The sequence below is a fragment of the Homalodisca vitripennis genome, chromosome 1 (assembly GCF_021130785.1).
Source record: "Homalodisca vitripennis isolate AUS2020 chromosome 1, UT_GWSS_2.1, whole genome shotgun sequence".
NCBI classification, from domain to species: Eukaryota; Metazoa; Arthropoda; class Insecta; order Hemiptera; family Cicadellidae; genus Homalodisca; species Homalodisca vitripennis.
The window spans coordinates 113,797,501-114,677,500 of record NC_060207.1 but is presented as its reverse complement, the minus strand read 5'-3'; the positions used below and the strand labels follow the sequence as shown (position 1 = coordinate 114,677,500).

The following is an 880,000-nucleotide window of genomic DNA, read 5'->3' as shown; positions in this document are numbered from 1 at the left end:
AACATTTAGCAAACTTCTATGGTTGGACATGCGTCATTATATAACTCTTTTTTATACATGTAGAAATTAAGTTTCGTGTAAGACTTATAGACTGCATATGATCTTTATCGAGATATCTTGCCATATAATATATAAATTTATTTTTTTATTTTGTTTTTGTCAATATAGATTTCATAGCAGTTATAAGTCTTTGGGTCACTTCGTTTTCGAGATATCTTGCGGACCACGAATTTTTGGAATTGTGGAATTTTTATAGCGCCACGAGCGATAAACTTCGGTATATCTCAGCCAATTATTCATAGTGATAATTAAAATTTATAAAAAGAAAACTAAGGAACGAATGATGCTAGTTCATGAATAATAAAAACAGTTTACCTTGATGCAAAAGTCAATAAATTACAAATTAATAATTTAGAACATTTTAAAGTTTTGTTTGTATTGACGAACAACTACATTGCAAAAGTCTCTGCTATTATTGTAGGACAGCCATAGTGAATACAATATGAAACTATATAGATATTGAATGTTTCTATGTGAATGAGCTTATAAGTCCTATACGATTTCTTACACAATATGGGTTGGGAGATGCCCAATGGTCTTACAAAATCTCAGATATATCCTTTGAGGCTTGAGCTTCAAGTTCGAACCGATCAATATCCATACTGGCTATTTTGTGAAGCGCATACCACGTTCTTTAGTTGTTTTACACTACATTCTAATGATGAATACATCTGTTGCTTAGTCATAAATAAATAAAATAAAAGAATTATTCCAGTTAGTGAGTCGGCATCGAGAGAAATAGGCCTTTGTTGCTTGGAGACAATTATTCGTCCTGAAATCTATCCTTTTAAATCCAATCCACTCTACTATAATTAACATTTTTAGCTAAAGAGTAACAGGTGCTTCCAATACCTCAGTCATAAAGGAATTAAAAGAAACAAAGATATTATACAAATTTATTTTACCGGTTCTGGCAAGTTTACAAATAACGGCAGTCCTACCTCTGCTTTGGCTAAAAGCCTACTACATAAGATAAAGCGGGTGTTTTTACAGAAGATAACGAAGAGTGCTCATCATATTAACAGTTTCTCGTTTTTTCATACATGTTTTGCCATTATTTACCCATAATATAACAAAAAACATATTAATATAACTGTATTCACATTGCTATTATGTGATTTGCTACAAATTTTATTGTTGCAGAATAATATTATTAATACCTACTACACAAATGTTCAAAGTTTATTTGTGAGGGTTAAAAATATTAGAATTTTAATATCATGTTATTAATTATCATTTTTCATTTGTTAAAATGAATTTATTACAGGAATTTTTCATTAAAAACGTATTAATATTCAAATAACAATTGCATATAGTCTTTTTAAAGATTTTATTATTAAAATATAATCTATACTATTATATTATATTCTAGTGATGTTTATCTGCGTGTTCGTGTTTATGTGTGTGTTTGACTAAATCTCGTAAAACTACTCGACTGATTGTAATGTAATTTTACATGGGATTCTTAGGGTCCCTGGTTAACAACGTATTGGTCTTAAAAACTCAACCAAAGAACTGTATTGAAACCAAAGAATAGACATATATTAAATGCATTTTTTTAATCTTCTGTTACAATTTGAGAACGTAATGCAATGTTTTGATAATTTAAGTAACACTTTAAAGTTCGTTAATTATTTACCTTGAAAGCATAGAATAAGCTTAAAAGTAACAATATTTATTTACCCAACATATCTGAATAATTACGTTTTATAATCCAAATTTAACTAACATTAAACAATTGTTGACATTTCTGTTGAAGTTCGTGAAAGAAGATTTATTACTGCATTAGTAGTGATTCTAATTGCAAAACCATAGTTATGTATCTAACTTTTTTTCCAGACTGCGCAAATGACAAATTTTAAATATTTAATTCATTGTAAAGCTTCCTGTCTTAAGGGATATCGTACAGAGAGACCAAATTGAAACGTCTCCAGCGTTTCGAGGGATAAGATAACCACTTCACTAACACTTAGCCAATAAAAATGTGTAACAGAAAAGAATATATTTCATGATCCTCTCCTTTGCTTGTTTTTAACAGCTGTGAGAATAATCTCTAGTCGAATATCACTTAGTAATGTATTCTGGTTGGTGGTTCACATCACCTTAGGAACTCACTCCCCATTTTGTCTTAACTCAATAATTTGCCGGTTGAAGAAACAAATACACATTTAGTAGTTTTATTCATTCTCTGTGACTTACAAAACCACACAGACACAAAAACTACTACAGTGGAAAACTATAACTTACGGTATATATACTATGATACGCGAATCGAGAAGTAGTTTTACATATTCCGATGCGATATTCATGAAATGATGGAATTATTTGTATTGAAAATTCAGTAGATTCATTAATCAAAATATGTATAAAAATAGACCCAACGTATTTCTGTTTGTATACCGTATGCCATTGACGTAATACTGGGTAAGGTACAGATGGCGTTTGTCTTCAACTTGTTTACTCCTATAAGTCCTATAATTATTACTAAGCCCGAACGTGTAATGAGGTTTTTTTACGTAATCACACATAATTTGTGAAGGTTTGCAAACATCTAAGATCATACAACTGTTCCCTACTTGTAAAGTAGAAGCTAGTAAATATAAATGTTTCTTCCCGCGAAGGTTTAGAATGTAGGAATGTTTGCGGCGCTGAGTAAATAATGGCCAAGAACCCATTGTGGTTGCGTTCTCCACTCTGTTGACCTTTTCACCGTATTTTGTATTCAACATTTCGAGCTTAGCTCATCTTGATCTTTAACACTGCTTGCCACACAGCTGTATATGTGATATGCAACCCCTTCTCCTTTAACGAAATAAAAACAATTTGTTCAGGTGATTTTGATTCATTCGTTGTACAAAATAATGTAAACCAAAATATTCTTCAATTTTAGAATATCCGTCCGATGTTTGCTTCATTGAAATTATGTTTTTACAATGTTTGGAAAACTTAATGTCATAATATATGTAAGAAATAATTATATATTCATGAATAAAATAATAATTGTAGGAACCAATGGAATGTGTATTTATCAAGTCAGCCATAAAAATATACTCCATAAAGTAGATTACCTGGAATGTATAATATTTAGTTTAGTTTAAGAATGGCTATATATTGAAAACATAAAACTTTGTGATCGTTGTAGGATTTTATTGTTAATTTATAATTCTTATTTATTATTCAGTCAGTATCACTAAGTGTTGTAATCTGATGTCTTCCTCAAGTGGAATTTAATCCAACACATAGCCACAATTTAGTTTAAAATGAACAAATCATTTTAATTAAGTAGTAACTTAATTAGTTATGCACTTGAAAAGGGAATTGGTTCGCAGACATTGGAACATAGATTCATTTAATTGTTCTATTACTAAACCGGAATATAACCGAAAAATCCTACTTCTCTTCACAATTCTAATTGTCTTCAAATCAAGCTTTAAAGAAAAAATAATCACTTTATTCAGTTAACCAATAATAGTTATAGCGTTAATATACACTGATTGTAATACAAAATTTAATTATAGGTTTTTAATTATTAATACATTAATAATTTTAATAACTGTTTTTATTTACCATCCTCTAGAGGTGGCACAATCGACTTTTGGATGGTAAAATATTTTTATATTTAAAAATATTATATTTATAGCACTTGATGTTATATGTTAAAATGTTATATTTAAGATATCCAGAAAAAGCAGAAGTATCTTTATAAATCGTGAAGAATTACTGGAATTTATATTATAAAATTTAGACTATTTTATAATTAGGCCCAAATAAAATTGACTGTGGATAAAATTGTTTGTGGCCTAAGGAAATTATATTTTTAATTAAAGGTTATTTAAGTAAAAGAAACATTTACCAGTGTTTTAAAATAATTATACTCTTAAATAAAAAAAACACATCTGTCACTCTCTCCAGTGATATTCCATTTACAAACTGTCAATAGCACATAATCTTATGTTCAACCGTTTTTCTTTGAACTCGGTTATACAATTCCCCTAAATTATATTTTTATCAAATAATTAAAAAGTAATAAAATATATGTAGTAAATCATTCTACACGTATATATTCCCACTATTATGATACCAATAGTGTACATTATTTTTACCAACTTGTCTAAGCTGGTCTACTATTGTAGCTATTATCTATTTTAATGGATCTATGATATCTAATTGCGAGGACATAAAGTGTTTTACCATTTACAAAAATTACCATTCATTTATTCTCATACACCTGTTATATAAATAGAACAATTACAACTAAAGTAACTCTTCGTCTACATGTAATAAAATAAATAAAACAATACTATTTAAACAGTATAATATTTAGGAGATGTTTAAAAAATACTAGTCCTCCAAACATCTGAAAGAAAATTAGTGTTAAATGACAAGGTGCTTAAGCTTGAAATGTTGAATACAAAATACGGTGAAAAGATCACCTGGGAAGGGAGCACTACCACAAAAAGTTTTTGCCCATTATTTACCGAGTGCTGCAAACATTCGTGCGTTGTCTTTCCCAATGCACTCTTTTTTTATATTGCTAGGAACGAAAAATCTATTATAAAACATGTTATGTTTAACATGTTTTATAATAGACATCAGGTGCTTATATTTAATTGTTCCTTGCAAATATACTATATACTCACAAACTTTACATAATCATTACTATAATTAAAAAAAACTATTCCTATTTCTAAGAAATGCTGATAGCAGTTACTCATGGCTTTATACGCAATCTTTTAGACTTTGGACTAATATGAGAACTTCTTTTTCGAGTAAATTGTATTTACGATGCCAATGTTGAGTTTGTATTGTTCCCACGATGAAGAAAATCTATCCTTAGGGCTTACCTAGGACTCTAGACTGGTTTCGAAATAGAGACTGGTTATTTTATCTATTGCAGAATATTTAAATTTGTGGCATTACAATCACTTTTAGTAAACTGATACAACGGCGTATCGAAAACCCTAAATGAATGAAATGAATAAGCTATTGCACATATGGACAAGCAATTAGACAGACAGATTGACAACGACACGATTTCATAGAGCCAGTCGGGTCCTTATAATAATTGATATTTTTCGATTTAAAATGTTCACGTATTATTATTATTAAGATTATTCCAGCCTCAGCTTGACTAAGTATGCCCTATTTGTTCTCATACATGTGATTGTATTCTGATCTCCACGTGGGGCTGAAAGTACTAATAGAGTGTTCTTTAGCTAGCTAAATGTTGCTATTTGAGCTTCTCAACTAAAGGAAAGATTATTTAAATGTTTAAAATAGGTTTAACACTTGTAAAAATTTTTAACGATAGCAAGTATATATCATCTTTGAATCATTCCACTGTCAGTAAGCAAATTGAAAAAATAATTATTTTACTAATGATGGAAAACATAGTATAGATTAATAATTATTTCTATATATAGCTATATAATATTAGTATTGTATATATATAAAACGTATAAATTGTATAAGATAAGAGTGGTACAATGTAGTACATTGTAGTAATAATGGACCATTTTTGTGACTGGGAATAAGACACCTTTATATATATCCAAGAATCATAACTATACTTACATTAGCAGCATTTAAAATATATAAGACCAGCAGTTTTGTTAGTCAACTCAATTTTGAAATTGTGTCAAAGGTTCACAATATTTGTAATACAAATATAAGTGGAAAGGGAACCAAAGCTTATGAAAAACAGGGCTATGAAACTCGTATGTAAAATACTCTGACACTTTTATCGCCGCACTTCTTCTGACAGATGATTCTGCTGACCCTTCTCCTGTACTCTGTGGACGTATTGATCTTCTGTGTTCTTTATAAAAATCATTCTATCAAATACTCGTTATACAAAATCAATATATATATATATATATATATATATATATATATATATATATATATAAAATTGTATGTATTTGTATTGTATTGTTTTTATATATATATATATATAAAATATAAGGCAAATAAACGTACTCAGTGTCGTGATGCAAAAGTAAAATCAAATATAATATACACCAGTTATACTTCAAATATATATCTTTGTGTACGTGGTCTATCCCTAGTTCTGAATAATTCAACAACGTAAGGACCATTCGTTTTTAAGATAACAAATTAGTTATTAAACCTAGATGCACATTTAGTGCGTTTTCTGGTACGATCTCTAAGTACGGTGGAGCAACCGACTATTCTACACATAACGTAGGGATAAAGGAAATGGTTAATTCAATGTTGATGTTGAGACCTGACGAAGCAATGAGAATACTTCTGCATGTTAATTACACTATATATATATATTTTTTTATTTTGTAGTCTAGGTCTCTGATGTCGAAACTCTGATGTAAAGTGTTCGTTTTGAGCTTCTTCGTTGCCGACTTTTTTGGATCTCTTCAAACATAACGCCAGATTCCAGGATTCAAGTTTTTAACAGCGGCAAATTGCAGAGGCTGTACAAAGAGGTAGGTGAACTGCAACTAAAACTCAAAGTTCACAATGTTGAATGATTACAATATCTAAAAGCATATCCTTAGCGCATTTATTAGCTTTCACACTAATTTGGACTTAAATTACTAGGATTAGAGAATAAGTATTATGTATACATTTACTAAAAACTGTGGAATGTACTTCTCCTAGCTCTTTAAACTTTCATAGCACCACGCGAGACGGAAAGTTTAAAAAGTAAACTTTACACGCATAAATTATATTCTTGCAAAGCTACACCAACCAATATTAAATATACGCTTTAAGTTTACATTATTAATTTAAACGTTTTTAAATTTTTTGATTCATTTTTGCTATTTTTTACTCTTGAACGTTGGCTAAACGTTTCTGATCTCGACAGCAATTTTTAAACATGTGTTAGTCTAACTAATCCATTCTCTTCTTAATCTAGACTCTTTTTAAGAAGATAACTCTATCACATAACATATATTTTGTAACTGTTACTTCATATAAAATAACTACAATAATTTTAATATTTACTACTATAAACCGTCAGAAAAAAAATATACTTTGTCAGACGAACACTACAACAATTCAGGAATATACAATACTACATGCCGGGTAGCAGGCTTCCCTTAGGACAGAGTGAGTAATATTCCATGGGAGGAAATGCACCATCATTGAGCTCGATCTTGCCTCGAGAATATCACCAGTTTTAGATATAAATAAAGTTTTAGCATTAACAGGAATTTTAGTTTCTTGGAGTTGAATTGTCTTTTATAATAACATATAACAAATTATTTGACTCTGATAAATTTTTTGAACAGTGTATTCTACAACTTTTAATCATTTTTTCCAAGTGACTTGGACATACTCATCGTTTAATTCAATAAGCCTATACGCCTATACGTAAGTTCATCGCATTTTAAATTTCAAAATAGATAGGGAAATTTTATAGATAGGAAAGCTGCCTCTTAATAGATAGGGAATAGGCTAATAAAGAAAATGTATTGTTTTCATTATGACATAAAGCTCTATATCAGTTACGTCGCAGCCTCGTAAGGTGATGTATAATTTAACTCTTTCATTTGCATTTAGATATTACGTTGAAGCAAACCGAAGATTGTTGTGCTCCAATATATAGGTCCTCGCCTAGATACTAGGTGTTATATGCATTCTCTGTGCATTCTATGCTACTCAACTTTAGTATTTCGTGGTCACAATATAATAACTGCAATATAACTATCAATCTCAGTAGAAAAATTTTATTGAAAATGCATGCCACTTCTACGTATTTATAATATTATTGGGACTCGTTTAGCAGTTGCATATCTTTCTGAAGATGGAATCCTCGATTTTGTCTGAGAGGCCTCGAAAAATGAAATGAATATTGGAATTTTTGTTATAATTCACTAGTGGTATTACTTTTATGTATCATGTTGGTTTGATGTTTAAACATTACTGAAAGAAACAGGGAATATGAAAAATCTTTTGAATTCCACAATTTAGAGATTTTAAAGATCGTGTAGTGGATAAATATGCTCGCTTGACAAGTGAGATATTAATAATTTAAATTTGATGTGTTGGTGGATATTAGTGACCTTGTGGTTTTTATATCAGAGACAGACATTAAGGCAATTGCAATAATTCTCCAGAAAATTGGAATTGATTTTAAACAAAGAAAAAAAGTTGGCTAATCTGACTACAAAACAACTCACCAAATGAGACTAACTCAGTTTATGACTTAGCAAAGAACATGCGAACAAACAATCTACATAATTTTTATTAGCAGTTAAGTGTCACGTCAGACTGTATTGCTAGCGGGGAACTGCTAGCCAGCTTTCAGTTATAGCATTTCTTATCACACATCTACCTTAAGAGTAGACTAGGGATTACAATATGTAAGTGTACAAGGGACAATTATTGTAACAGATTTTTAATTTTCTTCGATGGTTTTATACTAACTTATGAACTTAAATTTGCGTTATTATTGAAAATTTTAACAAAAAGAAAGACATACAGCCAGAAATAAAATGGGACCATCCCTACAGACTAAGCATTTTGCGTTCAAGCTCAGCAAAGTCAGTAAACGGTATGCGGTGTAGTAAGAACTTTAGGGTAGTTTGAGACTCATGAATAGTAACACAGAAAGAATCAAGTTCTTGGGTACAAAGAGATCTGCTACAAATCAAGTAAATAAGTTCGTAGTCTAGTTTTTCTAAAAGAAAGATCAATAGCTTTTAATGTCCACATAAATAAAATTGGATATAAGTTCGAACACTGTGTTGACGGTTACCCGCCGTTTTGTACGCAATTTCCTGTTGAGAAACAGGACACTATAAACTGACTTATTATTTTTCTATGACGTCATTTATTAAAATATAAAACACAATTATTTTCGTAAAATAAATGTAGGACAATTTGTGTTTTACTGCGATTTGTACTGTTGTCATAGACATGCCATATAAATCACTGCAAGGGTCCGGAATGTTTCATGCAGCTCACTTTACATAATTATATTGTAATTTAAGCAAAGTGAGAAGGCTTTAAATATTAATGATCCATCATAAACTAACCACAATTTAGCGTTGGTGGATTACGGGTTGAGAATGTTCTGCATATAGTACCATGACCAGCTAGTCTCTACATTCAATAAACTTTATGCACTTAAGATTTAACAATGTTTCAAAACTGAAGTCATCATAAACCTTCATTTCTACCCACCACCACTATCCGCTGAATAATTGGGTATCTTTACGCAAAATTACTGTTTTTACATTCAACTATTTTGTATCAGGAATTTATTTAACATTGTATTTCCCATAATATATTGCAATGTAAATTGCTGTTAAAGTTTGTATTTACGAAATATTTTCTTTGCTATTTTCAAATTAAATAACTTTAAAATCATAAAATATAGTAAGAATCGCGAAATATATTATTTGTGATTAGTGATTAGCAAGTACTTTTCGTGATTCAATGTTTATTGAAATTAAATAAGGCTATTGCCATTTATACAATTTAATGCAAATATATTATTTGTTATAAACTAGAATCTATAGAGTAAATATATTTGACATTACTGTAGTTACTGCTTACTTTTTGTCTACTTCTCCAACTATTCGTCACGTAATATTCCATTTTAAGTTATGGTTACGTCAGTCAATCCTATCCATAAATAAAACAATTTCTCCTAAAGAAAATGTGATTGAGTACCACAAAAAACTACAGAGCCTAATTTTATATAGATTCCGAAAGTTTGTTACTTCTTGTTTTTTTTCTTTGATAAAATGGTTTCATGCCTAAGTTACATAATGTGCTGTTATTTATTCATAATGTGAGAATAATTCAGAAATATTGCAAAACCGCTATGGTTTTTCGAAACAAAACAAAATATTTCATCAAGAGTATTATAAGAGTTAACGAGTCAGCGTCCTGCCTGGATCATGCACTGGTAAGAAATACTAAGGGGTTTAAATTTATGTGTAGCGTTTTGGAATTAGATTTGACTGATCATTTTCCCTTGGATATTTCAAATTGACGACCTCAGGGAGAATAAAAATGAAATTAAGTTCTGTAAAATTCTGAATAATGGTCTTCTGAAGAGACAGTTATTTCGGGCCGACTGGAGTCTAGTTGTGGACAGTATTGATGTAGATGAGGCTGTAAACAGGTTCTATGATATTTATAATGCATGTCACCTTGCATCATGCACTTTGAAAAAAGTTAACAGTAGAAATAGGAAAAGAAGCGAATGGGTTTCAGATTATCTTGTTGAGTTAATAAGGTACAAGAATAACATACATAAGGCTTATGCCCGAGATAGGAATAACTTAGCTTTAAGAATTGAATATAGAAATATATCTAAGATTGTGTGCAGGCAAATCAAATATGCTAAAATAAATTATTATTCAAGTTTAATTCAAGAATGCAAGGGTGACTCGAAAAAGTACTGGAATGTTGTTAGGAAGTTAATTAAGAGTAAAAAGAAGGGTTTAGATAAAATTACAGTTAACAATGTTACAGTGAGTGTGAATAACAATGAATTAGTGGTTGCAAATGCTTTTAATGAATACTACAGTGGCATTGTATCCAATTTAAGGTATGAGGAGTTTGGAGAGGACTTGTTTTATGAGGACAACACTGAACATGAAGTTTTCTTACACGGTATCGATATTAACCTAGCTGATGTTGTAATAACAATTAAAAACATGCAAAATAAGCATAGTTCTGGGTTTGATGGTATCAGTGTTAATGTCATTAAAAAAAATGTAGATGTGCTTGCACCGGTGCTTTTTTCAATTTTTAAAAAATCACTAAAGGATGGGATAGTACCAAAAAGCTTCAAGTTAGCAACTGTCATCCCAGTTTACAAAACTGGGGATACCAAAGATTTATCCTCATACAGGCCGATCTCGTTGATCAGTACAGTGGCTAAGGTTTTTGAGCACATTGTAAAAAAAAGTTAATGCATTATTTTACTACTAGATCAATTTTTTCCACTAGCCAGTTTGGCTTTTTGCCCGGGAGAAGTACAGACATGGCGTTGAATGATCACATTAGCACGATTGTTGGCAGCTTGGATGATCATAAATACACATTGGCTATCTATCTTGATTTTCAAAAATCGTTTGATGTCCTTGATATAGACCTACTTGTTATTAAATTGTAAAAATACGGAATAGGTGGCAGGGCTCTATCTTGGTTGGAATCGTTTTGTAGAGGAAGAAATCAAATTGTTAAAATCAACAATGTACATAGTGAGATGGTTGAGCTGAAGTATGGCACAGCACAGGGTGGTGTCCTTGGGCCAATGCTATTTTTGATCTACATTAATGATCTATTAAGTTTACAGTTAAACGCTAACATATTCGCGTATGCCGACGATACTGCACTAGTCTGTTCTGCCTACAATAGAGAAGCTCTCAAGGTTAGAGTTCGTAGCGACCTGGAGAGGATTTCGATATGGCTTATTAATAATAAATTACTAATAAACGCAAAAAAATCAAAATGTTTAATGTTTTTTTACTGTAGTCAGCAGAAAGATAAATTGGAGCAGGATTTTGAATTTTACTGTCATAGACATAGATGCAATTATGAATGCACATGTTCTAGTATTGAAATTGTAGCTTCGGTTAAATATCTTGGTTTGTATATAGATCAGCACTTGAAATGGGACCAACATGTTGATTATGTTGTCAAAAAATTAAGAAGAATAAATTACTCACTATACCACATGAAAAACTGCTTTTATAGCCAACATTTGAGACAATTGTATATGTCATGGTTCGAGAGTACGTTGCGATATGCAATAATTCATTATGGCGGGGCTTACCCTACGGTATTGCGTCATGTAATAATGTGTCAAAGACAGGCCTTGAGGACAATTTTTGGAATCTTCCATCGGGAAAGAATGAGTTATATATTTAATGAATACAAATATTTTACATTTTTTCAGATCCACAAGTTTTGTTGTTTGCAATATGTGCACAAACATTTTAATAACTATCCCTTAAGACAATATCAAAGATCAACTAGAGCTGCACAGTATATTACGCTACAGGTTAAAAGATGGAACAAAGAAACTAGTAAACACCAGTTCTGTTACTTGGGTCCAAAACTGTATAATGCAGTTGTAGAACATTTTGGCAATGAAATAATATTTGTAGGTAAACCTAAATTCAAAATGAAAATAATCCAATATATAACAGACTGGCAGACTTAATTAACCACAATCTGTTGTACTGTAAGTTTTCTCTGTTAACTGTTTCATCAGTTATCATGTTATAGTATTGTATATGTTATATCGCTGTAGTCTATTTGTTGTTATAACTTTATAGTTTATGTCCTGTTATTCATTATATAGTCTATCTGTTGTTATAACTTTATAGTATATGTCCTGTTATTCATTATGTAGTCTATCTGTTGTTATCACTTTATAGTTTATGTCTTGTTATTCATTATATAGTCTATCTGTTGTTATCACTTTATAGTTTATGTCTTGTTATATTGTTATATTACATTTCCTTGTTATTTATTACATAGTCTAACTGATTTTATTACTTTAGCTTACGCCCCTGTTATCACATTATAGAATATATCCTTGTTAATTAATATAAAGTCTAAAAATTATTTTTAAGAGAGTGTGGAGCATACTCCTAGTGCATGGTCTAGAACAGGATGTTGGCGCGGTTATGGGGGCATAAATTATATAACCTACAAATAATTGTTTAATGTTATATTGTTGTATATTGTTAAATTTTATTTCCTTGTTATTTAGTAATATTTAACTTTATAGGCAAAAATGTTCTATAGCACGTTGTTGGTGTCAGTTTGAAGTTGTGTGTTTATTTATGATTGTTGTATAAGGTGATATTTGTATCTTGGTTGTGTTGTTGAGTTTTGGCATATTTGTAAAATTTTAAATTTCTAGTAGTAATCTAAATACGATACAAATATCTAGCTGCCACGAAGATTAAATAGATATAGTATTTGTATATTCATATTGCCCTAACCCTCGCGCGCCCTTTTGGGTGCTTGGGTGTAGGAAACATTGTCAGATTTGTAATTATTTGAATAAAAGATTTTTGACTTTGACTTTGACTTTGACACACACACACACACACACACACACACACACACACACACACACACACATGGTGTGTATATATGAGATATATAGCCTATATCACTCACCGATCAATATAATTAGGTGTTTTAAATTTATATATATATTTACGGATATTCACCAGCCACTTCCTGATGAAACGATTCTTGTAGCGATAGATGTAGAATTGCTTTGCACAAACATTGCACATTAAGGTGGTCTGGAAGCCACCACACATTTTCTTGAAACAAGGCCAAATAACACTAAACATTCAACAAACTTTCTAACCTCACTCATTCATTTAATTTTAACAATGATGACTTTCAAATTCATGTATCAGATTTATCTCCAAATTAAAGGAACGGCGAAGGGTACTTGCTTGCCCCCATCATAACCAACCTTTTTATGGGATTTGTAGGACTCAATTTTCTTAAAACTCTAAATTTCCTTTCTCTGTGTGCCTCAGATTTTTACAGACGACATTTTTTTAGTCTTGAATTATGGGTTATAGAAACTTCATCATTTTACTTGATAGTTTAAATAGCTTTTCATGTCTTAATTTTAATTGGAATATTAACCACAAAATCGTCACTTTTTTGGATGTTGAAAATTGTCTAGAAAATCGTATTTTAAAAACCAAAATACATTTTAAGGATAATAAAAACACTAATAAAAAATTACCGACATTTCAGTAGCTGCCATCAAAATCATGTCAAAAAGTCCATACCAAAAATTGTTTCCATTAGAGCCAAATCCTTATGTACAAACCCTTTAGATTTCAAAATTTACAAAAACAAACTTACGACAGCTATTTTTAACAAGGGATACTCTAAAAAACTTTTTACCGGCAGCTCAGACAACCTAACAATGTTACAAATATTCCAAATCACTTCCAAAATGATCCTAAATTTATAACAAAATTCTATCCTGGTTTGCACAAATTCAATAGAGTTATGAAAATTGGCTATGAATTTCTAATAAACCCGCCCTTTTTGGCCTATTATTGTACAGGCCACCTAGAGTAGTATTTAAGAGACCTCAAAATTTGAAGAATATGTTTGTAAGGCCCAAAATTCTTGTTGGAAAAATTCTCTAAATTTATCTTTTGGCTGTGAACCATGTAATACACCACGTTGTGGTATTTGCCAAATTATGGATAAGACCGATCAATTCCAAAGTAGCGTTACTAAGAAACCTTATGCAGTAGCTGGTAAATTGAATTGTTGGAGGTACAGTCCTGTAGTTTTCTTTTTTCCATGGTCTATATTGGGCAAACCTTAAACTTTTTTACATGTAGAAAGTTTGCTATCAGGTGTTTCTTCTTTTGTTTTTGTATTTTATTCAGTGTATACTACTTGAGAAACTTGATATAGCTTAATATAATCTTCAGCCAAATCTACAAATATTACGTTGCTTCTAATTGTGAACTCCACGAAAAAGCAATAATTTATACCTCTCAGACTCAAAATGTTTCTGGGGTAGTTAGGCTAATACATACATTCCACAGTGATAGTTATGTAAGACTCATTTAAGATAGTTCTTACAATAATTTCAAAAACCAAGATAAATAAGATGTATGTAACTAATGTATTTCTAGAATTGATTCTAGTTTTACATATCAAATAGCGGAGACAGACTAAACAGAAAGAGCAGCATTAAACCGTTTCCGCAGTCAGCAGCGAGATCATTAATACTTGACTCGTATTTATACGCGTTACGGAGAACAAAGGTTGACATTGAAGTCAATCCTCCCTGATTGATTAAGCAGCATATGGTAATTGCCTTATTCTCCTCCTTTTTTGAGCTATGTAGAAAAGAACTTTCTGATTCTTTATTCTGATATTTACGTGTAAATTATTTAATTATGAAAGATACAATTATAACTGCATTAACGTTTCATAAAGATTCTATATTTACATAAAATATTTTTATTTATTATATATTTATTAGTGTGGTATCATAATAATGTTTATCATAATATTAATGATAAATTAATATTATTGTTACTATTTATAAATTGTTAAAATTAGCTTTCTTGAAACTGTTCAACAATGTTAGTAAAGTTGTCTCGTAGTTATTTGCTGCCTCTTCACGTTAGAAGTGTATAATGTATCTTTATTGTTTATTTCCTGAATTTAATGAAAGTTACAGTTATTAAAGAATCTAAAACCGGTCACGTGCATAACATACACATGCACACTGAAACGCGGGCGCGCTCACCGTTGTCTTAAGATCATACAAGGTCTACAAGTGGACGCATTTCTATATGTTCATCAGTAAAAGTAAATGAAACCACTGTAACTGTTCAGCAAAGAAGTTACTTTTAGTGGACTTACGTCTACAATAATAATAAGTTTTTATTATTATATGTTGATTTATAATAAAAACTAAACGTATATCTACATTTCACATACATTTAAAATTCTATACAAACCTTTGATCCTGTTACTATAAAATTAAGTTACTGGAATCAACATTAGTCGATATAACAATATTTTTATAGTAATATTTTATAATTATAAGACTATACAATATTCCTATAAACATAAATAACAAATCTTTAGTAAGTTTATCCCAGCAATACTTTAGATACAGTGCCTCGGCCGCGTCGCCCGCCACCGCTACGTGCCAGGAGCCGAATACCCTCAGCTACGAGAAGAGTATTGTATCCACTCCCCAAGACAAGTGTGTCTTCCCACTCGCTCACCTCTTTCATCCCCTTGGTGTATTTCACCAGTCATACTATAACTAACGCACAAGTATATCTAGAACGTAAGAGATTTCGATTGATACCTAAATGTATATTTTAATGATCAATAAACTCGGGTCACTGATGTCCAATGAATGAATGTAATCGTTACGTAACAAATCAGACTGGCACGTACACTCGTATTCCAACTGTATTGTTTATTGGAATCAAACCAACCAAGTTTGATTTGTTGCCGTAATTTCATCCGCTGTCCATTACTTGTTTAATTGAACTCCGGGAATTCGTCGTTTGATTTATAGTCGAGCAATAATTCGCATCTTTTTATAGCGCAGTGATGAAATGTCAGATCGGCATTTGATTACAACTTTTAAATCAGTCTTTTCTAAATATGTGTTTCACCTTTTGGCGTGTTAAACACTAAAAGTTCTCAATTTTTTTATCATAAAACATAAATCTTGGTTTTAATCGATTTTGTAACAGAATCATGGACTCAATACAACTATCCCAGCCACAATCTACCTGTAATGAGGATTATGTTTTAGAGAGAGGGCATATATATTGTTTAATTTTTGGTGTCCATTTCAGTGTACTGTTGGGTTAACTTTAACTTAATTTATACTATTAAGTTAACTTTAACTTAGTTCTCATATATCCTTATTGTTTTTATCACTTTGTATATTTAATTTCCTTTTTGGTTCATCTTAAATTAGCTATTTGTATATTATTTACTATGAGATAATAATGTTGTTTAGCCATGAGTAGTTTAAGACTTAGCGATAGGTATGTTATTATATGTGATTCTTTGTCACTCTAGGAAAATTGTCTTTAATTAAATGCAAATTTACCATTCATTTCAAGTAAATACACTTTAAAAAATGTATACATTGCAAGGAATATGAATGTCAATCATGTCCAATAATATGAATAATGTTTGTAAGAAAACAAGTTGGTTGTTGAATTAGAAGGTACCTTCTGTTATCCATGTAAAGATGGGGTGAGACTCCTACGTCTAGAAGTTTGTTGGTGAACATTGCACTGTTACTCAATACCATAAGATTTATTAAAACGAAGGATCAATTAGAAGCGTTCCGTCGGGGTGTTTTATATTGGGGCAGAGTTTCACACAAATATGGGTTCGTATTATAAAAATGCCTATTCTGTTAAGACTATTAAGAAATGCCATGTTTGTGCGAAACTCTCTGCTTCAATATAGGTGTTTGGGTCAATAGATCCTGATGGAACGCTTCTTGTTACAACTATACAGTTTTATAAAAAATATTGAAAAATCTAAACTACATTGCTTTATATCCTAAAGAGTTATAAATAAAATAGCTTTAAGCTGTTGGACGTAACTAGGATTTTTCATGTCATGAGAGAGGACACAGATCTCATAGTCATACAGCTAACCCACAAACTTCAAAGCATCATACTGTTTGAACCAGGCCAAAGGGAGGTGCTACTCCGTATTCTACCACTGAGTGAGTTAGGTGAGCTTAGAATAGTCATTCTACTCGTCCACGCCTTCACAGGAGGGGTTTTCTCCTCAAGAGAAAACTTGAATTTAAAAAAACTGTGTAAGAAGGATGGTAATTTGGTATATGCTGCTTAAGGCTTCCACAGTTCTTCAGCCACTTACAAGCAGATTTCAGACCAGGGCATCAAATGTTTCCTTCAGTGGTACGGTGCCCCCAAGAAAAAAATATGTAAAAAAATACTGCTACACCATATTTGACCAGTTTTGGTGATATGATGGTGATTGGCGATATCGTATACCTTTCACCACCCGGCGGACGAGCGAAACTTTATAGTTACCGGTGCTACTTTCAGATAAGACAGTAAGAGCATACTAGTCTCCACCCAGAGGAATGGGGAGCACCGATTCTGTAGCTACGGAAAGGATATTTAATTTAATATTCTGCAAGTGTAATGACGACTACAGAACTGCATGCTGCAGTTTCATGAATGCTTGAACGGTTATTCTATGCACCAATGGCGGTTAAACCTGCAACAACTTGACTCCTGTTGTCTGGAGTCATGTTCGTCTGAACAGGTCCAAAGAAAAGTCGACGATGAAGAAGCTCAAAACGATACATTTACATCGTTTTGACATCACAGACACCTATAAATAGGTGAAGTGATAGTCTCTTTGTCTCATCAGGTACATAATTGAGTGCACTCAGACGAACATGATCCTAGATTCTTCAGATTAATAAGCAAGTATCGGTTGTAAAACTATTTAAGTACAATTAGTGTAATTCTTAATTATACAGTATTTCAAAAACTAAAATAATTTAAACTATAATTAAACGGCCCCAAGTACGTGTTGGGTTAGGATGTGTAAATTTTAAAGGAATAATATATTAAAAACCAACAATATATCCCAGCAATTCCTTAGTACGGAATTATCTAATATTATAACTCAAAAATGGTTTGTCGTTATATCGGGTAAAAAACGAAGCAACACTAGATATACAGCCTATAAAATAAGAAACTAGAAATTTTTCTCGCGAACTAACCCAATGTGAGCTTGATATGAAAATAAATGTTCATAATTCTTCAAGCACAAGTTTAGAGCTCGCTCCAGGGTTTAATATATAATGCATCTCTGACCGCAGGCAACACAATATTATAACCAAACTATTCATTTGTGAGATTGACATAACAATCAATAGTCTTAATTCTTTATGTGAAAGTTTAACACGAGGATTCATATATAACGCATCTCCTGCCGCAGGCAACACAATATTATAACCAAACTATTCATTTGTGAGATTGACATAACAATCAATAGTCTTAATTCTTTATGTGAAAGTTTAACACGAGGATTCATATATAACGCATCTCCTGCCGCAGGCAACACAGTATTAGAACCAAACTAATCTTTTGTGAGATTGACATGACAATCAATAGTCTTAATTCTTTATGTGAAAGTTTAATACGAGGTTTCATATATAACGCATCCACTGCCGCAGGCAACACAGTATTAGAACCAAACTAATCATTTGTGAGATTGACATGACAATCAATAGTCTTAATTCTATATGTGAAAGTTTAATACGAGGTTTCATATATAACGCATCCCCTGCCGCAGACAACACAGTTATTAAAACAAAGTAATCACATGTGAGCTCGACATGGTAATTAATCTTGTTAATTCGTGAAGCGTAGGTTTTAAGGTCACCTTGAGATTTAATATATAACGTTTCTCCTGCTGAAAGCAACACAGTTATTGAACCAAACTAACCATATGTGAGTTTTTTATGTCAATGAATCTTTTTAATTACTCAATCGTAAGTTTAAGACTCGCCCCGAGGTTTAATATCTAACGCATCCCCTTGTACAGGCAACATAGTATTGGACCAAACATCATTATACTAACACTATAATATCCCATATATTGATTTTCATTTTTATTCTACCAGTTTTCTATGTCTATTTTTAAAACCGTAATTGATAAAGTACGTATCTTTATTTCTCTATATCCATATTTAATCTTATGCATTTATTTTATGTGAAAAAAACTAGACAATAAACACTACAACAGATTGCCAACTCTGAAATAACAAGACATAATTTGTTTCTTTGCTCCCTCGTTTGTTTCATCCAGCGCACAGACTGAAACTGTTAGAACCAGTTAAAATAAAAAAAAGTATTTCTTTAATTAGACCTACATAATATTAGTTGATTTCGAACCCAGATGAGCCTAGCACTAGGAAAATACATTACAATGTTTAATTAGTTGATTACTGGTATCTGTAGTATAAGATTTATGTTATAATATTATTGGTAATTTACATAAATATACTGAAAGCTATGACAATGTAAACATAAAATTATTAAAAGAGTAATGTGTATTAATTAAATTTGGAGATTCTTTGCATATGAAATATCGCTTGAAGGTCCTCATGTTACTCTAATAAATATGAATCACTCTCTGGTTTTGTTGATGGATAAATAATTAAAGATTGACAACGGTCGAAACTGAATGGGTGACTGGGGTTGATGGAAATTTTCAAAAATTTATGTCTTGTCTTGTTTGTGCTATAAAAAAACTTGACTCAAACAATTCTTTTACAAGAAAATATTCAGTAAAACGCAATTTGTGTAATGTGGAGAAAGTAAAATCGATATTTCCAGAATCACGTCAAGTGGAGTGTCGTTTCACGATCTTAATGAGCCCTTTGATCTTAAATGATTAGTTTTTATAGCGCAAAATGTGCAGGACTGGTGAGGATAATTTCTTAACGCAATGTTCCTTAATATTCGAATAGGCAGGTAACCTATAAAACAAAGCTAATGTAAATCTAAATATCCAACAATTTGAAATTCTCCACGAGGTTATTTTATTTATTACTATCCTGATATCTTCAAAATAAAACCTCTTGTGGTTTATAAAATTTGAAGCCTAATAAAATGCTGTTATGTAACACAGAGCAATTTTAAAGCTCCAATTACATGTTGTTACTTAATGACACGTTAATATAGCAATGATTATTAACTCTTATCTGCCTGTAGAGTATTGCTACCATTTCATAATCTGATGACTGTTACACACCACACTGAGATGTCACTTATAGAATATTGCGTGTTAAACTGTTGTCATACTTTATTTTAAGTTAGTATCTATTAGCTAATAATAACATTCTTCCATAGAACATAACCTTGAGAGCTCCTTTAGTTTATCCCAGTGGTCACACTTGCAGCGTCCTATATAATGCATGTTGTAACATGTAGTACGTTGCACACTGTAGTGTGTAGTATGTTACACACTGTGTAGTATCTACAACATACACATGTACATGTAGTATGAGTCTAGATGTAAATTTTCCAAAAATAAGGAACAAATTAATTTTATATATTCTTAGTGAGTGTTCTAAAGGTAGAAATGTGATTTTATCGCTCCGTTCGTGTTTAAAAACATCGCGATCTCCAACGCCCAAGAATCTAGGAGGCTGATACTGCTGCGATTCGTAATGTGGCGTTATGACGATACAAAGTCATGTTTGAAACAAAGCAACTATAAAAAAAACAATATCCATCTAATAATTTCATTTGTGTAAAAAATGAACTGATCTAGTTGTTTCTTTTACTAATTAGGACAGTGCTTGTGATCTTGCGAAACAAATATTTTTTTACTAGTGGCACCTATCCTATAGAAGAGAATCAGTACAATATGTTAATGATATTAAATTATTGTACAACCAAGCTGCGGATTTAGCTAGTCAGAGGCAGATTATAATGAGGCAGTGCGTATATGCTTGCGGGTGTTGTACCATAATTGGATTGTACAATAACCTGTCATGTGTATCTTAGTGAAGGTATCTTATTACTAGCTTATTGTACAATACATATTTATATTCAGTGATGTGCATAGAACCTATAACCCTTGAACTCAATGGGTGAATAAGGTTCTCATGTAATACATTGTGTCTAAGAACTTAAACTAGTCCAGTTCCTTCCTTAATAGTTCTTCAAATTACTGCATTACGGTACTATGTAACATGTGATACAGTAAAATTATTGTGTATCTTAAATAGATGGTTTAACAATTGTAGGGAGCTTGTGTTCTACAGTTTTCCTAGCAAAAGTCATGGCAGTAGGTTCTTATGAGAATATTTCTTTGCGGCAAATGGGCAACAGTATTTTCACTGACCGCTATGGAGCCAAAATTAATTAATTAGTTACAGAAAAAATTAATGAGATTAATCAATATTTGCAATGAAGGTGTTGAACTGTGGGTTCAGCTCAAAATTTGCTTGGGATTGTTATTGGACACTTTTCTCTCGACAGAATCAACAACGTTACGTGTTGTTAGGTTCAAGGCCACGAAGGGATCGTGGGAAATTGGGAGGGTCAATACTTTGGAAAAATTACTATCGACATCAAAATCTGACAGGATCTCAAACTTTTTGTGAAATTTCTAGGTGTGGTTTTTAGACCTATCTCAAACCGGATACACACTAAAGGCTAGGATAGTTAGTGTTGCCAGGTTTACGATTGAGAGATCTTTATCTTCATTCTCTTACTCAGCTGATATATTTCTATATGAGCAAATGTTCAACTTAGCGACTAGTGAGCCTAGTCACAAACCAGGGATATTTGAGCGAGGATGTCCACAGAGTTGGTATATCTCGGGATAATCAATTCCGTAGACTGTGCAATGAAATATACAATACTTTTTTATTGGCCTGCACTAGCAAGGACTATGTTGCCATCGTAGTAACTTTGGTCAAGGATGATAAGGATCCTCAGAAAGATCTTTATAGCTGTTTTCAGGAGTTTGTAGGACTACTGAGTACGAAACTTACTACGGCCTAAATCATACGCTACCGACACGCAATACAGTGTGAGGCCAAAATGTCAGGGACTTTGAGAATAAAGAAGGCAATGTACAAGATACATCATATCTTGTACAAGAACATAGTTGTATTATACGCTTGGTAAATATAGTACATATATCTCTTTTTGGTACAGAATTGTTTTTACTTTTCACAGTTAATTATGATTTTGTTGTAACCATATTTAAGCTTTTTTTGTTAAAAGGGCGAAGGAGTGAATACAAATAACATTTAAAATAGTTTATTGATAAAGATAAAGAATAGAAGATTCATTTTACTCAGCTGGTGATTAATATCATGAAAATCCTATACGATTATCCGAAAAAACTAATTAAACAATATGTAGGACAAATGGAAGTTGAAACGTGTGGTGGAGTGCATTCGTTGTTTATAGAGTTCAATGGCATTTTCTACTCCAAATAGAATCTATAACTGAAGGTTAATGTTTTCCGCAACTTGTTACTGGTAGTGTAATTACAAAGTCTCCTCACAGACAAACTTACATCCAAGCTCACTTCAACTTAATCGTGTTTTAAATTAGACTATACTATATATGAAAATTAGCTTTAGAATAGATTTAAATTCAAGTTTGAACTTTTAACATTAATTTTAAGACAGTGGCATAAAACTTTAAAACTCTCCTCGAGCCATAACGTTTAATCCATTCTAACTTTAAATAAGGTCATAAATTACAGCTGTATTACGTTTTCGCTTCATTTATAAATAAACTATAGTTAAAAATCGATGGCGAAATTAAAGAAAAATATTCAAATCTTGTTTACAGAAAACTTAACTATTGGTGTTTAGTGACAAAATTAGGAAAGAAATGAGTAATTAATTTTAATTTCCTTGTTTCATATGTTCGTCACACATCAAAGCAAATAATTTGGCTATCACTCTTTGTGAACATGATTAATGTTCTGACATCATTATGAACGTCAAAAGTAATGAAATTAATAAACACATCAACCCTGTATATACCCGCAAATTGGCCTGTCATTTATTTGATTACAATGAATTAAACTAATATTTTTGAAAATATTCATAGTCTTTTTAAATATACAAGTTCATTGCAAATACTTTTTTAATCCAAAAAGGAAGCTTTGAACACATATTTTAATGTCTATACATGTTTTATAAGCAAACTTTCGTATATCTTCTAAAACCTTTTTAAAAGTCCTATATTGCATGACATTTTCATTAAGAAAAGGTTCAATTAATGACCTATTTTGTGAATGTACATTGAGAAAAATAGTTGGAAGAAATGGGATTTTGGAATGTTCACTATTACATTTTATTGTTTTATTGTTTTTATTTTATTTATTTATTTTTTTATTATTTATTTATTTATTTATTATATTTTATTTATTATTTATTATTTTATTTTATTGTTTCATTATTATTAAAAAGACTTATAATTATAACTAATATAACCCTGTTCAGAATGTTGACGTGCAGGCTGGCAGGTGTTAATTACACTCACTATTGTTCCCTACAGTTATTTTAGTACTGTAATTTAGACATCTTGTCAGGTCAGAAATTATGGGGCATCCAGTAAGGCGGTATCTGATAAATATTTTTGTTTGATTTGATTTCTCCGTGATACAAGACAACAATCATATCAATAACGGATTCTGGTCCATATTCACAGTTTACTCCATCTTGGTGGTGACATTTTAGACGCATCTCTAAAGTATAAAACATGCATAACACCGCAAACCATTCCACTTTACTGTATTGACCTAAAAGCTTATGAACTCAAAAACGGAAAATCAATTATGGGAAATTTCTATGAGAAATACTATACTTGATGTTAGTGATCATTCTCACTCACTGATAAAACGAGTGCTTGTAAATTCTAACAGGAAACGATTGGAAACCTTACATGGATGAAGATATTTCTTAAAGCAGTCTTATTAAAGTCAATGATGGCAATCGGGAGAATTTTGCATTTCACGAAAATATTAATATTATTGCGTTAGGTCTGGAACTGTGTGGAATTCACCAGTCAATTGTACTAGTAATGTACAGTGCAATTGTTCCCTTGCTGGATGTACCGTTAATAAGAACGTTCTTGAGAACACTGTCTTGCGTGAAAAAAGAACCACAAGTATCCTTATCATTTGTGACGTGTTTTCTGGTTATCTTTCTGTTTCATCTTACCATACCACTAAAAGTACTGGCCTCTAGTGATGATAGTGTCTTTAGGCACGCACATCCTACCAGTGATCCTATCTTCAGTTTTCAAACTGCGTACAGTTTCCTCATTTTCTTATATTTAACTGTCTTGCCAACTGCCCCCAAAAACAATTTAGAATACTAGTGTAAGAGGGCCTGTTTTATTACTTTTATCATTACTAATTTTATTCGTACATTTCAATTTCATTATTAAAAGCAACATTAACTAAGTAAAATTTAGTTCATAGAATAGTTTGTTGAATATTAAGACCTAAGTAAAGTTTAACATCTAGAAATATCGTGCTATTATTTTCTTTGTATCAAAGTTTAATATCCTGTTATTAAACTATGATTAATGCTAAAGAAACATTTTTATATGCACATTCAGTACTAATCATTCTCTTTTTACTTTTGTATTAATTAGTATTAATTGGTGTAAAACATCAATTATTACTAAAAAAAAATAATTAATATTCATATGGTTCTCTAAGAATGAGTCTTTACTGTTATTAAAATACATACAGAGGAATAAAAATCAATGACAATCAATTAATTATAATGCTTTGATCTTATACACGAATCTATAATACGATCAAATAAGTGCCATATTCATCGAAAACTACATCAACATACATTTCCGTAAAACTAATAAAACATTTCATAATAGTTCTTAAACTAAAAAAGTATTAAACAATATTATAGGGAATATTTTCCATTTCAGGCCAAATATTATACGTGTACTACAAAGTGCAGTTTCAAATGTTTTATAATCTCATCTCAAGAGTAGTTTTACTCTTGTACACATACAGATATTTCACAAGTAAACATTTGCGGCTTTTAATGATTATTCATCAACTCGGTTCAGTTGAACGTTTAATGATGTATACAATCTTCACGCCAACAAACTGTAACCGAAATAAAGCTCATATTGCCACTGTTCGCTGAGTCATTCCAGCCATGTTTGATTTGTTGCCGTAATTTCATTCGCTGCCCATTATTTGTTTAATTTAACTCCGTGCATTCGTTATTTGAATTTTGTTCGAACATTTTCATCTAGCGATCGCCTTTATATTGCAGTTGTGAAAGGCTAGTTTGGAGTTCGTTTACAATCGTGATGAGGTTTATGAGATAAATTCATGTTTTATCTCTTAAAATTTTGATCCGTTAGTTTGTATATTCCTCATAAATTCAACTGAGTGGTAATAAAACGTTTAAATATCAAATTAAAATATCATACAGTTCTCTTGCACATGAACCTACAGTAGGTTTATCACAACACCAAATGGCACTGCAGGCTACATCCACTGCACAGAAAAGTGCGATTTGACATGGATTATAAATGTGTACATTTCACACTTGAAATAATGTACTTCCTATTCCATACTTTGCAGAAAATGGTTAACTATTAAATAACATATCCATTTACACCGTCAAGCAAATTTCTGCATAAAAACAATCTTCATGACTATTTTTTGAGGAATTTTCTTTCAGTATTCCCTTTTGTTTTATATTTTACTTTAAAGTACAATTTCGAATTTAGTCCTTTATTTTACAACATAATACCACAGTAAGAAGGTATGAAATTATCTCGCCTGTAATTAGCATATAAAATATAGGCCTAATATTAAAACTTGTTTACTGTTACCCATGTATGAAACAATGAACGATACATACAAGTCATTTTCAACTACTGTTAGGTGAATATTACAATATAGCTGATTTACGCTTGGTGAATTATGATTCGATTAATAGTGGATGTTGTAATTACATTTTTAACTCCAACACTCTGTGGGTTTGTTTCGAAAAAACGATGTGCTGGATTTTACATAAACCACCAATATTAATAATACTTAGAGCATAAAGTTTTATTTTGGATTATGATATTTTCCACTTGTCCTCTCTTGAAAATATGTTGAAAATCTGTACTTCTTTTTCTTTAATAATGCTAAATATAACTTTTTTGAGATTAAATTTGAATTCTTCTTTAAGTAAAATATCATTACGTAGCCTGTAATGTACATGAAAAATCTGAATTTACAGTTTTGCATAAGAAGAATATGTAGTGTTCGTCATTGGGCTTATGCGACCGGTGCCGTAATTATCATTAAGTTATATGTCTCCTCTATTAGTTTTAATTCCTTTAAAGCATATAAAAATTATCAAGAAGAATTATGCATATAATTTAGTCTGGTATAAATACTATTTCATCTAACAGACCTTTACAATAATCTTACCGGTTCGAAATATTTATAGGTGTAAACACCTGATCATATTCAGAACATTTAAAAATAGAATTCTGTCCGGTCATAAACATCATCCAGAAGTGTCAAATAAAGTGTTTGATTTATAGAAGGATCAAAATAAAGTTTAAAATATGGTGGAATACACCAGTGCAAAAAACTGACACAATTAAAAATAACTTACACCAAGAAATAATTTAAATAATATACTCTCTATAAACCAATTTAAATGAAATTTAATAATATGTAATAGTTATTAAAACATATTCTTAAATTTTTCTAAATATTGCTTTCTCTAGATACAAAAATATTCCAGCTTAATATCCAATAATTTTCTAACTGATAAAAATTTGCTTAGGAAACAGTCAAACTTTTTTAATATGCTTTTTTGTTAGCATTGCATTGCTATGAACATTCTATTACGATCTCTTTTTATCGAAAAATTAAGGTTAAGATACACAGACACCAAAGATAGGTTTAGTATAGACTTTTGTTTTAGTGCTACTTTTGTAACAGATATTCTTAATTGTGAAGAATGTGGGCCAATTTAAGGAAAAGGCTATGTCATATTTATCTACCATGTCATAATTAGATAAATAACATAAAATTGTTCATCAGTATCACAAATATGTATTTAAAAAATTATGTCCATTTAAATATAACATATACGTTTGTTTATTTAGTTTACAGGATTCAAACACATATCCTTATTGAGCGGTCACCCAGTCGTATCCGATAAACTCGATGAAATACTTTGGGCGATAAAGCAACACGTTTCAAACGAGTTTTTAACGCCTTAGGCGTTGGGGCATCCTTTATTTAATTTGGTAACTTGATAAAACGAACCCCTGCCAGTGAGGGTAACACTTGTTCGTAATAAACTCCTGTCCTATGTCTTCCAGTTCAGTAGGCGTCTATGCCTCTGGTCTAGGAGCATTTCGACATAAAAAAAAGATTTTCTCTAAAATTTAAAGACTAGGCAGAACAGTTGTAACTTTTTGAAGGCTTACTTGTAAGATTCTTTGAACTTCAGTGGCGTAATTATCCGAATTGATTGCTTTTGCATTTAAAAAACTCTTAAGAACTGACAATTTGCGCTGCCCCCCCTACAACACCAAACTGTAGTTAAGGTGTGGGTAAATCAAACCATAATATGCCGTCCTGAGAACCTGAATTTGGCCAATGACCTCAAGACATAAATGTCCAAGGACAGACCGGTCAATCGCCGATCTAGGAATATTGCAAATAATTTGGAACAATTCACTTAATATATCATGAGATGAGTATAATCGAATAAGACGGCTGCGTCGTCATCAGAACCTCCTGATCGCAATGCGAAAATCAGGAAATTTTATTTTGAAGAAATTAGTGTAAGATTGAGGCTATTAAAATGTTGTACACAATATCTACATTATTGAAGCTAATTTACTATAAAAACGTCATTATAAAATGCCCAGTGAAACAAAAATTGCCGTAAAGATGTTAAAGGACTCACTAAAAATAAGGAATAAATAGAATAAATTGATTTTATAAAAATATCCGGATTATTATAATTATTTTTAGTGAATTTATAAATTGTTCTAACTATACAAAACGATTCTCCTTGAAAGTAGTATAACACCATTCGCACTCGCGGTAGATAACTTTAAGTTGCACCTACTCGTATAGCAACAGAACAGTTCAGTATTTAGTCCAAAAGATGTTCAGAATAGTTCAGTATCCTGTCATGTGAACGAGTTCAAAGTTTCTAACAAGATTCAAACCAACAACTTCCCTAACTGAATTCCAGGTGGAAATTCTTTAACAGCTTAGTTGTTACAAAAGTTATAATCAAACTCCACCGCACCGCGCCGAACTTGTAGCACGGAATTCGCTCAACTTGGAACAATCGTTAGTATGAATGACTTCGTCAAGTTCATAAGTTTTTCATTAATACGCAGCTTCAACGTAATCTGGATTATAAAATTGTAAACTTTAATCATGTTACAGTCTGATTGTTTAACATTTAGAATTTACTAGCATATTACATATTTATTACTTTCACAATATAAAACGTCGTACAGTATATGAAAATGGAATAATATATTCAATATGAGATTTGATGTATCCTGAAACTTAAGCTAAGCTAGCTATTAGTACCTTACTATCTGCAATTCTTCAGATAAGTAAAATTGTTTTTATGCACATTACAATCTTTAAATGTTTTTACTTGCGGTCTCAGTTTGCGGGAATATGTTTGGGAAATTTACTAAATAATTTAACTACTTTCGTCGGATTTTGAACCAAAGGAATTGAGCTTTGTCCAACTCTATTCTAGTTTAAAAGTAAAATTTATATTCTGTTCTGACCCATGAGTAGTTTTAAAGGGTAGGGAAGTAGTTCTACACTCAGAATTGTCAAGTGTTTCTCCTGCTACACAGGTTATGTCAATTTTGGTACCGGTACTCCATACGTCACCAAAGTGACTTTGTTTGTTAGCAGTGAATAAATATGAAAAATTAAATATTTTATGTATTTTACTAAATTATACACGCTCAAGATCTTAGGACATCTAAGGAAACATCTTAGAAAAACCATAACAAGAGGAATACTGAATTTTTTGTACTTCTCGGTTTAGAATAAAAGTTAAGATGGTGTTAATAACAAAACTTTTTCGTATAATTCTAATTCTAAAATTACACACTAACAACTTGTACCTATCTCGTACAAATTGTTTTTTTAATCATACCACAAGTTTCCGAGTTATGAATTTTCAAAGTTACAGTTTGATTAAGAAGTACAAAATAAAATTGAATAACAGATTTTTTCGTATAATTCGAATTCTATAATTGCACAATAACTAAGTTTACCTATCTCGTACAAATTTATTTCTTAATAATACCACAAGTTTTCGAGTACCGAATTTTCAAAGTTGCAGTTTGATTAAGAAGTACAAAATAAAATAAGTGTCCTTTTTGTTGTTATTCACATAAAACCTGGAGAAGTTATTTTTTGTAAATTATATGCCTTGTAATAAGCGCCTATTATAATATTTATAAAAAGTAGGCAAGCGAAATTTCAATGAAAATTCTTTATTGTAGCTCTGCTAGTTTTTTTTGTGGGTAACTTTATAACTCAGTTACCTATAATGTTTTATCCGAGCATATAAAAGAAATTTAATACTGATAAAGGTTATATACGTTGAAAACCCAGTTAGTTCATTGAATTATTTTATACTTGGGGCCTATTCAAGTATATATAGTTGAAATTATTAAAATCTAAAATTTTAACTCTTAATATCAGATGTTTATAATATTGGATAATAACCAAAACCGTATTTTTAATATTAACAGTGGGAAACAAAGATAGTGTGAGTTAACTAAAAGTGGCTATTTACTAAATACAGCAATGCACTATAACCGGCTCTGGATACTAAAACGTCAGGGTTGACGTCAGCTCAGTTTTAATTTGAATTCTCGATTTTAGAGCCGCCATTAAACTACCGCGAAATGGCGACTCCAGTTATATTTTACTGCTTCGTCAATACTCTCATTGGATACGTTAATTGTGAAGTGAATTTTATGTTAATTTGTCACTTGCTCTTCGACCTGCCTACATTCAAAAAATAAAATAACTTTATATTGTATTTATAGAATTCATTGTGCAATAAAAAGGTTAAATATTTTTATGAGAGTATAGTCTTTTTTATACTATTTGTTTCCTTGTGCAACTGGCCTGTATGATTATTTTCCCAAATGGACCATGAAGGAGAATCGGCGTAGTACAACAACAATTTTGCGTTTGCGTTAACAATGCTAATACAAATGTGCTACGTGCTAATAACTGTGGTGAAAGGAGGGATATGAATACCTATGAACTACCAATGTCACTAAATCAGAGCCTTATTCACATTCCAACACCTCATACTGTACTACCACTGTGTCTCCTGACAAAGGGATAAGAACCCTTTTAATCTTAAATTTAAATAAACAACAATGCAATAAACCTTTGGCCTCTTTTCTTGGTTTTGTATTAAGATCGAATAAAATTACAAATACTTCTTATTTTCAAATGCTAACTATTATTGAAATTCCTTCAGATAAGAGGATACATAGGTTATATAAAAAGATTTAAGTTTTTCAACTTGCTCTGCCGAGGCCCAAACCCTGATCTGTCACTTGCCGAGTGACGATTTAGGTATTTTGTATGTTTATTTTAGTAGTACCTGTGACAGATACAATATAATTCAATCGTTCAAAGTAAGGGCTCTGTGGTGTAGTGGTAACGCACTCACCCGAGAAGTGAGAGATCCGGGTTCGAGTCCCGCCGGAGCAAGTACTTTTTGTAATCTAATGTGTGTAGCAAAATTATATTTAATGAAAGTAAGCAACAATTAAAAAGAATAAGATAACATATCATATAACCGGGAACTTTCAGTTTAACAGAGATATACAACTACGCATTGTGCCGTAAACTAATGATAAGGTATCCTAGGATGTACAGGTGACAAGATATTGCACAATCTAATTATGGCACAGCGCCCGCATATACGTACTGCTTCATTATAATCTATTCTCATCCACACTAGCTAATCCGCAGCCTGATTACTTAATAATTTAAGATGATTAGTGTTTAAAATGTATTGTATTTTTACAGTTAGAAGTCATACTGTCAAACTAATATTATCATTTTCAATCTGAGAATAATATGTGATGGTTTGATGTAATAGTTAAACATAATCACATAATACTCGTAATCAATAAATGAATCATGACATCATTCAACGGTAACAATCACGTCATTTAAAAGTTATATGTTGTAATGTGCGTCAGATTAGAAAGTTATTAAATTCCAATTCATAGGTCCAGGTGTATTTTATTTTTTTTAATCAAGTATGTTTCAATCATGTTTTCAGCCAGAAGGACCAACTTACCTTATCTTGCACTCTCCAAGATATCTTACAAACATACATCTACATGTGAATTAAACAAGATAAGTAATATAGAAAGTCTTATTTAACTAGATAGAATTAATATTGATAAACACACGCTAAACACTTAACCTGGAATAAAAACAGGTTAAAGATTATTTCAGAATTGATACGACTTAGGTTGTCGACAACTTGTGTGGAAACTCGTAAGGCAAGCGCAGCCTTCATCCATATTCAACCTCATTTGATTCGATCATTTTACGATAACTGCTATACCACTAGAACACACCATTGACCAGTTAAAGTTTTGGTCTAGTCAATATTTGTTTGCAGTATGAAAGATGACTCTATGATGCAAACAATAAAAGGAGGCTACAATGTTGAAGGTACACAATAAACCTCATACTGTGATATAAATCTTCAAACAAAACCCTTTATTTAAGAGAGGCACAAACTTTGGAACTTTGAGATGACCAGTTTCCGCAGCTTGTAATTTAGCAAGGCAAGAAAGTTACCTTGAAGCCCCCATCATAAACTTTTTGAACCGCTTGTCAACTACCCCTGAGTAAATCCACATTTAGTTAGTTGTCCGAATTCGTATCGTTTCAGTTATTTATAATGATTATTATTATAACAGATGACCTACTTATTGTTTAAGAACACAATTAAAATAATACTACATTATTTATGATTTTATGTATTTATCTTGGATGCGAATTTCTTCAGCCTACATTATTGAAACTAAGTATAGTACTGAGTGTTATGGTTAGTTTATAAAGTTGGTGGGCGCTATCGACTGGTTACCTCTGTGGTGAACTATATTGTCGACCTTATTATTCTCTTACCCGCACCATCTCACCACATGTGATGAATAATGTACACTCTTGGCCATTCGATTGGGTAAGTAATATCCAGTTCTACTGAACTATAAGTCTGTCAGAACTGAACTCTTGTGACAATCACTGAAACCAATAATAGAGCAGACTTATAGTATTCATTACAGAGAAAATGTATTTTATTCATTTATTGGATTTTCTACTTATATTTACTTATATTCATCATGGGTAGAAGGTAGGGATACGCACCTAGGGATACGCCAAAACCATGTCTCGCATAACAGGCCTCGCTTAGGTTGCATGCAGACTTTAAGGTCTATAACTCATTTCATTCTTAAGATGTATTGTGGATAAAGTAATTGGGCCACCCAAATCTTTTACGAGATATCTCCCGGATAGTTCATGAGTTATGTCCCATAATGAAATACCATATTATTATACTCAATTCGTTTAGAATTGTATTTATTCTACTAGTTACATATTCTATTTCTTGCTGTTTCCCATAGCATTATTGTGAAATTTTCGCAAACATTCAGCCAAATTCCATGAACTATCAAGCACTACGATCGAATTCGAACTTACTTTTATAGAAATAAAGTTTTAAAGTTAGAAAAATGTATATTAAGTTTGTGTTAGATCGTTCTCGCGATGTTGTGTAGGCAGACAGGCAGACAGAAGTAAACTTTTACAATCCCTTCGCAAAATTATGTTCTGCCAATTATGTATTAATTTGTACTAAAACAGTTAAAAATGTTATGCTTACTAGCTTAAATAATACATTTGTGTTTTATCTTCTCCTTTCTACCAAATTCTGACTCCTTCATTTTTGTTCTCATGCAAAATATCATGCAGAACCGAATTTATAATCTAAAGTTAACATGGTGAAATTTCGTTGTATAAGGTACATGTACCATAATATATTACAGCCCTTACAGGAGAAAATTTGTCAGTATCATTACCAAAATGATGTTGGACAGATAAGTGTATTAATAGAAACATAGAATTCTTGGAATCCAATATTCAATATTTTGAGTTTTATGAAGTTATGAGTTATGTTGACAATAGCACTAATTATTAACTGTCTATATGTTCGAGCATGTATTCTATCACGAGAACCAGCAAATATTTTTATCAGTGCCGGCATTAGGTTTTGTGGGACCTGGTGCAAAATTATACTGGCGGACTCTTCAATTAAGCACCCCCTTAGACCTGTACAAACTATGTATGAAATGTAGGTAATAAAAGGAAACTTGTTCGATAGATAATTTCTTACAAGCTATAATATTAACCGTTAAAACTAGAAAATAAATAGATTATTCCCAAGCATATCCATGGCCTGCCTATGGCGAATATATAGTACAGTACTTGATTTTTCATCCAAGGGCCAATCACTGGTTACGTTAAATTAGATTACCCACCTTTTAATTATGTACGTGTATTTAAGTTAGTTAATTTACTATTGTTATGACGTGTACTATTACTTTCTTAAACTATAATCTTTCTTGGTTGCAATGTTTGTTGAATCTTTATAATCTTTATGTAATATCAAGGATACCTCTTGTTAATCGAGGAACTATAAAATATATCTTGTATATTTTACGTTAAAGGTTTATTTCAAAAATAAATAAGAATATTATCGATTAAATGTAGTAATCAGTACTAAATACCTTTGCAATAATTCGTAAGATAACGTGATATAATTGGACTGTGAGTTTCAACAGGTTGTGTAGTTATTTTTATATTATTACAAAATAGATGTATTCCACACCACTCTTCGTAAATGGCTTCACAGAGTCTGGTTGCAAAATTCCAAATCACAACTCATTTTTTTCTCGAGATGTCGTGCAGATAGAAATAAGATTATATAAAAAGAGGTTTACACGAAAATGCCTCATCATAGAACTCATTCTTGTTTATATTAAATTTCATGCTAAATTTAAAATCTACATATAAAATCTTCCTCACCATATCTTACCACATGATACATTTAGATTTCTGCTCATTAAATTGGGTTCAATATCAGTGTTAAAATTGTATACACTAAGTTACTATAAAACGGTGTTTCATGTGTTTGGAATAGCTAGGGTACATTTCTTAATATGTCACAAGTTCTTATGGGTGTATTGAGTTTGTTTATAAATTTGTTTACTCTGCTATTTTCTCGTTGCCATCAAGGTTACTTATAAGAACAATGTGAAAACATTCTCTAACGCTCAGCCAAATCCCACATGTATAATGAAACTTCATGCACAATTTACATTTGATAGGTTATTTCGTTTTAGAGATATCGCGTGGATAGACAGGCAGGTAGGCAGACAGATAAAAATTAATCTTGTAAGCCAACAAACTTCGTTAGGTTATAATATTTTTATTCGTTCTGTTTTCCATAATAAACTTCGGCCCAAACAAGATTTTTCGGATCACACTTAACTAACTAGTAGGTTATAAATTAACAAACCATATGCAATTTAAATACCATATGCAATGGTTAATACAAGTTATCACTCCACATTTGAAATTCTTTCGTTCTGAGCCAGTAGGCAGTAAACGCCCTCCCAGAAACAATCACTCTGGCGTGTAGACTGTGAACAACGCCGGCGGGAGATACTAAACATGTTCCAACTTGTCCTGTAGGACCTTTGAGACGTCCTTTTCAAGTACTAACGGATAAAATTGAGCAAAAAGAGTCCGTTTCTTCCTAAACGAATTCCTACAACCAAAATATTGCGTACTAAACAATATCTCTATATTTAAATGAATGTATGTAACAACTAAATTAGTCACAGTATAATTGTAGTAACAGTACAATTTCTATAACTGACAGAAATCTTTATTAATATTCACTCTCAGACACCGTTACTATTCATGTAAAGAATATTTTCATGAGTATATCCTGGATGACTCCAAGTAGTTACAAGAGTTCTTGACCAGATGAATACTTTTTCAAACAAATCCAATAATTGTTTTGTCTCTAAAATAGCCGTTCGGGTTTTGCAGCTGTTTGGGACAAACAGTCTTATGCAATTACTAAATGAAAATTGTAGACTATGAAGGTATTTGCATGAACTGATTCTAATCACTACATTTTATTTTGTGCTCTTAAACAACACTTATTATAGATAGAGACAAATCAATACAATAATAAGACATATATCATTTATAAAAGTTACTATAAATCACTAGACTAGGATGAAACTTTAAAATCCTTCTCGATAGACCAGAAAGTAATTTACGGATTTGTTTAAATTACCAAAGTTTAAAGTAGTAGCTACAGCTGTATGTTTATATTAGAAATGTAGCCTCGAAAAGTGTTTGATACAAGTAAACAAGAATACAGCTTTGTACTTGAAGTACTATTTTGACGAGTATATCTACAAGTACTTGAAGATTGTGAAGGAAACAGGATTTTTCCGGACATTTGCCATCGTTCAGTGAAACAAGAAATCAGTAACACTACGTTTCGAGATCTGCAATCTGATCTCTTCTTCAGGTAAAGAACTAACCTAATACATAATTACAAACTAGGTTAAAATATACAAATCTTACCAAAGCGTTGTGGCACGCCTAAGTCAGGAATGCCACCTACATAGGTGGCATTCATGATTTGTGGCACGCCTCTTCACAATCCTTCCATCGTCAAAAATAACCTTCAAACAAAGACTTGAAGATTAATTCTGCAAATCCGAAATGTAAATTCTACAAATAAAAACTACAAAAGGTTTATTCTTGTTTACTAAAGATTTATGTTAAATCTAAATTCAATGTATTATTTTATACCGTATATGGGTTACATATATGGGTTACACAAAGGATATGCTGTTATTTTCCTAGGGGTAATGATGCGTTCAGAGCACTTTAGTTTCCGTAATGTTACTCGCAAAGTCCGTTATCCAACTTCTGCGATATGTTCTCTCATTTCATGAGGTCCGGAAGTATCCTTACATGGAATGTTTTTGTAGTGCACCTTATTCTAACACACAAAACTCTTGTTTCTGCTGCAACTTTCCCATGTTTATGACATATACTAATATGTTACGGTAGTTAATTCCATTTTAAAATAGTTTATAGACCATAGTTTCAAATCAAGCTTCATATAATTCAATTCATGATTGTTATGTTCTATTATGCCATTCCATTCCTTAGGTATTTTCTGTAGAGACTGAACATAAAATTTCGATTATTTTTAACTAATACTAAATAATTTAAGAAGTATAAAAAGCACGCCAATAGTATAATTAAAAATAATGGAATAGACGTAATGACAGTATAAACGATTTTTCCTTTACACACAAGACTGTATAATATTAAAATAGATATGAGATTAACATTAATAACTATATTGTACTACTGGAGACTTTACTTATTTGAAAACAATACACAAAGTTTAAATCTTTGTTTAAGGATATATATATATATATATATATATATATATATATATATATATATATATATATATATATACATATATAATAAATAATATATAATTAAATAAAATTATATACAAATCTTTTTGACATGTTTTTTAAACAAACTGTAACTAAGGCTTTCAAAGCAGGGGGCTAAGCATTATACATTTCCGTTCCAAAGTATCTAAAAGCTATCTTGCCGATTTCTAGGTGGACCCTTGGTAAATTAAGTAGGCCGTCCTGTCGAGTACTGCGAGTGTTTATTTCATGGCTGAAAATAAGCTTTTGTCTCAGATGATTCATGTTCCTGGTGGAAAGGCCACAGATATATATATATATATATATATATATATATATATATATATATATATATATATATATATATACAAACACATTAACATAAGGTATGTATTTATGAAATTTGATGATTTAAAAAAAAATAAGCAGATACGAGTTTCCCAAATTAAAGCTATCCAGAAACGCTAGTTAGGTCTATAAAATACCAAATAAATGACTAGGCTGCCTTGTAGATGACCTAAAATTATGCGAGAAAAAGGCAAATGCCATATTATCATCGTACTTGGTAAAATTACACATTCTATACTTTCAATGTTGCATGTATATTTACGGGGTATATATATATATATATTACGTAGGCAAATCAAATATAAACGGTAATTTTCAAAATTATATTTATTGAATAATATTATACATAACTATACCTTCAACATTTTTCAATGTAGTCTCCTGCATTATCTACACACTTCTGCCACCGATTTGGAAGCTTTAATATTCCCTGTTCATAAAAAGATTGAGGGCGAGTTGTTAACCAATCGCGCACGTGCTTTTCGACGTCTTCATTGTTTTCAAATCGTTTTCCTCCAAGTGATTCTTTCAGGGGCGCAAACAAAAAATAGTCACAAGGAGACAGGTCTGAACTGTAAGGAGGGTGTTCGACAGTTTCCCAGCCAATTTCTTCCAATTTATCCCTTGTCAACAATGCGGTGTGAGGCCTTGCGTTGTCATGGTGAAGGATGACATCTCTAATGGGTACACCTCGTCTTTTGTTCCGGTAACTGGTTTTTGCTGACTGTAGCACCTGGCAGTAGTAAGCCGCATTCAATGTTCGTTGATCGTGAAGAAAATCAATGAGTAGAACTCCCCTTGAGTCAACAAAAATTGTTGCAAGAACTTTTCCGGCTGAGAGACGAGTTTTGGCTTTCTCTGGGCAGCCTTCATCCTTCCTTCGCCACTCCTTACTTGCCATTTTCGATTCGGGAGTGTAATGATAGACCCACGTCTCATCACATGTGACGATGCGTCTCAAAAAATCTTCACCTTCTTCTTGAAATCGTTGCAGAAGTCTCCCAGCAATCTCCGACCTGACCTGTTTTTGATTTCCGGTCAACAACCTCGGAACCCAGCGAGCACTAATTTTTCTGAAGCCAAGGTGGTCTGTGATTGCAGACTGAACACTCCCGTAGCTGATACCAATTTCCGACGAGATTTCTTGAACAGTTACCCGGCGATCACCTTCAATAAGCTGTCGAACCGCACTAATGTTTGTCATCTGTAAGACTTGACCTTGGGCGTCGACCGTGACTTTCGTTTTCAACACGTTCTCGGCCATCCCTAAATTCTCTGGCCCACGTATACACTCGATTTTGAGACAGAGTAGTGTCCCCAAACTGTGCCTCCAAACGAGTAAAAATTTCCGAAGGCTTAACACCTTCATTTGTTAAAAATTTTATGACGATGCGTTGCGCAACAGATGGATGTACCTCTCGCTCGGTCATGGCTGTACTGAAGGCAGAACACAACGCTAGTGTGAAGCAAGCAGTTCCCCCCACTCCTATTAAGTAAAACGACAATCGCCCACAGCCGCATCACGTCTGAACGTGTTTGGTACGGTCAAGAGCAAAATTACCGTTTATATTTGATTTGCCCTCGTATTTCATCGAGTTAGAGTTCACTTTCATAGCAGTGTTTAAATAATAAAAGTTCCGTTACTTTTAATAGGGAAGGTATTACAACGCATGAGTGCGCTGAAATCAAATTTTGTCACCAACGTTTAAAATTAATTTTCCACTCTACTATTTTTATGTTTACTTTATAAATAAATCACATGTGTTATGTGTAACATGTTAAAGCTCATATGATTTTACTCAGTTATTTTACAAATTTATTTATTTTCCAATGTAAGACCAATGTACTAATATTTGCTAATGTTCAGACACATCCTATGAAGTAACGTGTACCATTATCGAACTCAATGCTGTTAATATATAAATGAAGCTCCATACACACTTCTAGTATATACGTAAGTCAGTTCATTTACAAGATATTGTGCGGACAGACAGACATAAATTAAATATGTCCATCCTCAAGAGTGATAGCCTTCGCTATGCTCAGCCATGAATGCACTTCTAAAATCAATGACAATGATACTCTTTCTTAAAATGTAACGTTTGGATTTGTTAAATATCAGCTTCGCAAAGAAAGATTTCAGCAAAATATTTTAGAATCAATTCAAAATTTAAGTTTTATTATTTACAACTACAATAAATTTATAGTATGATATTAAGAGTTTTCATAATACGTAACAAACTTAACAAGCTAATGTTTTTAGGTAACAAGTAATCAATTAATCTTATAATGTCATTTTTATAAAGAATAAAAATATTTTTGTTTACCCATAGTTCTAAAGTTTAGAATACACGTGCTGAAAGTTATTGTTATATAATTATTCTCTTTTGTCACTAAATAAACAAAAACTAAATAAACTATATTGTATTTCATTCATGTATAGTGATTGTAATGCATTGTCTTTTTTAATTACTTAAGATTTTCTGCAACTCTTCCCAAAAAAACAGTAAATAAACTGCATTTTTAACACACAAAAGTTTTTTTTCCGTAATTTGTTTTCAAAATTCTTATCAAATTTCAACCTGTGGGTAAAAACGACGGATTATGACTTATCCATCCCTTGAAGATTACCTTTTAAACAGAATTAAAGGAATAACACATTTCAAGGTTATCCAATTTGCATTCAGATACTGAGTGAGGATTTGTTACGTGTATTACTGTATAATAATTACTGACAATCCTAACATTTGATAAAAGCATTTGAACTGGGTGTGCGAGGGTGGAAAAAAGTATGAAATAAGCCAAAAACATTTTTCTAATTAATCTAATATTTGTGGTTAAAAATTAACGGTAACAGTCTCATTTATTTTATCAACGTGTTTGGCGTAACATAAAACTGTGTTAAAAACAAATAACTTGAAATTTAAATTTAATTGTAATTAAAAAAAAACAAATGCTAAACATTACTCTATATATATATATATATATATATATATATATATATATATATATATATATATCGTATGGGGGACAAGGCAGCTATCCATAAATGAATAAATTAAAATTTACAATTATTAAAAAGTACGTAAGAACAAAGTTCTCGAGTCATAAATTAAAAATAATATTAAGATCTCCCATCACAAAGCTAAATCCAAATTACTGAGCCAGTTTAGAGACCCATCCTCTAAACCACTCAGACCAGCCAGACCACCAGAAAACAATCGCAAAGGGCAGTCGTTTACAATGTGCTCCATTGTCTGAGAGTTTGCGCCACAATCACACGTCTGGTCGTCAGTAATACCCCACTTGTGATCCCGTCACTCTTGTGATCTCCCAGTTATGGCAGCTATCGAAGACCAAACATTACTCTAATAGTAGCACTTAAACAACACCATATTGTCGTTTACATGTTTTTGGTAATATGTTTCCACTTTAGTAATATATAGGCCCTACGTGTTGAAACACAATAGTTGAATATCAATAGACTTTTGATTTATAAATTCGAAGTTAGTATTATTTTTTTTTTTTTAATGAGTAAAATCATAAAATAAGCATTTCCAACAGTTTTTAAATATACCATCCTATTTACTAAATGTCAAATATATAGTGTACTGAATGTAACATAAATTTAAATTAATAGCTGTACAGATAAATAGCTGAAATATCACCCTTAAGAAGTTGAATTTGTGTCATGAAAGTTGCTTACTTGCAAATTACATCCAAAATACAAGTTTTATTTACCCTTAGTGGGTCATATTCGACACGTCTTAAGGGAAATTACTGTTAATTATCACTGTTATATTGTGTGTGTTTTTGTAATAAGTATCAAAATACACTAAGTATCAAAGTATATTAGGAAATCTTTTAATATGATTAAGCTTTATATTATAATATAAGCAATATCATTATTTTACCATTATTCTACAACTTAGGGGTGTGTGACAAGTAGGCTTGTACACGAAAGCTGTACACCATCGTACACAATGAGTGGTTCACGTCAGCGCACTCTACTAGAGAACACAATACTGTCACTGCCATGCGATCATTAAAGTCATTGTAGTTCTATGTGTTTTCATTTACAATTATGTGAATTTGCATTCACTTCATTAAAGTTGCAAAACAGCGTGCCTTCATAAACATAGCGTATTTTTTATAACGAAGCGTAACTTTTTGCATTTATGTTTGGACTAAGAATTCTACGATGTACGTGTAAACAAATTACTGTACTATAGCTGAAGGAGATACTAGGATCGGGAATCCTTTCCACCAATATGGGGAAGTTAGGGATTCAGAAGAAGATGTCTATACGTACATTAAATGAGGAGGAACACAGAACAGATGGCTCTAAGAGTAGTTATATAATAAGACTACATATTTACAACACTACATTTCTAGGGTTAGAATCTATCCACTTCTATATTGTTAACCGCCGAACATGTAGAAGCAAACTTAAATCAATGTTCGGCATTGGCTTACCGAATTCAAAACTTTTTAACGAGAACCATTAGTGTATTAAAATTCAAGCATGTACCTGAGATTCATTGCTGTGTAAATATAGATCCCAATCTTATAAAAAGTATTGTTCTATCTTTGTGACATATAGCGAAGGCAAATATCCTAAATCCTGCTTTGTCAACTAATCAGCCTTTTTCAACAAATGTGTTTTTAACAAAGGGTCAATTTTTAATAATCATACTAAATGATACCATTTGTAACATAAATATAAATAATGGAACATACATATAATGTCTAAATTGCTGCATTGGTTTTCAGTATTAAATATAAGTATTTGATAATATATAGCTAAATTATTAAATATCAATTATAGCATTAAAAACAAAATACACTAAAAATGTTTGAAGGACTAATGTATTCATCTGCATCAGGAAGGGTAAGATGTAATCAACAATGTGAGTAAGAGGGTCGTTGGGGTGAGCCAGATATTAAACCTCGGGGCGAGTTTGAGACTTAAGTCTGGAGATTTAAGAATATTGTCTTTGACTGAATCTTGCGTTTGTTTAAAGTGGCATTTGTTTTAGAGCAAATTAGATATTTAAAAAATTAGCAGATACACATGTTACCGCTTTATAAATAATGCAAGTAGTATATAATACAGCTTCCAAGTAATAACAGGGACCGTGATTGTAAGTAACTAGAAATACATATTTTAAGCACTAATCAAAGGATTAAATATTCATAGCATGAAACTATTATGGAAAAACAATTAGATTTTATACTAAATAAAAATTAATTGATTTTTATAGGGCAGCTATCAATAACTATGCTTTAAAAAATATGGTCATTCCAAAAACGAAAAGAACAAATATAATGGTATCTTCATTTTAAAGTAAATGTTTATTTACACCATTGCAGAATTATTTGGATATTTGATATTCTGTAAAATAAGTTAAACATAACAAAGCTAGTAACATTCATAACATTTTAAAACTATCTACAAGGTACACCTCGCCACATGTCGCATAACAAGCTACACTGAGGTTGCTTGTAAATTTCAAATTTATAGCTATCTTCATTCTTGAGATTACCTGCCGATATATAAATATATATATATATATATATATATATATATATATATATATATATATATATATATATATGTGTGTGTGTGTATGTATTTCCGCCCCTAAAATTTATTTCAAATATTAATTCCTTTTTGAGCAAGATATATATATATATATATATATATATATATATATATATATATATATATATACGTAAAATCATGCAGAAAATAAATAAATGCAGAAAATAAGTTCATCCCTGCAGACAAATGATGAATTGTGTCGGCCTCTAGCTCGGCCAAATTCGACAAGCACCATCATCGAACTCAATGTTGCCAAGCCTATCGGTCAGTTCAAATCGTGAGATAGACAGACAGACAGAACAACAGACTGACCTAAAATTTCACAGCTTCCTGAGGCTAACAAACGCTCAGCCAATAATAATTGGAAGATTGTGATATCATTGTGTTGCTGAAAAAATATTATTACTTTTGCTACTGGTAGAATTCTGTTAAATCACAGATAGCCTATATAAGATAAAATTAGTTTTAATTGAACTGGGTTGATTACAGTCTTGATGATTGTACACGCATTACAGAGTATAGCATACAATTCTTGTGATTAACCGTCTATGTTATTACTTGTCATGCATGTGAAAAGCACAAACTTTAAACAAAGAAATGTCATGTAGCTGTATTTTGTGTACTCTAAAAATAAATTATTTATTACTCAGAGCCATTTCCAATGTGTTTTACTTTTGAAATGCAGGCCAGAATAAAATTGGGTGCAAAGCCGCTAGTACTATAAAACTTATTTTTGTTAATGGATCAAGAATATTATATTTGTCACTTTTGCTATGGAGTTTAGCTACGCAAATACATGTAAAGGCCAAATTGTTAAAACTTCAAGATTTTTTAAAAAATTTTCCTATGGTTTATTAATTCATGGTTTTATTAATTGTTTACCTTTTAAAAAACATTTAAAATTTATATTTGTGCAACATTTTCGTTAAGTTTTGATTTACTATGACTAACGAGCTTTTTCAAGCCAATTGTAAGTAATACTCCTACAAAATTTTAGACCCGAGTCGTCAAAAGTTACTATATACATGTCGTTTGTGGAATTTCAATGTATTCTTTTCCGTAGTTCAGCAATATTTAATGAGATTTAATATTTGGTTAATATATTTAAACATTCTTTCAATATCGCCAGTGCTGCTGAACTGAGCTATGAATAATTTGTCACGAGTCGTGGAAACGTGTATCTGTCAAATTGGAACGACGGTAAAAGATACATGGAAACAACGCAATAACACAGAAACCATCATTAAATGGAAGCCAACTATAACTCTAGAACAATGTAATGGACGCGAAACACCAATAATTGACTTTAGTGTCGCCAAACTTTACCACAATACTGTCGTTACAGAACTGGGTCAGTTACAGAGCAACGGTAGTGAAGGACTTGGCACTATTTTTCATTTATGCTATAAATCATTTGGTTGAGCCAAGCAGTTAGATGTCAGTCATAAATTATTTTCTTGTGATCTATTCAAGAGCGAGATTAATCACTGGTTTACTTATAGTGTTCAATACAGTTATCAATTTCAAATGGATTAAAGCCATGGATCAATATCAACACATGGGATAAAAGCCGAAACGATAATAAATAACTGTTACGCTTTCAAATGGGATATATTTGGAACCAATACAGAAATAAATAAAGCAATTGTTAATAACAAATTGTATTTTTGCGGAGGAAATAGTACATATTCTATTGCAAACATATACAATCATTATAAAATATGTCACAACATTTTTTATTTGGATTTATCAGTTTTTCATTAATTCATCCAAATAATCCAAGGTCCATGAACCTATGGATGAAACCTATGAATTAAAAAAGTTTAAAGCTTTGTTTCTAACTATTTTTATTTAAAGAAACAATTTAAATCGCTCTAAATTTCTTCTATATTTTAGGATTGCTAGATATGTTTTCTTATGTATAATGGGTACTAATACATGGTTAATCGAATTATCAAATATTGTTTAATATACTCACAACAAGGTTATAACAAATGGTCTAGTTAAATTGTGGTTTTTTCGTAATAACTATATGAGAATTTCTCAGCGGCTCTCTCTCTCTCTATCTCTCTGTCTCTGTTTTTAGGGCGTTGAATCCGAAATTTAAGTTTGCTGTCTTTCATATTCAGCGTCATAACGATAAACACAAAAAACTTCAAATATTTTGCGCTTTTTGTTTTTTACCTATATATCGATAAATATACTGTATAATGTTTAAATATATCAAATTAATAACAATTAAATAAATATTTTTATAATCTATAGCGCTGAAAAACAGCGACTTTTCGATCCTTTTGCAAAAATTTTAAAACTTTCACCACCAATCTCGAAAATTACACATAACTCTGTAATACAAAAAAGGCAAATATCTCATTCACTCGTCACTCATCAATAATTTTCCAGATTCAAAATCAAAACCATTTTCATGACGAGAAATCTTATACAGGTTTGATTGGGGTCTTTTTTCAACACTCAGCTGTCTTAGAAAGGCGAAATATATGGATGGATACACATTAGTATTATGCCCTCGAAAGACTACCAGTTCCCTAAGTACCTTAAACGGAAGATTATATTGGCCGTAAATAGTCGCTTTGTGACTGAGGTAGATTTTTAAAACCAAATTAATATATATTTTCTAAATCGGAGCAACAATGCAAATGTCAATCAATCAATAACATGAATACATACACATGGCTAGTATCGGATTCCGATAACAAGGGTATATAATCTGATGTATGCACCTGCAACGTCTATTGTTGTCTCAGTGCAACTTTTGATATCTGTTCTTTGAAAATTAATTTATAAACGGAAGGGTTTTAATATGGATTAGAGGACTGTTTGAAGTTTTCAGTTACTTATTGTTAGTTTGGAGAGCGTTAGAGAGGCCTGTCACTCAGTGCTGGAAAACTTTATCTTTTGTCTGTCTGTCTGTCCGCATAATATCAGAGAACAAATTTAGCTGTAGACTTAAAACATTGCATGAATCTTTGTTTCAACATGGGCAAGATAATGCACGTCACTCTATGGGACTTGGATGACATAAGCGAAGCATATCTCTTAGGAAGATTTCAAGAGAACGGATTTGGCAATAACCTTGATGTACCATATAACTAGATTACGTTATAAAAATACAAACAGTTAATGGTCATAACGCTTGTTTTTTACGTGGCTGAGTTAAACATATATAATGAAATAAATTTAAAACTAATGTTTATTAGACATTTAGACAATGGACATCACCGAATAATATCTCTTAGTGGGATATCATGAGAATGAATTTAGCTATACACTTGAATCTATGCAAACGAGAGAGATATATGTAAATGCATGTCACTCTATTATACTTCACTGACGTAAGCGAAGTATATCTCTCGTACTTAACCGCAGCAACTATTCGTCGTCAACATTCATGGTTAAGTATTTTTTAATAGCCAACATTGGGGTCATCATTTCGAGATTACCAGTTTTGTATGATCATCAGCATTCAGTGAAGTCAACTTAAAGGGGAGTATTTTAGTATTTAAGAAGGAAGTTCAGGGCTATGTTTTGTTTCCAGTTACCTATATACTTCAGTCAGTCAGCGATTTGTCCCCGATAAGTGTCAGATAATAACATTACAAAGTGTTACAATAAATTGACATCTCTGAAGGCTATGGTTTATTTACCAATGTACTTTGTTACATTGAAACTATGTATAAAACTTTCCACATAGGCAAGATCGATTGTACAATGACGCATATTCCTTCATGGAGTGACCGTAAATATATCATTAGCGAAGCCTGGTACGCAGAGAGTAGTCGAGTGCACTTTTACTAATTGTTACACTAATACTAATTTATGCTCTTAACTACTGAATAGGTTTTTTTGTTATTGAATTATTTTGAGTTAGAGAGATTTATAACATATAATCATTCCTTTATACATAACAAATAATGTACAAAAGGGTTTTTCATTCAGATAAGTAACTACATAAATTACACGTGTCAACCCGAATGTCCTGGGCGCTCATACCTTCCAATATTGGATACATTCCTCTCGATATCCTGTATGGGATTTATTGACACATTTCCACAATTCCTCGATTCAGTATTTGTAATGGTTTGAAGAATAACTTTAATACCAATAACGGTATTTTTTCACATCAGTGTTCGTTCTCGTTGCTTTAAACTATTGTAAGGTATATTCATTATTTATCAAGGTAAACCAAAGTATAAATATCAATTATTGTATTATATTTGTTTAGTGAATTACCCAAACATACAACTAGAAACATCATTTTTATAAATTTTGCATTTTAGTTGTATTTACCTAGATTAAAACTCAGGATAATGAGTACAGTATTTTAGCTATGAGGATAATAAACCAAGTCGTAGTTGCAACAATTGTTGTTGGACATTACTATTATTATTGAATACAGAATTTATTTATATTTTCAGGAAAAGCACAATTGCTACAACAAAATATCAAATTAAATTATAAGGCTGAGGACTAAACGGAAACGAAATACTCATGTACAAGAACGTCTCTAATTTACTACTTCCGCTACTGTAATTTGTTGCAATACACTAATTCTATGTACACTACGAAAATGGTACTTTATTTGAAAAATTATAATAATAACAAAGTTTTTGAATATTTTATGGAAACTGATAACTTATTATTAATCTGTTATTCTTCTTTGATCTAGTTTTATGTATTTTCATTTGTTCTGTGCTTGAAAAAAAATGTGTAAGATAATACACACTTTTTTTTTACATGAACTATCCATACACATGTAAAATAAATAAACAAAAAAATTGACTTTAAGGACTTTTTGACGTTTAAAGCTTGGTGACTTCATTACTTTTCAATAAAAAAAGGTTTTTACTAATGTTTATCATTTATTGCAATACAAATCCAAAAGTTATTATAGAATAAAATCATGTCAATATACTTTTGTAAACAAACCAGTAAAAATATTATAATGTTATGAAAAATGTACAACGCTTTTCGGCAGTGTTAATAAAACGAGGCGAATTAAAACTGAGCGCCAGTTTTGGACATTGGTTCAATTAAATCACCAATAAGGGAACGTAGTTTTGCTTCATATTCTGTAATGACACTTTCTTTCTTTGGTTTGTGTTCTTGGACATTTCATTTATCCGAGATAATAATAATAACAATCTGTATTGCAATAAACAATTGATTTTACGTTAATGCAAACGTGATTTCTACTATTTATGAAAGATAGAAAAATTAATTCCATATTAATTATTTATAGGCAATTCTATATGGAAACATAACGATTTATTTATAAGTTTGCATTTTTTCATGTTTTGGACATCAGAATAGAGAAAAAATTAAATACTGATACTATGTTAGTTTTTATCCAGCACCTAGTGTAAACTCTTCAACTTTGCAAAATGTTTTTGACAACATAAAATGTCAATCGAGATTTCAATTGTTTGATTCATTGGTTTATTGATGATCTTGAATTCAGACGTTAAGAGTTCGTAAATAGACTTTTTATGCAGTTCAGTTCTTCGTAAGGGATGTCAGTTTTGAAAGATGGCTCAGTACAGCCACATAAAATATATTGAATTCACGTACAACTTGAAAGGAGTGTATCTACCATAGATTTTGCGTTTACGATTAAATGTTTTGAGTAGATTTTTTTGTACTCTAGCAGGTGTTTATGGCTGTAGTTTTCACGTTCCCAACTAAAATTTTGTTGTTAGTTCACGTCATAAGCATTTAAGTGATCACAGGTTACAACTGAAAGTTTATAGATGAGGATAGGTTATCACTAAATAGAGACGCACTAATTAACGATTAAATATTTGATTAAGCAAAAATATCAGCATTGCCGGGACACGTTAACACTGTAATACACTAAACTAATACAATAAAATGTAATTCACTAAACTAAAAAAAGGAGAAATTTTGCACGAGTTACATGTTCAAGAACCGCAAAGAACACAAGAGGACTGAAAGAGAGAGAACAAGATCTCTTAAATTGTAGGAGAATTTCATGAACCAATGCCATTTAAGAGGTCCCAATATTTAAATAGTACGTGAAACATTATTAAAATATTGAAATTTATTTTCATTACAAAACAAATATTCATACAATGAATCTGATATTAATACAAGTTACGTTAGAATCACAATAGTACTTCTTGGTAATAAACTTGTTTGTGTTTATATTGATATAACTTTTCCTCTGTGTCCTTTGTTTTGTTTTTTATAATGCTATTTGCATCTTGAGGCGATGAAAAATGCCTAGTTGATCTACTAAAAGCTGCATAAGCTTCTCCAGGAAACGCCAAGAAAAAATCAGATCATTATCATTGCCAGAAGCCGTTACTAAACTTCTTATTCAGCATTGAATAACGTACTAATTTGTTTTCCTTTATTTTAACATTCAACACACAAATCGCACATTTTTAACATACAATTCAAGTATGTCAATCGACAAATTTACCTTTCACAAGTTTTAACCATTATGTTTTAATACACTTTTTTTAGTTTTAAATGTTCAGATCTAAATATTCAGCTATGTCTCCCTAAACCTTAATTATAAATTTAATGGCGCTGTAGGTTCACAGTAGAAAATATGTAAGCATAGTCTTTAAGTTAATGAGGTATTTTGAGTTACCATTTCTTCTAGAAAATTGACTGATTCATCATCGCCTTCTAGCAGTTCACGGCCAATTATCGTATCATATTCTATTGTAATATTAGACTCTAGATGAAAAATCATTTATAAAACATGAAATACTCTAATGTAAATTTGCTGTGCCTTATTTGATGTCGCAGCTTACATTCGCCTATAATGTTGTGTCGACCTATTTAACTTTTTTCCCTTTGTTAATTTTTAATATGCAATGATTACTAATTAATGAATACAGGTATTGATGAGCTTCATAATCTGGATTGTTCAACTCAAAGCATGCTGTCAAACTTGAGTGATTGTTGGGGCCACGACCTCTTCTCTAGGTATGAAATAAACGTCATGCGATTCCTCTTCATGTACAACCAAGCGAATAATACAGTAGTATGTGCATTTCATTTTTATGTAGTCTCCAAACACAATCATGAGCACTTACAAATCTCATATTTGCATAATTCGTTTTATCATAACTTGTTTAATTTGTTGTTACATATTTCACAAATGCCATGTTAGCCACATCATAATCTTTTTAACATATTCAAACAAATGTTTGGTACTCAAAATGCTGGAACTAAAGCTAACTCCAGTGTAAGTGCGATTCATATTGTAAAGGAAGCTATGTATTTTGTGCTACATCACGGTTATCCTCTTGATACAATCCCTTAGACGTCGATCCCTTATCTCATCTTCGGTATTTTAGGTAAACATCATTATTTAAGATAGCCTTATAAGAAAAGTTCATTAAATACATTTTTAAACATTTTCCATCTATGAACTATCGTACTGGGCTAACTTCAACGCTTTATTTTTGGACAATTTCACACAACTATAATAGTGTATGGTGCCCCTGGGCCGTCTGGGAAGTGTTGTGAAATAATCATTTCATGGACTTGCCACACAGCAGATTTACTGATAACGCCCATCAATCATCTAAAATATTTCTATAATGCCACAGACTATTTAGAGAATCTCGAAAATAAGCCAATATAACATTAATATTATCGGTCTTTTAATATTATCGGAAAAATTTTCAGAACCCGTTTTCATAAATTTGTTAAAAAAACGAAAATGAGTTTGAAAACCTTTCATAATAAAACTTACAAATGAATAATCATTCATCTACGAAACAACATTTGATAAATTACAACAAATCTGAATATAAAGCACCTCAACGTTTTACTTCAAAGGGAGCCCTCAACAGCTTAGCGGTTTGACTTTGCAATTCGGAGAGTTGATTTTTTCGATTGGAATTCAACAACGTTTCCCCGCTTCTGAACTACCTAATTGACTTAAGTTGGGACTACAAAGAATATGCTAATTTAGTTCATTCCTACAGTTATTTCGTCTCTTCGATTTGACTTCTTTGTCCCTTCAAAGTAATACATTTCTCAAATATCCTTCTGTAATATTTGTATTTGAGTTAAAGTTTATAGATATTACGGGTTTTCACGAGTGATAATGTTTATAGGTGTGTATTTTAAAATCTAATGATGAATATAGAATGTAAGTAACGTCCTAATGATTAATGGCAGTGTAAATCATTTAATTTTAGATTGTAATGCTCAAATAATATTAAAATACGAAGTTTCCGGATCGAGAAATACTTAATCAAGGTAAAACAGATTAAATCCTGATGAAAAATGGAAAAGTACCTAAATTGTTGCATAGTTAATTGCTTTAACTTTATTGAAAATGTAATTTTTTGAAATTGTTGCATACAAATCCACCTACGTTAGTACATTTTATAGTACCATGCTGTACAGGAAATTGCTGCATAGTTTTCATATATATTTACATATGAACCATTTACTAATGTGTACATGTTTAAATGTAACAAAAATCTTAGCTGTACTGTATTTTTTAAGAAATTGTAATTGTACAGTTTCCATATTACTCTAGCGAAGAAATGCAGTTTAATTTGTCTAGGTTTTGAATTTAAACAAATATGATATTTTAATTTTGAATATATTTCTACATATTTAATAGTTAAATATTATGGGTTAGGCCAGCTGAAATGAATTTTTCTAGTAATTTTTATCTTTTAATATTGAATTTAATGTAAGAAATGTGTCATATTATTGATTGTGTCTATGTAAGTTTTTATGTCTACCCATATGAAATCACTGCTAACACAAAGTAAAATCGATATTTTGGTCTCGTGGAAGCCGCTCATATATTAGCACATGAGTGGAGGGAGGAGGAGCTGTATCAGTATCGTGATTGGCTTAAGATCGATAAAACAGATCAGTATTATTTCTCAGTCTAGCTTATAATTATTTTCTTTATTTTAATTATTATCTTTCTAGATTATTTCTAGGGTTTGTGTTATTAATTTATATTTAGATTATAAAATAACATTGGTAGTTTTGTTTTGTTTAGCATGTATTGAATAAATTATTTAAGTGAAAACATTTACAAAATTGTTTAATAATTCCTGATTATTAAAAATTATTTTAATGAATAAAATTTCTAACAACCGACGACATTATTTTTTTAATGTCTTTGAATGGCTATTTAAACTGTACAGTACCTATGAAAGGGGGCATATGGTTTTAAGCTAAAATAAAAACCTCTTTCGGTCAGGTCTTTATACCGCTATCAAAAAACATGCAGAGGATGTTATTGGACTTTTTTGACATATTTAATCAAAATATTTAGAAAATGTATAATCTATTTGTAATATAAATAAAACAAGTCAAGAATACCTTACACCAGTGTTGCGCGTACCAGGCTTCGCTGACTTTTAATACAAAATTTAAAATCCATAGCTTATTTCATTATTGACAGATATAACGAGAGACAATCATACGGTACAGAAATTTTTATAAACCTAAGAAAAATATTGTTATCCAGCAAAACGTCACAAACTTATAAGTTTACAGATGAAATCTTTTCCGATATATCTTGTCACATAATACATTCGTACGTTTGATAGTCAAACTGGGTTTCAAATCACTGTTAGAATAATAACATTCTACACACCAAGGCCCTATAAAATTATGTTGTATGTGTTAGAATAATTAGGCTCTATGAGTTATTTCGCTACATGTTAAAATGTGTCATTTGTATACTGAGTAAGTTTATAAATTTATTTATTGTTATTTTATCGTTGCCATCATGATTACCCATAAAACCGATGTATACATATTCGCTAACGCTGAGCCAAATCCTATGGAGTGACGTACTCATCATCAACCTCGTATACAAATGAAGGAAGCTTCATGCACAATTTTAAGTATATATTAAGTTCCTATTCGAGATATCATGTAGACAGACATCAATTAAATTTGTCCAGCCCCACGAGTGTTATGTTACACTAAATCTAAGCCAATTATTTATTATCTGTAATACAGTGAATGTTCTATATGTTCAATATTTTTAACATATACAGCAGTTTTCAGAAGTTCGCATAGATGTTAACTATTATTGTGTTTATACAAGTGCATTATTTTATTTTATAAATTTAACTATTGCAATTTTCCAAATAGTAGCGAATAAGGTGTATGAGAATTGAGCTGATCATTGAACTACTCCACCTTTGTCCGAAAGTGTTCAACAGGCTTTCTCGATTAAAATGCTGTTTGAATTAACCATGCGATTTATGATTTATGAAACTCCATATATTTTGTATTAAATAAGCTCAAAATTGTTCTTGCTAAATATTTTTCCCACAGAAAGTTCATGCTTATTCCTAAAATACCTTTGATTCACAGTTGATTCAAGTCGTTTTCATTTTCTTTTACAATATCTCATATTACGTAGAACGTCCATACACATTGTGGTTAAAACCACAGTCATATCATTGTCAGTTTAAAGTAATTAATTGTGCGGGGTCTGTTCATTTGGCTCCAAGTGATATTCGACTATCCTGGGGCAGAGTTTATTTCACACAACTGATGTGCTTCACACAACTGTAATGAATATCAATGGGTCCGTATTATGTCCTGGATTCTTTTGTAGACATTTTTATCTCTTCAGCTCCTCATGTGTTCACAAACATTCGTCATCTGCCGTAATATCGATTATATCCCACACAACAAAGCATTATAGGCTGTAGGCTAATGATGGGTTGGGCTAAGCAACGAACTCGATCATTACATTTACTTATAGGATGTAATGATACATAGACGCATGCCATTTACAAAAACACAGTGTAATAAGAATTGAAATTCCATTTAAAATATAAACGATTAATAAATATTTGTAATGACCGATTTCATTAAACAGGATATCGTTAAATTTAATTTTAAAGTTCTTAAGATCTTGTGACTTAGTAAACGTATTAATATTCTAAAATAAGGTAATAAACTGTAACTAGCCTAGGTGAATCTGAAAACTTTCCTGGCATTTTTCACGCAATTGTATCTATAATTCTAAAAGTAGCCTAACTCTGTGAATTAAAACTGTAACTTAAACATTTCAGTTAGTTTGTAATTTTAAGAATAAACTTATATTACAAGATGTAATATAAAAAGATGTATAACCAATGCCACAAAATGAGCTTATACGTTAGTGTGTAACAAACAGTTTTAACAATCGTACCTATGATTTGTAACATGACTGAAAACTAATTTCATTGTTATATAAAGTAATACAAAGACTCGCACGCTGTACAGTACTCCGCTATAAGGATATTCGTTTAAACTCAGCAAAAGTTTTCCTTTGTTGTTCTTGCCTCTACTAAATGCTTATTATTTCGCTTTTCTTGTCAAGCTTTGTTTGGGCAAAGTCTCTGCGGCACGCCCTTGGTTATGAAAAGAAAAGGATTTTGATTCAATATGGAGAAGGATTTAAATTATTTACCATCTGAGTTTATTATTCTCCAAAAGAAGAACACAAGTCATTCTTTTTTACTTTATTTTCCTTTCACAATCTTACAAGACAATTCTATCAATTTCTTTTCAAACTTCGTTGATTTTACCAATTATACTAATAACAATATATATATATATATATATATATATATATATATATATATATATATATATATATATTGTAAGTTACTGTATATATATATATAGTAAATGTTTAATGTAAATAAAAAATTAGTATCATGAAAAGTCAACTAAAAACATTTTTAGTGTTTCTATTACCATACACGTGTTTCGGTACTCAACCCTCAGTGTAAATAAGAAAAATAAATAGCTTGGTACTTTTTAAACTTTACCGATTTTACAGCAACCAAAATTCATAATTTATTTATTTTTTAAACCAATTGTTATTTTTTAAATGTTAATAATAAAAAAAATATCAGTGGATATTTTGTTAAATATTTAGACTTATAAATTTCAATAGTAATCAAACATTCCATGCATAATTGTAACGCTACAAATTATATGTTCATGTGTTATTATCCCTAAATAAAACAAATTAAAACTCATAACATTTTAAAAGAAAATGTTTACATATAATATGTGTTAATCTTTAAATAATTAAAATCTTTAAAGTGGTTTTTTATTTCAAAGTTTTACAAAATATGGTTTTGTCAAAAAACCCAAATTTCCATGAAATAGGTCCGTTTTTCGTCTCAGTCATGCTACTGCACACAAATATACAAAACTTTTCTAGAAACAGATTCTTGAATCGATAACTTCCAAAAAGGAGCATGTAAACTAAAAATTCGGAGTTTCTGAGAATGAGTTCATACTTTTCTAACTGTTCATATTGTCGAATAATGCATGTGGATAATGACACATACTTAGTGGTCACCTGAATCCAGTTTATTATTTCCACATCGCTCAGCTGGATATTAACACAGATTCCAATACAATACTTCATCCTAACTTTCTTAAATAATTATAAAATCAGTATAATTTATCTAAGATATAAGAAAAGTATAGTAATTTGAGCTCCAATAAATTTTAACTTTAAGCGGCAAACAGAATTAAACAGAACTGGGCAGTTCAGTGGAAGATGAGTTCTGGACTCATGATGACAACTATGTATTCAATCCTAATGGCTTATACGCAATGGTCAATGCAGTCTTAAATTAAGTGACGAAATATGCAATAATAGTTCCTGGAAAACTTAATTAATGACCTGAAATGTCTATGTTAATTAACCAATAACTTTGAAAATCTTACAGATAATCTGAATTCGGTAAAAAAAGTTCCGTATTCTATAAGCCTTAACTTAATCATCCTAACCTCTAAACTGTTTTTTAAAAAATAGAATATTTCTTCTCAGTTACCAGTTACTACGTAGAGCATAACTGTTACTCTAAATTAATTCTTCCTTACTTCATATATTTCATAATAGACTATCTTGACAATGGGTTTAATCAAGATTTTAAATATTTTTTATCTCTTTTAACAGAACCAAAGGAAGGGTTTTAAAATTATTTTTAAACATTAAACGATTGTGCATGATATCAGGCAAAACGATTAATTTGTAGAAATAAGGAGCGTGCTGAGTAAAATAAACATTGTAGAGTTTGTGTCTCCAGGATCCTACAGGTAAACATACTTGGGTCTCCTCCAACATAGGATCTACATATAAATGAAAACTTTCCCCCGCCTCTACGGGCTGACTCAAAGAAAGGTCTTATCCAAAGTGCCAGTAACCATAAATATAGAATACGAGCCTTGAGGAAGTGTTTTTAAGATTATCAATGATTTCTATTTTTAATTAAATTTTGTTAGTAGAGTTCAAACTTTAACATTTAAGTTTTGAGTGAGTTAATCGCTTTCTACTTTCATTATACAGCCTGATACACTTCTAATACCATACAATAGTAAATCATCTAGATAAAATTAAATCTTTTAAGATTTATCTCTAACTATTGTTATTAGTATTTGTCCAATAATAATGCAGATTCTAAAGAGGCTTATATTTTAAGTAAAAAATGCATTTTCTGGTATTTAAAATATTTAAATGGTTTGAAGCATTTTCCATAGTTACAACACCATAACCGGATACCAAAGTGATGCTTCTGTCGTAAAATAGGATATAAATTACTCCTAACATTTTTTATCCTATTTCTTTGTGGATTTTTTGCGGTAATATTCAGACATTTTCCAGTTCACCAACTTCCACGTGAATATGGCAGAGATGGAGAGCTCGAACCCCTAATTACAGTGCCAATATTCTTTTATATTGCACTCCAGTCAATTAATGTTAATGAAGACAACATGTGGTATTCATATGTATGTCCAAATGTCCACTTTGCATGCTTAGAAGGAATTAAATAACATGTTAATCGGCAGAATTCACTCCTTTGTTGCTCGTCAAACTTATGATGATTGGCCTTTAGCATAAATGTCCTTTCTCCATATCAAGACGGTGAGCATTCAGGTTCAATGTAATTAGATAAATTTAGGGGTATAAACATTCTCCAGATTGATATTTTCCTAGTCTACACAGGACCAGCTAATAAAAGGGAGCTTTGTGTGGTGGCTTGGTTAGTCTTCTATGCTCAGTCTTCTGTTTATAACATATATATATATATATATATATATATATATATATATATATATATATATATTAATTTATTTAAAAAACGCATATGTGACAGATACGGCCAAATACAAAATAATTGAATCGGAAAAAGTAAGCGCTCTGTGGTGTAATGGTAGCACATTCACCCGGCAAGTGAGAGATCCGGGTTCGACTCCCGGCGGAGCAAGTACTTTTTGTGATTCAATGTTTATTGAAATTAAATAAGGCTATTGCCATTTATACAATTTAATGTAAATAAAAGTCGTTTGACAGGTGTTTGGTCTTCCGATCATATGTTAGTTTGCTTATTTAAAAAACGCATATGTGACAGATACGGCCAAATACAAAATAATTGAATCGGAAAAAGTAAGCGCTCTGTGGTGTAATGGTAGCACATTCACCCGGCAAGCGAGAGATCCGGGTTCGACTCCCGGCGGAGCAAGTACTTTTTGTGATTCAATATATATATATATATATATATATATATATATATATATATATATATTATATATAATATATATATATACATCTGATTTTTCAACGTTAGGAAAGGATATTTGGAACAGAAAACGTTTATAATATATTGATGGTTTTTATAAATTAAGGTGAAATCAAAGTAAAGAATGATTAAAACATTCACCTTTCTAATTATTATGTCATAAAGCTCTTTGATCACAATATAAATATTACATTATACAAGTTTTATAGGTCATTAAATTATGAAACATCAATCTGTTTATAATTTGTATGATAAATGTGAAAAGAAATAAATTAAAACTTAAACTTAGTTTGGAAACCTCCGCGGTGGACTAAAATTAAGAGAGTTGAAGTAATTTACATTTTACGGTATTTATTCACGTGCAGGTGGCATTTACCTTCTTACAGCCCCAAGACCCCTCCACCTCACATCCCCCTCCCAGTTCCACCCTCAAGTATAAATCAAGTGAACTTAATGAGACGTTACCCCAAGCTCAGCAAGTTTTTAAACTTTACTTTATATGATATTTTATGCTTTAATGACCCTAAACGAGACCTTACAACGTAATATTCTTTAACCAGTGGTACATTGCTGTAAGATTAGATTGCGCATGAATTAATAACGCAATTAAAATCTATTGGTAGATATTTTTATAAGCTATAAGAAGTGTAAGGCTATTTTTTTTCAGTTTGTAGGTTATGTTGTTAACAGTTAATATCGAAGACCATGCAGACCCAGACGTTTCACTGAGGTGAATAACTAAGAGACCAGACAACAGAGGTCTCTAGTGTCCCGCTAATGGTAATTTCTAGGTCTGTCCGTCGGATTGTGCTTAAAGTGTTCCATTTTGTTTTCTATATTTTTCTAACATCAATATCAATGAGATAGACAAATACAGTAGTTGAATCAGTATAAATATATCTATTTAGTTCGTCAAGAATATTAACCAATACAAGAAACCAACGTAATAAACGATACTTAGTCCTAAACAAAAGGTAAAGGACTGAAACAATGTAACTTTTACAAATCAGTAACTTGTGAAGGAATAACAACGTTTCCCATGGAGATTGCCAGTAATTTAATCATAGGTCATTAAAGGCGGTTTCAAATGACCTTTACTATAAAGTAGTACAGATAAGAAACATTAAACTTATTTATTACGAAGAAATAGTTCCCCAACCTTTTATGTACATGTTGAATTTACTGCAACTGACCCACTCGTCTAGTAATAATAGTACGTGTGCGTGCTTTGGTATAAACCCAAGCGGTAAATTAATTATTGTCCACATCAAGAGTTACGGACAGTTTTGATGAAAGAAGAGCTAAAGATGCATAATAGTAAGATCTATATCTAAAACATTTGCTTTAAAAATTAACAGAGCAGAGGCTGTAGCTGGTTTTAGGACATTTGTGTGTTTTAATATATTGTGTCTCTTGATACAAAACAGAAAATTATCATGTGGATTTTAACAGTTATCGCAAGAACAATGTGTTTTGTATCAATAACTATTTGAAAATAAACCTTTTCAATAATTGTTAACAAAATTGTTTCTATAAAACCTTATTAGAGAGTAGAATAATTGTCGTGTGTATTAGTGATAATATTTGGCCAATTATATCACATGATCTTTAATTACCTTGGTCGAATGTCACTGTGGTCTGTACACCAAGTATATTTGCGGTTTAAACAAACAAAGTTGTTACCCCAATGAGTAGCGCCGTCTCACACTACATATAACTATATAAACGTTTCTTGTAGTTTTCATGATATTTCAGCACTAAAAGAGTTACAACAGCTCCTCCTAGATAGTTTTTAAGTAGAAGTGGCTAACGTTATGTAGCCAAATATCTTGATAGTCACGCGGCATGAGTGCAAACCGAGGTAGTAACGGGATCCCGCAGTTAAATGTCATACCTATTTAAATTATTCGACTTTTCCCACGCAATATTTTTGCAAAGGTTTAAACAAGAAAATTGATAATTATATATATATATATATATATATATATATATATATATATATATATATATACACACAAACATATATAAGTGTATATATATATATATATATAACACTTTAATTACCTCAAAAAATGGTAAATGTCGTAGTTAACTCCAGACCCAAATATGTTTCAAAATGAAATGTTCTGACTTTGTGGAATTCAGTTCCATTTCCTTCAGTGGTAGCAATAGTACACCTTGAAGTATAAAGCTTTACAATAATCTACGGGAAAATGAATATTATGAACACTGTAACATGAGTAACCTTCCGCTGTGTGTTGCCAACTATAAACTCTTACAACTACAAATTTATATATCCAATGTTCCGTGAGTTTCCTTTGTAACGGGACCCAAGCACTTGAGAGCGTAATATTTCGTGCTCATCAAGTTTCGTAAGAAGTCAGCAAGGCCACTCTTAGCTAAGAAAGGGAAGGCATTTTAATTAAATTTCCAGATGTATAACTAAAGTATGTTGTTAAACTTCAAATATTAATCCTGTGTAACATATTTTAAAGGACTAATTTCCAGTTTATTAGTTGTTTAATTTATAGCATAGTCTTGTTTGACTTACATGTTTTCAAATATAAAATATAGGATATGTGTATGATGTGTATGAAGATAGATGTAACTAATAAGCAAAATGATATACATATTAAAATTGCCCAAAATTAAGGTTGAATTGAAAACTGTTCCTTCTTACAGATCATTTCGCTTAAAATCAATAATGTATTTTACGATAAAATAGAACCATCCTAAAATATTGGCCTAGTATTTAATCAAATGAAATCAAATAGTACTTATCTAATGAAAATATTTGAAAGCTCTCGAGTTTCTTTTAGGTCAAAGAGGCAGAATGACAGACGCAAATTTGCGCGCATTGAACTTTGATACCTTTTGACAATGTTGACAGCAGACAATGTTGAGAGTTGACAGCTGACAGCTGACAAGGGTGACGCTACGCTGGTTCATTCACGTATCCATCACTTAACTGAGATTCGGCATTTCGCCTCCCTTGGAGAGCTTTAACCTCCTAAATTACGTAAAGAATAGTGAAGAAAGATTCAACATTTAATTTTATTAATTTAATTATAGTAAATAACATTTAGTTATAAAGCATTTATAAAGTAAATTAAGAGAGAAAGAAATTTGTTCCAGCTCCTGGACTAACATTTTTGTAATTCATAACTCTAGAATATCTAGAAGCTAGTAATATTTTTGTTAAAGAATTTAAAATAAATAAAAGAAAATAACAATGACTGATTACAGTATTAGTAGTAAATTCAACATTAATTTGAAAATAATCAGCCTAATCGCTGAAAACTCTACTCATAAACAAATACGTGGTACATATTCATTTGTATAACCAGCAACATACAGGAAGAAATTAAAGGAAAGGAGAAGGAGAGTAAATGGGAATTAGGAGACACGCTTATATTCACGATATGAATCAATTAATAAATTTCAGACGATTATCTGAGAAGGTGATGTACAGTTGTACACGACAACTGCATGAGGTTTACACCAGATACGAAGGTTAGTCAAAAAAAAGTAAAGATGTCTTATTTTACCGAGCGAAGTTAGGGCTTAGAGGCTAGCGACTTTTCATGATTATAATTAATGTAATCTTCCAGTTCACACTGCAATATCCCCCACTAGCATACAGTACACAGTTCGGCCAGTAAGGGATGATTGTTGTACAGGAGCAGCTGTGGGAAGGGATACACAAGTAATAATCGTATTAACACATCACACTGTCCAGTACATTTGTAAACGTTATTGTATTTATTGTAATGTCTATAATATAAAAGTAAACCAGAACAAAAAGTACTTTAAAATTCTGATAAAATCAGCAAGTGGATAAATCGAATGGGTTTCTTATCAAAGAATTCACAAAGCCCGATGGTGTTTTTCTTGAAGCGAGAAAGAAAATGTAAATGTATTTTATGGACTGTTCCCTAAGTGCTGCAATAAACTTAACTTTGTACAAATGGCCGCTCTGAACAGAATATCAATGAGTTCCCTTATTAAACCTTTGAATTATTGGACCTTCCTGTTAATTTATTGCATTTCATTGAGTTATACACACTCTGAATATATTAAATAATACTAGTGACTAACTGGAGGAAAGACTTAAAATACTTACTGGAATGTTTTAATGTTTTATACATTAGGCTACGTATTCCGATTAAATATGGTACACTCTTATCTCTTTTTGTTTCCTTTAATTGTCTCAAAGAGGTCAATACTGTGTTATACCTGTCAGCTTTAAGTATCCAAGCTATCTACATTATAATAACTCTATTATTTACGCCTGGAGTCTAACAAATTGTTGTGGTTCAGTCTGAATCGTAAAATTAAAACATTGAGTATTTATAAGTTAGTAATATTAGACCCACAAAACGCTCTGGAATTGGAATATCATTCATAGCGGAACAGAGTTATGAACCAAATATACTGTTGTAACTGAATTTGATAACAATGACTTGCAAAATGTGTGTACTATTATCCAAACATATCAAGAGAAACAGAGTTATGGAACCTAATATTCTGTTGTAACTGAGTCAGAACATTTCATTTTGAAACGTATTTGGATCTAGAGTTTACTATGACATTTACCACTTTTTGAGTTAATGAATTCATAAGGAAACTAACCGGAAATGGCCGTTTTTACGCCTTCATGATAGTATTGTCTGCACTACCCTCGCAAATCTAACAGGTTTACAAACATAATTATTGGCTAATCGTCAGTGAAGCCTAACTTGAGAGACTGAAAATGTAATTTCTGGCCATCTGTCTATTGGCCCACACCATAACTCTAGAACAAACTTGACTTGAAATTTTACATTAAGGTTAATTTCTACATAATGAACATCGAGTTGCATGTCACTCCATTGAATTTGGCTGAACGTTAGTGAATACTTATTCTTCTGTTTTAAACGTGACCACGATTGCAATGAGAAAATCGCAGAATAAATCAATTTGTGAACGAACTGACTACAGTCGTATGACATTTTAATCTGTTAAATAGTGACACATGTAGCATAATAAAATTAGGTATAGTATTTACATGTGTAGTATGTCGTGCTCTTGCCTTGGTTATGTAATATCAGTGCAGTGAAGATCCGGTATATTGTTGAACAGCGTTTATATTCTTAATACAAAAGACATGAAACCATTAACACTTTCCTACGTTTTGTCGTCTGTGATTCAAATGGCTTAAACCAAGTTTATAATAATATGTTTAAGCATAAACTAAGGCTAGTAGATTTCAATGTTTTTTTCTGACTTAACATACAAACCCATAGATTTTTATAAATCTGTAATGTTAATGTTGTAGATCCTTAAGATTAGGTGCAGTAAATCTATTCGATTAAAATTCTCTGACTGCCTTATTTAGTTTTTAAATACGTATGATTTTCTACTTTGAAATTGATGATTTTCTACACCTCTTACAAACTCTGCAGCGAGCACACTATTCATATAAATTAATGTACTTATTAAATTTTCAATACGTCTTTCAAAACAATTCATAATACTTTGTAAAGTGGCATTATACACTTTATGAAAGTTTCAACCGTTGGCTAGAGTTCAGGTTATGATGAAAAACAAACATGAATTAAAATTATTTCTGAAATGTTTCGGATGTCGCAGTATTTATGGCTGACTGAATGTCCTACTTGAACACTTCCAGGTTTTGGTAACGTAAAACGTATGGATTTATTAAATATTTTATATTGAAATCGTTTGATTCTCTAATGATGTGTTACAATACTATATATGGCTTCAGTAAATATTAATTGTATATTCAAATTTGTTTATTTATTTAATGATTACTAATGATTTATTTCATTTATTAACTACACGTATGACACTTGCTCTCTATTCGAAAACATAAATTTTGTCATCTCACGTCGCTAGTGTCTATTTTAATAAACAAAGCTCAGTCTGGAGGACGGATTTCAGCGTGCGGTTCTTGAATCGGCTTATAAATACTTCTATTGTAGCATAGATAAATACAAAAAGAATAATGTATTGTATGTAAAGTAAGAACACTTTCCGGTATTTTCCATTACATCGCAGCCATACTCGGGTAGCATCGGATTCCGGTAACAAGGATATATATAGTCTGATATTTGCACCTGCAATGTCTACAAGTGTAACCTCAGTGTAGCTTTCGTGTGCTTTTTGCTCTGACATGACAATGTTTAGTAAATGACTAAGTTTCTATTTGTAGTTAGTTACACGTGAAAACATTTTCATTTTGAAATAGCTTCCCAGTAAAATATTTCAACTACTTTGTTTGGTTATGAATGTGATTGACATTTCTTGTCATCTGCTGTAATAAATTCAACATCGAAAGGTGATGTTTGAAGACAGTTTTTCCATGTCATAAGGGTACATGTGTGCAAAATAATCGGCACGTAAAGATGCATTTTGAATCTTGAATCCCAGGTCTAAAAAAATATTCTAAAAAGCAACTAGAGCTATTTTAATAGAAAAAACTCTTAGTGGCGTTTGTTTTTTAGCAAATATAAATTTAGCGGGAAAAGATTGACTATTTGTTGTTGGTGTGATCAAGTATTTATTATTTCCCATGCGTGTTGGGATGTAAACTAACGAGAAACGGACGAGAAGAGTATTTATTCTTGAACATTCGAAAAAGCAAACTGGTTTACTGAGGATAGCGACCTCTTGGAAATTAGACTCTGTTAGTTAGTATGTGGAGGTGTAATATCCAATAAATCTGAGTTGACTGAAGAGGCCGGGCATTCCGTATTTTTCGTGTTGATGAGAGGAAATCTCCTTTACTTTTCAGCTACTTATGCGATGGGTCTTGTTAAGGATTGCAACGCCAATTAGTCTGCCGCTTTCAATAAATAAAGTAACCCAGTGCATGTTAATTAACACGCAGAGTTTGAAAAATATAAGTTAATGATCAATTACTTATATATTGTTGTTATTTTGTGTATATTATAATAGTTTCTACCCAATTAAGAAATTCTCTAAAGCACTTCATAAATTTAATAGAGTAATAGAGTTATATTAAAATCTATCCCGTACAATCATTAACAGTTGAGGTGTAATGTTTCGTGACATAATTTATACTTGATTTATGTGTCGATGAGTTGGTTTTATGCAAATGACAATTTTCAATAAGAAAGACAAGAATAATCACTCTTTTATATGTAACTAACTTTTAAACAATAATTTGCATCTAATAAAGTAACTAAATTTGTATTTCCAATATATGAATGCGATATGAAACATACTCGGTTATAAAACAATGCCAGAATGTCCTGCGCGCTCATACCTTCCAATATTGGATACATATTTCTTTCGATATCCTGGAGAGGATATATTTGTGACAATACGTATTAGACATAATAAACTTCTACCACTTATGGTTTCGTATTTGTAAAGAGATGAACGTTGAAACAAATAAAATAATGTTTGTTCTCGTAGCGTAATACTCTTGTAAAATATGAACATTATTTACTGGATTATATTACGCATATTGATAGCTATACATGTGTATGTGTAGTTTAATTGTTAAACTCATTGCTTATTCTCAATTTAAGTTCTATAATGTGTAGTTATTAGCTATTTATACAACGTTTTATTTAGTTAGAGAACGATTGAAATAATAACAGTAAATAACTAGTTCGACATGTAATTAGTTATAATGTGAAATGTGTAAAGTTAACAGATTTATGAAAGAAGTATTATTTTTAAAAGTGTATTATTTTTGTATTAGCTGTGCATTCCGTAATTTTAAAATTGTCACCTATGCTCGAATAGACAGGAAAACCATCAGGACAGGATGTCTCAGCCGTTATTCACCAAAGAAGAACTAGCTACACTTACACGCAAATATCTATGGTGGGTCACATATATTCACTATGGTGCAGCGTCTGAAATGTAACGCTGCGGCTACACTTGGTGTTGTTTAACTCGATTATCTTGCCACCAATATTTCGGGAATTAAGCCATGATTGGGCATTAAAACAAGAATTAAATTAATGTAACATATTATGACCGAACCACTTTGTTTCCGGTTTGACCGTATGTGCACGTACATTTTATTCATAAACGGTTTGATACACAGTGTTCAAAATTCGTACTTATGTATAACATTAATTCCCTGTAACTGTGCAATAATGAATAATGTTCCTTTTTATATTATAATAATGGTTGGGGTTCTAATATCTTGGATGTAAAATTTCATCAAAATTAGAAGTTTTTACTAATAACATTTAGATTAGCTAAAGGTGCAAAAACTTATTACAAACACTATATAAATGTTATTTAAAACTGTATCAGATAAAGTTGTCTTTGCCTATCTCTCCCTCCCACCTAGACATATAGCTAGTAGTTCATGGCTCATCCTTCCTGCATGTCACCTGAGCACATAATTGTACTTTATCCTGCCCTTTTCTTCCCTTAGATAGAAGGCTGATAGTAATTCAAATTTCTTTATTGCTTTAAACATACAAAATGTATATCAATCGCTAGAATTATTTATTTAACATTTATTAAACGCACAGCATTGTAGCCCCAGTCATACATACGGTTTATGATCTCATAGCCCACTCATGCCTGCCAATATTCCCACTGGTTGTCAGTCTACACTCGCGGTAACCCAGTTGTACGCGATACTCATCAGCACTATAAAATGTTTGGGACGTTAAAAAGTGTCTCTTGGAAGTAGGGGTATTCTTTATTGAATTTGGCAACTTGTTCATAAAACGAACCCCTACTTATGAGAGTGTAAGTGTTCGTAAATCCCCGTTCTGTGTTTCCCATTAGGTGTTTGCCCTTGCCTCATATCCAAAATGTAGACTAGGCAGAGTAAACGGTTGTAACTTTTTGAAGGCTTCATTGCAAGATTCTCTAAACTTCAGTTGTGCAACTAGCCGACTCGCTTGCTTTTTCATTTTAAAAACTCTTAAGAACAGCAATTTCCCTGCCCCCCCCCCACAACATCAAACCATAGGTATGGTGTGGGTAAATTAACCCGTAATATGCCGTCCTCAAAACATGATTAAGACAGTATTTTCCAAAAGACCTCCTCCAGCCTTCCTCTCCATCAAGACATTGTACACTATGCACAGTTACTCTACGTCGAGATAAACGGCGAGAGCATTGATTGCACTGGGTCTTTTCGGGGAAAAATATAGCAACTAATCCGGATGATGTATTCTAACATAGTATTAGTAACTGTCCACGTGGCGTTCTCATTAGTTTGGACACTACTAGTAAGAGGGGTTAACTATAGCTATCTAGCAGTGGATGGCACTACCCAGTATCCAGTATAAGATTTCAGTGTATGCTGTACGTCTAATGTAGTCAGACCAAAACTTCAATAATTCGCATCGCTATTGAAATTGTAAAACTTTTTAAAGTTATTTTTAGTTGTTGATATTTTTTCTTTGTTTGAAAAAATAATTAAATTTAAAATCTTTTATAAAACAGTCCACAAATAAATGATTATCCAACTACGATACAACAGTCTGAGAAGTTAAAGCAAATCTGAATATAAAGCACCTCAACGTTCAACTTCAAAGGAACTCCTCGACAGCTCAGCGGTTTGACTTTGCAATTCGGAGAGTTGATTTTTCGATTGGAATTCTACAACGTTTATCCGCTTCTGAACTACCTAATTTACTTATGTTGGGACTACAAATAATATGCTAATTTATTCCATTCCTTCAGTTGCATTGCCTTCTATTTGAATTGTATTTTGCTGGAAAATAATACACTTCTAAAATAATATTAACTTATAGTTTTATATTTAACCATCCAACTATACGAATTATTTATTCATTTATTATAGGATATAGTTTATAGTCATTCATGTTTTATAAATCAAATCATGACCATGAATTCTAAGAGTTTCTTATAACTAATTAATAGTGGCGTAAATCATTTTATTTCAGTGAATTTAGATTTTTGAGATCTAAATAGGTGTGAAAGTATGCTGTATTATAATATAAAATATCGAAAATAAATTAGGATAGGTACAAAAGGGTTTACCAGATAATAAAGAAAATTAATATATTAAATTATTATTAACTGAGATTTAATTAAAAAATACATTCAACCCACCACACATCAGCGATTTACAAGGGCACTTGCTCTTGTAGTAAGTGATTATTACATCACTAATTAAGGATTTGAAAAACATTCCGCAATAATTTTCTTAAATCTTTTACAAAGGAAAAACTTGCTAGTTTTTTTAAGTATTACTCTGTGGTTGTGTATGTTTTGTCTTGTTTTTTTAATAAGATTCTTGTTGGCGTTTCGTGAATGAAGAAAGGTATTAAGTGAAGCTTATTTTTGTCTATCAGTTTTTCATTCAATAACATTTCTTAAAACTATAAAAAGATCACTCATAACTGTATAAGATTTTTTTATCTCTCCTAGAGCCTGTTTGAAAAGAGACATGTTCCAGTTACTTTAATCCGTAAAAGTGCGAAGGCTGTTCTTTGCGAGAACTCTCCTCACAGTGACCATTAAAAAACTTGATTGGATCTATTTCGTAATCCTGACTAAAATTGTATTTATTTTTATCGTGTAAGCTAAATGTGACTAAGAACTCACTTTTTTCAATGCATTTTTTATTAAATAACATTAAAGAGTTCTTAGTTCTTAATAATTAATGTTGCTGCATTCACGAGAAGTTAATTTCCTATATAATAATAACTAATTTTTTACGCACACAGCTAGTATGAACTGTGTTGGCAAGAAGTGATGTATGTCATAATGTGATTAGAGTGAATTTTACACTGGAATGGTAATAAGCGCATATGATCACGTGACCTCATAAAATCGAGTAAGTTCCGAAGTCACTTACATTGTGAACACATTTAGAATGTAGCAGTCTTGGAACTTATACCTTACCTAAAGTTTGTTACTCTCTATTAACTGGGTTGTTGGTGTTAATACAAGATGTGTATTTACATGTCTCGTCTAAAACTTCCGTAATGAGAACTCTATCGATAGACGAGTATCCATAACAATCTCTTTTAGTGGCAAGCGTTATTTATCGTAACAGGGTAAAAACAACGGCTTTGCCGCGAGGCAACAGTTATTCCCCAAAAGGGTTGCAGGAGACACCCTATTAATTTGGCAACAGGATGACAACGAACAATGAACTCATTCGTTTCGTTGCTGGAAACGGTAAGCTTGAGCTGGAAACAGTGAAAAAATAAAACTCGAAACTCTTCACTTGTCACTTATTATTTTATTTCCTGAAATCTACCTACAGCTTTACAACATCAGCTTGTTTATACGTTTTATAAAGCCCTAATGTAAACTATGTTTTAGACACAAAAGAAATTGCTCAATTTGACTATGTTCATGTATGTTATATAATTGTCTAAACTTATTATGTCTACAATGTTTACACTTACACGTAAATTACAAAACTTAACTTAATTTTGGTTATATTTGTTACTAATTAACCATTTAATTATTCTAATATGTACTGTTGAATAATATTTATAGCTCTTAATTGTAAATTAACTCTCGGCGATAAAATTATATGAACGATTGAACAGTCAATTCATAAAACGCATTTGAATTTTATTAACTTTTGTAATGTTTTATTGGTCCAACAAACATGTCTGTTATTAATTGTAACATATTATAAATTATCTTAATCATAAAGAGTTTCGATTAATAATATTAGATTAATTCTCGCATATATGCATTTAATTATAGACTACTAAATGAAACTTTTAACTATCTCAAAGTAACCTATAGTAACAAGTCCGATGACTAAATAATAGTAAGTAATTATATATTGTATTTCAATAATGAAATATAAGTCACTGGAAAATGTACTTAAAACAACGTTGCGCATTGGATAGACGGACGATCGCTCCGCAACGGTCAGTTCACAACAGTTCAACTTTTGAAAGCCAAACATTTCGCTCGCAAGTAAAGATAATTTTAACTCTCCCTGTTTCTTTAATATTAAAATGAATTTTGCAACCTTAATTACTGAATCTAAAATAATGCTAGGATTTTCGGTTACCAGGCTATCAGGCATTGAAATCATAACAATTACAAATACACAAAAAGAATGTTGACAAATTTGGTTTCACCCAGCTGGATAGCTCGAAAGGTCAGATAAGTATGAGCTACTTTATAATGACATGCTTTCTCCAAACAAAATACAAACAATAAGATACGATACATGTCTAATACAAATTCTAAATATTGGCATTCCGCAACAATCTGTAACGATTTTCCCAAACATAAATAAGAGATGAACATGATTGTGTAAAATAATATATGTTAATAGCCGATAAATCCGATTCATAAAGCAGCATGCATGCATAGGTTAAGGTCAGTAAGAGAAATATCATAATTAAAACATGCGAGTACACAAGAACACAAGAAGCTATTTATAAATGTAAATAGTTTAATAAAGCAGATAATATGGCAAACAATTTTTCTTTGGCAATTATGACTCACTAACAATTATAGGCTACAACTTAATTGTATAAAAACGTGGTGAAAAAATTGAATTATGTTACTAAGGCAGTATAAAATATAAGAGTACAACTATTAAAGATAACACGACGTGCATATACATGCTACTTAGGTTCAAAGCCAGAATAATAATTTATATGCAAGGGTACAGAGGAAAATGCCATAGAAAGTTTATTTCTATCATTACCAGAATTTCTCTTTGACTATGCTAACAGATACTAAGGGTAGGCCTAAGTATTAAACTTACAATAAAATCTCTACTAGGCCTATATGCAGTTATAAAACCAAAGTTAGCTCCAAATGTATTTTAAACTGATTGACATTTGATTTTAAAATATAGAAACTGAGAAATCTGTCATAAGAAATTACAAATTAAATAAAAGGACCTTCCACTGACTAAACCACAGCTAACCACTTTACTCCGTAAGGATCCCAGATATATCTTTATTTTCATAAATAAATATTGGAGTAAACTTCCACAGTCACACTTAAGCAGAAGACAGGAGCTAACAGTCCTGGCTCAGTAGGCCTAGTCAAAAACAGATGCTGATAATAATTTCACTGATGAGCCATTCAACGTCACAACCCAGCTGATCGTGTACAGTCCCAAAATGTCCCAGTTTCCCTGATAAATTACTCACGCTAACTGTCGACTAGAAGATTGGCGATATATGAAGCTCCAACTGGATAGGTCGATGAAACAATAACATCATCCAAACTTGTAACAGCTCGCAAAACTTGGCATAAAGTCTGGGATGAAGATTGGTGGACACGAGTATGTGAAAGTCCAGTCCCAAAAGTAATCTGGATAGAGCTGTGAGTGATATTATGGCACAGTCGGATAGTCAACAACGATGAACAGACTTAAAGACGATACAGTAAACAGAAAAAGCAATAGACCAGGAAACAACCAATAGACCAGGGGCTAATTGTTCAAATCAGTAGGTACAGGGCAGGAATGTAATTTCATGCGCTCACGTTAACAGCACCGATGGCTACGACAACTAAGGGGTGGCAAGTCGAAAGAACAGAATTAGACAATAAAATCATAACACACCGGCATTGGTACAAACTTAAACATTATTTCGTTACTGCGAATCTTATTAAAATGCATGTTACATAAATGTTACAAACCAATAATGCAAATTCTAGATGGTCTTATGTATGTTGTAATCTAAATATAGAACAAAGTTACATTAACCATTAAAGTTACATTGGTACGAAAGTGATATGTCTATTATACTTAGCAATAAAAATAATAATTACGTATAAGCTTATCAGGAACTGGTAAAAGAGCCTAAATTATATTACATTCGATTAAAGGTTACTTAACTTTGATTTTAAGTAAACAAATATTCTTATTTAACATTAACAATTAAACATTAATTATTAGTTTTCAAACAATTTTGGATAGGCTTGTAATGTAAACCCTGAGCTTGTCTAGAATTGGCTCTCTTTAAAATGTGTAGTTAAATATTTGTTATGCGTTAATCACTTTCGTTCAAGATTTTTTTATTGATCCGTTAAGAAACTGTAAGTTTGCCATGTACCATACCACCCAATTTTGCTTTTTCGCCATCTTCTCGTTGAATATCCATTCATTAACCCATTGTGAACTAGAAGTCTCCTCATTTGGAATGTTGTCCAAAAACTGGGTTTACGAAACTTCCAGTTAATTAGACACAAGAAGCGAAAGAATGTCAGGTCACGTGAATAATCTAGTACACTATAAAAATTTTATGAATTGAAGCATCAAAAAGTTTTCAAAATTTATTTTCTTGTTTGTAATATTATTTTGTAAACACATTTGTCGCCTAAATACGCAACTTAAATTAACCACTCTTCATTGACAAAATGCTCTGCAAGTTGGGATTAGCATCACGATGGAAGACCGATAAATAATTTTGTTCAACAGATTGGCATTTGTTTTAATGCCAGAGAGCGTGCCTATGTAAAAAACAGTGAATTTAGAATTAAAAATGATGGTTCAATCTTACTGTCATCCACTGTATTTACAGATGACAGCAGCACCATTATCGCTGCATACTGATACACATTTTGCCCAATCGATGTTAAAGGTCTTTTTCTCCTGTTGTGTGATAAGAGACTGGTTTGTAAAATAAAATGTTCTCTTCGATTGCTTCTCCTATTTCATATTGGACAAACACAACATTTGAGAAAAACTGCGAAGGTCAGTATATTCGTAAATTTCTATCAACAATCTCACTTTTATTTAGTATTTCTCTTATTGATAATTAACGTTTTCAGCCACATCGTTAATTCCTTATGTTACCGAGTAATTTGAAAGTGGGATGTTTTTTTAACTTCAAAGCATCTTAGCCACTTCTCACCCGTGAAACCAAATAAATAGAAGCAGGAAATAAAAATTCTTCTGCTATTGATGCTTTAAACAATGTTTAATACTACATCCATATATGAAGCATGAAAAGCATTTTTATAATTATTACTCATTTTAGTAATAATTTCCTATTTAATTCTTTGTGCCCGACATTTTTGTTCAAAAAATCTTGACCAATTTATTCTTGAGATCATGATGTTTGATTTCCAGATGATGTTACATTCTTGATTGTTTCATTGATTCATCGGGCAGTACTACATCACATACGACACACTGCTGCTTACTTTCAAGGGACGTGAATCCAAATTTCAAATAAGACTCGTATATCCTGCACTTTTTATTTTTAGTATGATCTGCCTAGTTATTCGTGGAAATTTAAAAAAATGTATCCATTACAACATTTAACAAACGTAAAGCAGCAAAATAAACAGTAGAAGGATATTAGAAACTTACAGTTTAGATCGAGAAGATAGTAGATCAAATCATCGGCATCCTGAGTTAGTTCATAAAACTCCCATGGGTAGCAGGCTTATCGCGCTCGTCCACAGACTATAACGCGACCAAAAGTATATTTTGATTTTGCTTTCAGATTACATTTTATCAGTTTTACTGTACTTTTATTGGTTAACGGAAAAATTTAAATTGATAAAGTATTTAATGAGGGAATGCCATACAATAAAGGTACAGCATAAAACATGATACGAGCCTTATTTATTTAGTAGTGTTAAACGCCCTGCCCCCATCCACGAATACAATTCACGGAAAAAAAGGTTGAACTGGACAACTATTTAACTTGCTATATGTGAGTTTATGTGTACAAATGTATTACAATCTCGGTAGTGAGTAAATCTGCTTATATACGATTCCTATATTGTATATTTATCACGTTCTTGTATTTAATATTTCTGTTACATCAGTTCCAATGGTTAACAAGGCAAGTTAACAAGGTATATATATATATATATATATATATATATATATATATATATATATATATATATATATATATATATATATATATTTGCGATTCAATATTTATTGAAATTAAATTAGGCTATTGCCACTTATACAAATTTAATGAATGTAAACAGAAGTCATTTGACAGGTATTTGGTCTTCCGATCATATGTTAGTTTGGTTATTTAAACACATATGTGAAAGAAACGGCCAAATACAAAATAATTGAATTGTAAAAAGTGAGGGCTCTGTGGTGTAATGGTAGCACATTCACCCGGCAAGTGAGAGATCCGGGTTCGAGTCCCGGTGGAGCAAGTACTTTTTGCGATTCAATATTTATTGAAATTATATATATATATATATGGTAAATATTAAGATCAGCGACTACCGCTCCGATCGCCGTAAGGTTTTTCGTACTAACACAGGTTAACGTAATTTCACCGAAAAAAAAATAGTCCCGATTATCGCTAACATATAAAAACCAGTTTTACGGCAGTACAATGTTGGCAATACAAAACACATAAATAACAAGATTTTCGACTATCAAACTAAAAACAATGGCCGACCATGGACGTTTTGATGAATTGACAGTAGCCACGTGACAAACAGGAAGGTTTCCGATTGGCCGGACGGGTCACGTGACCTATAGGACGGCTTCGATGGACCGCCAGACGTACACAAACAAACCCACATGGACAAGGAATAATTAGTGAAGTTATTGACATGGCTTGCGATGGTTCTTGTCACACGCTAAAAAGACGACCCTAGCTTGCCTATTCAAAATTCAGATCACGCGATGCTTGCCCGCTGCGCAGCGCTTCGCGCTGCTTGCTCTTTTAGAAAAAAAATTAACTCGAGCTTGCAAAGTCCAAGCCCAGATCACGCATGACTGCTTACACACACAACACTCAGACAGAACTAACGCAGGTTTCATTACAGGCAAAAGATAAGCGGCGCGCGTTTATTACTGATAAGATAAGACGAGTTTATGCTAGAATTAGTACATGGACTACTACCCTACGAACTAATAACACCAAAAAAAACGAATAAATGCACTGTCAGTCAGGTTTTTTTAATTTTATTTTTTCCAAACATTTTTTTTGAGGAGGGGGAAATAAACGGCTACGGCGATAATCGGGACTATTTTTTTCGGTGAAATTACGTTAACCTGTGTTAGAATGCAAAAAATTACGGCGATCGGAGCGGTAGTCGCTGAGCTTAAGATTTACCATATATATATATAATATAATTTTTATTTTTGTTAAATTTTTTCTTTTTATTATTCCTTACTTATATTGCAATATTACTTTGCTATTAGTTCTTTTAGTTATGTACTGTATTATTGTTATAGATTTGTGGTGCTTAAATGTGTTATACATTTAATTAAACGTTAAGCACTGTTTAACTATATTTCAATAAAACCGTCAAGTTAACGTAGTTTTTAATTCTAGCATGTAAGATGATTCACTATCACTCAATAATTCTCTATGCTTATCTCTTTTGACCTGTTTTTAGACTTTATTATTACAAAATATTGAAGTCAGCTGGCAGAAACAAATTCAGCGTGCTAATGTTTTGTTTGGCTTCTGGTTCAGTTCGAAGAATTAGGAGACGCGTTTTGTTCGTGTCGCGTTCGTTGTTCGTGTGTTTGAGTTATTTGTATATTTGTTTATTATTTGCAACAAATTATTGTTTGGTTGTAATCGCATGTGCTTCAAGGTATAATCTATGCAATAAACTTGCATTGTCATGAGATAGCATACATCCCTTTAGGTTTACCATTGGGTTATATGCTTGGGCAATTCTTAAGAAACTCTCAGAGAGAGAATACAATGTTTCCGGAGCCAGACTCTATTGGAAAATATTTTCACGAGCTTTTCAAAGGTGTACCCGATCAGCAGAAGTGAGTATAATCAGTAAAAAGCAAAGTGTTGCTCTATTTATTCGGTTTCAGGTTATTAGTACAATTTTAATTAATTTTGAGGTTATGTACGATATTTATTGATTTTTTCAAACATGTACATCAGAATTCTCATTAAGCCTCGAATTTGTCAAATACAATGAAATACTGAAATCTAATTGTTATATTTTTCTTGGTGATAAATCATAAATTTGTGTTTTTAGTTATTATGCCCTATTTATGCCCATTACATGGGTATCCATAATCACATGGGTTTTCATCACCACATGGGCTTACTATCACATTGGTGTTTACCATCATGAGTTTACACTACCACATGGATTTTCTCATAGTATTCATGTATCAATTTAAATCTGATGTCTGAAGCAAGTAAGTAAGAGCAAGTAAACATAGGCCCTCGGCCTACATCCTACACTGGAATAGTAAGCTCTTGTTTACTTACTTTTAAAACATCAATATATTTGAATCTAAGTTAACTATCTCAGCAAACACCTATCCTTAATTTTAAAATCAGGCTAATGTCTGAATTGTTTATATAACTTAGGCTCTAGTGTTATACCTGCTCTACAACTGATTCAGAATAGAGGCATTTGTACGTAAGTCTGAAAGTAGTCATATAATCATGTTTTATAAAACACTTCAACCATTAAACTCTAGTCTATTATTAGGCTAGCACTAGAATTATATCCAAATATTCAACGAGGTTTTTTATCTGGAATATGCTTAAATGTTATAAACTGGTTTTTGAATCAGGCTAACTTGTCAGATAAAACTTGCCTTGTAAGTATAAACAGTGTCAGGGATGAATGAACAGACATTCATTTGAATAACTTGCATAAAAAAGAAATCCATGGACCCTGCAGTTGTATACAATAGATTTACTGTGCTTAATTTATTCAGAGTGTTATAAAAGTATTTTTACTTTACATAAGAAACAGAATGTAGAAAGTAATAACTTCGTAATTCCATCAAGAGTTGAAAACTTTTGACTTAAATTCTATTACGGTAACAACTTTTATAGGCACACGTTTTTGTTCCCAGTGTCAAAAATATCACAGCCTATATCTAAAGGTTAAATACTTTGGTAGTCAGTGTAAAATTCAAGACAAATGATTTTACAAATTGGGGAAAAAATTAATCTTTTAATGTTTAGGCTACCTTAAATTAAAAATCTCAAACCTATTAGGCTATGAATTTAGGTGAGAGTTCAGACATACACATCCCAGTAAGTATGAATTAATTTCCACTTCTCTAATGCAAAACCTTAATGGTACATCGCATTGAACTGCCAATTGTTTATACTGAACGTAAGCCTACTCTTATGTAACTGTCCTATATTTAAGTTAGAACTGACAATTTAAGTTAGTAGCAATAATAGGCAAGCAAGATTTCACAGAAGTGGGGAATGACACCTATGTTAATTTCAATGTAGCACATGCGACCTGGGTGAAGTGATATAATATCTAGGCCAGACAACCTGGCAGTAAGTACTAGTACATTAGATTCTGACTGTCTCACTGCTGTCAAAGTTAGATGAGTCAACAGTACACTGACGTCACAAATTTCATTAGGATAATGTATTACTATCTCACATATGCTAAAATGTCATATAATTGTACTCGTTTTACTTACAAATTTATTTATTCTACAATTCTCTCATTGTTCTCATGGTTAAGAACAATGTAAAAATGTTCCTTCATGCTTAGCCAAATGCCGTGGAGTGACATTCACCATCATTGAACTCGATCTAGCTAATAATGCTTCTTGCAAACTTCCAAGTCTATAGGTAATTTCATATTCGAGATATTGTGAGAACCGACATACACGTAGAAACAAAGTTGTTCTATTCCCTCGAGTGATAGTCTTCACTAAAGCTCATCCAACTACCAATCCAATAATATATCAGTGAATTTCTACTTTGAGCAGACAATGTAAAATACAATAGTATTACTAATATTATTGTATATAGCTCAGTAAAATAATAGACTAAATCATTTTATTATCAGGAATTGAAAGAAGCTGAGTCATTCTCAAGATGAAAATACAATGGAATTTGTGGGATATTTGTAGAAGCTTTTGAGAATTTTATCTAAATTTGAACCATTGTAAAATACGCTAAGTTTATTGTTATAGATAATAATACAATCTAGCAGACATCAATATAACTGTGTTACATCTCTTGTTTCACTTTGTTAGGATCACTCTTCCCTTATTTGAATGCTTTTTTCCTGTACATATTTGACATTAAACCCAACATGTTTCAAAGTAAACCTCTAAAAACCTGAATATTTTGAGTCTGTTGCTTAACTATAAGAAATATTAAAATAATGTTGCAATCAAAACTGAGCAGATCACACAAACACCTCTGAATCAGGAGCAGAGAATTCACGGAAATCAAGCAATGGAATAGAATCCACTGTCTTCTTGATTCGTGGGTTTCCACTTGATTAGCTAGTATTGTGATTGCAAAGTTCTTAAATACTATATTTTTAGTTAAGTATGAAAATGTAATTACATCTTGTTTTTAGAAATATAATTTAAAACATTAAACTGATTTGTTAAATGCAGCTAGTATGAGATGTATTCCACAAATGTAGTAGTAACAAGATATTTTTCTTGTTTTGTGACCATAACTTAGGAGATCATTATGTTATACTGAAAGGCACAATTAGTGCAAGCAATTCTATCGCAATGTTTGATATTCAATGCAAACTCTGTTGAACCTTGTTTTGGGGACTTTGTGATCTGTTATTTTCTAATCATACAACATTCACTAAACATATGTTCAGTTAAACAACAAGTATACATACTCTCTGTTCAATGTTCATCTTTGGTGATATGATTTGGAGGCATAGCAGGATTATGGACATTTTTCATCTGGTTTAGGTGATACAGACACAGAAACATTGTTTGAGGGCTGGAATCTGCCATTTTCTTCATTTGTTAAATTCTGACACATTAGTTTAAGGATATAAAAAGTAAATAATTGAACACATTGGGGGGATAAACCCACCAAAGTCAGATGTACCACTAAAACATGTGATGCACAAAACACAGAAGGCAGGACGAGTTTAAAAAAATGACATCATACTCTTCACAAAATTGTCGTCATAAATATTGACTAAAAATCAATAAATTATTGTAACAATTATTGAATAAGGCAACCATTTCAAAACTAAATTATTTGTAAAGACATGATTGTATGCTATTACTTTTGTTTGGGTACCAATAATGAAGTAACATAAAGAATCAAACAAGAGTTTAAAAACACCCTATATATGTTTTATAATTGAATTTCATAGGATTTCGATGTACTCAGTATGTTTTGATGACACTCAATCGGAATTAAAAAATGTCAGTTGTAATGTTCAGTTAGATTAATTATTGTATTCACACAATACATTGTAGGACATAAAATTAGCTATTGAATAGTAGATACTACACAATCAATATTAATATCAATGACAAAAACATTGTATAGCCGATGACACAAGGCGGTGATAATTGTAGATAGGCCTATTAATATTTGCAAATCTCACACTGAGTACTCGTAACACTATGATTGAACATAAGGAACATCAATATTAAATCAGATTTTGTCAAAAACTTAACGATTTACAAGTTGAAACCATGTTTGAAAAATTCAGCAGGTCTTCGGAGGCTGTGTATGACACAGAAAAAGAAAAATTGCTCAACAATGTAAGGATGGCTGCACTTCAGTGGATAGTGAATGTCTATATGAAAGACAAGCTGTTGGTAAAAATGATAAAGTAATCAATCAAGTTTGTTTTTTGGTGATATGGTATCTATATATTACTCTCTTTAAGTTAGAAATATAGGTACCGTAAGCATCAGTAGTGACATACTGGTTGATTTTAACAGAAGATTTGTCCATGCACAGAGCAATTGCAAAAACAATTTCAAAGAACTTATCAGCAGAAAAAAAACAGTTGCAGCTTAAAATTGCTCAGAACATGTTAGAAAGCTCTGATCATTATCTAATTTTCTCAAATCAGTCATAACAGTTGATAAATTGTGGATTTATGGGTGTAACCCAACTGTGATCCTCCCATAGAATCACCGTCATCATCCGAAAAAAGCACCTTAAGTACGAAGAAAATCCAAGGTCATGCTGACTGTACAGTGATTACACACTACCATTAATGAGGAGCAGACTACTTAGAAAAAGGGTACTACTAAACTACTAAGAGGTTCTATGTTGCCAACATTGTGCAATGCAGCATAGATTTAGGCCTTATTCATTAGTTGACCATAAAATCTTGGTCGCTTCATCAGGAAAGTGCTTCAGCACAATCTTTCCACCTTGTTTAAAGGTACAGAAAATCTGTACCAATGATGTAGTTTAGCGGATACGATGATTATTGCAAGAAAACCAAGTCAAGCATGGCTGCTACTTGGATTGGTGACTGCTGAGCAATCCTGTCCTTGCAAGCAGTCCACCTACCCGGCCATTGGTGGTGGTTCGGAAGTCACCTTGAAGCTGTTGGTACTCAGGTTGTGTCATAGTGGAGCTTCTTCGCCCTAACTTTGCCTGGTGAAAATACATTCCTCATCTTTACCATTTTTTTTACTTTTGCCATATATCAGTTTACAGGCCTTATTCGTGATGATTTTAATTTCTCTTTTTTATTATTTACAGAGGTATGCCATGTCTCAAAATGGTTGGCTTAATAAACTAGATGTAGTTTGAAACTCATGATATTTTCATGATGCATTGGTTTAAGTAGTATACTATCAGTTTCTGGAAGGAAAAAGAACCTATAGTGATTATTTGTACTAATAGGGCAAACCTAACTGTCTCTCTGCTTGTAGTTCGGAAGTATTGTATGTAAGTATTTTACCTTAATATCTGTTTGTTATACTAGCTAGGGCTAACTTTATAACATATTTTGTATTTTATGTTTCTAAATTTCATTTATTTTTCTTAGGAAAAAATCAGAATGGAAGAAAACCAAAAAAGGAAAACCTCAAAAAGGGAAAGACAAGAAGAAAACCAAGGTAAACTGAACATATCTAGGACATAGCCTTGTGTGTTAATTGTACTAAATACAAGAACTACATCTATGTAAAAACAAATCTGCTTGTTCTGAAAATAACTTGTTTTAAAAGCTATTAAGTAGCCTACATTAATTTTATTTTCATACCAAGATAGTTTGAATTTATATTGAACACATTAGTAACATAGTTAAAAGTTTTATAGTGGAGTAAAAGTTTACATGTAATTGAAATAATGATTATAAAAGAGAAATTATGAGAATGTATATATTAAAGTTTGAAAAGCCTTATCATTTTGATTTAAGCAAAACACTGTTTGAAGTTCCTCATTTCCATTTTACTCGCTAATAAAAATAAAATAAAGTATTGTTAACTAAGTTAAAAGAAGAGGTGGTAGGAATAGGCTATTGTATGTAGTTTGTAGTTATAAGTGTATTGCACTGGTACTTAATTGTTGAACCTTATAAGATTATCCTGGTAACACAATGTTCAGGTGGAAGCTTTGGGAGATGTGTCGAGTCCTCCAGAGGTGGAACTGCCTGGCAACGCTTCAAGCTTTGCAGTGTTTGCAACGGTGCGCATGGCAGTGCTCGAGTGCTGGATGAAGGAGGCTTGTGAGATCTATCTGCAGTCCAGTGGAAGCTCTCCTGCTACTTATGTGGCTGCAGATTCCGACACTGATGACGACGAAGGAGACGTTGATAAGGAGCTGAATGCTCCTGCTCGCATACCTAAGGTTAATTTTCTGCTGATTATAATTTGTATAGCATTTAATATGATAAAAACATGAACTAATCTAACGTTAAAACGAGTACCTTAAATTATTTGCAAGGATAGTATCATTAGTATCAAATTGAAAGATTAGCTCAATGTGATTGTGTCATAGTGGTAATTTATCCTTTCTCTAAATGAGGTCTCTACCAATTGGAAACACCCTTAATTTTATTACTACAGAGTATGGTGTTAAGAGCTCCTTCATTTGTGAGGTGATTAGGAGGCATTCAGAAGCCAATCTGACTCAAGAACTCAAGAAGGAATTACAATTTTTAGTGCATACAGCTAAAGTTATTTTAAAATAAAAAAACTATGGTCTTTGTTTAGCACATTTAAACTTATAATTGTTTAATACTTTAGGACATGTGTTCATAACTTTATTGATGTATAATAAAAATTCAATTAATTTAGATAAGATAAAAATGCAAATTGATATGGCGTTAGTCACATTGCCAACTGAAAGGTATTATAAAATATTCCAATTGTTTTGTATAATAAAAGTAAAACAAGACTTTACTACTCACTTCTCATTCTACCATCAAATCCTGTTCCTCACTAAAGAATCTTTAAAATATTTGTTGTTATTGCACTGAAATAGATGTCATGTGATCAACTTGGTCCATAGTGGGAGATAAAAATATTACTGCTATCAAAGATTGGAATACAACTGTATCAAAAACTACTAGATAATATACACTATCAAATAGTGCTTAATATTTTCATATAAAACACTATCTACCTTTCTGGCAGGTTATGGTTTAAAGCTTTGACACATCAAATGTTGTATGAATATGTTCCTAAATACATTTCCAAAAATACAGGTACCAGAAATCTATAGTCCGAGTTGAGAACCGATTTGTATTGTATAAGCACACAACTTGAATTTTCTTGAACTTTTTAAAACGTTTTTCCGAAGAAAAAATCTATTGTCAGATGCTGATTTAGCTCTAGTAACTGGAGGTTATCCGAATGGTTAAAATTTATCAAACGATAATTTTTTCTTGGATCATATGCTTCCTAACTTGACACATACCTTTAAACCTATACATGAATAATAATAGTTTTATAACCATCAGAAAACATTCACACACAATTTTCAAAAACTAAGCCCTTATAGGCCAACTACTTAGTAAAAGCACTTATAATGTAATATGATGGAGCCCTATGAAAATGTTCAAACACAAATAGGCATGCATATGTTTTCAGTGTTCATAGTTAAGAAGATCAGAGTTTAACCTGACTCTTATATCACGTTTTGCACTTATAGGAACATTTCTGGTTGGAATTAATTATATATCCGATGCCACAGCTTAGCCTGCCTTGTTAACCTGTTGAAGTAAATACAAATACATGGGTCTCAGAAACATACTTTAGTCAAAAAGCGTTTACTTCCAAAACCCTTTCCCTTGTTTACCTCCGGTCTATTATATTTGCAGTACCATAGTAGGGTTTGCCTTGTTATCACCCTGAAAAAAGATATACATACGTAGGACTTGAAAAGCCTACCATGGTTAAAAGGTATACACTTTTCCGGCCGTTTAGTTTCACTTACGGTATCACAGTTGTTTGCTTTGTCCACATAAAACAATATACGCATGTAGCTCTCGGAAACCTAATTCGGTAAAAAGCATGTATTACCAGCTCTTGTAATCTACTATCGATCTACTATGCTTCCAGTGCCATAGTTGAGTTTATATTGTTTTGATGAAAAAAATAAACATAACATACGTAGAGCTGGGAAGCCTATTAGTTACAAATAGCATATGCTTTCATTATAAGAAACTAATCTTTATTTAGTTCATGCAAATTTAAAAATAATTGTTTATAATGTTTTGCGATATAGAAGTCTTCTTGTTTTTGGACTGTAGTCCAGAAAATAGTAAATAACACATGTTGGTGTTCTTTTCTGGGGTTAGCCCATCAACTTCAAATACCTTATGTAAAAACAGTCACAGCTTTGTTCATTACGGATGGTTTAGTAAAAGTGTTTAAATAGTATTTACAAGGCACGAGATGTTTTTAATTCGGTACTGGTGCAATCTGGATTAAAATAAATTTACTTTATCTTTGCTGCTTGCATCACTACTGATAAAGCACTGTTCTAAAATTTAAATGTAAACATATGTTTTAGCCTCTCAATAAAAACCGATTTGTGTGCTTAGATAATGCAATAATAATTGGTCCCAGAACTACGAGCTATTTCCCTCAAAAGTCACATGTTTCAAGCAGCAAAACCCTTTATTGGGTACCTAAGACAAGTGTCAGTGCAAAACATGCACTGGGTCTACAGCCTGCCATCTGTTTGTAAGCTAAATTATGTATTTTAAAGTAAATGTCTGCCTTTATGAAAATAAGTTTTTTTTTTAATCCTCAAGATGTAAAATATGAAGACGAGAGTTTCAAAATAAAATTATGGCACATATGCTTTGTAAATATTTTCAGTTAGGTTGCAAGTATATTTATAAACATGTTTGAGTGTATATCAGGGAGTTTAACAATCCTGTGACTATTTGTATTAGATTGTTGGCGTGGGGCTACGCAGTGTGTTTGAGCTGATCAGGGAGAGTCGTCATACGTACCCGGAGTTGTGCACAAGGGCTCTCAGTGCACTCCTGGATGTAATACAAGGACAGCAGCCAGAAGGGTTGAAAGCAGAACCTGCTGAGGTCATCGGTGAGTACTAATACTACCTCAGCTTTCTGTATGTCCCACTTATTAGTGGTTCAATGTCCCAAAAGGATATACACAAAAGTTAGATTAAGATCTTCTCAAATATCATTAAAATATAGAACGTAAGTTCCTTTTTCACTATGAAAAAAATTGTATAAATTCAAATCTGTCGATCATGCAAAGTAAATTAAACTATTAATTTGAAAATCAAATATTGAGAACAATATGTAAACAACTAACTGATCAGTAAAAATATTGAAGATTGTTGTTATCAAAGTACAAGATGTGTTCAAAAGTAAGGAACATTTTTAAGTTTAGTGTGTTTGGAGGGTCTGTTTGTCAAGATTTTTGTATCATGTTGACATAATTTGGATCAATTTTATGTGGCAAAAAAGGCCTATGGTGAGTCTCACTACAAGTAAAACAAGGGTTTATGAGTGGCATAAACGTTTCATAGGCTGTGAAGATATTGAAATTGGTGAACGCCTTGGACACTCCAGCACACCAACAATCAATGAAAACTTGAACAAATTGAAAAAAAAAAATTATGGTTGCCTGTAAAGTCGGTTTTACGGGCGAAGATTTTACGTGACAATGTCTTTTTCTCGGTAGAATATTTATTGATATGAATATTATTAAATTGCACAATAGGAACAAGGAATTGAATGAAAATAAGAATTGCACAAATTTTAACTATAGAAATATATTTTGTTTACTAAAACATTGTACATAATTTGAAATTAATTAAAATTTGTTATTGTAAATGGTAAAGTTGAATAAAACATTTACTAAAATTGGAATTTGAAATTCTTGCTAAACACAGTTAAATTCTAACTCCGCGCGTGGTGATTGGTCGGTTTAGTTCGTTTGTTTGGTCGCACTGTTATGACAGGTTAGAGGTTATAATTTGTTATTTTAAATGTTTGACTAGCAATATGCGCTGTTTCTTCTCAATCGACTGAATTACGATTGATTGCAGAGTGATTTAAACTAATAATTTACTTAACACTATCAACATTTGTCAATAGTATGACATAACCTATAAACTCAGTTTCTCAACTTTTGTGTCAATCTAACAATTAATCAATCAATCATAGTTTACGATAATGAAATATCAGTGTACAATTATTTACCTTTATTGTTGTAGTTGTTGTAAATGACGAATCTAAGCACTCCACATTTTCACGAATAAACATAGTTATCTGCTTTATCCTGTGCGGCGGACCCACAGTTATCTGCTTTATCCCGTGCGGATCCCGTGCGGCGGACCCACTGGACGGGCATCGTAACGTTACCGGGCGTTACACTTTTTCATGAGTGACTCCGAGCCGCAACCTAATTTAAGACGTTGTCACGTCAAAAAGTGAAACTGCACACCAATTGGTGCTTCAGACAAGACATCCAAGGGGTCTTAATTTATGCTATATTGTTATGAACGATCGCCATACTACGATCAGAGAAATTGCTGATTATGTTGGCATATCATGCCTAGAATACTTTGGTTATGAAATGTGTCATAACAAAATTTGTTCCAAAATTGTTTAATTTTGAACAAAGAAACTTAACTACGATGCAGAATTATTGAAACATGTTATAACAGGTGAAGTAGCAGAGAAGAAACATATGACGTTGAAACTAAGACTTAATCATTCCAGTGGAGGCATTCTAGATCGCCCAAACCGTAAAAGACTCGACAAATGCAGTCTAACTTAAAAGTAATGCTCACTGTGTTCTTTGATTTTAATGGTATAGTGCATTATGAATTCTTGCCACCTGCAAGTTCAACGCCGTTTGTGTGAAGCAATCCGAAAAACCACCCGTATTTTTGGCAAAACAAATTCATGGCTTTTGCACCATGACAATCTTGTTTGTGAATTCTTGGCCAAAAACAGTACTATAACGATGCCCCCAACCTCCATATTCTCCAGACATTGCTTCATGTGATTTTTTTATTTCCAAAAATAAAGAAAACCTTAAACGCTCATCTTTTTACAAGCATAAATGGCATGGCTGATAAAAATGCATGGCTGAAGAGCTAAAGGCTATTCCAAATATTGATTTTGAGAAGTGTTTCAAGGATCGGAAGAAGTGCTGGCACACATATATTATCTAATGGGGACTATTTTGAAGGTAATAGCATTAGCCTAATATAGACAAATACATTTTTTTTCTTAAAATGAAAACTTCTGTTACTTTTTGAGTAGACCTTGTATGCTCATTTGTGATCAATTTCTGTGAATGCCTTATGGGAGCTACTGATGGTTTAATGTTATTTCCAGACCAAAATATTCTGTGCTCTGCATTAGAAAAATATTTCTTCAAAACTTTTGGAAATTAATCAAGGTTTGAGGGATTTATGATTTATGAGGGATGCTGTAGTAGTAACTATATATTAGTTTGTAACATTTATTTGAGATGAAATAGTATAGAGTAATAAATTAATATTTGAATAAGGAATAATTTCTTCCTTATTAAAACTAATTAGTTGAAATGATCCATATCTCATGAAAACAAGCATTTTACAGTTGAGTAGTTGGCTGAGTAATACATTTCTTCATGAAGTTTTGTAAAACTTTGAAATAAATGTTTTGCACCTTTTTTATGTTTTGGAGATAAATCAAAAGTAGCTTAGAGATTATCTTAGTGTTTAAAGCCTCAGGTAATAACATGTACTTACAACATTGTTTATTCTATTTTAAAAGTATAAGAAATCAAATTAAAGTACATGTATTTTGGCTTCCATTATTAAAATACATAAAATACTATTCAAGTTTTGGAAAATATGGTTTACTGAGGGATTTGTTTATTGTATGTTCCAGAACCGCTTTTCAAGCTGCTACTTGAGCTAGCTACGTCATCCGGTGAGCCCCCAACATCACACAATGATGGCTCCAATCTCACAGCAGTTGCATGTGCTTGCCTGCTCAGTCTGGTGGTGGTGCGCGGAGAGACAGGGAAACTATTGGCAGCTACCGCTGCACTGCTCATGTCCCCTCGCATTCTTGCCACCCAGAACATAGTGGTAGGTCAAGTTGGAAAATGTACTGGTTCACTAAGGTTTAGACTGAATTTGAATATATTGTGGTTATTTATTTTGTTTCTTGTTTTCATTAATAGTAGAGACTGCTTTTGTTTTGCTCAAATTTGTAGAGAACTATTTTGAGGTTTTTAGATTTGAGGCATGCTCACAAAGGTTTCTTTGTTTTGATTATGTTTATGCAATATTCATTAAAATGTAATCTTTGTCATTTAATGAAATTAATCCATGGATACTGAATTTATTGCAAAAGGTAATTGTAAATTTATTCTCACACAATATAATTCTACCTAAAAATTTAATGCTACTATTTAATGCTATACTATAAGAAAAAAAAATGTTCTGTTAACAGTTTAATATGCAATAATAGTTCTAAATGTATCACATACTATATGCTTGTATTACAAAAGCATGAATGTTATAATTATGATGGAACATTTATGGAACAATTATGATCAAACAACAAGTCGGTGCAGGCACTGGAAATTGACACCTACACATCTATAACTAGAGCTAAGCACTACTGCCTGAACAACAACCTGATTTTCAATGCATCCAAAACCAAATGCATCATATGGGGAAAACATAAAGATTATGCATCTTTGCCACTGGACCTAGAACAAGTGCTCTCTGCAAAGCATTTGGGTGTCACAATTGACAATCGTCTCTCATGGAATCAACATGTAGACATAATGTGTTCAAAACTCAGCACAGTTCTTTTTGTTTTAAAGAGAGTTAAACACATTAGCACACCAGAAGCTACTAGAATCGCTTACTTTGCGCTTTTCGAGACACATGTTCGCTATGGAATAGTGCTTTGGGGGGGCTCTTCTATCACCAACCTTCAGCGAGTCCTAGTTATGCAGAAGCGTGCAGTGCGAATCATGGCTGATTTAAATCCTCAAGAAAGCTGTAGAGATGCTTTTAAGAAAACTTGTGCATACTCACAGTGGTGTCTATTTACATTACGGAGGTAATATTACTGGCTATCAGACAAAACTGCTTGAGGGACCGTGATATCCATGAACACCAAACAAGACATGGCAATGACTTCAATCTGCCAGCCCACAGATCAGCTCTATTCGCCAAGAAGCCAACCTATGCAGGTGCCAGGTTATACAACATGCTACCAGGAGAACTTAAGAACCTTGGCCCACAAGTTTTGAAGAGGAAAATGTTCAAGTGGCTAGGGGAAAAGACTGTATACAGCCTAGAAGAATTTATGACCATCAACACCTACTAATAAAAGTTAACAAAAAATGTTTTAACTTATACTTTTTAAGATTTGACGCTGTCTCTGTTCTTGATGAATATGAAAATAAAGTATATTGTCTATTGTCATTCCATCCAAAACTTAGGAGGAATTCGATCCTATGAACCATTTAAATTTAATCAACCACTTTCAGACACCAAATGTTTTACATTTTATATAGTGAAGTGGACACACCCACATATTATATATATATAGTGTGAGTGAATCCTGCCAGGTGGTTCAATTGTGTTATGTTTTGTAGTTGCCTGTTGCGGTGGCAGCACTGCAGCGCAGTGTTCATGGGGTGCTATTGGGTAAGGTGGTGCGACCAGACTGGATAACCCATGGTGTACCCAAAACTGCAAAACTGAGCTCATTCAAACTGAAACTGCCTGGAGGTGGGTGATTTAGTTTGTACCATGATTTATATATTTCCTTTCAAAGTGTGATGAGACTTGCTCTTAAATACTGACAATTTATGTTTCGTTTTACACAGTTTTAAATTGTACACAAAAGAAGTGGTGCCAAAAATGCAATCATTTTTCTATTCTTTTAGTTACAATAACTTTAATAATTTTTATTCTAGAAGTTTTAGATACTGTTTAATGACATTCTAGAAAAATTCAATACATAATGCCTATAGTCATATATTATAATATTAAACAATATTTTTCTAACATTTAGTCTGTATAAGGTTTTTGTTATCACATAGTGAGCCACAGATAGTGACAGTACTACAAACATTGTCAGAATTGTTAGAGGTGTTTTTGAAAGGATTCATACATTCGGACAAAACATCTGTATGTAAAGCATTTAGTAAAATTGTGATAATTTTCTTCAGGTTATCACTAGACAGAAGTATTATCTTACATCCCAGCTGTCAACTAACAGATCTGTTATTTTTTACCGAAAACTGGGCTGCTAAATAACAAAATATCACATTGATTGTTTTAAAATATTTATATAAATATCAAATAAATATTAAGATCATAGGCTCCTGATAAAATTGACAGATTTGTCAGCTTTAAGTTGAGCTCTTTATAAAAATCTGTCCTGAATGTTTTTTTAAATACTTGTATATGGATCACATGTTTATAAATTATATAATATATTCTACCATAACACTGATAAGAGTTGAAATCGTGAAGTATAGGCTGTTCATTGACTGCTATTTAAAAAAAAATAAAAGTTGTAGACATTTTATAATGTATTAACTTTTTTAATTTTTGACAATTAAAAATATGTAAACTTATTAACAGAATAATCATGTATTTCATTTGTGACTGTTGTTGTTGTAAAGTCAAACATTAAATAATACTACTTCAAGAAAATAATTATTAAATATTAATTGTTTAACCTTTTAAATTTTGTGCTAAGTTATAAATCCTGCTAGGATTATCTCATTTAAACAGTACCTAATAAAACATTCTACTTTAAAAACTTGAATAATTAAATGTCAGTGGTTAAATAATAGAATATATAATTATACTAATTAAGCAATGTATAAAGCTCAGTATTTATCTTGTGTCAAAGACGATAGATCAGATCGAATGTTTGTTGATCCACATCATTTACAGTTAACTACAGAGTTAACTTACTGGTTCTATGAATGGGACTGAGACTCAATATAACATTGTCAGAAACAACGTGTACTGTACTTGATAATAAGTAAAGGATTGACACTAGATACATTTACATACTAATTTTTAAACATGTTTTTGTATCAAGAACAAAATAAAGAGATTTTCCAAAAAACCAAAATATTTCTAGTAACCAAAAACATGTAACAAAAATGAGCTCACACCTCACTTGTGTTGTTCAGATGGCCAAGGTGGCAACAAGGCGATGGCCAGTGATGGACAGTACCTGTATGTTCACTCGTCTCGTGGACTGTTCAAGTTCGGATCAGGCTATTCCGGTACAATCCGAGGCCATGTGTACCAATATAAATCTGACTTCTACAATGACAAGCGTGGGTGGCTAGGGTTTGCCCAGGTTAGTAGATATTTGTGTGCTTATAGTCTGTCAGTTTCTAGAACAATATGAAGTGAACTGATATGGTTTAGAAAATTATATGTTGTTTAAATTAGTTTAAGATTTTAGTGTTATTGGTCATAAACATTTTCATGTAGGGTCTTAAATTTTAAATATAATACAGTGAAACTTGGATAACTCTAACCTGAAGGAACTAGTGACATAGTTTGATTGATCAAAAATTCTAATTACTTATGTCTCTTAAAATAGGCTGAATAGACCATGTTAAATCATTAATAAAAAATGTTGACAGTATCTAATTTCAGATACTAAATTAAATGAAACTTAAATGGAGCCAAACTCATTGTTTGAATTGGATTAACCTTTCCAACTTAGCTATGTAGTTATTTGTAGAAAACTCAGCGCTCCAGCATAGACAATGAAAACACCTCTCCATCTAATTACACTGTTGGGTAAGTCAGACAGAACTCTTTTGTACTCTAGATGGCTCTGGTGTCGAAACGATGTAATGAGTTTGTTTTGAACATCTTTTTCAGCAGCATTTTTGGGTCTCTTTAGACGGACGTAAACTCCAACTTCCATGAGTCAAGTCTGTGACAGTGTCAGATTTCAGATGCTGCACTGAGCAGAAGGTGACATGGAGCAGCTAATCTCAAGAATTAGATGTTCTCATAGTTTGTTCACTAATTTGGGATTTTATGTTGAAAGTCACCTGTACTACTGTAGCCTGGACAAGTGAGAGCTGGTGATCGTAAGACTACAGATACAACCTCCATGACAGTACAATAATAGACTAGATGTTCTCATAGTTTTTTTACTAGTCTGGGGTGTTTATGTTGCAGGGTCAGCTGTACTACCGTAGCCTGGACAAAGGAGAGCTGGTGACTATAGACACAACCTCACTGACTGTACAACAAGTAGTAAGGATTGAGGTGGATGGAATGATGTTCTCTGATGGTGACCAGCTTGGGATTGTTACTGCTACTAGAGATGTAAGTTTATAATCCCTAACATGTCATTGGACAAATTTTGACATTAACCTGTTGAGGACATTTAGTATGAGCTCTGTTGTACCTAATAGATTGTTGTGTTATTCTTTTTGAACCAAAATATGTAAATTGCTATATTAAAATAATTTCTATGAGTTGTCCACTTTCAATGTCTGAGGCTCAAGTATTTTTACTATTTTTAGAATTGGAGAAATGTTTTATACTTCCACAAAAGTATACCAAATGTCTTATATTTTGAATCCTTATTACTTCTATTAAGAATGCAAGGCAGAAAATAATTTTTCTGAATAAATTACAAAATGATCTACAGTTTGTCTCTGGAGCCTTAAAAGCACCAGAGGATTAGTGAAGCCTGGCCTACTTGTCCCTGTTGTTTCAATGACTCGCTTACTAGGCCTTAGTCTGCAAAACTGCTTTTTATAATTGTAGATTAATATATTTTGCAATTTTTTAATTCTGCACTGTTGAATAATCAACCTGACTTTGTAATATCCTGAGTTTTTGATAAAGGGAATTCCTGAAATAATAGTTGACTTGTTTTCTATCACTTAACTAATGCAGACTGATTGTTTCAGGATGGATTCGTGGTCCGCACCCTAAACCCTGGGGGCAGTCCAATCTACTCTGTTAGTGAGTTACCACTCAAGCTGGCCCGAAAATGTCTTGATGTGTTTGGTACTGCTTCATATGACGAAGAGAGCAACATACACAGCCTCAACACTGGCTATGACGATGAGGTTTCGTCTATCTATGGTGCAAGAGAATTCTGCCTCTTAAGAACCACCTCGGGCAAGGTATTTAGACTGATAGTTTCATAATACAACTATGTTCTATGTTGCCACGTTTGGTGTAAAGTTAATACTTAATATTGAAAACTGAATATCAGAATTCTATAAAATTAAGTAATAGCAAAATCCAATCATCTCCAAACTGAAGGATTCTGTTGTTAGTTAACATCCACAAGAGGACCTTAGAGGATTGGTGGATTATTAATAACCGTACAGGCCTACAAGGAGTGGGTGTAGTACTGGAAAATGTGCATTAGGGCGAGAGAAGAGTAATGTTAAAGGTTTTAAACTTTATGTTTAATGAATTGATTTAAAAATAAAATTATTGGAGCTTTTGAAACAAACCATGTATATAATTAATTGTATCTATAAGAAATTATTTTTAGTAGCTACCAAATTTAATTACACGTGATCAGAAACAACTGTATTTCCATTAAATTTATTGATCTTTAGCTAAGTTTTTACCTCACACTACTTAAACGCAACTCTAATTTATATATAACAAGTAAAACAACTCAATGAATAGTTTGTTAGACGAAATAAAAAATAGTGAACAGTTACAACAAAACACCATAGAGCCACTAGCTGATCGAGTGTAAACAAATAAACTGAAATGAATGACTTGCTTTTTTTCAAATACTTTAGATTAAAATAAACTAAATGTTATGGATTCAAACTCTTTTCTGCCTACCAATAATTTTTTACTGCCATCAAAATAATCTGTGTAGCTCATGAATCTTTAGAAAAAAAAAAAAAACAGTTGTCGCAACCTAAGTTTTAATTTGTAAATTTGTTCATGAACTAATTAGTTTGTTTTAAGAAATTAATATATTTCTTCTTGATTTTATGTTGTATTACACAAATACAATGTATAGTCAAATTGACTTTTAGATTGTTATGTATTGACACAAACATTTTCTGCAGATTCTATATTGCGGGAAGCCATCAGCTTTAGGACTGAAGCAAGGTGGCAATGCAGGCTCGCGCTGGCAGGAGCTGATAGTAGCCAAGGCTCCCAGGATAGCTCAAGTTGCAGCGGGTCATGAGGGGCTGCACGCTGTACTGGTGGGGGATGATGGGTCGGTCTACTTTACTGGGACTGCTAGGCGGGGCGAGGATGGAGACCTAAGTGAGTTGTGTAGTGGGAATACTCACATATTTTATATGATCACATAATTTAAAATTGACGTATTTCTAAGTACTGATGCGTCCAAAGAGTCCTAATAGTTCCTTTATTCAGAATTCTCAGTTCCGTTGCAATGGTTTACCTAATGTGAAGAGAAGTTCTGACATGGTTAAGTAGAATGAACTTCCAGCTAATAAATGTTCCAGTTCCGATCTAGGTGACAGTATTTTTATATCTCGTTGAACTAGACAGTTTAGACTTAGAACTTAGAGGGACTGTTAATTTCGGATTGACAGTGGTTATCATGTCTAATCTCTCATAAGTATACAAAATATTAATTTTATAGAAATCATTAGCATAAACATATTTGTATTTTACTATTTTATGTTTACTTCTCCATAGTGGTTTATTTTTAATATTGTATTCTATATAACAATAGAGTCATGTATTTCAAGTATTCCAGTAATATTATTACTTGTTGTGATTCAAAGAAACAATTTTTTATTTTAATTTTTTAGTTTGTTATTGTTATCTGGAAATTTAAATTTGAACTGTTGTTTGTAAATATAAGCATTCACCAAGTTGAACTTTTATGGTATTGTAATAAAGATAGATATTTATAATGGACGAAAACCACTTAAAAAGAGATGTTATGTTTATAATTAATTTTTAAATATTGTTATTGTTTAATATTTTGGAATATATAAAATCTCAGATGTATCAAACCGTTCCAGAACGTACAATGAAGTTTTTACTCTATTGTTCTGGTAGTATTTAACTGAAACCACATAGTGACACTAGTTCTAGCCAGTAATATTCCGTTCAGAATGACTCCAGTTCTGGAATGGCCTGACATATCTCTAGTTCTTAATCATATGAAAGTGTAAGGTGTAACTAACCAACATTTCAATAGAAAAATCTAAAACTCCACAACTAATTATATACAAATTGTGTTCGTAACTCTTTTTATAGAACTATCCCACCCCTGACTGATTGTGAAATAAATAGAAAAGCAAAATTAGGCATAACGTTTTTCAACTTTATCTGTTCAAGATAAGTATACCTTAATTTCTGAGTAAAGAGGTTTTGTTATTTAAACAAACTGTAAGCAGTGCGTTTCTATAAATCATTTTTAATTTAGGTCCTATGTAAACCCATTTACTTCTAGATAAACCCAGGCGCCAATTGAAAGCTGTGAAGCCCAAGAAGATAACCAAGATAGAGCCATCGTTTGTGGTGGCAGCAGCATGTAACATTGGAACTACAGGCCTTGTCACCAAGGAAGGGGAACTGTACATGTATGGAAAGGACAACACACACTGTGACATCAACACAGGTACAGTTGGTGGAATTGTTTTATTTATACCTTTTAATATTGAGGATTGTAATTGATAATCTGGCGGTGTTTTTGTGATGTACATCATGCATTTCAGCATTTTGTACTGTATGTTGTTTCTTTTCATGGTTCTCTGATTTATCGTGCATTGTTTAGTTCCAGATTTTGCTATATAGTGATTTCTTTTTGTTCCTAGTCTGCCTTCATCTGGTATATCTGCATTTTCAATATTATTTTTGTTTGTTATAATGTTTGTTGTGATATTTTAACCGAAGATTACCGATTATCATTTTTATGATGTTTGATTCATGGCAGTAAATGAGAAAAGATACCATAGTAGTGAATTACTAAAGTCCTGTCAGGGCCTTTTTGAAATTGTACTGTTGTCCTGTTTGATAACTCTTGACAGAAAGCTCTTAGAGACTTGAAACTTAGTACATGGGTCCTCTTGATCCTAGGAAGAATGCTATTGATTTTAGGGTCCAAAGTCAAAGGGCAGTCAGTCCTTTGATACTCTGTTGTATCAGTCTATTATATTGTGAGGTTACTGGTTTATTTTTATTGTTTACTAGCTGTTGCCTAATTTTTTAACTGAAAGTCCATAGTGTTCTTATTAAAAAAAACTTACTCTGTAATATGAGACCTTTGTTATTTTATAACCTTAATATGCATACATCAACATGTTCAGGTTAAGGGAAATTGTGACTGACTGTTGTATCAGGTTTTTGGCATGTAGGAGCATTTATAATTGGAATTAATTATATTTTTGATACCACAGGTGATTTTCCTTACTGTCCAGATCAATTGTATTTAACTAGGCCTAGGAATATATTTTGGTCAAAAAGTGTTTATATCCAACCCTAGTAATCTAGTTCCGGTGTAATATATGTCTAGTGCCATAGTAGAGTTTGTCTTTTCCGATGAAGACAGTGTATGAATATACCTGTATGTAGAACTGAGAAGCTTTCTTTGGTCAAAAAGCACCTACTTCCGGGTTGTTTAAATTCACTGTCTACTATATTTACGGTGTCACATTTGTTTTGCATTTGCGTTATTGCTCAGATCAAGAAAATATATATGTACGTAGGTCTTGGAAACCCATTTGGGTCAAAAGACATGTACTTCTGGTTTTGTAATTTACTTTAGGTCTAAGATATTTTCAGTGCCTTTATTGAGTTTGCCTTGTGCTGATAAAGAAAATATACATACATATTTTACTGTGAAATCTACTAATATCAAAAAGCATCTATTTACCCCGGTATAAGAGAGAAATCCCTACTAAGTTCATGCAACATTTCAAAATAATTGACTTTGTGTTATAGAAGTTTTGTTGTTTTTCGGACTGTGGCCTGGGAAACAATATTTTGTTGAAGCATTTTAGTGTCCATTCCTCTGTTTACAATGTGAAGGAAACCAACCCATTATAAATACCTTGCAAAGTTCGTTTAAATTCGTCACTGGCACAATCTGGAGTAATGGATAGTAACATTTTCTTTGTTATATGCATTAAACTACAGATCAAGCACAGTATACCTAATATTTCCTAAAACTTAGACGTAAACAAATATTTCAACCTCTTTGACGAACTTACTTCAGCCGATAGTGTCAACAGTTGTTCAGTGTCATGTAAATTTTAGTTGTAAAACTGAATATTTTACTTATTTTTTCAAATTCTAAAATTATCCGAAAAAATGTGTTGACCTATAAACCTTCCTTGGACTGAAACAAATATTTCAAAAACAGAGTTAGCCAAATTGGTCTAGCCGTTATCAATATTAGAGCTTAGCAACACATTTAACAATTCATTTTTATTTATAAGGTTAGTTTCGTACTTAATATGTAAGATTTTGGAGTGTATAACATGAAAAATGTGTATTTTGTAGGCCTGGTGAAAGATTTGAAGGAAGTACATGTGGCTCAAGTTGCTCTCGGCAAGGCACATGCTGTAGCGCTGACCAACAAGGGCTGTGTCTACACGTTCGGGATTAATAACAAGGGACAGTGTGGTCGTGAGTTTGTCTCCCAAGTGAAAGAGGGTTTGTACTAATACAATAATCTCTCTCTTGAATCTGCCATTTCATCACTTGTTTGTGTAGAGATTGTGTGTATGTAGGCTAAACATAAACATTTCAGATTAAGTATTGAGCACTAAAATCTAATTATACTTTTTTGGAGGGGGAGGATATAAACATATATTGAATGGCAAGTGAATATTTAAACATTATAGTTGTAGTAAAATTTATTAGAAATTTTACTAAAAAGTTGCCAAAAGTTACAATAGTATTCACTAATAAAAATAAATATATTGTCATTATTGAAAGGAACCATTAGTATAATTTGAAAGGAATTAATTTTTTTTCTGATAAAATAGGCCAATAGTTGTCATAGTGAAAACAATTATTTTTTAACCATTCCTCCAACTAACCCAAAAATGTAATTTTCTTTATAATAATTTTTTTTGTATTCTCTAGAATGTAAATATCTTAATCGATATTCATGGCTATTTACAAGCTGGATAAATTTATTTAAAGCATTACTACAGAATATTAGATTGACGTGCTTGAAGTTCAAGCTCAAAGAATCTGTATTCAAACAATGTTATCACACCCATTAATACATTTCATGTGCTTCACAAAGCACAAGTGAATTGAAAATCAAATAGAATATCTTATTTAAGTTTCTTCCTCTCTCTCTTTCTCACTCAGTGATGACTAATAATGTTACATCCCTATTGTCATTGAAGACATAAATATTATAATCGTGCTATAAATTTGTAGAATTTAAATTTTATGCATAATACATTTTTGTATTCATACCAGTTCAAATGTTCCTGAAATTTTCAGGGTTTTTTAGTGTTGATTTAGCTTGTTAAATTTTATTTACTGTTATTTGTATACCTTTCTGCTAGTTATACTGATTGTTGACGTTGTAATGCTACTTGTAGCTCAGCACAACAAATATTCTTGTTCTTGAACATATTTTTCCAATGTATATGGGTTTTTATAACAAATGTAAGTCATATCATGTTTTTCTAATAAAAAAATTTAGGCAGTTTCATTACTAAATATCTACCCTAAAACTGAACGGTTTAGATATTTAAACTCTAAAGGTGCACCAATCTACCAAATTTCAAGCATGTTGTGTTAAATATCCAATTTTGTATGTCGATGAATAGTTAGATTATTTGTTTAAGTAGATAATTTCGATATGATTATATTGTGTGTGGTGTGCAGCCACAGTGGTCGCCATGGAGACTACAGTAGAGGAGGAAGGAGGGGAGGAGGAAGAGGGAGAGTGGGAGGACACTCAAGAGGTGATGTGTGCACCAGGACAACACAAGTGGAAGCATGACCTGTGTATGGTGTGCACTGTGTGTCGAGAGTGCACAGGCTACAGTATCAGCTGTCTGAGCAGTATGAGACCTGACCGCAATCCTGGACAGTGAGTATCCTGAACCTTTCACAGGGAAGACACAAGGGACAAATACCTGATTGTTCCAAATGCACCAAACTTTTGTAGTAAAAATTATTGTCTTAATTTTATGGATGTTGTGGTCAGTATATTTTTATCTAGGACAAGAAGCTGAGAAAACTTCTCACTGCACTCAATCAAATAAGATATACAGACTTCTGTGTAGTTTCCAGAATGACAGGATTTTCAGAATGTGTACAGGGAGGTGATTGGGGCCGCTTCTAAGAGGACAGCCACCAAGAGGAAGTATAGTGGACACTATTTCAGTGATGATACCTTGGAAGTAGAGGAGGCTTTATTTGTTAGTATTTTCCATTCAAAGCATGCAAGAGATTGTCTGTTGAAGCTTGCTAATAACTTGAATACTAAGGGTACTGTATTCATTATAATATTACCATTTGCATAGTAAACTACCTATTGATCAATTTATCCCTTTTCCTATTATTTTGACAATAACAGTTAGTGACATGCCTCTCTTGGACATCCATAGAGTTGCCTAAATGTAAGTGATACGTTGGTGTTTGCTATACTTGGTGAAGGTTGTACTAGATGGTCATAAACCAGCCAAAAGTGAATTAAATCCTTGTGTAAAGATGGTTAGTATTACAGGGCTACTATATGATTGACCTTGGTCATACCTAAATTAATTTTTTAAACGTTGTCTTACTGGTAATTTTATTCATGTTTTTTAAGGTTATTCTCACTGACCAAACTTATTTATACAGTAACATACCAAAGTGTGCATTGTGCAACTATTCCCCACTGACATTAAAGCAAGTAATCGTGTGTAAAGATATTAGTGTTCACTTTGATGTAACCTGTGGTTCTGGTTGTGAAGAGAGTGTGGCTGCGGAGAAGGTGACTCTGGATGTGCAGAGTGTGGCTGTTGCCGGATTTGCGCCAAGGAGAATGTAGACAACTCCGAGCTGGCTATACTTGGCCCTAGTGGAGCCGGGGACATAGCCGGCATGATGAGACTGGATCTCATATTTGGCGGTGAGTCACTCACATTTCCACAACCTTCAAAAAGAACGATTTAGTCCATATTTTAAATTTATAATTCGTTGGTACCAAAATTGTCTCAGTGTGTTGGTTAACAAATTAAATATTAGTCTTTTGAGATTAAGATATTAATTTTTATGTATGTTGCTGATGTTTGAACAGTGTTACGGTGTGTCTTGGATGAGTCATATAACTGTGTTTATAGGTCGTCATGGAGCAAGACTGCAAGATCACTTGCAGCGCAGACTGGAGGAGCGCAAGCTGCGACAGAGAGGCAAGCTGGGCTCCAAGCACAACGGACTCAAGCTGAAGGGGGCCAACAACCGTCCTGGTCCCAGTATCCAACCTCCCCCAGCAGTCACCAAGCCCCCTATACCATTCCGTACCCCTGTACCTGCTACGGCTCCCGCACTTGTTGGTATGTACTGTCATCGTTTCTGCGATAGTCATCCCTTAAAATATCAAAGGAGGAAGTTTGTTGGTAATGAGGTTTACTTTCAACAACGTTCCTGCTTTTCTTATTGTTCTTTCTTTTTAAAAAAAATTCTACTTTATTATTTATTTGTATTTATTACAAGACCTTATAAAAGTCTGTGTGCTAAAAAAGTTGGTATATGATGTGAATAGTATTACAGTGAAACCTCGTTATAATGTTTTTACCCCCTATACAACCTACACCGGTGGTACAAGCATGAAACATTATAAGAAAACTGAGGGTTTTCATTTTTTCCCCCTATAATTACTGATTAAGATATTTTAAAGACTATGTAGTTCCTATGAGACACTGAAGGATAGTGATATGTCAAAACCAAATGTTAAATTCACTTTATTTTTAATAAAAATTTTGTTCTGAATTACCAAAATTTGTCGCTTTACAAATTAATTCCTGATTGGCATCATGCAAATTACTAATTATTAGAACATGTTTTTATTGCACTTTGTGTATGCAAAGCATAAATATATAATAAACTTAACAAGTAATTGTAGTACTTTTATAATAATTTGCTTGAAGTTTATATTTTCTATATTCATGTACATGTGTTGCCTCGAAACTTTTGCTTTCATTCCCGGACACAGCTGATCAGCAGTACTTAAATTACCGATTGCTAAAACATGTTTTGGCTGTACTATGTTATAACGACTTGGATTGTAGATATTAATATTCCAGATTATTAATATTTAAATTATCAATAAGGCATCCAAGTCGATATAAAATATTTTTTGATTAGTAAGCTCCTAGTGAATATTAAGTACAATTTATTACTAAATTTGTTAACTATTAAATATTATCTGGTTTGTCTAAAATAAAAATCACAGTTCTAAATAAAAAATTGGATTTATTTATAAAACTGGCAAATTAATAAGATTAACTTTTCAGAATGTTTATCACTCTATTTTCCACAAAGAATTGACAAACCTTTTAGTAAATTTAAAAATTCATTTGGCAAGAAATAAAAATATTAATCAAATAGATCAAACTAAAAATCAGAGCTCTCTTCTAAAATAAAATAATAAAGTTTTAAAATAAAAATCTAATGCCACTTGGAAATAACTAAAATAAAAATGTTCACTTCTAAGTTCACTCAAAATTCAAAAAATAAAAATTTAAACTTCTCTTTACACTAGTTGAACCTTAACTTTTAAGTCTCTGCAATTCAGATTACAACTCTCTCAAACAATTATTAATGTTCAATTAATTTCCAATTAATAATTCACAATAAAACAGTTCCAGTTAAATATTAATAAATTACTACCTTTCCAAATCTCAATTAAAGTTATTAACAAAGTTCAATTTTAATGCACTTTCTTGCAAGCATGAACCAAATGTAACTTGTATGATTCTATTATGCTCTATTGTTCCTCGAGAATAAGTTATTCAGACTGCTTTGTAGTTTCTATGAATTTAATTTTTTCCTATAAAAAAGACAACAAAATTAATTTAATATCAAATCAGGAAGACTATTTCAATAAAACGTACAATAAATTTGGTGCTTACCTCAAAATCCCTTGCGGAAAAAATTTTTAAGAAACACGGCGCACTGTAATTAACTTAATAAATGAAAATAACCAAAAGAAGGGCGAAAATTATGAGCGGGCGCTTAAATACTTCCCTTTCCAACCAACTTTTCAGGACATCCGCGGTGTTCTCTCATTGGTCCAGCTGTATCAAACAAGGAGAACAATACTCGCAACAAGACAAGTTCTAATCAATTCAAGGCAGTCAACCTGCCTTCCTAACAATTTAAAACTACCAGTACTAACTTGCCAAAGGATTACATGTTCGTTTTTACCCTGACATTTCACAATCTAATCTAAAATTAAATCCCAATATTTTAATCCCAAAATTTTCATTTAATTTAAGTTTTAATTAAAAAAATAAATCAATGTAGCTTTAAAAATGCTACATATGTGTAAGCATAGGTAGCTAACCAAATTAACAAGTTGTAGTTTTGAGAATAATATTTTGCTTACTATTAGTATTTTGCTCATTTATGTTTATACTTTGTGGTGAGTCTGCTGCATTTATGCATGGATGTCAGTTGTTAGGTGGCAAAAAAAATCATTGAATTGTTGTTTACCTCACAATATGTCTAGTTGAATAAAAATGTCCTCTATATTGTATATTTCTATCTCAATATTTTAATTTTTTATAACACAGACATGAAAACATGGTGCTTGCAGTGCCACAAAACCCAATGTTTTAAGAGATCAAAATATACTGAAATACTCACTGTACAAGGGTGAAAATTGTACCAGCAAGAAACGTTAAATGGAGGTTTGTATGTGGGAGACATTATACCAGGGTTTTACTGTAATATTTAGGTCTCTTACTGAATAATTCTGTGACATTACACTGTATAAATTAAAGACAACATACTATATTACAGTACTTTGTGTTGTTTTTCCTGTTTTAAACATAATTACATCTGTTTTATCAAGTGGTAAGTCAACTTAAAAGCAAGGGTATTATAATAATACATGAACCAGAGGTACTGTACATTATGGCTTGATGTAAAGGCGCAATTCACACTATTCACAGTCAGAAGACCAAATATATTATATTAATATTATTCTTTGTTAATTTTTTTTGTTATTTTCTAATGGGGCTACACGTTTTAGCCAGTGCTAAGAACAAAATGTTTAGTTCTCAAATGGCCATTTATGGAATGAAGTTGATGTGTTGAGATACGTAGTAGATATTCTTTAAACAAAAAAGTACACTGCTTTATCAAACGTTAAAACATAATAAATGCAACAACAAGTATTGGTCACAGTTAAGACAGTGTGCAAATTGTTTCTTTTTAAAATTTATTTAACTAATGTGGAATTTATTTGTTTGAGACTGAAGAAAGTCCTCCTTGAATTAATTTCATCTGAGCAATGATACAAGCTATAGCAGCAGTGTTGTTCACTATTAAATACAGGAATACTATAAATTTCACAGTTCTGGTGTTGTCAACTAAACACAGATACTTCTTGATTTCAGACTGATGTTAGTGTCGCAGTGGAAGAAGTGCCTGGAGGGAGTGATGTAGAGGGAAACTGCTCGAGTGACATTGTAACCTCCAGGCCAGATTCACCTGCTTAGTGACATTTCAAATTTCTCTCTCTGGCCCTGAGACTGCTGATACTAATTTTATATTATTTGGTGTACTTATGACTTGTAGCAATCTAATGAGTTATACTTTTGTGACATGTTTCACGGAATTAGTGCATTGTGAGAAGTGCACTTACATAAATAAAAGCAATATAGTTATTTATTGAAAGAATGTATATCGTCATGTTTTTAAATGTCTTGTTCATGTAGATCTACATTTTTTATATACATTTAAGTGTGTGTTTGACAATACTAAAACTGTGTGAAACATTTCATAATAAACTAGTTAGGCTGTTGCAAGCCATTAGTATTCCAAATAAAATATAAAATTAATGACTTGAAAATGGTGAAAATTGTTCTAAATCATACGTGTAAGACTGATGTTTGTGTTACAGTGGAAGAAGTGCCTGTAGGAAGTAAGGTGGAGAAGGAAGCTCCTAAACCGATTACGTTACCTCCAGGACAAATTCACCTGCCCAATGAAGTTCGCGTATTAGAAATAGCTTGTGGGCAGAACCATACATGTGAGTCTGATGTTTCTTTTATAGTTGAGGAAGTGCCCGGAGGGAGTGATGTGGAGAAGGAAACCACCAGGGTGACATCCTTACCTCCAGGCCAACTTCACCTGCCCAATGACATTCCAGTAGTTCAAATAGCATGTGGGCTACACCATACATGTGAGAAGTGTTATTAAATTTTAAGCATAACTTTTGATACAGTTGCTTATTATTTTTATTTGAATACCATCTGTCCAGAAAATAAGACGTATTAAATAATAAATTTAAAAACACTGGTTTACTCCGGTTTACCTGATTTACAGTTCGGTGTAAGACATTATTTCAATGAATTCCTTTTTGTTTCACAATCATTGACTTACTTCACTTAAGTAAGTCATTTCCCAAGTTATGAAATGATCGATAACTTGGTTATCACACACTTACCAATACTTAGTTTTTTGTCATAAATCTTAAAGTAAGGTGCTGTGCCAGTTTCTGTTTACGCTATCTTCCTTTTAAATTTTCAGATATTATTTAGCATAAATTTTGTGTTAATCAGGATTTTCCACTGTTATTTAATGCACCAAATTCTTTTGAATAGAGAAAATAGTTCCAAAAATTTAACTCGTGAAACAATTATTCTTACTAATTTTCTTTTTGGTCTTCATTATTAGTTGGTAATCACTGATTATTCTTTATCATTTACATCGCAAACTTCGTGATATATTTTAATTGCTTTGGAGTTTTTACTAATAAATACCTAATCACATCGCACTTAACAAGTGGCAGGACTTTCTACTGTAGGAGTACAGTTCATACACTCCACAGCTGAATGTGTACTGAGTATAAAACATAGACACCAAGATGGCGGCTCTACTTTCGTTCTACTGCCGCTACAGGCTGAAACATCTGTAATTTTCTAAACAGCTATAGTGAAATTGTTTGTATTTTAAAAATGAACAGAGATGGAATTCCTTTAAATCTTTAATTTGGGGACATTTCTACCAAAGCATTATAAAAACTTAAATTATATATAAACATTTATTCATCAAGCAACTGGATCTCAAGGTAGTGTTTAAAAAAAACATGAGATGGAGCGATAAAAATAAATTTGGTTCCAATTTTGATACTGATACCAAAATTGTGATCATCGAATCCTAAATTTGATGCTGATTTCTGTGGTATTTGTCACTAAAAATATAACACGTTAAGTAGTTCATTTTGTAAGTATAAAATTTTGTTATCATTACAGGAAATTCGGCCAGGAGAAATGGCTAACAAAACATTTCAAATCACCCATAGTCACAATTTAAAATATGGGCACATAAACAAAATTAACATTAATGCAAACTTAGTGCATTATTGTTAATCTACTGCCAAAGAAGTGGACTTCCGAGAACAGACATAGCAGATTTGCGGCGATAAACTAATAAAACTATAAAAAATATAAACATAAATTAAAATATTATTTACAAAATAACAATAATTGGTTAACTTGTCTATCTATATAATGCCTTTTTATACAAAAACGTACAACATAAACATACACAAACATTTTTTATATAATAAAAAATATATTTAATTTTTCATTACAATAGTTAGTTTTAATAAAACTAGAATTATGTCATTAAATGTTTTGACAGTTTCATTCAGTTCTAATGAAGTTATGAATATTTTTCTGTACATCAACCAAATTTCCATTTTTAACAAGGTCTTCTTGGGTTTTCCACCAATAGTGGTGAAAAAGTTTTGCTCAACCCAAAAATAATGTCTGGTCCTCAAAAATGTTTCAGCAATAGTTGAGAGTATTTGTATCAGAAATTCAATGTTTGACTTATATTGTAAACAAGGACATGAAGGCTTGGTGGGGTGTAAACAATTATTCATTGCACAGTATATTATGTTTAGTGATTATTCCTTAAGTATTATGAGGAACTGTTTTGTTATTGTGTTTGAAGTAGATTTACTAATTCATTACAGTTTTTATAACTTTGACGAGACTGGATGTAAATTACCCATAGACAAAAATGACAATCAGTTAGGTTTTTTACCTGTATAAAATCCATAAATTAATAATGGGAAGTTTCTCTGTCATATGCTTTATAGATAACACTCGAATCATCAGGCTATAGCATAAAAATGAATAAATAAAACACAACACAAAACAATATTACATAGTTCAATGTAGACCTACAAGTTATAATGCATTTTTGCTTTCTTTCTGTTTATATTATTTATATAATCCAAACTTTATAATATATTAATTCAAAGTAACTTCATTTATAATTAAGTACAGTGTAAAGAAGAGTAATATTGAAATGGAATTGATATACACATTTCATTTGTAAACACATTATTAACTGATTTGAATATGTGAATGATACAGTGCTGCTGACCCAGAATGGAGAAGTGTATTCGTTTGGCAGCAACAGCTATGGGCAGCTAGGTGTGGGCGATATCATGATCAGAGGAGGTCCGGTGCTAGTAAAGCTGCCAGGGATGGCCACTGGTATTGCAGCTGGTAGTAACCACTCTGTCGTCCTCATGGCCAACGGACAGGTCTATACCTTCGGAAACTACCAGGTTAGTCAGTACTTTGAATAGAAGAAAATATTATTGTGGTAAAGCAAATAAGCAAATTCTTATGAGAAACATCTATACTGACCATCCTCCAGCCAACAAGTTAAAACAGTTTTTTTCATTGATCTTGTCGAAAAGCAGATCAATTTTGCATTGAATGTAATTAGTAAATACTGGTATACAGTTTTTAGAGCATTGATTGTTTTTACATTTTTCAACAAAAACATTTTTGCTAAAAAATAGCAATTTGTGACAATTAATCTCTAATAATTTTAATTACGTTGTATTATTTACAATCCTCAGATGCTTTAGCACTTATCGCGGAATTGTTCCATTATGGCAATGCCTTAAACTTCACAAAATTGATTATAAGGCATTCAGTAGTTTATATAATTTTTCTGATCTCATCAAATTTTTTTAGTGTGGCAGTTATCATAGTTAACCCTTTTAGTGCCAACGTCTGAATTTTCGGACGTTGGATTATTGTGCGTAGTTTGCCAGCGTCCGTATTTTCGGATGTTGGCAGTTTAGGTGAAAATTGCCAGCTTCCGTATTTTCGGACGTTTTGTAAAAAAAATAAAAATTACTTTAATTAGTCAAAATAAACATACTTGTAATGTTTTAGAATCGCAATACAACAATCTTTCTGATAATTATATTACCCAGTTTATAAGTCATACTAGGTAGCCATATTTTGATTTTAAAGTTGGCTATTCTGTGCATTTCGTTTCTCAGCTGTCAACATTAGACAGCATATTCGTTGTTGTTTACAGTTGTACTTTAGTTGTTCGTAAGTGTTTTGAGTGAAGTGAAATGTGCTAATGACTTCTTTCTATCAAAATGAAACGTTCTCATTCACCTGTTAGTGATAATACCATCGCTAGATCAGTAGAAATTGAATATCTTTCAGACGGTTTCGTGAGTGAAATTTCAGAAAATGAAAAAGTGTCGAGTTCAAGTTCGGTTATTGACGATACAGATAATGGACCCGACCTACGATCCCGTTGGACCGACAACTTCCTCAGGCAATCGACTAAACTTGGTAATTGATACAAATACAGATGAATCTAACAGTGATTCATCTTAATAGTTACTTGTTATTTTAAGTGATCCCTAGAGAACAATTTTTATTTATTTCAAGAGAGTTACTAGCCTATTGATCTGTGAAATATTTTGACTCTTGTGTTAAGACCTTCAAGAAAACATGAAGACATGAAGACAACAGATTAGGCAAAACGGAGTGTTTTTTCCAGGTTAGCACACTTTTGGATATTCTTTTTGTACTTTCACAATTTTTAATTTATCAGTTTGAAAATTTGTAAATTTCAATAGAATAAAATTAGGAATTCAGTGATGTAATCAATGTTTTTCCAATGTTCTTTTTACTGTTGTGTATCACAAGTTAAACTCAAAAAAGTAAAAAATAAAAAATTTTAAATACTAATAATTTAATTTTTTTAAAGTAATAAACACAATTTTTTGTCAAATAAAGTGCAGGATACAAAATAAAACTATTTAAGTTTAAAACAAACAAAAAACCCATGAATTTATATAAAAAAATAGTGTAGTTACAATATTGTTTAAAGAATTACGGTACATTTTGGCTAAACGTGGCTGGCAATCTTGGTACAAACATGCATGTGTATGCCTGGCATTCCTGGTACAAATTTCAAAAATTTTGTTTAGCAGGATAACTATGGATAATTCCTTAATTTAGCTATACAGCTATGTGTTTTTTAATAGACAAAATGACAAAAACTTTAGTTATTTGTAATTTTTGTACTGCCGATCAGCTATTGCCCATAAATAGATAAAGCACAACACTCCTCGTGATGGGAAACACAAATTATTTTATATATGTATAATACAGAAAGTACAACAATAATATGTTTTAGTGATCAATAATTCGCATACTGCTGATCTGCTATCATCCACGAATAGACCTTTTTGAATATTCAGTAGATTTAAGCTTCGACACATCATTAGTATTGGTATTGGGAAATTGTAACTTTCCAAGCATATTTTAAGAACTTCTATTGCTTTTATTAATTATTTTGTAATGAAATACTTTGAAAATATTGGTATCGGAATCAAGTGAAAATAGGTGCAGTATTGAGTATTAGAATCAATCCAACTCCAAATATTAGCTGTAATCGGCTATACCTTTTATTGTTGGTGTTGGTAGTATAAAGAACTCACTAAACGAATAAGAAATAGTTGATACTGTAGTAATTTAATAAGTGGTAATTATTTATATTTTAATGTAGCATAGCAAAAACATCAAACAAGTTACTTCAACAAGTATTTGTTTATCTCTTTTTTGTATGAATGTTTAAAGTTGTAATTCAGATTATATAAAACACAATACGTGGCAGTAGATAAAAAAGAGTACTCCTATAGCCCTTATTGTTACATTGAAAATAAAATAAGATAACATATTTATTTTGTCATCTTTCTGCTTATTCTATCGTAAGTGCTGTTTTGTAAGCCTTTTTCTAGGCCTTTTTACCCTGGCCTTTTCCCTGTGGAAGTCAATTTTGTTTCCGTAAGTTAATATACAGAATTTCAACCAGAATTATTGTTAGAATTCTTGAGGAAATTATATAAACTACAATAGGTTGATAAGTAAGTGTCATCTGTTGAATAGAAGGGGCAGCTAGGCCGACCCGCACCAGATGGCAGTATGGTGGCACAGGGCAGGAAGGAGCGCCGGCCAGATGCCGCCGGATGGTATGCCACACCAGGATTGGTTGCCGGTGTGGGTCCTCGCCACGGCCGCCGAGCCACCTGGGTAGCAGCAGCTGGGGACCAGACATTCATGCGGATAGACGAAAGCCTCATCAACTCATTCACTCTCCAGCAGAGCTCTCTCATGGCCAACAAGAATTGCATAGGTCAGTGATGAAGAATTGAAGTAACGATTCGTTAAAAGCTTATTACTGGCAATGGATAATATGAATGGACAAGAGGATTTTTGTAATTTGCCATTGTTAAAAGTTGTACAACCTAAAACACAACATTTTGAGTAAAGGCAGATGTCTGCCCTCTTCTTCAGGTTTCAAGGCACAATTTTATGAATAAAAATTAACATATAGAAAAACATGTCATTGACAACAGATAGGTTATACATGAAAATTTTAACATTTACCTCAGGCTCAACGCTAATAATACAAGAAACACAAACATAATATTAAAAAAAGAGATACATGTATAACTCTGCAGAAAAGTATGACTGATGTGTTTATCACCACTTATTTATTTTTTTGTGTATGCACAACTTTTTACCACAGGTTTTGAAACCTGAAGATGAGGTTAGATATCAGTTCTTGAAAGGGCAAATATTTCTGAAATGCTGTTATTCATTATACTAACGGTGCTTTCGTTAATACATGTCGCTAATGTATGAGTATTTTGTTATGGCTTAATAGATGGATTTCTGGATTTTAGTAAAAGTACAGTATATGTTGGGGAAAATTACTGATTTCTCTCCTCTTTAGAAAACAAGTAAAAAACTCTATTTACATGAAAACTCTCTTCAAATTTGAACATAATTAATTGTAGCCAAACAAACAAGTGGTTTTGGAAAAAATTTGGTCCATTGGTTGATAACAAGATATATTTTGAGTTTCAAAATTGAATTTTGTCTTTTACCCAAAAGCACATCTTAATCAAAAACCCACGTGTTAAAGGATCTGAAATTTTAATGAAAATGTTACTATATACACCCAATTATAACAGTTGATTATTAAAATGACAGAAACTGTGTTCGTGTGAAGTTTTGTGTAAAACTGAACAAAACGTTTTCTGAAAACTTTTTGATGTTACAAGAGGCTTTTGGTGAAGAATGTCTAAGCCAATCATGCTGCCATCAGTGGTTCAAGAGGTTTAAAGATGGCCGAACATCCACAGACGATGATGCTCGTCTGGACGCCCTTCAACTTCAATCAATGATGACAATGTTGCTAAAGTGAACGCTCTCGTACGATCAGACTGTCGACTAACAATCCGTGAAATGGCAGAAGAGTGTAACATTTCATTTGGGTCATGTCAGGAAATTTTAACTGAAAAACTTCAAATGCGTCGTGTTGCAGCAAAGTTTGTGCCAAAACTGTTGACTGTTGACCAAAAGCAACACCGAATTCATGTTTCTGAGGAACTTCTTCAAAAGGCAAATGACGACGAAAGCTTCTTGGATCCTGTCATTACGGGAGACGAGACATGGGTTTTTGGTTACGATGTGGAAACAAAAGCCCAATCATCACAATGGACATCAAAAGGCTCTCCAAGACCCAAGAAAACACGTCAAGTCAAATCAAATATGAAGGTCATGCTTATGGTTTTCTTTGACTGTAAAGGTGTTGTCTACTATGAATTCCTTCCACAAGGTCAAACAATTAATCGTTTTGTTTATCTTGAAACCCTCAGAAAATTCCGTAATGCTGTGAGAAGAAAGAGACCTGAGCTGTGGCAAAGTGGTGATTGGGTCCTCCACCATGACAATGCTCCTGTTCACTCTGTATTAGTTATCCGTGACTTTTGTGTAAACAACGCAATGACTGTCATTCCTCAGCCCCCATACTCACCTGACCTGGCTCCAGCAGACTTTTTTCTCTTCCTGAAGCTCATGAGACCCCTGAAAGGACAAAGATTTCAAACAGTTGACGAAATTAAAGAAAAAACAACGGTGCTGCTAAACACCTTTACAAAAGAAGAGTTTTCTAGGGCCTTTGATCAATGGAAACACTGGTGGGAAAAGTGTGTAGCTTCCCAAGGGGAGTACTTTGAAGGAGACAAATTCGAATAACCTGTATGTTGTATGAATAAATGTATAAAAATTCAGTCCTGGAACTTTTTGATCACACCTCGTATGTGAGGTCTCTAACCAAATACTGCCAAAGTTAATTTCTGATAACGGCATATTGTGGCTTGATTTATCCCCACCTCATTTATATTTGTGGAGTGCCTGTGCCAATAATCAGTTTCCGAGAGTGGTCAATTTGTAGAAGCAAGGTTTCCACACTATTACAAAATTGAAGTTCAGAGTTATGCAGGCCAACTTTCAAAAGTTTGCAACTGTTGACTCTGCTTAACCTCTACATTTTGGAAACAATGTTGTATTGTATGTCAAAATATGCCTTAATCATGGGCCAAGACATTCATTTATACAAGACTAGAGGCAGAGATAACTACCGAACTGGAAGACACAGGATAAAGGTTTATGAACATTTGCCTTCACAGGCAGGGTTCGTTTTATTAAAAGATTGCCCAATGAATTAAGAAATGCTTCTTCGCTCAGGACATTCAAAACTCGTTTGAATTGCTATTTAGCGTTAAATGCATTTTGTAATGTAAATGATATTCTAGAGTATGACTGGGAGACCACCCAATAACAAGACTGGCTCTCGAACAAAGTGGGAAGCATTGGCAATGATTGAATACTGAATGACTGGTCAAATGCATATCTAAATGGTAGGATGGCGTTGTATGTATGTCAAAATTTTAGCATGTTTTGACGTTTACTTTACAAATGTATTTTGTCTCTACAATAAATAATTGACTATTGACTAAGCAAAATTTACCAAACCAATACAATGGAGTATCAAAGGATCTGCTAGAACATAATGAAAGAGTTATCGCACAGATGTAGAGACTGTCTATTGTATCTTTGATTCCAAAATCAATAGAGTTCTTTCTTAGACCAGAGAAATCTATTTCAAGTCTCTAGGACCTTTCTATTAAGAATTATGACACAACCAGTTGGATAATGACATGATTTTAAGAAGGCTCAGTGGGTCCTTAATAATTATTGTTCCATAACGTGTTTCAGTGTTGTTACCAACTCAGTGTGAGCTGTCTAAGACGTTTAAGTGTCTGGTGATAAACAAAAGAGATGGCAACTGCAACAGTTTCCAAGGCAGTGATCAGGTGGACTTCACCCAGACAGCAACCTGCCTTGACCCCCTCTACAATATTCTCTGGTGGTGAGTTGTAATAGAGTCCCACATGTGTGGTTTATGACCCAACAATGTGGAACCTTTTATATTTAAAAAACACAAATCATTGTTATTTATTAGTCAATAACAAGTTCACTATGAACACTAATAAGTTATAATAAAAATGGCACAAAAGTGGTAATCACTTAATTAAGACTGGATTCTTTTCTGGTATATGGTGCTGATGTCAATGGCATCTGTATGATCATTTAGTACATACGATTTGGTCATGTCAGAGTACTTAAGTTTTTAGTGAGTTTGTAGGAATCTTGATCAAGGTCTCCTATGGAAACCATACATTTATAGGTTCAGTACATGCAGAAAGTTTACTGCCTGATCTTCATGGGATGAAAGGTTGAGATAGTTCCACCCTAAATCTAAATGTACTCAAAATAGTACTCACGTATGTCTAATACTTGATCATCAATATAAGTCTTTCTATTATCATAAATCAAGTAATTTTTACTAAAATTGATATCACTTTTTTAGGATTAATTCTAAAATGCATTCAAATTGTATACCTATATTGACTGTAGAGCAACTCCATTGCCCATGGTGCATGTATTTTTATAAATATACATGCACCATGGGCAATGGAATTGCTCTACATTCAATATAGGTATACAATTAGAATATATTAATATATACATATATATATATATATATATATATATATACAAATATATATATATATATATATATATATATAATATATACAATATATATATATACAAATATATATATATACAAATATATATATATATATATATATATATATATTTATATATATACATTAAATTGTATAAATGGCAATAGCCTTATTTAATTTCAATAAACATTGAATCACAAAAAGTACTTGCTCCGCCGGGAGTCGAACCCGGAACTCTCACTTGCCGGGTGAATGTACTACCATTACACCACAGAGCGCTTACTTTTTCTGATTCAATTATTTAGTATTTGGCTGTATCTGTCACATATGCGTTTAAATAAGCAAACTAACATATGATCGGAAGACCAAATACCTGTCAAACGACTTTTATTTACATTAAATTGTATAAATGGCAATAGCATAACATAAATATATATATATATATATTTGTATGAATGTTGCACAAACATTTAATTGTACTTTGAAAGGTATATAGCATAGAAGGGGAGAACACGCTTCCTGCTGTCAAATATGTCATATTACGAAAAATTATATGTGGTATGCTATACGTATAAGGAAGCACTGATGGAAGGACTGGAAAATCGAATTACATTATAATTTTAATTAGTGTAAGTTTTCTATGAAACCACCAAAATCTCACTTTCACCTATTTATTACTTCCAAAATTTTCTAGGTAAATTTAACAAATGTTTTTATTACAGTCTTTATTAAAAGTTACACAAATTAATTCTGTTCTAAGCCTTAAGCTTAAGAGTTTCTATAGAGCTTAAGATACAGATAGCTAAAACAATAATCAATAATGATTTTTGGATAGTCAGCTGCAAGATCATGATAATGTTACAACTTTAAATTTAAATAGAATTATAGTGAAGGACGACATTGCCACGTTGAATATTGTTGTGAAACAGAAAATAAATAGTTTCTAATATTTTAACAATTTTTATTAATGCAGTGCCATTTCATAGACTCTTTTCCCAGCTATTTAAATAAAAATTAAATATATTAGTTTCAAATGTTATTTATATTGAGTTAAAAAAAATTAATATTCACAAGAAATAATTCATTATGTTTGGCCTGTTTCAGCTACTCAGATAGTGGAGACAGTCCGGAGATAAACAGTTACAATGTAGTGTGCTGTGAAAACAGATTAGAGGTGGAAGAATGTATCTTGAGACCCCAGTTGTCTCTGCCGTGGACACCTGGATGTCAGGTGACAAGGTATCAAGCGGCACTACACCTACTGGGTGTGCTGGACACTCTGACTCAGGCACAGGAGAAACGACTCACTGTACGAGCCCACACTGATCAAACAGAGACTCAGGACAAAGTCTTCATCTGGGATGATTTCTGCACTGTGAACCGCTTTGAGAGTAAGTAACTGAGTTTATTGTCACATATTGGATTGGGTACTCCGACTTCCTAATTTCCAATACAGCAAGTTAGTTGGAAAATTGGTTGATATGAAATTCACGCGGGAGTAAAGTTTGGTTATACACACTGGTACTAATGTGTTATATCAAACAATGTATCCAGGATATACAAAAACACACCAGTGTAAGTGTGACAAATCTTTCATCTCCTATATTATATACAAGAAGTTCCTTAAGGAATGCGCTTTAATAAAAATAAGTCGTACCTGTAATATTTCAGCAAAATATTTTATGTGGCCTCTGTAATGGTGTAAATTGTATTTCACCCAGAATTAATCTTTCATAACTTTTGAATCTATTTTTTTTAGAGATGCAGTCTATAATGTATAGTTAAATATCTAAATTGTTGCAAACTGTACAAATTCAAACAAAATTGTATAGCTAATTTTAGTTTTTAATGGCCGATATTTATTATTTATTAATATTTTAATACTATAAACCTCAGATATTTTAATTTTTAAAACTGCATATTTAGTTGCATTCTAATTACACCCTCACTCCAAATCTTGAGCTAATAATTTCTGTTGCTTAGTCAAGCTGTAGCATGTATATGCAGAAAGAGAAAGACCCAAAATTCACTTTTTTATCTTGAGAGTGGACAAAAATGGATATTACTACTGAAAACAAAATGATATATTCTTTAACATTACACTTTTTTCCTGTACTGTAGGTGATGATAAAATTAAAAATAAACGTCATACGGCTCATTATTATTGTACATGAAACTAAAATTTTTTAGGCCATGGAGGTGGCTGGGGTTACTCTGGTCATTCAGTTGAAGCCATCAGGTTCATGGCAGACACAGATATCCTGCTCGCAGGCTTTGGACTGTTTGGTGGCCGGGGGGAGTACACAGGCAAAATCAAGGTGAGTGTCATAATCTTTTTACATCAGCATTTACCATTCTTCACTGTAAATGAAGGTACCTTTTTTCAGCAATGTACTTTCTATTTACCTTGAAAGAATTCCTCTTAAGTCCATAGACATTGTTCTTCTGATGTACAAGTGTGATGATGAGCCAAAACAAATAAATGTATGATGTTGAATATCAGAAAGTCATACATTAGTCACCTCAGTAATGCTGTTCTGATGTGCAGTTATATGATATTGGAGTGGATGGAGGAGAGCAAGAGAGTGATGGGGAAGTCATTGCTGAGATAGAGGAGGTGCCCTATGAGTGCGGCCCCAGGCAGAAGTACCCCATGCTGTTTGACGATCCCATCCCACTACAGGTATACTCAGCTGACATTTTCCTTTTGATAAAAAAATTTAGACTAATTTTAATTTTTATATTGCTTTTTGTTGAGTTATTTGCCGTTATGTATTCAATGACTTGGATTTTAAATATTTTATGTAACAAGTACCATTCATTACATAAATTTATATCATGGTAACATTATGAAAAAAGGTAATGGCAATAGTAAATAGAAGAAAGGTCCTTGAGGATAGTCGGGGACTAAGTAATTATTTTCATTTTTTATCAGAAATCACTTATTATATAATATGAGGGAAGTTTATGATAACTTTGTTCAACTGAAGTAGGCATGTGTGGATTTGGGAATTTATTCAGTCACACACTTTATTGGAGCTCCTGTAAGCCACAGTTTCAGTGATTTATGAATAACATTTTGCTGAATTTTTGGTTCGGTGTGCTAACATACATAGTTTTTGTACTCTTGCAAGTAATTTTGTTTACAACGAAGAGTATTGTCTATTAAATGATTGTCAGAGCTATTATCGTAAGAGATCTATATACTTTGTTTGGTTATGAGCTTTGGTGAGTTTTAAGTTTTCAAAATGGTTTATACAAGATTTTTTATAGTTTTGAAAATATTTTAATGAATGCCAGAATAAAAATATTTTGAGTGAATATTTTGCATTGAATGAAGTAAATGCATTCTAAATGTACAGAAACAATTTTTCTAATTAATTAAATTTAGGTATTATTCATATACAATGTAAAGAAGGTATTAGACCATGAGTGTGTGAACATTTTATCACAATTAGGTTATAGTAAGTAGAAATCAGATCATATAAGTTTTATGAAATTTATACCAAAACCTCATTACTAAGAATAGTATTTCTTGGTGTACAGAAATGGATGTATTTTGATGTGTAATGGAAAGCTCCACTTGGAAAAACTTCTTATTGGTAGTTAAGTGTTAAAGTTGTGACTCTGTGGTGACTGTTTTAGGCAAACCGCTGGTACGTGGCATGGGCGAGAGTGAGTGGACCGTCCAGTGACTGTGGATCCAGCGGGCAGGGGATGGTCAGCACAGAAGATCAGTAAGTTATAAGACCTCAATAGCTAGAAGTTACCATTGTCAGTGCTGTATTTCACTTAAGGAAATATTAAGTATAGTACAACCTCGTTTGTCCAGATTAATTGGGACCAGAAGTGTTCAGGGTAAATTAAAATCTCAATAAACCTGGAATGCACCTTGTCATCGTTATAAGCCATGACATGTGATTTTTCATTATCATAATCTTTTTCACTGTCCTCTGTTCCTGTTAAGAAGAAACTGCCAATACAATTAATATATAGATTATAACACCAATGCTATTGACAGGCTGAAGCCAATTATTTACATCTTCGAAATATACAATTATGAACCTCTTGTAAACCTGTTACAACATGTTAGTTTGGTATTATGTTGTACACATTATTCTGAATGCCAAACATGTGTTAATAGAACAAAAAATAATGCTGGAAATTTTTGTAATTATTTTGTTTGGACTCTCTCCATTCTGTAAGACTGATGCGGATAACTTAGAGGTCCCAATAAATGAGGTCCATAAAAATGAGGCTGTACTGTAGTTCCAGTGTATGTCCTCAGCTCCTCTTGGTTATTATCACGATTATCATTCCAAATTAAAATCTCATTAATATCGTGCCTAACTGCAATTAAAAGCTTATAGAAATATTTGATTTTAAAATGAATTTTTGAATTGATTGTTGAGTGTTATTTCAGTTCTTGTCACTGACTCTGATTTATATCTTTTTACTGGTAACTAGATAGAGGCAAAATAATAATATGAACACATGTTGGTTTTGATTCTTACCACTGACTTTAATACTATAAATATTATCCAGAGAAATATTTTTTCCACACTGATGTAATTTTACTCAGGCAAAATAATTTGTTTTGTTTAAAAAATTAATAATAATTATTTTTTTTATTTCTTTTTCTTCACTAAAAACATTTATCTCTTTCACAGCCGCAGCCAAATAGGCAATATAATTATTAGGTGAAGGAATGTATCCAAGCGTCAGCAACAGGCCATCATTAGTTTTTAATTTGTAAAGCATTAAAGGTTAATAAGACATTTTAATTTTTGGACTGCTTTGACAGTGATATAACATCAAAACGCATCAGCGCAATATCGTTGTGTGGAATGCTGACTAAGGTATGTGTAAACCTATATTAAAATACAGATCAGGAACAGAATCGAACCGGCAGTCATCAGTTATCATTTCAACACATTACCAACTGAGCAATTTCATTGGGCAAATTGTATTTGTGCTAACCATTATCTCATAATTATATTGAGATGTTACTGTTAAGTTTTAGCTGTGTACTAAATTTCCAATCTAACTGAAATGCTATTTTAATAGAAGTTATCTTCTGATCTAAAGTGCAGTCATAACTCATAATAATGCTGGTTGATGCAATTACCTCCCACAGTTTAGCATATACAGTTTTGATTACAAAATGTATGCAACACATGGTAGAAACTGTCCTTTTTACACATCTACATAGACAAATGTACATGGGGATCTTATGCATGGACTGATATTTTTACAAACTTCCAAGTTTCAAAAATAAATATTTCCACTGGAAACTAAAGTTCTATTTTTTTGACTATCACAGTACTTTCTCCTAAACAATGTATGGAAAAGAAAATAAAAGGATTAAATGCTTTCCACAGAGTGGTATTCTACTTCAAATCATCCAAGAAGTCTAACAACGGTACAGATGTGAATGCCGGCCAGATTCCACAACTGCTATACCGAGTGGTAACGCCGGAGAACCAGACTGCAACTAGACAGACAGACACTTGTGAGCCCGTCTACATCCTCAGCAAGGAGTTCTCTCGGGCTGTGTCGACGGTGAGTGTTAGCATAGTGTTTCCAATCCTGTAATTTTGGCAGAAACAAAAAAAATTCCAATACTGATTCAAAACCTGTGGATTTGATTCTTAATTCAATACTGATTCCTCTGTTGTTTTAACTAAGAACATAAACCAATTCTAAAAATTGTATCACCATTTAAAATAATGGCAGTATGATTTGCCATCTTTGGTTCCAGTTAAACAGGTATTTTCACACACAAAAATGTAATTTTTAGTAACTCTATTTTCTTAAAAAATTATAATTTTATATGTTATATGTATTAATATTGTGAGCATTATAACTGTGGTAATTGGTTGTGAGTTATTGGAAACACTGTATAATATCATTTCAAGAAACAATATCTATAAATGTATTTGTTTAATCTTTAAAATTTCATTTATTTATAACTCTGTTGTTATTGTTTAATGTACAGTATATAATAACTCAATAACTAATGGAAATGTTGAAATTCCCTTTTAAAAGCTTCTATTGGAAATACATTAGTGATAATAAATAAATAAATAGTTCTTTTCTCGTGTAATAACAGTATTATTTATTATATCAATTATAGAACTGATAAAGAAAACAATTACGCCATAAGCAACCAGTAATATGGTAGCATTTATTTAGTTTTTTAAATAATTAATTACAGAATAAAGACATGTAAATCAAATATTATGATTTTCCAAACATATGTGAAGTACTTCTGTTTTTTCAGCCACCATTTTGTAATACAGTATTCTACAAATATTTGTATCGAATATGAGGAACAAAAAGCTGCTTTTTCGAGAATTGTGGTATCTTATGCCAACAAAGTATCGAGTTGTTCAGGTGTTGAGTATCACAATCTATATCACTACTATAATCAATTGTTTAAACTATTAATGTTATAAATTTCATCTTATGTGATATATTTAGTTTAAAATTTGTTATTACAGTTCACTACACAATTTATTACACAAATGATAAAAGGCTTGTAAAACAGTTCAAATTATCCATTATTTTGAATTTAAAATGTTCAAATTATCTATGTTTCTTTGTATTTGGTGGTGTTTCTTAAATAAAAATTTTGTAGTGACTCATAACTTAACAATTTAACAAAATATTGAATTCATGATAAATAACAGTATATATCTTTGTGATGAAATTTCTAGTTTATCTCATTACCTGTTATGATGTGTTGTAAATGGTTTTGGTTTTATTTTCTACTCTGCCTGATGGACTAGGAGTAATAACACTATCAACTATTGCAGGAATGTTTCCGTTCTCTACTGAGCCTGCTACAGTGGAGCTGGGCAGCATTCAAGGCTGGGTTGACACAGTCAGCTGTGGTCACAGTAGCCAGTAGCTCTACTGCCAGCCACCTCACCGCACTACTGGACTTGGAACGGCTAGTGTATGTCTGCCGAGCCTGCCTTCGACTACTGAAGACATACATCAACGAGATCTACCCCAACCAAGGTGGGTACACAGTTGGTCAGTTAAAGCAATCATAGTACATCATTCTTTGCAAACTTCTTTTGGTTAACTTATATTCCATCAGGATAGGATCCATTCTAATAGAGATTACAGAATACATTTTATGAAGGTTCTATTAATTAGACAATATAATTGGTATTAGTTGTAGTATACTTTGTTTTGAGAAACCAATTTGTTATTTTCTTTACGAAATATTGCAATAGAAACATAAAAATGTAAAAACTACCAACCTTATAGTTAATCTGCCTAAGTAGGATGGTTGGGAGATGGACACCTCATTAAGACACCCACAGTACCAGGATTTGTACAAAAGACTAATTATTGTGTAAAAGCAATGCTGACAAAAATAGTCTGTCCAGTACAATATTTGAACATTTAATATTTTATATAACCTAGTACATGGGTGGTATAGACCAGAGCGACCACTTCGTTGCTTCTTACCATTTTATTAGGTGAACAAAGAAGTTGTAATGAAAATATATCTTTTTTATTTATTGCTGTGATCAACTCTGACATCACCTGCAAGCAAATGCAAAGGGAACTAACCTGCAAGCCACTTTCTCGCATCAGGTTTAGATCAGTTCATGATTTTGTGCATAATAGGGTTCTAGATAATCCAAAAAGACTGACTGACCAGCTCAAGGTCCAGCTGAAGAGAGACTTCACGTGAAACAATTCCTTTGTAAAAAAAATAAATAAAGAGTGGGCCTGCCATATAGCTTGCACGAAGAGAGAACTGGACCATGATTTGACATTTGTTTGTAAGACCTGCACAGATGAGGCACTCCCCCCTGATACCTGACGAATGCATTAAGATCTATCAAATGAGGGAAAACTACTAAACGTATGAAGTTGTTCTTTTATTTACATTGAAAAAGAATTCAGTTATTGAATAAGAACCAAAAATTATTGTATAATAATACTTTTATAGTAAAAAGAATCTTCCCTTTCTTTTTATGTATCACAATAGTGATAAATTTAGGATTTGTTAATTTTCTATTATTTATTAAAAACAAAACTTTCAAATTTCTTATATTTTATATTTATCAAGCTCTATTCTAACTTTAGTAAATAAGAAAAATTAATGTATAAACAAACACTCCAATAATAATGACATTTTTTTTAGGCCTTTTGTGTTCAATGAGCACATCAACAGACCTACATAACTGAAATAAAAGTGGTTTATTTTCGCTTATGACCCACTTTTATTTCAGTTATGTGGGTCTGATGATGTGTTCATTGAATACGAAAGGCCTCACAAAAATAAAATTTCATTATTATTGGAGTGTTTGTTTATAAATTAAATATTTAATTCCAACAAGAAAAAGCTCGTAGAATGAATTTAAATGATGTTTGAAGAAATCAAATAGTAATAAAATATAGCCTTATTTATATAAAAGAAGTTGAAGTAAGAAGTAATGAATTAATATCGTAATCATATATTTAGGGTAAAAAATACATGAAATACATTAAAGCTTAATTGTAGAAGGTAATAATTAAATACAAATTTCGTTATTTGTAATTTTTGGTTTAGCTTTATTCAAATGATTGTTGTTTTGTCACACCACTTCAAAATTTATGATGAACAACATTACAATTGTGACATTTTTAATATTTACCTGTACCAAATTATACAAGTTATTATTGATTTTGTGTAATATTCAGATAAGCTAAAGGTCCTCTTGTCTTTTTGATTTCAATCATTTATTTATATTGCAATTCACAAAGAAGTACTGCTACAATCGTGTACAATCAATCAGCTTATTATTCGTGTTCACAGTATCACACAAGAAAGTTACCCAGGAGTCTATCCGATTGGCTGAGTGCGTAGGAGACGTCAGGGCTTTATTGCGCACGATCCTGTCAGACTCTCTGCCTTCACTGCGTAGGAAGAATCAAGGTGAGTTAAATTTATACCAATTAATTGAATTTTTTTAGTGCCAAACTGACAGAATATAAAATTATTGAAATAATAGCACTAATTATTTATTGATAGAAGAAGACAAGGTTAAATATTGGGTGTCAAAACTATCTTTATTTTGACTTTGTATGTGATTTACAAATCAAATACTGTGAGGTAATGTTTTAAATAAACAATGTTTCTGTAAACTAATTTAAATTATTTAGAAAGGTGTAGCATTAAGAAAAGCTTTCTTATTAATTTTTGAAAATAGTATAAATTTTAATGTAAGTTTTAATTGTTGAGACGTTTTGGAAATAATGTGAAGGACTCGTTATTTTAAAATTAATTATACTACTCAAGTCAACTTTCAGTAGTATTATGAAAGGAGTGGACACTCCATCACAGGAGAATAAATATGTTGCTTTTGAGAATTGTGAGAAGGAGAACTGGGATAAATAAAAAACGAGTACATACAAATAGGTTCTAAACTTTTATCAAAATTCCATTCAGTCTTTTACATATTAACTTACATGCAATGATTGAAAATGGGCAAGTTTTTTAAGTTAAAAGTATGTATATCAAAATTTGTTGGACATTTATAATTGTAAAAACAAAAAGGAAGACTGCGAGGATTCATACATCACAACCTAGTTTTTTAGAAGTATCTGGTAGAGTTGAGAATGGCAAAATTGTCTAGTTTCTAAAGGGTAAAATTCATGTCTTATTTTGCCAATTATTAATTTTATGTATTTTTCAAAGTAACTTAATGCAGATGAGGTAATCCGTGATGTATTATAAGTAGCCGGTTGTCTGACAGGAAGCCAATACAGCAAGATGTCCCTAGAGGTGCTAGAAGAGTGCCATCAGACGTTTGTGGCATGTTTCCACGCTTTCTACCCAACAGCCTTCCTCAAGTGGACAGCTTTATGTGACCTGCTAGCCTCAATGGACAAGGTAGGTGGTAACACTTATAATGGTTAGTTTGAAATGGTGAATGTTAGTACTTCTATATAAAACATTTTGTCAATAATGGAATTTGAAATCAATGTTAGAGCTTTGTTACCAGCGTGTCTTATCAGCTTGTGTTCAGCCCCATCCATCACATTGAGTCATATCATACTGTCTCTATAGAACTTTTTTGTTATAATAAAAAAAAATTTAATCATCATATCAGTGGATTTTTACAATATGTTATTTTGCTATTAATAATGGAAGAGAAATATGTAATGATAGGATTATTAAAAATATTATCTCAACATAGAGATTGGCACATTGCATCTTCCATTTGTAATTTAAGCAAATTTTAAGTTATGTGTTATGTTATTCATAAAATCTCTCCTTTTATTTTATGAGGCTGGATAGCGCTTGTAATTATAAACAATTTATTTGATTTGCATAACTGCATCTGGTAAGAATATTAATATTTGTCAAATACAAAGTGTATTAACATCACTTTGGAATATTACTTTGGATATACCATTATATCTTATTAAGTAAATTACTAAATACTGCAATCGCAGTTAAGTTTAAGTCGTAGAAAATGTTTTTTAAATTGTTATTTTCCTTCTGAATATGGGTAAGTTAACATCGAAGAATTCTAGCTGTGCTGCATTTCTAAGACGCAACAGACAATATATTGGGATGTGATATAAATTCAAAGTGAAGTAGTGCTACTTTGAAAAAGATTCTTTTGTAACTTATAGTCCTTGTATCTTATTTGAAAGTTCAACCTCTCAATGATCTCCGGGCGGTCAACCAGGTAGTTCACAACCATATAAACGAACTGTAAGTGTATTGATAGTTTTCTCTGGATGAGAGAGGGAGATGTTGCTGCTGTCTCTTAAACCTCATCATTGTTTATCTCAAAGTATCTCATGCCACTCCTAATTACTGCTAGGTGGAGAAAATCTTTCTCGACCATTTTAATTGTAGTGACATGACCAATTTGATAAGGACACCAAACAATGTTGCAATACTAAAAAATAAGTCTAACCAGGGAGACATACAATGTGTTTAAGGCGAAAGAAGATAAAGCTGGTTCTTTTGAAGTTTGAACAATTACTCCTTGAACAAAATTGGCATTATTGCATATGTTTTGTATTATTCACCAGGATCCAATGCATGTGTCAAAAACTCCAAGCTCCAAACCCTCAATGAAATAATAGGGTAGGTTGTTTTGAGACCTCCTGAAGGACATTACCAAGCATTAATGTTCTCTGCACCAGTTAACCCAATAACCTCAATAATTAGATTGAGTGTCTGATGATCTGATGAATGACGTATTTAAACAAAGTTTGATTCACTGTGTTTTTCAGAAGGGTGACTTAGACCGGCTAGTCAGTGCAGTGGTAGCAGCTCTGTGTAGCCCCACAGTGCGTCTCCGCTCCACCTTTCCCATCTCCACATCCCCTGATGGGGATGGCCATAACCTACTGCGCAAGCAGCTTTCTCCCTCTGACAATTCAGGACTACCCATGATGCCAGGAATGGACACCCATCACTATCCCATACTGGTGGAACAGATGAGTTATAGAAGTCAGGTAGGAAATGTTTCTATTGCCTCCTTAAAATACAGCATGTGAAAGATCTGGATTGGCTCTTTATTTTTGGGTTACACCAACTTTACATTTAAAATTACAGTACATTTGTTGTACATTCAGTTAATTTAGACAGTAGCTGTCATTGTATATTACTACTAATGCAATTGTGCTTCCTGAACAAATTATCATCATACTTTGTAAATTTGATGCTATGGAAACTTGTATGTTTGTAAAAATATTTGTTCCCAATTTTAAATTGCAGCTATTACAATTTTAACTACAGAAACAATATAGTTGATTGGTTATGAATAGAAAAAGGATTCAACATTTTAAAGCAAAAGCATTTCTACATTTATTTAAATCATTATTAAGGAAATTATAACCAGATTACACATTTTCACATTATAGCAAAATCTTGTGACAGCTTAACAATATTACATAACCACTTATCTTTAGTAAATTGCATGTATTTTCCTATGAAAAATTAATTTTCATTTTGGTATCAATAGTTTTATAGTAAAATGTTACATAATTTTGTGTTCCTGATCAGTTATAGTTAATTTTATGTTTTTGTGTTAGATAATAATGTTAGTTTAATTACTTTTGGATGGTGATTTTTTTCAATTTGTAAAAACTTTCCTGCAGATAGGAAAAGTAAAAAAGATATATTTGTGATCACTCCATGTGGAATTAAAGGCATTTAAAAATAAGAAATTCAGGCAATTTTGTAATCAAGCCCAAATAATATAATGGTGTGAACTGTTTACCTTATGTATATAAGTTATAAATTCATATTTGTATTCATTTATGACTCAAGCAAATTTTTGTAATGCAATATATTTTAAGGAAATAAATTTCCTATAAAAATAAATGTGTCATTTCAGCCGGGCACATAGCGCGGCTGACTAGCGTAAATCGCCGCGGCTTAAATCACCGTTTTGTTGTACTTTACATAAATCATTCTAAAAACGTTATTTTTAAAGATATTACAATATTTTTTACTTTGTTTTTTTTTCTCTTTAACTATACTATAAGATTAACACATTCAATCTAAGCTTCATTTCTTTTTTTATTTAAAAAAAATACTAAAATCTAAAATAAAAAAAGTTTTTTATGATGAAATTTATTTTTGTATTGAAGTAAATGTAATAATTAATTGAGACCTGTGACAATTTTTAAGGAAATTGAATAGTAAATAATACAGCAAGAAATTATTTTCTAAAAAATGGAAAATTTGATTTATAACATATTCTTATCTGTTCTTATTGAAAATATGTATGGACAGTTCAAATTTTTCTTGAAGATGTTTAGACATATACTTGTATGTGTACACGTTGTAACAATGTAATATGTATCTTACCAGAGTATAAATAAAACTAAAAATCAAAATTATTTACACAATTATGTACAAAACTTGTATTTATGATGCTCTCCTCTTCTTAGCACCTGTGCTTTGTCAAGCACAGGGGATGAACGCCTTTATTTCAATGTTTGCAGGCGAGTTTTTCTCCTTTTACCTCTGAGCACTGCATACTGAGCTATTTCGCTGTTTATTTCGCGGTAAATGGTAAAGACGTTATTACCAAAACCTGTATTTTGTACCGGAGTGGGGTCCCCGAGCCATTCCTCAGTGATTGCTTCTAATCGAAATTTTGAAAGCTAGTCTTGAAATGGGCTTGTCTGTATTCATTTTATAAAGGATGTAGTGGTTTACATCATTCTGGAAAAAAAATGTGGAACGCTGCTTTTTTCCAATAGCGCATAGTATGCCTTTCATCCAAATTTAACAATAGAGTATTTGGTCTGCCGAATCTACTCCACCCATGAAGGCGTTGTAGTGGCGGATTATTTTAAATCTACTGGTTATAAAGACTTCATTTTCCTTTTTTCGGATTTTAATTCATCAGTGGCCGTACTGTCTGTTGAAAGAAGTAATACTAGTTGTGGCGCTTTTTGCCGACTACCTAGCATAAGCAAAGCACCCTTACAACAGTACTTGAGTATTTGTGGCCCATGACTACTGTCAAACAGTGTTACTAACGTATAAACATAAAATATCTGTTAGTTTGATGTTTTGGGATGTAAAACTAATATCCCATTTGATCAAATGAGGACGTCAGCGGTTTCATGTTTGTTTGATATAAGGTGGCTGTTAAATTAGAATTTTAGCTTCATATTCAGTCTCATAATTTATTCTCATAGTTTTTTTTAGCATTGTCAAGCAGAATAATATTTGTGTATGTAACTGTAAATGTGTCTTGGGATTATATTTTTGTGGATGCACAATACTAATTTGGATAGCTGCAATCAAAATTACCTCCAGGAAAGAGGCGGGATCCAATGACGTCATTTTGTTTGCGGCCCACCAAAGCTGCTACATTTCTTGCCCTGAATTTTTATTTTCAATTGTCTAGTGTGTTTTCGTAATCCCAGAAATTAAATTATTAATATAATCGGTTTGATATAATCACAACTTTACAATCATTCGTAAAATTTGTGTAAGCACACCTTGGGACAATCCTGTCTTATTTTACAGTGTATTTTGTATTATTATTCTTTCGTCCCCAGAGGGGCTTGTGTGCAAATTCAGAATTATTACTTATCATGCTGTCCCCAAAAACCAGAAGAAAGGAACATGAAAAAGGACTGTCTGATGTACGTTTGACATAATCTAACTGGAAATAGGTAAGCCATTTTTATAAACCAGTTTCTGATTTTAATATCTTTGGAGGTTGCCAGAAACATATTTGAAAGAATACAATGTTTGAAGGAGAATCTCACCTTCACTAGGAGTGTCAGCTGCCCAGTTACCTTCCTCAAAACTGGAGAATTCCTGATTATCTGATAGTTGGCAGGAGACTACCAACCCCTCCAGTTTCTCCATCTCCTTACCAGAGTTGCTTGAGTTAGTTGCTAGAGTCCCACCTGTGATTCACCAGTGTTTGAAAAAGGTAGAAACTGGTCAAAAAGCAACTGACAAATTTTGAGTGCACCAAGAATTATTCTAGAAAGGTACAGAATCAGTCAGAGTCTCGTTGAGGCTTGAGTTTTTTAGTAATCTCGTTGGTTCACTTAGATTTACTGCAAACAATAATTTCCCCGACCCTAATTGTTACTAATTGTTGTTTGAATCGGCAAGGTTAATTTCATCGAAACTACAAAACAGAGAAATCTGAATGAACCGTCTGATGAGCTATTACGACTCCAGGTGGAAGTCGCATCAGTGTGGCAGTTCAAGGATGTCCTGGACCATTTGCTGGACATAGTGACTCTGTCTATAAAGCAAGCCCTGCGGCTGGAGAAGGTCACCCACTCCTCGCAGTTGGTTACCAACAGTTGTCACCTACTGGCCAAGGTCGTGGCAGAACTCGCTGCCCAGGCTAGGGGTATCGATGTAAGTATTCTAATTACGTAGAATAGAATACCACATATGTGATAAAGGTTTTCATTATGATTTTTCTTGCCCAGTTGTCCTAGTGTTAACATTGTTTTTGGGAGGTAATAATTACATTTGTTAGAACTAAAAAAGTAAATATGCTGTTAATGAAGTTATGTTGTTTTACTCGTACTATTACAACTATATAGTACCTATTTAGAATATGTATAGCATAAAATGTATTGTAAAGTTATAGATATAAAGTTGTAAGATTTTTTTTGATGCGGGGGTGGTGGTGATCATATGTTGTTATCTAGCACTCTAATGGGTTCTTATCGTTATATTTTGTGGTACTTATAATTTTAACTCTTTGTATAAACATGTTTAGTAAATATTAAATGAGTATATCTCAATATTGTTTATTTGTCCCAAGTTCTAGTCTCACATTGGCATTTACTAGTTGCTTTAAGGTGGCACCACTTATCATGAAGATCATAGAAATAAAATGTGTGATATGCAGTGCTTCCTTAAACTGCTATACACATTTTTGTAAAGATTGTTGTATTAAATTTTATATTTACGGTGAAAGCACAACAAGCTTTAATTGGATGTGTAAAACATAAGGTAAAATATTTTTAGATCATCATTAAAGACTCAAGACTTTAAAATGTCAAAAATATGTTTATGTGAGTTCATATTTTTTAGAAAACTATTATCTATTTTATTATTGATTATATTAATTTGTAGAAACTACAGAATTTTAACATCTAATGCAGTAGATGAATTTTTAAAACAATGAAAAATATTATAAATCAACAAATTATTTAGTAAAACATTAATATTAGCTATAAAAATGCTCTGATATTGGTAGGTAACATCTGTGGGAAAATGCCTCCCAATGTTTTTTTCCCAAACTACCTCTGACACTAAAATCAGCAATTAAAACTTCCAGTTTTGCAAATATTTTAAATTAATAATTTGGAGCTGGGATTGAGTTTAATAAAATGGTATACAGGAGGACTTGGAGGGTGCCTGTGGGCGGGTGATGCATGCCACTCCCTCCCGCTTCATGCGTACCAACCAAACTCGGACTTGGAACACTGGCAATGGATCACCAGACGCCATCTGCTTCACGGTGGACCGTGGTGGAGTAGTTGTGGCAGGAGTGGGCGTCTACGGTGGAGCAGGAACATACGACTATGAATTGGAGCTGTTGGATGATGTGAGTTTCTGAATTGGAATGGTGGTTAGTTTTATTATTTTTTGTATTTTGATCCATAGCATTATCTAATATTGATTTATTTAACTGTTAATGTTTTATGTAGGTAAGTAACACAAACAACGATGCATCACACGGTCAACGATGGAACAGTCTGCAACTCACTAGAGGCTCATTCGGCCCAGACGATTGTCAAGCTGATGATATTGTGGAGCTAATGTTTGACTATCCTGTCTACATCAAGGTTAGTTCAGTTGAGTTTGTCACTAAATTTGTCCTTTTCTTGTTTTCGTCCTCTTTATCAATGTCCTAAACAAATTATTTTATTAAATATGCATTATGTTACTATTTTTAGTTCATTGTTTTGCATAAAATCACTTTTTTCCTAAGGGATAAGGAAGGTTTGTCCCCGCGCCTAGTCCTAAAAGGACCTTTCCACCTCCCTTACTTAAATATGTGTCCTCAAAGTCCGAGACTTTTGCAGAAGCCGATTTTGCAGAGAACAGGAGCACTCAAATCTGTTTGATGCCGATAAAATCACTTACTTGAAAAAATGTTAAAAATCTAGTTTGTAAGCCAGAATTGCATTTTTTACTTTAAAAATGATACTAACTTTTACTTGCGATGTTACAAAGAAATTGTGAGTATGTACATTCTATTGTATAGTGAAGAAGAAGTAGTGAGTTTGAACTGTAATGTCATATTTGATCTATATTTTCTATCCTTTGTATTATTGTAGATCAAGAATCTAAAACATTTTTCTTAAGTTGATTTTACAATATTCTATGAAAGTATGTTATTTTTTTTGTTCATAATTTTGTGTATAATACTGAATAGTTTTATATGTATATTTTGTGTGTATAAACACAAACAACACACACACACACACACACACACACACACACACACAGGAATGATATATGTATTTATACCAGATAGATGGTCAGAGTTGTTTTTTATTCACTTCAATAATACTGGTTCTGTTATGTGCCTCAGGAGAATGTAAAGTATGCTATCAGGCTAAGGAATCACGGTGGCCGCACTAGTAACGGTGATGGAGGGGTGAGCTCTGTTAAGGGTCCAGATGGCGTCACTTTTACTTTCTCCACCTGCTCACTTAACTTCAATGGGACTACACCCACCAGGGGCCAGATACCTTACATCCTCTACTTCAGGTACAAGCCTCATCTAGTCTGTAGTACAGTTTTATACATTGAAATAAGAGTTGTAGTTACGACAAACAGGTCTGATTAATTAATTATTTTATTTTATTTGTGTTAAAGCATCATATCATTTATCTTGACTTGTTGATCATGGTCTTATAAAGTTGTCTCTAATGTAAAAATCTAAATTATTATTCTATAGCAAATTACAGCCACTCTATTATGTTACAGCCATTCATGTACCAAAATATTCTTTAATGGAATGAAATGCTTTCCTCTGAAGTTGTTATTGAATTTTACTCAATTTAAAAATATTGAAAGTTTATTTTATAAATTCTTACTGCTTGTGAAGGTCCCACCAAACACTTAGTGCAATGAAATATTTATTTATTTAAATTTTCTCACGTTGTACAGTGGCTATATACAGGTAGAATTGACTTAAATGATCAGTTCAAAAAGTTATATTTTTATTAAAGAACGATATTATACATGGTCATTAAAATATTCATACCTAAAATATACTTCTCTATTTTTACACACTGTCTTTAATTTTCCACTATACACTACAGTACAAGGAGTCATTATTAGTATTGATGTTTATAACTTGCTCCCAATTTTTCTATTAATCTTTCAACAGGCTCTTCTTCTTTTCAGAGTTACCTTAACTTTACTAAAGAAATGTTTCTCTTTAAAACAAAACAGTAACAGGGAAGTCAACCAGACTAGTGGAGCAGATAGTCCAATACAGAGATGTTAAACTTGGACAAACAAAACAGTCACAGGGAGGTCACCCAGATTAGTGGAGCAGGTGGTTCAATATAGAGATGTTGAGTTTGCATAAATAAAATAGTCACAGGGATGTCACCTTTACTAGTAGAACAAGTGATTCAATACAGATATATTGAACTTAGACATACAAAATAGTCACAGGGATGTTAACAAGACTAGTGGAGCTGGTGGTTCAATACAGAGATGTTGAGTTTTGACATACAAAATAGTCACAAGGATTTTAACCAGACTAGTGAAGTTGGTGGTTCAATACAGAGATGTTGAGTTTGCATAAATAAAATAGTCACAGGGATGTCACCTTTACTAGTAGAACAAGTGATTCAATACAGAGATGTTGATCTTAGACATACAAAATAGTCACAGGGATGTTAACAAGACTAGTAGAACAAGTGATTCAATACAGAGATGTTGAGTTTGGACAAACAAAACAGTCACAGGGATGTCAATCAGACTAGTGGAGCAGGTGGTTCAACACAGAGATGTTGAGCTTGCATAAACAAAATAGTCACAGGGATGTCACCTTTACTAGTAGAACAAGTGATTCAATACAGAGATGTTGAGCTTGCATAAACAAAATAGTCACAGGGATGTCACCTTTACTAGTAGAACAAGTGATTCAATACAGAGATGTTGAGTTTGGTCAAACAAAACAGTCACAGGGATGTCAATCAGACTAGTGGAGCAGGTGGTTCAATACAGAGATGTTGAGCTTTGACATACAAAGTCACTAGGATGTTAACCAGACTAGTAGAGCAGGTGATCCAATACAGACATGTTGGACAAACAAATCAGTCTTGACAGAAAATGCATAATGGAAGAGGCACAAGTGAAAGCTCAAAGAATGGATTTTCACAAACTGTACAGATTTTCCCTGCCCACTCATGCAGAGTTACCAAAACCCTATTAAAGTAATTTTGATAGTAGTTTGCTTTGTAAACTCGGTCACTGCTCTGATGGTGGAAAACTGTCTTTCTGAATAATTGTACAACTTTTGTGGATTATTATTGATGTCTTCATAGACTTCAACAACTTGTGTATCCTGTAAACAAGAATAACAAGCATTCATTAAATTAGTACACACTTAAAAAGTTTTGTAACACATATTTTCTAATATAAATTGTGCTGTAATACAGCGGTTCTCAAACTTTATACTTCAAGCCCCCCTGCATAATCCATCTGGTAGCCGGGCCCCCCTACATGTAAGCATATCATATAAGTGAGTCACTTTTAAAATTTTAAAGGTGCAACTTCTATTTGCTTAGTTTTTCACATTTTATGCATACTACATTAGAGCCTAATGGGGCAATAGGTTTAATCGTAATCAAATAACAAATTATATACAAACGATTACAATTTATTATTTATTTATTTCAGCTACTACAATACATAATTGTTATTTATAACTCAAAGTAATAATAATAATAATAATGCGAATAGTTTGTCCAAATGGTGTGTCAGTTCTGATAATGCTACTCTGAATTCCTTGGTCAAATCCAGTCTTGAACGATATTTACTCTTTATGGCAGCTAGAACAGAAAACCCAGTTCCACAAGAATAGGTGGTGGCGAGTGGAATGAGTATATTGAATGCCATTTCACTCAACGTTGTTCCTTTTGTACACCAATCCAGAAGGATTAGAGAGAAGATTAAATAAACACACTGTCAAGCTCAGAATCACCCTGGAGGTCAATGAGATTTTCTTTTTCTCATTTTGAGGGAGCACTCACCAAGGTTTGAACGGGTTTTGAATCCATGCCAAACCATCCAAGTCCTCATCAACATATTTTTTTAACTAGATTTAAGAATTTCTAAGTATTTAAGAAAGCATTTATTTGGATTTGTTTGAATAGTTTTGAGATCCATTTCTTCAATCATAATTTTAATATTAGCAAATAGCTCAATATTGTCACTTTCTAGACCGCCCTCATACAAACTTGGCTTCTTTATAAAGCTGTTCACCTTTTCAGTCCATTGCAGAAGGTTTGCATGTTTTTTTTTTAAACTTGTTTAGTACATTTATTTTCTCGAATTTGTCTGCCATGTATGCTAATCGCAGCAAAACATCTGAGTCAGTGAATAACGTTGAGTTTTGGTGGTTTTGTCAAGAAAAATGCAGGGACTTCATGTCTAAGTTCAAATATTCTGGTCAAAGCCTTTCCTCTCGATAACCAGTGAGCTTCAGTATGAAACAGTAAAGTTGTATGTTCTAACCCCATATCTTCACAGAGAACCTTAAAAGCTCGAGACTGCTCTTTAATGATATTGACTGTTTTAATGACCACACGTTAAATTTCATTAAGATCCGGGGTAAAAAAAAAACACTGCTAAAGCTTCTCTATTAATTATGCAGTGTGTCCATCTAGCTTCTGGAGTTACCTTTTCGATCAATCCTCAGAGTCCAGTGTACTTTCCTGACATAGCCTGAGCTCTATATGTGTAAATTCCTGTACATATGATCCAAGTTATGTCATTATCATTATTTGTCACTTTGTTTTAATATCAAAACTTATGTACATTTATTAATCCTATGTAAATAAATATTTTAGTAGTTATGCATAATTTTAATTATGCTATAAGTTTTTAAAGGATCCCTAAATCCAACAATAGGTAAGTATATTATGATAACAGTTCAACAATATATTGTTATAATAAGCTGATTAGAGCAGCTGTAATTCAAACAAGTGATTGTTGTAGCTCATAAGCAATTCTGTAACATAATTAAAGTTAATATTGTTTAGAAAATGACTTTTTTAAATCAAATTATCTCACTTATTTCTCAACAAATTTTCTTAAAATTTGTATTGTTGGTAGTAAAATAAAATCATAAAAGTACCTTTTTTAGAATATGTTGTTTTTAAGGTATTAACGTTTAAAGATTTTAAAAAGTGAGCATTTTGAAAATAGTATTGAAAAATTATAATTTTTTTGTAATTAGGCCTTTAGGTTATAAAGATACACGGCAACTTTCAACAAATGACAACAAGCCGTTCGGGTAATCATTGAGTTTAAGAAAGTTTCAGTATGATATTTTAATTTGTCTCTGGTCCAGGAGCAATACCTGAAAAGATTAGTAGAGAGTTCTGGGACACCCTGTATAGTCTACATGACAATTAATAAAATATTCAAAATGTTATTGTGGGTTGTTCTAGTTGAGATTTGAATGATTTGAATGTTATCTCTTTTGCAGTAACCCCCAAGACTCAGAGGGCCAGGCCAGCAGTAAGGCAATGGTTGAGGCTCAGGCACGTCGGTCCACACTGACACTGGCGGGGGCTATCGTGAGCCGGTCCGCCGAACTATTAGCACTAGCCAGAGAGCGGGCAGAAGAGGTGACAGCTTCTGATGTGCTCGGGTCTGCCTGCCTGGTCACCACCCTGCTGCCTCTCATGTTGGCTCACATAAGTCCCCTAGCCACCTCTGACCCCAGGGTGAGTTAATGTTTAGTAACAGAATATTTTCATTTTTCTCACGTTCCTCTGATGTGATATAGAAATTAATAAACGTTACAAATTAAGTTAAATTCAGTGTAAATGATATTTTAAATTATTTCACAAAACTTTACAATTTCACACAACACCAATACACTGAATTATGTCAAATTCTCTAAAACTAAGAACTCACCCTCTTATTGGAAATGTTATATTATTAAATATTTTGTTGATTTAGTACAGTGGTAAGTACAGTATAACAGAGTCGCGTAACAGTTTTATAAAATATCAGGCCTGATTAATTAGAATTCACCCTGTAAATTGTGTATAATTCTTAAAAACTGAATAATAATTACCTTAATAACTTGTTATTATTTCGTAGAATCAACAGAATAAAAGTTTAATAATGATTAGTGTTAGTTTTATTAAGTACATGTTTTAAGGATAGTGTGCATGGAGTTGACGGTTGACACAATAATTAATGTTGATATGATTGCTGGCATGTGTATAAAACACATTGCTGGAAATTGAATTAAATGGAGTGCATACAATTTATATTTTTTTCTTTAGTTCTGTGAGTTCTTTCTTAAAAAATGCTGTTAGTTGCAATGAAACCTCAATAATTTTAAGTGTTCCGTTTAAGAGTTGCTCAACTTTAAAACAACTCATTTGTAAATAAGCTAAAATAAAGTGAAAAGTAATTATTTAAACCTTAGAGTTTTCAAAACATAGTAGTACAAGTATATGTTAGGCTTAATTTTAATTGTTTTAACCACCTTAAAGTTGGGCTTTAAAGAATTAACTTTTCAATGTGGATACTCCAGAGTTGCTTACTTACTATTTTATTCCAGTCTAAACCTTGGTAGATCTGGTAGGCTAACAAAAGTAATGAACAAATAATGTTTCCCAAGTTGTAAATAACGACTGTTAGTTCACAAAGCTGTAAAATGCAACACAGTTTATGATGTTGACATTGTTTGATGGGATAACTAATTAAACTAAATAAAGCATCAGAATAAAGTATAAATACAAATTAACTAAATCTAGTTCTCTCCAAAGCCCTGCATTTTACATGTGTCTAGAAACATAAAAGGAAACACATTGTTATAATCACCCTATCTGTAAGTTTGTTTGTAATTGGGTTTTGATGATACAATAGCACATAGGCAGATTTGAAAGAGCCAACATTGCTTTGACCCAAGGTTAATGTACATATAATTTTCAGTAGAGCTCAAGCAAGACAAAATGTCTAAAAGCTCAAAGATTTATTTCTGTAACATAATCTGAAAACTATGCATTGTCACTTATTGGCTGCATAAAAGACTCTAAGATATGTTTCATTTTAAGACTGACAGTTGTGACTTGGTTGCAGAGTGGAGTACAAGTACTCAGCCTAATACAAGAGTTACTGCCTCATGTGTCTGCTCTGAACCTCCTGAGCTGTGGGATGGGACAGTCTGTTTGTTCCGTAGAGAGCATCTCCTGTCCAGACAACAATCACACCACCACCAGTCACCACTATGTCTGGGTGGAGAGTGACCACCCTTACAAGCCTGCCACTATCTCCAATTACAGGTGAGTGAAGAGGGGTTGATTCTCAGTTTTAGAATCATTTAACCTTAGTCATTTAATCTACCTAAATAACAAGCAGTTAGAATTTTACCAAATTTGGTGAAAACCCAACTAATAAAAAATAGGGAGATTCTTAGTACCCACCCTTAACAGAAACCTGTTGAGTATAGTCAACACAGACTTCAATGTAACATCTTCCACATATACATATTTGTACGTTTTCATTTTATTCATTATAGTGGAACTATGCAAGAACTTGTACCCCCCACACACACCTTGTCGTGTTATATGGCAGGTTTTCTGAACACCCCCCCCCCCCCATAGTAAATTTGTTTAGATTTTTCTCAACAGCAATATTAACTTTTTATAACAAAATTCACACCAAAATAAATTTATTTTACTTATAAAAAATCAGATATTTTACTGCAAGTCTTCACTATTTTACCAAATAGTAGTGGAGCTATTCTTATACACCATAACTGTGGTATCACTTGACCAATGTGCATAAGTCATTAACCCCCTCTACAAGTTATCCCCATCCCTCATTGCCTTTGGACTCTGCTAGAGGACATAGATTCTTTTATCAGTTGCTAGGAGGCTCTGTATACTTCTCAATTTTTCCCTCAACCAAATTTTGTTTTATATCATCACTTGTTATAAATTTAATTATTTTTTGCTTCTAGAGGAGGATCAGCTGTCCTTCCCTACCCAACACTGGGTATTTCCATGGAAAATGCTCAAATACATCTCAAATGAACAGCAAAAAAAAAAAAAAACTATTCAACAATCAATTAGTGAATAATGAATAAAGAAATAACAGTCTTTTGAATCAGGTATCCATTGTATTTCTTATGAAGAAATCCTTGGCACAAAAATCAGTTCATCAATCCACAATTTGAGTGTTTATATGCATATAGCTAAGGCATAACTGAAATTGTAGTCACAGAAAGCCTTCTTGGCTAAATTACAAGTTCCAAATAAATCTGTTTTATACAATTATTTAACATTTCTTAAACTCGTTAAAAATGTTTACAATCAAAATCACTATCCTGTTTTATGATCCTCTCTGTACAAATTTGTACATAGTCAACCATTATGAATCTCTCTGTAGTATTAGCAATTTGTACTAAGACAACATTAATTATGAAACTTTTTATATATAACTATTAGCAATTGTTGTGAGAAGCGAAAAATGTGATGGTATGTACAGTAAGTGTATTTTGTGTGTACAGGGTGGTATTTCCCGAGTGTGTCAAGTGGGTGTGTGTGGAGTTCTCACCAGAATGTGGCACAGCTCAAGCTGAAGATTCTCTGCAACTATACATCCCAGCGACTAACACTGCATCAGCAACCGCTGCTAGCACCATAGCCCCCACAGTCCCCGCCGAGGACTCTGTGCCATATTACCCGGTGCTACATAGATTCAGCAATATTCCCTCACAATGGCCGCAGTCTGCAGTCGTTCTTCCAGGTAGATGGGTGCATTATGGATCGTAGAAAAAGTCAATTGTTTAAGTAGTATTGAAAATAGAAGTGATAAATTGTTACGCTGTGAAATATAATAATTATTTTTCAACAATTCAGTGGTAGATTCTCATCCATTATTATTGCATGTGTCTGCTTTTAATTCAGTATTTAGCCCTTGTGTTATTACTTTTTGGTGTTAAAAAATGTTAACAACGTTATAATAAAGTCGGTAGATTCCTTTAAAAAAAATACAGTAGAATTACACTAACAATAACTTTTGTTTATTCAATAATCTTGTTTGAATACCTTCAGTAAAAAAATGCATTATAAGTTAAAATAATAATAGATTTTTAAAACTAAAGTTAGTGGTATTTATATTTGTATATTAGAGGTAAATTTATAAAAAAGCCATCTACTGTAGTGAAATTTTTTTTAATTTTCAGTAACAATATTTGGCGATGTCATTGTGGACAAAGTGATTAAATAATAGCTATCAAATAAACTTCAATAACAAAATTAGAAACACAAATTACTTTGTTACATAAAATTGTGGTTGTTACTGTAGGTTTAGTTCAACGAAAAGTTTATTTTACTACAACATGTGGGGGAGGGGAATTTCATTGTTTATAATTCTGAGAACTAGATTCACTTATACGTGTTTAAACCGAAATAGTCATATAGATTTGAGACTAGAGAACCATTAAGAAAATTGTTGTAGCAGGACGACATAAACTACTACTTTAACTCTTGGCTCTTGCTTCATATTTCCTTAGTAACTTAGTGTGAATTTATAAATAACTCCAGAAACATCAAAACTTGTATTGTTTTGAACTAACGTTTTACTGGCATTGAGTATAAAATTGATGAACTGATATTAATTTTGTGTTTTTGGCAAACAAAACTATTATTGTAAATGTATGTGGGCTAAGAAGTTATTGGCTCAACTTTATCGATTTATCATTGTGTATATCTGATTGTGCAGGTAATGAAGTGATATTCTCACTGGAGACTGCATCGGACTACATGAAGGATGAAAAGGCCTCGTTCTATGGCTTCAAGTGTCTCGTTGTAGGCTACGAAGGAAACCAGGTCAGCAGTGATGGCCTGAGACACCTAGAGACAGAGCTGTCCTTCTTGGGCGGGATGTGTGCGGCCTCCCTCATGAGAAGGGACCTAGTGCTGCCAGTCTCCTCTGGTGAGTATAGTTGTAATATTTCAGACATTTAGAGACAGAGCTGGCCTTCCTGAGTGCGATGTCTGCAGCCTCCCTCATGAGACGGGACCTGGTGCTGCTAATCTCCTCTGTTCAGTATAGTTGTAATATGTCAGACATTTAGAGACCAAGCTGGCCTTCCTGGGTACGATGTGTGTGGCCTCCCTCATGAGACGGGACCTGGTGCTGCCAGTCTCCTCTGGCGAGTATGGTTGTAACATGTAAGACATTTAGATACCAAGCTGGCCTTCCTGGGTGCAATGTGTGCAGCCTCCCTCATGGGACGCGACCTGGTGCTGCTAGTCTCCTCTGGTGAGTGTAGTTGTAATATGTGAGACGTTTAGAGACCAAGCTGGCCTTCCTGGGTGCAATGTGTGCAGCCTCCCTCATGGGACGCGACCTGGTGCTGCCAGTCTCCTCTGGTGAGTGTAGTTGTAATATGTGAGACGTTTAGAGACCAAGCTGGCCTTCCTGGGTACGATGTGTACAGCCTTCCTCATGGGATGGGACCTGGTGCTGCCAGTCTCCTCTGGTGATTATAGTTGTAATATGTGAAACATTTAGAGACCAAGCTGGCCTTCCTGGGTGCGATGTGTGCAGCCTTCCTCATGGGACGGGACCTGGTGCTGCCAGTCTCCTCTGGTGAGTATAGTTGTAATATGTGAGACATTTAGAGACCAAGCTGGCCTTCCTGGGTGCGATGTGTGCAGCCTCCCTCATGGGACGCGACCTGGTGCTGCCAGTCTCCTCTGGTGAGTATAGTTGTAATATGTGAGACATTTAGAGTCCAAGCTGGCCTTTCTGGGTGCGATGTGTACAGCCTTCCTCATGGGACGGGACCTGGTGCTGCCAGTCTCCTCTGGTGATTATAGTTGTAATATGTGAGACATTTAGAGACCAAGCTGGCCTTCCTGGGTGCGATGTGTACAGCCTTCCTCATGGGACGGGACCTGGTGCTGCCAGTCTCCTCTGGTGATTATAGTTGTAATATGTGAGACATTTAGAGACCAAGCTGGCCTTCCTGGGTGCGATGTGTGCAGCCTCCCTCATGGGACGCGACCTGGTGCTGCCAGTCTCCTCTGGTGATTATAGTTGTAATATGTGAGACATTTAGAGACCAAGCTGGCCTTCCTGGGTGCGATGTGTACAGCCTTCCTCATGAGACGGGACCTGGTGCTGCCAGTCTCCTCTGGTGAGTATAGTTGTAATATGTGAGACATTTAGAGACCAAGCTGGCCTTCCTGGGTGCGATGTGTGCGGCCTCCCTCATGAGACGCGACCTGGTGCTGCCAGTCTCCTCTGGTGAGTATAGTTGTAATATGTGAGACATTTAGAGTCCAAGCTGGCCTTTCTGGGTGCGATATGTGCGGCCTCCCTCATGAGACGGGACCTGGTGCTGCCAGTCTCCTCTGGTGATTATAGTTATAATATGTGAGACGTTTAGAGACCAAGCTGGCCTTCCTGGGTGCAATGTGTGCAGCCTCCCTCATGGTGAAGGAAACAGGATTTTTCCAGTTATATATAGTTGTAATATGTGAGACATTTAGAGACCAAGCTGGCCTTCCTGGGTGCGATGTGTGCAGCCTCCCTCATGGGACGCGACCTGGTGCTGCCAGTCTCCTCTGGTGATTATAGTTGTAATATGTGAGACATTTAGAGACCAAGCTGGCCTTCCTGGGTGCGATGTGTGCAGCCTCCCTCATGGGACGCGACCTGGTGCTGCCAGTCTCCTCTGGTGAGTATAGTTGTAATATGTGAGACATTTAGAGTCCAAGCTGGCCTTTCTGGGTGCGATATGTGCGGCCTCCCTCATGAGACGGGACCTGGTGCTGCCAGTCTCCTCTGGTGATTATAGTTGTAATATGTGAGACATTTAGAGACCAAGCTGGCCTTCCTGGGTGCGATGTGTACAGCCTTCCTCATGGGACGGGACCTGGTGCTGCCAGTCTCCTCTGGTGAGTATAGTTGTAATATGTGAGACATTTAGAGACCAAGCTGGCCTTCCTGGGTGCGATGTGTGCGGCCTCCCTCATGAGACGCGACCTGGTGCTGCCAGTCTCCTCTGGTGAGTATAGTTGTAATATGTGAGACATTTAGAGTCCAAGCTGGCCTTTCTGGGTGCGATATGTGCGGCCTCCCTCATGAGACGGGACCTGGTGCTGCCAGTCTCCTCTGGTGATTATAGTTATAATATGTGAGACGTTTAGAGACCAAGCTGGCCTTCCTGGGTGCAATGTGTGCAGCCTCCCTCATGGTGAAGGAAACAGGATTTTTCCAGTTATATATAGTTGTAATATGTGAGACATTTAGAGACCAAGCTGGCCTTCCTGGGTGCGATGTGTGCAGCCTCCCTCATGGGACGCGACCTGGTGATGCCAGTCTCCTCTGGTGATTATAGTTATAATATGTGAGATATTTAGAGACCAAGCTGGCTTTCCTGGGTGCGATGTGTGCAGCCTCTCTCATGGGACGCGACCTGGTGCTGCCAGTCTCCTCTGGTGAGTATAGTTGTAATATGTGAGACATTTAGAGACCAAGCTGGCCTTCCTGGGTGCGATGTGTGCGGCCTCCCTCATGAGACGGGACCTGGTGCTGCCAGTCTCCTCTGGTGAGTATAGTTGTAATATGTGAGACATTTAGAGTCCAAGCTGGCCTTTCTGGGTGCGATATGTGCGGCCTCCCTCATGAGACGGGACCTGGTGCTGCCAGTCTCCTCTGGTGATTATAGTTATAATATGTGAGACGTTTAGAGACCAAGCTGGCCTTCCTGGGTGCAATGTGTGCAGCCTCCCTCATGGTGAAGCGAACAGGTGCTGCCAGTCTCCTCTGGTGAGTTATAGTTGTAATATGTGAGACATTTAGAGACCAAGCTGGCCTTCCTGGGTGCGATGTGTGCGGCCTCCCTCATGAGACGCGACCTGGTGCTGCCAGTCTCCTCTGGTGAGTATAGTTGTAATATGTGAGACATTTAGAGTCCAAGCTGGCCTTTCTGGGTGCGATATGTGCGGCCTCCCTCATGAGACGGGACCTGGTGCTGCCAGTCTCCTCTGGTGATTATAGTTATAATATGTGAGACGTTTAGAGACCAAGCTGGCCTTCCTGGGTGCAATGTGTGCAGCCTCCCTCATGAGACGGGACCTGGTGCTGCCAGTCTCCTCTGGTGAGTATAGTTGTAATATGTGAGACATTTAGAGACCAAGCTGGCCTTCCTGGGTGCGATGTGTGCGGCCTCCCTCATGAGACGGGACCTGGTGATGCCAGTCTCCTCTGGTGATTATAGTTATAATATGTGAGATGTTTAGAGACCATGCTGGCTTTCTTCTTGCAGATCTAATATTTGGTCACTAATAATAATAATAATATTTCATAATTTATCTTGAAGCTAACTTCAGAAAAAGTTTCAGTCACCAACTTTTTATCCCTGAAATATGAAGCTTGTTTAAAAGAATATCATTAAAAATACTATCAGAGGTGATTTTATATTTAGCTTGTTAATTATGTTTAGTATTTAATAGTTTCATTTTTCGATGAGCTTTAAATATTGTAATGTTTTCTTAGGTTAATTAATAAATTAATTGGGATTAATAATATATAGTCCCAAGAAATTCACTCTTTTATTTTTTCAACATTTGAAAGAGTGTAATTAACTGCCATAATTGTTGACAGATGGTGTATAAAATTAAATACATTTTTACAAAGGGCAATAATTCTTTTGATATGAATAAGAAGTTCAATTTTTGCACATAAATCTGTTACTTTTGTCTTGTGAATTTGTATCACTAAGACACACAAGGAAACATGAATGCAAGTAAGACAAGATAAAACAAGTATAAAAAAAAACCATCAAAGGATTAAACACCAGAACCACTGGGAATGATTAAGACCATCCTCCCACGTACTTGGCTGTTAGATGAGTTAAACCTATCAGTATTGTGGATATAAGCACCCATTTTGTCATTTCTTTCCTTCAAAAATTTAAAAACATAATGTAATGTTGTAGTGGACGAGATTGATGAAGAAGTCGAAGCTGTAGAAGAGATCGCCCAACAAGTCTATACCAAACACGCAAGTTTGCTGGGGAAGGGGTTTGCTCTGGCCAGTGCTCCCACCATCAACCAGGCACTTGAAGGAGTTCTTCCATTCAGGTAACTATTGTTCAGTCACTATTGTAAATTATGTATCTTTTACAGCGCATTAAACAATAATGGAAATGGGTTAGTTACTTGTATATTGTTTAAAAGATAACCTTATATCATTATATTGTTCCTTATATTCAGTGTCACTTGTCAGAGGTTTAATTGTGTAACTAATGAAAAGAATGATACCTAACCTATTTTCATCACCCTCTCTTAGTAACTTTAAATCGCTGCCATTTTGCATAGACTAAACCCTTTGAGATCAGATTTGAGCATTGTATTCTCCTGATAGAGACTTCTAATTAGATATACTACTCAACCTATACTCTTATTTAAGATACTCTTTTGTTTCTTGTCAGCCAACCCCTGATATGATGAAAAAATATTTATGTAAAGAATTTATGTGTAAAGTTACAATACTTTATCTTTAATGGTAAAAAAGTATAACACTGTCCCCATTCCAATTGACTTTGGTGTTCGCTGTGACGGTCATTATTTTCATATTATTCAATTTGTATATTCATGTTGGCAATTTATTAATTATTCTATGGCTTTATGGATGCAAAACTGGATGCAATACTAAACTTCCAGTAAACAATAGTAAATTCACTGGTTTTTGTAATATCAATGGTGGACCTATTAATATAGATGCTCTGTATAAGCTGTCTCAATATGTTCATACAATTATATTTCTAGCTTCAAAATTAAATTTTCCAATGTAAAAGTGGTTACTGAATAATAATTATGTTTAGTTAATAAATAGTTAGTCAAAACTGACATTAAATATTATGACTTTCGAGTTGTTTTGTGATCTCAATACTGAGATCAAATTTGTTTTTATTAATTAATTATTAATTCTTGTCTGTAAACTTGCTATTATTAAAGTAATAGTTAGATATTGTAGTAGATTGTATCACAATTCAATTTCTATTCTTTTATTGGTTAAAATAAGAACGAATTGAAGTTGCATTATTGTAACTGGTTTGATCTATAACATATTGATGATGTTATAGAATATTTGCTACAGAATATTTGGTCATAGGAAAAATATATTCTACTCTATAAAATGATGAATAAGTCTTAATATTTAACTAAACCTCTTTGAAGCTCTGTGAACTGTTGCTTGGAAACTTGCACGAAAAACATGTTTTGGTGCAATCAGCATTGATATATTAATAACTAAGTAGTTTTTTATTATTATAAAAAATATATATTTATATAATATAAAACAAAATTAACTATGAGAAATAATATTTAAAACGCAATGAAAATAAAAGCAATTGTAGTAGAAACAGTTTGGCTCTGCTGCCATAAAACACCTCCTTGGGGTAAATACAAGAATTTATGTGGTGTCTTGCAGAGAATTATGAAAAATATGATGTTATATTGGGGTATATTTTATAATTTTATCCCTCCAAGTTATTAAAACAGTAGTAGTTATGCCTGTAATATTCCAGTATGGTTATATTTAACATTAAACATCACAGATAAAAACAAAATGGAGTTTGCATAAACATTAGGTAAAATACTGGAAAACTATGACATTTTAGTGTTCCATTTCCTCGTATTAGTATTAAAAGCTAGCTTCTTCTAATACAAAAAATCAAAAGGGAGTTTGAACAATAAATTTTGAGGTTTTTATAACTATTATTCCTATCTTAATGTATTCCACTTTGTTATAGTGATCTGAAAATAACTTATCTGCTTCTTTAAATCAGCTTTATTGTTGAGACATTAGGGATGGACTGTATTAACAACATAACTATACAGAGTTTCTTGGGATTAGTTGTAAATATTTAAAATCTAGCCTGGTGTGAGTACACAATTCATATAATCATATGACAATAAAGGTGTCTAAATTATTGGAATGTTTCTCATGTGCTTTCCAGTAAGCATTCAAAATATCTATCCATCGCTAATGTTATATATTAATCATAGTTCGCCCAAATAATAGAATATATGTAGATACAGTTATTATTGCCTCTAAGTGTCTGGAGTCCAGTACCTTACTTTCTAGATGGCCTTGAACTTAAACAATTTTTCTTTCTTTTTTTAGGTAATTTGATTAAGTAAAAAATCAAAAGCAGTAATGAATTAATACGATAGCAATAATAAATAAACTTTTAAATAATTGTTGTTTCGATTATTAACAGAACATGCACAGTTTCAAATAACACAAAAATTACATGAAAATGTGGCGAGAAACATGTTTTAACATTTATAATACTTGAGAATACAGTTGATGTAAATGTATTAATAAATATATAAAGCAAGAATTTGAAATGATTTATACACTTCAGTCAGAAAAATATTAAATGCATATGTACATACAAGGGAGGAAAATTTAATAATTATATATACTGTATTTATAAAATGGTAAGAGATAACCACATTTTCTCCGAATTTTTAACATTTTAATGAATATCAGCCACTTATTTTGTTTTAATACCTGATTAATAACAAATAGATGTGCATTCCAGTTCAGATGTTTGCTATAAAATATGCTGATTAAATCAATAATACAATAGTTCCAGTGGGATATTTCACCTTACTGAATATTAATCAAATACTCCACAACATTGCTGAAATTCCATATAAATGATTTCATATGAAACATGAGGTGAATGAAACCACTGTAGGAATTTATATTGGGTATTTGTATCCGATGATCATACTCGTAATAGAGAGTTGAACAATGAGCTGGATACTGGGTGTCCATTAATAAACTACTAACGTTGAAAGTATCTGATCAATATCTGATGGCCAGTAAACAGATGCTAATGGTGTAGAAGAGCAGATAATGGCACTGCAATCAATTAATTACCACTCGATTTTGTCCACAATCATGGCAGCAATGCGTTGTTAATTTAAGTTAATCACTGCCTGTTGAAACAAATTAGTAAACTGAGCATTGGTTCATTAAAGAAATGGCTTGCTTCAAAACAAGTGAAATTTTATAGCAAATTTCAGAAAAAGGTTTTGGTGAAGTTATTTATAACATTGTTTTAAAGTGCTGCTAACACTTATATTGTCTGACATCAGTGTGAAATATTAGAATGTTGTTTTTCTCATCAGTATTCAATCATTGATTTTTCATCTATGAAGTAATGTAATTTGTGAACCATTTTTTCCCATTTTATTTTATATTTTATAATTGTACATACATTTAATAGGGAGGAAAAATTGTTGGAGAATTATTCTTCACAGTATTATTACACTAGACAGTATTATTATGTCATTTTAAGAATGGACTAACCAAATTATTTTGGTGGATTAGTTTTAAAACTCCAAAATTTTATTTCATTCAATTAAATTTCTTACAGAAAATATATTTAAATTAAGATAAATAAAAACTGTTTACAAACCTACATGTATTATTTAGGCTTTAAAAACTGCTTACATGTTCAACAACTAAAAATTAAAACATGTTAACAAATTTTAAATGTTCTATTTAAATCTTAATAAATTAGACTTACATGGCAAATTTAATGAGAATCTATATGATGTGTGTCCCTGTGGTGATTCCAATTCCATTTTTCTAAAATTAATAGTTAATTCTTTCTAATTTTCAAATGAGAATTTTTATAGTTTTAGTAATTTGTTTATTAAGAAAGGGTGTTGTGGTAAATAACTTAAAATTGAAATTTAAAAGATTATCCACAAAATTATAAATATCCACAGATATTTATCAATAGGTAACAAATTTGATCAGAAAAAGTGATTTCACTTTTGTCACAGTTCTTTACATAAATGCATTTTGGAATATTATTTTATAAACCTACAAAATCATTTTCTTGTACTACTAGGCTTATGGGTAAGAAAAAAAGGAAAATATAAACAAGTCTAAATATTTGTTTTAGTGAAGGCTTTATGCTGACATACACCTCTTATATAGAAATATTGTACTCAAATAATTATAAAATTGAAAATTATTTCAATGAAGTTAACTTTATTATGTGATTAGTTATAACTAAGTGGTGCTTAAAAGTTAAATGGATGAGAATTAAACATGATGCTCAAGTCAGAACAACGCTTGTAGGAAACCTTTCAAACTGTTAACTTTATTCTAGACTTTGAAGGAAAGGTGCTGCATATTTTGTCTGAATAACTTGTGCAAGTGGGTGAGTTATGTTCTGGATCTTGCAATTTAATGTAGTACTGAGCCTATCAGGATACATAATAAATTATCTCTATTATTTCTGAATAACCTGCCACATTGATATGTTGTGACCAGGTAGTGTTATTTAATTCATGTTTATAAATTTGTAAATAAAATATATTCCTAGCTATTGCCATGCTCATCAAAACCTACTTTAAACCGTGAGACATCCACATGTTATATCAGGTCCAAGTGATATTCCCTGATTAGGGGAATGTATCTGCGGGTACATCTAGACCCAGTGGGTATTTCATGCTAATTTTGAATACTAGCATGTCACAGAAGCCGTTTTGTTCTGGGAGTTGTTCCAGATAATTTGCCTTTAATACTGCTTTTTGGAGCTTATAATCTAATACTTACTTATTCTGGAAAGTGTATTTAAGCCATTACTTGCGTGCATGGTGTGGGATCTGAATTTGTTAGTAGTGAGTGAGTCTGACTTGTACAATAATTGTACTACAGATGAAGATTGAGCAAAATGGCAGCTAGATCACATCCTAAACAGATACACAGGGCAAAGTCATTAATCCAACCATGCTTATGAAAATACTTTTACATTACTCTGAAATTAACTTTTTTTAAATTAATTGATGATTACCCACCTAGAGATAGAGAGCAAGTGCTGACTTTAATTTCTTAAAGTGTGAAATATGAATATATGGACTTTATTGGAACACCACTTGAAACATCAGAAGATATCCTAATGCTGGCCATTTCTTTTTTTTTTTTTTTTTTTTTGTTGGTTGCACTCTGTGACGTCATTACCTTGTTGAAATATGACTTTGCAATACGGCTAGCAAACATAAATTGCATTGTTTTTAACACCACTTGAAACATCAGAAGATATCCTAATGCTGGCCATTTCTTTTTTTTTTTTTGTTGGTTGCACACTGTGACGTCATTACCTTGTTGAAATATGACTTTGCAATACGGCTAGCAAACATAAATTGCATTGTTTTTATTTGTTCATTTATGGTGTAATATCTTAATTTAGTGTTATTGTTTTAGTATTAAATTATAGTGTTAGTGAATAAATTCTAGTGCATAAAATAATTATCTAAGCAGTATTTTTCATTTAGAATAGTCTATTGACTAGGATTTATTACTATATAATTCTGACATTATGTCAGTGTTTGTTATTTTTGGCAATTCATTTGAAAACAAATTATATGCAACATGATATGTTTTTACTTATGTTTATAATTTTATAAATATAAATCTCTGAAACATGGCAACCCGCTTATGAAACTCTTGATACAGTTTAGGGACCACCCTTTATACCAATGTATTTCAAAAAGTCTGACTATTTTTCCATTTGGAATTTTCATGAGCTTTCTTGGGAATGAGATGAGATTTTATCCCATAAGACAATTGTAGGTAAACAAGACACATGCATGTTAATTTACTTCCAACAGTATAATTAGTTGGACAGAGAATTCATATGTTGCAAGTTAATTGATATGGCGGACATAAATTACTGATGCAGTAAACCCATTATTAATCCATTAGGTCCATTACTAATATGTTAAGCCTGTTACCAGATATAATAAGTATAATACTTAATTGCATGTTTTGTTAACTTAAGTTATTTCGAGTAATCAGAATGGGAATCAACAAATAGTCAGTTAAAAGCCTGTAATGTGATGAAACATTCGTATGTTGCTTTTACGTCACGTTTATGTGACTGTTAAATGGGTTGTGTCTAGTTTAGGGCACACATTGAATGTAAATAGCCTGGTTATGATAATGTCATGTATAAACTACTTTTATGGGAATATTTATGGTTAGATATCCTTAGTATGAAGTTATGCAAAGCATTTTGTATTTAAAAGTATAATACAAAAATACTAGTTAAATATTGTATATTTATTATATAAAATATAATTAAACTGATATTTCTGGTGGACAGTGGTATATTTTTTTAAGCTGGGACATAATCAGATGAATTCATTTTTGAAGTCCATTATTGGTAGTCACAAATTTTTTATACTTATAATATAGATATTTTATTTAATTATTAATAATTTCCCACAAATAAATATTAAAATACAAAGTACACATATTAGCTAAAAAAGTAATAGAAAAAGTACCAATATTACAAATAATAACATGTGTAACTTACGAGTATATCATATTCTATGTTGGTTCATTCATGAACTGCATAAGGACTGGTGCCTTATTTCCAATAATATACGTCCAGTGATTTGTTGATTTTTTATTCTTAGTTTTAACATAATTCTAATCGCTCTATTATTTTTTATATTTATTAATTTTGTAGAATAACACACATGTTTAGATAACAAAATCTGAGAGTACACATAGGTGAAATATAATATTTTTAGGATTGTAAATTTCAGTAAAAGGAATTCTTTCCACATGATGTTATAATAATAATAATGTTTGTAGTTTATTTTCCTTAGAATTTTAATGCATGTTTGTAACAAATATTCAGATATTTATGAAAAAGTTATTGTCCACCAATAAGCCTACGTTTTAAAACATATAAAACTCGTTTTATGAGGATTTAGAGTGACATTATTGCCTTTAAGTATGGCATTTTTGTGAAATTGTATATATTAATAGGTTATTCAATTTTAAATGAGAAAGTTTAGTAAAATACTTTTACAATTTTCAATAATGGTTTAAATTTTTAAGGTTTTAACAAAATGGGACGATTTTGATCTCAATTTTTTGGTTTGGGAAGATGACCTTTCTTACTTATATTTGCCTATTTCAATACTTTTCAGTGTATTAATTTTCAAAATTTGATGACAGATTGCCTGAATGTTTTTGACTCATTTAGTTCAGACTTAAAATACATTTGTCACGCCTATGAGTAAGTGTGTATTATTTTCTGAAATGTGTTTTCAGGTTTGCATAGTTCCTTCTACCTTCGTGAAATGTCCAGCTTTGCTCTTGCCATGTTGTTTCAACTTTTATAATTGGTGAAAATTGTTCTATGCTATCAAAGTGTGGAACATTGTGCATTTTCATAGCATTTAAAATTTGTCTGTGTTAATTGCTGATGGTAACACGTCCAGTGCAAAAAATAAATGTAATATATACTATGTTAGGAACTCATTATTACACAATACTACTCTGATACATACAAAAATGACCAAATAGAGTGCAGTCATGGGAGGGATCCCTCCACGTGTCACTGGCATCGCACAGCTTTGAGAGGATTCCATGTGTTCTTAACCTGTTGAAGACACTGATGCATCAAAGTGATATGTAAATGTGAAATGAGAATGGTAATTATAATAGGCAAATGAGAGGAAGCCTTGTTACTGGCTAAGGTAGACTGTTAGCTGGTGTTATTAATAACAGCTCATTAACAGATAACAACCAAAGGAAACCAATAGTTTTATAAAGAGTCTGAACCATGAAGGTTCCAGTGTAGGCCATATTGGTTGTCCGCTGAAACTGGTTGTCCGGATGAACGGTAAAACCATAACAAGCCTCTGCATGAGTAAAGGGGTTATTAATTTGTATGCAAGGTCACACAAAAATTTGTTACAAAGATTCACTAGATTCAATGCACTCTCAAAAGTATTACTAGTTATTGTATTTATGTATATTATAATCATTTATGTTCAATATTTATGAAGCATGGGAGAATATGCTTGAATACAGTAAGGTTATCAAACCTTAGTTTACAACTAGCTACAAATTTGTTCAGTTGCCAACAATGGTGACTTCTTTTGATATCTTTTGTTTTTCATTAAGCTTACATATTCTATAAAACATTCCTAAACTGACCAATTTAATTTTTCAGGTAAGACGACAACCTCTTTCACTCATGTTAGTCAAAGGTAAGATAAATATTCTGTTTGTTTAGTTTTTACAATTGTATAACTCTTAAGGTTAATGACTGTACAATTGGACTGTTAGTTTTATAGTACTGCTAACAATATTAACCACGTGGGATGAGGACTGAATTAAGGAAGAATTTCAGATCGAAAGGTTTTCTCCACAATGCATCGGTTTAAGACTTATTTAAAATAATCACAGTCTATTTGGTTGTCTACTGTTTATTTTAATCTTTCATTTATTAATTTATAGTTTATAACACATGGTGGTGTTGAGTTAACCTAGAAATGACAGAAAACGTGTAGTTTAAAATAAATTCATAACTATAACATCTGTTACTTTGCCTTTAGTAACCACAGAAAAAATTAAAATATCAAAAATGGGTGCTCAATTTATTCTTGTCAGTTTTGAGACTACTGCAACATTCAAAACTGATCAAACAAGACTGATGAAAATACAGAATGTATATGAGGCACACAGTACAGTTTGGTTGATACTGATTTTCAATCACACTGTCGTTCTCAATAGTGACAGTCAGAGTAATTGTTTGAAATCTGGGTTAGGTAAGTTGAAATAATTAAACTAGTTCAACAGTTAAACTAATATTATGTATAATGTTGGTTTTTTCATTTTGTCAGATTTGTATTTTTAAATGTATGTTGCTTTCGGGACAGTCCTCTTATAACATGTACAGTATTAAATCACTGGCAAAGAGAATTATAAAGCTAATCTACAGAATTATGCTCTGATCCAGAATAATTGTGAGGATTTGTGTTAAAACGAGAGTAATGCCTCACAGGGGAATGGCTGATTGTTTACAGGTAGACATATATACTTGGTGCTTGATTAGCTTTTACTTCTCCACAGAGTGTAGTAAAACAGCCTTTTATCAGTTCATTGCAGAACTGGTGAACTTCTTCTTGTGACACATCAAATGAAAGAACACAAAACAATAAATCCACCGTTGTTTACAAATATCTTTTGTCCTGACCCTGTATAAAACGCAAGTGTTAAAAAGTTTGTAATTCCAGTTGAATAGCTTAAATAGTTGGTAGCCACCTTTCACATTTTAATAACTATTATAAATTGAATTAAATTCTCTGGAAATTAATGATTAAGTGCTTAACTTTAAAGCAACTTAATTCATGCTCCCTGTCTAGAAATAAACACTGCTAATTTATAAAACCAAAAATAAATAGAATAGTGTTTTTCTGAAACCACCATTTCTTTGTTTAAAATAAATTACTGGCAATAGATAATTTAAAGGGTAACGGGGTTTGAAACATTTACCACTATTATAAGTTATACAAAAATAGAAACGTATGCTTTGAAAATTAAACTATATGGTTCTTCTTAAGTAAAGTGTAGGCTAAGTAAGCATGGATGAAAATAAAAATAACACAATGGCAATGAATCCACCAAAAGACAAGATGAAACATTTTTACTGACTTTGGAATAAGTTTATAATTTCGTTTCATACTACGGGACTCAAGGTTACTATTTCAAAATATGTAAATGTACTTTAATAGAAACTGTCTTAAGTATAATGAAGACTCTCTATAAATATATATCTGTTGTTAATGAATTATATATGTAGAAGTTCTTCCTATTTTTTAGTAAATTATTTATAGTAATGACCATTGCCTGCATAAACCACTTTTGTCATTCCTGATGTCCTGATGAAGCTTAGATGTTTGTAAAGTAAGTAAAAATAAGTACGGTATTGTTAATGTCCTTGAACGATCTTGACCTTAAAAGAATGTCCACAACTAACAAAATTTTATAAATTTTTTTAGGTGAAAAAAACTAACCCTTTAGCCTGCCCTTCAGTGAAAGCAAAATTATAATTTTTCAATTAATTGACTTATTTAATTGAAAACAAAGAAAAAATAGTTCATTTGTTTCCCAAATAAAAACCATAAAATTTTTATTTGTTTTAATATTGTTATGTTTCTTTAGTAAGTAGTATTTGAAAGTTATTTTTTTGTGTGTCTTTGGAAAGAATCATAAATTATTTTATACTTGCGTAACTATATAACTATTTATAGTTCATTTTGGGTTGTCTTAAGAAGGCTACAAGTTTTTTATAACATAAGCATTAATGCTTGGGTTTTACCATCAATAACAACCATTGGGTTTTACCATTATAATATGTAGTAGAATTTAAAAATAAAAGATTATGGCAACTCTTTCCATGTCACAAAATGTATGCCTTCTTGTGACAGAGTTATTCTGGATTGTTGTGCAACTCTGTTAATAAGATAATAACAATCTGCTAGAAGAACCTAAATTAAGAATCTTGAAGATATTTTTAATTGAAATAAGTGTCTCTAGTAATAACAAGAGCAATCCTATTTAAAGTACCTTGTGTTATACTTGTTTTAAGTTTTAAATATTTATTGTGACAACAAATCATGTCAAAACAACTGCATTGTCTCTTGTATCTGCACTGCAAGCAGTTACCTGCTGCTTTGCATGTAATTTAGTAATTGTTGCACGTGTATGACTGCTGCTGGTTCAAGTGAATTATATATCCGACGCCAATGTTGAGTTGAGTTTGCCTTGTTACCATGATCAAGAAAATACATAAAAATGTGTATGTATTGTAATTTTCTTTGTTCTTTATATGTTTTGTTCCATACATTATTTTGCCTTCTTTCCTGAAAAAAAATCACAGATCAGAGAGGCCTACTTATGTTAAAAGTGAACTAAGATGTGTTTTATATCAGTCTTTAAATGTATAGCAAAAGTTAGATAGTAATTAACATTGTCTTTTAGATCTAGTACTTATTATTTGATAAAAATGTACAGTTAAAAGTACATTAACAATGACACTAGTCTTTGTTTCTTTATATTTCTTTATAAGCTAAAAAAATATTGTTAATATTTTAGAATATTTAGAGCCGGAATTGGTACATTAGGTCAAAAGCACAGTCCAAGGAACTTTCCTCTAGTATAGTGCTTACCTTCTATTTCAAAGAGAGTCTTCGGAGTCAAATTCTGACCATCTTGTTTTAAAACATTTTCTGAAGTAGATGAGTACTTCTAATCGCTGAAATCTGAAATGGCGTAAAAATTAAGGTTATTCCTATGACGATGTACTCACTGTAAATGTAAACAAATTGAAAATAATAAACAATGTTTACACAGAACAGTTGATTACATTAGACATACTCTTTTAATTAATATTTCACAACTTTAGAGTCAAAGATGGGATTTTTCACTACTTTAAAGACCAGTGGGGCGTAGCCTGGAGGGATTTTTGAAGTAAGAAAAGACCTATATTCATTCCAGGGACTGTGAGAATGTCCATTTAATATGTCAGTTGTCAGGTTGATTAATTTACGTTTCAAAGCAAAACAAACAAACAAAGGCACTTTCGAATTTATAATATTATTAAGATAAATAAACCTTATTAAACTCATTACAGAATTTGCAGCATTAGCATTTAGTCACTCCGCATATTTTGGCAATAAGTTAGAAGTGCATGACTTATTTTAAAAATAACATTTTAAAAATTTAATTTAAATTTTCTTTATCGAAGATGTTCAACTAAATATTGAATGCAGAAGGAAGTTATGTTACATCAGCGATATCAACTATGAAGCACATTTATTATGTTATCATTTAGTCCACCACTGTTTGCTGAATGTCTAGTGTCTGAGAGCAAAGTAATGTTTAAAGAGCTTCGTTGCTCTCCATTTTCCTGAGATAAATCTACCAGAACATTAAGAATTCAAACATTTCAAGAGACCCTTTATAAAATAAATGGCGGTCAGAAGTGAATAAAGTAGCAGTTTATCATTGCTTGAGCTTTCTAGACTCCCTCACTTTTGTTAGTGTGTAATTGCACTTATAATATTAGGGTTTTATTGTATTATTATAAACAACAGCCACATTTCACATTCTGTAAAAATAAAAATATTAGAAGTCAATAAGCTAAACTAGTATAATTTTTTATAAAACTGTCCATTATTTAAAAACAAAAAAGTAAAGTTTTTAGTTAGAGCTATTTTCAGTTAATTCTGTTCAATGTTTCTGAGCGGATGTGGTAAAAAAGAATAAAATCTCTAATAGTAAAATGGACTTAGGTGGGTCCTATGAAATTTTTTTAATCAGCCCATCCATGTATATGCTTAGAAACATACACTTTCAATAGTGTTTTTGAAGCTTTCATCCTGTTATCCTGTATTAAGAATTAACAACAAAACATTTTAATAACGTTTGTGGAGCTATTTAAACCACCCTTAAATTTGAAAAGGTTAATATAAATGCTCCCATTTTGAAGTGTTAGTTAGGTAGATAAGAAAGATTATCTTTTTAAAACTTAGTTACATGAATTTATTAATGGAGCAGTATTTATTATACTTAAGTAGAAGTTGAGAAAATAATTACATTTTACCTTGTCCAGTATTTAGTTGAGTTATGGCCCAATAAACAATAATATTTCATTTCTTAGTATAACTAATTTAAAGAATCAACCCAAAACTACTTAGTCAGCGTCACTTATATTCCATCTGAGATAAAACTATCCTGTGCTGGAGTTAAGCTCTGTAATCATCTTTTTAAAACATAGATGATTTATTAATTTAGTTAAAAATTTAAATTGCTTTGAGCTTTTTATAACCTTCAAGTACTTAAAATTGAATTTAAAGTTTGAAAATTTGCTGATCTTATATACTAAATCCACCTAAACTTAAGAATATGATTTCATGGATTTTATACTTAAATGTTACAGGTATGTTTCGTAAGTACATGCTTTTTATCTATCCATCTAAAAGATGGGTCAAGTAATATTTTTTTGGAAAATGTACACAAGACTAATTATTATTTTAATAATTGAGTGGTAAATACAGATGTAAGTACTTTACAAATACATGTTACATTTTGTGTTTAAATGTTTTTCTTTGTCTGAAAAAGTAATGGTATTGTTTGGTGAGGAACTGTCTTAATGTAAAAAAATTAAAATCATGAATATATATGTTTTTTATAGTTCATTGTAGATTTGGTACCATGTCTGCCCTTTGTGTAAGACATGAGTGTCCTGAGTGTTTGCACATGAGTAGTTATTTGAGCATAAAATGTAAAGTTAGTTTCCATTCTGTACAACTGGCATATTCTGCTAAGTTTTTTTTTTATTTTTGTTTAAACTCCACTAAATAAGTCAGATTAGTTGTGTAAGTTTCTTGTGTAAAAGTGTGCATAAATTAACATCCTTAAGCTTTTCTAGAACAAAAGAAGTTTTATATTATAAATAATTCTATTTTGAAGGTTACACAATAACATTTTAAGGACTAATTATTTTAATGAATGTTGAGTATACTATAATTAATGAATAATTTTTTTTTAATTCTAGTAAGATGAACAACCTGTACCGAACACCCTTATACTAACACCTTGTACTCACCCATGAGGGTGAGTTGCAGACGGATCCTAAAATCTAAAAAACATTTTGAGTGGTTATCAAATTCTTTGATATAGATTTTTCTGTACAGGCTGTAAAAAAATACTTCAACAATATATTAGAAAGCTATATATACAATATAAAGCTTAATTTAATATAGGAAAGCTGCTATAAATTACAAGAATTATTAGTGTTGAGATTAACAACAAACCTAATGTGACTAGGTTAAGGGGTTTGATAATGAATTAACAAATATTTAAGTTATTTAAACTTTTGCTGTGTTCTGAAATTTTTGTCCACTGTTAAAAGGAGAAAATTAACAATTTTTGTATTTTTTTTTTTAATTAAATTGAATCTTACATACTTGTGAAAAGGAGGTCCCATGTTTGGTCAAGAAAGGATGAAACACAAAAGCGTGATCTGCTAGCTAACCTTAATAATATAAATGATGGGACCTATTGTCACAATAGCGAATTCTGTGGCCTGCTCTGAATAACTTCAGTGTGACATTTGGGTTGTCTCTAGTGCTGAGGAATTTGACCTCCTTACCTTCAAAAAGAACACAGGCATTGTAGTGGTAAAAAATTATTTGCAACTGGACTGTATTAAACCAGTGAAGTTTCACACTGGCGAGAAACTTAGTGATTCTATACATCTTTATAGCTTTTTTGTTTGATGATTTGCTTCTGAGCATAAATATAAGTTATTTTGTTTAGCTACAGGAAGAGAAATCAGAGCCTTCTGATGACTATAAACTAATGGTATTACCAGGTGTCAGCTGTGGGGGTAGACATAACCTTGTTTATTAGCGTTGACATCGGCTGTCAGTTGAATTACTGTGGAATGGGCTGAGTCGCTTCAACCAACTGGTTTACTAATTCTGTTTGGGTGGGGCTGAATTATTAAAACCATTTGGTTATTAAAATCACTGGAATATTTTACTGGATTTGTTGTTTCATATATCTGCCTTTATGATATTTTATTTCCCTCACTGATACAACCAACTACAACAGAAACATGAAATTTGTTACTACATTACCTTAGTTATTGTGTAGCATTAAGTGTAAATTTTATTTGGAATTCAAGTTTGATAATACTTATCATAAGAAAAAATATAATAATTCAGCAATTAAAATCATTCAGATTTAGATATTTTATTACTCATGCCAAAAAAAATATTACTTGACCCATCTTGATGGATAGATAAAAAGCATGTACTTACTAAACATACCTGTAACATTTAAGTATAAAATCCATGAAATCATATTCTTAAGTTTAGGTGGATTTAGTATATAAGATCAGCAAATTTTCAAACTTTAAATTCAATTTTAAGTACTTGAAGGTTATAAAAAGCTCAAAGCAATTTCATTTTCTAACTAAATTAATAAATCATCTATGTTTTAAAAAGATGATTACAGAGCTTAACTCCAGCACAGGATAGGTCCAGGATTACACAGAACAATGAAATAGTTATCACATAAATGGATGGACTGCTATTTTATCTTTTCACCTCAAAACCAATAGAGTTCTTCCTTGGACCAAAAGGAATGTTCCAAGTTTCAAGTGTCTATCTAGTCTTTCTATCAAGCATTATCGCACAAACAGACCAATATCACAAATTTTTTTAAGGTCTTATTGAATTCTTAATAATAATAGTTCACTGGCCCATTCCACTTGGATGGACTCCCTTGTTTCTATGTTTCCAGTATTACAAAGTTTCAGACATAAAAGTAGTTTCAGTTTTTAGTTATATTCCAACAACAATATAATTAATTAATGTCTGAAACAAAGAGATTTAAATCCTAAATAATAGTTTTATTTTTAGACTTAAAATTGAACTAAAAGAATTTACGATTACTTTATATAACACTTATTTAAATAAATATCCCTAAAATATGGAAGGGTTATAACTAGTTAAATGTTACATGTTAAAGTACATTTTATAGTTGTTAACAACTCAGTCTATGAATCGATTACAAGAATTTATTATTTAACTATAAAGCCTGAAGTATTAAGCTCTTCAATATATATATATATATATATATATATATATATATATATATATATATAGAATTGAAATGTTGAATGTTGTGTATATATATATATATATATATATATATATATATATATATAAAACAATTATTATACTTCTCAGTATAAAATTTCCTTTAATATTTCAGCATAGTAATCTTTTATAAAATAACTATCTTTGCCCTTATTTAAATATTATATTCTATTATATATATAAAATCATTTTTAAATAAGGCCAAAGATAGTTATTTTAAAGAAAGATTATTAAATCAATTATTCTTAAAATATCTTCATGTAATATGGTAATAATGAATTGGCTTCTGTATAGACGAAAACGTAAAACATGAAATAATAAAATCTTACTTACTGTATTTATGATTTATATTTCAACAAGCAGTGGTTTTTATGGCTGTATGAACAAGAAAAACACGTCCCTCAAACTTAAGTTTCTTACGTTTTTCTTATCAATAATACATCAGAACAGAGTGAAACTTGAGATTTTGTATTTCTTACAATTCATATATAATTCAACACGTCACTAAAGTTAAACTTCAGCGGCCTCTCAGGGTTGCTGTTTGAAATATTTTTTCTGGTAAGTTATATACAGTTAGTTATAAAATGTAGCACAAATGAGTCTTAGGATATCCTAATGTTGTATATTTTTCAAAAAAGTTAAATTCTAAATAATTTGCATTCTGATTACAGTATCTCTTGAAAGTCACAAGACTGTTTATTTTTCGTACATCCAATATGTTTCAATTTATAGAATATTAATATTGGAAGCCTCGAACAGTTCAGAAAACACTTAAAAATCTCAGAAAACTGTAATTAGAACAAATTATTAATTAGAACTGTAAATATTCAAACAAACAACAATTTTAACTTTGCCTTGACTTTATCTATTAAATTTTGATAGCAGTATACAGAAATCCCTTTTCATTTAAACATTTTAAGAAAAAACATAGGTACAAAACTGGACATAAAACCATTATTAATTATATAATACATAATTTAACTCTTTTTGAAAGACTTTTACTATATTATGAGAAAACGTAACTGATCATTTTTTTTGTCATAACCAAGCTAGTTATTCTAATTTTAGCTGATATTAGTTTTAATTATAGTATTATTATTTTATACTTTGAGAGTGGCTATTATATTTTACACTGTTTGTAAACCTGTAAAAATTTTGTGCAATAAATATCTTTTATCTTTTCAAAGATTCAGATGTTTAGATGTGGTTTCTCAACAACCTGTGCAAATACTGTATATAGCTTCATCATTACTCAACGTTTACTATACATAGTTGAAATTATATACAAAAAGTAAATATTTTGTTATAAGTAATTAAAGTTGTGTTAACGTCAACCGAAATCCAACACACAAAGACTCAATAAAACTGTAATTTGTGTTAAACCGATGTATTTGTGTAACCAATTAACAAGGGGAGTAAAATGCCAGATGGTCATAGAATAACATATGATATTGACATGTAAACATTGCTCTGTATGTACTTGTTTGTTCTGCCCATGTTTGTTTTATCAATTACATACAATCACTTTGGCGTGATTTTGTTATTGCCGCCATGATTTAGGGGAAACAAATATGTTTCAAAGAGATAGAAGCTGTGTAATATATGGAAAATAGTGAATCGTCATTGTGTATGTTTTTTTTTATTGTTATGTGTGTAACATGAATCATTGGAATTATTCTTCTGTAACGCCTATTTTATAATTTGATTACTTGTGTTTTAACTCTTATATGAAATGTAAAAAATTATTTATTTATTAATAAATCTTCATTTCAAAGATCTTTAACAAGACACTCAAAATTCATATGTAAATAACTTGGTTTTGTATTTCCTTGTGAAAAAGATGGTGTAATTAACAAGTAAACAAATTGCATATATTTATTGAATAAGAATGTGTTATAAAAGAGAAGTCCTATTCTATTTATCTTGGTTACATTTTCCAGAGAGCAGCTGAAGTGATAATCCATAGCTATCACTATCATATTTTGATTTGCTGGAAATATCTGAAGCAATGATATCTCACCCACTATGTGGTGTTAAAATAACAGACTTGATGGTAGCTGCTGAAGCTAAGATAGCTTGTCACTGCTCTTATTATAGCTTTGATTTGCTGAAGCGATGATATATGGGAATTCCATTGCTTAGACTTCCTGAAGCTATGATAGCTCACTCACTGGTAATATAGGGTTACTATATCTTAAACTCACTGAGAGCACCTGAAGCTTTGATAACTCGTCCACTGGTCGTATAGGGTTATCGTATCTTAAACTCGCTGATAGCAGCTGAAGCTTTGATAGCTTGCCCACTGGTCACATAAGGTTATCATATCTTAAACTCGTTGATAGCAGCTGAAGCTTTGATAGCTTGCCCACTGGTCACATAAGGTTATCATATCTTAAACTCGCTGATAGCAGCTGAAGCTTTGATAGCTTGCCCACTGGTCACACAGGGTTATCATATCTTAAACTCGCTGATAGCAGCTGAAGCTTTGATAGCTTGCCCATTGGTCACATAGGGTTATCATATCTTAAACTCGCTGATAGCAGTGGAAGTTTTAATAGCTCGCCCATTGGTTGTATAGGGTTACCATAGCTTACCCAAACGGGCTGGCGGACGGATGAATGAACTAACAGACAGACAGATATACTATTTGATTTTTATATAATAGTATAGATTTTTAAGAGATTTAATGTAAGGTATAATGTTTATATTCACTGTATGCTTATTTTTTGTATTTTTGTTCTGTTAAATTTTAATATAATGTCAGCCTTTTTAGTATGAGAATAGATTTATATCAAAATCGTAAAACATTTTTAAATGCCTGCTTTTGTCAACAAAATCTTTAAAGCGTAGCCAATTTCCCGACACAGGCACTAAACTGTCTCTTACTCGTTTCTAAAGTTGTCTAATGGCACAAATCAAGTTGGCATTTTATTCCAGCCAATCAGACTCCGAACGTGAACAGGCCATAAACTTGATGGCTCAGTCACAAACTCGGTTTATTGCCAGAGCTTTTAGCTTAACTTAAGGCAACTTTTTATGGCAGATGATCTTTTGCCAGAACTACAAAATACTACACATGTTGAATGTTTTGTAGCAATCGAGAGGACTTATGTGCTGTTTGTGTAAAATCATACAACATGGAAATAATTCAGAAATATATTGGCAAAAGTATTACTGCAATTTATTGTTCTGGTCTATTGGCTATGTTTATCTGCCATGTTGGGCTTATGTTTCAAGTCTTATGTACATACATAATAATTCTACTTGCATCCATTTGATAGAGGATGAAAATAGTTATGTAATTGTTGCTCGAATTAACAGCACATACTGTCAATGCAGTGTATTATATTAACTGTTCACATCACATATCTCCAACAAACAACTATAGGGTTTGTATTGTTAGGTAGGTTAAGAGGATTATTCCATTATGTTAAAATATTGCAACTGGTTATTTTATTCTGTTATTATTTGTAATATCTTTTAATGATATGCCTTTTCTGAGGACTAGAAAAATGGAACAAACTTTTATGGTTTCTCCTATGATAAGCTCGTGACGTGTTTTGGTTTATGTTCATAGCAAAGGTTAAAATATTAACATTTACATTGAATTAATCCTTCCCACCACAATCTTTTACAGTAATTTAATATCAAGAGTTATAGGCATTTAAAGTAATACTCAGTAGCACCTTAAAATAAGGTTTATATATAACTGGCTAATGATAAGGATATATATGTTTTACAGTATGTATCTTAAATATTTTATAGTATGTATGGAGGAAGATTTCTTATATAATAGCAATTAAATTTCTTTAGTTTTATTACATTATTTTAAGAAGTAATATATTATATTCATGCTATATAATAAGAATATTCATTCTTATTGTCAGCCATTTTCTTTAGGTGTGGTTAAAAATTACCCACAATTATTCTTACTGTCATCAGGGAACTTATCTAAGGTTTGAAAGGTTTAAAATATTAATAAACACAAAAAATTACAATCTTTCTTAATTAATGTGCTTTCCCTGGACTGGTAAAAAAGTCTTAAATTATCATTTTCAAGTATTTTTTATATAATAAAGAATTATTTTACTTTTTTACCTGAAAATTCCAATTTTTAAAATTATAAGTTTGTTCTTTATTTATATAGTAAAATTGAATACTGTCACACTAATAGTAAGACTTATGGTAATCTGTGTTGTATTATATTATTAAAATTGTTTAAGTTATTTCACAAATTTAACCTTTAAATCCCTCTAGTTAAAATAAACAAAGATCTACCCAAAATGCTTTCAGATTTATTTAAATGTGTTACTGTTCTGTTGTTTTTTATAAATTCGGGTATTTCCACAAACAAAATATTCTGTGTTTGTAGTACTTTTTCTGTCAAACTGTAAATCAATGTGAGTGAAAAACACAAATATTTTATGGCTGCTTGACAATAATTCATAATGTAATATTTATTTTGTAAAAAACTTACATAGAACCGATTTGATATTATTTATTCAATGATACATTGTACCTTACCATCAAACTTGCAAAGTTAATTTGTTCAGATCAGTGTTCTTTTATGGCATGAGCCATTTGACCCAAGAACAATATTGTACTACAAGATAGCTGTCTTAACACTCCTTCTCCTCATTCTTGTCTTCTCTCCCCATCTCTTGGGTACCAGTTACTCTTTTTACTAGTAAAGAATTGTTGGGAAATCGAGGGTCCCGATGGTCTCCCATGAATTTAATATTGGTATTTACTCTTGTTTGTTTCCTATTATGAACCTCTTAACTTGCATAGCTCCTAGCAATGTAAATAATTCAAAACAGTCAATCACAGAAAGTTGTAAATATTCAGTTACATTTTTTGGTTGAATAATATTAAATCAGATCATTGAAAGCTCAAAATAACATTTTAGAACATGTCCAATGTAATTTATTATCTTACATATGTTTAATTTATAATTATGATGCCTATGTATGTAGATTTGATTTAAGTTTAGCAAAAAATTGCGTTAAAGAATTCATTTTTATTTGTTACATTTTTCATACAGAATCTGATGTGCTGTATAGACTGTGATGTACTAAACTCTATGCTATAAAAACCCTGCTCTTACAGCGAAATGACAAAGGAACAGAAAACCTTTCCTTGGCGTAGAGTCCATTAATAAAGATAATGAAGATTTATTCAAGATACAGTCTTGTTTTACCAAATTGTTCACATAAACCAAAGTCGTACAACTGAAATTGCTCAGTAAAGTTAAGAGGGAACCCTTGTTAATGGTCCATCTGCAGTTTAATATCAGCAGGGATCAGCATGCCCTGAACAGAGTCACTTAATGTCTGTCGGGGGATGCTGAATGGCTTTAGAATATGAAAAACTACCGCTATAATGAAGTAGGAACTTTGCGCCTGACTTGCCGTAACTGTTTTAAATGAACTGAACCCTCTGAGTATTTTATTAAGTCTCAATTTCCTTCAGTAGTAAAATCTATGGTCAAACTGAACCATGATGAATTGATTATATATAGCTTTGATGTTGTAATATCTTGTTGTAAATAATATCTAACTTAACATGTATTAAAACATACAATAAAATAACTAACCTAATGTAAAACAGGTATTAACATTACCTGTTTAATCAAAAAAAATCAAAAATGTTTAATCAATCCACTGTGGCGACTGTTACCAAATTATTTTTGTTATGTTTTGAGACTGTTTATTTTCATGCACAAACAAATGTAACTTAAATGCCCGAGTTTTTGTTGTTTTTGTTTATCAGTCTGTTTGTTTTTTTATGTTTATAAAATGTTATTACAAAACGTACTGACATTTGGTACACACATTGTATTTTAAGACTTATTTTTTTACTATTGTAATTAATAAAGTAAAAAAAGTATTATACTATCAAAATGGCGACAGTATTGAATGTTGAAAGCCAAATTGTATGAAATCAAAAGGACTTCACGTACACAATAAATTAATTAAATATTTAAAATATAACGATAAACCAATCATATAATACTTTTCAAAATATGCCAGTTTCTTTTATATAACTTTATATACTTTTTTCTAAATAATGTTATTTCTGCACTGAAATTCATGTAGGTTTTTGTGTAAATATTTCACATGTCAGCAACAATGTGTACAAAAACGTTTCTTTTTAAATATATGAAATGGATGTAATTTACTGGAGAATTGTGAAAGGCAGCAATAGAGATATTTACAAATCAAAGAATGCAAACATAGTTTCTATGTATGGAAAGAACAGTACAGTGATAACACTTATACAGCTGCTTCTATATACAGACTGAGGTATCCAAACCTTCATACGGGCGGCAAACTTGATTTTAGCCCCATCGATTTTAAACATCAATCTATTTAAAAAAAAGCCTATAAAGCATTTGTATACATATTTGATGTATCTTTAAAGTCTCCCACAATTCTACGACCAAAGAAACAGCTTAAAATTGTTTGATGTTTAATTTTGTTCTTATGGGAGAAAACTCAAGGGTTGAAATTGTAAAAACTCCCATGATAAAAGAGAGGGTCGTCCCACTTTACTTTAAAATTTAAAGAGAGCATAAACCATAATCCATGAATAAAAAGTATGTCTGCATGTTCTTGTGAAGTAAAATAAGTTACTTATGTAATGCAAAAATATGAGAGTAATACCAAATTTTGAAATGAGCATTTTTGGAAAATCATTTGTTGAAACCAAAGGTTATCGTACTTATTGATCCTACAACAGAATCGCTTTAATTTACTTTCACTATACTGTTTTACTTCAAAATCTATTCTGTAATTGTTTTATATTTACATTGCCGTCGACATATATGGAAATTGACGTGGAAAATGATATAAATATGAGCTTGTAGCCAACAATCCTAAACTCGCCAACATGTCTACAGCGATCATTCGAGTACCTGCCGTCTCGTGTTAGCTTGCAGGCACTCACAATTTCAACAATTCATTAATTGTTCAGGTTTATTCCCCACCGTAAGGCATTTGTTTGCCAATGACGCAGTCTATGAGTACGGCGGATATCGCGACATAACTGAATCAATAAATATCGAGCGTGGCTGGTGCTTGGATGGGTGACTGAACAATTATTCTGTCCTTGCAAGCGTCCCGCCTTCCCCGCAGTTGGTGGTAGTTCAGAAGTCAGAAGATTTAAATAGTGTGCACGTATTTAAATCTTTCTGTGTGTCTAGAATCGAATAATTCGTTTTTGGACATTTTAGACTAAAACAAGAATATTAATACAAAGTATAAATTGATCGGAAGACTAATCATCCTTAGATATTTAGTAATCCTCTCAATGAAAATACCTGATTTAGTTACAAATAGTTGAATCTTACAGAAGAATATAATCACTAATGGACAATTATTAACATGGCGCCCACAGCAGTGTATCTGAGCGGGCACCGATTGTTGAATCCTAGAGCATATCGAAGAATATAACAACGGTGGTATACGTCATTCCCCTTGCTACAATCAGAGCAGAGAGTTGTGTGTTGGCGCCAATTGTTTAGCCTTAGAGCATATAGAAGAATATAACAGCGGTGGTATACATAATTCCCCTTGTTACAACCAGAGCAGAAAGAGTTGTGTTGGCGTCGAGTTTTGAGCTCTAGAATAGAGGGAAGAGTGTGACCACTATTAAATCATTCCTCTTACAACATCTGGAGCAGAATAGTTATGTTGACACCTATTTTTGGGGTTCTAGGACACAATGAAGAGTATGATAACTATCATATAATTCATTCCCCTTGCAACATCCGGAGCAGAAGAGTTGTGTTGGCACCTATTTTTGGGGTTCTAGGACACAATGAAGAGTATGATAACTATCATATAATTCATTCCCCTTGCAACATCCGGAGCAGAAGAGTTGTGTTGGCACCTATTTTTGGGGTTCTAGGACACAATGAGGAGTATGATCACTATCATATAAATCATTTCCCTTGCAACATCCAGAGCAGAAGAGATGTGTTGGCGCCGGACTTTGAGTCCTAGAACACATTGGAGACTATGATCACGATCCCCAGGCTTTGTCAACGGCAGATTAATTTGGTGAATTCTAGAACATAGTGTTACTGATAATCTAACGTACACAGTGAGTACTTTGTGTACTTTGCATGCATATTATTCTGTGTCAGCTATCGCAATCATGAAATGGATCGGATTTTAGCCCCATTTACATGTCTATGGGTTTGGTGTGCTTACCAGTATAGAGTGGTGATATCTAATTATGTCAATACGGCCGCACACATCAGGCTAATTTTGTAACATTGTTGGTATTTTTGTTATTTTCGATAATTTCTTCTCTGTGTTTCTAAATATATTTATTATTTATTGTCTCAACTAATTATTATTATCTTTTAGAATATCATGCCTATATTATTATACATGTCTGAATAGCCTATTGAGATACTGTACTGAAATAAAGATTAAAACTGAGAAGTTTCATTTAAACGTCTGTTTTTACCACTCATAATGTGATACACGTTTAAATAAGTTGTAGTATAATTTTGTACGAATTGTCAATAAACAGCAGATAAGTAAGAACTGAAAAAGTGTAAGTTTAAGTTAAGTTTTGCTTTAAAATTTTACATGTTTTGAAAATAATTTACTTTAGTGTGTTGTTTAATTAAATTAATAATAAAACCTATAGCAATTTTCAAGATAATTTTAAAAATACTGTATACTATTGTTGAGTTTTATCATGTATCAAGTACACAGATTTCAGGCAATTCTATGCGATGTGAGCACTATGTGATTGAATGCCATTAATTAAAGTTTTTAGTTAAAGTTGTAGAAGATTACCAGACACATACACATTTATCAGGAGAATTATGTATTCGTAGAGGTTATAAGTTACATATTCAGGAGTAGAATGTTAAAAAAATCCGTTGGTGATGTTATTTACTAGTTCATCATAACACTAATAGGTCTCAACACCAACGCTTGCCAATTAATTGTTAATTTCACTCGATTCCATATAAAAAGTTTATATCAAACTTTGACTTTTGAGCCGTTTTAGTTAAAAGATCAATTCATTACATGCAAATTCTCCTGGTCCACAATTAGTAATCATTAGTTTCCATGCTTGTGTGTGAAATGATTAAGTTTCCATGCATGTGTGCAAAAAGATTAATTACATTAAACAAATATAAAATAATAGTAATAATAAAACCGACAACGGTTGACACGTATATTAATGACAGTGAAGTTATTTGAGACACATCTGGTTGTGAATTCGGTTTCCTATCGAATTTGGGGGGATTATTTGTTACTTCCACAATGAGAAATGCGCCTCCAGAGAAAACATTTGTAAACTTTTCTGATTTGCAGGTACATTTGCTCCTGAATTAGTTTCCGGGCGGGCCCGCAGAGTGAGATAAATCAGTCACATTCTGTCAACTGTTTTGCACCTGTGTTGGAATTATCAGTTTATGTCAACCGTAGTGATTTTTAAAATTACGTGAACATTGTTAAATTTATTATAAAATTTGCTACAAAAAATGCAGAAATTAAAACTTTTACATACTCTTTTTCTCTTATTATTCGTTTACAAATAATTGAAGCGTGCTCGTCATAAACTTTTGTATGTTTGAAGAAACTGGGTGTTGTCGGAATACTGCGCTTAACTTCATAACGTGACTTTATATACCGTAACAAGTAGAAATTATTCCTATAAAGCTGTTCTCGATGCTAGGTGTTTTGTCTCTGTATCTGTGTCGCACCCACATTTTTATAAATAATCGAACGGGAAACAGAAACTAACAATTTTGTTCAATTCTAATATACAAATACAGAACAAACCTCATTTAGAAATATGGTATAAAACAAAAAGAGGCATCAATACTTGTATATTTGTTGAGTGGGGGAGAGGGATTTAAATATTGTGTGATTTTTGCTTTTGCAAATAAAGATACTTGCAATGCTGAACAGTTCTCATTTATTATAAGTTTGATCTTGAATATTTATAAAACAGAAGAACATAAGCCCATCCGTTTGCGCCCATATCCTTCATGTGTTAAAATGAATAATGATAATGAATATCACAAAGGAGTGGAATACCTGTTAAAACTTCGTGTCGGATTCTGCTTCAGAGAACATTGCTGTAAATAGAATACGCAAATTAGGTTCTCATTATCATTATGTTGTAAGTTTTGTACAAGTCTGTCTCGTTTAAATGGTTACAGGAAGACAGTTGAATGTGTTATCGTCGCAAAATAATGTTGGGTGATCGATCGTCAAAACAAGATCATCACCTATTTGTTATAAGAACGCCTCATATTCCTACGCCTGGTGGGCCTTCGACCGTGTACACAAACTCTCTGTCCGCTAGAACACAGAAGAGTCAGTCTTTCCTGGATTATGCCCGATGGAATATACACATATATGTATGCTGCCTGAGTTTCCAGTACCATAGTTTGTTTTTCTAAAGAAAATCCCTGACGAAGCCGGGTCCCGGAGACCTCTCTCACAATAACAATACACATAAACACAAAAAAATATTTCTTTTACTCGAATATGTTGGCGAATAGTTCACAAGTAGCAAACATTTGTTTCTGAGGTAATGTAGGTGTATATTTTAATGTTGTAGATGTTTTAAGTGAAATGTTTTGCGTGTGAGAGAGGTCTCCGGAACCCGGCTCCGTCAGGGATCTTATTTAGAAAAACAATCTATAGATGCACTGCCAAGTGCGAGGAGGTTGCCAATGAATTTCCCGCAGTAATACCGTGCAATCACGGTGGATACAACATAATGCATGATCTGACCGATTCGTGGAAAGGACTGGGATAGTTATGAAACAGAAAGTCGTTTAGCAAACGAGACCAATCATAATTTTGACTACAGTTTGTGAGATGAAACCCGTGCCCCCACGGATTACGTATTTGTCTAGCAGCTTCTTTTAAGTATTTATTATTGTTCTGCATCAACAAGCAAATCGATAAATGTTATGTCTGGATGTGACAGGTGAACTGGTTGTGACAAGATGGACTGTGTGATACTGTAACCAGATTAGCTTATCAGTACAGGATAATTCCATTCGGCATGTCACGTGCCAGTCCCATTGGTGCATCTGATGCTCTGCCTGTAATATTCCTCTATCGCTTGTCACTGACTGTTACACCATTAATTACGTACCGGAAATCTCTGTTACATAAGCCGTACTTTTTTATTTTGCCCTGGTGTTCCAATATTGCCTTCTAACTTTTTTTGCCTAATTTAATAATGTCCCAATTTTCAACGTGTTCTCTTGTGTTGTTCTGTACAAACAAAAGTAGGCTAAAATATCATACAAATTACATAAACATATAAACGATTACATATTGATCCTGAACTTACCTTATTTCTTTCGAGCTCATTTCTGAATTATTTTTGTTATTTTTTTAAAACAAGTTTCGAAATATGTCTAAAGTTACACACTTTCCTTCTCGTTTCTCTTTTTCACAATCCCAGAAGCACGGGTGCACCACCTTGTGATCCTAGATACCAGGAGCATCAATGATGCGGGTCCTCTTTGGCTTCGCTAATGTGTCCACTATAATGTGATCTACTAAGGTAGCTTAATATGCAGTGACTGGATGGTCCATTAAATTTTGCACTGTTTGTATCCTTCGGCGTAGGTATTGAGATTCACTCCACCTTTTTGATTAGCACTTGATAGACAATATATTACAAAGCTATATTTCAAGATTACATTAACTGGCACGTAAATGTTTTTAGTGCTTCGATTTCAACGTTGTATTTTAACTGATATGAGATCATGCTAGTAGTGACACAATTTAGCAATGATTTAAATTTTTGTGGGTCTGACAACAACCAGTCAAGTAAATATGTAAGCACGGAACCAAAAAGTAAATATATGTTCATAAATCAAATGATTCGTATAATTAATGCGTCAAATTTTGTTTTGGTGATATGTCACAAAAATTAATACAGTGATAATAATTTTGATTCAGTTCCACAATGTTTTCAGAATCTTGCTGGTGAGGAATACTGGACAGAGTTATGTACAGATAACTTACAGATTTCCTTTTTGTAATTAAAGAAATTTCATATCGTGTATAGTTAGTTGTATTTGTTACTATCATAACAATTGTAAATTTTTGTTTTGGAATTTAGTTTATATACTTTTTGTGTAAAAAGTAAAATTCAAGTTTATATTAAAAACTTCGTTTTTATTATTACGTTCTATTTAATTGCTATGTGCAGTTGTTAATTTTTAAAAGAATTTATTTAAGAGCCCTGGGTAATGAAAAAACCCCGAGTTTTCTCCATAAGAACAATTTTAAACTTCAAACAATTGTACTCCCTTTTATCTTTGAATGTGTAGTAGTCATGGGAGGGGTCTCATTTTAAATATATAATTAATACGCAATTTACTTTTGTGTTCATATTACTTAAACCTTTAAAATTACACATCCCCGTTAACTCTATAAACAAATGAGGACACAAAAAGTGAATGATGTTTAACAAACACTGTTCTTATGAGGCTGTAACTACGATGGCTGCCTCTTAAATTGTAAGAACCGTCCATAGTGTCTTAAATTTGCAGAATTAAATAATTGTCTATTAAGGATAACTTTATAACATAAAATCGTTTAATATAGTACTATTGATAATAACATGTTCCTGTAGTTTCAAACTATCCTCTATAAGTTTGTACTATTCGTCACAGTAGAGTAGAGACAAGCATTTCTCTTTGTGCAGTTGGCAATATGTGGTACAGCTTTACTCAGCTGGCGACACAGCAGTTAGCAGTATTTGGTACACAAAGCGTCTTGATTGATGTTTAATTACAATTATGTCAGGTGTGAAATCAGTCCTTGCCTGCATAAATTTACCTTTTCACCATTAGCCTGTTTGAATTTTTTTAGTTATACGAGTAGTACAATATTAATAATTTGTATTAAATCTCTTCTAGTATGTTCATTATGTTTTAGGAAAGAAAGCTTAATTTATTTTATACAAAAAGAAACTTTTAAAGTAAAAATGGAATATTAATAATTATACAAGTTATTGAATGGCTTTCCAATTCTGTTTGAGTTTTCACTATAAAAAAGAAACTATGCTTATTTATAGATCAGTTAGGATTACGTTTTTACGCGAGTTAAAAAGGTTCAGGAGGCGTTCTTCGAAATGTAGTTCAAAACAAAAGATCTTTAAATTTAGTTCCCTCTTTATAGTCCTCAGTCTTTAGTGATCCATTATTAGCAAGGTTGGAGAAAATCAAGAATTTTGGGACAAAGCTTTTATAACTATTAGTTTAAAAAAATATTCAAGGCCAAATCGTACACATTATTAAATATAGTCATATTTGTGATAATTGATGTATTGACGAACAATGTTATCGATACAAGCACTTTAAAATTTAAAATGCATAGTCTTTAAACCTCAATATAAGTATCAACACTTCTTTTCAATATAATTTTTGTATATATTATAAAAATTCTTAACAGTGTTATCGGTATTAATATCCTGGTGGTCGCGCAGTTACCATTCATACGTAGTTTGCCTTTTTCTACATATATAATGTCTCCCACATCAGTTTCTCTATTGAATATATAGAAAATTAACAGGAAATTTGACAAAAGTTATATTGTGCGTTTGATTATGATATATGACTATATAAAAGTGAGTACTGTCACCTGGAAACGTAAAATCAGGGATATCCCACTTTGGTGTACATTGATTAAAAATTTTTGAATTACTAAAGGTAATTACCACTAATATTTTCTAGTTCACTAAGTCTTCTTTTTTAACTGTATATACTTTCATCGCCCGACAATTCGGTTGAAATATTTGGGTACCTGTGTAGCGAGTGAGGAACGTATTTACCTCTTAAGATAGAGCAACAAAATATGCATAGAGAATAATATAAAACAAAGGATCAAAAAGGTTAAAATTACATTTATTTCAATGTACACCAATAATTTGGATTAATTGCCATGCCCGTTAAAAATAAGGCCCCCTGTTCAGTTGCAGGACCGGTGGCATGTAAAAATTAAAATAATGCAAACTAATTTTAACGCGCTAATCACCAAACTATCAAGGATAACGTTTCCATGTTTTACAGTAGGGGCTCTCCTCGCTTTAATGTATTTTCTCATCAATAAAACATCAGCGTGGAGTGAAACTTGTGATTTTGTGTTTCTTGTTTCCTCATGTTTAATTCATCAGATACTTGCTGGATCAGCAAAGCGCTGTTACCTAATGCTGATTTACATGTTACAATTTGTTCTAACAAGTTTTGAGTGTCGAAAGTTCTGTATTTGGATTGATTTTCCAGTCTAGTTGCTCAGCGTCAAATTCTCTGGGATCAAATGCTTGTTTCAATTTTATGAGTATTTTTAGAGTGAGCAAGAGTACTTCAAGTTACTAAAGATGTTTTGTATATAGTTGCAGTAAAAATAGTTTTTATTCGTAGAAAGTTACGTTCCAAATGTAATATATTCCTTAATGTATACGCGTGTATAAGGTCTACAGTTAACAACTAAATCTTGCCATGCTATTTAATGGAGTTTTATTTATTGTTGGTTGTTTTTTTAACCCATAGTTATATAAGTGGCTTTAAAGGGTTTCAGTACATTAAAACTATTATTCTAAAGTGAAATGCTTTGAGATCGATACAGATTTTTTTAAATAAATCGACTTCTATTTATCTACCAACCTAGCTTCCGTTAGTCGAGCGCCATAAATTGCCAATGAGTTAGTTCTCTTGGTCTCGGGAACCACCCATTCACTCTCCCCTCAAGGTTGTTGAGCTAAAGGTTCTGTGGCGTCTGTTTGTTGCGTCTCCTTAAATCATGGTTCATATTTTATCTGGATCCACACAATTGTGATATGGTCTTTGCGTTCTAGCAGTTGGAATACCGTGTAACTAATCCCATCATAACGTTTCCAACCACTAGTTTTAGCTTTCAGTAGTATGTATATCTTAGAATTATTAAGAATAATTCCTAAATTATTCTTCATAAATTCTAAAACATCGGACTGCTCCCAGCCATAAGGAGTCAGGTTTTATTTTGCCCTGTGGTAGACTCAAGCTTGTGTGGATCTTGGTTCTGTTATAAACCTACTTTGATTTTTTTCCGTACCTTTGAGCTCCAAATCGTTCCAAACCATCGGAACTGTAGTACAGACACATCATGCCTCTGTCCCTACACCATAAATTTTTTCAACATCTGGGATCAGTTTCCGTTGATTGAGATTCTAATTGAGTACGGATCTCAGAGTTCCAGGGTAAGACCCAACATCAGTTATGGCCAACACGTAGCCAAAGTGGCCTGTGACAACTTTCGATTTGTATGCTGTTTAGTAATATATAAAAACGTGTTTCAAGTAATTTTATAAGCAAGTCCTTTCCTCATTTTTGATTTTTAAGAAATTTTTGTTGTAGTTGTTTAACTTTAAAAATAAACATTTTAAGTGAAAATGCCAGAAACGAATTTTTAAAACTTTATAGGCATATGCAGGAATTGAACGCTTGACTTCTACGTTAGAACAGCAACATTACACGTAATAATGGTCTTTTATCTTTATATTATAATTTATATACATTTCATATTACAATATGTTTAATTTATGTTCATAAAAATTTGCGCTAAGTGTAATTGACGTGTAACTGTCAAAGAAGTCTAGATACTTACAGGTGGGAGGCATGCTTGATTGATGAAATGATGGTTTTATTGCTTCCGTTTAACAAAGGAATTAGCATTTCCATTTAGTACCAAAGCACAGGTCAACGTTTACCAAGCTTTTAAATGTGCAAATGACGCTAAAAGCTCGACACAAACAATCAAGAATGAATTAAGAGGAGCGTGCGCAGGTGTTATTTAATAAACGTAATAGAATTGACTGTGGCCATCTACGTCTGTATTTTTCATCACGTTTTTCGTCAATTGTAATACTGATTTTAGTAAGATATTGGATTTGTACACCATTGTCACACAAAACTACAGGTTATATGTAAACAAATAATATATGGGCAAAATTACGATGTTGAATCTCAAGCAGTTTTTGACGTACTATGTTTACATTAAAACGTAAACTTATGTACTGACTTCATACGAATGTGCCAGTCTTCTGCAAATATATCGCATTATATATATATATATATATATATATATATATATATGTGTGTGTGTGTGTGTGTGTGTGTGTGTGTGTGTGTGTGTGTGTGTGTGTCGCGTGCGTGCGTGTGTGTGCGTGCATGTTAATTCTTTTTTTTTTTTTTAGAAATGTTGCTTTCTTAGGATGATCGTACCCGTCGTTATGGCCCATACGATAGAGTCATTATAGTATCAAGTGGAAATTATATATAAATATTGTGCGTCACAGTCAGGATTTAGGGTCTTGTCTAAAGTCTTAATGCTGTGGAATATGCGGCAACCTGGTTTCTCAATGTTGTTATGACCGACAAATGCAAAAATGGTGACGTGTGTACTATGGACGTTGCTTGCACCATCAGCCAGTTCCCCGAGGTCTGGCCGATACGCAGCTCCACCCGAACAAGTCCCGGCTGGCCCTTAGCATACTTATCTCCGCTCAAACAGGCCGTAAGAGTTTCTCCATATTTACAAGACTCTGTTTATTAATTATTTACTGCTGATTAAAAGTTTACACCACTCATCATTTATTTTCTTCTAAATATACTTACTTATGATTAAAAGGCTCTGATCAAAAGGCTTAGATACGTGAGTTTGGAAGTTCACCATAATCCGTGTAAAGTGACAATAACGGAAGTTAAATTAAAATTTAGCTTGTTTCTTTCTTAGTTTAGATATATAAAGTTAATCATTTACAAACAATTACTTTCAGTTAATATCGAAAGGTTTTTGGCACTTTTCAACCAAACTGCAACTTTGAAAAGTCATAACTCCATATGAAACCTTTGACCCAACTACCACCAGGAACCAGATGGTTAAACCTACCAATGAACGTGACAAGAACGCGTTTCACGTTCAACGGAGGTTTACGCGTTTCAACGAGGAGGCACCGGATGTGATTAATTAACAAAACCAGTTCAATTAAATCGGTTTTTATAATTAAACGTGTTAAATCGTGGTGTACACATTCATACAACCAAGATAATGGTTTTAAGAGCTTCATAGCGTGACCAATGACGAATCTTTTCAACCGCCCGGTCAAGAATAGAAGTTAAGATTGTATAATGTCATAGCAATTTTCTCATTAAATTCTAAAATTCTAAAACTAAGTGCTCTAAACAGACACTTGTACATATCTTGTATAAAAAATCAATTTTAATCGAATCACAAGTTTCCGAATTATGAATGTTTGGAGTTGCAGATTGCTTGATACCGGTTTGTAGATTATTTGTTTTATAACTAAACGATGAAAAAAAACTTATTCTATTTTATTATTTATTTAATTATTCTTTATTTAGCATCATAAGTTGTATGACTGTTATTTTTAATTTAACTAACTAAAGGATATAAATAAAGCTACAGTATACATGTGCAGTTGACTCACCTCTGCTGACGTCGAATTGTGTTAATTTATTACTTGTAACTAATTGTATGCACGTCTTGTTAAGATGCTGTTCAATGTTACAACTAGCCGATCCTCTCATATGCAAACGACACTATATCTATGTATTCATCACTTAAGAGGAACTTACAGTAAACGGATTGCTGAAATAAATCAGACGGTCGTAATTCTCGCACTCCCTAACAATTTGTTAGTCGTAATTTGTAAAAACTGGTACATCTAGTTTCGTAATTAGATCTCGCATACTCTAAAGTAGGGTTAAAGTCTGAATCTTTAATACGAAAGATAAGTCATGTAACTCATAAGTCCACATTTTCTTACAGTACAACTTCTACAACACTACTATGAACAAAAAGAGCAGGAAATTGATGTAAACGTAACTCATTTAGTCTGAGTGGCTCTGGAAATGTCCAGTTCATCCACGAAAGGAATTTACCCTGCACAGCCTGTACTGCTACCTTATTGTAACCTCGGTGTCTACCAGGCAAATTTCGCATTTTAAAATGTCATTTCATTGCCAAAAATGTAATGATCTAAGTCCGAGTTTTCGAAACCGCAGTTCAAAGATTTGTACGAATTATATGAGAACACCTTAAATTATGTACTGTGTACTTTCTCTTAACCTTGTTGGCATCATTTATCTACACTACGTCATATTCAATTATTCAGTAAAAGTTTCCTTTTTTCTGGCGCTTACCTAGAAACAAATTGCATACCACACATTATTACGAGAATGTTTTCAGCAATGAAATTTTCCACTCAAAGTAATAATTTACAGTTAGAAGAGTTTAAGGCGAAGTTCTAACTGTCCAAATCCAAGAGAAACACTTGTGAACTGAGGGAAGGCTCTCCAAACTGCTAACTTAGTTGAACATGGTCGAATCCTTGAGTGGCAGTCAGTCGTTTTCTTGAAAAGCTGTTTATATCTTGATTGCGTTTAAGTTAGTGCGTATTGTTTTTTTTTTTTTTTTTTTTTTTTTTTTTTTTTTTTTTTTTTTTTTTTTTTTTTTTTTTTTTTTTTTCATGAGAATGTCACGGTGAAAGTCTGACAAACATATTGATATAAATAATGCTTTATGTGCCAAATTCACACGTGGTGCATGTATCTACTAGGACATTTTTAGGTGTGGTCGCGTTTCTAGTTTGTGCCAATGATGAAGTGATACGACCAAATTATGATGTTATATTTTCAAAGCACATGTCGGATACATTTATTCAAATAAATATTAAATATTCCGTAAAATTATGATGTAATTGCTGCAAACTAGAGCGTGAATTAAAAATTCATATTTTCTACACAGTTCAAGGTATTTATTATTAAATATTATTAACGTTTTTGACTGGTGGCTTTTGAAGTTTTTAACATTACTAAAACGTGTTAACGTCCATCAGTTTTCACGAAGGGGCCATGAAAGTTATAATTCTCCATGTATTACAAAAAACTTACAAAATAAAAGTTTAACGTTTTTTGACTAGTTTTGAGTTGAGATCACGAAACTGGTCGTTAAATATGTATCTTTGGTACATCCATGTTAACTAGCAGACATTAATCTAACATTCAATATAATTACATTAATCTGGTTCGAAACTTGTATTTTTTTTATACATTGCTACCAATATAAATATAAACATTAGTGGATACAAATAACAATAAGAAATGAAAACAATGAATGCAACTGATATCTACAACACTGACCCATTTTTTATTCACCCTATTCCCTACCTCTCATTAGAGAGGTAAATGGATTATCAGACTTCAATAGGCTCCTTGTGACTCCTGCAGCTCTTGTGATTTCATGTGCCTACTGAAGTTCATATGGACCCTGATTTTTCTGGTCACTGGATTATTAATAAATAGTGCAGTCATTGAAGCATTGTTGGTCCGAATTTTTTTACTGTGAACCGAATTGCATAAAATTTTGGGAATTAGGTTCATCTTACCCTTAACTTCAAAAGTGAAAATGATTCGAACTCCGCAACCACCCTGGGGGTGGTTGCCACCCCTTCTCGGGAGTGAATTTATTTTTTTTCAAAATACCTCGGATATCGATAGAAGGCCTAATTTTAAGCAAAAAATCATCTATAACGTTTTTTCGAAAAAATCCAATACTTTTCAAGTTATTGGCAATTGAAAATTCGCAATTTTTTCACGTTTTTCATCGGTTTCTTGCAAATATCTCCATAAATTTACGTTTTATCGAAAATTTTATAAAGAACACAATTGTAGCAGGTAAAAACAATGAACCATTTTGTTTTTTTATAAAGTATTCTAAAGTAAAATATTAAGCTAGATATTAAAAAATCAAAGCCGTTTTTTATTTTGTCTGATAATTTAATCGATGTGGTCAATGCCATCTAGCGGCGAGCAGATGCATTTTAGACATTCTAATAAAATAGAGATTTATAGTGCTTGAAAAATAAGCTTTAAAAATGAGCACTATTAAAAGTCTTTTGCACGTAAAATGAGTGAGCTGTATTGCAAATAAGAGGAGCATCTAATGTTTTTTCTTTTAAATCAATGGGTTTCATAAGTGCCATTTCCACCAAAATTAAAATTAATCGTATTCCGCCTAGAATCAACTTTATTATGAAGAGTTTAATAGATTGTATCAGTTTGGCTGCTTCAGGACACATATTTTTCAAAAAAGTCCCACGATTTAAAAAAATTTCAAATTTTTAAAAAACCCCTTTTTTTCATAATATCTCAAAAATGACGACATATACGAATAAAAGTGTAGGTATGAAAAATGTAGGTATATTTCTGACAAACAATTTGGATTTTTTGATTTTTTCTGTAAAACAAAAATTTACGGAAATATGATTGTTTAAAGAGCGCGCAGCCGCGCAATCACAGCCTCTCTTAAGCCCTTTAACCCTTCACCGTTTGAGAAAAAGGTTTTTACTATATATTGCAATGAAGGATGTTGTAGCTCTCTTAATTACCTTTACAATGGTTTTTTATAAATTGTGATAGCATGAAAATTGAAGGAGTTATGGTCAAAAAAACTTATTATATATTTTTCTACTTAGTAACTGAAAATTTCGGACTGTGAATATTTGGAGCAATGTGAAAGTACGCAGTATAATAGAGACCCAAAAACTATTGTAATGTGTATATATATACATAATATGGGCTCATATATTTTCGAAACGTAGGCATGAATACATACCAACTTTCTTATATGTAGGCTATATATAACACATTTGAGTGAATTTTGTATAATTTGTAAATATTTTATCCAATAAATGGCAATTTTTTACTCTAAATTAAATTATTTTTAAATAATATGTAATCATATATATGTACTGTTTTAATTTAGGGGTAGTTTTAAGGGTAGAAAAGCTTAAGAATATGATAATCATTTTCGAGAGTGTGGAATAATATTTAAATCCTTTTCATTTTATCAAAAAATTTTTTACAATTTTTTTTATCAAGGGGTAGTTTTCAAGGGTTGAAAGGGAGTTAAAAATTTTCATAATTATTATAGAAAATATTAAAATATTACTAACTCTATACTTACATTTTTTTATATCATACCAAAGTATTTTTTTTTTAATTTTTTCAATTTAGGGGTTGTTTGTAAGGGTTGTAAGATTTTCAAGGGGTTTAAAATGATTTTAATATGAGGTAATTGTGTTAGAAAACACTTTAAAATTTCACCCACTTACTATTAAACATGTTTACTAGCGATAAAATGGCTCAATGTCGATTTTTCCATTAAGGGGTTGTTTACACCCCTTAAAAATAATAGGTGGAGTTCAGATCATTTTCACTTTTGAAGTTAAGGGTAAAGATGAGCCTAATTCCAAAATTTCATGCAAATTCGGTTTCACAGTAAAAAAATTCGGAGGTAAGACCGTATTTTTCGCTTCAATGACTGCACTAAAATTACTATTTCTAAGAATTAGTCAACCTTAGGTAGGAATAAAATTACACTGGATATACTCACTCATTTGACATATCATCCATATCTTATTTTCTACTGACTTGACGTCTTAAAAGTAGTAAGTAATAACCCCTTGCTCTTTTATTCGTTGAAAATCATTAATAAATTAAATTAACTGAGGCTTCATTAAACATATCTTTATGACTCGTACATTTGTAGTTAACCCATCAAAATATAAAGACAGATTTTCCTCATAATCGCATTAAACTGTTATGTGAGACTGTCGCAATTACGTGACACGTGCCATTTTGCGTCTTGTAAACACAGTTTTGGGAGTGGTGTGTGGACTTGGAGAGTCACTGAGCAAACACTTATTAGGTTTGTTTAGTGTTGGAGTTAACCAACAACACACCTCGGCGCGGTCTAGTGTAGAGTGGGAGATTGTCTACTCGAATAACGCAATCGACTGGATATCTCGGGGTTGTGGCCGGAACTTAGCCGAGTGGATATCTCCTACCATCTCTTGGAATTTATTTATATATCTTGAAATCTTCTGTTATCTCTTAGTTTCTCATGACGTGTCGTAGTGGTATTTCTATTTTTCTACCACTTTGTTTTTCATGATTTGGTATTTCTTTGAATCTTTTAGGAACTTTCGGTTTCTTAAGGGTTCAACCTCAATCAAACTTTTAAGTTATATTTTATAAATAATAGTAGGGCATACTTGTTCATTGTGTGATTATTATACAAAGAATGTCTACAGATTTTACCTATGTTAGGTACGTGTCTATGGTATCCTAATGTTATACATAATGTTTGATTTTTTGAGTATTTAGTTTTGCTTATGTGTAATCTCTTCTACTTATAATCACTTTCTGCTTATTTCAACAGGAAAGGTTGCTTTGTCTAAGGACGTTTTTAATTTTTTTGAGATTTATGTGAATCAGGATTAGAAATTTCTCTTAGACCATCATCGGTATCAACGTCACTTCTATGGGATAGAATGAGTTTTCCAGCCTGGAGAAGGAATACGGAATGAGGACTTCAGCAATTCTGAAAAGACCATCGCTGATATAAGGGTTGTTCTGGATGAGGACTAAAGAATTAATTATTCATATGAAATTTTAAATATGCCTCCTACTATGGCTGTTAATAGTCATAGATAGATATATGGCTAAAAGCCTAGATATATTGTTTAACCTTTGCATCAGTATAGAAGTTATTTTTTTATGATAAAATTAGTATTAAAATTATCACTAGTATCTTTTTTCACAAATAATAAATAATAAATCCAATAGGGCAGGCTTGCTACGGTATGTCTCGTACTATAGTGTATCATAGCTATATTCATATTGTGATATACGACCATTTGAAATTTGCAGCATTCAATATTGGATAAATGTGTGTATTGATGAAGTGACCCTGGTTGGCGTGATTGTACTAAGGTTGATATCATGTATTGAGTCCAACAGTATCGAGTACCCCAAGACTATTATACTAGAAGTGAAGTTCAGCCACCTGGTCAGAACCCATGTTGCGAACCGACTCTATATCCGCAGAACGCCCTAGGCCTTCGAGACACATTTGTATTTCAAATTTGTCTTGTCGTGTGCAGTCTACAAGGAATAAAGCCATTAGTTCCGGCTCTGATCTCTGATGCCGTGATTTATTAATGTGCCCTTTTATATTGCATCCAACTATGAATAATAAATGAGGCGCTAAATATTTCGTAGAATAAGTCCGCCTTGAAACGCATTAAACATACATCGTTACTGAGGCAGCATTATACCTCTCGCTAACCACGATACATAAATTAAATACATGGTGATATATTTGGAATTTTCGTTTCACATGATAAACTCTCTTTGTGACAGTGGGAGTATATTTAAACATGGGAATATTGCATTGCATAAGAATGAAAAAAGTTAATTAATAAACTGATTTCCATCATTGACATTTTTCCCCAAAATTTAATTTTTTTGAGTGGTTTAGTTTGGAATAAAAGTATTCTTTAGATATGTATACTTTTTATTATTTAAATTACTGGTACGTTCAACTAAGATTTTCTATTTTAGACCACCACACATTAATAATTTATGATGGCAACACGTTAGATAGGATAACCAAACGCGGTAAAATCAAATACTTTCCATATTTTAAAAATATGACAAACTTAAATCAACTTTATTAAAAGGGTTCAGTGTACAGTATTTTTGATCAGGATTGCCTTCACTTTGACTGAACAGGTATATTTATGTTAGTTCAACTAGTGCTAACGTTCCCTATTGATCCATCTTGTTGCCAGTATGCTGACGACAGATTCATTATCATCTTCACGAGGAGCATCTTGTTGATAACGGCTGTCTCTGACTCTTGATGATCTCATCAGCCCACTCCCCTTCATCATCCTCTGTTTGTCAGCGCAGGAGTTATAAATCAGTTTAGTTATCAGACAATATTGCGATCTTGTTTGAATTTAAGTACAAGAGTTTTATCAAGTAAAAATATGTAATTGCCTTTCTTAAAAAAAAAGGATATCTTTTGAGATGAAGTGTATCCTCATGTATTTTTCATAGAGAAACTATCAGATATTTGATTTTTCGTAAATAAAAATTAATTCCCCTATACAGGCTCTTAAGGCTAAAGGCCCTGTAAGGGGTGTGTGCTTTAGACTGCCACGTGTTTCGTTTTGATTTAATAATCTAAAAATGTGGTCATCAGGTATTACAAACCCATAAACAATTAAACTAGTCAGACTTGGTTGCAATCCTTTGAAGATATCTCCAAATATTATAGTATATGAGAAAACGTTTATAAAAACATGAAAGGAATTGATAGTCTATCTTCCGAAAAGGATTTATGATCATAATACCGCCGTCGGTATCATGATTATTGTCTAGGTTTTCCGGTTCGTGTTAAGATGTGTTGAAGACCAGTAAAGGCCACGATTTCGCTGCACACGCCGATTGCTCAGTAATCGTGGTTCATTTCACATCGAGAACAAACTTACGATCCACACAAATATGTTAACATAATGAAATATACTAACCGTGTTGTTTACAATGAAAGAAATGAATCAAAGTTTGTGTATGAATTAATGAAAATCATCAAGAACTGTTTAGTTTATTTTTTTATAATCGGATGAACATATTGAAGTCGTCTGTCAATTTCACAGTTTGTTTGTTTGTAAACACTGCCATAGATCATATTATATAGTCGTGACACTCGGAGGCCATATGTTTACCCCAATTTCCGTCAAATTAAGCGTAAAGTGCTTCCTTGTGAAATCGAAAGTTTGCTATTCAGCACAATTAGATCCAAGAGGGCAGATTCCCAAGATGCTTAATTTCAGAAATTATTATGTAATTGAAATTTATATTGAAACGATCGTAATGGGTAAAGTACGAGCGTACTGAATGTAGCAAAGATTGACCTTCATTGCGTGAGTAATGAATGTCTGTTTAAATATCGGTAAAAACACGGCTGTAGTATCACCATCGGGTTTTGTTGGGTGGAGGGGGGGGATAGATCAGGAGAACTTGTCTAACTCCTACAAAACTCAAACGGTCAAATCAAGCGTTCCATGTAAATGGAGTGATTTATTTTCCATGTTGGAGGACAAACTTAGATTGCACCGTCTGCACATTTCTCTATTCGAGTTGCCAGATATTGGCGCAGAAAGTTTTCTCAGATTATTTAAGTTATCCGACTCGACGCCTCGCCTTCTCATATTTGAATAAAGTTTCACTAAATGTCTGCGGTACATTTCTGTAAAACTATACGAAAGGGAATGGATAAATGCTAGTCTTAACTAGTATTAGTTTTTACACTCGTCGCTTCTTTACTGTGTGATTATTGTATCTTAAGCTGTTTTAGAAAATTATTGGAAAAATATCAATGTATGTCTTAAAAGTTATGTTTTAAAGTTTAGTTTACGATAATTAATAAATAGCAATATCTGAAAAGGAACTGACCTATAGACTTCATGATGGTTAATGTCACTGGAATTTAGCTGAGCGTTAGTGGACATTTCATTATCTTATGGGTAACCTTATGTCAACGAGGATATCTCAAAACAAATCATTTGTAAACAAACTGAGGACAGTAAAATTAAATTTAACGTGTTATGTCGTTACTCATGTAGCTACTATAGACTTGAAAGTTTGCTTATAGTTCAAAATCGTTTAAGAGTAAGACAGTAAGTAGGTTAACTAAAAAGAACTGTAATATATTTTCCCTTATTATGTTATATATTTAATATGTGAACTAATGCATATTGAAAGGGGAATTTAATTAAAAGTACATTGAGCCCTAAGCGAATTCTCAGTGCTTGGAATGTAATGATTGAGAAAGTTAATTGGCAATAAAACAGTCGCAGTGCTGTAATAAGACAGAAAGTGACGATTTGGAAGTAATGATGAGTCTGTTTACGTCTTGGGGGACAATATCGCATTGTCAATCCTTGACTGCGTAATCAACAGTGTCACAGCAGCGTCTGTTTGGCTATCACTGTCATTGTGTTGAATATTTAATCGACAGTGTCACACTGTCGATTCATTGGCTAGCACTGTGTAGATATGTTTTTTTAGCAACAATGTCACGGCAGCGTCTGTTTGGCTCTCACTGTCATTGTGTTGAATATTTAATCGACAGTGTGACACTGTCGATTATTTGGCTATCACTGTGTAGACTTGTATGCTTAGCAACAGTGACAAGGCTTTAACTGTTTGCCTTTAACTGCCATAACGTTGAATATTTTATCAGCAGTGTCACACTGTTGATCGATTCTTTGGACATCAATGTATAGACTTGTATGCTTAGCAACAGTGACAAGGCTGTAACTGTTTGGCTTTAACTGTCATAACGTTGAATATTGAATCGGCGATGTCACACTGTTGGCTCTCACCGTGGAGACTCGTTGGCAACACTCACGTGATGGTAAATACCATGTATATAGTAATTTATCGTAGTGTCATGTTGTCTTCCTGATTATTGATGTTATAAGAGGTTTAGCTACCATAGAACATTGTACAATTTAGGGAATTAAAGGGGTGTTATAAATTAATTTTCAGTAATTGCAATGCTTGACGTTTCACATAATTGACTCAGTTAATTACAGTACCGGTCGGTACCTGAATAAGCAACACCTCTCGGCAGTCCATTACCATCAGTTTGTTCAGACAGAACACCGTTTATTTTGTTAATTTATTCAAGGAAAACGTCGGCTCGCGTGCCGGAGGTATATATCATTATATTATAAAGCTTTAAAAAGTGTTTAGCTAAATACTAAAATAACGGTATAATTTAACTTTTGAATTTCATTTCACAAGTTACTTTCTCTTACTTGTGACTGTTGTGTTATGTTTCATCGTTACTCCACAAGGTTAGGTTATTTAGTTACTATAGGTATCTCAATAGATATTTCATATAAGAGAACTTCTTAATTATGTCTCTTAAATTTGCTCAACGGAGCATTCTTTAGGAAACTTGTTTTAACTGATTGTTGGTGACAAATAAATGTAACTCGTTGATACGAATTGAATCATGTTATCGCCATGGCACTTTGTCTCTTTCTCTTTCTGGCCGTAGAGATAAATTACTCCGTAAATGATAAACGGTGTCCCAGAACAGACCACAGTCATTCTTCTTCATTTAGATGAAGAAGCACTTGATCTTCAAGAGAACACAGTGCAAGTATGGAATTACGTCTCAGCAATTTAAAGTTTCAATATAAGTTCTTTTTCTTAAGTATTGCTACTCTAGAGATCAGTTGAAACATTATTGTTCTCCCATCAGATCATTGGGAACGTGCTATCTGAAGTCTAATGGACTACCTGGTGACTGCTTGTGGCCATGTGTCCATCAGGACTGGCCAGGGTGCAAATTAGACATAACCCTGTTCTTGGGATCTTAGCATAAACAGCAAAACACTCAAGGTATATTATCAGTGGGTATGTATCCACAAAGGCGGGGCTCAGAATCCGTGTTCGGCGGATTACAGCCTAATATGTAGACGTATTGCCTCCATGTCTTGTCGGTACCTTAGTTCCTCGTAAATAAATCCTGATCGATGCAAAAGTGGGTTTTAGTCAATTATTTTAGGGTAGTGAATTTATACGTTTTGGGTGTAGTGTAATCTCACTAATCTGACTAGGTCTAACAGTAAATAAATATTGTTTCAATTGAAAGTCTCAAAGGAATTATTCATTACGTAATCTCCTCTCGTTGGTTTACTTAATAAATACATCACTAATTCCAGGTAATTAATTACTCATAATTGCATTCAGGAACACTCGATTCTGTGCATTGGAAGATCTATGAGAAATATTCCATTGATCCTAACTACTGGTAAATAGTTTTAGTATAACAAGCTAAAAGTTGGCTTTTGAGAAATTAATTCTGGAATTTATTTCCAACTATCCTATGATTTAACACATAATTAGTATTATTGAATACCGTTAAAAGAATTTGAAATCACCAGTGTACAACTCGTTTAGAAACTTCCACGATATTTGAATAGTTCTGGAGATGAAAATAAAAGAGTTGAACAAAGTTTGCCTTATAAATGCGTCAACTCTCTTCTGATATTGCATGATGTGAATAAAATGAAGTTACGTATATATAAAGCACTAGACCGCTTTAGAGGTATTTCCTTCTGATGGGTGGTGCAAATAAAATGAAATTACTTCTGTGGAAATTTAGACCGCCTTAGAGGTATTAAACCTTTCCCACTTATTTAGCAGATTCTTTTTAGAAAATCATTTGGTCATTTTACTTTCCACCCACAATGTTTAACACATTTGAATGTTTTAAGATACACTGGAACTAATTCGTCTATTAGATTATACCATGTTAAGGATTGTTAACATCCGCCTACGTTACACGTATTAATCATGCGAATGAAGCGAAAAAGACATAAATGTTTTATATGTTCATTTAAACCGTTTTGTATGCTTACCTTGAAGCAATGTTATGACATTTCTGTAACGCGTATGTTAATAATACTCTGTGTGTAAATCTATCATATTTATAATCCCTTACCATCGTACTAAGAAAAATAACCGTAACAATGTGGACGGTGGTTTGTACAAAAATAATATTCTCCACACTTTATTGTGTGGAGCTGCCAAAACAAGCCCTAACTCTTCGAACAGTATCCCAACTTGGTGTCCAAGTCTTGGCGTTTCAGAGGGCCGAGGCTTTACCAACTTTTTACATTACTCTGGGCTCTTTCAAACACTAACATGCGATACTTCGAACTGCGGTTAAGTATTTGGAAATCTACTTCTACACAACTTTTACCTCTTTACCGCTTCTTTCACAATACGCACTATGTATTTCTGATCAAACTATATAGATTTTTGAGATTCTGTAATTACTATAACTGCAGGGACGATTTCTAAATATGAAAAATCGTGTTCACAGAATCAATCGAATATCATTTAACGTAGAATGATCACTTAACGGCTAGCAATATAAATAAACGTTGCTACTGGAGACCATTTCCAAACTATTAACAGTAGGCCTCGCTATCGAATTTTGTAATTTAATGGTGGCAATTAACCATAACCATGTCGTCAGAAAGACACATTAAAACTATAAAAATGGATTAGTCAGCAGCGCCAATTCATAAACAACATCAATTTAAAAAGGCTAGTAAATTTGTTATAGATGGAAACTTATAATAATACATATCCGCCTATACAGGAGAGCGGAGCTGTATCGCAAATGCCTGAAGCCGAATCAATCAACAACCGGTATGGCCAAGAGCGATCAAATCTTTGTCACAAATGTGCCAGCTTTTTAATAAATAACTGCAAAGATTATTTTCTTTATTGATTATTTCTAACTCTATACCTGCCCTTTGCTTGCAAGTACTAGCAGATGTTTATTATTGGCAATTCAGTGTAACATATTTTGACTAAAGATGGCTTTCCCAACCGATATGTTTCTAGAATTTAAATGTTAGCAAAGTTTCGACGCTGTGTGAACAGGAAAGTTTAGATATTAGTTACTTAGTAACGCTAGTAAGGTTGTCTAAAGTGCAAGGATATTTAAAAGTTTAACACGTGTTTAAAACTGAGATTATAAAGATCCTACAGACCAAAAAAAAGTATTTGGGCGTTTAAAAAAAAACACACAAGCAATAATACTGTACTAAGACAGTCTATTTCGTTAAATGCCGCCCTTCTGTACGAACAATAGGCTTCTAGTAAACTACGGATCACGCATTTTTCTGCAACATGTTTTGCCTTTTTTTAATGTCGCCTATTAAATTGAAATGGTATGATACAAATTATTGCAAATTTTATTAATTTTGGGTTTTTATGAATATAATCGTGTTATAAGTCCGATATATGAGCACACACCTCGGGCAACAACGATCTGTTTTGTATCAATGCTGACAACTAAGTCAGAGAGCGAAATTTTGAGGAGAATCCACAATAGCTTGATCAACGATAATGGCACGGTACAAACCTAAGCGTGATTGTTCTTTGTCGTTATTTTCTTTTGTCTTGTTAAATGTTTTAACTATACAATACTTTACTAATGGCTTGCTTGATGATTGTTGCAATACTTTGTTCAACTGTGACATCTTTTAAATCATTAACTTCGTGACTTTGCATGTTTACCAAACAAATGAGTAATTACGTTAATTCGCAGTTGGACTGCTGTTTCCGTTTGTAATTGCGTCAACCACATGGTTGTGTGCTCTGTTAAAAAGACATGCATTATGTTTGATTGAACGTTTGTAGCATCTCACTAAAAATAGCCGTCCGCACAATAATCTGTTAGATTAAATTCTTTAGAAATGCATCTTTAAAACAACTTCAGTAGTCTTTTAGTTGACTGTCTGCTCAGGGTAATATCCATAAAGTATCGATCGGTGGAAGTATCGATATGAGAAAATAGTATGAGGAAGTTTCAACTACGCTAACAAAAAGTGTGGTGTTTAAATTTTATATTTATTGGTATTCAATATTCAGGAGTTATTTCAAAAACATATTTTTCAAAAACCGTATGGTAGAAATATTGGCGAACAATTTGTTCAAGGAAAGTAAATGGCAAAAATTCTATCCATCACAATTCATAAGCTTCTGATGGATTCTTGATTGACATTCCGTCGTCTTGGAACAAAGTTCGCGTTAAGTGAAAGACAACTTTGCAACGTCTCAGTGTATTGCCGAGCGATGCGACGCGACGTGCCCTGCACATGCTTTATTGTTTTATAAATATAGTCCTTCACTAGCGGCACCTAAAATATCACTCTCTACTTCTTAGTTCCTCCAGATACAGTTATGAAGATGTGGTACAAGGATATCAGCGAGGTACTACCATTCACTCGCCAGCCTGAAGTATAACTTTAGCGAAAGTTTCATCGTTCTTCATTAGAAATATTTGTGTATAAATGAATCCGGAAGTTAAGATTGGTTGTTTCTGCTTTAATATATTTCGATATAGAGTTGCAGCATATTCGTACGGGTTAGTTCATTATAAGTTTGCAATGCTGATGACATTATTACTATTGAACTACTATATACATTGATTTCGTTCGAAAATACTTGTATCGCATCGCCCCACCTGGTTATTATCATCTTGTTTCTTGATGTAATGTGGGAGAACACCCTCAGGGAGGTAGACTTTACCGACCTTGCCCAGGCTCTACATATTTGGTGATCCTTTCCTTGAAATTATAAGTGACACTTATTAATCCATACTCAAAACTATTGCAGGGACAGTTTCACAATACAACAACTGCATTTTTTCGATTGTCCTCACGAATTGGTGTCGCACTATAATAGAATCCTTTTGAGTCTAAAATATTGGAATGATTTCAAGTAGGCCTAGTTATAAATTTGTCCTCCACGCCTATTCTATAAGGCGTAAGTTAGAATAACAAGTTCATGACCTTCGTTGGAACAGTTTAAATTTGGTTGGGGAACTACTAATTAGCATGAATAAACCTTTCGGATGTCTTACAATAGTTGATCAAAGGAATCATATTAAAAATAATAAATAATTATTTTCTATTGATGAGGATCTATTACTATAATAAAGGCGAGTTAGTATTTAATAACAAATTTTACAATAAGCAAACATATATACGGTGTTTAGATCTACAAATTCACAACCAAAGGGAGAAATACGACTTAGCACATGTATACGATAACACAGTAGACACAATCTGAACCTGAGCCTCCCACACAGTTGTTATCGGCTATTGCGCAGTTATTACACAACGCATCATCCGCTGAACAACGTAAACCTACACAATCATACTCCACTACTGAAGGTTGTTTATTACTTTCTGAGCCTAATTCTCTTATAGAAAAATTATCGGATAGAGCCCAGTTATTACACAACGCACCATCCGCTCAACCACTTAATCCTACACAATCATCTTCCCACACTGGAGAATATTATGTTCTGAACCTGAGCCTGCCATAGAGTTGTTTTCGGCTATCGCGAAGTCATTACACAACGCACCATCCGCTCAACCACATAATCCTACTCAATTATCTTCCCATACTGGAGAATATTATGTTCTGAACCTGAGCCTGCCATAGAGTTGTTTTCGGCTATCGCGAAGTCATTACACAACGCACCATCCGCTCAACCACATAATCCTACTCAATTATCTTCCCATACTGGAGAATATTATGTTCTGAACCTGAGCCTGCCATAGAGTTGTTTTCGGCTATCGCGAAGTCATTACACAACGCACCATCCGCTCAACCACATAATCCTACTCAATTATCTTCCCATACTGGAGAATATTATGTTCTGAACCTGAGCCTGCCATAGAGTTGTTTTCGGCTATCGCGAAGTCATTACACAACGCACCATCCGCTCAACCACATAACCCTACTCAATTATCTTCCCATACTGGAGAATATTATGTTCTGAACCTGAGCCTGCCATAGAGTTGTTTTCGGCTATCGCGAAGTCATTACACAACGCACCATCCGCTCAACCACATAATCCTACTCAATTATCTTCCCATACTGGAGAATATTATGTTCTGAACCTGAGCCTGCCATAGAGTTGTTTTCGGCTATCGCGAAGTCATTACACAACGCACCATTCGCTCAACCATATAATCCTACACAATCATCTTCCCATACAGAAAATATTACCTTCTGAGCCTGAACCTCTCACAGATTTCTGTTGGCTACAGTTTAGTTATTATACAACCCTCTGCCTGACAACAACACATGATGACAATCATCTCAGAATGTTAGACTATTACCTGCTGAGCACAAGTCTCTCATAGAGTTGCTATCGACTGTAACCCGTCTATTACACAACGCACACTATCCGTAGACATCAATATAATCCTATACAATCCTCTTCCAGTAATAGGATGGGCAGTAATCCTGCCCATAGTAGGAGATATCATGGTGCCGTGGTACCTCTTGGTGCCATATAGCCGTGGTGCAATTTGTTATTCTGGCGTTAAGAAAATACAAAAATAATCATGATTTCGTTTTATAAAATCATGTGAGCACCTTAAGGTGACATCGTTATTTAGTTTTGATACTTGCACAATTCTTTCACTTTACTAACACAAATTTGTCTTGCTCCTTGTATCACAAGTATGATTCTCTGTATAGGAAGAGAGTATTGATGGATTGTTCTCATAAACATACGGCGTTCATTCGATATTATCCTAGAAAACTTGAAACTATAAAGTGGTTAGAAAAATATTTAAAGAATCCAAGACTGCAGACCCACTTCCTCAACTCTCACCCACTACTGAAGACAATATATCGTAGCATATTTTTACTAACTGTAGAGAAATGTTTAGCGTGCATAGACAGCTTTGTTGTACAGTCGCACTACGACTGTGTGGGGCCTGATCTCTTTTAGTGCGTCCTAGCACTAGATGTTTAAAATAGTCCTTATTTATAGACTAAAGGTTAACACTGAAGCTCCTTAACCGAGACTCATTTACAAATCCTCGGTTCCATTAATCAAACTGAGTAATGTAACTTGAGACTTTAATGTGATTTTGAAAACGATGTAATTTTTGTCATTTGTGTAATTTGTAACGGAAACTATACATTACGTTTATTTTACTGTACATATTTTAAGAACTAACGTTTTTGAAATAAACAGCATGGGTTCTTCTATCCTATGTGGTGAAGAGAAATGTTCGTCACATTCACTAACAAGTATTCTTAATTTTTATGAAATAAACCTTTAATAGGCTATTATGACACCTCATCATGAATATTTTTGAATACATTGTAAGATTAAACTATTGCAATAATTCACTTTTCTACTGTAAAAATGTGACGTCATAAACCTAATTTAAAATACGAGTAGTAATGAGTAGTCAATGCCACACGAGTTGCTCACAATTGCTCACTGTGGCTAATGTCAATGTAGAGTTTTCATGTCATAAAGTGTGTATATATATATATATATACACACTTTATGACATGAAAACTCTACATATATATATATATATATATATATATATATATATATATATATATATATATATATATATATATATATATATATATATGGCTATTTATTTACCCCTGTCGAAACCAGTGAGGCATAGTCCATATTTCAGATTTTATAAATAAGAGTAGGCATATATGTTAGCCCCTTAGGATGTCAATTTAACATTTCAGTAAAATTGGCCTAGTAGTTTTTATGTGATTAAATAACACACGAACACAAAGACAGGCTTAATTAGATTTTTAAATCATAGTATAGATAATGTAGGAAGTTTATTGTTTTGATTTTGTGAATGGATGACATAAAACTTAGCCTGAAACCCATTATGATGCTACTTTAGCTAGGCTCAGATTTCTGTTTGTCCTTTGGGTCCTTGGGTAGATAAAAACTGAAGCGCTAAACACAGCTGTCAGGAACTTCGGATTGACTTTTGATAATAATGACCACCTGTTCGATATGACGACTATGTGCTAATCTCCTATTGGCCAATGAGCAAAGTTGAACGGACTCCTCTCGCGGCGCTCAATATAGAGCTTGTAGAATATAGCAGGCTATTGTCTGCTCAGCTTAAGCCGTCTGTAGGCTTCCTATTATCGGTACTTGCACAGTTATTACACTACACGACTCACGACTATTACACGTAATCCACTGAAATCCTCTTCCAATAAACCTTCAACGAAGAGGAACCGCAAAGCTTCTATTGATTCATAATATCTAGAAATATAGCCTAGTTTAATGTCGAAAGATGGTCACTGTTGTACAGTACATAATACTTAAATTCATAAAAATTGCCTAATCTACATGAAAAGGGTTGCTACATGTGCTAAATTATATTAACGAGCTTGTGATTCAAACCTAATATTTTTAATATACAGTATAATTATACACATCGATTTATTTTCTTTGTTTATTTTAAAGTTACACTTTTACTGTTGTGCTCACACACTATTGTTTCTTATACCATTTTGTTATATCCGATCTTAGTTCATATTTTTTGTGCTCTATCACAAATATTGCAGTAGTAATGTTTATACTCTTTGTAAAGTGCGATAATATTGCTTATAAAAAAATCACTTATTGCTGTTGTTATTTTCTTTCCATGGTTATCTCTATTTTGTTGGGTTCTTATAAAGTTGTCAACTCTAATCATATAACATTTCCTTAATAATTGTTCTCACATGTTTTAATTACCGTAAGCACATGTTTCGCCTTTTCCCACATAGTCCAATATAAGTATTATAGTTGTTACATGTGTATTTACTTGAACCAATCTTATTTTTTTACGCTTCCTACTATATCATAATATTGATTAATAGTTCTGAATCCTTTTTGAGTAACTGGTGCAGAATAACCGATTGGTATTTAGCATGTATTCTATGAGCTTATTATTTACGTTTTATATCACATGACTACAGTTTTTCCTGTAGTATATTATATTATCTTTACTCAATAATGGGATACCTCACTTACAGAATTCTTATAAAATTTAATTGCTACTTGTCAAATAATTAAAATCAATTATAATAGTGGCGGATTAACGGAAGTTTACTGTATAATAAGCATACTGTTTATTGTTACTAAATTGATTCTACAATACACCGACACTTGCTCACTTTTATCTCCAAACATATCATTCCAGTACTTTGATTTTTCTCATTTAGTTTACTTAATGATTACAAAATATAAATTATTGTTTTTACAAAATAAAATGAGGGAAGCAATCTTTGTGTTACAAAAATATATACTCGCTATAAATTAAGTACCTATTAGTTTCAAAATAAGGATTAACAATCCTCTTCATTGGACATACTCACTGTTGACCAATAAAAGTGTGATAAAATCGTAACTAAACCTAAGATTGAATTTACAGCATTTCAGTACAATGGTCCCTTCTTTAATACTTTAAAAATTTGGGAACGAGGCTAAAAGTTTAATGGTAAAGATTACTTTTATCATAACAAATTACAGGCGTAATGAGACAAAGTCCCCTACCACTAGGTAACATACTTCAGATAATAATATCCCAACTGCACTTGCTAAAAAGTTAAACATTTTCTGACTAATTCCCTTGATACCTACACTTTCTTCGCTATATTGATTTTTCAAATTAGTTTTTTTAATTTCATGTTTTTTACTTACTTGAAACTAATACTATTTTTTATAGTTACATCTAAAATTTATAAAAATTAAACTATCGAGTACAGAATTGTCAAAAAAGTGGGTATGTGGTGTCGATGGTCTTATCTTCAATACCGGTACTCTACAGTTTGATGTGTAAGACAACACCTGACAATTTCCATTTTTACTGTGGAGGACGGAAGGAATATTTTTGACGCTGGTCAAAGCAAATGGTAAGGTTTGAGTCCATTCACGATTGTTGAGAGTGACGTCCCGCCCACGTGGGGAGGCTCTGGAGTTTCGGCGAGAATATCGGTTCGCCAAGTTCACGTTGTTTGTCCGTTGATAACCGATCCCGTGAGTTGACGCTGCTATACGCTACACGTGATTACAGTAGTGGAGGGCGGCGCTTTACTCTCAAAACTGTGAATGAACTATTGTTCAATATAAAGTTCCGTATCACACGCAAGAAGAGAGTGTTTGATGTCCTCGGCGGCGTGTATAAAATATGTCTTTAAGCAAGTATGTGAGATTTGACAACAAGGCACGTTGAGTTATGAATGATATATTTCGCACCTACGCTTATGATCCCGAGAGCACGCATTCCGAGTTATTTAGATACCGATGTTATTTACGACTACATTTCTGCTTTGGCGCTTCTCTCTGACACGCACTCGACATTTGATGCTGTACACAACTCCCTAATGGTATACATTTGTAATCCGCACGTGTAAGACATGAATTATACTTACAATTCCCCATTTTCTCGTTAACCAGGCTACCTTTACACGTTGTAATTCATCACGAAAATGACTGCTCTGTTTATACATTGTCTCTCGTATTTAAAATTCACTTTGCGAACCAGTGAAATAACTTAGTGCTTCCTCTTCTCAGTCGCAAAGAATTGTTGTTGTATGATCGTTTTTATTATTGTTTTTGGAACCATATTTTTTACTAAAGAGAAATAGTTATCCTCTTATTATTATAATGAACATGGAAATCAAAACTTATAAAGACAAATACGAGCATCTTTTTATATTTTCAGCTGCAGTGTAAAATGGTTTTTCTTATTATTACCATAAGACACTGAAGTTAAAATGCAAGGGTCTATTATCTCGAAAGGACAAAATGGAACCCTAGCAACTACTGTTGTATCAGTTCTATAAATCGCTGTAAGCAACCGAGCCTTCCTAAGAAACGTATCATCTTTATACTAAGTGCAAACCTGACAACACGATGTGACTAACACAAGTCTGTAAAAAAACACCTGTTTCGTAGTTACGTCTTGTTCTTAAACTTTCCACTATCGCACATTACACAAACCACAAATTTTTTCAATGAGTGCTATTTATTTTGTTTGCAGTTAATTGAAAAGTTCAGTCCCTAGTAAAATATGTAATAACCCCTGAACACTTTCGTGCAATTTATATTTCATAACTTTCATCGTGGTTGATAAGAGTGCATCAGTGATCGTAATACATTATAAATAGCGATGAAGCCCCATCCTACAGCACTGTAAAAACTGGTATAATGTGTTCAAACGTATTTACTCCAGGACTAAATCCGTGGAAGCTGTCCAAAATCTGCCGTTGTGCCTGAAAACATCGATGCTGTGCTCGAACTGATTGCAAGATCGTCATGTGACATACTGCGAGATTGAGACATACGGGGAACAGTATGACAAGCATCAACAAGAGACTACATGGACGTTGTTTGGTCTTATTATTTTTCTCCGTTGGATCCAACATAAGCTTTCTAATGTTCAAAAGAAGGCTCGCGAACTGGTGCATTGAAATGTTGAAGAAATTTACTAAACGTGTATCCGAAGGCTTGTAATATCTGCACAGGTGACGAATCATAGGTCTACGTATATGACCGCGAAACAAAACCGCAAACAAGTATGTGCTCTTTCAAGACGATCCAAATCCATAAAAAGTTGTTCGCGGATAAAGCATCGTAAGATAGTCAACTCTAATGGTACACAACTATTTATTTTCCAGAGGTCATTAGAGAAATTCGGAAACGTCAAAGATGAGGCGTATCCATCATGACAAATTCAAGCTCTCACACCGCTCTCGAACAACTACATTTTTAACCAGCCAAGTTAAATTGCAAGAATTGTTTTGTATTGATCGATTTTATTTACCATCCACCAGAAATCCTTGATTTGGCTCGCAATGACTTCTTTTGTTCTCGCACATAAAAGAAAATGCATACAGTAGTTAACTATTTTTAACTCAAGAAGAAGCCGTGTTTGCGTTCAAAACGCATATTTTGGAGATACCTCAGTCGGAGTGAAATAAGTGCTTACATAATTGGTTCAAACTCATTGAAAAGTGTATTAATCTTAATAGAAAACCTTGTTTTAAACAATAAAACTAGCTTCTATATTATAAAAACCTGTTTGCACTGTTAGGCCACAAATATAAATAGCAACCCTCGTATGTTTCGTCAATTCGTGCCTTATGGGGGCCCACTATCCTAGACGAAAATGTGCTCATGGAAAGGTCGGGATGCAATCCTTTGGGAAGGTGAATAAACAACAAGAATATTCGTCCAAAGCACAGGAGCAATATTCTCCATTTACCTGTGGGTTCAGGATGCATTCCGTTCGAAATAGTTGTAAAAGTCCACACTCCAGAGGTTTCCACAGTAGGGTCAAAGTTCGATGCTGAGCCCAAGGTTACGAAAATGATCCTACGATGCTCTTTCATTGATGCCCTCATTACCTGAATTCCTTAATCCTGCGGTGAGAGGAAATGACAATCATTGTCTGGCAATGGTATGAAGTTGTTTAGAGCTTGTATGCAGTTAGTTTAGAGCTGAACATATCGAAGTCCGTTTTTGAAGCTGTCTTCAATATAAAATGTGCAATCAACTCAATGTCATTTTTATTTTGATATACCTATTGACGTTTTGATACTTGTAATTGGTTCTATATTGTGTGTTCACATATTTTAGAATAAGTTATAGTTTAGTATTTCCAGGCATATTTCTATGATATGTATGAAGTTTATGGAAGGAAAATTTATATATGAGACCATATAAGAATCGTGGTGTTTATTGCGTTTATAGTATGATTATTTACTGAAGAGTTTATTACCAGGTAATATTTCTCCATGTTATCGGTTTAAAAATGATAAAAGATTATTCTGCATGAAATATGGTTCTTTGATTTGATATAAAACTATTTCAGCTATTTTAATTACATAGGAAGTGAAGAAGTTTATAAGCTACTTAGTTGATAAAACGTTCACCTAAGTAGTCTGGAGACGTAAAGTTTTAAGTTCGACAAAGTTTGTGTTTATTCAGAAATTTGTCACTTCATCCGATTTCCGAAGTTGGTTGGTTTTACAGTTCAATGAATTAATTAAAGTTTTATTTTTATACTTACAAACTTTTATTCCTGTTACACTGATTTGAGATAAACTTAAATAACAGTTTTCCTTTTTTATTACAAATTCATTTTATTTTGAGTGAGAAATAATAATAATTCATAGATTTAATTTAATTTACGTTTACTTTTCGTTAAGTGAAAAATAAAAAGTAGATGAATAGTAGAAAAATTTTCTAAACAATCGTTTATTTTTTTGTATAGTTAAAATCAAATGGTATATTGATTTCGCCTGTTGATATGAACATATTTGAATAGCGTTTTAATAAAAATGCTTGAGAGTCAGCGAAAATACCACTCGAGATGTTGTGTACCGTAAATTAGTTAATTAAATTTCATACAATGTAAATTTCGCGACCTAATCAGCCAGTACAATATAATATTATTTTACATCCAATGTTCCGGAACTAAATTATTGGGCGGAGTAACTACCTAATTGGCACGCGTATGAATTTTTTCTTCTAACCCTTTGTAGCAGCCCAACTACGTAACCGATCAGACCTCGCGCGCTTTGTCCGTAAGTAAAATTTATCTTTTCGTATTATTAAATTAGCCCTTTGATGCCAAACGTATAAAATGAATGTAACGTAAAGTAAAGATGTGGATAGTAAAGTAACTTACCCTTGAAGATCTTTTATTTGCTTGATTGAGATAGATAAAGGTTGTGGCGTCGTCCTTATGGCGACGAGCACGTTGTTATAAATAGTAATTTGTATCATTAAATGGCTAATACCGTCGCGAATTTGTTTTAGGCGAGTTTACGTAGCTGATGTATCTCACGTGTTGTTTGAATAGATGGCTACCATTTCCCAACAACTTCTACTCCTCTTCTAGAAATAACCGTTCTTAGACTACAGCTTCAATGTCTCGTGCCAAGACGCCGACACCCGGGTTGTGAGTCTACCTATTGCGAAGGGAAGTGAAATATTATTGTTTTGTAAAGTAAAACGTCGTACGCATAATTCAATAGAACATTGGATATTTTAGGCCCACCTAGAAGATATACTTTTTAGTTATTATATTCTAATTGGCAGCAACGTGGCATTACATAACTTTTCCTTTACCATCTAAAAGTGGTGCTTTTAAGTTTTCGTAATTAAACTGAACTTATAAGTAAACTTTGTATTTCTAGTATTTATTACTATGACCTCAGAAGTCACCACCCCCATGTGTTATCGTCATACGGTACAGTTGCTAACATTTCTTTCTGTCTGTCTGCGAAACTAACTTACCTGTCGACTTATTATGTGTGAGGCATCATTTCTGTATGAGAAATTCTAGGTTCAATTATAGTGGTTTTCACTCCATGGGATCTGACTGAACGTTAGCGAACATTTTTACATCGGTCTTTTAGGTTACTATGATGGTAATGAGAAAATAGCAGAATAATTAATTTTTAAACAAAACCAAGTACGCCCACATAAGATTTAAAAGTGTGACATACTCACACATGTAGCCTGACTATTCCAACACATTTAACATCATTAAATTGTAACTTAATATGTACACTTATTATTTAAAAACTTATGTGAAACCCAATTTCATTAACAATAATGTTAGTGTGTCATGTGGCATGATATCTCGAGAAAGATTTCATCTCTTTAGGCTCGAAATTGTCAATGAAATTTCATTTCTACATAGACAACAATAAGTTCATGTGCTGATGGTGCAACCATTGAATTTGGCTGAGTGTCGTTGAAGCTTATTACTCAGCGAGCTGATACAATTTCTCTTTTGTTTGCCGGGGGGTGTACATAGTTATTTTCCTTATGATCGTCTGTCGCTTTATGTGTCTATAATAAAATGAGCAACAGCCTTGAAATGTTGCTTTGAACCTGAGCGAAGTCTGTTACGCGACACGTGGTGAGGTGTACTCCTACCTTGTTTATATGAAAGTTGTATTTCGCAGCGTAACATCGGCGTGCTCTTATTGTGCTGTGGTGCACATATGTCTGAAAACATTTCAGATTATAATTTGTTCTGTGATTATTTATTATAAGTTTTCATATACACGTAATTTCTGTAGACAAAACAATATTCCGAGATCTGACTGTAACTCTTGAAAACACTTTTCAAGGCCGTATAAAAATCCAAACAAGTGTGTGAGAATGAACTATTGAAAAATAATGCTGCTCAACTATATCTTAGCTCTTTGGTTTAATGTTTAACGACAAGATGTGATAAAAATTATATTGTTGAAGAGCTTGAAACTAAGCACTATTTTGCATCAGCTAAATGTTAATGAACCAGAAGTAACAGGGGGCTTAAAAAAGCTTTAAAACGTGTTTTTAATCATCAAAGTCTTTACCCTATGATAATATTTACATATTTCAGATATGTTTAAGTCTATTCTTAATCTTGATTTCATTTATTAGTACTCTTAGGTGGTCGGTCAAGGCATAAGTAGCACTAGTAGTAGTCTCACAACATCACATGATTGTAGCGTCTGTATTTGTAGCATCACGACACTGCAGCATCACGTATGATTTTTTTTAAGTTGTATGTCTGGGAATATTAAATTCGTTTCTATTTCGAATTTTGTACTTATAATTAATTAAAATACTTTGGAAAAGATTAATATTTTCCTTAAGATATATGAGGGCATGACAAATGCACATGGAAAAGTAGGCAATTCTGTTTATACAAAAAATATTTAATACTTTCGATAAGTAAATTTTTAATTTTTTCCGGCAAAGTAAAAATCTGTTGTATTTATGTATTCTTAGATTCCTATATAATCCTCCAATTTCTGAGATAACGCTATACCCTATAACAGATTGTCTTGTCGCTGTTCTATTAGACATGAAATGACTATAGATTCAGCCAAATACTTTTCACTCATACCGCAAAAACTCCTTTTAAATCACCTTGTAATGATCATTATGTAAAATGTATCCCAAGGTCATTTCACATGGCGATTATCAGGGCATTTTCAATTTAACCTGAGTCTAACTTAAAACCACGAACTATGAAAAAAAACTAATAATTTGATATACTTAATTTTCGATCCCCATGACATGTAGCGCGATTGACGATCACTCTTTCTTTATAGAACATTCCTTTATATCTTTTTTTGTAATGAAGTTTTGTTTAAAAACTACATTGTTCTCATATACAAATCAAATTGGCTCTTACATCTTGGACTGTAAATACATTTATAAACGTGCAATGGAAAATCATAATAACAACTAAACATAGACTAGGTGATACTGTATTGGTATATAAACTATAGTTCAACAAATAAATTTTACACTGAATCAAAAATATTTTCAGAGAAGAGTTTGTTGTTATGAAGCATAACAGTTTCATGTTACACAAAACACTGCATCTTCAATGTAAATGGATTCTAAAATAAACGATTCGAGCAATAATCTGTTCCGTACTTAATGATGATACAGTTTAGACTACTTGAAGTCATGTTTTACGAGAGCCGGCTCCACATTTCCAAGTTAACTGATAAACAGACAATAACGTCCCGGAAGACGTGGCTCTCGACTTTGCACATCTGGTTTGTTTCAAGGCCAGTGTCAGATGGACATGTGTGATGTGGTACTTTTCATCTTAATTATTTGCTTATATAAGTTAGGAATCTGTGTGTCCGCTCATGATTTACAGTAATGTTCACCAATTACAAAGATTTGAGAGATGCGGATTTTTGTCATCAAACATATTTTTGTTAAGAAGAACGACAGAAAAGGCATATTAAAGGCAGATAAATGCACCTTGTTTTTTGCTCAAGAAGGTAGAAGCATGATGAGCTCGTTCGTCCATGACCACCCATTGCAAATTTCAAGCCAATGATAAATTCTGTTATAAAGCATCCGACGGGGTTTTCTTAAAACCGTGTCCTTGTCTGACAGATGTCCGTAAGTCTGTGGGAGAACTCTTGGTAGAAAGATCATAAAAACTTGAAAATTGGTGCGTTTCTCTTAGTCCAGAAAAGAAATACATTGATTATGGGGTCCAAAAGTCAAAATTGAAAATAAAAATAAAATTTATGTTTCCCATTCATGTTATGGAGTAAACCTGAAGGCAACAAGACAATCTCTGAATAAATATTTTTTTTAAACAACCCGAATAAAGCCATATGACGTTTTATCATTTCACATAGTGATAGTAAGTGTGATCAAGTTACTTTGCTGGATTGGTCGGTAATACTTTCGTTGCGTTCGATCAAGTCCTTAATCCGTTGTATCAGTTTATTATTCACATCCTATCGTTCTTTTGGTTTTCGCCACCACATGAACCAGATTTGTTCTTCGCAAATGTTACCATCTCTGAACTGAGAAATGAATAGGTTACTTCTTTGCACTTGGATGGGTACAGAAAATATTAGTGTACAATAATACACGAATATTGTTAAGAAAACCAACCTGTTCATTTCCAGGCTATTGTGGAGTAATATTTTAAATTATTCTATGACAAAGTGAATACTTTTCCAAATAAGATCTCTAAGATAAAGTGATCAAAGAACAAGTTTGTCTGGTCTCTCCTGAATGCTAACTCTCGGAGGTGGGAAATATAGGCTTCATCACTCCAAAGTGGCTAAATGTGCGCGGCGAGTCTCCATGTACTCGCTTAAAGTCAGCCCTCAAACGTGTAGCGTCGCGTTAGATATACTGTATTAACAGAGTTATGCATCAATTGTCTTTCCTTTGATTATGTAGATGTAGATGTTGACTGATACGGGATTTCTTTTCCTTTTTCAAGATTTATCAGTTCTTTGTAATTGAATGCTGTGGTTACAGAGGATATACGGAAATAACGTAATAATAGTTAATTCCTATCCATATTCATTGAGGTCAATACGTACCAAGTAAGTTCAACAAATTACGTGTAGGCGCATTCAGTTAGCCTTTATTCAATAGAAAGTTGGCACATGTCCTTTGCGTTTAATTTGAAGAGTCGGTAGACACCTTGACCGCAACCCTGCCCAAATATAGTTTGATTATTACTTTCGTACTTTATCGTATTACATATTCTTCAACTGTATATTTTATACTTCTTATTTATATAAATAGTTATGTCTTTTATTTTGTTTTCCGACGGACATAACTAATTTGACAATGAATATCATGATGCTTATAGGCATTAATTAATAATCTAATAATATAATAGATAACAATTACAATATTATAATTGGACTAATAAAAGGTATTTAGAAATAAGGAAAAATTGTTATTGACCATGAACAAGGTGGTATTGGTTGACCGAGTAAAATATTCTTGTGATCTACTCAATTTGAACGTCAATCTCTATGTTTCAGATTTATCACTTCAAAAGAACGTTTCGTATGTGTAACGAACTTTGAAGTGATAAAAACGGGAAGACAATGTAACAGGGGTCGGTGACCAACGCGGTTACGGGGTTTCTTGTTTCAGCTATTAAACTATTTTTAAAATACACAGTTAAACTATAATTTCTGCACTAAAAGATAATATACGTACATGAACGGTTTGTTTTCTCGGTAATTAAGAGATAAAACTAAACTGGTATTGATTGAGAACGGTCAGTGCTATGATTGATGTTTCTCAGTCATTCTGTCAGTGTCAGTCCTGACAGTCTAACTGATTGCTTATGGTTCCATCTAGATACGTCTCTGAAGGTATATCTTGAAGTAACTTACTACTAATAATTTGTTTTGACGTTTTGTATATCTTCTTATTGTTATATTAATTTTCCACAAACTAATGTGACAGTTATTGAGTAAAATGTTATACTAAAAAATGCCTAGTATTCAATTTAATGTTTTTTTTTTAAATTTAATTTCAGGTGTAACAATAAAAATAAATTAAGTTACTTAGTTTTGATTGTCGTATAATTGTATTACGTTTGTTTCAGGTATGTGGAGATTTCTTTTACTTTTCATTGCCTAAACCAAAACCATGGTAAGTTTACACTTTGGAACCTGTCTACAAAATATTTTAGTTCTTTAAAAGGGCAATAAGAATTCAACTCCTTTTTACCCTGTGTGTTTATATAAATGATGATGAAATATGATACTGATTATAAATTTGTATTTATGTACAGATGATGTAATTAACTTAATTATTAGGTAGTTAATAGTGCAACAAGTTGCCTATCACTGTAATATGTTTAATATTTAATTAGAAGCATCTTTACAGCTAATGCTGTAAACCTGTTGAATTCAGTTCACAGAATGGTAACTGGTTGTACGAATAATATTACGTAACTCCGGGTTAATATGATCTTAGCCAAGCTAAAAATTACACCAAATATACTTTTGCTATTTCGAATTAGCTCGAACTAACATTAATGCTGTAAGATTATTAGAAGTTTAACTTTTCCCGATTATGAGTAAGGGACATATATATATGTTTAGCAGAATTTTATCAGGCTTACAAGAAGCGATCAGCCCAGGATATATTCAATATTTTGATCTCTCTAGTAAACAAACGCATTCATACAAATTGTAATATTAATAACCCTTTGTGTGTGTGTTTGTGTGTGTGCGTGCGTGTGTGTGTGTGTTTGTGTGGCTGCGTATCCGTATTGTTCATCCACGGGTCTTATTGTAGCCTGCATATTGATTCTTGGATATTTAACTCTTTCATGCCGCAATAAAACTAGATATGACTTAATAATGCTTTGGTCTGGTCTTAATATCACATATATTGCAGAATTTGAACGGAATTTCGCTCTAAAATCATTAACAGTAAGTAATTCCAACAAGAAAAATAATTTAAGGTAACAGAAGAATTACAACGTTAGTAAACCAAAACTTAACAAAGGCGCTAACTAACACCATATGTTACATTGGCGCGTTGTTATAAGTAAAGTATATTCTCAGTAAAGGTTGTCATCTAGTACGTGCAGCGTTCGTTTCACTAAGAATCGCTCACGGTCAGGGGAGATTAGGCACGTATAGACGCGCCAGTACGTGCCTGTGGACGCGTACTCTCTGTAAACAGTACATCTCAGAGTAATGACTATATCCACACACTATTACTGACACCTGACTCAGCTAAACTACGACGGCAGAATTGAAATTGTTTACAATGACGAAAGAAAAATCCTTATACATTTATAAAATGTAGAATGTTTTTATTAAAACTATACACGGCAGGTAATAAAGTACGGAGTGGTCAGAGGAAACTACACTTCAGTTTGTGGGAGCATATGTGTGATACTGTTGACGATCTAAATATGTCCTATCTAAACACTTTGGCTATAAAAAGACATCTTCAATGAGATTTTGCAGAGAGTCCAATGAATTTTTGTGGGTGTGGTGGTTAGAGGAGAGTGTACTGTAATACACTTAATATTAGAGTACGGAGAGGTTTGCCACTTTCGAGTATGAGTAGACTTGTTCTTTATTCACCTTCTCATAGGTTGTCACCTTATATTCTCTCCTTGATCAGGTGTCTGCTCGGGTAGCAAGCCTAATCATATGTAGAGCACGAATATATGAGAATACATCCTCACAGAGATACGCACATCTCTAGGAATAAGAATAATCCACTCTGTGTAGTCAGTGCATAAAGCAAGCCAAGTTATGGAATATTTTATTTTCGAAACTGTCTTATGGACTCATTTGGACTCGTACTTTCAGAACGCGTAATACATTCTCAGGCTGCAGTCTTTGGCAATAAATCATCTCTTATAAAAATAAAACCGAACAGATCCACCCATAACAGATCGGAGATAAGAAAAATGTGTAATCTAATTCTAATTGATTTCAATATAAGTACGTACAATTTCGTAACAGCAGCGCCAAGAGGTCTACGATTATTACAAACAAAGCCTCAACGATCAATAAAGGAGTAATTATATTTGTCTTTTAAAAATTGATTTTATGGTGCCAAAAGTAAAAAAATTGTTTGTAGTTGCGTAGTAATTTAATTCTCTCAGCATTGCTGTCACATATGTTATGTCTAATGGTATACGAGTATGGCCGGAGTTTACAGTGAAACATAACCCCATGGGACTGCAGCGCTAATCACGTTCTCGCCAGCACGTCGGTGCACTTCGGTTGTGGCACGTCTAATGGACAGACGTGCTCCTATGGATCAAGTTTGGACAATACCAGTTCACCGGATCTGTTCGTAATGACAAGAGTAAAATACTACACAAGTTCTGGTTATGAATCACTATCCCTCATGCAGAAAAAACTTTAAATTTAGGAATTGAAGAAGGAATGATGTTACTATCCTGATATAGATTTTGAATAGAAATTGCAATATCATCGGCCATTCTTGTTTGTTGGACTGACTGATCGTTATTCGCTGAAGCGATTATTTGGTTGGCTGCTATAAATTTGAGGTCGAACCACACTGTGTGCATGTATTTAGTTGATGGTGCCGCATAAATAGCCGTCAGGCGACCGCGCCGTTGTGTGTCATGTTTATTTGATGGCAGAACATAAACACACGGGTCGTAAGCTTTGTAATGATATCATCAGATATAAATCCGGCTTCGTGTATTTATTATATGAAACACAATATAGAGACGGTTCACTGGTTATTTGTTATCTGGACCGGTAATAACGGAGATTATATGATAGAGTTGATGGCGTATACAACTCGCTGTCTTATACGGTAACCTGATGAGTTGATTGTTATCTATATTTAGTAGTTTGTTCTCTTAGAATATTGATCTGTTAAACTATGCAATTGTGGGGGGATCGCTTTGTATTAAATTCAACAAATTAGTACTACCCATTATGACTTCTAATAATTATAAAATTACCGGGTCATGGTTTAAACGCTATGTTTTTATTGTCTTTTTGTCTTGATTTTAGGGTGCAATGTAAATTATTTTAAAAAGGAATGGTTTTTGTCTTAACAGTTGTACAAAAATAATGTTGTAAAAATTGCGTTTGTAAATTGTGATTGGTGTCAGGTTTTAATAATCATAGGTTTAGGGTTTACATTTAGTGCAATGGGAATTATGATTGGTAACAGAGCAATGATTGTTTTAATAATGCCGTAGACATTGTGTTTGTAAACCCTAAGATTTAAATTTAATCGGAATATTTTCGAAACATATTCTATTATTAGCTTATTACTAAATATATAGTACAGAATACAATTTTCCAAACACCCTTCCTTAGTTTGACTAACGAAATCATTTACAACAATTAAAACAAAAAGGTTTTTTAAATTTTTATTTTTCAAAAATCTAGTCAAGAGGCTTCGTTGCGCACACGTTTTAGACTTCTTCACTTGGGCTTTACCAGGAAACGCAATGTGCCGCGAGGTATCGGGCTCATCCAATTGGTAAAATATAAAATATTAAAAACCTGTATTATAAGTATGTAAACTAACTAAAACTATATACATTTGAAATCCTAGTCCTTTTTCTATTTTATTTCTAATTTATTTTTCTACTTCTTATTCCTCGCGTAAAATAGAGCCTCCGTTTATCTTGTAAGTTATTTGCTTCAGTCCGGTAGAGAAGCATATTCATATGCTACATATTCTACATATTCGTAATTTATGGCAGGTGTAATTGGCGGAATAATAATTTATCTCAGCTATATTGGCGCTTAAACATAACATGAGAATCATTAATTTTAAAATGGCTGCTGTTTTAAATATATGGAATCAGTATCATTAGATTTTTCAGTCAGATATTCGTACATTGTGGGATATTGAAGGAGAGCTTGTACTGTTAAATGTTGCGTACATACCTTGACATCGTGTTATTCCATCGCAGTATGTTAATGGTTTATGTGGCACAGTACATTAATTTGATGCGCGACCTCGCGGTGTTCAAGTTTCCAATGTCAGACTGTAGCGGCATGGATCTGCGACATCTCGATGTGAGTAAATACGAAACCTCCAGTAGTATATTGTTTGCTTATTAGCTTTCTTCCAAGGATTTAGACCACGAGTTCCTGAGTTTCTGAAATGTCGGCAGATGTTTGTCATATTCGATGGCTTCACTTTCATTGATTGTTTCATAAATAATACATTTTGCCATACAAAGTTCAAAGCTAATAAAGGTCTGTAACATAATCTCTTAAAAATTTGTGACATTTTTGTAAAATAACCATGAATAGTACTGTGCCTCACTCCAGATATTAGGTATGTAATGTCTAAATTACAATGGATGGGATTCTGTTGTGTTAAATGTATCGTCCATGTGACTGTCTTAACCATGAAGACACTTTCAAGTACAGGTTGTTATAGAAAATAAGCGTTATGTAAAATTGTGTTATTTAATATAATAGTGTTTTGCACAAACAGGTATTTTCAAAATGACCGAAAACTGTCTAGAAAACTTTCCTTTTATATTGAACAAAGATCTGCTGTCATTGCTTTAAATCAACGCATCCTGGCCTTACTTTCAGTCAGTTAGTTTAGAAATAATATAAATTAAATTATAGCCAGCATAAGTTTAAAATTTTAAATTACTAAAACACTCTGTACCTAAAGAAGAAAATCTCTTCTTACATTCAAACCATTTTTCTATTTCCACCGATTAGATACAGCAGCCTAAAGGTTTTATTTTTAGCTTTTGTTTCCGGTTATATCATTAACATCTAACTTATGCAGATGGAATCAGAGTTTTAATACTTCACATTATCTGCATTGAACTTGGAAAATTATATAAATGTGTGGTTACATTATGGTGGCTGAAAGATTCGAGTTACAAGCATTAGGTTGTGCACGAATCTTCTTTCGTACAAAGCACACAGCAATCGATTTTGGTCGATGGAAGCTATGGAAGTGTATTTTTAACACAAAATGAGTAACATGAGAAGGTAACCCTTACACATTAACACTTATTTATACATTTTAGAAGGTTCTTTCTGATTGGACTTTTAGTAAGTGTTTATTTCTAAATTAATTATACATGTTTATACTGTTTCAAAATCGGGCGTCAAGATGAAAATCTCGTATAACTTAAACAGTATTACTTAAGCTTAGAAGTACTTCAAATTGAAAATCTCGTATTACTTAAACAGTTCAAATACGAGTTTCATGTGAATAAAGAGATGGGAAGAGCTTGGCTCAGTTGCTATTGTGATGGTATGACACAGTAACTATGCGAGAGGTGTGGTTAACGTTAAATGCTACTACCAGCTCAGATCTCTATACTGCGTAGATAATAATATGCCTCCTTCCTCCATCCTTCATCAGTATTCAGTCCACGAATACGTCTTCGTCACTTGCATTTACGACTCAATGTTGAGGCTTTTTGCTGTTTAAATGCATTTTGTATTATTTTGAATGTGCCTTCATTTTGTGTTTGTATTTTATAGCGCATCACTCACTAATTTATTCGTAGAAAACAAGTTGCTTTAATTTTCTTCACAATTGAAATATGGTATGACTGCGATATTTTCTAAAAAGCCATCCACCAAATGCAATCTTGTGCGGGTGGAGATTATGTTTTCGTGATTTGCACAGTTTATTAATCCCTTTATTTGCGGGTACTCCTTAACAGCTGTTCAAAAACTTACGGTGAATGTTTCCAAGGACTACTATTAGTATCAGGCACTTACCCTTACGGATGAGGAGGATAGGCGAACAATTTACGGAAAGGAAGCAACTTCTTCACTTTAAAGGCTCGAAACTCCCGTATATCACTGTTCGATGCAAACCTTCCCTTTCTTAAAATTACCATAATTGTCTGGCAGTGTTCATACAGGCGAAAAAATCCGACCAGTGTATTTAAGGGGCTGCGAATGGAAACTGGTCCGCTTTCTTTTTCAATTGCGAAGCTTCTGTCACAAGTAGAGAACTGTGTGGAGTGTAGTGGAAATCTTAAAGGCTATGCCAATATGCATATAATCTTAACGGTTGTTTTCATTACAACAATATGACATAAACTACATTTTATTAGCCTCATTCATTACTACATGGTGGCGTTTAAAAAATATTGAATCTTTAAACGGCCATCATTTTGTGTTGGATAAACGTTTTAGGATTTTGTGTACGTACTGAGAGTGCTCTACTTGGTATCTTGGTTAAGCTCCTTGGTCAGCTAGGCCATTGTTTCCAATATATCGGCCATACAGGCTTCATAATTTTGTTATTTAAGAATCTATAGAACAAAATTATAAATGTCTCACCGATGTTCATTTGCCAGCTTCGTACGTCATTTCATTCTAATATAATGGCCGTTTAAATGTTAAGAAATTCACAAATCTGTTATTTATGGACTTTTCTATTTTTATAATGGACTATTTTTGCATCTCAAATGGGTTTTGAGATATTGATTACATGTAAATCCCATAAGAAATTCTTAATACTTCTGTTGCCACAAAATCTGCCTACTTGTTCTAACTGGGCCGGCAGGACTATTCGTAATAATGAACATAGTTCAACAAAACCAACAGCCACTATCACGTTGAACCCAAAGGATATATCGGCAGGTTACAAAGTTGTGTTGGGCACTAGAACCCGGCTCGCTTGCCAACTGCTCCACTCAGCGCTGCAGTTGGCAGTTGGCGATAATTGGAACAACATGTCAAGGTGCCAAGTTAGTGTCAAAACTTAGCTAACGCAGGAAAAACCTGGGGAACCGCACACATTTTCTGTGGCCTTTACTTTCGTACCAATCATCGTTCGATGCTTTAAACCATTGTAACCAATGTGTTAACTATTACCACTAATAGGCATCGTTGATGTATGCTTATTTTAAAATTGATATTCAGCATTAGTTCAAAGTAAATTGTAGGTAATAGAACAAGATTTCCCATTTGCCTCATTTACCTGATCTACTAACAATGAATAAAACGTTGAATAAGTTTAAGCTGAAAATATGATACTGCAGGTTTTATTCATCGCTTGGCTCGTACTTCATTATATGTTACTCTGCACTGGGTAATATCTTCAGTAATGTCGCTTCATTAAGATAGGACGTTATGACTATCCCGTTATTTTAGTCTAAATTCATGTTACTGTTTTCACCTCAGGAATGCGGGTACAACGATTCTAGAATGGGGCTCTGGCATTTCATAGCAATTATTTTACATTAGCGTGAAGTAATGTAAACTGTTGTAGTTCTTTATTCCGATTAGCAAATAACAGTGCTGTGTATGCGACAATAGAAGGCCTACAAAAATTCTGATCTGGAATTAAGTGTTGATACTTTTAAATGTTTAGTTACATTTTCTCTAGAAAGAAATGTTTGTCTATTATGCATACTTGCAATATTTTATTCTCAAATACATTTCCAATAACTGTTTGTATGAACGATTTATATTCGGTTTTCTTTAATTTAATTCATACCATTTATCTATTAATGTCTTTCGTGATCTTAATCAAAAAGAAGATAAAATCTTAGACAAATGTTCGTAATAGAGCAACACCCAGAATATAAAGGCAATCCGCTTAAAGAATTTAAGATACGAGAAAACGACGCGATACAGCCCTGCGTTTTACAATCTTTTGTACATTAATGTATGTGGCAACATTGATGTAACATGCTTAAAGCAATTGTAAATTGAAATTATCTACCAAGTTTGCTTTGGTCTTGGTTCTCAATACTTGCGCTTCAGTGTTTTATGTAAGGTGCACTTGTGTAAGTATTTACAGCATGTGGAGCCACGTTGAATAAAGCTTATGTAGAGCACTTTTTTAAGCATTTACAGCTTTTGTGCCTACTTTGAATGAAGCGCTTTAGTGCCTTTTACAGGGTGCACTTGTGTAGGCATTTACAAATGCTGACGTGAGGGCCATCTTGAATTCGTTCTACATTACTATAAAACTGCAGTACAGACCCCAGTCAACCACGTTTTTAATGAAAATATATATTGTAACCAATATAATAGAGCACTTAAAATTAAATGTAATGTAATAAACTGTAAAATAGTAATAAAATGTAATAAAGCTGTAAAGTGTAAAATTAGCAAGTCTGTTTATTATTAGAGTAGCGTCCATCCTGAAAATACTACGTATAATATGAAACGTGTGTCATTAATGTTTACTCGATTAAGGTTATTAAAATATCGTAACACGTGTCCTTGAATAAACTGTCTAGATTGAGATTATTGTATTATATAATTCAGTGAGGAAGTATCCTTATAAATGTGAGTAACTTTTGATATTGTCAAATACAATATTTCCCTTGCATAGAGCTTTCAGATGTGTGGTCTTAATTGAGAAAATACCTGTATTGCCATGTGTGTTCGCACCGGGTTGTTTATCAAGCGAAGAGGAGCCGAGAGGATCTGTTGTCAAAGAGGTGGATGTCAGCGTCGTATGTCGAGAGTGAGCAATTATAGCGACAAGGGTGTTTTAATTACCCGGACATTGTTACTCCAGGCTGTCGAGGAACATTTATACATACATTGTGCCAACATTAAAGTAAACTAACAACCCCTTTTTAGGGCTTTGTTACTCAATTGTTATGAGAAGGTAAGATGGGAGGAGCACATCACATGTTGTGACATAGAGTATCGGTAGAGTGTAGACTTTGATTTTATGTTTATTGGCTGCCAGCTGAAATGTAATTTTCGCTTCTTTATTCTTATTCAGAAATAACTCGTGAGGTTACCCCCTTTCCAAAACCGTTTGAAAGAAAATGTTTTGAAACAATACATTGTTACTAATAAGAGTTTATTCTATTTTAGTTTAGTGAGGAGGAACTGATTTTACTCGTAAATCGTATTATGTTCGTTAGTTGTATGAAACTTAAGACCGGAACTGGGACACAATCCCCGAGACGTTTGCTATCGGTTTAACGACGGGTGTGGCTCGAGGGCAGGGCAGTGCGTCTAACCGTAACACCTTAGAGGTCGTGGGGCTCGTATATTTAGTTATATTCCATCTGAACAATCCTTCTTAAACCATAAACTTGTTAGTACTAAAATTATCAAATTTGTAAAATGGCGTGATATAAATTACGCGTTATTATAAATCTGCCGTTATCTATTGTCTGTTTAGGTGAATGTAATACGATCACCCACTTATATACGTTTAAGGAACAGTGGACTAGTTATTATGCATCGCTACATAAAACATTTGCCATACTTTTGTTTGCCTTACTGAGTAGGAGACGAGAATAAAATACCATTGTAGGATATACTTTCTGTTAATACATTTCATTTCGCCATTTCCATGTTTTCCAAACACCTTGTGCTGAAACTAAATATACCTTGTAATACCTTTATTATCCATGCTATCAGATAGGACAGTTTACGTGTCACTAATACTCCTATATGTTCGTAATAAACAAGTCGTTAGATTATATGTCTTCCATCAATCAGCATTTTTGTTTGGTTACAATATTGTTCAAGTGGACTGAAAATAGCAGTCAATATCCCGCTAAAAGCATCCCTATATTAAGAAATATTTTATCGCTTAAATAACTATTTCGTATATTTTAATGCTGTAAATATGAAAAACCAACTTTTCAAGAACTGGAGTGCTTTATATTAAACATATATAAAAGAACTAGACCAACAGCGATTGCAATTGAGATTAAATTGTACATTTATTTTTCTTTTCCAGCGTGAAAAAAATCAAACAAAGGGTTTGTCGAACTGAATACTCCCTTAACACTGTATAAAGTAAACTCTCAGTATTCAACACACATACACGATGCGATAAATCGTCAAAACAGACATAAATATAAATGCTCTAACATATTATCAAATTCTGTCATTCTGCGAACTGAATGTGGCCAAACGCGTCAGTGGATTTGAAATAATCTGTTTACCTTAAACAAATTTATAAAGTAGTGTAATAGCATTAGCCCACCGAACCAGTGTAATCGTACCCGTATTGTTGCTCACGCGATCCTCTCGTAACTAGGGGTTCAGCTATCGTCAGAACGCGCGTAATCCTATAAATGTGTCCTAATTGTGTCAACTAGCTGATACATCGAGTCTCCTGACCACAGTGGCAGAACCACGTTAGTGAGTGGTATACTTGCCGGGTTGTTATAGTCCTTGACGGAATGAAGAGTCTTGTCTTTACTTGCTACAATAGACCGCAGTCTTATTACATTACAACCTTCTCTTAAAATTGTAAATATATACTCATAGTCTGACATATTTGTAAGGTAATAACCATAGTGCGCTGTCATGTAAAACAACATAACTTGTCATTATTTTCGCATATTATTTAAATTTATTCTCCTTATTAGTAAACAACCTTTTAGAAATTATAATTTTTTAGAAGCTGAGAGGTCCCAATGTCCGTGGACATCTGGAGGCCATGATATAAAACCTGAAATCTTGCTGAGGTTTATAGGATCTCTGAAACTTGCCAGGATCTCTTAGAGCCCAAGAAATTCGGTGTGTTTGAAAGATAATAAATGTAGAAGCTTCTAGGGGTGAGGCGCTTCTAAAGATTGAGATTTTCAGTGGCAGAATGTTCTCATAGGCCAAACGTTAATAGACGACTGATGATATGTAGGGGTCAAGGATTCCAGGTGAACTGAAAATGTTGAAGGTTGAGAGTGTTAAAAAAAGTTTGAAGTTAACTTAGACCGATAAGGAATAATGGCTCCTAGAATTCTGATAGAACCAGAAACATATTGACAATTGCCACTTATATAGGGAACACAATATTTCACTGGCAGTGATTTCGAACACAAGCGGTTATAGAGGTGAAAGCTGATCGAGCATATTCTAGGTGAAGCAGAAGATGATCCAAATAACCATCGCGTATTGTGACTCTTAGGTTGCACCTTGGATAGTAGCCTATAAGCTTATCACAAGATTTCATTGATCCGCTTCTTCAATGCACAGAAGTTCCAAAACACCGGATCTCTTGTAAACAACGAAGAACATTATCTTAGTCTTGTTTCTAAGCTCTAAGCTAAGAGATTTTGTTTATTTTATTTTATATGACAATGCAAAAATATGCATGAAATATGGTTGTATACTTTCTACTTTTTTCGTTTAAATATAATTTTAATTTAGCTTTAGAGGTGTAAAATATGTTTTATATTCTGACACATTTTTGGTTCAGCGGAGGAATACTTCCATTTTAATTATTACTGGTTAAATGACCAAACGTAAATTACAACCAATTACAAATATCATTGTTTTCTGCCGTATATGTTACAAATACCACTGATTCGAAATTTCCTAATGCTCTTGGGTAGTTTATTAAATGATCTTTCCCTGTATACAAGAGCGATATGCTACGGGCAATACTATCCCGTCATGACGACATTGCCTATGGGCCATCTCAAGTTCATGTTATGCGACGTGTTAATTTAGCATGCGGCTTTGAGGCGACCTGTCATCAATATTCATGGACTGTAGCGGCGTGATCGTATTTGTACGCTAATCTTGTCTTTAAATAAGCGCTTAGAGCTTCAGGTTAGATATAATTCTGCCTCTACGATCCGTTACGATTACGTAAAATTTCTATAAAATTTATAAAGCACGCTTCATGCTTAACAACTAACCAGTTGTTATTGAATGCTTGACACAAAATTTTCATTATTCTTCAATTACTTTAACTTCAAATAATAAGATTCAATCTTCTTTTTACTCATCGTCAAAGTAATAATATTCAATGCCGTAATAGGCTATAAAAATTGTATATTAAAATCATATAAACGTTATTAATTTATGAAACTTCTGAACTATTAAGATAATATTTGTACCAGTGCATTAGTAGATTAGACTTATAAATTAAATTCGTATGTCACGTCCAAAATATTAAAAACATTGCCAATATACGATTTGTATCATATATGGCCTGCGATAGAATGTCTAGAAACTAGTACCTATTTGAAGGAACCACCCTTTTGTTGTTTCCGAGAAACCCCCACACATAAAAGTTCGTATGTAGTAGTTGTTCAGGTTAGGTCATTGCTACAATGTTGATAGAGATTTTAATCAACAAATTACCATAACATGGCACGTTAAACATAATTTATTAAATGTACCCATTGTCCATTTATTTACCCTTTTATGACAATTAAAAAGATACAGAATCAGCTTACTGCCTAACAACACAATTGAGGATGGTTTTGGGCTCAACTTGCCCCACCCTCACTAGTAGAATCCTGGATACACCACTGGAGCAAACATATTTTAACACTAGGTTCTCACATATGCTCGTGTGACAACATTCCGTTTCTAATAACTTCGTATACTTGGAGAACAGCTGTTTACTAAGTACCTGAAGCAGATGTTACTACGCGCTGTAGAGCACAGTATAGTTTTACAGATCGACGGTCGCCTTTGAACTTTCGAAGAGTTTAAACGTCTCTGCCTCAGATGCTTGTTAGGGAGCTCTCGTTTTGTGCTATGACCATTTTGTCCACGTCCAAAATAACTGTCTTCTCACTGGAATTCTAATGACAATAGGTAGGCGGCTGTGTTTTCGATGCTCATTACGTAGTCTTTCCGCCTTGCGAGATCGCGAGGAGGTGTTTGATTGGTAGCCGAGTCACGATTAGGTTATCCCGGGGAAGTCGTATGAACACTAGTAGGTGAAAGTACTGTTATTTGATCACCGGACCCTAATAGGATCTAGTAGTTTGTTTTATTTCCTAATTTTGGGCATTTATTTTTTGTAAATTCCTTTATCTCCAATTTTGATTTACTTTCAAATCTCCTAACGTATAGAATTCACATTGAACGCTAAGACGATGCGTGTTGGAAGACGGTTATCGTTTTACTTGTTGCATGAAAGAGTTTAGGAGAAACTGTTCTATTCTGATGTGAGTAATTTGAAGATTTCACGCCACCAAGAAAAAGAAATTACCTGATTTACCTGATTTACACAGCACTTACGAAGCTCTGTGAGATGGTATCAACATGTATTTATTAGTGTCTTTATTTGGAACTAAACTTTAGATGAAGAACAAGTCTTCAAACATGTAACCTGATTTTACGGTTGGTATCTTGGGTGAGAAAATGTTAGAGGGCGGGGGTAACTGAGCTCTTAACTGGTTTTCTTATATATACTACCTGTCTAAAAATCTCAAAGTTTCAATGAAATATGAAATAATAAATGTACATACTTCTGTATACGAGTATTTTCGGCCTATGTGCTCTGTTTAGTTCAATATAGTATCTCATTTATGGTGTTCATCTATATTATAAAGGGTCCTTAATAAAAGACTACGTGAATTATGATTTCATTATTGATTTCATAAGCATGATCTTGATTTTTATATGACCCCAAATTAGATCGTAATTAACTGGCATTTTAATATTCTTCTACGATATGGTCGCTATAGTTTACAATCCACTTTTTGTAGTATATTTTTTTTTTTATATTTCAACATTAAATTAATTTTTATTTGGACTTAAAAATCAAATGTAATAAAGCAAGGTTATTGGACATAGTTAATAACATGACTTTGCATTGTTACGTTTAAAATATGTTTAGGTCAGACCCAACACCTGCGTATCTATCAAATCAAATGAAGTCGTATATAAGGACTCTTAGACTCAGCGATTTGAGCTTAGCATGTACATGCATAATTTACCAATTACACGCCAAACCACAGCGTTAGGAGTTTAGTGTCATTTAGGGTGAATGAGCTCAATGGGTGTATTAGGAACCTTCCAATTTGACTGTTCCTGACCACTTCCCATTCTTGCATAACCTAATGTCGATAGGGATAAAATCAGTAGTCAGAGCCGCGAATGTCGGGGTGTCAAAGACAGGTTTGAAGGCGACACACGTCCCACTATCATACTATAGCCGGTGTTAACTATTAGTAGTTTGTAATCCTCACCTCGTCTAAATTGTCATTAAATAAACACCTTAGTTGGAACCCCAGTCACGATCGACATTAGTTTCAGTGAGGTCGCCATAATGTTGTGTCCTCACATTTTGTTGGCATTATTATCGTGCTCCTTTTTATATTCAAACTGTCCAAAATCGGATTGTATTTTTATTGCTTAGTAATGGCGACGTTTAAGTTTATTGTTTTAGTCCGGAAGTAAACATTTGCTGCAACCCCCTAATGCGTATTATATGGAGTTGCGCAACTTTACATGGCTTATTGTAGGAGTCGAGACGTCTTCTAGCATTGGGAATTGATCCGCTAATAAATGCGTCTTTTTAGAGCTTCAGATCTGAAATTAAGCTCAAAATTTATATATAATAAATTGAAAATAATTAGGTGCGAAATTAAAATTCATAATTATATAATAATTTTTAATGCAGACGTGGTTTACGCTATGTGTAACCATATTACTCTGTTAAAATGTGCAAATTAAATCAATTACTACATATCAGTAAAGATAATAAATTTTATTGGAAGAAAACAATGCTTTATATAAAACCCACTGATTTATTTTGAGTATAATCGACTATTATTTTAGATCATCTATATATGTTATTTCAGTCTGATGAGACTAAAATATTGATAAGTATAAACGTTTAAGAGATACTCTACGGACGGAAATATTTATAATAATATATACTATATAACGCTAAATACACTAAGTTTTGTCTAAACCATGGTTTCAATTTTCCTTCATTAAATAAATATTCTGTTCATTTGTATTTAAATGCATTTTGTACAATTTTCCATGATTTGATTAAAAACTTAAATTTTCAAGATCGTTTGTGGAGGATTTTGTTCCATAAAAACAAAAGTTAAAAATCCATACTTTCGTTAGGTCGTCCCGGGAACAAATCAACAATATGCGCTCATTGACGGTTTCAGGTAAAGGCTGCTGGGCACGGACGGGATAATATATCGGTGCATTTCGGGGGTTAAACAGTCGTTGGTGAACTCTCACTAAAGGTTCTTCCGGTCGTTATATAGAATAGATAAATTTATTTCCAGCATTTCTTCATAATTAATAGATAAAATAGAGCTGCATGGAGAAACACCAAGTTGACCAATCCAGTTTCGTTACCATACGTTGTCGTAATTCATAAAACTATTTTGTATGAGTAAGTACAGCTGAGTTACTCGTGTAAGTCCTCATAGACGAGTAGGTTCCAATAGGCGATAGCTTTAACCAATTCCACTACATGTAATGCGGGGAAGGCGTTCGGTGCCCCAAAAAGTTGGAAGCATAAAACACTCTTGTCTTTATAAAAACTCTAAACGTGTTCTATGTGTTGGAATCGATTGATATTTCAGCGTTTGGTAGGTATTACCAATTTTGTAGATGCTCATTTTTGACTACTAGTAATGCGATAATTCAGAATAAATTTCAATGAGACGGCAGTAATGGAAAGCATGACACATCATAAATTCTTAACTGTACCTATCACTTTGCAGGGACCACGAATTATGGGAATTGAGGCCAATATAGTGGTAAAGCGCCCAAGCAACTTGTACGGTCCGCTCAAGTAGTTTTCAATGAGTGGTTTCAAGCATCATTACCTCAGCTCAATGCATCAACTCGCCGCAATTTGTAACGATCCTTCAGCACACAACACACGTGCTGACACAACACACGTATCAATACAAGCTCGTCGCTGTTGAGATTTCCAGCTTTTCAATGGATACAAAATCCATTACCCCAGCCTCAGTTTTTAACGTTGCCAGCAAAGTAAAGAAAATATGGATTAAAAAGAGAGTATTGTGTGTTAGCTCACAATAAACGACTCACTCTTTTATGTACGTTGTTTTACACTTTAATATTTGATAGTGCACTCTAGGGCATTATTGATTAGACCAACTAGTATATAACTGTATATTGTTACGTGTCTGGCACGAGAGGGATCTATAGACGGCTCTAAAGTGCTGCCGTATCCCGCACTGTTGGTCAAAGGTAGCAGTAGATGAGATAAGAATATGTCGACAGAATATAAAACACAATTCATAATGTTCGCGGTGTGATGGTTCCGTATATTCTACATTGAAAGGTTTGGTGTGAACTAACAAAATAATCCCAAATAAAGAAAATAATGGTAAAACAAAACTAGAAATTATTACACCAATTTGGCATTTAAAGACAAATTATAGAATAATGCGAAGTTGTTTATGTAATGCAATTAAATTCTAAATAAAAAATTATTATATTTGAACAAAGCTAGTAGACTATAATTAATTGGAAATGTGTAAAAGTATTAAGTGCAGAAAATGTATGCGAAGGGTGGAACTGCCTGTCCTGTCGTCCTTAGAGAAATCGCTGCGGTCTCGCGACATTTCCTTGTTGGCAGACAGGAAGAAACTGTTTACACCCCTTTGAGCAACTAAACTTAAGTGATTTCATTTTCTTGTTTAACTGTGCTAGATGAAACAAAAAACATCAAATTATCGTTGGATCAGTTATTTTTCGTCTCTCCATGTCAAATGTAAAGGGACAATTTTCTTTTCGGTTTAATGTAAATATTATTCCAATAAAGTTTTGTAAATATTGCTAATATTATGTTTTGATTTACTATTGTTTTACAATACGCTATCCCTGTATTGATTCATCTGTTTAGTACAATAATATTGAAGAGAACAATATAGTACTTTGACTAGTGTTTTTGTAGTGTTTTTGACTAAACATTGCATATTGCATGACCGTATAGATTCCACGGTATAGATACGGGTAGTGCCGTTATTATCCAAGATGGTCTCCACCCCCGCACACATGACACGTAACAGTAGTATATAGCATGACCGTATAGATTCCACGGTATAGATACGGGTAGTGCCGTTATTATCCAAGATGGTCTCCACCCCCGCACACATGACACGTAACAGTAGTATATAGCATGACCGTATAGATTCCACGGTATAGATACGGGTAGTGCCGTTATCCAAGATGGTCTCCACCCCCGCACACATGACACGTAACAGTAGTAATATAGCATGACCGTATAGATTCCACGGTATAGATACGGGTAGTGCCGTTATTATCCAAGATGGTCTCCACCCCCGCACACATGACACGTAACAGTAGTATATAGCATGACCGTATAGATTCCACGGTAAAGATACGGGTAGTGCCGTTATTATCCAAGATGGTCCCCACCCCCGCACACATGACACGTAACAGTAGTATATAGCATGACCGTATAGATTCCACGGTATAGATACGGGTAGTGCCGTTATTATCCAAGATGGTCTCCACCCCCCGCACACATGACACGTAACAGTAGTATATAGCATGACCGTATAGATTCCACGGTATAGATACCGGGTAGTGCCGTTATTATCCAAGATGGTCTCCACCCCCGCACACATGACACGTAACAGTAGTATATAGCATGACCGTATAGATTCCACGGTAATAGATACGGGTAGTGCCGTTATTATCCAAGATGGTCTCCACCCCCGCACACAATGACACGTAACAGTAGTATATAGCATGACCGTATAGATTCCACGGTATAGATACGGGTAGTGCCGTTATTATCCAAGATGGTCTCCACCCCCCCGCACACATGACACGTAACAGTAGTATATAGCATGACCGTATAGATTCCACGGTATAGATACGGGTAGTGCCGTTATTATCCAAGATGGTCTCCACCCCCGCACACATGACACGTAGCAGTAGTATATAGCATGACCGTATAGATTCCACGGTATAGATACGGGTAGTGCCGTTATTATCCAAGATGGTCTCCACCCCCCGCACACATGACACGTAACAGTAGTATATAGCATGACCGTATAGATTCCACGGTATAGATACGGGTAGTGCCGTTATTATCCAAGATGGTCTCCACCCCCGCACACATGACACGTAACAGTAGTATATAGCATGACCGTATAGATTCCACGGTATAGATACGGGTAGTGCCGTTATTATCCAAGATGGTCTCCACCCCCGCACACATGACACGTAACAGTAGTATATAGCATGACCGTATAGATTCCACGGTATAGATACGGGTAGTGCCGTTATTATCCAAGATGGTCTCCACCCCCGCACACATGACACGTAACAGTAGTATATAGCATGACCGTATAGATTCCACGGTATAGATACGGGTAGTGCCGTTATTATCCAAGATGGTCCCCACCCCCGCACACATGACGCGCAACAGTATTATATAGCACGACCGTATAGATTCCACGGTATAGATACGGGTAGTGCCGTTATTATCCAAGATGGTCCCCACCCCCCGCACACATGACACGTAACAGTAGTATATAGCATGACCGTATAGATTCCACGGTATAGATACGGGTAGTGCCGTTATTATCCAAGATGGTCCCCACCCCCGCACACATGACAGACACGTAACAGTAGTATATAGCATGACCGTATAGATTCCACGGTATAGATACGGGTAGTGCCGTTATTATCCAAGATGGTCTCCACCCCCGCACACAATGACACGTAACAGTAGTATATAGCATGACCGTATAGATTCCACGGTATAAATACGGGTAGTGCCGTTATTATCCAAGATGGTCTCCACCCCCGCACACATGACACGTAACAGTAGTATATAGCATGACCGTAATAGATTCCGCGGTATAGATACGGGTAGTGCCGTTATTATCCCAAGATGGTCTCCACCCCCGCACACATGACACGTAAACAGTAGTATATAGCATGACCGTATAGATTCCACGGTATAGATACGGGTAGTGCCGTTATTATCCAAGATGGTCTCCACCCCCGCACACATGACACGTAACAGTAGTATATAGCATGACCGTATAGATTCCACGGTATAGATACGGGTAGTGCCGTTATTATCCAAGATGGTCCCCCCACCCCCGCACACATGACACGTAACAGTAGTATATAGAATGACCGTATAGATTCCCACGGTATAGATACGGGTAGTGCCGTTATTATCCAAGATGGTCTCCACCCCCCGCACACATGACACGTAACAGTAGTATATAGCATGACCGTATAGATTCCACGGTATAGATACGGGTAGTGCCGTTATTATCCAAGATGGTCTCCACCCCCGCACACATGACACGTAACAGTAGTATATAGCATGACCGTATAGATTCCACGGTATAGATACGGGTAGTGCCGTTATTATCCAAGATGGTCTCCACCCCCCGCACACATGACACGTAACAGTAGTATATAGCATGACCGTATAGATTTCCACGGTATAGATACGGGTAGTGCCGTTATTATCCAAGATGGTCTCCACCCCCGCACACATTGACACGTAACAGTAGTATATAGCATGACCGTATAGATTCCACGGTATAGATACGGGTAGTGCCGTTATTATCCAAGATGGTCCCCACCCCCGCACACATGACACGTAACAGTAGTATATAGCATGACCGTATAGATTCCACGGTATAGATACGGGTAGTGCCGTTATTATCCAAGATGGTCTCCACCCCCGCACACATGACACGTAACAGTAGTATATACTATCAATCGAGAAACTTAGATTTCTTAAACCTCACGATCCATATTGGTTAAAAATTTGCCTACGTCTAGTAAAAGATACAATTAGATACCTCTCTGTTGTATGTTCTTTACAATTAGATATCTCTCTGTTGTATGTTCTTTACTGATGGCCACACTCCATGCTTGTAACTCCGGTATTTATTAAAGGATTTTCAAGTCTCATAAACAGGTTCTAAAAGTAGTCGTTGTGAATCTAGAAGAATGTATAATGGTAACTTATGGTACATGAATGGATTTCGAGGGCTCTTAAAAAAATACTACGAAAACAGGGGTACTAGATAATTTTGTGTAATTTAACAGACTACGTTTGATCAAATGCGCAGTTAGGTTAAAATAAATATATGTATTGCTCGTGAGGGTCTCTGGAAATATTTGTTTGTGGAATTATGAATAAAAGCTATATTGAAAAGACATAAATTCGGGCACCTCATTATCATAACTAAATTGTTATAATGAGGTATGAATAAATACTTATAAATTTTATATGGAACGTTATGGCACATTTAATATTTCATGTTCACTAGTCTACATGTAATATAGTCGCTGCTGTTTGTACGTTTTTTCAAGTTTTATGTCTTACATTTTGTATGCCTCTGATTAATGTACAGTTACAATTTATATATATATATATATATATATATATATATATATATATATATAACCTGGCTTATATGGTTATACTATTGGGTCAATTCATAAGGAGCTGAAAAATCTCAGATATTCTCGTTTCAGCGTTTAATACTGGGAATTGGATGTTAGACCAAGTTCATGTGTACCAAGTTTTCCTTTTGGAAAGTTGAATATTTACACTTTTCCTGTACTTGCTGAGTTATCGCGCGGTGTAGTGATGCTACTCGCTACTCGTATAACGCCGGCTCGGAACCTATTGAGCCGCTCGGCCAATCCCTCTCTAATCCCTTTCCAATAATCCTCCCCGCCGCTTTTAATATTTCATTCAGCCCTCGACTCCATTGTTTACGCGAGCTTTTACAAACTGGACATATTTACGTTACAAATACGGAACTGTTCGATTGCACTTGCCCCATTCAGTATATAACTAAAACTTGTGTCGAAGTTGTCTTACGCTATCCCGTGATTATTTCGTAAATTAATATTTTTGGATTTACTTTTGCTGTTTAGAAGCAAAGTGACTTAAATGCGGAGAAACTGTTACATTAAAACAAGAAAGCGGTTGAAGAAAATTATATTTTTGTTCTCCTATTAACACTCCTAATACTTAAAAGCGATGAAAATGATACTAAAACCTCTTGTGCTGTAGACATACCAGAATTGTCGATTTTACGTGTAAGTTAGTTAAATAAAAAATTATATTTCATATATTTTCAATTGTTGGTATTGAATTTTACAATTATTGGTTAGATAACTTTTAGAAGTATTATATTGTAAAATGTAATATGATAGATATCCTTCCTTAAAATTGCCATATAAAATTATTAGATACAATTATATCATGAAGGGTAAAACTTTATAAAATATCATAAACGTTCTAACTTATATAGGATGGGAACGATGGCTGTTTTAGAATATTCTTTTTAGAAACACTGCAAATTTGGATTAGACCAATACTGTAATGGAATACATCACTTATATTAAGAATTGTGTCAAAAAGATTATATGATTGTGTATCCAAAAGGATCACAAAAGATCTATAGAGTACTCCCTAAAGAATTTCCTTCTCGTGGATTTAAGATTACAGACATTAATTAAGATTGCCTGAATGTTTTTAATTTTAAATGTTTAGTACTCTTAATAATATAACAACTAGTGATACGTAAGTTGTTTGTCATGTACAAAAGCTTCGTGATAGTTAACGACAATTTAAATCGGATTTGTTACTACTTTTATGATAACAGAAATTGTTATGCATGTTGTTATGCATGGAAACGATTTGCTTTGAAATTTAAAGAAAATTCGGCAAAATAAACAATAAGAAAGAATTTCTTATAATGAAGATCGGTGTTGTCTTTTTCTTCAGTTACTTTATAGGCAATAAAAGTAGTTGTTCCTTTTTATATTCCAATGTTTTTACCAATTTTAAAATCTTAATTAATTGCCATGATAACGTGTAATCACTCACCAATTTATCTTTAAGTGCAGAATGACCGCGGGGCGGATGATCGTGTTCCTATTTAGCCCACACTGTAAAGTGTAATTACCTTAAAACTTGTAAACGTTGCTGACACACAGTCCCAAGAGGAAGCTGGTGTTTACGTCACGCGTTACAGAGATGTAAGACGGTTTCCACTTTATACAAATCGGATTGCGGTAATGCGGTTTTCAGGCTGCATGCGAGTAACACGTCTTTGCTGAAAAACTTATCGTATCTTTGAGAAGCTCTACAAATGTAATATCAAACTACTTACATAGCTGTGTATATGTATAATAATTCTCAAGACCTTAAAATAGCTAATATTGCACTTATTAATCAATATGGTACTTATAGGTAATATGGTACTATTGAGTGGTTGCGAAATATTTCTGATTTCCGATTCACATGTCTTTATGTTTTCGTCTTTGAACAATTTATGTAATCCATTTATTTTTTTCATTTTATGAGGAGTTGTAGATATGTTGTAACAAGGTTTAATGAGAAAGGCTGAATGAAGATAACCGATTAATGTTTCGTGGTACGTATATAAATTATGACAATTGAAAAACCTGTTTTTAATAGGTAAAATTATATTTTTTTATATATTTACGAAAAGAGTTGTGACTGTGATATAATAATAGACATATTTACCCAACCAGGAAACTTTTTCCATCACGTTATACTGAACCTGAAGAAATCTTAAGTGTACTAACGACGATATCAGGAATACAGGAGGTCCCTCAAGTTGATTATTGTATTTCTGCAGTAATTTAATAAATGATGTTCCATTGTAGAATTCGCCCTCTGTTGTTGGTTGATGCAAAAATACTACAAAGTTTTTGCTACTATTAGAATTCGTACTCAATAAAAACTCCTATATAGTTAACCGAGATATAAATTTCCATTATGGGTATTTGAACCGACGCCAAGTCGATCCAACGTTTGCCAAAACCATTTTGCAAGATGATTTGTAAGTTTGAGTGTTTGTGATCGGTTTCGGGTTCACTAGAGCTGACCTCTGTGTACCCCCTCCCCTCCCGCCACACCGATACTATACAGTCTCATAAGGTACTTGTCGAGTCTGCGAGGAAAGACCGCTCTCAATATCGCAGAATTATGCGGAACGGAGGAAAGTGGAAAGTAAATCCCTGGCACTTGCTCACTACCCGCTGAATATTCTATAAATCCTATGTTCGTGCCGCGGAATAACGCCTCCTTATTGTGTCTTTATAACGACCAGGATATTGATTGATCTTCTTTAAGTGCTTTTGTCATTTAAAAAAGATTTATTGTCGAAACGTCTCTCATAACTTAAGATCCGTTCACTATATTGGTGTATGAAATACGTAGTGCGGCCAGTCTTCCCACACTAATGTTTTCCTAAGTTGAAAATGTTTCCACTAAATACCTGAAGTTTTTGAAAGAATATCCGCGAAATTAAGCGGAGTTTAAAATTGCAATTATTAAAAAATCACACTACTTCACTGATCTTACTCTCAGTCACTAATTATCTTATTTAAAAAAATAATGTTTCGTTAATGTTACAATTTCCTCTACTGCACATTAAAAAATATATCTATAAATCCAAAACGAACTACTTATACTTGTAGTTTTTGTTTTTTTTTTTTTTTTTTTTTTTTAAATATGGAGTGGATTCTTTTACACTCAAATATCATGCACACTTAAAACTATTATAACTCTTTCCATTGGTTTTTGTAATGTAGGGAGAAAATTAAAGTAACTTTGTTGTCTATACATCCAGATATGACATACGAGGATATCGCTCGTGCATCACTTGTTAACGATTTGCAGCAGTGCTGCATTAAACTTGGGGGTTTGTCTATGATGCATCAGTGCTACAATTCTTGTAACGGTATTAATTAATTATGGTAAGTTTAAGTTGAGTCAAATCAAATGTAAGGCGACATACCCGTGCACCGTCTCATTCTTGCCATTCTATTTAATCATTTATAAATTACATTATTTAGTTAACTATGTTTATAATACAAGACAGCTTTACTATTACATTATACTTCAATTTAGGTGTGCAAATTTTAAATCAAAACTATTAAAGTTAGAAGTACTTAAAAAGACCATTCCATATCTCACATAAGAATATAACAAATAGACGTCTTTACGTCCTGGTTGGTGGTAATGAAGCGTACTCCGAGATTACAGCTCAAATTTGTCTGGGTTTAGTTTGTATTTCCATATGAACGAAATATCTATTAAATATTGGTGGGACTGGTAGGATACTAGAAAATGAACCTTGAAAGTTTATAATTTGTTTTCATGAAAGATTGAGTTTTAGGTATAAAATATAAAACTATAAAGGGAACTAAGCTTATCTCAAACGTATATTCTCTAAACGTCTTGTATATTTAACATCAAAAAAAGTAATTAAAACAACTCCATGTTCCACAACGATGAAATATGAGATGGCAGGTTTAGGATCTCACCATATTCTTCGTATATGAAATCAATTCCGCAATAAAAAGTCTTAGCATCGTAAAAAATCGTATTGGGTGTGCTATGAATTTCTATTCGTACTATATAATATAATGTAAATAAATTGGACCAATATTGAAATCTCACAAATCATCGGATGCCCGAGATGAAATGATGATTATCACCTATTAATGTTTAATTGCCATGAAATGAAGGGATTACATGAAGAGGATTGTGCGGGATTACGGGCAGAGAGGGATACTGCCATCGATAGATCAGTTTCTGGGCTTCAACTCAGTGGACATCGACAGGTCGATTGTCACTATGTAACCAAATAATATATGAATTCAAGTTTATATATCTATAACTATGATAAGTTAAACCGTGAAACACTTATTGATAAAATCACAAAGTGGAAATTATACAACCTCGTGCACAAGAATGAATAAATGCTAAAATATGGCAGTTTTTTTATAGTTACAAGCTTTGTGGAAATTTTAGTGGGGGACCATTGGCTTCAATAGCATTGCTATCTAAAATTTGAACTAAAGCCTTGTTTAAAAGAATGTTTTACCTACATGGTTAACGTCATTTATTGATCTGTGAATTAAAAAAACTTATATAGGTACTTTTTCGGTACAAAACGTTTGAGATAAACCTCTTATCAAGTTATAAGATTAACTATAGTTAGCCTATGTATAATTCAGTATTTAAAGTTATCAAAATCATATCAAAATTTTTAAAGAGAATTGTAAACTTTCCCAAATGTTAAAGGATTATATACTTACTAAATATGTGTCTCTGAATTCATCTTAAACTCACTTGCGCCTAAGTACAGTTTGTGAAATCCATTTTTGAATACTTTCTGATCAAAATCTTTAGATATTTGAATTTGTAAGTTAACCACAGACGAACTATCAGAGAGCTCCAATAACGGTAATGTTTTGTAAAGGTAGAATTATAAAGAAAATAATATGCAAACAGTAACTTTTAAATGTACCGTGTAACATGTTCAGTAATATAAAAAACTGTACCGGATTTGGTGCGTTTTAACAGGCCGCATCTGTTGGCTGGACAACATACTGCTCGTTACGCCAACAGGCCGCATCTTTTGGCTGGACAACATACTGCTCGTTACGCTAACAGGCCGCATCTGTTGCCGGTCAACTTACGGCTCGTTACGCCAACAGGCCGCATCTGTTGCTGGTCAACTTACTGGTCGTTACACCAACAGGCCGCATCTTTTGGCTGGACAACATACTGCTCGTTACGCTAACAGGCCGCATCTGTTGCCGGTCAACTTACGGATCGTTACGCCAACAGACCGCATCTTTTGGCTGGACAACATACTGCTCGTTACGCCAACAGGCCGCATCTGTTGCCGGTCAACTTACGGCTCGTTACGCCAACAGGCCGCATCTGTTGCTGGTCAACTTACTGGTCGTTACACCAACAGGCCGTATCTTTTGGCTGGACAACATACTGCTCGTTACGCTAACAGGCCGCATCTGTTGCCGGTCAACTTACGGATCGTTACGCCAACAGGCCGCATCTGTTGCTGGTCAGCTTACTGGTCGTTGCACCAACAGGCCGCATCTTTTGGCTGGACAACATACTGCTCGTTACGCCAACAGGCCGCATCTGTTGCTGGTCAACTTACTGGTCGTTACACCAACAGGCCGCATCTTTTGGCTGGACAACATACTGCTCGTTACGCCAGCAGGCCGCATCTGTTGCCGGTCAACTTACTGGTCGTTACACCAACAGGCCGCATCTTTTGGCTGGACAACATACTGCTCGTTACGCCAACAGGCCGCATCTGTTGCTGGTCAACTTACTGGTGGTTGCACCAACAGGCCGCATCTTTTGGCTGGACAACATACTGCTCGTTATGCCAACAGGCCGCATCTGTTGCCGGTCAACTTACTGGTCGTTACACCAACAGGCCGCATCTGTTGCTGGTCAGCTTACTGGTCGTTACACCAACAGGCCGCATCTTTTGGCTGGACAACATACTGCTCGTTACGCCAACAGGCCGTATCTGTTGCTGGTCAACTTACTGGTCGCTACACCAACAGGCCGCATCTTTTGGCTGGACAAAATACTGTTCGTTACGCCAACAGGCCGCATCTGTTGCTGGTCAACTTACTGGTCGTTACACCAACAGGCCGCATCTTTTGGCTGGACAACATACTGCTCGTTACGCTAACAGGCCGCATTTGTTGCCGGTCAACTTACGGATCGTTACGCCAACAGGCCGCATCTGTTGCTGGTCAGCTTACTGGTCGTTGTACCAACAGGCCGCATCTTTTGGCTGGACAACATACTGCTCGTTACGCCAACAGGCCGCATCTGTTGCTGGTCAACTTACTGGTCGTTACACCAACAGGCCGCATCTTTTGGCTGGACAACATACTGCTCGTTACGCCAGCAGGCCGCATCTGTTGCCGGTCAACTTACTGGTCGTTACACCAACAGGCCGCATCTTTTGGCTGGACAACATACTGCTCGTTACGCCAACAGGCCGCATCTGTTGCTGGTCAACTCACTGGTGGTTGCACCAACAGGCCGCATCTTTTGGCTGGACAACATACTGCTCGTTATGCCAACAGGCCGCATCTGTTGCCGGTCAACTTACTGGTCGTTACACCAACAGGCCGCATCTGTTGCTGGTCAGCTTACTGGTCGTTACACCAACAGGCCGCATCTTTTGGCTGGACAACATACTGCTCGTTACGCCAACAGGCCGTATCTGTTGCTGGTCAACTTACTGGTCGCTACACCAACAGGCCGCATCTTTTGGCTGGACAACATACTGCTCGTTACGCCAGCAGGCCGCATCTGTTGCCGGTCAACTTACTGGTCGTTACACCAACAGGCCGCATCTTTTGCCTGGACAACATACTGCTCGTTACGCCAACAGGCCGCATCTGTTGCTGGTCAACTTACTGGTCGTTACACCAACAGGCCGCATCTTTTGGCTGGACAACATACTGCTCGTTATGCCAACAGGCCGCATCTGTTGCCGGTCAACTTACTGGTCGTTACACCAACAGGCCGCATCTGTTGCTGGTCAACTTACTGGTCGTTACACCAACAGGCCGCATCTTTTGGCTGGACAACATACTGCTCGTTACGCCAACAGGCCGCATCTGTTGCTGGTCAACTTACTGGTCGTTACACCAACAGGCCGCATCTTTTGGCTGGACAACATACTGCTCGTTACGCCAACAGGCCGCATCTGTTGCTGGTCAACTTACTGGTCGTTGCACCAACAGGCCGCATCTTTTGGCTGGACAACATACTGCTCGTTATGCCAACAGCAGGCCGCATCTGTTGCCGGTCAACTTACTGGTCGTTACACCAACAGGCCGCATCTGTTGCTGGTCAGCTTACTGGTCGTTACACCAACAGGCCGCATCTTTTGGCTGGACAACATACTGCTCGTTACGCCAACAGGCCGTATCTGTTGCTGGTCAACTTACTGGTCGCTACACCAACAGGCCGCATCTTTTGGCTGGACAACATACTGCTCGTTACGCCAGCAGGCCGCATCTGTTGCCGGTCAACTTACTGGTCGTTACACCAACAGGCCGCATCTTTTGCCTGGACAACATACTGCTCGTTACGCCAACAGGCCGCATCTGTTGCTGGTCAACTTACTGGTCGTTACACCAACAGGCCGCATCTTTTGGCTGGACAACATACTGCTCGTTATGCCAACAGGCCGCATCTGTTGCCGGTCAACTTACTGGTCGTTACACCAACAGGCCGCATCTGTTGCTGGTCAACTTACTGGTCGTTACACCAACAGGCCGCATCTTTTGGCTGGACAACATACTGCTCGTTACGCCAACAGGCCGCATCTGTTGCCGGTCAACTTACTGGTCGTTACACCAACAGGCCGCATCTTTTGGCTGGACAACATACTGCTCGTTACGCCAACAGGCCGCATCTGTTGCCGGTCAACTTACTGGTCGTTACGCCATAAGATCGCATCTTTTGGCCGCATCTGTTAACGTACAACGTACTAGAAAGCCAAAGTTCAATAGTCAGATATGTCAGACGTTGATACGTTCTTAATCTGAATGCAATTAACTTAGTAATACTGAAACTCAATATAATCGTGGCATTCCATAATCTATATTATTCGCTGTCTCTCTAGTTAGCACGTAATTAACTTATCACTAGTCCACAGCCTTGTTATTGTCAGGTATCAATAACTTTAGTCGTTGTCAATAACGCTTGTTGTTATGCAGCTCATTTAAGACATGTAATTACCTTGTCTGAACTTTAATAGTTTACTCGGCATTACACAACTTTTTCAATGTTCTGTTTGTATATTTTTGATGAACTTTAAATATCCTATATAAACGAAGTATACAGGGTGTCTTTCCTCTCTTTCTAGATGTCAGTAATTGGGGCAAGGGACGAGAACTCTTCTCCCTCATAGAACTCTCTACATGGGCAGAACACATTTAGTGGCATATTATATATTATATTCACGAGTTTTACAACATGTAGATATATTTTGTATAAAATGATTACACAATTATAATCATTATATAATTAAATATATATTCTAATTTAAAAATTCACTGTTTTATCGAGAGACGATGGGACATTTAATTTTTAAATATTTTATTTGCTATCAGAATTACATCAGGTAAAGATATTTTTAATTTTAGAAAGATTTTGTATGACCAAAATAGGTGGTAGCTTTTACAGCGTAACTTGAACAAATGTATTTTTAGCTTGTACATTTGTTGTATCTATTTAAATATACATTGTTGAGGATAAATTCAAACAAATCTTAGAGAAAATAAAAATGCTTATTCAATAACATTGGCGGACGCGTATTGAGTTGGCGGCCCTTCACCTGGGTTACTGTGAAAATTGCCTTCGTTCCAACAAGAGACTCTACACGTCGTTATAAACCACCTGGTCGTGTTTCAAGCATCAACAACAATGAAATAACACCTCTCATGTACAGAAAAACGATTTTTTCCTGAAGGCAACTAAATTGCGTTTAATTTTCTTCCATAAAACATCTTTGAGAGAAAAATCTTACACGAGGATCGTTCAATAAATCCTTAAAAAACTAGTTTTCTCGGAAATTTTTTAAAAATTTTTCAAAATAATCTCTTTTCAATTCTATACATTTTTCCAATATTCTTTCCATGTTTCTTAAGCCGTCCAACAAATACAATTTTCGAAGTTCGAAGTTTCAAAACAAGCATTCGCCGATAACCTCCTCGTTTAAAGGAAGTGTCGTCCGCCAAGCCATTTTTCGAATTCTGAAACAGGTAAAAGTCACTGGAGGCCAACTCTTCCGAATACGGTGGATGTTAAAACGTTTCGAACGTCCAATTTATTCATTTTGGCTGCCAAAACCTTAGTGTTCTAGTGTTATTCCAGTACCCCGACTATTTCGCTCACTTTACTTCGTCGATCATTCAATATCATATACCGTATTTTCATTTTGGGGGTATACACTTCCACTGGTAATCCTGACCGATGTCCATCATTTTTAGATAATCTGCCGCGTTTAAACTCGTTTACCCAATTTTAAACTGTTGCAAACACAGGAGATGTGCCATAAACTAGTTGCTGAATTCAATCGTCAATAGCAACGAAACTACGCGATGGATCGAGCTGAAACTTTGACAGCTGTCTAGTCAATAATGCTGCTTACGAACAACAATTTCAATCCCACGAGCGTCATCTCTAGAATCTTCTAAGGACTTATTGAACGACCCTCGTATCCTGAATGGGTACCAGTCAGAAAGTGAATTTTGCATCGAAGTGCGATAATACGTGTCCAATCGATCCAACATCTCCTTCATTCGATACACATTTAAATAAATATCAAGGTGGGTTTAAAGATATCTATAAGGATACTTATTTTTCCTATAAATAAAGTTTTCTAAACTAATCTCGATATAGTTGGATTAACAAAATTTCGCAAATTATATCGGTCTTAACTTTTTCCAATAATTTTCATTTTGGATCAAATTTAACGTTATTAAACATTCATAACTTATAGCCTAACCTAGTTTAATTTTTGTGTGCCATAAACTATATTTGCGTTTAACTTATATCAAACAGAGTAAATTATAGTTGGTTTTGCATTTCGCTGGCCTGTAGAAGCAATCATAATATGCAGGACCTAATAAATCCTCGAACTGCTTGAAAACCTGTTATAACTTGCGGTGTATTCGCTACATTTGTGCTGGCTTATATTTTGCACAAGTTTTGGGAATTAATACATTCGTAAAAGCACGGCAACAGTATTGGCAGAATTGTTTTATTTTTAAATAAAAAACAAAAGATAATAAGCTTCTATATTTCGTGGGATTTTATGCCCACATATTCAGGAAGCAAAATAAGAATATGAAAAGAACAATAAAACAACGTTCGTGTTCTAATTTTCGGGTTCCCAGAATACTTCATCAGAAACACACTGATAATGAAAGAAAAACGATAACTAACACCAACAATTAGTAACATATGTTATTAAGTTAGGCAGTTATAATTAATTGATTCTGTCATCATTATAAAATAATGAATCAAAGAAAAGGGATATATGAAACTGTAATCCCGACAAGTGTGCCGCCATGTGCCGCGAGATGTAAGCCGGTAACACACTCGTGTGCTAAAGACAATGATTTTCGTCACAAACGTTATTTTCTGGTGGTGTTGGCGGGATGATGCTGTCTCGGCGCAAATAGGATTGTGGGACTCGCCGCATCCGTCTGTACCCTATACCGCACCACGTACTGTAACTGGTTTACCTTGTGGTGTTCATCTTATTCTCTTTAATGTGTAGGAGCATGCAGTCTCATCTGTCACGCACCGAGTAACCGAGTAACAATTACTAATATTGTATTATTTTACAACGATTTAAATATTTTACACTATGAAACAGTAGGAAATTAGTAATGTTCCTGCTCATTTCAAAATTCCGTCTCCTTCAAAACTGTCAAAACTAAATTTTACAAATACGGCTCAAGTGTCATTTATATGAAACATGTTTCTTTTCACATTCAATTTCACGATACACTGAGGGCGGCGGTTTTGGTATACATGTTCAATTACTAATATATGAAATGATATTCACATAATTTTGTATTTCTATTGAAACTTATAAGTAAAACTCTTTTCGGGAGCTAGATTAAATTAAAAAAGATCAAAAATCTCACAAATGAATTATAAATTAATGATTAATAACATTTCATATGTTAATCACATATGGTAGACTGGACGTCCAGGTTTTTGCAAGTCTTGCACTTAAAAATTAATACAATTATTTTGTTTAGTTGTTTTCAAGTATTGATTTTGTGGGGAAATAGTTTAGTTCACTAATAATCTGTTCTCTCACAATCGTTTTCATACACGGTGTTTGGAACGCCATGTAGGAGTATAATAGTATGTTGGTAAATATGCCTACATATTTCAATGAATTAATGGTTGTAGAAACTATTAAATATTGACCTGCACTCGGCCAGTGAAAACATTTACACATGTACATGTTTTTGTCACATCTCTGTAAAATGGAGTAAACATGCGAATGAAATTTGCGGGAATCGTATATTGATGTTCATTAAATAGCTTCATTTAATTACCTGCACAATTATCAAGCGGTAGGATCTGCTAATCAATTTAGGCAGTTTTAAGGCCTGCGGTATATTTAATCGAAGTATTCAATAAAGTTAACTGTAACATCCGTCTAGTTCCGATTGTGTAAACCGTATATGTCATTATTAATAAGAACTAACACTTGTTTGTTCATCGGATTTCGCTATAACGTATTATACAATCAGAAATTAAACATTATACGTATTTGCCTTGTAAAATCTTTTTATCAATCTGTAGTACAATTAATAGAAGTATACATTATTGTTTTCTAGTTGACTAAGTATTTCATGTTTTATTTGCTCATTAAAGCTTTCCCTAAAAAATATCCCATACTGATACATGCTGATGTAATCTTAATCCGCTGTTATAATGTTTACATACCTTATAAAGGATACAATAATACTAGTAATCCAATAATTCATGTCATTAAAACTTTCTAATGGCATTAATTTTGTAATTAGTATACAATTCTCTATAAATAAGTTATAAATTATAAGAAATGAATATTGTATTTTCAACTGCTTATGAACTGTTTTAATATTTTGTTTGCATAAATACGAGTTCGTCATAGTAATGCGTGATAAGATATTTTTTCAAAATCCTATTTTGAAGGGGGAAATTTGTTTGCAAGTAAAATTAGCTGCATTTGTATCCAAGGAAGATTATCGTTCAGAAATTGAATTTGAATATGTTAAAATAGAATTTAGATTATAGGAACGTTGAAAAATTACAATTTTTGTTTTTACTGTGCCACCATTAGAATCTTGTATTTTATGATAAAAAACGTTATTTTAGTAATAAGCATTTTCTTGTGTTTTTTTATAATCAACCCGTATACGAGATACAGAGGTTTAAAATTATTTTGTTAACAATTTAATAAATGGCAGTAACTATCCAACATTTGGAAACAAAAGGCTGGTGTCTCCCGAAGGAGGCGGGGTTCTAGCCAAGCGTAATCATCAATGGTCACCCATCTAAGGAACAATCACACTCAATGTTGCTTGAATCGATTATCTTGCGATAACCACCAAACCCACTGGACTGGCAATGTCATCACATTACCTCAAACACGATCGAAAGATATGCGTTCTGACTGAAATATTATTGTTTCTCAACAAAAAGAGGTCATTTATAATTACTCACGTCAACTGAATGTATAAATCTATAATAAAACTGAGTTCTTTTGTGCCAATATTTTTATTATATGTTCGTAACAAAATTAAAGTCAAAATTCGACCATTTTATAGCAATAAAGTGTCCGTCACTGAACTAGTTTTGTTATAACAGATATTTGAATTATTATAGAGTTTAAATGATAACAGTACAATAAATGTACACACTTCAGTCTTGGGCAGCATAGTGATTATTGATTGTGCTTTTTTACATTTGGGGAAGCCAATAACCGTATTACAAATTTTTTATCAAAAATATAAACTTTGATTAACAAATTTAATGTTCTATTTTTGTTGTTTCAGGTAATTTTTGAAGAAATTAATAGAAGGTTTTGTGAGTATATTATTACTTTTTTTATAATAAGATGTATTATTTTTAATGTTTAAATCCCACTAGATGCGTTAAAAGTCCCTTAAGAACTTTGTTGGGCGGCATTGAAGTAAATTCAGTTCATTTTTTGTAAAATTAACATTAAAACCACATTTTTACTTGCATTTTACAACAAAGTTTTGCAAAACTAGCTTTAAAGATGTATATTGAAATGTTATTTTCAGAACATAACCGTTAACAAAATACGAAACAAATATCCCTAGATATATCGTTAATGGCAATGGGATCCCTATTTGTAAACATGCAAATGTCAGATTTAGGTTTCACTTTAATGGCTTGATATAAGTTAAGTATAATTATACCCTAATCAAAATTACATCCATGTCATACTGTTGTAATATTGGGTATTATTCTTTATATTTCAAAAAATTACTTCCTTCAAACAAACAATTATTAACAAATAAACATTAATTCCTCATTGATAATGTCTGTAGTTAATAAGAATATTTTAAAGAAAGTACGTAAAGCCATTAAAATATTGTCCAATTCACTCTCTATTAGACGCGGTTGAGCAAATTATACATTTTTATGTCGTATCAAAATTCAAATAAACCCTTGTTGGCGCCCTAGTCAATCGATATTATCCAGTAACTTTGCGTGTAGGAATTAGGACGTTTCCAGTCAATCGAATATTTCCAGTAATGTCTTGTAGTGTCGAACGGTCCACAGGCAATGGAGCCTCCAGTGGACGTTACCAGATGGTAACGTCGAAGGATAGACGTTCCCAATCAACCGAAACCTTCCTACATCTTTGTTTGTATCGGAACTGTGAAATACGATGTATGTATGTATATATATTTATACTTATATATAATTTCAATAAACATTGAATCACAAAAAGTACTTGCTCCGCCGGGACTCGAACCCGGATCTCTCACTTGCCGGGTGAATGTGCTACCATTACACCACAGAGCCCTCACTTTTTACGATTCAATTATTTTGTATTTGGCCGTTTTCTTTCACATATGTGTTTAAATAACCAAACTAACATATGATCGGAAGACCAAATACCTGTCAAATGACTTCTATTTACATTCATTAAATTTGTATAAGTGGCAATAGCCTAATTTAATTTCAATAAACATTGAATCACAAAAAGTACTTGCTCCGCCGGGACTCGAACCCGGATCTCTCACTTGCCGGGTGAATGTGCTACCATTACACCACAGAGCCCTCACTTTTTACGATTCAATTATTTTGTATTTGGCCGTTTCTTTCACATATGTGTTTAAATAACCAAACTAACATATGATCGGAAGACCAAATACCTGTCAAATGACTTCTATTTACATTCAATTAAATTTGTATAAGTGGCAATAGCCTAATTTAATTTCAATAAACATTGAATCACAAAAAGTACTTGCTCCGCCGGGACTCGAACCCGGATCTCTCACTTGCCGGGTGAATGTGCTACCATTACACCACAGAGCCCTCACTTTTTACGATTCAATTATTTTGTATTTGGCCGTTTCTTTCACATATGTGTTTAAATAACCAAACTAACATATGATCGGAAGACCAAATACCTGTCAAATGACTTCTATTTACATTCATTAAATTTGTATAAGTGGCAATAGCCTAATTTAATTTCAATAAACATTGAATCACACAAAATGTGATTCAATGTTTATTGAAATTAAATTAGGCTATTGCCACTTATACAAATTTAATGAATGTAAATAGAAGTCATTTGACAGGTATTTGGTCTTCCGATCATATGTTAGTTTGGTTATTTAAACACATATGTGAAAGAAACGGCCAAATACAAAATAATTGAATCGTAAAAAGTGAGGGCTCTGTGGTGTAATGGTAGCACATTCCACCCGGCAAGTGAGAGATCCGGGTTCGAGTCCCGGCGGAGCAAGTACTTTTTGTGATTCAATGTTTATTGAAATTAAATTAGGCTATTGCCACTTATACAAATTTAATGAATGTAAATAGAAAAGTCATTTGACAGGTATTTGGTCTTCCGATCATATGTTAGTTTGGTTATTTAAACACATATTTGAAAGAAACGGCCAAATACAAAATAATTGAATCGTAAAAAGTGAGGGCTCTGTGGTGTAATGGTAGCACATTCACCCGGCAAGTGAGAGATCCGGGTTCGAGTCCCGGCGGAGCAAGTACTTTTTGTGATTCAATGTTTATTGAAATTAAATTAGGCTATTGCCACTTATACAAATTTAATGAATGTAAATAGAAGTCATTTGACAGGTATTTGGTCTTCCGATTCATATGTTAGTTTGGTTATTTAAACACATATGTGAAAGAAACGGCCAAATACAAAATAATTGAATCGTAAAAAAGTGAGGGCTCTGTGGTGTAATGGTAGCACATTCACCCGGCAAGTGAGAGATCCGGGTTCGAGTCCCGGCGGAGCAAGTACTTTTTGTGATTCAATGTTTATTGAAATTAAATTAGGCTATTGCCACTTATACAAATTTAATGAATGTAAATAGAAGTCATTTGACAGGTATTTGGTCTTCCGATCATATGGTTAGTTTGGTTATTTAAAACACATATGTGAGAAAGAAACGGCCAAATACAAAATAATTGAATCGTAAAAAGTGAGGGCTCTGTGGTGTAATGGTAGCACATTCACCCGGCAAGTGAGAGATCCGGGTTTCGAGTCCCGCGGAGCAAGTACTTTTTGTGATTCAATGTTTATTGAAATTAAATTAGGCTATTGCCACTTATACAAATTTAATGAATGTAAATAGAAGTCCATTTTGACAGGTATTTGGTCTTCCGATCATATGTTAGTTTGGTTATTTTAAACACATATGTGAAAGAAACGGCCCAAATACAAAATAATTGAATCGTAAAAAAGTGAGAGCTCTGTGGTGTAATGGTAGCACATTCACCCGCAAGTGAGAGATCCGGGTTCGAGTCCCGGCGGAGCAAGTACTTTTTTGTGATTCAATGTTTATTGAAATTAAAAATTAGGCTATTGCCACTTATACAAATTTAATGAATGTAAATAGAAGTCATTTGACAGGTATTTGGTCTTCCGATCATATGTTAGTTTGGTTATTTAAACACATATGTGAAAAGAAACGGCCAAATACAAAATAATTGAATCGTAAAAAGTGAGGGCTCTGTGGTGTAATGGTAGCACATTCACCCGGCCAAGTGAGAGATCCGGGTTCGAGTCCCGGCGGAGCAAGTACTTTTTGTGATTCAATGTTTATTGAAATTAAATTTAGGCTATTGCCCACTTATACAAATTTAAATGAATATACTTATATATATATATATATATATATATATATATATAATATATAAATAATAAAAGATATATATATATATATATATATATATATATATATATATATATATATATATATATATATATAAAGAGATCAATAGTTAGTTATTTTTCAAAACTGTTTGTTCTATTTCCTATTTCACACATTAATATAGTTTCAATCGGTGTAAAATTGGCCATCCCTTATATGATATTTATATGGGATATAAACATATTTATTATGTTTTTCTTGTGATATAAGAAAAACATGATCCCTTATGTCTTATTTGTCTAGTTAAAGTTTGAATATTAAATAATTTTATATATAAAGTAAAAATATAATATTTGTTTAATTTGTGCTGATACGAAGTCAGCGCCGCCCTGTGCTGTGTAATTATTGTAATTAATACTCGAGCTCACGGCCCGGCGCGCGACGTGGGAATCCCAGGCTTACCCGCACCTGTGACGTGCCCCGCCTTGGTGGAGGGTGGGCAGGCAGGTAAACACATGCTCTCTCGTGTGCAAATCTGTATCAAATTAATTACGGTTGACTGATAATTATTACTGATATTTATTTATATCTTCAAACATTCATTTTCCTGAGTTTGTATTTGTAATTTATTCTGCGCGCACTTTCGAGCATAAAGGAATTGTAAACATTTGTGACATTAAATGAGCGTAAAATAAAGCTTTCCCGCAGCTTTATTGTATAACTCTGAGTTATTCTGTATTTCTTAAATAAAATGTTTCAATGATGTAGTATAAAACGAATCTACATAATTATAAATAACGTTTTTTTATTATTGTTTTTAAGGAATACATGAATTGATTTTTATATTTCCTCAAAGGAACCGTACATTTTATTGGTAACATTTCTTAATGAAAAATGAATGAGGTTTTTTAAGTGTTTACTCGGTGAAGAAATAAGTTCCCACTGTAAACACGTAGGCGGCGGCTTGTTTGGTTCTGTAACCGCTCGATGACAATCAAACAAAGCGAGCCACATTTTTTCATAGGCGTCTCTCGGAATACATGGAATTATGACGATAAACTTAAAGATTGGGTTTAACTTTGTAGAAATTTACAGTGCTTAGAGATATCTAACAATGCGTATTTAAAAAGTCTTATCATACGTGCGAGGGTCTTATCATACAGACTAAGAAGCAGTGTCAATACAGTAGAGAGGTCGATGGTACTGATTCAAAACGTGCTACGTCACAGGCAGAGTTTGAGCCTGCGCTATCTCTAACTCACATCCAAATTCAGAAGTCTTAGATCGCCAGGCCATCGGCATTTCCAGCAATACCATTGTTTTAACATTCCTCGGTGATCTTTACACATTAAAAAAGATTAAAGGTCATCAAAATAGTTAGCGCTGACATGAATAATTCCTTGTTTATTTGTAAAATATTAGGCGGCAAAACTTGTAGAATGGGAATGTTAGGTTTAATCTAAACTCGAAACGTCTTGACGGAGTTTATCTCAGCAGGCACGTAATATTGGGTTGCTTGCATCGTGATAACGTCTGACTGGGCGACGGTTGTTGTCTTTGACGCGCTGTGTTTTGAGCGATAGCTATACACTGGTAAGCTATACACTGGACCGTTGTATTTATGTAATCCCGTACACACTGAATTATTTTGACAATTATCGACCCGTTTGTACGCTTGTAGAACCGTCTGGCTTTCCAAAAGTCTTATTACAAACAAATCATTGAAGAGCGCCAACATAAACGTGTTATTTTACATTAGAGGATGAACATATGTAGGACGCATCTTGGTTTTGATGGAATTCAATTTTTGCGCGGAAATAAACATGAACGTGTGGTCGTAGGAAAATTTGCATACCATCCTGATTTACCACTTCCCAGGAACGTTTCTGTTTGTATATGAGTGCTTGTGTGATTCTCTTCTTTACACAATTTAAATCCAACGTTGTTTCATCGGCGTCAATAAAAGTCTGCCAACTGGCGGTTTCATCGGAACCAACTGGGTCAGAGTACCCGTAGAACAAACGTGATACTCCATCTGCAGCGCTAATGCGTATCGGCCTCGCCGTAAATATCAGTCTGCATCATTATCAACTGAACCTTCAAAATTCGAATACGGCTTAAAAATGTGTTAAAAAAATTTTTAAGAAACCCGACAACACTGTGTTTTAGTTTAACGGGCTCGACTGAAGAGTGCAGATGGCAGCCGAAACGTGTTTCGTTGATGAGTTTCCCCTGTGTACGTTAATAAATGCGCACTTACTACAGAATCACCTTGCTTGCCATTTACTTAAAGATATTACATATTTAATTAATACAATATATTTTAATAATTAGACTATGTAGTGATCGCTAGTGAGGAACACTATAAAAACGGGCGTTAAATGTTTTACTTCAACTAACTTAGTAATAACTTGAATATCATTTATTTACTACTTAGATAACAAATATATTTCCAAACAATATGTATCTGTCCTCTATCTTTGTTAATTGTTTGTTAAAATGCACAGAATAAACTGCGGATACTAATTAAACAATATATTTGTTTGTGGACCTTGTTAGTCAAAATTCAGTAAAGATGTAATTATAAAAATGTTTTCAATTTTTTTAGAGCAAAAGTATTCTTGTAAGTTTCCTAATACTATCTACACTCCCTCTCGAACCTCTCATCCCATCCTCATCATTACAAACGAGTTGTATATCATGTGCTCACCAGTGATTTAAGTGTGACAAAGGACCATGGGGAACAGTCGTAACTTCACCCGATAAAATAAATAATTCGTTTATCTATTCATCTTTATTTAAGGAGTAGAATCATCAGTATTGTTTAAGTAATTCTTACTTCACGTTGAATATCTATTGTGTTGTCTGCAACTATCATTAGGGAATTGGTTTAGCAATAATCAGAACAGAATTATATTTCATTGTTCAGAACCAACCATTACAATTTCTTAGTTTCTCTAATCACGGAGTTATTAAAAGGTATATAAATGTATTTAATTAATTTATATTGTTGCTAGATGACATAAAGGCACGGCAATGTTGTTCAAATATCACATCATAATTAAGAATAAATTAAATTAAGTGTATGACGTAGAACCGCTAATTAAATGAGTTTTCCTAATCCAACAGTTGAATAGTCTCAAATTCAACCCTGACCTACTTCGTAGTTTTGAGTGTTGATGAGGTCTCTAACTCAAGTTTCATCTGATTGTTCTAAGTTGATCACACCCAGCAAAGTTTAGCGGGATCCCGCAACCTTCAGAGTGACTGTGGCTTGGAGCAACTAAACTGTGTAGAGTAGTATTGTTCTATAACCAATTTCCATCAGGTTGTTCAAAAGTTGATCACACCCAGCAAAGTTTAGCGGGATCCCGCAACCTTCATAAAGACTGTGCAACAGTGGCTTCGAGCAACTAAACTGTTAAGAGTAGTATTGTTCTATAACCAATTTCTATGAGGTTGTTGTAAAGTTGATCACACCCAGCAAAGTTTAACGGGATCCCGCAACCATCATAGTGACTGTGGCTTGGAGCAACTAAACTGTGTAGAGTAGTATTGTTCTATAACCAATTTCTATCAGGTTGTTGTAAAGTTGATCACACCCAGCAAAGTTTAACAGGCTCCCGCAACCTTCATAGTGACTGTGAACAGTTGAATTGTTTAGAATAGTATTGTTGAAAAACCAGGTTCCATCAGGTTGTTCTAAAGTTGGTCACACCTAGCAAAGTTTAACAGGCTCCCGCAACCTTCATAGTGACTCTGAACAGTTGAATTGTTTAGAATAGTATTGTTGAAAAACCAAGTTCCATCAGGTTGTTCTAAAGTTGGTCACACCTAGCAAAGTTTAGCGGGATCCCGCAACCTTCATAGTGACTCTGAACAGTTGAATTGTTTAGAATAGTATTGTTGAAAAACCAAGTTCCATCAGGTTGTTCTAAAGTTGGTCACACCTAGCAAAGTTTAGCGGGATCCCGCAACCTTCATAAAGACTGTGCAACAGTGGCTTCGAGCAACTAAACTGTTAAGAGTAGTATTGTTCTATAACCAATTTCTATGAGGTTGTTGTAAAGTTGATCACACCCAGCAAAGTTTAACGGGATCCCGCAACCATCATAGTGACTGTGGCTTGGAGCAACTAAACTGTGTAGAGTAGTATTGTTCTATAACCAATTTCTATCAGGTTGTTGTAAAGTTGATCACACCCAGCAAAGTTTAACAGGCTCCCGCAACCTTCATAGTGACTGTGAACAGTTGAATTGTTTAGAATAGTATTGTTGAAAAACCAGGTTCCATCAGGTTGTTCTAAAGTTGGTCACACCTAGCAAAGTTTAACAGGCTCCCGCAACCTTCATAGTGACTCTGAACAGTTGAATTGTTTAGAATAGTATTGTTGAAAAACCAAGTTCCATTAGGTTGTTCTAAAGTTGGTCACACCTAGCAAAGTTTAGCGGGATCCCGCAACCTTCATAAAGACTGTGCAACAGTGGCTTCGAGCAACTAAACTGTTAAGAGTAGTATTGTTCTATAACCAATTTCTATCAGGTTGTTGTAAAGTTGATCACACCCAGCAAAGTTTAACGGGATCCCGCAACCATCATAGTGACTGTGGCTTGGAGCAACTAAACTGTGTAGAGTAGTATTGTTCTATTACCAATTTCCATCAAGTTGTTCTAAAGTTGATCACACCCAGCAAAGTTTAGCGGGATCCCGCAACCTTCATAAAGACTGTGCAACAGTGGCTTCGAGCAACTAAACTGTTAAGAGTAGTATTGTTCTATCACCTACTTCCATGTGTTTGTTCTAAAGTTGGTCAGTTAGCAAAGTTTATCGAAATACCTCAACCTCCATAGTGACCCGCAAGAGTGGTTTGGAGCAACGTAACTGTTTAGTGCGGTACTGTTTACAATCAAGTTCCTTCTGGTTGTTATTAAGTGTTCTGGTCAATTACAATATTTACCGGGATATCTCAACTCTTTAAGTAAACTGTGATGCATTACTTATACTTCCCTACGGTCACATTCTAGTGTGTTGCTCCAGAGTTGCTGTTATCTGGTTCGTTACTTTCCTAGGATCATCAATAAATAATTCGTCATACTAAAATACAATAGTGAAACTACCTTTACATATTGATAAATTGGGCAAGTTATGAACCTGTAATTGGCGTTTGTGTTGACGAAGAAAGTTTTGGATGACTAGTATTGAATGTTATAAAAGCGAATGTTTAAATGAGATTATGGCGGTTCAGTGTTGAAATGACGAGTTGTTCCAATAGACAATCTGCATTTTTTAGTAAAATTTTCCATGAAAGAGAGGAGAGAAGGAACATTATGAATACATTTTGGAACCATTCTCTTTAACTCCCGTACATAGAGGCTGTAGTTTCGCCAGGACCATTCCGTTTGTAATTGCAATAAAACCAGGTTACAAAGAATGATTTTGGAAATTCACTGTGATTGGCTGTTAAATTTGTTGAAGTATTAAATTACGTTGGATTTAAATAATTAACCATGTCAATGAACTAATATTCAATTTGTTACAAATGTTTCGATGTATATTAGTTTTTACGTAAAGGTAGTAATTCATAATTGATTAGCTCAAAACAAAAGTCAGATGGGTAAAATAGAAAAGAGTTATATTAGTGGAACATCTTGGAGCTACGAATTACTAATGTTCTGTGTATCCATTGGAGCGGAAACCCCCGATAAACCAGGCCACCATGTGTTAGTGTATTAATTAGAGATGGATACGGAGTAGTCAGGCGTTCATAAGTTTTGTCTTAATGTATTTAGAGCAGTATATTGTTTATAGTTTAAAATACCAAACCAAAAAAATATAAGATTTGTTTCACAAAAATGAAAGTTGGGATTTTGTTTTTAATACAATGCATGTCAGACGCCGGAGTATGAAATTTGTTTATTATAATTATAACGAAAGGCATAGTATTACGAGTGTTATGTAAGATTGTTTAAGGGTTATTTAAACCTACTTCCTGTCTCCTAGTAATCTTTCTGTAAAAACCTATAATTCTATTTCATATTGATCACCTGTAAAAATATATATAATAATACCAAACAAATATACTATATAATTTATACTTCTACTAACAGTTATAGCCATAATTTACAACCGACGCAAGCACAATTACCTGGATTAGCTTGCAAAAAGCTTATGCATAGAGCTACAACGTATTTCTATACTCGGTCAAATAATACATATCAGTCGTTAGTAATAAAGTAACGCAAAATAACATTGCAATTCACGTGTGAATATTGGTGGTACAGTAACTAGTTTACAATGGTACAGTTACCTTGTAAAATACAAAAAATGACGATGCCGGTAAAAACACAAATGTCCCATTACTCTGAACGTGTGAATATTGGTGCCACAGTAACTAGTTTACAATGGTACAGTTACCTTGTACAATATAAACAATGACGATGCCGGTACAAACACAAATGTCCCATCACTCTGAACGTGTGAATATTGCTGCACAGCAACTAGTTTACAATGGTACAGTTACCTTGTACAATATAAACAATGACGATGCCGGTACAAACACAAATGTCCCATCACTCTGAACGTGTGAATATTCGTGGCACAGTAACTAGTTTACAATGGTACAGTTACCTTGTAAAATACAAACAATGACGATACCGGTACAAACACAAATGTCCCATCACTCTGAACGTTTTGAATATTGATGGCACAGTAACTAGTTTACAATGGTACAGTTGCCTTGTAAAATACAGACAATGACGATGCCGGTACAAACACAAATGTCCCATCACTCTGAACGTGTGAATATTGGTGGCACAGTAACTAGTTTACAATGGTACAGTTATCTTGTACAATATAAACAATGGCGATGCCGGTACAAACACAAATGTCCCATCACTCTGAACGTGTGAATATTGGTGGCACAGTAACTAGTTTACAATGGTACAGTTACCTTGTAAAATACAAACAATGACGATGCCGGTACAAACACAAATGTCCCATCACTCTGAACGTGTGAATATTGGTGGCACAGTAACTAGTTTACAATGGTACAGTTACCTTGTACAATATAAATAATGACGATGCCGGTACAAACACAAATGTCCCATCACTCTGAACGTGTGAATATTGGTGGCACAGTAACTAGTTTACAATGGTACAGTTACCTTGTAAAATACAAACAATGACGATGCCGGTACAAACACAAATGTCCCATCACTCTGAACGTTTGAATATTGGTGGCACAGTAACTAGTTTACAATGGTACAGTTGCCTTGTAAAATACAGACAATGACGATGCCGGTACAAACACAAATGTCCCATCACTCTGAACGTGTGAATATTGGTGGCACAGTAACTAGTTTACAATGGTACAGTTACCTTGTAAAATACAAACAATGACGATGCCGGTACAAACACAAATGTCCCATCACTCTGAACGTTTGAATATTGGTGGCACAGTAACTAGTTTACAATGGTACAGTTACCTTGTAAAATACAAACAATGACGATGCCGGTACAAACACAAATGTCCCATCACTCTGAACGTGTGAATATTGGTGGCACAGTAACTAGTTTACAATGGTACAGTTACCTTGTACAATATAAACAATGGCGATGCCGGTACAAACACAAATGTCCCATCACTCTGAACGTGTGAATATTGGTGGCACAGTAACTAGTTTACAATGGTACAGTTACCTTGTAAAATACAAAACAATGACGATGCCGGTACAAACACAAATGTCCCATCACTCTGAACGTGTGAATATTGGTGGCACAGTAACTAGTTTACAATGGTACAGTTACCTTGTACAATATAAATAATGACGATGCCGGTACAAACACAAATGTCCCATCACTCTGAACGTGTGAATATTCGTAGCACAGTAACTAGTTTACAATGGTACAGTTACCTTGTAAAATACAAACAATGACGATGCCGGTACAAACACAAATGTCCCATCACTCTGAACGTTTGAATATTGGTGGCACAGTAACTACTTTACAATGGTACAGTTGCCTTGTACAATATAAACAATGACGATGCCGGTACAAACACAAATGTCCCATCACTCTGAACGTTTGAATATTGGTGGCACAGTAACTACTTTACAATGGTACAGTTACCTTGTACAATATAAATAATGACGATGCCGGTACAAACACAAATGTCCCATCACTCTGAACGTGTGAATATTCGTAGCACAGTAACTAGTTTACAATGGTACAGTTACCTTGTAAAATACAAACAATAACGATGCCGGTACAAACACAAATGTCCCATCACTCTGAACGTTTGAATATTGGTGGCACAGTAACTACTTTACAATGGTACAGTTGCCTTGTACAATATAAACAATGGCGATGCCGGTACAAACACAAATGTCCCATCACTCTGAACGTGTGAATATTCGTGGCACAGTAACTAGTTTACAATGGTACAGTTGCCTTGTAAAATACAGACAATGACGATGCCGGTACAAACACAAATGTCCCATCACTCTGAACGTTTGAATATTGGTGGCACAGTAACTAGTTTACAATGGTACAGTTGCCTTGTAAAATACAGACAATGACGATGCCGGTACAAACACAAATGTCCCATCACTCTGAACGTGTGAATATTGGTGGCACAGTAACTAGTTTACAATGGTACAGTTGCCTTGTAAAATACAAACAATGACGATGCCGGTACAAACACAAATGTCCCATCACTCTGAACGTTTGAATATTGGTGGCACAGTAACTAGTTTACAATGGTACAGTTGCCTTGTAAAATACAGACAATGACGATGCCGGTACAAACACAAATGTCCCATCACTCTGAACGTGTGAAATATTCGTAGCACAGTAACTAGTTTACAATGGTACAGTTGCCTTGTAAAATACAGACAATGACGATGCCGGTACAAACACAAATGTCCCATCACTCTGAACGTTTGAATATTGGTGGCACAGTAACTAGTTTACAATGGTACAGTTGCCTTGTAAAATACAGACAATGACGATGCCGGTACAAACACAAATGTCCCATCACTCTGAACGTGTGTGAATATTGGTGGCACAGTAACTAGTTTACAATGGTACAGTTGCCTTGTAAAATACAAACAATGACGATGCCGGTACAAACACAAATGTCCCATCACTCTGAACGTTTGAATATTGGTGGCACAGTAACTAGTTTACAATGGTACAGTTGCCTTGTACAATATACAGACAATGACGATGCCGGTACAAACACAAATGTCCCATCACTCTGAACGTGTGAATATTCGTAGCACAGTAACTAGTTTACAATGGTACAGTTACCTTGTAAAATACAAACAATGACGATGCCGGTACAAACACAAATGTCCCATCACTCTGAACGTTTGAATATTGGTGGCACAGTAACTAGTTTACAATGGTACAGTTGCCTTGTACAATATAAACAATGGCGATGCCGGTACAAACACAAATGTCCCATCACTCTGAACGTGTGAATATTCGTGGCACAGTAACTAGTTTACAATGGTACAGTTGCCTTGTAAAATACAGACAATGACGATGCCGGTACAAACACAAATGTCCCATCACTCTGAACGTTTGAATATTGGTGGCACAGTAACTAGTTTACAATGGTACAGTTGCCTTGTAAAATACAGACAATGACGATGCCGGTACAAACACAAATGTCCCATCACTCTGAACGTTTGAATATTGGTGGCACAGTAACTAGTTTACAATGGTACAGTTGCCTTGTAAAATACAGACAATGACGATGCCGGTACAAACACAAATGTCCCATCACTCTGAACGTTTGAATATTGGTGGCACAGTAACTAGTTTACAATGGTACAGTTGCCTTGTAAAATACAGACAATGACGATGCCGGTACAAACACAAATGTCCCATCACTCTGAACGTGTGAATATTGGTGGCACAGTAACTAGTTTACAATGGTACAGTTATCTTGTACAATATAAACAATGGCGATGCCGGTACAAACACAAATGTCCCATCACTCTGAACGTGTGAATATTCGTGGCACAGTAACTAGTTTACAATGGTACAGTTACGTTGTAAAATACAAACAATGACGATGCCGGTACAAACACAAATGTCCCATCACTCTGAACGTGTGAATATTGGTGGCACAGTAACTAGTTTACAATGGTACAGTTACCTTGTAAAATACAAACAATGACGATGCCGGTACAAACACAAATGTCCCATTACTCTACCTCCACGGTCCAGGTGGACAATGCGGGCCGACCACAGAGGACACTACCACCGACAATACTATTAATTCTGCCATTGCGATGTCCCCATCTTTGATATTTACGGCCGGCTTTTCCGCAACTAGAATAAAACACTTGTTAGCGGAGATTCCTCTCACCTCGCTATAATCTCTGTTATTAAATCTCTTTAGAATTACCACACAGAGTTGTGATAATAATGTAATTTACGTCACGGAAGAGTAGGTGAGGGCTATTTAAATACTGCCTTCTTCTCTAAAAAGCAGATATATATATATATATATATATATATATATATTATATATATATATATATTGTTTTTAGTAATTTAAATATGACACAAAAATTAAAGCTACTATTAATATTTGCGTTCGGAACAAAGCATAGTAATAATAATTCAGTCTATTCTCATTTTGGTTGTAGGCCATTTTTTGGGTCTTGTTAAGGAAACTTTATTTCACACAGAACATAACTTTATACAAAAGTGAAAAAAAACTAAATGTTTACTACATGTGTTTGACACCTCATAGGTATGTATCCGAATTAGTTGGAACCCTAAAATGTACGGAATACCATAACTTAAATACAATTCGGATTGGTCGTATGATACATTTTATGTTTGTTCTCAAATATATCCAGTTCTTTTATTTGGATAACCACACTGATTTTACTAACCAAAATTAATAAAGATACAAACACGTCATTGGGTAACCAGTAGTAGTTGGGTATTTGTTGTTGTTTAACGGAGAAAACTTGTTACCTGGTACACATTGTTTTATTCTTAGGTAAATCTAAATGAAAGCTGTAAATAAGTATCATTTCTATTATAATAAACTTAACAACAAAACGACATAAAGATAATGCAGCCGTGAATTGGAAAATTGAAACTTATAGGAAACATCTTTGTTACCCCCAAGACACACTTACGTTTATGTTCTTACTGAAGCTAAAGAACAATGAATGATTCGGTATTATTTGAAAGGGTATATAAGTAATGAAGTAAAATATGAAATCACACATAACCCTGGAAAAGATATTTTATTTGTTTTTAGATCACTGACGTTAGAAATAATTCTGGTAATTATTATTTAAATAAAATCTGGTAATTATAATTGAAATAAACTATCATGTAATAAGGTTGTTCGTGCATGGATTGGAATAAGGTTTTAGGGATTTGCCTTTAGGGATATTTCAAAAGAGATTTTATTTCTTAAAAAATATCGTTCTGAAATGACTGGGAGCTGCAACCAGGTGATTGTTTTAGAGGCCTTTTTAGAATGGATGGTTATTACCTTCACTCTTGATTTATCATATTGTATCTTGTATTCATAAAACCCAATTTATCTTAATACGTTGTTCCATAACTTTTGTACCAGACGTAAACATTATTTGGTCCTTTTTTTTCAAACTCTCTCAGTCTTTATGAACTCACTTTTATCAAGGACATAGGTACAACAATATTCCACTTGAAATAAAACTCTGCTAATACTGGCATATTTAAAAAGAAATTGAAAAGTTGTCTTTAAGAGTTTGTAGGAGGCTATATAAGTTAACTCGGCATCTTTAGATCAGTAATGAATGTAGCTTTGCGAAGGTTATGATTTCTTTGTTCATATCATATAAGCATTCATATGCGAATTTTCGTAATAGTTTTAATATTGTCTTATTTGACTGACGCCAAAAACGATATATATCCACTGTGTAATAAATATTTTGACGTTAGCTTTGACTTCATTAGTCACCAAGTGGTTGCTAAAAACTAGAAAATTGACGATATGTCTCTTACAATTCTAACTATTGTTTTATAAATCGTAACTATTTTTAATTAAAGTACAATTAGGGCCACGTTACTCTTTTACATGTAATCTCAAAACCGATACCTCATATCTTATCTCCTGATTATAATATGAAAACTCGGGTTGTCCCCACCGAAATCAACCATACTTAAATCCCGGCTACTATCTTTAGTAAATCTTGTCTATTTAATGGCATTTATTTCTAGTTAATGTTAATCTACCCATAAATTTCGTTCAAATTTTTAAATAAACGCTCTTTTGAAAAACTACTGCATAAATGGAAAACTTAATTAATTATATTTATTTATAATAATTTAAATTATATTTTTCTTGCGTACACCACTACTATGTGTTATTTCTAGTTTGAAGTCATTATAAATAAATGCTTGATTAATTGGGAGAATAGTTTTAGTTAAAAACTATATGCCTCGTAATATTGTGTATTGGTTAAGATATGTATTATATTTAAATCGTATTGTCATAAATGAGCGTACAGAAATGAATTATTTTTATTATTAAAGTATATATTCTGGAAAAGCATAGTTATGAGATTAAAAGAGACACATTACAGAATAAACTTACGTACAGGAAAAGAATGGTACTAAAGGAAGCTGTTCATTAGTATAGAAAAGTTTCCTTTTAAAGAACGATCCTATTTCCAAGTATCTATTATACAAATTAGCCATATGCAGTACGTAAGTCGCAAATAAGTAAGAGAATTGTGTTTTTTATTTAAAAGAACTTTAAAGCATTATTAGAAATTCCAGAGGTTGATTTCATTATTTCTTCCTTTGCTTAAAAATAATAATAATACCATAAGTGTATAAAATATTGCCGTAGATCTTTCTACTTGCAATACAAAATTGCGTAATAAGAAATTAGAAACGTTAAATTAGTTTCTAGCAGTGAAATTAAACATGGCTTACCCCTACTAGAGTAGTATGTACTCGTATACCTTGTGTTACTCAATCGAGTTGGAGAAACCGCATTCAGGCGCCTGTTTTGATGTTCAACAATATTCATTGTCTACATTCTCAAAACAATTGGAAGCTTTGTGTCTCTTCAACAATAACATCTAGTGATCGTCTCTTAACAGTGATCAGTGTTAGCTCATACCTGGTGATATTCAGTGGAGCACATGGTACTCCAACTCCAGGTCTGCTGTTCAACAATATTTATTATCTCTTAAGTGTAAATACAAGCTGAAGCTTTGTGCCTCTTCAACAATAACATCTGGTGATAGATGGTGATCGTCTCTTAACAGTGATCAGTGTTAGCTCATACCTGGTGATACTCAGTGGAGCACATCGTACTCCAACTCCAGGTCTGCTGTTCAACAATATTTATTATCTCTTAAGTGTAAATACAAGCGGAAGCTTTGTGTCTCTTCAACAATAACATCTGGTGATCGTCTCTTAACAGTGATCAGTGTTAGCTCATACCTGGTGATATTCAGTGGAGCACATCGTACTCCAACTCCAGGTCTGCTGTTCAACAATATTTATTATCTCTTAAGTGTAAATACAAGCGGAAGCTGTGTGTCTCTGTAACTGTAATCCTGGATGATTGATGATGCCATCCTCTTAACAGGGGAGCAGCATTATTTCATACTTGCATGTGTTCGGTAGTGCACATAACACTTCTGCGCCTGAACCATTGTTAAAAAATACATTGACTTTACCTGTAAAGACTAGTGGAAGTTCTGTGTCTGTAACTATAACCCTGGACGATTGATGACGCCATCCTCTTAACAGGGGAGCGGCATTAATTCATACATGCACGTGTTCGGTAGTGCACATAACACTTCTGCGTCTGAACCATTGTTAAAAGATACATTGACTTTACCTGTTAAGACTAGTGGAAGTTCTGTGTCTCTGTAACTGTAATCCTGGACGATCGATGATGCCATCCTCTTAACAGGGGAGCGGCATTAATTCATACATGCACGTGTTCGGTAGTGCACATAACACTTCTGCGTCTGAACCATTGTTAAAAGATACAATGACTTTACCTGTAAAGACTAGTGGAAGTTCTGTGTCTATAACTATAACCCTGGATGATTGATGACGCCATCCTCTTAACAGGGGAGCGGCATTAATTCATACATGCACGTGTTCGGTAGTGCACATAACACTTCTGCGTCTGAACCATTGTTAAAAGATACATTGACTTTACTTGTTAAGACTAGTGGAAGTTCTGTATCTCTGTAACTATAACCCTGGACGATTGATGACGCCATCCTCTTAACAGGGGAGCGGCATTTAATTCATACATGCACGTGTTCGGTAGTGCACATAACACTTCTGCGTCTGAACCATTGCTAAAAGATACATTGACTTTACCTGTTAAGACTAGTGGAAGTTCTGTGTCTCTGTAACTATAACCCTGGACGATCGATGACGCCATCCTCTTAACAGGGGAGCGGCATTAATTCATACATGCACGTGTTCGGTAGTGCACATAACACTTCTGCGTCTGAACCATTGTTAAAAGATACATTGACTTTACCTGTTAAGACTAGTGGAAGTTCTGTGTCTCTGTAACTATAACCCTGGATGATTGATGATGCCATCCTCTTAACAGGGGAGCGGCATTAATTCATACATGCACGTGTTCGGTAGTGCACATAACACTTCTGCGTCTGAACCATTGTTAAAAGATACAATGACTTTACCTGTAAAGACTAGTGGAAGTTCTGTGTCTATAACTATAACCCTGGATGATTGATGACGCCATCCTCTTAACAGGGGAGCGGCATTAATTCATACATGCACGTGTTCGGTAGTGCACATAACACTTCTGCGTCTGAACCATTGTTAAAAGATACATTGACTTTACTTGTTAAGACTAGTGGAAGTTCTGTATCTCTGTAACTATAACCCTGGACGATTGATGACGCCATCCTCTTAACAGGGGAGCGGCATTTAATTCATACATGCACGTGTTCGGTAGTGCACATAACACTTCTGCGTCTGAACCATTGCTAAAAGATACATTGACTTTACCTGTTAAGACTAGTGGAAGTTCTGTGTCTCTGTAACTATAACCCTGGACGATCGATGACGCCATCCTCTTAACAGGGGAGCGGCATTAATTCATACATGCACGTGTTCGGTAGTGCACATAACACTTCTGCGTCTGAACCATTGTTAAAAGATACAATGACTTTACCTGTAAAGACTAGTGGAAGTTCTGTGTCTGTAACTATAACCCTGGATGATTGATGATGCCATCCTCTTAACAGGGGAGCGGCATTAATTCATACATGCACGTGTTCGGTAGTGCACATAACACTTCTGCGTCTGAACCATTGTTAAAAGATACATTGACTTTACCTGTTAAGACTAGCGGAAGTTCTGTGTCTGTAACTATAACCCTGGATGATTGATGATGCCATCCTCTAAACAGGAGAGCGGCATTAATTCATACATGCACGTGTTCGGTAGTGCACATAACACTTCTGCGTCTGAACCGTAGTTAAAAAATGCATTACACTTTACACCTTTGGGTATGTCATGTCTTACAGAATATTCATCCAATATTCATCCAATATTTTCCAAATTTCATCCTACAGAATCAGTACTATTTTACAGACATACAATTGAAAAGTTTAACAAATTAAAAAAAGGCCTTTCTCAACCGTAGTTTTGTATTTTCTAAATGTAGCCTATTTTTGCCATTATCATTTACAGCTTTAGAGTAAGTCAACCATAGATGGGTTGATCTACATGATCACACTTATGTTTATTTTATGATTCTACATCTCTAAAGTTTTGTGTAATTTGATCCTGTTAATACAAAGTCTTCGGAAAGAATACAAATCTACATTGTATTTGGGACAAGTCATAAGTGGCGTTATAATCTTTAAACGAGGCTAGCTATGACGTTATTTGTCGAAGCCATCTTAAACATTTACGTTTTGGAATTTAAACCTGTAACATTTAATTTTGTATTGTCATGGATTTATTATATTTGTAATTGTGTGGATATGTTATTTAAAACAATGTTTTTGTATGAATAGTTTCCATTATGATTATTATATAGATACGTGACTGACTATTAACATACTCTTTATGAACACTATAAATAAAGTGAGGTCATCAGACCACAGGACAAATATAAAAAAAACATAAAATCCCGTTTTATTAAAATTTCTTTTACCCATTTTCGAACTTTCTATATGCTAAACCTCGGGTATGTATGGTTTTAATTAAGTAGCGTAAACATTAGTCGTAACGTAACAATTCCACAGAGTTTTGACAAACACGGTCTAAACGACAATGTTCACATGATAATTACAAAACTCTACACGACTGTTGTTAGTGCAAGTAAATTAAACCGTTTTAGTTTCCATATATCAAGCGTCATATACTGTTTACAGGATACAAAACTAAAATTTCCTCGTAACAAATAGTTTTTCCAGTAAATTCACGCCACACCTAATCGTGACATCTGAGACCCTTCTAAATTGATGAATTAAGACGTAAAGTAGAATTTCTGCTAATGGACCTTATACAACTTAAATCGTATTCAAAGTGTAATTTATATGATTTAGCGACACATTTTTCAACGAAATATAAACTTAGACAGAGAAATATTTAGACAGCAGTTACTTATAACTGTGTGCTGCGTCAGTAAAATTATTATGAATAAGTTATAATAAAAAAAATAAAACTAACACTACTTTCTGGCTGGTTTATTCCAAGGAGTAGGAACAGGTGGAGGAAAGGCCGACGGTGCCACTTACTCCTAAACAACAGAAGAGCGGCACATCACTAACCTCAAGTGTCTGGTAATAATGTAGGAAGATTACTTGACACTCCGTTAGTGTTGGTTTATAGTATTCCCAAACATATGGTATACAATCTCTTGTCCGCTTTGCCGGAACTTAGAAAACCTGCACATTTTTCAATATGATAACATTGAGATAGTATCCACTATTACTCCTTATGGTGACTACATTACGTGTTATTGCAGGAGGGCTGCTCCTTATCCTTACCCTTCCTCCTGATCCTTAAAGGCTAGATGATTCTCTCATAGAACATTAAAACCCCAGCGTAATTTGTAAGTAAATCGACTATTAATCACTCCTTTAGTGTTATCAATGCAATGCATCAATCAATGACAGTCTGCCAAACTCCATTAAAAGTGAAAATATGGCCAAGGCATTTAATGCTCGTCTGAAATCAGACTTAATCCAAGCAGTATTTTATAAATACAGACAAGTTATTGACACACGATTGGGAGACCGCTGAACTGGCTTACTGACGACACTGCGGCTAGAGTGGACAAATTCAAATGAACGAGATTACGAATGAAAAATATTGTATGTATGAATGAGTCCTATTGTCGTGAATGAATGGTAAATTTTAGTTGACATATAAAACTTAAAACTGCAATGCAGTTTTGTACATTTTTTACGCAATAAAAGATTTATTATTTTATTATTTATTTATTATAATGCAGCCGCGAGACGTTTTAATAAACCTTTAGCCTGTCTTCAATCGAGTAATTCTATATATAACAATCCGAGGATTTTTAATAAATCAATCCCACCTCACTCAGCTTAGGAAGTTTTTTCTAGTGCAATCGGTTTCGTGTTCATGATAGCTTCAATGAATATAGAAAAACCTTGTTTATCGTTTAATGAAAAATTATACAATTTAAAGTGGGTTTTGCTATTGAGGATGTTTCAGTAAAATGTTAGAAATTATATAATTATGTCGTAGAAAATACGGCTTAACACAACAAAATAAGTGTTCTACATTATGTGTACAACTTATGAATTTACATTTTTACGTGTATTCAATGTAATATACTACCTCAGCCGTAAACGTGCAAACCACGTTACGATCTTGTGCATCCGGCGAGATTACATGGTGTGTGGTGACGGACGAACTGAACCGCATTGACCATTCGATTGCAATATAGACTATCCTTAAACTGTTACATTATTAAATCTAATAATGGCTGTTCGATTGAAACGCTGTATAGCTATCACAGGTGTGACTGAAGTTTTACAATTCCAGTGGTTTCAGAAGTGAAGCATCTGGGTTGGGATGACTTAAGTCTTGCAATGAGATAACGATTACTGCCTGTGAAGTACCTACGTGTGAAATGATTGGCCGGATCACTTCACATTTCGACGTCCAGTTTGGAGCTCATGGAGAGTCCAAATACTGTCGCCTTTTAATAGTCAGATGGACCTGCTTTCCTCTGAATAATCTTGTTGGGATTATGTTCACTTGGCTAACGGTCGAACACGAAGAAGAACGCGATCTTGCCGGTTTCCTTGTAAGCGATGTTTTCTGGACAACTTGCCGCAGACCGAGTTGTGACTCACAACTAACGTACAAGCATACTCCGTTCGCCGGTTGTGTCCTATATGGGCTGCACTGTGGTACATAAGCGTTTCCCGGGATTTGAGAGAGACGTCGTCAACCCGATAGTTTGTAAAGAGGCGATGACTTTTGTGTTATTGATGTATGCTGTACATGTTAAGTCGTCGTGCACGCTCATTTACCCAGAGTTGTATATAATGTTACGTCTCACTTCTTTGATCATTAGAAAATCAGCATTAGAATTCATAAGAGGACCGTGTAAATTAGATGAGACGAAGTTACCGTCACCAGGGCTGGAAATATACCATGTGAGGGTACTACAGCTTATGGTCTTCAGAATGAAAAATATAATATAAATTTTTAGCTAATTTTTTCTTTAGCTAACCATTCAATACTAATGATCAGGTAAATAAATATCCTACAATTTGCACGCCGTTAATTCATCTGTATAAAGTGTAAGTCGCAAACTACTTTTAGAACTGGCAAATAGACTCTGGCATTGTACAAGGTTCTAAACATGTCAGTCCGCAGATTTATCTGGCCCGTTACAAGTAAGTATAGTTGCAACACTGTGTGCTATTCTAAAAGGTTAGGTAAAAGACGAACAGTTATAATTTATAAAACTCTAACGTTTTTAGGAAATATAATTACATCTGTATGTGCAGTCTGTAGGGTGGACGGTGGCGGTCACTTCTAAATTTGCCATCTTGAATTTTGGTGGAGTTTTACAAACGGGAAGGTGAACATGAGGGACATCTTTTTCAATTGCCTCTTTCTCAGGAATACAAATGTGAATTTTATTTTAAGACTCTTTAGTGGTTTATGTATAAGTTATGACCTAGTAAAGTTTCGGACACTTGTCAAAGTCAGTATTACAGCATGTGCTCAATCCCGTCTGGTACTTCTCTAATATATCAGTTGTTTTACACGTAACAGCCTAGTATACCCATATGGACACAGGGATGACTCGCACAGGGTGTTATTTTTCATTTTATTATCTGGGATGATACGGGTTAACAGAATTACAATGTTCCTACTGTATCATATTTAGGTCATTGTGGATCACCAGCAACAGTAAACTGAAATAGTCTTCTTGCAATTTCAGATTCTAAACATGTCTTAATAGAACAGGTCTGATTAAAATCTTTTTAAGGAACTATGTATTCTCATCGACTTGCAATTGGTTGATTTAACAATGTAATGTTTATACAATATCAGAGATGTATAGTATAACATATAGGCTAACAATTAAAATTTTATTAACAATAAAATAACAATGTTGCAGCTATAAAACTTAGTTTAACAAGACTAAAATAGTTCAAGTTGAGTATGATCGCCAAGTTTCTTTAATTTATTAATTTTAATTTGTTACAGTTTCCACTAATTAATCAATATTCAAAGAGAGAATAGGGTAGATGTTAAACCGCAACAAAGACAACAGTGTTTGGAAGCCTAAGCAACCATCAATGTGGTATTAGTTTTAGATTTATATAAAGGAAGTAGCAAATGCCAGCTTGAAGCCCAGTATAACCTGATCTGTTTTGCTCACTTAGTTCGCCTCACCGGATTAATTCCCCGGAGGCGGGTTTTTATCGGTCAGAGCGGGAGAGAGGAAGTTGGCGCTGTTGAGTTTTTGTGTCCTGGCCAGATGAGTGTAAATAATCGCCAGCGCGATGACGATCCGCCATATGGGGTACAGCATTGTGCTGGGAACACTGAGACTGTCTGGTGGCTCCTTCAATAAAAAAATATTATAATGTACAACATCGTTATCCATTATATGAGATTCGCTTTCTCAGACCCTCTCCCTCCTCCTCCAGTTGACAAAGTCTGGAGTGGTCCAGGAAAGTCGGGTCGGTAGTTTGAGGTTTGGTCCCCTTGTATGACCCTACGGTTCCTCTAAATCTTTTGATGACGTACCGCCTTTGAAAGATTTGATGATCAATGAAGGAGTGTAATTCAGCATTGGACATTTTATTGCAGTAGGCGACCAGCAAGATCAGAATCCTGGGGTTCGGACCAGGACTAGAGACCTGGGTCAGATCATTAGATTAATTTTTAAAGTTTTTTCAAATCACATGTGCGCCATAAGCATTGAAAAGAATTGGTAAATGACATGGACCACTACTCGCTAACAATCCCTTTCTTTGAATCTCAAAATCGTTGAATGTATGTACAAGGTAGAAATACGCTACACCAAGTGTAGTAACAGGCTACGCTGAGGTTGCATGCATAATTTTGAAATTCACATCTCATTTCATACTCGAGATGCAAAGTGGAAAGATAAACAGATAACAACGATACAAAAAATATAAATTACTTATCATATCAAATTTAAGTCTACATATGAAATCTTTCCCGGCATCTCTTGTTACATAATGTATTTACACTTTTGTTCATTAAATTGTTTTTCATAAGAGTTTTTAAATCATAAAAGTATACAAACCAAGTCATCATAATGATGCTGTATGTGTTTGGATAGTTAGGCTGTGTAAATATGTCACTTGTTTCAATCTCTTATGGGTATATTGAGTTTGTTTACAAATATATTTATTATGCTATATTCTCGTTGCTATCATGGTTAACTAAACGATCAATGTTAAAGTATTCGCTACAGCTTAGTCAAATTCCCTGGAATAACATGAACCATCATCCAACCCAGTGTTCTTCATATATAAATGAAGATTCATGCACAATATGGTGTAAAGGTCAGTTTGTTTTCAATATATCGTGCGCACAGACAGCCAAATATAAATTACATTTCTCAAACCCTACGAGTGATAGGGTTCGCTAAAGCTTTAGCCAATTAAGGACGCCTCATAGCCTTCTTAATATTATGTCTTTATCCAATAAATCCTCGATAGTAAAGTCGCAAAGATTTGAAACTCTGAATACAATCGTTTTACATATGTAACAGAGTAACGCATGTAATTAAGTTACTTTGTTGGATTGATTAGTGAGACTTTCATTTCCTTTGATACTCCGTTGCACAGATGTATTTTTCAGTTAGCTTTTAACGGCAATAAAGGTATTGTTATAGCAGTAGAACGTTTTCAAAACCATAAGAATGACGCACACTGCGACCCTAGACAGCTAGAGTCATATCGCCACCGTAAAGTTCGTAACGACCCATAAACCATTGTCTGTAAGTCGTAAAATAGTTAGTGGCTAATGAAGTGTCGATGGTAGGAAAGTTGGCACAGCGCTCTGGGTGAGACCGGAGTTCCTTACAGTGGTTCATGTAGACTTCGGTTCAGTTATGTTACTCGCTGTGCTATCTGGGGTTTTATGTTCGCTATAAAGTGTAATATTCTGTCTAATCCGTACCAGTAGTTCTATATTGTGTGTAATAAACCTTTTAGAACTTTCTGTGGGGGTTTTATTTAGTAACGTAAGAATTCGACGTTTTACAATTCGTAACTTAATATAGTGAATACTGTCTCGCACGTTCAATTCTGAAAAGTCCAATTTCAGTTTGATTTTTCAAATAAATTTCTGCACATATGTAGATAAAACAATTAAAACTCTTCTAGACTGAATACTCGTAGTTTTCTTCCTCTCTTCATCACTACGATGGCAACAGATGTCGTTATTATTCATGAAGTATATAATACAGAGTCGTAACAAAATGAGTAAAGCATTGGTACCGAATACCTCATTTAAAAATCAACAGTTCTTATTTAAATCATTAAATCATGACGAGGAAAAACAATAGACTAGAGAGACTCGCCGTGAGATGTCTTATCGTGAAAACTTTAGTGTAAGCTTTGCTTAGCGTAAAAGTCGTTCGCTCTTACTGTCATCAATTCGCAATTTCTAATGCATCTTAGTGGTGTTTGTTACAAACAAGAATGTTGTATAATCGTAACGTCATCAAACCTATATTTTTCTCTAATAGGCTTTATAAAATGGGTAGCCACAAGTACCCCTTTACTTGGATTTCTCGATGTCGTTTATTAACGCCCAGTAAATATTAGTTGGTTTAAACCAGTCTGGCTGAACTTAATCTCCCAGAAGAATGTTGCAACTAGCCTGAACTGAACACAGGGATTGTGTGGAAAATGTTTCATTGTGACGTCAGGGGCGGTAAAACGTTAGCTGTAAAACTGGGTTCGTTTTATGACACTGGCCGATAAAAATTGCAGTTTCCATTTAGAAAATGTTGATTGACCAACGTCAGCGAAAAATAAACTCGATTACTTTGTGTGCCTTGTATACTATGCGGATTAGTAAAACACAAATTGTTAAAAATGTATGTGACGTGCTTATGCTGTGTACGAGGATAATGCACAATACGTATTGATAAGTGACAGGTAATTCAAATTTAAACTTTACCTGTAGGTGTGGAGAGTCATGATCCCAACAGCCGTATTCCCTAAAGCGCTAATAATCAAAACTATTATAAACTTGGAAGCTTATGATTTTTTTGGTCGTATTAAAAGTTAAATACTTTTACGACAGGATCATAGTGAATCCTTTCTTTTATTTCATTCAACAAGGAATTTTAACAGTAATTTGGGCCCTCTTAAAATTAGGACATGACAATACTGTTGAAAATTTGAATATGAATATATTGATATGTATATGGAATATAACTAATTGGATTGTGTAATAAAGAAAAAATACTTTATATAAACATTTAAAACTGTTAACCGTAAAAATACATAAACTTATCTTCAGCAGTTCTTTCTTGGGCCTGATTAGAAAATTGGCCTGGACTAATAACTATACTGTAAAACCAAATAACAAAAAAATTAAATATATCGATCGTACCGTCTTAATTTTTTATTTACACCTTATCTTAGTGATTTTTTAACATATTCTTCCGATGAAGATTTCATTCTGAATCGTATTGAGGTGTCGTTGTAGAGACATGTAATGTTTTGTGTCTTTTATGTGTGAACCCCAATGTTGTATAAAAATACTTTTTGTTAGCCACATTTTTATGAGATGTCAAAGCTGTCTGTAAGTGAACCAATACATTTATAACTTACAGTACTTTGATAGTATACGTAATTAAATCCCAGCATTAGTATAAATGCTGTAGCCATATAAGTTAAGAACTTTAATCAGATTTTTATTAGGCATATGATAACTTTGTGATTTACTTTTTAAGTAATAGGAATTGGACGAATACGATTTTTTGATGAACCAGATACTATTTATTATTGATTGCCATGTAAAGAATATTTTGTAATAAAATGCAGTCTTTGTTCTAGATAGATCCAGATGTTATTCTTCAACTATGAAGAATCCTTTGTTATTATTTATTTTTTAGTTTCTAACAAGCAATACATATTCAATCCGCTTATGTGTTAAGAACATTATGTACTTGTTCTGTAAAGATTTTTGTTTAATATAATCTTTCCAAGCGCTACAGAAGAACGGAACCCTTTCATAAAAACAAAGTAGCCATTGAACCTAAGTCAAAGTCACCGTTTTGTAAAGAGACAAAACCAAGAGAGCGGATAAAACAGTTTCTTTATCATCTCTTCTCTTGCAGCAGTATCAATCTCTAGATTGGATTGCTGCAGACTTCATTTTTATTTGTCAAACTCCCGAGTCGTTGTGACGGGTGTTATGCTTTCACTTTCAGTTTGTTTCACCATTTACAAGAAATGTTTGCCAAGTTCTTGATTGCTTTTGATTTTTAAATTACCAACGTCTTTATTATAGTTGCTGTTTTAGAGAAAGTCGCTTTTCAAATTTGTATAACATCGATTTTACTACAATCTTTACATTTATGAAATATTGGTATAGTCTAATAGAAAGCATTTATATTGGAATATGTATTATATATAAATTAAATGTTGCATACATGTATATTTATAGTCTTGGGGTTAAGTTAAGGTTATCTTATGACTCTTTCAAAACATGTTTTTTGAGTCGGAATTGATGAATCTACGTGTTAATTCATGTATATCTATATTTCGTGTCCGATTAAAAAAATACTTAAACTGTCAGTTGGTATAGACTAGCGAAAATATTTAAAATCATTATTCATTAGTAACCGAGCAACCGGTGGCTATCCTGAAGTATTAAACAATGGTTGTTCGATTAATCGGAATTTTGAAGTTCTAACTGAAAGAAAATTTTAGTTTGTATTATAACAATACGTTAACAGCAATGTAAAATTTGATCTCTGTAAGTTTTTTTACAGATTTCGTAATACTTACCACCGTCAATTGATCAGTTAAAATTACAACAAAATCTGGCGTAAGGTATGGTGGCTAACTATATGAGTTTTTATTTGGTTTTTGCAACTTCTACGACACCAGCGCACTAAACTTCTTTGTTCACAGTAGAGATTAAACAATGTAACAGGCAATCTCTGTGTCTAGCTAGTGATCAGACTTGCAGTGAATGGTTATGCCGGGAAGTTTCATCGTTGCTGCCAAGTTGGTTCGTCTCCATGAACCGAGATAGCTAGTGCTAATTATCACCAGTGGAATCAATAATATATTATATTAGTAATTAGTTAACCAGTAACTGTGTCACGCTGGTGCTATATAATCTGTATGTCAATGCGCTTTATATTAAATAGAAATGCACACCTTCAACACTATTCAAAAATTACGTAGTTTAATCAAAATAAAATAGTAACATTCTGATGTTAAGTTTTAAAGTTATTTTGGGAAAGAGAAATTAATTTATAGAAACATTGACATACTCATTAATATATATACCCACGAATCACTTTTCATTTTCAGAGAATAATTATTTATACCTTCAATTTTCAAATGTGCAAATTAAACTCCGAGATACTGTGTATTTGGAGACTTAATATTAATTGCAGCTGAATGATTATAATTCTGTAATTTGAATAGTCCGTTATACAGCATACGAGAAATTAAATCAAGCAAAAGGAATTTACGTTACGTTTGTAATTTCTCTAAAAAATGTCAATATGTTTTAAAGATCAAAATCGAATAAAGATAGTGGAAACACTTTATCGAGTTTAAAATTTTCATAATTCTTACTCTTATTGGGAGATTCAGACGTAAAATGGTATAATTAATCCAAACCGCCACAAGTGTTCAGGGATCTCTAGGCTGACGTCTCGGTTTCACCTCCCTTTATAACTGCTTGGGGCGAGAACGTGACCCCTTCCACGTGCTCCCGATAAGCAGCGTTTATGCTGCAGCTTAGGAATTAGATGAGACCCAGAATTGTAAAATTACAAGCATAGTCGGAAAAACACAAACTACAATACCGCCAATCACAGGAATCCAACATTATTTTACAGACGAGAAGTTACAATCTAGTGTGGGCCTTATCAATCTATCAACGTAATTGTATACGCTCAAAATAACAGTTTATTCATAATAATACAAATCTATAAACTATAGGTACATATTATTGAAGGGTTAAATAGTTCTCTCGCATCTTATATGAACTGTCATGATTGAATCAAATCTTCGGGCATGCTAAATAATTGTCCCACAAACTGGAAATTCTGATGTGATTGTACCAATTGTTCAAATATCCCAAAATTAATTGTCTCGCAGCTCAGAAATATACCAAATATATAAGATACTAGCCGTACTTGTAGGTTTACACGCATCTACTTCCAGTCTAGGTGCTTTATGAATGGATTCCTGATGTGTGCTTGTCATGAGAAGAAACTGTTGTCTCAGGAAGTTTGGAATCATCGAATTGATAATAAAATTGGCGGTCGGTCTAGAAGGAAGGCAGTAAGTGTTTCTTAGTATTTTATTTTCTGTTTGATAGCATAATGTCTATGAAAATTTACATGGGATATTATTGTTTTTATTTATTATTTTTATAACAATAATTATTATTTGTTATATCCATTACCATTGTGAGATTATTGTCAAGTATTGTGAAATACTATATTTTTTAAAACAGCATGTAAAATAAATAAGCAAAAAAATCATCATACATTGTGTTTTATTGTGAAGCGTATACGTGTATTCTCTCCGATGTCCAGGTGCTCTGTTTCTCACATAGTAAGCAAAATATGGAGGTTTAACTCATTATGATTATGAAAAATCAACATTGGTTCTATATGTGTACGTAGTTCAGTTTCCTCTTTGCTTATTTTTATTCAGTACTAATATTATAACTTGCATTAATTCATTAACACGTAAATGCATATTTACTATGGTAAATAGTGTTAAAATTTACACAAATATATACCTCGACACAGTAAATATATGTCGTTTTTACACTTCAATAGTCCTGTGAAATCTTTAAATTAATTAAATTCACCTGTGAATTAATTTTGGACCTTATGGTTTCAATAGCATTTCTGCATGCAACATTAAAATTAAATATTGATTAAGATATTCAGATAGTTGTGCCTCGGTCTCTTTAAATTTGTTATAATTATGAAACTTTAATCAAAATTCACATGGCTTCAGATCAAAACGTAATCTGTTGGAGAAGTATGCGTTCTTATGTATGTACTTTAAAAACTAGAAAAGCCGAAGTTAGTCATAAATTTTATTTTAGATGCATTCATTCATACCACAAGTTATAAAAAATCGCACAACCCGTAAGGATCTTTATTATTGCGGTCTCAATTGTTCTTGGTCAAAAATAAAATCCATTCCGCTGTTCCAATAGGACCGATATTATACAATATTTAAATGTGTATTTCTAATGAGGTGCCACTATGTGAAGCATATACTGAACTATAGATAATATCAAAACAATCAATAGTTTTAATTTTTTTAATCATACAAAAAAGTTGTTTTTTGTATTTAAAAATAATGAATAAACATTTTCATATAGTGCAAAACAGTCTGGGTTATGTAACACATACTAACCATGCCTACTTGATAAAATTTTGTTGATTTCTTATAAACCAGAATTCTTTGTTACTGGTACTGTACATAACAGTAAAAATACACATTGTTATATGTACTGAATGAAAGGAGAAATGCAAACACTACATTTTTCGATCAGTTGCCAAGTGTTGATACTAGCTTTTGGTTAATGGGGTTGAGAAGACAAAGTGTCCAATCTTGATATCCACCAGGCTATGGGAGTCGGCGGTAGGACAATGTTGCACAGATAATACTCTCACACGGACAATGGACTGCTACAAAGGGAAGCCTGGTATCGTTCAGCGGTGAGGGAACAATAGAACCGCTGAAACTGTGACAATGAGTAAGATAAGCGGAAAATCATCACCAGTAGGTATTAGTTCGCTCGCCAAGGTATTGGTAAAAATATGTTAGAATCTAATACACACTCATATGACGATAAACATTATTTAATAAGATATTTTAATCAATGTCAAAGCATGCAATGTAATAATACTGTGGTCACGTGGAAATCTTCTAAGCCTCGAAAAAGTGACAGACCGTGCATACTGGTTAGGTATATAACATTTAATATACTCCAAACTCCAACTGAATAGAATAATACAGTGAAAACAAATCAGGAAGTATGGCCGTACACAGTATTATATACATTTACAGAGTGAAGTATACATAATTTAAGGAACAAATAATAACGAGGAAAGCGTGTTGTTTTAGATAAATAACATAATCGTAAATATTATAGTGATATGCTACCACTATGTTAAGATTTTGTATGAACACTGAAATCATATGTACCCCAAATATGTCTGCTTCCTTTAAAAATTATCATAGGCCCCTACCATAATACATGCACTCACTAATAAAGCTATGGGCTGTCTAATATTGGTATTCCTCCTCATTTTTTATAATTGTTCCAGTGCTACTAAAGTCTGTAGAGCGATTCACTAGAAATCAATAGAATTTAGCGTAGAAATTCCATATATTTCATTGGTGGTCATAAAAAAGTTTCATATTCTCAAGGCTTCAATTTTCAAGAAAAACACATTGCAGGTAGGATAGATGTCGAATTCGGCTGTGGCCAGAGCGCTTTGTTAAGTGTGTATCGACTCGCCCCATTATTAGCTGATTCGTTTACGGAAGAGAGAAGACAAGCCAGGAGGGTATGACGTAGGTGGATGCTAACCTCTAGAATGCATCTAGTTTCCTTTCGTGTTCTTTGTGTTTTCTTTCTGGCACGAATGCGCAGTGTGTCAATTTTTATGCTACTATAAACGTAATATTTTCAAGTTTTTTCTCGAACACCCGATATATCTACTTTTCTGAATTACTTGGATGAGGAGGTACTTATTGAAATCAACGTAGCTAAAATGATTTTGGAGAACTATCTAGCTTGTTCTCCTCTTATTAGATATGCACTTTCCATTTTATTAAAATAAATTGATAAATTTATCAAACTTTTAGCTATGAACAATAAATTATTCTTTTTTTTATATTGACTTGATTATGATTGTAATATTATAATATTTGTTGAGTACTGGGGATACTGGATATGTTTCTTTGTGCAAACATATTAGCCACAAAACACTTTCTTTCCAGATTGCTTTACAGTGGTACAATAAAAAAGAAAAAAATGTTTACTAAAAAAGACAAATTACAAGTTTTAGTTTCTATAATGAGAGTTTCTCCCACGTGAAATTGTTACCGAGGATGTCAAGTTTTGAATGGTCTCTCTCGGCGGAGTGGTGCACAGGTAGCAGGCATCCATATTAAGACACGGATCTCAAAAAAGGTGCGTCGTTAGTAATTTAAAATACTAGTTTGTTTCTTTTAACATATTCAGTCCCAGGTGGTACATATATGTAATAACATCTATAAATAAATACCTTACCAATATACTCCTCTTACTACATATGGCTCGCGACTATGCACGCTAGTTTCGTCAAAATCGAAGGGCTTGACGTTTTTAGTGAAAGCTTTTATGATGTAATTACTTTTATTAGTTTCCATGTTAATAGTTTCAAAAGTTAAATAAACAATGTTACTGGTTTATATTTCAGGCTTGAAACATTTGGAAGTTTACATTTATTCTTTGAATCAATTACATTTCTGACGACACAGTTGGGTTTGCCTGCCCTAATGCCTCGATAAAGAAAATACATAAATATCTCGGAAACCTATTTCGGTCAAAAACCGTCTTTCGGCACTTCTAATTTACTTTCGGTCTAGGATATTTCTAATGTCATACGTTGACTTTGCATTGTCAGATGAAGACAATATATCTCTACCTTCGAATGGCTGAGAAAACCTATGCATATGATTTTTTTATCATCGAATATCTGTTCTGATTGTTGAAGGTTACATCAGGTGTAATGTATCAACGGTGCCGTAGTTGAGTTTGCCTTGTTGGCCTTATATATATATATATATATATAAAATACATATAATGTTGTTTTCAAAATATTCTTTGTTCAAAAAAGCGTCTAATTCTAGCCCTTGTAATCTACTTGCGGTCTAAGACATCGCTAGTGCCATAAGTTGAGTTTGCCTTGTTATCTTGACAAAGAAAATATAAATACACTCCTAGAACTGAGAAGTACTACGTCTACGGAATTTTTATCAATGAATGGTCTAAATGTGTCTATTTCTACGGTTTAAATTCCGTCTAAGATGTTTCAAGTACCATAGTTAAATTTTTTTTTATAACTATGGAAAAATGTGCATACTTACGTCTGACTGAAAAGTTGATGCGGTCATAAAGTGTCTATTCCGACCGTTTAATTCGCTTCCTGTCTAATTTATTTACGGTTCCACAGTTGAGTTTGCATTGTTGCCCAGATCAAAAAAATATATTTTGCATCATAAGCTTAAAAAAACTACTTCTGTCAAAAATCATCTATTTGCGTAGCTTGTGCCCTGCTTCAAGTATAAGAGTCCTCGAAACTAAGTTCATTTTATGTTTCAAAATAATTAATTATTATTAGATTTTCGTTGTAGAAGTCGATGTTATTTTTCGAACTGTATGAGACATGATTGTATCCACCCTCTTGTTTTTTACCAACAGTACAATTGCCATACCAAGCAGTTTCGAGTACCTGATTTGCAAACATACACAACTTTGTTTCTTTAAGTGGGGTATATAATAACATTTAAATGGTATTTCGAATATTATAATGCATTACATGGTTTAACTTCTTTACTGGCGCAGTCTTTAGAAAAATTATATAGTAATTTCGTCTTTGAAATCTGTATTTTACTACTGATCAATCACCGTACGTTTGATACTTTCTAAAATTTAAGTGTTTCTACCTCTTTGGTGGACTTCGTCTGAGGGCTTCAACAGCTGTTTACTGTCAGTTAATTTTAAATTGTGTTTCGTAAATATATTTTTTCCAAATTTTCTGAAATTTAAAGTATTCCGGATAATTTTTCAGATTTGTCTCTTCATATAAACCTTTCTCGAATAATGCTTAGTTTAATAATAATTTATATGAATGCATTAGGTGTAAGAACTACTTTTAGTTTTTTAGTGGTGACTCAGATATGTACCACTTTGTCTAAAACAGTTAAAAACTTTTTATTACCACAGACCAGCTGACGCTTGTAATAACCTATGTGGTATATATTAAGGAAATCATTTTTCATAAATGTAGGTTTGATTTACATTTATGTAAAATCAATTGGCAATAAGTCAGTTATAATTAAAGTACATATTTGTTCCACTGGGGGGTCTGTGGGAAAAAACAAGTGGCACAAGCATGTGTTAGCTGGTCTAATATTTTGTAGTGTGGGACCGAAAGTGCTAAATTACATTTTCACTAGCTGAACATAAGTTTGTACGCCTAACAGTAATACACGACACCCGTAAACAACAGTGTGTAATAATAACTCACCTAAAACCACCTTAGTGAAGGAAACCACGTGTATTATATTTCCAAAATTTTGCTTTGACTAAAATTTCATTATATTAATATTATTCATAACTTTAATAATAAAATAAAAACAACATTTTTTAGGTAAAGCTGGTTATATACGGGTCTGAATAATCCTGTGTAAAACATATCTCATAAAGTCTCGGTCCTGTTACCAACGACTAGTTGTCGTTTTGTGGATTACATTGTCCAGATAGAACCCGGGTGACGCGAAGCAGCTAAGCCTAAGTTGATCATGGCACTAGGATTTCGTTAAGCCTTAAATACATTTGGGCTTTATTAACTGCATCGTCAAAGCGCGCTGGGACATAGGTGGATTTGAGTTATAATTATCAAGCGCATTATCTGGTGCCTGGCGCTCAGAAGCGGTAGTAGTGCATATATTTATTAATGGATTGTATATATAGATACATATCTCACTATTAAACTGTATCATTCCACTACTACTACTGATCATTTTTCTTTGCTTTCCACTTTCACGAATATTCTACCATGGAGAGTCTCTGTAAGTTAAATCCCGTAATATCATCGTCCGTAATGTCTTGTTAAGGACTTAAACGGCAGTCGCCAATAAATTAAATCATATGGTTTTTATGACTGAATATTATAGAGAGCTTGTACGTAGCATAAATCTTGTAACATGAATGAATTTAACAGAAAAACAGCCCTAGAAAGACCAAACTTAGGGATCTAATGAAGGGCAATAAGGGTAAAGGGCGGAGCCAATATCCTTTTCTCGTCAATAGCCTGGCATTAGCTGCTTCCCTAACATCAATGTGTGAGCGTCCACCATCTCTGAAATGTGAGGTTTTTATCACATGAAGTGTTATTCGTTGAACGGGATTTACTAGCATAAGTTACTCTTTAGTAAGCAACACAGACAAATGTTTGTTCGCGCTATAAAGTCTCTACATCGTGGTTTTTCAGTTTCGCAAAGGTATTTAGTGTAACGTTTCTTCAGTGTAAAAAACAGTTATAACGATGTTAGTAAATTATAAACGTAACACACCTGTTTATGTATCGTTCAATTCGTCTTCTATCGACGGTAATAGTCCATAAACGTTCTCACTAGTGTCTAGAAACATCCTGTAGACGTGTTCAGCTGTTACAATCGGGTTGTGTTCAAAATCTTTTCATTTATCGCAAGTTTAATTTAAGATCATATTCTTTATTTGTTTGTACAATTCCGTGAGGATTTATAGGTGAATAAACTAGAAATTTTGGTCAGTTTTCTGATCAACCGTAGGCAAAACTGCTAGAGATAAGAATGTTATTTTGTACATTATGTATATGAAGTGTAACTTCAGGGAATAACTTGTTTTTAATTACAATGTATATAAGTCATTTTAATTATATATACTGATAGAACTGTATTTCAAACAAAATTAAACACGCATATATTTATATATACATATATATATTAAGGAAATTATATGTTTTCAATAAAATATTACTTTTATTAATTTTTTTAATACAGTTCTATCAGTCAGCCTATATAATGGCAATATATCCCAAATTATTTATTTTAAAAATGCTCACAATTTCTTGATGATTGATATTTTTAATTCTTCGGAAAAGTTATATTAAAAGGTTATATGACCAACACATTTAAAAAAATTCAAAATCATACTGTAAAGAGTTCGTATATCCGTTCGGCCGGTTCACTGTGGTCATGAGTACAATATATCCCAAACAATTTTTTTAAATGCTGACTGTACCTGGTTAAAACACAAAACGTTTTTATATATCTTGTCGTCAGGAATGGTATATTAAACGCCTGTGAGAGTCTTGTTTGAATCCGAATAATTATCTCAACCAAACACAGACAGCAGCACCTTACGGATGTTCATCACCACTACACATCGCACTACAACCTCTGACCATTACAAACAATGTAACTAACACCGTGCAAGAGATAATAAATCCCATCAACGCAATTTGATTGCGCTTCAATAATGCGTTTCCAATCTACAAGTCCGCGCCTAACATAACTCGACTTTAGCGATTACGTTTGATATTTCGTACGTTACATTGTACATATCCCATTCATATTGTGCATATTTTTATTGTGTCAGATTTAGAATAAGTACCTTCTTGAATTAAATATGTTTATGAAGATTATAGTAAATATGTTTTTGAAAAAAAAAACATCACGCATTACTTGAGAGATGATTTATTAAATCTTGACTCAAATAGATTATTTATTAATATTTTTTATTTTGTATTAGTAGTAAAGATTTCTTTACAAACTTGAATATAGAAATTAATTTTTATAGCTTGAAATTTTAGGAGAACTCATTACTCTTGTAGAATAAAATATTAAATTAACTTTAACAAACTAATTGATTACATTAGTAGAATATTATGAAGTTTTACTTAAAGGCGTGCAGGATGATTCTGTAAGTATTTTCTGCTGTAAACGTGTCTCCTTAACAGTTACATTGATTGTTCTTTATACTCGTGTATGTTAAAATTTATACACAAATTTTAATCACATCCCGGATCGGCCCAAAAAATGTTATGAAGTCGAAGTAAAACTGTGTAGATTGGCGTTCCTTTTTATGTGATTAGTTTTCTCATGAATATTTTCATATCCCTTTGCGTCTTAATCGGGTCCCCTAAGGGATGAGTGGACAATTTTAAGGAGAATAGTAGTATTAGTAGCTAAAATAGTTAAACTATACAGTCGTTTATATCGGATTTATGAAGATATAATGTACTAAAAAATGTATAAAAAAGTAGGATCGTCCTAATTACATTTTATAATGAGTCCTTGTGTGTATACATAACAAATGTATAAGTTATTTAACAAAGAATTGTGTAATTTTTAAATACTTTGCAAATTTTACTTTACCTCCATGTTTCTACTTAGAACCTTACACTGTATTTTCATAAGACGTCTTCTTAGGAACGTGAATGTTACTGATGGTAACAGAGTTGTAACATACTGATACATCCTGTGTTATTGTCCAACGTTTCATTTATGAAGTTAGTACCAATTATTAGGACATTCTAGGACGTTTTAACACCATTTAAAAATATTGTTATTGCACTAGCACATGCTCTAAGCTTTGTAAAAGAAATGTCATTACGTAGTTAGTAATTGTATATTTAATATGGTTAATTTTAATCAGTTATTTACAAGAGTTCAAGTTTGTATTTTAATTTCCAGGTATGTATGCCCGTCATCCAATTAGTCCACTATCATACATTACTGACTCCTAAAGGTAAGTAAAAAGTCACATAGTAACTCGCGTTCGCTAAATGAGTGATTTAAACACAATGTTTTTAGGGGTTTCGAGATTTTCCAAATATGAAAGCGTTCATAGTTTTCCCAAATATACTTTTAATTTTCTCAGAAGCTCTTGTTTTTAAGTTTAGATCCTCCTTTTTATGTTAGAGACTTTTCCAGTATTTGATTTCTCCCAAAGAATCACTCGTAAAACCACGAAACGGATAAAACAGTTTCTTGATCATAACTTTCCAGCTTCAGGAGGCCATCAATCTCTTGGATTTGATTGTTGCTGACTCCATTCTTATCTTTTATACCACTCGCTTTTGATATTTTTCACTTTCATATACTTGTAGTTCACAAAATATTCACGGGAATAATTTTAGTTGTAATACAAATGATGACAAGTGTTTGGTAAAACCATAATGGCTTTAGGGACTTATTTCACTTCTATAATATTTTGGATCAACTTAAACAAGATTTTGAGTTAACTTATTTGGGAAAGATCATTGAAACATAGAGTGGTTAAGTCGTGTGTTTGTTATAAGTTCGAAAACGTTAATGTTGTATTTAGTGTTTTAGGTATTTTATTTGGACCTCACACGTATCGTAATTTCTAATAATACAGAACAATTAGTTGTAACTTTCGATGGCTTCAACACCGATCGCTTTAACTGGCTCACAATAAATTCAACATTTCTGTCAGCGATTAGCTTTGCAACAAATCTTAACTATACCATACCGCATCACTTTACTAAGAATTTATCCTTGAGGGTTTCGTCTTTCTAAATAAGAAAATGTTAAATATTTTTTATGTTATGGGTTCTGGACATTACTTGTGGTGATTTTGTACACACGTTTATATGAGTCTCATTTCAAGGAAATGACCAATAATATACGTGCAGTGGATATGTGCATTATAAATTTGGCAATTGTCAAAAAATTCCCATTTTATATTACAATATGATTTACAGTATTAAAACTAATTTATCTTAATAAGAAAACAAAACCTATTTTTTTAATAACTTTAAAGTTAAAAAAACACTGATATTCTTGAGATATACACAGATTTAGTGCTATCCAAAGCTATAAACGCGTTTATTTTTAAAAAGTTCGTTAGTGCTACTGGATAAAGAGTTTTTAGCATAAAATGGGACATCTTTTTTATAATTAATATTTTTAATTCTGTTCCATTGCTCTTACTTTAATAAGTTTTTTATTTCTTTTATTTTACTCAGTATAACTGAATTCACTTTTGATGTAGATATGAACCAAACCCAATAAACACTATATTCGTTCAGAACTCGTATTTTATTATTTTTAATTCGACTTTCATTACCGATGGATATATTGTATTTTTAGAAATTACTAGCTGTTTCCCGCGGCTTCGCACGCGTCTCTTAAGCTTTGCCCGTATATTTCTTTGCCTTCAAATAGTGTTTGGCTATTTAATAAACGTAACTGTGTCGTAATTGCAGTTCATAATGTGCAGGCGCTTTGATAACTGTTATATCTTGCAGTACAGCCTGGTGGTGAGTTACATCAATGGGCATTGCATATAAACCTTCTACATAGAAAAATACAAATTTTCATAGTGATCGGTCCAATAGTTTCTGAGTATATAAAGGACAAACACACAAACATTCATTTTTATATATTACTATAAGTGTAAAGAAATTTAAAATAGTAATTAAATTATATATAAATATATTTTTTGTCGCATTATATATGTTTACAAAGAACAGCTGATTTAAAATTTGAAAAGACTCTTTCACTTAATAACATATGTTTGCTGCAATGCATTTCTTACGGGTATTTCTGTAACCAGTGGGGCGGAATCCTGAATCGGGAAAGGGATAAAAAGTATCCTATAACCTTCTACAGATCAAGACGAACAAATTAAAAAAAAAATTAGGCGAATCCGTCCAGCCGTTTGTGAGTGATGCTGTTACACACGAACAGTTTCATTTTTATATTATAGATGACTCGGATAAAAACATTATTTATTGAAAAATAATTTAAGACCGTAATACGGGTTCACTCAAAAAATTTACTTCATAAAAATTAAAGTTAAAATCAGATTTAGCCAACCCTATATAGTGTTTGTCTCGTTGTCTGTCGCTGATGTAACTATTATTCGTATGGCTCACGATCGTTTACTTTCTTAAGATAATTCCTATACAATGAAATACTAGGTTGTGTACTCATTACGATATGCAAATTGCCTCTTTACTCTTAGACTAATACACTTTGCCCACACTTAGATACACGAATATTAAAAATACCATACATTTTATTTCTTCATCAAAAGTAAATATTTACAATGGGATTTTAACGTTGCCTGCAATATTGGAACATTGCACTGCCGGTAATGAAAGCAATTTATAAGGATCGGAAAGAATAAAAGATATTTTCTTGAAATATGTTCTTACAATACCAGTATTAATTTAAGAAATTGTAATAGAAACCACAATCAAAAGTCGTTGTGCGTAATACTAAATTCTTTATAACGTACTGTAAACTCGCAATAAAGTACGTATACAAAAATACATTACGCCAGTGTGCCGTATTCGGCAGAAATTAGCGGCGTGTACAGATTCATATCGCCCCCATTAACCCCAGGGCTGCGAGCGGGAATTAATTGTTATGAATGTTGCCGCCAAACGTGTTTACTCTCGCGGGACTCTGTGGGCTTTACAGATTTTTATTTCTACTCTACTTGAGTTTCCGAGCATATGCTTTCATAATTGCAAGCATACGAGTTACATATCGCTCCTGATTTGTATGTGTTGTATTACATTTTGAGTTCTAATAATCACATTATTGTTTGCTCAAGAGGTCGTTTGTAAATTTTTGTAGATTATGAATTATTAATTTTAGTTGACTAGTGCGTCTAGTGGTTTTAGCATCATAATCGAGGCAACAAACGGATTCTGTACACGCAAACTGTCCGCCTACCCGAGCATTAAACCTCAGCTAGAGTACGAATTATGAATATTAGTTGACGTCTGGATCACACGTTGAGTGTGTTCCTAGACTTATCGAAAGCATTTGACTGTGTTGACCATGTTACAATGCTTGACAAACTTAAATCTCATGGTATCCGACGCGTGCCTCTCCAGTGGCTCAGATTATTTCTAGGCCACAGAACTTAAATTGTCCAGATCTCAAACAAATTATCTGAACCAATTGACCTGAGTTATACTGTCCGACAGGGCTCAATTCTCAGTCCAATTCTCTTCCTGATCTATGTCAATGATATAGGTTCATCACTTCTGCACGGAAGACTAGTGCAGTATGCTGATGACACGACTCACTCTCTGATTTCACTAGGAAATCAAAATTGATTCTGGAACAGCAGAATTTTGTTGAAATCAACAACTGCATCCAAAATTTGAATATCTCAATCTTAAAACAAATTCTGCAAAATCCAATTTTATAAATTTTGCTTTACGATCAGTAGATAGTCATGACGAGCCAGCTGTTATGTTGGCTGACACCATGCTGGAGAAGTGTATTGTTTGAAATTCCTGGGAAAATACCTAGATCGAGGGTTAACTGCGAATGATCACATCGACCACATTTGCTCCAAATTGGCCTCAGGCATTTATGTTTTGAGATCTCTAGCCAAATACTGCCCGATTCAGGTTCTGACGATGGCGTATTATGGCTTGATTTACCCCCATCTCACTTACGAGCTGCTGTTGTGGGGAGCTTGTGCAAACAATCAATTTCTGAGAGTGTTCAAGCTGCAAAAACAAGCGACCCGCATTATCGCTAAGTTGAAATTTAGACAGTCGTGCAAGGAAGCCTTCAAAAATTGTTGACGCTGCACAGTCTCTACATCTTGGAAACAACTCTGTTTTTTATGTCTAAATGTGCCATGAGGAATGGCCGAGACATACATTTGTATGAGACTAGAGGCAGAGATAACTACGAACTGGTAGACACAGAACGGTGGTATACGAACGCTTGCTTGCACAGGCATCATTTCACAAACATTTCTTTAGTGTCACAAACATTTTATAATGTTGACGAGTTTTTTTGCATATGACTGGGAGACCACCAATTAAAAAGACTGACTGAATTCCTCGCTGGAAGTGGGAATAATTGGTGAATGAATGGATGTAGGTAAGTTTGCAAAATTGTATGTTTGAATGAGATTTCTTGTGGTGTGTATGACAAAAAATTTAGCAAGTAAAAAATAAACTTTGACTTTTGCCATGCGTTGTATAATGTTCCAGCAATAAAAATCTGATTTGATTTGATTTGACTAGTGCGTCTAGTGGTTATTGCTAAGTAAACAAGGCAACCGCGACGTGCGTGAGGTGACCGCTAAACGATTCTGTACACGCAAACTGTCCACCTACACGAGCATTAAACCTCAGCTAGAGTACGAATTATAAATATTAGTTGACTAGTGTGTCTTGTGGTTATTGCTAAGTAATAAGGCAACCAAACGACGAACGTGAGGTGACCGCGGAACGATTCTGTATACGCAAACTTGTTCGCCTACCCGAGCATTAAACCTCAGCTGGAGTACGAATTATGAATATTAGTTGACTAATGTATCTTGTGGTTATTGCTAAGTAATCAAGGCAACAAACGACGAACGTGAGGTGACCGCTGAACGATTCTGTATAAGCAAACTTGTCCGCCTACCCGAGCATTAAACCTCAGCTAGAGTACGAATTATAAATATTAGTTGACTAGTGTGTCTTGTGGTTATTGCTAAGTAATAAGGCAACAAACGACGAACGTGAGGTGACCGCTGAACGATTCTGTATACGCAAACTTGTCCGCCTACCCGAGCATTAAACCTCAGCTAGGACGAATTATAAATATTAGTTGACTAATGTATCTTGTGGTTATTGCTAAGTAATCAAGGCACCCAACGACGAAGCGTGAGGTGACCGCTGAACGATTCTGTATACGCAAACTTGTCCGCCTACCCGAGCATTAAACCTCAGCTAGAGTACGAATTATAAATATTAGTTGACTAGTGTCTCTTGTGGTTATTGCTAAGTAATCAAGGCACCCAACGACGAGCGTGAGGTGACCGCTGAACGATTCTGTATACGCAAACTTGTTCGCCTACCCGAGCATTAAACCTCAGCTAGAGTACGAATTATAAATATTAGTTGACTAATGTATCTTGTGGTTATTGCTAAGTAATCAAGGCACCCAACGACAAGCGTGAGGTGACCGCTGAACGATTCTGTATACGCAAACTTGTCCGCCTACCCGAGCATTAAACCTCAGCTAGAGTACGAATTATAAATATTAGTTGACTAGTGTGTCTTGTGGTTATTGCTAAGTAATCAAGGCAACCAACGACGAACGTGAGGTGACCGCTGAACGATTCTGTATACGCAAACTTGTCCGCCTACCCGAGCATTAAACCTCAGCTAGAGTACGAATTATAAATATTAGTTGACTAGTGTGTCTTGTGGTTATTGCTAAGTAATCAAGGCACCCAACGACGAACGTGAGGTGACCGCTGAACGATTCTGTATACGCAAACTTGTCCGCCTACCCGAGCATTAAACCTCAGCTAGAGTACGAATTATAAATATTAGTTGACTAGTGTGTCTTGTGATTATTGCTAAGTAATCAAGGCACCCAACGACGAACGTGAGGTGACCGCTGAACGATTCTGTATACGCAAACTTGTCCGCCTACCCGAGCATTAAACCTCAGCTAGAGTACGAATTATAAATATTAGTTGACTAATGTATCTTGTGGTTATTGCTAAGTAATCAAGGCACCCAACGACGAGCGTGAGGTGACCGCTGAACGATTCTGTATACGCAAACTTGTCCGCCTACCCGAGCATTAAACCTCAGCTAGAGTACGAATTATAAATATTAGTTGACTAGTGTCTCTTGTGGTTATTGCTAAGTAATCAAGGCACCCAACGACGAACGTGAGGTGACCGCTGAACGATTCTGTATACGCAAACTTGTCCGCCTACCCGAGCATTAAACCTCAGCTAGAGTACGAATTATAAATATTAGTTGACTAGTGTGTCTTGTGATTATTGCTAAGTAATCAAGGCACCCAACGACGAACGTGAGGTGACCGCTGAACGATTCTGTATACGCAAACTTGTCCGCCTACCCGAGCATTAAACCTCAGCTAGAGTACGAATTATAAATATTAGTTGACTAGTGTGTCTTGTGATTATTGCTAAGTAATCAAGGCACCCAACGACGAACGTGAGGTGACCGCTGAACGATTCTGTATACGCAAACTTGTCCGCCTACCCGAGCATTAAACCTCAGCTAGAGTACGAATTATAAATATTAGTTGACTAGTGTCTCTTGTGGTTATGTCGACGCACTCGAGGCAAGCCAAGGATAAAACCGGAAGTCCTCTTAGCTAAAGTGCTGATCAACCTTAGTCATGATATAATTTGGGCATATGTCTTAGAAGAGTTAAACTGCCACTTTAGCGGTGAAAAAGGATCTCGTTTTAAAAATGTGACTAACGTTTTTGTTCATATATTTTTAGAATATGTGTAATTTATGAGTTATATATTTTGTAAAAGTGTTTATAGGACCCATGCAATTATCATAGATCTGTTTGTATCGATACATAAATGATTGTATATTGAATAGAGCTGATCTCCTGTACCTTATCAGAAGGGATTTAAACGTCTACTGTCGTTCCTTCCACTACTCACGTGTTGTGTAACGATCTAGTCCCTGCTTCTAGTTAGTACAGGTGTCTGTAGAGTGCGTAATAATACAGTAATTTTACAAATTCATACCATGATGTTATAATATAGTCCTATTACATATATTTGAAATTTTTGTGTTTATTGATAACTTACTTTTAATAATATTTATAACGACAATGTCAACTGTAATTAGTAGTATAATGTTACGTTTAACAAACAAAAATACACTTAATATGTTGTAAAAAATGGATTTCCTTCTAACAATAATATAGTGATAATTAGTGAGAAGCAGTTTAACGTAATTTTTGTTACAACTTTAATTTTATTTACAGTGGTTTCAAAATCATAGTTGCACCAAACAGTGAATTACTACAATTATACTTTTCTGCACATTATCATCTGTCTGCCTTATCACGGAGCGAAGGAACAAAACATTTCACCCGACCCAGAGGAGTACCGCACCACTTAATATCACTTTGCAGAATATAGAGGGATTAAGTTGGGTGATAACGCACATAATAATTTCTTATTGGTTCTACTCATACAAGTGGTTTTATGTGTATGCGCCGTTGTAAAATGGGTCTATTGGCGATACCAGTATACGGACTAAAAATTGATCTGGAATTGTGCGGCTTTAAAAATGGATAATACAAATTATTATATTATCCTTTTTACTAATTTTACTTCTTGAGATCCATTTACTCTGCTTACAAACTTTCAATATTAATTACCATCAATTATCTTTACATTAGGGAAATTATAGGTGAAATTTGAATTAAGGTTATACACATTAGCTTGGTTTTTTTCTACATTGATATTCAATTTATAACTTTAATAGGTAATAAAATAACATATTCTGATGCTAATGTCACGTTTTAATTTAAAATCTTATTACTGTAAAAGTTTAACATACAATTAAAAAAATGCACTTTACGCTATTATCTTCCTTGATATAGAACTATAATATTTCCATCTGGTATCAGTTCAACTTTACAAACATGTAAACTTGAGTAGATGTGAAATAAATCACTACTGAATTTACGTTTGTTATGTTTCAGTAGAGTGTTAATATTGAGTTAGCTTCTTGGAACCGAGGTCGCACATTTCTACTATTTTCTGCACACATTAAATAGATTTCTACAAACAAGCAGGTTTCAAAAACTATAAATTTTGAACGAGCTTGTCTTAAACATAAAATTCACAAACAATGCTTTATTGTTTTTTATACCTGTAAAAGCTTTGGATAAGTTTATAACTTTACTATGATAAGTTGTACACATTTGAAATTTTAACAATATTGTTTACAGTAACACTGACACAACGTGTCATAATCCACTTCTGTGTCTGACATCCGATTTAACTAATAGCTAGGTGGCGGTGCTGGCCATATTCTAGAGTTGTGTATGAGTGATGTATATACTCATTGAAACGCGTTTTAATTGTGCTTTAAAGTTTATACTTCTTGATGAGTTTAACTATTAATTTCAAAAAGAATTTTTGTTCCAATAAAAATACTTAAAATCGTATGGATCTCCCATAATTATAAGATTAAAATAAGGTCACAGAGTGTTTTAAGATTAACATTGTTCTTATGGGACTAAAATCAAGATGGCCGCAGGATACAAAATACTTAATGGAAAAATGTCAACATCAATTTATTTAAGTATTGATGATTCTGTATTATTTTATTTCTGATTTTGTATTATTGTATAAACGTATTTATCTGTGTTGCTTATAAAAATTACATTGTAGATTGTATTTCAAGACCTCGTGGTATCTGAGGGTTTAGGTCATGGCGAACTTATTAAGTGTCAGATGGGGTAACAATTGGGACATAAACGAGTTATTATATAGGAAGCACGGGTACGTGTCACACGACCTGAAGGTGTTAGTCCATCGTGTTTAGTGGTGACGAATGATTATTTTTGTATAGTACTATATGTTTGGAGAGTTATACTGAGTAAATGTCGTTCGGAGTATTTATACAGCATGTGTCACTTGGCGTGGTATCTGAGTTGGCACGTGAGAGAAAAGCGTATTTTGGTATGACAGCATCGTGGTAAATGTTAAGACAACAGGACATTTCTTCCATCAGTACTTACAAAGGTGGAGTTAACATTTAGTACAGAATTTGTTGTTTTAAAGTCTTGCCGTTTTCAGCTTTTCTCTAGTATTGTTTTAGTAATAATTGAACTTATTTTTAATTAATACTTAGGAGAATTATGAAGAGATTTTCATCTTCTAATTAAATCCTCGTGCATTCTTTATCGTTAAAAACGTTGTGTTTAGTAATCTATTGAGCCAAAATTCATTTCATATGAAGAAAACAGCGGCCATACCTATTGCGATGGTTTCTGTGTCATTACGTTTGTACCTCTAGCACGGAAATATAACGCTGTAGTGTTTTTTAAGTATGTACAGTAATCAAATGATGTATCCCTCATTTAGAGAACATAAGCTGGAAAGTGTAAAAAATTGATATATTATTGTTTAGTTTAGTTAGTGATATTATTATTGAACCCTGTAAATATCAGGAACTTCCTCATGGAAACATTTAAGCCACTGTAATAACATAAGAAGTACATCGATGTATGGCATTGTAAGAATAACCAAGAAATTAAAACTTAGTGGACTTTTCAAACACATTTTTGTAAACAAAGTCAATGTACACTGTCAGAGAACTGTGACAGTATGACAATTTTGACCGAAAAGAGTTTCTTGAGCGCAGCGAGTAAGGAAGCAACCAATAATCAATTTCACCTTATTAATTTGTTGCTCTTGTTATTAAGCACTACTTTGTCAATTTAATCTTTGCTGTATCTCTTATAGTTTCCAAGATCCCTTCAGATGCTTAAAATTTGGAACAAATTATCTCATGCAAAATCAAATACCCGTCTATAGCATGTCTATCTATAAAAACTGCTATCATATGTGTTTTATGTATCTATGTGGTTTGATGAAAAATGCATTCGTGCGTACATGCGGTTTGTAAAGTTGCGGTAGAGAGCGCGATGTCTGTGTAAATGTAACGTAAATCGGTACTTTTAGCCTACGTGAGATAGCGGAGACTTCTGTGTATTACAGTAAGTTACAGAAGAATTGTTATATTATGTATTGTTATAAATTATTATTATGTGTTTTATTCATTTAAAAAATCCAGTGGTAATTTATCCACCGTATTTGAAGGCTGTTTATTTCTATAACAGTATTAATATTTAATAGTAGTATATTGCACTAAAATCATTAAGGTTTAATTATTGTTATGAAATGAATTAATACGACTTATTTAGCCGGAACTCAGTATTATGCTGTTGAGAAGATAATGCAAATCCGTCACTAATAGCGCGCTCTGCACATCATACGACTTAGAGTAAGCGGTTTAGTGAATATCTATCGACATGAGGTACGCTTTGTGTAATGATTAGTTACATAAGTCCACAATATAATACTACAGAACAAAAGGTACGTGTGTTGTGCGGAGGCCATATTTGTAGGTCAAGGCAAACATTTAAATTGTTCAGATGTACGATCAGTAATTAACTAATGTATGGCACGTAGCGTGTCTGCAAATCTAATATAACACGTTACATATATGGCTTGATTTGTTTTAAGTTTTTAGGTCAGATATTGAGTTTCAATATAAACAATTATATAGGTAAAAAATATAAGAAATTATTTTTATAGTACTGATCTATGTGTAACTAATCATTATAAATGTGATAATTAACTTTAATTCTTTTGGTGCCCTCGATATATGGTGTTGATGTAAATCACTGGCGGCCGTCTTTTGGTTAATTTCTGATATAATACCAAATTCGAACATTATATATCAGTGCTCTCGATATATCAAACAAGTACGCGATTACGATTTTTGTAACGCTTGGGTTGTAGGTCTGATAACTACGTCAACTATTGCGCGCCGTTTAGCAAACCTTAAGCAATTAACAGTTCTTAGTCTTACATGACCGTTATCTTACTATCATTAAATTCAATTCTTGAATCATTTCGGCTTCGCTCTGGTAAGCCATTTTCAAGCAATGGATATTATCACCTGGAGCTGCTTGTGATGAGCAATCTTTTGTTTAGGTGAGTTAGAAGATATATTTGTGTCAACAAAGAAAAAAAGGGAAAATTGTTGAAAATCTCGCACCACTTAATAAAGATCCATATTGAAAGCAGTAACTTTAATCGTTCGTTGGCTGAGTTTTAGTCAAATACTTTAAATCTCTGTATTTTTAATTAACCTGTACAACACACCATTGCTTACTATTGGCGGTTTTGGTTAAAATATAGTTTAGTGAAAATTGTTCTCCGCATTGAGGCCAAAATTTAAAGTTTTTAATTGCGTAAGCAACATTTGGACGCGTTTTAAACAGGAAACCTTAGGTTCTAGCTAAATTAGTTCAATAATATAGAATGTCCCAATTGCGTGACAAAATGTGTCTGGTTTGTGAATGGTCACTGCTATAAGACACTTTTGCCGAACGGATCTGCAAAATAACTGCTCCTCCAGGAACAGAAACTTCTCCCACACTACTGAACCCAGTCTACTCAAACAACATTACCCATTCCCTCATTGTATTAGATCAGCAGATTGTAACTTTATAAAATTGGCTTTACATTGTTAAGTCCAAGTTTTTCAAAGGTGAGCTGTTCCCAGTCGGTGATCAGTTTCGTATGTACACCTAAAACGTATTGAACGTAGTCATACCAGTGATCAGTGCACTCAAAATTGTACGCAATGTTTAAAATTGGCTCTTTCGAAAATTAAATGGTACATCACAACAACTAACCCACTACACAGCATATTTATCATAATAATGTTTTTATATAATCAGACTAAGGTGTGTAACCGTTTATCAAACTACGTCAGATAAAAGTAATATCATTGGTACGATTCATTCACGTAAAAACACTTAAATCTAGTTTCTTTTATTCGGTATTGCATGTAAATACCGGGGATTTGAACTTGTGTCCCAACGGTGACAGTATAACAAAACACAGAGCTACCTGGGACAGCAATCTTTGACTATATTTGACCAAATATATAAAGTCATTGTCGGGAGAGAAAAATTAAGAACTGCATCCACATTGTTGACAATAAATAACATTGATATTACAAGATAAAATATAATTGTATGTTATTTTGTTAGAAACCATTTTGAATACTTGAGTGTGATTTAAAATCATTACGTAGCCAAAGAAATATTCCACGTAAAGAAATATTTCTTCAAGAGAGTGTGGACGAGACGGACAAAATGTAATATTGTAATCGACAGTAGCTAACAACGAAGCACGGACTACTTTGACCCTGCATCATTGATGAGTCTGAGACAGAGTTATACCAGAGTAAGGAGTAATGTTGCAGCGATGGGGGGGGGGTCTGACACAGGGACTGTACACAACCCCCTCTCCCACACACTCGTAAATCCCGGTGTTATATACAGCGCCGTGTCGCGCCTCGCACCTGCTACTCCGTTCTTGTCTTTATCGCTCCCATTTATCACCAAACTTCACTAATTGACTTGGACTGAATAGTGTAACTATATATCACACATATTGAACTTTTTGTATCGATGTCAGGATGATTTAACGTGATGAAATTTGGCTACAGCGTGAAAAACATTGGATTTACAATTTTCAAGATCAGGATGATAATTATTAAAACACCCTTAAGTTATCAGTTAAAATCCAACTAAAAGTGAGTATGATTTTAGTTTTTCGTAGATTGTATCAGTTTACTGTTTACAGAATTATAGCTGCTATTTAAATGTCTGTTTCATTAGTGTCTCCTTTAATGGTTACAAAGCTAGTGTCATTACTACCTGGCAGTGAAGCCGATATATCTCAAAGTACTCGTAGTGTATAGAATCTGGAACGCTCCATCCTGTGACAGAATGAATAACATATAAGATAAGAATGGGGAACCGTTGACTAGGAGAGTGCTGAGACTCTGGCGTAGCTGCCAACTTCTATATACCGACATCAACACCACTATGTACGTATTAACGTTTGTTGCGGAACATAAGGCGTCACACAGTCTGCCGTTCTGTTTTGGATAAAATACCGTTACTTATTGTATCGTCTTTAATCAGTAATTATATTTATCCATTACCGAACTCCATTACCGGGTTGGTCATTTTATCACAATCAATCACAAATTGAATAGGGGTTGGGTAAATTAATAGGATCAGTTTTCCTCACTATTTTTAAAACATATTCGTTGATAAAACCCAAAAGCAAAACGTAATACTGCATATAATTAGAAGACGCTCTCAATATTAAATTAACCAGTTTTGAGCACTCAAATAGTATTGGAACATTTTTTAACGTATTGTTAGTGGGAGGAAACTGGCTTCCAAAGTGAAGTGAATTGTTTTATATCTACATTATATTCCGACACTGCTTGGATTGTACGCAGGCAAAATATGTTTTGGAATTAGCATTCTCTCTTGATACAATCCCAGAGGGGAGCGTATTAATATTTAAACATGTCAAGAAGTAATGTACTCAGGACGCGAAAATAAATATGAAACGTACATTCTTTGTTCCAGTTGTTTACAAATTCAGTGAATGTTGCAAGTTGCTTGTTACTCCCATCTCCATCACTCTCAATATTTGAGATGTCATCTATGTAATAAATACAAATTCAAATATATCCTCTATAAATACCTCATTTGGTTTGCTTCTATGTTTTGCCCAACAATTTGTTGGTCCTACGAAATTTCTACAAATACATATGCACAGAGAATGGAGGAAATGCAAGTTCATTAAATGTAGTTGTACAAGTATGACTGAACAACTGTAATATGACAAAGACTTCTGTGAGAGAGGTGATTAATTATACCACGAGCACCTTAAGCATGCTCTTTGTTCTCATTGTGGGCTTTGAGTACAACATTTTAGGTTGTTTATTTGTGTATAAAGTATTATTGTTATGGGGAGGAAAGGTTGGAAGTGCTAATTAGTTTTATTTTATACTCAGTAGTATTACAATGATTTAGATTTCCCACCCGGCGAGCAATATGTTACTTAATTTTGATGTTTGCAACTTGTGCGTAACAATTTTTACTTTTAAGTTCGATATAACAAGAATACTGAAATAGAATGTTCATATTCGGTGTTGCATCAGGTCTTAAAAAGAACACGGCCACTGGAGATTTACATCAACATCACATCTCATCGTAGCGATATTACATCAGGTCTTAACAGAAGGTCCGCCATAGAGTTTGTAAAAGATGTTCAATATAAAATTAAATTTTAGTTGCATTTCTCATTTATGATGTTTAGTTACTGCATGGATATATATTTTTTAAACAATTTCACTGTTTTAATGTTCTGATTGAGACTCAAAATCTGGCCTTGAAAATGAATTCATTATGACTTAAAACTATTAAAAAATATATGCAATATTAAAGCAGATATTTGCAGAGAAAGCGGCAACTATACATCGTATGTTAATTACTCACACTATTTTGTATACACCTGAATACTTTTAAATGTTTGGCTGGACCTACAAACATTGCCACCATACAAACCACTTACATTGTGTACTATATTCTTGCACTTTAAAAATTAAATAATGAACTACAATTACATAAAGGGTATTTAATGTCGATAGATATTTAGATAAATGTTATAAATTAATTTTATAACATTAAATAAACCTTAATAAGTTTAGTGTGCCTTAATCAGAGAAACAGTGTGTCCTGTAAATAAATCAAATAAATAGCCCTTTATCGAAAATAGCTATTAAAATAGGCACCGCAATTGTCCTTCCCATAAATAAAAATAATACAATAATTTATAACAATACACAATACAACAATGACTATAATTTATTTAAAAAAAGTATTAACACTAAAGACCCCGCGTACTCATATCGGATACAAATATTTACACTTGTATCGCCTCCTGTCACGACTTCACAAACCTCATGTACGCACGAACGCATTTCCATACCCACTTTACAACAGTAAGTGCTCTTTGTATTGAAGTTTCAATAATAACACAATGCATTATTCAGGTTTTAAATGCCAGATTTGTTACATATTTCTGTCCTTTAATAAAGTTGAATTTCCTAATGTATTAAATTGAATAATCTATGACGCAAATCGTGTGCTTGCCCGACCAAGCCGTTAACGTACCACCTCCTCTCATTCAATACACAACAACAAGTAATTAAACATTTAATTTAATGAAAAATAAAAACATTATTTAGCGATGTGTATTTTATACACTCGCTTTTGACAAAAACCCTTATGTGTATCCTTCCTAAACAAACAATTAGTTCTCTGAAATACAAGCTAATATTTGTTCCTTTTATATATACAGACATGTTGTACTCGTATAACGAAGTATGTGCTTTAGATATTGAAAGTCTCTTAATAAAGTCGTTAATAGTTTCAGTATGTTGCGAAGAGGTAAGCAAATTATCAGCTCAGCGTTAGCGAATACCATTATTCAAGGGATGGAAAAATGTCATTTCTGTATGTCGATCTGCCGATTGGACCTACAGACAACGTTTTGTGACAAGGTTCGTTTACGGTAATGGATGTCACTCCATGGGATTTGGCTCATCTTCATCGAACATATTTATATTGACTCATTATGGCAATAAGAAAGCTGCATAATACACTATTTCAAAATAAACTGAATAGTCATGTGACATAGTAACTATCCGTAAGATATCATATTATATAGACTTAAAGTTTTACATGAAACTTCATTAAAATAAAAATAATTAATTAAAATGCAACAATGAAACTTACTATTGTATGTTTGGTTATGTGTAAATTAACACGTTTGTATGATCAGTTTGCAATTTTGTTATGTTTGCATTTATTAGATGTTAAAGGTTCAATAGTCAGTTTCACTGTCGTACGAGTATTTTAATTACAGTAACATCAAAATTAAATAACAGCTGTTCGAATACTGTCAAATTATGGGTCATTTGCATATTGCATCTTTAATTCGAAACTATCCATAAAATAGTTATTTCTTAACAGATTTTTACAAAAAGGGTATTCGTGGAACAGTTATTTAATTAATGTTTTATGTCTTGTAAAATTTGGATAAAACAGTGATATATTAGATATTTTATAAAACAAAAATTATATGGCCGCCATTTTGAAAAGATTGAAACAGATTATAACGTTTTTTTGTGATAATAATAATATTCTTTATTGCAGGAAACAATTAACAATAACTGTATTGCAAGCGTCATATAGAAATAAAAGTCCTAATCTAATAACTAACACAGTTTTAATTATAAGTAAAAATAATAGATAAGTAAATATAAAATACAAATTACTTTTTTGTACGTGCGTGACACCTGTCGCCGTACCCTCGATTGTAGCCAAATCATCTTGGATATCAGAAGGGGAGTTGGAATATTGTTTTTCAATGTTAGTGAAGACTATCCCAGCGACCCATCGCAAACTCATCAACTGAGTAAAATGCCTTAGGCACTAAGAAGTGTTTTAATCGAGATTTAAATTGTTTGTGGTTATTGACGCGTTTGATCTCTTCAGGGAGCCTAATGATTAGCCTTACACCAACCTGAGATAGCAAGCATTCAATAACAGTAGTTCTGTGCTGTGCTATACGAAAGTTGTCCCGCCCTCTAGTTCCGTATTGGTGTACGTCGCTACCCCGAAGTGAGATGCATTTGAATCGGCAGTATAGCACGACGTCGAGAATGTAGAGGCTAGGCAAAGTCAGTAATCCAAGCTACCCGAAGACCACTTTACACGACTCTCCTTGATTTAATTTGTAAATGATTCTAACAGCTTTCTTTTTCATTCTAAACATTCTATTAAATTTGTATCTAGAACGGCCACCCCACAATCTTAGACCATAAGCTAAATGTGGCTGTATTAGGCCAAAGTAAGCTGTCTTCAGAATGTCCAATGTGATGTAATGCTTTCTGACATGGGCCCGTTTAACAAGTTCTTAACCTTTTTTTTTAAATAACAAATATAAATTTGTCTTAATATAAAAAAAGGAAATAGCGTGTAGCTGCTAACCAAAGCTAAGAACCCTTTGTTGTTCTGTTGCTTATGGTATTTAATTTTTAAATTCTGGCTTTATTTTTAATTCTTGGTTTGAGTTCTGTTTGTTAGTTTCATTAATCAGTGTGTTTTTGGTAAAGGGTTCAAAGAACTCGAAAATTAAAACATGAACACTAGTGTTTCTGCTTTTTATAAACTTTGACCTACTTGGAAGTGTATATATATATATATATATATATATATATATATATATATATATATATATATATAGAACTATATAACATAAATACTGTTTACATTTATTCAAAGGATCTGATGTCAAAAATTAATTGTAATGCCCTATTTAAGTTTTGATTTCTAACAAATATCAACGTGTGTTGTGAAATAAATCTAGACTCACATAGTAGTATATAGAAGCAGTATATCCAGCTGTGAGGTAAATACAGGTTGAGAACTGCCAACTGTTTGTCCATTGTTAATTGCAGCTTTGTGTGTATACGAGTATGTGATGTAAATAAGTGTTATTCCACATTTCAAGGAACTAGGTACAATAAACGTGCAAAATCTATAACTGCTACTTGGATATTAGTCTTGAAATAAATACGATACAGTTTACTTGAATTTTTGCACTCCTGTAAAAATTATATTTTATGGCAATTCATGAAATTCGATCGCTATTTGTTAATTCTGGAGTGACCTTTGTCCTAATTGAGGGAATCTTTATGAAATCATAATACAAGTAGTTTAAAAATTTTGAAGTAAAACCTGAAATATTTCACAATGCAGACTAATGCTTCTGATAACGTTCTATGAAGTCGGCTATGTCACTACCATGAGTTCAAATATGAATTGCGCGGAAACTGATTGAGGATTTGAATGATATTGAACATCCTAACGTTTTACGTTCGACAACAGTGGAAATTTTCTCCTGAAATTCTTACTTTCTTGGACGTAGATGTTTTTATAGAGTCTGGTTTGTTAAAACTAAAATACATGTAAAAGACACAAATACTATGCAGTATTTGAATTACAATAGTTGTCACCCCACTTACGTGAAAAAAGTATTCCAAAGAGTCTTTCAATTCGTGCGAAAAATTTTTGCAGTAATGAGGACGATTTTATTAATTATATCAGTAAATTAACTTGTGGTTTTAGAAAATTAGGATATCCCGATAAAGTTATCAAGAACAATTTGAATCAACCATCAAACAAAAATAATAATCCTTTTCACCAAAACGATCCGAAATTCATAACAAAATTTTATCCTGGCCTTCACAAAATCTACGCAATCATGAAGACAGCCTTTAACCTACTTCAAAATTCTCAAGAAACTAAAGACTTATTTTCAAAATCTCCAAGAGTTGTATTCAAAAAGCCCGCCAACACTAAACAGATGTTGGTCTGTACTGATCCTCTAAAAAAAGAAAATAAGGAATCACAGTCCTTTGGTTGTAACCTTGCCAAAAACCCCGTTGTGTAACCTGTAAGATCATGTCTACAAGTCAAAATTTCAAAAGTAATGTAACCAATCATGTATATCCTATCAAAGGAACTATCAACTGTGACACAAAAAACCTTATTTACCAATTTGACTGTAAATTTTGTGAAAAACAATACGTCGGCCAGACATCGAATCCTTTACGGATACGAGTAACTGGCCATCGATTTGACATTGTCCATAGCTATATAGAAAAACCTTTAGCCAGTCACGCTATCAATGTCCATAAACAAAATCAGATAGAAAATTGCTACACCATCAAAGGCATAAATAAGATCCCTGAAGATTCAAACGAAAGCCTTAATAGATTTAAATTGAAAAAAAGTGAAACTGCACACCAATTGGTGCTTCAGACAAGACATTCAAGGGGTCTTAATTTAAGATAAATTTAGTTTTCGTCAACTTATTCACACACGTCATGCCATGGCCCATCAGCTGCTGATCTACTGTATTTATTTATAATGTTTGTTTTTCTTGTTTGAGTTTTAACCTAATGTTTTTTCACAATTTATGTAAATATTTATACATGTATATTTATCTGAAGAAGTGTACCTAGATACACGAAAATTTATAAATGTTTCAAACCAATATACCGTGGTTTATTTGTTAAGAAGAGAATAACCTGTTTCTGTAAATATTTATATATATATATATATATATATATATATATATATATATGTATATATGCGTTATGTTCATGAGTAAGGCTAACTAGAAGGTAAATACTTTTTGTTGGTAACGCACAGCGGGGTCAGGCGAAATTTCCTACCTCGTCAACATAATATACAGTTCTCCAAAAAAGTATAATTGAGTTACGTTTTATGGTCCAACTCATAAAAACACAATCTTTGCGTATCAACAAAAAGGAAAAATAATTTCTCGCTTTCATAAGCGGCTCCGTATTATGGACGAGGACATTGCATCGTGCAATGTCGGTTAAGAAACACTAGCATAGATAGTTACTTACATACATCTTTAAAATCTTAAGAATATCAAAACAAACAAATTACATGTGAAATTAGACAAACCAGGCATTAACGAGGTAAAATATATTGATTTGTGTGATAAGTGGAGTGAAAACACATTATTTTAATTTTTAAGGGGAGGTAGGGCAGAACCTAAAGGTAAACATAGTTTGTTTAAAGTATAATACAAAGAACACTTAACTCATTAGTTTTATTCTAAATTAATGTTTGAAACAGTACAACTGTGTTTAAGGGTTTCTCAATTTCTTTTCAAAATATCAATTTTACATTGTAATAAACCGTAACCTGTGTTTTCATTATACTTTATTCGGACTCGTGCTCACTGGTCGTGGGTCGACCCGACAATTCGCTAGTAGCACCAGGAAGTTTATTCGTGGATAACGTTGTTGTGATATTTCCGACATTTTTCTATAGAATAAAGAGTGTTTGTTGAAGTACCTTTCACGTATTGACAAATATTGTGAATCCGCACGGAATATATCAGTCATTTGTCTAAAAATTAAGATGTGTCCAAAGCCATTTCTCTTACGACTAAACTTTTTCCACTTCCATTGCTTTATTTATTGGTAGCTCTGTAACAGAACGATGACTAATGCATGTCGTCCGCTGTCACGGTTTCTCTCTTGACGTTATTTATAAGCGTAACCCGTCAATCTTGTTGTTTGTGCATCTTGTGACAGATATTATACCGTACATATTGTAACTAAGTATCATTGCTGTTCTGGTTTATTAAACCAATGACATGATATAATCAGGATTGGTGGAGAACATTTCAGTATAATTTAATTGATAAGGAATTCACTTATCGAGTGGTACATTTTACGTAATAACCTACAGGTTAGTGATTACGAGCTTATCAACCGGGTATGGACTAAACATCCCACTGTCTTGTATAACTGCATTCATCATCCAAATTACCTATTACATTACCTAAAGGGCCTATTGCGCTTCTGGAATTATGAAATAAATCCTTGGCAGTTTACAGTTTCATAGACCTGTAAATATGGGAAAACAATGCACCATGATTACTATACTCGACCACAATGTCAAATCATAATACAACTTTTATTAGCTGCACCATATAGACTATAATTAAGAATTCGTGTCATATAAATATTGTCTGTCACACATCTGAAATGCAGACGAACCGATCTTAATCTTGGTGTGTCATCGTGAATGCTGAATGTGGCTATTTTTACTATTAATTTAACAGTTTTGTAGCTAAACAATATCGGAGTGGCGAGCTAAGATCTTGAGCTGCAGATTTCGCTAGTTATATAAATAAGTCAGATACACTTACATACGAGTATAAGCTGTTACATATAGATGTTTAAAACAGCCTTTTTATTATTTACTACATCCAAACATTTATTATTTTCATCATCAACAAACTACCAGCAAATGACAAACAACTGGGACTGCTGCGTTCAAAGGCCACAATGAGCACATAGAGCATACTTAAGGTGCTCCTGCTGTAATTAATTGGGTGCCTCACAGAAGCCTTTGTTGTATTAAAGTTGTTTAATCTTACTGGTAGGGTCCAATTTAATAAACAATCACACTTCAGATCTCTTGTTTTGGTAATATAACTTTGTGGGCATAACATAATAAATTATAGTGAACACACATTGGTTATAGTTAGAGACTTATGCAAGTAAGTTAGATTAATGTACCTGTTTTTTATATTACATTTTTGATGAGATAGTTTTGTTATAATAAGTATCCAATTATTGGGTTCTTGTGGAGTAGCGGTAGTTTTGTTTCATTAAAATCTTTTCGATTCCACTGCTAACTTGTTACAAATGTAGAAATCACAAACCAACTATTTTGTATGCGAGTACATCTCATTAAATTACATTTATATTCAAGAATTTATTCTTGAAAACTCGCCACTATAATTTTTAACATAAGTAATATATGTTTTGCTTCAGTGACGTGTCATATCTATCATAAAAGAATGGTATGTATACTTTGTTTTCTCCTGATTGTTTAATGGTTGTACATAATACAGTGGTCGTTTACTCTGTAACAGTTTTCTCAGTGTAGTTTTTTATAATATACGGCCTATATAATTATGTATAATGCAGCAGTCACAACTGCTGCAATAATTGTCACATACAGGTAGAAATAATACGAATTTAAATAGGGCTTCCTTTAAGACTACTCAAGTTACGGTCGATGTGGTTGATGTAAAGCAGAACCCACTAGCTACTTGTGGTTGTGTTCTCATTACAAGGTAACTTATCTTCCTGAACACCGCACACTCCATGGTTACTGTCGTATTTAGTTACCGCCTCTGTCGATGTGGTTGCTGTACAGCAGAACCCACTAGCTACTTGTGGTCGCGTTCTCATTACAAGGTAACTTATCTTCCTGAACACCGCACACTCCATGGTTACTGTCGTATTTAGTTACCGCCTCTGTCGATGTGGTTGCTGTACAGCAGAACCCACTAGCTACTTGTGGTCGTGTTCTCATTACAAGGTAACTTATCTTCCTGAACACCGCACACTACGTGGTTACCGTCGTATTTGGGTACCCCCGCTGTCGATGTGGTTCCTGTACATCAGAACCCACTAGCTACTTGTGGTCGCGTTCTCATTACAAGGTAACTTATCTTCCTGAACACCGCACACTCCATGGTTACTGTCTTATTTAGTTACTGCCTCTGTCGATGTGGTTGCTGTACAGCAGAACCCACTAGCTACTTGTGGTCGTGTTCTCATTACAAGGTAACTTATCTTCCTGAAACCCGCACACTCGGTGGTTACTGTCGCATTTAGTTACCGCCTCTGTCGATGTGGTTGCTGTACAGCAGAACCCACTAGCTACTTGTGGTCGTGTTCTCATTACAAGGTAACTTATCTTCATGAAGACCGCACACTCTGTGGTTACCGTCGTATTTGGTACCCCCGCTGTCAATGTGGTTCCTGTACATCAGAACCCACTAGCTACTTGTGGTCGCGTTCTCATTACAAGGTAACGTATCTTCCTGAACACCGCACACTCCATGGTTACTGTCCTATTTAGTTACTGCCTCTGTCGATGTGGTTGCTGTACAGCAGAACCCACTAGCTACTTGTGGTCGCGTTCTGATTACAATGTAACTCATAATCCTGCAGACCGCACAATCTGGCTACCATCGTGTGTAGCTACTGCCGCTGTGATTTCTCCTTGATTTTCCCGCTTTGTTTCAAAACTGGTGCCCTTCCGTGTGTATGAGAGGAATAATTGTAAATTTTTATTTTTAATACGGTTTTTTTTTACTAATTGGTATAAATTTTATTGTTTGATATAAGACTATTCTTGAATTCCATTGTGCTTGGACACAAGTTTCAACTAGGAATAATACAATCTAATTATGTTGAGTAATTCACACAGTAGATGCTGATTATTACAAGAGTTTATATGATGACGTAAAATGCATGAAATAATGTTTCCAGTATGATTTTTGAATGCCTACTTTGCCATTAGCAGTAAATCATGTATCAGCACGCTGAAATTAACTCCATAATCTCAACGCTATAGTAAAACCATGTTACCACAAATGTCCCGAGTACAGAGTAGTTCAGTACTTATACTATGATATTATTCAGCCCAAGACAACTAGTGAGTGAGGTTTGATAGTAAAGTCAATTAGTGAAGTAGCAGGTACGAAGTGCGACACGGTGTATGTAATTCCGGGATTTACGAGAATGTGGAGAGTGGGGAATAGGGTTGTGTACGGTCTCTGTGTCAGAACCTCGCTGTAACATTAGTCCAGACTCCGCTGTAATTGTGTTTCGGACTCATCTATTATGGAAGGTTAAAGTAACCGATGCTGCGTTGTGAGCTCCGGTGTACTTTAAATATTAAAATTCCCTGTTCTACCTGACACTTTGTCGACATTAGCGGCAACCTCTACAGATGTTCCGCCTTTAATGCGATTAACGCGAAATACTTCACCGGCCATTGATGGGTCTGCATTGTGCCTGAGGAAGGAAACTAACGATTTCGAGTATTTCAGCTGGTAATGTGGACAAATTTAGGTCGTATCGGATATTTTTATTATTTTGTTATTACGCCAATACTTTGTTATTGTTTAAAGTAACATTTTTATTAAAAAAATAATTTATTTCTAAATTAATCGCATCACTATCCAACCACGTGTATTCCTGCAAAAGGCCAAACATTGCCAATATCCTTATACTTAAAATAATTAATACTCGCGTTTACAAGGATATCCACTGATTTTAGAGTGATGTTTGATTTAAATTCTTATTTAACTTTAAACCGAAATAAACTTATGGTTTGCTTTGTAAAGGCTAACATTATACACTTTTCTTTTTTTTGTAACGTCTTCTTCTGAATAATTGCTTTCTTTTAACATGTTATTAGAGTTGATGTTTCTTTCTATTTTCCCCGAGGCCGGGATTGGGCATTGAACAAGCTCTATGTTCCCTAGGGATTGAAACTGGCTAAGCCCAGACCTGATAATATCGGCGTTTGCCTCCAAGCCTTCTTTTCAATATTCTTTTTAGACGCTTTTCCTGTGTTTTGCAACCGTATGAGAAAACTTTAGATCTTTCTCTTAATATCGTCTTGTTTTTTTTTTAATTTTTAAAGTTACACCGATCATATAGTCTCTGCTTACACCCAAACTACGTGTAATTTTCTAATATAATACGCCAAAGATACATTTCACGTGTGAGTCATTCTATGTCAAATTAATACACTTTATGTATAAAAATGTTTCCTCATTATTTTAGAGTTTGCTTAAATTTAGTATACTCATTAAGTGCTGAGATTAAGAAAAGCATCAAATTCTAAATTTGTATTACAAATTGTTTCCGAAATACTGCAAAATTGCTTATAGTTTATCCAGAGAGCTGGGAGATATGTAATTTTGCAGCGTTTTAAATTTCTTTCCAGTGATATATAAGGCAACATGAGATCTAATGAAAAATATGTCAATATACAATGGCTTTGATTGAATTCTATTCATTAATAAATACATCATTTACAATTTTCTAAACTGTTCTATGCATACGTAGTGCGGTTATAAATAACATAGTAATATATAAATATGGCACGGGGATGGGTTCATGGTTTAAAAGATATTTCTGACAAGTATCCCGTTTTGACTAAATAGTAATACATATCCTTTTAAAATTTGGTATTTACGATTTTAAGTTTTCCTAAAATTCCATAGTTTAAAGTAGGCTATTTTAAATGCTTCAATAAATGGTTGTTACTGTTGTAAATTGAGTGGAAAAATATAAATAAGGATAATGAGTTCATTAAGCAATTAAATAAACTTATATGATACTTTATTTAATACTAGTTATTCTGTAAATAGATAAAAGCTACAACACAATGGATATTAAAGATAAAATTTGCTGTTTTATATCAAATATATTTTAACAATATCCTAAAAAAGATGTAACCATGAAACTGAAAGTTTATTTTAAAAGTTTATACAGAAGGAATTTAAAACGTGGCTCTCGTGTTTAAATTTTTAAACATGAAACGTCTCACTTAGTTACATTAACTATGTGGATTGAGGGAAACTATGCTAGGACCCATTCACAGTGCAACGTTATCCTGTTGGTCAGACTCCACAGAATTTCGATCTGTTTTAACTATTTTCCTTGTCGATCACGTAACCAAGCGCGTGTGCCTGCCTCCATAATTACAATACACTATTATTGCTTATCAAAACCAATTATAAGATATTAAAATATTGCTGCTAGTTATATAAACAATTTTTTTTATCTGCTTTTTGCTTATTTTCGCGTAGGTAACATTCAAATGAATTAATTCACTATAGTATTTTTCTGTAAACTAGAGCAATAATTGTTGCACTGGTATGAATGAAAAAAACATTCACCCTTACCAATTATAAGGTAATATAAAAATGAATGCTAATTCTTTTTAATAATCCACTTATACATTTTAAATTCAATTAAAATACAAGTGTATTAATTAATATGCCTAGGCAGTGAGGATAAATCGGATATGCTTCGTCCGTTAGCAAGCCCAAGTTTATTAGAGCACACACTGTAAATACGTTTCATCTCAGAAGAAATCAAGTGGAGGAAGCAACGTTTAAAGTGGACAAAAACGTAATAAAATTAATTGAGACTCATGACTACTACTATGACAATTGTGTACAGACAATTCATACTTAGACTAAATAGGCCTATCCGTTGAAGTCTAATGCGGACTGGACAACGTTTCAGCACATTGCATACGTGCTTCCTCGCTGATACCCTATTGCTGACTGCAACGTGCTGATGCTGCCAACCACACTTGTCATGTGTACACAATTCTCTCTTGTGTAAACATACAGCCTGCAGAATATGACACATCGCGTAGCTGCTGTCTCACTAATTACCCTGTTGCTATCTGCACTGTGTTGATGCTGCCAACCACACTTGTCATGTCTACACAATTCTCTCTTGTGTAAACATACAGCCTGCAGAATATGACACATCGCATAGCTGCTGTCTCACTAATTACCCTGTTGCTATCTGCACTGTGTTGATGCTGCCAACCACACTTGTCATGTCTACACAATTATCTCTTTGTAAACATACAGCCTGCAGAATATGACACATCGCGTAGCTGCTGTCTCACTAATTACCCTGTTGCTATCTGCACTGTGTTGATGCTGCCAACCACACTTGTCATGTCTACACAATTATCTCTTGTGTAAACATACAGCCTGCAGAATATGACACATCGCGTAGCTGCTGTCTCACTAATTACCCTGTTGCTATCTGCACTGTGTTGATGCTGCCAACCACACTTGTCAGGTTTACACAATTCTCTCTTGTGTAAACATACAGCCTGCAGAATATGACACATCGCGTAGCTGCTGTCTCACTAATTACCCTGTTGCTATCTGCACTGTGTTGATGCTGCCAACCACACTTGTCATGTGTACACAATTCTCTCTTGTGTAAACATACAGCCTGCAGAATATGACACATCGCGTAGCTGCTGTCTCACTAATTACCCTGTTGCTATCTGCACTGTGTTGATGCTGCCAACCACACTTGTCAGGTTTACACAATTCTCTCTTGTGTAAACATACAGCCTGCAGAATATGACACATCGCGTAGCTGCTGTCTCACTAATTACCCTGTTGCTATCTGCACTGTGTTGATGCTGCCAACCACACTTGTCAGGTTTACACAATTCTCTCTTGTGTAAACATACAGCCTGCAGAATATGACACATCGCGTAGCTGCTGTCTCACTAATTACCCTGTTGCTATCTGCACTGTGTTGATGCTGCCAACCACACTTGTCAGGTTTACACAATTCTCTCTTGTGTAAACATACAGCCTGCAGAATATGACACATCGCGTAGCTGCTGTCTCACTAATTACCCTGTTGCTATCTGCACTGTGTTGATGCTGCCAACCACACACTTGTCGTGTGTACACAATTCTCTCTTGTGTGTAAACATACAGCCTGCAGAATATGACACATCGCGTAGCTGCTGCTGTCTCTCATTACCCTGTTGCTATCTGCACTGTGTTGATGCTGCCAACCACACTTGTCGTGTGTACACAATTCTCTCTTGTGTAAACATACAGCATGCAGAATATGACACATCGCGTAGCTGCTGTCTCACTAATTACCCTGTTTGCTATCTGCACTGTGTTGATGCTGCCAACCACACTTGTCAGGTTTACACAATTCTCTCTTGTGTAAACATACAGCCTGCAGAATATGACACATCGCGTAGCTGCTGTCTCACTAATTACCCTGTTGCTATCTGCACTGTGTTGATGCTGCCAACCACACTTGTCGTGTGTACAACTCTCTCCTTTGTCAACAGATGCTTTGCAGAGTTTAATATCCAGTCATACTCTTCTATGGCCTATGTATGTGTGTATGGCTAGTAAACACGATTACTGCCGTGATCTTTAGCAGATTGGGATACTGAACTGGGGGCATAGTGTTGCATACTGATTGGATGTGTTCCATTACCAGTTTCAACTATTATAAAGTTTCCAATAGGTAGCGATTCGAATTTGTGCAACTTTTTTTGTTTCTGAAAAATAATTAGTTATAAATCTCAGTTATCATTTTATCAGGAAAAAATAATTACCAGGTCCGTTTACAACATTTATTGTCCGTATATTTATATATATATATATATATATATATATATATTTATATATTTATTTATTTATTTATTTATTTATTTAACAAGTAACATGATTTAGAGCAGGATCCAATTAATCAGCAGTGTTTAAATCCATATTGAGAGAAGTTCAGAAACAATGAGCTCCAAATATATACTTGGTTTCAAGTTTACTTGACTTTCCAATAAAAGGTGCAAATAATATTTAATCTGGGTCTTCAGTAAACATTGAAGTTTGTTAGTGCTAACTGTTGAAGCAAGCGCCCGGAAACACGGTCTTCCAAACTTTTGCGTCTTTTAGTTCGTTTCTATTGGATTAATACTTACAAAACTTTACCTCTTACACTGAACCTGTTACTTAATTCTAAAATGCTATGTATTTTATCCGCACTGTAAAATCTGCTTCAAGTTTAATTTTCCTTCCTATTATATTTGCTGCAAATAAAATACATACTTGCGTATAATAAAGACAAGCCTACTTGTTTAATTTATTTTTCATTTTTTCACAATTCGATTACAAGAGCAGGCAATTTATAATTCTCCACAAACTGTCGTTGGCTATATAAAACAGCCAATACTGATGGCTGCGAAACGATATTTCGTTCAATATAAAATAATTGACCAGATACTTAGGACGCTAGCCGTGTATTTTAAGACTAGAAAGAATGAATTGTCACTTTTTGCATGTTCACTTGACATGGCTTAAGCAGTTGGATGATAATACAATGTTACCGGATTGTTGTAACATATCGGCCAAATTAACAAAATGTATTTCTCATTGCACCCCATTAATCCCCAGCAAGCGCAGTTGGCAGGGGAGATTTATAGTAATGAATGTTATAGGTCTACTTGACGTGTTCTACATTAAACTCTTATAATACAAAGCACTGATAGGTGTAATTGTTTTAGATAACTCTAAATAAGTTATTCCTAATTAAGTAAGGAGTCATATTGTAACTGGTGAAGTAGTTTCAATTTTAAGTAATGTGTTGTTTTGATCAAATGAAGTGTTTTATAGCATAATAGTGATACCTGATTTGATTTGTTATCGACTGTTCTTTTTTATTTTGTATCCATAACTGTTACTTATTGGTTAACTTATTTTATTGTAATTTCCGAACAGTTATTTCTTCTATTTTTATCTATTTTGGGTTCTTGCTACGTTAGACCAGAGTTTTCATTCAGAGGGTCATTGGATCACTATGAAGAAAGACCATCTATCTCTCACATAGGAGGATACACCGACAAACTACGCAGAATATGAAAAAGGCAACAACGTCACAACTTTATGTGAGCCAGCTCGAGCACATTTTAAGTCCAGTAATCGACACGATTCTACTATGGTCCCCTGAGGTCATGCAATAATTCAGGGATTGATTTCACTATTGTGAAATCGCCCAATTACCAATTGTGTGGGCAGGTCGAGGCAGTTGAGCGTCTTGGTCCTCCTGTAGCGTTCATACGGCTACATTGAATATCCCTACGTGACATTTCACTTGTTAGATGAGACGCGTGAAACTCCAATGCCATACTCTGAGACGTTTGGATTTTGATCATATAAATAGCAATGCTTAATTACTGATACTCCATCATAACTTACGTAATGCTAACACAACTTTTATACAAATGCTAATAGTTCAAGCGTTCCATATATTATCGTTGCCTGAAGCAAGTAGTGTCCATGTGTGTACTGTAGGTTAACTTTGTGACATAAGGAAATGTCGTAACAAATTTGTCCAACACCAATATATACACTTTGGGGAAATTTTTTAGTGTTTCTGTTACAATTCTTGTTAATGTTTCAAATCAACCGAAAGACACTAACTTCGATCTGGTCCAGTTTAGCTTTTTCTCTAATAATAACGTCTCAATAGACCCATTGTCTTTTTACCTTCAATAAAAATATAATTAAAACACCTTTTGCAGTAATGTATCCTCAAATTCAAAGTTCAGTATATTGATAATATGTGGTAAAATTCGACTTATGGAAATGCTCAGAGCTGCAGGTTTTAGACCATTACGAAAAGTATTGAATTTAAAGGAAGCTGACGTTTTCCTGTCATCGAAATGTCAAATTTCTACTTCAAAAGTAGATTCGATAATGATGATTGACACCTTCTGGAGTTACGAGTTGTCTAGCTCATATTTACACTAAAAAGCTGCTCGTAGCATTGGACAAACATGAGAGTTCTTGATCTGTATGTACCTTGCAGCTGAATACAATCCAGCGTTATTGTTTTACGTGTGCTCGCCTTACTGCACATATGTTTATACTGTTAGGAATCAATGAAACCTAACGCCGTCCCCATATATAAACCACATTACTTGAACAGACACAGTTTTCATTGTTGTACGTATTCAATCGATTATGTTTTTGCAACCAAAATATATAAAAAACATACATGTTTTTGCTTATCTGTCCCTGAACTGTCCTCGTAAAGCTGCTTTTCATGCGCTATAACATCACCGTATCCGCCTCGAATTTTAAGTTATGTAGAAAACGTGAAATTATGTCATATTCATGTACCCAAAATAAAGTTATTTTCCCTTTAATATTTTTTCTATTCTATAGTCTCTAAAAATACGTATACCAAGTTTTACTATTTTTTCGCTAAATACATAGACTTTTGAAACGACTTGAAAATATCCTACATTAATTTTACCCATTTATACAACAGATCTTTTGGGTAACTTTGTTGTGATTTATAATATTTCTTGTACTGCCACATCCCAGATTCTTAATTGGTGAAAATTATTCTATAATCAAATCATCACTTCCGGCACAAGCATAGATTATCCGCCACCTAGTTGGAGAGCTGTCACGTTGGCAGTTCCTGTTTACGAGGTCTCTTCTCTTAAACAATTATTTAAAAGCTAATAAATGTTTTGCAGCAAACGTATGAAGTACCACACTCTTTTCGTTCACTTTCTTTAGCAAAACTTCGTATATTTGTGTGACAGAAACAATGGTTTTTTTACTTATCTGGTGTTCGATTCTTTTTGTCGTAATTTTGTCACATACTCCCCTACTGTTCTGCGTGAGTAGCAGCTTGTCACCGTCTGTAATGTGTCCCATCATCTATTGATATCAAAAATTTAAAAGTATTGACACATTTATATTTTATAATATACTGGTTGTCTATCAGTGGAAACCGTTTATCTTTGTTAATTGGCAATTATTCCGTCTCTCACCACTGTTGAACCAACTTCAGCAGTGCCAATTAGTTTAGTCAGCTGTTGGTGTCCTATGCTGTCATGTTAACTCTTGCGCTGTGACCTCTTATTACAGTCACCTAACTTCTGACTGGCCATTTACGTTAACGATTGGGTTGAATTCGAGTATATGGATTTTAAATGTCATAAATGTTTGGTTTTATCAGGAAAATGTATTCTTAAAGAAATAGAGTAAACCTTTAAAGTATAACCTATTGAAGGAATGTCTCTCTAAAAGACATAAAAGACACAGGAAATCAACGGTCACTTTAATGTCACTAAAAAAAAATTTTCGTAGTACTTGTTTGCAACATTCCTTTTCAAAATATCTTTCGTGTAAACTAGGCTTATTTAGGCTCTATAAATACCCTTCCTCGTCAATTTCTAAAGTGTGTAATCCATTGTATGAATTAGGCCATTTGAGAACGTTTTGAAAGTGAGACGTGTTTTTCGACCAAAGAGGAACGTATCTGAAATGTAAAGGACGATGTTTGTAGTTTTATATATGGCTCAGTAGTTTGTACAACACTCGGAAACAGTCCAGCACTCGTCATTCTTTTGCTATCAGTTCCTGAACAAAGAAGAACCTATTTTTTTTTTCTTTAAAAAAATAGTGCAATTTTATTTCGGGATTACGGACATTTTCAATCGTTAAATTCTTTTCTTTACTGATGCTTTACTGATACTTAGCGATGGCAAACCCTGTTCATATATTCGATATAAATAATTTAGTACACTTGATATTGTAATTATAATAGACGATTCTTCTACATTAATAGTTGTGTTATATAAGAACCTATCAATCAGTGCCAGATACGAACTGACTTCCCTGTGGTTTTGCTTTATCTGCCACAACTGTTGGGATAAACATAAGGTGAAACCGTAACCAGACGTTAAAAGTGTATAAAGATGTGCCGGTGCTTTGTAAGGTCCCAGGACAGTTATCCAGAGGACAGCGCGGTGTGAGGGAAACCTGGCTGACGCTTTGTATGTTTACTGCCAACAATCATTGTTACAGACCATTGGCGCTGTTTTGTAGCTTCCCTTCTCTCTCTCTCTCAGGGCATCAAACTTAACACAATCATGAAACAAAACACGACAGCTTAGATTTTAAGACCAAAATTTTTATATTTGTGTAGTATGTAAATAAGCTCATTCACCTATACCACTCTGAATTTATGAACCAACGTTTACAATTATTCTCAAATCCCAAGTGTTATAACAGCTTTTTCCATTATTATTATTTTTATTATCATTATTATCTAAGCAGTTTTTATCAGTTAGTACAAACTGACGTAAAGTTTATATTTCAAATGACAAAAAGACAAACGCATGTGTTAACAAATATCATTCATGAGTTTCAGGCATGCTCCTGTCACAATACTGTATATTGTAGAGTGTCCTAGATGATTGATACAGTGCTTTACCTCAGATACACCAACCTTCGGATTATTAGCGTCAGAGATTGTATGCTTGACTCGGACATGCTAAACCGATAATTAGTTATTCGAGTTGGTTGACACTGTGCTCGTTACGGGTGTTCTAAACCTGGTATGCTCAACTAGGACAGTGCTCAACATTTGTGATAGAATAATGATACCGCAATTGGTATCTTTTATTCGTTAACATTACAATTTGACGAACTAATTTTGGAATGCGTATTTGTAATATTCCATCCAAATTTTTGCTTCTGTCGATCTCCCCGGGGATCTTATTTTAACAATAGTCCTAATTATAAGATAATGTAATAGATTTGTAATTTTAATAGATAGCACTACTTCACACCGGTTCGAAGTAGCGGTAACCTCAAGATGTGATTGAGGATGGGAATGACATCCATACATCATCTTGTCGCCCATGATATTTCTATTTGTTTTATAGACACGGTTTTCCATAATACCCCGATATGTCAAATGTGTACTGGTTACTACGATATTTCGATAGGTTCTATCGAAACGGTTTGCTTTTTTATTTCGGTATGTCTTATCGATAAATGTTCCCGTGTTATTCCAAAATATATTTTTAAATCAAGGTACACAATACGATTCCATTACTCTGTATGAACCAAAGTTACACATTACACTAGTATGTGGCTTTGTCGTTTCTTATACTGTCTGTATGAAGTGATGTGAGATGAATGACTGACTAATAACTAAGATTTATTATCCATTAAAATTAAATGCCCATAACATTTCGCTCGATACACATAATCTCGTGGGCTCCTACAACGTTTTACTGTCGCCTTTTCCCCTTAATCAGTAGTTTTTCAACATCCAACCAATCTTAGTTATCCGCATAATTCGCAGTTATATTGTTGTTGTTGACTGTCTGGATTTTCCAGTCTCGAATATCTATATTCAGTTAATGGTTAGCCATTGTAAGAACGCAAACTAAGAGTATTATGATTAATAGATACTGGCAATAACAGATTTAAGGAAAGGAGTTTACGACAAAACGAGTATTTTAGAATTCATTTATACTCATAAAATTTATTTCTACTTCGTATATAAACCCCCCCTAACTTTGCCTGTTTAAATAAACGAATTTTCATTTCATTTTTTTCATTTTATATCACCAATTTCAACAAAAGTGCCTCTAACTCCGTCCTAACTCCTCCTCTATCTCTCGCTAGCCGCACTCACAACATTGATGCTCAGACCCGTACTCTAATTATCGCTCGCTATGCGTGGGCCAGTGTTATAATTTTTTTATTTATTTAAGTTAATACAATTATCTGGAATACGATGTACTCTAAAATAATAAAGTTGGCAGTTATAGATATGAGGAAATTAAAAATCGTTCTTCTGCCACTTTAACGTATCACATTTATGCCGTATTTAACATTATATGTTTAATGGGTATAGAATATTTAAAAAACAAGTTCACTAAATTTGATAATAAAATCCTATATTTTGTACACCATGCTCCAACGCAGGACAAGCAGGTACAGTAGTAGGGTTGAAGCGGTTAGTGTTTCGTGTTAAATACCTGTAATCCTCCAGAGGCCACGGTTCTCCGTACAGAGTATCCTCAAGGTCATCGGCCGGAATTCTCGTCCATTAACTGCATCCACGACCCCTTGGGTGGGATCGACAATCAACCTCATCTTCCCTCTGTCGATGAAGCGCGCGCTCTTAATAGTCTACAAGGGTAGGCAAAAACACCAAAGGGCGTAACAAAACACCTAGTCGGTCGGTCGGGTCCAACAGATGGTTTTGTGAGGGGCCTAGAGGAAACCTTGAAGAGAAAATTGAACAGTATGGTGGAAGGGAAAGTGAATCGCCCTAGGGGTGGTGTGTAATAAAACCAGCCAGAAAAAAAGTTACTACAAAAAGACTCTTTATGAGCCATATATATGGAACTTTCCATTTCTACAATATCAGGTCATTTCACTTTAGTAGCACTAACGTTTATTGCATTGCTTCATAAAAATGTATTTTGGGTTTTGTAATGGTAGATAGCGCATTTTAATCATTAGATTAATACCCAAGAAAACCTATTAGAAAAGAAACTAATTAATTCATCGTTTAAATGTACAAAATAATCTACAATTTCACGGAAAAATATAAAACTTTTGAAACGTATTATTCAAATTTTAAAATGATTCATCCATAACTGTACAAACGGGCATAAAGGCATAACGAGTGCAGGATAGAACTGTTGTTGTTTTACTGCAGATAGCTTTTTTAGCAAAACAAACAAATATATATATATATATATATATATATATATATACATATATATATATATATATTAGTTTATTCACAAATCTAAATAAAAATTTGTAATTCTAAGTCTAATTTTAGAGGTTTATGACGCTGTAAATTTCTTAATTGCCTACTCGTGGTTACGTATTATAATATATATTGATCCTGAAGTTAGGTGGCTTATCAATATCGATGCTAATACCGGAAAATAACCACACACAGTAAATCGAAATTGATACACAAAGCGGACTAGGCATCACCTTTTATTTTTTTATTCTTTATTTTTTTCTCAAAATACATACACATTACATAATTTTTGAAAAGTATGAAATACACAGTATATAGTTTATACAACCCTTCAAAAATATAAATAATATTTAAAATGTAAGTGTCTAGTCAAAATGCTAGTGCTGACCATTACAATACGTAACATTTTTGAGAAAATAGTATTCCTGTCAGGGTCTTCCTGTTTAGCGAATATTTAAAAAACAAATATTTTTAGCAGTGTTACTACAAAAATAAAATACATATAATACAATTTTACCAAACTCTTATTTCGTAAAATGTAATAATTAATCTTTCAAATATACAAAAAAGTAACAAAAATAGGCTACAGAACATAAAAGAAATATGGATTAAAAATGAATTAATACAAACTCACAACTGTACAAAACTAACATTTACTTCGTACATTAAAGATGTTTTAAACTCTTTATACATACATGTATCTTACTGGAAGAACATTTAGTAAAAAAGATTTGAAAAGATATATCTGTTCTGATCTTTTTCCAATAATTTTAACAAACTGTCTCTGAACTGTTGTTAGAGGTTTTAAGTTTGTTTTATAAGTATACCATACCATCACCTACTATGGACCAAAGAAAAGTACTTTTTGAAATATTTTTGCACACATATTCCGCAGTTCATTATTAATAACTTCTTTTAATTAAAAAAAAATGAATTTTCCATGCCAATTCTTCATCTAGTATTCCAAATACTTAAATCACTTATTACCAGAAACCTCAACACACCTTTTATTAATCCACCATCACATATACAATCTATACACTTAAAAACTGCTTTATTTTTCAATTTTGACTCACCCCTTAGGTTAAAATTTAAATATTTGGTCTTATCAGAACGTAAAGTCTTTTTTTTTTCTTTTCATTTTGAAAGCCACCATTGAATATATTGAAGATCAAAATTATCTGAACCTCATCCCAAGTATCCTCAGTGTAACACAGCGCCGTGTTATCTGTAAATGAGGTAATATTACCATTAAATTTTGAATCGCATAAATTATTTATATCAATTAATGCTGACCCCTAGCACTGAACCCTGCGGCACCCTGTTTATAAAAAGTTATGTATTTCCAATTCCTCAGACGTGTATGATAGATTGACGCTTTACATATTTTAACTAAGAGGTGTACGGCGAACGCTCGTCCGTCTGACACAAACTAACTCCCTCGGGCGGTGGATGAATATTAAAGACAAAATATCGAAGCAGATTTCCCACGGGTATGTTATCAGCGGCTTTCCTCCCTTTGTTTGGCCTCTCCGGACTTTTCATGTTGCACAAGTCATTTGACAGTCGACGACCACTCAATACGGCTGATAGCTTACCGTTTGGAGATCGTGATCGATAAGTATATGTGTTAAAATGCTGTAAAAGCACTGGAATTAAGCTAAAAGTAATACAATTAAATTAAATAATCGTTTCGCGTTTAAACATGTGGATCTCACAGTGCTTACATCGCACTTTTGATTGGAAATAAAATAAAAATAGTATAAATACTTCATTATTTTTATCAACAGAATATTAATGTTTCGAGCACATCACCCATTTATTTATTACCACATTTATTTTGTTATTAAACAGCAGTTTATAGTAATAGGAGGAAAAGTTGGAATATTTATTTTTCAACGGATTTGTAATAGAAAATCATACACCTGTAAGTAGTAAAAAATTAAAAATTACAAAGCATGTTAGTAAATAATTGTGAATACAATATGCCAGTGAATTAGTTTTCTATTTGTTTATCCCGCGTAAACTTCAATATTTTTGACTGTACGTGGTCTTGACTTTATTTTGACGAAAGTATTCCAGTAAACGGTGCGTGTGCGGAGCTGGTGTGTCTTACTTATAAAAGAGAATAAACGTTTTTACAACCTTAAATACTGTCCCCAGGGTTAAATACTTAAGTACTGTCACAAGGTTTTCTTGATAATAGAGTAAACAACAATCAGCTTGTAAACCATAGAGCACACAGCAGACTTAAATACTGTCCCCAGACTTTTGGAAATATCTCACAAGGTTTTGTTGGCAAGAAAGTACACAGCAGACAACTTGTAAACCTTAGAAGGCACAGCGGAATTAAAAACTGTCCCCGGAGTTTTCAAGATTTGCCACAAGGTTTTTTTTGACTAGAGAATACATAGCAGACTTGTTAACCTTAGAGGACACAGCAAACTTAAAGCCTGTCCCCGGAGTTTTAAAGATGTTCCACAAGGTTTTGTGACTACAGAGTACACAGCATACAACTTGTAAACCTTAGAGGGCACGGCGAACGACAAGGATCGCTTTTTTAACCAAAGTTATAACATTAAATTCCGCAAAAAAAATTTTATATTGAGAAATGTGTTAATTTGAACTAATACATATTAAAATTTTCCTATTTATTCATGTAGACAAAATAGAAATTTCATTTAGTATACATAATGATAAAGGAATTGTTTTCTTGGGGGTTTCATCTACCTTAGTATCGTTTTATTATTCAAATATTATATTTTTAGGAAACTATCTATTATTTTTGTATTTTTTTAAGTTTATCTCAGCGTTTCTGTGGTTTGAACACACAAAACTTTTAGTTCCATCGAGCACCGACCTCATTTCCAGTGTTTACACCATTTGAGGTAATACAAAGCAATACATGAACCTGAAATACTACAAACGCAGTATTACTACTAAGATTATATCTTTAACTAGGAGTAAAATTGATAATTGAAGCAAAATAATATAAGTAAAGAGGTCACGAATTCATCAGTATAAATCAAGAATAAATGTAAATTCCTTATCAATTCCTCGAACTGAACGAAACCACTTATAAGCACCATAAGCAATAACATAGTAATAATTTAATAATAATAATAATGAGTGAACAAGGGAACTTATTCAAAAATAACAAGAACAAATAAACTATATAGCTAAAATTTGAAATCCATTATTATTTTCAAATTCTCCTACAAAAACTAAATTTTGATAAAGGAAGTGTAAAGGTTTTCAATAGAAAATTCATATTGGTTATATATTGAAACACTATACAAATGTTACACTTATCTTCAAGTTCTGTATAAAATAATATCAACCATCATAAATTCGTTGTTAATACTGTTATTTTTATATAATAATCGTCCTGTATACTAAATTGGAAGTACAAATTTCGATTTCTTAACAAAGCTGTTAAGTCCATATAAACCTTACGATGTACAACATATGATTTAAACTATTGATAAAATCGTGATGAAGAAAGTTATTTTTATGAAGACCTTTTAAAAGTAAGCGCGAAAGCGCGTGCGCCCGAAGGAAAACGTTGTCGTTTTCTCTCTCACTTCTTACCCAGCGTGCAGTATTAACGTCTTGATTTTACATTTCTGATCTGTGGATCTGTGGAGATACGTTGGATGTGGGTAACTTGACAAGTATAATTTGTAACAATACACGGCGCAGAAAACGTTTATAAAAAAGGAGGCTATTGGGGCTTATTGTGTGAGTAAACCGTTTTTTTTTTTTTTTTAAGCATGAAAGATTCTTAGCTGATGCTTTACAAGTCCTTGGTCCAAAGTCACCATGAAAATTCCATCTTAAGTAAATTCTGGCATATCAAATTATATTTATAATATTTTTTGAATGTTTTTCTTCGGTGGTCTATAAGATGCTTGTATGATTCTATTTTCCTGATGTTTTTTCTGAGTTATAAGAGTGATTAGAATTTGAAAACAGTTTAATATATAAATGACCTATCAATTAAGACGAAGGCTGAATTGTAATTGGAATGTTCAGCCCTTCACTGTAAACACACGAGGAATGTACGAGTATAGTCACTTTTCACTGTTTCACTGATAGGGCATAACCGTCAATCTATCGAACCGCGCCGTGGCCCGATGCGGACAGTATTGGAATTTGTAACATTCTATCAGACTGTTGTGGAATCCCAAACCACGTTCCGTGCTCTCATGTATACGTACATTGAAGGTAGTAAACAGGAAAATAAACAAGATTAGCTTAAATCTAAATTAGATACAAGTAAGAGACACCCTTATACACTAGCCAATCCTCCTTCCTTTGTTCAATTCCTTTCCTACCTTCTAAATAGCAATTTGTTTTATAAAACTGCTAAACCATTTTTACTTTGTAGTGTGAAACATTTGAAGAGAACCTATAATTTTTTAAGATATGGAACTAACTATAAGTATTTTGATTAGTAAATTATTTTTGTAAATACATAATATAATCAACCCTTAAACGGAAATCTTTAAATACATTTCGATACTTGGAGTTGATAAACGGTAATGTTCGTAGTGAATTTATATATTTCAGAGCCAACTGTTTTATTTGTTACGCTATAAATACCTAAAACGAAATGCAATTAAGCTTGCGCAATTTAGAGGAATTATATAGCCATTTCAGAATTTATCCTAGTGGTGTCCGTTTTATGCGTTCGTAAAACATTTGAATCATGGTTTAAAATTCTGTGACTCAAGCTATTTAAATATATAAAATTCCGAGCAATTATAGAAATACATTTAAATTATTGGTTTAGTTTATTGTTTATAATAAACTTAGTGTGAAGGTGACAAGATTATCAAGCGCATTTGTCAGCGTTGTCTGATACAAAATCTCGGACTGAAAACTGACACTGGTTCTCGAAAGGCCGCGAAATACTCAAATAATGACGTTCTATCAAGTCGCGTATTCTTTTTTCCACTTAAACCGGTCATTATTTTACCGCAGGCAGTTTTTATCTTAATCACATTAACAACGCTCAACAGTGTTCGACAAAACATCATCTCTGCACGTTATACTTGATATCAAGTTTAATCAATCCCGTCGTCTACACGACGATCTTCCATTATCGGTTTCCGTTATGTTGACAGGCCCTGAGGAAACTTGACCAACTTAGTTGTAAGACAGTTTCGCAAAGTAAACGTCGATCTTCCAACACAAGCAGGTCACTGGACACAAAGTCCTGGTCAGTTTGTAAACAGACGTGATATCAGTACTTTGCATACCGTTTTCATACCTCATTATGACATGAACATCGGGAGAGGGTATATTAATTCAATTGCTTATCTTGGGCCTTTCGCAGAAGAACAAGCAATTATTTAAAAAAATTTGATTGGGATTATGTTTGTTTCTATGTTTTTTTCTCACGTATCAAAAGCACCCTTATCATTAAATTTTAAGGTATTTCCAGTGACACCTTTGATTTGAGTATCTTTGAGTCGACACTTTTGAATCAGAGACGGTAAGAACGCGGAGATATTGTCTGGGCTTTTCTGCAAAAAAACAACTTATCTGCTTACGTATTAAGCTGACAATCAAAATGAAAATCTTACGTTTAGCATGGCTGTTTCTCGAACGGGAGACCGCTGAGTGTGCCTGTGCTTCCAAGCAACCCGCCTACTCGGCCATTGATCATGGGTCTGAAGTCACCTTTAAGCAGTTGGTCCTCAGATAGAGTCTTACAGAGGGCTTCTTAGCCCTAACTTCATTCACCTGGTCAAATAATAAATCTTTTACTTTTACCACGTAGTGTAATACATAAGACATAAGGTGTATATAATAGTATTGCAATTAGAAAATTATATCTTAATTGTAAGTAGAAATACGCTTGATACTTAACAATTTGACCTATTTACTACCTAATCTATCTAAGTGGTAAACATAATTAACATTTTCTATACAGTTAAAGTAAAATACAACATACATACATACATATTAAAGTTTATGTTAGGAACGAACTAAGAGAACTTATATTCAGTCAGATTCAAACTTAGTAAATAAGAACTTTTTGCAAACATCCATGACATCAAAATGCAGAGTTTTGTACTAATTCGTTTAACATGCATAACCATTCATTTTTATAACTAAATATCTTTTTCCAATTACATAGAGATAAATCATGCAGTATTCTATATTCTAGTTCATTGTACAATAGTGTACTCTAATCAATAGACCCAATAACTCATCAAGACTCACATTGCACCAAAACATGTAAATTTCAATTCAATAAACAATATTTTACTCTAACATCTACTTCTATGTCTGACCGTGTTCCACTCAGACAGTAGCGCAGCGCAGTACTAACACATTATCTGCAACACTCACATTCCATCCAGATAAGTATTGTGCAGTAACACAGTAAATCTATGTCAGATATATTCAAGGGTCTGACTGTTATATGGGACAAACTGGAACACTGGAACATATTTATCCCAGTGCAATAAAAAATATGCTATGTAACACTCACATTCCATCCGGATAAGTATTGTGCAGTAACACAGTAAATCTATGTCAGATATATTCAAGGCTCTGACTATTATATGGGACAAACTGGAACATATTTATCCCAGTGCAATAAAAAAATATGCTATGTAACACTCACATTCCATCCGGATAAGTATTGTGCAGTAACACAGTAAATCTATGTCAGATATATTCAAGGCTCTGACTGTTATATGGGACAAACTGGAACATATTTATCCCAGTGCAATAAAAAAATATGCTATGTAACACTCACATTCCATCCAGATAAGTATTGTGCAGTAACACAGTAAATCTATGTCAGATATATTCAAGGGTCTGACTGTTATATGGGACAAACTGGAACATATTTATCCCAGTGCAATAAAAAAATATGCTATGTAACACTCACATTCCATCCGGATAAGTATTGTGCAGTAACAGAGTAAATCTTTGTCAGATATTCAAGGCTCTGTTTGTTAGATCTGGGGTTGCCAATATGTAAATGACACATCAGTTTTTGCTGTAACCAGTCTAGGTTCAAGTAGAAGGTATATGCCAGATAGTAGTAAGTCCTCCCGGGGATGAGGAAATAATTGTGCGTGCGTGCGTGCGTGCGTGTGTGTGTGTGTGTGTGTGTGTGTGTGTGTGTGTGTGTGTGTGCGTGCGCGTGAATTTAATATAAAACCATATTTATTTGGAACAACCATGGTATATTCTGTATATCTTGGGAACTCTTACCAGCGTTATAAACAAAAATATGTTTTGACGATTCCAACAAAATGTCACAGAAAAACGCAATTTCCTCATCAATATTCGTTATTTACAAAGGGAAGTCAATTCGCTTGCATATCCGGGATAAAAAAAACGTACGCTCCAGCATTTCCGCTGAATGAATAATCAATTTGTAAGGGCGAACGATGAGGTATAACGGAAATAATTAAATTACGACAGGAATTTAACGGCTAAATTAGAATTTTGTTAATTTAAAGCACGAGGAACATAACCAAATTGTTCGTTATTTTATAAATAACGACCTAACGTCCTAATATTCATCCAGATTTTCTCGAAAGTGGAAACGTCTATATCGGTCTATATTCATAACAAATTTTAGTGATGTATTTTTATGCAGTATTACAGTACAGGGTGGCCCATAAGTCAGTTGTCAGAAATAAAATACATAGTTACCAGTACTTTATTTGTACAAAGTACTGCATTACTAATGTAATTATTATTATTTATTTTTAATTATTTATTTAAAGAGTATCTAACCTACAATAGGTGCTCAAAGTGGCTTCCACGTTGTTCTATACACACATCGTCTTATAAAATTGCAAGTGACAACTGACTTATGGGCCACCCTGTATATTGGCCAAGTTATCAATTCGTGTTCTCATTTTTAAGTGATAAGTAATTGTTTTATTTGCCTCCAAATTAAATAGTCTCATCCGTTTATTGCCGGACACTCATTATTGTAGCGTTCGAGAGGTATTTAATGGAAAACCATAAGTTTATAATTACAATTTTTCTATCTTCCTATGTTCAGGTTTAATATTTAAAATTGGGATTTTCAGGGAAAACAAATATTAGTTTTATAACAATATATAATTCAAATTTTACATACATATATCAGAAGATGAGTTTGAATTCGAAGATATATTATGTTTTAAATAATTATGTAATTTATGAAACATTTTTTTCTAGATGTTAAATATAATATTCTATTGTGATGTATGATTGTTGAACAAAACTGTATGTTTAGAAAAAATGTTAAAAAAAGTAGCGCTAGTACTTTAAAAAAATGTACATTAGCAAACTCCCTCCAACCTGATATTTCCCGTCTTCTACATAACACACGCCATTAGAAACATAGAGCTATAGTGGTTCTGACATATAACAAGTTCATTGCCTCTCTACTTACCACAATTATACATTACTCACTACGTTCTGACATTAAAACATGTACTATTTTGTAATAATAATATTGTTTTACGTTAAATTAATTTCATTGAAAATGTATGCAGTGTTTGGTGTGGCTACTAATCTTTCCTTGAGGGTTTATATGTTTTATCTGTTAATTGGCTAGAATAGCGATGGGGGTTATATGCGATGGTTGACAAACGGTAAAATACAGAAGTTCGATATGAACTCCAGGAACAGGGAGCCAATGTGCGTTGTATAAGCGCTCAACTTAGTTTTTCATCAAATCAATAAAGGAATTTCCTCTAAGAAAACATCGTCAGCCAGCCGCGCTATTTTTGGTTGTTGTTGAAATTGGATGGATATATGTATAAACCTGTTCATAGGTCATGTTTCTTTTTATTTAACACACTTAAACAAACGTATACACTTAAATAAAAATTAAACCAGCGCCAACCATCGACTTTTGGCCGAAAATGGCAACATCCATACACTTTACCCCTACAAAACTAGTTCCACTGACAAAACTTTTCTTTCTTTTATTAGAGGAATTTCATTTATTGATTTCACGAAGTCACAGATGATCAGGTAATCCGTTTTTCTACCCCCACGGTTGAGGGTACTAGTGCTAATAATAATGAGAAGTTGTGTGAAATATTACTCACCCTACAGTTATCGTTGCTGTACATGCACTACAGTGTTTCACCACAATGCTCTTACTCGCTGATCAGGTAATCCGTTTGTCTACCCCCACGGTTGAGGGTACTAGTGCTAATAATTTATTATAAGAAGTTGTGTGAAATATTACTCACCCTACAGTTATCGTTGCTGTACATGCACTACAGTGTTTCACCACAATGCTCTTACTCGCTGATCAGGTAATCCGTTTGTCTACCCCCACGGTTGAGGGTACTAGTGCTAATAATCTATAATGAGAAGTTGTGTGAAATATTACTCACCCTACAGTTATCGTTGCTGTACATGCACTACAGTGTTTCACCACAATGCTCTTACTCGCTGATCAGGTAATCCGTTTGTCTACCCCCACGGTTGAGGGTACTAGTGCTAATAATCTATAATGAGAAGTTGTGTGAAATATTACTCACCCTACAGTTATCGTTGCTGTACATGCACTATAGTGTTTCACCACAATACTCTTACTCGCTGATCAGGTAATCCGTTTGTCTACCCCCACGGTTGAGGGTACTAGTGCTAATAATCTATAATGAGAAGTTGTGTGAAATATTACTCACCCTACAGTTATCGTTGCTGTACATGCACTATAGTGTTTCACCACAATACTCTTACTCGCTGATCAGGTAATCCGTTTGTCTACCCCCACGGTTGAGGGTACTAGTGCTAATAATCTATAATGAGAAGTTGTGTGAAATATTACTCACCCTACAGTTATCGTTGCTGTACATGCACTATAGTGTTTCACCACAATACTCTTACTCGCTGATCAGGTAATCCATTTGTCTAACCCCCACGTCTGAGAGTACTAGTGATACTAATATACAATAAGAATTTGCTTGAAATACTACTCACCTTACATCTATTATTGTTTCAAAACAAACACTATTTAGAACTATTGCTCATAAAGGCCTATAGCGTGAGTTTGTAAAGTTACACATAGTCCTAGTTACTGCCAAACCAACCATTACTGCCGAAAGTTGGTTTTTTTAATTGTAATTAAAACTGAGTTGTAATTCATATTTTATGGTTTGAATTAATATTTTCTCATTCATAATTTTTTATATAGTTAATGCACACTAACAATGCAATGTACAAGTGATAAATGTATGAGTATCCTCATTGCCCTCGTACCAAACTGATAAGTGCATGTTACCCTGAACTTATTAATAAATCCTTAGAAAACATTTACATATTAACTATCGATTTAAGATATTCCTTTATCTTATTTTTATTTAATAGTGCTAATTGGCTTAGCGTTTGGCTAATTGCTAACGCTTGGAGCTGAAATTGCATTTCTGTCTCTCTGTCCATTGGCACGATAGTTTGAAAACGAAATGACCTATAGCATAAAGAAAGCTTCATGTCTATACGCGAAATTCTGAGTTCGATAACGATGTATGTCACTTCATGGAACTTAACTGAGTAATAGCAAATATTTTTACAATAGTCTAGGGGTAAGTATGATGGCAATGAAAAAATAGCAGTATAAATCAATTTATAAAGAAGCTGAGTACAATCACATAAGATTGTGAACACATGTTGCTTACTCATACAGTAAAATGATTTACTAATAGAGTGAAAATTCGATTCTAAAATATGACGGCAGAATTGTGCATGAAACTTAATTTCTACATAGACAAGAAGGGGACCTATGATTGTGCATGCCCAACCACGGAATTTGGCTGATTGTCACTGAAGCCTTTCACTCAGTAGGCTGACACAATTTCCCTATTGCCTGATTGGAAATGTAGAAATTTCCATTTGCATGCAACCTCAGCGAAGTCTGTGACGTACTCCTTCCTTGTAATCTGTGTATACCTGTATTTAGAATTATTATTGTTAGCATGAGTGTCTGCAATTGCGTGTCACACAAAATGGACGTTGATAAAAAATAAGTTTGAAACGTCGAATTTTAGGTGTAAACACCACAGCTAAAAGCCAATTATTTCATAAATAGAATTTCCCAACCATGAACGAAAGCGGATTGTGTACTGGATGTGATGAAGAAAACTTGGACGTAGGAAGAGCCTTTTAAAATTGACCCTTTACCGGATGTTCCAAATGTCATGCAGACTGAAAATATTGGATACTATAAAAGATACAGCCAAGATTATTCCAAACTTTGTCCGTTTAAGAGTTGCTTTTTTAGACTGTGCAGAAAATTTGAATCACCTGGTGTTATATTATATTGAATCACATTATTTTTGTGTTATATTATATTCAAAATATTAAGTAACCTCTTTGAGGTTAGGAGCCCAGTGTATAGAACATATATGTTACGAGTATATGCATTTTATACTGTTTCCTTTCGTAAAGATTAGTTTGAAAGGGAAGCTGGTTTTACAAGCACCACAGACGGGAGGTGAGTTTGCCCCACAGTAGACCACAACCACAACACCACATCTGCCAACCACAGTGTGTTCGTGTGGTGCCCATTACGATTGGACTGAGTTTAATAAACTTTATATCCTAGTTGAGCTGTTATTTATCTATAATTTACTTATTCGTATATTTTAACTGTGTGAGTCCTCTGTATAATCTATATAAAATTCATTATTTTTAAATGTGTCGTCGTAAAGTATTTCTTCATTGTTGATTATAAATTACTGTAAAGTGCCAACACTGAAATTCTAATATCTGAGAGATCTAAAACATTTATATAAGTTTAAAACGTACATTCAATTTACGTAACACATAAATGCAGTTAACTAAAAGACGGTTGTAACTAAAATTGCTATAGATGTTTACATAACTTTACTAAATAAAAGTAAGGATTTTAAAACTATTTTAAAACTAACTATTCATAAATTTTCTTAACGCTATATTCAAAGTTGAATGTAATTGGTATAATTACATTTGTTTGTGTGATTTTAAGGGAACTCATGAGTATGGCGGCAATAAGAGGTAGAGGTACGATCTCTGAGCAAGCTGTGAGTGAGCCATTGTAGTGATAATTATTAATGAGTTATAATAATTGGTTTTATAATTTTATTATATTTATATTTCCGATAAATTAATATTACCAATTAATTGAAAAACCGTTAACCAATTAATAAATGTTGACTGCTTTTCAGTAAATTATAGAGAAGACACTAAGTTTTACAGAGAGCATTGGAGGCAAAGAGAGGTGCCATTCATTCAACTCTTTCTACTGCCACCTTTGACTAAATTCCCAACTTTCATAAAGTTTACCTTTTAATGTGATGGCTTGTCGAGTCGGAAATTTTCCTTTCGTAATGATTACTTTGGGAAGAAGCCTTCTCTGTGACTCTGTAGTAAATAGTTTACTTTAATTAGTACTTCACTAAAATACGAGTTTACGAGAGTCAAAATTAAATTCGATAATTATGCATTTTTTCCGAAAATTTCATGAAAAAGGACGTTATATATAGTGGTAACATTTAGGCTCAGTATAAAATGATGGCCTACATTGTCATGGGCGAGGCGTCTTGACGCCCCTACACCTGAGACTATCGGTACCTCGAGCCGAAATCTGTCAGTGTTCTGTATTCGTCGTGATGGTATATCCACCTTCTTCTCGTGGTCCGCGTTCTTCTAGGGATGCAGTTAATCCAGACATGATCGAACCTGATCCTATCTCGGAATCTCTAGGAAACCAGGATTAATCCATGCAATTAGTGAATTGAAAACCACGTGACTCTCCATTAGTTCAAAATCATACATGTGCAGTGATCTAGCGCACCTATTCCTCCGAAAATAAACCTTTGTAAACCGCTATCACGATTAGGACTTTCTGAGGTCAAGCTATTCGCTGCTCGTCCCTTTCGGAAAGGGTCAACGCTGTAACACTGTGATATGACTAAAAAAGAAACTTTAAAATTGTATAAATATCAAGCCAGGAGGGTTGGTGAAAGCCAATAGGCGTACTGTTACACACAGCAGCATAGGAAAGCCCGTGGACAAACGTGAACCTATCTCAACTTTGACCCGTGACAAAACTATGATAAATAACGAGGAATGGGTGTAAGCTTGCCACGTACTTCTCCGTTGTCAAAGGAGCCTTTCGATACCTCATCCGTATACTTGTACAGTATTTTTGAAAAGACGGTTAAAACGAAAAAAGCAGATGTGACATAGTGCGGTATCTCTTTGATGGAATAATCTTAGTAGAAATACTGTAAGGACCCTCATGGACAAACGTCGAAAGCGATATCTGGGGCCGGACTTTTCACCCACATAATGGGTGAAAAATCGTTTCACTCCAGTGATCGTTAACGATACCTTAACATTTTTCTTATTTGTAGAAAATGAATAATACTACTCTTTGTTTGAAGTTTATTTTTGACGATGGAAGGATTGTGAAGGGAACAGGATCATTTCGAACATTTGACATCGTTCAGTGAAACAAAAAATCAGTAACATTTCGTTTCGAGATCTGCAGTCTGATCTCTTCTTCAGGTGAATAACAGGAGAGTCACTCTGAGAGTTTTTAGATATATGAGTTTTTGTGCCAAACTTAGGAAACATTAAGTGCGTTTAAAGTAATCCTCTCCAACGTCAATTGACTTTTGAAATCGGATTTTCACTCGTTGAAAGCATACAGCCACTCAATTTTTAAATAGAGTTAAAATATTTATGAATCTCGTCCTTCATTTTAGCTTGCGAACTAAAGCGATGACAGTGCAAATGTTTCTTCTCATTGAAGTTTAGCCAGAAGTTACAAAAAGCGAGGTCAGGTGAATACGGTTTCATGGATTTGCGGCCAAAAACTCAACTTATTTTGATACTCCTTTGTCCCTTTCGTCAGCTTCACCATTCCTGTATTCATGATGAAAACATCGTACATTAATTTCTTCACCAATTGTTGTTTCATCACAATTTTGGGAGATGACTCATCTCCAAACAACCATACGCAACTCTGCTCAAATCGGAACTTCATAAAATGGTATGTGCGCCTCATCACCAATGAAACCTCTCACTATAAAGCAGTTGAAGGATCAGGGGGCCAAATGTATTTCTGACTTTTAGAAACGTTCGATATTATTCACACTTTTGCGGGTATAATCCCTAGGGAAACTTCAATCATTAAATGAGTTCATTGTTTGTCCTTTGGTAATGGCGCGCACCTGATCAATGTTTACTTGAGTGTCAGTGGAATGCAGCCTTCCTGAAAGTTCGTCGTCTTAAAGTGAATTACGGCCCATATGAAATTCCGAATACTATCTAAAAACGTTAACACGGGGTGGTGCTTCAGAACCATTGCTAATTGTTAAATGTTCGAAGCTCTCCTCTTGAGACATGTCCGACTTTAAAATCATAGAAAATCTCAACCCACAAATGTGTATAAATTCATGACTTCGTAAATCATTCTGAACAGACCACACAACTGCACTGATGAATACAAGTTGCTGCCAGGTAGACTGGCGCGCGAACAATCAGATGAGAATGATAAGATTATTGCAGTATACACCGTCTGCCGGTATCGGAAAACTTTCAAAGTGACCTTCATACAATAAGAATGGATTCAATATAATTAGAGTTTAAACAATTGATAGGCTTTGTTGTTAACATACTGGGATTGAGGTTATTCAAGGTCCATTCACGTCTAATGTTTAACGATCTTTCATAAAGTTCTATTAATATTGTATTTATTAAAACTATTGTCTTTGTAAAAGTTTATTTTTGTTTTGTTTTTTTTTATTGGTAACTACTGTATATTATGTTTGTTTTTTTCCACTCTTACAAATGTAACTCCTTTAGTTTTTTGGCTAAACCCAACCATCATTTTGAAATATTAGTTCATGAAACCATTTAAAGTGAATATGGGGATGGAAACAAATGAGTTTTAAATTAATAACTTTTAATTATATTACCCAATTCATTAACGATTTATCCGTGTGATATTTCTGTTTAGTATTATAGCAATAATAACTGCAAATAAGATATTTTTTCAAATGGTTTATATTATAGTATTTACATAATTTACCGTAGAAATTACGTATTACAAGTGACAACCTAATTACATGTGTCTAAAAATTGTATTTTGTGTATTTTTCATTTTGAATTAAGTTTGTTAATGCTCAAAACTACCACATGTAAACAAGTATTATTGATATTACTATGATAAATTATTAACATGTGTACCGACAGTACTTGTAGAGTACATGTATAATCTATACATTGCGATTAGATCTAATTTATCTCTTGAAGATAAGGTCTGACACTATGGTTTCATTTTACTTCAGATTAAGCTCAGATGATTATTTGTTATTGCATGACCCAGGTTATGCTACAAAGACTTAATGTTACACCTTGTCAGTGTATGAGCTGCTGTTTAATTGTGCGTGGTTTAGCTTTATTCTAGACGTCACTTACTTTATCGAAACAAATCCTAAATATTTCATTTTTAATTAACTTTTTTCCCAAAACGACTTTATGAAGTGCTTGCCATAATACATTAAAGTATAGCATGAGATGTATAGTATTAATTTTTACAAAAACGTAAACATTATTTTTTACACACCCATTACATTATTTTCTTTTCAATGTCTCATTGTCAGAAGATCAGGTAAATTGTGCCTCGCCGCACCAACAATTTCCACCCATACAATGTCTTGATCTCCATATTTATCTGTTCCCTGGCCTTAAAATATGTCCCAAACGTTTGACTGTGTAACCTTTGTCGGTAATATGTGCCAAATTCCATTTGCGTACATATATTAGCTACTTGAACCTTTGCCGCCCCCAATGCATTAAAACCCAGTTAATAACATCAAAAGACTGTACTTCAGCATTGTAAATCACAAATTAAGTTACAAAAGTTGCAATAATAAGTAACGGTTTAAAATATTGTTTTAGTTATCAGTTGATGTACGTTTTCAAAATGCAAACATTTTCTAATCCTACGAAATTTTGTAAAGATGTAAATTATTTGTAAGAGAAAACTTTTTCTTTTGGATTATTGGACCTGGCAAAGACAAACCTTTTATAACGGCCATTCCACTTGTGCCTAATGGGCTTTCTAATAAAAAAAAAGAAAATAAATGTCACTTTCTTGTCTTGGGCTGCTTTTTTGTCGCCAGTAAGATGTGGAGTCAGGAAAGTAGTATCTTAGGTAGCTCGGCGGTGAACCCGACCCGGCTAGACAACTCCTCCCCAAATGCACGCACGCGCGCGCGCACATTAGCTTAAAATATATTACGTTACTGTTATTTATTATATAGGGCCCAGATGTGTTACTATTTTTGCTACCTATTTTAATAGTATATTACTACCTATTATACTAGTAGTACCTATACTAATGATTTCTTGAAGATGTTATCAATTTAATGAAATCAAACTTCTGTCAAAATATGAATTGGAAATGAATTTAGTTTCTTTCAAAATGTGCATTTAAGAATACTTCATCATTATTATACGAGTTGTTTTGCCAACGTTACTCTTCATGCTCTCGTAACGTGTTTTTGCACCTTTACTTATGTTTATAAATTTAATATGATTACATTCTGTGACATACACAGAATCTGACACCAAGTGATATCTTATTACGAATAGAACAGAGATTGATGGGTTCAAGAAGATAAACCACAAGAAAAGAACCAACAGAGAACCAATCTCAACTGTTTGCGAGTCATTGGCAAACATTGTTCCAATCGGGTTTCTTTTTCTTTCTCAACGTACTTCGAACTTTCCAATTTTCTCATACCACCTCTGCAGTAAAGTAGGTAATATCATACTTTACTTTCACGATGCCAACCAGAGGCGTATCTGCGATTTGACTTTAGGGGTGCCTAAATCCAGTAACACGTATATCTTGTTTATATGTTTAATATCAGTCGTGAAACATGCAGCATGTTTAGAACATGTAAACAAATACTTCGAGAATCGTAAAAATGGATTTTATTTTTTACAAAGTATATATTTTATTATGTAGTCGTCTTGTACCTCGTAACTTCCTTAATACTCCGTCCTTATTTACAATGTTACTGTGAATAACGTGGCGTTAATAGCATGTTTTCTTAAAAGTATCATATAAATAGCGTTTCTCTGTAAGAATCCCTCTGAATCGGATTACAGGATTATACTCGGTATAGCAACAGTGCAATCAAATACCATATATATATATATATATATATATATATATATATATATATATATATATATATATATAATTTTATTTCTAAAGAATTGTATGACATTCTAAGAAATTTTCGTTATATAAGAGTGTCGTAATTCATTTATTAAAGGCGTCAGACTTTGTTACGACCACACTTTTACTATTTTCCCCAAATGGTTCAGATTGGGTCCCGGGCTCTCTCTTAATATGCTCAAATTCCAAAGGTGGATGAGGATAATCTCCTAGCTAAGTCTTGTGTATTTTATGTGTAAATTCGCTTTACAGTCATCCTCCATGTCATGAAGAAAGAACATCTCGTGAAATGATATTCTCAATAATACATTGTTTTAATTACGCCCTTGCTCGAGAATTGAGGGCACATGGCTTCGGCTCTCCTGATATTTATTTCCTACAAAAATGTCATAGTTCATCCTGACCTTCTTTACTGTTGAAATGTTACCTTTAGGTCATAAGTTCATCTTATATTTTGAAAGCCATAGTACCTTTTTAATGTATAACTTTCACTGTTCTGTTTTTGTACCCAATGCCAAACCAAGTCAGACTTTTTTTGGGTTTTATCCATTCTAGTATTTGGCTGTTGTCTCAGGCAATTTTGATCAGATCATATAGAATTGTATACTGTTCCGTGATGGGACTGGCTATCACAAGTCTTGTTTTTGTTTTGTCGCCGAAAGTGCTGCTTGTTTGATTGCCTGAGGCATTAGTAGAGAAGATAAGAAAGATATGCTACTCGACTCCCATTCTCGTATAACAAGACAAATACAATTTTAATTCCGCAGAATATAAATCAACGATTACAATAAGATGGTATAGTATATAGAACTGCCTGGTTTGTTGTGTGCTAACAAAATAAACCCAAAAGCAACTGGTAAATTTTGTACGTTCTGTCAAGTTACTGTAGTTTCTATAATTATAGTATAATTAAAGCCTTAACAGGTAACCTTAAAATTCGGCAAACTTCCCGCGTTATAATGTGTAATAACAGATTAAATGTAAGTAAATAGTGATAATAGCGTGTTGTATATACGATTGTTCTATACAATAGGAAACCCCACAGATGTACGCCTGATTCTAGAGCGTGCGTTAAGTGCATCAATCTTGTCTTGGCACTACTTAGCATACAGTGTGAAATTGTTATAAATGTAAGACAAACCAATCATAGAGGACCCACAGATGTACGCCTGTTTCTAGAGTGCACGTTAAGTGGATCTGTCTTGTCTTGGCACTACTTAGCATACAGTGTGAAATTGTTATAAATGTAAGACAAACCAATCATAGAGGACCCACAGATGTACGCCTGTTTCTAGAGTGCACGTTAAGTGGATCTGTCTTGTCTTGGCACTACTTAGCATACAGTGTGAAATTGTTATAAATGTAAGACAAACCAATCATAGAGGACCCACAGATGTACGCCTGTTTCTAGAGTGCACGTTAAGTGGATCTGTCTTGTCTTGGCACTACTTAGCATACAGTGTGAAATTGTTATAAATGTAAGACAAACCAATCATAGAGGACCCACAGATGTACGCCTGTTTCTAGAGTGCACGTTAAGTGGATCTGTCTTGTCTTGGCACTACTTAGCATACAGTGTGAAATTGTTATAAATGTAAGACAAACCAATCATAGAGGACCCACAGATGTACGCCTGTTTCTAGAGTGCACGTTAAGTGCATCAATCTTGTCTTGGCACTACTTAGCATACAGTGTGAAATTGTTATAAATATAAGACAAACCAATCATAGAGGACCCACAGATGTACGCCTGTTTCTAGAGTGCACGTTAAGTGCATCTGTCTTGTCGTGGCACTACTTAGCATACAGTGTGAAATTGTTATAAATGTAAGACAAACCAATCATAGAGGACCCACAGATGTACGCCTGTTTCTAGAGTGTACGTTAAGTGCATCAATCTTGTCTTGGCACTACTTAGCATACAGTGTGAAATTGTTATAAATATAAGACAAACCAATCATAGAGGACCCACAGATGTACGCCTGTTTCTAGAGTGCACGTTAAGTGGATCTGTCTTGTCTTGGCACTACTTAGCATACAGTGTGAAATTGTTATAAATGTAAGACAAACCAATCATAGAGGACCCACAGATGTACGCCTGTTTCTAGAGTGCACGTTAAGTGCATCAATCTTGTCTTGGCACTACTTAGCATACAGTGTGAAATTGTTATAAATGTAAGACAAACCAATCATAGAGGACCCACAGATGTACGCCTGTTTCTAGAGTGCACGTTAAGTGCATCAATCTTGTCGTAGCACTACTTAGCATACAGTGTGAAATTGTTATAAATGTAAGACAAACCAATCATAGAGGACCCACAGATGTACGCCTGTTTCTAGAGTGCACGTTAAGTGGATCTGTCTTGTCTTGGCACTACTTAGCATACAGTGTGAAATTGTTATAAATGTAAGACAAACCAATCATAGAGGACCCACAGATGTACGCCTGTTTCTAGAATGCACGTTAAGTGGATCTGTCTTGTCTTGGCACTACTTAGCATACAGTGTGAAATTGTTATAAATGTACGACAAACCAATCATAGAGGACCCACAGATGTACGCCTGTTTCTAGATCGTGCACGTTAAGTGCATCAGTCTTGTCTTGGCACTACTTAGCATACAGTGTGAAATTGTTATAAATGTACGACAAACCAATCATAGAGGACCCACAGATGTACGCCTGTTTCTAGAGTGTACGTTAAGTGCATCAATCTTGTCTTGGCACTACTTAGCATACAGTGTGAAATTGTTATAAATGTAAGACAAACCAATCATAGAGGACCCACAGATGTACGCCTGTTTCTAGAGTGCACGTTAAGTGGATCTGTCTTGTCTTGGCACTACTTAGCATACAGTGTGAAATTGTTATAAATATAAGACAAACCAATCATAGAGGACCCACAGATGTACGCCTGTTTCTAGAGTGTACGTTAAGTGGATCTGTCTTGTCTTGGCACTACTTAGCATACAGTGTGAAATTGTTATAAATATAAGACAAACCAATCATAGAGGACCCACAGATGTACGCCTGTTTCTAGAGTGCACGTTAAGTGGATCTGTCTTGTCGTAGCACTACTTAGCATACAGTGTGAAATTGTTATAAATATAAGACAAACCAATCATAGAGGACCCACAGATGTACGCCTGTTTCTAGAGCGTACGTTAAGTGCATCAGTCTTGTCGTTGCACTACTTAGCATACAGTGTGAAATTGTTATAAATGTAAGACAAACCAATCATAGAGGACCCACAGATGTACGCCTGTTTCTAGAGCGTGTGTTAAGTGGATCAGTCTTGTCGTTGCACTACGTAGCGTACAGTGAGGAATTGTTATAAATGTAAGACAAACCAATCATAGAGGACCCACAGATGTACGCCTGTTTCTAGAGCGTGCGTTAAGTGGTTCAGTCTTGTCGTAGCACTACGTAGCGTACTATATGGAATTGTTATAAATGTACGACAAACCAATCATAGAGGACCCACAGATGTACGCCTGTTTCTAGAGCGTGCGTTAAGTGGATCAGTCTTGTCGTTGCACTACGTAGCATACAGTGTGAAATTGTTATAAATGTACGACAAACCAGTCATAGAGGACCCACAGATGTACGCCTGTTTCTAGAGCGTGCGTTAAGTGGATCAGTCTTGTCGTTGCACTACGTAGCGTACAATGAGGAATTGTTATAAATGTACGACAAACAGTTTTGGAGGACACACAGATGTACGCCTGTTTCTAGAGCGTGCGTTAAGTGGATCAGTCTTGTCGTTGCACTACGTAGCGTACAATGTGGAATTGTTATAAATGTACGACAAACCAGTTTTGGAGGACCCACAGATGTACGCCTGTTTCTAGAGCGTGCGTTAAGTGGATCAGTCTTGTCGTTGCACTACGTAGCGTACAATGAGGAATTGTTATAAATTTGTGACAAACAGTTTTGGAGGACACACAGATGTACGCCTGTTTCTAGAGCGTGCGTTAAGTGGATCAGTCTTGTCGTTGCACTAATTAGCATACAGTGTGAAATTGTTATGAATGTGTGACACAACAGTCTTAGAAGACTAAAAATTTAGAAACCAAACATAAAAATTCAAATTGGAGTGCACTTTTCTTAAAAATGCTTTCTTAAAATTAGAAAATTGCTAAAAATTAGTATTATATTAATACAAAAGTACATATTTCCTTCCGTGAAAGACATAGATACTGCTTCACGTAGAAGATAATGTTTAATGTTCTTTCATTGTATCAATCAAGCGAAGTAAAAATATTCGTAATAATTTATGAATATTTATGGAGCCGTTCTGTTGTTCCAGGTTGGAATAACATGCTGATAAATTGTTGGAACTATTCTTCCGTCTGAATATTTATATGCGTTTTAATAGCAGAATCATAATTATAAAATAACTGCAATTGCCGAGTTGCGTAATTTATCATACTCGTCATACTACAAATTATTTAGATACGTACATAAAGGGACTCGGGGTTAGTCACCTGTTGAAAATTGCAATTTAGTATACGAAGTATGCTTTGTATGTTATTGTGCGGTTATTTTAGTGATTTACTTTGTTCATCGTAATGTCAATCAATGTTTGTGTATAAAGTGAGACAGGATACACATAAATACTAAAGCATTTTATATGCGTATTTAAATTTGTACGTTATTTATGATTGGATTGATTAAAAGAAGTTACAAGCAGATAATCCCTGAAAAAGTTTATGAGAATTAATAAAAATCATGTATATAAAAGCAAGTTTACATTATACTCGTACGTACATAGATAGGCGAACTCATTCGTGGCTTTTACAGTAAAATAATTATACATTAATCTATTTTGGGAATTAACTGAGTTGAACAAAAGCAGGAAAACAGTTAAATTTTTTATGGTAAGAAAGCAATTAATGCGAGCTTCCAGCTCCAAGCCGTTCATCATATATATATTAATGGTAGCCGAACAACAAAAACACATTCAAGAACTAACTTACCTATTTAATCCTGCCGGATAGCTCGGTAGTTGTTCTGAATATGGGTTTATGATTAATTGTACCGCTGTTAGTCAGCAGGGAGAAGACATTTTTAGTTTAAATATTCCTATTAATCCACGTGTATAGTCTATATATTTAATCCTGCCGGATAGCTCGGTAGTTGTTCTGAATATGGGTTTATGATTAATTGTACCGCTGTTAGTCAGCAGGGAGAAGACATTTTTAGTTTAAATATTCCTATTAATCCACGTGTATAGTCTATATATTTAATCCTGCCGGATAGCTCGGTAGTTGTTCTGAATATGGGTTTATGATTAATTGTACCGCTGTTAGTCAGCAGGGAGAAGACATTTTTAGTTTAAATATTCCTATTAATCCACATGTATAGTCTATATATTTAATCCTGCCGGATAGCTCGGTAGTTGTTCTGAATATGGGTTTATGATTAATTGTACCGCTGTTAGTCAGCAGGGAGAAGACATTTTTAGTTTAAATATTCCTATTAATCCACGTGTATAGTCTATATTTTAATCCTGCCGGATAGCTCGGTAGTTGTTCTGAATATGGGTTTATGATTAATTGTACCGCTGTTAGTCAGCAGGGAGAAGATATTTGTAGTTTAAATATTCCTATTAATCCACGTGTATAGTCTATATATTTAATCCTGCCGGATAGCTCGGTAGTTGTTCTGAATATGAGTTTATGATTAATTGTACCGCTGTTAGTCAGCAGGGAGAAGATATTTTTAGTTTTAAATATTCCTATTAATCCACGTGTATAGTCTATATATTTCTATTCTTACACATTTAGTACAGATATTCGTTATACAGATTTATAGTGCAGATGTCCGTAGTTATATACATGTATAGTACATAGTAGTACATATATTCCTTTTTATACATATTTATTCTGTAGATATTCCTTATTATTATCATGTATTGGGTAGATATTGCTAGTTATACAAATATATATTTTAGATAAAAATCTCAGCATCTATGATTATATTAGTGGGATTGGAAGGTGTAGCTGAAACGTTAAACGCAGTTCTCTTATTCTCATGGGGTATTTACACAGCTGTTGTGTAGTAACTTGTGTATGCGCTCTTTAATCCTCCTCCGTTCCTGACAATGGAAAAATTCATAATTGTAAAGATGGAATTGGTGCAATATAGCCAGCCACTACATTAAGACTTCTGTACTAGAATTCTTAAAGGATGAGCAATCAATCATTTAAGAAATAAAAACGTTTATCTGGACTTGTCAATCAAAAGAAAGAATATTGATGATAAATATGCATGATGCCCATCAAATACCCACACCGTCACTTGCAAATTCTAACCGATTCAGTTTCGGGGTTATTAGTAACCAGTTTAGAATGTAACCTTCTGATAGGTTTGGGGATTTACCAAAGATGTCGGTGACTGTATGGCTACGATGCTATTCATCACTGGTTTAAGTCCATATTATTGTTGTGCCCTAGGTATATGTCAACTAGACAGCTCTCCATTGAATATTTAACATCAAGTGTTTACACTATATCTGCACCGCTTGTTACTCACCACAGACTGCAGGCTAATGTGTGGTCTGTAGAAGACGTTAAGTATTTATGAGAAATGTAAACATATATCGTTGTATTTTATTAAAGGTATGTTACTAAGAGGTGGCTGTAACATACATTTCTTGTTTTAATTTGTAAACGTGTGGCCAAAGGTCTTAAACTCAAAAGAATCGACTTTAAGATTCTTCTATACTGTTAGACACGAGGCCAATATTTAAGAGTTGCTAAGATATTAGATTTTATTTAAAAAATTATATTAGACTAGTTTCACATATATTTTCACATACATTAGTTACAGACATGAGGTGAGTTGGTTACACAGTTCAGTACCGCCACAAAAACCTCAACACCACAACTGCAAACCACAGCGTGTTCGTGTGGCCCATTACGTATGCGATTGGTCTAAATTCAGTCATATGCTTGATTTTATAGTTGTAATAGAGATAATTGTATAGCACGTTTTCTTATTCCTTACTGAAACTAACTGTACCTGTATGCGTACGTGTAGTTTATCTCAACAAAGAATAATTAATTTTAACATTTAGTGTGGGCTGTACCTATGAGATATTGGTATAAAATCGTGACTGAATTGATATTTCTGCTGACGGTGTTATAACATGCAACCTAATTAATTTAAAGAATATCTTCATAGTAAATTAACACCCGTTTTTATGTGACAGAGTAACGTACAAACATACCTGTGGCTATTGCTTTCGTGACATATATGGACAGACATGTGCACTGTTTTGTGTGTATAAGTCTTCATATGTCTCTTCTAAAATAAAATATTCCAATGAAAATTAAAATTGTTTGTAATTGACAGAAACGTTACTTACTACTTTGTTTAATAATATTTACAGTAACCTTTGTACAGTATGTAGAATACGTATGTATGACTGTTGTATTAATCGTGAATAGTAAAAAATCTAAATTTCTGTGTTTAAAAATAAACAACAATTATATAGTTTTGATGTAAAAAATTCGGGAAGTACTTAGTAAATATATTCGGTCAGGTATACTCAAAGTCGCCGCGTGTGGTGGCTAGGCAACCGCTCGACCCCTTCAGGTCTGGTGCCTGGGCCTAAACATATAAAAACATATTGCACTCTGAAAAGGAATTTTCTTCCACAGCCAAAAGAGAACCCATGTTGTTCAACGAAAATGTTTAAGAGCGTTTAGTCTTGATCATGATGCAAACAAACAGAGGAAATGACAATGGAATTATTAAGGAAGACGTTTGACATTCAAATTAATGCATCTTTATTTTATTTGCGGTTGTTATTTTGTGGTAAAGAAGCCACCACAACGTTACCTCTGTGCAGCAAGCTATACATAAACCTTCCAAGTTTTACAGCGCCACGCCGATGGAAGCGAGAAACGTGCCCTTCATTCAACTCTCTCTCTCTCCGCCAAGTTTACTGCCAAATTTGACTACATTCATAACATTATTAAAGTTTAACTTTTAATGTGATTGCTTGCAAAGTGTAAAGTTTCCTTTTATAAAGATTACGTTTAGGTGAAGTCTTCATGCCGTGGTTCTACAGCTAAAGGTTCATTTTCATTATCACCACTAAACACGAGTACTATAGTTTCGAAATCAAATCGTGTCCTTGTTGAACTAATACTTTTTTACAAGAATGAGAATATAAAGTTTTACAGCAAGCAGAGGAGGCAAGAAGAAGAGGCATTCATTTCCAAAGTTTACTGTCGGATTTGACTATATTTCCAACTTTTATGAAGTTTACCTTTCAATGTGAGGGCTTGCCAAGTGGGGAAGTTGCCTTTTATATTGATTACTTTGAGGTGAGGCTTCATCGTGATTTCTCAGTTAAAGGTCTGCACAAAAAAACCTAGAAATTTTCAAAATAAAGCTAAAATAGTTTTGTTTTTATTTGGTAATGAGCCTGGTAGAGTATACGTTGTCACAGGATACAGATGTAAATCTGTGACCTGTCCGAATCTTAGAGACGGTACACTTTATAATTTATTGTAATTTTCAAGATTAATAATTATTTTTTCTTCAACCAATGTAACTTTTAATTATCTAGTTAGGAAGTTCGTATTTACATCACAATACATACATACGTGTGTGTGTGTGTGTGTGTGTGTGTGTGTGTGCGTGCGTGCGTGCGTGCGTGCGTGCGTGTGTGTGTGTGTGTGTGTGTGTGTGTGTGTGTGTGTGTGTGTGTGTGTGTGTGTGTTGTGTGTGTGTGTGTGCGTTAAATAGTATAAATGGCAATAGCCTTATGTATATATATATATATATATATATATATATATATATATATATACATTTAACATTTTTTTATTACGGGATGATCGTAACATTATTTATAATACCGGATCCTTCAGAGAAATATATACATAAGTAAATACATCAGTTTATTTTTACATAATAATGATTTCCATAATGTAAGCTCAGATTTTGCTTCGAAGTAAAACAGCTAAGCCATTGATTGATCTTGCTGTGCTAATGTTTTTATAAATCGTTCACAATGACTAGTCCATTTTTACCTAATGGGCTATCTTTCCTTTTAAAACACATTAGCGTCAGATTTGTGCCCATGCGGTGTTTTTGTAGCCAACCCAGAGCCCCTCTGAGTGGTTGGTATGACCTCCGAGGGGAATGTTGTTCGTTCAAATCTGTTGTACATTGAAGCATTTCGGGGAGGAATACAAAGGATCTTAACCTACTTTAACGTCATGTTGCTTATTGTATGTACATTATCCGTATTTAAATAATACCTATTTACATTACGTTAGTGGAATATTTAAAAATAAAACCATGTTCAAAATCCGTTATGGAACCGTTAAACTAACGGCTTTCTACCTCCCTTTGCCACAAACTTATAAAACTATACTAAACTGTAACTATGAACCCAGTATATCAAATGAATAAACCCGTGTACAGCCTACGTAACCATTTATTACAGAAAGAATAAATAGTTTTCAGTTGCGCTTTTTTCTCATAATTATAATAAGCTCAGTTTATTTGCCACATCTATAAAAATACAACTATTGAACACATTTCGTACTTACTTACTATACCCTGGTATCTTAAATAATTTTAATAACACTGTGTAGTCAAAGTACAATATTAATTCAAACACAACTAAAGTTAAATTACTAAATTATTTAATTTTGTATTATAATGTATTATATGAGCCAGTGAGAGGAAAAGTGGTACAAGTCACTTTTTTATAGTTTTGAGATTCTGAAGGGTTTACTAAAAGGAGTACTATAAAATCTATTCATCATAATAGCTTTTTACTCTATGACAAAATTGGTTACTCATATCCTGATTTATCATTTCATATATCAAAATATGAACTTATGAATGCAATCGATTAGTAACAATTTGCAGTTTTTTTTCAAAATTGACTTGTACCACTTTTCCAAAAACATATTTCGGGTAAATAATTGTTTGACAATGTAAGAAACTGAAAAAAAAACTCATTTATTTTGCCATTAGTTAGCTACAAAAACATTGAACAATGATAAGTTAGCCTATCCTTTAGTCCTTTTCATCATCGGATTCTGATTCACTGCAACGATCGATGATGGGGGTGTCGTCAATTCCTTCAGGCTGATTTCCAACTGTCAGGTCTGTGTAGAAACTATGGTGGATGGGAGGAATGAAGGCTAGGAGATCCATCATGTCCTTCTTTCTTCGCTGCTGCTGTAACCGGACGAGGTGACGAGTACAGAGCTTCAGTTGTGATACTTGCGAGGGATACCATTCGCCTTCCTTTTTTTGCTGGGGTGATGTCAAGACAATCAAAGGGAATGTCATCATTCAGTGTCTCCTTGTAAAAGATCTTGAAGGGTTAGGTCCCTAACATACCTCAACCATTGGATACTAAACCAAGATACTTTGTGTTTATCTACATTGGTTTTTCTTCTAGTAATTGATCTTTCGAGCGCCTGAGTGGAATTAAAGTCTTCTCGGTTTCATGATTTTAACCACAAAGGGCTTCTTCTTCTTTGACTTTGTTATGGTATCGTACCAATCACGAGGAGAGTACATTGTTTTTCCTTTAGAATACTTTTCTATAATGCCAAAATCTGCGTCATTAGGCAGAAATGAGTGTCCGCTGACCATAAATTTATGATTACTGTCCTGAATTTACAATTCTCTTGTTGAATAAACTGCATCATGGTGAGAGCAAGCTTGATGTTGCGGTTTTGCCCGCCACAGCTATCGCTGAACATTATTACATGACTAACATCATTGGAAACATTGTGACTTAAGTGCTCTGTAATACAAGAAGCAACCTCTTGAGATCCTCCGGGAACCTTCGACTTCATTCCAAACATACATGAAAGCCTGAACTATCTGCTAGCTGATGACAGCCCAGATTGTACACATACATGTTTCTTTTGTAGTATGCAATTGAACATGTCAAATTTTGGAAAAGCTAACGCCTTCTGAAGATCAAACGTAAATGAATAAAAACGTTGGAATTGTTCTTGGATTCTTCTTTCGCTGCGTCTAGTTTCTCCCTTGCAAGGTCTGCTTTTCTCAAATGTATTTCCTTCATACGTTCAATATTTCTCTTTTCTTTTCATCTTCAGCTATGGCTGCTAGTTTCATTTTGAACGTGTCACATTTCACACACGTATCCTTGTGAGGCTGATGAAAGTGCAAATTGAATTCAAAATTGAACACTTTTTCTGTACATTGACTCTGATAGAGGTTGTGTGTTCAAAGTATAAGCAATGATTCTTGTACAGATTGTACATCTCTCTAATGTTAAGAGATTCTGGTAAATACTTGCGGTTCGGATTGTGACTTCTTGTATAATGTGATTCATACGAGGGAAATGAAGAAATATGATCTCTGAGTATTTTCAGTCTACCTTCATCGGTTTTGTTAACAGAAACCTGCTTCCCCCTTAAATCGCTACCCGGCTCTTTTCCATCTGTAAACCTTTTTGAGGGCTCTAGAAGCTCTTCCGTTTGAGATTTGAAATGTACCTAAAAAAATACTGCTTGCACACTTTAACGTTTTTGGTAGGTAATTGTATAAGTGGTACCTTACTGTTCGATTTTTTATTCCTCTAGAGCCATCTCTTATTCGATGAGTAATCGGTGTTGACTGCTGGCAAAGTCCACAAATATAAGCATTTTGTGCTTGAAAACTGGCCATATCGTAAAAAACTTCTGGAATAAAATCTTCCTTTCTTCTTCGGCTACCAATTTCACATTGCATTTATTTCTGCAAGAAGGCTGACATGGTTCATTTACGAATATTTTTTGCGCCACCTTTTTGCCTTTTGCTGTGAAATACTCCTTCCCATAAGCACGTTTCATTTTCCGCTCTGTTTTTTTGTTAATATTCCTTTTACGTTTTCTTGTTTTGGCATCAGCAAACAACTGCGATATTGTGTTCTGTAACAAAACAAATTCTTTGTAGGCCAACAATAGTATTTCAACTAAAAAGAACAAAAATATGTTAGTTTTCGAGCTATTATAGGTGGTTTGTCACGTACTTTATCTCATAGCTTTGGAATAGCTACACACTTTGGGATAACAGTTTTTCTAAAGATAAGATTTTAAATAGGCTACTCAAATAACCAATACAATGTTTTAAAATTTGTGAGGCCTTTCGCCAGGTAGGCTGACCATCTACGGACAACTCAAAATGTTAAAAACATTGTATGGCTATTTGAGTATTTTAAACCTTATCTTTTATTATTACCAATACTACAGCACAATCTGCAATATAACAGTTTTTTTATGTTGATTAATGTATAAGAAGAGATAATAAAAAAATAATTATGAAATATCCGCACCTGAATTTTCACTGACAGAAGAGATGTTCTGTGGTATCGCTGCGCCTGCGTTTTCATGATCTAAAAAAATAAACTCAAATTAGGATTTGGCAGTATAATTGGATGGTAATTATATCCTAATATTGTATGGCCTATAGGCATCTGCCCAAAATCATGGGCCTATCTCATATGCAGAGATAGGCATAGGCATGGCCTATCTCTGCTTGTGTAAACAACAGCCCACTAACTTAGTGATAGGCCCAAGCTAAGGTTAATTTTCTAACTTTGCTAGACAATTGGAATTCTCAATCCACTATAAATAATCTCTTTAAAGTACAATAATATTACAGGCCAAGTAATATTCAAAATACAATTAAGTAGGCCTATTGCCTATTGAGGTTATAAAAAGTGAGGTTAGAGATAGATTAGAAAGCAGTTACCTGTACTTTCAGCATCAGATGGTAATGTATTCTGATCCTGAATCCAATAGAATTGAAGGAGTTGAATCTTCAGATTCACTTTCCATACTGGTTTCGTTAAATAAACTATTTGAGCAAAAAATTCAAAACTATCACTGTGTTAAGTCTGCAGAGGAAGCAAAAGCACATAACAAGACACACCACATGGAAAAGTGAAGTAAGTCAAGCACCTACATGGAAAAGTGGTATAAGTCAGACTTGTACCACTTTTGCTTTCAGTAATTTCACCTATTCCGTTGGCCAATGATTATTCACTGCCATCTAAATCAGAAAAAAAACAGGATTTGACTTGGATCACTTTTGCATGTGATAGAATGACTTACAAAACAATATGTTACACAAATAATCTCAAATTTAAAAAAAAATTTACTTAGACCACTTTTCCTCTCACCGGCTCATATCTGTACTAGCTTGTTATATTTGTTTGTGTTTTAGATTAACTGCATTTTTATTACGGGATAGTCAGTGAAATATTTATAATACCGGTATCCTTCTGGTAATAATACATCAGACAAATGTCACTTCGGATTTCCAGAATATCGAGCAAACTGCACTTCAGATAAACGATACTATGGGGAAATAACAATTGTGATAAACGATATTTCGGATTCTAGCAAACAGTATGTCCTAAAAAGACACGTTACTTCAGACAAACGGTATTTTGTACGCATCGGTTAAACAAGACTGCGGTACCGATGTGGAAGGCTGAGACCACGGCTCGACTAAAAGAACAAGGGTTCGGAGTTGTGGTTTATTTTATAAATCAACTTAAATTTATAGGTTTCAATAATATTAACAACCATTTTATATATTTGGATATTATGCACTCACCAAACTCGTCTTTTATTATATAACGTATAAAAGTCTATCTCAATAAATCATCTATTAACAAAATTTGAACTTTATACCGCTAAAATATCTTACAGATTTCTCTTTACAATTAAATACTTTTCTTGATTTAAAAAAAACTAAATTAATGAATGAAGAAGCAATCTTGACTTTTTGTGAGTCATTGGCAAACATTATTCCAGGAGGAAAAATTGTGAAAAAGTCCAGAGTAATTATGTAGCTAAGAATAAATCAATTTTTTATGAGATATGAATATTCTAACACCCGTAATAACCGCCAGCACTTTTCCTCGTAGTATTAGAAGGTAAAATTTAAATAAATACAGTTTGGAAATAAGGCTAACAAATTTCTCATTTGTTATCAAGAATGAGGTAATTGTCATTGTTTCGTTTAACATCAAACTACCAAATCTATTGCTAGATATTTTCGCGAATAATATATTTTCCAATCATAGTAAAATGTAAGAAGTCTGCATGCACCTAAATGTTTTTCTGAATTGAATAAAATTTTTAACGATCACATTATTATGCCTCTCATTAGTTCATTATTAATTCGTTTTCCTGAAAAGTTATCATTCTGACTATAATCTGATCTTGGGACCGGAATTTAAAGTGTAAAAGAGTTTCTAACTTACAAAATACAACAATCGATGCTGGCTATTTTATTACGTTTTTACAAAAAGAAGACATTATAACACTTGGAACTAGGGACAATTTTAATTGAAAGGATTGTTACAGAAACAAATATTTTACAACTATTGCCAACATTATGTTCCAGAATACAGTTCGTTAAGCTCAGTTAAATAATAAATTATTACATTTCCAATATATTTACAATACTATTGTTGCTCATTGATTCATTTAGTAATATACAATGAAGAAATAGGCATGTCTCTATAAATAGACTGAATCGATAAGAGTTAACAGAACTCAGTTATAGGCCATGACGTTGTTTTGGCAAACAGTCTCGATTAAGTTTGCCTTTTCTTCTACCTTCAATTTCCGTCCGTTCGATTTCTTGGAGCATCTAAAAGGTGTACAGTCGTCGGTGTCTTTGTTAGTAAAAATCTTAAACGTAATATATTTGAATATAATAACTTCTTGTCTGTGCACAAACAAAGCCTACCTCTCAAATAATTTGTGAAACTCAATATATATTTGGGTGTTTTAACGTCTGATAACTGAAAATGGCTCTCCACAGCTAGGCCGTAGTTATAATCCTAAAAATGAATGTACGTAGAGCAAGCCTTTTTATACATTTTATTTCAACACAGCGCCTAAAAACAGGTATGTATTTTAATCTGCTTCTAAACATGCGAATGTCTTAGGAATTTCCCTTGTGCGTAGTAGAGTACAATAGGTCAACAAAGAAAGATTACAGCAAGGAATGACCTTTATTGCTGTAATAGAACAGATAGTCTGCGTTTATTGAAATGGATTTATCACCTCTGACACAAACAGCTGCAGTGTTATATGCAAACAATGGGTTCCAAGAATGAACGTGCTGTATTTTACCATGGCCGTGATTATTTCTAGCAATATCTCATCTATTGGGTTTTGCTCATATACCGAACGTGATAATAGTTATCAGTGTCTGATAAGTACGTGCACATATGTTGCAGAAGTCTGATAACCCTTTCTGTAAATATATTAGTTGCAAATCCATACTTTGGTTTATACCTGCCAACACGACTACATTTTTCTCATGTGTCCAATTTTTTCACATGTACGTTTTCTTTGAAGGATTTTGGATTATTCGAAGGCTTCGCAATTACACAACCATGGCAATATCAAAGAAATTCCGCATCTGAAAGGGTCTTTGTTTATGTTTATTTTATTTAGTTCATTGGCTGTCTACATCTAAACGTTTGGATTAAATATTTTTTTCGTTATATGTCAAAACCATAAAATCTTACGTGGAGACCAATAAATAAATAATCATATTTTTTTATGTTGCTGTTAATGACTACTATAAATTTCAAATGCATTTTAACTGTCTTAACGTTTAACAAAATTAATTAAAATAATTATTTATCTTCGGAGTGCCGGAACATGAAAATTTTTTAGAATTTCACATATTTATTTTAGAATATGTAGAAAAATTATTGCTGTAAGAGAAAATACACAGTTGTCCAATCGTTTTTAATTGGTTTCAAGGCCTTTCAACATCGTCAGGTGCCCTTGGCCTCTTTGATGTTGAAATACCTCCAAAAATAAATGATTAAGAACAATTTGCAACAATTTGTTTTCCATTAAGAAGAGCTTCTCTTTCAATGACATGTGGAAGAATTTTTACCTTCTATCTTTTAGAATTATTTAATAATATAAATTTCTACAGGCACTGTACACTTATTTTACTTTATTATTACTTATTCTTACAGTTTTATGTCATTTTACATTCTGACACGTTTTATAAAGATTTCTATGGTTAATTACTAAGTAGATAGAGTAAGTACAGTTTACACATGTTTATTGTACAAATAAAGGACGTGCCATTTCAAAAACATTGCTCTTAGTGCTTGACTAAAGATTTATATTATTTGATTTTGTTTAATATAAAATTTCTACAGGCACTGTACACTTATTTTACTTTATTATTACTTATTCTAACAGTTTTATGTCATTTTACATTCTGACACGTTTTATAAAGATTTCTATGGTTAATTACTAAGTAGATAGAGTAAGTACAGTTTACACATGTTTATTGTACAAATAAAGGACGTGCCATTTCAAAAACATTGCTCTTAGTGCTTGACTAAAGATTTATATTATTTGATTTTGTTTAATACAAATTTCTACAGGCACTGTACACTTATTTTACTTTATTATTACTTATTCTAACAGTTTTATGTCATTTTACATTCTGACACGTTTTATAAAGATTTCTATGGTTAATTACTAAGTAGATAGAGTAAGTACAGTTTACACATGTTTATTGTACAAATAAAGGACGTGCCATTTCAAAAACATTGCTCTTAGTGCTTGACTAAAGATTTATATTATTTGATTTTGTTTAATAGAAATTTCTACAGGCACTGTACACTTATTTTACTTTATTATTACTTATTCTAACAGTTTTATGTCATTTTACATTCTGACACGTTTTATAAAGATTTCTATGGTTAATTACTAAGTAGATAGAGTAAGTACAGTTTACACATGTTTATTGTACAAATAAAGGACGTGCCATTTCAAAAACATTGCTCTTAGTGCTTGACTAAAGATTTATATTATTTGATTTTGTTTAATAGAAATTTCCTTATTTCATTATAAGTTTACTATAACCCTGAATTCTTTTTCAAAACTCGATGGTAAATCAACTTTAATTCGATTAAAAAAACTTCTTATTCTTGTGTAAATTATTGTAAAACATTTTCATCTTAATTCATGAGAGGATATAAATCGTATGAAAAGCTTGTAAGTGATTTTACATATCGGTAAGCCGTGTATATGTTATACTTGTAACAATTTCAATGCAGACCGAGGGCGAGTAGGTAGAGGGAGGAGAGTGGCCGTGAGGTCCCGCAATTGCGCCAATTAAATCCGGCTGTAGCAAACCGACTTGCCCAGTCAGCTGTAAAACTGTTGGGTCCGACTCTCCTGCTCGCAACATCGGCAACCCTGGCCGGAGATATACGAGAATTTATTATTGGCCGTGTGAAGTGAGGTCTCCTGTTTACTCGTTGTTTAACTTTTTATTTTTGGATGGATTATGTTGTCGGAGGTAAGGTTATCCTTCCACATCTCTCCAAGTGTGTTGAGTTTGGTGAATTGAGTGTATAGCTTTTTTTTCTTTTTTTTAAAGCTCTCTTAACATAATTCTTACCTTCTACTATTTCTTTTCCGAATCCTTAATTGTTTTCTGTTATACAATAAGAACATTGCACATCCATTGAAACACAACTCTTTTCCTTTCTACATTTTCCTTTTCATCCAGTATGGTTTTCATTGCTCTGTGGACTATATTGAACTTATGATTCCACAGCATCTTAGGTCGTATCCATCATACTTCTATGTGTACTTTGTGGTGATGAATAGATAGCGAACCGTAAGGTTGTTAATTCTGCGTCGAGCTGTAAATCCACAAGTAATTTCGAAACTGTAATTGTGTTAACATTTTTATTAATTAATCTTGATTGGGTATAATTTAATTCCATATTGTATAGTGAAGATTTTACTACTCATCCAGACTAAAATTGAAAACTTTTAAGTTGTACAATGCGTACGTTCAGATGTTTCTCTATTTTATATATATATATATATATATATATATATATATATATATATATATATATATATATATATACACCTTTCCGACTAAACAGTTGTCTGTAGTGGTCTGTAGTTGGCGAACGTATAGGACTACTTGTGTTTGTTGGACTTCTTGATTTTTACTTTTACTTTTGTAAATTTTGTTTGCTGTGTTGTTATTTTTTTATTATGCCTTTTTGAAAACGGCAAAGCTGAAATATTAAAGGAAATTTATATCAAGAAGTGTAATAATTGTTATAATAGGGCAATTCTGCTTTTACACACCCGAAGTGAATATATATTCATACTATTGTTCTACGCAAGAATTTGTATGCCATTCCATTATGTTATATCAATACAAAGGGCTGTTTGTTTAAATTTGGAACTCAAAAAAAAAAATCTGGTTTGTGAGTTAATGCGTGTTGTTCATTTCTGTTTGTAGGGACATCAGTCGCTCTTGTTTTAACTGTAATGTCTTCCTTTGTACCGGAAGGAGTCAAGGTAAGCCGTACAACTTAATTCGGTGTGTAAGGGGTGGGGGGAGGCGATAAAATGAGTTATGAATCGTATCGAATAACTATCGAATAACCGTGGCGAGGGGTCTGGCACTCAGTCTAACGGGTGTGTGGAAAAACTGTTATGCTCTGCCTAGGAATGGGATTTTACATTTCCATAAATACATATACACCACTTTTATTTGTTGTTTGATTTTGTTAAACTTTGATTAGTTATGATTATTTATTACACGTTGTATTAGATATTAAAACATGAATGTTGTATTTTGTTCTAGAATATATGAATTTGAGGTGAAAAAACATTTTATAATTTTGTACTTAAACTGTTTTTACATTTGCTCATTTTTTGAAATACACAATTAAAGCAAACACTTTGTTGTAATTTTATTAATATATTGCAATAAACGTCACTTATATAGGTAATTGCATATGAACCATTACAGAACTAAACTAAATTTATGGAATCGAAATTGCCTGTGTACTATTAGTTAAATATTAACTTTATACTTATAATACAGAGCTAACGTTGCGACCAAGGATATATCCACACGCCTGCGTTGCAGCGAACGTATAGGACTACTTGTGTTTGTTGGTCCTTTGCCTCGGGAGATTGAAACCGAACAGTTCCCCTTCTCTAAAGGGTTGTAGGCCTAAGGGTTGCGCACAAATCAATGTAGTTGCTCAAACACAAACTCGCTGACCGATCATTATATCAACATCTCGTACTTTAATTTTTTAACAATCTGTTTTCAGACGTGTTATGCAATTACTATTTATGTGTTAATTCAAATTCCTTCACATTCCTTTTTATGTTTCAGGTTAGTACGAAAACTGTTTCAGGACTAAAAAAGAATCTGTGTAAGTACTTTAATATTATTTTTTACCAATAACGTAATATCTGGCTAGTGTGCCCCAATTATGATAATATATGTAGCTTTTGAATATAAGAAATTAGTACTAAATTATACTATACATGAATTATTTTGCGGATACATATTAGTTTTATTTTATTACTTCTTAATGTTATGTGCTTAAACACTTTTTAATTTAAATTCTTTTGTGTAAATATTACGTCATGAAATATACAAGAGATTTCCTAAATCAAAAATTAACTGTTACGCTGTTAAATGCGGTTCCTGGTTAATGTACCTTCTCAAATCTTCATTATAACCAATATTCAACACGTCAAAAAGGAAAATGTGTAATAGCCCTACGTTTATTATTAGCTCAGTCATGGGGTTTCACTATTATTTTACTAAACAGAGATTTTATGTGTCTGATTACTTAACTTCAGGACCAAACGTCTAACTCACAGTAACATGTCGTGCAGAGGTAAATAATTTGTACCCACTTCCAGCGAGTACTACCTTCTCTGAATACTTACTGATATCAATGAATAAACTCTTCATTTCTTCGTGTGAAGTTAGGATTAGCACTATTAGGTACCTTCCTTATACTATCAGATTTATCAAACGTGCATGACGAAATTCTCGCATGATCGCTGTCATATAGATGGTAAATAGTTTCCATTGTTGTCTATCTTGCATTTACAAGTTTTCCGGGATTTAAAAATCCACCGTCCTTAAGTTTGCAATTTTTATACCAAAAAGCATGGTAGTAATACTAACGATATACTAACGTGAAATTATGCTGTACTTGCTGGTGCTGTATTATACCCACAGAAATGTCATATATTTGCATTCCAAACCGAGTGAAAATCCATTCATTGAAGTATTAGTATTAATGTAATGTTCATAGTATTTTTTAAACACATTGTTTTATTTTTTTCTATTTGAATCGCTGTTAACCATTTGTTATAACAGTAACAATAGCATTACATATAGCTGTGTGTTTGAAATATAAACTTGTCGATAATAAAATAGGTTTTGTTTAGACAAATGGCATTTTGAACGTCCCTGAGTGTATACGATAAAGACGAAACAATTTATATATGGAAGTCAGTTAGAGCGTCTTTTCTACCTCCTGAACGACACTGGTTATTACATATTAAGTCGTGTGTGATATGGCGGAATAACTATGGTGTATTAGTTCGCAATGCATGAGAATAATGTTAATACGATTAGGGCATACCACCAGCGCTGCGATAGCGTAAGGGCTGATACGTCATGTTACTGCGGAAGGGGGTGGGGGTGAACTGTATCATCGACAATACACTATCATTGCAGATATGGAATAATAGTAATGCACATTTCTTTACTAATTCGATAAAAGGTTCAGATAATTTTTGTCGAGTTTTACTTTAGTCCGTCGAGAACGTAAATTAAATATTAACGGGCCAAGTTGGGTTGTCCCGCGTCTGTAACACAAACACAGGGTCGGCTTTGTATTCCACCACTTGGCTTTGTTTGTCTTCCGGCTTTGTAACTGGGCTGGCTTTTATATTGCCAGAGCTTCGAGGCCTCAACGAATAACTCACTTAAGAAGAATGTCATGCGTTTATATTATAATAGGAATTCTATTTATAAATTAGTGTTCTAAATTTATCGGTTTAAATTTAAGCACATTAAGTGTTTTTCATAATTATTATAGTTTGTATAACATTTTATTTTAAAAATCGTAAAATATTATTTAAAAGGTTAAACTGTAATAGTCATGCCCTCGGATGTTTTCCATTTGTAAATTTTTGTTCAAATAGTCTATATGCCCAATACATACATCATTTAGACCAAATATTAGAAACTTATTTTTACAAAAAGTTTATATTTCGTGTTGAAAAATATGTAAAATCAAATAATATTTTCCCATTCAAAACTAAAATAAATTTCAATATCAAATATTATGTTTGTCAATAAAAACAATTAAGATCATCTGGTTATGCTAACATGTTGAAGTCTGACAGCCCGTGCCTCTGGTGGCTTTTACCACCTCCAACTGGCCGCCATCTTTGATTCTGTAAGAAAACACAACCTCATTCTGCTACTAAAATAAACCTGTTGTTTGTTTAGTTTCTATATAGATTAAATAAAACCGATTCATTCTTCCCCCGAATATAAATACGAATCAATGTGTAAAATAGTAAAAATTAAACCATACTTACTTTTTCAGGTAAAAATTGTTAGTTTATCTCATGGACTGCTGTGGACGCACGTTACCACTACTACTCCTATTGTCCTAACTTCGGTACATGACTCGTGTCGAAGTGGAGGTGTTAACATATAATATGCATATAAGATGTATCATAGTTTAATATTGACACAAGTCTATCATAGACAGATTGGAAGAGGATAACACGATTACGGACACTGATCATCATTATGAGTGACAAAATTAAAACGCTACGGTACGTTGCGCTTAGCTCTTGGGTGTCAAAAGAAGGGCTTGTTACATTTGAAGAGGACGATAGATTCAAATCCCCGAAACGTTATGTTCTATGTTTGTAACACATAACAATTGCATATCTCCATAATATTTTTCTACTTTCAAACCATCCATCGCCGAAAATAAATGTTGCACGTTGACTGCGGGAGACACTTAAGTGCGTAACGGCTTTTGGGAGTACTCAAGATCACACAGTATAGGGTCGTAGTAAAGGTGTTAAACAAAGAACATCTGGAATTTGATGTTTTACAACTTTATTCGGACAGTGCTATAAAGTACAGCTAATATACATATAGGTTATCAAGCACAGAATCGGGCACTCAGAATTTTACATATAAAACACATACAAAAAGCAAAAGTAAAATAACTGACCACACTTATATTTTTCAACGAGTTTGATTATTTATTTATTTGTTTGAAGGTTTCTTATAGTGAATTAATACAGCCCGATAATTGTTAAATGTACTGACTACACTGGTCACGTACGCTTACTCTTAAAAAAGGTACAGACAGAGAGGGACAGGCAGGCATACTTACAAGTATTGTTGAGGTGGGGGGGGGTCCCACGTCTACTCTTGAGTATAGACAACTAGATCTTCCTCGGGCCGCCATTGCTTTCTTTGTCCTTCTCGCAGTTAGCATAGTTCTTTGCCTCTTGCGGTTCGCCAGACATGCATAGGTAGGCAGGCAGATGGACATACAGAGGAACAGACAGGTAAACACACGGCCACGCTCGTACCGGCCGAGGGTCTAAAGGTTATTTTACGCTGCGGGGGTATCCATGTACTCTATCGCAGATATTTGTCACTCTAAATATAAGCAATTGGGTAAAAATATGGACAGAAAGCGGACAGAGGTCCTCGTAATGATTTCTATGCAGGGAAGATCCTTAGCCTGCCAACCAATTATACAGCGTACTTGAGTATTTCTGTAAACTTGACTTCGCTCTGCATCATCTCTTAGTTATTACTGGGCAGGTTGCTAGACAACAGGTGATTAGTATTGTAAATAGTATTGCCTATTACTGTATTACATTGATTTCGGGGTTCTCGAATTATCTAGAAGGTGCGGTTTACCTGTCATAACTCAAAATGAAATTTATTGCGATGTCACTATGTAGCTGTGTAAGTTACAGACATATCTTTTTAATAATGTAATATAACTTTTTAGTCTAGTCTTCCTTTTTTTGTCGTAGTAATGGAACGAGTAGTGATTTAATTAGTTCTAAAGCAGTTGCAACGTGTTATTCATAAAGGAAAACTCTCTATTACTAAACGCTTTACTTGAGTAAGTTAATAAAAAAGGTTAATGCACCAGAATGGTTTCAATAGTATTTATTTCTCGCTGAATTGATGCATTTAAGAAAACGCATGAGAATTCATTTAGAGAGAAAATGGCTATGTAGAAATAAAGATTTATGTTAAATTTTAAGTTCATAGGTTCATTCTTCAAGTTCATTCTTAAGATATCTTGGGGGCAGGCGGAAGTTTTGTCAGACGGAAGGCCAATTTATCAATTCTCTGAGTTAAACGCTTCGTTGACACCCAACCCACACATGCTTATGTTATGTGTGAGATTGATTTATTTTGCGTTTTTAAGGCCAAATAAATATTTTTGCAACATTACTAACTGTAAACGGAAATAATTATAGAAAGTGTACGGCACTACTATAGTTCTTCGCTACATTTAATGATATACATGTATTGTTGAATTTCGTCCAGTCTTTATTTTAAGGAGGCTTGTGAAAAACGTTTTAGCAGGATACCTCTGGCAGAGCTCACGCGTGCAGGTGCAGGGTATTTGTGATGGCAGTCACTTCAGAAGATGATGTCACGCTGTTGGTAACTATAGCCAAGAACACCTCGAGGTCGCAAGTACACTGTCACATACAAACCGGCTTGTCTCGGTTTGCTAGCACCGAGATGGAGTTTGAAATAAGTCTTGTACATACAAAAAGTACTTTGTGATGTAACAGACAATGCGTACTAGTAGTTTTCAGATTAGGCACATGAAAAGTAACAGACGTGATTTTTCCACGAGGTATCGTAAGTGTTCTTATTTTTTTACTTTAAATAGCTTATTCAAAAACAAAATAACCTGCAGTATAATAATTTGGCATGATTATTGATAGTTCCAATAATAAATTGATATAATTTAGTAGACTCTATTAAATAATAACTTATAAGGTTTAAAATAGCCTTTTAAGTTTTTTTCCTCTAAACCATCTGTACTATGAAGCATTTGGCAAAAAAATTAAAATATAGTCCAAAGAAGATAGATAAATTAGCACTTTATTTTAGAGTCAGATAACAACAATTTGAAAATTATATTCGTAATATAAATAAGTATTATTACATTTTTCCTAAATTTGGTTATTTTGTTAAATAGAATCGAACATTTCTTTGTCTTAATAACTATTACGTATGTATTTTATCAAATTTATTGTTCTAACATTTTCACTGTAAAAGGGAATTTTTTTTCTTGAAAACTAATTTAAATATAATCTATTCATGCCGTTGTTGTTTATTTCAAAAAATATACAATTGTTATAACACAAAATACAAAATATTACGTCTGTGCATTTTATTGGTCGTATGGTTATTGTATTGCATATTATATAATAAGCAAACAAATATTACATGACATTAATTAAGTGACACTACTGACAACGAAAAAGAGTCTTCCAAAGCGTCATTTGTTAGGTAAAAGGCATTACATATATTACGTCACATTATAAACTTCGCCAACTAGATTTTGTATGGCAAAAAAAATGTCTTTAAAAACATATATTTTAAGGCTACACTATACTGCCTTGCCTTTTTTAGGAATTCAATTTGAAATAATGAACATTTTCTGAGTACTATAAGTGTTATATGTAACTATTGTTTTGTATTGCTCATAATGTAAAACCAATAGAGATGTGTAGGCTATTGTCGACAGTGTAGGCAGGAATGTTGGTATAAGATTGATATTAAACAAAGGAGATTAGGTACAAGAATCAGTGCTGAACGCTGTTCCACTCCCAAGAACCAATCTGCCCTGTGAGTCTCTCTAATCCTGGCTTTACTGTTACGTCTTTCATTTTTACACCAGTTAGTGTTTGTGCAACCTTCGGCGCATTTTTGCAGACTGATTACTAATTTATTTCGTATCTGCATCGCGAACCCGTATTGCATTGTTTTTATAGAACATCAGATGTAATATCTGATGTTTCCTCACAAAACTGTTTTATATTTCACTTGTGTTTATTTCTAGACGTCCTAAACAAAGTTACTCATCAACACAAAAAACATATTTCTTTATAAAGAGATAAAAAATAAACAAACGTGCGAAATGAATAAAATTGTATAACCGACGGGTGTCAAAACCACTAAAGAAGTGAAAGGGTTTCTTTGTGAAATGACTTCCATTTACTCAGGTTCCGCCCTTTTACCGTCCGATAATATTTCAAACCGGGTGTAAATGTTGAGAACACTGAGGAGTTTCGTCCCTTTGCCAGTTTTCCACGCAATAATTATTGATAAGAATTAAATGCTTAAAATTGTTAGAATAAACACTGTTTGTTTTACCGCACGTATTTTTCTAGTTAAGTATTTTAACTCCCTCTGTTTATACTATACTTTGATAGGTTTGGGGTCAGTGAAAAGTCCATTTACCACGTTTTAAAGTATGAAATAATGTACATTACACATGATTAAATTCTAAATTATTTTTAATGTAGTCTATAGTTTATGAAAAAAACACAAAATAATCCTGTTATTCAACCCGAATATCTATATTTTCCCATCCAGCGATTTAAAAATACAAGTGGTATTCTTGTCTTATTCTCTTATTAGTCTTTTATGTACTATAACTTTAATGCTGTTTGTAGCAGAATGCTGTTGGAAAAATTAAAACAACTAATTAAACTAACAGTAACTGTATCTAAACCTGCGTAAGATAAATTTTAAATGTTCCATTTTCGTTTATTAAAAATCTTCTAAAATGTGTGTTGTGTTACTCTATTTGTGTAAGTAGTTCGTAGGTATGTTGTTCAGGTATAATCAGAATCTTTTGAGTAGCTACATCTGTATATTACATTGTGAAGAAATTTGTTTCTATTAAACCAAATAAATACTTTTCCCCATTCACTAATTTTACATAAATACGTTTTTTTTACTCGATACGGTATACAGTAAATATAAGTGCCAATGACATATTATATGGAGGAATGCTATGGTACATTAAACTTATATAAGTTTTAAATAATAATTGTAATTGTGAGAGATTTGATTGACTGTGACTTTCATATTTTAATCTGAATAAAGATTACTTTTATACTCTAAAGTATACGGTGCAGTTGCGTATAGTAAGAAGGGTTAAGTGGAAACAATTAACTGGTCTGATTGGTTCAAAGGTTGTTTGATAAAAACCACTAACGAGGAAATCACGATATTCCGTACCTCATTTCATTACGTGAAATTTTTCAAGTTACTATCATAGGATTTCTTTGGAATAACCTATATCTAATCTAATTTAGTAACACAACAACATTAAAATATAAAATGTTTTGTTATGAATTTTTGCACTTCAGTAATGGGCAAAATATTGAATGGCCGTTACTTAAAAGTCTATTCAAGATAACTAAACTATTTAAACGTAAAATTAAAGTGTAAATACTTATGTTTTTTTTTTCGTGTATCATGAGAGAAAGTGTTGACCTCGGCATGCGCAGTAGAACTGCACGGTAGTAGTCCGCTACTATCACTAACATGCCTAACGTCAATCGCGAGTACGATGTTTACTAAGCAACAGAAGGCACGATATGTTCTGTGGTACGTCGGTTTCCAGCCACGTATCTAGGGAAAATTCGCCAGATGTTAAAGTAATTCATTGCTGGTTTAACAAGTTTCGTGACATAGGAAGCGTGTCGAAAAAACCTTTGACTGGCCACAAAAAACAAGTGATTACAAAATCGAAGGAATCCTACAATCTTGCATCAGAAGCCCGAGTAAATTGAATATCCGACGAAATCTTCAGTTAAACACACCCTAATCCACAGTAAACGATGTTATTCGTAAAACATTCAGACTTCATGCCTAAAAAGTTCAGTTAAGACATTAGATCGTCGAACGCCCGAAGCGTACAAACTTTGCAGGTTGTATGTTCAACGAAATAAAATGTTATTAAGAGTCTGTTCTCTGACTAAGCTTCATTTCAGTGGTGTTGTTAATCGTCAACATTGTTGGATATGGAGTTCAAAACCAGCCTTACATTGTGCAGGAACGTTTGCGCGATTAGCCAAAAATGAACGTCTGGTGTGGATTAACAAAACAAATTCCGTCTTCAATATGACGTTTAAATCGTTCAAGTGTGTTGGATAGTTTTTAAGTTACAGCCGTTCAAAATCCTGGCATTCTTTTGGAAGACCCTGTAGATGTAAAACTTATATACTTTTGATGCAGAGATTTTCTTAATCGAGACAATTCCAGATGTATGTTGACATCTTATTGTAAATAAAGCTTTGGTTTTATTTGTAAAATTAACCAGAAATAAAATTATATTTATGTATCGTGGTGCATGTAATTAATTGTTTGCAAGAAAATGTTTAATGAAATGTACTTTACGACTGTCGACTTCAGTACGTGAAAAACTTTACTAGTAACTGGTGTCCATGGAGAATTAAGTACGAGTATGAGAATTATTGCATAATTTTATTAGAAATCCTCGGGCTGGCAATAAATTTAATTCCGTCGTCTACACGAGATGTCAAGAAAGACAGAATTGACGAAATAAATACAATTATACGACTGAATATTTTAACAAGATGTAAAGGTTTTAACCAATGGAATTAATTTTGAAAAAATCAACATGCTGTCTCCTCTTTGAGTCAATTCTAGATTTGGAGCACATCGTGTTGGGTGGAAAAATAAACAAACAGCATCGCTCCACATTAAGGCTTGAAACTGCTTAAGCCCAGCTAAAGTCAAACAACATTTTATCTCGCCGTTTCGATTTCCAGTAATCCGTAAAGCGACAACACACTACTGTTTATAAGCGTTTGGTTGCATGCCTACGCAACTTTTAATCGTCTACTGTGTGTTTTAACCAAACGCATTCAATAATCCCACTTTGATTGATTCCACATTTTGGTGGTATTATTTATACGAATAGCTATCGGAATTCAGCCACGATGGAAGCAAAATAAAACAACAACATTTTCTAACATCGTTATAAGGTTATCAGGTCGATCTGGAAGTTGGCGGCGCGGCGGCTGCCAAGGACAAACCCCACATCGAATCCCGATCATCCCGGAGTAAATGTCAGTGCTCAACCCTTTAGTCTCCTAACAAAAGATACATTTCTTTGAAGGGAAGTTAATTGAAGTATATTTGAATTTCAGATAAATTTAATTATAAAACGAAGAAAATATCATGTTGACAATCCATCCCGTCCCGGAACGGAGGGTGAACATCTTTTAGGCTAGTAATACCCATTAGGAGAAATGCTCATCTCCAACATAGTTAGGAAAAGTTTCTAACTTTCAATTGACCACTTTCGGTAAAATGAACTAAAAATTAAAAGACTCGACAAAATAGTAATACCAAACTTATATGTATTTAGAAAAAAACTATCAAAGTTAATTTTCTTGCCACAGATCGAGTTTCTTTACACTATAGAGGAGTTCAGGTTAAGCGTCCCGATGTTATTGGTACTACGTGGATTCCACTTGAAAAAGCTTATAATTAAAATTTCCTATTTTAACTTTTTGGTAGTGCTAACAATATATTAAAATACTGCTAAATATCACGTTTCCATTGTCTTAAATCTCAATTGTGATGTATTTACTGACCCAAATTAATAAAAAGAAGCCTCTCGTACAGTTTACTGAGGCAGTCGCCGTTTGTTTCCTTATACGCATGTTCTCAATTTAAAACCGACATTTCACTTTTATTTTCTGTTAAAAAGTTACACGATTTTCTGGTTTATACGAGCGACTATCAACACTTCTCTTAAGATAGTTTGCCATTTTATAGCAGGAAAGTTTGAAAAGCACATATTTGCATACATTTTAGAAAACATCACCTCAATTTACGCTTGTAATTTTTGAAAGATTACTATTATGCTCAGCCTACACCTAAAATCATCGTGGAAATGGAACCAGCAAGTGTTTCCATTCTGTAAATGTTTCATATTAGAAGCATGGTCAAGTCGAAACACATGCATACGCTTGAACCTAACATGACTTGGGAAATCATGGTTACAATTCACCTGAACTCACATTATTTACCAGAATCCAACGTCACACAGATCAAATAAGCACACATATATGCGCCTGGATAATGCTGTATCTGGCAAATAGTATATAGGATGTGGACAGAACACTAATATTGCGTAAATTGAAAAGAAGTTTCGTGATCGCAATGATTCATGATTAGCGTACACCGGTATGAAATACCACCGGGATGACTGTTATCACAAACTGATAACACTATCACCGTGCGCAACTCGATTCAAGTGAAGTAGGCGGGTATCGGTTACACTCCAGAGCCGAGAATAATCGTGACGTCACCATTGAACTACTTAAACTTTGAGTATAAGTCATAGTTTACAAGTAATTATGAATCAGTTACAGCAATGAAGGTTATATTAGTGCGGTTTGTATAAATAACTAGCAGTTACCTGCGGCTTCGCACGCAATTTCGTAGGAATTGCACGTATATAAGCCCTTCTGTTTCGATTTGAATTATACTCCCGACGCCAATGGTGTGTTTGCCTTGTTGCCTCGATCAAGAAATATTTTCAAAACCTATATATTAATGGCCATTGTAGTTTAATCCAGTCTTGGTTTTTTTGACAGCATTGATGGTTTTGCTTTTTCTCCGATCATGGCCAAAAAAAAAAAAAAAAAAAAAAAAAAAAAAAAATATATATATATATATATATATATATATATATATAGTGCGTGTGTGTGTGTGTGCGCGCGCGCGCAAGCCTACTTGGTTCTGAAGTGAACTAGGATGGGTTTTCTAACCCTTCTTTAAATTTATAGTTCAAGTTTGTCGTTAGTATTTGCATTACAGTACTATATAACCAAGCACTGCATTATTATTTGTTAAAAAGTACAGTTACAAGTGTATTTATTTTTTCCTCAAGCTTCAATTTTCTTATCTCGATAAACTCTTTGCTCAACAGCGATTACAAATGAAATTTAAGTAAGGAGTTTAGTTACTATAGAGCTTATTTTTTTCAAATGTGAACTCATTTTTAATAATAATTCCGCTAACTAAAGATATAGTTGTATTCTGATAAAACAATGTTTTCATTGTAGTTTATTACATTTAAAAGGCTCTTTCAATAAATACCTATTAATTTCCTATAATGCAACCGTAGAGACCAAGATGAGATTTCTTTCTCTGTTTTAAAATAATTCATGATTATATTTCAAACGTCTCCCAATCGCTTAAGATATCAAATAAAACGTCATATCAATTAATTTTCATATAACAAATTTAGTTGCTTTTGAATTGATTCGTTAAATAATTTGGCTACTTTCAATACCATAAGCAAAATAATCTATTTCAATCTGAATACTGTATATAAATATAGCTTTAAAAAAGTTAAATTAGGAACTTTTACTTTTAATTTTAACATTGTTTTCGTCTTCCTTATGTTTCGTTAAAAGGTGCATGCTTTTACACAATAACTGCTTTTAATAAGTGAATTTAATAAACGTTATTTTCCCTTTGCAATAAAATTCGGTTTGTATATTCACTGGTATATACGGTAAGAAAACTACAGGCCACCTTAATGAACGGCCAAAATGTATTATCCACAGCCAGTGTCATTTAATGTAGCACATATTTTCAGTGAGAGAAGCACTGGCAGGCAAGCCTGGATTACAAAGGCTTACAAAGCCAGACTGGCTGTGAACTGGGAAAAGTGTAGCACTGATTTGGCAGTCTTATCACCCCTAGAGCCTTGTCTCGGCTTATTCATTTTCTCTTTGTTATTCTTAAATATGTATTTAAATAAGTCGTTTTATGTTGTGTTTTATTCTGTAGCGATAAAAAGTATATACTTTCAATGTAAAACAAAACTATGATTATTCCCACAGTGAAGATATACCTCAAAGTGGACATCGGGAAAACACATAAAAAATGTTATTGCCATGGTAATGTCTGAAACATTGAAGATGTGAAATTTCTCTTAAATAAAGTGGGCACCGTAGTAATTTTCTAGTAAATCTTGAAAGGTTACTGCATTTTTAGCTTTTTGTACACTTTTATAGTTTAGGAAAAAATACCGAATACTAAAATAGTTTTGAAGCAGTAATTATATATGTTATTATATTATAAATAATCCATACATCTTAATAATGCAATAATTTATCCCCGATAACATCAGAAATAAGAATCGAAATTAGGAGGATTGCGATAAATACCATGTAATAAATTGTTTTATATTGTTTATGCCAACACGCAACAAACGTTATGAACCAATTCATAATTGAAGTAGCATTGGAGATAAAGATATAACTTGTTGAAATAAGTATTATTTACGTCTACGACGATTGATTGTAAGTGTATCATAGTACAGTAATATATGAACATTACAAATGTATAATGTATTATAGTCAACCCGTTTGCATTCTTTCCATTTTCCCATCTCTCTTTACAAATTGCTTTCTTAGGGGAAATACCTGTATTGATTTCATAAAAACTACATTAGTTCGTACAAGGTGCGAATTGACCCTTGCCCGTAAGCTACCACTACAATCATAACTTGCTATAAGGATTGCTGGGCTGTACTGGAGAAGACGGTTTTCAAATCGTGGATGCAGAGTTATCATTAACTATTCGACAATTGACTCGAGTGTCATTTTAAAGGATATAAGTTTTATTCATTTTCATATTGTTGAAGTATGAGATAAGTGTTATTGACACATAATAAATAGCGTTGAGATCTTTTATTTTGGATTTGATCATCCCCAATCTTTAGACTCGATAACTAAACCAGTATCATATGTGACATTTTTGCCAAGCGGCAAATCGAAAAGTGGTCGGTATTCGCAGTTCGCAGGATACACATGTGCAAACACCGCGAGTGTGAGCGGCTCGGTGTTTGGCTTTTAACAAATATTAGGTCACTTTCGTACAATATTTTTTAAAGACCGAGCTTGGCCTGGAAAAGCGCATATTATTCGACACTACAGCAGCCTTATACCTAGCCAGACAGTCTAACTGTCAGAGTAGTCTTATAGTCTGACCACACCGCCTTATGGCGACGTCTTTCTAAGACGCCGCTGACGTATCTCGCAATAATATCAAATGGGGGAAATTCACACTGGTGTATTATTACGTGAGCGACGTATTATTACGTTTTGGCTTCTACTTCCGCTAGGTACCTGTCCACGTTGCCAGAATTGTTTATGTTTGTAATGTGTTCTTTTGCAGCTTGAGCAGTGCACTATGGCGTAGGTTTCCAACATGTATTGTAGGCGGTTCTTACTTACTCTTACTAGGCGAGTACAAACTGCAGCAACATCGACTTTACTGCTCAAATAGTTATGAAGTATCACAGCAGCTTCAATAATGTTGTTCATTGTTGACACTGTCCATACCGTATTGCAATGGTCGAAAGTACAGCCTCTACTGTTGAGCGAGTATTCCAAAAGCTTCTCCACAACTCGTCTGCACCTTCCTACTCTTCTGATCGTTGATTATTCTGTGGCTCAGGACGAATCAAGTAGAGTTTTAATGGAAATGTATCACCTCCCACTACATCGGTAGTGCTTTAGGTCCTCCTGCTACCATAGGTTCGTCTTCAGTCACCGAAAAGCTGTAGCTTGTTGTCCAAGAGTGTTTTCCTGGAAAATAGAGGAGTCACATTCCTTTCTGTATGATCCTACATTAATGGATATAAAGTTGTACTCAGCATCAACAAGTCTTAGCATCTCTGTGGTATAGTATTCTTTATCGTTGTAGTAAAATGATCGTGAAAATGGAGGACACTGAATTTTTACATTTCCACCTCCCCGATGCATACGTGCCTGACCAAATGTAAGTGAGCAATTGTTGGAAACGAGGTGAGGGGCGAGGATCTACGTCTGCTACGTAGCTTGCTTGCGGTGTGATGACGTAGAGTGGTCTCAATGCGATGTGTTTTTTACAAAAGGCTGGTGTAAAGCTTCAACTTAACAGTGTTTGTTTTATTACTATTATTCAAATTGATTAAAACATCGATACCGAATAAATCTGGATAAAGTTTTATTGTTTAATTAATACAATGCACATAGTCGAGTTAAAGTAGTAAATTGTTAGCATCTTCTTTTTAATGGATATTAGTTTTATATTTTGATATAAAGTAAATACTTACATTTTGGCTGATGTAGATATTTTTTTAATACATTGCATTAATTTTATTTGTATTTTAGTTTTAATTTATTGCTACATTGTTACTTGAACATGAATCTTCACACTAAATATACCATGCACTCAGATAAACACAAATGTATAATGAACTCAAATCATAAAATATTTCTACTTACTAAGCAACTGCATGACAGCCTTGTTCAAATTTTCCACTCCGCCGGTCATTGGAACCACTTATAACTTCTGTTGCCGTAGCGCAGATATAATTTTCATTTAGAGAATACCTGTGTGCTTCCGTTAATTGATTTTATGAGTTAATTAATGGAACCAAAAGCAACTTCTCTATTTAAATACTGTCCATTGAGTTTTAAGTATTAAGTGTAGTAAGTTTATACATAAATTCAAATGGTTCAATTTTAAGATTGATAATATTAAATTGCTGCGAGTTTTTGGGTGCAGATTCTAGGAGTCTTAAGAGCTCAAAAATTGGTGTTTAGATTAATTTTCAATAACGTCGACAAACTAGTGAATGAAAAATAATGATTTTTGTGAGTGGTTATCTTGTACTACGTGAAGAATACTATTATTGCTATAAATGTTTTAAAACTTATTTTAGAAAGAATTTTGTAGTTGTTGTTTATTTGATAAAGCAATTATTATACTGCAATGTATAAATTGTATATTTTTGTAACAAAATTAGCAAAGAACGTAGAAACACACCATTCTGTTTTATTTGTTCTACAATGAGTTTTGGGTTAGATGAGTAATAACCCAGTAAACTAGGGGCGATTTTCAAGAAAACGTTCAATGCTTTAAAACGTTCTGTTCCAATCATCTCAGCTTACGCTATTCCCGTTCAGTTAAGTTAGGTACTGTTGGTGTTTTAATCCGTGCTTTTAGTCGGAATTAGAGCCAGGAAATAGCAAGCATCCGGAAAACTTGGCGAATCGTGTAAAAATTGCTTTTAAGTTCAGTCTGGTCTGTAATAGAATTCCTTTATTTTATTTTTTGTGCAATTTTACTTTAAGGTAATTTCTTTCTTCTTTTTTAAAGCATGTATTCTAATTTAATTATCAAATTGTTTGTACTTGTTAAATGATTGAAACTGTATATTGAGTATTGTTTTAACCGCTTGAAGGATCACTTTTGTCGGTAACAGGCTTCGCTGAGGTTGAATGCTACATTTCCAAGCCTGGTTGGACAAGCACCATCATAGAACTGATTCTTGTACATATAGAAATGAAGTTGCATGGACGATTTCAACTCTTCAGATGCAAGTTTCTCGAGATATCTTGCCTATACATTCAAATTTATTTGTAAATTACGTTTTATACCAGTGTTTAAGTAATAAAGTCTACCCACGAAGTCTCCACAAAGTAATGATGTATGAGTTGGGATAGTTAGGCTACACGTGTTAATGTATAAAATGTTTTAATCTCTTATAGGTGTATTGAGTTTGTTACAAATTCTTTTATTCTATTTTCTCGTTGCAATCACGTTTACCCATAAGACCAATTTCAAAATATTCAGTAACGCTCAGCCAAATGCTATGGAGTAACATGCACTCAGTGTTCCTCGTATAGAAATGACGTTTCATGAACGATTTCAAGTCTATAGGGCAATTCTTTCTCGAGATATCGTGCGTACAGATAGACGGACAGAAATTAAATTGTCCAGCTCCACGAGTTATAGCCTTTAATAAAGTTCAGCCAATCATTAGTCCTTCCTCCAGTCCGTATATCGTGAGTTGCTTTGTTCCAGTGGGTCAAGAGCGATGTAAGACAGTAAATTATTTAATTGTCGAAGAATTCTGGCCCACCAAAGAGTGAATGAATGTCAGCAATCCACTATTCTGTTAATCATTTACCAAATGTAGCAAAAATCCTGACACGAGCAGATACAGTACTAAGTGTTGAAATCACTGAAAACTGTCGCTATAGATTCTGGAGTTTGGGTCCAGAACCCTCCCTATCGATAAAACCTCTATCGGTGACCCAATGAATGGCTTGTCTGACACTGTCGGCTCTGTCAACATTTCCCAATGCAACTCAATGTGCCATGTCAGAACGATTCAATTTTTGATCATCACTTTAAATAAGGCCGAGGAGAAGTTATCGCTAACATCTATCTAGATGTACATGAAACGCGTTCTATATTAAACTAACTTCTTGCTGTGTTAGTAAATAAGCCACAATAAATCCGATTTCACAAGGGGCTTTTGATCCAAAAATAGGTTATCTCGTGACGATTTCACTTGGCAGCAATACATGAGGTCAGAGTTGGCAGCTTATAGAATAACGACCCAGCAGATAACCCTATCTGGCAGTTCAAGTATGATGTCCTAGTGCCTACTGCACTGTCTCACATATATCTGATGTGTTTTTGCTTTAAAAAGGTTTCTCAGTCAGTATGATCTATACTGTCCTGTACATTGAAGAATACTCGTATGGTTCAATCTGATTAAGCGAAGTCTGTTACTCGTGTTGCTGGAAAATTACATTTCGGTCTATCTGTCCGCACTATATGTCAGAACCAAACTGGCCTATACACTTGAAAGTTTGCATGTACCTTCATTTTTATATAACCAAAACTGAGTTTAATGATGGCGCATGCACCCCATGGTGTTTGGCTGAGCGTCTGCGAGTTATGTTACATTGGTCTTATGGGTAACCATTATGACAGTGAGAAAATAGAATAAATAATTTTGTAAACAAACTGAATACAATGATATCATATTATATTCATTATTGATACAATTATATTTTATTCAAGTAAATTCAAAAATAATACACTGGTAAGTCAATGTTTAAAAGTGATGACAAGATTTGATTGTCGCACACACTTGCGTCGTAATACCCTTCGTAGCTAACCGAAACTTTTATTAATTGTACACTGCTATGAAACACCTGAACGAAAATAAGAATGTACCTTATAGCAAGACATCTAAAAAATATTTCATTTGAAAACTTATGATGTAATACAAGAATGAGTTATATGATGGTTAGTCTATCAATGGACATAATTAGGCGCTGACATAATTTCTCTTTTGTGTGCCGTCGGATGCATACATATCTGGATAATTATATATATATATATATGGCCACAAATAGATTTGTCCACAAGACATCTCGAGAGTGCAATAAGCTATAGATTTTAAACCTTACAAGCAACCTCAGCTTAGCCTGTTACGCGAGATGTTGTTTAGCGTACTCCTACATTGTTTATTTAACAACTGTATAGTTAAATATGGTACATTTAGATAATGTAACTAGTAAAATAGGCAAACTGACTATAGAATTTGTACAACAAAAATTATATATACAGTATATAGATTATATGGGATTTACAACCAACTCTGTCACTTCAAAAAATAACACTTCCAGTTACTAAACAAGTACGGTTGTTATGGCGTTGTGTTTCTGTATATTTGTATTGCTCAAATTCCAAAGGTAATTCGTATATCATGTATTTTCATTGGTCATAAAATTATATTACATGCTCTTACATTAGGTTACGTTATTGAAATCAGCAAATATGCAGTATGTAAGACGTATTTCATTAGGAAAAAATCTTTATGTTTTTTCGTCATATGTTATTTATGGGAGTATGCTGCTGTATACGTTGCAATTTATACTTTTCGCTGTTTACATTTAAAATATAAAGATATTTCCATGTGTTTGTGTCCATAAAGGAGAAAAATTAAATTTAAAAATCTCAATCTGTTCAGGCGTTATCCTTACATTTAATAAAACATTGAATTTTGCTGTTTCTAAAAATATCTTATTTATATTTATTTTATAAACAACAAAGTAGAATGAAAACATACACCCCAACTTAAATGTTATTTCAAAATCAGTGCGACTTTTCGTTAATTGACACCGGCCAAATCACGAATATAAGTATAGGTCCCCCAACACGTTGACACTTACTAAAGTAGTAAAGGGGTTGGGACCAGGCGTAATTCCAACTTAGGCTCCATTAGTCCATCTGGGGGTACGGGTCACAGACCTGGGGCCTGTGTTCGCAGGGGGAGTGAGTAGCTATTGCTCACTGCAAACAGTCCTGCTTTCGACATTTCATTAGGATGCCCGGTATTGGGATAATATAAGGAGTTTATCGCATAGGCTTGTTTCACACGAGCGAGAACTACATAGGCGTAATCTCGTTGGTTTGGACTTAAAGATTCCTAGCTCGTAGTTATATCGTAGTTTTCGGCTTCCAAAGGCTACCAACTTCCAGCAGGTCTTGATTCCCGTTTAGTTTCATTCTTAAAGTGAAATATTAAACACAATTTCATTTAATATTCATGTAATAGGTATTTAAATTGCGAATTGATATTAATATAAGTTACAATGAATACATTTTAATTCTGTGTGAATGATTTCGTTACGTAACATTCCTCATTTTCCATAAGCCATATGTGATAAAATCCCCAAGAAATATTCCAACACCCATGGCGTTTTTCTCAGTACTTACAAACGGTTGTGAAGGAATAGGTTCGATGAAAGGCAGGAGACGTGCTGTATGCATATTAGCAACCATTTCCTTTGTTATGGAGAACGGGCAATTACTATACAATTGTTAAAACTTTTGTGGGCGTCTGTTGTGTACTCTTTTGTTATTTAGAATACAATTTACTTCTTTGGCGAACGATTTGTTTTAATTGTTTTAAGAAATGATTTTCCAATACGTGTTGCCGCCAAATAAACATTATTTATCGTTCAAAAACTGTTTTTGTATATTTAAATATCTGCAATAAAATTTTTATGGCTTGGGCCCCTAGAGGAGGGTGTGTCAAGATTATTTGATATTAAAGAAACAAACTTGTATTGGTGAAACTTCTTGTGTTTTATTTAGTTTTTAATTTATTTCCTCAACAGTTCATTGCTTGAAGCACCGATCTATCAGTCTGTATTATCGAAGAGCCTGCTGTTCCTGTTTGATAGTAATGCCTTACCAATAATAAACGTACACAAAGCTATGTCAGTACAACCCAACACAGTATTAAACTAATAAATTATGCTGGCCAATAACGCTATTATTATTTTCTAGTTCTTTTATATAGTCACTAGAAGCTTCTTTCTTCTTTCTTCTATTCTTTTATATAGCTGTTTTCATACATATTATATTTTGGGATAAGTGAGTGTTTTGTTTACTAACCTCAAAAAATTATGCAGTGATTTTGCATTTTTCTTTTGTATTCATGCTTGGACATATGTGTAAACCTATACATTATTCACGTTTTATCAAGTTTTAGTCGATAATAATTAATTATTTGTCTATTTATTGTATTTTCTTTTATTATTGTATCTAGTATTATTATTTTCTTTTATCGACAGGAACTCTTTTCTGTGCTACCGGTGAAAGGCAAGTTTCCGTATAACGGGATATGTTTTGACGAAATAGTCGTTTCAATTCGAGATGAAAACACATACACCGGGCACATTTGTAACCAACGACGACAGCATATGTTATACATGGAGTTTCTCGTTCGGGGCAACAGTACCGTGTCGGTTGACTGATGCCGCCAGTCGTACATGTCGCTGCGATTTATGTTTATTACCGGTACTGTGTATTCATCAACTTTGAAGCGGGCTGCGATCTCCATGTAAATGGGTTCTGCTCCTGTCCGATGAGTCTTCGTGGGTACACGTGTTCTTTCGGTGGTTGTTATCCTAACATTAACTCCGAAGCATGAAAGGTTTAATCTTGCTGACTTCTCTCACAGTCTTTTAAGCTCTTGTGGTCGTCTATTCATCTGTACAACCAAGTGAAATTAATTTGATTTACTCATACAGCTCTTTCACTAATTTTTTTTAAGCAGATCAAACTTGATTTTACTAGCGAACGTCAGATATCCACAGAAAGTGCTCTTGCACGACCTGATAACGGCTTTGTATATTTACAGTAGCTAGTGTAAATTTGTAGCGTGCCACTGAAAGAAGTTATGTTTAACCTTAATTTGCTTCCGACTCGAGTTATACGAGTAAATAGTAATTTAAACATTGTGTAGTAAATTATCATCGATTGTTATGAAACATTGATGCATTTTCCATTATTGGAATTTCAATGTTTATATCGTGTGCGGCCAGAACTGGGGCATCTTCATTACGCGCTAACAAGGGAAGTATGTTGAGTTGAGCTCATTTGCTTATACAATGAGACATTAGAATACATTATCCTCCATTTAATAATTGAGTGCTTACAAATAAATTTTCCTTAAGTCAACACGCCGCCGTTAAAAATATTTTTGGCATTCAAAACGTTTAGTTCTTTCATCGACCTATGTTTGGGAAATGGATCTTAACTTTGATCACATTGAATTCAGATTCAGAATAAAAATGTTGAGATCTTTTAGAAAATTAAATAATGATTTATTTTGCCTTGTACGGTACTTGACAAAGTTTTAAATTAAAGATGTTCTGTTGAGTGTGTTTGAAATTCGGCTAGATAAAATCGTTGGTATCAAATTTTAGGAATCCTGTCCGTCGTAAATATGCATTTAGTATATATATATATATATATATATATATATATATATATATATATATATATATATATATATATATATATATATGCATAAATATATACACGCAATAAACATTCTCAAAGAGAAACTACTTTTCACTATTCGTTTGATATCACTGATCCTAAGTATAAAAAATAGATAATTAAAATATGATATATAATAGTGTTTTTTTTTTTTTTTTTTTTTTTTTTTTTTTTTTTTTTTTTGAGCCTATTCTATAGTTATATTTTTTTATTTGCGACAGTTCTCGTTAAATTTGTTTATCGAAATTGACGATAGCCTTTATTTATAAATATGATGAATGTATAAAATAATGAGAGAAATTGTATGGAATAAAGTACTTTAGCCATATCTTAAGTTTTTGGTTAATGTACTGAAGAGGCGTTTTGATGTAATTATTTTTGGAATAAAATTAAAGTATACTCGTATTGTGACAGTTACTACTAATATATGAAGAAAAAAGTTCCTGATCATGTTTTATGTTTAATTAATGGCAAATTGCATTAATGTTATTTTCTTATACAAATCTCTTTTATGATAAACCATGGTTGTTGTAAGTATATCAGTGTCGGTGAGGATGTAGAAGTTTTTGGCAGAAAAGGGAAACCAAGGGCGTGACAACTGACAATTCCGCCAATTTGTGTGGAATCCGGCAAGCCGCTAGCCGCTGCAGCTGCGTGCGGTCGAGTAAACATGGGGTGGGTTCCTAAAGTCAAACTGTAGCCTGCTCGGTATTAACTTATTTAATTTAATTATTGTGGAAACTAATATTAATTCGGTCTGGTTGATCGGGCCATGTTAAGCTGATATTCAGTGACACTCCTAGTTAAAGCTTCATAATCGAGGATTTGGAAACGTAACTTTGAAAAATGACGTCAAGTTTTATTCATAAATAGTACCAGTTTTAACCACAAACTAATACACAACTACCCGACAAGCTTATGGGATTTGAACCCGTAACTCCTTGCTCCGAAGACTAGGGTGTAATATTAATCGAAGAAGAATATGTAACATTAATAACAACCATGCTACAGACAGAATGACTATGTGTTTTCAAATTTGTAAATTTACCATGTACTATGAAAATTCAACAAAATCTGTTGCAAATTTTGACTAATGTTAAGACTAATACATTTGAATTATGAATTATCTTGTTGAAGAGGAAATGGGTGTATTAAAAGAAGTATAAAGCACTGGAGTCACACTGGAACACTAATCACTACGCAATTCGTCGGCCAGATCTAGGAACTATCATTAACAGAATATAGCGAAATAGTAGCGAATTCTTAAAACCCTGTCAGATTGGCTATAAGGTCAGAAACGTATGTTGCTGTGCTGGAATTTAATAATTATGTATCATTTGGCATTTGATTCTCAATGTAAAAACTATAAATTGAAAACTCTTTGTCACAATAAGTTTCATAGCATTACTTTTCGAGATAATATAACTAATCGTAATAAATCGCATATTAAAAAACATATTTAATGTTCAATATTTTATTTTCAATCTTGGGATCTTAAAATTAAGATCTCTCTGAAAATAAAGTTATTTTTCACTATAGTCTCAAACTTATTATTTCTTGATTCTGTATCGAAGATATGTATAAAACAGATTTAAACAGAAGGGTAATTATTTCGACAGTACATTTGTCCTCACCATTGTTTTTATTAGTTAAAAACAGATATTCAAATGTTAAAATACTAATCCATGTTTTCTGTATTCATATTTTGAGGATTATCACATGTAACTTGTGACATGCTGTGTTACAAGTCGTCGTCGCCCACGTATTTGGTTATTGCTCCACAAATATCCAAAGCTGTAAGGCCGCCAAAACACTAGATCTCCTGCAGTGTCCCCAGCATTTACAGCACACTGGTCTGAAATATCATCGGACAGAAAAAGGGCGGACCGGAGCAAATGGAAGTCATTTGACAAAGAACCCTTTTCACTTCTTTAGTAGTTTCGTTACACTCCATTCTTCTCTCCCTGTGCTGATCTATTTCGTATGGGCCAGTGCTTTACTTGCATATATATAACAAAACTCTAAAAATGGGCAATTTAAGTAAATAAAGTAAATGTAACAATTTAAAATTCACATTGTTAGCCAACTCAATGAAACAGTAAAAATGTGCTTGTCCTCACAGTAAGTAAAAAGTACATTTAAACGGGAAGTGAACTCTCGAAATTTTATTGGCGGCCATCACTTTAAATTGCTACTTTCATGTACATGTGATCAGTTGACACTTTTATCTGTACGCCGTTGATCTGTGGTCAATCTGTAGTGTTGTGGGAATTCTGTCACGCACCTTTACAATTGTGTAAACCTGCATGTTTGTCTATGCTGTGTCTCTCTCCTGTCCCTTCGGTAAAGGTATCAACATAGACATCTCTGTAACCTGTGTATTCTAACATTCTTGGTAGTTCTTGCAAGATAAAAACGTGTGGGTATCGATTCTCCGTTGTAAATCTCTAAACCTTGTACAATATTGTATCAACAAATAGCCGCAAATCTCATATATGAGAACTACAGAAACGAAAGTGTTATATTATAATATTTAAGATATAGTGTTACAAGGGATACAACAGTAATCTTAATTAATTACTTCAATTCTCAAATTAATATAATAAATATAATATTAGCAGAATTCCTTGTTTCTAGTTTAACGTGAGGTGTTCCACGCTTGTGTCATACCGTTTACCTTGATATTTCATATTTTGTTAAATATGATTTCTGTGGACTCAGGGTTTTCAACGAGAAGGCTCGAGAATTGGTGTCAACGCAAAGAAACCTGAGGGCATGGTACTTGTTATTCTCCCTTCCTGTCACCCGCAGATTTAACAATCGTCCCGCTCCCCAATAAGAATGTTACCTTCTACAGCGTGATAGTAGCTCGTTATTTTTCTATTGCGTATTGGATTTCTCGTTTAACAACAAGAACAAGACTGGAGAATGGATGTCAACGCAAAGAAACCTGAGGTCGTGACACTGTTTATCCTCCTTTCCTGTGACCCGCAAATTTAACAATCACCCCACTCCCTAACAAGAATGTAACCATCTCGATCTTCAACAGCTTGATAGTAGCTCGTTATCTTTCTATTGCGTAGTGGATTTCTCGTTTAACAACAAGAGCAAGACTGGAGATTGAATGTCAACGCAAAGAAACTTGAGGTCGTGACACTGTTTATCCTCCTTTCCTGTGACCCGCAAATTTAACAATCACCCCACTCCCTAACAAGAATGTAACCATCTCGATCTTCAACAGCTTGATAGTAGCTCGTTATCTTTCTATTGCGTAGTGGATTTCTCGTTTAACAACAAGAGCAAGACTGGAGATTGAATGTCAACGCAAAGAAACTTGAGGTCGTGACACTGTTTATCCTCCTTTCCTGTGACCCGCAAATTTAGCAATCACCCCACTCCCTAACAAGAATGTAACCATCTCGATCTTCAACAGCTTGATAGTAGCTCGTTATCTTTCTATTGCGTAGTGGATTTCTCGTTTAACAACAAGAGCAAGACTCGAGATTTAATGTCAACGCAAAGAAACTTGAGGTCGTGACACTGTTTATCCTCCTTTCCTGTGACCCGAAAATTTAACAATCACCCCACTCCCTAACAAGAATGTTACCATCTCGATCTTCTACAGCGTGATAGTAGCTCCTTATCTTTCTATTGCGTAGTAGATTTCTCGTTTAACAACAAGAGCAAGACTGGAGATTGGATGTCAACGCAAAGAAACTTGATGTCATGACACTTTTCATCTTACCTTCCCGTTGCCCGCAGATATAACAATTATTCCGCTCTTCAGCAAGATTGTTAATATTTTCATTTTCTACAGATAAGCAATAATGTTTAACTATATCATGACTGTTCAAGTAACATTTTCAAACCTTGATGTCTCATTGAGGACTCAACAGTCGTGCTGTAAACAGTAAAACACTTAAAACATTACTAGCCTATTGTGGCGATCAGTCAATTGTTATCACAACATTCGATTGCGCGATGACTGCTAACTCACATCAAATTCAATTATTTTATGATTTTATTCTGAATAAATTTTAATTAGAAACATAAATGTGATCATTTTCATTTTTTTTTTAATTCCTTATAGAACAAATTCATTAAAGTTATATTTGAATAAATATTACATGGCAGTTTTTAGAAAAATAATTGGTGTCGGGTTAGTATTAATGCAGCAAACAATTTCCAGTAATATTTAAAACTCATCAAGTATCTCTACCAAAACCTAGCTATAACTTTCAAAAGAAATAATACAACCATTACTGTAAAAGTACCACGTCCATTTTTAAAGACAAATAAGACGTAAGTGTAGTTTTAGCAAATTTGGTGTTAAAATATAACTGTGCTGTAATATGAGATGGTGCAGGCAGCATGTGGAATATAGGTAGCGCATGTACAACCGCGTGTTGCATGCAGTTTATATAGCAGGGTATTCATAACTACCAAGAGCTCGACACTACAGGTAGGTTACGGCACCACTCTGTCAAATATCAATAAAGAGCTGACATCACGCTACGAAACTTTGTATCTCTTTACGCGATTAATGTCGTATACTAACTTTTATTTTCAAATTATGTTTGTATATACATATATTTGGAAAACTGTGTAATCAGTGTATAACCTATGTTTGGTATATAGTAGTATTTAAATAAAGACATCTATTCATCTATCTTTTGATCTATTGTAACTCTTTTAGCATCTGTCTGTCTGAATTGCGACCAAACATTTTCCCTTTTTCTAATCTATTTTATTGGTGCCTTTATTGTAACATCAAATCTCTTTCTATTAGAGTTTGTAAAATTTGACATAAAACAATTAAAACTACCACAATTTAAATGTTGTGCAAATTTAATTAATTTGCACAACGACGGTACAATTTTCGTTAGTTGTGCCATGTAAATTTTAATGCTAAAAGTTAAATATTCCATTATTATGATCCTTAAACGGTAAAATACAAATACAAAAAGTTTCAGAATTCACAGGTTGGTTAGTTACAAACGTTATAGTGCCATTACTTCTAAATTTACTATTCGAATTTCTTAATTAGTTACTTTCCTCATGAAACTGCATTTACGCTCATCTTACTACTTTTCTTATTAGGCCTAACTGTGCAAGACTACATAATCTGTCAGCCGATTCCTTAAATATTTCTTGAGACAAACTCTCTACGAATTGAACTGTGTACATTCCGTTGGTGTACCGGGTACGGGTGTTCCACCAGCCGTTTAAAAAACTTAATATCGGAAGACAATCTGGATAAAACGAAATGTTCCGCCAACAGAACGAAAATGCACAACTCTAACTCGTTGTTAAAAATAAACCTGTACAATGCATTATACCCTTCGATAACGAGCATCTGAACTCTAAATTGCTGTTTTAGAAAACCTGCACAGTGTAGACTGTGTTCGCTGAACTAGCAGCCGAACCCCTAAATCATCGTTGAGAGAAAATCTTTAAAATAAGAACCGTTCCGCTCTCTGAACGAGCAGCCGAACCCCTAAATCATCGTTGAGAGAAAATCTTTAAAATAAGAACCGTTCCGCTCTCTGAACGAGCAGCCGAACCCCTAAATCATCGGTGAGAGAAAATCTTTAAAATAAGAACCGTTCCGCTCTCTGAACGAGCAGCCGAACCCCTAAATCATCGTTGAGAGAAAATCTTTAAAATAAGAACCGTTCCGCTCTCTGAACGAGCAGCCGAACCCCTTAATCATCGTTGAGAGAAAATCTTTAAAATAAGAACCGTTTCCGCTCTCTGAACGAGCAGCCGAACCCCTAAATCATCGTTGAGAGAAAATCTTTAAAATAAGAACCGTTCCGCTCTCTGAAAGAGCAGCCGAACCCCTAAATCATCGTTGAGAGAAAATCTTTAAAATAAGAACCGTTCCGCTCTCTGAACGAGCAGCCGAACCCCTTAATCATCGTTGAGAGAAAATCTTTAAACTAAGAACCGTTCCGCTCTCTGAACGAGTAGCCGAACTCCTAAATCGTTTTTGGCATTTTCCAAAACTAAAAGCCTATTACACCTTCTTTCTGAATCTGAATATTGTATTTAGTGTAAATAAATTGATATTTTCCAGGTCACAGGCCACAAATTCAGAAATACTCAAAATAATTTTGAACAAGGTTTTTTAAGTAAGATTGATTGGATTGTTAAGTTAAAAGTAAATTGTTTCTAAATGTGAAGATTTGGTTACCTGCACGCAAAGTAATTTAAAATAAATTCAGTTCACCAGCTAATTGTTTTTATGTATCATAATTTTGGCACAGAATAAAATATAAATGTTGTCATAGTCTCTTAAGATTGGAGGAGGATATACCCAATTTAAAAATTAATAAACACAATTTTTATAAGGCATGTTATTTAGAAAGTAATAAATACTTGGTTCAAGGGCATTTAAATCATAACCATTTAAATCAATGGAAAGTAATCTCGCCAGTTATGTTCCACAATCGTCTTGATACAACTAATAATTGTATAACTGTTGACACAACTATATACAATGCGTTAAAATAAAACATTAATAACGTTAATCAATACAAATGTATCAAACACAAAATGTTTTTATAGAACGACCACTCTTTACACAACGGTTGTCGTCAAGGTAGGTTTTATAGTAAACTGATTTAACTTTGTATCATATTATATATTACATTCGTGTTTTAAAAATTAAAATACCCATGCTATGTAAAATCTCTACATTTATTTCCATTTCATCCTGTTTCCAGTTACGATTGCGTATGTTTTGAAAGTAAATACTAATTTTACTGTAAACAAAATTAAATAAAAAAATTGCTCATTATCGTTGTAATTAAGAGTGTTGTTCTAAAATGTTAAACTCGCTTCTTATTGGATTAATTCGTTGTTTTTTTATTTTCATTCTTCCTCTTTGTGGAATATGTGAAGGTTTTTTGGTGAATGATTTTTTTAAAACATCTATTGCGTGAGTACCCAAACAATTTAAAAAGGGTCTTACGAATGTCTTTCTATACATGGTGTGCTTTTGTATTGACCATAACCAATTTACCACTTCTACCAAAACAGGTGTTGTTATAAATGGCCGGATACATAGTTTAAATATCTGTCTGTACACATTGCAACAAATTATCATTAGAAAGTTAAAAATTTAGTTGGGTGGTGATGTTGATAACGAATAAATTAACCTATTTTAAATATGCCATCCAACAATGTCAAATGGAAGTCAATTCTAGGTGCACACATTTCAAAATTTTTGTTGATTAAGTTGAAATTTAAACAATTTAGAATCAAACAATCAGAAGTAGTGCAGTCATTGAAGCATTTGTTGGTCCGAATTTTTTTACTGTGAACCGAATTGCATAACATTTTGGAATTAGGTTCATCTTACCCTTAACTTCAAAAGTGAAAATGATTTGAACTCCGCAACCACCCTGGGGGTGGTTGCCACCCACTTCTCGGGAGTGAATTTATTTTTTTCAAAATAACCTCGGATATCGATAGAAGGCCTAATTTTAAGAAAAAAAATCATTCTATAACGTTTTTCGAAAAAATCCATACTTTTCAAGTTATTGGCAATTGAAAATTCGCAATTGTTTCACGTTTTTCATCGGTTTTTTGCAAATATCTCCAAAAATATACGTTTTAACGAAAATTATACAAGGAACTCACAATTGTTAGCAGATAAAACAATGAACAATTTTGTTTTTTATAAAGTATTCTAAGTGCAATATTAAGCTAGATATTAAAAATTAAAGCCGTTTTTTAATTTGTCTGAAATTTAATCGATGTGGTCAATGCCATCTAGCGGCGAGCAGATGCATTTTAGGCATTCTAAAAAAAAAAAAAAAGATTTTTTTTGGTGCTTGAAATAAGCTTTAAAATGAGCACTATTAAAAGTCTTTTGCACGTAAAATAAGTGAGCTGTATTGCAAATAAGAGGAGAATCTAATGTTTTTTCTTTTAAATCAATGGGTTTCATAAGTGCCATTTCCACCAAAATTAAAATTAATCGTATTCCGCCTAGAATCAACTTTATTATGAAGATTTTAATAGATTTGTTATCAGTTTGGCTGCTTCAGGACACATATTTTTTCAAAAAAGTCACGATTAAAAAAAATTTCAAATTTAAAAAAAACCACCTTTTTCATAATATCTCAAAAATGACGACACATACGAATAAAAGTGTAGGTATGAAAAATGTAGGTATATTTCTGACAAACAATTTGGATTTTTTGATTTTTCTGTAAAACAAGAATTGACGGAAATATGATTGTTTAAAAGAGCGCGTGGCAGCGCAATCACAGCCTCTCTTAAGCCCTTTAACCCTTCATTGTTTGAGAAAAAGGTTTTTTACTATATATTGCAATGAAGGATGTTTGTAGGTCTCTTAATTAACTTTTACAATGGTTTTTTATAAAATTGTGATAGCATGAAAATTGAAGGAGTTATGGTCAAAAAACTTATCATATTTTTTTTCTACTTAGTAACTGAAAATTTCGGACTGTGAATATTTGGAGCAATGTGAAAGTACGCAGTATAATAGAGACCCAAAACTATTGTAATGTGTATATATATACATAAATATGGCTCATATATTTTGGAAACGTAGGCATGAATACATAACCAACTTTCTTATATGTATACAGTATATAACACATTTGAGTAAATTTTGTATAATTTTGTAAATATTTTATCCAATAAATGGCAATTTTTTACTCTAAATTAAATTATTTTTAAATAATATGTAATCATATATATTTACTGTTTTAATTTAGGGGTAGTTTTTTAAGGGTAGAAAAGCTTAAGAATATGATAATCATTTTCGAGAGTGTGAAATAATATTTAAATCCTTTTTCATTTTATACAAATAAAATTTTTAACAATTTTTTTATCAAGGGGTAGTTTTAAAGGGTGAAAGGGGGTTAAAAATTTGATAATTATTATAGAAAATATAAAATCTTACTAACTCCATACTTACATCCTTTTTACATCATACCCAAAGTATTTTTTGTGATTTTTTCAATTTAGGGGTTGTTTGCAAGGGTTGTAAGATGTTCAAGGGGTTGAAAATTTGATTTTAATATGAGGTAATTGTGTTATAAAATTTCACCACTTACTATTAAAGATGTTTTCTAGCGATAAATGGCTCAATGTCGATTTTTCCATTAAGGGGTTGTTTACACCCCTTAAAAATAATAGGCGGAGTTCAGATCATTTTCACTTTTGAAGTTAAGGGTAAGATGAGCCTAATTCCAAAATTTCATGCAAATCGGTTCACAGTAAAAAAAAATTCGGAGGTAAGACCGTATTTTTTCGCTTCAATGACTGCACTAAAGATCACTCTGACATTGTTGTCACCTGTTAATCACAGTTTTATGTTAGTTTATACAGTGTTTGTTCATGTAAATGATGTTTAAATATTCTTATAAAACATTTTGTTAGTAAAGTACAATATAATTTATTTAATGTTTATAACCAATCACTTAGTTGATTGGTAAATTGAGAATAACTTGTCTGAGCAACACATGCATTTTGTAAGAATCGGCTATTTTAAATTGAATAACAATGCATGAAATTAACATTAGAACTGTGGAATCGTGTTTTGAATATCTAGAGTGTTACAGTTTTCAACTGTTACTAAATATGTATCTATAAAATAATAGATTTAGATGTTTAAGATCGTTTTACAAAAATCAATTAATTTTTGTAATATAGCATATTTTAAAAATATTTTTCTATTTTCTCAGTTGTAGTTCATTACTCCAAATGGAATTTTATTTGTATTATTTTGCACCTGTTTTAATGTTAACAAGTATTATTAGAATGACACTTCAATTTTATGATTTTCAATTCTGCAAAAGATTAAACAATAGTGTTCGCCTGTTCTATTTAATTAACATATCGTTTAATACTTTAACATTTTAATTTAAGTTGTTTTTGTTACCTCTTCTTTATAAATCATAGATTTCCTCACAATTAAAGCGAATAATAAAAATAATTTGTCTTTGTGATCAGATGAAATAAAGCAAATAATTTACTCAATGTTTCTATAAATGGTTTTATTTCTTAACGGAATGTACAATATGTTACTTCAAAGTTAACTCTAAAGATACTTCTAGACACTAAATATAAGAATGATCACAGTTAGCCATCATATGGTGGTAGTTTCCGTTACAACAGCAGAATATTTGGTAACATTGACATAAGTAGGTACGAGATCAGAATACTGACGATAAGGGTCATTGGTCGCCCTTGTCGGGCCTCTCCTTGACGTACTCCGTGGGCACGATGGCTTCGGCGTGCTCCACGATGACGTGCAGTTCGGTCTCTCGGTACGTTTTGCCCTCAGGCACCACCAACATGTGAGGTTTGCTGTAGTCGGCGGGCCGCAAGGCGGAAGGCGAAGTGGGAACGTTGATGTAACGTTTGGCCCGCCTCTGGAAGCCGCAGTAGACCACCAGACCGATGACCACCACACAAGTCACAACACCGATGCCCACCAGAACCTTTACGAGGAGACTAGATTTCGTGACGTTGCAATATGACCTCAAAAAGTCTCTGATGCTCATGGGTTTCGGGTTTAAGCAGTAGATAACGGTGTCGATTTGAGGAACCTGGATTTTGTAGATCGGGTTCGAAGAGAAGTATACGAGATCGGTCGCCCAGGTTGAGACGCTGGGGCAAGAACATTGCTGGCTGATCATGATCCAATCCAGTCTGGGATTGAACCCCGAGGTATTGAACGTCAGAGACCCACTCTCAAAGTTCTTCAAAGTGTTGTTCTCGAAGATCAAATCTTGTTTGCCGGCCTCTTCGAAATATTTCCTCTCCACAGTGAATCCGACAAAGGCGTCTTCTTCCAGACGGCCGAATCTGTTGTCATGAATGGATACATCTCCTTTAGTGTGCACATGGAATGCTTTCTCTTGAACGAATTCTACATTGCTCTGGCTGATTCTAAAACTTCTCGGATCATATATTTTGAAAGCAGACTGTTCTATTTCTCCTACTGTCACGTTGCGCAAAAGTACCTCTTGATGGACGTCGATGTCTATCATAGTCCTTGTGGGGATTAAATTAACACTAGTGTCGGCGATAACTAAAAACTCGACACTGAACTTCTTGAACGCCTGTGGTTCCAAATCGGCGAAGTGGACTCTTGTGAAATCTATCCTCTCGGCATGGTCGATGGACGAGAAAGCGAACGGTCGTACATGCGAGACGCTGACGGATGTGAAGCAGATGTGCCGAAGAGAGCCTTGGAAGCTGTAGCTGGGAATATCCGGAATGACGGTGTTGGTGATGTTGACCAACAGACCGCTGTGTTTTTCGTTGTTGGTCCGCCAAAAGAATGCTTGTTCCTCCAAAGTGAGCTTGGCGATGTTGGTAGCACTGAACTGTTGCAAAGCTGGCAGATCCGACAAAGCCCGTGATGTCACATGCACGTGGACACAATTGACAACATTGATGGAGCTAAAGATGTACATATCGAACATCTCTTTCTTCAGAACAATTTCCTAAAACAAACCACATAAGTTAAATTGGACGTTTCAACTGTTTTGACATCTATTTTTTTATAACTACTCATGTTATTTTGGTTTTACACTTAGGTTTGTGGGTCATAAGATTTATGAATCGGACGAAAGAAGAAGGTACATTGATATTAACAAATCTTTGTTTCTGGACTTTATAAAACATCAGTAAATTAAAGCTATTGATTGAATAGTTGTACCTTATTTTATATCAGTTATATTCATATGGTAAATTCAGTTTCGTAACAAGCATATGTTAGCACGGAGTTTGAGTAATTGGTATTTATTACAATGAGTTACTATTAAAACAAGAGCTCATGCAGGACTAAGTATTTTCTGCACCATTAATTGAGTGAGCGTGAAACAAAGCACCAGTAACTCTTGATGAAAGGTAACAGTATTGTTCCCCAAGGTCCGATACTGTAGGGCATTAGCCGAGCTCGTGCAGTGTACCTTAACTGTTGGTGCAATTATGACTCTAAGAGTTACGCGCTAAGACGTGGACTCTATGTGGACTCCTTGTACCATTCAACGCTCCTTCTGGATATATGTGTGTCTTTGAACCGATTTAAATTCGCCTTTAATATGTATTGCGATTTTACACTTTTATTGTTTTTACAACTGTCAGGATGATTGGTTTTTAACAATTATAGACTACCTTAGCTGGAGATATCGAGCAATCGCACACCAGCAGTCCTCGGGCACATCTACATGGACCTAGGTCACAAACCGAGGCCGCGCTGGGGTGGATAATGGCCTCGGTGAACCAAGTAGTGAGCCAGACCACACAGAGCCATAGCCATAGTGTCCGAGTCACCATCTCATCTGGCTATCCTGTTGCCCATACTCTGCTAAAACAACATTAAAGAGTTTAACACCTATTATGCAGAACCGAAAAGATAATAACGAGAACTAACCCTAAAACAATGTGGAAATATGATTATATACTCGTAAGATTAGCCATCTGTTATTTTAAAATATAAAACCAATAAAATACTATTCTAAAGGACAAGACTAGTCATTCTTAATGATAAGTTTTTTCTCAATCACTAATCTGAAAGATAAGGCCAGTAAACTTCTACTCATGAAACATATCTCGTTTTGGCTAAAATTCTTAAAGATAACCAGGCCCATTACTCGTATCATTAAAGATAAGCCCATTCATAGCTACATTATGAAAGGTAAGATTCTTTGACTCTTTAGTAACTATACCGAAGGATAAGTCCATTTATAACTACTATTCTGAGAGATTTTTAGAATCTGTAAAGTCCGTTCTTAAACTGTTCTTTTTTATCGATGATAATCTCTTTATTAACCGAATAGCTCTTAAAAAATTAATCGTTTTACGGATTTGAACGTATATTAGCACACGTTAATCAGAACTGTTGTTCTGTGTACTCAAGTTGATAATGATGTCTTCTTCTCCACTGTGGTTTCATTAAGTGAAACTACATTTGAAATTTATATCTTGGAGTGTTCTTCACACCGTTTTCATACGTTTAACCATGTTGAGTTATAAAATCAGAAAACATGGACCAGCTATCTATTTCCTTTATACGATTTAATTTATCCTTCATAAGATTGTCCATAAGGAGAATTCAGTGTCCGACACATGTCTATCGCGTAAGATTTTTTATCTACATCTTAATTGCTGCTTCAACCATAATTATTGATATTTCCTAGAGGTATATTTTTCCTTTCAATTACACATAATTTTCTATCAGTATATTATTCTATAATCAGCTGTCCTTAATATAATATCCTGTTCAATGGTCGGTCCCTCTGCAGAATTGTAAAAGCACCGTTGAATGTGTTAAAATCCAATTGTAATTTGTAGAACTGACTGCAACAATTTAATTGTGTTTTCCAGCAGCCTATAGGAACATCACTGACTTGGCACCCCAAGATAATATGTTGACTGTGAACCGCTTGCCACTGGCAAGGTTAACGCACGTCTGGCACACTCATCTGTGATAAGTGGTGCTGACAATGTTATCACTTAGTAGATAAGAGAACCTTGGTTTATTGTTTCTCCCGTGTTGCCAACTCGGTCAGGGTGGAGCCAATTTAAATAAACTATGAATTACTCGAACCTCTTTATTCTCAATTAATGTTTAATATTTAGTATGAATACCATTTAATACTGAAGGGGCGAACGTCAAAATTAAAAGTACTACCGTCCTTATCCAATATTTTGTCTATTTAATTACAGTTTGGTTAAGTTACGAAATGCATTTTAACATACATTAATCAATCACTTACTTGGGTGAAAATCAGCTTTCCTTATGTGACAAACTAAATTATGCTAATTTTAACAAATAGTATTGTAAATTGTAATATAGTCTTTTTAAGAGCAATTTTAAAATCTTTAAAGAAACGTAAAACGTAACATTTACTTCGTAACACCATACCGCAATTAATTGTATAATTTCACATTTGTTTTTTTAATTTGACCAAGTATAATGTCGCAGATACACAGAAACGGCATTCAGGTCAGTCTGTATTGAGACGTATCTGGTTTTGGAAGCAACACTTGCCAGCGCAGCGCAGCGCAACGGTCAAGGCCAGCAAACATGCAGAGCTGTCACACGCGGTGTTTGCTCGCTATGTGGCTCACGTACTGTGTGCCACACGCGTACTGTATGAGTGACTGCGCTGCCAGCGTCACCCATACCTAGCTAGCTATCAGGTCAGCAATGATGAGGCCGTATGGGGAACGCAAGTTTTCAGGTCTGTAAAAATGAATCTGCTGTATGAAATCTCATTTAGTCCCTATTTTGGTATCGGGTATTATTTGTGGCGATATTTTTTTTTTAGGGAGGTGGGGGGTGGATGACCTCAACTTCTAGCACGGAACCATTTATTACATTACTGTTCATATATTTTCTTAGAACAATTAGAAGTATAAATATGAAGGTCTTAAGAATTTTTATTTTTCAGAGACGTGTTCCAGTGGTTGGAAATATATTGAGGAATTAACCTGTTTCCGTGGGTGAGATAAATTCCACCGAGCATATGCGTAATTAGGGAACGACCGAAAAGGTTAACTGTACCTAACGGATCATCACTTACAAAGAAGTGATAAATAATTTCAAGAACGTAGATGAAATGTAACCCGTTTAAATATCCAGTAAGCTTATGAGATGTCAAGATAATCTCTTCTTGCTCCACTTTTATAGAAGATGCTGATAACGGTAAGGTTGTTTCTATAGGGTGATATGATGCACTAAAGTGGACTAGAATTGTAATATAATTCAACTGTGACGTTCTACGCCTACAATTTAATTTTAACACTTAACTATAACGAACTGTGAATTGCAATTTTGTTTAGTTAAATAAATTTAGTAATATACTTAAAATTTACTAAAATATTAACACAATTACAACCTTACGAATTTAAAAATTTTTGGGATGATCTCTCGTTATTAATAACAGCACTTCTTTGGGATATTGTCGTTGTTAATTGTAAAAAATAATAGAACTGTAATTATCAGTCACTGAAGGGTTGTAATTGGCTTCTTGTTAATACAATGGTATCCTTTACATTATTCGGTTTAAAATCTTCCCATTTTTATAGTGAACTCTAAAATAAACTGCTGTTCCTTTATAACTCAATGGAGAAACATTTTTCAACTTAGAGGAAAGTTACAGGAATGTTACTTTCCTCTAAATAAAGGGAAGTAAAAATGTAGGAATGTTATTTCTGTCGGACATACAGTTAATTACTTACTGTTATAGTTTATTTTTCAAGTAAAATATTTTCAACCTTATACCTAATTTACTACAAACGTTGATTCTGAAATAAAGGAAATATTAATTTTAGCTATGGGAAAAAATTAAATTGATCAATTATATTTAATATTATACACAGTGTAATTATATTTTCTATCAGTATCCAGTGTTAACCCTTGCGAGTTGTAAATACCGTGTAACTTTGTGTGTAGTTAACTTTTGAACAGGTCGCGCTCAAAGAGGCATTCGCTTTATGCCGTTTTCTTGTCTCTGTTAATACAATATTTATCAGCTAAACTGATTCTGGCCTAATTTGCAATGTTTTCAAACCGTATAAAAACTTTTAAAGGGGTACTTTATTATGATCAAAATTTGTTTAACAACAAAATATAAGTTATGATTTTGTTATTAATGATATAAGTCTTGTTAAGGATCATTGGTACAGTAATTTAGTTTTCAAATAAATATGAATTGTTATACATGTGCAAAAGAGAAGTAAACGTCTTGTAGCAACATTGAATTTGAATGTCCGAGTAATAGCTCTAAAGTTACACAAAATAACAGTTGGTAATGGGCTATTTGAACTATAAAGGGCATATGTTAAACACACATATTATCTATAAATGTACAGTAATTACATTCTAGAAAGAAATTTAATCAAATTCTAAATATTTAGTTGGTTAACGCGTTAACATGTATTTGTGGCTGTTACTACATTTATTATTTAGCCAAATATACGTTTTATTATATCGGAAGTTTGGAAAATTGCGTCTAACTCTTGCAGATTAATACAATGTAAGTATTTTGAAGTGAATAAGTTTTACGGCACAATATTAGAAATAATGTTAGGGTTACAGTTTATTACAGCCACTATAATAATAGAAGGTATTGTATCGAGAAGAACTACGAAAGAGTCACCTCATACAGTAATCCACACACAGTCGGTCCACCTCCTCCTATCACTGTCTCACCTACTGCGGGCGTGAGGCTGGCGGCTGTATGAGCGGGAGGGGGGAGGTCCCTCCTTTAGCCCCCCACCTCACCCGTGTTATCAGTCCTGGATGTAGATCGTTCAGCTTTGGATATACAGGGATTGCATCGATCATATTGATAGTATTCGGCTGGACATGGAGATGTTGTAAGAATTGTTTGTTTGCTTGTTTGTGAACCGAGACCCCGATAACGTGGTCGATTCATATGTGAAACTGTGAATGTCTGTGGGTGTGAATTTGTTTACAGAGAACAATAAAATTGCAGCCTTCTAGTGTTTCTCAACCCGAGCTTAAACAATATCTTATTATTTATTTTTGATCATATGATTTTCTTGGATTATGATTATTTAGTTTAGTTTAGAAGCGACCTTAATTTTCAAACTTTAAAGATCCTTCATTTATTTTTTTCATAACAATTTAGTATTACTAAATAAGTATCCTAAAAATTACAATAATCTAAAATTAAGTGATTTTCAAATATTGTGTGTTTATAGTTTTTACGTCGCATTAAGCATTACTTCATATTCCTCAAACAAAATAACAGTCGGTAATCGTTTTCTTGTTGGTAATAAACTGAAAACTATTTTTTCATTACAAACCACTAAAAAAGAAAAGGTTTGGAATTAAATCAGGGGAATCTTACTCCTGTTAATCATTGAATTATTTACAACAAATAATAATTTGCATTTGTAGAAATTAAAAAAATATCTTTGTTTGTATTTTTCCCTCTGGAGACAATAATGATCTTTAGTTAGCATTTCAGTTTGTTTGTGTTAAATGTTGTAGTTGAAATGCCCGGAAACACGGCGTTTCGAACTTTCACGTCCCTCGGATCGTTTCTATTGAATTAATACTTGTAGAACTTTACCACTTACTGTGATGACTTAATCCTAAGAAACATTTTTCTATAGTGCCTTAAGTAAAATCTTCACTCAAGAGTTTACCATATCTCTCTTACGTAATCGAAGTACAAACTTGCTTATAAAGCATAAAAATGTACCTTACAAATTAGACTGTTATAAAATATGACTAATCCAACCTAGCAATATTTACATCTTATAGCACAAATAATTGCATTAGTTCCATGTCAGCAATATCAGTAAAATTTAAAAATAATCGATAATGTTTACTTGGATTTTATGATAATTCGTCTTTTAATTCATAATTTTACTTGTTAAATAATTCGAATTGTAATAGAAAGTTTTTCCTTGTTGCTAAGAACTATATTAATGTTTAATTCATTCGTACACAAGTGGGAAACCAAAATAACTTTAAAATTTTAGTGGTTACATTAGGCAATAAGAGTCAGTAAGATAATTATTATTTGTTGCTCGCAGGGGCTGGTTTGAACCCCTTCACAGAAACAAACTTATTAGACATTTTTATGTGTTATATATATAGCCCAGCTTTTTACTTTCACAGGAAGCATTTGATCAACTTAAAGGGACTATTTCTTGACGTTTGTCCCTAACCTTGGACATCTCTGCGTGCAGTACAGTCACATTTGAACTTGTAGTACTTGTAGACGTCCAGAAGGTGCTATCTCATTGACCATTGTTCAGTGATCGTGCATTCTCTCAAGTTTCACATTGAGTGTAAGCAACAAAAAGTAGATAACAGAACGTGCTAAAATAGTAAGTGGGATTAAACGCCTGCAAAATATTTATTAAGAGTAAATTATAAAAAAATAAGTAGGCCTACGAAACTTGAGAACGAACTCTCGCATTGGCGCAGCAAACATAACGGTGAGATAATCTGACTTGCAGCCCAGTCTGTCCCTGAGGGAGATTCCCCGTTATCAGTTAGTTGACTGTAGAACATTTCTCCCCGGGGTGGCACTCCCAGCACCTCAGGGTCTTAGCCATTACGGTCATTAGATTGTGTTAACTTGGTTCTACTACCGACAACAATCTTATCAGCGTAGTAGCTATATACGTATATGGAAAACATACGTTAGCGTTTTGAAACTCAAATTGAATTCAATACGTCTGAAATCTATTATACCCATTAATATTTTATTTTCGCTCCATCAATTAGCCATAGACGTGGTTGGTTATCGACAGTGTATTTATTGTTCGCTGATAACCCAACAGTCACAGTCACAATGCAAGGTCACGTGATGTACAGCGTTGGGCGGCACTTCATTGTGCAAGTGACGTTGGTCGTAAAGTAAAGGAGTTGCCCAAGCAAGAGCGGCCAATCAGTGTCTCGTCGGTTAGTATGTAGCTTTATACACAATGAGTGATGTTTACCTTTGGAAGGGCGTATAACTAAGTTATGCAAGGCAATTCAGAAATAACAATTGTGCTAAAATTTTAAACGTATCTGTTGCAAAGTGTGGCATTTGTAATATCAACTACATGCATTTAGATACTATATTCTTCTCAAGTTTTGCTCGAAACTTGTTCTTGGCATTAGGATCGGTGTTCATATCCTCTTGGGTTTTGATATTAGGTGGATGACTATGTCCCATATCAAAATTTCCTAATAATGAATCCTTATATTTAGAATTTTTGTTACTCTTGTTACAGTTGCTCATCTTAGATATCGTATGATTATTAATATGAACACATTTTTTAAGAAATCAATAAATCAAGGATTCTTTTTTTGTCTTTATTTCCTGGTTTTTTTCAAGAAATTGGTGTGTTTTCACAAGTTTTAGGTGAATGGTTAATCTTAAGAGTACCCTTTAGCTCAGACTGAAAGAAAGATTGAGTTTTAGTTCTTAGACTTACCCAACCTGTGTCCTGAATAACGTCTTAAGTTTTCCTGTTCATAACGTATCGTGACGTATCCGTTTTACATTTTCATTTTAACTTATTTTGGATGAAAGGACTGGACACAGCGAGGCCGGATAAACTCTTTTTATTAATTTAGCAAACTGTCGATGTGGTATGTAAGCAGCAAACTTATTATTAATATTAGAATTAGTAAACATTATGTAGTCACAGTATTATAAAGAGCAAATCTATGTTAGACATAATTGATACACCATTACGATTAATAGATTACCGTATATTTAGCAATTAATTAATGTTATCTTATATTATATATCAGATCCTACAGAAAAATGATAAGTAGATTTCTTGCATGAAGGTAAACTCACCAAAGGAAGTAAAGAAAAGAACATACATAAATCTGGGTTGTGTTGAGAATCCATGAGACAAGGTCCCTCACTCGGAACCAATTTATGGTGTTGGTCTCCTTCCTTGCATCTAACTTAACTCGACGTCTTTCTTTCATAATGCGCTTATTTAGAATACCGGACGTTATGTAAAGTGTTTCCTTTTTTTCACTTTATTTAGTATTTTGCACTTTATTTCTGATTTAACTTAACCTGTAGCAGAGATTAAATGTGTTATTGTCCAGTATTATATCATCTATAAGTTGATAGAATGGGCTTCATTATTTAAGTGCTTTAAGTTCGATTGTTTGAAGGAAATTATGATAGGTAAAACAAAAACTTATTTATAAATAAAGTTTCGAAATCTGGTATCTGCTATCTTTATCAGGTAGAAAACACACAAATTTTAATTTAAATAGTAGAGCCAGCTGTACTAACGACCATCTTTGTTTAAGCCCCATAAGGAAATGTTAATTTTCAAATAGTAGAGCCAGCTCTACTAACGACCATCTTTGTTTAAGCCCCATAAGGAAATGTTAATTTTCAAATACTTTTACTCTTTAGTCGTAGAATTATGGGTTTCACTTGTTTAACAGTTTATGATTCATGCGTCCAAACTCTTGATCTTTGTTTTATATTTTTATTGGTTATTTATAAATATTCGTATAACTCGTTGTACTTCATCCTTTAAGTACTCTACAACTAAAGATTTTGCAATTAAAAAGGAGACATCTACCATAGTTGTTCTACATCCAAAAATGAGGCGTAAAACTGTTGTTAAGGATAACATTGTTCTTATGAGGAAAAAGTCAAGGCCGTTTCACTGAAGCCGAATTTTCCCGATTGTTGGATGTAATAGCCGGAAATTATATGTATTAAAATAAAGAAATCTACCTTTAGACACGGCCAATGTAAATTTGTTTATCGAACTCACAATAAAACTCCAAACTCCAAAAAATTAAAAAGTATAAACCTCTTACCTTAAAACAAGACGCGACACACACACAATGCTCAGTGCTGCTTCAGTTGTCCCCTCATCCGAAGAAAAAAGCTAGATCTTAAAAAGTCTGTAATGTTTATATTTTAACACTATAATATAGTAAGCATCCATTATATCCTTATTCTTTCAACTCATTCATAGTAAATAGCACACATTAAACGTATAAACTATTTCTTTCCAGAGTGCCAGTTTGTGGTTTTATAAAAATCAAGATTTTACTAATTACTAGTTTTTGCAAGCATCTAATCTTTTTAATGATATGGCATTTTTTTAATGCGTACTGTTTTACTAGAACAACAATTTAATTGAAACAAATATAGAAACCAATCTATTACAAAATCTTTGAGGTCTGATATATATGTATAGATTAAAGGGATTGTTGATTCGTTCTTCGATCACTGAAGATTGGCATCGGAGAAAGAGCATCCACTGCATTACAAGTGTGACTTTAGCTTGTAATAATCATTGCTCTCCGATTGTAGTCCATAATATGTACCAATAATGTTTCTTCAGGCTCGTTATGTGAACAAACAAATAACACACAGAACCGTTTGTGTAACAAACAAAACAAATACTGTGGTGTGTTCAGCTTGATGGATGATCACTGGCCAGCGATGAAAACATAATGCTAATAGTCTGCAATGGACAGATACTAATGATCGAGGTGAATTTTACACCACTGGAGCTCGTTGCGGAATTTCTCCTACGTCCCCGTTATTTTCAGCATGAATTGAATCAAACTATTTAAGGAAAAGTGTGAAGAAGGGATTAAGATGACGTGTAGTGGTATCCTAGTATCCATATTATTGGCTCATTTGTCTTCCATCAACTCTCATGTGTCCGGAACATCGTACGCATGGTAATCTTCCACTAGAGAATTCCAATTGCTTCGAGAATCGCCTTTTGTGGTTACTTCTGCGCCCAACACGTGAGGTTTGCATACTTTATACAAGGGTCAAAACTTCAAAACCGGTACTTCGTAGTATTATATTTCTCCAGGACACTTTTTGGATAAGATCAGAATTAAATTAGAAGTCTACCTTGGACTGTAATTGGATGGACAGAAAAAAATATAAACCTTTTCTGTAACACCATGAAAAATTATGAACATATTTAGTTGAAGTTTGGGGAAATTTGTTATCAGGTATAAGGTACAAGCTAAAACAGCTGAAGATAAGACAGTGTCTTTTTACGATATCTATATGAAATACTACTGAAATTAGTTTTTCTATAAAAACATTAACGCACTCTCATTATATATATATACACACTGTGAAAACGTCTTGCTTAGCCTCAAAACTTAATCCTAGACGGTTTTTTGTGGTACTGATTAACAAAACCCTGATACTACTTTAAGTGTTTATAATTTCTCGTGAAACGATCAATATATTATTTTTACTTTTCTTATCTTCATGAAAGAGTTCTTTAAGGGATGTGACTAAAAACCTGTAAAAAAATTAATTACCTTGTTCGAACACGGATTACACCATTATAAAAAAGGCTTAACGCTTGTAGATTCTGAATATTTTACTCATTTGCCTGTATAAGTGCGGATTGACTAGAGCATTAACCAAAACCTATACCTTGATATTACTCTTTTGACAAAACATGATTATCACTTTGAAGGTTAACACAACCATCACTTGCTTATAGTAGTGCTACTGTCACCAATACTCCATAAATTATCGTTAATAGAGGTATAATCCCGTACACCCCGTTGCTATGTAGATTCGTTACACTACTGAAAATTATAAATTATAATCAGACATTGCAGAATGGGCCCAACCGACACGCTTCCCCGGTCAGGTTGTCAGGCCCGGAGCACGGAAGCGATTCCGCTGACTGATTAACAATGACGGGCCGAGCTTTTGTTACGATGTCGAGATCTCGGACCGTGAATGACGAATGTTTGTGTGTTCATTCACGAAAGGTGAGAATGTAACAGTAGAGTAACACATACTTGTGTCCGAATTATCCGATCGTTAATATAATAACAGTTTTAGATTTTGTCACGATGTCCAGATCTCGGACCGTGAATGACGAATGTTTGTGTGTTCATTCAGGAAAGGTGAGAATGTAACAGTGGAGTAACACATACTTGTGTCCGAATTATCCGATCGTTAGTATAATAACAGTTTTAGATTTTGTCAGTTCACGAATAGCATTGCCTGATAAGTTTAACTAAAGTACATATACTAGTAAATCCTTTTCACAAACAATTAGCACATGAACAGCAAAGCGTTCAATAGCTCTAAGAAACCTGTTCAATTTTGAATAAGTTTTAAGATGACGTTGGGTTTGCGCTATTGTGTTTTACAATATTTATATAGTGTGTGATAAACTGTTCTGTTATGGTAATACTAAATGAGTCAAAAGGTCTTATTTTTAACTTTCTCTTAGTTAAAAACAAACAATTTAAAAATTCGAAATATTGAAAAATATATAACAGGTGAGTTTGCCATGAATGAACCGGTACTTGGGAATAGTTCAAAGAAAGCATAATTTAATCCCCAGTTAACATAACTATACTACAGTATTTAACAATAAAATGCTTCATCATAGACCACTAAAACAATTAAAGTAAGCAATATGATGGATGGACTAGAAGGAAGAACATAAAAATTCCAATGCGTTATTTGTAGCACCCAAAATTTTAAAAATAAAAATAAACAATTAATTAAATTAGAAATAACTTAAAGCGATATGTATGTGGGGAAATGAATTGGAAGTGGTTTGCTTATTATAAATACGTTAATATGGTAACAATATTGTAAAATCTTAACGAGGCCAATATGAACCACATTCAAGGTTGTTTTTTTTTTAACTTATCAAACTAATTTGGCTTAAAACAAAACACCAAAAGTTTCTATCTTGTTTATTCTAACCTTTAATGACGTACTATCTTAAAAGTCCTTATGTTTACTTGTGTCTTGGTCTATTTTCAATTGAAATATTTTCACAGAATACCTGATTTAACAACATTAGGTTTAATTTAATTCTAAATTGGAGTTTTTGGAGATTTTAAATCTGGACAGCGTCAGTTTTTATCCCCACTTTCCTTTTCGCAAATCTACAATAGTATGGCTGTGATCTCTATATTTATGTGTGTGCTAAAACATACGGATTTAGTGTTTATGTAGTCAATTACCAGTAAGGCGTTATATGGCTAGAAAATAACTGATTATAAATAAATTATTTGTGTATTATTTGTTTTCCCTTGAACATTTAGAATGTGATTCATGGTGGTTAGGTGCGGGATATCTTATTTAAATTAAAGGGGATGCAATATACTAAGATAAATATGTTTAACATATTGATATGTGTAACACAATGACTGCGGTACAAAAATGTTATCGTACACCATCTCTAATCTGTACCAATTAGCCACTATTGTACAAGACATATCATTGCAAGGCTGGCTGTTAGATTTTATTATGTATTATTAATGTAAAGAAATTTTACGGCACACACTCATTGAAGTTTATACAATACACGAGCACATCAGGCCTAAGTGCATTAAACAACAGTTTATATGCTACTGCCCTGGCTTACAAAGATATGTCACGCACTATAGTGTGTCCACACCACTGGACTTATGTCACGTACTATAGTGTGTCCACACCACTGGACGTATGTCACGTACTATAGTGTGTCCACACCACTGGACGTATGTCACGTACTATAGTGTGTCCACACCACTGGACGTATGTCACGTACTATAGTGTGTCCACACCACTGGACGTAATAACGCAACATTTACCTTCTGTTTAGTCGGAGTACGTGTTGTTGAAGTATTAATTATCGAATGACACGATACATCCTCAGTGTTGTACACAATGTAAAAGCCCGTGGGCTGTTTGCCTGTGTGTGATGGACAGCACCATCACACATATTATCCTGTCATGAGTGTTATCGACGTGAACCCCCAGCAGTAATACCATTGTCTTTCCCGTGTGCACGCAAAGTGATATTTTATAATCAGTATTGTATTCTACTTATAGATCAATGTTTTTGTTTCATCGGAATCTTTCAATGAACCAACGAGCTTAGACACATATTCTCGTTCTCAGACCTCCCAACATATTTCCATGACATAACTAAAACCTACTAATAAATATTTCCAATTTAACTTCAGGCCTCGCTTGGGTCTCCAAATTTCATATTTTGCGTCCTCAGAGAGACAGTATATTAACTTAACGCTCACTTCAACAGGAGGTAGTAGGAATTCGACAGTGCTTTGTCATTTGAACAGATTTTTGTTTCCTGTCTCTAATTACAGGAGAATATCAAATAATTCTATATACAGCATACACACACGCGCGCGCGCGCACGCACGCACGCGCACACACACACACACACACACACACACACACACACACACACACACACACACACACACACACACACACACACAATGTTAATATACGAGGTATTGCTATTTGTACTTTGCATTTGTAAAATCAAATTTATGTCATTGGTGTTGGCCATAATAAAATCTTATGTTGGTTAACTTTGGTCTTTTAAAATCATTGAAATGATAAGATCACTCAAATTATGTGCGACTAAATATCAGTAATATAGGGAATGAGAGACGTGCATTCAAATAATTTATCTTGTGTTGACAACTTTATCTACCTTCATGTCCTGACGAGTTCTTCAGTTAGACAATCTCGTTTGTTTGATAAAGTGGAGAATAAAACGCATGCAGCCAAAGAATTGTACAAGGAGTAATGTGCAGTTAGTAAAAGGTCCAGTTAGATTTATTGCTTGGTTCAAAGAGTTGTAAACCTGTAAATTGTGAAGTCTAAGGCTGAAGGCGAACAGAACCACAAAAATAATAAAGTAGAGGTTTATAGTACATTTTCTACAAAAGGATATATATATATATATATATATATATATAAATTAAATTACATATGTACACTTATATTTATAAGTCGTTCGACATTATGCGACATTGATTCCTGAATCTGTGCGGCAATCGTTGCAATATAATACGTCTAAGTCGTATATTACAGAGATACGGATGAGTTGTTGCAAGTGTTCATGTTCATTAGTACGTAGCTGTGCACACAGTAATTGTTATCCTCTGTACGCACACTGCCATTGAGGTAGTCAAAATAGTAGTTACACCATTTCCATTGATTACCACTATTCGTACCGGCCGTGGATAGTTTAGCCGGATAACCGAGGCTCTCCAATAAGACAATTTTAGTTGTATTTAAACAGATTTTTTATTTTGCTGTTGTACACGAAATTGCTATGTTGTAATCACAATATTAATATACGCAATGACGGTAGTTGTGTTTTTAATTAATTTCAGGATGCATGCGATAATACCAAAATGTTGAAACTGTTGTCTACTTTAGGTAATACAATATTTAAATTCTATTAGATTTTTGTATGAAGAAGGTTAAGATATTCAGACTTTACGATTTCTAAAATGTGTGCGATATAACAGTGTGATGTCAAGTAAGTGAGAGACACAGACTTCATATATTTGTTCCGGGTGAGGACCTTCTCTCCTCCTGCTCACCACAAGCCACCTTCACACGAGAATTGTATCACATTTGGAATCGAGTAACGTGACTGTTAAAACTAAATACATTTTCGTTTGTCTTATATAGTAATTTATGTGTTAGGGAAGTTTAAATTATATTTACAGGAATGTTCTTATTTAAAAAAAAAAAACTTTTAACACGTACCTATTATGTTACATTTTTCCAGACAATTTTTATTTTTATTTAAATAACATATTAACATCATTGTACTAAATCAGTTTTAAACCTGAAGAGGTTTAAGCTATTTTAACATCTAAATTGTGCAAACATGTAAGTGCTTGCCAAAACTAATAAGGTAATACCCAGTTCTTGTATGGAACTTGTTTCCTGGTTTTGATTTTGTATTTAAACAAAATTAAGGATTCTTTATGTAATGTTTAAAAATGGTTTTATAAAAGTATATTCAATTTTGTATTTGCATAAAGCCTATTAGCGTGAGGCGAAACAGAAATCCAGCACAGGTTCCTGGGACTCAGACAACGCTAGTTATTGTTGTACTTAAATGGCCCGTGCGCATCGGGACAAGTTTATTGGACAGTTTGGTGTTCTGCCATGTAGTGGTTGAGCCCCGGACTCTGTATTGTTAAATATGTTTATGTGAGGGTCCCAGCATTATTGCGGCCATACCAAGTCGCTGTGCCAAGTCACCATTGTGATGATATGTCAACAACTGCAGCGCCTTCGGGTCAGTGTCATACACACGTCCATTGTGAAGTCATACGATTCTTTGTCTAAATATACGATTACGTGCACCTCTAGGTTGACCGGACTACTTTGTTTCATCTCCTGATGAGTATTACTTATCTTTGCTCAGCATCCGCCCATCAGTAATTGGCCGCGTTTTTTGATACAACCCTTCATTATGAAATCTTCAGAATGATTCATATCAAAGATAGAACGTACTTGTGACAATTAACAGATGTTTTCATCGCCAAAAATAATCACGTTAGCTGTGTTTTAATGTGTACCTACTTGCTGAAGAACCTGAAAGGAAGTTGTTAACACCTTCGACGTCAACACTAATCATGTACCGCCTGAAAGGACACCCGGAGTAGTCGAGAGGAGCGTCCACCGTAGTAGTGTAGTAATTGTTTTAAAGATTCATAAGTAAAATTTGTATATGAATAATTGTATTGCCTGAAGCAAATTGTAAACACATGAAGTTATAATGTGTTGAGAATACAATGAATTTAAAACCTGAATCCAAAAGTTATTAACCCAATTCCCTGTTTCTTTTGTACTATTGTAGAAGAATGTAACATTAAAATTCGTTATAGATACAAAGAAGAGAAGATTGTATTATATTGTATCCGTGGTGATACATGATAAATATCCGCAGAGAATAGAATATTACGGTACATTAGTTCTAGTAGTGACTGAGAGCCCGCAGTTCCCCGAGAGCCCGCTAGGGGCGCTCAGGTGGAGTTATTTATTATCCAATCATTCTTTGTGTAACCGCTGAATGGTTCTGGCTGTATCCAGTCAAAAGACCGACTTTTCTTTCACTGTTTATGCTTTTGACAGCGTGGCAACTTGTTATTTCAGATGAAATTGGAATTTCCCTCTTTGGCTTGTATTCTACGCTTTCTCGGCACATGGTTACATTCTCTGTTGTTTATAATCACATCTTAATGTGAACTTCTGCTGTGTTACACATGAAAACTAATAAACTTTCTGTTATACTCCAGAGATGTTAGTATAAGAAATATTACTGTAGATTTGATTTCTTAATAGAAACACAATAGAAGTATTTTTATAACTAGATTATATATTTTTTCTGTCAATCCATTGAGTTGATAAAATCATAATTTTCAATGTTTGTGGAAAATAAATGTTCCTCTATACGAATTTTGGTCCTCTTAGGAATGGCAGAAGTGGCAATATAAACACTACGTGTTTCTATATTTCCAGTTTGTTACTACGTACCACTAGAAGTATAGAGTAGAAACTATAAAGGAAAATTTCAATATTAATCATAATCTTAACTGTTTAGTTTGACATTTAAAGTAATACGCAGTAGGAGAAGAATATTGATGTGTTACGTAATGCAACCAATATGAAGTTATCGGTTGCGTCATTTAAAGCAGACAACAGACGTATATTGAGAGTGGAGGGTTAGAGGTGAGAAGTAATGAAATTTAACCTTTGACCATGGATAGTTGGTGGCCGAGGTAGTCTTTGTTCTCAGATTGGAGTTCAGTCATGCGTGCCGTAATGATTGAGTTCTGGACCTCTATATGACCTCAATCGACTACTGAGGGTGGAAATACATTATGAATGGATGGAATATCCTTATGTATTGTAAGTGTCAATTCGTCTACTTGTAATTTCAAATTATAAGAGCTTAGTGACATGTATGACGCATTTAATATTATAGGTACATTTTCGCTACCCTCCTATTTCGACCCTTAGCATAATTGGCGCTGCTGATCTATATTTTTCTTAAGGAAAAGTCCTCCACCACTATCAAGAAAAGCTAGACCGTGCCCTTTATAAATTACAAATTGGTCCTCGCCCCTTGTAAAGTAATATATCTAAACGTGTATTTGCTGCAAATGCATCCCGTGATAAACTTCATGTTTCAAGTATAGTTGGCGGGGACCACAAAACATAGTTTTCACCGTTAAAAACTAATTAAATAAATATAAATTTCCAAAATTTATTTGTAATATTTAAGTATTTATTTATTGGAACTATATATTCGTTTTTGATTATTTTTGTATTACTAAACATTTTAAGTGTCATATTTAGTATAATTATTATTATTTGAGGTTTTTATATTAATACGTATTATATGAATAATACTCATTCTTATTTATAAACATGTCTTTATGAGCAAATTGTATTTGTTATGAGATTTAAAATATTTTCCGTTCAAATATCACGTTGATTCTTAATTTACAGGAAACATAATTTCGTTAATAAAGTTAAACGTAAGTAGAAATACTTATTAAGAATCATGGGATGTGGCGTCATAATAGTAGCTTCCAACCTCGTCTCTCACCTCTTATCGTCGGGGTCGTTGGACTGATAACACTCTACAGAGAAGCCGAGTTCGAAATCCCGCGTTTAGGTGATAGGGAGGGAAGTCAACATACGTTTCCTGGGAATGCCTAGTCCTTTGTTTATGGAGATAGCACAGGGAATAACTGGAACGTTGACGGCCAATGAAGGAGTGGTCGACTGTACACTTCTTATCTATCTCTAGTCATAATCGGCTGATAACACCGTAGATACCTGTTGTGTTTCTTGGAAACCATGAGTCAATAAATGAAGAACTAGAACCCTGGCCGTCTAGCAAGAACAGGATAGTAAATTTTAGTTTTTCATCCAACAGTCAGTTTTCCAATCCAACCAGCAGGGGGGAATGACCGTTTTATCGCACGTTTGCATTAACAAGTCGTTTATTTACTATTACCTAATATTATTGATAGATGGTGGTTAATTGTACCCTTAATACAATAGTTCCTGTCTATTTTTATATATCTTATTATTATATACTCTCCCGTCTCTCATTCCACTAGCATCGTCAAATGATTGAGCTAGTGACGTTCATTATTAAACAGCTGTTTTTTTAAACACTACATTTCACAGTGAACGGAGTAGATAATCCTTGTGTGTAGCTAGAAAAGTTTCCTCCTGAGTTTATTTCCATCAAGAGTTTTGCAATATTCACAGAAAAATATGCACATATGAAAAGATACACGTTATACTTATTATTATTATACTAAAGGAACAAATAAAAGTAACGAAACACGTTTCTTATAATAAATTATTAACTTCTTCTCTGGATCTATCTGTATTAGTAGAGTGTTATTTATAAAGTTTAATTTCCAGTGCAAGACCCCGACATTAGCCGTATACATTAGACATCGATTTTATATAAATTACAGCAAATGTTAATAAAGGATCACTATAAGTTTACGAGTGATAGAGGTGTAAAACAGAAAATATAAAACATCGCAATCCGATGATCAATGTTACTACTGCCATTAGAACCTATTGCAACACTAGTGAATTCTATCTACTTAATTCAAGACCGATTGCATCCTAGCAAGTGTTTAACACTCGCACTACGACGAAAACGACTAATTCCAAGCCAAGCAGCTCTACAGATTATTGGGAAGTAGAACCAAGTAGTTCCAATGTATGATGTATTGATTAAGATGGTAACATTTTTAATGTTTTAAAGTAGTTTTAAATGCAAATTTGTATCCTGTCACGATTTGAAAGATCTTTCTTCCACGTCATTCAAATGCTTTTGTGCAGACACTAATAAAGATGGCGGCGCCAGTGTAACTGGTCCCAAACTTCGACCGTACTCAAAGGACTCGTCTCCGCATGACCGGAAAATGTTGTAATTAGATATTGCATGAATTTGAGAAAATAAAGAATCGAGAGAGGGACGAAAAGTGCACACTAATTTCGCCGCTTCAGCATATCGACACAAAACAAACTGACCGAGCAATCAATCACTGTCCGGGATAAGGGGCCCTACAGTCGGAGTGTGGCAATTGAAATCAATCCGGTTCATTAGCGATTTGACGAGTTGACAACTGGTGCAGACTGCAGAGTGATGGACGGAAATGTCGCTGGACATTCACTTACTCCCGCATCTCGGCAGCGACGATACGGGCTATAATGTAATTAGCGGAGGAGGGAAATAGATGGCTATACTGTCGTGCCAAAGGCAAGATATGATCCGGAACATGATTTTGTTTTCTTATATCTCTTTAATAATACGAGGATGGAGTCATTTGCAATCATTAATTTTAATTATAGTCCGGGAACTGAGAGCCAATATTTGCATTGTAAATTCTCACAACATAGTTTTTTGTTCAATTGATAGAGGAATTTCTCCTAACAAAAACATTAATGCCCAACCGCTCTAGTTTTGGTAAAGGTTAATTAAGGGTAAAAGTGTTAAGTGATAAACTTTATCATGGGTCATATTTTTGTACAAACTTATAATCAACGTCAGATCTAAGTCAGCTAGCGATATAAACTGAAAGTCGCCTTTATCATCCGTACAGTGGGTATTTATCTCGTTGGCTAATACTGATTTAACTTTTATATCCGAAGGTGGTTTATAAGCTAATTTAATTAAGAAATGTGCATGACCTAATAATTCCTTATAATCCGTTATATTTAACACTCGATACCCTTCTGTTTCTACTCGTACCAAAACTACCTTGTCTGAGGATCGATGATATCTTTCTTAGGAAAATCGTTGGCTGAAAATGTTGGTGGTACTAAACAATGAAAAAGGCCAATTTACTTGTCAGGTATTGTTACAAGCTTTACGCAAGAATCTCGTCGAACGCTCATTACTGTTGAAGTTACACTTCATTACTAAAGTAAGGGACTTACAATAACATTAACGTTTCAGAGCTCAAAGCATTTGAAAGCAGACACTTCTGGAGGCTCGAATGTTTAATAGGATTTGAACCTGCGTTGTTTGCTCTCAGCTGTGAAATACTTCACCTACAGAGAGTTGTCGAAATAAAACATTTACTTCTCCCGATATGAAAAATACAATTTTCATAAATATAATTCTTTAGTATTTCTCGATTTGTTTTTATCACAAGATTTGTATAGTTGTTTGTTTTTATATAAATTACGGTAGTTAGTTATTACCACTAGACATATCGCACTGTTTTATGAGTACATTTTATGAATAATAGAATGCTTTATGAATTCATTGATATCAACTTCAATAGATTTCAAGTTTGAACTCGTATCCGACACTGTTAGTAGCGACAATTTGAGTCCACTGGTAACCACTGTTAAATTACACACCTAATAACATTTACAAAGTAAATGTACAATTAAAATGCAAATTCTGTATTTGGATAAATTATATTAGTATAGTGGTCGATCAATCCATTTGTCCAAAATCAATGTGGTTCGTCAATATGTTTTGTTCGAAATCGTGGTGACCGATCAAACCCACTGGCCTAAATCGTTACAATAGTTTTTCCCTTTTTTGGACTGAGGCGGTCAGTCAATTTGTTTCGCAAACATTGTGGCAGCTGGTCAGTTCCTCGGACCTAAATCCATGGCAGTAGATATCTTCGTTTGTTAAAAGTGTGGAGGTTGATCAAACCCACTGGCCTAAATCGTGGCGGTCGGTTAATCTATTTGACCTAAATCATGGTGGTCAGTCAATCCTCGCAGCCTAAATATTGACAGTTCATTCATTGATCTGCTTAAATTCAATCGTAATTAACAGAGGGATAACAAGCTAAATGTAACAAATAAACATATAATTCCCTACCAAAAAATACAGTATTGCACAATGTTTCTTATATTGTAAGCGATGAAACTATACTACCATACAATTGTATAGAGAATGTATTATTATTATAATTGGCATTGGTGACACCATGTGATAGTTGAACTTTTTGTGTTTTAATTTGTACTTTAAAAAGTAATGCCTGTGAAATTTATATTGTTATCGTGGCTTTTTTCAACGTCATTAAAACATTGATTGGCCCACACTTTTGATACAATTTCTTTTCGTAATCATAACATTTAAATGTTTAATATAGTTAAAAATTAAATTAAATTTATACCATATATTCAATCTTGTATATCTTTTATTCTAATTTATTATTGCTTTAGTTAGTATAATACAACATTGTGTAATGTAGTTCGGAGGTCTCATTTTACTGAATATACTTAATAAATATTTTTCTAAATTTGTTTTTCTAATAAATTTTAAGTAGAAATCTCCCATAAGTATTATAGGGATAATGAATTGAATTAACAAACTCAGTGATTAGATTGGATTCTTGGATTTGGGTTTTAGGTCAAACTCTTCGTTGTCCTTCATTGTACTAAATATTATGAATAAATGATTTTCAAATCAGTTTGTTAGTAAAGTTTAAAGTAGAAAACCCTCTTAAGTATTATAGGGATAATGGATTGAATTAACAAACTCAGTGATTAGATTGGATTCTCGGATTTGGGTTTTAGGTCAAACTCTTTTCGTTGTCCTTAAAGCATTCTGTGTAGTTTTCATCCTAGACCTTGGTCTATATTTACTTGCACGAATCTTTCCATGACATTGTTCAGTTAAGTGGATTGTTTACTTTTTTGTTTTAAAATCTGTGTTATTGCTACAAGATAATTTGTTGAGCTTCAAATGGTTCTATCATCAATGTTTACCATTCACATCACGTTCAAAACTCAATTAAAAAGTTTGAAATTTTCAGCCTCGCTGTAGATTTACAAATTTCAAACAAAGTACAGATGATGATGATGATTGATTGATGTATTAGGTACTAAATATTAGTTTAACATTTCATTACTTAAGATGGCTTTGCACAACAAAGCCGGAATATCTCAAAATGTGAATTTTGCTTCCAATGTTTCGACCTATTGAGAACAGGAAACAAGATTAGTGTTAGTATACCAAATAATAGTCATGGGTTTTATAACCAGAAGTCGATTTTAGGTGTATTAATTGATTTTATTTAGTATATCACCTTATTCTTTTCAAACTTTCCTCTGATACTTAAAACGACACACTCCATCGCATATATAATAGCTTATAAATGAGAATTATAGATTAAAAAGGAAGATTCTTAAGTATGTAAATTACTCCTTGAAATATACGTCTTCCAGGAGTAAATGTAAAGATACATTTACAATTTGAAGTAATCGGAACCCTCCTCGGATAATGCTTCTCATGATTATAAACATTTGTTATCAAGTTAAAATTGTTCCAATAAACATGTATTACAAATATCTATTTATGAAAAAACCCGTCGTATAGGTGAATGGATCCCTCAGTGTGTTAATCCAGTAATAACATTTAAACTAATCATTACATACAATTTCATAACCAAAGTAGAGTAAAAAAGCTGAAGGCAACTATTTAATTTGTCACAACTTATATATACATATAATGAATAAATGAGATTATATGTTTTTAATGAATTCAGAAAGGTATATAATTTTGATTCCGAATCCAGTTAAAATATTCCGATTCCTCTTTGTCAAGTAATCAATGTATCCGAAGCAAGGCTCTTCTAACCGCAATAGTTCGCTCACATCCATTGTGGCTCATGAACTAGCTGTAAGCGTTAACAGATAATTATATTTCTAAAACGTTAAAATATTACAATTCCTCTTTGTCAAGTAATCAATGTATCCTATGCAAGGCTCTTCTAACCGCAATAGTTCGCTCACATCTATTGTGGCTCATGAGCTAGCTGTAAGCGTTAAAAGATAATTATATTTTTAAAACGTTAAAATATTCCGATTCCTGTTTGTCAAGTAATCAGTGTATCTGAGGCAAGGCTCTTCTAACCGCAATAGTTCGCTCACATCTATTGTGGCTCATGTGTTAGCTGTAAGCGTTAACAGATAATTATATTTCTAAAACGTCCAAATATTTCAATTCCTCTTTGTCAAGTAATCAATGTATCCGAAGCAAGGCTCTTCTAACCGCAATAGTTCGCTCACATCTATTGTGGCTCATGAGCTAGCTGTAAGCGTTAAAAGATAATTATATTTTTAAAACGTTAAAATATTCCGATTCCTGTTTGTCAAGTAATCAGTGTATCTGAGGCAAGGCTCTTCTAACGGCAACAGTTCGCTCACATCTATTTTGGCTCATGTGTTAGCTGTAAGCGTTAAAAGATAATTATATTTTTAAAACGTTAAAATATTCCGATTCCTGTTTGTCAAGTAATCAGTGCATCTGAGGCAAGGCTCTTCTAACGGCAATAATTCGCTCACATCTATTGTGGCTCATGTGTTAGCTGTAAGCGTTAACAGATAATTATATTTCTAAAACGTTCAAATATTTCAATTCCTCTTTGTCAAGTAATCAATGTATCCGAAGCAAGGCTCTTCTAACCGCAATAGTTCGCTCATATCTATTGTGGCTCATGAGTTAGCTGTAAGCGTTAAAAGATAATTATATTTTTAAAACGTTAAAATATTCCGATTCCTGTTTGTCAAGTAATCAGTGTATCTGAGGCAAGGCTCTTCTAACGGCAATAGTTCGCTCACATCTATTGTGGCTCATGAGCTAGCTGTAAGCGTTAAAAGATAATTATATTTTTAAAACATTAAAATATTCCGATTCCTGTTTGTCAAGTAATGAGTGTATCTGAGGCAAGGCTCTTCTAACGGCAATTGTTAGCTCACATCTATTGTGGCATATGAACTAGCTGTAAGCGTTAACAGATATTCATATTTCTAAAACGTTAAAATATTCCGATTCCTCTTTGTCAAGTAATCAATATATCTGAGGCAAGGGTCTTCTAACCGCAATAGTTGGCTCACATCTATTGTAACTCATGAGCTAGCTGTAAGCGTATAAACAGATAATTATATTTTTTAGATGTTAAACTATTCCAAATACTATTTGTCAAGTAATCAATGTATCCGTGGCAAGGCTTTGCTAACCACATTAGTTCGCTCACGCCTATAATGGCTCTCGAGCTAGCTGCAAACATTAACAGATAATTATATTTTTGAGATGTTAAACTATTCCAAATACTATTTGTCAAGTAATCAATGTATCCGTGGCAAGGCTTTGCTGACCACAGTAGTTCATTCATCCTATTGTGGCTCACGACCTAGCTTTTAATATTATTAGAAAATTATATTTCTGAGATGTTAAACTATTCCAAATACTATTTGTCAAGTAATCAATGTATCCGTGGCAAGGCTCGTTTAACCACAGTAGTTCGCTCAACTATTATGACTCACGAGCTGTAAAGAGTAACAGGTAATTAAAAGTTTAATTAGTGCTCCCTTCCCGCAGTGCTTGTTGTCACGGGTAATGCAAGTTTAACAGCATTGTTCTGGCCCTTTGTTTTTGGTGGGGATCCTCTACGGACTTTATTTAAACTCTTTACTGGGAATTTATGTTTTTCCCAGAATTTTGTCATCACCCTCCGTAATACGTTGACATTTGATTTCATTAATATTGTGGTAGTGTGGTGGAAGGACTCCTCATGTTCACATAACACTCTCATTGTTTCAGTGAAACTTTAATTTCTTAAGGAAATCGGTCTCCAGGAAATCGCTCGAGCTGAAAATAAGATAGCTTTACAAGATTCATTTTAAAACTTGATTGCCAAGGATAGTGTGACAAATACCAGATATGACAGAAGTAACTATGACTCCGCCCTTCTGGCCTCTAAATTAAAGAAATCTTCATAAGAGACTGTTGGTTAGTGAATCAGCAGTATGAATTTGTCACATGTTCAAATTAAGGTTTCCATCACTGCCATGGTTTTATTAATCATCTGTTTTAAATATCGCAGCTGGTGTGGACTAAATCAGAAGTACATTTTAAAATAAAAATGTATAGACGTTTTTAATTGAAATAAAATTAAAACTAAATTTTCAATTTGTATAAACTCTTATTCATATCATAAATGTTCGAGTTATTGAGCCAGAAAATGTGTTTAGCTAAACAAAAATCTATATTTTTCGTTCAAAAAGACACATTTAAACAAACAATGCACTTGCATAAATATATAGAATAATAAACAGAAACAATAGTACGTACATACTTGTTCAGTTGGCTCGGATTAGGACAGAATATTTAAACATTTTATAATACATGCATTAATGTACAATACATTAATAATGATTTGTAACATGTCGGTTTAAAACAGACAAAAATTTAAATTTGCACTATATTTGATAAATCATATCTTAGGTTTTAATAATCACGATACTTTATTTTATAGTATTTTTTGGTGATACTCAACCGTGTGATGAGTGTTTTAATGGTTTACTTTCTGTATGCTTACATAAACCCAAATTTAAGTATTTTACACCTGAAGAAGAGGGCAGAAATCCAGTTCTCAGAACGTCGTGTTGCTGTTGCTTCTAATATAACCGATATTATTTAACTACGTTAAAGCTCGACCACTTTTACGTACTTTTTAAATGTAAGGAAAGGCCTAATTTGTCATTTCAGTCGTAAAATTAATAACGGCACGATCTATCAGAGAACGGTTATTCCAAGGCAAATTACCTCACCCACTGACCCACAGAGAGAGGGAGAGATGTATTGCATTTGTCTTACTTACGCTATTTACAGTTTGATTATCATGCGTGTAAGTAGTTAAGTATATTTTTAATCCAAAGTAATGGCTGAATATAGAATAAAGTATAAACTGAGTAAAGAATAACACTTTTTTATTGTTGCAGGTTGGTGATTTGTTGTTATAGACAGTGAGAGGTAAGGATAGCTACTTTACATCAGTATGTAACTGTTCACATTACTATAATGATTTACGAGTAAGGAAGCGTAATTTCCCGCTATGAAGCTAATGTCGGTTCTCAGTAATGTTGTCTTCGGACTAAGGACACTGTTTCCCTCCATCTAGTGTGCAAAGTAGCTATTTACTCCCGTCTAAACAAGGAGGAAAGGAAAGGTATTCTTTACTTGCTAGAAAGTAACATGCTTTAACTATTGATGTAACGTTGGGAATCACTATTGGTGTCAACGGATATAAAAATCACAACATATTCTTCAATTGTAACTAAATCTTATGGTGACATAACATCGTCGAATGTTTCTTGTCTATTTATTACCAATTCACCGTAGTTCAACTTGATTAAATATGCACTTTTTATTACTTACTCGTTAAAGATCTTTCTTTCAAGGCACCAGAAACTAAATCTACATCATGAAAAGGAAATGCCTTACATATATTAATTAAATGAGACTCGCACGCTTTTGGTTATTCCTAGGACGAGAATGTGAAATAATGGAAATGTTATAAATACTGGTTTTATTTGAGTATTGTGCTATATTCGTTGATAGCTTTCATTAAAGAATCTTACAAAGAAGTAGAAATAGCTGAAAATAATGTTCTATTGTACAACATTTCACATATGATAAAACCCCTACTGTAAGTGTATGTATATAAAAAAAATTATTAGTACCGAAATTATATGAAATTGACGGTTTGTCTAAGGGGACTAGGTAATACTAACGTAGGTTCAATCGTACGTCAAGTGAAGTAGTTCATGTTACCAAAGTGAAGATTAAATACTCTGAGTTTCATATTATCAGCGAAGAAGAGATAACTGTCCAGGTACTTTTTGAATAAACCGCACACTGGTACTGTGGCCTTTACTCGAGTGACTTTTTAAGAACACGTTCAGTATCATCACTAGACTACGGCTACAAAAACAAACAACCATCAAGATAACGTCTGGATGTGTACTTTTGTGTCTGGAAGATATTAGTTGCGGTCTATGAGAGTGTGCAGATTCTGTGTAATCATGGGAGACTGTTATTGACATCAAAGTAGCTCGTGTTCTGTAATTTTTGTCAAAACTCACCCTTTTGGAATTAAAGTTTTCCAGCTTAGCAAAATGTACGTTGTTTCTTGGTTTGTCGTTCCATTTATTAGAAATCAATCACTGTTATCCGTGATCAACTACAAGAAAAACCACTACAGCTTAAGAATCCACACATGTGACATCTTTCCATCTGGGCAGTAACTTGCTGTTTCTGGCCTAAAAAGTGATAGACGATTTTCGGTCGGAGTAGTATAGTATGAGGTTTTCAATTATTAAACTCGATTTTCTAATATCACACTTTCTATATTTTGTAGCATCACAAAAACCTCAAAATACAACTATTCTGATGTAAAGGTAACTTTTTTTGTTTAGACATGTTTTTCCGAATAAGGCTACATCCAAACAAAACTACATGTTACCTCAACGAACTATTTAAATTTTATGTATAGTATTATTTAAATGTATGTAAAAAAAAAAGTATCTTCCCAAAAGTTTATCAATATAAGCCTAGACTATATAGACTCCTTAAATTACGATGAAAAATTAAGCAACGCTTTTAAATATTTAAATTAATCAGACACCATTTTTAAATCAAATAAACAAAGTGAATCTATCAAGAAGGTTCAATATATAGTGTAAATTATATACGCTTTTTGTGTTAGTCCGTTCATCGATATTTTCTAAACTACTAAACGGATTTTGATACGGTACTCTCTCGGCTTCGATGAGATCTAGGGCAGATTCAAAAATTTGTATAATGTGAAAACTGATTTTGTGAGCGCAAATTGTTTTAATTACAAAACAAAATGGCGTATAGCTGCTAAACGAAGTGGAAATTGGAAAAAAGTTATTATTCATTTTTAGCTTAGAATCACATATAGAGTCTGAACATTTTTGTTACACCCTGTGTTTATATATATAAAGGTGTCCCAAAAGTATCAGGCAAAAGATCTAAGATAGATAACATAAAACATGTTATCTTATTTTGTTAGTTTCGAGTTACTTACATACAGCGCTTTGATTATATAATTTCTCCAGTTAGCCATGCGCTATTAGTTGAACTTACCAAATTCGGAATTAGACCTAAATGTGTTTGGTAACATTAGAATCATGCTACAGGATTCAAACGCTGCTTTGTGTATTTCTGCCTCGGGATTGGGTATCAGATAGCCATTGTCAATTAGTTATAATTTTGAGTAGTGACAGGGTGATTAGTGTTTTATCTATCCTCAGTTTGAGATTGTGACTTCCTTGTTTCAACATATGTGCAATGGGTGTGGGTGGCACTAGTGACAATGTTCCATGACGCTGCAATTAAGAGTTGGATTATCTAGCAGCCATCTTGTTCGTAGCAGCTTAAGAGATATTTGAGTTTAAAGATACGATTGATGGATAAGCTAATTGGATATACTTGTAGAGTATTAGTATAAAATGTTAATTAAAACCTTACATTAATATTATTTATTAAAGGTAAATGACACGACTTTATGCATTAAACTATCTTCAGAATGTACAAAATATATCGTAAAAAATGTACTCATATGAATCGTTCAAAGGTATGTCAGATTTGTATTACATTGACATCTTTGCAATAAGATCAATTTCTTTGTATTCAACTTTTAAATTGTTGAGTTTCTCTTATTATTCAGCTATATGTATAGAATATTTCAGATCTTCACCATAATTTTAATGAGTAAGTAACCGATATTTTGTAGTTAATTTTCTCCCTTTTATCTTAACATCTAGAATTTGAACGTTCTTTTCGATATTTTCGTAATTGTTGTTAGTTTTTTTTTTTGTATATGTTCCGCAAAATAATTTTATTTAATTGTAGGCATGTTATTTGTTTTCAGTGCTTATTTATATATTCTTTGAATCTTGTATTAAAGTTTCCGCCGTTTTTCTACTAAAATATTTCTTGCCTTAATCGTTTTGGTGTAATAATTTTTATGTTACAGATTTTATATGGACAATTCGAAATAAGTAGAATGATTAACAGTTATATTGTACTTATAAACGTAGACATCTTCCATATCTAACACAAAAATAAGATCTAAAAAGTGTCTGATGCTCCCCAAGATCATTTCCCTACAGCGAGTTCTTCAGGAAAATTAGTGAAGACTGGACTAGTGATTATTTATTATTAGTTGTATGACAAGTAGTCTATGTATATTGTATTATAAATAAATAAGAATCTATTTGGGTATATCAGTGTATAGTACCAATGTATTGTGTATATACATATAGATGGTTGCTTGAGTGCAGCACTTTCATATGTGGAACTCTTTTCAAACGTTACAGTAGACAAACAATAAAACGAAACAAATAAATTATAGTCGTCGCTACTCATAGAAAGTAGGTATACTTTATATTTGTTATTGTGTTTCTTAGTAAAAATTGCGTATGCAATGTTAGTATAGCCTTATTTTTGCAATCTTATGCATAGTACACTATGACGTCATACACTGCACACTTGTTCTCATCGTGTACAAGTTCGCTTGTCTCACAGTGCGGCAGCCAGGGATAGTATTGCGTCACATCCTCCTACCACGGGCCGTGTACGCCACTAGCGACACCTGTGCAGGGAACATGGAACTACTCCCAGCTGTTACACACGACCACCCTATGCTAAGTTGATATCTGGCCATTCAAATCCGGTTTTGCATTTATTAACAAATTACTCACCTATTGTTCTACAGGCTATGTGCGAGTAAGATTTTAAAACTTTATTCTACACCTTATCTTATTTTTTAATAAAAAATATACGAGTTAGCACAACCTGCGGTGTAAAAATGCTTTGTAACAAATGAATTATTCCTTATAATATAAAAGGATATAGAATTAAAATATGTAAACAATAACTGTTATAAATGGGTCTAGGTTACTTAATTATATCTTAGACACAGGTCAGTGTTAGATTTCAATATTTTAATAAAATTCTGTATGTTTTTTGCAATGTAGTTCATTCGGCATTGTTGAGCCGTAAAAGCTTAAATTGAGTACTAAATCAAATCCATTATACACAGTGACACGTAACACTAAGTTGTAGTATTTAGTGGGCTATCACTTTTCTCTATTACTTGTTTTTGGAATATTTCAATGATAAATACAAGTTCAAATAGCTTTAATACTACACACACACAGGCACGCGCGCTTACAGGTATGCGCTCATTCATTTCTTTGATATGACGTTGTTTATATTGTATATAATGTCTAATTTCCAATAATATATTTCCAATAATGATTTTCTAATAATAATATTTCATGGTTGCTTATATTTAATCGCCGCATTTTATTTATCACCATACCCAATTTTAAGAATCCCCTGTTGTTATATGGGTTTCTGAATATTGATTACGTGGAGTGACTACCCACTATGCAATCTGCGGTTATCCCCGACTTGATGGCCTTTGAGTAGTCTTTCTTCAGTTTGACCAATACTATCATTATGTACTAACCAATTGTTAATCCTTCTGTTCTTTTCCTACACCGACATATGTGTCGCTTATTACTCAACCTTTGACTCCAGAATATGTACTGTATCCCCGAAAATATTGGTTAAATATTTATAAATATGTTTGTTATATTCGGGTCGATGAAATAGATCATTTTAGTATGATGCTTAGATATTAATTTTGAATCTCGACTATAATACAAATCATATGTTTAAATTTTAATATTTTGGCCAATAATGTCTTAAATAGTTAGGTAGCCCTAAACTAAGTACAAATTCTATTGGCTCATAAAGTGTTTGCAAATTTTGAGCTTTTTTAAACTATTGAATTTACTTTTGGAATAAAAACTTTTAAACTAATAAAATAGAAAGTGACATTTATATACTATAATAACATTTTCTACCCTCAAATTCATAATGGAGAGCCGGGTAATTTACGCTCTATTTCTTTATAATTTTGGTCTAAATTAGAGATCAGTTATTTGTTATCAATACTCTCCATCTTCTGCTACACTAATTCTCCACCCTTGCTGTGCCTATTAAGTTATTCGCTCAGATCTATAGTATCAGTATTACACGATGGCGGTTCACATTAAACAATTTTAACTTAACTTCCTGTTTAGGGTTGGAAGTTGAAGTTCTCATATAACCAAAAAACTACGATTTTTATTCTTATAACGACCTCCCATGGATATTGGTTATATTGGTTTATATAGTTCTGTTTAAAAGGTGATTGAGGAGGGGTTAATTCATTTGGGACACGCATTATATTTAATTGTCATTCCAAAGTGAAAAAATTAGTCAATTTACGATCTACATTTAAATGCATATGCAAATTTTAAAATCATTAGTCTTTAACAGCTGAAGACTCGATTTGACGTGATTTAATGGTCGTTGAATAATTACTCTAGAGAAACATTGTGGCTCAGTAGTATGTGACCTGGAGCAAAGCCAAATGCCATAACCACACAAGTACTCGGATGACATAACATTAACTACTTTCATATTCTTCCATGCACGAGTCATAAAGCCCAAGTATACGGTTATATCTGCTGCTAAGGTTGTGTATATTGCAACGGTAATGCGGAACTACTATGCGATATGCATAGGAATTGTTTCAGCAGTGGCGCAGCATTCTTAAATGGTGAACGGTGGTATGTACAATCGTCGTGTGCCTTTCAAGGCCATTCGCCGTAAAATGTTATGTCTTTTCAACTATTCGTTTTCTGATATTATAATAAGATGAACATCAGGGCATCGCAATGCTGTTGTCCTGGTTTAGTTCAGAAACTGGCTTTAAGTCAGTATTCATTAAACTGTGATTAATATATTTTCAAAATACTCTTATAAAATTCCAATCGTGTATACTATAACATTAGATATTTTCTTTAGGAACTGTTTGTTTCGGCCGTTTTATTAAACTAATATTAATGAAATATATAAGATAGTATGAAATATTTGCATTTACTTAGACCATTTAATTGCTTATATACTCATTTTCTTAAAAAAAAAAAATAAGCGTCTAAATAGGTATATAAACACGCACTATTTGAAAATTAAAACTTTGGCTTGAGTTTTGCAAGCAACGAACACAAGCACAGCCAGAAAGAGATTGATTTATTTCAAAGGCAACTACGAGGTCACAGTCACAAGACTAATTGGTTTTGAAGCAAGCAGTGGCGCACTAAGCAATCGTCTCTGGGTGTTGTCCGGAACACCGAGGAGTAAGGAGCATGAAAATTCCGGATATCAATAGGGGCCTGTCTCCATTTTACCAACTGTGAGCAAAATTTCCGAAAAAAACACTATTTTTTAGTGCTTTATTTTCTTAGCAAACACAATTCTATGAAGATCAATTTGGGTTCGTAACGGAAAATCAACGGTAGATGGAGTGGTGACACTGATAAAACTGGTTATGAAGGGGATAGAGTGTCAGAACCCCACAATAAGTGTGTTTCTTGACTTATCCTAAGCATTCGACTGTGTTGACCATAATACACTGCTTGACAAACTGGAATCCCATGGCATACGAGGTGTACCCCTGTCGTGGATTAGATTATTTCTAAGCTACAGAACACAGATTATCCACACACATCTTTGAAGCCCAATGGATTGAGCTATGGAGTTCCCCAAGGCTCCATTTTCATTCCAATTCTTTTTCTGGTGTACGTCAATGACAACGAGTCGTCACTTCTATATGAGAACCACGTACAGCATGACACGAATCTGTGTAAAAAAAATCAAAAGCAGTATTGGAACATCAAGCTTTTGTTGGCCTCAACAACTGTGTCCAACACTTCCACAGGATCAACCTCACAATAAATTCCGCAAAATCAAATTTTCTGAATTCCGCCCTGAGACCAATGGACTTTGAGTGTGGATCTGCCATTATGCTGGGATACTTCACACTATAATAATATAATATTACTTGGGAATATGCCTTAATCGAGCTTTGATGTGGAATGTTCACATTGTTTCAGTTTGTTCAAAATTAGCACGTGAAGTTTTTGTTTTAAGATCTTAAGCCAAATACTGCCCAAGTCAGGTATTGATGGCTGCGTATCATGACCTGATCTACCCACACATTTACTACGGAGTTGTGGGGAACCTGTTCAAACAATAACATTTTGAGAGTTTTCAAGGTTGAAAAGAAAGCGAGCAGAATAATCGCTAACATGAACTTCAAAGAGTCGTGCTGACCAGCTTTCTGAATTCTTGTCTGAATGTATGATTTTATACTTTACACGTTTACTGCCTATTCTGGTACAAATTAATCGGACTCGTTTAGCAATCACAGTAACTGGATTATGTAACTGTACCATCTTAGGAGAACTCTGTAACGTATGAATATAAATAAATGCGAGTACATTGCACGGTTGAAAGAATGTAAAATGTATAGATTTATCTTGTATGACTTTTGCCAAAGAATTGTTAAATTGTCCTCGGCAATAAAAGTTTTGATTTACTTTGGATTCGGTTGCACCCCTCGAGAAAATGTTAAAATATTAGGTTCTATAATCGTTATTTTAAAATACTTCTGAACTAATAAAAGGACGGCGAAAATTAGGTCAGAGTGTATTGTTTTCAGTAAAACCATTCTACCACCGATCATCAGGAAGTTTGTACAGGGATAATTAAAATATTCTGAAATAAATACAGTTTATATTAAGTATAGTTGACTTAAAGGAAATTTAATTAAAAATTAACAAAATATTGTTCAAAATAGGTAAGTTTAGATTACAAATCAAGACCAAAGCTAAATCTTGATGTCTACTCTCAGATCATGAAGTATAGATATCCTAGTTTGAAAGTTATAATAAAATTTAGTTCATTTATTTCTGTGTTTTTACATATAAAATTATCTCAAAACTTTTTATATCGATAACAACGAAAATGTATAGGTTTTGGCGCTTTTCAAGCAAACTTCAACTTTGAGAATTAAATATTTAGATACTTCTGATCCAATTAAAACCAAATGTGTATACGTGATAGGTAGAAGCGTACTGTAATTGAATATATGACTTTGCAATTTATAATATTACGAAAATAAAGTTGTTATTAAATTACCATCTTGTCTTTTATTCCTGACCGGGTGGTTCACAAAATTCGGCACTGGTCACGTTATGGATCTAAGAGTCATTATCTTGAGCGTGTAATTTTGTAAACCAGTATTTAAATTTATTTAATTTTTTAACACTCATTAAATTGAGCAGGTTTTGTTAATTTACCATAACCGGTAACTTCTCGTCGTAACGCGCAAATCGCCAGACTGCGCCCAGGGCGGTGTTCCCTCGTGATGACAACGAATGGCAACAAACAGTACAGAAATGCTCAGAGCTCGGGAAACTCTAGGGACTACTATAACAGATACTTTGTACTGGGTACTCGTCTTTCCCGAAACTAGCTACAAATTACCGTAAACCAAAAGTATAGGTTACTGTACATTGCGTTTCAGATACTTTGTTTACACGTTTATTGCCGCTCCTGGTACAAACTAATCGGACTTGTTCAGTAGTCACAGTAACTGAAACATGTTACTGTACTATTTTGGGACAACTCTGTAACGTATGATTCTAAATCAGTACGAGTACATTTTGTGCCACAAAAAATAATAAGAACTAACCTCACTTTCGTTGTTGCTGCGTGACAGCATAATTCAAATATTTAGTGTTTGAACAAATTGGAATTATTATCCGTGCAATGCCGCGTATTTCGCAAATTTCAATATATATATATATATATATATATATATATATATATATATATATATATATACTGTATATAAAGTTTGAATAGATAAATTTTGTTATAACATTCAGGCATAATTTTTCTTTTTAGCCGAAAAATAATATCAGGCAATCAATTACTGTATTTGAAATTATGCATTCAATTAATTAATCTAATCAATTATTATTCCAAATGCTCTTGGACCGGTCCCGTTTGTCACCCCCCCCCCCCCCCCGTCGGTTCGCACCTGGAAGCAAGTTCAGCAACTTGATTCAAAATAATTGCGTTAAAAACAACCTGAAGGCTCCCCGCCACAAGGTTGTTTAAATCGAAGACAAGTAGGACATCAAGATTGTATCGTCATGGAAAAGGTGCTATTTTATTTTCAAACCACATGTCACAAGATTGATTCATTTTGGTGACAGTAAAAACGGCTTCTGGTGTGTTTGACATCGGAGACAATTTCAATAAATCACCTTTTACAATGTTATGGTATCGATAGTTAATTATCGCGTTATATATTATGTGAAATGAAATAAGATAATATATTTCGATTAGATCAAATTATCATATTTGATCTAATTGTAATAAAATAATATATTACAATTAGATCAAATGTGTAAGTGATTGCCTAACAAACAGACAATGCGATGGTTTAGCAGGAAACTTGGAAAGGAAGTGCGGAATAGCAAACTCTGAGGAACAACCACCAAAGCTAAATGGCTGCTTCCGTTCTACAAAGCAGAGACTTGACCCGACTGGCTGCGTCTGCCAGGAGGAGTTATTGAAACTTTAGCTTCTATCAATGATGTAAAATGGAGTAGGCCTCGAGTAAACATTAATTCGTTGAATTATATATATATATATATACATCTATATATATATATACAAGTACTTTTTGCGATTCAATGTTTATTGAAATTAAATAAGGCTATTGCCATTTATACAATTTAACGTATATATATATATATATATATATATATATATATATATATATATATATATATATATACTACTTTTTTCCCAAAAATAAACATAATGTACATAAAATGTTAAATGTAACAAGACTCTGATATCCCAAATAGGATAAACAGAAACAATGACTTCGTTAACGAAACGTACCTTTTCCTTTTTAAACTATCCAACGATAAGTGACACAGACCACCTGTCACTCGTCGCAACCAATAGTTGAGTAGGCTGTCTTTGTTTCCAATGTGGTAGAATATATGTAATATACAAAGTTATTTAGACCCATGAGGTTACAGTTTAAGTACGTAAACGTATAGTTTTCACGCGTTCTTTAAAATGCGATGTTGTCACAAACACCATGTGACAGTGGCAATCTATCGTCACTGGTCAAAACTAAAAGAAGGCTGAGTGGGCTACCTTTGTTCCGAATATGGTAGACTACGTATGGAAATGTGCTGTCACAAACGCTAAGTGTATCTGTCAACGCGTCAGTCGTCAAAAATAAAAGGAGCTCGATAGGCTACCTTTAATTAGATTATTATAGAATACGTGTGAGAATACTGTCACGAACGCTAAGTGACATTGTCAACCCTTCACTCGTCATAAATAAAAGGAGTTTAGTAGACTAGTTTTGTTTCAGATGTGGTGAAATATTTTAATAATATACAAAATTATTTAGAACGATGAGGTTACAGCTTTAGTATGTGATACATTCTGTTTTGAAGCTTCCCTGGAAATGTGCTGTCACCAGCGCTAAGTGGCAGTGTCAACCTGTCGCTCGTCACAGGTAATGGACGCTCAATTGACTAGCATTGTGTCGTTATTAGTGTTTGTGTGTAAGAAAATATTTTAACCGTTAAATTTTGTCTAAAAAATAGGAAAGTGTTTTTGTATGTTTTAACGTAGTCTATACTCATCTAAAAAATAGAAGAATTCTTTAATTGGTATTTTCAATATAATTGTGACTTTTACTCTAAAAATATATTTTATCAGGGTCTGCCGAAGAAAACATGGTACATAAAAACAATGCTGTTCTAAAATAGATGCTGGATTTATAACTACATTCTCTGATATCCTGTCTGATTGTTCATTAACCTCCAGAGTCCATGTGTTCCTTAGTTCCCTCCAACAATTCGCTGTCATATGTAATAATGAACGTTTATGTCACGGTGGAGAATTTTTGGCGGAAAAAAGCCACTCTGCTGCTGTCCGTTTACCCGCCTGTACATTGCTGAACTCCGAGGATTGTATGACGTCACACACTCGTTTTACTGAATTATGTATTTGTGAAAAACCTGTTTCTGATTATTTTTGTCCAATATGTTCAATATAATAAGTGTAGGAGATATTTAGTGTTCAATATTTACCTGAAGAAGAGATCAGATTTCAGATCTCAAAACGTATTGCTGCTGATTGTATTGTATCACTGAACAATGGCAAATTCTATTTGCTTCACTATAAGTGTCTATTAAATTTTAATAAACTGTCCGTCTGGGAAAATACTGGCGGAAAGTTTAAAACCATTCATGTTGCCGGTAACTTTCAGCTTTTTCAGATTTTATGTAATCTCTTCACTAGGATGCCCTGTTTTAGATACCTAATAGTTTAGTTAAATAATGGTTTCTTTTGTAAAACTTCCACCTACCAAACGTTGACAGTTATTATCCCAGTAATTATTGATTTTTAAACTAACACTTGTTACTACTGCGACCTTGTGTGTTCTGTACGCATTTTAAGATTAGATGCAGCTCTATATCTGTTTAAATGTTGTAAGAAACTGGCTTGCTCTTCGAGTGAAATTTGGACAGAACATTACACACAACTAAGCTTCCAGTTTTATTTTTTTGCTTTTGAGCGCAAATGAATATGAACACAAACACTTCCGAACATATAAATTTTGAGTATTAAGACATACGTGGTATATTTTTATCGGAAATACACTTTTTACACAAATACGCCCGCGCGCGATAATATGTAAATGTTTTGATCCATTGCCTGTTGAATAACCTGTTTCTGTAAGTATATTTATATCAATTATGCATTAATCTTTTTTTTAAAACTATTATCAAAATGTAATATTATAGTAACTTTTCTAAGACTTTCTCTATGAAACCTAATATCTAATATCTAACAATATTTTATGCTGCCCGAACATACTACACTGGATAGACATATGTATATTATTTATTTACAAACAAGCATATATACCTCATATTAGTTTTAGTTCGTAAACCGTGTACTCTGCCTTGGATAAAAGCCACTTGCCGCAGTAAATAACGAAATAACGAAGTTCACACAGCGAAGGACCCGTACATGAAGTACCTGTAGACGTTGTTTGTTAGAGTGGCACACCTTTCAACTGAGCAGAAGTTGATGGATCGGTAAACGATACAACGCTTGGGTTGCCCGGACAACACTTTCACGTGGGAGCTATAAACTTCCAACTTGATAGGGCTTTAACTATGTTCCCTACCCGCCAATCTTCATTCACCAATTTTTATTCGAATATCCTAGAAGCTTTAGTAGACGATAAATTTACGAATTTATATTGTTAATTACTTCTAAATTTGAGAAATGGAAACTGAATGCAATGTGAACAATCTAAAATGTGTGCGCGGGAATGTTCGTGTGTGTGCAAGGGCGCTCGTACGCTTCTCCCTAAATGTTGTATGGAGAAATACTGTATTCACAGAAATAAAAACATGAAAATACCACAGTCATCGTTGTCTTGTTTTAGGACTCTGTCCATCTACAAGTAATTTTCTGAAAGCATAAATGGATGTGCATAAGGAAATTTACTAAACAAGTTATTTCTTTATTAATCACCTTTTTTTAATAGTTTTTTAGTAAATTTCTTCATGTTAGGCACTTCCAATTATGATTTCGGAAAATCTTTCACGACTTTTAAGAGATATCACAAACTGTAGTGTACAAGTAATTTCCTTGTCACAAAAGTGGGTCGCATTACGACAGACACCAATTCAAAACTTCCATATTTTATTGACTGCGTCCGATTTTTTAATTTTGTTATTTCATACAAAAAACGGAAATTTTGAAACCAGTAGCGCAGTATAGCACGATTATTTTAAACGCGAGGTTACCGTGAGTTTGTTTCACATAGCGACTAATGGAACAGCTCCAGAAAAACTCCTGAATGTAATTTTTTGATTGGTTTATTCCACTGGATTTCGGCAATCCTCCTTTCCATACTAAATATCCTTTTACTCCGGAACAGCACAATCCCTACAGGACATGAACATGGTTTGCCAGTGTCTCGTATTGTGCAGTATACTGTTTTATAGGTTAATAAAACGTTCAAAATTGGAACTAATTACTTATGACACATCACTCTGAATTTAATAGAAAATAAATAATAGTTGCCTGTCATTGTTGACTTTAAACCAAAATCATGTCATATTTAATTCTTTGATTAATTATAAAAGAGTAAAGAGTTATATAGGTAGACGAATTTTAACTATCTAAAAATTACTTCAGAGTTCAAAGGATCTAGTACCATTCATATCCACTATGCACACAGTAAAAACAGACTATATTACAAACATTCTACGTGTAAACATTCTCTGTCGTTATCTACAGTATCAGGTGCCTCGTGTTCGCTTGTTTGCTTTTCGTGAGACCAGTTTTATCAATTACTGTTAGTCTGTGACCTACATTATCCATTGTCCTAAGATTCTGTGAGAGACGTGTAACTCATATCGGCGATATTTAATTAGATAGAAGCATTGTTCCTGGACACTGGACTGCAGACAGAACTACATAACGTGTAAACATTCTCTGTCGTTATCTACAGTATCAGGTGCCTCGTGTTCGCTTGTTTGCTTTTCGTGAGACCAGTTTTATCAATTACAGTTAGTCTGTGACCTACATTATCCATTGTCCTAAGATTCTGTGAGAGACGTGTAACTCATATCGGCGAGATTTAATTAGATAGAAGCATTGTTCCTGGACACTGGACTGCAGACAGAACTACATAACGTGTAAACATTCTCTGTCGTCTACAGTATCAGGTGCCTCGTGTTCGCTTGTTTGCTTTTCGTGAGACCAGTTTTATCAATTACTGTTAGTCTGTGACCTACATTATCCATTGTCCTAGGATTCTGTGAGAGACGTGTAAACTCATATCGGCGAGATTTAATTAGATAGAAGCATTGTTCCTGGACACTGGACTGCAGACAGAACTACATAACGTGTAAACATTCTCTGTCGTTATCTACAGTATCAGGTGCCTCGTGTTCGCTTGTTTGCTTTTCGTGAGACCAGTTTTATCAATTACAGTTAGTCTGTGACCTACATTATCCATTGTCCTAGGATTCTGTGAGAGACGTGTAACTCATATCGGCGAGATTTAATTAGATAGAAGCATTGTTCCTGGACACTGGACTGCAGACAGAACTACATAACGTGTAAACATTCTCTGTCGTTATCTACAGTATCAGGTGCCTCGTGTTCGCTTGTTTGCTTTTCGTGAGACCAGTTTTATCAATTACAGTTAGTCTGTGACCTACATTATCCATTGTCCTAGGATTCTGTGAGAGACGTGTAACTCATATCGGCGAGATTTAATTATATAGAAGCATTGTTCCTGGACACTGGACTGCAGACAGAACTACATAACGTGTAAACATTCTCTGTCGTTCTCTACAGTATCAGGTGCCTCGTGTTCGCTTGTTTGCTTTTCGTGAGACCAGTTTTATCAATTACTGTTAGTCTGTGACCTACATTATCCATTGTCCTAAGATTCTGTGAGAGACGTGTAACTCATATCGGCGAGATTTAATTATATAGAAGCATTGTTCCTGGACACTGGACCTGCAGACAGAACTACATAACGTGTAAACATTCTCTGTCGTTATCTACAGTATCAGGTGCCTCGTGTTCGCTTGTTTGCTTTTCGTGAGACCAGTTTTATCAATTACAGTTAGTCTGTGACCTACATTATCCATTGTCCTAGGATTCTGTGAGAGACGTGTAACTCATATCGGCGAGATTTAATTAGATAGAAGCATTGTTCCTGGACACTGGACTGCAGACAGAACTACATAACGTGTAAATATTCTCTGTCGTTCTCTACAGTATCAGGTGCCTCGTGTTCGCTTGTTTGCTTTTTCGTGAGACCAGTTTTATCAATTACAGTTAGTCTGTGACCTACATTATCCATTGTCCTAAGGATTCTGTGAGAGACGTGTAACTCATATCGGCGAGATTTAATTAGATAGAAGCATTGTTCCTGGACACTGGACTGCAGACAGAACTACATAACGTGTAAACATTCTCTGTCGTTCTCTACAGTATCAGGTGCCTCGTGTTCGCTTGTTTGCTTTTCGTGAGACCAGTTTTATCAATTACAGTTAGTCTCTGACGTACATTATCTATTGTCCTAGATTCTGTGAGAGATTTGTAACTTCATATAAAAGACTAAATTTTAAATATAATTAGAGATCCATTAAAACTGCGTCACTTATGTATGGTCTGGATTTCATAAAAAATTATCACACATATGAAGTCTTAATTTGTAAATTTCAGATTTGTTATAAACTTTACATAAAACATTGGTTGATGTAGATTCCAACATTATTAACTTATCTTTGAGAAACGTTCTATCGCTTTAGCGTTTGTTAATTATACACTGTATATGTAGTGTATAATTATTAAAACCGCGTTTTAGATCAAACTTGCTCTTGAGGTTAAGTGGAAGATAGGACTTCATAGTACTAATATTGCCTCTAGTACATTTTTTTGTTAGAGGAAAATGTTTCATTTCATATCTGCTATTTTTTTAAATCTTAATATTCACTTTGCTCAGCCCATTAATTGGTTAGAATAATACAAAGTACGTTCGTGTACAAATTTTCGTAAACAAATATTATTATGTAATTTTTATAAAGCTTTTATAAATTTAATTGTAACCGAAATCAATATCATATACATTTTCCCATAAAATCTCTCGTAACGTGATACCGGTGAAGTAAATCTCTTTTCTAAAGAGAAATTTGTGGTATTTATTGAGGCTGACTGTTTAATAAAGCACCCATGCCTATGTACCGTAAAATCTGGCTCATGGGTGCTTGTTACAGAGTCTTATAGTTAGTAGAAAAAATTTTTCTCACCTGTTTAATATCATCCTTTAGAACTCTGATGCAATTTCCAGAATTCGTTTTGAGTAATTGTTACAGCCACATATTGTATGAAATAGTGAGTGCCTTAGAGATATCACGATTGTGTCTGCTTCTGCCGACAAAGGAAAGTTCTGGGACGGAGACCGTATATACACCCTCAGCCTCCCCACAGCAATGTGACACCTGCCTGTCTGCCGCTGCTCGTAACCGCATCCTGTTGACACAGCCAGAACCACGTGTACACATAACCTGGTCGTTCTCTACAAATATGTTTCGGCCCTAAAATCTGATATACCTTACTTTATCAGTATCGCCAATCAGTAATGTACTGAACTTATATCCAAATCTATTCTCTTTGAGCAGTTTTAAATGAAAACAAAAGGAAACTACAATTATTTACTGTAAATATTTCGTTGTAATTGCAATTTTCTCAAGTGCACCGAATAAACGTACACTGAATAAAATAAAACAAACAAAAGAAGAAGTATCTGATAACAAACTTTCTAAATGTAAATATTAATTTTCACATTGAAACAAGTTTTGATTAGTTGTCGATTAAAAAGAATTTTGTGTGTGTGTGTGTGTGTGTGTGTTTATTTATTTATAAAACATGGGCAACTGCAACATTTCTGTAAACAATGGTGATGTTTTTACATTCTTTTATCAAAAATATCGTCGAAAGTATAGTATGGGTGGTTTAATTTTAATTTTATTGTAATGCAGAATTAAAAATGTAGTTAGTTAGATTCTGTTATGAAAATATCGATAGGAAATATAAATGATTACTCATTCATAATAAATTATAATTGTATACTTACCAGATTATTAGCTTCGACTAACTAAAATCTGAAGTAATACATATTTGGTTTTAAAACGAGGTATTACAATTTAAAGCTTCGGCCCCAATGCTGATATATATGCATAGCCTTAGATGCGCTAATTTATAATAGAATAAATAGTGTGCAATATTTTATCAGACTACATACGTTCATTGATTAACGAATGAAACTAATAGGCGTCAATATGATTACCAGTTGATGTCATCTTGACCAGCGAACATTGTGCTTTCTCAGATTATTCTTACAGCCATGGTAAAAAGTGTGAAACTTTTACATTGGCAACAATTTTACACGTTCGGAGCTGGACGTAACAACTTGTTATCGGGTACGGTAGGGAATGTCATTACGAAACTGTTTTAGTAGTACAGTTTAACATGTTGGACGGGTAAACGCTTTTAAAACGTGTATTTAAGATGTCTTCCGGCCATAAAAACAATCGGGAGTTTCAATGTTTATTCAGGCGCATCCATTAGTGGAAGGTGTAGATTACCGAATAGAGAAGAGATATGTGTATAAAGTGTAATGTTGATAGAACTGCTCAGAGTATTATATTCGTCTCTTATTTATTTACTTACAACAGATATATCCAGGTCTATAAACTATATATTAAGTGTAGGTATTTATAAATTCACAAAATACGTAAACCCACTATATGCATATGTATTACAAATGGCGTTTGCTACAACGATGTGTAGCCTTAAAACATTTACAAGGTTTTGTGACTGAGCCCCGGACACATTATATTAATATTCTCCCTACATAAGGATATCATAATGCGTGTATTTTAAATGAATATGTAATATTGTGTGTAATATAAGTTTATTTTGAGCAGTTTGTTGATTGACGGTTTAGTTTTTCAGTAGCCTACCTATATCTGCATGCCGTTGAAACAATAATCTACTACATTTGTTTTGTTTATTGTTTATGTTTTCTGACGTAAAGCACAACAATTATTTCTAAATAACTTAATATCTCCCAAAATATCAACATTTTAAAAATAATTATTCGTAATTTTTAAAAATAAACGATTTAAACTATGTTTTTAAAAAAGCGAATTTTCTTTATCTCTCCTAAAATATTGCATTCAATTAAACGCAGTATTAGACAAGACGATTCGAAAGTTTTTGCCAGTTTCTATTTTTGGGAAAACTGCTTCGCTTCTCGAACAATGTCGCTAAAACATCAATCTTACATCTTGTAGAACGTGCAAACAGATCAAAGGTACAACATAACAGGGCAATAAGCGTGGAATTTCCTATTCTGAAATTATATAAACGAAACCTTTCCAGAGATGCCACATTTTTTTATCGCCGTATTGCATATTCGGACGTATTTCTTGTCAAATGGTCTGTACCTGATATGGTAATAAATAAATAACTTCGCTGGATGTTATTCGACTTGGTGAACTTATTAAAAGAATTTAAAAATTGGTTATAAACATGAAATAACATTTTTTTTAAACCTTTATTAAATAGGCGGAGTTCATGAATAAGCATATTTGTGACCCGATTAGAAACAAAAATTGTAAGGTCCAACAATAAAAAACATCTGTTTGAATCATTTCCCGAAATGAATGTCTCGGTAATAATAGAAATAATGTTGTAGTAATCTGGAGCAAGAAATGTTTCACTGAAGAAACATTAGGAGAGGAACAGTATCTCTGATGAGATATAAAACAACCCACCGTGTTGATATTAAGTAGCAGTTTATATGAATCATGGGAACTGCTTCGTAATATTTAATTAATAATGCTATGTCGTAGGGATTGTTATATATATAAAACATGATATTTAACATTTATTATATTGATATGATTATGCATAACAAGTAAGAAATAATTAATATCTTCCAAAATAAAATTATAGAGATACATATTATAAACTTAACAGCCCCATATAGATGAAACAACATAACTATTTGATACGTAACAAAATTATTTTATAGGTCTTCTTTTACTACTTATATTTTACTTTACATATATTTGTTGGTTTGTTGTGCAGTAAGCTAGTTTTACCGAGTTATATGTATATGTTTACTTTACTAGTTTGAATTAAAACTAAAGCTCCTCTAGCCCGCCTCCGGAAGCATTCGAACTACGGAACTTTCCGCCGCCGGAGAGCTCTTAGCCTCTAAAAGATTTACCAATGGTGTAAATAATAAAACTGTGTGTCCTTGTCACAAAGGACACTAAAAAATAATCGTTCCAATTCTGGTTTAAATCTATCTAACCAAATTGTTCATCCTAAGGCTCCGTCCCCTGTCTAAACGTTCCATATTAATCGTTAAGAATCGAGGTTTTAATTGTGTATGATATAATTTATATGTACGTACGTATGTACGTATTCTACTTAGATTGCACATTCTACATATATTCAACATTACAATAGTTAGAATAGAAATTTACCTATAAGCAATAAGTGTATTTGAACAACAGTGATAAGTGACATCAGTGAACTTTGTTCTATACCACAAAGGTCCCAGATTTGTTTTTTTCGGTATGGAGGGAGGATTTCCATATTCGTATTCTTAAATATTCAGAAGCTAATATTAATGTACGAAGACATCGCTGATTGTAACCTTAAGTTAATATAGTTTTATCAAGTGAAATCGATTAATAAGTTAAAATTATAGTGGGTTCATTGCCACTGATCTGAAGAATGAAATCAAATAAAACGTCCACACTGACTGGCCCAGATAAGAAAGTTTACAGACAGTTGTAAATTGATGGGAAAAGTTGAACATTTGATCCGAGACAGAACGGGAGGGAAAATATAGCGAGAAATACAGAAGAGAAATAAGTCCTATGTGCATTTATAGTTCCTTCAACCCTGTTGATTCTTCTATCCAACGCTACGCTGTATTACTTGAAACGTTTCCTCTATACTTTAATACTCTTAGTACAAAACTTAAGTTACTATGCTGATTATGACATGTAAACAATTCTAAGTATAATAAAATATAATTGTAGTTGTATTTATAGTAATTTAATGGAAATATAATCTAATTAAAAGTAGGATTAAATTTCACAAAAATCCGAAACAGACTAATTAAAATTCTTTTATCAAAACATATGTGGGAAAAAACATAGCCAACTGTTATCTTCGCCCACAAATGAAGAAAGATATGTTTCTTTGTTCTTTAAATTGAGAACCAATCAATAGATTTTAGACTTGGAGATACATTTGCCCACTCGATGCAATTCATTTCACAGACCCACTTGATTCTACTCATTCATTTTTTAAGAAACCCCAATCTTTTTGACGTCAGTTTCCTGCTCATAGAAAATCCTTAATGAAGGTGTTATTCTGTAGAGTTACCACAAACATGAACTAGCGTTACAGTTTTAATAGTATAAGAAGAACAAGCTACTAGAAACAAATAAAGCCCCGTTAATGGTAGTGAGGTATTGGTCCGTATTGCTCTCTTTCCTATCTCACTGAAGTACCGATTTTTTAACGAAATGTTTTAACTTACGAGTTTCTTTTCTGATGCCGTTATGAAGACAAAGAAGTCTCTGCCGTGTAGCAGTGCTCCCATGTTGTCAGCTCCACCGAGTCACAGTAAGTTGGTTGGTATGTTGTTGTGGTCCCTTGAGCACTGCAAAGTGCGTCGCAAAAATGACAATTATAATATATATATGTATATTATATATATATATATATATATATATGTAAAGATAAAATTTATAGCAACGTCACAAAACAATTATAAATAGGAAATCTAAATTTTTAGTCATAATTTAACAGCCCTATTAACGTTTAGGTAATGTTGAACAATATAGACCTTTACATACACCTACTGTTTTAAGATTGTTGTTGTACGTGTTCGGTTTGGTTTAGTCATACAACAATACAGGAGGCGGTAACTACGACACAAGTGTATTTTCGGCCACAAAGCTTGTAACAGGTAATGTACAACACTTACGTTTTGCATGACGTGGCAGTAAAAACAATAATTACATGTAGTAATAATGCTGTGATACGTGTACATGGCGTGCTTCAGTCGTACACTACTGGAGTCTGTGCGATCCTCGTATGGCACTGGGATAAATTAAAAATTATTATTGCGTGAACGTTGTGGCTAACCTTGTTATCGTTCCTTTTCATCTTACTATTATTCCATTTCTCGTTTGCTTCTTTCATGTTGCTGTTAGTGAAGATGCCACATTTGTTATGAACATTTATCAGCCAGTCCCATTACTACGATGTGCTCAAAGTAGGTTTTACCGCATCTGTTGCTCTGAATGAGAATCTGTATTATTACTCCTAAAACGTTACCATAACTTATTTTCCCAATACAGCTGTTTCACTTTCTCCGGGAATGCAAAACTCAGGTGGCTTTAGGCTCTGTCATTTCATTTAACGATGACAGACAAACAGTTAAAAGTTCGAAGCGACGAACTTTTAACGATTCGGGAGCCGCTTGACTTTGTTCTTCGGTGCGGCGCGGCGTACGCAAACGCACAAACTTCTGCTGTTTGTTGATGGTGAGTTATAATGGTATAATTAGTTTTAGGTTAGTTATGTTTTTATTTCAAAATCACAACCCTTTAAATTGCTCCCTTGTGACACGAGAAATAGAGCTCGTTTGGTGTCATACTCAGGCTCACCGAAATGAGCTGAATATGAGGATATCTTTTACAGTTTGTATGTGAAATATGACCGGTGAAATAACCGAAAAGAATACGCAATTTTCTTGAGCAATACGTATTAAAAATTTAATTCCATATATTTAGCCATTGTCCTTGAGTCTGGTCACAGGAATTCCAAAACGTCCCTGCTTTAAATGTACTAAATTCCGTATGGAATTATATTTTTTTCTCTTTTTGCTGTGTACAGAATAGTTTGTGTAGTAGAATGCTGTGACTGTTATAAAAAAACTTCGTTTTAAAGTTTTGTACTATGGAAACATGAGACAATCGGATATTTCAAATTTATTTTTATGTACACATAACAGTAAATCCATCAGCTAGAAACGGTGTCCATGAAATTATGTTAACATGAAAGACGATTAACTCGTACAGCTCACTTTTATAGTTTTTTCCTGTTTTTTTTTTTTTTTTTTTTTTTTTTTTTTTTTCGTGACCCCAGAATGTCTGGAATTTTACGCGTAGTAAAACTAATGTTTTTATTCCTCCTTAGTGCGCATACCTTGGCTCTTCTTCCTCAGCTCGTAGTGTTTAGTAATGCAGAATAATATCTGTGAGAAAAATAAGAAGTACTCGCATTAACTAAATTTATCACAATATTATGTTTTTTGGTTTTACAATTATTGTTTTGGCTACATCACCACATGGTAGCCTTTTAAAGTTTCGATCGTATTGAAATTCACAAATGTAATATCTAATTTTGTTTCTAGTCTAGTTGTCAAGTACTTTTTTCATTTGTTATACGATAGGAGAATCGATTTAATTTAATACTACACGGAGAGTTAAAAATGTGGAGTTGTAGGAAAGAAGACATTGTTAGCTTTCCCTAAAATTGAAGTTTCCAATCTGTTTGTGGAAAATATAATATGTGGCAGCAAACTTTTTATTGAATTGATTATTTTTAGGCAAACATTAATTTGCAAATGTATACGACACTTTGAATTTAATTCTATACAGTTAGCAATGAAAGTGCAATCGATTCATGAGAAATGCAATGTAATATCAGAGTCCGCGGTTCTGAGTGGTTTTAAGTTGAGAAATCCATACTTTTGATACTTAAAGTTATTGTAAAGAACGATACATTTTGAAAGGAAACCATATTAATATTGGAACTAGGTCACATTTAGTTGTCTGAGGCGCAGACCGTCCCGCATGGGGTTAAACTCTTTTCCAGTTAAGTAGCAATTTTTTGTGGTTGTAAGGCAGCTGCGTTCTCGTTGTCAATCGGCCGAAGTTCTCCCCAAATTTTCCCTGAAGTGGACGACGATGTTTCTCCATTAGAACCCAAAACTATTCTGAGGTAGTTGATTATTGAATAGAACTTATTTAATCTGGATTTCGTTAATTTCGTTAATCAACCAAATAAAAGGCATGAGAATAACAATATGTCGATTATTGAAAAGACATCGTTAAATTCTACAAAGAAAATTTCCAATAACTTAATTAATTAATTGTTCAAGATGTAATTGTGATTGTAAATATGAATGTGGTCTATGACGAGAAATGCTGATTGCATGCCGATAATTTAGCCAATGCGTGGTATTTGGACATGCAAGCCTGGGAATACCTCTTTGTGTTATATTGGATCGCTCAGCAATTCGACCGTCCCGCATCGATACTGAGTGCGTGAAGTGAAGTAATTATCCGTAAACCAAATATAACGCAGATAGGAGAATTAAGATATATCTTCCATTCTAAAAGTTGTGGGTTCAAATTTAGATTTGGAACAAATAGTAAGAAAGGGAAGTTCTTTGTCTTTTGTGTCCATGAGACGTTTGTTTTCTCGCTAACTATTTCAGCCATGACGGAATCCAAGGAATCCGCAAACACAGCGTTTGGTTCTGCCCGCGGCTGGCAGTACCAACTCTATATAGCCTCAGTCACTGTGTCATTGCTGTGCGTGTATTATCCAAGTATGGAATACGTTCTCTACAGTTAGTTTTTTTTATTTGCAACTATAATATTTTTCAATTAAACTACTGTAATAAAACACTGAAGTTAACATAAAAATTTGAAAGTTAAGTTTAACTTCTTTGCGTGTTCACAGACGCGTTTTAACAAAGATTTTTTTGTAAACTACGTTTCCAGATATAAAAAGTGAATGATCAGTTATCAGAATTCAATTTCTCATTTTCGTATTGCTCTGCCACTTACAGGAAACAACGCCTCTGTACAAGTAACTGACTACGCTAGAACCGTCATTATCATTTTCACCTTTGCGCAAGAAATGTATCCCATAATTAGCGAGCTACCTAAAATTTAAAATTCTTCTTTCCTCCAGAAATGTGTCTGTTTCCAACGGGAAATGCGTTCTAAACAAGGGAAATTATATACATTTTATTGGCACCCAACAATCAAAACCAGTATTTTATAGCATGAGATTTTTCTCTTAAAGATTTAAAGAGCTACACATTACTGGAACCAGAACGTAAATAATCCTCCCTTTCTCTTCGAGACTTTCTTTGTAAAATCCATTACAAATTAAAACAGGGTAATATAACTCTCGCGCTTTATCTACCTGTTCTGTCGCGCGAAGTATAATTAACCATTCATACTCCGACTTGTAAACTTAAGGTAAATAGAGTTTGTATGTTTGTTACTCCTGTAAAGAACGGCCTCAGCTCAGCCTTGGCGTGTAGCCAGCCGAGAGAATACTGAATATACCATGAGCTGCTGAATCATACCGACTCTGTTTACTGGTTAATGTAACTTTGAGACTTAGTGCAGTGCAAAGTTATCTTCTATATCAATGATTTTGTGACGAATTATATCTTTAGTGGAAGCAGAAAAAGTAGGTGGTTTTTAATGAACGGATCCGTCTGTAATAAAATGTTGTCGTTATTAATGTTGATCTCAATTTCAGAAATGAATAAAGTAAATAATCTCATAAAAGTCAAACTGAGGTGCTTAAAATGCACATAAAAGGAATAAAGAAACACTCTAACCAACGAAACTAAATTCACATATTTGTCAAACAGTTCTTTAATATTTCCCATCGTTTATTGTATCAATATTACATATTTATTTATATTATATTATTAATATCGTACCTGAAACCAATCAAAATATAAAGTTCAGTATTTCTAAATTATGCAATATCTTCTTAATTTTAATTTGTAACATACCAGAAACTTGAGTGCCAAACAAACATTTTTATAAGAGTTTAATATTTGATATATGCTGCGGGTGCGAATGTTAACCACAAAACACTTGACTTTGTTTTAAAATAGCTTAACATATTATAATGCCGTTGAAATTGGAATAAGGAGGGAGTAATTTACTTTTTACGATTATGATACGATGACATTGCTTTAATTTTATCAGATGTTGAAACATGTGAGATAAAAGATTAAATGTAAATAATGATATTACAAAATTTCTATTCACAATTGTTTATCAATTATTTCCTGTGGGAATGAAAAAACAGTATTATGAAAAAGTATTATGAAAACCGCAAACATTGTTTTTGATCAAGCCATTTTAGATGGACATTTCCTTTTATGAAAAGTAGATAATTTGACAAAAGTCTTATAATTTAAAGTTATTATAATTAAAATAAGAGTATGAGTTTATTATAAAGATATGGTCCTGTTTTCTTTTTCTTTTTTATAGCTCATGTTTTACAATAACGTAACTACGCTCTTCGTGGAAAATCGGTTAAAAAAAGGATTCCAATAGATCGTATTGTTGTTATAAAATGCAACGAGTCAGTTGTTGATTTAGAGGATTGCATAACGTACATACAGAGATAACGTTGATGAAAAGATCGTTGGAAAAGTTCAGATACTGATGAACAAACGTTCAAGCACGGAAGTGCTTAAATTGAGAACTACTGTACTGTCCGGAGGCGTGTACACAATCCTCAAATCTTGAAATTATGTTCAGAATGATGGGAGGACATACTGTCGAGGAATAAAGAAACACTCTAATCAACGAAACGTAAACAAACGCATTGGGAGGCTCCACGTTCAATAGACGTTGATAAGGTTGAGTGCTATCTGGCGTTATTTTCTTTGTATATAAATATGCCAGACGAAAAACACCTGTTGTGCACTTTTAGGACTTGTTTAAAATTAATTACGGAATTTTGGTGGGTGTATATGTGTAAAGTAACGCCATAGAACGATTATTTTTTTGGAGATTGAGTTAAAACATATAACAGTTTTAACTGTAACACTGTAGATTGTGTCCAAAGCTTTCTGAAATGAATGAATGAATTTCGTACGCCATTAGTTGCATGAAATAGATTGCTTTACCGATCTTACAATCTGATATTGTGTCTTTGTTTGCAAGAGCGCAATTGTTGTGATGAAAGTCCACGACGGATGGTATAATATTAATGTATGCATTAGTAGGACGCGGTGTCCGAAGGGACTATGTCCATATATCACCACAGTAACAGACAGTGTCCTGTGCGACAGGTGGAGATGGCTGTATTCAACTCTGCCAATCCATTACGGCGCTTTGCTAACATGAGATGTAACATGCAGGCAACATGTTATACAATGGCACTTAGTTAATCACTTTAGTTTAGAAAAGGAAACTACGGAAATTGTAGTTTCAAAGCAGAAATTCCATCTCATGTCGATCATTACACAGTTGACATTCTCATTAACGTCACTTTTAGTGTAAAACTCAAAGGGAACGTTCTTATCACAGTCATCTTTAAATAACCTTGAAAGTTATTAGTTAAATATACCAGGTAAAACGTCACAAAATCAATATAAATTTAGTTAGATTTTTCTGATTTCATAATGGATAGTTTAAGCTACTCCCAATCTTTACCCAGCCGTGAAAATGTTTGTTACGTACATAAGCGTTTTTGCGTTCTTGACACTCTAAATATCGAAAGTAGGTACAATGCCTTGGTTAATCGACTGTGTCGTTTATTTTCAGTACGAACTTCTGTAGAACGAAGGCCCCATCTTGTTTAGTCAGGAAGTATATGCCTTCCCTTATTATATTTAGCTTTTTCTGAGTAGAATTAATACACTCATTGTTATATAAACACACAATTTACAATGTTATTTATGTATATTGTGCCGATAGAAATTCGTTTTATATAAATAAAAAATACCATACTGTAGAACATAAATCTCTAGGATATCGTTCATTGTGATTTAGTTTAGAGAAACATTTCACACGTGTATCCACGTATGTCTTACGCTATTGAGTCGGCCTTTAATAACATACAAGAACATCGGTATCGAATAATCTGTATGTATATGTGTAATGATACTATACTATTACAGCTATACTGAGTCGCTTTTGTGCGAACGTATAATGATTAAAGTATAGTGTTAATTGATGCCCCGTGTCAACTGCATATATGTGTAACTATATAAGTACAGTAATCCATTTGTATATACACAAGTACAGTGATATTTGGTCTCTTGTGTAGGAACGTGTAATGACACAGATAAGGCGATTCTGATCCCTAGAGGAACGGGTTGTTATGTGTGGCGAGGGAGATCGTGGTCGAGATTATGGTCAGGATCTGGGGCAGCTGCTTAAATATTGACGGAGTATCAAGCAACTGCTCGCTAGACCAAGATCTCATGTGTGGGGTTAAGCTCACTTAGTGTATGGGCTTAACTGAAACACATCGCCTGTATTTAGAACTGGTATAGTCCTTTAAATGTAAATGACATTTGTGAATGTGAGCGAATCTAGGTGCGAGTAAACGTTTGTGAATGTGAGCGAATCTAGGTGCGAGTAAAAATTTGTGAATGTGAGCGAATCTAGGTGCGAGTAAACATTTGTGTGAATGTGAGCGAATCTAGGTGCGAGTAAACATTTGTGAATGTGAGCGAATCTAGGTGCGAGTAAACATTTGTGTTGAAAGGATTATTCCGGTCATTCGTAATGTATATACCGCACATTTGTTTTTGTAAAGTGCCAATTTAATTTAATTACTTGTGCTAGTATCGTTTATGTAAACTTTAATGTTAATTCAATTAAATATTATAATACAATAAACATTTTAAATTATTGTAAAGCGAGACTGTCTTTAAGGTCGTATTAAAGATGCGGCTTTTATGTCGAAACTAAGCAATTAAAGTACGTTGTATTTATGAGTCTTTTTGGTAATCTAACAATAAAGTGATCTTAAATTAAAATACTGATAGATGTGACATACCAGAGTTTGCGGTTGTAATGAACTATTGGAATATAAGGAAGAAAGTTAAACATGAAGAGTGAAACACAGTCTGATTTATAGTGAATATATATCAAATAAAGCTGATTGATAAACGAAAATTCAAGTAATTGTAATTCAAGATTGTTACATTCAAGTAATTTTATAACTATGATATATTTTGTTCCACCATCTTAGTTCTTACAAAATAATTAAGCACATTTTATATTTAAACATTATTAAAAGGCAATAGTCTAGTCGGTGATTAAAATAGGCTTACATATGCATGTTTGATACACTAACGAGTATTTCCATTGTGGGTGCGATTTTTTAAGTGCGCCTGTAGGACCTTAACTGGTGAAGTTTTCGTTCCGTTTCAAAAAACTGTAGTACTATTTCCTATTAAAGTCATAATAATAAGCTAGTTAAGTAGTATTGTTTAGGTTAACCTCGTCTGATACTGTGGCACAGCAGTTGTACAACCTGCACGTAACAAAGCTGATAATCTGTATTGTTACATGACAATATAAATAATCAACTGATCGAAGCAATACGGTACACATTACTAAGAGACTCATGTACATGAGTGTGGAAATAACGTTAATTCCGTATCTTGGTTAAAAATATTTAACCTAATATTCGTCTAGTAATTTTGTTCTGGTTTTTTAATCTTGAACGCTCTGCCCCCTGTTATTAGCTTCAGCTATGGCTGTAATGGTAAAAATAGAGTTATTGAACTTAATGTTAGTGGATGTACAATGTAAATTGAATTAAATATTTGTTTGGTAAATATTTTTAATATTACTTTGGTACGCAAAATAACTTATTTGACAGTGATAATTACCGCCCAGAAAGCAGTAATTTTGTAGGGGTGAGGAAGTTGTACGCCAACCGGTCAATCAGTAACATACAAGGCAGACGCGCTGTAAAAGTTAATGAAACATGTTGGGCACGTGAAATGTCACTGGTAATGTCAGCTGAGGCCGTGTCCCCGCGACATGTGCACGGTCTAGCTGTGTCCTCTGTATAAGGCTTCAATCCTTCATAGTGCCTGTCAGTGCACTGAATCCTATAAGGACTTCTGCTCAGGATGAGTATGGTGGAAGGGTTGAGAACGCCTCCTGCTAAGATAGTACAACCACCATGAGGAGGAATGGTGGAGGATTACCCTCTCTTATAAACGAAATCTAAGGACTAAATTATCATGTTCCACCATTGTCTCGAAATCTTCTACTGGTGTTGTCCTTCTCCTGTACTTCCATTAATCTAGCTGTGAGGAGTATAATAGTTGGGCCTGTACCAGCTATCCACTTTCCAACAGTTATCCTCTTCTATAAACTGGATAGATCGATCAGGTGATTCTGTTACACCATTATCTCGACATTTGCTGTTAGTGATGTCCTCCTGTACTTCCATTAATCTAGCTGTGAGGAGTAATAGTTGGGCCTGTACCAGCTATCCACTTTCCAACAGTTATCCTCTTCTATAAACTGGATAGATAGATCAGGTGATTCTGTTACACCATTTTCTCGACATTTGCTGTTAGTGATGTCCTTCTCCTGTACTTCCATTAATGTTGCAAAATTGGTTTCCTACATCCAACATAGATTGTCAGGTATAAAACAGCCGGAAAGAATCAGCCTGTGGGTAATATACAAGATTTGGTTGCTTTGAATATACCATTTCATAGATGTATATAACATAGAATGTCGAAAGAATCTTATAACATTATAGTATGAAATAACACCCACTGTTGATTCACATTTTGTAGCATTTGTGATTCATGTTTGCTTTCTATGTTTTAATATTATCATCGTCACGTATTTCTAGAGACGCCTTTTACATAGATACTGAAGGTCCTAGAAGGGCCTGCTGTGCTCCTCGGATTTGAAAAATGTTTCACCGATTCGTTTGTTGGAAGAAAGTAGAATCGACTCTGTTTACTATTAAAACAACCGCAGATTACGGCTATTGAGGTATTTCTCGGGAAATCCGTAACTCTTGTTTCCAATGACTTTACAGGAAATAAGATTTTAGAAATGTGATTTACAGAATTGGTTGCGTGGAAACTCGCATTTGTAACCGTCAACATCTTAGCAGCATCTGCTATTACTAGAGTGCACTTAATTTCCCAAGAGCATCTGTGTCGACCTTGTCAGCTCCTGTTCCTTCCTTTCTTAATTGCGTTAGTTATACTTGTGTTTTATGTGTTAGTAATTTATCCATGTGGAAGCGATCTTAGAATATTGGACTTACAACTTTACCATCCTCCCAAAAGAAAATTTGTTCGTAATGAAAGGTTTATATGACAGCATTTTTATTGGTAAACTTATTTATGCACATAAAATTTTAAGCATAAATATATTAATAATATTCTCAATTATTCTGAAATTGTCGAATTTATGATGTAACCCACACTTTACGTTAATAAACTACATATGAGCTAGCTTTAGTTAAAGAATGTGTGCGATGTCATAATTAGGTGTTTGACATTATTGGAGTTTTAAACACTTTTTTATTTTTATTTATTATTAAGAAATACAATTCCTTGTTACATCTTAGGTGAACAGCATGGGCGCCTTGATACTTTATTTATCTTTTCCTATGATAGATACTATACTATCAATAGCGTTAAAAAAACAGTTATGTCGTATAACGTTTTGTTGGGTGCAGTAAAGTTTAGTCGAAAACAGGCAAATTATTCATTACATTTCTCATTTTATTTTACCAACCACTAATAGTGATACTTTCTACTACGATTAAAGATATTAACCGATATAAAGTACGTTTGTAATTTTTTAAATTCAAAATTATGAAATAGAATATTTCTGTTAAAAATTAATACATAATGATTGGAAAAATAAATGCAAAAGGATACAAGTACATATCGTCTCTTCAAGGTGAAATGGTAACAAATGTTGACTGAGACTGATATTTGTAAGGGAGCAAGAAAGCTATACTCAAAGAAGCAACCTCTCTGGAGTTAACGTATACAGAAGTAATGTGGATTTACACAATAACTGGGTCAACTGACTTCCTCTCGATATTGACTAAATGTGATTTATCTCTCAAACGTCTTGTATAAAACAAGTTTTTTCTTACAAATGTTTCATAACAGTGCATTTTTTTGTATTGCCAGCAACATGGAAGCGAAAGTGATCATATATGTAACTACGAGTATATGATGATTGCTGATACCCTCACTAACGGTCCGACTCACGCTGGAAGGGGTGGGCGGGTTACCTGATCGTATGCAAGCCCTGCAGCTCGAGTGGTCATATTCCTTGCCAACGGAAGATCATATTGTGGCCTAGGATAACACAAGCCGTAACTGCAACTTCATGCAAGGCGTGCAGTTCACCAAAACTCACCGAGGACTTCGAGATCACTAAATACGACGCCGTATGACTGAGATTATGTAACTAGTGTCCACAACAGAAGAGACATGGCCAGTCTTAGGATAGTGCTATTGGTTTTTGGTTGGAATATTCTTATTTAAGTTTTAACTACGATTTTGGTCTCGGCCCTGTAAGATACCCGCACTGAAAATTATGAAAATATAAAAAATGTCATTATTATTCCACGAAGAGTGGGAGCCAATAATGTAGTATTAGTAGTAGTAGTATATATATTTTAAAATGTATCAGGGCTCAAAAAGGTTGGAGAACAAGGGTTTAAATATTTGATAGTATAAACTCATTTTATTCAACAAAATTATATTCAAACGTATCTGTATTTGTATCTTTCTTAAAATATATTTCATTTAAAATAAAATTACGCATTTCTTTAATTTTATGCAATAATGATATATGCTGATAATCTTCGTAATGTTGTAGCAAAGTTTACAACTGTTGATAATATGCAGAAGCCTCGTATTACTAAAAATGTTGATAAAAGGGATTGGTATAAATGTCAATATGTTAAATGTTATTTTTATCCTGATAATGGATATAAAAAATACTGGAATGCTACTGGGTAAGAAATGAAACAGTTACAAGCGGTCCCTCTGTTCCAGACCTTTGTGGTGGTGGGAATGATCGGTAATTATCATTTCAACGCAATTAATTGACCTTAACCACTTCCAAGAATTTTCAATTTAGTAAAAAGGTAATGAGAGTATACCATAACATTATAAAATTCAATCTTGTCTGTGTAGAAATAAAAGTACGTGCAAATGTTCATGACTAGAGGTTCAGTAGTCAGTTTGAGTGTTGCATTTTAATTACAGTAACAGCAGATTTAAATAACAGCTGTTGAAATACTGCCAAATTATGGGCCATTCAGTTCGCGTGTGTACCACGGAACCTTCCATAAAACAGTTATTTTCAACTGATTTTTACAAATGACTTTTTTGTGTCCTAAAATTTTGATCACAACAGTGGTTTTTGAAAGTATGTTGTTTAAAAAAAGAACCGAGTTTAGTAACAGTCATAAACTTAACAAAAAGGATCAAATTATTTTAATAAAAAAAAGGCGTAAGGCGTGAAGGCTACTAAGCCAAGTAAAAATTAAAAAAAAAATATTTTTAGCATAGAATTTGGAAATGCATAGCAGGCCCAACCCTCTATTTACAGTCTGTATATAATTTCATTAAATAATGAATAAAAAAGTAACTTTTCGGCGGGGCCTCCTTGTTATTCAATATTTACAGATATTAAATTAATATATTGCTGTTTAATGAGTGAAAAAACCTATGTATTCCTGAAAATCCAAAATTACCGCTGGGTAATTTTGGATAACTGCGTTAACGCTCAGCCTATTCTTATATATTTATCACAAAAGTTAATGAAACAGTAAAGACTCATGTTCGATATCAGAGGGCCAGTCTATTCCAAGAACCCTGACATAGAATTTACACTGAGACCATTGAATCTATGAGTCTATCAATGAGTGACACGTTTGACATTTCCGACCTGAACAAACACAGCTGTGGGACGTAGGTATGTAGTAATAACTCACCTTATCATTATCGGATTATCATATACTGTATATCTCGTACTTGTGATAACTTAAATTACGTCTTCATTACTCAAATCTGTTAAGGTAATTAATTATTCGTGATGTCGATACGGTACCCAAATTTGGTAAGTCTAAATTGTAGTTAGTTTGAAGTAAAATTCCCACCAGATATCCAGCTTTTGTTGTTTGGATACATTGGAACTCTCCTGCCAATACCTCTCAAATAACTACTGTATTTAGTTTACAATGAAAATCAATAAGATTGTAGTGAGATATTATAGACTAGTTCGATGTGCCTCAGACAATGTCATGTCACTGTAAGTATGCAATGTAACGTGTTGAGTTTATACCATTTAAATCAACTTTAATATTTTCTATATTTTATGGAAATTAAATTATTTGTCGAGCCCAATTAATATTATGTGATAAATTATATACAACCTTTATTATGGTCATTAGAAGTTGCTGCTTAATTCAATTCACTATGCTTTAAACCAGCCACTTGTCCTCACATCTGCAAGAAATTTCAATCTATAAACTAATGGTTTTTGTTTGTACTTATCTTTTACATCGGTGCATAAATTACGGATTTAAGTGTGCTTAAAATCACAGTTTCTACGATGAACTTTAACATCAATTATTATTACGTGTAACAGTTTTAAAGGAGGTATAATAATGGTTCAGCCATTTCTTTAAGTTTGTTAGTGTAGTAACATTTATTGATAAACTAATTATTACCACTCATGTAATAAAACGCATTTTACGTTCTGATTATAAATTGTTTCCAAGCTTCTCCTGCCTGCAGTGATGTTACTTGTATATTCTAATAACGCACTAATATTAATGTCAATCTTTTTCTGTTTACATAAAATACATCTCTGCTATTACGTTTAATAATTTCTTAAGGGAGGAAATGTAATAAATAAATACATTAGTGAAAAAAATCAATTTGGCTTAGATCGCACCATTTCCTCCAAGTCAGATATTGCTACATTCTGTCCGGAGGTGGACTCGCACGCGCACTCTCACCTCATTCAATCATCGATAGTGTTCTCAACGTGTATTGATTATTTTAATTAATTCTTATTACATATGTAATCATTATACGGAAATTCGAAAATATTTTGTACTTTTAGTAACATTTTTGTGTATAATTTTATGTTTAAATTATATTTTTCCTTTATTTTTTTATATAAATAACAAATTTTACACAATTATTGCTATATATTTAATAGTTACAAAGTAGTTTCTGTGTGCCTTGGTAGTACTAGCTGATGACTCTAGGCAGACGGTCGGCTCTGGGAGTGTGAGTGTTGTGGTAAGGTAAGGCTATGATTCTCCGAACAGAGGATTTCGTGTGTTGGCGTATAATGCGAGTCTAAGGATCTGATGATGTAACGGTCCCTGTGTTGTTAGTGGTTAAGAACTGAATCTCCTCAAGATTTATATATTAGAGAGCGAAAGAGCTTATACGAGTATATACAGTGAGAAACAACATTCTAATCCATGACACTTCTTTAATACTACAAAAGTAAATTGTGCGTGGGATTTGGAGATATTTGTATATAAATATTGCACATTCTGTGTAAACTCTGGAAGTAGATATGTTCTCGCACAGCTGACGGCGGGATGACAAACATACACTCGGCAGATTGTAACAAAACAGACCCAAGGCTTTAAGCAATAAGGATGCTGTTTTTATCGGGGCCGACAGACCGTTATGTGTTTGTCTTTTTAGGTTCAATTATTGATCTATATTATACTATGTATTACAGTGTATTTATTCAAGATGTTTCTGAATTCCTGGGTATTTTATCTAAATTAAGCAAAAAAATGTATTACTGACACGATTTTCGGTTTTTATACCATAGTCACCGTAGTTAACCTCAGGAATTAAATTATTAACAAATTAATGAAAATAAATAAAAATATAAGAGTGTATGTTGTTAATGTTATATAAATATAGTAAGTTATCTTTCTTGCGTGGTAATATAAAGTATTTAGACTTAATTTTTAATATTTGAAATTCGAAAAATCCTATATTTAACCAGAAAATCCATATTAAAAACTTAATTAAAAGATTCTAGAGACTTCCACAACAGCTGATAATGTAGCTTATTTCAAACAAAATTATAGCACATATATTCTGTTCTTTTTATATTAGGTATTTATTTGGTTATAGCTTAAATCTTGAGGTTAACTACCATAATCAATGCATCACTGACAAAACGTATGTCAGTACATAAAATATATGTTTATAAGGATACTACATTTCATTTTCTATTCAAAATTGTATAACTTATGATAACCACACATTACTATGAACAAATTATTTAACTAAACGTCTAAAACCTAAGATATTGTGTGGTGTAGTAAACCATTATTTCCTATTAAACAACCGAAGACAATATCAGAATAATTTTATCTAGAGTTTGTACTGAATTTGCAGGCTTTCATAATACCAAATCCCATTGGTATAGCTCAATGAGTATTGTATGTAGTCTGCTACTAATTATGAGTTGGAACCAATTTGTAAACGAAACACATTCCCGTGTTTAATTAGTTTCACGAACTTTTAATGAAATAGCGAGAGCGTTAGGTGTAATTACAACACGTCCAGTAGTTCACATTCCGACTAGTCCGATGTTGTACTATGTAATGTAATAGCAAGCATTATGTGTAAATATAGCACATACAGTAGGGCACATCCTGGCTAGTCTAAGCTGTACTACGTAGTGAAATAGCGAGAGCTGTGTAATCACAAAAGGTCCAGTAGCCCACATCCCAACTAGTCTCATATTATACTTTGTAATGTAATAGCGAGCATAAGATGTTATTACAATACGTTCAGTAGCTCTTATCCCGGCAAGACTATTGCCGTACTATGTAATAAAATAGCGAGTATTAGATGTAATTACAATATGTCCAGTAGCTCTTATCCCAGCTAGGCTTTGGCTGTACTATGTAATCTAAGAGCGAGCGTTAGGTGTAATTACAATACGCCCAGTAGCTCATATCCCAGCTAGTCTTTGGCTGTACTATGTAATCTAAGAGCGATCGTTATATTTAATTACAATACGCCCAGTAGCTCTGATCCCAGCTAGGCTTTGGCTGTACTATGTAATCTAAGAGCGATCGTTATATTTAATTACAATACGCCCAGTAGCTCTTATCCCAGCTAGGCTTTGGCTGTACTATGTAATCTAAGAGCGAGCGTTATATTTAATTACAATACGCCCAGTAGCTCTGATCCCAGCTAGTCTTTGGCTGTACTATGTAATCTAAGAGCGATCGTTATATTTAATTACAATACGCCCAGTAGCTCTGATCCCAGCTAGGCTTTGGCTGTACTATGTAATCTAAGAGCGATCGTTATATTTAATTACAATACGCCCAGTAGCTCTTATCCCAGCTAGTCTTTGGCTGTACTATGTAATCTAAGAGCGAGCGTTAGGTGTAATTACAATACGCCCAGTAGCTCTGATCCCAGCTAGTCTTTGGCTGTACTATGTAATCTAAGAGCGATCGTTATATTTAATTACAATACGCCCAGTAGCTCTTATCCCAGCTAGGCTTTGGCTGTACTATGTAATCTAAGAGCGATCGTTATATTTAATTACAATACGCCCAGTAGCTCTTATCCCAGCTAGGCTTTGGCTGTACTATGTAATCTAAGAGCGATCGTTATATTTAATTACAATACGCCCAGTAGCTCTTATCCCAGCTAGGCTTTGGCTGTACTATGTAATCTAAGAGCGATCGTTATATTTAATTACAATACGCCCAGTAGCTCTTATCCCAGCTAGTCTTTGGCTGTACTATGTAATCTAAGAGCGAGCGTTAGGTGTAATTACAATACGCCCAGTAGCTCTTATCCCAGCTAGTCTTTGGCTGTACTATGTAATCTAAGAGCGATCGTTATATTTAATTACAATACGCCCAGTAGCTCTTATCCCAGCTAGGCTTTGGCTGTACTATGTAATCTAAGAGCGATCGTTATATTTAATTACAATACGCCCAGTAGCTCTTATCCCAGCTAGGCTTTGGCTGTACTATGTAATCTAAGAGCGATCGTTATATTTAATTACAATACGCCCAGTAGCTCTTATCCCAGTTAGGCTTTGGCTGTACTATGTAATCTAAGAGCGATCGTTATATTTAATTACAATACGCCCAGTAGCTCTTATCCCAGCTAGGCTTTGGCTGTACTATGTAATCTAAGAGCGATCGTTATATTTAATTACAATACGCCCAGTAGCTCTTATCCCAGCTAGGCTTTGGCTGTACTATGTAATCTAAGAGCGATCGTTATATTTAATTACAATACGCCCAGTAGCTCTGATCCCAGCTAGGCTTTGGCTGTACTATGTAATCTAAGAGCGAGCGTTAGGTGTAATTACAATACGCCCAGTAGCTCTGATCCCAGCTAGTCTTTGGCTGTACTATGTAATCTAAGAGCGAGCGTTAGGTGTAATTACAATACGCCCAGTAGCTCATATCCCAGCTAGTCTTTGGCTGTACTATGTAATCTAAGAGCGATCGTTATATTTAATTACAATACGCCCAGTAGCTTTGATCCCAGCTAGGCTTTGGCTGTAATATGTAATCTAAGAGCGATCGTTATATTTAATTACAATACGCCCAGTAGCTCTTATCCCAGCTAGGCTTTGGCTGTACTATGTAATCTAAGAGCGATCGTTATATTTAATTACAATACGCCCAGTAGCTCTTATCAAAGCTAGTCTTTGGCTGTACTATGTAATCTAAGAGCGAGCGTTATATTTAATTACAATACGCCCAGTAGCTCTTATCCCAGCTAGTCTTTGGCTGTACTATGTAATCTAAGAGCGAGCGTTAGTTGTAATTACAATATGTCCAGTAGCTCTTATTCCAGCTCCAATTAACCGATTTTTGTTTACCTGGTTTGTACGGAGGAGACATTTGCGACAAAACTTGCACGCAGCAGCGGAGACCGTTAGCCTTTATCGTGTGAATGGCGAGACTTCCAATGCGCTTAGCTGATTAATCGTTGGGGTCTCATGAAAAATTTCTCGTATTCTAAATGTGCTTAAAATGGCAACAGAAGGTTCCCAATCATTCTCCATCGCTGGAGGCATCGCTCCCACTGTTGATTCCGTGGCAGAGACCCACACCGTCAATTCTCTTATTCTGTCCGTATAAATATACAATATAAAATAATCCATTAGTTGCTTAGTCACAAAATAAAAAACACACATTGTCATTATTAACTTTAACCCCTATCGGCATTCTAGACTTTCTTTCGTTAACATCCTTCCGACATCGCTAATGATTCCTGGCCGCCCTATTGTTCCAATCGTAATAATACGAGCATGTCTATAACATTTACAACGTGTGTTAATGTTTTTGTAGCTTTAAACGTTTATAAACCCAGTTTTGCCAGGTACGATTGTACCTTGACGACAAAAAAGTAGCCCTCGAGGGCGGTACATTCCGGACAGTGACGTGGGACATGTTTTGTCGCTGTCGGTTGATTGTTGTCGGTTTCTCTCATCTGTTCGAGCGACACTGCCGTGTTTTACATGCGCTGCACGTTGTGTTCGCCTCCCCAGCAAACACCTTGTGCCCAGGGCCTGTTACAGGGGGCTTGTAACAGCAGTAGTTTCTTTAATTTTCCTCTTGTGTTGTTATTGAAGAAAACCATTATATACATTATATTTTGTATTAAATGTGCCTTGTATTATTATTGAAATGCCGTTGTAAAGGCATCTTAAAACTGGGATTGTAATTGTATTTTCTGTTTCAGGTTTGTTTCTAATTTCTGAAAGTTTCCTTTGTTGTCGTATTTCCGCATTTGTAAGTGAGTACTCATCTATTTATATATTATATATAGCAATATAATACATTTTTATCAATATTATGGTAAATAGTTGTAGTTTGAAATTTCTTATAGATTTTTCTTAAATAAGTAAAGTATGTAAGTGCAAACCACTATTGTCAAAAATATCAGTTAACTATATATAAGCATCGAACACTCAGAGAAGAGAGTGGGTATAGTTTTGAACTACAATTAAGTTTAGGATTTATTACTGGATTTCTTTAGGTCAGTGGTCATAGTGATCCCAGACATCTGTTACACGCTCTGAAATATGAAATGCATAATAAATTTGAATAAAACCGTGTACTTACCACTTATTTCAGTTAACGGGATTCTGTTCAACATAACATAACGTCCTGGATGTTCATGCACTCCAAGTCACGTATCACCGATTGTTGTACTTGTCAGTTCTATCGCAGTGTGTCATTGTCTCTCCCTACATTAACTGTTTTATTGATGGCTGGAGACGGGGTTGAGCAGACTGACTGACAAGTTGACGTTGTCACTTTAGCGTACGCGACTGTAACATCCTGAGCCATCACTTGATACTGAGTGCACTTCACTATTCGGCTCTTTCGCTGATACATTTCTTTGTTTTTTTAGTTATTTGGCGTACCAACTGGGTTACAATCACGGCTGAGGTTCCTATAAGCATTCTCTATAGATTTAAGATCTAAACTTAATACAAACTTCGCGCTCAGGAATGATGTGATCGTCAATTGGTCGTACACGGAGAGAGGACGGTGTCGTGGTCCTTACACTTACGAACTATAGCCACTTGCAGTGTGAATCCTTGCAGCATTTAACCACTGGCCACAGGCTTTCCACTCGTAATTTGCACAAAGGTCATTGCCATAAAAACTGCTTCGGTCCCTGTTATAGTCGGATAAGTTATATCACTTATACGAGTTACTTCTATCCTATTTACTCCACTTATTTACTTTTCAGTGGATTCATGAACAGTTAAGAGTGATGCCCGTACATTAGTACGTGTGGACTCAGCTGATTTAAAAATTGTTTACTCTCGCCTAGCTGTTTTTCCGTAAAATAGAGTGCCCCCTGACATGGCGGAAGAGGTTGACATGCACCGGTCATATCAGTGATGAAACTTTACTAACAACTGTACACAACCTTCAGTAAGTTAGCTACCACTGCTGGTGAACGGATGTGAAGCGCGGTAGGCAGCACATTACTGTCAACACTCGGTGAATCCAGTATGTTATATAATGGGTATGATTTAACAGCTAACATGAATATATGCTTTTTCTAAATTTGAATTTCCAATAGGACGGGAGAGTCCTTCATTATATTAAGTTTTAACAAGAATCTGTTTGGATATATGATCAAAATTAGGAAGTGGCTCGACTAAAATAAACCACAGAGAAAATAGCAACACATTTCTAATACGTAATCACTCACAGAAAGTAAATATGTTTCTAATTAAATTTAATCAATAGCAGAGAAGTTGATCTGTTTATAAATCTAATAACATTGTTAAGCCAGCTTTCTAAAACTATATGTAGGCCTAGCGTAAGTATCATCTATGTTTTTCATATTATTTATTCTTTTTGCTACGAATTTCACAGAAGAATCGTCTACGATCACAAATTAATATTTTTTTTCTCTTGTGTATGTATATCGACATTACGAAAATCCCAATTAAGTTTCTAAAGTGGAAAAATTTTCCAAACAATGCAAGCTTTACTAATAATGTCGTAATTCTATTACTCGAATTTAGAAGGTAGAGGAATATTTATAAGTCCGCATATGTATATTTGTAAGTGAGAGATCTTGGTTCGGGTCCCGGCGGAGCAAGTACTTTTTGTGATTCAATGGTTATTAAAAATTAAATTCGGCTATTGCCATTTATAAACATATAATATATAAGTGTACGTTAAAAATAAACACGTCAAACATATGCTAAGATCTGTACATATTTCATCTTTTCTAGTTTTAGATTACTACAGTGGCGACAGAATATCTCACTTTCCCCAAGGGGATTCCCTAATTCATGAAGTTTGATTTTGGTGCAGAAGGAACGCGTTGACCAGTCCCTGCACTAAACACACAGGACGCGAGGCAGAGTCTGGTAGCCAATTGGCTTGATTGACACTGATTTATACAGACTGTTTGCTCTCTCTGCTAGCTCTGCTAGCTAAGTCTTCCTGTTGGTTTTACTATAGTCTACAGTGTTTGATATAAAATTTGGTTTATAATACACTGAATAAGTTCTCAAATATCTTTGGATTTGACTTAAAATGTTTGTAACATTTTGTGTTATTTACACTTATTTTAGAAGAACAGTTCATCCTGGTGTTATGTATGAAATAAATGCGTGCTACCACCTACCTTTAGACTCTTTTAGAATAACAAATTGGCATAACCAAAGTGGTAACCCTTAATAAAAAACCTTTACCATAGTTTATTCAACTCGTGTGATATGTCAGAAACGAGAATTTGCATAGAACGTGTAGATAACTAAAGGCCATACATATACACACATTCTATCATATGACCTAACGTCAGGTCTATTTTTGAGCGAATGTCAAAAATTACACAAGTAACGTAAAAACATAGCTGTGTGATTCATGTGTCCATTGTTCATTAATTGATGATCAATACTATTATTTCGTCTTGCTTAATACTTCTACTTAACTGAACATTCTACTGTTTTGATAAAAATAACCATCGTCGCTATATAAGTTTAATAATTATGAATGATTTCTCTTTTCTTTTTTTGTCGTATTTGTATAGTTTGTGAAACACCCGTATACGGCACAAAAGGATATATATAGCAAAGGACCCAATGTAGTGGCATTAATAGATTTAGTTTCTCAAGACTCCATCCGAGTGAAAAGTCAGCTTATTGGTCAACCCGAGTGAAATTCGCGCTACACAGCTGCCGACTTCCACAGAATTCTATTCAAGTAAATCTGTTTACCTTCGCGTCACAAAGCCTGATCCATCAGGCCGATTGGGACCGTTGAGATCTGGAGGTGGGGAGTGAGGGAGATTTGTTGAATAACTCCCTCCATCCCTCCCACAGGTAAGGGTCTGAAAGGTTGATAGATTTGTAAAACCGTTCTCTTAACTATCGCGTCTCCAGCTGAGAGGGCAAACGCCGACAAGCTGTAGACAACAACCGTGTCGCCCTCTGTCGTTGTCAGCCCTTTCTCTGCCTATAGTATCGTGGCTACTGGACTAGAGGCAATCGCTCTCTTAGTGCATGCTTATATTCTGCTAATTTTATTAAATATGAAATCTGTGAACCTAGATAAAGAAAATTAATTCAAAACCATAACGAAACACAGTAATGAAATATTATCATTGCATTGAAATTGATATAATTATATTGAAGTTATTATTCCGCCAATGTAGCATATTACATCTATACCCTTGTTAAACCATATAGTTGACATGTTTCCTTTAGTGGTTTCTCTTTGGTGTTATCACAAAATTGCCCAAAATTATTAGTGTATAACTGTTCCACTTCAACGTTACTGACAATGTTAACTTTTGTTCCGGATATTCACCCTCATACCGTACCTGCACTTCGAGACTAACATTAGCGTAATTTTAAATTCTCATGTTCTAAAGCACAAAGTATAAAAAATACAAGATGCTGTGTGTGATGTTTTTATGAGTGAACCTGCAAAGTCTCAAAAGCATTTCTGAGAAAGCCCCGTCTAAAAACTCGGTAATAAAGCAGATCGAGTTAGCCCGACCCGGTTGTCTGATCCGATTACGTTGATTTGCTTGTTCCATCTTTGTCCCTTTGACAGTTGAAGCCGTGCGGCCGCGGGCGTAACAATGGCGGCCTGGAGGCCTTTGTCCTAGTAACACGCGTGGCGAGCCCTTGTACATGAACAATTGGTAGTGAGTGTCCAGTGTAGTCGTCACAATGGTAGGGACCCACGGGTTAGTTCTTGCCGGCTGAGGGGCATTGAAGACCGAAACTGTATGCGTCCCTTTTTACAATTTTTACTGATATACTTAAATTAAGAGGGCATTTCTGGATTATAACATTTTCAAAATTTGAACTCCCAAACAACTGTTTTATAGTATCTGGTAATTAGTAGGCTACTTCAGTTTTAGACATAGAGAACTATAGTTATTTTTACCGATTTCTGGTTGCATCCCCTTATTTGACGGACTTCCCCAAATTATTGAACAGAGAGAATTGGATACACTGTATTATTAATCTTAAAATTCAAACGTGGCCAAACTCTTAAATTGTTTTTTGGCTTTTTATGTGAGTCATTTTAAAAGGGACGCTGAAATTAAAAAAAAAAATACCCACTCACAAATCTATTAAAAAAACTTACTTAATTGAATTTACATAATTTTCAATTTGACACAGAGTTTGAAAAAAATGTAATATTTGTGTCTCGAACGTATAGGTCTAATCCAACTGCAATAAATCCCATGAAACATTAAAATGCCTAACATTAATGCTATTAATGTATAATGTGGTTTGCGATTCTGTCCCTCCCTCTCCTCACCTTCGTCAAATAAATGAGATACGAGTTGTTTATCATAAAGGTTTAAATAAAAGTGTTCAAATTTATAGTGAGCGAAAAATTTACCATCACTCTCTAATCCGTTCTTTAAAACTTACAGGATAATTCTCATAGCTCAGACTAAAATAACAATGAAAAGTTTAGTCCAAGAGTTATGTAGAGTCTTCATAGCTGAACAACGAGATGATTTTGGCCCAGAACACTTTTCAAACGAGCTATGTTACATTAAGTTCAGTCTATTACAAAGAAGTAGAACCGTAGTGTGTGCACTGTTTAAAAGTTAATGAAATGTCGTAATTCTTGTCTCTAGGGTCATATTCGAATTTAATTTAGAAAGTAAAACTCTGTGAATTCCCAAGTAGATATGACACGCGGAGAAGCCAGGTAAAGCAAAGAAAGACTCAAAAACTCAGCAAGAAAGCGATTTAAGAGTTACCCGCTTACCGAGATAACGCCAATAAATGAATTGGTTTCGGAAATGGGACCTTACATGAAGCGAAATGAACACCGATATTTATGGGTTTGTTTTTCAAAGTTGAATTATTCATGAGCTGTTTTCCAGGCTGCACTACGGTGCGGCGCAGCTCGATAACACAACCAAACATCGACTTCTGTTTAATTAAGCGGCAAATTGTAGTTGTGATAAACCCTACAGAATTATCAGAAAGACTGGCCCAACTAAAAAACCGTTAATTATGTACAGCGATACAGACATGTGGTTATCTTTCAGAAATAATTACTTCAAGTTAAGGTACTATGATCTCATAAATTACATGACAACAACGATTCACTCAAAGAGGGCACTGAACCTTAAACTAATATGTAAGAGTTATAATTAATTATGAACTGCTTTTGTAAATACTGATATTTCGAGATACCATTGTCATTTTAATTCCAGCAAAGTTTTGATGCCTTTTTCCATTGATTCTTATACTCGTATTAGTAGTTTAGCATTCGTCATATTTTGTCAGAAACAGGGTAATAATTTGAGGTAAAGAATAATTCCAGAATAGCTATTGCTTTTTTGTATATCTTGAACTATTAATTATTTGTCACTTGAATGTATCTAATATCTGGTAGGACAAGTAGTTACTAGGAAGGTTTATCTAAGTGTATATCGGACCTTGAGATAGCCAGAAATCCTCAGATTGTTGTATGTAATGTGGTTGTTTCAAACTTTGCTAGTCTATATGACTTTAAATACAGGAGTATACTAAGATTGTGAAAACATAGTTGGAAATTGTCTATGGATGGGTCTAAGATCCAGATTTATTATTCTTTTGGCTGTCTGTGAAGTGTTAACCATCTTCCTCTAGATCTAGAGCATGTTCAGATGTTCATTAGTGACAGTGGTGTCATATAGTAAACATGTTGTGGTGCCTCTTGGAGTACAAACTTTAATACAACATTTTTGGTCCTAAGCTTTATCACTGTTGAACTCCGATAAGTATTTGTGTTTTTGTCAAGTTGGACCAAATTTAGTTTAATTTAGTTTCAATTAAAATTGCTATAACGTGATCGCAGACTTCTGACATTGCTTGTAATTTTGAAACAATGGACAGCAATAAATAGTTACATATCTCCAGCTTTTTCCCCTGTAAAAACATTACACTAGCTAACTTACAATCATCCGAGAAAACAACGCTTATGTTCAAAGTTTACATTACTTATACCATTGTATCTGTGTTTGTATTCTATATAAAAATAAGTTTTCTATATAAAAATTTGTATAATTTATAAAAGTATTGAAAAGGAACAATCTCACCTTGTACTTATTTGCTGGTAGTATATAAATAATATCACACTATTATTTCGATTACGATTTGGAAATTTGATTGTTTGACATAAAATATTGTATTGAATTATTTTTTATACTTTTTATCATAATTAGTTGTAATTAGGTTAATGTGAATTTTATCTATTTGTTCTTTAATAATATTAAACATAATATTAACGAGCCATAATCATTTGGAATTACATAATTTATTATTACGTTTTATTGAAGTCGTAAAGTTAAGATTAATTCCGATAAAAAATCATGTTCTATGAGTAGATTTTCTGAACTACGTTTTTTATAACATGTTCAAATTAAATAATCAGAAATCCTATCCTCTAAATAAATTCTAATTTGTCACTTATACAGCGTTAGTTATCCATGGATTTAATAGGTAGTAACAGTAGTGGTTCGGAACCGTTATGAGAATGTAAATAATCAAGTCTCGGAAAATATGTAAACTGTTTCAATAAGAATTATGATTATGTTCATTTTGTGGAAAATTCTAAAAGGACAGATATGGTTTTTTTTAACCAAAATGGTTTATTTAGTATTCTCGTTTGTTATTGTTAAAGTAGTAAAACTATGGTGTCCTTTAAATGGAAGGGATGATCGATCTTAGGAGTATATAATAACACAAAATAAATTAAACATTTAAATACTACATCTATAATTTGGCACATTATTTATGTCATACTTAACATAGAACTCTACAAATATAGTACATGTCTTTTTTATTCTTTGCGAGAAATCTGTTGATGATTTACAATTTCACACCATAAAGCTTTGGTTTTCGAAACTAATTTCGTAAAACTAAAATTAATATCACATTTCCAAACTAGTGAAAGATCGTTCCGGCGATAAGTATGGTTATATACATTTCTTACAACAAAGGTTGATTGCATACAAGGGGACACTTTATATAATACTGAAGTAAGGTAACCTAGGAGTCATGGGGAGTCTTGATGTACTCAGTAGGAGTGATGGGCTCCGCGTGTTCTACAATGACGTGAAGCTCAGTCTCCCGGTAGGTCTTGCCGTCGGGGATCACGAGTATGTGGCCGCCTTTGTCCTGCTTCACTGGCGACGGTGAGTTGGGCACGTTAACGTAGCGCTTGGCCTTCCGCCCGGTACCCAGGTAAACGACCACTCCCGTCGACGATAACAGGACTATCGCGCTGAGGGCCAAAAGCACCACGAAGAACAATTTCCTTGCGTCTTTTTCGCTGCAGTGGGTCCTCTGGAATTCCTTAACGTTGTCGACTTTGGGACTGCAGCAGTACAAGACCGTCTCGACTTGAGGAGCCGGCGTCAGGACTTGGGGGTTGGAGGAGAAGTACACGAGGTCCGAAGTCCAGTAGTCGGCGTTCGGGCAAGAGCAGTGCTGGTTGATCACTATCCGGTCGAGTCGAGGACTGAACCCGGTAGTGTTAATGAGCAATGCTGCACTCTCGAAGTTGACTAATGTGTTGTTTTCAAAAATCAACTCCTGTTTGCCGAACTCCAATAGAAACCTCCTTTCCACAGTGAATCCTGCGAATGCAGCTTTTTCTAGATGTGTGAACACGTTGTCGAGTAGAAATACCGGACCCCTGGTATGGACACGGAACGCGTGATGATCGGCGTGATCAACGCGAGATCTGATCATCCGGAAATGTCTGGGGCCGTGGATCCTCAACCCGGAGTATTTGGCAGTACCCACTTCCACACGATCGAATTTCACTTCCTGGTGTACCTCGACATCTACCATCGTCCTGGTCGGCAGCACGTCGAACTTGCTGTCGGTCACACTGAGGGCGTCGACACTGAACTTCTTGAATGCCTGAGGCTCCAAGTCGGCGAAGTGGACACCGGTAAAGTCCATCCTATCGGCGCGGTCGATGGAAGAAAATGCGAACGGCCTCACGTGCGATACATTGACGGACACGAAGTTGACATGGCGCAGAGATCCGCGAAAGCAGTAGCTGGGAATCTCCGGGATGGCGCTATTGGTGATGTTGATCAGCAAACCGCTGTGTCTCTCGTTGTCCGTCCTCCAACTGAACGCTTGTTCTTCCAGAGTAAGGCTGGGGATGTTAGCTGCACTGAACTGTTGCAGGGCTGGTAGACCTGACAGTGCTTGTGATACCACATGTACATGGCCACAGTTGGCAACACTGATGGAGCTGAAACTGCCAACCTCCAGACCCTTCAGCACGACTCTCTGGAACAACAACAAAACTGTTGTAGGTAGTTTATCTAAACAATGTTACTAAATTAAATAGGAACAAATTTTTATATCTGCAAACACATCTTCCTCATTCATGAAACCGTTAAAAGTTGTGATTACAGAAAATATTAAAGAAGACAAATGAAGTTCATTGTTCTGAAGCGTGCTTAGGTTACCAAGACGAAAGTGTATCCTCTAATACCATATCTGAAAAGTTGTGTATTAAGTGAGAGGTGAGTGAACTTCAGTGAGATAGTAATTAATTAGTCCTAGGGGGGTCTTCCCCTGTCATACACCTAGTAGTACTGCATTGTCTTCGAATTATAAACATAATGTCTTAAACTGACCTATTATCTCTGAAAAAACATTTCCAGTGCTGACGAGTTATTAGCAGCTTCTGAGGGCAGTAATTTCAATACTGTATATAGCCATGGACATACAGCATAGAAACATAGTCATTTAAAGAAAATGTTTTCGTAGTGGGTGATCCATTTTGATCTAACACATGAGAATGTCGGAATTGTATTTCTTGGTCATTCATGCGCATTAGCTGATTTGGATACCTGTACATCTCTACTACTTACCTTACGACCCAAATATACCTATTAACAATTACTACCTTACAAAAACGTCAATTACAATTCTGCAACTCCTATGTCCAATCTAGCAAGTTTGATTTTATATATGTTTTCTCTTCAGTTACCTCATATCTAGAAGAATTAGTTTTGGTTAAAATACAATTGAACCCGTGTATAACAAACTACAAGGTGCGATTTTGATATGAAATCAAATATAAGATGGTCTCTCTAATATAAGACTACCAGCTATTTTATAAATTTGTTTATCTTGCTTTTAGTTTTCTAACAGTTTAATCTTTTAATTTCAAGACGGAACAAATTCAAAGATGCAGGTCCTGTATCCTGTTGATTAAAATGTAGGTTAGATTATTCTCCATGCAAAGTTTAATATGTACAGGAAACTAATATGACGTATTAAATTCTTTTTAAAAGTTTATTTTTCCTATCAGGCTTCGTTCTGCTTATATGTAATCGTCAATAAGGCTCAGAGCTTTTGAACAACTTAACGCAACTTCTATTCCCAAATGGTTTAAATTGACGTAAACCACACGAGCATAACAACTATCAAATGGTTTGATTTATATTTCGGTTAAAAATAACTAAACCTCGTGGGACCCAAGTGATCTTGCAACTCATGCCTTCTATAGCTCCCTATTAACTAAATTATGAAATCTATATTTTTTGGTTGTTGCCTTGATTTGTTCAACATGGCGACCACTATCAACCTTATACTATAGATGTAACTTCTCGATCCTGCTGGGTAGAAATTAAACTGCCATGTCACAAACATAGCGGTGCAGTAAGGATTTTTAAAGAGGAGACCGGTGAAAGAATACCGTAGATTTTGGGGTTGAAATAAAATTCAGTAACTCCAGAGAGAGGTTTAGACATTGTCTTCATCAGGAAACATGACAATTTAATTAATTCAACAATTAAACATTTTATAATTATTGTATGACTATTTAATTCCATTGCCATCTATAACAAATTGTAGCCATAACACATAACATAATGTGACAGTGATACCTTCACTTTAGATGTGGAACAGTCGCAGAGAAGTTTGCCGCGGACACAACTGCAGGGACCGAGGTCACAAACCGAGGCCGCGCTGGGGTTGATGATGGCCTCGGTGAGCCAAGTAGTGAGCCATACCGCACAGAGCCATAGCCACAGTGTTCGGGCCACCATCTCATCTGGCTATCTTGTTTCCCATTTTCTGAAACACAATATTCACATTGTATCTAAAGCACAAAGTTAAATCAATATAAACGTTCTAGATTATAGCCATCTTTCACCGAAATAAAAAATTGTTGGGAATTACTCTATAACGTATATAGAGTTTTTATCAAAATTACTCGATGAAGCCCTAAAACTCCCAATGCTTCTTGTTGTGGTTAGGATAAAATACTCGCTTATTCATAAAAAAAAATAATGAAAAGCGGATTAAAACTTATTGTTTTTAAGTACCTCTCTTTGACTTTAAAGTAAAAGTAAAAGTAAAAACATGTTCATCCATCAAATACTTTGTCTTATACAAAAAAGACCATTAATGAGATATCTAAATCTCTAGGGCCCTTGTTCATACTTAAAATGTCCGAAGAGCTGCGCTATCCACCTTCAGATTGTTGTATTTATGTCTTACAGCTTACTTATTACCTATCAAATAGCAAATTAACTGCATTCACTGACAAATAAGTATATATTGATGTATTTCTGTTACTGACGGATGTATCTCTCTATATACAGGCCTAGTGCATGAAGGGGTTCAAACGGGACAGACTATTTTCGTACGCTTTGATCTTAAAGGGTACTCCGGACCAGACGGCGCGGCGTACAACGCCAACCACTGAGCTATATACCCCGTATATATACAGCCTAGCCAGCTGCGTCCGTCCGTCCGCCTCAGGCCAGCTGTAACGTCATAACCTTCAGTTATTATAGAGTGAATCGATACCAGTTATCCAGACAATCAATTGTCTGTCTGCTTTCGCTCAATCACACGATACCATAAATAACGTACATGTTTTGAAGATCCGGCTTATAAGTACAATATGTACTTACAAACACTCTTACGAACATTTTGATCTTCTGTATTGATATATTGTAATATCCTAATTTGCAAGTAGATTTTTGGTTACTTTTATGTAGACGTACCACAAGAGTTTCTATGTCGTATTAGCTATATGATTTTAGCCCTTTATATCCCAGTGGTAGACGTTACAGTTGTGGTGGGGAAAGCGTTCTAATATGTTTTGTTGAAGTTCCCCAGTATATTTGAGTTGTTTTTTATTTAATTTTAATCGCCACTAAATTCTCAACTACGCTTATTAAACCTTTATCCAGAAGACAACATATTGTGAGATAAACATTTTTTCCCTTTTTATAAGGTAGGGAAAAGGCAATTTTAAAATCTTGCGTTGCCCGCGCACTACTTTGCATTACTGAGAATTACTTTGAACGTTACTATTGAAATTGAGAATACGCCAGAAAGTATTTGATCTTGATCTTGAAATATTCCTTAAGTATCTCTTTGGTTTGTCTGTAGTCTTCAACAGTAGTAGATGAATTTTTATTTTTCTACATATATTTGTAAAAGGGAATTGTTGTATTAAAATGTTGGTTTTGATCAAGTATAAAACTTGATTTACACTAAGAAGAGTGACGTTAAGTAACATTAAGAAATGAAATAGTCTGTAATATATTGTTTCGTCTGTCGTGCACTACACTTGCCATCACTACATAGCAACGGACGTGGTCAAGTCGCACACAGGTGTGAGTGTGTTAACTATGCTCGTATGTTTACAGTCACTAGAACAGTTCACGCTCACCCTCTCAAGTTTGCTTAATGTAGTCTTACAGACAAAAATTTATGAAAATTATAATAATAAGAAATACATACATTTTGTCAATTAAATCTATTTAAAAATTATTAAGATTATTATCTATGGAAATAGTTATGCTCACACTTCAAATGTTTATAACACAGCATAACTGTAACCACCTTTATCCCACAGCAACTATTTTTCCTGGTCTTGTGATTACAACTGAACTATCGAAACTAAAAGAGCCAAACATGACTGAATTTATGTAGGTACTACTAAAATGAGGCGATATTCCCCTAATAATTGTTATATAAGACTGTAAAACGTTTGGTTCATTGGATTGTTTACTTCATCATGTATGTATTATATTAATTATAAGTAATACTAAAAATTTGAAGAACTAGTTAAGGAAACTGTAAGAGAAATTACTAGGAGAAATAAATCTGGAATGAAGATGAGGTATATGCAGAACTTATGAGTAAATGCATAATTACACTAGGCTTCTTTTACTATTGAATTCTAAATTGGTACATATTCAGAATAAATTACAAAAAAAAATATAGAAACGTGATAATACATTTTAGTATGATACTTCGTTCATAGTAAAACATTTATAGTCGGTGATAAACTTTGGTAAGGCAATAAAGTCGATAACATTGATACATCCACGTGTATATGAATAACAAACTATTAACTTTGTAACTGCCGCTGGTATGTGGTTACCGCTATAATTGTAGATTCGTGCAAACAACCAATTCATTTCATTTCAGTTTCAATGCATTTGTCAAATAAATCCTTTTTGTTTAATAAAATCTATGTTACGATTCCCGAGTATTTGTTTTGTATTTCTGAAACATCCAGTTATTTAAAACTTAATATTTAAAAATACGAACTGGATCTACTCCCCTATCCTCCGATACATGACATTTATGAGGTTAATTTCCGTCAAATTCCAATTCAGCGACCAACATACTTGCTAAATATCTTCTTGATAACATAATATTTAACTCTACTTTTATGAGGTAAAAAGATGTGTTTTAGTTTTTGAAATAGAGCAATGGAAAGCTGTATGTAAAATCTCTTTACATAACAGTGCAACACTCTCGTTTTATAAGAAAGAAAATGACATAAGTACGCAGAAGAACAAGAACGATGTATATACAAGGTAATTATAATCAAACATCCGGTCATTGGCAGACAAATAAATATACTGTTCTGTGTAGATAGTTTAAACTAGAGAGTAGCGTACACAGCGCTGCTCAGACACGGATGACTAAGTGATTGGGTCTGCCATAACTCAGATAGCGACCGGCTGGCAAAGGTTAATGCGTCTATAGATACAGATGTCCCTGCCCTGTACTGTGACTCTCTCTCACTTCGTCGACCTTCATCTCGGCGATACTATTGTTTAAAATACGACGCAAACTGTGACTGCCATAAACATTATTGTAGTCTGTTAGTTTGTATCGATATGTATTCAAGGATATTTCTAAGCTAACCGGCCTATAATTTTTTGGAGTATTTAAAAACCTCAGTGTATGTCCCTCGAAGAATCCCCTTTCACTATGATAAATCATTTTGACAAAAAACTAATCGTTATTTATTTTTTGAATTTTTAAGATACACATTTTAACATGAAACGATACAAAAATGTTTTGTTCCAAAAAAATGTAAACGTAAAATAAAAACAAGTAATGGTGTAAGCAATTAAAAAGTGAAAAATAAATTTACATGACAATGCTTCATAAAATCTCAAAAATAATAAAAAATGACCCATAAAAAACAAATTAATTAATTTTCATTGTGTCTACTTTGGTAAAATCTGAAATTTGTAAACATTTCTAGACAAACTTGGGAGCTTTGGAATTAGGCAGGCCTCTCGCCACCCCCGGAACAATTGTTCAAAACCATGAATATGAAAAATCATGTAAACAGTCCAAATGACGTTTAGCCCAAATGAAAAGTCTTTTCAGCAAGGGTAATGCTGAATTTAATAAAATAGCACATCGTAAATATGGTATTAAGAGCCGGCTCTACAGAAACGGCCTTGAATGATAATGTAATAGTGTAATAATGTTAAACCTCATCCACTTGTACGCATTTATGTTTGATCGTAGCCTGACTCTTTTCAGTTTTTCTTTTAAAGTTTATATTTTAATCATTTAAGTAATGAAGTATAGAAATATTGAAAAAACTAAAATAGTTCTTCGATGCGTATTAACTATATCTTTAAAGTAAGACATGCCCCATAATTTTACGATAAAAATAAGGTCGTAAAAGTGCACAAAATATAACATGGTGCAAAAACAAAATGGCCGCCACTAGAGCTGACTCTGACACGTTTGTTTATCAGTGTGCTTATTATAGCATAAATGGGCTTATCTTGACACGTGTTTTCCTCCCTTTGCAATAGCAGGAACTGCAACATGCATTTTTATCCAACTGCCCTCTGTGACACGTGTTAAACTGGGATGACACTGGTGATGGGAGGGGAGTGTTTGAGTGTGTGCGTGTGTGTATGTGTGTGTATGTGTGTCCCGGCAAACTGACACAGGAAGTTTAATTACCGGTTCGGAGTTGGTTAAACTCTACTGATGGAGTATAACAGGCCCCTGTACATAGTTCCATCCCATCTGCCATATAGGGTATGCGGGTTAATCAACCCCGACTTGGCTGTATATATATAACCAACAAATTCTTCTTATCCTGTTCTGTTTTGAACGATAGGTTCAATTTTTTGCTTATTCAAAATTTAAAGAAGAATCTCGTAAAGGTAACCACTGTCGATTTAAAAGTTCCAGTGGAAACCATTTCTTTCTGTAGTAAATCGTGTATTAAAAATTATTTAGACAGCAAATACTTAATCGTTTCTAGTGATTTATAGTAAAGGAAAAGTGTTTGTTTGAAAAACTAAATCAAAATACTATAGGCACCATGGAGAGTATTCACTAAGTTTTTCCCTTATGGAATTCTACAAACATTAGTAGGTTGAACCGTTTGATCCACCAATATGCAAACCTTAATGATATTTTAAACCTTATGTTTATTTTGAGTAGAGATCACTATTTTCAAATATAAATATATTTTCCTCGGCAGTTATTTGGTAGAAACGGTATCATCATGTATGAGCTTCATACAGCGTGTATGTTTCGGTTTTTTAGGAGTTTGATAAGTGAGATTTTTAAAAATCCTACAAACAGTTTTATAAATGCTAAAACTTTTAATCTATTATATTTAATAATCGGTAAGTAATATGTCATTGAGTTTACATTAAACGTATATTTCTTTAACATATATAACTTTATCGTTTAATAGCTACCATTGTTAGATGTCAATCGTAAAAACATGTAACCTCTTTTTACTTTATTTAAAAATAAAGACACTATTATTAATTTTTCACTTAAAACAGTGAAGAAATGTGATGGGTATCATACTTTGGTAAATTTTTGTAATAGTCATTTTGTAAAATATCACGTATATATTATGTTCTTAATGTATTGTCTTATATTAATCTTATTGTAAAATAATTCAAGAACAATACATTTATATAGATGTATGTAACTAAAAAAACAATAATTAAATGTAACAATAATATTATTTATATAATTTTAAATAAAATACTTATTAATCCGTATATTTCTCATAAATAATCTTTATATTCTCATAATAGTAAATGTTGGACCAACATAACCATATACCGATGTTCTTACAGCATTGTGATGCTTTTATTATATTTGATTAACGTTATCTCATAAATTACAGCATTATTCAATTTGTTTTATTTCACCTCTGTGCATGGTTTTAAAAAGGTAAATCTTTTGAATATAGTTCTGGCCTATTTGCGTTTGCATTTGCCGCGATTTATATTTTGGGAACAAGACAACATTTGAGGTACTTGTGTTTATTATTCGTGATAAATTATTTTCCAATGTACGTTTTTCTTGTTTATGTTTTTATATCATTAGTATGTAATGATCTGACATCGTAGATATACTATCGGTATAGTCGAATGATAATGTAAAACCATGTACGAAAGAGGTTTGCATTTGTAAAAACTGGGTTTGATAGTTTGAGTTACATATGCATGTGCATGTAGCGTAAAACATTTTAAGGGATTGTTATGTCTTCATCGCGGTTTCCATATATATTTCAAAAAATATACAGTAGTTTCGTAAACAATATATTTTAAATAGTGCAATTTATCGTGGTTAATTACGAAGCAAAATAATGTAAACACTGATAAAATGGTTATTATTGAGCCCCACTTAGTTGTTATTAAGGAATCAAACCTTTTTTCACCTTAAAACATTTGAGTACTAATACTAAATATTCTGAACAAAATAAATTTGCTGTACAAAGAATTACGTTAAACAAATGTTGACGAGTATATTGTATTGCATTCTGTGTTGAAACGTTATTACATTTGTACAGTACATAGTTTACTATTATTGTGTATGTGCTATATAATGACGCTATTACAATGTATACATACAGGATGAACAGACATAATATCGCAGATCTTGTAACGCACTAAACACTGTACTAACCAGTGAAACACAGGTAGGCCCCAATCAACAGGTTGGTTATTGGTCTGTAGTCTATGTTAATACAGTTCAGTCACTCCTGGTAGGTCTGTCACATTGCTGACAGGGCTACTGCTGCAGAACGAGGGATCCACTGCTGATAGTGAGATCACGAAGGCGAGCCATCAACCTGTCCACATCGCGACACGACGGCGACACATCCTCACTCGGTGAGAGCTGCCTCACGACTGACAACTGGAACAGAACAGAGACTGGATGCTGTGTGGCACTGTGGCGGTCCGCCGCTTCTGTTGTGCCGGCAGAGGTGGTGGGGGTTCTCCTTCCCCACTCCCACCACTCACCACCTCACACCCCCTTTATTGCCTCCACATTATTTTGTTTATCATAACAGGCTGCTATTATTTCTTCAATTAAAATGTTTACACTGACCTTCCTTTACAGAGTGATTTCTTGTTAACGAAATTAGTCTTTTAATGCGAATATCGATTGCCCTACCTGTGAATATTTTTAACAAATTATAAAACATAAAAATTAATAAAACTTTTTTTTAAATTTATATTCCATAAGATGTTAAGAAACTGTGTTTATTGGTGCTCTTGAACGTATAGTTTGAACATACGCTATTGATTCATAAATACGGATATTGAGATCTTGGCCATAGTTCGGGGGTTGAAATGGAGTTTCAGTATAAATAGAACATAAAATCGCAATGCTATTTTCCGTAATAAAACGTTAGATTAAAAGCTCTACGTTTTTTTAAATGAGTAGATGAGAATCTCATTTTATTATTCATTATTTTTCCAAGGAATTAATCAAATAACTGTGATTCGTGGATTTTTTAATATTACACGCGTTAACACGTGGCTACAAAGTTTCAAACATTTTTATGTTTAATAACACCTTTGAACAGAAATGAAATGATAATCATACTTTGGAATTGGCCGCCATAATTACTAGAAATGACTTTGCTTAGTCCGCTAGATTGCTATATACGAGGAAAAGGACATAATACGTCGTACCGTTTATCCTGGCTATTGTGTTATTACATGAAACCAATAATCTCTATGCTTCACTATTATAGAACTAAAGCCACTGACTAATATATAATGACAAAGAGTTTGGATGTATCATTGTTGTACAATAATAGTACCTGAGCCTCTGCATTAACGCAGCTATATGATGCTACAAATAGTCTACTTGAAACTGTGTAATGATTGACACGAACGTGGTAAACTTTACATGTATATTCTATTGTTCTAAAATTAGAACTTTGCGATGACAACACGTATGTCAGCAGGCAGGAAGATCTGCAGGACGAGAGTCAACAGAATGAGAACATGACCTCACGTGTGGTCAGAGTCTGAAACATTCAGGAGGGCCGTGGCCGGTGACGTATGAAAACCACATCCTACTTTGATCCATTTTCTGGATTTCTCTGACGTGATATTACTCATTCGCGCTGCTTTTCATTCCTATATTTAGAATCCACTAAATTAATACGCTTCTCGCATGATATAATTATTCCGATATTTTCTCAATCTTTTAATTTTCGTCATTGACTTAAGGTTAAAATGTGTGTGTAATGACGTCTGTTATATGAAATGTACCTCGTATATTTAATTATTTCTCAATATTATGTTAGGAGCTCTGATTTTAATATTTTTTATTCAACTATCGCTTCTATTGACTGATAAGTACGCCGTATAAATCTGCAACTATGCCTAACATATGATTCAAACCACTAACGAGCGAAGTCAATCAATAAAACTTATATTTGCCGAAGTTTCCATTTATGTAATCATTAATTCCTGTAAATTTATCACGTGATTATACAAAACAAATCCACCTTTACTTGTATATATTGCTGAACTTTGGCAATACTGCAGAGATATCAAATTATATCAATCACTTTTCACTTTCCAACATCAACTCGTGTTTCCATTCATGCATTCGTTCACTCCGTGCCTTTACCAAATACTCGGTGCTCCATTGTGTTGCGACGTTCCATTCTATCACAAATCGTGACCTTCATTCAGAATTGTCTGACAACCCTACATTTTTAAATTGTCTAATAAAACAGTTTCATTAATGATGTTGTACAAATCGTATTATAAATAATAAAGTTTCTGCTTTTTCAGAATATTTCCACCCAATATGTTTCAATTATATTACCATTGCACATCATACAGGTTTGGGTAAACATGCCTATCGTTTTATTTCTGATGACACGAAAGGACGGTTGTACAGCATCAGTATTTCTATATGTATGCAGTTCAGTACCGTGTTGTATTGACTGAACATCCAGAATCCCATTAGCCTCAAGCCACCACAAATATTTGAGGTGGATGCTGTACACACGGAAGGTAGGTGGAGCCGCTGTTGGGAGGACGTTGCCCTCTCACTGTAAACAACCTTAACCGGAGTCAACACACGGCGTCGATACAGGGCCAGGGCTGCACTTATTTCTGTCTCATTCACAACATGGAACTGGGGAATCTGTATACACACTCCGACCTGGTCAACATAACGTAGGTGGGTGTTAGTAATGAACAGTAGGCTCACTCTTGGGGAGATCCTTTTATTAATAACGTCATTAATTATCCACGTTTCAGGATGTCCATTTAATAATTTCACTTAGGATCAGATTGACGGATTTAGGAATGACATATTTGCGTGCGTATGTCCATCCAACTAAGACCGAGAGTTCATAGTAGCCAGCTCGGAACGGCTGGTTGTGATATTTGTCCAGAATAATCGTAATTCTGATATGTAGTTTTATTGTCAAGAACGTCTTTTCATATTATTATAAACTCGTTAATTGCCGTGCCATACAAAACTTTTTAGAGTGCTTGTTATATCTCGGATACGTTGGATTGTAGGAAATGTAGTTGGGCTCCAGGAACCTGATTGGTCATGTATTCCTTGTGTACTGTGTAGGTATGTATAGATGTTCAACAAAGTGACATGAGACATGCGAGCATTTCATACGATATGTACTTTTTCAAAGCTCTTTCTATAATTAACACGTAATATATTTTTTTAATATCACTTTCTTTCCGTCTCGCTGGCAATGAAGTGTGAGCGCAAACTAGTCTCCCTCCTTCCCCTCCAGGAAAATCACCCGATATACCACTAGGTACAAATGTTCATGTACTACGAAGTGCAATGTGTGATTCTGTCCAAGACTGCATATCGTTGTTCTAATAGTTTTTAACAATAATTCTAGTTGCCCAAACAAAAAAATTCAGATCAATTTGTATCTTTATTCTTGGAGCAAACTAGTCGTAATGGAAGTGCTCATACGTTAATCCATAAGTAATTACAACGTTGATCGTTTTACTTAGTGTATCTTACTTTATCCTTTTCCAATCCTCTCAATGATATATGAGAGACTTCTATGCGTCAAATTTAAATGTTTATCTTAAATGTTTATAAAATCTATTTATGGTTAACATCCTGTTTGGAGGAATTGTCACTTACAAATTTCATTTAAAGGTGTCGCTCCCCCTCCATCGAGGGTTACACATCTTCATAATCTTGAAAACAGCAAATGAAATGTTTCAATTACTTTTAAATATCCTACAATCCTTCTGTAACAGATAGATCAACTTTTTATTACTCGATCTAACAGTTAAATTGTGATTTCTGTTTGATCACCAAACCTTCTAAAGCCAAAGTATGTAAAATATATGAAAGGGTGGCCGGTTATATTCGATTCCCACTTGTTCGACTTCTGCAATCCAGTTTAGTCGGCAACTGTAAAGCAAATGCAGAAATGGGGAGATAAGCCGGCACATAAACGCATTCGCACGTCTGTTTGGTCGACAAAGTTCATAATGAGATTGTATTTGTTCAGCGCGCCACAGCGCACAGAGTGGTTCAGACTTTTGTTCAAATATTTGCTGCTACATTTCCCCTTGAATACCTTTGTTGACAGTCGAGTGCTCCGGGTGCTTTCATATCCGTTTCAACTTTAATATGATTCCAGTAATTAAACCCGTGCACTTTTAAATTTGCTCTTACGGCCTTGTCTGGTATCCTTTTACCCGTTAACATGTGTTACGGCAGTAAAACTGTGCGTACTTATTTTCACCTCATGGTGCTAAATCAGTATTTTTAATTGATTGTGCAGCAATGTCCTACTTGTGTTTGTAAAAATGCGAAACTATTGAACCGAATGGCAAGAAATATAATAATTCAAGGTACCTTATATTAATCACTTAAAAATGTTGTACTCTTCTATTTTATGGTTCCGCCCTTCAGGATATAAGAAACCAAAAGTTTTATAATTTTGTAGTACCATTCCTTGTAACATAGGTTTTCGCTAAGAAAAAGGTTCATACTTCATGTCTCGTGAAATGAAGGATAATAAGGTAAAAATGTGTTAAGGAAAATCGGTCGTAATACTGTAGCAGGACGCTCGAGATCGCGTTGACCGGAATATGAAGCAATCTGAAGTAAGAAAACAATTTCCCATTAGACAGTAATTGCAAGGAGCGGTCGCTCTTTGTCACTCGCGAAACAGTTTGACCTGGATAGACAAGCCATCTCTATCGTGATGAGAGACAAGGTCTCAAATGATCTAGTTCAGTAGACTGTACTTATAGATAGAAAGAACGTCAGTCGTAAACTGTGCTCTGTTCTAAATTTGACGATTTTATCATGTAATTTAATTTAGTATAATTTTTTTCTCACTTTCTCACAAGAGTGACATACATAGATCAGGAAGAATTTGTATTCGGGTGCTACATAATCATTCGTTTCCAAAAAAATTTCGGTTTGAGTAGGTTAAGGTAAGCTCGCTTCTGAAAAAATGAGAGAAACGTTTTTTTATAACACAATTTTGGGCAATGTAATATTCAAGGACGTTTTATTATTGAATAAAACTGGGTGAAGATTAAATTCAGTAAAGTTTCCTATATTTATGCGAATGACTCGACATATTATGTTTTGTTTAATATAACATCAATTTGCTCAGTATTTTTTTTATTAAAACGTTAAATTACAGTATATTTTTTATTGTATTTAATAAAAACTGATATTTTAAAATCATAACAGTGAACATAATTATATTATTGTGTCCTTGTGTCTTGTTGGCGTGACCTGATGTCACACTAGTTCTGGTTCAGTGTAAACTATCTGTGTCTGTGACGTCACGTCGAACAACCCCATTGTGAGCGCTAATCGTAAGGAAGCAGTCAATAGACGTCCTTTTGTCTTGTTGGCGTGACCTAATGTCACACTAGTTCTGGTTCAGTGTAAACTATCTGTGTCTGTGACGTCACGTCGAACAACCCCATTGTGAGCGCTAATCGTAAGGAAGCAGTCAATAGACGTCCTTTTGTCTTGTTGGCATGACCCGATGTCACACCAGTTCTGGTTCAGTGTAAACTATCTGTGCCTGTGACGTTACTTCGAACAACCTACAATATAGTACTATCCTATATTATGATTAGTATAACCTTTCCACAATCGTAGAAGTGCAATTCAAGCCTTCTTTCTGGCGGTTTCCAATGTGTTTCATTAACTAGTAGGACAAGATATCCCCTTAATCAGACATTCCCTTAAATAAAAATCATTCTTTTTTGGTGTGTCTGATGACAATATGCTATTTTTCCGGTAACAAAGTCGTTCGGTCGTCATAGGCAACAAATTATTAGCATGTACATACTATATCATACATGAGTTGAAATTCAACAAACTATTGTACGGTACATACAGAATCCACAATAATTCGTTGTTATAATAGATAATGTTGAATAAAGAAAGAGATAAATCTGGTGTAATCACGTCTGTACGCACGGTGGTATCGCCCTTTGCCCGAGGAAAGCAGCATGCAATCTGACATTATGATGGGAAACTCCAAGTCAAGTGACTTTGTTAATCTGTCAACCACGACCTCAGAGTAGAGCACTCCGCCTCCAATAAATAAGTGAACAGACCGTGGTCCTTGGGGTAGCGTTCCACTTGGCTGACTTATCAATGTTTTCCTCGTGTGATCTTTGATAGCTTTTCATTGTTCTCTGTTTCTAATCTGTTCTGTTTGTTCAGGTGTATTTTTGTGTCGTGATTATAGAATCACGTGGGAAACAATATTATTGTTCATATTCTAGTAGAATCTTCTTGTAATCTTCATTTACCTATTGTTCTAAGACAGTCTCTATCCGATGTAATTACTAAAACTCTTAAAATTTATTACTGATGCATATAAACCGAAAATAGTGCGTACGTTATAAAAAGAAACAAAGTAGAGGTACGGCACACTACTTGTCGCGTAACAGGTTTAGTTCAAGTCTTAAGCTAATTTCGTTCCAGAGATGTCTTGCGGCCAGACAGACAGTGCAGCCAAAATTACCTAAGTGAATTTGGAGCCTAAGAGATAGAGGCTGTTTTAAAGGAGATAGACCACCTGTTAGTCATTGGTGTACTATTTTCAACAGCGACATTAAAAAATCTCCTTTTAGTTAAAGATATTTGAAAACGTAATGTTGGCTGTCTTCGTGTACTTTTGCAATAATACCTAAGAAGTGTTTCAGTTCAATTTCCGTATAAAAATAAATAGTATCCACCTCAATAACCAAAAACTTCAAATTACTAGAAATTAAGCTAAACCGTTAATACTTTAGTTTTGCAATTTTTTTAATAAATGTGTGTACGTACAATTAGTAGCTCTATTTAAAACATCTGATTTTGCAAAAAATTACTTTTTTAAGAGGGATATTCTAACTAGTTCTAGTAACTTAATGGTCAATGCTGGTGAATATTACCGATATAAAAAGGTAATAATAATCATATCGATGATCAAATGACAGCTTTTGTTTTACTTTCCGAGCTTATAATAGAAATGCTGTGGTGAAAATATTTTATAAACAATTCCTATATAATACGGCAATCTTAAATATTTGAATATATATGTTTTATTTGTCTAATACAAAAGTAAGAAGTTAATTTTAGTTCTACAGTTATAGTTATATTAGTTTAGTTATAAGTAGATTATAATTATTACATCACATTCATTAATTAAAAATTCACAAATCATATTTAATGTCCTTATATAGATTATTAATATTTGATTTAAGTGTTTAAAAAATCTTTTTACGTTTAAAAACTGTCCACTTTTTATAATATTTTGCATATTTCTAAACTTTCTGATCTAAGTTATTTGTTAAACCGTCTTAATTCGAGTATGTTGCATAATCAGACCACATTATTCAAAAATACATGTTTTATTTGCTCAAAAACGACTAACACAAGAGTCATATGTCTTAAATATTTTTGCGTTCAGGACTTAAAAATGGTTAGAGTAGCATTCATGTAGGGAAATCCAGGAATCTGAAGCAATTTAAACTTGGACTAATCGCGATAGAGCGGTCGGGGGACCGGCTCCTAGACACCTAGCCGCCACACTGGCTGGGACGATCTCACCCCAACCACATGTTGGCCTACCATGTATTGCAATACTTAATGTCACTGCACTGTAATATTCTCAACATCTTGCTGATGCGTATAAGAGCCTTACTTTGAAATCATTTGAGTATAACACGATAGAGAACGGGGACCGGGATTGCACAGATGTAGACCAAGGGTTGTCGGAGGAGATGTGCGAAACGACCTTCGCCTTCTTGGTCTTTTATCTCGTCGTAATTTGGATTACTTGTTTTATTACAGGGTTCAGCATGATGACGATGTACCATGAGATAATGGAGCTTCCTTTTCGTACAGAGGCTCGTGAGTTAGTCCTCACTTTTGAGTTTTGTGGGATGTTAAATAGAAGTGCTGGTATTATTTATACTTGACATCATGTACAGTTGGAGAAATGTTTTGTAACATTTTAGTAAGTTTTTACGGATTGTTAAATTGGCTGCAGAACTGATTACACACATTTGTTTAAATAACTAATTTCTTCACTCATTTTATTTTTGGCAATTGTACACATAAATCTTAGAGAGTTCTAATGGTAAGTGTATGATGGAATAGTGGCAATATGATTATAGTACAAGTCTAGGACGTTACTGGCGTACGTGGGCTTCATTGTGTGGTGATAAGCGGGAGGGGTTTTAGCATTTTAGCTCGTGGAATCATGAGAAATGTATATAAATTTACTATCGTCTCACGTATCTACACAAACTTCGTCGGATGGCTCAAATAAAAGGTAACACGTGTCAATTTCCTATTGGTCGATCATGATAGTATTTATCAAGGGATTAAAGTCACTTCAGTACATAAATTGATTGGAAAAGAATTGTTCGAGGCAGCCACAAACACTTCAGCATGTTTGTACACGCATATACTTTTCTTTATCATTCTTCATAGTCCCTTAAGTATTGTTTATCGTTATTATTGCTGACATTGTTAACTGTAGATTGATAGTACATTGAATTCTTTCTCTCCTCCGCATCTCATTCTAATCAAATTCATTATATAATACTTTTGGTCCAATATTGTGTGATATAACGTTCTTAACAGTTTAGGATCCCTTCCTGATCTTCTTTTATCAATAATCAGGAAAGGATTTATAAGTAACAGGTAATAGAACTGCTAGCTTATCCCGTGCTACGGCAAAGTTTCTTTTTTGCATAGCCAGTAGTAAACTGATTTCTAATAAATATAAAACGTGATATTTGAAAGAAATGCCTACCTCAAGCTGTGTTTATAGAGCGTTTTAAAGCGCCCACCTCTCTCACCCTCTAGGTGTACGGGTCCGGACATCCCTTACTACTGTTCCTTTCAAAACGGGGAAAAACCCTAACAATAGTGTGGTGGCAGATGCTCTCTTCTGTAGCTCCAAGGGCAAAGCAACAAAGAAGTCCTGTTGATTCTGACTCGTATTTCTCAACGTTGGACTCTGAAGACAAACGTTTTTGGACAAGAATGTTATCATATTAAGTAAAAGATTTTATTCGGAGACCATTAGCTACAATTTTACTCGTAGTGCCAAAAATTGTCTGCCATATGGACAAATGTGTCCTTATACCCATCATGTCCGAAAATTATGAATATCATCGCCAATAATAACCCCCAAGACTAACTCGGATTAACAAATACAAAACTTTGAGCACAATAACAACCGTACCGTAATTTATAACTTATTCAAACTGAACTTGACAAGTTTAAAAGCCATCCTCTTTCTACAATACTTCACAGTATGACAAATTTTTTTTATACATTTGTGTTACTTTGTTGAAACTTATAAAAGCAATTTGACATTACTTTTATTCCTGGATATTTTAAATGTAGTATTATATCATTTTTTAAACGACGCAACAGATTGAAACCAAATCTGAAATTATTGCATTCATTTTCCTCTAAACAAATTCCTACCTCGTGTTTATTACTTAAAACACTTCAGTATGATTGCCCTTTATAGAATGTTGGAACCTTTTCTGTTACATATCAACGAAGATTATTCTATAAAACATATGAGATTTCAGAGCAACAGAACATTTCTATTTAGAGTTTGACCCTACATAGAAAAAAATACTTTCACTGATTCTAGTATTTTTGAAGTCGTTTCTGAGCGTTTAATTGTATACAAATTTTAGATTAAGGTTTTAAGTTTATGTGCTCCTTAATGTTTATAAATTACACGATTTAAATTCAGCCATTAATACCTTCAGTGCATATCTATAATGAATGCAGCAATTAAGGTATTTTCCTCCTTTATGAATCAAACTCAGAAGTATTCATGCTAAGTCAAATCAATTTACGAATAAATATTCAAAAACAATCTCATTAGCAACGATTTACTTGAAGTTTTAGTTCACAAAGTATCATGCCCTTTAATAATTTATTTACTACAATGAAGTTGCAATTGCCTCTCGCTCTCGCCAACGATTAAATGTTATATGACAGCTTTGGGCCCTTCCCCCCAAAGTTAGATCCTGGGTTCGCCTCTGTCATCAAATGAAAGGCCTCTCGTAGCACTCGGTCAGAGGTAAAAGTTACGGACACATCCAGTATTTACGGCAGAAGTTGAACAGTAACGCCACCAGAGAGCTCTCTGCCCGGTGGGAGAGGATAAATAATAGAACAGAACGGAAAGTTGCTGAAGTATCGCCGCTGTTTCTCGCGCTAAATCTTTGATTGTTCCACTCCCAACGTTATTAGTCTTCTTTATCACTCTTACCACTTTTAATGTGGAATACTTTTGGTTTTCACAAATAAGTTTGAGTTTTTGTTACCGCACCAAATTAACTATACTATAATGTTCTGAAAAGTTGTGTTATTATGTTTAAAATTTTGTATTCTTTTGTCGTCTTTAGAATATGTTCTAAATATATGTCTTTATGTTGGATCCTCAAAAGGAATTTCATGTCAACTAGGATGGTAGGTTATCGCTCGATTGCTCTTTTCCCCAAATGTTTGTATTAGTTATGTCAGAATTAATTCTGGTTCACAAAGGTCTTAGTGACGAACATCTGTCTACGCTAATTAACTAAGTTAACTTGACTGATAAAAAATATCGGTTGCTGTGCCATTTACCCATCTAATGTCTGTTTCTGAAAGAGAAAGGGCAATCACCAGAGCCAGTTGCAATAAAACCACCTTGAGTTTTACTGCATAAGAAGAATGTTTTAAAACCTCTACCACTTTTACGCACTTCATTTAGTCGTGAAATTATAGGAGACAATTATGTTTTTTTTTTATATAACCAATACGACCTAAAATAAGAGCGTAAAAGTGTTTGATGGTTGAGATTGTTCTTATAGAGCCAAAATCTAGACGGTATTTAACAGGGCCTAAATACTGGTTAAAGTTGTTTCCTGGGCTTTAGTTTGTATCTTCTTCGTCATACTGTCTCAGAGACGAGCACTATAAAGTTTTTCGCAAACAAACAAAAGCTTAGAAAGTTGAAAGTCAAGTAAACGTCAGGTATAGTACAGAATGGAGAGCCATCCAATCTCCTGATGGACTCGCACAAAGACTGATTGTATGGACTCAGGTGACTCGACTGTGAGACGGAAAGTGATTTTGGCTTAAAGTGAAACATCAATCTCTTTAAAGTGAAACAGCTACTTGTTGGTCTCTTCCGACCCTCACAACGATATTGTGGGGAGGTGAGAGTATTAAAACTCAATTTACTGTATATCTGGGGGGAACTTTGGCAGACCTTGGTTGTAGTTGAGAAAGTTCTCACATGTATTATCGAACCTTGAAACGAAACCCCAAATAAGGTCAAGTGCAAAACAAAAATATAGATACCATGGACCGATCCAAAAGTCATTTTCACCGTTGAGTCATCAGGTACGAAGCGAAATGGTGCCGTGCGATTGTTCGTAAAATATAGGAAGGTTTTATGTCATGTAAAGGGGAAGAATATATAGTATGTAAATGTATCGATATCTGACGGTTCTGTGAGCATTGTTGACGATACTAACGTTGTTGTACGAAGTTTGTATTATTGATAGTTACCCCTGAGTTGTAATATCAGTGAGTATGAATTGGACATTTTGTATTTCATATTAAACAAAAAAATTATATTATCCTAAAATATATCTTAAATCTTTAAAAGTTAATTACTTTTTACAATAATTTGAAATATAGATATGAATAATTATGAAACTATTGGTTTTAGTTTTATAACTGTACAAGATTTGTTTAGTGTTATGGTCCTTAAGACGCAAAATTTATTACAGGTATATAATACCGTAGCTTCATATAATAGTTCTAAGTAGGTCATAAAATTCTAATATTCTTTTCCATTAGAATTCCTTTTGCACATTAAAAAAGTAAGAACTGAATCAAAGTAACATTTGCTATTAAATTTCTTGATCTTAAAACATTTAAATCAATGTTTTCCAATGAAAATTCAATTTTTTAAATTTATTTTTTTTTTAAGGAGATGCCGATCCCCTTTTAGGCCCTATTCGTCCCCATGGGCCACTGGCCTGTGTGAGGATCTTATCAAACAGAATAAAGGAGAGAGTCGATACAGTACGAGGTTGATTGTACTGATAAAAAGTGCAACGGTCACAGACAGGATTTGAACCTGCGCTATCTCTAACTCAGACTGAAAGTCCAACTTAGACCGCTCGGCCATCGGCACTCCCAATTATATTCTTATTACAATTTATTAACTTTATATGTTTTATAATAAGTGTTGTTTTTTGTTGTTTTGCTGTTTTAAACTATTTTAATCATATTCAATGACTAGAGATTGAACGACCCATAAAGATACAACATAGTACGAAATTCTGTTGTACCAGTTAAAAAATCAATAGAACTTTGAAATTTAAAGGCTCTAACTCCCTTTCCCCTTTAGAAGAAAAAAGGAACAACTTTCTCGAGTGAACAAAGCTAACTCCAATAACTGTATTGAGAAATACTCCACAAAATCTCTTCCCTGACGGACCTAGGCCGCTTATAATATTCCAAAATTCATTAAGAGAGGTTTTTATTACATATGAATAAACTAAATATAGTATTTTTTAAAGAAATGCCGCTTTTAAGAACCCAAATGTAGTCTAGATGCTAGGAATAACCGCATTTGAGTCTCCTGGAACGGGATGTTACTACTACGGAAAATTGTGGTGAACCGATTTGCAGACCCTTTTTCAAAATGTCTATTATTACGAAAATTATTGTATTATTGGTATAAAAAAAACCATTTCCTTCAGAGGTACAGGTTCATATTTCTTCTATTAAATTCAATTATTATCAATGAAAATTATTTTCCAGAGGCACTACATTTACAAATTTTATAGTTCTAAAGAAGATTAAGCGGGATCGCTGCGAGCGTGGTTTACTTTATGGTAACAAAAGGATACAATTACCACACAAATAGCCCTCGAGACATCAATAAAACATGTTACATAATTATGTGCAAAGTGTATGTTAAAGTTTTTCTGGAAGCTTTCAAACATCATTTAAGAAGTTTTTAATGATTTAAATTAAATTATTGTACTGTTTATATTTAATCTTGTACGTTTTATAGGCCATCTAAAATAATATTATTAATTTATTTGCTTCTTTTACTTTTTACGATGAGGACATGGAATATATGTATACCGCTAGCTATTAAATACGGTTTGCCTCGTAGTTGTCTTTTTTATCATTATTTGACACAGGTTTTAGCAAGGTTGTACGTATTCCAATCAATTAATTGAAATAAAGTGGGGTCTCGCTGGTTAGAAAAACGGGTCGTTTAAGTTTTTCTTTCTATTAACTCTTCTTTTGAAATCTCTTTTGTCGCACAGTTTCATTGCAAATGGACAGGATTCGTCCCGTGTTAACCTTGGAACAGGATCCCTCCTGTTCTCCCCCATGATCAGAGGCCAATAATCCTTAGGGTGCTCTGATTACAGGGGGAGGGAGGCGACCCTTCTATCCTGGCCCATCCTTCTCCTCACTGAATCTCCTTTATGCTCAGTGGTTCCCTGTGATATATGAGAAACCTGTTGTGGTCATTCGAGAGTAACCGTGTGAGCTGCATACAACGTGTAGTTATAACTACGTAACGTTATCTTTCAGTTGCTTTAAGGTGGTGATTCTGAATGATAATATTCGTTAGTTTGCACCACAATATCTTTGTGGTGCACGAATTTATAATAAGCAAGAAAACTAGTGAAAGAAATATATTATAAACTTATAGTTTCATCCGATTATATGGTGGCTACAACAACCCATCCAATTGATTGAACGGAAGCCAGTCTATGCGGAAGCCATAAATGATTTTAGTGCGTGGATAACCCGCTATCCGGATCATCCGCATGGTAGTACTGTATATCATTTTAGCTATGCTAAGTAATCATAGTAATCTGTTATTGGAAATCGACTACTGAGAAAGTGTATTTATCACGTATTTATAACAATAAAAAATCCATTACTTTTCTTCATTTAATTTAGCGAATCGTAAATTTGAACTAACGTATCAATACTTAATAACGTATCTCTTTTTATTACCAGAAACTGAATATATTTCTTGCGACTTTTGTTTTTGTTTATAGTTTTAAACTGTATGTTTACATTTCCTTTGTACGTATTTTTAAAATGTTTAAAATTAAATACAACAAATCATTTATAATAAAATAGTGTATGTAAGTGATCTATATGAAATGTTGTGCCTCGATTTAAAAACTATTAATAGTTTATTATTGTCTACATTACATTTAACAAAGATATGGACAACTAAACTTGACATGCAATTTAAGAAAGTTTAATACAGTCCTACCTTTCAGGATTTTCAAACAAGTCGTATGCGTTATGATAATACTGCAAGAAGAGTTTAATCAACCTGGGATGATTGCGTTTAATCTAATCATTAGTGTGAGGATTGTTGAACAGACCATACGTTACATAATAATGCTGAATGAAAAGTTGAATCAGCCTGGGATGAATGCGTTTAATCTAATCATTGGTGTCAGGATTGTTGAACAGGCCACAGGTTACATAATCAAGCTGCATGAAGAGTTGAATCAACCTGGTACGAATGCTTTTAATCTATGAAATGATCTATCTCCAGCCTAATTCAATGTGCAACATCACTGTGGAATCAAGAATAACAAAATACGACCTGATCTAGTTCCAAGTTATCCCGTATCACGAGAAGAAATCAACAGTTTGATTATAACATACATTTAGACTTCTTCGTACCACGCAGATCATTCAACACAGATGTCTCTATACATAATATCGGACTCTCTCACTCAATTCATGCTGTTGAGACATGCTGTCGTTCAAGCCTGTCCGCCGAACTGCGAATTGGTGTTAGCTCACGACTTGTGTCGGTCGCATTTACTTGACTAGTAACTGGTCGCTAGTAAGGAAACACGATTCGACGCATTTGAAACCTGGGCAGTTTGCTTCTCGATGCACTAGGATCTATATTATTGTATTAAGACCGAGACTTGACTATTTGTAAAAGCCATGCCTCTTTCCAGAACTGATGTTTAATCCATCATCATCTATGATAGCGTGAAAAATTAGTCATATCCTTCGATAGCTACATCCATCGACAGACCGAACAATAGGGTGATGCCATCGTTCTCAACATTATTTTAACTATTACACACTATTTATTATACAGGCTTGGCAGTTGGAAAGAAACATAATATGTTCAAGGGTTGCTAGTGTTTCAGTGGAATCTTCTTTATACGGTCAGATACAGTTAAATGTACTGGCGTGTACTGTACAGGTATGCGTAGGATAAAATAGAATACTTTAATGTTCGTTGCCATTAGTGTTTTAACATAGTCGTAATATATAAACATAGTGTTTCTTAAAATATAATTAATTAACATATAAACTTACTATGAACAACAGTTTGTAAAATTCTGAAAGGTTCTAAAAGTTACTATTTGTAACAAAAATCTCATCATGGATTTAAAAGTACTATCATCTAGACAGTTCTATCTTGTCACAAATATAGCAATAAGGTAGGAGTACGTTACACCACGTGAGATTGTGACAGCCTTTTGAGTGATAGGTTTCAATTACGCTCAGCAAAATCCCATAAATTGGCATGCACCATTATAGAACTCATTCTTATGTATGTATAAATGGCGTTTCATTCCAAATTTAAAGTCTGCTCAGAGCTATATCACATCGTCGGCGGCCAGGTCCTCGGCCTCTTGTAACGACATCAGTAGAAACTGACTGTTGGCGCACATTGCTATATCGGTTGAGCCAGCTATAAAACTAACCTCATTATAAAACCCTGTTCATCGGTGCAAATGGTATATACCCGACGTGTGTCCACCTGTTCCCCGACATTAATATTTGTATGTTAAAGTTATATCATATTTTTGTACCATTTTTGTACCTTTTTGTAATACCAATTAATAATTTTGTATCACAATAGTTTATTAATAAAGTACTACGAGATAAACCGGGGAACAAGTGGACACTTGCACCCGACATCAACATTTTTATGTTTAAGTTATATCATATTTTTGTACCTTTTTGTAATAACAATAAATAATTTTGTACTACAATAGTTTATTAATAAAGTAATATGTATAAACCGGGGAATAGGTAGACACTTGCACCCGACATTAACCCGCGGGAACTCGCGCCATTAGGTTGAACCTAACATTTTTAGTTGTTGTTAAAGATATATTTTAATGTTTGTTGTACGGCCTCAGGTTATAAATATGCTATCTAGAGTATATTCGGCAGCTTTCCCTTTTTTTCGAGAATCTATAATGAGGGAGGCGGCGGCAGGTGTGGGGAAAGTCTGGGCCCACGCCTTTGTTAGTCTGGCCCTAACTATGCGAGCGACCGCGTCAGTGTCTGTGTTAAGTCGACCCTTACGGCGCGAGTGATCACGGAACATTCCACTCTAGTTTTATTATTGACTGTTGTTTTAGTGTTTGGTTGTGTTGGTGTTTTTGTTAGTGGATTTTCACTCGTAAGCTCCATTTCTCATATGTTTAGTGGTGTAGAGAACAAATTACAACGAAATTCGGTGCTGGCTTCAAGAACATGATGTAAGTGAGGGTGATATTTCTTTTCAAGGACATTTATCAGATACCGATAATGAGAGTGAACATGATGGCGTGCACACAGAACAGTCTGATGACGATAGCCCTTGTTATGACACCGTTGATGAACAAATAGATATTGTACAATCAATTTCTGTAGATGTAAACACTGTGCAACCAGGGCCTTCTACACAAAAAGGTTCTAAACAGCCCATTGAGCGGGTTTCTACACATTACACATCTAAAGACGGAGTTACTAACTGGGATGTTCACAAGCCATAAATAACGAAAAGGGCAAGACAAAATATTATAAAGAAACTCCCTTCTGTTAATCGGTCATTTAGAGAATTGAACGACCCAGTTGATTGTTGGAAGATATTTTTCCCTAACGACATGATATCAGACATTGTACGTTATATAAACCAGCAGTTACAAGAAATGCGTCCAAATTACACAGGAGTGCGAGACTGCAACGACACTGATTTAGTAGAATTTCAAGCATTTATTAGGCTCTTATATCTTATAGGAGTGAAAAAAGCTAACCAATTGAACACTTATGAACTTTGGACCAATGATGGAACGGCACCTGAGATCTATGCAGCAACTATGTCCAAGAGACGTTTTCATACCTCATTACAGGCTATTAGATTTGACGACAAACTTACACGATCTCAAAGAAAGAAAGTTGACATTGCAACTCCAATTCGTGAGGTATTTCAACGGTTTGTAAGTTTGTGTAAACTAAGTTATAATGTGGGAGAATTAGTAACTCTCGATGAAATGTTGGAAGGTTTTCGTGACCGGTGTAAATTTCGGCAGTATATACCGAATAAGCCGGCAAGATATAGCCTCAAAATCTACGCACTTGTAGATGAAAAAACATGTTTTACTTCTATCATGGAACTCTATGGTGGAAAGCAACCCCCAGGTCCCTTTGCTACATCTAATGATGCTACAAGCGTGGTTCTAAGGATGATAAAACCCATTGATAACAGTGGGATAAACGTAATTATGGACAACTATTTCACGAGTGTCCCATTATTGAATGACCTTTACTCTAATCACAGAATTACTGTCGTTGGTACTATTCGAAAGAATAAGCCGGAACTGCCTCAAGAACTCTTGGCCATAAAGGACAGGCAAAGGTGCAGCTCAATGTTTGCGTTTGGAAAACCACCAAACACGTGTACTATTGTATCTTACGTACCAAATAAGAAAACTAAGAAGAATGTTCTTCTTGCATCGACAATGCATAACGATGATGAGACACTGAAGATGCTGCAAAACCGACCATTATAACATGACTAAAGGTGGGGTGGATGTGGTTGACAGACTAAAAAGCGAGTATAGTGTAACGAGAACTAGCAATAGATGGCCGATAACTGTGCTTGGTGGACTACTCAATGTTGGGGCAATAAATGCACAAATAATGTATAAGACTAATACAGGTGAGCTCAAACTGCGAAGGGTATTTTTGTCTGAATTAGCAAAAGATCTAATAAAACCACATATGACAAGACGAGAATCCATTGAAACGTTGCCTACCCACCTTCGAGGAACGATAAGATGTATTATATATATATATATATATATATATATATATATATATATATATATATCCATATTTATATATTATTATAATATAATAATTTATAACAAATAATATATGTTTGAATAGTTATAAATCTATTTTGAAACTTATAGATTAATATCCTTAAATACAATTTGTAACATAGGTAAATATTACTAAATATGCTGTTTAAAGACACGTCTGTTAAATCTTTTTTGCCCCTCCTACTCCTTAGTTTCACTAACTATTAAGATGTTTTACTCACAGATTAATGTCTTTAAACATAAACTATTATTGATAATTATTTTTTGCGTATTGTCATTAATGGGTGCCTTTGTCCAGGGGCACGTCGCGTCGGACGTCTTGGGCCTTGGCTGGATTTGGCCTTGCAATATTCACATAGTTGTGTTAATGTGTGTGGATATCGATATATTACATATCTCCATTACCTCCTTTTTGTGAAGTATAGAGCAAGTTCTATGTTGCTTTTTAGATTTTACTAGGGATATATCTACTACTATATAAAAATGAATAGCTAAATGTGTAGGTAAGCGTTAATCACGAGATCGGCTGAACCCATTTGGCTAATTATGTTTTTATAATATTCGTTGCAGTCCGAGAGTGGTTTAGATCAAATGGGAAGCTAAAAACATTGCCCAAAATATTGAAGAATAGATGAAAATAGTTAAAATATTTACGAAACGTAATCTAAAGTGAATTAAAAATTGACAGCTATTATCATTGTCATATGAAGTTCTACAATTAGGCTGAAACGTCGGTTTACATTTAAATATAATAAAATATTAATTTTAGATATTTTCTAGACGGTGAAATAAAAGCTGTTTCACCCACCTCTTGGATCAAAATAGAATATTTTCCAGTAACCATCACAGGAGTGTTGAGTACGCGTTTAAATAGTATATGCTCATGGCATCACTGTTATTCAGCAGAAAATTGCGTGCGAAACCGCGGGTAATATGTTTAGTGAAATTGGTTACATCAATAGTGGAGTACACCAAGGGTCAGTTTTAGGAGCAATTCTTTTTTTTTTAATTTACATGAATGATCTTTGTAATTCAAATTTAAATGGAAAATTATCATCTTCTGCGGACGCGACAGCTTTTTGTTACGTAAAAAGAGGTGGATTGAAATAGAGCAAGTCATGAATTCAGACTTGAACGCCATTATATGCTGGTTTACAACAAAAAATATTTAATATTGGAGGAGGAACCTCTCAACGCAGGCGTTGACTTTGAGGCCCTATGTTTTTTTTTTGTTTTTTTTTTTAATTAAATCTATGTCGGATACGTATTCATATACGTATATGAATTTATACTAGAATTAGTGTATTGCATTTAAACTTGCTTATAGTTTTTTATGTTTTTATTTATGATAGTTTTTGATATTTTACTGTTTAATTGCAGTATTAAGTTTAACACTAATTTTAAATTATTGTTTTGACCTCTGTTTTTGTTAAGTTTGTATAAGGCTATTGTACTTGTGGTGGATTGCAAAAACTTTAGGAAAATAAATAAATAAATTCTATTCTATTATATTTAGTTGTCCTCACATAAATTTTCTTTGTCCTTGTACAATAGGCCTAGTATATAATTTACTAATTGTTTAGTTTACTAATTTTGTAAAACTTGACTATCTATCACATTGATGTACAAAGCTAAAACTGTGTAAGTCAATTGGCAAACTACTTACAAGTAATTGGCTTTCGAAGCTTATTTTTGCTTTTAAAGTTTTAACGCGCCCGGCGAGTGATCTTTTCATAGCTCAGTTCCTATTTGAATTGGATACCATGCTTTTACTAGGTCCTGTAGTTTTCCGCTGCCTTCAAAAGCCCCCGAGATAACAAAACAAACTTCAGCACCTGAAAAGGCGGCCCTTGCCCACCCTCACACGTGCAGCCCGGCCTACCTGTCATGGTGCGCCTAAATTAGCACCCCCTGGACATAGCACCCCCTCGCTACTGACGTCATTTTGACGTCACGAAAGGGGGTGCTAAATCAGCACAGTGGCCGTGTCCAGGCCCTGAATAAACACCCCCTTGGAATACGGGGGTCCTAATTCAGCGCCTCGACCGTGTTCATGTGCTGATTTAGCACCCCCTTCGAATAGGGGGGTCCTAATTCAGCGCCTTGACCGTGCTCATGTGCTGATTTAGCACCCCCTTGAATCTGGGGGCTGCTAAATCAGCGTATTGATGAGATGAATAATTACTCCAACGGAATATAGTAATAAACGTTTAACCATATTGCGATTTATTTTTCAATAAAATAAAATAATATATATATATATATATAATTATTTCTATTATACAGGGTGATTCAAAACTAAACGGCAATCTCTCGGGAGCTTATTCTATAGCTAAAAACAAGTAAAAAAGTTCATATAACCATATGCCCGGAAACGCTTCGTTAGCGAGTTACGCCTAGCGAAAGATTTCGCCCGGATTTCAGAACCCTTGGTGAAGTCAGGCCGTATAAAAATAGTAAAGGTAGTTACAAAGATACAAATACGATTGTTTTTTATGTTTTTATATCAGACAAATTTATTAAAATTCGTCTCAGAGCTGTAAATGCAATACTTTCAGAGATATCTTACGTAAAACACAAGAATTGGTGCAAAGAAATAACACATTTTTGTGTTTAACGTAAGATTACTTCCATAAATGTTAAATAAAGGTCATTTTTTTCTTAAACAGATTTGTAGAACATTTAATTCTGAAAAGATTCATGTGAATTACTTAGGAAAAAAATTAATAATAGGTATTGAAATTTAGCTTTATTTAAAAATAAAACAGACGCACAAAAATGCATATTCTTATCTGCATAAAATATTAAATAATGTTTAGGTTGTGAGTAACAGCTGATCATTTATTCAACACTTTTTATCGTCATATTTTCTTTGCAAAGGTTGGCAATATCAGCTGATCAACAATTAAGTTCATGAAGTAATATTTGAATAACCTTTATGGAGGTTTTTGTATTGTGGCGTGTGAAGATTGTATTTTGTGAGATCCTGTGATTATTTGGAAATATTTTATACAAGTGTATAAAATATTTTATTAAATATTTATTTTTAAAATATTCTATTAAATATTTTTATAAAAGTGTATGTAATTATCTTAGTAAATAATGGCAGATAAATGGTATGTATTCGTTTGAAGAGTATACGGACATGATACTGATTTACGGCAAAGTTAACAAGAATGGTTTAGCTGCAGTTTAGGAATATCGTGATACTTTTCCACATCGAAGAACACCTGATCGCAAAACATTTGAAGCTGTGGAGAGACGACTTAGAGAAACTGGTAGCTTTAAACCGAAGCGAATAGATACTGGTCGTCAACGTAGCGCAAGGAACTATAATAATGAACAAGCAATAATAAATGCTGTAGAATTATCACCAACCACAAGCACCAGACGATTATCACGTCAGTTAAATATTTTCCAGTCAAGCGTATGGCGGACACTTCATGAAGCACAGTTGTGCCCATTCCATATAACACGTGTTCAAGACTTATTACCGCAAGATCTTAATAAACGGAAGATGTTCTGCCGCTGGTTAAGAAGAAATTGTTTACGACATCAGTATTTTCTTCGGCGTATTCTCGTTACTGATGAATCCTGTTTTACTAGAAATGGAATTGTAAATTTTCGTAATACCCATACTTGGGCGTACGACAACCCACATGAAACTGCGACGAGGCATTTTCAACATACATTTTCAGTCAATGTATGGCTTGGTGTTCTGGGTGATAATTTGATTGGTCCATTTTTCCTCCCTAATCGACTTAATGGAGTAGCGTACTTAAATTTTTTAAGAACAAACCTGCCTACCCTCTTGGAAGATATTCCTGTTCAAAACAGAATAAATGCATGGTTTATGCACGACGGAGCACCTCCACATTTTTCTAATGATGTGAAAAACTATTTAAATGATACATACGGTAGACAATGGATTGGTCGAAATGGACCAGTAAAATGGCCACCATGTTCTCCTGACCTCACGCCAGCAGACTTTTTCTTATGGGATTGGATGAAGTCAATTGTTTATTCAAAATGGATTAACACCATAGAGGAGTTACGTAATCGCATTACAGAGGCGGCAGAAACTATCAAGAACGCTCCAAACGTTATGAAACGCGCTAGAAAAGACTGGATTCGTCGTGCGAAAACGTGCATTGCTAACAACGAAGGACACTTTGAGCAACTATTATAGGTGATTATTACAGTTTTATAAAGGTAAATACATTTTATTTTAATGTTCAGTCTAGAATAAATGATCAGCTGTTACTCACAACCTAAACATTAGTTAATATTTTATGCAGATAAGAATATGCATTTTTGTGCGTCTGTTTTATTTTTAAATAAAGCTAAATTTCAATACCTATTATTAATTTTTTCCTAAGTAATTCACATGAATCTTTTCAGAATTAAATGTTCTACAAATCTGTTTAAGAAAAAAATGACCTTTATTTAACATTTATGGAAGTAATCTTACGTTAAACACAAAAATGTGTTATTTCTTTGCACCAATTCTTGTGTTTTACGTAAGATATCTCTGAAAGTATTGCATTTACAGCTCTGAGACGAATTTTAATAAATTTGTCTGATATAAAAACATAAAAAACAATCGTATTTGTATCTTTGTAACTACCTTTACTATTTTTATACGGCCTGACTTCACCAAGGGTTCTGAAATCCGGGCGAAATCTTTCGCTAGGCGTAACTCGCTAACGAAGCGTTTCCGGGCATATGGTTATATGAACTTTTTTACTTGTTTTTAGCTATAGAATAAGCTCCCGAGAGATAGCCGTTTAGTTTTGAATCACCCTGTATATATATATATATATATATATATATATATATATTGCAATGAGGATATTTACTGCATTGCTGTGGTTTACTTAAAATTTCAAAAACAAACAGTTCATTACCAATTATAAAAATACTATGCATCAAATATACTTAAGTAAAAAACTAGGTTCTAGGCATTCAAATACAGGTTTATTTTAAAGTAAAATTAATTTGAAATCGTGGTACGAACAACGCAGAGGAACTGATATTGCGTAAATCCGGCATGTGTAATAAATATACATGGTCAGAGATTATATCAACCTATTAACCACTTTAAAAACAATTATTTATTTATTTTAATTTTTCGAATACCAATCAAAAGCGGGAAAATTAGAACCGTGAAATTGTAATTTTGCGACGGCTAAGAGCCAATTATTTTTAAGGACGCATCATAAACTGAATTATACTATTTAAACTGAATAGTATAATTCAAACACACTTGACAAACAATTTAAATATTATTTTATATCTATAAGAATAAATATCATTCAGTTATATATCTATATCAGTTAGTTCAACTATAATTTTAAAAAAAAGTTGAAAACAATGTTAAAACACGTAGCAATAAATATACTACCGTATTTTCAAAAGCATTATTGCTGTCAAAACATACATTTATATACTGAGTATTATGGATCTACATTGTTTAATTTCCCCTCTGTCGGTTAGTGTGCGTTTTTTTTGTTGTTAAAAATGGAATATCTTGGAAAATCTCAACGAGTAGGTCACAATACAAAAATCGAGTAAACGGCAGCTCCAGAATATCTTATGCCAATCGTGCTCACATCTTAGTCCCTTCATTTAAAGTACAGGAAATACATTAATATCTGTTGCCAAGCAACTTTTTTTCTAATAAATTAAAAACTACTAGAGATATTGCAAATGTATCAACAATGAACGCCTTTATGAACAATGAAGGACAAAAACAAATGTCTTAATTAACAATAATAAACTGTTGTATTTATCATAAAGCTTCAATTTATTCACAATATATGTGAAAAAACTAAATAAAGTGACTAGGTTATCTGTTATATATTAAGAATAATAAAGAACAAGAAAATTCGTACAGTAATATTCAGACAATAATGCTTTTATAGATGACAAAATCAAAGATAAGCGGTTTTATTGGAAATACATCTGATTGTCGCTTGACTAAATTTTCGTAAATAAATATGTCCTAAAACAACAGATATTAAAATAAATTCATTAATCATGAAATATATGATTGTATTCTATCCTTAGATAGGCCTGAAACATGTATTTCAAATGTTTTGCATAATATATCACAAAAATAAAAGAAATAGGGACAAGATACTCTAAAGTTGATATTAATTTATTTTCACGAACCATGTTTTTTTACAGTAAAGATGCTCTTAATAAGTTATTTATTATTAGTTTGAAATAGTATTTGAGTAATTAGATTTGTGATACAATCCACGATCAGATTTATTCTTGTATACCTGCTGGATTTTAAGACATTTAAAGTTAATCAGATTTAATGGCCGCCATTTCGAAAGTATTAATAAATATTGTTTATAACTGGCCTTATTACCACAAATATTTGATCCAAATTAGGTAGGATTTGTTTATTCGTTTTAAGATATTAAAGCGAATTTGTATATAAAAAACACATACAGACTGACGGATAGGAAACTAAGCACCAAAGATCTATTTCCATATTCTGAAATGCGTTTGCCCATGACCTGAGCAGTTGCGGTATATAGACTTGTCCTAAGAATTACAGGACACTCTGTACATAAAATTATTATAGAGAGTGTTCCACAATCTCTACCAATATTTTCAGACATTATTCATGGACCAAAGGCAAAAACAATCATATTCACCTTTCTAAAACTCAATAATTACTCTAATAGCCACAATTTTGTTTTGTTTTTGTCTTTTTTACTTTACTATTTATATTTGATGGATTGTTTAGGTTAAAATTTTGTATATACCTTTATAACCTTAAGGAAAATCAAAAATTTAAATTTCTTACAAGCTTTATTTTCAAAATAGTGATTTCTAAAAGATCTTTAAGCGTAAATATCTTAAAAGCGATATATGGTAAAAAAATATCTAAATTATTAGGTACACAATTTAATAAAAAATCTAACGATACCAAGTTTTAAAAATTGGTTGTGAAATAAGGGAGATAGTTTGTTTTTTAAAACCAATTATTGTTTTTTAAAACCAATTACTGTTTTTTAAAACCAATTACTGTTTTTTAAAACCAATTACCAAACAATATCCGCCTTTATTATATGACTGAATGTGGGCTGCAACAATCAGCTGTTTTGATTTTAGCTGCTCTAATCAAGTGATTTTAACATTACATTGCTGAACTGTGGTCATAATATTCTTAATTATTTCTAAACAAAGTTTCTTTTGATTGAGACGTCAGAAAAAAACACTCTAATACATGTTGATTACCTAGACCAAAAATTAAAAATGTCTTTGTAGTTATTATATGTCTGTTTAATATTTTGTTTTTAAATGGAAGACCTCAGACCTACTTTTGGCTTGTAAATTTATACGGAGTTTGTAGATATGCTATTGATTACGGTGTTAAACGTAGATGCTTAAATGTACCAGTAAAGATTGCTATTTGTTGCAGTTGTTAAGTTTGTTCTAACCGAGGTTTGAAGATTTTGTTCTACCCGGAAAATAAAACATTAAAAAATATAAAAGTTTACTGTATACAAAATGAAATATTATGTATATTTGTGTAGTATTTTTTTATTATTAATGAAGTAATATTTATGCTTCTATACATCTGTTTACTACCTAGTTTACAAATCAGTTATAAAAATTACAACGAATTGAAAATTAGAGTGTAACAAAATTCTCTACACTTTCCGATATAAATAGCCTTAAAATAAAAGTACAGCTAAGCTGAAGTGTAATTTTAAATTTTACCTTTTTATAGACGCTTTATTAAAGACTTCACTGAGATTTCACTCTTCTTTTTACAATATTGTAAGAATGTTCATTCTTAAGTTTGACACTTCCAGATACATGGGGTTAGAAGTGCACGTCTGACTAATGTAACACACAATAGTTAAATATTCTTTAACTGCATACAAAAGGGCGATGATTTTCAGTTTTTGTCCATACATCATTACTGTGTTCTAGTTTATCTTTTCTCTTTGCTTGTGTAAAAGTATCCGTTACCTAGAGAGTATAATATTCTAAACCTTGGGCATGTACACTCAAACATTGTTTGATTTCTTCTTATATTTTTTAGGAAATTTCATCAAACAAATTCACTATACATAATAAGTTATGTATTAATATAGGAATAACAACTGAGAATAACATAGATATTATTACTCAACCACTCGATACGGCCACATCAGTTTGAAAAGTAGGGTCGGTAGTGCACGCACGGGTTTCGTCAGCTTCGTCAAAATTATGTGTGGACCTACAGTCCTACAATCGATATTTGCAGGTTGATTTCACTCTGTATATTTCATATTTGGTAGACGGCCAATATATAACGAGCAACGATGTTAAGGCAAAAATAACGAGTTTCAAGTTTTTAAATGTTTACTAGCTGATACCCGCCCCTTCGTACGGAATTTTTCTAGAATAACTGGTACGTCATACACATCTCCTTCATGTCTTTAAAAAAATGGCATACTACTGATGAAATAAATTATGGTCATTGGAAAATATTCCAATTTTAATGTCAATGCGACATTCCATGATTTTTTGAACTGATGTTCTAAAGTAATTAAAAATCACGATCCCTCCTTTCCTAAAGTACTGTAGGTAATAAAAGATTTATGATCCACATTTGAAAATAGGGTTACTCATAAAAGGAGCAACAAAACATATATGTGGGAATACTTTACATGTAATAGTTGATATCACTTAATATGAAAGTCCCAATATGAATTCTATTATTCATTCTCGTAATATTACTCTAATTATCATCGATACCGTTAGAAAAAGTAATATAATCGAGGGTATAATCCTTTACCAGAGGGATATATCTGCTAGAAGTAAGATGGACAGAAGTCGACCAAACATTTTTTTACATTAACTAGTTAGGAAGAAACCTTTGCGGATTAATATACTTCATCCTTAGCTACCAATGCCTCATCCATAAGTTTTTTATCACAGTGTTAAGTTCATAAACTAATAATGTATCTTCAAGTTGTAGCCTCATGTGAAATGTATTTGATGTTTCTATAATATATTCCTTTAATCATGAAAAATAGTTAGGCATGATTCTATAGAGGATATTTTACACGTAAGCAATAGTAATACTTATGGGCGTAACCTTGAGATATTTTTGTGAGTACCATTCTACGGATTTTTGTGTAGTGTTAAGTCTATGTAGCTGTTCCATTGTGCAGATGATTCACTATACGCCTAATAGTGCATAAGATAAAAAATTATAATCTAGTTTCTTACTGCAGATGGTTACGAGTAATTATTTAAGGGCAGGTACTGAAAAATTATTTCTGTAATAAATGACAAGTCAAAAACTGTAATTTTCATACTTCATCTGTTTCATTCTATAAACCTAATTTTGAAATTTAATTAAAATTAAATATGAAACAAAAATGCCGCAGAGAAAAATTCTATACTGTGTGACAGTGAACTATTTTGCCTAAAATACGAGCCTATATTGTTTACAAAATTATTTGTTGTAATTGTTTTTTACATTTGAGTTAATTAAACTAAAAAAAGAAGATTCCATTTCCGTGAAGCTATTAAATGAAATAAATACTTTAATTATGGATTCATATACAAATAACATAGTTTTAATTATATGTAGAAACATGTTTCATTGAGTTTTCACGATTGGGTTAAGTTTGAACTGTTATGCTCAGTGAATACCCTTAACTAGACTATGAGTAGACTAGATCTTTCATTGGTATGGACGCCCAGTACTCAATACCTGTACAATAAAAATGACACAGCAAAGATACTAGACTAATTGTGTATAAAAACCATAATTACATTTTACCTTCCGTAATATTCCAAAAATCGACTCAGAATCGACGAGAATTTTATGTTTTTTTTAAATATATATTTAGCAGTGCGTTAATTAAATTTACAAACATATTAACTGAAAGAATAAACTGAAATAGAATAAATGAAGGATATGATTTAATTTATTATTTTAATAGGTGATATATAGAACAAATTAAGAAAGCAAAGTCATGAGTGAAAATTATTACACAAATATGACAATGCGTATGAGAGGGAGGAGTTCTAAGGTCTATTAGCCTTGTTAGTCAGAGCATTATTATGTAATATTAAGTCTATGGTAATTTTTAAGAGAAAGTAGCCATATTTGATTATTATATTATTTAATCGTTCATCGGAAATTGCAAAACAATCGTAGATAGTAGCTTATAAGAGGCAGCGTCACAAAAATCCAGATAACAACTATTATATTTATGATTGAATTGAATATGTAAAAGATAAATACCCTTTTTGCTGGTTGAATGCTAGGGGGTGCTAATTCAGTGACTGAGCCATGTCCATGCGCTGAATAAGCACCCCCTTGGAACAGGGGGGTGTTAATTCAGGGCCTCGACCATGTTCATGCGCTGATTTAGCACCCCCTTGTAGCCGGGGGGTGCTAATTCCGTGCCTGGTCCGTGTCCGTGCGCTGAATTAGCACCCCCCTGCCGTGACGTCAGAGCCCGAGGGGGTGCTTATTCCACGGGGTGCTAAAGCAGCGTCCCCCCTGTCATTACTGTGCTGATGACTCACATAGCGGGCCTGCAAAACTGATATTTTCCATCATTGATATTTAGGTTAATATTTTCATAACTTTTTAAATCTACATGCTATTTCATGAAAGAAGAGTCCCAACACTAAATTACTACGACATTCCTGACGTATCATAGAAATTATTAATGATCAATTCAACTGTGTAATATCAGTTACTTATACTTTATTAAAGTATAATGATAATAAAGTAAATAAATAATATATACTACCTTTTACACGCAGTTTCGCTTGTACTTTTTAAAATCGAAGAAAGATGCCTTCTTTGTGAAAACATCTATGATAGTAGGCCTATATGATGGTGCCCTAACAGTTTTCAAATAGAAGTTGGTAAACATCGGTCACTTTTTATTTGAGTGACCGTGGCTGAGTGATTCATAGGTTACGAGTGTGGTACATAATTATTAATTTGTATTACAAAACGGTAAAAAATGGTAGAATACCTAATATGATGTAACTTTAACCAAAAAATATTGATGTCGGGTGCACGTATCTACCCGTTACCCGGTTATATATTGCATTTTATTAATAAACGAGTGTGGTACATAATTATTAATTGATATTTAAAAACGGTAAAAAATGGTAGAAAAATATGATGTAACTTTAACAAAAAAATATTGATGTCGGGTGCACGTATCTGCCCGTTACCCGGTTATATATTGCATTTTATTAATAAACGAGTGTGGTACATAATTATTAATTGATATTTAAAAACGGTAAAAAATGGTAGAAAAATATGATGTAACTTTAACAAAAAAATATTGATGTCGGGTGCAAGTGTCTACCCGTTACCCGGTTATATATTGCGTTTTATTAATAAACGAGTGTGGTACATAATTATTACTTGGTATCACAAAATGGCACACAAATTGTAGAGACATATAATGTAACTTTAACATAAAAATTTGATGTCGGGTGCAAGTGTCCACCTGTTCCTCGGTTTATACATAGTACTTTATTTTTGTAATTGTGGTACAAAATTATTTATTGGTATTACAAAAAGGTACAAAAATGGTACAAAAATATGATATAATTTTAACATAAAAATATTGATGTCGGGTGCAAGTGTCCACCTGTTCCCCGGTTTATACATAGTACTTTATTAATAAAATATTATGGCACACAATTATTTATTGGTATTACAAAAAGGTACAAAAATTGTACAAAAATATGATATAAGTTTAACATAAAAATATCAATGTCGGGGAACAGGTGGACACAGCCATATACCCGATCTAGTTGTCAGAATACCGTGTCTCGTCTCGACGTTCAGCGAACCCCAACTAAAGTACTGAAAACGTACATCGAGACGAAGCAAAATCAAGAGCACCCTACCTACCATGCCAAATTTACGTGACAAGCCCCTAACTCCTTCTAGTACAGTTTAGTTTCACACAACTTGATAAGCAATGTCCATCAGCTTACATATGACTCTCAGGACAGTCGCATTGTCAGTACGGCCATCATTCAACTCAGCGCGTCGTATTGCATAGTATTGGTTCTTAGATGACTCCCTGTGTCCAGACGTGTAACATTTTAACATGGGTCCCGAACTATTTCCTTATTGATCACGGCGAACATGAATTCGCATCCTCGTCAAAACTCGACTTACGTTCTATATTAGTCTGGTGTATGCAACAGTCTTAATATACAAGGCATTCCCATATTTCCAGGGATTGCATATATATCCTAATGTGGTAAGTTTGGTCATACTTTATTGTTCTGAATCTACCAAACATACAGGGTTTGTCCGGAAAGTAATAGGACTGAGTCAATTAAAAAAAATGTATTGAGCAAATCGTTACAATTCTTTAAAAACTTTCAAGATAGGCTCCTTCTGCGTCGATGCAGCGCTGCCAGCGCGATTTCCAAGCATTGAAGGCGTCACAGAAGCCATTCTCCGGAATAGCCTTGAGAGCCGCGGTACAAGCTGGTTATATCTCCTCTGTCGTCTCAAAATGCTTGCCTTTTTAGGCGAGAAAACAAAAAAAGTCTGGGGGGGGCCACATCTGGGCTGTAGGGCGGCTGTGGAAGAGTTGGGATGCCGGCCTTGGTCAGGTAGCTATTCACAAGAAAGACAGTGTGAGCCGCAATTTCTGGTCGCCAGTGAGCACTTTTGGGACCATCTTCGCACACACTTTGCGCATGTTCAAATGCTCCGTCACAATTTCATGAACGACAGATTTCGGTAAATGTAACATCTGGGCAATTAAATGAATACTTAGTCGACAGTCTGAGTTCAAAACTTTGCGCACACGAGTCACATTGTCGGTGTTTGTCGAAGTCGAAGGTCTTCCAGCAAGGTCTTCATCAGCGACCTCTTCCCGGCCCTCCAAAAAGGCCTGGTGCCACCGAAACACACCACTTCTTGCTAAAGCAACATCTGGGTAAGCCTGCTTGATTATATCAAATGTCTCTGCCGCAGATTTACCGAGTTTCACACTGAATCTAATCGTGTACCTCTTCTCTAACGAACGCTGCATTTTCAGCTTGCACCACTCACAAAAACACGTCACTTGAAAATGCCTGTTCTGACTCTTCAGGTGCTCGGAGACAACTGACCAGCCGCTTGTTCGTTAGCTAGGAACACCCTCTACCGAATTCAGTCGTTGCGCGCACGCTCCGAAGTACAGTCTCGGCAAAAGAAAATCAGTCCTATTACTTTCCGGACAAACCCTGTATAGTTTAGTGGTTACTGGGTTATCAATTATGGATTATGCATAATTAATAGAGGTTAAAAAGTAATTATTTTATCAGCCAGGAAACGTAACTGTAGTCTTTCGAAAACGCTGCCTAAACATTTGTATTAAAAAATATTTTCCAGTTTTATGCGAAAATTCTTTTCACGTAACGTGATAATAAAACAAAAACATTATGAAACTCGACTGGAAATCGGATTGTTTTGCTAAATAATATATTTCAGAGATTGTTTATATTCAAAGATGGTTTTATAGCCGTTTCATCAAAAAGGCGGTTTTACGCAACAGCACATTAGAGCCATGCATATTCAATGGTCGGTGTACGCGACCAGTTACTCAACCGCTTTGTGGTGTACGGCAGCGTGTCTGCGTGTGAAAGCGTGGTGTTTGCACAGATGTTGTTATCTTCTATCGGCCATCCGTCGCCTCATCTGCGCACACAACATAGCCGACACATCTGCTGATAACAGCTCTTCACAGTACAGATTGTTGCTGAAGACATGTATAACCTCTCGTGAGCGTAGTTAAGAGAACATCTCTACACATGTTCTTCATATAAACTGGATCTATAAGTGCCTCTTTTCGTAATTAAGGTTTCCACAAAGTTAAACACAATAATTTCTTTGTTTTAACGGAGTAATTAACTGTTAACAAGCACATCTTTATATTTATGGGCATCCTTATGTAAAAACTTTAATTGTAGCCACTATAAATCTTGTAATATCTTTTTCGGGGTGAGTTTATGGGTAGCTGTTGATTTCATGAAAAGAAATTAATGTATACTAGATTTTAGAGAACTTATATGTTTTTATAAAGAAGTTTGTGTGGAAGGTATTTTAATTAATTTTGTCATTTTAATTTGTCATGTGATTAACTGTAACAAGAGAATTTATGCTTAAAGTTGTAAGTCCCTTTTCGGTAGTTGACAGTGCTTATGAGCCTAGCAATAGACCATTGTTTGTAATAGAGTGACTGTGGATAATTATACTTCCGAGAGAGTGCAATTTTTAAGAAGAAATATTTAAATTTTACTCTATTTTAACACTTCTTTATTTTAAGACCCAAGTATTTTTTGCTTCGTAAATGTTTCTTTTCCCATGGAAATATCAAGTATTTTGTATAAAGATGTTTTTGTAACAAATACTTTTCACACCCATTAACGGCTATATCAGAGTGTAGTGTCGCCCATCCATCCTAAGCTGTGATACTTTGAAGTAGTATTAATTCTAACACTATTATTGTACGAACTTAGACCTACAACATTTTTTGTATACATATAATCAGAATTTATTATTTTTTAACTTAAACAAATTCATTAAATTATAATAGCTACATAGACAATAGTTAGAAAGTAATAATTAAGAGTTAATACCACGAGTTTACGAGAGCTGACATATTTTGGAATATTCACCTAAAAACGTGGCAGTGTATCGTTGGCCTCTGTGAATCGGCACGTGGTTGCCATAGCATACACACAGACACGTGCATGTGGAGTGGCCTCCTGTATGTGTTAATGTATCTTGGATATGTTAGAGCATACACATGTTTATAGAACTATAAGAACAAAATGTGTGGATTTATTTTAGAGGGCCCCACACTTACATTAGGAATTATATGTAGTCAAGTCTGTATATAGAGACAGATGGGTGCGTATATTCCATGAAAACTTTAAAAAAAATATCAATTGTCCTTTTGTTCAGATTCTAATGAAATATCAACTAAAATGAATAATATATTATTATTATTATTGGTCTCACTTCAGTAATATTTAGGTTACCAATAGTCAAATATAACCTCAAAAAGTTGCCAACAAAGTTAGATATAAATTGTAGTAGAAAACTAATTATTTGTTATTTATCTCCTCCTTCTGGAGGTTCGGTGCCTCGCATCTTCAAACAACTTGCACTTTTAATAAATGACAATAAAATGAGAAGTGTACATACTTCCCTATTACCAAGAAATATGAGATATTTCTACCTTCCTCTCACCAAACTTAAATTGTTGCTATGCTACTGCAACCAGCTTTGCAACATGTTGCAACTTCCTGCCATTACTGATTCTCTGAATCGGCGTTTATTCCTGACTGTTACTACTATATTCATGCAAAGGGTATAAAGTAGTAGCTATTACTTACAAACCATATACTCGTAATCCATAACATTCAAATGCCATATACGATACAGTCAAGTTCTTCGATTCTACGTAACTTCGAATGTGAGGGCAATAGTTTCGGGTTATAGTATTTACTTCCAATGTGAGTAACAATATTCACATTAATGTTTCCGAGCAAACGTTAATTAATTTTCTGGTATTTTTACACATCCTGTAGAGTTGAATATTCCCGACAATAACAGATGTGCCGATTAATTTCGCTGATTCAGTGCCAGATGTATAGTTTGAGAGGTAAAATGAAGAATCCCGAGAAAATTGTCAAGAACCACAACTCAGCAAGTCGACGCGGTAGTCGATTAGAGTGTGATGGTTTGGAAAATTTGAAATTGGGCGATAAATTTATGCTACGACGCAATGCTGCTATGATTCATTATGTATGGATGCATCGAATTGCGATGATTTCCATCTGAGGTAATTGAAAAATAAAAATGTTATTTTACTGATTTTGGTCTAATTCACAATTAATTACACACTTAACTTTGAGATATCCTTCAATGCATTACACTTTTTAAATATATTTTTTTCAATATTGATATCATAGCAGCGTTTGTTGCATATACAAATTTTAATAATTAACAAACAAAAATAAAAGGTTATTCAAAGAACATCACCCAACCAAAAATTGACTAAAAATACTTAGTACGTAGTTTTAAAAATACTTAGTGTTTACTAATATTATGTACTTCATATATATGTAATACATATAATCGGTATGTAATACTGATATGACTAGAATGTGCGAAATTGAATTTCCTTCTGTTTGTCTAAAATTTTGTGATTTTTTTTAATATGGCATTTTTTTATTACTCGAATATTATTTAAGAAATACACAAATACTCACAAAGAAAACAAAATCAAACCCCATAGTAGATAACACAAGTAAATAAAGGATGATTTTACTACCATTTTTTGGTTAATTTAAGAGGAAAATAAATTAGAAACTGTATTTCTACATAATAAATTCAACATGTTTCAACTGATTTGTCATTTACACCCTAGTTTTAAATCAGTTAATTTATACATTTAATGTTTTGACCTAATAAAACAATTGGATCATAACAAAACAATAGCCAAGCAAAACGCAGTATCGTAGCTTAAAACTATTGTCACTTATAAATTGTTGTTAAGCGTTCAACACAAACAAACGGAAGCTAATCATTTGTCTCTATGTGTATCGCAATTGTAAAACTGTAAAATGTTATCATCCGTAAAAATATCCTTTGTAACATACAAATAAATGTTGTCAATTTGTTGTCCTACTTTTGGAAAAATTCCGTACTTTATGAATAATAAACGAAAGAGTTTGATTAAGTTACTTTTTATTAAATTGTTCAGTACCTTAACATATTATTTCAATTACCGCCCTGAATGTTGTTGCAACAAATCTACTTAAATTAAGTGGGACACGTTTTCACAATCCAGCGATATCGGAGCCCTCTCAATTTACAAACTCGGGTTGCGGAACATCCCGATCTCCTGAGACTTGGGTCTGATTGGACAGCTTCAACTTTTGTCCGATTGAATTCGTCCTATCGTGTATCTATTGAGGTTTTATACAACTACATGAATAGTGTATAAATAGCGACTTTATTTTAGGCATATTTTCCTGAGGATAAATTAAATTTAGATTTTAAAGAGAGTAAAAATTGAATAATTATTTGCTAAGTAAAACATCACAATGATGTTGTGATCGAGCACCCAGTTATACTGTACACCGTTCTGTAACATTGAACATTTTATATACTTATTTGTTTATTAATACTGTAACAAGTATTTGTGTATATTTTTGTAACAGTACGATTCTTTTGTAATGTTTCCTGTATACTTTTCGAATATGCTGTTGTTACAAATAAGGTGCAAATTTTCGGTTAACTGAGATAATGTTCCTTTTCGATTTAGGTTTTCTTTGTGTATTATTTTTGAATGATTTTTGCATACTCATAAAATAACTCGCTTTTTTACGTTAAGTTTTCATTTATTATGTATTATTAATTATAGAATTGATTAAAGTTAATAGTTCATTAATATATTTTTAGTTTATAAATGGTTTTCTTTTTACACCTTAAACTATGTTGTTTTGCTGATTTTTTTCGAGACAGGTTTGTTGAGTTTACACACTCTTCTATACAAAAAGTTATTTTTAATCTTTCTTTTTGTTTTTTTTGTGTATATTTTTTATATATTGTCCACTAAGTCATATTCACTATCCGTGTGCGTTTTAACATGTTTGCATGGCACAATAAACACTAGATATAAAACATAAAATACTCCAGTACGGTTTACATCCAACACGCGGAAGCTGTCAGCACTGTGTGACTAGGTACAAACATTCATGACAGAGGGCTAAGGGAGAGCTGAGATCTAGTAGATAACTACTTGCGTGACGCCTGACCGTCATTGAAATGCTTCTTGTGCAATATTGTGGCAGAAAACAGAATAAAACAGGAACAATGTATCGATGTGTAATATTACATCAGTAGCACACGAATGTCATATTACCACAAAAACCGAAACCTTTGTCAACCTTCAATAAATACGAATTAATTGAAGGGAAATGTGGGCTTGAGTTTAAATGAAAACATGAGTCTATTAGCTTATTGCTCATTAAGAATATTTACATTTTTGTATTTTGTAATCATACCAGTTAATTCTAATTTTTATCTGAACACCAGGTAAACTATTCAAATAGGTGTTTGAAAATTATGTACAGTACTTTATTATCACTGACACGTGACAACTTACCGTGCCAATAGACGTGCAAGAAAAGTGCTGGTGATAGAAAACTATCATAGGATAATAAACTTATAGAGGAACATATAATATAACGTATATACATATAAACATATAATATAACGTTGAAACGCTACACTGAACATGCAACAAACTAAACACGAGAACTTCAACTGATTTTAGTACTTTTTAATTGCCTTTTTATATGGGCTTGCAAACTTACTAGATTGTCATAGTCATGCGATTGTAAAAGCTATGATGTAACTCTAGTTATATCGCGATGTTTATTGGCGAGATGAGAAAAATATCGTTCTGCTGCACAATATATTCTTAGATATCGGCATAACACTATTCGATTTCAGGGATAAAATTCATTCACATTCTATACGGTTTAATAAAATATCGATCTTAATCTACAACGTAGATGTGTCATGCTACATCCGATGGCATATACCATCAGTCAGAGTTGTCACCAATGGTTCCATATCACGTTCGTGTAGAACACGTCGTATTGATCGTGTACGATAGGTATCTGGAATAAGAAAAACTCAACATTTAGCGTATTACAAAGAACGTCCATACAAAGCGAGCTCATGGCGCTGCAGCATATAGCACTGTAGGGGTATCAGGTAAATATTTTCCATTTAACCCTCCGGTATGTCGCGTTACTTTGACGTGTACTGTACAATACAATGGAATTTGTATAAAAATGTCTCATTTTTATATTTAATTACAAAAGGTTACCGTAGTGTGTAGTTGACCTTTATACAAAATGAGAATATGATACAAACAGAAAAGTATGTGGCACGTGTTACAATTCATATCCTTTTTTAATAATTTAATTGTTTAAAGTTTCTAAACGTTTATATTATAGGATTTTATTAATTAAATAATATTGAAAAAAACCTCCAGTAATAATTGTGTTCGCACAAATCAAATTGAATTAGTATTAGAATTTTATTTTTTTTTTATTATTTCAAAACATATTTTACACATACTGACATATGTAAATCGTATTTTTGTGGAATGAATGTATACGGTTATCTTACAGTTTAAATTCAATACACTGTATAGTACCCTAATACTTTGATATTACTGTTTTTGTTGTCTTTTTTACTTATAATTTTTTTTGAATAATTGAAGAATAATTTGGGGATTAAATGTAGTATCAGAGTCTTAAATAGCAAACGCTGTTTTGGAATGTATTGTTTTGTTAATTCTGATATTTTGTATGAAATTTTCACTAGCCTCTGTGACCTGGGAAAATGGGGTTATTTCATTGACAGGAGGGTTGTATTTTCACGTTTAACAGTTCATTTTAATTTATTAACTTATCTGTGTCAGATACATTTTAAAACCAGAATATGATATTGGTACAATCATACTATACTTTTAAGCGATGTATAACTATATCAGCGTAATAATAGTATTATCTATTATTCCGTACTTGTAGATCGGAATAAAAGATAAAGACGCGGAGTTCTAATTTTAACTTGTTAGTTTGCCGCTAAATATATTCATTGCGGATTCATTTTACTTGCTAATTCTGTTGACAGACTTAGTTCGGCTCATTTTTCAATTCACGGGACTTCAGTATTCAGTAAAACAAATGCTTCTATCCGCTTGTTCTGTAAAAATAATAATCGATTTGCATTTTATACGTTATATTTTAATGAAGTATTTTCTTTATTTAAATATTTAATTCCAGAGTTTTTCTTAGTTTTGTTCTGTATGTTTTTAGTAATTGTCCTATTCATAAAATAATATCGTGATTTCACTGTGGTCTATAGTGGATTTAATCTATTAATAATAAATATGTTGACATTTCTTTCGTTATTTCGATGTGTATGCCTACAACAATGTTGTTAATGGCGCAGGTTCAAACCTGTCTGTGATCATTGCTGTTATATCAACACGGTCTACTATGTACTGTACCGACTCGCTCCCTCATTCTGTTTGATAATATCCTAGCACGGGTGGTGGCCCATGAGGGCGGGAAGAATAAGTCTTAAAAGAGAACCGGTCTCTTTTTTCAATGAATAATATCAGTTCTATCATCATTTTTTCATGTCTCCCACGGTTTAGGTGAAAAATCATTCCATCTAGGGTAGACCCCAATACATCTCCACTTTAAATTAACAATTGTCAATTCTTCACCGTCTCCCTCTCAGAAAAGTGGATCTATCATGTGGAGGTGGCCATCGATTTATGGGAACCCGTACGTGTACATACTCCCAGCTCGACCCCTTTTCCCCTGCAGAACATACGACATAACACATGGAGTTGAGATTAACCCGTAAGGAGGCTTGTATTTGTTTTCTTATATTTTTTTATTGAAGTGTAACTGAATTTTTAGGTGAGTTTGGTTTGGTATTTTTAGATTCTCAAGGTTCAGCGGAATAGAGGACTCCATAGTCATAGTCTTCAATGAAGCCATACTTCATTTAACATTTCGTCATTCTCTATTTTTATTGGAAACCTAATAAACCCTAATTAGAATGTTCTTTTCTTAATTAGAACATATCTTATTATTTTTACATATGTAGTTAACCGAATGGACATACCTGTTTGACAGCAGGTCTCTCTGACCTTCAAAGCAGGTGCAAGGAGGTATCTGTTACAATATTACATTAAAGACTGGTTTTATTAAGGACTCATAGTTCCCAACGTGTCAGTCTAAGCTAATTATGCACACCAATTTTGACGTTGAATTCATCACCTGGCTTTGAGGTTCCAAACAGACGAATTCTCTTAACCTCGTCTCACAATTCAAAATAATGTATTTAGCAGTTTTCTCCGGCTCATCACATAGCCTACATCTAGGGTCTTCAGTAATGAGGGAAATGATCTATATGAGAAGGTCTTTGTTTAGCTTCATCAGCCATTTGTGAACTCTTAAGTTAGTGCCTGTAATAAGCTTCCAAATGATTGGTTACAGAAACTGCCACCACTGGCACTGCTTATCTCTGAACCACGTTCTAATAGCTAGGTAGGCAGTTGACTTGCTTATATCACAAGCCTGTTCAGGTCCGGAAAATTGCTTCTTTAAGCAATTTCTCTCTATTCGTTAGCGAGTTCATTGCCCTACAACCAGCAGGTCTAGGAACAAAGTTGATATGTACTGAATTACAATGAACTAGAACGGATAATATCTTGAAAATTCCCATACCAGCCTTGAAGTAAATTCTGTCTAGTTAAGAGGTTTTAAGTGTGGCCTGGTTATCAGATAGTATCACTACCGTTGATCGACATAATTCCTACTTAATCATATGTTTGCTCCAGCTACAATAGCGTATATTTCAGCTTGAAAGACTGTGTAATGCTCTCCCAGACCTTAACTGAGAGCTGTTCTGGGAGATGAACTATCCATAGCCAGATCTGCCCTCAATCAAGAAGCCATCTGTGTATCAAATTAGATCACCTTTATCTAACTCTGTTGCCTCCTTCCCTCTCAATTCCTCCTGGGATCGGATGGTTACGACGAAGGGTTGGGAAATACTGACTCTTGCCACAGTCTTTAATATAATATTGGATCGCATACCGCTTTAGCAATATTGCAGTAGCCGTACTAATCGAGCTTGCCCTCTAGTGGCAGTTTTCATTCGATACGCGGATTTATATGCTTCCTGCTTCCGCCATGACGTGTTGGTCTAGTTGTAGAATGCCTAGAAGACGTCAAGTGCAGCTGTAGGGTTGCTTCTAAAAGCTGTTGGTTTCGATAAAGGGTTGTGGCTAAAAAGACTCATTTTCTTAAATATCTCTCCAACAGTCTCAAAATAAACTATAATACAATAATGGGACGAAAAGGATAGTTATTCTTCCATCCATTTATCCTATCATAGTGTCATAATTAGTACTAAATATAAAACAAATTGTACTTGTGATCTGATAGAGTACAATTGACTAACGTGCCAATTCGCAACAATCTTGGAAGAATGTTCAGACCATATACTGATGTCAATAACCTGGGATAAAAGTTGTCTCCAGTGACCAAAGTGGGGGAGTTACCAACATTACATTTGTATAGAATTTTTAGATATAAGATACTGAAGAAGGGACTTAGCTCTAGGGTTTGTGTCAGTGCTTACACAGTCACTGCTATGTTTTGAGTTTAGAGTATTCCACCAGAAGCTCCATGCCTTGTGATGGGGGAAGATTCTTGGAATCATACGGTAGATAGACCGAGCCTACTATCATGCTCCGTCCTCCATCATTGTCATTGCAGGTTATGCCCCTAGAACAAAATGTTTATAAGGGCAAGCAATATATTCTTTCCTTACAACAATACAGGTTTTTATATTAGTTAAGTTCCATTATAACCATTAGTGTAAAATTATTTTATTGTAATTCCTTGTGTCATTAAACTTCTCTGTAAATATCCGAGAAATATACACTTCTCTCTTTCTATAGATACATTACTACAAGTTGGTACAATATATATATATATATATATATATATATATATTCATTAAATTTGTATAAATGGCAATAGCCGAATTTAATTTATTTCAATAAACATTGAATCACAAAAAGTACTTGCTCCGCCGGGACTCGAACCCGGATCTCTCACTTGCCGGGTGAATGTGCTACCATTACACCACAGAGCCCTCACTTTTTACGATTCAATTATTTTGTATTTGGCCGTTTCTTTCACATATGTGTTTAAATAACCAAACTAACATATGATCGGAAGACCAAATACCTGTCAAATGACTTTTATTTACATTCATTAAATTTGTATAAATGGCAATAGCCGAATTTAATTTATTTCAATAAACATTGAATCACAAAAAGTACTTGCTCCGCCGGGACTCGAACCCGGATCTCTCACTTGCCGGGTGAATGTGCTACCATTACACCACAGAGCCCTCACTTTTTACGATTCAATTATTTTGTATTTGGCCGTTTCTTTCACATATGTGTTTAAATAACCAAACTAACATATGATCGGAAGACAAAATACCTGTCAAATGACTTTTATTTACATTCATTAAATTTGTATAAATTTAATGGCAATAGCCGAATTTAATTTATTTCAATAAACATTGAATCACAAAAAGTACTTGCTCCGCCGGGACTCGAACCCGGATCTCTCACTTGCCGGGTGAATGTGCTACCATTACACCACAGAGCCCTCACTTTTTACGATTCAATTATTTTGTATTTGGCCGTTTCTTTCACATATGTGTTTAAATAACCAAACTAACATATGATCGGAAGACCAAATACTTGTCAAATGACTTTTATTTACATTCATTAAATTTGTATAAATGGCAATAGCCGAATTTAATTTATTTCAATAAACATTGAATCACAAAAAGTACTTGCTCCGCCGGGACTCGAACCCGGATCTCTCACTTGCCGGGTGAATGTGCTACCATTACACCACAGAGCCCTCACTTTTTACGATTCAATTATTTTGTATTTGGCCGTTTCTTTCACATATGTGTTTAAATAACCAAACTAACATATGATCGGAAGACCAAATACCTGTCAAATGACTTTTATTTACATTCATTAAATTTGTATAAATGGCAATAGCCGAATTTAATTTATTTCAATAAACATTGAATCACAAAAAGTACTTGCTCCGCCGGGACTCGAACCCGGATCTCTCACTTGCCGGGTGAATGTGCTACCATTACACCACAGAGCCCTCACTTTTTACGATTCAATTATTTTGTATTTGGCCGTTTCTTTCACATATGTGTTTAAATAACCAAACTAACATATGATCGGAAGACCAAATACCTGTCAAATGACTTTTATTTACATTCATTAAATTTGTATAAATGGCAATAGCCGAATTTAATTTATTTCAATAAACATTGAATCACAAAAAGTACTTGCTCCGCCGGGACTCGAACCCGGATCTCTCACTTGCCGGGTGAATGTGCTACCATTACACCACAGAGCCCTCACTTTTTACGATTCAATTATTTTGTATTTGGCCGTTTCTTTCACATATGTGTTTAAATAACCAAACTAACATATGATCGGAAGACCAAATACCTGTCAAATGACTTTTATTTACATTCATTAAATTTGTATAAATGGCAATAGCCGAATTTAATTTATTTCAATAAACATTGAATCACAAAAAGTACTTGCTCCGCCGGGACTCGAACCCGGATTTTTGTGATTCAATGTTTATTGAAATATATATATACTAATATATATATATAATTAGTATGGAAATGAAATAATATTCAAGTTAAACGAAGATATTGTGAAAGCAAGGATTAAAAAATGTTGAATGTCCATTCTATTATAATTCATTTTCACGTGACTGGCTTGACGTCTTCGGTTCATTAATACGTCACCATATGTTTAACTTGGTGTGTAAACAATGTGACAAAGTCGAGATACAAAAGTGACCTCGATCTGCGAGATCCCGCTCTCTATCTGGGCTAACAACTTCTCGTTAAGTTTTGGAACTGACTCTCTAACAATGGCAAATCATTGTTTTGTGTTTATTAGGTAGAGTTTCAAAACAGACTTATCTATCATGCTTGTATCATTATTCTTCATTACATGGAGGCACCACATGCTTCAACTCTGGGAGTAAACAATATGACAAAGCTCAAGTACAAAGGTGACCTCGATCTGGTGGAGCGAACCGTAAGCTTTTGTCGTGTATCCGCAAACTGTATGTTATTCTCGATCTATACATCTAGTCAGGGGTGTTAAAATACGTTTTATGTCAAATACGCTCTAACACCATGAAATACCAAATAGTTTTTGTTACAGAACCGTGTTAATTTGTGCTCCTAAAAATTATTACCTTGTTGAGATTGCTTTTGAAAACTGTATTACTTTTTTCACAAAAGATCAAATCAAAATAAAATATGCCTCTAATTGCTAACATTGCGTCTCATGCTTTATCTCCATTGTCATTTTTAAAATTAAGAAAATCTTAGAACTAGTCTAAAACATATGATAAGCCTGCCATACAAGAATATAATTACAATGACATTGACAATGTATATTTATTGTAATAACTGTACATATTGTTACTCTACCATACTTACATAGTATGTATTATCGTTACCATAGTAGTATTTTTCATTATAATCATGCCTATGATAATTATAAAGTTCAAAATTCTTAAAAAAAACTCTAATTACTTAGTGGAGAGCACTCCTTTTTTAATTATGTATTGAATTATGTTTTCCTGTGGGGTGCAACTTTATATTTTAATTTGAACGTATCGTCCATTTGGAATGTTTGGATACTTTTAATGGAGTGCGCCAATACAGAAGTCGGCGTGGGCTTTGTACAAAGTTAAATTGAGCTGCACAAGTTCACTGTAGTATCTTGAGTGATAACTGCACACCGCCAGAGTATTTAAGTCGAAACAGAGGTTTTATCATTAGTGATCAGACGACTTCCAACAATAGGTGACAGATCGTTTAGAACAGCAGAAAAAGAAGTAGACCCAGTATTGACCTTTGTGGAATACCTCGTTGGTGATTGATTTCCAAGCAAATTCCTATATGTCTCGAGTTGGTATCATGGGCGTTTCTACCTTTCCTTTTCATGGCTTACTCTGTTATATTTTAAATTCATTTTGTTAGTTATGTTCTAGTTTAATGTTTTTGCTAAATACCCTTACAAATTACTTAGTTCTAATTTTCCGTGTTACCTAGTATACGAAGATGCACACAAAGAAAACTAGTGTTAACACCTTGTTTTCTGCAGGAGAGAAAGCGGCAAGGAGGGAATATCTAATTAACGGGTACATTTGCATAGCTTAACCAGATCCGTTTAATCCTTAGATCCTGGCGGAAGGAATACAGAGTACATTGTTTAACGTAGCAATTTCTTTTACTTCGACTTTTACTCTACTTTCACCTAAAATTCATATACGAATAATGTAGTGTTTCATCTGCGAGTGCACTTGGTGCTCAATAGGTAGAGCGAAAGTTTTTTTTTAATATGTTGGAATAATGAAGAGTTATTCTACATATATAAATAGTATTAAAGGTATGATAATTAGGTATCAAATTTAATTTAATTTGCCTGGGTAGTCATCAATGAATTAATATATTTGATGGAACCATTTCCTTGTCATTAAGCTGACCAAAATCTGCACTTTAAAGATGAAGCTCTAATTTGGATGGTTTGGAGTTTCTTACACACTCAATTGATCCGTTACCTAAATTGTTTGTGTCTTTTAAAATTTAGTGTTTTGACATATCATCAATATGTCGTAAACCATTATTCACGGCAGTAGGCTAATTGGCAAAAATGATGTTTGATTTTAAATCTCAAACATTTTAAACTTACCCAATACATTTTATTAGTACGTTAGTTGTTTTCTTATTACTCAACTTTAATGCTAATCTTAACCTTATGTATATTCCCACACCGTCTCAAACGGCGGGAATATCGCTGGCACGGTTTAAATTCGTTTTAGAAATTGTATCTAAATTTATTTTATGTCTAGATCTAAATTGTTTAGATTTATTGCTCAGTGTTTCATTACATTTTATAAGCGGTTTAACATTCATAGCCTGAAAAAAGTTAGAATAATACCTGCCATATTAATGATATTAATGGGCGCCAATGTGGGATAATTTTTTATAGAAAACCTGGTTGAAGATAACTTCGCATCCGGCTACCTTCCTCGTGTATTTATCGAACTAATTGCATCTAATTATTTATGAGTAATTCAGTGTTCTATTTAACTAGTTAATTTTAGTAGCCATTGAATTATTCGATATATATTAAAATGTATTTTTGGGTTGAATTTGCTATCGGGTTTTTTTAAAATAATCATAACGAGAAATCAATCATGCAATGAGAAACCATAGAGTATCATTTACTGTAATATTTACCTCTGTTTATGAATTTTCAAGTAATACTCCTGTCGATATTGATCATCCTTTTCATGCAGATCTATGCACACTGCTAAATTCAACATCGTGGTGTCGACATTTGAATTCAAATTAAACTAAACCCTCTCAGTCATCTGACAGAATATATAAAAAAAGTACGTATTTGTTAATGTAACTTGTGACTGAAAAAATTAACTATTCTGATTCGTAATGCAGTTTTACCCAAGTAAAGGATAAGTGCTGCTATCTATCAGCAATAGTTGCAAGCTGGTGAAACTGTGTTCCGGCTGGTCTGAGGAAAGAATTGCAAGTGATTTGTATTATTAATGAATCGCTCCTTTGTACCCTTCGCCCATTAAAGTTTTAGCTGTGTTAGGTCTACACTATCGTTATTACATAGGTACTATTACCACAGACTGTAGATATTTCTAAATCTATAGTCTCAATATGTATTCTCTTCATGCAAAAATAAAAATAAAAAACCAAATATTAGTAAACTCTTTATAAATTTTCGTATGTCTTTAGCATACGTCTTCAGATAACAATAAATATTTATACACTATTTATTGTTATCGGAAGAAGTATGCTAAAGACATACGAAAATTTATAAAGTTTACCAATATTTGGTTTTTTATTTTTATTTTTGCATGAAGAGTATACATATTATTGATACATAAGCCATTTGGCATTTAACCTCAAGACTAAATCTATATCTGTGATATTACATTACGGCGCGAATAACCGTAAGCCGGTATAATTTAGCGAGTGTTGTTTAGAATGCGAAGTTACGTTATCAGCGAATTTCCGTGTAAAAGATGACTATTGCCGTCGTTTTGTAACTCTCAATCTCGGGAGAGCGACTTTGTTCTAACTTCAGCTGTAGAACATGTCTTCAGCGTCCTTTCAAAAATTTTTATTCATACCGTCCCAAACCCCTCTCCACAACAAACTCTCGGAAATTTTGTAAATTGACAAGGGGACGTTTCTGATGGATTTCAGTATTATCCCCCTCTGTCTCAAAAATCTTCAACGGGATAATTCATATAGTAAGTCTAAAAATCAAAGTTGTTTATTAGTTGTTACAACAACGACACTAAGAAAATAAATTTTTGAGCACATATAAAAAATGGATACAGATAGAACAAATGTAAAATACGTCTAATCGTGAACTTAGAAACCTCTAATTTACACTATCTTTCTTCTTTCACCAACACCTTTGAGGTAAATTAATTTGGGGATCTTTCATACGATAACGTCAGGTATTAAACAGTTGTTATTCCTCCCACAAAAATATGTGATTGTAGAAGAAAATAAAACGTCGAAATAAAAATGAAGATGATGAAAATTATATAAATGTAGTCTAGTTGTGATGTAAAGAAAGTCGAGTGTGTCTGATCATGCTCTTGGTTGCCGCCTACTGCACTCTTTCGTGGCCACTACTTTAGACTATTCTTAGACTATATATATCCAAATAAATTTAAACCGAGAATATAAGTTTAATAGGAAAATATATAAATGGCACGGATCACTTTAATTTTATCTTTTACATCTGAATGAGTTTGAAAGTCCCTGACCATGCCGTAGACGGCAACATTATTCCTGAAATATTTTACTTATTTACAGTGTTAAATACAAAATACTCTTTACAAGTAATTAATTATGATTCCTATTTATTTTCCTCCGAAAATGTAAGTAAAACTTCTTACTTATAGAAGAGATAACACATTTCAACCGTTACAGTTTGACATACGATGAGCTGCACCTAGCTCTGAGAAGCGCACAGAAAAGCTTGGCATATATAAGGGTATATTGACACGTATCATGTACGCTGACTGAAAGGGCTTTGAAAGAACGAACGGACGTGAACAAGGGATTACTCTGCCGCGATCCATTCAAAGGCTTTGGATACTTCGACAGCTTTTAATCTCTATATATCATACAGGATACTATCAAGAGACAGCCATTCGTCAAAGCCTGTTGTAGTACTCAAATGATTTTGTCGTGTTTTTTTTGTAAGTTGTTATGACAACAATAAATTTAGCATTCCCGTTAACCTCAGCAGACTTTGACCCACTTCATGTAACAAAATGTTGTCTCTGTCCTTCCCATCTCTAACAGATCCCTTTCTTTTTCATCATCTGATTTTACTTCCTCTTTATGACGTTCCTGCCGCCGCCAATCGTTCTATAAGTAATCACACCCATAAATAATCATTATAGTTGAAATTTGTTACTAATTTAATCTATATTTGGTATTTGGTACTTATATTTGTTGTTACGTTACCTATTTTCCTGCTTATTCAAATTTCACGTTTGGCCGGTACAATTATATATATATATATATATATATATATATATATATATATATATATATATATATATATATCTGTGTTACGTCGTGCTGTATTACACAGTACATAATTTATTATCACTGTAATTGCTAATATTACCGCAGGTTCATTGACTATTCATGTTAATGACCCATTGTTCCGCACAACTGCACTTACTGCACTGTATAATTGATATTTATATTGTTATAATTTGTATTTAGTCTTTTACTCCGACCTACATTGTCTATCACCGTATTCCACTTGCACCTTTAACTCTTAACTCATGTCATACAAAATAGTTAGGAACCTCATACATAATGAATTGTGGTTTCGCCATCATCACGTTAAATATATATTTTAAGTTCAATATTTTATTTCCATAGCTTTAGAAGGAATATAATTATGATACTGTCGCTTTTCTTGAAAACCACTCTTAAGTTTAGTTCATAAAAATATTTAGTGGTCCAGACCTTAAATAGTTAAAATAGATATTACGCAAATATTTGCGTTGGTTGCGTATTCGAAGAAGCCTGACTTCACTGTTGCACTTTGATAAGCTTCATGATAAACGTTAGTAAAACTTCAGAACCAGATATTAGTATTCTCTGCTTTCAGGATTCCACCCTTCTAGTGTTCTACGGAAATGTAATAACACAAGTAATTTTAAAGTTACACAACAATTCTTACTCTCCTAGAGATAAGGGTTCAGAAACTGGTATTATATCCTCCTTGCTTGTATTTCAGGCTAATGAGTAAAATATCAAACATTGATACATCAGGACCTTGAAAACTACACCTGCACAAAGTCAAATAGATGTAATATACTCCCCCATATGCTCCCTTTTTTAAGTTATTTTATACTATCCGTCTTCAGTCGGGGCTCAAACTCATTGACTATTCTTTAAATATGAAATGACTTAATAGAGATTTTATACAAGATATCTTTCTATGATTGTCGCTTTTCTTGAAAACCATACTAAATATTTTCCTCTAGCCATATAAAAAACCCCATGTATCAAGTTCAAAGTTGTGGAAATATCTATCTTATTTCTTTTCAGATTTTCAATAATTTTGAATAAAAATCAGGTTCACTATTAACACGTAGAAAAATTAAATATCATTATTACTGCGAATAATTTCACGTTTTATGCAAGATATAAATAGATCATTCGAACCAAAAAAACTCGTATATACAGCCGTATTTTAATATATGTTTTGCAATTCAACATTTCAAATGACTTTACTTTATCTAAGTAAATGGGGAATACATATAACTTGGCTTAACAGTTTTCCCACCCTATCGCATCCTACTTTCCTGTGATATCCTCTCCCTATTATTCTCCCAGCTCATTACAACGATTTTAATACAATCTGTCCCCAACTTCTCTTAGGTCGACATCTTTTTCTTCATTGTAATTGTATCCAATGTACATTTGCCATTGTAATTTTTATGTCATATGTAGTGATCCATATGAAATTTGCCACACTAAATCTGTATAAAATAGTAGTTATTATAACTGTTTGTCTGTAAATGCCGTTATTAACATGTTCAGGCTAGATGCTGACTCACAAACTTATCCAAGGTGTCTGTGCAAAATAAACGTACTGAAAAATCCACTTCGTTACGTTCTCTATTTGTACATGGTTCCGTCTCCATCCTTGTCATTGCGCCCCTCTGCGTGTTTAGTAATCGACAATTCATATTTCGAACCATATGAACGGATTTATAACGTTGTTTTCTATTATAATTAATAGTAATTGTAAAGATTTCTCAAGCTATCCATCTATACTTACTGTCGACCATGTACCTAAGTGGGAATCTTACAGCCAAGTTTCATTTGATTTGTTTTATAAATTACGAATGTATTGGAGTAACACTTCGTTGTAGTCGTTCGTTTTTAGTCAGGAGGCGGTGTGTAGTTTTCATTGAAAGCAGATATTAGATTTTGATCAAGAAAAGCATTATGATTTTACACCATTCTCCAAGAACGGCTTTTAAAATGTTTACTTTGATGAAACGTGACGCGTAGGTACGTACATCCTTTCAAGTTTTAGATGATTGACAAGTTTGGTTAATGTGAAATAGATTTTTTTACAATTTTTCTTGTTTATCAATATTAATCTTAATCTTCTTCAACTTTACAACTGCAAAATAATTTATATAACTAAAAGTGTTATGCTTTAATCGTACAATGTATGGCGTGAGAATACCACCGCCTTAAACTTTGTCAAGTTACTTTGGACCTTCCTTTGTGTTTTGAATTCTTTATTTTGAAGTTACATTTATTTTTGAAGTATTATTTATCACTATCTAAAGAAGATATCTTTCTTTATTGCGTGTTCAGAGTATAAAAGTATAAACTTTATTGACTTAATGATCACTCATGTGGCTGGAAAAAATAATTTTTGTCTGTCTCTCCGTACGATTCCTAAAAAAGCTGACTTATAGTCTTGAATGCTTTCATGAACCTTTATTTCTATATGATCAATAATAAGTTCGATGATGGTGCATGTCACTCTATGATATTTGGCTGTGCGTTAGTAATATTGTTTATTGGGCGTATAGATAACCCTGATGGCAACGAGAAAATATCAGAATAAATACATATTTTAACAGACAGTACAGTTATATGATATTTGCATTTGTGAAATTTATATTTGTAGAGGTCAATAAAAAATAATAGAGTGAAAAGCCAATGTTATATATTATTAGTGGCGAAGTTTGATTTCAGCGCACTCTTGCGTTGTAGTACTCTCCCTAACTCAACGATACCTTTATTATTAGGACAGCGCTGTGAAACCTAACTTAATGAGCAAACGTATTAATGTAACATGAGGCAAGATATCTCGTGAGCGATTTCATTCATAAACTTTCAATTTCGCATGAAACTTCAGTTCTATATAGACAGTTATTACGGTGTAGCCATAGAATTTGGCTGAGTGTTATTAAAGCCTGTGAGTTAGAAAACTGACACAATTTATCTTTTTGCCTACTGGCGTATGAAAATTCCGCAGGACATCTTAAGAATGACATGAGGTTGGATAGATTTTCCAACAATCTCTGCAAAACCTGTTACACGACACAAGTTGTGGTGTATTCACACCTTGTTTTAGAGAAGTGTGACGTTATAGAATCTTTTCCTTCTTTCTCTAATTATTTTGGTTGTTGAGTTATTCCATTATTAGGTAACTGCAATGATTTATGTTTTTCAAAAATCAGTCCATGTAATAATGAGGTGAACACATATTAGTACTTTGCTTTATATTTCAATACATCGTTAAATGTACAGTTAGTTGTTTAACTCAAAAGGTTTGTAGTAACCGTAAAATACAGACTCTACCACATCATAGGGCGGCAGCTCGCGCAACTTTGTTAATATCGGGGTGTTAGAGAATGTGACCGGAACTTTACATACCGATAAAAGCTTTGCGTGGACATCGCTTTTATTGTCAGAATGTGTGAACCTATTCAAACTGAGAAGAAACTGCGAAAACTGAAAGTCACATAGATTAGTTAAGTTTCGTACAGTAAATGCTTTAGGGTGTAAATACCAAAGTGGACCTTAACAACTCTCCCAAATACACCAAATCTCAAACAACAGTTATTTACCAACCCAAACCAACTCCAAAACATACCATATCCCAATCGCCAATCATTCATATTTTTACCAACTCCCAATACATCATAAATCCTGCCTAATATTACATCAACTCCTGATTACTACCTATACCGTAATAATCCCCCCAATACTATACAAACCCTACTCTCAAAATATCACAATACTGAACATGATTTGTATCTATTACTGAATCATAAGTTTTGCATTTATTTAAACCAATATTTATACGAGTATTTATATATTATTTAAATATTAATTTGAACTCAATGAATGCTGATCATGAATTAAGAAATTATTAAAGGTGCCAATTTCTAAGTTCTGTTAATGCTTAACCGCCAGAGTCTTATAATCCCGAGTGAGCTCTGAGTTGGGATTAAAGTTGGAAATCAACAGCAGATTCAGTGGGAAATACATGTAAATCCCTGCTTAATGAATGTAATTTGTATACATTGTATAGAATGCAAGGTATACAATACTTTATGTAAAACGCAATAATTATTCCAGTTATATAGGACAATTTCCAAATGGCATATGTTCTGAATATTAGCGATAGCTTTTAACTGTGTTACTCCCGTAGCCCTAGATGGTGGTACTGAGTAGTTGATAGATAATGATGGTAAGCAGCCAATGTTGGCCACTAGCTGTTCTAGCTCGTTTCCCTTTGAGGCCTTCTCCTCTCAGTACCGATCAATATCATTGAAAAATGTTCACAGCCTTGCCAACAGGTCAAGTCAGGACCGAACTGCAATATCTCAGTATCAATAACACTAAAGACTCCAAGACTCAATTCTCATTCAAATATTTTACTTTAACTTCGAGAATTAATAAATATTTGGTATCGCCTTCCACTTGGCGTTTGGGATATTTCGTATAATTTCACCTGAAACCAATGTAATTTTAGACAAGGTTTTTGAGTACATTTGATTAGTATTTTTTTCCAAAAATAACTTTAAAGCTCTTTGACATTGAATAGCGTAGAAATTTAACCACGAGGAGGTTATAGTACTTGGTCTGATAGTAGTGAAATGGTCTAGAGCGCTGACAGCCTTTGTGTCTTAGAAAGAGAGTTATTGATCTCTCTTTGTCAACATTGAATATACAGCTGAGTCTGTAAGCTTCCCGAGCGTTGCTACGTTTGCTTTCTGTATGGATGAAGAACGTGCTGAACTTACCCGGTATTGAACAACACACGGGCTTGGTACAGTAATTAAATCCAAATTGACAAGTGATAATCCTAAATGCAAGACAAAACTAACAAAAAAATATCAAGTATGTACTGTGCATACATGCCAAATTTGATTGGCATACGAGTATTTTCAGACGTGTAAGTCTTCTTAAAAACGTACATAAACAGAGGCATTGAAAAATCTTATTTTTGGCGTGAGGATACACTACAGCAAACTTTAACACTACTAGGAGGTTAGAACCTTGTTTTTGCAGAATGAAAAATCTTATTTTTGGCGTGAGGATACACTACAGCAAACTTTAACACTACTAGGTGGTTAGAACCTTGTTTTTGCAGAATGAAAAATCTTATTTTTGGCGTGACACTACAGCAAACTTTAACACTACTAGGTGGTTAGAACCTTGTTTTTGCAGAATGAAAAATCTTATTTTTGGCGTGAGGATACACTACAGCAAACTTTAAACACTACTAGGTGGTTAGAACCTTGTTTTTGCAGAATGAAAAATCTTATTTTTGGCGTGAGGATACACTACAGCAAACTTTAACACTACTAGGTGGTTAGAACCTTGTTTTTGCAGAATGAAAAATCTTATTTTTGGCGTGAGGATACACTACAGCAAACTTTAACACTACTAGGTGGTTAGGACCTTGTTTTTGCAGAATGAAAAATCTTATTTTTGGCGTGAGGATACACTACAGCAAACTTTAACACTACTAGGTGGTTAGAACCTTGTTTTTTGCAGAATGAAAAATCTTATTTTTGGCGTGAGGATACACTACAGCAAACTTTAACACTACTAGGTGGTTAGAACCTTGTTTTTGCAGAATGAAAAATCTTATTTTTGGCGTGAGGATACACTACAGCAAACTTTAACACTACTAGGTGGTTAGAACCTTGTTTTTGCAGAATGAAAAATCTTATTTTTGGCGTGAGGATACACTACAGCGAAACTTTAACACTACTAGGTGGTTAGAACCTTGTTTTTTGCAGAATGAAAAATCTTATTTTTTGGCGTGAGGATACACTACAGCGAACTTTAACACTACTAGGTGGTTAGAACCTTGTTTTTGCAGAATGAAAAATCTTATTTTTGGCGTGAGGATACACTACAGCAAACTTTAACACTACTAGGTGGTTAGAACCTTGTTTTTGCAGAATGAAAAATCTTATTTTTGGCGTGAGGATACACTACAGCAAACTTTAACACTACTAGGTGGTTAGAACCTTGTTTTTGCAGAATGAAAAATCTTATTTTTGGCGTGAGGATACACTACAGCAACAGCAAACTTTAACACTACTAGGTGGTTAGAACCTTGTTTTTGCAGAATGAAAAATATTATTATTTAAAATAATTACAATTGCAGGTAAATCCTTCATTAAACGCACTATAAAATTCACATAATGTTAATGTTAAGTTTAGCTTCAGATTAGCATCATATTCCTTCTATACTATCTTTTCGAATTAGACTTAATTATTATGCTTTTCACTTATGGAATCAAAATATAACATAAATTAATTCCGTCTCATCAAATTAAATAAACCCTGTAAGCTTTAAGTACTATAATCCGATTCAGCGCTCTCTTTTGTTGGGATTTGTCAGTTTTAATTGATAATCTTGTTTAATTTGTTTCCTTTTACTTTGACCGCTTTATTTTCTGACACACAGAAGACATTAGAACATTAGACAGAAGATATTCTTGTGTACAAACCATTAAAACCTGCGTTGTATGTGCATTAAACTAAAAAGTGAAAATCCCATCGCCTTTTTTCTTTAACAAAATCGAAAACACAAGTTAATTATTTTAACTGCGGTATTTGAATAACTAATATATAACATCGACCATGTGCGGAAATACTCTTAGTAATTTTTCCGTGTCCGGTTTTCCTAATTTTTTTAAAAAATAAAGAGTGTAGACTATTTTAACTTGTAACAAAGTGATTAAAGCCAAAAGTGCCTAATATCAAATTTACGACTTCCTTGTATGTAAAATATTTTGCGTTTGGGAGATTTCTCGTTTTAATGAATTATATTTCTGACGCTACGGTAGTCTTTTTTGTTCCCCTGATCAAATAAATGTATACATACGTCTTTGTAAAATAATGATCTACTTTCGGCCCTTGTAATCTAACTTCCTGTCTTAAGATGTATGTATATAAATAAATTTTTATACGCGGCAATGACCTAATGCAACTTATATACGTGGATTGAGAAGTCTACTATTGTCATACAGTTTCTATTCCGGCTGTGTTTAATTCACTTCAGTTCACGGTGAGTGTGCCTCGTTGCCCCTCTCCCCCCCCCCCTCATGATCAAGAAAATATAGACATATGTAGCTATTGGAAACCATCTTCGATGAATAAGCGTCTACTATCGACTTTCTAATCTAATTCCAGTTTAAGAAATGTCTGTTTTTATAATTGATTTAGTTTTGTAGCCCCGAGTGAGAAACTATCCACATCTGTAGACTTGATAAGGCCACTTCAGTTATCTATCTCCGAGGGGAAGAGTGGAATGTCCTTACTAACTTCATGCAACGTTTAAAAAAAATCTTCTTAATAGGTTTTGCTTTAAGAGCTGTGATTGTATCTTAAACCGATTGCATAATCTTAAACATGTTAAGTTTCAACTTAATCAGTAGCAAGCCGTTTTATGTAGGATTTATAACCACCTCAGTTACACTCACATATATTCACCTTTAAGAAGTTAAAACGTATTATTATATGTTTAAATTTCGTAAAGAGTAGTCTACTTCTGTTAAATACTGCACTGATAGTGGAAGGACAGGATCCAGTCCGCCCAGTAAGTGGATGGCCTGTTCACATTAACCCAGTTCCAACGGCAAGTTGGTAGAGCAGTTTAGTTCAGAACGATCGCTGTTTAGGTCTGTGTTTACTTATTGCACTTATGTTAATCGAATGTCGTGATATTATTTGTGTGTTTACGCTTTTGTTCCACTGCAGGTTTTATATATATATATATATATATATATATATATATATATATATATATATATATATATATATAAGAGGATTTTAGATAAAGAGCAATTGTTGAAAAATTTAAACAGCGAATGTGCAAAATGTATACTCTTTAGCGTCAGAAAAGAAACACGTTTTCCACCGCCAGGAGCTAAGGATTATACGGATCTAATTAAGCTATGTTAATGTTTCCGTTAATTGGACATTCTCTCCTTACCGTTATTCGTTATTTAGAAAACAAGTATTTTTTATATATTACTTGTACATTTTTACAATTTCCATGAACTTTTCTTAAACATTGTTCATGTTCACATAGTTCACGTTGGCTTTGCCCCATTTTTAACTGAGACTGTCATCATGGGATCCAAAAATCACTATCACAGACTGCTAGTGGTACGTTAGCAGAGTATGTAATATTAGTTTATTCACATGCAAGAACAGAAAAAACTATCAAGAACCTTCTTATTCACCTCCTAAAATATAAACACTAGTTAACCGTTTAAAGTGGCAAATTATGCAATATCATCTATTTGCAAAGTGCTAGGGGCAGGTTAATTGACGTTTTATAAAAGCCAGGATGAAAGATCCAGTTCAAAGAACTTCACTCAACGCCGAATACAATCTTCTCTTTTCTTTGGGATCTTGTTGCGAGTAATTTCTTTGTGCTATCAAGGATATTGCATTCGGCGAACAATGAATTGCCCAAAGACTGTTCTCAGAATAATACTGCCTCGTATTTATTAACATCAACATCTAGAAATTTTGTGTTTGATCTTTCTTCCACGTGTAATCTTAGCTATAGTGATAGTTTTTTTTGTTATATTTCATTGTGTCCTGTGAATAAATTAAAAATATCTAGATATGGCTAAATATGTTATGACTATAATTATTACAGTTTAATATACAGCATGAAGTAAATTTATCTTTCAACGCAATTACGAAAATATTGATTTTGTGGGTAACAACCATCGTAGAATTTCGTGGTTTGACCTACCATTATCCTGAAAATTATGAAGCTACCTAAGAAATTATATTGTATTACGTATGTTTGCACAATATAAAGTAGTTGTTATTTCTATATGGCGCAAAGATAAATCGTAAGATGTTTTTAAAGTGCAAACGGTGTTTTTGTCTTGTAACTGCATGACATCCCAAACATTTCTCACGAATATTGTATTTGTGCCTCTGAAATTAAACGTTTAATAAGAGTTCACACTAATATTTAACGCAAGTGTAGAATCACATAAAAGGTTACTCTAATTGGTCCTGCAAATCTCGTTCATGTTTATCGGATAGAGTTGTCCTTTACAAGTAGGACCTCTGCGTCAAGTTTTGAATCAATTAGGAGTTATGTTTGTTACCATAATCGCTACTCCCTTTTTAAGGTTGGGACACACATAACCGCACCGTGCCCGACACGTGAGTCGGCGATTGTCGGTGCGGGCTCGGCTCGGTTACCGTGAGGCCACACATGTCCGTATGCAGTCCGAGCGCAACAATCTCACTGTTTGTACTAGAAACATGTTTCTTTTGAATTCGAAGTGACAGATACTTAAAAAATATTCGGAAGATTAAGTATTGCTTGAGATAATTGTTAATTTCATTGTTGTTATTTTTTATTAATCGCTGTGGTTGAATGAAATATTGCAATGCTACAGTAAAGCTTTGGTACAATCAGCTAGTATATAAAATTTGTAAATATCATTATCTGGTTATATTTTTTATCCCTATAATTCTTGTTCATTGTGTTTCATTGCAATGAAATTTCGGTCAAATACACTATAAACGGTATATTTAGTGTTTTTTGTATTAAACCCAAGAGCTATAGTGTGTTGCCAGAGAGTTTGACATGTTGCAAAGCCCTTTTATAATAATTTGTAAAACATAGTAAATATTTGTAAAATGTATACTGGAGAACTTAAAAAAAACAGATTTTACAAAATGTTTTTCTTTTTATAGCTCCAAGGACAAATAATTTTATTGCCAGAATTAGTCAAAAATAGTAGAAACATAAATATATTTTCTACAAAAATTAGAGTATGGTTGATCGGTCAAAAATGATATTGAGTATTTGTTTAAGATAATACATTAGTGTATGGTTAGTCTTGTCTGCTAAGTTATAATAATATTTAAATAGACACTTTAGAGCATTATAAAATAATTATTTATAATATAATATTTTAATGTTACATGCGTAAAGCCTAATATTTGAATTGTAAATCATGCATAAATCCTTTTTGTTTAATACAGCACACTAGTTATACTAAATTTAAACTTTGAAACGTAAGAGTACATTATTTACTACATAAGCTACAATAACTCATTTTTATCATTTCATTGTTGCTCGATTCCGCTATTTTTATTTTTTTACCCTTTTTGTATATAGTATCCCCAACACAGGCACAGCCTCTTATGGGGTACCTAAATTTCCCTTATTTTGTAAATCTATTGGCCTAATTATTAGTTTAAAAAAAGAAAAAAAAAATCTAAAAGGATGTAACCTACTTTTTATATTTTATTACTCTAAGTACATAAAATTGAAATAAAGTAAGTAGAAAAACATTTTTTTATTTGTTATTTACTGCTATTGTAAATACGTTATGTCATAGTATTATTTATTATTAAGCACTGGCAGTAATATTTATTTGTAATATTCAGTTTGTTATTATGGGGAAATAAATGATTTAATATTATTATTATTTTTATTTTTAACATGGGGTTTCTTGCTTGAAAATCTTATTGTAAATAAAATATTTTTTATTTTTACTTTATTGAAGTGAAAAGAATAAAAAAATAAAAATGTCATAGAAACATTCTAAATATGACCCTTACAAAATACCGGAATAAATGTATCAAGTAACTTCAATACATAAAAGAAAAATAGATTTTGAAGTGAAAAGAATAAAAAAAATAAAAATGTCATAGAAACATTCTAAATATGACCCTTACAAAATACCGGAATAAATGTATCAAGTAACTTCAATACATAAAAGAAAAATAGATTTTCGCGCAAATAATTACATGCTTGTTATTTTTTAATTAATGAAAAAGGTTTATAAATTTTTCATAATTCGAATTTAGTTGTTTAAAATCACTTAATGGTACAACATGGTTTTCAAATTTGTTGTAATAAGAAAATATGCACAATAAGAAAATATGACTAGTTTACTCTAAGGTAAGAAAAATGTAATACTTTTTAATAATAAATATGATTTTGTACGCGAACACAGGATGTAGAGTTAGTAGGCTATACTAAATAATTCACTAAAATAGAACGTGTAGACTACCTACTTAAATAGTTTTAAAAAGAAGAAACGCAACAATAAACAACATATGAATGCCGCTCGTAGACCGCACCGTGCCCGTCAAAATTCAAACTAAACATATCGGTGACGGTGCGGGCACGGTGCGGCCACGACGGTCTGGTGTCGGTGCGGACATGTGTGGACTTGCAGGTTAAAAAAACTGCGCTGCAATTCTTTCACCGTATGAAGGCCAGCATACGGCCGACTGACGTGTCGGGCGCGGTGCGGTTATGTGTGTCCCAACCTTTAAACGTCCATTTTCAAGGTTTATCTACATATAATGTTTTATAGTAAATTCTATTTCTTAAATTCAATTAGTATTGGTCTTAAATAACACTTCCCTTGCTGAATATTTTCAAGCGTGCTTTTCATTTACATCACTCCAAGAATATGATGGAATAATATTTACAAGTAAAAGCTACTTTATAAAATTTCAACTCAGAATAATGTACTACTTTCCTTCCAGATGGATCAACTACGCTGCCGCAGCATGAAACCGACAATCGTTTTCTCAATAGTTACGCTCTCCATTCAAAACTTAATTTCCTTGTAAACTGTACACTATAAACCAGATAAAATTTAAACTGCTCAATTTCTTCATGTTTTGCGCAAAGTTTTATATAAAATAAAATGTTTAAAGTCAACATGAATTTTAGTAAGACTTATCAAGTAGTGTTTGTGTCAACGAAGGTTATCCTCGAAGCATATATTTAACCTCTCAAATGGTTTTATGATCAATACCTTGGGACAAAGTCTATGGTGTCATTTAGCCCAGTATTAGCTGTAGCTATAGATGTGATTTTCAAACTTTGAAGCGCTCCAGGTTAAAAGGAGTTTGTTTCATAGAAAACTTAGCAGTTGCTTGCAGCTTCGCACGCAATTTCATTTTAAAAACCATGGACATCATAAGAATGTTGGTTCTATGGCATTCCAAACAATCCTGAGATATTCGACAGTGACTGAAAAATAATCCAATCTCTTGTTCCGTATGAACTTAAGTTAAAGATGGTACCCTGAATTCGGAGAGTGAAACGGATTTTTACCTCTGAAATATTGCACGATATTTTATTGAATAGCTGCAACGATTTCAGTAACAAACCTAACTATTTTAGGCCATTGTGGCTAAATCCTAATTCTACCGAGAGATTGTAATTTAAGGCGTTAGTTTTCTCTTAACACACTTATTATGTATTAGATGAAGATATATTACCGTAGTTGATAAAGTCGCAATATAAACAAACTCAGGCAACGAAAAGCTTTTGCTCGTAATATTACATTTTTTAAATCTATCTTGCTTTGGTAGATCAATAGCAACAAAAGTTTACTATCAGCTGTTTACATTTGTATAAATTATTATACTTGTTATCCATGACATTGACAGGTGATTAATAACAATGTAATATCTGCTGATAAGTCAAAAGGAAGTTTTCAAGAGCAATGGGGCGAATTTTAGTAGCCTGGAGGAATTTTGTTAAATAAGAATAGCCCAATATGTTAACCATGTACTCTAAGAATGCCCATATATAATTTCAGTCCAATCGGTCCAGTAGTTTTACATGTTACAGTAATTCACTCACAAACGCAGAGAACACCATTAGAGTTTTTGTATAAATATTTAAAACATCAATCTTAACAAGTTTTTCTTGAACCTCTACGAATGAAGCATGATGATACATTATACTCGTGCAAGATCCGAGTAAATTATTGTGCCTGGTATCATTTCTCGAAGTTGTTCACACGAGAGAAGTATATGAAATGTGACACGTAAATATAATTTAATTTAACAAGTACGCGAACTTTCATAAGTTAAAACTCAGTGCTGAGCAAAATTAATCTTTCGTCTCGGGACTTTACAGCAGTGGATAAAAAAGAATTCATCAAGCTTTTAGTTGAAACTTTCTCTTTGATCAAGACGCACTAACGGGAGTTGTTAATTTATTTGTTGCATTATAAAAATTAAAAAAAAATTAAATTCAGAACAGATTGTAGGAAAGAAGAACATTTAAAATAAAATTGACATTGAAGTTTTACTTTTCAAACATAAATAATAAGCATCTAAAGTAATTAGTAACTGTAAACATTGCGCTAGTACAACGGTGGTATAATGTACTTTTCGTATATAGATCCGAAAAAGTTATTACTAGTGAATAATTTGCCCCATCATTGACTTGAAACTAATAAATAATAAGAACACTGCATCGTACCTTACACCTACTTTAACCATTCAGAAAACCGCGGTTTGTTGCTAACACGAAATATTCCTATAACAAAGCATTTAGTTTCGTATTCATAATAAATTCGAGCAGAACAAATTATTAATTAGAAATATTCTTAATTTAATTCTTATAGTTATACAAGACCGGAAATTATATTACAACTAGATTTTTTTTAATTTGATGAATAAAAACTCTAAAAAATTACCATCTAAAAAAATGATATTTTGAAAATCTCAAAGAGATACATAATCATGTTTATTTGACATACAAACATGGAACTTTGAAGTTATCTTGATTCTTTTTCTGATCAAAAATATAGCATTAATACCAACTGATTTTAATTTGTAATCTTTAGTTATTCTTATATTGTTAATCTTCTAAAATTTAAAGTAAATCGATTAAAATTTCTATAGCTGGAATCCATGTTTGTGACAAATGTATTAAACCAGCAACAGGTTGAATCATATTCGCTAATTTCAATCTGTCCGGTTAGACCCAGTTAGGACAAGCCCTAGCTCCACTCTGACACCAATTTGTGACAGAAGGTCCTAGAACACGTCGCGCTGTATTCCATAAGAAGTGGTAAATGTAGTAAACCAGCAACAGGTTGAATCATATTTGCTAATTTCAATCTGTCCGGTTAGACCCAGTTAGGACAAGCCCTAGCACCGCTCTGACACCAATTTGTGACAGAAGGTCCTAGAACACGTCGCGCTGTATTCCATAAGAAGTGGTAAATGTAGTAAACCAGCAACAGGTTGAATCATATTCTCTAATTTCAATCTGTCCAGTTAGACCCAGTTAGGACAAGCCCTAGCTCCACTCTGACACCAATTTGTGACAGAAGGTCCTAGAACACGTCGCGCTGTATTCCATAAGAAGTGGTAAATGTAGTAAACCAGCAACAGGTTGAATCATATTTGCTAATTTCAATCTGTCCAGTTAGACCCAGTTAGGACAAGCCCTAGCACCGCTCTGACACCAATTTGTGACAGAAGCTCCTAGAACACGTCGCGCTGTATTCCATAAGAAGTGGTAAATGTAGTAAACCAGCAACAGGTTGAATCATATTTGCTAATTTCAATCTGTCCAGTTAGACCCAGTTAGGACAAGCCCTAGCTCCACTCTGACACCAATTTGTGACAGAAGGTCCTAGAACACGTCGCGCTGTATTCCATAAGAAGTGGTAAATGTAGTAAACCAGCAACAGGTTGAATCATATTCTCTAATTTCAATCTGTCCAGTTAGACCCAGTTAGGACAAGCCCTAGCTCCACTCTGACACCAATTTGTGACAGAAGGTCCTAGAACACGTCGCGCTGTATTCCATAAGAAGTGGTAAATGTAGTAAACCAGCAACAGGTTGAATCATATTTGCTAATTTCAATCTGTCCAGTTAGACCCAGTTAGGACAAGCCCTAGCACCGCTCTGACACCAATTTGTGACAGAAGCTCCTAGAACACGTCGCGCTGTATTCCATAAGAAGTGGTAAATGTAGTAAACCAGCAACAGGTTGAATCATATTTGCTAATTTCAATCTGTCCAGTTAGACCCAGTTAGGACAAGCCCTAGCTCCACTCTGACACCAATTTGTGACAGAAGGTCCTAGAACACGTCGCGCTGTATTCCATAAGAAGTGGTAAATGTAGTAAACCAGCAACAGGTTGAATCATATTCTCTAATTTCAATCTGTCCAGTTAGACCCAGTTAGGACAAGCCCTAGCTCCACTCTGACACCAATTTGTGACAGAAGGTCCTAGAACACGTCGCGCTGTATTCCATAAGAAGTGGTAAATGTAGTAAACCAGCAACAGGTTGAATCATATTTGCTAATTTCAATCTGTCCAGTTAGACCCAGTTAGGACAAGCCCTAGCACCGCTCTGACACCAATTTGTGACAGAAGCTCCTAGAACACGTCGCGCTGTATTCCATAAGAAGTGGTAAATGTAGTAAACCAGCAACAGGTTGAATCATATTTGCTAATTTCAATCTGTCCAGTTAGACCCAGTTAGGACAATCCTAGCACCGCTCTGACACCAATTTGTGACAGAAGCTCCTAGAACACGTCGCGCTGTATTCCATAAGAAGTGGTAAATGTAGTAAACCAGCAACAGGTTGAATCATATTCTCTAATTTCAATCTGTCCAGTTAGACCCAGTTAGGACAATCCTAGCACCGCTCTGACACCAATTTGTGACAGAAGCTCCTAGAACACGTCGCGCTGTATTCCATAAGAAGTGGTAAATGTAGTAAACCAGCAACAGGTTGAATCATATTCTCTAATTTCAATCTGTCCAGTTAGACCCAGTTAGGACAATCCTAGCACCGCTCTGACACCAATTTGTGACAGAAGCTCCTAGAACACGTCGCGCTGTATTCCATAAGAAGTGGTAAATGTAGTAAACCAGCAACAGGTTGAATCATATTTGCTAATTTCAATCTGTCCAGTTAGACCCAGTTAGGACAATCCTAGCACCGCTCTGACACCAATTTGTGACAGAAGCTCCTAGAACACGTCGCGCTGTATGGTCCAGCTTCATCTAATTTACATGTTTAAAACTGTTTTGGGATTAATTCAATTAAGTTCTACGTGCATTTGTGTTTAACGGGAGCTGAATTTGCTACAAGGCTAAACTAGTTTTAAGCCAAGCTTATCACCCGATAATGGACCTCAGTTTAGTTGCAATATTCAGTTTAGTATTAATCTCACTTACATATATCTTCAATGCTACCAAACACATTAAGTTGTTAAGAAAAATTATTTATATGATTCTGGATTGAAAAATGGATTCGATTCTCTGTGTTAAGTTGTGTACAGAGTAAGTTTTAAATATACCTATTTCTCTACTTTGTTTTATAACCAGATATCGATGCAGAATCACCACCGATTTTTGTTCGTTGGTAAATATCTAAGTCTGACGTATATTATATTTTCGACCATCATATTATACCATCCATACAAAATCAATATTATACAAAATTATTTCAGGCTACTTTTCATGCTAACATGTGGGTGCAAATGTTTTTGTTTATAATTTTAAGGTAGCTATAGACTATATCAACAGTGTTGGAATTGAATGACAAGTTCACTTAAGATATAATCAATATATAAGGTAAAATTTTGTAGTAATCTTCAAGATTTAACATATCCAAATAATTAACAGTACACAACGTACAGTACTTTATCAGACAGTATTATAACAGTAACGGATATTAAAAACAACATATAAAAATAACACAATTACAACTTTAAAAGTAATTAATTATAATAAATCAAATTGGTTTGACAACAGTAATTGATTATTGTGAAAGAATCATGGAATCTAATAGGATGCGGATGAAATATGATGACTAACTTGCACTAAAAGGATGTTAAAAATCTTGATGAAATAGGAAAGTGAAAAAGTTACAATATTCGCTGGCAGATATGCCACCTTATCTCGACTGATAAACTGTTCAGGATATTGAGTTTAGAGTAGAAACTACCAATTTATTGGAAGGTAGATAAGGTAGTTACAACTAAAAGGAATTGCCTGACATACCCACTATCCGCGGTTTGCACCGTGCGGTCGGCTATTTACATGTTAATTATCTTATGTCACTCACTCCGTTCGGTGGCAGATCCAATTATCACTTCGGTACACGTCAACCACACGGTTCCGTTTAGACTCCTCATTGTAAAGCAACACATGCAATGATCATAGGCGCCGATTACTAGGGGCTATAAGGGCTTGAGCCCCCCTCCAATTCTGCCGTGGTGGGGCTCAGCCCCCCATAAACAGCTCAGCGGCATTTTGTATGAGGCGGATTGGCTGTGTCGTCATGACCTCAGATTCCATTTTCCTTGAACTTCTTTTTCCTCGGATCTTTAGTCTATTTTTCTTTTTTATTTGCTCTAAAATACTAGATTTCAATTAGGTTGTAAATATCCTTGTTAACATCATGTATAAATTTAATGGATGGAAATTCAGTAGAACATAGAATAATTAACTCAAAAACAAAGAAATGGTTTACGATGAAAAGGTTCACTAAAGATATTAATAAGCTAGGTTTACATATTGAGTTTCATCAGAAACAGTTGAATGAATCCATACCATCAATTAAATTAAAAAGATATTAATCCTTTATATTATACTTAATACAAAAAATATCCGGTTACTCTCTAACAATATCTGCATGCCAAATTTCGTAAAAATCAGTCCGTCTCGCTGTGGCTATGCTCTGACATATGTACAAACGGATAGTAAGCGGAATTAAACGGACCTTGAAATTATAATTTTGTATATTTGTTGATCTAGTAATAACTTTATACAAAAACGTCTGAATTCTGAGGCTTTGGAGCACAACTCAGCCCAGGCTCGAGTGCTTGACATTCACATCAAAGACAGATTGATGTCTACTGATTGAGAAGTTAATGAAGCTGTAAACTGTATGTTGGAGGAGGCGGGTTCCCTCAAGTGTGGTACTCTATACGAGAGCTATGACGAGATTTAGTTATGTGTATATAGTAGACACTCTGGTATATATGTGGTGAAATGATAAATCCGTCAATAATCAGGTTATTAATAACTAAAAACTTATTTCTGCATTTACGTTCGTGGCCGTTACAACGTTCAATATGTGCAAAAAATTATTTATTTATTTTATGAAATGTATTCAAAAATTTATACTCTAAATCAACACTGAATTCTCTGCATATATTTAATTGTAGGAGTTAAATTTAATAGCGAATACTTTAAATTATTCCTGGGATGTAATTGGTTTATACATCTACAGTACCAGTATATACGCTTCTATACGTCAGATGCCCGTATCTACGGAATTTTCAATTTATATAACTTTTCAAACAAATAAAAAGCAGTAGAAGGAATGTGCCAATATCATTGGATGAGGGTAGTACAGGAATGCATGTAAACATTGAATATTTGTTGGTTGTCCCGGTATTTTATTTAGCACATTTATTTAGAATCGTGATTTGTTTCTCGAACAGTTCCAATTTATTGATTTGGATGTGTTCAATTCCATATCGGACCTCACAGAATAGAGTAATTAATTTACAATGAAATATGCAGCGTGACCTGATTCACTTTAGCTAGTCAGAGCTGGAATCCTATTGTACACTAATTCTATCTGGGCTGTTTCTAACTTATTAGTTAGATTTTATGTACAAAATCAGCCTTCTGCAATTGTCCTCATGATAGCACTTACCGAAATTTTCACCGATCATGACACCCAGAAATCAAAACCACACCCCGTTCAAAAATGTTGTATACATATATCCGTCCCAGAAAAACCCAAATCAGTTTAATCGTTTGGCAAAAATTGATCTTAGAAATATCTCGTCTATGTTTGTTGCCGGCTTGGTACATTATTTCCTTCAATATGGTCACCTTTAAAACTTAAAATAAAACCCACACTCCTTTATTTATGAGCCTAGAAAAATAGTTGTCTAGAATGTGTACAAAATTACGTAAACTTTTTGTTATTAAAACATTTTATTGTATCTCAAGCCGTATTCGAGACAATGTGTACAGACAAATCCCGTTAAATAAATTCCTCGGAACTAATTTTAACGGACTGCGCCGTCAGGGCTATTATGTGATGACCATAATAAATAATCACTGGATGTATAACTAATACTTGAGACAATTTTATAGTCATATATGAATTACTTATAGTTCTGTTACAAAAAACTAGAAAAGCACTTTCTGAACTTTGGTATATATTTTGTATTGAGATTATCAACTTAAATCCTATTTAAATAACAGTTATAATGACGAATAATAAAGAATGATAATTCAGAACACCCGAAGTTGAACATCACTAAGATAAAAGTAACTCTTATAGCTAGAAAATGCGTCTGTTTGGTTTGCATTCATCGTGAATGTTATTGAATAGTATTTTTTTATCCTTTCTTGACATTTATGTTTGAAAAGTAGTAAAGTAATGTACTTTATAAATTTATCGCTGACATTTGAGCCCAGAATCTTCATATGTCAAGAAGAATTTCGTTGAACGTTTAGCCGTATTGCACGATGCCTCTTCTCCCACAAAACCGTTTATTTATGTTTTAATACTTACTGCGTGCCTCCAGATAACCGCTTATTTAGATATTCCGCGATAGATATCATTATTTACGACTGTAATGTTTATTGTCGTCTTACTAAAGTGCCAAAGACTAATTTAAACATTTCAGTATCTTGTTAACATTGTGCATACAATCGGTCGTCTGAAAAAGCGAACAGGGCGTTGAAACTTGCGTTTCAGTGTTTTAACACGTCTATAGTAAATGTTTCCAACAATCTGATTTCTTTACACGCAATTCTCCTTTTAGAATGAGATAATTGTTGTTATTTACAAAAACAACAATCAATTAGAAAAAATGTGTAAATAAATCCATGTTTCATCTATCTAAAGAAGATGAAAATCCATTTTTATTTATACTGCCATTTATTAAATAGATAACACGTACATACACTTCTTTTCTTCGTTTAATATTATTTATAACTAGTTCATATCAGTAAATATGACGTTTGAAACATAAATCAATAAAAAATATTAATAATAATCAGCATGGAAACTTTAATAAAATGACATTAAATGCCGTTCTCCGTGAACGAACATCAAAGCGTTTGCAATAAAAGAACGGTCGTCCAAAGACTAGTGATAACCTTGTCTATATTTTGCAGTAAACTCGTTAAAATTTAATTTCTGCGATTTTATTCAATTTTCCTCTGAAGGTATAAATTACGACTTTTTCACCGAGTATCATTCATTATACCACTCCGATCATTGTTAAATTTATTGGGAAATATTTTCGGCGTTATTAATCCTATTTTTAATTTATCTATATTTAAAAGCAGGTATCACTACTTAAGAAACTATCTTAATATTAGGGTACTTCTTAATGAAAAAAGGCAGTTTTATGAAGAAAAAATTCTGTTTCATTCCGGTTATTCTCACACTACTATTGTAAATATTTATATTGAATGTACATCGTATTATATATTTGTTTATTTTTAAGCGTACCTTCCTGTCTCAAAAGTAATTTACACAACTGATAAATCATGAATTCAGTTTCACTTTTGCAGTACGTATCATTTTATCAATTATTCCCCTCATCATCAACGAAGCTTCTTCGCAAACACGTCCCATCATATACAAATATCAAACTATGTTAGAGTTATTTAGCCGGTATAGGTTGATCTATAGGCTGATCGATAGGTTGAATCTTCCACCCATTCAGTGATTATTGCAAGTTATACAATAAAAAATCTTCTTTTAATCCCTGTAGCGACCCCATTTTATAAGAAAGAATGGAAAACTTTGCATCAATTATAAGAATAGACGAAAAAGGTTGTTGTTGGTTGTTTCGGACCATGTCCTAACTGGCGTCCAGAAAAAGTAATTTCCATCAGCCAATAATTAGCACTAGCAACGTCGGTTTTGAAGAGATGTATACAATTTCCCGATGACGCAATATTGGAGGTTACCAAATTCTGGATACCCTGCAACGTAAGGGGGAGTCGTGACTGGTTGTGCTCGGTGTTATATCGCAGTCAAATGTAAGGTTTTTCGGTGTACGCCCGTAATGGAGGCCAAGCATGTAACAAATAGCCAAGACGAAGTAAGGGATTCTCCCCGTCAACTAACCTTCTGGTAAATATTGTCAGGTAACCCTTAAAGGTTTGTGGACATGTTATGGTGTTCGATAACGCTTGCGTTAAATCTACACTGGGGGGATCTGCACGGAGCCGCTGATTTATGACAGATTACATCAACACGCGTGTGTGCATGTGGTTTCAGTGTAAACCTTTGATCTTCTTCGGCAGTCAAGTTATAACTGTGTGACATAGTCGTGAAGCAATGCAAAGTTTGACATTTTTCCTAGTGCTCCATTGTTTAATGATTTATAATAATATATTTTGTTGTTTGCAGGTACGCCACCTTTAGAAGTTCCTATCGTCTAAACCTGTAAGTTTATCTTTTACTATTTTTTGTATGCTTGCGTTGTGTTGTAAAAAGATTGCAAAATCATGCTTTGTAAATATATTGCAAGTGTAATGGGTACATTTCATTGATTGTATATTTAATAATAAACATTAGTACTACTTAAAGTAAAACTGTACAACTACTTACTGTACTACTTAAAGTAAAAAGTATTAAGATTTGTTGTACATTTTAAGATATTTAATAAAAATACTTTTTACGTCCACTTGCTTATGAAAAATTCAGAAAGGTTTGTTGTCGTAGATAATATAATAACACATAATCTAAACATAGCCGCATTGTATCTTTTGTTTGAGCTGTTTCTAGTATTCTGATACTTTAAGCATTTACCAATGTGATTTCTTGGTTACGTTTACAACATTTTAACAATTTGAATTCTATAATGATCAATAGTTTACGGTGTTAAAGATTGCATCATTCCTGATGATAACTCACAATTTTATTTATACTAATATTTTGCTCATTTTTAATGATAAAACCGATTATTCTTGTGGTGTCTAAGTTGATACAATCGTGTCCCTATCCTCGCAAGGTCAAGTGAACATTTATATTCGGCCAGAGTCCCAGCAACACTGTCCACTTGTTTAACCAATTCCAGGCACACATGGAAATGTGAACTCGCCGGACCCGGATTGTATAGAAATATCCTGTATGTAACTTATGGTGTCGTGCTGCACTCGTTGGCGTATTCAGGGGGAGGATCTGAGTGCCTGGACTTCCTAATCTGCCTTTTAAAAGTATGAACAACTCTTTGATATGTGTATATAAATTTACCAAATTCACTAATAGCTTGAGTGTTAATAACCAAATTGTGCAAATAACTAATAAAATTGTACAGTGCTGATTCAGAGCTGTGTACATTTAGAGTAGATTTGTCTCGTACATTGACTGTACTTTAATTTATTGTAATACAATGATAGTTTGCTACTATCATAGACAATGATGTAAATCCAGTGAAAACAAAGTGTCCAAGTGCACTTTATGATACAGTTAGGAACTATTCATTCTGATAGTGGTAACAATCCACGTTTAATTGGTTTAATTTACACCAGGGAAAGAGTGAATGCTCTTCATTATCGGAAACAATAGACTGACACCACAACGGTTGAAAAGAACTTCATTAGTAAAGCAAACCGTCAACAGGAAGCGCGCCGGTCGTTGATTAAAGTATTGTGGACAAAGGGTGGATTTAAATGTCACCAACTAAACAAGACAAGTTATGAATGGGAATGAGACGGTTAGCAGTTGTAATGGCTGCTGTACAGTCGCCGGGGAATGGAAACCAACTATTTCCTTTTGTAAAACGAACTTAACTGCTTTCCGTACTAGACTCTACTTGTTCTGCCTCTCTCGACATTTTGTGTTTCTTAATTCATCCATCCATCCTTCTCCCCGCTCTCCTTCGCTTTATTTACTTAATGTATAGTGTTTGCATTCGTGTACAAATTACTTTGAAGAAGGTCCACCCGAGTTTGTTTTCCCCTCAAATTAAATATATATATATATATATATATATATATATATATATATATATATATATATATATATATATATATATATATATAAGAATACCTTTTAAATAACTCTTTGAAAGATAAAATACATCGATATGTTCATATTAGACACATACGCGTGGATTTTCTTAATAATATAATTAATTTAAGTTAATATACAAATATTATATTTTATAACATTTATAAATATGTAGTTTATCTCTCACAGTAGTACTAAAGGATCTGTCAGACTATGTGTCCCTTAAATGTGTATTTATGGCTGTTAACAATATAAAATCTCTTTTGTTTTGTAATTTAATCTTGAAATCTAAAAAAGTGGAAAATAAAGACTTAAGATTGAAAAATGTATTAATCCAGGCGTATTCAAGAAAATTTGTTTTGGGCTTCATAATTTTTTATGGGATAGCCTTAATTTTGCTACCCCGTAAACACTGTACTCTCAAAATTTCGTACATCTGTATATGAAGTATAAATGACAAATGAAAATCGTGGACTTATTATTTCTACTTGAGTTACGCAGAGAGCAGTTCATTATGAGACAAACTTTTTGTATAACGTTTATAGTATTAGGTTTATATATCAAATTTTATCTCAATCGTTACATTGGTAAACAACCTCCTCTTCTATGCATTCATACATAGCGTTCAGTTCTCCAAAACATCCTGCATATGAAATTGGGTGCTCGCTATTATCGGTTTAAGCGCTCCACCTGTTATTCTTGCTATGTTAACAAGCGTTGTTGTTCCTAACGAATAGAAACAAGCTGGGGAAAAGCATAGAAATTATATAGATTATTTCTATGCTTTGCCTCATTTTTTTTACATTCGTATTGTTATTCCATCAGGGATGCTACAGGTCAGGGAAATCAGGGAAGTCAGGGAAAAGTCAGGGAAAAATAAACAGGACTGGAAATCAGGGAAAAGTCAGGGAATCCGGTCTCAAGTCAGGGAATTTCGACGTTGGTCAGGGAAAAATATAAAATCCCTTTACACAAATAAACTTACTGCCGCCGCGCCGAGTCCAAGCCTGCAGACGACCGCTTTTTAGCCTCAACACCGCTTTTTTTCCACCCATTAATTGCCAAAAACCCTGGGGATTGCGTCGAAAAAAGTCAGGGAAAAATGAAAAACTTGGTCTGGAAATCAGGGAAAAGTCAGGGAATTTCATTATTGGACTCCTGTAGCAACCCTGTCCATCCCATTGTATATTCATTTAAGATTGTTAAAATCATTTATGCTATAGGAGCCTCACCGGATGATAGTTATATAGCCGACATATTTTCTTTAATTAGATCTGACCAATTATTTATTCTTTTGAGTAGTTACAAACACACAAATATCAAAATAATCAATAATATATAGAGGCTATAGTATAATCAGTTTGTTGTTAGAAAAAGTTTTAGTTAAACTTATATTTTGTGTAGCAATATTTTCCGTTGTGTTAACACAGATGCAAGTGTGCCGTGTATAGCGAAAGGATGATAGCAACTGCGATTACAGAAGGCGGAGCTGAAGTGTAACCAATCAAAGGCCAATATTACTAAATAGCCATCATTATGGTTTCTTTATCGCAGCGTGATAAGTTTTGTGTATTTGAATTTATCTTCTTATTTTAAGTCATATTCTTTACTGACTATTTCTGAGGCTTATATTATTTTCCTTGAATGAATGCCATGTATGCAATTACGTTTTTGCTGTGAAATTGTAAATGCATTTGATATGTTATAACTGTGTTCCGCTATGGTTGATGTCCTGTTCTGTGGTTGTGTGGGTGTCTGTGTGCATAGATATTCAACTTTTGTTCTTCCAAAGTAGACTAAGTCACAACCACATAGAATTTCGCATACTTCTGACGTACATAGTGGAGTCATGCCCTTTATTGGTCTCAGTTTCTTAATGTTGCTGACGGTGATAAAGTTTTTTGACGGTGATATGGTGTCTTTTTTATAGACTGCCTATTTTATGGATCTTTTCGTGGATACAAGGCAGATTTTTGGACGTTAGGCCACTGGCTGCCTAACAATTCCTTGTGTATTATCACGATTTCCAACTGATTCCGATAATTTGTTTTTTAATTTAGTTTAGTAATAGATTTTAGTTTATCCCATGGCTGATTTCATCTTTATGTGATTGTAGCCTTTTCTAGTGACCTATCTGTTACTATTTCGTTAAAGCCGAGATATATTGGTCACAGCAGGGGTTGCCATTTATTCGCCGCACGAGCACCACAGCACCCATGATTGGATACAACCGTGTGTGATCTGTCACTAACACCCGGTAACAGCGCTGTAGAGCCCACCCGGGATACTGTCACCTGTTGTTTACCCGAACTCTACTGATTGTGACAGCGCCTGCCAATAATCGTATACTAAATCTGTACCAAATCCGATCTGTTGTTTCAGTCCTTTGAACAATTCAGATTACTATTTTACCGCTCTTCGTGAACGAAAAATTAAGAATGCTTTCATCCCTACAAGATATGTCAACATAACAATTGAACATATGTCAATTGAATCAATTGTCTACATGTTCTCATTCTTTCTTTGTTGAAAGTTCATTTTCGACGATGAATGATTGGGAAGGATAGCAGCAGGTTTTTGGACATTGGCATTATGTTTGTATTCATTTCTCCTTATTTCATTCAGGTTAGGTTTTAAAATTACTTTTTATTTGTGTTATGAAAACTGACAAAAATTAGATTTTTAACATGAGATTCGTAATTGACCATCTCGAACATATTAATATTATATATAACTTTGCAGAAGATAATTCTTATCACAATTAATGTTCAAGAATATGTAGCCGGAGGTAAAAAAGTGTGATAAAGATATCTTTTTTCAATTGTATTTAAATGTTTAATCTGTGATTAATAGATATTATTAATAGAGTTCATATAATTCTTGAAAAGAAACTAATCTCTAATGTGTCTCACATGGTGTAACTTCAACATCAGAAGACACAGCAATACCATTATTGTCTGTAATTCCAAGGATCATTAATGCACAGCTCTGTTGTTCTCGAACATTGATGATAAGTCGTCATTTTACCTTTTCGGAACACTTATTAAGAACATGCAAGATGTCCTTGGCGCTGCAAAGTTGTTTATAAATAAACAAACATATCATTTCTATTACTTCCAATTAATTGTATTTTACACAATATCCTGGTAATCTCTTGTACGTTGTAATAAGTTTTAAAAAATATGACGTATATGCAGTTGTTATTCATTTTATTTGTTGGTGGTAAATGGCACATGTAAACAAAACAGCTAAAGTTGGTTATAAGTTTTTTTTATTTATTGATAGTCATACAGTTTATTTATGTAAAACATTTTACTGGTTAAATATAAACTATAACCGTGTGCTGTTTTTTCGAAACTAAAAGCATTGGGTTCGGTTGTTCACGGGTTGCACACATATTTACTCGTACACACTCGAATGATTACTATTTTATCCGATTAGTATATTTTAACCGAATGCCTAGTTCATGTTTTAACCAATAAATTAATTTCTTCTTTAATATGTAAAGAGGGAAAACTATAAATTATTGTGTTTTGTTTACGACTTCATGACAGAATTCTTACTTCGTTTTCATCATTTTCGATTGGGTGTATAAACCATCAAACAATTTGTTGGTTTTCATTTTTTATCCAAAATTTGAGTATTTAACATAAGAACCTTTAGTGTTACTTATTTTTTTTAATTCTCTGGTTTTTAAGCGAATTAGAACTACGGTACTGAGTACATACCAACAGCGATGCATCCATATTCCATGTAAATATACTGTATATGTAAATATTTGGTTCATTACAATCTCACATTACTAAAAACTAAATACTTGCATGTCAATAATATAATACTGGTCGTTGTTTCACTGCAACACAATGAACACCTTCATTTACATGTGCACGTGTATTGCTTAAAGATGTCCTTGGCAAGTGTTTTACACCATGTTTACGGACATAACATGGCCTATAGAACAAGTTTTTTAGGAGAAACCACTAAATAGTCTTAATACGGATTTGTGTTTTGAGTATTTCATCTTCTGGAAGGAAAACAATTCCTTTCGGAGAATTGGAGTAGGTAATATTGTAGAAAAGTGTAGAGGACGGATATGACTTTCGCTTCCGCTACGTCTCAGCCTGGAGAGCTTCTGGTTGGATGACAACTGAAACTGAGGTTCTGTCAACGTTTTCACAATCAAACTGTCCATATACTTCAATATTCTCATGTGTATATTGTTTCCTTTATGTTGTTGAGAAATTATGTTGTTGAGAATCGTGTGCAACAAGAACGCGTAAGTGTGTTGGATGTGCTTACGTAATCATACTTTTAGAGTTTTAATACTTGAAACTGAATTTTTAAAAGATGTATGCGAGAAGATCATCCAAAGGGTGTTGTATCTGTTCTCGGCTAAGCCTGCAGTTAAGTCTATCCCACCAGTTTCTGATTTATGTCTGTCTGTATGCTCGATAAATATCGAATAAATTTTTCTAGAGGATTAAAATTTGGTTTGAAACTTAACCTCCTTTACTGCTACATTGCTTTTATTATTGCTACAAATTATTAAAATTGTTCTATTGAGAGTACTGATTATGAAGTTAGGACTTCGTTGGATTGATTGCTTTTAACAAGGCTTGAATATTTTAGCTTAACCTGCAATATCACCTATTAAACTGTACTAGGGTTTTTTAACTGTGTTATATTAACTGTTAATACTGCTTTACAATGGGACGTACGGATCATGGCTCTAATGTGTGGTATTTAAATTGCTATTAATCAATTTTCTTGTCCTTATTTTATAATACAAATATTTCGTACACATTAAACTTACTTTACAAACCCCTAGTATTTTGAAATTTTAAACATAGCTCAGAACTGGATGATAGTGCAATAATATGGAATTTACTGATCTACATAGTTAACACTTGCTTGTATTGATATGATAGTGTTCTTAAAATAGAGGGAATATCTTCTGCGACCAGAATATCAATGGCTTCTGTATGGATGATGTACAAGATAATGTAACAATCAATTTATTTAGTTAGAAATCTAAATTTGTGCTCTTAAAATGTATGCATAATTTATTTAAAGTAGCCTTTTGGATATTCAATATAGTTAAAACACATTAAAAATTATTTTATAATTCATTGTTTGAAATTAAAACCTTAATATAAAGTGTAATCGCCTTCATTGCTGCATTAATCAGTTTTTATACGTTGAAAAATGGCTAATAACGTAACAACTAGTTCTAATAAACCTTTGGGATGCTAGTACTTTCTATTTTGATCACACATCGTAAATACGATCTAGAATTTAGTTGTTCGAGAGTGCTTAGTACTGTTATGTCAAGTTAAGAGTTTATATTTGGACTACTCATAGCCACCACTACTAGTGATCTCCGTGGTGGTATGGCGTCTAGACCTGTGGTGTCAGAGATAGTTTGTCCACTCTTTGCAATTGTGGGATTTTATAAATTAAGAGGCTTATATTGCATTTACTAGCTCTTTTTTTATTGTCTCTTTTCTCTCCTGTTTCTGGATCCTTCCTTGTTTGTTTCTATTTATGTTACTGGCAACAGAAAAATGTTGTATTTTATGTCACACAGTACTTATGTGATTATTTAATCAAATAGCACAAAACTCTTCCTCTTATTTTTGATTCTTAAATTAGTCAGACATTAATTAAAATACACCGAATTATACCCTATAACATGACAATAGGACGCCAAGTTTCACAGTAACTCAGATTAGAGTTGTAATTTTGCCATTGCATATAGAAATATCGGAGTTGAAAGAATAGACTCGCTCAATCAATACGGCACCGAACTATAACTTACAGACAGAACATTTCTACACAATGCGGGTATTTCCATGTGCGCCTGGAATTGATTAAACAACTAGACAGTGTTGCTGGGACTCTGACCGAATATAAATGTTCTCTTATCCTTGTGAGCCTAGGGACACTGCGATTGTTTCAACCTTGACGTTATAATTGTATATTGTAATCTATCAGTTAGACTAGAGCCATTCAAACTTTACCTTTGAGGACTACTCTACTTAGAAACATAGCAGAGCCATTCTAACTTGTAGAAACATTGCAAGGCTTCTCTAACTCAGCCGTCGGTGAATACTCTACTTAGAATCATTGCAGAGCCATTCTAACTTGTAGAAAGATCGCAAGGCTTTTCCAACTCTACCGTCGGTGAATACTCTACTTAGAATCATTGCAGAGCCATTCTAACTTGTTGAAACATCGCAAGGCTTTTCCAACTCTACCGTCGGTGAATACTCTACTTAGAATCATTGCAGAGCCATTCTAACTTGTAGAAACATTGCAAGACTTTTCCAACTCTACCGTCGGTGAATACTCTACTTAGAATCATTGCAGAGCCATTCTAACTTGTTGAAACATCGCAAGGCTTTTCCAACTCTACCGTCGGTGAATACTCTACTTAGAATCATTGCAGAGCCATTCTAACTTGTAGAAAGATCGCAAGGCTTTTCCAACTCTACCGTCGGTGAATACTCTACTTAGAATCATTGCAGAGCCATTCTAACTTGTTGAAACATCGCAAGGCTTTTCCAACTCTACCGTCGGTGAATACTCTACTTAGAATCATTGCAGAGCCATTCTAACTTGTAGAAACATTGCAAGACTTTTCTAACTCTACCGTCGGTGAATACTCTACTTAAAATCATTGCAGAGCCATTCTAACTTGTAGAAACATTGCAAGACTTTTCTAACTCTACCGTCGGTGAATACTCTACTTAGAATCATTGCAGAGCCATTCTAACTTGTAGAAACATTGCAAGACTTTTCTAACTCTACCGTCGGTGAATACTCTACTTAGAATCATTGCAGAGCCATTCTAACTTGTTGAAACATTGCAAGGCTTCTCTAACTCAGCCGTCGGTGAATACTCTACTTAGAAACATAGCAGAGCCATTCTAACTTGTAAAAACATTGCAAGGCTTTTCCAACTCTACCGTCGGTGAATACTCTACTTAGAAACATTGCAGAGCCATTCTAACTTGTAGAAACATTGCAAGGCTTTTCCAACTCTACCGTCGGTGAATACTCTACTTAGAAACATAGCAGAGCCATTCTAACTTGTAGAAACATCGCAAGGCTTTTTCAACTCTACCGTCGGTGAATACTCTACTTAGAATCATTGCAGAGCCATTATAACTTACCTTTAATGGACACTTTATTTGGATACCTTGTAGAGCCATTCCAACTCCAGAGATACCCAAAATAAAAAGTAAAAATAATCAAATGAAAACATTTTAAACTCTCTTTTCTATTTTGAAACCACTTTTTGCACTTATAATTAGATACCATGCTTTTTACTACAGTATTATCATGTCGTTGCTTAGGTTGGGAAAATGTCGATGTAATCGGTCGGTCTGCGCGTTTATGTTCCTCTCAGTTGCATGTCTAGTGGCCACGAAACGTAGTTATGAAAAGGGACCGCACGTTATTTTGAACAAATAAGGATAACAAACTATTTTATAAAGTTATAATTTAATTTGATACTACCAGTGGTGGTTCAAAATATTTTTATTTTTTATGGATTTCGGAATACCAGTAATTTTTTAGTACCAGTCTACTAAATTAATTTCTATTAAGCTTTTCTTATTGTTACAGTGTTTTGATTAAAGTGAAGAATTTAAGATTTTCAGCTGTTAAAATTTTGTGAAGAATATTTGATTAGGGCTGTTACATTGAATAGATCATTTTGATTCATTCACGTTTAAATTCGTTTGAAATTAAATCGCAATACATTTTTCAGAACTCTTCTTTAAATGTTGATGTGATGTAATTCTTCAAATAATTTATGAACTTCGAAGTAGGCGCAAGTGTTACGCTGGTTGCAAGTTGTGTAGGCTTGAGTTGCATTAACAGTGATACCACCTTGCAGTAACTATAAAAGAGAAAAACACTACTAGTCAATCTCGAGGAAGGGATCAAAAAGATTTTGAACCATGTATGTAGTTCTAAACCTAAGAAAAATAGTTCCTTCAATTTTTTTTTTTTTTTTTTTTTTTTTTTTTTTTTTTTTTTTTTTTTCTGTTGGCATAAAACTGCCAGCAAAAATTCTTATTTAAATAAAATAACTTTACTTCAACATGTATAAATTCTGGTTGTTTAAGGGGGTTCGGTATGCCCTATCCTTCCCATGTTAATTTGGCCAATTTTATGTACCTTTTTCTGAGAAACCTTTAAAGCTATCATCATCAAACTTTAGGACACTACTATTTAGACCTTTGTTAACATTTAGAGCGGAACAAAGTTAAAACAAAAAAGTTTTTATTTAATTTGTTGTAAATAAAAAATTTATTAATTTTTTGTAAAATAATTTATAATTATAATTTTTTTAATAAAAATTTTAAAATAGATTTTTATAATGTCTTCCGCTCTAAATGTGTGTACTGGTCTTAAGTACATGTGTATTTTTTATGTTAATCTGATCAGTGGATCTTGAGAAAAAGGTACATACGTGATAAAAAAGTTAATTTTCGAGAAATCGCAGCTAAAGGCAACACACATCAAATAAGTGAATTCACTGACCTTTATTATAATATTAATGACATCCAGCTGCATAACTAGGGTTATCAGGATCCTCCAACTCTTCCCACTGATCTTCCAGCTTCCTCTTGGCACTTGAGCGAGCTTTGCCTTGATTTTTTTGCGACTTCGGTAGCCATGCGTTGAGCTTTTTGTAAGCGAGCTATGTCCAGCTTTTTCATTGCTTCACAAAAATTATGTCCAACAGTCATTCCAAGATGTTGTAAAACCATACATTTTGCCATATTTCCTTTATTGAAGGAACTTATGGCATCATACACTCCTAAGTGCAAGGTGTGTATGCCAACAAAGACAGTTTTTGGCAGGCGAGACCAGATTACTTGGTTTACGGACTCATTTGGGTTTTGTGACTTGCCGTGGAGACATTTACGAAGCAAATCAGGTGCACTTAGGTCTGTAAAAATAGGCTTTATCTTGTTCATGATGACAGCAGGAAGGTGAAAATGTTTGGAATGGTCATAAGTTTCATTACAAGCCATAGCCTTTTGGTACTTGCACAACTTTCACTCCCTATTGGGCAAAGTCCGTGTTGAGGATGTGTATTGCTGGATAGCAAATGGTAATACTCAGCCCAAACAGCTTTTCGCATGTCTTCTAAATTGCTTGCATTTCTTCGAATTGCTAGACCATAATATTTTTGTATGGCTAATATGGCAGCTTCAGTCAGTCTGTTCCGACCGCCTATTGTTTTTCCATCGGTTTGTTTGTTTTTTCCCTCTTTTAATTTTAAATTCTTTAGGCGAGTCCCCATGCGCTTCTGCACATGCCCAATGCATTCTAGTTTTTTCACAGGCACTCATCACCATAGGGCTTGCTTTCCACAACACTAAAAAACCCTTTCGAATCCCCATCACCTAAGTATTCAACGTAGCGAACATTGTAAGTGGGTAGGGACCGATGGAAAATCGCACGAGCTCCGACAACTTCCATGCCTCCGCTTACTCCCAGATAGTTTGCACTGCACTTATCACTATGTTGTCCAATTAATTTGTCTTTACAACGACAATACTTAGATAAAATCTCTGCATCAAATTACCTTACCGGTATCCACAGATGTTGCAGTGATTATACCATTTTGTGATGTATGGCCTCGCTTTTTTGCCATGTCCCGTCTATGGCTACTGTCAAATCCCTCCTACCTTCATTTATAATCACTGATTCTTCTACTGCTTCCTTCATAATCTTAAAACAAACATCTTCAGTCACAGACCCTAACAGTTGTGTGTAATTCATAAACCGTGATGGAGGAGAGGGCAGATTTTAGTTACGCCACATAGTGTAGCGGCAGCCGTCCTGGCCTCTGCCAATCGTACGCATGCCATAACACCAATCTTACATTTTATGTCATATAATTTTTGTATCATCATTAGGTCTATTTTGCAAGACTAAGGAGTTTTCATAAGAGGCCAGTGTCTTTTCATTGCAACCTTCACATGAAAAGTTCCCCGAGAAAAAAAAGGCCTAAACGATATTTGCTTTTAAAATCGATCGGTTGATGACACTGTTTTTGCATACTGCTATTTGAGAAAATTACATTTATAAGTTTTTTTAAAATCAACAATATCATTTTGGAAATAAGCTCCTTATCAGTTATGTTTTTATAATTTTGACTGATATTACCTAGTTTCACTTTTGAAGCACTAACAACATCATCTGTGTCTCATTATTCGGCGTAGGACTAGGCTCAGTTTCACTATCAACTAACCTATCTTCCACAGTTTCTTCCAAAACAACACCACTACCACTGCTTTCACACTCTACAACTACTTTCTTTTTGTAAAACTCACTTTTTTCTCTTCTTAAAAATTCTATTACTTCTAGGCATTTTAGAAATCAAATGCGTTCTACAAACAAAATAACAGTAACTACAATCCACCAAACAGAACTTGTTTTGTTTACAAACACAAAATTGGTTTATGTAACTGAAGACAGTTATAGACAGCTGTATTTTTTTGTTAGTAGACAAGGCAGGTGTACCAACCCATAAATCTAAATCATTAGTTTGGAATAATACAACTGTGTTACTATAACAAATACTTCAGTTGCAATGGAAACACTAAATTGTTGGCATGTAGTATATTTTTCAAAATAAAAATAAAAATAGTTTTCCCATCATCGGATTTTAATAGTTTTTGCATTAAAATGTCAGGAATTAAGTCATAGAATAATAAAATATTTAAAACACGAAAATTTATAAAAATTTCATTTTTTGGATACCGAACCCCCTTAAGTTTAGAAAAACTGATCTCAAAGAAGCACAACGAAATGACGATATAAAGATTAACGGTATTTAATTTCAAATAAATTTATAATTGAATTAGTTTCTAGGATAGTAAAATAATTTTTTTTAGCAAATACAGCAAACTGTCATAATTATATATATATATATATATATATATATATATATATATATATATATATATATATATAATTTCAATAAACATTGAATCACAAAATGTACTTGCTCCGCCGGGACTCAAACCCGGATCTCTCACTTACCGGGTGAATGTGCTACCATTACACCACAGAGCCCTACTTTTTACGATTCAATTATATTGTATTTGGCCGTATCTGTCACATAATGCGTTTGAATAACCAAACTAACATATGATCGGAAGACCAAATACCAGTCAAATGACTTTTGTTTACATTTTATTTAATTTGTATAAGTGGCAATCAACGAACTGGCAATAGCCTATTTTTATTTCAATATATATATATATATATATATATATATATATATATATATATATATATTATATATATAATACAGGGTGTAACTGAAAATACACCGACAAACTTCAGGAGGTTGTTCCTGAGGTCAAAACGAACCCCAAAAAGTTCCTATAAATGTATGTCCTAAAATGCATCGTTTTCCGTCTGTCCCCGTCTGTTTGTGTTTATTTACATTAAATTTTTTTCTAAACAACCATTAAAAGGTACAAAGTTAAACTTTTTCAACATATGCTAATCTAGTAAAGATTGTCAATATTTAAAAAAAATCACTCAACAAAATTCAAAATGGCGGCTAGTTAAAATCTTTGATGGTGAATTTCTCAAAAACTACTTCCTGTATAAAAGATTATTACTAGAATATAAAAAAAATATATAAACTTATTTATAAAACGAACGGTACCTCATTGTTTGAAATCGCTCAAGAAATAAAAAAGTTTATGGCATTTTTTCTTAACCTAGTAACATATAAGTTTTTTTTTCTTGTTTCAAAAGTTAAATGTAAGTATTTAGGCAGTATAAAAATAAAACGATATTTTGGGTTAAAAAACTTTAAACATGATAATTAGTATTAAATTTAAAAAACGACATTGTTAACAAGCAATCTACATGACTCAACTTTCATGGTTTAAACAGCTGAATATGTTTTCATGTCGAGACACAGCTGATTAGAACAACAATGAATTCAGATAAGTAAGTCATTTCCTTGTTTATTTTTGACAAGATATGATCTGTTACTTTCACTTGTAGAAACATTATTAGTCGATAGTGCTCTTATTCTATTGAAGATGGCAGGTTACCCATTTAGCCATCAAGCTGACATGATATTTATGTATGGAAAAGCTAACGGTAATAGTCGCCTAGCATCCCGCCTGTATTATACGAATCATTTCCAAATCGACAACAACCTACTCATTCAACATTTGCTGCTGTTTTCAACCGACTTCATGAGACTGGCACTTTGTTTACCTTCTACTGCAGACCGAGGTGTACAGAGACAGCGTAGAACTCCTGATTTGGAAGAAAACATCTTACAGCGAGTAGAGGAAGATCCAGGCGTAAGTACTAGGCAGTTAGGAGCAATACTCAACATAGACCACATGACAGTATGGCGAGTTCTACATGAGCAGATGTTATATCCGTACCATTATCAGCGTGTACAAGCCCTTGGTCCCCAGCTGACTTTTCCATTACGTTTACAGTTTTTGCCAATGGTTTTATCAGCAAGCCTAACAACCCTGGTTTTAACATCATTATTTGTGTATACAGATGAAGCTTGTTTTAATCGAGATGGAATAACCAACTACCACAATATGCATCAATGGGCTGATGAAAACCCACAAGCCATTCATGAAGGGAGACATCAACAGCAGTTTAAAATAAATGTTTGGGCAGGCATCATTGGAGACTGGTTTATTAGGTCCTTTTGTATTAACATGACATACTAAAAATGGTGAAAACTACAGACATTTCTTACCAACACGAATTGCCTGAAATTTAGATGATGTTTCCCTTGGGTGTGAGAGAGCACTGTTGGTTCATGTATGATGGAGCTCCCGCGCATTTCAGACTAGATGTCAGGCAATTTCCTGGACCAAACTTATGGGGAAAGATGGATAGGCAGAGGGGGACCTGTATCATGGCCGCCTCGGTCGCCAGATCTAAATCCAATCGATTTCTTCCTTTGGGGCCATTTGAAAACTCTAGTTTATGAAAGACCAGTTTAATACCAGGGATGACCTTTTACAGCGTATCACTGCAGCCTGTAACACTGTAAGGAATACACCAGGAATACTTGAAAGAACTCGGCAATCAATGACCAGAACGTGTTTAATGCATGCATCGCATCAAATGGAAGGCATATTGAACATTTGTTGTAAAGTGATCCCTAATATTTTTGAAATAAATGTTGCCTCTGTTAAGTTATTCCGTTAATTTCTTAATAATGAAAGCTTAAAACTCTTTTGTTTAATGTGAGATATTTTTGTTGAATGTTCTAAACAATTGTAGGCTAACTGTAGTTTTTTTGAAACAAGAAAACAACTTGTAAATGTGATATGTTACCAGGTTAAGAAAAATGCCATAACTTTTTTATTTCTTGAGCGATTTCAAAAAATGAGGTGCCGTTCGTTTTATAAATAAATTTATATTTTTTTATATATTCTAGTAAATTTTTGTTACAGGAAGTAGTTTTTTGAGAAATTCACCATCAAAGTATTTTGACTAGCCGCCCATTTTGAATTTTGTTGAGTAAAAATTTTCAATTTTTTTAAAAATTGACAATCTTTAGGCCTACTAGATTAGCATATGTTTGAAAAGTTTAACTTTGTTACCTTTAATGGTCGTTTAGAAAAAAAATTTAATGTAATAAACACAAACAGACGGACAGACGGAAAACTATGCATTTTAGGACATACATTTATAGGGTCTTTTTGGTTCGTTTTGACCTCAGAAACAACCTCCTGAAGTTTTGTCGGTGTATTTCAGTTACACCCTGTATATATTCAGGAAAAACGGAAAAATTATACATAAAAATTCTCTATATTTCTTCTAAAATATGACATCGTTAAGAGATATAAGATGTAAACATACTAACATAAGACAATAAACAAAAGAAACATCGTGTGTTAATAAAACTAATTTTAAATTAGGTTCAAAGAGTACATACTTTGCATAATACAAGGAATATTAATTTATAAAATCAATGTGTAGTTCATTGTGTAATTTAATAAAATAAAATAAATTAAATTGTGAGGGTTAATTTTATATCTACAACTACCCATACCTTAAATGTAGATCACCGTCATGTTTAGTTACAGTATTTAATGCCTAAAAAATATACTTATTACTTTTCATAAAAATTTGAATTACAGCGCACAAAATTTCACAGTTAATAAATTTTTTGTTTGGAATTTACTGCGTTTTCATTTTTTAAACCAATTGATTTCATCAGATTAGAACATTACTATGAGCGATGAAACATCGTATGTTAATAAAACTAATTTTAAATTAGGTACAAAGAGTACATACTTTGCATAATGCAAGGAATATTAATTTATAAAATCATTGTGTAAATTAATAAAATAAATTAAATTGTGAGGGTTAATTTTATATCTACAACTATCCATACCTTAAATAGATCACCGTCATGTTTAGTTACAGTATTTAATTCCTAAAAAATATACTTATTACTTTTCATAAAAATTTGAATTACAGCGCACAAAATTTCACAGTTAATAAATTTTTTGTTTGGAATTTACTGCGTTTTCATTTTTTAAACCAATTGATTTCATCAGATTAGAACATTACTATGAGCGATGAGCGTTTTAGTATTTAAGAATCTAAAAAGAATGCTGCTGTTAGTTTATCAACTTACTCAGGCCTTATCGAATGTTCTGACTTCATTGGTGGGAAATGCTACTCTGATATTATGAATTGGAACCAATTGAATTTTAGAAGAAAACGTTTAGACTTTCTAGTTAATAAAAAATTGATTATTGTATTGTTTTTATTGAATTTTAGATTTGTTATTATTAATTAAACTGTTCTTTATAACTACTTTTGGAGATTGTAATTGACAGTAATTTGGTCACAATGTTTTGTGTCACCAATACTGGTCCCGGAGCGCCATATTTTAGTCTACTTATATCGTATTAATATGGCTCCGGTTAATTTTTATTTAAGTCAGATTTATCCATGGAAATAACCCGAAACGAAAATATTACTTACAGTACAAAAGTAATAAACGTACTATTGACACTAGTCAATAGTTGGGATGACTATCGGAGATCAACAGTTGAGCCGAACCACAATAGTTGGTGAAGTGCAATAATGTGGCAACTGGATTTGAACTGGTGCCGCCCGAGGTGTTAAATGAAAATGTTTAAATGTGTTATCGAGTTGTTGTACAACCACGGTGAGTTTTTCTGCCATAAACAAACTAATTAAGTAAAATTGTGTACAGAGTACTCAAAAGTATTCTACTTTGAGACGAGATTAGATTTGCTCTGAGTGACAATAATAGATAATGCCCAATAGATGCGTCAATGATTTCTATTTTATTGCAGTTGCTGTTCTTGGAACGTATCTCACATACTGAATAAAAAACATACACATAATCTCTCCCTGTAACATTTTCAAATAGCAGTTCCTGTCACGTGTATTAATATCAAGCATAAAATAAAAGAACAGACGAAATGAAATATCAGATCGCTATCAATGTTTATTGTTTGCCTTTAAATTTGCAATGAAGTGTATTTTATAAGGGAATTAATAATATTATTTGTTCTATTTAACTATTATATTATTACAATTTAAAACTAACACATCTCTGTTAAAAAACTTTAAAATTTCATATTTAAGTTATATTTTACTTCTATTTTAAGATGAAGAATGAAGGCAACTCAATATTTTAAATAAGTAACTTATCTCTTGTCACTCATTAGGTAAGACAGCATTAAAACTCTACTCAAAGCTACTAACAATAGCCTATATTTTAAATGTCCCACTAAACGCTTGTAGGTGGTTAAAAATATAATAGATAACTGGCTTTCAGAAATTTGTCAGTGTTAAATGCTAAGACATAGAAAACCACATTTCTTGGATCTATCTCGTTGAATCTATTCTCGTCCAAAATATTAAGGCTTTTCAGTAAGCACTAACATTACAAACGATTCAATGTATGGCGATGAATTCACCAGACTATATCAAAGCCTGATGACAACAGAATAAAATGTATGTAAAGCCCTAGCAAGGATCAGATTGGTTACAGTAAGCACCAACTATGTCAGTGCACAAAACTGCTGTGTTGAACTAAACATGCCGTCCACCTCATACAGAGTGAGGACTGTGCAAATATCGATATGGGTACTCACTCGCAACGCGGCATGTCGTAGGAAACAAAAACATAATAGTGATGGTTGGGATCGGATTTACTAACCCCTTTCCTCGTGATTTTTTTATATTCATTTGTATGTCTTTATCATTTAGTGGTCCTTCTTTCTCGCCTACATATTCCATATCACATGAACGTATAACATATAACATAAAAGTTGTTGATGGGTTTAATGATACTTTGTCCAGAAGCTTTTGGGTTCTTGAAGTGGTTCAAATGTTTTGCCTACATTTGTAATGTACCTATAAGCGCGGTACAGTGAAAATGAAAATGTACATTCTTTCCTTCTATAATGGGCTGTGGTATTCATTTTGTAGGAGATGCGATCGACATTTTCTGGTTTCTTCTTTTAGTCCATATTTATATGATCAAGTTATTTGCTCTATCAAACAAAGAGTATGCAACTCCTGTAACGTTTTGTTCGTTCTATTAAAAATTTACACATCAGCGACTGGGTTTTCTTTATTTAATCTATAAGAATTGGAAATTTTAATATGATTACAGATTCAACTTTTGATTATAAACTGGGTTTGAAGTGTTGCGTACCAATTATTACAAAAACTAAAATCTTAATGACCGAATTTTAAGCAAAAGCGCACAACTCCCTTGGTTGCTATTTGTTGGTATGCTCAATTTTATACAACCCCATATTAGTTACACGGCATCATTCAATTATCACCCTTACCCATTCATATAGCCTTAACATAACTTTATCAAGTCTGAGTAACGAGATGATGATTGTCAATGTATGATTTACATTAAATTTCCTTTGATTTCTTTGATCATTTTTCTTCGGATCTTTAACTCTGAATATTGGTATTTATATCTTTAAAAAGGACAGCGAATACAGGTAGTTGCGTTGCTGTGAAGAAAATTAAATTAGCTCGAACGTACAAGCTTGCGCGTGAAGCTTCGTATTAGTGTGAGGAGTGAAATTTTGTTTACATCCTTATCAAATCAAATACTAATAACGAGGAGTGAGGTGCACTCGGTAAGTAGCAAATAATAAAAAATCAAAATCAACGCGTTGTCAGTTCAAAAAACGAAAATTGAGTATTTCGTTAAAGCTTTTGTAAGATACAATTTATTATTAAACGATAAGTATTATACTTAGTAACAAAACATTGACGCAGTGAATCAAATGATTACAGATGAAGTTAGTTCATATTATTCTCAGCGGTTCGCAGATTCAGTAGACGCCGTTATAACTTATTACAAATCGTTAAACTAACGTTAAACAAATCAGTTTCGGGAAAATCCTTGGTCTTTGGGTTGTACCGGTCACCCAATGGTTGTGTTGATGTTTTTTTTGAAAAACTTGAAATTCTTTTAAATTTCCTCAACACATCTCAAACAAAATTCTCTTTATTTTGGGGGACTTTAACATAAACGTGCTAGATCATACCCACCCCCTTACCCAGCGGTTCCGCGATTTATTGACTTCATTTGGCTTGATCTGGTCAGTAAACTCCCCAACTCGTGTATCTGGCACGACGAGTACAGCCATCGACAATGTTGTCACTAACATTTCACAAGTCAGAGTTTCCGTGCTTGATGCCGCCATCTCGGACCACCGCGCTCAGATGGTCGAGGTCATTGGGTGTTCCCCGGATGTCGAGGGCCAGGCTCCAAAAATATTAAGAGTAACTCGACAGCAGAACATTGAACAGCTCAGGAGTTTTTCTCGGGGGTGAATCCTGGACATTTCTGGATCATTTCCGTGATGCGAATGGGATGTTCAATGCGTTTAAAAAACGAACGTTTCTTATTTTATCTGAACAGTTCATGCCCTTTCAAAAAATCAAAAAGGTTTCAAAATTTCAAAAAAACATCATGGATTACTCCAGGTATTCAGATATCCAGAGAAAAAAATCAGGTTCTATCACTCTATCTATATATGCACTGAAAATGAAAATTTTAAGGTTTTTTTCCGAAATTACAGAAGAGTGTATAGAAGAGTAATTAAAGCCGCAAAGGCCTATGACATTGAAAAAACCTTAAAAACATGTGACAACTTTTCTAAAACGACCTGGTCAATTATTAATAATGCATCAAACCTTTCTAAAAAACCCCAACAAAATCAAAATTATCGACAACGGTACAAAAGTAGAGGATCCCTCGTGGTTGCTGGATTATTCAGTCGTTATATTACGATTCGATGACTGTGATGGGCGGAGGCACCGAGGGACCTCTCCCCCGCGTAAGAGTTTTCCCGGCGGCCGATGACGTCCATGGCTTTGGCCCCTGTGAGTGAGGGGAGGTGGCTCGCGTCTTGCGGAGTCTCAAGGCGAAAAAAGTCCTGTGACATCCAAGGGGTATCGTCATGGTTAGTTAAACAATGCTGCAAGCAATTGTTGGCACCCATTGACCAAACTGATCAATTTTTCATTTGAAACAGGCACCTTTCCAGACAAACTAAAAATTGCGAAAATCATTCCGATTTTCAAAAAGGACGATCCTTGTGTGACTAGCAATTATCGTCCCAATTTTCTGTATTTGCCTGCCATCAGTAAAGTCTTTGAAAAAATATTTTTGGCACGACTGGAAAACTTTCCTCTCAAGATTTGAAATTCTCGATCCAGAACAATATGGGATTCAGAAAAAACAGATCAACAGTCGATGCAGTCACAAACCTTGTTGAACTCGTTGTCGATGGGTTGGAGAGAAGAGAACATGTGCTCAGCATATTTCTTGACCTCTCCAAAGCCTTTGACTGTTGTGCACCATGCGACACTGCTGCACCAGTTTAGAGGAATGCGGCATTCGAGGTTTGCCGCACAAATGGGTCATGTCTTATCTCAGTGACAGGGTCCAGTGTGTACAGATCGAGAATGTCCTGTCAGACAAAACACAAGTAACCCAAGATGTTCCCCAGGGATCAATTCTTGGCCCAGTTCTTTTTAATCCTCTATGTCAACGGACTGAAATCATCTATCCACATGGTAAAGTGATTCAGTACGCTGATGACACGACTATTTGTGTAAAGGCAAAATCAGCTGCTGAATTAGAACTCAAATCATTTCTTGATCTAAATCTTTGCATTCAACATTTCAATGAAATGAACTTGCAAGCAAACAATTCAAAGTCAAATTTCATCAAATTTTGTTTTCAGGCAGCGCAATGAACAAAACAAAATCACTGTGATGGTGGATGATGAACTCATTGAAGAAACATCTTCCACAAAGTTCCTTGGAATACATCTTGACAAGGAGTTGACTTGGAACGGTCCACATTGACAGCGTTTGCTCTAGAGTTAATTCAGGCATTTATGCTTTTGCGTAACCTAGCACAATTCTGCTCCCTTGAACTCTTAAGAACAGCCTATTTTGGCTTGGTCCATACTCACTTGGAGTACGGAATCAGACTTTGGGGTAGCTGCTCTAAATACAAGCTGGAAAGGGTATTTAGACTTCAGAAAAGAGCTGTCAGAACCATCTTGAAATTGGAAAACAAGAGAGTCGTGTAGAGAAGCATTTAGGGAGCTTAGATTATTGACTTTTAACCCTCCCTCTATATCTTGGAGGTCGCTCTGTACTGCAGGTCAAGGTGCACTTTGACTCAAGGCAGAGATGTTCACTCATATGATACTAGAGGTAGGGACAACTACAGAATTCAACCACACAGAAGTACAGCCTTTGAACGGCTGCCATCTCAAGTTGGTGTCAAAGTAATCAATTGCCTTCCTGAATGCATTCAAAAATCAAAACCTGAATCTTTTCAAGACTCGTTTAAAGCATCTTTTGGTGTCTAGTGCCTTTTACACGATTGAGGAGTTTTTTCAATACCTCTGGGACAATTAGTAACCCCCCTACCCGATATTCTGGTGTTGAGAGTGTGATTGTTTTGCATGATTGTTGAGAGATATGTATGTATGTTTGGGTGAGTTTTTCAATGTGTATGATTGGCTAGGAAGAATATGACGCTTGCAACACAATTGTAAAATTGTAACAAATGCAATAAAGAATTTATTTATTTATTTATTTATTTACTTGAGCACTTGTGTGCCACGCGGAGTGCATTCATAGCTTGTCACATTGTTAATGAACGGAAGCTTTGTGTTGGTTGCGGCATTTTCATTAATAAATAATGAATTCCACACTTCACATGACTCCGCGTTCGCTGCTTATGACGGTTGTAACATTTACAAGTGTATTAGTTATTGTAACAGGAACCATAACATCCCATTTCGTTATTATTGTTTAAACATTATTTTAGTTTAGTTATATACATATTGCTCCCGTGGTATGTACCAGGTAGGAGTATGCCACACCAAATGTCGCGTAACAGTCCCCGCTGAGTTTATTTGCATAGCATCCCAGTTCGTTATTATTGTTTAAATATTATTTTAGTTTAGTTGTATACATATTGCTCCCGTGGTATGTACCAGGTAGGAGTATGCCACACCAAATGTTGCGTAACAGTCCTCGTTGAGGTTACTTGCATAACATCCCAGTTCGTTATTATTGTTTAAATATTATTTTAGTTTAGTTATATACATATTGCTCCCGTGGTATGTACCAGGTAGGAGTATGCCACACCAAATGTCGCGTAACATTCCCCGCTGAGTTTACTTGCATAACATCCCAGTTCGTTATTATTGTTTAAATATTATTTTAGTTTAGTTATATACATATTGCTCCCGTGGTATGTACCAGGTAGGAGTATGCCACACCAAATGTCGCGTAACAGTCCCCGCTGAGTTTACTTGCATAACATCCCAGTTCGTTATTATTGTTTAAATATTATTTTAGTTTAGTTATATACATATTGCTCCCGTGGTATGTACCAGGTAGGAGTATGCCACACCAAATGTTGCGTAACAGTCCCCGCTGAGTTTACTTGCATAACATCCCAGTTCGTTATTATTGTTTAAATATTATTTTAGTTTAGTTATATACATATTGCTCCCGTGGTATGTACCAGGTAGGAGTATGCCACACCAAATGTCGCGTAACAGTCCCCGCTGAGTTTACTTGCATAACATCCCAGTTCGTTATTATTGTTTAAATATTATTTTAGTTTAGTTATATACATATTGCTCCCGTGGTATGTACCAGATAGGAGTATGCCACACCAAATGTTGCGTAACAGTCCCCGCTGAGTTTACTTGCATAACATCCCAGTTCGTTATTATTGTTTAAATATTATTTTAGTTTAGTTATATACATATTGCTCCCGTGGTATGTACCAGGTAGGAGTATGCCACACCAAATGTCGCGTAACAGTCCCCGCTGAGTTTACTTGCATAACATCCCAGTTCGTTATTATTGTTTAAATATTATTTTAGTTTAGTTATATACATATTGCTCCCGTGGTATGTACCAGATAGGAGTATGCCACACCAAATGTTGCGTAACAGTCCCCGCTGAGTTTACTTGCATAACATCCCAGTTCGTTATTATTGTTTAAATATTATTTTAGTTTAGTTATATACATATTGCTCCCGTGGTATGTACCAGGTAGGAGTATGCCACACCAAATGTTGCGTAACAGTCCTCGTTGAGGTTACTTGCATAACATCCCAGTTCGTTATTATTGTTTAAATATTATTTTAGTTTAGTTATATACATACATATTGCTCCCGTGGTATGTACCAGGTAGGAGTATGCCACACCAAATGTCGCGTAACAGTCCCCGTTGAGGTTACTTGCATAACATCCCAGTTCGTTATTATTGTTTAAATATTATTTTAGTTTAGTTATATACATATTGCTCCCGTGGTATGTACCAGGTAGGAGTATGCCACACCAAATGTCGCGTAACAGTCCCCGCTGAGTTTACTTGCATAACATCCCAGTTCGTTATTATTGTTTAAATATTATTTTAGTTTAGTTATATACATATTGCTCCCGTGGTATGTACCAGGTAGGAGTATGCCACACCAAATGTTGCGTAACAGTCCCCGCTGAGTTTACTTGCATAACATCCCAGTTCGTTATTATTGTTTAAATATTATTTTAGTTTAGTTATATACATATTGCTCCCGTGGTATGTACCAGGTAGGAGTATGCCACACCAAATGTCGCGTAACAGTCCCCGCTGAGTTTACTTGCATAACATCCCAGTTCGTTATTATTGTTTAAATATTATTTTAGTTTAGTTATATACATATTGCTCCCGTGGTATGTACCAGATAGGAGTATGCCACACCAAATGTTGCGTAACAGTCCCCGCTGAGTTTACTTGCATAACATCCCAGTTCGTTATTATTGTTTAAATATTATTTTAGTTTAGTTATATACATATTGCTCCCGTGGTATGTACCAGGTAGGAGTATGCCACACCAAATGTCGCGTAACAGTCCCCGCTGAGTTTACTTGCATAACATCCCAGTTCGTTATTATTGTTTAAATATTATTTTAGTTTAGTTATATACATATTGCTCCCGTGGTATGTACCAGATAGGAGTATGCCACACCAAATGTTGCGTAACAGTCCCCGCTGAGTTTACTTGCATAACATCCCAGTTCGTTATTATTGTTTAAATATTATTTTAGTTTAGTTATATACATATTGCTCCCGTGGTATGTACCAGGTAGGAGTATGCCACACCAAATGTTGCGTAACAGTCCTCGTTGAGGTTACTTGCATAACATCCCAGTTCGTTATTATTGTTTAAATATTATTTTAGTTTAGTTATATACATATTGCTCCCGTGGTATGTACCAGGTAGGAGTATGCCACACCAAATGTTGCGTAACAGTCCTCGTTGAGGTTACTTGCATAACATCCCAGTTCGTTATTATTGTTTAAATATTATTTTAGTTTAGTTATATACATATTGCTCCCGTGGTATGTACCAGGTAGGAGTATGCCACACCAAATGTCGCGTAACAGTCCCCGCTTAGTTTACTTGCATAACATCCCAGTTCGTTATTATTGTTTAAATATTATTTTAGTTTAGTTATATACATATTGCTCCCGTGGTATGTACCAGATAGGAGTATGCCACACCAAATGTTGCGTAACAGTCCCCGCTGAGTTTACTTGCATAACATCCCAGTTCGTTATTATTGTTTAAATATTATTTTAGTTTAGTTATATACATATTGCTCCCGTGGTATGTACCAGATAGGAGTATGCCACACCAAATGTTGCGTAACAGTCCCCGCTGAGGTTACGTGCGTAATTTCAAATCTTGGGTTGGCCAGTTGTAGGTGGTTGGTCTGCGAATGCAGATTTATTGTGACCTGTATTCTGTAGTTCAGTTTTAATAATTAGCGTTGTGTTTAGTTTTTTATGCATGTACATATAAGTACAGCCTTTAGAGTTAGTGAAGTTGTCACAAAACATGATGGTTGTAATTCCTGAGTTACGAGCGTCACAACGCTCTGGTATGATTTATTTCTTTTAACCTAATTTGTATTTATGTTTGGGATAGTTATTTACCTGAAGAAGAGATCAGATTGCAGATTTCGAAACGTAGTGTTACTGATTTTTTGTATCACTGAACGATGGCGATTGTCTGGAAAATCCTGTTTCTTTCACAAACTTTCAAATCTATAAATCATTTCGTTTTCGAGATATCGTGAGGACAGTCAGGCAGACATGAAATTTTACAGCCCCTATGGTAATAGAATTATCCTTTGTGTATATAAATAAATTTACCCCCAACTATCTGATAAATTTTAATGTTTTTCATTGTGACACAGATTAGTTGATCTAAGGAGTCTATGTTGATCTATCTATGTCTGGCTAGCATAGAATAAAAAACACATGCTGAAGTAACTTTATTGGTAGTGTGCCAAGGGAATCATCTCTCACATCGAAAGTGTATTAAAGTTGCTTAGTGGGCTATACGAACACCTGCTCGAGACTCCCTCAGGATTGGAAAATATAAAAATTCTGTTTAGAAGGAGAGATTGTGGGAATGTCCTTAGGTGGTCATTAGGAGCGGCCACTACCTTGCAGACCGGCGGATATTAGTACATGTTTTCGTGTGTGCACATATTGTGTTTCTACTTAAACCTCAATAATTATCGGATACTAAAGGTGGAGCGCTTATTCCGATATTGACAGGAGGAATGACACGAGCTGTGGAAATCTGCAGAGAACGGAAACGATCCTTGGTTCCGCTCCGTCTGAAACTGGACAGGTTCTGCTCGACTTGTTTTTGAGCTGCCGATCGCAACTGGAGTGGAAAATGGACTCGGACAATATTTCTGCTGCGAATTGTTTTCCTATCATCCAAACACGCCTTTCTCTTACTTAATCGCTCTTTAATACATTTCCTTATATTTTCAATAAAACCAATTTTTGTCACTGTCTCACTGAACAGAATTAGATTCTAAATGTGATACTGACATAACATTTTGTCTAATTTTGCAGTTTGGAAAGTTCATAACAGAGAAAATCTAAAATCCCTAATTTTTGTATTTTTAGTAACTTTTTGGGGATCAAATTATTTAAAATATCCCGTGAAAAAACACTCAAATTGTTTAATTTCATAACAAACTGTTACACATTGGAAGTTATTTAAATGAGACACTACGACCTTATTGAAGGATTGGGTTGAAGGAGGTAAAAATACAAACCTCTTCGGTGACAATTCGAGTTTTCCAAATTAATTTAAAAATTTTGAGACAATCCGCCTAATTAAAATAGATTTAAAACTTTACAAAATTTTAACTATATCCTAATCGAGTATCAAATTATGAATATTCTCTGAAAGATTTAAAAAATAATTGTAGTTTCTGAAAAGGTGAATTCACTATCTAAAACCTTTAAACTGTGTCCTATTATTATGGAAAATTTAGTTTTGGTAATGAAAAAACACAGCCTAAATATATTTTATAATTATTTTAAGGGCCCCATCCTATAATTTAACACAGAGAACTGACCAGAATCAGAGATAATTCCAACCCAGCCTTCACGATATTCGTAGTATTAGGCCTCGTCGTCGGATCGCTCAGCAAACGGCTCTTCCAGTGATCCAATGAAATGCTTGTTAGTGAACCAATAGAAAACACAAAAAGTAATAGTACGCAATCTGACGGATAGGTCTAGTATTACCATTGACCTAGTGCAATACTAGCAAAATTATATGTCTGGAGGTAATTATTATTCTCAAAACAATGTCTGGATTTGAATTGTCTCTGCCTGTTAAAACGTCTCATCCAAAAGTTAAAACAAAAAGGTGTTGTTTTGTATAGACGAAGTAAAATGACGGCTACATAAATTATAAAACGATATGAGCTATTTGCACTGTATGATTATTCTAAAATGCTACTTGGTTAGGGGCTATCTATAGTCATCGGCAACTACGTAAACGTGTGTGTGTACAAATAAATAAGCTATAAGTAATAATATAAAAAGATTAAATTTTGATCAATTTATTACACTACAACTAAATAGAATTTTTTAATTTGAATTATTAGACTTAAACATAAATTTAAACATTTTTTTAAATTTAGGAATAAATTTGACTGCCAAAGTATATTAAGCCGTGAACTGTCACTCAGTTCAAACAATAATATTCTATTTTCTCGCTCTTATAATAATATCTCAGTATGTAATAAATACTATGTAACAAGAACAATCGTGATGTGACCTTATTCATTTATGAATTGATTTTAATAATTGCTATTTAACAATTATCAATTTGTACGAGTAAAGATGAAAGTTTTAAAATGGATTCATACAATAATCTCTTTAGGTTAAAAATATTTGAATTATATTTCTCAAGCAATTATATTAAAACCTTATAATTAAAATTACGTGGTGTATATTCATTAATTAATAAAAAAATAAGATTTACTAGAACTGTAGCTTATATAAAATTACCTTCGCAGAAGAACAAATGTAGACAAATGACAGGGAAAACTAAGACAAAACTGAGAGTTGGCGGGAAAAAACAATAAATGCTGTAATGCAGATTTACGGGAACAATGCTGCCAACTGCGCTAAACTAATATCCCTGTAGAAGAGATTTATTTCTGAGATATCCGTTACTCGAAAAAATGTTACGTCTAGTTATGAAGTTCTGTTGTTTTTGCATTAACAAAATTAATTAAGTAAGACTGAAAAGTCTCTTTTGTACGAAAAAAGACAAACCCAAGCATAAATAAATGATCAATCGTTCTACTCAACCAGTGCCTTAATTATCTCCATAATACGAATAGCGTTTTAGAATGGGTAGGTTATCTATGGTTACATAACGCTGCAAGCTGTTCACTCTGTATATCGTACGATACAGAGTGAAATAGTACAATTACGTGAGAAATTTATAATTGACTATCCATTGATAAAATACCAGCATTACACTAATAATTCGAATTTTTAGTGTAATTATATATTTGTGAAGACGATGGATTATTGGTCAACTTTTCCACTAAAATCTCAGTTATGTAGGTTGGTGTAAGTAACAATAAATTCAAATTTTGTAATGAGACATTAGTACTTATACACTAGGAAGAACACACTTGAAAGAACTATTAATGTTTATGTACTTTTAGTGCGTCAGGAATATTCCTAATTCCTTTCCTCTACCTAATCTCAGTGGAGCAATGGGTTCTTCAAACAAACCGAGGTTTTTGTCCCTTACCTTTGTTTAAATTAACAATATACGTTGGCCATTGAAGTTTGACTTCTAGATAAATTATACCTACCAAATCGATATTTAAAACTTAAGCATCAATTCTTTACTTTTAATAACGGTTCCATAAATTGTAGATCTCACTTGTCGGCTACAAAACAAGAAAAAAAATATTATAGTTAGTTTAATACTGATTTAGATACTTTAGTCTTTAGTTTGCTGATATAATCTTAATTGTATAGTATATATGTTTGTATACTCGGGTAATATTTTGTAAAATTGTTTTTCGTGCCAAGACATAAACATGAACATGATTTAGAAATGCTTATTTTACCGTCTGCCTATACGTGGTTTTTTTTTGTATCAGTTTAAACTTTTTTAAAGAACTCTAATTTTGCATAATTATTGTTTTTACAGTCTAAAATCAAGATAAAAAATTAATATTATCATATCAGGTCATGTTTTAAGATGGTGGACGGTTAAACATTTTAAAGCTTAATAACATTACAATTAACTAATAATATTACGAAAATTATATTAAAAATGTGTAAATTAAATTACATGCATGACATGTAAAAATTAAATCGGATAAGAACAGATGTAGATATAAGGTTTTAATTGTTTGAATGTATTGTGAATGACGCCGTAAACGTATAAAGAATGACAATTATAGCTAGCGTTACAACATGTAAAAGCTTACCTATATTATTTCGGACCGGTTTGTATGTTTTGGGTGTCAAAATGTTTGTAAATAAATGTACCAACTTGTATCATTCTTCTTATATCATCATAATTTTATTGGGTATGTTTACTAAGCTATAAAAACGTCAACCATCAGCCATCTTGAAACGTGATGTCATAATATTATATTACGACTTTCTCTTGATAAATGCAGCTAAAAGAATAATTATGCAAAATGTTTTATCTCTACTGCTTTCTTAAAGAAAAAATAAAATTTAAAAATACATAAAGCCAGACAGGCATTAAAATAAACATTTCTGACCCATATTTAAATTACAATTTTTATTTGACATAACAATTCCTCAAAGTTATACCAGATATGTAATAAACACCATATATATCCTTGCTGTCCACACGATAACAGCCGAGCAGATTAGTTACGACCTTGAGGTTGTGTACCTTCACACAACGAAGACACCATTAAATTTGTGTGAATTTCAAGAGAAGAGGATTTTTCGAACTCCTAATATTTCAACTAAATACCTGAAAGTGTCGAATTTCCAAATCGTTTGCATATTGATTATAGTATTTAAACTATTAACATTACTCATTTCTATCTGCTTATATGCACACACCGTAAATTTGTATAATATTGCAGATAAAATCTACAAACTTTACATACGACTGTAGTGTTATACGGTTATCTTCTTACTTTTTATGTAATTAGTATCACACGCATATGTAATTACTATCACGTATCAACTACCCGTGAGGAGTGTTACGGAAATATTAAATTCAAGCCTATGTCAATATGTATATCATTTTAAGATCTTTAGTATTAAAGTATAGTGCAGCAAATTGGACTTCATAAGGTTTATTTTATATTTTGTATATAAGATGTGTCATAAGGTTATTGTTGAATAAGATCAACAGTTATCCTTTGTGTAGATTTGACGTTCATGGAGTCATTCTATTATAGCACTCTGGGTATTTAAATTATTTATTACTTTCAATTATTAAAAAGAATATTTTTGGTTGTTTCTGGATATTTGACACAGCTTGTATAGTATTAAAGTAACATACAAAGCATTTTTGTTAAATACAGTACATTGAGGGTTGTATTAGGAACTTAGAACTACTCCATTCTGTATTCATTCGATAATTTTAAAGAACTGTACAACTGCTTCCAACTTTAGTCGCGTCTATTTGACATTACAAAAATATTTAATTGTTTGAGGTAAATACGTCTGTCATTGTACGGTAAAGTTGAGTGACTCATTGTCAGTCCGGGCAGCTTAGCTGGCGTCTTCTGGTTTACACGAACAGCCAACACGGTTTTACAGCAATAACATTAATAAGGTTTGAGATAAATACATCTGTCATTGTACGGTAAAGTTGAGTGAGTCATTGTCAGTCCGGGCAGCTTAGCCGGCGTCTTCTGGTTTACACGAACAGCCAACACGGTTTTACAGCAATAATATTAATAAGGTTTGAGATAAATACATCTGTCATTGTACGGTAAAGTTGAGTGAGTCATTGTCAGTCCGGGCAGCTTAGCCGGCGTCTTCTGGTTTACACGAACAGCCAACACGGTTTTACAGCAATAACATTAATAAGGTTTGAGATAAATACATCTGTCATTGTACGGTAAAGTTGAGTGAGTCATTGTCAGTCCGGGCAGCTTAGCCGGCGTCTTCTGGTTTACACGAACAGCCAACACGGTTTTACAGCAATAACATTAATAAGGTTTGAGATAAATACATCTGTCATTGTACGGTAAAGTTGAGTGAGTCATTGTCAGTCCGGGCAGCTTAGCCGGCGTCTTCTGGTTTACACGAACAGCCAACACGGTTTTACAGCAATAACATTAATAAGGTTTGAGATAAATACATCTGTCATTGTACGGTAAAGTTGAGTGAGTCATTGTCAGTCCGGGCAGCCTAGCGGCTGTCTCTGCTGGTTATACGAACAGCCAACTCGATTTTACAACTTTTCTTCCCCGGCATCTCCATCAGCCTGAGGGTGTTTTAAATGTTGTGACATTTCCCATTTCGAAAAGTTTAGATTGCATTCATGACTTATGGCAAAATTATATTACTTATGTTCACCATTATGGAACTTTGTCGTAAAATTGTAAACTACAAATTGCATATATTTTTTTTATTTTCATTTAAAGAGTTTATGCAAATATTCAGTATAACATATCCACTGGAATTGTAGCAAAAAGCTTATATACTTTAGGTACATCTAATACTATTTACTGATTTATATTGTACGTATTTATTGTAAAAGGTGTCTCCTCGTTAACGTGTTTATGTAGAAAGAAATACATTGAGATTAGCACATGAAAGGGTTCTAACTTGCTTCTCGTCTCTCGCATAAATGGAAGCATAAAATTGTATTAGAGTTGTAAATGCGTAGTAGTTCTGGATAAGTTAGAAAATACTCGTTGACAATATTACGTCCAATTTTAGTTGAGGTTTAGTGTCTCTATATTTTGCACTCTTACTCTTCTTATCAGTTTCATAATTTTAAAATTCGTACCTATCGAAGCATTAAATTATTTCATGATTCCGGAAACATGCAACTGTCAAATATTACAAACGTTTGAAAACCCGGTGTTCGTATATTCTTACGGCAATATTTTTCTAGCAATATTGTACAAGTGTCAAAAACAGAGGCATGGAATTGTTATATGAGGCCCGGTACCGGTCTATATTTACATATGTAAAATAAGGCTGCTGCAAACAAACAATAATATACTTATCAAGGGAAATAAGTGTAAAATTACGTCTTACGTTGTGATACATGAAGAAGATATCAAATACTAATTCGTGAAACGCTGCGTTTCAGTGTTGGAACATCTAACGATGGCATAAAAAGTTGCCAGTACGCTGATTCTATTTGACAGCCCTGTTCTTTTCGTAGTGTACACACCTTGCTGCTCGCTACCTGTGAAACTCATTTGCTTTTCGTTTAAGCAATGTTATTCGGACCATTTTGCCATAAGTCGTATTTGAAACGAACGTTTAACCTATATTATAACATTTAAATTATACCAGAACTGCTAGTTTTAGGGGTTTAAGACTTCTCTATAGTATATTTAACTCACATTCTGGAATATGTAATACTAATTTTAATATACTTTTTAACCAAAGAGATAGACATCTGGAACTCGTTTTTCAACACATACCTACTTACGGGGATAAAATATTAAATCCTAACTTTAACTACTATTAAATGCGTGCATTTAAAGTCTTATAGTACCATCATCTTCGTTTTCCAGAAATTAAGAAAATTCCAATCAAATCTTATTCAAAAGTGTTATTCTGTTTCGCTTCATCCTACATTCTTCTATTAACTCATAATAAAACTGCATATAATAAACATAATGAATAAATGAATAGATTCAAGTTGTTTCTGCAGGCACTTTAAATCATAATGAAAGTATGTGTGTATGTTTTCTCAAATTTTAATCAATACTAATCAGTTTTCATAGTAAAATGTTGACTTAGAGGGGGTATGTACCCCTCAGTTGGGAGTATATTTCGCTGGTCATATTTCCGTGATTTTTATGCTGGGCGGCTTTACTAAAACCGCCACCTGAATTGTCCTGTTCACATATTATGTAGAAAGATTGCTAACACAATAACATTCTTAAAATACTTGTGGGCCTCGCTGTAGAGAACTGCAGGCAATTTCCAATATTATTATTGCTTATACAGGTAGATTGCTTGTCCAAACATTGTTATACTTTATATCGGGGTAAAGTTGTAATTGATAGGTTAAGCTATCGCCAACCATGTTACAGGTTTGCTCATTGATCTCATTTGTATAAACAACCTTCTTTACACTTTCAGTTTTAGTTTTACTGTTGTTGAATTAAGACGACTTTCCAATACGAAGTAAACAATATATTTTAAGAGTTTAATTTTGTTAAAACATTTTTTATGTGGTGTAAACCGGAAATCTTATATGATAGAAGTTTATGTTTTCGAAGTAAATAAAAATAAAATAGTCCTTTTTGCAAAATTGTTGCTGATCAAACCAACCGCCTTTATCTTGAGAGCATAAGGGCAAACAAACTTACACGCATACAGAATCGTACTCTCAGGCAGACCTTTCAAACCGCCTCGGGAAGAGGCTTCTCTTACGCTCAAAAATAAGAAATATTGCTCGGCCGAGATTTACAAAGGAAAACAGCTCAGAAAGAAGGCTTACCAGTAGAATGTGTGGTGTGGTGGGGAAGGGGAGTGAGTGAGGCAGGTGTTTGTATTTGTCTTCTCTTGTAAATACTAAACTCCTGTCATTCCCTCTTCAAGTTTCAGCCCTTTCCATAATCCGTTTTTAAGTCATAGTGGTAAATTCTCATACGCTCACGTATAACCTGCATCTACATCACATGTGACAACGATAATTTAATCATTTTTTAAACTACTAGCCTCAATTATCAATTGTCTACTTAAAGATTATATTATTCACTTCTTGTTCATTTTCATAAAAGTATAAAATATTGATTCTGAATTGTCGATGTAGTTGGCAGCTATTTATTTTGATATCGAGATTAATTCATAACAGGTTTTGTTTGGTGTGTAAGATTGAGCTGAAGTGAATTTGTATTGCATTTTTGTAAAATTGTATTGTGGGCTCAAGTAGAAATATTACTTCAGCGCGCTGTCAATTTATACGCTCATTTACGTTTTCCCACTGGATTTCCACTCGTCTTCTTAGAAATACGTTAAAAACCGAAGTTGTATATTCTCACTATTATATTAAATATTTCCATTGTAGACATATGCTAATTGAATAATATCAATACTTATTTTCTTTTTATTTAGTCCTTATATATAATTTAAATTAAATAAACATTGAATCACAAAAAGTACTTGCTCCGCCGGGACTCGAACCCGGATCTCTCACATATATACGTGTGTGTGTGCGTGTGTGTGTGTGTGTGTGTGTGTGTGTGTGTGTGTGTGTGTGTGTGTGCGTGTGCGTGTGCGCGTGCGCGTGCGCGTGCGCGTGTGCGTGTGTGTGTTCTCCAGGGATTCTCTTATAATGTATTCGTATTTTAAGATTCGTTTTAAATCTTAGAGCTTAGCTATTACTATTTCTTTGGTATACATGCATATCAATTACACTAAGTAGAATGTATTAGATTATTGTACACTAACCCGAGATACCTTTCAAGAAGTGTTTACGACTATAGACAGGTAGACATCATTAATAAAAATGTATATTTATCTTAAGCAACTGCAAAGAGCCTGTGTATAAATGCTTTCTTATTATTCCAGGCAAATATTTTATTAGTAAAATAAGTAACGTAATATCTTTTAAATAACTGAATTAATTATGACAATTTGCCCACATAACTCTTATTATTTTATGGTTAACACATACTGACTGAGTTTAACGACAATGTTATTATTCATTCATGATTCATGTGTATGAAACTGTATATGTTGTTATTCTACATCAATGAAGAGGTAAAAATCTACATCTAGAACCTCAGTTTTGGAAAGATAGTAATATTAGACATTTTTAAATCCTTGTTAGAGTATAAGCCACAACTATACTGAAAACATTAAAATACATATATAAATCCAATGTGAGGTTCACTGGACGCCTGAAATACTCTGAATGCATAAACCGCAACCCGCAAGTGTAACAATATTGCATTTCAGCAGGGAAAGGCGCGCATTGCACGTTTCAAAATAACAACCACCGTACTATTTGTTCCTGTCTAAAATATTTGAGTGTAATATGTTTTGTAATGTACTATGAAATGATTTTAAATTTTGTTTTTGTAACGTAAAAACTTATTTGAAATTGACATTGCAAAGTTTATAAAATTAACTTTTTATTGTTAGTAGTGACATATATAAAAATAAAATTAAAATTTCGTTGAGGAAATACATAACTAGTTTAGCATTAAGTGGAATAGATTGATGGTTTACATCAACTAATTAAATTATCACTTTTTACTGAAGTCCTTGAACTATGCTGAGTCGTTTGCATAAACATAGATAAACAAATCAGTTTAAATTTGAATTTCAGTCAAAAAATTAAGTTAAATTAAATCATCTAACACAAACAGCAATATTTAATCAATTAAGTACGTATTTTATTTGAGACCTCTAACATCATATGTGAGATCAAACAACTTGATCAGTATGTATAATATTATACTTAACAATAATAATCCCTCGTTAAACAGTTCTATTGGATTGTAATAGTTGCGCATAAATTGTGTGTGCAGTTTAATAATTTGTACTTATTAAGAGGATTTTTAACGTACCAGAATATTCCTCAATAATGTAATTTGAGAATTTAAAAGAATTAGATCCACCCGCTTAAATAGAACATTACATTTTCGTTAAAACATATTTAGTTTTATCTTTACATTTTTATTTTTATTTTAAACTTAAGCATTTATGGTTCAGACTTGTTTTTTGTTTTAAAACTATTGTGAACTAAGTCAAATTTAACTTTAGTATGTTAAAATTGTTACATATTTTTTGACTCTTCTTTCTTTTCAGGACATTACGAAATCATTATTACCATTATGTCTAGTGGTATAATATACCACTTATGTCTAAATACACATATTTATGTAGTAATGTGGAGAGGTGAGGGGTGTTAGTTGAAGAGGAAGAAGGGAAGGGAAGTGAAGAAAACAGGTGTGTGAATTTGTTTTATCTCTCGTAAATGCAAAACAGCTGTCATTTCATTTTGACGACTCCAGGTTTCCTTGGCACTTTTCTATAATCCATTTACTCAACACTGGACGTTTGGGTATCTCTGACGTTGGCGATATAAAATCGTATTTATATTTATTGACTGGCATGATGATTATGTTTGGAAAGTTTTTTTTTATTTCAGCTGCAATCAGTTATTGAACAGTTTCTTTTATTTACAGCCGTTGGATTTACTTGACTGAGCTTTAAGGAAGGCTATCACTCATGGGGCTGGATAAATTTCATTTCTATCTGCATGTCTCGACGATACCTCGAAAATGTCCTGACCAATAGACTTTAATTTTACATCAAGCTTCATTTATATACGAGGAACGCCGATTTCAATGAGTGCATATCATACAAGGGGTTTGGAATACAAGGGGTGTTAGGGAATATTTTTACATTGGTCTTATTGGTGACCATAATGGTAAGGAAAAAATAGCAGAATAAATATTTTTTTACTGTGTACAATTATATGAAATTATAACAAGTAACACTTTCATTTTCATAGAGTAAAAAGAAAATATAATAGACTGGATTCAATGTTCAAAGTATTTGACAATATTTGTTTCCAGTGCACTCTTATTTTGTCCGGTAAGTGTACTCTCGCTAGATTACCGGAACCTTCACTTGACCACTGCTATACAACCCAGGTTACCGAACAAAATTGTGATTGTGTATGGCAAGATATCTAGAGAATAATTTCATCTGTATACTTTGAAATTTGCATGGTAATTTAATAATACATAGACATGAATGAATTCTATAATGGTACATTTTCAACCATGGAATTTAGGCTGAGAGTCATTGATGACAATATTATTACACAGTATGCTATACGCAACTGCTGTGTAAGCACACTAAACATTTAAGACTATTTATGTTCATCTAGTCTAAGCGACATTTTGGAGAAGTTTTGCTATAAAAGCTTCAAACATATACAAAAGTTTTCTTTTGTCTGCCGGGAGAATGTAATCATTTATTTTCTGTGTGATTTCATGCCGTTGCATCTGTCCGTAGGGCATTTAAATGGGCTGTATACATTTGGAATGTTGCTTGCAACGTTACTAAAGCCTGCTACTCGACACCTGTTAAGGCGTACTTTTATGTGACGCTGTTCCTGTGATTGGTTCACTAACACTAACTCTACATATATCTACTAAGTTGTATAAACATATATAGAGATACATACATTTCCGGGTATGTGTGTTCTCAGTTTGTATCACCAAAAATAAAAAAACCACGCATGACGTTTGTTTCCTTGACGGTTGAAAACTAAATCGAATAATGTCTGGCTGTAACTGAGGCGTTGTTTCCTCTATGGTTTACGTAAATGTATTCAAAGTATTTTTGCTCCTGGAATAGTTTTCCGTCCTGGATATACTGAACGTGACTAAATTACCCATTTCACCTTCTCAAATCCCGTTTCAACATAGTCATTTTGGAGTTTGGTCTTAAGTGTAAGATTAACTTTCTGGTCAGAGCGTTTCGCAAAAGTAAGATAATCCGTTTAATACTGTAAGATGGTTGTTCTTTGCAAGGAATAATACGTAGAGATACTCGTATTTAATTTCCTGTACTAAAATGATTTATTGGAGTCTAAGAGTTTACAACCTACGCTCTCCTGAGAGATCCTTCCTTACATACCGATTTAACATAGTAAACAAATAAATAATTCATGATAAAATACTAAATATTGATTACAGGAGGCTTTTAATCACTCCATTGCTTAATAAAAGTCAGATAAATCTAAGATTAACATATTAATATCTGACAGTCGATTTTAGAAAGAAATTTGGATGGATGCAATATGTATTGCAATTATATCGATAATGGGATTTCATACCACCTAATGTCAGCACTGAAAACTTGATTTTGTTTCATAGCACCGTCAATCCACCATTAGAAATACCACGGCACCTAATATCATGTACATAAAGTAAGGCAGTTTGAAAATGTATCTATTGCTACGTAATCTCTGCTCTGAACGATCGAAGGTACTAGGAACTGTGCTACTGATCTTAGAAGGTACGCTTGAGAAAACGTAAGTTATACGATATATCGTACAGCCTCTTCTATAAACATCCGTGTTTGTATCACTGAACGAACAACAGAAATAACCAAAATGTAGAAAGAGTTTGAATGAAGCACCTGACTTTTGGGCCGTCCAGTTGGCGTACCTGTACAGCAACAAACACGATGCGCTGGTCACTCTGTAATTTGTGAGTAACAAGAAGGTACAAGGGAGACAGGGGATATTAGTTCGGCTCAGTTGGCAGAATGTGGCCCTAACTTCACATTAACCCTCTAAATTCATGTTACTGCGTACTGTGTTACCTGTCCACATGTGTCTTTCTTTATTTGTTTTTGTGTATTAACGCACTCCTGGCCTTTGTCTCTACGTAAAAACGAGACAGCTTGCTGTGTGGGCATTAGATAGTCATATGTTCGACTGTTACCATAGGTTTGGACCGTGAAGCTGACATGATAACTTTGTACTTGTATTACTCAAGTGATCCATTGTACAAGGTCGCTCGCAAATGACACGAAAATGAAGCATATCACACGTTTATTACTTTCTCATTAATGTACTTGCAGTTAATTATTTATTTTTAAGCACTTTAAAAATGTTTAACCAGCAACATTCTCAGTTTGTCCCAAAGTTAAATTTTTGTATTTGTAGCGCTTTAAGGTTAAGGTAAATGTATTACAGTGTTTTACGAAAAATAGAACAAAAGTGATAAAAATCTGTAGTCATTTAATTTTTTTATTACAATATTTTAAAATGAGTCTATTAAAATAGATTAAATTATTACAATATTTTTAGAATGAGACTATTTTAAAAAAATATTAAATTATTACAATATTTTTATAATGAGACTATGTAAAAAATTATTATCTCAATTGTGGAAAATAAAGCGGAACTTTGTGGAAAACTGTGGAAACACTCACTGACTTAAAATTATAATTATTCTGACATTTTTCCTTTTTCTAAATAACATACTCATCGTTTTGGTAGATTTAATTCTTGCTTGAAAAAAGTCTCTTTCAGGCATATTATTTTCCAATTGGATAACATATAAAATACCTCCCAGTAAACCGAACGTACAGGTTAGAAGACGTTTTAATCCTGTTTTTGTTTTAAAGAGGATGCATGTAATGACTTCATGATCATTATACTCTTTCTCTCAAGTCGAATAATATCGAACAGAATTTCAGGAGTGTTTGCCTTTTCAGTTAAACACTCGCTTTCGCCAACCCATGTTTAGGAACATTCTTTTGGATTTAAGCGTCTAGTAATGAATCAGTGCTTCATTTACAGACGATGAATGTATAAACTTCCCTCTCCCAATACCCGAAATTACAAAATACTTACACGAAAAGTTTATTAGAAACAATAAAACTATCACAACACCAAAGAACGGTATAATACAATTTAATAAAGTTTGTTAGACTAAGTAGTGATGATAGAGTTTATAACAAGTAATTAATTGTTAGAAAATCATGATGGGTTGAATACGCAACAAACGCTAGAGTTTCATAATTGGTTGTAAAATTTCAATCAAGTCAGAGGGCGAGAGCGAAATTAACTGTCACGTCCAGTTTGTTAACCTTCTTTCCTCTGAAATATATTTATGTAAATTATTGTTTGTTGTGTAAAATAACTGAAGTACGTCGTAATAGTGTTATATTGTAAACACTTTATAATGATCAGTGAGTCTCTATTGTTTCGACATAAGTTGCTTTTCATATCTATATATAATTATCATACAATAATTTACAGCCCCTAAGATAGATTTAAACAATCTAATTTCTCAGACGTACCCTAAACCGTAAAACTTAAGTAGAGTCCCAAATAATTCAGTCACTTTTTGTACTAATAAATTCCATTTCCATTCATTATGTATTGCGTCTCCCCTGATAAAGTATAAGACTGAAAAGGTATATAGTATACTGTGTAAAATAGGAAAGCCTGTGCCATATTTATACATCAAATGTTTTTTTTTTTTATTTGTAAAATATAACATAATGGTAACACGGATGTAAAAAAATTTACATCCATTAACAATTCACAATTCCATCTCGATATTATTTGCTTTTTAGGTCGGATTTAATCTATTTTATTATCCTCCGTGCCCTAAACAATACTATCTATAATACAGTGTGCAATCACGAGTGGATAATTGCTTCGGGGAATTCCAGAATTAAATGCATTAGCGATATTAGTTCCATTGGTGGTCAAGACCTCACACAATTGTGTGCTCCCAAATCACACTTCAAAATTAAGGAAGGGTCAGGGACAAATTGTCCAAATAATATAACTTAAATCTGATTGAACTGCTAATTAAGATTAGTAATAAAAATGATTATGTTGTTGTCTAGGTATTTATTACCAGGTCATTGTTTTAAAAAGTTCAAGAGCTATTGTGATCTGACACTACTGATTATACGATGGCTCACTGACAGCGTGCTAGTTAATTATTTGTAACTGCACCACTCTAGCTGCATCACTGTGTGGGTGGTGGTCCATTGGCCTATGTATAAGATGATTTCACAGACCATATGGTGGATAACTGGCTGCATGTTGGCTCACTACCTCTGTAATAGCTATTAAACATAATTTATAAATTATTTACTTATACGCCTGTCTTGATGATTGAGTGTTCTTGTAATGCCACATACAATGACCCCTGAACTTTATTTTATCGTAATTTGCATACAAGTGTGTGTGTGTTTTGCTCAAATAACTTGTCTGATTAAATATCCTGTTTCAATCGATTGTGGGTTGTTTGAGTTTAGAATATATTCAATGTGGCAGGCCTACAAGTTGAGTATATAATGATATCAGTGTATGGTGCGTATGTCGATTGAATCTGACTGTAGCAGCGTTTTCTCAATGGTACCGTCATCAAATGTTTCGTTCGTGCAAACAAAGAAAATGTTTTCCATATGTTTAAAGCTTTTAATAGCAAAACGTTCCTAAAATCCTAGATGAACATTAAATTGCCTTAAATGTTTAGTCTGCTTACACAGTACGTAGTTGACAATATTTAGTACTGATTAGGCATACAAATATCAAGTGTCATATGTTTTAAATTTATAATCAAACTTATTATTTATTTATTTGCCGTTTACAGTTTATACTGTTTCATTTTCAACTTCTCAAACATAGAAATTAAGTAGTTTATTACAAATCGATCTTCTGATACAGCCAACACCACTTTCTTCAATCACTCAAATTGCATAAAAATACAAATTAAAATTGCGGTATCTGCAGTTTTGATGTTTGGCAATATGAACAAAAATACATTTGACATCTTTTTCTTCGTGTAAATGCTATTATTGCAATTTTAATCGTATTTAACCTATAATAATTAACAAAACCCCTACAGAGCGGTAAATCGGGGCAACTTGAATTTTGGCGAGGGGCATCTTGTAAAATACATCTATATTTTTATTTTTAATTACTAGCCTAAGATTCCAAACTGAATATTTTGTCTTTTTTATTACTGAAACCAACAATGAAACCAAGTTTTTATTTTAATTCCTGAAAAGTTGTTCAATATTATGATCAAATAACAGTAGTATTCAAATGTGTTAGTACCATTCTCGTTAACCCTTACAATCTGTCCGGTCTGTCTATCAGCCGGTGTTGGCACTTGTCTCCGTCCATGTGAGTAACAGTCATACTGTCACTGTACAGCGCTGCCATCCATTTGACATACATATCACCATTAATCAGTGTAATGATTGTACTATGTATAATGATGAGTTTAATGAAAGGGGTGGCGAGTACGGCTAGATTATAGAAGCGTACTTATTGAATTAAAATTTTTAATTTACTGATTCCGCTCGCAATGGAAAAACAATGAGTAAAGAAAATTCACCGGTACTCTGTGTTTTAGTGATCAAACTTACGACACGGCTTTCAGATTACGGAAAATCTTTGGACTTGCGTGAAGGCACAACAAATTGTTACAATGTTTATGTTCATTCATTTTTCCTTTTACAGTTATAATTTCTTATGAAAATGTTAATTATCTTATTTCTTTTTTTTGTGTTCAACGTTTTTGAGCCAAATTATTATCTTATAATGTATTCTGTAAAAGCTTCATAACAGAGCCATGTTTTTTTTTTACTTTATGTAACTTTTTGAACTTGAATTAAACTTTCAATCCAATTTGCTAGTTTTTAGGATTTAAGTGGCATTAAACTTTTGTTGCGCAATAATTCAACAAATAATATTTAGTGTTATGATCCTCTCAAATTTCCAAAAAATTAACCCCGCTCTTTTCGGCAAGACAGTGGCACTAAAGTCCTGGACTGGCAACTGACTCGGTCTCGCGTTACTTACAGCTTGTTGTATATTCAAAAATGTAGCAGTGAAGTTTCCAGTTATACTCGGGCAGCTGCTACAACGACAACTGCCTCTCTAAATGTAAAGTGCCGCATCTGCATAACTGCCGCGTGCTTTATAAAGCTGTCCGGCAATGCATCTGCATGCTGCTTACCAGATTTACTTGTAAGGCTATAATTACTATATTGTATATAGTTATGTTCTTCAGAGTGACTGCCAAGCACATGATTAATTCTTGATGTTCTTTTATTAATTTTTAAACTTTTACATACATACGCGCCAATTGTGATGTTCTTTGTACATTATGTAAATTGTAATAATCTTTAATTGCTACATATGAACAGGTGTGTGCCTCCTGCTTTCACCTTCCTCGGTGTGCGAGTAGTAATCCGTATTCCTCACAGCCGTTCTACATTTCTGAAGTGGATCGCTAGAGCTCGTACCACCGAAGAAAAACTATTTTGAAACACCTGTGTAAGGATTGGCAGAGCAAAGCTATTGAGTGCAATGAGTAACCAGATCGTTAGTGTTACTGCTAACATCAGCTAAAGAATGTACAGTTCGTCCACCTATTACAAGGGAAGGGGGCTTTTAGATGTTCAGTACCGTGTATCGAAGACTGTCCCTGAGTCATAGTGAATTAGAAATATCATATTTAAAACGTCTAAAACTGTTTTTCATCTAAACAGACATTACTTTTTTTCGATTCACTAAAATATTTTGTCTCGGAAAAATCTATATTAATTGGGTAATATTAGGTGTAACACGTAAAACATTACCTAATTCATAGAATTGCATAATTTCACCTAGTGTGTATTTTCTAAATTTTCTATTTATATTTATAAACTATAGTCATAAACTTTCTAAACCGTCTCTAATACATTACATAGTAACGTCTTCAGCTAAAATTAAAGACGAATGCAATAATATGAAGTTAAATGAAATCTAATGAGTAAGCAAAGTTAAAAGTATGATAGGTCATTAGCAACCAGGCGAGCACTAAATATAGTTCACCAATATGCACAAGTTTTTATACACCATATACTGTACTTGCAAACTGATTGTTTCAACTAGTGCAGTGGCTTCGGCCCGTCTGTAATCTAGACTGTGGCGTTATTGTCTCGACTAGGCAACCAAACTTGCATATACAATTTCACAGACCACAGAGGTCGTACTGGTATACTGTTCATTGGGCCATCCGATAACAAAGCCTAGGAACTACCATTGGTGGGATATAGTGCATTACTAGTGAAGACTGTAGACTGTTACTGACCTGGGTGAGACCTCTGGGGTTGGATTGCCTTTGATATAGACAAATTGAAAACTAATAGTGAAGCCGCATTATTTCAATAAAAAAGTGTCTATTTTCTTTCTCCTTCGCATTGTGTTGTTTTTTATATCGAATATAAAGTGTTTTTTATTCAATGGAAAAAGTCGTGTCTTTTTTCTTTACTCTTTGTATTTGAATTTCTACGACAAACTAAGAAAACTCTATAATCTGTTGAAAACATAAATTTTTATTGTGTAGACACTTGGTCTAATTAGTTTTTATATTGTGCAATACCTGTATGCTATGTAAATTAAATGTTTAAAACATAATTACTAATCCCTGCTTTTAAAACTCAAATTATTTACATTTTATCTTGAGAAATAGCAATATGATGTAAGAGGTCTAAAAAAACATTGGCTGGAAGTTAATACAGGTATATAATTAATTCTTCAAGAAGCACTTCAGATCTGGCATTTACTTAAAATGAAAGTATAAAAATATCAAACTTATTTTAGCTTCTGTAAAATGTTGATGCTACATATTAGAGTGCAATACGACAGCACTTTATAGTTTATTGGTGAATCTATTTTCTATTTTGATTTTAAATGTTCGTAGACTTTTTTCTGAATTAGTTCAAGAAGAGGCTGGTCAATCTTTTTTTAACAAAATAAGAAGAGACTGTAACATTAATTCACTAAAAACAGTACTGCTCAAAATACCAACATGGGCGCTTATACTGATTTCGTTACATGTCTTTATATTTCACCCACATCTCAGTCCAAAATGGATTATTTAAACAAAGAAAAATGTTTTAATTTAAATAATCTGATAGTTATTAAGTACTCATATCAAAATAAGTTTCAAAATCTCAACATACTCAAATGATATATTAGGTTTTATGTATTATGTTCCTTAAATTAAACAAAACATCGATGAAAGCACGCAAGAACTTTTAAGTTCAAATTTTTCACACATGTCCACAATTTTAAATACTTGGCGGATATTGTCCTTATTCTTCTTTGTTGTTTCTCATTCCTCGTTCTCCTTATTCCTGATTGAATAATGTTTATCTGTTCGAGACCAGTTTAGCTATAAAAATTTAAATTATGTAGAACATTATTCTGTAATTTTTAATACTTTTTCGTATTTAAATTCATGGTTAAACAAAATAGTACTGATCCAACATAAGGAAAAGTAAAATTGCAAGAGCGCCTTCATTGTGGAAACGCAATATGGATACAGCCGTGTACTGCGGCTACTGCATTATGACGCCTTGCCGCGCCAAACCATTGTTTTTTCGATTCATTTCTAAAATATATTACAGCATTTTTTTAAACTATTTTTTTCTTTTTGGCATTTCTATCTGAAAATTATATAAAATAATATATAGACAGCTTATGGGTTGATGTATTTAAAAATATCTATGAATCATTAATACCATAAATTCGGTTATTACGCTGGATCATGCTACCGATAGATTTGAATTTTAAAAATGTGTTTCTTAAAACTACCGATTGTCGATTAATTCTTTTATTAAAATGTTAACAATGAGCTATGCAATTATTGCTAATCCATCCCGATTATGTTTAAAAGCCTACTTTTAAAATTCACGCAATCAAATTTAAAATACTTGCAACCCTTGTTAAAGTATTTATTGTTGACGAATTCTTTTATAGCCTTTATTTATTTATAAAAAGTACAAAGTTGGAGATTTTCAATTAATTGTGAACTATAATGTTTGATTCATTAAGAATTCAGAACCTTAAAATACAATAAGAATGAAATTGAAATGGGAGTTGTAAGAGTTACAGACACTCGTGAATGACTGAGTGATCGTTAAGAGTCGAGGCCAAGGCCGGTGAAGGCCGTCTGTGGACCCCCCGCGGACAGAAATATACATGGGATCTGGCCAGCGGTGTCAAGCCGTCTTCCTGTAGGAATTCATTGTCTCTACACTCCATTATGTTCGTTTGGTGTAATTATTAACTATCATTCTTTTCATCTCGGTATGGTGGCTCTCTTCACTGCCATGGAGTGACAATATAAATAATCAACTTTTTAAATGATATTTTATAATGAGTAATAGTTTGTGGAGGGTTGGAAATGTGATGCCAAGTTAAAAAGAAATATTCGAGCCCTTATAAATGGAAACTTCGTTTATCCAATTATTCGACTGATGATAGTGTTAACGCTAGAAAATCTTCAAAATAATACTATTAACCGCCGTTAATCGTTTGTCGTAGACGCAGATAAATGTGTTTAAAATATATGAACTATGTTTTTGTGCCGGTATCCTTATACATTTTAAGTGTGGTGTATCCAATTAAGACTATGTTAGTAAAGTTAAAATAAACATTCAGTTCGGTAATTTATATTATTCATTTAACATTAATATTTTGTTTACATGTGTAGTTCACGTAAAATGTATAAGGCTGGACACTTAGAAGCATTAGAAAGCCCAACATAACCTGCAGGCCCGTTTTACCGAATAGGCACAGTAGGCACGTGCCTAGGGCGCTGGTCAATTGGCATTTTTGGGGGGCGCAAAAAAGGGGGTAAAAATTGCGTGACCGAACGTCACGGCGATGGAAAAAGTAAGTTGAAACGAAAGCTTTCGGTCAACTTATTTTTTGTCGCACTTCCGAACGGAGAAAAGATCAAAAGAGACAGGCTTATTTACTCGCAATTAACAGGGCAGGTATTTTGTAAATTCTGCCTTATGTTTCAACCAGAGAACAAATCCACATCTTTCAGCAAAGGATTTAGTGATTGGAAAAATTTCTTTGCATTAACTGAGAAACATGAAAAATCTGACGATCACAGGGCTAATGTTTTGAAATTTATTTTGAGGAAAAAGACCACATCTAATGTCACCAAACAAATTCAAAGCCAATATCAGGAGGAAGTGAAATATTGGAGGGAAATGTTGACAAGAGTTGTGTCTGTTGTAAAAGTTTGTCGAGTAGAGGTCTTCTATTTAGAGGTGATAACCAACCGTTTGGATTTACATCAAACGGAATTTCCTAGGCTATCTTGAGCTGATAAGTAAATTTGATCTATTTTTCACCCAACACATAGCAACACATGGTAACAAAAGCAAAGGTAGTGTACGAGCATCATACCTTTCGTCTGAAATTTGCAGTGAATTTATTGAGATTATGAGCAAAGAAGTACTAAAACAAATGTTAAATGAAATCAAGTAAGCTCATTATTTTTCTTAAATCATAGACTCCACACCTAATGTGTCGCACACAGACCAATTGGCTGTAGTACTTCGGTATATTTCATTGCCCAATGCTTGCGCCAACGAACGCCTGATACAACTCTTATCACTTGTATGCCACAAATCTGGAAGTTTGGAAGAAGCAACCCTCAGTTTACTTGAGAAACTTGAGGTAGATGTCGATAACTCTGTCCAGAAGCCACATTATTTTTTACATTCGTACAAGGGCTGTATGCTTTTTTATCGGCATCCACTTTCAGGTAGAACATCCTAAAAAGTCATCCTGAAAAGAGTAACGAAGGAAAATCGAAGAAAGATCAGAGAAAGCTAATGGTAAACCTCTGAATGACACAAGATGGTCTGCTAGGGCAGACGTCCTTCGAGCTTTAAAAATAAGTCGACATTAATTAAAATATGCTCTTGAAGAGCTAAATAAAGACGATACTTAGAAACCAAAGACAATGCACAGCCGCTGGGTATCTAGAAACACTTGGAAATTTCCAAACCACGTTATTTACTGTGATCTGGGACGAAGTTGAAAAAACAAATAAGACTCTTCAAACTCAAGATTTAGACCTATTTGGTGCTACAAAGGAACTTGGAACTCTATCCTCGTTTTTGAGTGAAAAAGAGATTTATTTGATGTTTTCGAGTCCAAAGCATTGAAAATTGCAGAAAAAAGAAGCTGTATACGACAAAGTAAGAAAAAGAAAGTTATAGCCCGATTAAAATAAGGGCAGAAGTATGGAAACATCTCCTCGCGAAAGATTTCGCACTGGGGTGTTTATTGCCATTGTTGACAACATAGCTTCGCAGCTCAGCAAAAGAAGGGAGGCCTATAAAAATCTCGACACATGATTTAAGATCTTAAAAAATCTAGAAGAGAAAAATTCCAAAGAGGTGGCTTCTGAAGCTAAACTGTTAGGAGACTTATACATGAATGATATTGATGGGCAAGACTTTGCACAGGAATGTAACCATTTCAAACTATACATGGTTTTGGAGAACCTTTCTAAGGTCAAAGAAATGTACGCATACATAAAATCAAATAGATTAGAGAACACTTTCCCTAATTTGGAGGTCGCTCTCAGGATATTTCTAACCTTACCTGTGACGAACGTAGCTTTTCAGCTTTGAAAATATTAGATTCAGAAATTAGATCATCGATGGTTGATGAACCTTACCTGTGACGAACGTAGCTTTTCAGCTTTGAAAATAGTAAATTTAGAAATTAGATCATCGATGGTTGATGTAAAGCTTAATGGCTTATTGTTGCTGTGCACCCAAACGACATTACTTTAAAATTAGACTACAAAAAACATTTTTGACGTCTTTGCAACACGGAAAAAGCTATTGTATGAATCTATAGTCAGTCTAGTGGTAAGCCAACAAACCAAAAATGACCTAAAGAAAATGTGATAAAACGAATACTGTAAATACTTCAAATGTAAAGAAGGGAGCGTGGATGGTCCGTGATGTATGTTACACGCATTCCCACCGGAGGCCAGTAGATACCTCACGGCTACCGGTTGCCAGTCCGGGACACGGCAGGTCCATAGGTGGTGGATAATGGGAAGGCTCTTGAAAAGAATCAGGATAATTTGTAAAGAGTTAAGGGATATTAAATCTAAAGTCCCTCCCGAACAAAAATTCGCATTTCAGACTAAATTTAAATTTACGGAGTATAGGCGTTATGGTAGGGCTGGTGGGGGGAAGGATGTAGTCAGCTGGCAGGGGTATAAAAAGGGGCGCTACTCTTCGTTGTGCCTAGGGCGCTGGCAAGGTGTAAAACGGGCCTGATAACCTGACGATCTTAGTTCTGAGGCTTGTGCTGCTGTGTCCTTTGTGACATTTCTATTTGTACATGAGTAAAATAGCATCGAAACACAGCTCACACAAATAAACTCTGGAAGTTTTCGGGTAACATAGTTGTCTAGTCGGTAAATAACCGAAACCTCAGGAGCGCAATCCCAATATTGGAGTGTATACAACCACCGATTATAATATTCGATCTCAAACTTGTAAGTAATTGTATTGTGGTGGATGTGAAATAGTATGATAGGTAAGGTGGGAGTTTTCTGGTGATCAGCTATGGAGACTTTCTCACCAACAATCCAGTCGGGCAGGTCTGAGCACCAGCATGATATCTCCCAAATCACAAGCAAGATTAACAGAAGCTGCCTTGATAGTTTTAGCGAACTATTCTCCCACTTTGTATCTCCACGCAAACAGATCCTTCAAAGTGTGGCACATTAGAGTTGGAGAATTAGAGGCGAACCAAGAGTGAGAAGTGCACAAGGTTAACTATGAACCACATTTTTCTTGTTGCAGTAAAAATAATAACTATAATTCTTGGGCTTAGAAAATTAAATTCTACACGAAAAAGTATTGCAGTATTAGAAAATCTTAACCATACAATTAAATCTTCGTCCAGTATATATTGCAATATCAAGTAATATCATGTCTTAGGTATAAATGGTATAATAATTTATATGTAAAATCTAACTAAAACATGTATTAATATCAATTAGTTGTGTAATGAGTGTGTTTGTCTTAGTGTAGCAAACTAAATTATATAGCAATACAAAATATCATCATACTTAGAGATATATATTTATATCACTTTAATCCGGGAAAAAAGAAATGACGAATTATAAATACTAAGATGTTGCCATGTTGTAATTTATTATAGAATCTGATTAAACAATCGAATGCTATTCCCTCGTGGTGCCGATCAAACCATCGAATAGTAAATTAAACTGCTCGGTCACTTGAAGGTCACAACACACACACACATAAACACCGGCTACAATTTACTCCGCAGTAATATGAGACTTTCCTCGGTTTAATATAGTTTACAGTTTATTAAAAATACCTCACAACAGAATACGTCTTCGTTTGCATACTCCTGTACAATAATGTGTACAATGTTACGGCTCCGAGTTGTTTCTCTCGACTTTGTTAGCGTTAAATCAAGCGAACCGCGTTTGCCACGTCTTCTTATATTGTTGTAGTAAGGCGCTTATTAAAATTTTCACCACATTTCACACAGTTTTGACATTTTTCACGTCATTGGAGTAACTTAATTGGGGGTGTAACTGAATTAGGGTGATATTAAAACTGTACAGTCTCATGACAATTATGTATTTGTCTTTATGACCGTGTGGTGTTATGATACCACAGCTTGTGATCCACTACCACGTCATAACGATCACTGATTGCTTGAGCTTCTACCATTAACGATACAACCCCACCCCTTGCTCTTCTTTATATACGGATTTGTTTTTTTTGTGTAACATCTGTTCACAGAGGATGGCTCTCCACAGCGAAGCCCGTACATCTCCAGGTGTTAATTGTGCAATGTTTCGACACGTCGTGGCGTCGCAAGCGGGAAAACTTATATGATAGTCTTATGACTCCAGCCGCGTAAACCTAAGACTACGATTCGTATTTTTATGCCTTCTCTTTTAATACATTACTAAATAAGTGATTCTATTTCAACACTTTTTTGGGATGTTTGAGGAATTTTAAACAATCTATCACTTGCCCCAGACATTTAAAAACAACTTCACTATGTGACGTTTAAAATTCTAATTTTTGTTATAAGTTCATATTTGTTTAAGAATTCTTTGAACAGGTTGTATAGTAAAAACCTCTTCTTTCTTTTAGAATGGATGAACTCCAGAGTTGGATCTAGCTATCAGGATATTACCGTTTTAAAAGATTACCCCAGAGTTTCTTGGCTAGACTCCATAGTGGAAAAATAACATTAAAATTGAATTTAGTTACAGGAATTAGTTAATGAATTCTCTAGTAGCCTGTATCTAGTCACGATTCCATAGTCCTAAGGTGCCAAATCAGTTTTCAGTAAGGCCGTTACTATTTTCCTCCGAAATTAACGTATAATTGTATACACTTTTAATTAACAAATTATCTTAATTCCCTAAGCCTTCACAACAAGAAGAGTGTATTCCTAACATCAGATCCAACGTGTTACGTGTTGACTAGAGTTCACGTTCAACACTAAATAGCTGTTGTGCAGCTCTCCTCAAAATTATATGTTATAAATAGAGCACTTTTACTTTAACAACAAAATTAAAATATGTAAAAATTGAATTAATATAGCTAATTAAATTGGAAATAAATCGTTAACTGTACCCTTTAAACATTTTGTACCCCTACGTTTCGGCAATTTTATGACATGATCGGTGGTAGAGTTTGATCAAGTTGGAAAGAAAAAGCCCTTTTGAGCATTATGTTGCATTTGTATAATATTTGCACTGTTGAGATCTGTTGAGAAGTACCACCAAAACCCATGACAAAGTTATACTCATATCGTCGTTAATCCACCCATCCAGATAAATCGACTCACCTAATCTGAAACTGAAACTTGGCGCATTTGAATTTGAAGCTTGCTTAAATATGTGCAAATTATTGCATCGCTAATGGTGGAACCTAGGAGAAATCAGGGAAACGAATAAGATAAATATATCTTGTATTAAAAATGGAAACAAATAATTTGTAACGATGAAGCTACTTGCAGGAATAAGTAAACTACATACCATAAGGAGTAACCTACAAGCAGTACTTGCAGTATACGATCAGTAGACTAGGTGTAACAAATATTATTAATTATAATTCTATATATAAACTACTATGAAAAATTACAAATTTCTTGAGTTTGGAACGTAATTGTTAAAAAAATGTATAAATTGGTAACTTTTTTTTTAATTGGTTTATTGCAAAATTTTACAAATTTGTTACCTTTTATCAGGTTTATTATAGTGGTAATCTCACCGGTAAACGTGGTGGGTGTTTGAATGCTGCCGCAGTGAACGTGTACAAAATTAAGATTAGTATTTTTATTACATAAGGATGTATCCGTTAACACTTAACCTAATAACTTTTAACAACAGGTATTAGCTCTCGACTAAGAAAGGGCTGGGCAAGCTGTGTTGAAGTGGTTGACACAGCTAAAACTGTTGCCAAACCTAAACTTGGCTAAAGTTTGCACCCAACCCCTTAACACTTACCGTTTCTTCCTCACTTTCTTTCAACAAACACTAGACATGTATTTAGCCTAAGTCTAAATTGGTGGGTATAAAATCAAATTAAAATACTTTGTTATATTCAATGTTTATATTTCTACCTAATAAACTGGTTCTAAAACACCTAATCACTGGAGCCAATGAGTTGAAGTGTATGATTATAGTTTCTAAGAGCCTGCCGATTAATTTTCTTCTTTAGTACGCTTAAAACAATCAATATATTCTGTATTTATTTTTACATTGTCTAGTATATATAGTTGAAATAATGTGTGTTGTATAAAACAGTTACTGTATTACGACGATTCAAGAACTGTTTGTTATCTTCTTTAGTACGCTTAAAACAATTAATATATTCTGTATTTATTTTTACATTGCATAGTATATATAGTTGAAATAATGTGTGTTGTATACAACAATTACTGTATTACGACGCTTCAAAAACTGTTTGTTATCTTCTTTAAGTTTAACACTAAAAGAGGAGTATAAAGTACGTTAAAGTTATGAATGTTTTTGGTGTGAATTAACTTGCTCGTTTACTTATGTTTTACAATTTGACATCTGAAGAAAAGGTTAGATATCAGCTGTAGAAATGTGTTTTATCTAGGTTGTGGACCATGAGGTCAGACGTGTTAGTATTTTCTATATAATTTAACTCACGGTACAGACCTCTACAGAAACCCTCTTGGAATGCACCTTTTAGATGTGTAAAGATCACAATATTCTGCAGTAGGAGGAATGAACCTGGCGTTATGTTTGAAACTACCAGACCGCCATGGAAATGTTCGGATCAAGACATGCTGATTGAAATCACCGGAAGCGTATATTTATTGGCTGTGATGAATGTTAAAGCCCGCAACATGGATGATAGGATGGGCAAATGGTGGAAGCATAGAACCTAGCCTTTGCACATTTATTTTAGAAAGTCTAATAGCCAAAATATAGACGTCGTCAGCAAGATACTCATATTAAATGCGAGTACAGTTAACTGAACACTATATCCGTGACACACACACTAACACTGTCAAATTAAACGTAAACACATTCTTAAATAATAAATACTGTTACATCAAACCTACCGTATGATTGTACATAAGTTGTATCAGTGACATTGTATCACTGGACACTATATCCGTGACACACACACTAACAATGTCAAATTAAACGTAAACACATTCTTGAATAGTAAATACTGTTACATCAATCCTACCGTATGATTGTACATAAGTTGTATCAGTGACATTGTATCACTGGACACTATATCCGCGACACACACACTAACAATGTCAAATTAAACGTAAACACATTCTTGAATAGTAAATACTGTTACATCAATCCTACCGTATGATTGTACATAAGTTGTATCAGTGACATTGTATTACTGGACACTATATCCGTGACACACACACTAACAATGTCAAATTAAACGTAAACACATTCTTGAATAGTAAATACTGTTACATCAATCCTACCGTATGATTGTACATAAGTTGTATCAGTGACATTGTATCACTGGACACTATATCCGTGACACACACACACTAACAATGTCAAATTAAACGTAAACACATTCTTGAATATTAAATACTGTTACACCAATCCTACCGTATGATTGTACATAAGTTGTATCAGTGACATTGTATCACTGGACACTATATCCGTGACACACACTCTAACAATGTCAAATTAAACGTAAACAATTTCTTGAATAGTAAATACTGTTACATTTATCCTACCGTATGATTGTACAAAGTTGTATCAGTGACAGTGTATCACTGGACACTATATCCTTGACACACACACTAACAATGTCAAATTAAACGTAAACACATTCTTGAATAGTAAATACTGTTACATCAATCCTACCGTATGATTGTACATAAGTTGTATCAGTGACATTGTATCACTGGACACTATATCCGCGACACACACACTAACAATGTCAAATTAAACGTAAACACATTCTTGAATAGTAAATACTGTTACATCAATCCTACCGTATGATTGTACATAAGTTGTATCAGTGACATTGTATCACTGGACACTATATCCGTGACACACACACTAACAATGTCAAATTAAACGTAAACACATTCTTGAATATTAAATACTGTTACACCAATCCTACCGTATGATTGTACATAAGTTGTATCAGTGACATTGTATCACTGGACACTATATCCGTGACACACACTCTAACAATGTCAAATTAAACGTAAACACTTTCTTGAATAGTAAATACTGTTACATTTATCCTACCGTATGATTGTACAAAGTTGTATCAGTGACAGTGTATCACTGGATACTATATCCGTGACACACACACTAACAATGTCAAATTAAACGTAAACACATTCTTGAATAGTAAATACTGTTACATCAATCCTACCGTATGATTGTACATAAGTTGTATCAGTGACAGTGTATCACTGGATACGTTCGCGGAGGCGGGAGTGACCCGTGTGGCGTAATTAGTTGTTTGTTTGTTTGCACGATCAATCTGGGCAGCAGGCTGATGCGTATAGTGATTGGGTATTTGCTTGAATTCGCAATACAATACGGCAATTGATTCACAACTTAAATCTCTTTTGTACCCACATGAATTTTTAATTTCATTGTTTAGCGTAAAATCTAAATATATATGTTAAATAAATTATTATTTTCATGTTATTAAGATTAGTTATTCATGTTTATGTTTCACAAAGTACTTCATCCATTTGTTGGTTCCAAAATTAAATCCCCTAATTGTGATTCACCTAATGGTGTAACGCACCAGACAAATATATATGTACGTTTCCTTGCTTATAAAACAACTGATAGAAAAAACTAATCTCACTTTTTAAAGAAATAGTATTTTTCTAAAACACAAGAAGTCGCTTTGGTGGAAAGAAACGGGATCTTAAGAAATCACACAATATTAATGTCGACAGCGACAAGTAGATGAATAAAAGACAAATGGTTGGTATAATTTATGAATGGCTTCAGAGATAGTGATTAATCTGCGACATTTCTCGGGGCGTAGTTTGTTTTCTGGCGGTGAGCGACTTGCTAGCCGTTTGTCACCTGATCAATATGTGTCAGCCACAATATATTTTTCACCTACAGTAATTGTAAACATTAATAATTTAGTAGTTATTAGAATTGTTTGGTCCTACACGTGCATTCGTTCTGTGTTAAAAACCATTTAGCTTAGACAAATCACAGCTTTAGAAAATCTACACTAACTTATTAATAGGTAAATAGATATCTATTCTACTGAAACTCGCCTGTTTTTCTATTAAACAACATATAAATGAATATCCATCATAATATTTCTGATGTCCAGTGAGGGTGAAAAAGGTGGAACGAACGACAGAATCAATATCGTCTGGTTATATATGTGTACATTTTGATCTTAAGAATAAAAAATAAGAAAACATTATTAAACGATTTCTATATTTCGGTTTAAACCGTCTTCAGTAAATTAAACAAAAGTAGTTAATAAACATAAACATCATACCGAAAATCAAAATAAAGAATTAATGACAACATTTGTAACATATGATTTACTTTAATAAATTAACTTTGTTGACTAAATCATCTTAACATTTAATCGACTTGCAAATTTTGATTTGGTGACGGGCTAGTTGGCTTATTCCATGGTTCTTAGGTTTTGTACATAAATGTTGTGATATTTTGTTTCTTATTGGTTTCACTGAATTGTTTATTCAAAATTTAAATTATGCATCAAGCCATGTACTACTACAGATTGTTCTGTCTTTTTATGTTTATATGTATACCTGTACCCCGTCATCCTTGTTCTCGAAGAATGTATTGTTAGCTGATGTAATCTTTAGGGAATAACTTGCATTGAATTTGGTAAATAATATTTTTTTACACTCAGGACAGGTCTTAAAATATTAATAAACTATATGCTATTTGAAGAATATTATTAATTTTATTAAGTCCTGCGTGGTATTTTGATAAAAATGTTTGTTCATCATTGTGTTTTTGGTGCATTTTTGGTGTTTTTGGTCGATTTTTTTTGTTTTTGGAGATTGATTTATTAGTAACTTATCGGAATTTACCTTTTTTTGTAAGATATTACTTTTGTTCGTACTTACATATTTTTGAACTAAATTCTTTATTAAGGTCTATTTAAAAGCTTAATGGTTGTGTCACGTATAAAATAAATAAATCAATATAAAAATGCATATAGCACCTTGTTTTTTTTTTCAATCATCAGTACATATTCATGAAAATATTCGTGGTGATCATTTGTATATTACATAATTGAGGATTTCAAAGGATAACGAGAAAGGAACGTTTTGCAAAATATGTTTTATTACAACAGAAATACAGCGTTTCTAGAATTGATATACATGTCACTTCTTCAGATGTTAAACTTAATTCATAAGCTTAGGCATGCTAGGAATCAAAAAGTACAAAAATACAAAAATAAGAAAACCAAAATTGTAAGGAGAAACGAAAATATCGTCTTACAGCGATGTTCCTCATCACACTATGACTTTCTTTATCCTTGACGTTGGTGTCTTCATTCCTATTTTTGTACTGCTCTCTTGCTTTGATAACCCTATGGTTTAAAATTTTGCACATGAAGTAAAGGACAAATACCAATTGTCATAATTATGTGTTACTGCTTTATCCTTTTTTTGTTTCAGAAGTGGTAGTGTTCTATTGCCAAATTTCCATAAGGAAAAATAGATTTTCTTGTCTCTCTCTTATTAATTAACTCCTAAGACCATTACGTAAAATGTGTATCTACTATATTTCATGTACCAAACACGCTTTTAACAATATTTTAATCTCATGTTTGTGGAGTCAGCAGATTCTTTAAATTTGGCACTAATCTTGCTTCCTATTGTGATTGAATTCGGTATCATGTCATTACTGATTTAAAATTAAACGCAAAATATTTTCAAAATCCAAAATCAATTGCACCACTTACAATTATATGTCAAAGTCTTGAAAACCAATATGGATTAATTCTCTGTTTGGAGATGCGCTGCTAGGCTTACGACAACAACGCGTCTAACCTATGAGATAATTATCGAAAACACTTTCTCTTCAAAACAAACTGTGCATATTATTGTGCTTTGTTAGCCGACTAGGTCTATTGTCAGATATGCTAATAACCTCATTTCTTTTCTCAATTAAAAACTGCGATCTTTAGGGATCCCACAATGCGTGCGAACCCACACATACACGTGTGTGTTGTATTTATGTTCAGTTAGACAGTACACATTCCATGTAGTTCGACTAAGAAAAGACCTTTGCAGCTCATGTGTTAAATGGGAATTCTCTAATAACGAGTAACTAAACGTTTCCTCTCCAGATTATTTTTTGGACTCCATATAAATCTGTGTTTGCTGTTGAGTAGTTTTTGTCGCTCATCTATAATACTCACATAGAGGGACTCCGAAATGAAGTAAACATTTTTGCAGAATGGCGCTGCGCCACATGCAAAAAAGTCTTAGGAATCCGTTTTGAGAAAATAAATGGGTTACAAGCGACAACCGAATCGTCGCCAACCAAAATAACCGCCGTACACAACAGCGGTTAATGCGTTTCTACTGTAACATTGTTACAGTAGTTTACGCAACTGTCCCATCGTAATAAAAGCATGACACATGAAGTGTATGTGAATTACTGCACTGATCTTGGTGACTTCTGTAATATTCATCGAGGCGTCCTGGCAATTGTTAACGTGGCAATCTACGTTAACACCATTTTCAAATAAATGAAAGCAAAATTATAGATAGATGGCCAATAAATCGTAACATACTAATAATGCAAGATACCTTCTATATGTATTAGAATGCCGATTAATTAACATCCAGCAGCAATAAATGCCAGTGCATTATTACAATAAAATAACAATAAAGAAACGGCAGTGTGTAACAGCAAATACTACCAGGCAACGAAGTTTGATACCACTAGAGACCATAGAGCGACAACACAAACTAGAATAACAAAACATGTTAAATAACAAAAACCGATAAAATAACAAACATAATAACAATTAATTGAATAAATAAGTTGGGAACGAAGGTAATAATATAGATTACTAAAAAAACATGTAGAATAAAATCAATGTTAATAAAGAAGTGCATTTGAAATTTATAAATAAATGAGTGCAGTAATTTACATTTGCGTAAATTACTGTATCGAATACTGTACTGGACAAGATGTTTCGAAACGTACATAAAGAATCAAAATATAATAAGAAGTTAATTAAAGTATGTGTTCATTACATTGCAAAGTTAGTAGACCTACAAAGTGTTTTCAGCGTAATAAACTACGTAATTAGTAAAACAGTTAGAAATCGTACATTCTGAGTTTTGTATTATTCGGGACTGTTTATATTTATACAACATATTAGTGCATATATTATATTGTAAAATATTCATTTATAGTATTTTATAGTAAACCATATGATATACACAATAAATGTCTACGTTTTAAAACTTAGAAGGCAGTATAATAATGAATTATTAGACGTCGCTTTAAAACACAATGGATATATTGTCCTGAGATATTTAGAAAAAAGAGTCTGTCAGTCTGTTCCTGGGTTAAACAAAATCTAGACGTAAACAACCAACGAACTATTTGTCTTAGGCTCGACCATTTCTGCTGACCATTACTCTTGTACGACCCCTGGGCTTTTGACGCTGACAGCTCGGCTATTGGCCAGGACAGGCGACTGTCCGTATGTCCAAACTTGATGTCCTAGTTGATTACATATATATATATATATATATATATATATATATATATATATATATCATATAACAGTATGCAGTGCTGCTCCTACCTTCACGGCAAGCCCGCACTATAATATCAGGCAGAATAATGTTTCTGTACTTCAAAGTTCCGTCAATTATGGGATATTGAAAGCTTCTCTCAGACGGCTGTGGTGAAACGACTTTGAGTAAGAACCATGTTAAACTGCTAACTCTTATTATTGGTCGCTGGATTATTAGAAATGTCTAATTTTAAAGAGTTCAATGCGCATCCAAACTATGTATAATTTTTCTTCTATAGTTCATTCTTAATGAATATTTATCAGTAAAGTAAAATATTTAGAGATTTTTTACTCAATAACAAGTAAAAATATTGAACACACGAGAGGCATTTGGACCAGTACAGTGGGTTAGGATAAATACCCCAATACTTTCTGTTATGGTTGAATAGTAGTGCAACAAAATCTTTAAGGACAAATTTATTTTTTTTAGCCACGTCGGTTCTTAAAAAGATTCGTCCCTTCTAACTATTCGTGTGGCCTATTACATTATGAATTCAAAGCCCTTGCCGAGATGGTTGAGCTCACTGTGGCAGCTGAAGCCGTCCGTCTCGGCCATCTGTAGCACGTTCCGGCAATAAAAGCCCAACTTGGAGATCGTGTTGTGTTTGGATTACTTATTAACGCGGACCTCCCTCTCTGTCACAGGCCAGGCTGTGTGTATCACGTAGCTGTTAATTGTTCAGTGTTCAGAACACAGTCACTGTGACTCGTACGAAACGGTTTTCTGCACCGACCGGTCCTCCCTCAAGTGTCGTTACTCCTAGTAACAATAGCACAGAAACTTTCGTAATACGGAGGTTACAAGAAATGTATAATGGAATGTACCGTAGTTTACATAAATGATCGACTTCATTTCAAAACAACCAGACTTTTTATTTTATATCTACTTTACATACAATGTATATATCTACCGTATAAGGTCTCATACTTTATTTGAATTCTTGTATAAAATAATCGCCGACAGAAGCCTCATAAGAGTTGTGGAATTATCGTTTTTTTTCCATCTTAAATCTTATAATCACAGATATGAAATATATATCCTATCTCAGTGATATAACGGACGTTTGGGGGTTGTGTAGTTGTGATAAAAATTAGTAACGATAAGGAATTTAATTCTTAAAAGTGGTTAAAAGTAAAGCACTTGAATATTTAAGTTATTTACCAAAATTTAACAATTAACAACCTTATACTTTAATCTTTTTTCTTTTCATAACTGCTTTACGAAATTAACGCAATGTCAATATCTTTTATTAATCGGTTTCAAATCTACCTTTTGTTGTGATGAACTAGATGTACCTTTGCTTTGGTTGCAACCTTCTCTTATTTTATAATTGATCACTACCTTTTTCAAGTAAAATGCCGATTTGAGTTGGTTAAGAAATGAATTGCTTAGTTCGGGAATGTTCCTCCTCGTGAATATGTATCATTTCACTTCACACTTCACAAAGAGAGAGTCCAAATGTGGCAAGGACACGCAAGATTAGAGGATGACATTTGGATTTCTAGTACCAAACCGAGGAGGTCGCATCAAGCTTCCTACTGTTGTATTTGGCACGGGAGCTGCAGCTAGAGAAAGAAGTTGCGACTTCTGTGTTTTTGACATTCTGATGAGAAGTAAGTTTTACGCTGCACATAAGTTTTTTGGCTGTTAAAAGGAATCACGATTAAGATTTTCCGAAGTAGCCATTCAGTATGTAAAATAAAATGACTAGAGCTACAGAAATTTGAGGGTTATCGTAATCAGTCCATCTCGCTCACTACTGAGTGTTGGCGAATGTCTCAGTGAATGAGGATATATGCGCACATCCTGTCATATCCTTCCTTTTATTTCATTTTTAGTATATTTGTCCCTGACCACCTTCGTCCCATTTACGTAGCGGGAAATGCATAAAATGCATATTGCAATGTGTGGTTAACCACGCTTAAAGAAGAAAAAATTACATCTGAACAATTATTTTTATAAATCATTCACGTAGAACTTTTTGCCGAACGAGAATGTTATAATTCAGAATATGTACATATTTTTTTCTTTTTACCTACGGACGCTTCTTTTGAGATTCGCAGTATATTTATATTTACCGGGACGGCCCAACATTATAGGTTTAACTATTGGACACGCATCAACTACACAACAGAACAATTAGCCTTACAGTGTTCCATTATATTAGCCGGTTGTTTCATAGAGATATTTCGGTCCCTTGGACGCGACGCGACGGTGCGGGCGGCGGAGCAGCGATAGTCAAAATACACTCGGACATTGGAGATTATTAGATCTGTCGCGTCTCTTGAGCGGCCTCTTGTATACAAATCCACCGCCATTACTCGAACGTTCCAACGACTTCCAAGAACTAATCGAGTTGTTTATGACAAGGAAAGGACATTTTCGAAATGGGACATGACGCTTGTAGAACGTCTTGGTGTTAGAGATCTATATGGAACTATTCATTTAGTTTTATATAATTCGTGACAACAGTGTGTACCATAGAACTTTTTGTCGAATATTTCTAAAGTAACTTTAAAACCCATTTAAAATTTATTTCCCATGTATACTCACTACAAAATATAGTTTATATTTACGTAGTATTATGACAAGATCATATTTCTTATGAGTGTAAGAGTCTTTGTGGTCAATATATCCACCAGTGCACCACACCTATAAATCAACACGCTAATTTTATCAAGATAATTATAAGAACAATGATTAGTAATGATAACAGCAACAACTATGGTAATGCAATAATACCAATGATAAGAAATATAAGTAGTTATATAAATAGCAAAATAGGCGAAACATGGTAATAACAGTTCATTAGATTGTGTGATTTTCCCAGATATACAAATTAGTAAATTCTCATGTACATCATGTGTCTATAAACAAACATCATCAGACCCACATAACTGAAATTTCAATAAGGAGAATCTGGTAGAATGGTCTCACGTAGATAGATTTGCAAACTATGATTATTTAAACTATTTAAGTCAAAATCATTCGGATCGTTTAAGGGTGAAGACCAGAGATTGATGTTAATTTCCGCATTGATGTATATTTTGAATCCATCCATTTTTTAGTTAAAGTATCTTCAGTCAAAAGGTGATAACCTGAGAAAGGGCGGAGCTTTATCGTAATTGACTGAAGCTCAAGCAATCAGTGATCTTTCCGATCGTTATCACAGGTTTTCCGGTTGTCTTATGAAAAGGCGAAGCAGTTTATGATAAAACAAGGCTTTATCACTGATAGGTTGAACTTCATTTGCCCAGTTAATAATCAGAAACAAATCCTAAACGTTCTCAATCTAAAATAAAACTAACAATATGACTGTAATTTGAAATGTTTAATTAATCATTTGCGTCGTCGAAAGACTGCTAATTTTACTAACTAATCGGGAATATATTTACTCTCTGAAGTAAATAACTTGTAGTACACACAGCACATGGTCGAGATTTTGCTAGAACTAATCATGATTTGTTTTTACAGTATTATGCTCCCAAGTATCCCGAGAATTGAGAATGGGTAAAATACTTGGCGAAGAGTAATAAATTGTTGAATCTTCTTAAACCGTCTACGAGGAAGCCAGTAAATGATACCAAAGGTAGTTAGTAATGATATTTAAGGTTTGCTGACTAGAGACGTACATGTCACTGAATTCATCTTGATATTTTTATCATAAGAACAATTCTAAACTTCAAACTATTTTACACGTGAACTATATGCTTCCAAATTCTGTTTAAATTTCTTATCAATACATAATTTATTTATAAAATCTCGATTTTTTTAATTTAATACACTAAGTTATAAAACATGTGATATATTTTACAAATACCTCAAATGAATTTAACTACCTATTTAAATATATCATATAAGCCGTATTTCTGAAACTAGAAACCTTGAATACTCTGTTAATAATAGACAAACTAATTACATAAGGTTAGGTTACATATTGGTATAAAAAAGTTTTTTTTTTACGAAAGTACTAGTCCACTCAGCCTTACACAATATATAATTATTTTTAATATAAAAAACAGCCAACGCTATTGAACTGTTAAACTTGCAAAGTTACGTTTTAGTATATAAGATTATTTACATAATTCCTAATTTGATTATAGTGAACAAATATTATGAGAATTGTGTATCATAAAAGAACTACGATTTTGGGTGAACATTTCTATTAAGAATGAGGTACCTTCTAACTACAGCTCAGCTTATAATTCAGCCCCAACTAAAAGGTGAGCCCCTTGACCAATTGTATTGATTAATCGGTACGTTTGAAAACGGAGATGAAGCCGAGGCTGACAGCTAGGTTTTTAAATTATCCACGTATTATTTATTGGTTATTAAAACGAACATCGCGTACAGTATATCTCAAGGCATCACCCGAAAGCCACTGATTCGATGGGCTTAAACACAAGTTCTCTTTTGTTACAGGTCTCGCAGCATTTTTCGCCTGCGCAGTATTATGTCACATTAATGAGTTAGTTATTTATAGACGATTGGGAAGTGTGGGAAGTGAGATATGCGATACCGAGCTATGTAATATGCAGCACCGCCAACCAGGTTGATGGATTTATCTCTGGCTGAGTCACGGTCCGGCATAGTTTTAAACTGGTGTTTGATACAACCCTTTTTCAGCAGGTGGATGGGAGCAAACAATTTCCATCCGTTATGTTTTTATATTTTTCATGCTCGCTCTTGTTACTAATAGATGTTAATTTCGTAATAAAATTTTATAAACTTTCTGCTCAAAATTTTCAAGATTAAAATGATTGTTTACTTAGTTCCATTGTTGTATTATTAATTTTTATTCCATTGTTTCAGGTAAGAAAGTGAATACGGTACATGTTTTATGAAACAGGTGAGGTAAGCATGATTTGTCACGTAACGTTTTTATTTTTAGAACTACTACTACTTTACAGGGTGAGGCAGACCACCCGTACAGTAGGTATAGCGGCCAAACCAAATTAGGTAGATTATTCGTAACAACTTAAACCCCCCTATTTCCACCCCAAAGAATTTGATAATGTCATATTGATAATTTACCATGATGCTGCTGTGACATGGTAGATTTGTTTTCAAAACTAGTTCGAAGTGTTTATCTTTTTTAATAATGACAGGATACTCCTTCCTTCATGGCACTCACATCAATGATTAAATAACAACAGGTTTTCTCCTATACATTTTGTGTAATTTAAGTGTAAAACTTTTTATAATTCAAAATGTACTAATTTAATTACTGGGTAATTTTCCTGTTTCATGAGAGAACTCAGCACTTATCGTAAGAAATTGTAGTTTACAGTGTTCCAATACCTTTTTAAATTTTAAAAGACTATTTTAAAAATTGGGTACAGTATTTTTTTTCCAATCATAAACATAAGAGACGAGTTTACTGTTGGAACATTTGTTTACTTGCACATTGCACTGACTTCTATATATATAAAAGAAAGTCGTGTTAGTTACACTATTTATAAGTCAAGAACGGCTGAACCGATTTGGCTGAAAATTGGTAGGGAGGTAGCTAAGAACTGGGAGAAACACATAGGATACTTTTTATCCCGTTCCCGATTCAGGATTCCGCCCCACTGGTCTCTAAAAGTTACAGAAATACCCGTAAGAAATGCATTGCAACAAACATATGTTATTAAGTGAAAGAGCCTTTTCAAATTTAATCAGCTGTTCTTTGTAAACATATATAATGCGACAAAACAAATATATGTTTATATATTTAATTTAATTACTATTTTAAATTTCTTTACACTTATAGTTTGAAAGCATAGAGTAAGCTTAAGAGAAACAGCAAATTTTGTTTCAACTGTTTATGCAATCACTGTTAAACATAGACTTTACCATCCAGAGATAATCTGAAGCTCATAATCGTTAGACTGTAATAATATGTACCTAAAATATGCCTATTTTCGTTTCAAAATTACATTGAGCGCCATAATTTATTACATCGTATGTGCGCTAATGAATTCCGACTTTTTGACTCCTGTCCACGATGGTCTAATATAGTTCAATTGTATACAAAAAAATAGAATATTGGAGAAAAATTCCAGTTATTTCACAGGTGCATATTGAGACTGTTTTAAAATTTAAATCTTAAATAGATCATGAGTATATTTCAGTGACTATCATTTATCTCAGAAGGGTAATAACGATGTTCAAAAGAAATATGCCTCCTATGTCCCAATTTTTCTGTAGGAAATCGTGTCCGAAGCCGTGGGTGAAAATCAAGAGTTTTCGTTATAAAATACTAGAAATTTATTGATGAACTAGCTGTTACCCGCAGCCAATCGCGCATTAATTGCTTTTACTAAGTGATATAAGGACTTAGGTTCTTAAGATTTGCGTGCGAAGCCGTGGGTAACAGCTAGTTTATAATAAATACATTGAGTAAAATTATTAAAAAATCTATTTTTGTACTACAGTTTTGAAACAATTGGAGATAGAGACAAACTTTAAATGTAGAAAATGTTTATGTAAATGTAAGACTTTTCTAATTATGTACAACACAACCTAGGTTGCTATTTGATTTTTTTAGATTGGGGCTGTTAAGTATTTCAAAATTCTATGTATTTTTAAAATATGTAAATTTTGGGGTAGGGTGGCATTTGATGATATTTTTCGATATGGCATCTCATCATTAGTTTTGAATAAAAATATCGTCTCTCTACATTTGAGCAGGTAGTTGCAATAAATTTACCCACAAACCCCTGATTTTTTAACGTTTTGGTGTACCCTGTACATAAGCGCCAAGATAGGTTCAAACTTTTTGCATCAAAATAATCAGTGAAGAAATACCTTTAAAATGAGGTATAACTCAATATACCTTTACATTTGAAAATTTTCCAAAAACCACCCCTACCCCCCAAAAACTACCCTTTTTCAAAATATTTTCTCCAAATTCTTTGGGGTGGAAATAGGGGGGTTTAAGTTAAAGAATAATCTACCTCATTTGGTTTGGCCGCTATACGTACTGTACGGGTGGTCTGCCTCACCCTGTATATAAACATGTTTCTTTGGACATAGTTTGGAAAACGTTGCTTTAAGAACAGTAAAGTGTACCCTTCCGTTCGTTATTTGTAACCACTATACATCATTTGTTACTTTTATGGTGTGTATTCCCAAACTAATGTCCGAGTCTTCATTAGATTTGGTCGTACTGCGCCAGGGGAAGCTCTTCCCTTCTTAAATCGCGTCACTCCGGTTTGTCCGAGTCCGGATGTATTTTTCTGGTTATAAAATAATGGACCTACTGTTCTTCAAAAAACATATGTTGCTTCTATTAAATATTTTCCGAAATTATAATTAGAGAGACATTAGTTAGTACTATTGCATGGATTACAATATTCTAAGTTTTTTCATTACATTTGTAACTGATATATTTTGTATTATTTAAAAAAATGAAATTTAACAGTTTTTTATGTTTTGTTGGTTTTACATAAAAACGGAAGCTGCATAATAGACTTCCTAGTTAAGAGTTTGGAAAGTACACTTACCTCTACTCCTGTTCCGAAAGAAAATTGAGAGATACACTGGAAGTATTTTTCTGAGGAGACCAAACGTTAAGAACGAAAATGGTTTTTATTTATTACATAAAAGTGTACAAAAATCTTGTCCACTTCTATTTATTGTCTACGTGAATGTATGTGATATTTGGGTTGATACGCCTTGAGCTCTTTTGCATCACTTGATTTTAGGTAGTAATCGTTTGTCTAGTCTAATTTTAATATAGCTCATAATTAATTTGTATTTTACAATCTTTATTCCCATAACATATTTCTAACCTTACAAAGTCTAGTTGGTTAGGTTTTATAATTATGGACTGCAAATACTTCAATACAAAAATGCAGTATTTGATAAATATGTTCAAAGAATTATTTGTTGATTATGGAACTTCGTCTCCCACACCATTACATCCTCTTTCAAAGGTCCTTTATTGTAGAAACTTAGATATGCTTACAGGATGTGGTCCGGTCTCGAGCTCTCAGTCAGAGGCCATTAATGAAAGATATAAAGATAACTTGTATGTATAGACTCTGTCTCAAAAAGTGGCACTGGCAGAGGGGTTAGTGAGTTAACGCATGTGATGTCTTTGTGTGTAAAACTAAGTTTAACAATTAGTTTTTGGGGAATATTAGTGTAAAAATATTGTTTTATTTTACAGAAATAAAAACATTGTAATAAACATTTTTTGTTTAGAACATAGCGTTTTAAACATAAAATCTAATGTCAGTTAAGATGGCGTAGGTATCAGTGCAAAATAGGACAATGTTTTAATAAATTTACTTTTATAGCTAAACAAATTGTAATTTCAGTATTGATTCAAATCTAATTTCAATTTTAGAATTTTGCATATTCATAATAAAAGTGGCCTAATGGTGAACACCATGGCGACATTGCAGCTAATTTAATACCTGTGTAAAATCCCTACTTTTCCTTATTATTTTGCGTTATAAATGATTTATATTGGCTTGCAGGCATAAGACTACAAAATATCGGTGAGATTGTAACGTGGTTTACCAATCAAGCTGAGATGTTGCGTTAATCGATATTCCAGTAAAGGTCCAGGACCCACAGAGAAATGTAGAGATGACACAACGTTATGTGGGTGAGAAAGATAAATGACACATGGCGGTGTGAGTGACGAATGGAACGACAGACAAGTTTGATGATAGGCTCCGAGCAGGGCGCCCCGTCTGATCGCCACAAACACGGTTTTGTGGTGGCTGTCTTTCAGTTCCACACTGAAAACTGTATTTCTTCGACAAAGTTTTGTTTCCAGTTGCCCATGTCATATTCCTCTTTAAATGTCTATTCAATATTTTAACAGATGACATTTTTGCGTAAATTCTGTAATAGAATTTCAATATTAGTTAGTTAATAAATGTTGGTTCTTTGGGTAGTTTTAATGCTTCACAACGATGTCACATTGTTTACTGTATTTATTTCACTCAAAGTTTGTTACGGTACATCGTGGAAGATAAGCACATTTCTCATAAAATTAAATTAAACGTATGGAGTAAAAGCTCTCACTGAATTTCTGTTTCAATATGCACACTTGTTCAAGGAAACATTATACTCATACTATCCCTGGAGTATTAAAACTTCATTGTTGAAGTATATCGGAACTGTTTGTAGCGGGGCTAAACATGTTTGGTACTATATGGTCTAAATTAAATTATTCAATTATGAATAACAAAAGTAGGTTCATTTCCTTGACTTGGCGAATAACTCTATGGTGTGTCCATTGCCCAAAAAAACATTTGTGGAAGACTACTAATGGCTTATTCATATTCGTTTGCAAAGGAAGTTGACTTTCCTTATCAATATCTAGTGTATTGTAACTTTCCACAACTATTAGAGTTACTAGGTGACGGTTCGTCTCCACAAACTCGTCCTTACTGACCTAGTTTAATCCTTGGAAGAGTAGGTCGCTGCAGAATCTTAAGTGTCGTACTGTGAGTCTGAATTACAGTTGCCACGGGTTTTGAATCCTGTCTGGAACTTGAAAACCTGTTATAAGTTCGCCTCGTTCGTATAGACACTTCTCGGACGGTACTTATTCTTCCAATTTCCCACGTACAATTATAGTGTGGAGAAATAGGAAAGTAGACAAGGAATTGTCTCAAGTAACAACAGGGACACTTACAATGGTGTGTTTATGATGCCAAAAGTTTGACAATTAGAACGAATTTACTTATATTGAAGCCGCACCGCACAACCGGCATCGATCTGAACGACTAGTCGAGCATAATGTTCTGGGAAATCTCAATAACCGAGGGGAACATGAAAGGAGAGCCGACAAAGGAGTCGTGCAGTCGGTCGATGTTTGTGCTGCTGAGGAGTAATAACTTTTCTGCGCGTTAAGGTGCTGGCCCGCAAACATCGTTTGGTATTGAATAATAAACGCGGCTTTGACGTTAGCTGTCTGTAGAGTCGTTAGGCTTTGCCACTGAAGACGGAATGAACGGAGTTCCCTTTATAATGCGAGTTGTGTCAGCCTTGGGAAACTTTTTTCTTATCGCTACGAATTGTTTTCAATCGCAAATTTAACTTACTTTAAATTCTTCTCCGTTCTTGTTCATTAGATTACCACATAAATAAATTAAAGATGTCTTAGAAAAACATATATTTTATGATATCTATAAAAAAATAAGTTAAAAACAAAGAACACTGCCGAACCGATATTATATGGAATTTCTATACTTAGTTTCCCTAAGAACGTGTACATTGAAATATCATGAAAATTCTAATACAAATCCTAGTGAATTCTAATTGGAAGTTATAGTGTTTATTTATGCACGTTTGTCAACATACGTAATACAGCAATGTCCAACCGTTACAAATCAATTAACTGAGAGGATGTAAAGTTTGAACATTGGTACCTGTTTTTAAATGACCGTGGGTGAAATTCTTGCGTAAACACTTGCGCCTGACATACACACTGTAAATGAATGCAAATTATAATACCCGTATTATCCATGGAAAATAAACAATTCCATGTAACATGTCGCATGTAAGTTACAGCTAATTCTTAAGAGGATTAAATCGGAGTGTGTTTGGAAGTTTTAAGAAATTAATGTATTTTGAAAAGAATAAACATGTTAAAAGTATATATTATTATAGTTTCCTGAATAAATTGTTCGAATTAGTTCAATAATTGCAATTTACTTTACTATCACATTTTTCAATAACATAATTTTATCATGAGATATAAAACTCGGTATCGTTCGTTAAGCTTATGTAAAATTATGAGCTCATTATTATGTCCAAACTCCGTGACGCCCATTTGGATTTAATACCAATTATGTATTTCTATATGATTGCGTGTTAATTAAAATATGAAATTTATTTAGTACGATGCAACATTAAAATAATGAAGGAAACAGGATTTTCCGGAAACTTGCCATCGTTCCGTTCAGTGAAACAAAAAATCAGTAACACTACGTTTCGAGATCTGCAATCTGATCTCTTCTTCAGGTAAATAACTAACCCAACACATAATTACAAACTAGGTTAAAATAAACAAATCATACCAAAGCGTTTATTTTTTGTTTTTTTTTTCATATTTTTGTTCCAAGTGCATGTTTTAGATTTAGTGAAGTTGACACACAACATGGTGGTTGTAATTCCTGACTTAGGCGTGTCTCAACGCTAGTCTAATAATGTTATGCGGCTAAACCCGCATAACATTATTGTATGTATGCCCCAAAAAATAATATGGGCATAGAGTCAGTATCATATAATGGATTAAAACGGACGTTACGTGATAGGAAGCTAGACGCAGCAAACCAACCTCGAAGGTCGTTAACGCATTAGTTAAACAAAATCGGTTAAAAATCAACATACGTTGTTGGTCCACAGTCAAAAGTCCCAACAGTCAAAAATATGCTATCCGTACATGAAATAGTGTGAAGAATGTTTAAAGCAGTGTCGGGCGAAAGCATACGCTGGAGGACAGCTCGATACAGTTTGGCGGACTGCCAGTCCGCTTTGTCTGCTTTCCTCTCACCTCCGGCATCTCGCCATCACGCTCGTCTGATCTACACTTGGGACTAAAGTTCAGGTTAGAGGACAGCTCAATACAGTTTGGCGGTCTGTGAGTGCGCTTTGTCTACTATCGTCTCACTTCCGGAATTTCGTTACCACTCCTGCTTCGTGTACTATAGGGACCAAAGTTCAGGTTAGAGGACAACTCAATACAGTTTGGCGGTCTGTGAGTGCGCTTTATCTACTAACCTCTCACTTCCGGCATCTCGTTACCGCTCCTGCTTGGTCTACAATAGGTACCAAAGTTCAAGTTAGAGGACAGCTCAATACAGTTTGGTGGTCTGTGAGTGCGCTTTATCTTCTTTCATCTCGTATCCGGCATCTTGCAATCACTACACTGTGGTCTACACTCGGTACCAAAGGAAAGGTTAGAGGACAGCTCGATAAAGTTTTGGCGTGTTGCCAGTTCGCTTTGTCTTCTTTATCACTTCCGGCATCTCGCTACCACTTTTGTCTGCTCTACACTCAGCACCAAAGTCACGTTAGAGGACAACTCAATACACTTTGGCGGTCTGCCACTTCGCAATATGTCTACACACGGGACCAAAGCACTGGATAAACGACAGACGATACAGTTGGCCGGTTCTGATAATACGCTTTGTCTGATTTCTCCTCACCTCTAGCACCCTGCCATCACTATCGACCGATCTACACCCGGGATCAAAGTTCAGGTTCGAGGACGCGGACAACTCCATACAGTCTGGCGGTCTGAACTTTACTTACCTTATGATGCCTTCCGCTTTGAACTATGTATGAATCTGTACGTAGTGTATAATCCATACATATGTATATGTTCTTCATGTAGGCCTTCAAACACCCTCTCCTGCACAATGAATGTTTACTTATAATACCAATATTCCTGATTGTTTGGTATGTTGAGAGATGTTTGCTTAAAATTATTTTATTTTATAAAAATTAATCTTAAATCAACTACGAGTTATGTATTCTGTAAATGCAGAGCTATGCAACAACGATGCGTATTTACTAATATATGACGTAATAGTATAGATATGATTCTTAGTTTTGGATTGCATATTCCAAAAGTCTTCGATAAAATGTAAAACTAATTAGAATATATGTTCCTTATGTTACTAATACATGCAGTAGATTGTAACATCAAACACACACACACACACACACACACACACACACACACACACACACACACACACACACACACACACATTAGTCTAGTTTGAGGTATAAGAATAGATCACTGAACTCTCTGATCCACCCCTACCTGAAGAGATCCAGTTTCGAACTTACCCGTTTTCTTCAGGTAAAAATTGATCACATATTTCAGTAGTCCTTATCCTTGAAGACACTGCTTTTAGATTGCAATAAACTAATGGATGGCATGAAAGCACAGGACATTGTAACCTTGAATAATTTCTGAATGTTGAGTTTAGCTCCAGGTCACCTTCCTCTTAGACCAGCGTCTAGAATCTGACGCTGTCACATACTGAAATCTGAAATCATGTACGTCTGGTGAGATCCAAAAAAGTCTACCACAGCATCAGATTCTAGACGCTGCATTGAGAGGAAGGTGGATTGAAGCTAAATTCACCATTCACGTTGAATCAACCCTTCTCACCATTGCTACGTTATGTCTTCAATAACTTATCCGCCACAAGAAACAACATCGCGATTCATGTCCTTCATTTGATGTGTACAACAATGTAAAATATTTCTTGACAAAATCCACATAGTAATTCAATATTTATATGAACAATTTTCTCTTTAACTTGTTATTTCACTCGTCTCATAAAATTCCTTTCTTTGAATGTGTCATTTCGTAAAAATAAACCTCTCCTCTGCCTTTACCTATCATCAATCTAATTTTGAAATGAGTAATAAAGTATAATCAACCTCTGACGTGAAATTTATTATATCGAATTTATAATAACAGTTATGATTGTGTAAACTAATTCTCGCACTCCGTTTGTAATTAGTAATTCTATGGATTGCAAGTAAATCCAATCACCTTGCATTCCGATACTTCTTTTGCATGCACAATGAACATCCACATAGTACGTTGACTGTATAATATGTGTATCCTACAAATCCAATAGCCTGGTATTGCTAAGTAAACAACTAAGTCTGTTTGCAGTAAAACGTCAGTTTCTGGGCAATTTTAGCCGATTTACGAGCCGCAGTAAATAAATACAACAGGAAGAACAAACAAAGTTTTATATGCCACGCATTGGTTAACACCCATAAAGGTTGGAACGCGTGGATGGAATGGTCTATTTGTGTTTGAAATATGCGCCTTCGATTGCTTTCCTTTTCTTCAACATCCGACCTCCAATGATACAAGACTACTGTAACAGTCGAGTAGTACTGGGATCCCTTAAGACCTCCAATGACAAAGCCCATGCTGGAACGGTCAAGTAGCCTAGTGACCCTCAATCCTTAATCCCTCTCACGAACATCCGACCTCCAATGACGGACTTAGTGGAATGTCGAGTAGCTTGGGTACACTCGATCCTCAATCCCTCTCAGGAACATCCGACCTCCAATGACGGACTTAGTGGAATAGTCGAGTAGCCTGGGTACACTCGATCCTCAATCCCTCTCATAAACATCCGACCTCCAATGACGGACTTACTGGAACAGTCGAGTAGCTTGGGTACACTCGATCCTCAATCACTCTCATAAACATCCGACCTCCAATGACGGACTTACTGGAATAGTCGAGTAGCCTGGGTACACTCGATCCTCAATCCCTCTCATAAACATCCGACCTCCAATGACGGACTTAGTGGAATAGTCGAGTAGCCTGGGTACACTCGATCCTCAATCCCTCTCATAAACATCCGACCTCCAATGACGGACTTAGTGGAATAGTCGAGTAGCTTGGGTACACTCGATCCTCAATCCCTCTCAGGAACATCCGACCTCCAATGACGGACTTAGTGGAATAGTCGATTAGCTTGGGTACACTCGATCCTCAATCCCTCTCAGGAACATCCGACCTCCAATGACGGACTTAGTGGAATAGTCGAGTAGCTTGGGTACACTCGATCCTCAATCCCTCTCATAAACATCCGACCTCCAATGACGGACTTACTGGAACAGTCGAGTAGCTTGGGTACACTCGATCCTCAATCACTCTCATAAACATCCGACCTCCAATGACGGACTTACTGGAACAGTCGAGTAGCTTGGGTACACTCGATCCTCAATCACTCTCATAAACATCCGACCTCCAATGACGGACTTACTGGAACAGTCGAGTAGCTTGGGTACAAAAACCCTAATCATGTTATATCTTTTGTTAATTGTCAAAGCGTACCTGTAATGTCTTCAAATTGTTATGCAAGCATTTATCGTTGAATGTTGTAAAGCACCACTAACTAGGTGTACGGTTATCCATATATGTATGAATTCTTGTTTTAAAATTATAAACGATTACTTAATCCTATATAAAATTTAGTTAAAAATTTGGATAAAATAATAAATGTAGCTTAATTTGTAACAAGGTAAGCATTTAGATTTAACGTATGAGCTGTGGTAAATTGGTGAGAATTTCACCTTTCTTAATTTATTACTTATTTTTTATCATTCATAAAAATATTTTAATAAATTAATAAATAAACCCCATCACTTAATAACTTATAAATTGTTGGGTGAAAATTTCTTGCTATTGCAGTAAATTGTGATTAATTTTATAAAATAATTTAGTTCGTCCATGTAATATTCACACAAATACATAGCTCAATATTTCATTCATTAAATAGTTTTTAAAAAGGTACGAATCTCCTTGATACAAATACAAATATGAAATTTTTATTTTGTTGATAGTCATAATTTTTAACATCGTAAACTATTACTGAAGCATTTCCTGTTTTGAAAACTTTTATGTAACGTCAGTGGAATTGACGAAGGAGGATTTACATGGGAATAGGTTACACGAATACTGCGAGAAGATTACCGTTAACAGTAGTCTAGTGATCTTGCAAAGATCAAGGTCACGTAAAGGCAACAGTCGTGTAGGAATAACTTGTGACTTCAAAGAAGCCAGCTGTTAGGTCAGTGGCCAGTGTTCGCTACGCACGTGTCTAACATTGGCACATGACGTCATCGCCAGGTGTCAGACATTCCTCGGGGGTATGTCTCTATGAGAGATCTCACAGTCAAATTAGAGTCTTTAGCTTTAAATTTTATAGGTCGTGGATTGGTAAGTTTTGCGAAATCCAAATTGAACAAAAATAAACCGATACAACGAAAGGGGAGACCGGTCTAAGATGTCGGACTTTGAACCTAAGGTAGATAGAGCGCAGGTTTAAGTTCTGTCAGTAACCATAGCAAATGTTGTCAGTAACATCGACCTTGTATTGTAACAACTCTCTTCCTTATAGTGTTTGATGTTCATTGCAAAGACCAGTGGCACATTAGGACCAACAGTATAAGGCTTAAAAGGAGCTCGCCTTTCCTTAAACAAAGTATCGCAGGACACGCTAGAATGTAATGAAAGAGTTCCAAACATACCCTCACCAAGAAGAACCTATATACTGAATTTCAAGTCTTTAGGATTTATCGCACGGACGAAAGGACGGATGGGAAAATGACACGATTTTGAGAAAGCCCTGTCCCGGTGCGTAATAACTTGGACAGGTGATGGCAGAACTGGTATGCCTTGTATCGCAGTATCTAATTAAAGGACGATATGGTACTACAAACAGAGGGCTGTTACTTTATCCGTTATCAGTAGGATAGTATCTTAGAAGGGATCATAGATTCTAATAGAGCCACACAATTTATGATCGTAAGACATATTACATTTTTATCACTAACGTCTGAATTTGTCAGTTATATACTGACCAGTAAACGACGAACAATAAACAATACGAAAGTAAAAAATGGTTAGATAATCAACCGTTAATACTTATACTAAATCGTATATGTTGATAGCAATCCACAATATTTCTCTATGTGCCTTAGTTCAATTTCAAACCGCTTCAGCATCAATTATCACTGGACCTCTAAAACTATGTCAAACTAGATTCACACTGAACGCACTACAAGATGGAGAATTTTTGCCGGAGTGAGCTTTATGCACGTTATATTATGGGGAAACGGGCATAACCCACTCCGTAGTGTGTGCAATGAGTAAAAAAATCTACATAATACGTGTTATTTATTGTCCTGTGTTGGCTATGGATTGCTTCGCTTTTTTGCCACTTTGGGTTAGGATGGAATGTTTCCTCGGGAAAAGCTGGTTATGTTCAGCGGCATGCAGGCCGAAAACGAAACTACAAACTGCTAGTTTTATGTTATACCTTTGAGGTCTTCAGTACATAGGCCTACTAGAGGATTTAGTGCTTGTCTGTAGGTCGCTCTTTACAAGAATAATAACAGTTCTTACCTCTACATTGCTTTAGGTAATTTGATAAATTCTAGGTTAAAAATTACCAACAAGGTTGGTTTTTTCTCCACCTATTCCATACGAGAAATTGGTTGAATGGAGGGAGGGATGAATTTTCACCAGTGACACCTTCTCCCTCAACCGCCTCTGCAACACCGTGTGTTAGGTTTCTTACCTGTCCGTTATTTTTCCTTATTCTAAATTAAGAATTATATCTATAAAATTGTTGGGATATGCCACGGGCTAGCTTTCCCTCTTCCTGATCCTGTCTTCTTTAAGGGGGTTCGGTATCCAAAAAATGAAATTTTTATAAATTTTCGTGTTTTAATATTTTATTATTCTATGACTAATTCCTGACATTTTAATGCAAAAACTATTAAAATCCGATGATGGTAACTATTTTTATTTTTATTTTGAAAAATATACTACATGCCAACAATTTAGTGTTTCCATTGCAACTGAAGTATTTGTTATAGTAACACAGTTGTATTCTTCCAAACTATGATTTAGATTTATGGGTTGGTACACCTGCCTTGTCTACTAACAAAAACAGACCTAAGTGCACCTGATTTGCTTCGTAAATGTCTCCACGGTAAGTCACAAAACCCAAATGAGTCCGTAAACCAAGTAATCTGGTCTCGCCTGCCAAAAACTGTCTTTGTTGGCATACACACCTTGCACTTAGGAGTGTATGATGCCATAAGTTCCTTCAATAAAGGAAATATGGCAAAATGTATGGTTTTACAACATCTTGGAATGACTGTTGGACATAATTTTTGTGAAGCAATGAAAAAGCTGGACATAGCTCGCTTACAAAAAGCTCAACGCATGGCTACCGAAGTCGCAAAAAAATCAAGGCAAGCTCGCTCAAGTGCCAAGAGGAAGCTGGAAGATCAGTGGGAAGAGTTGGAGGATCCTGATAACCCTAGTTATGCAGCTGGATGTCATTAATATTATAATAAAGGTCAGTGAATTCACTTATTTGATGTGTGTTGCCTTTAGCTGCGATTTCCCGAAAATTAACTTTTTTATCACTTATGTACCTTTTTCTCAAGATCCACTGATCAGATTAACATTAACAAAAATACACATGTACTTAAGACCAGTACACACATTTAGAGCGGAAGACATTATAAAAATCTATTTTAAATTTTTATTAAAAAAATTTTAGTTATAAATTATTTTACAAAAAATTTATAAATTTTTTATTTACAACAAATTAAATAAAAACTTCTTTTTTTTACTTTGTTCCGCTCTAAATGTTAACAAAGGTCTAAATAGTAGTGTCCTAAAGTTTGATGATGATAGCTTTAAAGGTTTCTGGGAAAAAGGTACATAAAATTGGCCAAATTAACATGGGAAGGATAGGGCATACCGAACCCCCTTAAGTTTTACTGATTGTTGTAACAATAGTAGTAATATTTCAGTGTACCACTTTGAACATCCAAGAACCGAGGGAATTTTTAATGTGATTTAATCCCAAGCTGTTCGTGCATTAGCTGTGTCTCCAAAGCAAGATATGCATTCCTTTTCTGTAATTTAATTAAGCAAAGTCACTGCAGAACGTCACTTATCTTTATGTATAATATTTTATGCTGTTTGATCGCGATAGCGAACTTTGTAATTAGATAGTTTCTTACAAATGAGATTTTAACTGCTGAAGGGTCCCAAGATCGTTTATAAAGAAGTTAAAAGCACAAAGTTAGCCAAGTGGGTTGAACTGCTAACAAAGTAGCTTGGAAGACTTTAACCACTGCAGGACGTGGAGTTCGTTAATTAATTGTTTAATTAGTACTTGAGAAGGAGCTTTTCTTATACGCTGCTGTCTTTGTTATCTCTCATGAATCGGTGAAGTTTGTTCAATAAAGTTATTAGTTCTTTGAAATTGCTGGTGGAAATTGTAGTGATAGTACAAAAATTCCGTTATTTACTACAGATTGTTGTAATTGATCTGTAAGTACTTCAGTTGTACCAAAATTATCGGAGAGATGTCAAGAGTTGTTATATTATGTGATAAGGATATTCTGTTGATATTTTTGTTAGTTGAAAGGTAGTTACAAAGTTCTTAGGTTGAAGAAGCAGCTACGAATAAATAAGAAAATCACATTGTCCTTTCTCTACACGACTTTCGGTACTTCTTATCAGAGTCTGATGTTTGGGTCTCAGCAACTGCAGACCAAGGGCTTTGGCTCCTAGTATTGCGGTTCTTTAATTGTTTGAGCCGCCCCCCTTTCAATTGACTCTTTAAAAATTGAAATTGCAGTTTGATATTGTGTCTCCCATGTGATTTTTATGGTGAAATCAAATATTAAAAGGATTATTTCAATACTTCAAACATTTATTTAATACGCCACGATGGTACCAATTAACGACTCACAGCAGAAATTTTGTTAGTAAAACGGCGGCCTAGCAGTGTGCGCGTGCGCGCGTGTGTGTAGTGGTAAAGGTAACGAACACAAGTTTCATTTAATTTAGTTTTTCCTAAGTAAAAATATTTAATGTCAAAGAAAAATAACAAAAATTAAAAATATTCTAAGTATTAAAATTAAAAATACTCCTCTTTAAAGATTAATTAGATCAGATTTTATATTCACTGTCCAAAATACACATAACTAGGGTTCCACACATTTTTATTTGATTGTTAGTTTAGAAAATGTATGTATTAAAAATCGATGATGTCTGTTTGCTCCAAAATCATTAGCCTATAGAAAAATGAAAAAGATGTATTCATTATTTATAAAGAGTTTCGATGAGAATTATGGTGATCTTGTTGTTGTTAGTGGGGTATGATTAATAGAGAAGTGATCGTGTTTTTCTTCTCTTTCTGGCTTACAGTTAAAAGGCGTGTCACTATGGCAGGTAACTTTGACGTGTTCATATTGATTTGTAGTGTATTCATTTTTAAACATGTTACATCTATATCACGGTCTGAAATCTAAACAAGACAAAGATAATGAGCCTAGTTAGTGTTAGCAATAAACTATGGTAATTGTCCGTATGCCTGTCGTCCATTCAAATTATCCGTCAAACAATAACAACAACATACCAATTATATCTTCAGTTGCCAGTGATAGTGGACGAGGAATTGCCATTTATCTTGGACGGTTGAATGCACCTCTCCCACAATATCGACCATGGGCTCTCACTTTACACAGCCACACCCTCCTCTGGCGCGGCGGCCGTTCACCCAGCGCTTCCAACACTCCTGTCATTAAATTTATCATTACTGACACAAAATATTATCCGTCAAATGTGATTTTTCTCTCCTTACCTCTCATTATTCTTGGTCTCGTTCAACAACGGGATCAACCCTTTCCGGAGACACCTACCATGTCCGGTAAGAGAAGAATGGCAAATTCACGAGACTCCAGTAAAGCCCACATTGGTACTGTAAGAGTTCAATTAAGGTCCCAAACCAGTTTCAATGCTTGGTTCATTAATAATAAATTGCAGGGAGAGTTGTAGTATCTTTATATTAGAGTTAATTACAGTATGTATACTTCTAATTCAGGTTATGTATTAGTGTAAAATAGCCACGCACGCTATGTACAATATTGTGATAGGTGTGAACATTGTTTTATCTGTGCCTGCTACATATAATCTAATAGGATAATTCCTACGCAAAATTGGTTCTATAGTTTACCTTTATGAATTAACATTATCCCCCCATAGCCTAGTCTCACCTCTACCTCATTGTATAGTGATACAATCTCTGCTATATAATTGTATATAGAGAAGCCAGTTATTATATTTGTGTATATAGAATACCTGCATAACTTACTCTCCCACACCATCGTAAAGTAATACAATGTCTCATATACTAGCATGTATAGAGAAGGCAGTTATTAGTGTTAAAGCCCAGCTATACCATGCACTAATGTGTACTCAGTATTATGTGGCCAGCTGTGGTCAGCTAATGTGTGTAATTAGGATCTCGTGTAATTCATTGCGCAACAACATCCCAAAGGTCCAGTATCAGGGTAGTCTACTCCCTCTCTAGCCTAGTCTCACCCCTTCCGCATCGCATAGTAATACAATCCCTGCTATATTAGCATATATAGAGAATCTAGTTATTAGTGTTACAGCCCAGCTATACCCTGCACTAATGTATACTCAGTATTATGTGGCCATGTGTGGTCAGCTAATGTGTGTAATTAGGATCTCGTGTAATTCATTGCGCAACAACAACCCAGTGGTCCAGTATCAGGGTAGCCTACTCCCTCTCTAACCTAGTCTCACCCTTCCCCATCGAATAGTAATACAATCCCTGCTATATTAGCGTATATAGAGAATCCAGTTATTAGTGTTACAGCCCAGCTATACAATGCACTAATATGTGCTCAGTATTATGTGGCCAGCTGTGGTCAGCTAATGTGTGTAATTAGGATCTCGTGTAATTCATTGCGCAACAACAACCCAGTGGTCCAGTATCAGGGTAGCCTACTCCCTCTCTAACCTAGTCTCACCCTTCCCCATCGAATAGTAATACAATCCCTGCTATATTAGCGTATATAGAGAATCCAGTTATTAGTGTTACAGCCCAGCTATACAATGCACTAATATGTGCTCAGTATTATGTGGCCATGTGTGGTCAGCTAATGTGTGTAATTAGGATCTCGTGTAATTCATTGCGCATCATCCCAGTGGTCTAGGTTTTAGGGTAGTCCCCTCTCTTCATGGTCTAATCTCTCTACCCATCACTAAGTGAGACATATTTAAATTTTGATTCTGATATAGTAATAACTAATGTTAATGTAAAACTAATAATACATTGTTTAATGTAGAAAATGTAGAAAATGTTTAACCTCCCTTTAGTGTATATGTCTATTAGCACAATACAACGAACCCCTGTGGACTGGAATAACCCTCTACCACTCAAGTCTAAGTTGGTAATCTGTTTTATGTGAGGAATGTTTTTCCCGATTATGTAAAAAAATTTACTAGAAAATGAGTCTTTCTTAAACGCGGAAAAGTAGATCTTTTTGATTAAGGTTTTTACTCAACTGGAGAGTTAAAATGTATTTATAATTGTATATTATAAATTAAAACACTAACGTTTTTGCTCTCATTTCCCACAATAATTATTGTTTTAAATATTACTTTGCAATGTTGTAAATTTTTTAATACGATGTATAATTTGATCCCGATCATATGGAGAGCGTGGTTTGCAATAGTAAAAATAATTCGATGTGACATTGTGTGTTGTTCCGATGGTATTATAAACATACTACGAAATATTGACTATCAAAAACGCTCCAGAATCAAAAGATCCAGAATATCTCAGCCGCCCACACACCTGCTCAGTCACTCACGCGGTTCTCGCGGCGCGACAGGCGTGTTATTATATTTATCGCGCCGATATGCGGCCGTGTATCCAGCGGTATATTAATGCACCGATATGCGCCTGTCCGGATGATTTACCCGCGGCTTTGAGCTTCCATTCACCCGGCCGGCCGTTCCCGTCGCGCGCTCGCCGAAATAGCGGCGTATTTTTAGTGTTTTTTGTACGCGGACAAAGATGTTTTTAATAGATTGGAGTCCGCGGCTAGACGGCGCTTCCGTCGGTGAGGGACGCAGGTTCCCGGCAAGGCGCGGCGCTTTCGGCTGCTTAGTGCGGCAGTCTGTGGAGGCGCCTGATTATCTCTCTTCGGACCCTAGTCGTCGACTGATCTCTTTATATCGGGAAAAATGGGGTCCTGTCTAGTTAAAAAAGTAATATTTTTGTATAGGATTACGCAATAGGAAAAACATGTCTCTTAACAAAAAAACTTTCATCAAAGTATTACGCGTATAGTTGAAAAAATGCAATATGATATATAAGCAATCAATTGTTTTGAACAATACATTTTTCCTCTTTTAACATAAATTCTTCGCATGAACTGAAATCGCATCAAAAATATTTGAACAGTATAACACGAGATACCTATATCGTGACCATATTATTAGCCTGCAGCGAACATATTTTAAAGATGATAGGTGCTGACTCCTTTTAAAAAGAAATAATTATATGGCGCCTTTTTCAATTCAAAAATTTATCAGAAAGTCCATCCTCTAAGTAAATTATTGTGCAATAACTCTACTTCAACTACGTCGCAATATTACTGAATCGAATAACTATTTGACAAAGAGATCTTGACGTAAACAATTTTACAATATAAACTGGCTCACTTTTTACTGTCCGCAACTTAACTTAAATAATTTACGTTACTTGTATGGGATTTTCAAAGTTTGAGGTTTTTTAATGTCGACGTGGTTATGTTCTATCTGTGCACTAAAACTTTCTCTTCAAGTTCAAAAATGATAAAATATAACCTGAACAAAAAAACTTATCTCGTTCTATAAAGAACAAGAAAGTTATGGGGGAAAATGAGGGAAAACAAAACAGCTTATTAATTGTGGCAAAAATTGGCACACAAAAATTGTGCATAATAATATCAATGTCTTATTTTACAAATCTTTGGGAAAAATTATATCGTAGTTGGACTAGATTTCATTTATTAGATAGGGATCTGGCATTCCCCAGACATGAACTTAATGGCACAATCGATGTTTGGTTGAATTGAATTTTAAAGTAAAAACCGCTTAGTCACAGCCCTTCATATATATATATATATATATATATATATATATATATATATATATATATATATATATATATATGACATTAAAAAACCTCAAACTTTGAAAATCCCATACAAGTAACGTAAATTATTTAAGTTAAGTTGCGGACAGTAAAAAGTGAGCCAGTTTATATATATATATATATATATATATATAATAATTGTAATAATATATGTAATAATTTATATGTTACAGCTAAATTAATTACTCCAGCTATACATAATATTTAGTCATTATCTTTAATATCTAGTGATTTTGGTCATTGTCTGACTGAAGCTAATCAATGTGATTAATCATGGTTTATTTATAATGCCCATTAATGCCAATGCTCATTGTTACTTGAGGCAAATCACGTTATTATTATGTATAATGACTATTTTAACTTTAACACAAAATCTTCAGCCCTTTTCTTTTAAGAACAGATTGTAGTACTTGGGAAGGAACCGGGTAGGAAATCTCTAACTATCCGCTGAGACAAATTGCAGCACCCGAGAGAAGATCAATCTTGCAGGTCAATCAGTGTTCAAGAAATCGATTCAAATTTACGTTTCACGTATTAACTAGTTCTTTACATCGGCCTATTGCGTTTTACTGTTAAAATAAAAAAATTTATAAATAAAATAAAAAAATAAAAAACCAGGGCGAATATAATGAAACTCAGTTGATGAAAATTGCGTTATTTGTCCCCTAGCTGTATAGCGCTGCCCCACGCTCAAAACCAAATTTCTTTTGATCAAGGAGGAGCTTGGATTGGGCCAAACTAATCCATGGTTCCCGCTTCCCCCAGCTTGTCAGGATTCCGTAACCATCTCCCCATATATCACAAATAGTAATAATGATCCACCTCCGAGTCCTACAAATTGACTTCATTTTTGAACATTAATTCTTAACATTTGGTGGTTAAAAAACAACATACAGTTGTAGCTGTATAGCAAACTGGCATGTACAATATTTTTATTGGTCTTTAACATACATTTGCTACAAATAGAATACAAATTATTAGGACTTTCTTGGACCAAAAGGAACCCATGTACCAAACTTCATGTCTTGATATCAAGTGTTATCGTACAGTCGGCGCGAGACCTAGTCGGTGGCCGTAATCACTTTCTTCCTGTCCAATATTTTAATGGTCTGCAAGATACAAAAATTTAATATTTTGTGTGTGTGTGTGTGTGTGTGTGTGTGTGTGTGTGTGTGTGTGTGTGTGTTTTATCATATGAATGTACAGTGCGAGACTGTTTTAAGATCAATATTAGTTAAACTTAAGCTGTGTAGATCAAGCTGTCCAATAAATAAATATTAGAATTGAATTGGCAGAATTCTCACAGTTTATCGATACTGTAATATAAGATTATTACACACTTGTAAGGTTATGTTGGCACAACTGTACTAACTGACCGCTGTCAAGTCCACACTGCTGCCAACTCTCCCAACTTCGAAAACTGCGCGCCCAACTTTGCCTCCGACAGTGTCTGTTTCTAACTTTATTTTATCGCAGAAGTTGGCGAAAGAAAGCTCTTACTGAGTTTTACTGGCTGTACGGATTTAAATGCCTTGACGCATTGAAGCAGCTTTAATATTGTTTTGCCAAGTTTTGAACTGTCGTGGGAGGAACCGAAACATAATACTTATATATAAACATACACACAGACTTTCAGTGTGGATTAAATTAATCTTAACTAAATTAGTTTACATGTTTAAATTTCCAGTTTATAAAAACTTACAGTCGAAATATCGTTGAATGAATACTAAATATAACTCAAAACTCTGCAAATTTGAGAACAAAAACTTAATTCACAGATAAATATTATAAACAACACATTTTCTATTACCCGCTTTGTAGAATTTTTGTAAATTTTTACAAATCAATCAAATTAATTACTCGTATTTTGTATATAGTTTTTATTTATATCCTGCTTGTTTCAAAATAAAAATTAGGATTCCATCATAGCAACCTCAAACATTTACTGCTGTTATTTCTTAATATGTTAATAATTGCATTTATGTTCTTGCTTTTAATAGGTGGTTTTATAGTACATAGTATACTTAAAGTTATATTGGTATGAGAGAAATGGAAATTTAAATGCCACGTAACATTTATATGTTTTATAATGTTAATTCCTAAAATTATTTGTTAAATGTGGTATAGTAATTATTTAATATGAAAATCTAGGCTATAAACTAAATTAAAATTTGTATTTGATTGACTTCAGTATTTTACTTAATAATCCGATGAAACTACTGCATTTCTAGCAGTAGACACTCTGATAATGGTATCAAACAGGCACGTGGAGTTGGGTCCCTTCGAGGGCGTGGCGGTGACTCGCCCAACCTGGAGGTGTTGCGTGCTGCGGTTCTCTCTTTGTAGGAGCACCCCTTCTCTTCATCAACCATTATTAATGTAACTCCACGAACCTGAAAACAACGCGTTTTCATCTTGTTTTGTAGTTTACCATGTCATATTTCCTGGTTTGTAAAACTTATTCCAATTTCCTTGTTCATAATAAGTACAAATTTATCGTTATATTTTGTAATATATAACGTAACCGTTCTACTTTGAATTTTAAGAAGTTACTTCGTTGATATTATTCATGCTTATTAATGTTTACCCTACATTTTAAATTTTTCATTCATGTTTTTCGGGCGTTTTAACTTGGAAACGTGTATTTATTTTGTTTTATTCTTAGTGCTATAATGTGATGTTAGTTTTACAATAATATTTCTTTTAAAAATGTATAAATATCTAAACACTCTTCTTACGTAATTGTGTAACATTTAAATTTATCACGAGATTTTAACCTATTTATAAAATTTTTTAGTTTAACAAATGTAAGCTATGTTTGGGAACAAAATATTACGTTTTTTTATATTGTTGCTTTACGTAAATAGTTTATGCAATAAATTTTATATTCTAAATACTAGTCATGCTCTATTTTCCTAAAACACCTTGGATCAGTCACCAAATTATTTCGTTTATCAATGAACTGTGGTAAACTGTATTAATTGTTACAGAAGCACTGCATGTATCTACGTCATAAAGAATAATGTTATAATGCATGACCTTGCAGACCTTAATGACTGTAGCTAGCTATAGTATAACATGTATAACTTCAGTTTAACGTCTTTAATAAGCTGACGTTTATAATGTGCTGTATAACATAATGGGTTATATAACTAAATCACAGGGACATGAGGTAGATAAATATCATATTGTGTTATAGCAGAAATGATCTGTTGTAGTAGTTTTAGGATACGTGTGCTTGTGTTTTATGGATTAGGATCTTCATATTTATGAACAAGAGATCAAATAGAACAGATTGTTGAATTTTTTAATAAATTTATTCTTTTAAATGTTGGTTTATGTTATACAGGTGGGTAACTTTTATCTTTAGAACGGCAAAACAGATTTACAAATTAGTATTAAAATATAAAATATGCTTGAATGGTCCTTTCAGTACAATATAATAATTATTATTACTCTAAATAAGTAACTCAAAATATCATATTTTTTATTTAAAAACAAGAAACTTTAATAGGAACGGGATAATAAGTTGTATTGGTCTAATAGTGTTTTGTTGGAGACTTTTAAAAATTATAATAGAATTTTTGCCACACATTTGCCATTATCGTTGAAATTTCTTCATCATGTTCACCTCCACTAACTTATTTATTACGTTTTAGCATTTTTAATTGGCTAAGTGTTAGCGAATCTCGAAAACGAACTGACTTACAGCCATGAAATTGTACACGAACCTTCATTTCTATATTAGGAACACTGAGTTCGATAATGGTGTTAGTCAACCCATGGGATTTGACTGAGCGTTAATGACAATTTTTAAGTTGGTCTTATGGGAACTAAGAAATTGCAGAATAAATAAATTTGTAATGAAACTCAGCTTGCTACATATCAACATGTATCTTACTTAATGCCTTGGTGTTACGACGAACGTAAATGTTATAAGGTACGATTCACAGTTATCCTGAAACTCAGCTTGCTACATATCAACATGTATCTTACTAATGCCTTGGTGTTACGACGAACGTAAATGTTATAAGGTACGATTCACAGTTATCCTGAAACTCAGCTTGCTACATATCAACATGTATCTTACTAATGCCTTGGTGTTACGACGAACGTAAATGTTATAAGGTACGATTCACAGTTATCCTGAAACTCAGCTTGCTACATATCAACATGTATCTTGCCTTGGTGTTACGACGAACGTAAATGTTATAAGGTACGATTCACAGTTATCCTGAAACTCAGCTTGCTACATATCAACATGTATCTTACTAATGCCTTGGTGTTACGACGAACGTAAATGTTATAAGGTACGATTCACAGTTATCCTGAAACTCAGCTTGCTACATATCAACATGTATCTTACTAATGCCTTGGTGTTACGACGAACGTAAATGTTATAAGGTACGATTCACAGTTATCCTGAAACTCAGCTTGCTACATATCAACATGTATCTTACTTAATGCCTTGGTGTTACGACGAACGTAAATGTTATAAGGTACGATTCACAGTTATCCTGAAACTCAGCTTGCTACATATCAACATGTATCTTACTTAATGCCTTGGTGTTACGACGAACGTAAATGTTATAAGGTACGATTCACAGTTATCCTGAAAATCAGTTTACTATTCGAAAACGTGAATTTCTGATTTAAGCATATGGCGATGAACAGAGTATGAGCTGACCACCGCAAACAGAAGAGGCGGTAAATATCGGTAATGGCGGCAGTCAGACGTTATGTAACTTCTCGACAACTGTCGCCGATTACTCCCCTACTTTATCTTATATTGGGTTCTTGTCGTTGTCCACAAACCGAGCGACGGGCAAAACCTATTTAATGAACTCGTTGTCGGACGACATTATCGTTTTTCCTTTCCACATCTTGTGCGGGACATCTTTCAAATTGTTATAACTTTAAATCTAATACTTTTTTTCATTCATCGTTATCGAAATCATGTTTTTTAAATTCTAAAATAAAAGTGTGTTACGCGTGTGAAATATAATTTTATGTTATCAATACTTTGCTTGCTACATACCAACATGTATCTTACTAATACACTTATAGGCTGAGCGTTATTGAAGCCTATCCCTCGAGGGGCTAGAAAACTCTTATGTCTGCCTCCCTTTCCGAGAACGAAATGACCTATAAACTGAAATTTTGCATGAAGCTTCATTTCTGTATACGCAACGTCAAGTTCAATTATGATGCATGTCACTCCATAGGATTTGACTGAACGTTGAAGAACATTTTTTACATTGGTATTATGGGTAACCATCGTGGCAAGAAAATCGCAGGATAAAAAAATTACTGACTGAGTACAATTATATATGATATGTTAATATGTTCCATAGTAACACATGTAGCCTAATGGAATGAGCTATAGACTTGCAATCAACACGCGACCTCAGCGAGGTCCGTTACACGTAGTGAGGCCTTCTCCTAGCTTGTCTTATTGCATAATTCTGTAAGGTGAGTAAAGAAACGACGGAGTGATACAAAAATATTACCTCTTCACATGCGCAGACGAGCCAATAAAATTGTCAGATGTTTCTGTTTCTGCTCTAATAACCGGTCTAAAAACATTTCCGTTTTGTGTTTCAAATTGTAGTGAGCGGTTACTGATGATAATTCTGGAACTGTTGTCATCCAATGTGAAAATAATCATCAAACGTACTTCAATTAAAATACCATGGTTGTATTCATAGTTTAATATAAGTTTAACTGAGTTAATAGCTGCAAGAACAGGGTGTCCCATAACTCCTTACCGACCTTTTCATGTATTATACCTGGACCAAATAAAAACAAAAACTCAATAATTACCGTAGCAGCCGTAATTTTGTCTTTTTAACTAGTTTTAACATGAGAACGACTCGTCATAATACATCAAATTATGTATGTAGGTTAACCACTAAAATACCTAATTACAGGAATAAATTTTATTTTTATAGCCTTAATTTAGAACCTCATATCATTAAAATATAACAGTTATTATGTTTTATTTAGACAAGCTTAGAACAAATCTCATGATACAAAATATAAGACAATCGGTTAACAAATAAAGGGGAAAACGCATTTTTTAACTGACTACAACCAGTACCGATTGTCATTATGTGGCTGCACTGCTAGTGAGTCGCAACAACCAGCCGTTGTGACTTTAGCTGCTCTAATCAGCTGATTTATTTAATTATCACATTATCGAATTTTAATCATAATATATCGTTAGGTTTTTTTTTTAATCATAGTAAATACAAACTCCTTCAGACTATAAAAATAACTACTTTATTTCTATTGGGTTACGAATAAATTTAACTACTAAAACAGAGCACAAAATATTTTAACTAAAATTAACAATTTGTATGTCTGAACAGTTTCAGTCACAAGCAATGTTTAACACTCCCACCGCCAGTTTTATTGCACATCGTGAACCGTGTGACTTTACCTAAAATTTCTAAATTAATGTTTTTCTTAAATTATGGCGGCAGCCTCTGCAATTCTATCCACTAGGTCCATTTCATTTTCTACAGGTTCAGAGTATATTAAATCCTCCATCCTACTCCACACAGGAAATAGTAGCCATGACGTTGGTCTATTATTGACCAATAATAGACCAATTCATTGTTGGCCAAACCTGACATTCAAATAACGTCTTACATACAATATCATCGAAGTACACGGGAGCACCATCATGCTGGAATGACATATTTATTCTATCTTCCGAGGGAAGTTTCCAGCAGCTCAGGAAGTATGTTTCTGAGAAATATCAGATATTTTGGTAATCTCTTTGGCAGAATGTAAAGTCCAACTAAAATATCGTTTAAACTCCAGCCCAAACGTTTACAGAAAAAGTTTGTTGCTTACTCACACTGATAATTTCAGGGGGATTTTCTAATGCCAAACATGGCTATTTCTGGTGTTAAATACTCCACCTTGAGTACGCATTAAAATATCTTTGTTATCTGCCAATATATCAAGAAACCATCGAGAACAATCTACTTGACGTGGGTAATTTCGAGGTTCAAGCGCATGAACCTTTTGTAGGTGTAATGGGTACATACCTTCTTCATGTAGAACCACCCTCCATACAGAGTTTATATATCAGTTTATTCAATTTCCCATTGTTCGAGTGCTTGTAGGGGGATTACAGAGCCGCCATTTTGAAAATAAAGCCTATTTTTACTAATATTTTTCTGTAATTGTTTTCTGAGACTTTTACGTGGTTTTGTATATACCGAGTTTCAATTTATTATGATGAGTCGTTCTCAAATTTAAAAAAATTTAAGTTAAAAATACAAAATGGCGGCTGCTCGGGTGATTATTGGGTTTTAGAAAATAGGAATATTAAGTTTCTGTTTATCTATGGTGCAGGTATAATTCCTGAAAAGGCCAGTAGAGAGTTCTGGGACAATCTACGGTACTACTCGTGAAAATAATAATATCGTAAAATTTATAATAAGAAACAATTTGTTATTTTTTTGTGGCTCTTATGATATCTATGTTTTATTCTGCACAGTTAATTTTTAAAATATTGCAATTCTTTGCTGGTATATTGAGAACTTCCAGTAATATTTCCACTTCCAGTTTCGACTGTTATACGGCTGGTGTCACAGTTCACATTCACATCAAAGTGTTTCGGTATGCACTGCGACTACACATCACCGTCACGATGAAAATCTTGGTATACGAGTATTTCAACCTCACTGTGGAGAGCCTCCAGATGTTAAACAGAATATGGCAGAGCCAGTGATGTATATCCGCATGTAAATATAAATGGAGTAAAGCTCTATCATAACCTATCGTGTTTCAGCAAATCACAATATAGCCCCGCCCTCTTTCATTCATTTTTATAAGCGGATATGCATCAGTGACTGACTTTGCCAGTTTCAGTTTGACACTTTCTAACTAAATGTCGTTCTCCCCCGTGAGATTGAAATGTCTCAAGATTGTAATTATGTTAGCAATGTTTCCATGTTGTGTGTGAACTAATAAAATCTACTTACATTCCAAATTCCTACACTCCATAGATGGTTGATCATAGAAAATACAATTGATTTGTTACAAGTTTTTTTACAGCATATCACTAATTTTCTAATTATGATAATAAATCCCATAAAAACTGCCGCATTGCCTTTATTCACAAGCGAAACAAGAAAGGAAAAACTTACCACAAAATCATATTGTAAATAAGTGCAGGTTGTCTGTGATAAAGAAACCTTACTTATTATTGTTAAATATGTAGTTTTCTTAGCTGGTTGAGCTTCTGCCAATTCACGACACAGACAACCCATCCTCCAAGTCATCCTGTGTATGTGGATGTGTGTTTTTGGCAGTTTTCTTTGACGTCATAACTAAAATGACTCATCACAGCGAAGCCGAGATATTTTAATAACTCAATAGTATGAGCAATGTTGTAACGTGAAAACCTAAAATATATTTATGGTAAGAACTACGGAAGCCAAAGAACATCATCACCGAATTCATGTCCGAAAGTAGACCTCACATATGTGAGCGTCGCCTGAATACATTATGCCTACTGCGATTTTCTGCAGTGTTTGGTACACAATCCAGTTGTGTGACTGACGTCCAACTTGCTGGTTTTTTGCAAATTTCGTAGTTATTCGTACTTAATAACACCACCTGTTATTAGAAACTCAGATGTGTCTCCTCAAGCCATCAGGCTACAGTTCAAGACCAGAGGCAGTACCGGAAAGTAAGAATAAAGGAAGGTGTCACTTTATCACTGAGCCCCGCCTGTTACCTATTTCCGTGGGTCTGGGCTATAAATAGAAGTCCCTGTAATGATGTCGGGGTTCTTTAAACTCTTGTCTATACCACATATATAAGTCTACTATAAACGAGGTATTTATGGAGATAATTACGAAGTCTCCGAACCTAACGTGGAAACTGTCCTGTGGTTGAATTCCTAGGCATGTTACTTATTGTAATTTGTTATAAAATGTAAACTAATTTTAAAACTTCTTTAAAATTTTACGTATTAATTCACTCAATATGCTGTGGCTAATATTTTCCTTTAAAATTAATCCTCTTAAAATTAATTGATTTTGCTGTTGGGTGGATTGGCAAATGTGTTTTTTTTTTATTTGCATTGTTTACTAATTATTATCGTGCTATATTAGTGAAATTAGTAAATAATGGATGTTATTGAGAAACGTTTATGTGTTTACATCTAGAGAGAAATGTTATTTATTTTTATATTTATTTTATTTTTTCCAAGAAGAGATCTTACGTTACTGATTGTCGCTGCTGTTCAACAGATTAGTCAGCGTGAAGGTTTAAGGATAGGCTCGCGTAGGCCTATAACTTCATACATTGACTACAAGATGTAGCCACGGCTAGTAAAAATTATACTAGTTTCAAAAAACATTGACTGAACAGTTAAATTTATTCTCCGATTTAAGGAAGTACGTATATTTATAGTTGTAAAATTAATATTTGTATACTTTTTCGTAATACTTGTTTATTAAAGACTTAGATGTATTAATTTCGAAGTATTTGTATTCCTACATTTTATATTCAACCAAAAAACATTTATTCAGTATAAAACTTGTGAATACAAATAACTTGAAACTAATCTCGCTGCCTCAGACTTTAAAGAAATTCAAAGCAAGAATTGTGTATATAACGTTTGTTTATACATGATTTTATGTATGTTGAACGTAAAGTATGTGACGTACTTTGAAATACCGAAAGCAGGAAAACATACAACATGTCGAGGTTGGCGTGTGAAGCGTGCAGGTGTGTCCCGTGGTACACTATACTAATTGATGTAAGAAATGTTTGAAATTTGCGGTTTATTTAGCACTTCCGCGACGCACGCAGTGCCGTGTTCTTGCCCGTGTCGGGCGCCGGACAGTTTATATTTACTTAGAATATTTATTGCGGCTAGCCACTGCAGTCGCGCGCCTCCGACTAAAAACGTTTCCGCTGCTCTGTCCCTTTTTCGACACACCTAAAATTTAATGGGTATTTGGTTTGTTCAAGAATGTTATATGTATGTTTTTTTGAGGTTCATCACGTAGTATTATATATTTATGATTGATGAAAATTCTCGATGAAATATAGTGTTGTCAGTTCAAAACAAACTCAATATGCAATAAGAAATCTAACAAAAAAGGATAAATGAAGTGTTTAAACAACAAAGATTGCAATTGGATAAGACTACTGTGCTTACTAAACCCACGTTTTCATAACTGATATCTGCTCTCTGCTTTAGGCACGTAAGACAGGTAGCAAATAAAAACCATGCCAATAACAGAAAAGGTATATAAAAACCAACATCGAAGAGTGAAAAACACACTAAATGCCATTGCATAATACACAGCTAAAACATACGATGCTCACCCAACAGCAGGTGACTACAAACAGAAACATTTAAGATTTGGTAACGTGTAACGAAGGTAAATGCCTGCCACCACTTACCTGGTGTGTTTCAAATTATTCATTGACAACAATGAACGTATGAAATAAATGTAAGTTATAAGTACAAATGCGGATCTCGTGGAAAATGTCCGCTTTTCTGTATCATCATAAAAAATTGTCAGTGCGTTGTAACTTCTAGTACATTTTACTTGCTTACTAGTAGAGTAAGCATTAAAAGTCATACATTACAGTCATACATTACAGTCATACATTAATTAGGACTGTAATCTCGTCCCACTCTTACACCATGAATCTTAGATAACGAAGTTTAGAACTTTTTGTTTATAAACTGTTTAGAGATTTATTTATTTTTGAATTAAAAAGTCACACTTCATCGCCCCTGTGGCTGTTAGAATATATTCCGTACCTTCAAACTCTCTATGGTCACAATTTAAAAAATATATTAAGGTTGTGCCAGTACCACCCCCTCCTCCCCATCCCAGCACCTGGGATCTCAAGTTTCAATCCGTTTATTATTTTATTCCTATATCTTTACCTCACCTACATAGAATTTAAAACCAACCTCTCAAACTGATGCGAAAAATCTTGTGCACCTTCAGTTGATAAACTGCTGTTCATTGCACCTCTGCGCTGCGTGAGGCGTTAGCCGGTTTGTTGAAGGCATATGTTGTTAACTGCGGAACTGGGTATTTATTGATTATTTTCATGAATGTAGAAGGTTTCCAAGTGTTAGGGAGAAGAAACCTTATCTAAGAATACGAATTAGAAATTATTATTTCATTATATATATTCCGGGCACTTGCAATCCTCGTCATCGATCATAAAGTATATTTTTTTTATGTTTTCAATGTTCAACACTTAATATCTAATGCATATGTTTTAGGAATTTATATAAATACCTCTTTATAGCGTAGTCCGTAATTTGTTTTAATCCATTTAAGTAACATTTTTGGTTATATAAATGGTTTGAGTATTATTAATATCCAACAATGCGTGTATTAAAAATTCTTGCATGCAGTTTACATTTTTAAGTGAAATTATTTTTAGTTTTATCAAAAATATTAGAGCTAACCATCCTGGTTGTGAAGTACATCCGATTTAATATGAGTGTTTCAGTGATAACCTGTTGAGACAATTAGCGCATAGTTCATATATTATCAATACATCCAAACAATTAATAGTTGTTTTTTATAATGTTTTAGTTTCAATTTACGATATATACTCTAAACTCAAATTCAGTATACGGATTATTCCGCATTTTATTAATCTAATGGGATATAACAGTTAGAAACGTCATCGTATGACATCTCTTTCAGTATGATCTATTACTAAAGACATAGATAAATTTCATAATACGTTTGAGGATGCTTAGATCGTAAAATACAAAGTAGTTTTAAATGGCAAAATTGATCTTATTGTATATTTTTATAAATTAGACATTTGTGCAAAACTAATTAAATTCATTATAGTCATATACTTTTTTTGCAGTGTCGTTTTTTAACCAAATGTAATACTGTTTTCTTACAAAAGAGTATCTATGAAGCAAATGACTGTTTATTTGTTTTCATTTTACTAATCATTTAATAGGTTTTAAAAAATATAGAATTAAACAAGATTAGAGCTGCTTTTGAATAAAAAGAATCGTTACAGTAACATTTTTAAACTAACGATCTGATATTATAACATGTGCAAGTGGACAAATCCATTAAAAAACACCCATTCTCACAGACATAAATTTGTTCTAAACATTTTTTGTATTAAGGAACTTGTAAAAGCATACAACTTGGCTTATTTACGTTTCTCAAAGTTTTCCTGTAATATACTTTATAGAGGGAACTAGTTACCTGTGTTTAAGCGGTCGGACCAGTTTATGTAACAAATCCAGTCTTCAGCGCCAATAAATATCGATCGTTCCCAATATTCGGATAATCCCTACCCACAATGCTCCGCAGCTTCCCGGATAACGGACGGCCCATATATTACTGCGGAAATACAGATTTGTTATTCAGAGACGGGATTTAAAGGATTTGTACAATCCCGACTTTATTTCCGCGTATTCGGTAGCGGTGGGTATAAATCTATATGAGGCAGTCGCCTTCGACTGCTCTGATTTGTGCCTTGTTCATTCACTGTTGGGAAAATTTTCTTAAATGTATACAAGACAAAAATTTACTAATGAGCATTATTTTAGAATATTTAAAACCATCATATTGAATTATTACGTAAACGCAGCTTCTAGCTAAACAATTTCAGACGTACTTGTATATACCGTTGTACCTAGTATTGTATGAAAAGTAAAACCATTATTTGCCCTCAATGTTTTGCGTGTTTTATTTATCTCTTATATTTTATTAATACATGTATGTGTGTATGTATTGTTTCCTGTATACACGGTATACACACACGTCACCAGTGCTGTATCTCACAGAGGCCCGTGTGCACTTACAGCTCGCGACGATCTACCGATTAATCACATTTTTATAGCACATTTAAATGTAGTCTTTTTATTTATTTTTAAAGTATGAATCCATAATAAAGTATAATGTTATTTTAAAAGATTTTTATTTTAACTTCAACACATTTTTGAACAAGAAGTGGATAATATCTTTTTATAGTCGCGTAATAATTTTGTATTTATTTTACTTCTTCATTTAAGTTCTGTACCTAAGAGAGTACTCAAAGTTTACAATTTAGGTATGTTTGGAAGACAAATTGTTTATGTTTTTAAAGTCGGTATTAGGGAAAAAGTCTATTTGGTAAACCTAAATCACTCGGATTGGGCCAATTTCCTGATTTTGATATGCAATGTAATGTTAAAATCAGACTTGTCTAATTGTCTCTGAACAGTATTTTTCATTGGTTATTTGTTTAACTATGTTTAATTTACATTGTATATAAGAGACATATGGATGGCAGGACTTTCACATTCGGCACGAGGCGAGGGGCTAATTTTGGAATTTGGAAATTTACCCAATGTCGTTATTCAGTTTCTTGTAGTACTGCACATTAAAAGCCGACTCATGATTGTTAACAATAACAGGTTACTACTAGAATTAGTACTTACGAATGACTTGTATGTTGTAAGTGTTCCATAGTACGGAATTCCAAATGTCACAAAACTGTAATTTTTTATTGGAGTCACATATTTTTGGTTAGTGACCCGAGTTCTCCTGGAGCTGGAGATGACAACCAGACGGGCTTTGGACCCTTGCCAACTCGTCGTCATGCCGCGCCGGACTGACACCCTCCCACCTGGCTAGTTCACTCCCAGGACACTTAAACTACCAAGCTAGTGGATAAACACTTGTGGACGGCTAGTTCACTCCCGGGTCGACACTTACACTACCAAGCTAGTGGATAAACACCTGAGCATGGCTAGTTCACTCCCAGGTCAACACTTTACACCACCAAGCTAGTGGATAAACACCTGAGGATGGCTAGTTCACTCCCAGGTCGACACTTACACTACCAAGCTATTGGATAAACACCTTGAGAATGGCTAGTTCACTCCCAGGTCGACACTTTACACCACCAAGCCAGTGGATAAACACCTGAGGATGGCTAGTTCACTCCCAGGCCGACAATTTACACCACCAAGCTAGTGGATAAACACCTGAGGATGGCTAGTTCACTCCCAGGTCGACACTTTACACCACCAAGCTAGTGGATAAACACCTGAGGATGGCTAGTTCACTCCTAGGTCGACACTTTACACTACCAAGCTATTGGATAAACACCTGAGGATGGCTAGTTCACTCCCAGGTCGACACTTTACACCACCAAGCTAGTGGATAAACACCTGAGGATGGCTAGTTCACTCCCAGGTCGACACTTTACACCACCAAGCCAGTGGATAAACACCTCAGGATGGCTAGTTCACTCCCAGGTTGACATTTTACAATACCAAGCTATTGGATAAACACCTGTGGATGGCTAGTTCACTCCCAGGTCGACATTTACACTACCAAGCTATTGGGTAAACACCTGAGGATGGCTAGTTCACTCCCAGGTCGACACTTTACACCACCAAGCTAGTGGATAAACACCTGAGGATGGCTAGTTCACTCCCAGGTCGACACTTTACACCACCAAGCTAGTGGATAAACACCTGAGGATGGCTAGTTCACTCCTAGGTCGACACTTTACACTACCAAGCTATTGGATAAACACCTGAGGATGGCTAGTTCACTCCCAGGTCGACACTTTACACCACCAAGCTAGTGGATAAACACCTGAGGATGGCTAGTTCACTCCCAGGTCGACACTTTACACTACCAAGCTAGTGGATAAACACCTGAGGATGGCTAGTTCACTCCCAGGTCGACACTTTACACTACCAAGCTATTGGATAAACACCTGAGGATGGCTAGTTCACTCCCAGGTCGACACTTTACACCACCAAGCTAGTGGATAAACACCTGAGGATGGCTAGTTCACTCCCAGGTCGACACTTTACACTACCAAGCTATTGGATAAACACCTGAGGATGGCTAGTTCACTCCCAGGTCGACACTTTACACCACCAAGCTAGTGGATAAACACCTGAGGATGGCTAGTTCACTCCCAGGTCGACACTTTTACATTACCAAGCTATTGGATAAACACCTGAGGATGGCTAGTTCACTCCCAGGTCGACACTTTACACTACCAAGCTATTGGATAAACACCTGAGGATGGCTAGTTCACTCCCAGGTCGACACTTTACACTACCAAGCTAGTGGATAAACACCTGAGGATGGCTAGTTCACTCCCAGGTCGACACTTTACACCACCAAGCTAGTGGATAAACACCTGAGGATGGCTAGTTCACTCCCAGGTCGACACTTTACACTACCAAGCTATTGGATAAACACCTGAGGATGGCTAGTTCACTCCCAGGTCGACACTTTACACTACCAAGCTATTGGATAAACACCTGAGGATGGCTAGTTCACTCCCAGGTCGACACTTCCACTACCAAGCTATTGGATAAACACCTGAGGATGGCTAGTTCACTCCCAGGGCGACACTTACACTACCAAGCTAGTGGATAAACACCTGAGGATGGCTAGTTCACTCCCAGGTCGACACTTTACACCACCAAGCTAGTGGATAAACTGCTGAGGATGGCTAGTTCACTCCCAGGTCGACACTTCCACTACCAAGCTATTGGATAAACACCTGAGGATGGCTAGTTCACTCCCAGGGCGACACTTACACTACCAAGCTAGTGGATAAACACATGAGCATGGCTAGTTCACTCCCAGGTCGACACTTACACTACCAAGCTAGTGGATAAACACCTGATTAATGGAATTTAATTGAAAAGAAATTCAGTCTGATACTATTTCCATGTTAATATCTCTTACAAAGTGGCAATACCATTTGCTGAAGATTTGTGAATCTGTTCCAAGTGATAGACTCCATCGACGCTCGACTAATGAGAGTAAATCGTCTAAAGATGATTTAGACGTTTTGTGACATGTGTATATTTTTCTAATATGATAACATATGTTTGTTTCTATGATTTTGATCTCTGTTGTTTATTTGAGAATACTCTGAACACTATCAGTTTTTAATATGTTTTATATAAACGTCTAAGTAAGGTATAATAATTTGGTTGTTACATTTTCAATAAAAACCCATTACGATTATAATAAGATATATAAAACGGTCGACTTAGCTAAATATAAGGCTACGATTACTCATTATCTATATCGTTCATATTCGTCTTTAACTAGTTATCTAGTTTGAGGGCGTACAGAGAAGTTAATAAGAAATTGATGGTAGAATTGAAGTTCAATGAGTTGAATTGAATTTTTTTTTTTTTTTCAGATAAAAAATTAAGTCACCACAATGGATATTTTAAGCGCTAGGTAGTCCTACAGGACCGGAAGTTCTATACTGATAGGTAATTAATGCCCTATATGGGCTGTAAAACAGGAAATTAATTGTGGCTGTGTATTGTTAAAACTAAAGAGATAAAGTGGGGTGTCCAGTGCCCATATGCAAAAATGGACTGTCCATATGGAGAGGTTCACATAATAGTGGTTAAATTAAGGACCTATCACATCTAGTCTCAGAATGATTGTTAAGTGTTAGCGTACGAAAATGCTGTGTCCGAACCAGGTTTCGAACCCGGGTCCCCGGAATGCTCAGACAGTTACCTCTCAGCTACTACAAGGGATACCGAGTCATTCTGTATGTTCCTGTCTCTGCTGTGCTGGAAATATCTTCTCTTCATGCAATATCTCACGTATATTCTTGTTACATTGTTGTTTCTCTTTGCTAGTTGCTTCTGCATTATTTTGTATGATTGCTATGTATTGTTATTAATTATTGCATAATGTCCTCCTTGTGTTATCTGTTATCATTACTAGTTTTGTTATGTTATTGGATTGTTGTTACCACAATTATTAGTCATTGTATGCCATCTTGATTTAGTTTATCCTTTGTTAAGTCAACTCATGTATAAATGGTGGAACCGTTGGAAATAAATAAATATCACGACGGTTGTCAGGACCCCATAATGTTTGCGATACTGGGCTGGACTAATCTTTAATCTATTACAAATAAATGCCTTAGATAAAACAAAAATATTACGTAAGTTTAAGCTATCAGTTATTGAAGTAGCATCCTAATTGAATGCATCTACTGTACCTCAAACATAATGCACATACTGGTTTAACGTTCTGTCATTGTGCAAGAGTCTACTTAGATTCCAGGGTTATGCAATGCATGAAATTATCAATGCAGTTACTACTATGGCTCGTAAATACTGTAATATACTATATGTGTGTTATCTTTCTATCTTGCAGATTCAGTTATAGACTTGTTTCTTTCTGTTTCAATTATACCAATGTCTATCAATATGCGTGTTGTATATTCTAATACATATAAAACGTGTAGATAATGATAGCATAGTCATTCAGCAGTGCCGAAATGTTAACATACAGGGGTTGGCTGGTACTTAGTAAATCACACCTCCCCCCACCCCTGGATAAGTAAAACCAGGGCCCTAACTATGTGGGAAAATCAGAAAATTAAATTTTATTCTAAATGACATAAGGTAACCATGCCAGAACATGTATTGTTTATTTACAACAAAACTCTGTTTGGCAAATATTGAGAAACTTCCTAACCAGCCCAATTAAAAAATACCATTCTTTTTACTATAAATTTTAGGAAGTGTGTGTTTTAGTGTTTTCTTTCAGCGGTAATAGTGATCGGAATACGTTAAAAAACTATCGGAATGTTTTACTTTGCTGATTTTATAAGTAGCTAATAGAATCCATAAAACATTATTTCCGCTTCTTAGTAAACACAAAAGATTATCTTTTAGCAAAATTATGACTCGTTAAGTAGCTGAACTGTTTTAATGTAAAATGGTAAGAATAGCACAGTTCCCGCCAAGCCCACCGCTCCTAAAAATATTGTTCTGTAATCATTGTTGGGCACAATGACACCAATGGTGGTGGAATGACTTAGTAATAGAATTTTTAGAGTGTCAACCGGTGTACTTAACTAAATGGTATGGAGGATGTATCAGCTGGAGGGTTACAATAATAATAACTTCTCAGTCAGGCTATGGTACGGAATGTCATTGCTTTAATTAATATTCACTATAAATAACAATATATCCACTATGAACTGATTCGTATATTCTACATATTAACACTTTACAAAACAAATTTAAAATATGATACAGAGAGCCAAAAAGGCAACAGACTTCACTATAATATCGGTATAAAAATTTATCAAAGACGAATGCGCTCAATCGGTATCTTTGGCTAAGCTCAAATTTGACTCGTTAATATAACATATACTAGGCCTGCCAGTGTAAACGGTGGCTAAATGCTTTCATCTACAGACTACGATACAACAGCACTGAAAGTTTTACAAAATATTGTTGGAAATTTCGACTACAATGACAGTACAGTAGTCGTATCTCAGTCTTGACAGAGTCTAACGCTAAGGTCGTTGTGAACACTCTAGAGTCGGGTCGTCGTGTCGTCGCTAAGGCAGGAAGGTCTTAACAATTATATCACAGAAGTTATCGGGAGGAGGGGCCCTCGCCAGGGTCCGGCTTGCTGGGCAGGGGACGGTTGGCCATCGACAGCTCGTGGTAGACGTGCGGCTTGCTATCAGGCGGTTCTGTATAGTCGCACAGGACGGACGAGGCGGGCGGGGTTATCTCCTGGTACACGTGGTGTTGGCGGTCCCTAGGTTCCATGTAGTCGCAGAGTACCGCAGGCCTCAGGCGACTCAGGGAGAGCGGCAGCAGTTTGTCCGGTGACGGGGCTCTGGTCCCTACACTCACCAGGGATCGTTTCTCCCGCGGGACTCGGGTTTTGGGCCGCGGCTTGGGCCCTATGACGTCGTACAAATTCTCCCCCTCGGGCAGGTCCTCGAGCTCCTCTAACTGCAGCGATATCGAGTCGGAGTTTTGGTTGCAGCTCTCCTCCACCTTGATGAGGTCGTACAGGTGTTCTATCATGTCTCTCGCCTCGCTGTAGTTCTCCGGGTCGTCCAGTTTTTCTCTGAGCGTCTGCAACAACTCCTGTGTCAACTCCTCGGGCAGGGTCTGAGTGGCCTTATCCTCCAGCGGTATCTCTTCCTCCGCACTCTCCTCGGCCAGCTTCTGTGCCTGCTGCAGCTCCGCGTACTCGTGTGCCGGTACCGCGTTGACCCCGGAGGGCGCTGTAGATCCCACCACAGCACGTGAGATGATGTCGAACACCGAATCCGCTGAGGGCAGCAGCATAAGGCGGGCTTTGGTACAGTAACCGTTCCGCCGCAACCACATCAGCCCCGAGAGGAACAACATCAGGACGATGCCGCTCACCACGAATATCAGAATGGAGACGAGCACTTTCCTCTCCCTGTCGGTGCTGGTGTCGTAGACGATGTCCGACGTCGTCCCAGGGAACGATGGGATCGCAGCGTCACTTTGGACCACTTCCGGGCAGGAATATTGCCCCTCTGAGTCGCACGCCAGAGCGGAGAAGTTCTCCATCATGAATATTCCTCTCGGTAGGCTGAAGCAGCGCGAGAGATCGAGGGTTATCTGGCACAGACTGTTCTCGTAAAACAGGTCGATTACTCTCTCCGACCCGTTAATTTTCTCCCTCAACCAATTCTTGGTGGGCTCTTCACAATGGCACTGATGGTCGAAACTGTTGTTATGTACAATTGTTCCCATTTGATTGCTGCGAGTGAAGTCCAAGGCCTCCCTTCCGACGTCTCTGCTGAAGGAGTTTCCCCGGAAGGTCATGTTAATTGTTTGTCCCGACTCCGACACCCTCTCGGGTAATATGAAGGCGTAGTCGTCCAGGGCGTTGAACCGGTTGTTCTCCACCGTCAGGGATGATGTCTCCTTGAAAGTGAACCCTCGACTTCGAACTCTGTTGAACACATTTTCTGCAATGATGATGGAGGCTGAAGGGGTGAGGAATGCGGACTCGGCGATCTCTCGAAAACTGAAACAACAGGAAATCAGTAACAATAAAATGTATTGAACATAACGCAAGATGCAATCTTTTGAGCCCAGTAGTAAGAAGAGCTCTAAAAAGGGGTTGATTGATTGGATCATTCAAGAGGAAGGGACCCAGGCGTGATACTATCGATACAAGAGATCTTGGCACTGTCTCCTCGCAACACGACAGTCTAGATCGACGTTCTCTTTATTTTTAATCCGATTCATCTTTCGTTAAGTGAAATTTAAATCTAAGCTTGTATTAGAGAACGCCAAATACAGAAGAAAACGTTGAATCTGTTTATCACCACTCTTGGCTAACAGCCATCGCCGATCGGATTCAGACATCGATTTAATTTAATTTATTTTGTCAAAGGAAACATTCTGCGACTGGAATACGGAGGAAATTTATTAAGTACAGTAAAAACTTCAGTACATCTAAGCATTTATATTCACAGATAAAAATTACTCAGATTTAGTGCACTATTAAAATTCCAAATTCGTTTTACAACCTAGCTTTTCCCGTTCAGTATTTCACACACAGTTATGTTCTTATTTACAATAAGAAATAAATTTATTCCGTTTCACTGGAAGATGTTTGGACCTTAGTCGCCATTAGAGAAGGCCCCCAACAATAAATTTTCTAGCCTGTGGCCAACAATTCCTTGAGTTTTGGATTTTATGTCTCGGTCTCTTTAAGAGACTAGACGAGAATTCCTTTTTCTTAAGTTCAGGTACTGATATGTTCCCCAAGTTCCAATCAATACATGGTTGCTACAAATTGGCAGCATATGAGGTCCTCTAGGTCTTGGTTTTAAATGGGTCAATATGTAGGATTTTACCTAAACGGTTGATCCAATGTGTTCAAATATACGAATATTACTTTCTTCATTCAAGGATATAAAATGTTAATTAAATGGCAATAATGTATACACCGCGTTAAATATTCACTTTAAGATGAGTGTTGATGTTAGTTTATAAAAAAGTAGGCATTCTACAAAGATATTTTTGGTTGTCTTGTTTCAAAATAATTTGAAATCACTTTACGAAAAAATATAATAAAGTAGGATATTGGCCAATTTTATAACCAGGTCAAAATAAAATATGTGAATTTTGTTAAGTACGTATATAAATTATATTTATTAAAGGTTCACACGTATGGAAATTAGATATTTTAATCAAATATATAATTTAGGAACATATTAGGTGGTTTAAAAATGTATTGATCTGGGATATTAAATATTTGTATGAATAAAAAACAAATTCACTCCAGCCGTCTTTCATATACATACTAGGAATTCATAACCACATCTTTAACTGTTATTGTATGCTTTTATCATAATATTTCCCTACATACTTCTATAAATACCTACAACTCCACGGACGGTTAGCGTGTTGATACCAGACTGCATGCAGTTGGGTTGCAGCAGTCCCTGTTAGGAAGGATAAGTATAGTGACTGACCTGGAACCACGGACGGTTAGCGTGCTGATACCAGACTGCATGCAGTCGGGTTGTAGCAGTTCCTGTTAGGAAGGATAAGTACAGTGACTGACCTGGAACCACGGAAGGTTAGCGTGCTGATACCAGACTGCATGCAGTTGGATTGTAGCAGTCCCTGTTAGGAAGGATAAGTACAGTGACTGACCTGGAACCACGGACGGTTAGCGTGCTGATACCAGACTGCATGCAGTTGGATTGTAGCAGTCCCTGTTAGGAAGGATAAGTACAGTGACTGACCTGGAACCACGGACGGTTAGCGTGCTGATACCAGACTGCATGCAGTTGGGTTGCAGCAGTCCCGCAGTCACTCCATCCATTTCCAGATGACCGATGACGCTTCTCGTGGTGAATGCCTCAGTCTCCACAGACTCCAGCGTGGTGTTGATCAGGTGCACCGAGGTCAGAAGTAAGGCCTGGAATGCCGATGCCTTCACCGTCTTTACCTCGCTGTTGGTAATGGTCAGCTGGTTCAGGGAGGGAAAAACTCTCTCCGGGAGCTCGTCCAACTTCACCCTATCCAACGTGATCTGCAAAACACAGAAATATAGATTTCAATAGAAACTTAAAATACATGTACCTGTTAATTGCAAAATCCCTGGCTGTCCAACTAAATTCCCTGACTGTGAAACTAATCTTTACCGGATTTTGAAAAAAATTAGACTCAAATGTCACTTATTAATTCTAATTATACAAATGCGAAACATAAAAAAAAACATTCTTTGCCAAACCTAAATAGTTGGATCTGTTACAATACTGTTTTATAACTAAAATTCAAGAAAGTTTAGTTGACTTTTATTATAGAACTCGCGCACTTGTACACGACTCCTTAACGGTATAATCCTATGAAGGATTTAGCCGCGGTTCTAATGATGAGAAATGGTCAGCCCGTTTCGAAACAGTCCCGGGTGTTTTATTAGAGACAGGTGCGGTGTCGCTGTATAAATAATGATTACGGCGACATCGGCAGGTATGCACCATCGTTCCTCGCGTCAGCTGTTTATAGCTGGATCACTGCTGTTTGGTTGTGTCAGACGCAGTTCCGTGTACTATATTGTTAACGTATACAATCATAGTCGTACTCTATTATTATATCTTATATCTACTATTATAGTTATCTACGTCCTCTTCGCAAGTTCGGTGCTGACTTAGATTATTTTACCGAGTATTGGCCTCAAACAGAATCGAGTACAAGACGTCAAATTCCGGTCTTAAACTTGGCAAAACTGGAAAAAAATTCAACCAAAAACTGTTAATTAGGAACTAACAATTTTTAGAGAGAAATCAAAATTCTAAGTTTTCTCAAAAAGAAAATTGTAATGGCCGTAATAAAAAACAATAAGCCTGTAATGGATTATAGTCCAACTACAAGTAGTTTTGGCTGTGATTACGTTATTGCCCATTACAGAAGCTATCATTATCTCTTCTATCAAATTGATCTGCAAACAAGTTTTTAAATCAATGTTGTATCACTCCCCCTTTAGTTGAAACAGAGTGATCGTTAAACCTGTCAATATTTGTCAATAGCGTGACTGACAAGTAACGATATGTCAATGTTGTCAATGCCATGAACACTTCATCCCCGCACCACCACACCTCCTTACTTCCAATCACAACTCATATCGCCATATTAACCTCAAGCAATCAACAAACTTAAAGTGAACGGGTCGCGGCACGACAAAGCGCAGGGTTGTATAGTATACCGTAGTTGGTCAATCAATAAGTTAAACTGCACTGTGCTCAAACTCTGTTAACAGGTTAATGTCTTAGAATATATGTTAGAACAATTACGCAGCACTTAATGTGGGTCACTTTGGGTCGCTTGCAGATTTGGTCTTTAAGAATGGTTTGTCATAGATTTCATTTATCGTGGTATGATTCAGAGATTTATTCCAAAAGTGTCGTATAGACATGTCTGTGTGATTGTGCCACAATAGACATCTGGAAATTTTTTTAAATTGATTAAAGATTACTAGATTGTATTCATCTCGGATGCTACTTTATTTTTATTTACTTAGACCTTGATAGGATCTATAGTGTCCTGGTATACTTAAAAATACTAGTAGGGGCTAGTATCAGTTATTTATTCTTACTAACTCTCTCACCTTGGTAGCGGGACCGTTGTACTTGGTGCTGTCGGGTTCGAAGAAGAACGCTTCGGGGTGTAGGACTAGCAGGCCGACCCTGGAGATGTCCAGGGACAAGAGACGGTCGAAGGCTTTCTTCTGGACGATAAGGTGTCCCAGCTGCTCCAAAATGGCGGAGAGCGCGGACGATTTGAACTCACAGAAAGCGTTGGTCTCCAAGATGACTCGATTGACTCTGCGGACCTCAAAACGCAGACTTTTAGAGGTGACGCGGGCGAAGGCGTTCTTTCCGACGGTGAGAACACCCACGTCCGACAGATTCACAAAGGTCAAGCCGTTGAGGGAGAATGAGCCGCTGTCGAGGACCATCTCTCGAGGACCCGAGATCTGCAGTTCGGCCAGGTTCTTGGGTATAGTCTCCGACGTGATGTCCAGCTGTTTCTGTAGCAACAGATAAAGCAGTTGTTAGTGAATTCTACAAAACAATAGTTTTCGACATCAAAGTTGAAAATAGGAAAATAAGTTATTGATTTATTTTATATTTAGTCTTTTGGAATTTCATGCTACTTATATTCTTATTCAACATTCACTAGAGAATCTGCTTGATAATAAATTAGGCAGGTTCTTCCTTTGTTCACTTTCGCTATTGTGTCAGAGTTGCAGTGAATGTTCCAATTCGTTGGTAGGCCCTGCTATCAGAAGTCGGGAAGGGACCGAGCCAACATCCGTCCAGTCACAGCCTGCAGATAGTTGACCTTGAGTGATTCAACAATAGCAAATTAAGTAGAAGTTTTACACAAAATTCGCGCCAACTGTACACCTTGGACGATCCACAATTTGGCAACGTTTCAGGTCTCCTTGTGATTTTCGTATACTTTGTGTTTTAAAACCCCCCGTCTTCACTATACACCGTTGATGAAATAGTAACATCAGGGGTTCATATTCAAGATCGCAATTTCATTTTTGCATCAAGAAAATTCATAAGTGTATTTGTATGATCGGAATCACATTAACTTATTCGGAATACGAGTAAAATAATTCTCGGCGTTGCGTTGATTGAGATAAAAACACTGGACACTCGTTTATTAAGAATGTTGTTGCATTACTCAAATAGGTATATATTATCTAAACAGAGATTACAATTCTCATAAAGTTTTATTCGTAGTTAAGTGTTTTCTGTACTTATATATAAAAAAATAATTTTAATGGTAATTGATTTTTGTATTGAATTGTGATTAAGTTTTTCGGTTGGAAATCCCCTCCTTACAATGTACTACTATCAAAACAAGACGAAGACTTATAAGGTCCAACGATGACTCATTTAAATAAAATAGGCATTTACTATACAAAGAGTATATATATATATATATATATATATATATATATATATATATATATATAAAATACGAATATATTTCATATTATATTTCGTTACTTATTTCTTTAAGGAAAATCTTTGCGGTATTCGAAAATGTGAAGATGTCAGTGAAAATGTATATAAATGTAATTGCTGTATATACATGGAATATTTTAAGAACTTAAATACACGTCTTAAAAGTTGTAGTTGTGTGTTTGAAAGTGCTTCTATCGCAATATGTCATTCCGACACTTCTGGAAATTGAATTACTAATATAATCAGGGGGTTGAAAATATACAAACATTTGATATAATTACAGTAATTTCGGCCATTTCTTTGATCCTGTTTCTTTATAAAAATAAATATGTAAAGTTAGGTATAATCCTATATTGAACATTTAAAGGTTATCCTCCTAAAATTATTAGATTTGAACAAAATTTTAACTTTTTAAAAGAGCTAAATGGTAGGAGCGTGTAAAACACCCAACGTATATCATCAGTGAGTTCCTGACTATAGATTGTAATAACAGGCTGTACGAAGCGTTTATATCGAAACGATCAGTTAGCTGTTTACAGATCGGAATAAGACAAGGAGAACAGGATCGTCTGGCTCTTAAGAGGTTTGTTTAATGACTGCCGTTTTAGTTCCGCACAATCGATATTCTGATCGCTCCAGCTTCGCCAAATAGAACACAATATTTAAAAGTCCATTTCAGTTACACTATTAAACTTACTGCATTTTATAAATAATGTTATACAATCACGCTCCAATCTGTTCTAGTTTAGTTTTGTAAATGTCATAAGTGAATGATATTGAGTTAGTGTGCAAACCCAAACTAAGTTGTATGTACCACCTAATGCGAGATTCATAGATCAAAAACAAAATTTGTATATATTTATATTTTTGCGATTGAAAGTGTCGAGGTTACAGTGTCGTGTTGAACTGTGTTGTCGGTATTCGGTTCTCATGTTCACTTCCCAACTTCCCTGATCTCTCCCCTCTCTCCGTAATTCAAGGAAACCCAATTCCAGACCGTGTTCACACCGCAAGGCCTCATTCCAAGAAGTCGGAGGTATAAATATAACGAGGGAGGCTCATACCCTGTTCTTGGCACTGCTTTCAAGTGAAACAAAGAAAAGTGTCAGTCAACGATCCTTCCTGGATCATTAGTCGATTCTCGGGATGGCTTGCTACAGGGACACAAATAAGTCTGTAGACACCGATTGAAAGTTTTATTCAAAGACAAAATACTATTGTTTTTAAACCAAGTGATCGACCAAAGACAATATTCCAATAAAAAGCGTTCTAAAATGAAAATGTGTTCTTTAAATATTATTTATCGCATTTGCATTAATCAAAAATTAGAGGCTATTCAAGTTTTATTCTGACTAACCGCCAATTTGTAGTGACCTTCTTTAAAAGCATCAGTTCTTTAATAGCAGTATACAATCTATAAGTCTTGTTCAAGCTCTCTAAAATTATTTAAATAGTAAATTTTATTTTAATTGTTAAATAATTACCGGGGCTCAAAAACAATTGTTAAGCGTTTATTATGACTATTCAAACATTAAATGTGTTTATTTTATGGTTTATTTAATTCTCTTCTGTTTTGTTTCTTAACAAAGACGCTTTCAATAAAGACAAGTGTAGGACATAAACGTGAACCAGGAGTTGGGTGGGCTACCATTACTATCGTGTGGCTCATGTCCTAATGATCGTAAAGTGACGAGACGATGATTGGTCGTTATTGACGAGCAGCTGTTTGCTGCAAGTAGGAACGAAAGATAGTAGGGAGAACATGAAGTGGTGGCTTACAAGACTGTTTAATGACTGCCAATCGATATTTTGATATCAATTTTCCATTCCAGTGAAAAAACAGGTTATTAATTTAACAGTGGATGTGTAAACAAGAAATATAAATAGACTCGCGTGTAATATTATGAAGAGGGGTAAGCTTAATTGTTTCAAAGTTTGGCCTTGTTACCTGCTGATTTTATTTTTTAGACTAAACGTGCAGATTCATTTAAGAAATTAAGTATTCACGAGCCAATTGGTATAGTAGTAGTAAATAGCCGCTATACGATGCAAATGTTCCCCTATTGCTTTGTGTGTTTCGTCATTTCTATAAAATCGGAGCTCCGTAAAGTCTGATGTTAAATAGTTCAGGTTTAATTATATTTTATGCTAAATCAAAATTCAGCTTTTTACAACCGTTTTATAGCCATTCCCAATAATATGTTAAACAACTATGATATTGTCTTGACCCATCACTAGACCAGACTTTGGCACTGTACGAGATAATATCGTGTATGATGTATTGATGGAAGCGATTCATTATAGCTATCTATAATTTCACCTAACGTTGGCACTGCAAAGCTTATTTTCACACCGACGTGACAATGTTACGCTGCTTGACTCAAATAGAATAAAATCTGTTAATATGTAATGTTTTTAATAAGTTTACACCGTTAAGAACTGTTTATAAGTGTGCGAAGCTAATAAAACTTGGACTTCTTACTTGTCGTGATTTTTAAGTGTATATTTATACATTTTATTTTTTTTGTAGTTGTGTACTTAAAAAGGTTACAATGTTGTATAGATAACTCCAGTTTTTGTTTCAAATGTTCTAATTTGAATATAATGTACTTATTTATATACTTCGTACAGGTAACTTGTAAACCCTTTCGTTAAATGAAATGGATACATCCTGAGTGGTGTTCCACTTGACGCCAAAGCTAAATCAGGATATCGACTGTACAGCACAGAAACGACGGTCATTAAACCTCTTGAAAGCCATCAGCTCCTGTCCTCCCTATCTTCATTCTGACTTATAAACAGCTGATTGTCATTACTACCAATCACCGGCATCGCCATGTTACCCGAACATCAGCTCCTGTTCTCCCTATCTTCATTCCGAACTAAAAACAGCTGATTGTCATTAATACCAATCACCGGCATTGCCACGTAAGCCAAAAATCAGCTCCTGTTCTCAGAATAATCGATCCAACCTACAAACAGCTGTTTGCTATCACTACCAAACTCCCAACTTTTTAGTTTCATGGCTTCTTGTAAGAAACGAAAATCAATTACACATTCATGTTTAGGCTTTTATACTAAGCGATTAACATGTGCGCGAAGGTCTAGTACATGCCAACTTGTTTTTAATATTCACAACAATAGAACATTAGATTTGCAAATTTATTCATTGGATTAATTTTAATAGTAATATTTAAATTTAGTAGTATAATAAAAATTCCTAAAACTTACTGTTTTCTTATAACGCCCGAACTAATTCGCCTACAACGTAACATATCAAGCGTAAATACGATTCAGAACATACGCTATCCGTGAAAATGTGACCTCAGAGGATATTCCGGCTGTTTATAGCACTCCAACATTTACGAGACCTGCTATTGTAGACCTACATGTTTGTAAACTGCGATGAATAACCGATTTTCTTGTTTTAAATTTGTATTTTGTCGTCTTTTCTTTCCCTGTTAATACAATTTATAACTTTCTGTCGTCAGAGAAAGTAATCTCAGCACCTGCCCTTTACGAGTGAACGTATTATACTGTAATATAAATAGTTGTGTGTAATGTTTACAGCGGAGCACTTTACTAACGTGTAAATAAAAGTCAAAAAATTGTTAATATAAATCGTAATTTTAAATTAGATGATGCTCTTCATTATAAATATTTTCTCATTTCTCTCGAAAAGTATATTTAATACTTTGTGTCTTTTTATTCAAATGCGTGAAAATTAATGCTAGATGTATACCAGGAATTCCATTACTTGGGATGGAGGGGGAGGGGTGGTGTTACGATATCCCAGTTCAAGTTTAATCAATTCCACTATAATATTCATACTTTATTGTAAAGACACGCCATTTAGATAAATGTTCGTCGATTTAAAGATTTCTGGGGAATCCTTCATATACCTTTCTAAGTTATTCCAAGCAACTCTATTCAAGCAACTAAGTAATTCCCCATGATGACAGAGTGAATTCATCGTAGCAAACTGCTAAGCGACAAAACTGGCGAGGGAAGCAGCTGTTGTCATATAATGAAGTTTTAAGATTTCTCTCATAATCGTCCAGTCACGACATGATTGCTGTATTTGTTAGGCACCCTAATCACAGGATTTCTCTTCACTACGAGTCAAAACACTGAGTTTTGCTGTGTCACCTCACTCTTTAATGGAACTAACTCTCATAACTCATGTTTATTCATAGCAGTAAATAACGTAAAACATTGTCTATAGCAAAACAAAGTTTCTTTTCCAGTCAATGAACTGTCGTTTTCTTTCTATGAATGCCAAAGTTTGTAAATGGAATTTAGTTCCTTTTTTTATTTAATCAAAATTAACTCTCAGTTTAATTTAATTAGCAAATACGGCGATACGGATATGAAAAATAATAATGAAGTACACTTATAAATTCACTTTTATTCATTTCTCGTTTCCTACAAATGGCGTAATTTAGAGAGGGTTACTCTGTCGAGTATCGATGGCCCGTGACGGCAGACGGATACTTTGCCAACGGCAACACAGAAGACGCATCCTCAGTCTCGAGTCTAGACCTTCGTGTCACCAGACCATGACCAACTGGGCCGAGACAGACAAGTATCCCTCTGGTGGCCAACATAGGATACTACAATTTGGTTAAAATGTTATGGAGGAAACCGATCTTGTAAGTTGTATTGGTGGCCATCTTTATTTTATCATCATAAGAACAATGTTGAACTTAAGGAATAGTTATAGTTTTATTTTTAGTGATTTATAATTTGGAAGATATAAATAATACTCATTCAAAAGCTTTTTAATATTTTCGATATTTCGATCAATTAGAAAAAATAATCTCAAACAGTGTTGTAGGCTACTTCTTCGTGTAAATATTCAAAATATATATTTTACAAGAAAAACTATGAATACATTTCAATATGTATTAAATATAAATTTAAAATCAGACTCTGCCATAATGCTCGACCAAAAATAAGGGCGTATATGTTTTTTAGTTTATCATTGTTCTCAAGGGGTATAACGCAAACTCGTTTCACCACAGCCGGATCTTAACGTCAAATTTTACTTATATTATGTGGTATAATATGAATTGATACTACTTACTGTAGTGTTTTGTTGTGAGGTATCCGGTAAAGTGAGAGTGGGTTAAAGTCTGTCTATACATGAGCAATTAAACCTCCCACCCCTGCATACGGAAATGGTATCTCAAGGGGAATGGTTGTAGAGTTCAGAAAGTGCAAACCCCGGCCGTTATGTTCTTTTTTTGCCTGAATTGACAGAAAAATGCATCCCTTTTAGAGAGAAAGTCGATTTGGCCCCAATGGAAGATGCACGGTCCTGACAAACTGTATGACTCACAAAATCCTATGTCTGTGATCGGTATCTTAAACTGTCATATCTGAAATAGATCACTCAAAGGAGCATCCGCCAAGTCCGTAAACTTCACTTTCCTCAAGTGCAGCTTTAGGTCGGGAGAAGCTTCAGCTATTTTGGCACAACCACGTATATCCTCCCTGACACCATACAGACTTATGCTATTTGCATGTTCAAATAAAATAAAACACTTATGCATCAGCAACAAATAAAATGACACTATGGGAATTGTATATGCTATTGAGTAGGGATTTTTTAAAATTAGTTTGTAGGTTTTTATATATTTTACTTAAATAATGTTTATTTACGTTTCTATGTTTGACTTGTCTTAAAATATTTAAATCACAGCATTTTAACCGTTTTTTTGTAATCTTTGTTATAGTTTGTGTGTTGCTCTGCATGATTTTTGTTGTTAAGTAGTTATTATACATATACAATGTAACACCAAGCTATTCTGAAAAATGGTTATGTCCTAAAAAAACTCATTTTTGTAAAAAAAAGACATTTTTATTTATTTCCTTTATTGAATTTGAGTACGAGAGCGCAAATGGTTCGACGGTATTTCACCTGGTTTTACACTTAGTTTGGTCTTCTTGATCCTACATCGGCGTTCTCACTATCCCCTCCCCAACACACACTTAATTAGTTTCAAGAAAAAACCTCAGAATTTTTTTCAGAACATCGTAAAATCTGCATATCATTTAAATGTGTCACACAATTGTAATATTTTTCTATTGCGCTCTATTTATGTGTAATAAATTGACGAGGTATAAATCGTAGTAAAATAAATTTTATTTTTATCCGAAGCTATTAATTTTTCAGAACAATATATTTGTTGTATTTGTGTGATGAACCTTTATATTTTTTTTCTATAGCATTTATACATTTGTGTAGGTTATATAAAATTCCATCGTTCTTTAGAAGATAAACCTGTTGTTTGTCACAGCAATCCTGCTAAAACTTTGTATCCATAATTTATTATTTATTACATTCCTATATATGTTTATTTAAAACTATATAATGGTTCTATTATCGGAAATCTTTGCAGGTTGTAGATGTACTATGTAATGTAGAGACTTTGTTCGGATAAAGATTGCTATAATGTTATTTATGGTGTGCTTAACATTTGCACAACTTGTAGTAAGCACGTTACGTTATAAGGTCAGATGTTGTTCTAGGCCATGTTGTTGTTGTTACTGCGCAGATCCGTGTAATACTCGTACTTGTGCACCATTACATAAGTCAGGTTTTAACATGGACTGAGTTATGAGCATTGTTTAGTAAATATTCCAATATTTATATTATACTCGTATGTTTAGGAGGTTAAAATAGTGAGTGTGGTATTTCAATATTAGTGTTCGACTTTCTCCTTCTTCGTGTTATATACGTCCCTATTTTAACTTCGTCTATTGATATGAATTTAATTCACTAATCGGGTTATCAATCTTGAACGATTTTAAAGTATGTTTTAACATAATAATAAGTATAATTCTTTTCTTATGTGTTTTCAGTTTTTGTGTATTAGAATACTAAAATCAATGTAAGTTACGAAATCACAATGTAATGTGAGCACAGCGTCTTCGCACCATTCTTTTGATCAATCCGTGTAAACAAAGAATGTCTTCTCCTTCTTTGGAGGACTCGCCGGAGAAACGAAACAATCGGTGTTAAGAGATGCCGGGAATCATTTGTATGGTCCGGAATAGCGATTGATTGACGGGCGCGGGAGGTGTCGGGAGCTGGATATAGCCGTCTTGGTTACCGAGCAAACATAGCTTCCGAGATGTTACAGCCGGCGCGGCGCAGCACGGCACGGTGCGGTGACCAGGTGCAAGCTCGGGCTCACTGCATGCAGTACGTACGTCGATATTATTCCAAACACACAGAAATAGGCGTGGATTTACATTTTGGAAAACGCCAATGTAATTGGAAGCACGATATTGGTTCTACAGTAGATTTATTAATTATGCTTCATATGTGATCTATGTAACAACAGTTAGTCAAGCTGATATGTCGACCCACACCTAATGAGAAGTATGGATGTCATCACTTGAAAATATAAAGGAATTTGCAAGTTCAATGCTTCAGTGTTTTTGGAAAAAGTTCAATAATTTATTTAATACTGTCCGCAATATTCATTTACGTTCACATAATCACTGTTTACACAAATTCCTCTTGTATGATTCTCTAATTTGAGAATACATTTTTGCTCTACCTGAGTTTCGTAATATTTTTCCTTACTCCTTCTTCTCTTCGAATCGACGTTCAGCAATAAAACCGAAATTGGCCGAAACCTAGGACGATAAAGTTCAACTTTAATGGTAGCTAGTAACAGTGTAGCTGACTCATCTGGCAGCGAGGTGAGTCACAGCTATATACGGAGCAGATAGAGAGAACTACTCTCTTTTCTCTATCGCTGATGTGATGAGTTGAGCGTCACTTGTCAGTGCTTTCCTAGAAATTGTGCTGGCACTTCAAGCCGCTTGCTTAGTTTGCTGTGTTTGAGGTTCGTAGATAACAAACATGCAGTACAAAGAACTTATAACACGGCTGTCTGAGCACTGGTAGGACTGCTCTCTTTTTAGACTGTAAATCCCAGAAACTCTACGTTAGGCACGCATTGTAATAGCAGATTAAAAATGTGACGCTAAACAATTTACTACTTATTCGGAGCAAATGACAGTTTTCAGAATACATTTTTTATGTTATAATTGTAAAACTTTCGTAAAGATGTGAAATGTTGAAAAGCTTGTTAGCCATTCTACTCGACATTGGATTTCGCCACAATTTACAACACGTAATTAATCGCCGCGATGATAAGCCAGAATCTACAATCACACAACAACACAGCAACAATATGAATAAATTAGACTAAACAGATTCAATTGGTTTCGTAGATGTTTTGTGTCCAAACTCGAGTTACTGTTAAAATAAGATAGTCTGTTAACTAAACTATCTGTTTAGAATTAGTCATGCTAGGAAAGATTTATTTATTCGATACTAAACAAATGTTGGGTTCTGCTATCCAAACAACGCCAAGAGAGTGACGACCGTTGTGGACTTCGGCCATTAGACTCTTCTTCATGCGTCGACGTCAGCAAGACATTCACCTCCACTTGTCTGTTAATTTGCAATTCTGAATTTCTACTTTTCTTGTCACCGTTCGTTAACAGGTCTGTGTCGTTTAGTCCATTCACCACTTTGTACTTTAAAATTACTTTCTTGGGTCCAGAATAAATTCTTCTGTTGGGTATTGTCAAGGCCGGCTCGACTATACAGTATACAGTCCTATTATGGCCCGACCCTCCGCACGAGGAACAATCTGTTAGACTCACCAACGAAATAAAATTTTGTTTTTACGATTTCCACTCATTATTCAATGACTGTCCTTAAAGTTAACTAGCTGATATTTAATTATACCTGTAAATTAATTACCTTCTTTTAATCTTAAACAAACTTGCTACGAATTAAAGTTAATTTAAAATTTTGCATTTAAAAATATTTTTTATAAATTTACGAATAAAAAAACTTGGTACATTTTGAAAAAATATATGTACAACAGAGTCCAGATTTAATTCGTTGCCTACTAGTCTGAAAAAAGTTGCGTGTTTTACTACTACTGAGGTATGCCGGTTTATGAACTTCTCAAATGTAATCAAATCACCAGATACCACTGGAGGAAGACAGGGAAACAGATTCCAACTTAACCACAGGCCTCTGCAGTCTGTCCTCAATACAATAACTCAATCAGTTGAGGAATCCTAGCAATGTTTGCAGGTTTGCTTATCCACCCAACACTTAAATGTAGTTCAAAATCAGCCTGGTAAAGTTATAACTGTTGTATATTTTCCTTCCTACCAGCATGCGTTTCTGGTCCTCTTCGCGTCGTTTGCTTAAAATGTTCTTTAAGACTAGCGATTCAGATGAAAACTTTTTTTACGGCGAGGGATTTGAAATGTTGCAAAACAAGTAAATGTACTGCAATGAATCTTTTTCAACGCGTACCGGTATTAACAATTGAAAATAATGTGTCCAAGATACAGGTAATAGTAAACCGTTACAATTAATACTTAGGTTATTTTTATGGTCTGGGCGTTAACCAAAGTACAATTCTCTATCAGATTACAAAGATAAACTGGATAGTATAAAGTTAAACTTGCAGCCAGTTTCCCTAAGGCTATAGGAGTCCACTATTCAATGCCACAACGGAGGAATCGATTATGACCAGGTTATTGTGCTAAGACCTTGTTAATTTTCGTTTATGATCAGCAATTACAATTTTTTATAGCAGTATGTGGTTCGGTTCCCTAACCGTAAGGTTCTCAGGCCAATTGCTTTTTCATTGTAGAGATATAAAAATATCCATTTATTCTCTTATTTGGTATATCTTTGAACGTTTGTAGTATAAACAGTTTTTTCTACTTCGAAATCTGTGGTCGGTTTTAAACCAATATGGTAGCTAATACACGGTTCTTTGATAATGCAAGGTTACGGTTCTTGTTCCCTTGCCAATTGGCATCAGACAGAAAAAGTCGCGCCTTCTCGAGTCTGTCTGCTCAGCGGCCCCGACCATCTCACAACCGGTTTGCGGCCAACACCGAGTCGGTCTCGGGCTCTCGCCTCTCGCTACACGGATCGGTTGACTTGCAGCTTAGTGCCGCTGCCGGTGGAACTTCCCATAGTTGGGGTCGAACACGCTGTCACAAGGCTGGCAGGTCACGTCTGAACAGGCAACTATAAATCTTTGACGCTCCTGAGCGGAATTCTCATTATCTCTACAAAATTTGAAGAATAATTCTCCATTGTAGTTTACCAAATTAGAGGTTCTGTTGCCATTTTGGAGTTTCTTGGAGTTTATTTTGAAATGTCATGCCATTTATCTGCGTATACATTATAAGAACCACGGTCTAAAAGAAGTGATCCTTATCACATAAAATTGAGCTTTTGTACAAAGTTCCGTCTATTACAACTTGAACGGAGTGGTACGCTATGATTTAACTTCCTGTATTTCTGATAGTACACGGGCTTTGTCACCAGCGACATGTGCTGGAGGGAGTATGTGCAGATGTGTCACGCCGTGGCGTTGTCGTCCAGTCCAGGTGGTGCGGTAAAAATAATTCAGCTCGCTACGCTCAAGTTTCAACTCGAACTGTCCTTGTTTCATTTCGCTGCACTCGACTAGGAACGATCTATGTAGCAACTAACGTGCGATTCGGGTAGGCTCATGAGTGGTACTGAAGTAAAAATTATGTTAACATTTGCTCCAGTTACGAAAGAACACAGATAATCTTCAACATCAAATGGACTCGAATTCACTTTATTTTTGTTCAGATAATTTAAACTTTAAAATTCTTCATTGAAATTCTTAATTAAAGTCATTCCCCCACACCGAAAATCCGAATTAAAATAACTCATTCCTATTTTACGCCAAGCAAACGCCGTTTATTTAAAACGTTTCTTATATTGCACTTATTATTGTAGATATAGAACTTCGCATTAGTAGACTGCATCAGGAGGGTGTGTGTGGGGGGGGGGGTTGAGTAGCAGGCGGGGAAAGCTGGCGTGATAATGGTTAGACTCGGACATTTCAGAACCGGTTCTGGACTTGAAGCTAGCAGGTTGTCTCGGCACAACCGGTCCTGCTCGGGCCAGTGAGTCAACAACAGCTGATTTCTGTACGAGCGCTCATTTTATTATGCAAGGATTTCCCCCAATACTTTTATCTCTGATACATTGATAAACTAAAGATCTAGATTGTAATATAAGCCAATTAAGTTCTCAAGTTATATGCTCGCGACCGTTACTCGGACAGTTTTATATAATATTTTATATGATGATCATAACTACTTGTATCCTCCGCTAATGTTATAAACTTTACAAAATTTGAAATGGAAACGCTTACTTAAAATTTAAATATGGCGACCCTCTCAGCGATACATCATTACGAAGTGAAAAGACTCAATATAATGTAAACCAAAGATCTTTACCATAATTCGTGTTTTCTTGATATGTAAAAACAAAATTACAATTAAATTTAAATTATAAATATCTGATTTTTGTATGTTTCCTCGTTAACGTGACATACCCTCTAAATTTTGAAATGTTAAAATATGTCACTGAACTACAATTATTTTCCAAATTCTTTTTTTATATTATTATAAGCTGGATAACCGTACATCCTAAATTACTATGTAGCCTTTATTATCTGTGTTAATGACGTGCAAGACGTGACGTTTATCTAGTAACAAAGGTCAAACCACCACATTAATTGAAAGGCTCAAGTTTTTCTTTTACTAGAAGTTTATTAAATAGATGAATAAATTTAGTTCTGTAACTAGGAATCTTTTTTTTTACAAAAAGGCGTTACAAAACATACTTTGCCACACTACTTTACCACGGTTACAATTTGGTCAATAACTTTTTCTAACAGTGTTTTGTTGCAGAATGTTTGGTATATAATTAATTACACGTGTTCAATGAAAAAAAAATGATGACAGTCTCCATGATGGTAGGTGTAAAAATATCTTTTGAAATAAAATTTCAGAGGGCCGTCGCGTCGCACGCCCGTGGGGCAGACTACGCGCAACAACCCCCCCCCCCCCTCTCCCGCTCACGGACAATAACACTCGGCAGTTCTGCACACCGAACACGGAGTGGAGGAGGACTAAATTAAAACAATACGGTAAAGCGTGCGCTCGGTAGAATCCTAATTCTCCGCGGAAATAAAAATAAGCGGCTCCCTTCTCCCGTGGAAGTCCGGAGATAGGACAATGCGTGCGTGATATATGTATGGAGGGGTTTGGTGGGAGGGGGTGCGTGGGTCGGCGCCTCCTGATTGATACCTTCCTGCACATCTCAATACCCCTCCCAGACATCACAATAATAGCTATCTGTCTCTACTATCCACTTGCCCAAATTTTCACGCTGACGTCCAATTGGTCCATTTTTTAATCAAAAATTATTAACGACCGTGTTTGCGAAAGTACTCGTAATCCCTTCCCACCGTATAGCGTGCGTAAGTTATGGCTCCTCCTTCCTTTCTGGATGCTCGCTTCAGAATTGGATTTATGTCTCTAGCAATTGGCTAATCCGACGAATCGAGTGTCCTCAAGTATAGCGTTTTAGATTATCGTGGATTGTAGAAGTAAATTAGGCAGAGAACAACGCCATTCTAATAAGTCAATTTTAATGGTTTTAGTGAATTAGAATTAAATTGTGTTGTGGGCTTTTATGTAAGTTGAAATAAGTTTTGGCTGTATTATTTTTTTACATTTCAGAGCCACTACCCTTGATATTATTATTCTTATAGGATTTCAATATTGTAGTTGTAATTCTTTTTGATATCTTCCACAAACACGCTGTTGACAAATCATACCTTTATCTCCACCTGCTTTTTCATAGTTCTGAGTTTACAAAATATTTGGTGCCAACCGTGGTTATGATGGTCCCAAATATTACGGATATAATCTTTTAAAACTGGAATAGCTAGTATTACATTGTACACGATGGTTCGAACTAGAGGACTGTGTGCAACTAAATGTTTGCGTTTGCAACCTGCCTGTAAGAAACAGGAAGGATACGTGACGTGGGCTCTCCAGATGATGTCAGCTGTTCTAACCACATGTTGGCCTCACTACACGTGTTTATCTCTCAGCTGATAGCAGCGGTGGAGGTTCCTTCACTGAATCAGCTGATCTTTCCTTAGACACAAACTAGTACTACTTCGTACCTACAGGCTCTACACATTGTTACATATATTTTATAATTTTGTTTTATACTTTTTACTATTAATATTTACATCTTTGTTCTTAATAAGCGTATACTAATTTGGAAACATTAAAAACACTACAGTTTTACGATGTTTTTATAATAGTTTTATTCATTTGAAAAAAATATTTATTTACTCAAATAGATACAGGAATATGATCAAAGTTGCTTCTGCAACAATAAATACAGTACAATAAATATAATTATTTAGTATAACCGTAATTTATACGTTAGAAATAAGTACTGTATAAGAGTGATTTACACATTTTAGGGAGCATGTTTAATTTGAATTGTTTGCACACCGTATGTAACATATCACATGTTGGGCCACGTGTAGCATAATCTATATAGTATTTATTAACTAAAGTAAATCAAATTTTCCTGTTCGATTTTGAAGTTGAATAAAGTATAACATAGATATTTTGCTATAAAAAAGTAATAAACCTGACCAAGATAGCCAGCCGATGCCAAATAGTACTTCAAATAACAATAATATTGGCGTATATAACCAATTGTTAATATTCGACGTACCTTTGGTGTATACTACCTTACTAGCTACATTAGCTTACTCTTACTTTACCATACGTACTTTCCCCAAAGATACAAATGTGTGTTGTTGAAAAATTTATCAAAACATAACAATGTAATGGAATCTTATATGGTTTAGGAAAATTTGAGCTCGATTACTCATCAATACCATCGTAACATAGGTACTTAAACTTGTTTTGGAATTGAGTTTTTCATTGTACACAGCACCCGCATGGTCTATGTCACCCTAGGTGTCTACATTTTTTTAATGTCTCACGATTTGACATCATGAACATAGAATCATGTATTATTCAATAGAAATTAGTGTCGATAGTGAAATAAATAACCCGACACAACAGAATATCGAAGGACCCAGTAGAATGTAACGACAGTCTTGCCAACCAAATATCACATATTTGTGTTACTGTTAAAAGATTAAATGTCGAATTATTGTACTAAGCTGTTTACAAATTTGTTTATTCTGAGATTTTTTCCTTGCCATTCTGGTAACCGAGATAAGACCAATGTAAGTCCTAGAATTCCCTTGTACCTTTAATATCGACCTTCTGAACCCAAAATTAATTAGTTCTTCTGCGGACCAAGAGTATCTCATGTGCCAAGTTTCATGTCTCCAGGATCTTATTGCGCAGACGCGGGCAGACAGACAATGGCACGATTTTAAGAAAGAATTTTTTAATCCTTAATTAAGAAAAGTACAGGAATTTCATTATTTACTATAGCCAGGAATCAAAGAATTGTATCAAAGTCATACTTGCTAGGTGTTTTACGTAGTAAAGGATGAAAAACCCTTGCCACCGGCTTTTTTATACTGGTTACGAGTATAAACCAACAACAAACGTTGTTTCTTATTACTTTAGTTTCCGATCCGATGAGTTTCGATTCCATCCCCCCCCCCCCCGAGCAATAACACCGCACTGCCTGTCACTTTTACTTTCACGAGGCCTCTACACCACATCACTTTACCAACTTCTGTTGATTTGGAAACGAAACTAACGTAGATGGCTTGATTAATCCCTCTTAAATTTTGTGTGAAATGTCTAGGTACAATATAGATTCATAAATATACTGGTATCGGGACCTGACAATGGCTCCTAAACAAAATAAACAAAACTAAACATTTTAATTATGACAACGTTCATTCAATTCGAAGTATACATACAAATTCTAATAAAACTGCAAAATTCATTCACTAGAATTACAAGGGACCTCTCAAAATATTACGACAAAATAACATTGCCTATATCCATCCATCTTGGTTTTAGAGCCAAAATCACAGCGTAAAACTCAAACATTTTAACGTGATTGTTTTTGGTCGTAGAGTTATGGAAAATTGTCAGTTTATTCATCGAGCTATAGTTATTACACATCCAAAATCCTTTTTACAGTTTTTTAATATTTTTATTTCTTTATTCTTTAAATACAGTACTCAAAAAGTATAGACTTTAAATAAAAAAAGAGAAGCTTTCGGATGCCACATGTTTTTTAATATGAGATCTGCCATACTATTAAGACTTTACGACAACAAAACGAGCATAAAAATGTTTCAGGTTTAATATTGTTCTTATGGTTTAAAATTTAAGGGTGTTTTAGTAAAGCGGGCTCTTAAAAAGATTTTATTTTAATGATTCAAGATCGATTGAAATATAAAAACACTGTGTAGGTATCGACGAGATTGTGCGCTGAAACATGTGTATTTTTCTTGCTCCAAACTTGGAACTTGAAACAATGATAGCGCGGTGCGGGGCGTAGAGTACCCGGCTAGACCGTTCAAGTGGCCACTTCCTCTGTACGGTACGTACCAGTCCGCCACGCACCCGCACACACACCTCCTCTCCGTAGTGTAATTGCTGCATCTCTGACTCTGAGTGCTGCGCCACTCGGCATTGCTGCTGCACTCGTCGCCCATTCACGAGTGAGCGTAGTGCCGCGCCTAACGAGGCAAGGATTGCAACTGTACCTCGGGCCACGGCCGCCCAGTTGTCACGGAGTATTTACTTACTAAACTGCAGAATATGTTGTTATTTCATCTGTATATTAGTTCGCATTTCATACTTTCCAAAAATAATTCATTATTAGCTTTTACACCCTCTACAAATATTTTTTTCCTGGAAATGTTTCACAAATATCAAATAAAATACTTTTTAGCCAGGCAATTACCTATCTTTCTTCAAAACTGTTTCGATAAGCATTCATTTTACCTGGATTGACTCGTGGTTATTATAGTTCACCTGAGGAAGTAAAGAATATTTAATAGGGGAAATAAATGTATCCGAGTACAATTACTACCAAGAGTTTCTTTGAATCAATGGCTCAACAGAGGATTCTTTTTCAATTTCTATTCAATAAGCGACACACTCACTAATTAACTATCGTGCAAGTGAGTACTATCGGTGGTAACTATCGAACTCCGCCAGCAGAAATGAATCTCTTATCTGCTTCTTCCCAAATTGGTAAACAGTGGAAGAAACTTTGCCTTTCCCCTTTCTGGAATATGGTTATCTGTGGATAAGTAAGATGTCTTGATTCAATGCTTCGTGTCTGTGTATGACGAACGGAAGTGTTATACTCGCGCACCAGACAGCAGATTGTAGTAAGTAGTCAATGCATACACGCCCAAGGACGACGTCCAGGCTCCAGTGTCGACTGCTCACTCCGCCATTTGATATCTCTACCGCGGCCACCCGCAACTTTCCCGATCATTTACCACGGTTTGCTGTTTTGCCTTACATGGTGGTCAATAATACAGACCGACTACAGTGAAACCGGTTTTATTTTTCTCCATGGTGTGGGTTTTCATTTCCACTTTCAAGGATCGACGAATCATTACTACGTCAGGTTGTGTTGGAATTTACATTACAGCCGGTAAAAATATTGTCTTCAGTTATAGGCCTACTGAGTTTTGGAGATGTGAGTTCAGTTGCAAAAAAAACTATTCAACTCGGACAATTCAAACGCTGACGTCTCATTGAAATTAGCGTAGTAACTAGGCCTGACCGTCGGATCCCGTTGCCTGTTCCAGCGATACTTTTATCTTTTTAGTAATCTAAATTATTAATTTCAAATAGACCTTGGGAGTTAAGGGCGCACTTTCTTTTGGAATTTATAGACATCCTCTTTCAGCTGAGCAGATGTTGTAATGGAAACCGAGTTGTTTTAACGGCAGTCCAGACGACTTGAAACAAAACATTGCCTTTCAGTTTCTTCATTGAAGTGTCCCTTGCTACAATTCAAGTTTTCTCTAGTTATGGATCATTAAAATTAAATTAATAGTTAAGTTACAATATTATATTAGACAGTATTACTGTAATATAACGTGTTACATGTAAAACTACCCGTCCTTGTCGGGCCACCCACACGCTTGTCAAGTTCGTAACTCAGGGGAGGGAGATATCAACAAAACGCCGGCTGTGATTTCTAAAGCTAACCCTTTCTGTTATGTAATGGGGGGGTCACGTGATATTTTGACACAGAGGCGGACGGACGGACAGACAGACACAATCGATGGTCGGGTGGCGACGGGTGGGGGTGGTTGTAGTGGAGGGGGGCGGGGGTGTCATGTGGGGCACATGTGCTCGCAGGTGGGTTCTCACTGACATATAGGTCAGATTATTAGTGGGACAATGTCACCTAAAACGAATAGCATCCTCATCCTGTGATTTCAGCTCGTTTTCCGAATTCCAAGCTCTCTTCCCAAGCTGGCTTCCACCCGCTTCGTCATTCTAAATGACACTTCCTGAACAAACGCCCATCATATTTCTCTCCCACTTGAAGTTCCTAATGGGCTTTAAAGAAGCTTAAATCATAATATTAATTAAGCCGGTATATGATATTACGCTTTACAAAAAAAATCAACCTTCTGATAGCCAGAAATAAAAATATTAAACCTGTCCCATTGCAAGAAGTGCATTTCATTTAGGCCTACATTGTTTTACTGTTTTGCACATTCGTCTAAAAGAGAAATACGTACCTACTCATATATTACAAATATTTTTAGCTCTATTGTTATCAAAATTACCGAAACTGTAAAAGTTTATTAAGTGTTGTGGGAGGAAGACGTCACACTACCAAAGACCTGTTGCTAAATTCGCTGTTTAAAATTGTTGGGGTGGTAATCCCAGATTTAGCTGAGGTAATCTCAAGGTATTTGATAGCGCAGAATTCACACCGAGGGCTTTGACTAGTTTCAGTTTTGTATTCGCCTTTTGTTTCCACTGCAGGCATGGTCGTTGTAACCGAGTATGATGTCCGCGGTATTGCAGCGTGAATGTGGCGGTAAACAAAAGGCTATATAAAGAGCGGCGAGAGCAGCTGAGAACATGAGCGGCGAGATGGCGAGCCAACTGAGTACACAACCAGATACTGGAATAGCTCACAGTCATGGATGGCTCTCCCGCAGTTCAACGGCTCCTGGGTACGAGGCTTTGTCATCACGGTCGAACAACGATGGAACGTTCATTATGATCTAAGACCGAAAAAACTCTCGTATTCCTGGGGGAGGATCCGAGGGAGCCGGTATCCTACAAAGAACAAAATCCTCTAACAAGGAGGTACCTATATAAATAATGTCAGTATTAAATCAAATCCAAACTGTTGCAAGTTTTAAAAACTCAAGTAACAACACCGAGATGAAAACCTGTGTGATAGTCGTTATCGGTTCTACGCATCAGATAGCAATGTATTTGAAAGCAATATCCAACTGTCGTAATTTAGATTTATAACTTATGCAGCCAGTGCCTATTTTGTTTCAGTTTCAGACATCTGAATATGAGAAATCGTATGCTTGGTTAATATATCACATATTTCCATGTGGTTATGGACTTCCACACAGATTAAAGAAGCTAAATGGGCTACTTAGTTCACGTTGTTTACCACATCATAGAATATATGGACATGGATATATAACGGTTGAATAGTAGTTTTGGTTAATCACATCAAATTTTTAATTCGCGTTTACTAAGCACTTTACAGTACCTCAATTACACAACATAAAAAAGTAGGGAACGATCGGTTTGTGTTAGCAACAACAGGAGTCAAACCGCACATTGAGTGGTGTACTTAACGATACGTTTTTGTTATTTGTTAGTTTACGTACAGGCCTAGTATTAGGTTTTTAACACCAGATAATGCGGAAAGATACCAACTTACGAAACGTTGGTATCAGCTCTTGTTTAAAGACGACGATTACGAGTATTTTGCTTCAATTGTTTATTGATTAGATTCCTCTGTAATTAACTGTTATTGTGGTATGCCTGATTTGCCTTAAGAGACAGCTATTCTTAATGACCATTGGTCTTAAATTATAATGGTGTACGTGAATATATCAATTGTTTTGACAATAAAGAGTTTGTTCAAGAAACAATTTATTTCAGCCATTGTGTGAAGAGCTTGAGCTGAGTATAATTTCCTCAACAATGTCAGCGTATAGCATGTTCATCAAGCTTCAAGTAGGCCTATTCAAATATATCCACAGTAATACTTAGATTTTCAACGTATAGCTTCCTTTGTTGCAGACAAAGCCGATGATGATCAGCGCAAGAATGTTTGAACTATTAATGGCCACTATTGCCACTGGTGTTACGCAAGGAGATTTAGTCACTCGGACTCGGACTCGGCAAGGCTCGCATGTTGATTATGTGAGAGTCAGGCCCGATAGAGCCGCCATTCCATTAGTGTAATGTCCGTCTTCATCCGCCATACCGAACAGTGACCCAGGCCATGAGCAGAGTTACTGTGGTTAGTTGTGCACAGCACTGCTTATTTCAGAAGTCACAGTAAACAAAATCTAACAATTCGCAATGGGATCGTGTTTGAGAATATATTTTACTGCAACTGGCATTTCGATTCGATTTAGTAATAGTTAAGATCTTCCAGTTAATTAAATTAAAATAACTCTATTCAATATAACTAATAATTCAGATATTAGTTACATCTAAATACAAAATAAAAAAACTACTTTGAAACCGCGGTAATCCAAGAAATATGATTAAAAAGAAAAGAAAACAAACAGTGTATATTGTACGTAAGCCTTTTTATAACACGTACATTAATATTCTGTTCTGGAAGTTTGTCAAGAAATAAATATAGAGGGTAAATTCTTCCAAGCCATTTATTCTTTATCAAAGTCCACTCTAAGCCAGTTTGCAAATTAGTCTATATCAGTTAAGAAAACCGCGTAAGAAATCAAAATACTTACTTTTTTCTTCAATTATTATGCAAGAACTAACAATAGAATAACGTAATATTAAAAAAAAAAAAAAAAAGAAACTAAACCCCTTTGTAAACATATTTACTGTAGGCACGTGTTTGGGCATTAAGAGATCTTCAATAAAACTTTTTCATATCCCGGTATCTATATGAAGAGATGACACTTAGCCTACCTACTAACGTTACTACTGTACGTCGTTATGCTTGTATTGTATGTTTTGTCAAATCTTACATTTTAGCAAATACATGGTATCATGCGTAGGAAATCGTAGCAAACACCACCAAGAATGGATGGAAGCAAAGTATTCGTTACACTCACAATAAACACTTATAAATCAAGCAGAATTGACAACCAAGCAAACCAATCATCTCGCGAGGCTTCATCTGTTTGTTATCGTAATGGGTCGCCCGGGCGGAAGCGGCAATCGCCGAGACATATATTGTCACCTCCTTTCCTTCAGCATAGCCTCCTTCTGTCACATGTGTTGCTACTGCTTCGCTTACAATGTCGGCTAATGAAAGTGACATTGTACACTCGCTGTTTCCGGTACGGCTACTGCCACCTGAGCCGCTCACCACTTCCGCCCGCTATTTCTGGGCTACTGACTCCCGCTGTCCACCCCCACACCGTGGGATCCGGTCTCCCTCTTTCTGTTTGTGACGGATTGGTGGATACGGCCATCTCCCGTACGGCTGTTATTACAGCTTTAACCCGCAAGCATCGATTGCAGTTGGCTACAGGATGACGGATTGTCTCACAACTGTCACTTACGAATCTGATAACTGAGGACCAGTGGTGTACTCCGGAGGGTACAGAAGGGGGCTGGACTGTCCAAACTGTTACAAGGCTATATTTTAATAGCAACTTTAGTATTACCAAAAGAAAATATTAAATTTAGTTTATTTTAAATTTCTGAACACGCCTTACATTTTACTATCAGGTTACAATCTACTTTTTATGCAGCATTAAAACGCATATTGCTGAAATATAAATATAACTTGACGTTAATTTCCGTCCTGCGTTATCCATCGACGGATAACCTTATATATTCTTCGGTTGTCAAGTAGGTAATTACAATAATAAATCTTAAATGCTTTTAAGTTTAGGAGTTTTTTACTGATCAAAATAAATCTATAAAATCGGGCTGGAAAACTAGAACTACACACACAAATACAGTGCACCCCTTCCCATTAATCAATGACATATTCCAGTAGGTGTATTATTAGTTTACTGTAGAGTCTGGTATTGTATATTTAAAGAAAAATTGATAGCCAAATACAAAAAAATATGAAAGTTGATTATGTAAACTAAATATCAAGGCAATGATTACCTTTATCGAAATTTCAAGTACTAGAAGTTGAAAGCGAGATACCCCCCCCCCCCCCCAACTTATTATAAAAATATTCGTCGTGAACAACATTTGTGGTATATTAACACATTTGTCTTAATATTTGATTGCTGTTAATTTGAGTTCGATTTAGTTTTATTTCAAAAAAGTTAGTCGAATTTGCTTACATCCACAGGTGGTTGTTGTGGTGAAGAGGGGGTGGAGTGGTGAGTTGAATTGCTTCTCGAACTTCAGGAATCGTTCCCACCCCCTGATTACCTCCCGGATCCAAAATTGTTTTACAACTTTCACTATAACAACCTTTACTTATCCTACGTCATGAATGTCAAATGTTATTGTTTAATTAAAGATTTAAATCAAGACTGTTTAATACTAGAGATTTTTATGAATTATGTAAACAAGAAAATAAAAATAAAGAGTATTCTAAACGAATAACATACATGTTTGTAATTAAGACTATCCTGATATAGTTTCCGATTTGACACGGAGGCTGTCCCTCGCACAGCAGCACCAGTTGAGATTTTACCACGGTCTTTAAACAATTGTGTGGGAAGTAGCCTCATTAATGCAAATTTATCATAACTTAACCAATACCTTCGTTTCTATTGTATTTCCTGTAAAACTGAATGACATACAAATACAATTGGATTCGTCAGCGGATCTTATTATATTTCTTAAACTGTATAGGGGAGAGAGGATTTCAACCTAAATTCGTCGCTGACCCTGTTATCTTGCTGTATATAGTAAATTCACTATTCACTTAATTACACAATAAACCCGTCTCCTTACCATTCACCCTGAGGTGTTTTCATTTGTATGTACATTTAATATTTATAAATTTCCCAAACAAGTCAGTACACGTACATAACGTGATTGTTAATATTTAAAGAAAGTTTCGCCAGTGTAAAAAGCACATAAAATACCTATTTTAATAGGGTTGCTGAATTGAATTGTATATCCAATTTCTACAAATTATTATTAATTTTAAATAGAATTTTGCATAGTGAACACATATAATTTTTAATTCAGCCCTAGGAATTTTTCAGTACAATTACGATCGTCAATTTGGCTGTACTGGTGACCAAATAAGAGATTAACAGTTTTTGAGGTTGAACATTGTTGTTACTGTGTCTACCTACGCTCACGTCCTCACGACTAATTTACTGACATGTGTTTTGTCAAAGAACGACCCAATCTGCCATTTAGATAAGGATTGCCTGTCCTGGCCCCCAGACGAAACACCATGTACCAATGGTATTTTCTAACATTCTTATTGGAAACTGTCCAGCTCTGTCATTACATAAATTAAATGACATTTTATTTTTTTTCAAATCAACATCATTATTAAACAGAATTTTTTCATTAACAGACTCGGGAAGAATCGTCTGAACTATCCAGTTATTCTCGTAAAATTATGAGTTAGTAGTAAGCATATAGCGTAAATTTGAAATTGTTAAAATAATCTAGAAAGGGAGGGGTTTAGTTCGGCATTTCCGTACGGTAATCAAGCAAGGGGAGAAAGTGCAACAACCTCGGGGCATCTCTCTGATGGTGTCGTAATGGCGAGCGAGTGAGGTCAAGGGTCAGCGTGGTCAGTGTGACTCGGCCAAGACAATTGTCGCTGGCAGGGTCACCACAGATTGCGGCCGGCCCGTATATTATCCCATCTCGCTCCCTCCCAATAAACATATCTCTCTCTTCTTCCTTTCGCCTACAAGGTCCGCTCTCGCTCTCCTCCCAATTGATCCTCATTGGTATCTCACGATCAGATAGTGAGTGAACCAGTCTCCAGTCTACGCCGCCGCGTAGTACCCAAGCAAGGTCTCTAACCACAATTGTGCTTACACTGTTTTATATATTTGCGTGTATATATTAAATATACACTACAATATTCAAAATATTATAGGCCTATGTATATTCAAAACTTCAAAAGTTTTAAAGCATAAATAATGTTATACCGTACACAAAGAGATACTCGTACAATAAAAAAAAATAACAAAACAGGTAAAGTATTAAAATAATAGAAAATATTAATTGCCTTAAAATATTCTCTCTCCAATATACGCAATAGCAACATGGAAATATGATGAATCTAGTGTCAATATCATATTCACACATTTGTATTATATGAATTTTTTGTATAATGTCAACCCTTTCTGAGGAAATCGTAAGGGTGTAACCACAATACCTGAAACAACTTATTCTCGGATCCAGAATTTTAGGGATTATAAAGTACAAAAGAATATTGCTGCTGCAAACATAAAATTAAGTTTGATTCATTGGGCTATTGCATCTTTTAATCCTACTCACAAACTACCATTTTCAGTAACTAACAAATCTTTGATTTTGGACGAGAATTCTTCCAAACTTTTGTCGGAACTGTGTTGTAGCAGCTAAAAGTGTTGTAAGGAAAATGACAAAGACTGACATTAGTACCAAAATGTAATGTTTGTTTACTGTCCGTTTCAAATGAACCGCCACCGCCATGTTGTCAGCTGACTGCGGTGAAGGTGAGGTTATGTTTGTACCTGACTGCTGTTGAAATGACAGTCCGCCTTAATCCACGGGCCTCCGTAATCAGTGCAGTTACATTGTGTGTAATCACAGATGGAAAGACTCGACGTCGAAGTATATACCAACACGGACAGCACCAACACTGAGGACCAACCCATCGCTCACCGACATGGTCATAACGTGACGGACACGCACAGGCGCATGGTACCGCGGGAGTCTCACTACTACACTACGGACTACGGACACTCAACACTGAACACTGAACATTCACCACCAACACAACGACAACACTGGCGCGACCGTCCCCTCCCCTCTCCACCCGTTCTCTCTCTCTCTCCGCTTCCCCCACCCCGCCCGCCTGTCTGCCCGCCACATGAATCAATGATGGGCCTACAGACTTCTGTATATCAACACTACTCGACCCCACTGTATCCCCCCCCCCCATTAAAAACCGGATGACACATGCCGTTTCGTGATGGCCAAGGATCAAATCCTGAAAAAGTGCCATAATAATTCATCGTATATTGTTTTTCTGATTTTAGTAACTCTGATTAGTTGTCCCATTTGAAATTCTCCATTGAATTTATAGCGATAGTCGAAACGTTTTTAGGTTGATGATTTATATCCCCAATAATAAATAAATACGCTAAAAATAACATATTTAAAGATTGCAAAAATACAATACAGATTCTATTATGCGCGATAAGAACGAGATAAGTGCAAATTTATTTCCCAGTCATCGTTTATCTAAGTATCCAGTAAGTAAAGTACCAAACTATTTGTCGTTTTAAACTATTTTTTTCTTCGTAGCTGTCAACAGGTCTTATCAAGTCAATGAAGTAAACACAATAACAATACTTTAAACTTAAACGTTTCTGTTAAACGAATTATTGAGTAAAAACACGCAGACACCTAGGATACGGCATGTTTACAGGGACGTTTTTGTTTATTCTGGTATAAGTAATCACTTTTCAAGATTTGTGCAATGTCATGAAAACACTGAACATAATAAATTACAAGAGTTGGTGGTCATTATTCTTCCTTATCTCTCATCGGGTGCAGTAGTTTGATTCGAACAATATTTCGCACAAACAGATTTTGTGTGTGTTTGTTTGTTTTTATATCGTTTGATGTTGGTGAACATTAAACTGTGGTGTGAAATTACACTATGGAAGAAACAAAGAGAACGCTTTAAAAATAAGCCGATACAGTGAAGATTCGAAGGAATTTAAATTGATCGAATGAGATCAGCCTCTCCTTAAACAAATTATAAAAAATAAATCCTAAAATCAATAAGGAGTACCTAGACGAACATATGTGCAAAATTTCAAGTCTGCAGAATCTTTGTAGTTGGAGTTATCGCACGTACGAGCAGACGTACAGACAGACGTACAGTCAGACGTATGTGTTTTTTGTGTTCATACTACGGCAAAATATACTCTATTTTGTGTTTAGTGTTTTATAAAATTCAGCGTAAATATTAATTCACGACAATTTTTAACAACATTTAAAAAATGGCTAAACATATTATAATCACAAAAAACCTAACCACAATGTTGTATGTCTGCTAAAGGGTAGAGCAGATTAGATTGCTATTGATAATTACTTGTATATTATATGGTATTTATTACTTTGATGCATCAGTTGATGTAATAAGGCAGACTATGAGGCTAAAGAGTAGAGCAGATTATATTACTAAGATGATTACTTGAATATTAAATAGTATTTATCACTTTGATGCATCAGTTGATGTAATAAGGCAGACTATCAGGCTAAAGAGTAGAGCAGATTATATTACTAAGATGATTACTTGAATATTAAATAGTATTTATCACTTTGATGCATCAGTTGATGTACTAAGGCAGGCTGAATGGTAGAGCAGATTAGATTGCTATTGATAATTACTTGAATATTATATGATATTTATTACTTTGATGCATCAGTTGATGTAATAAGGCAGACTATCAGGCTAAAGAGTAGAGCAGATTATATTACTAAGATGATTACTTGAATATTAAATAGTATTTATCACTTTGATGCATCAGTTGATGTACTAAGGCAGGCTGAATGGTAGAGCAGATTAGATTGCTATTGATAATTACTTGAATATTATATGATATTTATTACTTTGATGCATCAGTTGATGTAATAAGGCAGACTATCAGGCTAAAGAGTAGAGCAGATTATATTACTAAGATGATTACTTGAATATTAAATAGTATTTATCACTTTGATGCATCAGTTGATGTACTAAAGCAGACTATCAGGCTGAATGGTAGAGCAGATTAGATTGGTAGGATAATTACTTGTATATTAAATGGTATTTATCACTTTGATGCATCAGTTGATGTAATAAAGCAGACTATCAGGCTAAAGAGTAGAGCAGATTTGTATTACTAAGATGATTACTTGAATATTAAATAGTATTTATCACTTTGACACATCAGTCCATATAATAAGGTAGGCTATCAGGCTGAAGGGTTGAGCAGATTAGATTGGTAGGATAATTACTTGTATATTATATAGTATTTATCACTTTGATGCATCAGTTGATGTAATAAAGCACGCTATCAGGCTGAAGGGTAAAGCAAAGTAGATTGCTAAGATGATTACTTGAATATTATATAGTATTTATCACTTTGATGCATCAGTTGATGTAATAAAGCACGCTATCAGGCTGAAGGGTAAAGCAAAGTAGATTGCTAAGATGATTACTTGAATATTATATAGTATTTATCACTTTGATGCATCAGTTGATGTAATAAAGCACGCTATCAAGCTGAAGGGTTGAGCAGATTAGATTACTATGATGATTACTTGAATATTGCTCCTGTTTCATCAGGCTCCAATAAACTTAATATTATTTTATTATTATATAATTTCGATTTTTTTAGCTCAGTTCTAGAGTATTGACCAACACTTATTATGTTAGAGATTACTTAATAAGGGTTCAGAGCAGGCTAAAGTTCAAGACAATTTACTAGGTTAATATTATAACATAAAGGGTGAATTTTCCATATCCTCCTCTCTTACTTTTCTTTTTCTAGACTTCAAGACCAAACCTCTACCAACCATCTTTGGCTTATATTTACTTTATTGCTTTGTAGTTACTTAACAAATGTAAGTTAAGTGTCTTGTTCTACAGATATTATCAGTTTTGAACCAATAATTCAAAGCCAGCATATACGACTGTTATTGCCAATAAACTAGTATTTGAAAGCAAATGCGTGTATCGTAACATTCTAAAATATAATCAATGTGAAAGAAATATTAACTGTAGTAAACTGTGACCTTTGTATGACTATTACAATACTGGCCATGTTTTAATCAGGTGTGCGTTGATTGGTAACTTTCATCAAGGTCAATGGAATGGATAAAAACGATATGTATAAAAACCATAATTACAGATAAAAATAACAAAACTTTATATCTACCAAATGTATGCCTTACAAAATATTATTGTTACCAAAATTACCTCATAAAAATAGTACCGAACAATAAATGTTATCCCTATCTCAAGAACACAAGAAAATAAAACAATGCAGCCATTTTTAGAATGCAAATCGCTCAAAATTGGTGTTACACTGTATTTACATTAAAAAACGTTAATTTTAAAATGCTGTACTCAAGATGAGCACTGATAATTTAAACTGTGTTCGAAATCGATCTTTGAATAATAGTATATAAGCAGAAGGAAATATTTAAACCTCTCACTTGGTATAATGTAATATATATATCAGGATGCAATGTAACGCTTAATTACTTGTAGACATTGAAACTGTGATTACCAATCTGTTCTTATTATATACAGATTTAATGGTGTTTATATGTGTGTTACTCGATCGTGTAAAAACTAATGTAAAGATTGTATTGAAACTTTACACCGTCATTATTAGGATCCCTAGTTAACTTATAGGATTATTTTTATTTCGACATTTCCACCGTCTCTACAGTTGCGAAAAATCTCATCTTTGTCTCTAGAGTTGTATGTAAGCAAACAAAAGTTATTAATCGAAAGAACATGTTGAATGTAATAAACTCCGTTGTGTAAACATGTATAAAACAGCACAGTCATATGTTTAATCAATTTAACCACTATTTTTAATTTGTTATAGTCTTGAAAGCATAAATTAAGCTAGATAGTAACAACACTTCTTATTTCAACCTTTTCGGCAACCGCTGTTGAGCACAGAGTTATAAATTATCCAGATAAGAAAGTTCAAAGTTTAGTAAAAATATACTTTTAACTGTACACTTTAATAAATATTAAACATGCAGTGCTTGGTCAGTACTATAATGCAGATATCAAAGACAAAGTTACTGTCTAACTTTTACTAAGAATTTAAAGACTGTTATAAAACATACCTATCTTAATTGTTTTTAACAGAAGTAAGTTTCTCAGTCCAGTATATGTAATATGGTGATATATTTCATTGATCGGGTATACAAGGCAGAATATACTTTGGCACAAATAATACTAAGACCGGAGTAAATTACAATGGCCGTTAAGATACACTTTTAAACATAAAAGTGTAATGTTGGTCGTGGCAACAAGGCAAGCTCAACATTGTTGCCGGAAATATGATTCACTCGAATCGGAAGTGCTCATACACGTGCAAAGCCTACAAAACCGCGGGCCCGTAGAAGTAAAACATTTAACTTTTATATAAAAACATAATGTTTTAAGAACGATGTTATGGTGTATAAATACAGCAGATGAGTTGTAACTTAAATAGTTTCAAACATTTTTATGTTACTTAGGAAGTTGTGAAGTATTGGAAAAATTCGATTGAAGAACTAATGAAGAATTAGTTTGCCGGAAGAATGATTTTGCTTGGTACAAAGTTGGTACAAAGGTACAAAAATTTTGCTAGTTGGTACAAAGGTATCCAACTATGAAGATAACTAGAAAAATACAACATTTAGGTCAATGACTTCATCTGCTTGATGTGCACAATCTCTTGGCGTGGGATATGGTTACCTCATAGTTCAAGTTCTTGATGAGTTTGGCGCTTACTCAGCTGCTTACGGGAATCTAACGACAAACAAAACTTCCTTAAAAGATGAAACAGAGCAGGGCTTATATGTATGTGCATGCACATACACAGTTAACTTCAGGGCAATAAAATGGATTGATTGTGGAGTCAAATCTATCTTTCTTAACTTTGCATTTCGGTATAGACTGTGTTTATTGTCACTAAATCTTATACCCCGACCTTAAAACTGGCAGCAAACCTCAATTTTATATTTTTTGCAGTCTTTTTTGTTTTATTTAATAAATGAATTAAGTTTGAAAAATAAATAAAATACTATAGAAAAAACAATCAAGCAGTTTATTTATCGTTACCGCTTGATTGGTTTTTTCAATAATTATTCAAGTATTATTTATTTTACTTCCACATTACTTCTCATATATATTGTTTTTAGCCAAATTTAATATAAAGTTACCATTGTCATGTAAACTAATAAAACTGACATCAATTACGCATTTTAATAGCAGTTTAATAATTGTATGGTCAAATTATAAATTAATTTCAAATCGTAGTTTAAACATACGTAACTGATTTATTTAATTTAATCTATGAATTTAGGTTAGTTTTCTTAACACATGAAATAATTAAGTTACTATTTTCATACAATCTAGGGCTGAAAGTTGGAGCATAAATAGATTAAATATATGCCATTTAACATCTGCAGTACGTTATTACGAGATAAGTTTGTATGATATGTAGATTGGATCTATTGTAAACTCACATTAACCCTGCATCTGGACAGATTAATGAGTATTAATTGAATTGATCAGATGTTGCACAATAGAGCCATGATGAGACAGCTAATTGCTGTGCGTTGGCATTGCTTATCATTGTTTCCAATGATGTCTTTATCACCGCGGTCACTTAGACAGGGCCTTATCAAAATATTGTCGTCTGTCTGTCCGTCCTGTGATAAATCATACAGAAAGTTGCTGGACACTTGAAACTTGGTACAAAGGTTCCTCTTGGTCCTAGGAAATTATTAAATTTTTGATCAAAAGACTAAAATCTATGGTAAAAATAAAATCAGAACACTTTTACATTGGTATTATGGGTAACCGTGATGCTAACAAATATCGCAGAGTAGATAAATTTTGTACAGAAACTGAGTAAAGTTGTATGCCATTGTAAAGTGTGACGTAGTAACACGTTTGATGAAGTTAATTTGTTGGATTGGTCGGCAAGTCTATCGTTATGTCCTAAAATGTTCTCAAACATTTCTGAATGATATTTGCCTCGTCTTAGATTTATTTAAACAGGGTTCATAAAATTATCAAGGCCAATTTGCTTAACAAATTCAAGTTCTTTGACACATCATTTATTGAATGACGCCATTTTTTAAGCTGTTCCAAAATAGATACAGTAATAGATATAGCGTCGCTCATTACGTTTAATTTTTGAATAGTTTTAAATCATTACTGAATTTCCAACTGTTTTATCAAAACTCGTAAAAAGAAATATACCATCATTGAAAATAAAACTCATAAAACATGAATGTGCAAAGTTTGATGGATGTATTACACAAAGTAACTCTGTGCTATGTTTGAGTCAAAGGATGGGAGAGAGCAAATTCCTTGCAGGTTATTTTCACTGGAACAAATAACGAGTTTAGTGTGGTATCCCACCTCATCAGGACACATGGCCGGGGAGGTGAACTCAGTTAGCATTGCATATCAGAGGTTCATCTGCATGGATATGGCTCGCCGTGGATCCTTCCTGTCTGTACTCGCTTTAAATGAACATTAGACGAGTTCTAGGTTATGAACTCTGAAGTACGCGTATGTTTGTCCAATGAGGAATATCCAACAATGGGAGCCCGGTTTGGTGTGTTTTAACGACTATTATTATATCGTCCCAGCTTATGCCTATACAACACCGTGTTTATTAGTGCACAACTCTACTGCTAGTGTCTGTTTGATGAGCATACAAAGTTCAGAGGAATCACACTGTTGTAAATGGACAAAAATACAATATTGGAACAAATAATTGTTGAAAATGTAATAATATTTAAATTGCAATACACACCTGGGAAGAATTACATCATGTTTGAAATTCAAGTAAACACATTATTTTGACAACAGAACTTGAAAATATAATCCCTTAAAACGATGTTTTAAGAGCTAGCTGTAATGAAATGACTGAGTTTTACCCATCAACAACAATGTGAAACTTTTAAACACTTGTCTCTCACGTGTCTGATTGTAGCATAATGGGAGATGTCTCATTTTAAAGTTATGATCAATACACATCCAAGCCTTTTTTAGATTTGCTTGTAAAGTGTATACTTTTTTAGTATTTCAATAATTACAAGAAATATGAGATTTTTCTGATTAACCAATAATAGTATTGAAAAGAGTAAACCCACTTTGGATGCTTATTAAATATATCTCCTATGACAAAGAATGAGAGCACTTTCTTTTTTGTTTAATTTTCACGTTCTTTTTATGAGGCTAAAATCAAAATGGCCTTTAGTACAGTTGGTTCTTACGGAAAATATATGTCAAATTTTCAATAAACCTACATTAAATTAAGGAAAGACGGGAGAATTCGGTCAAAGTGATAAAATGAACTGTATTAAGTGAATGTAACCCCCTGCCAATGTAACACTGTAAAGAACTTAATAACTGACTCGTCAATATAATGCAACAAAAGCAGGCCATATTTTCTGAAAGTCCCTGGCCTGCAAGGTTAAATCTATCACCTTATGAATATGAGAGAGATGATCATCTCTCGATCTATCTATCTACAGTCAACTTGACTCCTAATGAATATAGCTACTTGCTCAATAAAGATCTAAACATGCTATCCCCAGTGTCAATTAAGTTTGAAGGGTTTTTTGGGAGATACATTTTCCTTTATCAGCATTCAAAAGTTAGTTATTTTAAATAAAACATGTTTTATTTGAGCTAAATCAACGAAACTTCAGCTACTTTTCAAAGTAGTCCTAGGTCAAAAAAAGACTGCAACAGTTTTTAAAATGTAGTATCCATGTATGTATTAAATCACTGGTACATATGGTCTTAGAAGCCCATACATAACAGATCAATATTTCACAAAAACTTTAAAATTGCAATCAATTCTTGTTGAAGTCATCAATTGTTTACCTGTATGAATGGTTGCCATACCCAAAATGGAATCTTAACTCGACGATACTTCGTGGGATATAATCAAACGAAATTGTTTGCTACACTTTCATTTAAACAAATTTTCTCCACGAAAAATACTGTAGTACATCAATAACTTCTCTTGCGTCTTTCGTTGACAGTTCAGTTCGATCACATCCTCCTCCTCATCTTCAGCTGCTTCATCTTCTTGAGGATTTGAAGGTTGAACAGAAGCCAGGATATTTTCATCCGTTAGATCTCCACATAGTGTTAAATCATCATTGAGTCAAAAAATTCTTCAAACTCCATTTCTTGGCCCCCAGTACTTCGCTATCCTTGCTCCAGTCCTGAAGAGGGATGGGTGGGGTGTATCAGCTGCGATTTCATGTCGAGACACGCGTTTGAGCCACTGTTTGTTTTGAAAACTATGTACTATCACAGACAATGGATACAAACGTATCCATTGTCTGTGGTACTATACAGGTCGAGAGCGTAACATATGCGTCCTATAGAGGTCGCGTTCGTCTTGTAGAGGTTCTGTGATTATCATACGTTGTATAGAGGTTAATCAGTTTTAGCCCAAATCACAGAAAATCCGTCTTATGGAGGTTTTTATCTAATTATTACTTTGTACAGAGGTATTATCAGCATTGAGTGTTACGAAAGTTTCAAGGGGATTTGAAATATGCATCTTATCGAGGAATTCGTTTTACCGAGGTATACTTACTAACGAGGTTAGACTGTAATTGTAATGGTTTAAAATAATATTAAGCCGTATTGGGACGTAATCGACACCATGTATAATCTCGCTTACCTGTAGGATTTATACATAACTTGTTAAAAATGTTGTAACAGGAATTATTGTAGTCTACTTGAGGACTAACTCGATGTATCAATTTTTCTTGTCAACCCAACATCTATATTATATACCCAATGAATTGTTCTAAATTCATAACAAATACAATCCTCTATTGTCTAAAATCCTAACTATGCAAATGGAATATCTTGGTTTTAAATGTAGATAATGATTTGCGGTAGAGGTAAAATTTACATAAACAGGTGCTGATGGAAATCTACATATTCAGCCAGTGCGCTGAGTGTAATAGCAAAGAAAGAACCGGTGATGCTGATGTGAAGTGGCCCACATCGTGCTGATGAGCTGATGATATGCATTGCTAACTCCCAACTTGTTGATGAGGTGGGATACCCACACCCCACATTGTTCACAAGTCAATTGAATCTCTATTCAAATCAGCTCCTTTTTGTAGTGCAAAAGGCTGATTGTAAAATTTGCATTGCACGTCAGGTTTATTTTAGAGTTCTGCTGGAGTTGGTTCGTGAATTTAGGCTTCTCTGATATCTTTGTTGTGAATATTTATACAGTAGTGAAAATGTGGATATCAACTCGATTCTTTACGAGCAATAAATTTTAATGTGAAATTGTACCATAGTTATCAGTAGAAAGTTAGCAAAATCATGTGTATTGGTTGAAGCTGTAAATTTGTAAAATAACAAAAAGATTATTTATAAATCAAATATTTCATTAGTTAATACAATTGTTCTATATGCTACACATATAATATGATTTTGGCATCTGAAAAAGTTCTCCCTCGATAGATTATTGTGGAAAACAACTAGGGATAAATTTCTGCTAGTTGGACACGATTTTCTATTTTATTAACTGCGTCGGCCTCTCACACAGAGAATGTTGGCAAAACCAAGAGTGGCTATTCTTCCAGTTATTGACTTGAGTACGATACTTATGTGAATGAAGAATAAGTGTAGTGGATAAATGGATAACCAATGGATACTAAATTTTTACGTGGATTTGAACCATTTGAATTCTGTCTTGGTTGTGTTAAAGGCTACTTAATTCTAATTTTTAACGTTAAGAGTCTATCCCTAAAGAATTGCCACCTAAAGGTGACGTTGACTCTTAAAGAGTCGTGAAGATGAACTTATTGTGATACAAATGTGGTATGGAACGTATCAAAGGACAATGTTTCCAATGCCCAGTAATTGGGTGCTACGTCGTATCTTGAAATGGAATCAGCCAGGTACCTTAATAATGCGTAATAGCGTTACATTTCTTTAGTGTTAAAGTAATATCTAGAGAAAAACACTGTGACACACTAATTAGTTACTAATATTAACTTACTAACGTCAGTGAAACAAAACATAACAAAGATGCAAAATCACTCTTACCTCTTACGCAACTCCTGCGAGATGTTAGCTATAGAGACGGCGGAGAGATACCATTATATTGTGTTGTTTCGGTCCAGTGAAAATTTTATTTTTGAGATTTTATCATTAGAGATGAATTTTATCCACCATTTTATTGCCTTAGAAAATCATGTTGATATGGAATATTTTCATCAATAAACTTTATTTTCACCAAGAACACATTTTATATGACGAGAGAAATCTTGCTTTAGAAAACTAGATGTTGCCCATTTTAAATAGAAAGAAGTGAGAACGATGTGATGAAAACCTCAAGTAACCAAATCTATAAAAAATATAGGTAGCCACACCACAAGGCAAACTCAAAAACCCTGAAAGTACGAAATATGATCTTTTGAATTATTAACCGTTGTTAAAGTGCTTTTTACAACGTAAAAGAAGTCCTGATAAATTGACTTTTCATGTGACCACCATTAGAACATGTCTTCATTGCCTCGGTTAATTCAGTATTTCAATTATATTACTAATATTTATTTAAGAGTATTCACTTGCTGGGAATGGGTTTCCTTGCCAACCCTAGTGACTGCACAAATCCTGTGTAAGATGGTCAAACTACGCCTTCCAATATATAAATAATAACCTGATACAATCTTTAGTTATTTGAAGTTCATTACTAATAAATAATATTAGTTCTGTTTTGAAAAAGTTTTCTTGTAATAGATTTTTTGGTATTATTATATTTGTGTTATAAGGTTCCATTGGTGCCATGGATTCCCCTGCTCTACTGTCCATTACTCTCTTAGTTTTTCCTTGTCAACTACATACAATTCTCAAGTCCTGATGTCGTAGGTTTAGCTATTGGGCCGTCTGACTGACTATTTTTACTCTTTTTAAACTAAATTCTGGTGATTAATTTTGATCTACTTAAGCATTAAATTTTCATTGTATAGCGAATTTTTCAGAATTATTTGTCATATATTTACCAATCTTGGAAGTTCCTTTGTTTTGTTATGTTTGGTTGAGCACAACACAAAAGTGAGATGTTTGTTTGTCCTAGCTGCCACTGCAATGAGCGCCTGTTCCTGCGCGACTTGGTGGTGTGCACACCTGGGACCAGCGGAGGTCGCCTGGCACGCTGGTTGCAGCCCGAGAGTCACGTGGACCCCGCGCGATGTCAGCTGCTCTACCCGCGCGACGAGATGCGCTGTGGTTGGCCAGCTGTCGTCAACCTCACAACCAAGGACCAGTACGGGCAGGTTGTGCACGTGCCCTACCTCAAGGTACTGTATATCGCTACTCACCCACCATCTTTGCAAACAATTGTACTGCAAAAACCTCTTCAGGCAGACAGACTCTTGAAAGTTGGCATGTGACCGGCATGTGTAGCCGTACCAAAAGCTGTCATATTAGTAACAGTAAGGTCATAATCTTCTTATATACTTCAGTGTCATACTCATGAGGGGAGCATATATGAATTTAACCCCTCTCCGAAATTTCCTTTTGCCTGTTGAGTATTTCAGTCATGTGGAACTAAAACCTTTCAAAACAAACAACATATTAACACTAATGCATGTATTCTTAACATTTCATTCCATTCTTTAAAAGCCATTTATAATAGAAGATGATCATTTTATGTATCCCACACCCTAGACCCAGACACCTGGTTCGAAATAGGTCTGCCCCTAATGTATCTATCTATCTTAAAGCAGATCATTTTAAAATACTTTGTAGCTATCATCATGAAATATTAAATTGAAAGTTTTGAGGTTTACTTGTACAACGTCGTTGCTATATGTATATAGCAACCTTTTGAGTATGTATTTATAAGGCTATTCTTGACGGCTGTCATGTTAATATACATTTTAAAATATTTGGAAGTTTCACTATATTGAAGCCATACAAAATCGAAATAGTGATAAACACATTCTTCTCTTAAATGTAAAGTCTTTAAGCGCCTTATATTTACTATGTGTGGTCATAGCTTATATGAAATTTTGTATGATACAAAAATACTACCATTTTACACAAATAAATATAATACCATGAACTATATAGTGAAACGTTTCCCAAATTATTATAAATACCAAATAGAAACAATATGTATTGTTTAGAAACCCTCTCAAACTGTATTCAGAACAAACGTATTGGATGTAATTATTTGGAATTTAGTTATGTAATAGACCTGTACATAGTACTGCTTCTTAAAACGTTGTATGATTACAATCTTGATATATGGAAGAAGTTGCAAAATAATTCTGTAAAAATTCTGGATCTTTTTAAAAACTGAAATAATCTGTGCCAAAAAGTGCATAAATCTTTTCTTTACATTAATGTCATTGTATTTTGTTATTTCACTCAGCCAGAGTTCCAAAACATCAGCTTGGCTCTTGTCTAGTACTGTTTTACAAGTAATCAAAAATAATGCACAAGTACATACTCTCAATATATTTATTAATTAGATTTATATGTTGGACCATTCGCATATCTTCTAATTTAATTTAATTTTACAAAAATAAAATAAAATCTCTCATAACATTTTACCAGTCTGTGTTATTTTATTAAATACCTAGTTGTGGTATAATTGGAACAAAAAATTGTTTCTGTGCTTTTATTTCCAGGAATCAGTTTTTATATTTAACAGATTATATAACAAGGATTTACTGATTGTATCTGTATGACTGATTTTGTCATAATCCGTTTGTTATGTTATGGTTAATGCTTCCGCATACATATGTGTGCACTCACACATTTTAACAATATATTATTTTCTTGTGATTCCAAAACAGATATTTTGACACAAAAGTGTAATTCATGTAACATTACCATACTTTCTATTATAGTATGCGTGTAGTAAAAACTAAAAAGTAGTGAACGTTCAGTAATAAAAAGTATAATAGAGCCACCAAACAAACTAAAGAAAGTAGAGAGTACAGTATGAGAGTATTAAATACTAACTGAATTAGTTAGGAAAGTCATTCACATAGTAAACTGTTTCAACTTGGGACATTCAGAGTTAAAGAATACAATATTACATTATGGGTCATAACATCATAAAAACTTTAGCTTTTCATATCCCTCCCTAGCTTTTAACTTTTTATAGTACAAGACTGCTAACGTGTCATAATAACTTTGTTGCAAACTTTGAGTGCAAACTTTGCTGTGCTTAACTTCTGTTCTTTGCTAACTACAAACTTCCCTGCTGCAATCTTTTTATAGCCAATGTTAATTTACTACTCGTTATTCAAGCTCTTAAAACTCTCTAAGATTGTTTCTCTCAATTCAAAGTAGAAGAGAGATTTCAACATAGCTGCAACTACCTGCTACAAAATAGTGAGCCTTGAAATGTATAAGTTGTATAGAAACAACCTTGAGTTCACTACCTTATATTTGATCACTGACATCTGCAAGATAATTCATTTTTAAAATACAATTTATTTGCATCTGCTGTGTTTTGTGCTTTATGTAACAAAGGCTATATGTTTTCTTTTTGATAAATGAGCATTAAAAAGGAATTTAAAGGTTGTAAAGTAATAAAAAATAAATAAATCTTGTAATAAATTAGCTAACTTTACAACCTTTAAATTCTTTTTTTAATGGTCATTTATGAAAAAGAGAACATATAGTCTTTGTTACATAAAACACTAGAAAGATGAGTGATAAAAATTATTTATGATATAGAATTTTGTGTACCTAATAAAAATAAAAGTGGCAAAGTTATAACCCATTCAGTATGTATTTCAAAATGTGTGGATGAAGAGGAAAAGAAAAGGGTAAAGTATTAAACTTTAAGTTTTTTTTTTAATAAAAAGTTTCTGCTCCTTGTTCCTAAAAACATTCTTTTGAAACATACATCTGAAACACATTTAATTGATTAAGATTTTAAGATTTTCCTATAGTACTAGTTTACTTTGAAATGTGCAATTTATAGATTTCCTAAACTTTAACCTGTATATAGATGTAGGCTAATATTTTTGTGACCAAATTTGTGGGAAGGAAAATTTAATATTGTTTGTATGTTTTCTGAAAAGTTAACTTGTATTGTACCCCTTTCTACTGAAATGTTTTGTTACTGCACAGATTGAAGTAAAAGCAGTACCCATCGACAAAAAGGAGGCCGGAGATAGCCGCAAGGTGCGCCGCGTGAGTCAACCAGATGAGCTGACATTTGGGGGCCATGCACAACCCAGCCTGGACACACCGTACGAGGCTACTGTCCGAGACCAGATGTGCTACAACGCGATCACCATGATGAAGGTAAACTCGTGTATTAAACGGCTGACTCATCAGTTGGATGCACATATCGTTGATTATATTGACCCAGAGAAACCTAAAATATTTTCAGTGTATAAGAGGCTCATGTTATATACATTTGGGCAACCCAATGGATAACGGGGGACTTCACCTATTGCAAATGTTGAGATATAGAGTAAAGATTAACTCTGTTGATAGGTCTAGTTCACTATAGAATATGACGATTGAAGTACTTTAGTGCTAAAGACTACTAGAAAACCCAGACCTGAAGGAGACATACTTTGACAACTTGTTCCTTCTTCTTCAAGGCTTCTTCCAACTTTCTGGCATCAAGATAAATTTGAATCTCAAATTGCCAGGATGCTGTTATCATCTCAGCAATAATCAGTTTTAGTCCCCATACATCCGGATTCCCTGTAATCTGTAAACTGTGCAAATCTTTTGGTTTTAATACTATAACATTTTCTTTAACTTTTTTCTTTATAGAAGAAATTGGTTGTGCAATACTTGTTATAGACAAAACAGATGTTTTTAAGGTAATGATGATAAAAATATTAAATCAGATGAATGAGTGATCATTATAGGCACAAGCCGTGATATGACCAAAAATTCAGGTAACACATTGTAGTTATGTTTCAAAATTAAAATGGAATAATGGGGTAATATATTTTCCTTCATAACAAGACAGGTCAGTATTACAGTTCATTGTGTTTCATTCTTCACATATGTGTTACCTCATAACACTGCTAGAAAATATCACTTAAGCCACTGCACAGCAGAGAATGTGAAATAACTACTTTATGATCCATTACTTTATGTCACATTCTGGCTATGAATACTTGCAATATCTACAATATTTGTTCATCTACAAAGTTAGGCTACTTTACAGACAAAAACCAATATTATTTAATATAATAAGATATTCATAAAATATAGTTAGTCTTGAAAATGAGGCAATTATAATTGCATTACATCTCAATAACATATACAAATGTATATAATGGAATATGTTGGTTTAGGTATATGAGAACTACTCATTTGAAGAGCTGCGCTACACGTCTCCAGCTGTGAAAAGAACCAGTGAGACCATGTTGGTGCGGCCCAACAGTGATGGGACCTACAGTGCCACTTGGACCCCAGGCTCGGTGGGCTGGTATTGTATCCATGCCACCATTGATGGCTACACTATGGAAGAGGTATATACATTCACACGTTTTATATATGCTCAATTTGTCATTACGCTTCTAAATTCATGATGTCTGGTAACTCATTGTTGCCATGGCAGACTACATTGGTAAACACTTGTAGTTACATTCTTGAATAAAATTACATTATTATTCAATCCGTTTATATTTCAAATATTTAAGGATCTATATATACTCTCTTGGGTATTTTAACCCATTTTAGAACCAAATTTCTCCATTATATTATTTAGTTCAAAATTTTAGTTGAACTACAAACAAAAAAAGAAGTCCTTCAAGTCCGTGTAATGTCATGCAAGAGTAATTGAAATAAAAACAAAATATATCAATTTAAACAACGTTTAATATGTTCAGAATCAATGTTTTCATAAAGAAATCAACATTTTTATTATAATAAAATTAATGGTTTTTGCCTTATAATCAATATAATCATTTATAGTATTTGTTTACAAACCGTTTGACTAAAAATTACAAAAATATGCGACTGCTTTCAAAATGTACTAATTATGTGAAAATATAATATATCATAGTTAAATAAAAAAAAACATGAAATCTATTCCCTTTAAAGATATTTTTATTCACCTACACGTGTGTCACAGTTATGCCATAACCATGGTAGTTAACTTCAACTAAATTAAATAAATATTTTTTTCAATTTCATTATTATAGTAGCCTCATGTAGTGAATAATCAATTTCAATATCTCTTAAATGTGTGTATTGAATTATGTATTAATATTCTAAAGTTACTAATAAAATCATAAATAACTTGCATAATACTGAAAAAACAGGTGTTACTTATATGTGAGTTGTCAAAAATACAAATTTGTAGAAAAACTTCTAATGTGTTCACAGACGGTTTAGGACTATTTAGATATGAAATTACAATCCTAAATAGTGTTAATGTAATACTGAATAAAGTACAATGACAACTATATACACATACTTGCCGGCAACAAAACAAACTACTCATATGAGAAGATGGCATGGCAAAAACAAAGTATAATTTTAACAGATGACAATTTACTATATGAATCACAACAAAGAAATAAATGTAGCTAACAATAAGTTAAATGAATAAATGATTTATTTCCACCAGCATCATACAACAGAAATTACAAATACAAAACCTGGAAATTGACTGGCCACGTAACCAGTAGTGTGGCCAGTTTTTATAAGGCAAAGATAAAAATACTTATATGTTCTAATGTTTTAGTAGTTCTTCAGTCATGTTAGTTATACATTTTTAAAATATAAATGTATTACATTACATGCTATAACAAATACAAGAATGAGTTTATAATAACTGGGTGTATGACCATTGAATATCAGAGGGAGGGTTAATACTGGTAGCTGAGTGTCTCGCCTCAGGGTCTGGGTTTGAATTCCATCACATTATCACATGCTAACAAATAATCATCTGAGTCTAGCCTGAGGTAATGTGATAAAGAGTGTTCTATCTAGAGGAATAGACCATTCCACCTCACACCTCCTACACACTTGCACTAATAGCAAGTACAATTTTCCACATCTGGCCGGATGACAATCAAACCATATATATATTTCTCAAGTTTATAATCAATAGTAGTTCTAAATGTTGTTATTTTAAATGGTAAACACGGTTTTGTATTCTATACTTTCAAAAGAAAAAAATATCCATGAAAAATATCTCTCAGCTTAGGAAAGCTAAATTTTAATATAATTTGAAATATTAGCCTTGAATATGCTTCTTAGTTGCATGCCTTGTAGTAATTGGTTTTACATGTATGTAATGTATGTAACGAAATCAGTGAAGAAATATTTTACTGGGTGTTATTTAACATTTTGGTTCCAAGAGAATAAACCTTACAAAGCTGCAGTAAGTAGTAATAAGACTACTTCTTACCCTACTTTTTTGGTTAATGATTGTTTTCGATTATGGAAGGATTGTGAACATAACAGGAGTTTTTCATTCTGTTATATAAAAAGTCAGTAAGCTGTGTTTCGAGATCTGTAATCTGATTTTGTTCTTAAGTGGATAACTAACCTAATACATACCTACAATCTAGGTTAAGATAAACAAATCATACCAGAGTGTTATGACATGCATAAGTTAGGTATGATTTGTTTATTTTAATCTACATTGTAGTTATATATTTGGTTAAGAAAAAATCAAATTTCAGATCTCAAAATGAATTGTTGCTGATTTTTTATCCATAAACAATGGAAAATATCAAAAATCCTCTTTCCTTCATTATTCTACTTTTTTTATTACCCATTCATGGGTGTGTTCCCAGTCTTGTGTTGGTAGCTAGTAAAACCCTATAATGGTAAGTGTATTACTTATTGTCACTCATAAACTATTGGATTCACTACCAGATACACACTGTAGAATACACACAGTATATGGTGTGTTTTATCATCTGACAGTTCTCTCTCTACTGTTGGCTTATCTAAGCCTAAGTTATCACAGTTTACAAGTAAAATACTGTCAAAGAAGATAAATAAGAACTATTCAATGTGGTTAGTTTTTTATTAAATCTTTTTAAAAACTGGTGAAGCAAAAATAGTTCTTGAGTAAATTTTATTAATACCATTATTAATTCATTTCTTTACACTTATAATATTTTGAAACTTAACTCTAAAAAATGTTATCAGTTTTACTGATTGTTCTTTTAGTAAGTGTTTCTCCTTTAATAGAATTTTACTTTTCTGTGCAGGTACACAAGGTGGAAGTGAAGGACCCACCCCAAGGTATCATGCCCCCCACGCAGAGCCATACGCCCCGTAAGGCCACTCACCAGCCCAATAGGTTACGCAAGTTTGTTGCACGTAACAGTGCCGGCCTACGTGTCCGTGCACATCCATCTTTGCAGAGCGAGCAGATAGGGGTAGTCCATGTCAATGGCACCATTGCCTTTGTTGATGAAGTAAGATCTTGATCTTAATATTCTTTCTTTTTAGTATTGATTGTTTTTTTGTAACTCCCTAAAAATTATTCATTCAAAATATTAAATTATTGATGAATTATCATACATTTACTATTACAAACTTTTTGTAACATTTCTTAGTAAGATGAAAACCTGCCTTGACATACATAGCTTAATTCATGTCACTATTAAAATGTGCATATATATACAATATATACAATAAAATCCTGTTGCCAGTGTAGATATTCCTTTATTCCTTTCCTTTATGATTGGTTAAGCATAGTCTCTGATCCAATTATCAATGATATGCCTAGTGCAGTTCTTACAGGCTATTTTCTAAATATTTACATATAATGATTCCATATTAGTTCCTTTTACGTCTTTGATCTGCATTTCCACTGAATTATTTTAAATCTTTTTAGCGATTCCTTATTTGACTCTGTGGCTGGTTTATACTTTGAATTTTCTCAAGATATTTACTAAAGATGTAGAAGTGTTTTACAATTGAATTACTGAAATTACATGTTTCATTCACCTTTATGTTTGTTGGACTTATGTTGTTTTTATACTTTTTTTGAGTATTGTGCAATTTTAGAAAGAAGGGATTAAAGTATGAGTAATATGTGTAGAGAAGACCTTTTGCTGTTATATTCGGAGGACTCGTTTAATAAACAAAAACTGGAGAGAACACTGGATTGTCCAAGAGGTTGGCTAAGGATGTCTTGAGACACAGTTTCATGGCATTACGCAATTTGAAACTGTGTTCATTCAGCCACAGAAGGGAATCTTGAGCTGTTGGTGACCTGCAATGAACACACAAACTTTTAATAGGGATAAAAATTTGGCTTCTTTTTGTGTTAACTAGAATGTCTACTCAAAAACAAGAGGTTTTAATTAGATTGTAATACATTTTAGGGCCAAGCTATTGTGATTTTGTTGAAGGGCAAATAACAATCAACAGCCAGTACTACAATGACATGCTGGAAAACAAGATAAGACCTATCATTCGAACGAAACACTGTGAAGGCGTGATTTTGCTTCATGGCCACGTCTGTCCATATACAGTACATACAATTCAGATGACAAAAAAATTTTCACAGACTAGAGACTGAAATTCTTCCACATCTCCCCTACAGCTCTGACCTCGCCCCATCAGACTTCAATGTATTATAGGACCCCTCAAAGAGAATCTACGAGGGAAACATTTTCAGTCCAATGAAGAGGTCAAAAATCAGGTGCAAAAGTGGCTTTGAGATCAACTCAAAGAGTTTATGCCAAGAGAATTTACAAACCAGCAGAAAGATATTAGTATAAGAGCTACTGGGGACTATGTAGAAAAGTAACTAAAGTTTAGTAATGATTAAATAAACGGTTTTTTAGTAGTAGTAATTTGTCTTGTTACTTATTGAATGACCCTTGTATGTTCTTAGAATCTGAAGTAAAATGTTATTTCTTCATAGATACATAACGATGATGGTGTCTGGCTCCGACTGACTCAGGACACAATCAGGCAGTATTGTCACAACTCCTACCCTGAGGCATGGTGCCTCCAATACAACCAGCACCTGGGGAAAACACTCCTGCTGCCACTCCAAGAGCCCAAGACAGTCCTGGACCATGTGGTGAGGGAGAGCCGAGGGAAACCTACCACATCCCACGAAATACCGTATGTTTTGGAGTTCATTTTGATGTCTTAAAGTAATATTATTGTACGACCAATAACAGTAAGATAAATACCTCATAATATTAAATTCATTTTTTGCCGGAAATCAAAGATATGTTAGTATGTTATCTTTGTATTGTGATTTTCATTTACTAATGATTAATAATACAGTAACATCTAACAGTTTGATAATTATTTTAAAAATAAAAAAAAAACAAGTATAAAAATGCTGTAGTACAATATTACTGTAATCCAATAGGGCTATAGTTCAAATATTTAAGTGTGCTAATTTTAATTGAAATGTGCTAAGAAGTTATTCATTTTAATTGGCAGGTTGTATTCTAATATCCAGTCACTTGCTACGGCAGTATATTTTATGTGAGCAGGAAGGTATTAGAAGCAACCAGCTACAAGGGGGTGAAGTGCGGAGCCTCAGGCTACAATGTGAGGAGCAGCCCCAGTCTGACGGCCCCACCCATTGGGATGCCACACTTTGACAACCACATCACCTATATTAATTGTACCTTTATTATTAATCTGATAATATCTTGAAAGTATATTTTATTTGAGCAGGAAGGTATTAGAAGCGACCAGCTACAGGGTAGTGATGTGCGGAGCCTTCAGGCCACAATGTGAGGAGCAGCCCCAGTCTGATGGCCCCACTCATCGGGATGCCACACTGACAACCACATCACCTGTATTAATTAATTCTACATTTATTATTAATCTGATAATATCTTTAAAGTATATTTTATGTGAGCAGGAAGGTATTAGAAGCGACCAGCTACAAGGTGGTGAAGTGTGGAGCCTCAGGCCACAATGTGAGGAGCAGCCCCAGTCTGACGGCCCCACCCATTGGGATGCTACACTTTGGCAACCACATCACTGTCACCTGCCACGTGAGTCTAACGCTCTAGACTATGTGACATGCAATATATTTGATCAAGTATCTTAAGAGATAATATACTAGGATATTTTTGAGAATTACAATAGCAGTTTTGTTACAATAGAACCTAATTAAAATAGACCATCCTGGACTTCAGTAATCCAAAGTAATAAAAGTTTGGAAAAACGAGATATGTTTAGGAAAAAAAGAGCAATATAGTACATAGTAATTTTCTTTCTTGCCTGATTCCTAAAATTTGAAATATTAACCAAAAATGTGACCTCAACTCTGAATTTATTTCCAGGTCATTGCTATTAACACTAATCTAAAGTATTCTACTATAATTCTTTTCTATGTGTTAGTAATGTAATAATGGCCGTTAAAAAATCACCCTTTTAATAATACCCATATGGTTATTAAAATCTTGAATATGGTAACCATTGTATGTTATGAGTGACAGTCCTTGGTGACAAACCATTTGTCACCACCACTGCCACCTTTCTGTGCTGGAGCATGAGGCACGATCAATTGTGCAGTCTTAAACTTACATTTTGTGCTAGAGACAGTCACGGGTACAAAGTTATGTACTATTTCAACTCTTTTTAGAAACAGAATATGTAGAACCCCTACAATTTTTTGTTAAAGTCAATTTTGAGCATCATGTGCATGGCCTCAACACTGTTAAAATATCATTTTACAGTCAGTGATTGGTTTTGTTTTGTTAGAGCATCAACAAGGAGGGAACTTGGGTGCAACTGGACAAAGATACGATCAGCAACTGTTGCTTCAACCTGGAAGAGGAAGCCTGGTCCCTTGCTACCGACAAGAATAACTTTGTCTATCTTCGACCAGACAAGATCGAGAAAGGTAAGCTATTGTATTGTGTTAATTTCATTCCAAACCAAGATTATTAAAGAGTGGATTATAACTGAACACATTCTGGCGCTGACAGTGTTTATGAGTGCATCATCATTAGAATTTCTCTGATTTCAGAAGATAATAAGCAGTAGGAGGGATAAGTTCAAAGCTACTAGCTACTAATCATCTTATAGATATAAACTAAAGATCGACTCTCTGATTAATCGTCACTTTTAGCTTAGAATTTTTTAGCTTTCGAAACAAGAAGACTTGAATTGGATTTGGAGTTAGTACAAGCCTAACATGAGGGTTTTAGAATTTTTTACATATACAATAGGCCTAAAAAGTTTTTCTTTTAATAGTTTGACACAAAAATTGCTCCTTAAATGCACTTTAAAATATGCATATACAAATATTAAAAATATATATAGTTATGATTCCTTTATCTGGTGTACTATTATATCAGCCTTGGAATAAATAATTTAGAAGAGACCGGTAATGGCTCTTTATGGGTACTTATAGTATCTATCATTAGAACAAACCAAAATATTTATCTCAGTTACTTTAAATTTTTTAGACAAGTAAAAAAATCTATTGACTTGCTTTAAGTATTGACTTGTTAATTATTGGGATACTCTAACAAAAAAGAAAATTCAACTTTCCCTGGCAGATACATATGCCTAGAGGTACACATTCTTTGAAGATGAAAGTTCAAGTTTCTGCAGAGTTACTCACAGTCAGTTCTTGAATCCTGTACTTTTTGTTACAATTGTCCTGTCTAAGAACTTCCTGTTCAGATCATGGAATATAATCTGACAAACGCATCCTTAATGTGATTGCTTAGAAATGTTATTTATTTTGACATAATACTGTATGATAGTTATATAAGTTTGAGAATTTAAAATCCATTACTAAGCTGACAATATTCTAATACAATCTAAATTGTGTAGATTCGGAAGCAGGTCCCAGCAGCTCTCCTGATGTATTCAGCCCCTCACTCTCCAAGGCAAGTCAGCGAGGTTTTGACTTCTCTGGCCCTGACAACCCAACCGTGTTCCCCGTGTTCACTCCTCCCTCGTCCTCTGTCAACAACAGCAACCCTTTTGTCTTCGGTTCATCTGTTCCAGGTGAGTGGTACAAATTGTATGTTCGTCTGTGGGTCTCTACCAGAGATTGTAGTTACTATATTAGAAAATCACAACAACCAACAATTAAAACTTGTTAAAAGTTTAAAGAATTTTTTCCTTTAGAGCTCTTGAACGGATTTATAAAAAATGCCTTTTGCTATTAAATAAACCAGAGTAACTAAATAAAGAACATTTTACTGACATTGTGAGAAGAATTAAATTCTCTTTCAAATTTGAATGTAGAGATTTGTGTTTATGCAAAGATCATGATGAAATGTTTCACTTACATTGAGTTTATATTTGATTAGTGTTTTATTAAGAAGACATCATAAATCATATATTATCAATAGCCAATATTCAAATAATTTATCATTTGTTTTCATTTTCAATTTTAAACAGCATAAATTTAATGGCGCTACCAGAAAATGAGCCTCTAAAAAATAATAATAATTTTAAAATAAAATATAAAAATGTATATACGAGGGGTATTCGAAAAATAAGGTTCCCATGATTTTTTTGAATAGACAGCTCTATATTTTTTTCTACTTAGTGTTGTACATCAATTTAAAACTTAAAAGTTAAGTTATTTTTCCACATAACCACCGTTTCTGTCCAAACACTTTTGTAGACGATGCTCCAACTTTTCTATCCCCATGTTGTAGAATTCTGCCGCCAATCCTTTGAGGAATGGAGTAACCTCTTCCTTGACTTCATCATCGGCACTGAAGCGTTGGCCACCCAAGTGTTCCTTTAATTTTGGGAGTAAGTGATAATCACTTGGGGCTAGGTCTGGGCTGTAGAGGGGATGGGGCACAATAGTCCAGTGAACATTTGTCAGCAGTTCTTGAGTTTGATGTGAGACATGAGGTCGAGCGTTGTCATGGAGAAGCCTCACACCACTGGACAATCTTCCTCTCCGGCAGTTCTGGATCGCGCTGGAAATCTCAGGAATAAGCAAAGCAAGTTCGTGAATGGTGATTCTCCGATCTTCAAGCAATATTGTCTCAACTTTTTCAACAACTCCATATGAAACTGAAGGCCGTCCACTTCGGTTTTCATTGTGAATTTCCATGTGGCCTTCACTGAATTCTCTACACCATTTCCGAACGTGTTGAACAGATATGCAGTTTTCCCCATAAACTTCGATTAACTGAAGATGAATTTCAATAGGTGAAATCTGTTTTGCATTTAATAAACGAATCACAGCACGAATTTCGCATCTGGCGGTAACAACGATAGGGAGCTCCATCTTCGAAGGCAGCTAGGCCGGCACTGTTGGACGTAGCGAGGCGCAAGTGGTATGGATAGAGAGAGGGACAGCTGATGAGTAAGACAGTGTTGCCAGATTTCTCCCAACATATCGCATTCTGTCTCGGCGGCATAGGGAACCTTATTTTTCTAATACCCCTCGTATATATATTTTTTTTTCAATAGTTAAACAATTGATTTAGAAACCATTTTTATTATTAAATATTAAAATTCATGCTGTCCAGTTTTTTACACATTGTAATCAAGATAATATTATGAAGTCACCATTACTTGAACCCATATATCATATAGAACATACACTAAAGTTTTAATGGTATTCACATAGTTACTCCATGAAATTCTAGGATTAAGACAAACTCTACTTTAAAAACCAAAACAATAGTGTATTAAAAGTAACACAATTTATTTTAGAAAAATAATGTGCCAAATAATACATTACATTGTTTCAGCCCTTCCAGTCAAAGATGAAACCAAGACATCTCTCAAAGATTCCTCCATCAAGTCCTCAGGTCCCAAATGGTTCAAGCCAGCAGAAGAACCAAAGCCTCCAACTTCAAAAGTCTCCTATTCAAGGTATTATTTCCATATTTTATAACATGACATAGTGGTATGTAGGGAGGTTGTGATAGTTCTAACTCTGCCTCTCTAATAAAAGCATTATTGATTTCATTTTGTTGCTCTAACTCCTTTTTTGTCTTGGTGTAATTTTTATATTTCGGTTGAGTGTTTTATATCACCATAGATATAAAATATATCACCGTTAAAGACCCTATGTTCCAGGAAAATCTATTTTTATTGTTGAAGAAAATTCTATGTAATGTATATGATTATACGTTTTCAGGGACATGCCTCCTGAACTGGCTGGCGTCTCTGTGAAAGATCTTGTGAAAGCGATTGGTGAGAGTCGGGCCAACGGTAATGGTGTGACTCCGCCTGACACTCCGCGACGGTTGTCTCGCAGTTCATCACCTCTTGTCTCACGTGACAGCCGCAGCTCCAGTCCTGTACCCATCCCAGGTGCTCACAACAATTTCCTCCAACATAAAAAATTCAGTTATGATAGGTGTATTGTTCTTCATAATACACTTATATTTACATACTTTAATATAAGTTAACTCTTCCTTTGTATTTAAGAGATGTTAGTAAAAATGTACAAATATTTTATTGCTAACATCATAGTTAAATTTAAAAATCTTTATAATTAAATCATTTGCAAAGATTTCTCATGATTTGTAATGTTTAAGCCCAAAATTTGTTGAAAATGATGATGTGTGACACTAAAGGTGCACATGCTGGACACAATGTGTCGTTAAGCCAAGTTCTTTATTGTTGTTCTGTTATCTAATATTGAAACCATGTATGATGTGATGTAGCATTGCTTGCAGGCAAGGCTCTGTGTTATTTGAGGTCCTGTGAACATGATTGGAGACTTGTTGAAGATCTATATTGGGTCTAATAAAGTAATACAAAACTGTACGTCCCAGTTTGGTTAAACCTTTTTTTTATTAATAAAACACACATCTTATAAAAGTGCAATAAACTACTATACAAGATCTGTTAGAAAAGTAGCCAACCTTTGGCCAGGAAAAGAAACTGGCATACCTGGAGCATTGGAAACTAAATCACCTTCAAAATAGTCTGCTTCAGACTCCTTACATTTCTTCCAGCTGTGCTGTCATTGTTGGAAGCAATCTTTTGAAATTTGGTTTAGCTCTGGTGTCGTTGACAGCCATAATGTTTTCTCTTATCTGAAATATTCTTCCTTTTAATGGCCTCTTGTGTTTGGGAAACAGCCAAATAGGCTTATGTGGGTATTCAAGGAGCATGTTGAATCACAGGAGTCTAGTTTTTTTACCTAAAGAGTCAGAATCAAATTTAAAAAACACAAATTATCAATTTTTAGAAGTTTATTTTCTGTTATCTGTTATGGAATGTGTCTTGAACATTGTCGTGATGGAGGTACCAATTTCCTGTTGACCACAACTCTGGTTTCTTGTACTGAACAGCATCATGTAGGTGACGAATGACATCCCTGTGGAACTCTTTCATGACTTTTTGAACCTGTGTGTTCACACTACAGGAATAAAATCTATCAGTATCACTTTGATGTTGCTACACACTTGTCGGACCTTCTTTGATCATGGTGACATTGAACAATACTTCCACTTGGACTTGATTTTCTGGTTGTACCTGTATACCCCAAGACTCATCACCTATGATAATGGTGTTCATCACTTTTATGGACTTTAATATGCCCTGTGAGACTTCAACACAAATGCAGCCAGCGACCGATGCTATCCACAGTCGGGAAGAAATTCCACATCCACCAAAGTTCAAGACTGTCTCATACAACTGCGCCTCATTCATATGAATCAGGTTTTTGCAAAAATAAATAATGTTGGATACTTTTCTAACAGAGCTCATAGACAATGGTGGGATGTAATTTTCATTTTCCAACAGGCTTAAAACACATAGTGTCAGCTGAGATACATTTTAGAAAAAGAATTTTTGTTACTGTTCTCTTCAAACACTTTTTACACATTTAAGCATTTATACATTTTAAGCATTACTCGAAAAATATATATTTTTACAGACTTAGAGAAAGTTGCCTTCATTTATGTCAAGATCACAAACTTTCTGAACATTGTTAATTTGAAAATGAACATTGTCGGTTGATATTGTAGTTCTATATGCTAGATTAGTGTATAACTTTTGGAACAATTCTTCTCACTGACAAAATCGATTTCTGTAGTGAAATTCATGGTCTATGAAAAATGTCTATCCATTATGTCATATGTAGAAAAATTAAATGGCTGAACATATTCACACACCAACTAACATTTCAACTCCTAATTTTTCAGTATATGACTATCCATCCTAAATTTTGTCATTTGCTGTAAAAAGATTGCTTGTTTGATAAAAATGTGTAACATGCAATATTTCTTTCTATTATATTTTTTAAATATAAATGCTATTGGTGTTTAAACAAAATATTATTTTCTTAGCCTTTCCTGGTAAACACAGGACCCAAGGTAATGGAGACCCCTGCTTGCTTCCCCCAACTCTGATCTATGTCTTTTTTATGTTCATCTCTCCTAGTTCTGATTACTCATTAGTTTAGTTTTTCTTCTATTTTCATTAATTATAATCTAAATAAAGTAACCTGTGGAAGTACTGTAATCACCTTATCTTAACTTTTTAAATAATGAAAATATAAACAAATCTGTTAATAGTGTTCACTGGATTAAGTTTTTATTTTGCCTGAAATTGATGAAGAAGAGATTAAAACAAACATTTTAAAATGGGAATTTCTTGTGACCCATAAAATGAAAGAAAAACGAAAAATAAAATCTATTGATCATGAAAAAACAGTTATAAAACATGAAGGACGTTTTAAGTTTGGAATTTAAAATTTTGGTTTGATTAACAACTCTCTTCTAAACCATATCTACTGAAATTTGAACCAAATATTGTTAAGGCCACTATATCACTCAAGTATATGTTAAAATATCAATGAACATAACCAATAAAAAAGTTATAATAAGAATGATTTTTGGTTATTTTTAAACCCATAATACAAGATATACTACATAATGTTGATAATCTGCCATCATTGTAATGGGTGAAAATAATAAAAGGCATTGTTACCAGATTTGGATTTAGTTATTTTTATAACATCTGATGGGTCCCAATATGGGAGTTGCTATGTTATTACTATAGTTGCTCTCCATAATTTGAGAATAGAGGCAATAGAAAAGATGTTCCAAAATGTAAGTCAAATTTTCCAGTTCAATATTCCAGAGCTTTTTTATGTTAGAGACTCTTAACAGTTGTGTTAAAAAGGGGATATTTTATTTGACACCAAATGTGCGATATTTAAAATTTTATTTGGATGCTGTTTTTGATAAATATGAGCCCTATGTTGATGACGTTGATTTCAGTTTTTGTGTTCTTCAGATTCATAAGATGAGAGTTACTATTTTTAAATTCTCATTTGGCCTGTATTCCCACATTTTGTAAAAAAAATTGTGCTATATCATAGAAATAAGAAAACTTCTAAAGTCCAATACGCCTGTATCTTTTGATTTTATTTTCATTATTTAAAAAGTTATCGGGAAAGGTATTTTATTTCCACTCTATATAAGTATATCTATAGTCTGTAATTTTTTTACATCTTTTCTTAATGTTTAAATTATATATACATACCTCAAAACAATTAAGGGATCACATTTTTAATAGTTTGTAGCTAATTTATTGTGTAATATCTTGTAAACAGTTCTTGTACGTTTAAAGTCTTATACTTGTAGTCAAGTACAGAATACTTTTTTAATTTTGAAATTCTAATTTAGGTTAACGAACTTCAAAACAAAAATCAGTATAAAAGCAAATATTTTACTAAATTTCAAATGTAACAAACAATAATCTGAATCTTTAAAATTCCACACTTACTAGAAACCATTTTTATTATTAAAATTCATGCTGTCCAGTTTTACACATTGTAATCAACATAATATTATGAAGTCACCATTACCTGAATCCATATACTGCATAGATACAACTCTTGAGATCTTTTTGAGATTTTTGTCTTGTGTTAACTCCTCTGGCTGAGATAACTCCTTAAATACGCTGTGGCAAGGTTCTAATCAGTTGTCTAAGGCTGTATTGAGACAACCACGCCCATTCTTCTCGTATTGCCATTTCCAGCTCATCCAAGATTCTGGGTTAGTTTAGCCAGCCCCAGATGCTTCTCCCTTGTTGATCTTAGACGTGCTCAATTGGATTTAGGTCTGGACTGCAAGCAGGCCGTTCCAATACTGGTATGTTATGTACGTCCAAGTACTCTCGCAGCATGTGTTGGAGCTCCGACCTGCATATGTACAAAATCTTGACCTGTTCGTTCTGCACATAACGTTAGGCTGTTAAACTAATATTTCAGATCACTAAAAGGTCTGCTTGATCATCATTTGTTATTCCACCCATACTAATATTGAGCCCCCACCAAACAGAACCTAAGGAGTTAGGCCTCAGTTAACAAACCATTCATTTCTCTTCTCCATACTTTAACCTGGCTGTCATTGCCAAAAATTGTAAATTTTGTCTCGTCTGTGAATATTACCCTATTTCATTGTCTAAACTGCCAAAGCCTATGATCTATTGCGAACTGCAATCTTGCTTTTTTATGACGTGTGGTCAATTACGGCACTTGGACAGTTCTCTTAGTTCTCATTCAAACTTCCCTGAGTCGATTTCTCTTAATTTGGTGTGACATACAAGATCCAATTGCTTGAATAAAGTAATTTTGAAGTTTGGTAGCTGTTGAAAACTGATTACAAAGTGCATTAACTCATAAAAATCTGTCTTCTACGTGCGTGGTGGATCTTAGCAACCTTGTCCTGGTATGCGATAAGTGCCTTGCTCCTGGTACCCGTTCCATACCATAACTCTTAAAACCACTGAATGACTCACACCTAAGCGTACCCAAATTCCATTGGGAAACACCTTCTTCTATCAAAGTGACCACTTTACTGACTTTTTTTATCGGAAATAACCATCTAAAACCCACCATTACAATGAAAACCAAACAGAACAACCATAAAACATCAACTGATCAACATTTGAACTGATACAAGTTCAGCTAGTTCAGCTACACCTGACATTTTTCTGATCTCATTCTTGTTTGGACTTGATATGCAAATCAGCAGTATTTATCTTTAAAAGTACTATTCTGAAATAAAAAAAATACTTATCTTCCTTATCAAGATGCTGCATTTATCTGTGAGCAAAGCATAACTCTCTCATGTTATTTAAATTCATCTTGCACCAAACAATAGAAGTGATCCCTCAACAACTGTTTTGTGGTGTGTAGTTTAATGTAATATTTAGAAATATGATATTATGTTCTTATATAGTTATATATAATTCTTTATTTATTCATTTCAAGGTTTTAAATTTTTATTACTTTCTGTAAACTTAAAAATATGAATACTGCAATATAACAACATAATTTATGTAACAAATTTTAAAAATTAATCAAACATAATTTGCAAATGTAAGCTAATGTAATTGTATGGTTCATTAAATGAGTATAATAATCAGTGTTAAAATAAAAAATATCATTGCCATAAACAATTAATTCAAACAAATCTGTTATAATATAAAAGTATTTTGATCGGTTATGTAATTAATAATCTAAACAAAGTATAATGTTATTCAAATTTGGTGTCATTATAAGGTGGAAAAACTTTTAAAAAGTAACTTAATACTAGGAATTACAGTTTACTTGTAAATTAAATCTAATAACTATTTTGCATGATTATAAATTTTTTGTTTTGTACTTTCAATATGTTGCTTTAAAACTGCTTAAAAACTAAAGATGTAATTTTAGTAAATATTTGTTACAATGCTGATATATTGATTTTGGTGAAGTATGTGTTAATTTAGAATCTTGTGTACGAGGCACATCCAGAAAGTAAGTGAAATGGTACTGCCGTGTAGCCTGACCCCTCCCCTTCAAAACGAGACCAATCCAAGGTTAGTGTGTGTTGAAAACTCTTGATGCAGTAGCATCTCTCGAGAATGCTGATCGTATCTCCCGGCAAGTGCGAAATTCGCACCGTCATTCACTACCTCGTTGTGAAGAGGAATGCTCTGGTTGAAATTTATAATGAGATGAAAACTGTTTACGGTAATGGAGCTATGAATCGTACGAGTATGTACAAGTGGTGTCACGAGTTTAAAAATGGCCGTACTTCCATGCATGACGATCAGAGGAGCGGAAGACCTTCAATTGTGACTGACGAACTTGTAGAAAAAATCGAGATTGCGGTCCGTGATTGAGGTTAGATGAACTTTTTGCAATGTTTCCACAAATCTCAAGATTCCTGATACACAAAACAATCATAGACACTCTTGGATATCAGAAATTATCTGCGAGGTGGGTCCCAAAACAGCCGACAGAACAGCATAAGTTGAATCGAGTGCAGAGCTCCAAAGAGTTTTTGGAACGCTATGAACTCAAAGGCGATGATTTTCTCTACGCTATTGTTACTGGAGATGAAACTTGGGTTGTCCACTACATGTCTGAAACTAAAAGGCAGTCCCAGCAATGGTGTCACACCTTGTCACCCTCCGCCAAGAAATTTAAAACCACAATTTCAGTAAAAAAAAATATCATGGCATCCGTGTTTTGGGACCATAAAGACATAATTTTAATTGAATATCTGCCTTATGGGGAGACCATCAACGATGTGAGACACTAAAAAATTTGAAAAAGTAGGGGCATGTTGACGAAGGGAGTCTGCCTGCTGCACAACAATGCCAGACCTCACACGGCCAACGCCACGAAACTCCTGGATTCTTGTGGATTGGATGTTTTGAACCACACCCCGTATTCCCCTGACCTGTCACTTCAGATTTCCATCTCTTCACTTCCGTGAAGGTGCACATGAGTGGGAACAAGGTTTCAATGGACGAGGAGGTGAAAGGGAAGGTGGAGAAGTGGGCGAAAGAGATGGCGGGAGACTTCTTCGAGGCAGGCATAAACAAATGTATCCTGCGGCTCACCACTTGCATTGAAAGGGATGGTGATTATGTCAAAAAATAACTTATATACGTACAATTGTAACCAAGTAAGTTTTTGTTTTAATAAATTGTGTTTTGAAACCTACATAAATTGAGTACACTTACTTTCTGGACGTGCCTCGTAAACAACATCAATTCAAACAGTTTCAAAATTTTTGAAACAGTTTAGAACAATTTAGACAGTTTGTTATCAGGTGTTTCTTTTTTTTTATTCAGTGTATGTTTATACAGTGTACTTGAAAAAGTTTGAATTACAATGAAATATAGTACAGTTAATTGTAATTTTCTTTTAAAACTGCACTAAGTGACAGATTTCTTAAGTCAAAAATTGGAACAGCAAACATTTTTTTAAATTATCCTCCCTCAATCTCCACCCCTTACTTTGCTTACTTGTTAATTAGACAATTTATTTATCTCATCTTCATGTTAGGAAATGTTTTATCTGATCATATCAAATTAATGGTTTATAAGTCACAATTAACCATATGGCAAAACTACAACTTGAAAGTAAAAGATTGCTTTATTTATAACTAACTATTGTTAAAATAACTAACACAGTTAAATACTGTTATTAAATAACTAACACAGATGTAATAAAGACAAGAACAATAATTACTAAGAATGATGTTAATGGATTTTAAGAAGGATTACTAATGTTCATATTTCTTAGAAGGAATTATGGTTAATTATTTATTAAAAAATACTATAAACAAGAATAAATTACATCAGAAGCTATTTGCTGATCTCTCATACAGGTTTTTAAATATTGCATTGTTATTTGTTCTCACAAATGTTAAGCTTGTAGCTTTAAACTGAGCGAGACTAAACACCTTGGCAAAAAGTGTGCTCCATGATTTTGGAACAATGTGACACATTATAAAAATTAGGACAATCCTGTAAAACCGAGGTGTCTGTAAGGTCACTCCAAGTATAACTGCATCTCTCTTTATTAAATTCCATATATTTATCATGAAAAATTGGCAAAGATAGTATAAACAACATGTGTATAAAATTATTCTTAAGATTTAGAGCGATATTCCAAGTTAGAGCTTTCAGATCTCTTGGATAGTGAGGAAATTAATAAATGTAAAGTATAATATCTAAAGGTGAATCATCATAGTTCATGACATTTTTGACACTAGTTTTGTATTCAGTTATGGTTGAGATATACAGAATTGTTGAGAGTTGATTGTATTTTATAAACTGCAATCTAGAAACCAATGTATCTGTCTTCTCTGCAGTTGTAACAAATTATTGAAATAGGCCCGCAGTTAGTTTATAACAGTAATTATCATGATGATCAGGATGAGTTTATGTAAAATATGATGCAAGGTTTGGGTGAAAAATTAAAGTTGTGCTATTTTTTCCTAATGGACCTTTTACAATTTATTAGTTTTGTTATTGCAGAAAATTTGTCATATGAACATTTCTTTTGGTGTTCCAGTTCATAATCTCGGCAGAAGAGATTCAAGTGTTATGTATCGTAAGTCAAAACAGAGTTTTTAAAATCTATTTTGTGCAAAGAATATAAATAACTCATTAATAGAGAATGTTAAACGTCCACAGTTATAAATGATTTGGAAAGGTTTAGTTAGAAGTAAGGCAAAGACAATGATTCTGGTCTCCAATGTCATAGTACAAACCTCTAGATTGAGGATAATTATAACCCAGTGTTAGCATGTGTCTGACGCGTGTTGTCGCCAGGGGGTCGACCGCTGGGAGGGGTGTTCCTGGACAGTCCCAGCAGCAGCCCTCAGGCATGTGGCTCCCCTCGCAGTATCGGCATCTCACCTCTAGGTACTTCGACCAACCCCTCTTTCTTCTCCGATGGTGTAGTCTTTGGATTGTTTTATTTTGCTTTAATAGTGCTCAGTATTTTGTATATTGTAGAAGCAAATTTGTTAAATTTGTTATTTTTTCTGAAATTTTTCAGATACTCTTACTTTATTTTATTACTGTTGCTTGTCAACTCTTCACTATCTTTTTGCTTTGTATTCAGTGACTTTCACTTTATTTCTGTAGGATTTGAGTGTGGATTTTAAATTTTTTTAGGATTAAAAAGATTTGCTCATACTATTATTATTTATTTTATTTTATTAGATGATTGTTTTATACTTTATCCAACATTATGTTTGAATTTTTCTTCTTTTGCACTTTATTCTTATGTCTCAAACACATGTTTGTTTAAATGTTTAGAAAAAACTATTTTAAATGGGCTGATTGCATTATTATATTATAAAATATGAGATGTCCAGAAAGTAGCAGACTTTTGGGACTATTTTAGCAGTGGACGGGGCTAAAGCCACTATCTTGGGATAAGAAGATTGATACATTCAATATGTATCGATCAGTGATAGTAAGCTTTCTGCTTCCTACTTTCCTCACTTTGACATGTTAAAATGTGTGCTGCAATTAAAAAACTCATCATTATGAAGTGTGTTCAGTTATTAGGTTTTTGTAGGTAACAAATCAAAAACCCACCAACTTTGTGATGTTTATGGGAATGGAATAATGAGTGAAAGTAGTTTGAAGCATTGGTGTATTGATTTCAAAAATGGCCACACAATTGTTCGACATGAGAATCGCAGTGATTGACCTAGCTTTATTACTAAAGACTTGACAAAAACCAATTAAAATTTTATGAATATTGCTATTTCACGGTCACTGAGCTTTCATAACATTACCTCCAAATATAACAAAATTTAGTTTGTGTTCATAATATTGTTGTGGGGAAGCTTAGCTATGACAAAGTTTATGCCAGGTGAGTTACAAAAATCCTTACAGATGACCACAAAAAATAAAGGCTTTGTTAACAGTGGTTAAGATCTCAGTTGATGGATTTCTTTCAAAGTTGGAATTGAAATCTTGTGTTACGCCATGAAAAGTGCCTTAATTTTAAAAGAATATATTTTAAAATAGCCTAAGAATATATTATTTAAATGTATATAATACAATATTTTCTTATGATTTGTTAATGTTTTATTAAAACATGTCTGTTACTTTGTAGACAGCCCTTGTATATATGTTTGTGTAATAATCTAATTGGAGTTAATTTGGATAGCACTTCTTCAGGACCTAAAAATTTAGATGAATGATCCATTTAATTATTAAGTAAATTAAATTTGTACTAATCATGATCTTAGGTGAGACATGTTCACTATATTTTAGTTATTAATATTTTATACTAGCTGTTTCCCGCGGCTTCGCACGTAAGCTTTGCCCGTGTAAGAGCATTTCTGGTTTAAGTAAATTATATTTCCATCGCCAATGTAGAGTTTGCCTTGATGTCACGATCATGAAAATCTATCAAAAGTGTATTGTACACGTACATGTCCTTTATTATAAAGTGGTCTAACACTCAACCTATAAGTTCAACCAGAAACTTATTTTAAAGACAAATATACATCATAACTTAGCGCCTTCAAATAGTATTTGGCAGTTAAATATATACGTAACTGCCTTGCAATTGCAGTTTATAATGTGCAGGCGATTTGAAAACTTTTATCTTTTGCAACGCCGTCAAGTGGCGAGTTACATCAATGGGCGAAGCATATAAACCTTCTCAGCGGAAAAATACATAAACATACAAATTTTAATAATGCCCGGCCACATAGTTCACGATTCCATAAAGGACAAACACAAAGACATTCATTTATTCATCTTTAATATTGATTAGGCTGTACTTTTCAGAATCTGCCGAAATGTTTGTTTACATAGAAACGTCAAAAATATTTATGTTTACTTAGTTACTGTCAAAAATAACAACAATTTTTTGTCGCATTATATATGTTTACAAAGAACAGCTGATTAAAAATTTGAAAAGACTCTTTCACTTAATAACATATGTTTGCTGCAATGCATTTCTTACGGGTATTTCTGTAACCAGTGGGGCGGAATCCTGAATCGGGAAAGGGATAAAAAGTATCCTATAACCTTCTACAGATCAAGACGAACAAATTAAAAAAAAAATTAGGCGAATCCGTCCAGCCGTTTGTGAGTGATGCTGTTACACACGAACAGTTTCATTTTTATATATATAGATTACTAACTGAATGTACTTTAAAGTGAGCATTTGCCCTGGCCCAGGAGTCTTCTTTTCTAATTGGTTTATATCTGTCAGTAGCACCTAGACTGGTTACAGGCAAACAGATGTATCATTTGAACCTGAGAAGAATAGATTTCTAGGAGTAAGACATCACTGCAAATTATTGGGATATAAAGAGTTTGTCCGTAAATCTAGTTCAGTGTGGAGGTTGGTATGAGGGTTTTCCTCAACAAGAAGAAGTATTAGAAGTATTGTTTACTCCAGCCCGCTTTTACATGAAGAAGCTCGAACAGAGGTGGCCCTCCTTCTTCTAAGGTGACATACAAAACTATGAAAGGACATGTTGGTCAAAGAATATTCGTAAAGTTTGTGTTAAACTTGGTCATTATCTTGTTGAGATGTGTATTATACAGGAATCTTTTGATTATAACTCTAAATAAAACCCTTAAATAAAAGAACAGTTTTGCTTATTTTAAGATGACCAGGTTTATGTGGATAGTCATTCATATTCTGGTAGCTACCTGCGATTGATAAAAATCTCAAACATTTGAATATGCTCTTGAAACAATAAAAGAAATGAATAATTTGACTGTTTAGGAGCTAGAAGAATAACTAAAACTATTCTATGTTAATATTTACATGAAGAAACACTGTATTTCATTTGAAAGGAAATTGTGACTGGATTCTGGATTATTTATGATGGCATTACTCAAGTCAACATTTCTTTGTAAAATTTTACATTAAACAGTTCCAACAGCTTCCTTAAAGTTCTGACATAACTTCCTATGAGAATTGAAAACACCCCTGAAAGGAACAAGGTTTAAGAACTTTGAAGACACTGAACAAATTGCAATAACAAAATCTCATACCTATTTCAAAAGACAGTTCAAGATATGGTACTGCTAGTAAAGGAGCCCTGAAAAAAGATAGTGGCTTGTTGAGGAATTTACTTTTAAGAGGATTACTACAGAGTGATATTTTTCCTGTTGCAACACCACAAGGTTCGATACATTTTTCAGAATAAATCTTATAATAATTGGATGTACAAAAAGATTCATCAAGACATAAAGTTGACTTTCCCAAATTATTATTCCTTTTTGGTATTTGTAGACAATAAATTGTTAAATACCCTGGTTTGCTTCTTTTTCATAGAGAAAAAATTTCCCTCATTGTTTACTTTAAGTTGATGTAGATGAATTATTCTCAAACCTCTGTGTAAAGACAGGCATACAGAGGATACTCTCTAAAAAAAACATGGAAAGGAGGGTACTGTGAATGAATTAATGTTGAATTTTGTCTTTGACAAGTTACAAAATATGTGTAACAATCAATGTGTTGCAGTTTCAGGAGCCATGCAGGACAGCATGTCACAGAGGCGGGGCTCCACCCAGAGCGACACCAGTGCCCTGGTCAGCAGTTTGACCCGAGACCTCACTCCCAGTCCTAGTGGAAGCTCTCTACATAGTGCCAAGAGTGTCACCACTCCAGAGACACCCAGGAAAGCCCAGGTCAGTCATTAAAAGCAGAGAATTGCTCAACAAAAATTATGAAAAACATAAAGGAGATGGGAAGTGAAATCGGTAAAGATGTACATTGAAAGATAGTGTCATCTAACTTCAGGTTATTCCTTTTGGTTATGTTCATACTTTTATCTTTTTTCACATCACCAGTTCTTGTGGCAATATGCTCCATCTCATATTCATGAGATTACCTCTTTTTGTCCTCAAAATGGAATATAATTATTATAACTCAATGACTACTTGTTATTTAATTAAAATTTTGTAATAGTATGTAAGGTCACCAATTACTATATCTTAATATCAATAAATTTCCATATACATTTCTATAATATAAATAACAATATCAAGTACATCAACAATATGGATCCTCAATCAACTACTCCATTTTGTGATTTTGTGGTTCAGATACACTAGCATTGGTCAAACTCTGTTAGTAAAGTCACTACAAACACTACTTTCCTTAATACACTTTCCATCATTAACTCATATTTGTATTATGTATACATAATTTTATTGAATAAAAATTAAATTTTAGTGCAATGGCAAAATTAAAATTGATAAATACATGGCACTACTTAGATAAACAAACATGTTATTTTACCTATGATCTTTACCTATATTTATAATTGAATGGTAAAAAGTAAAGGCTCTGTGGCGTAGTGGTAGCACACTCACCCGGCAAGTGAGAGATTCGGGTTCGAGTCCTAGTGGAGCAAGTACTTTTTGTTATTTAATGTTTATTGAAATTAAATTCGGCTATTGCCATTCATACAAATTTAATGAATGTAAATAAAAGTCATCTGACAGGTACTTGGTCTTCTGATCATATGTTAGTTTGCTTATTTAAACGCATATGTGACAGAAATGGCCAAGTACAATATAATTAAATCGTAAAAAGTAAGGGCTCTGTGGTGTAGTGGTAGCACACTCACCCGGCAAGTGGGAGATCGGGGTTCGAGTCCCGGCGGAACAAGTACTTTTTGTTATACAATGTTTATTGAAATTAAATTCAACTATTGCCTTTTATAAAAATTTAATGAATGTAAATGAAAGTCGTTTGACAGGTACTTGGTCTTTTGATCATATGTCCTGAGTGTTTAAAATGAGTTTCTTTAAAATTTATATTTAATAAAAGAACTGAACACCATTTTTGTACATAATGTACAAGGCAATCCAGAAAGTAACAGACATTTTGAAATTAAAAATTAACCAACTGAAATAGAAACATTTTATTATATAAATTTAAAAGCTACATTCTTAGACTAGTTTTTAACGTAATCCCCATTCAAATTGAGACACCATTATAACGTGACACATGTTTTTCGAATCCAGCTTTGTAGAAATCTGCCACCTTAGATCTTAACTACTGATTAACACCAACATGAAGTTCAGTGTCACTATCGAAGCGCTGTTATGCGAGCTAGGTCTTCATTTTTGGAAAGACATGGTAGTCGCTTGGTGCCACATCTGGGCTATAAGGCGGATGATCAAACACTTCCCAATTAAAATCATCTAAGACTTGTCGTATATGATTGGCTGTATGGGGACGTACATTGTCGTGGAAAAACAAAATTTTGCAACTCAATTGTCCCCTATGGTTGTTTTGTATTGCTCGCCATAGCTTTTGCAATGTTTCGCAGTACCTCTCTGAGTTAATTGTTAATCCTCATTCAACCAGAATCACACCCTTAGCATCCCAAAAAAACAGTTGCCATATTTTTTTCTGGCACAAAATTTATGATATCCAAGCTTCCATACAACATTTTCATGAAGTAAACTTTGTGATATTTGTGGGAAATATTCCGAGAGATCAGTCATTGTAAAACAGCGATTTACATGAACTTTGTCACTGATTTTCAACATCAAATCTTCAGTCACTAGGCTAGACTGACCACTACAACTATTGTCATGAACATTGGTGCGGCCATTTTTAAAGTCAATACGCCACTGCCTTACTCTGCTTTCACTTATTACTCCATTTCCATAAACTTCACACAGTTGGTGATAGGTTTCAATTAATTGGTTTATGGTTTTTTGCCAACAAAAACCTTATCACTAAACGCATTTCACAAGTGGTGGGATTTTCAATTACAGCACACATTTTAATTAATTACAGTGAGAAAAGTAAGGGATACACACCATGCGCGACTACAGCTCGATGTGAACTGAACGCCAGAATGTTTTGACACCAAGATGGTGGTTGTAGCCCCGTTCACTGCCCCACCATTTAAAAACATCTGTTATTTTATGGATAGCTGTTGTACTATGAATAAAGATGTTTTTGTTAAATGAAATTAAATTTAACCTTAAGATGATATTTTGTTATTTGCAAAGTGAATAAATTAAACTGTCACTGTTTATAGCAGGAGAGTGACTCCAGCTCCAGGTCAATGGCACAGGCGGGCACACAGACTTCTCCAGAGGCTGTCAAGGGCCATTTCAGCATCGGCACTGGAGGTCCCAAGGATGAGAGCAGGCTATCCCCCAAAATGGGTAGGAAGGATAGACCCAGCCGCAGCATTAAGCGAGCTATGTCTCCTCAGCAGCAAAGACCTCCTCAGCAGGAAGTGAGGTGAGTACAAGTGTTTATGGTCTATACTAATTTCAAAATAGGTACAAGAAATTTTAAGGCTGAGAACATGTTCTCTGTAAGACGAGGAAGGAGAATTAAGTCAGTAAGGCAGAATATTACAAAAACACAATAATATTGGTACCATTTCATCTTAGAAAAATAACAAACTCGTTTTAAAGAGTCATAAGAAAAACATTTATAGCTTCAATATCAATTGAACCATGTCTCAAGCCCCTGTGGAGGTATTTAACATCCAAAAGGAGTATTCGAGGTATTACTATATCTCTAAGCTTGTAATGACACCTTCAAGGTAAAGTATTTTTAGAAGTATTATGTATACATTATATAAATAGTAGCTTTTGTTCCATACTAATTTGTTTCAGTTTTATTATATTCTAACAACTTGTTTTTTGCCTGGTTCCAGGGAGCCAGTGAAGGAAGCCATGAGCCCATCAGTTGCCGAAAGCCTAAGAGCCACATTTGCAGCATTCTTATGGCATGAAGGGATTGTCCATGATGCCATGGCTTGTGCCTCCTTTCTAAAATTCCATCCTACCTTACCCAAGCAAGGAGCCATGGTGGTTACACGCCATACTGACAGGTATGGCTCCTTACACAAAGTCTGATATAGCTTATATACGTTTCATTTCATTTTCATTTTCGTGTTTATACAATGATTGTTAGGAAGATCAAACACCATCTTAACTCTATTTAGTTGTGTAAATTTAAATATTTTTGTCAGTACTGAAAGTAAATTCTTGAAATACATATGTTGTCGATTATGGTGTAAAGTTTTACTCAACTGTTCCCAAGTTTTTCCCTTTGGAATTGAAATTTGTGTTGAAATGAGAGTAAAAATCTTTTAGGATCGTCACTGTAGAGCAAGATGTCACCAATGCTTGATTTGAGGACGTGTTCAGGTATCTTTTCTTGAAAAATAAGCACTTTTAGTTAGCCCCGAAAACTTTCTCCTACATCCATAAATTAAATGCATAAAAACACTCTGAATCAACATTTTTTTATTTCATAAACATGAAGTTTAGAAAGTGCATCATATTAACTTAAAAAAATATTTAAACAAAAACATACAATGTTAAATATTTACAGACTTTCATAATTTCTGCACCAAAATTTAGCAATAGAGTAAACAAATTTGTCAATGAACCAGTCTTTCAGTTTCTTCTTTAGAGTTGTTGGTAGACTATTCTTGAGACTTGTTGGTAGGGCATTGAAAAACTTTCTCTGGAAGAGTGCTTGGCAATGTGTAGGTAGGGTAAATTGTTGGGAATGTCTTGTATTATGTTGATGGATGTGGATAAATCTCTGTAGATTCTCTTGTAAAGCATACATAATTACTTCAATTTATAGATGGAGAGTACTGTGAGTATTCCCCATTCCCTGAATGTATCCCTGCATGACTCTCTTGATTTCAGCCCAGCTAGTATCCGTACAACAACTTTTTTAAGAGTAAAACTCTCTGGAGATTCTCTCCTGATGTGCCTCTCCAAACCAAAATTCCATATCATATATGACCTTCAAAAAGTGCATAGTATGCGACTTGAACTGCCTCTACAGTGGAAATTGTTCCAGTTCTTCGAATTGCATGCAAAGCTGAGCCCAGTTTACTACATAAAAACTCCATGTGGGTAGTCCACGACAAGCATTCATCTATAATTAAACCCAGATGTTTTGTAGTATAGACTTGCTGTAAGTTTAGCAGTGGTGCTAGCTCGTCTTTCTTTCTTCCCAGTATAAGTTGTTTAGTCTTGGTTTCGTTGAAAATCAAGTCATTTTTATGACAGTATTCTTGTGCTAAGTTAATAGATATAAAACTTTTGTGATGGGGGTTTTTCAGTAAACTGGATTTTCTTTGCAGCTATGCCCCTAATGGAAGTGTTACAGAGTTTCTTTTGAGACCTCATGTATTTAAAAATTATCAGAAAAGTTCCCCTGGACTCCCCTTTCTTCTAGGAGATCTTCCTTATTCCCAGATTCTTAGGAGGTTTCACCACTACTAGTTCTAGAAATCGAGCACTGGATATTACCATAAGGTTATATTGTATAATAATAAATAAATTATAATTGCTGAGGAATAATCCTAATGATTTACTCAAGCATAATAAACTTGAGTTTCTTTTGTTCAATCAATCTCACAATTATGTCTCTGACCCAAGCAAAGGATCGATGTGATAGCTGTTCATTTTGGAACACTTTTTACCAGTTAGATGACAACAACTTGTATTGTATGTAGACATAAGTCTAGAGATAATTTGGTTTTGTGTGACAGAGCTAGACCAACCATGACCCGCCACTCTGTGGAGGTGAGTACGGCAGGCAGCTATCTGCACATTCAGCCATCCACCTTAGAGACTCTGACTCGTTCCGCCGCTAACGCCAATGCTAGCCGTCACCGAGGCCGTGGTAAGACCGGTGTTATACAGGAGGAGACTACCCCTGCCACCGCCCCGCCTCAGCTACAGACAGTTACTGTCCTACCTCCCGCCCTCCGCTGCCTGGTCTTCCTCTGGGAGGAGTTGACTTCTAGTTGTCTACAGGTATACTTTGGAGATAACATTAATGATAATGAGTAACATGTAATTGGTACTAATACTTTTAGACCCTAAGTACTAATACCAGTAATAGTTTTAATATTCAATAAAATTAAGTCAGCAAAGTTCACTTGGAAGTTCCATTTTCAAACTCAATTTTTCCAAAATAATGTACAGACGGACCAAAAATTGCATTTATAAAATCTTTTAAAATTTCTGATATACAGTTTGATAGAACAATAAACGTTATAATTTAATTCTATTGCATTGTTAATTCAATTTTTCAACATTATGAAATATTGCCTAGTATAAGGGAATATTCTCTTCAAACATGCTTTGAACTTTCCAAATTCTTTTATTCCCAAACTGAATTATGAACTACTACAAAGCCCTATTTTGGTATGATTTATAGTAATAGTAAAACTGCTTTTCAATAAAATTATGTGAGTAATTTTCAAAGCTGATTATTTATTTCAAGAAATTTTATTTATTTATTTCTAAAGTTCTTCATCTTAGAAACTAGAATAAAAAAATATTACTTTAAAATATTTTTTCTCACAGAGCTAAAATTACGTACATAATAAATGTCCTGGTACTGGCCAAGCAGAGCCTTTGTTATTACCATTCACCACACGATTGACAGAGCTTAGGACAGTGCACCTTGACATAAGAGATTATTTTTACAATGTAAGCTTAAATTGTGAAGGAAAACAACAAAATTACTTATTGTTAAATGAATTTCAAATTGCTTAAGTAAATATATGGCTTTCTGTATTGAGTTGGGACCGTTTTGGATTACCTTAATGCATTTTCAAGTAAATGCTCAATGATGTTTACAATCTGTCTGTGGAGGGTCTAGAGAGATTAAATCCCAGTGCAATATCACAGGTCAGCAGAGGCAGACACTGCCCACTGTCAGGCTCACCCCAGTTGAGTTGACTCGTCCTCCCCCACTCCTTCCAACACCCTTATCATTAATGACCCTCTCCCATCCAAGCCATAATACAACAGTCACTCATTAGGGCTCAGTACAACAGTACAACTGTCACATCTCATCATCCTCCATTTGTACGCTTACTTACATTTTAAAAATATAGAGCTTCACCATATTACTTAACAAGTTATTTTACTAAGAAGCCTTAAATTTTAAAATTATTGTTGTGAAGCCGTGGATAATTACTAGTGTGCTTATATTTATATTTAGTGTGCACACAGACTCTTATGTTTCCATAGTAAGTTAATTTTTGTTACAACATCCATTTTCTCTTATTCAAGTTCCTACAATCCTAGCATGGGTCTAAATTAACAGACCATAAGGCTGTGTTAGTTATTTTTACTAGATTGCATAATTTTTTATAGACAGGTCTAATATTTAAATAAATATAAACTAGTAGTTTAAGAAATTGCGTGCTAAGTTGTTTGTTGTTTACAGACATTTGCCACCAATGCGTATCTGCCAAGTCCATCACAGTCAGCGGGGCCAGTACTGCCCAAGGTAGGAGGACGAGGAAAAGTAGTGGGAGGTGAGGCAGGTGCCGCAGAGGGCGAGGGAAAGCTGAAAGCTCGCAAGAAGAAAGAATGGAAGGGAATGGTGGTTGTGGATATGTCTGTACCTGCAGACAGAGGCACTGTACACAAAGCCCCTTGTGAGCTGTGCGGAGGTGTCTACCCCCAACCGATCACCTACCACATGAGACAGGTTAGTTCTGGTCTTACTACAGTGCAAACTCGTTTATATAGAAATCATTTATCTGAATCCGGATTGGTTTTACAAAGTGAAGGAAGTCCATTTTTTTTTAATTTTCCAGCATAATTTGTTTTTTGGTTAACATATTCAAATATACTCATACATATATGATCATGTTCAGAATAATGTGCAGAAAAAAACAACAAATACTGTTCAACTAGTCCTATGAGAGGTTGATAATTTGAAAATAATAATTGATGATAATTGAGAATAATTGGCTTCAGAACGAAAGTAGCATTGTTTCTATGACCGATGTAGAATTTGATCTGCAACTTATTCATCAATGGTAATAAAGGATTGTGAAAATTATTCAGTCACTTTATTCAGGAATGTTGAGATGGACACCTGTATGGACCCAGGAAGTACATTATTATAATATATTTTACTATTAATTATTTTCAAGAATCAAGAATCTTTATTGTCGGCCCACAATAACTGCATTGACAATGTCATCAGATGGTTTATACATTTACACAGTATAACACCAACATTAAAGAATAAAATAATACATACTACATACTTATGGTAAATAGTACAAGTCACAAAGCATAAAAACTAAAAGAATAAATTGTCTACATTACAAGAAAGCATTTCGTCTACTGTATAAAAAGCTTTTTGTCTTAACTATTTGAGCAAAGCATTTTTAAATTTTGTGCAAGGAACATCTTTGGCCGTTAAAGGTAGCTTATTAAATAATTTTACACCAACATAAAAGTATGTGTGCTGGGTCTTACTTAGCCTAGCGTATTCTAAGTCAATAATGTCTCGATATCTGGTGGAATAATCATGACTAGAGTTTCTAAGACTAAGTGTTTCAAGATTTTCTTTAACAAACATTAAACTTTGAAATATAAACATACAAGGTACAGTAAGAATATTATGTTCTTTAAAAAAAAGGTTTACATGAGTCACTAAAGGCTATATTGAAAATTGTGTGTAAAGCTCTCTTTTGGTATAGAAAAACCTCCTTAGCACCAGTTGAATTACCCCAGAGGAGAGTTCCATACAGAAGATGTGAGTGGAAAAGTGCAAAGTATGCTTTTAATAGCAATGTGAAGCTAGTACAAGTTTTGAGTTTTTTTAACAGAAAAATATTTTAATAAGTATACGATTTTTTATCACTTGCGTAAATAATACATTATTTTTAAAGAAAACTGTGTATGTTTTGACTTTACTTGCATGATGTAGCTGGCAGAACCCATGTAGTTTACATTTAAATCAAACACTTTTCATAAAATATGTTATTAATAGTTTGGTTCATTGGGATCAAGTAGATAACATTTTAATTTTACTTTATGACTGAATTGGTAAAAGAAATAAGTGAATACCATAAGTACATCTGACTAATATTTTCTGATTTCTGTTGTTTTATTACATAGAAAAGTATAATAAAAATTGAATTTTTTATCTGTCATTCACCAGTACATTCCACACTCAACTTTTCTTGATTAAATGAAACACTTATAACTGAGGTTTTAAACAGTTCGTCTTTTAGTGTACTGTCCATAAAATAAGTTCTTGTTTATGTCCATCCATAATTGGTACAAGTAATTTAACACGTTCACTGCGAGTGAGGTCTCAGGGTTTCCCCTGTGCTCGGCGAGTCTGTGACGTTTTATTAAAAATAAACAAACATCACAAGTATGGAATCAAGTTGTATACATTGTGTGATCCCCAGGGATTTATGCTTACATTTTTAATTTACTGTGGAGTTTTGGACAATATGGGAGGAAAAGGGCACGCCACGAATGTTGTTCTGAATCTAATGAGAGAAAAACTCCACAACAGTCACAGTCTGTATATGGATAATTATACAGGACATTTGGGTGGCTGGTAGGGATGTATATATAATTGTAAATACCTAGTTATGCATATATTTTAGCTTTCTCACAATATTTCTAGACATAAGAGACAAAATGTATTTTTCACGCAAATGATAGTGACAAATCGGGTGCTATGTGCGCGTGAGGTCCCGGGACTCAAGTTTTATAAAATTGCCTAAATGAACTTTTCCAGACTACAATTGAATATATTTTACCTTTCTGACAATAATTCTATACATAAGAGACAAAATGTGTTTCCTTTGCACAAGTGATAGTGATAAGTCGGGCGCTGTGTGTACGTGAGGTCCTGGGACCTCAAGTTTTCAAAATGGCCAAAATAAACTTTTCCAAGCTACAATCAACAAAATACCGTCCTCAGTGTACAAGAAAACATCTAATATTAAGTTTAAACCAAAAATATATTTTAGCATATTGGGTACGTAGTGGGCTGAAATTCACCAGTGAATGTGTTAAACAAATTAGTGATTATTTACAGGCTCACCCAGGCTGTGGGCGTCATGCAGGAGGAAAGGGTTACAACAGTCGAGGCAATTTCTGTGTGGGCTGGGCCGGCAACTGTGGTGATGGAGGAGTTGGCGGCAGTTCCTGGTATCTGGTCTGTGAGAGTTGTCGTGACAAGTATCTGCAAGGTAAGAAACAATCTTCAGCTAAGAAGACTTCCCGGAAGAAGACGACCATTGTCGCCCCTTCAACTACCAAAGCGAGCTCACCCGCTTCAGACATCCCAGGTGAGTTTCTGGTTTTATAATAGGTCAAAAATAATGTTAAAAGTATTAATTATTTGAACCTGGTTTTACTAAAACTTTAAATGTTACGATTTTGAAGTTAGTTAAATAAGTTTGTCAAATTCTAAAACACAACTTTTTTACAGCAATCGCAACAAGCCAGGGATACCTGGAGACCCATGTTGTGATGAAGAACAATGCCATGTTCCTATTGGAGCTGTCTTCTGGGGCAGATCCCCAGCCCCTCAACCCCAGCCCCCCAGAAAGTGGAGGTCCCTTTCCCCCTCCTGGACCTCTCCAGTGTCTCCATGCGCTGGGAGTCCCTCCTTCCACACTAGTCGATGACTGCCACTTCCTTCACGACGAGCGAGAGACCGGGCGTGGTGGCAGGCGAGACATTGATCCCACAGCTACATATTCGGTAACTAAACATAGTTCATAGGTGTGCATAATTCTGACAATTTATTTAAGAAACACCTACCAAAACAATGTTTGCCCATAAAAGTTTCAATAGACTTAAGCTAATTGCAGGAATTTGACTCTATTTTTGCCCTGTAATGTTACACCAATGTTACAGGGACATAAAATTGTAGATTGATATTGGCTACATTATAGATTACAAGTATGAACTGTTGAAAATTACTTTGATTTTTGTTACCTCTTGGCAACTTACTTATTTCTACAATGATCGATAGTTCGAGTTCAAATTAATGCAACTCAAACTCACTTAGTAAAACAACAACTATGTATAATATACAGGGTTACAATTAAGTCTGGAACCTCTTTTTTAATTTTTGAACCACAATAGAAAGAAATACGAAAGTTCACACATGCTTACTGGTGATAGTAACGCACTCATCTGCCCAATTACCGACCAGATAATCCCTTTGGGGGACGGTCCACAAGGAGTCAGACAAAATTCTTAAAATAGCAGCATAGGTCAAGTTAATTATTGATTCTTGGCTTTGATTACTACATTGTCAGACGATGGGAGGGGAACATTTTGAACACTTACTTTGATCACAGGTACTTAAAAATTGGTGTTTATTTGTAATACTTAATAATTTACATTGTTCAATTGTTTTAAAATTCAAATAGCTATTACTACTAAATGAATCCACCTTTTGAAGTCCGGTTTGCGGCATTGTACTCTGCTAAGTAAGACCTTTAATTTGATACCAAACTTGACCTATGCTGCTATTTAAGAATTTTGTCTGACTCCTTGTGGACCGTCCCGCAAAGGGATTATCTGGTCGGTAATTGGGCAGATGTTTGCGTTACTATCACCAGTAAGCACGTGTGAACTTTGGTATTTCTTTCTATTGTGGTTCAAAAATTAAAAAAGAGGTTCCAGACTTAATTGTCACCCTGTATATGCCTGTTGCATAAAATTGGTGTCTCAAGTCCAATTGAATAATGTTCCAGCTGGTGTCAGACTCTATGACCAGTGACAGTGATAGTGACAGCAGCAAGGGGAGATTGTTTCACCGTTCTGTCTCCATGGGAACTAGTGGCGCACCGTGGAGTCGGCGTGAAGGTGATGGTCGTGTCATCATGATGAGGAAACGTAACAACAGTACCTGTGATGCTGTTAACGGTGAGATAGAACTATGTTTACCACACTGTTTGTTTTTTTTAAGAAAGGCGAACTAACAAAAAGAGTGTTATACAGAGTGCTGTTCAATATACAGAAATAAGTTTTATTTTAAAGGAAGATACTTAAAATAACGTTATGTATTTTAGTCACATTTTGTTTTGCTTCATAGAAAAAAATTCTTAAAGAAAATTTGAGAAAGATAAAAATACAACACTGGTATTTTTAGGGTTAAGTTGAAAGTCCTAATAATAATACTAATGAAATGTTGGCGCTCAAATGCTTGGTAAAGTTGAGAGTAATAATAAATCATTAATGAATTTATAATATTTAATGCAAAATTAATAAAATGTTCTTTATTTTTGAGCTGAATTTTCATTACATATGGTAAGGACTGACACCAGCTTGCATAAATTCCTGACAAACTGCTGCTTGTGGCATGGATACGTGAAGCAATTAGAATAGTAGTTTTGAGACTGTAGGTAGAGCTCTGGTTGTAATCAGTCAGGATTCGGATTGTGATTAATCCAAATGTTGGCTCTTTTTGTATTATTAAAAAAAAAACTGTGACTAGTCATACTTAAATCTAAGTCTGTTTGATAACTAACTATTTTCTTTGACACTGTTTATTATTGTAAATGAATTCTAACTAATCCGTGCTCTGTATGATAGAGCCAGTGTCATCACTGCTGTGTGTGCCGTCGGCGGCCTTACAGCGGTTGGTACCTACTCTATGCCAGTCAGCGATAGTCTCCGTGGAGAAGCCTGGCATTGATATCCTCGGCCGTCCAGTCCTACAATTCCTGCTACAGCAACACAACCTACCCTGTCTGCAGGCTGCCATGCGCCGAGCTTTACATAAGGCCACATGCCGTGTCTACGCCATGCAGGTAATGGAAAAGTTTAGGTTTTATGGAGATAACTGTCCGAATTATTACACAGTTGATGGTGTAAGAATTCCTTCAAGGTGTATCTGTTATGATTGTTTCTCCCTCTATATCCTTGAAATAATTACTGCTGGTTGAAGTGTGAGTCACCATCACTTTATCCCTCAACACTTTAACAAAGAACTTATAAAACTGCATTACAGAACAGTCAATACCCCCTAAACAGATTCCACCACAAGCTAATATTGGGAATAGCAAAGGCTTCCTAAGGGTACATGAATTCACCAGAATTATCAAGTTCAAAACTTCTGAAAATGTCCCTTGATGTTGAATTCTAATTATTTTATTAGTTTACAGAAAGTGATGTTAGGATTTAGAATCACTTTACAGCAACAATGTCTAAACTTTCTACTTCTACTTGAAGTTAGGACAAATTGATAAGGAACAAGCAATACTACATTAAATGGAGAGTTAATTGAAAAAGTTATACATAATATGAAGCAATGGTGGACTATCAATGAATAATGTTTGTATAAATTTTGCAGTTCCCCAGCTAGGCCTTGCTTGTTCCCTCTCAGTAGGTGTGAACTTTTCAACCTCTGAGCCCTTCTCAATCTACTATTTCTATTTTAAAGATACTTCTATATGCAAAACTTTAGAGTTAGGTGTAAATTGTATTTTTATTATGATTTACTTCAATTATAGTTTTGAAGTAAAAATAGTGTTAACCCATAATATCGCTTACAATAGGGATTTCCTTATGTAAACCTTAATTCGCTGAAACAAGAATTACCTTTATTAATAACAGGCTTTAGTAGTAATTTAAATGTAGAGTATAAAAGTCTTATTACATTATGGTGATTGGGGCTCTACTAGAGAAGTGATAGAAATATAAATTTCTTCAAATAAATTATATTTACAAAGTTTGCCTGAAGTGAAATACCAGTTTTCTGTGTTAGGCCCTGAACTGGTTACTTCGCAGTGTGACCCAGAGTACCTGTCTGCATGATTTGTTGTGGTGGCTGGTGGCTGCACTGTCCCCTGCCATAGTGGAACCTGAGCCACCTACTTCTGGAGCAGACCCCAAACCAGACAAGAAAGAAGATCATGTAAGCTGAAACTGTGATCTATTTTTTATTAGTATATTAAAATATTGGATTGAATGTTTAAAATTTAAGTGCATTGAAAGGCTTAAAAACCACAAATAAAGGATTTTGTACTTGGTGTTGTGTATTGTTTTTAATTTATTGGATTAGCAACAACAAAATGGAAAAAATTGTCACTTTAGAGTTCTAATATAGTGAACTCTGAAATAGACCATCCGCTACCAGAGAAAATATTTTTAAAACACCTGCCCACAGGATGTTCCTGGGATCTGTGAGCATCCCCTCAGTGATATGAGCCTAGTAGGAGAGAGTGTGCAGCCCCTAGCCTCCACCTTCCATGCTCTTCTACAGACGGTGGCAGATCTCATGCTCATGCTGCCCATGGGATCGGCACTACAGCAGATGGCGGTGCGATGTTGGGGCATCCGGTTCACACAAGCCGACCACATGTTCCTTCACAGGCATGTATTATAACTTACACAATTAATTAACACTTGCACCATTAACAATACGAGGTATGGCTATTAAATAACGGGACTGATATTGTAAAAAAATTTATTTTAATTTTAAACATAATTACTTATTATCACCTTCAATATACACCCCTTCTCTGTCCCTGCAATGCTCCATGCGAATTTTCCATTGTTGGAAACAATGCTGAAAGTCATCTTCTGTGAACTCTTTCAGGAGTCTTGCCGCTTTTTCTTGAACAGCTTCTACGGATTCAAATTTCGTACCTTTCAATGCAGATTTCACCTTAGGGAAAAGATAAAAGTCGCATGGTGCTAGGTCTGGCGAGTAAGGTGGATGTTCTAACACTGGGATGCTGTACTTGGTCAGGAACCCCTTGACAGATAACGCGGAATGAGCTGGCGCATTGTCTTGGTGCAAAATCCATGATTTGTCCTTCCACATTTCGGGTCGTTTTTTTCTTACTCTTTCACGTATTTTATTAAGTACCTCAAGATAGTAATATTGATTAATTGTTTGACCTTCAGGAACCCAGTGAAGGTACACAATCTCACGAATGTCGAAAAAAACCATCATCATTGCTTTAAATTTTGACTTGCTCATTCTTGCTTTTTTGGCTCTCGGTGAAGTTGAGGTCTTCCAATGCATGGATTGGCGCTTCGTTTCCGGATCATAAGTAAAAAACCACGATTCATCACATGTTATTATTCTTTCCAATAAATTTGGTTCATTTTCAATGGCATTCAAAGTGTCAGTACAAACATTTTTACGAGCTGCTTGTTGATCAATCGTAAGGATTTTTGGTACCATTTTTGCACACACTTTTCGCATGTTCAAAGTGTCATGTAAAATTTGCCGTATACATTCTTTATCAATGCCTACAGATTCAGCAACTGCACGAATTCTTAATCGTTGGTCAGGCCAAATCAAATTAGCAACTTTTTCGACATTGTCTTCCGTTTTTGATGTTGAAGGACGACCTGGCCGCGAATCATCTTCCACGTCTTGTCGACCATCTTGAAAACGCTTAAACCATTCAAAAACACAAGTCCGCGATAAACATTCACTGACATACACTTCTTTTAGTAAATTATAGGTTTCGGTAGCGGTTTTTCCAAGTTTAATGTGAAATTTAATAATTCGTTGCTCTATTATTACGCTAACCATTTTTCCGGCAAAACAAAATAACAACACTTACATAAATGAAGGTTATGACACAACGATGTTGTTTACAGAAACGAGACTAACTGCATTCTGAAGAGGAAGTCTCAAACTACACAGCTGTTGGTCATTGTTGGTTGGCGCATGCGCACTCGTTCCACTGCAGCGTCAGTCCCGTTATTTAATAGCCATACCTCGTACACAATTTGTTTTATTACACTGCACTTTTCATCGTTTTTATCGATTTGTATCGTTTTTACGCTGATTACTCAGCTGGAACAACTGCTCAGACGAGCGTAATCAATAGGCATGTGTTATACTTACGCCTTACACTGTTAACAAAAGGCCTATATAATTAATTAAATTACACCACATATGTTCATGCACAGGCATATATTACATGTCTACTATTAAAAATATTCAATTTACTGGACCATGAAAGTAAAATCTTTCTACCATGCTACTTTCTTCTCAGGAACATATTACACTTGCACCTCTTGCAGTAAAGAGTTTTTCGATCACGCTTAACAGTTTATTAAAAATATTAATTAAATTTGTTTTGTATACAACTATTGTCTATTTTAAAAAGTAACAAAATATTATTAAAACTGTAGGGTAATAGAATATTTCAGCCTCTACTAATTATGATTAATTGTCTGCTTGTTTTCCACGTCACATTGGTCTAACTTAACTGTTATGTGTCATAAATAGTTGTAAAGCTAATTAAATTTTCTATATTGTGGTGGTATAGTTACACTTATACTTACGGGGTAAAAGTAAATAAAATAATATGCATTTTCAGATAAATATAACGTTTTTATTTCTTATAGATATGAAAATTATAGTTAGGTGGTAACTAACCTTAGTTTATAGTATGATTTACGCTAAACATAGATTTGAATTTACTGTCATTGTGAACTTTCAACTCCTTTTTCATAATTAAGTAAGTTATAGAAGTAGAAAAACAGGTGTGTCTTTCTCAAATTTTTACCGTCAGATTTTTAAAATGTTTTGATGGGTTTATGTCCTCGCAAGTGAAAAGAAACTTCATAGTGGAGGGATGTATAATGGAAAGATGAATCTATTTCTTAGAAATTTTGTTGAACTGCATTATAGTTCTCCTTCTATGCACTCCCCAAATAAGATTTTCAATTGTACCTGAAAGTTGCAATCATCTTGATACAGTATTACTTACTGAATACAAATTTATTTTCGTCAATCCTTTTACAGAATGAAAGTAGTTCAATTGTTAATTTGGTAGCATAAACACATTCATTTTTAGTATGTAGAATATGTAAGTTGGTCAATATAAATTTTTTATACAATCAATTTACAAGTTATTTATATTTTTAGTTTACCAAGTTATATCTTTAAAAAATTTTCCTAATAGTGAATTTTAATCTGTAAATCATAAATTGTCTTTACAGGAGCCACGTGTTTAGCAACATCAGCAAGATTCTCTCTCGCTCAGAGGAAGAACAAGATGATACCAGCCTCAGCATGCAAGAGAGTCACCATTCCACCTACTCTCAGGTGAATATAGTTTGCTTATTCTAATTTTGTAGCAATCTTAATAAAAAAGGAATAAATCACCTTAGTCTAACAATTACTGTCCATGGTTCAAAAACTGTATGCTTTTCAAAATAATGATCAAACTTTATTACTGAACTTTAAATACCATCTTCAGATGCACAGTTTTGTGGAGATCCTAAAAGACTTGACGCCGGGGATGGAAGTCAAGGCGTCATCCCGTCAGGCAATGGTGGGCAGTCTTACTGATAACTCCACGGAGACCTTCTGGGAGTCTGGTGATGAGGATCGCAACAAGACTAAGACTATAACACTCACATCTCCTCCTCGCTCCAGTCTCCATTTGGTTTATATACACATCGACAATTGCCGTGATCTGGCGGTGAGCACAAAAAACTTACAAGTTTGTAATTTTAAAATTTTGCAAAGCTGTCCATGTTCATTGTTTTTAGATTTTGATTATGATGGTATGTGCTTTTTGCCATTGTACCAACCAAGTGATCTTAATTTTAAAAACTGTTTGCAGTGTAGAGATTTTGAAATAGTAAGATTTTATACAAAAGTTCTTCAAGATAAGATTTGATTGATTTGAGATTTTAATAAATTTCTCCTGGGCCATATCCCTGAGGAAATAAAGAATCACTGAATGGTGTGAAATTTTTGTATTTTAGATTCATACATTGTTACTTGATATTGAAGAGTTCTATTGTTATAAGTTAACTACTTAATCATTCCGATAGTTTTATCACTCACAATTACCCTCGAGGATAACACTGAAGTGCTGTTGCAGAACAAAGTGTCCAGTGTGACATTCCAGACTGGCCCCAACATTGAGGAGCTGTACAAGATTCGCACCATAGAAGTGGAGAGCAGAGCCACTGGTTGGTTCAGTTGTACTGTTGTGGGTGAGTAACACCACATGGAGGCAAATATCCAAACACTGCCATATTTCTCGTTGATAATATTTTTTATGTAGTGGTAATTGTGGTAGTGGGTGTCCACAATCCAGTTATTAAACATTTACACAATTCTGCTCCATACCACAGATTTAGAAATTGCAATAATTAATGTACCATGTAATTATTCTATGAGGTGTGTGCGGAAAGTAACTACCATTTTGCCATAAGTAGTAATTTCAAATAAATATTTGTTTTGAATTTTGTTCTAATTTATGTACATATCGCCCATCACTCGTCGCTGCAACACTAGTGTCGGAACTAGTGTTTCTTTACTACATCATTATTTATGTCCTGTGTTTATGGCCATTTGAAATATTAAAATAAGTAATGATCCCGTTCACTGTGAGGTCTGTTGCAAAGAATGCCGTGGCAACTGAAAAATCCATTGTCAGATTAAAGGGATTTATGATAAAAGTGCAATAAGTGATGGAAATGGGTTGGGCAGTTCAATACTGGATGGACAAATGTCGCAATGAAACATGAAATGGATGGTCTTCTGTTGTGAATGATGGCTTGGTTAGAAGAGTGGATGATAACATTACAGAGAATAGATAATTCACACTGAAAATACTGTCCTACAAAAATGAAATGAATTCCTACAAGTTTCAAACACTAATTTCCATATGTTTATACCCGATAACTTTATTTACCACATATGAGTAGCTATGGTTAGGATATATGTGAATCTTATAAGCCATCAACAGGCTTAAAACAACATCACAACTAAATTCATGGCCAGTGGTAACGACTGAAGAGTAAATTATGCAGTGTTGCCATGTTATGTCCATATGAACTGTAAGTGGATGTTATTATGTAGACCGGGAACACAGCGTAGTGCGGCTGGAGCTGAAGGGGCCAGACAACTCTCTGCGGCTGAGACAGATCCGAGTTCTAGGAGAGATGGAGGGGGAGCCTCTCAAACAGGGGCGCCAACATAGTGCCCTCACCATTCAGCAGCGCAACACTGAAGCCGAGACTCTCAAGGTGTTCCGACTCATCACATCTCAGGTCTGTAATTATTAAGAGTGTTATTAAGTTATATATCTGTTATAAATACAGCTAGGCAGTTGTTTATTATTTGTTTGGATCAAGTAAAGTTACTAGAAAGTGTACGAGTAAAGGAAACTTCATTGAATATACGTGTTTTGAGGTCTCAAACAAGTTAACATAAGCAAAAAATCGAGAAACAATAAGCATGAATTAAACATTTTTATTTCCTTCTATGTATGATTTAGTGTAAAAAAAGTTAAAAATATAAAAAAGAACTAAAATTAATAATATAATATCTATCAAAATCAACTGTATTTACATATACCTAATAAGAAACCATAGTCCCTCCAGATCAGTCAGACAAAGGTAGATTTTGTGACAACTAAAGTATTATTATATTATTCTTATAGGATCTACATGTACTAAATATCTCAAAAATCATTTAACAATAAAACAAATTTTGTAACAAAAAGTTAAGGAAATGTTATAATCATTACAGAACACTTCTTATTTTTTTCTAGGTTTATAAATAACAGAGTTTTGATATATTTAAAGTTTGAACAATGACCATAATTAAACTAAATGTCATACTAAGTTGGAAACGAACTTAGTTGCGATATTTACGTGATCAATTTTTTTACTAAGTTTAAAATTGTTTCAGCATTCCTATCCCCAATTCTTGTTTTATCTCTATGTTCATAAATAATGGAATTGTGTATTTTTTTAAAGTTTGAATGCTTGCTGTATTGAAACGTAATGGCACACCATGCTGGCCATTAAACGTAGGCGAGATATTTTTTATAAGATAAATTTTTGTACCAAGTTTCAACTGGCTTGACGTTTTATTGGGTCAGTTATTGTTTCATATTCATGTTATGTAGCATATACATGTGTATATAAGCTTATGAAGGGAGGTGGTTTGGGTTCTGAGCATAGTGTTAGGTGAAGTTTCAAAATCTACCTAAAAAGAGATGTCAGTATACAAAACAATAGTTTAATAAACTTGGTTATAAATTCAGTGTTTGGTTTTTGTTTGAATATTTTTATAATAATACTGTTTGAGTAATTTTTTAACTTAAATGTTTAGTTTTATTAATTTTTTAAATAAAATTACTGTTAAAAGATAAAAGTGTTGTCAATGTTAATTTGTTTATTTGAATCCCAAGATGGACTTTATTAAAGATGCATTTCTTGAGTTAAGTCCAGGGTAATTTAATCAAACATCTAGCAAAGCCATGCATCTAGTTAAAAAATATCATGACCTATATGTTTTTAATCTCAGTTATAAAAAATGAGCGGAGGCAAGTAAGAACCAATGAAAATTTTTATCAGCTCGTGCAGGAGTTTCTGTTTATTTACAGCACATGTAAAGTGGTAGTCCTGTATGGTATTGAATGTTTGCTGCAGGTGTTTGGACAGCTGTTTACAAGAGAGGAGGACTCCGCAGTTCAGAAGACCAATGGCTCGAATGTGAATATGGTGGGAAAATTCATTCATTAACAAAACGTTTATTACATACCAATGCTATAGAAAGGTGACACCGTCAGTTTTGACTTACAACTTAATCATAAAACTAAATCTACAAAACCCTAGCGGGACTCTGGATAGCTTATGCTGGTCTGGGTGAACAATTTGGGTACAGTAACATTATTCCTCTCATGTTTACTGAGATTCGTAGTGATTTCCAGCAATGTCAACTCTCGGATTCTGTTGGACTCCAGGGAGGTCATGGAAATAGGACTGGTAGGAAGGCCTGGTTGGAAGATTGATATCCTCCTGTCCAGTGACAGGGGATACTATCCTGAAGGGTTGAAGCTAAGTATTCTTGTAGAGGTAAAACTGGTCTGAAAAAGAAGTGGGACCAGAATAATAATAGGCTGCAGAAGGTAATAACTTATCACCAAGTCAGTAAGAGATTCCATTGCCTCATAATACTATTTTACTAGTTTTCCCTGATGTCCTGACTGTTATATGATGCTTAACTTGAATTCATTAATTTGCTATCTAAAATACTTTGTTATTTGTTAATACGGTTTCAACTTCTGAGTCATATTTTGTTAAATGGGTTGAATATATCACCTTTTATCAGTTTAATGTTTAATTTTCCTGTTTCTTATATTGAATTATTTAAAACTACTAAATTTGTCTTTTCACAATTTAGGTTGAGCTCTTTTATTATTTTTGTTCTTATAATCAAGCTTAAAAATACCATATGCTTTGAAGTTTGCATTAAACAATGTAGGACCAAAATTTAACTCTAAGGTACTGTACTATTATAATTAGCCATTCTGTTTTGAATGCAATTTACTTCTTTAAGATAGTTTACCTCAAAGGATATAGATCTATATTAACTATCCTATTGCAATTCAAAGTTCCAGAAAATGTTAAATAGTTTAATTAGAAGACTGTTGTCTATAACACAATCAAATACCCTACATTAGAATGAAAAATGCTATTACATTTAAAAAAGACATTATTTTTTGGAAGTAATCTTCTCCAATATTTCAGAAATTGTGGGTAGAATATAAAAAATGTATTTAGAAAAATCAAATTTAGAAAGGTAGTAATTTAGATTATACTGGGTGGGTGAAAAGTGACCTGTTATTATAAAACTGTTATAAAATTTGATATATTACTGATTTCATGTTGAAAATAGTGGTATAATAAATAGTATCCATTAACATTTTATACTGCCTACTTAACCTAGTACATTGTTGTCCTTTAAAAACAGCTGACACATTGTAAGCAAACATGCCTGAAAAGCAAGCTCAGATAGCTTTGCCTTATTAAGTATGGAAATCCATTATTTTAGTGGTGTAGAGAGAATGGAGTAAATGCTTCAATACCGTCCACAGACAATTAAGAACTGTCATGCAAAGCTGGTGACCATTGGCTCTGTGAGAGATATAAGAAGAATTGGCCGCCCATGCACATCAAGATTGGAGGAAAATGTGGTAACAGTTCAGGAAATTTTTACTCGTAACTCAAAATAATCAACACGTCAGGCAGCTTGAGAAAGTGGACTAACAAGGCTTATAGTATGTATAGTGTTGCATAAAGAACTAAATTTTCATCCATGGAAACCTTATTATATACAAGAGTTGAAATTTCAAGAATGACCGAAGAATGGAATATGGGGAATTAATGCTGGGTTGCCACGAAGATTGGTCACAGCTGTTTGAAAATATCTGGTAGAGTGACAAGTCATGATAAGGTTCCATATTGATGATTTTGTCAACCGTCATAACTGCCATTACTGAAGTAATGAAGTAATGGCTAAGTGATATCAATCCCGAAATGACGGTTTAAAATTTGCAAATTCGTCCTAAAGTGACTGTGTGGTGTGGAATGACTGCAGCAAAGCTCAATGGTCCATATCGTCTGTGTTACACCATGAATGCTGATTGCTGCCTTCAGATGCTTTGAGACTATGTGTGGTCTACGATATCACAGTGGGGAAACATTGATGACCTCATGTATATGCAAGATGGTGTGTCACCCCATTTGTATCCCTAGCCGCTTGAGGAAGTTAGTTAACAACACTGGTACCTAAATAAACATTGAGATTTAACTTATTCCTATTTTTTCATATGTAGCTAAACAGATGTACTTTTTTTTTAAATAAATCAGGATCATTATTAAATAATTTACAGCAGTTTTATAATACATAGTTACTTTTCACCCACCCAGTAGAAATCACCGTTTCGTACAGTGGGAAGAATTCTCTATCCTTTAAGTAATGTGAAAGTGCAATTAATCAATCAGTACATGATTTTATTATCAGCATGATAAGAAATTACAGTAAATTCATTCAGTTTTACGTTACGGTCCTGTACTAAATGTTTGCTGCAGGTACATATTTGGAAAGGTGATAATGGGAGAGTAGGAGATCCCGATTGAGAAAACTTATGATCCTTTTGTAGCAGTAAGTTCACCAACCTTTACTGTAATAGCCTGTAACAAATATTTGCTGCAGGTGTTCGGAAAGCTGATAACAGGAGAACAGGAGGAGCCCACAGTTGAGGAGACCAATGATCTGAAGGAGCACATGGTGGGCATACTGTTCAGTCGCAGCAAGCTCACTCACTTGCAGAAGCAGGTCAGTGTGTTGGAGTGTCAAACATCACTAGATGTATTTGTATGAAGCTTTTATCATATTTCCTTTCAGAGTTATGCAAATAATTTTTGTTCCAGTATGATTTCACAATGTCTAACATTCATGCAGCATTTATCATTTGAAAGTATACTAACCAAAATTATTAAATAAAACTCAAAATTATAAATATAAATAATAATAAATCAATCAACGGACCTTTATTCAATTAATACTTTTTGTAAATTGAATAGTGTCTTGCTTTATTACAAAACTTTCATAAAAAGTATACAAATTTATTTTATTATCAGAAATAGTATATATTTTCTTTGTTTTAGTGTGTTAACCATGTCTCAAAGCTTGGCAACCTATTTCAGAAAGTAATTAACATGTTAGTTTGATGTGTTGTTAAATTCAGTAATCTTTCTCATGTTGCTACATGGGTCATCAGTGGTTGATAAAGATGAATTATTTCAGTGTAATTTAGTTCATGAACATGGTGGATAGCACTGATAGTTTCGTGTGGGTCAGTGTAATGAACACTTTAGGTGAAACTAGATTGATTTCTGTTGGCAAGCAGCATCGTGCATGGAGTTTATTTTTGTCACCATTGATTCATGCCGCACTCTTATTTATATTCAATTAGATTAGATAAGTTTTAGGAAATAAACTTTATAAAAGCTTCAAAACATAACAATTGTAAAGATTTACCATGTAGCTTAGAGGTTGATGTAATAACGTAGGAGACAACAGCATCTTAAATCAACGTAAGCATAGGATACAACTGGGTGTCTGTCACTGTTGACACATGCAGCACATGAAAAATAACTGGAAGCAAAATAAGTCATGTGCGGCATGAGCCACCCATCATTAATACAATGCTTTTATTAATTAATTATGAAATACACATCTCACCATTTCAATCACCAATGTGGGTAAAAAACTAATAAAGATATGTGTTCCACAAAATATAGTTGATTTGGTGAAATCCATTAAGGTTTTTAACTAAGTATCCTATGATTCACCTTTTTGAAGTAAACGTGTTAACGTATTGAAATTTTATAATTGATAATTTCACAAGTTTTAAATACAAAAGGTTACAATTATTATTTTTCCTGCAACCTTAATTTGTAAAATACTGTTGGTTTCATTATGAGATTTAGAAAACTGTGTTGGATTTATTAAATTATCTTGTACAGATGGCGGGCTTTTGTAAAATTTAACATTAAAGCTTGTAAACTGTTGCCATTTAGGACTTTATTAAGAAACAAAATGTTATAGTTTTTCAATGATAGGTTTATAAGTATAGCACATATACATTATAAACACTATCAATGTAATTTGAAATTGTTTAAAGTAAAACGAATTGATACTAAATGTACAGTTAGTGAAAATAAAAAGTGTCCTGTGGTTATAATAACATATCAGCTTAGGAGTCTTGGATTCCTGCCACCAAACATTTCATAAGTGGTATATAAAGTTTTCATTGACTTCATAAGTACTACTTATGTTACTGCATGCAAGTATGAGTCACTGGAAAAACACGTTTACCAATATTCTTCCTGTTATACTTCTATCGGTGTAGCAGTGCTAACGCATAAACAACATTGTTGGGCCTCAGGTGTGCACACACATCGTCCAGGCAATTCGCAAGGAGACGGCTGCGCTACGCGAGGATTGGGAAACACGGCTATGCTCCGGTACTCAGGCCAACGATGCTCCAGATACTTACTGTTTCGAGATGCTGTCCATGGTACTAGCCCTGAGTGGCTCAAGTGTGGGACGGTCGTACCTGGCTCTCCAGCAGACGCTGCTCACTGACCTCCTGAGTCTTCTGCACACCGGATCAGCCAGAGTACAGCGGCAGGTATGTTTGGTTACTGGTATTCAAACAAAACAATTTTATTAAATTATTATTTCTGAGTTTTCTGATGCAGTGAAGGTAGTGGAACAAATAAGCTGGAATCATATTTTCGTGTCAATATCTTATCTATATATATTTTCTGAAACCTTATTTCTTTAATTTGGTAGCCCTTTGGAATTTTGTTAAATAAGGTTTTTGTGATCTTTAGGGCAATTACTTTCTTGTATTGTAGCTTTTCAGTAAGCTAAGACAATAATTGTTATTTCTACTCCATATACTGTACAATAAAATATATATTTTGCTTAGAAACAATGTAAATAAAATGAAAATATCTTATTGAGCATATTTTAATATTTATATTTAGGTGTATCTAATTTAGAAATATAAAATAAAATAGTTAGCAATATTAACAAATTGTATTAATCACTTATAAAACAAAAAATTAATATTCTGTCTCAGAGTTCACACATAATTATAGTTTCCATACCCATTGTGTATTCCACCAACACAATGATGTTATTTTTTAACAGCTAGAGATCTAAAGCAAGGCGTATCTTGTTCAATGCCAAATCATCATATCTTTAAAAAATTCTATAACTTATTAATATTGTATTGCTATATTGTTTATGGGGATATAATAAATTTGATATATTTCATCAACCAAACTCAAAGGAATGAAAAGAAAGAAATAAAAACTTTCTCAGTGTATGACAAATTGTTTGACTGGCCATTCCACATGGTGCCGTATGCCTGTATGCTGATGATTCAAATGTTTTGTTTTCTGGTCAGAAGCTTGAGAATATTGAAATTTCATCATATATTGGTCTAAGTAGGATTAAGGATTTTTTGAAAATAATAATCTTTTATTTAACTCAGATAAATCTAGTTATATTTCTTTTTCTACAAAGCAATCCAGATCTCAAATTTAAACTGTAACATTTTTCTAGACAATGACAGACTTAAACAAGTAGACCACATAAGGTTCTTAGGACTTATTATAGATAAAAATTTAGCTTGGAATAAACATGTAGATCATGTTACTAATAAGATTTCTACTGGTCTAGATGCATTGTGACAAATGGCAAAAATTAGTAATTTACATACAATGAAATTAATATATTTCTCATTGATCCACTCACATTTAGCTTACGGAATAAGCATTTATGGAGCAACAACAATAAGCAATTTAGATAGGCTATTGGTACTACAAAAAAATCTTTGAGAATCATTAAAAATTTTAGATATACAGATTCTGTTAAACATATTTTTTCTGAACTTGGAATTCTAACAGTATATGGTTTACACACATTTGTATCAATAATTTATGTAAAACAATTTTTTGATCCGATACTAAAAACCAATAAACATACATATAATACTCGTTTTAATAGACATATCGATCGATACAATCTTGAATTTTACAAAAAGAAAACATATTACAGAGGTGTTAGATATTTACATAATTTACCAACAAAATTTATAAAGAAAACAGATCTGTTAAAATTAAAAAAAGAAGTAAAGGATTATTTAACCAATTTGTCTCTATATTCTTTTGAGGAATATTTCAATACAAAAACCGATTAATTCATTTAAAGAAGAATAGAAGATAAATTGTTAAGATGTTACCCTTTTTTATATTTTAAAATTAATATTAGTATTTAGTTTTATTGTAGCGATGCTATTCTTTGTACCTTGCACATATTACAGAATAAAGTAGTTTGACTATGACTACAACTATGACATTCACGAAATAAAATACATCTCTTTGTCCATCTTCAAATAAATTCAAATTGGATAGTTAATTACCACTATTACTTGATCATAGAAGACTCATTTCAACATTCTTTTTTATTCAAACTTCTAATATTTGAGCTTTTTTTCTTCAAAAAAATTGTTTGTCAAATCAGACATTAAGATAATGGTTATTTGTTTTAAGCAATTTTCTATTAAAATGTTAAATTCTAACTTTCACAGTACCTCACACATTTCCAGAAGACTTCACAAACCAAAATAACTGTTATTGATCAATTACTTGAAAATTCAAACTTTAAATTTTGAAAAGAATTTAACTTCAAACTCAACCTTCCTACCGAAATATCTACACGGCAAGAGTAGGCTCATCACTTCTACCACGAACTTCTCTCCCTGAGCATACAGCAAAGCCCACCCTAAAAACCCACTTGAATCAATCGGAAGGCTCTCGAAGTACCTCCCACCATCCAATCAACCTAACGTTGGCGAATTAAAATTGACCAAACACAATGTCTGAACTGGACGGCACCTATCCAACCCAGACGTGTATCTTATGGCCAATACCTCGAGACAAAAGGAAGCTTCTAGGTATTCCTCGAACCCGAATCAACATGATATTCAGCACTGCTGAAAGGATCACAATTCTTACAATTCACTTATATTGTAAATTTACAATTCTCTTAACATAAATATAAATATTCCTACAAATTACTAAACAAATATAGGAAGCATCCTATAAATTATATGCAGGATTAGTTAATTAAAAGTTTGTAGAACTAGGCCAAATCATAAACCAAGTTTTTTTATTTGGAAGTGTTCATAAAAAAGGCTTGATTTATGGCAGAGAAAGGACTGACAATGCATCTGCACACACAACCATCTTTTAGCAAAAAAATACTGCATCACACTCTTTTTTTAATGCCATAAAAAATCCAGGAATTCCTTCTCAATGGGTGTTAACTACAATACACGTTTATAAAATGTCACTTCATCATGTGACTGATGTGGTGGTGTTAAAGGTAACTCTGCTGCTCCGGCGCATGTTGCCAGAAGTGGCACCCCAGACTCTAGCTCACCTGACATCTGTACCCAGGCTGCCACCTACAGATTTCAGTGCTGCCACCTCCACCAAGAGCTCTGATGCAGAGTTCGACCCCCATAGGTATGCGCTCCTAGTTTAAGAAGACAGGTTGTGTTTGGCATGATTCCACATGTATATAGTAGATCCTGATTATCCAGAGTATTGAAGGGGATGATAATCCAAAGCCATGGTTAATTCAAAGGTCATGTGTGAATATAAATAGATCTGTAGTGAAATCAATTGATGTTAACCTGTTAACATAACCTTTTAAAATTTCTGCACCTGGTCTCCCAGGACTTATTTAATTAAAAGGTACTAAAATTTAAGGTGTTAGCTAAACAAAATAGCAAATACATTTTCTGTAAAATGTCAAAACTTGAGATATAATTTTATAGCTAACACATGCTTTGAATATAGTGCCATTTTTAAGTGTCACTCAGTCATTTTTTTAAAATTAGACATTCCAAAAATATATTTTGGTTCAATCCCAGTACGAGTATAATAAAATTAAAATCATTCTGAGTTCCAGTTGATATTAAATAAACATTTATATTTTCTGTATATCTGGCTAAACTGAATGTTACTTGATAGGGTTGGAATCCTGGACGTGTTCTTGAGCGTTATTGCCAAAGCCCTGACAGTGCAGGTCAAAGTTAAGGCCAAGGAGGGTAAGGGCGTGACCTCTGTTACCCTGGCCACAGCAATACACCCACGAGACCAAGTTGGTAAGCGCTGGTGGTTGCGCGGTTGCATTTCTCGCAAACTGGCTGAGGACATAATTCAACTCATCAAAGACATGTCTGCGGTAAGGATATTTTCTAGAATGATTCTCATTTGTTTAAAAAATCATTTCTTTATGTATAAAGAAAAAAATGTGTTTGGAAAAATATTTTTATACATTTGTGTATACGTGTGTCAGGAAAATAAGTGTAAAAATGTATTTTTATAACCTTCCAAGAATAATGAGCAAGTACAGATTCTTGAAACATTATACGTTTCTGTTATTTGTTAGACTTAATAATCACAGTTCCTCATAAAATATCTGGTTTTTTTATTTTCAGTCCAGTAAATAAACTTTAAACAAAGAAAAGAGTTAATTAACTTCCTAAGATAGAATAAATAATGCAATATTTTAATTTATTCTTTCCTTGTCTAATTTTTAGATAGTGATAGTAAAAATTCAGTATATCCTTATTTTTTTACTAAATTATAAGGAACTAGCTGTTACCTGCGGTTTTTCACATGGCAAAAACACTTGTGATTTAATATGATGATCCTCTGTGATAATTTTCAAATATAAGTAGGTATACGATCAGATTCATATTATTTCAGTGTTCATGGTTAGACGATCTGAGGTTAAGGAACTAACTCTTGTATCAAGTTTGGTGTGTATAAGAGCATTTCTGTTTCAAATTAATTATATTTCCAGTACCTCAACTAAGTTGGCTTTGTTAATATATGAATATATACAGGGTGTTCATTTGAAAACTTCAAACTCATATTAAAAGGCTTATAGCCCAAATATCAAAATTCTGTAAACGGGAGTGTATAATACTAATTGGGGAAACAAAAAAAAATCCAAAATGGGGGTGCTGAGATGGAGGGTTCGGTGACTGGAAACATGGTTCACAGCGTATAAAAAAAACATGAAAATTTAGCTGCATATCTAACAGCATATTAACATTAAAACAGAAGGCTGCAGAAATCAGAACAATTAATAAACAACTTATTTCCCAAGTTAAGGAAGAGATAAGCTATTGGAGGACAATTCTGCATAGGGTTGTTTGTGTTATAAAACAACTATAATCAAGAGGTCTTTCTTTTAGGGGAAATTACAAAGTAAATTAACTAGTAAAGTAAATTAACAAAGTATTTGAATCGCCAAATAACGGAAATTTTAAAATGTGCCTGGAACATAAGCCGAGTTAGATCAGTGTTTGAAATCACACATTGATAAATATGAAAAAACGGGTCAAGGAAGGTCATCGTACATTTTCCTAACAGTGTGTGAAGAATTAATTGAATTGATGGGTGAAAGATTTGACACAATCTTTATTGAACTGAAAAAAATCAAAAGTATTTTAGTCATTGTTGATTCCATTCCTGATACTACCCATAGTGACCACTTATCATTCATTTTAGGGTATGTAAATGAAAATGGACTTCCAGAAGAATGGTTTGTCGGTTCCCTGAAAAATTAAGGCAATACATGTGCATAGTTATAGCTGATTCAGTACTTGAGTTTTTAAATATGTGAGGTCTAGATATTCAGAACTGCTGTGGCCAGTCACTTGACAATGCCTTAAACATGTTGGGAAGACCTACAAGCAAGACTGATGAAAGAAGTCAACCCTTTGATATTTTATGTGCCTTATTCAGTCCATTCTTTGAACTTGGTTGGATCTAGTGCAGCAGAGTGCTGTCTCTTATCAAGGCAGTTTTTTATTTATTACAATCTCTTTACAACTGTTATTCTTCCTCTACTCACAGGTGGAATGTACTTGAGTCATATTAAGTCACTAATAACTCAAGAATATAAAGAAGAAGCCTACAAAAGCCTAAACCGAGACTTCAAAGGTATTGAAAAGCATCCTTAACCATGAAGAAGATAGTTTGAGTGTGATTACCAAAAGTAAAACCAAAGGACTTTTGAACCATCTCTTGACAAAAGAAACTAAATTTATGTAAGTGTAAATGCTGTAGTGAAAAAGTTCAATTCCCAAAAATGAATGTGAACACAGTTGTAACTCTGTACAACTCACTTATCGCTTTTGTCAATGAGTTAAGAGAAACCTTTAATTTCTTTAAATCTAAAGGGGAGAAGAAAGTAAGGTTGGTACAAGATGATGGTGAACTTCAGGTACGGAGAAGAAAGACGTTTTCTGACAAAAGTGATTCTTCTTATTCTGAAGAAGAAAAAGAGGCCACGGAAAAAAACATGGATGATAAACTTAAAGACAGCTATAAACTAATAATTGACAAACTTCTGTCTGAGTTAAACAAGAGAATTGCTATTTATAATGAATCTCTAAAAAAATTCTCATTCTTGTCAAATCTCTGCCATTTAAGTACCACTAAAAGTACATCTCCAGCAACATCTTTTCGTGAATTATGCTCAATTGACATTGAAGCTCCTTCTTTAGTTGTTGAATGTCTTCATTTTAAAGATTTGTTGTGCAAAGAAAAGACATCCTGTACAGAAGAAATTTTGCTGTCACAGTTGAACAGATATATTTTGTCAAAAGATTTCCAGGATTTGTATCCAAATGTAAGTGTAGCTCTTAGGATGTTTTTGTGTACACCAGCCATTAACTGTGCAGCAGAACGTCATTTTCTACTCTTTCACAAGTAAAGAATTATTTAAGATCAACTGTCAGCCAGAAAATGTTTGTTAACTTAGTGGTTTTAGCCATAGAAAAAGACTTGACATGTAACATTGACTTTAATGATGTCATTGATACATTTGCTAATGTTAAAGACAGGCATTAAAAGTCTGAAAACTTGAGTTTCAACTTTCTGAAAAGTTTTATTATGAATTAATTGTTCCGGCTATCAATAAACAATTTTATCATTGAATAGTTTTTGATTTCTTAATTTTCTGATGTTGCCTAATAACCTAACCTAACCTATCCTTACATAATTGACGTAATTATAACAATATGTACCTTGTACTGATGCAATGTTTCTGGACTAATTATTTTTTTCCATGTACAGCATTAGATTAGAGTTTCTTTTTTTAATGAAATAGAGGGCTACATCCTGATATTTTGGCAATGAATAGCATAAATTTTTAATTCTGTGTTTATACAGGGTAAACTGTCAGAGATGTGGGCAAGAGTGACCAAGGGTGCCATAGCCGAGAATATCATGAACCTAACAAAGCTGTCAGAGGTACAGCGTGGTTCTGCCGAGTGTGCCAGGTGTCCTACCCTGTGGTTAGCCTTGGCGTCCCTTTGTGTACTTGATAACGATCATGTGGAGAGACTGTCGTCCGCGCAGTGGCGCAATGCAGCTGACGGGAACCCTCCTCCTCCCAGAGTAAGTAAGCGGTGTGACTTTCAGCACATCACTTTTTATTACTATTGCATGGTATCTATGTGTTTATCTACCATTCCGTTATGTAGCTACACTTTTAAAACCAAATGCATTTTAGAACAAATAAGCATTAAGAGATCAAGTCCACAGTGAATAAGTCATAAATACCTTTCACTCTATATTTTAATAATATAGTCCATTCTTGTTAATCTAAACACCAGTCAGGAAAAACATATAATTCAAAGAAATTGTTTTCACATTGAAGTTGGTTCATGTCATTGACGCAAATATGAAAATTTAAGAGTTTATTATATCTGAAATCTATTTTTATAACACTTTACCTGTTTTAAATAATCCTACATATGCCAAGTAACCAAATAATGATTCTAAAATTATTCATTATAGCAATAATTTGACACACTAATTTATTTAAAAAAAATCTAACATCGGTATTACAAGATGGTTTCAGTAAAATTTCAGTTCCTATTGTGCAGTATCTGGTAGACTTTCATTATTTAACTTAAGTATCTTGAACTAGATATTGTCCTAATATGAAATTGTTAAACAGATTTTAGCCATTGTAATGGAACAACAAACTATTACATTTAGCATATCATTTCTTTTTTTCTCGATTACTGATTATGGATTGATAAATTACCATAGAAATCTTAAAACCTCAACTTAAAAATTCAACTTTTTACTGGTAATGAATTTTTAACTAAACTGAATGTATATATAGTTCATGGATATGTGATGAATTATAGTGTCTTACTTCCTCTTAGATATTTATCTTTTCTACACATTTTTAATTATTTCAGTTAATCCAAAAATTTTGTAATTGTAAAAGGTTTAGTGGGCATATTAGTGTATTGTTATATGATAGTTTTGAAAAGTTTAGAAGTGACACTGCCTCAGTAAGTTAAGTTTAACGGAAAGGAAGGCCAAATTAAAAAAGATGTTCCCTCACTGCCTAATTATGGACTTCTTAAAGCTTGACCTTACAGTGTCAGGTGATGTCTTTCATTGTCCTTGCTAGGATGGTAATACAACCAGGCAATAATAATTCATGTGCAATTTTAGAATGACTTTCGTGCTATAAACTTCTTCATATGCTGAATGATATTTAGTATAAGATTAAAGCGGTATCATTTATACTTGTGTCATGTTGCAGCCCACGTGTAACAACCATGACGATGGAGAGACTTTGGCCATTATACAGTGTAATGTGTGTGGCAGCCTGTGTGCTGACTGCGACCGGTTCCTGCACTTACACCGGCGAATGCGCATGCACCACAGACAGGTGAGGTGCATTGCAATAATCTAACTCTTCTAGCTACATAGTATCCCATTTGAGCTATTAAGTTTAAGATTAAAAACTTACTATTATCCCAGACAAAAAATCGTCCACGCAAGGTCGATATCATTACCAGATCACCTGAGCACTACATGTAACTTGAACCTGACTCATCACGAGACACATACAATCTTTGTTCGATGACGAATACTTGGTCATACTGTCCTACTCCCAGCCCAACTTATGGTGCTGGAGCAGAACACTAGCCGGTCTGTGGCACGGTGGAAAGCCAACAGTCATGGCTAGCACCACAATGTTGTGTAATAGATTATAGTTAGATTTATTTACCAAATTTTTGCTAAATATATATATCATTTGCTATAAAAAAAATACAGCAAAAACTAATTCTCTAATGAAAAACTAATTAATTGAGTTTTTCATTTAGTAAGCAACTCCTCTACATCCTTTGATGTTGACTGGAATAATTATGGAGAGCAATGTACAATGTTATATGATAAATCGTATGTAAAACAACTTGTAGCCACCAGTCCTCATGTTCAACAGGTGTGTAAGGAGGAAGAAGAGGCAATCCGTGTGGACTTACATGAAGGGTGTGGTCGGACTAAGTTATTCTGGGCCCTGTTGCTGGCTGACTCCTGCACCCTCAAGGCCATGGTGGAGTTCCGGGAGGGAACCCGCCCCAACAGCAAGGCGCCGGGTGTTGTCAGTGGGGTGTGTCGCTTCTGTGGTGCTACCGGCAGTTCCGGTCTCCTGGAAATAGGGAACATCTGTGCTGACCAGGAATGTCAGGTAGATTTCAGACATTCAGGATTGTCCTGAAGAAATATATTCTAGTAACAAAATTCTTTTATTTTATGCACATTTCCGTAAAACACATTATTTATATTTATTTCACTTCTTTGGCACTAATATTTTGTTTTGATCTTCTGTTCTGGGCTATTTTTGGGTAAGCAGTTCTATAATAGTCAATAATATGAACATTTGATCCTTTTATATAGTTTATGATGAGGTTCTGCTTCTTCCTCTGGTGGCTTTTTAAACTCCTTTAAGTAATACTTGATACAGCTGAAAATTAATTATTCCAATTTTTATTCCAGCAAAACATTAATATAAAATGAAAATTAGTTAAATTTTAATTCGACTTGACAATTCATTCTTGAGCTACAGAGTTGAGAAACATGGGTATTGAGTGTTTAAGGAACAATGAAGGAGAGAGAATGTCAGCATCTTATAGTCACTTGTACACTTGCTATTATGATGGCTACCACCTTGTCAATCATGTTTAGCCATATACCCAGGGCTTATTTCCTTTTCGGGTACTAAGTTTTTATTTGCATGTATATAAAACTACATTAATGGTTTTAATGATTAGTTCTTATTTTGTAACAATTATTTACTGACCCTTTTATGAGCTTATATTGAAACTATGTATAATTTTAAAATCCCGAAGTAGTCTGGTTGCACTAAATCTATAATATTGATGCTCTATTCTACTCCAAAGTCTTAGCAGAACATGTCATTGAATTGTTTAGAAAAGTGTATACTTTAATTTGCCTTTTAAATCTAACAAACAATATTATACAATTAAGTTAAATCATCAACTTCTTATTTATATTGAAAATTGACTGTAAAATGTTAATCCTCTTTAAATTACCTTTGCCTAATGATCAATGTTTACAACATTAAAGTTTAGTAAATTCCTTTGTACATTTCTTGTCAAGAAGTCTTCCATAAGTCACTGATAACTATTGTGGAAACTTCTAATGTAGTTATTGGCTGAGACCCTTATTTGGAAAGTGGGGTTATCAATGTTGAGTAACAACAATATGGGAACTTCTTGGATAGATGACTTGTGAGGAATACTTTCCTTGCCTAAATAGACTGGTATTCGTGTGGAAGTTATCTCTGACTCTCCAAGTGAAGGTACCATAATTGTGACAGTAACAGTACAGAAGCTTCAAAATGGATCACAATTGCAACCTAATTTTGTCTAATTTATTGCTAATCAGCCTCTGACATTTTCACGGACACTCAATATTTATTTACTGTACTGAAATATTGATCTTAATTGTAAGATATCGTACTGATGAATGACTGTGTCCCCAGGACCATGCTCACAACGCTTGCACCAAGATGCACGTCTGTGGTCATCTGTGCAGTGGCATTTCTGGAGAGACAGAATGTCTGCCGTGTCTTCATGGCTGCTCCGGGGACCTCACTCTCAAGCAGGATGCAGACGATATGTGCATGATCTGCTTCACCGAGGCTCTCTCTTGCGCTCCTGCCATCCAGGTACTTGTACAGAATAAAATTGCTATTACGTATTGTCAAATATAAGGTTTTATGTATATATGTTCATTTCATACACTTGGATATATCATGCATATTTTTATTTTTGTTATCTTAACTTTTATAGACCTATTTTGGAAAGGAAAACTATTGTTTCCAAAAGATTACCTAAAGAAAATCTGTTGCTAAACCACAGTTGGAAAATTAAAGAAATAGTCTCCCAAATACTATAGTCTAAACTGAAGAAAATATAATTGTTAAGTGGCATAAGTTTGAATAAGAAACATACTGCATAGGATTTGGCCGGCCAGTAATTTTTTGAACATGAAACATTTACACCATCTCACTTATGTTTTAGCTCAAGTGTGGACATGTGTTCCATCTCCACTGCTGCCGCAATGTTCTGTCCAAGCGGTGGGCTGGGCCAAGGATCACATTTGCATTCTCTCAGTGCCCAATCTGCAAGGTACGAGGAAATCATTTCAAACTTAAGAAGATAAAACAATTAAGAGCTGGTTTTAGTAAAACAACCTTGAGTTTCCCCCCCTAAGAACAATGCTAAACTTGAAACAATATTACAGCCTAACATGTTAATCATAGAATATAGGAGATGTCTTATTTTAAAGATATATTTAATATGCAAGCTAACCATGTTTATTTTTCTTCTGAAGTATACCGGGTGAGTTTTTTAAAGTGATCCAATAGCTAGCTTTTTAATTACACGACTTAGCACCACACTTTAAATTTGGAACTTGCTCAATTTTAAGTTTCACTCAGGAATACACTTTCAAATTTTTTGAAGACGGCCGCCATTTTACAATATGGTGGCCAACTTTATAATCTTTTATGGACACTCTGTATTTTATGTTGTTTTTAGATTCTACTCTAAAAAATATAAGACATTTTTGCTATTGAGAGTTTTTCGATATCTCTAATGGTTCAGGACCTACGTGGACTGGAAGTTTTCATCATCAGTAGCATGAACTCTTAAAGCATGTTTAATCAATGTTAGTTTTATGTGTTGTTAGTGTTTTGTTTTTTTTTTTTTTTTTTTTTTTTTTTTTTTATATTAGACATATTTTACGCTGAGCATTAATCATTTTGCTTTGATATTCATTTAACTTTTCAACTAAATGTTTAGTAAAAAAAATATTTGAGATAAAAAAAGATTTCAGAAGCAGCGACTTAGATAGATAGCAGTTAAACAAACACATTTAAAGAATTATACATATTTTATTGAACACATTTAAAAATTATATAAAAAATTACTATTGTAATAGCAATACCAAAACAAAGGACCAGTTCTAATAGCTTAGTAACGTTACAAGTTCAAATCAAATGTTCGAAAGTGCTGCCCTTCTGTCTCAATTCGCTTTCTGAGTCGTTGCACATGCACTCTTTGTACACTAATTGAAACGTCTTCGCCAATTGAGCTGTAATCGTTGTGTATCCTTTCACGCATGTCTTCGGGAGTTGTAGGGGGCGTGCGGTACACCTTATCCTTTATGGCTCCCCACAGAAAAAATCCAATTGGTATTGTTATTACAATAATAATTTTTTATATAGTTTTTAATGTGTTCAATAAAATATGTATTCTTTAAATGTGTTTGTTTAACTGCTATCTATCTAAGTCGGTGCTTCTGAAATCTTTTTTTACTAAACATTTAGTCGAAAAGTTAAATGAATATCAAAGCAAAATGATTAATGCTCAGCGTAAAATATGTCTAATATAAAAAAAAAAAAAACACATACAAACTACACACATAACAAAACACTAACAACACATAAAAATAACATTGATTAAACATGCTTTAAGAGTTCATGCCACTGATGATGAAAACTTCCAGTCCACGTAGGTCCTGAACCATTAGAGATATTGAAAAACTCTCAATAACAAAAATGTCTTATTTTTTAGAGTAGAATCTAAAAACAGCATAAAATACAGGATGTTCCATAAAGGATTTTAAAGTTGGCCACCATATTTTAAAATGGCGGCCATCTTCAAAACATTTGAAAGTGTATTCATGAGTGAAACTTAAAATTGAGCAAGTTCCAAATTTAAAGTGTGGTGCTAAGTCGTGTAATTAAAAAGCTAGCTATTGGATCACTTTAAAAAACTCACCCGGTGTACTTTTTGAATATTTAAATAATTAAATATAAAAAGTTTTATAGTTTTTCTAAGTAACCTAAAAAAATTCACTCAAATTTTCATATATTTTTGAATTTAAATACATTACTAAAAAGCGTTTGGATGCATATTGATCATATTTTTAAAATAAGATATCTTCCATGATTCTACAACTAAAAATAAGGTCGTAAAAATGTTTGAATTTCAATGTAGTTCTTTGTTGGATTTTGGTTAAATGGTGGTAATGATTTTCAGGCAATTACTGCACTGTTATGTGCCATTTACTTCTTATTGTGCATTATTGGAAAGTTGTTAGACTGTGTAGTGGTACCAATGTTATTTTCACAATGTAAAATATCCTGCCAATGGAAAATCGGAAGAAAATGTCACAGATTGCTCCCAAACAATAACAAATATCAACTTATGTAATCTCCAATAATTGTCTAATATATCTTTTTTCTAATAGAAGATCTAATTATATGAAAATAAAATTCTAGAATCTCCACTTTAGGATAGGGTAAAGTGATTACATTATCTGAAACAATACAGGCTAGTTTTACACAGACTGAACTCTTACATATCAGTACATTTATGTTATGATTAGCATTTTTGGCTTGTTAAGTTGTGTAATTTTGTACTATGGTGTAAGACTGAAAAGTTACTGAAAATTTTCATTGAGTGAAAAATCTGTTTGGAACCTTGTAATAAGTTTTTGGTGAAGGTTAAAATGATATATAATTTTGCAATAGGTAAATGCAATTATAAATGATTTTGATTTGTGGATTTAACCAATATAAATTGATTTAAAGTTTTCATAGAACAAAACAATATATTTTGATTAGAATCATGAATATAGGGAAAATGATTATAGGAAGAATAAAAATCATTTGTGAGTTTTTTATGTTGGGCAAGTAAATTTAAAAGAAATTTAAATTTATAAATAAAAACACAATAAACTTCTATTATCTTAACAAGCATGAACATTAAGTCTGAGCAACATGTTACAGTGTCCAGTACTAAAAACAAACAGAAACAAAGAACCAAAGAAAATAAAAATATCATGTTCTCAAATCAAACTAGGTACAATGTCAGTTGTACAATTAATTTTCCTATTTTTAATAGTTTTAAAGTGCAGATATTCTTGTATACAGATTATTATTTGTTGTTCACTGTAGGCACCCATGGAACACCCAGTGCTGGGCGAGCTGCTGGCTCCTATCTTGTCACTCTTGGAGGATGTCCGTAGAAAGGCTGTAATGAGATTGGAGTACGAGGGACTGGACAAGGGCCGAGCGGACCCTGCCTCTTACGCTATGGACCGTTATGCCTACTATGTTTGCTTCAAGTGCAACAAGGTAATAAACTCCTAGATCAAGATTCTTTTGTTCCCTTCAAAGTGCTTTTGTAATTTGCCTCCAGGAAACTGAACAATATGTCACATGATTGTACAACCAGCAATATACAATGTTATCCATTCCCCAAACCAGTAAAACACAGTTTCTTCTTTGTGATTTTAATTGTGTCGCTAAACATAAAGATGGCAGACCCACCAGTATCAATGGCATACAGTTTACTTTACTTCTAAATTGTGACGTCTTCTATTAATTTTATATTTCAACCCAAGTTGTTAATCATGTTCTTAGACAAGTGCATATTTTAACTTTTTAATTTTGCTATAAAGTAATGTCCTGGGGAAACTCACGATTTGGGGAAAGGATTAGTCAGAAAATGAGTGGGTTAAACTCATAAGTCACATATACATTAAATTTTCATGTATTGTTATTTATTTGTATTTAAATTACATAAATGCATTTTGAACACCTGTATGCCCTTAAATAATGCCAATTTGATTTTATTTCAAGTTAAGTGTTAGGACATGTCAGGTTTCACTCATAACTGGTGGGTTTTGATTATTATCAACTTGGATCATATTAGTTTGGATCACAATCAAGCTGGAGTGTGCTGGTTTCATCTTTCACTGTAAATACCACTTTATCATCAGAAATTTTTGTCATTTTATACCATAAATACAAACTTTGGTTCTGCCAAAACTAAATCAAAAGTTAATAAGAATTAAAAATTAATAAAATATGTCATATTAACAGAAATTTGTATATTGATTAGTTTTTATAAAAAGATACAATGTTATTTTTCTTTTACTATTTAAAAAATATTATTTTTTCATTAAAGCAGAACTTTCTGTAAACCCCTCTAATATGTCACAAGTTAGTTTTAGAGAATCTTGCAGTAAACAAATTCTTCAATCCGTTAAAGTTTTATCTCTATTATATATTTACCTCTTGTCATTTCACAAGACATACATGTAGAGATAACAGTATTTATTTTTCAGATGTTTGCCATCACTCAGTGTTACGAAAAAATCAATGCATTACATTTTGAGGTCTACAATCTGATATATTCCTTAGGTGGAAAATAATCTTAACACAAGCGAGGTTCAAATAACAAACCTTATGAAAGCGTTGTGACACACTTGAGTCAGGGATGACAATAAACATGCTGTGCGTCAACTCCATCCTCACTATCTCTAAAACATGCACTTAATAAAGCAAGCACTAATTTGAACTGAAGAATACAGTCAAAATAGCTCTGGCTGCACACAATAACCTCTGCTCCGTATTGAATACCACTGAGAGCAACTAAGATAGACACAAACAATAGTGGTAACTATTGAAATAAGTAGATTATGATATGCACTTTCTATTTGAATTAAAAATTGCCACAATACTAAATTAAAATTATCCCTTGACTGTGAATGTGATTTGAAAGCTGATAGTACCATGATTGATTGTATGTACTTGAATGTTGGGCAGGCGTACTATGGAGGAGAGGCTAGATGTGATGCAGAGCTGGGTAGTGGTGACTTTGACCCTGCTGAGTTGGTTTGTGGGGCCTGCAGTGACGTGTCTCGGGCACAAATGTGCCCCAAACACGGCACTGACTTCCTTGAGTACAAGTGTCGCTACTGCTGCTCTGTCGCTGTGTTCTTCTGCTTCGGCACCACCCACTTCTGCAACGCCTGCCACGACGATTTCCAACGTGTCACTAACATACACAGAGATGAACTGCCAACTTGTCCAGCTGGTGAGTATGTTTTATTTATAGTTCAACAAGCAACAAAAAATAAAAAAGTTATTAGATTGTGAATTCAAATAAGTGGGAAATATATAAGTGTAACACAAAGTGTTACATAGACTATAGTTGTGAGTTTATGGTAACACACATATTATTCCTTCACCAAAAACTGTTATTGTTAGTTTATGATTTATTCAAATGAACAATTAATAGATTTTGTGAGTATTTAAGTAGCAGGTTTAAGCTTTCAGAATTTCCTGAAGCTCATAGAGGATTAGATCTTGGTGTCTTTTTTAATATTTTATATTTAAAAAGTGAAAATATATTGATGTTGTTTGATTATTGATTTTCAATTAAGACATTTCAAATAAATCCAATAATGTTAGGGTAAGTTTTTTATCTTTTTTTGACAAATATATTATTAAAAAGAAAACATTTGCTATTGTTAGGCATGCATATATAAGGATTTCAATAATTACCACACACAAGTTTATCTAATTTGTTCCTTGAAGATTATGAATTGTTGTTGTATCAGAAATTAATGTTTTTTTAAATAAAATAGGGTGTCTCATAGGTGGAGGATCACAGTTGAGAGATGATCAGGGAGGTCATTTCCAACAAGAAAAACCCTTATCTGATTGTTGATAGTTTTATACTTATTTAGGTTTTGTGATTTTGATGAAAATTATGTTTATAAGCCATGAAAACATTAGGTAATCAGAAATAAAAGTAATAGATCTTATATTATTTTTTTTGTGACAATAAACTAAAAAATTTTGAAGAACAGCAATATTTGAAGCTACGGTGGAACCTTGGTATATCAAACCTCAGTATATCGAATTCCTTGATAAATCGAAGTATTGTCATTCTCCTTGAATGTGCCGTTTCCTTCACTGCTAATTTTACCTCTTTATATCTAAGGATTAACGTATATAATTATTAAAGGTTGAAAATAAATAGCCTCTATATATCAAAGTTTCAGTTTATCAGTACAAGGAATCGGAGTACAGTACCATATTTTTCATGTCAATACTTGAAACCCCCACCACTGAACCTCCTTTGTTTTCTGTTGTTGCCAGTGGAATCACCACTCCACCCTCAGTTTGATTTGGACGTTACAGTTATTTGAGCGAATTTAAGTTAACTCAGTGAACTGTGTGTGTTATATTTTCAGCTGTGACAGTATTTCGTGTGAAAGTATGTTTGAAAAACAAAAATCTTTATCTTATCAAGACTGGGCGCCGGGAATAAGAAAAAAAGTGATGTCATAAAGAAGTGTGGTGTACGAGCTAATATTCTCTTGACCATTTCCTACTACACATTAACCCGATAAAGTATTCATAATCAAGTCTACATTATTACTGTAGCTGTTGTAGACCTCTATATATTAAAATCTGCCCATTTAACCTTGATATAATGAATAACAGAACAACGAATGTAAATCTATCTAAATCAATATCTATCGAAATTTCGTATTTCCCTTTCAGTTTTGATATATCGAAGTTCCGCTAGATTTTAATATATTGTTACAAAAAATACTTAAAAATTGCGTTGCTTCATCAAATTCAAAATTTTCACCCATATTTAAATAAATATCATGCTAAAAACAGGTATTTAATAAAGTGGTCTATTATATATTATAAAACATATTTGTTAAAAGTTTATAAACATGTTCAATAAACAAAATGGTTTGCTTTAATAAAGTCATTCGTTGATGGAAATTTAAGATTTCTCGTTATAAAAATAAAACATATAGTCCGTTACAAGTTTATTTGGAATATCTCAATATGACTAGGATAATAATTTAGAATGTGTGTTTTTATGTGCAACTTAAATGTGGGTATGTTATTTTTGTATTAGTAATAAAACATTGATTCATGGAATTTATTGTATTTTTCCTTTAGTTTTGCAATTTAAAAAGCCATAGATTCTTTTAAGTCGTAAAAGTGTGAGTATTCATTGTTTTGTTTTGTTAAACTTCTTTACACAAAAATGAATGACTATCTAAACTAAAAAGGAAAATTTACTAAATTAATTACAGGAACTAACATTTTATTAATAATACAAATATTTTGTATATATATATATATATATATATATATATATATATATATATTATATTATATATATATATATATATAATATTTGTATTATTAATAAAATATTAGTAAGTATATAAAATATACTTATAAATATTACACTTATTATAAATATTAGTACTATATATAAAATAAAGTATTATATATAATACTTAAATTATATAAATAATATTTATCCAACTACTGTACTTAAAATTATGCTGTTTTATTTTATCGCCGCTTAGTAAGTATAGTAAAAGGGTAATTTACAATTTATCAACTGTGAATAAATCTAATATAATGGTTCTTGAATCAAGAACTGATTAATCACGAAACATCGTATTTTACGCGACGTGGCTCGTGAAATTGTAAAGATTGACATGTGTTCGTGAGCTACATCTGACGCTGGTTGATTTAAGGTCACCTCCACTAGTGTAGTGAGTTTATCTTGGTTAGTTCTACTACTGTGCCGTGGCAAGCCTCCGCCCCCTCACAAAAAACCGTAACAATGCACTGGACAATTAAAATCGGCCGACCGATCGTTTCTGACTTCGGCACTAATCGAGTTGTACGCTTTAATAGGCAACGCAGCAGAGCGGTAGTAACCGCGATACAAACGGGTTTTTTGTACTTAAGTATTATTCAGTCGCCGAAGTGGGGTCTCTGGATGAAGTTGTCCAATTCTTATTTTTTAGAGAAAAATAGTATTTTAGAAAGACGTGTGTTAGATAGATAGCACAGGCCTAAAATGTACAGTTTTATAAACAGGCGTCAGAGTTCGTTTCGTTGAATAATATAATGTTTGACGGTTTGATAAGTGGTGCAGTCCGGGTTTTTGAGTACGCCAGAATGTCAGTTGGATTTATACAAAGCTTAAAAGATACCTTTTGGAGAAGAAAGTAGTGGATTAGTTGCAACAAGTACCGCAACAAGTCGAGAAGGGGGCGTTTGCGTCCTGTTGCACAGCAATGACAGACTGGGCTGAGGGTTGAGCGGCAGGAGAAACATTTCATGTCTAGAATTGGCGGCGGATAAGCGCCATAGTGTGGTACCGCCCTGCAGCTCACGTCTGCCATGGGTAGTGTCGATTGTTTCCCATATGTACAACACAAACATTAAACTTTAAATCGCGGCCGAGGCCTCTGATGGTCTACAGGTATGAACGATTGCACCTCTCACACGCTCCGATTGTCATCAAATTACATAGGTTAAAACAAAGGAAGTGGTGTTATGTTTTGATATCACGGTCACATCCGAATTTTGACTGAACTGCGTTTACACCGGCAAAAAAATAGCGCAAGTTTTGTGTCCAACTAAACATCGCTAGTCTAAACGGGCGCAAGAGATCTCGCGATCGCTGCCGCAACCAGTGCAGGACAGTTGGTTACAAGAACTGGAGATCAGTGTTGGCTACTAAAATTTCAGTTATAAACATTGGCGAGACATCACTGTCGTGTGTAAACAGACTTCGTCTTGACTCTCGGAACAACCAGCGATATAACTAGCAAGTAATTGCGACAGTTCTCGTGAGTAAAATTGCTTATATTATTCACATTATGCTACAGTAGTTGTGCAAATTCCTTCGCAACTTTAATTCCCAGTGTAAACGCAACTTTAAGTGATTGAAGTCTACAAACGGCAAACGGCCAGTCGATCGAATCAGCCACGCTTATCAGTTTTCGTCGTCAGAGCGGTATTGGTTGGACGGCGCGGCGACGGCTGGAAATCCCATCAGTTCTCCGGTCAACAATTTACCGGAACGACTTCTTACGCACACGTGACGATCTTTCAAACGATTTGAACTGTTCAACCAAATAGTCCAACGTGCATGAAGACCTTTATGTCTTCTTGTTTCGTAATTCTTGACTGTAGTCCAACTGACTAACTGACTGAGTCTGTTGCACTGTCTGTTTATTTGTTGCTTGTACTGAACCGACCTTGTGTACCGGCGAAATCATTGTCTCGTACAGAAAGATCGTCCACCTCTAGACCTCTGACTCGCAATACTGGGCTGCAGTCTGCCCCACGGTAGCGCTGTGTTGGTATTTATTTGTTATCTTAGTATTTACGAATTGGATGCATGTATTTTCTAAACATCACAGAAAGAAAAGTTATTAGGTATACACAATGTTATGTCGACTCATCGAAAGACGCAGAGAAAACAAAGGAGCTTAAAATAGGTGAAACGATAAATCGTCAGCGGATTTCTCGCACATCGCTAGCGACAAAATGCTAGAGCACCGCAGCTTTGTGGCATTTCTTGCAAATACTGCTAGTGACGATAAAACGTCATCGTTGCACTTGGGTTAAATACAGTACTACAGAGTTGTCTATTTGGTTTGAAAATAGACTATATAATCGGAAATTTCTGACCGGGAAAACCTGGAAAAAAACCAGGAATTTGGAAAGAGGTTTTGAGTGGCCACCCTGATTAGTAAAACTCTCCTTAAGCCACAAAAAAGTTTGCAAATACTTTTTATTCTGAAAACTAGGATTTGTCCTTCATCTTTATTTCATCTCTCTTTTTATTCACTAATTTCATTTCCTGAGTGTAATGATGACACTTCTCATTAAATATTATTATATTTCCAAAATACTCTCACCTTTCTGTCTAAACTGACTCAGAATGCCTTTCTTTGATTTGGAATCTAAGTTATTTTGATATTAGGTCAACAACTTCAAAACTAACCAGGCACAGAATATCTGAAAAGATATGCTTTTTGATCATTTCATGTTTACTTGTAGATACTGATAATTGACTGATACCTACGTATGAAGCAATTTTATCAATAGTGAGCCAACGTCACTTCTGATAAAGTCTCACACACACAAACTGCTCTTAAGTTGCCGTCTGTGGAACTTGACCTTGGGTGTCGTTCATGGCTTAAATTTTCCCCACTTAAACAATCTGGCCCCAGTCAAAAATATGAACCCAAGACAGGAGTGACTACTGGAGTGAGTCTCCTTCTGACACATTTGCCTTGGACACCTCACTTTGCAAATCAGCTTGCGATTTGCTGAGAAAAGTAAATGAATCATTTTGTTTATACCTGACTCACACTTATACATATACATATACATATTAATAGGCATGTTGTTTTCTAATGGTTAAGACAAGATGCTTAACCACACAATGGACTGTTGCAGGACCGAGAGCCAAACAGTTGGATGGAGACGAGTGTCCATTACATGTCAAGCACCCGCCTACTGGGGAGGAGTTCGCTCTTGGTTGCGGAGTTTGCCGCAATGCCCACACGTTCTAATTATGCTTCCTCCTTCACTCGTTTTAGAATATTTTAAGTTGAATAGAATATTCTCTTAGTATAACCTGCACATTGAAATGTACTAAGAATACTGAGTGCTATCAAAATGTAATTTAATTAGTTTTAATCTATTTTTAATTCCTCTATAAGGATCTTTTATCATCTGTTTTTTATTTGAATTAGGCTAAGACTTATTGTTAGTTAAACAATTATTATAATTTAAACGGTTGCTATTGCCTTGAATTTCTGTTCCTTTACTAGCAGAAAATAGTGCTATTTACGTTATAAGATTAATATTATTGAACTGCCTCTCTGATGTTGTGTTTTAGCGCTTCTTAATTTGCACTTGTAATTTATTGTGATGACTGTGCTGAGTAAGTGATTTTAAAATAAATATTTACCTTGTCTTAATTGTTTGTCTGTAACTCCTAAATCCACTGTAGTTTATTACATTTATCTCAAATGTGCACAGTGTCTGATTTCCGTGTCGGTGGACCAGTAATCAGTAAGTTTCACTGGAAAATGAAAAGCGATTAGCCAATATCACATTTAATCGGATATTTTAAAATATTCCAAATGACGACAACACAGTTCTGGAACCATTGTTAGAGGAGAGTCATGTGCAAAACTTGATATCGTTCATGTATAGCAAAGGCATTCTCTACCTATGTCAAATCCTGAGTTGATAATAATTAAATTAAAATGTAGTGAGGCTGCTCCCCGTTGTGAGTAGTGAATATAACACACTGTCTGTATACACCTATTGATGAATGCATCTTGAATTGGTACATTCTTGCTATACCAGAATGTAAGCATTTCAGTACCAGCTGCTTGATCCCACGGCTTATTGAGAAGTGCAAATTTGAAATTGGTTGGTTTCAGGACCATCAAAAGGGATCCAAGCCTTTTGTTTTTAACATATGTTATAACAATTTTGGGATTATAAAAATAAGGAAAAGTTTATAAAATTAATATAGCTACTATATTAACCAAAAACTCTTCTTTTATCTAATATAATATAGAGTTGATTCAGCAAGAAAATAACCTTGTCTCTATGATCCTGTGAATCTATTGTAACTTAACCTTGATGTCTAGACAACTCCAGGTAATAATGACATTCTTATCTCAAGATGTCCCTAGGAGGTAAAAATCACTCCTCACAAGGTTTAAGAAAAGCCCAGTCTCATACGGGAATCAGAGCACACCATGTACATATTTCGTAGCAATCAGCACACAAAATGGAAAGAATATTATAAAGGAACTTTTTTCCAGAGTAAAAACAATTAAGAGGACCAGGGCGATCAATGAGCAGACTGGTTTTGGCATCACATCAAAACTGGAAAACTTCTCAGGAATATTTTGAAATGTGATGGGCGAGATACTGGAATGACTTATTCACTGTGTTTCAGGCATAAGGAGAAGAAGAATAACAAAGAAAACTAAAAACGTCCTAGTCAACATTCTAAAGTTAGGTCTGGAGAAATAAGGTGTGACAGTGATGCTTGTTACTGTTCTAGTTCCTGATCAAAGTGTAGTTGTACACATTAAAAATCTGGATGGGGAGGCAACAAAAGAAGAAGTGCACAGTTCAACTCAAGGTAGTCAGGGACAGTTAAGTTTAACTGAATCAAGGTTGGACTTAAAGAAGACAAACAGAGATAGTTATTGCTTGTGTTAACAAGCGATCTGTCTGCTTTAGATGTGAAAGTGAAGGTCGTAAGTGGAAAAATTGCCCAGAGAAAAAAAGACAAGCAATGAACAGGCATTACAATCCTGCAGTTACATATAAATCAAAGCAGAGCAGTTCATGACGTATTACTTGCAAAAGTACAAGAGTTATCTACTGATCTTCTGTTGGTAAGCGAACAAACTGATCGGCGGTAGCAAGAGGATAATGGAAAACAGTAGTTTTGAGATCAACTAAATGGTCAATATCAGCAAGTGTAACACAGGCAGGCTTTGTGTGGGTGAAGATAGGAGGTATTTATGTATTTAGCTGCTAATTCTCACCTAACGAGTCAACCGATGATTCTAGACACTCAATAAACATTTTGAATTTGCCATCCAACAGGGAAACACACCTGCCGTAATAGAAAAACGAAGATGTATGGAGAAGTGCGTACACAATAGTGGCAAAGACATGATCGACAGAAAGGCTCTGCAACCGGATCTTGCACTAGAAATGAATCTTGCTGATGGACTTTTTCCAACCCACAACGCGCCTTAAGAGGAACTTTTTAATCGCGCATCAGAGGAATGCATTCTGAGAAACCCGGATGATCATAAGTGGTGTCCCTCAGGGCTCTGTAAATGGAACCTACATTGTGGAATGTTCTCTATGATAAATTGTCGAAAATAGACCTACCACCTGGAATAATGATAGTAATGTTAAGCTACACAACAAAGCTGTGGTGGGAAGAGTTGATTCAATATGAATGTTGAGTTAAGCTCCGAATCACTTTCCTCTTAGTGCAGCATCTGAAATCTGAAGTCATGTTCATCTGATGTTACAACGATGTAACTAGTTTATGTTCAGCTTCGTCGCAGACTTTTCAGATGAACATGACTCCAGGAAACATCACCAACTCCAATAGTAGACTAGACCTATCGAACTACCCTTTCCCTTGCACCCCAGAAACTCAACATTTGCTGTTAGTGATGTGCCGCTCCTGGACATCCATGAGGTTTCCCAGATTTAAGTGATGAATCGGTTTTTGCTGTGCCCTGTGTGAGTTCAACTGGAAGGTATAAAACGGCCAGAAGGGAACCTTCCTGGGAATGTAATTCCACCTTAGGTTAAAAAGTAAGAAAATAAAACCAAGTTGAAGAAGGACGAGCAGAAGTCAGGTATCCTGAAAGTCAAGCGGTATCAGTTGATCCAGTAGATGAGAGTAGGACGAAACAAAAAATACATATTAGATGATAAGAAAGTAACCAATCAGTTCAGCTCAGCCTGATAGGATGTAATAAGAAGGCAAGAACTAGATCAGGCAACACCAGGTGTGCGCGCATGGAAATACAGCTCTTGAAGGAGGAGAAGGTGATTGTGGAAGTGCTTTGAGCACACACCTGTCTGCCTATCTGCACCATATGTCGAAAATTAACTGACATAATATGTTATAGACGTGAAAGTTTTGCACGAAGCTTCATTTTTATATGAGTAACACTGAGTTTGATGATGGTGCATGTCTCTCCAAGGGATTTGGCTGAGCGTTAGCAAATATTTTTACATTTGCCCTGTAGGTAACCATGATGGCAACGAGAAAATAGTAGAATAAATAAATTTGTAAACAAATATGAGTACAATAATATGACATTTCAACATGCGTAAGTTTTATTCATAGAATTCATGGAAATCTCTCATTCTCCTCCCTCTTTTGTTGTCTTTTCGTAGCGTTTTCTATCTTCCATCGCTCAAGCTCTTTCTTCTTTCGTTTCAAACTATTTTTGACACAATTCTTTTAAGACAATTGGGATGCTTTCCCTTACTATCCTTTTTTTCTCGTTTTCTTCAAATGCAGGATAAAAGAAGTGCCTTTTGAATGGACTTGGTATTTCCACTTGTGATGGACCTGCAACGTGTTCATTATTCAATGAAATTTCTGAATTCTTCGATGTTCCAGGATTGTCTTTGGGGTGAGTACATCACGGACGCACCTACGGGGGAGGACGAACAGGACCTGTCTCCCCCAAGAGCATTTTATTTCAAAATAAACGATCGCCTAATAGTCTGCTATCGGCTAAAAACAACATTTATGATGGAACTTTGTACTAATCAAATACATACGGTAAATTAAAACTTATTCCTATTTAACTAACGAAATTCATAGCACTGCACATATAATAATTCTAATTAATAATAATAATATTAAAAACTCTAAATATTTTAATTTCACCGTCACGCAACACCTTCGAAAGTGAGGTTAGTATCTACTATTTGTTGTAGCTTCTACGTGTACCCAGCAATTTCACTAATTGAGTACAAAATGTACTCGTATTTAGAATCATATATTACAAAGTACTCCTGAAATGGTAAAGGTACATGTACTGTGCCTGTGGAGTCTAGTACTGTATGCTAAACCCAGGAACGACGGTAACCGAGTAGTGTACTCGTACTTGTTTAGAATCGTAAGTTATAGAGTACTCTTAAAATGGTACTGGTACATGTTCCAGTTACTGTTACTGCTAAACGAGTCCGAGAAAGGTGATAACAGTGAAAAGTATCTGTAAAAGTAACCTGTACCGGGTATATTCGTTTGCGGTAACTTGTACTCTCAGGACAGACGAGTACCCGGTACAAAGCATATTTTGCAGTAATCCCGAGACGTGATCAGTTGCCACAGTAGTGAGTGAATTGCCGAGCTCTGAACAGTTTGTTGTCACTACAAGGCATCACAGCCCTGAACAAACTGGCGATTTGAGCGTTAAAACGAGCTGTTACCTGTTGTGGTAAATTAACAAAACCTGGTAAATTTAATCAGTATTAAAAATTCATTGTTTTTTATGGTGGTTTACAAAATTACACGCTCAAAATAATGAATGAGAGCTCCATAACGTAACCATTTCTGGGTTTTGTGGACCACCCGGTCAAGCATAAAATGTAAGATGGTAATTTAACAATTTTATTTTCATACTTTTCTAAATTCTAAAATTATATAGCCTACACAGTAATAGTTGACTTGTACTTATCTTGTATAAACATTTCGTCTTAATCGAATCGAAGTTTCTAGGGTATGGATTTTTAAAGTAGCAGTTTGGTTGAAAAGTGCCAAAAACCCGTAATATATCCTTGTTATTAATATAAAAACTGATTATTGTTAGTAAACAGTTTTCTATTTAGAAGCACAGAAATAAACAAGCTAAATTGTAACAAAACTCTCGTTATTGTAGCTCTATCAGTTAGTTTTCGGTCAACATTAAAACTCGGATATCCATACAATTTTGATTCGAGAATAGACATCAAGATTTTGTTTTGGTCTAGATTTTTTACTTAAATTTAACTTTATTGTTCAATAGTTTGTTAATGTTATAATTAAATTTCATTTTAACTTAATTAAATACACTTCATATATATTGTATTTGTTGCAGAATATTTTAATTATCCCTTTATAAACCTCCTGGTGATTGGTGGTAGAGTGGTTTTAATCTAAACTTTATACATTCTAACGTGATCTTTGCCCTCCTTTTATTGGTTCAGAAGTACAATAAAATAACGATTTTATTACCTAATACTACAAACGTTTTCCGGGGTAGGGCTCCGGACCTCCCAATAGATTTGGGGGGATTTCCATACCTCCGACTCCCCGGTTTTCCAGACACCCCCACAGAAGATTTCTGGTATACATGACTCATCAGCGAAACTGGTGGATGGCTCTATAGTTTCTTCGCAGACTGAACCGGGTCTGAATCAATTGGTTCAAAGTTACTAATGGCATCCGTGTTCATTTTGAAACTTCATTACTATTTCCTCCATCAACAAGAAACTTTGAAGCATCATGCCTAAACAACACATTAGAAATATATTCACCAGCAACACAAGGCTAAGTTTCTGGAGAAAGATTGTCCAGCTTGATTTTTCTTTCTTCCACCAATTGACCAAGATGTGTCCGCTAGATCTCCAATCCACGAATCGGATGATGCCTCAAAAATATTGACCTTTTCTCTTCCTGTCATGCCATTTTAGAAGCAAACCTTGCTTCAATTGTGTTTTCAACTTAGCTGAGTTACTTTCATCTTCTACATTGGATGATCCTAGGAAGTATGTTGAATGTAAAACTTACCCAATTTATTTATTTGTATGGCTTCTAAAGCTACACAAAATACTCATACACTTATTAAATGATATAATAAAATGAAGCAAACATTTTACACCTCTTAACTTTTCAACAACTGTCATCCATTGCTACGCTACCCACAATATATTGGAGTTGAGCTCCCAGCATTTTAAACTAGGTGGCAGCATGTCCTTGTAAAGTTATTTATTTTATAATTGGCGACTACAAACAGAACATTCGTTTTTTGAATTTTCATACAAAATGGTCAACTACTGTGCACTTATGTTTAAAAAAGAATAAATTAGGTTTATCCAATTAATAAAGGGAATCTCATCTTTGGTGCGTTTAATGCTCAGTTTATGCACTCAGCATATGATGAAGAAAAGTCTTTTTTGTCTATTGAGAAGATAAAAATAAGTACCTTCGATATAGATTCAAATTAGGAAATCTTTCCTTAAGAACTAATAACAAATTTAGCTGTAGTTAGTTTTACATCATTTTGTTACTTTGATCTTTGGCTGCATTTGCTCCTATCTCAGTCACAATTAATTCATATTAAACATTAAACGCTAAATACAAACATTGGGACTTACAACGTGAGCTGAATTGCCATAAACAATCAATACTTGACTTATCACTCGCTGCGACTTCTTAAAATACAGACGACAGAACGATACGAAAACAGCTCATCACAGTTCGGTTCCTTTAATCCATGATTCGCTTTTTGATTACTTGTAACACTTCGGCCGGTACCGCCATGAAAACTCGTGAAATCTTTGAAATATCAGAGTTTCACAACACTATTGGCTGTGCGTTTATTAATGGATTTACGTTTGCGAAGCCTATCACTAGACAGGTGGGAAAGTTAATTTCTGTCTGTTTGCACGACAGAAATTAATCTTGAAAATTAACTGACCAATAAACTTGAAATTTTTCATGAAGTTTAATTCCATAAATGCAACCGATTATGATGCATGTCACTCCATGGGATTTTTCTAAACGTTAGCAAATATTTTTACATTGGTCTTAGGAACGAGAAAACATCAGAATACATAAGTTTGTAAACAAACGTTGTACAAACTTAGATGATATGAGTTACATAGAATATAAATAATCTGTTCTGAGGTCCGGGAGATTGTTTGTAAGGTTTGATGTTATGGCTATGCCTTGTAACGTTGATTGTTGCCGTTCAACTATTTGTTACCTGATCTCTCACTTTACATATGTCAGACGAGCTTTCACTTTGGCAATGTCTCAATTTATAGCATTGAATGAGTTATCTATTGTGTAACTAATACAATCAAATATACATACATATGAGACTTTAAAATGTAGGGTTTATGTAAACTAAAATGTACTCGTGTAGTCTAACTACCCACCACATATATTATCTTTGATTTATTTATTATCCCAACGGTGTCACCAATATTACATAAAACCAAATATATAACCTATCCTCCTAGTGTGCATCTTTAATTATCAAGATTAACAATAACACTAAATGACAAACAATTATAATACTTTAACAATATAGTAGGTAATCCATAATAACACTAATAAAAGTATCACAGTAACAAATAGTTTGATAAAATTAAGCATGACAGTAATAAACAATTTGATAATAATAATATTCTAACAATATCGAATCATAGGAATTACTCATCAGAGAAACAAGAAAAAAACATGTAAAACTTAGCAGAAAAATATAAGAAAACAAATTTAGATATCGTAAATATCATGTAAGTGATATGTTTTGAAAGTTTGACTATTGATTTATGTTGGCAGTGGACTGCTATTTATAATGGTATTTACATTCAAACCAGTCCTCCTCCACAAACTAAAATGGTTATAGTCTCGGCTCTCTAACCGAGAGATCACGGGTTCAAATCCCAGGGAGATCCAATCATGACTTTGACAATAAAAACCAGTGAACATCGACGCCGGCATAGCTAAGACAACGAGGCTTAAATGAGAAAAAATACATTCTAACCAATGGTTACGAAAATGAAAAACATATGGTTGATTTTTATTTTGCTCTTGTCTTATTTTGTAAAGTGATTTATGTGGAATAATATTTATTATGCTTGGAATTCTAATAAAAACAACTACAGTTTTTTGTTAATTTAAGTTGTTTTAATTGCCTTTTCGTATTAAAATGAAATCTTTTAGGTCCATTGTGAGTTGAAATTCATATTACAGAACATTTGGCATCCCTTGTGGGGGATGACGATGGAAAAACAGAATCTAGATCGACTAAAGAAAGAAACAATACAATTGAGAAGAGGATTTTAGGGAGCAATAAATTGGGGAGCAGTTTAATGCAAAGTGTCTCAAGATGTCACGGTAATTTATAAAAGGTTATTCGATAAAGCAGATAAACTATTTGTTATTGACACTCAGATGAGTGAGCTTATGTTTACTACAGGAAATGATGAACAAATCATTTAATCTGAGTATGATAAGGTAGAGAGTTACAGAGAGAGGTGGATAGCAATACAATCTAAATGCGGAAGTAAGGCCTAGTCTAGACTCAGACCACCGATCAGTTGTTGATTCAAACTTTTTTGTTCTTAACTACTGTACCATTTGCCTAAGTTTAAAGAACTATGTCGGCTTTTGGGCTCAATTCAAAAGATACGCGAAAACGAGTGTAATGATAATGAAACAAAATTTCATGTTCTGAGTCGGTTAGTAATAAATTTCCTAAGAGTTTCTATGTTGACAATTGTGTAACAAGTTTGGAGAGTAAGGAATAATTAAAGACCTTCATCGATGGTGCTACTTTTGTGTTTGATGAAGCTTGTTTTAAACTGAGAGGGTGGGAGTTTACTCAATTAGACCTTTTAAATAATATTAATACTAATGTCATAGGCATGACATGGAATCGTAACAATGATATCTTGAAAAAAAAATTGAATAGTGTGGACAACGCCAACATAACCTCAGTAACTCAATGGGTTATTAAATTTTGTCAATTGGACACAGAATATTTGATATGATTATACATGATAGGGTTATACAGCCCCGGTGTCTTTGTATCCTAAACTACTACTACGATAAACCCTGGACGAAAAAGGAGGTTTGGATGAAGAAGTAAACGAAGTCATAAAGAAATAATTTTTATTGTGGTTTAAAGCAATCTATCTTTTGGAAGAAGTTGTAGTTCCACGATGGGTTATAACTGGACCATCTTTTGTTTTGACACTACACACTCACAGAAAGCGAAGGATTTGTTATATTAATTCAAGCGAAATAAAGAGTTTAACCCATGAAAAGGCCACTACATCCCGTCTGGAATTTTTAGTAACATTGGTTGGAGCTAGACCCACCCACATGTTGTCCTTGAAGAAATTCAAGGAATTCAACAGATATTTTTATGGACTGTACTACTGCTTTAACTTGGATCAAACAAGAAGATCAATGGAGAGTGTTTGTAAATAATTAAGTCAGAGAAATTAGGAAACTTTCAAAGAAGGAAGATTGGAATCATGTTCCTAGAGAGCACAATCCTGCGGACTTACCTAGTCGAGAATGTACTCCAAAACAGCTTGATGAATCTAAATGGTGGGAGTGACAATCCGTTAAAACAACTCTTATCAGAATGGCCGGTTTTAGAAATAGACATGATAAAGAAGAGATATACAGTGAAAAGTCATCAATATCTGCAGTAGAACTTATAGCAGTATGAAGTTTGGTGAATATTTATAGCAGTATGAAGTTTGGTGAATATTTAGGTCTTCGCTACTCAGATTATTTCAGGATCATCCGCATTGTTGCTTGCATTTTGAGGTTCAAAAATAATTGCCTGAACAAGAGTAATGAGATAAAGACCACAGTTTTAGGTTTGGAAGAATTTTAAAATGCAGAATGTAACAGATTGCAGAATGTGAAGCTGGTTTAAGTTGAATCATTTAATTGTCTACAAAGCCATGATCTCAGAACTTTGCAAGCTTTTTGTAATAACAAAGGGGTGATAAAACTTAAAACAAAAATAAGTGAAAGAAAAGATTTTGAAGCTCTCCGAATGTCAGTAGTTCTGCCATCTAAACATAAAATTGTGGCCAGATTGATTTTGTCATTACATCTTAAAAATTGACACTTTGGTCCGCAGAGTCTTTTGAGTATTATTCGAGAGAGTTTTTAAATATTGAAAGGAAGTCTATTAAAAGGGTTCTTAACGCTTGTGATGTATGTAAACGTTCTACAAGTAAATATCTTGATGCACGTAGTCTACCATTACCAAAAGACAGAGTTCTTGATGCTGCGTGTTTTGAAATAAGCAGTACTGACTTTACGGGGCATTTGTTTCTGCTTGACATGATTAAAACATGGATTTGTATTTTTTTCATGTGCAGTCTACAGGGCGATTCATGTGGAACTCGTACAATATTTAACAACCGAATTATTTAAATTGGCTTTACGCCGTTTTATTGCAAGACGAGGTCGCCCATCCATAATGTACAGCAATCAAGACAAACCCTTCAGAGAATTTGATAATGCTATGAACCATTTAGATTAGACCAAAATCACCTATATCACTCTGATGGACCGCATAGATTGGAGGTTCAACCCATCATCTGCTCCATGGTGGGTGGTTTTTGGAAACGAATAGTAGGAATTGTAATGCAGTGTTTGAAGAAGAAGCCAGAAAGAGCTTTTATTAACAGTGAAGAACTAATATCAATTTTGTGTGATTGTGAATCATTAATAAACAATAGACAAATAACTCACTTGACAAGAGACAATTTAGAATGCACTGCAATAATACCAGTAATGTTTATCCAAGACATTAAAGATTGCAGAGTTATTGACTTAGACTGGATTGTACTGAATTTGAAAGAAAACTCAAATATCTAAAATGAGTTCTAAAGTGAGAAGATCTAAGAAAAAAAATTAGAGTGTAATATTTAGGCCAACTAAAACTGTCGGCTGGAAGGCACTCAAAAAGTCCAAAGGTAGAAGTAGTTATCATCGGCTCATATATCATGAAAAGACAAAATGACTTTGACAGATGAATAATAACAAATATGTACTATAACTTGTTTAAATGTATATAAATTATTATACTAATTCTTGACTTTGACAGGTGATCAAAACACGTTTAATATAATAGATGATGGAGTGATAAGGGAGATTTCAAGACCAGTGGGTCTTTATCTACGAATAACGATCCTTAATATACTTATGTTACTGAATAGGATTAATGTGTGAATGTACTCTTTGCTAACCATCTTGTTATGACATTAAAGTCCACGACATAACATCTGTCATGCACCATAATTAAATAAGATCATGCTTATGTAAAAATGAAACTTTATACAACATTTAAATCTTTCGCACATGTAGTTTTTGGGATATCTTGCGGAAGATATACAGAAGAAGAATAGTGTCAGTCCATTAAAGAGTAGCAAAATGTATAAAATTCCAAGACTATACTTCCTATAATCCTTTCTTGAGATTATACTTCGCAATCCTTGAGCTAAACCTCAGGAGAAATATGTACAATCATCAGCATGATTCATAGGAATCTGTATAGGTAGAAATGAAGCTTCATAGAAAATTCCAAGTCTGCACCTTAATCAGTTTAAAAAATATCGTGTGGATAGACATACAGAAGCAAACATTTTCCAGCTCTCCGAATGATAGGTTTCGCTAACGTTCATAAAGTTATGTTGTTAAATATGAAGGATGTTTGAAAATAAGGACCAAAATTGCAATAAAAGGTAACATGGCTGTTACCAACAAAAATTACAAGGTCTTATTTGGATATATTAAATACGTCAGCAGTTCTAGAGACAAAATAAAAGCACCCCTTGTGATAATAGGTTTAGTTACTCAAAATATCCGTCGAAATATTTTGTTTATCATCGTTGGATAACAATAATAGTGATGTAAATTCTAGCCCTGGCCCTAATGCAAAACTTAAAATATCAAGCAGCAAACCCAAATTTTCATGAGAGATATGTCTGTCTGGTTAATACCATCAACCAGCTAAAGGGAATAGAAGGCGATGTGCTTTACGTAGCATGAGGAAAAATCAGGTGCAACCAGTATGGTTGTGTGTCGATGCTCTCTATTTATGAGCCTGAGTAAGAACAAGGACTGACAAACACAGATGTAACACAGATTCTCATATTGGATGTTTAATTTTGGTGTTATAAATAACAATCTTCACAATCATAAAAGTTTTATTTAAAAATCGAATTCCTACTCTTTGCTGATAGTAGTACATGTTTTATTTTGATTCCATGTAAATTGCTTCGTGTTGATGGTGTTATAAAACATGTACAGGCGTTTAGCATTGTTTTGCACTATGTTACATCATATGTCTGTAATCTAAAAAAAAAGAATCTAAAAAACATAAGACGTAAAATCCAAAATAAAAAATCTTATTCAGTGCAACATAGGGTTTCTCAAATCAGAAAAGTACTAAGGAGCAAAGAGTGAAATGCTAAACATTCTTCGTGGACTTTCGTACAGCTGTAAAATTAACCTTGTTCTAGAATACACGTGAATACATACCAAATTAATTTCTGTTAGTAGTTGGCTTTCTGTAAACGTACAAAGCAAAGTAAATAAAGTGTCTTCTTCTTCTTCTGTATTCCCGCCGAAATCGCCATTTACTGTAATTTCGTACTTGTATTTTGTATCTAAAAGCACAGTTTCAACTGAGCTTTCGTTCCAAATTATACATTGTGTAAATTCCTTTACGATTTAAATAACAAACTATTTTAGCAGCGCTGTGTGATTTCATTTGGTGGGCACAGTTTTATGCCGATCTATGTTTCATTTTGTACAGGCTCAGAACTTAAATTCAAGATTCTGTTATAAGGTAGGAAAGAAGTGTTCTAATTTTAACGTAATAGGTTTTATTTATAATTATGCTTCAATATCAAGCTTTCAAAGTTCGTTTACTGCATTATAGTGCTCTATTTTTGAAGACTGCATTTAGAAATTATAACAGGTTTAACCCTAAATCTGGTGTTATAGTTAATGTTAAAAATAGTCACCTGGTTTTCAGCACTTGCAAGCCTTTTTTAAATCGCCAAAAGTATGACTTACCCAAGTAATATATGGTATATATAGGCCTACTTATTTTAGTCAACTAACACTATTTGACTTTTTCAAAATAAAAATAGGCCTACCTATAAAGTAAATGAAACAGCAATAGAAATCTGTTACATTCAGACAAACCCATGACATGTTAAGAAAACCTTATGAAAGGAACTATAGTAAAGCATATTAGTTTTATGTACCGACAGAATGGGCTATTTTCTTAAGTTGATGTATTAACCTTAATTTCTTTAATATTGAGAGGTAATGGTGACCCCCCCCCTCCCAAATGGGTTAACCCATTTCCCAAGAGCCAATTTTTTTAAATTTCACAGGTGTGTTCCTCCGGCAAGTAGTAATTTTTATGTACATTTTACTCCCTCCTTAGGGATGTTATTATGACCCCTATTTTATAAGTTGTTTGATTATGATCAAATTTGTCTAAATGTGTTTCAAATGAAATGAAATGTGTCTATTTTATATTTGATGAAATGTCTTTATATTTGAGGCGGAGTTAGGGCTGTTTACGCCTCTCGGGTAGGGTACGATAAGCGGACCCGGTTTTTTATATCGAAGAATGTAGTCTTCGATACCTAATATTCACATCTCAAATCCTAGACTATCAATTGATATAAAAGTATCTATAGTCCTCAATAACAATCATATGTTTTATATTAAAATATGAATGTAATATTTACAGTGATCAAACAAGTTATTGTAACAAAAATTAGGAAAACTGAAGTCTACCATATTTGCTTCTCTCACAGTTACAGTTGTTTCTTTCCCACAAATTTCACACAATGGGGTTTTCGGTACGAGTCCAATATGTTAAAGCCACAAAAACAATATATTTTATTTGTTTTATCATCTTTCAAAGCAATGTCGTGTAGTTTTCTAAAATAGACTGCCATTTTTAATAATTAAAATTATTTATGTAAAATTGAAATATTACCCTACGTGTATTATTTTACTGTTTACAGCTGTTGATATAGACTATTTAAGTTAATAATTCAAAATAATTAATCAGTATCGATTGATTATATCGATGGTTATGATTAAGTAATATCGTTTGCCAATTTCAATATAAAAAAACCGGGTCCGCTGTCGTACCCTACCCCGCCTCTCTTCCACTCAACCTCAATGACAGCCTACGTTTAAATGTCTATTTTAGGGAAAAAACCAACCGAAATTTGTTAACATTCCAAGTTACTTTAGGGTGCTTGAAAATCCTTATGATGAGAAATGGCAGGGGTGTGGGTATAAATACTTTTACTAGTTTCACAAAAAAACTATGTAAACTGTACAAATATTTAAGCATAGAGGAGATCATTAAAAGTCCATGTTGACAAGGCCCAAAAGGCTTCCCTTTGGGAGGGTACTGTGACCTCCCTTTATGAATGTTGTTCATAGAACAAAAATTTTGATGAAAAAAAGCTTGGGGGTCACCAAAGTTATACTTAATGAATGTTAGTAATAATTAAATTTGTCAGAACAGGTGTGAGAAAAACAAAATAATCTGAAAAATTAATCGAAGAATGTTATCTTATACACCAACTACTGTTTGTTTTATGGGATAGCCTATATCAATTTTAATAGGCTATTTTTATATTTAACATTAATTACTAAGTGAATGTTTTAATAACATTTGAAACGATTACAGGTGTCGGAAATATGAAATAAACTAGCCTATAAATAATTATTAAAAGCATTGGAATGAAGCTAACAAAAGTTAATTAGTAATCAATCATATGTCCCTAGCCTATATATTAGTTCTTATTATGTGGTATAGGAAGGTAGCAACGTGACATGTATCATAGATAGAAAAACGTTTAATGTAACATTTATGAGCACTTAAATAAAAGATTGTCCAACATGATCTGAGCTCAGGAAAGTGCCAGTCGAAAATACCTGTTGCTTGGGGCCATAGTCCTGCTCTTCTAGCAAAAAGAGAAAAAAATCCCTCAAGGTAATACCTAAATTTAAGCACAGATCATGTAAGTGGTCATAAATGTTAAATTCCATTTTTCCTACCTATAATACATATCTACCTAGCTAGCTATATCACATTACAACATATAGTACATAGGGGCAATGGATTACTTAGCTTCATTTGATATTAAGAAATATTTATTATAGATTTTTATTTTGTTATTTAGCCATTCATTTTTTATGGATGTGACAGCTATACACATTCTCATAAGAATAAAAATATATTTATAAATATGCAATTCATTTATTGTATGCAATAGCTTCCAACTGTTTTAAGCTTAACTCTGTACAATTTTAAGAATTCCTATTATTGTAGTTTCTATGTTTGAAATTTGTTTTTTAAGATAAAAGGATTGTGAAGGAAAAAGGATTTTTCCAGAAATTTGCTATCTTTCAGTGATACAAAATGATTTTCAATCGTATTTCAACTAGTGCAACATCACATTTTTTGTACGAAACGTAAAAATCATGCATTAAAATTTTTTAACAATACTGTATAAAGCAACATTGATATATGAGTTATTAGATTAAGAATTATTTACAATAAATTGTACGATTTATAATCTTAAGTTGTTAAAGTTTGAATATTTTTTGACAACTTAACATTAAGGTAGCCAAAAAGGCTACATTGCTTAACTATTTCTGTCTATTTAAAACTGAGACTACAAACTTCTCATGAAATGCCATTGTTCAAAAATATTTATGGCTTTACAATATGTACCCAGTTTTCAATGATTTTAATATGAAGCTCTTTAAGGATTTATAAAGTACAATCCTTTCATCTTCTCTACTCATTATGAAAAGTTACATTAATTTCCATATAGTAATAAAATTGATATATTCATTTGGATTTAATTACTTTTGACGTGCTGCCCCATACTAAATAATTTATTTTTGCTCTAAGTAGACACACTAATATTTAGATTCCAGTTTGATCAAATTTACTTTGCAAATACTTTAATCTTGTACATGGAGCAGTTGTATTCTCCATTTAATTTTCTTGTGAGTTACTGTCAGAAGAGTAAGTCAATGGCACAATTGTCATTGGCACACTAGCGGGTGCAACAGTTATCACAAGGTAACCAAATCAAGCAACGTTGAGCGTGGCTGTTGCTTGGATGGGTAGCAAGACCGCTAAACGATTTTGTCCTTGCAAGAAGCTTGTCTGCCCGGCCATTGGTGGTGGTTCAGAAGTCACCTTTAAGCCGTTGGTCTCCAGATTAAGTGTTAAGAGAGGGCTTCTTAGCCCTAACTTCTGGTAAAATAAGACGTGTTTACTTTACTTTTACTTTTAGGTTACTATAAATATCTACAGTATAAAATATCTTAATTGGTTTTTTTGTTCCAGTTTTGGAATAAAATGCCTAGTAGACTTTTCAGTTGCACTGATAGGTTCTTCACCTTAGACTATTCTTATATACCCACATAGTACTAAGCAAAGTTTCCAAATCATTAACAAATTTTTCATAGTTATCAAGTTTATTTGTACACTTTAAGGAATTTTTATTACAACACAAACTCCAACAGATCATTTACCTGTTTCAAGTTAAAGAATCTCTAAAGCTCCTTTGAAAGGCAGTTATCTTATCATTATTAATGATTTCATTTATGGTTTGTACATTTATCAGTAATTTGTCTTAATCCCTTTTTTGTCTTTAAAAAAGATTTCTACTAACTTAATATATAATCTTTTATAAAAAAAAACTAACTTCTTAATGATATCTTGAGTAGCATATTTTTCACTATTATATACCTACTCCAAGAGCTTTTTTATGACGAAATACCGGTTGAAAATTTTTGGAGAGTTACCAGTTTTCTCTTTTTTAGTATATGAAGTCTAGAGGCTGTTTTTCATCCTGTTTTCGCTTAAAAGAGCTTGTATTTCATTATCTGGCCCTCGTGGTTATTTAGTAATAAGTGCCTATTTATATATATTACCGCAGTTACACATGTTGGATCAACAACCAGCAATAGCCTATTGGCCGAGTGTTAAAAGTTAAGATATTTCAATGAAAGTGTAAATGAAGAAATATTAAAACATCAGTTGGACAAAGTTAAGTGTCTATTTGTGCATATGCAGTTACACATGTTGATCTGGATCAACAACCGGCAATAGCCTATTGGCCGGGTGTTAAAAATTAAGATATTTCAATGAAAGTGTGAACGAAGAAATATTAAAACATCAGTTGGAGAAAGTTAAATGTCTATTTATGCATATGCAGTTACACTTGTTGACCCAGATCACAAGCCAGCAATAACTGTTAACCGAGTACTAAAAATTGAGATAACTCAATAAATCTTATAACGAAGAACTATTAGCAGATTGCTCATACAATCTGTAAATTTAAAATCGATCAGACTAAGTGCATTTTTATGCACATTACCGTCCATTATGCTTGTAGACCAGGGTGAAACAAAGAAGTATTACTAGGTTGTCAAAGTGTATGTAAATTTGAAGTTGATTGAAATATTTTAAGGGCAATATTTTTGTAATAATTTTGCTTGGTTGTGTATCTGGGTCAATAAGTTTAATAACATATTAACTTTCCATAAAAATGAAGTGTTTACTCTTGTTTTCTCCCAGGTCAACAAGTTCAACAGATGTTAGTTAATATGCAAAAAAAGGCACTTAACAATGTCCGATTGATGTCAAATTACAGATGGTATAGGCAATTTGGTATTGTTTCTTTATTTCGTTTCATTGAGCTATATCAATTGTTTGTACCCCATCACAGGTTATTGTCTATCGCTTGTAATTGCGTAACTGCAGTATATATGCTTATCAAACAACCTGTTTCATGGATCTTGGAATTTATTCAACATCTCCAGAAGCAAAGAGACAAAGCTTTCTAGCTAAGCGGCCCAAGTTACCTTGTGATCGTACTGCATATAAGAAATTAAGAAATAATGTGCAACAACATATTAGAATTGTCAAGATCAAGTTTCACTACACTTTCCTGTCTAAAAAATGATCAAGCAGAATCTTGTGGTCAAAACTAAAAGATCTTTGAGTTGACAATCCTAATACTTATTCCCTGGTTTTTCTTAATCTCAATGATGTAAACAACTTTTTGTTGAAAAATTCCTGATGATCACAGCTGCTACTTTTGATGTACCTGATTTCCAGTTCTCTTTCACTCCAGTGACTGAGACATGTTTAAAGGGAGGATGTCCAGCAACACAGCTGGGGCCAATGGCATTCCTATAGGATTTATAAAGATACTCTTCCTGTCACTCTTCCAACTATCACCGCTATTTTCAATAAATCTCTGACTACTACAATGTTCCCATAGGCATGGAAGTCTGCTTTAGTCCATTCACTTCAGAAGTGCTCTTCTCCACAAAATCCTTCAACCAGATCAATAAGTATACTCCCTGCTTTATCAAAGTGCCTACAGTGGATTGTTAATCACCAATTATTTTAAGAAGTACAGAAGTAGTGCTGTGATTTGAGCAAAAACCCTATTCAAAATTTGATCAAATGTTGTTACTTTTAAGAAAAATATTTAAAATTGCTGATGAACAATCCGCTGTAGACACTTTGATAATGCTGGGATTATAGGTATTACTTATATACACATAAGATTAGTGTGGTCTGTGCATTGCACAAGTAAGTTATATTTCTGGTATTGGCTATAAGGATTCATATAAAAAAAATTTCAATAACTTCATATTATGACAATTCCTTGTTTAGTTATGTATAAACTGTTGCTTTATAAGGCTACGTCAAACAACATATCAAAACACTCACCAATATAACACTACGGGAGCAAACAATATTGGAACCGAAAAACTGACTTCTAAACAATATATATATATTTTTTTAAAGAGATGCCGATCCCCTTTTATGCCGTATTCTGCCCGTCTTCATGTGCCACTGGAGGATCTTATCAAACAGAATAAAGGGGAGAATCGATACATTACAGGGTCTATGGTACTGATAAAAAGTGCAAGGGTCACAGACAGGATTCGAACCTGCTCTCTCTCTCTCTAACTCAGACTCAAAGTCCAACATTTTAGACCGCTCGGCCACCAGCACTCCCACTTATTTATTAGCAACATTATCTCTTGGAACAAAATTATGGAATGCACTGCCAAATAGATTAAGATCACTGCCATTTGGTATTTTCCAAAGACAAATTGGCTTTATCCGTTTGGAACACCCAATCTATGAAGTGGGTGAGTTTTTTGGGATTTTCATGAATTAAACAATTATTGTTGATCTTAGGAAATTATTTTATCTGTGTTGTAATTCGTTTTTGATTAATCTATCATTAGTTTTAATTGATTTTTTATTTATTTAATGTATTGTTTCTTTTAAAGATTTTGACGAACCGGAGGATTGCATTGCTCTTAACATTGAAGTGTACAGTGATGTGTTTTCGATGTGACAAGTTTGACAAAATGCCATGTAATCTTTACCAGTAATAAATGAGTACTATCATTGTTTTTATTACATACTCCATACAACTATTAAGAAAATTATTTTCACAATTATTCAGTAAAATATATTTTTTTCAGAAGACTTGAATTGGACTATGGATCTAGCAGCGTTTTCTCCACAAAAACTACAGCTGATTCATCAGTCATCCCCTCGAGCATCTGCTCGTAAACGCAGTCTCTTCCCCTCCAATAGTCCCCAGAGTAATGACTTAGGCCTCATATCGGAACTGTATTCAGATGACTCGGATGTTTACAGTCCCCCGCTGACTTCACCATCTCTATCAATTACACCTGCAAAGGCCTCAAATACTCCAGATAGAATACTGAAAGTCACAAATTGTCTGAAATTTGATGATTTGTCACCCAAACAATCTGAACGGAGGTCACCAAGAAAATTTCACCATAAAATGTTTGGAAAAGAGAATACAGATGTTTTACAGATGAGTGTGAGGAAATCCCCCAGAAAATCATCTAAGAAGCAATTGTTGGAAAAAAAGAATTTCGATGACCACTTTGTTACTTATTTGTCTGAGAGCTCAGAGGAACAGGAAAAGATACAGTTCAGTGTCAGTTCTGATAATCTTTCTACTCCCAAGAATGGTATGAATAATGCCATGAGTCCAACAGCTCCTAAAATGATAATCAAACCTAACAGTTTTTATGGGAAAGTGGCCCCGATATTGGCCACAAATCAGACCAATCGAATCCAGGGAATGAAATGTGTCTTTAGACCCGTACAGCGGTCTAGAGCCAAGGCCAAATTACTGTTTGAAGACAAACCCACTGCGAAGAAACGAGAGAGATCTAGAAGTATGGATGTTATGAGGGAAGCAAAAAGACGGAAAGCCATATATACTGGAGTTCATCATGCTATTCCAAAGCAGCAAAAGCGTAGCCCTCCACTTGTTGAGCATGTTAAAAAAGAAACAATACGAGAGAAAGCAAAAAATCTTACAGATTTGTCTCGAACACCCTACAGTATCAAAAAGAAGAAGGAAGGTTGGGAACATACATTGAGATTCACAAAACCATTGAGATATGAAGATTCACCGTATATGGCTGGAAAGAGAAAGTTCTTCAAGACATCAGTGCAAAATCCGTAAGTATCAAATTAATGTCTATTACAACTTGTTTTGTTGTCAATTATTTAAAAATATTTTGATGTTTACTCAGCAACTTTGAATGTATGTGTTGGAGATTTATTTATCAAAAGCAAATCCAATAATCGTTTACTTACCTCCATTACATAACTACTGAATAAAAATATTGAATTTAATCCTATCACTTAGATTAAAATTAAATAATTTCATCTTCTTGAGTAGATGGAAACATTTTAATTGGGATGCAAGAGATTTTCTTATTGAATTATTAAATGCCTTTCAATATCCTGTCAGAACCAAAGCTTAACCTCTCCAAATGATCTCTTTTGTGACATGTTTTCTTAAACAAATCAAACTGTACATACTTACAGGCTGTTGTTTAAAAGAGAATTCAAATCTGCATTTCCGTTACTTTAAAATATAAAAATCAATCTAATGCTGGCAAACTGGACCTATCAATTAGTTGAACTTCATATAATTTTCAGTATATCATCATCTCCTGGTTCTGGCAGTGATGCATCACCGCCATCTTTTTTGAAGAAACGGAAGCTTTTTGACAGTCGCAAGAGCTACTTGGAGTCTTCACCTTCACCTTCGCCGGAAAAAATAAAACTAGATGCTGCAGATATTTCTGAGTTGATTGAGGATAACTCCGATAATGACAAGCTACAGGTAGGCTTGAAGTGGTAGAAAGGTGTGTGTTTAGCATGATTAGTAAATAATCGATGAAAACTGTTAGTCCTTCCTCAGCCCATCGGAAACCTTTGCTCAGATACCATTACATGTTGTCTATAACAGCATATATTATGTTGAATTCATTTTTTTCCTTTACTTTCTTAAGACATTTACAATCTTACATTAATATTATTAGTTTACTAAAAAAATCAACAGTGTTGAAACATCTTAAGTTTATTACTATATGTCAGTAATGCACACTTGGACTGCGTGGTTGCATGAGCATGATCGTTTACTGTTTCCTGCCAGGGTGAAGCATTTAAAAATTTTGTAATAAATATTTCAATGCTCAATTAATTAGTTATTTAGTATTGTTGTCTTTATAACATTGTTATTTTTTTACATACCAATAATTATACATATTAATTTTATGAAGTTGAATGTTACAGCTGTAACATTTGTAAACAAAAACAAGTTTTAACTCAGAGTCAAATTTAATAAAGTTTATACAAAATTTGAGATATCAAAATGTTACTAAATATTGCTTTTTACAACTTTAGAGAATATAACACAAATAAAAATGTTGACATAACCATTTCTTTTCCAAAATATTTACTGTCTTTATCTTGAAACCTGTAAGACATGTTGAAAATATACATATTAAATTAGAACAATAAAAGTATTAAATAATTATTGAATATTAAAAAAGTTTAATGTTGTGTCTATATTGGTAAATAGTTTAGTTAAAACGGTACAGTTTTGAATAATTTACAGTATTATTGTGGAAATAGTAATGAACTGCTATAATTTCTAGGCAATTCAAATGAAAATTGGTACTAAGACAGTACTTGCACATTTCTTGATAAGTTCTCCTCTAATAGAAGTCTAGTGTCAACTAATAAAAAGTTTCAAGAGCATTTTTGCAAAATTGAATTCTCAGATACTTCACAAACTAAACATTAAAAAAAATTTCAGTCATTTGGATTATTCCTACGCATTGTTTTATAAATCTTAAAGTTGCAAGATGGAGGCTATATACAATTTGTAAAACGAATGTTCATATGTTGTCATATATTATAAACCCAAATGAAAGATGGGCGCCTACACCCAGATTGTCAGAAAGCAGGAATTCACCTCAAGGGTGACTCATGCTAAAATTTGCCTCTGCCTGTGTGAGTGGGAATCGCTGCTGATGAAACGAAAATTCTGTCTCAGCAAACGAAGGATAGGTCCCATTTCTCTTGTGGTCTTGATTGAGGTGTCTGTCGCTTCATATTCTCATGTTTACTGATCCTGCATGAACTTTAGCCATTGAAAAAGAGCACACAAGAGAGTGTGCTATATCAGAGGGTTGAAGAAGCATCGCCAGCAGCAAACAGTGAAGTCTCCAGGTGACGCGCGGAAGTACATTATGACAAAGACAATGTCAATACATTATGACAATGACCTGTAGAATAAAAACTTAAATATTTTATATGCGAGGTTTGATTACATTTAATAAAAAATTATAATCATACTGTAGTTAAAACCAGATGTAAGGATTAAATGGTTTAATTGAAATAAACCTTGAATAGGAAAATTATTGAAGGATTAATTTAGAAGATTAGGGTGAGTAGTTGAATATTTAATGGATTAAGCTTTTTTATCAGTAACTATTATTAGTAATTATTACTCTCAAAACTACTTAACATATGATGCCGACATTATGTTGAAGTTGATTTGCTTTTTCACAATATTCACAGGAAGGACCTGAAGTTGAAGACATTCTACTTCGCTTGGAAGAGGAAGATGACGAAGATAAAAAGAGAGAGGCTGAGCGCAGGATGTTGATGAATATTTTAGAAGACTCTCCGACTAAAACATCTGCCATAGATAGTCTATCACATTGCACTGCCTCTCTGGATCTGAATGACTCAATCAGTAAGTGTTTTTAGTTTAAGTGCTACATTAAATTAGTTAATTCAAAAAATTAGTTTTTTTGATATAAAATACATGAGTTCTCTAAAATATATGGCAGCTACTGAATAGTAACTTAATTATTTTTCGTATATTTTGTCTAAAAGGTAAAAACGTATAATAAGAATACAATTCAGTAAGTACGGGAATAATATGTAAGAAACTAAATAATTTAAAATATCATGTCCGTAGTATATGAAATGTACTTTCAATAGATTCTCAGGACTTAAACATTTATAGCTCACAATTATTTCTAACAATATAATGGTGGTTTCTTTGAGAAACTTACAACTACTTAAGTTTTCATAAATCAATACATAGTCATCTCACTTAAAAAGCAAAGGCAAAACAAACAAATATGCAATGTTGCCCACAGCCATCTCAAGTAGTCTGGTTTTCATTGTCCTTCCTGTTGGCCTAAGTTCCTGACAATAACACACTCAAAGGCAATGATGTAGTGAGTGTTTTAAAATTGTATTAGGGGGAGAATGCTGACCTCTTATTGTTTTCAATTAATTTAATTTATAGTCTACTGAACGAAGGAGGTAAAATACCTGAATATAAATAAAAAAAAGTTCAAAAAATAATCACAACTTTATTGGCAACAATGTATAATTTTCGGCAGCATTACTAGAAGTATACCAGTTGGCTTGAGGCTTTCTTCAGCATTGCTGCCCAGAGGAAGTGTGCAGGAACTCCCTCAGTGAACCACTGCTAGAATTTAAGTAAAGGTTCTGAGAACTTTTTACACTCTACTCACCCAGTCCTCTCCCTCTCTAAACATGTGAATTGGTGCAATGTTACCAAATATACAGTTTTAGGTGTTATCCTGTAACTATTGTTTTGTTTCCAGCTGGATCAGGCTGTTCAAGATTTAGTTTGGAGCAGGAGGGGAATAGCAGTGAAAAAACTCCGACTCGCATTTTTTCGTTTTTCAAGAAAAATTCAAGCACTTCCAAGACTGAGTGAGTATAATTGATATTCCAGTCCTAAATTTGTCTCTCGTGTATAATATATAAAAAAGTTTTAGGATGGTCCAAAAAATGGTAATTTTGTTTCCAGTGAAAATATTTGTTTATCATTTGATTCAAAAAATTACTTGCATGTATCACTTATTAAAAAAATAAATGGACTAGTTTTTATACAATTTACTATGCAAATGTTGTTAATTAACATCCAATTTTTAAATTATACAAGTGTGTATTATTTGTTTGAATTAAAAATATGAATTTATCAAATAAATAAAACCATTCTGAAAATAATAATTAAATATTTACTTTTAATATAAAGGATAGGTCAGCATGCTCTCTATTCAAACATGACTCAACAGCTAGGTGTTGTTATTAATCACTGAATCATTGGACTCATTATGAATTTAGCACTCTGAAATGGTCATATTCTCTGCAAGTAATAGTATATATTTTTAAGATAATATTTTTATAATCAATATTGTACTTTATAAATCACCTCAATAACAGTTTTTCTTTGCCAGTTTCCACTATTAGGCATTGATATTTTATAACTAGCATTTGAAGTTTATTTTCTTAAAGCCTGCTTCCTAATTTGACAATTTCAGTGACACAATCATTTCAATCGTATCATCACGATCATGGTGCTTATTATCAAAATGTTTCTTCAAACAAGTAATTGTCTTTGTACAATATAAGGAAACTGTATGAAGTAGGACGAAGGAGTTCCCATCCAATGAGATCTTGAGTAAGATTTCAAAATATGTTGGTGATTTAATTGTATAACCATAAGATAAAAAGCAACAATTCCTTCCTGTCCCAAAAAATATTATACTTAATTTTGTTGGCTAAACATGTTTTTTTTTTTACTTTTTTTAGGTGATGTCACCATTCTTTGGTATACTGACTTGATTCCTGTGTTACTTTAGAATGTACTTTAGGATCCCATGTTTTATTACCTATAATAATAATATTACCTAAAAAAGAAAAAACCATGATCTTTGTTAGAATACTGCCAAGAAAACGGCCTAAACATTTAGTGGTGTGTTGCTCAGTCAAAATTTTTAGTATCCAATGTTAGCACAATTTTAGATAATTGTACATTCTGTCACACTTCTATGAAGAACAGGAGGTACACATGCAGGTACAAAAGCGTGCGTATGCCAACCACCGCCAAATGTTGACTTTAGCGCTAAAGTGGTGGAATTTTAAAGTGTTAGTTATTTAAAGCATGTTTCTTATTCATTCTTAGGATTTAAATACATGAATGTGTATATAATATTTAAAAAGTCTATTCAATGTGTTCCATACCACGACTATTTCAAGCAGGCTTTGGTACACCACTCACTTTTACAACCACTGTGTCACTTTGTAGTTATGTTAATAATTATAAATATGCCATAATTTTTGTTTTATCCTGTTAACACATTGAATGCTATGGAATCTACTACGTAAATTGCATTTATTAATAAACATGCCCTATGCTACCATATTTATCAAATTCATTTCTATCTGGTCATGAAGTTCCAGTTAGGTCAGAAAGTAGCTTGGATGCCAATTCAAAACTATTATAAAAGTTGTCCTTAAACATGGCGCGGCTATTTCCAAGTTTTCCTTCCACCAGTTGCAACACCAACTTAGATGAGTGGCCTTTTCTAAACAATCCTCCAACTTTATCTGAATCACTTCATGTATTTGAATTTTCAGATGAAAAATGTATGTGTCTGAGTATGAGAATAAATTTATCTTGACTCAAATATTCTTTAAAAGTCGGCACTCTGTTCTTGTCTCCCAGTAATCCTGGAGCTGGTTGAGGTGAATAGAATCAGTATGCAACAATAGACCAATAAAGGTTTACAACTCCGTCACTTCAATATCCTACCATCCTGTAACACGAGATTTGATAGATGTTGTTGGTCCAAAGTAGTTCCTGAGATATCATTGTTTATTTTGAGGTAAATTTTTTTTTAGAAATTGATTATACATCAATAAATAAAACCAGTCAATTTGTAAACTTTTACTTGGTACATCTAATAATCCACTGATTCCACTGAAAAGGGGCGTCAGGAGTGGTTTCACTTAATTCACTATCTACATCTGATGCACCATCGTCAGTAGCACTATTTTCAGATTCACTATTAGCAGATATTATGAAATGCGATACAGAGCTAATATAATACAATATTATAACATCTAAATAAACCAAACACAAAATGTCACACAAACAACCACACACCGCTTACTCCGCAAATCTGCGTTGCTGCACTAACATGTTCACCCTTTACTTAGCATGTATCCTGGCTGTGTAGACTCACTCTCAGTACTCTATACCATTAAGAAAGAGATAAGGACTATTTGGGTGATTGATTGATTAAAAAACCGTGTTAAATAATTATTACCAAAATATAACTAAAATTTCTCCTTTAAAATACTATAATATAGTGGACGTAAACAGTTAGATTAGCATGTTTTTTTGTATTCTACAGTTAGTATCACTTTGTCCTAGTAGAATTTAAATTATAGTAAATATTTAATACAAAACAGAGACCCACAATACTCACAAAATCTATTTACATAATTTTTTGATTAGTTTCTCTGCACTTCTGTTTCCAGTTTCAAAATTATTTAATAATGGGAATTTATATCCATGGAGTTTGTAACGTCTCAAAAACTCTTGACCGGCCTCCACACGATTCAACGTGTGTTGATTTGTCAGCTGTTTTGAGATCCACTTCATGAACAGTTTTCGATATCCCAGGGTTTCTATGATAGATTTGTGTAGCAGAGATCTGGGTATTTGCAGAAATGTTGCAGAAAGTTCATTCAAAGTTATTCTGTGATCGTCACTGAACGCATTTTCAATTTTTGCCAGGATTTTGTTAGTCACAGTTGAAGCTAATCAGCCCCTCTGATCATCGTGCACAGACATTACCGTTTTTTAACTCGTGACACTGCTTGAACACACTCATACGATTCATAGTCTTTTTACCATATGAACCTGATTATAAACCTCAACCACAGTTTTTCCCATCCAAACGAGATAATGGATGACGCCACATATTTTGCACTTGGTAAGAGATTGGATTGACATTTTTCAGTAAACATATTGTTACATCGACAGTTCTCAACTAATTGACCTCGAGTTGGTCTCATTGTGGAGGGGAGGAATTAGGCTATTTGGCAATGTAGCCAACTTGTCAAAAAAATTCCTCCAGTTGTGAGAGCCTTAGTACACTTTTTTCTGGATATGCCTTTTATATAACTTTAACATGGAAAACATTAACAGTGTCAAAAAAGATGCTGAACTATAATTTTAGGTAAAGAACAACTTGTTTTACGTTGCGTCACTATTTTATTGGTGACCACGAATATGAATCCTTTATTGGCTCAAATTCTTATATAACGTTTTTGTACAATCTAATTGTAGTTTTTTGGTTAGGTACCTGAATGAAGTCTCATTTTCAAAACAGTTGATAGCCATTATTGGGAACTTGTTTTATTAGATTTAATTTACTAGGATGTCTTATTTCCGTGACAAAACAGCTATCTGATCTTTCAGTTCACCCGCTCAAAAGAACAGGAGGAAGTGGGTTGGAGTGGGTGAGGATCAGCTCCAGATTGATGCAGGTCAGAAGAAGTTCGGAGCCTGTCAGTGTCCAGATTGTGGCATGGTCTATCAAGTGGGAGAAGCAGAGGATGAGATGCATCATACGGCCTTTCACAATAACATGTCAACACTCAAACACACGGTAAGTCTGTGTCTAGAATATGTTGAAAAATAATTCACTCAATAATACAATGTTCAGTGAAGTATTCTCAAAATGTCAAGTATTCTTATACAGTCATTGAAATATGATGTTTCAATTTCATTGTAATTGGCATTGATTTACCATTTATTCATGTATTATAAATCAAAAATCTTTTTCATAAATTTCACATTTAATTGTATGCACTAAACTAACTTCAATTTATGGAGGTATAAGGAAGTGATTTTTAACTGTACTAAATCAAATTCAGGTGAATTTTTCTGGCAGAAAAGATTGTTTGAATATTATTATGAACTGTATACTATCTATAAAATGTACTTTATTTGGTAGAACCCATGGTGTTTGTCAAATTAAATTATAGTTAGAATTACCATATTTCTTGTACCAGGGTTGGAAGAATGAACGAGTGGTGTATACTTATGGGATTGATTACATCTTGGTGGTAACCGGAGATGACCCTAAGAGTTGGCAGCAGAAGGCGTTCGATGTGTTGTCAATCGTGGACAAAATGTTGGGCATTACCCCAGCTACCACCAACGTTATGCATAACCAGAAGGTAGGGAGTCAAACTTGACGCAATACTGTTTAGTCTTGTCCTCACTTTGGTTTTGGTTTGTTTATATGTGTCTTTTAATAACTTTTAATGTGTATCTAAAATAACATGTTATCTGTCAATAGTAGCAGCATTTTGAAATATAACTCTGTAAGTGATGTTACTTGAAAATTTTGGAGCATATAACACATTCATATTAAAATACTCTTGGTATAAAATGTTGTTTCATGTATATCAGAAAGGAATGATGGTCTAAATTGAAGATAATCCCTATTTTAAAGTCTGCAACATGATCAACTGAGTAAAATATGGGTATTAGGTCAGTTGTAACCTGCACTTTTGTGTTGAAAGGTGTTCATGTACATCTCTGACAAGCGGGTGGTGGGCTGTGTTGTGGCGAACCCCTTGTCAAAGGCCTACAAGATGATTAGCTCAGAGAGTGATGTGGACATCTGCTCTGAGGAGACCTACCCGGTCCGTTGTGGGATTAGCCGAATCTGGACATTATACTCTCACCGCAGACGTGGTATCGCCAGTACGATGCTTGACACTGTTAGGTAAGTCTGATATGAGTGTAGAGCAGTTTGTATTAGTATACGTCCTGCGAGCTCACTATAGTTGATTGAATATCTCCAGTGACGTTCACTTATATAAACAGAAAATACATTTTTTTTCATAATTAACTTAACCTTACTTAGTACCTGAAGATGAAATCCCAGATTTCGAAATGTACATTGTAAGAAAAATAAAAGTTAAAAAAAAAGTGTTAAAAGGTTTATTCATATTGTGTTATACAGAAAATAAATCTGAATTTTTGACTCATCTTTATAGTAATTAAAATTAATAAAATAAAATTTATGTTTTTTAATAGTTTGTCTTAAGATATCTTGGAATATAAACTAATTAAAGGGTTAGTTACTTCCATTCTCTTCTTAATTCTTTGAGAAATTGACCAATAATTTATTATTTTAATCATCTATGCTTGATACTTTCAATGTTATTATATTTACAGAAATCTATGATATTGTTCAATTATTAAACTTACCTTGCACATTATTCCAGACGTAATTTTATGTATGGACACATCCTCCCAAGAGAAGCTGTCGCTTTCTCCATTCCAACTCCTGATGGCAAGAAGTTTGCTGCCAAGTACATGGAGACTCCCAATTTCTTAGTTTATACAGGATATTAGTTAGCAGACATACCTTCTGATACAGGATGTTAGTTGGCCGACATAACTTCTGTTCGAATTCAGAGAGTAAATTTGTAGGTCTCATTTTTACAAAAGTAATTTTGAAACTGTGTTTTTGAAGGGAGGTTGAGAAAATAAGTAAAACTTGAATAGTTCCAACCATAAAAGTAAAAGATTTCACTTGTGAAATATACGCCTCCTTCAAAAAAGGGGTTAATTTCTTAAAAATTATAATTTACTGTAGGCAATTGATAGAGACATACATTATTATTGAAATTTGTTCTAAAAACTGTGAATTCCAAATATTGGCAAATATTAATGCTGTTTGAATATAATATAGAAGAGGTTGTATAAAATATGAATGTAGCTTAAATAATAATTATATAATCAGTTAGTCTTGTTTGTACATTTTATTTCTAATTTTAACATCTTAATATGAAGACTACTCTGCCATGTATTTAAATCATGAAATTACTGATAAGAAGAGTGAATATTCATAATCTTATTCATTCTCAAATACATTTTAAGTACTAAAATATAATGTTGTTTGTAATAATGTCTAATGTGTCTAGCCATATTGAATAACTTTTTACCAACAGTTGAGCAAACAGTATTCTGTTTAAATTTCAGGAGATTTTCTTTGTTTTTAAAAGAAATTGTGAATTTGTTAACAGTAGTGTTATAATGAAATACATTATATATTTATAATTGCTCATTTAGTTTTTAAGTTTGACCCATGAAACTGGATGCTGTCTGTACTAATACTTATACACAGTTGTTCATAGACATAGCATTTTAGATGTTTTACATACAATTATAATTTACTACTAGGGAAATATTATTAAGTTTATACTGTCAATTACTGCACATTTTGTGTGCCTTTATTATTGTGTCAATGTATTTTTCAGTAAATGCCAGTTCTATATTTATTATCATTTAGTATTATCTTAAAAACTAGGCAACTTTTGGTGTGAAGCAAATAAACAGACTTATAATCAAACCTCTTCCACTTTGTTTTTAATAATCAACTCCATTTTCTATAGAGTCAAAATAGAACTACCCTCCAAGTAACATTGTTAAATTTTCTGTTGATTTGGCCGTTTACTAAGTGGAATCGACACAAAGTGGACAATCGCCAGTAAAAACATTATACTACCCAACCACAATGGTTTACATAAAATATCAATTAATTGAAAACTTGTGATTTATTCTTCATACTTAGTTGTCTTTGGTTTTGTCCGTGTCTGCAGTGTTCTTTGTTAAATGAAATAAGTATATATATTATTGTTCAAATTTTGTATTGGACCACATTTCTTTTAATTAAATTATTTGCATAGTTAATACATGCAGTACATAGGGATGTAAAATACCGAGGTAAATACCCAATGCTCATAAACATCCAGGTATCTTGAATTTTAATTAGAAATCCTGTTTCACAGTACTTTAAACTTTGGGAAATGTATGGAAGCTCAATTTAAAAAGTTTTCAATTAATAGAAAGTTATTAAAATTAACAGAAATTATAATTGGGACTTCAGATAAATGCCTTAGAAGTGAGACGCATTTTGATTATTTAGAGGAAGCTTCATGAAATTTATCTGCTCTGATTATTTAGACTTGAAACGGTTTGCGCATGGAGTGGTGAGGAGTTTGAGGAGAAGTGTAAGCTGAGTGGGGTAAGAGGCTTGGGACAGCAGGTGCAGCCAGTAGACTACTATCATTATTGCAGATATGCTGATAAGTATCTAGGCTTTCATTGTACTTCGTTAACATAACACTCCGGGGTACTGTTTCTCCACATACTTATAAACGTTGTATATTATTTCATCAGTTTTTGAAACTTTAGCATTTGCGGTGATATTGTTTTTTACCCACACTAGTACGCACTTCATTCACGGAGTAGACAGAACTGACGGTTTGCATTGATTGGATGAGCATGCCGCGAATGCGCACATCGACATTTGTCCACTGTGCAACCAAGGAGTTGCAATATTCAAGCACAATCAAGTTGAAAATTAGGTTATGACTTTCAATTTGGAGAGCAGGACTTGCATCCAGAACAGAAGAAACATTGACATTATGGGTGTTTACAGACCACCAAATTCATCTGCTGAGAATCTCGAAGAAGCGCATTTTATTAAGATCTCTCAATCACTTTCAAGTTCATCTTCTGCCATAATGTTAGTAAGGGACATAAATATTGACTGCATTGTACTGGGTCTTCCAAAGAAAGGCAGTAATTTGACGAATTTCTAGCTATGTTCGACATGACACACCTTTCTTTACCTGCTACCAGGATAGCTCTGCTACTCAGATTGATGCTGTCTGCTCAAACCTCAACATCACAGACATCAATGTGGGTATTCTATGCACTGGAATATCGTATCATATTGGTCAAATTTCTAGTCATATTTACTAAAACTAAAAACCTCATATAACTGAAAAGAATCTTCGCTGAACAATCATGGGACAGAGTTTTCATAACAGATAATGTTAATGAGGCTTACACACAATTTACAAATTTCTTGTCACTCGCACTTATTCATGCATGTCCTTTCAGAAAGTCAAGAAGCACAGCAAAACCATCAAATGGGTTGTTTACAAGGAAAAGTTCTTAAAATGAAAGAGGATTTTTCTTGCTACATAGGAAACTTTAAGATCAATGTTCAAGGAGAGAAAGTTACCGATCTACAAAGCTATTAATTTCAAAGGCTACTCCTCAACAATAGAAGAACTATAAAGAACAACATTTCAACAAAACTTCAAACACCAGTTTGTCCAGCTGTCAACGTCACCTCCTTGCTAAGCAGTAGAGATGGGTAAAGTTATTGATTTTTCCCTAAAACATTTTATGGCATGGATGAAATATCATCTAAAACATTAAAAGTTTTGCAAAGAAGAGCTAATCCCTAAATTAGTACATATTACCAACCTATCATTCCTACAATGTGAAAGACTTCCAGCACAACTCATAAAAAGTAATAGAAAGGATTGTATTAACCAGAATGATTCAGCTAATAAAAAGTAATAGTCTCTAGAGTGACGATCAGCATAGATTCACCAAGAACAAATCGACTTGGTTGAGCATATCCTTGATAGTGTTGAAAGTGGAAGAAGAGTTGTAGGGATATTTATTTATCTAAGTAAGATTGCCTTTGCCACAAAGTCATCCTGGATAATTTGTCAAATATGGTTATTCAAGAATCTGCTCTGGAATAATTTGCCAGTTTCCTAAATGGCTGCATCCAGGTAGTTGAAATAAAACAAACGTCCAAGGGAGCAACAACAGCCACTCAATCCCCAGTTCTCCCTGTTAAACAAGATTACCCTCAGTGTTCTGTTTTGGGACAGTTATTCATCATATTTATAAATGATCTCTCTTCCCATCTGGAAGATTCTGCCACTCTATAATGTATGCAAACAACACTGTCCTTTTAATGAATGCTCTAAAGATAGAAGATCTGGAAGTGAAGTCCTTCATTGCTGTAAATATAGCTCTGAAATACTGTCAAAAGCAAGATCTTGGGTTTAGCAGTGATAAAACAAAACAAGTTAACTTTGAAAAACAGACATGTTTTCTCCGAAATACCTGAATTGCATCAAACTGAAGAAATGAAATATCTTCATGTCATTTTTGACGATAATCTCTCATGGTAGCAGCACATAGACAATCCTGTGCCTTAAGCTGAGCATTGCTCTTTGAGCAATTAAGAGGAAAAAAGCTATAAATATACTAGATGCAAGTAAAAACGCTTATTCGAGTCATCTCCAATATGGTACCACTGTTGGGGAGCAGCGTCAATGATTCACCTGGATAGAGTTCTGATACTGCAAAAGAAGGCAGTGAGAATTTTAGAAATTAGAGGAAGCTATAGGAGGTCCTCCAGAGAGATGAAAATCATAACAGTAATAAACATTTACATCTGTGAAGTAATCTGCTTGGTTACCGAAAGACAGCTAAAAAGAAACAGAGCCTGCCACAGCTACAACATGAGGCATGGGACCAACTTATTGAAGTTGTCCCCGTTGTATCATTATTCAATACCTCAGCACATACAACCAAACAACAAAAAGGATTTCCAAAATATTTTTTTAGTTTAGAAGGAAAAACAGTAAAATATGTTTAAAATAGTAAAAAGGCCAATAGAAGTGAAGAAAGTTATAAATACTCCTAGGTACTTTTTATTTTCAATAATAAATATTGCTAATTTATATTTCAAATGACTGTCTCAATCCTTGTTGGCTCAACACTTCTTTAAAAACAACAGTGTTGTAAAAAGCTAAAAAGAAACCTATGTTTTGGGTATTTGAATTACCATTGGGTGAATACCCAATTTATATTTACCTTCCTGCTGTGAATTTACCTGGCTCACCACAAAGTATATATCCAATAAAAAATTAAATAAAACATTACATGAAAATTATTTTGCATTGTAAGCCATGTAACTGTAATGAAGCAAAATATGTTCAATTTTGTACTGTTCTGTATAAACAAATAATATACAAGTTGTTTCAAAACACTTGTACAATATTTTAGGGGCTTGTTTCTATAGTTATGATAAACTCATTTTAACTTAAGTTGGATTATTATAACAGTAAATGGCAAGGTCAGGTATATCCAAGCTGAAGTCATTTGCCAGTGACGTCTGATGAGTCTGACCCAACATCACTTTATTTGCAAATGCAATTAACCCTTTGAGGAACAGGTAGGTGGTTAAATATTGTTTCTCTGTTTTTTTTTTTATAGTTTATAATGTCTTCACATCATACAATATTAAAATTAAAGTATATTTCAAGACATTTGATAGTTGGTCATTTGATTAGCTTCATTTAAACTTATTTGATTATTTTTGGGCCCGTAGATTTGGTATTTAAAAATATCTAACTACCTGATTGCATTTGTCATTTAGGTATCATACTTTTAGACTTTACTAATTTACCTGGAAGTCAAACTAAACATTTTGGCACCTTTTATTGAAGGAGGATCTCTTCTTATTGGAAAGCCAATTATTTTCTTTAAAAAAATCAGAGGTTTTATAATTGTTTTTAACCCTAGAGTCCCAACGCTGTTTTAAATTGCGTTATTCCTAACGCTTCGTCTGTGGGACTACTATTAGTTTATTCAAATAAAACACAAAATAATTTTGAAAATATGGTATATTATTTCACAAACACTACATCTAACAAGAAAAGAGATCACAAAACTTAGTTTATGGAATGCTACTTCTTTTTAACACACTCAAAACACCATTGCCCCTGGTGCTCCCCGCATATTGCCTTGGAGCATCGTCCACAAAAGTACTTTGTCATTCTTCGCTTCTTGATGGGCAAAATCCGCAAATTTTCCTTCCCCGAGCTTCTTGTTGTACTGGTGGATGGTCTCGTTGATCTACTTGGAGCCTCACAACGTAGGATGGCTGCTATTGACTGCCGCAAAGGGTGGGCCAAAAACTGGTATTGCAGGCGGCGCTCCAACCATGGTTTGACGAGCTCATTGTGCAGTTCCTTGGCGAAGTCACGTCTAGAAAGAGGTTTTTCTCCCTTTGAAGTTTTGTTGTGAACGTAAATGACGTAGGAATTTACGATCATGATGTTTATCATTCCATAGAATATACACAAGGGCCACCTCTTTGTCTTCCTGCTACAAGACATTTGACCACACATTTGATCGAGAGTGTCCACGGCTCCTTTTGTGGAGTTGTAGCATTCTATAATTTCAGGCTTGTTACTGAGTGGATTTATCATTGGCTGATCATGGCAAGTTGAAAGTAATAAAACCACCTTCTTCTTCTTAGCCTTAAAAGATACCATGGTCTTATGTCCATCAAAACAGAACATTGAGCTTCCAACTTTCCGGGTTCCAGGGTCTTTCATTTCATGCGGGATTTCTGGTTTACATCTCCGAACAGTTCCCACAAAAGTGAGATTTATTGGTGGTGCTAGGAGATCTGAGGCTAGTGGAACAGTTGTAAACCAATTATCCATCGTAACATTTCGATTGGATCCGTAGATGGTTCTTGTCAGTTCTTTCACAAAGTACATAGTTTGTGGAATATTACGAGGAGTTGTCCCTTTACCCAAGTAAGGCATAGCATCTACCATATATTTTGTGTATAGTAGTCGCACATCATTACAATCTTTAATCCATATTTAGAGGGTTTATTAGGAATGTACATGCGAAACTTACTTCTTCCCCTAAATGCAAGAAGTTGTTCGTCTATGGTCACATAGGTGCCTGGCTTGTAGTTATCTCTACAGGATGATATAAACAAATCCCATATCTCTCTAATCGGGGCAAATCGGTCCGTTTTTTTTCTTTCATCTCTAGTTTCACGAACATCAAATCGGAGTGACTCTAAGAGAAAATCAAAACGACTACGGCTCATCGTAGCCTTGTACCTATCACCGCAGTACTCTGACAAAACCTTTGTAGGCATATGGTTGTCTTTCTGGCACGCAGTTAAAATTAAAATACCCAAAAAAGCATTAAATTCCTCCATAGTCAGAGGCGATACTGTCTTAGATTTTTCTTTGTAATTTTCTTGCTTGCTTTCTCGATATACAGGAGTTGGTATGTTCCATAGTAATATTTCTAATTTCTTGTGTAAAAAATAACTGAAATATCGCTGATGCTTCAGACTTATCTTTGGCGATATTTTTAGGACCTTGTCTGATGTGAACAACGTTTCGTGCCGCTGCTCTAGTTTGTGTGTTTTGTGTGGCAGGTTTGTTGCACTACAAATGCCCATTCCTTCCCTTCATTCTTTGATTTCCACAAATTACAAGGTAGCTGTTACTTACATCATTTCTAACTTCGGCATCGACATCCACTTCTGAATTAGCTCCCATTTCTTCATCAACATTTTCTTCTCCATCTCCAATGACGCCTGCCCCTGCAATGACGGCTTATATTGTCTCTGTGAGATTATCAATATGGCGACGCTCCTCAAATGGACGCTCCAAATCCTCTTCATCTGACTCATCATCATCTGATGTTGAATCTGTAGGCACATAGTGGGGGTCGACGTCTGTATCGTCACTGTCAAGTCCTGAATAATAGGGAGGATCACGGTCATCACTGTCCGATTGATCATCAGAAAGACTCTCGTTTAGCAGCGACAAAATGCGTTGTTGTTCATTATCTTCTTCCATTGTTTTTCAGAAATAAGTTTTTACTTGTACAACAGTGGATTCAACTATCAATTTATAGAAATAAAAGAAATATTTAACATTTTATGATTTACGTTTATACGCAAACAGCTATACAACAGTCCCAACGCTTCGTTCAACAGACTACGTAACGCACAGAATATTCAAACGGCACTCCCAACGCTTCGTCCGTGAGGCGACGCGGCTTAAAATAGAGGAGATGCACAGGACAAAAACACACCACAACCTTCTCACATACTCGTTTCGAGGCCAACTGCAGGTACTGGGAAGGAGGGGTGGAAGCGGGCTCTACTAAGGAGTGGGGAAGAAGAAAGATGGCGGCCCGTCGTCTGACGGACGACGCGTTGAGGCACTAGGGTTAAACAAGCAACGATCATTACAAGGTGCAATGGTTATTATGGAATGTGCATGGCAAATCATGTTAGCAAAAATCCTTTTTTAGACTGTTTGCTGCCATGTAGTCCTTAACAATGAGCAACTTGTTAAGTACCAGTACAAAACACTCAAAAATGGCCTACCATCTGAGGCAAAGATGACCTGTTCGAGAGTTACAGGTAATACATTTTTACACTCAGAAAAAGTTATATAATCAAGTTTAAAAAATACTTTTTATTAAATTAAAAAACATTTGAAAGTTCTTATTTTTAATTTTTTGTTTGATATAAGTAAAACAAAACAAAAAACAATTTTGCCCATAGGAAACTATAATCCTTGTATGTATTTGGTAGCCAATGTTAAAAACTTTGAGAGAATTTCAATATTTTTGGGAAAAAATATGTTACATAGGCCCTATAAATAGATTTAAATGAAAAGTAGATAGAAATAAACAACTGATATAAATAACACAGTAAATAAAATGTTGAAATCAATAACTTGTTCTGCCTAACCAAACTAATTCAATTCACTAGAGCAGGAAATAATTAATTGCAAAACAATACATCAGCTGGACTGTTGCAAACATGATGTAATAGTACCACCTGGTATTAAAAATATGATTTTCAACTAGAGATAAAAAACACTTGCAACACAATAAATACAAGTTTTCAAACATTAATTAGTTGAGTGCACCACGATGAGACAATGACAATGACACACCTTCGTACTCACTTTGGGACTCTTGTACAACACTGGTGACTATAACATAAACCTCATTGTCTTTTTTTTACATATGTTCATAAGCAGCTTATATATAGAACGAGTACAACCTTACAAAAATAAGACATACAAAAAGTATGTGTACAAAATACCCAAAAATGGCTTGCTACTTGAGGTTGTTTTAATTGCCATTTGGAAGGTTAAAGGTCAACAATATTCTGGTTCCCTTAGACAATAGACAATATTCTTTATTTGTACATTCTTAGAGAATTACATTAGCGTCAATACAAAATAATAAGATTTTCATAATGGTTTATGTAGTCCATTGAGTTCTCCAGCTCAGAAATTCTTCAATGGTGTAGAAGGGATGACTCAGCAGCCATCTTTTTAGTTCCTTCTTAAAGTTCAGGCTTCCTTCTTGAGATTTGATGTTATCAGGCAGCATGTTGAATAACTTTGCTCCCATGTAAGAAGGTTTTTCTTCAAACAATGCTAGCCTGTGAGCTGGCAAATTGAAGTTTGCAGCGTGACGAGTGTTGTGACTTTGGAGATTACTGCCTCTTGTCAAGTTTTTGTCTATTGCATACATTATCACTTGAAGAATGTAGAGTGCTACTACGGTAAGGATACCATACTCGACAAAAGCTGTTCGACAGCTCTCTCTTGGTTGCATTCCAACCAAAATTCGCAGGCACCTCTTTTGTAAAACAAGAGGTCATTGTAAATTCCGTAAACTAGAATTTCCCCATAAACAAAGACCATATCGGAGATGGGAGTCGAACACTGCATAATATGCAACAGTTGCTGTTTTCTTGTCACTAATTTCTTTTATTCTTTTCACCACATACAGTCCAGTACTTAGTTTTTTACATAGGTTGTCTATGTGCTGAGTCCAACTGAGGTCATTGTCAATAACCACTCCTAGGTACTTGGCTACATCCACAGGAACAATATTGGGTAATAGCCCTACTTTGTGTTTCCTTCTACCCATAACTAGTTGTTTCGATTTAGCCTCATTTACCACCAGGTTGTTATTGTGGCAGTATTGAATTGCCATCTCCATGGCAATGTGTGATGTAACCTCTAATCTACTAGGCATTTTGTCACTTAGTAGGAGCACCGTATCATCAGCATACATGATGGTAGTTGAATATTGTTCCAGAAATCCAGGGAGGTCACTGGTGAAAAGAATAAACAGTACAGGGCCAAGAACGGACCCCTGTGGTACCCCTCTTGTGACTGTTAAGGGCTTTGATCTCACTAATCTTGTACACCCCTTATCCAAGTATTTCAGCTCAACCATCTATTGTCTGCCTTCTAAGTAGCTTCGAAACCAACTAGCCGTGATTCCTCTCATCCCAAAATGTGCCATCTTCATTAATAATTGGTGATGGTCGAGGCAGTCGAATGCCTTACTGAAGTCTAGTAGAATTGAAGTGGTGGTGTCTCCAGCTTCAAGCTTGTCAATAATACATTCTACTAGACTTACTATTGCTGTTGTTGTAGATCTGCCCTTTATAAAGCCATGTTGCTGTGCTGTTAGTAGATCGTAGTATTTCAAATGTTCCAAGAGGCGGCACAGCACAATTTTTTCAAAAACTTTGGACAATGTTGATATTAAAGATATTGGGCGATAATTACAAATTTCAGCAGAATTGCCTTCCTTGAACAAAGGTATTACTTTGGCTAATTTTAGGTAACATGGGAATTTACCCTCCTTAAGTGACAATTTATGAGAAGAGTCAGTGGCTGTGCAAGCTCATTACAGCAGGCCTTGAGAAGTTTGGAGGATATGTCGTCTATTCCTGCAGATGTCTTGCTTTTTAAGGACATTATAATATGTTTTACTTCCCTAACTGTAGTAGGTTGCAGGTAGAGGTCTGGAGTGTTGGAACTACTAGTTGATTGATTTGATTGGGGGTTAGCTGCAAGTGCTTTATCAGCCAGCTTTATAAAAGTGATATTCATCAAATCTGCCATCTTCTGAGGATCAGTAATCACTTCTCCTGTTGGGCCTATAAGTTTATGGAGACCAGGTGAAGTTTTGGATTTTCTTTCTCTGTTTATTACTGTCCATACAGCTTTAGATTTGTTTTCAGAGAGGGCAATTTGTTCAGCTGTTGCATGTCGCATTAAGGCATTCAACTTGATATCGTAGTCTTTCTTTTTAAGAGCAGCTTCTTGCTTATGTTCTAACAATCCCGTGAGTATGTATTGTGACTGAGCCCTTAGAAATTCATTCTTCAAGTTGTCAGCTTCCGCGTCAAATACTCTAATTCCTTTTTTTCTTTTCGGTTTTGTATACTTGTAAGGACAGGCAAGGTTTAAAATCAAATTGACTGTTCTATTAAAAAAGTTGTAGGCAAAATCTGTACTTGTATTAGTCTTTAAATCATTCCACGATTCCTGAGCTAATTTATGCTTGATCTCTGCAATATTTCTATCTGTAAAATTTCGTTTTTTTATGAAAGACGAAGAGGCGTTTTCAGGATGAGAGTTCACAGCAGCAAGTTGAGCAGAATGATCAGAGATGGCTTCATGCAGCACCTGTACAGTAAGTTCCTCGTCTCTTAAATTGGAGCATACACAATCAATAGATGTTCGCGATGTGGGTGTTATTCTTGTAGCAGGAAGCATTATTCTGATAGTATTATAACTCAATAGCATTTCCTCAAGCACATTCTGTTCACGACCTGAGTCCAGGCAATTGATGTTGATATCGCCCATGTATACATCAATTACACATGGGACACTTATGAATGTTTACATCAATAGTGTCTTTTTCTCCATCATTACAGCTATAATCTAAGCTCTGATAAAGTTATGACCTGATCTATGTAAAATTCTATATTGCTGATTGTCAATAAATAAAATAAAAAAATAAACTTCAGAAAAGAGTATTATTACTCCTTGCCACTAGAACGCCAACTAAACAAAAAAATTTTCAATCATGTGATTTTCAGCTGTAAAAAGAAAATCACTGAAATCAGTAACTCTTTGTAAATTTAGTGGTCTATGAGTTTTTTTTATTTGCATACTATAATAAATGTGAAGTAGGACATGTGTCACATAGACTGATTGTAAGTCAATTGCAAGTAAGAAAGTATAAATAGCAATATCACAAAAATAAGTGAGGGAGAAGGTCAAACAAGGACGGTTTTTAAATATTTATTTACAAACTGGCGATCTGTATTATAATTTAACAAATAAAAGCAATTATTCTCATTTCGTTTTATAATATTATTTAAAAGCAAAGGACCAAATTATAAAACTATTTCTGGAGTTTCTTATTGGCCGGGTCCTGAAAGAGATTTGTCCATGAACTTCTTCTTGGAGAAACAGAGCCACCACTTGGATGGCTTCCCGTCGTCACCACTGAACACCTTGTCGCAAACTCTGACTCCTGTCTCCTGCCTTAACTGCTGGAGGTATTGACGCATTGCATCTGCGATAGAACAAAAATCATTGATATATCGGTTGTGTGTCCAACAAATTTAAGTTTGGAATTTGGTCTCCTATCAGTACAGTCTGGGCATTATATCAAGACTACCTAATAACAATGAAGTCCTCCCACCAAGAATAGATGATAAGAAAATCAAGCGTACCAGCATCTTATACATTGCCTTTCTTCATATCTTTGATCTTTTTTTCTGTAAACATTTATTATTTTACCTTGAGTGCAAAGAGCCGATGAGATCGGCTCGCAGGTATTATGAAAAAATGCTAAAAGCCGATGAGATTGGCTTTTTGAATATTTATTATTCTATTACAAAATGTTGACATATTTTCCATTGTACTTAAGTCTCATTTTATACATAATAAATCAAATAAACATATATTATCTATCTTGATTTGATTTATTATAGCTGGTAAAAGTTACTCGTACTTGCCAATTATGAGAGAACTTTTTATGAGAGTGACGATTGTCAATATTTTGCACTAATACATAAGAAAAATCAATTCTTTAATTAAAAAATATCAACAGCTTTTATAATTCAAAATTATTATGTCATATCCTAATTTTCTCCCAACACAGTAAAACACATATCATCCCATTATGTCTAAAGTTGGGAATTACATTGTGGAACACTCACTAATACCACCTACAAAACAAATTAAACTTACTTTTTGAAATTTTGCATATATATATATATATATATATATATATATATATATATATATATACTAGCTGTTACCCGCGGCTTCGCACGCAACCTTAGAACCAAAGTCCTTATATTACTTAGTAAAAGCAATTATGATGGGGAGTCCTATACAAATTTTAAAACATAAGTAGGCATACATCAGGTAGATATTATTTAAGTTCATGGTAAATAGTAACAGAGTTTAACTTAATTATTATATCGTGTTTGGCACCTGAAGGAGCATTTCTGGTTCTAATTAATTATATAAATAACGTCAAAGCTGAATCTGCCTTGTCATCCCGATCAAGAAAATATAAATCTCAGATCACACAGGTCTCGGAAACTTACTGCGGTCAAAAAGCGTATATTTCCAGTCCTTGTCATAATATATTTCAGGTCTAAGATATTTCCAGTACTATAGTAGAGTTTGCCTTGTTGTTCTGACGAGGAATAAATATATATATATATACTTACGTAGGACTGAGATGCCTACTTCGGTTAAATAGTGCTTACTTAAGACCATTTAAATTCACTTACCTACTATGTCACAGTTTAGCTTGCCATATTGCCTCGATCAAATACGTTCGATTATCTAGTTCTCGGAAATCTACTTTGGTCAAAATCGTGTTGACATAGTGTTGAGTTTACCTTGTCCTGATGAAGAAAATACACACATAAGTAGGACTGAAAAGCCTATTACGACCTAGGGGAGAGTCCTACCTACTTACTATGTACTTTCGGTATAAGAGGCAAATTCTTATTAGGGTTTTGCAACTTTCCAAAATAATCGTTATTAAAGTTTATGGTTACACTTGTTTTTTGGACTATAGCTAGAGAAAGAATGAACCGTTGAGGCATGTTAGTATTCATTTCTCTGTTCTTCCATTAGCCATTGTTAACACTTTGTACCCTGGGCCCTTAATACATGTTTCGGTGTGGCTCCCTGGGGGTTTTATGATGCTTTAAAAAAAATTCTGTGTTATTACAGTAATTATGTTATAAACTCATACTATATATCTTTTTAAAGATAGAGATACATACTTTTTTAAATGTATACAAATATAAAGTTTATTTTCAAAATAAAATTATTACATACTATTGAATGTTATGTAAAAAATACAAAAAAAGTTTTTGCTACATAGCTTGTTAGTTCAGGTAGTTCGCCTTAGTGTGGTAATTTTTAAAGCACAATGGTCTGAATCTAATACAGGATCTCGCACATTTTCGTTTAGATCGTTCATAAAATCAATATTTGGTCCCAGGTGTGTATCAAAATCATCGTCACTTTCCGACTCTCAGTCAAACAAAAGATCGCGAATTGCATCACTTTTGATTTCATCACCCATATTATTTAAACTCGAAAATAATAAGTAAAGAATATAAAAGAAAATCAACGGAAGGTCGAGAAGAAAGAACAAAGCGAGTGTAAATACAAAACAAAACACACGAATAACCTCACACTGCTTGAATTTGCCTTTACTTCATTCAGTAAGAAACTAAAGTTCTGATTATTTACAAACAGTTAAATTCACATTTATAATACATTATAATAACGTTTGCTTCAGTATTTGTCGGCAAGATTTGTAGAAAACTTCGTAAGACATCACTAAGACTCACAACAACACACAACATGAAACACTACAAAGCAAACTGACAGTACCGACGATCAGCCGCGGCACCTACGATCAGCTGTCTAGACTCGCTTGTATTACGACGGTAAATATACGTATTTCATTACTAAAATGTGACCCAGGGATCTCAAAACCAACAAATACGAACTTGGACAACAAATGAACATAATCAAAATGTTTGAATCCAAAAAGAAGATGACTGAGCTGAATAGTACAATTAAATAACACGACCCGAGCTATACTCGGGCGCCGGTAGCAGGCGCTGCCGACGCGGCCCGACCTATACTCGGGCTCAGGGTACAAAGTGTTAAAATGTAATATCATAATGTTAATGAAGCCCGCCAGTTTAAAGTAACTTATGTGAAAACATTCATAACTTTGTTCATTAAGGTTAGTTTTATAACAGTATTTAATGCACTAGATGATTTTTATTCGTCACTGGTGCAATCTGAAGTAAAATTTATATATTCATGTTTTATTTACTATCTGCATTACACTACCGATCAAGCATTGTTTACTTATTATTGATAAAATTCAAAAGTAAACAGATGTTTCAGAAAGTTTGTCGAACTATAGCTAGCTGTCAAAATAAGTTTTGTTCTTATCATAACATTCGAATGTAAACAAACTAATTTTTCAATTTGAATTCGACTTTAAGTTATTTGGTGAAATGAATGTGTTATGGGTGGTAAAAAGCACTCTAAATGTTAATTCAGACCAAAAACTATACCTGTTCCAAATTTCGGCACAATCCGTATAGCAGTTTCAGCGTGATTCGAGGACAAACATTTAAACTTTCGCATTTATAATATTTGTGGGATATATATATATATATATATGTGTTTTTATATATATATATATATATATATATATATATATATATAAACGAACAGGAGGTGTCCAAGAACTCCTCCCTGTGCCACTCCATATTTAAACTGTAAATTTCCGCTTATATGATCCTCAATTTTAACGGCTTGTTTTCGGTGTTTACAAAAAGACCATATGCAAGGTAATGCATTATTTCTAATTCTATAACTCATCATCTGTTTCAACAAAATATCAATATCCACCAAACGAAACGCTCTCTCAAAATCAAGGTGAATTCTTGTCTTTATACAGAGACTCAGCAATATGTTTATATGACTCTATGGCGTATCAGCGCATGTGTGTGTGTGTGTGTGTGTGATAAAGCAAGTACCTGTTATAGCAGTTATTGTATATTAGTTAAACTATTTACCAGCTTCATTGGCATTCATCGGTCTTGCATAGACAGAGTTTAGTGGAAAACTTGGTTCTCCTGGAATGTCAAATTTGGATATTGCTAGAGCATACATTTCTTGCAACCCCTGGTTCTTGTTGCTGCACTTCTGCAAGCGTTTGAGACACTCTGTAATGTACAGAGTGATGTATATAAGAACTCTGTCAGCTTCACTCTGAAAAAATAAGATTTTCAAAACTTTTGTTTCACAAAATATGATTTTTCAATATAATTCACAGTATGAATATTATATCAGGGTCACCCTTATGTTAAACAGTCTAAATGCCCGTATTTCACTGCTGCTCCCTATAGTGTTGTTGCCAGTGAAATCTTTTTGAGTATACTTCACTATGTGTGTTATAATGCACTACTATATATAATATATTACATAGTTTACAAAATAATGGTCCCTAGCATATAATAGCTATTTTCAGTACAGTTAGTTCAGTTATACTTGCTAAGGTTTCTTAGTGCACATAGCTAGCTACTCCTAAAGGAAATTTGAAAGAGTTTTAGTAATTTTAAAAATTAAGCCCGTTGATGTAGTAATTATTCAGGCCTGCATCAATTAATTTCAATGATAACTTAAAATAAATGTTGTTCTGTATTGTTATATAAAATGTAAGTTAAAAGAAATTTGAATTGAAAACTTTTTATGCATATAAAAATGTTTACATAAAATAAAAAAACTAAAGACTATTTAATAGTAAAAATGTTAAACTGTGTATTTTTTTAAAATAGTGATGATATCTAATGGAAACATAGCAAAATAAGAGAAAAATTTAATACCAAATGCAGACCACGTAACCAGCATGTAATTCAGCATTCTGTCCCAGGCGAGCGGCACTTAACCAGCACTCGTGTCTACCCTAACAGGTTTAAGATATACACCTATACATTTTCCTCAAAATATTATGACTTACTTCTTCTAATAAAACACCACTAACCATAACCCAAGCAACTAAAACATATAGGCCTACCTTAATCTCGTATGTTCTAAAGAAAACGTTGGCTTTGAAATAATAAAGTGCTTCATCAATAATGTCTGTATCTTTGGATGTCATGATCGGTGCTGGACCTCTAAACTGGGTCTTGAAAGGCAGGACAGCCATGTTGCCCACCATACTGTCATAGGTCATGAAACTTGAGTGATATGCCTGCAAATACATGGAGCATGATTTTAGTTTATTCTTAAAATCTGTAGGACTTCACAGAACAAGGACAACAATTAAAGAAAACTCTTATTTTAAAGCTCTACACTGTGTACACAATGGCCTCTCAAACTTTATTAACATTGTGCTAGTTACTTGTTAAAAAACGTAACTTTTATTTTTTTACAGAATTTTATTATAAGGCTATTATACTAATGTATAAATTTAATACTTTCAAGACTATGCAATAGATCTTGAAAGTATTAAATTTATACTTTCTTGGTGTTTTCTTTACTATATTCAAGAGTAAAGTTTTTTGTCATTTTGCAAGACATCATCAAAACGGTGAATATTTTGTTTAATAGGCCTAGGCCTAATTTAAAACTACAATTTAGTGGTCCAGGTGTAAAACTAACTAAAAATTTATAAAATACAGTGTTGCCAAAAGACTAAAACCACTAGGTAATGCATTGAATGACTTAATGCCCTGATATATAAAGCTGTTTTGAGTGCTAGAGTAATTACATCTCTTTGTAACAATATTTAGCCTATTCCTTGTTTCATAACCATGAATATCAGCTATATGTTGAAAAGCATAGAGGATTTCTTTAATGTACATTAGTGTAGAAAAAACATACAGGTATGGGAGGGAAAGAATGCCTAATTTGATAAAATATGGTTTACAGTGAGTCATATTCGGCAAATTACAAATAAGCCTAATGATTTTTTTTGTGCAAAACAAATAACTTATCACAATAGACAGAGTTTCCCCAAAGGGTGATTCCATAGTTTAGCTGACTATGTACAAAGGCATAATACACACTAAGTACGATATCCTGATTTACTTTATTTCTTAAAGATCTTATCAAGAATATGCCTTTTGAAATCTTTCTCATCACATAATAGATAACATGATAACTTACATTAAAACATAAAACCAATATTTAAGACTTTTATTGTTTTGTGAGACCTTTCGATTTGTGATGTGTCTGAAGAAGATAGCCTCGCAATCGAAAGGCCTCACAAAACAATAAAAGTCTTAAATATTGGTTTTATGTTTTAATATAGGTTAACAGTAACCAATATAAGCTCCATCTACAGATAATATGATGTTGCCATTTTAAATCACTCTGCAAATATATGCCAAGAAACTTGAGAGGAGGATCATAGCCCTCTTGATTTGAAGGACTTAAAGTAAGATCTTGTGTTTTGAGGGTTTAGATTAAGTTTGATCCTGATCTAGACATACATAACAGAAGAACACAAAGAATTTAAATTCCCATAAAAAGATAACAACATAACATCTTTACTATCCATTCTGATACAATAATACTATGACTTTAACATTGAATATGCAGAAAAACATCACTCATTAGCACCATGAAAAAAAGAAAGTATATTTCTTTAAATGAACTGCACAATCAAATCTAACCAATCAGGAAAAGCAACACAAAGATGTCCAAGGAAATTGTGAAATGGCAAACATGAGTGAAATGACAAAGGAAAAGTGATGAATAAACTTCACCATAGAGGTAGAAATGATGAATCATCTATGGAAGTAGAAATTGTGGCCATAATGATGAAAAACATAAAAAGTATTTAAACACTTTTAAATCACCTTTTAATGCAGTTGTTATACCTATACTTCCCTCCATCAAATTCCTGCCAATTTCAGTTTCAAATTTCTTGTGAGAATGATGATAATCCTGTTATCCCTTCTTCATGTCTCTTACAGAAAACCCAATTCCTCCCGATCCCCTGGATAAACTAACTTAGATAAAACCTAAAATTTAAAGACTATTTTTGTGTAATATATGGTTTGCCATCAGCGCCTAAAAATTTTGTTTCTGAAAGTTTATTGCCATGTTGTGATTGATTAATGGCAGCAAGAAGAGTGACGTGTTTTCTCTGTTTAACAAGCAGTCATGTTTATCCTTGAAAATACATAAGGTAAGTAAATGTTATTGTTTTGTTGTAATTATATTTTAATTTGTAAATTATATTAATATTTATACATTAATTTCTAAGATTGAAAACTAGCAAAACCATATTGTTCTTTGAAATATCTATTACGTTATTTGGTCTGACATTTTGCTTTCAGTCCTTTGGATGGTCATGTATATCGATGATTAGAATCATTCGATTGTGTTGGTGGTCGCTTATTACACTGCAACTTTTTGGTAGGCCTAGTTTAGATAATCATCAATATGAATGATTCAATTGCCATGATGGCCTCTTATTTATGCCATACTCAATTTACAACAAGTTATTTCAATATTTCATTTATGGTTGTTTTGATATAACAATCAGAACATCACTGAAGGAACTCTCATATAAGCACATAACACAACATGTATATTAGGCTATTTGATATTAACAAAATCTTTATACAGATCTAGGTTTGGAAAGAAAATATGTTAAAACTCACATAATATTTTCAACTTCAAAGCCTCTATAGTTTTAAGACTTTTTTAAACTTATAAATTTACAATATTACATTTTAATATATTAAAACACAAGGAATTTGTTAGCCTATATGTTGCTAATAATACTGATTTATGAATCAACATAACCTAAAGGGGTCTACTTGTACTTACAGGCATCTCAAAGTTAAAATAAAATAATATTTTACTAGTATTACTTTGAACTGTGTATGTATTAAGTTATTAAGCAATAAATATATGAGTGTAAACTAATAAATACATTTACAAACACAAATTGTCTTCTTATTATCACTTTATAGCTGAAACTTCATGAATGAATGACAGGCGGGGACAGCCGACATGAAGAGCGTATAAACGTTTTTTTCTCAGTAAAAGGCGTTGAGGAAACCCATGCTGCCTCTTTGTACAACACATTTTGCGTTGGTTGTCCCTTTTTAATTACAATGTAAACAAAATATTTATTTAGATGGGGTAAAGGATATTTTGAAGGTGTAAGGTTATTTCTCGTTAGGGGCCATTCAGGCATTTCCATCCCGAAAAGGAGGGCTACGGATTAAGAATATTTTTTCCAGGATAAATTTCATACATGTACAATCTACAATAATGACATAGTTTAAAATAATTTTAAATGCATCTTTTGATTAATTTTAAAAGTCATTACGTTTTTTGAAGACTTGGAAATCGTTATATTGTAAAATATTTTTTCAAATTCTGATCTCTGATTCCAAAATTGTTTTTGATTCTTTAAAAACTTTGATTTCTTTCATATTAGCATTCTGGACAAGCAAAAACATTTTTAATGTTTCCTTATGACCTAAGGTGCATTTCATACATTAAGGTGTCAAATATTGTCCGATCCTGAAAAGATTACAATTGTTTTTGCATGACCGAATCTAGCTTTTCAAAGGTTCATTATTTCAAACTTTTGAATTTGCCGTCTTTAAACCAAGACAATTTTGGTATTGAATTTATAATTTTGTTGTACCATCTAGCTTTATTGTATCTATTTTTTAGCTCCAATATTATTTGTAAGTAAAATGTATTTTTACTTAAAAAATCTGTATTAAATTTTGAGAAAAAAATATTTTCTGAAAAGCTTTAGTCATTAAGTGAAATGTCATATTGTCCATTTTTATTATTCTCAGAAATAGCTTCTTTGGCACACCTATCCACAATTTCATTGCTCTTAATGCCTATGTGCCCTAGTGTTCATTGTAAAATTATATTTTTATCTGTTTTAATTAATTTAAATTCTATTGATAGCACAATACTCTGATGAATAACTATTTTCAATAGCTATTACTGCATCTTGAGTACCTGTAAAAATAGCAAAATCAGAATAATTGTTTAAGTTATTAATACATTGAATCAGTGCTTAATTTCTAAAATTTTAGGTGTGGGAACTCTTAAAGCGGGAAGCTCAGACCGGTGGGTATGGAATACACCCCAGGAAGGAGGGGGGCCCTCACCCAGGAAAACTTTTGAAAATTATAACTGTAAACCTTTGTTTTTAGGCCACCCAGACATAATAATACATTCATTTTTATAAAATACCAAGTGATATTTTAATGCTGTTTATTTTCTTTAAGGTGCTTGATTAGGATGTAAGAAAATAAAAACATGAATTTAAATTATTGAGTTTACTCTCTACTCTACTCTACTCCATTAACACCTTGTTGCCTACTTTAAATTTCCCAGAAATATTTGGTTTGATTTCATTGACCATTTTGTTTGAATCAATGAAGCTCGCCAATATTAATTTTTTAATGAATGGTAAAATAAAAACAAATTGAGCCTTATTCACAGTTTTATTTATACACATTACAGTAGTAATAATAATACATATTAATATGTAAATGGATGTTTGTTAATATAACAGCTTTTTTACAAGTTTGCATATTTTACAAAAAAATTGCATACCTTATGGGTACAAAACAATATTAATACATTCAAAATAAACCAACTTCTTGGAAAGGAAAAGGAAGCGTTTAATTACACACAAAATAAATGACACACAGAGTGAAGTAACACGGTTTCATTTTTTAAAATTTAGTGTAGTTTTAAAAAGTTAAGGTTGATTATTTTATTTGCTTATTAGTTATTATAACAAATATGTACGGATTTGTAGTATAATATTGTAAGGCAATGCCAAGACTGTTGGTAAACTTAGTTTTAGTTGTTTGTTAATAGTTTAAAGTGAAAACTACAAAAGAAACAAAACAACAATACACAAAACTAACTGTAAGTACAAAAAAGAACTCAGAAACTTGAGTTCAGAACACAACTATAAGTTAGGCATAGGCTAGTTATTTTAATGAAAACTTAATGTTCTGAAATTCTAAAAGATATTTAAAAAACAGATTTAGGAAAAAAAGTTCCCACAATGCAATGCTGTCTTCATGGTAAGTTTTCTGCCCTCGTTCTTTTGACTTGGTGTCAAGTGCAGAATGGTGTCCCTTCGCCAGCCAGGTTTTGACGTGTCGCTCGGGATTGTATCTAGCCACAGGAGGTCCTAGGAGCCTGATCCGCAATAAATCGCAAACAGTGCTAATGTAGAGTGAAGATCTAAGAGGAGACATAATTAGATTCATTGCAGAAAACCCACGTTCACATTCAGCACTAGACACTGCAATACTATTTATGATGGAAATCAGTTTCTTAAACGACGGCGGTTGCTCTAGAATAGTAGGTTTCTCTCCACTTAACATAGGCTTCAGTCCCTGCTTGAAGTGTCTGAAGTCTCTAATTATATCCTGAGAGCTGCTAATCTTAAATCTATCGCAGATTTGCTGGATCTCACATTCTCCGTAGGTGATGGATAAGTCTTTTGGCCAATACATGGGGTGGATCACTTTGATGTCATTCATGATTTTGGTGTAGTGTTCAGCCGCATTTGAAGATGATGATAGCAACCTTGAAGTCAAGTTGTTAGCGAGGCTCCGATAGAACTGTTTTTCTGGAATACTGGGTATCTTGGATCTTACACAAAGTTTAACATCTTGAAACATCAAATCGTCAATAGCAATTTTAGCTTCCACTGAACGTCTACCCATGTTTTCAACTCGGTTTTCAAACACTTAGATTAACAGTGTTACATCACTGTGGGCTTGGATAAGGTTGAGGCTTGATTTTTGAAGCTGTAAGGACAAATCCGATAACTCTTCTAGAGCATCGAACATCAATGCCAGGTTGTGTACAAAAGTTGTAGAAGATAATGTACTACAAAGCCCTTTGTAAGTTGAACGTTGCTTCGAGTCCCTTTGTTTGTCTTCAGATGCTTCAATGAAATGATTGTACAAAGCTTTAAAATCTGTCCAAACTGCTTTCACCGCCATTAAGCTCGAGGCTACCCAACGAGTATCTAAAACACGGCCGATTTTCAACATTTGCTCCTCTAGTCCTTTAGCAACTTCTGCCAACTCCCTGCTGTTTTTCGGTGAACAACTAAACATGTTTCTAATTTTATCCATGAATATCTTAAAATGATTGATTCCAGCTACTTCTTCTATGGAATCGTGCACGGCAAGCTCTAAACGATGGTTCAAACAATGCCAAATGAACAAGTTGGGGAACGTTTCAGTAAGCTGTATAGCAAGGCCAGATTTCTTGCCTAGTAGCACTGAAGCACCATCACAAGTTAGAGCAATCATATGGTCTTTCATGAATTCAAAGCTTAGACCTAATGCTTGTAACTGATTTAAAAGTTCTTGTAATATACCAGCTGATGTTGTGCTATTTAGCTCAAAAAGTGTTAAGAACACTGTCATAGGGTTTTGCATTCCCTTTAGAACAGTTCTGATATAAACCACCAAAGCATTTTTGTTTGAAACTGAAGTGGCTTCATCCAAAAGCAGGGAAAATTTAGAGTCTGACTTGATTAGGCCATTTATCAAGTCTGATTTCATTTCATCAGAAATATGATGAATTATATTGGAGCAAGCAACATTTGAATGTAGGATTCGCCCCATATCTAAGCCATTCATTATTTGAAGATCAATTTCAGTTTCAAACTCAAAAAATGGCCTATTTAGTTTAGCTTGCTTATAAGCCGTGCGGAAAATGCGCTCAGTTACAATCTGCTGCTCTTTATGCATAGAAGCAACAGCTTTTTTCATTGTATCTTTCTTAGCTTCAATGAGTATTTTTTCAGCTAAAGAATGAGCTCGAGACCCACGGTGTAAAAATATCTTTTTCCTAAGAGAGGATTGCTGGTCTTTTTTATTGTTTCCATAAGCGGTAACAGTTCCTAAAACCCACTCTTCGCTAATCTTTAGACCCTTCGTTTTCTCTGCACCTAGAGTACTCACACTACGGCAAACGTTGCAACCTAGTTCTCTGTTCACAATTAACCATGGATTTTTAGCTTTAAATTCAACAATTTGTTCTTCAGACCAACAAACTGGCTGTTCACCCCTATTAACAAAATCATTATTTTCATTACTAACCTTAGCTTCGTCTGCATCAGATCCCAAAACCCACCAACCTGGATACTATTTTGACCGACGAGGAAGTCGAAGGGGAATGGTAATCGCAATTATCCTCATTGATCCCGATTGCGTCTTCTTTTTTATCTTGATCAACAATTGAAGTTGTAGTCAATGCTTCCGAACTGCAGTTCTCATTATTCGCATAACCTTTTTGTTTCTTAGGGTTAGGTTTAAAGAAATCAACAATTTTTCTGGTAGTCATAGTCAATTAGGAAACTATTTAGCTGCACCAGCACTAATAAGCATAAACACGAACACAATCAACGACCTGCACCTCAAAAACGAACTTAAGCGTGATGGGATGCGATGCAACTTGTAACTTAAACGCGAAACACACCAAGGTCAAGTCAACTAGTCAACACACTTGTGATCACTGGGGCGGTGGCGCGGTGAAGGAATGGAGGGGGAAAGGAAGGGGGTGGGGTGGGTATTGCTTTGTTATTGAGAGGCGCAGCCGCGCATGCGCGAACTAGGATGACTCGCCCGTCACCTTCCTCCTGCCCGATTCCGTGCAAGACTCATCACAGCACAGCTCACAACTGCTTGTACGGGCGCTTACTATCTGCTTACGAGTCACTCGCAAACAAAGCATAGCATAATATTGATCCTACCTACAATTTTTTTTTAACTAAAACTTGTACTCGTAGTTTTAAAAGCGTTCCCTTGCGTTCCGGCACTCTTGGGAGGTAAGGGAACGCCGTTCCCTTGCGTTCCCACTGAAATTAACCACTGCATTGAATACATTTCAGTATTTCAATCAATTCTGCAGTATAGCTTGAATTAAAGAATGGGGGGTAAAGTAAAGATGTAGTTCTCTTCTATTACGTTTTTTCTTAAAACTAACAACATTTAATCTAATTCAACCTATTCTATTAGCTTTCGTTTAATTCACATTAAGTACACATGGTTTCATATAAACCAGTTCTGGCCGGACCCGACAGATGGAGGGTCTGGCCGTGAGTAACCTCAATGATGAGGCTGTGCAAACTCAAATCGCAGTTGAATCCATTTTATCAGACCATGAAAACTGTAACAAAACCCCATTAAAAAGAACACATAACCTTATTGAACCTGAATACAAACATCAAAACCCTCCTGAGATGAAATAAAATTTACTAAATGGTACACAAATGTGACAATCAGGATTCCTTCGAGGTCATTATCCAAGATAAAGAGAAAATAAGTTAAACCCTTTCTGCATAGGGAAAATAATCAAAACTCATTACGGAGATATCAAATATATAGACCAAGCAGAAAAAAATCTCTCGGTAATGTGTGAAAATTATAAAGCTGCCAACAGCTTAGTTGGTTTACGGTACTTATCACACTATAATATGTTTGTACCTTTCATCAGAAATTTTTGTCTGTATGCGGGATAGTAAGATAATAAAAAACTAAATTAATTAAGTCCATCTTAAGAAAGACGTCTACTAATTCGCTTGGTTTAAGCGAATGCTTTAGTTCACTCGTTCATTTTGTTCAGTAGTTTATTTCGTTCGGTTTCACATGATAACCGGTACTGACCTGTAACTTGCTCTGGAAAGGCCAGGAACATGAAAATGAAAGTAAATGAAAATACATTTATTGGAGAATCAGTTCAATCAAAATATAATAAAGACTACATAACTTAGCCAAACTGTTGAGAAACTGAGTTTAGTACATGAGTGAGGTAAAACGTCTGTATGCAGACATTTTTAAAACACGAATGCAAACAGACGGATGGATTTATGTGTGCGTTGACACAATAGTTTAAGTGATATTCCATCCTGGACAGGTGCTCTGGTTGAACCAGCTACATACCCTTTCAACATATTGAAATGTATTGATTTTGTCTTCACCTCTGAAGACAGCAGAATGTTTTTAGAGAATGAAAGAGATCTTATCATCTTGGAAAAGTTTAAATAAAGCTTGAATAGTGAGCGAGCATGACTTGGCAATAACGTAGAGAGATAATGTCAAGAGGAACGTCCTACTTGAGTAAAGGTTCAAGGTGATCTGGTACCGGTCAGATTGGATTTTCTGAAATGACATAACCTAAGAGGTGAATCAATTCCAAGGCAGATAGGATTCGTCCATATATATTTCTTGGACACTTCAAAAAATGTCTTTACATTTAAATCTTGATTTGCCTTGTCTGTTACTCCGGTTTATTTAATCATAATATCAACAAGATGATGATGCATGATACAATACTCTTTAAATCTTATTCTCTATTATAGTTATTTCAAAGCAAGACACATAATTTATAACTCCAAAAAGAATTCTCAAAAACTTGTAGAACTGCCCAAATGCCTTAAAAACTATACAGGCACGTTCTTCTTCAATTTGCACATGGCGAAAGGCACTCTTGAAATCAATTGATCAGAATGTGCTATACTTAGTAATCCGATTTGCAATATTCTCCATCAGTGATATTGGGTATGCATCTAGGATAGTAAAAGGGTTTATAGTTTAGGAATAGTCAGAACATAATCGCTTCTTTCTTCCATATTCCTTAAAAACAAGCAACTAGGGTCGCCAAGAACCGAAGAACATGGTTCAATAACTCCTCCAGAGTGAAGTCGGTCAGTTTCTTCTCTTGTGAACTTCAAATCTTTCTTACACGTGATTCAACTGCAATCGGTTTACAGGCTGGAGTTAAATTTGCAAATAAACGTATTGATGGTACATTGGCTGAAGAAAGGCAGGTGACTCAAGGAGCGAAGGTTTGTGCGTGGTAGTGGGCGTTACCGATTGTGTTTTGACCATGATGAGGGGTTTAGTGTGAATGAGGAATATATGTCAAATGATATATAGATTCGCAAGTGTTGTATTTTATTTCATATTTTGTTCATTATGGTTTAAGTTTTTAATTTGTGTTGTAAGATTGTTAAATTTAACTATGTTTTTGTATGTATAAATTTTTTTTATATATATGTTGATGTTGTTTTGAGATTTAGTGGTAGAGAAATCTCATCATCAGTCCTAACCCCGCCTCTGAAAATAAAGACCATTTTCATCTATTCATTCATTCATGTCACCACAAAGTCCATCCAGGACTAATAATATAACAATATTATAGTCATGACCCTGAATGTAGGTGTATAGTTTAACGATGTAATATCCTTCAGCTGTTGGTTGATAGGAAATAGATGCTAAGACAACATACTGTGGTTGGAAATGTTGTAATTATCCTTTTCTTAACAAAAAGTTTTAGTAATTAAAGATGAAAACTGCCAGTATCCACTAAGGTATCTGCTTATACTATATTCATTTCAATTGTAATTGTAGATTTAGAGAGTGAGGTGAAGTGAATAAGAGAGGGTGTACACCAACAAATTTAACAAATCTTAAACTTCAGAGCTGACATCAATAATTTATTATAATTCTCTGTTGTGTGAGATTTCGTCTGTAGCGAATAATGCTGATTGATTTCACGTATTTGCATAGCCTTTAAAAATATACCCCTCTTTACACTTTCTCTTTGATTACACAGAATTTAAAAATAATTGTATTAGTAAAAATACTTTCCTTTAACTTGACCACAATGGTTCCACAAAGGAAGGATGATTAGTTATTAATTAATGTAGACTTCGAAATGTTACTGTGTAACTCCTTGACCACGAACCCGTCAAAAACAACCAAAAACTAATAAGCTTTAAGTTGTAACATTAATTAATAAAATAAAAACCGCTTCACCTGAAGGGTTAGGCACGTGATATTTCATTACATCGGAAAAAAGGTAAAAATTCAATTAGGCTACTATTTGCTGTATTATCAATTAATATTAATATTTATAAGAAGTTCTCGGCTTAGTAACTAATATATAACGCAAAATTAGTACTTATGGACACGGCTCCGTGGCTGAGACAGGCCAATTTGTCCAATGGATACCATCACACTTGTGCTGGAAGTGGGTATTTGACTCAGACACGTATAACAAAATTACAGATGTTCAGTTGTGATAATTGTACTATCTCCGGTATATACTAGACTGGTCTGGTATCGATATAATTGAAATAAATATTGTATTTATTTATCGCATATCATAAAGTAAACTTTCTTATCAACTTTAGAACATATTGACATTTACAAAAGTGCCAAAATTAATCTTAATGTATTATTAAATGACAAAGATTTTCTAACAAAACATTTATTATTCTATAGACTCGGGATAAACAGTCGTAAAAATAGTTTTGTCCCAATAAAGTACCTGACGGTAATAACATCGTGCTCCTTCATGCACGATGAATTGGTGTGCAATCCGGTCGTCTCAATGTACATTAGCCTATGTTTAGAATGACTAAGTCTCTTAATAAGTTTGTTTCTCACGTTCCGGCGGTTTAGGGGAAGTAGGCTATCACAAGGGTTCTTCGAGCCAGCTATTTGAATTTGTATAGCAGTATCAGACTTTTATATGAACTAATCAATTTTCTTCACGTGTGTACGTTTCAAAAATGTCCAATAAACCAATAAAAACTTAAATTCAGCTGCATGTTCGGGGTTTGACGGAACTGCTCGGCTCTGCTCCCAATCCTTCTCTCCGAGGTTTTTGATGAGCCTATCTGGGTGGCCCATAAGGAGCACGTACTCTATTCTAGAATGGGATTTTGCTAGTTAAACTTATTTTAATAACTGTTTGCACACTTTGAGTAAAACTTACAAGACGGGACGGACAGTCAATTATTTATATTAAATAATTAGGTACTGATTACTTTTAAACCAAACATTTCAGTTATATACTTTATATTTCTGTGTGGCCTTTCGTGCTCAAGGAACACATTATCAGTCCCACAAAACTAAATAAAGGCCCACAGAAATAAAATGTACATTATTGGAGTGTTTGTTTTTAAATTTATAAATAATTTCAATAAGAACAGAGATCCTAGAATGTAAATAGAAATAGGTAGGTACAGGTAAATAGAATCTTTATCATATTAACAGTATCTTTAAAATGATTTATAATGGTTATAAACAATGATGGATAATGTTGTCATATAATTAACGATATTTATGTAGTGTTGTATTGCTTACAACCTTTAAAATTTCCAACATATTGTAAAAGAAATAATATTGTGAAAAGTTATTTTAATTATTATGCATCTTAGGGCGTTAAACAATGATAAACAACAAGTTGTTTTGCATCGTTCTTGTTAAGCATCTTTCTTTGTTATTGTTATATATTTATCTATTTATTGTTATACATCACTTGTTATCTATTTATACTTTATTGTTATGCATCTTACAATTCATATCTATTTGTTTCATTATGTATCTATTGTTTTGTTTACTGGTTGCATATTCTATTGTTTTCGTTTTTGTCTACTAATTAGTTTTTTTGGTCAATTGTTATGCATGTAGATAAAATTGAACCTTACTTGTTGAAATGGTTATGCCCTTGAAATAATAAAAAAATAAAAGATATTGTCATTAAATTAATAGTTTAATTTTAGTTAATGAAGTAGGTAGCAAAGTTACATATGTAGATATTTCATACATAAAAAGGTTAAAACAAATTAATACGAATTAAAATCCAATAAAATGTTTATTGTGTTATTAATGCGATTAAAAATTGTAAAAGTAATAAATATCTAACTATTTTAACTAATCTTCATGAAGAACGATGGACAAATGACTTCCTTAAATTTAAATATATTTTTACATTGTTTACAAGTCCTGTTGCTAAAAAATATGAGAACATCACTTTTGGTCAATGTTTTTACAACTTGTTTTGTTTTATTCCAAAAAACGAATTATTTCCAGTTAAAACTACATAATTAACATATTTTACATTTTTCTGTCGGACTACAGTAAAGTTATTGTAATTAAATAAATGAAACAAATAAAACATTCTTCAAAATAATAATATACTATATAGTATGTACTTAACGTACTTAATTTACGTTGTAAATTTGCTATCGCAATTTAAGAGATTGAAAAATCGAACTGTGGTACAAATATATCATGGAAATACATTTTGAAACATGATAACTGATTTGGTAAAACCTTGTCAGATGTAATGACTGAGAGTGTATTATTTAAAATAAAGCGATGCTTGTATTTTAGTCATCAATCAAGTTTGTCCCCTCACTCTAGGATGAGAATTATTTTCAAAAGTCAACTTATATTTGTGTGGCATCGCTGTAGGTGACTGAATACTCCGGCCATTTCCATTTCCTCCAAGAACCGGGGTACCTCGTTGTTGCAGTAATCTTCGTTGTAGTAAGATTTGTAAATTTTCAGGGCTTCTTCATCTTCATTTTCCTTCAGGAAAAAGGGACTTAAATCGACGACTGCTTTTTCACTGTTGAAAATTGGAAACGCTGCAACTATGTAAAGAGCCAGAGTGCTTAACTTGTCAATCTCTTCTTTAAAGTGACTATAATCAAGTGTGACATCTTCACAGCGGAACTCCCGCAACTTGCAATTGAACGTTTCTACATAAATTTGGTATAAATCTTCCAGCCTGTTTCTTCGAACATCATGACTTACACTTGACCAAATGAACCATACCAAATCGTTGGCAGGAGACCCATACCTGAGGAGTTGGAAATCAAGGAGTCTTATTTCCTTGACCTTTTCCTTTTCGTCGTACTTAAACATCATGTTTGTCAGCCAGGGATCTCCTTGATTTATGGTGTTCAATAACTTACTGGGTTTTTACTGCCTCCACTAAAAGATCCCAAAGGATGGCTGAAGTATCTTTTAGTAATTTGCGGTACTTTCTGAACTGCTCCATCTCTCCAACACAATCGATTAAACACTTACACCCGTTCCTTATTAAGCTTTTTAACAAGGTTGCTATCTCCAAGTCGTTAGCAAACATCTTTTCCTTCCCAATTGTCTCAACAAGTGATGGATCGTCTTTGTGGATGACCACAGAGGCCGCGTGAAGATTAGCCGCAGCTTTTATATACAAGACACTGTGATCAAAATCCAACTTCTTACTTTTACTCGCCATTTTGAAACCGAGGTCACGCAGGTCTTCCAGCACCACTATGGAGAATAACGGCGACGGTAAACTCTTTGGGACTATGGATGTTTCCACCAGTTTGATAACTTCAGGAAGAAACTTGTTGTAGAATAGAGGTTCACTAAAATCTAGCGATTCTGCAACATCTTTCATCTGACAGTCTGTTGCTTCGGATTTGATTATCAGAGACTTGAAGTAGAAATCTTTGTCCTTAATGTGGTGTTTGTACATTATTTTTATTCTAAATGGGCAACTGATATAGTTATCCCCAGGTGGAGCTGCCCGTGATATACTGAAGCTTGCAATGACAACGTTTTCGTTGTTCATCTCGGTCTTTAGACATTGAGCCAGAAACTCGCTGTCGAGCCACTTAGGTATTGGCTTCTCCATCCTCTCTGAAAAATACAAAATGTGTTAAGGGTTATAGTTTTGATCTGTACACAATTCGTTCAGCTTAGGAATTTAATTACATCTAAAAGCTGATTCGGAATTATTCTCAAATACGGCCACTACTCTTGTTACATCAGGAAAAGCCACGCTACCGGAGCATGACAGATATAGACATATATTCGTCCATGCACGTTTTAAGCTGTTAAAAGACAGTATAATGGCAGAAGTAGCGGTTCCATTTGGTACAGTTTCTGGGCGATCAAATGCTTTAAACCAATTTTTCATTCACTGAGTCCATATTTTGCATCTTTAATATTAAAAAAGACGAGTTCCATCTACTCCCCTCTCCAACGAAATTTGAATTGACGAATTTATAAATTATACTCCGAACAAATTATTTTTTCTGTAACTGCTATCCAATCTGTAATTGCCATTTCACAGAGAATACAAATTAGTAAGTTTTAAACAACAGATCTCATGAAAACAACTACGAGCGTTACAAGTAACAAAGATAATGTCATCTCACAGGTGGCGATTATTGCGATAATTAGAGATAGTAGTGGCTGACAGGTTGTTTTTAAAATGAAAGGACGATGCTGAAAATGCAGACTTATCCAGGGTGGACAGTTTATCCGGATTAAAAGAGTGTTTTGTTTTAGGTTTAAATATGAAGGCCATCAAAGTTTTCAATAGCGATAGGCATATCCATTCACTATGTTTTATATAACGAAGTGAAAGGTAGTATGATTTAGTTCATTTACAACAAAAGTTTTAACACCACGTAAGACTTCAAGATCGCAGCCATAAAATGTTTGATGAGAGAAATAGATAACAGATAGAGTAGCAGCTATCCAAGTTAATACAATAGTATTAGAGGTTTCAAAATGATAAGAGTTACAAAAATTGTGGAAGTATCTACATGTTAAAATGCCAACCTGTGGGGGGGGGGGGGGGTGGGGGGGGGGGGGGGTGGGGGGGGGGGGGGGTGGGGGGGGGGGGGGGTGGGGGGGGGGGGGGGTGGGGGGGGGGGGGGGTGAGGTCTCTTTAGAAAATGATAGGAATTTTTATAAAACCTCCTGGGTTATAAAACCATAGCTTCCCAAGTAAAATGCTTTTGGCGTTTTTTTGGGCGGGGGCAGGGTTTGCTGTAAGTCCACAGTCATATAACCCCCATTTTTTAAAAAGTGGGTTTTCTTTTTCCCCCTGTACTTTTTTGTAGTAAAAATGCCTCTTTTTATTTTCCCCTTGATTTCTTTTTTTTCTCACATGGGGGAACAGGTGTCACTTCGGGGATCCCAAAATTTAAAAAATTTAAAAATCCCCGTCAAATTTTCTTCTGTAAACCCTGAATTTTACTATGAAAATTCGATTTTTGTTATAAATTTAACACAAAACAGATATAACTTATGCATCTTAGGCAAATTAAGCAGTGGAAAAGATAATTTTTTTTAGGGGTTAACATTTTTGGGGGTAATTGCTAGGACTCTGAAGGGAAAGAACCCTTTTATTAGGTTTTTAGTGATGTTGAGTTAAAAAACCATTTTAAAAATTTAAATTTTAAAGACTTTTTAAAACCAAGAATATTGGGGCTGAAGCAGGGGGGGATTGACTAAAGGCAATATATTTCCATACGAATAATTAAGGGGGGTCTTTATTATCAAATCGTTCATTCAGAAAAAAGTGTCACAACTCAAAATTTTTTTAAATGGGTTTTTTTTGGTTTAATTTGTCTTGAAATAATTATTCTTTTCACTGCAAAAACGTCACAACTCAAACTCTGCTTGCTCCCACTAGAGTGCACTAGTGTCACTTTTCTTCTAGAACATTCTGGGTTATGTTTTTCTAGCAAAACTGACACATTTCATTTGTGACTTGAATGTCTAGGGGAGTGAAGTGCTATAAGTTCTCTGCAAAAGTGACACTTTTTGAGTGGTGTCCCTGTTTGGGTTTGTAATATTTTGTAAGTACTTGTTTATATTGTTTACTGGAATAATGACAGAGTTTGAGTTGGTGGTCACTTTTCCTTGAATATAGCTTTGACTTTCAATTTTGTTTTTGTCAATCCACAAGTCCAAATTTTGAGATATGTCACTTTTCCTTGAAAATTCATTGTACTTTTTTTTCATTTTTGTTATACCTCCCACAGTGGCAGACTTTGAGATTTTGGTCATTACAAACTCTGAACTTTTGCAAGAAACTAAATCAACAATGTTGATACCAACAGTGCAATATTTTGAGTTGTGCACACTTTGTAATGCTAAAATAAGTTTCATAATTTTATTATAAAAAATTCTCACTGTAATGTACTATTATCTATTTATTATTCTTGTTAAAACAATCATTAAAACAATATACAAATAATTCATAAAATAATGCCACATACAGATGACAAAATGCCTAGTCTCTGTAGTTGTCCATTCATTTATGAACTTTTTTAGGTTACACATTTTTTTTTCTGAGTGAAGTCAACACAACAGCCAGTTTAAGTCTCAGGAATGAGCAATACGAACAACCCTGATTTTAAAAATTAGCCAAACAAAAAGGCAATTCTACAGACTATACAGGCCAACTCCTCAATCACAAAATAGTGTTGGTATGTGGTAATGAGTGGACAGTGATTAATTAAGAAGGAAATTCCAAATACAACCCCAAATAATGAGGTTTCAAACGGCCAGTAAGTTTCAAACTACAAAAGAACATTTAACTGAACACATATTGTAACCCAGCCAATCTCAAACGATCCTACAAACCCGGGAAGCTGAACCAGAACAGAGACAATAACTTCAGGGTAATTTTGACGTCATTCCTAATAGAATTTACTTCTAAAGAAGTTCACATTGAAGAAAATCATAAACCCTTCGTCATCAAAACAGTGTGTTTAGTGGAATTTTCCACTAAACTACCAACAAAAGCAGGTAATGTAGTTGCCTAAAAAAAACTTAATTTGCCCAACGACATCATCTCAACTAACCAAGGAAAATGTATCTGACTACACAAAACGAATGTGTAAAACCGATAACGAAGCTACTGGAGATCTTTTTTCCAGATGACCCTAACAGTGAAAATGATTATGAACGTGGATGATTTCTGACGAGTGATCCAAAATACTATCCAAAAAATGACCTTAAATTCCCTAAAAAACAAACGATAACCAACAAAATATTTAACATACCTAGAAGAAACAGAAGTTGGTCTTGTAGAATAACAAAAGAAAAGGAGCCTTGAGATCTTAGAAGAAAATGATAATGTTTTTTGAATACTTGGACACAAAATAACACTGAGTCTCCAAAAGAAAAAAGGAAAGAAAAGGTCACTAAACAAAGGACAACTGGTTGAAATTGTAAAAGCAAAAAAGATGAGAAATTCTGGAGAAGGAAAATAAATCATTCATCTAAGTCCATAAAACTAATTGAGAAAAAGGAAATAAAACCACCATTGCAATGAAAGATGGTTAGAAACCAGTGTAAAACCAAAATAAACCCTGATGACCTTCAAAACAATTTTCAAAAACTATTGGGAGCACTTGGTGACCTTTCCCCGCCAAAGAGATTTCATAGCATCACATGATTTCAGCAACATACAACCAACTTACCAGTACAAGAGAGAGGGAAATAAGAGAAAACCAAACCAAGCCTTTAAAATTGAATGTTGCTGAAAAGCGAGTTCGTGGTATGCAAATGTTGTTTTTTGCAGAAACACCCTAGGGATCAATAGGACATACCAATTATAACCGTTTATTTGGATAATAAAGACGCCGTCAAGTGGCTTTTGTATGCTGGTGATCTGAGGGGTAAACATGATAAGGCATCAAACTGAACAAGACAAGTAAATAAATGAAGGCATCGAGGCGTCATATAGAATCTATTCCTAAAATTGAGAGCCACACTATCTACGGGCAAACACAACCAGAGAAATCATAGAAGGTGGTAAAAACAATTAGTGATTTACATCGTGATTATGTTGAACATTGTAAAACGCATGCAAAAACCTCATGGAAATTATAAAAAGTATTAACGATATAATCACAAAAGAGTATAATATTATCTTTTTAGTTCTCAAAAAAAAACCTTTGTGAGCTGTGCCATGCATATTATGACCAGCTGACGGTGAGAGAAAAGACCAGTTTGCAAGAGGGAATATGAAATGCATATTATGGAAAAAGACTTATCTCGATTGAAAAAAAATTCTGACAAAGACTCAGTGAGTGGTCCAACACCATTGTTGCCTGTTATGACCTTCAAGCTGTATTACAGTGTCCAAAGGGGGAAGTGTCCACAAATGTTTTATAAATCTAAATTAAATAATCAAATCCTCTGACTGGTGCTGAGACTGAAAAATGATGCCGTATTCCCCCCCCCCCCCTGCAATACTTTGCATGAAGGCGAAGGAGCCAGAGTCTCTTGCGAAAATTGGAACATGCATTTACATAATACCATCAGTGAAAAAGGACAAAATAATTGGCGAAAGACGATATTGAAATTATATTTTACACTCTGATAATTGCAGCGGCCAAGCATAAAAACAAGAATTTGTTTTTCCTAATTACTTATATGCATGTGTGACAAACATGCCAATTAAGTCTATAACTCACAATTTCCTAATAAAAGGGCATAGTCAAGAACGAGGGGACAATGTACATGCATTGATTTGATAAGCATATTTAAAACTGTCTGAATTCTGGACCAATTTACCACCCGGCTCAATCCAATTCATTGATCAAAACATGCAAAAAAAACTGGGAATCCGTATAAAGTTCAATGTACTAAGTCACGAAGAGTTACTTGGATTTTAAAGTACCTAATGGGCAAAACATTGGGATGTAACTCTACAGTTAATGTGTCAAGGTAAGCTGCTTACTGTTATAAATAGTAATTTAGACACTTTTATGAAACGAGAGTTTATAAAATAATTCTAGTGAAAGAGCAGACCACATAAATGGATTTCGAACTATTATTCAACTGCAAAAACCAATCTCAACCGTGTTCAAACATAGTTTAAAAACCCTACTCAGCCTTTACCATGTGAAACCAATAATTTAAAACTTTAATACTTTTTACCACCATTTTTAAGAATCATTTAACTTACTATCTTCTTTTTACGTTTTTAAACCATCTTTCCTTTTCATCTATAAGTCAGAAAAATGTAAGGTAAAGAGTAGTTTATTTATGGCACATAGATATGCCAAACAAGATGGAAGAATTGCATTTTCTTTACGTAATAAAATATATTTTCTAAACGCATATTTTAACTACTTCGAACGGATTATTTTTAATTTCCTACACTTTGTAAACATAACTAAAACTTTAAAATCCAACTTTTTATCCTATTCTATCTAAAAAGATAATAATTAAACATTTATACAGTTTACCTTTTACATTTCAGGATTGTACGTGTAATGCAATGAAAGACATTCAAAATAATTAAAGTTGAGAAAGATTCTCCCTTTAAAATCAAGTACAAGACAACTTATGAATGAACACAGTTGAACTTTCAATGAAATTTTTCATCCAGCAGAGTTGATATTGAAGAAAACTAGGGAATTTATTCGGATGACAACAAGAAAGAGTCCCACTAAGAAGAAAACCAGAAGTTCAAAGAAAAAACAACAGGTTTTTCCCTGTGCATTGTTCAGATTTAGCTTTAAAAAAATGATACGATCAAAGACAGGGAATAGTCAGTTAACAAGAAAAAAAGACTTACAATACTTACTTGAACAAACAAGTAATTCCAAGTTGCTATGCACCATTTTATAACTCACTTTAAATTTTTTTGCAGTATCGTTTGTTTTTAGCAACAATGTAATGTATGTAGTTTAATGATTTTTTATTTCCATTAGAAAAAATACTTCTAAAATATTAAAAATGTGCTGCATTAGTTTACTTTATAATAAGACCAAACTATTGTTAAGTAACTAGTGGTAATAGTTAAATGAATAGTATTTTTTGTAAATTAATATTGTGAAAACACTATTTTTTCTAAACATCTAAAATAGGTCCAATGATGTTTGGAGGTTTAGTTTCTAAGTAACTATCTGATTTTTTTGTTTCAATTAAAAGTTAACTTGTCAATAAAAACCCGTTTGACTTATTTTTTGTGACATTATTAAACCATCTTCAAAGTAAACCATATAAATGAAAAAGCGGTTTTTACAGGAAAATTGTACCACAACTCACATTAAATTAATAAATAATTAAAAGAAAATAATAAACACAAACGTCATGGTTTATATTAAGCTAATTTAAATGCCCTATATTTAACTGATATAAATAATAAAATGACTTTTGGGATAAAGGATGCAAGTTCTGTTAAACGAAAAACTAATTACAAAAAAGCACAATTTTTCAAAATCGCTCTCCGCAGTAAAATTTACTTTTTTTTGAGTTGTGTCCCACTTTTCTTCTGAATTAACGATATATCGCGAGTACTATGAACAAGAATAGACTGTCAGGTTTGTAAAGGATGAGCCTCTCAAAGGCACAGTGCAATAAAAATGTTGGCATGGTGGGGTTTAAGCATTCCCTCCAATAAATATTAAAAAAAAAAAACAAAAGGAAATGCTGAGGAAAGATTTCTTTGAAAATGTTGAAAGTCCTTCAAAATCTCGTAAGAATGAACGTGGAATCAGCTTTTCTGTCTCTTAATACATTGATTGCAGACAGCCATACAAACTGCTTTCTATGCGTATAGAACAACTGGTAGGAGTAGATAACTACACTGAGGTCAACCAAAACTTCAATAAATTTGAAGGCTGGGTAAGCTGAAGCAGAACCGCTGGGCCAGATCGTCTTTATTGGCTAAACTCCATATTTCGCTGTAAATCCCACAAGTCCGCCAACAAACAAACACAAATCGATTACCTTCAACAATACTACTAAGTTCTTAAAAATTATAAACAAAAGAGGTCCAAGTTTATAGGCCTGAGCCACACCTACAAGTACACATTTAACAGCTATAATCGTTTAATAGGATTAACCTCATTCAAATAAAATAGAAACCACTTCTCTGATTGACAATCCTCACTCCAAAAAACACCACGACCTTCTCTACTAGGTAATTTTGTTTAAACCTTATCGTAAACCTTCCTATTCAAACCTAGAAACAGATATTTTATCTGTTTTAATATGATACTACCTTTCGTCTACAAGATTGAATAGTGCACCGAAATAATTTCCCTTCACAAAACCAAACTAGGTTTATTTAAACAGGGTGTTATTCCGATCATCCTCAACTTGTTTAAATAACTCTCTCCAATACTTTTGCAGGGGCTAAAACAATGGATATAGGTCTAAAACTGTACAAGATTTTTACTACTCTTTTTTTTAATTACAATATTGGTTTGAAAACAGTCAACATTTAGGAAATCTTGAAAAAACAGCTGTTTTGAAACAAAACAGTTCATGACACTTTAAAACAATTAAAAGAACACTATTTTTGAATGTCATTTATTAGCTACATCTTATGGGATCTTTTAGTTTTTAGGGGCACAAGATAACAAGTTTTTTTCTTGCCTTTTACAGACTATCCCTCACATTGTTCCTAAATAGACGAATTTATTTACTGTCACACTGGGTGTACCATCAATGACAAGAGCCTGAATGCCATAGGACCTTTCGCCTTAACTCGTGACTATGGTGCAAGCCATGTTCCCCACTAACCTCAACATCGTATGCTAAAACATTAACCTGATTATTGTGTTTTTTCTCCAGAAGAAATGTTATCTACCTTCCCCATACAAGGCTGGGTTGTTTTTAGTTTACGGACAAACACTAATTTGCGAACACCTTGTACTCTTACTTTTAATTTCTTATTTTTCGCTATTTAATTCCCCTCATTGTTGAGGACAACAGCGATTTAGAAAGTAAGGAAATGTATTGTAAGATGTATTCTGTTGTACCGCCTAACAAGCAGGCGCCCGGAGGCGTGAGTTTTAAAATTTTCAGCTGTAATACTTGTTATGTAGTTCTATCTGCTCTCACTGATTGACTAATCCGTTGGATATGACAAGAGAAAGATATTAGCTGGGGTTTTTTTTTTTAAAATTATTGCCCGTCACTGTGCTCAAACAGTGGGTCTATAGATGTCAAATTTTTCGGGAAGAGTCACATTAAAACATTATTAGAGACACTCCGAGTATATGGACAAAAATACTCGAGAACTATAAACATTCCAAGTACTCCTGGTAGGATTACAATATGAACAGTGTTAGTATTTGCTATAAGTGATAAGGATGTATAAGTTTTATCAACAGCGGTGGCCTTTCTTTCTATTAAAATGGGACCACCACTAAAAATTCTCAGGACAGATGGTTAAATATTAACTGCAAATCCTTCTAAAAGTAGGGGGAACTCATATTACCTAGATTTACAGACATTTTAAAAATTTTGTCATTTCCAACTGTATTGACAACCGGTAAACCTTTCATTCCTTAATTTATAAATGATAATTTAAGATGCAAGAACCTCATGAAGAATAACCAATTTCATTCAATCAAACATTATATAACTCATTTATATAGAGGAATTATGAACCCTTTATGAAGTCCAGTTAGTCACAGATTTATATTTAATTTGATATACAAAAGGTCAGCCCATTATTTAAGTAAAAATAAATTAATTCCTTGATATGTACGCTATGTTGAAGGCTTTAATGTTATACTCTGGATCTGATCAATTTCCAGCATGTCCAGTGAAACCTAGACAAATGTGGGAGAACGTTCCCTCTTTTTCTCTTTTTTAACCGTATGTCCTATAGATCAATGCTTAATTTATTTACATTCACAATAGTGTTCCCAAAGACGCTTCGAGAAGTCCCAGAGGGACCCTGAAATTTTGAGTCTGGGCAGTCTACCCACATATCCGAGATGTCGAAGCCCTCTGAAATTTTTACCTACAAAACTAAAACAAACGAGACTTTCTACAGTCTCCCTACGATATTACTAGAACCTGGAAGTTTTAAAAGCTTTTAAAATATTTTGGGGACCTTCCTCAACATGGCGCAATTGTAACCAATTATTGCCGTATTATAAGGTATAGATGAAGAGTTTGGGAGGGAGGGGAGAGCGATCCCCACATGAAATTTTGAGGAACTTTATAAATAGTATCCAGTAGTTTTTTTAAGCTATAACACGTTTATGAAGGTTCTTAAAGATTAAAAATTTCCAATGGGAACATTCTGAGTGATTTTGGAGGGCATTATATACTTCCGAAACTACCCAGTTAATCACCAACCCCCCCCCCCCCCCAATTAATTTTCTATATTCGCAACTCCAGTATACTGAAACTACGAGCTCCAGTGTAATCGGATACAGGAATTGTTGGTCGGATTTTCTGTATCAAGATCAGAAATATATTGTGTTAATTAGTAGTATTAATAACATTATTGGTGGCAGTATAATCCGCTTGCTTTCAGAGCATAGGATGTTTCAGAGGTGATGTAGTGAAAGAACTCTAGAAGGCTTTTAGGAGCCAGTTGGTACATACTAAAGTACGTTCCAAAATGACGGGTTTTTATGAACAACAAAGGAAATCTACCTTGCATTTGATGAACTAAAACGTATCGTTATATGTGTGGTTCCAACTTTTCAATTGTATACGATTGATTACTGGTACTGTTGTTAATTGTTGTTATATAATATTAAAACAAAAATTTCCATCTTTAGCGAAATTACTAAAATTTTAAACATTATCAAACACTAGCCAATACCCGCATGCTTGCACGCAATTTCGTCGGTTTTGCAGGTGTATGAGCAATTATGGTTCGAGTGAACGATATTTCCGACCCCAATGTTGAATTTGCCTTGTTGCACGATCAAGAAAATATGTCAAAAAGCTATATTTATTTATTTATGGTCATTGTCACTTACTCTAGGCTTGGTATTTTTTATGTTTGTTGATCTTGTCTTTCTTCCTCCGAAAATATATATATATACTATATATATATATATATATATATATATTATATATATATATATATATGCATACACAGGTACGAGAAGCCTTCTCTGTCAAAAGACAACAACAATACGGTTTATATCTTTTATCTTTAATATCTGCATTATATAACTGGCCAAGCACTTGAATGCTTTATATTTGCTCAAATATACAGTTAAAAGAATATTTTTACAGACAGGGAAATTTTATTATCTGGAAATGTACTATGAATAGAAAAATATATGCTCTACTACCCTAAATATCGATATATAAATAATAATTTTTTTAGGAAAAGTATTTTCCAATTAGCCACTGTTAATCGGCCCACAAACTAATATGTAGAATAAAGCTACCGTAATAGTATTAGTAAACAAAAACAGGGTGGTGAGGGACTACGATAAAGCGGTACCCTGTTCTTTTTTTATATTGAAGATTGGGCAAAACCCCCCCCGATATTACTCGAGGATCATAACAATCGATATAATAAATTCGAAATACTATATCTTATTTGTTGAACAATTAACTTTAAAGTAAATACTATATCAACAGCTGGGTAAACAACCTTTCTCAAAAATAATACACCGTAACGAGGTAATATTTACAGATGTTTACATAAGTATACATTTGTATAATATAATGAATCGTGACCAGTCAATTTATAAGTAAAACTATAACAACAGTTTGCTCTTTAAAGATGATAAGACAGTGTTTTTTCGTAGAGCTTCTTCAAAATGTTAAGCGACCTCGTACCGAATAAAGCCCATCATTTATCGTGAAAATTTGTGGTGACAAGAAACAAACATGTAACTGTAGATGAGAGTGAAGCAAATATGGTGTCCCGGTCTTCAGTTTTGATAAATTGTCGGTTTCTATTTTTTATTTCACCCGGATTTTTTTTTATTTAATTAATAATTATATTGGACTTAATAACTTGTATTAATGCTAAATTCTACCAATTCTAATTTATAAACATGTTTGATTGTCTGCGGCACTATAGATTACTTTTATATCGAATGTGAATTAGGTCTAGGATTTGGAGATGCGGAATATTAGGTATCGCCCTTATGATTACATTCTGGTCGATATAAAAAAACCGGAGTCCGCACTTATCGTACACATACCCATTAAAATCATGCCACTTTTAATAAACAGAAGGGCAATAACAATGTGCATTGAAGAAACTATGCCTTATTAAAAATATGAAGTATCCTAAGTCAAATATTTTATGAAATTAATTATACTTTAGAAATAATTAAACAAGTTAATTTAAATACAAACACATGAACTGTTATAGTAACGGACGAAGACCGAAAATACTATAAATTATTTTATAGTTTCTATAAAGTAAGTATAAAATTAATTAAAAGCTTAAAAATAACTTAATTACAATAAGTACATATTACCTGCCATGAAAATGTCCAAGTGAATTGTCATGCGTGTGCTGGAACAGCCATAGTATTGGAGGACAAGTGATTTAAAAGAAGTCGTTGACCATGTATGGTGAGATCTTGACGTGGAGTGATGTGGGAAAGCGAAAAACAATCTTTTTAAAAAATTGAAGTCATTGATTAAAAATGGTGGCGTGAACGGGCCAGGCGCCAGTGCTTTGAAAATGTGGAGACAAGGTTTTATTAAGAGTTTGCCATCATGATAATAAGCGAATGCGATTCGAGACGGGAAATATCGGGATTGGCAAACACTGATGTAAGCTCCAGAGCATTGTTTAATACATTCAAAATAAGTTTAGAATTAGAGAACAGCAGAAAAAATTATAGTAATGATACGAAACAATGAGAAGAAATAACCAAATGTGACAAGATAGGTGAACCAGGAATCAGGCATGCTTTAATGGGGTGGTATGACTTGAACAATTCGAAGCAATACTATTATGGAAAGCAGAAAAACAGGTCAATATATAAAAAAGGTGTGGATGAATAGAACAATGTGAGAAGCTGGGGTGACGGCTAGAGTAAAACAAAATCTGAACCGGCAATAGTAAGCCCGAAATATGCATCCATAAATGGAGAAATGTTGTTGGAGAAGAGCTCGCTGAACTGGAGACAATGTTTCGGAAAAGGGCAGAATTTCGCAAAAATGTAGTGGTTAAAATGACAGAAAACTGCGACAAATGTATGTTAAACAACAGAATTGGGTGGGGGGGGGGGGGGGTGGGGGGGGGGGGGGGTGGGGGGGGGGGGGGGTGGGGGGGGGGGGGGGTGGGGGGGGGGGGGGGTGGGGGGGGGGGGGGGATTTAAATCCTTTTCATTTTATAAAAAAAAATATTTAACAATTTTTTTTTATCAAGGGTTGGTTTTCAAGGGTTGAAAGGGGGTTAAAATTTGATAATTACTATAGAAATATAAAATATTACTAACTCTATACTTAAATCTTTTTATATCATACCAAAGTATTTTTTTGCGATTTTTTCAATTTAGGGGTTGTTTGCAAGGGTTGTAAGATGTTCAAGGGGTTGAAAATGATTTTAATATGAGGTCATTGTGTTATAAAACACTTTAAAATTTCACCACTTACTATTAAACATTGTTTTGTAGCGATAAAATGGCTCAATGTCGATTTTTCCATTAAGGGGTTGTTTACACCCCTTAAAAATAATAGGCGGAGTTCAGATCATTTTCACTTTTGCAGTTAGGGGGAAGATGAGCCTTAATTCCAAAATTCTCATGCAAATCGGTTCACAGTAAACAAAATTCGGAGGTAAGACCGTAGTTTTTCGCTTCCAATGACTGCACTAAAAACTGTAGATAATTGTGCCACTATTAACATGTATCTCGTATTTTTACTTCAGTGACATATTGCTTTTTTAAAACTTAAAATATTGGGGAAGCTGAAGAACGGGAGAAATAAATATCAGTAAAAAGTATTTATTGAGTTTTTGGTAGGGTAATAGGCTACTAACTTTAATAAATTTCACTATAATATATATTCTGTATTAGAGGCCATAGGGGATCCCTCCAAAGTTACTCCAAATTTTAAATAGAACCCACCTACAAATGGAAAAGAGAACAAAAATACAGGAAATGTCCTATATAAAGTCAGAGTTTTTATTGATAATTTTAAGGTGTGAATATTCCAAATAAAAACTAATAAAAATATCATAAATTTTCTATTAAATCGTTGATATTCTTAATAATAGTTTGCTATTTTATGTTTTTTTAATCTATGTTGCAATTATAAATTGGATTCTGTCGTGGAGAGTGATAGTTAAAAAGTTTTAATACATTTTCAAAGGTCCATCCGCCTAACTTTAAAACTGTCCACTACCCATTGTAGCCTAGTTTTTTTCACTCAGGTAAAGAGTCGTTAAAAGTTTCAAATACTTCGTTTTAGATCCTAAATTGGTCTACAAAAATTAAGTTTGTATAAGTTTGGCAATCAAAAATTTTATTACACCATTCTGAAAGGGTTTCAGCGTCCGCCGCGTTTATTAATGCGTTATTAAATAGACCACAAACTGCAAACTGTCCCGTTGTCAAAGTCAAAGCTAAACATGCTAAAGGACAATAAGGGCCATCATGTATGGAAACTCAGTTTGATAAGGCCCATTAGCCTATAACGACGAATAAGTTATGAGCAAGTCATGATGACGTTCATAAAAAAGAAGTGATTAGATAAGTGATTATACGCTAATCAAAAACCACGCGTCTTCTCTATAACTTCATTTAGAAGTTACACTGATTAATTAACCAGTATAGTTCTTTTTCTTGTAAATGTTTTAGTGACTGTTTAATTTGTTATTATGGCTATACAAAATTCATTATAGTTAATTTTCAAAGCCATTGGTTTTTGACTGTTTGTTTATTCGCAAATGCAAATATAATTATTAATATTTGCATTTGGGAATTTTACTGTCAATAAATAACAATCAAGTTTAAATACCTTTCCAAACACAATAATACCTTAGTAAAATACACAATTAGTATATTGCATAGAAACAAAATAAATAAAATACAATATAGCTGTTGCTAATTGACACAGTAATAATAAAACTCTAAGAAGATGTAAAATTTGGTAACGTCGTTAAAAATAAACTCATTAATTAATATTAAATATAAGTATATGATGCAGTAGCGTCGTAGCCAGAAATTTCGTTCGGGGTGGGTCCGAAAACGGGGGATCCGGGGGAACGTTTTTATGTGTTATATTGGCCAATGAATTCGACTCGGTAAAAAGGGTAAATACTCAAAAATATGGAGCTTTAGTAACTAAGCCTTATGGTAGAAAGTGGGAAAGAATGTTATAAATAGGGCACAATATAAAGCTCTCACCAGCAAACTCTGCAGTACCACAAATGTTCTCTGATATTAGCTCAGAACACAGAAACTTTACTAAGGTTCGATTCTGGCGGAGGGCAACCAAAGTGATGGTTGGATTCACTGGATAAGAAAGAAAAAGAACAAAACAGGCTTCACTCAAGCGTTATAAATTGACAACAAAACTATATTCTGTGGAGAAAATTAAAATACCCCTTCAGGGACATTGGGCCCACTGGACGGCCGAAAAAACACTTTTAGAAAAGAAGGGCAAATTTTGGACCGTTTGCTCGGGTACAGATCAAAACTAACGGTCGGAAAATGACCACCGCGAAAAACTCTACTTAATTTAGAAGTTTTGGGGCTACTTTTGGGATTTCACTGCATTGAGGTATTTTGAGAATGAGTTATAATGACGAATGCTTTGTATTATTTACACTGTTAGACGAGTATATAATTATCGGGAAAAAATTAAAAAAATATCCACTCTTCTGTCGGAAATAAAAATTACACCTGAAAAATCTCTAATGATTAGAACCGTCAACTACTTCCGGACTTCGGTTATTTGAGGGTAAACGTGGTATTTTTTATTAAGTTAGGACACGACGATTTTTTTTTATCATTAAAACTGTACTCGACTGCCTATATAATTACCGAGGATAATTAAATCACTTCCGAGTCGTTAAATACCGAAGAAAAAGCTTCTCAAACTGAATTTCAAAGGTTTTGACCCGATTTTTGATTTCAGCTGGTTTGAGGTAAAAGTCAGTGTACTTATTAATTACGTTAGGACATTGATTTTAGGTATTAATTCTAACGCGCCCCGGACTATATGAATATATTAAATTATCGGAGAAAAAAAAACAAAAAAATAATCACTTCGATTTCGAGGAATATTTACTAAGGGAAATATGAAATAAATACCTCAAGGGTCAGTCAAATCCAAAGTAGTCGGAACTCTCTTATCAGTAGAGTATTTCCGGTGTATTAACCGACCGGAAGTGATTTTTTTTCAAATTTTCCTTCTATAATTATATAGGTATTAGTCGGCGTTCAATTTATACTCTAAAAATCAAATGTTTCTAACATAATTTCTAGAGTACCACTTTTATCTCAACGACTCAACCAGTGGAAATCCAAAACTCGTTCAAAATCTGGAATCAGTAGAGCTTTTCTCCAGATATTTTCCGACCGGAAATGATTTAGATTGCTTTTTTTTTCGATATATTACTATATGTATTAGTCGGCCGTTGAATTAATACCTAAAATCACCGGTTCTAACATAATATTATAAAGTACCACTTTTTACCATTCAACCACTCCAACCAGTTGAAATCCAAAATCGTCTCAAAACTTGAATCTATAGAGAGGCTTTTTTTCGGTAATTTAGCGAGTTTTTAAAGTGTATTTTCCCGTAATTTTTTATATTTTTTTCCGATAATAATTTATACGTTTACAGTTTAATGACACCATATATAACAACCTTATTTTCATATGTAGTAAAAATTTATTTAATTGTGGAATATATATGGTGGTGAAAACTTACCCCATTTCTAAAAAAAACATATGTTTTAATGGGAACCTTTTTATCCTAGTTTGGGTTTATTTTCTTAAAGGACTGTATATCATGCATGTGATTGCCGTTAACCTGGATACAGGTTTCCAACCTCTGGAGAAAATCATAACGCACTCTCATCAACATGTCTTGTCAATCAAATTCACCTCTTCGGTGATTGCATCTTTTAGCTGCAATAATGTTCGTGGTTTGGTTGAACATAGACACGAAGCTTTCAAATACCCCCATAGAAATAGTCACAGGGCGACAAATCTGGTGACCTCGGCGGCCACGGCACGTCACCAAAACGTGGAAATCAACTTGCCAGGGAACATTCTTCTTCACAACTCGAATCGATGCAGCGACAGTATGCGCTGTAGCCGGGTGAGACCAATCTTGTTGGAAGTAAACATTTTTCACGTTTATTCCTCGCCTTCCGAAAGTTGTAGCTTGAGATATGTTTCCAACATGTGAAACATAGCGTGCAGAATTCTCTGTCACTGTGACTTCAATTTTCCTCAAAAAATTACGGACCATTTATCCCATAGTGGCCTACAGCACACCAAACCGTTACTTTTGGAGAGTGGAGTGGTTTTTCATGAAAGTTACATGGATTTTCAGGAAGCCCAATATCGTTAAAAGTTTTATTTGTTCACTGAACGTTTAAGTGGAAGTGAGCTTCGTCGCCATTAACATCATGACATCAGGATTATCAGTAAACAACACCTGCACTTGTACTGCGAAATCTTCTCTTTGTCATTTTCAGTGTTATGCCTCTCTCTTTCGGTTGCTGTACCACCTGGCATTTTTTATAGGGATGAATTTTCAAATTGATTTTAAAATTATTCTGACAGATCGCGCTTCATGCGTAGCTCTTGTGGGTGTCTTCGTGCAGAGCGGACCCGGGCTCTTCATCAAAGCAGTTCTACACTCTAGCGATGGTTGTCTGGGTGTTCTCACTGTTCTTGCTGGACCGGGTGGCTTTTTCTTTTGATACTGTTTCCTGTTGTTCTGAAACTTGTGCTCCCATCTTAAGCAATGTATTCCGGCTGGAACCGTGTCATTTCGCGCAATATTAAAAGTGGTCGTCGGAAGGATGTTTTGATAACGGATTCGCCATTTTTAATTAATGTGTCATATGCAAAAAACACGATGCTGAAACTGACCACTGATCCATCGTGACTAAAATGGTAAAGTCACTCAAAACAATGACATAACCTCAATCTCCCTAGAACGTGTACAACAATGTAACAGCTGTTGCAAACAGCTGTCCCGGCAGTTCACCCTGTATATATATTATATATAATATATTTATATATATATATATATATATACTTATATATATTTATATATATATATATCAACGTTCGTAACTTAATTCTAAGGCAGTCATTTTACGTCCCCAAGACGAAATTTGAACGAAGTGGTCGCTAATTTAAACTGTTCGCCGTGTTACGGTTCAGGTTACCTTGCGATGTCACGTGACCGCACCCTATAGAATACCGTGATTACACTACATTATCCGATAAAGGTCGAGCCCCAAAAGTATCGTTTGATACTTTATGATTTAAACTAAAGGACAATTATATTTTTAAACAATGGTCACTTCAATCAATTTACATTTAATGTTTGTAGACAAGAGTAATGATATAACTCTCCTTTTTTTCCTGTTCTCATGCTTTATTTTTTAATTATGTCTTGAAAATTTGGGGGGGTCCGGAACCCCCTGGATCCCCCCTTCGCTACGCCACTGAGTATGTATATTTTAATTTAATAATTTTATTCAGTTAAATGCAAACGTAAGATAAGACAATGGGGTATAAAGTTATAATAAATTATAGGTTATTAAGGTAGTAAGCAAATTTACATAATAGTTGACAAGTCAAATTGTAAAAGTAATTTCGAAGTTGTTACTGTGTGTGTGTGTGTGGTGTGTGTGTGTGTGTCGTGTGTGTGTGGTGTGTGTGTGTGTGTGTGTGTGTGTGTGTGTGTGTAGTGTGTGTGGTGTGTGTGTGTGTGGTGTGTGTGTGTGTGTGAAGCTGTGTGTGTGTGTGTGTGTGAGTGTGTGCTGTTGTGTGTGTGTGTGTGGTGTGTGTGTGTAGTGTGTGTGTGTGTGTGTGTTGTGTGTGTGTTGTGTGTGTGTGGTGTGTGTTGTGTGTGGTGAGTGTGTGTGTGTGTGTGTGTGTGTGTGTTGTGTGTGTGTGTGTGTGTGCTTGTGTGTGTGTGTGTGTGTGCGACTGTGTGTGTAGTGTGTGTGTGTGTGTGTGTGTGTGTGTGTGGTGTGTGTGTGTGTGTGTGGTGTGACTGTGTGTGTGTTACCAATAAACAAGGTTAAACTTTAAATACGCAAGATTCAAGCTTAGAGACTTCGACGTTCGCAGAGAAACGACTTCCCAAAGGACCAATATGTATCGATTTGCAATACTCGATTTAGAGCTAAAGGTATTGTTTCCACCCAAATTTGAACCCTTTAAGTCAACTCATATATCTGTGAGTATATAGAGTTAAGAAATGTGTTTCGTCATCAGTAACTGACATGGAGAGGTTTCCCTAAACGCTCAGACAAAATAAACGTAATTATTAAACAGATGTAAAACACCAATAATTTACATGTTTCAGTTCGGAAACTTACAACCTTGGATTACTATTAAATTTACAAATTTAAAATAATATGTTGTGGTCTCTGAAGCACCGTTTTAATGTTTACATCGAGAAATTTATATTTTAGACACAGGATTTAAAAGAATGTCCTCTATTACAGAACTTCTTTAAGGTGTAGATCCCAATCTAAAACAAAATCACCTGATATAAAGGCAGATATATTAAGAAAGATAATATAAGGAAACATTTCCTTCTTTTCACTATTCTACTTAAGGACAAATGCCAAAACTAACCCTTATAGTTCTTAGTAACTTTTTTTCTATGTTACTAAGATTAGTAATTAAGCCCAGTCAAAGAATTTGCCAATTCGGTGTTAGGTCACATCAATGGTAGTACTATGCCAGGCCGTCAAGATTACGCTGCGAAAAATTGCACCGGTACGCCATCGCGATTTCTTTGTCGTATATTTAAGTAATCTTGAAACTTTGTTACTTAACCACTTTAAAGGTACAAGGCAAATTAATTTACAGTGAACTCGTTGTAGAAGGTTATGCTTATTATTACTTAAATTTGTTTTTTGTTCACGTTTACTCGTTGTTTACTTATATAATTATAAAATATTAATTATTATTTATTGTACGAAGAAAAATTCCAACATAATAACCAACCAAGCGGTGGATATATTCAAACTTCAAGTTAATATGCACTAACTTGTAAATTTAACATACATGTTAGAAGGTGTTGGAAAGTAGTATAAAGTCTAAGACAAGGTCGACCATTTAGCAAAGAAAATTATACATCATATAAACGAATAATTAAACTATTATGTGTGAACACTTTATCATGATGCTTTAAGATAGAATTCAGATAGCATGTAAACGTCCATATACACACTTTTAGTAATTTAATGTAAACTGTTGATCTTAACATGATGTTTTATGTTTTCCAGGTCCCTCTAATAAAGAATTAGTTAGGTCCCTATATATATTTGTATTGTATACGGTATTTTGTTACGGTGACTTTTCAAGTTCGTTAACATAATTTTTTCAAAAATTTACATTTATTTATCTTCAGTTTTAAATTTACTAATACCAGGCCGTCTATGATAAAATAAATGAAAACAGCTCATTATGTCATTATCTGAAATTTAAGATACTACAAACATACATAAAATTAACTTTTGATGCAGCTTATTATAGTTGTGTGCAGGACATCATTCGCACTAAGCTCTCTGTTGTGTTGAGTCTTTGGAATATTTATTAATTTCTAACTCAATCATTATAAGCAGTTTTGACCACTTTTTATACTAGCATACCTCCTTTAAAAAAATGCAAGGTGTTTTACGTGTATTTGTCTATTTACTACACCACCCCATTGCAAATTTACCTCCCGTTTTAATTTGTATCACTAATTTGTATGTTACTTTTTGTATAAAATTTAAATTTATTTAATCTTCAGTTATAAATTTACTAATACCAGGCCGGTCTCATGAATAAAATAAATGAAAACAGCTAATATGTCATTTAATCTCGAAATTTAAGAACTACAAACATACATAAAAATTAACTTTTGATGCAGCTTATTATAGTTGTGTGCAGACATTCATTCGCACTAAGCTCTCTGTTGTGTTGAGTCTTTGGAATATTTATTAATTTCTAACATCAATCATTATAAGCAGAGTTTTGACCATTTATACTAGCATACTCCCTTTTAAAAAAATGCAAGGTAGTTTTACGTGTGATTTTGTCCATTTACTACCACCACACCATTGCCAAATTTCCCTCCAGTTTTAATTTGTATCACTAATTTGTATGTTATTTTTTTTAATTTGTATAATTTGTATGTTTTTGATTTTTGTGTTTTTCAACTAACACGCTAACTGTAACTCAACATGGCTCCCTGGGGCTACATCCATGTTGGAGACCTTTGAGGGAACGGACGCTGACCTGCCGCTGTAGCGCTTGTACGCGCCCGCACAGACAAGGCACTCTCCATAGCTGACACGGCACTGACAACTCCGCACCTTTCTGTCTCTGCCGCTTATCGGCCGCCGCTGACCAGAATGTATGTTAGGAGAAAGTCCATTACATAACCCTTCACTTTAACTAAACGCTCCGCGCCCTTACGGCTACACTTGTACGTTTCCCATAACCTTCACTCTTGGAATTGCCCGCCATTGATGAAATTTCATTCAAGGAAAACTGGGAATTCCCTATAACCTGTTGAATTCGACCGTTGAAACAGTGTTTCAATGCAGGTAACGTTTGTTAGACTAAACTAGGTATCCTTTAATTCCACCGCGCCGTAATAATCATTTTTACCTTTTTTTTTAAATTTATACATAGTGTTTAAGAATGCATTATGATGGTCTCATAAAATCAATTTTTTTGATTTACCTGTCATTATATATTTTACCATACAATTTTAAAACCGTAAATAATACAATTTTGTTTTGTAACTCTAATTAACGATTTTTCGTTAAAGTGCCTATATTAGTAATGTTTAAAATAATTATTTTAATTTTTAAATATTTTTAAATTTATTACATTAACAACTGGTATCTTCAAAGTGTATTTTAAATTACATTATCTTCTCTCCGGTTTTTGCTGCATTTAGCAGCGATTTCATTTAGAATGCCAAAATAAATGTGTTTTGGGAACTCAAATGTTAATTCTTCTAATAAAGTAGAAAAGCGGAGATAAAAAGTGTGTTTCTTTTGTTTAGAGTTTGTTTTTTACGGATAGGACAATCATGATTTCTGTATAACCTAAACGATGGCAAAATGTCCAGAAAAAAAAATTGCTGCTTCCTTCACAAATTATTGGATGTCTAAAATTTTAAAGGTATTGTATCTTTATTTACAGCTGTTAATTTTAAAATATAAATTCTAAAAACGAACAGCACAACAACCAAAAAACTTCTAAAATATAAGATGCACAAGGCAAAGAAGAAGAAAGAAGTAAGATGAGTCTTATACGTATAGATACGGTAATGTAACAAAAATATTGCTTTAGGTTTATTCTCATGGATCCGAAGTGGATCCCTTTCAGAGTGTAAGGAAATCTCTCAAAATTCTGAATGGAATTCTGATAGTAATTGACCAATCATGAGTAGCGGGAGGTTTTAGTTTACAGGTAATTCTTATTTGTTTAATTATTTAATGGGTTATGAATTGATATAAACAAAAGTTGAATAAACCACCACCTGGACACAATTACTAATTGGTAATTATTTAACAAAATGGACGCAATCAATCGAACAATCCGAAGTTAGTTAGAATTTAGTGCATCGTACTTAGCCGTATTATCAATTATTTTGTGAAATAAGCTGCACTTCCAATATATTTGTGACTTAATTTAGCTCGTGTGCACACAACAGCAGAAATTATTATACAAACTTCAAATTTTCTTTCTGCCGGACATTAAAGCGTTGGTTGTTTAGCGGTGGGGGAGTGTCACTTGAAAGGCCAGGCCGATAGGTGGCCTAGCAAATATGTTGCCCCCCTGGGTGGAATATTGTTTAAACTAATGGTCGGAGATACTCAGTCCCAGCTGTTTAAACCGTCGCTAGATTACGGGACTGTCACCTGATAGGAAGGTAACCAAGGGGGTGGGTGTTAATTGAATAGAAATGATGTTCTTCACCTTCGGATCACTTATGAGGCTGGCTCAGACACATTCCAACATCTTCTCTAATGACTGTACCATGTAAATAACCAGAAACAATAATAGCTATGATCTCAAAGTGAGTCTAAAATCCAGGGCCTGCGCACTATGGAAACAACTGAAATTTTTGTTAATACATAAAACATTTTCCGATAACACTTTTTAAGATTTACTTCGCGGCCTGAGAAGTTTATACTTTTTAAAACTGTTTTTATGTAGGGCTACTTAGATTTATCTAACAATTAATTTCTGAAGTTTCGCCAATTTAAAGTTCAAATAAAAGTAGGAGTATATATATACCTTGAAATGTTCTGGAACTTCATATTTGAGGAAAATGTGAACATTAAAAATAGCATTAAAAATAAAAAAAGACATTTGGTAATATAACGGTATGTTTACAAAGTCGGTGTGTCATACTTTTTAAATAAATATATTTAACAACAGTTTCGTACCAATTGTATTCCTTCAGAAAATTTTGTTTTGTTACTAGAATTTTTTTAGTATTATACAACTTAAGAGTATTTAAAAATTGTTAACAGTATGTCCATCCTAGATAACAAATTTATGTATTTTTTTAACAAAACTTTGTTATTAGTATCTTACATTATATGTTATATCGGTTTTCTTTTTATACTTCATTGTGTATTCTCTTAATCCCGAAAATAAATCTGCCCGAAAATCATTTCTTGTTTAACCCCTCATCAAATTATTTTGACTATTTGTTGGAGATTATTTAGCGTGATAAGCATTATAGTAAATAGTATCTAAATATGATATTTCTTTGCAACACGAATAAATGTATCCCACAGTTTAGATCTTTGGCTTTAGACGCGAATGTATGAATGAAATGCTGGAGAGACTTCCTGTGTGATAGATTGAGATGGCTGTCACATCCTCGCTACCTCTCGGGAACATTTGCTGGGCAGGCGCCCAATCTCAACGAATAAAATGTACAATTAGATTCCATATACTACATATTGTTACAAAAGTTCCATTTCAAAAAGATTTTTTTATTCACTTACTCGTTTAAAAATCATTAACAACCTTATTAAAAATGGGAACAAAAACGTATATGGGAACCCAAATCTATATACATGACACAAAGTAGGTGCTGTCAGTTACGCAATTTATAAGTCAAGAATGGCTGTATTTCAATTATCTCCGCTGATTTGTTTGGTTTTGTCTTCCGCCTTATATATCAGAATGATTTATTAAAATATCGTTAAGTTTCACGGAAATAAATTAGGTAAGTAGAAAACATTAAATACTATTTTTATATTATAATATAAACTGAAAGCCCTCTAAAATGTAATCAACCATTATGTGGAAACATTGTATTGTTAAAGCATTAACTAATTTTGTTTTAATCAAATTTAATGTGATTTAACCACGATTTTAAATTATTTTACATCTATAGGTGTGAAAGCGTAGAGTAACCCTTGTTCTTCGACAAATTGTTCTATTCCTGAAGAAAGCTAGGGAGGTTGAAAGTTAATTCAGACGTCTTGAACATTTGATGAGATTGACGAATTTACGAGACATTCAACTCTTGCTTCACTAAATTTAAAAAATGTCAATATTAACTTTTTCAACGATGGGTGGGGGGGGGGGGGGGTGGGGGGGGGGGGGGGTGGGGGGGGGGGGGGGTGGGGGGGGGGGGGGGTGGGGGGGGGGGGGGGTGGGGGGGGGGGGGGGCACGAATGAAACAAAAAATTAAAAACTGGTATTAAGTCCAGAGTAAAGCAAATAAACATAAGTAGATTATTTGCATAAACATCTGTAGTTATAGTACAGTAGTGTACAAAAATTTGTGTACGGCTCACTTCAAATGAGGTAAAACATGAATTTCATGTATTATTTATTTATTTGTTTCTGTGGAGGTTATCGTAATCTGTTTAAGAACCTGCTGCAGTAATCAATCCTAGAGTTCTAATTCGTAAGAATATATTTAAATCTGAAATATTTTTACCCTTTTATTTTACAGACCTAGAATACTAAATGTCTCATTCAAAGAAAGGATTATTACACGTCCTAACACTTTTGATGTTTTTCTTGCTAAATATACTTGCTAAGTATACTTTCGGAAATTAATGAATTTTAAGACTTTACTCAATAATTAGTATCATTGTATAAAAATAACTAGACATTTAATGTATTTCAATCATAACATGAAAGAGAAATCTTTAATAATAAATAAAAAAATAAAGGAGAAAAAGTGATTGGGATCTAACATTATTCTGATGGGGTGAAAATCAAGTCCGCCAGTAAATAGTTTGTGTCACCGAACTAGAATTGTTGCAGTGAAAATTCTGCCTGAGGAAGTGGCCTCCGCTAGATACAGATGCTCAAGTACAGCCAAGGTAGTTTCCGTTTTTGCCAAGTCTGATCAACTTCAAAACTAAACCGGAAGTGCGAAGTCCCATGAGTGCTAGCAGTTTAGCGGTCGTCCTTGCACCAATTCAGACAAGAACTGCGTCATTGTCCGATCAAGGTAGTACTTTCCTCAGTTAGTGTTGAAGTTGGTCTATGTCAGTTACATATGACATGTAACTGTTATTATCACCTTGGCCTTTGGAGTTATCAAAGGTCGCCTTAACCATTGACCGCGCTGTCACATTGGTGACGTTGATGTATAGCTTTTGAAAAGGTGGCATTGGGAGCAAAAATAGCATTGTCAACATCGATTCAGCAGAATTGGCCCGGAAACAGATATTTAGAAATGAGTGATTGATCTAACCTCTCTCGGCAACAAGGACTCTTATTTGAGACACACAAGCTTCCTATATTGTAATGTTGCAAGGTGCCACTCACTCATGTAAACATATTTAAGTGTATAGGACACGGAAGGAAGATTTAAGAGCATGTATACTCCTTCGAGTGTTAAAGCTCAATGGTAATATGTCACACTTCAAACATTAGAAAATGCAAATTATCTATCAAGTTTATTTAATAATATATATTTGGAAATTATTATAAAGATTTGGCTGCAGTTTCATATCGGGGCATAAAGACTATTGAATAAATATCGAAAAAACATATTGTATATAATATAATATTTTAAGATTTTAATCTTGTGATTAATACACACGTCGAACGCGATGCGAACATTTAAAAATTAGATGTTAGGATTATATTTGTTCTCTTACAGATTGGCCCGAGCATCTCGAGATCGGTACAATATAAGAATTATCACTCTTAGCTGTAGAACGGAAAGCTTAATGGAGGTAATTCAAATGTATACCAAGTGCAAGTAATAAGTATGCTAAGTAAGTAATAAGAATGCCAAGCCACAACCACTGCAAAATGTGTGCAGTGTTATGTACGTGCATATTATACAAAAAGAAGTCATTAGTATAGAGGCATTGTCAACATAATTAACGCGTCTCTTTCCATCATATTATAATCAAAATGTTATATACTATTATACTATACTACATGTATACAAACAAACGGAAAGTAAACTCTACAAGTTAAATAACGTTTAATAAAGTTAAATACGTTGAGATAGGCTTAGGCTGAGAGTAGAGAAATCAGTGAATGAAGCTAGCCGATGTTGTCATCAGAGCGGGCAGGGATATCTTGCATTGGTTTTAAAATCACTATAATTTTTTATGTTTGTTAATAGTACATTTTTTCTGATTTTATAATGCAACGTAGAAGTACGCTAATAGACTTCACTAACATTCAAGGTATGGGCACTATCTAAACAATATCCTGGTAGCATGTAATTTATTCTATTTTCAGAAAATCTGTCTTCACATAACTACCATGAAAAATAACTAAAAGTTATATTAACCATGCCAGTAAGACTGCTGTCCTCTCACAACGCCCTCGCTGTTTGAAGGCAATGCTCGTATCCCTGACGACATCATAACCAGATGAAGGACATTCAATAAAGGGCAATCGATCCTAAATGAAGTTTATTCCGAACTTCAGGTTAAAACTTATTTTGTTCTCAGTATATCCCCCTCATAAACTATTTCGTTAACGCTCAGCCAAATCTCACCAAGGGAGATGCACCATCATCAAATTTATCCACATCATCACAATTCATTTGTTATAAGATGATGGATATTGCCTACTTAGAAGCGACTTTAATTCAAATTTCAAGGCTATTCGAGACTCAATTAAAGCTTGAGATATTCCATTGAATAATAAGCTACGCTAACGATCAGCAAAATTCCACAGATTGTTTCCACTGTCATTGCACTCGATGTTGTCTATGTAGAAGTGCATTTTCATCAGGAATTTTAAGTCTATAGCACAATTCGTTCTTGATATATTCTGCAGAGAGTTAAGCTTCGCTGAATCTCTGCCAATTTTCATAGAGCGCCATTTAACCACATTGGACCATTCTACTGGTCTATTTAGCTTATAAGGCTTCAAACTTAAGCCTATAGTACATTTCGTTTTTAATATGTCCTGCGAAAGAGAGACAAACTTATATAGATCAATAATACAAGTTTTTCCAACCAACTGAGTGGTAGCAAAATATGATACATTCCAAGTCTATACATCAACCCGTTCTTTACCTTGTGGAAAGTCAGACTTCGCTTAGTTAGCCAAATCTTTTGAAGGCAATAGTCAAATTTGATGTTGCCTGTATATAAATTATGGCTCATGCAACATTTCAAGGCTATATCTCAATTCATTAATTGTTCAATTTATATGCGGACAGACAGACGGCCTTACAGCTATTTCCGAAACTATTAGTGATCTATGCGAGCCTACATGAAAGTAAAAATTGCTTAAAATAATAAAAATCCTTTTTTGGGATTTTGAATTTGCTGAATGTAAAACACGAAACGTAGGTGTTATACACACTTTTAAGCAAACGATTTAGTTTTAGCATAAGTTTTAGGTTATGCTCACTAAATAATTAAGACTTGCATTTAAAATATGGTAAACTTTGACTAAATCAATTTTGTTTAAACAGTTTATTACGACAAAAACCTATATTTTACTTAAAATAATCCATTCGGTCTGGAGTCCATTTAAAGAAAAAAAAAGAAAAAAAAAATGGGAACCTGTATACGCACAAGTAAGAGCTGTGAAATTTGAGAAACATTGGCACAGGACGAGAGTGAGTGGAGTGCGCGCACGTGCTCATACAGTGCACGCGCTTACTGCCATTGCTGCCCTTCACTGCCCTCTCACCGGGTCAAAGTTCACTACTTACAAATGTTGGAATATTCAATATAAGTTTTAATTTGCGTAAGGCTACTCCAAATAGTATTACTTTGACCAGGTGTAAATAAGAAATCGAATTTGTTTATTTGCGGATATGTTTATTAAATTAATAGAAATCATATATGAGCGTCCAGGATATGTACGTTAGTATTTGATTTCGATACGTCTGTATCCAATAATATCGATTTAATATCAAAATATCATATTATTTTGTATATTTAGTGGACAAAGTAAATATACAAAACTACTTACAGGTGGGTGTTGGCCCACAGGCGTTAACAGTGAGTAGTAAACACAGATTTGGAGACGAAGCCGGACATAAAAATAATAATGATTAATTATTCAGGAATCACTTTACAACGAGTTATAGAGTTCCGTTGTTATTAAGCAATAACACTTGTATGAATATTAATCAGGAGGAAGACTCTGTGAAGGGAAACAAAAGATCGATTAATATTGTCCACAGGCAGTTTCCCGCCCAAGGCGGGACCTCATTATTATGCCATAACTTAGCTCTTGTTTGGTTGTGTCTGTATTATAACTGCATTTTAATTATCTTCAGCGCCAATTTGATTTTAAAACACTTTGCACATGAACAAACGGTTTTAGCTTAAAGGTGGTTTATATGTCAGTTTGGATATTATAATTGAGTTTTTAATTTTAGTAGATTGAATATTTTAAAGGCAGAACAGGGTCTATTTTGTATTTAAACTAGGGAAATATACACATTAAATTTAAATTTAAACTAACTCACTGTAGAGTAGTCAATATTAGTCATGAAATGTATACAATATTTGTTTAAAATAATTAGGAAACTATATTTAATATCAATATTGCAAACATAAGGAAATAATTCTCACACTCAATATAGGCTAATAAATTATAATAGAGTATTGAGCTATCCTTAATTTTGAATTAATTTCAGTATTCGAAAAAGATCTAAAAATTAAACATTTATAATTAAATCTTTGAAGACCAATGGGCATTCATGACCGGACGTGGGACCGTTAAAATAGCCTTTTTCTCAGTTATGGCTTGCTGGGGCCAAGTGGATGTGGAAAGACGACTCTACTCAGCTGTATCATAGCCCGAGTACATATCGACGCTGGGGAGATAATCACCAGGACCTTGTATTGAACTGGTTGAACATTAGAATTGTGTTGTTTCAGTTATGGTTTGCTGGGGCCAAGTGGGTGTGGAAAGACGACTCTACTCAGCTGTATCATAGCCCGAGTACATATCGACGCTGGGGAGATAATTACCAGGACCTTGTATTGAACTGGTTGAACATTAGAATTGTGTTGTTTCAGTTATGGTTTGCTGGGGCCAAGTCGGTGTGGAAAGACGACTCTACTCAGCTGTATCGTAGGCCGAGTACATCTCGACGCTGGGGAGATAATCACCAGGACCTTGTATTGAACTGGTTGAACATTAGAATTGTGTTGTTTCAGTTATGGTTTGCTGGGGCCAAGTGGGTGTGGAAAGACGACTCTACTCAGTTGTATCGTAGGCCAAGTACATCTCGACGCTGGGGAGATAATCACCAGGACCTTGTATTGAACTGGTTGAACATTAGAATTGTGTTGTTTCAGTTATGGTTTGCTGGGGCCAAGTGGATGTGGAAAGCAAGACGACTCTACTCAGCTGTATCGTAGGCCGAGTACATATCGACGCTGGGGAGATAATCACCAGGACCTTGTATTGAACTGGTTGAACATTAGAATTGTGTTGTTTCAGTTATGGTTTGCTGGGGCCAAGTGGGTGTGGAAAGACGACTCTACTCAGCTGTATCGCAGGCCGAGTACATCTCGAAGCTGGGGAGGTAATCACCAGGACCTTGTATTGAACTGGTTGAACATTAGAATTGTGTTGTTTCAGTTATGGTTTGCTGGGGCCAAGTGGGTGTGGAAAGACGACTCTACTCAGCTGTATCGTAGGCCGAGTACATCTCGAAGCTGGGGAGATAATCACCAGGACCTTGTATTGAACTGGTTGAACATTAGAATGGTGTTGTTTCAGTTATGGTTTGTTGGGGCCAAGTGGGTGTGGAAAGACGACTCTACTCAGTTGTATTGTAGGCCGAGTACATCTCGACGCTGGGGGAGATAATCACCAGGACCTTGTATTGAACTGGTTGAACATTAGAATTGTGTTGTTTCAGTTATGGTTTGCTGGGGCCAAGTGGGTGTGGAAAGACGACTCTACTCAGCTGTATCGCAGGCCGAGTACATCTCGAAGCTGGGGAGATAATCACCAGGACCTTGTATTGAACTGGTTGAACATTAGAATTGTGTTGTTTCAGTTATGGTTTGCTGGGGCCAAGTGGGTGTGGAAAGACGGACTCTACTCAGCTGTATCGTAGGCCGAGTACATCTCGAAGCTGGGGAGATAATCACCAGGACCTTGTATTGAACTGGTTGAACATTAGAATGGTGTTTTTTCAGTTATGATTTGTTGGGGCCAAGTGGGTGTGGAAAGACGACTCTACTAAGTTGTATTGTAGGCCGAGTACATCTCGACGCTGGGGAGATAATCACCAGGACCTTGTATTGAACTGGTTGAACATTAGAATTGTGTTGTTTCAGTTATGGTTTGCTAGGGCCAAGTGGATGTGGAAAGACGACTCTACTCAGCTGTATCGTAGGCCGAGTACATATCGACGCTGTTGAGATAATCACCAGGACCTTGTATTGAACTGGTTGAACATTAGAATTGTGTTGTTTCAGTTATGGTTTGCTGGGGCCAAGTGGGTGTGGAAAGACGACTCTACTCAGTTGTATCGTAGGCCAAGTACATCTCGACGCTGGGGAGATAATCACCAGGACCTTGTATTGAACTGGTTGAACATTAGAATTGTGTTTTTTTTAGTTATGGTTTGCTGGGGCCAAGTGGGTGTGGAAAGACGACTCTACTCAGCTGTATCGTAGGCCGAGTACATCTCGACGCTGGGGAGATAGTCACCAGGGCTAGGAGGAAGTCAGATGTTGGATATATGCCACAGGTATGTTCTGGAACTTTTTCTAATTAGTATTGAGGCAAAAAAGTGTTGTTAGTAACATAATTAAGGAACAGTTTTATTCCCATTAACATTGTTTTAATATTAAAATAATAATGATATAGTTATGTAATTTAATAAATATACTCGTATAATTATATACATATAGAAGGAGCACCTTGTAATTAAGTACAGCTTTCTTACCCGTAATAATGGGTTAATAAAAAACTAAATGCATCTATTAATTTAATTTGAACGATTTAAGGTAAGTCAGGCTAGTAATAATTATTTATAATTCCCTTCATACTTTGTAACTCTTTGACAACATATGTAAAATATACTTTTCTGTGTTTATATCTATATTCTTCAGCTCTCTAGTGAACTGCCGACCGTACAAAGAAAAATGATTGTTAAACGTTTTTGTGAAGAATGTTAAATTTTTAAGAGAATGTTTGTCTGTGAACACAATCAAATTTCAGAAGACTCATTTGATTTTAGCAAGATTAAATCGACAGTTGATGCAGTAATGGATCTTTTCGATAAATTTGGAGAATGTAAAAAGGTTCGGTATTTCACATTGACATGGTTTACCACAAATTGTATGCCAATTACAAAAACCAATTGCAATAGCATTACGAATTAGTAAATGTTCAAGCCGTAGAATTCAAGACAAAAATTTAAATAACGTTTTAAAATCTATTGCACTGATTACAGACGGAGTTCTCCAGGGATCACTACTCTGTTTTGTTGTCTTCTTGATATACAGGGTGTTACGTATTACCCGCCTCAGATGTCTAGCCATGAAACTACTAACTGTAGAGATTCAATTTAAACGGGTTTCCCAATAAATTGACCATAAGATTTAAAACACCATTTTAACTTTGTAAAAATAAAGGATGTTCTAAAAATAGTGGACTGAATCTTAAAACTTTCAAACACAAACACACTTCGTATTGTACATCACTGTAAAGATCTTAGTATTATAAACATTTTTGCGAAAAAATATTTAATGATCTTTATTAGTGTAAAAATGGCGGTATTAAAATGTATAGAAAACAGTCATTTTTTCAACTCCTACTATTAGCTTGCAAACTCTATATATGTGTGTATATCTACATGACGTAAAAATAAATTGCTTCAATTGAACCACTTTTCATTAGTTGATCGAGCTGACATTTTGCATATCAACTCAAATCCAGTGACATATTATTAAAACAAGTTTTGAACGTTTACTCAATTAATGTAATGTAATGCTGCTGTAGCTGACTATTGTTATCTATTATTGTTTAGTAATTGTTTTTGTAATTGGTTTCTCTCTCTTATTATAATGGTTGTTACCAAATTATCATGTTAAATAGCTGTATACTATTTACAATTTTCCCTGCCATATTGCGTGGGATATAAAAATACATTCAAATAATACACTCTTCAAATTCGGATAAAAGACCTCTGATTCAAACAGACAATGAAAAGTGGAAAACAGAAAATAAACTACAATATAACGTAATCAAAGTTTAGAGTAAGAGAATCAAAAGCGTCAAGAGATAATCGCAAATGCTACAGAAGAGAAGAAGCATTCACGCTTGGATAAAAGTAAAATGTGTTTACAAAACGAATCACAAGAGAAACGCGAAGTAAGTTTAAATACTTATCACGGGCTCACACCAAATCAAATTATAAGCAGTTCAAAACTGAATAACTTTAATATTTGTCTCCTATCTATTTGTAACTATTGAAAAACTGTGACTAATAAATTATGTATTTTTATTATTATATACAAATAATATTTATCGGTACCTAGTGAAAATGTACGTTACTTCTTTACAAGCAGTTAGTCGATTAAGAGGCAAAAAGTGAATTCAAGTATTAAAAAAGTTTTATTCTCTATTAAACATGACTTCAACCATGCGCTCGAGCCTGGTTGTCTACATTCTTTGTTGTCTCAGAAGGTGGAGTTAATGGTGAGTTTAGACTTGATATTTTGTCTGATATATAATGTCTAGAGTGTATATCTTACAAGGCAGCAATATGAAGATTAGTGATCAGTGGAGTTAAGTGATAACCAGAGCTAATTGAAGGTTCATACATACATTCTGAGACGTAGACGTACTCTAATGTGCTGTACGTTAGGCGATGACCATGGCCTCAAGCCTGGTTGTCTACATTCTTTGTTGTCTCAGAAGGTGGAGTTAATGGTGAGTTTAGACTTGATATTTTGTCTGATATATAATGTCTAGAGTGTATATCTTACAAGGCAGCAATATGAAGATTAGTGATCAGTGGAATTAAGTGATAACCAGAGCTAATTGAAGGTTCATACATACATTCTGAGACGTAGACGTACTCTAATGTGCTGTACGTTAGGCGATGACCATGGCCTCAAGCCTGGTTGTCTACATTCTTTGTTGTCTCAGAAGGTGGAGTTAATGGTGAGTTTAGACTTGATATTTTGTCTGATATATAATGTCTAGAGTGTATATCTTACAAGGCAGCAATATGAAGATTAGTGATCAGTGGAATTAAGTGATAACCAGAGCTAATTGAAGGTTCATACATACATTCTGAGACGTAGACGTACTCTAATGTGCTGTACGTTAGGCGATGACCATGGCCTCAAGCCTGGTTGTCTACATTCTTTGTTGTCTCAGAAGGTGGAGTTAATGGTGAGTTTAGACTTGATATTTTGTCTGATATATAATGTCTAGAGTGTATATCTTACAAGGCAGCAATATGAAGATTAGTGATCAGTGGAATTAAGTGATAACCAGAGCTAATTGAAGGTTCATACATACATTCTGAGACGTAGACGTACTCTAATGTGCTGTACGTTAGGCGATGACCATGGCCGAAAAATATATCGCTCCCATCGATGAAACAAAAACTGTTAGAAATACATACACAACTTATTGAATTAAATTTTTAATTATCTAAATTAAATTTTTCAGTGTAAGTGACCTAAAGCAAATATAACCCTAATCTGTTATTTTTGCGTATACATCGTTTAATGAGATATGAACATGAATATGTTCTTTAAGCAATACCATTTAGTATGTTATCACCTCTAAAGGAAAGTACAATGGAAAGGACATATTTCATGCAAATAAGTGTTACTATTATATAAAAGGAAATTACTGGGCCAAGTACTGTGGTGCAGTGGGACAAGGGACCATTCATAAATAAAAAGCCTAGCCAAGGACTGGTATGGAGATAAGAAAGGCGGGGGCCGTAATTTTAGCTTTATGAATGCCTGCATATTTTTAGCTGCAGTTCTCACACGCAACGACACTTTTATTGCCTAATACAAGTTGAAGGAGGTTCTAATTTTCCATTTGATACTTATGATTAATACAGAAATAAAAGGGATACTCTTATATCGTGTTAAAATACACCTTTACTAATTATGCTTAGATTAAAAATATATTAACTAAATAGAATAGTGTAAAGTAAAAATAGTCTAAATAAAAAATATTGTAGTAATAATTTACAAAAGTAAATTCAGTATTTTCAAAATAAATTCATAACTGAAACGGATCACAATTAAATCTCCCCTTTAATCATAAAACGCAATATTAAAAAAATAATATAGCATTTAATTAGTTTTGGTATTGCAGAGAACGGTCATTTAAAATCTTGAAGTTAATTGTTGGGAAAACCTTTATTTTGAAACTTTTTTCTAATTTTGAGGAACGAGAAATTAAATTTAAAGCCATTTACAGTAACTTATAGGTTGACAACAAAATAGGAACTGATAAAATTTAGAAATTTTGTATTTTGATTTAATAAATACGTTTTTTTAAATGCCATAGTTATCGGAATCAGAATTGAATATTATAGATATAATCACTTAAGGACTACATTTAAAATTAAATTACAATACATTTTTCCTTTTAAAAAGTCGTCCTTTTAATTGTTTTGGACTTCAAAATAAATACCATACAATGTCTAACTTTCTATCTTTAACGGTAGGAGATGAAGTATATTATTAGGACGTACGTTTGACTGTAACTGCCAAGAATGGATACAGCCACACCAAACGTCTGATATAAAAATGTTATCTTAATTTAATTATTGATTCAGAAATATTTCAAAGGAGTTGTCCTAGTCCTGTAAGACGGAGAAAGAAAGCCCTTTTATACTCTCGTGTTACCAGTTGTTACCGGCTGCAGCACTGACACCGTGAGGTCACGTTCGTCATACAGCGTTGGCACTTTGAGGTCAAGTTAGTGCTGGTGCATTGGCATGTAAAGTTCATGGTGCAGAAATGACAACTTGTGGTTCAAGTTCATGATACACGGGAGAGTTCATTGAGAATCGGAACTATGGTGCAGCAATGACAGCTTGTGGTTCAAGTTCATGATACACGGGAGAGTTCATTGAGAATCGGAACTATGGTGCAGCAATGACAGCTTGTGGTTCAAGTTCATGATACACGGGAGAGTTCATTGAGAATCGGAACTATGGTGCAGCAATGACAGCTTGTGGTTCAAGTTCATGATACACGGGAGAGTTCATTGAGAATCGGAACTATGGTGCAGAAATGACAGCTTGTGGTTCAAGTTCATGATACACGGGAGAGTTCATTGAGATTCGGAACTATGGTGCAGCAATGACAGCTTGTGGTTCAAGTTCATGATACACGAGAGAGTTCATTGAGAATCGGAACTATGGTTGCAGAAATGACAGCTTGTGGTTCAAGTTCATGATACACGAGAGAAGTCCGTAAAGAATGAACATTGAGAATCGGAACTATTTTATACGATTTTAAAGCTATTAATAGGATGAGTATAACGGTAGGCAACGAACGAAGTTTCAACAACCCTAGACAGGCGATGACTATATTACAATTCTAAGTAGAGGATATTATTGAGACCAGATTATTGTAAAATTTAAACATTGTTTTGATAATAGTCACAAATAAAATGACAGTAGATTGATGTTCCATAGTCTAAGACTTTTGAAATCGAGGAAACAAAAGAGGTAAGACACTATTAACTTCAATGTAAGTTTCCTTAATAACATTAGATCTACACTATGTATTGTAATACATAAATATGCAGAGATTCCAGTAACTGAAAATTAAATGAAGTTTTTTACTTCAAAAATATACATGCAATAATTGTAGTTTAGAGTTTACTGGTTTTGACTTGACACCTTTCCGACGCACTGACAAATCTCTCACAGTTTTGGATCTAGATATTTTTGAAATTCGTCTAATGAGTTATATAGACGATGACATATCATTAATAAGTATATGAAAATTAAATAAAGGAATAACTAACATAGAATTTTGCTACTCTACCGAAAATGTACGTGAGGGAGCATACATTTAAAACGACACTGTCAATAAGGCTATCATCTAGACGAATAATTGCTTTCATATGTTTGAAACGCTACTTATGCAGCAAAGGTCATGGTTAAAAGACACATTTATTTAATATGTGTTGTATTTGTAAAAGAAATTCATAAACTTTGGTAAATAAACCGAAACAAGGACCCGGCAGAACGTAACAAAAGAGGTCCTGTCGGGATGTAATAATTTTATTAATCTCGTAAGTTAACTTACTTTTAAATTGACTTTTGTTAATTTATATATGTATGTATTAATAACATAAATTGATGTTGACTATGATGTAACTTGAATATGAATATATGAACTTTACGAAGATTATTATTGATCAGCAGCCTGTATGTTGCCATTAGGTAAATACGTGTTTTAGGTTATTTATATATCATTACAACTGTTTCAGCTATCACGTATGCTATACCTGTTCAGTGTATGTTATTGAGGGAGTGCGTCTCGAAAAAACGCACACCATTTTAACTTATGGACGATTTATATTAAGAAAAGGACACTTGGAATGCAATTTAAACTTATTTTTTATGTTTCTATTCAAAATTAACTACAGCACTGAATATTTTTCACTGCTGGATTAAAACAAAATTTTAATAGGATTTAAAGACTTTTAATGCGACAAATTTAATATGCAGAAAAGAGGTCTCCGGAGTAGCTTCCTTTTTTAGATAATATAATGTCAAAATATTAAACAAGCTTAACACTATGGGTCCACTGGCCCTTTTCCACATTGCTCATATATTTATTATTATGTATTGGTGTATTGTATAACCAACCCACAATGTGTGTACAGTGTATATCCATAATATTCTGTGGTTATTTAACTTTATTGGCTGAGCGTTAGCGAAGCCTATCACTCGAGGGGCTGGAAAAATTGCATTACTGTATGTCTGTCTTTCACACGATATCTCGGAATCGTACTGACTCATAGACTTTTTCTATACATACAACACCAAGTTCGATAATGGTGCATGTCAGTGCATGATGTTTGGTTGAGTGGAGAACATATTTGTCATTATCGCAACGAGAAAACCGCACAATAAAATAAATTTGTAAACAAATTAAGTACAATCATATGAAATTGTAACACAGTAACACAGGTAGCCTGATAGAATTACATATTGACTTGACATTTTGCCTGCCGTCCCAACGAAGTATGCAACAAGTGCTGTGACGTACAATGCAATGGATATCATAACAACGGTATAACGTTAGCTCGTTCTCTGCTGACGTCAGATTACGTGGCATATCCAATGCAATACCAATCTAGCTGCGGCGTAACATATCTATTTCTACCTGTCCGCAACCACTAAGACTAATGTGACACCTATGGACAACTCGGCTGGACATTACTGAAACATATGCTAGGCTGACACAAGCCTTTCACTCCACTATTGCAACAGTATCATCATAATTGCTGGGCGCTTGGCATTAGCTAAGCCGTATTAATTGGCTCAGTGTTTCCGAAGTCTATCTCTCAAGGGATTGGGAAATGAAATATCTGTCTGTCTGTCTATCCGTACGTATTTCGGGAGAAAAACTTATGTTTAGACTTGCATGCAATTTAGCACGAATTTCAATTTTTATATATGCAATATTGAGTTCGATAATAAGTGCACGTCCCTCCATAGAATTTGGCTGAGCGTTAGAAACCCCTAAAAAGGTGATATATCGAAAATGAATTTTGCTATTACTTACAATTTTTGCTATTTTGGTCAGCTACACTGTCTCCTGGTAAAACTTTCTCTTCTCCCGCCTGCCTGTATATATCTGCTTGCATGTGTTTTCCACTGAATTTCTTCAATGGTATGAGAGCAAGATATCAATATTTAGATTTTCAAATATGCATGAAACTGAATTTTTACACGATAAAGAAGTTCTCTATGGTGGCTGGGTAAGAATTCTAATGTCCATCTTTGTGATTTGGTTGAGCGGCATACAAGTATATCATCTTTCAAAATTTATCTACTGTATGATTGTCTGTCTGTCTAAAGTCAAATGGTGTATGCAACTTAGTAATAATTTAAATTTTACTGAAATGTTATCATTATTTAATATTTAAATCTGTATATTATTGTAAGTGTTACGTGTAGTTATCTTAATAGTATTGCAATATTAAAATAAAACTATGAAAGAAGAAACCCCAATACTTCCTTTTAAATATTTCTCGTGTTCGTCTTTATTGCTACCATGTTGATACATACAGATCTAGACATGACAGATCTAGGCTACAAGTGAAAGATAGTAACTAAGTAGAGTTTCAGCTAATCTTAACCGTCTTAGTGATTCGATAAAGTCGATGTTTGTAGGTTATACATACAAACACAAAAAACTTTATCAATAAATTGGACAATAGAAGGGTCACTGATAACGACACCTCTGGCTTCTCGAGACTTAAAAGGCTGAGTAAAGCTTTAAATAAAATAACTTCATTCAAAACACTGTGATAAAGCATGAAGAAAAGAGAAATCATCCGAAAGTTGACTTGATGAAAAGAAAAAAGAAAATGACGAAATACTTGAAAGGAAGAAATAAAAAAAAACAAGCCACTAGAAAGGAACGGCAATCAGTGAAAACAGAGATTGGTAAAATGTATGACATACTAGTGTATCACGAACAAAAAAGACTAGATATGAAGAGACATGTTGCCCGCAAACAAATGCAGGCGGCTAGGCTAAATCTGTTTTGCTCAGGCCAGAACCTTTGTCACATGTTGTGCATGATATCACCGGAAGGACTTTACACACGACTGGGATATAAATCATTGTATTGTATATAAGATATCGGCAATGAAAAACAAAAGAGACTGTAAAATATTAGTAATACTGTGAACTGTAGCTTTAAGTAATGTTCTAAAACCAGCTGTAAAACACCTACACTACCAATCTCAAATATCACACAAAACATACTAAAATTACCTATAATTTAATAGCATAGACTGTGTGAGGTATAATTAAAATTCTTGTACAGACGGAATTGAACCGGACGCAGCTTACGTCTTAATAAGTTTGGTAAATTAGAAGTGTGTCAAAGCCTTGACGGATTTATTGGCGCGTGTATGCGGGACTTTCAGTTCCTGTGGTCTCAATTTGTACCGCCAGTTACCTCACAGCATACTCCCGCCACTCTTAATTGCATCCAGTCCAACTCGTCACTACAACTAGTCTTCTTTCACTGTTGGGCAAACCAAACTTTCAAATCCTTTTCCTTCAAGTAGCCTCTCTAACAAACCACCGTAATATACGTGAACGAACATTTTAGTAACGGAGGTATGTACAGCTGAAGACAGCCCCGTCGTAATCTCTTAAATGTCAACTATTGAGTGCAAAACGGGCAGAGTTATGAAGTATTTCTCATCACATACCTGAATTTAAAATCTTTGTAGAATTATCTACAATGCCTAGATGTGCCTATAACAGCAAATTGTAATATACGTTGACATTTGTATGAAGAAAAGAAATTTTAATTTTAGCGTTTGGACTACAAATAAATGTCTTTGAGCGCTTCCTAGGGTAGAGAAACAAACATCGACTGAAATCGAACATGATACAACAAATTTTGATTTTATTCACACGCTGAAACTCAGTTTTTTAGCCAAACGTTACAGAAACTCTCCAAGGTTCCAAAATTAACGCAAAAATTATATTAAAAACTAAATATCACTAGAAAACATATTAAAGCTGCAGGCAATAAAAGTCTAACTATTTTGTTCATTTTCATCTTTTATGAATTCTTCCCTTTACCACATTAATATGTACACTGCCTCTTGGATGATTGTGGATACTAAAGTTTCCTGTGAATACAAGATATTTCAAGATGTGGAAGCAGTGAGCCGTGGATCGTCCTGACCTTATCAGTCATTACAATAAATACCGGAGGGCATTAAAAGAATATCTACTATTCAGAAGATGGCAAATGACAAACATATCACGGAGGCGAGGAGTATTTCGAACGGTACACGGGAGGTTTTCTACAGCTGAATAGTATGCTAATCAGTGAAAATACAATATGTCGCTTTGGTTATTAGCCTGGCAAAAGCAAAAAGTTCTAATGCCATTGCGAATTCTTTTAATAAGGTTTAAAAGTAGTTGTACAATATGGAAAGAAAGAATAAATTTGTAGAGAAAATTAGTGCACGTATTCAATAAATTATTTCCCTAGCTAACAATAGGAATATTCGTCGTACCATAGTGAGCCTTAAAAATACAAACAGTTTGGTTGAGACTTAAATACCTCTTTAAACTGTTTCTGAGATTTTTATCTCATTGAAGGTTATTAGGATAGTGTATAATTTAATAAATTATTATGAATACAAATTTAAAAAAAAACTTAAAGCTATCAATACAAAACCCATTTTTTAGGAAACATAACAAGAGACATTTAGAAAATTGCATACATATGTAATCGCATTTTTACATATTTTATAAGAAAATTAAAAACATTATGAATTAGAAGTTTTTAATTGAGTGGACTTAGTACTAAATGCCGTAGACAAATGTAACACACTGCTTTAATTTTGTGAGGTGTAGCAAAAGATTTCGATTGTATAAAACGTAATTTGTTAATAAAGTAGCTTATTGTTTATTATTATTATACTGAATATGTAGAAAAGTTGATTATTGGATGTTACTACTCATCAAACAGACAACTAAGGGGTGCATACCCAGATGCATTATTGGGTTTTCATCGTAGGTATCGAACAAGCATAAAGTTCTTCAAGGGCCAATATTTTGCAATTTGTTGCTTAGAATTATCCTAAATAACCTCCGGTAGCACTATCTGTTCATTGGTTACATCTGTTAAACTATTTACATAATTTATCATACCAACACGTGATAATGAAAAGAGCCTAAAAGAGTGTGGAAAAAAGTAGCAGTTCATGTTTACTGCTCTAATAGTATAAAAGTTAATATTAATAAAAGGCGAATCAATATTATTCATGAGTTATAATTTATATACAAAGATTAATAGAATTTTTTTTGTAAATATGCTACTAATTTTTAATAATATTAACTGGTATTGAGTGAGGTAGAACATTCTTAACTTCCTCGTTAGTACTCTAGCACAAAAGATGATCTCAATTTGTATTCTTGAACTTTACCGCAGCTGCTAATAAGTTAATATAATGTTATGAAAACATTAATGATCATTAACGTATATTTTCCCCAGGATGTTGCGTTGTTCAGTACCATGAGCATCCTGGAGACATTCCTCTACTATGGCAGACTGTACGGGATGAGCAGGAGAGAGGTGTACTCCAGGACAGAAGAGTTGATACGACTCCTGGAGCTCAAATCGGCGGGCACCATCATCGATAAGCTGAGGTTTCTCCATTCCCTTAGCTTCTTAAATAATACAAATAAAATGGAGGGTCTAGCTATGCTACATTTTGTTTTTGTGTTCTTGAACTTAACAGGTAAACAAGTTGGGAATACCGTTTGAAAATTGTAAGATTGTTCATTCTACTTCTATTTTACGAGAAGGAGCAAAATAAAAAGTTAACAAAATTGTATTTATGGAGTGAAAAATTTAAGAATTCAAAATTAAAGACCTTTGACTTAGTTTTAGTAAATAAAAACTATTTGGAGAAGTGTGCTTTTAGAAATAAATACTTAATAGTAATATCTTGCTAATTTACACGATTTATATTTGTTTACAACACTGTATGTCAAGGATTAGAGCTTAGAATAAACTAAGCAAATAAAAATAATCTTCGTCAATGTTTTCAAAAGTTACAAACTAATAGAAATAAAATAAATGATCATTTTAGACAAAGTCTGAAGAAAGTCTATTTGAAGAATCATAAATAGTATTGAAGGTTAATTTGTACAGCATTCTTGCCATGACGGCTGGCAGGTTAATATATTATTTATTAAGAAATTTGGAAGCTTCACTTACTTAAAAAATTAAAGTTATTACTAAATAAACTACATAGCTAGTTTTAAATAACGCACTAGTTTTAAATAATGCACAGCTATCCAAATACACAATTTATGTTCTGTATAAGGCTATATTCAATATAAACATATTGAATGCACGCAAAAGATTTTCAGTTTAGATAGTATAAATCAATAGTGTACAAACATTAAAAGTTAAAATCAACCAGTTTAGTAGGTTATGAATTATGCCTGAGCTGTTTTAAACTACACAAAACTATTCACATAAGATTAAAATTGTTTCTTTGGAAGCCCGTGGGGCTGAGTTGTATCTTCGATTGTTTCAAACCCACAGACATCTCCAGTATAAATATGCATATGAATCAAAAGTCATAGATACATAAACATTCCGTATAAAAATCGAGAAATCCTTTTAATAATATAGATATTGTGAAATAACAAAAACAAAATAGTTCACAAATTAGTATAAAGGGCTGTTATATTGAAACTATTAATTGGATTCAGTAGCCTTTAGGGGACATTAATACAAGTGTTTTATTGTAGTGGCGGCCAGCAAAGGAGGGTTTCATTTGCTATCGCTCTCCTGCACGATCCTGATCTGCTGATCCTGGATGAACCGACCGTTGGCCTGGATCCCGTCCTCAGCCACAGGTACATGAAAAACACTTTTTAAATGTATTATCTTAGGTTTGCAAGACAACTTAGGCCAATTAACCACCAACCTATCCATATGTATATTTATACGGGTCACATACAAACTTAAAAGATAAAGAACATCTTTACACTTATTTGGTTTATGGAATAACCAAAGTTTTATATTCTTTTAAACATTTTTTATGGCCACTTTCTATCAGATTAGACGGCAAGAGATTGTATTCATGGGGTGTAAATTGTATATTGTGACAATGTATATTTCATTAACAGAGGAAATTCTTTTTAATAAGCGTCCTAGTTATTATGGTGTAAAATGAAATTTGAGTGAAGTGAACAAAAGAGGTCACACTGCTGGACATTTCAATTTATTCCTTACCGCGTGTAATTTGGTTCTTAAAGTTTGGATAGAATTGATTATTATTTAGGAGGCTACATCTTCCTACAATAGAAGTGGTGTGCATGTTGAGGAGTTTAGTCCTGTAATAGGAAAACCTAGTAAAATCTAAGTACATACATTTAATATTGAAATCATGCTATATAAGGAATACGGGTATTTTGATATGCATTTTATTAAATGTGTAACTGACATGATTCAAAATGTGAGGTTGGGTAGAATATATTTCTGTAGATTCCATTTTTGAAAATAATTAAATTTCTGTTGCAGTATATGGGAACACTTGTTGAAGCTGACCAGTAATGACAAGAAGAGTATCATCATCACGACACACTATATAGAGGAAGCTAGGCAAGCTCACGTGGTCAGTATACCAACTGTAAAACTGTATTATCATGTTTACTAATAACAAAATATAAAATAATTCAATTACAAAGTAGTAAGTAACCTTTGTTTAATATGTCCATAGATAAAATTAGAAATGACTTTTGCTGTCGGCATTTCTTGTGTCGTTTATTCATGAATTGTCTTTTTGCCTGCTGGGACACACAGTGATTGATGCATTGCACCATGCTAACAAATGAGCTAACTGTCAAAACATATATGGCACTGGGACATTGCTTAGGTTATAATCCCTCGTTCAACAAGTCCAATGACTAGTTAATCTTGTTGGTCTGTATGAGGTAAAAATATACACAAAATAAAGTTTACAGTTATTTTAAAAATGTCATACACATCTTTTAAGGTAACTAGGATATGGAATCGTCGTACAGCGAACACATGCGAATTTCACGCAAAAATGTTTAAAGGGTCTCATACATTCTGTAAGGAAAAACAGATTTTTAAAAACTATTACATAATATTATGCTTAATTCTTATAGAAGATACAAGGTATATTGGCATTAGCGAAACAGTAAAGTTTAACATAGTAATATTTAGCGACACAAGTTTTTACTACATAAAAATACCTTACATTTTACAAGTTTACAATATATTTCCTATAAACAAATTACAAACTTATTTTGGAACTAACCTTTAATATCATTACAAAACCTTTTTTATCTAATGAATTTGGTCAATTTCCGTAGTTACACTGAATGTCAATTCACAGGTCAGGCGTGGGTTTATGTGCAAACCTGTACACTAAATTATAAGTTTCAGAACATAAATTTGGAAGTATACAGTTATATCGAGCAACATAGATTACTCTGTGATGTTGATAGACGTTGATGAAAGTGAACTAATTTTGTGCTAATGGGTTTCAACACTTTTGAACAATTTGGAGGCATAAGGAACTCATCACACACAAAAACCATGTCAAAAATATAAATCCCGACACTATTCTATCTGCCATCCTGGTTTCGTTAAAAGTCTATTCTACGAAGTCTCTGATAATGTAAACTCATAATTTAATCATTTAAAACCTGCTCATCAGGGAGTACTTCAAAATAACCATCCTGATATATTAAGTGTAAATTTAGTAACCCATAGTATGTTGTCCTTCTGACTTTAATTGAAGATACGTGCCATTAAAAAAAGTAATACCGATAAAATAAAATAATTGATACACTGGTTAAATAGGCTGAATCTCATATTGATTCTTAAAATGTATTGAACAAATATTTGATAATTTTAGCATACAAATTTGCCATGAGTAAGTTGTAACGTGGGTGTGCTAGACGTTTGTAGAAGGTGACTGTTGAAGGTAGGATTGATGCGCGGGGGAGTGCTGCTCGCAGAGGAGTCCCCTAACCAGTTGATGGCGAGCTGTGGCTGCGACAGTCTGGAGCAGGCGTTCCTGGAGCTAAGTGCGCGCCAGCAGCAGACCAACGGCAGTGAGGAGGATCTGGACCAGGTGAGGGCATCGAGACTGAAATTTGGAACAAGGAAAAGTACGGAGGTACCGGCCGATTTTGCGGAACAGCAAGTCAAATGGCAGAATGTACACTAATAAGAGTAATATTAGTAGTGTACTATAAATTTATTCAGAAATCCAGAACATTTGTGGTTTTGAAGTTGTGTAATCTCTAACAAACGTTGTTACAGCCTAGGAATCACAATAGACAGTGAAAGAGGTGGGAATGAAAGAAAAAACGAACGAAAAGTACACCACCATCGAGTTGATAACATCAGGGAATATTGTGGCGCTGGCCACGCATTTAAATTGTTTATGGCCGTTATAATTTTATTTATGAACTTTTGGGATATTCATATCATCCTCCAGGTGAAGAGAGGAACCTGGAATAAGTTACAAGGAGGTACTGGGATTTTCATAGAAGCCACCAGTCAAAAGTCTACAACGAGACACAAATATCGAAACGTGATCGATGAATGCAATGGTGCTTCATAGTATTCATATTTGACTTCACGAAATTACGGTCCTGGTAAACTGAGGAAAGTTAAGGTGCAAAAAAGGTGGCTTATTTAATGATTATCACATTTTTTAGCGATGTATGATAACAGGTAGTCACCAACGTAAAGGTTCTTTTCATTCCTACAGCTCAAAACGTAGCGAGCGAGGCCAACGGGTGTGCTAGAGTATTTATAATACGACATATGTACCAGTTCTTATAGCCAATTACCCCATAAAACAATATTAATAAAAAAATCCAAATTTACCTTCAGCCCTCTGGCCGCGTTGGGAGGAATCTTTACGTTGGTTCAGTTTATCCTTGAATACATATACATAATTTACGAAAAATACTTAAATTTACACCAAAAGCATTGTTTTTGTCCTCTTTAAAAAATATAAAGTTTGGAACTAAAACTAAACTAAAAGTTTGATGTAAGACACATGGCAAGTATAAACTCATGTGACGATGCAAGTACTATAATAGTAATTCATCTTAAACATAAAAAATCTAAAATATGAACACAATAATGGCATTAGCTAATCTGAGAATATTTTTAATCTAAGAGTATTTATTATTTTTTCTAAAAATTGCCGTAGCTACTATATCTTGTGCATTGTAAATTTCCTCTCCCTTTTCGTCTGGCAGATATCTCAAGAACATTGAACTAGCATATTAAAAAATGTATTACTGGTGTAAATATAAAACATGTAATTCACCTGTGTCTTACTAAGAAGAATCAAAGTTATTTTCAACTCGGGGTATCACTAAATGACCTAATTATCAGCATAGGTCATGATTATTCTATCGACGTAAAGTTCTTGTAAAGTGACATACAACTGATCATAATTCTGAAGAATATCAGATTAGGGCTTCCTAGTGGAAATAACATCTATTGTCCATTCCATATCCAGTACACATCCTACTTTTATACAGCCACAAGTTTGTATTATTTCATAAATACGATCAAAAATAAAAATAATTAAACCAAAACTTATATACCGCAAACAGGAAAATAGAACTCGATACTCAATAAGTAATTAAAACCATTACAGTTTGTTGTCTCAATTCATACTTTATCGAAGTTAATGCAAGAAAGAATCCAATTATCCTAAGTTCACCTGATTATAAAAAACAAATTCATAAACAAGTCAATTTGCGGAATGTTGCTCACAATTAACCATGATTAAGACAATTTGTCTAGCTAATAGTTATAAGAATTAAAAAATAAAATGTCTAAAATAGTACATATTAATGTATACATTGATCCTATTTGCTGGTGAATCACACGATAATTTGTTAATACCAGCAAAAGAATGATAAGTAGAAATGAAAAACAGTTCTGGTCTACATTTCAGAAGGAAGTTTACCCAGAAAAACAGAAACCACCGCCAAGATCGCCTCTACATAACGGGGATGTATTTGCTACCACTCGGTTTATCGCTCAACTCATCAAGAACCTCTTCTTTATGTGGAGGAATAAGCCGTAAGTGATATGTAAATTCTTTTAATATACAGTATGACTTTAAATTATATCCCTTACAAATTGTATAATAAACTAACATGAGGATTATATTTATATATTGGGACAACAATTCAAGTATATCTGAAATAAGAATAATTCAAATAGAAACTCTCTCAGACAATAAAATACGAAAGTAATAAATAAAGTAACCAGTTACCTATGCTCTGGCGAAATATCAAGTAATGGCCTTAATTTATTCTCGCTGATACAATTCCTGTAAAAGGAAACACGTTTAATTCTGCCGTTTAAAATTATTTAATAAACTGTGAAAGCTGATTTTAATTTTTCATAATGCTATAATAATAAAAAAAAACTTTATATATACAATGCCTGAGGTATGTTACAAGGAAATTTAATATATTGGCCATGAAGTGAGTGAAGAAACCGAATATGCGTACGAGATTATACGTTATTGTTTGTTAACTGAGCGCAATTGTGAATTACACATTGTGATTACATTGTAAATTACACTTAGTGAATATTTACACATTGTTGTTTGTAATCACTGTACAATATCTTAAGCAATGAACTGACATGATTTAGACGGGTTAATACATTCTCAGCCAACAGCTCTGATACGTACATTTTACAGAGTGGCGGAGCACTACCTCCGCCCTAGATTGCTTATTAACTGCTTCATACATCTGCACATTTTTCTATCAGTTTCTTTTTTCCTCACTCTCATTAAAAAACCAAGCATTGTAGATATTATGTGTGTGTGTGTGTGTGTGTGTGTGTGTGTGTGTGTGTGTGTGTGTGTGTGTGTGTGTGTGTGTGTGTGTGTGTGTGTGTGTGTGTGTGTGTGTGTGTGTGTGTGTGTGTGTGTGTGTGTGTGTGTGTGTGTGTGTGTGTGTGTGTGTGTGTGTGTTGTGTGTGTGTGTGTGTGTGTGTGTGTGTGTGTGTGTGTGTGTGTGTGTGTGTGTGTGTGTGTGTGTGTGGTGTGTGTGTGTGTGTGTGTGTGTGTGTGTGTGTGTTGTGTGTGTGTGTGTGTGTGTGTGTGTGTGTGTGTGTGTGTGTGTGTGTGTGTGTGTGTGTGTGTGTGTGTGTGTGTGTGTGTGTGTGTAAATCTAGAGTAAATAGAAATGAGCGTATCTTATGCTTATTCCTAAATTTAATTTTGTCGAACTAATTTAGTTAATTTGTTGCACTTATTCAATGAGTGTGTAATGGTTATTAATTATTGTTGCCTATCGACAGAGTGGTTCTAATTTAAGTACGCATATTAATACTTTAGTCTACTTCACCAACTTTTTATTCTTGTAAAGGCCACCCAATACCGAGTTCCAGTGACATGTATAATCAATTGAAACTTTCCTACCACAGCATGATGCTGTTTCTGTTCGGTCTTCCCATCCTGCAGTGCACCCTGTACAACTTGGCGATAGGGCGGGACCCTAAGGGGTTGAAGCTGGCAGTGGTGAACCAGGAGTTGGAGCACGGACTCTCGGACTGTGTCCACATACCCGCCACCGGCTGTCACCTCGACCTCCCCCTCAGCTGCAGATACGTGGACCACATACGGACGAAAACACTGTCCTTGGTGGGTAAAATTAAACTGAATACTGTATGACAGGTAAAAAGAGACTTGTTCGAATTATAGAGAAGTAAAAGACATTAACTAGGGTAAATTGAAGTCTCAGTCAATACAAGGGCTTTATGATGACTGCTGATCACGATGGAACCATGTTTTTCCCAACCAAGTGTTTGTAACACTTTATGGCTCACACGAAGCTAAATGTTTTAATATTGGAAATAAACTTATCTGTCAGAATATAAATCGGCTGTATTTCGACTATTATCTTTAAATATACCAACTCCCTAACACTGTGTTTGATACTAAAGCAGTAACTAACTAAGCAGTAGTAACAAGGAGTCTTTCTATCGGAATTTTAATTGATATCCCTTGAATAATATAACAAAATTAAATTTTCCAAAAATATTCCAATTCATATTCAAGACTGTTTAGAATAACAATCACAAAGGAAATCCTTTTAAATTATTATGATTAAAATGAAAAATGTATAATTGGTCCGTGAAACAACTTTCATGAAATAAGAAGCAAACCAAAAGATGATGAAATTTACATACTTACCATATAAATATTCTTAATAATTTTTGAAAACCTAAAAGTTATCACTTTTTAATAATATGATTAATGGCCATTGACATATGTACGTTATCTAGGACCAGGCTAAAGTACTTGTCAGTATCACATTTAAAATCGTTACTTCACGTCGCCTCGGTAACATGCAAACAATAATTAATTGGTACTTGTTATAATAACATTCAACTAACGTTTCTACTTGTCAGTTACAGACCGAAAATTTGTACTTGTCACTAACACGTACGAAGTAATTGTAGATGTAAATTATTTCTAAATGTTAGATATGAGATAGATTTATAGGTAAGTACGTTGGTTATAAGTAATTTTAACTGTACACGTAAAGAGCTATAAGTGTATGGAGAAGTTGTAAACTATGACGGATGATGGTAACAGAGGAGGGAAGTGGAGAAGCTTATACTAGTTAGAGATACTTACACTTCCTAATTACTCCAGTATTATAATTTATGTTTCATTAAAACATCTTTTACTTTAGATATAACACTATCCAACCATGGCAAGGAATGGAAATACACATACACACATTTTAAGTGAAATAAAAATCCCTAAATCACACAGATTCTTTCTCTGGCCAATGAAATCTGACCCGTAAAATTCCCTACATTGTCTACAAAACACGTTTAAAGTGCAAGTATGTAACACTTAGACATAATCCGTATATCGTTTATCAAACATTTTATATTATTACATATTTTGCGCCAGCAGCACGTCTAAAATGGGCTCGAACTTCAAAATGGGGGAAAATAAACAAAAGTGGGAGTTTGGTGAACCTCTTATAAGAAATGTATGCCCTGAACCTAAAAGATTCTTTCCTCCTATAAGATGAACTAGAACTGAGAGAAAAAAATCCACTGCAGCACCATGTCAGCAGTTGGTAACGACAAACTAAAGAAAAAACAAGGTTACATGTCTTTTTGAACACATATCTTCTAGTAAATCAGGAAACTTCCAGACCGTTTACAAAAGGAAATTCGTTTTTATGTCATTGGTGGCCTACTGTAGTAGGTTTCGTCCCAAGAAAATAAAACATATTTAAAGAATCTGTGTTATTGAAAATCTAGCTATACACATACGATACTCAAATTGTTTTTCTTCATCCTTTATTGAACAACGCCACTTTCTTACGTGTTAAGATATGGTCAGCTTAAAATCTTTGAGAATATCAAGACCCTGCACGGTAATACTTCTGTTGGTCCAACTGCTTGTAGCTCCATAAACAAGTGAAATACTAATATTAGCATTAAGAGTAAAAGTATCTCATCACCAGTTTGTTGAAGCTTCGGAATGAAAAGCAGAGAGCCTAAATTAGAAATTTTGGCAACGGAACTCCCAAAATACACTCATGCAGGTTTTAACTTACTGTTTGTTCTAAAATGTAGCATTTGAGTCATAGAAAAAGAACAGCAGAAGGTATAATTATTACTGGGCTTTCTCAATGTGAAGTAAAGACAGAATTCGTCGAACTTATTTTGGAACTCAAAATAGATTGTATCAGCCTGACCTCGTCACTAGATTGAAAAATGAGTCATTGCGTCAATAGTGCTAAAAATGAGAAATGTTTTTCGCAGTCGAAAGATCTCTCATAAACATAAAGATTTTGGATATATTCATTGGTAATAAACACAGGAATATCGTCATCTTAAATATTGGTGACGATTCTTTAATGGCAGATTAAACAGCAACAACCGGTACCGAAGGAATGTCAACATTTATGATGATTGACGACATTTAACCAATACTAAACGATGAAAACCACTTGTTTAGTTAATGATACTTTAGGTAAATCATATCAATTTTGCTATTATATTCAGAATCAATAAAAATGCACATTATAATATCACAGTGGCGTATGAGATTAACGATGCTTTCTGTAGTCTAGATTTGTTTTCTGTTGGTTGATTAGTTCTTGCCTACGTGAGCTCGGACACGCTTTTAAAAACAACCAAATTATATTACTCTTATTTTCACATTCAGCAGTATCTTATTTGTCAAGCTAGTGTGATAAACTAGAACGATTGGTCTTTTGATTTAGTTTTAAATTAAATGTTATAAAGATTTAATAAGAGATCCAATGAAATTTACACAGTGTTTAATTAACAAGAATTAGATAACTGAGACTAAAATCTTAATAATAACTGTCTACTTTTCAATCTGTACTAACATTCACTTTTAAAAATTATACCTTACATCAGGAACAAAAACTAAAATAATGATATTTCAGTGAGAAAAATGAACACCTGACGGTAATAAACTTTCTATTTGCGATGATTATTCAATTGGACTTACATATACATAATTACGTTCGGGATGTGAAAACTGTCCTTAACAACATATTATTGTAAGTGATGTAGAAACTTATGTGGTATTTATGTGATGGTAGCAGACTGTACCAGTAAATGTACATCCATTGAGTTAATTTTGGAATACTATTATGAAATATAAAATATATAAAAAAAGTTAAAAAAAAGAAGTTTTTATTTAATTTGTTGTAAATAAAAAATTTATTAATTTTTTGTAAAATAATTTATAATTATAATTTTTTTAATAAAAATTTAAAATAGATTTTTATAATGTCTTCCGCTCTAAATGTTAACAAAGGTCTAAATAGTAGTGTCCTAAAGTTTGATGATGATAGCTTTAAAGGTTTCTGAGAAAAAGGTACATAAAATTGGCCAAATTAACATGGGAAGGATAGGGCATACCGAACCCCCTTAAAGATAAGTAACACGAATTACTTTCATTATAATACAATAAAAAAGCTTGAGTATCGTATGTGTATAACCAGATTTTTAATAACAGAAATTCTTTAAATATTGTAAATATTCTTGGGACGAAACCATCTACAGTATGCCACCAATGACATAAAAACGAATTTCCTTTTGTAAATGGTCTGGAAGTTTCTTGAGTTAGTCTAGAAGGTAGATGTTCAAAAAGACATGTAACCTTGTTTTTTTAGTTCATCGTTACCAACTGCTGATTTGATTTGTTGAGTGTCGTATAATTAGCTATCGTAAGTGTAAGAAGTGTACATTTAATGACCGATTATTTGACGTGTTTTCAAGGAGAAAGCATACAAAATGAGTTAGTTACATTTCCAATTTTTTAAGATGTACAGAAAAAAAAATACATTAAAGGGTTAGTGGCACGATATGAATATTATTAATAATTAAATTTGTATTGTTTAACAGGGTTTAAACCTACGTTAAGTGTTGGATGTTTAAACATTTAAAATACTGTTTCAATATTTTAGTTTCTGTCTGCTAAGAATTCAAAAGTATTTTTTGAATAATCAAACCCTACAAGGTTATAGAAATAAAGATATGTATGATACTGTTAGTACATTTTTATCATATGAAGTGCTTTTGAACTAAGTTTAATTTTAATAAAATATGTATTAACTTATTATTGTATTATTAATACATATAAAGTTTAAAAATACCTTTCATATAAAAATTGCATGTTGTGATTTCCATGAGACTTAAATATTATTCCAATAAAACACTGTAGGTAAATAAAATACAAGTAGCTTTTCCCTCTTGAAAGCACTCTTTTGTCTACAAGCCTTACCTCCCTTTGCTTATACATCTATGTACGTGTATGTGTCAATATTACTCACGTACGGTTTAATAACATCTATACTATTACATAAAAATCTAATGGCGTTCTCAATTACGTAATAACTACTGGGCCTAATGTACTGAAATTGTACATGAATATTCTTAGGATCCCTTTCTATTTCTATTTAGACAATGCCTCTGGTCCCAAAAGCTGCGAAACCCCCCCCCCCCGACACGCACGCACGCACGCACGCACGCACGCACACACACACACACACACACACACACACACACACACACACACACACACACACACACACACACACAGACAGACACGCACGCACGCACGCAAGCGCGCGCGCGCGCACACACACACACACACACACACACACAAAGACAGACACAAAAACCAAAGGCATTAACTTTTCAAACTATACCGATTTAATAATAATATTTACGATTGGTTTATTTTCCTAAAACGAAGTTTATCCTACTTAGCGGACCACCCGGCTCGTTGCCATTCTTTGTTACCTCGGTGTTTTTTAAAAGAATGACGATCTGTAAACCAGATATTATACAGTACATAATTTTGCATTTTGCCACATATTCACTATATCATTCTATTTGCTTGGTTGTATCTAGGAACTGTATCAGTACTGTAGTTATTTAACTAATCAGTATAGTATCCTTTACTAGTGGGACGAGATGTCCCTTCGACGATTTCATGTAATAAAGAATTTTAATTAGTGTCTAGCGTATTGCTTTGGTATTCCACTTGCTATAGTCACAGATTCATTACGGTCGCCACGGAGCACATGGTTTGTTCAATCATATTTATGCCATTCCCTCTGTTTTAGTTACTCAGCTACTGTAAAGATGTCTAAGTAAACCAAATTCAAGTACCCTATATGTACGCATTCACACTTCTGTTCGGCATTTCTGGCACCTATAATAAAAGTAAAACTAATACCTAATACTATTTATGTATATGGGATTTAGTTGGTTCATAATTGTTATGATTTTATTTAAAAACTTTATTTAATCCATTATTATTTATTATATTTAAAGAGATGTAAAACTAACTCGTTGACTTCTACACAGGTGGAAGTAGAAAGTCTGGAGAAGGCGGAAGCGGTGGTTAGAGGAAACGGTGTCTGGGGTATCATCCATTTCGGACACAACTACAGCGAGGCTCTGGTGCGCAGGATAGAGGACTTCCAGGATGCGGAAGAAGATATAATAGAGGATGCCATGGTCAACGTCAAGCTGGACATGTCTAGTGGGTGTTAATTTTCGAGTAGAAAAATTAATTTTCTACTGTGTCTTGTTTTGGATTCTATTCTAATACATTTCCAAATATGTATCATATATGACAGAATTAAGTAAAAAAAAACAGGAACAATAATTAATTATGTACAATCAGACGAACAGTTTTTGCACGTCTTTCAAATCAAGGTAATGTTAGATAAGTAAATACCTTCTATGAGGAAATAAAGCGGATAAGGGATTTTAATAAATTAAGCTTTAATAGGTAAGTTTATATATAATTCCTTTCAATGTCATACATCGCTTCCTTAGACAAGGGTTTCTTTAAAATCTTTGGAACATTTAACAAATCTAATTAATTGTATAACCAAACGCAATTTCCAGTTTGATGAAAGTCTGGGTTTGATGTATGTATGCAATGTTTGACTGAAAACAATTCACGAAGAAAATGAAATTTTGTATTTAGAGCCTGCACCTAAATGAAAACTGATTACTGGTTTTCCTTGACTGTTTTTTTACAAAAAAATTACGACAAATAAGAAAAAGTAGTAAATCTCACAATAAAAAATACTGCAACAAATAGTTAAACTGGATAGTGTTACATAATAGTAGCTTACTGTATATGCACAATAATGCAATTCATCTCCTGAAAATTAGAAACATCTAGAGTCGTTATTCTCATAACTGCGTTTAATATTTTGTTTGAAATAGTTCTAATACCTCATTGACCTTATTCATGACAACTTATGGCAACTGTTGTGTTGGAAACGTACAGACCAGTATATCGGGAACCTGCTGAGGACGGATCTGCTGACGAGCTACGCGTCCTTCCTCAGAGAAGTGTTCCGCGACTGCCAATGGCCTGAACAAGCCATCGACATACCCATCAGGGTAAGTTACTATACCTGTCTACTGTGTCAGCTGTGATAGTACAGTACATACTGCAATGCCAATTTAGAAATTGTTTTGGTATCGTTAAGTGATATCATGTAAAAAAATATGTAAATAATAGTAAGTCACACCAAAGTTATACGGAAATAACAGTTAATTGAATACTTTGATATTATTTTATAAGTTCTTACACTAGGATTAAGTTATGATTATTAGTTTGAAATATATATTTCATGATTATTATTGAACTGATTAAAAATATTAGTTGACAAAAAATATAATTCCAGATAGAAGATCCCATCTACGGGACGAGAAGACCGAGTTTTCTCCATTTTGCTTCTCCTGCTGTCATCATTGTGTAAGTTCCATATGTTGCAATTTTTTAGTGGCAGAGTAAGTTAATTTTTTAAACTCTATGATTAAACATATTTTACTTTTGCTTTGAAACACAAATAAAATTAATATTTCTTTAGTTTAGTTAGGCAATGATCTAATAATACCTTTTCTGCAGTAAGACAATGTACAGAGTGAGTTTTATGTCCCGGCACACCTGGATATAATTTAAACGGCCCGAGATATCTATGTGAAACCTTGACCCTACCTATTATAACATATTTTTTTTAATTTTTCAAGTTGTTGAAAATTCCCCCCCCCCCTTTTCTAAAGGGGGGTAAAGGGGGCCAACTAAAAATTTTCAAATAAAAACCCCTATCATGTGACCCCTCATTAAAGGGAATAAAAAAAGAAATCCAATAATGCAAACTAGAGGTCTCTACGTTTATTTTAACAGATGCTATGATAAATTTACAATTGAGTAAAGGGGGGCAACTAAAAATTTTCAAATACAAACCCCTATCATGTCTGAAGTTTTTACACACGTCTAGCACACTGTCAAACAGCCGAAGGTGAACAGTTTGAACACCTGCTACATTAAAACTGGTAACTGTTTTTAGAATTTGCGTTAGTGTTGACTCATGTTACGATAAACAGGACGAGACAGTTACTGATTTTATTATTGTAAATTTGTCATAAAATCAGTTAAAATAAACGTAGAGACCTCTAGTTTGGATTATTGAATTTATTTTTTTATTCCCTTTAAAATGAGGGGTCACATGATAGGGGTTTGTATTTGAAAATGTTTAGTTGCCCCCCCTTTACCCCCCCTTTACTCAATTGTTATTTTGTCATAAAATCTGTTAAAATAAACGTAGAGACCTCTAGTTTGCATTATTGCATTTCTTTTTTTATTACCTTTAAAATGAGGGGTCACATGATAGGGGTTTGTATTTGAAAAGTTTTAGTTGCCCCCCTTTACCCCCCTTTAGAAAAGGGGGGGAAATTTTCAACAACTAGAAAAATTTAAAAAAAATGTTATAATAGGTAGGGTCAAGGTCTCACATAGATATCTCGGGCCGTTTAAATTATATCCAGGTGTGCCGGGACATAAAACTCACTCTGTATATTGTATGCGAAGCGTCATTGCACATACATGACAATAACATTATATCACTCATTACTAAAATCCACAAATTCAATAAGACTTCTTCCTTGGATCAAAAGGAACCTGTGTACCCAATTTCAAGTCACTAAATTATTTATGTCAAGAGTTATGACACAGGCAGACGGACGTACGGAATGCCATGTGAGTCCATAATCAATAGGGTTCTTCCTTCGACCAAGAAGAACCTACGTATCAAGTTTATAGAATTTTCTAGTTGTCGCACCGACGGACATACAACCATTATGGCACAAGGCACACGGCACAAAATTATTTCACTACTGTTTAAGAAAGCCTGATTTACTTTAAATTTCAGACAATATGCAAATTCAGGATAAGACAACTTGCACATCCACAAAGTAAAAGTCTTACGCACAGTCCGTGCACAATTATAGTCTTACTTTGATCATATTATATTATTTGTTCTACCAGTACGATTTCTAATACTTAGTAATGGTTCAAACAGAAAGAAAATTCACGCATAGTATGTACAATAAATACCCAATAAAAACGTTGCGTAATAAGACATGGTTCTGTGTATGGTATTACTTCCAATAAAATCTGTTCATATTAAACATTCTAGAACTCAAGGAACTGGCATGGCATTTTTAAATGAGAACCCTGCAATTTTTCAAACATTTTTTCTTCCTAGAAGGATTTAGTTATAGCTATTTTAAATACTTGTCGAAAGGAGTATAAACTGGGTAATTACTGGTACCGTAAACTTATAATAAACTGCGCTGTCACATTTGAAAAGAGCAGTTATCCAACCGGTCGAAAGTCAAGAGCGGATATCCACTAAATGTAAATTTAGAAAACACAGGGGCTATAGAATAATACAGCCGATAGGTGTAGTCTTCAGGCATGGTAGCAATGGATGACGATTGGAGTGGGCGAGGTTTCATCATTAATAAAGGCTTTACAAAGGCTAAACTTAAGGTAGACACGCTTCTCTTGTCCATTGATTGATAAAGTATGCAATAATAATGTTCAAACAAAAGTTGAATCACACTATACTATAAATGGCACATCTGTTTGTTGTAAACTTGACAGGAGGCATGTCACCCAAACCCCTTTACCCATGGCCTGAGTATTCTGCCATTCCAGGAACAGCTCAAGAGTGTATAGAGGTTTAAATATTCTTGTCCAACAGAACAATACATGTTAACCAATAACAATTTTACAGGTTCGAGTTTTATCTACCAGTTATGTTTACTGTCGGAGTTCTTCTGCAGGAGAAGATGGCTGGCATACTGGAGAGGAGTATGGTTGCAGGTAATAATAGTACAGTTATCGTGCTTATAATAATATTCGTTGTGGAAATACTACTTTAATTCTTCAAAGTTTGAATGATAAATTCAAATAAGTAAAGTTAACTATATATGCTAAATATTTTAATTTTATAAATATGTATGTAAACATGTTATAAATGTTATGCAATACAAGTCTAAACATTTTGAACAGGTAAGAAATAAAATCTGAGAAAACATTTGTACATTCACATTAAAAAATAATTTTATATAATTAAATTATAATATAATATTACGCGGCCAATGTCGTAACAGTCTTCTGGCGAACACCGAGTAAAAAGTATTTAAATATTCTAACATGAAGTTTACCTAAAAAGTGGAAAACAATATAGATGTTTATCACTTTTGACAACGAGCCAGTCAGACATGGGTATATGACATTTAGTTTGAAGGAAAATAACACATCACACAAGATATCTGAACGCATACTTTCACTGCTATCCAAGTAATAGTTCGGGTATTAAATACATTAATAAATCATGCAGTATACATATCAGAGTAAAGATGTAAAGGACAGATAGGAAAAATATAACACATATTAAGAAAGCATTGAGAAACATATTACGAAACATAAATGACTGTGCCACTATCTCCGTTCCATCCATGGAGCGACTGAGGAAATAGGGAGTATGATACAAGATACTAAATAGAAAATGTATTCAAACCACCTCGTAATGAAACATTTCTTAAACAATTAAATTATTCAAATATTCAGGCTAACTGTGGATCTTCAATATTCAATCGACATATTATGTTAAACTTGAAAAGTTATATAATATAGCACCGACCATAACATATAACTATAACTCCCTGTAGTTAAGGCCCAATCTAAATTGAATATACAAAACATTTAATATCTGTGCGGGGTAGATAACACAATAGAAACACTAAACGTCAGGGTTTGGAAAAAAGCGGTATAGTTGAACACAGTTAAAAAACCAGACATTGGATGGAATTAGCCAAACAATTGCACACTCAGAAATGTCCTACTATTATCCTTTGGTAATAAAAACGCCTTAGAAACAATACAAAATCAACAATCAAAAACATTCCATTGAAGGTAGCGTCAATCTGGAGAAAACATACATTGTGTGATAACAAAACAATACTGATCACTGCCTTTCAAGTCACTTATACAGATAGATACGCATTATTGACAGTTTCTGTTTAAACTAAGTGACTGAAGAAGGATCGCCACGGAAAAGCCGAATATCTCAAGAATTTAATTGTGTAAGTAATTTTTGAAAGCGATATGGACCGGAAAACTAAATTTTGATATATTATACTACCGGTATATGTGTTTTATACTTAAGCATAACAGCTTTTAAACAGATAACATTAAATCACATATGTTAACTATTATTAATAATCAAATTTACTTTTTGTATTTACTTTTGTGATGTGTCTGAAGAAGATATCCTTGATATTGAAAGGCCTCACAAAAAAATAAAAAGTATTAAATATTGGTTTTATGTTTTTCATATAATTTAGATGTACAGTAGTATATATCTCCTAGTAGGAGATAGCTCAATTTCTCCACATTGAAAAATATGACTTGTATATATAAATGCTGATAGTTTATATTTAGATGTTTTGTAAACATCTGAGAAAATATATTATTGTTACAGTAATATATCAGGAAAAGTACAATATTATATTCTAAAGTTCCTTAGTAACTAATGTCTCTATAGACTATGAGATGTTACTTTTTATCACTCGTAGCAGCGTTGAGTGCAGAAGCTTGTAGGGGTAACAATCAGGTGTATTTAGACTAACCAACAACTAACTGATATGAATGTTTGAAATTGTATTGGTAAATAATACCATGTTAATGTTGAGGAAATCGGGTCGTTTACATCTGAAATATTACTGACAAAACGTTTCATATGTATAACAAAGATTAATACAGTTTTGTAAAATTTTATCGGTTTTTGTAAAACTAGAGCTAGTTGGGTTATATAGCCCCAGTTTATCATTTTTTATATAAATGGATTCTATATCTGCATCAACAAATCACGAGATGAAACACTAAATTGTAGCCATTTATAGATAAAGATAACGAAGGACATTTTTTGTAGCTTCTTTTATACTTTGTGTATCCCGAATGGAAACTTCGTTCTACACTATCCGTCCGTAACAGACAATAATTGGATTTGCTTGGATTCAGTTTAAAAATTACAAGTAGCAAAACAGTTTCTAAATGGATTTCCAATAGAAACTGTCGATATTCTAATACCAAATGAGGGATTTTTTAAAATAATCAGAAACTTATAGTACATTACTCCTAAAACAACCACTCGTCTGTCGTGCTTGCAGGTCTGACAGCTCTGGAAATGGTGCTTGCTCACTCTCTTATTCAGTTCATGGTTCTGCTGGTGCAGACAGGAGCCATGCTTTTCGTCATGTACCAGGTGTTCGACAGCCCCTTCATAGGTGACTTCTACTGGACTACAGGTCTGTTGCTGCTGCAAGGTCTCTGCGGAATGTGTTACGGTAAGTTTCAGTTAAAATTGAGAGGGAGTGCTGGTATAACTCTGATAAATTATATTTTTACAAGTTTTAGTAACTTACGCCCATTTGATTATTGTATTGGCTGACAACACAACTACATAGTCACTACTACATTGAAAGCGTTTGTACCTAAGCTAACTTAACTAATGGGGTTTGGCTATAGGTAGATCCTGGACGTTAGCGACTTTCTGAAAGATAATCGCTTAGCAGTTATATCTTTGTAAACCTTATGCTAGGATTCCTTGTTGAATATTATGTTTCCTACTTATAAATTCACTAGGTTAATAAGGACTTCTTCCACGTCATACAATATTATATTGACTTGTCATATTTCCTCTTTAATGGTTAACGTGATACGAATGGGGACATTCTTGGTTGAGTTATAGTAGCTGTCTCCGGAACACCCACCACGTGAAGGTAAGTGTGACATGGCTACCAACCAATGGTCTACTCTTGGATCAAAACATAAATATCCAGTTTGAACGTTAATCATAAACTAACTAATAGAGCTACAATAGCGGGAGTTATATTACATTTTGTATTGTTTATTTTTGCGTTTATATATATATATATATATATATATATATATATATATATATATATATATATATAAAGCACATTACTTACAGACAATAACAGAGTTTACGTTGTTAAGAACTGAAAAGTATAAAACCACCTTGAATAGGCTTCCCCATACTTACTTAATTAACTTTGTGTTAAAAATTAAACGTTTTAATAGTGTTTAACAAATTTAAACAATCAGTATAATGACTTTGAGCGCAAACAGTTTTTTCATATAATATTATTATAAAATTCCACTATTTAATAGTAGAACAGTATACTTATGTTGTCTTTTATAAACATTTGGTTTTAATTGGATCAGAAGTTTTCGAGTTATGAATGTTCAAAATTACAGTTTGGTTGAATAGCACAAAAAACTAATATTATTGAGAAAACTAAAATGATTAATTTTTCAGGATTTCTCAGGATTTGCAGCAAATTACACTCTGTTTGGGGGATGAGAGATTTCGTCTGGTAACTCGCTAAAGTTTCTTGGCATTCAGATTGACAATAAATTAAGCTTCCACGATCATATTGAGCTCGTGTGTAAGGAACTAAGCTCGGGGATTTTCGTTATAAGAAACCTATCAAAGTATGCTGGTACCAGAGTGACCTTGTCTGCTTATCTACCCCTTTCACACATATCCGATAAATGTTTGGGGATGTGAAAGTGTACGCACAAAATTCGTTTGAAAACTCCGGAAAATATCGTTGAGTGCGGTTTTTGGGAAAACTTGTAGAATGTAGGTCGCTTTTTAGGGAGGCCAAAGTTCTACCATTCCCATCGATTTATATCTTGAACTGTGTAACATTTGTTTACAAAAACCTCCACCTTTTCAAATCACATAATCTCCAACATCGCCACACTACGTCACTCCAATATAATTACCATTCCTGCCCATAGAACAAGCTTTTGAAAGGCGTGTATTAGTTAGCGGGATTAAACTATAATGATGTCCCAGACTCTATGAAAATAAAAACAAGTCCTTTTTTGAGAGGGAGGTCAAGCGGCATTTGGTACAGAGGACTTATTAAAGTGTCAGGGACTTTGTTGAGTGCTCTAGTCAGACTAGTTTAATCTTAGATGAAAGGCCACCAGTATAAGCTTTGTTTATTTTAGCATGAACAAAAAATTTAGTGCTAATTTAACTAATTTGAATTTGTTTTTATATACCGTATAATTTAATTAGGTTATTTAGAATCACCTAATCTAATGAACTATTACATATTATTGTTGACGCTATTTTGCAGTGCACTTCTGTATGTCAATAACGAATTTCTGAGTTCTGAGTATCTTTCATTTCTTACCGAAATTTTAATGTGACTCCCGTTATTAGGTAACTCTACTAGTTTTCGTTTAAATCTCAAACTCAGGTATTCATAGTTTTTTTAGTCAATTATTCCATATAGCAGTTACACATCGCAAACTCCGCATATTCTACGCCTTTAAACCACTCAATCGACACGGATGCCGATTCTAATTTGATATTCAGGTAATTTATAGCAAAAGATAGAGGGCTTGTTTGGAAACCCACCACAAATTGACGCGGGTGGTTTTTGCGGCGCCCTCTCGAACCGAGAGCAAGACAAGAGCAGTGAAGAGGAAAGTTAAGACTTTGAACTCAGCTGCCATGCGTAAACCCCAATCGAAAACTATACTCCACCAACGATCGCCGACGGCTTTGCCACTGCGTCTCGTCAAAGGCTTTGCCTCTCTGGGAATTGCCGCCTCCATGTTTGAACACACCCAATCTAAACAATGTAATTCTGAAAGAAGGAAGAATTTATAGTGTCCATAAGTACTGATAGGCTAGAGTAGACACAGTTCCATATTTGCTCATTGGTTTTTCCTTCACTCTGTCTCTTTGTTTGAAATTCTGGTTTCCATTTATAGCTGAACAATACAAACAGTTTTATTGTGGCCTAATTCATTAAATTGTTTTATTTTTATGCCTAGTTTTTGTGCCTATAATTTCTGAGTTCCATTTATCATAATTGATTAACTCTTTTAAATGTTTTTAACTTAGTGGTTTTACTTAAGATTTATGATGGCTATTGTGTGTTGTGCCTATAATTGTGGAGCCAATAGACATACTTCTATGTCTGTGCATGAACTAATTTATTGTAATGTTTTAACGTTGTCTTTATGTTTAGGGTTCCTGGTGTCCATCATTGCTGACACAATGTACACAGCTTCATTTCTGGGCATGGGCTCATTCTTCCCCCTATGTCTGACCAGCGGTAACATGATATTCCTTATTTTTAGTATTTATTTATTAATAAACTAATAAAAGATCGCTGATAAAAGTATACAAGTAGGTTAACCTTTAATATAAAAATTACAATGTTTGGATTTGTTAGGAAGAATTTACCTATTACATCGTTTAAAACGAAATTTCAATTAATCCATACAACGAAGATTCTATCAAAACTACACATGTTTGTACCAGGTATATTCTCGAGCCTTTTGCTTGACCACCTATAATCGATATTGTGTTGTTAATAATGGAACTGCCTCTTGTTTACTCAGGAAAAATAAAACTATCTTGGACAAAGTTGATGACGTTTAAAGAACTTTGTTTCATATTAAAAAATTGGTACAACATTTGATGACGAATATTAAAAGTGTAAAAAATAAAAACTTATGCAATAATGGTAAGACGCTTATTTGATGAAGGATAAATATTATATGCTACTTTTTAACACCGAACAGTGTTATATTTTTATTCATAATGATATATTGGTTTATAATCAGTAATTACAGTTCATTGTTGATGCAATTCAGTCGCTTTGTAATAAGAGTACAGTGAGCATGTTTACAAGCATCGTGGGGTGCGATAGCAAACATAAAATCGATTTACTTATCAGAGCACATAACACCGGTTCTTACTGGTCGAGCTGTTCTCTCTGGCCTCTATCAAAAAGTAAATCAACCATCAATACATCCGTACAGTAATTAATACAAATTATGCTATGAAGTAAAGTTATACATCTGTGGGATTAAAACGTATTCACAAAAGATCTACTGTATTTATTTGTTTTAGTATAAATCAACAAGCAGTAGTTGTTTACAGTTTAATGATATAAGGTTTTACACTCTTACAAATTAGTTATTAGTCATTCAATAAATCAATCAAACAATCACATTTTTGTACAGTTATTGTTAGTGGGAATTATAAATGACATTTAATAACATTATATTAATTAAATAACATTTACAATAGCGTGGAAAGTTTTCTACATTAACAAGAGTAATTTATATTTATAATGTGAGTCCAGTAAACTAATTCCTGCCACTCACTCATATGTTCATACAGAGAAAACTATATTTTTAATTTATACCTAATTAAACTACACTGATGGCAGACTACATAATTATACGTGAAATACCAGCTACACTCACACAATACGTGTAAAAAGATAACACAATAAGCAAAATCGAAAATCAAAATACATGCCCTGTTATGTATTAATATTAGTGTATATAATGTATTTATTATAAAATTTTGATATATAAAAATAATATTTTGGAATACGACCTTCAAAAAATGTAATGTAATGCAACTTAACTAAACTAAACTTAAGGGACAACAATTTTAAGTTTAGATTTAGATAAAACATGTTTTTAACTCTTTGTGGACTTTTAATTTACCACGTTGTTCTTATTTAAGTGGCAAATAGTAAACATTTACACATACAAATGCCTTCAATATAAAAATGATATTCCGTATTTATTTGGATGAAATTGGTTTATTCTAACTATCTTCAAATTTTCCTGAATTCAAGTTATGCACGATTTTCCGCCATTCCATAATTTTACAAATAAAAATTCTTAGAATTTACCTGATTAATTGACGATGTCTGATTTAAAATTCCGTTATAACATTATCTAATATTGATGACTTTACTTAATAACAATGACTATTAGAAACTCTTGTCTATTTCAAGGATCAATAAAATTATAGCAAGGATCAATCAAATTATAGCTCGCATGTTTCGGTGTATAACAAAGTTTTTACAATGCTAGACAATTTAAATATTGAACTTCTCAAAAGTATAAACATGGAGATTAAAGTTTGATGGATTAATTCCTAAACTCTGATTAAGCTACAAAATGTTCATGTTTCTCGGTCAATTATATGTAACCAAAAACTCTAATTTTTCAATTATATACAAGGTAGGAGCACGCCATATTACGAGTAAAAAAAAAAACACGTCTCTCTGAATTAGAAAAAATTCAAATCTATTCAAGTTTAATTTCATTTATAAGATGTCCTGCACAAATATGGACAGACAGAATCACAGAAAACATAAATGGGCACAAACATTACGCTAAAAATAATTCCGCCATTATAGATAGAATTAGTTTTTGTCTATGTAAAAACTATTTTATACAAAAGTTAAAGTACTGGTTTATGCATGAAATCTTTTTCAAGATATCATGCAGTCACATATTAATATTATTATTCATTAGGTTATATATAATTGCAGTTTCCAAATAATAAAAGTTCCGGTAAGGGTAATATAACGTAAGAGTACGCTGAGATCAATCTTCATCACCTTTTAACATTGCCGCTGTATTATATTTTCGGCTTTTGAGTAAATAAAGAGGTTGATTTATTTTAAAAATCTTCGGCAGACGTAGGGATTTGATAAATGAAACAAGAAATGAAATGCGGACAATCCTAAAAACAATTATATTAGCCACATATGGTGTACGAGTTTCAAAGTAAATCTAACAAAATACTTAAAGTTACGCTCGCACAAGCCAGGAGCAACAATCAATTGATGCCTCTCAACTGTGACATGTTTGGAGCTCCCGGCTGGTGCAAGCGAATTTTTAAAGCGGTCGTGCTCGCTTATGAACTCATGGATTTCGTTTAAATAAGTACCGGTAAAATGTTAATTAAATCGTTCAAATAGTTGATCTGTAGTAACTGTTTTATAACTACACTGATTTTTTTGTTATTTTTAAAATGGTTTAACAGACGACATTTTATGAATATTAAAGAAAATAACAATTATTTTATAAGAATTTCTCTTATTTAATTAAAAACATGTGCCAACCATGGTTTCTTTAGCTTATCTAGTTTTAGAGAAAATAATTCTTTTATAAAAAATACAAAATGGTGGCTAGCGGCTAATCGAGACATTACTCGATCTATACGACATTGTATGACATTTTCTGTTTGAAATGTTCGTGACACCCTTTTGTGAACACTTTGTTTGTATATAAGAGAAGAGATAAATAAAAATATCCCTTCTTAGTTAACTTTTGTTAGTTGTGAAAAATTAAATGAATTTCATAAAAAAACAGCACAACAATATTTTTTAAACCCTTTGATGATCTGTACATTGTGTTAAGTATAATGTTTATTATACTAAGCCATTTCGCCACTATCCATTTTTTCAGTGTCAATGAGGAGGATTCTAATAGAATTCTATAACATTATATCATATAAATCCTAGTATTTATAGGACTCACTCTAAATCTAAGGAAATAATATGATTTTTATGTAGCTTAACAATGATGTTGCAGGAATGGTCTGGCCTCAGGAAGGGATGCATCCTGTGCTGCGATCTGTTGGATGGCTACTTCCTCTATCCTTGTCCACAGAGTCTATCCGCTCTCTGACGGCGCGTGGCTGGGGTATCCGCCATCATTCGGTCTACTACGGCTACATTTCGACCATCGTCTGGATAGCGGTGTTCCTTGCAGCCATCACCATGATTATCCGGATCAAGAAGGGTATCCGGACGAGCAAGTAGAGATCGGCCGACCGTTACCAGCTGTCTGAGCGTCGGCCGACACAATGTACACGTTCCCGTCGGCTGTTTAAACACCGGCTGTTCTTGTGATCCAAAGTTAGGTCTTATGAGACGTTGAGTTCAAGAGTCGACAAACATCAGCCATTATCGTGTGGTACTTGGCACTGTAAGCTTTACTTGTGTCATGTATAGAGTCTTTGTAAATAGGGTATGTTACATGCACTTTAGTAACTAGAAATAAGCATACAACCTGTATTTAATACTTAGCAATGAGCTCTCTGGATTTTCTCAGAATATCGTAAAATATTCCTTTTAGTTTTAAGTAATAAAGCTCCCGAAATATGCATAACTCCTTGGAGTTTTTACATCTTTGCTTAAGATCTCATTTGTTTCGGAGCTTTTTTCTTATAAATGACGCATTTATTGTAAATAACTTGATGTGAATATCACATAATTTTGATTTATTGATTACAACATATTTGTACTAATTGAATTTTAAATTAATATATGGGTTATTAGAAAACACATACAAATATTTTTGTATCTTTCAAAGCATATCAATTAGAAACAAGGTTGATGATAAAATAAGTTGTTAATAGTTCTTTTTAATAAAAAAGATCATTGTTTCACTGTTCCATGTGTATGTTCTCATTAAAAAAATATATATTTATTATATAAATACCATTACTTAAAATGTCTGCAACACATAAACTTTTAATCAAGTATTGGTCGATATTAGCAGATTTCTTAGTAGGTTATACACTTGCTATGGTATACACAAATATTAAGAAAATGCCAGAGTAACATGATATTTACCATCGTTACATGTTTCAAGATCTGCAATATATCCTGTTTTTAAGGTATCAGAAAATTAAAGAATAAGATTAATAATGAAAAATATCATAATGGTGAATCATATTAGTGTTTTAAATCGTCGATATTTTTAAATAAGAAATACATTTTGAAAAAGTACAGTGTAAAACTATTTTCTTGCGTATGGAAATATATACAATAATATATATTTCCAAAATATATACATATTTAATGTGTTCTAGGTACAAAAACAAAAAAAATCAACTGCGTGGATATTTGTAGCTAAAAATTCTAATTTGATGTTTACTTTATTGGTAGAAATCACAATAATAATGCTGGTAAAATAAGAATAAGTGAAATAACGTCATGTTAAAAAAGTGTTTTAGCTTAGGTTTAAGCTTTTTTTTGGATAACGTATATAGAAAAGCTTCGTCTAAATGCTCAGATGTAATAATCATTATTAGAATGATGCGAAGAAAAATATCTGCTTTGCTCAATTGTAGGAACGATTACTGTCGTAATTTATAAAAACATTAAAATTGTAAATATTAATTGTTAAAGAGTTAGTTTTTAAGACCACTATCGTTAATAATAAAAATAAAGTTGAGTATGGTTTGTTAATGTGTGTTTTATTGAATACAACGTAATTGGCATGGTTTTATAACTGTGAAACTAATTAAACACATTAGTTTCACAGTTATAGTAAAGTTGCGTTTCTTCTCGTTTTGGATCTTACCTACAATTAACCGAGAGAGTTTTGCTGTTAAGTTTAGTTTCATAGCCGAAGCTCACTGTAGGCTCTCCTATATGAAATGTTTGTGTTTAGTTTGGAAATGTTTTATATTAGTAAAAACCTTATTAGTAAATTGAAACATTGCTAACTATGAAATATCCATGAGCTAAATGTTCCATAAATTCCCGAAGCTTATCTGGGGGAGACGTTTTTCAGGTAACACTTCGATCCGTGTTTTTGAAATTTCCTAAAATTCGATTCAATCTTTGCCTTAGTGCACCAACCACCAAAAGCAGTTAGTCGTAATTAACACTGTCGTCTAGAGTTTCTGATTCATACTGGGTCGAAATATTGTAAACACAATAAAAATGTTGGAATATTTCGGTCTGATGAAACTAATTTCAGTCAAAAAATGTTAAACCAAGATAGCAGAACCAGTAATAGATATTGCAAGTGAGAGACGGAGGTTAATCTTGATTACTGACAGTTTTGTTTTACTGACTGAAGATTGATGTCCGTAAGGAAGCCAAAATATTCATTATTTAAATTTAAAACAGTTTTTGACGCAGCGTGAACTGAAAAGCTAGGTAATAGTGACACCAGCCAAGAGAATTTAAGAGTTATAAAACTGGATGGTCTGCGTCTATCACATCACTTGAAGTTAAACACCAAGATTATTTTAGAATACAAAATCTGACACAATATGACACAAGGCAATATTTACTGATAAGATTTAAATGAAAGCATAAAAAGTCAAACAAAACAATAACACTGAAACCAAATATTTCTCTCCCATGTCAGGATGCCTGGTCGGTGACAAGATTACCTTGATTTAGTAACCTCACTGTCCGGTAGAAATGGTTTCAAAATACAATCTTGCCCAAGGTTTTTATATTTCCTTGAATCCAGTAAAAGCACTCTTGATTTAAGGTAGTGAGTTTTTGTTCCACACCATTGTGCTAGCTAATACTGTGCTTATTGGGAAACGAAATTTTTTTGGAGTTTTTTGTTTTTCAATCTTACGCGTTCTAGAAATACTAAAATGCACATATTTCTTATACTTACTTACTTCTTATAATTACACGTATAGTTACTTGATTTTATTTGGACATTCATTAGTCACAACTGAACTATCGATTACGAAATCTCAAGTATTAAAAAAGTAATGAAAATAGAGAAAGAAAGAAGTTATATACACAATACATGGAAACATTGGAGTTTATCACTTTTTAAACACGGTTTTTTGAAAGAGATGAAACCTGATCTGATATAATGTTGATTCCAAGACTGAATTAAGTTTTTTAAGATTTATAATTAATGAATAGTATAATAAAGAAACAATAGGAACATATTTTGACAAGTTTAAGTGTAATAAAATATGTTTGAAAAGGCTTCATATATGTATAAAATCAATAAAAATAAGAGTGACTTCCATTTTAACTTTTTTTCGTTTTACTAAATCAGATCTTTAATTCAAACATTAAATTAAAATCATAGAAATAATGTCGTTTTTAAAACTATCCCATTAAAACATTACTGATTTATATGTCTAACCTTTCAGGAAGTTGAAGTAGATTTATAATTAATTATAATATTTATAATAAGTGTTTTTTTTTTTTTTTACCTAAACAATTATTTAGTGTTTGAAGTTAGTTTTAGCATGTTTGTTGGTAGTCTTTAAAATCCTTTTACGTCTTTAAAGCACCAACAAAGCTCAATCAATTTATATTTATTTCCATCACTGGAAGGCTCTCCAAGGACAGCTTATTACTCATATACAACCTGCGTGTTACCAGTTGTCCTCAGTAGTTCGATGAACATTATTTGTGGTCGACAGGATCTTTTAATAGAAACGACAAAAAAATTGTAGCGATTATATAATTTTTTTATATTTTGTAAAGTGTTACCATCAGTGAACTTGTGTAGGCATGGAAACACAAACTAATATACATTATTACTTAACGTACACTTTATATTGTAGGCTTATATTTAGGGCTTAAGTAAGATTTTTTTGCAAAGGGTTTTAGAAAATCCATAAATTTCTAACAGAAAAAACTTAACATGTTAAAATTAGATTATTAGAATTTTGTGTAGATTTCTGTACCACACACAAAGGCTTAGATACGCCAATTACCAAATCCAATGAGCTCATAGTATGCTCGATAATTTTGGATTCCCAAGGAAATTACATCCATCAAGAGCTCTAAATCTATGTATATAGGCTACGAGTATGTAGAGAAAGAGTTCACACAATCAAGTAATTACAAATGTGTTATGAGGTAAAATAATATATAAAGTGTACGCTCAATACGTACATCGTGTTATGGTACGATTGGCTTATTGAGAAAAAAGAAAAATTAAACTCTTTAAGCTTAAAAAAATAATAGATCCAATATTAAATCACTTCTTAAATAAACGCCCCATAGTCTAGTATGAAAATATAAGTAGCGCCTATAATAATTGATTTAAGGTTCAGGTTAATATAAATGTTAAGATATTTTATTTTATTAAAGTTATAAGTGGTAGTTTTTTCGTTGCACAGCCCTTCAGCCAGATCAGAATTAATAATAATTCACAATATTGGTTTTTAACCCCACTGTCCGTGGATAACGAAAGGTTCATATTTATATTTTAAATACTGTTTTAGTTAATTATATTATTAGTGGTTGACGAACACGTCTCTTTAAACTAGAACACGGATCTCTCTTGAACTGAAGATGGACTTTTGTAAAGTAGTGTAATTGTTTTTTTATATAATTTTTGTGTCACGGATCTCTAAGATAACCTCCCTGAAGACATACGAATGATTAATGATAAATACAAAACCTTTCATTACTATGGAAAGAAATTTATGGATTTAAAGGTAGGAATTTTGAGCAGTTCAGTGAACACGATCAGAAAAACACTGCTGAAGATCTAGGTATGAATTTTGGACATTGTGTATATGAAGTATAACTCCACGAAAGTACTTGTTTCTAATCATTCATAACGTAGGGAAATTACACTTTTAAATAAAATGTAATTTAAATATTACACGTTGTTAGTAAAATATTACTAACATAATACATATTTGTACGCGGTTTTAATTAATATGACTGTAGAGAATGCCTTACAGTCATCATTTACGTCCGCATTTTTTCTTAGAAATATGAAATATCTTGTTTCAACTATTACTATTCATATTTCAGTAAAAAAGAAACCCACATTGGGAACCGGCCTGAAGAAATGAATCCGATAGGTTTATGGAATGAGTGTATCAGTTTAGATCTCCCATACAGGATACATCAACTGTCGACATCACTGAATAAATCGATGACGTTAGTAGGGTTTTATGACAGAAAGAAGTTCATTTTAATTAAACTAATAAGTCACCAACGGCTCTAAAAGTCATATATCAGCTTAATATTAAGTAAAATTCTCCTCGAGAGTGGAACATTGGAACACAGATTGGCAGAATAGAGATGTCACAATAACTAATACAACAATAGTAACATTGCTGTGGAGAGGGGTAGTTAGTAGATGTAGAGATAGCGCTGTCATCGCCCGGGCAGACCAGCTCTGACCACCGGTCGTGGCCTACAAACCCCGAGGCCGCCTGGGATTGAGAAACATCCGCCCAAGGCCCTGTGGTCCATCGCTGATAATTCCTTCATCTGAGTAATTCCTTCCTTACATACGTCAACCATCCCAGTTTGTGTTTTGGAGAGTCTACAAGCGTCGTATAATTAATAAAAATATTCTTAGTGTAAGGTAGGAGCACGTCACAGCGTGTGTAGGATAACAGGCTACGCTGACGCTGCACGCAAAATTTGAAATGTCTACATCTACATATGAGTTATCGTGTCAAATAATGTCATATGGTTATACTCAACTAATTTTACAAAATTTATTTATTCCGAGATTTTCTCATTGCAATCATGGTTACCTATAAGACCAATGTAACAATACTTATGAACGCTCAGCCAAATCGAATGAAGTGACATTCATCATCATCGAACTCTATGTTGCCTATTTATAGAAATTAATGAAGCTTCTTGCAAGATTTCAAAACTATAGGCCTATTTCTCTTAGAGATATCTTGTGGACAGACAGACAGACAGACATACATTTTTCTAGTCCTTTAAATTACAGGCTTTGTTATCGCTCAGCCGAAAAATGGAAGTAGTTGTACTGCAACGCTAGTGGAAACAAGGCGAGTAAGAAAATACATGGAAAATAAAACAGTGAAATATTGATACATGCCCCTTACCGCATTGACTGATATTACGGATTATTGGACATCCTCATCTATTTAGCTTGCTCTTAAATCCTTCCCTGATTACAAAAACTCTTATATAAAAAAATTCCAATCAGATGACTTGAGTCCATCATAACCGAGAGACTCCATTGGTTCACTCTGTATTATACTAAAGAACACAAAACAGACAACTCGAAAAAATCTTGACTTGTCTGTTTTATATATACACAGGGTGTTCAGAAAAGAGTATCACAAATATCTGTGATTCATAGCACTCTTCGTTTCTTACAAAAACTGCCCTATAAAAATAGGTCGAGAAATATGTCGTTTCGCCGCTAGCCTCCATGTTGTATTAAAAAAATATTATATATAGAACTAATAAAAATACAGATACCAAATTTTACAAATAGCTAGTGGATAAATAACAGAAAAAGTGGTGCAATTTCCTTTTACATTAACGAAATAGTGCCTGTTCAAAATTGTGTAAATAGCTTTCTCAATAGTCATGCAATGGAATAATGAATATTGAGGAAATTAACTAATCGACTTATTTTGAACGGGACCATGGATTAAGAGTTTTTAAAATTATTTGTTATATTTTATTTTTAATACAATTCCAACCTTACCTTTTCCAAAATCCGTCCACTCATAAGCGAGCATGACCACTTTAAAGGTATGCTTGCACAAGCCGAAAGCAACAAACTTGTCAAAACAGCTGATGCCTTTCAACTTACAAAATGTTGAATGCCTCATGTACATACAGTGCCTCATGTAGTCCTTTCTCCCTTGAATCAATACCTTGACCCTCCTCCTTCGGCCTTTATATTCTGGAAGACTCGTGTTCTAGAATTTTCCTACGTATTAACAGAACTCATCTGGCTTACGATAAAGCGGCAACCACCGTGTTAATTCATGGTTTGTATACAACCATAATGTGTTTATCAGTGGTAATTGTTCATGAAACGAGCAGCAGTCTCTGATAAACTGATACAAGGCAAACAGACGTAGTTAGCTGGAACGTATTGAACTGGAAATAATTAACCGTGATTCAAAGGGAAATAGAGTTTACCAATGCAGATATTTGTCCTGAACTGTGACTAAACCAACAAATCCTATGTACTTTATAAATAGCTTTTTCCACAGCCACGCAATGAAATTTTTAATTGGAGATATTAACCTATTGACCTACTTAGGACGTGGAACCGTAGATGAAGAGTTATTCAAGCTGTGAAAGCTGTGAAACATAGTATAGAGAATGATATAGGCTGAGAAAACGTCCAGGGTCATAATCCATACTATCTACCTTTTTGTCCACACTGAGATAGTGACGCTCCCCTGAACCCAAAATCTATATGCAGCTTCTCCATAGGAGAATGTGAAAGTCTAAATTATGAAAGGTAATATATCTATATAACCTCCAAAACAACAATCTAAACAAAATGTACGACAACGTACTGCCCGCAGCCTTACGTCCCAGTAACACTTCGCTTGCCACACCGAATATCGTTGCCACTCTCAAAAACATGTTGTGCTACATGAAAGATAATGCAATAGCAAGATTCTACACATTTTCAAATTCCTAAGAGATATCCAGTGAAACAACATGACTCAATTTAAAAAACGCTTTCAGAAAGATCTCATTCAGCGTTATGAACAATTTCCGCGGCAACTAGCACAGTCAGGTCTTGATGGTTACCTCAAAAGATGTGTGATGACGAGATATATATTAGACATACTAAGCTGATAATAATAATAAAGTAAAATAAATCTCAATTAATTAATGCAAACTAATCTTCAACACACCTGTCTGTTTAGAAAAACGTCCATGAAATTAGGTCATCCCAACTGCTACTTTAACAGAAACAAGCATAAATTAAACAAAAGAAAAGAGGAAACATGAAGCCGGTTAAATTTGTTACATAGTACAAAAGTAAAGAATGCCTTATTTTACTAGGCAAATTTAGAGATAAGAAGCCCTCTATAGCATAGTGAAGTGGTTTAATGTAACCATAGGGCATATTAAACGTTGCCATAAGTGAAGTTATATATGTATATATATTAACATGTACTGTTGGCACACGAATGTAAACAACTCGTAAAATGAAAAATTAAACTTAAGTGTAAGCATAGGTGTGGCTATTTATGACATAGCAAATTTCTTGTCAGTCTCTACCTCGTAGACTGGTTTAATATAATATACTCTTTCTTTAGGTTTCTGACGGTTGGTTATATTTATAAAGCTAACGCTGACACAAAATTATAATATTTAATATAGAAAAAATCTAAAACACTCATATAACATGGGTTCCAAAATTGTGACAGCAATATGAAAGGGAATGAGTCTAAATCAAAGTCGATGGGGGTATTTCCTGGTGCGAGGTTGTTGATATGGTTTGTGTTATAGTTAGTCATCTATGCCCTACATAATCATTAATTTTCTGTTCCCAGAAGTTTTAAAAGAGGCCTAAGGTGATCTATCTCATTCACATTTTGCATTTAAAATGAGACTTTGTACAAGTTGTACTAAAAAGAGTGGAGTGAGTCCTCAGACTTCAAAATGCTGTTAGAATTTTCGATAAAATGGATAATATTAAGTCGTGTATGGAAGTTTTCAGAAAGTTGGGATTGCTGAATTTGCCTTGCATCTATATCATTGAGGTGATCGTGTACTGCAGATTTAGACGTGCCTTAATTCTCAGCCATGATGGTCATCAAAATGAACCCAGAGGCAGGGACAATTTCCAACAAGTTCTTGTTAAAGTAATCAATGAATTTCCTGAATGGATAAACATTCTGATAGCCAAAATCAATTTAAAACTCCTCTAGAATGCCTTTTGGTTTGTAACGCGTTTTGCTTTGTTGATTTAATGATAAATTAATGATGATGTTTGATATTTATTAGCTGGCAGTTTTTTAACTACCGGATTTTAAGTCAGTGCCACCAGTGTCGATATAACCGTATGCAGAATTATAAGCCTTACTGATTGTGATTGTCTCGGGAGAGCCCTCCCTACCTATTGAATTTAATAACTTGGTGGATGATTGCGGTGCAATTTATACTGAAAATAATGCAATAACAAAATTATTATTATGTGGTCTAGTTTAATCCAATGTAACAACAGAATGGATAGTGCACATGTGTAGCCAGGCCCGCCGGAACGGAGCTGCGCACGCACGCTGGTAAGGTCGTCACCCTGATTTCGAAACAGTGGATAAGCTGGTTCCCGACCGGACTACAGACAGCATAGCTAACTATGACGCGCGGGGGATTGCATCAGACCATCTACTCACGAGACTCTCCAGGTAACAGGCTCTAAACATGTTACCGTGTCTGTGCAGAGTGATGAACTGTTTGTCAACGAACTTGGTCATACCACGGAAAGTACATTTTGATGCTTACTTTGGCGAATTTGTAGCAAATATCAATAAATTATAAAATACTATTTTGGTTATATTTTAGCGTGGGATTCTTGGAACAATAATGAGTCATACCATGTTCCTGAGAAATTTTTAAATCAGCAACAATACCTCAATTATTATAGTAAAATCAATAGCTTTTTAGAAGTATAAGTTCAATAAAAAAATAAAACAAGTTTTTGAAACGTTCCAGAAAGAATGACATATTCTTAAGAATATCGTCAACTTAAAAAGATTAGCAGGATTAACATTTTATATAACCATTTTTATGATAACCGCCTTTATGACTAAGTGGACGTTCATGAAGGATCTGAATTTACCTCTTTCTGACACATTAAGAATTGGCCACAATAACAATATTTCAGAAAAAATTAAATGATAGAGAACATATTCACTGATAAGTATTGTAGAATTATTTATTAAATACCCTAGATAGTTTGCTCGATCACTAATATATGTTGTTCCAAAAATCGCCCAGAGGGTTTCGAGGAATAGGCCGAGCGCCGTGCCATGATATAACACAGGCGGTCCGGGCAACATGATACAACAGCTCTCTGAGATAAGCGAGGCCAATTGCTAGCAAGGTCCACAGTCCGGCAGCGGCAGCAGTGGTCGTGCTGCACTGTTTATGTAAGCAAGAGAAAGCGGCTCGCTCCTCACTGCAGCCTAGCCCGTCGTGTAGGGCGACCATCGGCACCTGCTAATGTCGCTGTGTAACAGGTGTCGTCACTCCCGGACACCAACTTTTTGCCCAGTTTCAGAATCTTCAACAGGAATTCGGTACCCGCAAAACGAAAAGAATTGGAGCACGTGCTCTTAGTGGAATCTAGAATTGGAGCACGTGCTCTTAGTGAAGTCTAGAAGTGGAGCACGTGCTCTTAGAGTAGTCTAGAATTGGAGCACGTGACCTTGGTGGAGTCTACAATTGGAGCACGTGCTCTCAGTGGAATCTAGAATTGGAGCACGTGCTCTTAATGAAGTCTAGAAGTGGAGCACGTGCTCTTAGTGGAGTCTAAAATTGGAGCACGTGACCTTGGTGGAGTCTTGAATTGGAGCACGTGCTCTCAGTGATGTCGATAGTTGAAACAGAAAAAGGGATTAAGTATTCCTGATTTTTTAGTGAATCACGATTAAACTACTATTATAATCATGTTACGATAAAAAAGAACGCTTTTAACATAACAACCTGTATATTCAGAGAAGTATCAGATTTATTTTACTGTAGAAAAACCTTTAGAGTATTAAATAGTGACAAAACTAGTGATAACTGTATTTAATGTTTTTGCTGAACTAATTAACTAAACATTATATAAAATAATAAATGGTTTAAGATCCCAAAAAGTCTTTTATCCAAATATTTAAAATATACCAGCGTGTAAATATATAATATTTGCCCTATGGTTATTTCACAAAAACATGTGCTATTAGATTAGTAGTTTGTTGGACACTTCCTGTTAGGTTGACAGCTAGCATTAGCGTTTTATAGATTAATATTGACCTCGTGCTACATTTTGGGCCATTTTTAGGTAATCTCTATTCAAGGGAAGGATATTTTGTCTTTAATTTTACTTGTTAAGTTTTATACTCGTACTTATTGTAATAGACCTATAATTTGTATAAGTGCTTGAGATAACTGTTAGGTTACTGTTACGAACGAAAAAGTTAAATATAAATTGCAGAATTACAGGTACATTTAAACAATAAAAATAAAAAGTAGAAGTGTTGTGTACATTGGTTTAAATTCTTATCAAATCTGCAACAATCATAATAGAAAACTAAAATGTGATAAACTCCAATCTAACAGGAAATATCAAATACGAAATTGCAGTTAGTTGGTATCAAGTTATGATTCGTTTGAGTTATCATCTTAAATATCACATTAACGTTGAGCTATTAATTTTGAACTTTAATTAAAATAACTGCCACTTTGACGATTCGTTATTGAAAAAATGTTAGAATACGCTATAATCTTAAAAACACTACTCAACCTTATCTAAAAACGTATATATTGAAAACGTGCTTATAAAATGAAATGGATTCATTTTTTAAAGTTTTTTTCTGTCTGTGGAGGTAGCTGAGATTGGCAGCACTCATAATGTTGAAACTTAATTGTATAGACTCCTTATAAATAATATGAGTCAACGTAGATACAGTATTTGCTATAACGAAATCGACCACACATTGGATATGATCTATTAATCTACAACCAAGTCAATATTATTATTCACTTGTATTAATTATCTACCCTTAGGATAGGGCTCCAAGAATAATAGGTCTTGGCGCCCTTTCGGAGAAACCGCCCTGTAGTGAAATAAAATCAACAAACAAAAACACCAGAGCTTTTGCTAGGAACTAGTGTATTCTGATCATTCACATTCCTTAATGTTTGTTCCTTTCAACCTAGAACATTCCTAAAATGTATTACGCCATTTACAGGACGATATGTACAGAAATGTTGGATAGTAAATGAATGAAGGTAAGAAGAAATTCCTTCAGGAATCTATTGTGGGAACCTATGACCTCTGATGTAACCTAGTCACTCTTGCAGTACACTCTCCCATTATACAAGAGCCCGAGGCTTCCTCAGATCTGCTCCGCGGTCTAATGACCATCTACTTTAGAGTCGCCCATAAATACGGAGCTTTCAACAATATTTTCAAGCTTGCGATGTTATTTTCAGACTGAAGGCGACATAACAGTAAATTCCATTCCAATACAATGTTTCCTATCTTTAACTCGTGCTCTAACAAAGACAAAACAAATTAAATATAGGTTTAATTTGGTCAAGGTAAAAGAGTGTTATTAGTTCGACGTAGACATTTTCATATTCAAATACATTTAGATATGCAAAATTAATACATTTACCGAGTTGCACCACAGCTAAAAGTAAGTTTTTGTAATAGAATGGTTTTAGATTAAAGATTTAAATGTTTATTGGGTTAGAATTTAAAACCTTATTACTATAAACGAAAGAAACAAGATTTTTGTGACAAATTTTATTTGGTATAAGTGTTTTGTTTTGTTTCAAAGTTTTAACCACATTTTCTACTAAAATTACGTTCCCATATATCTTGTATATTGGTTATCGCAGATTGCATTATGATTGTAATTGTTTGAATTGATTTAAAGGTTGAATTAGTTTTATTAGTTAAACATGTCAAGAAACGTTTTTAAAATTTCTAGGTAATTAATTCAAGCAATGATTCTCCACAGCTTTGTTTAAACGTTGTTGAAATAGCTGGCTCCCTTTTAGGCCAGTCATTACATTTTTAAACCGAAAAACTAAGCAGCTTTACCGAGCGTAAAGCGTAGGGCGTGCTTTTTTATTTTGTTTTTGTTTTCAAGTTATTTACAATTTGATTTGTTATTTTGTCACCAAACACATTGTTTCTTTTCGGTATGAGTTCCGTGAAAATGTCTTAACCCATATCAAGGTAGTGGTCGATTGTTAATTGAAGGCCAGTTTTTCAAAGATCATAAACAATGCATGCAAAAATGTTGTCAGAGATAGGTATATAAAATACCTACGTATTTCTGTTTACTTTTGAAACTATATCTATATGTGTGGCGCGGTATCACAAAGTGGAAATGAATACAAATGGTTCTATGTTAACTCGTCACGTTGCTAACATGAGGTGTAGATGCGGAAGCACGTAGACTGCGTATACACACAACCGTGCATGAGTTGCCGATATGTAACTCGTCTTCGTCAACGTCTTGGAGCGATTTGTCTTCCGGCAGTCTGTACGATGGCATCAGAACACCATTAAAGGCACATCATGACCGACAGGAATGATGGGCCATTACTTTAAAATGGTCTTATATTGTATTGTTTGTTTCGGAGTGTCTTTAAAATTTTGATTGATTTGAGAAAAGTATTGTCTGATGATGTGCATGACAAGGATGAGCCCTAACCTTCACCTGTGTCACCTTGACTACACCATTTGTGGTTTGTTCATCATAACTCTCCTGATTATGAACAACGTCAACAGCGACATTAGTCTTAGCCTACAACAATATAAAACAAACAAAATTTTATTTCTTCTTCTTGTAAAACTATACAATTTGCTTGTTTCAAGATTCCTGCAATCTTTTTAGAGATCGATTTGAGATCTTATTTAATGTTCTAATCATCAGTTCCCTGTTACACAAGTAACATTTTATATTGTATATATATAATACAATGCAATATATATATATAATTACAATATATGTATATATATATATATATATATATATATATATATATATATATATATATATATATATTGTAAACTTATAAGTGCAAAATTGTAAACTTATAAGTGAGTTCTTTCTCGATATATCATGCAGACAAACAGACCGAGATTACATTTTTCCGACCCGCGAATTTGCTGATGCTTAGCCAATCATGATACAACCTATTATTATATTAGGTATAAAGGTATATTATATACCTAATATAATAATAGGTTGTATCATGATTGGCTAAGCATCAGCAAATTCGCGGGTCGGAAAAATGTAATCTCGGTCTGTTTGTCTGCATGATATATCGAGAAAGAACTCACTTATAAGTTTACAATTTTGCATGAAGAGTTCGATCATAGTGCATGTTACTCCATAGGTTATATCTGAAAGTCAGTGAAGATTTTTACATCAGTATTATGCTTACCCATGATTGCAACAAGAAAATCGCAGAATAAGTACATGTAAAGAAGCTAGGTATAATGATAACTACAACATTGTAACATGTAACTTAGTAATATGTAGGTTAAGACTATTCTACACTATACAAATTTGTATACCATCTTATCGAAGCCTGTTATGGCGAAATGTGGTGTAGCGTACTCTAACAATGTTTATTAATTATAACGTAAGTAACTATGACTATTATGAAAATAATTTAGTTGGACCGAGCTTTATACAAGATAAGAAGAACAGGCCGATTTAGTAAATTAAAGTATTAAGCTATAAAACGATGAATAACGAGTTTATTTTAAATGTTAATATATTGACCTGAACGAGATTCCAAATATTTCTTACAGATTTTGTTTTAGGAGGGGCTTGTGTGGTAAAATTAGATAGAGAATTCTCTCTGACTAAACCTTAATGTATAAAAAAGTTATACTCTCTTGTATACCCCTTTACTAATAAGGGGTTACAAGTTCCATTATATAAATTGTGGAGTTTTTGTAATTAGGGAATGAAAGGGGTACAAAAGTCTAGGAATACCGCAAACGTTGTTGAATACAAAGTTCATGTATAGGCAATTAGAGACAAAAATGGATCCATTAATTTTGTGCTAGACCTATGGAAGAGGGTTACGGGTATATAGAAAGGGCCAAATACCATTATTTAAAAAAAGGTATAATTTTTCTACTCAATCCATGTGAAAACATTGTTAATAAAATTAATTCTTCAAATATTTTGGCCTTGCTGTGAAGAAACACAATTTTAGTCAACATCTACTAAGCTGTATCTGCAAAAAAATATTTTTTGTCATAGAATGATGACACAAGTATAATTTGAAATATGTTAATAATATGTTATTGTTAAATTAACCCTTTTAGTAACGTGTTTACTTGTTTAATATTTAAAATATGAAATACTGGTAGATACCTGCGGCTTCGCACGCAATTTAATTTTGAAAAACTGAGACCCCATGAGCATATTCTTTTTAAGTGGCATGCCAGAAAATCCTGATATAAGTGATAGTTACTGAAATATAATTCAATCTCTGCATCCACTTTTGAAATAGGAATATGCCTATATGTTAACAAGGGATCCTAAGAATATCCATGTACAATTTCAGTACAATTGGTCCAGTAGTTATTACGTGACTTGTTAATACACACAGACAGATACCATTAGTTTTTTTATATAATAGTATAGATAAAAAGGTTTGTGATTATTTCTAAATAACCAATAAAAATATTAACAAAATAAAAAGCATAGGATGTGTTAATTTGTGTTTTAACTAGTCTGAAAGGTTTGTAATGTTTTACATGATATATCACAATACAGTTTTTTAATATTATATATTTTTAATAATATGCCTCTTCTATCAGTTTATTGTTGGATAAATGGAGTTTCTTCATGTTGATTTGGACTTTGGTGAAATACTCTAATACCAAACTTTTGAAATTAGATTTTTAAGGATTTATTTATTTTTATCTTAGTGTACCCATTCTTATATCATGTCTTTCGTAATATCTTCTCTGTGTTTAAGAGATAACTGTTTCAGAAATTGGCACTTTGGCGATTTAACGTAAATTTTCTTTTTAGCATGCAAATAATTTTCATTTAATTCAACAGTTTATGATTGAGATGTAATGGCGTGATTCTCTTATATATCGGTCAGTCTTTCCATACAGTCGGATAATGACCTAGAGACGTTTGGCTATATTATATGTTGATTAGTCAATAAAGCTGGCAATAGGTCTCATAGGAATGCATTCCATAAGGACGCAACCTAATATTAATATGGCGGTGGGGTTTTTTTGAATCACGGTTTATTAATGTCCACGTATGGCTTCTTCTGTCTCTGTGGTGTAATATAGAAATAATTTATTAGTTGTTACATAGTTAGACATATTTGCACATTTGATAGTTTAATTTACTTGCAGTCCAGTTTTTGATCATAAATTTTGCTAATTTAAAACAGTTTGGATGGTGAGATGGGTTGAGTATTTGTTTTGTTGTATTACAATTATTTGAAACAATGATAACAGTACTTTTATATACGGCTTCTGTTTCATAGTATTAAAAATGTTAAAC

General features: G+C 33.8%; 8 protein-coding genes across 14 annotated transcripts; 3 read left to right on the top strand and 5 right to left on the bottom strand.

Moving 5' to 3' along the window:
* The first annotated feature begins 74,652 nt into the window (after positions 1–74,652).
* Positions 74,653–738,401, top strand: LOC124369695 (E3 ubiquitin-protein ligase MYCBP2). 6 transcript variants are annotated; one of them, XM_046827769.1, is made up of 77 exons: positions 74,653–74,985; positions 79,953–80,022; positions 80,513–80,755; positions 83,313–83,466; positions 86,283–86,485; positions 88,015–88,150; positions 89,575–89,747; positions 90,590–90,739; positions 91,333–91,551; positions 92,470–92,674; positions 93,840–94,007; positions 95,891–96,043; positions 97,241–97,448; positions 98,317–98,474; positions 98,686–98,898; positions 102,627–102,755; positions 104,962–105,158; positions 107,803–108,049; positions 110,983–111,136; positions 112,902–113,188; positions 113,988–114,115; positions 114,346–114,480; positions 115,443–115,534; positions 117,179–117,359; positions 118,616–118,823; positions 120,622–120,741; positions 121,562–121,698; positions 123,060–123,284; positions 126,493–126,678; positions 127,676–127,882; positions 127,986–128,123; positions 128,876–129,054; positions 133,019–133,259; positions 134,632–134,834; positions 136,064–136,302; positions 137,281–137,493; positions 141,512–141,656; positions 666,613–666,835; positions 669,633–669,809; positions 670,826–671,002; positions 673,706–673,915; positions 675,376–675,581; positions 676,342–676,477; positions 677,190–677,331; positions 678,273–678,449; positions 680,168–680,291; positions 680,560–680,735; positions 682,724–682,750; positions 689,004–689,096; positions 692,686–692,852; positions 695,228–695,436; positions 695,861–696,037; positions 697,724–697,991; positions 699,418–699,684; positions 702,052–702,304; positions 702,448–702,722; positions 703,727–703,898; positions 704,568–704,785; positions 705,742–705,891; positions 706,144–706,349; positions 708,948–709,053; positions 709,208–709,432; positions 709,841–709,955; positions 710,827–711,017; positions 712,407–712,478; positions 714,976–715,098; positions 716,714–716,959; positions 719,728–719,870; positions 720,381–720,594; positions 723,600–723,827; positions 724,996–725,124; positions 725,683–725,928; positions 727,246–727,431; positions 727,787–727,894; positions 730,732–730,911; positions 732,388–732,658; positions 737,875–738,401. In XM_046827769.1, the coding sequence occupies exons 1-77, from the start codon at positions 74,873–74,875 to the stop codon at positions 737,988–737,990; spliced, it is 13,686 nt and encodes a 4,561-aa protein (XP_046683725.1). In that variant the 5' UTR covers positions 74,653–74,872; the 3' UTR covers positions 737,991–738,401. The 6 variants fall into 6 exon arrangements, with proteins under 6 accessions (XP_046683725.1, XP_046683714.1, XP_046683707.1 ...); XM_046827758.1 differs by having other exon boundaries at positions 126,424–126,678; positions 695,231–695,436; XM_046827751.1 differs by having other exon boundaries at positions 126,424–126,678.
* LOC124369739 lies at positions 374,151–380,426 on the bottom strand. Of its 2 annotated transcripts, none has more exons than XM_046827808.1 (3): positions 380,300–380,426; positions 376,308–376,500; positions 374,151–375,634 (listed from the first exon to the last, which is right to left on the bottom strand). In XM_046827808.1, exons 2-3 carry the CDS (start codon positions 376,467–376,469, stop codon positions 374,357–374,359), a joined length of 1,440 nt encoding a protein of 479 aa, XP_046683764.1. In that variant the 5' UTR covers positions 376,470–376,500; positions 380,300–380,426; the 3' UTR covers positions 374,151–374,356. The 2 variants fall into 2 exon arrangements, with proteins under 2 accessions (XP_046683764.1, XP_046683772.1); XM_046827816.1 differs by having other exon boundaries at positions 376,308–376,497; positions 380,300–380,385.
* On the bottom strand, positions 446,516–456,301 carry LOC124369751. Its single transcript, XM_046827828.1, has 3 exons — positions 456,026–456,301; positions 449,683–449,872; positions 446,516–448,072 (listed from the first exon to the last, which is right to left on the bottom strand). The coding sequence occupies exons 2-3, from the start codon at positions 449,842–449,844 to the stop codon at positions 446,813–446,815; spliced, it is 1,422 nt and encodes a 473-aa protein (XP_046683784.1). The 5' UTR covers positions 449,845–449,872; positions 456,026–456,301; the 3' UTR covers positions 446,516–446,812.
* On the bottom strand, positions 624,625–655,543 carry LOC124369729. The gene is made up of 4 exons (XM_046827796.1): positions 655,252–655,543; positions 630,124–630,546; positions 628,259–628,548; positions 624,625–626,523 (listed from the first exon to the last, which is right to left on the bottom strand). Exons 1-4 carry the CDS (start codon positions 655,393–655,395, stop codon positions 625,098–625,100), a joined length of 2,283 nt encoding a protein of 760 aa, XP_046683752.1. The 5' UTR covers positions 655,396–655,543; the 3' UTR covers positions 624,625–625,097.
* Positions 738,402–750,348: 11,947 nt separating the features above from the next.
* LOC124369685 (N-acetyltransferase ESCO2) lies at positions 750,349–768,464 on the top strand. Its single transcript, XM_046827741.1, has 9 exons — positions 750,349–750,596; positions 757,328–758,348; positions 758,835–759,021; positions 760,767–760,944; positions 761,834–761,945; positions 765,508–765,697; positions 766,104–766,271; positions 766,620–766,825; positions 767,331–768,464. Exons 2-9 carry the CDS (start codon positions 757,345–757,347, stop codon positions 767,458–767,460), a joined length of 2,175 nt encoding a protein of 724 aa, XP_046683697.1. The 5' UTR covers positions 750,349–750,596; positions 757,328–757,344; the 3' UTR covers positions 767,461–768,464.
* Positions 768,465–775,968: 7,504 nt separating this feature from the next.
* Positions 775,969–786,705, bottom strand: LOC124369676 (actin-related protein 2/3 complex subunit 3). The gene is made up of 4 exons (XM_046827731.1): positions 786,504–786,705; positions 783,736–783,912; positions 782,735–782,930; positions 775,969–779,169 (listed from the first exon to the last, which is right to left on the bottom strand). The coding sequence occupies exons 1-4, from the start codon at positions 786,507–786,509 to the stop codon at positions 779,012–779,014; spliced, it is 537 nt and encodes a 178-aa protein (XP_046683687.1). The 5' UTR covers positions 786,510–786,705; the 3' UTR covers positions 775,969–779,011.
* Positions 786,706–796,342: 9,637 nt separating this feature from the next.
* Positions 796,343–798,210, bottom strand: LOC124369670. Its single transcript, XM_046827723.1, is given in 2 exon segments — positions 796,343–797,467; positions 797,469–798,210. Coding segments are annotated over 2 exon segments (1,245 nt in total). The 5' UTR covers positions 798,180–798,210; the 3' UTR covers positions 796,343–796,933.
* Positions 798,211–828,264: 30,054 nt separating this feature from the next.
* On the top strand, positions 828,265–865,478 carry LOC124369661 (ABC transporter G family member 23-like). The gene is made up of 14 exons (XM_046827715.1): positions 828,265–828,391; positions 838,908–839,062; positions 840,179–840,286; positions 840,954–841,047; positions 842,389–842,538; positions 844,393–844,520; positions 845,883–846,099; positions 851,340–851,517; positions 852,280–852,395; positions 852,683–852,753; positions 855,080–855,168; positions 857,520–857,696; positions 860,430–860,516; positions 863,815–865,478. Exons 1-14 carry the CDS (start codon positions 828,383–828,385, stop codon positions 864,042–864,044), a joined length of 1,809 nt encoding a protein of 602 aa, XP_046683671.1. The 5' UTR covers positions 828,265–828,382; the 3' UTR covers positions 864,045–865,478.
* The last annotated feature ends 14,522 nt before the right edge of the window (positions 865,479–880,000 follow it).

Coding starts and splice junctions, on each gene's coding strand:
- LOC124369695 (XM_046827751.1), top strand. CDS start 74,873: ATGCTTGGGCAATTCTTAAGAAACTCTCAGAGAGAGAATACAATGTTT. Junction 108,050..110,982: donor GGCCAACAAGAATTGCATAG/GTCAGTGATGAA, acceptor AACGTGTTTCAG/TGTTGTTACCAACTCAGTGT. Junction 118,824..120,621: donor CGAGATCTACCCCAACCAAG/GTGGGTACACAG, acceptor TCGTGTTCACAG/TATCACACAAGAAAGTTACC.
- LOC124369739 (XM_046827808.1), bottom strand. CDS start 376,469: ATGGTGACTCGGACACTATGGCTATGGCTCTGTGTGGTCTGGCTCACT. Junction 375,635..376,307: donor GCTCGATATCTCCAGCTAAG/GTAGTCTATAAT, acceptor GGTTTGTTTTAG/GAAATTGTTCTGAAGAAAGA.
- LOC124369751 (XM_046827828.1), bottom strand. CDS start 449,844: ATGGTGGCCCGAACACTGTGGCTATGGCTCTGTGCGGTATGGCTCACT. Junction 448,073..449,682: donor GTTCCACATCTAAAGTGAAG/GTATCACTGTCA, acceptor TTGTTGTTCCAG/AGAGTCGTGCTGAAGGGTCT.
- LOC124369729 (XM_046827796.1), bottom strand. CDS start 655,395: ATGGGTTGGTCCTCAGTGTTGGTGCTGTCCGTGTTGGTATATACTTCG. Junction 630,547..655,251: donor GTCATTTCAACAGCAGTCAG/GTACAAACATAA, acceptor CTGTTGCTACAG/AAACAGCTGGACATCACGTC. Junction 628,549..630,123: donor ACAACGGTCCCGCTACCAAG/GTGAGAGAGTTA, acceptor TGTGTTTTGCAG/ATCACGTTGGATAGGGTGAA.
- LOC124369685 (XM_046827741.1), top strand. CDS start 757,345: ATGGATCTAGCAGCGTTTTCTCCACAAAAACTACAGCTGATTCATCAG. Junction 758,349..758,834: donor AAGACATCAGTGCAAAATCC/GTAAGTATCAAA, acceptor TATAATTTTCAG/TATATCATCATCTCCTGGTT. Junction 765,698..766,103: donor TGTCAACACTCAAACACACG/GTAAGTCTGTGT, acceptor TTCTTGTACCAG/GGTTGGAAGAATGAACGAGT.
- LOC124369676 (XM_046827731.1), bottom strand. Junction 782,931..783,735: donor TTAGAACATACGAGATTAAG/GTAGGCCTATAT, acceptor TTATTTTTTCAG/AGTGAAGCTGACAGAGTTCT. Junction 779,170..782,734: donor GATGAATGCCAATGAAGCTG/GTAAATAGTTTA, acceptor GTTCTATCGCAG/ATGCAATGCGTCAATACCTC.
- LOC124369661 (XM_046827715.1), top strand. Junction 846,100..851,339: donor GGACGAAAACACTGTCCTTG/GTGGGTAAAATT, acceptor ACTTCTACACAG/GTGGAAGTAGAAAGTCTGGA. Junction 860,517..863,814: donor CCCCCTATGTCTGACCAGCG/GTAACATGATAT, acceptor ATGATGTTGCAG/GAATGGTCTGGCCTCAGGAA.